Genomic DNA, 1,153,433 nt, shown 5'->3' with positions numbered 1-1,153,433 from the left:
TTTTAGGGAGGATACACAGTGAGTCAGAAGTAGATGCCACTCAGCAAAAAAAAAAAAACAAAACAAAAAACAGCACACAATGTGGAAAGATGGCTCAGCCCAGCGGGAATCCTTTCTGAGCTCCTTGGGGCCAAGGCAAGACCAAGGCAGGCATAGGATGAGAGGAAGGCTGTGATTGGTGGGCCTCTCTCCAGACTCCGCCATCACCCTCTCCTATTGGAGGAAAGAAAACAGGATTCAAGCTAACTAGGAGCCTGGGGAAGGGGGTGAGTGGTGGGTGTGATTTTCTGCCCCCAACTCGAATGCTGTGGGCAGGCAGGCGCTGGTGGGAGTCTTCATCCCTCACACAGCTCACTCAGGAAGGAGGTCTCACCAGGCAAGGCTAACAAGCCACACTTGCAGGTATTTGCCAACATGTGTCTGCAAAAGTGCTCAGCTGTTCCCATTCACGTGTGTTTCCATGTGAATACCTGTAGAACTCTCGGGGGTAATGCCTGACACAGTAAGCACGAAATAAATGCCAGCCAGTATGATCACTGGACATGCAGAAAGGTCTCGTTCATACACCTAAGGAAATACAAAGAGACACATTCACCTAGATATGTATATTCTCCTACCCAAAGACATATAGACACCCTTAAACCTTTCTGTAGAAGTGCTTGAATCTGTCTCTGTAGACGTGATATACAGTTATGCATGGTAATTATAGACTACTAGAAAGTTCTTATACTCTGGGCATTGATCTAATGCTATACAAGAGGATGACAACAACTCCATGAAGTAGGTATTGTTACTTATCCCAATTAACAGATGAGTGAACTGAGTCACAAAGAGGTCACAGCTCAAGGTCACAAAGCTAATGTTAATAATTGGTAAATTTGGGATTCAAGCCCAGGCAGTCTGGCTTCAGAGCCTGCACAGGTAACCACTGGCTATTCTGTTGTTTTTCTCATAGACACCCAGGACCCTCTACGGGCTTTCCTACAGATGTGAAGACACCTCCTCCGCACAGGTAGATGCACTTCCACAAGACATGTCACAAGGCGGGGACTCCCCACCACGTGCATGCCGAGCCTTGCAGAACGGTCCCGTTTCCTGACTGACTGACCTAACGTGAGGGTGTTTGTTCTCAGGGAATGGACTTTCATATGGCTCTGATCTTGGTACCTGCTGTAGTGTGTGTGTGGGGGTGGGGGGGTTAGCATGGTTTTGGGAAGGAGGCCAGACTTGCCTTCATCTCCAGAAGCTAAATCAAGTTTTAGCGTTGCCTGAGATCTCAGGACCTCTCCCCATCCCCTTGTCCTTTGTGAGTGCAGGATACTGGCCCTGGGTATCTCAGTTTCTCTGCATTTGCCCAAGCCTGGCTCTTGTTCCTCTATTGGCAAATGTTGACATAGGCACTTCCTGTGAGCCAGGCTCTGTTCTTAGCGCTTCACCCAGTACTCATTTAACCCTCCAACAACTGTCATCATCTTCATCTTCCTCTTTTTCATCATCATCATCATCTCCATTTTTATACATTAGGAGACTGTGGTACAAAAGGATTAAGCAAGTTGCCTGAGGCCTCCAGACAGAATGAGGACCCAAACCCAGTCAGTACCCCCTCCACACCAGAGCTGTGAGTCTGGACCTCCAGTGGAAGGATCAGCCTTCATCCCTAGCTGCTCCCCTAGACAGTTCTGAGAGTCTCATCCCCACTGGGGCCTCTCTCTCCATGTGATTTCTCCAGTAGGGTGGTTGGACTTCCCAGATGGCAGCTGAGGACTCCCAGAAGGGAATATTTCAAAAAAGAGGAAGAGGAAACTGCCAGTCCCCTTAAAGTCTACATCCAAAACATATGCAGTGTATATCCAGTGCATTCCACATGTTAGCATGGGTCACAGGTCACAGGTCAGATTCAGTGTGGGAGGACCATACCAGAGGTCTTGTTCATGGGGCCTTCTTTGGAGACTGGGCACCTCAGTGCTGTACCTGAGTAATGTAACAAAACCCCTAAAGCCTGTGGTTTACTTCGAGACCACCAGAGAGCAGAAGCTGAAGAGTGCTGAGGAGTTCCTAAGAGCTTGGAACAGTAAAGAAACTGTTATTGGAGATTGGAGAAGAGGGGACCTAAGACAGTCTGTCTGGCTTCCCTGATAGCTCAGTTGGTGAAGAATCCTCCTGCAATACAGGAGACCCCAGTTTGATTCCTGGGTCAGGAAGATTCACTGGAGAAGGGATAGGCTACCCACTCCAGTATTCTTGGGCTTCCCTTGTGGCTCAGCTGGTAAAGAATCCACCTGCGATGTGGGAGACCTGGGTTTGATCTCTGGGTTGGGAAGATCCCCTGGAGAAGGGAAAGGCTACATACTCCAGTATTCTGGCCTGGAGAATTCTGTGGACTGTATAGTCCATGGGGTTGCAAAGAGTCGGACACAACTGAGCGACTTTCACTTTCAAGATAGTCACTCAGAAGGCTTACATGAGAATGGGGAAAAAAAGAAAGGGTACCTAAGAAGTGATTTCCAGGCAGAAAATTGAAAGTGCAGAAGGTTGAAAATGCCCATTGGCTTCTTCTAGCTGACTCTGAAAACGCGAAAAGGTAGGGATGAACTCAAGGAGCTTTGGAGCAGAATAGAGGAAGTCTAAGGAGCACGTCGACATTCTAAGAATCAGTGAACTACAATGGACTGGAATGGGTGAATTTAACTCAGATGACCATTTATCTACTACTGCGGGCAGGAATCCCTCAGAAGAAATGGAGTAGCCATCATGGTCAACAAAAGAGTCCAAAATGCAGTACTTGGATGAAATCTCAAAAACGACAGAATGATCTCTGTTCGTCTCCAGGGCAAACCATTCAATATCACAGTTATCCAAGCCTATGCCCCAACCAGTAACGCTGAAGAAGCTGAAGTTGAACAGTTTTATGAAGACCTACAAGACCTTTTAGAACTAACACCCAAAAAGATGTCCTTTTCATCATAGGGGACTGGAATGCAAAAGTAGGAAGTCAAGAAACACCTGGAGTAACAGGCAAATTTGGCCTTGGAATGCGGAATGAAGCAGGGCAAAGACTAATCGAGTTTTGCCAAGAAAATGCACTGATCATAGTAAACACCCTCTTCCAACAACACAAGAGAAGACTCTACACATGGACATCACCAGATGGTCAACACCGAAATCAGATTGATTATATTCTTTGCAGCCAAAGATGGAGAAGCTCTATACAGTCAGCAAAAACAAGACCAGGAGCTGACTGTGGCTCAGATCATGAACTCCTTATTACCAAATTCAGACTCAAATTGAAGAAAGTAGGGAAAACTGCTAGACCATTCAGGTATGACCTTAATCAAATCCCTTATCATTATACAGTGGAAGTGAGAAATAGATTTAAGGGCCTAGATCTGATAGACTGCCTGATGAACTATGAAATGAGGTTCATGACATTGTACAGGAGACAGGGATCAAGACCATCCCCATGGAAAAGAAATGCAAAAAAGCAAAATGGCTGTCTGGGGAGGCCTTACAAATAGCTGTGAAAAGAAGAGAGGTGAAAAGCAAAGGAGAAAAGGAAAGATATAAGCATCTCAATGCAGAGTTCCAGAGAATAGCAAGAAGAGATAAGAAAGCCTTCTTCAGCTATCAATGTAAAGAAATAGAGGAAAAGAACAGAATGGGAAAGACTAGAGATCTCTTCAAGGAAATTAGAGATACCAAGGGAACATTTCATGCAAAGATGGGCCCTATAAAGGACAGAAATGGTCTGGACCTAACAGAAGCAGAAGATATTAAGAAGAGGTGGCAAGAATACACAGAAGAACTGTACAAAAAGATCTTCACGACCCAGATAATCATGATGGTGTGATCACTCATCTAGAGCCAGACATCCTGGAATGTGAAGTCAAGTGGGCCTTGGAAAGCATTGCTATGAACAAAGCTTGTGGAGGTGATGGAATTCCAGTTGAGCTGTTTCAAATCCTGGAAGATGCTGCTGTGAAAGTGCTGCACTCAATATGCCAGCAAATTTGGAAAACTCAGCAGTGGCCACAGGACTGGAAAAGGTCAATTTTCATTCCAATTCCAAAGAAAGGCAATGCCAAAGAATGCTCAAAGTACTGCACAATTGCACTCATCTCACATGCTAGTAAAGTAATGCTCAAAAATTAGGCTTCAGCAATACGTGAACCGTGAACTACGTGAACCGTGAACTTCCTGATGTTCAAGCCGGTTTTAGAAAAGGCAGAGGAACCAGAGATCAAATTGCCAACATCCACTGGATCATGGAAAAAGCAAGAGAGTTCCAGAAAACATCTATTTCTGCTTTATTGGCTATGCCAAAGCCTTTGACTGTGTGGATCACAATAAACTGTGGAAAATTCTGAAAGAGATGGGAATACCTCACCTGCCTCTTGAGAAATCTGTATGCAGGTCAGGAAGCAGCAGTTAGAACTGGACATGGAATAACAGACTGGTTCCAAATAGGAAAAGGAGTACGTCGAAGCTGTATATTGTCACCCTGCTTATTTAACTTATATGCAGAGTACATCATGAGAAATGCTGGGCTGGAAGAAACACAAGCTGGAATCAAGATTGCTGGGAGAAATATCAATAACCTCAGATATGCAGATGACACCACCCTTATGGCAGAAAGGGAAGAGGAACTAAAAAGCCTCTTGATGAAAATGAAAGTGGAGAGTGAAAAAGTTGGCCTAAAGCTCAACATTCAGAAAACGAAGATCATGGCATCTGGTCCCATCACTTCATGGGAAATAGATGGGGAAACAGTGGAAACAGTGTCAGACTTTAATTTTGGGGGCTCCAAAATTACTGCAGATGGTGACTGCAGCCATGAAATTAAAAGACGCTTACTCCTTGGAAGAAAAGTTATGACCAACCTAGATAGCATATTCAAAAGCAGAGACATTACTTGGCCGACTAAGGTCCGTCTAGTCAAGGCTACGGTTTTTCCTGTGGTCATGTATGGACGTGAGAGTTGGACTGTGAAGAAGACTGAGCGCTGAAGAATTGATGCTTTTTAACTGTGTTGTTGGAGAAGACTCTTGAGAGTCCCTTGGACTGCAAGGGGATCCAACCAGTCCATCCTAAAGGAGATCAGCCCTGAGTATTCATTGGAAGGACTGATGCTAAAGCTGAAGCTCCAATACTTTTGGCCACGTGATTCGAAAAACTGACTCATTTGAAAAGACCCTGATTCTGGGAGGGATTGGGAGCAGGAGGAGAAGGGGACGACAGAGGATGAGATTGCTGGATGGCATCACTGACTTGATGGACTGAGTGAACTGAGTGTCTGAGTGAACTCTGGGAGTTGGTGATGGATAGGGAGGCCTGGAGTGCTGCGATTCATGGGGTTGCAAAGAGTCAGACACGACTGAGCGCCTGAACTGAAGGAGCCAGGTCTATTGTTCCAGCCAGCAAAAGGCTAGAACAGCAAGAAACTGTCTCAGAGCAGAGAGAACGCACAGGGTGCTGACAGTGAAATGTGGTCTCAGGCAGAGTCATTGTTACGGCTGTGAGACCCTTTAAAATACGGAAGGGCGTGCCTTTAGACCCTTTGGGTAGACAAAAGGACTTCTAAGAATGCCAAGGATCTACCTCTTAGGTCTTCTGTATTGAAGAAGAAGTGAAGTGAAGTGGCTCAGTCGTGTCCGACTCTTTGCAACCCCATGGACTGTATGTAGCCTATTACACTCCTCTGTCCATGGGATTTTCCAGGCAAGAGTACTGGAGTGGGTTGCCATTTTCTTCTCCAGAGGATCTTCCTAACCCAGGGATTGAACCCAGGTCTCCCACACTGTAGGCAGACGCTTTACCATCTGAGCCACCAGGGAAGTCTGTGTTGAAGAAAACAGCACTAAAAATCCCACAGCAAACTCACAGGTGACTTCAGATAGGAAGGGCTCTCTTTTGGAGATTATTGGGGTGTGCCTTTTGTCTAAAGGGGGGTTCCCTGGTGGCTCAGTGGTAAAGAACCTGCCTGCATTGCTGGAGACCCAGGTTCTATCCCTGAGTTGGGAAGATCCCCTGGAGAAGTGAATGGCTACCCACTCCAGTATTCTTGCCTGGAGAATTCCATGGACAGAGGAATCTGGTGGGCTATAGTCCATGGGATTGCAAAGAGTAAGACATGACTGAGCAACTAACACGTTCACATTTTTGTTTAAAGGATTAGATTATAATTTGATATATAAAGGCACAGATGTTTAATAGAATTTTTTCAGCTTGGATTAAAAGGGACAGAGAGAGTTCCAAGTAGAGAGACCTTTTTAAAAAAATTTTTTTTTAAGTTAAAATAAATATTTCTGGTCATGCCACATGGCATGTGGGATCTTAGTTCCCCCACCAGAGATTGAACCCACATCCCCTACATTGGAAGGGTGGAGCCTTAACTATTGGTCCACCAAGGAAATTCCGAAGAGACCTTTTTTTATGGTCAGGATGCAGGCTGAGAAATCAGCTGCAAACACCGACTATTTCTTTTGGAAAAGGAAGGATAACTCAGAGAGTGGAGAGTCACTCCCAGAGCGCAGGACCAGGCCCTAATCAATGAACTGGCTTGATTTGCAAACTGCTCTGTGCAACTTTCGGAGAAGGCAATAGCAACCCAACTCCAGTACTTTTGCCTGGAAAATCCCATGGACGGAGGAGCCTGGTAGGCTGCAGTCCATGGGGTTGTGAAGAGTCGGACATGACTGAGCGACTTCACTTTCACTTTTCATTTTCACGCATTGGAGAAGGAAATGGCAACCCACTCCAGTGTTCTTGCCTGGAGAATCCCAGGGACAGGGAAGCCTGGTGGGTTGCCCTCTATGGGGTCACACAGAGTCAGACACGACTGAAGCGACTTAGCAGCAGCAGCAGCAGCAGCTGTGCAACTTTCTCCTCGTTTTTTTGAGTGAGAGTGTCTATTGCAGTTGTCCTGTGCTGACCTCCTTTTGTGTGTTGGGTTTGGGGAGATGGATAACTTGTCTCTTTAGTTCACAGATCCTCAAATCACACCTAAGCCTCATAGTCTCATTCATGGATGAGACTTTGGGGGTCTTAGACAATGAGTGTGAAGGATGTAGCTCACTGGGGGCCAGAGGGCAGACTGTGGTAGCTAGTCTTCGAGACCAGCCCCCAGTGACCCACATCTCCTGTCTTCATGACCTTGTGCAGTCCTCTGGCTTGAATCGAGGCTGTCCCTGTGACTCACTTTTTACCAGTAAAAAGAAGTAACAGTGATGTTGTGTGATTTCTGAGGACAGGTCACAGGAAGCCTTTGGGCTTCTGCTTGGGTCTCTTAAGATGCTCATTCTGGGATAAACCAGCCATCATGTAGGAAGTCTGACTCCTCTGAGACTGCCATGCTCTGAGGAGGCCACGCTAGCCATATGGACAGGTGACAGGTACATAGTCAACCAGACTCCACTTGTTCCAGCCATCCCAGCTGATGTGGGAGTAAAGATGCTGCCATCTTGGACTTATGGTCTGGCTGAAGCTGCACTGGACTTTAGACCTTGTCACCATTTGCACCCACACAAGAGACACCCCCTTTCCAAGTGACCCCTGAGCCAGCCAGTTCACAGAACTGCAGGAGAGAAAAAAAATTTATCTTAAGCTACTAAGTTTTAGGATTGGTTATATAGCAACAGATAACAAATGTGAAAGAAAAATGACAGATATTTCAATAAAAAAGGCAAATTAACTTGAAAGAGAGCAAAACTTCAAATGCCTTTTTGTATAAGTTTTACTTTTTTCTAATATTCATTTATCTATTAAAATTAAAAGGCAAATATAACTAATAGTATAGCTATTACATTCTATGTAATATGTGCAAAAATTTTAATGAAATATTTGTAGCTGAATTTTAATAAAGATTTTGAAAATTTAGTTAAATCTAGTGGATATTTTTATGAAAATATAATCATTCACAGTTGTAGGGTTGTACCATGTCTGTCTAGTTGCCAACGTAAAGAATCAGTATCACACTGCATGCGTGTTAAATCTTGACCTGCATATGTACAAATGTAGGAGAAATATTAGTTATTTAAATTGGAAAGTGTTCCTCAGCGGCCATTTGCAGGGGTAACAACTGCTGTATTAATTTACGAGCCTCTGGAACCACAAAGCGAAGCAGGCAAATGCATGCTTGCTGCTGTTGGGATGTGTTACTTCTGTTGCATTCTTGTTCTGAGAGGAAGGATTTGATCAATCAGTGTGTCTCTTCTCTTACCTAAGTGTTTCGACCATCCAGCCCTCCCTATACTCCAGAGCAGCGTCCATCTCTGATGTCAGGAGCAGCACAGCCCATATGTTGTTTAGCATTTAGACACAGTCTCCTTTGATTCAAGGACCTAATCTGAATGATGTAGAGAAGCATTTCTGTGGGGCCTGAACGGTGTTACCCAGGACAGTGGGTGTCCAGGGTTAGAGGCCACCTGCGCAAGTGCTGAGCGCGGATCCCAGGGGCAGGGCATCTGCGTGTTCTGTAACTGTGTGTGTGTGTGTGATTGCTGCCCCCAGCTGTCCTGCACAGGTCTGGCAGGGCGCTGCCTCTCTCCTGAAGTTCTGCAGAACTCTGACCCTTGAAAGACTCGTTCTCACTCTGATTCAGTTCTTCAATTTGCAATATGTCTCATAGCCAGTCATTAGCCTGGGGTGTCAGCTGAGACATGGTCAGCTGCAAGTGACCAAAGACCAGTTCAAACAGGCTTCAGCAAAGAGAGAACATGTCAGCTCCCACAGCCGGGGAGTCCCAGGGCAGAGACAGAGTGCGCCCATGTTGTTTTTAGGGGTGGGGGTTGGGGAGCCCTGCGAGCGACGGCTCCCATCACTCCTGGAGTTAGGGGGTGGGGGACGTGAGCATGGGCCCCTGCCAAGGATGGAAGGCCTCCAGAAGGCAACATGCCTTCCACACCTGCTTATAATCGTTTGCGAAATTTGGTTTCTTGGTCTATTGTGCTGGGCACCTGGGCCAGATTTCTCAAGGAGCCTAGGTAGTAGGCACTATCTTCGAGAAGCCCGTGGCTGCCTGAAGCAGATTCTTCACCCAGTCCTGTTTCAAAGCTCTGCATCTCTGGCCAAGCCCCTGGGGCAGGTGTGACAGTCACTAGTAGGGCAGGAATGCCTGAGCCCAGTGAAGGCAGAAGGCTTTCTAGGTGGGGGTTACCATTTCCTCTGGCCTATTTGAATACTCAGGGGTCCTCCAAGGACGGCTCCCCCAGACTCATGCCACTGCAGTTGTGCCCCATAGAAACGTCTGTACAATAGACATGAAAGATACCGTTTCTGCAAGATAATGAGGGGGTCATTCCCCATCCCTAGAGCTCTACTGACAGGCTCTCTCGATGGAGGCCCCGTGGATGGAGCAGCTGTGTGAAGGCTCATAGTACTTCATACAGCTGCCCCTTCTCATGGACTCCCTTAGAAGCCTGGCTGAAGCCTTACTCTTCCCAAGGCTCTTAGAGGGTCCCTCCCCAGCCCTCCCCACCCCCTATCCCCTTTCCACTGACCCTCTGCGCTGAATGTAGCCGCTGCCCCTTCCTCTAGTCTCCCCCATCAGCCCAAAGCCCCCAGTGTTTCCTGACCTACACTCCCAAGATTCCTCAGAGTCTGCTGAAAACTAACCCTGGGAGGAGAGAAAGGAGGAATGGGATGGCACAGCTTCCGGGCTGCCTGCCCAAGCTCCATTAGGCCGGCTGCCTGCCGGCAGTGAGTCTGGGAACCTGTGGGGGCCGCACCTCGGGCCAAGACATTCCTGACCCCCTCCTCTGCTCTGTGTGGTGTGTCTTTCCCCGCTTCTTCTCTGTCCCTCTTCTTTTCTCCTTTTTCCTCCTTAGATCTCGCCATAGCCCTCCCTCCCCTCCTCTCCTGTGCTTCCTCTCTCTTCTCCACCCATCAAGCCAGAGTACATCCAGACTACGAACATCAAAAGCCAAACTGGGTTTTTAAGAATGTTTGTTGCCATGAACCTACCTGTGATATATTGTGGAGAGGGGAGTGCTCATAAGGCATTACAGGCCATATGAACTTGGTTTTCTAAACCCTCCCCCCACCAAAGACAGTGCAAATCACACAACACAGTCATATGTATAACACCATAGTGCTCACTTTCTTTCAACTCTGTCTTTTGGGGTCTAGGCCTTGTCCCTGGGTCAAGGCCCTTAGAAGCCCTAAGCCTTGGCAGATTCGGTCAGAGCTGGGAATGCATTTCAAAGGCTGGTCCATCCCTCCACCCAAGCCTGCTGTGGTGTTTGTCGCTTCCTCCCCTTGGGAGCATCCGCAGGCCCTGGCCAAGCAGACAGATGAAGGCAGAATTTGTTGGATCAAAGTCCAAACACATAATAAAGGCATCTCCCTGCCCAGCTAAGGACATGATAATAATGTGCGTTTCCCCATACACAAACACAGAGCAGGGGGCTGGTGTGCCGTAAACCTTCTCTCGTTACAAAGCCAGAATCTTTTCCATCTGCGTTTAAGCTGCAGCCTATGAAATAATGTCTATAAAAATAAGATTGGAAGCAAAAATATCGAATACAATAAATTATGGCTACATTGTGTTCTCTCCTGAGGGATGTCCTGGCCGAAGAGCCTTCAATATTCCTATCTAGGGCTGTGCTTTGTATTTTCTCATAAAGTATTCCATTTGTTGACAGGAAGAAACAGCCTAGACAGCTGAGATGGACTCAATAGAGCTAGAGTGCTTGGCTGTCTGTACCTGCCTGGCATCCTAATTTCTCTTCCAAAGCAACAACAGCTCTGTTTGTTATGGAACAGCAACATGAAAGCACAAAGGGGGACTGCCCGGGTGGGGGACTTGCTGGCCAGTCTCCATTTCTCTCATCCCACCCCACCACCACGTCTCCACCACTGTCACGACCATGAGTCCAGACGGCATCATTCCTGGTCATCCTTCATGGATGCAACACACCTACCATCTCCCAGGCATTGGCTAGGGTTTGGGACAGAGGGAGACCTGGGAAATCACCATGACAGAAATCTGAGATTTAGAAATCTCCAGGGAAGGACTCCCCAGGGAGTCCAGTAGTTAAGACGCCACACTCCCAATGCAGGGGGCTAGGGTTTGATTCCTGGTCCGGGAGCTAAGATCTCACCTGCTGCAACTAAGATCTCGAGTGCCGAAACTAGGATCTGGGGCAGCCAAATAAATAAATGAATGTTTTAAAAGATCTCCATGCGGAATGGCCCGGTGTACAATTAACTTAGAACAACAAGGAGAGTCAATGATAAGGCACCTACAAACGCTGCTAGAGTTCAAAGGAGGGAGAGATGAAGCGGCTTTTGAATTGAGGCTGGAAGGATGGGCTGGATCTACACCCCGAGAACTGGAAGGAAAAAGCCTTCTTGGAAGAGGGGTTGATGTAAGGGAAAGTGCAAAATTGTAACACGTGGACAGGGAGGAGAGGAATGAATCCAGCTGGGCTGGACCCCAAAGTGCCTGAGGGCCAGGGAGGGAAATCAGGCTGAAGGGTGGGGTGAGAGTAGATCATATATGACGAATAAAGAAAAAGGCCACTCAGTCCAAGGACGCTGGCCTTTTATATGGTGGGAAGGAGAAGACCAGTGGAAAGTTACTGAGCTGTGGGTGGACGGAGCTGATTTTAAGCCAATCATCGTGATGTGATTTTGGGGCCAGTGGGCATTCTCTTCCTCCTTCCTGAAAAGATCCCAACCCTTCTCCCTTCTTGGCCAATTCAAAAATTTAACAAAAATGTTGAGCATTAGCCATTTGCTTTAAATCCTACCATTTCATATGTTGTCCCTTTGCCTTAAGCATTTGTGACAGAGAGGAGGGTGAGGGGTAAGAATGAAACACACAATTGACTGGAAGGACTGATGCTGAAGCTGAAACTCCAATACTTTGGCCGCCTGATAAGAACTGACTCATTTGAAAAGACCCTGATGCTGGGAAAGATTGAAGGCAGGAGGAGAAGGGGACAACAGAGGATGAGATGGTTTGGCATGATTACTCATCAGTTCAGTTCAGTTCAGTTGCTCAGTCGTGTCCCTGTGTCTGACTCTGTGACCCCATGGACTGCAGCGCGCCAGGCTTCCCTGTCTATCACCAGCTCCCAGAGTTTGCTCAAACTCATGTCCATCAAGTCAGTGATGCCATCCAACCATCTCATCCTCTGTCATCCCCTTCTCCTCCTGCCTTCAACCTTCCCCAGCATCAGGGTCTTTTTCCAAGGAGTCAGTTCTTTGCATCAATTCTTACTCATACCTCCAGGCAAGTAAGTACACCAGGTGCTTTCTAGAGAGCAGATTTTGCTTGGGACAGGTGAGGCATGTGAGGGTAGCAGGTTGGATAGGCAGGAACCATGGGAGAAGGAGAGATAACAGCTCATGTCAGCTCAAATGGCCTGTTTTGCCTTCTTTATGGGATCAGCTCCATGTGACTCTGAGGTGTTCAACTCAGAGGAGAGACCCCCAGGGCCCAAGGCAAGGGTATTACCAATGGGAGCCAAGGGAAGTCCTCATGGATAGACGAGTCTGTGCCACCTTCTGCTGACTTTGTCCTTGGATGGAGAGTGGCCCTGCCCTCATTTCACTTTCTCCCTGATTATGATGGGACCCACTAGAGTTGCATCCAAGAGGCATTTTCTTTGTAAATTCCTTACTTCAGTTCAGTTCAGCTGCTCAGTCATGTCTGACTCTTTGTGACCCCATGGACTGCAGCATGCCAGGCCTCCCTGTCCATCACCAACTCCCAGAGCTTACTGAAACTCATGTCCATGACTCGGTGATGCCATCCAACCATCTCATCCTCTGTCGTCCCCTTCTCCTCCTGCCTTCAATCTTTCCCAGCATCAGGGTCTTTTCAAATGAGTCAGTTCTTCACATCAGGTGGCCAAAGTATTGGAGCTTCAGCTTCAGCATCAGTCCTTCCAGTCAATATTCAGGACTGATTTCCTTTAGGATGGACTGGTTGGATCTTGCAGTCCAAGGGACTCTAAAGAGTCTTCTCCAACACCACAGTTCAAAAGCATCAATTTTTCAGTGCTCAGCTTTCTTTATGGTCCAACTCTCACATCCATACATGGCTACTGGAAAAACCATACCTTTGACTAGATGCACTTTTGTTGGCAAGGTAATGTCTCTGTTTTTTAATATGCTGTCTAGGTTGGTCATAGCTTTTCTTCCAAGGAGCAAGCATCTTTTAATTTCATGGCTGCAATCACCATCTGCAGTGATTTTGGAGCCCCCCAAAATAAAGTCTCTCACTGTTTCCATTGTTTCCCCATTTATTTGCCATGAAGTGATGGGACCAGATGCCATGATCTTAGTTTTCTGAATGTTGAGTTTTAAGCCAACTTTTTCACTCTCCTCTTTCACTTTCATCAAGAAGCTCTTCAGTTCTTCGCTTTCTGCCATAAGGGTGGTGTCATCTGTATATCTGAGGTTATTGATATTTCTCCTGGCAATCTTGATTCTAGCTTGTGCTTCATTCAGCCCAGCATTTCGCATGAGGTACTCTGCGTATAAGTTAAATAAGCAGAGTGACAATATACAGCCTTGAGGTACTCCTTTTCCTATTTGGAACCAGTCTGTTGTTCCATGTCCAGTTCTAACTGTTGTTTCTTGGCCTGCATACAGATTTCTCAGGAGGCAGGTCAGGTGGTCTGGTATTCCCATCCCTTTAAGAATTTTCCACAGTTGTGATCCACAGAGTCAAAGGCTTTGGCATAGTCAATAAAGCAGAAGTAGATGTTTTTCTGGAACTCTCTTGCTTTTTCGGTGATCCAGCAGATGTTGGCAATTTGATCTCTGGTTCCTCTGCCTTTTCTAAATCTTATTTTTTTTCTTATTTTACTTAATAAGGCAGTTGAAATAACATCCCCTGTTCCGTTCTATTCTGTGTAGAGGGAGGAAAGCAGAGCTGTTGTCTGCTGTGGCTGGACCTCGACCCTCCGTCTCTGGAGGCATTTAGGATGGAGCTGGCATCCCTCCCTGCCCCCCCTAGGGTGCAAGCACTGAGTCCAGGAGCTGGGACTATGGGAGGGAAGGTGCTCGTGACCCTTCCCCTGTCTTCCTGCTGGCTTTTACTCTGAGGACAGGGGAGAGGGCTGTTCCAGGCCTTGCTGGCAGCCAGGCCAGTGCTTGTGGTAGGCGTTGTTTATATGAATGCGCAAATGTTTATGTGAGATTGCCAACCGGTTCTTTATGAGTCTCTCAGCCCTTCCCCAATAAAAGCTGTTCCCTCAATGTTCTGACAGGCCCCGCATCTGTAACTAATGTGTCACTCGCTCAGCTAATGCAGTTCACTTGTGTTTATTTTTGCACAAAAGCAATTTATCCAGCCGCTCTGGGGAAAAAAAAAAAAAAAGCCCTGTAGGAGCCCTTCTTTGGAGCAAAATATTTTTCCTCAAAAGATATTCCAAATGCTCGCAAGGCAAGGCAGACTTCTGGTGTCTATGTCTGACTGTGTCTGTGGGTCTGTCCTGAGTGTGAGGGAGTGCAGGGCACGGGCGTGGACAAACGCTTTATCTCCAAGCATGTGGCTGCGTGTCTTTGTGCCCCTGTCTTGGACTGAGTGGCTCTGAGTGTTTACCTCTGAATCTGAGTTCTGCTGGGTGTGTTTGGGTTCCTTTTTGAAAAGGCCTTGGGGGTGGGGCTGGATCTAACTTTGCATTCCCTCTGGTGGAGATAAATCAAAGTTGGGAAAGTGAGTTGTTGGCAGTTAAGACGCCTGGAGGAGGAGGCTTGAGGAAGAAGGAGAGGGGGGCGAAGGTTAAAAGGGAGGATGACTGGCTTCAGGGCAAAAGGAACATTACCGCTTGCCGGCCGAGGACTCTTAACTATAAACTGTGGAGGAAGGCCCAGGCATCCCTTCCCGCGGCTGTAAATTTTATCATTCCCACTCTGTTTCCCTCCAGTATTGGCAGAAAGCCTTCAGCATGAAAAGGATGCTCTGCGGGCTTGTTTGGGGGCCGCTGTCAGGAATGAGGGAGCTTGAGAAGCCTTTGCCTGCTGCACGAGCAGGTCTCTGGGGAAAGGCGCCAACCAGTGGGGTGGGGAGGTTGGGAGGGCCATGTCTCCATGAGGGTGGGGGTCACCAGAGTGGGGGTCAGGGGCCCTCAGCACCACTGAGTGCTTGGGGTCTGCCAGAAGGAAAAAGAGGTGCTTTGGGCTGGGGAAGGACCTGGTGGACTCTGGTCCTCAATCTCCTCCCAGTGTTTGTCACTCTGACCTTGGTCAGCCAGTGAACCAGTCTGGGTTGGGCTGGAGAGTCCAGAAGACTCCATGTAGACCCCTCCCACCGCTGGGAAGTCTCCAGGATGCCCATGGCCAGTTGGCATGGAGGGGGTGGGCCTGATGGCAGATGCCTTTCATGTCATACCCAAGTGTCCCAGCAATAGTAATGGCGTATGAGGACAGTGGTTCCAAGACTGCCTGCCTGAAGAACCTTCTCACTCACCACCTGAAGCAGGTGTCTTCTCACCGCTCACACCAAATCTTGGCTGCCTTGTCCAGATCTGCAGGAAAATATTAGGTAAACAGTTTGGAGTTCTTCCCTCTTCAGTTTCCCTCCAGTAAGTCTTCATTAAATCTCTGGTGCCTGCCAAACGATAAGTCAGCTGATATTCACGTAAACATAGAGAAATGGACAACTGTGCTTTGCCCTAAGGCTTGTTTTTGCGAACCTGGGCTGTTCCAATGGTGATTTTGTTTGGCGTCCACGTCCTGGCTGTGAACTGGGGTGGTCAGGGGAAGCTGTCCATTTGTCTCATGGTTTCTCTGGCCAGGTGGCATTTGCGGTCATCCCTTTGTCTCCCTGTGACCTGAGCGAACTTGGCTTCAGGGCCTGCTCTTTGTCTTGGCCGGGGTGTGTGCACGGAGGAGGAAGGCGAGAAGCGGAAGGATGTCAGTTAGTCTGGACTCTGGTTTCCAGTAACTGAATTCAGATTGGATACACGTGAGGGCAGGACAGTGGGAAGACATCTGAAAAATCAGTGTTTCCCTTTTGAGCTCTGTCTCCGTGGAACGAATGTCCTGTTCTCAGAGCAGGCCTCCCTGCCCCATCCTCATGCCCTGTCTGTGTGTGTTCCCTCGGCTCCTGCCCTCAGACCCTCCGCTTCCTCCTGTTTCTCCTTCTGTCCCTCCTTCTGGTCACCCTGGGATTTGAAACTCCTTCTTGAGTTAAATTCACTCCTCAGCTGGTGGCGGCCCCTTAGTGGCGAGCAAGCCTCCCGGTCACCTCTGTCTGGGGAGCCTCTGGGGCAGGCTCAGGCGTCGCCTGGGTTGTAAGCCTCCTGCTTCCCTGGGCTGGGGGACTAGGGAGAAGTGGAGGGATATTTGGGCGTGGGGGCAGAAGCACCGAGGAGGTGATCTTGTACTCTGGAAGGAGGCTTACTTTAGAAAACAGAGACACAGATGTAGCGGATGGGCCCATGGATTCCAGGGTGGGGTGGGGGAGATGGAGTGAGGGATGGAATGACGTATGCACACTGCTGTGTGTAAAATCCGACAAAGAATCCACCTGGAGTGCAGGAGATGCTGGCTCAGCCCCTGGGTCAGGAAGACCCCCCTGGAGGAGGGCGTGGCAACCCCTCCAGTACGCTGGCCTGGAGCATCCCCTGGCAAGAGGGGCCTGACGGGCTACAGTCCATGGGGTCGCACAGAGTCAGACACGCCTGAAGCAGCTTAGCACACAGCACACATGCATGAAATAGATAAACTTATGAGAACCTACTGTGTAGCACAGGGAACCCTACTCAGTGCCCTGTGGTGACCTAAACGGAAGGAAGTCCAAAAAATAGGGGATATGTGTACACATGTAGCTGATTCACTGATTAGTTTCTGCTGAACTTTGCTGTGCAGCAGAAACTAACATAACATTGTAGAGCAACTATACTCCCAGAAAAAAGAAGAAGAAGAAGAAGAATCCAAGAGAAACGCCGGCTCTGACCAGCACAGCTATCCGAACGTCAGGCTCACCAGCCTCAACTCCCTGCTTGACTGAAGACTGTGGCAAAGCTGTCCTTTCTCGCTGTGGCCTTTGGGGTTGCCCACCACCCAGGCTGGCTCTCTTTCCTAACCAGGCGGCTCACCTCCCACTTTGGCTGCTGCAGGCCATGGAAAGCACCATCCCCTGAACATATGGATCAGGGAGCCATAATATCCCACCGACAGAATGTTCTCACACCCTAAAATGAGGATTCACAAGCCCCACTGCCCATGTGGACCCTGGAGGGGGTGAAAGGAGAGGAGGGGCGGGACCCAGGGTTGGGCATCTGTGAGGAGGGGTGGCCCTGAAGCTCCTTGGAGCATGTACTGTGTCCAGGGGGTGACCCTTCATAGCAGGAAAGGGATGCAATTTTGGAATGCCATCCCAGTGAAGCCAGCTCTTCTATTTTCACATCTGGACTACTATGTGGACTCTCCTAATGTTACGTGTTGGCAACAAAATCCAACTTAAAACATGGTGTGGGCCAAGCAAAACACGTCTGCTGGCCGGTCATGGCTCGGTTGCCCCTCTGCTGGTGTGAAATGCCGAGGATATTGCGCTGTGGGTGTTCGGGGATGTAGGCTGAGACATCAGGCCTCAGCCCTGAGCTCACTGGGGAATCCCGGCGTCAGGCGCCGTGAAGGCTCACGTGCCTTGCTGAAGGCTGCACACAGCCTGTTTCCTGAGAGCTCGACGTGTTGCCTACACTGTCCTGGGGTACATAGGCTTGCTTGGTCTCCAGACAGGAACGCAGAGCCCTGCTCTTCCACTGGGCACTGTCCTGAGGGAGCCCCTCTAGGGAGCCTGGGGCACGGAGGACGGGAGTGGCCACCCTGAGTCAGGGAGCCTTATCCATGCAGGTGACAGATGGATGTCAGAGACGGCTTCCTGGGTTCTGGACGTGATACCTTCTCCAGAGAGGGGGAATACTGGAGAATCACTGTGTTTGCGGGGAAGAGCTAGGCATCTCTAGGTTTTGCCCTGTGTTCTTAGGTTGGAAGAAAGGGAGAGGGTGGCCTTTGGCCTGAGAGGGGACATTTCTGCTTCGCTCTGTGTGTGGCCACTAGGGTGAGAAGGCATGGAGCAAGGCCCAGAGCCCCAGTCTTGTCCCAGAGGGTGTTCTTGGGCTCAAACTGGGTCCCCAGGGACAGCCTGGCAGTGACCACCAAACTTGGGAGGGGCACTCATGTTGGCTCCAGGGCCTCTGAAGCTTCTGGGATCATCAAAGGGCAGAGAAAGAGCTCAGGCCTCAGCTCTGCCCTTTATTAGCCTGTGACTTGGGCAGTGATGTCACCTCCTAGGTATTAGTCCTTTGTCTATCGATGGGTCTGTCTCGTTGGTCTGTAGCCTTCATCTAGCCTCCAGGTTCTCTGAAATGACTCTGCTGCCATTGCTCCATCTGACGTATCTTTCAGAGCATGGATGGAGCTGTTCCTTCACCCCAGACTCCCCAGCAAGGTGCAAGGCACACCACAGGTGCTTAGCATGTGTTTGTTGAATACGTGAGCAAGACCAGCTCCCTGGCAGCAAGCAGCAGGCCACCCACAGGCACAGAATGAGGCAGGCAAGAGAGCTCTGGGGCACGGGCCCCCTCTTTCTGGGACTTTATCCTGGGAGCAAGGGTGCTGCAGGCTGAGGGCATCTTCTACAACATCGGCTGACCACTTGCCCAAGTCCTTTCGTGTCTCTGAATGTTAACGCTTTAAAATGCAACCCTCTGGTGACATCACAGGGAACAGCTGGGCTCTGGAGTGGTGGGGGTGAGCCTTCAGCCAGCACATGCTCGGCCGCCAGTTCTGCCGCTGGAGGCAGGTAGGAAGGGGCAGGCCAGGCCCCGTCTCCTGGTTCTGGGAGGAGCAGGAGTGGGAGATGACTGTGCCTGGGCCCTCTGGGTGGTCTTGCGGTTTGCAGCTGCACCTGTGGCCCAGGCCTGGGTTCTGGGCTGGAACAGTTATATGGACCCCAGCTTTTCCTAGGAGGCCTGTGTGGAGGGAGGGGAAAGTCTAGGGGTGTGAGGGCTGGGCCGTCTGGGAGAATCGTTCTATAGGGTGGCAGCGGTGCTCTGGGACCCCGGGCAGGAGCCCTCAGCCCAGGCCTCGAGCACAGTGGGGACTTCAAGTAGCTTGCTATCACCCCACTGCCTGAGGCTGCCTCTGGGGCAGCCAGAGGTCTCTCCTGACTGCGTCACCCACCCCGCCCGCCCTCATCTGTGAGCAATGCAGGCGTGAAAGGAGGCCCCAGGTCTGGCTGTGGGCATGTCGTCACCCTCCACAGGTGTTGCTCCGAGAGTCACTGAGTCACCGGGAGAGCTCCTCAGGGACTCTGGATCTAGAGCTCCCTGGATGTGAAGCTGGAAAATTTTCTTCAATCCTCCGCCGTCTTCAGGCCTCATTCTCCTGAAAATACCTGAGTGGATGGTGAGCTAATGCACACTTATGTAGACACATACTGGTTTCAGAAATACGATTAGAAATGCAGTTGAAGGCCTCCGTGAGCACCTCCCAAGCACACCTTCCTTCCACTGCACTCCCCTCCTCCGCAGGAAATAATTGTGTGTGTGCTAAGTCGCCTCAGTCATGTCCAGCTCTTTGTGACCCTACGGACTGGAGCCCACCAGGCTCCTCTGTCCAAGGAGATTCTCCAGGCAAGAATACTGGAGTGTGTTGCCATGCCCTCCTCCAGGGGATCTCCCCCACCCAGGGATCGAACCTTGTCTCTTACATCTCCTGCATCGGCAGGCAGGTTCTTTACCACGAGCGCCACCTGGAAAGCACATTCGGCATCACAAATTTCTTTAACTTTTGACTGCATATGCATGTTATCTGAAAGTATTTACAGAGTTGTTTTGTATGCTTTGAAACTCTGTATAAATAATGTCATTCTAATATGTATTCTTGTGCAATCAGTTTTTGCCTGTCAATATGTTTAGGGATTCCAGCATGTGGACATGTGTGGCTGTGGCTTGCTCATTTCCTATGCTGTGTAGAATTCCACGGCGTGACTGCATCACTTCTCCAAGGAGGCCTTCTCCCAGCCCCGCAGGGTGGCTCTGCTCCTTAGGGGTTCTTCCTTGTGGGAGGAACTCCAGGTTTGTGGATGCATCCCCACCCCCACTTCCGCTACCCCACGATAGGGTGCCAGAGCCCTTCCCTTCCTCACAGAGCCATTGCTTCACGGAGGAGGAATTTGAATGGATTTCAGGCAACCTTGTGTTTTCCATAAATCAGTGTTAAAAGTGAAACCCCAGCCCAGTGGGGCTGCAATTGCAACCAGCTGAGTGCAGCCAGATGGGCTGACTTAAACCTGGATGGAAGGAGTTGTGCACTCCACACGGACAGACCCTTTGAGCGGGACCTGCTGGCCAGCCTCTCTCCAGTGCACAGGGGAGATCGGGTGCGGCTGCTGCCCCCCAGGCCGAGCCCTGTGTTGCCCCTGGCTCGAGACCCATCCCCCTGTCTGCCCTGACCACTCTTGCTTTGCCCAGTGGCCTCCAGCGTGGGTTTGGCTACGTGGATGTGAAGATGGGTGTTGTTGGACCTGCTTTGAGGAGGGACCGTGAGTTTCTGGAACCTGCTGAGGGCAGCCTGTCTGAAGGGGCTTACATTTTAGACCCTTGTGAAGGAGAGAGGCAGCAAGTCCCCACACTAGTTCAGACCCCAACCCTTAACACCCACCGCACAATGACTTCTGTAAGCCTTCTAAGCCTACGTAATTCTGCCTTTGTGGCCCCTTCCTCCATAATAGGATATGATCAATAATACTTGATGATTGCCTTACTACAAAGCCTATGGTAGGCACAATCCTGGCCCTCAGTGATATCTGTGTCCTACTCCCTGGAACCTGTGAATATGTTCTCTTACACAGCAGGTGTGGTTAAGCTAAGGATCTTGAGATTGGGGATCGTTCTGGATTATCTGGGGGAAGGGCAATGTGATTATAGGGTCTTCAGAAGTGGAAGAGGGGGCAGGACATTCAGAGTGATTACGTGTGGGGACTCAGCCCACCGCTGCTGGCTTGGAGATGGAGGAAGAGACCCTGGAATCAAGCAGTGGTTAAGTTAAGTAGTTAAGTGAAAGTCACTCAGTTGCGTCCAACTCTCTGCGACCCTCTGGGCTATAGAGTCCATGGAATTCTCCAGGCCAGAATACAGGAGTGGGTAGTCTATCCCTTCTCCAGGAGATCGTCCCAACCCAGGGGTTGAACCCAGGTCTCCTGCAATGCAGGCAGATTCTTTACCAACTCAGCTATGAGGGAAGCCCTATCAAGCAGTGGTGGCAGCCTCTAGAAAGCTCCTCCATCCATGGGATTCTCCAGGCAAGAATACTGGGGTGCCTTCCTGTATTGCCTTGCTCTCCTCCATTGTCCTGCCTTCTTCCAGGGGATCTTCCTGACCCAAGGATCTTCCTGACCCAAGGATCGAACCTGTGTTTCTTAAGTCTCCTTCCTTGGCAGGCAGGTTCTTTATCACTAGCGCCCCCCCCCCCCCCCCCGGGAAACCCGACTTGTTAGCAGAGCAATAGAAAACAAAGACGGGCAGCAAGTCCTACACCAGTTCAGACCCTGGCATTCAACACCTGCTGCGCCCAGAGCTTCTATGCTTTCGTGAGATACTTTCTCCATTAAAAAACAAACAAACAAACTTAAAATTATGTTTAATTTTAAATAAGTAATATTCAGACTGTGCTGGTATAAAGGTGAATATAATCGGGGCTGAATTCATTATTATGTTTGTTTTTCTATCCCTGGTTTTAAAAGAGATGAAAACATTTGAGGGATCCCTCAAAGAATCGTGGGCCCAAGGCCCTGGACCTAAGATCGATATTGACCCCGATGGCTGCCAGGGAGCCTCCACACTGTCCCTGTGGGGACAGCAACCCCTCTCTTCTGCAGGACACTTCCCTGCACGGGTGGAGGCGAGGTGGCTGTGGCTTTCCTCAGCCGCAGTCTCCCCAGGCCTCTTCTTCCATCGTGGGGGCTTGGGCACCACGTGAACAGAGGGCTTGGTGCGTGGCCTGCCTGCTAGAGCAGAGGGCAGCCTGAGTTTGCTACACAGGACCGCGGGGCAGATCCTTCTCGGTGCCTTTGTTTGGTATTGAAGGGTGGCATCTCCAGATCAGTGTGCACTGGGATTGTTAAGACTGTAGCCAACGGCGTGGGAGTTGTTGGGGACTGTGCGTGTGACGCTTTGGGGTATAGGACAGGGCGTGCTAGTCTGCGTTATCGGGGCTATCGGATGGCTCCTCCATCCCAAGGGGTTATCTTGAGGGAAGCCCTGATTTTGTCCTGGGGACAGAAGAGGATGTATTAGCCAGCTCAGGATGCCGTAACAAAATACCACCGACTGGGTGGCTTAAACAACAGAAGTGTATTTTCTCGTGGTTCTAGAGGCTGGAAGTCCAAGAGCAAGTTGCTGGCAAGTTGCATTTTCTCGAGGCCTTGCTCCTTGTCTTGCAAGTGGCCACCTCTCTTGCGGCCTCTTTCCAGAGCAGGCACCCCTGGTGTTCCTCTGTGTGTCCAGATCGCCTCCTCTTAGAAGTTCACCAGTCATATTGGATTGGGGCGAACCCTAAGAGCCTCAGTTTCACTTAATCACCTCTTTAAAGGCCCTAAATTTTAAAAACCAGTTACATTCTCAGGTTCTGGGATTAGGGCTTCAGCACAAGAATTTGGGGCACAATTCAGCCCTTGACAGGGTGATGGAGGCCAGAGGTGGGGCTGCCGCAGGATTACACAAGGGCACCACACCTAAGGGGCTCAGTTCATAGCACAGACAGTTTTATTATTTGGAATTCTTTTTCATTTTGTTATAATAATTTTATTGACTCCAAAGTTGGACATTTTGTGTATTTCTTAAGGCAGGTGGTGCTTGTTCTAACCCTAAAGTATATTACGATAATTTCCTGACTAATGGCAATAAAGTATCCTGAAAGAAAAATACCTTTTTCTACATAGTCTCGATATTTTGGGATTGACAGTGGCTGGGCCACATGATTGTCCAGAACTCAAGACTGGCTTGGAGACCTCGGTTAGCCATGTTGACGAGTCTGAGCAGGGTCTTGTGATTGTCATACTTTCATGGACTAAGCTGAGTGTGTGTGAGGGAGTCATGTGACTCCGATAACCTTTTAGCCTGGGCCGATCACGTGGCAGTGGCTTCCCTTGGTCTTGTAATGACCGTATTCTTCCTAACAGTGACAGAAACTACTCCTAAAGCCTCTTCAGTCTACAGAGGGAAATGTGAGGGGTGGTCTTGGATTTTCCCTGTTCTGACCGTCTAGGAACGTCATGACTGGGAGCCCCATGGCCAAAGCGGGCACAAGCACCCGATCCTCCTCACTGCCCCAGGAGATGCTGGAACAACCCACCCACCTCTGCTAGAAAGCTCTTTCTGCACATCTCATTGCCCCATGCACAGGGCATCTGATTCTTGGCGTCTCCATTCAGGGACTGGCTCTTGCAGGGGAGGCTGGGAGAAGGAAAGGATGAAAGGGAGTAGTCTGGGAAGCCAGAGTCGTGGAGATGCCAGTGTGAGCCAGAGGGCGCTGGGACAGCTGGCGGGCTGGGGGCGGTGGGGGCTGGTCCTCAGGGAGCACAGTGCTCCCTTTCCTCCCCGAGCTGACCTGCAGCCCTTGGCAGAGTGCTGTGAACCGGGAGCACAGTGGTGTCCTCCTGGCTTGTCCTCTCTGCCGGGTCCACAGAGGGGCCCTTGGGGGCTTCTGAGAACTAGGGCTGTGGAGGGGAGAGTAAAGGGTGAAGTTTCTCAACCACTTCAGACTCTGCCGGAGAAGGGCATGACCCATACCTACAACCCGGAGACCACCATTTGCCTGCAGTCTCTCCAGGCTGAGTTTTCAGCTCCCCGAAGGCCAAAGATCTGACTCAATATAATGCAGGTTGAAACCAAAGCTTGTGAGGCTCCCCTCCCTGCGCCACCCCACAGCCCCTCTGAGAGGCGGCTACTGTCATCCTGGATTCACAAAACTGCAAATGCAGGCCAAGGGCAGGTGGCCTGCCCCAAGTCCCACGGCCAGTCGGCAGCAGAGCGAGATTGGAACCCAGGCCCGTCTGACACTTCCCCTTGCTGCCTCCAGGCTGAGAGTGAGGCTGTTTGCTTGGTTCTGCACCGTCAGAGCCTAAACCACACGTGTCACTGCTGCCCCGTGTTTACTTGCCCGGCACCCTGGCCCCTGGCTGGCCCTGCTGGGTTTCAGAATCGTGGGTGAGAGCTTCCCCCAGCTGCTCCTCTGGTTCTGCCCCTTCCCTCTGTTCCAGAGGCAGGACCCCCATGTTTTCAGTTCCAGGATGGGCAGGCAGGTGGCACCCAAGTATCGAGCAGATCTGTCCTAAGTGGCAATGAGAGCCTTCCCCTTGTTGCTTTCCAGTGGGCAGGCATGGGCCACTGCAGCCAGCGTGTTCCCGGAGTCCAGAGATGTGTGGCATCCGGCCCGTCCACTCCTCTAGACCATCCCTGATCCGTTTCAGTCCCTACACTTGGCCACAGATGGGGGCAGGGCGACTGGGATACTTATGTCTTTGCTGAGAAGTATCTCTGGGGGCTGAGGTTGTTTGGAAGAAAGCAGAGAAAAATGATCTGGCCATGCTTCAGATTGGGTTTTGGCCCTTTCCGACTTGTTCTGGGGAAGGGAGGGATGGGCTTTTTGCCAGAGATCCAGCCCTCTCAGAGGTGGCTGGCCCCCTCGCCCACCAGCAGCATCACCAAATGCAGGTCTGTATGTGAGTTTGTGTGCACACATCTCTGTGTGTTTACACGTGTATTCCTGTCTGTGCATATGTGTACATACAGGCATGTGTGTGTGTGTGGCAACATGTATGCCTGGGTCTGAGACCACGTGCTTGCTCATGCGTGTGTTTGTGTGTGCATGTTTATGTCTGTGCACGTGTGTTTACCTGCATGCTTGTGTCTGTGCACGCGTGTGCTATATACGCTTGTGCAGTTGTGTGTGTCAGTGTGTGCTTGCACGTGAGTGTTCTCTCCAGATGAATGGCATGATGAGTACCAGGCATTCAGCGGCTGAGGAGAGTTTTAGGTCTTGATTCGGGTTTCCAAATGGCCCCACGTGGGAACCCTTCCCCCTCCTTTGTGGCTGTTGAGATCTCTAACCCCAGAGAAAGGAGAACTTGGCCTTTGGAACCCAGAGGCCTCACTGGCTGGGGAGGGCGAAAAGCTACTTCCAAAGGCAGACAGGACCCACGTTGTGCTGTGGAGCCTGGAGCCAGCAAGACCTTGTTTAATTCTGAAGGAATGTGCACGGTCGCCGCCCAGCAGAGCAGGCCGCGGCCTGACTGGGAGCGTGGAGCCTGGGCTGCGGTGGCTGCCTTTGGAGGAGGCCAGGGACACACCTTCCAGGGACGGAAGGTCACACAGTCTTGTGCGGCTGGGGTGCAGGAGGGCTGAGAGAGGCTCGCAGAACCTGGGGGGCAGGGAATGCATATGATACAGAGAAGGGGCAGAGGAGTGGCCCCCGGAGACGGTGGTCATCAGGCAGGCTTCTCAGGACGGGGGTTTAGCTGGGCCCTGAAGAGTGGAGAGAACTCAGAAAGAGGCCGTTCAGGAGGAGGGAGGGCTTTGTGAAAGATGCAGAGATGGAAAAGGGCAAGGCCTTCACGGAGTGACAGAGCTGAGACTGTTTCCGGAGGGGTCTGGGAAGAGAGAAGAGGGAGCTGCTACTCCTGTCCACAGAGCGCTTTGAATGCCAGCTGGAGTTCATCCTTAGGCCATGGGGATCTAGTGAAGATTCCTGAGCGGGGAGTGGCCTGCCGAAAGACTGGCCGGATGATCAGACCACACGCTAGGTGGGGGTGGAGGCTGTGAGCAGAGGAGAAAAGAGGTGGGGGTGTTTGGAGTAAGGAAGCCCAGGGTCATGGGTGGGGTCAGATGTGGAAGAACTGAATCCACTTCATATTTTCTGACCCTCAGACACTCTTCAGATCTTGTTTCTGCGTTTGGATCCCCTAACCCGAGAATACTGTCAGCTGGGGACAGCGCCTCCCCACAGGCCAGTGGGTCCGGGAGATGGAGGCCAGGCCCCGACCCAGCCCAGGCCCCGGCCCCTCCTTCAGCACCTGCCCATCGTGGCCCTGACCCCTGCAGTGGGCCTCTGGGTGTCTCAGCCACCTAAACCCAAGAGCGGCATCTGTCACTGGGGGACAGGTGTCGCCCCAGGGCAGACAGAGGCAGGAGACCAAGGGAGACCCTGGGCATGAACGAGGCCAAGCGAATGTCAGTGTGGCCCAGCCCAGGTATGTTCATGAGGGTGAGCTCCATCCAGTCTTTGCAGGGGGTGTGGGACGCCAGCCAGCCCAGATTTGTAGGTGTACAGCAGTCTGAGTGCACACAGCCTGGCCTGCATGAGCCGGGGGTCTAGCACCTCGCGGGTGCCTCTGTTTGTTGAGTGAATAAGTGTGAATGTAGGCTCCGTGCAGACCCCTGGGGCAGATAGAATTCCAGAATCAGCAACTAAAGCTGTCCTCAGCAGAGGTCTGCATCAACTAGGGTAGGACTCCCTGGCCTCCTCAGTGGGTGGACACCGGCTCAAGTGTCCCTAACCGCCCCCACCCACACGGGGCAGGCTTGGTGGTACGTTGGGCTGAGGCCATGACACCACCCTGTTCCTCCCCGCTATTCCCTAAAGGAGGAATATAGCCTTCTTCAGCCATTCTGAGCCTCATGCTTCCTGTAAATTATGAAGTAAAGCATCAAGAACATCCTGGACACTACCCTGGCCTGGAGGTGGGGGGAATGCCTATCGTTGGGAAGGTCCTGGAGCAATGGGGGCAGCAGTCCACTCTCTCCCTGGTCTGGTTGAGCAGACACGAGCTTCCCTTCTGGAGATGAAGATGATTTCAGCCTTCAGAGTCGTGAGCTGGTTTAAATTTTTCCAAGCTGGGAAAGTGAACCTTTCTGGCAGGTGTGGTGATGGGACCCCGGTGTGTGTAGGAGCCTCAGGGTCCTAGACTCCCAGGCCCTGGCCTACCACATGGGCCAGACTCTGAGGCTCCCAGGCCAGGCTCTCCTGGGCCCCTGGCCTGCCCAGCCTTTGGTGCCACCCATCTGTAAAGGGGTCTCTGGAGCCAGGTGTTCATTCCTGGAGGTGTCTTGGTGGCCCTGGGGGAGATGGAGGTGGCATTGGTGTTTGACAGGAACAGTTAGTGTCTTATCAGGCCCAGCCCTGCCCGAGTTATGCAGGCAGGTCTGAGCAGGCTGAGGTGCTGTGGGGAGGAGAGAGGAGCCTGCCCAGCGTGCTTCCTGCTTCTCTCTTTCCCCGCCCCCTTCTTCAGCCTCATTTCTGATCCCTTGCCCCTCTGCCTCTCCCTCCCCAGGGAGCTGGAGTGTATAGCCCTCGTCTGGCCAGTTGGCTTTTCCAGGTTCCAGCTGCTTTGGGGCTTCATGGGTGCTGCTACATAGACAGCTCGGGCCTCTGCAAAGCTCATCATCTGGCTGGTTGTAGAGTCTCCTTAAATTCACTCTGAGCTGCCTGCTCCATCATCCTCCTGGCACATTGAGGAGCACCTTCCTGCCTGTGATGGTCTAATCCTGACGTAGAGTCTACACAATGCTGGGCTCTGTTGTGTTGCAGTCTGAAGCAAGAGGAAAAATTAGTAATGCCGAATCTGTCTTTACCGAAAAATCTGGTATTTCATTCATCCATCATGGATAGTTTGCATTAGTTTTAGTTTTTAAAAGTGTTGCATTAAGGGACTTCCCTGGTGGTCCAGAGGCTAAGACTCTGAGTTCCCAATCCAGGGGCCTATGTTCGATCCCTGGTCAGGGAGCTAGATCCCACATGCCACAACTAAGACCCAGTTCAGCCAAATAAATAAATAAAAAGTATTGCATTAAAATATGAGTTGTCTTGCCTACTGAGTATTTTGGTGTCCCTAAAATCTGGCACCTGAGGTGAAGTCAAAGAGACAGGATTCCGTGGTCTGGGCCCTGGAATGTACTAGTTTTGAAAGTTGACCTCTTCCTTTCCAGGAGTAGCTTGTGAAGTCTGGAGGGTATGGATGTATGCGAAGAGGAGAGGGACGAAGGGAGAGGAAGATGACAGATTCAGAGTTTCTGCTAATGTTTCCATGGTGCTGAGGAGCAGGGCCTGGGGGAGGGGACCCAGCCCAGGGTTTCACTGAGCAGGAAGGTGGGTTTTTGTAGTGGAAAGATTAGCAGGGAGCAGAGTTGGGATGGAGGGGGAAAAAATCATCTGTGAAACAAAGTGAAAAGAATTCATTTCTATAAAGGCAGTCAGGTTTGAGGGGATGAGATGGGGAAACGTAAAAGCTGGGAGGCGTTTACAGAGCCACAGGGGATCATTAAGCCCTCCATCACCCACCTTCAGTGGGGTTTGCTCCACACACACACTTGCCTTGTGCAAGTGGGTTTTTGGCGGGGGAGTGAAGGAAGGGGGTGGATTCCAGGGTTTGAGCCTGTTCATGCAGAAGTGGTGGGGCTGAGACTATGGGGCAGGATGCTCTTTGCCCGCTGAACTGTTCAGCAGAAGCCAGTGCTGAGAGGTGAACAGGGTAGGGCAAGCGTGAATGACAGGATTTGGGCCTGTTCTCCTGGAATTACCAAGGGCAGGCACCTTGGCGTGAGCATCTACGGCTTGTCAGTTTGAGGACTGCCAGGCCCCTGGCTTGCTGCCCGATTTGAGACCTCTGAACATTTCTCCTTTTCCAGAGGGTCGACGGGAGTGAGCGGAGGAGTCACAAGCTGTGGTAAAAGGGCCAGGGCAGATGGCATGGGGCCTCAGATGGGAATGTGTGCTCTGGAGAAGCCATTCCTGCCTCGCTGGGACAAGGGTATGCTAGACCCACCCTGAATCCTCAGCTCATAGCCCTGCTTGGGCTGCACATACTCACACAAAACACACACACACACGCAACGCCAGGGTCCTAGGGCTGTGAAGAGCGTCAAGGGTGCCTGACCTCTGCAGTCAGCTTCCTCGACTTGGACTCTTAGTCCCTTCTCCATCTTGGAAGGGGGTGGAATCTCTCCTTGGAGAGTGTCAGGGAACTGAGAGCCACCCAGCTCCCAGCACACTAGCTACATAGAGGTTGCCTGTGATGATCCTACAAAGGCTGATGGTGGGTCAATAGTGGGGAATTGTGGGGGCCTGACTCCCATCCCCTCTGTCTGGGGTCTGTGGTTACATTCACCTAAGAAAGCAACCTTACCCTGAAGTCTCCACCCTCCCCCTCCACGTGGGAGCTCCTTCCTGGCTCAGCAGAGGTGGGGGGAGGACCCCCTTTCTCATTCCACGTTGTAACCACCCTCCTTGTTCGGCTTGAGCCACAAGGGCCTGCCTCCTGCATGAGGCAAGTTTAGGCACATGTGACCTCTCTGGTCCACAAGCTCACCAGCCCTTGTTTATTCTGGTGTTTCCCCGATTATAGAACTCATATGCTAATTGTAGGAAACATGGGAAATTGAGAAAGCATAAGGCAGGACACCTCAGTGGTGTAGACCCGGGGTTTGGAGAACCACACCTCTGCCCACGTGAACACCACCATGTCTGAGTTTCTGCTGGTTCTGGGTGCCCTTCACTTGCAACAGCACTTTCCTGTTTTTGTCACATTCGATCTTGTCACACAGCTTTGTGAAGGGTCACCAGCAGTCACCATTTCCTTCTTTTTGTAGCTGGGAATTTGAAGCAGAAAAGTGAGACTTGTTCCCATGTGTACCCTGCCTCCTCCCACCCAGGCCTCCTGAGCGTGCTGTCCCACTGGCTTCTTGAACTGGCTCAGAAGCCTGAGCTGGGTGGGGGCTGTGAGCCCCTCTCCATGGTGGGCACCCTTTCCAGCCCCCTCCTGCATGCAGTCTTCCCTGTGGGGCTGGCTTTGAGCCCCACCCGCCTCCCTGGGGGACGATATGTAGTTAAGGCTCAGGGGGAGGTGGTGGGGAGGCAGAGGGAGGGGCAGATTGCAACGGCGTGCCTCTTGGAAACCACATCAAATGGTGCAGCTAGGAATTAATAAATAAGTTTGGGAGACAAGTCAATTACCCTCCTTCGGTGCCCCTGTCCCTGGGGGCAGAACAACGGCATGTGGTTCCCAGCCCGAGCACGCCTTCCCGGGGGCAGGCCCAGCCAGTGCTGCAGCTGGCTTCTGTCAGGTTAGCTGGGCGAGATGTGACAGGCCCCTGTCCTCTGGGGAAATGGCTCTCTTCCTGGGAGGTGGTGAGGACATTCCCAGGTTGCTCTATTCCTGCCTTCCCCCCATGCCCCTCCCTGCCTCACTGACTCCTGGGCGTCCATGCCCCCCGCCCCCCCGCCGCCCCAGGCTCCTGCTCAGCTAGTTGTAGGCCCCGAGTTCTACCATGATTGCTGATCACCACGATGCCTTCAGAAGGTGCTCGTGAAATACATTCACTGAGGGAGGCCCACCTTGTTAGTTTCTTCTGACGCACTGCGTGTGTGCTAAGTTGCTTTAGTCGTGTCTGACTCTTTGCAGCCCATAGACTATAGCCTGCCAGGCTCCTCTGTCCCTGGGATTCTGCAGGCAAGGAGTGGGCTGCCGTGCCCTCCTCCAGGGGATCTTCCTGACCTCTGGATCTTCTCTTACACCTCCTGCATTGGCAGGTGGGTTCTTTACCACTGGCGCCACCTGGGAAGCCCCATTAGCACCTCAGTTACTGTTTTAAACATCAGACTAACTACTTGTTGCCTTAGAAAACATTTATTTACTCAGCAAATAGTTTTAGATGTTGCTTTGTGGCAGATTGTTTTCCTAGTTGTGGAGAAACAGAGAAAAGAGACACAACCTCATCCTCTAACAACTAACAGTCCTGTGGGGAAGTCAGACATAGCAGACAATAACTGTGCAGGAAACTTTAGGAGGAAAAGTGGGGGTTATCTAGCCCATCCTCAGTAGGTGATGTCCACCCAGGCTGAATCAGAAGGCTGAGTTGTCATTGAGATGGGGGCAGGGGGGGGGGGGTTGGGGATGGGAACCGCTATTCCAGATGAGGGAACAGCATTTGCAAAGTCTGAAGGAGGAGAGGATCTTGAGCTGGATCACAGAATGTGAGGGGAGCACGGGTAAGAGGAACAGCAGGGGCTAGCTCGTGTGCAGCCTTGAGCTATGTATATATATATATCTGGGTTGCATGAAAGGGGGGTGTCGTATAAACTTTCCTTAAGTCTTTAAAGTGATTAGATTATGGATTCTTATTAACTTTATGTGTGTGTTGGGTGAGTGGGGTGTTGTTTTTCTATTTAGAAAACAACTCAACTCCTTAGAATCCAGCAGACTACAAAGAGAAAGCAGTGGTCTTCAAAATATAACAGCAGCAGCATGGAAAAACGAGTCTCTCCTCTGACTTTTGTTGCCCCTGAATTTTCTGTGGTTGCATTAAGTTAGGCATGTTCTTTAGATCAACGATCCTCAAGTTCCAGTGTGCGTGTGGCGTTTGGGATCTGTCCTGGAGATTCTGAGTCAGTGGGGTCCGGCAAAGTGCATTTTTAAGAGGCTTCCATGGTAAATCAGATTCAGTACGTAGACCATGCTTTGAAAAGCACATTTAGGACACTGACATACATTGACATTGAAGTCACTCAGTCGTGTCCGACTCTTTGCGACCCCATGGACTGTAGCCTACCAGGCTTTTCAGTCCACGGGATTTTCTAGGCAAGAGTACTGGAGTGGGTTGCCATTTCCTTCTCCAGGAGATCTTCCCGACCCAGAGATCGAACCCGGTCTCCCACATTGTAGGCAGACGCTTTGCCGTCTGAGCCACCAGGGAAGTCACATTTCATTCACATACTGGATCTGATTTACCATGGAAGCCTCTTAAAAATGCACTTTGCCGGACCCCACTGACTCAGAATCTCCAGGACAGATCCCAAACGCCACATGCACACTGGAACTTGAGGATCGTTGATCTAAAGAACATGCCTACTTAATGCAACCACAGAATATTCAGTGGCAACGAAAGTCAGAGGAGAGACTCCTTTTTCCATGCTGCAGCTCGTGTATTTTGAAGACCACTGCTTTCTCTTTGTAGTCTGCTGGATTCTAAGGAGTTGAGTTGAGCATTTAGGAATTTGCTTGCAATTCAGTAGGCTGACACCAGATGGCAGTAGTGCTTTGTAATGAATTTAAGCAGGCCCTTCTCCCCACCAGCCCCCAACAAGGTTTCTGGAGACACAGTTCTTTATTGCAAGAATGCATAGAAAATAATTGTTTTAGATAATTTCTAAAATATTGGTAATGAAATATGAAATTTCAGAGCTTAAATTTAAATGTACCCTTCAAACATTAGAGTTGAACTGTTGTGACTTTTGAGCACCTAAAATGTTAGTCTGAACTCAGATGTGCTGATAGGGTAATAAACACATTAAATTTCAAAGACTAAAAAAGTGAAGGTACCCAAAAAAAGGAGTGTAAAATACCTAGTTAATAATCTTTGTCATGATTTCATAATGAAATTATAATATTTTGGATTAAATATAAATTTAATTGTTAAAATTAATTCCCTCATTTCTTTTTACTTTTAAAAGATACTAGAAAGTGTAAAATTACATACATGGCTCATATTTTATTTCTGTTGGACAGCAGTACATGAGGAATCACCAAAATTAATTTCTTCATTTTGAAAATGAGGGAATTAAGGCTTAAAGTTTGATGGAAAAGTTCCAGACTTGAAGTCAAAAGCCCTCCACTCAAGTTCTAGACTAAATACTCACTGCGTGCCCTTGGGCATGTCATGTACCTTCACTTGGCCTCCGTTTCATCATCTGTAAAGAAAGCATAATTATAACAATCCGACTCACTTAGAAGACCTATGCAGTGATGAGGCTGAAGGAGCTTGTCTAAACTCTAAAGCATCACAAAGAGATCAAATTACAATTGCTGTGGTTACAGATAACCACTAAAACCTAGGTCCTGTAGTTTCACAGTTCTTGAAAGCACTCCTAGCATGAAGGTCAATGGATTGGGCACTTCCAGACTCTTAGGAGTCTACAACTGAGTTCAGGAGTTACTCCATACACTTAAGAAATGTAAAATGACAAAAGAACGGTGACTCAAGTAAGTAATGGGAAATGCCGCAAGGCACGTAGGGTTAATAGTGAATCTTTTTTTTTTTAATTTGCATTTATTGAGCTGGACAACAGGACTGCAAAGTTGGAGTGGGGGAAGAGACAGTCCTAAAAAAGAAAAACATTTGTCTCTGTTTGCAAAGAGGTTTATCATCTGAGGGGGCAGAAAGGAGACACAAATGATACACCAGCCTCAGAACCTCTCAATGGAACATTAGCATTAGAAATGAGTGACAGAGGCTGCCAGTTCCTGACCAACTCTACCCTTTTCTTTTCTTCCTTATTATATAGCATCTGGACTCTTTGGGGAGTTGGCAATTAGCCCAGCTAAAATACTACATTTTCCAGCTTCTTTTGACTCTAGAGGTAGCCACATAAGCAGTGTTGAACAATGAGATAGAAGCAACATATAGTTAAAGGGGAAAGGGGCTTCTTAAAGAGTTCTTGACCCTCCCTCTTGCCTGGAGGGTAGGGGTAATGGTGGTGACTCCAGCAACCACTTTGTGATCAGGAATATAGAAGTCATACTCTAGTCACTGAGGAGAAAGCTAGAAAGAGCCTGGGATCTGGACACCACAGTGGGGATGCTAGACTGTCCTGAATTTCCAATCTTTGATCTTCTCATTATCTGAGAGAAAAATGAGTCCTATTTTGTTTAAGCCACTGTCAATTTGGGTTTTCTGTTCTATGCAGCCAACCCAATGCCTGAACGACACAAAGCATGTTAGTGTAAATGTCAGGTCTCTTGAGTTTTGTGTGTCTGTGGCAAGAAAACTCTTGGGGATTTTGTTGGGACCAGAGAGTCACATGAGATGTCGAGGGCCACTCTTAAGCACTAACCCTGCAGGACAGGTGGTGTTGAAGTGTCTATGCCCTTCCCAGAAGAATGTGGACAGTAATAGCTTGAAGAATCTCAAAGAAGGAGAAGACAGGAGCAACATTTAAGAGAAACGCAATTTAGATATATGGCCCTTACTTCTTATCTCCTCTGCAAATGGGTCTAGGTGATGTAAGGGGAAAAGTAATTGACAAAATATACTGAGCTTGAACTGATTTCTTTCTTTTTTTTTTTTTGGTAAAAACGCATAGTACAAAAATGGATTTCTTTTAAATATTACTCTTTCAGTCATATTTTCCTGCAGCTTTCACCTTAGAATATGAGCCATCAAACTCTGCCATAGCGTAGGTCATCTTTGGGGCCCAAGCTGGCTTTCTTGACCTCATTATTGAGACAATGGTGTGGAAATCCAGGCTTTGTGGAAATAGAGGGATGGCTAACAGATCCTCCTTTAGCATATTCAGGTTGGGCTTGATGGATCAGATAACAGAGTTTATCTCTCCCCAGGTGGGGAAGGCTCAGGTGAGGACAAAGAGGAAGTAGAAAGCCACTCCTTCCAAGCCCAGGGATTATGGAGGAAGTTTTGCAAGAGTGAGGCAGAGGGTGAGAGGTGTGCTCTGATTTCTTCTGCTCTGGCCCACCTTTGGTCTGGCTGAGGGGATGCTCAGGGTAGAGGGGTATTACCCTGCCTCCTGAGGGGCTAGAGGAGGTCTGCCCCCTGCACCAAGCTGTGGGTGGCCACATCAGATTAAATGTGGAGGCCTAGTGTGGTTAGGCAGAGGGAGAACTTGAGGGCAACTTTCTCCAGCTGCCCTGGCATCTGTGCTGGGTGGATGGGCTCTGGAATGTCCTTGTGAGCCCAAAGGAGGTTGGAAATTAGCTGAGAGTGTGATTGGGAGGATTACAAGAGGGGTTGTGGCAACAAGAGTAAAGTGCCCACCTGTGCTGGGCATTGGATGAGAGTCATATTAGACCTTAGGGGAATCATGGGTGAGGTGAGGACTCTACCCAAGACAAAGAAAGCAGAGTAGGATTTTCTGGCCATGGACTTCAGCCAAGGGGGCCAGAGGTATTACTTTGGAGGATTTAAAGGAGGACAAGGCTTGTATCAATCAGCTATGTAAGGCCTCAGTAACAAACAGCCTCACATCTCCATGTCTTAAAACACAGCAGTTTGCTTTGTAGTCATATTACTTGTTAGTGGCTGCGGTTGGCTGGTCTCTGCCCCACATATCTTCTTTCCTTTTTTAATCCAGCTTTGGCTCTTAACGCTTCTGCCTGGGCATGGCACAGGTCATCTTCCCTCATGTGCCGCTGGTCAAGGTGAGTCACACGGTGGCCATATCAGTGGCATGGGGAAGGATGGTCCTTCCATGGACGTTGCTGCCACGAGCATGGGGGTATCATCCTCTTTTAGGAAGGGAGAGAGAGGGGTTGAGGGTAAGAATAGACTCTACCACAGGACTAGGTTGCTTTTCCATCAACATGAGTTCCTATCAGCAGCGATCCCACAGTCCCTTCCCCTCGCCTTGGTGTCTTGGGGAGAGCAATGGGAGCTGAAAGACAGAGTTTTCCTGCAGAGGCTGAGAGAACAGCTTGGGTCACAGAGCTGGGCTCCATTTTGCAGGGCTGGACGAGCTGTGGGGCGAAGAATTTGTGAAGACCAGATCCCTGGAGAAAAAAGCTGTGTGCCGTTGGTTGACCTTGGTGTGAGTAACTCTTTGTCTTCATGCTACAGCGCTGAAGGTGCAGGACAGAGAGCTGCCCTCGGGCCCAGGGCCCTGTATCCCCTCGGCCTTGCCATTCTCTGCCTCTGGTGAGCACACACATTCACAGATGCCTCTCACTGCGGGAGATGTACCCCCCACCCTACCCGCCCCCCCAAGCTGTTAGGATCAACCTGTTCTTTACCTCAAGCCTGTTTCTAAAAGGACTTTCCTGTTGTTCTGTTTTTTCTTTCCTTAATTACAGAATATCTTTATAACCTACTTTGAACAGAATAAACAGAACCTAGCAAAACAGTTATTAAACAGCTATAAAACAGTTTCCTTACCCTTGCCTTCTTTTATTTCTTCCTCTTTCGGGTGGGTGGGGCTTGGCGGGGTCCTGGTGGATGATTCTGGGTGAATGAGCTGTGAATTAGCGAGGGGTCATCTGACAAGGTGTGGCATGCATCCATCCTAGTCTAAAGGAGCTGGGACACCCCTCCCCCAACCCTTCTGGCACATTCTCACTCAGCCCTGTGTTGTTAATTTATAGGCTGCAGAATGTTCAGTTCTCAGGTGCTGGGGCCACCGGGCTGGGATGATGTTACAGCAGGTGCAGGCGGTCACACTCAACGGATGTGAGGGGAGTGGGAAGGCCTCCTTCCACCACGTCACCCTAACCCTGCTTTCACGGTGCCTGATCTCCCACTGGTAGAAGCCTACACCTTTGGGCCGAGCATTGATTTGGGAAAGGTCCCACCCACATTAAGCAGAAAAGAGCTCAGTGTAATGAGTCCCCTGTGACCACTAGAGCCTCCAGGGCTGCAGGAAGGCACTGGGGACTTGGGGAAGTGAGGACAGGTTCCTGGAGGAGGGACAGGGGCACAGAAAAATGAGGGGAGAGGGACTCAAGTGGGAGACCAACCCCACCTTCCGCTGCTCTTGTCTCTAGTGGGCCTGGGCCACCCCCAACAGTTGCAGGAGAAAAGGGTGCAGTCCAGAATGGGCGCAAGAATGACCGTGCCTGGCTTGCGTCCCCAGGCAGATGGAGGCCAGGAATGGGAGCACCTGGGGGACGGGCTGGGTCTCCTTGCTCCCAACTGGGCCCCCAGAAAAAAAAACTGCCCTGCACCCCTAGAGTGTCCTATTGGGGGTTGGGTGCTCAGGGAGGAGGCCCTGATCCCAGGAACACTTCCTGCCCAGGCTAAGGCCTGTGGGGAATATGTGAGTTGGGGGTGGGGGCTGGTTGTTGGGAGGAGAAGAGCTCTTTCTTGTTCTCAGTTCACCCCTTTCTTGAAACTCTCAGAGTACAGAACCAAAAAAAGAGCTCCCCAGGCCTGGAGACACCATGTTGACCATCTCCTGTGTGACGCATCCTGTGGATTTCATCAAGGCAGGTTCTGGACGCTCTCTGTTGTAGATTTTCCCCGAGTGGCTGATAAACTTGCTTACTCCAAGTAACTCACGATCGATAATGGTTAGAGGTGTGTGTGCCTTCCTAGGTGGATAAAAGAGGAACAAGACTCACCAGAAGCTGGACTGCCCATCCAGGGAGGAGAGGGAGATAATTTGAGGCCAGGAACCTTTCTGCTCACTCCTATCATGAAGGTAATATTCATCAGCCCAGATGTTGGTATAATATGCTAGAATTTGCAAAGCCATTTCACGTAGGGTGCCTTATTCGATCCTCCCATCACGTGATTGAGGTGGACAAGGAGAGGATTATTAATATCATTTTTGCAGATGAAGACAGAGATTAGGGCCCGGAGGGCTCAGGAACATATCCAGGGCTGCACAGCCAGATGGTGGCAGAGCGGGGACAGGGAATTAGTCATTCCTTTCCCTCTAAGTGAGGTCTTTTCTGGGATGCTGGCCTGCAGGGTCTGGGCGCAGGAGTCTAGAAGGGGCAAAGTCCAGAGAGTTGCAGGTGGTGGACAAGGCTGGAGGGTTGTAAGCAGAGGTCCTGTTTCAGGATCCAAACTTCATCTCTTTCTTGAAAGTTAGTTACCTCCCCAGAGCCTCAGTTTCCTCACTCATCAAGTGGGAATAACAACCCTTTCCTATTCTCCCAGGGGGGTTACTGTGAGGCTCCCAAATGAGATAAAGTGATTGAAGCCTAGCTGCAGACTGCAGAGGCTGCCCAAGGGCTCCATTCCAGGAAGCTGGGGCTGGACTCTTTCTATGCTGTTCACACCCTTCCTTTGGGGAAAGCAGAGGATCAGAAATAGCCTTCAGTTTCTGTCCTCTCTGCCTCCCCTGGGATCAGGGCTGAATGTTTTCTTCTTGGAAAAACAAAAAAATCAAAGCCGTTGCAGAAAAATCAACAGTTCATTTCTGCTTCCCCTGGGCTTCCCTCCTGCTCTTTGGGGCCAAGAGGAGAGGAAGTTGCTGGAGGTCTGGGCTCGGCTGGCGGCCTTTTAGAGTCCTCGCTGCCCTGCAAGGGCCATGGGGATAGGACTGGAAGGCATTTGTCTTGTGTTCAGAGGCCGATGCAGGTAGCGCTCTGAGGTGGGGGACCCTGAACTTCCTTGAGAGACGGAGCAGGGAGGAGAGGAGCCCAGCTCTTCGAGGCCTGGCTATCATATCCTGCAAGCACCGGAACTGCCTGTACAAGCCAGACAAACGTGGCCTGCCCTCTAAACCAGAAATAATTATTCATTTCAACCGACATCTTTCTGGCCATTTGCAAAATGGAGTTCAGAATCCTGTGGGGCTTTTTTCCCCTTTAATGATCGGCAGATGAGTTTTCAGGGTGTGTTTATCTTTTTCAAGAAACAAGGAAAGCCTGGTTTAAGAGGAGAAACAGAACCTGTAGCCCACATATGTGTGGCACAGCTGGGCGACCCCAGATGAGTGTAGGCCAGGGCCTGGCCCTCTGCCCAGAGGTGGTGGCTGCCGACGTGGCTTCCCATTCCAGACCCAGGATCTTCACCTGAGATGGTTAGGTGGGCCCACCTGTGTCTCCTAAACCATGTCTGGGGAAAAGGGGACTTTACTTACAATTTCATAATGGCAGCAAAAGAGGTTTGTTGAGAAAACTTAAGCTATAGTATGGATGGACCGTATATGGTTTTCTAAACAGGTAGTCATACCCACAGCAATCTCAGACAACGTAAGGTATGTGTCTGACATTAGTTTCCAATCCCTCCTCAAGGAGGGGCTGAGAAAGGAATGTTTCAGTCCATGTTCTGGCCCAGGTTTCAGGCAGTATCTTTCTTCTCTCCTTTTGTTGCAAATCATTTTCGGTTCCATGGGTTGCAGGCAAGCTGTTCCCTTTCCTCTTCGGGAGCCTAGGGACTGTTGGTTTCTCTAATTTCCCAGGGTTGCACCTAGCGTGCACCATCTAGGAGGCATGGTTTCATAGCTCTATTTCTTTGCTGTTTGCTATAGCAGAGGCTTTTCTGGAGACCGAAAGTGGTGGATGGGACTCTCGGCAAGTGTGCACTGAGCTCAAGAATCCGGCTGTACCATGAGCCTTCTTCTTGCCGCTGCTGAGGTTGGTGTCACTCTACTGTCAGCCTTGGGTTTTGAAAGGATGGGAAAGGCACAATTTCTGATTATATCAAGGGCTTTTCCTCTCCTTTACAATAAAAATAGTTTCTAAACTAATTACCACATGGCTATTCACTATCATCTGTCTGTATACATACCCACATGTGTTACTGCAACATACTCACCCCAAAGCCCAGCATGTGGTGAAATTAGATGCTACGGGCTTGTCTCCTAATGTGTGTTATAAAGGCTGGGTATAGGGTTTCCAGTGAGGATCTGGGAAGGCTGATCATGTAGTTAGGGGATTTTGTTTGAGGGGCAAAAATGACTGCCCTCTGGCTGAATTACTAGTGCTGTGACTTCATGCATTGGCTTTGGGGTTTAGGTGTTAAGATCCTAATCTCATCATGGTGGTTGGTTTTAAATGACTCAGGTGGCATCTGCCCTTCCCCTACCCTCTCCTTTTCTCCATCTTCTTCTATACAACCTTGGAGTTATCCTGCTTTTAAGTGAGCAAACTCAAGACCCTCCTCAGGGAAGACCCAAGTTCTGGGGACCACCATCCTAGGGCCTGCAGGTATATGGTGACCCTCTTAGGGCTTCCTTTGGCTTGTACGAAGGGTCCAAGGTCATAGAAGCAGGCCTCCCAACCCATCTCCCAGATTTCTTCTCACCCCTTCCAGAGACACTGACCGTGTGCTGCAGGGCAAACAACAAAGACACAATCTTAAAGGCAGGCAGAGAGAAAAAGACCCGGAAGACTGGTAACTGGCTTCTCAAATGAAACAATGGGAGCCAAAGACAGTAAGGTAGCATCTTCAGAGCCCCGAAAGAGAGGAACTGCCAAGCGGAAGTCTACGGAAGCACAGACATCCTTCCAAAATAAAAAGGAAAAAATAAACTTTTAGGGACTTCCCTGGTGATCCAGTGGCTAGAAATCCACCTTCCAGTGCTAGAGACACATGTTCAATCCCTGGTCGGGGAACTAAAATCTCCCATGCCACAGGGCAGCTAAGCCCATGGGCCATGTACTAAGCCCGAGTGCCACAGCTGGGACCCAGCACAGCCAAATAAACAAATATTGTATTATATACATGTATATATTTGTAGAACGCAACACTTGCTAAATCTCATCACCAACTGACCTGCTCCAAAGGAAATGCTAAAGGGTGTTCTTCAGGCAGACGGAAAATAAACTCAAATGTAATCTGAGAGATGCAGGACGGAAGAACAATAGAAAAATGTAGATATGTGTGTGAATGTAAATGAATACTGACTATATTTACAACAACAGTGATCCTAACTTGTGGGGTTTTAAATGTGTGGGGAATTAAAATGTGTGAAATAACATACAAGAATAGCAGCTGCTGGAGGATGATGGTAGAGTTAAAGCACTCTGAGGTCACTGCATTGTCCAGGAAGTGGTAGGAGTACTTATTGGTATCAGAATTTGATTAGTCAAAGATAGATGTTGCAACCACAGCCCATGAAAAAAAAAAAAAAGGCCAACACTGCAAAGTGTATTATTCTCAAAAGAGTGAGTCAAAATGGCACTATAAATACATTGAATCAATCCAAAAGAAAGGACCATAGGACAGGCAGGATGAGTATACAGCAAATAAAATGAGTCTAAAGCAAACAAGGTGGTGGATTAAAACCCAATACGACAGTATTCCATTTAAAATGTGTAATTGTCAGAGCAAATAACAAAGCAAAGCACAACTGTATCCTGCTTATAAGGAAAAGGAAAGGAAAGTGAAGTCGCTCAGTCATGTCCGACTCTTTGCGACCCCATGGACTGTAGCCTACCAGGCTCCTCTGTCCATGGGACTCTCCAGGCAAGAGTACTGGAGTGGCTTATAAGGGGAAGGTTTCAAATTTAAGTATACAGAAAGATTGGAAGAAAAATGACAAACTATACAAAGAAAGTTGGGGTGGTGTTGTTTCCCAGGCAAGAATACTGGAGTGGGCTGCCATTTCCTTCTCTAGGGGATCCTGACCCAGGGATTGAACTCACGTCTCCTGCATTGGCAGGCAGATTCTTTACCACTGAGCCTCCAGGGATGCCCCATCAAAGGAAACAGATTTTAAGGAAATTTAAAAAAAAAATGCTAGAGTTAGTGATACTTATAATAATACAAGGTTCAATTAACCAGGAAGCTAAAACAATTGTAAAGAGTATGAATCTAATAATATTACCTCAAAGTGAAGAAAGCAAAAATGACGGAACTAAAAGGAGAAATAGAAAATCCACGATCATGTATGTGAAAGACTCCTTTAGTGAGAAGTGTATGAATCAAGCCCAGTATGGACACAGGAGATTTGGACAGTATCATTAACAAACTTGAATTAATTGATGTACATAGAACACAGGTTCCAACAACTTCAAATATACAGTTTTTACAAGTGCAGATGGGATATTTACAAAAATGTCCTATGTGATATTGACCCTATGTGAGGCCATAACACATATCTCAACAAGTTTCCAAGAACTGAAATGAATATATTCACTGACTACATTGTAATTAAGCTTAAAACTAGCAACAGAAAAAACAATTAGAAGATCCTCAAATGTTTGCAAATTAAACAATATTTTTTTCCATGTAACTGATGGTCCAGAAAGAAGAAATCACAATTAAAAATTAGAAAGGATTTTGAACTGAATGGCAATAAACAGACTACATTGCAAAATGCAGGATGCAATTAAAGCCAGGCTTAGAAGGAGAGTCATAGTTTCAAACGCTTACATTAGAAAAGAAAGGTGGAAAATCAACTGTTTAACTATCTAGCTCAAGAAGTTAGGAAAACTAAGCCCAAGACAAATTGAGTCCAAGGGAAGTGGGATGACAGAAATACTGAAGGTGTGAGCAAAAATTAATGAAATTTAAAACAAGCAAAAAGTAGGAAGAATGCACAAAGTTGATCTTCTGAAAAGGCCAGTAAAATTAACAAAACTTCTGGTCAAATTAATGAGAGAGAGAGAGAGAAGCTAATTGATATCCACAGTGAGAAAGGAGACTTTAATACTGATTGTACAGATTCTACAACAAGAGGCTTTGCTGGACTGTAGGCCTCAGGGCTCCTGTCCTGATTGACTGGCTCTGGTAGGTCAGGGGATGGCCAGCCAGCACCGGCTCCCCACACCTCTGCCACATCCCTGACCTGCTTTAGGGGGCAGTCACTGTCCAGTCGCTCACCACTCTCATAGGACCCCAGGGCTCTCCCTGTGAGCAGGGGGAGGGAACCTTAACTTCAGGAAGGGCAGGAAACAAGCTTAAAAAAAGCCACATTCCTTGGCAGGTTAAAAAACATTTTTTTTTTTTTAAGTGTAAAGACTTAACCTTTGCTAGGAAATGGTTGCGGTATTTTCTTTAAATGAAAAGAGACCATTGTGAATCGAACTTTGGAAAATACACAACATCCTGGTGCTGTTCTCCAGGGCGGTCTCAGGCAGCCCTTGTCAGGCCGGCTCTGCCCTTCCTCCAGATGGTCTCTCCATGCACAGTTGAAGGGGCTGGACCAGGGGACTGGTTCCTGGAAAGGTCACGAGAATGCTGAGCCCCTCCCCAGCAGGGGACCTCGGGCAGAAGGGGCTTCTTGTTTCCTGCAGTGGCCTCCATTCAGGACCAGCTCCACATTTGTGGGCCCAGTGCAAAAGGAAAATACCGTGGTTCCAAAACTAATAAAAATTTCAAGATGGCGACAGCAGAGCATTAAACCAAGTGTGAGGCCCTTCTGGGCATGGGCGCTTGTCAGGGAGGGAACCTTATGAGCACACAGGCCTGGTTGCCTCTGATTCTGGCAGATAACTTCACACTCCTTCTGTGGACTCAAGTTTTGAAAAATTTCTCTCTTGGGCTATACCTCCAAGGCTAGACACGGACCCCAGACGACACAGGGCAGGACTCAGAGCTTCCTTTTGGGGTCCCCTCCCAGGATCACACATACCACAGCTGGCAATGATTTCCTGACCTGGCTTTTTGCTCAGATTTCTGCCTCGTCGCATTTCATAGGCCAGGCTCCTCGATCATGAAAACACTCGGGGTTTAATCTGCGCTTGCTTGTAACCTGGGGGCCGGGGGTCATCAGAGAACACAGACCTGCTGCATGGAGCGCTGGGCTCCTGGAGTTGTTTACAAGCCTCCGTAGAGGGCCTACTGTAAATAGGAAAGTACAAACACATGCCGACTTTGCAGCAAATGAAAACCATCCGCTGCTCTCCCTGAATCCTAACACACAGCGGTTTGTGTTTATGCAGGAGTTACTCCCTTGTGTGCTTCTTGCTGCTCTCTGCTAAGCCAGGCCTAAGCATGTGTGCCCTCCAGGGTCTGGGAGGCCCATCATATTCTAGAGCCTCATTCCCAGGGTCAGCTTGACCTCCCAAGCCCAGCCCTTCTTCAGAGCTGTTCTGTCCAAGATGGCGGCCACCAACCACCTGCAGCTCTAGACTGCTTGAGGTGCAGCTAGACTGAGCGGAGGGGTGTTAATCATGGAGATACACACTGGACTTGGAAGGCTTAGCACAGAAGAGCGCTCATTCATTATTTTCCACATCAATTACACATTGAAGAGACAACACTACTTCTATAGCAGATAAAGTAATTTATTAAAGTTAATTTCTTGTTTCTTTTTCATTTTCTAAAGTAGCAACTAGAGGTTTTGAAATGATATCTGTGGCTTGCACCTGTGACTTGTGTCACACAAGTCTATTTCTATCGGCCAGCACTACTCTAAAGCACTTCCTTGTTGTAACTCCGTGTCCAAGCCTATGTAGGTTTCACATACATACATACACACATACACATACACACACACACACACACACACACACACACACACACACACCCCTGAACAACTGGCAGAACCTTGGAAGGAAAACCAGGCTCAGTGAGCTTATGTAACTTGTCCCCAAATGCCACCTTCTCCAGGAAGATTCTGCAGGATGTCCCAGGGCCACCTCACACCACCAACCCAAGGGGCTGGGTTTGGCCTTTAGTGAAGTCAGAATGTGGCTTCCAGAGTCGAGATGACCTGGATTCTAATCTTGGTTCTACTGTTTACATGTGCTCTTGAATGAGTGACTCACCATGTCATGCCTCGGTTTCCTCATAGATAAAATGGGAATAATAACACTCTAGTGCAGAATCAGGATGGTGGGCTTGGTGTCTAGCTACCTCACAGGCTTGCTGTGAAGACTGGTTAGGACGAGGAACAGAAAGCCCTTAGGGAAGAGGCATTCACTATACCAGGAGCCTGCTGTATCCTCTGGGCCTGACCTGGCCTCCGGACTTTCCCAGCAGCCTCCGAGGAAGGAAGGGGCACCAAGTAAGTGTAGAAACTGTGATCTTGGAGAGACTCCAAGGGGAGTGCGTGGACCTTGTAGGAGCCAGGACACAACACCAGAGGCCGGAATCCAGGGAGGGTCCAGGCAGGATGCCAGATTGGAGGGCCTGGGACTGGCAGGGGTGGAGAGAGGCCGGACTGATGACAGGGAGCCAGGAGATGAAGAGTACTGGGAAGTTCTGCCCTCAGTTGTTTGAGCTCAAAGCGTCTCCTTCCACTGGAACCAAACTGATGGACAGGACTAACGGGATGAGATCAAATCACGTTCCTACTCCTAAATGGGGTCGAGGTAGACAGATCTGGGATGTCAAGCTCATTTTTTCCTTGCAATTTTGCTCCTCTAAGGCAACTGAATTAGGATAATGTTTGTTGGTGAAAAGTGAAAGTCGCTCAGTCATGTCTGACTCTTTGCAACCCCATAGACTGTAGAGTCCATGGAATTCTCCAGGCCAGAATATTGGAGTGTGTAGCCACTCCTTTTTCCAGGGATCTTCCCAATCCAGGGATCAAACCCGGGTCTCCCGCATTGTGGGCAGATTCTTTACCACCTGAGCCACAAGGGAATCCCTGAATGTCAACCGCTGAGCATGATAGACTTTAATTCTCCCTCATAACCATTGAACAGAGGTGTTCCTGGCCAAGCAGGAGGCCTTCTATGAGGTGATTCAAGGATCCATGCTCTTGGCATCAACGGCTCCCCGCTCCTTTATGACTGTGGGGTTCTCTGCATTGAGCAGGCAGAAAGGGAAGAAGTAGAGAAGGCAGCTCTTTTAACCACCTTGCCCTGGATGCGATAGCTCATGTTCTTGCTGTGAGAACCAGTCATGGGGGCCCCCGGGATGCAAGAGAGGCTGGGAGATGATGACTGAATGGTGTGAGGGAGAGCTCGGTTTGCAGCAGCATCTCTGCCGGCTCTCTCTGTCTTGGGGGTGGAGGCAGCAGGGGCGGGGCTCACTCAGCTACCTGACCTCCTGGGCCCCCACTCTTCCCCAAGCCATCTGCCGGTCACTGTGGCCAGGCCAGTTTCTGAGGGGCCTCCTGAAAAGGAGCAGAGGGAACACACATGGACACTGGCTAGGGGACGACCCAGGAAGAGACACTCCATGCTCACACCGTGGCCTCTCACTCAGGCAGGCTCCTCCTCTCAAAGTCCCTCCGACGACACCACGCTCTGGCCTTTAGAGACACGGAGTGCCATGACCAGGCCTGCAGCGTGGGTCTGAGGAGGGTCTGGGCAGATGTTTTCTGAGGCTCCTCCTGTCCTGGCCAAAGGAAGATGGGCGAGGTCTCACCGTGATCACCCAGGGTTTTCTGGGCTTTCTCCCTGGGTGCACTGGTTTCTGTGCTGGTAAAACCCCAAGTCCCTGGTGGTCAGGACCGGATCAAGGGGGAGAGGTATGGATGGGATGGAGGGTGGGGATGGCTTATCATCTGACCTAGGCCTGGTGTCTCCAATCAGAGCTTCTTACATGCCTGCCGGCTCCTGGGGAGGACATGAAGGATAACAGGGCTGGCTGGGCTTCAAGTTGCTCATGATTTTAAGCATAGGATGACCAGATATCAGTACTTTTGTCTGCTGCAGAATAAGTGTCAGGGCCATCAAAGAGGGGAAAACGGTGAAGGCCGGAGGGGATCCATCAGGTGAGCAGGTCAGGCCGTCCCTTTTTTGGCAATCAGGGAAGGCTTCCTGGAGGCTGAGGCTTGAAGGATAGGTAAGGAAGAAGCTCTCTGGGATTCCCAACAGTATTCCCATGTTGTGGGTGTGGTGCTTTGTCATTGCAAAAGCCAGCTAGGCAGGCAAGGCAGAAAGGCAGGCAGGACAATCACTTCCATTGGATAAGGGGAAAAAGGAAAGGACCGGAGAGGCTGAGTTCCTGGGCCAAGGCTGCACAGGAGTTTGTGAGTGAGAACACAGATGTTGGCCTGGTGGCTCTGGGCTCTTTGTATACGCTTGAAGGGTGTGTTTCTCCCTCAAGGCTGGTCAGGACTGGGTCCTCAGGTGGGGCTGGGAAACTCTCTTCCAGGGGGCAGTCCTGCCTGTGGGCGTCTCGGGGCTGGGTGCTCAGCCTCCCCTACAGAACATGTGTTTCCTGTTTTCCTTCCCCCTTTGGCTGAGGCTGGAGAACAGGGTTTTCCTGAGCGGAAGAGCCTCAAAGACCTGGCCCACTCCCAGCTAATTCTGACCGATCTGCCTGCTCATGGCTCCTGTTACTCAGCATGAGGAACCCCCTCACCCAACCATCCAAGGATCTTTGTGGCCATTATCTCCCCCCTCACTCTCCCCAAACTCCTGAGACCTGGAATTTGAACCTAGGAATCTTGACCCAATTTGGTATTCTTTGAAGACCCTTTGCTGATCAGCCAAACTCCTTGGCAGACCCTGGGGCTTTGTGGTGCCCTGGAGCCTGGAAACCAGGGCTATGGGGCAGATCTGTGGGCCCCAGAGCCTGAGGAAAGCAAACCAGGACTTTGGTCAACGCTTCAGCCCCAGGAGGCTCCATACCTGTCACCCCCATCATTTCCCACTTGTCCTGGGGTGGAGGCTGGGGCCAGTGTGTGACATCACCCTCCTCTCCAGCCTGAATCACGTGTGGTTGGCTTGATGTGGGGCTCAGTACATAACTCTGCTCTGAGTTACGACAGAGTCAGCATCATGTCCACCATCTGGTCCCCGCCCCTTGGATGGAAGAGATGTAAGGACTGAAGAGAGGGAGGGCAGGAGAGCATTCCAAGTCTATAGAGCCTTGGACCCTGGTGCTGAAATGAGTGTTAAAGAAGAAAGGCAGATTTTATAGAAGTAAGAGGAGAATGGTGGCTGCCATTCTGTTGGGGAGAGGGGAAAATGGGGTGATGTAGGTCAAAGAGAGCAAACCTTCAGTTGTAAGAAGAGTAAGTTCTAAGGATCTAACATACAGCCTGGTGGCTATAGTTAATATGGTATTAAAGACATGAACATTTTCAGAGAGTAGATCTTAAACATTCTTACCATGTACACACAAAAGAGTTAACTATGTTAAATGTGAGGCGGTGGATGTGTTCATTATCTTGACCTTAATAATCGTGCCACATGTATATTAAATCATCACATTGTGCACTTTAAATAAATACACTTATGTTCAGTTGTTCCTCAATGAAGTTAAAAAAAAAAAAAGCAGCTAGTGCTCACTACTGACTCCCACCCTGTGAGTGGGGAATGAGAAGAAAGGACCTTCTCCCTTCCCTCACCTGCCCCATCCCACCCCCAGAGATGTGCCTGAGGGGACCCTAGTCCTGGATTTGGGAATGGCTCTCAGCAGTGTGTGTTGCCAGGTGAGGTTTTGGGGAGGGGGCGGCAATGGCGTATGTACCTGGGTTCAGGAGCCTGTGTGGGTGCCCCTGTGGGAGCTGGGCACTGGGCATGTGAGGGTGAGAGTCAGGCGGTGTTTTGGCCTGCAGCCCATGAGCAGGGCCTGGGGGACACAGCCACCTCTGATGACCCGGCCTTGGGACTTTGAAGTCCTCCTTCTTCCTGGAGGCTCCAGGCACAAGCAGCCCAGGTTTATTTGGTACAGGTTTATCTGGGGCTAATTTAACTTGTTAAGATAATTGTGCCAGCAGCCGCAGCCTGAGGCCCCCGCCTCAGTAATTACCCTTATTCTCACCTCTTTCATCTCCAAGGTCTGCCCCCACCACCCCCACTTTGCAGAGTCTTCCTGGGCCCCTCACTTGTGGTTCCTGGTGATGCTTTCACAAGGTCTCGTGTTTTTGTAAAAACTTGCAAAAGTACGTTACTTTGACCACAGTCATTGAAGGCTGCTGTTTCTCTTCCCCCTGACTTGCCCTCTGTCACATTTTCCCTCTTGTCAGGTGGTATTGGAGCAATTGTGGGCGTTTCTGGGATCCAACACAAGGGAAACTTGTGTTGGCGATGCATTTAGTGTGGGTGAATGGGCAAACGTTTGTATGGGATACAGTATACATATATAGTGTTTCATGATGAGGCTCCCGTTACTTCGATGTCTCCTTAGAGTTACTGGGAGAGGAATGGTTTCCAGGAATTCACCTACTTCCCATGGTGTTGACTCACCTGGTGTGAGGCAGTGAGAATGTGTCCTGTGGCTTGCAGGATGGGAGGCTGTGGGAAGCACTAGAGAAACAAGATTTGAAGCATACGGAGCCAGAAGCTAGCCTGTGGAAAGTTCTTTTCATTTTACAGCTTATATGGGAAACTTGTCAAGGATTTACCCAACAGACAATAGTTCTAAAAATTCACATGAGGTTGGTCAAGAAACTAAAATAAAGATTTCTAAATTCTCAGTAACAAAGTATCTAGTTTGGTCAATGATGTTAGTGGAAAGACTCTTCAATACTCTCTATAGAAAATGATGTTATGGGGACTTCCCTGGTGGACCAGTGGCTGTGACTCTGAGCTCCCAATGTAGGGGGCCTGGGTTTGATCCCTGGTTAGGGAACTAGAATCCGCATGCTGCAACTAAAAGATTCCACATGGCTCAACTAAGTACTGGTGCAGCCAAATGAATAAATACAAATAAATATTTTTTAAAAAGAAAATAACATCATGAAATCATTGCCATATGATGAGGCCCTCAAAGAGAAGATGCCGCCCAAAATGTAGAGGATGACAAAGATACATCAGTGAGCGAATTTATTAAAATATTATTTTTATTTTTTGGTGTATTTGTCAACTTGTATTTAGTTGTTGTTGGTGTTGTTTTGGCTGCACCGTGCAGCATGTGGGGTCTTAGTTCCTCAGTTCAGTAGCTCAGTCGTGTCCAACCCTTTGCAACCCCATGGACTGCAGCACACCAGGCTTCCATGTCCATCAGCAACTCCTGGCGTTTGCTCAAACTCATGTCCATCGAGTTGGTGATGCCATCCAACCATCTCATCCTCTGTCGTCCCTTTTTCCTCCTGCCTTCAATGTTTCCCAGCATCAGGGTCTTTTCTAATGAGTCAGCTCTTCGCATCAGGTGGCCAAAGTACTGGCGTTTCAGCTTCAGCATCAGTCCTTCCAGTGAATATTCAAGACTGATTTCTTTTAGGATTGACTGCTTGGATCTCCTTGCAGTCCAAGGAACTCCCAAGAGTCTTCTCCAACACCACAGTTCAAAAGCATCAACTCTTCAGCACTCAGCTTTCTTTATAGTCCACCTCTCACATCCATACATGACTACTGGAAAAAACATAGCTTTGACTAGACAAACCTTTGTGGGCAAAGTAATGTCTCTACTTTCTAATATGCTGTCTAGGTTGGTCATAGCTTTAAAAGATTTTCTCCTTGGAAGAAAAGCCATGACCAACCTTAGTTCCCCAGCCAGGGATCAAACCTGTGCTCCCTGCATTAGAAGTACAGAGTCTTAACCTCTGGACCTCCAGGGAAGTCTGTTGGTCAGCTTTTAAAAAAATGAATGAGTAATGAGACTTCTAGAAAAGAATGAGAAGTATTTTAAAGAAATACTCACTTTTTAACCAAGTTTTGTATTTTGTGTTTGGTTTCTTAAAAATGGTCCTTTAAGTCATGTAAGTTTCAGGCCCCACAAAGCTTGAATCCATTTTGGTGCTGCTGACATGCCTGTGGGGACGGGGTGAGGGACAGGAAGTTGCCTTGAGAACCCCTGCTCCCTGCCCCAAGCCCCAAGGATGCCCCGAGTCAGAAGCCAGGGCGGCGGAGGGAACCTAGTGGGCTTGGCCACTGTTCACATCTTCCCTGTGGCCCAGGAGGACCTGCTGGGGCAGCTGGGCTTCTTTGCAAGACCCCTCAGACTGGCAGAACCTCCTGAATGTAGGAGCTGAGTGAGCTGGGATTCTCAAGGCCGTTAGATCTCTCTCTGTATGCATCTGCAGACAGTGCAGGAGGACCAGAGAGTGGAAGGCATTCCTACACCATTGTTACCAAGTATTTCTATTGAATGATTATTTCTTTAATGTTCATCTCCCTGCGTAGACTGTAAGCTCTGTGAGGACAGGACCCTTGTTTGTATCTCTCACCACTGTAATCCCAGAACCCAGCACAGTGCCTGGTACAGAGGGCTGCTTCATAAACTTTCATCAAAAGAATGAGTTGAATAAGTAAATATATACAGGAGGGCAGATGGAGGGAGCCAAGCAGGGCTGTCAGGTCCTTCTCTTATCTCTAAGTCATGAGTTCCAGGAGGCCCGTAGCAGACTTGTAGATGGGATGTCTCCGTGTGTGTGTGTCCATGGATGTGTCCTCTTAGAGCTGTCTGTGCCACTGAGGAACTGGAAGGCTGTGGGTGATGGGTGAGGTGTGATGGATGGGAGGACAATGACAGAGGAAGGAGGAAGGGATTAGGATGAGAAAACTAGCAGTTCTCATCAACCTGAACCCAAACCCCAGAAACCAGGAAGGGCTGTAAGACATTGAAAAGATGGCACCAGTCACGTGCCTGGAGTGGATGAGACAAGCCATGCCAGCCCCATCGAGGTTCAAGGGTGGGAAAGGGCCTAAAGGTCTAGAGACCACTAAAAATGCTGGGCTACTGTCCACTGGGGCATCTTGGCTTGTCACCCTCACTGCCATGCTAATGTGTAAGTGTGTGTAGAGGGCGTGTGAGGAAAGAGAGGAGGACGCTGAGCCCTACTGTCCACTTGGTTCAAGGACTCTGCTTTTGTTTGTTTTCCGTATTTAAGTCCCTCTATACAGCATCCTGACAGTAGAAAAGATTTGAAAATGACCTATTTGGAACACGCCATTTCACAGTCAGTTTCTATTAGCCTCTCTGTGTAGGTTTGTAATGCATCACATACCAGTTTTTAAAAACTGCCTGCACTGGCTCTTAGTTGTGGCGTGTGGGATCTAGTTCCCTGACCAGGGATTGAACCCCAGGCCCCTGCCTTAGGACTGCAGGATCTTAGGGACCACCTGGGAAGTCCTCCAATCATTTTTTAGTGCAATACTGTTAGTTCATATTTTTTAAAAAAATCTAAAATCAGAGTAATTTGTCTTGAAACCACGCAGAGAGTTCTATACTACATTAAAATTCCAACTAGAACAAAGGGACACTCTTTTAGAAAGCTTTGTCCTTTTTTATATTTCCATAATCCTCAAGAGGAGAGAGAAAACACTCATCAACACAGCAAGCTTCTTCTGAAGCTCTAGTTCTACGAGAAGTTAGAACTAGATACAACCCACTGATGGTGTGGGATCACCATCTAGACCCAATGAGAGTGAAGGAGGCTTTTGTTAAACAGAAAGGAATGCTTACTATCAATAGAAAGGTCTCAGTCTCTGCCCACTTCTGCCAGTAAAAAGCTTAAAAAGCTATTAATAAATTAAAAATCTATTAAACAAGAGATTTTTTTCTCCCCACTATGATGGTATCAAAAGAATTTGGTGTTAGTTTATAACTCTCTCCACATTTGTTCCCCTGAATGGTATAGAGTCAGAAATAGCTTTCACAGCAATGAGAAAAATTTGTGCACAAATGCACTTGACTTAACAATGACACCTTAATTTTTCTCCAGGATTGTATTAAAAAGATCAGATAGTATTTAATTTCAGAGTTAATTACACTTCTTGTTATCCTTTGAATAGTAATTCACATGAATAACTACCTGAATAATTATTTTAAAATGTTTGTCTCCTAATGATTTGTTCTGAATTAATATCAAGTTTAATGTTTGCCTAGAGAATTCCATGGATAGAGGGGCCAGGCAGGCTGCAGTCCATGGGTTTGCAAAGAGCTGGGCACGACTGAGAGACTTTCACACTCACTTAATGTTTGTATGTCTATAAATGAATGTTTTGCTTAATGTTTTATCTGTTTAATTAATTTAAAAAAATTTTAACTTTATTTTTGGCTGTGCTGGGTCTTTGTTGCTGTGGGCAGGCTTTCTCTAGTTGTGGTGAGTGGGGACCACGCTGGTTTCAGGGCTCAGGTTTCTTATTATGGGGGATCCTCTCGTTGTGGAGCACGGGCTGTAGAATGTTGAGTAGTTCTAGAGTTGCGGTGCATGGGCTTAGTTGCCCCACAACATGTGGGATCTTCCTGGACCAGGGATTGAATGCATGTCCCCTGAATTGGCAGGCGGACACCCAACCACTGGACCAACAGGGAAGTCCTCTGTTTATTAATTTTTGAGATTGAGTTTAATGTTTAGTTTGATTTAAAATTTTATTAATAATTCTGAACCCTTAAAATACATATATTAAGTAATTCTGTGTTTTGGTGTTATACAAAAGCTAAGTACAACCCATACTGCAATGACTGTGTGGAAAGATAACCTTGTCCTGACACAAAGGATGAAATTCAGAGAAGCTAAGAGCCCTTAGCGGAAGGTCACATGGCTGTTTAGTGAATGGCAGAGAATGGCATATGACTCCAGCTCTTGCTATGCTAAGTCTACATCGTGTATACCCACTCTGCACTCCCCCAGGCCCTCCTCATCTGTGTTCCTGGTCACGGCTTTGTTGCAACCCCAACCCTAATGCAGGACTGCAAGGCTGAGTACCACTGCTCTTAGAGATGATGAAACCATCGGACTCAAAACTCTCTTTAGACCATCATCTCCCATGGGTCCCAAAAGCCCACATAGGTGGTTGCTAGGGGCCCAAGAAGAGACAGAAATGGTGGTCAAGGGTCAATCAGTCATAGGGGCAGAGTCTGACCTTCCACAAGAGGGCTAGATGAAGAACCGGGTGGTGTCTGCTGCCTGCCTTGCACACCGTGGTGCTCTGTGTCGTGGCGTCACGTGCCGTGAGCTGCGTGCCCAGCCGGCTCTCTGCGCTCACTGCCGGGTGATGTCCTGCCGAACGGGAGCCGTGCCTGGTCCCTGGTGTGTCACACGTGTCATGTAAGGCCCAGATTAGAGCACTTTCCCAGAGAGGCCTCGGGGCTGATCCTGGTGACCCTGATCTATCCCGTAGCTTCAGTCTGGGTCTGACTTGCTCACAAACATCACCCTCAACTCCCAATTCGCAGGCTGAGGACCCCATTCCTGGGCAGGCCCAGCTGCAGGCCGCTCTGCTAATTAATGACTGCTGATTGGCCCCAGAGGCGCACTCATTATGCCCAGTAGAGATCAAAGCTGGGCCCAATAATCTGCTAAACGAGATGTCAGATTAGGGCATTCTTCTGGGCTATTAGAAAGATTTTTCTCCCTGGGTAAAGGCCTGTCAGGGCATATGACCCCGTCGCCCACCATGAGCTGAGCCAGAGTGGCGCTCTGCAGCCTTTCTGCTCTCTTACATTGAACGTGGCCATTTAATGGACAGCCCCGCCCCAGGGGCCCGAATGATCCCTAGGGAGGTCACAGAATGAGAGGAAAGTCATGTTTGGGCAGAATCACCTCTGTCTCTTTATTCTTGGGTTTGCTGAGGGTTAGGGGGAGCTGTGGATCTCTCTGGACCCCTGTGCTTTCAGCTAAACTATGGGCATACTGCCTCAGTTTACCTCCTAGGGCTGGGGGTCAAGTTTAATGTTGGTACCACCCCCTCTTCTCAGGAACAGGCCCCAGACTGGCATCTGTTTCAAACTGAAAGCTCCAATCCAGCTTTCTTACTCCAGGTTTGAGAATGGAGCCCTAGTTTTTAGAATTAGTGCTAATAGCTATTGGTGGCTACCATTGATCAAATGCAGAGAATGTCAGGCACTGTGCTGACTAAATTCTGATTTTATTTATATTGTCTCAAAACACTAGGTATTATTAACATCCTGTATTATACATGAGGAGAACAAGGCTCAGTAAATTGTCCAAGTCACACAATTTAACTCAGTAGCAGCTCCAGTGGTAGCTCCGCCATCGGCTGAAGTCAAGCAGCAAGTTGATTGGTTTAGAAACAAGCACATGACCTAATTTTGTCCAATGAGAGAGCACTAATCACTGGTCTTTAAGAGTTTCTGGAAAAGGAACTCTTTCTCGCTGGGTAGTATGGGGTAGGGACTAGATGTCTGGAACCGCTGAAGCTATTTTTCTCTCACCCATGAAGAATCTGGAATTGTTACAGGGTGGGTAGCATGGGACCATATGGCGCCAACATGGTTGATCTTTGAAACTGTAGTTTGAGCTATTAAATTAAACTTAGCTAAATGAGTGAGTGGGCCTTTCCGGTGGTGCTAGTGGTAAAGAACCCACCTGCCAATGCAGGAGATGTAAGAGAGGTGGGTTCTATCCCTAGGTCGGGAAGATTCCTTGGAGGAGGGTATGGTAACCCACTCTAGTATTCTTTCCTGGAGAGTCACATGGAGAGAGGAGCCTGGTGGGATACAGTCCATAGAGTAGCAAAGAGTTAGACACGATTGAAGGGACTGAGCATGCAGGCAAATGAATGAGTACACTGTCTTTATTGTTCAAGCCAGTTTGAGTCCTACTTCCTGGGACTTGCAAATAAAAGTCTGGTAATTGGCCCCTGTCCTGGAGGGACCAGACCCGTCCATTAGGTCTGGGCCCCAAGAGTCCACCCTGGGATGAGCCCACCTGGGAAGCCAGGGGGCTGCTGGAAGCAGTCATGGCAGTCTGCCACATACTGTGGTTACCACCTGTCGGCCACTGTCCCAGCTGCCACCTTAACCCAACTTGGCTACAGCCTCACCTGCCACCTCTGCTTTGCCTAATCACCCATGGTACTGGTCCAACTCACTATCTCTCACCACCCTCTTTCCTGCCTAGCCTTGTTGATATACCCAGAGCCAGCTCAGGGCTGAACCAGTCCTCTGTGTTGGTTAGGAGTAGGTTTGATTGCAAGAAACAGATACTCAAAGTGACAATGACTTAAACAAGATAGGAAGCTATTTTAATAAGAAATATGTAGCATTCTGGAGACTGGGACTCATGGTTGGTGTGGCCACTTGGCTCCACCGGAGGGTTCATTTGTACCTATTTTTGTCACTATTTTTACATAGATCAGCTTTGACAGAGATTTATCTGCTTTATCAGTCTTTTCAGAGAACCAGGTTTTTTGTTTTATTGATGCTTGCTTATGCCCATTTTCTATTTCATTAATCTCTGTCCTCATCTTTCATATTTCTTTCCTTCTACATTATTTGGGTTTACTTTGCTGTATCCCTCCTCCCTAACTTGAGCTGGATAATTAACTCTAAGTTGTAGCCTTTACTTCTCTTACCTAAGCCATAATCTCTCTAACATCCCTGTAGCTGTATCAAGAAATGTAGAAATGTTATTTGAATTATTGTTAGGGTCATTTCCATTATAATTTCTTTTTTAACATGAGCTATTTAGGAATATATTTATCAGTTTATAAAATAATGTCTTAAAAATTATTTCTTGCTATCAATTTCTAATTTCTAGAAATTTTCAGTCTTTATAAATGTTTCATTAAAAAATGAATAATATAATGACTGAGTGAAGTGTTCTATATTTGTCCATTAGACTAAGAGTGTTAGTTTAAACCACTACTAATAGGTTATCTGCCCTTGCAGTTATAGAGACGTCTGCTATGATTGTGGAAATGTTGGTTTCTTTTGGTAGTTCTGTGAAACTTCATATATTTTGAAGTCATGTTATTAGGTGCCTACACATTAAAAAATTTTATATCTTCCTAATAAATTTCCTTTCATTATTATGGATTGACCCTGTGTATTCCTAATGATGCTTTTTCCTTAAAATCTATTTTATTTGATATTGATATTGCTATACCAGCTTTCTTTCAATAATTATTGTTTATGGTATATTTTGAATTATCCATTTACTTCACACTTTCTGCATCCATATATTTTAGTGTGTCTCTTGTAAATAGCAGATAGATAGATTAAAAACATCCAATTTCACAATCTCTGGCTAGGTTGGCTCATGTACATTTTTTGACTTCTGCTGCTTTGTTTATCTGGGAGTGTCTTAATTTCCCCTTCATTTCTGAAGGATAGTCCTGCTGGATAGAGAATTCTTGATTGACAGTCTCTTGTATATGATGAGTTTGTTTTTTCTCTTGCTGTGTTCAAGATTCTCTTCTTGTCTTTTGTCAATTTGGCTTTGATGTATCTAGGCACAGATGATCTAATATGGCAAGTCTGGAAGTCAGATTCTCCTCTCCTTGAAGGGTTTGCTGTTGCTTTTGGCTTGCTTAGTAACTCTGCTGGACTAACTCTGTAAAAGCTGTATTTCCTATATACACAGCCATTGAAGTCTCTGCTGGGTCAGCCTAGTGACTAACTAATGATTGGCCAGAGATATCTTAAAATGCTTTGAACAAAATTTTCTAGATTTTTCCATGTTGACACATGACTCTCTAGAGCATTTACTTCAACCTCTGTATAGTATTCCATTATGTGAATGTACCTACATTTATTCATCTTTTTATCCAATAGTGGACATTTAAGTCATTTCTAGTGTTTTGATATGACATAGAAGGTGGCATAGAATGTCTTTGTGTGTCACCTCTAGTTCATGTGGGAGAATTTTCTACCATATCCATCTAGATGTGTAATCGCTGGGTGATGGAATGCATATTCTCAACCACAGGATACATTGCCAAACTAGTCTTCAAATAATTGTACTCATTTATGTGTACATTATTGGTGTGCGTGTGTGTGTATGTATATGTGTGTATATATATATATATATATATATATTTAATTCAGCTTAAAGTTAACCTCAAAAGTTTTCTTCCTAGGGCCACTTGCGGTTCTCCTGCCCCACTGTGGAATACTGTTTATTTTTGACCTGTTGCATTTCCTTTACTTTGCCTTGTACCATTGTTAGTTTAAATGTCCCTTCTCAACTACAAGGCTCAATTTTTCCTGGAGGACATGGACCGTGGCTTGTTTATCAGAGCATCCCCTCCGCCCCAAAGGAATCAGATACACTGCATTCACTGAATTGAATGATTCATGATTTCAGTGCCTTTTTTTTTTTTTTGATGTGGTACAGGTCTGGTCCCATAGAGGAGATTTCAGCTTTCCCTCTCTCTCCCCTTCATATTTCAACTCAGCTAAGTTCACCCCATATTACTGAGCACCTAAGTCTGGAGGTATTTACTTTGAAATGGGTTAGGGCTGGGATCTTGGTTGTCTCATGTGGAAATTTTGGCTCAACTCCTCTTCCTGCTGTGAAACACAAGCTTCCCCCTGAGCTGCCAACTCAGGCAAACATCTTTGTGAGAAGGTGGTCATCTGAGATTTGGAATAATTTGGATGTTGCTTGGAAGTAGTTAACCTTTGCTTTGCCAACCTTTCTTCATGGAAGTACTATAAGACAGTGAGAAAACCATATTAGGAGAGACATTCAAATAAGACATTTAAAATCACATCATTCACGTTTAAAGACCACTTTGCTAGCTACAAGTCATTCTTAGTTGGTTCTTGAAGCAGCTCCCCAAGGACTGCTCCTGATCACACCTGGTTTCCATTACTGTACTTAAAAGAAGTAAAGCTGCCTTTCTTCAAAAGTACTGGGAAGCACGATAATTCACTCTGACCTGCCCCTAGGTTGTCCAGATGAGCTTGTCTGACAGTTTCATGTGATCACAGTTATCCACAGCCCCTCACGAAGGCACATTCTGTCCAGACAGAAACAAATAATTGGCCTGCCAGTCTACAATGCCAACGGGATTCAGCACATACCTCCTTGGGTAGAGCCATCTGCTTTGCACACTTGGTTGGCAGTCTTGTCTCATGTGCCACTTCCTGGATGCAGGCACGTTCGCCTTGTACAAATGGAACTGTCTGCAGTTGCCTGGGCCCCTGGATGGGAGTCCCACCCCCTTGATCGATAGAAGAGAACTGGGAGAGAGCTGGATGTTGGTATCCTTTGGGGGAGTACGCAGCTGTCCTAAGAGAGAGGCTATTCTTGGGACTTGCGTGGTGGTCCAGTGGTTAAGAATCTGCCTTGCAATGCAGGCATGTTCGATCCCTGTTGAGGGAATTAAGATCCCACATGCCTCAGGGCATAAGCCCACAACTAAGACAAATGGTGGTGGTGGTGGTTTGGTCCCTCAGTCATGTCTGACTCTTTTGAGACCATGGATTGTAGCCTGCTGGGCTCCTCTGTCCATGGAATTCTCCAGGCAGGAATACTGGAGTGGGTTGCCATTTCCTTCTCCAAATAAATAAATAAATATAAAAAAAGAGAGAGAAAGGGAGGCTGTTCTTTCCTTTTCGTTGGAGAGGGAAATGGAGTCCTTTCTCTTCCTTAAAGCCAAAGAAGGTGGACACCAAGAGATCCGTTCTTTTTTTTCAACTGAAGTATAGTTCAGTTGACTATACAATGTTATATTAATTTCTCCTTGTAAAAGCCTTTTTATATTTTGAAGGGGCTCCCAAAATGAGAGAAGGGACTTTCTGGTGTGCTCCTGTGTGCCGTGAATAGGAGAGAGGAGGATATGAGAGAGCTGGTCGAGTGGAGAAGGAGTAGCCGCTCTCCCGCTAGTGGGGTCCTGAGTTTCCGGTGGGTTTAGTGGATGCCAGATAAGACACCTGGCCTTGAGTTCTTTCCTGTTACCCGCTCCTGCCTTCCTCTTTCTCCCTTCCTTCTACCTCCTCCCCCTTCCCCAACCCCTCCTTCCCACCCTCCACACCCGGCCAGCAGCTTGCCTGTTGAGTAAGAAGTACCAGCAACAAATGGCCCTTTGCTCCTTGCAGGGCCTTCTGAAGAGCCCAGCTGTGCATCCCATGAGAGGGCCAGTGCGAGGATGCCTGCTGCATCAGGGGCACAGAGGTCATTCGGCTTCACTAAATAATTAGCAGAGACAACCAACCTCGAGAGGATTTCAGCCTGACTTAGAAGTTATGTCCCCTATCCTTCCCTTTTGTCCCAAACACTCGATGACCTGAACCTAGGAGGAGGTGGGGGAAAGTGTTTGGAGACCAGTTCACCTCCCTTTTCCATCACAAGTAACTGTGGCTACAGCTCTGGCCTCTCCTGGGAAAGGGAGGACAAGAAAGAAACCAGTGACAGAAGTGGGTCTTGATGAACAGACCAGATTGTCCTGGGAACTCAAGGAGATTGAAAGGTATGGGTTGGACTAAGTTATAGTTAAGGGAACCTACCTTTAACCGATGAGCAAAGGAACTTGTCATAGTATAGACAGGGGAAGATAAAACACATAGAACTGATTTTGTGCTTATTTCCTACTAAGTTGAGACTCTTCAATAAATCATTTTTATTTGTGAATTCTTGAAGGGTCAACATATAGTTCTAGCGATTCACAGGCCCTAGACTTGAGCAGGAATGGCTTAAGGTTAAGCTTTTTAAAGATAAACGAAACCTCCAAAAAGAGACCTAATTGTGGGAAAATGGCTTTTGAACCAGGAAACATGAGTATTATGAGACTGTTCACAATGGGAACTCAAACAGAACTGGCATCATTCTAGAGAAGGGGTGAGGAGATGGCGGCAGGCGGCCACGGTGGGCTGTGTGCTCACCAGAGTCAAATCGGAGCAGAAACTAAAAGTGAGCAATAGTAAATGAGTGCGTTCACAGAAGAGACAACCACACAGAGGAAAACAGAGATGCTGGGAGGGGAAGCTGGGCTCCACCTTGCGTCAATCTCAGTTCTGTTTTCTTTCCTCCTGTCTCTTTACAACTGAATCGCTCCCACATCTGTGATTCATGGGATCCAGGCTCAGTGGTGCTGGTTCAAGAGAATAGAGAAGCCAAACATGATGTCATTAGAACTTCAGTTCCGTCCTTAGATTTCTCCGGCACGAAAGTCGATACTCCTGAGCCCACTTGTCCGTTTCTCTCTCTGCCTCTGTGCCTCCCCAGGGCACAGCTTGCTCCTCTCCCCAGACCTCCACCTCGGAGCTAGCAGTGCCTCTCGGATATTTCTCTCCCTTCTCCTTTTACTTCTAATTCTGCTTGTCTAAGGCCCAGAGAACCACCTTTCTTGGCAAAGATGTCTTCAAGGGTGGGAAGGAGAGTCGAAGAAGTGGGCCAGCCGGGGTCCCCTTAGCAGGAGAGCGCTGGTGGGAGGCCTGGAGCAATCACTGATTAATCATTGCATCTTGTCAAACAGTAAGTCCGTAGGTTCTTTGTGGCCAGATGACCCTGACTAGGATGCTGTGACTCAGAGTGAGTTATTCAACCTCTCTGAGCCGCAGGTTCTTTAATTTTAACTGGGTATGATGATTCCTACCTCATGGGCTTGGCTGTGAGGGTTGAATGGATGATCCATGAAAAGCACAGGGTCTCCTTGGGCCCAGTGGCTGGGCGTGTCTCTGTGTGGCCCCCAGGGACACAGGAGTGCAGCCACCTAGAGCCCAGGATGAGGGGCTTCTCCTCAGTCCCTGAATCTAGCTTCCCAGGGCCAGAGATCCCCTCTCAGCTGCTCTGGGCTCTCTCTCTGACTCCCTGCTTCTTCCTCAAGACCTGGCCCACCTGTCTGAGGGCTTCCCTGCTTTCCTTAGGTGTGGGAGGAAGGGGCATTTCATCTGACGGCCTGGTTAGTTTGATTTGATGTTCCTTGACTGCGCGCCTGTGATGCCCTGGGTCTTGCTGTGGGAGCCTGGGACATTAGCTTTCGAGGTGTCAACCTGGGGGGCTGGTTGGGAAACATTCCCTCTTGGACATCCAGGCAGAAGGGCTCCCCTGCTCCAGCCAAAGCCCCAAATCTCCAGGCAAATGCCTTCTCTGAGCCCCAGATCTCTGCCCTTGCTCTGTTCTCTTTGCTGCTCTGACTGGGCCATGGCCCCTGGGTCCCCTCAGTTGGCTGGGCCCTTACTGCCTGCCCACGACAGGGACCCTGAGGCCAGCGATGCTCCCTCCTCTGATATGGCCCTGGGACTGCCTGGAAATATGGCTTTGGGGATCAAAGGCAGAAATCCGAGGGCAAGAAGGAAGGAAAGGAGGAAGGAAGGGAGGAAATAAGTCAGTCACTGCTCCATCTCAAGAGCTGTGATGCGATGCTCCTAGGATTCTGTCTGTAAAGGTGAGTGCCATGCCTGACCCATGTGTAAGTGCCCCACACAGATGTGTCAGGTGGCTGTTGACCTAATATGTCTGCTGATTCACTTATGAGAGTCAAAAGGAGGAAATACCTGCCACCCTTGCTTCTCATGTCTGTCTCAGGGCTAGCACAGACAGCATGTGAGATGAACTTCCGGCGCTCAGTAACTCTTCACCGAAGATATTCTGACGCTGACATGGGTTCACCTTCTCCCTGTTGGTGCACAAAGCAGGATAGTGTGAACAGGATGGGGAGGCCCAAGGACTGGGGAGTGAGACACTGTTTAACCTACTTAGTGAATCTGCTGCTTAGAAACACAAACAAATATGAGTGTGCTAATTACGAATGACAACAGGGTTTGCTGGTTTTCAACACCTGTCAATCATCTCCTTCTAATCTCCTGACAGCCCGTGAGATGGGGCGAGCATTCTTCCTGGATTTACAGATGTGCTGCTGAGATGGCCAGGGAAGTGGAGGGCTGTGCAAGTTTGCACAGCTGAGCACAGATTCCAGCCCAGGTCTGAGGGTCACCACCTCCTGGGCAGGCTGCTCTTCCCATCCCATGTGGGCTCATTTTGTCTCCCATTGTGGAGGGGTGACCACTCTCAGCACCCACAGGAGGAGGGACCTACCCCAGGTCTCAGGAGGCTCCGCATGCTGACCCTGTTCAGCCCCTTAGGCTAGTGAACTAGGGCTGTGGGTTGGGCAGGAACACTGGCCTCGGAGTGGGACAGCCCTGGGGTTCCAAACCCAGGCACTTACCATCTATGCCTTCAAGAAGGTCACCTTCTGTACCTGGGCCTCATTTCCTTCAATTATAAACAGATAGCTGGTGGGCACCTACTGTATACAGCACAGGGAGCTAAGCTCAGTGCTCCGTGGTGACCTAGATGGATAGGATGGGGGGTGAGAGGCAGTCCAAGAGGGAGGGGATACGTGTATACGTATAACTGAATCACTCTGTTGTATTGCAGAAATGAACACAACATTGGAAAGCAACTATAACCCAATTTAAAAAGAACAGTAAGTGAGGGACCCAGGGAGTGGGGGTGCATCATAATTCCAGTTTTTTATACTTGCTGTTTCTCAGATTTGCTCCATAAATGTCCATTTAACTCTTTTCATTTAACAGAGACTCCTCAAGTCCACCCAGGAAGAGTCCGTGCAGGGTAGGGAAGGCCTTATGGCAGATGTCAGATGAGAGAAATGCTGAGGGTAGTGGAGGCTGGAAAGGAGTAACTCAGCATCTTCTTCAAACAGAGGTCCTTTGCACGAATCCATAGACCTTTGCAGTTTTCCAAGTGCTTTGCACCCTTAACCTGGGAGAGCTGGTACCCCATTTTATTAATACAATTGATGCTACTGAAGCCTGGGATGGGGGAAAGAATACTAGTGAATTCTTGCTCCATGCCCAGCTTGCACTGGGCACTCTGGCACCTTCTAGAGGCCCTCCTATGGGGTCAGTATTATTGTACCCATTTACTATTGAGGAGACTGAGGCTCAGAGAGGAGGAATTTGCCCGTGATCACACAGCTACCAGATGATGGAAATAGGGTTGATACCTGGGGGGCTCTGATTACAAAATCTTTGCTCCATTCATCATGAGGACAGGACAGGGACCCTGCTCAAGGCTAGCTTTCCGGACATTCAGTTCCTTGGCCCATGTTCTCCTTGTTCTGCTTAGAGACTTCAGAAGACTGAGTTGGGAGCGGGTGGCTGTGCTTCGCCTTCTCAGATGCATCCCGTTTCCAGTGGGCTCCCACTTGGCGCTGGCTACTTGGAAAGAGACTAAGTCAGAGCCTACAAGCTGCCACTGGACCCCTCAGCCTTCACCTCACCTCTTCCTGTCCTGCCTCCAGACTAGGAGGCCTTCCAGTGAGTAAGTGCTGGTGGGCAGGGCACTGCCAGTCATCACCATGCTGCTTAGGCCCCTGCAGAACAGGCTCCCAACCCCTCAGAGCTGCTGGGGCGGCCACGCGTCCCCTCTGGATCTGGGAGCCCGCCCCCTGGGGCTGAGGCATTGCATCCCTTGATGGTAAAACGTTCAGGGCTCTTAGGTCTGCAGCTCAGGAAGCGAGGGCAGACGAGGGAGAGTGAAAGGGTTAATTTAATTTTGGCCGTTATTCCTTTTTGGCGTCTGTAAGTTAGCTTAATAGGATCTCAGCTTTCCTGTTGCCTCACCAGTGAAACAGAAACCAGACCACAAAAGGGTCTGGAGATGGTTAAACTGTGATGCCTCCGGTGATGCGTCCTGGTGGGCTGTGGGGCCTGCTTGGAGATATCATTAGGAGATGATGCTAGAAACGCCAGGCTGGGCTCCCCTGTCACCTGGGTGGGTGGGGGAAGGGGCAGGTCATGGCAGGGGCTGGTGGGGGCTCCCTGGGAGGCCCGGCTCAGGCAGAGGGCAAGCAGGTATGTGTAACATCCGCAGGTGTGGGTGGGGTCCTGGCTGCACTGCCTTTCCATAACACCTGGGAGTCCTAGCCTGCCGGGTTCTTGCCTCTCAGGATTCAGGGCATAAAACAGCATTCAGCTTGACACACAGCACACCTAACTCAATATTCGTCAGCCCCACCAGACTTCTGGCCTTTCTTCCACTCCTCCACTCCCAAGCCTTTGGGATTCCCCTCCTCTCTTCCGGAGGTGCTCTTCCGCCTCTTCATTTCATGGCCCGCTCTTACTTCAGATCTCAGTCTGAATGTCACTTCCTCCAGGAAGCCCTCTGAAACCAGGCTGGCGGACCTCACAGTGCCCCGAACTTCCCTTTTCAGTCTTGTTCCTACCCTGCCCCATTTCCCCATCATGGTTTCCCGGCGCGCAAAGCAGGGAATGCGGCTCCTTCACGCTGGGGCCTTGGCGGCAGGCCCCGCAGAGGATTTGCACCACTCACAGCCTTGCGGGTGGGTGGGGGGAGGAAGGGTCACCGGTGCCCTGACCCACCGAGCTGCCCTCTGGGAGCCAGGAGAAAGGGGATTTAGCCAACCCGAGGTCAGGACTCTCCTGCCAGGATCACTTTTCTCTCCACTGTGGTTTTCATTATTTTTCATTCCCAGACTATTTTGGAAGCTGGCTGCCATGGGAACTGAGTCTTTGGAAAGCCCCGGCCTCTTTTCCCCTCCTGCCCCCCCCCCCCCCCAATCCCCCGCCCCTTCCATCTCCATTCCCTCTTAATTGGTTTTTAGTTCCCTGGCTTTCAGGCTGGTCTGTTTATTTTGATTGCAGCTCACAGAACAAATCCTTAATGAAGCAGCTTGTGGGGAGGGCCATTAGCAGCCGCCTGCCCCTAGGGAGTGGGGGAGGGGCTGGACCAGAGACTCTGCCAGGGCCGCCCGGGAGGAGGCGGTGGCCAGGCGCGTGGGGCGGCAGTCTGGGGTTCGGGACCAGTCTTCCTTCACGTACAGTCTGGAGGAGGGAAACAGAGCGGGTCCTCCCCTAGCTGTCTGCAGCCTCAGGCCGGAAGACCCCGCAGCTCTTTTAAACAACCCTTCACAGGGCTCCCGCAAGTCCTCCCAGTGACCCTGAAGTGGTGCATTCTACAGATGAGGGCAGTGGGGCTCAGAGAGGCAGAGGGACCTAAGGCACCCTGCCAGCGAGCCTGTGATCAGGAGCCATCAGACCTGTGTCTTTTTCCTTGTATTCCCAGTTTCCCAGGAACATCACTCATCCTTAGGCAAAATCGGCAGTGTATAGTTCCAGCCAGGCTCTTCCAGACCCTGGCTTTGGGAGCCAAGACCTCCTTGTCTGGTGCCTCGGTTTCCCCTCCTGTGACTCTAGTGTGGAGCCATCTGGGCCTTACACTACTTACTGGACAGCTTCTCAGACTGGGTGAGACTGTGTGTGCCCTCAAAGAGGAACAGATTATATGAACGTGGGTCGCTATGGTGAGTGTATAGAAAAATGTACAGTTCTCCTAGCTGTAACCAGGCTAGAAGCCCCCCGGGCTCTTTGACAGTCTGTCCTCAGGGTGACCTCAGGGGATATGGGTAGTTTTCCCTCTCATATTGACCTCATTCTGCCAGAGCTATTAATTTTAGAAGCAAAGATGCATAGGGGGTTGGAATGGAAAGCTGCCTTAGAGATCAAGCCCAGTGGCTTTCAAACTGGTGTTAGGAGATCCAGCTCTGGGACTGGGAGTCTGAGGACACTAGCGGGGAAGCCGGCCTTCTCCCCACTGCTAACTTCAGTTCAAGGGACTCAGCTTTTATCTGCTCCATGTCACATGTATTTTTTTTTTTTTTTTTTTTTTTTTTAGAAAAGAGGGCTTCCTTTCTGTCCTGGTCATGGTTGGCTCTCCAGAATACATTCAGATCAGATGGCCGTGCCCCTTTCCTTTTCAGTGACTGGTTGGAAAGAGACACTTTTGACCAATGAGGTCTAATAGGGCCCTGTGGGAAAAGCTTCTTGCTCCTAAAAATCAAACACAAGAAATACATTCCTCTTCATTCTTGGCTAGGGGAGTGCCTGGTCATGAGGTCTGGTACTGTGGAAGCCATCCGGTGCCCCTGAAGGAAGCCAGTTCAAGGACAGAGCTAATCCACAGAGAACTGCAGGGGGCCTGATGACATTGGTGGGCAGCTGACCATACCAAACCTAAGTGGTCCTGTCTTTGGACTTTATCAGATGATAACTTTATTGTTTAAGCCTGATGGAATGCACTGCCTTTTGGTTTTTGGTTTTTGTTGTTTGTTTGCTTTCTTTTATAATTTTTTTGTGTATGTGCTAAGTTGCTTCTGTTGTGTCTGACTCTTTGTGACGCTATGGACTGTAGCCCATCAGGCTCCTCTGTCCATGGGATTCTCCTGGCAAGAATACTGAAGTGGCTTGCCATGACCTCCACCAGGGGATCTTCCTGACCCAGGGATCGAAACGTGTCTCCTGCATTGGCAGGCAGGTACTTTACCACTAGCCTTCCCTGGGAAGCTCTCTATTATTTACAGTTAAATGCAAATTAATTGATGTATACTTTGAAAACTTTGACCTAGCTCAGTCCCCACATTCCAAAGACAAAGTGACTGAGGCCCAAGAGAATTGGCCCTGACGGGGTCACGGTCATGTCCTGATTAGTAGTAGAGGTGGTCCAGCATCCAAGGACTTCTGACTGTTGGTCTAGGACTCTTGCTTTGGATTCCCAGCTGGAGATCTGGTCTCCTGCGGTTGTCCCAGCTGGCCTTGCCTTCTGGTCTCTGAAGGATCTGGGCAAGCTAGGGAGGCCCTGCACAGCTGAGAGAGTTGGGATCAAGGGGGCAACATAGACCAAGGGCCTCTTCAGTTGTTGAGGGCAGCTCCTGAAAAGCACATGGCAGATGGGTAATCCATTTCTACACCAGGCTGAGACTAAAAAGAAGAAAGTGAGGCATTAGGGGTTAGCCATGTACACCAGTTAGGAAATAAGTTTGGCTGCTTAAAATAAACCTTCAACAAATTAAACAGTTATTTTTCTTATGTAATAGGAAATCTGGAGATAGGCAATTCAGAGTGATACAGCTATTCAAGAGAGTCATTAAGAGTCAAGACTCCTGCTATCTTCCTTCTCTGCCATCCTTCATTTAGAGCTTTTATCCTTATGGTCATAAATGGCTGCACCACTTCCAGATATCATAATTGAGTTCCAGGCTGGAAGAAGTGGGTAAAGAGAAAATTTGTACTGGCCGGATCAATGTCTTTTTACCGAGAAAACAAAACCTTTCCAGAAGCCTCACTGTAAATTCTTTCTATGCCTCATTGGCCAGGAGTATGGAGCAAGATTTGGAGGAGCTGAACATTTTTAACAAGAAGTTTTGCTGCTCCAGACAAACTCAAGATTTTGTTAGAAAAGTGAGAGAGGAAAGTGGATATTGGGAGGCAACCAGTAGTCTTCCACAGCAGGATTTGCACAATCTTAGCAAAGCAACTCGGAGAAGGCAATGGAGTGGGGTGCCAGTACTCTTGCCTGGAAAATCCCATGGATGGAGGAGCCTGGTAGGCTGCGGTCCATGGGGTCGCTAAGAGTCAGACAGGACTGAGTGACTTCACTTTCACTTTTCACTTTCATGCATTGGAGAAGGAAATGGCAACCCACTCCAGTGTTCTTGCCTGGAGAATCCCAGGGACGGGGGGGCCTGGTGGGCTGCTGTCTATGGGGTCACACAGAGTCGGACACGATTGAAGCTACTTAGCAGCAGAGCAACTGAGCCAGAAATAAAACCCAGAGGGTGTGAGCCCCTCTCTGAAAGGTCCAAAGCTGCTCAGGCCTCGATTTGCTGCTTCCAGGGTCTCCACCCTCTTAATCATCTCCCTCACAGATGTCAAAGTAATCGTTTCACAGCACCAGCTCTGTCACTTTAACTTCCTGACCTGAAATGTCCCTTTGTCCATAGGATGCAGTCCAAATTCTTTGGCTTAGTATTTAAGGTCTTCTATCAGGCTGCAAACCATGTCTTTGGGCCAATTCATTTCCTATCCCCATCCTCAGCTTGCCTTTCACCCCATTTGGACATTGCCCCTTAAGTTATTCTCGTGGGCCATCTCCTGTCCTTTTCTGCCTGATGGAATCCTATCACCTTTAGGGTCACCTCATCCCCAAAACTGAAGCAGCTGCTCTGGACCTTCCTTATGGTTCCCTCAGGCATGATAACTTGTGTTACTCAGATCAAATATTTGTCCTGTACCAACCACCCCAGAATTTAGCTCCCTGAGGTATGAAAACAGGCCTCATGTTTATAGACCCAAGTCTTACAGGTGGAAGATGCTCAATAAATATTCACTCTCCTGCAAAGCAATTCATCTTGAGCAACCTCAAGCCAGGGGCTCTGGGAGAGTCCTTGGGTTATGGATGGATTTCAAAATGCAGAGGTGGAAATATGCTCACAATTAAGCTCACAGTAATTTAGAAAGTCAGGAAGCTGGAAAGTATGTGTTCATTTGAACTGCTGTGGCCATTTGATAGGCGAGGATCCTATCTGTCTTGTTTACCACTGTGTCCCCAGCGCACAGTGGTGTCCCTGGCATTCATAGGCATTGAATGAATATTTATTGAAAATAATATGGGAAGGCACTAATGAACAACCAGCAGTTGGATCCAATAGGCCTGACCTCCTTTGGCACCTGCCCTGCAGCCTGGAAAAAGAGCTCTCATCTCTCAGTCCTAATGGAGAGAATTGAACCTCTCAAGCCCCTCAGGAGAGACCACCCAGGGCCTCTTTCTCCTTCCAGTTGTCCAGAGTCAGGGCAACAGTGTGCCAGCCTCGAACACAAGTGTCCCCCCATTCTGAAGGGCCACACACAATATAGCAACCTGAGAGGCTAGGAAGCCACTCAGTGGTAATGGGAAGAAAAGAGGCAGGAAGGAATGATTTTAGGGGTAGACAGCAAACAGCATGTGCTACTTTTCTGATTGAAGATAAGGGAATAGGGGCTTGGAGAGATGAAGGGACTTGCCCAGTGCCCCACAGTCAGTAAGTAGCAGCGCTGGGTTCTGTCTGGTTCTAAAACCTCTTTATTTCTAGTCTGTTACTTTCATGATGCAAGACCAAAGTGTGCATTGCAGTATGTGCAAGGCTGGGTGGGGTACTCAGAACCTGGGAGCCTCTGTCTTAGGGACCAGTAGTATGGCATTTCAGACACAGGCCCTCTGGATTCGAAACTCCTTCCCCTTGAAAATGGACTTTATTGGGCGGCGATGGATGGAGTGGGATAGAAAGAAGATGCTATACACCTTCATCATTTTTTTGGTTTGTTTGTTTTTTGTTGTTGTTTGTTTGGCCGTGCTGCGTGGCATATGGAATCTTAATTCCCTGATCAGGGATCGAACCCATGCGCTCTACAATGGAGGTGTGGAGTCTTAATCACTGGAACACAGGGAAGTCACCTTCATCTTTTTTAAGCTCTTAGTTTTAAGCATAATATGCATTTAGAATCTGTTCAGTTTCTGAGAATGCATGCTCAGTTGTGTCTGACTGTTTGCAAACCCATGGACTGTAGCTTTCCAGGCTCCTCAGTCGGTGGGGATTCTCCAGGCAAGAATACTGGAGTGGGTTGCCATGCTGTCCTCCAGGGGATCTTCCCAACCCAGGGATCGAACCCAGGTCTCCCACACTACAGGCAGATTCCTTACTATCTAAGCCACCAGGGAAGCCCCTGGTACAGGGTACACAAGGATAAATCATCTACATTGTCTGGTTCAATAAGTGATGGCCATCATCACCATAGAATGCCTGGGAGTGAGAACCAGAAGTGCCCATCAATTGTGCAGTAACACCATCAGAAAACCTGGTGACTAGTACAAGACTTCCTTTTTTAAATTAGAACTTTGCCTTTTATATACCGATCCTTGCCTTAGGAAACTAGCCAGTCTAAACATGTCCTAGTCTGATATCCTGCTCTAAGAGCTTCTGAGCCCCGCAAGGAGGAGTGAAATAAAATGCATTCATTTCTCCTAACAAAATGTTATTTAAGAACTGTCAGTGTAGTATTCTCCCTTGCTGCTCTAGATCAATGAAAGTCAGTTTTTACTTTATCACAACCACTTTCTCTAACTGAGCAGTGGTTTTCCATTGATAACGTCTAACAATTTAGAAAGCCCTCTAATCTCACCCTCGTCTTGTACTGCTTTGTCATAAACTTTATTTGTCTGTAAGGGGAGACAATGGCCATAGAATTGTCAGCAGATGAGTACCAATGAGTCCATAGCCAAAACTAGTCCCAAGGGTGAACAAATGTAAGGTTTTGCTTGGTTGGTGACCTTTAAGAGGATGAACTGTATAGTTTGACTGCCCATCTGAAAATGCTACAGGCTCTATTTTCCTCCATCCTGACTTTGTGTCCCAGAAGGTAGATTTGGGAGGCAAAATCTCCAAAACCCCTTTTGCAGAAGAATGCAGCTGAAGATAGCTACCCTCTGGTTGGGAGCCCAAGATAAGGGGTGTAGAAGTGACTCTTTTGGCCAACTGTTATTCATTTCAGTCCATGTGTACTTCACCAGGCTGAAGGCCCACTCTTTGTAGGATTCTCATTGTAACCCAGGTTCTTGTGCATATTTTACAAAATGGCACAACCTCTCCAAGAACAGCCTGGAATTAAAGTGGCCAGGTTGGGGAACTTACAATATGACCCAAATGGCCCATCATAATGGTGCCTTAGACCAGGAATCAATAAACTTTTTCTGTACGGGGCCAAACAGTCAATGTTTTGGGCTCTTTGGGACACAGAGTCTGTGGCAACTCTTCAGCTCTGCCTTTGGGATGCAAAAGCAGTGATAGATGGTACATAAACAAATAGGCATGATTGTGTTCCAGCAAAAACTTATTTACAAAATAAAAATCTATGGGCTAGAATTGGCCTGTGGGCTATAATTTATTGAACCCTGCTCTAGCGCATACCTCAGCTGCCAACAACATAATCTTGGCAAAACAGTAAAGGTGGGGCATGCCTGGGAATCAAGACCTCAAGGCCCGTTTGAAAACTTCCCAATGAATGTAATACAATTATCCCCTTTAATGGGATATGAATATGTTCTGCTGTTTTTGTTTGTTTTTGGCTTTGGGAGCATGTTTGTTTTCAGATTTGTTGAAACCTTTCCTTGTTGAAGAGCATCAGAATGAACCATTCAATTTTCTGTTTCCTACTAGAGGGGTCCCCATCTGTTGCTCTAATGATGAGGACCTCCCCCCCTACCCCGTATTCCTGAGATGATCATCAAAGAGTTCTACAGGAAGACATTACTCTTACCCCAAATTTCTCATCACCCACAAACTTCAGGCAAAGTAGAAAGGATGAATGGAATTTTCAAATTAAACTTAGCCCAGCTTTCAGAAACAGCTGAATTTCCCTGGTTCAAAGTCCTTCCCTTGGCCTTTCAACTCCTTTGAATTAGGATTTTTTTTTTTTTTTTGGCCGCACTGGACAGCTTGTAGGATTGAACTCAGGCCCTGGCCAGCAAAACTAACCACTGGGCAGAGTCCTAACCACTGATCCCAAGATCAGCTCCTTTGAAAGTACATCAGCTCTCTCCTCATGAGCTGGTAACAGGCCTCCCCAAGCATCTAGGAATATTACCTCCGATTATTACCTGAAATCTTAGACTCTACCCTGTTAGGAGCTTCAGTAGCCAAATATTGCAAGGGCTCCATATCATAGGCCAGTTTTACTATTAACATCTTCCTACTCCATGCCCTCACAAACAAAAACTTGGTTTTTGGAAGAAACATCATAGAAATGTAGCCCTTGGACACTGATGGAAAAAGATGTTAGCAGTCACTGCTAATAACCTAGGAGAACAATAGAATTCCAGGGATTTGATTTTTGGATGGATGCTTCCCAATTAAAGAAACATAGATCATCCTTGGCAACTGGAGGGCCATCTCAAACAGTAATTTCCCAGTGAGGATGCTTAAGACTCCCCCCAAAGCATATCTTCCAAAGGAGACTCTATTAAGAATTTATGAGAATCTGGGAAGACTACCCTCACACCTTCGTATTAACCAGATGAAAGCATGAGATGCACGTGCTTCCACGTCTTCAGAATAATGTTTCTCAGATGCCTAGGGTCACAAATTAACACACTCTCCTTTGTCTAACACTCTTCCTTTTTCATTTTTGCCTATTTCCTTTTACTTCACTCTTTTGTGACAACAGTTTGCTGATAGTATGACTGCTTCTCCTTTGCCTAAGTTATATTGAGAAAACGTCTGTGGTCACTATCATGTTTATTGTTGCTGTTATTCTTATTTTGGTGCTATCCATAAGAGATATCAAGAGATTATCCAACTTTATCATTAAGCATCTACGTCCTCAATAGAGTCTGTGCCCCACTAGAGGATGACTTGTGTGTGTGTGTGTGTGTGTGTGTGTGTACAAATCCAGCCTTAACTTTTTAGAAATGTTTAGGTATTTAAGATCCCAACACCCTCTGTGGAATTTGTCTCACTGAAGCATGCCTCAAGGAACTAACAAAATGAAGTCACATAACTTACAAAATGGCAAGACATACCAGGTGATTCTAGAAAATTACCTGGAGGAAATATCAATTCACTTTTTACGTGCACCATCCAGATGGTGATTCCTATAATGAGGGATATATCAGTGGAAGACAGAAATATATTATTAACCTTTGTGATTGTTCAGTCACTCAGTCATGTTCAACTCTTTGTCACCCCTCGACTGCAGCACACCAGGCTTCCCTGTCCTTCACTGTCTCCCAGAGTTTGCTCAAACTCATGTCTATTTAGTCAGTGATGCCATCCAACCATCTCATCCTCTGTCATCCCCTTCTCCTCCCGCCTTCAATCTTTCCCAGCATCAGGGTCTTTTCCAATGAGTTGCCTGTTTGCATCAGGTGGCCAAAGTATTGGAGCTTCAGCTTCAGCATCAGTCCTTCCAATGAATATTCTGGGTTTCCTTTAGGACTGAATGGTTTGATCTCCTTGCTGTCCAAGGGACTCTCAGAGTCTTCTTCAGCACCAAAGTTTGAAATTCTTTGGCCCAATGGAAATGGACAAATAATCTTATATTTTCTGTTAGCTAACCAGGGAGTTATCAATGCCATTGTCAATATTTTGTGTTACACCTGGATAAATATTACTTGACTAGACATACCAACCTATTTGAAACTGAAGGAGATGGCCACATTTCTGATAAACTCAAATGGATTCTAGGACATGATTTTTAACCTGGTTTCAGTAACATAGGATTCCACAAAGCCTAAACACCCTTTTCGTCTTCATGTCCATGGTGGTTGCCAAGTGTAGACTCTCTGGAGTCTTGACTGTAGGTGTACAAATAAAATCACATCATATGTTTCAACAGCTCATCACCTGGCAAATGGAACAGGGAGGCCAGATTCATCCAACTCCCAACTGTTATTTCTGTGATGATAACGTCACCTGGCATCCTGACAGTGATGTAGAGGCTGCTTTTGTGGCTGACCTTTTGGTTTGGACAGAGAATGGCCATAAAGCGAAGGGTCTGCAGGATAAGAACCAGTACCCTTCTCCCATCAATTATGCAGTTATCACCATGGCCTGTCTGGATTTCCGTAGCACTTTGTTCTTCACTCATCACCTCGCCTTACTTGAGACGACCTTTGCCTTAAGAAAATAATCAGTCCAAATAGTGGTTCCACTTCTGATACCCACAGTGAAAACCACGGCCTCACTTCTAAGAAGACATTGCTTCAGGAGTCTGTCTACACATTCTGCCTCAGTGCAATGGGCCAATAATACTCAGTTTGCTTGTGTCATCTCAGGTTATCTTTGGGGTAGAAGGCTTTTCATAGGAATTAGGTAGGATTTGTTTTATTACCTTACACATTTAATATCTGCTCTAGAACCCTCTGAAAAAAATTCATGTTTTAGATGTTCTGACAAAAAGGTTTTGAATTTTTTGAGGCAAAGAGTTATACAAATCCAGGAAGAGACCCAGCATGCATGCCTTAATGAATTTGTTAATTAATTCCTTTGTTTATTTCACAACCATTCGGGACAGCTGTAATGTACAGAACCCTGTGCTAGGTGAGAGGAGCATAGCAGTGAGCAAGGCAGAGGTGGTTACCCTTGGTTAGCTCACAGAGGTGTTTCCTGAAAGCATGAGCAGTATTTTGCCTCCTTCATTAGTCCATTGCCTTCTCCTTAGTTCAGCCAGCTCTGCCCTAGCCATGGCCCATGGCTAGGGGAATGCTCTGAGGATTATCCAGGGTGAAATAGTCTTCTTACTATACAGCTGCTGCATAAGTTCATATGCTCAGAATTCTCTTGATATCATAGAATTCAAGAGTTGGAAGGGAACTGGGACATAGTTTTCTAGTTTTTTTATTGTGTAAATTGTATTTATTTTATAAATTAGTAAACTGAGGCCAAGGAAAACTGAGGCCCAGAGATACTGCAAAACCTGTCCCAGAATCACAGAGCAAGTGTGTTTGCTGTTTGTGGGTGTGACTATGTACAAAAGAGGGGCATACAAATCGTGTATTTTAAATAAAATGAGTCAGAATCAAGATCATTAAAAACAAGCTTTCTGGGAACTCCCTGGCTTTCCAGTGGTTAGGACTCCATGCTCTCACTCCTGCGGGCCAGGTTTAATCCCTGGTCAGGGAACAGATCCTGAAAGCCGCGCAGCTCAGTCATGCTTTTAAATGAGTTTCCTGAGATTCCCGCAATTGGTTAAGAACTCTAAGTCTTTATCTGTAAAAGCAAAAGATTGTTCAGTTTGAATATTCCAGCATCAGTGTTTCCTCTGTTTTGGGAACATTAGGATTTTTAAAACTTGGATTAAAAAGATCACATAAATTATTCAAAAACATCCGCTACTATTTACATAAAGCTCATATCCCTGTTGCCGTGTTAGAAATAGCACGTTATAGCCCCGCACTGATATCTAGGGTTGAGAGTTGCGGGGAGTAAGACCCTTAAGAGGCATCAGGCCCCTTTCCCTGAGCAGACAGGCAATTCTGAGACAGAAGGGGTCACTCAGAGACAGAGACCCTTGTGCCCACCTCTTCATTGTGAAGTTAGGATCAGCCCTCCCAGACTTGCTAACCTCTGAGTGACCCTTCCAAATTCAGATAATCCAGTAAGGGTCAGCCCACCAGCCCATCACCAGAAGCTCCATCAGAGCCTGAAATGTCCTGGGCTGGGGTGAAGGCAAGCTGGGGCCCCTTGAGACTGACCCCCCATCACCAGTGGAGATAGTCTTAGGTCTGGTGTGAGGTCTGACAGAGTTGCCCCAGGCCGGGGAGTCAGGAGGGTCTTGTTTCTTTTCCAAACTGCAATTGCTGAAGAAAGAGGGACTTCATTTAGAACCAGCCTGGACCAAAATTTGCTTTGTTTTTGGGGATCTATTCTTTTTTGCAGAGGCGCTCTGAAGGGATGGCTGAAAATGGCACCACCAGGGTAATGTGAGGGGAGTGGAACCATATGATGGAGGATAAAGCCCAGAGAATCCGAAGCCGGTTCACAGACAGCGGAGTCGGCAGGAGGGGAGATCAACAGAGACAAACTTAATCCCTGTCCTCAAAGAGACCTGCCCACCGGGCTTTAGCAAAAGCCTCTGTGCTTTTCCTCTGTTCCTGGAGAATTTAGACAAAATAGCCTTGAGCCCCATGAGGCAGGGGAGCAAAATCCCCTCCCCAAGCGAGGCCCACCCCATATGGGACTGGGGCCTTCATGGGTCTGATGAGGTCTGCGTCTGGAGGGACTGAGGCGGGTGGGCTACTGGGAACAGGGCCCTGTTGGGGAAGAGGGGCTTGAACGTGTCCTCGGATCTGGGAAGAACCTCAGAGGTCGTCTAGTCCAATCCCTGCACTCTGGGGGATGGACACTGAGGAACAGAGGGGGCAAGGCCTGCCGTGTCACTCAGGGCCTGTTGCATTTCAAGTGCAGAACTTCTGACTTCTAGTCAAACCCTCTTCCCAGATCCTCAGCCTAAGCGGAAGTTTAGGGTTTTTGTTCCTTCCTTCATGTGTTCCTTGAATTGTATAAGCTATAATTGTCCAAGGTTTGTACCTTGCCTTGTATAAGATCTGTGGACGAGTCAGAGGAAGCTCACTGTATTATCTTTGCACCTCAGGCACTTAAACTTTGAGCACACACACACACACACACACACACTACACACATGCCCACAGAAACACACACATGAGAACACATGTATGCATAAGAACACGCATGCACGTGCACACACAAGTCATTTGTGATGGAGAACCCTATGTAGTTTCTTCCTTAATGACCTTATGGACACAAAGACACGCGGCATGTGCTGGGGTGGGCGCCACTCTAGTTCTCAAAGAACGCATCCTGGCCTGGACCTTAGAGATGATCTGTTTTACGTGTCTGCCCAGCTCCCTGGACACTGGCTTGCACCAATGCCAGAATCTGGGGGATGGAATTGAACTGATTTGAAATGAAATGGAGCTTAGCTAAGTGTAGAGATAAGTAAGGCCCTGGGTAGTGGGTGCATCAAAAAGTTGGGTGTGAGGCTCAGGGTGTCGGGGGAGGAAGGGCATCAAAAAGGTGAGAAAGAGAAGGGCATTCTGGGTTGAAGGACCAGCTAAAGGATAGTAATAATATTAGTCATCATTAATTGACCACCAACTGTGTATCGGCCAGTAAGTCATTTATGTGTATGTACGTGATGCCATTTAGTCCCCATGGTAAACATGTGATGGTGCCATTATTATCCCTAAATTATAGATGGGAAAACAGGCGCAGACAGAGTAAGTCACTCTTCCAATTAGTAAATAGCAGAAGTGGAATTCTAACGCAGGCCTTCTGGCTTTAGAGCCTCCTCCTGTCTGTGCTGTGTGAGAGAGCGTCTCTTTGCTCAAATGCGACAGCATTGTTTGAATCGAAATGAATGTTCCTCTCAAGAGTACAGGAGGGGAGATGTGTGGATGTGTAAAAATTGGTGTCATGTTTTGGAAGAATGGCGTGGCACCACATGTGGAGAGAGCATTGAGGGCGTGTACTCTCTTTGACTCAGTATTTTCATTTCTAGAAACATAGCCAAAGGAAATAATCAGAAATGTGCACTAAGGTGCACAATCGGAAATGACCTACATGTTCTCCAATAGGGAGTGCTTATTTAACTTATGTGCAGAGTACATCGTGAGAAACGCTGGGCTGGAGGAAGCACAAGCTGGAATCAAGATTGCCGGGAGAAATATCAATAACCTTAGATATGCAGATGATACCACCCTTATGGCAGAAAGTGAAGAGGAACTCAAAAGCCTCTTGATGAAAGTGAAAGAGGAGAGTGAAAAAGTTGGCTTAGAGCTCAACATTCAGAAAACGAAGATCATGGCATCAGGTCCCATCACTTCATGGGAAATAGATGGGGAAACAGTGGAAACAGTGTCAGACTTTATGTTTTTGGGGGCTCCAAAATCACTGCAGATGGTGACTGCAGCCATGAAAGTAAAAGACACTCCTTGGAAGGAAAGTTATGACCAACCTAGATAGTATATTGAAAAGCAGAGATATTACTTTGCCAACAAAGGTCTGTCTAGTCAAAGCTATAGTTTTTCCAGTGGTCATGTATGGATGTGAGAGTTGGACTGTGAAGAAAGCTGAGTGCTGAAGAATTGATGCTTTTGAGCTGTGGTGTTGGAGAAGACTCTTGAGAGTCCCTTGGACTGCAAGGAGATCCAACCAGTCCATTCTAAAGGAGCTCAGTCCTGGGTGTTCATTGGAAGGACTGATACTGAGGCTGAAACTCCAGTACTTTGGCCACCTCATGCGAAGAGTTGACTCATTGGAAAAGACCCTAATGCTGGGAGGGATTGGGGGCAGGAGGAGAAGGGGACGACAGAGGATGAGATGGCTGGACGGCATCACCGACTCGATGGACGTGAGTCTGAGTGAACTGCGGGAGTTGGTGATGGACAGGGAGGCCTGGAGTGCTACAATTCATGGGGTCACAAAGTAGGACACGACTGAGCGACTGAACTGACTGAACTGAACTGAGCATAAATTGTAGCATCGTTCTATAGCAAAATATGATGCAGGCTTTAAAAATTAAAAATTCCATTTGTTCCTGTTAGTTTGTGTCTTAAGTGTACATTGAGAAAAGGTGACTGTGACCTATAACAAGAAGCCCCCTGTCAGGAATAGCAAGAAGCTGGGGTTGGGACACCTGGCCAGTTCTGGTAGACTCAGTGAGGCCAGGCAGAGGTGAGGCCTGCAGTGGGGGAGTGAGTCTCAGCTCCAAGTGATCCTGACCCCTGGGAGGGGCCTTGGCCATCCAGCAGCCAGCCTGGGCCCTGGCACCGGCTCCAGTCTCTGGGTTTAAAGAGCTTTAAAAGCTCATTAAAAAGGCTCCTTAGACATCAAATGGCTCTTAAAAATCAATATTTTGATGATTTAAGTGCAAAGGAATCAGAAACATATGGATCAAATTGCCCTCAAATTATACAGACTTTAAAAAAAAATGTGTTGGTCTTTAGCAAGCCCCAAATATTTGAAAAACAGATAGAGACATTTTCCTCTTCTCCAGACAGAGCTCAGCGAGGTCAGCTTGGAGTCCAAAAGGAGGTAAGTGGGAGTGGGGCGGGGTTCAGAGGGAAACAGAAGGCTATTCCTGCAAGTGGCGCCTTGCCATGGAGGCGGGGCTGCAAAGGTCAAATGTGTGGTGTGTGTGTGTGTGTGTGTGTGCACATAGGCATATATGAGTGAGCCTGGGTACGTATTCTCCTCTGGGTCTGCCCAGACTCTCCCTGAGCCTACTTCCCATGGCCAGTCCCATCCCTCTGCGTCCTGGCCGTATGTATTTATTTGTGTGTCCAGTGTTGTTCCCGACCTAAGATTTGCAGAGTAAATCCCTTTGGTTCATCCTTCTGGGGTCCATCCTCTCTCTCCAGACATCCTCCCGCAGTGGATGAGGTGTTGCCTGTCCTTGGAAGCTTCAAGCTGAGATCGACACAAGCATCACTTGGCCCAGAAGTGATCAAACATTTCTCAGCTGTGAGCTAGTTCTGCAAATGAAATCTTAGGGATAAAGCCCAGTTGTGTAACCGATAAAACAGGAGTTACTAAGGCCCTGATTCTTTCCTGTAGAATGCTTGAGCTCTGACAGCAGAGTTTGAAACCCACAAACCTCATCCTCAATCCTTGTTTTGCAGACAAGGAAGCTGAGGCCCAAAGCAGGAAGACCAGCAGCACACCAGCAGAACCAGAGGAACACTGTCGCACACATCACTTTAGCTGGTGTGTGTGCGTGTGTGCTAAGTCGCTTCAGTCGTGTCCAGCTCTTTGAGACCCCATGGACTGTAGCTCGCCAGGCTCCTCTGTCCATGGGATTCTCCAGGTAAGAATACTGGAGTGGGTTGCCAGGCCCTGCTCCAGGGGATCTTCCTGACTCAGGGACTGAACCCACATCTCTTGTGGCTGCTGCATTACAGGTGGGTTCTTTACTGCCGAGCCCCTGGGAAAGTCCTCACTTTAGCTCACCTCAGTCCAAAGCATTCAGTATTTACTGCCCCCTCCCCTTTCTTATGATGCAGCCCAAAGTCTTGCTTGGGGTGGTAGATGGCAGAGCCCACAACACCTTGGTGCCAGCCTCATGGTGACAACAAGGTTTTGAAGATGACTCTCCTGTGCTGAATTCCACCTCTGGAAGGAGGCAGCTGGGGTGGGAGCAGCGAGCTCCCGCTTTTGAAATCTGCTGCTGGACCCTTAAAAAGGAGGAGACAGGCCACACCTGGAGCCCTGAGATGAGGGCAGAGTGGCTCCAGGGGAAACAGGAAGGGGGCCAGCTGGCTTCCCATCTCCTGCTCCTCCCTTCAAGGTCCTCCCACCCAGTTGTCCAGGGGAGAGTCTTGGGTGAGAGACCAGTGACTGATAGGGACGGAAGTGACTCAGGAGGCCCCAGGGGCATTTGTGGGGCACCCACCTCCCTAGCTAGACTCACTTCTGGGCTGAGAGTTGGCCCTCCACACTGGGCCCTGTACACCTCCATTTCTCTTGCCCCAAGGAATGTGCCGGACCCCAGGCCTGTGACACCTCTACAGGACAGGGGCTAGTTCTCTGTCCTGGCCCCAAGAATGGCTTGGGGAGCACTGGCCTTTGTTGGGGTTGGGGTGGGGGCTTGTGGGCCCATTAAGCAGGCTCTAGTTGTCTCCTCGCCTCTCCACCCCCACCAGCGCCACCAAGGAGGCTTGTTAATTATTGCAATGATTTCCACCTCGATGGGCAGATCTCATTGGCCAGAATAGAGGCTTGGGGCACTCCCTGCACCCCATACACACACACACACACACACACACACACACACACAGAGGCTGAGGAGCGGGGAGTGGGGTGGAATATCAGGAACGGAAATGATGGAGAGATGGACGGGGTTGGTCAAGGGTACCAAAGAGATTGGCCATCCACTGGCATCTGAGGCTGGCAGGGCACAGGCTTGTGGGACAGGGTGGACCCCTAGCAGCTAGCTGCATCACCATCATTAGGAGAGCCAAGGGCAGTCAGCTTGGCCATTTAGCTACCCATGGGTTCCTTATAGCCCTGTCCTTGGGACCTTCTTCCAGCAGTGCCTGGCTGAACAGGAGAGACCAGGTAAAGGGTGGGATTGCATTGGCATCTGGGAGGAGGGGGAGGGGTGGGAGGCAAGTTGGGGTGGTAGGCCTCGCCTGACATCTATGCAGTGACTCAGGGAGAGATCTGAGGGCTGATGGTTTGGCCCTGAGGACCTTGGCCTCCTGGCTTGGGACAAACCAGCCTACTGCCTGTTAGATGCAAAGAGATAAAATCTTCTCTTTGACACCACGAAAGGACAGGGAGTGGAAAACACTTCTCAACTCAAGGTTCTTGTTTCCGGACGGGTACTTCTCCCTGTCCCTCTGTGCCTGGCCTCTGGAGATTCCATGTGGAGAGAAATAAGAGACCCAGATCCAGTTCCCCAGGTTGAACCAAGCAGTCCGTGGGCTAACAGCCCCCTGAGAAAGGGCTGCCCCCATAGCATCTGGCAACTGCATCTGAGTGGGCTGGGGTCTGGTCCCTACCCCCACCCCTCAATAGAGGAAGATCATTCTAAGCCTCTGGCTCCCAGGACCCGTAGTGGGCCATTGAGTCTCGGCCTTGGTCTGGGGGACCCCTACAGTTCTGGGACGTGGTCCTTTCTACCTCTGTACCTTTTCTCCCCATCCCAGGCTCTCCACTCCTCAGGCTCGGTGCAAGCTCTCTTCTTCCCTCCCATCTTCGCTGCGTGCTGTCTCTCACACATAGGGTACATGGGCAAATAGGAAGTGGTTTTCAGAGATGTGAGGATTTGGTTTGGCTGAGAGGCAGGGGCAGCTCTGCCTTTAGCCCTCTTCTCTCACTCAGCTCAACCTTACTGTTGTCCTCTGCCCAGGCAACACCCCTGCCTGGCTGGGTTCAGACAACTCCAGAGCTCCAGGCCAGCGTTTTCCTTCCCCTCCAGACTCACATCCCTAACAGCCCCCTGATACACGGCTAGGGCTGACCCAGCATCCTCTCCCCCTGGCTTCCTGCCTGCCCGCTCCATTCAGCTGAGCAGACCAGAACCCTGGGGTCACCCTTGGCAGCACCCTGCCCTTGCCCCCTCATGTCTGTTCATCACATGGCTCTCTCACCTCTAACCCCGTAGCCCCAGGTCCCAGCCATCAGTGCTCACTGGGGTGCAGGCACAGACTCCCAAATATCCACTCTTATGTCCCATCAAGGCTTTTCACATTTCTGGTTGCGTGAGTTTTCTAAAATGCAAAGCTGCCTGTGTCTTTTCCCTTTTAAAAAGCCCTGGCCCTCTCTGGTCAGAGGACCTTGCCCCCAGTGACCCAGCTCATCCTTCCTCCAGCAACTCTCCTCCCTGAACTTTCTGATCCAGGCCCAGTGAACTCCTGGCCTGACCCAGGCCACGTAGGTGCTCTTTCCCTCTGGGCCTTGGCAGGTGCTGTTCCCCATCTCTGGCACATCCATGCTGGTCAGCCCGCCTCTCAGCCCATGCCTGACCACCTTGAAATGTCATTCCTGATATCCCCAGTAGAGCTGTGGCCACTCACAGCATCTCTGTTCGTGAGGTCTGAGCACGATTCACCAGAATTTTTCTTTGATCGTCTTTCTGGAAAGCCTGGGTGTAGCATGAGGGCAGGCACCATGTGAGACCCCCAGCTCAGTGCCTGGTCAGTACCCATGGAGCAGAGGAGTGAATGAGTGTGTCTGGGTGGAACACATAGGCCAGCGCCCCCTGCCCTCTTTCTAGGCCAGGTCCCAACTGTGCAGGCCCCCAAGACACTCTGTATACCAGGCATCTGGGCCTTGCGGAAGTAATAAGCAGCCCAGCTATGGAGTATGATTTTATTTTTTTAAGTTTGGGCTGTTTCACTTCTAGCCCAGGGCTGGAATGGAGAGGCTCCTGGCTTCCTGCTCACCTTGTCATCCTGGAGGGAGTTCCATGGAGGTCCTTGTCGTTCAGTCACTCAGTCAAGTCTGACTCTGTGACCTCATGGACTGCAGCACACCAGGCCTCCCTGTCCTTCACCATCTCCTGGAGCTTGCTCAATTTCATGTCCACTGAGTCAGTGATGGCATCCAACCATCTCATCCTCTGTTGTCCCCTTCTCCTCCTGCTCTCAATCTTTCCCAGCATCAGGGTCTTTTTCAGTGAGTCAGCTATTCGCATCAGGTGGCCAAAGTATTGGAGCTTCAGCTTCAGCATCAGTCCTTCCAATGAATATTCAGGGGTGATTTCCTTTAGGACTGACTAGTTTAATCTTGCAGTCCAAGGAACCCTTAAAAGAGTCTTCTCTTGAGTCTTCTCCATGGAGGAGAGCAACACAAATCTGACAGGAGGCTGGGAGTTGACTGGTTCCATCTACCCAAGCTATGTAGCTGCTCATTTCTGTATTCATTCCACAAACATTTATCAAGCATCTACGGTGTGCTCATTACTATCCCAGGAGCTGGGATATACATGGTGAACGAAACAGTCTCAAGTCCTTCCTTCTAGGAGGTGAGAGTCTGACCAGAGGTAAACACACATGAAATCATGTGCATGAAGGGAAGGGAACGGAGAGGCAATGCGGTGCAGACCTCTTCAGACGAGTGCTCAGACAGGCCCTCTCCGAGGGACAGCTTTTAAGCCGAGACCTCAAAGGTGCCGCTCAGAGAACTGAGGAAAGAAAGACTCCAGGGGAGGCAGCCTGTGCAGTGACTGGAGTGAGGGCCTTTAGCCCTCTTCACACCTCAGTTTCCCCTTTTGTGGTGGGGAAGCTGCCTGCTCACAGGCTTGGTGATGGATGGGAAGAAAGACATGTCCAGTCAGACTCAGCAGCCATTTGAATCTGTTCCGATATTTGTGGCAATATGGCTGGCCCTCTGTTCTTCCACAGGGAGGCACCACCGTCTTTATCCTCCTTTAAGGGTAAACCACCTTGGAGGATCTCCTCTCAGCCTTCTCGGCTGCCCACTTCTCAGTCTGAATTCCATCATCAGAAGCTATCAGGAGACCAGATTTCATAGATGAGAGTGCTGGGACCTAACATAGAAATAGGGGCAAGAGACCGCTGTGGGGAGGATAGAAGACCAGGAACCCTCAAGAATGAACCCAGTGCCTGGCCTCATGTTTGGATCAAGGAAGGGGCTTCAGATAGGTTTGCTGAGTGAATCAACAAACGTTCCCCACGACCTCAGACCCACAGAATGGAGATTTCTGGGTGACAAGAAATCTCTAGGGCTCCCACTCCTTACCCTTTCCTCTTTTCTTGGTTCAGTTCCAGTCTTTCCCTACTTTCCTCGCAAGCTTTCAGTGGTATTACTGTTCCCACTTTCCCAGTGGACATTTGGCTGGGCTGCTGGGATGGTGTGCGTGTGTGCGGGCACGCAGGCTATGTGGGGACTGGAGACAAAGGCCCCAGAGTGAGATTCAGGGCACAGCTGAACTGCCCTGAACTTTCCTTTTTGTTTTCAAGGAAATGCATAATCCAAGAACCACCCACGGCCCTGGCTGCCGCTAAGCAGGGCTGGAATGTGCTGCCTTTCCCGTTAGTAATTGTCTTTTCTGGTTAGCCTGTAACCCTTCCCCTGCCATTCCCTGTCTCTGGGTCCAGGCCTGCCCTTTGGGGCATGAGCAGAGCTGAGGTGGACACCCAGGCTGCCCTCTTCAAGGTTACCCCAAATGCTCCTACCCCACCCCTAGGGCGTGGCCAGCGCGGTTGAGGACCCGACCTTGGCATTGCATCACAGACCGTCTGCTACACAGTGATTCCTCTTTGCTCTCGCAAGAGCTGCCGAGGTGGCTGTCAAGGACTCGGGGACCTTGGGAGGCAACTTGGTTTTGCCTGGGGCCTGCTGGCCTTTTTTCCATTGTCTGTGTGTCCGACTTTCGCCATGTCTGTGACTCTGAGTGGGTGTCAGTAGGAGCCTGTGCGGGAATGTGTTTGTGTAGGTGTCTGTGATCTGGGAGGCTGAGGGCGCCCGCACTTGTGGCCTGACTGTGTGTGTGTGTGTGTGTGTGTCCTGGGAGGGAAAGAGGCTTGCTCCTGAGCTGACTCAGCACTTCTGTTTCCCACCCACCCAGCTGAGCCATTAACCCTTCCCCAGGGAAGAGGCAACACCCTAGGCCGCCAGGTTTTTGCCTTTGGCTGCCCCACCCCCAAAAGGAGGTCCTTATCTTTAATCCTTAGGGGCTCTAGAGGTCAGAGGCTTGTGCTGCTTCCTGACCCTCCCAGCTGGGCCCTGCATTCTCTGGTTCTGGAAGAATCTTCTGGAGCCCTCTGGCTGTGTTTCCTGAGATGACTGTTTCCTGAGGCTGCCTTCTGCTCAGATGGAGGGGTTTCTGCCAAGTAAGAAGAGGCACTGGGGTGTTCCTTGGACCCCAACACCACCTCTCTCCACGTTGACCGCAGCTGCCTCCTCCTCAGATAGGCCTGACTGTCGGCTTTGAATTCTTCAAGCAAGCAGTGACACCCCAGATGGGGAGTGGGTGCTGGTGTGGCCTGGGTTCCCCCATGTCCAGGAGGTCTGCACCTCGAGACCTCAGGAGCTCAGGATGACGGAGGGGCTGGGAAGTCGGGGGGTGGGAAGAGCTGGGATCTCGGTTCGTAGCCTTGGGGTGGAGGCCTGCCTGCGCCCTAAGCAGCTGGCAGGGGAGGCAGTGCCAAGACCCGGTCCCGTGTGGCCACTGAACATTTGGTGCGAATCAAAGACTTTTTCCAGCCAGGAGAGGAATGCTGCTGAGTGGGGTTTGGGAACGGGTCTGGCAGGGCAAACACTGCCCTAATTGAGGCCCTTTTAGACTTTTAATTACAAGCAGTGTTTTCCCAAGCTTCCTAAATTGACCGTGGAGACCCGCTGGTGCTATTGGCCGTGCCAGGGACAAGGAAAAAAAAAAATGTTGTTAAAGCTTTTTCAGCGAGGTTTATTTTTGCCATGTTTTGAGGTGGAAGAGCTCACACAAGTGGAAACCAGAGCCATTTGTTCTCAGAAAGCCTCCTCCAGACACAGAAGGACCGACGCCCACGGGTGTGATTAGACACTCAGATAGGACACGCAAATGCACAGACGCACACACCTGGAGCGCAAGACACAGGTACAGACAGACGCGGTCATGGACGCGGCTGCAGATGCTGTAAACACGAGGCTGGAAATCCAACCCAAGCACCCGGAGCGTTTTCAAAAGGAAAACATTGTTCCTGGCTCTCACGAGGCACACCTCCACCTCCGTCTCCTCCCACCCTGCAGGCTGGCTGGGTCTGGGCCTGCTTCAAGCCCCTGTCCCCTTCTCATGGTCTGTTTACAAGGGCAGACTGCAAAGCCCCAGCTGGGTGTTCCTTATGCCAGCGAAGCCTTTGTCCTAGTCTTGTCCCAGTCCCCAGGGGATGTGACTATCTGGGAAGGAAGGCCATGCCCTTGTCTGTGGAAAGAGGACAGCTCCACAGCTGAATCCTTGGGGCACCTTCCAAGAGAAATATCCATAGTGTTTTGGAGGCAGCCCGTCTAGGTTATAGATTCAGAGGACGGAGGTGCTGCTGAATTCAGAGGACACCTGAATGCTGAGATCTGCTTATGGGCAAACATCACCTGCATCCCAGGACCCCCTTCAGGCAATGAAATCTGGATCCCAGTGGCTGGGGCCTGGGAGTCTGCATTTCATCCCACTGCTTACCCCTGTATCCTGACACTGGGCGAGCTCAGTGCGTGTTCGCTGAGGCAGTGAATGGCTAATGCTGAGCTCTGGGAGCCCCTGACAGCTCTGAAGGACAGTGTAGGTTCTCCATACATGGGTGATCTGAGAGGGAAGCCCCCCTGGAGCCCTCCCACTCTCTTCTCTTTCTGTTCCCCTCATGCTCCACGCCTGTGGGTCTAGACACCCAGGTAGACTCCAGAATCCCTCCTCAGTGTTCAGCTGGGAGCCCAGTAACACTGCATGATAGAAATAGGCAGAGGAAGGGAGGGAGCCCAGAGACAACTGCTTCCAATCTGCCATCTTGCCAAGGGTCCCCTTGGGCCTGGGCCGTGCCCGGACACAGGGCAGGAGGCCAGGGACCAGGAGCAGAGGGAAGCCCCTGAACCGGGGCTTGGGCAGGGGGAGCCTTGGTGGCAGTTACAGGACGTTGATATCGTCCCTTATCTGGGGCTCCTGGCTCTTACACCACGTCCCCAACCACCCCTGGAGTCAGGGGGCCCCTGCCGCTCCCTCCCCAAACAGACCGTTACTGGGTTTCCGTTGTCTGGGGAAGGGGCAAGAAGCTGTCTGCTTAATTAATCATTTTAGGCCACCCTGGGAAACTCATTAAGCCACCTCTCAGGGCTTGGAGCAGGAATGCTGCTCTCAAAGTCGGAACTTTCTGGTCTTCCCCATGGGGGTTCATTTTCCTTTCCACTCGTGTACACACACGTGTGTGAGAGTGTGCCTCTGTGTGTGTGTGTGTGAGCTAGCGAGCCAACATTCCCCTGTATCCACGATTGTGTGTGTGTTTGCGTTTCCTAGATTCTGCAAGGAACTTCCCCTGATTCTTCTTAATTACCAGCCTAGAAGAAATTCAAGATGCTCAGAGCAAAGGTCAGACTCCACCTGTTTTCCCTGCACTTCATTTTCTGGCAGTTCCCACAATAGGACAGATAAGTAAAAGATTAAGGCAATCTTTTCTAATTAAAGTAATTAAAAAACGGCGATGATTGCACCTTTCATCTGAAAGGGAAAATATTTACTCATCCAAACTGCAGGCCCTTAAAAGCATTCAGGAGGTCTATTTTCAGACAGAACCTCCTCCCCTCCCCCAGTCAGTTCTCTCTCCTCCAGGACACACACACACAAAGGCAGGTTTATTTAACAAGAGGCAGCTTGACAGGGGCACCGAGAATGCTGGGCCGGAGAATGGGAGCCTACAGCAGGTTCCGAGCAAGTGGACACTTCAACCCAATCCCTCCCAGGCCCTGCAGGGCTTTTTCGATCTGACCAATCAAAGCTTTACTGTTGTTCCTTCTCTCCACCTGGGCACCCACCTGAGGGCCCCCTGCCTCCCTCTGACAGCTCCACTCCCTTTTGACCTGTCCACTCTGAACTGGCTAGCATGGGGAGCTCAAAATGGAAGACTGGATATAGCCTGTCCATCTCTCCATCTTCTCATCCTTTTAACCAACATGCATGTAGTAAGTTGCCTGTGTACTTGACATCAGCGGTGAAGGGGCGCTGTGGTGGGGGGGGAGAGGTGGTATAGCCCCTCTCCCAAGAAGCACAGTCTAATAACCTTTATGCAAACTCCCCTTGGTTTCCCCAGAAGAAATCAAACACTTCAAGTTTTTGAGGCAAGTATATCTCCTAGTCTCCTGGTGAATGGGAATTGCGAAGTTTTCCCTAACTAGGGAGTTTTTCCTGGGACACATGGCAATGGGGAGAGAGGTACCCTGACACTCCAGGGCCAGGACTCGAGGGATGCATGGTCTTTGGTGGGTGTGAAAGGTGTGAAGGGGCAGAGGTGTTGACTGCCCAGTCCCATGACCTAGGGGTGACACGGTCTCTGCCCCATATGCCCCCCTTCTTATCCCCACTGCCAGGAGAGAGGGTGTGCTCTGGAGCTGGCACAGCTCGAGTTTAAAGCAGCCTTGATGGGATAATCCCATTTAGAGGCTGTTCCCCAGTCCAGGGATATGACATGAAGAAAAATCCTGGGAACCTGCTCCAGGAACATCTGGCCCCAGCTGTCCCCTGAGAAGGACCTGGTGGCCTCTTCCTGTCCAAGCAGGGCTAGACAGTGTCCTCAGCATGACCGGCAGCTCTCAGCCGTCTTCTCTGGAGAGGCATGGGCTCAAAGAGCCAGCATGGGCAGATCTGTTTCTGCAGGAAGCCCGCTGTCCAGGAGGGCTGGGCGAGGAAGAGTACACCATGTGCTATGTGTCCAGCCTGTTTGTGGAGAGGCTTACTTCCCACCCAGAACGTCTCATCAAAGACTGGGTCCAAACCTACAGGGTTCTCCCTGTCCCACAAGCTCACTCAGTGTCAACTATCGTTGGACTCCTCTGGCAAAGTGTTAGTCTCTCAGTCGTGTCCGACTCTTTGCGACCCCATGGACTGTAGCCCACCAAGCTCCTCTGTCCATGGAATTCTCCAGGCAAGAGTACTGGAGTGGGCTGCCATGCCCTTCTGCAGGGGATCTTCCCGACTCAGAGATCGAACCCGGGTCTGCAGCATTGCAGGCGCATTCTTTACCACCGGAGCCACCAGGGAAGCCTTAAGTCAATCAAGGTTTCCCTCTTTTTTACCTGGAGTGACAGGTCTCATTTTACCACTTTCCTACCTGATCACCCATAGCGGCTCTGCAACTCCTAGGGAAACAGATTCACTGGCACAGCTTAAAGCCCAGTGGCCTACCTCACATCACAGGGGACTTGATTCAGCCCTGACCCCAACTGGTCTCTTCCTGCTGCTCCCAAACATCAAGGGAGCCCGTGAGATGCTGTGAAAGTTGTGGGTTCCCAGGAGTGCACATGTCCAGCACGCAAAGATGGGAACAGTTACAGAGCTCCTGGGTGCCCCAGAACCTATACCCAGAGCCCAGGTTGGGAGCTTTTCTTTCCCACAGGCCCATCTGCTGGATTTGTCTCCAGACTACCCCTACCAACCCCAGTCCAACCTATCCCAGGAAGCTGCAGTGCCGGGGCCTGGGCCTAGACCCTGAGTTGGGTAGGTGGACCTGAGTGGCCAGGTCAGCCTCACTCAATGGATTTTATTTGACTAGCCAACACATTTGGTGATTAATTTGTTCAGTGGAAACAGTCCCTGGGGGACTGGAATCTTTGTTGCAAAAATAAATTTTCCCTCTAGACCTAGTTTTTATAATCTTGCTCTCTCTGCATTCTGGCTTTTTTTTTTTTTTTTTTTTCTGTCTTTTGTCTTTCTAGTATCCCAACCCACTTTTATCTTTTTCCTTTCCTCCCACTGAGACCCAAACAAACCTCCTGGTAAATAAACTCTCAGGCCGTGCTCTTAAAGAGACAGTGCATGCTTATTACCAGCTGGGCGCTCATTCCTGCTCACTCTGTGAGACCCACATGTGATGGGCCGGGGGTGTTGCGGGGTCACTCTGGGACACTCGCTGGAAGAAGTTGACTATGAGCAAAGCTGTGCTGTGCTTAGGTGCTCAGTCATGTCCGACTCTTGCGACCCCATGGACTGTATAGCTCATCAGGCTTCTCTGTTCATGGGATTCTCAAGGCAAGAACAGGAGTATGAGCAGTTTATCAGAAAAGTGTCCTAGGAGAGGCCTCTCCTTTCCCACACCTTTCTGGAGGACACAAACCAAGTAGAAAATAGTTTGAGGTTTTGCTGTAGCAGAGGTCACCCTGAGTGGTACTTGTGAGGTTTGACCGTGAGATTACTAATTTCTTTTGTGTATATGAACTGAAAAGGGTTCCTTCCCTTTCAAGTGTGATTTTAAAAATATATATTTTCATCTCTGCACGCCACCCCCCCTCCCTGCCTCCATCATCCCTGCCCCCGCCAAGTGAATATATCTCTGAAGTGACCATGTCAGATGAAGAGCAAATACGATTAAAAGGACAAATCTAGCTTGCACACAACCTGCAGCTTCGCTCTTTTGTGACTTGAGGAGGCTCTGGTCTAGAATAGTATCATTTGTGTGCTGCTGGGGTGGTGTGCTGGAGTCACTGTGGGGTGGAGTAGTGTGCGTGCCTGTGTGTACACACAAGTCTGAGAGCCTGTGTTGGCGCCAGATCGCTGCCGTGAGTGTCTCTGCCCTGAACAGGGTCTCCCCAGCACTGGGGATGTACACAAGCTGAGTTGTCAGGGCTGAGGAGACAGCAGTTCTTGGAGGAGGGGCTGGGCCATTTCCACGCGCCACGTGGCCTGGCCCGGGGAGAATGGTGTCCACTCCAGGATCCGGGCTGCTGGTTTGGAGGGGCTGAGAATAGGCCTTTGTAACAGTTTCCTGGCTGGGCTGAGCTTCTCGTCCCGGCCCACATCTGAGTAGCAGACCCAGAGAAGCGGCGTGGTCCTGCAGGGCCCCCTGTGCCCTTTCCTTGCCCTTGAATCAAGGGCTGACCTCCCCTGGGGACGGGCACTGCCATCAGGCCCAACTACAGACACACCTGAAGCAGAGACCCCTGTGGAGCAAACAAAACCTAACTCAGGAGGGTTTCCCCTTTAAGAGAATACACTCCTCAGAGGGCCAGTTGCCCCCAGGGCTCTCTCCCACTCCCGCTTGGAAGCCAGGCAGAAAAATTGCCTGATGGGCAGGATTATGGGATTAGTCAACTTTCCCAAAACAGGCCCAGAGGCTCTGGGTCCAAAATGAATTTTGGTCTGAGCCTTTCCCTGTGATTAGTGACAGATGTGCCAGCCGGGCCCACCGCCTCCCTCTCCCAGCTTCGCCTCTTCCCTGAGTGCTAGGAACTCGTCGTGTTTGTTTCTGTGAAATGGGCCCTATGGTTCAGTGGCCCAGGGCCTAAGGAGGAGGGTATTACCAATTAGACCGTCTGGCTTTGCCAACCTCTCCCCATCTTCACCAGAGAGCAGCCCCTCCCCCAGAGCTCCCCCTGGACTAGAGGGACCGAGGGGGCCTACTAGTCTGTGGTCTGTCCAGTGCCTGTCTCAGATTCCTGTCCCCACTCACTGTGCCCTGTTTCTGGGTCCAGCTTCCAGGACCCCCCTACATTCTAGCCTAGGCTTGGCCCCTGGCCCTTCTGGATTTGGGCCTGACCTGCAGTTTCAGTAAGGTGGGGGCCAACGCCAGTTCCAGAGCTGGTGTTTCCCAGGGAACCAGCTCCTAAAGACCACTCAGCTGAGGCCACCCTGCTGGGACAGTCAGACATCTGACAGTGTCCCTGTGGACAGATCTAGGGCTTGGATCTAAGCCAGGAGAGGTGCCTCTTCATACCCTGCATGACCTAGAGGTCTTGTTTGCATTTAGAAATCCCTTGCAGAGGGAGACTGTCCTTGGAGTTCTGAGTAAAGGCTGGGGGCAATGAAATAAAATTTGTTTCTCATTATAATGCTTGTGATCCCTAGAGCTAGCATAGTCTTCCATCTAGCTCTTTGCTTTCTCCAAATCTTCTGGTGGAGCTGACCTGAAAGTTTGTTTGGAAATGAGATTTTGTGACAGCCACTGGGGTTACCTGAACTTGGCTCTTCTGGCCTATTATATCTCAGGCCACATCCAGAGTCCTGAGCCCAGGCCACATCCCAGAGCACAGTAGGAGCAAGATCTGAGGTTTAGGCAGAGCTCAGAGCTCTGGGGAGGCCAGCTTCATACTAGGCTGGAAATGGGGACAAGACTGAGCACTCAGTCTCTCTCAAGGGAAGAGCTGGTCCTTCTTTCAAGGGTATAACATAACCTGGGAAGTAAGTAGGTCTTCTGGGTAAAAGAAACACATCCCATTAGATACTAGAGCTGGACAGAAATATGTAGATCTCCTGACTTTAGCTGGGCTTCCCTGGCGACTCAGTGGTAAAAAATCTACCTGCCGATGCAGGAAACATAGGTTTGGTCAGGAAGATCTCCTGGAGAACGAGAAGGCCTGGGAATATTCTTGCCTGGGAAATCCCATTGACAGAGGAGCTTGACAGTTCATGGGATCTCAAAGAGTCAGACACAACTTAGCGACTAACAACAACAACAACAACTTTAGCTGGCATCCGAATCACCTGCAAGGCTTGTTAAAACAGATTTCTGGGTCCTGTGGAGAGATTCTGATTCGGTAGGGGGCAGTTTTGAGGATTTGTATTGCTAACAAGTTCTCAAGGGATGATGGTGTGAGAGGGAACACACTTTGAGAACCGTGATACTAGCCCTCCTCTCCCGTTTTACGGATGTTAGGGACAAAGCATCTTGAGCCAGGTCGGCGGGAAGTGATGGTGCAGCTGGGAGGGCAGGATTCTAACCTCCCTGTTAGCAGGCCTTCTCCTGCCCAGCACTGCCTTGCATCAGTCCTTAGGCCCAGGGTCACACAGCTGGTAAGCTGCCTCCCGGCTGGCCACCATGGCCCACTGGGCACTGTTTAGTGCTGGCTGTGACCTAGAAAGTGGGCTTGTGCCCGTCGCACCCAGTCAGTGCTAGAAATGAAGTGGCATGTTTTGGCGTGTTTTGGCCTCCGGGCTGAAAACTGTTTATTTGGACAATTAAGAACACGACTTCAGCTGAACCACAAAATTGGACGGAAAGCTTTATCTTGGGTGGCACGCTCTTGGTTTCCTCCCCTACCCTTGCAGGCTTGTGGAGTAGGGCTGCACTGGACGGGGTGCAACTGGGAGTGGTTCTAGGGGCTCTGGCCTCAGCTTGGGAGAGATCAGAGTATCAGAAGCAAGCCTTCTTGGTTGCCCTTTGTGCTGCTGATGGGATGGCAATGGGGGTGTTAGAAGAAGACTTGAGTTCTTTAATCAGGGATGCTAGGGCCTCTGGGATCCCTTGAAATGAGGTTGGGATTTTTCCTGCAATTGTCCATGAGACTCAGGATTTGCTGGGCTGTCTTCCGCTCCCCAGAGATCACTGGCTCCACTTAACTCCTTCTCCTCCTCCAGCCGAGAAAGCTCACGTCGCCTGTCCCCACTCCAGGACACCAGGGGGCCCTTGGTGCTGGTACCACCTGGTCTTCCTTTAGTCCCCACCTCCTGGGCATTCCTGGGCCTCTACCACAATCAGGGGCTCGTGGGTAGGTAAGTCAAAGTGTCTGGTTAGAAACCTCCCTGAAGTTTAAGCTTCTCCCCAAACAGAACCCAAACCTCAGCCTCCCCTAGGGGCTCTGAAAGGAGCTGGCCCACCTCAGCGATAGCAGGTCACGATTGGCCATTGTTTCAAGACATGGTCTCATGACCGGGTGCTTGGGAGCTCTGTGGGGGTGGCCATGCCTGATTGCCTTCCTCCTCAAGATGCCCTTGCTCATCCACTCCTCTCTACGGCAGCAGCATAGGCTTGCCCCGTTCTCAAACCCTCTGGGGCCCTATCTGGATCCCACCAGGTCCTTGCAAACAATGGTAGGACTTGTCCCTAGAACCTCAGCTTTTAAAATCCTAAGTCTTATTCTGTTTCTAAATGGTTCACATTTGTCAATCTCATCTCTTTAGCTGCATGTTGAAAAATCTTCTTGGGGCAGGAGCTAGGTCTCCTGCCCATTATAAGCCCCTGTCACCAAACCCTCTGTTCCTGGGACCCACCTGGGGTCTGGGTTGGGACTGATGAGGGATTTTAGCATTCACCCCAGGGGTGAAGGACCTTTGTTCCAGGGCATGAGGGGGTGTGGGGACAAGTGAAACACATCTGATCCTTCTTTTATCTGACTTGGCAACTACCTTGGGATGAAGCCCCCTCCTGCAGCTCCCTCTCACAGCACTGCCCCCTCCTCACACACACCTTGGGGATGGGTACAAAGGCTGGCAAGCAGGAGGGTGATGTTCCCCTTTGAGAAGTGCCTTCTCGTCCAGTGGATTCCAGCAAAGGGGTGGAAGACAGGCATTTCGATGGAAACAGTCAAATCCCCAGTCTATTTCTTCATCCTGGCGCCAATCCCAATCTTCAAAAAAAAAAAAGCAAGCACAACAGAGAGAATAAGCCTGCCTGGGACTGAGCCAAGGGTAGAGGAAGTCAGCAGCCCAGCAGTCCAGAGAGGTGAACATCAGGCAAGAGGGAGAAAAATTCTACTTTGTTTCAAAATTGGCCAATTGCTTCCATATTCGTAAAGACGACATGGCTGGGGAAATGAGATTATTATGAGAGAGGAGAGAAGGGACAACGAAACAGAATGTAAATCTAGGGAGGAGACCCTGGGCTGCCGATTTGCCCACAAGGCCAGAGGCTCAAGAGGATGGGGGCACCCTTCCCTCTTGCCTCAGTCCCTCCGGAGCCTGTTGGCCCGGCCTCCACCTCCACCTGGGCAGTTTAGAGGTTCGACTGTAAGCGGGTGCTTTCCCCTGGAGCTGGGACCTTGCCGCTTTCCCCCATTTCCTGGAGACGTTACAAATGAGAAAGGAGGCTGGGGCGAGGAGGAACAACAGCCTGAGCACTCGTCCTCCGGGAAGAATACAGGTGTAAGAAGAGGGGAGGTGGCTCAGTGGTTCCTGTCTTCCAACCCCGCCCTCCTCGACCCCCTCCCCTCGTCATGCTTTGGGGCAAGAGGCTGGGCCGTGAAGGCTGTCCCAGCCTCCTTTAGAGGCAGCGCTGCTCTGCACAGAGCCCAGCCCACATGCTAACCCTCCGGGCAGGCCGGCCTCCTCTCCAGAGGTGTGAACACGCCTGGGTGTTGGGACCCGAATGAGGCACTTTCATGGACAAGTTGGAATTCGTTTGTGAACAGTAAACTGCCCCAGTCCCCGGGGCCATTTTCCATCATAAATCTGAATGATTGGGCTCAGTAGAGCCCCAGTGCTGGAGCCATTTCCAGGGCAACAGGAAGGCCGGCAGGAGCTCTGACAGGGCCGGGCCTGCAGGGAGCTGGAGCCGGGCCCCCAGGGGAGGCCTTGGCTCTGGGCCACCTCCCGCCCTCCTACCCCACCGTACTGGGCACTGAGGGTCCTGCCTTCCTCCTGGAGAGCCTGTTCAAAGCTTGGAGGGCACACGCTTTCCTGTCCTCAGACCATCAGCCTGCTGCTTCTGGCTCCTTTCCCTGCAGGTCCCAGTCAAGGGTCTCCATCCTGCGCATGCCCACAGCTTAAGGAATCATGCTCCGTGTATGACTTCAAAGCTGTGTCCCCATTCCTAACTTCTCTCCAGGTCTGCCTGTAAGATTATCCATGAGAGTGGCCCTCAGGCCAGGAGTCCCCAACCTCCGGGATTTAATGCCTGATGATCTAACATGGAGCTGATGTAATAATAACAGAAATAAAGAGCACAATAAATGTAATGATCTTGAATCATCTTGAAAAATTGTCTTCCATAAAACAATCCCCTGCTGTCAAAAAGGTTGGGGACTGCTGCCATAGGCACCTCAAATTCATGCCTTTGAATTCATGAAACCTGAATTCAACCTCCCCTTGTCCCCATCGAAGCCCAGCCCAACAGGCCCAGAATCTCTCTGGAACTGCCTTTGGCACTTCCATCTCCCTTTTCTCCCAGGCTGCTGCAAGTCCTCTTTCTAGACCCTAGAGGTCACATCTCCATCTTCCCTTCTTCATCCTTCTTGAAATCGCATGGGCTGGATCTTTTTTTTTTTTTTTTTTTTGCGAGAACCTCCTGAATGTCTTCCTCACTTCCAGTCACAGAGCTCCTGAGCAGCCATCCCCAAGCCGGGCCTGGAGAGTCCTGCTTCCTCTATCAACGCTCTAGATGGCCCCCCAGTACTTCCAGAACACCCGCAGAAATCGTTACATAGATTCACAATCCCGCCACCTTGAATGGACTCCCAACCCTGCTTCCTAGCCTGGTTCCTCACTCTTGCTTGGTAGAACGTGTGTGTCCCAACTGCTCCAGGCTCCCCAAATCAGATTACTCTTGCTGGCTCCATGATGTGGCTCTAGGTGCCTTCTGCTTGGCATGAACAGGCCTGCCTCTGCCCATCGCAGTCCTACCCTTTAAGACCCAGCCTAGAGGATTTCCGTGGTGGTCCAGTGGCAATGACTCCACGCTCCCAGTGCAGGGGGCCTGGGTTCAATCCCTGGTTGGGTAACTAGATCCCCCATACCCACAAATAAGACCTGGTGCAGCCAAATAAGTAAATATTCAAAAAATAAAAAAGCAAAAGCCTAACCTAGGCATCAAGCACCCCAACTTAAATGGTAGAACAGAGATGGTAGAGTCAGACTGACCGGGTGCAAAACCCAGTTCGACTACTTTCATTGTTTGACCCTTTGGTTACTTAACCCTCTGTGCCTTGGTTACTCATCTGTAAAATGAGAGTAGTAATAGTAATACCTGCCTCGCTGGATATTTGAAGATTAAGTGACACTAAGTGTAACATGGAAGAGTGTATGGCACGTGGCCAACACTCTATGTGTCAGCAGTAATAACCTAGATTATGAAGCCTCATCTGATCCTGCAGGGCCAAATCTTCATACTTCCATAGCATTTGTGTTGATCCTGCTGTTGGCACTCGCCACACTTGCCTGCCTGTGGAGTGAGAATTCTTTGATAGCAATTGTCAGAAATCCACTGGAGCAAACAAAGGAATTTTCATCACAGGCATATGGTAGCTCTGATAGCACCCAAGAGCAGGAATGCTACGGCACCTTGGGCCCTGGCATTGGCAGCCGGAAATATAACTTGGGCAACATGCTCTGTGAAAACATTCGCTTAAGCATTTTCTTTGCAGACTGTAGCCTTGAAAACCGTGCTGAAATCTGCAGCCCACCACCCTGGAAGGCAAATGCTGCTGTCCAATACAGAAAGATGGAGTCTCTCTTGGTCTCCGTTCAGGAGATCAACCAGCCTCTCTTGGAGAAGACCAGGGGGGAGAGGTCATGTTATACAGGATTACTGCTGGGGCTGCTCCACTATGAGAGAGGGGATGAATTTACGGGGATCCATAAATGGCAACCCACTCCAGTGTTCTTGCCTGGAGAATCCCAGGGACGGCGGAGCCTGGTGGGCTGCCATCTATGGGGTCGCACAGAGTCGGACACGACTGTAGTGACTTAGCAGCAGCAGCAGCATACTACCAATGGCAGATTGGTCCCCAGTATATGTTTCCCTGTCTTTCTTAGTCCAAAGAAAGTGGAAGTGCTAGTCTCGTCTGGCTCTTTGAGACCTCCTCTGTCCGTAGAGTTCTCCAGGCAAGAATACTAGAGTGGGTAGCCATTCCCTTCTCCAAGGCGTCTTCCCGACCCAGGGATCGAACCCCAGTTTCCCACATTCCAGGCAGATTCTTTCCCATTTGAGCCACCAGGGAAGCCTTCTTAGTAAAAGAACTCCCAGTTTTTGCTGCTCTCAATAAATACTACATTTCCCAGCCTCCCTTGCAGTTGAATGGAGCCATGTGACTTAAGATCTGGCCAAAATGTCATTGAAGGGCAGGAAATCCCCTTCTTAGCGCCTTCCTAGTAACTGGACTCTGGAACCAAACTGAATCGAAATCCTAGCCCTGCCACCTCAACTCATGTGACCTTGGGCAAGTTATTTAAACCTTTTCATGCCACAGTTTATGTTGCAGTGGTAAAGAATCCACCTGCAATGTGGGAGACCTAGATTTGATCCCTGGGTTGGGAAGATCCCCTGGAGAAGGGAAAGGCCACCCACTCCAATATTCTGGCCTGGAGAATTCCATGGACTATACCCATGGGGTCGCAAAGAGTTGGACACGACGGAGCGACTTTCACTTTTCAAAACAGGAGTGAACATAATATTGCTGTAATGAGGTTATTGTGAGGACTCCATGAATTGATATTTGAAGAGTGATTTAGGGTGGTTTCTGGCACACAGTGTGTATTCTGAAAGTGTGGTGAGGAAGATGATAATGAGGATGAAGAAGGGGAAGAGCCGGCTGGAGCTTGAATGACACAGTGAATAATGGGGTCGAGCCGAATATTGAGGGTGGCCTGGATCCTTAACATTTGTTGAGCCACAGACACAAAGTGCCATAGCATTTTTGTGGACATGACTAGTCACTAGAAGAACTGGCTAACTGACGGCAAGACAATAGTAGAGTTTGTCTTTATCCCATTCTTATCTGCCTGTTACTTGATTGTCACCATCTTATGTCCTGTTACGAACCTCACATTATCTCAGCAAGGAAATGTTCATCTTGAAGGATGAAAATTAAGAATGAAAATCTTAGTCCCCCCAACCCCACCAATCCTAAATGATAATTTCATAGTGAGATTTTAGGCAACAGAGATTTTGGGGTTGGAGAACTTCTGCTTGAATTTTGTTAAACGGTTTGCTCTCAGGGCACCAAAGCTACATGGAACTGCTCTGGATACTGTTGCAGGAATTTCTACGTTGGGAAGTCATTACAAAAAATTGTATTTATTTGACTATGCCAGGTTTTATTGAGGCAATCTGGATCTTCAATCTTTGTTGGGACATGCGGCACCTAGTTCCCAAACCAGGGATCAGACCCAGGTGCCCTGCATTGGGAACGTAGAGTCTTACACACTGGACCACCAAGGAAATCCCCGTAAAGTCGTTTTAAAGTGACCTCTTAAAGCTCTTTCTGCCCTGAGATTTAAAGTTTCTCTACTTTTCCTCTCTCTTCCCCCACAGGGCCTGATTCATTGTTGGGTAGTAGGTGCATAGGAAGGATTTATCAAGCTGCTAGGGTTTCCTCTTTCAGGAATCAAGCATGAAGGTCCCTTGAAGCAGTGGTGGAAAAGTTCTCCTGTTTTCAGAGACCTCCTGGCCAGGAGGCCTCTCCAAGGCAGTGCACTTTCTTGTTTGGGGATCAGCGCTTTTCTGAGGCCCCTGTGCTACCTGCTCTTGGCTGTCCTGCAATGGGCGCTCTGGAGCCCCCTCTGGTCTGACTGGCCTTGACGCTCCCCTGGGTCCAGTGTCTGGGCCTGGCTTCTGGCCTGGGCTGGACATGACAGCCAGCCCTTCCTGAAATGACTCAACATCCAACTTGGACTCAGTTCCAGGCCCGCCCCCAGCTCCAGGCGGCCAGTCCCACAGGACCAGGCCTGGACCACAGAGGTCCCAGCTTTTCTGAGAAAGATCCTACTGCTGTGCCAGAAATTCTACAAAATGCAAGCGCAAGCATCTTTAAGCCATGGGCTTCATGCTTCCTGTCCCTACGGTCTCATTCTACCAAACTCCATGCTGCCTGGATGGAGCACGTTCATCTCAGACTGGAGCATGTGTTTCCCCTCTGACCCACCCCAGGAGCCTGCTTGGGATGGGGCTGGAGAAGAGAGGCAGAGCCCCTGTGGTTGGGGCCAGGGTAGAGCACCCCACCCCTGACCCCAGCACCCCCGGAGAACGTGGTCCCTTGGGGAGCCCACTCTAGACAAAGCCAGAGGAGGTGTTTGGATCCGGGTTTGAGTTTGCACTGTGACCTGGTGCTCAAAAGCCCTTTAGGTGCCTGGGCGATGGCACCCTTGTGCCTACTTAGGACCTTCCTGCATATGCCTCTCTGCCTCCCCAACACTCTAGCTACAGGATGGAATGAATGGAGGGGTGACTGAAAACAGGTCGGAACAATGACCCTTGCTTCACATTTGCTCGAGACCCCCCAGGGCCTTTGTATTTTGCGCGCTTGAATTATTCCTCCCCTAGCAGGTTGAATCCACTGCCTGGAATAGCCTCGACACACTCACCCCATTCACATCCTTCCTTACTTCAGGCTGTAGTTCAGTCCTGCCTCCAGCACCTCCCTTCCCTATCGTGGCGCCCTCAGGGGCCTCTTTTTCTTCTCTGAGGTCTTTGCTCTCGACATCTGCTTCTCCTGTGTGGCATTAATCCACATTCAACCCTGCCATTGCTCATGGTCTCCTGCATCTACGAAGCGTTTCGGGTGTTTGTTTCCCATCCATTTTCCACACATGTTAAACTAGTTCTTCCTAATAGAAGTATAATATGAACTATATATGTAATTTAAAACTTTTCAATAATGACATTAACAAAGTACAAAGAAACAGGCAAAATTGGTGTTTTATTTAACTCAATATATCAAAAATACATAGAAACAACATAAACATTGCTAATGAGAGATTTTACATTTTAAGGGTACAAACTCTTCAAAATCTAGCATGCATTTTACGTTTATAGGACATCAGTTTGGCTGCTAAATTTTCATAGAAAACTCTTGATCTGTATGTAGGTTTAATCATGGCCTCCGATGTTCTTACAAATATGACAAATATTTGACCAGAGCATCTCCTTAGCATTTCCAAGATGGAACCATACAGTCAAGGGAATTCTGGGCATTGTAGTTCTCAGCCTCTCAGTGCCATAAGGTGGGATGGCGGTGATGCTGAGCTGACAACAAATGATCTGTCCATTATTCCATTAGCTGGGAGCTCCCAGGGTAGGAGTTTCCAGGTGTAAGGGGCAGCAGAGGCAGAGCACAGACAGAGAGAGAAAGCAGTAACTAGAGCAGGGACCCTGGATCAACCAAGAGGGGAAGAGTCTTTGGTGACGGTAGGTGAAGCAGAGGAGGAGGAGGATGGAGGGAGAAGAAAGGGTCTCTTGTGGGTCCCTGAATTGCCCTGAGCATCTAGATGCTTCAGTGTTATGAGGTGGCCAGGCTTACATCTCAGTGACACTCTATGGGGGAAGGATGGGGGGAGGGTTCTCACCGATCGATGTCCCTCCCTGACTCTAGGTGCTAAGATTTGCTGGGACAAGGGCCTAGTAATGAGGAGACCCCCAGCCGAGGGCGTTAGCTTCTGACCAGTGGATAAACCACTAAGCTGTCTTCCTAGATGGTAACTCCAGAAAGTGGAGGCACCCATGACCCCCTGTTCCTTCTCAAGGACTTTAGGGCTAGGCTCAGGTATGGGCTACAGCCCATCGAGGCCATCACCATCACCTCACAAATGAGAAACCAAAGTGAATTCAAGGTCAGGTTCGTGGTAGGGTCTAGTGTTCTGACTCTTCCCAATGGGTTTTCCTTCTTGCTTTGGTCCTTCCTACTCATCTCGCCAGGTATATTCTCTCATCCTCTCTCAGGACTGGGGTCTTTTTCTGATATTTCATCTTCTGAAGAGTTAGCATTGCGCATAGGTTTATAGATTTTAGCAGTGTCAGAGCAAGCACTGAGTGCCTGGTACATCTGAACACCTTATGCATGGTTAGTGAGGTCACATGCAGTGATCAGCAGGGAAGCACACACGGGACAGAAAATCAGACCGTCCAGGTCTGTTGAGTCATCTGAACACCAAAGTTAGACCATAATGTTTAAAGCAACGAAGTAGGGTTGATTCAACAAGGATTGTCTCTGGATTCTGTCCACCCCACCCCTCACCCATCTGACTTTGTGCCTGCAATTCAAATGTCTGGCACCAGATGGCAGTGTTACCCTGCTAGGAATTTTAGACAATTTCTCTTCTGAGAAAGGTTTTACATTTCATTCATTCATTCATTCAACACAAATTTACTGAGTTCTTAAGGTATGCCAAGCACTTTCTAGGTATCTGGGATACAGCAATGAACTGAATACAGAAGCTGTGCCCTCTTGGAGCTGATATTCTTGTGCAGGGAGAGGTTGAATGAATGAGCAAAACATTTGGTATATCAAGTGATAATAGGTGCTATGGAAAAAATAAAGCAAAAATGGGGCAAAGAAGAGCTTGGATAGGGGGGGTCTTAGGAAGGGGAGATCAGAAGTTATAAGACCATAGAAACTTGGAGCTTGGAAATGGTATGGAGGCTTTAGGTAGGGGGTGAATCATAGAAGCCAAAGAATATTTGCATGGGAAGTGTTATAAAAGGGGCTATACTTGACAGACAGTGGAGGTGGGGTGACGAGACTGAGACTCAGAGAGGGAGAGTGACCTTCCCAAGTTTAAAAAATCTGGAGGGCAGAGGCTGGCAGCCTTAAGTTCCAAGCCTATCCCACCTTCCTTGCTGCCCCCACCTCTTCCCAAACCCCAACCTGGTCCTGTGAGGGGCCCTCTCTCAACGTGGCAGAGACTATGAACTCATCAAATGCTGCGTACCTGTTTTTCCTGAGAAGATTTTCCAGTCAACCTTGCCATTACTATATGTAGTTACCAAGTTCTGGCCAGTGGAAACTGGACCCGAGTGATATGCACTGATTCTGGCCATAATCCTGAGAACTTCCTGCATGGCCTTCTGTGCATTCCTCTTTTTCCCATCTGTGCATCTAGAAGCGCAGGACTCCAGAGCCCTGGAGAATAAGGAAGGCATTAAAACAAGGGTCCTCAGACGACGGCGTGAAGAGCACCCCAACACCCTGCTTTGGACTGTGACATGAGTGAGTCTGCTATGTTAAGCCGCTCAGATTTGGAGGTTGTTTGTTACCTCAGCTAACTCACCCGAACTGATGACACTTGTCATGATTGAACCTAGCTGAATCCATGTCCAACCTGCTTCAGTTCCCAGCACTCTGGGTAGGGAGGCCTGCTGGTTCTGTCTGCCTGTGCAGCACCCTTCTCTCTTTTCTAGGTTGTAGCTCCCGTTTTCATTAGAGGAGCTACTCCTCTTCTTGGTGAAGCTGTTTCTTACGGAGCCTCTTCACCACCATCCAGAGTGGCCATCAGGTATACCATCCTCTTGGCCACGTGGCTGGTTCAGGGGCAGGTATATAGTGTGATCAGAGTCTCACTTAAGATTTGGGCTTTGGATGCTGGAAAAAGAGTGTCTCCTCCACTGAGATCCTGTTATGAAGAGACACTGAATGATGCGAGCATGAAGCTGCTGGAGCCATTGCCCAGGGACACAAGGAAGAAGCTGTTGGCAAAATGAAACCAACACATTGCAGAAAGGAGGCCAGGGGACCAGAGAGAAGATCCAGTTCTGCATCCTTCAGTCTTCCCAGAGGCCAGGCCTGCCTGCAGTTTTCCCAGTTACAAGCGCCAAAGACTTTTTTCTAAAAAAAGCTGATTAAGTTTGAATGTCTATTCCTTAGCACTCAAAGAGTTGTGATTAATAAGTAATTATTGAGCCAATACATATTGAGACCTACAGCTTATGTTGTGAGCCAGAAACTGGGATAAATTGTGAGCAGATTAGACATGAGCTGTTAGGACCTCCTGTCCCCATATATTATTAGGTAGGTGCAAACATAATTATGGTTTTGGACCATGAATTTTAAGTCATTATAACTAGGCTCAACCACATCTTTATTAATCAAAATAGGAATCATTACAATCAACACATTTTTGCCAATGAGAAATAAGTTTGTTTATTCCTGTAGCATAAAAACCTGTGCTTCGGGATTCAGTGAATTCTTGGAAAGCATTTTCTGCCTCCTGCTAGCTGTAGAAGCGTTTTCCCTGCAAAAAAGTTGTCGAGATGCTTGAAGAAGTGAGTGATAGTTGGTGAGTGTTCAGGTGAATATGGCAGATGAGGCAAAACGTTCTAGCCAAATTTGTTTGACTTGTGAAGCGTTGGTTGTGGAATGTGCTGCTGGGCTTGTCATGGAGAAAGAAGAATTGGGCCCTTTCTGTTGACCTGCCGGCTGCAGGTGTTGCAGCGTCTAGTGTATCTCATTGACTTGCTGAGCACACGTCTCAGATGTAATGGTTTCACCAGGATTCAGAAAGCTCTAGTGGATCAGAGGGGCGGCAGACCGCCAAACAGTGACTATGACCTTTTTCTGATGCAAGTTTGGCTTTGAGAGGTGCTTTGAAGCTTCTTCTTGGTCTAACCATTGAGTTGGTCATCACTGGTTGTTGTATACAATCCACTTTTCTTTACATGTCACAATCCGATCCTGAAATGGTTCATTGTTGTTTCATAGAATAAGAGAAGACGATATTTCAAAATGACAATTTTGAGGGGTGAGGGTTAGCTCAGGAAGCTCCCACTTATCAAGATTTTTCACCTTTCCAGTTTGGTTCAAATGCTGAAAGACTGTAGAATGGTCAACACTGAGTTCTTTGGCAGCTTTTCCAGTAGTTGTAAGAGGATCATCTTTGATGATTGCCCTCAGTTGGTTGTAGTCAACTTCCCATGGCCAGCCACTACACTCCTCATCTATGACAAACCTAGACTGCATATTAAAAATTAAAGAGACATTACTTTGCCAACAAAGGTCCGTCTAGTCAAAGCTATGGTTTTTCTAGTTGTCATGTACGGATGTGAGAGTTGGACCATAAAGAAAGCTGAGCACCAAAGAATTGATGCTTTTGAACTGTGGTGTTGGAGAAGACTCTTGAGAGTCCCTTGGACTGCAAGGAGATCCAACCAGTCCATTCTAAAGGAGCTCAGTCCTGGGTGTTCATTGGAAGGACTGATGCTGAGGCTGAAACTCCAGTACTTTGGCCACCTCATGAGAAGAGTTGACTCATTGGAAAAGACCCTAATGCTGGGAGGGATTGGGGGCAGGAGGAGAAGGGGACGACAGAGGATGAGATGGCTGGATGGCATCACCGACTTGATGGACATGAGTCTGAGTGAACTCCAGGAGTTGGTGATGGACTGGGAGGCCTGGCGTGCTGCGATTCATGGGGTCGCAGAGTTGGACACGACTGAGTGACTGAACTGAACTGAACTGAACTGAATATGAAATATATTTGGCAGGTGGGCCTGATGCCAATATAAAGCAACAGAACAAACTGTCAAGAAATGGGGTCTAATTTTTCTACTTTTCAGATTGCTGTCTTATCAGGATAAAAGAAGGAGTGTGTGTCTTTTCCTTTACCCTTCTGGAAAGCCCAGCTTTTGAGTTCTTGAGGTTTGAGCTTTCCTTATCAGCAGGAGGGAAATAACAGTCTTTGGTCTGTGTTTCCGGCCAAATGGAGAAGTTGTCGGGCTGGGGTGGGCTGCCCTGTGATTTGGAGGGCCTGTGCCCAGGGTGGATGTCCAGAGGGCCAAGAGGGACATGGCCTGTAGGAAGTGCGGGCCTTCTTGGACTGCAGAGGAGAAGTGTTGGGGGTTCTATGGGGCCTGAAGCCCAGAGATCAGCCCCCAAGAATTGATGAGGTGTGGCCCTGGGCGGAGGGACTATTCTGTGCTTGGGAAACTGGACCCCAGGTGCTGAGGCTCAGAAACCTTGAGAAAAGTCCCCAGGCCAGGTCTTCCTCAGAGTCAAGTTACCCCCTCTGCATGGACCATGTGGGTAACAATAGGGACAGCCATGCATTGATGATTAAGCCTCTGCCATCCGTGTTCATGGACCAGGCTTAGCCTGGGGTCCTTCTATTCAATAAAACTTTCTTTACCCACTGCCTATCATCATGGCAAATCCAGATTTTAGCTAGATGTAATTAATTTGGGGAAATTAAAAAAGCAACGTTTGTTTTACCCCAAATGGATCTCCATGTATTTAATTATAAATCGTTACAAATTATGCAGAGAAATCACTGGGTTCCATGAATCCATTGAACTGAATCTCATCAATTCTGTGGGAATAAATGGTATTTTTTAGTCAATGTGGGAGTTGCTCTAGGAAACCTCCTTAGGTGCTACTTGCTGCTGCTGCTGCTAAGTCGCTTCAGTCGTGTCCAACTCTGTGTGACCCCATGGACTGCAGCCCACCAGGCTCCCCATACCTGGGATTCTCCAGGCAAGAACACTGGAGTGGGTTGCCATTTCCTTCTCCAATGCATGAAAGTGAAAAGTGAAAGTGAAGACGCTCAGTCGTGTCCGACTCCCAGAGACCCCGTGGACTGCAGCCCACCAGGCTCCCCCGTCCATGGGATCTTCCAGGCAAGAGTACTGGAGTGGGGTCCCACTTAATCTTAGGTTAAATGGAGTTCAGGGACTGTCACAGTTCCTGTAATTTATTTTCTATTAAGACAAAAAACAATTGCTCATTATATATGAGAGCTACAAACTCTTGATCTCATCACTCGGTGTCTCAGAGGAAGATAAAGTCTCTCCAGCTTCCATTAAGAAATCTTAAGCAAAACTCTGGGGACCTCCTTGGTGGTCCAGTGGTTAAGACTCCACACTTCTACTGCAAGGAGCGGCGGTTCAATCCCTGATCAGGGAACTAAGATCCCACATACTGTACAGTGCAACAAAAAACAAATATTTAAATAAATAAATTCAAAGTAACATAAACAATTGTTAATTAAAAAAGAAGCTTCTGATTGGCATCACTCGGGTTTGCCCATCCCTGAGCCAATCAGTTTTTCATGGGGACTGCGTACTTGGAATGGCTAGCCCGAAGATCTTATTCAATCCCCACAACAACCTGCTATGGAAAATATCATTATCTCCATTTCACAGTTGAGCAGATTGATGTGGAAACAGATTAAAGTACTTGAAATTGTGTCCTGCCTGCCTGCTAAGTCGCTTCAGTTGTGTCCAGCTCTTTGTGACCCAATGGACTATATAGCCTGCCAGGCTCCTCAGTCCATGGGATTCTTCAGGCAAGAATACTGGAGTCGGTTGCCATGCCCCCTTCAGGGGATCTTCTCGACCCAGGGATTGAACCCGCATCTCTTGTGTTTCCTGCATTGGCCGGAGGGTTCTTTATCACTAGCGCAAAATTGTGGAAAACATTATTACTCACCAGCACTGAGTTCCCTTCTCCTTCCCAGAACGTGAGAGGATGGTGCTTTCCGGTCCTCTTGAAGTTGGATGAGGTCATTTGACTTTCATATGAATAGAATGATACGGGTCCCTTCCTGTGGCAGCACCGAATCACTGGTGCCTGACCCCCAGTTCTCTGCCCCCTCCGTGGCGGGTGGGGAAGGCTGTGTCAGGCTGGAGGCGCACCGCAGGATCTTCACATGGAGAGCAGCTGCACAGAGCCACCCAGACGTGCAGCGAGGCTTTGTGTCCCTGAGCAGAGCTTTGTTGCTTTAAACCACTGCCATTGGGGGTTATTTGTTCTTGTAGCATAACTTAGCCTATCCTGACTGATGTAAATGTCACTCAGCTAATAAGCAGCAGAACTCGAATTTGAAATGTGTCTGGCCCCAAAACCTGTGTTCAAAGCTCATTCCTCTAAATTGTCAACATTCTTCGGGAGGAATCTTAAGCAAAATTTGCAGTTCTCCTAACTATCCTGTATAAACTCTGAATTTAGATCTCCAAGAGATGCAGCTTCCTCCATCAGCTTTCATTCACTTCCTGTGTAACCATATTCCTCTCCATTCTCATCAAATGAAGTTTGGGCAAAAACAGGGGATCTGCCTCCAGAAGCAGCCAGCATGCCTAGCATGCGTCTGTGCCCCTCACTGTGATACCTATCTGGGAACTTGATTCCTGCTGGAGACTCTCTGGGGGAAGATCCAGGTAGGAGCCCAGGGTTATTCCCAGTGTTGTGCCAGGGAGGGAAAAGCCTGGAGATCAGGTTGCTGTGCCATTTGCTGGGAAGGAGTAGAACGGAAGACAGTCACTGGAGTGACAGGGAATCTGACAGTCCCTGAGATGCTAAGAAAACGAGGGAGCTGAAACCTGAATGGGGCAGCCCTGAAGCTCCCCTATCAGTGGTTTAATGTCATGGGTCTGCAGTGCAGGCCTGGAGACGTATATATGTTACACTTCATTTTTTAGACCAATCTTAGACTTATATCAAAATTGAAGATATGGTAAAAAGCGTTCCTACATATCTTATATATACTCTGCATAGTTTCCCTAGTGCTAGCATCATGCATTCATGTGGCACATTGTTAAAATTAATGAACAAGTGTTGATAGATTAAGATTGTTACTAACTGAAGTCCATGCTGTATTCAAGGCCCACTTATGTAAATCTAATGTTCTTTTTCCATCCCAGGAGCCCATCCAGGATACCATATTACATTGCGTCATCATGTCCACTCAGGGACATGGCATTTTCTCTGCCTGTCCTTGCTTCTGAGAACCTTGACAGGAAAACTGGCCAGGGATATCACACTTGTCTGTTAGCTTCTCTCATGGTTAGCTGGAGTTTTGAGTTTTTCTGAGCAAGGAGACTTTAAAAAGTTTTTCCAGGTAACTCTCACTTGCAGGCAAGATTACCCAGATGATTAGTGCACAAGGGACAGGCTCTGGCCTCCCCTGGGCTGGGCATACAGGGAGGCCAATACAGATTTGCAGATTGTCTGTGACAAGACTCAGACCTTCTTCCTACTCTTGGAATCATCAATGAAATTGCACTCAGTTGGACTCGAGCCTATCCATGCACTGTTGTTTCAGGCTGAAGAGTAACCCCTAGGGAAGAGGATGCCCCTACAGCCTCAGGGTGACCAGTCAGGAGACAGAGCAGGAGTCTGGGAGGTGGTGAGCTCTCCTAACAGGGAGTACATTCACGGCCATTGTGTCTGATGTTCAGATACCCTCTAAACACCATGTTAGTTGGCCATCTAAAAGACATTCTCAGTTCTGGCTAACAAGATCTAGGGAAAAATTGCTGGGAGTTGTGGGGAATCATGATAGAAAAGCTTCTGAGAAAGATTTTTCATCCCTGATCAAATAAGGAAAGCACACAAAGAGAGCTCTTTCCGCTTTTACTATCACCCTACATCCAGACATTGGAGGAAGTCTGAAGATGTGATATATGGAGCTGTGGCAGCCATTTTGCAACCGTGAGGAAGACCACTTGGACCTTGATCCAGAGCACTGGCATCTTGAAGTTTCCAAGCCAGCTAGATAACTGCCCACCTCTAGACTTCTTGGTAGGCAGCTCTCTTATGATTGAAGTCCCTGTTGGTCAGTTTCTATTACCTATAGAAAAATCACACAGGGCTATTATAGACATCATCCTTAGGGTAGGAACATGCCTGAGGTGTCCTGATGTGGAAGGACATGCTCTCTCAGGGAGTGGCTGAGCAAAGAGTTGGTGTCATCATCGTGGATCCAAAAGGGGATGGACTTAGGCAAGGGTGGGATTAGGAGAGGATTAGGGAGCCACTGCAAGTTTCTGAGCATGAGGGAAGGGGTAGTTGGGGGAGGCACAGGGGGGGTTGGGGGACTTTGACCCAAAAGCCACATCCAAGCACGCAGGTGAAACAACAAAGGTCAGCTGCCTTCCAGCAGGGCCTTCCTTATGGCCGTCTCTGAAGAGCCTGCAGGAAGGAAGGAAAGGCTGTGGCTGGGATTCAGCATAGACTAAAAGGACCTAAATTTAGATCAGACATCTAGGGAGAGGCTAGGAAGGCCACTTGCAATTCTCTCTCTGTGTACTGCTTTGTCCTAAAGAGCAGCATCCAGCTATGTTCATTTAGATGACCACCCCCACCTCCCACCCCTGCAGGGCTGAGAACTGTCATTTGCGAGTGGGGCCACAGCCGCATGGTGGAGAAAGGCCAGACCCTGGGCTCGTGGGCTCAGGTCTCAGCCATCTCTCTGAGAAAGGAAAAAATGGTGCCTGGGTTGGTAATAGCATTTTCCCATTTCCATGGTATAAATGCTTTGTGGCTGATTTCACCAACATTGAAACAACTTTCTTGCAAGTTTACTGGCATTTAACAGTCAGCTCTTGAAGCCTGTGAATGTCTGCTCTGGCACACCACTGCTTTAGACATTGTCCACCATGGCCCCCTTCCTCCTGTCCCCCTGTCCCTCTTCCACTTAGTTCAGGCCCACAGGCTCCTCCTTCCTTCTGGAGGCAGATCTGTCCCTCTCCCACCCTGACCCTGGTTGTGGGTTTCAGCTCTTGGCCCCACAATGTGTATCCCTGCCATTGCCTCTGATTCTCCACCTCTGCTCTCCCTTAATTCTGACCCCTGATTCCTGCTCCTGGCCTCTCCTGGTGGCTGGCTGGATGGCTTGAGGGACCCATTCCCTCCTGCCTTGGCCTCAGCTGTTCCGCGTCACTGCCAGCCTGCTTGGATCAGCCCTGAGGCCTCGTATGGAACATAACGTTCCACTCCATGACGTGGGGCTGGGGTGTCTGTCTGGATGGTTGCAGATGAAAAGGCCCTGGGATCTCACTCAGAATTTCTTTCATTTTCCAAATGTCACACTATTCCCTCCCGGTGCTCCGTGACCCCCTCAAAGTCTGGATTCCTTCCCATCTTCCTGAGGGCAACCCTCTCCTCTGCCCACATTCACTGACTCCCTCCTTCACTGAGTGAAGGAACATGTCCTATGTTGACCCACAGCCCTTCCAGCTCTCTGGGACCTCTGTCCTTCCCAGCTCTCCCCTTCAGATCTGCCCCCCTGGTGTCTGCATCTGCTGTCCTATGGTCCAAAACCTACTCTTCCGTGCCCCATCCCTGCCCAACCATGGTTACTGAGGTTTATGTCAAACCCCACCACCTCCCAGTCTCACCCCTGAAGTCCCACTGCATTTCCAGCTGAACGTCTCAGCATGCTCGAGTATCACTTCCTCCAGGAAGCCTTCCCTTCTTCTCTGCATCCTGACCAAACCTTGATTTTAACTTTCCTCCCACTGTGAGGTAGTCATTATTTGTTGATCTCTCCCATCAGCAATGGTTTTTGGGGAGGAGGAGCTTTGTCACTCTGCCTTGAAGCCCAAGACAGTGCCTGACACATGATAGGTACTTCACGAACAGGATTTGCTTTGATAATGCCTGGGGTTAACGGTCATTTATCTTTCAGCACTCTAAAGGCACTTCCTGTTGGATTGCCTCCCAACTTCTCCACTAGAGTAGGAGTTTCTTGGGACCAAGAACCTGTCCTCAGGACCCCTCTCAGCATATAGCTTTAGGCGAGTACCGATGGTGGGACACAATAGCTATTTGGAGGAGGGTGGGCAGAATCAGCTGTGTCCCAGGTTTCTTCAAGTGCACCCCACTGTTGACTGAGGCACCTCAAGAGGCAGTTAAATTTAAGATAATTTTTCTACATGCTCACATGCCTTCACCCTAACTACAAAGACCCTCGGAGGAACACAGGCCCATATGTTCTGCATGGAACCTGGGTACTGGACAGCCACTTGGAGCAAAACCAAGAGGACTGGGAGCTAGGCAGGCCAGTTCTCAAACGGCCCACCCCATCCCAGAGAAGCCAGGGGAATCTTTGAGTGTGTCTGAGGGGCTGGGCACCTCTGGTGAGGGCGGGCAAGTCTTCCCCTCCACCCCCCACCCACTGGCCAGCCTGTGTAGCAGGGAACATGGACTCTGACTCCCAGCTGGAACCCCACAAGGAGAAATGTTCTTTTGGTTTTCCTGTTGGAATCCCACGAGCAGGAATGTTCTCGTGGTTTTCCTGTTGGAATCCTCAGGGCAGGAATGTTCTCGTGGGTTTCCTGTTGGGATTCCATGAAAAGCACTTTCATTCGTCCAGCCTCGTGCCCCTGAAATTTCAGGGGCATGGGGTCCTGAGGGATTCCCAAGTCTGGGCCCTTCCAGCCTCTACCTGCAGGCTCTGGGTAGCTAATGAGCGTGGAAACCTCCTGGAGCGGGGACACTTCAGCCGTCGGCAATGCTGCTGCTGCCATTTCTGAGCTAAGCTTTAGTGATTTTTGGTCTGTTGCTATAATGGGGTCACCTAGAAAGTGGCTAGCTTGTCTGGGTTGCGAGCTAGGGTGGAGCGGTACTGAAATGGAGGGGCGCTGCCTGAGTCTGGATTTGAGCTACTTCGTGGCTGTGACTATAGACATACCCGAAATTCTGAGCCTCAGTTTCCTCATCTGGATGGTAATCGAATCCATGACAGAATTGTTGGGGGTGATGATAAATGAGATGACTCTCTCCATCTCCTTTCACACAAGCCACACCCTTGGCAAGGTCCGGTCTCTCTGAGTCGTTGCCGGGGAGAATCTTGCCTTTCCTTTTGCAGTGTCTCATCCACCTCACAACTCCACGCCCAGTGCCCCTTCCTGCTCCCAACACTCTGGCCAGTGGTCAAGGGTCATTTGCAGGTGCCCATGAGCCCTACCCTTGCCCCCCCCCACCTGCATCCACCTCCCCTGAGATGTTTGGCAGGACAAGGGGCCCCATTTGAACCATGGGTGTTTGAGGAAAGAGGCCAAAGACTGAGGCCAGAGCAAAATGTGTCCAGCTGGCGTGGCTCAGCTCCTGGGACAACGGCTCAGTGATTCTCCCACTGGGCGCCTCCCATCCCCACCCTCCTTCTTCAGCCTCCTCCCCTTCCTCTTCATCATCCCGGTCTTTCTCAGGGCACTTGTGTATCCACTTTCTTTTTGAATCCCTACGAAACCCTAGTTAGGCAGATGAGGCATAGAGCACCTTCCTCGTTTAGGGAAGAAATTGAAGCTCAGACGGAATAATAGTTATCAGTAGCTCATGCTTTTATGTTAACTGAAAATATTTTGTAATAGGCAATTCACTCACATGGGTGATGGATCAGAATCTCATGAAGATGTGTACAGTCAAAAGGCCTGCTTCTCCATTCCATCCCCTTTCATTCTCCCAACACAAGGTAACCCCATTGACTAGCTTCTTAGGTATCCTTACAGGATGGTGGTGGTGGTTTATTTGCCAAGTCATCTTCGACTCTTGCAACCCTATGGACTGTAGCCCGCCAGGCTCCTCTGTCCATGGGATTCTCCAGGCAATGATACTGGGCGGGGCAGGGGGTGAGGTGGTCACCATTTCCTTATCCAGGGGATCTTCCTTACCCAGGGATTGAACCTAGGTCTCCTGCATTACAGGCGGATTCTTTATAGTCTGGGCCACTAGGGAAGATTCTTCTAGGATACCCTTCTGTAAATCCAAGCAAATCGGGCATGTGGTCTGATTTCCTCACGCCCTGCCCAGATGGTAGCATCCTACATGCCATGCTTTCCACTCAACATGCATCTTGGCGGTCTCTCCCCATCAGTGCCTAGAAGGTGTCTCTGTTGTGTGCCTTTACCATAACTGACCACCTGCCCTGAGTATTTGCTGCTGACAGGTGCTATGCTGAAGGATCCAGGTGGACTGCTTTATTTAATCCTCACCTCTAACCAAATGCCTGGGGAGCTCTTATCATCCCCCTTTACAGATGAGCAAATTGAGGTATAGAGAGTTAACCTGGTTGGGGGACATGCCAACCAGAAATTCTGGTTCCAGAAATAGCGCTTCCGTCCGCCACGCACCCTCCAGGTTCTGGAAGGACCAGCCTCTTGATTTTGTCTGCCTCCCAGTGAGCGGTTTCAATGCAAACATTGAGCCCTGCTGAAAGCTGCAGTCTTTAGGTTGCCAGCGAACACACACCCAATTGCTCTGATTCCCCACCCACGAAAGGAACGGGTCGGAGTGTTATGTAAGTGCTTAGATATGTGTTATTGTCTCCCCAACATGTAAAGATTATTATTCCCATTTTCTGGAGGAGGAACATGAAGATCTGAGAGGGTGAGTGACTTTTGCAACGGGAACGGGCCAGGATGACAACTCAGGTCTCAGGACTTCCTCCTCATAGCCTGCGCAGTCTGATTCCCCTCCCTCTACTTCCCTTCTGAGATGAGGAAAGTGTTGCTGCTGGGGTCACTCTCTGGGAGGGAGGTGGGGGCTGTGCCTATGTCCCCACATGGCAGCTGGGGAGGCAGAGCAGGCTCTGGGTCAGCTTAGGTGGAGGGGGAGGGTGCTTCTTGAGGGCTGTAATGAGGGATGAAGGTCTGTCCCCTCCCCAGAACTGGGCTTCCTGAAGGATCAGACTCTGTCCCTTCCTAGGACAGAAGGATCAGACTCCCTTCAGTGATGCCAGGGGCTGCTGGGAGCCTTTTCACATGAAATGGTTCAGCCAGGATGACCGACTCTGCTTGGTTTCTTGCTCTTCCCTGATGCGTTGAGGGCCAGGGTAGGCTTCGAGTCGCCTGCTGGCCCATCTGGCTGTTGTTCTGCTCCTCTTGGCGCTGCATGTTCCAAACCACCAAAGGGAAGACATCCCCAGGCTGGGGGTGGGAGGGCTTAGGGTTTGATGGGAGGCTGACCTGCGGTCCCAGCCTGGGCAGCCATGGAACCAGGGACATGTAGCAGGGGAGTCCGGCTCTCCTAGTCTCAGACCCTGCATGGGGTCCACATTAGGGTCAGCACCAGGGGTGCCACAGATGGGTGGTCTTTGGGTACATCCAGCTTTGGAACATATGGTTCCGCACATTCTGCATCACCTTCCTCTGGCCCCCTCTCCCCAGACTCCTCTGCCTCCCCATCCTGCCTCCAGCACTCTCCCAGCCCCGCCCATCTCCTGGGAACACCAGCAACAATAACCACCATTTATGGACCACAGGCCACATGCATTAAGGCTGCCATGTATCAAGCCCTCACTGTGTGCCAAGTCTGTGTGAAGCATTTACACACACACACACACACATACATGCTATGTCAATTAATACTCCAAACGCCGCAGGCAGGAAGGTACTATCTCCTTTTTGTGTGAGAACTGAGAAACAAAGAGAGCCAGAGAACTGTTCAAGGCTGTGCAGCCGGTGCACACAGGAGGAAGCCGAGTGGTGTGGGCTGAGCTGTGTCCCCAGTGCGGGGAAGGAGCAGGGACAGCGGCTCCTCGTGGTGTTCAGGCAGCAGCCGGTGCACACAGGAGGAAGCCGAGTGGTGTGGGCTGAGCTGTGTCCCCGGTGCGGGGAAGGAGCGGGGACAGCGGCTCCTCGTGGTATTCAGGCAGCAGCTGGAGACTTCGTGCTCACCATACCTCAAGGCTATGGGCCATGGACCCGCTGGAGAAAGGAAATGGTCCATAGAGCATGTCCCTCTATTGTGGTCCTTGTGAATAGTCCCGCTTCCATCCAGCATCAGAGATGTTAGCTGGGGCTGGGGATCGACCGAGATGAATCTCCTCACTCTTCCTCAATTTATGTCTTTCCATCTCTGCATCTTTATGCTTCCGCTTCCTCTTTTTCTCCGTCTCATCTCTTTCTTTCTCGCCATCCATCCATCTTTCTCCATCTCTTGGTCCTGGCAGTAGGTAGTGGGGAGGCCTCTGAAGCCTTGGTGGGGTTGTGTCCTCACAGGAAAAAAACTTTTCGAGATCTCAAGAACAGAGAGGCTCTTGTTATTGCCCTTGGATCTTTGCAGCCCAGAGTCCAAGGTCGGCCTCAGCCTGGTAGACCCACCTGGAAGCACTCTCTTGGCCTCCAGACACATCAGCTGCTTGAAGCATCTGTGCATAGATTTGGGGGGCTGGATGGTATTGAGAAGCCATTTCCTCTGTGTGTGACCTGTCACCCTTTTCTATCTCCAGGGTAGGTGGTTGTTTATCCCCCCCATCAATGGGGTCTCCCAGCGAAGAGCTGTGCCACAAATGGAGTACCCCACCACGCTCGGGTCCTGCCTCTCTCTTACTCCCTTGCTCCTTCCTCTTTCACCGGCTCTCCTGTATTTCCAAATCTTTCACTCCACTTCCTTGGGCCTGGATCTGGGGGCCTGTGCCTGCCGCAGACCAGGGCACAGCCACAGGACTGCGCTCCCACATACACCTGAGTCCTTCCTGCAGGGCAGGAAGGCAAGCCAGGGGAGAGATCACCCTTGGAAACTGTTGTCTTTTTGGCTTTTCTCAAACTTGCAAAAATGTGGCTTTGAGCAAGTTAAAAAAGAAATCAATGCCACCTCCCACAAATGATACCATTTCTCAGGCTCGCAGAGCCGACGTGGGTAGACAAATAGGACTTTAAAAATAGCCTTGTGTTTCTCAATCTTACGGCCTCTGGGGGCTGCAGGGAGAGGCCTTGGTCCAGCCTGGTTTTCTGGCCCATTGTCTGCCTGCCCCGGGTTAGGGGTGGGCGTGGGGGCTGTTTGTAGGCACAGTAATTCCTGGGCAGAGGAGGGAGGAGAGGGAATGCTCAGCGAGGATGAGCCAGATAACACACACTTGAATGGAGTAGCTGTTTGGTGTTTATTTTTCCCTTCTCAGGCCAAGTAATAGAGCACACTCCATTTTGAGCTTCAGTTTTCATCAACTTTTTTTTTTTTTCCCCTTCCCCTCTGCTTTTTCTTTTTTTTTTTCAAGTGTGCAGCAGAGACTGAGATACAAGGTCTTATTTCCATCTGGGCTCTGGCCCAATAGCCTCGACCAAAAAGTTACTTAAGTCATATTTCCATCATCTGCAGATGGCTGTGTATTTATTTCTCACCAAAGTAAAATCCCAAATGGACTGCAGATATTTGCACGAGTCACAACTGCTTCCTCCTAGCAGGGTTGGGACGCGGCTTTGATCCTTCTGAGAAAACAGAAATGCTGGCCTCAGCCCAGCAACAATGGCGCCTTTGGGACTTCCCAGAACGACCCGAGAGCTGGGCCTGGAGCGGGTGGGTTGGGTGTCTTGGGGTCCAGGGGTATCATATCCTGGAGATGGGTGTGGGGACTTTGAGAAGCAAAGCTGGATGAGTGAGGGGGATTAGAAATCAAAGCAGGTAGGGTCACCAAACAGGTGACTGGCCTAGAATAACCCTCTGGAGGATGGCGGCCCCTGTGTGAGTTCTGTGAGGGAAGGGCAAACCCTGGAAAATTACTCAGGGAGAAGCAGCCACTCCTGGACACAGAGCCCCTCTGTTCAGCCAGTGTGACCTGGCCCCCATCTCTTTCTCTGCTCCCTCACCCCCAGGGCGCTGAGCCTGGCACGGGGAGGCAGCCCCTGGCCTGAGCCTGGCAGGTTCAGCCCTGGGTCAGGACTGGCAGCCAGGATGCCACTGAGATGGGGCTCTTCTCTGCCACTCAGGGGGCGCCCTTACCTCCAGCAGACCGCCTTTGGGTGCTCCCTGTCCGCCTCCCCAGATGGCACCTCCTGCCCCCAGGAGGAGAGTGTTTGGTGAGGATGGTGGGGGGACTCTGAAAGCTGAGGGATGGGATCTATTTAAAGGCTGAGAAGATGAACATAAGGAACCAGAGAAACAAGGAAAATGGGAAGAGACAGAATGTGGAAGGCTTGCATTCTGAGCTCCTCTTTTCTCTGCCTTTTCCTGTTTCTCATTTTCATTGATGTCCAGAGCATATTTACATCCTTCCTTCTGTTTCTTGGCATTTGTGTCCTTCTCTTTTGGCTTCAGGTTGCTTGCAACAGTGTTTCTGTAAAGTTGCCCCTGATAAAATCTGAGATATGTCCCTGTCGGTGGGCGGGTGAGTCCTGCGTACCTCCTCTTGGGAGTTGAAGGCTTTGCAGAGGAACAGAGATTACCCACGAAGGAGGCAGAAAACTGCTGACGCCTTTGTACTGCTTCCAGAACTTTCTCGGCTTCCTTGGGGCTGTCCTTTTCTCTGCCTTCTTCCCAGCCCCATATAGTTCCTCTGACCTAGCCTGGGCACACTTGGCATCCCCGGCTGCAGGGTCTGCAAGGGGCTCTGTGCCCCAGGGTATGACTCTCTGGGTGGAGGCCCCCTTGGTAAACCCAGCGCCCCGTGAAGGACTCTGGGCCTCTGGTTTGGTTCCTCCCTGGCTGCTGTCCATCCGGGTCAGTCAGCAGGCCCATTCCCCACCTCAGGCCCGCCCTCTCTCCCCCCCACATCTTGGCTCAGTGCTCTGTTTTGCTAAGACTTTCTTTCAACAGAGCACAGAGTTGGCCACCAGTGTCTCTGGTCTGGCCCACCTCGAAGCCTGACCCTGACTCATGGCCCCGGGTCCCGACAGGACCTGGTTCACACCGGTTTAAAAACTCTGGACAGCAAAGTCACAAGCCATCTGCACCCTCGTCTTCCGCTCGAGACGTTATTTATGTGTGCGGCTTTGTACTCGTTGCTAAATGCGGCCTGTGTGAAGGCTGTTAATTAACCCTTTGAGAAATGAGCTTCCCATCAGGGCAGGGACAGGAACCAGGAACATGTTTGTAATCAGGTTGTTAAATGCCAATGATTTATCCTGCTTCAGATTAGCGGCTTATTGAAGCCAGAGGAAGAGGTAGAAGAGATGCCCTCCAAAAGTGGTTTAAATAAAGCCTGTTTTGTGCACACTGATTGTCAGAAGGGCAGGAAATGCTAAATCAGCGGTGCTCCTGGGCCTTGGTGAGGAGACAGGAGGTGTTTTGGAAGGGAGTGGAGGCGGCGGGCCGCCAAAGCCCGCCCCTGTGATCAGAAGGAGGCACAGGCAGTCCTCCAGTGATCAGCCACGTGGTTGCTTCACCCCTTTGGCCATCCGTAAAATGGGACCCTGCCCCCCTCACTGGGCAGTTGTGGAGAGAGTGGAAGAGACAGTCTGAGGTTTTACCCAAATATAAGAGCAGCCATCCAAAGGGTGGTTTTGCTGTGGGGACATACTGTGGGTGGAATGGGTGGTTGCGAAGGAGGGGGTGAGATTTTCCCACTTGGAGAGGGAAGGGTCCGGGGAAGAAGATGTTCAAAAGTTTTCCAGAGGGGCCTCTATTCCCCCACCTGTGAATGAGGGTCATTCTAGAATCTTCAAAGCTTGTTCTGTGAGTATAGTTTCCCCAATGCTGAAAATAGTCCTCCTGAAATGAGAAGCCAACTTTTGGGCTGGGTCCCTCAGAATTGGTTTCCCAACCCAGGATCTGTTGTTCTCTACCCTCCCCAGAAGTGTGGAGGTGGGTGCAGGCTAGGGGTGGGCGGTGGAGGAGGGCAGGGTGGGCTTGCGCCTCAGGGACTGAGGGGGCCATCAAGGCCTGCTGGTATATTTGATGGAGACTCTTTAAATTCTGGGTAAGACATGCCTTAAAAGCACCATTGAGAGCAAGGGCTCAGATGCCTGCACTCAGCCAAGCTCCCTGTCAAAGTCGAATAAGCCCGGAAAACAAGAACATGTATTCACAGCCCTGAGCCTTCCCTGCTTCCCAGGCTTATTTCATTTGAAAATAGTCAGAGCTGGAGAGCGGGGAGGAAGAAGCGAAGTACAGCCTGATTGCTGAGTGACCCTGTGTCTGCTGGGGGTGGGGTGCGGGGGCTTGTATAACCTCTTAGGGCCAAGTCCTTCCTCCCTTTCCCTTCCCTTTCTTTCCTGCCCCCTCCAGTCTCTTCTGAAATCACCACATCACCCTCTGCTGATCCATTTATAGCTTATAAAATGTGTCCAGATTAAGCCAGCTCAATACCTTTCAATGATTTACCCAGACAGCCAAACGCGAGTGAACCCTCCGGTGAACACAACCCAAATATCTGTATTTCAACGTTGACTCCTAAACGAAGTAAAAGTATATGTGTTTTGAGTTTTCAGTTAGTTATCTGTGCTTCAGCAAGCTTCCGGGTGATTCCGAGGCAGGCTAAAGTTTGAGAATATTATTCTAGAGCATGCAAAGGTGCATCCTGAGTCTAGAGGTGAGGCAGGAAGGAGTGATGGCATTTCCCACTTGGAGACGGCTCTGGGAGCCCTTTGCTAGGAAGGACACCTGTTCTGGCCGCCACCTTCCTTGGGCCTCTGGTCTCTCAGTCGGGGTGACGAGCTGAAGCTGCCTTCAGATAGTTTCTATACCCCTTGGAGATTGATTCCTGACTCCCCTCTATGGCGTGTCCATCTTCTCATTCTTGAGGTCTAGAGGTGACTGAGAGCATTTCTCAAATGTGTCCCACTCACGGCCCTTTGCCCACCCACCCCCGGGGTCAGCAAAGCTCCCAGCATCCCCTGCGCCTTGATTTTCCCCCACCGGCAGATGTGTCTCACTGTGTTGATGAAAATGTCCTGTGTCTGAGCTGTCCAAGATGGCAGCTGCAAGCCACACATCACTGTTGAGTGCTTGAAATGTGGCTGGGGTGGCTGAGGAAATGAAATTTAAATTGGCTTTCATGTAAGTTAATTTAAATTCGAATAGCCACATGCAGCTCGTGGTGGCTACTGTTGTGGACAGTGACATTCTAGACTCTCTCTCAATGCCTTCGTCTCTAATTTCTGCCTTCCCCTTACCCTTGGCAAGTGCTCCATTCCTACCAAATCCCATCCCACTGCATGGAGGGGAAACTGTGGCCTGAAAGAGGGGGCCCTCTAGGATACACAGGAAGCCAGGGGGAACTGGGAGCCATCCCCTACCCCTACTCTGCCTTCAAGGCCAGGCCTCAGGCCAGCAGCCCCATCAGACCTTGGCCTCTAGCCGAGGTGTGGGAAGTTGAGTGTGATGAAACCCAAGCCCCCTTGGCAGGCGCCCAGCTGTGGTTTCACACTTGAGCTGTGGAGTTGGGAGGAGGCGGCTGGAGAGGACCGTCAGAGGATGGGAATTCGGGTGGCCTGGCCAGCAGGCCCTATGAGCAGGAGCTGTCCCCAAGGGGGTTTCCAGACCGAGCAGGCTGCCAGATTGCGTGGGTGCCTCCTGGTGGCTGAGGGCTCAGTATGAGCCAGGCCTTCCCGTTGCCCCTCTGTGGGGAGTGACAGAGAAGGGACGGAGAAAGTGCTGAATGAGTATATGTGACTGCATGTGATGACTGTGCGTGTGTGTGTGTGTGTGCCTGTGTGTGTGTGTGTGTGTGTGTGCATGCCTAGAGAGGGATGGCACCAGCTTCTCTAGGGAGGAAATCAGCCAGCTCACCCTACCTTCACCGCCACCATCCCCTGCTACATAATTTGCAGGGCCCAGTGTAAAATAAAAACGCAAGGTCCGTTGTTTTATTGAAGATTGCAAGAAGGTGACATCAGAACATTAAACCAAGTACAGGGCTTTCTGAGCATGGAGTCCTGAGTGACTGACAGCTTGCCAATCATGAAGCTAGCCCTGCTTCCAATGCTGGAGACAGACATGGGAAGGTCTCAGAACAGAGGACCTATGTTCTGGGCCAGCCTGAGGGCAGAAGCTGGCCCATTTCTCTGCACTCAGCCCCTCGGGGCTCCTGGAGGAAGACAGAGGTTTTGAGTCTATCCCAAGTCTTCTCTTAGATGGGCTGATGCCTTCACACTGGGGAGGAGAAGGCTTCAGAGACAGCATTGCTGCACCTGCCCCCACCCCTGCCCCAGCCTCAAGGGGGCGCCATGGAGGCAAGATGCTGTCAAAAGCAATGCATGTTGACGGGGTACTTACTTCACACCTGGAGCCTTGCTAAGTATCTTGCCAGTGTTACTGCATTTGACCTTCCTGACATGCCAGGAGACAGGTACTCTTATTTGCCCCTTTTGCAGAAGGAGGGGCTTCCTGCAGGGAAGGGAAATGTTCTGTATCTTGATTGTGTGGTTTGTGACATGCACGCATATGTTCATCAAGAGTCATCAAGCTCAAGTGAGTCACACACAATCTGTGTGTTTATTGTGTATAAATTATCCCTCAATAAAGCTGATTTATTTAAAAAAACGTATTTTGAAAATTGAGACTTTGAAGACTTGCCCAAGGTCACATTCCTAGTGAGTGACTGAACTAGGTTTTTTAACCTAGGTGCTCAAGAGTAGTGCCAAGCTGGTGCAAAGATCACAGACCCTGGGGTCAGAGAGATGAGGTTCCAGACCAAACAATTTGTTTTTGAGCAAGTTACTGAGCCTCTCCGTTCCTCAGGGTCCTCATCTACAAAATGGCCTCCAAGGTGGTGGTTTAGTTCAGGGGCCTGTGGGCGAGATGAAAGTCACTTGGTCGTGTCTAACTGTGTGACCTCAGGGACTGTAGCCCACCAGGCTCCTCTGTCCATGGAATTTTCCAGGCAAAAACACTGGAGTGGGTAGCCATTCCCTTCTCCAGGGGATCTTCCCAACCCAGGGATTGAACCCGGGTCTTCTGCATTGCAGGCAGATTCTTTACTGTCTGAGCCACCAGGGAAGCCCATGGGTGGGGTGAGGACCCCACAATGTCCCCCGAAGCTGCACAAGGTGCTCTTGTCCTGCTGCTCGTGACTAGGCACGGGGAGCAGAGCCAAGAGTCTCCATCTATCACCCTTCTCTGCCTCCACCAGCCCTCTGTGGCTTCCAGCTCAGGCTCTGCCCCCTGACCAGGAAGCAGGGGATATGGTGGGGCATGGCCCGTGCAGGGTGAGGGTGGCAAGGTGACACCAGAGGCCTGGAGGGGAGGTGCTGTGGGAGGTGGGACCTCCCTTTGTGGAGTCCCTGACAACCTCCCACAGAGGGAACCGACTTGGGATTCAGAATGTGAAGGGTGGGAGGTGTCTGGAGGGCACTTTCTAAGGTCCTGGTCTTTGTTGGAAGGAGGATGGACTTTGATGTAGATTTTATTAGAAAAAAAAAATCAAGTTAAGAACATCTAAAAAGTCAAGGATCTCCACTGCATGACTAGAAATAGACTATGTTACTTCCAGCCTCTGGCCTCATTCCATTCATATCCCCTGCACTCTGCTATGTTGGACTATATTTATTTACTTCTAAGTTCCTTGACAAGAAGCTTAAGTTGTATTCATCACTTTGGTCTACCGACCCCTGCCCACCCAGGGCCTGACACATCCTAGGTGCTTAATAAATGCTGGTAGACCAAGAACTGAGAGCTGGGATTAGCCTGCCAGACGAGGACTTAGGCCCAAACCCCATCAAACTGCCCAGGGGAGGGCCCAGTCAGGTAGGGAAGTGGCTCTGGGTCCTCAGCAGTTTCCTGACATGTGCCAGCTCCACTGGTTCTGTCTGCAGGCCAATCTATTTTCAGTTTGGTTTTGGGGAAAATTCCATTGTTTTCATCCTAAAGAATCACCCTGGTCCCCAAGTCCTCATAAGATGTCCATCAGTAGAGTAACACGTGTGTTACTCATGAGAAAGATGAGAAAACTGAGGCTCGGAGAGGCTGGGGACTCCCCCAAGGACACACTGCGAAGTCTTGACAGAACCACCCCAAGCACTCTGGCCTGCCCCCGCACCTCCCGCCAGCTCCATGACACACCCACTACCTCTAATGTTCTCTCAGCCTCTACCCCTCTCCCCAGTAATGGAACCCAGCTGGGTGGGGCTGGCCGCTGAGAGGCTCCAGCCTGGGCTTGGGCCAGCGACTCATGGAAATTGGGCCATTTTCCTGGGGCGGAAATGAGAAGCAGATGTGGGTCGGGAGCTGGGGTGCAGGCTCATGCCGTGTTGGAGGCTCAGGTTACACGAAGGAACACGTGACTGTGGCTACAAAAACAGCCGGAAACCCCCAAGGCCCACGTTGTCGGGGGTCCATCCCAGGCCTGGGGGGTGGGGCGCCAAGTCTTACCCCCACCCCTTACCTCCTCGGGACCCCTGAGATAGAAGGAGGAGCGTGAGACTGGAGGGGCGGAGGGTGGGGAGGGGGGCCTCTGCTGCTGGACCTTCTTGCTCTCACTCTGTGTAGGACGCGCAGTGTCTGCTCCTCAGCGCAGGGCTGAGCCCTGCACCAAGTCCGGTCCTCAGGAGGACATCCAGGAAGGTCAAGGCACCCTGTACACAGGCCACAGCGGCCTCCACCCCGCTGCCCTAGTTTGAGCCACGGCCCAGGCCCCGGAAGCCTTTTACAGCCCGAAACACCTGGTGTTTGACCGCTTTGCTCCAATCCTCTGGCTTAAGGGATTGTCTCTGGTTGCAATGTATCACATTTCTAGGAAAGGACCAGTCTTAGACAGTATTCAGACAGCCGTACCTGGGTGGTGGTAAACTTATCAACTCCTTCTAAACAAACAGCCAGTGAGGCCTGGGCCTGAGGGGAAAGGGCTGAGGCAGGACCCTCTGGGAAGATGCGGGAGATCAGGGCACAGGAGGAGCCCAGGAAAAACTGGGCATTTGTGTGGAGGGCTCAGGTCCCTACTCTTCTCCCTCAGCCAAAAGGGCAGGGCCTAGTTTTATTCATCCCTCCATACAGATACCCATTCGTTCAGTAAACGGTTCTTGTGCAACCACTGTAGCCAGGGCAGCGGGCTAAGCTCTGAGGGCCCAGAGGTGACTGAGCATGGATTCCATCTCCAGGGCCTCACTGACTGCTGAGGAAGCCCACCAATAAATAGCTTTGATTAATTGATTCATGCCTTCATTACTGAGTGTATACCATGTGTCAGCAATATTTTAGGCTCATTGGATCTATGAGTAAACAAACCAGATAGTTTTGGAAGGGGAGATAGGCTATAAAATTAAAAAAAAAAATAGGTTAACTAATATGTTTAGAAGGTAAAAAGTGCTATCACTGTTGTTCACTCGCTAAGTCATGTCTGACTCTTGTGACCCCATGGACTACAGCACTCCAGGCTTCCCTGTCCTTCACTATCTCCCAGAATTCACTCAAACTCATGTCCATTGAGTTGACGATGCCATTCAACCATCTTGTCCTCTGTCGTCCCCTTCTCTTCCTGCTTTCAATCTTTCCCAACCTCAGGGTCTGTTTCAAAGGGTTGGCTCTTTGCATCAGGTGGCCAAAGTATTGGAGCTTCAGCTGCAGCATCAGTCCTTCCAATGAGTATTCAGGGTTGATTTCCTTTAGGATTGACTGGTTTGATCTCCTTGAAGTCCAAGGGACCCTCAAGAGTCTTCTCTAGCACCACAATTCGAAAGCATCAGTTCTTCGACTTGCTGTAAAAAAGGAAAATGGAGCAGATAAGGGGGGATTGGGAGCCAGAGGCTGGTTGCAGTGTTCACAGGCCTGGGAGGGTGGGCTTCCCTGAGAAGGTGAGACTGAACAAAGACTTGAAGCTGATAGGAGAGATGACAGTGGGTTTCTGGGGGATGTGCAAAGGCCCAGGGGCAGGAGAGGGCCTCAAGTGTTCGGGAGCAACAAGAAAGCCAGTGTTTCTGGGGCGGGGAGGGAAAGGGGAGCAGGGATGGAGGTCCAAAGGTTAAGGAGGACCAGGCCAGGAGATGTCAGAGGCCACTGTAGGGTTTTAGCTTTTATGGTGAGTGAGATGGGAGGCACTGGAGAGTTTTGAACCGGGAGATGTTTATTGACTGGTTTTTCCAAAGGACCACTTGGACTGTTGTTTCCACAGTAGCCTGGAAGAGGCGAGAGCAAGGGCAGGGGCTGGGTCAGGAGACACTTGTAACAGTCCAGGTGGGAGGCGGGGGTGCTCTGGCCAGGCTGCATGGTGGAGGATGGGAGAGGCACCCAAGGGGAAACGTGAATAACGTTCTGTGGTAACAGGAGAAGGGCGTGATTAACTCTGACTCAGGATGCCTTCCCAGGGGATGTGACTCAAGCAGGATCTTGAAAAATGAGCAGTTCAGCAGGCACTCAAGGGAGTGAGCATTCCAACCACACGTGTGACAGGGAAGTCAAGAGCGAGCCAGGCCTGTCTGGGTACCCGAGAAGCTGCTCATAAACATCAGAGCAGAAGGGTCAGGGTAGGCTGGATCAGGGCGCAGCGTCCTGTGATCACCGCGAAGTTCGCGAAGGAGTTTAAGCTTGAGGGCTTAAGACCCAACTTGCCCTAAGAATAGTCCTGCAGTCACCATGAAGGGCTGGGAGGGCGGTGGAGAGAGGAGACCCAGATGGGAAGTGGAACTTGAGGGCTGACTCAGTGCAGTGGGAGAGGGAGGGAGAGAGGGGAGCTGTTTAGGGAGCAGAGAGGACCAGATGCGTGTGGGTTTGGGGAAAGAGGAGCAGGTAGCTTAAGGAAGAGGACGAGTCAGTTTGGGACAGGGTGAGTTGGAAGAGCCGCTGGGAGATCAGAGAGGGGGGTCTCGGAGCAGCTGACGGAGGGGTCTGGAGCCCAGCAGAGGGGACTGTGTCCAGAAGCCTTGAGGGGCAGGAGGCATTTAAGCCATAGAAATCCACCAGCTAGAGGGGCACCTCCAAGTTTTTATCCTTAGGAATATCTATAGAAGAGGTATCGTTCCCTCCTCTTTGCCTCCCTCCCAAGGCCTTTGAGAGATGGGGAGAGAAAAAACAATCTTGAGAGGGAAGACAAAGGATCAGGATGGTGTGGGGCTCCTGGGGTAACACTGAGAAGTCCCTGAACTGGTCCCACTCACCCCAGGGTGTCTGCCGTGAGGGCCTGAGTAGGTGGAGATCTTGATATTGGTGTCTATGGATCTCTGCATGCAGGTATGTAAAGTGATGTGTTTTCATTTTCCCATGATTCCTGTTTCCCTGTAGCCCTCCCTGATGAAGCTTATTGCCCAGTGGAGGGGGCTTCGAAACAAGGCTTCAAGCAAGGTTGAAGCAGACAGGCTGCAGAGAAGCTGCTGCTAATGGCAATGGGACCAGGAAAGGGGGAAGAAGGCAGCACCATCCTTCAACCTCAGAGGCTTGTGTGGGAGAAACCCCAGTTAGGTGTGAGGGAAAATCCTGCTGCAAGGGGTGGGTAGAGCTTGACTCAGGTTGCAGCAGGGGAGGAAACTTTAGTGACAGTCCCCTGTGCAAAGCAGCTATTCTAGATGCTGCCAAAGCAATAGTATGCCACCCAGGAGGTGGTTTGAAATGGCTGGGGGAAAGTCGTCTGGGAGACAGCTTCATGGCACACTGCTTGTTCTGGAGTGAGTGGGAAGAATGCGGCCAGGTGGTCCTAGTGCCTGGGGACCACAGAGGCAAGATCTGTACCACCAGCCCGGAGCAGGGACCACATGCTTCAGCATCACTGCTCTCCAGCCTCACCCCTACCAGTGAGCCCCAGGGACCAGGAGGCTCCAGTCCTGTCCCACCTGTGTGTGTGTATACAAATGCAGAGGACTCCACTTAGAACTTCAACTCCGTCTTCCCACCACCATGAGGTCCATAAACATCTCCCTGCACCAGGAAATTATCTTGGCTAGGAGAACGGGAAGGGATGAGAATATCTTGGAAAACTCAGCAATTTTATACAAAAGAGAACGAGCTAAATGTATGGAAATGGAGATATGTCTAAGGAGCAATTTAAAGGGTTTTGGGGTGTTTTTTTTGCTGCTTCTTTTCTTTTTTCCCTTGCTTGTCAATAGTAGGAATGATCAGAGCAAGATGAAAGGAGTATGAGAAAAATGAAGAAGGATTCGGGTTTGACCCACCTGGGAAGGTAAGTGTGACTCAGCTCTCCAATAATCATGTCTGTACACGTTTGGGGCAGCTGTATACTTTCAATTCTAGTCATCAGCCCTTTCCTTGAAGCTCACTGTGTGTTTTCTTCTGGCCAGCCAGGAGCTGAGAATCATAAAACTGTCAAATCTGTATTATCTATCACTTTATAATAAATTAGTCCAAAATTTAGCTGAAATTCATGCTTCCTGGGGATTAGAAATTTGGAAGCAGTTTAGCAGGGGGTTTCTGGCTCAGGATCTCTCATGAAGTTACAGTCAGGATGTTGGCCTAGGCTGTGGTCATCTGAAGGCTTGACTGGGGCTGGAGGATGTGATTCTAAGATCCACCTGACAAGCTGGTGCTGGCTGTTAGCAGAGGCTCTCAGTTCCTCACCTCATGGATCCCCTTCTAGGGCTGCTTGGATGTCCTCATGACATGATGGTGGTTTCCTCCAGAGTAAGTCATCTGAAAGAACAATGTCTTTTTATGACAAACTTGCCTTAAGTCTTGCTTTCCCATGTGGCCCTTGCTCTCAAAAATGGTATGGCATTGCAGAATAGATGAAATTTCCCTTTCGCAAAACATGATGTCTGAGGTCCAAGTGAAGTGATGTGGGCTTTCTGAGGATCAAGGGACCTGCCCAGTCAGGCAGCAGGAGGGTTCCTGGGAACGGGCAGAAAAGCCCTGCCTCCTTGCCCTGATCCCAGTAACTCTTCCTTGTGGAAGGAGGCCTGGTACCTGTGGACTGGTCAGAAGGAGGAAACTGCAGAGGCCTGGCTGAGTGAGGGGGCTGATTCTTGCTTATCAGAGAACCAAGAGTGTGTGGAGAAGGGCACTCTGAGATTAGAGAGAGGCTGCCAGGGGGTTTCTGGAGGTGAGGTAGGGTAGGGACCCTGAAGGGCTCAGAAGTGACACAAGGAAGGGGGTTGTCAAGTGAGGGACAGGGCTCAGCGGGTAGGGGAGGGCAGAGAACCCAGAGTCGCATGGTCCTCTGGTGATCAGCACGCCGTTTTTCTGGCTGTCGCCCCGGCCCCAGATGCCCTCATTCATTCATCTGTCCCTTCATTCCTGCATATCTACTTGCCACAAAGACCAGGTCCCTGTCCTAGTTGAGGTTGAGGGTTGTTTGTATAATATATGAGGAGCTCACCTTCTTAGGGAGGGTTGGGGAACTGTCAGGAAAGGCTTCTCACAGGAGGTGAGGTCTGAGCTGCTTCATGGAGGGGAGGAGTAAGCCAAGCAAAGGGAAGGTGTTCTAGGCTAGGGAAGCGCTCGCAGGCCCAGGTGCGGCAGACCACAGGCGCCCCTGGCATAGCCACGGCAGGGCGAAAGGAAGGGTGTTGAGAGATGAAGCTGGAGGGGCCAGAGGGCGTGTGGCCCTGCCTGCCTGATGGGGCGGTTTGGATTTCTTCCAGAAGACAACAGGGGGATTATGAAGGAATTTAAGCAGAGGCATGAAGGGATCCTGGCGTGCTGCAGTCCATGGGGTCGTAGAGAGTAGGACGCGACTGAGCGACTGAACAACGTGAAGGGATCACTTGGAAGTTTGGAAGGACTGTCCTGGCAGGAAGCACGAGGATCTAGAGAGGGAGAGTCCATGAAGATTCGGCGCTAACCCAGGCTATGGGTGCGGGAGAAGAAGCAGGGGGAGGGAAGGAGAGAAGGAGCCCAAGAGGCCTTTAGAAGGCTGAAGAGCCCTGCCTACAGACTGGGCGACAGCCGGGACCACAGACCGAGCTATCTCAGCTCGTCTTGGTGAAGTAGGGCACGAAGGCCAGCGAAGATCTCCAGTCTTGGGCCCAGCCCCGACACTGACCCAGCCAACCCCCGCCCCCAGCTTGCTGGCCTCCTCCCAGGTGGCGGTGGGGGGTGTAGGGGGTGGTCATGCTCAGTTTGATCCAACCCAGACTTTAGCTGAAAGGTGGTGAGGAACTGTGAGTTGTGAAAAGCTGGGGTGGGGAGGCCACTTGGGAGCTGTAACCATAGGACAGTCAGAGGAAAGGAGACACTGTCCTGTGGTCAGAGAGTGAGGAGAGGTCCAGCCAAAGGGGAGAGGTGTGGCAGGGCTCCAGCCCTATCTTTGGGGACCTGGAAAGCAAGGTGAAAGAATCTGGCCACCTGAGAGGTGTCTGGGGGTCATGGGAGATGACCCCACACTGAAGACTATTTCCCGGAGCCCAGAACAGAGGCTGCGATCCCTGAGATTCACGAGACGGGAGTCGCATGCTTAGTCGCCTAGTCGTGTCCGACTCTTTGCGACCCTATGGACTGCAGCCTGCCAGGCTCCTTTGTCCATGGAATTCTCCAGGCAAGAACCCTCGAGTGGGTTGCCATTTCTTCCTCCAGGAAATCTTCCCCACCCAGGGATCAAACTCGCATCTCCTGTGGCCTCTGCACTGGCAGATGGATTCCTTACCTCTGAGCCACCTGGAAAGCCTGAGAGAGGAGTTACCCTCACCCCAAATTCTCAAAACTCCTTAATGGAGCAAGCTGTGCTGCTCACTCCTCACAGCAGATGGCGCCATCGTGCTGGAATTGGTGACTGAGGGGCCCAAGGAGTGGCCGCAATCCCTGCTTGAGAGTGGGAGGGGCCAGGAGCCGCTCTGGGGGCTGCTGGAGGGGGTAGGGGGCGCACCCCAGTCCTGTCTCCCTCCCAGAGGGCCTGCTGCTCTCCTTGTGTCTACCCGCTCCACTCACTCCTCCCCACTCTCTGGGTTTCATCCCCAGCCTCTCTCTGCCCCTCCTCTGTCCCTCTCCCCTCCATTTCTGCCTTCAACTAGGGTCACTGTCTGTGAGCTGGTTCACTTGGGGGCATCATCACAGGACACGGAAACTCTAGGTCCAGCCAGGGGAGAGACATCTGCCAATGGGAATGTCACCATGAGGGTCTTTCCTGAGTGGCTGCCCCTAGGGCTGGTCACGTCCTCTGTCCTCAGGAGGTGCTCACTACCCCCAACTAAGGAAGAGGTTACCAGGAGGCTCCCAGGAGCGTTCAACATCGGCAGGAGAGGCAGGGTAGAGAAAGCATTTGCTCTGAATGAATGAAGGACAAAATACATTACGCCAGCTTTCAGTATGGTGACCCTCCCGCTGCTGACCCACCCTGTACCTCCTACTCTCTAGGTCTTTAGCCAAGAAGGGAAACCTGAAGAACCCCTCCTTCTCTCCCCACTTCTTCCTTCCCTGGGGTGGGGCAGCTCATTCGTGGCAGAGTGGATATCAGTTGGTACTGGAGATGCATGGAGTTGGGTTGGGGGGTGCGGGGGGGCGCCTGGAGGGCAATGGGACCCAGGAGCAAGGATGACCGTGGCAGAAAGACCAAAGGGAGTCAGCTGGAGGGGTTCTGGGCTGGCAAGGCTGACTCTGGGGCCTGCTGTGCATCTGGAATCTTCTGGCAGATATAAAAGTTGTCTCCCGAGTGGTTGTTCTGCAAGACAGTAACTTGTTGCTTGATGTGTGGCTGAGGGAGGCATTGCTGATAAAGCTGCTAATGTGCTCGTTTCCTGTGGTGGGGAAAGGGGAGTCTTGGCTCCTAGCCCCTAAGGACCTTATGGTGCAGCTGGAGAGGGGCCCCAGGCCCAGTGAGATGAGAGCTTCAGTGTGAGGGAGCCAGGGCAATGGCATTAGGGTGAGAAAGGAGGACTTCTTGGGGGAGGAAGAGATTCAGAGGGAGAAAGAAAAAGGGTTTCCTAGATTATGGAAGAGTGCCAGCAAAGGCATTGGGAAGGAGCAGAAGTTTGGGGGAGTGGGGAGAGATGGGGGACACTTCTGACACATAGAAGACACTTGGCACATTTCCAAATGAAGGAAGATGGGGGGATGAAGGGGGAGAGGAGGGGGCAGAGAGCTGTTCTCAGAGGCAGGTCACCACCCCTCCATCAGCCCCGTGGCACACGCTGCAGGAAGCAGCCTACCTGGGGAGCCCCGAGGCAGGCCCTTGCTTCCCCAACCCCCATCCTAGGCTTGCTCACAAATATGAAGCTGAGGCTTAAAAACAGGCTTGTGGCCAAACCCCACCCCCTCCTCCTCTTCTTCCAGGGCCTATCTCCACCCAATCCCTTGCAGAGTGGCAGCCACTCCAGCACCCTGCTGGAGGCAGGGGTGTTGCCACCGTGGGGTGACTAGCCAGCCAGCAACCCCCCACCAAGATGGCAGCTCAGGGAGACAGCAGGGCCTTTGTCTGGTCCTGACCCTGCCGAGGGGCCCACCAGCCTGAGTTTGCTCAGTGTTAATAATTGACCAGGTGCCCAGGGACAGGGCCCCTCTGGCCACCTGGATGAAGGGCACTTGGGGCTGGGGCCTTGGCCTCCCACAGCATCAGGTGAGATTCACCTGGGGCCAGGGAGGAGAGAATCCTGGCCTTGGGTGAGGATCAAAGAAGCCTGATGCCTCCCGCACTGCTTCCGGAGCCCAGAATGAAGTGAGGGGCAGAAAGGGCCCAGCCCAGGCTGGAAGGACCAAGAGAGGCAGGAGGAGCACCTTTCAGAAAGGGGATGGAGGCTGGAGAGAAGACCCCGGGATGTAGGTGTGAGGTTCCCTGAGGAGGACAGAGCCACAGTCTTAGAGCCGGCAGCCCCCTCCCAAACATCGTGTGCCCACAGGCCCCTTCCTCAGGCCCTCTGAGGAAAAGTGCCAGCCAGAGAGAGTGTTTGTGTTGACTCCTTCTGGACCAGAGGGAAGAGGGTTACAGACCCACAGCCCTGGTCAGACCATGCGTGGTCTCTGGTCCTGGGTGAGTCCGCCACTGTCCACCCCACAGCCACGTCAGGGGGCCTCCGCCGAGAGCAAGGAAGAGGGTCCGTGGTGATGGTTGCTTCAAGCTACAGGAGGGAGGGGACAGGAGAGGAAAGAGAGAACAAGGTGGGGAAGTGATGGTGTTCACAGCAGCACCAGCTCCAAGGGCTTCTTGGAAGGGACCTCGGTCAGTCACCCTAAGGAACCCTGTGAGCTGGGTGCTGTGACTCCCGCCATGGGACAGCTGAGGGAACCGGGCCTCAAGGCAATCCCCTGTCCACGTTGCAGAGTTGGGAAACAGCAGATCCAACCCATGACCTGGATCGCTCTCTTATCTGCTGGGGTCAGGATGGGGGAGGGGGACAGGCAGGGGAACAGGCCTCCTGAGCAGCAGAGTGGAGAATAATTGGGGGGGGGGTGCAAAGGCAGGGAGGACTCTGAGGTGGAAGGGGGTGGGATCCAGCTTCTTTAGCTGCTGCAGCCCTAATACCCAATATTCTCCTTAGGGAAGGAGACCAGGTGGGCTGGCCCCTGGGTGTCAGGCAAGTGTGTTTCAGGCCTCGAGAAGGAGGGGTGACAAGTCTCACACCCTCCTCAACCCCACCTCCTCTTCCCCTTTGGCTTCCCCTGTGAGAAGTCAATATTGATGTTTTACAACCCAAGATAAACACGTTTTTTTCCCTCCTATACAGAGGTTATCTGGTCTGGAGGGTTAATCAGTGACCACTGGGGGTAGGGGGAGCCTCTGAGAAGAAAGCAGCTATTCAGTTCAGCCCCCACCCCCACCCCTCTGCTGCCCTCCTCCTCCCACCTGTTGCCCCCACTCCCCTGCCCAGTGGGGACTGACCTGGCCCTGCCAGTGGGCAGGGCTGGGGCATCAGGGAGCCTGACTGGAGTCTGAATGGGTGTGCTTAGGGGACTGTTGCGTGGGGTGGGGTGCCTCCTGAGACGGCATCTCAGGCAGTCTGCCCTGCGCACAGAGGCTTTCCTCACCCCGACCATCCCATTCTGGTGGCAGGACAGGAAGGCCTGCACGAGGCTGCCGTAGCTCCAGCCTGGCGAGGCATCTGCGAGAAAGAGTGAGCACTGTCCCCTGGGAGCCGTACATGGCGGAGAGGTGACTCGCGTCACAGAGCACACGAGGTGACCAGAGATGGTGATGCCGGCTGCTTCCCAGGCTGGGGCATTGGAGCCCAGTGTGTGGGCCGGCCCCGCCTCCCACCTGCTGTGTGGCCTTGGACTGAGGCTTAACACCTCTGGACCTCAAGAGTCTCACCTCTCCTCACAGAGGGGTTTCGAGGGTTGAATGAGATCTTGTATGTAGAGTGCGGAGGAAATAAAATGACTTAAGTTCCAATGGACTGTGGCCTCCTCTGTCTTCTACTAAAGAAAGCCATGATTCACCTCTGGGTTGATGGCCCTTTTACTTGGAGAAATAGTGATGGACCTTTATTTAGAAAGGAGTACCAGTGAGCACAGCGTGGAGGGGGTGTGGCTGAGCTGAACCAAGGGGGGACATTTTGACGCTCTCAGGGCTGTTCCTGGGAGCACTCAAGGAACCCCGAAACAAGGGAGAACAGAGAGATGTTGGATATTGAGAGAAGGCTTGAAAAATATGTTGTGGGGCAGTGGGGACCAACAGAGGAATCCTGCCAAGGGGAAGTTCTCTGGGGCAGGGAAAGATCAACTCGTCCTGAAAGAGTGGTATGTGACCTTGAATTTGAAGTGCTTTCCACATGATGCTAAAATCACTGTCCATTATTCCTAAATATGTTTAAACATCTGCTACACCCTTGAGCCTTGGGTTCCTGGTAGGTTGGGAAGGAGGAGGGAGGAGACTGGCACCAGCTTAGAAAGAGGCGGTTCTGAATAGGGACTCCTGGCACAGGGCTAAGGACCTCGATGAGGAGCAATGCCCTTGGAGGGGCACGCTGCAGTGGGAGAAACAAACCACCCACCTCAGGAAGCCCTGTGGGCACGGGAAGTGACTCCACAGGACTGGAGAATGCGAAGACCTGCAGCTTAGGGGCACCCAGGTTACACCGGTGAAGATGCCTGTTTTTTGGTAGAGGACAAAATATTTATTCTGAATCCTAATTCAAGACTGTATACACATCAGCAAAGATGCCTTTTAATCATGATCACGTCCCAGAGGTCTGCCATCATGGGATTGGGTTATGGTCCAGGAAATTGATGCTGAATATGTGTAGTCACTGACCCTGTCTGTGCTGGGCCCTTGGCTGTGCCTAGGATGATGATGGTGAGACAGGTCCCTGCCCTTCAAAGAGTTCTCTCAAGAGGAGCCAGGCTGTGATGGACATGACTAATTGTTCCCTACATCAGTGGTTCCCAAGCTTTTTGGCACCAGGGCTAGTTTCGTGGAAGAAAATTTTTCCATGGCCCAGGGGTGAGACAATGGTTTAGAGTAATTCAAGCGTGTTACATTTGTTGTGTACTTTGCTTCTACTATTATTACATCAGCTCTTCACCTCGGATCATCAGGCATTAGATCCCAGAATTTGGGGACCCCTGCACTACATCACTCCCTCCCTTTCTCCCTGTGATAGAACACTTGAGTTTTCATCTGGATACATGGCCATCCAGAGCAAAGAGTGCCTTTCATGGGCTTCCTTGCAGCTGAGTATAGCCATACGGCCAAAGGGAGGTGAACAAGAGGGGTGTGTTCAAATTCTGAAATGCACACTCCCCAGCCCCTTTCCCCTTTCCCATTCCCTGGAGTGGAAAATTGGGAGTGAATTATGTGGGACCGCAGGGATGGCAACATCCTCCTGGGACAGGGAAGCAGCAAGGCGAAAGAAATCCAGAGTCCTCATGTCACAGAGCAGAACCATCAGACAAGCTTGGATTCTCTCATGAGAGAGAAAGCAACTTCCATCTTGTTGAAGCTGCTATTATATATGGTCTCCCGGTTACAGTCACAAAATCTTCCCGTGTGTGATTTAAGACTACCTGGCAGAAGAGGACTGTCATAAACCTTACCCACATGCATGGCACTGGATTCACAGCCAGGTGGAATGGACGCAGCTATGCAGACTGTAAAGTTGGTGACCCTTGTTAGGCTCTGGCAGAAGAGTTAGTAAACTGTTATCTGTGGTCCATACCTTGACAGGAAGATCCCATGCTCTCTGAGCCTGCCACACTAGGAGAACTTGAGAACTAGGGGGTCCTGACTGCTTCTTGCTGCATTCAGCAGATTCCTAGAAAGGAGAGATGAGCTCAGATTCGACTCAGCCAGTGTGCAAGCAGAGACAGAAGGGAATGCAGTTCTGCTTCAGGGGCACCGTGCCTGCTGCCTGCATCTAAATTGACTGAGAGTCTGGAAACTTGGAATGTCGAAGAGCTGTTGACACTAACTGCTTCTGTACCCCAGATAGAAGGCATGACCAAAGTTGGCTCTGCACAGACTTGGTAGGAGCTAAGACTACAGCCCTGAGCCTTTCTCAAGCTTTCCCAGGTGAGAAGTCTCTGCCAGACTACGGGAGCCAGCTGCGCAGCCAAGATCAGATTAAGGGTGTTCCCTTTCCACCCTGGTCTATTGTCTCAGATGGCCTGAAGATAGCAGCCATGAAGCTGAGAGAGGGGTCTGGGCAGAGCACGGAAGCTATAAAAGAATACAACCAGTTTTCAGCCTGACAAATTCTGTCAGGACAAGACCTTTGGCTGAGTTACCTGCCCATGGAACTGGCTGGAAGCAAATAAGTCCAGGAGCCTGAAAGAGGCATATTCTTCGATGCCCACTTCAGATGTGGTTGTAGAGGGTGGTGACCAGAGTCTCCCAGAGGGCAAAGCCAGGAGCCAAGGAGGACAGTGGACAAAAGAGTTACTTCTAGAAAACAGAAGGACAAGGAGTCTTTATAACATCTGACTAGCATGACTTGGTAATTGCTGTGGACTGGGGCCATCTGTGTAGTTCCCATTGTTTTATTTTCCGCCTAAGAATTGTTTTAAAAATGTGGTGTGTGCTTCTTGCTCCATCATTGTCTGTTGGAGGAGGGTAGGGGACAGATGTATCTTTTAAGTGTGTTGGTCTCCAGACCACAGGTAACCATCTCCAGATCTGACGGAGGTGTTGGGTGCAAGATGGCCTGGTGTTTGAAGTTACTTGTCTTGGAATACAATGTTATGTGTGTAAAGAGTGATCACAGACAGTAAGATGGCTAAAGATGTGGACTGTGGCAAAGTGCCAATTTGCCCCAAGATCCATTTTGCCCTTGCCTGTCTAATAATATAACACCTGATGTGTAGTGAAGCAAGTGGCCACCCAGAATAAAACTGCATTTCCCTGATCCCTCTGCAGCCTTATGTGGCCAGAGGGATGTGAAAACAGTGATGGTACGAGTTGTGGATCATACCAAAGAAAGGCAGGAGACAGTCTCTCCATCCCCTTTCTCTGTCCTGTTGGCCAGAAGGTAGGTGTATTGGAGAGTCATGTATGTTGGTCTATGCATATGAATGCAAGACGCTAAGGATGGTGGAGCAACAAGATAGAAGGAGCCAGGGTTCTCAATGTTGTGGAGCCGAGCCAGCATGCTGGTGGGACTTATAAGTGAGACAGAAATGAACTTGCTCAAATCACTGGCATTTGGGGGCTTTGTTTTTGTTATAACATCTTAGCTGCTAACCTAAGTAATACAGATGCACATTAATTACCGCAATACAATAGAATAAATGTTCTAGCAGATGTATGTGAAAGATGCTAAGGAAAGTGAAATGAAAGATAAATTCTGTTCTAGGAAAATCTGGGAAGGCTCCCAGGAGGGGGCAATATTTGAAATGCATCTTAAACAAGAGAGCTTTCTAGATGCACAAGTGAAATGAAAGGGAAGCCCGTATTGACAGGTGGACAGCATGAGGCAAGGCTCAAAGTGGTGAAAGCACCTGGTCCAGATGCATAAACACAGAGGCAGTTCTGAGAGATGGGACTGGTGACATAGATGGGGCCAGTTAGGAAGGACCTTGAATGACATGCTATGGAGCTGAGAGTTTATTGTTTGGAATCACTGAGGGGTTTGCTGCTGCTGCTGCTAAGTCGCTTCAGTTGTGTCCGACTCTGTGCGACCCCATAGATGGCAGCCCACCAGGCTCCCCCGTCCCTGGAATTCTCCAGGCAAGAACACTGGAATGGGTTGCCATTTCCTTCTCCAATGCATAGTGAAAAGTGAAAGTGAAGTCGCTCAGTCGTGTCCGACTCTTAGCGATCCCATGGACTGCAGCCCACCAGGCTCCTCCGTCCATGGGATTTTCCAGGCATGAGTACTGGAGTGGGGTGCCATTGCTTTCTCCACTGAGGGGTTTAAACTATGACAAACCTAGACTGCATATGAAAAAAGCAGAGACATTACTTTGCCAACAAAGGTCCATCTAGTCAAAGCTATGGTTTTTCTAGTTGTCATGTATGGATGTGAGAGTTGGACCATAAAGAAAGCTGAGCACCAAAGAATTGATGCTTTTGAACTGTGATGTTGGAGAAGACTCTTGAGGGTCCCTTAGACTTTAAGGAGATCAAACTAGTCAATCCTAAAGGAAATCAGTCCTGAATATTCATTAGAAGGACTGATGCTGAAGCTCCAATATTTTGGCCACCAGATGTGAAGAACTGACTCATTGGGAAACACCCTGATGCTGGGAAAGATTGAAGGTAGGAGAAGAAGGGGATGACAGAGGATGAGATGGTTGGATGGCATCACCAACTCGATGGACATGAGTTTGAGCAAGTTCTGAGAGTCGGTGATGGACAGGGAGGTCTGGCATGCTGTCCATGTGGTCCCAAAGAGTCGGACATGACTGAATGACTGAACTAAACTGAGGGGTTTAACAGGGAAGTAACATGATCTAATTAAAAAAAAAAAAAAGTCTGGCAACTGTGTATAAGGTGGATTTGAGAAGAGAGAGCCTGGGGGCAAAGGAAAGGAACTGTGAAAATGTAATGCAAGTCAATTTCAATTTTCCCACAGAAACAATGTTATGAAAGAGGATTATGTTCCTGGCCATGGGCCTGATATACAGATTTTTATAGAACTGACCACAGAACCAAACCCCAGGAGTCATAGTGGTATACCCATAATCTCTACATTACAAAGTTTCTAAACACTATATGAATAATTAAGTAGGGCCACACAGCAACTAACCACAAAAAGATGTGTGTAATATAATACAATGACTTGGGTCTCTTACTCTGGTCCTTTAAGAAATTTATTGTGTTACAAAAGTAATCTGTTTATTTTTAATAGCTTTATTGAAATATAATTGACCTATAGTGGAGCACACATACTTTAAGTGTACAATGTGATACGTTTTGACATATTTAGACACTCTTGAAGTCATCACCACCATCAAGAAAAGGAACATTTCCATCACCCTAAAAGTTTCTTCCCATGTTATTCTTCCACCCCTCCCTCATCTACCCATTCCCAGGCCATCACCAATTTGCTTTTTTCTTAATGTTCTAGAATTTTAAATAAATGTTATCATGCCAGATGTACTCTTTTTTAAAATAATTTTACTTATTTTTGGCTGTACTGGGTCTTGCTGTTGTGCAGGCTTTCTCTAGTTGTGGTGAGCAGGGGCTACTCTCTAGCTGCAGAGTGCGGGCTTCTTACTGTGGTGGCTTCTCTTGTTCCAGGGCATGGGCTCAGCGGTTGTGCCTCATGGGTTCAGTTGCCCCTCGGCATGTGAAATCTTCATGGACCAGGGACTGAACCTGTGTCCCCTGCATTGGCAGGAGGATTTTTATCCACTGGACCACCTGGAAAGTCCATGTGAACTCTTTTTAGTCTGACTTCTTTCTCTCAGCATAATTATTTTTGAGACCCATCTGTGTTACATAACATATAAATAGTTGTTGTTGTTTTTTTTAATACTGAGCAATATTCCATTGTACAGATATACCACGGTTTGTGTATCCAGTCATCTGAAGATGGACCTTGGTTGTTTCCAGTATTTGGTTATTACAAATAAAGCTCCTATGTGCACTCATGAATAAGTCTTTGTAGAAAAATATGCTTTCGTTTCTCTGGGTAAATCTAGGAGTTGAATGGCTGGATCATGAGAAGTGTATGTTTAACTTTTTAAGAAACTGCCAAAAGGTTTTCCAACGTGGTTGGTGGGTGTCTCATTTTACATTTTCACCAGATATGTGTCAAGTTCCAGTTCCTTCATATCCATGCCAAAACTTGATAGGGTCAATCTATTTTAGCCATTCCAATAGGTTTTTAGTGGTATCTCAAGTGCTTTATCTGTTATTGATTAGGTTGTTTTCTTACTATTACTTTCTGAGGTTCTTTATATATTCTGGATCCAAGTCTTTTATCAGATACATGATTTGCAAATACTTTCTCCAAGCCTATGGTCCCTCTTTTCATTCTCTTAATAGTGTCTGTTTGGATAAATTTGGATAAAGTCCAGTGGATCAATTTACTCTTCTATGGGTCATACTTTTGGTGCTATAGCTAAGACATTTTTGCCTACTCCATGGTTGTAAAGGTTTTCTTCTAGATGTTTTACTGTCTTAAATTTTACATTTACGTCTATGGCCATTTTGAGTTATATTTTATGTCTGGTGCAGAGCATAGATAGAGGGTTACTTTTTTGCTTATGGGCATCAGCAGAATTTTTTGAAAACATCTTTTTTGCATTGCATTGCCTTTGTACTTCTGTTGAAAATCACTTGTCCACATAAGTAAAGGATAATACTTACAGATCAATTTTACCTCAATAAAGCTGGATTTTTTTTTTTAAGTATAAAGGTCTATTTCTGGTCTCTTGATTCTGTTCCATTGATGTCTATCTTTATGCCAATAATATCAAACTGTCTTGATTTACCATAACCTTATAATAAATTTTGAAATCAGGTAGTGTTTCCCAGCTTCATTTTTCAAAAGTTGTTTGGATGACTCTAGGTCCTGGCACTTCCATGTGAATGTTAGAGTCATTTTTCAAACTTCTGCTTACTTTTATACACAGAAAACAAAATAAAAAAGTAAAAATCACAATAATTTACCACTTAGAGATTATCTCTGATAATATTTTGGTTGTAATACTTCTTTTTTTTTTTAAGTCCTCATTTTATTTTTTATTTAATTTATTTTTGGCCACATGACTTGTGGGATCGTAGTTCCCCGACCAGGAACTGAACCTGGGCCCCAGCAGTGAAAATGCTGAGTCCTAACCATGGAGAATCAGGGAATTCCCTTTGGTTGTATACTTCTAGATTTCTTCTATGCTTTAAAATATTTGTTTTATTCAATGTTTATGTAGCATTATATGCTAAGCAAAGAGTCGGACACGACTGAAGCGACTGAACACATATGCTAAACACTTTTTTCAACACCAGGTTTATCAAAATACGATTTAGGTACGGTAAAATTCACTTTTCGATGAGTTTTGACATGTATAGAGAAGCATGCAACTACCATCACACTCAAGATGTATAATATTTTCATCACCCCAAGGTTCTTTTATGCATATTTTCAGTCACTCCCGTCTTCCAACCCCTAGGAATCACTAGTCTGATTCCTTTCCCTATATTTTTGCCTTTCCCCCCAGAATTTCGTGTAACTGGAGTCAGAGTATGTGAGCTTTTGTGTCTGGCTTCTTTCACTTAGCATATTGCTTTTGAGTTTCATCCACGCTGTGTATATGAGTAATTTGTTCCTCTTATTGCTAAGGAGTATTCCATTGTATGGACGTACCACAGTTTGCTTATCCATTTAACAGTTGATGGACATGTGGGTTGTTTCTAGTTGGGGCAATTGTGAATAAAACTGTTGTGAATAAACTGTGAACAAAAAAAATTTGTGAATAAAACAAATAAACATTTGCATTCTGATATTTGTGTGCCCATGGTTTTCATTTCTCTTGAGGAAATACCTAGAAGTAGGATTGCTGAATCATTTGCTAAGTGAATGTTTATACATGCTTAGTCTTGGTATTCATAATGGCCATAGCTGATATACTTCAGCTATGATATAAGAAATACTTCACTAAATGACAGGTATGTATCATTCTGGACCCATTAAATCATGATATTTGTATTTCACTTCCGTCCATCCATTGTGCAATTTATCTTGACATTTAGCTAGTAAATTTCCACTTTTCCTGGTTATTATATTTGCAAAGTAATTGGAAAGCTTTGTTTTTACGTTTTTAGCAAACTGATTCAAAATTTTCTTACACTCTTTGTTTGGAAAATTGTCCAAGCTTATAACTGTGTAGATAGAATTTTTAATGGTTGACATATTTACATAGTTTTCAGGAATAACATCACCTTATGATGGAAACACTTCCAAATAACCATTTTCAAAATGCTCTCTCCTTAGCATGTTTGAAAAGATGTTCCTCTCTCACTGTTAAAATGTTTCCTATAGGTTGACAGGAAGGACTAATTTTTGTCTGAAATATTGGTTGAGGTCACACACTATCAATAGGCACTCATCATAGAAAAGGTTAGAGACTAGACCATACTTGTTTTTCTGTAAAAATAAAAAAATGCACAAATTGCCCTTCGGTTTGATTCCTAGGACACCTGCAGGTTCACAAAGAGTTTCGTGAATACCTCTCTCTTTTACAAAGTATGAAAATATTCTGTTTAAGGCCTCATTTTTATAGAACCAGCCGCACTGGTGACATGCTGGCGTACTTAGGAACAAATGAAGCCATGTACTGACAGGCAGCCAAAGTGGGAGGGTGCCCCTAAACACCCCACACAGCCCTCACCTCCAGGAGTCCCAGAGAAACTTCCGGGACGCAGAATAATATGAAACTGGGACTGAGGAAGGGAGGTGCCAACCCACTTACTAAATATTTGGTAAGTCTTAAGTTTCTAGATTAAAAAAACCTTACTCAATATTTTTTGTTTCACCCGAAGGATTGTATTGCACATTTCACTTTGGACACCAAGATACAGGGAGAGATTTTCAGGGCATCTGCTAAGAGAGGCCTGCCTGTGTGTTGGACTCTGTAGGCTGGAAGCCCCTCTGTGGGGAGGAATAGCTTTTCCTTCTAATCAAAAGGAAAGTCCAGGTTCCCACATTCCTCAGTCCCTGGTTCCATCTCCTAAAGGGGGCAGGGGACCACCTCTCCTCTACTGCCTATTCCCCTGGTTGCCTTTGATCCTGGAGGGTGGGGAGAAGCACCCCCCCCCGCCCCCACGCCCGCCAGAGGTGGGAAGGGGCCATCCGTGCTGCGAGCATTTTCTCAGGGAGCCTCTGGGTGCACCCTCACCGGGCACAGCCTTCATCAATGACCAGTTGGGAGGACCAGGACCCTGGGCTGCAGGCTGAAGCTGTGTGTGTTGGTAGGGAGCAAAGCCTTAAGGTGGGACCTAAATTTGGAGTCATCTGGGAGGCAGGCCCTGGCAAAGAGCCTCTCCCCACTGCTCCCAGCTTTACAGAGCCTAGTGCTTAGAGGTTCCTCTGTAAATATTTGTTGGATTTAGTTGAATGGAGTTGAAATCTCATTTCCTGATTCCAGCCAGGTTGGAAGGTCAAGCTGGGTGGGCTGGGCTTTCTGATTTGTGGGGCGGTGGAGTGGGAGGGAGGCAAGGCCAAACTGGGCAGCTCAGCCCTTGGAGGAACATCCTGAACCCCAAAGAGCTTCCTTCCAGCTGCTACTTGGCTAAGGGTCACCATCCCAGATGAGGGTCCCTGTTGGTCCAGGGTGCAGGGAAGCAGCAGGAGGAGGAGGCCATGGGCAGAGAGGGTCCAAGGGAAGGAGATAGCCAAGCCTAGAGTCCCAGGGAATGTGTGTGCAGAATACGAGTTTCAGTTGGGCAGTCTTGGGCCCCATCTTTCAGTACTTCTTTCCCAAAGAGGCTTCACAGCCAGTTCTGCCCTTCTTGGCCTGGTGCATGGGAAAGGCTCCTTATTTTGACAACGGGGAAGGCCTAGGCAAGTGCGCCCCGACGTGCTCTGCAGCATTGCCTGTCCTCAACACAAAATCACAGACCCATGTGTGTATGTACTTGCAGACTCGTCCAGACAGCCCCAGGCACATGTGTGTCACCATAGGCAGACACACAAGCACACACACTTACCTGCCCTCCGTCAGACCTTCCAGCATGAATGCACATATGTGCATCCCTAGGGACAGCCAGCACCCCCAGACACGGGTCATCCCTCGGGCACAGGCAGTCTGTCCACAGGTCCCACTCAGAGGGACACGAAACAGACGAGGTCCCCCAGGCTGTGTGCTCCCTCAAGGCTGGTGTCCACCAGAGTCAGAGCCGCCTAGAGCAGCTGGCATGACACAGGCTCCCATTGTGCTGCCAGGCCCGGGGGGACAAAGGGGGCCTATTTCCTCCCTCTCCCCACAACCCCTCCCCCGTTAGCCTGGGGCCTGGGAGCCCAGCCACCGGTTGCAAAGCGTTAGGGAGACTCCCCAAGAGACCAGGTTCCACATGAGGAGCTCGCGGGGAAGCCCAGGCTAAGAGGGGGTAGCTGTAACTCCTGCCTCAGTAACCTCCGGGGAACCGGGGACCTCTTCTACTCTTTGGGCAGGGAGAGGAGAATTGGGCTTTGCTCTTGTCCTGCTCAAGGTGGGCACAGATCCCCTACAATGTCTGGGAGGAGAGTTTCGATTCCTCATCCAACTGGGACATGGTGGCTCTGAGTTGTGAGGGTGTGGGGGCTGCAGCCTGCTGGTCGCTTCACTCCTTCTCATGCTTCCGTGACCATAGCCACTGTCATCATCGCGCTCTCCGTTTCTGATTTGACGTCTGCATTACTTTTCCCAGCATTTAACCCCACCCCCATGTGTACATTCAGTCTGCCCCTCTGTCTCTGGTGATGGAGTGCTCTCTAGGTACAGGCGCAGCTCTAAGCACAGGCGTGCCGTGCTCCTCTCATTTCACTCTGTGACAGACTTGCACCAGTGCTAGGTTCCAGGCAAACTGAAGCTTCCTGTTTGGTAGTATTTTATTTAAAAAAAAAAAAAAATTTATTTATGTGGCCGCACCAGATCTTAGTTGTGTCATGTGGGATCTTTAGTTGTGGCATGCAGGATCTAGCCCCCTGACCAGGGATTTAACTTGGGCCCCCTGCATTGGGAGCTCAGAGTCCCAGCCATTGAACCACCAGGGAAGTCCCCAAACCTGAAGTTTCTTGCTTTCTCCTGAATACAATGCCTTTTTCTTTCTCTGTGCTTTTTGCTCATTCACACAGGGAGGAATACAATAAACACTTATTGAGCACAGGGTTACCAGACACGGTCATGCAGTATTTTTATTCATTATTATTGTTATTCTTCGTTTATTTAAATCTAACTGGGCATTCTGAATCTTTATTTGCTAAATAAAATTAGCAAGTTAGTGAGGACCTAACTGAGCACCTACCAAGAGCTGTGTTTGGGAGATACAGTGAAGAAAGACCCAGTGTAGCAGGGGAGATTCAGTGTAGCAGGGGAGATTGACAAGTATACACAGCCTACCACAAGGAGGACTGGGGGTCTCATAGGGGAATTTCAGGGTGCCATGGGTGCCCTAGGAAAGAAAGTCCATACTAACAGAAAAGAAATTATATATTACTAGTTAGTTACAGTACTGTACCGTGCTCAGATGTGTTAGACTCTGTGACCTCATGGACCGTAGCCCGCCAGGCTCCTCTGTCCTTGGGGATTCTCCAGGCAAGAATACTAGAGTGGGTTGCCATGCCTTCCTCCAGGGCATCTTCCCAACCCAGGGATTGAACCCAGGTCTCCTGCATTGCAGGTGGATTCTTTACCGTCTGAGCCGCCAGGGAAGCCCTAGTTATATTAGTTTTATTTTATATATATTGGGCTTCCTTCATAGCTCAGTTGGTAAAGAATCTGCCTGCATTAGTTATATATTAACATATTAGTTATATATTGTAGTTATATTGCAACTATTTTTAATTATAGCACTCATTGCTATGCAATTAATTCTCTTCTACATCCTGTTTGCAGCAACACTGGTGGTCTTAGGAAGGGCAGGGAAGGCTTCTGGGAGGAAAGGCACGTCACTTAAGACTTGCTTAGTCTGTTCAGGCTGCCTTAACAGTGCACCACAGACTGGGTGACTCATAAGCAACAGAAATTCATTTCTCACAGTTCTGGAGGTGGGAAGCCCAAGGTCAGTGCACCAGCAGCTTTGGTGAGAGCCTGCTCCCACCTGCTTCCAAATGGCCGTCTTTCTGCTGTGTGCTTACATGATGGGAAGGATGAGGGAGCTCCTTTTATACGGGCACTAATCTCATTCACCAGGGTTCTACCCTTATGGCTTAATCACCTCCAAAGGCCTCACCTCCTAATACCATCATGTTGTGGTTAGGATTTTGACATATGAACTTTGGTGGCACACAGACATTCAGTCCACAGTGAATCTTAAAAACTCAAGGTTGAGGAAGCTCCAGTGAGCATGGGGACAGGAAAGACGGGGTACAATTCTGAGCATTGGCCCCACAGCTGGGGGCCACCTCTCTTGGATGGAATCAACTGGGACAGGTCTGCAGGCATCTGGAGGAGTGCTAGTCAAGGCTAGCATACAAGACTGGGCAGATAGAGACGAAGGAAACTCAAACTGTGTGCGTCGCCTCTGCCTTCTATAAAAGCAGTTTGAGTGCTTGGCACTCAGAAGAGGAAGTGGCAGGTGCCACACTGGCCTGTGTCAGGAACCACCACAACACCCTCCCTTCCACGGTACGACTCCCCAGTTGACTTGGTAGCCGACCCCTGGTTGGATGTGAAGGAGGGGTTTATGACCAGACACAGACCGGGATGTACATGCATGTGAGCATGTACAACCGGGAGAAGTGGCTGGATGCCTGCGCGCATGACATCTGTACTGTTCCGTTTGCTTCAGTTTGCAAGACTAGGGCAGCAAAGAATGTGAAAAACACAGGCATGAGTTTGAGAAACACTCAAGTTCGAACTCTGACCCTGTCACTTTGTTGTTGTTTAGTCAGTAAAGCAAGTCTGACTCTCTTGTGACCCCATGGACTCTTGCCCACCAGGCTCCTCTGTCCATGGGATTTCTCAGGCAAGAATACTGGAGTGGGTTGCCATTTCCTTCCTCAGGGGATCTTCTTGACCCAGATATCGAACTCGCTTCTCCTGCATGGCAGATAGGTTCCTTAAAACTAAGCTATCTGGGAAGCTTACTCTGTCACTTACTCACTGGTTAATCTCCACTGAGTTACTTAATCTCTCTGAGCCTAAGTTTCCCTCTTTGTAAAATGGGGAAAACTCCACCTAATTTTACCTTAAAACAAGCAAGCCAACAAATTAATGGGGATAATGCTAAACTTGCAGAATCGTTAGGAGGATTAAATGAGATGATGCAAGCAAAATAACAGGCACATAATTGACTCTGTAGAGGTTTATTTTTCTTTTCCTCCAGCACCACACCTGCTATTCACACATGAATAATAAGAGCAGAGGCATTTATCTAATGTGAATCAACCTGTTAAGATTTTCTAAGGTATTCATAATTAAGAGATGGAACATCACACTCTTTCAATATCCCAGTGAGATTTCCTGTGTTTACAAACTTTCATAAACTAAGAATCATCAGAACTTGTTATTCACCAGTGGTTAAGATTTAAAGAAAGACCCATATCTGGGGACAGTCAGGTATTTTCATTATCAAATTTCTGCTGGTCACAAATGACTGTAGAAGCTGTTTTCCTTATTCCAATTTAGGAATTTCTCTGGGATGTGTTCTCAGTACTCCCAGGGGTAATGGGCCATCTGTAGCTCTTCTGGTGCTGACATCCCTGGTTGCCCCAAGTAGAGGCCTAAATCTGTGATCTGTTCTGCTAATCCCAGGGAAAACCTTGTTTTCTGGGCTTCCTTGGTGGCTCAGATGGTAAAGAATCAGCCTGCCATGCAGGAGACACAGGTTTGATCCCTGGGTCAGGATTGAACCTTCTCCTTGGAGAAGGGAATGGCAACCCACTCCAGTATTCTTGCCTAGGAAATTCCATGGACTGAAGAGTCAGACACGACTGAGAGACTGACTCACACTCACTTTCTCTTGCCTCTGCTTAGAACATTAAAGAAGATCTCTATTGTGGACTAAATGTTTGTATTACCACCATCCCCCCATTCATATATTGACGCCCTCACCACCTGGTGAGGCTGTATTTGGAAATGGGAAGTAATTAGCGTTAAATAAGAGCCTGAGAGTGGTGCCTGAATCCAGCAGGATTGATGTCCTTAACAAGAAGAGGAAGATGCATGAGAGGTTTCTCCTTCTCTGCGCCTGCACAGAGGAAAGACACGGAAAGAAGGCAGCCACCTACAAGCCACGAGGAGAGCCCTCCCTAGGCAGCAAATCAGCTGGCACCTTCCCCTTGAACTCTCAGCCTCCAAAACTACGAGAAATGAATATCTGTTGTTGAAACCACCCAGCCTCCACTGCTTTGTTATGGCCGCCCGAGTGGACAAATAAGCCTCTCTGTTCCTCCCATGCCTTATCTACCCACAGCGGCTTTGTCTCAAACTCCTGCCAGAACATGACTTGAGTGCCCCTCTCCTCGTCTAATCAGCGGGTTTCCCCAGAAACCAACTTTCCACGCCGCCCGTTCCCTTTCCTCTTAATCAAGTTCAGTCTTCATTGACCGGACTTTTTTTTGTGTGTGCGCACTTTGTTTTTATTTATGCATCTAATTTTCACAATAGTAGTATGAAGGATGTATTATTATAATGATACTCATTTTACTGATGAGGAACCATCAGAGAGGTTAAATAAATTACCCAAAGTCCCTCAAGCAACCAAGACCAGAGTTTGGCCTCTGAAGCGTTCATGGACTTCTTTACTCACTGTGCTGAAGGCAGCAGATTCTATAAACTGGCATTTTCTAGGCACTTTTCATCTTTGAAGTGCTTTCTTCCTCCCAAATTTGTATTTTAAAGCATACCCAAAGGGCACAGCAGTTTTTAAATGGTGATGCCGTTGAGTGGCCGTCTTTGGAGTGCTCACTCTGTGTTCTTGAGGGGTCGGGAAACGGAGGGGAAGATGGTATATGAATGCCCGCCCACCCCCAAAGTGCTGGGCTCCCTTGGGCTGTCATGTCTTCACTCCTGCTCTTCCTGTCCTCAGCCTCCCTTCCCCACTCCTCACCGGCTAACCCAGCTCTAGCCCACCACGCTGGCTTGGGTACACCCCCTCTTCACCTGTCTTACCTCCCTTTTTGACGGTCAGCCCCCTGTAGCTGGTGGCCATGTCTCTCTCACCTTTGTGAATCTGAATGACCAAGAGCTTGCCGTGATTTACCACTGTGCTTACCTGTGTCCTCTTTCCAATCTCAGTATTAATTCCCTTGGGTAGTTTCTCTTGTCCCCATTTTACAGAAGAAGAAACTGAGTCATTGAGACAAGTTTCCCTGCCTAGAATCAGGCAGCAGAGGAAGGAACTGGGGTTCACATCGGGCCTCCTGGCAACAATCTCCTCTGCTCCCTCAGCCCCCAGTCCAGGCCCAGCCCTTGGTGCCTTTCCTGAGCTGCCGTCTCAGAGCCCCTTTCCCTCTGTCTGACCTGCTCACATGCTCCCTGTGCTCCCCTAAGCGCGAGTCTTCAGGACTCTTTATTTTCAGGTACATTCCTCTAGAACACCAGCCCGGGAACCCATAGCACCTACAAACAGAACGTGCAATGGTGAGCCCTTGATTACTTTGGGTGAAGAAATGAACCCTGTTTTCCTAACTAGACATCAAGTCCTAAGCAACAGAATGCACCTGCTTAGATTCTGTCCCCAGCACAGGGCTGGGCACACTGCGGGACTTCCTCCCCTACCCACTGGACACTCCTAACTGTCCCACCCCTGCCTCCAGCTGCTCATCAGAAAACCCCGCAGACTAGCACCCGTGATCCTCGCCCCTGCTGCCAGAACTCACTTGTGCCATGATTGTTAATATGGCCTTTGCTTTTTCTCTCTGAATCAACATTAGCTTTGCTAACTCCCTTCCCTCCACCTGATAAGGATGGGGTAACGGCATCTGGACAAACTTGGGGTGTGCTTTTCTTGCCTTGTTGGAACAGCAGCTCCTATCTGGCTGGCAATGGGCTGGGAGCCAGCCCCAACAATGGAGGCCTTGTGAGCCGGCCTTGGGGGTGTGCTGCGAGCCTGCAATTCAGCACACACGCAGCCCTTCCGGGTGCCACCTTCTTATCTCCTGCCGCCGAGCGCTTGCCAGCGTTGGGGCTGTAACCCAAGCCCTGTAATTGCATGTCCTGATAGCGCATTGCTGGGCTTGGCCACCGTTGTGCATTGCGCCCCAGTGAGAGTGCTGGGGACTGCCACCATATACTGTGGCTCTCCTGTCTGGGGAGCCTCTGGCTGGGTGTCCTCCACTCCTCTCCCAGGGGTCTTGAACTGACTAGGAAAACCACAGCACAAGGCAGGCGGTCTTAGCTTCCCACACCTCAGAATCAGTGTGTTGGGGGACCCCCCCTACTCCAGTCCAGTCACAAAGAATGGTTTCTCTTTCCTGTGCATCCCCTCACCCCCAGCCTACTGTGTGCTGTTCTTAGTCTCCCTTTCTCTGGACTCCTCCACCTCTCTCATTCTGCTTGCCCTTGTTATCTTCAGCTTTATCCTGCCTTCTTTCTTGGGCTCTCCCCCTCCATAGAGCCGGCCTCTCTTTCCGTTTTCCTCCCTCTCTCTGGGTGTTCTGCCACAGAAGGAGCTTGGAGGGCAACTCTGCTGTTCCCAGGACTCTGACCTCTCTGAAAGCTCTAAGATGCGGTGGGGGGAGCAGTTAACTCCAAGGACCCCTCCCATTCACCCCAAGAACACCATCCTGGCTCACCAGGCACCCCCTCCCCGCCGGGCTGTGTGCTCAGAACAGTGCCTGGGACGCAGTGCACTATGGGACTGAAAAGACCCTGGCCCTCCCCAAACTCCCTGTTTGGGAGAGAAAAATGGGTACTGAACACGTCTTCAGGTGGCAAGTGCTGTGGTGAGTGACAGTGAGGTCTCATCTGGGACTTCCCCAGTGGAAAAGAAGAACTAGTTTCTTTGCACTGGGACCATTTGCTTCTAGCAGACCCCTCGTCACCATGTCGTATTCAGTTTCACTTGCAGGTTTTGAGAGGGTGTCTCTGTCTGCCATTAACAACCATCAATAAGAGAAAGTGAGCATGCGGAGACAGGGGAGCCCGTCGGAATAACACAGGAAGAGGCGATGAAGGCCGGATATCATGCTGGCGATGGAACAAATGGAGGGAAGGACCGATTCAAGAGCATCAGGGCGGCAGATTCGGTCCATGGGGGGCTCTGACGCAGGGTGGCATGGGGAGGAGGTATAAGTATAGCTCCCAGTTCTCTTGCCCAAGCTGCTAGGTAGACAGAGATGCCATTTACAATATGGGAAAAGTGGGCTAGCACATATTTGGGGCTGGGAGGGGAACCAAGAGTTCAGCTCTAGACATGTTAAGCTTGAGATGCCCAGGAGATGACAGCACTAGCATCCCTACCCCCCGTTGCTGCAGCAGAAGCCTCCTGCCCCAGCAAGTGTTTCTGGTTGAGTTGTCACATTCACAGCCTCACTTCCACAGGCATACAGAAACACAGAAGGGCGTGATTCAGGCTGCCCAATCAGAGCACTCAGCCCTGGGCACGGAGATGGTTCTTGGGGCAAGCACACGTGGGGGACCCTGGGGAAGGGAGGATTGCACTCTTCTCTGAGTTTGCAAGCTATAAGGAAAGGTACAGCTAGCGCTGCCAGTGGCATTGTTCAGAGAATAAAACCCACACAGAAGAAACTCTGATCAGGAAATGGAGAGAGACTAAGCTCTGGCAACACCATCTGAACCTCTGGGTCCATCCTTACCTGAAGCTAGATCCTCCCTTTGATCCAATACCTGACCTCATAAAATCTTTTTTCCCCCTAGGAGCTAGTTTGAATACTTCTCCATGTGACTGAAGGAGACAATCCAATAAAACTAACACCGCACCCTAGAGGTGCCAGGTGGGCCTTCTGGAACAAAGACAGAGGCAGGAGGGGAGGAAGTCAGGTTCTGAGGAGGGACAGACAAATGAGACCTTGGCTGGCGATGGACATGACGGAATCAGAGGACATGGGACTCCAACGTTCACCTTTGCTTTCTGTCTCAAGTTTCTACCCTCCAAGTAGGTGCGACTGTGGGACTCAATCAGGTTAAAGCGAAGTAGGTGGAGGTCCTCTGGGGGCTTTCCGTTTCCCACTGGATGGTGAGAACTGCAGGAGTAGCTCTCACGGACATGGTAGCCTCGGACTCCAATAGACACTGCCTGATGCCCCTTGTAAAACCGAAGCCCCCTTCCACCATCTGCCAAGAGTATTGTTCACTCACAGTTCAACTGAATCTGCCCCCAGAAACTGCTTTTTATGTTTCCTTCCTGGGAGGTGTTAAAGGGGGCCTATATCCAATAACAGTGAAGTAACAAGCCCAGCTCCTTGCCTTAATTGAGATAACTTTGAAGGCCACCCCAGCTCCCGAGCTCCTCCGGGGCTGGCTGAGTCCTCTGTTAGGACTGCATCACAGCTCAGCCCTGCCATTTGCCCTGTTTTACCTCCATCACCACCATCCCGCTACGGCCACTCACAATGAGAGTTCACTCCCCAATAGGACATCTGGCTGCACATCTATCTCAGAGCTCGTTTTCCAAGTAATCCAACCCATGACAGAAGCTGTCTTAGACTGTATTCTGGAAGCAGCATGTTGCAAATAGTGAAGCAAAAAGGTACAAGAAACTTGAGTCCTCTAAAACCACTAAACCCCAGTATCAGCCCTGAACCATCAAGGTATATGACAGAAAAACAAGCAAAAAAAAAAAAAAGAAAGAAAGAAAGAAAGAAAGAAAAACCAACCTTCTATTTTGCTTAAGCTAATGTAGTTTGAGGTCTTTGTTACAGCAGTCTAAACCATATTCTGATTAACATAGAATTTGATACCCAGAAGTAGAATGTTAGATGTGGCAAAATTTTAAATATGAGGCATTGTGCTATTGTCAGAGAGTGAGCAGGCCTTTTAGGTTGGAAGGCTGGTGACCCGTGCTATGCAAAACAGTTGGTAACAGTATCTCCTCTGATATCTTGGAAGACAGTTCACATGCCTACTGAGCCTCTAGTTCTGGAGGAAGTGGTTAGAAAAGTGCAAATGTTGGTGGGTATAGTGTTCTCCCCACATTTAGCAAGGTCCTGGAAGAGAGAGAAACTCAGCAGAGACAGCAGTTTGCAAGCAGAGATGAAAATAAGCAGAGCCCTTTTTATGGAGATTCTTCCTGTCTGGGGCCAGTATCGTAAGTTGACTAAGAATAAGCTAGTATTTGGAGTCTCCACACACGGAGAAAGCCAACTGCTTGTGTACCCCAAACTGAGGAAGGGATGTGAAGGGGCCCTGAAGAGGCAGCATTCCCAGGAGATAAGACTGTGGCCCAAGCCATTCCCAGCCAGTTCCCATTAAGATCAGCCTGCCAGACAGTGGGAATCAGCTCAACAGCCCAGAGCAGATTAAGGGTGTTGCCTTTCCACCCAGGCCTGCTGGGTTAAGTAACCGCATGAAATATTGTGAAGTTAAGAGAAGGTAGGAAGGACTTCCCTGGTGGTCCAGTGGTTGGAAGGCTGCCCACCAATATAGGGTAGGTGGGCTCAATCCCTGGTTCAGGAGGGTCCCACATACCGCGGAAACACCGAGTCGCTGTACCACAACTACCGAAACCCGTTCACCCTAGAGCCTGTGCTCCGTAACAAGAGAAGTCAGTGCAATGAGAAACCCACACATCACAAGTAGAGAAAGCCCATGGGCAGCAAAGAGCCAGCACAGCCAAAAATAGATAAATAAATAAGAGAGGGTGAGATGGACAGAGTATAGAGGCTGGGAAATAAATATGCACAGATGTGTCTTCCGGCTTAAGAATTATGTCTACACAGCTTTTTTCATTGGGCTACTTGCTTATGAGACAGATTAGAAATAAATAGACTCTAATTATATTGGTTTTTTAAAAAAGTAGTTTTATGAGGTATAATTCATATATGATAAAACTCACCCTTTAAAATTATACAATTCTGGGGTTTTTAGTGTGTTCACGGAGTTGTACAACCGTCACCACTATCTCATCCTAGAACACTTTCATTACCTCCAAAAGAACCTCATGTTTCACCATCTGTAAAAGTCTCTGAGTCCAGAGTCTCAATTCTGTTCCGTGGTTTATATCAGCCCCTATGCCAGTACCACACTGTGTTAATTACTATAGTTTTGCAGTAAGTTTTGAAATAAGATGGTATGAGTCTTCCAACTTTGTTCTTCTTTTTCAAGACTGTCTTGGTTACTCTGGGTCTCTTGCAATTTTGTATGAGTCTTAAAATACATTTTCCATTTCTGCAAAAAAAAAAAAAAAGCAATTGAAATTTCAATAGGGATTTCATTGAATCTGTAGGCCATTTGGGAGAGTATTACCATCTGAACAATATTAAGTGTTCCAATCTACAGACATGGAATGACTTCCATTTATTTAGTTATTCTTTAATTTTTTTAAATGATGTTGTATAGTTTTCAGTGTAGAAGCCTGGAACTTCTGTTGTTAGATTTATTCCTATTTAATCCTTTTCTATATGATTGCAACTGGATTATTTTTTATATTTCATTTTTGTACATTATGCTAAGTTTCTGAGGGAAATTAACTGGCAAAAGTCTACAGGGCTGCCCAGTACAAACTCTAGGATGGCTCAACTTCTAAAGCAAGCTGTGAGTTCCCAAACCTTCAGCAGTAGGTAACAGGCTGTGAACACTGCACCCTCAGCAACCCAAAAGGTTATATCCTCCAATGCCCTCTTCAGATACGGGGGTAGACGAAGAAGGATGGCCCCGAGGGCGGAGCCAAGAGTCTGAGAAGGCTTTTAGCACAGCTCTCTGAGGTAGGGAACCTTTGGAATTCTTGCTCAGTTAGATCTGCATCTGCTGACTGCTATATTCCTGCTATGTGTTTTCTGTTTTCCTCTCATCCAAATGGCAAACTTAACTGTGAATATCCCATTCCTGGGCTTCCCCAGTGGCTCAGCTGGTAAAGAGTCTGCCTGCAATGCAGGAGACCTGGTTCTATTCCTGGGTCAGGAAGATCCCCTGGAGAAGGGATAGGCTACCCACTCCAGTATTCATGGGCTTCCCTGATGGCTCAGACAATAAAGAATCCCCCTGCCATACGGGAGACCTGGAGAAGATTCCCTGGAGGAGGGCACAGCAACCCACGCCAGTATTCTTGCCTGGAGAATCCCCATGGACAGAGGAGCCTGGCGGGCTACAGTCCATGGGGTCGCAAAGAGTCTGACACGACTGAGCGACTGAGTACAACACAGCACATCCCATTCTTATTGTGTGTGTGTCTGTGTTGCTGGTTGGTAAAGATTAGGGGGCAAAAACCTTATTTTTCAGTTTTTATGTCCCCAGACCTACATATGAACTTCATATAAAGGTCTGACAATTGTCAGGAAGACCTGGGCTTGGAGCTGCTTGCAGTGATGGATGAAACCTTGTGCATTTGGGCTTGAGAAGGGGATGAGCATGTTGCAAGTATGAGAAGAATGCGCATTTATTTAGGTCTTCAGAGGTGCAGACTATGGCAGACATCACTAGCTTTCCTTGGACAGCCATTCTCCTCTTCTTCAGTAAGGGTGGAATCTGACACTTTGCTGTCCAAGCAAAGAATGTATTTCCTAAGTTCCTTTGCAAGGAGGTGTGTGTTTTGACCAAGCCTGAGAGCAATATCATGTGAGTAGATACAATGTATGCGGCTGACAGGCAATGCCCTTCAAAGGAAGTAGGCATACCTTCTTTCTCTTTTCCCCTTTTTTTCTGGCTGGGAGAATGAAGTGCTGGCAAGGGCTGGTGCATAAATCTCAGAGAGGAGCTGCAAGTGAAGGATGGCAAACCAGCAGATGGAAGAAGCTACCATATCACTCCTAAATTGCCTTCCCAGGCTTTACATGCAAGAGTCAAACTTCTACTTTTTATTTCTACTCTTGGGGGTTTCTATGTTACAGCAGCCTAGTGTTATCCTAACTAATACAGAGAGTTTATCTGCTTTTCCTTTTTTTTCCCGGCTATGCCTCATGGCTTGCAGGATCTCAGTTCCCTGACCAGAGATTGAACCCGGGCCACAGCAGTGAAAGAATGGATCCTAACCACTGGACCGCCAGGGAATCCCCAGTTTATCTGTTTTTAAGTTGGGAGAGACTAGAGCATGTTGTGTGCTCATGAAAATAACCCATTAAAGAGGGAGAGATTGATGAGGAAAGAGTGGGCAGATAACCAAAGGAACAAGGTCCTTGAGAGGATGAGAAGGAATGGGATTCAGGAAACAAGAGACAGAATCTTCCTTTCACTGAAGAAACTTGGATGTGTCTTCCATTGTGATAATGGAAACATAGGAATATTTGCGAATTTAGTGGTGGGAAGATGAGGGAGACTCAACATAGTCGCAAGAGAGTGAAGCTGTTATAAGAAATTTTGTATTCGTTGGACTCCTCCGCATATCATTTGTTCCCTGATGTACTCATCATTGATCAATGAATTCTTTATTTTTATTTAATTAGTTGTTTGTAGTGATGTGATAGGCATCTGCAAAACCACCAGCCAACTGGAGCCTTGACAATGACCCACCTCTTTCCCTATGATTCCTCCTCCCACGGCATCCCCTGCCTCCCCCATCCACAGTAACTATCACCTTCAAGTCTATGTACCACATGCCCTCCTTTTAGTGTAGTTTTATTGTATCTATGTATATTTCCCAAATTTATGTATTTTATATTCATTGTTTTTAACCTCATTAAAAGAATACCATTTTTCCCCACAATCTTGAGGATGTACATTTTTTTATCTAATTGTATGTTGCTAAGATTCATTCATGTTATTTTACTTTGCTGTGGCTCATTTATTTAACCTGCTCTATGATAGTCCATAGCACCACCGACTCAATGGACATGAATTTAAGCAAATTCCCAGAGATAGTGGAAGGCAGGGGAGCCTGGCTTGCTGCAGTCCATGGGGTCGCAAAGAGTCAGACGCGACAGCAACTGAACAACAAAAACAACGAATGATAGTCCATTATGAGAATATCTCATGGTTTATAAACCGTGGACTCTAAGCTGAGAAGGGAAAGAAGTGACGGAAGGAGGGGGCGGATGGATAGAGAGAAAGTGAAGGAGTCAGTGGACCAGAGTGTTCTGAGAGGCTGGAGAGTGTGGCAGGGGCACCTGGATTGGGAAGCAGGAAGGCTTGGAGGTGATGGATGGATGAAGAGTGAAGGGGTGAGAATTTCTGACTTCAGAAGTGATAAGGCTCTGGGAGGCTGTAAGATCGTCAAGGACAAATGAGGCAATGATAGCTAAGATGGGGATAATTGGAGAAGTAGGTGACAGAAGCAAGAAGTCAGAGTGTGGATACAGGCCATTCTATTTGTCTAGGATGGCGGCAGGAGGGGGACAGAGGAGAAGATGAGGCAGTTTGAATGGGGGTCTTCAGTAGGGGAGGGAGCAGGCCTGGGAGGCTGGGAGGCGCCTGGAACAAGGGAGGAGGATGGCAGAGCCAGAAGCTGCAGTGTCTGAGTTCAGGGCTTTACAGGGGGCTGGGAGAAACGGCTGGAAATGACCCTGAGGAATAATAAGGACAAGCTCCGCCTTTCAGCCCTGAGGTGCAGAGAATGTGAGACTCAACAGCCTCCATTCCCAAGGGCTGCAGGGAGGTGGTAGCTCAGGCCCAGCAGGAGGACACACTCTGAGAAGAGGCTGAAGGTGTAGCGGAGAGCACTGCCTGCAGTGTATCGGGAGAGCAGGGGACCGGCTGATGGTGGGGAAACAGGCCTGCGTCCCGGGGCTCAGCGAGGCAGGCGAGGAAGCCGCACAGGGATGGGGGGCAGGTGGCCCTGGACCTCGCGGATGGATGGCCAGCATTGGCTGTCTCATCAGCTAGGAGTGCTGCCTGCTCCTGGCCGTGGCAAATGTGTGCAAGGGTCATCGCTCAGCATCTCGCTGCCACGCCGCTGTGTCACCAGCCCTGTGTGCCCTTTGGGGCTGGTGAACCTCATGTGAAGGGGAGCCAGAGAGTCAGGGAAAGCCAGTGCAGAGAACTGCCTCGGTTAGAGGATCCTGGACACCCAGTGTCATCTTCCTGTCTGTTCAGGTGGGGTCTACCAGCTCCTGGGGCCTTGGGTTTGCCCAACTTGCTCTATGAGAAGTCTTCTGACTCCAGTCTGAGATTAGAGGCAACATCTTGGCTCTTAGGGAGGCCCCTCTGCGGGAGGAGTTTGGAGGGAAAGAAGATGAGGTGGAGCCAGCCTCTTGGGAGCCAAGGATGGTGCTAAAAACGATGCAGCCTGCCAGCCATTGTTTTCCAACAACATCAGTACAGAAAAGAAGAGTCCAGCCCAGCCCAGACTGCGTTTCTACAATTTTAGGCAAGGTTTCCTTCTGAATTTCTCACCTGGGATTAACTCAGTTATTCTGGGATTATTAGACACAAAGTCTTTGGATTATTTTTTGTGCCCCTTCTCCTACACTGACCTCACACATGGCCCAGCCATGGCCTCTCCCCCATCCCAGAACTCAGGCCCTACCCTGCTGGCACTTTCTCTTCCCTCCCTCAGGACCATGGGCCACAAGGATCTGGGTAGGAGCCTGGGGTTGGAAAACCCCCAGGTGGCAGCAGAAAAGGCAGGAACTGGCAGTTTCTTCTGAGTTCTCCACTGCCCAGCTAAGTAACTCGGTGCCCCCAGTCCATGCCTCAGGGGCAGATGGACCATCTGTGTGCTGCCCTAACCCTAAAGAGAGGGGTTTAGCTAGTTCCCTGGGGTGGAGGCAGGAAGGGGCCTGGGCTTTATACTTGTCCACCGCTCCAGCATTCAGGAATCCTAGTCTGATAAGGGAGCATGGTCTCCACTCTATAGGAGCCCTGGGCAGAGTCTGGTCTAACCCACATATGAAACACTTTGGAACATGCCCAGTGAGATGGAGTCAGGGTGTAGGGGGGACATGAAAATCATCTCCTAGGTTAGGGAGACCTAATCTCTTAGGTCTCTGTGATGTGTCCGGTCATATTCTCAGCAAATGAAGGGTTGGTTATAGGGAGGACTTTTCTGGATTTGGATGGAAGTATACATGGTCAGAGAACAAATCTGGCCCAGATACAAGAGATGGCATTTTCAGCTCGCAGCAGTGGGAACCAATAGAAGGCCCCAAGATTTATTACTTAAGATGTAGCCTTGTGCTCAGTCGCTCAGTCGTGGCCAACTCTTTGTGACCTCTGGACTATATAGCCTGCCAGACTCCTCTGTCCATGGGATTTTCCAGGCAAGAATACTGGAGTGGGTTGCCATTTCCTTCTCCAGGGGATCTTCCTGACCCAGGGATTGAACCTGCATCTCTTGCGTCTCCTGCCTTGTCAGGTGGATTCTTTACCACTAGTGCCATCAGCAGAAGCCCCAAATAAGACTGGCTTAAACTCTGGCGGCTCAGATGGTAAAGAACCTGCCTGCAATGCGGGAGACCGGGGTTCTATCCCTGGGTCGGGAAGATCCCCTGGAGAAGGGAATGGCTAACCACGCCAGCATTCTTGCTTGGAGAAGCCCATGGACAACGACTATAGCCCTGGGGATGCAAAGAGTCGGGCATGACTGAGCGGCTAACACATTCTAACAAGAGAGGTGTCTAAACTGAGGCCAAAATGACAACAGGGACTCAGACTTTTCTAACTGACTTGCTATTGTGCCATCTCTATGGTCCTGTCCTCATCCGTGGGATCCAAAGAGGGTCATCATCACACAGACTTCCAGACTGCACAGAGTAGGGGAAAGAGGGTCCGGAGGGGCTGCTCCCCATCTAGAAGTTCACGCCTACGAGTTCATCCCATTGATGTGAGCAAGTGAAACTGGGAAATGTAGTTTTTATTCTCAGCAGCCATGCATCCAGTTAGCACCTTTTGTTCTGTTAGAGAAAAGGGGAAATTGTTCTTGGGGAGCAACTAGCAGCTCTGGATCATGAGACCCCAAGTGCACAGCAAGGAGGTTCTCGTATATGTCTGCCCTGTACCTCATTCCCACAAGGTTGGGCAAGTGACTCAATCCGGAAAACCACAGTAATGCACCCCTCTGCCACGGCAGTTGGTCCAGAACTGAGCGCATGACTCAAGGTGAGCCAATGAGAACACTTCCTCAGGACTTTTCCCTAACCAAGTAGCGGATGGTACAATTTCCTTTCTGGTCATAAAACTGAGACAGTAACCCTGAACTGACCATGGTCATTTTCCCTGCCAAAGTGGGGCAAAGCCTGTCTTCAGAAGACAGGGTGCCACTGGTCTCTGAGAGACGCAGAGAGAAGGGAGTCCCAGCGGGGTGAGCCCCACCCTTGCCCTGATTGAACCAGTTAACTCAGTGGTCCCTTTTCACCAAGCCGATTCAAGCTAAGTTTTGGCCGTTTGGAGCCCAGAGTCCTGACTTAGTACTGAAAGTGATGCTTTCTCCCGGCGGAGTTCGAGGGGGTTTGGGTGGGGGTGACAGGTGGGGACCCAGCTGAGACTGCAGACCTGGAGGAAAAGAACATGGGCTCCAGACAAGGGCAGCTTCCTCCTGCACATTTCACTTGATCTTAGCCAAAAGGCCGAGAACCGAGTCTCCTGCACGTTTGGTCTGAGGCCACATGAAGCTCTCACCCGGCATCTCACTGCAGAAAAACCTTCCATTTCTTTGCATTTTTTTCCAGTCAGTTCTGTTTCCTGCAAGGCAGCTCCCCTGGTGTAGCCAGTCCAGCAGTGAGAAGGGGGCCTGAGGAGGGGCCACCTTCACAAAGGGCGCATTTTCAGCTTATCCAGGGCTGTTATCAGCCAAACCTAAACTCTGAATCACCTGTATCTGTGGGCAGCCCCATAGGTGGGGCAGTTGATTCCCTTCTGGGCTTGCCTGTGTCAGGACGTGTGAGTGGGGGCGGACTTTGAACAAACGGTCTTTGTTTTCCGTCCCCTCATGCTATCAGGGTTCTGTCCAAGGCATTCCTGAGCCCCTCTTCCTCTTCTCTTCACTCACCCTCAGTCCCTGGCCCCCTCCCTCTGGGCACCCTCCATCACCACTTTACCTAGTACCTAGGCCTCCTGTATCAGCATAAAGCCCCCAGAGGAGGCGGGGCGGGGGCTGGAGAAGGAAGGCAACGTGCATGCGTATCTCTCTTCAGTTCAGAGCGAGAGAGAATCTGAGAATGCCCTGTGCTTCCACACCTGCGACTCCCCTTGTCCCTTGGGGCCTCCAGAGCCCCCTGGACTGCAACCAAGCTGTCCTGGGCCTGTGGTGTCCCCTGATGGGCAGCTATGGAACTGTCCGGTTCCCACCTCCTTTTGTTTCTTTTGCAGTTGAAGGGAGGGTCGCATATGTGCCATAAGCTGCCTTTGTTTTTCAATATTCATTACTTTATTAGGCTGCATCAGGTCTTAATTGCAGCAGGCAAACTCTTAGCTGTTTATGCATATGAACTCTTAGTTTCAGCATGTGGGATCTAGTTCTTTGACCAGGGATCAAACCCAGGCCCCTTTCATTGGGAGTGCAGAGTCTTAGCCACCGGGCCACTAGGGAAGTCTCTTCTCTCTGTTTTTGTTCTTTGTTTCTTCTTCCACAACCAGTTCAGTTCAGGTCACTCCTCCTCAGGACTTTTTTTTTTTTTTGGACACACCACACAGCTTGCAGGAGCTTAGTTCCCCAACCAGGGATTGAACCCCGGCCCTCAGCAACAAGAGTATGGAATCCTAACCACTGGACTGCCAGGGAGTTCCCCTCAGGGCATCTTTAAAATCCAGATTTCACACCCTTGAATCCCCTTCCTCCATCCCCTTTCTAACAGCCCAACCCCAGTTACCTCCGGAGTTCCTTTCCCGAGTTTACTCTTTCAGCTCAAACAATCCTGGCTGACTGCTTGTCGGGATAGAGCCAGGATTTCTTCTGCATCAAAAGAAAGGCAGACTGAATTCCAGAAAGATCCATCAGAATGATGAAGAACAAAAGCTTTCAGCCTTCAAAGCCCTTGAAATGCACCTGGAAGTTTCCTTCAGAGCGCCCCACCCATCACCTCATACTTCTATTAAGAAACCTCCTTTCCCTCAAGCACCAGCTTTCAAGAAAAAAGTAAACAGACTTTTCTAGATGCACATTGTTATTTTCCATTGCTACCTCCAGGTCTTGCAACAGTAGGGTTTTCTTTTTTCCCCCATGTGGGTGTGTGACACTCAGCTTTGAGATGCGTTAAATGAGCATTTGTGGCTCAACCTGGAAAACTGAGCCCCATACATAACGCTGAGTCCTTGGTTTTTTCTCTTGGCTCATTGTCTGGAACCCTGACCCACTTCCCAGAAACCAAGTTTTGAAATATTGTTCACTGGTAAGCAGGGACTGACTGCTTGACTAGACATTTAAGATAAAGAGATACTTCCCAGGGCAAGATGGTGAAAGCCTTTTGTTGTTTCAAAAAGGATACTGTACAAGAACTAGCTGATTTCCCAAGAAATAGAAATCTGCTAGAACTCTTGAGGCTTGCAGGATGGGCAGGGCCAGTGTGCTAAGGCTGGTGGAGGAGAAGGTATGGTGAAGAACCAAGTGATGCTGTGGACCCGAGGACCGGGCAGAGAGGATGCAGGAAGGGCTGGGCTGAGTGGAGGGGTCTGGGGAGAAGGGTTAGGGCCACGTACTGGAGAGACAGACCCAACTGACATCTATTAAGCACCGTCCACGCGTGAGGAAGGGCCCAGTGGGGAAGCATGTGGATTCCCAACACAGCCTAATCATTTTGTGCCCCATCAAACTGGCATTCCTTTACTATGAGTTCAGCTTTACTGTAGTGGAACTAATCTCTGCTTGGAGAAAGGAGAGAGCAGACAGAGGAGAGGATCCGTGCTGGCAACACTCCATCTCCTCTGAGCAGTTCAGCTCTGACTGTGAACTCACCTGCTGCAATTAGACACACAAAAACTTGAGACCTTGCCCCATGCTCCTTATGGAACAGCGTAGAGATCAACTATTATTCTGGCCTGTTCTTTTGGGTTCCCCCACCCCACTGCTGATGCTGGGAAAGACTGAAGGCAGGAGGAGAAGAGGGCAACAGAGGATGAGATGGTTGGATGGCATCATTGACTCAGTGGCTCTGAGTTTGAGCAAGCTCCAGGAGATAGTGCGGGACAGGGAAACCTGGCGTGCGACCCCAGTCTATGGGGTCGCAAAGAGTCGAACAGACTGAGCGACTAAACAACAACCCCACTGCTAGTAGCTTATTAAAGCAGAACATCCAACTGACTCTTAAAAGCGTTCCAGACATGATTTTCTTCATCTCCTTATATTTCCAATGATGCCTGAGCCCCTTGTAAAGATGGTACCCAAGCAACTGCCTGACTGGCCTGCTCCTTACACCAGCTCTGGTGCTGGCACTGAGAATGTTCTCGCCCTGCTGTATAAGTAACATGATCTCCATTCTACTTGGTGAAACCCAGGCTGAGGGCAATTAGGTTAGCTGTCCAAGAGGCCCATAGCTGGTGAGTGAATCCCACCTTTGAGATGAGATTTGAATTCAGCTTCGTCCATCTCATTCCAAAGCCCAAATCTTCTTCATTTCCTCCCCCTCGGCCCCCAGGAGAAAATGGAGAGAAAGGTGGTGAGAGCAGGAGGGTGACTCCTCGAGGAGGTGCAGGAAGTAGAGGTTTGGAAGCGCGTGCGTGCTAAGTTGCTTCAGTGATGTCTGACTCTTTGTGACCCTGCGGACTGTAGCCTGACAGACTCTTCTGTCCGTGGGATTCTCCAGGCAAAAGTACTAGAGAGGGGTGCCATGCCCTCTTCCAGGGGATCTTCCTGACCCAGGGACCGAACCTGATCTCCTATGTCTCCTGCCTTGCAGGGGAATTCTTTGCCGCTGAACAGGCAGCTGTAACAAGGAGAGTCAGGGATCTGCCTCTGCAAGATGGCTCATGTCGGATGGAAGGAGTAGGGTGGAGCCAGCTTGGGCTCCTGGAGTGTCGGAGGGGAAGACGGCTTGTCCTGGAGAGAGGCGAATGTGTATACTGCCAGGCCAGGATCTCTTCCCCTGCACATGGCCACCTAGTAATGCCCACTGAAAGGACGAGGCAGGCCTGGAGTCTAACAAAAAGAGGCTGGGGTCCAAGAGGAAATTTTGCAGGAGGAATCTCTCCTTCAGCCAATCTCTTCTTCAGTCAAGGCTGCAGAAAGTCCTTTGGACCAGGTGGAGACGGGATGCTGAGGGCTCAGGAGTTGGCTCTAGTTGAACCCCTTTCTCTCCTCATTGCCCTACCCTCGGAACCCCTAGTCCAGGCCTCCTTCAGTTGCAGGGCCAGAGGGCCTGGCGGCCTATTCCTGGCATCGCCAGCAGAGGGCTCCAGAGCAGAGTCCTCCAGAGCAGGACGCCCCGCCTCCTCCCTGCAGGGAGTGTGTGAAGTACTGGACGGTCCTCCCTGCTCACAGGTGTCTAGGTGTCCATCTGCACGGGTGCTCTTTACTTGTGCACAGGTGTATGTCTGTGTGTGTGTGCCCCCCGTGTGGATCTGTGCAAGCATGTACAGGATCTGTATGTGTAGGCCTGTCCATGTCTGTCGGGCACACGGCCTGTTTATGTGCTGGTACACGTGTGTTTGCCTGTTTCCTTCTTGTACGCACTGGCGCTACTTGTGTCCCTGTGTATGTTTGTGTACATGTGGGTGCCTTGTGATTTGTGCATAAGTATCTATGTAATTAAAAGTTGCTTGCTCCAAGAAAAGCTATGACACACCTAGACAGCATATTAAAAAGCAGAGACATCACTTGGCTGACACAAGTCTGTCTAGTCAAAGCTATGGTTTTTCCAGTGGTCATGTATGGATGTGACAGTTGTACCATAAAGAAGGCTGAGCGCCAAAGAATTGATGCTTTCGAACTGTGATGCTGGCGAAGACTCTTGAGAGTCCCTTGGATAGCAAGGAGATCAAGCCAGTTAATCCTAAAGGAAATCAACTCTTGAGTATTCATTGGAAGGACTGATGCTGAAGCTGAAGCTCCAAAATTTTCGCCAGCTGATGCAAAGAGCTGACTCATTGGAAAAGACCCTGATGATGGAAAAGATTGAAAGCAGGAGGAGAAGGGGGTGACAGGGGATGTGATGGTTGGATGGCATCACTGACTCACTGGACATGAATTTGAGCAAGCTCCGGGAGATAGTGGTGGACAGGGAAGCATGGCGTGCTACTGTCCGTGGGCCGCAGAGTCAGACGTGACTGAGTGACTGAACAACAACAGTGATCTATACTGGGCTTTGTGAGGAGAGAGGAAAAAATAGTGAGAAAGAACGCAGTGGAATCTCAGCGTTCTAGGGGCAAGGATGCTGACCCAGCCGGGCCGCCTCCTGCCCTCGCTCAGCGCAGTTCCTGAGTTTGTTTGTTAAAATCCTGTTTACAGCAGGTGTAGCTGACGTCTAGTTCCCAGGAAACAAGTTTTCCAGAACTCTGTGTGTGTGTGCGTGTGTGTGTGTGTGTCTTTTCTGGCTCCCTCTTTTGCAGCTTGAAAGTGTTGTTCTCCTCGTTGGGAGTGGGGAGCAGTGCCCCAGAGAATGAGGGGAAGGTAGAGGGTCGGAGAAAACAACAGGCCCTGGGCTGCTTCATCCACGGGCGAGGAAGGCAGTGCCCGGGGGACCAAGGTCTTGGCCCAGGAGTCTGGGGTCCTACCAGCTGGAGGCCCTGGCTGGTGGGCAGCAGCCCCTCCTGGCTTCCTCATGGTGGTCTGTGCTGGTGCCCAGCCAGGGCCGTGGGGGAGACAGGTGGGGTTCTTCCCTCACCCGGGGTTGCGTTGAAAAGGCACTGGTGGAAGGGAATGGGGCGGAGTGTGATGCCCACCACACAGCGTTTCCTATTGTCTCTGTAACAGATCACCACAAACTTAGCAGTTTAAAACAACACAAATTTCTTTTACGTTACTGGAGGTTGGAGTCCAAAATCAGCCTCACCAGGCTCAAGTCCAGGTATTAGCAATGCTGTGTCTCTCCTCAAGGCTTCTAAGGAAACCATCTCCTTGCCTTTTCCAGATTCCAGAAGCCACCTGCATTCATTGCCTTGTGGCCCCGTCACATTGCCTTTCTATTACTTTGACCTTCTGGGAGGACCCTTGTGATCACACTGGACCCTCCCAGATAATCTAGGACAATTTCCTCATTTCAAGATTCTTAACCTGATCACGTCTGCTAAGTCCTTTGCCTGTGAGCTAACATATTCACAGGTTCTTGGCATTAAATGTGGACACCTTGGTGGGGAGGCATTATTCTGTCTGCTAACTAGGACAATCACAGACATGCTGGTGAAAGGGGGTGACATTTTTTGGGAGGGGGGTGCATCCACGGCTTAAGGGACCTTAGTTCGCCAACCAGGGATTGAACCCAGGCCCTGATAGTCAAAGGGCCGAGCCCTAACCACTGAGTCCCCAGGGATTTCCTGGGGCAACATTCTTAATCCTCCTGAGGTTATGCTGAGGCACTGAGTGGGACCCTCACTCCTGCCGAGGAACCATACTGTCCTGACGTCTTGTCCGGGGAACTGAGCAGCAAGAAACAGGCTGTGCTAGCTGATATAGGGCCTTTCCTTTCTGCCTGTTCTCCCAGCAGCTCCTGGCCAGGCGCCAGCTATCATCTCCATTCAGACTGACCCCTGGGTTCCCCGAGTCCCCCTCTCGCCTACCCTTCCGCTCGCAGCTCCACATCCAGCCCCTGGCCCCGTCCACACTCCCAGGGCGCTTCTCACTACTTCGTTCCTTTCCCGTCACAGCCCCCACTCCCTGTCCGGGAGGTGCTTTGGGCTGCAGCCCACCAGCTCAGGCCCACGCACTACCCAGCCCTCTCCACACATGAGAAAACCACCACATGTGACCTCTCTCCAGCTCCCCACAGAAAAGCCCAACCGCATGACTCGGAGTAGAGGAAGGGGGACACGCACAATGGTGCAGGCCAGTGCTGGGGGGTCCCGTGGGATGGCGGGCCTCCTGGATGCTTGGTAAGGCCAAACTCCCCCAGCACAGTCAGCACTACTGGAATTAAGCTGGAAATTCCAAGTGCTCTCTGCTGCTAAAAAAAAAAGTGTCGAATTTTCCCAGAGATTCTGTGAAAGTGGGAAGCCGTGTGGGGGCGAGTGTGGGGGGTGGCCACCAGACCCCAGAGCTTCGGGGAAATCCAGATGTTACAATGTGTCCGGTCCTCTGGCTGACGCTCCCCCAGCCTCTCAACTGTTGCTCCCAGCCCTGTGAAAATTCAAGATGCCTGGAGCAAAAGGGGGATTTTGCTTCTCCCGAGGACCCACAAATTTGTTCGTGTGTGTGCGTGTGACTTTTCTGATAGGGATTAAGTTATTTTTTCCTGGAGAGAAAAACGTTGACACGGCCCAGGCAGATCGTCTGCCCAGAAATTCCTGGTGCACTAAGGTGTGCTTTCCCCTCGCTCTAACACACAGGCGCACGCACACACCACCCCGAGATCTGGACCTCACCAACCATGCTGTCTGGGCCCCTTCAGGGCCTCAACTGCACTCCTTCCTGTTGCTTTAGTCTTTAAGTCGCGTCTGACTCTTTTGTGGCCCCGTGGACTGTAGCCTACCAGGCTCCTCTGTCTATGGGATTTCCCAGGCAAGAATACTGGAGCGGGTTGCCATGCCCTCCTCCAGAGGATCTTCCCAACCCAGGGGTCGAACCCATGTCTCTTGCATTGGCAGTCAGGTTCTTTACCATCTGAACTACCAGGGAAGTCCCACCTGACCACCTAGCCCAGCCCCAACCAGTGTGGGATGGGGATTCCATTGAGGTGAGTCTGGGGCCCAGAAGAGGCTCGACCACTCTAGGCAAGTGGATGAGTTTCCTGTCCCTGTGGTAACAAATCACCAGGAGCCAAGTGACTCAAAGCAACTTTATTCTTTCACAGTCTGGACGTCAGAAGTCCAAAATCAGCCTCAGTGGTGATGCCACAGTTTGGTCATGTGCTGCCCCAAGTCCCAAAGTGGTGCCCAGGTTTCACATCATCCTTTTTGTGGCCGAGATGCTGACAGCGAGATCTGGATCTGAGTTCTGACTCTACCTCTTCCAAGCTCTGGGGCCTTTTTGAGCTCCCATGTCCTCGTCAGCAAAATGCAGATGATCCCTGGCATACCTTTGTTTTGATAACTAAATAAGACCATGTTCTATTTAACTGAAGTCTGCAATTCCCTGGCACAGAGGTATGCCTCTAAATGGTGACTCTAAATAGTCTGTCTCATCCGGAACCCTGACCATTCCCTCTTCACGGTCTCATTCTAGGGGCTCAAACTTCTGCAGTCAAAAAGGCATGATACCTAGGGGGTGGTGGGATGAATTGGGAGATAGGGGTTAACATATATACTACGTTACGTATCAAATAGATAGTTAATGAGAAGCTACTCTGTGTAGCACAGGGAACTCTACTCAGTGCTCTGTAGTGAGCTAAATGGGAAGGAAGTCCAAAAAGGAGAGGCTATATGTAAACATACTATTGATTCATTTTGCCGTACAGCAGAAACTAACATAGCACCATTATGGTTTATCGTTTATAGTTTCGCAGAACAACTATAGTGCAATAAATTTTTTTTTAAAAGCAATCTGATGAAGGTGATTCATACCAATTCCTGCCTCAGCCTTCCCCAAAGAGCTTCTGATTCGATAGGTCTTGGATGGGTTCCCAAACTCATTATTTTTATCAATCTTTTAATTTTTAATAAACGTCCTGGGTGATCCTGACGTTTACCCATGTTTGGGAGCCACTGGAATAAGTGACGATGGGGTTTTATTTTAATAAAGGCCAACTGGTGCACTCAAAATCAGGGGTTTAGCTGAGCAGTACCATCTCACGGCCCCTGGAACCACAGCAAGTGGGACCCTCTCACTCCCTCTGGGGAAGGGGCATTCCTCCAGAGCAGCTCTGCAGGAAAGGGTAGGGGCCGCGCCAGCTGTACCCCCTCCTGCAGCTGTTTCAGTGCCCTGGCCCCATGGAAACCACTGTGAAATCCATTCTCCACATCTCCCAAAGCTGGGCCAGGTGGCTCCTGGCTGGAGCAGCTGATCCCACCCGACCAGAGAGGCTCTGTGAGCCAAGGAAATATACCCACCCACTTCCACTCAGCACAGGGCTCATCCCTGCCCAATGCTGCCTTCCTGGGCCACTGAGTGCCTCTGTCCCAAATCAGCTCATGCCCTCTCACAGAAAGACTGTACTTGGGAATGCCCAGAAATGCCCAGGTTTCACATTTCTGCAGGTTCACTCAGGACTCTTTTGGCTCTGTAAGTTAGGGGTGGCTGGATTCTGCCTCAACCCTGGAACCCCCAAGGCCTGGGACAGAGGCTGCACTGGGGAAAATGTAGAGAAAGTGTCAGGTTCCCCTCACCCCTGAGAATGACAGCCAATGGGGGCCTTCCCTGCTGCGGGGAACTCAGCCTGTTTATTAGCTGCACGGAGGTGCAGAAACTGGGGTTTGGCTGAGGAAGAAGGGAAAGGCCCAGAATGAGAGTACTGTCCTCCGCCAAGGACACAAGACTGTTGACGTGGGCGAGATGGGCGCAGCCTCTGGATCAAGTCCACGGTGAGGAGGAAATGGTTTTCAGTGAAAAACAAAGTTGAAAAACAGTTTACTGAAGGGAAGAGAAAGAGGAAAGGGGAGGGAAAAAAAAAAAAAAAACCACATACCTAAAACTGTCTGATCATCAAAATCACCTAGTTGGTTAAAAATATAGATTCCAAAATGTGTTCCAAGTCAATAAAATATTATTCTTGGTAGCTCTGGGTTTCTTTTTCCTTGTGGTTTAAAAATGTAGATCCCCTGTCAATTATATCTCAAAAAAGCTGGGGAAAAAATTAAGCTACATGTAAAGTCAGTTGAAGAAGGAAAATCAGTTGCACAGCAAGAAAAATTTTTCAGAGGGGATTTTTCAGTGCACGTGGAGATTGAGGAAAGTGAATTAAATCGTCACATTTCTAAGCTGGACATTAATATCTGAACTTGGAAGATTTAATAATATAATCAGCTTTTTTTTTTTTAATTAAGGAGAATCTGCTATTGGAAGTACAATGTAAATCTTCAGAAAATGCAGATTTCAACTCATGTAGCTTGGAAGACCCCTGGCTGGATAGGTATCATGAGTGAGCGGAAGCAGTGTCTTATGGAATCAACAGCGTGGGTTATGTTTCTAATTTTCCCATTAGGCTTTGGGAAGGAGGGAGAGGAGACGCAACAGGATCAGGAAGAAAAATCCCAAAAGCCACTTCTCTCCAACCAGGCTGGGTCTTCCGCTGAGTGACTCTGTCCCATCCCTCCTTCCTTTTTCACTTGTTTTCCAGTGAAATGTCTCCACTTACCTGCTCCCTTCCCTCTTCTTCCTCCACCTTAAGCCCCTGCCTCCCGAACAATGGGAAGCTGAATAACGCCTTTCAATTCCACAACATGTCCATGTCCCATTCCCTGGAATCTGTCCTTATACAGGTCTGTGCATGCGTGATTAAATGAAGGATCTTGAGATGGGAAGATTATCATGGGTTATCCTGATTGGTCTAATGTAATCACAAGGGTCCTTTAAGAGAGAGGCAGATCTAAGAGTAGACGGTGATGAGATGACAGAAGCAGAGATTAGAGTGATGCCCTTTGGAGACGGAGGAAGGGACTACAAACCAAGGAATGCAGGCGGCCACTAGAAGCCGAAGAAGGTGAGGAGATGGGCTCTTCCCTGGAGCCTCAGGGAGGGACCAGCCCTCTGACAACGTGGCTTTCCTCTGTGAGACTGATTTTGGGCTTTGGACTTGTAGAAATGTAAGTGAATGAAGCTTTACTATTTAAGTCACTCAGTTTGCAGTGATGTGTTACATAGCAATAGGAAAGTCCTACGCTGAGGTTTCCCTGGTGGTCCAGCGGCTAAGACTAGGTGCTCCCGAGGCATAGATGCCCTAGGTTCAGCCCTGGTCAGGAAACTAGATCCCACGTGCCACAACTAAAAAAGACGCCCTAAGCTGTAATAAGACCCAGGACAGCTAAATAAATATGTACTTTTTTCAAAAAAAGAGAAAGACGTACACCTCCTGACCTCTGCCCTGTCCATCCCACCACCCAGTCCCCACCTGGGACCAAACTCTTGGCAACACTTGGGCCCTTCTTAGCACGGCTGTCCCTGGCCCTCTTAGCGGTGTTTGATATTTTCCACCTTGCTCTTAAATCTTGCATCAGCCCACTCCCCTGGTGGTCCTTCTGCCTGTGTGTCCCAGGGTTCTCTTCTCAACCTGCCTTTCTGTTCACTTTCTACTTTCTAGGAGTGTCCCATTCCAGTGATGACCCCAATATCAAGGCCATGTGCTCCACACCCTAACAGCCAGCTGGTAATAGTGGTCTTCCTGCTCCCTTCTCAGCAAACTACTGTCTCTATCCGAAAGCATTTTCTACCTTCTCCACCTGTTGAAATCTGGCTCACCAGTTTATTCAAGGTCCAGCGCAAATGTCCCTTCCTGCAGGAAGTCTTCTCTGTCTGCCATGCCACATGCTTATCTTAAATAAGGTGTTTTTTTTTTTTACCAACTTTGTTTTTTTTTAGAGCAGTTTTAGGGTTCACAGCAAAATTAAACAGAAAGTTCCTGAGGAGCACTTATTTTTCATAGGCTATTGTGTGACCAGCTTTTATTGACATTGTCTTATTCATTTCACTCAACGAATCTATGTAGTAGAGAGGTGTTTTATTTTTCTTTCTTTCTTTAATTCCTTCCTTCCTCTGTCCCCTCCTTCCTTTCATCCAGGCTTACTGACGTATAATTGACAAGTAAGAGTGTCATATATTTAAAGGTGTACGACGTAATTTTTTGTGTTTGTTTTAAATTAGTTAATTAATTTATTTGGCTGCATTGAGTCCTAGTTGCGGCATGCGGGATCTTTCATTGAGGCCCTAGCGCGTCTCTCTAGTTGTACTGCGCAGGCTCTAAAGCCCATGGGCTTCAGTCAGTACTCGGACTTAGCTCCCCTGCAGTGTGTGGGATCTTAGTTCTCTGACCAGGGATCAAACTTGTGTCTCCTATATTGGAAGATGGATTCTTAACCACTGGGCTACTGGGGAAGCCCCACGATGTTTTGATATACATGTACGTTGTGAAATGATTACCACAACCAAGATACTTAACACATATTACTTCATGTATTACCTTTTTTCCTTTGTGAAAACAATTAAGAGCTACTCCTTTAGCAACTTTGAAGTTTATAATATAATATAATCCTAACTATGGTGGTGGTGGTTTAGTCCCTAAGTCATGTCTGATTCTTTTATGACCCCATGGACTGTAGCCCCCCAGGCTCTTCTGTCTGTAGGATTTCCCAGGCAGGAATACTGGGGTGAGTTGCCATTTCCTTCTCCAGGGGATATTAACTCTAGTCTAGTACTATACATTAGATCTCCAGAACTTATTCATACTGCGTGTCTGAAACTTTGAACCCTTTGATCAACATCTCCCCATTTCTCTCACCTCCCAGCCCCTGATAACCTCCATTCTGCTCTCTGCTTCCTTGAGTTGGACTTTTTAAACTGTCACATATGAGTGAGATCATGAGGTATTTGTCTTTCTGGGTCTGCTTGATTTCACTTATAATGTCCTCCAGGTTGACCCGAGTTGTCCCAAATGACAGGATTTCCTTGCCATATGCTTGTTAACTCTGCCCATCTGTTGGCCCCAAGGGACTGAGAAACCCTTAGAAGAAGAGTCGTAGCGTGGTCAACCTTGGACCCTCAGCACCTAAAACAGTGGGGCAGATGGAACTCAAGAACACGCTCCTTACCCACAGTCTGACCGGGAGATAGAACCCCGCCCCTGCCCCTCTTCCATTCTCTTGTCTTCCAGCCCAGAGAAGGCTGTCACAGCAGAGTCCCTTAACCTCAAAGGTTCATGACAACAGATGTCAAGTGTCCTGTATAGGCCTGTGCTTTAGCAACACTGGGTGGTGGAGAGAGAACTCAAGCTGTGTCTTGGAGTTCTGGATCCTGACCTGTCTCACACCTTGCCAGCCTCAAACAAGCCCTCTCTGCCCCTCTGAGACTAGGATGCCCTGTGTGAAGAAGGAAAGGGTGATCCCTATTCTGTATCTTCCCCAAGAAGCCACAAGGATGGACTGAAAGGAAATATTTGGTGAAAGAACTTACAAAAGGGCGTGGTGCCCCACACCAGGTGCTCAGAGCCCCCAGGGGGCTCTGAACAGGCAGTGCATTGCCCACCAAGCCCAGGACAACAACTACCCCTCCCAACCTCCCTCTGCTCAGCTGACCACAGTTCCCCCTGGGCTCCAGGGTGCTTCTGAAAAGCTGAGGGGAGCAGCTGTGTAGCAGAAGAAGGAGCCAGACCCAGCCAGGGAGCACCAGGGGTTGGTGGCTTCAGCCTCCAGCCAGGTTCCAAAAGACAGTCAGTCACACTAGGTGCGTGAAACCCGAAACCCCGGAAATTTCTATAGGTCTCAGAAAGTGCAGCAAATATGGTAAAGCCCTGCTCTGGTGTTCCCTGTTACTTTTGTTCCCATTAATACAATTTAATGAGTAATGCATTGATGGGAGACACCAAAAACTTTGCAGAGATTCACAGCCTCTGTCCCTCATGGATCTTCAGAGGGTGGGCAGGACCTGGGGGTCCCTGGAGGGAGCCTGACACCATTGCTGAAGGAAGCCTGGGTGATTTTGGGGGGAGGGTGGGTTTTGGCAGCACCCCACAGCATGTGGAATCTAAGTTCCCCGACCAGGGATCAAACACATGCTCCCTGCACACTGGAAGTGCAGAGTCTAAACCACTGGCCACAAAGGAAGTCCCTGGCTGGCTTCATAGTCCTTCTAGGTGCTGTGTTTCTGTCCCTGTTGTCTCCCTATGGGGTTTATTAACCCTAGTATAACTTGTCCCAGGTTTCTTAGCTGTGCTCTGCTAAAAGAAGCCCAAGACTGTGTTTCTAGCTATGCTCAGACCAGCGAATGGAAGGACAGTGGCCTCCTGAGGGTCAGGCAGCAGGAGACAATGGGAAGGAAGAAAGTGACCCAAACAGGGAAACGTGTGGAGGGAGGCAGAGTTGGGGCTGTTTGATCCTACTGGTCCTCCCACCTGGAAATTCTCCTTTCTGAACTAATTCTTGGAAGTTCTGGTTGTAAAGTTCTAACACGAATAATTTTAAAAATCACTCTGTCCTCTGTATAAATAAATGCATGACAATTCTAGAAAATTTTAAAAATTCAGATAACCAAAATCAAAATAAAAACAAGGGAAAAAGAAGAAATCTAAAATGTCTCCTTATCTCACGACTAGTCGATGTTTTGGTGTGTATCCTTTCAGTATTTTTAATGAATTGACATAGTTTCTAAATCAGATTGATTTTTATACTCATCAGCCTTTTGTTTTTCTGTTTACTATGCTTTAAATTTATTTCTGAGTTATTAACTATTCTTCTATGACATCATCTTTTATTTTATTTATTTATTGGCCACCCGGCACATGAGATCTTAGTTCCCCAGCCAGGGATTGAACCCATGCCCCTGCACTGGAAGCACGGAGTCTTAACCACTGGACCAACAGCAGAGTCTCAGCACCATCTTTCAAAGGCATTCTAGTTTGTGGATGATTCATGATTTATCTAACCAATCCCCTCTCATTGGCTATTTAGGCTGTTTCCAGTTTTTCAAGCTTATAAATAACAGTGAAGAACAACCCTATAGCTGTCTTCACACTTATGATATGTATGCCCCTAGAATGAAGTCTCAGGAATAAACTCCCTGAATTAAAGGGCTCTAGGTTTTGTTTTCATCACTGAGTAGGCCCCAGGGAAGGCTGGGTGTTTCTAGAAGTCTATGCACTCAGCCTGGCGCCAAGTTCTGGGGCCCACCCAGCCCCCAAGTCTGCATGCTCCACAAGCTTCAAGCCATCCTCCTCTCTTTTCCCAAACACACCCCCAGGCTGTGGGCTCACCTGAGACAGTGAATTACACCTCCAAGCCGGACATGAGGCCATCTGTCTCATGCTCTGGAATCCTGATGAGATAAAATCTGGGCAGAGCACATTTATTTATTTAATGTATTTCTGGGCAGGTCAGCCTCCACTGTCAGAGATCACCTTTCTCCAGACTGAGGTTAAGAGTTTACACGAGGAGGACCAGCTCATGGAGTGCTGAGCGACCAGCTCCAGGGCTCACCCCAGAGGGGGCCCCACTTTCCTTCACCCCCAGAACATCCCGTCCCTAGTTCCAGCCTCCCACATCCTGCCTCCCTACCTGGGGCTCAGGAAACATCACTGATACAGCTGAGCTGGCAGTGAGGATTCCACTCTTCGGAGGCGGAGCTGGGCTGTGAGCCATGTGCCCAAAGCATTCATCATGAGAAGCAGAATCTCCCGAATGCCCATTCTTGGGCGTGGGGTACCTCCACAAGGCCTCTCTGGTGCTGGCTTCTGGAATCCTGCTCAGGCCTCTGTCTGAGCACATGCAGTGATCCCCTCTCTAGGGCTTTATCCCTGTTTTAGGCTCAAACTCTGCCAATGCCCCCAGGAGACCCCACAAATGTCCGGGATTCTCTTGTGTCCAGACGATCAGGTCACGTTCCTAACCTTACTTGCTGCCTGTCCCGTGCGGCATCTCTGACTCTCTCCAAGTTTGGTGTCTCTCCATGTAATTTGGGGAGCATGGGGCTCCTGACCCTGTCAGAACACCAGGAGAGCTCTGTAAATACATGGGGTCCAGGGCCTCTCCCCCAGAAACACAGGCTTTGTGGGTCTGGAGAGGTTCCCTGGAACCCATATTTGCACAAAGGGTGGTCCTCCTGGTTCTTTGCACAGAGCTGGCTTCGTGTCCCTCATCTCTGTTGATATGGTGGGGGGACAGGGCATTCGGCCCCTGAGTCAAGCAGGCCCAAGGCAGGGAAAGCAATGACAAACAGATGGGCTACAGGCTGCTTCCTCAGGTAACCTGAGTTCAGGAGCTTTGGCAGCCAAATGGGCCTCTCCTGGCAGGGGGACTTGGCCAGAGACAAACTGAGAGCCTCACAAAGCCACCCTCACAGCCTCTCTGGCTGTGCGTCCCCAGGCGCTGGCCTGACCGGGTGCACAGGCTCGCCTCTGTCAGCCAGGCCTGCAGGGTTTGTGGCTGGAGAATCAAAGCACCGTCCCCAGACTCCTGCGGATACTTCCTCCAGAGGCTCTGGAAGCAGCAGTTTGGGGCGGAAGGGCCTCTGTGGGCCAGAGGTTGGTGTCTACAGACAGAGGCCCACACATCACCCATCCTGTTCCAATGCCACCCCCTCCCTGGGCCCCAGGTCTCCTGTGCCAGCCTGGAGGACTGGGGGGGTGGGGGGGTGGGTGGCGGCAGGGAGCAAACCTCTCCAGGTTGCTGCCCTTCCCCCACCCTGAGGCAAGAAGGTGAGCCTCCTTCTTTCTCCACAGGGGCTCGTGGGACCACCTAGGGCTGCAGTGGGTGGTGTGATGAATCAGAGGTCCCTGTGGGTGGTGGGGGACCCATAGACGTCCTACTCATTTCCAGCCTTTCCTGATTTTCGACAGTTGAAGCAGTTTAAATGTTCAACGAAACTCATTCTCTCTCTCAGTTAATGGTTAACTCCGTGCTCTCAGTTGCTCAGGTCAAAACCTTGGAATTGACCTTGAATCTCTTCTCTCAGAACATGGGTTCAGTCCCTCAAGAGCCCTGTCAGCTGCATTCTAACATAGTCCAGACCCCAGCCACCTCTCACTATTTCTGCTCTAGCATCTCTTGCCCAAATAATTTCGACAGACTTCCACCCAGTGCCCCTGCTCTACAGAACAGCCAGGGGACAGAGCTGGGTGGGGATGGAGTCTCTGCCACTGATCTTCATGTGTGTTCAGGACCCTCCTGTCCAGATTTGATCGAATCTTGGCCAGTCCTACTGAGAAAAACAGTTCATTCGTCATGTACAAATGAGATTCTTTCTATATCTTTACAAGATATCACTATCTCCCAAATTCTTCAGGTCTTCCATCCTAATCCAGGATTTATGAAATCCACCATCTCACAGGCATTCCTCTCCACCATGAAGATTCCAAGCCTCACTCAGGGCAACAAAGTCAGCAGTGCAGGGGCCTCTCCGAGATGATGCGACCAGGGGTGGTGGAGCCCCGGCAGAGCAATGCCCTGCTGGTAAACCGCTGTGATGATTCTGCAGCAGGTGCGATGATGCAACGGCTGTGCACGAATGACATGGGAAAGCTGGGCCCCTTTGCCCTGGGGGACGCTTCCACCACCCTCGTCAGCAGGAGGGAGCTCCTCCTAGGAGCTTAAATCTGGACTCATCTTTCTATGGGACGTCAAGCTCCTTGCTGGGTGATGTGGGCAGGAACGGGTTTTTCCTGGGACACTGTGATGTGCGGGTGTTCCTGTGTGTGAGGACGCACCTGCCCCGCGTCGCCCACAACTCCTCCAACCTGGAGGTGACGGTGATCAGGCTCAGCCTCTCTCTGCTGGCCCTCCTACCCACGCCGCACCTCCCTTCAAGGCCCAGATTAGTCTTGCTTTCCAAGCCACCGCCATTGGACTGGACTCCCTGGCTGTAGCTGAGCAGCCCCACATCAGGGCTCAGAGGAGCCAGGCCGTCCTGCCCAAGTGAGGACTTGGGGCTCAGAGAGGAGGATGCCGCCAAGCCCTTGTGGCCCAGCAGGTCCACGGCAGAAGGGGGTCAAAAGACAGATCCGCTTGTCAGTGCTGGCCCGGCCGCTGGGTCAGGGTCGGGGTCGCGGTTGCGGTCAGGCAGGGAAGGGAGGAAGGATAAGCAGCTCTCAGACTGGGGTGCCAGAATCAGCAGCTCTTCTCACCCCCATCTCAGCCCTGAGGCCTTCCCAGGTCCACTCCCTGGCAGCTGAGGCCTGTCTGATTTCTTGGGTCCCCAGGGCCTGCCAGAGTCTTCCCCATTCTGCTGCCTCTGGCCATCAGTTCCCTCCCCTTCTTGGCCGCTGCCTCTGCCAGCAGCAGGCAGCAGAGCAGGACCTGGGGGCGGGGGGAGGTCTGAGTTGGACTGGCCAACCTCACTTTCAGCAGTCAGACTGCCCTTCCCTTAACAGCCTTCCTAGAAGGCACCCCACCCTCCCCATCCCTACCCCCACACCCACCCCTGCTTCCCCCAGGCCCTGACTCAGCCCATAAATTACCTGGGGATGGTCGCTGACTCAGCCAGGAAGCCCAGGGCACCCCCCTCTCCATCCCCAGGCCTCAACCCCACAGCTGGCTCTCATTCCAGAATGCCTGGGCCCCTCCCCTCAGGAAATTCCTGGAAAATATCAGGCTTCTTCAAGGGGAGATCTAACCACAGCCTCAGCAAAGAAGGGAGCGACTGCAGCCTCATCCATCATCCTGCACCCCTGGGCCTCCTCTCTCAGCTGGTGTGTGTGTGTGTGTGTGTGTGTGTCTATTGGGGTAGGGGGCGTTGGCTGAGCGTCGAGGTGTCGGTCTCCATTAAATGACTGCTATCTGGCCACGGAGGGACTGCAGCAAGGGAGGAGAGGCCAGCGTTGGGTGGGGCACTCAGGGCAGGCTGCTGGGAGGTGGGACCAATCCTGGGCCCCAAAGGATGGTGAAACTGGGCAGTGGGGAGATAGGAAGGGAGTTCCAGGTCCAGGGAACGACCTGAGCAAAGGCTCAGAGGTGGGAAGCAGTCCAGTCTGTACAGAGGACGGGAAGGGAGCTGGAGAGCAACCAGGCTGAAGGGGTTCCAGGCAAGGGAGCCTGGGTTGATGAGACAGGGGGACTAGGGCCAGGCTGAGGAATTTACAGTGGATGTCCAAAGCCACGGAGAAGTCAAAGGCATCCCACTCCAGTACTCTTTTGCCTGGAAAATCCCATGAACGGAGGAGCCCGGCAGGCTTCAGTCCATGGGGTCGCTAAGAGTCAGACACGACCGAGAGACTTCACTTTCACTTTTCACTTCCATGCATTGGAGAAGGAAATGGCAGCCCACCCCAGCGTTCTTGCTTGGAGAATCCCAGGGACGGGGGAGACTGGTGGGCTGCCGTCTATGGGGTCACACAGAGTCGGACACGACTGAAGCGATTTAGCAGCAGCAGCAGTCCAAAGCCAAGCCCTGAGAGACTCTGGGGCCTAGGAGCAGAGGGGACAGAGTAGCCCAGTGATGGCTGAAGAGATGAGTCTGGGAAGAGATGAGTCTGGGAAGAGATGAATGTTAACTGAGGAGCGAACCCAAGAAACACTGGTCTTGGCAACATCCTGGGCCCACTCAAACCTGGAGGAGGGTGGTGTGGGGCAGGGCCTCGGTATCGTCACACTCCAGTCAGATGGCAGAGGCAGGGCTCCTGCCCTCAAGGAACCCAGCATCTTTGAGCCACCAGTCTAAGGGAGGGACAGACACCCTAGGACCTTGCTCCCTCCTCTGGTCTCAAGTACCTCATTAAATCCCTTCTTCAGAAACCCCATTAGCTTGTGACGAAAAGCCAGGTCCAGCCTGCAGATAAAACCCCTCTTTTTTTTTTTTTTTTCCTGGCTGCTTCCCCTTGGACAAAAACAACTTTTTTTTTTTTTAATACAAAAATTTCTGCCCAACTTCCCCTCAGGAAGGATGGCTGGATGATGTGGCTATAGCCATAGTAACAGAGTCGATGAGAAGATAAACAAAGTAACCTAGCGGACCCAAGGGGTGTGTCAATGTGAAGATTTCCTGAGACCCCCAGGCCCTGGATGGGATACCAAACCAGGGAGCTGTGGAGAGGGGTCTGCTGAGTTTCTAGTGTTCATTCACCTTTCCTGTGAATAACATAACAGGTTTACTGGGCATGGCAGGGAGTCAGGAAGATGTGGAGTCGGAAACAGAGAGAAAGGTGGGATGGAGCCAGCCAGAGGAACCAGAAAAAAAAAAGAAGGAAAGACAGGGAGAGGCAGAGTGACCCAGAGAGGAAATTCCTTGAAAGCAAGGGCTGGGCCTTGCTCAGTCTGTGTATCCTCAGCCTTGAAGCTGGGGAAGCTGCTTATGAACTGTGTCCCCCACCCCACCCCACGCCCCAGCCCTGGAAGACGGTCCTTACCAGGCCTGGACTAAATGCTCCACAGAGCACATGTCTGTCAAAGCCCTAAAACATTGTATTAACATCCTTGAGTTGCCTTTTAGACCACCGCACCCCACTCTGGAGCCCCCAGCCTTGTTCACTATTACGTGGCAGCTACTGGGACAGGGGCAGCCACACCCCTCACTGTCTATTCAAGGTAAGAAAGAAAGACAGAAAGACAGTGGGCAGGAGGGGATCTGACAAACCCACCACCACGGGGTGTGGCCTCCTGGGAGAGGCTCCAGGGCACCTCTCTGCCCCTCTTTTTTGGCCTTGGAGCCTGAGGTTGGGAAGGGCAGCCAGGGAGGGGCTGGGCTCAGCTGGCTGTCCCCTGCCTCTGCAGAGGCTGACAGGCCAGAGAAGGTTACCTCAGTGGGCCCCAGCCCAGAGAGGCACTAGCTCTGCTGGCGAGGTTGGCATGGTCAGGGCAGGAGGGGGGGCATCCTGCTATATTGTCACTGACTCAGCCGCATTTCCAGAAATTCTTCCCTCCAGTAAGAAGAGGAAAGAGAAGACTAGAGAGCCTCTTGGGCTGCCGGGAAAGGGACGGGCAAGTGGGAACCAGGGTTCCCAGAGGTCTCACGAGCCAGGCTGGAGCAATGGGGCCTCTTGCCTGGGCCAAAGGCCAGTCAGCCCTGAGACAGAGTCTGGGCCCCAGCCAGAGGTGTCAGAAGAACTGACCAATGGACTTGTACCTGGCCAGGTCCACGCCCACTGGGCCATGTTTGTGGCAGCAGAGCTGAGGCCGGAAAAAGAAAGCCTAGAAATCACTGGGCTTCCCACAGGCCTTTTCAGATTCTGGGAATGGGGGAGACCAAAGCTTAAATTCAACCCAGAGTGGTTATAGCCTCTCCTCCCGTTTCAGGGTCTAACCCTGTACTAGATCTTATTGGGAAGACATAGGAAAAATTCCTATTGTTATGGTTGTTATTCTCCAGCATAGCCTTTCTCTGGTGTGTTCCGCCTACAAGCATAATCCTTGGTAAAATTTACAGACCCTGGCACATCACTACCCTCTTAAACACTCCTAGTGCACAATGTGAATGTTGAAGTCTCAAAAAGGGACTTCCCTGGTGGTCCAGTGGTTAAGAATCTGTCTTCCAGTGTGAGGGACACAGGTTTGATCCCCGGCCAAGGAACTAAGATCCCACATGCTGCAGGGCTACTTGAGGCCATACACCTCAACTGGAGCCATAACTAAGATGCAATGCAGCCAAATAAATAAATAAATATTTTTTAATTAAAAAAAAATAAAGTCTCAAAAAAATCTTGAAAAGGCCAAATTAACTTCAGTTAATTCACTGTTTCTTCAGCTTATTTGACCATGGAACCCTTTTTTTTTTTTCTTTCACAAAACACCATAAAGCAGAGTTCCCAGAAACACATTCTGGGGAAAGCTCTAATAAAGCTTTTCAGGGGGGTGGTTTTCTAACTTTGTTCCAGCCAAGGTGTCCCAGGGGTGATCTAAGGCAAAGGGGGAAATGAGCCAGCTGGATGCCGGTTCTCCATCCCAACCCAGTTCACCAGCAGGTTCTATATTCTGCTTGAATCAGTTTTCCAATAATACAATTTTATTGGGCAGAAGGGTTCTGCAGCTAAAACTAAGTTTGAAAGCAATTGTTTTATGATTCTACATGACTATATGAAGAAAGAGAAAGAAGTAGGCAGAGTTGGTCTGGGCGAGGAGGGAGGCAATCTGGAAATAAAAAATAGTGAAATTTAAAAAGCGATAGATTAAACAGAACAGGAGCAGAGTGTCTGAGGAAATCATCTAGTGTGTAACCTCACAGTTCTCTGACCAAGTATTTCTAATTCCACTTCTGAAGTAGAGAAAGTGGGACAGGAGGAGTTGAGTTACCTGCCCAGGACTCTGATCAGACCTCTGACCAGGTTTCTTGCCCTCTTTCCTCAGCACCAGAGGTTAAGAGAAGGACCCCTACCCTCAGGAAGCTGCCAGTTTCCCGGAGGAGGAGAAATTTGCTCACCAAAGAATGGTGAATGGAAGCAGTTTAAGGTTCAAGGCAGAAGCCAGGGTCCAGTGGTTAGAGTTGAGGAGGTCAGAAGAGAGGGATTTCAGGAACAAGGGCCTCCGAAAGCCTTGTCCTTGAGATCTGGAGTTATAGTATGATGGCCCAGAACCTGGTGTGATTCTGCCGTGTGAAGACTCACGCCTGTCTTCAGTCCTGGCGGTTTCTCAGCCATTGTCTCTCTGAAGATTGCCTTTCATTCTTTCCAATCTGTCTTTGTGAAATTCTGTGAGACACAGATCGGACCATCTCATTCTATTCCCCACACCTTTGGTTCTTCCCTGTTTTCTACTTATTTACTTCTTTGTGCTGCATTTTGGGATGAATTCTGAGATTTCCTTCTCCAGCTCTGTTTCTCCCACTGAGTTTGAAATTTCTTTTTTTAAAAAAAATATTTATTTTTACTTATTTATTTGACTGTGCTGTGTCTTCATTGCAGCCTACAGGATATATAGTTGTAACATGTGAACTCTTAACTGGAACATGTAGGATCTAGTCCCCTGACTACAGATTGAACCCAGGGCCCCTGCATTGGGAGCTTGGAGTCTTAGCCACTGGACCACCAAGAAAGTCACTGAAATTTCAGTGATTATGCCTTTTATTTTAGAAGTTCTACATTCTGGCTTTTGAAGCTCCAAACCCACGAATCCTAGTCTATTCTCTGAGCCAACAAGTGCTGGAATGGTCAAGATCCCGCTTCCCACCAAGTATCCCGTGGCTGAGAACTCCAGCCCCCAGCAGCCTCTCTAGGTCTCCTTCAATCATCCCAAGAGCCATGTGAACACACATTCTCTCTATGCACCTTAAAGCAATCTAGCTACAGGAAGTGGGCAAAGCTATCGAGTGCAAGAAAACTTTGGGGGAAAAGATTAATATTTTCTTTTCTTTTTCTTTTGGCCACATCTCCGTGGCATGTGGGATCTTAGCTCCCTGACTAGGAATCAAAGCCATTGGATGGCCAGGGAAGTCTCAAGTATTTTATTATTTTTTGTGATCTTTTTTTAAAAATTAATTTTTACTGGAGTACAGTGGCACTAGTGGTAAAGAACCCGCCTGCCAATGCAGGAGATGTAAGAGATATGGGTTCAGCCCCTGGGTCGTGTCCACAGAGTTGGACACGACTGAAGTGACTCAGCACGCAGCCTCGCACAGTTGCTTTACATTGCTTACACTATGCTGGTTTCTAGTGCACAGCAAAATGAATCGTACATATACATATATCCCCTCTTTTTTGGGTTTCCTTTCCGTTCAGGTCACCGCAGTGCATTAAGTAGAGTTCCCTGTGCTATACAATATGTTCTCATTAGTTATCTATTTCATCTTCTCTGTCTGCTCAGATGCTCAGTCATGTCTGACTCTTTCTGACCTCACGGACTGTAGCCCGCCAGCCTCCTCTGTCCATAGGATTCTCCCGGCAAGAATATTGGAATGGGGCGCCATTTCTTCCTCCAGGGGATCTTTCCGACCCAGGGATCAAACCCGAGTCTTCTGCACTGGCAGGCAGATTCTTTACCACTAGCACCACCTGGGAAACCCTATCTAGTTTAGACATAGTATCAATAGTGTGTATGAGCCAATCCCAATCACCCAATCCCTCCCCGCCCCCTGCATATTTTCAAAAGTATCATCCCAGCATGTATCCTATTTTATATAGTGAAAGTGAAGTGAAAGTCGCTCAGTCGTGTCTGACTCTTTGCGACCCCATGGACGGACTATACACTCCATGGAATTCTCCAGGCCAGAATACTGGAGTGGGTAGCTGTTCCCTTCTCCAGGGGATCTTCCCAACCCAGGGATCGATAGTAGTCACTACTATTACCATAGTTACAACGATCATGACTAGTCTTCTACCTTTCCACCTAACCTTGGGAATGTCCCCATCCCTCCCTAAACTGTGGCTTCCTCCCCTGAGGCTGCACCGATCAGCCGCATTTGATTCCTTTCTTCATCCTTCCCTGAAGCTGACCCTCCCCATAATCTTCCTCCCGCTCCTTTTCCTGGCCCAATAAAGGGGCAAGGCTGGCAGAGGCCTGGGCCCTGATAACAGTGGAACAATGACAGCAAAGGCCCTGGGCGAGGGCGTGGGAACCAGCCGAAGTTATGGGGAGAGGGACAGGAAAAGCAGAGGGGAAACCCAGCAACCGGGACAGGCAGGCACGTCCGCCCCAGCCTTGCCCTGGAAGCTCTGCTTGGCGGTGGGTGGAAACCAGGCTGTTTCTCTTGGATGGTCCCTCCCAGCTTCTCACTCATTCAACGGCTATTTACTGGACACCTACTAGGTGGTAGGCCCCATGCCAGGAACAACCTTGCCCCTCGGGACTGTCCCTTCCACTTGGCAAAAATATTCGCGACTGTGGCTTCTGGGCCCACACAACAGTCCTGTGTAGCAGGGAGGGCTCTGATGGAAAACACCTTTTCTTCTTTTTTTTTTAATAACAAATCTCATTTGCTCGGTGCCTTGCAGATTCTTTTTTATACTTTATGTATTTATTTGGTCTTGGTTGTGACGCGCGCTGTGTGGGACCTTCGTGGTGTCACGCGGGATCTTTTGCTATGGTGCACAGACTCTCTAGTTGTGGTGCTCAGACTCGAGAGTGTGCAGGCTCAGTAGTTGCCGCAGGCCATCAAAGTTGCCCCGCAGCATGCGGGATCTTAGTTCCTGGACCAAGGATCAAACCCACGTCCCCTGAATAGGAAAGCAGATTCTTAACCACTGGACCACCAGGGAAGTCTCTGGACAACGCTTCCTGACAAATCAAAGGTTCAAGAAGGTGCCAAGAGTTCTGCAAGGCACACCACAGAGCAGCCTTCACTCTCTCCGCTGCCCCTGGCTTGGGAGAGTGAAATCCTCTCGACCTCTTGCCTGAGGGCAGATAAAAGATGTAGATTTGCCCCATTTTGTGGCTTCCAGGGGACTGGTGGGGAGGGGAACAATTCTTACTGTGAACGCTTGGACTAGGAGCTCCAGCTCACCGGCAACCTTCTCCCTTAGCATGGAGCCACTTTTTTAAAAAATGTATATCCCAAATTCATCGTAGAAATTGCTAAGCTTTCTAGTAAAAAGTCACTGGGAACATTCCCTACCTTTGTCAAGTGGTGGGAAGGTCTGAAAAGTTTGATGAGCAATGTTTCTTGGAAACAGCAAGCTGCAAGGTTTTAATCGGCCTTCATGAGCTGGCAGCTGGGTGTCTACTGTATCCAGTCTTTTTCTGCCTATCTGGACTTCACAGGATGTGGAAAGTAGAGCTCAGAAATTCCTGATTTCTTGCTGGAAGAGCCAACCCTTCAAAAAGACTCAGGGCTTTTTGTTCTCAAGCTCTAATGATACTTCACGTCATCTCCAAGACCTGCTCAAAGGCCAGAGCATCACAGGACACACAAGCATCACCGTTCTGCACAAGGACACCACGTGCCCACCCACAATGCACACGTCACAGGTCATGCAAACATGCCTGGTGCACACATATCCTGCACGAGTACACACTATGCCTACCTGTTCTGCTGCCCACTCTATACCACAGGCATGCTGTACATACCCCACACACCGCTGATGCAGAACACAAGCCATGTCCATGTTCTACAGACATGCCTGCTGCGGAGAACACACTAAGTGCACACACACGATCATGCCACACTTACGCTACACAAATATGCCCCGTGCATCAACATGAGTTATACACATACAATACATTCACAAATACAACATTCACCAGCTCATACATATATACACACTCACCGATACCCATGCATCTCACAAACATTCTGTTTTCTAATTAAAGTTCTCAAGATTTTAGTTTCCAGTGAAACCCATTTATATAACTCATCAACTTCTTTTGGACTGTCCTTTTCTTTCTTTACAATTTTTATGGATTTTTTTTTTTTCTGTTTCAGCAAAAAAGCAACAAAGCAACACAAAACTTTCCTTCTTACTAGCTATAAATAAACGCAGCTGGACATACATTTTTCAAAATGCCAGAAAAACAAATGGACCAAGAACTCAGATGTGGGAGTGTTTACCCTCCCTCTTCTTCCTCATGAAACTGTGGCTCTTCCTGTGTTTATACCAGGCCAAGGGACGGATGCTCGGCAACACCTGCTCCCCATCTAGATGTCTGGCCCTGGAGAATACACAGATTTGTCACAAGGACCAGGAGCGCCTCTCTTCACTGAAGGCTGGTCCAGCCCCTCAGCCCCTGCCTGCTTTTAGAAGTATAAAGACTGGAGGTAGAAGGCATGGGTACCACGCCCCCCAGCCCCAGTCAGGAGGCCACATCAGACATCACTAGTGGATCACAGCATCTGTTCCTCCCAGCCTGGACTTGGTGGCACAGTCCTCCACTTAGCTTTACCGGTTAGTCAGGGCTGGCAGGTTACCTGGGAATCATTTGAGATCCCACAGATTCCAACCCCTTTGGCTTATGGGTGAGAAAAATGAGGCCCAAAGAGGCAGAGTGACTCGTGTGAGGTCGCGCAGCACCATTCAATCTGCTCAGCTCTGTGCTCTACAAGTGTGGCTGGCGGAGGGGCATGGCTTTTCCAGGGCTGAAGAAGATGGGCCAGAGGGAGGTGAGGCCAGGCTGGGTCTCCCTAGATGCACTGAGCCCCTGCTTCCCTGGTCTAAGCCCTGCCCACCCCTCGCTGGTATAAGCTGAGTATCGCTGCTCTCTCAGATACAGTGCCCTTGGCCCTCCATCCCCGGGCCTCTGGCCTGCAAGGTCCAGGTGGGAAGTAAAGGGCCTTCTAGGGTTCATGGATATCATTCCCCTGAAGTGCTCTTCCCTCCTCCCTGAGGCCTTCCTGACCCCACCCAGGCTCGCCAATTTCTCTCCCCAGAATTGCCACACCTCATAACAGACATCTGTCCATACATTGACACCTACTGACTCTTATCTGGGCACCAGGTATGATCCCTCCAAGAAATCAGAAGTGCCCCCACTGATGGCCATCCCTCTGCCCTTCCCACCTTCCCCAGGTTCCCACCCACCCTTTAATACCCGTCACAGGAGTCACCCTGCCTTTCCCAAAGGACACATGTGCTTCGCTCAAAATCACCAAAACTGCATTTCTGGGCTTTTCTCCAACTCTGCTCAGGTTGCTCACTGTTGCCATGAGAATAAGTGAATGTTGTCTGGGTTCCAGCCCCTCCATGCAGTGGGCTTGGGACTCATGATAACTACGGAGTTCCTCTCCAGGGGGCAGCCTGTTCCTCCTGAGGCCACAGCCAGACAACCAGGCCCAGTGTGGGAACTTCTGCTCATCCTCACTGAAAGCTCCCTGGCCAGGCCCCAGCCCCCAGCACACTGTAGATGCTGGTGGGGCACCATGGGGCACCCTTGCCTTCCAGGGGTTCCTGGGCAAACCCACTCCCTGGACTAGGCCCCAGGCTGAACACAGGAGGGCTCCCGTGGACTGGCTGCCCAGCTTCCAGACACTTCCTTTCAGGGCAGTCGGTCCCTTAGGGCAACAGCTGTGGCAGGCAGCACTGATGGGGACGCTGGAGGGGTGGCTTCTCCTCCTGGGAGGCCCTGTGATGGGGCCAGCTGGACACAGCACCCCCACCTGTGCTGCCGTTCCAGCCTGGGGTGGGCACTGAGGCTGCCAGGGACATTCTTTCCCTGGGGGCGGGATACAGCTGCTTTGAGAGCAGCGCGGTGATGGGGGAGGGTGGGAGAGGCTAAAGGAGTGTGAGCCTCAACATTTGAGTCACATCACACCCAGACAGACAGATGTGCCATCGTGGGTGCTCATCACACACCCACACAGATACCCCCACCCAAGTACAATCCATACATGGAATGGCCACCTCCACCAGGAGTTTGGGCAGAACCAACACTGGGAGATGCTGAAATGATTTCCAACAATGAAGGAAGAGAATGCAGTAACCAAAGGCAGAACAGGAAAAACTCTGCCCCTACCAGGATGAAAATCCCAGATCCTATTGATTCCAGCCCAGCTCAGACCCAGGGCTTTAAGGACTGTCTGTATCTTCTCTAGACCCCGGACCCACAGCTCAGAGCTCACCCTGGTCAGCCTCAACAACAGCCCCGTGACGCACATGGTGGAAAAATGTTGGATGGGGACCCAGGGGGTCTAGGCCTCCAGCCTCAGCCAGGACCAGCTGGGCGACCTTGGCTGAGCTCCTTGACTTTTCAGCTCCCTGGTTTCTGAACAAAGAGCGGCTCCACTGTCCTTTCAGCTTGGAAATTTTGTTAAAGGGGGATGGGGCAGGGTGAGACAAGGGGACAGTGAGGGAGTGGAAGCTTTAAAGGGGACCCTCTATCAAATGTGGGAATACAGAGCGTTTCAGAGGTTGCCCTTTGAAATCTTCCTAGAGAAAGGAAAGGCCAGGTGCTCCCTCCACTGAGCTAAGAGGCCGCTTCCTGCGGCAAGCCTTCCCCACCCTCGTGGACAAGTCAGGGTTGGTGAGACCATGGCGGATCCCCTCTCCTGGACCAGGCTTTCCAGGGCCCTGAGTGTGGTTCAGGCTCTGTGCTTAGGTTCCAGAGACACTCCTGGCATTCTCAGCTCTAAAAGAGGTGTGTGTGTGTGTGTGTGTGTGTGCGCGTGCGCGTGTGTGCACATGCGCACTCTGTCGTGTCTGGCTCTTTGAGACCCCATGGACTACATGGACTAGCCCACCAGGCTACAGTCTGTTCACGGAACTTTCCGGGCAAGAATACTAAAGTGGGTTGCCGTTTCCTTCTCCAGGGGATCTTCCTGAACCAGGGATCAGACCTGTGTCTCTTGTGTCTCCTGCTTTGGCAGCTAGGTTCTTCACCAGCTGAGCCATCAGGAGACGTCCTTACAGGAGCCTTGACCTCAGTGGAACACTTGATGGGCACTGTCCTCTCTCTTCGCACAAGGCTCAGCCACGCAGGTGGAATCACCGCAGAGGCAGGGCCAGGGTGGGGGCAGCCTAGTGACAAGGGTGGCCACCAGCCCCACGCCCCAGGGAGCGGTGAGCTCCCACCCTCAGGGAGAGTCCATGCTTCTAACCGAGGGGCTCGATGCTTCAGTGTGGGAGATGATAACAGAATAATGATGCCCCAGGAGCAGCCTGTGGCCGTCTGTTTGCTGTTGTTTTGTTTTCTGAGTGTTTTTTCCACCTAGGCTCTCACTACACTACTTACTTTATGAATATGACCTCTAATCATTAGAGCAACCCTGTGTCAGAGACACGGTCTTCATCAGTGTTTTTAAGACAAGCTCATCAAGGTGCATAAACGTTAGCCCCCATGCTTGAGGCCACACAGTAAGTGAGGTACTGGAGCCGGGGACCACCTGACCTGACAGTCTGTTCTGCGCTTCCTTCACCCCAGCGATGACAATTCTGCATTAGAGGTGTCAGAGTTCTTTGGCAACTTATCAATGTCTGCAATCATTTGCTCCCTTGCTCCTGCCAGCCACCTAGCATGACGGGCATTATTTTCCCCATTTTACAAGTGATGAAACTGAGACTCAGAGGGACAAGTGATCATCCCAAGGTCGCCCTCCCCGGAAGCGGCAGAATCAGGACTAGGGCCCCCACCTGAATTTAAGTCACATGCATCTTCCTGCTGCCATGATTCACATGCACAGGAGAGAGAAGCAGGAGTCTTCCCAGCAAAACTGGTAGAAGACGAGGAAGGAAAGAAGAAGGAAGGAGGAGCAAGGAGGAGAGAGAAGAAGAAAGGGAAGGAAAAAACACTCCAAATTCCTTTATCTGATTCCATTTTATATAATTTATAGACATTCCTGCTGTATCATGGCCCACCGGACACAGGATATGTTTTCAGTCCTTCAAAATGTGGTACTGACTGCTATAAAATTTGAGTTTCCTCATCAACATAAAATTATTTTTTATTTTTTAAATTTTTTTTAAATGATGAAAGTACGACAACATATTTACAAGAGGCTTGGAAAATACATAACAAAGTTACATATAGTTCCACTATATTATTCCACAATTATATATTATTCCACAATTATTCTTTAAGAGAATAAATTAAGATTTTTAGTTGGAATTTCAACAGCAAACTCCCAAAAATTAATAGAATGAACATACAGAAAGGTAGACGAATATAGTAGACCTAAAAAGCACCATGAACCAGTTCAATGTTAAGATTTATACAGTTTTCACACAACAGCAGGATACAGATTCTATTCAAGTTCCCATAGACTATAAACTAGGAGACACTGGAACATAGCCAGGGACATAAAACAAGGTGCAAAAATTTCATGGTCTAAAGGTATTGAAATCATACAGTCTGTTCTCTTATCACTGTGGAAATATGTTAGAAATGTGATATGTTAGAAATCAATATTGAAAGATATTTGAAAAGAACCCACATATTTTTAGGTGCCTTGTGACATTTACCAAGGGCAATCTTTGACTTAGTTGTTGAAAGCCTCAAGAAAGTTAGAAGTCTGCAAAAATACAGAAGGTGACTGCAGAGATGATTGCACTGAAATGAAAAATTAATATCAAACATACTTTAAAACCCCCATGTATGTGGAAATTAAATGTCCACTTTAAAATGGAGAGTGTATCTAAGAAGCCATAACAAGGAAAACTAGAAAATATTTGTAACAGAATAAAAATGAAAAGAGAATTTACCAGAATTTGTTGTTTGCAGCTGAAGTTGCTCGATGGAACTAAATACAATGTGGAATCTTGAATAAGATATGAAAACAAATAATGGACACGTGAAATTTGAAAAAAATCTGTAGTTTAGTTAATAATACTGTATCACATGTTAATTTCTTATTTTTTTAACAACATAGTATTTCTTTATATTCTCAGAAGTTTCATGCCTCATTCAATTTTTTAAATTGTTATTTCTTATGCCTTCTATGCAGTTTGTTTTCTTTTTTATTTTACTTTATTTATTTTAATTGGAGGATAATTACTTTATAATATTGTGATGGTTTTTGCCATTCATCAACATGAATAGGCCACAGGTATTCATGTGTCCCCACCCCCCTTCCTGAACCCTCTCCCATTTCCCTCCCCACCCTAACCCTCTAGGTTGGCCCAGAGCACCAGCTTTGGGTGCCCTGCTTCATGCATGGAACTTGCTTTGGTCATCTATTTTACATATGGTAATATTTATGTTTTAATGCTATTCTCTCAAATCATCCCATGCTCACCTTCTCCCACTGAGTCCAAAAGTCTGTTCTTTATGCCTATGTCCCTTTTGCTGTTCTGCATGGAGAATCATTGGTACCATCTTTCTAAATTCCATATATATATGTCAACATACAGGATTTGTCTTTCTCTTTCTGAATTATTACACTCTGTACAATAGGTTCCAGGTTCATCCATCTCATTAGAACTGACTCAAATGTGTTCCTTTTTATAATTGAGTAATATTGCATTGTGTATATGTACCACAACTTCCTTATCCATTCATCTGCTGATGAACATCTGGGTTGCTTCCGTGTCCTGGCTATTGTAAACAATGCTGCAGTGAACATTGGGGTACATGTGTCTCTTTCAATTCTGGTTTCCTCAGAGTATATGCCCAGCGGTGGGATTGCTGGGTCGTATGGCAGTTCTCTTCCCAATTTTTTAACTTCCTATGCATTTTGGATCCTTTCCAAAAACCGTTATTCAGTTTCTCCACATCTAATGTTAGTTTAAAATGAGATACCCTAGACTTCCACCAAAGAAGAGTTTATGAGTAACGCCCCCAAATGTCCACAGAATTTTGCAACCTGCTTTATCTATTTAATATATCTTAAACATAATTCCAGATTAATCAACAGAGATCTGCATTATCTTCTCTTCTTTTGCTTAAATACTGTTTTAAATTTCAATATAAGTAAATGTTCAGTTCAGTTCATTTCATTCACTCAGTCGTGTCCGACTCTCTGCAACCCCATGAATCGTAGCACGCCAGGCCTCCTTGTCCATCACCATCTCCCAGAGTTCACCCAGACTCACGTCCATCGAGTCAGTGATGCCATCTAGCCATTTCATCCTCTGTCGTCCCCTTCTCCTCCTGACCCCAATCCCTCCCAGGATCAGAGTCTTTTCTAATGAGTCAACTCTTCTCATGAGGTGTCCAAAGTACTGGCGTTTCAGCTTTAGCATCATTCCTTCCAAAGAAATCCCAAGGCTGATCTCCTTCAAAATGGACTGGTTGGATCTCCCTGCAGTCCAAGGGACTCTCAAGAGTCTTCTCCAACACCACAGTTCAAAAGCATCAATTCTTCGGCACTCAGCTTTCTTCACAGTCCAACTCTCACATCCATATATGACCACTGGAAAAACCATAGCCTTGACTAGACGGAACTTTGTTGGCAAAGTAATGTCTCTGCTTTTGAATATGCTATCTAGGTTGGTCATAACTTTTCTCCCAAGGAGTAAGCGTCTTTTACTTTCATGGCTGCAGTCACCATCTGCAGTGATTTTGGAGCCCCCCAAAATACAGTCTGCCACTGTTTCCCCATCTATTTCCCATGAAGTGATGGGACTGGATGCCATGATCTTCATTTTCTGAGTGTTGAGCTTTAAGGCAACTTTTTCACTCTCCTCTTTCACTTTCATCAGGAGGCTTTTTAGTTCCTCTTCACTTTCTGCCATAAAGATGGTGTCATCTGCATATCTGAGGTTATTGATATTTCTCCCAGCAAGCTTGATTCCAGCTTGTGCTTGTTCCAGCCCAGCATTTCTCATGATGTACTCTGCATATAAGTTAAATAAGCAAGGTGACAATATACAGTCTTGATGTACTCCTTTTCCTATTTGGAACCAGTCTGTTGTTCCATGTCCAGTTCTGACTGTTGCTTCCTGACCTGCATACAGATTTCTCAAGAGGCAGGTCAGGTGGTCTGGGATTCCCATCTCTTGAAGAATTTTCCACAGTTTATTGTGATCCACACAGTCAAAGACTTTGGCATAGTCAATAAAGCAGAAGTAGATGTTTTTCTGGAACTCTCTTGCTTTTTCCATGATCCAGCGGACATTGGCAATTTGATCTCTGGTTCCTCTGCCTTTTCTAAAACCAGCTTGAACATCTGGAAGTTCACGGTTCATGTACTGGTGAAGCCTGGCTTGGAGAATTTTGAGCATTACTTTACTAGCATGTGAGATGAGTGCAATTGTGCGGTAGTTTGAGCATTCTTTGGCATTGCTTTTCTTTGGGATTGGAATGAAAACAGACCTCTTCCAGTCCTGTGGCCACTGCTGAGTTTTCCAAATTTGCTGGCATATTGAGTGAGCACTTTCACAGCATCATCTTTCAGGATTTGAAATAACTCAACTGGAATTCCATCACCTCCACTAGCTTTGTTCTTCATTCTGACAGAACGTGGTCCACTGGAGAAGGGAATGGCAAAGCACTTCAGTATTCTTGCCTTGAGAACCCCATGAACAGTATGAAAAGGCAAAATGATAGGATACTGAAAGAGGAACTCCCCAGGTCAGTAGGTGCCCAATATACTACTAGAGATCAGTGGAGAAATAACTCCAGGAAGAATGAAGGGATGGAGCCAAAGCAAAAACAATACCCAGTTGTTCATGTGACTAGTGATAGAAGCAAGGTAAGTAAATGCTGTAAGTAAATGTTCAGTTCAGTTCAGTTCAGTTCAGTCGCTCAGTCATGTCCGACTCTTTGTGACCCCATGGATCGCAGCACGCCAGGCCTCCCTGTCCATCTCCAGCTCCCGGAGTTCACCCACACTCAGGTCCATCAAGTCAGTGATGCCATCCAGCCATCTCATCCTCCGTCGTCCCCTTCTCCTCCTGCCCCCAATCCCTCCCAGGATCAGAGTCTTTTCCAATGAGTCAACTCTTCTCATGAGGTGGCTAAAGTACTGGAGTTTCAGCTTTAGCATCATTCCTTCCAAAGAAATCCCAGGGTTGGTCTCCTTCAGAATGGACTGTTTGGATCTCCCTGCAGTCCAAGGGACTCTCAAGAGTCTTCTCCAAGACCACAGCTCAAAAGCATCAATTCTTCGGTGCTCAGCCTTTAGATACAACAAAATGCAAAGATAGGGACCTCCCTGGAAGTCCAAGGGTTGAGATTCCACATTTCCCCAGCAGGGGATGCAGGTTTGATCCTTATTTGGGAAACGAAGATCCCACATGCCACACAGCATGGCCAAAAATTTAAAAAAAGATTCAAAATGCAAAGTTACTTGATTTGATAAAATATTTTACATAAATATCATTCATTTAACCACAACCGAGATCAAGATAAGGAATATTTCCAACAGCCCAGAAGGTTTCCTCATCTCTTTCCTGGTCGTTACCTCTCTGTCCCCATAGGCGACGCTTCTGATCTCTATCACTGTAGATAGTTTTGCCTGTTTGGGATTTGCCTCTAAATGGATTCACACAGTATATATACTCTTCTGTGTTTGGCTTCCTCCACTCAGCATCCTCTTTTTTGAGATTCATCCATGTGGTTACATGAATCTGTAGTTCATTCTTATTCATTGCTGTGCCAATTCTCAGCTTATAAGTATACCACAGTATGTTTATCACTTTTTCTGCTGACATATATTTAGAAATGCAGATGAAAACCACAAAGCAACACCTTTACACATTCCTAGAAAAGCCAGCGTGAGACAGGCTGATGATACTGGGTGCTGGTGAAGATGGGGGCCAAGTGGGCCACCACTAGTGGTTGCTGGGTTGGTTGGAACAGTTACTGGTTAGCACCATCAAGTTGCACACACATCTGTCCTCTGACCCAGAAATTCCATTTAGGTTCATACCCAAGAGAAAGGCATGCTTATGCTTGCCAAAAGACATGAACCAGAGTGTTCATGGCAGCTTTATTGATAATTCCATCAGTGTAACTGGCTGCCAAGTTCTCCACTGTGTGCACGTACCAACCTCCCATGGCCCCATATCAACTCTAAACCAGGCAGAGGTAAGCATCCTGATACACACACCTGTGTGAACTTATAATTTATTTCCCTAGGATCGACTCCCAGAAATGAATTGCTGAGTCAGAAGGTATGTACATCTTTGGGGCTGGAGACCCACATGCTAAGCTGTCCCCAGAGAGGGTGCATCCGTTCCGCTTTTCACTGATCGTGTGTGCCCGAAGCTGAGAGGCTTTCACAAACCCCACAGTCCCTGCCTGTTTGAACGTGCCCAGCCCCAGCCCCAAAGCCTACAGAGCCAAGGCTTTCCTGGTTCCTGGCAGTGAAAGGAAGGAAGGTTTAGGATAAACATGCCGAAAGCACAATGATCGCAGCCCTCAGGGCCGGGCGCTGGGCCCCAGGGCCACCACCTGCTATGGCCAGAGTGTCTGCTGACCCCCCCAGGCCGAGCACAGGAAGCATGGCTGCAGCGCAGTGGGGCCAGCCCGCTGGCTCAGGAGTGCTGATGCAGGCCCCTCCAACACGAGAACATCAGCGGGTGAGCGAGACCCCGAGCACTTCCTCCTCCTCAGCCCTTCCTCTGGGCATTGGTCTCTCTCTGAACCTCTTACAGATTTCCCTTCCCCAATCCCCAAAGGGTGCTCTGATGTTCAGGAGGGCAGCTGCGTGCAGGGGCGTGGGGGAGGAGCTTGACCTGAGTGCCAAAGGCCTGTCCTCTTCTCTGAGATCAGGGCCAGTCTATCTGACATGACGTGACGAGCCCTGAGAAGTCCCCAGGGACAGACAGTGCCTGAAAGGCCCGCCTTGTCCTTCTGCCTTTGTATCTGAAGCTGTCCACCCGCCTGTTCACGAGGGAGCTGCCGAGTCAACAGGGCGGAGGGAAGTTAGGAGACCTCTTCCTCCTGGGGGAAAGGGGAAGGAAGCTGACAGGAAGACTGCTTCCCCAAACTCATAATTCAGCTGCCAGCTGTGTGTGTCAGGCCAGCTGTTCCAGCCATTCCAACCCTGTTAAGCCCTCTCCCCGCCACAGGAAGAGCCGGTACTCAATTTCCCCTGGTTCTTTCCTGCAGAGAGTCGGGCTTCTGCCAATGCCCCTCGCCACCACCCCCACCGGGCAGAAGGGACTGGGCTTCTGCAGGACACTGGGAGCTAGTCTGGCAGAGGCCCTCGGTTCCCAGGGACACTGAGGCCTTGAGAAGAACTATCCATTCTCAGCTGCTACATCAAGAAGACAGGACTAATAATAGGCCAGGCTCAGGGTGGAGGGAAGAGACAGGCTGAGTGGCCCTCACCTTGGCCTTGCTCCTCTGTTTGGACCAGAGGCCCCAGCTGAGGCTCCCAGTTTCCCTCCATCCTCTGTCTGCTCTTAGCCCTGCAGCCCAGGACAGCTTCATCCTTGATCAGCTTCATCCTTGCCCCAGAGCCATACGCACCTGGAGATAGGAGTCCTCAGAGTTCCATAGACCCGTCTGAGCCTCAAGTTAGGGTCCTAGAAGCAAAGCCTGAAATGACAATCCCTGTGAAAATAGTTAACTGGGAGAGCACTCCTGGGGACAGGGCTGTGAAGGAAGCAGGGTGGGGCAGGGATCAGTAAAGCAAAGATGTGGCCTCCAGCTCCAGCTTGATCCTGTGGAGCCCCAGAGATGACTTATAGCACTATGCTGGCCCAGCCCATGATGCCCTGGGTCAGTGGTTGGTTGTAGGTGGGGAACCGGTGGGTGGGTTCCTGGGAGATGGCAGCCAAGAAAATGCTGCAGAGAAGCGGGTGCAGTGAACCTTAGCCGCCAAGTCTTACAGCAGCTGGTAAAGGGACCTGCGTGAGGCGCCCACAGCAGCCACCATACTCATCTCACTCCAGGCGGGGAGCCCCCCGGCAGCCAGCAACACGCCAGCCTGTAGGCTCCCCTCAGCTAATTCTCTGCAGCACTGCCTGGGGGGTGCAAAGACCCTGTCTCCAGAGGAGCACGGGGCCCCGGGGACAGGTGACAAAACAGCAGCCGAGCCGGGCCCTTACTTCTGGGGCAGGAGCCCCTTGCTGGGCGTCAGAGACCTGTGCCTGCCCCAGGAATCTCCTGCTGGCTGTGGCCCACGCACAAGGGGGTGTCTGGGGAGAAAAGACCTACAAGTGTCATGGAGTCTCAAAGGCAAGGAAGCCAAGTGTAATCATTGTCATCACCTGGTTGTTCCCATAGACATGTCGCTGGCCAGGTGGGTCTGACAGGGACTCAGGCTCAGGAAATGCCTGGAGAACTCAAGACAGGTTCTGTACAGCCATGCCCCCTACCTTCTCCTCCTGGCCTCGGCAGGGGTGCTGGGCTGGTCTGGAGTCAGGAGGAGAAGGCACTTCCTCCCTTCATTGCGGGGTGGGGCTGGGTCAGAATCCTAGGGCTGAGCACTATGAGCTAGCTGCCAGAAGGCAGCAGCCAGACCAGGCCACTGTGTACCCTGGCAACCTCTCTATGTGTTCTAGAAAGGAACCCTCAAGGAGAGAGACAAACTTCAAAAACACCCCCAGTGAACGTCAGTGAGCTTCAGAAAGGGCCTCTTCTGCAGGGCCAGCCTAGGCCCTCCCCATGGCTGCATGACTCGGCAGGTTCTTTCCCACCTCAACCGGTCAGCACTAGGGAACAAGCCCACCACGCTCCTTGGGCCCCCAGAAACTGAGACCTGTTTCCAGAGTGAGAGAGGGAGCAGGGAAACCGTGGGGTACGTGCCATGGACTTTGAAATCTGAACTAGGGCAGAGTGGGGGCAGCATCTTAATGGAGCTGAAGGCCCGCAGATTCTGGGCCTTGAGCCAGCTGCACGGCAGACCTGCGAGGGGGGATCCTGGTTCTGCTAGGCTGGTGGGGCTGCTAAAGTTAGGGCCAGGAGCATGTAACGGCAGCCCAGCTACCATGGCCTTGGATGTGCCCCGAGGGCAGCAGAGGCTGAGGGACACGAGGGGTCCTGGGAGGCAACGAGCCTGGGCCTCCATTCAAGGAGGTAACATCCACTGAGCCCTGCCTGGAGCTGGTGGCATCTAGACGTGTGACTGAGGGAGGGAGCCCTCTCTCTAACAACAGCCTGCCTGTGGGGACTGGGAGAGGTATCCATGGAGGGGTCCTCCACCAAGTCTGATTCCATGAACCTCAATCCTTTATTCTGCGTGTTCCAAAGAATCGCCTGAGCTTTAAAGCAATGCAGTCTCTGGGCCGCATCAGGTGTGCATAATTCTGGAGTAAGGTCACATTTCACTTATTCATTTATGTTTAGGCTTAAGGTTATTCTACTGTGCCACCAGCCAGCTAGTGAATGCCCTGGATCTTTCCAGAAAGGGCTCTGAGATCAATGAGATTTGGGGAATGGCTTCTACTCTAGCTCCTTTTGGTGATTGACAGGTGGTTGTTCTTCAGTCGCTCAGTCATGTCCAACTATTTGCGGTCCCATGGACTGCAGCATGACAGGCTGCGCTGTCCTTCATTGCCTCCCAGAGTTTGCTTGAACTCATGTCCGTTGAGTCGATGATGACATCCAACCATCTCATTCTTTGTGGCCTCGTTCTCTTCTTGCCCTCAATCTTTCCCAGCAACAGTCTTTCCCAATGTTTCACAGGGTACATTTCAAAGAACTTCCTGAGCAAAAAAGTCCTCTGGAAACTTTTGTTCTTGGTGGTTGTAGTGTGTGTGTATGTGTGTGTGTGTGTGTGTGTGTGTGTATACATGTGTGCGCACAGTGCAATGCTATCCCTGTTTTATAAATGAGACTCCTAGAGATTAGGACATTTGCCTGATGTGGTCCCCATAGTCAGGGGCAGAGTGCCGATTCAGACACAGGCCTCCTTCCACTTCGCACATCGTCCTCACTCAATGCTCCTAAACCCCCCTAGAAATGGCACTCTCAGCAATGCCCCCTGCGAGTCAGGTGGCCCCAGATGGGCAAGATACTCACTCAGCTCCCTCTGCAGCTGGACTGCCGTCTCTCCCTGCAGTCTGGCCCAGTCTGTTTCCTGTCCAGCCCCTCACATATGGCAGAGCCCGTGCTGCCCTCCCTGCCGGGGTGCTAGTGCCTTCCCTGTGCCCAGACCCTCTTGGTCTGGTTTGGTGAAGGCTCGCAATCCTCCCAGTAATCTGGCTCCCCTGCGGGTAGGAAGGAAGGTGGACTGTCTCCCAGTTCTGTTTCTGCAAGTTCAAGTCATCAAAATGGCCTTCCCCACACTAAAAAGTGGGTCATTTTTCCAGGTGCGATGGTGGAGTGGACGGCACCAGGGAGCACTTGACGAAGAGTTGCTGGAGGTTCCATGATAACCTTTCAGGAGAGCTTTAGGCCCCGCAAGCTCCAATATGCAGGCTGCTCCCTGCTCCTAAGGCTAGGGCAAAGGCTCCCCCCTCCAAAGGAATTTCAAAGAAATTTTCCTGCTCCCCAGCTCATTGCATTCCTTCATCAAAAGGAAGCTCCTTGAGATGGTGAAACCTGAGTCTTGGGGTGCAGGCTGGACCAGAAGCACGTTTGAGTTCTCGAAGATGTATGTGGGAAAGTCTCTTAGAGCTCGTTCAGTTTTCTCTGGCTACATCTAATTAGGATGAAACCTTAGCTTCCTCAGGAGCCTGCAGCATCCATCAGGCAGGTCCTGAGAAGGGCTGTGAAAACTCTGACTTCCCTGCAGCAAGACTCACTGAAAATGTGTCCCGTTCTCTCTGGACTCTTATTTCAACAACAAATCAATGTCTTCCCATGAGATGTATGGATGATAAGCTTGTGTTTCCCAGAGAAGTTTATGAACTAAAAACCCGCCCCATCATACACCACTCCCCACAGTGGGGGCTCCACATGCACCTCACGACTCTTTCTTTATTCCCAATGACCCTGCCCAAAGCAAGGAAGATAGGCAGTCAGGATCAGAGACGCGCAGAAGAGACCAGAAGGCCAAGGGCCATGACAGTGAGCAAGGCACAGGCAGAGCAATAACTCACCCTCCAGAGAGACAGATTGGTGGCACCTGGGAAGTCAGCTTGGGGACCCAAGTGGCTAAACAAAATGACAGATCCTCCAGGGTAGGCCCAGCTGGCCAGCACCCCAACACCCAGGGGGGTTGGCACCATGACTTGACAGAGTAATTATGCTCATGCAGGTGCTTTTCTGTGTACTTTATGTTTGTTTAATCTTCCCAACAATTGTTCCCCGTGCCCAACAATATTCCCATTTTAGAGATGAAGTAACTGAGGCACAGGGAGAGCAGGTAACTTGCCTGGAGTCATACAATCAGTATGTTTAGGGTCAGATTTGAATCCCAACAGTCTGGCTTTGGGCTACCCTGGTGACTCAGACAGTAAAAAATCTGTCTGCAACTCTGGAGACCCAGGTATGATCCCTGGATTGGGAAGATTCCCCTGAAGGAGGCCGTGGCAACCCACTGCAGTATTCTTGCCTGGAAAATCCCATGGACAGAGGAGCCTGGTGGGCTACAGTCCACGGGGTCGCAGAGTCAGACACGACTGAGTGACTCACACACACACACACACACACACACACACACACACACACACACACACAGAGTCTGGCTTCAGAATCTATGGACTAAAGCACCACACCACAGCGGATAGTCGGATACATTTGTCACAATGAATAAACCAATATCAATACATTATGATAAGCGTTATTATTATAGTGTGAGTCCATACTTTCTTCAGATGTCCTTAGTTTTTTACCTAATGTCCTCTTTCTCTTCTGGGTACCACATTATATTTAGTTGCCATGTCTCTTTAGGTCCCTCTTGGCTGTGACAGTTTCTCAGACTTACCTTGTTTTTGATCATCTTGACAGGTTTGAGGAGTATTGGGCAGGAATTGTGTGGACTATTGCTCCAGAGAGACCTGTCTGGTGCTTTTTCTCATAGTTGGACTGGAATCACGGGTTCGGGAAGGACGACCACAGAGATAAAGCTGTTGTCATCGCATCACAGCAAGGGTACAAGCTACCAACATGACTTATCACTGTTGATGCTGACCTTGACCACCTGGCTGAGGTTTCTCCAGTATCAAGTTACTCTTTTGTCCCCTTTCCACACTGCACTGTTTGGAAGGAAGTCATTATGTACAGCCCGCATTTAAGGAGTGGGGAGCCAGGCTCCTCCTTGAGGGGGACGTGTCTGCATAAATCACTGGGAATGTTTCTGCACTGGAGTTTGTCTTTCCTCCCCCATTTATTTGTTTTAATAACTTAATTAAATATGTCATTAATTGTTAAATTATTTATTTATTTACGTACAGGCTCATGAATATTTATTTTATACTTTGGGTAATAATCTAATACAACTGTAATTATCTTCTTGCTCAGATTGTCCCAGCTTTGGTCACTGGAGCTCTTTCAGCTGGCCCCTGTATCTCTTTGGCATGCTACCATCTGTTTTTTTAAGCACTGTTTTGCTTTCTGGCACTACACGATGCTCCAGCTTCATCTTGTGTATTTCCTGCCTCCTGTCCTAGAAGCAGCCGTCTTTCCATGCAGCCCCAGTTCTTTTTATTGGAAAGTCGTGTTAGAAATGAAGGTCTAAGTGTGCTCAGTGCTACTGGAGTACCGCTGCTTCTAGGCCCTCTCAGCTGATACAACAATAAAATATGTTTGTATACTGACCTGTGTGTCTATCAAGCTAACCAAATAAACACAAATCTATAAACGTTTCTATATGTAACTTTCTGTATCTATATTAAGGTAAACCTGAGTTCATGCTGATATCTACAACTTTAATCTGTGATCACAAGGATCACACCAGCCTTCTCCCTTTGCTTGTCTGTAACTTCCACTTCCCACTCCCAAAGAGAGAAACCTGGATGTCACCATCCACCATCCATTTACTTAGTGGTTCAGTTCCAATATACATGTATGGAGGTTTCAGAATTGTTGATCCAAACCGCTTCATCGAGTAGCGTACAGTGCTCATAGCTTCTTTCGCCTTTAGTCTTACAGACTACGCATCCCAAAGTTTATTTAAACTGAAACCTTCCCCACCCCCTGCCTCGCCCTTCAGTGAGGCTGTTTCATACATCTGTAATACAGATAAGTTTGTCATAGTCTGTATTCCATCCTGGCATCTCCAGGCCTCCTAAATGACTTTTCTAAATGTGCATACATCAAGATTTAAGCTTCACAAGTGGCTCAGCGGTAAAGAATCTGCCTGCCAATGTAGGAGATACAGTACTCGGGTTTGATCCCTGGGTGGGGAAGATTCCCTGGAGGAGGAAATGGCAACCCACTCCGGAGTTCTTGCCCGGAGAATGCCGTAGACAGAGGAGTCTGGTGAGCTACAGTTCTGTGGGGTCACAAAGAGTCAGACATGACAGAGCGCACACACAGTAAGATTTACTCTTTGTGCTGTAAAGTTTTATGGGTCTCAACAAACACAATGTCATGTACCTATCATTCAAAGATCATGCGGAACAATTTCACTCTCTAAAAAAAAACCTGCATGCATGCCTGCATGCCCAGAGTCGTGTCTGACTCGTTGTGACTTCATAGACTGTAGCCCACCAACCCTGGGCTTCACTTATTCAACCTTTCCCCCATCCTCAAGAAGCCTTCAATTTTAGAGCATATTTAAATGCTTTTTCGAAGTTCTTCTTATGCACATTACCTATTTAATCTGCAAAAGCGGTTGAAAAGAGCAGAAGCACCACTCCTACTTCATGGAGAGGAGATGGAGGCTCAGAAGCATTAATGAGCTTGCCTTTGGCTACGCGGCTATTGTGTGCATACCTGAGTGATCCTGCTGCTTTATTCCTACTCTACTAAGGTCAAGGGTGGCTCCCAGACCCTAGAGATGGAGGCGGGAAGGGATTTCAGGCAGGCAGGAGACCAGGCCATAAGTGAAAACAAGCTGTGGGTGGACAGGGACACCCAAGCTATGACCTTGGCTCTGCCACCTATTCACCAGCTGTGCATGTATGCTTGCTAAGTCACTTCAGTCGTGTCCAACTCTTTGCAACCCCACGGACTGCAGCCTGCCAGGCTCCTCTGTTCATGGGATTTCCCAGGGAAGAATACTGGAGAGGGTTGCCATTTCCTCCTCTAGGGGATCTTCCCAACTCAGGGATTGAATCCCAGTCTCATACGTCCCCTGCACTGGCAGGTGGGTCCTTACCACTAGTGCCACCTGGGGAAGCCCATTCACCGGGTCAGTTCAGTTCAGTCGCTCAGTCCTGTCTGACTCTTGTCAATCCCCTGGACTGCAGCATACCAGGCTCCCCTGTCCATCATCAACTCCCAGACTTGCTCAAACTCATGTCTATCAGGTCAGTGATGCCATCCAACCATCTCATCCTCTGTCATCCCCTTCTCCTCCCTTCAATCTTTACCAGCATCAGGGTCTTTTCCAATGAGTCAGTTCTTTGCATCAGGGGGCCAAAGTATTGGAGCTTCGGCTTCAGTATCAGTCCTTCCAATGAATATTCAAGACTGATTTCCTTTAGGATGGACTGGTTGGATCTCCTTGCAGTCCAAGGGACTCTCAAGAGTCTTCTCCAACACCACAGTTCAAAAGCATCAATTCTTCAGCACTTAGCTTTCTTTATGGTCCAACTCTCACATCCATACGTGACTACTGGAAAAACCATAGCTTTGACTAGATGGACCTTTGTCAGCCCCTGGAGGAAGCCATTGCAACCCACTCCAGTATTCTTGCCTGGAGAATCCCCGTGGACAGAGGAACCTGATGGGCTACAGTTCAGGGGCCGCAAAGAATTGGACACTACCAAGCGACTAAGCGCAGCACAGCACAGTACAGCACCTTTGTCAGTCAAGTGATGTCTCTGCATTTTAATATGCTATCTAGGTTGGTCATAGCTTTTCTTCCAAGGAGCAAACGTCTTTTAATTTCATGGCTGTAGTCACCATCTGCAGTGATTTTGGAGCCCAAGAAAATAGTCTGTCACTGTTTCCATTGTTTCCCTATCTATTTGCCATGAAGTGATGGGACCAGATGCCATGATCTTCATTTTCTGAATGTAGAGCTTTAAGCCAACTTTTTCACTCTCCTCTTTCACTTTCATCAAGAGGCTTTTTAGTTCCTCTTCACTTTCTGCCATAAGGGTGGTGTTATTTGCATATCTGAGGTTATTGATATTTCTCCCGGCAATCTTGATTCCAGCTTGTGCTTCTTCCAGTCCAGCATTTCTCATAATGCACTCTGCATAGAAGTTAAATAAGCAAGGTGACAATATACAGCCTTGATGTACTCCTGTCCCGATTTGGAACCAATCTGTTGTTCCCTGTCCAGTTATAACTGTTGAAGGTGGTCTGATATTCCCATCTCTTTCAGAATTTTCCACAGTTTGTTGTAATCCACACAGTAAAAGTCTTTAGCATAATGAATGAAGCAGAAGTAGATGTTTTTCTGGAACTCTGTTGCTTTTTGGATGATCCAGCAGATGTTGGCTACTTGATCTCTGGTTCCTCTGGCTTTTCTAAAACCAGCTTGAACATCTGGAAATTCTTGGTTCACATACTGTTGAAACCTAGCTTGGAGAATTTTGAGCATTACTTTGCTAGTGTGTGAGACGAGTGCAATTGTGAGGTAGTTTGAACAATCTTTGGCATTGCCTTTCTTTGAGGTTGAAATGAAAACTGACCTTTTCCAGTCCCGTGGCCACTGCTGAGTTTTCCAAATTTGCTGGCATATTAAGTGCAGAACTTTCACAGCATCATCTTTTAGGATTTGAAATAGCTCAGCTGGAATTCCATTACTTCCACTAGCTTTGTTCATAGTGATGCCCCCTAAGGCCCACTTGACTTCACACTCCAGAATGTCTGGCGTTAGGTGAGTGATCACACTATCAAAGTTATCTGGTCATGAAGAACTTTTTTGTACGGTTCTTCTGTGTATTCTTGCCACCTCTTCTTAATATCTTCTGCATCTGGTTAGGTCCATATCATTTCTGTCCTTATTGTGCCCATCTTTGCATAAAATGTTTCCTTGGTATCTCTAATTTTCTTGAAGAGATCTCTAGTCTATCCCATTCTATTGTTTTGCTCTGTTTCTTTGCATTGATCATTGAGGAAGGCGTTCTTATCTCTCCTTTCTATTCTTTGCAACTCTGCATTCAGATGCTTATATCTTTCCCTTTCCCCTTTGCCTTTCACTTCTCTTCTTTTATCAGCTATTTGAAAGGTCTCTTCAGACAACCATTTTGCCTTTTAGATTTCTTCTTCTTGGGGATTATTTTGATCCCTGCCTCCTGTACAGTGTTATAAACCTCTGTCCATAGTTCTTCAGGCACTCTGTCTATCAAATCTAATCCCCTGAATCCATTTGTCACTTTCACTGTATAATCTTAAGGGTTTGAGTCATGTCATACCTGAATGGTCTAGTGGTTTTCCCTACTTCCTTCAATTTAAGTCTGAATTTGGTAATAAGGAGTTCATGATCTGAGCCACAGTCAGTTCCTGGTCTTGTTTTTGCTGACTGACTACACCAGATGGTGTTGACTAAATCGCTTTCCCTGACTGGGAAGTTTACAGAAGTTTTCTCTCCTCTAAAGTCGTGAGGGGTGTGGTGATCCCTGGGTCCTATTAGAGTTTAGCAAGCTATGGCTGGCCTCAGCACGGAGCCAAGCACAGTCAGCAGGGAGGTTTGGGGGCAGTCAGGAGAGGCAGCTGAGAAGCAAAGCTGCAGTCAACCATGGAGAAGCAGCGGCGGGCCACACTGTGGTCAGCGAAGTGTCCCCAGAATGGCAGCTCACACCCTGCTCTTTCCCCAGCGAGCTCTCCAGGCAGTGAAACGACACTAGCTTCTGTATCCCATTCCACGGTTTATGGCAGTGTTTTTCAAACTGTAGTTCAAGACCCAACGGGTCATGACTTGCAATTTTTATTTTACTTTTAAATGTTTATTTTTGTTACTTATTGGGTTGCACTGGGTCTTAGTAGCAGGAAGTGGGATCTTTAGTTGCATGTGGGATCTAATTCCTTGACCAGGGATTGAACCTGGGTTCCCTGAATTGCGAGCATTGAATCTTAACCCCTGGGCCACCAGGCAAGTCTCATGACTTGCAATTTTTTAAAAATAGAATGAAATAGGGTTAGATGATCAGTGCATTCAACATAATAAGAAAAAGTGTAAACTTTTGTTTTGATTATATGTGAAGGTAATGGGTCAAAATGTAAAATGTATTGGTCAGAAAAGCCTGAAATTGCTGGCTGACAGAACACATTCTACAACTTTATCTCATTTTATTCTTCCTATCCCTGCGGGGAGGGTTTATTATTATCATCCCTATTTTTCATTGAGGAAACAAGCTCAGAGAGGTCTGATGCTACACTCAAGATCTCCTAGGTAGTGAGGGGAAGGTTATGAAGAACTCTCCTGGCTCCCAGACCCAGCTGGGCTTCCCTGCATTTGACCCCAAACAGAACTGTGGCACTGTCTACTTCACAAAGTCCTGGGCAGCATAGTCCATGGGAAGGAGGTCCAAGCTGGAGGGTGTCTGGACCCCTCAGCCTGGCCCACCCCACTTCAGCTTGGCAGGAGAGAGGCAGGTTTGCCATCCACCCGCCATTGCCCCCTCCTAGAAGCAGACTCAGTGGGAGGTCAGCCAGGATCAAGGCTGTGCCAGGGTGGGCAATTACGGTGGGGAGAGTGGGCTGCTGGGAGAGGCTGGGAAAGACCCCGTGGGCCTCCTGCCTCCACCCAGATGTCACACACACCACACTTAGCAAGCACAGTCATAAAAACACGCTCTGTCTGGGACACGAGACTCCCTCAGGGCCTGAATCCCAGCCCGGAGCAACCACAGATCCTATAATGTGTCCATCTGTCCTGCCTCTGTTCCTCAGCCTCTCCCGCTTTGCCTGAGACCAACATGAGCCCACTAGAAACGCATTTTGTTCCTTTCCTTCTTTTTCGTCCCTCCTAATCTGAACACCCACAACCAAACTGTATTGTCTTGCGATTTACGAGCTCACAAAACTCACTAACACTTTTTCCTCAAACACCTCGATGTAAAGAAGCCCTTGGTTTCTCTGCAGACATGAGGGCCCTACTGCTCCCTCAGGCATGGACGACCAGGCCCGGGCCAGGACCCCGCCCAACAGGGCTCTGTGGTTTATTTGTGATCTGTTCATTCAAAGGTCACCACTGGGAAATCCTTGACAGTGGTGAGGAAAAGGCAAGAAAAGTGAGGGCCAGGAAGAGTTTTCCCTCAACACAGGTCTCCTGGCTGGCCCCTTTCTGGCTACAGTCCCTTGGTGAGCCGGGTGCCTCCACCAGGCCACAGAGGGTCTCAGCATCAACCAGCGACTGGGGTTTGAGGCACCAGGAAAAGGCTCCTGGTGGGAACTTTCCAGCAAGTCCAGGACCCCCCTGGAGAGAAAGCACTTGACCTCACTTTAGGTCTCTGCTCAGGTGTCACCAACTCAGACTGGCCTCCTGTGACCACCCAATCCCCCTGCCAGCTCCCAGACCCTCTTCCTGATTTTGCCATTCTCTATAGCCCTTCCTACCATCTGACAGCTGGTTTCCTTATTTTCCAGAGGACTCTCCCACTAGAATGGAACACGGGAACTCTGCTTTGTTCATGTCTTTCTCCCTTGTGGCCTACAGTGGTTTTCAGCACAGAGTAAACACCCAATAAGTATTTGTTGAGTGAATGAATGAATGAATTTCTTAGGCCTAAATGTGGCCAAAAAGAACTGTTCCAGAGCCTGCCCAGAATTCTTCAAATATATGTGTGTGCGCCCAGTCTTGTCTGACTCTTTGCGACTCCATGGACTGTAGCCCACCAGGCTCCTCTGTCCTGGGGATTTCCCAGGAAAGAAGAATACTGGAGTGGATTGCTATTTCCCCCTCCAAGGCATCTTCCCGACCCAGGGATTGAACCCACGTCTCTGGCATCTCCTGCGTCTCCTGCATGGGTAGGCAGACTCTACCACTGAGCCACCTGGGAAGCCCCAAGATATATACTGTCAATGAATTCTAGAAGAGCAGCCAATCAGACCCTCACCAAAGACAACCCAAACCCAACTTTCTCCTTGGCCAATCCTGCTGTGGCTCGTGGCAACCCACAAGGCTAAGGCAGCTTCAGAGCTGCTCCCCTTTCTGGACTGGCCACAGGAGGCCATGTGCTGAGTGTCCTGGGTCCATTCCGGCCTGTGCTCATACTCTGCTGTAGGAGACACCCCACACCTTCCCGGGGCTAGCACTATCTCAGTGCTGCCCCCACCAGAGAACCCAGAGCTTCCCCCAAACTGCAAGAGACATGGCTTGGACCCAAAGCATCCTTGGTTTCCTTACATTTAAGGAGCTGGGTCGCTGGGGTCCCCAAGAGAGAAAGAAGGGCCTGAGGATTGCTGAGCCCCAGATGGACCCATAGGTGAGCAGGCAAGTTGAACCCTAGCCATGGGAGAGATACAGAGAACAGAGACAGGGAGAGCCTCAGAGTGGACAGCCAGAAAGGGAAGGAGAGAGGAGGCAGGAGACACACACACACAGGCAGGGAGAAAAGGAATGAGAGAGAGAAGCAGTCGGGGAAGCAGCCCCGGAGGCCCGGCAAGCAGAGTCGCAGGACGAGAGAGAAGACGAGGGAAAGGGCGGCCGAGGGGCTCGCGGGGCGGGCGGGCGGGCGCTGCTGAATCGCCGCTCTGTTCTCCGCGCCGCACTGAGGGGCTTTCTTCGCGGCCGTGGGAAACTGGTGGGCGAGCGCGCGCCCCGCCGCCCTGTGGACGGTAATTAGCCGGATTAGGGCGGGAGCCTCGCGGGCCGGTCGGGAACAAAAGGCCCCTCTTTGCCCGTGCAAACAGCGGGTTCGCGGGGTCACCAGGCAGGGTCCCTCAGGAGCGGCCGAGGGGACGCGGGGCCAGAGAATGGGGCCTCTGTGCCCCTAACGGGGCCTGGCTTTGGGGTCCCGACTTGGGGGTGCGGAAGGAGAGCGGGGTCATAGAACAGAGAGGTCCGAGTTGGCAGCCCTGCCCAGCCCTCGGGATCTGATCGGGGAGCTGGACTATTAATACCATGAGTAAGCGCTTTGGCAACATGGATACCATTTATTGAGCGCTTACTGTGTACCAGCTGCCTGCCAAGAGCTGTGTCACCTCGTCTGATCCTCATGAGGAAGGAACTTCCGCAGGGCTGATGCCTAAGCTCGATTTCACAGATAAGGGAGGTGGAGGCAGAGATTGTGACTTGCCCAAGGTCTTGCAGTAGGAAACGGTGTCTCACACATTCGCTGGCCCTGACTAGACACTCAACAAGTACATGCCGGATGAATGAATTTGTGAATGAATGACAAGGTTGGCCCCCACCTCACTCTGTGATTCCTGCATGACCTGGGAGGTTGAGGAAGTGGTGGCTCCCAGCCTGAGACTCTGGTCCACTCCCTTCTAGGAAGCTGTTCTGGGAGATCCGAGCAGCAGTGTGTCAGTACTAACACCTCCACTCACCCAGGGAATTTTGGTCAGTAGGGTCAGGGCTTTGAGGGGTAGGAAATGCGACCACGTGGTTTCCTTTCCAGCAGCCCCAGCAGAACTGTGTCTCCCTCAGGATCTATACCTGCAGCCTGGCAGGCCTCTCCAATGCACAGAGTAGTGTAAGGAGCTGATGGTGACCCATGCGGGCGGGAGGAAGAGGACCTGGGACTTTCTTCTGCCACTTGGCTCTCACTTGAACTCCAGAGGGCCCCAAATAGTCCAGTTTTAAATGAAGAGCATCCTCTGAGCTGTGGGTGTCACCGTCCTCACAGGTGGTGTAGTTGGAGAGCGCACACCCTGCCCACAGTAGCAGCTGGTGATGGGAGTGGGAGAAGTGGGCAAAGCAGGCAGGGGGGCATGGTTGTGAGGCCTTGGGGGCAGGGGGACTGTGGCAAACTCTGTAGTGAAGGTGGCAGTGACTGCTCCTTCTGGCCCACTAGTGCCTTACGGGCCAAAATGGCCAGGCCTGAGCTTTTCAAGAGAGAGAAAGTAATCCAGCCTTTTGGGTGGAATCTCCCAATTTTAAAATATGCTGTGGGGGCTTCCCTGGCGGCCCAGATGGTAAAGAATCTGCCTGCAACGCAGGAGAACTAGGTTCGATCCCTGGGTTGGGAAGATCCCTTGGAGGAGGGCATGACCACCCACTCCAGTATTCTTCCCTGGAAAATCCCCATGGACAGAGGAGCGTGGCGGGTTACAGTCCACGGGGTCGTAAAGAGTCAAACGTGACAGAGTGACTAAGCTCAGCACACGAACGTAGATTCAGCCTGCAGGTTGCAGTTCACAAATCCCTTTCCTAGGTACAGTGTTAGAGATGCTCCGGTACTCAGAGCCTCAGGAGGAAGAAACGCCCCATCCCTTCCCCCAAGACCCTCTCCCTCCACCTTCTCCAGTGTCAGTGAGTGAGGAACGGATGAGGGATGGGTGCTGGAGGATGCCCAGCCCCTGCCAGATCCCCGGGCCCAGCATCAGGCTGTCTCATGATGCAGAGGGCTCAGGCAGGCAACCTCCAGGCCACTGAGATCTGACTGACCTGGTGCCTGGCCAAAAGCTGGAGGTTGTCACTTCCAGCTCGGCCAGGGAAAGCCCAGTGAACCAGTAAAGGAGAGTTTTTCTGCAGTGCTAGAGTGTGAAAACGGCTACAGGAGGGGGAAACGCCAGCTTCCACCCAGTTCTCCCTCCATCACCCTCACGAACTTCTTGGCAAGGGTAAGATGGCTGTAATCCCATTTCTCAGATGAAGAAAATAAGACCTGGAGAGCTGGAGTATGTGTCTGAAAGGAGTAGAGAGTAAGCATCTAGGGGGCATAGCATGAAGAAGCTCCAAGTTTAAAATTTTTTGAAATGTTAATGATTGATGTGAATTTTGCTTCCCACTTCATAACATAGACATGGCTGTTTCAATAGAAAAATAATGGGAGTTTTTCCTCCAATCATCTGGCAAACTTGACCTTGGGAGGATGAGCCACGGTTATCCTGTGGCATCTCAAACCCTGGCACTTCACTGTGAAGCACAGCAGTCCACAGCCACAAGAGAGAGAAGCCGGGGCTGGGGAACCAGCCCCCAAGTCAGCTCGTGACAAAGTAGCCCTGAACCCAAGACCCTGACTTCCTCAGGGAGCGTGATAGGCATAAAGGAGTTTTGTTTTTGTTCAGGTCTTTCCTCTCGTCCCCATGATCCCCGAGGTCTTTCCTCTGGTCTGCCTCTTGGAAAGCTGGGCGAGGGGCTCTGCCTGGCTCAGAACTGAGTCAGCTCCCAACCCCCACAAAGCCAGGACACAGTCTCTCCTTGCCTCCTCTTGGCTACTTCCACATCGTCTCCTTTTAACAGACAAAACTACACCCCAGCAGCTGCTGCCTCTGGCTCCTGAGAGGCGCAGGGCTGTGTGGCAAAGTGCTCCCAACCTCTGACACAGGCCAGCGTGTCCTGGGGTGAGGGGGTGGTGTTTCTTATGGGAGGGATGGCTAAGGGGCAGTGGTAGCGAGCAGGGGGTCAGGCCACTCTCTCTCCCAGCCGCTAAAAGAGCACACATCAGGGTTCCCGAGACCACAGAGATGGACGGTCAGAGAAAGGCGTCACTGCCCTCAAGGAGCATGGGACAGTTCTATGGGGGAAAGGACAGCTCAGAACCTGAGAAGCAGAAAGAACTTTCTCCTTTCCCAGGAATACCCATCACTGGACCTCATCACCCCACTAGAGTGCTCCGGGGGTCCTGGGGTGCTCTCCCCTCTCTCCTCCAGCACTTGCCCACTTTGCCCTTCTGGCAGCTGATGGTGGTTTCAGAAACAGTGAGGCCAGAATCCCTAAAGCATGGTCAGTGTTTGCTTCCTGTCCTCACCCCACCCTGTTAGAATGGGAGACATGTTCAAGGGGAAGGATTCTTCCAAAGAAACCAAAGTTCTGGTGAGAAAGACTTCCGAGAAATGTGGGAAAACTCTGGAGCTCTTACAGTCCCCGATCAAATTTCTGAGTCCTGTGTTCCCAGCCTGGGCCAGAACACTGAAATCTCAGAGTCCCTCTGTTCGCCTCTCTCCCCACTTTGCACGTAACCAGCACAAGGGCTCAAGTTCCAGCTCAGGAAGCACAAGGCACAGCCCACCCTTCCACCAGGGGAGAGGAGGAATTTCATTCCAAGGCTTTAGGCTAATTATATTGCCCATGTACTCAAGCCTCCACCCTGGAGGAAAGTCAAATTCCCCCAACTGTCTCTCTTTTCTCTTCCCAGCTCTGCTCACTCACCCCCACCCCCACCCCCTCCACATCCCCCACCTCCAACCTAGAGCACTTGAGATGACCAGCTGCAGCGTGGATGTCAAGGCAGGCCTAGAGCTCAGGAGGAGGGTACAGAGAGAAACCTGCTTTACCCATTGGTGAACTTGACATCATGGTCTTGGACACACACTGTGGAAAGATGGGCTTGTACATTCAAAATGCAGTAAGCAGTGAGCTCCAGGAGCTGGTGAAGCTCCGGGAATAGTGAAGGACAGGATAGCCTGGCATGCTGCCGTCCATGGGGTCGCATAGAGGTGGAAAGGACTGAGTGACTGAACAGCAATAGCAACAAAGCAGTGAGCGCAAGGTCTGCCCCAGGTAAAGCAGTGAGCTCAATGTCTGCCCCAGGTAAAGCAGTGAGCTCAACATCTGCCCCAGGTAGCCCTCGCATTCTGCCGATGGGAATGAGGGAAGACACCCAGATGCACAGCCTCTGTAGCTGGAGTCCAGACAGTGTTTCATAGCATCCTTCATGTTGGAGACCTTGAGGGTGGGGCTGGTTATGTCCAAGGGCTGGTGAGTCGTCCGGGAATGAGCCTCAGGCCCACGGCAGCAAGGAGAGCACTTCCTCTACAGCCTTGAAGCCTTCAGCATGTTTGCAGGCCCTTGGATGGAGCTGTAGGTGGTAGACTCCTCAAGTCTGCAGACCATCAAATCTGAGAAGAGTAGGAAATACACTGTGTGATAAAAGCTAACAGGTTTGCTCATGCTGGGCGAATAGGGCCCATTTCAGAGATGAGTCTGAAGACGGTTCAATGTCACACTCTGCTTTTGGGGTCACCTGCCTCAGCACGTGTCGGAAAAAAAAACAAACGGAAGGATCTGGGGTATTCAGCATATTGCCAATCAACTGTGTGATTAATCTGAACAAAACAGTGATGTGATCTTCAGCTACATTGAGGAAGTTCTTGTTTTCCAAGATTTCTTTGTCCTGTGAATTTCATTAAGGGATTTCTTATGGGTCCACTGACCACTCAAATCAAAAACTTCTGGGGCTTGTGAAAAATGCAGATCTAGGGGCCCACCTAGATTGTTCATTCAGGTTCTATAGGGAGGAAGCCCCAGAAGATGTATTTTCAACCACTTCCCAAGTGATATTTTGAGAACATTTTCAACTCTGCCTCCCTCTTTAGCTAATGCTACGCCCTCTTGCTAGGACTGTTTTACTACAAAGCAAAATGAGAGGACCCCCTGCCCAGCCAAGCTTCCCTCTAGGCTAGAAATTCCACTAGTGGAACTTGGTCCTTTGAGTTAGAATCATGCCCCTACAAATGGCCTTGTCAGCAAAGATTTTAAAAGATAAAGACAGCTGGCTTATAGCAACATTGTGCTGGGGGCAGTGGGTAGGGACCCAGGCTGAACTTCCCAGACAAAGAGTAAGGCTTAATCATACTGCCAGAGGGCCTCCATCCAGCTCGGCCTGAAGCCGTGGAGAGACCGAGAAATAAGCCATTTGTTCCTGCCTAGCGTGGGAAGCTCTCAGTCTTCGGAGAAGCAGCCTGACCTGAGTGTAAATCCCACTCAGGCCCTCAGCAGCTGTGTGACCCTGAACATTGACTTCAGCTTCTCTGAGGCTCAGATTTCCTCTCTGAGCTCTTGATGCATTCCTCACCCAGCTGTTCTAAGGAACTGATGAATAATGTATGGGGGTTGCCTGTAGGTAAAGCCCCCTGAGATCCTGGCACACAGTGAGTGCTCGGTATTGCTTGTTGAATGCATGAATGGGTAAACAGTCGATGGATGGATGGATGGAAAAGACGGACAGATGGACAGATGGCCTCTGTGAATTCTTTCTGCAGACAATCCGCCTCTGCCTCTGAATTGATTAGCCGTAGTTGCCCCACCCCAGCGTCATTCCCTGACATCTCACAGATGTCTTGATTTAGGCTCCAAGTTGTGCCTCCTGGGAAAAACTCCTCTCTTTCCTCACCCCTCTCTTCCCCAAATGCCCTGCTCCCAGCTTCTGTCCAACTGCCAAGGAATTCTCTGGCCCTGGCTCTGATTCAGCACAAGGGCAAATCTCAGGGCACAAGCTCTCACAGACTCCCCTGACTCAGGCCAGGAACAGGTTTCTGACTCCAGCTCAGGTCACCTTTCTGGACAGCCCTTTAGGAAAAGCCCATCTTCAGGCTGGCTGGGACTTGCTGAGGAAAATCAGCTGTGTGAGGCACAAACTGGAACTTGGACTCAAGGAGGAAAAACAGGAGACAGTTAGAAGATGTTAACCGCTGAGGGTGAGAAAGCGTTTCCAGTTAGCAGAATCAGAGATGTCATGAAGGGGGTAACGTGGGTCTTAAAGGATGGATAGATTGGAACATTCAGAGTGGGAAAAGAGCACTGCGAAGAGAAGGAACAGAGGCGGGGTGGCTCAGCCTGCCAGGAGCAGGGGTGAGGGGGAGGTGGACGAGGGGAACAGGCTGCAGGGCTGGCCGGGGCACGCGCTGTGCGTGGCTGTGACAGCCAAGCCAAGGTGCCCTCTTGACTCCCCCGCTGTGAATCCAGGCAGACGCAGGAGCTGTGGCCCGGGCGTGGCCCCCATGTCTCTCTCTCCCCTCAAGGCTTTGTCTGTATCCCGCGGCCCACTCCCCCAGCAGGCATCTGTGAGCACTGATCTGCATGCCTCTTTGACTCTGGGAAGCCTGGTAGGCCACCCCTTCTGCAGCCAGCTGCATTTACAGAGCTACACCGACTCTGCCCACTCCTGCTCCCGAAGGAATGAATGGAGGGAGTCCAGGCCTTGTGCAGGCTGAGGGGGGCCTCCTGATGGCCATGGAAGAGGAAGGGGCTTCTCAGCCCCAGGCGTGTGCAGCTGCTCCCTTGGTTGCTGGTCACTCCCTCTTCCCCCGTCACCCCCCTGCAGCCTGCAAGTGGCAGGTCTCACCCCTGCACTTTCCCCAGCTAATCCAAGTCACACAAAGAGCAGCGCACCCGCCAGTGGGTCTTGTTTCACTGGAATGTTGGCATCAAACTTGAGATCGGAAATGAACTCATTATCTGATTATTTTTATTTGTGAAAATGTAACTGTGGGAGAGGCCTTTCTTGAATAGTCTTCGGAGTGGATGAGTAATTCTCTCCCCTTAATATACATACACATGCACTCAGACACACATGTTCAGGCACACACATACATACTCAAATATTCCACACCCTACCCCCTTCAGACACACACATATGCACGTACATCACACATAGGCACACAGAGGAAGCCATATAACACATACTTTCAGATACATGCACAATCGCATAGAGACGTGCTCTGGGTTTAATAAGCTCCTCTGAGGGCAGGGACTTTGTCTCTCTTATTCACGGCAGGATCCCTACATTATGAGCAGTCGGCAAATAACTGCAGACTGAACGGCTACTGAGTAGATGCACACACACCCACTACCCAGACATACGCACACGCGCGAACACACACACACACACACACACGTGTGCATGCCCAGCTAGCCTGTCTCCCTTCCCAGAGAACAGCAAAGTCAAAGAATCTCTGATTCCACAGCCTGAAGTCTTCACACTATGAACCACACCTAGCATTATTTGGGAACACAGCATCCAGAGCCTTCAGTGGAGATGTCCATCACCAGCTCCCAGAAGGCCAAGGTAGCTCCTCCCTTGACCTGCCACGGCCTCACCAGATGCTTAATAAAGCCATCCCATCACCCTTGCCAATCTGGAACCTAATGTGATGACATTCTGGCCAAGAAAGCCTGAAATGATTATGCAGGGCAGGCTGTTCTCCAGGGTTGTTCTCTGGGGGCCACGCCCGCTCACCCACGCTGGCGCAGTGGCAGGCCCCAACACAGGGTCTTGGGCACTGAAGCCCCCAGACTCTGTCTTTGTTTGTCTCTCCTCCAGTCCACGGCCATGACTCAGGCTGTCCAAGGCCTGTGAATGCCTCCTGGAGAGGCCATCCGGCCAGAGGCAAGGCTGATGGGCAGGCCAGAATGAAGAGGCTCAGAAAGGGTGGCCTGAAGTCTGATCTCAGGGTGGAGCAATCCACAGGACCATGACCCTTATACCTAACTGTCCTTGAAAGGCTCCCGCATGGAGCAGGTAGGCTGCTGTAATGGAAAGAGTTCTGGACTGGAGTGAGGCCCGTCTGAGCTGACCACCTCGCTGGCCCCATCCTGGCCGTGTGACTTTGGGCAGGTCGTTAACCCTGGAGCTTATTGTCCAGCAGCATCTTGGGCAATCACATTCTTGCTGTCTCGCTGCCCTGGCCCTCACCCTCTCCTGACCTCCCTTCCAGACCCTGAAGGAGAACCCACAACTCCCTCTGCAGCTGTTCAGGCCTATTCAAGTGACTCTCAAAGTGCAGAGCCCTCCAGGGTAGATTGCGCAGTTCCTCACACCCAGCATTGGGTAAGAGCCGCCTGAACTTTCCAAGAAGAGGCACCCAGGAGATGGGAGGACATGGAGAGGAAGGGACCATTTGTTTTGCTAACGTTGCCTTGTCCTAAGGTCTGGACAGTGCGAAGGAAGGTCTCTTAAAACTCCAAGTCCCCCAGCAATTCCTCTCCTAGTTGCATACCTGAAGGATCAAATGCATGTGTTCATGAGTAGGTATGCACAAGAATGCTTCATTCACAGTACCTCAGACTGAAACAATCCAAATATTCATTGACAGGAGAATAGTTAAACATATTGCAATGTATTTATATAATGGACTCCTATATCCATATGTTCACAAGAGCTTCTGCTACACACAAAACATACAAAAATGGATGAATCTCCCAGGCATGATGTTGAGTAAAATAAGCCAGACAGCATTCGCAGAAGGTCAATAACAGTCAACATGAATCAATGGTGGGAGAAGGGAGACCACTGGTTACCTCTAGGGGTGGTGTTTACTGGTGAGGGGCACAGGAGACCTTCCGTAGTGCTGAAACATTAACATCTCTATCTGTGGTCACATGGGCACAGACATACTTGTGGAATCCATCCAGCTGTACACTGTTTACGCTAATGTATATACATTTTACTAGGTGAGCAATCCAAGTCACAAAGGGTCTAACCCAGGCAGACAGGAGGAGTTCTTCAGGGAACGGGGTCGAAGGCCAGGAAAGGAGTGAGCCAAGAGTGGAAAAGAGAAGGCCCAGAGTATTCTTCCCAGACTGAGTGACTTGGCCGAGGAGGGCCCGCCCTGAAGGAGTGGGTAGGACATGAAGGACATGACCCTCTCGCTGACCCCACATATGTCAGGTCAGGTTACCCTTCAGTGTATGTCCAGCGCAGGGCTGGACATTGTGGATCCAACGTGGAGGCCGGTCTCAGACCATCTGTCTCCCGCCTTCCTACCCTGCCTGTACTTGTGGGGCAAAGAATAGTCTGAACTCCAAACCTCTTTTTCACCCACTGTTAATAGATAAACTCAATCTGCCCTAATGTGCTTAAATAATAGGTGTCAAGGAGAGAGCTTATTCATTCTGCTTGCTTTATGTAAACTCCTGGATGGAATCATTCATAAGAAAGAGAATTCCGGGGCTCCCCTGGCCGTCCAGTAGTTAAGAATCCACCTGCCAAAGCAGGGGACATGGATTTGATCCCTGGTCTGGGAAGATTCCACGTGCCACGGAGCAACTGAGCCCACAGGCTACAACTACTGAGCCCTCGCACCGCAATTCCTGAAGTGCGTGAACCCTAGAGCCCGTGCTTAGCAACAAGAGGAGCCGCCACAGTGAGAAGCCGGTGCACCGCAACTAAAGAGTAGCGCCTGCTCATTGCAACCAGAGAAAGCCCAAGTTCAACAGTGATGACCCAGCACAGCCAAAAAGAAAGAAAGAGCATTCCAAAAACCTGCATCTTGATGATGGTCCACAGGTGTGAGTGGGCAGAAATGTGCGCTCAAGAGTGGGTCTGCTCCCGTGTATTGTATTTCCTTATAATGGGCTCTTCTGCTTTTATCTTCATATGCTCAGCGCCCCTACTCTGCTCTCTCACCTCTGCTCAGCATCCCTGCCCTTCTCCACAGACACCCACAGTTTTCCTGCCCTGATAGTGGGATTAGATTTTCACAATGACACGGAGAGACCACGTCCTCATCCTTCTTGGACACTGTTTAAGGAACCCAGAGAAGGAACCCGAAATGGAAACTTAAGGGACTGCTTTTCTGGGCTGTGTGACAGGTAACTCAGAATCTCACCACACACTTAGGCCTCAAAGGCTCAGCATGGGCAGACAGTGACATTTTAGGACCTGGGACTCAAAGGCATAGCACGTCTGTGTTCCTGGAGCCTCATCATCACACAAATGACCAAGTGATTTCAGTGAAGAGAAGCTGCCTAGCCTTGGGCAGCTCTGCACATGGCTGCCACATCTGCTTCTGGAATGACGGAGGTAACCGGGGGCGACAGCCCCAAACACTGGGGCTTCCCTCCACCCAACCCGGCCTGGTCCCCTTCCCTTTCCCTGGGCAGTTCCCGCCACATCAGCCTGATCTCTTCACACAGCTCACAGCTGGCCACCCTCCTTCCTCCTCCCTCAGTCCCCACCCAATGGCAGACGCATGCGGTGCTCAGTTACTACTGTGCAGAGGGAGTCAGGGACCCATCAGGCAGGTGCTGTTATTACACTCCACAGGTGAGGAAACCTCAGCCGAGACATCAAGCAGTTTCCCTGGTCACACAGCTGGTAATCAATGAAGTCAGGATTTGAACCTAGGTAAACCCAGATAGCATATTAAAAAGCAGAGACATTACTTTGCCAACAAAGGTCTGTCTAGTCAAGGCTATGGCTTTTCCAGTAGTCATGTATGGATGTGAGAGTTGGACTATAAAGAAAGCTGAGCACCAAAGTATTGATGCTTTTGAACTGTGGTGTTGGAGAAGACTCTTGACCCTTGGACTGTAAGGAGATCCCAAAGGAGATCGATCCTGGGTGTTCATTGGAAGGACTGATGTTGAAGCTGAAACTCCAATACTTTGGCCACCTGATGGAAAGAGCTGACTCATTTGAAAAGACCCTGGTGCTGGGAAAGATTGAAGGCAGGAGGAGAAGGGGATGACAGAGGATGCGATGGTTGGATGACATCACCAATTCGATGGACATGAGTTTGGGTGGACTCCAGGAGTTGGTGATGGACAGGGAGGCCTGGCATGCTGGAGTTCATGGGGTTGCAAAGAGTCAGACATGACTGAGCGACTGAACTGAACTGAACTGAGTTGGACTCCGGAGCCCAGCTCTGCTAACTCCTCCCTGGAGCCCCGTCCAGCTCATCCCTTCACATGAGGCTAGGGGAGCAGGCTGAAGAGCCAGGCTGCCTGGTTCTGGTCCTGCTCCTCTTCCTGGGGGGCTGCTGGCGCATGTGACCTAGTCTCTAGTACCTCACCCCCTCACTCCTCTCATTGGCTGGGGATTGAATTGGGAAGGGCACACACTCCTGCACGCTCAGAGCTCTCAGGTCCAGCCTGGATACTAGCTTTGGTTGGCCTCACACTTGAGCCATTCTGTCCAGCCTGAGAGCAGATCAATGATACCACCCAAGGCAACTAGACCTGGGACTGAGTAAGAAAACCTGGCCCTCCAGATGTCACAGGCCCCTCTCAACACAGTGGCCTGCATGCACAAAGCCGTGTGTCAGGGACACAGGAGTGTCCTGGAGTTGGCCACCTGGGCTCCTCCAGCCCACTCTGAACTCCCAGCCCAACCCTAACATCCGCCATCTGCATCACCACACACTCAAGTGTAATTCATCTAATACTTTTCCCAGGATCCCATCCCTGACTTTGGTTTCCCCCTCTAGGCAGTAAACACCCCAAGAGCAAAGGCTCTATTTTTTGTATCTTTCATCTGCCCAGCAGCCCAAGTACAGGCCCGTGCACACCTGGGTCCTCAAAACCTACTTGAAATGGATGGGATGGGGTTGGAACCTTAGATACTACACTTTTGGAGTTGCTGGTTAAATATGTAGTCTTCCTAGAAGTAGAAATGGGTGTAGGGTGGGGTGGATATAGACTTTGATGCAGATGAATGCAAATAGCCGTGTTGTGATAAGCAGGTGTGCATCTGGATTCAGAACCCTGGGCCCCTGGGCTCTGCCCTCTGAGTGGGGGCTCTGTGTCTGCTGGGGATCTTGAGTGGCAAAGCTGGGACACTGGAAGTGGTCCCTGCACAGCTCTCAGCACGGGTGGAAACCTACCCGGGCAGCCTGGCTGACACAAGGTGTGTAAAGCAGAGACCTGCCCTGGAGAAAGGCTGGAGATGTAGGCAGAGCTGGAGATGCCTGGATTCTGGGGACATAGCATGGCAGGAGTGGAGGGGGGCAAGCCCAGAACACCAGACCAGGAAGGAACAGATCACTCCTTGCACCATGATCATGGTCAGATCTTCAGGCTCTCTCGGGTCTCTGCTGTGACTACCAATGGGAGCTGCTGGCTGCCTGCCACTCGCCATGACCACTTCCAGGCCTCACTGGGGTGCCCACCAGCCTGGACCTGCATGGGGTGGGCAGACCACGGTCACTGGAGGAACGAGAGGCTTCCCAGCACTGATGAGCACCCTCTTTGGCCAGTGACTTGGACTGGGACTGTCACAGTCCAGGAAACTGAGGCTCAGATAGCTGAGTGGCCCTAAGGCAACACAGTGGGTCAGGGCAGAGTCTGATCAGAACCCAGGTCTCCAGGGCTGAGTGGGCATGCTCAGTTGCTCAGTCATGTCCCACTCTTTGCTTCCCCATTTGCTACTTTTTGTAGCCCAGCAGGCTTGTCTGTCCATAGTATTCTCCATGCAAGAATACTAGAGTAGACTGCCATGCCCTGCTCCAGGGGATCTTCCCCAGAGATCGAACCTGCATCTCCTGCGGCTCCTGCACTGTAGGCGGATTCTTTACCACTGAGCCACCGGGGAAGGCCAGGTGAGGCGGGGATACAATGACAGCCTGAACAGGTAGGGCCCCACAGCCCAGCCCAGAGGCTGTCTCCTTCAGGCAAGGCATGGCAAGGGAGCGGAAGAAGAGCATGGGGATGGGGCCCGAGAAGTGGTGTGGAGAGAGCCGGGTGAATTTTCAGGGGGATTGTGAGGCAGCCCAAACCAGGGTTCCCACAGCGGCAGGTGGGCATCCAGTGGGCCCGGCCGAACAGGGCTGGCACCAACTCTAGTGGGGTTGGAGGTGCCAGCTCTCACCCGCCAGCCAGCCTGCCAGCTGGGGAAGCTTCATTAGAATTCCTCAGCCCTCCAACCCATTTCCTTCCTGGTGAACAAGACAGCTAATAGCCCCAGCAGCCTGCTGCTGGGGTGATGGGGCCAGGCTGGTAGCTTCAAGCCGGGCTGAGGGTGGGGGGTAACCAACAAGCTCAGGAAGCCTGCCTGGGAGGATAGAACAGCCTCTGCCCTGACCCTAAATTTCCCCAAGTCAGAGACCATCTGCCTGTCTGTCTATCCACCCCACCAGGGCCCAAGGGGCTGATGAGTGTGGACAGACAGACACAAGGTTGTGGGTAGCTTCAGTGATTAATTGGTGATGAAAACCAGACTCCTACAGGATGGGGGAGGGAACAGAGAGGCAGAGAGAGGCTGTCTGTTTCACGCTTGGCTCAGCTTGGAGCCCTCAGCCCAGGGAGGAGGGCGGAGGCAGCTGAGGGCAGTGCTCTGGGCCCAGCCTGGACATCCCCACCCCGCAGCATCGATGCCCACATGGCACTTCCTTCAGCCTCTGCCCCAGAAGGTGATCCTGTGAGGAACCAGCTTTGCTCCCAGCACCCAGGGACCCTGAAATATTCTCCTTCTCAGAACACCCCAAGGTCTCCATCTCCTCAGGAGGAAAGGCCAGTCACCACCTTGCCTCCTCCATCCTTCACTTCCTTATTGCCATGGGTCTGATGTCCTGGAGCCCAGACCCTGAAGCTCCTTTCACCTCCCCCCAAAACACATGACAACCTCATCTTCTGTCCTCAGGACCCACTAAGCTCAGTCCTTACCATGGAAACTTTGAAAAGGTGAAATCATGCTGACTTCCCCTCAGAGATTCCTTGACAGCAAAACTTTTAAGAGGATTTAGATCAAGCCTCCAAGAAAGCAAGCAGGAGGGAGGCTCACACAAGCATGTCTCATAGTCCCCACCAGACAGACCCCGGCATAACCTCGCACCCCTCTCCCCTGCCCCAAAACATCCCCCAACCAACCTACTTGCCCCAAGTCTGGGATTCTCACTAACACAACCCTGAGAAGCTTTCAGAGGGTGTCCACCCCCAGGGCCCTGGGATCTGGCCAGGCAGGGGTGAAAGAAGGAATGGGGATACAGAGAGAGGAAGTGGCTTTGAGAAGGTGGAGCACAGAGGCAAACTCTGCTGACTGAAGACTTTTGCTGCTGGCTAACCAGGCCCTCCTATCACCAGAATAAAACTTCTAGTTATCAAAAAAAAAAAAAAAGAAAGAAAATTGCAAGGTAGCTGTTGTGTTGAGGTGAAGCAGGCCATAAGGAAAATATTTATTCCTTCCTTCTTGCCCACCAGGCACCTTGTGTGTATTTCTTGGCTCATATCCTATGGGAAGAAACTAAGGCTCAGGACATTGCCCACTCCCTCCCCTCCCCTCAGAGGGTTAAATGACAGAGCTGCCCCTCCTACTTTCTGAAGCCCCACCCTGCCAGAGGCTGAAGTGAGGAGAGCTGGATACCATCTGGGAAGAATCAGAGAAGATTTGGAGAAAAGACCTCATGTGGGAATGAGAAATCCTTCATTAGGGCTTTTAATCAAAAAAGCAGAAACCTAATCTTCCTCCTTGCAAATGTTTCTGGACTCCCAGGGGTACCTGACTTTGTGTCCAACAAGTTATTAAGGAAGCAAGTATAAAACTTAAAAATCCCCGTCCCAAGCAGTCAGAGAAGGCTTTCTTATGGGGGGCGGGGAAGGGTGCAGCTGAACTCTATTGCTCCCTGCACCCCAGCTCCCCCTCTCTTGCCTTGACAGAGCCCAGACTTGTCATCTGAGAAGCAGGGGGAGGGCGAGGTCACTGTTCTCTGGTTTCCGCCCAGAGCTCTGCTCTTCTGCAGGGAATGCAGTACTGGGCGGCTTTGCAGCCTGAAGTCAGCACTGTGGAAGGAGCTGCTGGGTGGTTCTTACAAAGAAGAGTGTAGGATGCTGCCCTTCCCCTCCCTCCTGAGTGCAAAACAAGATCCTCTTGGCCAAGGCCTGAGCCTCAGCCTGGACACGTGCATCCAGGCTGCCCCGACGCAAAGGAGGCGTCCTAAGACACTTCTCAAGATAAAACAAAAAAGTGGAAGTGTATTTGTTCCCTGTTGCAGCATAACAAACTACCATAAAGTTAGCAGCTTAATGCAACACAAATGAATTATCTCTGTTCTCTAGGTTAGAAGTTCGGGTAGACTCAGCTGGGCTCCCTGCTCAGAGCTGGCAAAGCCAGAATCAAGGTGTGAGCTTGCTGGGCAGGTGTCTAGACGTTCTGGAGCAAGACTCTGTTCCCAAGTTCATTTTGATTGTAGCAGATCTCTGCTCCTGTGGTTGTTGGACTGAGGTGCTCTTTTCTTGCCAATTGTCAGCCAGGGGTCCCTCTCAGCTCCTAGAGGCTGCTCTCTTACACCCTTTCCAGGGGTCTCCTCCATCCTCAGGTCATTAAATGTACAGGGAACAACCCCTACCCCCATGCTTCAAATCTGTCATATCCTCTCCTGCCTGCAGCCCAGAGAAAACTGTCTGCTTTTATTATTACTTTATCCATAGCTATGCTGGGTCTTCATAGCTGTGTGCAGGCTTTCTCTAGTTGAAAGAAGCAGGGGCTACTATTCATTGCAGTAGATGGCTTCTCATTGTGGTGGCTTCTCTTGTGAAGCACAGGCTCTGGGGCATGCAGAATTCAGCAGTCGTGATACAGGAGATTAGTTGCTCCACCGCATATGGGATCTTCCCAGATCAGGGATCAAACCCGTGTCTTCTGCACTGGCAGGCAGATTCTCAGCCACTAGGCCACCAAGGAAGTCCAAACCCCTTACTTATTTTAAAGAGCCTGTGTGATTAGGTACACCGACCAGATAATCTCCCTTTTGATTCAAGTTGACTGATTCAAAACCCTAATTAGGTTTTTAAAATCATTTTGCATATAATGTCACAGAATCTGGGCCTTGAAATCTTCTCATAATCAGGCATTAAAATGAGAAATCTCAGGAGGACATATTTTAAACTCTGTCTACATGCAGGAACTTTTTTGACATTTTTGCCTAAATGTTAGACTAGGACTTCCTTCCCTCTGCCCCAGGTGCTCAGGGGACAATGTGGCACCCGGCTGCGTGGCTGCCCAGGAACCCCTGGCCCTTCCGTCCTCCTTGAAACAGACTCTGGGGCTTATCAAGACCTGGGCGGCGGGTGGGGGGGAGGGGGTGCGGAGCGGTGGATCCTGCTTCGGAATCGCTGGGGCTCTGCTTGTATTAATCACCTTCTTCCAGAGCTTCCACCACTGCATCCCACCCAAACTTCTACTGGGCTCTGCCCTGCCCTTCACACTCTCTGAACTGCACCACCTACATGATCTCTGAAGGCCATCTACACTCGCCTCCTCTCTGCCCACCAGAATCTGGCCCCTACCCATCCCTATTCCTTTCATCTGCTGTCTCCTCCTTATCCCAGTGGACTCCTTCCAGGCCTTATTTCCCAAGCCTTGCTGGGAGGGCAGGGATGGATTCCATCTTGTACCCTGTTGTATTGCCAACACTTGGCCCAGCTCCAGGAACATAGCAGACACTCAGCAAACGTTTGTTGTGGTTTCTCTGGGTTCATGTATCTGTGGGGTCCGTTTGCTAAAGTGCTTCTCTTTCTCTCCCAAATCCAGACGTATGTCACCACACCCACCCCTGCAGCATGTCACGCTCTGCTTGGCCTAAGGGCAAGAACCAAAGCAAGGGGCAGAGTGTGTGGGTCACTCAGGATGAAACACTCCACGAATTCAATTCTGTCTCACACCACACACACATACACATGCGCCAGGGACTTGGAGTTCCCTGTGGCCCATTGCTGGGAAGGCCAGAGTCGCCACCCTTAGGCTTCCGCCCTCACCCTACGTGGGCCACCGGCTCAGCCATCTCTCTAGGAGTTTACTTGTGCTGGCCTTAATCTTTTTTCATTCCATCTCTGAATTGGGGCCCATGTTCTCATCCTCCAGGGGCCCACCCACTTCCTCTTGGGAGTCCAGCCGAGGACAGTGTGGTTTGAAGAACGTTCTAATCCTGGCCCCAAAGCTCTGAGAGAAAAAATGACTAAAAGCCCTGGAATGTGGAGCCTGCTGCTTCCTGCAAAGCATTTTGAATGAAACACGTAACCAACAGCTGCAGTGCAGAGAATGGAAACTTTGAGGGACGTCATGGCTCCAGGTCCTCAAATAGCAGGCTTGTGAGCAGAAGAAGCTCTTTATTTCTGCCCAGTCCGGACACCCTCAGTGCCCACCCCTCCCGGCTCTCCTTCCAGGAACTGGGCCCGCCACGCCAAGGACGTGCTCCTGCTGCTCATTTATTCCAAATACTCTGCAGCACCCCCTTAGAGCTTCCAGGTCTTCGCTGGGGGGTAGTAAGACCCCCTTCCCACTCACGAACTCCCAAGGGCATCGAGGATCCCACTGCTGCCTCCCCAGCAATCCTGAAGCAGGATGTCCCACTAAGGTCTTGAAAAGCCCCAGAGCCCGTCCCAAGAGCAGAAAGTCAACACGTGTCCCAACTGAGTTCCTATCCTGGAATCAGCCCCAGGTCAAGCCTGGCAGTGACAGCCAACTTACACCAAGCGCTAGGACAGCGTCACCCAAGGCTGCTCCCAGGATGGACTTGGGTGTGAGCAGGCAAGGATAGACAGCCCTGTGGGGGCAAAAGGCCTGGAAGTTAGGAAATTCCTAAAGATCATGCCTGAGTGAAGGGATGATACGCTAACCCTTTCTCAACTCCTTTATTAAGATGTAACATACAGGAATCAAACTGTGTCTTAAATGGTATGGCCCAATGGATCAAAATATAGAACATTTCAAACACCCTGGAAGTTTCCCTGGAGCCCTTCATAGTCAGTAACCCCACCTCCACCCCCCCTCCCTTGCTTACGCTTAGTGGTAACCACTCTCAGAAGTTTCTTTCTCTCACCGTCTTTTCCCCTTTTGGGGACTTTGTTTCAGTGGGATCACAAACGGTATGTGCTCTGGCCATGGGCATATTTTGCTCTGCATATTTTGCTCTGAGATTTACCCTTGTTTAGATGCACTCATAGCGCTGTGGTACCTGCTGTGCTGCAGGTGCTATACAGAGAATAGCATGTTGAGTTTCTGCACTGAAACTTTATCTGGAGCCCATTTGGAAGATAAGAAAGTTGGTTAAATCAGCAGTTCACTGTCACATAGTCAGGACGTGGAGGAGCGTGGCCTCAAACCCAGGGTAGATGGACTCCAGAGCTGGTTCTCACATCTTTCTTCTTCAGAAATAGAGACGAGGGAGTTCCCTGGTGGTCCGGTGGTTAACAGTCCACCTTCTGGGCCTCCCAGGTGCAACAGTCGTAAAGGATCTGCCTGCCAATGCAGGGGACATGACTTCAATCCCTGGTCTGGGTACTAAGATCCCACATGCTGCAGGAGCAACTAAGTCCTTGTGCCGCAACTAGACGGTCCTTGTGGCATAACAGAAGATCCTGCAGGACACACGCAGACCTGATGCAGCTAAACAAACAAGCAATAAATAAATGCTTTGTTAAAAAAGAAATATAGAAAACCTGCCCCTGTTTTGCCAACAAGTGGGAAGACATTGCCTTAGAGATCCAGAAGCTGGGATTTTTCTCACAAAGGAAACTTTCATTTCAGGCTTTTGTGCACTCAAGAGCGCAGCAGAAGCCCCCTTTTCACTTTAGCCCCAGTAGTTCCTGGACAGTAAGATAAGGCAGGTACAGAGGGGTGAGCAGGGGGCTGGGAGGCATCTCAGAGCACCAGGCCCTAGGAAAAGAATGAAGCGGTTCATTCATTTAGTAAGCAATATTCATTGAGTACCTACTGTATGCCAGGCGCTATCCTGGGTGCTTCCTTTTTGGTTATCTACTGTAATATAGCAAACCACTCTAAGACATAGTGGCTTAAAATGAACAACAAATATTTATCATCTGTCAAGATTTTATAAGTTACCTGGACAGTTCTTCTATCAATCTCGCTAGGGTCTCTCATGCTGCCACAAGTCAGATGGCACCTGGGATGGCAGTCATCTGGGCACTTGACTGTCTGAATCAAGATGCCAGATTCTTGTGTCTGTCACCCTGGCCAGGACCCTGAAAAGCTGGGCTCAGCTGGGACTCTAGGATTGCTAGAGTTCCCTCTGTCTCCAGCTAGTCTCAGGGTTTCTCCCTCTTCATGTGGAATTCTCCAGCAGAGCATCAGCTAACACCCCAAAGTGTTCTTTTACTTCTTCTTTTTTCACTTACTCAACAAATAAACACTGCCAGGCAAATAGTTTCTTTGATGGAGTAAAATTTAAATATCACTTTTGTTTGATTTGAAGTTATCATTCAGGATAACAACCCTCAGAAGCTCTGCAAAAGGCAAGTAACATTTATTGAATGTTAGGTTCACACCATGCTCAAAGCTTCACAAATGTAACTCATTTACCCTTCTTTGAAATAGGTATTATCATTAGCCCTATTTATAGGTAATGAAAAGGTTACTTTAAAAGTTTATCAGGAAATGAATTTCCCTGGTGGCACAGTGGATAAGAATTCTGCCAATGCAGGGAACACAGGTTCAATCCCTGGTCTGGGAAGATACCGTAAGCTGTGGAGCAATTAAGCCATTGTGCCATAACTTTTGAACCCAAGCTCTAGAGCCTGTGAGCCACAGCTACTGAACCCACATGCCTCAGCTCTGAAGCCTATACATTTAGAAACGTGCTCAGCAACAAGAGAAGCCAGAGCAATGAGAAGCCGGTGCACCACAACCACGAGTAGCCCTCGCTTGCGCGACTAGAGAGACCCCATGCAAAGCATCGAAGACCCAGCACAGCCAACGATAAATGAATTAATTAAAATTCTCTTTTGGTTAAAACTCTGTGCTTCCACTACAGGTGGGCACAGGCTTGATCTCTGGTTGGGGAACTAAGATCCCACGTGCCTCACAGTGTGGCCAAAAAAACAAAAAGGAGGGGTTATCTATTGTTGAGTTACAAACAACTCTAGAACTCCTTAGTGGATTTCAATGAAATGATGGTTTATTACCTTTCCCAGATTCTGTGGTTCAGGTAACAAGTAACTCAGATGGGAAATTCTGGGCTTAGGGTCTTATGGGGTTGTAGTCAGACTGTGACTGAGGCTGGGTTTAGTCTTAAAGGCCCCTTCACATACCTGGCACTTGGGCTGTGAGGATGCGAACAAGGGCAGGCTGAAACTGGGTCCTGGGGCATCTCTAACTCTATATGATCTCTCCACCTGAGCTCTCCAACATGGCGGCTTCAGAATAACTGGACTTTTTCCATGGCAACTCAAACGTCCAAATCCATGTGTCCTGGGAGAGAGAGCAAAACAGAAGCTGTGATACCTTTCCTACCTAGTCTTGGAAGTAATACAGTGTCATCTCTGCCATATTTTATTTGTTAAGGTTGTTACAAAGGCTTACCCTGACGTGGGGGAGGGGACATCAATTCTGTTTCTTGGTAGAAAATGGGTCAACAAATTTGAGCCATGTTTAGAACCATCATAAACTACTCTCTGCACATCAATTCACTTCATTCTTCTCACATGCAAAATACACTCACTTGCTTCCAGCGATCTCCCCCAAAGTCTCATCCACTATGGCATCAGGTTCACACTAGAGGTCTATTCCTGTCATCTAAATTACCCAGCTATGGAAGAGGGTCCTCAGAGGCAATTTCTCAGGCACAGTTCCTCTTTATCTAAAGACTTGTGAGCTAAAGAGACAACTTAATTCTTCCATGCACATCCAATACCCAGTAATGGAACAGGCATAGGAGGACCACTTCAAAATGGGTGGAGAAGGAGGCACTCAGGAGTCACTAGTCCAGAGCAGTTTTGAAATCCAGCCAGGAGCATAAGGCCAGTTTCATGATTAGAGCTCTGTTCAATTGCCTGGGAAAATTTCTCTGTGGTTCTTAGATCTATCCTCTCTGTTTTTGCTTCCACTTTCTTAATTTTTCCTTCTGTTTTATTAAAAAAAAAAAAGTGGCTATTTTTTGGCAACTGAACCAAAAAAAGCTGAAACAGCCAGAAAGCTGTTTTCTCAGTTTTTTTTCCTTCCCACAAAATTTGGGGGCCTAAAGTTCAAAAAAAAATTGCAGGGGGGTCATTTTGTTCTACTCAGTCCCTTTTAGTATAAGCTGATGGTGCTTTTGCCAATGTAATTCAGTTTAAAACTTTATGATTTTCCTACGGATGCTGCTGGGGCTTCCCTAGTGGCTCAGACAGTAAAGAATCCACCTGCAATGTGGGAGACCTGGGTTCGATCCCTGGGTTGGGAAGATCTCCTGGAGAAGGGAAAGGCTACCCACTCCAGTATTCTGGCCTTGAAAATTCCATGGACTGTATAGTGCATGGGGTTGCAAAGAGTTGAACATGACTGAGATTTGATAAAGGACAGAAATGGTATGGATCTAACAGAAGCAGAGGATATTAAGAAGAGATGGCAAGAAGACACAGAACTGTACAAAAAAGATCTTCATGACCAAGATAATCACGATGGTATGATCACTCAACTAGAGCCAGACATTCTGGAATGTGAAGTCAAGTAGGCCTTAGAAAACATCACTACGAACAAAGCTAATGGAGGTGATGGAATTTCCAGTTGAGCTATTCCAAATCCTGAAAGATGATGCTGTGAAAGTTCGGCACTCAATATGCCAGCAAATTTGGAAAACTCACCAGTGGCCACAGGACTGGAAAAGGTCTGTTTTCATTCCAATCCCAAAGAAAGGCAATGCCAAAGAATGCTCAAACTACTGCACAATTGCACTCATCTCACACGCTAGGAAAGTAATGCTCAAAATTCTCCAAGCCAGGCTTTAGCAATATGTGAACCGTGAACTTCCAGATGTTCAAGCTGGTTTTAGAAAAGGCAGAGGAACCAGAGATCAAATTGCTAACATCTGCTGGATCATCGAAAAAGCAAGAGAGTTCCAGAAAAACATCTACTTCTGCTTTATTGAGTATGCCAAAGCCTTTGACTGTGTGGATCACAATAAACTGTGGAAAATTCTTCAAGAGATGGGCATACCAGACCACCTGACCTGCCTCTTGAGAAACCTATATGCAGGTCAGGAAGCAACAGTTAGAACTGGACATGGAACAACAGACTGGTTCCAAATAGGAAAAGGAGTACATCAAGGCTGTATATTGTTACCCTGCTTATTTAACTTATATGCAGAGTACATCATGAGAAATGCTGGCCTGGAAGAAGCACAAGCTGGAATCAAGCTTGCTGGGAGAAACGTCAATAACCTCAGATATGGAGATGACACCACCCTAAAAAGCCTCTTGATGAAAGTGAAAGAGGAGAGTGAAAAAGTTGCCTTAAAGTTCAACATTCAGAAAACGAAGATCATGGCATTTGGTCCCATCACTTCATGGGAAATAGATGGGGAATCAGTGGAAACAGTGGCAGACTTTATTTTTGGGGGCTCCAAAATCACTGCAGATGGTGACTGCAGCCATGAAATTAAAAGATGCTTACTCCTTGGAAGAAAAGTTATGACCAACCTAGATAGCATATTGAAAAGCAGAGACATTACTTTGCCAACCAAGGTCTGTCTAGTCAAGGCTATGGTTTTTCCTGTGGTCATGTATGGCTGTGAGAGTTGGACTGTGAAGAAAGCTGAGCACTGAAGAATTGATGCTTTTGAACTGTGGTGTTGGAGAAGACTCTTGAGAGTCCCTTGGACGGCAAGGAGATCCAAACAGTCCATTCTGAAGGAGATCAGCCCTGGGTGTTCTTTGGAAGGAATGATGCTAAAGCTGAAACTCCAGTACTTTGACCACCTCATGTGAAGAGCTGACTCATTGGAAAAGACTCTGATGCTGGGAGGGGTTGGGGGCAGGAGGAGAAGGGGACGACAGAGGATGAGATGGCTGGATGGCATCACTGACTCGATGGACATGAGTCTGAGTGAACTCCAGGAGTTGGTGGTGGACAGGGAGGCCTGGCGTGCTGCGATTCATGGGGTTGCAAAGAGTCAGACACAATTGAGTGACTGAACTGAACTGAACTGAACTGAGAAACTTTAACTTTCAAGAAGGATTATCCCCTTACAGTTTTAGAAGCCCTATCGTTTAATGAAGAGAATCTGTGAGGCACACTCTTGAAATAGTTAGAGGGCTTTTGTCTGTCTGAAAGATTTTAGGAAGTGTTAGCTCTTTCTGAAGTTTTATTAAAGGTTCTTATAGTCCTATTCTGAATTTTATCTTTGTCCTGAAGCCCTTTCATAGTTTGAGAATTCTTACCTGGGGAGTCTGAGCATGAGAAATATGATTTACTTGCAAACCCAACAAATCCTTGGCTTTTTTATATTTCTTATAAATTTTGTTGAAAAATTAAAGCTTCCTTTGAAACTCATATTTCTCTATCTTTATCATTTGTTATTGTTGTTCAGTCTCTAAGTCATGTCCGACTCTTTGCGACCCCGTAGACTGCAATACGCCAGGCTTCCATGTCCTTCATTATCTCCCAGAGTTTGCTCAAGTTCAAGTCCATTGAGTTGATGATGCCATCCAACCATCTCATCCTCTGTCGCCTCTTTCTTCTCCTTCCTTAAATCTTTTCCAGCATCAGGGTCTTTTCCAACAAGTTGGCTCTTCGCATCATGTGGCCAAAGTATTGGAGCTTCAGCTTAGGCGTCAGTCCTTCCAATGAATATTCAGGACTGATTTCCTTTAGGATTAACTGGTTTAATCTTGCTGTCCAAGGAACGTTCAAGAGTCTTCTCCAGCACCACAGCTCAAAAGCATCAATTCTTTGGCACTCAGCCTTTTTTATGGTCCAACTCTCACATCCATACATGACTACTGGAAAAATAGCTTTGACTAGATGGACCTTTGTCAGCAAAGTGATGTCTCTGCTTTTTAATATGCTATCTACATTTGTCATAGCTTTTCTTCCAAGGAGCCAGCATCTTTTAATTTCACGGCTGCAGTCACATCTGCAATGATTTTGGAGTCCCAGAAAATAAAGTCTCTCACTGTTTCCATATCTATTTGCCATTAAGTGATGGGACTGGATGCCATGATCTTCGTTTTTTGAATGTTGAGTTTTAAGGCAGCTTTTTCACTCTCCTCTTTCACCTTCATCAAGAATCTCTCAAGTTTCTCTTCACTTTCTACCATTAGAGTAGTGTCATCTGCATACCTGGCATTTTTTAACATTCTGCTCAAAAATCTCCTTAGTGCGAATCATTGGCTAATCAGGTCCATTTTCTATTGTCCACATCACCTCAAGTGAAAATGTTGTAAATTTTCCTCTACTGCATAATAAAGATCCCTGTCCTGCTGCTTCTAATAACATTGACCTCACTTTCCTGTAAGTCTGCACCAGCAGACTCCTGGAGGGCCATCAGGCTTCCACTAACAATAGCTTCAAACCCATATGATTTCTGCCCACATCCTAGTCCCATGCTATGTATTAGGCAGCTCTCCAGGTCTAGATATCAAAAAGTCTGTATCAGCTATACTGCATTAGGACAAACCATCCCAGAATGATGATCTGAAAACAATAACATGTATTTATTTAGCTCACAGATCTGGGGGTTGCCTGGGACTAACTCAGACAGTTCTCTCAGAATCTCTTTCAGGAGTTTCTAGTCAGTCGGTGCCTGGGGCTGAGATCAACTCAAATGCTTCTTTATTTACATGCCTGGGACATAAGCTGCTGCTGCTGCTAAGTCACTTCAGTCATGTCTGACTCTGTGCAACCCCATAAATGGTAGCCCACCAGGCTCCCCTGTCCCTGGGATTCTCCAGGCAAGAACACTGGAGTGGGTTGCCATTTCCTTCTCCAATGCATGAAAGTGAAAAGTGAAGTGAAGTCGCTCAGTCATGTCCAACTCTTTGGATTTTCCAGGCAAGAGTACTGGAGTGGAGTGCCATTGCCTTCTCCGGGGATATAAGCTAGGAAGACTCAAATGGCTTGGGGTTAGATGGCTGGGGCTCCTCAGGTGTCTTTGTCTTTGAATGTGATCTCTCTCTACAAGGTAGCCTAGGGTGGCTGGCTAAAGGCTCCCAACATGAGTGACCCCAAAGAAACCACCAGAAACTGCATGGTCTTTTCTAACCATGCCCTGGAAATTATATGGTTACTTCTGCTGCGTTCTATTTGTCTGCGCACTCTGAAATCCATACCCAGGTTCAATGAGAAGGGACAGAGACTGTAATTTTTTTTCCCCCCACTCCAGTGGCTTACAGGATCTTAGTTCCTGATCAGGGATTGAACCTGGTTCCTCCTCAATGAAAGCCCAGAGTCCTAACCAGTACACTACCAGAGAATTCCCCAAAGACTCCAATTCTGTCTTTCTTTTTTTTTAAATAGCTATTTATTTGGCCGTACTGAATCTTGGTTGCGGGATTTTCAGCTGAGGCCTGTGGGATCTAGTCCCCTGACCAGGGATTGAATCTGGGTTCCCTGCATTGAGAGCTCAGAATCTTAGCCAGTGAATCACCAGGGAAGTCCCGACTCGAATTCTGATGAGAGGAGAGTTAAAGGGTTGCGGGCACATTATTAAACCATCACAAGCAGTTAAGTAACATGTCCAAGGTCACACAGCTGGAAAGTGACAGAGTTGAGATTTGAACCTAGCCATTCTGGCTCTTGGCTTCCCAGGTGGCCCTAGTGGTAACCCGCCTGCCAATGCAGGAGACTCAAGAGACGGAGGTTCAGTCCCTGGGTCGCGAAGATCCCCTGGCGAAGGAAATGGCGAAACCCACTCCAGTATTCTTGCCTAGAGAATCCCATGGACGGAGGAGCCTGGCAGGCTACATACAGTCCATGGGGTCCCAAAGAGTCAGATGTGACTGAAGAAACTTAGCACAGCACAGTCTGGCTCTTGAGCTTCCCTGGTGGCTCAGAACAGTGAAGAACCTGCCTGCAATGCAGGAGAACCCAGACCGAACCCCAGGGCCAAGAAGGTCCTCTGCAAAAGGGAATGGCTGCCCACTCCAGTATTCTTGCCTGGAGAATCCCATGGACAGAGGAGCCTGGCAGGCTACAGTTCTTGGGGTCACAAAGAGTCAAACACAACTAAGCGAAACACTTTCATTTTTCATTCTGGCTCTAGACTCACATCCTTAACTGCTTACTAGTCTACACTGCCTCCTATATTTATGGACACAGGGGCAGATGGTTCATGATGTAAGGGCAAGTGGGTCCTCTGTCTTGAGAAAGCTCCTGACTTGATTTTCCGTACTCAGCTTTCAGAAGGGTAGCGAGACTCATATAAGCTGCAAGAAACTTAATGAGTGAATTGGAATTGGTGTAGCCATCTCTCAGATGGTAAAACGGCTGCCTACAATGCAGGAGACCCGGGTTTGATCCCTGGTTCGGGAAGATCCTCTGGAGAAGGAAATGACAATCCATTCCAGTATTCTTGCCTGGAAAATCCCATGGACAGAGGAAGCTGGTGGGCTACAGTCCATGGGGTCACAAAGAGTCGGGCACGACTGAGTGACTTCACTTTCACTTTTCTCCCAAGGCATTTTCTCCTCCCTGAGATCATTTTCTTCCCTGTGGCCATTCGTGCCTTCATTGTGGTTTCCATGTTATTCTCATCACTGCCTGAGACACCTTGTCGCCTCACTCCTGCGCACCCACTCTCACCTTCTCAACAATGTGTTCACACAGGGGAAAGAGTCATGTCCCTTGACATTTCAAGAGTGTCTGCCAGACCATTTGATGGAGAGCTTCCACAAAAGCCTGCAGATTACGTATCAGAAAATGAAACATTTTTTTTAACCAGGCCCTGGAGTTTTCCTAAATTTTCTTTAAGTCTTGACTTTTAACTGATTTCAGAGATTAAAAATGACATCTTTGTCATAAAGTCCTGAATAGAGTTTGCATAATAGACCAATACTTCTAGCAACTCCTAACGGGAATAAAATTTCGTATTCTGGATGGCACCTTGATAGAAAGGACAAATCAGCCAGAACACAAATGGTGGTCAGGCAAGGTCGCCACGGATGGCTATGCAGTCTGTGCACCGCACAAAGGGGCCTGGCCAAGGCAGTGAGTGGAACGAGGCTTGAAACCCAACCCCGCATTCCACTGGCCAGACCTTCCACTCGGGTGATGCACTGTGTCTGCCTGGAGGTAAAAAACAGCTTTTTCTAATTTGTCCGCCCAGAGAGGCACATTCTTCTAACCCAACAAAAACACCACATGTACCAGTGGCAGCACCAGGGGAAGTATGGAAGATAAATGAAACACTGCATGTACCTACTCCATAGGATGAGTAACAGAAATCAACACTGGCACATGATAATAATAGTTTTTAAATTTTAAGAAAAGGATGAACAAATGAATTTCAAGAAAGGCCAAACCCAGGGCAATGTGAAGGACTTAAGCACCTAGAGTCAATGAACCTCCTCCCTAGAGCGCTTGCATTACAGCAGCCCCATTCCAATGGCTTCCTCCAAACCCAGAATCTTCAGAGAAAGAATCTGATCAGCCCAGTTTAGTTCAGTTACTCCCTCCATACCCACCAATTATGGTGGGGGAGTCACCTAGTACAGAACCTATACTGTAGTGATCTTGTTTCCTGGCAGTCCAGTGGTTTAAAGTGAAAAGTGAAAGTGTAAGTTGCTCAGTCATGTCTGACTCTTTGTGACCCCATGGACTGTAGCCTGCCAGGCTTTTCTGTCCATGGAAGTCTCCAGACAAGAATACTGGAGTGGGTAGCCGTTCCCTTCTCCAAGGGATCTTCCCAACCCAGGGATCGAACCCAGATCTGCATTGCAGGTGGGTTCTTTACCACCTGAGCCACCAGGGAAGCCCTGCATTTCCAAAGCAGGGGACAAGAGTTCGATCCTTGGCCCAGGAACTAAGGCCCCACATGCACCACAGTGCAGTTAAAAATTTTTTTAATTAAAAAAAAAAAATCTAGACAGTAGATTAAACTGCTGAGCCCCTCACCATGAGGCCCTAAGTGAGAGCTGTGCAGCCCTCCAAGAGTTGTCTACAGCAGTTCTGTAAAACTGTCTAGTATTGGTCATCCCCAGGAAGGCCAATAGCTAATTGAAGTCCTTCCCACAAAGTCCTGAGAGGCTGATCTGATTGGTTTCACTCTATATGCAGTTGGCAATGACGTTTTCCATTTACCAAAGATCTTATTTCTGAGTGCTTTTATCATCAACAGAAAGTCAGTTCTTTATATTCTGTTTTTTATTGGGACTTATGACTCTGACAGACCTGCAGTCACTTCAGTTCCATAAACTACTCAGAGGCCAATCTACGACCAGAAATGAATTCTGGCAAAATCACAAAACTAGGTTGCAGTGTCTTGAAGAGCAACCTCTACTTTTTAAATGATGACACAGTTAAAATAATCTAACAGAACCCTATGTAGCCGTTCCCCAGATACAACAGATGTCAACAGTTTGCCATCTTGCTTCAGATTTCCTTTTTTTTTTTTTTTGGTTGTGCTGGGTCTTCACTGCTGTGTGTGGGCTTTCTCTAGTTTCAGAGAGTGGGGGCTATCCTTCCCTTCAGTGTACAGGCTTTTCATTGCAGCGGGCTCTAGAACCATGGGTGGGCTTCAGTAGTTGTAGAGTGTGGGCTCATTAGCTGTGGCTTGTGGGCTCTTGAACAGCTTCCCAGGTGGCTCAGTGGGTAAAGAATCCGTCTGGAACGCAGAAGACGCAGGAAACACAGATTCAATCCCTGGGTCAGGAATCCCTGGAAGAGGGCATGGCAACCCACTCCAGTATTCTTGCCTAGAGAATCCCCATGAACAGAGGAGTCTGGTAGGCTACAGTCCATGGGGTCACAAAGAGTCAGACACGACTGAAGCAACTCAGCATGCATGCACGGGATCTAAATCGTGGGCTCAGTAACTATGGCACAGGGGCTTAGATGCTCTGCAGAATGTGGAATCTTCCTGGACCAGGGATTGAACCCAAATCCCTTGCATTGCAAGATGGATTCTTATCCACTGTGACACCAGAGAAGTCCAAAAAGTGCTTTAATTTTTAGAGAAAGAAAACTTTACAGAGCTATAGCTACATCTCCGCCCCATATCCTTCTTCCCCTTTGCCTACAGATAAGTGCTATCCTCAAGTCCACAGTATCTTCAATTTTGTATCTATATGAGAAGATGTACATTCACTAAACTTACTGTGCTCATCATTTCATGATCTATATAAGTCAAATCATTGTCCTGTGCTTACACAAACATTTTATTCAGACTTATACAGCGCTATATGTCAATTACAGCTCAATAAAATTGGAAGAAAATGAAAAAGGAGGAATAGAGGAAAATATTGAAACTCAGCACATCTGTCCTCAGAGAATGGTCTGTCACAGACATGGGTTCCCTTCAATAAAACATTTCCTTTGAACTCTTCCTATCAGTTGAATATGAATGTGCTGTTTTGTAATTAGACAAAACAAGTGTCACATACTTCTAGAAAAAAATATTCAAAAATTAAAATAATTATTGATAGGGAAAAAATAAAGTCAGTAGTATCACTTCCAAAAGGGATTTTGATTTTCATTTGGACCTCAGGTGTAGGTGTTGAGTCAATTATTTTCCATGGCACCCCATCACTGTCCTTTCCATGAAGGCCCTCTCTTGTTTTGTTTATTTGTTCCTCTGATTTTTGTTCACCACCCCAGTCTCTCCTAGGCTAGGTTCCTAGGGGGAGCATCCCAAAAAAGTGAAAAAGCCATGTGGAAGTTATATCCTTTATATTACTTAGCTTCCAGAATCACCACTTCTGCTAAACTCTATCAGCCAGAGCAGTAACAAGCCCCTGCCTAGATTCAATGAGAGGAAAGATAGACTCCCACCTCTCAGCAGGAAGACTGTAAGTTTTACTGCAAGAACAGTATGGCAGGTGGGCTATCTATTTTGGTGGGCCATCCTTGGATAATACAATCCCCAATCCTTCCTACATTGATAGGGAGGAGAAAGAATGGACAAGTGTCTATTATTGCTGGAGTACAATATGCAAGGTGGAGGCAACCAGATACAAGGCTGCAAGGACAGATCAGGCCAGGTTCTGGAGGGTCTTGAAAACCCATTTAGGAGAGTGCTTGTAGGCAAAGGAGGACTTTGGAAGCCTCAGGATCCCTGTCCCCTCATTTCCATCACCCAACACCTCCTTTGTGCTTGATGAGAGAATATCTAAGACCCTCCCTCTATAAGTGGCTGAGCAAAGGGACTCTCAGAATTGGCCTGTGCCCTCTGAGTAAGGGTCAAAGGTCACCAGACACCAGCCCCTACCCTTGTCTCCGTGGGTGCACGTGTCCACATCTACCTGGTCAAGAACAGTCTCTCGACCCCAGAGAGACGTGGATGCTGCTGCTTGGGTGGCAGACAGGGACTCTTCAGAAGTGGCCTTCCAGGTCTATTCTGAATGGTCTTGTGCAGAGGAAGACCCACACTTCACACACATGCAACCTGTAGCATTTCACATTAAGGATATCAAGGAGACAGCACTTATTTGATAGTCAGGAGTCCTATGTTGTAATCCCATCTCTGTCCAACCAGCTGTCAGCCTTGGGGACACCATTCACCCTGCTGGACCGTGCAGACAAACGCAAGAATTACACTAGATGGGTGTTTTCTCCAAGTAGAGTCACTGGAGCTCAGCTATGAAAATCACCCAGCTGGAAAACTACAGTGAGATACCACCTGACACCCATGAGAATAGCTAAAATCAAAAAGGTTGACAATGCTAAATGCTAACAAAGAAGAGCAACTGGAACTATCCTACATTGCTGGTAGGGATGCAAGATTGTAAACTCACTTTGGGAAAGTTTGGCAGTAGCCAGTAAAGCTAAATACCTCCTTAGCAGTTCTACCCCTACAAGATATTAAAACAAATGTTTGGAAAAAAGGCTTGCACAAAATGATCGTAGCAGCTTTATTTATAACAGCCAAAAATTGGAAATAGTCCTAGTGCCCATCAACAGGTGAACAGATAAACCATTAATAAAAAGAAATAAACATGGGTGATACGTGCGTGGATCTCAGACACATCCCGCTGAATGACGGAAATCAGAAACAAGAGTGGATAGGGTATGACTCCACTTATTATGAAGTCCAAAAACAGGTGAAACTGAACAGGTGATGACAGAAGTCAGAACAGTGTTTGCCTGGGGGCTGGAGGAGGGAGTGGGGAGACCGGAAAGCAGATCCAGGGAAACTTCCGGAGAGAGAGAATTGTTCTAAATCTGCGGTTCACCATGCCAAGTCCCATCGGTCCTGACTCTTCTAGATCCTATGGACTGTAGCCCTCCAGGCCCCTCTGTCCATGGGATTCTCCAGGCAAGAATAACTGGAAGGTTTGCCATTTCCTTCTCCAAGGGATCTTCCCTACCCAGAGATCCAACTGGTGGTTCTTATGTCTCCTGCATTGGCAGGCAGGTTCTTTACCAGTAGAGGCACCTGGGAAGCCCCTCGAAATCTGGATGGAATGAAGGTAACACAGATGTATGTATATACATTTGTCAAAGTGCATGGAACTGTACGCTTAACATCTACGCATGTACAACACTTTCATACTACAGTTTAAAAAAAATAAACCATATTGCAAAAAAAAAAAATCTGCATGTCACTATTCTACTTAAATTTTTTAAAAAATATAATCATCCAGACTACCTGTTCAAATACAGCTTCCTGGGCATCCCAGACCTACTGAGTCAACTGGTCCTCTGGAACAGGGCCCCGGGGATCGGCATTCTGAACCGGCCCCTGCTTTGGCAAGAGCATGAGATTGGAGACCCACGTTCCGGAGAAGGGCGGGGCGGGGACGGGGATCCCCACAGGCTGGTCCCCCGCCCACGACCCCACAGCACACGATCCCGCCGCACACTTGGCGCCTCACACTCTTCCCAAGCCCCCCAGTCCTCTGTCCAGTCGCCCCTGGTAACCGAGAAAGAGCAGGAAAACCCTCAAAGTGCAGCCGCCCGGGAAGGGGCCGTCCACAGTGTCAGCGAGACAAGGGCAAATACAAAATGCGGGGTAATTGGCGGTTTTCTAATTCGCGGCCCTTTGTGCGGCGGCGCGGAGCCGGCGGCCGCGCTCCCAAGCCCCGGCCTTTCAGTCGCCGGGGGCCCGGGCCGCCGCGCTCCCCGCGCTCCGCAGCGCATAATTAATCGGGCTTCACAGGGCCCTGGACAAAGGCGCCCATTCACCCCGCCGCTCCTCCCCCCGGGGATATTGTTATTTCTAAAAACTGCAGCCAGCTGGGCCGCAGAGAAACGTCAGCTCTGTGGGAGAATGAGAGGCCAGGCCGCGAAGGAGAGAGGGAGCTCTGTGTCCGCGCTCCGAGCAGGATTAGAGGGCCGGGGGGCCCGCGGTGGGCAGGGGGCCCGGGGTGGGCAGGGGCCCGGGGCCTTTTCTCAAGTCTGCACGACTCCTCAGAAAGCCTTGTGATTTCCATGGGGCCCTGGAGGCGACTGCCATGGAGATGGTAATGGGAGGCATTGAGGCTGGTTCTTAGGGAAGGAGAGAGCGGATACATTCAGGAACTCGGCTCAGCTCCCGGGGTGGGGAGCGGAGAGAGGGTGGAGGTGCCGGATGGGAAGGTGGGAAGGCCAGGGTGCCCCCACCTGTGCCCACCTCTGTCGACACCAGGGAAAATACTGCAAAGAATAAAGGGCGGAGTCTGGATCCCGGCCGCCTGCGGTTGAGTCAGGGGCTGAGAATGCGAAGACCCCACGGTTCCCTGGCCTCACGGTTACCTGGCCTCCGCTCTAAGGACCACCTGGGGAACCTGTTCAAAAGGAAACCTATACAGGCCTGGGCCTCACTCCCAGAGAATCAGCTCCCAAGGTCTGGGCTAGGGCTCATGTATCTGTATTTTCATAAGCTCTCCAAGCTCTGCTGCAGCCCCCTGACCTGGCTGGATTATCTCTTAGTACTCACTGCCCTCCAGGAGATGGCTCAGATGCCCCATTTCTTATTTCAAAGAGGAGAAAACAGGTTCAGGGATGTAAATCCACCTACCCTAGGTGATAGAACAGCTAGAACGGGACCCTGGGAGGCTGTGTGCAAGAACAGAGGGCAAGGCTGCCGAAAAGGAGTCTTCCCCCTCCTCACCAGGGCACTTCTTGACTGCCCAGGCCTGCTCTGGGCTCCCTCTTCTATGCCCTTTATTTGCATGAGACAGATCTGTCCAGTTGTTCCAGTATGTTCTGTCTCATAGGTTCACTGGGGTTTTCTCCTACCCACTCCATCAGAGGCACCCTTGAGTGGAACCTGAAGATCATTTTGGGTTTGTGTCCTGCCCAGTGCTGGGAGAGCTCTGGTCAAGGCTCAGTGTATGTGAACAGCATCTCATGATCCCAAGTGCCGGTCCTCCAGGCAGTGTTCCCCTTCAAAGCCCAGCACCCTCCCTGGGCCCAGCAGAGGGCCTTGTCCAGGGCCAACAGTCCTGGGCTTCACCTCTGCCACTGAATCCAGGGAAATGCGCACCCATTCATTCCTCCTTCCCAAACTGAGAGCAGTCATGAACAACCACCATGGAGCTCCAAAACCTCAGCCTCCTGAACACCTCCCAGAACAAGCAGGGGCCTTTCCAAAACCCTGCCCATCCCAACGCATTTCATGGAGACGTTCTGTCCCTCAGCTGTACTCTGGAAAATGTTCCCTCAGCCTAAGACTGCCAGTCCTGAGCAGGACCACAGGCCTGGGAGCCAGAGCATGCCATAGCACCTCACTCCTGCAAGTCAGGGAAAGGAAGCCTCCTCTGTTTTCAGAGAGCCCGGGCTGGTCTCTAAGGCCCAGAGAGAAAGTCCAAACAAGCTCACTCTGCTTCTACCAGGCCATGTCAGACACTGGAAAGTCAACATCATGCGACATTCGTATCTGTGGGCGGGAGAATGTGCAGAAAAACTTAAGAACAAAGTGGAAAGAAAGAGAACAAGAGTTCAGCCAAGGCCTGGCCAGGCCTCAGAGGGGGCAATATGGCTGTCCAGCAGGAAGCCAATTCAGGCACAGCCACTGAAACCAGCAGAGATTCCCAGGGGACCCTGTGACCCAGCAGTCCCAGTGGCCAGGCCACCAGCATAGCCTCAAGCAGAAAATCAAGCTAGCTGTCTCCTATTAAATAAACTTTATTTAGGGTATAGAGTGAACCAACACTTTCTGAAAGTGAGGGGAAGAAGGTTCAACTATAAGGAAACCAGACTAGGTAAATCAATGTCCTTGAAATACACACTGAAGTGTTTAGAGGTAAAAAAGCAAAATGTCTCTAATTTGTTCTCAAATGATTCCATAAAATGTAAAAAAATTGGTGAATCTTGGAAAAGGGCTTACAGAAATTACCTGTAACATTCTCATAATTTTTCTGAAGTTTGAGATAAAAATGAACAACAAACAGAAAGCAGCATACCACACACACAAATAACACAGAATCAATATTCCAAATCCTATACCGGGGATCAGACTCAACTTTCTTGTTGTCTGCATGCTTGTACACATCTTTCACTATCTCCTATGATATCAATCTGTGAACCCAAGTTGCTTTGAAGATCCTTAGGGATAGGTCTGTGTGGTTTATCTCTATAATCCTATTGCAGCTAGCACCGTGCTTTGTAAACAGAAGACATTTAACCAAACCTGGCATCCAGTCATTGGCCATGGAAGGTTTCCTGTTCTAGGTGAGATGCAGGAAGAAGGAGGAGAAGGAGGAAATGGGAAAAAAGGAATCAAGAAAGATGGAAGAATCTATAGAAATTTTCCAGTCAAATATACTCATGGCAGAACTGATGCCTTTTTTCAAGGTTAATAATCAGGCCCACCTAATCAGATTCTTCCAAGAAGCCTGAAAAAAGTAACTCAGGCCCAGTGGGGCTGCCCCGTCAGGTCCACTGCCAGCACTTACAGACCTTCATAGCCTGAACCCTCAACCTGGTCATGTTCACTTGAGCATGTGGTTACCAGAGTCAGCCGTGTGTTTATTTCATCTTTGTCTCATTCTGAGTGTCTCTGTGTGCATCTTTTCTCCCCGTTGAGACCATGGGAGGAAGGGTCTTGCCTCCTTCCGCCCCAGCACCATGGGCACCCTCACGGATATGGTGCAGACACAGATGCACAATAAGCCCCCAAGTTCCCCCACCAGGGACACTACATCTGGTTTGCTCCCTTCTACATCCCCGGCACTTAGCACAACAGCTGGCGCATAGTTGGGACTCAGTAAAGACTTACTGAATAACAAAGTGAGTGGAAGTCTTGTGAGTTGAGTCCAGTGGCCTTCTTTGCCAGGACACACTAAGCAGGCTCTTGAGAGGTGCACTTCTGGCCTCAGATGCTCAGCCACAGAGATACAACCAGTGCAGGCCCCCTTCTCTGCCCATCCTCAGAGCGGTCCCTCTGGATGCCAATTCTATGACATTCCTAAGATGGCAGCACCATCTCTGCACCTAGGGTGGCATGGTCAGTATTGGGACAAAGGGGCCCTCCTGCCTCTTAGTGTCTTCTCTCGTGGTCCTCTGGGGTGAGGCCGCCTTGGGCAGAGAAGCTTTGCTCAGCGCACTTCTGGTGGGGGCAGGATCTCCCGTGAGAGAGCTCATGGTGAAGGTTACAGTGCCCCCCCACCTCCACCCCTCACTCCGCCCTCACATACACAAGCACGGGCAAGCCTGGGTCTGGGGGCAGCACAGTGCAGCACCCAACAGGTGCCAACTTTGGCAGGGCAGCGGGCTTGGTGGAGGCGGTGACCACATGGTCACCAGGAACACCATTGTCCTCCCTGGGCCGGGGCACATGGTACAGGGCAGTGGGACGGCTCCTCCTGGGTGCCAGCAAGAACAGGAAACTGGGCCATGAGGATCTTCAATCAGGCCCTCGGAAACCGTCCAGGCCTCTGGAGACTTGTGCGGGATTCCTCCTGCGGCCACCTTGGAGCCTGGGCCCCACGTCAGTCCAGGAGGAGCCGGACACCTTCCTGGCCGTAAAGGAAGGGACATTTCAGGCTGCCCAGAGAAACCTCTCTGCATCTCGGGAAGAGGGGAAGTTCCTCCTTTAACATCAGCCGAACTTGGGCTGTGCCATCTTGACAAAGCTCTTCCTCTCTCTGCACCTCTTGCCATGTCCCTGCGCCTCTCTAAAGGAAACCACTGGCTGGGCCTTGGAGGCAGAACTGGCATGCTCCCAGCACTCTCCACGTTAGCTTTCAATCCAAGAAAAAGCCAGGCTCCCGGGCTGGAAACTCCTACCATCCCCCCTTTCTTTTCTTTCCTTTTCTTTTCCCCTCCCCCTCACTTTCCCTCACCACCATCCCCCAACCCCAAGAGCTTCCAAAGTGACAACATGTGGGCCCAAATCAAACCCTTGTCCTCAGGCCCTTGCTGGCATGTCTCCCGGCTCGCCCACCTTCCTCCTCCAGCTTCGCAGCTCGGCCACCCTCCTCACCCCTGCCCCCGCCATTCCTCTTTGTGGACAGCTTGCTACATGCAGCCAAACTTCCCCTTTCAGTTCACAGGCTTCATAAAACAGCTGCAAAAAGTCAGCAGCTCTGCAAGTTCTCTTGCAAAGGTTGGCTGAAAGCAAGGTCCGCTGGTTCTAGTCATTGCCTCCCCCTCCTCCCCCCAGGCTCGGAAGGCCCGTGTCCTCCTCCAGGAAACAGTGGGGAGACCAGATGCCCCTCCAGATCTGCTCGCAGAGACACAATCTCCTCAGCAATCTAATCTAGAGAGAACTCCCCAAGAGGGGCCTGGCTGAGTGTAGCCAGGGAGAGGAGACTGCCCACATGCTGGGCTGGTTTCCTGACCCTGCCCAAGTCCTCTGGGACCCCGGGTGTTCCACAGAGTCCCTCCAGCCATAGTCCTCTCGTCTGGAGGACGAGGGATGGGTGGATTGGTTGACCTTCAGGGTCCCTTCCAAGTCTGAAATTCCACAGATTGGTAAATTTCTCCTTAGGGTCCCCACGGACAGCAGACAGTAGGGACTATGCCCAGGGACAAGCGTCTCACTGAGGGTGGTCTGACTCAGGCACAGGCTTTCTAAACTGCATCCCATGTTCTCTCTGTGACACGCAGCCCTCAGTGAAAAAGAGGCACCACTCTCGATTCCTGATTGGACTCACCTGGGGAGACTGCACAGTAGGCATCCTGGTCTACCTGCGTACATGCATGCTAAGTTGCTTCAGTCATGTCAGACTCTTCACGACCCTATGGATGGTATAGCCTGCCAGGCTCCTCTGTACATGGGAGTCTCCAGGCAAGAATACTGGAGTGGGTTGCCATACCCTTCTCCAGGGGATCTTTCCTACCCAGGTATCAAACCCGTGCCTCATCTCCTGCTTTGGTACGTGGGTCCTTTACCACTAGCACCACCTGGGAAACCCATCCCAGGTTAAACTCAAGACCAGAGAAACTAGAATCTCGGCTTGGGGCCTGCTTATCAGTCTGTTTGGGAAGTTACCTAGGTAATTCTGAATGAGCAGATAGGGTTCAGAAGCATTGTGGGAGAAGATTCTAGAAACTAAAGATGAAGCTCTAAGCCCAAGGTGCCCCATCTGCCCCTTCTCTGCTGAGAAGGACTTGAGGCCAGTAGGATGAGCCCTGTGATGAGAGAGGCCTGTCTGTCATGGATGGGGTGGGGGCCTGCACCACGATTGCCATCAGACACTGAGGCTTGCTACCTCTGCAGCCCAGAAGGACACGTGGTACAAGACCAGCCTCTGGATACTGGCTCCTTGACCTTGCCTGCCCCCAGCTAACTGGCCTCAAGGCCTCCTGTGCACCCCCTGGGGCAGATGGCCCCCAGGCTGTAGTCCAAGAACTGGCAACCAACTTCACAAGAGACAGGAGGCCCCAGGGCAACTCCAGGGCTTTGTGCGGATTAAGAAAAGGAAGATAGAGAAGGGAAACTGAAACTGGGCTGGAGGCAGTGAAGGAGAAAAAGACAAGAGAAAGGGGAAGGACTCTGAGGTCAGAGAGTCATGTGAATGGCATTTAGGGAACAAAGCCCCCAATGCTGGCCCCCTGCTCCCCCTTCATCAGTCACCCCCTGGGCCTGGTAAGAAGCACTCTTTTGCTGGGGCCCCGGGCACAGACAGCACTGCTGCCCATACAGAAGCCCAGGTCCAGAAACCTGCCAGTTCTGAGTCCGCAGCCTGGTCCATCTGCCCTCTAGGCCAAGCTAGCAAAGAGCCCTCTCTGCCCAGCACTCTCAGATTTCCACCGCCTCTGCCCTCCAGCGCCAGGGTCTCTCGTCACACACTGGCCATCAAACTTGACCATTCCTAGAGCAAAGCATAGGCTAAATCCAACTCCCAATATGCTTGGCACCGTATCAGGGAGACCCAAGTGATGCTGTTGACTAGCTGTGTGACCTTGAGCCAGCCACCTCCTTCCCTCCCCGAGTCTCAGTGCCTGGTCTCGGCTGCTTTCCAGTGAAGACTTGTTTGGAAGGAAGGGATGTCACTGTGCCCCAGAGGTCCAGTGCCTAGGCTCTGAGGACAGAGACCTGGACTCGTGTCCCAGGCTCCGCCGTTTACTAGAGTCGTGAGCTCTGTGCCCCTGTGTCCTCACCTGTAAGGTGAGAATTAATACATGGATAGCAGAAAAAGAGAAGACAACACAGGTCCAAAACCAACATGGGACCAAGATCTAAACTATACAAGGACCACTCTTTGCAAATCAAAAGAAGAAAATGGCAACCAGAATAGAAAACTGGGCAAATGATATGAGCAGGCAGTTAACAGAGCTGCAAGATCATACACAGAAGAAATACCTGTTAACACGCCAGAGAGGTTCTATCAGAGAGGGCTGGGGCAATAGGGGTGATTTTACCCCCTCTCACCAGGGGATAACTGGCAATATCTGGAGACTTTTTTGGTTGTCATGGAGTGGAGGGGGGTTGCTATTTGTCATTTAGTAGGTAGGGACCAGGGATGCTGCTAAACATCCTATAATGCCCAGAACAGCCCCTACAACAAAGAAGAATCTGGCCACAAATGGTCATCAGTGTTGAAACTGAGACTCCTGGGGCTAAATAGGTGGGTAAACCGATGGATGAATGGGCCTGACTGGGACAATGAGCTGCTGAAGCATACAACTCATTAAAAGGAATCCAAAAATAGGGTGATGTTCATGGTTCCTGAATGTTTGGCAGACAGTAACAAGTTCAATCAGTGGTCACTACTCTGTTACTCTTCCCTTGAGGGGTCTGGACTCCTCATCGCCCTTATGTTTGCTCCAGCCAGCAAAGCAATGGGCTTTAGACCAGAGGGGCTCCTCTGTCACCCGGAGATGGGTGTACAGCCACAGCGGGCAGCCCAGCTCTTGCCCCTGTGCCCAGCGGGTGGTGGAATGGCAGGAAATGCAGAAGGGCAAAGAAGGAAAAAGAGAAAGGTGGGTGGGACTGCCTGGGCCACAGAGTGAAGAGGAAGAGAAAGGAGACACTGCAAGCTTCGGGGTTTCACAACACGACAAAAATACCCAGAAAGGCAGGGGGCAGGGAGGGCCATAGGGAGAAGTTCAAGTTGAGTAACAGCTGTGGTTCTCTTCACAAATTCATGGAAAATCCTCTTTTCACACCCTCTGGTTCAGTTAAACTAGACCCTTAACCACCTCCACTGTGGCCTAGAAAGAGATGCATCCCGCGGCCACCACGGCTGGCACCATCTGCTCCTTGTTGCTTCTTCCTTCTCCACTCCCCCTGGCCAGTTCTCCATCCCTGTTTCCAGAATGGAAATTCCCACTCTGGTCCCCCTAGAGCTCTAAAGCACTTGACAAGATACATACAATATTATCATCATCATCATCGCTACCATCATCTCATCTCTTAGCAGCCAGCATCTGGGAAGAAATCACCTTCCTTACACAGAAGGCCCAGAGGCCTTCTAAGATTCTTCAAGCTGAGCCCCAAATTTGGCTCTGAGCTTCCTGGTAGTTCAAATGAAATGAGAATGGGGGCCAGTTTCATGAGTTGGATTGCCCATAATCAGAAGCCGACCAGTTCCTCTGAGGATGCAGAGCTTCACCAGAAACTGGATCCTGAAATACATTCAGCTCCCAGGTCTTATAGCCAGCACTGGCTGAGGCAGTGACTGCTGGAGACAACGGCGTCCCAAAATAAATGCAATAGCAGACTCCTCCGGCCATTTTTCCAGAAAGCCCCACCATAAAGGAGGAACATAAGAAAGATTTTGTGGTGGCTAAATAACGTGGTCCAAGAGGCGCTTGGCTCCATGAGAGCCCAAGTCAGTTCAGGGATAAGTCTCATCTGGAAGAATGGATGGAATGTGTGGCCTTTAAATAACCCCCATGAACTTTATTTCTCTCAACTGAGCTTTTGATAAAACTAGGGCAGCGGGAGGCAGTTGGAGGTTGTAACCGCTGACAAGGGTCTGGCAGGCAGTGCTCTGGCGCTGGGTGAGGGTGGGGCCAGGCGTCCCTGGCACCTTCAGAGGCATCATTCATGGATTCGGCTGTTCTCAGTCTCCCCTAAGGGCCCAGAACACTCAGAGCTTTCTCATTTCGCTCTGACCCAAAGTGGAACTTGCCTGAGAGGCTGGAGGAAGTAGGAAACAGGGCTCAGAGCAAGACTCGGGGTAGGACTGCTGGCCTGCCCCATAGCCTGGCCTCTCTTTTGGGTTGTTATTAAAAGTAATAATAACCTGCATCCATCGTGGGTCTAAGCATTCTGTCACTAGGTCAGTTTAATCTTCACAACCAGGCTCTGATCGTCCTCAGTTTACAGATGAATAAACTGAGGCTCAGAGGGCTTCGCTGCTCTAACAGCTGAGGTAGAAGCTACGGTGCCCACTCAAATCTGTCCGATTCCAGAGTTCACACGTGTGTGACCGCTGCGCCGTCACACCCCTCACATAGAAGGAGAGATAAAAACTGTGGGGAAAGTGAAAAGGCAGTTAAGTTGTGGCATCAGAGCACAGGAAACACACGACTCTCAGAATGTGATCCCGGAGAAAGCCGGAAGCCGGCAGCCTTGTTTTGAACTGAAGGCCCAGGGGCTCTGAGAAGCCCTCTCGGAGGTCCAGAGCCGGCTGGGCTATAAACAGCAGTCGCATCCAAGTGTTTGTAAATATCAGGGGCGGGGGGGTGTTGTGGGAAGGGTGCTACAGGACAGTGGATAAAGGACCCTGAGACCACTCTAAAGAGGCTGCTCAGCGGCTGCTGGGGATCCCTCCGCCCGCCAGTGATCGAGCGGAGCCAGCCCAACACTCCGCCCTGGAGCGCAGCACCAGGCGGGTTTGGGCCGGGGTCCCTCCTGGGGACAGGCGATTCCTGTCGCTTGCTGACACCGGCAGGTGGGCACCTCCGAAACGAAACAGAACCTGTGAAGCTGTCCTCCCAGTAGGTGTCCCAGGGACGCCTTCATGAATCCGCGCCCCACCTCTTTGATTCTGTACGCTGACCTCCTTTAGAAGGGCTCTTTAGAACGGGGATGGGAGTGTCTAGACGGCAGGAAAGCTTTCCAGATCAGTGAGCAATATGCTGACAAACAGGGCCCGGGCTCAGCCCCAGGAAACTGATGACTCAGGAGGACGTGCCTTCTCTCCACAGACGTGTTCATCGGGACTGGCCAGGGCCCTCCCTGTGCCAGGTGTGAGGGTGAAGAGAGGACTTCCACCCAGTCCTTGCCTTCATGGGGTTTTCTGTCCAGAAAAGGGCACAGAAGTGGACCCAACTGAGTGTGTCCTAATTAGGAAAATTGAGAAAGGAGGGAAGTGAGAAAAGGAGGGATCCAGAATCTAACCGCGGCTCCCCTCTCCCCTCCCCCCAGCCTCCATGCACACTGCTACTACCCTGCTCTCTGGCCTAGATTATTACACTTGGGTCCTGCACACAGTGAGCTTGCTCCTACCACACAGCCTGTGCACTTGCCGTTCCCTTTGCCCTTCCACAAGCGTCCCCATGGGTCAGTGTCTTCACATGTTACCTCAAATGTGCCTTATCACCCAATTAAAGGTCACAACAATGCCCCCTCTTCTGCCAGGCCACAGATGCTTCAGTAGGTACAATACATGAGGGCTGCTGCTGCTGCTAAGTCGCTTCAGTCGTGTCCGACTCTGTGTGACCCCATAGACAGCAGCCCACCAGGCTTCCCTGTCCCTGGGATTTTCCAGGCAAGAGTACTGGAGTGGGTTGCCATTTCCTTCTCCAATGCATGAAAGTGAAAAGTGGAAATGAAGTCGCTCAGCCATGTCCGACTCTTAGCGACCCCATGAACTGCAGCCCACCAGGCTCCTCTGTCAATGGGATTTTCCAGGCAAGAGTACTGGAGTGGGGTGCCATTGCCTTCTCCGATACATGAGGGCATTGCTCACTAATTCCTCACAGCCTGTTCTCTTGTGGAACTTGGGGTAGATTTCCCATTGGCCTTGGCCCATGAGAGTGTACCAGAAGGAGCCTCCCTGCCAACCATCACCAGCCAGTATACTGGAATCGAGCCAGCTTCTCATACCCACTGACCCCAGGATCAGTCTTCTCCCATTCTGGGGAAATTTCTTGCAGGTCTTGGGCATTCTTCCCCCTCACTTCCCACCCTATCAAGCAAGTGGTCACTCTGACCCTTTGTAGTAGGACTGGGTATCTGGTCACCAAACTCATCTCCTCTTCCCAGCTAGCCATCTGGACTCCAGCTCCAGCTCCTCTGCCATCAAGCTGGTGGCACATGAGCAGAGGCAGTCTGTCTCTCTTCTGGGCTGAGGATGTTAAGAAGCAGACAGGTGGCCCTTCCACCTCTCTTTTCCCTGTAACCACGGCCTCATGATCTAGGTGATGGCAGAGCCGCAAGATGGAAAGCACCTCTGCTGGGAGGAAGGCTTCCTGCCAGTCAGGGCACTCATCTTGGACTTTATGTGAATAAAAAATAAACCTGGTGAGGATCCTTCATTTGGGTGGTTGGCTATTCGGTATTTAACTTTCTGCCTTTTTAAGGACTTGGGCCCTGCCCTCAGGTCAACATGCCTCTGTCCCCTCCCCCAACTGCATTTCCCACCTGAACTTTGTCCTCTCTTCCCCACCCCACACTCAGCCTGTGGGGATGACTGAGCAGCTGATGAATGAATCACTGCTTCTCTCAGGACCTGCAAGCTGATACAAAAGGCAGCCTGGCAGAGAGGGAAGGTGCTTCTGACTACCTCTCTCTAAGCTTGGCTCCAGCAGTACAGCAGTATGGGACTTCCCGAGACTCAGCTTCCTCATCTTTAAAATGGGAACAATAGAATCTGCCCATTCCACCATCCAGAGGGAAAGATGGGGGGTGGGGGGGGTAGGGGTAGAGGGTGTTGATATGCAGGAGCAGTTGCTCTGAGCCGGACTCTCCAAACATCATCTCAAAGCACTTAGATAGGGAATCGAGGTACACAGAGTTTTAGAAGTGCCTGCCAAGTTCACCCGGCCAGTAAGTGGCTGCCCCACCCTTGACTTGGTCTTCCGCATCTTCTCTCTCTCACTGAATGGCACCAACCCCTACCCAAGAGCTCAACTCGGTGACCTCGGGTTATGCCTAACTCCTTCTTCACCTTCACCTCCTGCACACACTTTAGCACCAAAGCCCAGTTACTCTATCTTATTACAGGGACTAGCTCTCCAGTCTAGCCTTTCCCTGCACCCCTGCTGCCACCACTCTGGCCCAATCCCCTGCAGTGGCTTCCTTGTTGGTCTCCACGTAGCTCCACCTCCACACAGCAGTCCTGGGGCTGGTCAATGCCAATCTGACCGTGTCAACTCCGAGGTTAGGAAGCTCAGTGGCTTCCTGCTGCTCGTATGAGAAAGTCTTGCCATGGTCTTGCCCAGTGTGAGAGACCCACCTCTTCCCTGCCCCTCCTCTCTCCACTAGAACATCGGTACCGTGAATGCCCTCCAACTCCCTTTTTGGTGGGAGCACATGCTGCTCCTTCTGTAAGGAATACCCATCCTTCCCTTCTTGGCCTGGTTTACTCTTAATCAACCTTCCTATCTCAGTTCTGGTGTCACTTCTCCAAGAACTTTCCCTGACCTTCTTGACTAGGGGACATCCCTTTCTAGCAGTCATCTCTGTTATTATCTTATGCCTATTTGAGTAATTACTTGATAAAGGTCATCTCCCTCCCATGATTTTAGGCTCTGCAAGGACAGGAACTGTGACCATGTTGTGTACCATTGAAACCCAGTGTCTGACAGTGTCTGACTCATAGCAGGACTTAAATATTGGCAGAGTAATTGAATCAGTAAATGCTAGAATTAAACTCCAAGTCCGCATGAACCCCTCAGTCATCAGTTGTTGTGGGGAATTGATTTGTCTGCTTAGGCTACCTAAGCAGAGGTATCACAGACTGAGTAGCTTGAACAGTAGAAGTTTATCTTCTCATAGTTCTGGAGGCTGGAAGTCCAGGATCAGGGTGCTGCCAGTTTGGTTTCTGGTGAGACCTCTCTCCTCAGCTTGCAGATGCAACTTTTTGGCCTTTTCTCTGTGCACACGAGGGTAGAGATCGCCGGTGTCTCTTCCTATAAAGACATCAGTACTGTTAGATTAGGGCCCAACCCTTATCACCTCATTGAGCCTTAATTATTAATTACCTTTTTAAAGGCCCCATCTCCAAATACAGTTGCACTGGTTAGGGTTTCAACGTGTAAATTTTGGGGAAAAAAATTCAGTCCCATAACATTCTGCCCTCTGGCCCCCCAAATTCATATCCTTCTCACATGCAAAATGCATTCACCCCCATCCCAACAGCCCCCAAAGCCTTAACTCATTCCAGCATCAATTCCAAGTTCAAAATATCACTAAATGTCATCTAAACCAGATATGAGTAAGGCTAGAGGTATGATTCATCCTCAGGTAAAATTTCTTTCCAGCTGTGAATCTGTGAAACCAGACAAGTTATGAATTCCAAAACACAATGATGGGGGAAGTCCCTAGTGGTCCAGTGGTTAAGACTCTGAGCTTCCAATGCAGGGGGATGGGGTTTGACCCCTGGTCAGGGAACTAAGATCCCATATACTATCCAGGGCAACAACAACAAAAAATTTTTTTAATTTTTAAATTACATTTTAAAATTAAAATAAGTTGGAGAAAAAAAAAAACCCCACACACAATAGTGAGATATGTATAGAATAGACATTCTTATCCCCAAAGGGAGAAAGTTTTAAAAAAGAAAGGGGTAACAGGTCCCAAGCCAGTCCAAAATTAGCAAGGCAAATTCCAGTTGATCTTAAGTCTCCAGATTGATCCTCTTTAGATCAATGCCTTACCCTCTGTGCCCCCTGGAGCATAACCCCATGACCTAGGCAGTGGTCCTGTCCACTCAGATGCGCTGGGCAGGCTTGCCCCCGAGGCACTAGCTGAGGACATCTTGGCCCTCTGAAACCAAGGAAGTAGCCCCACCCTTTGAAGGGCCTTGCAGCGGGAGCAGCAGCCCTGTGATCTCTGAATCATCTCACGGTCATTTTCCCCTTTCCTTGAAAGATAGCGATATCGAAGCTGGCTATTCTATTGCCCTGCTCTGTAGATTCCAAAAATCTGACAGCCTTCCTCCACTCTTTTCTCTCTCCCTTTAGTCCCTGCTGGCAGTGATTCTGCAGGTATAATCCCACCTCTATTCCTGGCCTCAGCTGAGATGGCTGATTCAATTCATGGATAATCTCATTACAGAATGATCATCCATCCACACCCTTGATGTTTTCCTCCAGAACGCTGCTTTCTTATTTTTTTGAAATATGGATAACCTGCGAATTTTCTAAATCTTCGAATTCTGGTTCCTTTCGCTTAACCATCTCGCCCCTCTCACATTTTACTATTAGCAGTAAGGGGAAGCCAGGCCACTTTCTCGATACTTTGCTTAGAAATTTTCTCTGGTAAATATCCAAGGTTGTCACACACCATTTCTACCTTCCACAAGACACAGCAACACAACTGAGACAAGCTCTGTGCTCATTGGTAATGAGGATCACCTTGCTGTCAGCTTCCAGTACCACGTTCCTCATGAGACCCCATCAGAAGCAGCCTTATTGTTCATAGTCCAGCAGCATTCTCTTTCAGATGACGTATCTGTCCTCTACAGCTTTCCCTGTGGCTCTCGCCTTTTCTTTCTACGTCTTCACCAGAATCACTTTTAATGTTCATATTTCCACCAACAGTCACTTCAGGGCAATCTAGGATTTTTCCAGCTCAAAACTCTTCAAGCCTCTACCCATTACCTAGTTCAAAAGCCACTTCTGGGACTCCCCTAGTGGTCCAGTGGTTACTGCCTTCCAACGCAGGGGACACAGGTTGGGGAACTAAGATCCTGCATGTCATGGGACAACTAAGCCGCAACTGGAGAGAAGTACACACACTGCAATGAAAGGTCCTTTGTGCTAAAACTAAGACCTGATGCAGCCAAAAATTAAATAAATAAATAATTGTTTTAAAAGAAAAGCCACTTCCACGTTTTTAAGTATGTGTTACAGCAGCAACCCTATGCTTGGTACCCTAATCTGTATTATTCAGGCATCTCTAAAGAAACAAAGTGAATAGCATAAACAAAAATGAAAAAGGAAATTTATTATAAGGAATTGACTTATGCGATTATGATGGCTGGAAGTCCAAAATCTGCAGAGCCAACGTCCCAGTTCAAGTCCGGAGGCTGGCACGTGGTTATAGAAGCAGGAACAATCGACGTCTCGCTTTGAAAGCTGTCAGGCAGGAGAATTCTCTCTTACTCAGGAGAGGGTCAACATTTTGTTCCATTCAGGCCTTTGGCTGTTTGGATGAGGCCCACCCACACAATGGAGGACAATTTACTTTTATTAGTCTACCAATTTAAATACTAATCTCATTCACAAATATCTTTGCAGAAACACCCAGAATAGTATTTGACCAATTATCTGGGCACTCCATGGCTTAGTCAAGTTGATGGATAAAATTAACCATCACAGGAATCACATGAGAGAGTGTATGTAATCAAAGCTTAATGAGCATCAGGACCAGTGCAAGCAAAGGATCAACCCTAAAGCCGGCACTGTGATTTGCCATCCACTCATTTCTCACACACCTACTATAAATGTCTCAGTTATCTATTGCTACATAACCAGCTATCCCAAAACTTATTAGCTCACAATAGCAACAGTTTATTCTTTCTCATGAGTTTGTGGATCAGGATTTGGGGCAGAGCTCAGCTGGGTGGTTCTTCTGTTCCAGACAACATCAGCTGTGCCACTCATTCAATTGGGCTAGGCTAGAAAGTCCAAGAAGACCCAACTGAATGGCTTGGCACCTCATGACCGCTCATCTCCAAGTGCTGTCTCATCAGTCTCCAATCTGCCTCGTTTCTTTACAGCTTATGGCTTGCTTCCCCAAGAGCATTTCAAGAGGAGAAGCAAGCACTTGTCAGGTCGATGCTTGAACTGTGCTTCTGATGGCACATTGTCCAGAGCCAGTCACATGGCAAACCCACCTGTGGGAGAGGACTATACACGGGCATGAAGGCCAGAATGTGCACGGTTCCTTGGGTTACACAGTCTCCAGTGTAACAGGCAACCAACATACGAGGGGACACCAGTCCTGACTCTTGTCCTCAAGGATCTGACAGTCCAGCACAGCATTTCCAAGTAGTACTGGGCCACAGGATCTCAACACCATTTATGCAAACACAAGCCCCAGTAGGAATTCTTGCCATCTCTGGATAAAGCATCTCATTTTGTAAAAGCAGATTTATCATAGAATAATAAGTGTATGCACATATCTGTCACTTTCCATACATATATTTTTTCAAAATAATTTTAAAGGAAAATATTGCTAGTTTTGCATACTTGTGGGAGTATATAGTTGACCCCTGAACAACATGGGTTTTAACTGTGTGGGTCCACCTACACTCTGATTTTTTTCTGCCGTAAATGCTACAGTGCTACGCAATCAGCAGTTGACGGAACCGAGGATGCACAACCACCAAAACAGAGGGTCAACTATAAGCTATACACCAGATTTCTGACAATGCGAGTGTTGGCACTGCTAATCCTCCATGTTGTTCAAGGGTCAACTGTATTTTATCACATTCCACAACATGCTGGGGAATGCCAGCCTAGTGACCCCTCGTAGGAATAGAAAGTTTGGTGGAAAAGGCTTTTTGCCTCTTAGGGTCACAGACACAGGTGGCCCATGGTGTGTCAGAGACATCTCATCCCACCAGGTTAGAAGGCCCAGGGTGTCTGTGGGACTCTCTGTTTTGTCTCCATGAGTGATAGGAGGTCAAGGAGCATCATTCCTACACCACTGGAGGAGGGGCTAAGACAACAATGCCAGGGGACCCTGACACATCATTTGTGTCACCCTGCACCCCCTCTGCACCTGGTTCATGGTCACACACTGAACACCACCCATCCCACCACATCTGACCCAACTTCAGAGTGACATTAGGAGGCGCTTTTCAAGGGCTTGAAATGTTCATCCCGAAGCTCAGACTCCAAGCGCTGCAGAAAGAGAGGCCTCAGCTCTGAGCAGAGTGAGCAGGGCCGCTGGCCAGCAGGCCAAGGTTACTCAGAGTAGTATTGTCTACAGCAGAATCTCCAGTGGCAACCAGGGGATCCAAAGCGTTAGCCTGGAAGGGGGCCCAGGAATCTGCATTCCTAGCCTCCCCCATGGGTCCCAGGGTGCTAGTCCCATCCCAGGGTTTCCATGTGGCTGTTTTAGAAAGGTCCCAGTGGGGTGGGGGTAGCAGAGGGACACCAACCCTGAAGTACTGCCCCAGGTTATATTCACTGTCGACAGGGCACAGGTGGCCAGTAGCCAGAGATGCAAGAAGCTTCACACGTCAAAGGGATTTTTTAAAAGATTCATTTTTGTTATTGTCATTTTGGCTGTGCTGGGTCTTCATTGCTGCGTGTGCGCTTCCTCTAGTGGCAGCGAGTGGGGGCTACTCTCTAGCTGTGGTGCGTGGGCTTCTCACTGCAGTGCTTCTCTTGTTGCAGAGCATGGGCACAAGGGCACACAGGCTTCAACAGGTGCAGCAAGTGGGCTCAGTAGCTGCAGCTCGTGAGCTCTAGAGCAAAGGCTTAGTTGTGGCACACGGGCTTAGTTGCTTCAAGGCAAGAGGAACCTTCCCAGACCAGGGATGGAACCCATGTCCCCTGCATTGGTAAGCAGAATCTTAACAATTAGACCACCAGGGAAGTCTCAAATGAGCTTTTTGTTTTCAGACTCTTTTACCCACACATATATGTATGTATGCATGTATGTATTTCTCTTACAACTGCAGAAACAACTAGCCTCTAGTTTCCCTCCACAGAAAAATCCCCAGAGATTAAATTGTTTTGAGTTGTATTTTGAAAAAAAAAAAAAAAGAGAGAGAAAATTGGATCCTGGTTCTGGGTGGGAGGAAGGCTAAGAAGAGGGGAAGGGAAATTAAGAAAGGAGGCAAAAGGCACAGAATTCCAGAAACTTCCTTATGGTTTCCTACCCGCTGCGTCTTATCTACTGTGTATTCCCACCCCACCTGGGGAAAACCCAGGCTGGACCTGCCCACCCTCCCTGCCTCACTCCCCCTCATTGCAAATGTACCTGTAATCCTTTCAGAACCAGGACCTAGTGGAAGAAGTCAGAAGGAGTTGTAGAATACCACAATCACACTTGTTGTAGAATCTGAAAAAACCAGATCTCATAGAAACAGAGAACAAATTGGTAGGGTTTTTTGCCACTAGAAGCAGAGGTGGAGGATGGGGACAATGAGTGAAGGTGGTCAAAAAGTAAAACTTCCAGTTATAAGATTAATACATTCTTGGATGTGATATACAGCAGGGCGACTACAGTTAACACGACTGTGTTGTATATTTAAAAGTTACAAAAAGAGTAGATCTCCAAAATTTTTATCACAAGAAAAAAATTATAGTTATGTGAGGTGATTGATAGATGTTGGCTAATCTTATTATGATTGTTATTTCTCAGTGTACGCATTTATCAAATCACTGTTGCTCACCTTAAACTTATACAATGTTATATGTCAATTATATCTCAGTAAGTCTGGAAAAAATTAAAATTCATACATAAAAGGCCTCGATCCACAGCCAGCTCAAGATTAATTCCAATGCCGAATATTTGGAATGCAGATATTCTTGATTAGCTCAGCCTGAGGCTTTAACAAGCAGTCACACTGGGGTGAGAGTTGACATCCTGCAAGAGGGCAGTATTTATGAACTCTGAACATCCTTATCTTAAGTCCTAATTCCTGTAAAAATATGCTTATCAAGTTGCCCAGGTACTTTCATGTCTGCATTTATGGTTTGTTTTTTTTTTATGAAATAATTTTTTTTCCTGTGGTTGCAAGACAGGTTTCTCTTTTAGTTGCTCTGCAGCATGTGGGATTTTAGTTCCTTGACCAAGGATGGATGTCCCCTGCATTGAAAGTTGGATGCTTAACCACTGGACCACTGGGGAAGTCCTGCATTTGTGTTTGTATTGTGTGAGTTCTTCTACCACTTAAATTTAAAATATATATATATATAAACCAGGGCCTCCTTCTCACTGAGTTATCAGCATTGCCTAAAGCCCTCCCCTCAGGCCTTGTCTCCAGAATGTCCAGGTCCCAATGCCTATTGGGCCCTACCCTAAAAGGTTTGTGGATAGAATTCATGGATCCATGACTTCAGATGAGAAAAATATATGTATTTGCACAAGCCTCAAACTGAAATTTAGCATTTCCTTTATTCTAAATGCAGGGAACAATCTACAGTAGTATTTGCAAAAACTGTGACATTGTCACCAGTAGAAATCAGATATTTTGAGATCACATTGGAATTATTGCCCATCTTTTGAAATATCTACCCATCTCTACTTTTAAATGACCACCACCAAAGTGTGAGTAAAGAAGCCTGTTACTCTTTCATAAAGCTATTTCCTTCATGGTTTGATCTCTGTATTTTTGCACCACTGGTTTCTTTTGTAGACCTGTGGATTTGATTGTATATGTTTGAAAACACCAAGAAAACGCCCGTAGGCTTCAGCAGATGTCCACTGTGTCCATGGTCCATGAAAAGTCCTGTCCTAGAGTTCTAAGTCCTAACAGTCCTTAGATTTTTTTCCAGTATGAAAACTCCAAAAGTGTTCCTCTACCCTAGTAATTACATTTTTGGTATTTTTTTTGAGAGAAAGCTCTAAGAGCCAAAAGCTGTTATGTAATGCTTGCCTTTAAACAAATGTGCATTTTATTCATCACAATGGTATCTCTTGACTTTTGGAAAACAGCGGCCACATCTGCAGGAGAGCTCCCATTGATCAGTCTGGTTTCCAGACCCTATGCAGTAACCCGCTCCCACATGCAGGCCCACTGAGACAAGCATGTGGATCTAGGCAGAGCCGTGGGACCCAGAGCATGTCACTCCCACTACTCCTAGCTTGAGGCTGGCCCCAGGAACTACTCAACAGGTACAAGCTGGCTTGGGTGGACCTGAGGCAGCTGTCCTTGGGTGGAATATGACCCCCCACCAACCCTACTTCACCAGCCCCCAGCCTCCTGGCCCTGAAATAGAGTTGTCACAGCCAACAAATGGAAATACAACATGTCTGGTTAAATCTGAACTTTAGACTAATAGCGAATCATTTTTACTATAAATATGTCCCATGTAATATTTGGGATATACTTTCAGTAGTCATGTATGGATGTGAGAGTTGGACTGTGAAGAAAGCTGAGCGCCAAAGAATTGATGCTTTTGAACTGTTGTGTTGGAGAAGACTCTTGAGAGTCCCTTGGACTGCAAGGAGATCCAACCAGTCCATTCTAAAGGAAATCAGTCCTGGGTGTTCTTTGGAAGGAATGATGCTAAAGCTGAAACTCCAGTACTTTGGCCACCTCATGTGAAGAGTTGACTCATTGGAAAAGACTCTGATGTTGGGAGGGATTGGGGGCAGGTAGGAGAAGGGGATGACCCAGGATGAGATGGCTGGATGGCATCACCAACTCAATGGATGTGAGTTTGAGTGAACTCTGGGAGATGGTGATGCACAGGGAGGCCTGGCATGCTACAATTCATGGGGTTGCAAAGAGTCGGACACGACTGAGCAACTGAACTGAACTGAATACTTTAAAAGATTCTTTGCTTATTGAGGAACCCCTATCCTCTCTAGGAGCCTGTTCCCAGAAAGGTCCCTACCCAGGTCTGGCTAAAGGCTATGCCGGATCCCAGGTTCTCAGCTGAGACTCCTGCCTCCACACAGGGTCCTTTCTGAGACCACTGGACGAAAGGAGTGGGGCCAGGGAGAAGCCCAATTGCGGCCCACAGCCCTAGCAGTCCACCCCTCAGCCACTCCCAGTCACCGGCTAGTCTCAGGACACCCCTCCCCTCGTCAGTAAGAGGAGAGCATTGGTCCAGGGAGGAATTCTAAGCTCTCGCCAAGCTCAGAGTTAGATTTAGTAATACTTACTTTCAGAAAGAATCTTTAACCTCTGCCTGCATGAAAAGGACATTTCCAAGCCCAAGCACCCTATCCCCCTCCATTTACCTCAGCCTCAGAGCTCCTCACTCAACCACGGCTCCCGCAAATAAACCTACCAGGACACCATGGGAAAGGACCCAATGACCAGTAGTACCCACACAGAAAAACACATGGCAGCTAAAGTAAAAGCACGGAGAGGTACACAGATGCGTTCACTTAAGAAACAGTGAGGCACCATCTGGGCTTCCCTGGTGGCTTGGTGGCAAAGAATCTGCCTGCCAGTGCCTGGGCAGGTTCGATCCCTGGTCCAGGAAGATCCCACATACTTTGGAGCAATTAAGCTTGGGCACCACAACTATTGAGCTTGTGCTCTAGAGCCCAGGAACCACAACTGTTGAGCCCACGTACTACAGCTACTGGGGCCCACACTCTAGAGCCCTTGAGCCACAAGAGAAACCACCACACTAAGAAGCCGAATTGCGCAGTGAGGACCAAGCCCAACCATCAACAAATAAATCAAATATTTTTTAAAATAGAAGAAACAGTGAGGTACCACCAACAGATTAACTGATAAAGGTGTTTTATACACACACACACACACACACACACACACACATGCACACGATGGAATACTACTCTGACATAAAAATAGATGAAACTTGCAACATGAATGGAGCATGAGGGTATCATGCTGAGGGTATTACGCTAAATGAGTCAGATGGAAAAAGACAAATACCATATGATTTCACTCCTGTGTGGACTCTAAAAACAAATTAACAAAACAAAAATGAATAAACAATCAAAATAACACTTAGATGCAGAGAACAGAGTAGCAATTATCAGACGGGAAGGGGTGAGGGGTGGGGAGAGTGAAACAGGTAAAAGGGCTCAGTTCAGATGAACGGTGACAGATGGAAATTATATTTTTGGTTGTGAGCACACTGTATGGTATATAGATGTAGAAAAACAATGTTGTATACAGTAAAACTTACATAATCTTATAAACCAATGTTACTTCAATTAAAAAAAAAATCTAAAACGTAAAAACAAAAGAAAGGGGACTTTCTTGACAGTCGAGTGGATAAGACTCCACGCTTCCAGTGCAGGGGGCATGGGTTTGATCCCTGGTCGGGTTAATTAAGATCCCACATGCCTTGAGGTGCAGCCAAAAAAAGAAATGAGAGGAAGAAAGATGAGAGAGAGAAAGTGAGAAAGAGAGAGAGAAAGGAGAAAAGGAAGGAAGAAAAGAAGGAAGGAGAAAGAAAGATGGAAACAGTGAGGCCGATAAACCCAGAGGATCAGTCACAGCGAGAAAGCCTCACAGGCATAGAGGCTGGGAAAAGTTGCCACTTAGCAAACACCCAGAACACACATGCCCCCCAGTTTCATCCCCATCTGGGTCGTCATACTGAACCAGAGATATCCAAGATGGTGCTGGAGTCCAAGGCTTTCCCAACTATGCCTCCTGAAGAAGCTAAAACACAAGCAACTCATCCTTGAAAGTGTCAATTGTTGCATCAGGCTGAAGTAATAGATTGCATTGAAACTGGAACCTGGAAAGATGTTACCCCAAATAGTGATGATGATGGCGATAACAGCAACCACAATTGCCAGCATTTCCTGGCTGGTAGCTCTAACCTAGGAACTGTGTTCCGTGCTCTGCATACATTATTTCATTCAACCTTGGTGACAGCATGTAAGGGAGGAGCTGATACTAGGCCATTTAGTTCAGTTCAGTTCAGTTCAGTCGCTCAGTCATGTCCGACTCATTGCGACCCCACGGACTGCAGCACGCCAGGCCTCCTTGTCTGTCACCAACTCCCGGAGTTTACTCAAACTCATGTCCATTGAGTCAGTGATGCCATCCAACCGTCTCATCCTCTGTTGTCCCCTTCTCCTCCCGCCTTCAATGTTTCTCAGCATCAGGGTTTTTTCAAATGAGTCAGTTCTTCTCATCAGGTGGCCAAAGTATTGGAGTTTCAGCTTCAACATCAGTCCTTCCAGTCAATATTCAGGACTGATTTCCTTTAGGATAGACTGGTTCAATCTCCTTGCAGTCCAAGGGACTCTCAAGAGTCTTCAACACCACAGTTCAAAAGCATCAATACTTTGGCGCTCAGCTTTCTTTATAGTCCAACTCTCACATTCATACATGACTACTGCAAAAACCATAGCTTTGACTAGACAGACCTTTGTTGGCAAAGTAATGCCTCTGCTTTTTAATATGCTGTCTAGATTGGTCATAACTTTTCTTCCAAAGAGCAAGCATCTTTTAATTTCCTGGCTGCAGTCACCATCTGCAGTGATTTTGGTGCCCCCCAAAATAATGTCTGCCACGGTTTCCATTGGTTCCCCATCTATTTGCCATGAAGTGATGGGACCAGATGCCATGATCTTAGTTTTCTTAAAGTTGAGCTTTAAGTCAACTTTTTCACTCTCCTCTTTCACTTTCATCAAGAGGCTCTTTAGTTCTTCACTTTCTGCCATAAGTCTGGTATCATCTGCATATCTGAGGTTATTGATATTTCTCCGGGCAATCTTGATTCCAGCTTGTGCTTCTTCCAGCCCAGCATTTCTCATAATGTACTCTGCATATAAGTTAAAGAAGCAGGGTGACAATGTACAGCCTTGACGTACTCCTTTTCCTATTTGGAACCAGTCTATTGTTCCATGTCCAGTTCTAACGGTTGCTTCCTGACCTGCATACAGATTTCTCAAGAGGCAGGTCAGGTGGTCTGTATTCCCATCTCTTTCAGAATTTTCCAAAGTTTATTGTGATCCACATAGTCAAAGGCTTTGGCATAGTCAATAAAGCAGAAATAGATGTTTTCTGGAACTCTCTTGCTTTTTTGATGATCCAGTGGATGTTGGCAATTTGATCTCTGGTTCCTCTGCCTTTTCTAAAACCAGCTTGAACATCAGGAAGTTCACAGTTCACATATTGCTGAAGCCTGGCTTGGAGAATTTTGAGCATTACTTTACTAGCGTGTGAGATGAGTGCAATTGTTCAGTAGTTTGAGCATTCTTTGGCATTGCCTTTCTTTGGGATTGAAATGAAAACTGACCTTTTCCAGTCCTGTGGCCACTGCTGAGTTTTCCAAATTTGCTGGCATATTGAATGCAGCACTTTCACAGCATCATCTTTTAGGATTTGAAATAACTCAACTGGAATTCCATCACCTCCACTAGTTTTGTTTGTAGTGATGCTTCCTAAGGCCCACTTGACTTCACATTCCAGGATGTCTGGCTCTAGGTGAGTGATCACACCATCGTGATTATCTGAGTGATCACACCACCATGATTATCTGGGTCATGAAGATCTTTTCTGTACAGTTCTTCTGTGTATTCTTGCCCCCTCTTAATATCTTCTGCTTCTGTTAGGTCCATACCATTTCTGTTCTTTTTTGAGCCCATCTTTGCATGAAATGTTACCTTGGCGTCTCTAATTTTCTTGAAGAGATATCTAGTCTTTCCCATTCTATTATTTTCCTCTATTTCTTTGCACTGATCACTGAAGAAGGCTTTCTTATCTCTCCTTCCTAGTCTTTGGAACTCGGCATTCAAATAGGTATATCTTTCCTTTTCTCCTTCACTTTTCACTTCTCTTCTTTTCACAGCTATTTGTAAGGCCTCCTCAGACAGCCATTTTGCTTTTTTGAATTTTTTTTTCCTTGGGGATGGTCTTGATCCCTGTCTCCTGTACAATGTCATGAACCTCTGTCTATCAGATATAGTCCCTTAAGTCTATTTCTCACTTCCACTGTATAACCAAAAGGGATTTGATTTAGGTCATACCTGAATGGTCTAGTGGTTTTCCCCACTTTCTTCAATGTAAGTCTGAATTTGGCAATAAGGAGTTCTTGATCTGAGCCACAGTCAGCTCCCAGTCTTGTTTTTGCTGACTGTACAGAGCTTCTCCATCTTTGGCTGCAAAGAATATAATCAATCTGATTTCGGTGTTGGCCATCTGGTGATGTCCATGTGTAGAGTCTTCTCTTGTGTTGTTGGAAGAAAGTATTTGCTATGACCAGTGCGTTCTCTTGGCAAAACTCTATTAGCCTTTGCCTTGTTTCATTCTGTACTCTAAGGCCAAATTTGCCTGTTACTCCAAGTGTTTCTTGACTTCCTACTTTTGCATTCCAGTCCCCTGTAATGGAAAGGACATCTTTTTGGGGTGTTAGTTCTATAAGGTCTTGTAGGTCTTCATAGAACCATTCAACTTCAGCTTCTTCAGCATTAGTGGTCGGGGCATAGACTTGGATTACCATGATATTGAATGGTTTGCCTTGAAAATGAACAGAGATCATTCTGCTGTTTTTGAGATTGCATCCAAGTACTGCATTTCAGACCCTTTTGTTGACCATGATGGCTACTCCATTTCTTCTAAGGGATTCCTGCCCACAGTAGTAGATATAATGGTCATCTGAGTTAAATTCACCCATTCCAGTCCATTTTAGTTCGCTGAGCCCGAATGTCAACGTTCACTCTTGCCATCTCCTGTTTGACCACTTCCAATTTGCCTTGATTATGGACCTAACATTCCAGGTTCCTATGCGATATTGCTCTTTACAGCACTGGACCTTGCTTCTATCACCAGTCACATCCACAACTGGGTGTTGTTTTTGCTTTGGCTCCGTCCCTTCATTCTTTCTGGTGTTGTCTCTCCACTGATCTCCAGGAGCAGATTGGGCACCTACCGACCCTGGGAGTTCATCTTTCAGCGTCCTATCTTTTTGCCCTTTCATACTGTTTATGGGGTTCTCCAGGCAAGAATACTTAAGTGGCTTGCCATTCCCTTCTCCAGTGGACCACATTCTGTCAGACCTCTCCACCATGATCTGTCCGTCTTGGGTGGCCCCACATGGCATGGCCCAGTTTCACTGAGTTAGACAAGGCTGTGGTCCACCTGATCAGATTGGCTAGTTTTCTGTGACTGTGGTTTAAGTCTGTCTGCCCTCTGATGCCCTCTCTCAGCCCCTACTGTCTTGCTGGGGTTTCTCTTACATTGGACGTGGAGTATCTCTTCACAGCTGCCAGCAAAGCGCAGCTGTTGCTCCTTACATTGAACATGGAGTATCTCTTCATGGTGCAGAGTTCTGACAAAACGTGGTCCAGTGGAGAAGGGAATGGCAAACCACTTCAGTATTCTTGCCTTGAGAACCCCAGGAACAGTATTAGGCCCATTAACAGGTGAGAAAATTGAGGAACTAAATGAATGTCTTGGTAGAGATTCCAGCCTCTGGCCTGGGGCCAACTCCAAAATCCACCCTTAACCCCAAGGCCGAAACGGGAGACTTGTGACTGTTCCAGTTCAGTCTCCAGACAGTGTGTGCACACACACACACACGTCTATGCAGGTGGACATGCCCACACCCCACCCTGCAGCAGGAACTCTTGGGCAACATTTTCATCATGGAAAGTGCTGGAGGGGCCAGAGAGGTTTTAGGCTAGTTCTTCCTCCTGTTGGTTCCCCTCAGAGACCAGTCCTTTTCCTGGACAGGCTTGGTCCCTGAGTGAGGCAGGCCTGGGAGCTCTGGGGGGAGACATCATCAGGGTTCCTTCCCTGGCCAGAGCTCCAGGGACCTTCCGGGGTGAAGGCAACTGACAGGGCAGGCTTCCCTCTACCTTCCTTGTTCACCCCCTGCTCTGGGGAATGGGAACCACAGAGAAAGAGCTCTCAGCTGCCAAGAGCGCTGGTCCCCCAAGCCCACCCAGGGAGGGAGCAGAGAAGTGCCCTGAAGAGCCCCTCAAAAGGGCCGTGTCAGGGTTACCTGCCTCAGGGACATTCTTAACCCCAACCAAAGAAGGCACCCTTCACAGCCTCCTCCTCTGTGCTGGGGCTTGGCCATTAGCTGTTCTCAGATGGAGACTCTTTCTGCCCCACCCCCACCCCCTACTCAGTCTCCAGGGGACATGGAAGCAGCTTTGATGAAGTCTATCAAAGAAGCCTCGTTTTTAACAGCTGTTTCCTGGGAGGGCAATTGGAACAACAATAAACCCTCACATCTGTTTAAGGGGCTGGTGGCGGGTACTCCACCCTCAGCCCTGTGGGAGGGCTCCTGCTCATCAGCAGGGGGGAAATGACTGGGCCCATCAGAGAGATACCATTTAGGACCATTTGGACTGGATGGGAACACCCACCCCATTTTACAGATGACTAAACTGAGGCCAAAGCACCCTCTGCTCCCAAAGGTCTCCCCACACAGATTCCACTTCCCCAGGGACTCTCCAGGCAAGCCCTGGCTTCTCCTTTGGATCAGGTCACCTCCACTTACGCAAGAGAGGACTGGCCCACAGAGAGGTGTGGGAGGTACATGGGAGGATAAAGCCCACGCAAATGGGAAGCCTGTGTCTATTTGGAGACATCTGCTCTGGCCCTTCCCCTGCATGAGCTATTGTCCCTTTTTTGGCCACCATTTTATTCCTCAGTCCGAGCATATGTGCTCGGTTGGGTCTGACTCTCTGCAACCCCATGGACTGTAGCCTGCCAGCCTCCTCTGTCCATGGGATTTTCCAGGCAAGTATACTGGAGTGGGTTGCCATTTCCTTCTTCAGGGGATCTTCCCAACCCAGGGATCAAACCCACATCTCCTACCTATCCTGCACTGACAGGCAGATTCTTTACCATTGTGCCACCTAGAAGATTTCAATCTGTGGATTTCTGCAAATCAGGGTTTCTCAGACTTGACACTATTGACATTTGGGGCTGGGTATTTCTTAGTTGTAGGGACTGTTCTGTGCACTGTAGGATGCTGGGCAGTGTCTCTGATCTCTACCCAGTAGCTGCCAGCAGCACCACCTCCCGGTTCTAACAATCAAAAATGTCTCTAACATTGCTGAATGTCCCCTGGGGCAAAACTGTGTCCAGCTGACTTCCTCTAGGAAGACTTCCTGGAAGAGGAGGATCTCAATCTGGTCTTTATGTAAACAGTCCAGGAAGGGTGCAGGTTGATGGAAAAGTCTCAAAGGCAGTGAGAAGAGCCCAAGGTTGGAGGTGGTGAGTGGTGACTTTCCAGGGAGGGGACAGGAGGGTGACCACAAGTTGCTGGATTTTAATCTGGGGTGTGTTAAGACTGCCCTGCAGAGCAGGTCCTGGAGCCCAGAGCATGGACCATCCAGGGGGTTAGTGGGAAGGGAGAAGATGGGGAGAATACTGCCATTTGGAGGTCCTGGTGGTCTTGTTAGGGGCTTGTTGCTCTGAGTCCCTAGCTCCTAACACAGAATCAGGCTAAGGAAACGCAGAGATGATGAAACTACTGCCAATGCAGGCAAGAGTCCTGGCAAGGAGGAAGGTGGGCCTGGGATCTGGAGGGCTAAAAGGACCATTTGTAGATGGTGAGAGTGTTGATGAGGGGACCTGGCTGGAGGGCAAGCAAGGGCCCTGGTTTCTCAGCGTCTGCCCTCACCTGTCTCCCCCGTCGTCCCTGTGGGATAGGGGTGGGGGAATGGGAGACGCTGTAACCATGGGTAACTGCTGGGCACGGGGCAGACCACCTGGCTTCCGGCCAGTCTGCAGGTCTTTCCCTCTGGCAGAGATTTCAACGGGCTCTCCGGAAGAGAATGTTGAACCCCTTGGCCTAGGGAGCTCCCTTCTCAGACAGAAACACTGGCTCCCACTCCCCATCCTGGGCTTCCTGAGCCTTGGATACACGTCGGCCCTCAGACTGGGCTCCCTGAGGGGAGGGGTGACACCTTCCCAGTGGTCACCAAAGGGAAATGTGAGGCTTGGGGCTGGTGCTGCCCACAGGGAGCTTCTGGGTGATCTGCCAGCAGGGGGCGCTGTGGACTCAGATACAGTTCTTGTGCGGCTGGAAGGGTGGAGACTGGTCAGGCCTCCCTCACCTCCTGTTTACCCTCTTAGAGTCCTCACCCCAGCCAGGCTTGCCTGCCTGGTACACAGCATGGCCTCCACCTCCTCCCAGCTTCCCATCCCAACCCCATGCTTCTCCCCTCCTCTTCATATGCCCATTGTGCAGATGAGGAGACTGAGACATACAGAGGCAAAAAAGGCTGGAAGGGACAGTAGCAGGGCAGAATGGAGACAGTCTTGGCTTTGGAGCCAGAAGACCTGGGTTGCCAGCATGCCAGTTCAGCATCTCACTCCCTGTGTGGTTGGGGTCAGATTTGGGGGCTTTACTGAGCAATCCCACTGCTGTTGTAATAAGAAGCTGAACGTGGCAGCCCACACCACCCCCAGGCTGAGGACAATTCTGATGCTGGGATCACAGCCCTGTGGGGACAGCACTGGGTCCTGGGAGGAAGGGCTGGCCAAAGGGGACTAGGTGGCCTTGCCTAAGCCCCTGTTTAGGGAACGAGAGCAGACAGCCAGAGAGGAGACGAACAGGAGGCTCTGAACAAGTGCAGAGGGGATGAAGGATGTGCTGGAGAGTCTGGGGAGGGGAGGGAAGGACAGAGGCGTCAGCCACTCTGAGTTATCTGCACTCTCTCCCAGGTCCTAGTGATTAATAACAAGAGTGGAAACCATGAAAGTTATTTGCTACCCTCTCATGATGTGCCAGGCTCTGTGCCAAACACTTGACAGACTCAACTACCCATTCTGGGAGACAGGTAGTGATATTACCCCATTTGAGAGATGAGGAAAAAATTCCTCAGAGATAAAATAACTTGTCTGAGGGCCCCAGTGGGAAAGGGGCAAACACGAGATCCCACCCAGGTTTCCGTGGTGTGGACCCCCACGCTGTTGGTGGTATCAGGGTCGAGAGAGAGAGAGGTTGAAGGCCCCTCTGCGTCTGGGGTCAGGGCTGTGTATGTGGCTGGGGGAACAGAATAGGGCTGTGTTCCCTCAGCCGCTCAACACAGAGTGGACAGAGCAGAGTGGGGCGCTGAGGAAGGAGTGGCCCACAGATCTATTCAGCGGCCTCTGAACAAACCTAAGGAAGCAGTCTGGCCCAGTTGTTTCCCGCATAGCATGCTCATGGGTTCTGCACGTCCTGCAAGTGCTGGGACCGGAGGGCAGAGAGGCAGGCTGGAGCCATCAGGAGGGGAGGGTGCCATCACATCAGCTGGGTGGAGGATGGCCCAGGAGGTCTGATTGGTTCCACTGGCCACTCTTAAGAAGAGATGAGATCTTAGGAAGAGATCTAAACTTACAAACACTGAGGGTTGTGGGGAATGGGGGAGAAGGGAGGAAGACTCGAGATACCAGTGTCAGAATCCACTAGATGAGATGCTCATCAGACGTGGTGGACAGAGGCCATGGTTAAGGATGACTCAGCCTTCGCCTTGGATGGTAGGGAGTCTCACCAGGAACCAACATCTTAGCACACAAGCGACGGAAGTGGCTAGTAAAAGATGACAAGTAAGTGTGTGCGTGCTAACTCTTTGCAACGCTATGGGCAGTCTTGTGTCAGTGGGATTCTCCAGGCAAGAACACTGGAGTGGGTTGCCATGCCCTCCTCCAGGGGATCTTTTTGACCCAAGGGATTGAACCCAAGTCTCTGTGGCTCCTGCATTGCAGACATTCTTTACTGCTGAGCCAACGGGGAGAGGTGTCTGTGGGCTATGCGAGTGTAGGGGAGCTTCAGGCTCAGGGTTAAGAGGGATAAGAGCTCAAACTGCCGCTGAAATCAAGCTATACTCTCTGAGGAAAGCAGTCGGGTTCACTCACATTTGAGCTTAGTCTGCAGCCAAGAAGGAGAATACTACGCAGAACCCCTACTAGGCTAAGCTGATGACCCTGTGATCTCAAACTTGAAAAGGATCCAGGGGTCTGAGCAGACCACAAGCTGAGTTCCACCATGGTTCCGTCATTCTCAAGGTGTGCACTTTGCTGAGAGCATTAATAAGAACTCAAAAGGGAACCTGAAAGATTCCAAGAGCAGATGTAATCAACTGACTTAACGTTCTTATATTGTTGAGGAGTGACCTCTTCTCTGAAACCCTCCCTAATTCCCTTTTTCCTTCTCTACAGGACCCCAGCCTATTGGCTGGTTAGTGATTACTTCCAAGCACTTTTTCACATTTATTATGTCCTTGGATCCTCAGTGGTGTCCCCCACTTGGCAGGGCAGTTGGGGGACAGAGACCCAGCAAGACTGGGCTGGGTGGGGCTGAGCCCAGGCCTGCTTCTCCAGGCCTCTTTTGGGGCCCATCCCCTCCTTACCTGGAGCAGCATTCTGCCCTGTTCCAGGAAGCCAAGGCAGCGACTGGTGTTGGGGTGCAGAGTGGGCAGGCAGGGAGAGTGGGGGCAGGGGAGGGGAGCAGACCCTGCCCAGGTGTGGTATCCACTCTCAGGACCTGTTCTTCAGATGCTGGGGCAGCTGGAGTGACCTCAGCAGTGGGTTTTTTTGGTCTTTTTGTTTGGTTGGTTTTTTCTTTTTCCTTCTAAGAACAATTCATTTTGGTCTCACAACTGGAGTAAAAATGGCGGGTATTGAGAAACCTCCCCATCCCCCTTCCCTGGCCCCAGGCAGTGACATTTGAGGCGCTGTCTCCTGGGGCCACAGAGGATGGGATTGGGGCAGTTCAAAGGGCTGGCTCCTTTCCCTACCCCTCTCCCCACCCCCGCCGCTGCCAACCTTCCCTCACCGCCTCCCTGGCAGGACAGGCTTGGGCAGCCTTCCATCAGGGACTGGACCCTGAGCCTCTCTTGGCGGCCTCTCAGCCTCACCGCCCTGCTGTCCATTTCTGAAGATGGGGAGGGGCAGAGGAGGCCAGTGGGGTGGGGGGAGCAGGAACGGCACCCCTCCCTTCTCATCCCATCTGGCCGCAGAGGGAAAGCCAGGCGAGGCTGAGATGAAACAGCGCATGCCTCTGGTCGCCCCTGGTGCCACTCTGCTGACCCCTTGGTGCCCTCCAGGTGCCACTGACCACGCTGGGTCAGCTCGGGGACACTGACAAGGCGAGGGGAGGAGAGGCTCCTGGGCTATGGATGAGAAGCACAGGCTTCGGCTCCCCGGAGGCTGCCTGGAGCCAGGTGGGGTGGGTGAGGGGTGGTCTGAGGGAGCCAGCCCCTGGGGCAGGGTGACTGGTCAGTGAGGCAGCACAGACTGGGCCTGGGAACTCAGAGGCCCATCCCAAAGGCCCAGGGGCAGCTGTGCCTCCATAAGACAGCACTTAGAGCACATGCCTGAGGCAGCAGAAGGTTGGATTCCGGGGCTGCACCCCCAGGATCCAGCAGGACACACTGAGGGGCTCGGGGCTCAGCCCATATCTGAGTGAGGAGAGAGGGAATAAGCTTCAGGCAGGGGTGAGAAGGGGTCTTAGATCTGACTCCAGACAGCATTTCCTGGGAGGTAAACCAAGGTTCCTATGCGGCAGGAACCGGAGGCTAAAGATCAAAGAGCTGAGGGTCCTGATTTACCTGCCCCACTAGCTTCTGGCCAGGGCCCTCCAGCACCTCTCCTTCCAGGACACATGAGGCTGCAGGCTGCAGTGCCGAGAAGAGAGGTCGGAGGTGGTTGTGATGTCAACCAAAGAATTAAGTAAGCAGAGGAGCTGATAACATCGCCCAGTAAGTCTCGCTGTGGGCAAGGTGACTCATCACAGACAGCCCCGCCATCGCGGGCTGGTGGTTGTTGTGCCCGGCCAGCAGGGCCCGGGAGGAGGAGGGGGCCTGGCTAGGTCTCTCGCTGAGTCCTCCACTCCATGGAGATGTCGTCTCAGAACACAGTGTCCTACGCCTCCGGAGCTCACAGCTGGCTCAGGAAACAGCCCTCCCTCCCACTGTGTCTGATTATCTTTGTCCACCGCATTTGGTGTGTGTTTGTGGGGTGTGTCAGGGTGATTTCCCCAGCCAGGTCCCGCCGGGCACTCCAGGCACCAGAGATCACTAACAGCAGAACAGTTGCTCCCCCTGGTTGGATGACTGTCGGCGGCTACGACACCAGCGGACAGCATGCTGCTAACCGTGACCACGTGGCGTCCTCACGGAGGGTACAGCCTGTCCCTCCAGCGGCAGGCACCTGTACAGCTGCCTCCACTCAGCCCTGCTGAGGGGGTCTAACTGTTGGGTTCTTCCCCCTGACCAGGGGCACCATAAACTGTTGTACAGGTTGAGAACTGTACAACTGGCGGGGGCACCGTTCTCTTTACAGTCTGTGTACTAGACCGCATGGCTGTACACGGCCTTCCCTTTGCTAAATTACTTGTCATTCCCCTGCTCCACCTAGAATGATCTATTTAGTTTGCCCATACGAGTTTGCCTTCACATCCAGCCTTCCCCTGTGAGGGTAAACATCTCCCTTCACCACCTGACTTCTTTCACTCATTCACTCACAGCACAGAAAATTGTTGAGTTTGTACCTCCTTCTCTTCTAGGCAAAGGAACAAGACAGGCCCTCCCTGCGTCACGGAGCTCACATTCTAGGAAGAGGGCGATAATAAACAAATAATTTGATACATAAAACTGCAAGAGACAGTGAGTGCCACGAAGAAAAATAAAGCCAGGCCAGGAGGCGGAGAGTGACAGGGCTCTGCTTCTGCCAAGACTGTCCAGAAAGGCTTCTCCCTGAGAAGAGTGGAGACCCGGATCAGTAAGAGAAGGAACTCTCCCGGCAGAGCCCCTCCCACCAGGCATCCGGTGCCAAAAGAAAGTTCTCTCATCCTGCCTGTTCTGCCAGGAGCCTGTGGCATGGCCTGGGGCACTCACTCCCAGCGTGGGGTATCCGTTTCCTCCTTAACAAACAAGAGGCCTGGTTGCCCTGCCTCTCTGAGGGTTCCTCCAGCGTGAATCCACCCACCCCGAAGCCTGAGGAACTTCATGACAGGGCCTGAGTTGGAAGGCCAGCTTGACTACCTCCAAGCTGTGTGACCTCAGGCAGGTTACTTAGTCTCTCTGAGCCTGTTTCCTTATCTGTGAAATGCCTTATCTGTAAAATGTATTGTGAAGGATTAAATGAGCTAGTGGATAGTCACCACCAGGTATATAGGAGGTGCTTAGTAGACTCTAGGGCCACACCTGGGAGAGGTGAGGTGATGGGGTGTTGTAAAGAGGGGCCACAAATGGTTGCCTTTCATTAAGGGAGCCCAGAGAGGGTAACGTTGACCTAAAGGCTCAAGGCTCAGCCAGCTGCTCCTGTGTACAGAGAACAGCTGAGGGATCCCCCAGGCCAGGACTCTGCCCCACAGACCCTGAGCCTAGGGGAGGGCCCCGTGCTGGAGTCCACTGACGTCAGCAGGTAGGTGTCGGGTGGGGTGCTGTGGTATGGGCCCTTGAACTGTCACACCACGGCCCGGCTTTCAACTTCCTCTGGGGCCCAGGGTGTGCTCGGCTTGCCCTCCCTCCCTTCCTCCCTCATCAGGCTGCTGTGAGTAAGCTCCAGTCACTGTGCTCCCTCTCAGCTCCTAGGGTTCATCCCAGGCCCCCCGCCCCATGAACAGGTCTTTCCTGCATCCCCGAAGGAACCCCAGCACAGACCCGCCAGACATGGGGTGCTGGCAGTAATAAGGGTCAGCCCTGACTGTCTGCCTTGGCCATGCACTGTTTATCCATGACCTCCCTGGATGTGAATCCCACTTGTGGGCATTTTTATCCTCATTCTTACTTGAGGAAACTGAGGCTGCAGGGTTAGATGTCCCCAGAGGAGTCTTGCAAGGCAGAGGGGACTTGGAGAGGTGGGAAGATGAGGGATGACACAAGTGATGAGCTGGTCTGAGGCTGGTGGAGGGAGGGGGGCGGGGGGGAGAGTGTGACAGACTCCTGTCCCACAGATGACTGCAGGCCATGGTGTGCAGGCCTCTCCTGCCATCCACCTGCTGCTTTAGGATCCCCAGGGTGGGCCTGACGCTCTGAGCCTCCAACAAGCTCCCAGGTGGCCTGGAAGCCTCTGGCTCAGTCTGGAAGGCCAGAGCTGGGCTGCAAGCCCCAACAGAGACCATACCTCAGGTCCCTCCTGCAAGGAAACAATAATGGTGACGGTTAACATTTATGGACAACTTTCCAGCCCGGCAGGTGCTGCCCTAATTGCTTTACTTGTATGAATCTACATAATTCTCACAACAGCTCTGCTAGGGAGGAAACTGGGGCACAGGGAGGTTAAGTGACTCGCCTAAGGTCACACAGAGTTGGTATTCAACCTAGGCAGAGGCCATACTCCCCTCCCCTTGAACTGGGGTTTCCTGGGGCAGGGAAGACCTGGGATCAGGGGTGTGAGCCGGACCTGGTGGGCACCGGGGAGCCACGGCAGTGTTCTGAGCAAGGGACCAGTATGTTCCCAGGACTGGCCGTGTGCGCACAGCTGCAGACAAACAGCCCCACCGAGGCTGAATGTGGAACCCCTCTTACCGGGTCTTGTGGTTTTGACAAGACAAGACAGCACAATGCTTCCTCCAAAGGAAAGGTCTGAGGATGAGGTGGCCAGCCCTGTGTCGGGCACGAGCAGTAGTGGTAGGAGCTTAGGCACCGGGAAGGGAGCCTGTAGCTGCTTTCTCTGCCCCCCTCTCCCCACTCAAGGGGCCCTGCTACAGACGGGTGCGCAGTTCCCATGCTTGGGGTCTCAGAGCAGCCAGCCTGCTGGGGCCACCTGGCTTTCCACCTGTCTGTGTGCACATGCACGTGTGCACGTGTGTATGTGGTGTGTGTGTATAAAAATGCAAGGAGAGGGGGCCTCTGCATGCGCCTTCTGCAGGGGAACCTGTGCCCCACCCCCACCTGCTACTGCAGCCGCAGAGAACAGGATGCCCCGACTCTAGTCTGCACGTCTGGGGCCCAGAAACCACAGCCACCACGTCAGTGGTGTGTGCACCAGGGCTGGGAGGGAGGTAGGGCCGTGGATGCAGGCGTGCAGGTGTGCCCCTTGTGTGTGCAGAGCCGGCCTGAGGGGTGTGGTTCCAGGGAGGAGGGCAGGCAGGGCACAGAGTCCCCCTGCTCTGACCGCAGGTCCTGTGGTCCAGCAGCTGCCCTGCCCTCCAGCCCCTCAGAGGCCTAGCCTTGTCTCCCACAGGTGCTCTTCTCTGAGCCACAGGCCCGACAAGAACGGTGCAAATGTCTGTGGAGCGGCTATAATGCCTAACACAGGTCCCAGCACTCAGGAACCATTGTGAGCAAAGCCAAGATCCTCGCCCTCATGGGGCCAGTGTGCTAGCTAGGGAGACTCAGAAGAAGGGATATATAGAATAATGTATGTAAGTAGTTGGTGGGAGCCATGGGGAAAAAGGGGAGATGAAGAGTGCCAGGTAGGTAAGAGGGTGTGTGTGTGAGGGGGTCTGTATTCCGGGCTGTGTGTGTGAAGAGGTGTGTTCTGAGGGCATTTGTACGTGTCCACATGCACACAGGTCACAGAATTATTGGTAAGTTGGATGGTCTGTGAAGGCCCCACTGAGAAGGTGACATTTAACAAAAGCTTGGAAAGAGAAAAAAAAAAGCTCGGGGAGGAGGAAGCCAAGTAGGGTCTGGGAGGAAGCACTCCAGACCCAGGAAACAGTCAGAACAAAGGCCCTGGGGCAGAAGCGTGTCTGGTCGGGACTGAGGGAAGGACAAGCTGGCCTGAGCGTGGACTCACGTGGCTCCACTCCTCCTGGCATCTGCTCACCTTGCTCAAAGCAAGAGCCTGACTATCCACGGGTTAAAGAAAAAGAACCCTGTGGTACCTACAGAAAAGGCCAAGGGCTCTCTAAGGAACCAACGTCTTGGGAAGTAGGGGCAGAGAGGGAAAAGGGGGTTTAGACTAGAAGGAGCCTATGGCTGAGCTCAGGGAGAAGGCCCGAGGCTGGAGGTTCTAGAGTGGGGAGGAGTCTCACGTGTCCCAGGGCCCCCATAACTCCACCCTGGGAGCTCACTCAGCGAGTGCAGTGTGGGGTTGCATCCTGCTGCTGGGGCGGGGACAGGGTTCAGCTGGCATCCACAGGGAGAAAGGAGCCTGACAGCACCCATCTGCCTCCTGGGGCTGCCAGACCCTTCCGAGGTCAGTGCCCCTCTCCCATTCAAGCACCCCACTGGGAGGAGGAGGGAGGGGCAGTTGATCTCAGGAGATGGACGCTGATGGTTGACCAAGGGACGAGGATGTTCATGTAGCCCCTCCGGCCTGAAGTCTGTGAGAACTGACATTCTAGAAGACAGATCCCCTCTAAATCAGGCGCACCACCACCAAAGAAAGCAGGACTAGCCGAGGTGTGATGCTGACAGAAGGGGCAGTGGGAGGTCAGGAAATAGCATAGAGGGAGGAGGCTTGGCCTGCGCCTTTCAGGATGAGAGCAAGTCTGAGTGGGTGGGAGAGGAGAGAGGACACGTCTGTACTCTCACACACACGCACTCAGTTCCTTGAGGACCCACTCCCCAAGATGCATATCTCCAGGGATATCCACGTACTCCTCACACACAGCCAAAGTAACACTCAGACACACACTCATGTAAGGCAGGCCATCCACGACCGTAGGGACACAGTCTCGTTGATAGAGATCGGGTCCCCTGGGCACCAGAAGCACACAGGCCCCCTGGGAGAAGATGTGTCTGCAAAGTGGAAGGAGAAAGGAGGATGGAAAGTGGTGGGGGGACAGGTGGAGATGGGCTCAGAGATATGGAGACTCAGAGATAGGTACGTCACAGCCACACCCACACGCAGATGGCATCCGTGCCCACATCCTAGTCAGCCTTCCTGCTTGCAGACACCACTCAGCCGCGATGCGACATTGTGAAGTCAACTGGCCTCGCCAAGGCTTGATTTTTCTCTTCTGTGAAACAAGAATGCACTAACACCCGCTTTCCATGCCAAGTTACTCGACTGTGAGTCGATGGGTAAACCCTGCCTATTCTACCTCCAAAAACCTGTTCTTTGTCTGACCACTTCTCCCACGTCCAGGTGACCACCTTAACCAGGCCACCATCCACTGGCCTCCCTGCCTCCCTGGCAGGCACTCACCCTCCCCTTCAAACCAGCCAGTATGTTTGCATCTCATCCACAGCAAAAGGCAGAGTCCTTATAGTCTTTATACAGACCCATGCGGACCTGCTCTCCCCTCTCTTATCTTCCTTTTCACTCTCAACTCCAGCCACCCTGGGCCTTTGGTATTCCACACACAGCCAGAAATCCCCTCGTAGAGCCTTTTCACTAGTGGTTCCCTCTGCCTGGAGTATCCTCAGGACTCCGCCTTCAGGGCTTACTCAAATGACATTCTCTCACTGAGGCCTTCCTGACCGCACCAGCTAACACTGCAGCCCCCAGCTTAGTCTCTCTATTGCCCTACCCTGCTTTTTCGTTCTTAGCTTCTGTCCCCACTGAACCTACCACTTATTTGATTATACCTTTTTCTGTTTACAGTCCAGGGACATCTGTCTGTTTTATTCTGCTTTGATGCCCACTCCTAGAGCAGCACTTGGGTCATAGGATTCAATATTGAATGAGTGAATGAATGAAGGAGAAAGCAAGTATCTATAAAGCAAGATTAAACAACAGGAAGGGCGGACCCTGAGTGAGCTGAGTGAGCCATCACTGTGTTCCAGGACTTGCAACCACAACACATATTCCTTTATTCTCAAACAACCCTGGGAAGTAAATAGAATTATTCCCATTTTACAGATGAGAAGTATGGGAATCAGAAAGATGATGACCTATGACCTCAAAGATGGTCGCCAATAATTCCTCCCATCTCAGAATTGAATGCGGCTCCTCGCTTCAAGACTTGGAGTCTGTTTCCCTTCCTCTCTGACTCCAGGTTGGTCTTGTGACTTGTTTTGACTAGCAGAACCAGCAAATGCGATGCTGTGTCAATTTTGGTCAAGGCCTTAAGAGAACTGGCCCCTTGGCCAGTTACATAATTTGCAAGGTTCAAAGTAGATGAAAGTGTGGGTCCCCTTGTCCAAAAAGCAAGACAAAAATGTCGTTATTGGTACTAAAATATAAAGCTCTCCTTCCATAGTTTCTCTTGTCATTTTTTGCTACTTAACGCTGTTCCAAGAAAAACTTTAAATATTAGCATGAATTTTACTGTTTAACTTTATATTTTTCAATGCCAGTTTTAAATGCAAATATGAGAGCATCTAACTCCTGTGTGGAACCACCAAAACGATGCAATTCCTATTTCATAGCTCATGTATGCATATGTATTTCATTCTTACCAGAACAGTGGACACACCGCACAAAACACTGCACGAAACTAAGTTTTATTTCTCCTTTTTTCTGATTTCGCTTTTACTTGCCTTTATTTTATGCTGAATTTATTCCCAGGCCATATGTTTTGTTTCTTCCGTTTCTTCTGGGATAGATTTTTCTTCTGTTCCACCTCTTCCTCTGTTTTAGGAACAATCTGCTCATTTGCAGTAACAGTCATCTCTATGTGAGCTCGTGGGTGAGTTTGTGTGGGGGTTCATCAGACCAGGAGCTCTGCGAGTTTGGTTGCACATCTTGGGGACTTTGTTTACCTAGATATGCTCAATGACCCAAGAATCTACATCTAAACCCTTCAGTACTTACTGCACAGTGCTCTCTGCATCTTCAAGCAGGGGCAGCAAAAATTCAGCACTCTCTTTGGGCCACTGACCCTGCATCCAGGCCTGCTGTTTGGCTGGGACAGACCTATATGTTGTGATGATGGGGTGGCATGCCCTGCTTCTAGGAAGTGACATCCTTCAGATCTGCGATGGCCTGGGCAGTTTCATGGATGTTCTTAAAGTGAGCAAGATTTGAACCTCTTGATTTGCATGATCTTGTGGGGTTTTCCGGAGAAGGCAATGGCACCCCATTCCAGTACTCCTGCCTGGAAAATCCCATGGACGGAGGAGCCTGGAAGGCTGCAGTCCATGGGGTCGCTAGGAGTCGGACATGACTGAGCAACTTCACTTTCACTTTCATGCATTGGAGAAGAAAATGGTAACCCACTCCAGTGTTCTTGCCGGGAGAATCCCAGGGATGGGGGACCCTAGTGGGCTGCCGTCTATGGGCTCACACAGAGTCGGACGCAACTGAAGTGACTTAGCAGCAGCAGCAGCAGCAGCAGCAGTGGGGTTTTCTGGATCAAGAGAACAACGAACCATTTTCTGAGATGACTTCAGGCCACTTGTGGGAAGAGCTTCTCTTCTTAATATGCACACATCCTGCAGTGCTGTCTGATTTCAGCATCCTGATGAGGAAGGAAGGACAAGGGGGAAAGGAATGCGGGGTAAGGAAGCAAGGAGCCAGGTGGTCACACAGATTACACTGATTCCTCTGCTTACACACGTGCTCCATCGTCCCATCAGACTTCCCTCGCTAAATGCTACACATCGTGGAGAATATGTGAGCTGTCCCACCAAGTCCTGCCCAAACTCTAGACCCGTGAACAAATAGACAGCTGCTGTTTCTGAGCCACTGAGTTTTGTGGTGGCTTGTTACACAGCAGCTGATGACTGATACAATGGTTGAAATCACACAGTTAATATGAGACCAGGCTGTGGTTGAACCCACGTTGCCCTGCTTCTCAAGTCCACGGTCTTCTCTGCCCTACCAGAGCTTCCTTCAAATATTTCGTAGTGTTACTCCTATTCTCCTTGGAGAGTTGAGGGTTGAGCTAGAGAGGGTGTAAATTACTTAGTTGCAACAAATCAAAATTATTATTAGAGCTTGGAAGTGGCCACATCTGGACTCAAGGGGTTAGTGGGCAGGTCAGGGTTGAGTACAGGCCCTGCCTCTGTCCAGGGTGACCCTGGGCCCAGCGGGGTGCTTAGACATCTGTTTTCCATCCTGACTCAGTAAATAAAGCTGCTTTCCTCTGCTGACCCTACAGGAAATGGGAGTCAGAAGTTCAGCTGGCCAGGAGTGGACTGCTCTGATAGGAGGCCTCCCATACGCCCTGACAAGATGCAAAGTGCAGGGCCTCAGGCTGCCACACTCTTTCCCCTCCGCGCCAGCAGAGAAAGGAGTTCTTGGGGGCCTCACTTGGTCAAAGAATCAAGTTTTCCTCATTTAACCAAAGCTGTTGTCCCAGCTGTCAGCTATTAGTATATCAAATTAGTCTGTTGGGTGTTTTATTCTTTTGATCCCGTGGCTCATCCATCAGTAAAGATGTTTTCAGTGGCCAGAAACAGAGAACTTCTATTCCATTAGCTTAGAAAATAACAAAGGTGTATTATTTCATTGAACAAGAAGTCCAGAGGAACAGTAACTTCAGAAGAGGTTAATTTCCTCTCTTCCTTCCCCTCTACCATTCTCAGCAAGTTGCTTTGTCCTTGGCTAGCTTGCGTTATAGTCACAAGATGATTGCTCCCACCAAGACATCGCATTTGAAAATACCCTGATGCTGGGAAAGATTGAAGGCTGGAGGAGAAGGGGACGACAGAGGATGAGATGGTTGGATGGCATCACCGACTCAATGGACATGACTTTGAGTAAACTCGGCCTGGCGTGCTGCAGTTCATGGCATTGCAAAGAGTTGGACACGACTGAGTGACTGAACTGAACTGAAGACATCACATTGTCTTTCAATGTCCACAGCAGCAAAACGAAATCCCAGGAAACATCTCATTCTTGTGTCCCTTTTTTTTGCAGAGAGGGCTACATCATGCTACTTGTGGAATCTTAGTTCCCTGACCAGGGATTGAACACAGGCTGCTGCAGTGAAAGCAGAGTCCTAACCACTGGACCTAACCACAGGGACTTCCCTGTGTGCCATTATAAAATCAAGGACAATTTTTTGCAGAAGGCCCCAGAAGGCTGTTCTTCCTGTTCATTGGCCAGAAGGGAGTCACATTCCATGCCTGAATCTATCCCAAACGAGGGAGAAAATGCCACTATGAATGCCATAGTACTAACCTGAGCACAGAAGGAGAAGCATAGGCACCCAAAACCAACCTAGGCTCAGTGGGTGCTGAGCGGGGGGAAGTGGGAGGGCCACTGGGTAGGCAACCAACTGTGTGTGCTGCAGCTCATTTGATTGGGCCCTGTTTTCCTACAGGTAGAGGAAGAGGAGGAAAGAATTGGTATTTACAAAGTGAGCCAGGCTCCCAGATCCTATTAATCAACTATATTGCTTCAAGTACTTAAAGGGAGTATATTTTACCTAAAGTACTCATTGGAAGTATAAACAAACTCAGGGACTGAGGCAGAGGCTTTGTTCCCTCATCTGAGCATTTGTTGAGGTTCTTAAGATCATCAGTGGAGAAGTTAGAGCCAGGTTTGAATTTGGGCCCAGTCCCTTTCGACTTTTCTGATTTTATACAAGTTGTGTCGTTTTTCTGTATCACTCTTGCTTGATGTGTAAGATATGGATAACAATACTCATTCCCCAGACTGTTTTATTAACCAAGACGCTGCCTGGATATAGAAAAGGGTCAGAAAATACTGGGGCAAGTGGAACCATGTGAGCAAGACTAATTGTCTCTTACTACAAAGTCATCCCCTCCACCCCCTGCCAACCGCACATGGATACGCCTCATCCTCAGGCTCCAGGCTTTTTCCTCTCACATCCCTCCTACCCCCACCCCCACCACTTCCTGTTTGGGCCACCCTACCTAGCACCTAGACAAGATGACCCATCCACCTTCCAGAAAAGGGAACTGGATTCCTTGGTGGCTTCCACTCTACAGAATCTCTGCTTACCAAGTCCCTATGTGTCCATACTTCAGGCCTCAGCCCCTCTCTGTTCCCATAATACTCACTTCTCTGTATTTCGTGGTTCTTTTGCAAGCACAGAAGGCTCACAGACTCCTCGAGCTGGCTCAGAAACCAAGGAGTACCAGACCACAGTCAGAACCCTAGCCCAAAGCACACCACAGGGTGAGACCAGGAAAGACAGCAGTGCAACTGGCCCCGAGGCTCCACTGCCTCTGAAAATTCTTCTTGCTGCTGCTGCTGCTACCAGTTTTGTCAGATACATTCCGTTTCTGCTCCTTTGTATGACCTGCTTAAGAGAAGAGGTCCTAGGTGGTTGCATCTCATTGGCTGAGCTGTGTCACGTGCCTGCTCTACAACTGCAAAGGAGGCTGGGAAAGTGAGGTCTGGTTTCCAGGGCAGGAGGAGGAGGGCTCTGTCTCCCTGGGAGACTCGAAAGGTAGGGGACGCTCCAAACAGATGCTGGAGAGCCACAGGAAGGATAAAGGTGTGCTCTGCTGAGTGAGAGACCATTTGCTGTCCAGAAGGGCAGGGTCTACGGCTGCCACACTCCCAGCATTCGGAAAATATTCTTAAACAGGCTTCAGGAAAGTATGGAGATCTGAGTCACCTGGAATCAGAAAACACTGGCACTGGGAAACCACACCTTGGGAATCTCTGCAAACGAAGTTTGAAGACTAACATAGGATCACCCACTTTTCATCTTGCCAAGAATTTTAAAAGCAAATGAATACACCACTTCTCCCCTCACCATCATTTTATAAAAGTGGGGACGTCTTAAACACCACAACAGCAAACAACCAGAAAACGGGAGAGTGGACAGTGCAATTTTAGAATAAGCACAATCCTTAAAATTAAATATAGGTTAGGTTTAAGAAAACCTCAGGGTATCAACTGGATTTTTCTGCTTTCCCTGGAAGCCTGTGTAAAGGGCATTCAAAGACACAAGTGACTTGGAATATAGACTGTGGACTACATAATGGTATTTATCAATGCTGTTTCCTGATTTTGTTAACTGCAGGGGTTTTGTAAGTCTTACATGGTAAGAGAATGTCCTTGTTCTTAGGAAATACACCCTGTAGCATTTAGAGGTAAAAGGGCACCCGTCTCAACTCAGTTTCAAGTAGTTTGGGAAGAAATTATATACACATACACGAGGAAAAATAAAGCAAAAGGGACAAGGTGTAAATAATCGATAAATCTGAATAAAATCTATACCAGAGTCTTTGTACTATTCTTGCCACTTTTTTTGTAAAGTTGAAATTATATCAGAATTAAAGGTTACTCCTTTCCCACCCAAAAAAAGGCAGTGAGTTAGCAGTGATTCTCAATAAGGATGGGTTTCACTTGGTACATAACCTATTTTGGCACTGTCTGAATTTTTATGAACATACGTGATGTTTGTAATCAGAAAGAAAAAAAAATTATAGAAATTCAAAAGAAAAATAAAAGTCCATGACAGACTCAGTCTAGCATTTGACATTGATTTGGCCTAAGTACCCATTCTACAGAGGCAGGAACTGAGGCTCAGGCAGGGCTGTGGCTTGCTCAGTAGCACACAACAGTTACCATCTGAGTTATGACTCAACCTGGGCTCCTTTTCCCCACACAGGTTCTTTGCATTTCAGGATGCTGCCCCCTGAACTCAGTTTAGGGCCAGAGGGCATGCAGGGCCAGGCAGAACTGGGCAGGATGGGGCGATTTGTCCCCTGCAAGAATGCCACATCCTGCAAAGATGTATTCCTTCAAATTTTTATCCCTATAAGGTCCCATCAAGCCAAGGAGGGTCATCAAGAATTGCTCCCCTACTATACATAAAATAGATAAGCAACAAGGATTTACTGTATAGCATAGGGAACCATAACCAGTGTTTTGTAATAACCTATAATGGAAAAGAATCTGAAAAATATATATATAGGGACCTCCCTGGTGGTCCAGTGTGGTTAAGAATCCACGTTCCAATACAAGGGGTGCGAGTTAGATTTCTGGTTGAGGAACTAAGATCCCACATACCTCAGGGCAACTAAACCTTTGTGCCACAGTTAGAGAGTCTGTGAGCCACAACTAGAAAAGTTCACACCCACAATCACTGAGCCTGTGTGCTCTAGGACCCATGCTCCATAACAGAAGCCTGTGCGCTGCAAAAAGCCCAAGGGCCACAACAAAGACCCAGCACAGCTTACACACACACACACACACACCCCGGAAGCACTTTGCCATGTGCCTGAAGCTAGCACAGTACTGTGAATCAACTACACTTCAACAATTTTAAAAAAGAAAAAAGAAGTGCTTCCTACACATCTATTCACTTCTTAGATGGGGAAACAGAGACCCAAAGAGGTTCTGGGACTCGCTCAAGATCATACTGTAAGTCCTAAACTCTGTAGTCAAGGAACAGAGTAATTGATCAGATTTGGCTAAGCCACCTCAAATCCAAGGTAGACAGGAACAAAGAAAGGGGCCTTAGGAATTAGAAAGCAAAAGGGCGGGGGGTGGGCCTGCAGTGCTTGGATTAGGAGGGTCCCTTCCTTGAACCCTCTCACCCTCAGTGTGGCTGGGGTTCTTCTAAGCCTGAAAGAAGAAGAAACTGTTTCACTGGTGCACCATGTCCCACAACTTCAGGAGGCATCACTTACATGCCCGTCTATGAAAATGGCACCTCTTGTGGTTGTGCAGTGAACCCAATACACAGCTGTACACGGCAGGCCTGAGAGAATCATTTGTTGTTGCTGTTTGGCAGAGGGGCGGTGTTTAGAGAAGGGACAGGAGTGACTAACACTGTAACCTGGATTAACCAGTGACTGATTCCATCCATTCAGTCAACCACTATTTATTGCCACAGATTATATGCCAGGCATCATGCTAGGAGCTGGGACTTTCCAGGCTTGAAATAGAATACACACTCTAGGGAGGAACAGGGGGTAGGGACATGGATGGAGAGCCTTCCCACAACAAAAGCCCACCAACCTTCCTCCACCACTCCTTTCCCCCTGCCCAGCCTTCTGCCTCCTTCAGGTTCTCCTGGAAGAGGCCTCTGGAATCCTTTGCTCCCCTCCTCCCTCAGTCAAATAACAGCTGAACTCTCTGCGTTTCCTGCGGATCTTCTCTGTAGGGTGGCGGGAGCCCCTTGTAGCAATTCCTTCCTCCACGGGGCACCTGCGATCCAGTCATTCATTTACTTCTTTTATTCCACCGACATTTTCTGTTAATTACTTTTTTTTTCATGAAAAAAAAAAAAAAAAAAAAAAACCAGACATGTACTGATGGTTAAAAAAACAAAAAAAGTAGCAAAAGCAAGAAGTAATTCTCCTCCACCCTCCCAGTTTCACTCTCAGGGACAACCATCCTTCCCAGTTTCTAAGTCTCCTTCCAATTCTTTCCAGGTTATTTCCTAGCGTATAAATGTAAATACATGAACCTGCCTGCCAATGCAGGAGACATAAGAGATTCGAGTCAGTCCCTGGCTTGGGAAGATCCCCTGGAGGAGGGCATGGCAACCCATTCCAGTATTCTTGCCTAGAGAATCCCATGGTCATTGGAGCCTGGTGAGCACTCTTTAGCATTGCAAAGAGTTGAACACGGCTGAAGCCACTTAACATGCATGCATGCACTTGCTTGTGTTTTGATTTTCTTTTTTCACAAAGGCAGTAATGCATTATGCATTGTTCTGCACCCAGATTTTTTAAATTCACCTAACACTGTAGTGAGGTATTTGTTCCATATCAGCACACTCTTACACAGTTGTGTACTATTCCAGTGTGGGAATGTCCTGCCATTTATGTCAGTCCTAATTGGTTGACATATAGTCTGTTACCAGATCGTTGTATATTTATAGAAGCCTAGATTCCTTGAGGAGTAATTTCTGGGGTAAAGGGGACATGTACTTTGCATTTTAATAGATATCATCTAACAGTCCTCTAAAAACATACCAAATGTACCAAAAGCCACCTTTTGGTCTTTGCCAATCTGAAAAGTAGCATCTCATTTTAATTTACACTTTTAATTATGAGGGACTCCCTGATATTTCAGCTGGTAAAGAATCCACCTATAATGCAGGAGACTCCCGTTTGATTCCTGGGTCAGGAAGATCCACTGGAGAAGGGATAGGCTACCCACTCCAGTATTCTTGGGCTTCCTTTGTGGCTCAGCTGGTAAAGAATCCACCTCCAGTGCAGGAGACCTGGGTTCAATCCCTGCTTGGGAAGATCTCCTGGAGAAGGGGAAGGCTACCCACTCCAGTATTCTGGCCTAGAGAATTCCATGGACTGTATACTCCATGGAGTTGCAAAGAGTTGGACACAATGAGCCACTGTCACTTTCACTTTTATTATGAGGCATTAGCATTTTTTTCCTGTTTCCAAATCATTGTATTTCTCTTTCCTTTACCTCTCTTCAACAGTGTTTAAGGAGTCACTGTACACCAGGCTGTTCATTTTCATAACCACATGGGCAACATACGTAGGACTCGTGGAGATTTCAAAAAACTTCCTACAAAAAAGTTTGAGACCTGGCAGGGTGGGGGATGTATTGGCTTGAAAATTATTTTTCAATAATTTTTTCAAATTTCAAACCAGAAAATTGAACCTAAAGTGAAAGTGAAGTCGCTCAGTCGTGTCCGACTCTTTGTGACCCCGTGGACTGTAGCCCACCAGGCTCCTCCGTCCATGGGATTATCCAGGCAAGAATACTGGAGTGGGTTGCCATTTCCTTCTCCAGGGGATCTTCCCGACCCAGGGATCGAACCCAGGTCTCCTGCATTGCAGGCAGATGCTTACCCACTCCAGTATTCTTGGGCTGGAGACCAGAAAATTGAACCTAAGATGATGTAATTTAATGTTGACCAAATGAAACCTTCTGACAAAAGTTCATTAACTGAAAACTAAAACTCATAAACACTTCATTACATGTGAAAGCAATTTGTTGGTTTAGGTGTTCTCATCTTAAAAAATTTCCAAGTATGCATGATGCTTTTCAAGAAACTAGAGTCCATTTTAATTCAAACACATTAAATTAAACGCATGGAACACTTTCACAATCATAATTAACCAAAAACCCTTTAAAAATGGCACTCAATGTGGAACCAGAGTGCATTTTAATATGCTTCATGTGATTTGGGTGGGGCCTCCAAAAGTAAGTGTGTCAAGGACCAGTGGTGGTTTTGTTTTAAAAAGCCTATAACCCTCTGAACCAGACAGACAAGGTCTTAGTCTTACGGAGTTTCTGACCCAAGAACAAGCTGCCTTCTCAACAGAAGTAGGAGAGGCAATGAAGTGGATCAGATCTGAGTCTTCGGCAAGCCAAGGACCTAACCCCTTACTGCCACAGAGAAAAAACTGTCTCCTGTTTCAAACCCACCCCCAGCCCAGTGACTCAGCACTGGACATTGGGATTCTGGAAGGCTCCATGGGGTAATGGAGCCATGTGGGGAAGGATAGGGTGGAGGTGATGCTGTCTGTGGTCTCAGGACCAGCCTGGGGTGGGGGTGGAGAAGAGGGGAGGACAGAGATAGGGAGGAAAAGAGACAAATTGTTCCCACATGATGTCTTGAGACATCAGAACAAAATGTGTCTTGCTCTTCCCCACTCTCGCCCTTCTTTAAAGGGAAATAGAGCTCTGTCCTTGAAAGGGACCATCTGGGGGGCTAAGTTGCAAGTGTGAAGGTTTTAAGACAGGGAGGTGACCAATTCAGCACCTCTTCCTCCTCCCTGTCTGCCTCCTGTCCCCTTCTGAAACCTGGAGGGAAAAGGGCAGAGAGGACCTACAGGAAGTGGCACTAGAACCATTTGAGTATGCCTTGCATGCATGCAAGCATGCCTGCCTGCATATGTGTGTGTGTGTGTACACGTGCCCCCTCCCCTAATATTGTGTCTATCGCCAGCCTCTGGGACAGGATTTAGCACTGTTACACTCACTGTCTATGAAATCCAATTGAGTTGAAGGGCTCAGAGGAGTCAGATGAGTGGTTTTGAATCCCACTCCTGCTCTCTGCCAGCTGTTGTGACACCCTCCTCTGCCGAGGTACTACCCATGCCTGAGCTCAGTTTCCTCATTCACACAAAGGGCACCAAAAGACCTGGTTTGCAGGGACATGAGGCAGATGAAACGAAATGAAATCAGCAAGGCATTTAACTCTGGGTGGGGCTTTTTTTCTATTCTTACACTTTAGCTGCACTGGAGGGAACGCAAGTGTTTACCTGGTTAAGAGTGAGTCGTCAGGGAGGAGGAGATGGTGGTAGAGCAAGAAAGCCTACTTGCCAGCCAGTGAGGACTTTGAGCTTGCCCCCCAAATGCCTACAGGGAGCCATGGAAGGTTCTGCAGCAAGGGAGGGGCCCGAGCCTTGGACCCACAGCCACTAGCTGGACCCTAGTGGCGTTTGCCACTCTTCCTTCTGTGCACCCCTCCCACAGCCCAGGGACAGGGTCCTGGGCCACAGTCCAGCTCCCACGAAGATTAAGTCTGGGAGGAGAAGAACAGAGTGAGCCCAAGGACAAGCATTACTAATGGTGTGCCTGAGCCTGGGCTTGAACCCCTACTCTGAACCCTCTTCATTGGGTGATTTGGGTCCCTCTGGGCCTCACCCTTCTCCCTGTAAAGTGGGACAACCACAGTGACCTCACAGGGTCACTGTGATGGTTAAATGAGATGTGTGTACAGCACTTGGCTCCATGCCTGCATACAGATGGAGTTCAGTGCACAGTGTCATTAACTCAGATGACAAGGGACAGAGTGCGTGAGAGATGGAACACAAAGGGGAGAAAAGGAGGAGGGGTCAGAGGCAGAAAAGAGCGACACACAGGCCACCCAACTGCTCTGTGTCTCTGGACAGTCCCCTGCAGCCAGAAAAGCAGCCCTTTGGCAGGAGGCGGAGATGGAGGGCCCTGACTATCTAGTAAGAGAGGAGGTCATCCCTGATCCACCTCCCTCTCCTCTCCTCCCACCTCCAGCCCACCTCGGTCCCCCTCTCAGGGTGACTGAGCTGGGTGTGGTAGGTCAGCGGCCTCCCAGAGGGTTCCAGAGGGGGGTCTCCTGCAAAGGGGGGTGGAGCAGGGTGTTACTGGGTCATAAGAGGTAGAGCTGCAGGTGTGGGGCACAGGCGCTGAGATTCCCCATCGATCATCCATTGGGTCCTCAGGCACAGCCCACCTGCTTGACCAGAAGCTGCTCCATCAGAAGCATGGGTCCACCAGGCAGAGAGGCGGAGGTGCTGGCTGAGACAGGTTGCTCCCACCTGCAGACCAGCTGTGCCCTCTCCCCAGTGGCTGGGAACCTGAGTAAGTATTTAGGGGGATCTACAGGTTGTCACTCCTAAAAATATAGCCCCACAGCCTGGGAGTCAGCCGGGTGTGGCTGCCACACAGCCTCCCAACCTGGCTGATATGCAGTTCTGGACCTGCACAGGCATCACATCAGCTGCCTGTGCAGACCCCAGGAATCCACGGACACCCCCAAGACACATGCACCAAGTCTGCACACACAGAACCTTGCTTGGGCCTGTTCCTGTTTATATATGGGTCCCTGGTCCACATACAACCTCACTGCACTCATATTTCCCAACACACACTGACACAGACAAACCCGAGGCCTTTCCCACTAGAACACCAGCCTCTCCAGGGTAGCACCCTGTTGAATTTGCCCACTGCTCTTTCTTCAATGTCTGTAACAGTACCTGACATACACCAGGTGCTCAGGAGACATTTGCGCTGTATTTTTTATTCTTTATTCTTTGGCTGCACCACATGGCATGCAGGATCTTAGTTCTCTGACCAGGGATTGAACCTGTGTCTCCTGCAGTGGAAGCCTAGATGCTCTATCACTGGACCACCAGGGAAGTCCCTAAAACATGTATTTTTATTTATTCATTCATTTGGCTGTGCTAGGTCTTAATTGCGGCATGTGACCTCTTAGTTGTGGCATGTGGGGTCTAGTTTCCTGACCAGGGATTGAATGGAATCCATTGGAAGCCCAGAGTCCTAGCCACTGGACCACCAGGGAAGTCATCTGCTTTATAAATGAACGTGTGTGCACACCTCCACTCACACACACACGCATTCTATAACTAGTTACCCTCATCCTCACTCCATCCCTGCCTCTGTGTTCAGGTGCTACAAGCCCTGAAGAGGGCAACACCAGGAGGCTTGTCCTTTTTTGGCCTGGCCAATCCCCCACAGCCAGAGTCCAATCCAGGGGGAGGGCTTGGGTGGGTGGTGGGGAGGGCATCCCAGAGATTGTCAGCTTCCAACCCCCTGTCTGGGAACATGTGAGAATCCTCATTTTCTACAGGAAAAACCTGCCTGGGGGAGCCTCAGCACCGTGCTGGAGTTCTGGATTGTGGAGGTCTGGCTGGGCCACATCCTAGGAAGAGGGGGAACATGGGACCAGCTCCACGGCCCTCCCTGGCCCCTTCATCTGAGGGAGCTCCCCGTTTTAGGTGACACCTCCCCATCGAGGACCCTCGGCTTGCTCCCGTAGGGCCTGGGCTGGGCTTCCCACAGCCTGCACGCAAGTGTGACAGAGTGAGGCCAGGAGACACGGGAGAGAGCAGGGTGCTCAGGGAGGCCTCCCTGGAGGAGAGCACCTCGTACAGTGAGAGACAGGAGGACCCTCCTGGGAAGAGGGCTGGAAGGGGCATCTGAGCTCCTTTGACTTCGAGGCTGACGAAGGAGCGCCATGTCTGTGCTCAGACATCCGTTGGGTGAAGTGCAGGCCGGTGGGTGGACCGAGCACCACGGATGAGGAAGGTATGCTGTGATCCCTGAGGGTCAGGTGGGGCTTGTATTCACAGCCTGCATCAGAAGACTCAAGGAAAAGGTGCCTGAGCGGGGCAAGCGGATGGAGGGGAGGACCAGGGACAGACAGGTGACCAATGCATGGACAAATGGATAGACTAGCAGATGGACGGAAAGACACCGAAGGATGAATGGACAAGTGGTCCACTCAAATGAGCGGATGGCCACTGGACATCTCCTTAACTGCTCTCTGAAGACCCACAAGGCCGGAAGAGCCAGCTCTTCCCACCAAGACCCCCTCTCAAGCCCCACTCCCTATCTCTTCCCCAGACCAACCTCCCAGGGAGGCCATCACCTGCTTGGCCTGATGCCCGGAGATGCACTTCCAGCCAAGTACAAGCCCAGATAAGGAACCACCTCCAGGTGTTCCCACCTGAGCAGGTAGGGAGGGGGTAGGGGCCAAATCCATGGGCTCATATCTTCGAAAATTGCCCCCCAGCAGCTAGGAAATGCCCCAATCACACCATGCATACACACACACACACACACACACACACACACACACACACACAGAGGCTAAATCAGCTCCACAAATACATGCACAGATGGAGACCCCGTCACTGACACCCAAACACTAGGCCCCCAAATGCCACCGCCACCAAAACACAGAGCAACAGAATGAGCTGATCATGTGGGCTACAATGTATGGGGCCACCTGGACCCTCAGATATGCCCCAGTGCTACACTGTCTTTAGACCTGTTCATTGAACAGCTTCTGGACCAACCTGGTGGACTGTCCAGGGCACCTCCTCACCCTCCCTTTATCTGAGGTCTTGTCTTCCATGACTCCTTCCAGAAAAAACCGGGCCCACAGGGCTCTTCCTGATTCACTCTCCAATCCTGCCTCCTGCCTCACCTCCTCACGTTTGCCCTCTCTCTGGCAACATCTCACATCTTGGGTGGGCTCTCTCCTTCCCATATGCTCCGATCCACATTATTCCTACAACCAGGAACCCCTTTCCCATCTCACTCTTGGACTCCACATGCTTGTCCTCTCATTCAAGACAGATCTCTGTATACCTAAGGTTTAATCATGTGACACACAGTAGGGCCTTGATAAGTGTTTGTTGATTGACTGACCAGCTGACCAGCTCGATGAAATCATTATAAATATAAGTCAGCTAAGAATTAGTGCCGAAAAGGCTGGGATGGACTAGCTGCTACGGAATTCTAGTCAGAGTGGGGAGCGTTCATGGGCTGGGGACTTTGAACCCATAGAAGCACCCACTCACCACTACAGTCTCCATGGAGTGAGTCCTACACCCTTGACCTCCCACTTGCCATAGAGAAGATGCACAACTGGCCAGTCAGCCAGGTCCAGGCCTACGGCAAGAGCAGAGGAGGTCGGCAGGCCGCAGAAGGAGACTTCAGGCTAAGGCTGGGGTTTCCCAACCCCCCGTTCCCTCCACCTTCCGACACTGTGGGGAGTCCAGGCACTTCTCTAGGGCTTTATTCAGGGCTGGAGAATGCCAGGGCTGGCAGTCTGCCAACTCAACAGGGCTAGGGACTTCGGATGTGCTGAGGTTGGCAGCCCTTCCACATCCCACTTCGGTTCAGTTGGCCTGGCCTGGGCCTGGGCCTGAGCCTGACATTGATTGACTGATTAATGTATGGATTGACTGAATGACGTGGCATTTCATTCCCTCAGCCAGGACCAATCACACCTGTACAGTGTTCACTCTGAGTCACCTGTTTCTAAGTACTTTATTTGTGATCCTTGCAGTGACCCTCTAGGGCAGATGCTATTCTGATGCCTACTTTACAACTGTGGAAACTGAGAGCTTGAACTGGATGAACCAACTTACCTAAAGTCACAGCAGCTGGGAGTGTATAGAGGCATCCAGATTCAGACCCAGGCTGTCTGGCTCCAAAGCCCAAACTTTTAATGACTATTCTATGTCTTAAAAATTTTTTTAAAGTAAAATTGAGATTACTTGATCCAGGCTGCCTTTGGCACTAGGGGCATGAACTCAAGATATTCCAGGTCATTCCCAGTCCTGTGTGTATGTATGTGTGTGTGTGGATATGTGTGTCTCTCTCACACACACAGTACTGCTTCATCCTGGCGCTGCCAGGCACATCCATGATCTCCTGGTTCCTCCACGGTCAGGCATCAGGTCCATGGGAACACAGTGCCCTTTGGTTTGGGTCCAAGTCTGTTCTGGAACATACCACCCTACATTTCTCCCCTCCACTGCCACCCTGATTCCACCCCCAGGTCAGCATTCCTGGAAAGTTCAAAGGCAGCTCCTCTCAGGGGAGATTTTTCCTCTGCAGCCAGAACTGGGATAAGCCGAGAAGGTTCTCACCCAGGATCCCGTGGCAGCTCCATCTTCGGGTCAGAAGGCGTGGCACGGCCCTGGGGCCTCAGGGCGGTTCCTCTTCTCCATGGCAGAGGCCTGGGCAGTTGTGAGACCCATGAAGCGTCGCTCCCCTTCCCAGTGTGTTTTCTGGGGCTGCTTCTGGCCACTCAGTAGAGTCCGGGCCTCCAGTACTCTTCTCCGCCAGTTTCGCTCAGTCCCACGAGTGTGCTCTTGAGCGCCTGGCCCTGTGCTGGGTGCTGCGGACCTGCCCTGACAGTTCACCTGGGTTGCATGGACAGCCCGTGCAACCTTCCCATGGCCTGTTGGCCACCTGGGGTGGCAGCACATCCCCAAAGATCTACCCAGACCGTGCTCAGGGAGTGGCCCCGGATACACCTCTGGGACCTCCCTGGGTTGCTCAGGAGAGCCATCCAAGTCTGAGTGCTGACCCCTGGCTCCGCTGCTGTTGTCAGAAAGCCCCGGCAACACTGCCCCACCCTCTACCCCTGCCGCTGGGCAGATGACTAACCCACTCCTCGGCCTGCCACTCTGGCCGCTCCTCCTTGCTCAGCCTGACTCAGAGGCCCGTCCGCAGATCTGGGTGGAAAGGCGCTGTCCTGGTGCCAGGGCCTGAAGGGATGGGCCAGGCCCTCACTCCTCACTGGCCTGACCTTTAGCAGGACCTTATGAGCATTGCTTGATCTAGAAATGCCACACGTGTACACACACACACACACACACACACACACACACACACACACTCATTCACACCCGGCCATGCTCTGACCACAGATGAAACAGTGCAGGTGCTGGACTGAACCAGAGCAGCCTGTGTGGGGCATAGCCTCCTCTCGTGTGGAGGCCCCAGCACCCCCTGGTACAGGACAGCAGAGCCAGAGGTCTGGGAAAGAGCCTGCACCTTTGGTTCCCTCCATGTTAGTTGCTCAGTCGTGTCCAACTCTCTGCAACCCCAAGGACTGTAGCCCACCAGGCTCCTCTGTCCATGGAATTCTCCAGGCAAGAATACTGGAATGGTTGCCGTTTCCTTTTCCAGGGGATCTTCCTAACCCAGGGATCAAACTTGGGTCTCCTGCCTATTCTGCACTGCAAGCAGATTCTTTACCATCTGAGCCACCAGGGAAGCCCGGGTATAGGCCTGGGTATCCCCCCCACCCCTGGAATAGGTGCAAATCCTGGCTGCCTCCGTGGCTAGCTCCTCTGCTTGTGCGCCAGCCCTGCAGCCCAACCCTCTCTCTCATTCACACACACACACACACACAGAGCTAGATTCCTCTGCAACTCCTCAAGGTCTCCTCTCTACTACTCTAGCCCCTTGAACAAAGAATCCAAATTCCACAAAACCTTGGCCCTTGACTCAACCCTCAAAAACTGAAGTCAGGCCCCAGTGAGTCCCCAGGCTTAGGGGATTCCCCTCCCTGGCTCTGCCTTGCTGGGCCCCCCACCCGCACCCCATTCCCCAGTCTGGACTTGGCAATGGATGGCTTCACGACCATCCACACACCTTGGCCGAGCCAGCTCGTGCTCCAGTACACGGGCACGTGATGTGGCTCCAAGCGGTTTCCCAGGACGCGCTGGACCACCAGGACAAGGCATTCCGTTTTCTTGTGTTTTCATCCCCATGGACCTGCCATTGGCTCTGCTCAACACACCCTGCCTACTTGTCTTCCTGACGTAAAGTCAGCTGTCAGCACTTGAGCACTGACCATTAGCCGGGCCCTGTTCTAAGAGCTTTACATATTTTCATTTATTCAATCCTCACAAGAAGCCCAGGAGGAAAGTCCCATTAATTGTACCCATTGTTCCGCTGAGGGAACTGTAGCTGAGGGAGGTTAAGGAGTAATGCATTTATTTCCACCCATCTTTCAAGTTTCACTTTGGGCCCCGCCTTCCTAGGGCCTTCCCTTCTCCTCTCATTGCCCCCAGCCTAGAGCCACTGCCCCCCTGGAGTGATTTCTGTTGAGGCTGTTACTTCAGCCCAGAGGCACTGATGTTTGCCCTTGTCCAGTGCGGAGGGCCCTGTGAGAGCTGTGGGCGGGCCTGGGTCTGAGTCATCGCCCTGCCTCACTGCCCAGCGCTGAGCCTGGCAAGCTGGCTGGGCAGGTAACTCTTTGCTGCCTGGAGATGTTGGCCAGAGGAAGGTCGGTCAGGGCCCTTGTCCCATTCCCCGGTCGCTTCCCTCCTCTCCTCCTCCTCTCTATATCTATCCCAGTCCAGCCCGGTCCCCACCTTTCCTACCAGATCCCAGGGGAAAGTGGCAAGCTCCTGCCGAGCTCTCAGGTTGGGCCTTGCTGCTGGGAAATAGAATCTGGGCTGGGTGTTGGTCAAGCACCCCAGCTCGAGCCGGCTCAGCATGGACCTGAAGTCTGGGAGCCCTAGCTACAACTGGGTCACCTCTGGGCAGCCACTTCAGTGCGTGTGTGTGCACACTGGGGGCAGGCAGGGAAATAAGCCAGCAGCACAATGCCATGTTTATTTAAGGGGCACTGAGGTAAAAATAGCCCCCGAGTGCCCCAAGAGCAGGCAGCAGTCACGCTGACCTCTGGCTCAGATAGACAGGGATTCCATAGGCCCTGAGAACTGTCTACGCCTCAGTGCACTCTGCACGGCCCCCTCTCTTGCAAACGGACCTGTGACTCTGTCAAGTGTCACACACACCCCAGTGTGGCTGGGTGGCAACAGCGACATGTTCTGCGGGCTTCGCCGATTGCAGTGTCTTGCAGCAGAAAAGTGTGAACTTTAGACATGGCCTGTGTGGCCAGGACTCCAGCGTGGGATTACTCCACAACTGCCCCATTTCTACCCCTCATTTTGCAGAGGGCGGGGTGGGAGTGGTGGTGAGTGGAATTCCAAAAGAAATGACTGGCTCGAGGTTACACAGAGCAAGACACAAGTCGGGTCTCTTGGCTCCCAGTCCAGGACTCTTTCCACCATGTTACATCACAGTCATCATGCTTTGTTACACAATGTTGGAATATATTTTGTTCTTTCGTGTTATGTAGTGCCAGGCAGGCAGGGGTGGGGGTTGGGATCAGGGTGGGGAAATCCTTGGAAGAAGGAGGTGACAAGAAAGCGATAAGGCCGAATACAGCAGTGAGCCCGTATCTTCCCCCACCCAGATCGAGCCCTGGCTCCCCACCTGAGATTTGTCCCTGGGTCAGGTGTAGTGGGTGTGGCTCAGTACCAAAGTGCCCTAATTAGCACCTGTTGACAGTTTCTGGTTTGTGTGTTATCACCTTGGGTCTGCTTATCTTTATCAGAGCCAAAGGTTGATTGGAGGATTCTGGCTGAGGCTCAAAGCAACTTCACTCTGATTCCATGAAGCATTTATAACCTCTGTGAATAAACAGCCCTCTTTCCTCAAGATAGCAGCACAGCTTGTCCCAGAGATGCCTATGAACCCCCCACCATGTCCACCAGTACAATAGTGCAGCGCTCTGCCCTCAGCCAGGAGAGGAAGGTGGTGCCAGGCCCCCTGACCTGCAATCTCAGGCCCCCAGCAGTGAGGCCCCGGGCAACCAGACTGCCAGAAGCTCCTACCAGGGACTGCAGCCCCTGCTCCTCCAGCTTCTATTGCCAGAACCAAGGTCCCAGGGCCTTATCAGCCCAAGAGGTGGAGTATTAATCTGGCCATCTATGCCCCAGCCCTGCCTCCTCATAGCCAGCCACCCCACTCCAGGTAGGTGGGGTATGTACCCATCAGGACAGGGTGCGAAGGCCATGGGAGGGGCCTGTGTGAGCAAGGCAGGCCCTGCATGTGGCCCATGGGCATTCGAGGGGGTCCTTCTTGGTTTCTTCCCAATAATTAGCCTCCAGGCCAGGCCCTCAGGTCCTTCCCAGCTCCCCTCTGAGCCCAGGTGACATGGCTTCTCTGAAAAGTGACCCAATCCTTTCCTGACACCCAACTGACATTTCTACCTGGACCCCCTTGGCCTAATGATGTCAGAAGACCAGGGTCCTACTCCCAGCCTGGCCACTGTCTCCCTCCTCAGGCCCCTGGGCACGTCGCCATGCACCCACACCTCAGCTGCATCACTTGTAAACTGGGAATGGTCCTTGGCTTGGCCTAGAAGAACCACCTTCCCACTGAGATATGGTACCTGAGTCTGAGTGACCACATGGGCTCCCTGCATGGACCACCTGGAGCAGGATCCGGGGACTCTTGGGTCTTGAACCTCACTGGGTCCCACTTACTACCACCCCCAACCCCCTCAGCTCCTGAGCCAGGTCTCCAGGAACCACCCAGGGGAGACAGAGATGCCTTTTGCCTTTTGAGGATGTCCTCAGAGACTCAGGCAAGGATGGGCTCCTGCCCAGCAGCCATGTTTTGTGTGTGTGAGTGTGTGTGTATGCGCGCACGTGTACCCACCCTCTGGGGCATTGTCCAGGGGGCTGGGCGGCCTGCCTTTACGGCTAGGCATAAAAGGTAATCATTGACTGCATCAATGCCGCCCTGCGCGTCTGTGCCCGCCCAGCCTCGACCCTGCCAGGCCCCGGATTACTTTACAGTCACATAAAAGGAGCCTCCAGACTGGCCCCTGGGGACTTTGACCCTCGAGGGAGGGAGCTGTTCCCTGGAGACGGCCTTTTCTTATAATATTTACTTGACAGAGAAGAGCTCCTGCCTTTCATCAAACACCACTGGGATTGTCTCAGCCTGGCCTGCCAAGTCACAGAGCCCTCATCAATAGGAACACCACCTGCCCCTCCTTCTTCCATCTCTCCCATCAGGATCCCGCCAGCAGCCTAGAAGTCCCTAGACTGGGTCTCTAGACACTCATTTCCTTTGCAGCTTTATTTCACTGAGCTCACACTAACCCCATGTGTAGGAACTGAGATATTCCATTTTACAGATAGGAAAACTTGAGTTCAGAGAGGTCGAGTAAATTTCTTAAGTCAAACAGCCAGTAAACAGCAAATCTCTCCCTCAGGTGGTAGTCTTACATGGCAGTGGCCTCCAGACTTGCTGGATTGAGTGTTCCTATCAGTGAAAAGTAGCTCTCAGCACACACCTTTAATACTTTTATACTTATCCACCAATCACACACATGCACTACTGGAAAACAGCATATTAAATATTTGCAAATATCTACACCCCAATGAGCCAACTTTTCTCATCCCATCATTCAAACCTGATCAAATCAAACCCACTGACACTCCCTGAGGCTCAATTCCAGCAGGGTCTCCTGGGCCAGAGAGAGAAGGCAGAGGTCAGGCTGAACTCTGCCGGAAAGGTAGGCCTCAGGCAGGTGAACCGACAGGGAGAGGGCATTCCAAACAAATGCTTGAGCAAAACCCAGGAGGCAGAAATGGTAGGAAATGCTCAGGCACAGCTGAGAAGCCCGGGAACCTGAATAGCTGTAGCTACAGACAGTGCTGTAGGCATTGCTACGGACAGTTTTCAGGCGGGGCTCAAAGGAGTCGGCCAGACTGCCGGGCCTCGCAGGGTGAGCACAGTGCGGAGCCGCAGCGGGTTAGTTGAGCAGTGATGTGACCCTCCCAGAGCCCGTGTTTTGGAAATGTCTCCAGGTCACAGAGTGGAGTGTGATCACGCCCTTAGATCTGTCTCCCTGGAGTTGTTGTAACATGCGGCCCTTTGACAGGCTCGAGACTGAAGGCCAGTCAGGAGTTGCCACACCTCTGTATACATGCATGCGTGCTGCCTGCCATTTACCAGCTGCCCTCTCTGGCCTCAGTTTTCTCATCTAGAAAATGAGCATAACAATAGCACGCAGCATAGATCTTGTCATCGCTCTGACAATTGGGGAGAATTGGCTGAAGTGCCCAATTCAGTGTCTGGCGTGTAGCAGACTCTGCTACATGGCAGCTGCCCTCACAATTAGACCATGCCGTTCCCTTTGCGGGCTGATGTTTGTGGGGTCGAAAAGAGTTGAACATAACTGAGTGACTAAACAACAACAATTCCCTTTCTTTGTCTGAAGAAATCAAACCAGCCCCTCAAAAATCTAGTTCAGACTTCCCCTTTGAGGACCCCAATAGATTTATCACTCCCTGCCTTGGGCTCACCTAGCTCTGGCTCATACTGGTAATGTAGCATTAGCACATCACGCTAGCCGCCCTCACATCTCTAGCAGCCCTTACGTCTCTGGCCGCCCTCCCCCTCATCTTTGCGTTCCTGTCCCAGACATTTAACGGGCCTGGGTCAATTTTTGTGACTTGGCTCAAATGCATACAAAGTGAAATAACATCAGAAAAAGAGGAGGAAGAGAAGGAGGAAGAGGAAGTAGCATATTTAGGGGCACTTGGCTAAGTTCTTCATATACAGCCTCTCATCTACCCTGTAAGATAGGCAGATCAGGCAGGGTAGGCTAGTTTATGCTGCAGTAACAAATATCCCAACATTTCAGTGGTTTAAAGATTCATCTCAAGGGCTTCGCAGGTGGCTCAGTGGTAAAGAATCTGCCTGCCAATACAGGAGACACAGGTTCGGTCCCTGATCTGGGAAGATCCCACGTGCCACGGAGCAACTTAGCCCCTGGGCCGCAACTCCTGAGCCTGCGCTCTAGAGCCCAGGAACCGCAAGCGCGCGTGCCACGACTATGAAGCCCACGCGCTCTAGAACATGTGCTCTGCAACGAGAGAAGTCATCGCAATGAGAAGCCCATGGGCTGCAATCAGAGCAGCCGCCCCTGATCATAGCTAGAGAAAAGCCGGTGCAGCAGCAAAGATCCAGCACAGCCAAACATAAGTTTAAAAAATAAAATTGTAATAAGATTCACTTCTTCATGCCAAAGGAGCATTGTAGGTCACCAGGAGGGTTCTGAGCTACGCTGTCCTCAGTCAGGGACCCAGGCCCAAGGAAGCTCCCACCAACATCACTGGTCACAGTCACCATGACAGCCAGAATGGGATTTGAGGATTCATACCTTAGTTCTTGTTGCTGTCTGGATGTGGCATGTATCAATCACATTTCATTGTCCAGAGCAGGTCACTCAGCCACACTCACTTCAAGGGGGTGGTGAAGTTCCATCCTGCCAGGCCTGTGTTCCTAACTCTGTCATGAAAGCCACACAAGGTGGCTCAGGTCCATTCCCAGTTGTGCTAACAGCCACTCCCAACTGGGCCGCCCAAATCCTCCTTGGCAGAGAATCCACCTCTCCCTCATCTAAAGGTACTCATCTCTCCTCCCCTGGGAAACTCTTCTCCATAGCATGAACACACAAGAATCTGGGTCAATCTTTATCTTCCAGGGAAACTGTACTCATCAAGGAATCAGCCTTGACTTGGTTAGACATGAAAATCACAACCATATTTCATATCCAACACCAAGACATTGTGGGTCTGGCAAGGAGCATGGGAAAGAATGCGATTCCAACCATTGGGGTTGGAATGCGATTTATTACCAAATAATTACATACTATCTGCAGGCTGGGATCACACTTGAGTTTGTACCACAAGGAGAGTCTGCCCTATGCATTTACCAGAGTCCATTACCTGTTTTTTCCATTATTGTTTGCAAGGGGATTGTGCAGGCTCTGAGGGCAAGTCTGCTATGTGTGTGTATTTGTGTGAGTGTGTAAGACAGTGAGCCAGAAAGGAGGTTACAGGCTGATGAGGAGTGTCTAGCCAGTCTAGCCCAGCTGGTGCCCAGGAGAAGGAAGCACAGGTCTCTCCATCAAGCTTCTGACCCAGATTTTTAAAAAGCCTTCCACATCCAAATGTGTGTGCTAAGCCTGGCTCCCTATATGAAGTAGCAGTTAGAGTTATCCTCAACCACAGGCAGACTTAATTCTGCTCCAGGGGCCAGTTAAAGGAGGTACAGTCAGGCAAAGAGGTGCGTACAGGGCAGAAACAAGCAGAGTTTCAGTAGATGAAGTGGAATAAAAGTTCAAAGTCAGAGACCAGCGAGAGTCAGAACAAACTGGGAACAAGAGGCAAAGCTGTTAAGGAGCCGGATGGTGCCACGTGGGGAGCGCAGGCTCCGGGGCTGTGCCGCTTACCAGCTGGATCACTTGGGCAATTATCCAGCCTCTGGAAGCCTCAGCTTCCTCAATTGTAAACTGAGGCCAATGAGCGACCCTCATCAAAAGGCTATTGGGGGGTAAATGAGCTCACAAGCAAAGTTAATACAGGCCCAGTCCCTGGTGGTGTGCAATAGTCGAGGCCTTGCCCTGCCCTGCTCTCAGGTCCTGGCACAGGTGGAGCCTGGTAAGAAATCCTCCCTCCCTCCCTAGCTGCCCCAGACTGTGTGAGCTGCAGGATGGGGAGGGGCCTGTTCAGAAGCAAATCCAGAGGGAAACCAGTTACCTAGTGAGTAGAGGTCCAAGTAGAGATCCCCTTGCCTTGTTCGTCCTTATCATCCCTTACTCTTCTCACCTCTCAAAACCCTGCTGGAAACTAGCTAGTTTCCAGGGCCCTGCTGGGAGGAAGGGGGAGAAGATTCTGGAAGCAGAGGAAAACATTCTAGAGCCTGCCCTTTAAAGCAAATAGCCTGAACTGGGAGGAGGGAGGGGGATGGCTGATATCCAAAAGACAATGAAGAGAAACCATGGTTTGGGGGAGGAAGAGCTCAGGGACAGAGCCAAAGCCTGAAGGATGGAGAGGATGAGTGTGGGGGAGCAAGCAGTTGGCATGGCTGGAAGAAAGGCCTGGAGCGGCTGGAGGGGAGCAGTCAGGTGGCAAATGAGGGACTGTAGAGCAGGGGCTGTGAGTGGTAGGGTCGTCCGACCTCAGAATTGTGGTGAGGCTACATAGCCGGCTCTGGAGTTTTCTTTAGTCAGAGATGAGGAGTACAGCTAAAGCAACAGGAGGTAGGTGCCTCCCAGACAAGAGAGGGGCTTCCCTGATGGCTCAGCCGGTAAGGAATCTGTTTGCAATGCAGGAGACACAGGAGACTCAGGTTTGATCCCTGGGTGGGGAAGATCCCCTGGAGGAGGAAACGGCGACCTACTCCAGTGTTGTCGCTTGGAAAATCCCATTGAAGAGGAGTCTGGTGGATGCAGTCCATGGGGTCTCAAGGAGTCAGACATGACTAAGCACAAGGGACATGCTGAGGCATCATTGCCTTTGTCTTCGCTCTTCACAAGACTATGTGCTCGTGTACTGTGCTGTAGACAAGACAGGTGTTGGGTGATGTGGGACGCTGCGTTCACACCCCTCAGGTGCAGAGAGGGGAACGGCAAGTCTCTTTGGATGGGGTCCCCACCTCCCTGACCATCTCACAGCCAGGCCCTGGCTGTGTTGACACACGTGCCCTCCCCCAGCCGCGGAGGCTGAGATGTGGCATTGTTTAGCTGGAAGTGAGTCACAGAGCTTTTCCTTCCTTCTCTTCCTCTCCACTCTGTTTGCCCGACACCTTACAGATTCTCTCTCTTTCTCACACTCACGCACATGCACCCACAAATGCAACCGCACACATGCAACCGCCTTTCAGAATCCATAAACTGTTAATAAGTGGTTATCAGCATAAACACTTCCATCCAGCACTGGGGGAGGGGAGGAGCACCGCTCAAAAGCTGAGGCATACGTGCATCTGCGTGGATGTGTCTGTGTGTCTACGTGCATCTGCGTGGATGCGTCTGTGTGTGTGTGCCCACAGGTGTTCTAGAGCCTCTGACGTGCTGGGTCTCTGTGTGAGTTCACTTGTGCGACAGATCAGGAGGGGACGTCTGTGAAGGGAGCTGCAGCATAGACATGGGTCTGTGAGGTTCTGGTCCAAACAAAGTTTCTATGGGTGCAGGGCTGGGGGGCTGCTGTGTGCTCATCGCTGCTGGGATAGGCATAGGAGTATGTGCTGTGTGTCTATTCCCAGGTGACTCAGCGGTAAAGAATCTGCCTACAACGTAGGAGACGGGAGTTCGATCCCTGGGTTGGGAAGATCCCCTGAAGGAGGAATGGCAACCCCTCCAGTATTCTTGCCTGGGAAATCCCATGGACACAGGAGTTTGGCAAGCTACAGTCTGTGGGGTGGCAAAGAGTGAGGCGACTAAGTGACTGAGCGTGCAGACATGCACCCTAGAGGCATGCTGTGAGTGCCTGAGAAGTGTCTGCACGGATATCTGAGTCATGGAGGAGGTGGGTGCCAGGTGGAGAAGTCCCTTCTGTCTGTGTTTGTGCAGGCGTTGGGGGTGTCTGTGTGTGGGCCGCCAGCCCAGCCTCTGACTCTGCAGGATGTGAAACAGTGGGTTTGAGACCAAGGCCAGTGATGCTGCCCCCATTCACACCTCCCTCAGCCTGGATCTCAGAGGGTCAGAGATAAACCAAGTCAGTGCTGGTGGCCTTGGTCAGAGCAGTGTCACATTCACAGGGGTCTTCAGGAGACAGGGAAAGGGAGGCAGGGCCTTGTTCTCTCTAGCCCCAGGGGTCACCCACCCTGCAGAGTCCAGCAGAGAGAACACAGGGCGCCAACTCCACCACCAGGCAGCTCTCCGTTCAGGCACCACAGGGAGGGTGCCCCTCCACCAGCATGTGGGTCTGTCCCCCACTGTGAGCCCCCTACCTGACCCTGCTCCCAGTCAGACTGCAAACCCCAGAACGCTGGGCCTCTTCTCCTCAGTCTTTGCATATATAAAAGGAAGCCAAGGAATCCTACTGATAGGGGTTACCCACACCTGGCTGAGCCTGAAGTCACGTGCACAGGGGACAGAGCTCAGCAACCGTACTCCCTTCCCCATCTCCTGCAGGACTCCGGAGGAACGGTTCAGTCAGACCTTCCCTTTGCGGGCAGGGGTGCAGGTCCATGGGCCAACTCTAGGGGGCGCTGCCAGGCAGCTGGCTTAGGCCTGCACCTGTCAATGGATTAAATGAGCAAAAGGTCTGGGAGGTGGACAGGGGCTTGAAGATCTGTGTGAATGGGGGACGGAAGTTCAGTGGGGCCTGAGAGTTTGTCTGGGAGATGTGTGATTTCTGTCGCCCGCTGGTTGTAGGAAGAGCGCGGGGGGTCTGGGGGGGGTCGGGGTGGGGGAGGCCCTCTGAGAATTCAGTCCCAGGCTTTCAAGGACTGTGCTCCATGGAGGGGATGGTCAGGTTGTCCCTGGATGCTTGATTAAGACCCCACTTCTCAGGGCCCCATGGCAGTCCAGCGATTAAGGGGGACGAAGGTTTGATCCCTAGTCGGGGAACTAAGATCCCGAATGCTGCACGGTGTCACGGGAGGTGGAACTGGGGAGGTGTGAAATCTATTAAAAAAACAAAACAAAACACTCCTCACGGGATTTGGGAGAGAGGGGGATGTGAAACAGTTGGAGTCTGCCTGCTTTCCCTCTTCTCAGGTCTCACCAATGCACGGCTCTCCCCAAGAACTCCTGAAGGAGATGAAAGTCCCCCACCTCAGCCACAGGAGGTGGCACCAATCAGGGTGAGAGGACTGTCCCCCAATACAGGACCTGGAAGGAATGGGCTGTGGCTGCCCTCTCCTCTCCTAGGACGCACCCCCTGATTGCCCCTCAAACCCTGGCAAAGCCACGCCCCTCCACCCCCACTGACTAGGCTCCCTGCAGTGCCAGCCTTGCCAGGGGAGGAGGCTCCAGGGTCAATTCGGAATTCTGGGGGGTGGTCCCTGTCCGCGGAGGTGTTGCCTTCCTCCAGCACTGCCCATCCATAAAGGACGTTTGTGCCCGGGCAACACCGCCCACCTGGGGCTGGGGGGCAGGGGCTGCTGCGAACACAGCGCCACAGTGAAAGCAGGACAAACGCGCCTGTGTCCGCCCTGGCCGAGGTGCCGGAGGAAGCGCGGTCCGGGCCGAAGTGTTAATGGGCCTCCTTCCTGCCCTGCCCAAGCCAGCTCCCCGGGTGCTCATCCCCTCTCCCCGAAACGCCTGCTTCCGCTCAAGGCCTGGCACGCCCCCTCCGCATCCCTGGCCCCCCTCCCCGTCCCTGGCTGCAGCTCAGTCCTACTTTGACAAGCATCCCTCTCAGCCTTTTGAGTTTATGGCTTTTTCGTGTGCCTTCCCTTCATGTGGTGGGAAACCGAGGCGCTGGCCCCCAGAGTAGAGACCAGGCCTGGGGTGGAGGAGGCCTGGAGGCCTGGCCAAGCCATGAGAGGGGAAACTGGAATCCCTCCTCAGGTAGATAAGGGCCAGGCAGGGAACAGTGCAGGAAGGGCACGCTCCCAGCTCTGTCCCCAGGGGGACAGGTGGGGGAAGCCCAGGAGACCATTCTCAAAGGGGTCAGCACCAGCCCGCGGGATGGCCAGCAGCCATTGCAAGAAGGCAAGCAGGGGTACTTGTGGATTTGTTTTTGTTTTAAAATGAAATATTTATTAAGCACTGACTGGGCCTTGTGCCAAGTCCATGAATTGATTATCTCATTGAATCCTCAAGAAAAGTCAACATTACCATGACTCTCATTTTTACAGATGATAAAATTGGGGCCCACAGGGGTTAAGTACCATGCGCCCAGGTCACAGCTTATTGGTAGCAAAACGAGGAGTCAAGCCCAGGCAGAGACCATGTGTTGGAGAAAAGCCACCACACTTTGCATTTTTGTCAGTTACTCCCGAGCTTCTGTATCATCTGGGCCTGAGATTGATTGTTAGGGTGTCCCTGAGCCCCTGGGTCAGCCCCAGGAGGGCCAAGAAGGAACCCGTCATTCCCCAGGCTCCCTGTGCCCTTATAGACTAGGGGGTACCATGGGAGCCTCAAGCTCCCGTAGGTATTGGCACCATCTACAAGTTGACATCTTCCCATAAGGAGACATAGTTCCAAATGTATGTAGAAACTGTTGGATAAAACCCATACTCATTTAGAAGTGTTAATGAATGCATATTTGTTTATGATCATTTGTATTTTTTCTGAATCAAAGGATTTTTTTAAAGTATGACTGCTATCACGTGAAGCAGGGAGTCGGTCTGCAAAATGTTTCGATTCTCTAAAAGAGTGTTTATTAAAAAAAAAAAAAAAGTTCCGAAACCACTTTACAGACGAAGACACCCATGGCCTGAGAGGTAGCATATCCTGGCCAAGTTTCAGACCAAACAGGGGACCCAGAGGGGACTAGAAGTGGGGCAGGGCTCCCTTTCTGCCTGGTCAGGGCAGCCCCCAAGACGCATCACAGAAGGGGGCCTGCCCAGGGCTGCAGGGGTAGACTCTGGGGACTACAACCCAGTGGGGCTTGGAGCTTGAGGGACAAAGGGGCTAGGAGAAATTCGGGGGCTTCACTGTCTCCCAGAGGGTGGGGACAATTCTAGGAACCAAGAGTACCAGCCTTACCTGTTGTTTCTTCTAGGAGCCTTTTCATAAGGCTGGCATTGCAGTTCCTTCAGCCGAAAGCAAGCTTTGTGTGACTAGAAGGAATATGGGAGGGGGCTTTCAATGGGCAAATTCCTCCTACTCCACACTACTGGGCCAAAGGGATAGACTATCCCCTTTTCCCCAAAGGAAGGAAGCAAAGGAAAGACATTTCTGGAGCAGTCTGTGTTTTTACAGGTTAGGATTTTCTTTTGTTTTTAACCTCAACAATCCTATAAAGCAGATCCCACAACTCCCATTTTGACAGATGTACCTCTGAGAGGTGAAAAGCTATTTAAAGGCAGAGCCAGTACCTAAACTTGACCCCACACTGTGGGGCCTGATCTACCTTCTGGGGGCAGTGGGGGTGGCGAAGCTGCCAGAAGGAAGGGGAGGGGGAGTGAGAGGGGGAAGGTGAGGCCCAGCCCCCACATCCCTTACCCCAGCGAACATCCTCTCTGCCTGCCTTTGTTCACAAAACCGAAAAAGTGATGATGGTTTTCCTTCCTCTCTTTAAGAAAACAACAGAATCAAAACAAACAGAGAAGGGGAACTCCCTTCTGTAGCTTTTGCCAGAAATAAAAGGAAGAAATAGTTCCAGTCCAGCCTTAGGCCAGCTACCCGGACAAGGTGTAGGAGGGGAAGAGAGAGTAGCCCTCTCAAAAACCCAAGCTTCAGCACCCCCACCTCCTGGTCCTTATACAACCCTTCCCCCACTGGTCATCTCACCACCCAAGATCACACACACTGACACAGCAGAGGCAGTTGAAACTTCCCAGAGGGCTTTAGTAAATCCTAAAGAAGGGCAAAAAGGAAATAAAAACACCCCCTCCCTAAAATACAAACCAGCACGGGCCACCTCCCATGGCCACTTCCCACTCAGGGCCCCCAGGCCTGCCCCATTTCTCTCTTCTGAGCTGACTTCTCTGAAGTCTCCATAGAGCAGTGATACCTCACAAGGTTCTGTTCTCCCTATAGCCAACTTGCCTTTGATTGTTAGTGGCCACAACAATCAATGCCTGGAGTAGCCTTCAGTTCATGGTACTGTAGGACACACATACTTACCCTAGCCTGAGCCCTCCCATTCATTCCCTAGTTCAGCTTGCAGTTCCAGATATCTTGTGCTGATTGGCTCATCTGGGGTGACTGACAGCTTCAGAGGTCTGCCCCCTGCATACAAGGTGGCCTTAAAGGCTCAGCAGTGTCATCCTCACTGAGGGACTTGATCTCACAGAATTGGCCCATCAGTCAGCTTCACTCTTTGACAGCAACTCTGGGACCAAAAGCGCCTTTTGGAAACTGGATAGATTAAGGAGTTGTGATCTAGTTTCAAGGTCAGAGGGTAGTTGGAGAAGAGCTTTTCCTCACTGAGACTCACTAGTCTCAGCAAGTACTAAATGAGTACTTAGTATTGTACTCCATACGGTACTTGGTCCTGTGGAAAGTGTAAGGGGACAGATGAGTCTCAGGATCTCCTGGAGACCTGGGAGAGAAGGTGGTAGGGAGAGGATTGTGCCTAAACCATTCGAGAAGTGTCTAAATGGAAACTCAGCTCCTCTTGAAGATGTGTGAGGGTAGGAGGAAGAACTCAGGTAACACCGCTAACTTTTGGGGAATTATTGCACCACAGGATTCTGGGCTCCCTCTTGTTTCCCAGGGCTGACAAGGCCTGCTTTTAGCAGGTGTCCAGTTTGTGTCTGTTGGACAGATAGCCGCTGTTTGAGCTTCACTGACATTGGAGAGTCAGAGGAGGTCAAGCAAAGATGACTTTCCTGAAGATGAGGCCAGGGCAGGGCTAAGGCCAGACTTTCTAACCTCTGTAAGTGTTCGCTTTCCTCAGTTCCCGCAGGTCCTCCTCACCCTTCATCTTTGTTGCCTGGACATTAAGGCTACATTCTTCCTTTGCTTTGTGCCTTTAATACATCCTCCAAGTGGCCCCTGGGGCTATGGTGCCAAAACAGTTGTGTCATGCCTTCCTGATCTCCAAAGCTTTTTTCAGTGGTGCTTGCCCACCAAACAGAGCCTATGACAGCTTCCTCTCTCCCCCAAGCTGCACCGAGCGCAGTGGCTGGGGGCTCAGGCTCCACAGTCAGGCCCCTGGGTTTAGATTCCAGCTCTACCCCCTTACCAAGTGGTGACGCAGGACAAGTTACTGATACTGATACTTCTCAAGCCTCGGTTTCCTCTGTGCAAGATGGGGATGCCAACAGTATCCACTCGTAGGGGTTGGGTGAGGGTTAAATGAGATATATCCTACATAGAGATACACAGTAGAGCCCCCAACACTTGCTGGTCTTCCTCAGCATTCCCAGGAGGACTCTTTGTCTTCCCACTGACTCAGGAAGGTTCTTGAAGGCAGGCACCATTGTTCTGTATCTTCCCTAGGTCCTAGCTGTTGTTGTTCCATTACAGGAGTTCAGTAATGCTTGTAGGCCAGGGTGTAGAGCTTAGAAAGTGGGCCCAGAGCTGGCAGATTTGATTTCTCTCTAGCCCAGAACACCCTCCTCTGCCATCCCTGGCCCTAGCACACTCCTGCTCCGTCTTTAAGACCTACTCTGTCTTACCTCCTCCAGGAAGCCTTCCCTGGTTCTCACGTTGGGTCAGGCCCCTCTGTGTCCCTGCTGCAAGCATGGTAGATATGTCCTGATCAGTTCTTGGTTTAGGCAACTGGCTTCCAAGAGACTGTGCCCCATCTCACCCCCTGCCAATTCTGGCTCAACACCAGTCCAACGTTTTGATGAATAAATTGAAGGATTTATTCTGTGACCTTGAGCAAATCCCCTCTGTCCCATTCTAACAAGGGGAAAGCACTGTCTTTCTTGAATAAGTAGGAGGGAGGAGCCCCAAGGTAGAAGGGGCAGGGCCAGGAGAGGAATGAAAGAGCTTGTGGCTAAATGGGATCCCTCAGGGGCAACCATGCTGGCTTAACCAGTGACAGCTAGAGTAGAGAGTTGCCCCATATCCTGATGTGCCCCAGGTGAAGCGCTCTCCCCACATGAGGATAGAAGAGCAGGGTCCCTTGGCAAGCCCAACTGAAAAAAAGGAGGTCTCTGTTTTCAGGCTCTTCCCGTCCAGTAACCTGGCCCCCAGGAGCCCCCACACGATCTGCTCACCCTCCCTCCCAGCCATCAGCACAGCTGTGACCTTGAACTAGTCACCACTCATCCCTGGACTTCCAAGTTCTCTTCTCTCCTGCCCAGGGCTTAAGGTGCCACCATGGGGCAGTGCCTGGGAAGGAGGCCAGGGATGGACTCCTGGCTGGCTGACCACTCCCCAGTGGGGTGTTGGCCTCAGCAGGCAGGTTTCAGCTTTCAGAGTGTTTTCCTGTCTAGGGCACTTTCTATTTTTCAATACTTTTCCTAACTCATCCAAACAAGAAAAAAGGAAACTGGTCAACCTTCTAAGGGCTAGGAGGGTGGGGGGTGGGCAGAATTTACCCTGGTAAAGGCCAGAGGCAGGGCTAGGGGCCCCTCTACCCCCATCCCCCCATCCTCCCACACCCCTCCCTGCCAGGCTGACTCATTGTTTTGCAACAAACAGGCGGCCAGGCCCTGGCCCTGGCAGTTTCTCGAAGTCCAGCCTCAAAGCAGGCTGGGTTCAATCCCTGCCCTTCTAACGGCCCAGGCAGGCCTGGGGTGATTGGGTTATCTCTGTCTGCATCCCCTTTGTTTGGGGCAGCCACTTGCTAACCTGAAGTAAACACACTTGTCTCTGGACACGTGAGAAGAGAAGGGGCTGTTATCTCTGGAGACCAGAGAGATTCCTCTCCCCTGACAGGTTCCTCTGCAAAGGGGAGGGATTTCAGATGGTAGTATCCAGAGACTGGTGCCTGCATTCAAATCCCAGCTCCACCTGCCACTTACTGTGGGTGGCCTTGGGCAAGTCACCAACCCTATCTGCTTCGACCTCCCCAGTCTACAAAATATTGGGATACCAGTACCTACTTCAGAGTTGTTCTGAGCATTGATGAGTTCATATTTAAAATGGGCTATATGTCATTATTGTTTGGTCGTGTCTGGCTCTGTTGTGAGCCTGTTAGGCTCCTCTGTCCATGGAATTTCACAAACAATACTGGAGTGGGTTGCTATTTCCTTCTCCAGGGAATCTTCCAGACCCAGGGATTGAACCTTCCTCTCCGGCATTGGCAGATGGATTCTTTACCACTGAGCCACCAGGGAAGCCCAAGTGGGCTATATAAAAACTATTTAAAGGAAAAAAAAGCTCTATATAAGTGGTGTTAAATCAGGGTGGGGGGCAGGTCTATAATAATGAACACCCTAATCCAGGCTCTAAGGGCATTTCCCAGCCCCCTGTGCCCACCATCTCCCACTCACTCCCCTCAGTGAGCCAAGCTTCTTTACTTTGCATCCCTGAACAGAGGGCATTGATGGGCCCCAGCAGGTAGGCACTGGGGCCCCACGCTCCTTTTCAAATGGAAGTTGTGCAGGGGAAATCCTCAAGGGAGGTAGGCGCCAGCCTGGGGAGGGTCTGGCCACCTGAGGGGCTGCATGGAGAGGGTTTGCAAGAGCTTTTAGAATTTCAAAAAGAATCCCCAGGAATGGACAGCCCACAGGGGTGGAGTGATGGAGCCAGCAGGGGCAGGGCGGGGGCGGCAGAGGGGTGGGGGCAGGGTAGAGGTTGTGTGGCAAACTTTCCCTGAAGTCCACTGGGGGTACCTGTCCATCCACTTTCTTTTCTGGGCTGAATTTCCCAAATAGTCTGATTTCTTAGGCTCAAGTACCAGATTCAAATCTTGGTTCTGACCTTACTAGCCGAGAGACTCTGGGCACTTTAATTACTCTCTCTGTAAAGCTTCTTTTCCTTGTCTGTGACAAGAGGTAATAATCCCGCCTTGCAGGGCTGGCAGGGGATTAAATGAGGCAACACAGACAAAGCTCTTAGTGTGAGGCCGCTGGGGGCAGGTCTCCATCGATGAGTGTCTTCTAGCCCACCCCCACCCCTGTCCTCACCCGAGACCAGAGAATCTCCTTACCTCCAGCCGGACTCCATTTGGCAGTAGATTGATACCCCTCCCCACCCCTCCTTCCTGCATCCTTTGTAATGAATCCAAGGACCTAGGCGGGCTTCTGAACCTCTTCCCTCCTGGTTTCCCCAGTGGGGAAAAGAAGTTGAGTCCAATTCAGCAGCACTGGAGACTGGTGTTGAGGTCCAGTCTCCTCCATTACTAGCAGTGAGTTCCAGGTCACAAGCCTCTATCACTCATTCATTCAGCAAATATTTCTGAGCCCCTGCTCTGTGCCTGACACTGTACAGGGTGCTGCAGGTACAATGAAAAAGACAGATCCAATCCCTGAGATCAGAGACTCATAGTCTGTCAAGGAAGACAAACATTAAATGCATATACAGTAATATAATTAATGAGTGCTACAAATGGCAATCCACTCCAGGACTATTGCCTGGAAAATCCCATGGACAAGAGGAGCCTGGTAGACTACAGTTCATGGGGTCACAAAGAGTCGGACAAGACTGAGCAACTTCACTTCACAGAGAGTGGAATGATATTTCATGGAGGGCTCAAGAGACAGTATTTCTGTGGCTTGAGCCAGGACCTGAAGGATATCGAGGAATGAAAAATAACAGCGGGGAAGGAAGAGGGGAAGAACACTGTACAGAGAGCAGAAATAACAAGTGCAAAGGCCCTGAGATCAGAAGACTTTGGTGCTCGTACTGAAGGGAGCCTATAGTGAATGAGCCAAAGAGAGGTTCACAATGAGGCTGAAGAATAGAAAGGGCTAGATCTGGTGGGACCACAGAGACCTTGGGAAAGGCTTTGGACTAGAACCTTTGGGTAGTTTTAAGGAGTGGGGGATATAGTTAGAGTGCTTTCAAAAATGTGTCCAGCAGTTCAATGGATAATGGCTTGGAATGGAATCAGAGGGACCAAGGAGCAGGCTGTCTCTCAAGGGAGAGGGGGTTGTGGTTGGACTAACAGAGAAGTGAGCAGAGTCACGACATGCTTAAGGAGTGGGTACAATAGGAATTGGTAATAGGGTGACTATGGAGGTTAAAGGAGATGGTATCGAATATTACGCTCAAGTTCTGACCTGGTAAACTAGGTGAAGGGTAGCACTAGTTACCAAGAGAAGAAGCCCCAGAGCAGGGGCAGATTGCATGGGAGGAGGATAACAGAAGTCTAGTTTTAGAGATCTTTGTTTGAAATACCTATATCAAGTAGAGGCTGGATATTTCAGACTTGAGTTTAAAAGAGAGGTCCAGATTGAGAACTGGAAATTGTAGAAATGGAATCGGCATAGGAATGGATAAGATTGCCTGAGAGAGTAACCTATGACAGTCAGAGGACCAGGCCAAAGACCTGAGGTGCACCCCATGTAAATGTCAAGTGAAACGGAGCCCCAGGTTTATCATCTCTAAAGTGGAGGTAATAATACCCAATGCTCACAGCATAACTGAGGATTATATTAAGTCATGGATGTAAGGCTCTTTCCCCAGCGCCTCGCACACAGCACAAGTACAACAGACTCTGAGCAGGAAAGCTTCGAGGGATTTGGTTGGTAATTCTCTTCATTTGCAAGTGATAGAATCTCAAACTAGTTTTAGAAAAAGAGTTTCTTCAAAGGATTCGGGATATCTCCTACAATCAGGGGAAGGACTGAATCACTAAGCCACAGCACAAAGGGCCGAACCGAGGTCCTTTGGAGGGACCTCTAGCTCTGCTTCCTGTTGGGTACAACTTCTTTTCTGTGAAGGGGCGTGCAGCTGCTGACCCTGTCTGCATTTCATGTCTTGATGCTCCCTCCTCCAGAGAGGGACTTATATTCTGATCCCAAAGTAACAGAATCTCAGGGAAGGAATCACCATGGTTCCACTTTGGGCACCACCCCCCCACCGCCCCGCCCAGTGGCTCAGTGTGGAGGAACAAAGGGACTGGCATTTACAATAACATTGTGGCATTGTCATGGAGGAAGGGGTGGGGGAGGGGAAGGAAGACTGCTAGGTCAGCAAAAACAAAAGGCAGTCCAAATTATTAACCTGGAAATGAGCTTGCAGTCAAGAAAGGGGGCTAATTAGTACCCGCAGGTGACTAAAAATGAAACACAACACCCGGCTATGTTACCACCAATTGATCCTTGACACTCCCTTGCTAACCCCCTACCCTCCACCCCACAGCTCCCACTCACCTGGACTCAGCAATAACCTCATCACATGTCCCTGGTGTTTCCCCTACAGGCTTCCTCCTTCCTTTACCCTGCCCCCACACCCCACACACACCACCCCCTGCCCCAGGCCAGAGCAGTCCTTGCAGATGGGCCTCCCCTTGGCCCCATTTTTTTTTTCTAATATTTATTTATTTATTTGGCTGCACCAGGTCTTAGTTACAGCATGTGGGATCTAGTTCCCTGAGCAGGGATCAAACCCAGGCCCACTCCTGAGAGCTCAGTGTCTTAGCCACTGAACCACCAGGGAAGTCCCTTGACCCTACTTTGAAGGATTTCCTTTTCAGGGCCTTCAGTGGCCATCCCAGACCCTAGGATTGAAGCCAATCCTTTTTTACATATTCTTTTTCATTATGATTTACTACAGGATATTCAATATAGTTCCCTTTGCTATACAGTAGGGCTTTGTTTATCTATTTTATATATAGAAGTTTGTATCTGCTAATCCCAAACTGCCAGCTTGTTCTTCCCCACTCTCTTTCCTCTTTGGTTTGTAAGTCGGTTTTCTATGTCTGTGAGTCTGTTTTGCAAATAAGTTCATATTTTATATTCTACAGATAAGTGATATCACATGGTATATGCCTTTCTCCTTCTGACTCACTTCACTTAATATGACAATCTCTAGGTCTATCCATGTTGCTGCAAATAGCATTATTTCATTTTTTTAATGGCTGAGTAATATTCCATTGTATATATATACCACATCTTCTTTAGCCATTTCTCTGTCAGTGGACGTTCAGGTTGCTTCCAAGTCTTAGCTATTGTGAACAGTGCTGCTATGAACACTGGGGGTGCCTTATCTTTTCAACTTGTACTTTTCTCTGAATCTATATCCAGGAGTAGGACTGCTGAATCATGTGGCAACTCTATTTTGAGTTTTTTAAGGAACTTCTATACTGTCCTCCATAATGTCTACCACCAGTTTATGTTCCCAACAGTTTGGGAGGGTTCCCTATTCTCCACACCCTCTCCAGCATTTGTTATTTGTAGACTTTTTAATGATGTTGAAGTCAGTTTCTTTGGCTTGACCTCTCAACCTTCCCCTCTGCTGTTACCACACCTCTCAAACCATTTCAGGCCCAGTTTACCCCAAACCTCCTCCCTCCTAGAAGGGCCCCCTGACCTCTCCAGCCTCAGAGCCCCCTGCCCCTGACCTCCAACCGGTCTGCTGCAATGTTCAGCACTCACACTGGGGGTGTGCCTGCCACATGTCAGTCACTGAGGTCAGTAGGTGCTCTCATATGCTTCATCTTACCTACTCCCTGAAAGACAGGCTCCACCATCTCCCTTCGACAGGAAGGAAGCATGCTCAGCGAAGTTAAGTGACTTTTCCCAAATCACACAGTTGGTTAGTGAAATAACCAGGACTTGAATCCAAGACTGACAACTGACCTCAAAACCTTTGCTCTAAACCAGGAGCCAGCAAACTATAACCCTGAAGGCCACATTCTGCCCACTGTCTGCTTTTACGCAACTTAAGAGCTAAGAATGATTTTTACGTGATTCAGTTCAGTTCAGTTGATCAGTCGTGTCTGACTCTTTGCGACCCCATGAACTACAGCACGCCAGGCCTCCCTGTCCATCACCAGCTCCTGGAATTCACTCAGACTCACGCCCATCGAGTCAGTGATGTCATCCAGCCAACTCATCCTCTGTTGTCCCTTCTTCTCCTGCCCCCAATCCCTCCCAGCATCAGAGTCTTTTCCAATGAGTCAACTCTTCGCATGAGGTGGCCAAAGTACTGGAGTTTCAGCTTTAGCATCATTGGGGGAAAAAAATCCAAAGAAGCATAACATTTTGGCACATGAAATTAACATTTCAGTGTCCATTAATAAAATTTCACTGGAGCTCAGGAACACCCATTTGTTTAGACGTTGTCGACGGTTATTTTCACATTACAATGGCAGACTCGTGATGGAGAACAGCCTAAACTTTTTACTTTTTGATCCTTCACAGAAGTTAGCTCCAAAAGGCGCCACCAGGCTGTGGGTGACACTCAAACCCATGGAGTTCTAAACACACCATCTGCCTCTACAGATTGCTGTCCTTCTCTAAGTGCTGCGCTTGCAGTAGAATCTTGGCAGGAAAGCGAGGTGGAGTTTAGCCTCTTTGTATCCCTAGGTACTCACGACTTGCCCCAGATGGGACTGAAATTTTAGCATCTGAGAATGTTGAAGAAATTCTTCTAAACCAGCCCCTTCTGTCATTCCCCGGGCGGGGCCAGGCCGTTCATCCAGAGTGGGCAGTGGAAGACCTTTGTCTGGACAGGATCTGATTATTCTGGCCTTGTTTGGTTTTCAAGGAATCAGCTTCAAGGAAAGAAGCAGGAGAATTGAGTCTTATCCAGAAGAATGTGGTGGAGATTTGTCTCGGGGACTAAGTGGGATGATGACAAAGAAAGCACTAAGCCTGAAGACTGGCATGCATGTCATAGATGCTGGATGACCTGCAGCTTTTGTGAGGAGGAAGGGGAAGAGGTAGGAATTGGGGAATTCTGGAAGCTCCAGGCTTTTCCTGTCTGTAGGGGGCTTTTGTGTAACAGAAAGAGGCTTGGCTTCCTCCCATACAGGGGGCCCTGCCCACCCCCAGGACACTTTTGGGGAGTGAAGTGGGAAATGGACCGCAACTCCTGTACACACCTCAGAGCTGTGGATGGCAGCCCTGCTGGACCTAAGAGCAGGGAGACCCCAGGAGGGTTTTCCAAGTTACCCGCCCCCTCAACTTCACCATCACCTCCAGCCTATTCACAAACCTTCCTGAGCTTCAGTTTCCTCTTCTGTATAATGGGGGTGCTTGTCTTCTCTTCCTCGGGCAGTTCTGAGAATGAAATGAAGGAGCAGGTGTGGAAGTTAGGATGGAGGGTTTTGATGTTAACCAAATGACCAAACGGAAGCCTGCCATCTGGGGTCCTCCAAAAACTGCTGTTGACCGGAAGGGCTTTGTTGCTGACTTTCTGGAAAGTATATGCCGTAGAGTCTGCAAAGCAGAGGGCTCTACTGTCCATAACTTATCATGGCTAGCATCGTTTCTACACTTGATCTTGCTTTGGGGGGCAGAGGTGGGGGCAGTAGGAGAGGAAATGCAGAGAGGGGATGAAATACTAGAGCAGGATTTCTCCAACTTCACCTGGGGGAGTTGTTTAAAACCAGATTCTGATCCAGTAGGTCTGAAAGGCGTGGGGCCTGAAAGTCTGCATTTCTGACAGGGTCCCAGAGGACACTCCTTTGAGGACTACTCTGTCACAAGGGCTAGAAGACCTTAGAGCAGCTGGAGAAGGTGGGGCCGGGGTTTCCTTGCCCGAGGCAGGCAGGAGCAGTGAAAGTCTTCACCATCTCAGTGGATCTGCTTCTTGAAGCGAGGGGCAGACTCCCAGGACCCCAGGGATCAGCCCGGCTGGCCCCAGACTTGGAAACTGTGTAGGCGAAGCCTTCCTGGAAGGACCCACACCCTCAGTGAAGGAACTGAATCTGGGGAGCCAAGGAAGGGCTGGGTTTCCCCCCAGATCAAAGCAGGTTCCTCAGCCTTTGATTCGCAAAGAAGCAGACCCTTCAGAGGCTGGCCTGAGTCTCAGGCTGGCTGGCCTTGGGGCCTGGGGTGAGTGGTCAGAGGCCCCCAGCCTGCTCTCCTTTTACATGACAGCTTGGCCGTCTAACAAAAGGGCAGTCCTTGAAAGGCCGTATGGGGCTGTTAAAAGCTTCCGGCAATGGTTTAATTGGGGGCGATTAAAGTGTCCACCTCAGGAAGGCCCACCCTTCAAAGGCCAACCAGGCCTGGCTCCCCTGCCCTCAGCACCTCTCCCCTCAGCCCCACCCCCCATGGTAGCCCTGCCCCCAGCCTCTCCCTTCAGCCCCTCAGCCCCCTTTCCCTGGGGCTCCCTGCGGACCAAGGAAGTCAGCCTAGGGACCCTTTGGCCAGCCTGTCTGGGGGGATTCCGTCCTGGCCCCTGGACCATTGGTACCATTTGTTCACACAGTTTGGCCTCGTGGCTGAGTCTGTGTGGGAGGCGGAGAAGGCTGAGTCTGAGACACAAAGGGCCCCAGAACAGGCTCACCCTGAGACTCCCGCCATCTCTCTCTCCCCCAGGGAACCTAGCCTGGTCTCTGGACCCACCCTCCAGCTTCCTTACCAGCTCCTTTCCCCAGGCCCCTCGCCTGTCTGGAATTTCATGGTCACTGTTAGGGGGCTCCCATAGCCCACTACATGTTAAGCTTCCAGACATCTGCTGAGATACTCTCCGGGAGCCGCTAGGGGCTCAGAGGGGACCAGACAGGGACCACAACTCAGAAAAGTGCTGGATAAGTGAATATAGTGAAAGCAATAGGGCCTGATACAGGTAAAATGAGGTGAGCTCTGAGAAGGCCCTCACTTCTGGTGGGGCTGAGGGAGCAGACAGGCAAGGAAGACAACTTTCTGGAAGCAAGCAAGCCTAGAGTTAGGACACGGTCAGCTCAGTTTGGCCCATTTGCCAACCTTGATGTTAAAAGCAAGACCACAGCTGACTTCACTAACAGATTGCACCCACCCAACCAACTCAGGGATCCTCAGAAGGGGAAGTGGTATAGATTTTTCCATCAAGTCTAGAAATAGTTGTTCTGTGGGTATCTGGTTCAGACACTTCCCCAGGGCCCATGAAGTGTGTCAGAATCTTCTCTAGCTGAGCCAGTAGACAGGGAGATGTCTTACGGGGTTCTTTGGGCGCTATTTTCCTCTCCCGTCCCTTTCACCCATCTCCCCACAGGCCTTTCTCTTCAAGTGACCTATTGTGTCTCCCAGGCCCTGCTCTCATCAGCCCCATCAGGCTTTGGTTGCATGTTGACCAGCCAGTGCTGCTCTAAGGACAGAGGTGCTAGGGAGAAGGGTCTCTGGGATTTCCAGGTCCCAGGTTGGAAAAAGGAAACTCTATCCTTTTTCCAGGGTGACGGTGAAGCGAAAGTATTAGTCTCTCAGTTATGTCTGACTCTTTGCGATTCCATGGACTGTAGCCTGCCAGACTTCTCTGTCCATGGGATTCTCCAGGCAAGAATACTGGAGTCGGTTGCCATGTCCTCCTCCAGGGGATCTTCCCGACCCAGGGATCAAACCTGCATCTCCCGCATTGCAGGTGAGTATGAGATAAAACCAAGCCCCGAGGCAGGGAGGCCTCAGCCTGAACTGAAGGCAGCAGAAAACCACCCGCCTGACACCCCTGTCCTGTTCCAAGTCCTCTCTTGGGAGGAGACCTTGACTGTCCTCCTGTGCACCCAACAGTTTTCCTGGCCTGTCTCCAGAACCTGTTCGAGTCTCAGAGGCCCACACAGGACAGGGCCAAGTGAGAGAGCCTGAGAGGTAGGCAGGAGTGGAGGCTCTGAGCAGAGCATTGTGACTGGACCCCCAAAGCCAGGCAGGCACCATAACTTTGGATTTTCAGCAATTCTTGATCCCAGAGATCTGGCTGCTGGTTCCCTCTGCAGTATCGTAACATCTCACTCACCAGAGTACCAAGCTGTGAGGCACACAACCCATCCCAAGCCACTTTTCTATCTCTGAAGGCTCCTGGTGGGCAGAGCAGCCAACATCAAAGATTCTCATGTGAACTGTCCACCCCTCCCTCGTAGCCTCAGCCTGGCAAAGAAGCCCTCTAATGAAGCAGCTCCAGACTTCCAGATCCATTCACTGGAAATACAACCTGAGTGGTTCTCTCACCCAAGGCGTGCATCGAGGACAGGTAGCCATGGTTACTACATGGGGCTACAGAAAGAAATAGTAAATGTTGGTGAGGATGTGGAGAATGTAAATACACCTACATTCTTGGTGGGAATGTAAATTGGTGCAGCCATTATGGAAAACATGAGGGAGATTCCTCAAAGAATTAAGAATAGAACTATCATGCTGCTGCTGCTGCTGCTAAGTCTCTTCAGTCATGTCCAACTCTGTGTGACCCCAGAGATGGCAGCTTACGAGGCTCCCCCACCCCTGGGATTCTCCAGGCAAGAACACTGGAGTGGGTTGCCATTTCCTTCTCCAATGCATGAAAGTGAAAAGTGAAAGTGAAGTCGCTCAGTCGTGTCTGACCCTTCATGACCCCATGGACTGAAGCCCACCAGGCTCCTCCATCCATGGGATTTTCCTATCATATGATCCAGCTATCCCACTTCTGAGCATATAACCAAAGAATACGAAAACACTAATTCAAAAAGATATATGCACCTCTATGTTCATTGCACCATTTATATAGCCAAGATATGAGGCCAACCTCAGTGCCCATTGACAGATGAATGGATAAAGAAGATGTGTATAAAAAAGACACACACACACACAGTAGAATACTACTCAGCCATAAACAGTGAAATCTTGCCGCTTGTGATACCATGGATGGACCTCGAGAGTATTACGCTAAGTGAAATAAGTCATGCAGAGAAAGACAAACACCATATGATTTGATTCATATGTGGAATATAAAAAACAAGCAAAATAAATGAACAAACCAAAGAGAAATAAACACATAGATACAGAGAACCCAACAGTGGTTATCATAGGGGAAGGAGTGGAGGGAGATGGGAGGGAAAAATGGAAAAGGGGATCAAGTGTATGGTGACAGATGGAAATGAAATTTTTGGTGGTAAGCACACCGTAATACATACAGAAGTATATGAAATGTAATGTTAGAAACCAATGTTACCTCAATTAAAAAAAAAAAGAAAAGAATCAGGGCTGTGGAAACTCAGAAAAGAGCTGTCTACTTCCCCATTCTAGTCACTCTTGCTAAGACTTACTGTTTTCTACTAGGGTGACCAACTGTCTTGGTTTCCCTGGGACTGGGGGGACTTTCAGTTTAAAAAGCTGGACAGACTCAGGCAAACCATCTTGATTTGCTCAGGACTGAGGACTTTCTGAGGATGGGTTTTCAACGTTAAAACTAGGAAGGACAGGGTGGTCACCCTCTCTTTCCCTCATAGTCTGGCCTCTGCCCCCATCGGTCCCCTGAGACAGTGTCCAAAGGCCACCAACAACCTTCCAAGGTCAGTTCCTGTGGCCTCCTCCCCCTTCTCCTGCCCCATGGTGGGGTGGGAGGGTGGGGGGAATGGTGGAAGGCTGGGCTGTACCCAGCTGGCCTGGAGGGTGCATGGGGGTGGGGCAAGGGGTCAGGGAAGCGGGAGCCTCACTGTCCCACCCTCTCGAAGTTGGTTTCTGGGCCTGTGCCCTTTATCACCTCCTCACACTATCTGGCTGCCTGAAGGAGTATCTCCTCCTCGTCCATCTGCCCTGACTCAGATAAGCTGAGGGGCCACCCTGGCAAGACAGAGGGGAAGCTGTGGCCTGGGTCTTACACTGCCCTGAACCTTCTTGCTTGCCTGACCTTGGCCAGAAAAGCAGCAAAGCATCCCCCTGGGGCTGCTATATCCCAGGGTGGACGGGAATGCCTATATTCACATGACAGATGGGAAAATGGAAGCAAGACAAATGCTGTGACTTGCCCAAGGTTTCTGGGCCAGACCTATAGAATGCAGGGACTGTAAGAGCTTCAGAGAACGTGCCCAAAGGCTTCTGCGATGGAGCTCCAGGGACTCAGACTTACACTCTGAGCCTAAGCGGGGTGAAAGACACACAGATGAAGATTCAGCACCCCCACGTCCCCAGTGGTCTCAGGCCGTCCTCCCAAGTCACCCAGGCCCAGGGCCTTGAGACCCGCCTCCTTCAGGGCTCTTACCCCCAGAAGTCCTCCTGCCTGGGTTTTTCCCTGGCAACAAAACCTGATCTTTGCTGCCAGAACTCAGCCTTAAGTGTTGTCAGGGTCGCACTTTTAGCCTTCCTGAGTTCCCATTGCTCCAGGATAACTGGACATTCCAAACCTTCCCTGACTACTCCCAACCCCACCCACCACTCCTCTGTCCATCCTCCAGGCAGTGGATATGGCCACACAAAATTCCTCATGGTCCCCAAACATGCCATGTCCTTTTTAGCTTCTGCTTGCTCCAGCTCCTCCTTAGGAAAGTGACACCTTTCCCTCACCTAGATCTATGGCAACACTGCTGGTCCCTAAAGGGCCAGCTGGAATGTTCCTCCAGGAAGCTTCCCTGAATATGCGAGTCAGAAGCTAATTCTCCTTTAAACGGATTTAGGACTTACCATGTCCCAAGCACAGGCAAGGCCCTGTGTCTCATTTAACCCTCACAACAACCACGAGTATCAAGCACTTTACTATTATCATCCCCATGTTATGGACAAGAAACTGAAGCACAGAGAGGTCAGGTAGCAGGCCCAAGGTCACACAGATGGAAAGGGACAGAGGCAGAACTTAGGTTCTGGTTGTTTGGATCCAGAGCCTGAGCTGTAAGCCACCAATGGCCTGACACTAGCAGTGTTTATATCTCCGTTAGGGGCCCCTCCTTGGCTACACTGCACTATAGAAGCTCCTTGGGGCAGGGAACATGCAGGACTGGCTTCCCACCCAAGTCTTAGTATGCACTTAGAGAGCTCAGAGAAGGACCTTTACCCCAGACTCCTACACAGCCCTAAAGGGAAGGACAGAATTCTATTATCCCTACGGCCAATTCCAAGGAGTCTCTGCCTGGCTTCTTTTTGGCTACGGGGGCCTGGTCCCAGCCTGAGCATGGGATGTGGATGGCACAGCCAGTGGGGGGCTGACAATAGGCTCCTGGGAGCCCCAGTAGCCCCCAGGACCTCTCTCTGCCCCTCCAATCCTTCTTTCCTAAAGGCCAGTCCATACCCACCTCCTCTAAGAAGCTGTGTCTGCTTCCCCTAGACCTGCCCCTGTCTAGTTAGTCCCTTTGTCCTTGTCCTGCTGGTCTTCCGTCCCAGTTGGCGGATGTGTCCAGATGCCCACGTCGACTCTAAGCTTTCTGCCTCGTAGCTCCCCCATATCCACATGAGACTCTAGCTGTACCTCTTTTTTAACAATTTTTTTCTATGGGACTTCCCTGGCAGTCCAGTGGTTAGTACTCCAGACTTCCACTGCAGAGGGCCTGGGATCAACCCTGTTTAGGGAACTAAGATCCCACAAGCCATGTGGCATGACCAGAAAAAAAAATTTTTTTTTAATGAAATTGATTCCCAATTTGAAGAGGCAGGACAATAACTGAGCTTGTGAAAATTTATAGAAATATTTGCTACAATATGCACATTGTATATTAATATACAATAAGAACCTGTTTGCCAATGCAGGAGATATAAGAGATGCAGGTTTGATCCCTGGGTTAGGAAGATCCCCTGGAGGAGGGCATGGCAACCCACTCAAATATTCTTGCCTGGAGAATCCAATGGACAGAGGGGCCTGGCGGGCTACAGTCCATAGGGTCACAAAGAGTTGGACACAACTGAAGCGACTTAGCATACAAGTACACACAATATTATATTAATTAAATAATATATGATATTAAGTTTCATGCTGAATAAATAATCCAATATAATTTTTATTTCTATATAAAAGTATAATATTTCACTCAAGACCAGTTATTTTGCGTATTTTCTCTTTTGATAAATGATGAAATTCAGTCTTAAAAATTCAGCTGAAGGAGGGAACACAGGAAAAATTACTGCTTTATGGGTAGTTTGCTGCCTGCTTTCGGATGTACACTGAAGGCTTCAGTCCTCTGGTGGGTGTCAGCCAGGCTCAGATGTACTGAACTAGCTGGAAGGTCTCAGGGCTGAGGCAGGGAGAGGAGGCGCACACGTGCCCAAGGGGGTGTGCCTCTGTGAGTGTGTGTGTATGTGTGTACATACCATGGGTGACTGTGAATCAATTTGTATGTGTGGGTGTGTAAATGTGATTTATGTATGTCCTTGCACAGTCTGCTTATATGCGTGAATGCTCTGGGTACAGGTGAGCAGGTATTCAGGAGCCCTCCCTCCCCTACATAACCCAACTCCTACTCATCCCTAAGGGTATGCCCCTGCCCGCCTCACCCCTGAAGCCTGTTCTGACCCTCCAGCTCACACTGTCCTCTCCCTTCCCCTCCCAGCTGACCCGCAGCCCTGACCTGCTGACCTACATTACCAACACTGTTCATCTTGTTCTGGTTCAGGCTTGGAGCTTGGTCACCCTTGCTCTCTGGGGGCGAGGCTGACTCCTTTCAAATTACCCCAAAGTCCAGCTTAGGACAGGGGACACTGCCTTGCCCAGTACACACTCCTGACCTGAATTAAAGCCAACTGTATTGAAAAGAAACACAAGTGACTGGAAACTAGAGCCCACTAGCTTTCCTCTTTCAGCTCTGAGCTCTTTTACTGTATCTTTCCATCCATCCTTTCTCTAACTTATTTGCTGTCTCAGTGTTCAGCTTACAGAGTACTTCCTTGTACACCCATATCTCATTCAAATCTCATGACCACCCTTTAAGATAAGAATACTTATCCACAGTGAGCAGATGATGAAACTGAAGCTCAGAGGGGCCGCTTCATGACTCATCCAAGGTCACTCAGCCTGGAAGCAGGGTCTAGAAACCTCACACCTGAATGAACACCACATCCCACCCCCCACCTCGCGCTCCCAGCCCCTCCCTACCAGTAAGCGCCTGGGGTCAGAGGGCAATCCCCAGCTTGGAGGGGGTTCTTCCTGACCTCCTGTAACTTCTCTGTGTCCTGAGGTCACTGCTGGAAGATGAACCAGGGACCACCGCCAGGGACAACCCCACCCAGCCAGCACTCCCAGCTGCAGGAGGGGCCGCGAGTTCAGTGGACATTGTTCCCAGCCCGTGGTTACTGATTTGACAACAGCCCTGTTCCTCTCCAGCCAGCCCCGGAGTTAATGATTAAGGAAGGGATTAATATTAACCACCTGTCGGGCCATGGCGTAACGTCTCTGTCTGCACCTGAGCCTACCTAAAAATACCTCCCACCTGCTGTGGGCCAGCCTCGCACAGGTCCTATAAGCCCCTTGCTCTGGTCATCACCTCCCCATGCAGCCACCCTGGCCCTGGCCCTGTCCCTAACCCAGCTTCTGCTCATCCAAGCCCTCTCCCATACCCACAGCACAGACCCAAGAAGTTTTCCTGTAGCTTGACAGCTGCAAGCCACACTGCTGAAAGCAGTCCTGGTGGGCTTTCTAGAAGAGGCAGACTTGCCTTAAGCTAACTGCTCTGTGTTTCTGGAGACTGCAGGGTCAGAAGGTTGCATTCCCCTGTGTGATCCGGTTTATCAGTGTTCTTATCTCCTTGCCTAAGTCCTTCCTCCACCTAGAGACCTCTCTGAATCTATGCTTCCTAGACCCCGACACCCCAGGCCACAAGGATTTATTTCACTGAAGAAATCACAAAAGAGAGGGACCCTCCGCAGTCAAGCTCTTCTTTTCCCCAGGGAGGATCTGGGGGCCAGCCCCCTACAGGAAGTCTCTGAGACTGACTTAGGTCTAGGTTGTCCTGGACCTTGCTCCCCCAGCTTCCCTCAGCCCTGGCTGATTCAGGCTGGCGTGGCTGTTGCCTACAGCTGCAGGAAGCTGGCTGCATCTGTTGGAATTGTCCTTTGAAGTTCAACCGTGCAGCCCATGTGGTCCTCCAAAGGCAGAGGGCGGGGACAGCTGTATCACACAGAAGCCCATGGTCAGCCTCTCCATGGCAGGAACCACAGACAGGATGACACAGGGCTCACTCAGTCTTTTTCTAGAAAAAACTAAATTCTCTACTCAAGTAATAATGGTTCTGAAAGCTCTCGGTTTTTGCTTAGGGGGAAGCCCCAGTTTGCCTGCTGAACACCCATGTGGCCTTGGACTACCCTCTCTGTGTATCCTGCAGAACTGCATTCCCACTGCAAGCCTGGGGACAGACATGATCACCCCCATTTTACAGATGGGGAAACTGAGGCTGGGTGAGGTTAAACAGCTAGAAAGTGGCAAGAGGTTGGCTTGCCTGACCCAAAAGTCATACAAAGTTTAAAAGAACCTAGCAGGGAACCCCGAATTCAGTTCTTCAAACCAGTCCTTCCTTCCTTTTACCTTTCACCCATATTGATACTTGTACTCAATCCCAAAGAGTTTTCCCATGTGGGACTCTTCCCAGCAAATACACCCCTTGTTTCCTATGATCTGAGGATGTGACCCAAGGAAACTCCGCACAGAGATTCAGGAACTTCAGATGGGGATTTATTTCCAAGTCCCTCCTAAATTTGCAAAGGTTCTCACAGAGACTTCTAGAAGGATTTACCACCTTCCTTCTTTCTGCAGGTTGTAAACCATCTTACCAGACCCAGGCTGCTTCGAATCAGCATTGCACAGCGGTTTCCTCACACCGTCACTTATGTTTACAAATGAGGAAACCGAGGCCACCGGAGGTCAAGGACCTTACCTTCCACATGAGTTCTTCAGGGTGGCAGTGGCACCGAGTGTACCATGGCCTCGGCCTGGCACTAATGGGGGCCTGCAGGCCAGGCCTGGGCAGGTTTCCTTTGGGAGTTACAGCCTCTATATGAGGCTCAAAGCAGAACCCCTCCCCCCAGCCCACCCTGGCAGCCCCATCCGGCTTCCCTCTGCCCTAGCTCTCCCACCAGGCCACTGCCCCCACCTCGAGACTCTGCCTTCCCCCACCCTTGACAGTGACCCTGAAGAACCCCAGGAAACTTAGCCACATGCAATATTCCCATCTCCCACCTCCCCCAACATACACCCTTTGACAAGGGCTACCCTGTGGGCAGGGAAGTGCCGCCAAGGCCCCGCCTCTTCACCAAGGCCCGTCCCTTCATCCAGGCCCCGCCCCTTCACCCAGGTTCAGAGGCCCGTCTCCACCCTGCTGTTTGTGAGCACTGCGTTTCTGCCTCTGACTTTTTCTCTCAAACACACACACAGTCACTGACAAACACTCACAAATTTAGGTGAATCCAGCAGGGCAGGAAGGAGGGAAGCTACCGCCCAAGGGCGAGACTGGTTTTAAAAAGACTGCTCTCAACTTTTTATTTGCATCTATTTGCATGGCAGATTTGGAAGCTCTCCATTTTCCCAAAGAACAGAGAGAAGTAACGGATTTAGGGGCCCCACAGGGCACAGAGGCCTCAGGGAGGTTTCCAAACGCCTAGACTGGGTCTCAGGATCCGGGTTTTGGAGTGCAGGAGGGAGTAGAGAGGGGTCAGAAACACCAAGCTGAATGGGGGGAGGGGAAACAGTAGATTCTGGGCGGGGCCTGGAAGAACCTTTTGAGCCTTGTCTGCCTTCCAAGGGCAGAGACCCCCGTTCTGGGCATCTACTTACTTGCAGACCACTGCAGGCCAGGGGGTAGGGGTAGGCCGGAATGAGTCAGTTTCAGGTGCCCCAGCTTTGTTGGGGGCAGGTAGGGAAGGTAATGGAGAAGACTGAGGATGGGCCTGGCAGAGGGGGAGCACAAGCGACACAGAGGCAGGGCCAGAAGAAGAGGGGGAGTAGGAGGTGGAACCCACGGAGACGGAGCATCCTGGGGGAGGGGGTGTTCCTGCTCTTTAGGTGGACCAGACGTCAGAGGCCCAGCGCTACCTGGCCTCCCACGCTGCACACCCGTTCTCAGTTTATTCCCCACAGAACATGAGAGGAGATTCTAGGCAGCTGGAGCTCTGACCTGGCACTGTACCCTGGTTGGGTGACCTTAGGCAAGTCTCTGTCCCTCTCTGGGCCTTCATTTCTTCTCCAGGAAATCATCTACTGGGCAATTGATTCCCATTGGCCCTCTCCTGTTCCACCTGGTCCAGCCTCTCCTGGTTCCCTGGGGCTCAAGAAACATTAGTGTTTACCTTCAGGGTCAAGTTCAAATGTGAGTGTTTAGGGTCTTTCTGGATCTGGTCCATCAAACTTAGCCTTATCTTTCCCTGTTGTCGGCAGTCCAGGAGGTCTGAGTCCTCCCTGCCCCTTGCTCCTTGTTCCAGCCTCCTTTCCTCTTTTCACAGAGTGCCCCCACTTCTGGCTCTATTGTGCAGTTATGCAAGTCCCTGCAGATTAGAAGGACCCCCTTCCTTGGTTTACTACTCTTATTGATGGCATCCTGGAATTTACATTTTTGAATAAGGTGCTCCAATTCATTTTCGTCCTAGTCTCCCCAAATTATGTCCCAGCTTCCTTTCCTCCGGTCAGGCCCTCCTCAGCCTCACCTCACTGTGGAGCCCTCACTGACCCAGGGAGAAGGTCTGGCCTGACATGGTTAGAACTACCCTCCCACAGGACAGAAGCAGAGATCTTTTGCATGTCATAAATGCCACCTGGGGAGAATGGCTCAGGAACTGCCAGGGAACATGGAGAACAGAAGGGGAAAAGACTGACTGTCTTAGAAGGAAAGCTGACTTCTGTTAGTCTGATGGAGAGGCCAAGCACCTGGCCCAGGAAGGTCCTCATCTTATGAGGGTACATTGTGGGGAGGAGGGGTAAAAGTGAATCCCACTTCCATGTGGGATGTGGGCTGCTTCTGAGGCTGGAGAAACAGAAGCTGGGGGCCACCCCACATTCAGTCCTCACCTTGCAGATCTCCCAACTCCAAAAGCACCTCTTGGAGCATTTCCAAAGAGAAGCCTGTCTACCAACATACCCCAGCGGGGGCCTGAGGCAATGCCTTTCCGGCTATCAATTGGTCTCATCAAGGACAGGCGCCCCTGGCTGCGGTTTCCTTTCCTTCAGGAGTGTGGGTCAGCCATCCTCCCTTCTCCCCACTCCCTGGCCCTGAGGGTGTGAGGTCTGGCCTCCCCAGGGCCCCACACCCACTCTGGAGCCACAAAGTGGGGTAGGGACAGTGGCCTGAGCCTCTGGCGGATCAGGCGGAACCTGATGGTCATGGGTGCAGAGGTAGGGCTGCAGGGCTGCTAGCCTGCTGAAACCCCAGGGCAATGAGGGCCATGTTCCAGTCCTAGATCCCCCAGGACTGGAGGAGGGGAAGTGGAATTAGCTAGCTGGACTGTTGCAACCACCTCTGGCTTCCTCTCCCAGCACCTTCTTTAACCACAGTCTTGCCTGCACCACATACCTGACTGCCTGCCTCTGTGTGCTGTCGCTTCAGCCGTGTCTGTCTCTTTGCAACCCCACGGACTGCAGTCCGCCAGGCTCCTCTGTCCATGGGACTTCTCCAGGCACTGGGCCTCTGCTAATGGACCCTGTCTCTACCAGGCTAACTCCACTCATCACTGAACATCTGCCTTGAGAATCTCTTTCCTAAGGAAGCCTTTCCTGAAGCAACCTCAGAGCCACTTTAGTGTCTCCCTGGCCTTTCCCATGCTGCTCTCTCAGAAAATACTTGCCCGAGTGTGGCTCTAGCCTGATCAGCCCGGGGCTTCCTGAGAGCCAGTCTGTACCATCTGTTCTCCATGACCCCTGCAGGTCTGCAGCTGGGACGACACTCTCAGATGTGCCAGGGCAGTGAGATTGGGGCAGGTGGGAGGGGGGACAAGTCAGGGTTTCTTCCCTTCAGACACGTGTGAAGTGTGGGCCCCACCTGCCACAGGGATAAGAGCTGTTATGTGTCATTCTGTGCTCCTACAGAGTAGGTAGTCACAGGTGATGAGGCTGGGGCGCATCCAGGTAAAGTGACTCCTCAAGGCACACCAGCCACGAAGAGGTCTGCCTGCATGGGCTGTTTGGGGCCAAGTGGTGTTTGGGATCTCAGCTGCAGGACCCAAATATGTCCTGCTCTGAGGCAGGGGGCTGAACTTGTTGACCTCTCAAGGGCCTGCAGGTCAGGATTTGAGTACGCAAGCTGAGGCCACAACTAATTCAAAGCCCCCTGACCTGCTGGCCCACAAAGCAAGGCCTCCCTCCCACCAGCCCAACTGGCTCCCAGTTCAGCTGCAGAAACGGCCCAACGTCTCTCTGGAGCCCAAACAGGAAGCTGGGGAGAAGGGGGCTAACGGTTGGGGATCTCTGAGTCTCCTTCAGGAAACATGTGGGGAGGTGGCAGGGGCAGAGTCGGCGCTGCCCACCCTGCAGTCCCCACGCTAGAAGCCCAGCACAGGCACTGAGCACCCCCAACCCACCTCCTGGCTGGCAGGGACCCAAGTGTGCCCGGGGAAGCACTGTCCTCTTACGGGAGACATTGTGGAGAGGGTCTTTTAGAACCCTTGCTCCTGGGTGACTTTTGTGTTTTCATAGATTTTATTTTTTTAAACAGTTTTAGATCCACAGCAAAATTGAATAGAGAGTACAAGAGAGTTCTCACACACCACCCACCTCCCAAACCCCCCCACCCTGGCCCCTACACATGCAGAGCCTCCCCCATTATCAACATCTTCCACCAGAGTGGTATGTTTGTTCCAACTGATGAACCTACATGACGCCACATTATCATCAAAGCCCATAGTTTACATTAGGATTCGCTCTTGGTGTTGTACGTTCCGTGGGTTTGGACAAATGTGTCATGACGTGCATCCACTACTGTAGTATCAGACAGGGTAGTTTAACCCCCCCCCCCCCGCCAAAATCCTCTGTGTCCTGCTTATTCATTGTTCTCTCCTCTTTAACCCTCCCTGATCTTTCTACTGTCTCCAGAGTTCTGCCTTTTCCAGAATGTCATCAAGTTGGAATCATACAGTATAGAGCCTTTTCCGATTGGCTTCTTTCACTTGGAAATACACATTTCAGGTTCCTCCCTGTCTTTTCCTAGCTTATCATTCATTTCATTTAGCACTGAGTAATAGTCCATTGTCTGGAGTTACCAGAGTTCATTTATCTATTCACCTACTGAAGGACACTTTGGTTACTTCCAGGTAATGGCAATTATGAATAAAGCTGCTACAAGCATCCGTGGGCAGATTTTTGTGTGGACATAGTTTTCAGCTCGTTTGGTAAATATCAAAGAGCATGATTGCAAGATCATAAACAGTATGTTTAGTTCTGCAAAAAAAAAAAAAAAAAGGCCAAAAAGAGCCCTGCCAAACTGCCTTCCTAAGTGCTCTACCATTTTGCATTCTCACCAGAGATCGTGATAGTTCTTGATGTTCCACATCCTGGCCAGCATTTGGTGTTGTCAGTATTCCAGATTTTGGCCATTCTAACAGGTATATATGGTATTTTGTTGTTTTAATTCATAATTTCATAATGGCATATGCTGATCATCTGGGTCAATTTTAATACAGGCTTTTTTTTTTTTTTTTTTCAAATAATCTTAGGATCATATTAACTTCATTTCTTATCAGTCCACTCTTGAGGGTCAAGTACCCAGGATGGAGAAATGCCTGAATCTTAGGCGCTGTTCAGTCACTGGCTCACCATTAGCCTTGGCAAGTCAATTACCAACCTGGACTCAGTTTCTTAGCCTGTAAAGTGTCTCTGTTCACTAGGCTATGGTCACGACTTGGTATTTTGGCCAGTGGCAAATGAAGACAGCAGCCACAGGCTTTCACACATGGTACTGGGCCAGCAGTGACTGCAAAATAAGGAGCCCCACAGGCCAGGGCTGAGGAGAGACTCAGGGGGTCACTGAACCCCCTAGCAGATCCCTGGGTCCTCCAGGACTGGCCAGCAGGGTGTGGCAACCTGTCCACAGAGGGCGCTCCCCCAGGGAAGCCTGAGACCAGAGATTCATAAAGCAGGATAGCCAATGGTAGGTCATGCAAATTGCAGGTAAACCTCAGGCAAGCAGAGAGATATCCTGGTTCTTGTCTTCATTAGAAAGGAACCTAGGAGGGTCTTCCCTGGTGGTCCAAAGGCTAAGGCTCCGTACTCTCTGGTGCAGGGGGCCAAGGTTCGATCCCTGATCAGGGAACTAGATCTAACACGTCACAGCTACAGATCCCGCACGCCATAACTAAGACCCGGTGCAGCCAGATACATACATAAGGAAATATTTTTTAAAAAGAAAGGAGCCTGTGCTCTGGGTTCTGAAAGGTTTAGTTCAAATGGGAGAGAGGGCCTCAAAGCTTTGAGGGCTGGCTGAGGCCTCTCAAAGTCCTCCTGAGCCAATTGTGGGGGAAGAAGAATCAAGACAGCACCCCCTCCCCCATCCCCTTTCTGAGGTCTCTGGGCCCTTTAGCTTCTTGTTCCCACCCAGGCCCTGCCCCTAGCAACGAGACCCAAGAATACCATGCACACCTCCTACTCATTTACATTTCACCTCCTTTTTTTTTCTTTTTTTTTTGGCACTACAGAAAAAGAGCAGAATGGCTTTTATTCCCCGGTGCTCAGATAACACCTGCTGGCATTTGAAAAATGAAAGCATACCTTGTTTTATTGTGTTTTTCTTTATTGCACTTCACAATATTGCATGTTTTACAAATTTGAGTGTTTGTGGCAAGTCTGCATTGTCAGGTGACAGCTAGCTTTTTTTTTTTTAACAAAGTGTTTTAAAATTAAGGTATATATGTTGCTTTTTTAGACATAATGCTACTACACACTGAACACAGCATAGTGTAAACAACTTTTATATGCACTGGGAAACCAAACAGAAAAATTTGTGTGGCTTGCTTTATTGTGACATGTATTTTATTGCAGTGGTCTGGAACTGAACCCACAATATCTGTGAGGTATGCTTATAATAATTTTCCTTTATGGACATGGTAGGAAAATCAAACAAAAGAGAAAGATTTAAAATAAAACAACTCTCCCCCACCTTGCCTTCAATTTTCCCAACCTCTATCTGAGGGTAACCAGGTAACAATTTCTTGTGTCACCTGCCAGAAAAAAGTGTTAGGCCGATACAAGCATATAACGCATGCATGTGTACCCATTAAACAGAAGGTACAGGAAAAGAAGCAGTGTTGTAACACATATCTTCCTTTGCTCTTGTAACCTCATAACTTAGAGATCTCTCTGGTCAGCGCATGCAGACTCAGGCCATTTTTGGGCCATGTGAATTCTACCATCTCATAGACATGCTGTTGGAGCTGGGCTGGCCCCTGCAAACAAATCTCTTTGTGGCGTCCAGTCTCTTGTTAGAGCATTTTAAATGCTTACTCACCTCTTTCCTAATCACCCCCAGTCACCCTTGGGCCAGAATCTCTTGAGACCGTCTCAGAGCCTAGAAATCAGATGTACAATTAACCCAATGCAGGCAGAGAGAGCTCCTGGAGGCAGGTTTGCCTGGTGGCCTTGGGCGAGGCATGAACTTTCTCTGAACCTCAGTTTCTGCCTCTGTAGTATGGGATCATCCTCTCTGAAAGTGAAGGTAGAGATTTTTAAGAGACAGTGTGGTCTAATGAGCGGGCTTCCTTTACCTTTATGAAACTTGAAGCTCATTTGATGAAACAAAACTTCCCCTTGGACCTCCAGGGGACAGGGCAATCATAGATGAGGAAACAGAGGCACAGAGAAGTTGAGGAACTTGCCCAAGGTCACACAGCTGATAAGTGGGAAAACTGGGAGGGAACCAGTTAGGCTGGCTCCAGAATCTGTGCTCTGGGAAACCAGATGGCCCACGAAGGCTGCTGGAACGCATGGGCATTATGGAGTGTCCGGGCGCTAGAGTAAGCTGGGTGGAGAAGGGGCAGGGGATGAATAGGGCTAAAGGAGGCAGAGGTCCCTTCTCATCCGGTGCTCACCCAAGGAGAGTGAGAGGGGAGTTGCCGCCTCTCTGCATCCCTCCTCCCTGGAACCTAGCACCAGGGAGGACCTTTGTAGACTCCCAGCTTTTCTACAAGTGACCAGAGAAAGGTTTGCATGGATGGTGCAAGGGTGGGAAAGAAAGTTGGGCCTTAACATTTTCTAGTGTTATTGTGTGCCAGGTGTGGTATATTTTATCTCAGTTAATCCTTGCCCAGCAGACAACTTTCCTGCTGGGGGAGGTTAGCCATTCCAGTTCCTGACCAGCTCCTGCCCTCTGAGGGTGTGTGACTGCCCTGGGCCCACTGACACAGGGGAACAGAGGGAAGGAGATATTCTCCTAGGTTTTTGGGACCTCACAGGCCAGGGTGAGCAGGCAGGATGCATCCCCCAGAGGGGGATGGGGAGCCAGAGAGCCAGCCCTAGGCCACCTCTCCCTCTCCCCAGGGTCCCCCTTCCTTCCTGCTGTCCTGCCCTGTCTCTGACTTTGGCCAGACTTACAGCTGTCTCCTGAGTCATCTTTACTTTCTAGCTTTCTGGTTTTTACTCACCTGTCTCTGTAGTTTGAGTTTCCACCTTGGTAAGAATTCTCTGTCTCTCCCTCTCTCCTTTATACTAACAAGAACACACAGCCAGTTCAGTGACAACTCCAAAGGACTCTCAGGGAAGAACCTCAAGGTTGAGGGGCCCCTGAACCTCTCAGCCCACTGAAGCTACCGGGGCGAGTCTTGGCTGCAGGTCCTCTGGGTCAGAGCTGGACTTTCCTGGGGCTGAGCAGTCCACCCACACATGTACTGTGACAACTCTGGCTTCCATCATGTGCTCTCCGCCACGTAATGGCAGTTCGAAAGCCACCTTGTAGGGCTAGCACAGCTTCAAGGGCCTGGATTTGGTGGAGAATATGCGGCGTAAGTGCTGGCCGTTATTATTAAGATGAACTGGAGAAGGAACATCTGTGCATGGCCAGATGTCAGGCTGTGTGTCCAGAAGCACCTCAGGAGCTCAGAGCAGGGAGAGGAAACTCTAGGCTGGAGCAGTCAGGGGAGGCTTCCTGGAAGACAGGGCCTCAGATGTGGTGCTAAGGGCTGAGGCTGGGAGTTGACTGGAAGGCAGGCGTCTAGGCTGGAGATGGGGTGTGCAGGGAAGTGGTGTACCTTTGTTCATCTGTGAGAGAGTGGCAGAGACAGCTGGCCTTGAGGCCACCCCAAGGATATGAGCAGGTGAGCTATGAGTCCACACTGGCTCAGTGCAGAGGAATATGCTCCATGCCAGGCAAAGGCCTCTGGGACAGAGACCCCCATCCCCAAAGGCTTTAAGGACAGAGCAGCTCTGGTGGTAAGGAAGGTAGTATACTTTATTTGTAGGGGGTGCATGGCCTACAGCAGGCCCAGGAGGAGCCCAGGGAGACCCTTCGGTCTGTCCTCTGGGCCCAGATCAAGAGCTGGGGATGTCCACTCCTGTAGAGCTTCTGTGACCCCCGGCCTTGGACTCCTTGGCCTCCATGATCACCCCTTCACAGGCCAGCCCACAGGGCTTGAGGTGGTGGGAATGGAGGGCCGGAAGGGCTGTGCTGTCCAGGGCCTCCCTGTGGCGGGTGAGGGACAGGCCCAGCATGCTGTTTACATTTTCCCTCCTTTCCTTCTGGTGGCCCTGCTGGCCGGCGGTTATACCACTGCGGTTTGTTGGCCCCAGGGAGTGCCTCCCTTACATAACCCCTGACACAACGGCCCCTGACACACACACACACACACACACACACACACACACACTGACACACGCTCAGGCTCACACGCTTCTGCACACGTACACACTCACCCACATGCTCTTGCTGAGATGCTCCTCCAGTCTCACATCCTCAGTGGGCAACGCTCTTGTCTTGGGAGGATTTTTACGGGCTCCCCGCCAACAACCACAGTCACACGGATGGGGCCTCCCCACTGGGTTCAGGGAGAGAGTCTTCCCACCTCCTGGCCCTCAAGTCCCAGGTGCTCTGAGCCAGTGGGACTGATCCAGGCCTGCCAGGGGCTCCTGGGTGACAGCCTCAGTCTTTGGCTCCAGCTCAAGGGGGGATGGGGGTGGATAAAGGTGAGCTGCCCTCCAAGAGCCTGGGGGTGCGGGGAGTTGGGGCTTAACATGGGAAGAACTGAGAACAGGACCGGGAGACAGAAAGACCAGACCCCAGGGGACAGCCCCTGTTACTTGGACTCCAGAAAACCTCAGTACAGGCACACAGGAACAAACAGGGGTGGGAATGGTCTTGGAGGCTCAGAGCTGGGCTGGGGGTGGGGAGGGAGGGATATAGTGGGACATTTGCGGGGAGTTTCTGTGATGGCCAGTTTCAAGCTTTTAAATGCACATTGCCCTCTGCAGGGGTCCCCAACCTCTGAGATCTAATGCCTGATGATCTGCTGTGGGGCTGACATAATAATAATAGGAATAAAGTGCACAATAAAAGTAATGTGTGAATCATCCCGAAGCCATTGCCCTCCCGGATCTGTGGAAAAACTGTCTTCCACGAAACTAGTCCCTGGTGCCAAATCGTTTGGGAACCTCTGCTCTACATATGGTCTAGCCTGCAACTCAGCAATGCTGCCTCCACGAATTCATCTGAGGCAAAGACTCACCCAAAAGTCTGTGAGTAAGCATGTTTGTGCTGCATTGCTCATGAAAAAGTGAAAAAGTGCAGGGCCTTGGTGGCCATCACAAAGCCCTCCCTCCTACCCTGGGTGGGTACCATGCTTCCATTAGAGAAGATGCTGGTGGGCTGACTGAGGAGGGTGGGTCCATGGCCAGGGTGGTAAGTGTGACCCCAGTCTGTGAACTGAAGTATGTACGAGTTTATAGAGATATAGTCACACAGTCAAAGTCTCTGGAAGGCCTCACCCAAAGCAGCTACTGTGTGATCAGCTGTGCTGAGTAGGGCTGAAAAGGACACTCTGGAGGAATGCTTCCGTTTGGACACGTTGGAACGCACTGTCTGCTGCTTGGGTGCTCAGAACAAGCATGCATGAGTTTGGAATAAGAGGACAAACTCAAGGGGAGGTCATGCCTACAGTTTATTTCCCACCCTCCCACTTCCCCCCACACCCCATTCTGAAGGGCCTTGAAGCAGGTGGGGGCCAGGGTGGGGAGGGCACTGTGGCCATTCATGGGCTGGGGCGGTGAGCGACTGTCTTCATTTCTCTTGAGCGGCATTTTCTTCAACTGTCAAATGGGAGTGGATGGCACCACTCTCATGGGTTGGGAGGAGCTAGTTTTGTTGCACAAACAGTCATCGAGGCCCTTATAGGGGCCAGCCTGGGGCGTGCAAGGAGGGACATGACGTTCTTGCTCTGAAGGAACTTCCAGGCCAGAGAGGAAGACAGAGCCGCCAGCAGCTGGTGTCCGGTCATGTGCTACTGCTCCTACAAAAGCCTGCACAGGGCCCTGGGGACGCAGTGAGAGGTTAGATCTGAGGCTGATTTTCAGCTGAGGCAGAGGAAGTCGGGGAACATGGGGGGATGTCCCAGGGGAGCAGAGACGAGGGTGGTGAAGAGCAGTAGGCATCATCGGCCATCCATACTCCTGGCCAGGTGAGGAGCCGTCAGGCTTGAGGCAGAGCCTTGAAGAGCACGTTTGGAAGCTTGGATTTGAGCTGAGGGGTGAGGGTACCTGTCAGGGTCATAGGGCAGGAGGGGCCCAATGGCCTTGATGTTTTAGAAGTAGGCATTGGTGATGGTGGCTGGAAGGAGGAGCAGCTGGGGGCTGGATTCCCCACCGGGCAGACAAGGAAGCACCTGAGTTGCTGAGGCTGTAAAACAGACTGGGGCAGGCAGTGTCCAGGCCTGGTCAGAAGGCACAGCCCTTCAGTTCAGGCAGTCTGAGGGAAGGGGTGGAGGGAAGCCAGAGGAAGACTCCAAGGAGGACCGCAGGTTCTGGTGTGGGTGACTGGATGGATATGGGGTCACAGCTGTGGAGACAGGGGCAGCAGGATGGGTGGAACTGAGGGCCTGTGCTTCTGGGGGTGGGTCCCAGGCTTCTGGGTGGGGCTGCGAGGTGCCACCAGGGCTGAGGTGAGCAGTCCCTTCATCTTTCCTCCACTGGCATTTACAGTCTATGGGACAGAGGGGCAGTTTAGGAATATTTTGGAGTCTCTTGGCTTGTGGAGGGAGAGACATCCATCGAGGTACCATGGGTGTATCCCAGGAATTTCCTTGGGAAAGGACTAACCCTTCAAGGGTTAGATGATGGAAGTTTCCTTCCCTGTTTGCCTTTTACTAGAATATTCCGGAATAGCAGTATTGTCCAACAGGACTTTCTGCAATGATGGAAATGATCAGTGCAATAGCCCCCAGCTACAGCTGAGCACTTGCTATGTGGCTAGTGCGACTTATGAAGTTTTAAATTTCAAGTTAAATGTCCATACCCACATGTGGCTAGTACCTGCATCTGGGGCAGCACAGGTCTATCTAGAATTTCTAAAGGAAGGCAGTGGTCACTCTCATCTTAAGGCCCAAGTGGCTGGGTGGGTTTGCTGGCAGCAGGTGAGAGAGACTTCCTGAATCCCCTCAGACTGGGTGTCTATTTGATGGAGTGTGAAAAAACAAAAAAACAACAAACCAAGAGAGCAGTAACAAACTGTTACATCCTGCTTCCTACCTGCTGGGCTCTGTCCTTACTACTTGGGTTGACTGAGTCATCTGAGCTTCGCGATAGCCCTGGTCGATAGCCACTGCTCATGATCTCAGAGTAGGCAGTAGTGAAGCTAGGCTTTGAACCTGATGGCTTCTCTGCTACCCACTCTGCTTGCCTGCCCACAGTATCATCTGTGAGACCCTGAGTTGGGCCCTCTCCTAAGCACTTCACCCATGACATCATATTTTGACCCTCCTGGGGGCTTTGTGTAATAGAAGCTACATGATCATCCCCATTTCAGAGATGAGAAAACTGAGGCTCAGAGTTGGCTCAGGATTATACGGGTAGGGAGTGGCTGTGAGGTAAGATTTGGACCCAGGTCTGTGGGAGCCCTGGCCTGTAACCCCTGAAGACTGGGACCCCATGTAGAGGGGTGGTGATACTTCCCAGGAGCCCTCTCACACTCCAGGCCCTGCAGAACTTTGAGTTTCCAGGGCTGTGCTAAGTAAACTCCTGGTATGTCCACCTTGTAAATCCTCCAGGGCCTCCCTGAGGAGCCAGATGAACAGAATATCCAGACCTGATGCTCTGAGCCTCTCGGCCCACAGGGTTTTAGGTCTGCTTCAGTAAGAGTCAATATTTTTACCAACAGCTCTCCCTAGGGAGGACAGTGTCCTGGGTGGTCTCTTTTCCCAGGATTTATGTAGGCAGCCAGAAATTGGGAAGTCTCCAGAAGGGTCTTCCTACCCTTAGTCTTCTTATCTGTGGAATGAAAGGGCTACACTAGGTCATGGTTTTTTAAACCTTTTTTTTAGCATTAAAATTGTTTTTAGGGATTTCCTTTGTGGTCAGTTGGCTAAGACTCTGTGCTCCCAATGCAGGGGGCCTGGGTTCAATCCCTGGTCATGGAACTAGATCCCACATGCCACAAGTAAAGATCCTGTATGCTACAAGGAAGATCAAAGATCCCACGTGTCACAGCTAAGACCCAGCACAGCCAAATAAATAAATGTTTTTTTAAAAATTGTTTTTATAAGGAATCTTTTTTTTTTCTAGTCTACTTGCCACACAACTGACATCATCTTAACATGTGACTGGAGCTGTCTTACTCCCCAGCTTAAGACCCTTCAGTGGCTTCCCCTGGGGACAGTGCCTGCCCTCATAAAGCTTAGAGTCTAAGAAGGAAAGACCATATAGACATAAACAAATGCATTTAAAATATGTCAGAGGATGAAAAATGCTAGGGAAAAAAATAAAGCAGGATGAGAGGTGCCAGATGGGGCTGTTGTTTTGACAGGGTGGTCTGGGTGGCCCCCTGAGAAGGTGACTACAGGAGGCTGAAGCAGTGTGGAGGAGCATGACGGAGGGAGGAGCGTGTGCAAAGGTCCTGAGACAGAGAGCAGGTCCAGCACGATTACGAACCAGCAAGGAGGCCTGAGTGGCAGGAGCAGGATGAGGGGGAGAGTCAAGGTCAGAAGGGAAAGGGCTAACGGGTGGACAGGGAGGGATAGACAAGAACCTTGTAAGGCCTTGGTAAGATTTTTAGATTTTACTTTGAGTGAGGATTTTGAGCTGAAAGGTGACTCAAACTCATTGTGTTTTAGAAGTTCAGGTGAGGCAGGACAGGGTCTACCCTGGACAAAAATCCTGGAAGGCCTCCTGGAAATTTCTATTTGTCAATAGTGTGGGAGTAAAGCAGGAGTCTGAGAGGTTGCCTGGGATGATGTGAAGAGCCACTGCTTAGCTTCCTTTGAATTCTGCTGCAGCTTTTTCCTAGCTGCGTGGCCTCAGGCCTATGACAACTCCTCTGAGCTCAGTTTCCTCATCTTTGAAATGGGGAGAGTAACAGGGCTTCAGCCTTGGCTATTGGGAATGAGTGCACAAGTATTTTTATGTGGTCATCCATGGAGCATGCATCATTATGTGGGGGAAACAGACAATAAAACAGTTATAAAAACCAATGTAGGGACTTCCTTGGCAGTCCAGTGGTGAGGATTCTGCACTTCCAATGGAGGGGACATGGATTTTATCCCTGGTTGGGGAATTAAGATCTCACGTGCCGTGTGGTGTGGCCAAATTAAAAAAACAAACAGAAATAAAGAAAAACCAATGTATCACTTTGGAAAATAGAATTAACAGTTCCTCAAAGAGTTAAATGGGAGTTACCATATGATCCAGCAATTCTACTTCTGGCTATATAGCCAAAAGCACTGAAAACATGTTCACACAAAAATTTGTATATCAGTGTTCACAGCAGTATAATTCAACAATAGCCAAAAGGTGGAAAACAACTCCAATGTTTATCAGCTGACGAATGAAAGACAAAAGGCTTTTATTCCTAGGATGGAATATTATCTTGTCGTACAAAAGAATGAAGGCTGATTCAACATGAATGAACCTTGAAAATAAGCACACTCCGTGAAGGCAGGAATGGCGTGCATCAGTTCACCTCTGTTCCTGCACCGCCAGCATGCACCAGACAAGCAAGAATGATCTGTGGGATGAATGAAAGGTCCCGAACAGCATCCCAAGGCAGTGGAAGGGAGCCTGGCTGCCTGCCTGACTCCCCAGCCCAGGCCCTCAGCAATATATGCCTTCTTCCCTGTGGCACCTGGGATTTCCATCTTCACAATGCATCATCTTGAGAGTCTAGGCATCCTGTGGATGCGTTGGCCCTGGAGCTTCAACAGTAGCCAGGCCAGGGAGAAATAACCAGGATCACCTATCTATCCATGTACCTTAGCCAAGTTTCTCTCCTCTGGGGTGCACCCCTTCACTCAGTGATGTGGGCAAACAAATAGCAGGCCACCAAGGGCCCACAGCCCCTTCTCCAGTGGTGCGGGGCTCAGAGACTGTTTGCAAGCTACACCTCCCTCCAGCCACTCCAGGGGCGGTGGGACTTGATAAGACAAGGCCCTGAGTCTACATTTCAAAGGGTCTCCTCTCCTCATAAAACTGGCACCAGGCCCAGTGGAGAGGTCACAGGTCACCCCACAGCTTGGTCCGGCCTCCTACAGAGGGGTCACTGGGGATTCTGCGTTTCGTCAAATATTGTAGGGGCCATGGAGTTGTATTTGCAAATAATTTTAATTAGCCAGAAACTAGGAGTTTAATAAGTGGAAAACAGAGAACTTTCCAAGGCCACAGCTGGGAAACACTTGCTTTTTAAAAAAATTCCGCCTGGCTTCCCAGGCCAGCTAAACACCCTGACAGGAGGGCCCGACTGCCAGAGGAATCCACAAGGAAAACAAAGCTTATTTTTAGAGAAATATTTTAAAACTCGGTTTCAGCCGAGCTCAGGAGTTTTCTTGTCTGTCTAAAATCCTTAATATCTTTCTTTCTATTTCAGTGCTGCCTCTCACCCCAGAGGGCACAAGAACTTCTATCTGACAAGAGCTATTTCTGCAACAGATGAAAATAAAAGGGCCCCTCCCCCAGCCAACCAGAGAATTAATTGTTTCTAAATACGTCCCTGCAGTCAGGCCCAGGAGGCCTGTCCCTGGCAGGTGTGAGCAGCCATAAAGTGGGTCTGGGGTCCCTGCAGGCTGAAGGCCTGTCTGCCACCCTCCCACTCAGCCTTGTTCTGCCCACTGCCCTGCAGGAAGCGGGTGACAGCCTAGCTGCCATTTCCGGGTTTTGAAAACAGTTTTCAACTTGAAAGACGCCTGTGAAAAAGGACTGCTTTTCCTCGGAAGGTGTTGTTAACACTCCACTCCAGCAGAGACACCCCCACTCCATAACACAGACACATTCAGATCCAAACATATAGCAACACCCCCAGATCCTTCCCTACACTCCACAGACCCCACACCTACCCATAGAGCAACAGCTACACAGATATACTCACAGCAACAGGCAGGCACACCCAAACCCAGCCACACTCACATTCAGATACATATACACAGCAACAGAACACACACAGCAACAGACACATTGAAACCCATACCCACATTCATACACACACAGAGCAACAGACACGCTGAAACCTTCACTTGCACAGATACAGATACATAGCTACACACACACATAGCAAGACACATTCAAACCTATACCCACATTCATACACACATACATAGAGCAAGACACACCCAAACCCACACCCACACTCACAGATTTCCATACCCACTCACCAACTCTCACACCCTGCAGACATACATACCTCACAAATATCACAGATGTAACAGATCCATTCACCCCACAGTTGCAGCTACATAGACCAGTATTCTACAGCAACCCCACACACAGACACAGACCCCTGACATAGAGCAATACCATGCCCATGTATATGCCCAGCCAGAGAGACGAGGACCCAGAAACACCCTCCATGTGGATACCCTCTCAAAAGACTTCCCTCCACACATACAGATACACCCTTAGACCCACATACACACTCATACACTTTCCAGGTCCAGCAAAAACTTTCAGGAGAGGTTGGGAGAACCCACCCAGGCAGCGATGGACCTGGAGGTGCTATGGCTTCCTGCTGCCTCAGGTTGGGGGGCCCCTTCCCACAGGGCTCCTCCCTGGGCAGGCCTGTTCATCTGGCAGGCTCTGACTCCTCCCTGACCCTCCCTCTTTTCTTCCCTCCCTCCTGGCCTTGCCAGCAGCACAAATTGGAACTGCCCTGGATGGCCACAAATTTGCATATCCCCCAGAAAGCGAACAAGAAAAAAAAAAAACAAAACACAGTTCAATGATGTAACAACAACGGAGAATAGTTACAGGCTCTTGATAGAAGGCTATATGCAGGTTAGGAAGCAACAGTTAGAACTGGACATGGAACAACAGACTGGTTCCAAATAGGAAAAGGAATACGTCAAGGCTGTATATTGTCTCCCTGCTTATTTAACTTATATGCAGAGTACATCATGAGAAACACTGGGCTGGAAGAAGCACAAGCTGGAATCAAGATTGCCGGGGAAATATCAATAACCTCAGATATGCAGATGACACCACCCTTATGGTAGAAAGTGAAGAGGAACTAAAAAGCCTCTTGATGAAAAAGTGAAAGAAGAGAGTGAAAAAGCTGGCTTAAAGCTCAACATTCAGAAAACGAAGATCATGGCATCTGGTCCCATCACTTCATGGGAAATAGATGGGGAAACAGTGGAAACAGTGTCAGACTTTATTTTGGGGGCTTTAAAATCACTGCAGATGGTGACTGGAGCCATGAAATTAAAAGACGCTTACTCCTTGGAAGGAAAGTTATGACCAACCTAGATAGCATATTGAAAAACAGAGATATTACTTTGCCAACAAAGGTCCATCTAGTCAAGGCTATGGTTTTTCCAGTGGTCATGTATGGATGTGAGAGTTGGACTGTGAAGAAAGCTGAGCGCCAAAGAATTGATGCTTTTAAACTGTGGTGTTGGAGAAGACTCTTGAGAGTCCCTTAGACTGCAAGGAGATCCAACCAGTCCATCCTAAAGGAGATCAGTCCTGGGTGTTCATGGAAGGACTGATGCTGAAGCTGAAACTCCAATACTTTGGCCACCTCATGTGAAAAGTTGACTCATTGGAAAAGACCCTGATGCTGGGAGGGACTGGGGGCAGGAGGAGAAGGGGATGACAGAGGATGAGATGGCTGGATGGCATCACTGACTCGATGGACATGAGTTTGAGTGAACTCTGGGAGTTGGTGATGGGCAGGGAGGCCTGGCGTGCTGCGATTCATGGGGTCGCAAAGAGTTGGACATGACTGAGTGACTGAACTGAAGCCTGGCTGCTTACCAGGGGCAGTGTAAGCTCCCGTGAACTCAAAAGCCAGGGAAGATGCAGAGACCCAACTTCTGCTTTCAAGAAGATGTGGCTAGAGTTTGCCACACTCTTGAGGCCGTATCTGCCCTCTTGTCAGGTAGCGCACAATGACGATCAAATGCCTGGACACAGTTCCCTTCCAGGTTCAAATGTTCTCTCGTGGGCTTACTCTCTGCATACGTTTAGCCTGGAGGTTTCTGCGACCCCCAGGCCAACTTCACCAGCGAGCATCCCAGTGCTGGGCCAGATCTGCAGCCAAGAGCTATGCATGTTTGTCCTTCCTACCTTGGGCCCTCCAGGCAGGGTCCTTTCATGTGGGTTCCTGAACCATGGCAGGGCTCACAATCCTCCATCTATTCCCAAGGGCAGGTGCAGAGCTTTGGCCTTCTCAATAGTATTTTTGTGTGCCCCCACCGCCCCCATTTCATATACTCGGCAGTAGGTTCACACAGTGAGGGGTGGGAAGTATCTACATGCATGCAGCCTGTCTCAGAAATAATTTAGAAAGTGACGTACACTAATTGGGCTGCTTAAAAAATACTTCAGTTATTAACAGCTAGTGGAAATGCTACTCTTGAGCCATTCTCAACATCATCATGCTCTGGGCTCATTTTCACAACTAACTACAAAATAATTGTATCTTGGGTATAAGACAGGAGTTAGTTTTGGTTCCACTCCCCATCCTATGATAGGAATCCTGGCTTGTTCTTACTTGCAGTTTTTACTTCAAGTTCCCTTAATTTACAAGGAAACTTGTCTAAGGGTGATCCAGCAATAGTAGAGCGTTTGTTTGCTGTTAATTCCAGCCGCTGCAGGAAGACAATGACCCCGTACCCTCCACTGATCTGCAGCAAGAGGAAATTTCTGAATGATCCCCCCCCCACACCCCCGCAGCTTTGCACGCTCCACTGGGTCTAAAATACAAAACATCAGCTCCTAGCAGTTGGGCTTTCAAACAAACCGATTTTTAAAAAGGAATGTGGCTTACCCCAAAAAGAAGTTGAACGTTCCAGTTGACCAAAAAGTACTTGTTTAGGAAAATCAGTTTTGGAATGAAGTGGAAACAAGGCCTTTGAAATGCAGTTTGGCCCTACATAGCACCACATTTTAGACTTTTCCTTGCCATTGCACATTCTTTACAGTAAAGAGGACTCTGAGCCCGCAGGGTCTTCATCCGTCCAGTCCTCCCTGGCTGCAAGCTTCCCTTCCCCCACCGCTGAAGCTTTCGGCCAGGGGCCAGGCAGTTGGGAGAACTTTGAAATTGTTCCTGATCCCCTTTGGCAGCGTGCGCCTAGCACCAAAACGCTCCAGTTAACACCAGCGCAATCACTGTTAGCGTGAAGCAGCTGCTCAAGGCCTGGCGGCCTCCACTGATCACCCCCACCCAACCAGACTCAGCTGTGAGACTCAGGAGACCCCAGTGAACACACGGTCAAGGGGACAGGAGTACGGGTGATAGAACCCAGTTGCTGTAGATGAGGAAACAAACTTTTGCTAAAGCTCTTATTTACTTTGGAAAAAGTGAACTGTGTGTGTGTTAGGGCTGGGTGAGGGGTAGAGAAGGAAAAACAGGAATTGATTTATGAAGCACATTTTTAAGCTTTAAAGCAACTGTAGGAAAGAACCATACTCAGGTTTTGTTCAATTGTGTGAGAATCAGCAGAGAGATTTAAAGCTTTTTTTTTTTCCTTCCTTTTTTCCAGACCTGGGTTGAATTTGCTTTCTGGCGGCTTATAGTAGTCTCAAGCACAGACACTAATCCTTTTGCATAAATAACGTGTGTGCTCACTCCCAGAGGAAGCTGTCCACATAAACAAACACTACCCAGATATAAGTTTAACTTGTTTAATCTTCCTTCTCTTTCCGTCCTCAGCACAACCAGGCTTTCCAAAGTCCAGGCCAAACCCTGGTTCTCTGGCCCAGAAAGGCTGGGCTTTAACTTCCCACCCCCAATTCAGCCAGAGGCTGGCAAGACCCTCCTCACCCAAGCAGTTGTTTCACGGGCGTCCCACTGGAAAAAAAAAAAAAAAATCAGACCTTCAGCTGCCACTGCAGACACGTGATCGCTTGGTGACTCACAGGCGGGCCACACCCCTCAGGCCTCCCAGCCAGGACCTGCTACCAGTCAGCCAACTCGGGGATGCATCTTATTAGCAAAGGGAACAGCTAGCTAAACTAATGCCCTTGACAGTCTAAATTACTTTCAGCTAAAAGAACTTCCTATTAAAACATATAGGGAGACAAGCTCTTCAGAACTCAGGCTCTGCCAGCCCTCTAAACCCTACCACCCAACTCTCTTAAGACCTGGGCAATGTCTGACAGTGGTGGGAAGCTAGAAAGCTCTATAGATATCCCCATTTTAAAAAAGGAAGCTATCTTACACATTACCTTTTTTTTTTTTCCCAAAAGTTTTATTGGGGGAAAACTAAAAAACATTTACAGTACAATGTTTACAGTCACAATTTGTAGTGAACTGATTCCCCAAATATATTACAACTCAAGTTGACTTAACCTTGTTACATTCAAAATACCTACTTCTGTCAAAGTAGTCCACAATACATACATACATAGTGCTCCAACTGTACCTACGTACAAACAAACTAAAGCTACTGCTCATTCAGCCGCTGTCCAGAAAAGCATTCCTGCCTTTCCACACGGGGAAAAAAAAATAGTACAAGTTTTGGAATTTTCTGTAATTAAACAAGGCATATTCATGTACTACATACCATTTTAGCACTAAGAGGTGGCCTCTTCACTTTATATCTATATAAAAAAAGTGGTAAAAATCTTCTCCTTTTGTGCAGTTGAACCCATCCTACATTCAGATTCTCTCAAGCACTAATAGACAAAATACTTATTTGGTTGAGGAAAATTTAAGGCAAGTTCTGGCCCTTCCAAAGGCACTGTGAGATTACCGCCCTCCCCCCATTATTGCTACATGTCTTTATATGCAGAGTATGTCACAGTGGAACTGGTGGAATAAGCAAACAAAAAACATCTTTTGCTAATTTATAAAGTTGGAATGAGAAAAGCATGCCACATGTAAGCCTGATTGCAATGTGGTCATTTTTTCTTTTAAAGTTGGATGGGCTACAACCATTATACATTCTAAGAAAAACTCATAAGATATTCCTCAAACTACTTCCACAGCATCAAGATAGATTTCTGTAAAGAAATCATGCAATCTTTCAAAATTTACGTAAACAAGGAAAGAAATTAATGAAATAAATATTACATACAATCTCTTAAATTAAGATTTTTTTTACTCATTTACAATAAAATAACCATGTGAAGTTACAAAAGGCATATATTACTGTGAAAAGAACATACACTCCACATTTTGCCGATTAATAATGGCAATCATAACTTAACATAATAAAAGAATATATATCTATTGCTTTCCATCATACTTGATAAATACAGTATGAACAAAATTTTCAATGTATACTTTTCACAAGATAATAAATAAGTTAAATAGTTTTTTTTTTTCATATTGAGTTGTGGTGCAGTGGTGCGAATCAACTCAAAACAGCTAAAAATTCAGCAGTTATTCCCCATCAATTACAAACTAAGCTCTGCCCAAGGCTTCCAGAAAGAGCAGACAAAATGGTTCTAAATTAAACATCCACTAAGTGGTGGCAATGAAACCAGTAACCAGTATGAAACTTTGGAATGCAAGGTTTTTCTTTTTTCCAGACATATATAACTTTGTTAAAAAACAAACACCTATGGAGCTGAGGTGTACTATCAAGGCATATTCTTGGCAGAATATTGGATTCTAAAAGCTTATAGGTTTAGCAAGGCGGTGGTTGGCTGGTTTGTTTACACTGGTCTGGGACAAACAATTAGGAACCTCTCTCAAGACAAGAGTCCCGACATCTGGACTGTAACTAATGCTTTTCAAGTGAAGATATGGAATGGTGGTTGATAGCTGCTGGTGCTGGGTTGATTTTTCCTAAAATCCCAAACGCATCGGAGACCTAAAAAAGTTTGTTGTTTGGTTTTTTGTTCTATCCGCATCACAACTGCTCTGTTGTGAGTCTTTTGTTCATCAATACAAAAAGTTCGTTGGCTTTTTTCCCGCTCAACAAGAATGAAACTTCGTAATAATAATAAAAATAATAATAATAATAAAAAAACAAAAAACAAAGAGGGAACCGAAAGGGGAGGGGTGGGGGCCCCTCCCGGCACTCAAGTTCGAGTCCAAGTGCTCGGCACAGCCTGCAGTCTGCTTGTGGCCGATGTCACTCCCCACACTCCCGTGCCCCTCTGCCCCTAAGCAGGGGCGCCCTCCAACACCCCCAGAACCGCCTTCCCTTCCTTCTCCTCACTGGCGCCCTCTTGCCTCAGTCGTCGGAGATGGAGAGGCGGCTGAAGATGGGTAGGCGGCGACCCGGGTCAAGGCCGGGGGACTCAGAGCCGCTGAGGCTGCCCGAGCTCAGGGAGCCGCTCAAGTAGCTGTCGCGGTCCGACAGCGAGTCTGGGGGGCTAGGGGGCGCGTCGAACACCGGCGACTCGGACAGGCGGCGTGGCAACTGGAAGCTGAAGGGCGGCGAGGGCGGCGCGGCGGCGCTGGCAGGGAGGGGCGCGCTGGGCGGCGCCGGGGGCTGCGCGGGGGGCACCAGGCCCTGTTGCTGCTGCTGCTGCTGTTGGCTGCGATAGTAGGCGGCAGCAGCCACAGCGGCAAAGTTGTGGGTCTGGATGGCGAGCGGTGTGATGAGGCTGCTCAGCTCCGGGCCGAAGGCGAAGGCGTTGTTAGCGCACGAGGCCGACGAGCAGGTGGCGCAGGGCGCGCCGGGTGCAAGCAAGTCCTCGGCGCCCCCGGTGCCGTACAGCAGCGCGGCCGCCGCCGCGGCCGCAGCAGAAGCGCAGCACGTCGGGGCGCCGGAGGGCGTGGAGGCTGCCGAGGCCGACGAGCAGGACGAAGCGGACGACGAGCAAGACGAGGCCGAAGAGCAGGAGGGTGGCGGCGGTGTGCGCGACGTGGGGCTGTCGAGAAGCAGGGGCGACTCGAGGCCCCCAGGGGGCTGGTGGTGGCCCGACGGGAAGCCCGAGAAGCTGAGGCTATGGTGCAGCTTGGGCCGCGGTTCCCGCGGGAAGCCTAGGTGCAGCGCGTCGCGGGCGCTGAAGGTGCGCAAGTCCCCGGAGGCGCCCCCGGACGGCGCGGGTCGCCGCTCATCAGCGTTGTGGATGAAGTGGCAGCGCGGCCCGTAGGGGCAGAAGCCGATGGTGTGGAAGGTGCGGCACAGCTCGGTCTTGTACTTGGGGTGCCGCGTCAGGCTGCGCAGCTCGTGGAAGCCGTGCGCGAACTGGCACTTCTCGCCGTACTTGCAGGTGCCACTCTCCTCGAAGGGCCGGCACAGCTCAGTTTTGTAGCGGGTCGAATTGATCTGGGAGCCGCCGCCCCCCTTCTGCTGTTGCTGCAGGTGCAGGAGGTGCTGGCTGCGCTCTCCGTTCTCGCTGAACGAGCGGTCCCGGAATTTGTTCTCCTTGTTCAGCAGGGCGGTGCCGCCGCCCCCCGACGGCTCCTTGAGGGTGCCGTAGGAGGCCGAGCCGCCGGCCGCCGCGCTACCGTTAGCCGCGCCCGGGAACTTGGGCGAGCAGCTGCCGGGGCTAGGCGCGGGGTGGGCGAGCGCGTGCAGGTTGCTGGCCGAGTGCCGTCGGAGGAAGCCCGGCGTGAAGCCCGAGCTGGGGGCGGTGGCCACGGGTGTCCCCACCGCCTTCTTGTCCAGCATGTTGTTCAGATTGAGGTTGGCCAGGGATTTCTCCGTCTGCCAAGAGGAGGGGAGCGGGGAAGAGATGAAAAGGGAGGAGGGAAGAGTTGGGGCGAGTTGCGGAGTAGCCACTACCAGCCCTCCGATTCTTTTTCCTTTTTTCGGATCTCGATTCGGCCCAACTTCCACACTTAAACGCGCACAAGAATCAAGTTCGTACTGGGAGGAGCCGGACTCTCCCACCCTAGGCCGCGCTGCGTCGCGACATGTGATCCTCAGCCGTGGGCCGCAGGCCTGGGCGGCGCAAACCCCGTCCGGGAAGCCCCGGGCAGCGTGGCTGCGGTGAAACTTAACAGCTACAGCGACTCCCTTCTGCCTTTCCTCCCAGCTGCTCCTTCTCCCCGCCCACAAGGCTCGAGCAACAGTGCAAACTCTGGGGTTTTTCCCGAATCTAAAAAAGTCAGAGCGGGAAGAGAACCCCCAAAGCCGAGGACAGAAGGCCAAGCCTGAGAACTTGAAGGGCTCCCTGCTCACCCGCGTACCTTGCACAAGAAGTCGATATCGTAGAAGGCGGACAGAAGTGTGGTCGACATGTTTCTGGATCCTCTAATGGTCGGAGCTGGAGACTGGGAGATCCGGAGGAGCCCTCGGGGCGGCGCGGCCGGGCCCGAGCCACGACGAGTAACGGGCGAGGGGCGAGGGAGAGACCGAAAGTTTGCTGGGGGGCGAGAAAAGAGGGAGCGGGGGCAGCAGCGTGGACTGGTTTGAGGGTGTCCGGGAGTGCGGAGTTGGGGGGAAAGAAGAGTTAAGCTAGAGCGCTCCTCCGCGCCCCGGGGTGCCCGGCCCGCCCCCCCCGCGCGGAGCCGACGGCAGCTCGCGGACTGGTGGAACTCAGCGGCCTGCGAGCGCGCGCTCTATATAGAGCCCCCGGAGCGCGGCCGCTCCGGGGCGGGCGTGCCAGGGGAGGGGACAGAATGCTGACCCCGTAGGGGTCTCTAGGCAACGCCGCCCGCCCGCTGGCGGACGTCAAGAGCCTTCCTGGCCTCCCATTGGCCGCCGCCAATTTTTTTCCTCTGGGGGAGGGGACGAAGAGGCCTCGGGGCGGGGCTGGCCGCCTTGGGCTCCCGGGGCGGCGTGGAGATCTCGGCGGAGATGGGTGCTGTTGGTTGCTGGCGGGAAGATACGGCTCCCTTCTTCTGGGGCTGTTCTGTCGGAAATCCCCAGCAGGTCTAACGTGGTTGGGTTTCTGCAGCCCTGAACGTGTCTTTCCCCGCCCGATCCTGCTAGACGAAATTGCGGAGCTTTTATCTCCTACTCTGTTTAATATTGGGCGCGGGAATTGCAAAGTGCAAGAATATTGCAACCGTCCGCGCGGCCCGGCTGCTTTGGAAAGGGTCCTCTGGCCGGGGGGGCGGGGACTCTGGGCCCGAGTTTAATGGGTGGTGGCTGCGTCCCGACTGCACGTGGAGATGCGGTGGGGGTGGGGGCGGGAGCGGCCACGCGGGCGGCCGCCTGGGCAGTCTCTCCCGGAGGAGCCTGGGCCCGTTTCTCCGCCCCTCTTCCCGCCCAGACTGCAGTAAACAGGGCTTGAATGCCGAGGCCTGCCGGGCAGGGCTGAGTGTCTGAGGACAAGGCGCTGGCTTTGCTAATCACATCACAAGACCTTGAGCCAGGGCCAAAGTCGCAGAGTGGCGCGGGGCGTCCCGGGCGGGAGAGCCGCCTGGGAGGACGGGAGGAAAGGCCGGGAGAGCCGCGCAGGCATGGAGGCCACTTCCCGCCGCCTTGTCCGTCTGCTGGTCTGTCCGGCTTTCCACAGTCCTCCTGGGGGTCGAGGTACAGCTGCCCGCCGAGGCTCCCGTCCGCCGCAGCCTTGGCCTGGCGCGCTCCTCCTAGACCCTCCCTGGCCGTTCAGGGCGCCGCGCCCTTCCTTAGCTCGTCCTGGGTTGCGGGCTCCCGCTGAGGACTACCCGCAGCCAGGCAAGGCTGGGCACCGAGGATTCACCTAGTGGGCTCTCCTTACCTTCTGTTGCCAGTCCCACACCCCAGAAGCCTGCATTGGTATAAGATTTTGCCAGCCAGTGCCCTCTGGGTGTGAGGCAGACACCACCTCGCCCCAGCACCCAGTGAGGCTTAAGCCTCTGTTAGATCTGGGGTCCTGTCCAGGACACTTCGCGTCTATGCAGACGCTGCCTCTGAAAGGCTGGAGTCCGGCCCATGATTTCGCACACCTGGCAGCCTAGGCTGTTACTGGGCCTAAGTTGGAAGGTCCAGTACCTGCCAGGGAAAGAAGCTCCTGCGACCCACACCCCCTTGCCCAGTTGATCTTATTTCTGGCTGTGTATCCTTGTGCTTATTTACATTCCGCTGCACTCACTCCCTCTCTCAGCACCCTGGGAAGGAATGAACTAGGCCTGTCTCTCAGGAAACCAACTCCTTCAAGTTCAGCTTGCATGCAGAGCCAACTGCTGGACTCTCTACCCGTCCAGGGTGCTTGAGCCAGGGCAGGGCTGTAAGGACTTCAGGATCAGAAACAGGGCTGGAGTTCAGCCTCCTTCCCTTATAAACCACATGGTTTTAGACAAATCACATAATCACTTGGGCAACTGGGTTTCCTTGTAAAACTAACATAATTTCTGCTTTACTAATCTTATCACCTTTTGTCAAGGTGCCAATGCAAATGAGTTATCTGTTATGGTGTTTAAAAGATAAACAAGTAAATTCCATCTTACTTATTAAATTGACAAAGCAAAAAAATGGAGCAAGTCAGACCTCTGGAGCATGGCTGGATGGGTGAAGGTCCACAGAATAGTGAATGTAGAGCTGAGAGGGCACCAAATTTTGGACCCTCCAGCTTGGAGCCAAGGGCAGTGACCTCAGAAGGAGTGACTGCTTTAGTCTCACCACCCAGCCTATACTGATCATTAGACAAGGCTGGGCATTCATGGCAGACACCTGTAGCCTAGAATACCCAAGAACCCTGACTCTGTTTTGTTCCTTGTTGAAATGAACCCAAACGCAAGAGTTTGAGGATGGCTTTACAGTGGGATATTTTGAATTGCCCCTGGGAATGCATCAGGGAAGTGTGAAACAGCCATTTCCCAGGCCACCACCCCTGCTATTGAAAGTCAGTGACAAGATTTCATATACAAAAACCAGTGGAAATGTGTCTCTCCTGTACTCCCAAGCTGGCGACAACCAGCCAAGCTCAAAATCTGGGGTAATTCCCAGTCAACACCTATGAGAACACCCACTTTGGGAGCTGAGTAGACGACTTTGGAGCTTGCATGCAAACATGCCATGGTACATGCTTTGGTACAGAGTACCTGCTGGTAGAAATATTTTTATTATTATATAACTGCTTTTATTTCATTTTAAATGGAGAAAAAGGGAATGCTGGACTCTTCCAGTGAGCTGAGCTTTATTAGAGCCAGTTTCATAATTATTCTACCATGGTTATCATTATGTTGTACCAACAGTTACCTGACTTCTCACCAGCCATGTCTTCTCAGGACAAAAAGAAATGTTAAGCTGGCAACTTTCCATCAAGTGTGGGATACACAGATGCCTAACCAAGTAATTAATTCAGGATCACAACAAACACATTTTGAGCTGAATAGTGCAAAACCACCAGGGAATTTTCTGTTCTTTTTAGGACAAAACTTTGGACACTAAATTAACTTCTTTCCATGCCTCTTCCTACAGCTCTTTACTAGTAGGCTCTATTTATTTAGTGTTAGGTGGTTTTCTTTCAAAGAGAAACAAATTATACTTGAAATATAAATCTTTCTGCAGTAGGAAATGATCATATCAAATCCTCTCCCCTCTGCCTGCCTGATCAAACCCTCAAACATCAATAAAATAATTATAACTGGTTGCTCACCTGTGAAGTATTTAAAAATATTTAGACTCTAAAAGCTGAACCAAGTGTACACCCAATTACTGAAATGGTTTCTTCAGATAACTAGGATGAAGTGGACGTGAATGAGGTTATGACCTATCCAAGCTATGAGTATCAAGATAACTGTCTTTGGGTGACACTCTGAAATTACAAATTAAAAACGGTAAGGCAGGAGAAGGCAAAGGCAAGCCACTTCAGCACTCTTGCCTAGAAAATCTCATGGATGGAGGAGCCTGGTAGTCTGCAGTCCATGGGGTCGCAAAGAGTCGGACAGGAGTGAAGCGACTTAGCAGCAGTAGCCGCAGCAGTGAAAACCAAAATCAGCAGCAAAACGTATGCAATAGCGACACCTGCTGGGTGTCTGAGGAAGTGGGGAGGGCTGGATTAGAAAAGCAGAGTCCTAAGGTTTGTAGCAATGGCAACCCACTCCAGCACTCTTGCCTGGAAAATCCCATGGATGGAGGAGCCTGGTGGCTGCAGTCCGTGGGGTCGCTAAGAGTCGGACACGACAGAGCAACTTCACTTTCACTTTTCACTTCCACGCATTGGAGAAGGAAATGGCAACCCACTCCAGTATTCTTGCCTGGAGAATCTCAGGGACGGGGGAGCCTAGTGGGCTGCCGTCTATGGGGTTGCACAGAGTCAGACACTACTGAAGCGACTTAGCAGCAGCAGCAAGGTTTGTAGATTAAATCACTAAAATGGATAAATGTTTTCTGTGATACTAAGTAAGAATCTTTTCGTTACTGCAACCAAGAAAATGATAGTAAACAGTGTATACATCAAATAAGTCATTTATTCTGACTCCCCTTTCCCCAGGTTCCTTCTAACAGCCAAGAGGCTATGGTTTCAGTGGGTGGTAGAATATGATTTCTTAACAATAGCACAAATACTTTTTATTGGGGGTCAAGGGGTAGGAGCTTGTAATGGCTCTTTTAATAATGAGGATGGCATGTGTAGGTCACTGAAGGCTTAAATAGGCAGACAGTAAAAACACACTTATTTGTATGAAGTTAATGCTTAATTCTCCCAGGATCCAACATTTGGAACATATTTCTTACTTCACTAAAATGGAATAAAATTTGAAATTCGGACCAAGTGGGCTGTTTGCTAACTAATCCAACTCTTACAACCAGCCAAAAACTGGGGCGGGGGGAATCATGTGTTAAACCCAATTCTGTATAGTCAGTTCAGAGAAAAATGCAGGCTGGCTCTGGTTGGACATTGGAGGTCCTGGGGGATGAGAAAGGTTAATTCAGGCCTGCAGGTGGCCTGGACCTGGGAACAGAGTCAATATTCACTGTGGTAGCCTCACTTTCTACAGTAGCTGCAATAAACGAGGCTGCCTTGAACGACTGAACTGAAGAAAAAAATCCTCTGTGGGACAGAAGGCTAGACTCACAGAAGGGAGGTCGGGGGAGGAGGTGTGGTGTAAAGGGGAGAAGATGCTGGAGTTTCTGTTGAACATTTTCCTATTGAGTGAGTGGAGGAATAACCCACCCCACCCCAATCCCACAAATCCTTCTTCAACAAGCTGTTTCTGTTCTTGGAAGCGTTAACTGATTCGCTGCTGCAGGAGAATCCAAAGCCCTGAGAACTAGGGTGTCCTCCCCTTCCTTTCCTTCCAGAAGAGCCAGCAGCCTCAGGCAAGCCAAAGTCCTTTCCTCCCAAATGCGCAGTCTTGTGAGCTCTGCCGTCTTCAAAAACTCAGCAGTGGGAGGCAGCACTCTGAAGAGCTGGGAGAGGAGGTGGCATTGCTCTGACGCAGTCCTCTGAAGATGATGGAGCATCTCGGGGCTGAGGGGACGCCAGCTGGACTCAGACAGGAGGCGGAAGAGATGCTTGTAGAGGTATTTCACAAAGATCAGGGTCTCGGCCCAAAAGTTGATTTCCGTTTTTTCAAATGGGTAGTCTTCTTCCACCTGAATCAGATGAAAAAGACAAAACCCAGCCTTATGGGGGATGTTGACTCAGCCCCAGTCCAGGGCAGAGTCCTGGCAGATGCAGAAGCAGTGTGTCCCCTCCCCCATCTGACAGCGGGCTCACTTTCGCTTGTTAACACCCCTGTACACACACCACTTGCAGCCTTGAAGGTCACCTTCTATTTTCACTCATTGTACTTCTCCACCGGAGAGGAATTCCTCCTCCCCAGACTTAACATGACCTTTGATAAGGATGTGTTTGTGGTTCTCAGCCAAGATACCTTGGGGAACTGGTGCTGAAAAGGGGACCTCAACACAGGAGGGGACCCTAGACCTGAAGGTGCATCTTGGTATCAGGGAGGAGCGGGGAAGGGAGATGTGAGGAGCAGAGCAGAGAGTGAAGTACTACCAGATATGAGCCACTGCTCTCTGAGGATGAAACCCAATTTCTATAATGCTGGGGACTTTCAAGGTCATTTTTATTGTAGACACTTTATCTTGTCTCCAAATTTCCCATAAACAGACTGCTTTTTGAACTCTTGGTCTGCTGGGGATGCCAAGAAGGCCAGCTGAGTCAGACACTAGTGAAGAGGAATTTCAGTTCTCAAGATGCTTTTGCTGCTTATCTGGGTCCTCAGTTTCCCTGTCTGTTGACTGCTCCCCCTGGAGCAGTTTAATAGTTTTATTTTTTAATAAAAATAATTTTAATTTTAATAAAATATCAGTTTATTAAACCTGGAGGGGTTAAATAGTTTTCTTCTAGCAGCCGAGACCCTGGAAGGACCCTGATTCTCTGGAAGTGTTTCAGCTTCAGACCTAATTGTGGGGAGCCCCTGGTTACTCTAATGTTGATGAATAAGCATTCTCCATAATTAAACCATCAACTTCCAAGGGACCTCTTTCGAAGTCCCCTCCCCCACACTGATGGGAAGGCTTACCACTGGAACCCCTAAATCAGCAGGAGAGCTGCCCGAGCAGTGCCCAGCAGGCTGGGGTCAGGTGGAGATTTTGTTAATCGGTTACTACTGTGTATCTGAGCATCAGGAAGCACACTTTCAAGCCATATCAAGCTGACGAAGGCCTGTTAGGTGCTGCCTCCAGTGGGCGTAGGGAGGACACTCTCACACACCTCCGCTGCCTGAGACCCCAGGGATTACCTGATGTGCGCTCTCCTCACAGGCCATGAGGTCCTCACCCTCTCCCAACAGCCATCCCAGCAGGACTGGGAGTCCGGGGGTCAGCTGGTCCCACTGCTGGAGCAGGTCACACAGCACAGCCAGAGCCAGGTCCAGTGCGCTGGAGGCATCCACCTGACAGAAGGCAAATTCTGCAAAGATGAGAGAGGTGAGCCGTGAGTGTGCTGCCGAGGGCCGACCGGGAGTCTGTGCAGGATTCTGAGGCAGTGAAAGTCGCAGGTAAAATCACTGCTACCACCTGGCAGGGAAGCTGGTGGGAGAGGCTCGCTAAGGGTTATTTGCTGTCTATACACTAGAATGAATCAACAGGCCTAAACCCCTATCCGTGCCCCCTATCCCAGTGGGGACAGAAGCTGCCCCATCTACAGGACTAGACGGTTCTCTCCCCTCAACCCAACTGGAAGGATATCAGGAAAGCATCCCACCTAACGTTTCCTCTGCAGGCCTGCTGACAGTGCCTGACCTCTGTCACTGTGCCCCTTCCTCTAAAGCAAATCCCACTGAGCATGACACATTAAATCTCTGACATCTCTGAGCAGGGCATCAGCAAACTTTTTCTTAAAGAGCCAGAAGGTAAATCTTTTAGATTTTGGGAGTCTTTTTAATATTTATTTGTCTGGCTGCACCAGGTCTTAGTGGTGGTATGTGCGATCTAGTTCCCTGGCCAGGGATCGAACCTGGGCCTCCTGCACTGGCAGTCTTAGCCACTGGACCACCAGGGACGTCCCAACTTTGCAAGTCTTATGGTCTCTGTCACAATTAACTCTGCGGAAAGCAGCCATAGACAATATGTAAACAAATGGTTGTGGCTACTAGGTTCCAATAAATCTTTATATTCCAATAAAATTGGACTTTCATGTGATTTTTAGGTATCAACAAATAATATTCTTTTTTTTTTTCCAACCATTAAAAAAATGTAAAAGCCATTCACAGTTCACAGGCTGTACAATGACAAGTTGTTTTGCTAAGTCATTTCAGACTCTTTGCAACCCTATAGACTGTAGCCCACCAGGCACCTCTGTCCATGGGATGTCCCAGGCAGAATATTGGAGTGGGTTGCCATTTCCTTTTCCAGGGGATCTTTCTAACCCAGGGCTTGAACCCGTGTCTCCCACTTGGCAGGCAGATTCTTTACTACTGAGCCACCTGGGAAGCTCCCCAATGGCAGGTGGGGGGCTGGAATTAGCTCACAGTCCACTACCCTCTGTGTTAGACTGAATTCACTTTTCAGACACTCATCTTCTTAGCTGACTATGGGAAGGGCGCTGAAAGAGTAGAATGGGGCACAGAAAAAGGAAGCGGGTGTCTTGGGGAAACCATTGCTTACTTCACCATTTTGCCTTCAGTTCAGTTCAGTCAGTTGCTCAGTTGTGTCCGACTATCTGCGATCCCATGGACCGCAGCGCGCCAGGCTTCCCTGTCTATCACCAACTTCCAGAGCCTACTCAACCTCATGTCTGTTGAGCCGGTGATATCATCCAACCATCTCATCCTCTGTGGTCCCCTTCTCCTCCTGCTTTCAATCTTTCCCAGCATCAGGGTCTTTTCAAATGAGTCAGCTCTTTGCATCGGGTGGCCAAAGTGTTGGAGTTTCAGCTTCAGCATCAGTTCTTCCAATGAATATTCAGGACTGATTTCCAGATGGACTGGTTGGATCACCTTGCAGTCCAAGGGACTCTCAAGAGTCTTCTCCAACACCACAATTCAAAAGCATCAATTCTTCGGTGCTCAGCTTTCTTTATAGTCCAACTCTCACATTCATACATGACTGCTGGAAAAACCATACCTTTGACTAGATGGACCTTTGTTTGGCAAAGTAACATTTCTGCTTTTTAATATGCTGTCTAACTTGGTCAAAACTTTTCTTCCAAGGAGCATTTTTTAACTTCCTGGCTGCAGTTACCATCTGCAGTGATTTTAGAGCCCCCCAAAATAAAGCCTGTCACTGTTTCCATTGTTTCCCCATCTATTTCCCATGAACTGATGGGACCGGATGCCATGATCTTCGTTTTCTGAATGTTGAGTTTTAAGCCAACTTTTTCACTCTCCTCTTTCACTTTCATCAAGAGGCTCTTTAGTTCTTCAATTTCTGCCATAAGGGTGGTGTCATCTGCATATATGAGGTTATTGATATTTCTCCTGGCAGTCTTGATTCCAGCTTGTGCTTCATCCAGCCCAGTATTTCTCATGATGTACTCTGCATAGAAGCTAAATAAGCAGGGTGACAATATACAGCCTTGATGTACTCCTTTCCCGATTTGGAACTAGTCTGTTGTTCCATGTCCAGTTCTAACTGTTGCTTCCTGACCTGCATACAGATTTCTCAGGGGGCAGGTCAGATATTCCCATCTCTTTCAGAATTTTCCACAGTTTGTTGTGATCCACACAGTCAAAGGCTTTGGCATAGTCAATAAAGCAGAAATAGATGTTCTTCTGGAACTCTCGCTTTTTTGATGATCCAATGGATGTTGGAAATCTCTGGTTTCTCTGCCTTTTCTAAATCCAGCTTGAACACCTGGAAGTTCATGGTTCATGTACTGTTGAAGCCTGGCTTGGAGAATTTTGAATATTACTTTGCTAGTGTGTGAGATGAGTGCAATTGTGCAGTAGTTTGAGCATTCTTTGGCATTGCCTTTCTTTGGGGTTGGAATGAAAACTGACCTTTTCCAGTCCTGCGGCCACTGCTGTTTTCCAAATTTGCTGGCATATTGAGTGCAGCACTTTCACAGCATCATCTTTTAGGATTTTTAGACAGTCCTAAATATGGATTTGAAGGGAGGCTCAGGGCATTGACACTTCCGTTAACAACCCTGTGCCTTCCACTACCAACCTAGAGCAGGCCTGAAATGTGGGACTGAAATCTTGCCACACAGACAATACATTTCTGCAGACCCATCCATACACCAATGCTTGTTTTTCAATGACCCACTTCTACTGAAACCTCATCTTTCTCAAATCCACATCTTCACTGCAGCCCACAGACCTTGTCCTTGACCATTTGGCCCCCAAAGAGACTTGCTCAACACACAGGGAGAAGCCTCAGAGTCTGGAATAGAAAGCCAAGTTCCCTAGCGTGTTGAGCCAGCCTCTGGGGACCTGTTAAGTGCCAGTCCCCTAACCAGGTCCTTTCTCTCCAGTCCTTCAACATCCTCTGGGTTGGGTGTGACCTTTCCTAATTCACGGATGAGGAATCCAGGCACAGTTAGGTTATCTCACTTGCATACAGTCAGAGAGCTTTAAGTGGCTATAAAGAAACTGGAATTGACAGCAATGGTGTATGCAGAGTGCAGATTTGGAGAACTAGTACCAGCATTGCTGAGATGTAGTTCTTCATGTTAAGAGTAACAGAGCTGATGACCCTCCATCAGGGCCAGCACTATACAGGGCCCATGAAGTGGAGCCTGGGCTCACAGAAGCAGCCCAAGGACCAATGTTGCCATCTTCAGAGCCCGAAATCAATCCCCCAGGACTCCTGCCCCTTAGGCTCTGCAGTGTGGCATCAGGCTTCAAACTGGGAAACAGAAGAAGTTGAGGGGAGGTGTGAAGGTGCATTTTTGGCTGCAGGTCTGAGCCATGTGTTGGTCTAGGCTTTGCCTATGATACAATCTCTATTTTTTATCTCTGCTGACTCCCCTGTGTAGTTCTCAACTACTTTAGAGTCTGTAAGAGGAAGAGAATACCATTAATTGGCATCTTTCAAGCCCCAAAGACTGAAAATATACATGCAGACTAGCATACAATGAAACACACAGCAGATGCTCAGAACATTCCAGTTTATGACTCTGGAGATTATGAAACTTTCTTTACCCCACTTGATTTGGTTTGAATACTAACACAGGGACAGCCACAAAGAAAGCAAGCAATAAGTTGATAATAACAGAGACTTTCCTTTTATTTGAACCCTTGCTTCTCCCACCACCAGAAGGGAAGTATCCTTATTTAATAAATGAGGAAGGTGTGCTCACAGAGGTTGGGTAATGGGTCCAGAACTTCACAGTTAGCAGTGGTGGCACTGAGCTGATAAGTATCGTTCAGTCACAGGCCACACCCATCCTGCAGGGAAGCCTTGGAGAAACACTCCCAGTACCCCATGGAGATGAGGAAGTCAGACTCAGTTTTATTATTTTTATGCATTAAAAGTGGGGCGTCCCTGATAGCCCAGTTGGTAAAGAATCCACCTGCAATGTGGGAGACCTGGGTTCAATCCCTGGGTTGGGAAGATCCCATGCGGAAGGGAAAGGCTACCTGCTCCAGTATTCTGGCCTAGAGAATTCCATGAACTGCATAGTCCATAGGATTGCAAAGAGTCAGACATGACTGAGACTTTCACTTTTCATGCATTAAAAAGAGCTCCCACCTCGGGGTCATATTTTGAAGAAAGGGTCAAAGCTGTAAGTCCTCTATACTGTGGCATCAGCATCAGGTCAGCTTCTCTTGAAACCTTCCAGAAAAATCTTCCCTCTGATTCACCACTTATCCCTCCCTGCCCCGACTCTTCTTTTTGTCTCCTTAAGGCAAGGACTGAAAGCTCTATAGGGAAGATCATAGTTTCATCCACCAGCAAAACCAGTGCCTGCAGCTCGTGCAACACTCCTAATGGGTCCATGAAGACCACTCGGAAGTGATCAGAGATGCCACCAGGAAGGCCAGACTGTTGCACCTGCCCCACCTGATGACCGATGTCCCCTGTCCTTCACCATGTATCTGGGCATCATGCTTAGAAAGTGCCAGGAATGGCTGAAGCTTTAGAGGAGAGCTGGTGTGTTGTCTGGAAGTGAATCTGCTAGAATTATAACCATCCAAACACCGACCCCGCCAGGTGAGGAGAGATGAGGAAGGGGAGCTGGGATGGGGTGAGTGGGGATTAGATGGACTTAGACCTCCTGCTTGAGGGGCCAGATGCAGCTTTCGAAGTTCCTTCTTTTATTACCTTACCCTGGACTACGACAGCTCAGCCAGAGCAGCCCAGTCTCTACTGGCTGAATGCCTTCTGAAGGGGAGGGAAAGGGATTTTCAACCTAACCCTGCAGACCAGCCAGGCTCTCAACAGGCGTCTCTCAAGGAAGCAAGAAAGCAAGTGACCAAGCAACAAGCGTGTCGGAGAAATCTGTTGTGTGTTGGAATAGCCAAAACAATCTGGAAACATACAACAGAACTGGAGGACCCACACTTCCTGATTTCGAAACTGGCATAAGGATAGACATAATATAGATCAAATGGAATAGAATTGAGTGTCCAGAAATAAGTTTTCACAATTACAGCCAATTGATTTTTGACAAGGGTTTCAAAACAACTGGCTGGGGGAAGAACAGTCTTTTAAACCAAGGGAGCAAAGACAACTGAATATTCACATGCGAATGAAACCATGCCCCTACCTCACAGCATACATGGAAATTAACTAAAAATACATCAAAACTAAAGCTAACAAGTGAAACTACAAAACTCAGAGAAATATACGAGTAGGAAATGGCTTTTTAAACATGACATCAAAAGCACCAGCAACAAAAGAAAAATTAGACTTCATCAAAATTGAAAACTTTTATACTTCAAAGGACATTATTAAGAAAGTGAAAAGAAAATTCACAGAACTAAAGAACATACAAGGGGTCTGTATCTAAAATACATAAAGTGAAAGTGAAAAGTAAAAGTGAAAGTGAAAGTCGCTCCGTTGTGTCCGACTGTTTGTGACCCCATGGACTGTACAGGCCAGAATACTAGAGTGGGTAGCTTTTACCTTCTCCAGGGGATCTTCCCAACCCAGGGATTGGACCTAGGTCTCCCACATTGCAGGCGGATTCTTTACCAGCTGAGCCACAAGGGAAGTCCAAGAATACTGGAGTGGGTAGCCTATTCTTTCTCCAGCAGATCTTCCCGACCCAGGAACTGAACTGGGGTCTCCTGCATTGCTGGTGGATTCCTTACCAACTGAGCTATCAGGGAAGCTCTTAAAACCCAATCATAAAAAGACAAATAATCCAGTTAAAACATGTGCCAAGGGTCTGAACAGACATTTCCCTAGAAAAGATATACAGATGATCAATAAGCACATGCAGAGATGCTTAGCATCATTAGTTATCAGGGAAATACAAATCAAAACCACAATGAGAAACCACTTCATACTTACTAGTGTAACTTTAATCAAGAAGACATATACCAAATTTTGGTAAAAGATGTGAAAAAATTAAAACTTTCATAAACTGCTAGTAGGAATGTAAAATGGTACCAGCCACTTTGGAAAACTGACTGTCTGAAAGTCTCTCCAGCTCTTAGACATACACATATACCTAAAAACATATGTCCACACAGAAACATGGACATGAATGTTCATAAGACCGTTATTCATAAAAGCAAATAAGTGGAAACCAAAATGTTCATGAACCAATGAAGGGATAAATAAATGTGGTACATCCAAACAATGGAATACGATTCAGCTATGAAAAGGAATGCAGTACCGATACGTGCTATAATGCAGATGAACCTGGAAAACATTATGCTAAGTGAAGCAGCCAGGCACAGAAGATCACATATTGTATAATCCCACTCATATAAGATGTTCATAACAGGCAAATCATACAGATAGAAAAGTAGTAGCGGTTGCCAGGGGTTGGAGAATAGGGAGAATGAGGAATGGCTGCTGATGGATATAGTGTTTCTTTTTAAGCTGATGCAAATGTTCTGGAATCAGATAGTGTTGATGGTTGTACAACCTTATGAATATACTAAAATTTGTACACATGTACACTTAAATTTGACATATCTTTTGCTATATGATGTATTTTATGGGGGGTGGGGGGCGGTGCATGGAGAGTGTGGAAGGCTGAAAAATGGCCTCCCAAAAGATACCTATATAAAGTCCCTGGACCTTGTGAATGTTAATTTACTTATAAAAACAGTCTCTATAGATGTGATCTGGTTGATGATACTTAGATGAGGAGATAATCCTGTATGATCCTGTATGGGTGGCCCCTAGATATCATCACCATTGTCCTAATAAGGGGGAGGGGGATTTGACAGTAGACACACATAGAAAGAAGGGCTTCCCTGGTGGCTCAGATGGTAAAGAATCTGCCTGCAAAGCAGGAGACCTGGGTTCAATCCCTGGGTCAGGAAGATCCCCTGAAGAAGGAATGGCAACCCTTTCCAGTATTCTTGCCTGGAGAATTCCATGGACAGAGAAGCCTGGTGGGCTGCAGTCCATGGGGTTGCAAAGAGTTAGACACAACTAAGTGACTGACACACGTAACACACACAGAGAAAGGAGAAGGTGATGCGAAGACAGAGGCAGAGGCTAAAGTGATCCTAGCAAGGAAATGCTGACGGCCTCCAGAAACTGAAGAGGCAAGGACTGGATTCCTCCCTAGCACCTGCAGAAGGAGTGTGGCCCAGCTGACACCTTATTTTCTGACTTCTGGTCTCCAGAACTGTGAGACAATAAATCAGTGCTGTTTTAAACCACCAAGTTTGTGGTCATTTGTTACAGTAGCCACAGTCAACTAATATGGAGGAACCTAATAAGGGTAGGTTGTGGTATTTTTCTTTGAAGTGATGAAAATATGTTAAAATTGTGCTGATGATTGCATTATTCCATGAGTATGTTAAAAAACACTGCCTTGTACTCTTTAAATGGGTGACTTGTATGGTATATGTATGCTATATCTCAGTAAGACTAGGATGTTAAAAAAAAAAAAAAATCTGCTATGTGCTCAAGTTGGTTCCGGTTGCTCGGAGGAAGCCTGACCACAGAGTCTGACTGGAAAGGGCCAGTCTACTGAGGGGACTGGACAAATGTCTAGAGCCTCATACATGCTTGTAGGGCCTAGTTCTCAGGTGCTGGACGGCTCTGCAGAGGTGAATGGTTGGTCAGAAGGTGGAAAGAAGGCTCAAGAAGGATTCCTAGAGGAGCTGGGACTCTGCCTGGCCCTTCACCAGACAATCAGGAAATAGGAGCTAATGGTCTGCTTTGAGCCAGTGATATGCTAAGTACTGTAGAAAGCAAAGCAAGAGACTGACGCGTCCTGTCCTATCCTCAGGAAGCTGGTGGTCTAGATGGGAAGGTCAGGTAAACACTCAGGCAACCGTGAGGAATCAATGGAGTGGTCTGGATCCCAAGAGCCGCAGGAGCCAAGGGGAGAGGTCAGCGTGGGGGAATAAATCACCTCCAAGACTCCCTGCACTGGCTTAGGGAGTGCTTCAGGTGGGGAAGGGGTGCTGGTACACACGTGTCTGGGGGGTCCTATGCAAGGCAGACTGGATTAACACTCAGTCATTTGGAAGCGAGTCGGAAGCCCAACAAATGGGCATTTAGAACTGGTTAATCCTATGCTTTCCATGCTCAAGAATGGATAACTCAACTGGATAGCAGGGGAGGACAGCGGACAAGAGGCTGCAGGGCTGCTGCGGCACAGACCCCCTCTCACTACTGCCCTGGCCATGTCAAGGTCTCCTGCCAAGGCGAAGAGGATCAAAAGCCATGTGACTTGCTCCCCTGCCGTCTTCTTCCCCACCTCCATGAAGAGGCCCACCTTGGGGCTGGAAGCTGAAGACCCAGGCTTCACCCAGCGGGCTGGATCATTCAAAGTCGTAGCTTAGTCAATGTCCCAACTAAGACAAATGATCTTTCGTTTCTAGGCAGGTTTGGGGTAATTTTCAACTGTACTGATTAAAATGAAAATGCTGACATGGATTTTTTTTCTGTGTTGCCAACCATGAAAACCAATTCAGACCATGGATTAGAAACCTACTGGGACTTCCCTGGTGGTCCAGTGGCCAAGACCCTGAGCTCCCAATGCAGAGGACCTGGGGTTTGATTCCTGGTCAGGGAACTAGATCCCACATGCCACAACTAAGACCCAGTTCAGTCAAATAAATAAATACTTAATAAATAAAATATTTTAGAAAAAAAGAAACCTACCGTCTGATCATAAAGTATTATGAGGGAGATGCCTTTGAGACTAAGACCATTGGTCAAGCCTCCTTCCCAGTCCTTTCCAAGAGAGGTCAAGTCAGCCCAGGAAATGCTGAGCAAATGTTGAGGAATTGGATTCTCCCTCCCCCCAGCTCTAGAGAATCCTGTCAGGCATTTGTGGAAAACTTCTCAACCCTGCCATCCACCCAATTCCCCTCACCATCCATTTACCCATCAATTCAAGCTTTTATCTCCCCACAAATACTTGTTGATCACCAGATAGGGGTTTTGTTGGGGGAATGGGGAAGGGAGGGAGGAAGCTGTGAGAAATATGAGGAAAATTCCAGGTCCTTCTCTCAGAGAGCAAACAGTTTAGTCAGAGGCAAGCTGACACATATGAAGTGTCAGGAAATAGTCCAAGATGGTGCACGACGCGGACTGATTATACCATTACTAGCCGTCATGAAAGGACAGAAAAGGGAGAAAGAAAGAGTGAGGGGTGGGAGAAGGGGGGGCTTCAGAGAGGAGAAACTTGCGCAGATGAGGGTCAGAGGACAAGCACCGCTGGGATGAAGAGGAGGAGTAGGGAGACTAGACCGGCCTGTTGAGGAGGCAGGTTTGGGGGAGCTGGAGGTGAAGATGGAGGGGCAGACAGTCTAGGGCAGGTTTGGTGGTGGGGGAGGGGGATGGGCAGAGCTGAGTGAGTACAACTGTGCTTTCTTTTTTCCGAGTGAAAATATTTTAAGGCTTCATCAGGCTGTTTCCAGACCAACTTCCTCATTTCTAGTCTTCTCCATGGATTTCTTCACATCCCCTCAGGAGGTCAAGAGCCAGTATTGTAACTAGTCACGAGAAACAACCATGGGACCAAAGCCTGGCTCAGCTGCTGACTCTGACGTTCAACTCTTGCAGGGGCTCCAGGAGCCTCAGCTGGCCCCTGCCTCGGCTGACCCTTGACCCCTAGAGCCCAGGTTCTCCGCTCTCCAGTAGCAAGGGCTCAGAGGTGGGACTTCTAGGCACCTCAGTCAGTGAGAGAACTTCCTAAACCATCAGAGGTCATCATCTCAGACTTTACCACAGAACAGAGCTCCCACATGCCCCCAACCTCAGACCAATGACCCAGAGGAAGGTTCTGTCCTAAGGAACAGAGTCAGGCCGGCCCCTCCGGTGGCTCTGATGAACCGAGCAGAAAATCTGGGTCGGGGAACATGGTATCTGTGATATTAGTCTCTGTTCTTTATCTGAATATTTTGAAAATTTCATCAAAGAAGAAGAAGCCCATGTGTCGGTTGGTACTCCCAAGGGCAGCCCCAGCAGTCACTGAGACCACTGCCCACGCGTCCACTGCTGGACGTCGTGCCCTGGATGACAGCCAGCCCCTCCCCTCACTCCCAACCGGCCCATGGTACTAAGTCTGGCCGGGAACTCAGACTTCAGCTGGCCCAGGTAGACCCCTCTCCCTCCTCCTATGTCTTTTTCTTTTGACCCTGAAAACTACTGTTTAAAAGACAGGACACGTGGAGGCAGAACCCAATCAAAGGCACACAGCTCAGGGGTTCCCAGGCCCCAAGGGACCCAGCAGAAGTTCCCAGCAGGGGTGCAGATGGACTATTGGGTCTTCACACAGGTTTGGAACAGCTCATAAAGTTTTTTAAAAACCAGGGAGATTTTTCATAAAAATCCAAGTGTCCAGCATCTTTTGAAAGTTCAGAAAGTCGGAACTTAGTATCTCTAGGTCTGCAGTTTAATCTGCTGCCTGGAGCAGAGAAGCGGACACGCACTGCAGGAGGCATCTGTGTGCCCTGTCTGGGACCACCATACTGCCTCCCACCTCACCCCTGAGGGCATGTGGGCTTGCGATGCTGACACTAGGGTACCCACGAGGGCAGCAGGCCTCCCGCCAGCCCCTTGTCTTATAGATGAGACCCACGATCAAAGGCCTCTCCTCACATCAGCCCCACGCCCCTCTCCCTCCACCTCTCATGGCTTTGTTTCCTCATCATTCCCTGTCTGACAGATGTTCCTCATCCTGACTTGGCCAGGCCTTCTTGGCCCTCAGGACCCAACTCATTTCCGGTTGTCCCAATTCAAAGGAGGTGATTCTATTGGCACGTGCTGGGTAGAGGCCAAGAATGCTGCTAAACATCCCATAATGCCCAGGACAGCCCCCTCTCTGAAATGTCAACTGTGCTGAGGCTGAGAAACCCTGCTTTAAACTCCCCCACAACCCTGCACAACTGCAGAGTCCCTTCCGTGAAGTCTCTGCAAGTAAACGGAGGGAGGGAGGGATGGAACTCTCAGTGCTCATCAGGAAGCAGCAGCCTCTCTGTTTGGGGGAGACAAGGAAGACCTCATTTCCTCATCTCCCTTTTCTGGAAGGCAATCCCTAGGCGCACCCTCTACTCCCAGCTCTCTGGGCAGAGGTGGGGCAGCACATGGAACTCAGTCACGTGAGATGAACAGTCTGCTACAGAGCCCTTTCTGTCTGGAAGTGGAAACATTTTCCAGTTCTGAAGGGAAAGGATAAAAATACCATCATTTGAAGTTCTAAAAATAGTTCGGGGGAAAAAAAATCTTTCAAATATTAGTAATTTGCTTTTTCTTAATTTTCCAGCTATTTTCATATGGAACAGAGGGCCTGGGTTCCCAAAAGTTCCTACGGACCCAGTTCCCAAAGATGGAGATCCTCACGGATACAGTCATGTGCCTGATACACACATTTCCTGGTGACCTATCGTGAAACTAGAGATACTGCAGCAAATTTTTGCTTCCATAAAAAAAAAACCAAAAAAACACATATATTTAAAAACCTTTATTTTTAAAGTTAAAAAAACGACAATTTAGAAAATGTGGGTCCACCTCAAATCACTGGGTAAATATATATATGTATGTATGCCTGCGTGCTAAGTTGTTTCAGTCTTGTCCAACTCTTTGTGACCCCATGGACTTAGCCCACCAGGCTCCTCTATCCTTGGGGATTCTCCAGGCAAGAATACTGGAGTGGGTTGCCATGCCCTCCTCCAGGGGATCTTCCTGACCCAGGGATCAAACATGTATCTCTTAAGTCTCCTGCATTGGCAGGCGGGTTCTTACCACTAGCACCACCTGGGAAGCCCATACATATGTATTTTCCTCCCCTCACCCCGATTTAAAAAATGGATATAGTCAACATGAATGAAAACAAATAAGCATTTCCTAAAAGTGTGTACTTATTCAGTAGGGCTACACTTTACCAACAAGGGGTTGATAAATTACAGCTGGTTAACAGTGTCCTTGGCTCAAAGCTTATAAAAATACTTGCATTTGTTCACTTCTAACCACACCAAAGAATAAGACATGGATTCAAACAAATATCACCCTCAGGCAGCAGTGCTATGGGCAAGACCCGGTCCTCCTAGAGGCTTGCATCTTGAGGAGAGGGGAGCGGCCCCCACTGCATCTCCTTTCCAGGGACTGCAGTTCTGTGTGTGATACTCAGTCCTGTTTCTTGTGGTGCCCTCCCAAGGTCAGCAGGAAGAGTAAGTCGAACACGGGCTTTGTCCGTGGCTCTTCCAGAGCAGGGTAACCAAGGCGTTTCCCTGGGGCCCTGGTGGGTGACAGGGCCCCAGGGAGAGGACTGAGTTGGATCCAGACCAGAGAGGCTCTGCATGATGGCACTGGGCCCACACCTGGCATTCCTCCGTCCAGCGAGGACAAATCATGGCAGGCCCCTCCTGTGAAATGTGCTAAGTCAGTCTCTGGGCCTCAGGAGAACCAGGTTCTCTCTAGCATCCCTGGCACTTGGCCTGCTCCTTGTTGGTTTCATTCTGCTGAGCCTCCCAAAGTGGGCAATCACCCCTGCCTCTTCGTGGAAAGTGAGCTCCTCTCTACACTGTCACTCACCCCAGAGCTCTCCTCCCAGAAGGGGCCATCTGACACCCATCTCCCTGCCGAGGGAGCCAGTGAGGGCAGGCAGGAGAGACTTCGATGGAAGCACAGGCACGAAGAGGGTGTCTAGAGATTGGGAAGTCCCTTTGGGGGGTGGGGAGAGGTTGGGCAACCTGAGATCCCTTCTGCCACCAGCCTCCTCTTCCTCTGCCTGGGCAGAGTTCCGTGGCTCTGCAGGTACCTTCCACATGTCTCACTCACCAGCTTGGACCTTGCAATTTCTCTTTCCCTGAAGTTATTCTAACTTTCTCTGCTTTATTTTACTGTTGGAATTTCTTTCTCTTACAGGGAATTTCTTCTCAGCCTGAGTGCTCAGGACTGACTAGCTCCTTCTGAGTTCTTTGTGAGGCTTCTCTGGCCCTCAGATGGGGGACTGCCCAGCTCCCCTAAAACACTGGTGGGACACGGAAGGTGGAGGATAAGGATGGTCTGGATGTGTATCTAATGACTAGAAATTTGAAACCAGAAACATCCAGGATGGTGGAACTTCCCTCATGGTCTAGAGGCTAAGACTCTGAGCTCCCATTGCAGAGGGCCTGAGTTTGATCCTAGGGAACTAGATCCCACATGCCATGACGAAGATCAAAGATCCCACAACTGAGACCCAGTGCAGTTAAACAAACAAATAGTTACATTTTAAAAAAAGAAGAAAAAGAAACATCCAGGATGGTCATTCTTCTCTCCTGAGAACCTTCCCACTATCACCTCCTGCCTTCTCCCAAATCCAGACAGCTCCTCTTTAGATGTCCACTCCTTATTCCCAGGCTTTTATGGCTCTAAACAGAACAAAGAGAGTCCTTGGTAATACAATGAGCAAAAGTGAAAGACTTATTCAGTTGTGTCTGACTCTTTGCGACCCCATGGACTGTAGCCTGTCGGGCCCCTCTGTCCATGGAATTCTCCAGGCAAGAATACTGGAGTGGGCTGCCATTCCCTTCTGCAGGGGCTCTTCCCGACCCAGGGATCAAACTCAGGTCTCCTGCATTGCAGGAGGATTCTTTACAAAACAACGAATAAATGACTCCTAAACTCACAAAGTGATTTTAAGATTTATAAACACTGCTCAAAATATAAGTGCCTGTGATTTAAAAGTTCCTGGGGATTTTGTGTCTTGAAATTGAGTTCACTCCCAGGTCATCCAAGGCCTTTCCTATCTGTGACCACCATTCCCCAGCACCCTCCCCGGAAGTACTGTCCAGCTCCCAAAGGCATCGGAACTGCCTGCCACCAAGACCCTGGGCTATGGGAGGTGAGCCTGAGGCTGGAGAAGCCTAGGGAGGGGGAGGGGGAGGAAGGGAAGGGAGAGGCCACAGATAACCTCTCTTTTTAAGAACAAGCCAAGGAAGCGATGATCATTCAAGAGACTTCACGCTCTGGGTTTCGAGCAACTAAAAAGGAGAAAAGATCAAACTGTTGGCAGGATGGATTTAAATGAGCTGCTAGGAAGAGTGTGTAGGTCTTAAGGGTTTTGAGACTCTAGAGGCCACTGCTTAGAACAGCTCCTTTGCCTTCAGTATCAGCTCTTCCATGGGGAGGGTGGGAGGAGGGATTAAGAGGAGGAGGTACTCTGGGAAGAAGCAGGTTGTTTTTGACCTTGAGGATGTTTTGGTCTTGCTATGAATGTTACTGGTAACAACAATCAACATAAAACTAAACTGATAATGGCTAAATAGCACAAGATAAAATTCATCATAACCGACCAAAGAAGTCATTTTGTTGGTGATGCTGAAAACGGCAAACAATGATAATAACAACTATGGGGGAAAATGTGACTTGGTGGAAACAAACAAAACCAGGTATGGTAAAACTCTTACTAAAATTTTCGACCGAAAAGGCAAGCTTCATTGCCAAATATATAGGTAAAAGAGTTGATACTTAAGAAAATAAGGGAGAACACTAGAAGATTTTAACTGCTCTATACAGGAAATTGGTCAAGGTATTAAACTGGCTTGATGGAGTTACACTGGAAAATAATTTCTTGACGAAAATTTATTAATGTTGGTATTGTTGCTGTTCAGTCGCTAAGTCTTGTCTGACTCTTTGTGACCCCACGGACTGCAGCAAGCCAGGCTTCCCTGTCCTTTACTATCTCCCTGAGTTTGCTCAAACTCATGTCCATTGAGTCAGTGATGCCATCCAACCATCTCATTCTCTGTCACCCCCTTTTCCTCTTGCCCTCAATCATTCTCAGCATCAGGGTTTTTTGCAATGAGTTGGCTCTTTGCATCAGGTGGCTAAAGTACTGGAGCTTCAGCATCAGTCCATCCAATGAATGTTCAGGGAATATTGGTATAATTCAGATTAAAAATTTGGGATCTTCCCAACCCAGGGATCAAACCCAGGTCTCCTGCACTGCAGGCAGATTCTTTATCATCTGAGCCACCAGGGAAGCCCCCAGTGAACATTATGCCTAGAGAAAAGGGCAGGCATAAAAGGTCATATATGATTCCATTTATACAAAATATCCAGCATAGGAAAATTCATAGACACAGAAAGCAGATTAGTGGTTACGAGGAGCTGGGGGGGAGGTTATGACAGGGAGTGACTGCTTAATGGATATGGGATTTTTTGGGGGGAGTGATGACAATGTTCTGAAACCAGAGGGTGGAGACAGTTGCACAATATCATGAATTACTCAATGCCACTGAACAGTATACTTTAAAATGGTTAATTGTATGTTATGTGAATTTCACTTTAATTAAATTAAAAAAAAATCCAAACAGCAAAGACTCTTTGGGGATGGAGCCAGAGGGTGTGCCAAGGACAGAGGATGGTGGGTAATTGACTTCCATACCTCTGTGGCTTTAAATAAAAGGGATAGGTGAGAATGGGGCTCTCCAGTGAGTACTGCTCCCCAGGACATGAGGTGTAGACGGACAGATGAGGGTGTACACAGGGATTAAAAGGGCAAAGAGGGAAGAGAGGCCAGCTCTCCCTCCCCGCTGAGGCTACTGGCTCACACAGAGACAGAGATTTAGGGCTTAGAGGACTAGAAAGGCTGCAAGCAAGCCCAGGAGGGTGGTCTCAGTGGCCACTGAGGAGGGAGGTCTTGTTTTCCTACACCTCATCATGTTTGGTAATAAAGCAAGACATTTCACATCTAGAAGCACCTGCCAGGTAAGACTCATATGTAAGTGGAGCCCGTGAAATAGAGTTTTATGCACAGAGCAGAGATCAGGTCACAAAGCTGTAAGGAGAAGTCTCTTTACCCGAATTACACAGACCCATTCGTCTGGCTTCCATTTCATTGCCTGAGTCTGTTTTATAGTCATGCTTTTTCATGAAAGCTTTTAAGGGAGGCTATTCTCTGATGTCATGTAAAAAAAATGTCTGAATACAATTACATTACAGAGCAGGGCTCTTGGAAGAGAACACAGCCACGAAGCTTGCTGGTGTCCTGTTTCCTTCTCTTTAAAAGCCATTTGTCCTCTCTCTAAAGACAGAAGCCCCCCAATCCTAGCTCTCCCGGTCCCTCTCTCTGTCAGAGGGCCCAGTGGCACTGTGCTGGGAAATGCCTGCAGAACTGGGGACCGCCCCCCAGAGACGTGGATGGGCCATCAGGGAGTGGGGTCTGGCTCTGGGGCCCGGCACACAGTCCTGAGCCACCTTGTGTAAGGTCACACATCTCACAGTCAAGGCGAGGAACTGAGCCTCCTTCTCCAAGCTTTCCCAGGAATTTCGGCCAGAACCTCCTTTCCACTTCCTCCCCCACCCTCATGCCTGATTCAGACATGCCCCTGGACTTGGGGAATGGTTTTCCTTAAAAGCCCTTCTGAAGCTCTTCTCAATCAAAACCTGCTCTACTGTGAGCAAATTCTCCACATTTCTCACCCATCCCTTGCTTCTTTCTCCTCCTGGCAGAAGTTGCCATCTTCCTAACTTTCCAGAAGAGGCTCTTCATTTCCTGTCTCTGATGTGGACAGATCAGCTCACGCCTTCTGTCACTTCTAGACAAGTCTTGCCTCCTTCTCACTCAACAATCTCTCTTCTTTTGAGGTCCATACTAACCACCTCCCTGTTCTTGTGAACCTTATAAATAGAGACCTGGCCTTTCTCAATGACACAGAGTCACTGCCACTCCGCTGGTAACATCAACATCCATAAAGATATCCCTCCCAGTATTTGGTTTCACCATTCTTGATCCTTTTTAATTCCAATACTCTCCATCTCCCATTTCACTGAACTCCCAACAACCACGATAGCATGAGCCCTTGCCATTGCTCAGAATGGTTTTGACTTCAAGATCTTAAATTCTAAGCTTTTTGGTCCCTTTTAAATGAGTATCATCAACGCTAACATTCATGAAGCACTCATTATGTATATCGCTTCATATAAATCAATCATATGTGTATTCATTGCAATGATCTTTTGAAGGTTTTATGAGCCCCATTTTAGGAAGGAGGTAAGCAGAGACATGGGTGAGGATGTGGGATTTAAATACCATAGTCTATCCATTGTGGCTCCTACACTGGATGGCCTGTCTGATATCCCTGAAACAATGGTTTAACCTTCGACTTCTTCCACTGCAACTACCTTTTCACCCTAATCCTCACCACATCTTGACCCGCCCTTCTCTCAGGCCATCACTTGTCTCTCTATGTATATCCTGGGCTCTCTGGGTTTGGGATGCTCTTCCTTGACCCATCTCCCTTATCAGCTTGATCTTCTTCCAGGCTCAACAGTGCTCTATAACCATCTCTTCCCAAACCCATCTACTGTTCCACTGGGAGCCACTGATCTGCACTGGAGAGAGGCAGGATGCTCTTTAGGCTCTCTATGCATTCACGCTCTATTTTTTGGCCATGCAACATGCAGGATCTTAGTTCCCTGACCATGAATGGAACCTGTACCTGCAACAGCAGAGGCTCAGAGTCTTAACCACTGGACCACCAGGGAAGTCCCCATTGGTGCTTTTTAATCTCAGCTGTCCTCTTGCTGCCCTCTCACCCCTCGCTATTCTTTCACTTATTTTTGGTGATTTCTGGCTGAACTTCTATATAAATTGCTTCAACCATTTCCCTGTCTCTATATCCTACTCCCTAACCACTCATTCTTATAGATAATCTTGTCTTCTACAGAAGACATTCAACACAAGCTCAAACTGCCGTCCGCCCCAACTTCAAAATTTCTCTAATGATTCTTTTGAAACGTTAGCTTGAAGGCAGAGCCAGGTCTAGGAAATGCAGTTTTCGGACAAGGGAGCAATGTCAATATTTATATGAGAGACAGCCTGGAGAGGGAGAAAGAGAACAGAAAGATGCAGAGGAGAAAAGGGCACTGTGGCTGGAGACAGGTCACAGGGTTGGCATTAGGTGCTGCGTGAAGAATGAGTGGAGGTTAAGGAGCATTTTTTGTTGTTGTTTTTGGCTTGGAAGGAAGATAGATAATATTACAAAGTGTGTGCCTGCATGTCTGACTCTTTGTGACCCCATGGAATGTAGCCCACCAGGCTCTTCTTTCCATAGGATTCTCCAGGCAAGAATACTGGAGTGGGTTGCCATTTCCTGCTCCAGGGGATCTTCCCAACACAGGGATTGTACCCAGGTCTTGCTTGCATTGCAGGCAGATTCTTTACCACTGAGCCACCTGGGAAGCCCGTTACACAGTGTACTTACTTTTAAACTCCTTGAGGCTAGCTTCTGACCTTCCCACCACTGGACCTTCTCTCTCAACACTCACTTAACGACATTTCCTCAATCCTTATACTCCTTGACCTGACCTTTTGATGGTGATTGGCACAGCTGACCAACCTCGCCCTCTTGAGTTTTTCCTTATGTGGGTTTCCTGATGACAGAACTTCTTGGTTTTCTTGATGGGTTTTCGTTAACTTCCTTTGCTAGCCTCCCTTCCACACCATTACAATGGCCTCTGATGGATGCTCCCAACTTTCATTTCTCTCTCCCCACCCCCATGCATCCATTTATCTCTCTCTTTCCAAATATATTTATTGAGGCCCTACCGTGTGCTAAGCACATGGCAGCTATTAAACTGTAGCTGAATTAACTTTAATGTATAGCTCCGATCATGTTACTTACTTGTTCAAAAATTTTTACTGGTTCTCTGGTGCAAATGATATCCAGATACTTTGCCCCGGCACTCTGGGTTTCAGTGGGCATGTGCTGTTTTGTGGCCTGGCTGCCATTCACCTTCTGGGCATGGCTGACACCTCCCACTCCTGTTCCAGGAATGGGCACCTGCCCCAGGTCTAAGCTACTCAAGGCATTATGTAAGAGATTAGTTCCAGGATGGGCCTGGAACCCAACTGTAGTCATTAAAAGAGCACTTAGGGACTTCCTTGGTGGTCCAGTGGTTAAGACTGTACTTGCACTGCAAGGGGTGCAGGTTCGATCCCTGGTGGAGGACTAAGATCCTGCAAGCCTCATGCCACAGCCAAATAAAAAGAAAGCATTTAAAAGTGAAGAGACACTACTGACACAGGCCTTGAATAAATGAAGATGTAAAGGCTAGCGCTACTGCAGCCATCCTAGAACTTCAAGGGAAGTGAGAGCTTATCTGGAAACAGAAACAACCTAAGAGCAGAGAAGAAAAATTATGAAAAACCAGGTCCCTGGGACACTGTCTGAGCGCCTGAACTATGCTGCGTCTGAAGCCAGCCGCCTCCCCTGGAGCTCTGTTACATGACCCAGTGTGCCCCACCCTGGGCTGGAGCAGGTTGGATCAGACTTTCTGTCCTCTGCATGTGCAAGAGTCTTGCTTCATCCAAGCATCCTCCGCTGCCCTGCCTTACTCCCCTACTCGAATACGAAGGCTTGTATACTAATTTATTCCTTTCCTGAATGTGCCTCACACTCGGCCATCTCTGTATTTCTGGAATATTTCCCATCTTTTCCACTTGAATTATAAAACTTCAGCTCTAACAGACTTCCATCCAAGAAGCCATTCTTCTCGTTTCCCCCAATAACAAATGTTTGTCGAATAAATGCTTAACTGGACAAACAATGACACAGGGTCCAAGGAGGGGGTTCACCAGACTGCTGTCCAGACCTCAGTTCCAGCAATCCTGTTTGTCACGCCCTCAGGGCTTGGGACTTGTGTTTTTCATCTTCCCACTGGTCTAAATCCCTGCTTCCTACCCTCTTTGGCCATCATTTCCCAGTTTCCCTTGGGATGTGTATTGGTTTTTTAGAAGGCTAGCAGACACTCAAAACAGAAAACTCCAAAATCTAAAACCGACCCAAGGGAAAAAAAAAAAAAGATCTGGCTTATTCACTAAGTCTGGAAAATTCCAAGTTAAACAAAAGTTTTTGTTTTTAACACACAGAGGTGGAGATGGGGGCAGGACGTGCAGCCTTTCTCCACTTTACTCATAAAACAGGTACCAGCCCAGAGTGGAGTGCTGCATTCTTCTGTGCAGACGAACTCTAGGGGAAGGCAGCGCAGGTTCTTTCATATACACACACAAATATCCTACCCTTTGTTCAAGGTGCCTATTTGCTCTGCACAGAGGCTACTGCAAACACAGAAAACGTTCATTGCTAAACCCAGCATGCTAAGTGGTATTGCTTTCTGGCAAATCTCCAAACCATAATTATTAAGGGACTCCGAGCTGCTGAGGAATTCTTGGGTTACAGAGGCTTTGATCTGCCTTCTCTCCCCCACATGAATTTCCGTGGGTATGGCTGACTTTCATTGTTGGTCCCTGGCAGTGGGGCTGCTTCGAAGGTAAGGACTGAACAGCGCTGCAAGGTGAGCGGGATACCTGGTGAGGTGGGCTCTGACTGAAGCCCTGCACAGCGGTAACCAAGGGAACAGACAAGCTCTGTCCAAGTACTTGGTCGGAATGTGGTGGCCTCAAATCTTCCGTTTCCCCCATGCTCTGGGAAGTCCAGGTTCTCAGACCTCCCTCAGGACCAGGTTTCCAGTTAGGGGAGGCTTTGTTAATTATTCCCATCGAAGTTGAGAGATCTGCCTCCAAAATCTTTGGATAGCTCCAGCGGTTTGGCAAGTGTTGACCCCAAACTCAGGTAGCTGCCTCCACTTAGTTACAAACTGTTAAACGGTCAAACTTCTGAAAGCCAAACTGCTCTCTAGTGAAACACAGACAGAATGTCAAGGGGGACAGACCTATTCTTTCATGCTTTTTAAAATTCTCCCCTGGCTGATAAGAGACATGGGAAAGAACATCCATTCATGATTCTATAGGAAAGAAGGAATGAAAAGACGCTTCCAAAATACTGTGGTAAGGCTCTCTGATTGAGTGCATGAAAAGGATCCTATAACAAACAAAATTTCTAGTTTTCCAGTATTAAAGAAATATCATTTAGCATTTGGATCAAGGACAGAAATATTCACTTTTTGACATTTATTTTTCTTCCTATTTTAATACAGCTATGAGATATGTGATCACCCCCATTTTACAGAAGATAAAGTGAGGCCAAGATAACAGTGCCAAGTAGTTCAGGTCACTGGTGACTGATTCTCAGATCATGATTCTCTCACAAGTTGACAATGCCCTTCAAAGGTGTCTTTCCCAGATGGGAAAGCCCTCTGTCGGTGGGTGAAGAATAGGAACGGAGAAACAAAGGTAGGGAGAGAATGAGGGAGAAGACAGAAATCAAGCTCCCCCAGGGAAGCAGCTAGAAATCAGAGGTCTAATGCAAAGTGAGCTCAGAGAACTGCCCAGACTTTACCTGTGTTGGGGGCTGGGGGAAAGGAGCTTCGGGGGCAGTATAGATACTTTCTTCAAGTGTCAGCTCCCATTGGGAGAGGTAGAGTATAGAAGAAGAATGCCAGGGGGACCCTAATAATGAGTCCCAGCGTGCACTTCGCAGTCTGTTAGCGGCTGATGCTCCCTGGGAAGGAGTCAGGTGACCCATCACAAAGAGGAGAGAGGTGTTCCCTGCCCTGGGCAGCTGGGTCCAATCCCAAAAGGTCTACTGTGGGGCAGGACAGGAGGCTTCTGAGCTTCCTTCCCTGCATGGGTCCATATAGTGGGGTCCCCTTTTGTCCCCCGGCTTCTATCTATTCCCCTCTCCTCCTTCCTGTTGGCGGATGCCTTAGGAAGATGCAGATGAGCTCATTCCGGAAATGGGAGACCTTTCTTCCCACTCAAGGTGAAGGTCAGTGATTCACATAGCTAAAAATAAACTTAAGGTCACCTATCAATAAAAAGAAAATGAAACACACACAAAGTTCAATTCCCCTTGCTATTTAAATTACAGCAAGGAACATAAATCCTTATTTAGTCCAGTACAACCAACACTCAAATATGTAAACTTTAATTACATGTTCTGGACCAGTGAGAGTACAATGAGGGAAAAGGAGGAGAGGCGAGGGTAGGGGAAAGCCACAAACTAAAGGGGGGAAAGCCCAGGGAAAGGAAGTGAGGCCCAAGCTCAGAAGCAGGGAAGCGAGCGAGAGGAGGGAGGAGGCAGGGAAAGCAGAGTGCAGAGCAGGTTCTGGGGTGAAGTGACAAGTGGCTCTGGGCAATGCCTGTCTGCGGGGAACTATCACCTACAAGGCCTCCTGATCTCTACCCTTTATACTCAGGCCCCCTCCTGGGATGGGGGAGCCACAAGAGTCCATGGGAGAAAACTTATTGAATTAAACAGAGGACGTCCAGTTGAATTTGAATTTTAGGTAAACAGTGAACATCTTTCCAGTGTACATATGTCCCAAATATTGCACGGGGCACTTTACACAAAAAAGCTATTTGTGGTTTATTTGAAAGTCAAATTTAACTGAGTGTCCTGTACTTTCATTTGCTAAATTTGGCAATCCTATACTGGAGGTCAAACTATTCTTTGGACCAGAACTCAATGGGTACACTGAGGGTCGGGGGAAAAAAATCAAGTGGAAGGTCACTTTTTGAAATGAGGAGTGAGGCAGCACAGAAATTTGCCAGGCAGGATGGTAGCCAGCAATCAAAAATTTCAATTCTTAAGTCGTCTCCTTCTTGAACTATTTCCTGCTGAGACCGTGTCAGTGGCCCCCTCTCCCTGCCAGAAGTCAGAGAGGCTAAAAGCTGTACACAGAGGCACACTGGGATGGTGGGTAACCTGGCCTGTGCAGGGCTTCCGTGAGACTCTGAAATTTCTGAGGTGGAGAGTGAGCTTGCGGAACACGGAGAGCCAAAATAAAACACAGTATGTAATCCAGGGTGCTAAAAAACATTAACCTCAGTTTTAATCACGATCATTTTCCGAGGGCCATGACTGAGCCCAGGCCACCATGCTCAGGGGAGGGGTAATGAAGCTGACCTCAACTGGAAGCTCCAGGGTCACTGAGTGCTGGGTGAAGAGGACACAGCGGGCGAAACAGAAATCGTGGCCTCTCCCAAGTTGTGATCCACTGGTTCATGGGAATTTGCTCCGAACTGCTCAGCGTTGCACTACATTCAGGCAGCACGTGCTCTGCTCCACCGTGGCCCCTATTTGCTCTGATGGAACACCCAGCCAGTTCTTGCAGTCATGCTCCTTGCCAGGTCCCAGGAGGCTCCAGAGACTGTAATTCATAATGTATGGCCGTCTAGGGCTTCCCTGGTGGCTTAGTTGGTAAAGAATCCATCTTCAATACAGGAGACTCTGGTTCAATCCCCGGGTTGGTAAGATCCCCTGGAGAAGGGTATAGCAACCCACTCTAGCACTCTTCCCTGCTGCTGCTGCTGCTAAGTCGCTTCAGTCCTGTCCGACTCTGTGTGACCCCATAAACGGCAGCCCATCAGGCTCCCCCACCCCTGGGATTCTCTAGGCAAGAACACTGGAGTGGGTTGCCATTTCCTTCTCCAACACATGAAAGTGAAAAGTGAAAGTGAAGCCACTCAGTCATGTCTGACTCTTTGCAACCCCAAGGACCTCAGCCTACCAGGCTCCTCCGTCCATGGGATTTTCCAGGCAAGAGTACTGGAGTGGGGTGCCATTGCCTTCTCTGAGTACTCTTGCCTAGAGAATCCCATGGACAGAAGAGCTGGTGGGTTACAGTCCATGGGGTTGCAAAGAGTCAGACAAACTGAGGGACTAAACCGCCACTACATGGCCTTCTAGATATTAAAAAATTATGTATTTCTATAAAACTATTATTATTTATAAGTGGGATCATTCTATAAATTCTCTTATGCTATGTGCTTTTCCCAGGTAATGATATATCATGAACACCTTTGTATATCAGTTCATATAGATTTACTATATTATTGCATTATTTTTAATTGTCTTGTGGTATAGAGATATATCCAAGTTTATTTAAGTAAGCCTAGCGACAGAAACCCTTATGGCAGAAAGTGAAGAGGAACTAAAAGCCTCTTGATGAAAGTGAAAGAGGAGAGTGAAAAAGTTGGCTTAAAGCTCAACATTCAGAAAACTAACATCATGGCATCTGGTCCCATCACTTCATGGGAAATAGATGGGGAAACAGTGGAAACAGTGGCAGACTTTATTTTTTTGGGCTCCAAAATCACTGCAGCTAGTGATTGCTGCCATGAAAGTAAAAGACACTTACTCCTTGGAAGGAAGGTTACGACCAACCTGGATAGCATATTCAAAAGCAGAGATATTACTTTGCCAACCAAGGTCCATCTAGTCAAGGCTATGGTTTTTCCAGTGATCATGTATGGATGTGAGAGTTGGACTGTGAAGAAAGCTGAGTGCCGAAGAATTGATGTGTTTGAACTGTGGTGTTGGAGAAGACTCTTGAGAGTCCCTTGGACTGCAAGGAGATCCAACCAGTCCATCCTAAAGGAGACCAGTCCTGGATGTTCATTGGAAGGACTGATGCTGAGGCTGAAACTCCAATACTTTGGCCACCTCATGCGAAGAGTTGACTCATTGGAAAAGACTCTGATGCTGGGAGGGATTGGGGGCAGGAGGAGAAGGGGACGACAGAGGATGAGATGGCTGGATGGCATCACAGACTCGATGCACATGAGTTTGGGTGAACTCCAGGAGTTGGTGATGGACAGGGAGGCCTGGCGTGCTGCGATTCATGGGGTCGCAAAGAGTTGGACACAACTGAGTGACTGAACTGAACTGAACTGAACGGCAGGAAGTGAAGAAAAACTAAAGAGCCTCTTGATGAAAGTGAAAGAGGAGAGTGAAAAAGTTGGCTTAAAATGTCAACATTCAAAAAACTAAGATCATGGTATCTGGTCCTAATCACTTCATGGCAAGTAGATGGGGAAAAAGTGGAAGCAGTGACAGATTTTATTTTCTTGGGCTCCAAAATCTCTGTGGACTGTGACTGCAGCCATGAAATTAAAAGACGCTTGCTCCCTGAAAATAAAGCTATGACCAACCTAGACAGCATATTAAAAAGCAGAAACATCACTCTGCTGACAAAAGTCCATATAGTCAAAGCTATAGGTTTTTTCAGTAGTCATGTATGGATGTGAGAGTTGGACCATTAAAAAAGGCTGAGCGCTAAAGAATTGATGCTTTTGAACTGTGGTGCTGGAGATGACTCTTGAGAGTCCCCTGAACTGCAAGGAGATCAAACCAGTTTATCCTAAAGGAAAGCAACCCTAAGTATTCATTGGAAGGACGGATGCTGAAGCTGAAGCTCCAATACTTTGGCCACCTGATGCAAAGAGCTGACTCAATGGAGTCAGCCAGTGAGATTCACTGACTCATTGGAAAAGACCCTGATGCTGGGAAAGGAGGGAAGCACAGGGTGAGACGGCTGAATTGCATCAGCGACTCAATGGACATGAATTTGATCAAATTCTGGGAGATCGTGAAGGACAGGGAAGCCTGGCGTGCTGCAGTCCACAGAGTCACCAAGAGTCGGGCACGACTGAGCGACTGAACAACAACAACAATCCTTTGATGGATGTTTAGGTTGTTCCTTTGCTTCCTGCTTTTCTTTTAAACAACAGTGAAAGGAATAAGTTCGTACATAAATCTTTGCACTTGTGCATATAGTTTCTACAGGATAAATTCCTAGAAGTGGAATCACTGGACCAACTGCTATACACACACACACATATACATTGAAATTTCTGAAGATAATATTGAATTCCTCTAAAAATGTACCAATTTAGTCTTCACCAGCTATGATCACGCCTGTTCCTCCATACCCTTAGCCATCCTGGGTTAAAAGCCATCTTTTTATCCTTTGCCGGTAAGATACGGGGAAAATGCCAGGGCACTGTTGTTCTAGTTGGCATGTCTTTATTATGTCAGGATGACTATTTTTCCCATATGTGTACTGTTCACAGCTATTTTTTTTTCTTCCACAAAGTGCTTGGTTTAAATCGTTTGCCTCTTTTTCTATTATCTTCAAAGAATTGAAGATAAGCAGAAATCTTATCTTCAAAATCTATGATTCTCAAAGAATTCTTTTGTAGGCTATGGATAAAAATTTAATTGTCTAAAATAATGCAAAGTTGGACTTTCCTGGTGGTCCAGTGGTTAAGACTGTATTTCCACTGCAGGGGACAGACATGAGTTTGATCCCTGGTCAGGGAATTAGGATCCCACATGCTGCGAGTTGAGGTAAAAAAATTTAAAAAATAAAATAGAATAAGGCAAATAGTGTTTCTGCCTCAGAGGAGTTTTTATTTTTATTTATTTATTTTTTTGCTGTCATTGGCATAACTTATTTACAAGACGGTGTATAAATATGCAAGTGGTATTTTACTGTTGTATTTTTATTTTAAATTTATAGTTTGCTTGCAACCTGGTCAGAATGTGGCCTACAAAGTTCCCTACTTTATGGAACTGAAATTTTCTTGATGACTCTAAATATAATCAACTTTTATAAATGTTATGTAGCGATTTGAAATCAATGCTTATTTTCTGTCCTCAGATTACTAAATTCAACATAACCCAGCTTTTAAATATGGCATTCAAATCCTTTGTAACCTTATTCACATTTAATCTGCTTGACTTTATAAATTCTGAGGAAGGAAGGTTAAACTATCTTACTTTGGTTGTAATTTTAACAATTTTTTTCCCTAATATTTCTTATAGCATGTCTTTTTTGAAGGGGATATATATTTTGATGCTATGTTACCTGATATACGAAAGTTTATATCTGTTTTATCTTCTTTGTATGCTACATATTTTATCGCTATCCAGTGAATCCCCTTCTGACAACTTTCCTGTTGTTCAGTTGCTATGTTCTGTTCAGCTCTTTGCAACCGCATGGACTATAGCCCACCAGGTTCTTCTGTCCATGGGATTTCCCAGCAAGAATACTGGAGTGAGCTGTCCTTTTCTTCTCCAGAGGATCTTCCTAACCCAGGAATCAAACACGTGGCTCACGCACTGGCAGGTGAATTCTTTTTTTTTAACCACTGAGCCATCTGGGGAAGCCTGACCATCTTCCTACTTTTTGTCAAAATTTTAGTTTGCCTACTATTTCTATTGCCACCTCTGCTTTTGTTTGGTTGCCATTTGCCTGGAATAGTTCTGTCCATCCCTTTATTTTCAACCATTCCATGGCATTTTTGGTGTATCTCTTGTGTCAAAGTGACACAGCTAGAGGTACTCCCTTCTTCCTCAGTAAGAGAACTCTAGGTAATGCATCGAGGCCAAAAGAAAACACTTCTCTGCACACAGAGCAGCTAAATGTGGCCACAGCATCAACATGTGGCCAACGAGAGGTCCACAGGAGTGATCTATGGGACTTTGGGAGGGCTCCTGAACAGGGAGAGGGTGCGAGCGCTGTACTGCTCTTCACCCTTTCCTTTCTCCTCACCTGGAATGCGGATGGGACGGCTGAGGCTTCCAGCAGCTGCCTGGGACCAAGAAGTGACCTTGAGGATGGAAGTCACTTGTCAGAAGAGGGAAGCAGGAAGACAGGAAGTCAGAGGGGTCCCTCATGACTGAGAGCTGCCAATCAGCCTGGACGACGCCCTGGGGACCCCTTTAACCCGAGAGAGAGGAACTTCCACTGTGTTCAAACCATGGTCGGTTTGGTTTTTCTGTTACATGGAGATGTCAGATTTCTAAACATTACATCAGATGCTGCCTTTTTGGTGGGGGGAGGGGAACTCAACCTAAGAGTAACTATCTTTTTTCTTTAATGATTTGAGTCTTAATTCTTATTTCAGTTATATTAGCAGTTATGTTAAAAACACTTAACAAACACATCTGGACATTTGTTTTTAAGAAAAACCCTTTCAGGTTTTACAGCTCTGAGTATGGTCTCTGGAGCCACATCAACACCCTCCATGAATCTATGAAAAAATGTGGAATCCTAGACCTACTGTTCAGTTCAGTTCAGTTCAGTTCAGTCACTCAGTCATGTCCAACTCTTTGTGACCCCATGAATTGCAGCATGCCAGGCCTCCCTGTCCATCATCATCTCCCGGAGTTTACTCAAACTCATGTCCATCGAGTCAGTGAAGCCATCCAGCCATCTCATCCTCTGTCATTCCCTTTTCTTCTTGCCCCCAATCCCTCCCAGCATCAGAGTCTTTTCCAATGAGTCAACTCTTCACATGAGGTGGCCAAAGTACTGGAGTTTCAGCTTTAGCACCATTCCTTCCAAAGAACGCCCAGGACTGATCTCCTTTAGAATGGACTGGTTGGATCTCCTTGCAGACCTACTGTATCAAAAGCCAATTTTTACAAGATCCTCAGAGGTCATCTGTGTACACAGTGAAGTGTGAAAACCACTGCTTTAGAGGGCACTGGCGCCTCCTCCCCTCTTCTGGATAACGTTCATCATCATCTCAATCTCCTACTTAGAACCTGGGAAGACTCTTGTAAGAGTCAATTCATCAGCAGGGCATTCCTGGCCTTTGAAGATCTTGCCCTCACCTCTCCAGTTCTGGTCCTTCCTCTCCCATCCTACTCACACTTTCACGCTGGACCACGTATAGTCCCCTAATGTGTCATGGCACTCCCTGGGGACATAAGAGTTCTCATCTGGAGCCCACCTAATAGCCACCGCCCTTCTTCCTTGCTAACAGAAATCCAACTCTGTTATGCGAGGTGATGCATGCAGCTCTAGGTGATGTATGTAGCCCCATCTCATTCTCCTTTGCACAATTCTTCCTCTCTTGGCCTTCCTGGGTAGCTGAGATGGCCATGTTCCCAGATTTAGTCAGGGAGACATGCAGAGATATCTACTAGGGGTAGGGGGTTGGGAACATTTTTTTCTTCCTGATAAAGAACCTTGTGATAAGCAAATTGTATGTTCTTGCTCCTTCCTTCCTACCTAGAATGTTGAGCAGCTATCTGGAGATCCAAACAGTATCCTGTAACCATGACAACCAGCATGAGGTCAAAAGTCAATCTGCTGAGGATCACAAAGCAGAAAGACAGGAAGAGCCAGATCCTGGTGTGGGAGTTAGTTTCTTTGCCCCATTCCTCTTTTCTCTCTTCTTCCTTTCCTCTTTTCTCTTCGCATCGGCTCCAAATTCACTCTCCCTTCACCTCTCCTTTAGCTGTTATGACATGGAAGTGAAGTATATTCTAGCTCATTAGCTATATTATACTGGATTGCCTATTTGTAATTTATAGTCACCGCTAAGTTGAGCTTTTCATTATATTACCTGTTTCTCCAAACCATAACTCTAAAGTGAGACCAGTAGGTTTTTTTGTTCTCTGAGAAGCCGAAATTATTTTTCCCCATGGGTTAGAGCCAGCTCACTCTCATTTAGGCAAACCTAAGCTTGCTCTCCCACCCCTGCCCTCCTCCATATCCAGGTGGTTGGCCTTGGTTCTAGCAGGCTGTCTCACGGGGTACCTTGGCTATTCGGACTGATTAAAAAAAAAAAATCCTGTGGTTTTCTGGGGAGTAGATGTAAACTGGAGTGAAAAGAAATTAAAGTTTGAAATTCAGTGAACTTTTTCCTGCCCCTGACATGTGAATAATGACTTGCTGATAGAAGCGGCTTTTTCAAAGATGAAAAACAATCTAAGATTTATGGACAAGTCGGTTCAAAAAGACCCAGCGTTGCTTGGAGCCAAGGTAGAAACAATGTCAGGAGATTCCTAGATGTTTTCTGGTTGGAGGAAGGACAGGGTAGGGAGGAGCTTGAGGGAAAAGATGGCAAGAGGATGGAGGGAGGGGTTGGAACTGGCAGAATAGAACACAAGATGGTTGGCACTTGGGAAAATTTCTTGTGCCCAGTCTTTGAGTTCTAGAGTGACATGAACTGACAACCATTTCTGGCTAATGGCAGTGATACGCAGACGAAGCTGCTTTTTGTTATTGTCTTTACCTAAATGTTCTGAGGCTCATACCTCCTGCATGGATGGTGAGGAAGATGGGAGCCAGAAAAATTGTCTGCATTAAGATAACTGAATTTTCTGTCTGAAACTGGAACTTCTGCTTTTAAGGGTTCTGCCCCATTGTTGTGCATTTTGTTGTTCAGTTGCTCAGTCGTGTCCGACTCTCTGTGATTCCATGGACAGCAGCATGCCAGGCTTTCCTGTCCTTCACTATTTCCCAGAGTTTGTGCAAACTCATGTCCATTGAATTGGTGATGCAATTCAACCATCTCATCCTATGCTTCCCTCTTCTACTTTGGCCCTCAATCTTTCCCAACATCCGGGTCTTTTCCAGTGAGTCAGATCTTTTCATCAGGTGGCCAAAGTATTGCAGCTTCAGCTTCAGCATCCATCCTTCCAATGAATACTCAGGGTTGATTTCCTTTAGGATAGACTGGTTTGATTTTCTTGCTGCCCAAGGGTAGAAAAATATACCTGCCAATTTCTCAGAGTCAAATGTAAAATTCTTGGTCAGAACTCTGCTCATGGGAGAACCAGTCTCTTACAGCAACTGCTGTCCCCTGCTCCTCCCTGAAAGGCCAGGGCCGGGGGAGGATCCCTGTGGGAGCAACTCTGTCACCACGCGTCTGGAGAGCCTCCTGGGTCTTGTGGGTACAGAGCCAATATTTCTGAGTGTATATTTTATAACCACAGCTTCGAAGTATAAAAATAGTGTGTGCAAAATAAAAACAGGGTTCACAATCAGAGCCTCAATCACCCTGCTGGTTACAGAGGTTAGAGGAATAATAAAATTAGAGTAACCCAACTGAAAACTTGAAGAGCATTCACGTGCCTTTGCAAGGAAAGTTCCTGGACCAGACTTCTGCATGGCCTTTCCTAAGTGCTTAAGGCAGTTCAGCTCCCACTTAAAGCCTGTTATCACCCCTATCTTCCCAGGGAGTTATTTATGAAGGAAGGTTCCCCAGCCAGCCTGCCAAGCCAGGCATCTTGAACTGGGATGGCCAAGGTAGGAAAAGCCGAATGAAGAGCCTGCAAAGGCTGTGAGGGTCACGCATGGAGCTGGCGCTCAATGCTGCTTCTTCAAACTCTCCCGAGCTGTAACTCGAAACCTGAAAACAACCTGAACCCTTTTCCAAACACAAACCAAATCTTTTACGTCATGTTCCATATATTTTCCTAACTCCATTCCCCAGCCCAGCCCCACTTCACAGCAGAAACCAATTTGCTGAACACGGTAGGTTCTGGGAGTTTTCCTCCTCGAAGCTTTCATTTGGAACAGATTAAGGAGGAGGAGAGGGTAAGAATCTGACTTATTTTTCTTTTGCTTTTGAAAAAAAAAGTAACACACTGGTGACTTCGAAGCAGAACCACTATGTTCTATGACTGGCTTTGAAAAAGGTCAGGAAAATTTCATTTTCTAGTGTAACGAGACAGGATGGCTTGGGGAGCCCCTGTCAATCCATCCTAATCTAAAGACCCAGCTTTGTTTGGATCACTGGGAACGCTTGGACTTGTCACGAGGCTGGGAAGGGGACTCTGACCCATGGGGAGCTGCCCACCTCAAATCTTGTGTCTTCATTTCTCTCTCAAAAAACCCCCCCAAAACTAAAACATGCTTCAGGACAGTATGTCAGCCTGACACGAGTGACTTGAGAAGGTTACCCATTTTTGCTCTGATGAAGGCTCCTGACCTTAAGAAGTTTACAGTGTGGGTGGGATCATAACCAAGAAACAATGGAAGACCTTAGCAGTGTGAGTCTGACAAAAGGAAAGAGAATACAAACTCCTGGAAGGTTCTGTGGGAAAGAAGGACCTGGAGCTGGGCCTTACGGAACCATTACCATTTATGTTGGTAGATAAGGGCATACAACACACTCCAGTATTCTTGCCTGGAGAATCCCATGGACAGAGGAGCCTAGAGGGCTATAGTCCATGGGTCGCAAAGAGACATGACTTGGCAATTAAACAACAAAATGAGGACATACCAGGCACAAGACCAATATGGGCAAAAGCACAGAGGGAATAGGCAAGATATATGTAAAGAGATGACCCTGGGACTCTCTCGCCTACTCCCCATTCTTGGGTCTCTTCTTAGTGTGGTCTCCCCATTTAAGAGATACTTTTCCAGTAAATTCTAGCTATGGATATTGCCATTGCAAGGCTTGTAATCTTGCCTCCTAATAAAGTTTGTTCGCAATTTGAGTGATGTGTGTTTCTAAGAAACGTAACAGAGATAAGCAATTAAACTTATCAAGGCAGTGAGAAATGGTAGATTAAAATTCTTATTGTGGATTATTGATTAACCTCCTTTTCTTACAAAATTGGCCATATGAGCTGCTAAAAAAAATAATTTGGATGCAAATACAGGGAAACCCTATTGATTTTAAGTAAATAACACCTGAGAGGGTAAACTCCCAGTAGCTTAAGGCCAGAGGCTCTATCTTAATTATGTCTGTGTCCCTGGCGATTAGCAAGTGGCCAGAACTTTCCAGGAACTCAGTAATTAGTATCTATATGAAAACAAGAAGATGGGAAATGGCGAGACGTGATGGTCCCATCTCCCCAGATTAATTTCCCCTCCGTACATAGGAACAGGCTTTCTGGCTGCACAGGCATCGTATTTCCAAGCCTCTTGTGCCGAGCCATGTGGCACACGACCAAGTCCTGGCTGATGGGGTGCCGTTGGAAGTGGTGTGCGCGACTCCCTTTCTCCCACTCACTGCATGGTGGACATGGCGGTGGGAGCCGGAACTGCTGTCTTGGACCATGAGAGGGACAGGTGAGACAGACTGGGAGGGCACCAAGAAAGGGAGCGTGGAGCCGTGATGATGGTGGAGCCTCAGCCGTCCACTAGCCTTTCCGTGAGAAGGGAGGGACACGCCACTCATTCATTTAGGCTGCTTTTCACTTGGGTCTGTTACAGGTGCCAAATCTAGACCCTGGTGAATACGTCAGTTGTCTCCCGCCTGAAACCCCAAGAAAACACTTTAGAAAGTCCATTTTAAGATGGGCCCCACACTAAGATCTTAAATTGTGCTCCTGTAACCGGGGCACTTCAGCTGAAGGTGGGGGGAGGGTAGAGAGGGAAACAGAGAGATGAACAGACAGAGGAGGTGAGCTGCCGGCAAGGCCGACCCTCGTCTCTGATTCTCACCTGATGCTTTCGCCTCACTCCTGTGCATAAGCCTCACGAGAAATCGTTTGGAAAAGCTGAATTACTGCAATACAGTGAGGAGTTCCTCACTTAGATGATGGTGGGAACACTTCGTCCTTCCTCAGTCCTGATACATCAGAAAACTGGCCAGACCATAATCTCCTAAAATCCTGCTCTCCTCAGAACTCCTCTCGATACACTTACCTCCTAACTGCTGCCATGTATGGTCTACAAAGAGCCACCCTGAGGGGCATACAGATTTATAACCCACCAACCCATACATGGATCACGGCATCTGGTCCTATCACTTCATGGGAAATAGATGAGGAAACAGTGGAAACAGTGGCAGACTTTATCTTTTTGGGCTCCAAAATCACTGCAGATGGTGACTGCAGCCATGAAATTAAAAGACGCTTACTCCTTGGAAGGAAAGTTATGACCAACCTAGATAGCATATTCAAAAGCAGAGACATTACTTTGCCAACAAAGGTCCATCTAGTCAAGGCTATGGTTTTTCCAGTGGTCGTGTATGGATGTGAGAGTTGGACTGTGAAGAAAGCTGAGCTCTGAAGAATTGATGTGTTTGAACTGTGGTGTTGGAGAAGACTCTTGAGAGTCCCTTAGACTGCAAGGAGATCCAACCAGTCCATTCTAAAGGAGATCAGCCCCGGGTGTTCTTTGGAAGGAATGTTGCTAAAGCTGAAACTCCAGTACTTTGGCCACCTCATGCAAAGAGTTGACTCATTGGAAAAGACTCTGATGCTGGGAGGGATTGGGGGCAGGAGGAGAAGGGGATGACAGGATGAGATGGCTGGATGGCACCACCAACTCGATGGACGTGAGTCTGAGTGAATTCCGGGAGATGGTGATGGACAGGGAGGACTGGCGTGCTGTGATTCATGGGGTCTCAAAGAGTTGGACATGACTGAGCGACTGAACTGAACTGACCCATACATGATCTAAAGGCGTGCACACACACACACACACACACACACACACACACACACACACCCCTTTCCTGTGCACACAGATAAAAACACTCCTGGAGATGCCCTGTCATTACCAGAGCCACCTCCCCTTTTGCTCTGTCTACACCAGCTTCTGCTACGGATTCTTAAAGTCAAAAAAGAGCAGCAGGGTCAAGCAAGACTAGGCTATCGCTCTGAGAGACTTGAGAACATGGCTTGAGGGTTTCGAAGGCAGGATGAGGGCCTTACAAGTCTCTGACAGGATGCTGGAGAATGAGGGGCTAGTGCGGAGGCCAGATGTGACTTTTCAGGCAGTAGCTATGTTGTAACAGTTTGCGTTAGACCATCCTTTGGTTGCTGGGACCAGAAGAAGATGTCCTCTGGCAAGTCTGTCAGTGAGAGTACTTGGTAGGGCTGGGAAGAACATGGGTCAGAGCTCACCACAGTGGAAGAGACTTCCTCTCTCTCAGAGTGGGAGTCAGGCCCGAAGCTGGGGTGGAGGCTGGGGATGCTGCTGGCCTCAGTCGTCCTAAGCAGCACAGGGGTAAATGGAGATGGGGCCATCTCTGGTCATCCCTGACAGAGAAGCGACCCCAACTCATGAAACTGGCTTAGGTTTCAAAAGGGAAGACCGCATACACGGGTGCACACAGGACCCTTACATCCTGACATGGCCTTTCGGGGGAACGTGGTGACTACTGAGGTCGGGAACGAAAGCGCAGAAGAGGAGAGTTGAGGCCATGAGCAGGAGAATGAGGATCACAGGGCACTGGGCTCGCCTTGACAAAGAGGGAAGATGAAATCCACACTAGAATCGTATGGCCTGAGCCCCAGACTGTGGGTTCATCATTACCCGTGGGGCTGTCACCTTGTGCCCCTGGAGCTTTCACAAGCAGCAACAGGAGAGGCAAAATGATGCAAAAATGACTGTCATTTCCTCTAGAGGAGCCGGCTGTTGTCCCTCTGAGGCTTAGTCACTGGGAGGCCATGGAAACAATCCCATCACCCTAGCAACTAGGTGGAGGCAGGGTACCTCGTGGCGGTGGTAACCTGCTCCGATTTAAGACCAGAGCACTAGTCTGCATCTGCTTCTGCACATCAGAGGGGCGGCTGCCAGTGACACACTCACTGAGATGCAGGTGAACGTCAGGAGCCCAGGCTTCCTGGGGCAGTGACTGATGGGAAGGGCATTTGGTACGTGCTAACTGGGGCTCTGCTGGGTCAGTCCACAGAACCTGTGGTGGGTGTGTGGGGCTCCTGCCTTGATCAAGCATGATAGTCTTGAAGGAATAAATGGGAAAATACAGAACTAATTCCTGCTCAGCTACTTTGCTTAAACAGCCATTTCCCCTTGCCCTCTGCCCAGGCAATGCCAGGGGTCTGCTTGGGAGTTAGCAACGCAATTCCTAACTTGTTGTGTTTCCTTCCTGGAACCTACTGAGAATATAGATGGACATCCAGATGGCCCTGGGAGAAGGCCCAGGAGGGAGCAAGGCCATAGAATCTCAGGGCTGATGGCAGGGTGTGGTTTTATTGCTGGGAGATGCCTGGTTTCATAGAACACTCTGTTCTTCCCACCCCTGTGATGCTGGAGTTCCTCCAAGCTCTCTCTTCCAAGGAACCTTCCATTTCCTCTGCCTTATGCGACAGCATCAATCTTACCCTTGATGGGTTCTCTCCAACCCAGAAGTCTGGATTACTCTCAGTGGGCACCTGGCCTTTCTGTCACTTCGTTTCTATAAATTAATCGTGGCTTGGGGAACAGTGGAGAGAAGTGCTTTTCTGTGTCTCGGGGGTCTGTGTTTTAGGCCTCATTTCCTTACTAATTATGTGACACTGGGGAAATCATTTATTTACCTGGGCTTCCATTTCCCCAGCTGTAAAGTAGAGGCTCTAAAACCCCCAGATAGTGTGATTCCTTTTCTCTAGGAAGGACAGGAAAATGGAGACACACTCAGCATTCACAAAGGACCTCCTACCACATCTGGCTGCAACTGCCCCAGCCACCACAACTTCTATTCCCTTTTCTAGGACAAATTCTGTGTGTCTGAAGTCTTGGGTCTCCAATCCATTTTCCTGGGTTATGATTCCAGTGTCTTCTTTTTTAAATACAGCAGTGAGTTTAGAAGACTCCCAATGTCCGCTTTTTATTAACTCCTAGGTTCCAAACCTAGAGGCTCGGCTTAGACTCCTTTTCCTGTCTTAGAAGAAGTGTTGAGTGCAAAGCCCAAGTGAAAAGCCTTTGTCACCACAGGAACCTGAACTCCAACTTGAAACTTAGCCAATTCCAACTTGAAACTTATCTCCCACAAGAGCCGGGGTCCATTACTTCAATTCTCTGAATTTCAGAGAAATTCAGAGAAATTCGGAAGATAGTAAAATGGAGAAGAGAGTGAACTATTTCACAGAGTGGCTGTGAAGATCACAAAAGGTAAAATGAAGCAGAAGCCTCCAGAGGGAAATGTTCTCCTCCCCTGCTGGCCCACCCTGTCCTGGCCTACACAGCCAGACCAGGGCCCCAGGAAGAAGGGGCCCTCATTCTCAGAGCTGCAGCCACCAATGTTTGCGTTCCAGATGGATTCATTTGGCACGGGGCCCAGTCCACTGACCAGAGCCTGATGATCAACTGAAAGGTGTTCCCTGGCTGGGCATTTCCCAGGGCCAGCCCCATGCTTGACCCAGGGGCCCCCACAGATGAAACCCTTGCTCAAGTAAAGGACAGGATGGAATGGGAGGGAGAGGGGGAATTAATCCAGGGCCTGCCACCGCAGAAGAGGCGGGTCTAACTATGGCTGAGTTAACCCACCCGAACAAGGACCCACCATCTCAGGGCAGCTTCACAGCTGAGCACCCACACAGCTCTACTTCTTTTACCTTAAGTCGTTTCTAAAAACACTCATCTCTCTTGGGTTTAACTACTGTGCTTGTACATCCCTCCACTCCATTGACCATCAAGAGTGATTTTTGTTGAGCCTCTGTTATGTGCCAGGTTCTGGGAATACAGTAACAAGCAAAGCAGGCAAAAATCCTAAATCCCTGCAATTTCTATTCTGGTGCATGCATGCTAAGTCACTTCAGTCATGTCCCACTCTTTGAGATCTTATGGACTGTAGCCCACCAGGCTCTTCTGTCCATGGGATTCTCCAGGCAAAAATATTGGAGTGGGTTGCCTGTCCTCCTTCAGGGGATTTTCCCGATCCAGGGATCGAACTCCCATCTCTTACGTCTCCTGAGTTGGCAGGTGGGTTCTTTACCACTACTGCCACCTGGGAAGCCCTTTATTCTGGTGGAGAGAGACAACTAACAAGGTAAGTAAACAGTAAAATAATAAGACGGTCCAAGAACCATGCAGAGAATAAAATCAGCAGGGTGAAGTATCAGCAAACGATTGAGTGGTAACTGTAATCTGGGTGGTGTGGTCAAGGCATTTCTGCAGGCATGACACTGAAGCTGAGATGGACAAGACAAGGAGTCAACTGTGTGGGGCCAGCGGAGATCATCCAAGCAGTGGGCTCAGCTAGTGCAAAGGCCCTGAGGCTTGGTGAGTCACAGGGCCCCCAGAGGAGGCCAGGGAGCGGGAGCAGAGAAAGAGGGAGAGGGCCTAGCAGGGGATGAGGCTGGAGAGAGGGGCAGAGGTGAGGCTGGGGAGAGGGGCAGGGGTGAGGCTGGGGACGGCTTTGTCTGTTACTTCAGGAGTGGGGTTTTATCCCGAGAAGGAAAGGAAGGTCTGAGGAGGGGGGCAACATCCTCTGATCTGTTCCCTAAGAAGGGCCCTTCAACAACATCAGGACTGTGGACTGCCGGCAGACGAGAACAGAGGCAGGAAGGCCAGGCTGGAGGTTTTCGCCAATGTCCAGGTGAGAGATCCTGGTAGCTTGAACTGGCACATGAAACAAACCTTGTGGACGGGCACTTTGCAAATATTTGCTGGATGAATATGCGTGATGTCACCACTTCTGGCCTCATACTTATATAGTAAAAGAAAAACCTGTGGTTTATCTATGTAGGAGTAAGAGGAGGAGTGAGAAAACAACTCAGAACTTAAAAATACGCACAAGGAATGAGCAAGGCAAGGAAGTTTAGCCTGTCCCCAGGGACATTTAGGTCCCCAGGGACATAACTGCTTAGAGGTGGTGGTCACTGTTCTCAAGAAACAGGGATTTGGTGCCTGCATGTGAGATGACACTCACGGGGGCCTAAAGGTTGTCTAAAATGGAGGCTGGGGCCAGTCTCGGGGGCCTCCGAACAGAAGAGACACTTTGGAGACAGTGTATCTGAGTAGAAGAGGAAAGAAGCTGTTGGAAGGCCAAGGCCGGAGGGAGGCCAGGCCCAGAGGACCGGACCCCGTGAACCTGCAGGAACCGGGAAAAGAGCAGGGCCTTCCGCAGGGCACACGGCCGGCGGGTGGCTCCGGAAGTTCCAGGATGGAGCTGTCTGTGGCTCAGCACGAAGCCCGTGGGCCTCAGGCTTTGCTGACGGAGTGGCCACCGCAGGGCTGTTGTGTAATGAATGTCACAGTGACCAGGTCTCCCTCCCGGCTTGCTCCTGGCTGGGGCGTGTGAGCCATGTTCACACTCTCATGCGGTCCCTAGGGCTCTGTGGGGTGATGACAGCGTGTGCGTGTCTGTGTGTGAGGGCGGGGGTGTGTGGTAGGGGGAGGAACACGTCTCAGGGGAAACTGACCAGACGTCAGCTCTCTTCTTCCTCACCTTGCCCTGGCTGTGTAACTGTTTCCAATTAGCCCAACAAATAAGACTATGGCCACCTGCCTCCTGCCTAGTTCTCTCACCTCTGAGTCTCAAGTTTTCTACATCCTACTCCTGTCTACACTCTTTCACCTCCCTGCTAAGCTCCATCAGTGTTCTCGGATCTCTGTGGCCCTCGTGCAGAGCACGGAGGCCCCGGCAGGGTTTCCTGGTTACCCCAGGGCCACGGCCCACAGTCCCCAGGCTGGCTCCCTGGCCCTGCAGTCTGAGACTCAGACCCGAGAGGTGTGAGTGAGGAAGGACCAAACAGTCCTGTGGGGCTGCCAATTCTTACCCCACAAGCCCCAGACAGTGAGTCATGCACAAAGACGGCCTCTCCAGATTGTCCGAAGCAATGACCACGCATCGTGCCTTGGGCCAGTCCTAGCAGGGAGGGTCAGTCTGCCCGTTTTGGAGCTCTGTTGTTTCCAAGGGCACTCTAATATTCTCAGGGAACTCACGACTGATGACACCACTACCTACTGGTAGGCGGCCTATTGTGGTGGAAGATCAGCCATCAACACCAACCGAGCACCTACTGTGTACCTAATAGAAGACAGTCTCTAAACTCATGGGCTAGTTGGGAAGATAGAAGTAAAGTGTATGAAAGAGCAAATGATAGAAGAGTAGGACATCAAGAGCTGTTTATAACCAAACTGCTGCAGGAGTTCAGAAAAAGGGGAGATCTTGGAAGGTAGGGGGCATTGCAGAGAAGGTGGGATTTAGGGTGTCACCCCTAAACATTTCTATTTGGCAGAATGAGCAGGCATTCTATGATTGTTTTGTGGGTGGGGACATGGTGGAAGGAAGGGATGAAAACTCCTTGGAGCCAGTATTCCAAGGAAAAGAGCCACCCATCGCTCATGTCCATGAGGAAACGTGTGCTCGCTTCTCTCTCCCTTTCTGTATCTGTCTCTCTTTCCCAAAAGTCCTTTATTCTTTTATAACATTCTCTTCATAAGAAAGCTTCTGCCTTTTATGTCAATTATATCTAAAAAAACAAAAATAAAAAAAAAGTTCCTACCACAAGGTCATCATTCTTGAACCTCAACACTGACAGTGGTTTGAGGTCTGGACCTCCTCGTTAACTGGCTTCTTTCTTTTCCTGCATCAACCAAAGCGACTGTTGGGTATCAGACACTTTTTTGAATCTCATAAACAGAAACAAGGAAAGGAAGGAGGGTTTCTTGGCATTCCCTGGCTGAAGCTGGAAGAGGAGGGATAGAAGGAGATCCGAAGTGAGAGAAGGTGAGGAGCCTGAGGAGGGTGCTTCAGGAGGCCAGCCCCCTGCATGATCGAGTACCACAGCCCACCCCCAGCCCCTGCATCTCCCCGGCTCACAGTGAGCACCCCCTCTACAAGGTGAGCATGCAGGGTTCCAGCTCAGGCCTCTAGATTCAGCCATCTCTGCAGCACCCCTCAGGCCAGACCCTCCGTCCTCTTATCCTAGAGTTTTCAAGTCTGATGCTACTGTATCAAGTGAGATCCAGCAGACACCGTGTATCAGAGACAAAGGGTTCTAAAAAAAAAAAAGGCTATGCAAATGCAAACTATCATACACAGGATGGATAAACATCAAGGTCCTACCAGACAGCAGAGTATCCTGTAATAAACGACAAGAGAAAAGACGATGACAAGAATATATGTACGTATAACTGAATCACTTTGCTATACAGCAGAAATTCACACATTATAAATTAACTACACTGCAGTAGAATTTTTTTTTTAAAGGCTATGGAATAACCTCAACTTGCTGAATTTTGGCCATCTTCTACACCTCTGGGTGTGTTGTTTTTTGAAGGGGCCTTTCACCCTCTCCTCCTAAACAGGCAGTTAAAGTTTGTACCTTCACAAGCCTCCCCTGCTGTTTCCACCTGGAACTCTGCCTCACGCAGAGTCACACAAATCTAGTGATTCCAATTTAAACAGTGTCCAGGCTGGGGTTTTTTGCCTCATATGGAAGCGCTTGTTCAAATGAGCTCTGATGTGAAATCCTGGGGTATGAATCTTTAAGACAGAAGTGAGTGAGCTGCTCGGGTGGACGCAGAGAGCCCGGGAAGCAGGAGCAGCCCAGCGATGGCCTTCAGTGTCTCCTGCATCTGCCGTGAGAGCATGTTCCAGAGCATTTCAGGGCTTGATGTCAAGTCAGAGCAGGGGCAGGAGTGAGGTGCAGCCCCACCTGGAGTCCTGCCTGAACACTGTCTATTCCCTCCTGAGAATTTCAATCCCCTCCTCTTGAGCCCCAGGGCTTCCCAGGTGGTGCTAGTGGTAAAGAACCTACCTGCTAGCGCAGGAGACGTAAGAGACGCAGGTTTGATTCCCGGGAGGAGGGCATGGCAACCCACTCCAGTGTCCTTGCCTAGAGAATCCCAAGGACAGAGGAGCCTGTTGGGCTACAGTCCACGGTGTCGCAGAGTGGGACATGACTGAAGTGACTTGGCGCGCACGCACACAAGAAACACCACATGTGCCATTTCTTCTGGTCCTCTCAGCGTGCTGTGACTGGTGTAGAGGGGAGGGGAGGTGACTGGGGAGGGGTAGGTCCCGCTGATGGGGCTTCCTCACGTCCAAAGCTGAGGGAGCCTCACGGGTGCTCAGAGTGTTATTAATAGCCAAGGAGTTTCACCTTCCAGGTGACCGTGTCGGGGGGAGCATGTGCTGGAGCACAGTGGAACTCAGCAGGCAGAGGTGAACAACAAACCCACCCTCCTGAGGGCTATCTAAACACCAAGTTATTTCCTCCAGGCCTTCCAGAATCATTAACTAATTCACACCACAAACTTCTACCTCAAGCCAGCTGTGTGCATAGTGACTGGTTTCATGCAGGCCTCTTCCAAGGTTTCTAGCCAGAGCCACCAGTTCCAGCAGCTGCTCTGGGACAGAGTGCTGGGCCTCCCAGGGGCACTGCGCTGTGTACTGAGAGGGAAGGACAGAGCCAACTGTGCGCGCTGTTCCTCCAGCAGATACAGATCCCCCTCCGCCCTCTCATTTTCCATTGCCAATGCTCCAAGGCCTAAGGAATACTCTGTCCCAGATCACGGTGACTGTGGCCTCTACATGCCTTTCCTGATTCCTGGCAGGTTCACTTCCTGGAACACTACAGTCCCGCTGCTCTGTCAGTGCCAGAGGCGTGTTCAGGTACCTCTCTTGGACACCTCCCGGGTTTGAAGCCTTGAAGTCATCTCTGCTCTCCCTTCTCTCCCACTGCCCACGAGCACAGCCCCAAATCCTCTTGAGTCTACCCCACACTCTCTCCATCCCATCACTGCTGAAGGCAGCTCATGAGGACATTAGCCCACCAGGCTCCTCTGTCCATGGGATTCTCCAGGCAAGAATACTGGAGTGGGTTGCTATTCCCTTCTCCAGGTGATCTTTCCAACCTAGGGATTGAACCTGGGCATCACAGGCAGATTCTTTACCGTCTGAACCACTAGGGAAGCCTGAGGATGCTTGATACCAGCTCCCAGCTGATCTGTCTCACCCCCCACTGAGGCGTCTTCAGCCCTGATCCATCTTACACGAGGCTTCCAGGAAGAGCTCCTCAGGTCCACATTCCTGGCAGCATTACTCCTCTGTCTGAACCCTCGCCAGTCTTCCTTCACCTATAGAGGAGGTCCTTGGCTTGGCATTCAAAGCCATCCAAGTGTGGTGGCCGCCCCTGCTTCTCTATCTTTGATTCCTGCTCCGCTCCCCTGGCCTCAGCCTGTGTTCTGGCCACACACATCCACCAGCGGCTCCCTAGAAAGCTCTCAAGTTGCCCTCAACTTCAAGTCTGGCTCCAGCTTCTTTTTCCACGTTGAAATGCTCTCATTTGTGTGCAGCTTATCCCTTGCTTTGGGCAGCTCCACTCTGAGGAACACCCCCAGGTCCCACAACCAAAATGCACCTCAACTTCTCCACATCCCCAACAGGTTGTCAGTATGAGCACAGAGCTCCTTCTGTCCCTATCCAGCCGTCATTTACAGGATGAGATCTCAGCGGCAAGGACTCCTCATGGTTTCTTTCTTTCTTAGGAGGAGAAGAATTAACACTTAGCCTTCTCAAAGAAGCCATTAAATATTAGCCTCATTTAATATGATTATTTTACTGTGGCACTTTTTAAACCACTGATTTGAGGACAAAATCATGTATTTTCAAATTCCCTGGTGGCTCGGATGGTAAAGAATCTGCCTGCAACGCAGGAGACCTGGGTTTGATCCCTGGGTTGAGAAGATCCCCTGGAGGAGGGCAAGGCAACCCACTCCAGTGTTCTTGCCTAGAGAATCCCTATGGACAGAGAAGCTTGGCTGGCCATGGTGTCGCAAATTTGTCAGACAAAACTGAGTGACTAAGCACAACACACACAGCACATTTTCAAGGTCAGTAAGACCCCCTGGAGAAGGAAATGGCAACCCACTCCAGGATTCTTGCCTAGGAAATGCCATGGACAGAGGAGCCTGGTGGGCTACAGTCCCTGGGATCACGAAAGTTGGACACAACTTAGCGATTAAACCACCACCACCCTTTTCAATGTACTTAAGACTCTTGGAACACCGAAGAGCAAGCCAGTAGCAGAGTATACTAGAAAACCACTGTATGCTCAAGGAATGTGGAAACTTAACCATCAGCTGCTTGGTATCCTTGAAAGATGTCAAAACAAGACAATACTGTTCTAGTGAATCAGCTGGCTAAACACTGACTAGAGTGAAAAATCAGGGTGTGGTGCCCAGTTCTCAGTTACTTTCCATCTAAAGCAGAAAGATGTGAAGTTTTTGCTTAAGAAAACCACGCTGCATTATGGAGGTTCTAAGCATTGCTATCAGCCAGAACAGAGAACACACGGGGACACGGTGAACGATATCCTCACACAGTGATGTCATGCTGCTGAGATCTCTGAATGTGAGGAATCTGGCTTGGCTTTGAGTTTTTGGATGCAAAATTCACTCAAAATGAGTTTTTTAAAAAATGAGTGTTTAAAAAAGGTAGAGGTGGGGCAGGATGTTTTCACATAATTTACGTCAAAGAAGTTACCCTGGGGGGTGGAATACCCAATAACCAGGCAGGTGATCTATCGATAGATATACTGTATTAGTCTTTTCTAGTTGTGGAATTGGATTTTTTTTAAAAATTTTGTTTTGAAATAATTTTAAACATATAGAAAAGATGCAAGTATAGCAACTACTTGTGTTTACTACTTACACACACAATTTTATTTTTTCTGAGCCATTTGAGGGTAAGTGGCAGTCACTGTGCCCTTCTCCACCTTAATATTTCAGATGTGCATTTCCTAAGAACAAAAATACTCTTACAAAACTATAGTACGGTTATCAGATTCAGGAAATTTAATACTGATTTTAATCTGTAGACAATATTTCAATGTTGTCAGCTATTCTAATCATTTTCTGTATGGCTTTTCACCCCTCTAGTACAAGATCTGGTCCAGGGTAACATACTACATTTAATCTTTCTAGATTCTTGTCTTTTTCGCACCTCAAATCTTCTTTTATAGATCAAGATGGGGAATACAAAGACAAGTAACCTTTTATATTACTTACCCCTCGAGGCTTTCACATATGGAACTGTACATGCAAAAGACACTGAATAGACAATTACTGATTTCTATTTCTTGAGAAAAACCAGGAGGGAGAACATGGTAATGAACTTGGAAAAATTCGGAAAGAAATCAAACTAGTAGAGCAAATACTCTAAAGATTTGCCCTAGGAGAGAAGAAGTCCACTTATGAATTCCAGCATGAAATGATCTTTGCTATCTTTGGTGAGAGGGTCCTATAGTATTCTAGTGAGTATTACATTCTACCAAATGCTTACTGAGCACTTGATGGGTGCTCCATGTATCCTTCTAAGGAACATGTATAATTGGAAAAAGGAGTAAATCATTCATGGCAGAATTTGGGGTATGAGGAACTCTGAAAGCTTGGGACAGGGATGGGAGAAGGCTGCTGGCACAACGCTCGCAGTGCTAAACCGAAGGTTTTCCCACTGAGAGGCTAAATCAGGATGTCCTGATCCTGGCTAAACTTGAGTAGTATCATGGGAGATTACTAACACACTAGCTTCCTCTACATTTGCAGAGAAAAGTGACCAGACCATTATAAGGGAGGACTCAGGTATGGGGAAGTTCACACATTCCAGAAGAAGCTCCCAGGGGAATGAGGGACCCCGAATCAGGTACCAACATATACGGCTGCTTCCCCTCCCATTCTGCTACCCATTAATGTAAACTTCCTTGCTCCGCTTGTGACTACTCGTCTCAAAATGGTGTTCTTCTCCCCTTTGGGATGGCTGGCCCAGAGCTCTTCCCTGAAGTCTAGCCCCAAACGCAGGGAACCCAAGTCTACCAGAGCAGTCGCCTTCCCGTATGGCCATTTGCTCAGAGGTGTGACCTTGCTTCTATTCCACTTAGCCCTGTCCCTTCTACCCAGCAGTCCATTTTCTGTCTTTAGCCTAGAGTTCCCTTTCGCTTTCACAGCACTTGCCCTCACATACAGGTAACCAGGGCCCAGAGCTCTAAAAAAGCTCATATTATGAGCTGAGTGGTTATGAACTCAGAACTACTCATCCAGGCTGCTCCTCTTTCCACTCCCCTCCGGCCTCCTGTCACCACCAGATGAAGAGCCAAGGCACAAGGAGGATCAACTTGAAATGCACAGAGGAACCAGATGATGGATCTGTAATTCCTGGATTATGTGACCACAGAAAAAGTCCAGACTTGGTCTTATTTAAAAAGGATGACCATGTAACCAAGAGAAGGTAAAGCAGTTTTTCTCTATGATGTCCTAGAGGAGGTGTCAGCAAATTGTGGCTAGCACATCAAATCTGGGCAGCCACCTGCTTTTGTAAACAAAGCCTTATTGGAACAGTCATGTTCACTGGTTTACCTATTGCTTAGGCCGCTTTCCCACTAAAATGGCAGAGTTCAGACAGAGACTGAATGGCCTAAAAGATTCAGTCTCTGGCCCTTCACAGAAAATGCTTCAACTCCTGTCCAAGAGCTCTGAGGCATCGAAGAGAGGTAAGAATGAGGTACCTGTTGACCGGCGAGTGTTCTCCTGTGACATGGCAGTCATCACAGTTTCCGTGGCTGCATCTCGGATGACTTGCTCTTCACTCTGCAGGAGGGTGAGGACACATTTCCAGAGAGCAAGCGTATCCTGCAGTCCTAAGAAGGCCAAAAAGAATTCGGATCACCTAGGACGCAATCTACAGGCTGGTACAAATCACTGCTTCAAATCCGGTACTGAATGAGTTTTTCCTTTTTTTGTGGGTATTGCAAGGAAGGGAGACCTGAAAGTCAGATAAAACAGGAATAGTGAGGACCCTAAGGGGGCAGGTTTGGAAATGTCCTTTGGAATAGGAAAGGCTTTTGGAGGCAACTGGCCCCAGGCAAGGCCCCCCGAGAAGGTATGGCCTGGCTGACTCAGGCCTAGCTGTCCACAATGACTCATATTTCTAAGGAATGAAACTTTATGCCTCAAGAGTGCTTTGGGGAAACTAGCCAAGTGTTGATCTGAGTGACTGAGCTTATAAATTCTGAAAGCAAAGTTTCAATCAAGATTATGCTTTGGTGGGGGTGGGGGGGCAAGAACCAAAAAAAAAGCAAAGAGCCACCATATAAGCTGGGCCATGTCCTGACCGCTGCCACCCCCTGGGTAGGGACCCTGTCAAGTCCACATGCCTGGTGCTGCTGGGGACCACAGAGAAGGATCAGAGAGCGTCTGCCCCTGAGCAACCGAAATGACATCAGGTGGAGAACACACGGTAAGAAGGCAGGGCTGGGAACGCGTGGCTGTGACTCACCACAGAGGCAAGGTCCCGGGGGCTGGTGTAAAGGAGGTGGGCTGCATGAGGGAGGGAAGCGGGGCGGGGCCTCAGAGGGAGGACGCATGCTGCCCAGGTGGGGTGGGTCACCACAGAAGACCACCACTCACCATCCCTTGCCTGTTTAGTGGGGAACCAACTCTGCCTTGACAACTCTCCTTATCCTACCCTCTCCCACATCCGTCCACAACTGCCACCAACGCTTCAGTCATTCTGAGAATAGCAATGGCTCCCTCTGGGGTTTGTGCTCTCTGGTCTGTTACAAATCTGGCTTTACATTTTACTCAGTCTTTCCTTTTTTTTTTTTGGAGTTGAATATTACTTCATTCATTTTTTAAATTTTTATTTATTATTTCTATGTTTTAACTGGAGGATAATTGCTTTATAATAATACTGTGTTTCTGCTGTACAACAACATGAATCAGCTTAAGGACACATATATCCCCTCCCTCCTGAGCCTCCCCTCCATCCCACTACTCTAGGTTGTCACAGAGCACCGAGCTGAACTCGCTGTATTATATAGCAGCTTCCCCCTAGCTATCTGTTTTACACATGGTAGTATATATATATGGGGCTTCCCAGATGGTGATAGTGGTAAAGAACCTGCCTGCCAATGCAAGAGACTTAAGAGATGCTGGTTCAGTCCCTGGGTTGTGACAATCCCCTGGAGGAGGGGACGGCTACCCACTCCAGTGGTCTTGCCTGGAGAATCCCATGGACAGAGGAACCTGGTAGGCTACAGTCCATAGGGTCGCAAAGAGTTGGGAACAACTGAAGCGACTTAGCACGCACACACACAGCGTATTATATGTCAATGCTATTCTCTCAAGAATCTATCCATTCTATTTGTTCTCGGGGTTTCAAATTTTCCCTTCTTAATATTTTCTTATACACTGAAAGTCCTCAATCTTTCCTTTTTAGTCCATTTCAATTTTTCTTTCTCCTTAAACAACTTTGGTCTGTCCTTCCCTCGTCCCCGTGCACTTTTATGTCTTTTGCTTCTCAGTTCTGTACCCATTTTTCATGTTATTACAGGCCATCAGCTACCACGGACCTCCTTCCTCATTGCCGGTAATGCTCTAACCAGCTCCAGCAATTCATGATGAACTAATGGCTTTTGCCCAGGACTCAATTTCACTCAGGAATTCTACATTGTTCCATATACAGTTTCCTGATATGAACTTGGGTTAGAACAGCCAAAGTCACCCGGAAAATGTGCTGCAAAATGATATTATCCTCCCTGGAGAGTGTCACCGAAGTATATAAACCTTGGAGCTTATTCTTCTGGGTCCAATGATTAAACAAAAATGGTAGCAGCTCCCCTTTTAAGGTCCCCTGTGGGTGTGAAAAAAAATGCCTAAAAGTCAGAAGAAAAATTTAAGAAGATACCAAAGACAACTGTTCCTCAGAGAGATCCAGGGACATGAGACACTTGATTAGTCTGAGCTTCGATAACACTTAAAATTTGAAACTCACCATCTGAAAAAGCAATTCTCTCTTTTATTCTGAAAATCTTTTCTCCACAACCATCCTGAAAGCTCCCTGGATGCAGGGACCATGATTTATTCTCCAGGGTTGGGCATGGGGGAGGAGTACCAAAACAGAATTCCAGTAACAGATGGAAGAGAATCCCAGTGTCGTTAATGTGAGTGTAAGATGGCAGGAGAGGGGCAGGGTCAGCACTGAGACTTGGCTCTGGGTCTTGAGTTTTCCTTTTATGAAACCCTATGTTTAAAACCAAACAAAATGGTTGAATCCCTTCCTTGTTCACCTGAAACTGTCACAACATTGTCTCTTAATCAGCTATACCCCGATACAAAATAAAAAGTTAAAAAAAAAAAGAAAAAACAAAACACTACAATCTGAAAAAATATCTTTAAGTGAAAACAAAAACCCCTAAGCTTTTTCAATTCCTCTGGATTTCCTAAAGCTTGGTTTTCTCAACCTCCATTGATATGACGCTCTTTCCTAATTATTACTCTTGAATGATAGGGGGTAACAGCGAGGAAAGAGACACGAATGTGGACAATATAGTTGGAACTGTACATCCGTCTGATTTCAAAATATCTCTACCATTCTTTCCCAAAGATGCCTTAAACCTTTTTATTTTATTTTTTGGCCATGCTGTGCAGCATGCAGAAACTTCTATCACTGGGAACAGAACCCGTGGCCCCTGTAGTGGAAGCATGGAGTCTTAACCACTGGACCGCCAGGGATTCCAAAGATGCTTTAAACTTAAAACTACTTCCAGTGAAATGAACTAGCAGTCTTTCCAGTCACTTAAGCCAGAAGCCTGGAAGTCATCCTTGACTGTTCCCTTTATAGTAACCTCAACACCAAGTCCTGCTGAGTCTACTTCCTAAGTACCTTCAAGCCTGGCCTTTTCTCTTCCTCAAGGCTACTCTTCACTCTGACCCATTCATTTCTCATCAGGATCACTGCAACAGGCTTCCTGAGAAAGGTGAGAGTTAGGCTGTCTTGAAACACAAAGAGAAGTCAGTCAAGCAGCAGTTTGTTTAGAGAAATGTTCCCCGTTGACGACGTGTGGGGCCTGGGGACCAGTGAGGAAGGAGAGGCAGCCAGGGCATGGAATAGGAAGGGCCTTCTGAGCCAGGCTAAAGAGTATTTAGGTTTCATCCTGAAGGCAATGGGCACCCACTCAAAGGCTTCAGGCAGTGGAAGGAAATGCTCAGATCTGTATTTCAGAAAGACCACAGAGGGCTTTTGGAAGCATAAGGAGAATGGCTTGGGGGACAAGATTAAAAGAAAAGAGGCCAGTTAGGAAGCTGTTGGTGAAAAGTAATTAGAGTAGGAACGGAGAGGATGGGAATATGGTTCAAAGATATAAAGGTATGGTGCATGCTGTCATCTTTCATCTTTCATCCTCCCTTCTTTTGTAACCTAGAGCATCTATCACATTTTTTTTAGTGCATTTGGTACAATGGACGCTCCATCCCTCCCCAACCCCCGCCAGACAGCAGCTCAGTGCACTTACCGAGAATGGGTTGGGGGTTGGTGAGGAAAAATGGTGCAGTGCTGGCAAGAACTTCAGCAGCAGCCAGCCTGGACTCTGTGGGGAGATGATCTCCACAGGAAGAGACAACCAACTGAACCCACTGCTGCAGGTTGGGGGCCACCAAGTCTCTGGTCTGAAAGTACAAAGTGTACATACGCTAATTCAGAAAAGGCAACATGAGCAGACGCGGAATTAGGGATGAGGACATAGTGTACACCACACTGGATCTGCAAGTTAGCTCTCAGCGCAGGAGAAAGGAAGAAAGGTTTATTAGCTGCTCTTCCATTCCAACTAGAGAAAAAAAACAACTCCAGGGAAGGAAATGTGATCCTTCAGTAATATGGAGTTGCTGTTTTGAGAGGACAAGTTCCAGGAGTCTTTCTGGATGCAAATCAGGTTACTAGAACACTGATGTATTTGATAGCTTTGGTAAAGACAAAACTTGTGGGGGAAGACTGTGGCAGTCAATATCTGTTGTCCCCCAAACCAGATTCTCTATCTTTAGTAACAGAACCCCAGATTTTTGCCTGGGCATGTGAGACGGGGGAGACTGGTGGGCTGCTGTCTATGGGGTCACACAGAGCCGGACACGACTGAAGTGACTTAGCAGTATGTGGGTAGTCAGCTGAAGACTACATTTCCCAGGCTCCCTTGTGTTGGGCATAACAGGTGTTTAAGTTCTGACTAACAGGATGCCATTAAAAGTGGTATCTGTGCAATTGTAGGTCATATTTAAGGAAGCAGGTGTGAACCTCACATCCTGGGTTTCTCCTTCCTGCTAGCTGAACGAAGACAAGGTGATAGGAGCTGCTGCAACTCTCTGGGACCTTAGAATGGAAGCTGCGCTAAGGACAGCAGAACAACAAGGCAGAAGGGCCTGGGGGGGTCAATACTGTCTAGTCACTCTCTGTTTTGATTTGCTTCTTTCTGGTTTCAGCCACTGTGTTTACATTTTTTCCCCTCTGTTACATTTAAAGCAGCATCCTAACCAACATTATTGTTTAAACAAAACCCTATTGCTATTTCTTTATAGTAACAGCTATATCCAGATATACATACCATACAATTCACCCTTTTAAATACACAGTTCAATGATTTTTAGTACATTCACAGATATGTGTGCACCACCACCACCAGAGTCAATAAGAGAAGCCCTGTATCCTTTAGTTATCATCCCCATCCTGTCAGCTTCCCCTACCCCCACCCCTAAGCCATTAGTCTATTTTCTGTCTTCATGGGTTTGTCTGTTCTGGACATTTCAAATAAACTGAATCATACAGATGGCCAACAGGCACATGAAAAGATGCTCAATATCACTATTAGAGAAATGCAAATTGAAACTACAACAAGGTATCACCTCACACCAATTAGAATGGCTATCATTAAAAAGGCTACAAATATTAAATGCTGAAGGGGGTGCGGAGGAAAGGGAACCCTCTTATACTGTTGGTGGGAATGTAAATTGGTAAGGCCACTATGCAGAACAATATGGAGGTTCCTTAAAAAACTAAAAATAGAGCTGCCACTGATACTACAATTCCACTCCTAGACATATATCAGAAGGAAATTCTAACTCAAAAAGATACATGCACCCCAGTGTGCATAGCAGCACTATTTACATGAGGCAGGACATGGAAGCAACTTAAGTATCTATCAACTTTATCCATGATAAAGATGTGGTGTATATACACAATGGAATATTACTCAGCCCAGAAAAAGAAAACTAATGCCATCTGTAGCATCATGGATGGACTTAGAGATTATTATGTTAATGAAGTCAGACAGAGAAAGACAAATATCATATGATATCACTTATACATGAAATCTTAACAAATAACATGAATGGATCACAGAGCCACCCTCATGGACGCTAATCAAATGTGCCCAGAACAAAAGAAGAGAGACGCTACACACGGTGCTCACAGAATTGTTCTCAGGTTGTAACCGGAGTGAAAAGTCAACATGAACAATGTTCTTGTAGAAGCTATACACTGTGCCACAGATTCTGCCTGTGGGATGATTTACTTTTACTGACACCTTCCAGGGAAATCAGAGAACAGAAATCTAGACCCTATGACAGGGGAATCAAGCTTACCTCGTCACACGTCTGCATGTGGTGGGCAATCACTTTGGAGGTGAGTCTCAGAGCTTCACTTTGAATTTCAGACCTAGAAAGGTGAGCCAGAAGACACACCAAACAAAAAATCACCCTGAAATTAATATAGTACTGTAAGACAATTACACTTCAATAAATATACAGTTATGGAAATAAGTAAAATCAATTATTATATATATATGGTTTTTGCAGTCAGTTTGTACTCCATGTGGCTGTGAAGACTGACAGTCTCTACCTCGTGGCTACACAAATGCTTCTGGAAGCAATTACCTTTTGGTAATTAACGGGAAACTCTGACATCATTCTATTGCTTGGGCTGAGAACATAGCCTGAGACTTAGAAAGAAATACAAGACCTGAGTCCTTAGGCCAGGGCTGCGCTCAAGTTCATTACATAAATAACTGACAGGACCACGTGTTGTACCGAGTTCGCACAGGGAGCACTGGGGCAAACCTTTCATGGGAAGCAATATCCATCGTCCAGATCAGGAACTCCTTTGGGCTGAGATGGACACGGTGCTCTGTCTGAGGGAGCCACTCACTGGGGTCCAGGCAATGGAGAATTTTCAGTATCTATGTGAGCCAGACCCAGGGAAAACAAACAAACACACAAACACCTCAGGAAAAAGTCTTCAGAATCTAAATAAAATAATCACTTGTATGGATAAAGAAGTCTAGCTTTCAGAAAACTCCCACTGTCTTCTTTTTTCCCGTTAACAGCTTTGAGAGAACAAGACAGTTGGGAGCTGCGGCATACTGAGATCAGAGGCTAGATGCCATATTCCTAGGTCAGTGTCCTTTCCTTAAAAAAAATTTTTTTTTAAAATTTCTGACCACACCACTAGGCATATGCAATCTTAGCTCCCGGCCAGGGATCGAACCCACACCCCCTGCATGGAAGCATGCAGTCTTGACCACTGGACCACCAGGGAACTCCCAGTGCCCTCTCCTTCTGATTGTGCTTTCAGGTCACCATCTGCCCCTAAAGCGCCATGTCAGCAGAGACTCACCCGTTAGCACATTCTACAGCCAACTTTCAACGCTCTGTCTCCTTGGGCACTGAGTGGCTTACTCTCTCAATCTCTGTCTTTGGTTAATCTCTGTTGGCAATACCATTATCATCAAACACTTTTCTTAGTGCCCTTTAAGGCACGAAGCCACGCCAAGCATTGTGCAAAGAGAGTCCTTGCCCTTTGGATGCTGAATCTCCTTCCTATCCTGGAGATGCCACACCCAGTCCCACCTCATGACTTTCCTACTCGAGTGGGGCTCGCCAAAGAGTGTGGGGAGAGGAAAGTGTACCCATCAGTACACAAGACTTTACCTTGCAGAGGCATTCTGGGTGATTTTCCTTCAGCACCAATGTCAAGAATGTCCCTCCCATATTCCACAGTAAGGGCGGCAGTCCCTTCTCCCCCAGAGCAGAGGCTGCTGTTGAGAACCTCTCCAGCAGGGCTTCCAGCGTGAGCAGGCGCACTTCAGGGAAGGAAGACTCCAACAGCTGAGAGAAGGAGATGGGAACATCCCTGTTCTGCTCTCCAGCCTGGGCTGCTACTGCCCACACTGCAGCAATGGCCAGTTTGGTGAGGCTCTGGAGATACTGGGGCAGGCCTGGCACTGTGTAGGTATAGGGGAACCCTGTTATCAGCTCTGATCCTGAGATGATCCTTCCGATTTCCTCCCAGAAGCCAAGATGCTCCAGAACTAAAAAAACAGAAAGGCAAATTAAAAGAGATGATCACTTTATTCAGGGGTCCACAAAGGACAAGGGAGAATATGCAAGGCTCTGGATACCCTGGGCAGAACTACCAGACCTCCTTCCTGAGTAGATTTCATATAAACCATGTATGAAGTGACGAGGCCACTACGATTCAGAATTCTGGCCCTGAAGTACTTTCTATTCAGGTAAAATAATTCCTTCCGCGCCACCCCAGGGTCACAGAAGGCATTTGTATCAGAAAATGCATTCCTGGTACCTTTCCCTAACATCCAATACATACAAACTCCGTGACCTCTTGTATCACCAAGTCTCAAAGCTGAGCAGGATAAAAGGACGTCTAGTCCAAGCTCCCTGCAGGGGCTAGATCCCCTCAACAGCACCTTTTCTCAGAGGCTCTTGGTGGAACCCAACAGGGACTTGGAGCTCACGAGACAGACTGTTTCACTGTTTAGTAGATCTAACTGTCACAAAGTTCTTTTTGGAGTTTCCACTGAGTGGCCTAATTCTGCATTATCAGGCCCCCAGAGAGCCCTTTAGGCATCTGACTAGTTCTTGTATCCCGTCTGTGTTCTCCACATGAAACAGTCCTTCTGCCTTCAACTAGTTTCCAGATGACGGGGTCCACCCTCGCTCACTATTCTGAGCCCCCTTCCTTTGGACATGCCTCACCCCCTCTTCAGGCAGGGCCCCAGAGAAGGGAACGCGGCTCCCTCGTGGTCTGAGCAGTGGGACTGCTACTTTCCCTGTTCTGACATGAGGTTGCTGCAGTTGTATGACACCGGTGACTCATGTGGAGCATGAAGTCAACTGAAACTGCAGGCTTTTCTTTTTCACATGGTCTGCTGACGGTGATGAGTCACTCAGATCAAGACTTCTTTTCTTTGTTTGTTTGCTTTAAACCCAAATAGATACCTGTTAAATTTTATCTCCCTGTTAAATTTTGTAACTTGCCTTTTAGATCACCGAAATCTTTTTGTAGCCTCAGTTCTGATCGCAAATACTTATTATCTGCTTGCTGTGTGCTGGGTGCTAAGTGAAATAAGAACACTGCCTTTATAGAGTTTAGTTTAGTATTTAGTTGGAGAAAGAGAAATGAATGACTAGGTGATTCCAATCTAGTAGTGGAAGTCTTAAAGAGGAAGAAAGAGGAAAATGCATTGGAACCACCAAAGGTTCAAAGGCATAACATGGAATGGACCATGTGGGGAATGATAGGCAATTTGATCTCAGCACAGAATTCAAGGTGGGGAACACAGTGACTAGAGAAGCAATGCGGTCAGGATGCAGAGAACCTCCTAGGCCACGTGAAGGAACCTACACACTCTTCTGCAGCCAAGGGGATGCCACTGAGGGGTTATTTTAAGCAACAAGATCAAGTGAGCATGTTCACTGAACTGTTTTTATTGCTGAGAGGGCAATATTAGAAGCAAAGAGACAAGCCGAACAACTGCTGCAGTCATGGAGGAGAGAAAGGATGAAGTAAGGAAGAGAAAGGGAGAAGATGTATTTTACCTGCTGCCAAAAAGCTTCAAAACTGATGGGAAGATAAAACAACTACTAAAATGGCAAAATGCTTGGTGCCCTAAAATCACTAGGGAAGGGCTGGTAACTGTTGAGTATTAATGTGCCAGGCACTATAAAATATCACATACCCATCTTTTAATGAGTGAACAATAATTACATTTAGAATTGGTGGCTCAGATGGTCAAGAATCTGCCTGGAATGTGGGAGACCCAGGTTCAACTGTGGGTCGGGAAGATCCCCTGGAGAAGGAAATGGCAGAGGAGCCTGATGGGCTATAGTCTGTGGGGTCACAAAGAGCTGGACACAACTGAATCTTTGTCTTCTTAGAGTTGACACTCGTTGAGTATTAGTCTAAGCACTTTAATAAGTACTAACTCATTTAATGAAATAGGCACTATTATGATTCCTCGGTATTTTACAGGAAACAGAGGTCAAGTTACTTGCCTACGGTCACACAGGAAATAGTAGGTAAAGGAAATACAAAAGCCATAAGAATGACCAAAAGGAACGCAATGTACACTTACTTTCTATTAGAAGAAGTAAAAAAAAAAAAAAAGGCGATGGGGAGCTTTCAGGAGGGAACACAATTTAAGATGGGCACTGAGGCTGCCCAGAGGTGCCTGCCTGGAAGAGGAAAGGGCAGTTGCTGTGGGGGGAGAGCTGGGAGAGAATAGATAAAGAGAGGCAGGCAGATGCTTCACTGAATTAACCTGTCAACAGAGGAGCAGCGGGGGGAGGTTCCGTCAGAGTGACAAGCTAGGATACTATCAGATGACATTCATGTAGGTGTTTTCTCCAAACCGCTGGTTAGAAATACTCTTGTTCTGCAGAAAGACCCAAAGAAGGGTCCTAAAGCAGAGTTTCTCAAACTTGAGTGAACATCAGAACCACCTGGAGGGCTTGTTAAACCACAAAGCACTGCTTGGGCCTCACCCCCAAAGTTTCTGATCCAGGATGGTTGGGGCGGGTACCAGGAATCTGCATTTCCAACGAGTTCCCAGGTGATGCTGCTGCTGATGCCAGGTACTTCGAAAACCACTGTCTTCAGGTGATGGCTCTTAACCAGAAGTTATTAAAACCACACATACCCCGATCCCATCTTTGTAGGCTCTGATTCGGACGGCCCCAATCCCATCTTTGTAGACTCCAAATTCGGTTGGTTTGAAATTAGCCAACAGGTAATTCCGCTCTGTCCCCCAGCAGAGAACCACACTCCTAAGCTATGACTTTCATAGGGGTTCACAGGGTTTGGGGGGCGGTGGGTAGATATGGGCTGCAGTTCCAAAGAGCACAGCTGATTCCAGCCCAGTACTTCACCATAGTGAAGAACTAGAAAATTCACCGCCCGCATTTTTTGTTATCGATAAAAATATCAAAGGAGGGGAAATCCCCAAGAATTCAAAAGAATGAAAAAGCTCTAGAAAGGTCCCTCATAGGCAGGCTTTCAACACTGGCTCATCATATACATGTTCGATTCCAGCTCCTAGTCCACCAGACTCCTTTGTCCATGGAATTCTCCAGGCAAGAATACTGGAGCAGATTGCTATGTCCTCCTCCAGGGCATCTTCCCGACCCAGGGGATGGAACGGGTGTCTCATGCATTTCCTGCATTGGCAGGCGGATTCTTTACCACATTCCTGCTGCACCTGGGAAGCCTCTAGGGTGCAGTAGGAAATTAGAAAGACCAGGCTTGGCTCTCCTGGAGCTCCCCTTTAAATAGGAACACCCTCTCCGCCTGTGTCAGAATGAGGGGGCCTCTGGGTGGAACAGGAGGCTGGGATTAGAAATACAAGCAGCAATGTTGCTTTCCTCTCTAGAGCTGTGGTTTCTCAGCCTGGGAAGTATATTAAATTTATCTGGAGAGCTTTAGAAAAACACTTATGTCGGGGACACTTGACTCCATCTCTAGGGCGAGCCTGGTTTCAAGGTGACCCAAGTGATGCCACTGTGCAGCTGGGGTCACAGTTACTGCTTCGTGGACATTGAAAACCTCAGGTTAGTACTTTGATGGCACTTAGTTCTTCAGTCTGAGGTCTGACAACCCTCTTTTCTAGAAGACAAATTTTCTACTTGCAATTTCAATTTTGCTGGTTTTGGGGTACCTCTTTTCTATCTTTCTTGGAAAGCCAAGTGTTTCAGTGGAAGAGTTAAGTGCCTCCTCTTTAATGGCCCCATCTGATTTTTCATTAATTAGATGATTTTTGTAAACTCTTGTTAATTGGAGTTTTTTCCAGCCCTGCTCATTTGGAATAGCTGGATTTTCCCAACAGTGTAGTCATTTTAGTTGCCCAAGTATGTGTGACTGATTCTACACATCCAATATGATTTCTGTTTTGAAAAGAACTTTTTTTTTTTCTTCTTCAGACCAAGTATATTTCTAACCTTCACAGGAATGGCTGAATGGCTGGATTCACTTGGAAAGACAATCCTTCCTGCTGTGCTATGTCCTGGTTCAATGGAGAAATAATTCCCAAGGTTGGAATTCAAGAACCAATCAAAAATCAAAACAATGTGACAAGCTGGTATAAGTTGCCAACATTTTATTTGGTAAAGAAAGGGTGTTTAAAAACCTACTAGCTGTCATTATTCCATGAAAAAAAAAAGGCCATCTGAACAACAAAAAAGTCATAGACTTCCAAGGTCATTATAAAGGACACTTCTTGAGAGAAATGTGGTTTTAAGAAATATTTGCTTAGTTGTCATTCCGCTGTAGTTTTATGGTGAAAATATCACCAGGGAGCAGCATTAGGGAACTGTAGCCTTGGAGAAGGTGATGAAGTTTCCTGAGGTTGATCCATCTGGAGAGCAAGCCCAACCTGAACAGAGGTTTCCTAGAGAGGAACGGAGGGCCTCTGCTGATCCCTCAGGGTGGCAAGCAGAGTGTCCATGAGAAGAAGCACAGTGCTCCATTCACACAATTCCCTCTGGGAGTCTCAGATGTGCTATTTTAGCAGTTTTGGTTCTTTGGGAAATTGTAGATTTCAGTGTTATGTCTGAAACTTGATTGCTAAATTAACTGGATTTCAAAGCTGCCATTCCCTAACCAACCAAGGTAGGGCGCTGACATCAATCCGGGCTGTGAATAGAGGATTTAAAAGCAGCACTACCTAGAGAGGAACTAGAACCAGAGATCAAATTGCCAGCATCCACTGGATCATAGAAAAAGCAAGGGAATTCAAAACACCATTTACTTCTGCTTCACTGACTATACTAAAGCCTTTGACTGGTGGATCACAACAAACTGCAGAAGATTTTTCAAGAGATGAGAATACCAGACTGCCTTACCTATTTCCTGAGAAACCTGTGTACAGGACAAGAAGCAACAGTTAGAACCAGACATGGAACAACCAACTGGTTCAAAATTGGGAAAGGAGTACTTCAAGGCCAAATATCGTCACCCCACTTATTGAACTTGTATGAAGAGTGAGTGAAGTGAAGTGAAAGTTTCTCAGTCGTATTCGACTCTTTGGGACCCCATAGACTATACAGTCCATGGAATTCTTCAGGCCAGAACACTGGAGTGGGTAGCCTTTCCCTTCCCTAGGGGATCTTCCCAACCCAGGTCTCCCCCATTGCAGGTGAATTCTTTACCAGCTGAGCCACAAGGGAAGCCCAAGAATACTGGAGTGGGTCACCTATCCCTTCTCCAGTGGATCCTCCCAACCCAGAAATCAAACCAAGATTGCACTGCAGGCAGATTCTTTACCAACTGAGCTATCAGGGACATCACATGAAATGCTAGGCTGGATGTCTCACAAGCTGGAATAAAGACTGCCACGAGAAATATCAACAACTTCAGATATGCAGACGACACCACTCCAATGGCATAAAGTGAAGAGGAACTAAAGAGCCTCTTGATGAAGGTGAAAGAGGAGAGTGAAAAAGCTGCCTTAAAGCTTAACATTCAAAAAACAAAGATCATGGCATCTGGTCCCATCACTTCATGGCAAATAGGTGGGGAAACAGTGGAAACAGTGACAGATTTTATTTTCTTGGGCTCCAAAATCACTGCAGATGGTGACTGCAGCCACGAAATTAAAAGACTCCTTGGAAGAAAAGCTATGACAAATCTAGACAGTGTATGAAAAAGCAGAGACATCACTTTGCTGACAAAGGTCTATCTAGTCAAAGCTATGGTTTTTCCAGTAGTCATGTATGGATGTGAGAGTTGGACCATAAAGAAGGCTGAATGCCGTAGAATTGGAGAAGGAAATGGCAACCCATCTCAGTGTTCTTGCCTGGAGAATCCCAGGGACAGGGGAGCCTGGTGGGCTGCCGTCTATGGGGTCGCATAGAGTCAGACATGACTGAAGTGACTTAGAAAAAAAAAAAAAAAAAAAAAAAAATTGTGGTGTTGGAGAAGACTCTTGAGAGTTCCTTGGACAGCAAGGAGATCAAACTAGTCAATCCTCAAAGAAATCAAACTTTGAATATTCACTGGAAGGACTGGTGCTGAAGCTTACGCTCCAATACTTTGGCCACCTGATGCAAAGAGCTGACTCACTGGAAAAGACCCTGATGCTGGGAAAGACAGAGAGCAAGAGAAGGGGATGACAGAGGATGAGATGGCTTGAGAGCATCACTGACTCAATGGACCCGGGTTTGAGCAAACTCAGGGAGATAGGGTAGGACAGGGAAGCCTGGTGTGCGGCAGTTCATGTGGCACAAAGAATGAGCACAACTCAGTGACTGAACAACGATCTAGAGCAAGGCCAGCATCCTATTTCCCAAATCCTGGTTTATTATTTAGGGAAGTCTATCTCCTCCCTTAGAGGAGTAGCACAGCCTGAAAGGGCAGGCCTGCTGGTCATTTATTCCTGATTTTCTGAGCTACTGGTACAGGTTTGTTTAAAAAAAAAAAAAAATCACCATAATCTGAAAAGATTCATGATAATCTAAACAGCTTTAATAAGAACATTCTGAAAAACAATGTGGGTGATATCATTACCACATAATTATGGACACAGTGGAGTTTCACCTAAGAGCATTTAATTTAGGTAAATTTAACTCTTAAGTACTCAGCAAACAGAGAGAAAGAGAGAGATTGAAAAATAACAATTAAACGAGAGGGCAGTTTCATCTGACATTCCAGTCACTGAGCACATCCCCAGAAGGGTGGTGGTGCTGTTACCTCAGACCACGGAGTCTCAAACTTTGGGGCACTCACCTCCAGAGCTCCTGATTAGTAGGTCTGGGACAGCCCATCCCTCCCACCCCCCAATCACAATCTAACAAATTCTGGGCGATGCTGCTGCTACTGCTGATGATGCAGGGACCACACTTTAAGAACTGCTACCTCAGACCACCTGAGATCATCCGTGCTTCTCACAGCATAAACATCTTGCTATGCCGAACGTGTATAATTCCAGTGTTTAATGGTATTTGTTTTTGTACACCATGGCCGCCAATCATATGCCAACCCCTTCATCTAGTGCTTAACCTAAGAGTTCCTGAATATTATGCAGTTCCTGGCCTTCACTGTTACTGTCCCAAACTAAGATAGCCTCGTTGCTTTGTGCTGAGCTGGCTGAAAGCAAAAGGGCCGGAGGGAGTAAGGGTAAGGGTCCAAAGTGACAGTTTTCTTGGCCTCAGCTGAGATGGTTATAGGAGAAGCTAAAGCCCCAGTAATCACAGCAAAGTTCTACTAATAAGCAGCAGTCAGAATCCATAGAGGGGGAAGTCAGTAAGCGCACTGGGGATACCACATAAATGACAATGATATTGATTGTGCCGCTATGCTGGTCACTTGCCACTGAGCCGCAGAAGGTTCTTCACTCTGCCTGACCTTTCACATGCGGTTCCCTCTGCCTTGAATGAATGAATGAATGAATTTCTCTTTCATATACTGTAACAGTTCTGAATGCTCTGATACCATTCAGTCAAAAAGAGTTTGTAGAAATTTTCCCTATTCCCCCTGCCCCCAGAATCTCCACCCTCCTTAAAGAAGTAAAGAGTGAGGAAATACGAAGCAGATTTTACTTATAAGGCATCGTGAGATGGGCAGCTTTTTCTGTTTCAAAGAACTGTAGCTCTGGTCAGAGAGATCTCTAATCAGATCCAACAGAAGTTCTTATCTGGAACAGTTGATAAACAGGTTCTAAAAATAATCACAGATGATAACTTGTACACTCTGTGAATGTTAATGTCCTGTTACGAAACTTCTCAGTTAAAAAAAAAAAATTCTATTTGGAGAGAAAAGGAAACCATAGGAACTACAACAACAGTTCAACAACAAAAAATCAACTGATTTAATAAATCTTGGCTGCTTCTTATCAAAGGGAAATTCCATTCTTCTATTTAATCCTTTGCCGCTCCCAGTAAACAGCAATTCTGACCTGAGGGGCCCTTCCACTTACAGACATGGAGAATGACCTGGTGGAAGGGTTTGGGGACTAACTTTGTCTAGAGAAACAGTACTAGTTGCTTCTTTCTTGCCTACTTTTGTTTCCAGGTCTCCGAACCCCTCATGCCTGACGTGCATTAAGTGCGGCCCCTGACACAAAGTATTTCCTTACTCTGTACTTCTCGCTCCTTACTTCTTTAAGAAGGACTGGATGGCATCGCTGACTTGATGGACATGAGTGTGAGCGAGCTCCGAGAGTTGGTGAAGGGCGTGGAAGCTTGGTGTGCTGCAGTCCACGGGGTTAGACACAACTGGGTGACTGGACTGACTCACACACACCCCTTTGAAAACATTCCCCACTTCCCTTGCCCCAGCATATTCTAGAAGCATATTTTAAGAATTCCTTATCTGCTGTTGAGGAAGGAGGATGTGCTTCTGAGAATACTATTTGAAGACTCTCAGTCAACCCACAAAAGAAGAAGAGTCCCTGTGGTTTGGGAGACAGGGATCCATAAGAGCTCTGAAGGAATTTGGGTCAGCTAAAAATGAGCTCATCAGGCACTGGGTGGGACCAGCAGTTTTCACTTCTTGTCTCCACCCACCATCCCATCCCTGGCTCTGCCAAACACTGGGAGGAAGTCAGGAAATACTTGCGGATAAACACACGACAACCCAAAGGCACAAACATAAAATTACCTCTAAGCCTACACTGCTTTGGGTTCTTTGTCAGCGAACTGCTCCTAAGGACAAGATTGGGAAATCAGAAACTTCCTTATCACACCTTCAGTGAGTTCAGTCGCTCCATCGTGTCCAACTCTTTGCAACCCCATGGACTGCAGCACCCCCATTTAATTTAACCTTTTCCCCCACAAAGGACCTCAGGGTTCTCTTCCAGTCTTAGGCAATGAGGTATAGTGCCAAACCAACTTAAGAGGCTTGGTAGCTGTCTGAGAAGATTCCCTTAAATAACTGGGGCTTACCTCTGTTGTCTCACCTGTAATGAAAGACTAGGCCCATGAGTCAGTCCCTTGCCAGCACTACAGTTTACCATTCTGGGAGAAACAGACTCTAAGACTGAAGAGGTTCCTGGCACCAATGGGTTACATCAGCTCCTCTGGGAATGATGCTGCAAGGTACAGTTGACAGCTGGCAAATCCAACAATCTGGCTGGACTGGGAATTCAATTTAAGGTGAAGTGTGGCAATTGAATAAGGTAAAGGGAGCAACTATGTAAATTCTGCCGGACAGGCAATAGAGGTGAGTCTGGGAGTAAGCGTACTTGGCCATGGGACCAGCAGAGGCTCTGTCTTCTATTACGGATGAGATGACCATTCATTTCTTTGTTCCTGCCATTAATTTTACTTCCTCACAGCTCTTTTTCTTCCAGCGTTGGACTCTTCCTTTTCATGGAGTTCTAACAATTTTTTTTCATGAGACCGTCACTTCAATCCTCTGAGGCTATTATCCCTACTTTACAACTGAGGAACTAAGAGGTTTCAAAACAAAGTGATGAAAGGATTTCTGCTTTAGCCCATGAAAGTCTACAGAAATTGCCCTTTGCCATAAACAACTAGAAGAGTAGACAAATGTATGTATGACATTATTGTTTTTAAGCATCAGACATGAGTAGTATATTTCCCTGAAAGAAGGAAACAAACAAGGTACACCTTACAGTTGCCCTGGACTACTACCTAGAGACAACCCCAGCCCAGAGAGGGGAACCCAGAGCCCAGAGATCCTGCTGAGCCAAAACAGCTGGATATTCATATGAAAAAATAAAAAAAGAGAACTTCGACCTTAGCTCATGACATATACGAAAATTAGCTCAAAGTGGATCATGGATCTAAATGTAAAACCTTACATATCAAAATTTAAAAGAAAACCTGAGAGAACATTGCTGTGACCTTGGAGAGGCAAAACCTTTTTGACTAGGGCACGAAAAGCATAAAACACAGAGAAAACATGGAGAAATCTGACTTAATTTAATCAAAATTAAAGAGTCGTTTTTCAAAAAACATTGTCAAGTAAAAAGACAAGCAACAGAAAGAAGGTCTTTAACAAATATTTATCGATATAAAGTACTTATATTCAGAACAAGAACCAACTCAATAACAAGAAAAACACAAGTAAAAAAAAGACACATATGAGACATTTGAATAGAGACTTTACCAAAAAAGATATATGCATGGCAAGTACAGCACATGAAAAGATGCTCAGTATAACTGGTCCTTGTTGTTGTTTAGCCACTAAGTCATGTTCTACTCTTTGTGACTTGACTACTCGGTGTAAGCCTGCCAGGCTCCGCTGTCCATGGGATTTCCCAGGCAAGAATACTGGAGGGGTTGCCATTTCCTTTTCCAGGAGATCATCCTGACACAAGGATCAAACTCATGTCTCCTGCACTGGCAGATGGGTTCTGCACATCAGGGAAGCCCAACTGGTCATTAGGGAAATGCAAATTAAAATCATAATGAGACACCATTATACATCTACCAGATGGCTAAAATTAACAAGAGGGACAATACCAAGTCTAGACGAGAATACAGAACAACTGGACCTCTCTCATATGTTGCTGGTGGGAATGCAAAGCGGTAAACAGTTTGGCAGTTTCTTATTACTTAAACAATCCTTATTACATAATATAGTAATCCCTTTCCCAGGTTTTACTTAAGAGGGATAAAAACATATGGCCACACAAATACTTCTATGCTCAGAGCTGCTTTTTTCTCTGGCTGGGCTGGGTCTTGCTTGCTGCGTGTCAGTTTTCTCTAGTTGCGGTGAGCAGAGGCTACTTTTTTGGCAGTGCTCAGCCTTGAATAGTTACAGCACATGGGCTCAGCAGTTGTGCACACAGCAGTGCTTAGGTAAATATCCAAAAGAACTGAGAGCATCAGTTCAGTTCAGTTCAGTTCAGTCACTGAGTTGTGTTCGACTCTTTGCGACCCCATGAACTCCAGCCAGGTCTCCCTGTCCATCACCAACTCCCAGAGTTTACCCAAACTCATGTCCATTGAGTCGGTGATGCCATCCAACCCTCTCATCCTCTGTAGTCCCCTTCTCCTCCTGCCCTCAATCTTTCCCAGCATCAGGGTCTTTTCAAATGAGTCAGCTCTTCGCATCAGGTGGCCAAAGTACTAGAGTTTCAGCCTCAACATCAGTTCTACTAATGAACACCCAGGACTGGTCGGATCTCCTTGCAGTCCAAGGGACTCTCAAGAGTCTTCTCCAACACCGCAATTCAAAAGCATCAATTCTTCGGTGCTCAGCCCTCTTTATAGTCCAACTCTCACATCCATACATGACTACTGGAAAAACCGTAGCCTTGACTAGACGAACTTTACTTTGTTGACAAAGTAATGTCTCTGCTTTTTATGCTATCTAGGTTGGTCATAACTTTTCTTCCAAGGAGTAAGCATCTTTTAATTTCATGGCTGCAATCACCATCTGCAGTGATTTTGGAGCCCCTCCAAACATAAAGTCAGCCATTGTTTCCCCATCTATTTGCCATGAATTGATGGGACTGGATGCCATGATCTTCGTTTTCTGAATGTTGAACTTTAAGCCAACTTTCTCACTCTCTTCTTTCACTTTCATCAAGAGGTTCTTTAGTTCTTCTTCACTTTCTGCCACAAGGGTGGTGTCATCTGCATATCTGAGGTTATTGATATTTCTCCAGGGAATCTTGATTCTAGCTTGTGCTTCATCCAGCCCAGCGTTTCTCATGATGTACTCTGCATATAAGTTAAATAGGCAGGGTGACAATCTACAGCCTTGACATACTCCTTTTCCTATTTGGAACCAGTCTGTTGTTCCATGTCCAGTTCTAACTGTTGCTTCCTGACCTGCATATAGGTTTCTCAAGAGGCAGGTCAGGTAGTGTGGTATTCCCTTCTCTTTCAGAATTTCCCACAGTTTATTGTGATCCACACAGTCAAAGGCTTTGGCATAGTCAATGAAGCAGAAATAGATCATTTTCTGGAATTCTCTTGTTCTTTTCAATGACCCAGTGGATGTTGGCAATTTGATCTCTGGTTCCTCTGCCTTTTCTAAAACCAGCTTGAACATCTGGAAGTTCATGGTTCACATACTGCTGAAGCCTGGCTTGGAGAATTTTGAGCATTACTTTACTAGCATGTGAGATGAGTGCAATTGTGCAGTAGTTCGAGCATTCTTTGGCATTGCCTTTCTTTGGGATTGGAATTTATATTCCAGTCCTGTGGCCACTGCTGAGTTTTCCAAATTTGCTGGCATATTGAGTGCAGCACTTTCACAGTGTCATCTTTCAGGATTTGAAATAGCTCAAGTGGAATTTCATCACCTCTACTAACTTTGTTCGTAGTGATGCTTCCTAAGGCCCACTTGACTTCACATTCCAGGATGTGATTATCTGGGTCGTGAAGATCTTTTTTGTACAGTTCTTCTGTGTATTCTTGCCACCTCTTCTTAATATCTTCTGCTTCTGTTAGGTCCCTACCATTTCTATCCTTTATTGAGCCCATCTTTGCATGAAATGTTCCTCGGTATCTCTAATTTTCTTGAAGAGATTTCTAGTCCTTCCCATTCTATTTCTTTGCACTGATTGCCTAGGAAGGCTTTCTTATCTCTCCTTGCTAGTCTTTGGAACTCTGCATTCAAATGGGTATATCTTTCCTTTTCTCCTTTGGTTTTTGCTTCTCTTCTTCACACAGCTATTTGTAAGGCCTCCTCAGACAGCCATTTTGCTTTTTTGCATTTCTGAGAGCAAATGTACCTACAAAAACTTGTCCACGAATCTTCACAGCAGCCTTATTCATAACAGCCAAAAAGTGTAAACAGTCGAAAAGTCCATCAACTGATGAAACAAAACACGGTATATCTAACAACAGAATATTGTTCAGTCATAAAAAAAAAGATTCATGCTACAACATGGGTGAACCTTGAAAACTTTAAGTGAAAGAATCCAGACACAAAAGTTGGATTATGTTGCTTGATTCCACTTACATGAAATACCTAGGATAAATCTGCAAAAACATCTTGCTTAACTAATTTAACTGACACGGTAACTGGACTTCCCTGGTGGCTCAGATGGTAAAGAATCTGCTTGCAATGCAGAAGACCTGAGTTCAGTCCCTGGGTTGGGAAGATCCCCTGGAGAAGGTAATGGCTACCTACTCCAGTATTCTTGCCTGGGAAATCCCATGGACAAAGGAGCCTAGCAGGCTACAGTCCATGCGGTCGCAATCTAGTTTCTGATTATCCATGAGGAGGTGGGCTAGAGTGGGGCAAGACAGAAACACAGAGAAAACTGAAATCACAGATGTTCTGAGACCCCAGTTGCCCACTGGAACAGTATTTTACTTCTGGGGTGAAGATGTGAGCACTAAGGTTTCATAACATGGTTCTGTTATGATTCAGACACTTGGCCCAACTCTCAATACTACTGACCTTGGTCACAGAAACGGGCAGTAGGCCAGGATACAGGAAAGCTTGACTTTGTCACTAACCAGCTACGTATGTGACCTTGGGCAAGTCATCAGTCCACCTACTGATGATCTCTAAAGATTCTAAGAATTGTGGGCCAGCATACTCAGCACCAGGCTTGAAATTAACAAAGGGTCAACACATGAAACTAGCAATCTCCTAACACATCCTGTGTTACTGAGACTTCAGAAAGGTAGCTAGGAATCATCTGCTCATTTGAGGAGCTCACTGTTCCCTGGGAAAGAGACTTTTGGCAAAAGTAACCGTTCAGATGACAGTCCCAGTGTTTTGGAGAAAAGCAGCTAATTTACTGACAACAAAGCCTTTTTTTTTTTGAAATTTCTTAGCTGCAGATCCACAAAGTCCCCAGAAGACTAAAAATATGTTCTCAATTCCCTTTTATCTCCCACCCAGAGCTGAGAGAATAGCACCAACTGTGTCATATTAAACACAGATGCATCCAACACCGATGAAAGTGCATGACCTCGAGAACAGATAAGAGTTGTTTTCAATTTGTTCAGACGGGATTGGTTAGATTTAACCTAATTAGACCAAACAATCAAAGCAGGTGTTTGTAAGTTGCCAATGTTTTTATTCTCTATAATTGTTTGGCTATATTTCCCAGGAACTTAGGTAAAGGAAGTTAATAATGTTGTAAAAAGCACTGACCTTATATATATATATATATATATATATATATATATTCCTGTCACACATACACTATTCATCTTCAAGGCAGTACGAATACAAGGCACTGCTTAGAATATTCCTCACAGATTTTTACCATTTAAACACCATCAACATCTAAGCTGGCTTTTGGGAGAGCTTATATTACTGAACTTCATAAAAAATGAGAGTCTGTCTTCTAATCGCCTTATGGTGGTGGTGGTTTAGTCGCTAAGTCGTGTCCGACTCTTGAGATCCCATGGACTGTAGCCTGTCAGGCTCCTCTGTCCATGGGATTCTCCAGGCAAGAATACAGGAGTGGGTTGCCATTGCCTTCCCCAGGGGATCTTTCCCGACCCAGGAATTGAACCTGGGTGTCCTGCATTGCAGGCAGATGATTTATGAACTGAGCTATGAGGGAAGCCCTTCTAATCTTATACTGATCTACAAAGCACACTAACTTGGCATTCAGGCTATTTAGGGATCCTGACTTCACATGCACTGGTCATGTTTATGGCATTTAGAAGAGAAATAATAACAATAATACAAGTTACATTCCAGTTAAAACAAAATGTTTATCGCACTTGGCAGATTGATGAGATCTGAACTATAAATGCCAAGTAACAAAATACCATAAAATGCGTTCACTAGCAGCCTGGTACTGGGCAGTCTTTCGTGCAGTGGCCATAGGTCCACTTTCAAAGGGAAAAAGGGCAGGTGGCTTCCCAGGAGTGTCAAGATTTCTCTTTCTAGTAACTAGTCCTGGGTACGCTCTTGTATTACTCCACACACCCTGTCTCCTTAAAAGCATTTGATTTGGAAGCTACTGGAAAAGGGATCCCTCTCTGAGGCCTGGGGGTTCTGCAGGAGGGGCAGACTCCTGGGAAGCTGAATCAACAGAAGCTCTAAAGCACCTCTTCCTGAGACAGGGAGTGGTTTTCCTGACTCAGGCTTGAGTGTGCTGTGGGGCCAGGAAGGGGTGTGGCTGGAGAGCTCAGGCGTGCTCCTTCTATACCAGTGACATTGGGCGGTTCTCTCTGTACCTCAGTTTCCTCGAGTCTAAAATGAAGGGTCAGGCTTCCCTGATGGCTCAGTGGTAAAGAAATCTGCCTGCCAATGCAGGGGACACAGGTTCGATCCCTGATCTGGGAAGATCTCACATCCTGTGGAACAACTAAGCTTGTGTGCCAGGAGTACAACGAAGCTGTGCTCAGGGTACTGAGCCAGTGCTCCAGAGCCTGGGAACAACTCCTGAGCCTGAGTGCTGCCACTACTGAAGCCCGTGCACCCCCGAGTCCGTGCTCTGCAACAAGAGGAGCTGCTGCAATGAGAAGCCCTCATACTGGAACTAGAGATAGACTCCACTGGCCGCAACTAGAGAAAAGACTGCACAGCCAGAAGTAAATGAATAAATATTTTTTAAAAATAATAAAAATTAAAATAATATAAAATGAAGGACCACTAGCACCTCTAATTAATGCACACAAAATGCTTGGCAGTGTTTGGCATGGAGTTAAGTGCTCAATACAGGTTGGCCATAATTATTATGATCCCTGTAAGGGAGATGATACTGCAAATAATGTTTCCTGAAAATAAGAAGATAATGGGAATCCTGTATACATTTCAGGGGTAGGAAAACAGCCTTGTAAGATCACTTACATGATGTGGGCAAGATGGACAAAACCTCCTCACACCTAAAATATTTTTTGAAAACTGTTATGATATCATTTCTTTATTTCTTTGGGATTAACTGATCCTCTTCAAGATTCATATTTTAATATGTGACACATATGAGTAATTACAGAAGAAATACCAGGTTATATAAAATTAGTAAAATGCAGACTATGGACTATTAGTAAAATGGACTATTAGTAAAATGAAGGAAAGGAAAAGCCCACACATAAACCCACCAAGAGAACTTAAACTGAGAGTCAGTGCAAATAGGTAAGATATTTGTTTAAACACTTGGTAAAAGAAAATGTTCAATTCAGTAGCTGTGAAAAACATAAATTTAAGGGGTGTGGGCATAAGAGAGAAATAGAAAATCCACCTCTCAGAATAAAGGGGGTAAATATTTAGTCAACTCTCAGATAGTATTTCAGTAAATAGATATTTCAATGGAAAATTTCCAACCTGAGAGCAAATAATTGAAGATGGGTTTAAAATGAGAATGAAAGCTCTCCATTTCCCTGTCCCTGCCCAGGCCTGTAACCCAGCCTCTGAGTTCTTGCAGCAGTTTGGCTCTTTCTTCCTTATCCCTCCAACTCCAACTGGAGACTATAATTTTCTTTCTAGCAGGAAACTGATATATACTAATGATGACAGCTGGATTCAGAAGAGGAAAAAGAATACAGGGGACAGAGAGTCCTTGTGGGTTTAAATCACTTTAAAACTCAAAACAAAACCCCCAGATTTGGAATTTTTAAAACCTAGTTAATGGCTAAGGAAACCTCAAATGATTGGGAAGTACTAAGATAAAAGTTTGAATTACACAAAACACATCATTATCTTAAGCTGTTCTAATCATCTTCTCTGCCTTTCCCCTTCACTGGTTTTCTCATTGTTTATGCCCCCAGTCCTTCAATGTAGTTCTAAGACATTTCAGAGGTAGAAATAGCCTTCCAAGGTCACTTACAGAATAGTGTTTGAGAGGAGATGGGCAGATCCTCCTCCATCCAAAAAAGTTTCCCAGAAACTGGTGTTGCTTCATTTCTTTTGGAATAATGAACATCCTTTAAGATTCATATCTACAAATAGTTACTGTTGAAATACACGTATACCCACACACATAAGAGTAAAACAGAATTACGTTATGTAAAATTAGTAAAGTGGAAAATAAGAGGAAGAAATTCCCTTAAATTGCACTATTTTTAGCATAGTGTTGCCATTAATTCTAGTCCTCCACTTCCGATCCCCTTTCTCCCAAACCCTCAATAATGCCTACCACAATGCCCCGACACTCCATGAAAGCATTTTCAGTTACATTCTTTTTCCATGACAAAGGCACTTGGCTCCATAACGAATCTAAATATCCTATAAGGATGTGGGCACAGAAAACATCACTTTATCTTAAAAACCATGTGACCTTATTCTCTGTCTTATATCCTCCAATAATCTCCTCTGTCTACAGGGTCAAATTCAAGCTCCTTAGGCTTCCCTGGAAGCGCCAGGGGTAAAGAACCTGCCTGCCAATGCAGAGATGCAAGAGACACAGCTTTGATCCCTGGGTCGGGAAAACCCCTGGAGGAGGGCATGTCAACCAACTCCAAGAAGAATCCCATGGACAGAGGAGCCTGTTGGGCTACAGTCCACAGGGTCACAAAGAGACACGACTGAAGCGACTTGGCACGCATGCAGACTTTGGCCCATGAAGCTCTCCTTGACTGAGATCCTGCCTTCCAGTCTCACTTCTAGTCACATCTTCCTGTCCTTGAACCCAACACTTCAGTCACACTGTCCTAGTTCTTTGACAGCTAGCTCTTTGCTGTGAGCCTCTGTGGCTTCAGACATGCTCCTTCCTCTGTCTCTGCTGCTACTGCTGCTAAGTCGCTTCAGTCGTATCCGACTCTTCGCGATCCCATGGACTGCAGCCTACCATGCTCTTCTGTCCATGGGATTTTCCAGGCAAGAGTACTGGAGTGGGGTGCCATCGCCTTCTCCGCCTCTGTCTCTAATACCCACCTATACTTTGACCACCTGGTGAATTTCTACATATCCTCAGAACTCTGCTCCTCCTCTATGAGCCACCTACTCCTCTATGGAGGCTTTTCTGTTCTACTAAGTAGAAATGACCTTTCATTCTTTAGTGCCTCACATGTATCCCATATACACTTCATTTATAGCATCTCAGTCCCTTTTTGGGCCTATTTACAAACCTCAAATATACCACGTGCCTCTCCAGATGTAGTTGCTTGTCTGATGTTAGCATGTCATGTCTGATAAATGAAAAAATCAATGAACAACAAGATGGCCATTCTCTGGATCAGTAAGAGAGGCAGCTCAGTTCAGTCGCTCAGTCGTGTCCAACTCTTTGCGACCCCATGAGTCGCAGCACGTCAGGCCTCCCTGTCTATCACCAACTTCCGGAGTTCACCCAGACTCATGTCCATCGAGTCACTGATGCCATCCAGCCATCTCATCCTCTGTTGTCCCCTTCTCCTCCTGCCCCCAATCCCTCCCAGCATCAGGGTCTTTTCCAATGAGTCAACTCTTCTCATGAGGTGGCCAAAGTACTGGAGTTTCAGCTCTAGCATCATTCCTTCCAAAGAAATCTCCTTCAGAATGGACTGGTTGGATTTCCTTGCAGTCCAAGGGACTCTCAAGAGTCTTCTCCAACACCACAGTTCAAACGCATCAATTCTTCGGCGCTTAGCCTTCTTCATAGTCCAACTCTCACATCCATACACGACCACTGGAAAAACCATAGCCTTGACTAGACGGACCTTAGTCGGCAAAGTAATGTCTCTGCTTTTCAATATGCTATCTAGGTTGGTTATAACTTTTCTTCCAAGGAGTAAGCGTCTTTTAATTTCATGGCTACAGTCACCATCTGTAGTGATTTTGGAGCCCAAAAACATAGAGTCTGACACTGTTTCCCCATCTATTTCCCATGAAGTGATGGGACCGGATGCCATGATCTTCGTTTTCTGAATGTTGAGCTTTAAGCCAACTTTTTCACTCTCCTCTTTCACTTTCATCAAGAGGCTTTTGAGTTCCTTTTCACTTTCTGCCATAAGGGTGGTGTCATCTGCATATCTGAGGTTATTGATATTTCTCCCGGCAATCTTGATTCCAGCTTGTGTTTCTTCCAGTCCAGCGTTTCTCATGATGTACTCTGCATAGAAGTTAAATAAGCAGGGTGACAATATACAGCCTTGACGTACTCCTTTTCCTATTTGGAACCAGTCTGTTGTTCCATGTCCAGTTCTAACTGTTGCTTCCTGACCTGCATACAGATTTCTCAAGAGGTAAGTCAGGTGGTCTGGTATTCCCATCTCTTTCAGAATTTTCTGCAATTTATTGTGATCCACACAGTCAAAGGCTTTGGCATAGTCAATAAAGCAGAAAGAGAGGCAGGAGCACCCCTAATCCAGTGGATTCCAAAGTGGATTCCTGACATTCTATGCCAGGTATGCTTCAGTGTTTTCCTAGGAAAGCAGGCATTTCTTCTTTCTTGAAAATGTTTAAGAACATGAGGAGAACTGTAAATGTGAGGAATTGATCATAACTCTTTCAGGCTGCAGGGAATTGGATTAGCTACATGGTTTCCAGCCAGTGATAATGGTAATGATGATAGTAATATTAACGGTAGCTAATATTTATTGAGTGCTTATTCTCTGCCATGCAAAGGAAATTCTAAGATATAGACTCTATTACATCCCCATTTACAACTGGGAAAAAAGTGTCTCAAGGAGGTTAAATGACTTGCCTAAGGTCTTTACCTAGTTTTTAATTAGTGACTTTCCATAGCTGTTATGTTTGTGAGTAGATGGCATCCCACTCCAGCACTCTTGCCTGGGAAGTCCCATGGACGGAGGAGCCTGGTGGGCCACAGTCCGTGGGGTCGCTGGGAGTCAGACACGACTGAGTGACTTCACTTTCATGCATTGGAGAAGGAGATGGCAACCCACTCCAGTGTTCTTGCCTGAAGAATCCCAGGGATGGGGGAGCCTGGTGGGCTGCCATCTATGGGGTCGCATAGAGTTGGACACGACTGAAGCGACTTAGCCGCAGCAAGGTCACAAAAGCTAAGAAATGGCAGACCTGGGATTCAAACCTAGGGATCAAGCTTTACGGCCCTTGGGGTACACTCCCTACTCTGAGTTTTGTGAGCTCTGGATGTAGACAGATGTATATTTACAAACATATGCGTATGATATAAACATTTGATTTGAATTTGGAAAATGAATTTACATCTGACTGATGAATGAGTTTAAATAAGATTTGTACCCTTTTCTCTTTTTTTCATTTATTTTTGGCTGCGCTGGGTCTTTGTTGTTGAGCGAGGGCTTTCTCTTGCTGTGGTGAACAGGGGCTTCTTTCCAGCCACGGTGTGCAGGCTTCTCACTGCGCTGGCTTCCCTCGCTGCAGAGCATGGGCTCTAGAGTGCGCAGGCTTCAGTGGCTGTGACCCGGGGGCTCAGGAGTTGCAGCTCTTGGTCTTAGCTGACCTGCAGCATGTGCGGTCTACCCAGACCAGGGACTGAACCCTTGTCTCCTGCACTGGCTGCCAGATTTTTACTCAATGGACCACCAGGGAAGTCCTAAGATTTGTATCTTGATGACAACTGTTACTATTATAAAAACTGAAAAATTTTGATTTCAATTAATCAGTTAGTAACAAATACATTTGGGGACTACCCTGGTGGTCCAGTGGTTAAGAATCCAGATTGCAGTGTAGGGGATGTGGATTCAATTCCTGGTTGGGGAAACTAAGGTCTCACATGCCACGGAGAACTAAGCCCTTTGGCCACAACTAGACAGTCTTTGCCGACTAAGGTCCGTCTAGTCAAGGCTATGGTTTTTCCTGTGGTCATGTATGGATGTGAGAGTTGGACTGTGAAGAAGGCTGAGCACCGAAGAATTGATGCTTTTGAACTGCGGTGTTGGAGAAGACTCTTGAGAGTCCCTTGGACTGCAAGGAGATCCAACCAGTCCATTCTGCAGGAGATTTCTTTGGAAGGAATGATGCTAGAGCTGAAACTCCAGTACTTTGGCCACCTCATGAGAAGAGTTGACTCATTGGAAAAGACTCTGATGCTGGGAGGGATTGGGGGCAGGAGGAGAAGGGGACGACCGAGGATGAGATGACTGGATGGCATCACTGACTCGATGGATGTGAGTCTGAGTGAACTCCAGGAGATGGTGATGGACAGGGAGGCCTGGCGTGCTGCGATTCATGGGGTCGCAATGAGTTGGACACGACAGAGCGACTGAACTGAACTGAACTGAAGACAGTCTGTGTGCCGCAATGATGCAACTACAACCCAGTATGCCACAACTAAGACCAGACACAGCCAAATAAACAAATTTATTTTTAAAATCCACTTAATACACACCTACTACTTGCTTAGCTGGGGGACACAGAACCTTAGCATGATCCATTCTTTCAAGGCATTTACAATGTAAACCTGTCACAACGATACTTTGAAATCACACTGAAATCTACACATCCAGGTGAGTGCTCACTTTAGTGTAGCTACTGCTCAAACTGCCTTTGGATAAAATTAATTAAACACTAAGAATTGATTTAATTATTTTAAGCTCACAGTTTATTTTTTATTCTAAACTGTGCTACCTACCTTGGCTACCATTTTATTTCAGATTTATTATTCTTGCTATTTAGTTGCTAAGTCATGTCCTGTTCTTTATGACCTCATGGACTGTGGCACACCAGGCTCCTGTGTCCATGGGGTTCTCCAGGCAAGAATACTGGAGTGGGTTGTCAGTTCTTTCTCCAGGGGATCTTTCAGGACTACGGATCAAATCAGAGCCTTCCACCTTGGCAGGTAGATTCTTTACCACTGAACCACCAGGGAAACCCTTATCTGATACTTGGTTAATTCTAAAAATCTAATTCATCCTCAAAGGAGGAAAATTTGCTACTGCTATTTGTGTGGATGTAGTACATAGATACACACATTCATATAGAAAGACACATACATATATATTCTGTGGTTTATGAGGGCAATTCCCAAAGGACTGGAAAAAACATCAGTGCTTGTCCAACAGGAATATATGAGCCGTACATGTAAATTTTGATTTTCTAATAGTTATATTCTAAAAAGGACAGCATCACTGACTCAATGGACATGAGTTTGAGCAAACTCCAGGAGATAGTGAAGGACAGAGAAGCCTGGTGTGCTGCAGCCCATAGGGTCACAAAGAGTCAGACACGACTTAATGACTGAACAACAACAACGAAGAGTAAAAAGAAACAGAGGAGATTACCTTTAATTACACTTTTATTTTAAACTAACATACCAAAAAATTATCATCCCAATATGTAATCAATATAAACATTATTGAGAAATTAAACCTTTTTTTTTCATACCAAGTCTTTGAAATTCAGTGTGTATTTTATTCTTATAGAACAGTTCAACTTGGATCCACCACATCTCAACAGTTCAAGAGCCACGTGTGGCTGGTGACTGCCATACTAGAGAGGGAAGGATGAAATATTTACAGCTATGGCTGTCATACCAAAAAAAAACCAGTAAAAGTGACCTATCCCCTACACATCTTACTCTGCAAAGTAATGACTCTAAGAGGTGTGATACACTGATGCAAGTGAAATGCTGTTCAGTGACAACAGCTTGTGAGCACACTTACTGGGGGTATAAACACTAAATAATGTCAGAGTTTGTGGAAAGGATGATTTCAAAAGGCCAAAGTCACCTTCATGATTCGTTAGTAAAGGACAGGCAGTTGGAGAAGAGAGAAGGGTATTTTATAATATTCAAGGGTTAACCCTTTCAGACAAAAAATAATGGTATTAATACATCAGGAGAAACTTAGTTCAACAAATGAAAGATTAGAGTCGATCACACAACTGTGAGACTAACCCAGGGGATGGGCTTGAAAGTAGTGAGCAACTCTTTCATGAACGAGGCTCTTTAAAACATTAAGCAGAGAAGTACTACTAAGCTACATGAAATTTGGAACTAAGATACAAAAATGGCAGGAACTATTTTTTGGTACTAAAAATGGTACAAATGATGTGCATGGTAACGTCTGATTCATAATCTTTATACTCTCTGGACCTCAGTTAATTCAAGTGTAAAATGAAGTGGACACAACCCTCAGGCCCCCTACAGCTAGAGTGACCTGTGATTCATTGTGCAAACCTGGACACTTTAAGAGTAAAAGGGGCACTATTAATAATTGTGCTGGGATAAGAGGTATAAACTAGAAGCGTTTCACAGCCATAAAACTATATGGTCCTCTTCTACCAAACGGATGCAACAGCTACTCCTATGCAGGGATGTGGAGCTGATCAAAGTCCAGGCGTGTTCTTATTACCTCTGCGTGGCCACAGGGGCCTTGGGGGCTAATACACACTGATCTGAGTGAGGCAGCTTCGCCTCTCCCCCCAGAGCATTTTAAATTGGCTTGAATTTGGGAACAGGATTCCATATGGACAGAGCTGGACTCTGACAGCCTGAATATATTTACTGAAGACAACAAATCATTGACAGACTCAATGTAACAGAGGAAAGGCCTGGCCTGCTTGTACTCAGAATCTGACTTTGTAATTGTAGCCTCCTTTAGACAGGCCTAATCAATTAGAAGAGGCTGATTTTAACCAGTTGCAGGCTCATTACTCTGCATTCCAGTTTGTGTTGATGAAAATCAGTTTCAGTCTGTGGCCTGGAACTCATGTACAGCACTTCCTGAGGCCTCTTATATAAACACATCAAAACATTTTTCTTTTTTTTTTGGAGCTGCCCCTCTCCGTTTTAAGAAAACCACTCTGTGAATCATGAAGAAAACAGAACAACTGCATGTGGGTCTGGGGCCCATACCAGGAAACATACGTGATGCAAGGAACATGTACAAAGTCAGAGCTTGAGGTAGTGCATGGTAGACTTGAGTCTCAAATATCTAGGCTCCAGCAACAAATGAGTCCATTCGGTTATCGCCGCAAAATGGAACAGAATGAACTCCTGAGTTACTGAAAATGACAAGAGTCGAGTCCAGACTCTTCCCGGAATGACCAAATAGAAAACAAACTTGCAACTAAACAAGGACAAGCTTCCTTGGGAAGCTTTTATGAAGGAAGCGTATGACACTAAGTATAATTTTGATATGTGGTTTAGTCTTGCAAAAGTAGAAGTGGGGGAGTGCGTGGGAGAGCCACTCAAAACCCCACCTACATTTCAAAGACCTGTAATCACTCCCAAATATAATATAACTGTGAATCATACCTGGCTGGTTGCCTTTTGAGAGTTTGTCAAGGCAGCAAGTCAACAAGAAGAGGATATCAATATACACAGCTCTGGTCACCAAACATGGATTTTGCCTAGAAAGGTAAAGAACAGAAAATAAATTGGTAATTTTTCTCTCTGAGGACTGGGCCACAGAAAAGAGAAAATGGGTATTTTCTACCAGGCATGTCATAAGGCTTAGAGAGTTGCGAGTGCGTGCTAAGTTGCTTCAGTCGTGTCCAACTCTCTGTGACTCTATGGACTTGTAGCCCACCATGCTCCTCCGTCCATGGGGATTCTCCAGGCAAGAATCCTGGAATGGGTTGCCATGTCCTCCTCCAGGGGATCTTCTCGCCCCAAGGATTGAACCTATGTCTCTTATGTCTCCCACATTAGCAGGCAGGTTCTTTACCACTAGCGCCACCTGGGGAGCCCCAGAGAGTTGTAACAAATGCTAAAAATGATGGACAGTCACCGATGGTGACAATGGCGAAATTTTCATTTCTCACGAAAAGAAAATGAAAATAAAATCCTAGTGCTTATGGTGGAGGTTGGGACTGTGTTTGTACAAATTAGAGAAAATTCTATGCTCTGGCGCCAAAGAAAGTTAACTGAAAACAAACAAAAACCAATACCCTATTCCAGTTATTTGAAAACAAGAGGGAAGTAGGGGATATGATACCATATTCCATTATTTTCCTCTTAACTGGACAAATTTAGGGGAACATCATTGGTTATGAATATCAGTGATTTAGCATTTTGGAGGAGAATTGCACTCACAAATGATAAACTGTATTTATAGACTTAAAAAAGCAGCTGAAAAAACAAACATGAAAAGTATTAACAAACACTGTTGACAGACATTCCTTTCCTGATAAATGAGAGGTTTTTTTCTTCTTTCAATAAATGGAGGTCTTTTTACTCTTTGAACCACATGCTGGAAAAAGTAAGTGGGCTTGGCTTGAGGGGGTCTAGATCAAAATGGAAGAAAGAAGACTTTTTTTTGAGAATAGTACTGAATCTCCCTGACTCCGAGCCTCAGTTCATACTGGTCATGAAAAGTGCCCAAACCTCCCTAGGGTACTTATAATACAGCATAAACAGCAAAAAATGGCTTCCCAGGTGGCTCAGGGGGAAAGAATCCGCCTTCCAATGCAGGAGAAGCAAGAGACACAGGTTCGATCCTTGGGTCAGGAAGATCCCCTGGAGGAGGAAATGGCAACCCATTTCAGTATTCTTGCCTGGAAACTTCCGTGGACAGAGGAGCCATTGGGTGGCAGAGAGTCAGATGCGACTGAGCTCATGCATACAAGTGGTAAAAACAACAGGGACAGACCTGGGTTTGAATCCTGGCCTTCTGCCATTTAGTATCTCTGTGACCTGAATCAGATTTCTGACTTGCACAATGGACACCGTAATCACCTCACTGAGAGTCACTGTGAGCATTTGATTCGGCCTGTTCCCTGCTCTGCTCCTCTGCCTCCAACCTAGGATGAGGGAATGACATGAGTTCCAGCTAGTGTATTTCCATCTGGCTTGATCCCTCAATGCATCCTTCTCACTTCCTATAAGTTAACAGTTTTCCCATTTCTCTGAAGTTTATTCTCACTCTATCCTGCACTGCCCATATCTTAGGGGCATGTGATATCTGCATGAAAAGCAAACCAGATACTTTTCCATTAAAACAAAACTGTCTTGTTTCAAGATTTCCCTTTTGCTGACCTGCCTCATTTCTGTTCCCTGACTTCACCTACAGTATCTGCTTGCTCCTTGACTCCGACTCTGCCGTAACGACTAGTTTATATGTACACTTCACATTTGGCCTAGTTTCATGCCTATGCCCAGTTATTTTTAAAAATTAGTTTTAAAAAGCAGGTAACACATGCACATGGTATAAAAAGAACTCAAACAGTACAGAAGGGTATGCAGTAAAAATGAAGTGCCTTTTCCATGCCCCCACCCTCTGCCCACGTTCTGTTCCCCTGAGGCAACCGCCGTTACTGCTTTCTAGAGCACATCCTTCCAGGCACATTTTATAAGCGTCTATCTATAGCTACCCACTTGTTTATTTTTATATAAGTAGTGGTTTACTACTTACTGAGTTCTGAGCGTTACCTTTTTTTCACTAATACTTTTAAGATATCATTCTATTAAAAAACACAGATTTGCCTCATTTCTTAAATGGTTGTGAACTGTTTCATTTCATGGATGTACCTGTCCCCTAATGAAATAAGTCAGATTGTTTAGGATATTTTGCTGAAAACAATGATGTAATGAAGATATGTGTATATTAGTTTATGCATATGAATGAATATTCAAAAGAGAAATCCCTAGAAGCTTAAGTGCTGGATCAAGATATTCATACATTTAAAATTTTGCTTCATTTAGATCAGATGCTCTCCAAAGAGACTGGGACTACTTATGCTTTCACCAACAGTGTTTAAGATTCCCCTCCAACCCCAACAATCTGACTCACACTGTGATTAAACCTTTTGACCTTTGCCAAGCTGATAAGTGGAAAAACAGTACCTCAGCATTTTGTCATAATTATTTTAAATGAAGTTGCCCATCCCTTCATAAGCTTTTCAGAAATGATATCTTAATTTCCTTTTCTGTGAACTGTGATCAAATCTCCAATCTATTATGTTATTGGTATTTTCCTTATTGATTTGTAGGAACTCTTTGTATACTAAGGAAATCTGTCCTTTGTCATATGTGTTGCAAATATTTTTTTGCAGTTTATCATCTGACTTTACAACTTATTTACAATACTTTTTTTGGAATTCAAAACTGTTTGGTTTAATGCAGTCAAATATATTATTTTTATCTTCTGGATTTTATGTCATGCTACCAAAATCTAACCTTTCCTCAATATAGATTTATATTTATAAATTTTTACTTAGTACTTTTTCTTCTAGTACTTTACAGTTCCATTTATTTACTTCTTTATTTATGGCTGCGCTGTATCTTCATTGCTGCACTTGGGCTTTCTCTAGTTGCTGCGAGCTTCTCATTGCAGAGCACAGGCTCTAGGGTGCATAGGCTGCAGTAGGTGCAGAGGGCTGGCTCAGTAGTTGTGGAGCGTGTGCTTAGTTGCCCATGGCATGTGGAATCTTCCTGGAGCAGGGATCGAACTCAGGTCCCCTACATTGGCAGGCAGATTCTTAACCACTGAACCACCAGGGAAATCTTACAGTTTCATTTTTTGTTCTTGTTAACACTTTGGTCTATTTGGAATTTACTATCCCCAAATCTTACCTTTATATTTTGTCTCTATTCAGTTTTCCTCAGGTCAGTTAAATTTGACTTGTGAAGTTGAAAAGTCCATAGTCTATGAAAATTACTTTAACAGTATCATTCCCTGTTCTGGCATGTCCACGGTTTAAAACGTGGGCTATCTTCCCTCCTCCCAATGGAAAATCACTCGGGAGGGAAAGCAAGAAAACCTAATGCAAAGGGTTAATAAATTATCAGACATGAAGCACAGAGCTGAATAATAAATGGCCTGCAGATAGCAGGATGAATGCCTCCTGAGCATCCAGCTGTGAGCTAGGTAGGTGCTGGAAAAAGATGGACAAGAGAGGATTTTTGGCCTCGGAGAATTCTGTCTTGTTTTGGAGACAAAAATAAAGACAAAACTCAGGACAGGATGTAAGGAGTTAAGGGAAAGAACATAATAGGGTGGCCCAGAAACATGGAAGAGATGTATGAAGACCTAAGTCCAACTATAAACAACGGGAGGAATTTAGAGAGACAAAGCTCACAAGGAAGGGGATTTTGAGAGGAGGCAATAGAGGCAGAAGAAAGGAGTCTGGCTTGTCTGGGGACCCATGGGAGATGGGATACTCCATGCTAACTGGTGCTCCTTGGTATAAAAATGTACTGCCTGCTCCGTTTGACCTCACAGGGTCATAGCTTCTCACCTCAGTGTTTTCCTGCTAGTGGAGCCACATAGAACCATAAAGGAAAGTTTTTGGGAAATTGGTTTGACTTTCAAGTTCAGTGAGGAACCTGGTTTCCATGATATTTTTAGCTAAATTAATATATTTTAGAACAGTTCTAAATGAATAGAGGAAACGTTGGCCATCTTTACGTCCCCCTGCCAGGCTGAAGTGTTCTGCACCTTCTCTTGGCCTGGCACAGGCTGCCAACCTTCCTGGCAGCCTGGACCCGGCAGGGACCACTCTGACGGCTGCCAGAACGGAGGTTCTATGCCAAGTCTGATGTAGTCAACGAGATCGTGGGAGGCTCCCTCAAATTCTGCTGCTTTCGATTCCAGGAAACAGAGAGGATCTGGGGCTACAAAGGAGTCCATCCATGCATGGCTTCTCCTTCAAGACTGACTCAGAGAGAAATTCTGGCCCAGAGCCCACTGTTCAAGGCTCCACCCTTGAGGAGAGCCACAGCCTCACAACATCGCTGTCTGGAATCAGAGCTGGGCTTCACTCTGAATTGGCTTCTAAGTCAGGAAAATAATTTTTTTTTTTTTCTTTTTCTTTTTCTCTCCCTGTTACTTGGTGTTTGTTCTGACTTGGAAATGGTACACCGTGAGTTCAGGGTGAGCCAGAGGTTTGTTCTCGGTCTGTCAAGCCACTTTGATGATGGGAATAAAATCCTGGGAAAGAGCAAGCCAGCTGGACAGGAAACCAAGCCACAGGGTTTTGGTGGGTTTGGGGTTTTTTTCCCTGCCCCTAGATGGAAAAATCCTGGCACAGGGCATGGTATAATAAAGATTGAGAGTGTTAAAAAAAACTCAGGAGTGGTCAGGGTCTAACAAATGGGCTGAAAAACAGCATAATAGAGGTTTTAGAAGGAGTAACAGGAATAGGTACTATGAGGACTAAGTTTACATAAATAAAGCGAAATGCAGGCCTTGTTAAAACTTTCTTCCACTCTTTCTATCACTGGTCCCTTGACATATACCCACCCAAGAACTCGATCTCTGAACTTCATTAAACCTCCTGCCCTCTCTCCTGGAAGTTGGGGGAGGCAGAAGGCAGAGAAGAGAGAGTAAGGCTTCCCAGACATGTTTACAATGGCCCTAGTGTCTGGAGGACACCAGAAGCTCTTGGGAAGCCTGTGATAAATTATTCACTTCTTCTGTCCCTTCCAGAATCCCAGTGGCTGCAGAGATTTTTAACTGAAGCCCATTCATACAGAAAACATTTACTAAGAGGAAACTGAGAGCCCAAAATAATGCCAGGATATGGATATATGAAGACGAAATGATTCAGTGACATTCGTCACTGCCCTCAAGAAACTTAGAGTCCTGAATTGTGTTTTTCAAACTGTAGGTTATGACCCATTTTGTTGGTTGTGAAATAAACTAGTAGGTTTAGATGACCACCTACTAGTGCTAAGAGAAAGCATAAGAGAAAGAAAGGAAGGAAGAGGAAACAGGTATGGAGGAGGGAGGAGAGAGCTAGCTAGGGAAAGCAGGAGCAGTAAAAGATAATCACATTGCATCATAGCAGTCAGGGTAAGCATCGCTCCCTTAAATTGTTATATATAGGATTTCTAGAAAACTTTTGCCCAGAATTTTTAATAAATTATCTTTGATATAACTTATAAAATGTGGTAACTTTGAGTAAAAATATTGACTGATTTAGTCTAATGTCCTTTTCTTTTTCAGGTAATAAGCCACCATCTATTATACCAAATGGTATCAGTGGGGTATTCTTGATATTCAAAATGATGGTGGATAACATTCCTGAAATTAAATCTTCTAAATCTTGAGTAAACTCCCTCTCTGTTGTATTTTTCTACAAACTGTTCATATCTTATATAGACAGTAAAATTTACATTATGTAAGATTTCACAGGTATGTTTGTGTATATATCCACACAGATATACACACGGGGTACAAAGATACATACTAAGTCATCTGTAGAATCTATTTCTGGTTGTGAATGGCTATCAGAAAACCTTGAAAGGCCATGGTTTAGTGAAAGAAACACACAACCAATCATGTGGTATGATGGGTGCTCAAAGGAGGGTTGACAGAGTAAAAATTAAGGATGGGGTGGTGGGGGGAAATGCCTCGGTAAAACCAGAAGTGCCTTTGCAGGAGGAGTCTAAGAGATGGACTGTGGGCGGCATGACTCCAGCAGAGGAAGCAGCGTGTCCGAAGATGACGGCATGTTACGTGTTTGAAAAATAAGAAGAAGCACAAAGGGGATGTGGAATGGATGGGACAGCAGGAAATGACACAAGATGATGACATGCCCCAAATGGAAGTGCTTAGGAGTGACCTTTCAGAGCTCCAAAAGCTCCAAATGGTGGAAGCCCAGGTGGGACCCCACTGGTCCACTGGACAGCTAGGGCTGCCAGGGCCCATTAGCATGCAGCCTTGGAGGGTTCCCAGCAAGAAACAGACAGTTCACTTTGGACATATTTTTGCTTGTCACTTTGGATAACTTTTTCAGAAGAATTCACTGCCATCCTCAGAGGGCTGAAAACAACCGTTCTGGCTTTAGGTTGCTAGTGTCTGTTAAGGTCTAAGTCCTGAGAAGTCTATCTGGACTTCAACACAGTCAAGGTCGAAGGTCACTCCAGACCCCAGGGAATTACTCCTCCCCAGAATCCTGATTAGACTCATGGTTTAACTTTATTAATCTAGAAACCTTTACTAAGTACCATGGGGTGTATCCTACTTGGAACAGGAGTAGAGAAGGGGACAGGTTCTGGCCTTGAAGAGCTTATGGTCGTGTGTGTGTTGGAGAAAGGGTCTGGAGACGTGGAAAGAGTCCACGAGTGAATGGAAAGCAGGAATTTCAGACGAGAGTTCACTCTGCAAAGATCCAAAGATGGGAGCAAGCTTGCCGCATGCTGGGAAGAATGAAGACCAGAAAATCAAACAGGTGCGGCTGGCCAGTTTGATGGCTTAGGATGACTTGGGGTCGTGAGTCCCGGCAGGGGCCCATCATGGTCCATGGCAATCTCTCCCTCTAATCTGGGATCCTCCGTGAACTCACTCCCACTCAGGTCACGCCTGGTCTGCACCACAGTGACTACAAAGCCTCTTGCCATGGGGCCAGCACTGGGCTTAATGAAGCAGTATTCTGGGGACCCACCACCAGGACTAAAACAGGCTAGAAAGAAGAAAGCCAGAAAAAAAAAAAAAAAAAAAAAGGCGGGAAAGGAGGTGAAGAGGAAGGCAGAGAGCAGGCAGGTGAGAAGCTGGGCCACAGGTGGGAGGAGAAGAATAATGCGGTGGGGAAAGAGGCAGAAAAGGGAGGGCGGAAATGGTCTCTAACTGTCCCCACACCCCGCCACAGTCCCCTCACTGGACACACATCGAGCCACACCATGTCCTGTACTTAAAACTCACTTCAGAGCCTGTCCTCTAGGAAACCGTCCCTGACTAACAATCAGAGACCGGCCTTGGAGAGCAGTGTGAATGGCGGACATCTCTTTGGACTTCCTCTGATCTCCCAGAGATCCCTCGGGCCACCTTTGTACTCCTCTGCAGTCTGGGACTCCGCAATGGTAGCTGTCCGCAGACCAGATGCCATCTCGCCTTACATTTGGTTATAAGAGGAAGAGCTGCCGCGGTGAGGAGCCAGGAGGTACTTCTCTGATGTGGGCCACATGAAGTCATATAAATGTGGAAGTGTAAATTAAATAAAAAGGACCCCTCTCTCCCTTCTGATTTCCATTTTTACCACGGCCCCCAGCCAAGCAATCATTCCTATGACATTTCTGGAGAAACAACAGATTTGTTTAAACCAAGATGCCAAATGGTCAGGACCTGCAGAATATATAAGTTCTTCCCCCCACTCCGTAACATACAGAATTCAGATCTGCAGGCAGGGCCAGCTGGCGGCAGCACACAGGGCCAACACCCCCTGTTCGCCACCCCCTGGCTGGCTAACACCCCCTCCCGGCCCTGCTCATTTACCTTGGGCTCCCCTGGGGGAGGGGAGGCGGTGGCAGCAGAGCTCCATTGTTATGGTATGTTCCAGCTTCCATCCAGCCTTTCTTGGTCTGGAGCTCTGCTAGTATTTATACTCACACCCACATATATGAGCTGCCCCACAGCCCTCCTACTGGGATTCTCCTTTTAATGTGAAGCCATCTTCATGCCCTGCTCTGGGTATTGACCAATTTGTAAGGAATTCTTACCAAATTGTCAAGCACAAGGCAAGAGACCATGAGCTGTGAGTCTGTCCAGAAAGGGACCATATGTCCAAGCCATATGCTCTAGGGCACAGGGCCTGCCCCTGGAAAGGCTGCCTCGTGTCCAACTCTTTGCAGCCCCGTGGACTATACAGTCCATGGAATTCTCCAGGCCAGAATACTGGAGTGGGTTGACATGCTCTCCTCCAGGGAATCTTCCCAACCCAGGGATCGAACCCAGGTCTCTCTCATTGCAGGTGGATTCTTTACCAGCTGAGCCAACAGGGAAACCCTCCTTTGCCCCTGGGGAGATGGAATCTGTGAAAAGAGGGCCTCAACTACTCTACCAAGGTTCTGGGTAGGCACTTGGCAAAGGCCCAGGCAGTCTGCATAAGGCCCTGGGGCTCTGCTTAGGTCAAGGTCAAAGTCACAGCCGCCTCTGCTTCCCAGGGGAGTGCTGCTATATGAGAGGAAGCCCACAAGCTCAATGCCAAGGCTTTGTATTTCCCTCCAGGAAGGCTCACCTGCCTTTTCAGAGGACCCCTAGGGAGCCACCCACCCCTCCCAGAGGCCCTCATATTTTTCCATCTTTCTATTAGGCATCTTTTTCTCATTAATGTACTAACACTCAAGTTATGTGGAGAGAATGAGGAAAAAGAGACCTTGTGTGGGGGTTGGGATTTGTTCAAAGCCTGAAGAAACCATTTTAGAGGGTGTATGTTTTTTATTCCTTTTATGAGAGATGCATGTTTCCCCCCCTCTGTGACTTGTTTAAAAGTAAAGTTTAATATGCTGCCAGAGAAATTGCTGGTTAATAACTTAATAAGCAATGTGCTAGGGATTATGGGAGAAAGGTAGTGTCCAAGAAAACTTTTATTGTACAGTTTGGGGCTTGGAGGATATATAGCTTCAGTTATTACATAAAATGCTAACAGAAGTCCCCTTTCCTTTCAAACTTTACTTTCTCCCTAGATTATTTTCTTTAAAAATAGAATATATAAGTGAGGTGAATGAAAACTTCTAGTAGCTGCAAGAGAAGTCTGAATGTAGATCACAGGTGAGGATTTCTAACAGTATAGTCCAAAGTCTGTTCATGAAATCTTGGCGAAGCACACACTTGGAAATTAGCCCTGGCCACAAAAATAATATCAACTGCATTTTATTAAAAGTTTTATCTTCAAAAAAACATTTTATCTTTAAAAGAGTCTTGAGAGGAGAAAAAATAGGCACTATTATTCCCATTTTTATAAAACAACAAAGTAGCTCACATAGCTCAAGTGACCTGTCCAAGATCAGGGCAGAAACCAAGAATAGAATCAAGGTTTTCTAGACGGCTTGTATCTGTGTGTCCCAGACACAGTGAGATGAAAGGGGAGAGGCTGGGCCGAACAATTAGAGCATGCTGCTTTGCAGCCACACGCTCTGGTGGCGTGTCCTGGTGGCCAGGCTGGAGAAGAATGAGGTTTGAAGCACAGCTGTTTCTGTGCCGGCCACCAGAAAGGCCTGTTTTCAACATGGCCAACAAGACTGATAAAGACTTCATTATCTGACAATAAATATTCCCTATTTGCTTAGCTCTTTTGTACTTGCATACCCATTACTCACTATGTCCTTTTCCATCTTCACCTACCTCCCATTTTGGATCTTCCAACCTAACAGATAAAAAACTGACACCCGGGACTTCCCTGGTGGTCCTGCAGTTAAGACTCTGTGCTTCCAATGCAGGGGGCCCGAGGTTCAATCCCTGGTCAGGGAACTAGATTCCACATGCCACAACTAAGACCCCTGTGCAGCCAAATAAGTAAATAAATGTTAAAACAAAACAAAAGAGGCCCAAGGAAGTTAGAGGCCACCCATCTCTGGTTAGCAGCTGAGCAGGGGGCCAGAACACAGACATGCTACCAGCGAGTATGTCCTGCCCCGCCTCAACCTCAGGGAGGCGTGCTCACAGCTAGAATCTTTTCCACTCACCCAGGGCCTCTCAAAGTGACCCCCTGTGGGTACCCAGGAACACAGGGCCTTTGGGCTAGTAAGGGTCCCTTCCGGCTCAAGCAGGAATAAGTTCCTGATTGTGAGAGGAAGCTATTTCCAGAGACCCGCAGGCCAGTCCAATCGCTGAGGAAGCCTGGGCATCACAGGCAGTGAGGAGGAGAGTGAGGCTTCGGAGGGTCTCTCTCAAACCCGCTCCCTTGACTTATTCACATAAGGCCCCACAAGCCTTCAGAGGGTCAGCCCAAAGCCCGGCCAATTAGGACAAAGGCACCAGCGCTAAGTCGGCTCAATATGAGGACAGAGATGTAGGAAGCCAAGTGAGGCCTCAGGGAGCATGCCTGCTAGGTCTACGTGTTGCTGGAAAGCCTGCCCTCAAGTTACTGACTTCAGTTAAAAGCAATGTCTCCAGAAGATCAACAGTGAAAAACACCTATAGACTCAGAAGAATTATTTACATACTAGTGCTTAGTAACATGTAAGCATGATATGTGGGTCATATCAAGCAGCAGTGAGTCAGCTGAGAGTGGATTTCTGGGGAAAGGGGATCTAGAGAAGCTGAGTTGTATTGGCAAGAAGGTCTAGTGATGGGGTCCTGACCAAGGAGGGCAGCTCCTGAGAGAAGGCCTTGGGCAGCCCAGAGGCTGGGGGTGGCAGTGTTTCCTACAAGGATGACCCAGCTGCAGCAAAGGAAGCAAGAGGACCAAGAGGCAGAAAACCGATTTGGTCTTGAAATCCCAAATTTGGGCTATCTTTGCAGCCAGACGCATCTGTCAAGTAGGAAGAAGCCACCTAAAAAAAAAAAAAAAAAGGAAGAAGCCACCTGTCCCTTGTGTCTATTTTCCTGTCTACAGATACTGGTTTGGATGAGATTCCTGTTTTGAAATAATAAGGGGGCTTTCCTGGTGGCTCAGTCAGACAGTCAAGAATCTGCCTGCAATGCAGGAGACCCAGGTTCAGTCCCTGGGTCAGAAAGATCCCCTGGAGAAGGAAATGGCTACCTACTCAAGTATTCTTGCCTGGAGAATCCCATGGACAGAGGAGCCTGGTGGGCTACAGTCCATGGGGTCATAAAAAATAGGACATGGCTGAGCAATGAACACTCACTTTTTTCACTTTTTTGAAACAGGGAGTCAGGGTGCTCTTTGCAGTCCCTTTGGGGGCTCCAATGGTTGAGAAGCCATGTGGGTGGGCCTCCAGGCCCACATTTGCACCATATTTGCCATCTCTATTACCTCGAACATCTTGAACTTCCACTTAAGCTTCTGTTTGAAGAAAGGATTCCACTGGATTAGATGATCTCTACATTCCCTTTCCTGTTATAAACTCTGCGGTTCTATGGTCCTCTTAGCAATGTTGAGCAGACAATACCCATGAAGTCTAAAATGCACATGGGTAGTATCTCTGTTCCCATCACTAACTGCCCAGGCATGCAAAGGAGTTTCCAAGTACCAGACAGAGCTGGTGGGTTGCTACTAGGGAGCTTCTGTGAACCTCCAGCAGGGGCTGGAGAGTTTTTCAGTCACTGAGAGAGGCTGGAAAGATGTAACACACTCCTCAGTGTGTCTCATCAGCATGGAGACAGCCTATTTACTAGTCTGTGCTTACTAACTTCCTCTTCCCTCTTGGATCAGATTCAAATTCCTCTGGCTGACATTTAAGGCCTGCCACAACTGGTCTCTTATCAAATCTTGTACAGCTCTCCAAACACACCATGTCTTTTTCAGTTTTACACCCCCACTGGCCTAAATGCAAACACTTTCTTCACTAGTGTGTCCCTGACCATGCTGTCCACCATCTTGATATGCTCTTTTCTCACCACTTACGGTGTTTCCAAATCACGCCCATTAAAACCCAGCTCAATTACCTAACTCCCCTAGGAAACCTTCCCAATCCACATTCTTTTCTGAATTCTTATACTTAATATACATACTATGGAATTAAGAATTCTATATGAATGTCACTGTTGGTTTTTTTCACATGGATAAGCTCTTTTCAACTAGACTGGATCATAACTAAACCTTGACAATAGAGGCTTAATTATATATATCTAAAGTGGTCTCTGCTTCTCAGGTGGCTCAGTGATAAAGAATCCACCTGCCAGTGCAGGAGCTGCAGGAGACTCGGGTTTGATCCCTGAGTCAGGAAGATCCCCTGGAAGAGGAAATGGCAACCTACTCCAGTATTTTTGCCAGGATAATCCCATGGACAGAGGAGCCTGGATGAGATACAGTCCATGGGGTTGCAAAGAGTCAGACACAACTGAGTGGCTGAGTATGCACGTGTGTAAAAAATGGTCCCCACAACGCTAAGCACTACTAAAATTCCTTTCTTTGTATGTGGACAATGAGACCTTCACAGGTTATTTAATATCATCAGCTCTATATCAGTGTAACTTCACTCATTCACCAATCTGTGAGAATTAACCTTACCTAACAATTAATGGTACCCCACTCCAGTACTCTTGCCTGGAAAATCCCATGGGTGGAGGAGCCTGGTAGGCTGCAGTCCATGGGGTTGCTAAGAGTCAGACATGACTGAGCGACTTCACTTTCACTTTTCACTTTCATGCATTGGAAAAGGAGATGGCAACCCACTCCAGTGTTCTTGCCTGGAAAATCCCAGGGACGGGGGAGCCTGGTGGGCTGCTGTCTATGGGGTTGCACAGAGTTGGACACGACTGAAGCGATTTAGCAGCAGCAGCAAGCCTTTAAAGACTTTTCCCTTCTCCTCAAAGATGTCCTTGACATCCCACCCCCAACTAGCTGGCTTCTATAATACACTTTGACCTCATTCCAGCATTTACCAAATTCTTACATGTTTACAGTTAATTAAATCCAGACCCATCTTATTCACTTGGTTTTTGAAATAGGGACAATATTACTCATCTCTACATTCTCCACTGTGCCGTCTGAATTGCCTTGGATTCACTGGTAATGGCTCAATGAAGGTAACCAAGGTGTTGATTTACCCAAAGGATGAAACATGTCACATGCTAAGGAAAAAAAATAACCTATTATATTACAGTTTTACATAATACTATGAAAATGTGTTGAGGCCATTTAAAGCCTGCATCCCCTGCAAGCTGGGCAATGACAACACTGCCTAAATCTTCCAACAGCAATACCCCAAGAAGCCAACAGCTACAAGTGGAGCAAGACAGATCTTTCTGAGCCCTTTATCAAATGAATTACCACCTCCAGGCTAGGTTTGCAGATTTCTATATTTAAAACATAGAAAGTTGGGGGTTGAATTCTTGGTGTGCAGTTGCATAAACAAACTATTTTTATTTCTTGCTGCAGTAAGGAGGAAGCTTTGATCTTGCGCAACTTGTTCAAAGTCTCAGTTTAATATATTGATCACTTCTGAGTGCTTTTACCTGACTAGTTTCCATAAGCTCAGCCTGTCAACAAGAAATACCTCATGTAGTCTCAAGCTTCACTTCTTAAACAGCTTATTCCTTTAAAACTTGATGTAATTTTAAAAGGAATATCTAATGAAGAAAAGGTTTTGTGCCTCAGAAAAGGCTGCCCACTGCTTTGGGTTGAAATGTGCTAACTTAATGTTTCTCTCTGTTTTTAAAACTACAAACAGGATCTCATCCCAAGATATCATGACCTTGAACATTCCTGAGAAGTCTGAAAGGGAAGTGAACAAATGTCAACAAGCTTGGGTCTAAAATATACCAGCTTCATTTCTCTCATCATTCAAGTATGCACGAGGCTCAGAGAGACTTTGAATAGGCTGAGCTGGGGGATTAAAGAGGGGTCCTGATGAGATTCTCCCTCCCTGGTAAAATCTGGGGGTTGAAAGAAAAGCAATTAAAAGGGGGAGGGGGTGGGGGAGTACTGGGAAAACTTTTATTTTGAGAAAAAGAAAAAGAGCATAGAAGAAACAAACCCGAAGCAAACCCAACCCCCAGTAATGCCTGGAAACTTGCTATGTAAGTAACCATCCCTGTTAAGACTTGCTTCCCTTACAGTTTTGGCAGGGACCACAAATGACAGCCTTAGAATGCCACATGATCATCTGAATATTTTAACAACCCATCTCCACTGGATTCATTTCAGCAGCATGGAAGTGAAATGCAACCTGCAGCTGTGGTGAAGGGCTAAGTCCCCTTGAAGGAGTTGTGAAAGAAGGACCTTTTCTTTAGGGAGGGGGCTGGTCCAGAAGATGCGAGGGATAGGGGTAGGGCTAAGGGACACTGGGACAATGGAATCTGACCTAAATCCCAGGATTTCTGCCTGGGAAGTATAGTCTCTTGTGTGAATAAATCTGGTGGTTAGAAAATAACTGCTGTCTTCAGCTGTAAAGCAAAACAGAACTCTAAACCAGGACTTCTGCAGCTGGCCACAGACCCCCCTGGGGCAGAACTGGGCTTGCCACACAAAAGCCAGCCTTAGCTTTGTCTCTATAAGCATATTTTTCTTATGTATTTAGATCCCAGGCCTTCCATGAGCATACCACCTTAGCTTAGAGGGGGCCAGTAAGGAGGAGAGAAAATGGGGAGAGCAAATGAGAGTATGGCTAAGTGAGTGGATACGGAAGGCAGTCTAGGGAAATGCAAAAGATATGAAGGAGGGACTGGGTGGTATCAGGAGCACTGACGGGAAGTTGTATAGGGGAAGTGAACGGGTCAAACAGCTAACACTTTCTGCAAGTAAGAATTAACTTGGGGAAACAAATCATTGGATCTAGGACAAAGAGGAGGTCTTCAACAAACATAAACTCCTTCCATCATCTCTTCCCTCCATCAGCACTGATTATTCAAAAATTTATTTCCCAAGGTGGCTTTCCTAGTAACCTTGGGACCTGTTTTTGTATTCCTGAGAGCCTGTTTTTCTCACCAGTGAAGTGAAAGTTGCTCAGTCGTGTCTGACTCTTTGTGACCCCATGGACTTCTCCAGGCCAGAATACTGGGGTGGGTAGCTCTTCCCTTCGCCAGGGGATCCTCCCAACCCAGGGATCGAACCCAGGTCTTCCACATTGCAGGTGGATTCTTTACCAACTAAGCCACAAGGGAATCAGACTATTATTTCTCAACAGAGTATCAGACTATTATTATTTTTCAAAGTGATGAATATTCACTGCATGCCAATGAAGCCTGGATCCTACCCTAGGCACTGAGTCTCCTGGGATGGCTGCCCGGACAAGGGAGTGTGGACTCCCCATAGAGGCCATGTGGTCCCCTTGCTGCAGGTCACACCAGACGCATGGCAAAAGAATTCTGTGCTGATCCCTTCAGTAGCCTCACCCTCTTCTATGGCTCCAAGCTCCAGACACAAGCCCTGAGAATGAGGGAGTGAAGGTGGGAGTATTTCAAAGGGCAGGGTGATCTACAGTGGCTGACTCTCTGACCCTTGGCCCTCAAATGGGCACTGTCTCAGAAAGCAGCATCGGAATCACCTTGGAGCTTGTCAGAAAAGCAAATCTCTGGCTCCACCCCAGGCCTACTGAAGGAGACTCTTCATTCTAAGGGCCCCACAGGGTGATTCATGTGTACATTAAGATCTGAGAAGCACTGTTATCGAAAATGTTCAGTTACCGCCATTCAAAGCCCTGACTTAAAAACACTGGATAGATAGAGGCAATGTGGTCCAGTAGAAAGAGCCTGACAAGGAGCAGGGAGTTAAGCCCTCCAAAAACGTTAGCTGTTGCCAGGTAGTAGTTACAGCCTGGGCAGTTGTTTGAACACAGGCAAATCCCTCATTTCTCTGGGTTGCACTTTCCCACATGCATGGGGATGGGAGAGAACTACAATAACTTTATGATTCCTTCCGGTTCTAAAGTTCTAGGTCTACAATTCTATTTGACAAGACTGTTTTGCTGCCTTCTCCATACTAAAGTAGGGGCTTTAATAAGTAGTTTCTATGTTTAATACAGCCTGGCATACAGCAGGGCTTAATAAATATTTGTTGAATGAATGGGCAACAAACTGAATGGCCAATAATGGAACAATGGTAAGGTCAACTTAATGACTGATTTTTCAGGTGACCAAAATATGTTATCTTTAACAAACGATGTTTTCAAAGATTTTTTTCTTAATATAAAAATAGGCAAAAAAGCATTTTACTTTTAGTGATGCGTAGACAGTAAAAACAGGACAGAAAAGCAAGAAAATAATTATCATAAGTCTGGACAATAACCTTAGAGGAATGATAGGATAGAAAAGAGATTTTAAATCTTTGTCATTAAAATTTTTAAAAATTGTGATAAAATAAACAATATAAAATTTACCATCTTAACCATTTTAAGTGAACAGTTCGGGAGTGTTAAGCACACGTACATGGTTGTACCAGCAATTTCCAGAACACTTTTTCATCCTGTAAAACGAAAACGCTCTGAGTAGAACCCTAACTTTCGCTTGCCTGCCAGCCCCTGGCAACCACCATTCTACTTTGTCTCTCTGAATTTGACTACTCCAGGAACCTCACATAAGTGGAATCCTATAGTATTTGTCTTTCTGTGATGGGTTTATTTCACTTTGCATAATGTGCTCAAGGTTCATCCATGTGGTACTGTGTGTTAGAATTTTCTTCATTTTTAAGCCTAAAGTTCTCTTATTCATACATACCATATTTGTTTATCCATTCATCTATCAGTGGACACTTGGGTTATTCCTACTTCTTGCCTATTGTGAACAATACAACTATAACACTTACAAATATCTCTTCACGACTCTGCTTTCCATTCAGTTGGGTCTATACCCAGAAGTATAACTGCTAGATCATATGGTAATTCTATTTTTAGTTTTTTGAGGAAACCTCCTACTATTTTCCATAGCAGCTATACCATAAAGGGTTTTCACATCATACACACACACACACACACACACACACACACACACACACACAAGCCTGCTCACCACAAATAGCAGACCCTTCTCACCACAACAGAGAAAGCAACAAAGACCCAGGGCAGCCAGAAATTTAAAAAAAAAGGCCCATCCAAAAAAAAAAAAGAAGACTCTTCAACAAATGCATTCATATACTGTTAAATGAAAAAAGTGATAACTTACATACATACAGCTTAATTTCAACTACATTAAAAAAACACAGGAAGAAAGATGAAGTAACTATGTATATAAAACTGTTAACCAATAGGTGGGTTCCACTGGATGTTGGTGAGAGTAGACTTGTATTTTCTTCCCTAATCTTCTGCGATGAGCACAAACCACACTGGTAGTCAAGAAAAAAAGTGAAAGACATTTAGTAGGACACATTTTTCTTCTCGGGCATCACATCATCCATCGCATGGAGTCTGATAGCCCATTTAGTTTACCACATTTATTCAAAGGGCATGCGCGCGTGCACGCGGGCACACACACACACACACACACACACACACACACAGGTTTTTCCTTTCATAACCAAAGATGATAGATAACCAGGCTGATTTCTGAAAAAATTTAAAGCCCCAAATAACAGTAATTCCAACTTTCAATCAAAGTAAGTAAATCTTTTCTCCTCTTACTCTTACCTAACAGGGCTTTTTAAAAGTCCTTCCCATCCAGGCAGGACCTGTGGTCCAGCTGGGACGGCAGGGCTGGAATCTGCACAGAGCAGGGGCAGCAGACAGGGCTGCGAGTAGGGCTGTGCTGACTTCCTCTTCAAAGTCCTCACAGCCAGCCTCGCCAGGCCGGCAGCTGACCCCTATTCCCACTTGGTTTGTGGCCTGGGTCAGCTTAGTTTTCTTCCAGTAGTTGGTAAACCGTCTTTGCACCAGGAGAGAGATAGTAAACTGGACTGAGGAGAGAGGGATGGCCGGGAAAGGGGAAGGAAGGGACTCGAAGGATTAACGAGCTGATTTCCATTAAGGCTTTGACATCTTGGAATGAAAAGCGGACTGTAAGAGCAGAAGCCCAGTCCTCTACTCCGGCCATGCTGCCAGTTGGCCATTCATCACCAAAAATTCCCCAACAAATCCAAGGCTGTTGCTTAATCACCTCATATAAATCTCTATTAATCTTGCAAAGCCAAAACACAAATACATGACAAAAGTCTTTATGTAGCCTCGATTTTGGGGTCAAAATGTTAAAAAATGGAACTGATCATCCAATGGCTCCAACGAACTTTTTTTTTAAGCCTCCTTTTGGGGAATAAATAAATGACCTCCTCACTAATGTTTTAGTATCTATTAGACTGAATAAACTCAAGCTAAATGATCAAATAAACTGAAGAAGGAAAGAGCTGTTGGTGCTAAAATTTGAACCGACTTTTTTTTTTCTTTGCAATAACAGCGATGTTTCAAGCTAAACTCAGAAGAAACAGAAAATCCTTAGCAGGCACAAAGGAACATTTACTATTCCTCTTTCGTAAATTGCTGGGGACATAAAAGGGTCTCTTCAGCAGTGAAATTTGGAATACTTTGTATTATAACACCTTTTGGGGAAAAGCATATGAGAATATAAGTCAGGGGTTGGCTTTAAGAAGGACCCACCCGGACCCAGAAGTGGCTCGTCTAAGAATGGAACTCCCAGTGCAGACAAACAGCTCTTAGGACAACACTCTCGGAGGACCTCAAGGACAGGGCAGACATGTGGCAGGCTGAGGCTTCATTATTTATACTCGATTTTATACTTTCCTATTTAGGAAATTCAAAGTTATCCTGCCAGTGACATGGATAATCCAGAAAAACTGACACATGGGTTTGGGATATATTGTGTTCTGGCCATGTGTTTTCCTCTCAAACTCTATTCTAGGCTCTGAACACATCCTGATTAATATGGTAAAAGTGTGCTGTGGAGTAAGGGGAAGCCTGGTGTTACAGACCACCCACAGAGTGTAAAGTTCACACTTGGATAATAACGAGTTGACTGTACTGGAAACATAAAAGTGGCTTTCCTAGACTCTGGGCAAGGAAGCTGGAAACCCAGCGAATTTCAGTGATTCATGTCTTTGTTTTCTAGGCTGGAAAATCATGGAGGAAAATCAGAGAAGGGGAGGGAGAAGGATAATGAAAAGACTAGACTAGGAAACTGCAATAGGAACCACAGGGAAGGCCGAGAGGATTTTTCTAGCTGAAGAGGAGGCTGGTGGCAGCTTTGTCATCCATCTTCAGGCACTGTGCAACATGAAGGTCCTTTCAGATGGCTGGCCTGTTACTCCATCTCCTCCTTCCAAGAAGGAACTGACTCAGGAAGCCAGAAGATGATGAATTTCTTTTTTTTTTTTCCCCTGTCTTCAACTTTTTATTATAGAAGTTTTAAATATACAAAAGTGGAGAGAATAAAATGATGAGGCCACATAGACCCACGACCAGACTTTAACAATTCTCAAAGTGTGTCTGCTCTTCTTAATCCTCTCTCCTTCCTCAAGCTGTATTAAAGCAAGTATCAGATATCATAAAGATGATGAATTTCTATGAGATTCATCAAGGGGCAGCAAACTAAGGGGGGCGGAATGTCCTTCCGTACAGAACTTGAAGAATAGGAGGTTCAGATTTTGTCTTGGGGCAGTCCTTGCTGGAAGCTGAGGTTTCAATAAGATGATGTCCCTGACTTCCTGATTCCCAGGAATAACAGCTAAGAGGACCAGGCCCACTAATTGATAAACAGAGGAGAATATGAATATGATCACAATTCCTGTTCTCTCAGAAAAGGTATCTTGGGACCTTCGCTAAAAGCCACACAGAGGCAAATGATACTAGGCTTAAGGGAGCAGTTTTTGGAGAGGAAACAAAAACTGGACTAAAACTGAGAGGCTCCCTTTATTGGCATTTCAGATACTAGAGAATTTCCCATCAATAATCCTGGTCAAAGCTATAGTTGCTTAGAAAACATAGAGCCTCACATCTCCACTCATTGAGAAATCCTTCATTAGATCCCTTTCTTTCTTTCCTTTTAAAATATATTATCCATGTAGTTGGCTGCACTGGGGCTTAGTTGTCGCACTTGGGGTCTCTGACCTCCACTGTGGCATGTGGGATCTAGTCCCCTGGCCAGGGATAGAACCTGGGTCCCCTGCATTGGGAGTGTGGAGTCTTAGCCACTGGACCACCAGGAAAGTCCCTGGGTCCCTTTCACCCAAAGGTCTCCTTTAGGACCCTTCACTGTGTGGCTTCCATGCATTTCCTCAGTCCCATTTTCTGCAACATCCCTTATACTTTAGGTTTCAGAAGAGCTAACTTCTGTGTAGTTCTCCACACTTATCAAGGCATTCCACATTGCTATGTCTTTGCCTATGACATTCCCTGAGCTTGGAATATCCCTCATCTGTCGTGACCACTTGGTAAAATTCTTAACTCTTGAAGGCATCCTGCCCACCCACCCCCCAGGCTACTCCTGTACCTACTATATACTTCTGTTACCACACTTTCCATATTCAATGAAAGTAATTTATTTACACATCTTTCTTACTTCCTGGATGGGGCCCTTTGAAGCCAAGGCTAGTTCCTCCTATATCTTTGCATCACTACAGCTCCTAACACAGAGGTTATCGTGTAGTCTACGCTCAATGAGACTTTGCTGAATTCCACTGATTTGTGGGTCTCACATTAGCCATTGTTTGCCTCACCACATAAGGTGGGGAGCCCAAGGAAAGTGAAGAAAAGCACATTTTTTGAAGAATAAAAAAGAGGCTGCTATGTTAGACAACCAAGATACTAGTCATTAATCAAAGGCAACATACTACAGCGTGGAATGTGGTAGGCTGCGGGCCTCTGCTGGACTCCTTTCTCCTGGAATCACAGAGGATGCACACGGGGGTGGCAAATTCTCGCAGTAACACTGTCCAACCAATGTCAGGTTCTAAGACACAGATATCGAACACTGTGTTACACAGAGGCCTTCCTGTATATTCGAGAAAGTTGAGAAATTCTTCTTACTCCATCTTTCACACAGAAAATGCCTTAAGTTTCAGAATAAACTAATGATGGCAAGGATGAAAAAAAAAATGTTATCTAGCCTCCTTTGCCTGGCTTATTCAAGCTCCTCCACTACATACCTAAAATGGCAATTTATATCTTTTTCTTATTCAGCCCCTCTGGGCCCCTCTGTGCCTGCTTAAGTTTTATACCAGTCTCTCATCTCTGAGTTGCCATGGTGTCCGGTAGTCTGTACTACGATTCAGTCAATTACTGCCTTTCATTGCTAGGTTATCTAACACAGGACTGGGCACATAGCAGATTCAAAAAAACCAAACTGGTGGACAGATAAAAAGCCATAGTACATGCCCGCCCCGTCACCCAGCAGTTTTAGAAAAATTGTCAAGAAAATATTTTTCTTTCTTTACCACAACCCAAAGTTTGAAAAAGATATATAACTCCAGTAAGTTTAGAAAACTCATGCCAGTGACTTTTAAAACTCCCACAACCAGGAACAGCATTTCTCCAGTGTATTCCTAACCCCCGATAACTCCGTGCTCATGTGGGGCTTTAACATACCTCTTGGCCAGCCAGAGCTTGGCTTTGGTACAAACAGCGACGTCAGCCAGTTCCTGCTGAAAGTATGTATTCATTCTGTATTTGGCGTCTGAGAAGGCTTGTAACAAATGAAAAACCTAAACCAAAAAAAAAAAAGAGAGAGAGAGAGAAAAAGCAATATCCTGCTGTGAAAATATATTTTTCCTAAATGTCCAGTTCTTCGCTCTTAGGTTTCCTCAAAATATTCCCCTCAAAGGAAACAGGCACCTGCAAAATGTGGCTCTGGCCTCTTTGCAGGAAAAGCATGTTGATTTTGGAAGGACGCAGCAAGTGGCAAAAACCTTATGTCTTTCATCTGTACCTGTGCTCTGGGTTCCTTACCAAGTCTAGAAAAAGATGACTATTCTGTGACCAGTCATTAGATGCAAGAGTTTATTACTTATAAACAGTCTAAAAATTTATTTTAGCAAAGAAATACAAACATCTTTATCTTAGCAGTCTCATAAAAAAAAAAGTACTTAAAAAAATTTATTTCTGCATTTACTTATTTTTGGCTGTGCTAGGTCTTCGCTACTTGCACAGGCTTTTTCTCTAGTTGCAGAGGGTGGGGGCTCCTCTCTAGTTCCAGTGCACGGGCTTCCCATTGCGGTGGCTTCTCTTGTTGCAGAGCAGAGGCTTTAGGGTACCTGGGCTCAGTGCTCCCTGCGTCTAGAGCACAGGCTCAACAGTTGTGGCACACAGGCTTGGCTGCTCCACGGATCCTCCTAGATCAGGGATTGAACCCGTGTCTCCTGCATTGGCAGGCAGGTTCTTATCTCCTGAGCCACCAGGGAAGGCCCTCAAACAGTATTTTTAAAGTCAAAATCTGACTACACAGGAAAAAAATCAACTGTCTGTGAGTCTAATCTGGTTTGGGGCTTATCAGAATGGGCTTGGCCGAAGAAGCAGGCTGTAATGACGCCTGCCTTTGCAAATACTGGATAGTGATGTTTGTAAACTACTGAGAGTTTTTAGATCTTTTCTAAGATGTCAGGAGCTGAGGCAGCAGTGCAGAACCCTGCTTTCTTACTCTTCCATGACATTATACATTAGAATTAAGCAGAGCAAGACAAATCCTGTTGTCTCTCTCTAGCTGCCTATATTTAGAACGAAGGCCACAATTCCAGCAAGGCCATGGCACAGGCCACATGTGTGTGTACTGGTTTGTGTCCATATGTGTGCCTTGGGTCTATCCAGTGATGACACTAACAAGGCCTCGGTGAGAAGTACTAACCTGCAGCAGAGAACAAAAGTGGATGAGGGCATAAACGAGATCCACTGACCTTAGCTAGCATCAAGGGAAAAGACATATCAGAGAAATCCTTCAGCTCCTTTATCAAGGGGAGGAGGAGGGTGGAGCAAAGCAAGCACAGATAAACACATCAAGAACTTGGAAGGCCTATTTTAATAATCAGAGTGTTTCTCTCTCTGTTGTATCCTTTACTGGGGCTGCAGATGATTCTTTCTAAACAGCATGATTCCACTTTTTCTTCTCTTTCTCTCCTGTCAATGAAGGGCATAACTTTGCTAGTTAAGTATGGAAAGGAAGTAATGAGAAAAAGCAAAAGGTCAAGATAAGAGATCCAGAGCCATCAGACCCTAAATGGGGTCTGAGCAGGCAGGTTTTCCTGGCTCAAAGATCTGCAATTTCTAACAACAAATATATGCTGTGCGAGCACCTCTGGTTTAGAGAGTCAGTTTTGATTATTTTATTGTATGGAATTGCTATTAAAAAAATAATTTTTTTTTTCCCTAAATAGGAGAAGGCACACAAGTCCCAGAGTGGAGTCTGAAAACGCTTTCTCTAATAATGGATCTGTTATTTCAGAAGCAACAGATCAAATATCACTACTTCACCGCACCCCCATAGGGACCTATACCGCCCGTCGTGAAGTCTGGAGCAGTGGTTCTGGCTGGGGCTTCTGTTCTTATGTGGTGACTGCCAGAGTGAAAAAAAATCACCTCCCTCTGCCCGAATCCCCACCATCCTGAGAGAGTTGGCAAAGCCACTGGGCCTTGCTTTACTTTTCTCCACAGCTGCACAGAACCAACCACTGCGGCTTTTCATGGTGTCACAGGACTGTAATTAATCAGCAGACACCAGCAAAATACATGACTTTGGAATTTACTTATAAAGAAAGCTGTGAGATTTTTCAAACGCCTCTCATTTAGAAGCAATCACTTCAAAAATAACTCCTGATGGATGTTTAAACTTCGTCCTATATTTGCTCACCTTACTTGGCAAAAACAAGGCTGTTTTTGAAACGCTTGGTAGCTCTGGTTTATGAAAACGGGCCTATGAGTCCATCAATTCTGTCACCTTGGGCACAAACCAGACAACAATTGTGATCCTGGTTATTCACCAGGAACGGAGTGCGGTCTGTTTACATGGGGCCAATGGTGGGGGAAGGTATACTTAGAAGAACCTTGGTGGCAATAAACATGCAGGAGAAACAGAGCGATATATGTGAAAGACGGGGTCAGAGGAGACAAGGAAAATGGGGGTGGGCAGGAGGGGGAGAGAAGACAGAGGGCAGCGAAGGAGAAAAAGAGGCTTGTGAGCACAGGTCTGAAACAGGTTACTGTGCTTGAAAAAAAGTTTTCTTTAAAGATAATTAATGAAAATGTTTGAATATATGACTACCCTCCTATCACATGAAGAGTACTGGGTTTGAGACTTCCCTGCTGGTCCAGTGGTTGAGATTCCATGCCTCCAATGCAGGGGCTGAGGGTTCAATCCCTGGTCAGGGAACTAAGATCCCACAGTATGTGCGGTATAGCCAAAAAAAAGAGTGCTGGCTTAATTCTCTCAAGGAAAATGAGGCCATCCTTTGCATGAAGTTCAGAAGTGAGGCCAGACTTCTGGAACTCTGGTCTAAGGTCAGGTCTGGGAGTTCTAGGCAGCTCCAGGAAGGATCATTTGTCCATCGACTCTGCAAGGATGGCAGGGGTGAGGCAGCTTCTCCCCACAACTCCCTTTCTGACGTTCTGGTCCAGAGGAACTTTGGGCAAACAGCGTGGCCAAGCCCAGGCCTGGGATAATTAGGAAACTGCATTAAACCAAACACAGAGAAACCCAAGCTGCCAGACCTGAGGATGATGACTAACTGGACCCACAGGAGAACCCTGAGAAGTTCAGTGTCTTTAGGTGTCCCAAGGTGGCAACAGGATTACAACATTCAGTCCAAAAATATTTATTAAACAATTATTATTACCAGGCGCTATCCTAGGGGCTGCAGCCGAGAACACACAGAATCCCTGCTTTGCTGCAGCTTACATTCCAGTCGTAGATAAACAAAAATATCAGTCGTTTCCCAGACTCTGCCTGGTTGGGATTTATAACCTGCACAATGGCCTCGCCATCATTCTGCTCTTCCACACGACCCTCCAGCCTCCACCACATCCAGGGCAGAGCAGGGCTCAACAAGCATTTGCTGAACTGATGCTGATGTTTGCTGCCTCTTCCTCTATTACCTCTGCCTTTAGGACACACACCCAAGGGTTTGGTGAGCGGCTGGTGGTGCCAAGCCCAAGTCATGAGCAGAGTCACAGAGCTGGATAGTGCACGTCCCTTACTCCATGGATTCCTAACCTAGTGGACTGCTAACCCAGTGGGAAAAGCAGGGAGGCTAGATCAATGATCAGAACGCAACCCTGTTGAAGGGGGTGAGAGGAGAAGAGACTTTGGAGCCAAGTGGACTTTGGTGGAAACCTAGTTTCTAGCTGTAGGGCTTTGGGTCACTTGTTTACCCCACAGTAAAGACTATAATATTATCTATAATATAATGAGTATAATATTATCTGTAATATAAAGAGTATAATAACATCTATCTGGTAGAACTACAGAAAGATTTCAAAGAACATATATATAGATAAATAGTACTTGGCACATGCTAGGCACCTGACCAAAACGCTAGTTCTCTTTTTCCATCTCTTCCCTCCCTTCCAGCCCTCATTCTAAAAATAAACAGAGAAGGCTTTGCAGGAAGAATGATAGCCATATGCAGCCTTGAAAAGAATCTTGCCAGAATTGGGAGGAAGAAGACACAAGCAGAGGAAACTGAGTTATTAAAAAGTGTTAAAGAGTATTAAAATATTGGTATTGCCAACAAAAAAGTGAACATTAACTTAAACTATTAATTTTTAATTTAATTTAAAATACATATAAAATACTAAATACTTTATAATGCAAAATAATAAATGAAAAATAAATATAATTTTATTAACTAAATTAATTTAGTTAATAATGATGTATCAATATGGGTTCATTAATGGTAATAAGCACACCACTCTAATACATAATACTAATAACAGGAGAAAACTGGGGAGAGGGCGTAGGGAAGAGAGGAATGACATGGGAACTATCTGTACTCATGTTTTCTGAAAATCCAAAACTGTTCTACAAAAACCCCATTCAGTAAAAGAAAAATATTGGGACTGCTCAGGGGACAGCAAATAGTCGCAGGTAACAAGAGTGAGCCAGGATGTGTGCAGGGTGGTGGGAGACACAGATGAAGAGAGGGGTCAGGTTAGACAGGGAAGGATCTCAAAGGCAGCATCAAGGGATGTGTGCTCTGTTCTGGAGACAGCAAAGACCGCTTCAGAGATCAGATCTCTAATTCGAAAAGGAAAAGCCAGGGACAGTGAGGAGGCTGGGTCAGAAGGGGTCAGGTGAGTGAGACTGCTGCCACTCTAGACAAAAGGTGGTGGGGCTTGAAACCAGAGCCTGTAAACCAAGAACAGACTGTGGACCAAAAGTGGCTGCAGATGTTTTATTTGGCTTACAAGGTATTTTGAAATCGCCATTTGTGAACTGGGAGATTTCACATCAAAATCAACCCGATGTTGAAACTCTTTGGAAAAATGAGAAGATCCAACAATTCTGTGACACCCCTACTTCATGCCGATCTAAATGATGGCAGCAGCAGAACGCAGAGGGAAGGATGCAGCTGAGAGACGTTTTGGAGGCAGAAGAAGCAGGACCTGGCAGTTGCTGAAGACCCGGCATTGAAGGTCAGGAAAGCGACCTTCCCCCAGGGCAGCTGGGGATGGAGGGCCAGGCTTCAAGACCAGGATCATGAGAATAGGTGGCAGGACTGGGAATGAGGGATGGGGAGTTAATGAGTTTGGTCAGGAATATCCATGTGACGCTTGTTAGGGTAATTTATCTTGCAAACCAGGAATTCTTCTGAGAGTGAAAAAGAGCACTATTAATAATCATACTGGGACAGACCGAGACAGTTGGTGACCTCCAGCCATGGCAGACCCCTTGGAGAAAGGTTAGAGTGGACTTAGGGATGTCTCCAGCATACACACACACACACAAACAAAAAAACCCCAAAAACAAAAACAGGAGAAAGCTTTATTGACTTAAGATAGTTGTCAGAAGGAGACAAATGCATATAGAAAACGACCAAGTGCAAACCAGCATCACCACCCCCGACTCTCACAGGCCTGGGACTGCCCAGAGATGAGGCAGTCACACCTGCTCTGAGGAGGGGGTGGTCAGGAAGCAGCTAGAGGGACCTAAGACTCCCTGTCCCTGAGATGCAAGCCTTAATGAAACTCTGGGAGAATCTGAAATGAGTCTGGAGAACAGTCAGCCTCTGCCCACCCTCATCCCATGCTAAACACAGAGAGACTGAGGGGCACCCCCAAACATCTTGGTAAAGCATGGAGTCCATTTTCGCAGCTTTGAATCTCAAAAGTGACTCCACAGAGCAAATGGAATGCTCTTTGAATAAATGCCACAGGCCTAAAGAGAGTCATGAGTCAGATCCCTGAAAGAACTTGAGCTGCACCAGTGAAATACGTCTGGTTTATGCTATTGGACTAAAATAGTGACTTGTGTTAGACAAGATCAAGATGATATATGGCTGTTTGGGAATGCAACGCTAAGATGGCTTTTTCCTCTCCACCAAGCATGGCTTCTAGGCAATTTCCCCCCTTATAAGATCAACAGCAGCTGAGTTCCAGAAACCAGCAGGATTCAGCAATAACAGGACCAGGTTTAGCCAGGCGGGGGAAAAGGACAACTTGGAAGAGAAAAGGGATGTTCATTTCAAAGGTCAGATATAAATGAGGTGAAGGTATCCTTATCAGGAACAATCCTGCTGAAGACCCACAAATCTATCCCCCTTTGCAGCTGTATTTATTTCCTTAAAAACAAAAGCCTGGTCTTCTTGGGCAGCACACAGACTGGGGGCAAACACTTCTGCCCCTATCACATTCAGTACCAAGTATAGAATTTCTGTATCTGCTACTCTGCCTCCTGGCTTTCTCTCCACGCTGCTCCAACCCCCACAGCAAAGTCAGAGCCACATTTTTCCAAGCTCAGTGTTTACACAGGATTTTATTTCGGCTGGTAAAACATCTGTATTTTTTCAAGGACTTAAATAAATGATCTATGCCGGGAATGTACAGTATAGGGTGATGTCAGGCCCCCTTTTCTTTTCGACTCACTGGGCAGAACAGGCAAACATTGTTTCAGCCTGTAGCTGGGAATGTGAATATTTATCCTGTCGACTTAATTCATACAAACAGAACGAAAGGCAGGCAGGCAGAAGTATTTTATGGCTTTAAGTCAGACTGAAAGGAGGTGGGGTGAGAAGGGGGGTGGCTGAAGAAGGAATCTAAACTTTCTAATTCACAGAAACATGCCTAATCATAGAACTGCTGGGAAACGGATACAGCAAAAATTATTTAAAAGGCAGATTGTGTTTATTTTTTTGCATGTGTGTGTTTGGGAGGGGGAGGTGAAGTTGGGAAAGTGAGAGAGAGAAGAGTTCTCTAACTTCTATGCCATTTCCAATCATTGCAATGTGTTTGAGGACTTAATTTTCTGCTTTAGGCATATTAATCTTATTCTTAACCAGAGCACAGGCTTCTGACTCCCACAGTGCAGAGCACAGCGCTTGCTGGGTACACGTACCTGCCTGTGTCATCTGTACAGACAGTTCCACATACTCTTCTTTGTTACCCGCCCTGGAGGGTGGACTGGAGATGTGACCCTAGGATGCTGGTCATCCAGAACAGGCTTAGTGGGCATGTGCCACCCACGGCTACTTACTGATCTAACCTTAGGCTGGAGGGCAGGTCCAGGAAGCATTTCAAGTGGTTTCTCCCCCAAACCGCAACCTGTTTATCAGACGAGGACAGATCCTTAGAAAGGTCTGGGTGAATTCCCAAAAGGTGACACTTGGCTGTGTTGTGTTGTTGCTGCCAGGAAAAGGATGCTAATTACAAAGCGTCATTACTTCCTAGCTGACTCTGGCTTGGGAAGCAGGCCATGAATATCTCTAAGGATTAAAATGTACAAAAACAAAGTCTGTGGGGACCTAGAAATTCACTTTGTGTCTCAAATGCATGCCTTCTCCTCTGGTAACACTCCTACTGTTTCAGTTCAGGAACCAAAAGATCTTACACCTAGATGATGCAAACAACTTAACGACTGGTCTGTCTCCAAAATTCATTTTACACATGGCTGCAGAGGATTCTTAAAAGCCAAGCCCTGATCGCATCACTCCCATATTCAAAATCCTTCAATGATTTCCAGTGTCCTAAAATAATCTTCTGGGCACTGAAGGCTCAACCTGTCTTTCTAGTTTCCCCTCCAACTTCCTCCACTTCATGACCTATTCTGTGGCTGTGAGTGATGATTTCCCATTCCTGACAATGCTTTTCCATCTAGGAACTTCCTTCCATTTCTCCCCACAACCTCTCCAGCTCTGCCTAATGAAATTCATTCATACTGTAAGACTCAGCTTATATACTACCTCCTCCATAGAGCCTTGCTCAGCTTTTATCACCACCTCCTATCCCCACCCTAAGACTTTCCTACACAGTGCCCAGTGACTCATTTCATTTGATTTCTTCTTTTAACTTTTCAAACCCTGTCATCATGGTTATCAATCCATAATTTCCCTTTCCTGGAGCATGGCTCACTGAAGGAAAGGACTGCATCTTGTTCTTTGTAGCCTCCGGACTCCAGGGATATACAGCTTTATCTGGCAGAAAGAGACTCAATCAACAGAACATGTATCCATCTAGAGTACTACCCCGGCCCCTTGCCTGGGTGGCAGGAGCAGAACTTATATTTGCAGCAGCAGGTAGAATGTTAAGAGTCAACTCTCTAAACTCTCCCCACACAATAGGGTTGGAGGAAACACACAGTATTAATAAGAGAGTACAAGAACACTCCAGGATTCTTGCCTGGGAAATCCCAAGGACAGAGGAGCCTGGTGGGCTACAGTCCACAGGGTTGCAAAGAGTCTGACATGACTTAGCAATTAAAACAACAAAACAATAAGCAGTGAGTATACATTTGTCTTAGATCATCTCTGGCCTGCAGTGAGAAGTTCCATCACCCAGAAGAAGTGTCAAGGATGCCAAGGAGTTGGGTTAGGATGAGGTTTAGAGTTAGTTTTCACCAAACATACAGAGAAAGGCTTGCTTAGCAAGAACTAACAATTTACAAAACACTGATACAATATCTGTTCTAACTTAAGAGTTTCTAGCTTTAGAACACAAACATATTTCTGAAAAGCTACATACAACATTTTTCAAATTACAAATTATTTCTTTGTAAAATAAATCCCAGTTTAAATTATTTAGGGACAGCTTTATTATATGTGATAACTTATTTTTTCTAATATCTGGATCCTCAAACTATTGAGTTTCCTGAGATCAACAAGTAACTCTAATGCAGTAAACCTCACTAAGGAAAAATAAAATTTGTTTACTCAAGACAGTTAATTGAAAACAATACAGGGAATTCCCTGGTGGTCCAGTGGTTAGCAGGCTTCCCTAGTAGCTCAGACAGTAAAGAATCTGCCTGTAACATAGAAGACTTGGGTGTGATCCCTGGTTCAGAAAGATTCCGTGGAGGAGGGCATGACAACCCACTCCAGTATTCTTGCCTGGAGAATCCCATGGACAGAGGAGTCTGGCAGGCTACGGTCCACAAGGTCACAAAGAGATGGATAAAACTGAAGCGACTTAGCCTGCCTGTCAGTGGTTAGGACTCAGCACTTTCACTGCTGTGGCCCTGGTTTCATCCCTGGTCAGGGAACTAAGATCTTGTAAGCTGTGTGTCATGGCCAGGAAAAAAAAAAACTGAAGTTGAGTGTTGGGCATAAGGGATTCATTATATTATTCTGTCTATATCCATGTATATTTAAATTTTTTATAAAAAAATTAAAAAATATTTACAGAGGGAGAGAAGGGAAAGGAAAAAAACCCAGCTATAGGACATAGAGATGAAATCAATATAAAAAGATCTTATGATCTTGTGCAAGAAATAAGATATGTACATAAATAAAATTCAAGGTAAAAAACAGTAAGTGTTGTAAGAGAGATAGAGAACAGAAGGTCCAGGTATAACCAAAAGAAGATGATAAAAGTGACACAAACAGTAATGAAAAGATTGACTTACTTAAGATAGACATGGAACAACAGACTGGTTCCAGATAGGAAAAAGGAGTACATCAAGGCTGTATATTGTCACCGTGCTTATTTAACTTATATGCTGAGTACATCGTTAGAAATGCTGGGCTGGATGAAGTACAAGCTGGAATCAAGATTGCCGGGAGAAATATCAATAACCTCAGATATGCAGATGACACCACCCTTATGGCAGAAAGTGAAGAGGAACTCAAAAGCCTCTTGATGAAAGTGAAGGAGGAGAGTGAAAAAGTTGGCTTAAAGCTCAACATTCAGAAAACGAAGATCATGGCATCTGGTCCCCTCACTTCATGGGAAATAGATGGGGAAACAGTGGAAACAGTGTCGGACTTTATTTTGGGCTCCAAAATCAGTGCAGATGGTGATTGCAGCCATGAAATTAAAAGACGCTTATTCCTTGGAAGGAAAGTTATGACCAACCTAGATAGCATATTCAAAAGCAGAGACATTACTTTGCCAACAAAGGTCCATCTAGTCAAGGCTATGGTTTTTCCAGTGGTCGTGTATGGATGTGAAAGTTGGACTGTGAAGAAAGCTGAGCACTGAAGAATTGACGCTTTTGAACTGTGGTGTTGGAGAAGACTCTTGAGAGTCCCTTAGACTGCAAGGAGATCCAACCAGTCCATTCTGAAGGAGATCAGTCCTGGGTGTTCATTGGAAGGACTGATGCTGAGGCTGAAACTCCAGTACTTTGGCCACCTCATATGAAGAGCTGACTCACTGGAAAAGACTCTGATGCTGGGAGGGATTAGGGGCAGGAGGAGAAGGGGACAACAGAGGATGAGATGGCAGGATGGCATCACCGACTCGATGGACATGAGTTTGGGTGAATTCTGGGAGTTGGTGATGGACAGGGAGGCCTGGCGTGCTGCGATTCATGGGGTCGCAAAGAGTTGGACACAACTGAGTGACTGAACTGTACTGAAGATAGACAACCAACTAGTTCTTTGAGAAATAATATAGTTGGGTCTGTATCCAAATATTTGTACTAAATAAATTTAACATGGAGAAAATAATCAAATGTTAAGAAAAAAGAAACCATAAAAATGGCAGAAGAAAACAGGAAAATGTTTTACAATTTTCAGGCAAAAACAGACTAAGAATGAACACAAAGCTATGAATAAAAAAATAAGAAGCAGAAAAATGATGTGTTTATAACATAAAAACTGAAATATTTTGTGTAGTGAAAACTACCAGGAATATTCAAAAGTATAGGTAAGCCAGGGGTAAAATATTTGCTAATTCCCCTAAGGAACAAAGCTCTTGCAAATTAATAACAAAAATGAAAGTAACTGAGTGAAATGTGGCAGGGAGTTACACACTTCCTCATTCATAGCACCCTCAGCACCTCAATAATCTTTTCATGGTGCCTCTAGGCCAAAGGAAATACCTAACAGTTCCATTTATTAAGTAGTTAGGTCCAAACAACCTAATAAGTATTTATGCCCTACAACTTAGGACCTGTTTGAAAAAATAAGACACATAAGTTGAAAGCAAAAATATTTTTATTTCATTCTTTAATAACCACAATTACTTACTAATGGGATGTGTGTGCCTGCTGGATACTTTATAACTGCAAGCTCTGGAAATCTCGGGATTCCACTACCTTCGTTCCTGTTCCACATGGATTTTCTCGTGGGACTAGCTCTTTATTACAGCAACTATCAAACACTCAACTTTGCAAAGACATACAGAGTCATCAAAAGGAATGCAGTGTGAGCTAATGCTGATAACTGTAAATGACTTCAAGCGAGTAGTTCACATAATATCTCACAGATGGTAAGTGTCATTGTCCTTCTCTCCCCCAAACTGAAAATATCCCACAACACTTTGGCACACACTTTGGGAACGGCAAATCTGTTTAGCTGAGAACATAAACAAGCAATTCACAGATGAAATACAAACAGCCAATAAACACATGAGGACATGAGGACACGTTTAGTTTCATTAATGTTTAAGGAAGGGCAACTCAAACAATGAATTTTTAAAAGAGAAAAACAGTAATAAGCAGAGAATTTTCTCTAAAGGGTAGGACCCATCAATATTGGGATAAGGAAACAGACATTCTCATTCATGGTGGGAGGAGGAACTATTTCAACCTTTTCGGGAGGTAAGGAGCAGGGCCACATTACTGCACATACAATGTATTCTATATAGATGGGCTCATCTGTTTGTTAGACAAAGCAGCAGTTTGGAAGTGTCACTGTTGCTATCAACATGGAAAATATGAACTTTCTTTAATCTTGAAATACCCATTTCTAGGAATTTATCTCACGGAAACATTTACAGGTATGGGCACAGAAACAGATGCCCAAGGATGATCTCAAGCAGCACTTACTATAAGAGGAAAGTTTAGAAACAGTCAATACAGGACCAGTTGAAAAAATGATGGGATATTCCTACATAGTATCCCATCATGTCTAGCCAAGCAGTGCCTTCATTAAAAATAATGTTGTAGATTTACATGGATCAACATGAAAATATCTCTAAGACACACTGTTAAGTGAAAAAACAAGCTGCAAAAATAGTATGATCCCATTTTACCTGATGCCAAATTATTAACATCATGGGGGTTGGACTTCTACATGCGGCACTGTACATTTCTGTAGTTTAGAAAGTTTCACAGTAAGAATGTATTACTTTTTAAAACTTCTGATTTTGAAATAATTTCAGCTGACCCTTGAACAACACAGGTTTGAATTGCGAGGGTCCATTTATACATGCAGATTTCTCAGCAGTAAATACTACAGCACCACAATCTGTGATTGGTTGAATTCAAGGATGCAGAGAAACCTTGGCAACGGAGGGCTGACTTTGAGTTCATTGTTCAAGGGCTAAGTGTAGAGCTTCATCATAACAAGTTGCAAAAATAGAGTTGTTCCTTTCAGTCAGCATCCTCTAACTGTGACACCTTATGTAACTGTAGTTCTATAACCAAAGCAGAAAACTGACAGTCACATTACTGTTAACTAGACTATATATCTTATTCAGTTGTCATCATATTTTACATGTATTTATTTGTGTGTTTGTGTTGGAGCAGGTGGACAGTTTTAGCCCATGCCTGGATTTGTGTAGCCACCACCGAAATCAAGACACAAACTGTCTCATCACCACAAAGGAAGAAGAGCATTATTTCTGGTATCAGAAATAATAAAACAAAATAACATTCTTTTTATCATATATTTCCCAACTTAAACTCAGTATGGAAATTCATATACTAATAATTATTGGGACGGGTGGCTGCGTGGCATTTTTCACCACAGAAATCAAAGAAAAGGAACTTTCAACACATCAAAGAGGTGTTCTGACTTTTCCAAGGCTCCCCCTGGGTTCCTCCTCTGACTGTTCAGATCTGTGCCCAAACAAAGTGAGGAAGAGCCAGTCGGGGGAGAGACCCACTGAGGGTGGAAAAGGCTGGCCACTGGGGAGGTGGGGAAGGGCCAGCTGGAGAGAGAGCTGCAGGAGTATCTATCTCCAGGGTTGTCTCCAGCAAACAAAGCCAAAGGAAATGCAGAGTTATTATACTAATTTGTATTTCCCAGACTTTAGAGAAGCTGTAAAATGTGCCTTATAAAAAGAGTTTGACCCACAGAAGTGCCTGGCTTTCTGCATCTGGACTTTAGGCTTGTAACTCCAGCTGCCCAGTGAAGAGGTTTGGGGCAAAAGCCCCACAAACCTGGGCCTGGGCCAGAGACAGCCTCAGAGTCTGCTGGCTTCTTAGCACACTATGCTAACAGAGATGCCTCCTTCTGAAAAATGAAAATGGAAAAAAAGTGGGGTTTTGTGTTGTTTTTTTTTTTTGACTCTGTAGTTTGTAGCTTATTTCAAAGGTCATCAAAGTAAACAAAAGGAAAAGACTGCGACTCTTTATAAGTCAAAAAGTGACAACTGTTTATAAAGCAACTGTTTATATTTTCACATGGAGGGAGGAAAAAAAAAAGATTCCTCTAAGCCCCCAGGAATGGAGATTTGGGCAGTTCTCCCCCTCCCCCAGTTTGTTTGCTCCTTTGCCATTCGACACCTCCAGCAGCGAAGTCCAGGAACATCTGCTGTGTCCGTTTTATGTGGAATTATAAAAGTCGACTGGATGGCTAGGATTTGTGAAATAAACCAGGCAGTGTCTCAAGAAGCAAAAGCCTCTGTGGCACCTCTTGCTAACTGTGCCTCCACTACCCTACTCCTGAGAGCGCCTAAGGCCCATAGTCACAAAGCCCGGCTGCAGGAAACTCTCTCCCATTCTCCCTGTTTCCTCTAAGCGCCTCAGTTCAGGGAAGGGTGATTCCGGGAGGTCTAACTGAAGCCAAGGGTCAGTGAAACCAATCTTTATGAACCTCCTCTGATCCCTGAGAGTGATCAAAAGCACCCTTTTCACTCATGAGTTTTCTGGGCTTGGCTCATAATGAACTCTGGACAAACATTATGGATGAGTTTCTAAAAGGATTTTATAGGCTATAAGATATATTCCAAAACAATGAAACTAGATGGGATTACAAGAATCATCTAAAAGGTACTTTTTAAAACATGGGGTGCCATGGGCATTAATCAAGGTGTGATCCCTAGTCTGTTATAAAGATTTCATATTATTTCTACTTAATCCATTCAGGCTCAGCTCATCAAGTCCCTCTATGAAGTTCTTCCTGACAATTTTAGGTTGTGGCAATCTTTCCATCCTCTCATCCCACAGTATTTATTATCTGAACCACTCATTTGGCACCTAAGATATGTTGCCTTGATTGCTATTTATCTTTTTATGTAAACGATGTCTTTTTTATCTCCTACAGAGCCTTACTGGAATGCAAAAGTTTGTTGATTTGATTTTAAATTTAAGGCAATTACCATGTGGGCTGAGATAAACAGTACTTCCAAGGCAATAGTTAACTCAATAGTGAAAGTAAACACCAAGACTGCTTGCGAATGGGTTGGCTTACAAAGTAAGATGACCAATGAATTCGAGTCCTTGAGCCTGGAACATGTTTGCAGCCTGGGCCATCAGCCTGCTAGGCTGAGCCCACTAACATGTCATATTATATACATGAATTCATCATCCCTCCAACCTCATCTTAAGGAAACTCATAATCTACCCTCTAAACCTACTTCAGCTCAAACACTGGTGCCTCTATGAAACTATTCTTTGAACTGTTAAGATTTCTTTGTTGAATGAGTGGCTGAATGAAACAATGACTTTCTGGGCAACCATCTGTGATCCATTTGGGCCTGTCCCCTTTCACTACACTGCTGGAAGGCTATGAGGATCAGGTTTAGGGAAGTTATAATAAGAAAAGTTGTTACAAAATTTCCCCCATAAACAAGCCCTCCGTGTCAAATATCGGGCTGACTACAACAGGACAATGGGACGCTCCTCTAGGTACGCACTAGATTTTAGTCTTTGGACAGTGGCTCTATACCCAGAGTGATTTTACCTCCAACAGACATTTAGCAATCGCTAGAAACATTGTTGGTTGTCACAACTGTAAGCTACCGGCATCTGGCAGGTAGAGGCCAGAGAGGTTGCTAAGCTAAATATTCTATGATACACAGAACAATCCCTCTGAACAAAGAATTATCCAGCCCAGAAGAAGATCAAGAGTGCTGAGGTTGAGAAGCCCTGGACTATTGTAACAGCATGGGCTCTGCAGTCAAGACCTAGCTGGAGACCTGTGGAAAATTATTTAACCTCTCTGAGCCTTAATTAATTTCCTCATCTATCCAATGGAGCTAATAATATAGCCCATCTCATGAGGGTACAGTGAGGTCTAAAAGATAATGGATATGAAAGACCTTTGCAATTACTCTTTAAAAAATTAGTCATCCTTATTAATGAATGCATGCCATGTGTGATTTTAATTTGGTATGCATTTAAAACATCTCTTGAGGTAAAAAGGAGACTAAATAACACTAGGAAAGCGAACCCTCTTGATTAAAGACTATTCTTCCATCCTCAGGGATTGTGTGCTAGTTCCATAATGTGGCTATCCCTCTTTATCCATCTGAGGTCTATGTTCTCCTGATACTGTGCTATTCGGTAACTTTCTTTAATCCTCTGTGGTACCTACTTATGTTCTTTTTTTTGGGCAATTGTTTTCACTTGGCCACTGGACTTCTGCCTGTTGTGGTATTGTTCCTTAGCAATGCTTTTCTTAGTGGCTCTGAATTTTCCCCAAAACTGTGCTTTCTGACTAATCATCTCATTACAGGTTAACAATAACAAAGTGTACAGCAAGGATAAATGCATTATCCTTCAGGTGCTTTGAGGAGTATAAGTACAGTGCTTGTTACAAGTCTGCCCTTTTTGTTGCAAGTTAACCTTTCTGCATCAAAGGTAAATTTAGACATTAGATTTACATCTAAGGCTAAGTTGTGCCATTTAGTGTTGTTTACAAGAATAACTGCTGACCCTTGAAGATATTAGGTCTCTAAGTTATGACCCTCAAGAGTTTAATCCTTGATACTCTAACAGACCATGCTCCATAACCTCACATATCCAAAGGTACAACTCTCAACAGCTCCATTTTCCTGTTGCAGAGAGGCAAATGCTTTAAAACACAAGCTAAGGAAGCATATTTTCTTATTTTTCTAAGTATTTCCTAAACGACCCAAATCAGGTAACAAATACTTCACCTTCCACTCAGGTCATTTCCTGGGTGAATCTGACCATTTCACTTTCAGTTTTCTTTTTCAAAGGAATCAAAGCATCTTTCAGGTGTATATTAGTCTCATAAAATGGATATCTGGATATTTTATATAGCAAGGAAGGCCTTATGGTCTTGTAGTCTTGGATAAAAGGTGTGTTAATATGTGTGTGTGCATGTGTTGAAAATTCCACAGATTCTTGATTTTTATAAACAGGCAATACACTCCCAATCTCTTGAAATTAATGGTGAACTTCAGTAGAATGAAGTATGTCTCCATAACTGGCAGACTCTTAGCTATCATGAAAAAGGAGTTGAATCAAGTGGTGGAGGAGGAAGAGGCTCTCACTTTGGTTCAGAGAGATGCCTCCAGCTTTGGCGATTACTGGTCATTTCACCATTGGAAAAACAAATGGAAAGGCAGGGTTCATCTTACCATTGCGAGGAAGTAAGCAAGATACTCACCAATAGGGGAATCTTGGTTCCTAAGCTGTGGACTAGGGGCATTGACTCTGATGGAAATAACACACAATCCCTGAGGACAGGACAGTAGTCTTTAATCAAGAGGATTCACTTTCCTAGTATTACTTAAATAGGCTTTTTATGTAATGTGACAGACTCAAAGGCCCAGCAGAGTCACTAAAACTGACTTCTCTTAATGCAAATGTATTAGCTTAAAGCAAGGTTTTTCAGCCCCAGCACTACTGACATTTGGGACCAGAAGCTGTTTGTTGTGGGTCCTGTCCTCTGCATTACGGGATGTTTATCAGCATTCTTGGCCTCTACCTGATGGATGCAGATGGCACACCATCAGTTACAACAATCAAAAACATCTTCAGACACTGCAAAATGTCCTCTCTGGGGGAAAATGCTCCCAGTTGAGGATCACTGCACTAGGAATTCAAATCTATACACTGATACCATATATTATAGCTACTTTGGGGAAGTGAATACTTAGAGTGGTCTACCTTCTTAAGATCCTGACTCATTCATTTTTTTTTTTTTTTTTTTAGTGTCTATTTATTTGGCTGTGCTGGGTTTTAGCTGTGGAATGTGGGATCTTTAGCTACAGCATGCAAAGTCTTAGTTGCAGCATGTGGGATCTAGTTCCCTGACCATGGATTGAACAAAGGTTCCCTGCGCTGGGAGCATGGAGTCTTAGCTACTGGACCACCAGGGAAGTTCTTGACTCATTCATTCATTCAGCAAATATTATACTGTTGATATGTCTCCTCTAGGAAGAGTGAATAGCATGTACAGGGGCCCTGGGGCAGGACAAGGCCTGGGTATTACAGGGAGGCTCAAGGGGTAAGAGTTGAATAACAGGAGGAAAAGGCGGTATGAGATGGAGCTGGAGAGACAGGCTGCTCAGATCACTATGGTGCTTATAAACTACTGTAAGAAGTTTGGATTTAAGTGTGATAGAACATGACAAAAGAGCTTTAAGCAGGGATTAAGAAAATTTCAGCTGTGTTTTAAAAAGGTCCTTCTGTCCGACATAGAGAGTAGAATGAAGGGGGCGTGAGTACAAGCAAAGAGGTGGATGTAGTTGTCTAAGCAAAAGAGGAGACTGGCCTGAACGAGGATAGTGATATAGAGAATAAGAGTAGAGAAGCAGAAGATACTGGTCAATTAGATACCAAGCTAAAGAAAACTTGAGCCCCAGGTTTCTCAAGAAATCGGGTAAATGATAGTGCCATTTACTGAGAATGTAAAGCTTGGTGGAGGGCTCAGCCAGGTTGTGGAATAAAGAGTGTGTATTTGCTCAAAAGGGAAAACATCATCTTATAATCTCTATTTTCTAGAGGTTATGGTTTATTTCAAGAGACAGCATATAAGTACAACATGGTCACATCCTCTGTGGGAGTAAGGTCTAAAGTCAATGACTGAGCTGAAGACTGTATACAGAGAAAATGACCTTCAATCACAGCACAGCCACAGACTCTAAAGAGACGGTACATTTCCAACTCACAGCTCACTGTTCACTCTGGGGCACATGTTCACTGAGAGAAAAGGCAATACAACTCAGCAGGCGATTTATAAACAGTTTTTCTCTTTTATTCTTTAACTTTACATATATTTAGCAAGCTAAATGAGTTCTGTATAATTCTACTAAATACAAAATAAAATCAACTTTCACTTAAGACGTGAAATACCAAAAAATGAGATTAACTATCAAGCAAACTATATACAAATACATTCGGTTAGTGAAAGATCTAAGGAAAGTGGGATAAAGGAAAGGCTCACTTTCTGAAGAATGTGGCGTTTTAATTAGGAAGAAGTTACAGACAGAGAGAGCAGAGAGGATTTGGCATCGCATCCATACAATTGGTATGCGGCCCTCCATGACCACTTGGGTCTTATTTCTCAGACCTCTATAAACAACTTCAATGAAAAACTAGGAGGTTTAACGGTTTCAACAGGAATGGGGTACGATGGTAGGCAGAGGCAGAGGTATCCACAACACAGTAGGACTATGAATGAAAAAACATAAGTTTATTTATATACAAAACTTCTTCATACTGGAGGAGAGCGAAGCCAAGAAACAAACCATTAAGGTTCCCAATGAAGTTACTGTCAAACTATAGCAAGAAATTAAGATTTCCTACATTCCTTTGAAAAGAAAAAAAAAGAAGTAATGCAGTTCCTCAAAAAATTAAAAACAGAATTACCATAAGATGCAGGAGTTCGACTTCTGAGTATCTATTTAAAAGAATCAAAAGGAGGGTAACAAAGAGACATTTGTACGCCTATTTCATAGCAACATTCTTCACAACAGCTAAAAGGTGGAAGCAAACCAGTATCCACTGACAGATGAATGGATAAACACATGTGGTATACACATACAATGGAATGATATTCAGCCACAAAAAAGAAGGACACTCTAACACACGGTGAGTCATGGAGAGATTATGCAACGAGAAATAAGCCAGTCATAAAAACACAAATATTGTATAATTTCACTTATATTAGGTATCAAGAGTAGTCAAATCCATAGAACTAGAAAGTAGAATGGTGGTTGCCAGGAGTTGAGAAGGAAGGGAAAAATAGGGAGTCGTTTAACGGACATACAGTTTCAATCCTGTAAGATGAAAAAGTTCCAGAGATTGGTCAACAATATGTGAACACATTTAACACTACTGAACTGAACACTTAAAAATAGTTAAGATGATAAGTTATATATGTACTTTATCACAATTAAAAAATTTTTTTAATTCCGAAGATATAATATTGTATTCAGTGTCATTTCTGGGACGTGTTTTAAAATCTCTGATTATACAGTTCCTCATCTATTAAAAAGCCTTGTGGGTGAACTACACATTTACTTTAGTGGACCAACCGATACTGTGAGCCTGCATTAATTAGCTGCTAATTAATTAGCATCAGATGCTAATTAAAAATAGCCAAGTCTGTCATTAGAGGCATGCCATAAGATGGTACTAACTGTAGAAAAAGCAATAATCCTCAAGTGACAGTGAGGAACACATAGTTCAGTTCAGTTCAGTTCAGTCGCTCAGTCGTGTACGACTCTTTGCGACCCCATGAATCGCAGCACGCCAGGCCTCCCTGTCCATCACCAACTCCCGGAGTTCACTCAGACTCACGTCCATCGAGTCAGTGATGCCATCCAGCCACCTCATCCTCTGTCGTCCCCTTCTCCTCCTGCCCCCAGTCCCTCCCAGCATCAGAGTCTTTTCCAATGAGTCAACTCTTCACATGACGTGATGACCATCATATCTACTACTGCGGGCAGGAATCCCTCAGAAGAAATGGAGTAGCCATCATGGTCAACAAGAGTCCAAAATGCAGTACTTGGACGCAATCTCAAAAATGACAGAATGATCTCTGTTCGTTTCCAAGGCAAACCATTCAATATCACAGTTATCCAAGGCTATGCCCCAACCAGTAATGCTGAAGAAGCTGAAGTTGAACGGTTTTATGAAGACCTACAAGACCTTTTAGAACTAACACCTCCAAAAGATGTCCTTTTCATTATAGGGGACTGGAATGCAAAAGTAGGAAGTCAAGAAACACCTGGAGTAACAGGCAAATTTGGCCTTGGAATGCGGAATGAAGCAGGGCAAAGGCTAATAGAGAGTTTTGCCAAGAGAACGCACTGGTCATAGCAAACACCCTCTTCCAACAACACAAGAGAAGGCTCTACACAGGGACATCACCAGATGGTCAACATCGAAATCAGATTGATTATATTCTATGCAGCCAAAGATGGAGAAGCTCTATACAGTCAACAAAAACAAGACCATGAACTGACTGTGGCTCAGATCATGAACTCCTTATTACCAAATTCAGACTCAAATTGAAGAAAGTAGGGAAAACCGCTAGACCATTCAGGTATGACCTAAATCAAATCCCTTATGATTATACAGTGGAAGTGAGAAATAGATTTAAGGGCCTAGATCTGATAGATAGAGTGTCTGATGAACTATGGAATGAGGTTCGTGGCATTGTACAGGAGACAGGGATCAAGACCATCCACATGGAAAAGAAATGCAAAAAAGCAAAATGGCTGTCTGGGGAGGCCTTACAAATAGCTGTGAGAAGAAGAGAGGCAAAAAGCAAAGGAGAAAAGGAAAGATATAAGCATCTGAATGCAGAGTTCCAGAGAATAGCAAGAAGAGATAAGAAAGCCTTCTTCAGCGATCAATGCAAAGAAATAGAGGAAAAGAACAGAATGGCAAAGACTAGAGATCTCTTCAAGAAAATTAGAGATACCAAGGGAACAGTTCATGCAAAGATGGGCTCGATAAAGGACAGAAATGGTATGGACCTAACAGAAGCAGAAAATAGTAAGAAGAGTTGGCAAGAATACACAGAAGAACTGTACAAAAAAGGTCTTCATGACCCAGATAATCATGATGGTGTGATCACTCATCTAGAGCCAGACATCCTGGAATGCGAAGTCAAGTGGGCCTTAGAAAGCATCACTGTGAACAAAGCTAGTGGAGGTGATGGAATTCCAGTTGAAGAACACTTAAGCAAACAGTAAAGACCCATTTTTGTGTGTGTTTTATTGAAGTACAGTTGATTTACATAGACTCAGGTAACAGCAAAGTGATTGTTTTATATATATATATATACATATATATATATATATATATATATTCTTTTCTGTTATAGGTTATTTCAAGACATTGACTACAGTTCACTGTGAAGACCTGTTTTACTGCTTTTCTAGTGTCCACAGCTTTTCCAGTCTCTCTACTATGATGGAGGAAAAAACAACCACCATAGGCTAAATTCTTAGACAATTTAATTTTTTAAAGCTTCTCTGTTGCAGGCTATTTTAAAAAGTATAATGCTCATTAGAGAAGATGTGGTTGAGGCTGTTATTATAATCATCATCCAGAAGTCATCCTAAGGAAGTACAAAAGTTTGCTTTGTATCACACCCATGTGCCAAATCTGCTTCCCACACAATATCTACTTTCTCTTTTCTCACAGCTAAAAATCTCTCAACATTATCACCCCTTTTCATTAACCCCACTGCACACCACTTTTTTTAACCTGTTGATAATTTTTGTTTTTGTTTACTTAACCTGAAATCCAAAATTTCATCAACTCACCAATTCAACATCAAGATAAATCCTTTTCTGCTCTTCTCCATCCTCCCAACAATTATCCAACCCAACACCACAGGTCAGAAAACCTACTGGTTCTAATTCTCTTACTTCCTTCTCAAGTTCACTATCTGTAGCAAAAAACACCTCTCCCATTACCTCTAGGTCTCCAGCTGTAAAACTGGAATGATATAACCAATCTCCCCTCTATCGCTTGGGACAAGGACTAAGAGTTTATGTGCACTGCTGACCTCCTTGATCCTTATAAGATGGGTCGTGCACACTTTTATCTCTGCCCTGGTTTCCCACAACTCTTACTTCATGCCCCTTGATCTTGACCACAAAATTTTGTGCTACTAGACAGCTCCCTCAGTCTCCCGCTTCCTCCACTCCTGCCTTTGGGCAGCCTCGCCTGCTGCTCTTTAAACTTGGAAGAGTCTCTCCTTGCATCTGCCAAGCTGCTGTTTCAAATGCTTCCTCTGGACTCTGGTCTGCCCAATTGCTCTCCACATGAATGAGCAGGAGCACCCTTCCTGGAGTGGAACAGGTTTGGAGAGAAACTGAGCGATGAAATGAAATCCAGAACACTTTTTGCCCTGCAAATATCTGAGTTTAGAAATGTCAAGATTTGATTATTGTTCCCATGGTCCCTTAACTTCAGTGGCAAATTACCTAGTGATATATAACATCCATCACTTGGGGGGTAAATCTCCTCTGTTATCCCCTGGACATGACATAAGAATCACTTGTTTCTTATATTAATTTACTTTTGTATATTAATCCCTCTCTTCTACTCAACCCAATGTTTTCCAAACTTGTCTGATCATAAGAATCACCTGTGTCACACTTGAAAGAGGCAGAAGTCCTATTCCAGATCCACACAATCAAAATCTTCAGGACAGAGACTTGGGAACCTGTACTTTAAACAACGCCTCATGTAACTCTTGTGTCAAGTAACTTTGGGGAATATGTGACAGCCTGTTAAACCTTCTGGCAGCTTCCTAACAACCAGAGGCCTGAAGCCATATAGCCAGATGGCCTGAATTACACAGGCTTTAGTCATGAAGATTCTACCTATTCCATCCACGCTGATGATTTAACTTAAAAATTAATACTCTGTGATTCTGCACTTTAGTTTTTCTGTTTGCAGACATACTGAAAGATTCTTGTGATGAATTTATACTGTTTTATATTAACCCACTCCAGTGTTCTTGTCTGGAGAATCCCAGGGATGGCGGAGCCTGGTGGGCTGCCATCTATGCGGTCACACAGAGTCGGACACGACTGAAGTGACTTAGCAGCAGCAGCAGTGCCTAAGGAGCACAGTTTTGAGCATTTAATTGAAACAATTTAAACCTTGCTGCATGGTTGGTAAAGGCACCACCTAACTCAAGAAACAAAAACCCAAAAAGCAAAAAATCCCAAACAACAACAACAACAAAAACAAAACCCCTAAAATTTCATCTCTTAAAGTCTACCTGAGTAGCACTGAACCCCTCCTTCATCAACCATCAGGTTAATGAGAATGAGAAAATGGTAATTTAGGGTTTGTCCCTTGGCCTAAAAGAAGGTAATTATTCAGTGACTTGGCCAGATTTCTAGAAACTATTGTGAGGCCTTGTCTGACTGCCTAGATTTCTCATAATAGAGTCAACTTCCTTTATCCCTCAAGGATTACTACTTTGACCCTGTGTTCTCTCCACCGTCATGCTGGGGAGAGCTCTGAGTTAATGATTTGCATCTGACAGTGCATGATAAAAATTCAAGCAGCAGGCTGCTTTCAGGCAAGGACACATAGGAACGCCTCTCAGAAATGGACAGAAGTTTCATGTTGAACACTGTAAATGTTCAAGGATGACTATTTTAAACCATATTTTCAAAGCATGAAGATGGATTAAAATAGAAATGAATTGTATTAAGTAGAAAAGAAGGTAGGACCCTTGCTAAAAAGTGAAAGATTATCACTTACATAACATCCAGAAAAATAAAGCTGAGCAAAAAATAAGCCAATTTATTCAAGAAGTTAATATTGAAAACAAAAGTTTCAGTGGGGGTATACCACAGCTATGCTCAATATTACATTTTTCAAAGAGATGAACCAACTCTGTGTTAACGAAAAAGCTTCAAATATAAACAATGAGTGGTCCATATGATGAGATTCATCTCTGAAACTGAGCAGATTTCTAACTGAATGCAGAGAACAGTCTATTTATAAACCCTAATTCCCATCAACCTTAGAACGATGTCAACTAACAATAACAAGTTAATGTTTCCCAGTAAGCTTCACTGTGCCATTTAATTGCCAGCACTCGGGCCAAGGTAAACTCAACAGTAACAAAAGAGCTAACAACACAATCAAAGAACAAGATTAATGAATATTACATTTCTGCTTTGAAGTGAATGCTGAAAATCAAGTCCATAACATACTCTCTTTTAGCCCTTGGACTTCAATTGTACCAAATACTTGATTTGAAGGTACAGAGTTTAAAAATATTCTTCATGTTTTTAATTAACCACAAGCTTCATTCCTTGGAGAACTTTAAATTGAAATACAAGTTCAAGTGTCACATCCAAAGTGTACTACTTGATGAGTTTTTATATATGCCTAATTATATAGTTAAAAAAATAATTTAAAATAACTCAACAAATGAGTCCATTACCTAAGATTATTTATAAGTCATCACGTTTGTTCTAGAAAATACATTATAACATTCTTGTGCACTGCTGGTTAAATGGTAGAATTCTCACCTCCTCAGTTCAGTTCAGTTCAATTGTTCAGTCGTGTCCGACTCTTTAAGACCCCATGAACTGCAGCACGCCAGGCCTCCCTGTACATCACCACCTCCCAGAGCTTGCTCAAACTCATGTCCATTGAGTCAGTGATGCCATCCAGCCATCTCATCCTCTGTCGTCCCCTTCTCCTCCCACCTTCAATCTTCCCCAGCATCAGGGTCTTTTCCAATGAGTCAGTTCTTTGCATCAGGTGGCCAAAGTATTTGGAGTTTCAGCTTCAGCATCAGTCCTTCCAATGAAGATTCAGGACTGATTTCCTTTAGGATGGAATGGTTGGATCTCCTTGCAGTCCAAGGGACTCTGATGAGTCTTCTCCAACACCATAGTTCAAAAGCATCAATTCTTTGGTGCTCAGCTTTCTTACAGTCCAACTCTCACATCCATACATGACTACTGGAAAAACCATAGCTTTGACTAGATGGACCTTTGTTGGCAAAGTAATGTCTCTGCTTTTTAACATGCTGTCTAGGTTGGTCATAATTTTTCTTCCAAGGAGCAAGCATCTTTTAATTTCATGGCTCCGGTCACCATCTGCAGTGATTTTCAAGCCCCTCAAAATTAAGCCTGTCACTGTTTCTATTGCTTTCCCATCTACTTCCCATGAAGTGATGGGACCGGATGCCATAATCTTAGTTTTCAGAATGTTGAGTTTTAAGTCAACTTTTTCACTCCCCTCTTTCACTTTCATCAAGAGGCTTTTTAGTTCCTCTTTGCTTTCTGCCATAAGGGTGGTGTTATTTGCATATCTGAGGTTAGCGATATTTCTCCTGGCAATCTTGATCCCAGCTTGTGCTTCATCCAGTTCAGCATTTCTGACGATGTACTCTGCATATAAGTTAAATAAGCAGGGTGACAATATACAGCCTTGACGTACTCCTCTCCCGATTTGGAACCAGTCTGTTGTTTCATATCCAGTTCTAACTGTTCTCACCTCCTACCCTGACTTAAATGCTAACAGTAGATATTGAGTGTTCATAATATAACAAAGAGCAGCCCTCACTTTTTGCTGGAGGAGAGATAAATCTTCAGGAGTAAATACTTTGCCTCTTTATATTAAAAAATATTCAGTAAGAAAATGCTTTTATAAAAATGAAGACAGAAGAAAAACTGAAACGTACATCTTTTGCTACGAGGGCAAAGATTATTGATTCTGATTTTCAAACTCTATGATTCTTTTGGTAACTCACTCTTGAATACATCAAATCCTCAGTAAACAAAATGAATTAAATCTTTACGATCTTTCTAACTGAAACTGTTTTAGTGTCTATGGACCAAATTGCTTCAGGCTGTTTCCCAAACCTCTATAAATAATTCAGCCACTTATTTGCTAAGAAGGTCCACTATCGTTTCCCTTTTCTGGTTGGTTAAGAAATCACTTGTCATTTTAGCTGCTATGTTTATGTGCTAACTTTTCCCATTGTTTAAATACCTACTACCCAAGCCTGTGATGGATTATATAACCCAGGCTGAGGATATACAATTCATCCTGGACTTCTCCGATGGTTGAGATAACTCACTGGTAGGTGTTAGGTTTTTGTCACCACTCATCCAAACACATTCCTCCATCTTTTAACTGCCTGTTGTCACCTCCTTATAAACTTCTTCCTTGGTAGGCCATGATGATAATGTGTTCAGCTAGATAAATGTGTACATATCAGTGGCAAATATCTAAGAAACAGCAATACTTCCTAGATACAAAATAATTGGGAAAAGACCAATTTGAATGCACAAGAAATTTTTTTAAACAGAAATTATTTTTTAAGAACTACTGGTCTATTTTAAAATTGTGGTCAGTAACATGAACCACACTAAAACAAACAAATGACTGTCAAGCCGTATTTCTATTAAGCTGATTCTGAATAAATTCAGAAGCTTCATTGGCAGTGAACATTCGGGGAGGAAGGAAAATTTGTGTGCCGTCTTAGTGAGAATTACAAAAACAAAACTCTAAAATGGTAAAATTCAAGGTAATGAGTTTTCCTCTTTAATCTAGAAAAATCTCATTCTCTTTAATGAACAAAGTGAGAGTTGACGTGGCCAGTAAATCTGGTATTCTAAGTCAGGAGTTTCTAACCACTCTGAGAACTTTGCATTGCAGGGTGTGAAGGTCTTCAAATCACTACCAAATCAACACAGCTGATGAAGGGGAGTTTTCTACAACATGAGTTTTCTTGTTCAACTAAGTCGCATTCCTATGTTTCATGTCACCAAAAGGAAATGAGCCATCCAAACTATCTCAAAGTGGCAGAAAGGTCAATAATCTTCAATGGATATAGCAGATAATCAGTCTAGTATATATTTAAAATCAGATTTTTAAAATTTTATAAATTTCTAATTTAAAATTAGATTATTTCAGAAGCATTTGTTTCTAATGCTACCAATAGGAAAACACAGAGAAAAAGAAGTAAACACTATTTCAAACCCTTTTCATTATTAAAAATGGCATTAATCTAGTTCATTAACAAATGTTTGTTGAAGGTTTACAGTCAAATGCTATGGGATTATATAAAAAAACTGTGACATGTTCACATGGCTACTTAAAGTACAATATACAATATATAGCTTAAATTATAAATCATAACTCAAAGATTAAAACAAAAAGTCCAAGATCTTCAGTATCTCTATGAAAACTGTGAGCTTTACAGGACTGATAGTACCTTTATATTGCTTCTGCTAAGTCGCTCTAGTTGTGTCTGCCTCTCTGTGACCCTATGGACTATAGCCTGCCAGGGTCCTCTGTACATGGGATTCTTCTGGCAGGAATACTGGAGTGCCATACCCTCCTCCAGAGGATTTTCCCAACCCAGGGATCGAACCCGTCTCTTATGTCGCCTGTATTGGTAGGTGGGTTCTTTACCACTAGCACCACCTGGGAAGCCTTATAATATATTAACTTTCATATACACTAGGATGTTTGCACCCTCCCTGGGTTGGAAAGATCCCCTGGAGGAGGGAATGGCAACCCACTCCAGTATTCCTGCCTGGAGAACTCCATGGACAGAGGAGCCTGGCAGGCTGCAGGCTATAGGGTCGCACAAAGTGGAGATGACTAAGGTAACTTAGCATGCATGCACACACATACTGGGATGCATTCCTGGTTTCTCCACTTTGTCCTCTGATATTCCTTTCTAATGATGAGTTAATACTATACTTTTATATTAACATATGATAAAAATAACATACATATAAATATAACAGATATAAATATTAACATACCCTTTATATTTTAGGATTTGACATGGCAAGCTCTACAATTCTTGACTTTTCTAAAAAAATTTTTTCTAGACACAAAGTCTTTAATAAAAGTTTAGCAAACTGAATCCAGTAATTACTAGAGAGGATAACACATCAAGAAGAAATGGGATTTATCTTGGCAATGCAAAGTTGGTTCAATACTCCAAAATCAATGTAATTCATGAGTTGAAGACATGAAAAAAGAAAAACATCTGATTATCTCAATAGATGCAGTAAAAGCATGACAAAATTCAACATCTGTTCATGATTAAAAACTCAATAAATTAGAAATAGAAGAAAAATTCATCAACTTGATGAAGTACATCTAGAAAACACCTACAGCTAATATATGTATTGATGAGACTGAATGCTTTCCCCTTATGGCTGGGAAACCTAAGAACGTCCATTCTCAGCATTCCTATTTCACATTATACAGGAAGATGGACTAGTGCAGTAAGACATGGCAGGGAGATAAAGCGCCGATTGGAGAGAAAGATACTATCTTATTTGCAGATGGCATTATTATCTCTTTATTCAGGAAAACCCTAGAACATCTATTTTTTTAAGGATACAAGAATTAATAAGTTTACTGGCAAGGTCTTGGAATATGAGGTCAATATGTGAAAATTAACTATATTCCCTAAAAACTATCAGGGAACACTTGGAATTTTTAACATAAAAACATTATTATTTCTAATAGAACTAAAACATCTTTGGATAAATCTACAAAATATGTGTAGGATTCATTATACAAGGACTATGTAGGTCTGTATTCAGTAATTTTTTTTTCTGTTAAGAGCCAGAGTAAAAATGACTATCTGGGTCACACAGTCTCTGCTGTTAACTACTCAACTCTAGCATTATATTGTAAAAGCAGCCATAGAAAATAAGTAAACAAGTAGGCATGGCTATGTTTCAATAAAACTTTATTTACAAAACAGCAGGCAGATCAATCTGGCCTGTAGATTATAGTTTGCCAACCCCTGGTCTAGGGCAATAACCCCAGGTCTCAGACTTAGTCAAGTTATTTATGAATCTGCCGAACTTTGTTGGGTAGAGACGCTAATATTAATAATTTCTGTCCAGTGGAACAGATACTCTAAAGATTTATGACCTATTGGACATTGAAGTGTCTAATTTGGTCTCCTCTAGTGGCCCAGTGGTAAAGAATCCACCTGCCAAGCAGGAGACGCAAGTTCGATCCCTGCGTTGGCAAGATCCTCTGGAGAAGGAAATGCCAATCCACTCCAATATGCTTGCTTGGGAAATAGACAAGAGAAGTTTGGCAGGCCACAGTCCATGGGATCGCAAAAAAGTAGGACACAACTTAGCAACTAAACAAATATCTAATCCAGCAACCTTATTCTAACATTTGTTAAACTGCCCTAGTTTTTTCAGATGCTCTTTGAGCTGACCATAACATCTAACTGGTCCCCTTTTATTAATTACACATGTCATTCTAGATTTGCGTGAAACTGATGATTTTACCTTTATGAAAATTACATTTTAACAATGTCCATTCTCCCCCAAATTGCTCTAAAATTTCAATGCAATACCAATCAAAAAACATCTTGTCTATTATCTTACTATTTGTTCTTTCATATGAACTTACTGTCATGTGAAAAAATATTTTTAATTAAAATTTTTATTTGTAATGTATTAAACCTATGGTTGTTTTGTTTGGCCATACCATGGAGCTTGTGGACCTTAGATCAACCAGGGATCAAACCTGGGACCCTGGCAGTGAGTGCTGAATCCTAATCAATGAAACACCAGGGAATTCCCTAAGCCCATGTTTAAATTTGGAGAAAACTGACATCTCTATACTATGCAATATCCTTAGGGAAAACCCAAGAGAATCAATGGAAGACATATTATGAAGGATTTTCACAAATGATATTATTACAAACGACAGTTAGGTGACTGAGCATGGTGTAATATATAACTTAGGAGTACAGGCCCTGAGACTCTGGATCTGCCACTTTCTAGCAGTGCAACCTTGGGCAAGTTAACTTCTCTGAGCTTTGGGGTTTCATATAGTACAAAACAGTACTCACTTTCTAGGACTGTAATGAAGATTTAATGAATAAATATATTTAAGTGCATAAAATGGTGCTTGACAAAAAGTAAGTATAATGTAAGTGATGACTAACAGTATAATTAGCATAATTCACCAAAAGTGAATATATATAGAAACCAATCACCTTCAAGAGTAAAAACAAGTCAAAAGATAAAGCATGAGAAAAGGATTCATGACGACAGTAGTAAGAAGTATAAAAAGAGAAATATATAATCTACATGAAGAAAGCTTTAATATACAATGCCATTGAGGAATGGAGAAGAGAAATGAATGGAAAGGCATACGGTGTTCTTGAGGAGGTCAACAGCATAAAAAAAGATGTTAGGCATGGTTAATAATTTAACACATAAAGTTAATGCAATTCCAATAAAAATGTCAATAGAATGGAGGATGGGAAAACCAAACAATTGATTTCAAGTTCACAGGGTACTGAAAAAGAACAGTAATGAAGGGGAATTAGTCTACCAAATTGTAGAACATATTACAAAGTTCTTGTGAGCAACTGGTGTATAAACAGACAAACCACTCAATGTAGCAGACTAAAAACCTAGAAAATAAGAGCATCTGAATACTGAAATTTAGTGTATGATAGAACGGTAACATTTCTGTCAGGAGTGATAAAATGTACTTTTCAATAAATGAGTTTGGGACCAAAAAAATCATGCAATAGCTGTCCATTAATTTATTTTTTAATTCCTGTTAATAAGGTTCAATAATCTTTGTAACAGTATTTTAAAATTTATAATAAAAATAATAAATGACAGTTATCACTTATTAAAAAATTATACTATGATAGCCACTATATTGGGAAATTGTACATACAACATCTTTACTCTTTATATCAACCTTTCAAATTATGTGTTATCATTAGTTTGTAGATGTCCAAGCTTCTGAACTGTGGTGTTGGAGAAGACTCTTGAGAGTCCCTTGGACTGCAAGGAGATCCAACCAGTCCATTCTGAAGGAGATTAGCCCTGGGATTTCTTTGGAAGGAATGATGCTAAAACTGAAACTCCAGTACTTTGGCAACCTCATGCGAAGAACTGACTCATTGGAAAAGACTCTGATGCTGGGAGGGATTAGGGGCAGGAGGAGAAGAGGACGACAGAGGATGAGATGGCTGGATGGCATCACTGACTCGACGGATGTGAGTCTGAGTGAACTCCGGGAGTTGGTGATGGACAGGGAGGCCTGGTGTGCTGCGATTCATGGGGTCGCAAAGCGTCAGACACGACTGAGCGACTGAACTGAACTGAACTGAAGCTTCATTTTATGATTTAAGTGATTTGCCCCAAGTTAAATACCCTCAAAGTGGAAACAGTACATCAAGCATAGATCCCAAACCTCTTTCCATATACCATCCCTCCACCCATAAAATAACACAGGTTTCAAAGAAACTCTAAGCACGAAGCAATTAAAACTGTGGGATATTATTCAATTTCTCATACTATAATGGAAAAGAATAGAAAAAAGAATTAGATCTATATGTATAAATGTATAATTGAATCACTTTGCTGTACAGCAGAAATTAATATAACTTTGTAAATCAACTGTACTTCAATAAAAAAGAGAAAAAAAACTGCAAGATTATAAATTGTGCGGAATGAAGTGACTACAATAAAACATAGTATCTTCTCTTTATGCTTTTTCAGTTTTAAAACGGTAATGCTGGGGTCTTATTTCCACTCTGTCAGGAGAGCCTGGCATCTCAGCCACTGAATAATAGTCGAGGTGAATCCACCTTATACCTAATTCTTTCCAAACAGAAGAGAGTTAAAGTGAAGCTGCAGTGAGCTTCAACACAACTTGACACTGAGGAAAACTTTGTGACTGTTTTCATTTTCTACATACAAGGTCCCAGTGTGGGAAACCGAAAATCTGTATGCCAGAAGAATAAAACACGGGTTATTTTGACTTCCCTCTGCTGGGCAATAAGCCTCTTGAACTTCTATTTTTGGAAATGGAGGTATCCCTTTAATCCTGTTACAGAACTGCTGATGGTGGTAAGACGGCAGAGGAAAATCGGCACAGGGCCTGTACCAGCAGCCTCCAAGAGCAGGAATAAAATAGGCAAAAGCATTTTGCTAGAGAATTTTGTGAAACTGGTGTCAGTGTTCACAACTCAACACAAGAAACAGCACCCGAGTGCAAACCATTTCAGACTCAAGGAGGCCCCTGAAGTCCGATCAACACTGAGAAACTCCCAGAGCCACAGCACGGTTAACATTGTTCTTGTAGAGAACAGAAATAGCCCTTCTCTACGTCTGTCCTTTCCAAGAATTCTACACGTGACCAGCAGTACTGTCTTCTACTTTATTTGGTGTGTATTAAGATACAGTTCAGAAAGTGCAAGCCTTCTGTTTAGACTGTCAGGTAGAAAGACACTGTTGCTACGCTTCTGAAGAAAGAGCTGCTTCTTCTTTTAAAGACCCTTTGGATGATTTTTTTTTTTTCCTACCAGCAGCTGAGACAAATGAGCTGGCATTTACTTTTAACGAAAAGCACCTTCTCTCCAAACATGGCCTCCATTTGGTTCAATTCATTTTCAAAGTTCTCTTGATTCTAAAGCTGAAAGTACACAGAACAAATGCCCCTCCTCCTGAAATGAATCTAGTGTTAGGGATTTACCGGGATGTTCCCAGACAATGAGAAAGAGCCATATTCTAAACACTCAGCCTCAGTTACTGAAGGTCACTTGTTAAATGGATGAAAACTAATTCTATTCCACTTAGAAGCAAAATAACAAACACCTGCTTGGGGTCAACAGTGAGGACTCTTGTTACTTTCCAGATCAAGGCCCAAATGCAGCACTTGGATGAAGTCAGGTGTCAGTAATTATTGACATTCAGAAGAGCCTTTCAGAGGCTCTGGCAATCTGAACATATACAGCATGCTTACCTCTACCCACCACTGCTCGATGAGAAAGAAAATCTGGTCTTCTAAGTGAGAGGATGAGAAAGCAGACGTACTAGAGTAAGTTTTAGATGAAACCAAAAGTTGCAAAAACAGCACACAAAGCTTCTGTATATCCCTCTCCCAGCTTCCCCACTGCTACACCTTCCACACTATGATTCATCCTCACAACTAAGAAAACAATTGGCACATTATGTTAACTTTACACACTTTATTCAGACGTCACTAGTTTTTACCTTTTGTCCTCTGTTTCCTATCCAGGTACCAGGGTATACTGTCCAGGCTCTTCTGGTCTGTGACAGTTGTTTTTGATGACAACAGTTTTAAGGAGTACTGGTCAGACATTTTGTAAAAAGTCCCTTGATTTGGGTTTGTCTGGGTTTTTTTTTTTTTTTTTTAATTGGACTAGGATTATGGGTTTTGGGAGGAAGACCACACAGGTGACATGCCATTCTCATCATATAACAAGGGTACATACTATCACACACTAGCAACATGACTTATCACTGTTGATATTAGGCTGGATCACATAACGGGGTGGTGTTGGCCAGCTTTCTCCACCGTGGAGTTATTCTCCTCTCTGTCTCTCTGCATGCTCTGTACAAGCAAGTCACTGCATGCAGCCCACACTCCAGGGATGAGGGGAGGGAAGGTAAGCTTCACCTTCTGATGGAGGCACTGGCAGGTAACTACATAAATTATTTGGAATCCTTCTGTACCTCTTATCTATTTGTTCAATCATTTATTTATTCACATCAGTATGGGTAGGTGGCAGTAGGTTACAAGCCCACTGCAACATCCTGGAAAAGGCTTACTTGGACTAGCACTTCTAACTGTGATGAGCATACACGTCTAACTGGGGCTCTTGGGAAAATGCAGATGTGGTTTAGCAGGTCTGGGGTGGCTCAGGATTGTGCATTTTGGATCAGCCCCAGGCAGTGCTGACGCTTTTGGCCTGGCCTTACACTCTGAGTGACAAGGCTTTCGAGATGGTGCCTGACTCTTTTAGGAAGGAGTGCTGCTTCTGCTCCACGGTGACCCACCCCATCTCTGAAAGGCCAAGCAAGGAAGCAAAAGGGAAATGTTTTCAATCCTCAGATCTAGTCTCTGGAATATAAACCCTGAGGTCAACTTTTTGGTGTTGCTTTTGCTTTTGCTTTAAATTAATCTGTAGATGGCTTTAGGCGCACCACCGCCGCCACTCCTGGCCCAACCTCACACACACACACACACACAGGCTACCTCCAATGACCAAACTCATTGTGATGGAGGTGGTGGTGATATCCAAGATTTAACTTCTGGAATGGGGAGGTAGCTGGGAATTGTGTATCTCTATTCACTCTGTACTCTCCTTCAGGAGGGAGAAAGAATGGAAACAACAAAGAAGAAAAAGTGAGGACAAAGGAAGATTACCAAAGTTAACTTATACACCGATCCAGAGCAGATGAAGTAATGACCTTGAAGACATCAATGCAAAACAACACGGCCCGCCTCCTTCTTTTTGGCTGTGCCATCCTGCACGTGGGATCTTGGTTCCCCGACCAGGGATTGAACCCACGCCCCCTGCAATGGAAGTGTGGAGTCTTAACCACCGGACTGCCAGAAGTCCCCCTCCTTCTTCAGGGAGGCCGAGGAGGTCCTGAGGAGGAGAGGGCTACAAGAGCAGCAGACCTGCTACCGCTTAGAGATTACGGGCTGCAGGGCGCTGATACTGATCTTCAGAAACCTACCACATCATTTTGAGTTGGCGGGTTATAGATTGTACTGTATCTCCATCTCATTATGAGAAAATGGACTCAAATTTCCATCATTTTAATTCTAAATGCATACATACACATGTGAGTGTACGCTCAATCATAAATTTTCATAAAAACAACTGCCCTATAACTGTGCTCTAAAGAAACATTTGAAAATCAAACCTGATGACTAAATTTTCTCTCAGGCTGATCAATGAATACCACTTTTCAGAATAAAAGAAGCAGTTTGTTAACTGGACTAGTAAATGTCTCACATACTTAAAAAAATTATAAAACAGGAAACTACAACTGTATTTTAGAAACAACATGTCCTGTAATTCAAGAAGAAAGGAAAGGCATAATGTTCCTTTGCTATAAACTGACTTAAACTCGTAAGTAAAACCTGTCTTACCATCTACATGAAATAGATACTTTTAAAAGGCTTAAATAGTGAATAAAGGGGAAAAATGTCAAATAGCACATTTGAGATGTTAATTATACTGATCTCTTTGAAGTGTAACAAAAGTGATGGAATTTTCTGGCACTTATAAACTCTTCCAAGTCATAATTAAAAAAAAAAACATTAAACCCATTTTATATAAAAAATAACTCCAAACAATTTTAGTTCCCTTTTGGGAAATATGGTTCTCAGGTAGTTAACGAAAAACTTACCCTTCACCTGAATTTCACTTTGCTAAGATTAAAAAGGCATCCCAAGTAGGAGAATGACTAAGATCCTAGGGAAGAGAGAGGCCTACCTCTTCAACATGAATGCAGGTCAAATATTAAAACATATGACACCTGTGCATACCTAACAACTGCCCCAGAGTGCCATTAATTTAAGTATGTAACACACGTTCCCTTTATTAATAAGAAAAGAAAGTGGAGGATGGAGCAGAAAGGCAACAGTCTACCTTCATTTAGTAAAAAAATTAAAAAAAACAAAAAAACAAAAAAACGGACCATCTGGAATGTGGAGATTGAGACTTGCTAGGAATCCCCAACAGTATCCTGCACTCAAGAGGGAGGTGGGAGGGGGGTTCAGGATGGGGAACACATGTACACCCGTGGTGGATTCATGTTGATGTATGGCAAAACCAACACAATATTGCAAAGTAGTTAGCCTCCAATTAAAATAAATAAATTTATATCTTGAAAAACAACAAAAAAAGAGTGATCATGAAACTCATTGCACACCGAGGAGAGCACAACCAATGCAGTTTTAGAATAGAATAAGGGAAAAGAGCCCCTTATTGCCCTGAAGCACATCCATGCCCCTCCCCAGCCCTCTTCTGGAGACCATTAGAGTCACTGATCTGACCATTAGATCACTCTGCTTTATCTCATTTTTTCACAGCTATCCCCAGAAAACTATCTGTTTCTCCATTTTACAGAATCCGGAATGAAGGTTAACGGATCTAAGTTGACAGCTGAGCTGGCATTTGAACCCAGATAGTCTTACTCCAGGGCCTTCCCTCCCCTCTCAACTACTGTTACACTGAGACAGAACTGTTAACTGGGAGGAGCAACACAGATGATGCGCAAGGGCAAAGATGAAACCTAACGGTCTGAGAGCGAAGGTTAAATAAAGTATGAGATAGGGGGTGGGAGGAGGGAGTCCAGGGCGGTCAAGCGTGTCAGAAAGGTCAGCACTGCTCTAGGAGCTAGATGCATACATCATTCTATTGAATAAACGCATTATTATCTGAGGGTCTAATGGAACACAAGAATAAAGATGGCAAAGAAGAAAGACATTTGTATCAACCATTGTACGCCAACAAATTGGTCAACAGGGTCAATCCCTAAAAACATGTATAAGAACCTACAAGATTGAATCAGAAAAAAACAAAACCTGAACAGACCAATAAAGAATAAGGAAACCGAATAAACAATAGTTAAAAAAATAAAACCTCCCAACAAAGAAATTCCAGGACACTGGTGAATTTTATGAAACATTTAAAGACTTAAATCAATCATTCACAAACTCTTCCCAAAAATTTGAAGAGGAAGGAACACTCCCAAATTCATTTTACGAGATCAGCTTACCCTGATTATCAAAGCCAGGTAAGAATACTACAAGAAAACAAAACCAAAACAAAAAAACTACAGGCCAATATCCCTGATCAACACAAATGCAAAAATACCAGTAAACCAAATTCAACAGCACACTGAAAAATCATATACCATAATCAAGTAGAATTCATTTCTGAGATACAAGGATGGGTCAACAATATGCAGTATAATAAATGTCACATATCACATTAACAGAAGAGAATATAAAAATCAGAGGATCATCTTCCAGATATAGAAAACACTTTGGCAAAATTCAACATCTGCTCGCAATAAAAACTCTCAACAGACTGGGTATACAAAGGAATGAACCTCAACATAAATAAAGCCCAAACACAACAAGCCTACATCATACTCAATAATGGAAGGCTGAAAGCTTTTTCCTCTAAGACTGGGGCCAAGACAAGAGTGCCCACTCTCAGGGCTCTTATTCAACATAGGAATATGCAAAAACAAAGATGAAGCTAATGATACAGATCTTGTACTGCAAGTCCTAGCCAGAGAAAGCAGGCAAGAAAAGGAAATAAAAGGCATCTGAATTGGAAAAGTAAAATTATCTCTGTTTGCACATGACATAGTCTTATATATAGAAAATTCAGAACTCCACCAAAAGAAAACCTGTTAGAACCAATAAATGTACTCAGTCAAGTTGGAAGATACAAAATCAACATACAAAACGAGCTGTACTTTTATCCACTAGCAATGAATTATCTGAAAAAGAAACAATCTCACTTACAGTAGCATGAAAAACAAAATACTCAGAATAAATTTGATCAAGGAGATAAAAGATCTATACACTGAAAACTCTATAAAACACTGGTGAAAAAAATCAAAGACACAAATAAATGGAAAGATATCTCAAGGACCTAACAGAAGCAGAAGAGATTAAGAAGTAACAAGAATACAAAGAAGAAATATACAAGAAAAGTCTTAATGACCCAGATAACCATGATGGCATGGTCACTCACCTAGAGCTGGACATCCTGGAGTGTGAACTCAAGCGAGCCTTCGGAAATATTTCTACAAACAAAGCTAATGGAGGTGGTGGAATTCCAGCAGAACTACTTAAAATCCTAAAAGATGATAGTGTTAAATTGCTGCACTCAATATATCAGCAAACTTGGGAAACTCAGCAGTGACCACAGGACTGGAAAAAGTCAGTTTTTATTCCAATCCCAAAGAAAGGCAACGCCAAAGAATGTTCCAACTATCATGCAATTGTGGTCATTTTACATACTAGCAAGGTTATGCTCAAAACCCTTCAGGCCTGGCTTCAGCAGTACATGAACTGTGAACTTCCAGATATACAAGCTGGGTTTTGAAGAGGCAGAGGAACCAGAGATCAAATTGCCAACATTTGTTGGATCATGGAGAAAGCAAGGGAGTTTCATAAAAACATCTATTTCTGCTTCATTGACTATGCTAAAGCCTTTGTCTGTGAGGAGAACAATAAACTGTGGAAAACAGACTGGAGTACAAGATCAACTTACCTATCTCCTGAGAAACTTGTATGCAGGTCAAGAAGCAACAGTTAAAACCAGACATGGAACAACTGACTAGTTCAAAATTGGGAAGAGTATAACAAGGCTGGATATTGTCACCCTGCTTATTTAATTTGTATGCAGCGTACATCATGTGAAATGCTCTTCAAAATCCAGCTTGTACATCTGTAAGTTCTCAGTTCATGTACTGCTGAAGCCTAGCTTGAAGGATTTTGAGCATAACCTCACTAGCATGTAAAATGAGCACAATTGCATGGTAGCTGGGACATTCTTTGGCATTGCCTTTCTTTGGGATTAGAATAAAAACTGACTTTTTCCAGTCCTGTGGTCACTGGGCTGGATGAATCACAAGCTGGAATCAAGGTTCCAGGAAAAACATCAACAACCTCAGATAGGTAGATGACACCACTCGAATGGCAGAAAGTAAAGAGGAACTAAAGAATCTCTCGATGAGAGTGAAAGAGGAGGAGGGAAAAGCTGGCTTGAAACTCAACATTTAAAAAAGTAAGATTATGGTATCCAGTCCAATCACTTCATTGCAAATAGCTGGGGAAAAAGTGAAAGCAGTGACAGATTTTATTTTCTTAGGCTTCAAAATCACTGTGGATGGTGACTTTAGTCATGAAATTAAAAGACACTTGCTCCTTGGAAGGAAAGCTATGACAAACCTAGACACTAGAAATGTGTCTTTTTAATACACTTTTTAATACACTAGACAGTGTATTAAGAAGCAGTGACATCAGTTTGCTGACAAAGGTCCATACAGTCAAAGCTATGATTTTTCCAGTAGTCACATATGGATGTGAGAGTTGGACCATAAAAAATGCTGAGCATCAAAGAATTGATGCTTTCAAAGTGTGGTGCTGGAGAAGACTCTTGAGAGTCCCTTGGACAGGAAGGAGATCAAACAAGTCAATCCTCAAGGAAATCTACTCTAGATATTCATTAGAAGGACTGTTGCTGAAGCTGAAGCTCCAATACTTTGGCCACCTGATGCAAAGAGCTGACTCACTGGAAAAGAGCCTGATGCTGGGAAAGATTGAAGGCAAAGGAGAAGCAGAGGAGAAGCAAAAGGGCAGCAGAGGATGAGATGGTTAGACAAAATTAATAATGTGTTAGTTTTCTTACCATTTTATAACTTTGCTTTCAAAGAATTACATTATCATATGGTATACCTTTCTCTCTAGTTATTAGAGAAACAAGAGTATCAACCTATTATCACTGGTGAGCAGTTTTTTAAAAAGTGTAATGTTTTTGACATTGTCTTATGAATATGACTTTAATGCTGTAGGTCATAATAGTTCTATTCATAATGTACAGGGTAGACTACCACGAAGAAATGGTCACATTGCTGTTTCTGTGATATCAATGCATGAATCATTATACCTGTAAATAAATATGAATTTCTTTTTCATACTATCTTTTCATTTTTGATGCCTAGTGTTAGTGTTTTGTATCATATAATATTGATGTAGGTATTGATAGAAGATTCATTTTGTAAACAGACTATGCACACTTAATGGTATTGACAAAGTACAGTAATTACAAAGATAGATTTTCTCTTCCTTATGATTTCTTAGTAATGTTTCCTTTTCTCTAGCTTATAATCATAAGAAAATAGTATATAATACATCTATAAATATGTCACTTGACTGTGTTATCATTAAGGCTTCCAGTCAACAGTAGGCTATTAAGTAAGTCAAAAGCTATTTGTGGGGCTTCCCTGGTGGTTGAGTGGTTCAGAATCTGCCTGCCAGTGCAGGAGACACGGGTTCAATCCCTGGTCCAGGAAGATCCCACGTGCCACCAGGCAACTAAGCCCGTGTGCCGCAACTACTGAGCCTGTGCCCTAGGGCCTGGGGGTGGGGTTGCGGCTCCTGAGCCCATGCGCTGCAGCCACTGAAGCCCACGCGCCCTAGAGCCTCTGCTCTGCAACAAGAGAAGCCTCCGCAACGAGCAGCCCGACACTGCCATGAAGAGGAGCCCCCACTCGCCGCAACTAGAAAAAGCCTTACGAGCAATGAAGACCCAGCAATCCTAAAAGTTATGTATGGGCTTCCCACTGAACGCTGTCAGCACCCCACTGTTGTTCAAGAGTCAACTGTACAGAGAAATATAAGCATGTCACGAACAGTAACATGGTTTAAAACAGGAAGATTTTTATTGCTTATTTAAACTTTCTCTTAGGCCCGGGACTGATTTTACTGTAGCCCTCTAAGACGCCTGTCACATTGTCTGGCTATTCTCAACCACAGCTCTTCTGAAGAGCCAACTGAAATGCATTGGGTGCTCTAAATAAACTCCACGGCTATGCAACAAGTACATGTGTTCTGTAAGCTCAAAAATGCTTCCCTCATAGAAACAACGAGGTGTTCCTTTTGTCTGTTAGATTGGCAGAACCAAAACCAAACAGCAAATAATACTGTCTTCATGAGATGGAGGCCCACCAAACGAACTGAATCACCTAACAGGACTGATATTTATAGGAACTCTGGGAAATGACAGGAGCTTCCTAGAGTGCCCACAGTGTGGTGTTTTGTTGTGCTCTGTTCTTGAAATACATCCAGAATTATCTTCTGTCAAAAAAAAAAACCTCAAACAATAAGGCTGGAAGGGGATGGAAAGTGTGTCTTCCAAGATGAAAAACGAACTCGGAAAAGCGCTAGATTAATCTGTCTAGGAGGACCCTGCATTTCCCTTTCCCGTTATGAACGTCAAATCTCCGCCGTCAAATGGTAAAAGACTCCGTTGTCTGGCACAGCGTGGCAGTGCTCCTTTCCTTGGGTTTCTGATGGGGCCTGGGGGAGGCGGTGTAATTCAAAACAAAACAGGTGCAAGGAAAAACAACCTGATAGGCAGGAACTCAGCCCTTGAAAATCAGAACTAATTTGAGTTCTTATCGTCTTCAGTGTGATCTACAGGAAGGCACAGAATGCTGACTGAGCTGATGAACGTCTTTGTGAAGCATGCTAACACATAAAGTCAAAATTGCTGAAAATAGACTTCTTTCTCTCTTACGCACACACTCAAGTATCAATAGAGATTATTACATTACTATTTCAACACACAACATTAATTTTTCTAAAGCCCGGTTTTTTGTAGCTCAAAATCCTTTACTCACCATCTGCATCAGTGGTCCTCACATTTTTTGGATCATAAACCCCTAACCCAGTGGTGGTCATCGTGGTGGCAGCCGCAGCACCAAAAAGTAATAATAACCAGCAGGCACTGACCACTTACTATGTGCTGGAGACCTCGGAATGCATGACCCATGTATTAAGTTCGTTCATTTAACCTCACAGGCAAACTGGGAGGTAGTTTTATCTGCCCATTTACAGAGGAATGAGTAGAGGCACAGAAATCAACTCGCTGGAAACAGCACAGATAGCAAGCAGCAGAGCAGGGACCCAGCTGGAGGTAAGCTGGCCCCGAAGCCTCTGCTCTTCCTCACCGCATAGAATGCCCTCTCTGAGCACACGCGCCTGGCTTCTGCAGACTTACTCAGAAATTATATAGGGCCTCATTAATACATTGTGTATGTGATACACCTGGTATAAATAGTAGTTAAAAAGAAGACAGACAAGAAACAACATACTAACATGCTCCTACACACACTTTACTGCCTGACACACCACGCTGTAAAGGCTAGGCATACCATGGCTCCCCAGAGCACTCCGAGACCTGACTTGTCTCCTCACTTCCTCTGCAAAAAGCTTCTGCATTGCCCTCCTCTGTGCCTTGGCTCTCACCAAGCCCCTTGTCTCCACCACAGAAAACTAATTGAAAGGTTCTTCCCAAGCCTCTTTGAGCTCTCCTCTCAGACATGCGTTCTTGACCACCTGCCTAGAACAGCGTGTCTCTGGGTAGTCTGCGGTGTGGATGGCTTGTTTTCCATGGCAGCTCACAAGCTTCTTGAGGGCAGAAAACATGTCATATATTAACTTTTCTTTGTATTCTCCAGAGAACCTAGCTGAGTGTTATGCACTTAATAACCACACAATAGGACTTCCCTCACGGTCCAGTGGTTAAGACTCTGTACTCCCACTGAGGGGCATGGCTTCAATCTCTGGTCAGGGGAACTAAGATCCTGCATGCCATGCCACATCGCCCAGAGAGAAACAAACAAATCTTTCCCCAAACCCAAACAAACAAAAACCCCTACGCAACAGCTATCTGCTAAATAAGAGAATAAACAGACTCTCTCCACAGTTACTCCCTATCTCTAAGGCCCAGCCACAGACAGTTCGGGTAAGGATCATTCTAGAGTGCGAGGAGGCAATGTGATACTTTCAGATTTGCCTAAGCTCACAGGAACCAAGACAGACTGTGATTCTGTAGGGAAAGGACTTCAAACAGTCCCCCGTAACCTGCACATACAGCATGGGGACCTTACAAAGCATGCAAGCTTCTATGTAACGACATCTCTCTGGCCTGCATATCCACCAGTGCCCACTCTACAGGCACTTCCCATGATTACAAGTGAAGTGAAGCAAAGTCAAAGTCGCTCAGTCATGTCCAACTCTTTTCAATCCCGTGGACTGTAGTCCATGGAATTCTCCAGGCCAGCATACTGGAGTGGGCAGCCTTTCCCTTCTCCAAGGGATCTTCAGTCTTGAACATATACACGTGTAACCAACCCAATTTCTGGAGAAAAGACGTTTATTCTTTATTTTAAAAAATAATAACATTATCCTTTGTCTCTTGGTGGGATTTGCTCAAGACTTACCTTTTCAAAATGCCTCTTTGCCTACCAATTCCTGATTCTCCTTAGCCTACTTGCTCCTTTTGTCTACAGCAGTGATTACTTCTTAATAAATGACATACCTATTTATTATACTTTATACAATAAATTAGAGTAAGTTTTCTTATAATACCATTTATTATTGCCTGTCTCCCTGCTTCTAGAATGTACACTCTTTGAGAGCTGTGATCCTTGAAGCCAAGGTCTGTCTCTTTTGTTCTCTGATGTAGTCTAAGCACCTAGAGCAGTGCTCAATCAACAGCTGAATGAACAAATAGATGGTGTCAACTTCCACTTTACCCCACACCTTGAAAGCCCTGGAGAGAGTTACTCTAGCCCCAAAATGTTTTTTCCCTCTTCCAGAGAAGTTGCTTTAACTCCCAGCTACATTTTGGCCATTTATCCTTGCATAACTAGTCAAATTCATAACCTCTATTACTCTGTTTTCTCATCACTGTGATGGGATTAATATCCTTCATTCAGAAGAGCCGCCATAGATCCTCAATACATACACCCCCTCCCAAATATACACACACACACCCACTCTCTCAACAACTGGCATCTCTATACATGTGCATATGTATGTGTGTGGGTTATATCCACATACACACTTACGTACTATGCTCTTTTCTACCATTGCTTCCCCATCTCTGATTCCAAACAGTACAACAGCCAGGGTATATAGCAGCTGAAAAATCTCTGAACTCTACACACCCCTGACTGACATACTGTCAGGACAGAGCGCTGGAAAACCGCAGCCCGACCCTGGTGAGTGACGGTCACAGCGTGCTACCGTCAGTGTTCCAGACCTGGCTGCTAGAAGCTGTCTCCCACACCTGGAACAGGCTCCCTAAATAACACACATTAAATAAAAGCCTTTCGATATTCATAAGGAAGGGATTAATTCATCTTCAAGAGAAGCATTTTAATTAAAAATGACTTTTCTGGGCTTATATCCAGATAGAAATATATTGCCAAAAGGTAAGATTTAACAAGGTCTAGTTTGTTTGTTTGTTCGAACTTAAGGGCCCAGGGCTTCCCAATCCTTTTCACATCAAGGCACTTGCAGAATATAACCTTTTGTTGGCACTTGGGGATAAAGAGATGCTGCAGGTGACTTCCTGGAGCCTCCAGCCCCTGGAGGCCTCACTCAGACTCCCTGGGTGCTGAAGGAGTCAGTAAAGACTTAACACACGTACAGCCATGTGAAGCTCTGCCTTAGTGTTTCTTGGACTGGGGACCTAGCAATTTAGATTTTTCTCCTTTCACAGGAACACAAGTACTCAGAAAGAATGAGTAAATCTGGCCACTAGTGACAAGAGTGAGCCTTTCTTCATGACTCATTCCAGAAAAAAAAGCACACTGACCAGCCGTCCATTTATAACTTACAACATCAGCATAATTTCATCTTTTGTTTTTGATTTTCCATTCTGAAATTCTATTTTCTGTGTAGAAAATAAACAACGGAGACAGGCCAAGCTTAGGTCACCAAGTGGAATCTGTCAAGGAATGTTTCATCTCTGGACAGCTCGAGAGAATTTCTACTTTATGTTTCACGATTTTGCACTTTTAAGAAATACGAGAAAGATGTTAAAATTCTTCAGGCATAAGGTGCTGTATTATATGGTCACATTTTGAAAACATGGAATTGATCATTCTTCCAAATTCTACTTACTCATGGGTTTTGGTGTAACGATAATAGTAAAAACTCTTTTTTTTCCCCTAAAACCATTTATTTCCTTATTCAGAAAACCCCAACAGAATTTATACTTAAGGCCACCTCCATTACTGACTTTTTATTTGTTTCCACTGCTTCTCTTTACAGCAGAGAATAAAGGGTGGTTGGTCTTATTCCTCTTTCCTGAACTGTGATTCCTTCAAACTACTAGCGGACCAAAGCGGCCCGTCATTCTTTCTTTCTTGGTGTTCTGCTTTTCTTTTCCACAAAGGTAACACCAAGATCCACCTCTGTTTCTGTCTTCGTGCTGTCTCTCCCAGCCCAGCACCCCTACACCCACCCCCATAAAGATGTGAACTCTGGCCCTAACACAGAGTCTATCAGGGTTTTACAGACCAAGGCAGAAATCCCTTAGCTTCAGTCTCCTTTTAAGACTGATGCCTTCATCTTCTGCCGTATCTTTGTTTCTGTTATTCATACGCCCCCTGGTCCCTGACGGTTTAACTGGCTCACTTGGCTTCTAGCCCACAGCTCCCCACACTGGGAGGTAAAAGGCAAACTCATGATTTCACTGAGCCTAGAACAGGGCAGGCATTCCACAGTGAACTGAATTCAATCTTGACCCCTTTTACATGGTCCCAGCAGCTCCCAGGCCTAGGACCTATACGGTTGCCCAAGTTTGAGAGGCTTTGTTACACCCTCAAGGAAGACAGAGGTTTGGCAACTGTGAACTTGGCTATGACCTAGGTCCTGAGAATTCTGTATTTCCAGGTTAGGAGTATTAAATGGGAGACCAAAGAGAAATGATGATAAAGAGATGAGCAGAGGGAAGAAAGGACAGTAAGCACTTTGAAAGGGCTTTTACCGGTTGTAGCTTTGCAGGATCTCACTGGCATCCTTTGTCCCTCTATATAATATGGACGGACTTCTTTGTTTCCAGTGTTGTAGTATATCAAATTAGCCTTAAGCAGACTAATTGAGTGATAAGGGATTAAAAACAGAGCAAAGATAGATTCTTGATTTGGTTTCCCTAGGCATAAAAAGTCATTATTCACATAACTATCAGGGAGGCAGCAAGTTCTAAACACAAGAGGCGCGTAGGCTTTAATGTCTTCTCTGTACCCTGATTATCTCTGTGACTTTATCTCAAGTCACTTTCCCAGGCTCACCTCAATATCCTCATCAGAAACACAGAGAATGGTGTGTGTGTGTGTGTGTGTGTGTGTGTGTGTGTGTGTGTGATATAGTGTGTGGGCCTAGCCCATCCCTGGTGTGTGTGTGTGTGTGGCCCATCCCTGGTTAATATTTCATGTCAACCCAAGGATACAGCAATCCTACTTAGCTCTGCAACTAGAAAGTAGGATCTTTTAAACCCAGAATTCTCAAAGTGCAGAAATCAAGGCTCCAAATTTAGGGAGCTGAAATAAAAGAATTGAAGTGTTCAACAGATTCTGCTGGTAAAGATAGAGACAATGTAATACCAGGAAAGGGACATGTAGAATTGTGGAGATTATTTGGATTAACTGAAGAAAAACAGAATGTCTTTGCCTAGAACATACATATAAATGCAAAAGTGGTTTTTCTGCTTTAATAGCAGCTGAATTTCCTCAACTGTCCACTTCAGCTTACCCAAATAAAAGAGCTTAATTAAAGAAAGAGCAAGGATTACCTTTTATATGTCTATACCATAGGAAAAATAACAGAAATGGGCAGGAAATGAAAAAACTTTAGAATTCAGTCTTTGACTTCAAATAGTATATATTTCCTTATGAAACAACCAAAGGTGAGTTAAGTACCCAAGAACCAGAATAAATCTTTCCTCAGGATTGCTGGCCAAACTCTTCCTCCATCCAAGAGAGCTTTGTGAACTCCAACACGATTTCTTGGGAGTGATAAGTAACCTAGCAATAATGTCAAGTCCCCAACATGAAGAATTCTGGCAACAGGAACAGATGTTTAATTCTACTTAAAAGACAGGGCAGCCCTGCCAGTGCTGTTCCCAAATGAGGTAATGTCCATGGCTCTTATCTAGTCTTTATTGAGATTTAATGTCATTTACCACTGGCTCTAGTGAACCTGCAGGATAATCTCACCTTTTCTGACATGTGTTACTTACATCCATTTCAATATGGCAATTACGAGCCTCTGGTTTTTAAAATGATTAAGGAACAAATCCCACATGTTCTTTCCTTTTTTCCATGTCCTATAATTTGAGTCTTTCTTCCACAGTTCCCCAAAATTCAGAGCTCAGCATATTTCTTGTTTGCAGGGTATACTACAGAGATAACTCTGAGGTTTAATATATTTATGTAAACATTTTTCAAAGATGTCAAAATTTATAATTCAAGAAAATGATCTGTGAAAGAATTTGTTTTCTGATTACAAAATGATTTCCTGCTTTTGAAAAAAATAACAACTTTCTATTTACTTAGCTGGCTCTGAAAGTCCCATGGAGATGACTATTCCTTTCAAGCCCTAATATCGCTTTTCCAGGTGCAGGTCTTTTACTGATTTCAAAGGTAGCTTTATGCAGAGAAGGAATCTATATGCTACAGAAGGGAATAAGGAAGAGAGCCCTCCCCATCTTAACCCCTCCTGCTTCCCCCACAAAGAACAACAGAGCGAAACAGAACTATTGCAACAGATGAGACACCCGAATAGACATGACAAAAGGATTTTCACATGCCTTTGACTTCCTTTTTTCAACCAGGGTATAAGCCAATCTTGGTAAAGACAGGAATCTGTTTGACAAACACAAACACAATACTGAGCACCCAACACCCATATAGTTGTTGTTTTTTCCAACAAGCCATTCATTTCCCTAACACTCAGGAACAAGAGCAATAGCCACAAGCACCCCAGTGTTAGAGGGTTTTGACTTTCCCACAGCGTTTCACATATTATGTAGCCGAAGAAGTAACTTTGAGAACAGCAAAGGCAGCCCAGAGACAAAGTAAAAGACTGTATGTTGTTGCTGGACAGACTGGTAGAACGCAAGCCAGACCCTTTTGAGGTGAGTATGGGGAATGAGGCTGGGAGGCCCATTTGTACCGCTGATGGAAGAGCAAAGAAACAATGTCAGTCTCACTGCTTCTAAGTTTGGCCAAGAGTAGCTCTTCAGTAAAGACAACTGGATGCCCCCCGACAATCGGAACCTTCCTTCTAGCTCAGCTGCATCCCCTATGCATCTCTGAAAAGCCTGTTCTGCATGACTCATTACTACAGACTCCCTTCAAAGAAACAGCAGAGTCTGACAGAACTGTGTGGGCCTCAGGGTACCATCTTTATAACCAAGATAATGACCCCCTACCCCTCTCCATCACAGGGATACAGTGAGGACCAAGGGAGATGAGTGCTTAGGAGTTTGTACTAAAGAAACCACCAACAATCCATAATGCACATAACAGAGGCCAGAGCATCTGGTCTGGGACACTTGGGAGTTGCACCATCTTTTCAGGAGATTTGTAAGATTAAACTATTTTCAAAATGACACTGAGACATTACTTTCCTCTTTCATTCTTATTCTCTCCCAAGTGTACAGTGGAGTCTGCCAGAGGCTACAAGGTGTGTGATGATGTCATCCCTCTAATGACTACGGAATGTGTGCTCATGAGTTCCTGTGTTTTATTTTCTATTTTAGTTTCTAATTAAATATCGATAGACAAAAGCCACTTGGGATGCTCAGAAACTTTCAAGAGGGTGAGGAGATCTTGAGACCAGTTTGAGACCCGCCACCCTAGAAGTTTTGTCCCACCCAACCCTGCAGTTCCCAGGTGGGCTGACTCTCAGCCAGTCTGAGTCTTTCTAAATGCTGTTCCCTCTGAAGGGTGGATATCCTTCTCCCCTTCCCTTGGCTACTTTCCACTCTCTTCTTGGATGTCATTTTCTCTGGGAAGCCTTTCCTGACATCCCCAGGACCAACCTGGTGGCACTAAGCACACTCATTTTCTGGTCTGCTTTTAATAAATGTATTTATTTAGTTTCGGCTGCACTGGGACTTCGTGGCTGCAAAGGGCTTTCTCTTTGTTGCAGTGAGCAGGTTTCTCACTGCAGTGGCTTCTCTTGCTGTGAGCACAGGCTCCAAGGCGCATGGGCCCAGCTGCCCCATGGCATGTGGGATCTTCCTAGACCAGGGATCGAACTCATGTCCCCTGCACTGGCAAGCATATTCTTAACCACTGGACTACCAGGGAAGTCCTCTTTTTTAGTGTCCTCAACTCCTTCAACACAAGAACTTGGTCTTTATTTTGACTTTGACACAGTAGTATAAAGAAGTCACTCAACAAATAAATACTTGTTGAATATATACAACAAACAAGGACGAAAGGCAAAAACCAGGTTTCTTTTACATTCTTGACTAGACAGAATTAGCAACTAAAAACATCAGTTTTCATTTTAGCACAGATTTATTAAAACTAAGAATAATAATAATATTTATGTATCTTTCTATGGACCAAGTACTATTATAAGCACCTTATATGCATTAATTCATTTATTCTTCACAGAAATCCCTAAGAGGTATATACTACTATTATTATCCTTGGTTCAAAAGAGAAGACACAGATGTATAGGTACTGAGTGGTGGATCTGAAATCGACACCCACACAAGACTGGATCCAGAGTTGCAGGCTTTAACCACTCTACACACTGCCTGCAATGTCAGCAGTGTGGATTGCAGGCTTAGAACATATATTTGGATCTCAAGGCCATCTCTCAAATCTGTTCACAGATCAGAAGCATGACCTGATATTTAAATCCCATCCCAGCCCCACTCCACACTGGCCATATGAACAGCAGACCCCACTAATACCAACCTATCCCCATATTTACCGCCAGGGTTTAAAAAGGACTGTTTCAATAAGCAGCCTATTTCTCAGTCATTTATTGTACTTGAGTCTTCCCTAGAAGAAATGTTAAGTTAAAAGCAGTAAGTCATTTTGCTTATTTATTCAAAAGAGAAGTCTCCCTTGTAGCACAGAGAAAATAGGAAAGAAGGGTTTGACATTTAATGTACTAAGCTGCCTGACGTGTATCAAGGAATGCTCACAACTTCACTGTGAACAGGGAGTGGCCCAGAATGTTCTTCAGGCATACTTGATGGAAAAGACACAGCTTCTCCAGAGAGGAAAGCCAGATGGAAAAGCAGGCCATAGAAAACCTAGGTTTTAATGCAAAAGATGTTCTGACTGAATCACACTGCATTCATGTTTATGATGAAAAAAAGCACACCTAGAAACACTTGTTCTTTCAGCATGAGAAAACAGATCTACGCATAAAGTGAAAAGCCTGTGCATCAAATCGTCACCTGCTGACAGCACCAAAGTTCATCTTGCAGTATTTGACAAAAGCCATAAAGACTGACTTTACTTACTTGGAGAAGTGTCCCATGAATATGGTTTTGCCGGAAACACTGGTCAGTGCAGTCAGGGAGTTTGGCCAACAGAGTTTGGATGGTATTAGGGATTTCGTCCATCATAACAAACGGGACCAAGGCACGTGCTGCCATTTCACGGGAGCGGTAGACAGGTGAGTGACCACATCTGAGAGGAGACAGAAACACAAGCCCATTCAATGCACATCTCTACATCCACATCTTTGTGCATGCTGATGTTCTATCCGGCTCTGGCTGAGACATCCCACGGCAGGGATGGGGGAAGCAGTTGCTTCCGATTCCAAATGATGCTTTTATACTGCCCTGATTTCAAATGCTTTTTTGCTTCTTTGTTCACATCAGTTCTACAGGAAACTTTGCTCTTCTCATAACCATCATTAACATCTATGGTTCTGCCACAGGTTGTAGGTTGTGGGCTGTTGTATCGCACAGGATGGAAATCAGGAAAGCAAGTGTGGGTCAAGGATGCCAAAAGAAACCAGGCAGTTTCAACCAGGGACAGCTACATAAAGGAAGGATAGAAGCCCCTGAGGTACAGTACTGTTAAATGTGTCTGGCTAAATCAGGTTCATGGAGAGCCGTGGAACTGCAGGCTGAGAAGAGGGTCAGGCCAGACTGGGGAGTGTCTGAAATGGCCAACTACAGGCTCTGAATTTATTGTCAAGAGAACAAGAGATAGACCCTTGAGTTACCAAGTCCTTGCCTCACACCCAAAGAGCTTGGAGAGAAGCCAGTTCCTAAGTAAGTGAAAGTCATGGACAAGAGGTTATTTTGAGATTCTACAGAAGTCATTAGAAAGGCAAGTCATCTACAGGCCGCTTTTTTGTAAACACTTAGAACCTGAGCGTCCACAATCATTTTGTTGAAACTGCACCTGACAGCCTTCACAGAAAAGAAGGAAAGCCCAATATGGTTAAGTCTTAGCTTAAATAAATTCTTGACTAGAACCCTCAAGACATAAAGATCTTTCATCCCACTAAAAAAAAAAATTCAACTTATATAAATGTCTTAAATACCAAGACAAGAATGGGGAAGACCAGAAGATAGCAGACTCTGTAGGGGAAAGAGATGGCCTCTTATCTTTTTTTCCAAAATTGATCAATATTCCAAGAAAAAATGACTGGCAAAATCTGGGCCATTAGGCCCACGGGGCCATTGACGCTTAGCATGTACAGAGATAAAGCCCTAAGACTAAAGTGTCACACTTCAGAGGCGTCACTGACATGTATCGTAATATGATAGTAGAGGTACAGATGTACGTTCTGCACAAATGTAACGATCTAAGCAAGATTTCATCTTGGGGAGAAGGATAGGTAGGAGAAAGTAGGGAACGAAAAGAAAGAGGTACAGGATAAGTCAAAACACTGTGTTGTTTTTTTCCCCTAAGACAGCAGGCTAGAGATGGGCCAATCAGCAGACACTTCCAGGATGGAGAATAGCTCACCTTACAACATGACGTGAGCAGACACCAAAGACTAAGGCTACAGTAGAGAGCTAGAGATTCCCCAATGGTTTTGACAGGACTTTGCCAACTCATCCATTTTTTCACATATCTTCCCTTTAAAATGATTAAACATTTGATCTGTAATTGGCAAAAGGAGTTAAATGTTTGCTTTGGCCATGGTGGGGGGGGGTGCTTAGTGGGGGAGTGAGTGAGAAAACTTCAGTTGATGGAGAAAAGAAAATACTCTGAAAAAGCTCTGAGATTTAATTAGCAAATGACCTCACCCAGTACAGCCATCTGTCGGAAGCTTCCTGGGCTGTCTGTCCCCCCACCCCTCTGACACATAATACTTTGTGTTATAGTGTGCTTTTTGTTATTGAAAAAGCACTTGTGTATAAATGTTTCTTTTCAAATACAAATAATTCTGACATGGTTACAGATGTTTAGTTTCTAATTAGCAGAAACCATACACTAAAGAATCCCCCTGCTTTTGCTCCTGACCTTTCACAAATGATGATTTCCCAAAGGAATCTGGCATCCATACAGGAGAAAGAATGGAAAGTCGGAGAAGTGCCAGAGTTTTCTGCTTTCTGATACTCTGTACTAGGGTACTTTCCAAAAGCACACAATCAGGTTAAAGAGTAAAACAAAACTGCCCCTCAAAAAAGTAATGCAATTACAGAAAAAGAGAAGAAGCCTATTTTTAAAGTAATATTTAATTAAGCACCATTCATTCTAAAGCAATGACTAAATGCAATTTAAAACTCCTCTCTCATGGAAAATTGTTTAAATGGAAGGATAGATTCTACTATACACACTCACACACACACAACTATCAAGTTAAAAAAAAAATTTCCAAGATACTGTTTTGTCAGTCTTTAAGGACAGGAAATTCTTGATTCCCATACTGTTGAAGCCTGGCTTGGAGAACTTTGAACATTACTTTGGTATCGTGTGCTGCCGCTGCTGCTAAGTCGCTTTAGTCGTGTCCAACTCTGGGCGACCCCATAGACGGCAGCCCATCAGGCTCCTCTGTCCATGGGATTTCCCAGGCAAGAGTACTGGAATGGGGTGCCATTGCCTTCTCTGTGGTATCGTGTGAGATGAGTGCAACTGTGCAGTAGTTTGAACATTCTTTGGCACTGCCTTTCTTAGGGATTGGAGTGAAAACTGACCTTTTCCAGTCCTGTGGCCACTGAGTTTTTCAAATGTGCTGGCATATTGAGTGCAGCACTTTCACACCATCATCTTTTAGGATTTGAAATAGCTCAACTGGAATTCCATCACCTCCACTAGCTTTGCTCGTAGTGATACTTCCTAAGGCCCACTTGACTTTGCATTCCAGGATGTCTGGCTCTAGGTGAGTGATCACACCATCGTGGTTATCTGGGTCATTAAGATCTTTTTTGTATAGTTCTGTGTATTCTTGCCACCTCATCTTAATATTTTTTGCTTCTGTTAGGTCCATACCATTTCTGTTCTTTATTATGCCCATATTTTCCTTGGTATCTCAAATTTTCTTGAAGAGATCTCTATTCTTTCCCATTCTATTGTTTCCCTCTATTTCTTTCCATTGATCACTGAGAAAGGCTTTTTTATGAAACAAGAAATTTCCAGATGTACGTGAACCTTCCAGAGTATGTGAACCAAGAACTTCCAGATGTTTAAGCTGGATTTAGAAGAGGCAGAGGAACCAGAGATCAAATTGCCAACATCTGTTGGATCAAAGACAAAGCAAGAGAGTTCCAGAAAAACATCTACTTCTGCTTTATTGACTACGCCCATGCCTTTGACTGTGTGGATCACAACAAACTGTGGACCATGCTTAAAGAAATGGAAATACCAGATCACCTGACCTGCCTCCTGAGAAATCTGTTTGCAGATCAAGAAGCAACAGTTAGCACCAGACAGGTAACAGTGGATGAGTTCCAAATAGGGAAAGGAGTACGTCAAGGCTATATATTGTCACCTTGCTTATTTAACTTATATGCAGAGTATATCATGCAAAATCCTGGCCTGGATGAAGCATAAGCTGGGATCAAGACTGCCAGAAGAAATATCAATAACCTCAGATATGCAGATGACAACACTCTTATGGCAGAAAGTGAAGAGGAACTGAAGAGCCTTCTGATGAAAGTGGAAGAGGAGAGTGAAAAAGGTGGCTTAAAACTCAACATTCTGAAAACTAAGATCATGGCATCTGGTCCCATCATCTCATGGCAAATAGATGGGGAAACAGTGGAAACAGTGACAGGCTTAATTTTGGGGGGCTTGAAAATCACTGCAGATGGTGATTGTAGCCATGAAATTAAACGACACTTGCTCCTTAGAAGGAAAGCTATGACCAACCTAGACAGCATATTAAAAAGCAGAGACATTACTTTGCTGACAAAGGTCCATCTAGTCAAATCTATGGTTTTCCAATAGTCATGTATGGGTGTGACAGCTGGACCATAAAGAGAGCTGAGTACCAAAGAATTGATGCTTTTGAACTGTGGTGTTGGAGAAGACTCTTAAGGGTCCCTTGGACTGCAAGGAGATCAAACCAGTCTATCCTAAAGGAAATCAGTCTTGAATATTCATCGGAAGGACTGATGCTGAAGCTGAAACTCCAATACTTTGGCCACCTGATGTGAAGAACTGACTCACTAGAAAAGACCCTGATGCTGGGCAAGATTAAGGGCAGGAGGAGAAGGGGATGACAGAGAATGAGATGGTTGGATGGCGTCACCAACTTGATGGACATGAGTTTGAGTAAGCTCTGGGAGGTGGCGATGGACAGGGAAACCTGGTGCGCTGCAGTTCATGAGGTCGCAGAGTCAGACATGACTGAGCAACTGAACTAAACTGAGGGACAGGAAGCGGGTGTGATGAGATCCAGCTTTTCTTTGGGTATATGTGGCCTGGAGTGTGAGGGGATATAGTCTTTTCAGCTCTAAGTGGAATATATTTGAAGCTAAAAATCTATCTTTCCCATAGAATTTTCTAGTTTTGATTCAGCAAAGGTGCCAAAATCAGGCAGAGATGATCTTCAGGAATACATCATCCTGTTTTGGACACTGGGGTTTGTGACTTGGACAAGTTGTAGGAATCTCTCTGGATCTGTTGTGCAGAGAGTAGTGGCAGTTATCTATCCCCAGTGAGATGGTGTCTATGAGAACATTCCAAGAAGCAAGGTACTTTGAAAATACAGTTTCAGTAATGTGCCATGCCTCTGTTACAATGGGATCAGTCTAGTCTGGGAACGGCAGGCCTCTCTGTGGCCCCAGTGAGAGAATTAAGACTGTGGTGTGAATGCTGCTGTTGGTGTTCAGCCACTCAGTTGTGTCCAGCTCTTTGCGACCCCATGGACTGCAGCACACCAGGCTCCTCTGTTCTCCACCATCTCTCAGGGTTTGCTCAAATTCATCTCCATTGAGTCGGTGATGCTATCTAACCATTTCATCCTCGGCCGCCCCCTTCTCCTTTTGCCTTCAATCTTTACTAGCATCAGGCTCTTTTTCAATGAATCAGCTCTTTGCATCAGGTAGCCAAAGTATTGGAGCTTCAGATTCAGCATCAGTCCTTCTAACGAATATTCAGGGTTGATTTCAAAAAAGAAAAGAACAATAAATTGATGATATGATGGCAAGGAGGATTTTTTTTTTTTTTTGCCTCCATTATAAAGTGATGAGGATGACTCTGGAGGCCTCCTGAAAAAGGTGAGACGGCTTCTATTCTTTTAAGTTTCAATTCTACTCTTTCAAGTCTCTGGACAACAAAACAAATGGATTTTGAATCTCGAAGGTCATTTTGTCTATTATCACATAGTTTGGAAAGCATTTTCTCAGTACCCCAGCTGTGTTCTAGGCCTGAACACTAAATTGTTCACAGGATCTGTAGAACACACAGACACTGGTGTCTTAAACCTCTAGCTCTCTCCCTTCAATAAACCCTAGCCATGTTCATTTTAATTGTACATGTATCAATTGCCTACTGTGTTCCTGACCCTGTGTAACATGAGAGATGACACATTCGTAATAGTAACACCTGCACTCCACAATTGTACAACCCTTGGCAGCTTATAAATGCCTGCACATCCCTTATCTCTCTGTACAGCATTCTTGTAGGATATGAGGGCATTATAAACCTCAGTTAATGGACAAAAAGTAAAATGCAGCTCAAAAGGCTCAGAGAACCCTCCATGATGCATAAGCAGCAGCTCCAAGACCAGAACTGCCATCCACGGCTCCGCGATGGAGCTTGTGGGCTATTTCAAGTTGTAGCTCACACCTGGGTATTGGAGGACCAAAAAATATCTCCCAGCTAATGAAAACATGGGCCTGAATTTACAAGTATGTGGAAAATCTCTAAATTAGTGGGTTTTTTCCTTTTTAACATTTGTAGACTCATGACAACCTTTCAGAATCTAATGTAAACTGTGGATTCTCTCACCAGAACAGTAGATTTACGTGCATACACATACAATTTCCCACCAGTTTTAGGAGGTTCATGGCTCACGCTCAAAACCCTTGGGGCAGAGTTTCCCAGATCTAGGTCAAGAATCTGCAGTTGCTTCTTTGCACACAGTGTGACTGTGCCTGGCAGGTAAGCACTCTGCTTTAGAGATGTGGGGAGGGAGAACAGGATGCTGTCGCAGGGAACCATCAGCTCAGGGGGAGCCAGCCGGACAGCCTCACGATACCCAGTCAGCAGTGCCCATGGGGATATCCAAGGGTGTGAAGCGGCACACAAAAGAGAACTAGAGGGAGAGTTCGAGTCGTTTCCCGGAGGAGATGAAGGATCTTCAAGAGAGGGTGAACACACCTTCGGGCTTTAGGAACCCTGGCGGGCCCTGGAAATTTTAGAATACACGATTCTGAGCAGGGAAAAATCATTCTTCTGACATCATCCAGTTTCACAGTGTGGTGGCTAAGCATTTTTTTCAGGAGTTTCTCTCTTATATTTAGCCTCTGAATCTATTCCGGTCAAACATTTCACTGGTAAGTAGCTGGACATCACTCATAGCTGTCAGGCATGGAGACATCCACTGAGTGCCCAGCAAAAGCATATACTGAGTTATCAGGAATGAGGGAACCAGAAAGAATCACTGCCCAGGTCATGGGGAATGTAGAATCTAGTAGGAAATTCAGGCCAATCAGCCAGAGCCTTCTGGGATCATGAGAAGTAAAACAGGCTGCTGTAGAGGAACTGAAGTGGGACACCCAGAAAGGAGGGTGGGTGGTCTGGGTCATCAGGGTCCCCCTGTGACTAAGTGGGGTCAGACAGAAGGAAGATTTGGGTTTGACAAGAAAGTGGTGCCCTCCCTATGCCTTTCTGCCCATGAACCCAAACTGCCCCCCAGGGCCCACAGTCAAAAGGAAGGGAACAGAGGTTTATTAAATGATTACTGTGTGCCAGAGTTGGCTATGCACTTCAGAAACACCACTTTATAGTAAATCTTCATTATAAGGCCAGCATCATCAGCCCTATTTGAAGATGAGAAAAGTAAGGTTTCCCAACATACTAAAGTCATAAAACTAGCAAGGGGCAGATCCTGCATTTTAATTAGGGTTTGTCCACCTGCAAAATTTAGCCAAAGACTTTGAACAGTGCAGCTGCCTCAAAATCCTCACAGCCTTGAAAACACCAAATGTTTCCAAAGTAACGGGTTCAACCTAATCACATTGAGGTATGAATGATTTATGGAACCAACCAGTTCCTAATTGTTAGAATGTGGAGCAGAACAATAAAGATGATGATGATAGTAACTAACATTTACTAAGCATCTCTGGAGGGCCAGACCTTTCCTTAAAAGCTCTGCGTGTACTACATCATTTAATCCTTACAAGGCAGAATGGCTGAGAGAACATTAGTCGGCAGTGTGAGGGAGGTAATTTTGAATGTAAGGGACTCTCTGCTGCTGATGAAAATAACCATCCACTTTCTCGAGATGCCCCTACTTGACCAAGGTGTCAGCATCTTAGGGACTAAACTGAGTTTGAAGAAGCTACGTCTCAAATCCCTCACCAGGTTTATTCGAGAATGCATGCCGTTATGGTCTGTTTCTCCTACAGCATGGCCAGATGCTCTCAGGGAATGGTCATCTGGTCGCTCAGCTGGTAAACAACCTGCCTGCAGTGCAGGAGACCCCAGTTCAATTCCGGGGTCGGGAAGATCCACTGGAGAAGGGATAGACTACCCATTCCGTATTCTTGGGCTTCCCCGCTGGTAAAGAATCTGCCTGTGATGCGGGAGACCCTGGTTCAAACCCTGGGTTGGGAAGATCCCTTGGAGAAGGGAACTGCTACCCACTCCAGTATTCAGGCCTGGAGAATCCCATAGACTGTACAGTGCATGGGGTTGCAAAGAGATGGACACGACCGAGTGACTTTCACTTTCACTTTTTTCATCTATAGATAAGCTTCAAAGCTGAGATGACCCTACCTCACAAGGTATCTCTGAAGACTGCGTAGGAAGAAGTAGGCTGAGGCCACAGGTTATACTACGTATACAAAAATAAAAAACTTTCTACGCACGTTTTGTCAATCCAAATATTGTTTCATCTTTAGTGCCTTTGCACACCGCAGGTTACACTCACTGGAATAAACCTGGGTTCAATCCCTGGGTCGGGAAGATCCTCTGGAGAAGGAAATGGCAATCCACTCCAGTATTCTTGCCTGGAGAATCCCATGGATGGAGAAGCCTAGTAGGTTACAGTCCACGGGGTCACAAAGAGTCGGACACGACTGAGCGACTTCACCTTCGTACTTGGGGAACTCTTCTGTATCCTCTGAACTCTGCTCAGGCGTAACTTCCGTTCTGATCCTTTGCTCTCCTGAGCTCTGTCTTAGGGCTTCCCAAGTAGCTCAGAGGTAAAGAGTTCACCTGCCAACGCAGGAGCTGCGAGAGACATGGAGTCAGTCCTTGGGTCGGGAAGATTCCCTGGAGGAGGAAATGGCAACCCACTCCAGTATGCTTGCTGGGATAATCCCATGGACAGAGAAGCCTGGAGGGCTATAGTCAATGGGGTCACAAAGAGTAAGATATGACTGAGCGATTGAGCATTCATGCACACACCCTGTCACTTCAATGGCACGCTTACAGGTGTCAGGGCAAGAGGCACATCCTGCTTATATTCCTCTCTCAGGTATCGTGTTGGCTAGACCAAAATGATGTTTTAAAAAAATTTTTTTTAATTGAAGTATAGTTTATTTATAATGTTGTGTTAGTTTCTAGAATACAGTAAAGTGATCTAGTTTTATAAATATATATAACATATATATATTTTTTAATATTCTTTTCCATTATGATTTATTACAGGATATTGAATATAGTTCCCTGTGCTAGACAATAGGACCTTATGGTTTATTTTATGTTGAGTAGTTTTATATCTGCTAATCTCAAACTCCTAATTTATCCCTCCCTGACCTCCTATCCCCTTCGGTAACTGTAAGTTTCTTTTCTATTAGACCAAAATTATCTTGAGAGCAGAAATAGGATCTTTATAGTTTCTGAGTAATATAGCAAATAAGACAGGAGTTAAGAACCTGTTCTAGAATCCAGAAAACCTGTTTAGGTCCAAGTTCTGCCCTAGTGGGTAACCTTATATAGGTCAGTGAACCTCCTAAGGTTTTACCATCTATAAAATGAGGAAGGGTAACTATCTCATAGGCTGTTGTGAAGCTTAAATGAGACAAAGCATATAAAACACAACGCCTTGTAAGGCAAAATGCCTTATACTTAAAAGCTTAAGCCACACACATAAACTCTCTAGTGTTGTCTATCTCAACAACTGGCTGAAGATAGAGCCTTATGATACCCAACAGGCTTCAGGGCTCATAAAGGCTTGTCCCTCTCCCTCCCCACCAGAGGAGCTGGAAACAAGAGAAGACTTGAGTTTCTTTGGGGCCAACTGACTTGTTTATGTGTGGTCCGCTGCCTTGATTCCTCAGGTCCAGGGCCCAAATTCTACTTTCTGTCAATTCTAATGATGTTTCTAACGCCACTTCACCAAAGATTTATTTTTCCTTTTTATTGTGTGTGGTTCCTAGTTTCAGTCTTGCCTTCGGAAACATGTACACGTGTGGGTACGTGTGTATGCATAAAAGAGAGAAACCACTAAAAAAAATAAGGTTATACCACCGAATCTGAAAAAAACAGTTCAGCATGTCCTGTCAGTATGAAATATGTTTTTGTTACAAGTGCTATTCCTGAAGTCCTTTTTGCACGTTCTCAGGTGGGTTCAACTCGGCCACAGTTGCCAGTCTCCACTTGTCCTTCTCCTCTACTGATTTTCAGTTCATCAAAGGGCCTACCCGCACCTGAACCACTCGTTCCTTTTCCTGCAGCTCAAATGCTAGCACTTAGAAGTTGCATTTACTGTAATCTTGCCCTCTGCACAGCTCATGGATTTCTTTACTCAAATATATTTCTTGGAAGGGTAATGGGTTCAGGACTTTTGAAGTCTGATTTTAAAAATAATTCTTGGTTTGGGTAGTAAGGGAGAAATAAGAGCAGCAGACAGTAGGTAAGCTAAAAATTGCACATTTCTAGCTTTCATAGACGAGTGTGTGTATATATATATATATATAATTTCTGCACATAGAATGTTTAGTTCAAATAGCTACCAGGCAGCTCAAAGCAGCTCAATTGCTCTTTACAAATTAACTCAAATCAACATGTTAAGATCTTTACAAAAATTTACATAAAGAAATGCTGAAAATAGTCAATAAGCCAAAACAGAACATCTGAGAAGTACAGTGTGTACTTCTGGGACATCCCAACCAGAGTCTATACCTACCAGGCAGCTCAAAGCAGCTCAACTGCTCTTTACAAATTAACTCAAATCAACATGTTAAGATCTTTACAAAAATTTACATAAAGAAATGCTGAAAATAATCAATAAGCCAAATCAGAATATCTGAGAAGTACAGTGTGTACTTCTGGGACCTCCCAACCAGAGTCTAAGCTGAAGAAAGAGCATCCTTTTAAGGTCATCTCCTCTCTTCCTCCAAATTACCAAGGCTTTCCTCAGGTCAACGAGCTATAGGCTGTTAATTCCAAGGGGCTGAAAATGGCAACTGCCAGGAGTTGGGAATCAGCTTCCAATACTCTGACACCCTTCGCTTGTCCCTGTAAGAACTGGGCACCACACTTGTCCTCATACGTGGCGAGGACACAGTGACGGATGCAGTGGCAATGGCTAGCTGCATTCATATTATTCCTTTTAGTGTTAGGGAATAAAGCAAGGGAATCTGCCAACAGGGGAAGGTATTCAGTGCGGTGCTCAGTTTAAAGAGATCTTTGAATAATACTCTTTAATTATTTAGAATTACAAACATGTTCTAAATAAATGAAAGGATGCTTTCTGAATACTAATCCCTGGTTGCTTCCTGATATCCAAACATAGAGTATGAAAATTGTATTTCATCTGAAATTTCATTTTATGCTTTCATTACTTTTTGCCAACAAATACAATTTGAAACTTAATTTTTCAGATTCCAACCAAATTGTCTAGACAGCTGGAAAGGAGGTTTTTTTTTTTACCCCCTCTCCTCTGGAGCACTGAAATGCAGTTATAACTTAACAATGATTCAGTCCTGACTATGAAAAACATGGTAAAGACTTTCTGGCAACATAAACACAAAGACTTTGGAGGTCCTAGAGATTAAAAGGGAATCATTACTTTCAGTTATTACCCAGAGTAAAATGGAGTATTATAAAGTAAAAAAAAGAACAAAAACCTAACATAAACGGTATAAAACTTTCCTACATAATGAAAATAACTACTAGACTTAGTTTGAACTTTTGGCACCATCTTCCTCCCGGTCCATCTGTGGGTTTTCCTCTCTGACTCTGGATCAACAAGCTGCATTCTGGTCTACTGGCCTCCGGAAGGACAGCTGGAAAAGTGTTCTGGATCTGCCCCCGGGATAAGCAGGGATAAGCTGTGTGCAGGGCAGGAGCTGATGGCTGCAGCTTGTGCAGACTAAGGGAAAGAGCTGTGCATTCCTCTCAGTAGCAAAAGCCCTCCCGATGTTTCCGCCCAGCTCCACTAAAGACGAGTGATGAACACATTCAGGCAGTCACTGAGTCTTTAACGGGGTTGAGGTGACTCCCTGGCCTCTCCGCATGTCTTCACCTTTCCTTGCAGGTAGTGGTGGGTTGGAGAAAAATAGTCCTGAACTGATCTCTAAGTGACTTCACACAGTTGAAACACAACCCATTAACCTTTAGGGCATGTGGTTCCATATTCAGTGAGTGGTCTTCAGTTCACTAATCCAGGACAGGATAGTCAATTTAAGAAACTACACAAAGATACAGAAAAAAACTTACTCTCTTCTTAAGATAATATATATATTTCACTCAGTCATGTCCAACTCTTTGTGACCCCATGGACTATAGCCCGCCAGGCTCCTCTGTGCACGGGACCCTCCACGCAAGAATACTGGAATGGGTTGCCATTTCTCCTCCAGGGGATCTTCCTGACCCTGGGATCAAACCCACGCCTCCTGAGACTCCTGCACTGCAGGCAGATTCTTGACCACTGAGCTACCAGGGAAGCCCTCAAAGCACCCTAAAGTGAGCCCAGTATTCGGTGGACAAATCATAGGTGCTGAGTACATCTTTCTCAAACCAATGGAACTTGACTTTTCAGGTAACTCTTTCTGAGAAGATATTAAAATCTTGTGAGTTAACGTGAGTGCTTAACACAGCCTGATAATTTTAAAATAAACACTTATAAATGTGAACAATTTTATGAACTTCCTTTTTGACAAGAATCTGTTACATTTCTCAGAGAGTCCAATATCCATGCTAAAACCCAAGGAAGAAAAAGGGAAAGGAAAATGGGAACGTTTAGAGTGTCTGCCAGGTATCAGGCCATGTGCAAGGCACTTTCAAATATTTTATCTCACTTTTAGGACTCACATAAACCCCTTGAAATGAGAATATAATACTATATATACATGTCGGTTTTTGCTCTAGATGATCTAGTGGAAACATGTACAGAATGATGAGTTACCAAATAAAATGTATCCATAAGCAAATAAAGTGCACTGTGCCAATTTCTGCTGTGGTTAATGGATGTGCAATCCTGTATAAGCAATTTATCCCATTAACCCCAATGGTCTGAACTCATTTTTGCAGATCCCATACACAATGAACTGGTGGCCTAAATGTGTTTCCTACTGCTCCAACTAGTGTTTAATAAAATAAAACCTAAGGGTGTGTAACTCACTATCTTTAAGGAAGGCAAATTAGTCACCAGGAAATAGCTGTCCAGGAAATTGTAGTCTGCACAGGCAGCAGCCAAAGGTTTCTAGAGAACCCTGTATTAGACTGGGACAGGCTCCCCAATGGCTGTGGGAATGTCCTCTGCTGTCCTCTATCAATATTAGCCAAGTTGGGTCAAATCATCTACAGTCTTTTGAAGTAGAGCATTTATTTAGAGACAAGCTCAAAATGTCCAAGAATAAAAATCTTTAACATTTTTAAAGACAAGAGACACAGGTCAGCACACTGGCAGGATCTTCATGGGCTTAGGAAAAAATAATACACATAATCATCAGCTTCAAGTGACTATTTTGGTGGAGTGAAACCTACTGTTCAGCAGAAACTTCCTTCTTTTTTTAAAGCAGAAACTCTTACACACTCCCTTTGGTGCCTCATTAGCCAGACTACTTTTAAAACATTCTCAAATTAAAATATTAGTATCTAAATGTGGCTGTAGGCCAGTTACATAATGTCCTTTCACATCCTCATCTGTAAAAGGAGATTAGAGTAAGTGATCTTGAAGGTCCCCTTCAATAATAACAAAATCCTATAATTCAATGGACATTTAAACATTGCAGGCAGATAGCTATCTTTTTTATTTCAGAATATCTTTATGACCTCTCTTGACTTGCTCTATTGCTTAATCTCATAACAATATTGATGCTGATAATAGAAGTTTTATGTCTAATACAAACCACACTCAATCTTTCTGTAGCTGGGAGCCAATTTTCTCTAGTTTGAGCATCTGCGGAGTTGGAGAACAAATGACCAGTGTTTTCTATACCCAGGAAAACCCTTCATTAGCTATACTGGAATCCTGTCATTAAGTCACCCCTTACTCTTCCCTTCCGTGGGCTAAACCAACTCCAATTCCTTTAATCATGTAGAACCTCTTCTCCAGAATCTAGTTAATTACGTTGCCTCAATGGAGAGCTGAATGAATCTTCCCAGTACTAGCAACTAAAACAGTGATTTGTGCTCCTGCTAGATGAGAGAAATTTGAGCGTTTCTTTTAATCTGATTATTCTCCAGAGATTGCAATTTGTTTTTGCTGAAGCTAATTAATACCCCTGAATGACCCTCCTCAGGTTTCACAGCATCACTTTAAGCTAAAATCAGAGAGAGTGAATTTTTTTAAAACCACGAAGTACATGGAAAGTTTTGAAAAGTTCCAAGAAATTTTACTTTTTTGACCTGGAAAAATAGCACAAACGAGCACAGAATATTGAGATGTTAGTAAGAGGTCTGCCCCTGGAAAGATTCTTATCTCAAATGAAGACAGAAATTAGGTAAACTGAGTCACACATCAGCCTCCCTACAGCATTCAAGCAGACCACTGCCAGCCCTATCTTTAAACACTTTCAGGGGAAGTTTTACACCCTCCTTTGGTTGCCCCAGTGCCCACATTCATTTCACAGTCAAAAAGTACTTCCTTAAGGATAATTATACTCTTTTCTTGTTGCCACTTAATTTTGTTTTTCTGGTTCCACATGCCAGGGAAACAAATGAATTTATACCTAAAAGAATAATCTTTTGACTTGTGCCCAAAATATAGCCTGAATGAGAAGAAATCAAACCAACCAACAACAACAGAAAAAAAGGGGTCAAACTTTGAACCAAGACTTTAGCAAAGAATATATATGGATAGCAAAGAAACGCATGTAAAGGTGTTCAATGTCTAGAATTAAGAAGACCAAGCACGCAAAGCGTTGAGCAGCATGTGGAACCAGTGGAACTCATCCTCTGCTGGTGGAAATGTAAAGTGATACAATCACTTTGGAAAATAATTCGGCAATTTCTTAAAAGGTTACATGTACACCATTTTCCACAACCCACTCATTCCACTTCTGGATGTCTACTCTAAGAAAAACAAAAGCATATGTCCATATAAAAACTTGCATATGAATATTTCTGGCAACTTTATTTGTAGTAGTCAAAACTAGACACAGCAAAAACGTCCCTCAACAGGTATGTAAGTAAATCATGGTACAGCTGTACAATGGGATACTTTCTGTGACAGAAAGGAACAAACTCCTTATATGTGTAATGACATGGGTTAATCTCAAAATTATTATGCTGAGTGAAAAAGTCAGACAAATAAAATACATAATATATGACTCCACTTATATAAATTCTAGAAAATGCAAATTAATCTACAGTGATATAGAACAGCTGTTGCCAGGTGAGGCAGGCTGGGATTGTTGGAGAAGGCTACAGAGGGATACAGGGAAACTTCTGTGAGTGCTAGATATGATTACCATCTTGACACTGGGGATGATGTCATGGATGAATAAACTTACCAAATTGTACACTTTCAACATGTGCAGTTTATCTTATACTTCAATAATGCTTTTTTTTTTTTAAGGATAACATTTCACATATATTAGAAAAGTCAAGTTACACACCCTATCTTGTTCCCCCATCTCAGCTACCAGTCACATCTCCAAAACATCCCAAATCTTCTCTTCTTCATATTAAACAAGCCCAGATATTTACTTTGAACTTTTATGACCAGAATGGCCCACTCCTTGTGCTCTCTTAAAGAATCAAATCAATAAATACTTAAATCCTAACAATAAACTGAGTAAGAATGAGAAACTGTTTTCAGGACCAGTATTCCAAGTCTTCCATGTGCTCTTCTAGGACAGGCTCAGAGACAGTAAGTGATTTGACCAAGCTCAGAAAAGAAGTGAACAGACAAGCCAGGGTTCAAAGTCAGGTTTGTCTGACTCCAGAGACCAGGGTAGTAAAAAAACCAGCATGCCCCAACTATAAAGCATTTTTACCACCATAGGATGGGACAACAGTAACAACTGCTAAAAGAGATACAATTTTATAATAACTCTTACATATACTTGACAATCCACACCGTTCTGCCACACAATGGCAGAACGGGCCAGCTTTAATAAGTACTGCATTTAGCATTAGAATTTTTCATGTGGTTAAGGTCAAACAGATTTATCCTCCATCTTGAGTAGATTGAACCTGATTTCTAGTATCTTTTTTTGTGCATGTGCTTATTTTGATAATTTGTTTATCCCATAGTGAAAAGGTTAATTTTCAACTCATCCCTATTTGTATCATGCTGAATTCTGAACAAACAGAAACCAAATTAGTGTACTATTATTTAGCATAGTCCCAGTGAATGCACAATGGAAACTGCTGTGCAAAATTTGAAGATGAAACAAAACAGATTATAAACACACATACCCACATACTCTACCACTAATGAAAAAAATACTAGTGTTACAAGTATACAGTTTCAGTGGTGATGTTATCTTTGTTCAGAAGCAAGGTACATTACAATATGGTTGAAGCCTTCCAGCATTTAATTAGCTTACTAATTATAAGCAGAGTCACATTACCTTTAAGTCTTTCCTTAAGACTAAGGTTGTGACTAAGGCTTAATACATTAATTTCATGGTAATTGTATTTTAAGATGGGGACCATGTTAATAAAGAAGTCTGGTCACATCCTCCAATATGTCCATGTGACGCAACTTGAGATACTGACTAGGAGAAAAATCACTGCTAATATCCACTGCTACTTTTAGTGGCCCAAAGATATTTTTATATTGCATTCAAAGCATAAGGAACATCCAAGAGAATCTTTACAAAGGGTAGACAAATGAATATAAAAAGAAATAAAATCATCAAGTGCCGTTCTTTATTCCCATTTGAATTCAATTCATAAATTTAGCATCAATTCAGTATCACCTTACTCCCCAATTTCCCTCCTTGGCCATTAAAAAAAAAGTGCAAACTGTATGAATCACTCTTCAATTATGCCATGGACATAACCTTCAACCTAAGATTAAAAATACGGTGCTATGTGTGAAATTCAATACTGTTTAACTTCTGGGTGCCAAGATTTAATGCAAACAACATTTCAAAGGAAAATGAAACAATTAGATCACTTCCGTTCATTTTCATGATTTTCTCAGTAGATTTCTATGGCTTAGGGTACAAATGCTAGTATTTGGATCCTCAGTAAATTGGTGAAATTTGGAATCATTTAGTTTATCATCGGTATCACCAGTTCGTACAAGGGACAGAAGAAAAGTTCTCCACTCCCTTACATACTTCCAAGTATTTCATTTACTATTCAAATGATTAATCTGACAAAATCATTAGTCAAGAAGAAAGTAAAGAATCTTATTTTTTAAAGTGGAGGTTTCTAAGATGCACTTTTCACAACATACTGCTCTATCTATCCATGTTACTCTGGTAAAATCTTTATTTCCTGAAAGAAAACTTTTTCTTTTTTGAATTCAAATTTGTCTTATATATGAGAATGTCAGGGCATGTTTTTACTGGATTCATGCAAAGTGAGCATTGATATTTTAAATTTACCTTAGTTTCTCCCTAAATTCCTATAGGTTCTCACTTTTTTTCAGGAAAGTACTAAATTTAAATACAAAGAAATGTATTGCTGAAACCATGGTGAATGTTCACAACTACCTTCAAAAGACTGTAAGAATAAGCACTCTTTCTCTCACACACAGGAAAAAAGCATCACCTTTTAGTCAGAATTTTGAGTTCAGGGCTTTCAGGCTTAACAAAAAAAGTTTCCTGACTTGCAATAGAGCTGTTTTCATACTTTCTTTTTCCATGCTGAAATCACACTGCAGTTATATCACCAGGTAACATGTTTGCAATGTTAGAGAAGTTTCTTGGTTTAGCAAAAATAAAACTAAAAAATTTTTAAAAGGGAAGAGTCTAGTCCTCCAAAAGAATCACCATGACCAGTGAAGCTAAAAGAACTGGTTGAATCACTGGTCAAGAGTCAGTCTTACAGCAAAAATTAGTTGGGCCAACACAGCCTAACAGGAAAATATAAGGTCAGGATTGAGTCTGATTTGGTGAAGAAATACATGCTTGGCCACTCAAGGAGCTTTGCAGATGACATTAACTTAACACTACTTCTGGTCACTGTGCATTTCAATGCCACTATTTGAGAATCTGAGCAATAGATGCTATTATTCTGGCCACCAAGAGACCCCATTCCCTTCTTTTGTTACATTTGTGGAAGGAGGGTGTCTAGAGTGGTTTAGAATCAATCATTTTCAAGACAGGGCTCTTTTCCAATTGCAGAGTTGCCAATATGTCCCTATGATGTCAGCAAAACAGTCTCTTCATCTTGTGTTCTTTAAGGTTCTCTGTGCTTTAGTCACACGGTTCTTAAGCTATGATATTTCCATCTGTGTCCAAAGTACTGGAGCTCCCAGGAAGCAAGTATCACTCATTTATTCATTCATTTATACTGTGGTAAAATATACACGGGGGCCTTCCTTGGTGGCTCGGCAGTATGGAAACTGCCTGTCAATGCAGGAGACATGGGTTCAATCCCTGTGTCAGGAAGATCCTCTGTAAAAGGAAATGACAACCCACTCCAGTATGCTAGCCTGGGGAATCCCATGGACAGAGGAGCCTGGTGGGCTACAGGCCATGGGGTCACAAAGAGTTGGACACAACCGAGTGATTAAACAACAACAAAAGCAACAAAAATCTACATAATATACAACTTGCACATTCTTCTTTTTTTTTTTCTTTAAGGTAAGAAATAGATTTATTTAGAGAGATACACATTCCACAGACAGAATGTGGTCCATCTCAAAAGGTGAAAATGGACTTGGGAGAAACAAATCCCACAGAGTGTGGACCATCTCAGGAGGCAAGAGACCCCCAAATATGGGCTGGCTCAAAACTTACACATCCGTTCAGCAGCATTAAGCACATTCACCAAGCAATGTTAGAGCGTTTTAGACTCTTGCTTCAGTATCTAGACATCCAGGCATTCACTAGTTAATATTCATGGCTTCGCAGAGACAGATGTCATTCTATTTCCAGGTAACCTCTTGAATAAGTATACAAAATCAGAGTTCATTCAACACATTAGGATTTGTTTGCTTGAGGTGAGGAAAGAACCACCCAAACCAAGCATTCGTCCATTTCCTTCCAGGTGGAAGACAGAAACTCTGATATTCTCTTCCTTGCCATTAAACCTTTCAGAATATAAGGAACTCACTATTCCCTGACCTTTGATATTCTTACAAACATCAGCCTGCAGTTCAGAATACAGACAAGAAACTGTCCAAGGAAAACATGCCTCCAAATGAACAGGATATAAACAAAGCTCTAAGTAGGTAATTAATGGCAGGGACTCCCCTCACTTTGCTTCTTTGATAACAATCTGGTATCTTATCAGCAGGTCTTTTATCTGGAAGGATTCACTGTGTTCTGCTGCCTGGAATTATTCTGGGAGGGGACAGAGATGAGCTTTCATCTTGGAATGGAAATGGAACCACAACTAGAAGGGGTGAGGAAGAGTCAAAGCTGTAGAAAGAACTCCAAGTCTTTCCCTGCCAGCAAGGAGACATAAATAGAAAATAGGATGCCCTGTTTCAGGAAATGCACGGCAGCGAGTTCTGATGGGGAAGAAGCCACTGTGGTCCCCACCCAGGCAAAGTGCAATCTGTTTTTGCCCCAGGTTCTACACCCTATGGCCGCCACTGGCCTTATCCCAGCTCTAACAGTGCACTCAACCGATGTCTCTTCCTGTCAAAATCAAAGAAACTTGAACATTATAATTTATTCTATGGTTTAAATGACCAATAATACCTTAAAGTGTTGTATCTCACTATGAGATGTCCATTTTAGAAGGGATTAGAGCTTCTCCAATAGCTCAGCAGGTAAAGAATCTGCCTGCCATGCAGGAAACGTGGGTTTGATCTCTGGATCAGGAAGATTCCCTGGAGAAGGAAATGGCAACCTACTCCAGTATTCTTGCCTGAAAAATCCCATGGACAGCAGAGCCTGGGAGGCTACAGTCCATGGGGTCACAAAGAGTCGGAAATGACTGAGTGACTGAGCACAAAACCCATATATTTAATGAATAAAAGACTACCTGTAAAACTTCAAGATTCAGCTCAAAAGGGAAGAGGTGTCTGAGAAAACTGGGTGGGTAAAAGGCACTGCTCTCAAATCATTCCATACAGGTTTCAACTACACTGGGGGTGAAGCTGGTCTGGGTGAATTAAAGTGGGTTAAAATCTGGCTCTCTGTGTGAGTACGGGTGTACATATTAATTAGGAGCAGAACATGTTCCCTAACCCCTCCAAACACGGCCACTCCACTCAGACCTCATAACATGCTGTGGATTGGTTGTGGAAGGACTCGGGAAAAACAGGGCTTTGAAGTTCCCCTCCTACATAGAACCTGGGAATATTTATCCAAGGTCGAGCCAGGGTGGCTGGCCAACTCCAAAACCCACAGCCTGGGGCTGATGAACCAGAGCACAGACTGCCCAGTGAGACCAGCGCCCTTCTGTTAGGCGGTGGCGCAATCCTGGGAAGCCCCCTCGGTTCAGATCCTGGGCCCTCAGGACAGTCCCCAGCGGTGCAGACCAGTGGGAGGGCATTAGGAGACCACTCTGCTGGCCGGTGCTCTTCGGGGAATTCTAGCAGGACACAACATTCTAAAGCTGCTACTTTAGGGACGTGTTCAACCATGCAACAGAAAGCAAATCCCTCTCTAGTCTTTTCAAGTTTTTCCTAAGTCCAGCTTTCATTCTGGCTATGAATTAAATTCTGATGTCTTAAATCATGCAGAAAAAAAAAGGGGAGGGGTAAGAAGTGACTGAATTTATTAATTATATGGCACTGAAGCTCAGCTAGAAAACATTTCTTAAGTTTCTCTTCACAAGACTTATGTAGGTTACCATTAGTAACAGAAGAATTTTACTTTTCATTTTATCCAAGCTGAAAAGAAGCTGAGCCTTAAACTCTGGCTTCACAGGGAAAAGAGATTCTTCTGGGGGAAAAAAAATGAATAATCAGTCAAGCAAAAAACAAACTAGCACTACTCACCCATCACGCAAAAGGATAGCTTAAGAGACTCACTTGTTCAGCGTTTGAAAATATTTTTTACACACTGCTTTGTAAATTATTTTCTCATTGGTGTGACACATCCTTTAGTAACAAGCCAGATTTTCCTTGGCTACCCAGATATATTTCCACAGTCTCTATCAAAACAGATGATCCTGTATGATCACAATTATCAAAAAGGAGCAGGCTTAATGACACAGCATCACCCTTCATACAAATAGACATGTTGCTAATGCTCTGGACACTGTATAGGCCAAACAGAAAATCTCATTCACGTGGGTCTGACTAATTTTGATTTTGCGATTATTCAGACTGAGGCTGAGCTGAAGTTTACCTCTGGGACTGAGAGTTTCATTGAAAATTGGGACAAATGTGGCCATCTCTTGGGGACTGGTGGCCAGGACGTAAATCTCCCAAACCAGGAATTTTCCCTGATGCAAAACAAAACAGGACACAAGTCACCGGGCACGTCTCACACATCCCACTCTCAGTGCGCCCTTCAGCAGGCTTGGCAAGTAACCTTCGGTTGGTGAAGAAAGGAAGTGGTACTTTGCACATGAAAAATACAAAACTGATGAACAAAGGGGGATTTCAATCGGACTCAGAGGCTTCACGGTGTGGCATGTCAACTAATACGTTAACCAGATGCTACTGTTGCCTACCCATTAGAAAGCAGTTCCCTAAATTTACTATGTACCATTTGGAGTAATGAAACTTTCATTTTATAATATTCCGTAATTTGAACACTTCACTGATTCCAACTTGCCTTTTAAGGCTCCTTTTCAAGTGTAGGATTACCACATAAGAAAACATTGGCAATTTTTAAAAATTTCAACATATATTGATATCTTTATGAGACTATTTTCTAAGAGAGTAAAAGGAGGATGATCTAGTAAGGTTCCGTGTATGAAAGTATATTGTAAACTTCAACTTCTTTATATAAACGCTTGTTAGTATTTTTTTTTCTTATTCTTTCAACAATCCTTAAGATTTTTTAAATTATGTTAGGTTTTAAAAGTAAAAACTTAGGTAAAGTCAGATGGAAAATATATGTTCTAATTATTTTAAAAGTATGCCTAAGAACCACCCATACATAATCTCATGAAGATTTTATGCTTCTTAGCCTCAAGACACATTTTTCCTTTGCTAAGACACTTATAACTGTGCAATGACCCTCGATTCCCTATTATAAGGACAATTTCTTTTGTAAGAAATTCTCAGTGTTTCTCAAGAATCTCAGAAATTCAACTGAGTCAGTTTTATTCAGCAACCTGTCACAATCACTTGGGCTTAACAAGTTTTTCCTCCTTTTCTACTGATTTTAGACTAGAAGAAGAGAACACTGCTAGAGCAATGCCAAGGAGCTCAGAGGAGAGATCTCTCAAGAAAGCAAAGTCCAATTGTTTGTTATTTAATGGCAAGTTAATTTTGGCATGTTGAGAACTAGCTTGTGACACCCCACAGATGGAGCACTGTAAACAGAGGAACAAAAGAGTGAACTGTAGTATTAAGTGCCAGCATAGTTAAGGGAGTGGCAAAGAGCACAGGTTCTGGAGCCTTATTGCTTGGTTCAAATAAATACGAGCCTCCAGGGACAGGGGAGCCTGGTAGGCTACCATCTATGGGGTCACACAGAGTCAGACACGACTGAAGTGACTTAGCAGCAGCAGTAGCAGCACTTCAGAGCAATATGACCTAGAGCAGCGGTCTCCAGCGTTTTTGGTACCAGGGACCAGTTTCGTGGAAGACCATTTTTCCATGGACTAGGGCGGGGGTGGGGTGGTGGTTTCAGGATGATTCAAGCACAGTCGGGCTTGCGCTCTTATGAGAATCTAATGCTGCCACTGATCTGACAGTAGGCAGAGCTCAGGCGGTAACATGAGCAATGGAGAGTGGCTGTAAATACAGATGAAGCTTCACTCGCTCACCTGCCACTCACCTCCTGCAGTCCGGTTTTTAATAGGCCATGGAACGTACTGGTTTGTGGCCTGGGGGTTGGGCACCCTGACCTAGGGCACATTTCTAAACTTCCCACTGCCCAACTTACCCTCTCTGTAGGATGGGAATAATAATGTTAGGGACCTCAGAGTGCTGTCATGATGATTAAATGAGTTGGTATGCATTCAGTGTTTAGCTCATAGTAAACATCTGCTAATTATTATCATGTATCACTAATTATATGGAAAAAATTAGAGCACAGATGACAGGGACAAAGAAGCCACACAGCACAAGGGACATCTCATTTTACCAAAACTCTTATCTTTCTGATGCTCCCCTTTACCATGCTAGACACATAGTCGATGCTTACAGCTGAGTAAACAAATAAATAGATCAATCCCTGACTCCTTAATGAATCAGTTTTTGACTGTGAACACATTCTGCTCACTCCTTTGGGCCTTAACTTTTTCATTTCCAAAGGAAGTTACCAACAGCTGCCACTTGCTACCTCAAACTGATGACCATCAGCGTAAGGAAAAAAGCAGACCATTTCAAACTTACTGGTGGGATATCAAAAGTCAATGACTTTTTAAACCAACTTTCCTTTGTTATTGAGTTCATATGAACACAGTCAATAATACTGGAAGGCTACTCCATAATATCCTGAGTTCTGTTTCCTTTCAAAGAAGTCTTCTGACTTCAGCTAGCCAGAGGGAATGTGTGGACACTGTGCTAGGCCCTAAGAGATGGCTGTTCAAACCTCAGTGTGCAGAGGAACTCCCTGGGGGAAACTGCTAACTTTTCAATATCTACGGACATTCAGAAGGAGCTGTCCAACAGAAAGCTGAGTCTATGATTTCATACACATTCTAGATCTAGGACTGACTCATCAACATATGTGAGTTGCCAGCCGGAGAAGTACCACGCAGGTAAAGTGAACAAAGAAAAGAGTGGACAACAGGATAAAGAGGTGCACCAGCATTTGGGAGGCAGCGTGAGGAAGGGGCCCTAAAGGAGGAGGAAGAAACAAAGGCCAAGGAAGGCCACAGAGGCAGAGCATCTTGAAAAGCCTGTGCACAAGAGTGTCAAATACCAGAGAAAGATCCAGAAAGACAAAGACTGAAAAACATCCAGTGGCTTTTGTAATGAAGAGGTCACTCCTATTTTACCTTTGTCAGTGAAGCTTCAGGGAAGTTGTGGAAGAAGCATCCGGGCTGCAGTGATTTAAGGAATGAATAAGAGGGGGAGGAAACGGAGACTGTAAACACAGACAGCCTTTTCCAAGAGCCTGGCTGTAAAACAAGAGAAAGAACAATGGTGGTAGGTAAAGCGGGTGTCTCCATGGAGAGAGTCCATGCCTGATGGACTATTCCATTTTCTCTTGTAAAGAAGAGCTGATGAAAGTAGGGGGCTTGGGTTTGGGCAACGACACAAAGGAGGCCCTCAGCAAATACATGCAATGGCTGGACAACCAGGAGATGAAGAGCACTTATGAAAGAAAGTGAAAGACAAGAATAAATGGTGACGAAGCAAGCCCTTGTTGCTGTGTGGAGGAGGGTCAAGACGAGAAGTCGGGACTCTGAATACTCAAGGTGAGTGAGGAAAGAAGACACAAGGGGAAAGTCAAGGGATGTGAGGGGGAATGTATCTGGTGCAGCTGATGTGACTACTGCAACTTGATTAAAACAAGAAAATTATCAATAGACTGGTAAGGGTCAAGGTCCAGAGGAGAGGGAGGGGAAAACACTGCTCCAATCAGAGAAAGATAATAAAAACCCGGCATATCGTTCATTCTCCTTGTGCTCATTTTGAGCCTGCTGTAATTCCTCTTTACCTTCATCCTCTATTCCCTAATTCGGACTTTTCTACCTAAGGAGGAAAACACACAGTTTTGATCCTAAAATGTTCCCTACCATATAGGAGAAGATGACTTCCAATTAGTTGGCATTTGGGGCTTGGTCCTCTCAAATCTTCAATTCAGCATTAAAAATGCCTGCTGAGCACCTTGGCTGTAATTTTTGAGACAATAATTAAGACTCAGGAAATAAAGGCTCCTTAAGGGAAAACGTGATTAAAATGTTTTACAATTTAAATATTACTATATTTGTATTAATTTACCCATTACTATTCATTATTTTCAGGAGACCTGGAAATGGAACACCTAGAGAAAATACTGTTCATAATTAAAGTTGCCAAAGATTCACTGCGGATGGTTTCTCCTGTTAAGTAGCAAACCATTTATTTTGTGAATTTCCTGGGTCACCCATGATTCAAGCAACGCAAAGCTCGTTATGATAAATTCCAAGTTATGAATCATAAAACTCTGTCACAATCTTCCCCTTGTTGGATCTCACTGTCTACAGAATGGACAGCATGACTTTCTTCTCCTCTCGTAAAAGCTACTAATCTGCCTGGGAGATTTCTAAAAGTCCCTCCGATGGCACACTGAATTCCTGTGTTCTTTTCTTGTTGTGCTACTAGGGAAAGCCTCCTGAATTGCTCCAACCCACTGGTGCTCCCCTCTTGCTTATAGGCCCTCAATCCTTAGTGTACCTGCCACATAGTTAAGTGTTTCATAGGCTTCCCAGCTGGCCCAGTGGTAAAGAATCTGCCTGCCAATGCAGGAGACTCAGGGGACAGGGGTTCCTGGATCAGGAAGATCCCCTGGAGAGGGGAATGGCTGCCCACTTCAGTATTCTTGCCTGGAGAATTCCATGGACAGAGGTGCCTAGTGGGCGACAGTCCATGGGGGTCACAAAGAGTCAGACATGACTGAGCACGCACGCATGCACGTGCTCACACACACACACACACACACACACACGCAGTACAGCAGGTCAGGTTCACAAGCGTGGGTTTTATCTCACTAGCTAGATCTTAAGTTGTTGAAGAATGAAGACCTTTTTCCTCTTCTTCGCATCTTACCCAGGACCTCATGCTAGCTAGGTATACAATGGATGTTTAACAACTACCTGGTTAATCTATTAACTGATTGGGTTCTAAGTTTGAGAGTGAATGGCATCAATAGGCCACGGATTATCATCATTGTCAGAAATTTCACCTAAGAATGAGGCTGTTTGCAGATCAAATCACTTGTTCTAACATGACCTGAACTGGCCTGTTGAAGTAACAGATAATGCTGCAGAAAAGCTGGTCCTTACAAGTTTTGTTTTTCTAGCTTTCTTTGTCAATGCATTCCACAAGAGGTGAACTCCTCATTCCTTTTGCTCAAAAACATATTTAAAAAATGGTCTTAAAGAGATCTGGCACCAGAGAGAGAAGCTGGCCAGGCCCCTCTCTAGGAACTGAGCAACAAAAATCGGTGACAGATAACAGAGTATCTTTTTATGCCAGAACTCTCTGCAAAAGGGCCGCACAATACAGAAAATATGATTTCATTCCACACACTGAACCTCAGCTACCCCTGGGTGGAATCTGGAAATTCAGAAGGCCATGAGCAAAAAAAAAAAAAAAAAAAAAAAACCACACACACACCAAAAGCCCTCCAAATCAAGCACTAGCTAGGCAAGGCCATGGTCAAAAGGAGACCAAGTAGATAGCTGCCCAAACTGGGATTTCACCAGCAACAGGAAACCACCTTCCAACTCTGCTTTTAGGTCCTCCCTTATGTAAGGCTCCACATTCCATTACCTAGATTCACTGCTTTAACTCAAAACGTATGTCTGTGTAATACAACATACAGCCTCAAGGAAGGCAACGACTGGGGTCACTTACACATCTGTGTGAAAGGAGAGAGTGGGCACAAGTTTGGCTTACAGGCAAAGGGGAGCATGAGCCCTCAAGAAAGCCCTGAGTGGACAGACATCTGCCCCTCGACAGTCCTGCTCAAAGCCTGGCCTGGAGTCACATCACTGAAACCAGAATCAGGGTTTCTACACATTAATGGGATGGCAGGTGCCTTTTTTCACCAGACCATTGTTAACAGATCAGGATGGTACAGGGAAAACTCCTAACCTTTAATCCCGTCCTCTAAGGTTCATGGAATTTAGCAGTAAGAATACACAGAAGAAGAAGAAAAAGATGTACGAAAAGATGTACGAAAAAGATCTTCACGACCCAGACAATCACGATGGTGTGATCACTCACCTAGAGCCAGACATCCTGGAATGTGAAGTCAAGTGGGCCTTAGGAAGCATCACTATGAACAAAGCTAGTGAAGGTGATGGAATTCCAGCTGGGCTATTTCAAATCCTGAAAGATGATGCTGTGAAAGTGCTCACTTAATATGCCAGCAAATTTGGAAAACTCAGCAGTGGCCATAGGATTGGAAAAGGTCAGTTCTCATTCCAATCCCAAAGAAAGGCAATGCCAAAGAATGCTCAAACTACTGCACAATTGCACTCATCTCACACACTAGTGAAGTAATGCTCAAAATTCTCCAAGCCAGGCTTCAGCAATATGTGAACCGTGAACTTCCAGATGTTCAAGCTGGTTTTAGAAAAGGCAGAGGAACCAGAGTTCAAATTGCCAACATCCGATCAATCATCGAAAAAGCAACAGAGTTCAAAAAAAACATCTATTTCTGCTTCATTGACTATGCCAAAGCCTTTGACTGTGTGGATCACAATAAACTGTGGAAAATTCTGAAAGAAATGAGAATACCAGACCACCTGACCTGCCTCTTGAGAAATCTATATGCAGGTCAGGAAGCAACAGTTAGAACTGGACATGGAACAACAGACTGGTTCCAAATTGGGAAAGGAGTACATCAAGGCTGTATATTGTCACCCTGCTTATTTAACTTATATGCAGAGTACATCATGAGAAATGCTGGGCTGGAAGAAGCACAAGCTGGAATCAAGATTGCCGGGAGAAATATCAATAACCTCAGATATGCAGATGACACCACCCTTATGGCAGAAAGTGAAGAGGAACTCAAAAGCCTCTTGATGAAAGTGATGGAGGAGAGTGAAAAAGTTGACTTAAAGCTCAGCATTCAGAAAACTAAGATCATGATGATATCTGGTCCCATCACTTCATGGGAAATAGATGGGGAACAGTGGAAACAGTGGCAGACTTTGTTTTCTTGGGGCTCCAAAATCACTGCAGATGGTGATTGCAGCCATGAAATTAAAAGGTGCTTACCCCTTGGAAGGAAAGTTATGAACAACCTCGATGGCATATTAAAAAGCAGAGACATTACTTTGCCAACAAAGGTCCGTCTAGTCAAGGCTATGGTTTTTCCAGTAGTCATGTATGGACGTGAGAGTTGGACTGTGAAGAAGGCTGAGTGCCAAAGAATTGATGCTTTTGAACTGTGGTGCTAGAGAAGGCTCTTGAGAGTCCCTTGGACTGCAAGGAGATCCAACCAGTCCATCCTAAAGGAGATCAGTCCTGGGTGTTCATGGAAGGACTGATGCTGAAGCTGAAACTCCAATACTTTGGCCACCTGATGCGAAGAGTTGACTCATTGGAAAAGACCCTGATGCTGGGAAGGATTGGGGGCAGGAGGAGAAGGGGATGACAGAGGATGAGATGGCTGGATGGCATCACTGACTCGATGGACATGAGTTTGAGTGAACTCCGGGAGTTGGTGATAGACAGGGAGGCCTGGCGTGTTGCAATTCACGGGGTTGCAAAGAGTTGGGCACGACTGAGCGAATGAACTGAACTGAACTGAAGGGAGGGGTGGAGTCCCGAACCTCTAGGCTGGCCAGCAGGAGGAAATGCTATAGTAACAGAACCCGAAAGCCCTTACTCTCAATATTTTTACTAGTAATGGGCTAGGATCTGTAACTTCCTTATTCTGTTTACAGCCATCTCAATCTGAAGAAGATTATTCAGGAAATTTGAACAATAAAGAGTTATCTATTTTAATCACTCTTCAGAAAAGTATCTCTGACTTTTCTTCAAGACTCAGATGTTCCTTGTACTTGTCAGAAAACAAATGTGGCTTAGGTCAGCATCTGGAATGGAGAAAAATATACAACCACATACACAAAAAAGATAATTAAATTAATAAGGAATCCTTTTCAGACATAACATCCCATAGGCCAAAAAAAATGTTTTCAGAACTATCCAGAACAAAGTTATAGAAGTGACTTAGAAGCTAAATTAATTGGATTAACTGCTGGAGGGCACTATTCAGGAGACCACCATGACCCGTGGGCCATGCCAAGAATGACACCCCAACTGGTTGATGGAAGAACCCATGGATAAAAAAACGTACAAATAAAAAATGTGTTGCAGGTTTAAAGGCAGGTTTATCATTTCACTGCACATTTAGAATCTACGGCTGGATTGTTAGCTGTTCTGAAATAAATAAGACACCTCAAAAAGATGCCTTGCTGGTCATCCACCCAACCTCAGATGCATTGCAGAAATCCTTTCAAAATACACACAACATGTGATCAGTTTTCCTTGAGGACTTTCAATGACCAGCTCAGTCTTATGGAAATCTGCTGGTTCTCTTGACGCAGAATGCAAACTTTCACAAAATTCTTCCTTCTATTAAAGTCTGAAATCCGTCTCCTACTTTCTCATTGTCAGCACAAAACAGAAATTATGTGCCTTCTGCCACATGGTGGCCTCTCAGCTACACAAAGGCCATTACCATGTTGCCTCTAACTAGTCTTCTCCAGTCTAACTATTTCCAGATGTTTTGGCTTCCTTCTCATCTTGGTCACCCTCCTCTGGATAAATATTAGTTTATCAGTGACCCTCCCAAAATGGGAAGCCCAGAGCACAGTAACATTATAGCAGAATGATGCGGGTTTAGTCTAACCAGAAGAGTTCAGGGGGACTACAGCCGTCACTACCTAGAATTAGCAACTGTGTTATATGCTTCCTCAGGGCTCACTAGGAAAACCCAGTCCCCAAGATTTTTTCATAAAAGCTGCTATGAAGCCAAGAGCTCTCATTCTATATACGTGTAATTTTGACTTAAAAAAAAAATCAGAACCTGAAACAGATCTCTATTAAATGTTATCTCAGTCCATCAAACCAGTTTTCCAAGGCTACTGTGAAATCAGATTTTTCAACTATGATTTTGACACCAGATACATCCAATAAAAAACCGTGCCTAGAGAATAACATGACAACCAATTGCCCAAAACCCAGCTTAAGAACACATCACAAACAAAACAAACTTCTAGTATAACTTCCTTAATTTCATCCCCTCCCTTCCATGCTTCAGAAAGGCAACGGCTACGAGCCTGAATTTGTTTGTCACTCCTATGCTAAAAGACTGTTTTAAATGTGAGTCCATCACCAATGATAGTTGTATGAAAACCTAATAAGCACACAGTCTAGTCTGTCTTCATTTTAAGTAATTCAAATGCTGAATAAAGCGGCACTGTCCTCATCTATCAGACTCGTCATCCCATCGAAACAATGAGGTGACTCAGGCATGACTAATTCTTTGGGAATCCTTACTAGCTCTCAGCAAATAGAGTATGAAGTACTCGCAAGTCGCACATCGGATGGTCTAGTCTGAAACAACCAATATCGACACAAGTGTTTGGTCACTGATAAAAATATGCCTTTCTCTCTCTTCTGAAATCTTTCTGCAAGCTTGGAGGATAACATTCTCATTCCACACACCTCCTGGATTATTGACTTGGTTCTAGGCTAACCTGTACCCAAAGCTATAAGTTATCTGGGTCCATGGGTTTGCCTTTATCCAGAAGAGACAGTATTCTTTTTCTGTTACCTCACCTACATCTGGCTTCAGGGCCTTCCTTCCAGTTTACTGGTAGAGACAAAATTAAAGCAGGAGTTAAAAAAAAAAAAAAAAATCTGTCCTCTTTCTATCACCACTATACTATCAACCCCTTCCTCTCTCTAGAATTTTTCTTAACAAGCAAACAAAGGGGCTTTTATCTGCTATTTTACAGTCAGGGTTGTCCCCATTATACAGACTGACAGCCTGAAGCACTTAGGGGCCCCCTATTCACCCCACGTTAATCTGGGAGGCTTTCTCCCACACATTTTGGCTTGTGTACAATTCTTCAACCTCCCTCTCCTCTTGCCAATCCAGGCTCCTCTCATTTCACTCTAAAGCCTACAGCAGGGTAGTTGCAAGGTGGGCCTCCAGATCTCTTGACTGGACAGCAGTCATGGAGGAGGCGTTCAGAGTCCAGGCAGGTCTCAGGTCATAGGCTTAGAAGGCCAAAGGAGACCATGACCGGTTTGATGCCTGGGTTGGGAAGACCCCACGGAGGAGGGCGTGGCACCCCACTCCACTGTTCTTGCCTGGAGAATCCCGTGCACGGAGAATCCCGTGCACAGAGGAGCCTGGCAAGCTACAGCCCACAGTGTCACCAAGAGTCAGACACGACCGAAGGGAATGGGCACACAGCACAGTGTCCTTCAGTTGACAGAAAAGGAAACCGAGGGTCAGAGAGGGGAAGTCAAGAGAAAAGCAAATGTCAGAGCTCCCATTAGAACACGAGATTCCTCAAGGGTAAGGACAGACCCCCAAACGGGCTGAGCCTCCTTTCCACATAACCAGTAACCAGTGGGATATAAAATGTGGCTCCAATATTGTAGGACTAGGAGTCCCGTAAGTACTTCATAGATACACAGATCTGCTAAGACACAAAATGTCTTGTATCAAAGTTTCATTTTGGGGTTAATAATTCCGTCTCTGAGACATTAAACTGGGGCTAGGCAGAAAAAGGTACCAAAAAGGAAAAACAAACCCATAAAATCCACAGCTGCTTCTCCATGGAAAGAGATTACAATTTATTTGGAGGGAATAAGCATTGAGCATATACATTATAATAAAATACAATAATGATGAATAACAAGAGAAGAGGTTTAAATTAATGGTAGAGCTGTTCAGGGGGAGAGAGGATTAGGAGGCAGGGTAGAGAAAAAGGGAGGTGAGTATGTCTTCTTTCCCAGCAGTGTCTCAGCAGCCTTCTGTCTCATTTCTCTCTCTATAAAGCAAAACCTGCCTTCTACTTATCTACAAGGATTCTGGGAAGACATAACAGATAGAAATGTACAGCCTCAGAGGAAAGTTCCTAGTATTATAATCACAAATAAAGGTGGAAGCCACCTATGGTCTACTGTAAAAACCCCAACTCTGTACTATGGCAAATAAGATCTTTCAACTTCATAACATGGGTAAGGAGTAAAGTGATAATCCTTGCATTATGCAACTTTCAAGGAAAAGAAAACAAGAGTCACTGTTATTTCCCAATATCACTGGCTTAAGAGGCCTACATCTTAGTTTTTGTACTCCCAACCCCTCCTTTCTAAGACTAGTACAGTGAAAAAAGGTTCCATGAAATATTTTTAAAATACATAAAATGCATATTTTTCCATTTTTGTTTTGGTTGTTGACTAGATGTTTTAATATCGCAACTAAAAAAATTTCCACTGCATAGGTTGCTATGGGTGATTTCCACTGCCACGTGTTTAATTAAGATTGTATGGTTATTTGTACCTCAAAATTTTTCAGAAAAAGAAAAGCAGATTTCACTGAAAATTTACCTTAAGTGAAAAATGATTGAAACAAGTTGGGGAAGAATATACTGAAAGTCATTTGCCATGAAAATAAGTCAAAAAGGGGAGGGTGGGAGATCCTTTTAAAAGCATCCCAGAGCAAACAGAAGGCAATGGGGGTATTTCTCCCACTGGAGATTAGTGCAATGAGTCTGATGCTGAGACCTCAGTTCTCTGCAACAGAAGGCACTTTCTACCTCACACACACAGGTGCCACACTGGTCCAGGGAGGGTACAGAGCCTTGTTCAAGAGTCACAGCTAGTGAATAGTGGCAGTGCTTAGTAAGAACCAAGTCTCTTGAGTCCAGGGCCTTGGTTCTGTTCAGGACCCCATGCTCTATCATCTAGTTTTGGGGCATACTTGGTTTCCTACTGCTCATTGATTCAAACTCGAAACTTACTTGTGAAATTCCAAGGTATATATCCAGAGATATTTTGGTCTCTAGAAAGCCCCAGACAAGTTGGCTCAAACGAACTGTATTCAGGGAGCTAGTTGGGATCCCTTTTAAAGCAGGAGTCACTCTGCTTTTGTGGATTCTGAACTAAAGGGTGAATGGCCTTAAGTTGAAGTTATCATTTTTGCATGGAAAAGATCTGGATCCAGCACACCATTGGGGACATAAAATATACTGGATTCTTTTTTTAAAAGAAAACCTTGTAAACAAGACACTGGAATTAACATGATCATTTCTGATCCAAGATGATGCAACAACTCGTAGCTGCACACACGCATAACTGCAGAAGAGCCAAACCAGAAATTTCTAAGATTTAAGTTAACAGAGACATAAGCTTAGATTCCCAAATGTGGAATGAGGGACAAAGATACAAGTAATACAAACACCTCATAGAGAGGAAGGAAATGGCAGGTAAGTAAATGTAAATTCAAAGGGAAATAAAAAGTTGTCATTCGAACTTTTAATTTTCTCATTGTACAACTGATTCATTTTAGCACAGTTAGAGCAACCTTTGTAATATTTCCACTAGCTGAAAAATTTCTCTTCAGCTTAACCGAGAGTATCTGAAAGCCTGATAAGATCTCTTCCAAGAACGTGAATTAATATTAGCAATGCAACAAAAATAAAACACTGCCCATCCACTTGTGTGCATAGAGCCACCTATTTGGCTTATCCTAAGTCAACGCAGCCCAATCTCTACCATGATTAGAACCACAAATACCACCTGGACTGGCAGGTTTTCTGATCAATCTTTCACTTTCTTCATGAATAATTTTCTCAGAAGTAATTTACCAATAAATCAAATGTGTTCAGTTTTACCAAATTCACTATTTTTTAAAAATCTATTTATAGTTCATCTCCCCAATGGGATGTGAACATTTTAGAGTACTACAAGGTTGTCCCGGCAGTAGGTTGATGAAACTGCAAACTGGGTTTTCTAACTTTAAAATTGGAATCTTCTCACTATCTTTTATCCTGGGCCATAGGTAGACCCATTACCCCAAGCAATGATCCCACAGATGCGAGTCTGAGAGAAAGGCTGCCCCCAAGCAAGCCACCGCCACCCCTGGAAGAGTGAGGTCAGAAACAGATCGCACTGCTAGCGGGGCACAACTTCCACACTGTGACTTCAGCCTGCACTGAGATTTACTGACTGGATGTAGGCTCCGAACGGCTCCTAGTTGCATAAATTTCAGGGCCCTTGGACCTGCTCAGTGTAGCTACAACTCTGTACTATATACAAAAGGGAGCTGGATGTTTTGCTGTAATTGAAAGAGAATACCCTTCACTCTTGATAAGCCCTGCAGTCTGGGTTTCATCTTCCAACTCTATAAACTGCCTTGCTCTCTGAACCTCAGTTTCCTCAACAGGTAAAGAGGGGTGTAACACTTTCTCTCAGTGTCTCTATATGAAAAATGCCCAGTTCGGTGCCCGGCCAACAGTGGAGGCTCCTCAAAGGTTGGTCTACTCCTTACTGACTTCTCTGCTCAGAATGCTTTCCTGCTGTTCTCCACATTCCTGGATCAAAAGCTACTTCTAATAAACCTCCTGAATAGTCTAACCAAGTTCCAAGTATGACCCTACTACTGTATAGTTTATTAAAATCATCTCTCTCTGTGTGGTTCTGATCTTGTTTAAGTTCTCAAATTGAATCTTGCTACTCAAAGTGTGACTGGCAGGCCAGCAGCATCAATATTGCCTGGAAGTTTGTGGGAAATGCAGAAACGCAGGTCCCACCCCAGGCCTACTTAATCACAATTTATGAGACCCCCACCTCAAGTGATATGTTTACATTTCAAAGTGCTCTGAATATAGGTGTAGTAGCATAAGCATTCTGTTTATACGTAAACTAATAAATAACAGGAAGGATACTTTCAAAGTAGTAACTTCTGGTTTCTAGGATGTAACACATGTCAGACTGACTGATGATAAGCTTCCACAAACTAAATGTTTTCAACACAGGATGATGAAGTTCTAAAGCCTATCTTTGTTTTTAATGTACACTGTCATTCTATATATGGGCCTCCCCCGCCCCCCATCAACTTTCTGAAATATTTTTTAGCTCTTTCCAGTTATATGTGAAAGTACAATTTTTAAATGCTCCTGAAAGTAAAATTTATGACCCAAATTCCTCAAATGAATCACCAAATGCTGGATATGGGAGGCTGGTAACTCTGTGTATCAGGAAACAAAAACCAATCTGAGTGAGTCATCTCTGTGATCAAAGATAACACAGCCACAGCCAGGGCTTGGTGCAAACAAATGGCTACAGCAATCACACACCAGAATCTCGTGTTTAATGGTTTCTCACATTAAAGTGCATCAGTCAGCTCTGTGAAACCAGGAAGTGGAACCCAGGACACCACATAAATAACAAGTACACTCTCTTGAGTTGGTTATATTTTATCCTTCTGCTCTAAATCTATTTCAATTTTTTGGCAGATATATAAAAATGAAGATGCTGTTTTGTCAAGAGGGAAGCAAAAAGGTAAAAAGGTAACTAAAATGACAGGACTTCAGAAATATCTCATAAGCAAATTTCAGCACTTCCCAGAGGCCTATTTATTGAGGCCTTTGATCCAAAACAAAAAGGGTGATCAGAAGCTGGCAAATGTCATCACATTGAGTGTAAACTATAATAGTTTCCATCTCATTGCATATTAATTTTGAATGGGCTTTTATGTTATCTATGTATCAAGAAACATTTACCTTTATGTTTTTACACTCCATCAATGGAAATATATGTTTATTTAGCAGTAAGAGAGTACATATGGTAAAAAAAAAAAAAGGAAAGTAGCAGCTGGCAAGTGCCTCAAAACAAATGAAAAGAGGATGTGGTAATAGGCTATAGAAGTAGAAATGCCTATTATCATTTGATTCCATGTATATTCTTTATGCATGTCTTTTTCTCAGACACTCCAAGCTTTAAAGAAGAGATGAGTGGGAAGTAAACGCATGCTACACAGCATTGCCATTTAGATGCCAACTCCAGAGTGAAGAGCCAGGTGTCCCCTTAAGTCCAGGGATAGGGGTGTATGCCAGAACCGAGCCTGCCCTGTGCTGACCAGGCTCCACACAGGGATAAGGCTATATTTATCAAAAGGGGGTATCTCCTATCAACACCACATGCCCATTAGCAGGCAGGACTCCCAAGGAACACTTCTTAAACAGTAGATAGGAGCTCCTAAACCCGTAATCTGAAAAAACTGGAGGCCAGTTGGAGGCAACGGCAGTAATTTCAGGCCCCCACCTTCACAAGGACCCTCCCAACGTTAAAAAACAAACCTAAAAACTATAATTTCTGAAATAGAAACAGGACTAAATAGCCCCATACAGCCCATGCCACTCCCATTATTTGCATGCAGCATACACTACCTCATAATGAAGGGAATAAAAGGTGCCATGCTGAGAGCGGAACAGGTGCCATCCATGGGGGAAGGGTAGAGTCTCCCCAACACCAAAAGTAAGAGAAACATGCTGGGATGTCGGTTTAGTTCTCCCGTATCACTGAAAAAAAAAAAAGTATTGTACATAAAAGGTTTAACACTTGAGGCGGAGCACTGTCTTCAAACATTTTTCTCATTAAATAATTGCATATTGAGTTGGCCAAAAAGTATGTTTGGGTTTTTCATACCATCTTATGGAAAACTTGAAGGAACTTTTTGGCCAACCCAATATACAAAGTAAGACTCTATGATCAGGGATAATTGTCCTTTTTTGCATGTCTTTCCTCCACTTACTTCGTATCTTCTTACTGTGCAAATAAGGAAGAACTACTGGCAAAGCCGCAGACTGGGCTTTTGCACACGATTCTCTTCTCAAAGCGTATTATTTGATAATTAGAGTTTTCTGTTTTGATTTGAGCTGTTCCGACAGTAGAGAGATGCCTGTTCCAGAGTATGAAATGTGAAACTTTCAACATCCAAATGTACTTAAGAAAGCGTGAACAGTCGCTTACCAGGGCCAGAAAAGCCTGTCTGCACAAATTACTAATGTGAGGAAATGTATCATAAACAGAAGTAAAAATTCATTGATGCGATTTTATTTTCTCATTACAGACAATTGGTATAAATTCATGCCGAGTACAAAAACTGCTGAAAGAATAAAATGGCCCATGCTCTAAGATGTCCATACTAACAATTCCACTACCAGACACAGATTGTGATGGAAAGGACAACAGTGAACTTTGTTTTTAATCTGCCCTGATTAGAATGGAAGCCCTCTTATTAGCTTTATTTTGTGTTTCCAGGGCTGTTGGCCATCTTCACTCAAGTAGAACAGTATCATTTCTGACCATACATGACCAGGTGAGTCAGCTGCAATAGACCAGCGATTAAAAAAAAAAAAAAAAAAAGACAGGTGTGTGTTAAAGCAAACTCAACGTGTAAACACACAGGCTCTCAAATGTAAGGGGAGGAAAATGATTCTTAGAAGAAATCACACTATGCTTCTAAAAATCTAATTCCTATAAAACATCAAAAACTTTAAAAACAGGATTTGTAAAAATGTAAAATAAAATCTAAAAACCTGATTTTATACAACTTTTCAGGTACAAATCTGCTACAGAGCATCAGGCAATGCGATGTAATAAAGAAGCAGGTTTTGTTTTTTTTTTTTAATATCCATCTATGTTACAAGGAAAGAGCTGATTAAAAACTGCTGCCTGGAGGGAAAAATCTCAAAGTAATTCACATCCTTGATTCCACTTTGGCCCACCCTATTCTCTTACCTGTCCACAGTATTGGCCACGGTTTCCAACTGTTTGAGAAGAAAGGGATAGAGTTCAGGGAAACGAGAGAAAAATTCGCTCCCTGTCATTCTGTGGAGGTAGAAGAGGAGATAAATTATTATCATTTATTTCCTCTGAATTGATAAAGCCTTTTTATTTATTCATTTTTTTTAAAGAACATCCACTAAGATCAGTTATTTGAATATTTAATGAAATAAAGTTAAGAACAAAACTTAAAATCTGAAGAATTTAATTCTTTCGGATTCTGGAAATGCTCTTAACACAAGGAAGTTTACCTCAAAATTTAAGATTACATACACTTAGAGGTCTTTAATATTAAATTCTGACAGGGAAGAAATGTGAAATTTGTGAAAATGCCAAATTTCCACCACTGATTTGGACCATGAATATGATCAGCACCTGGCTGACTGAGACTGGTTCAGCTTCAGTAATAAGCACACTGTAAAACAAGGTTTCTCCAAGCTGGCATCCGTGACATTGTGGATGAGATAGCTCCTTGTTGTGGGGGGCTATCCTGTGCAGTGTAGAAGGTTCAGCAGCCTCCATAGCTTCTACCCATGATATGCCAGTAGCACAACAGCCCTCCCCACACCAACTGACAACCAAAGATATCTTTGGACACTGCCAAATGCACCCTGAGAGGAAAAGAAAAGTTCCCAGTTGAGACCCACTGACTGGAGCATGATCATCAGAAGACATGGCGTGTAAGGTTCTGGAGCATCAATTTGCGAGGATTATCTTCTCCCTCTTTACAAACACTGCTCCCTGCACTCTGACAAGATTCCGGAAATAGTTCTTCCAACTGTACAATCGACAAAAAAGCCCAAGCTAAACATGGCACTTGGTTAAACACTGTGTCTCCAAAACTATGAAGGAGCTGCTGTGAAGGGGTGACATTCATATTCCCAACCTGCCCCTTTTATCAACTTGAGATACATTCTCCTATTAATAAAGACCCAAATAGCATTTTTCGAAAACTGAAGCATATTTTACACACAGTGAAATGCTCAGATCTTAAGTATACCATTTGGTCAATTTTCATAAATGCATACACTCACGTAATCCACCTCTGTGAAGCCTGAGGAGACTTCCATCATTCTAGAAAGTTCTCTTTCACCCCTTTTCCAGTCAGCTCTGAATCCCCAAAGCAACCACGATTTGATTTCTATCAACACGATTTGGTTTTGTCTATGCCAGAATTTCACATAAATGTAATAATGCATTACTTTACTTTTTGGGTCTGCCTTTTTTCCACTCAGCATAAAACTTATGATATATCCATTCACGTCATTCAATGTGTCAATAGTTTGATTCTTTTTGTTGCTTTGTATTCTACTGCATGAATATACACGTCTGTTTACCCATTCTTCTCTTGACAGACACAGACTGTTTCCATTTGTTTGCTTTCATGAATAAAGCTGCTATGAATATTCTTGGACAAGGTTTTTTGTGGACATATATTGTAATTTTTCTTAGCTAAATATCTGAGAATAAAACTGAAGTTTAATATTTTAGAAAACTGATGGTTTTCCAAAATAATTATAACATTTTATGCTCTCAACAACAATAAGCAAGCATTCTAGTAGGTCTAAATCCTTTTCAACATTTCCTGTTGTCTTTTTTTTTCCCATTTTAGCCATTCTCATGACTCTGGAGAAGAGTGATTACTTTTATTTATTGCATGCTTTAAAAAAAATTTATCACAGTATAATTGCTTTACAATCTTCTGTTAGGTTTTGCTGTAAAGTGAATCAGTTACAAGTATACCTATATTCCCTCTTTTTCAGATTTTCTTCCAATTTAGGTCACCAAAGAGCACTGAGTAAAGTTCCCTATGCTATATAGTAGGTTCTTATTAATTCTCTATTTTATACAGAGTCGTGTATAAATGTCAATCCCATTCTTCCAACTCATCCCACCCTCTTTCTTCCCCGCTTCGTATCTTAACTTTTTCTTCTACATCTGTTGCAAACTTTTTAAACCTTACCACAACTTTATAAATTTCTTTTTATAACTATTTCATATTCATTAAAATAAAAATTTTTTGAAGTCCTTACTCATTTCAAATTATAGATTTATCGAACATTTATTGGGAATTCTATGTAAAGAAAGCTCATTTCCTTTATACTTACATATTTTTATGGAAAAAATTAGTAAATGTTAAAAGGAACAGACTGCCCAGTGCCTCTCCTCATAGAAAACTAAGCAAAAGTATCTTGGCTGAGAAAGTATTAAAAAAATACTTTAAAAAACTCAGTGAATTCTGGTACACACTTTTCGTTTGACTTTTTTCCATCAACAAATATGAATATTACATATACTGTTGTGCACCTTGATTTTTTTCATCAAAACTTTATCTACAAAATCATTCAGTATCAGGCACCCTGATCTATTTCTTTCCATTTAATGACTGCAGAGTAAACCATATTACAGTTACGTGTGACTTAATCCCTAATGGTTAGGGCTTTTGGTTGTTACCAGTCTCTTGCCGTTACAAAGGATGACATGTATAAAATTTTAGCTAAAAATGCAAACCTGGGTTTTGCAAGGTCAATGTTTTATTGAGGGAAGACAAACCAATTCCCTTGCAGGCTATGTCACATTCTTTACCATCTCCAAGCAAAATGGTTAAGAGTATCAGTTTCCGGTTTTAGTGGAGTCATTTAAAGGTAAAACTCTTTAGGAGTTCAGTACTGGGATACCTGAGTACTACCTGCCCACACAGAACATCTCCATCTACGCAACAAAGCCTGGAGGACGTATCTTCTCAAGGAATCAGTCACTAATCTCTAGCAGCCTGGTATCTCTTGGGGGAGTAACAAAGATAAACATTCTCACTTAAGCAGACCATACGCTTGTTATCGCCATCATCTAGAAACTGCCTTGATAAATAACTGGCCCCGCTGACCACAATAGTGCCAGGGACAAGGGCTGAAGAGCTACTATTCTAAAATTAAAGTCTTTTTTTTTTTTTTTTGCCATGCCCCACAGCTTGTGGGATCTTAGTTCCCCAACAGAGACTGAATCCAGGTCCTCAGCAAACAGAGCACCAAGTCCTAACCACCGGACCATCAGGGAATTCCCTAAAGTCATTGTTTTAATGGAACGAAAGCAAATTACCTCACTCAGTTACTTTAGCAAACATTTACCAACCAGTTTATCTTGGAGGCTTTATGAAGAAGGTACATTACTCAAAGTTAACTATTTGGTGAATCTTTTAACTAACTGTTTTGTTCTTAATAGCCTGGTGTGTTTCGACTAAATCTTTAAAAAAAATATTCTGTTAAAATTACTGTGTCCCTGCTTGGTGGTGAAAGAGACAGAAGCATCATTTGTGCATCTGCCGTTTAAGAAAAACCAAAATTATGTTTAAAGGAGAATTCTGACCTTGTATTCAGGTTTGCTGAGACACAGGAGGTGCCCTTCTATTCTAGGATTTACTTTCCAGGTAGCATAAACTGAATTCTGCATCAGCCAAGGGCTACTAATGACTTGCCTAAATGTTTGTAACCTGAAGGATACGCAATATTAGCACTTCTTGTGTGTTATAAAACAGAGCCTCAAGTAAGACACAAATGGATATCAAAATTAACTCAGGGGCTTATTATTGAAACTTCACTCACCTCTGATTCTCAACTACACCAAAAAGTCTACAGAATCTTGAATCCAGAACGTTGGCTGCTAATATATATGAATTCCAGCCTTCCACTAACAAATGACTACATTTTATAATTATACTGAATGGGGAACCACTGTGTATAATAGTGCTTCTAAGTGGAGGCAGTTCATAGGTTTTGGGCTGCCTGTATAGGTCTGTAATCGAAACTCATTTTAAAAGACCAAGGTCATGGAACCATTTTAATCCATGTTTGAATCTCCCTCCTCTGAATCCTAGAACCTCTATGTTTTACCTTTCACTTGCTGCTTAATCAAAACTGCGTGATCACGTTTTTCTCAAGAACACAGCAAATATATATTCTTACATACCTGTATACTTCATGTTGAGCCCTATGCTAGGTCCTCAGGGAGATACTAAGACTATGAGATAGCCACTGCTCTTGGAGCTAAAATCTGATTAGGATGGCTGGCATATTTATAGACTATAACTAAGAACATAAGGCAAACCAGTGTAAGGGTCAAATAAATGATGTTTACAGTAAGAGTACAGAGTTGGAAAAGATATCACCGGGAACTAGAAAGGTAGGGAAAGTTTTGTGGAAAACATGGAAACTAAGCTGAGTCTTGAAAAACTGGTAAGACTGGATGAAAAAGGAGGAAAGACAGCACGGAGGACGGGCAGGTACAGGAATCAAGTGGACAGACAAGCTGGCTGGATGAAAAGAGAACTTCATGACAGGAGAAAGTAGAAAACATGGGATGACATACAGTTTTTTAGAAATTTGAATGCCAAACTAGACAGATTCACCTGTGTCTTACTAGGCACTGAAAGTTCCTGAACAGGAGAGAGACGTGCCAAGAGCAGACAGACTAGACCGGAGAGAGGAGAAACACGGTGGCCCCGTAGACATTCACTACATGTGCACCTGTTCCCCTCAACTAGAGCATTAATCTATAGGCATCAAGGCTTCCCTGCATCTCTCCTGATTCATGGCATAATACTCTGTACATGTTGGTTGACTGGTAAATATTATGGCAATGAATGAATAAACAATGGGAGCCAGAGAAGAAAAAAAATTCTAATATAGTTGACTTCAAACCTATGCTTTATGCCTTTATTCTCTCAGCGACTGGTACCTACCTGACACTTAACTACTCATTCAGCTTCCCAAGCCCAAAACTCCCAATGCACCAATCAACAGGCAAGTCTTGCCACTTTTACCACCACAGTATATATTGAGTCTATTTCCCACCATTCCCCCTATTTAGACCACAAGTCTGATGCCATTGTTTCTTGTCTAGAAGCTGTATCAGCCTCTCACGGGACCTCTTTGCCTCAGATCTTCCCTCTCTGTAACTCTGTTGTAATGAGAACTGTCTTTAAAATACAAACCTATATTATGAGATTAATAGTTCCCTAGAGAAGGCAATGGCATCCCACTCCAGTACTCTTGCCTGGAAAATCCCATAGATGGAGGAGCTTGGTAGGCTGCAGTCCATGAGGTTGCAAAGAGTCAGACATGACTGAGCGACTTCTTTCACTTTTCACTTTCATGCATTGGAGAAGGAAATGGCAACCCACGCCAGTGTTCTTGCCTGGAGAATCCCAGGGATGGCGGAGCCTGGTGGGCTGCCATCTGTGAGGTTGCACAGGGTCAGACACGACTGAAGCGACTTAGCAACAGCAGCAGCAGTGCCTTTTTGATAAACTCTTCAGCCTGACTTACAAAGTTGTGCTCATTCTGACTCACTTGTCCAGCTACTTCTGCCTCTCTGCCTTCAAAACCAGCCACTCAGAATTTCTTTTGGTCCTATCAACATTTCATGCTCTTCCTACTCTCCAGATGTTGGCAAGTAGACTTTCTGCTAGGAACACTTCTGCCCTAGCCCACCCCAGACTAACCTGAAGCAATCTTTCAATTTGGGGCTTAGGCCAACTTCTCCTAGGACACATCCCTGATGTTTCAAACATGCGTTAGGTGCCTGACATTAGTCTTACACTATAACTTACAATCTCCCAATCACAGCATTTAGAGCACTCCATAACTTGCTTATTTCTCACACCAATTACACACTCTCCATGGGCAGAGACTAACTGTATGTATCTTATTTTTCCATATTATCTCAGGTACTAAGTATGATGCTCAGTTCACAGATGGTAAACAGTTGCTGGGTGAATGAAGCTAGAGAAAAGAGTCCTTGACAAAATCAAGGAGAAAAAGAATTATGATTAATAAGTAACAAATAAATATTTTCCTAAAGTGCATCATTAGCTATATCTAAGGGCATTCAGAAGAAGTGAAGTGAAGAAGTGAAGTGAAGTCGCTCAGTCATGTCCGAATCTTTGCAACCCGGTGGACTGTAGCCCGCCAGGCTCCTCTGTCCACGGGATTCTTCAGGTAAGAATACTGGAGTGGGATACCATACTTCCTTTTCCAGGGGATCTTCCTGACCCAGGGATCAAACCTGGGTCTCCTGCATTGGAGGCATACGCTTTAACCTCTGAGTTACCAGGGAAGTCAGAATCATCATCTAAATTAACAAACTGAGTATCTTGGCAGGGCTCAAAATGTTCTTAAACACAAATATATAAAGCTCATTTTCCTGGTTTACAAACAATTTGATTCCAGTTCCCCCAAATAAGCCGACAGGGTAATATGTTACCTCCCCAGATATAGCAAGCCCTGGAAAAGGTCAGTTTTCATTCCAATCCCTAAGAAAGGCAATGGGAAAGAATGCTCAAAATACTGCACAATTGCACTCATCTCACACGCTAGTAAAGTAAAACTCAAAAATTCTCCAAGCCAGTCTTCAGCAATATGTGAACCGTGAACTTCCTGATGTTCAAGCTGGATTTAGAAAAGGCAGAGGAACCAGAGATCAAGTTGCCAACATCTGTTGGATCATCGAAAAAGCAAGAGAATTCCAGAAAAACATCTACTTCTGCTTTATTCAATATGCCAAAGCCTTTGACTGTGTGGATCACAATAAACTGTGGAAAATTCTGAAAGAGACGGGAATACCAGACCACCTGACCTGCCTCTTGAGAAATCTGCATGTAACAAATTAGAACTAGAAGCAACAGTTAGAACTGGACATGGAACAACAGATTGGTTCCAAACAGAAAAAGAAGTACGTCGAGGCTGTGTATTGTTACCCTGCTTATTTAACTTATATGCAGAGTACATCATGAGAAACACTGGGCTGGAAGAAGCACAAGCTGGAATCAAGATTGCCGGGAGAAATATCAATAACCTCAGATATGCAGATGATACCACCCTTATGGCAGAAAGTGAAGAGGAACTAAAAGCCTCTTGATGAAAGTGATGGAGGAGAGTAAAAAGTTGGCTTAAAGCTCAACATTCAGAAAACAAAGATTATGGCATCTGGTCCCATCACTTCATGGCAAATAGACAGGGAGACAGTGGAAACAGTGTCAGACTTTATTTTGGGGGGCTCCAAAATCACTGCAGCTAGTGATTGCAGCCATGAAATTAAAAGATGCTTACTCCTTGGAAGGAAAGTTATGACCAACCTAGACAGCAGATTCAAAAGCAGAGACATTACTTTGCAAACAAAGGTCCGTCTAGTCAAGGTTATGGTTTTTCCAGTAGTCATGTATGGATGTGAGAGTTGGATATAAAGAAAGCTGAGTGCTGAAGAATTGATGTTTTTGAACTGTGGTGTTGGAGAAGACTCTTGAGAATCCCTTGGACTGCAAGGAGATCCAACCAGTCCATCCTAGAGGAGATCAGTCCTGGGTGTTCACTGGAAGGACTGACATTGAAGCTGAAACTCCAAATACTTTGGCCACCTGATGTGAAGAGCTGACTCATTTGAAAAGACCCTGACACTGGGAAAGATTGAAGGTGGGAGGAGATGGGGACCACAGAGGATAAGATGGTTGGATGGCATCGTCCACTCAGTGAGCATGAGTTTGAGTAAACTCCGGGAGTTGGTGATGGACAGTGGGGCATGGCGTGCTGCTGTCCGTGGGGTCGCAAAGAGTCGGACACGACAGACAGACTGAACTGAATTGAACTGGGGGTAAAATTCTCCAGTGACAGGCATTTCAAACCTGTTTACCTATGTGGCCAAAAACTAGCGCAGCGACTTTACTGTAAACAAGAGAAATGATAAAAAGGAAAAACTGAACCTCTGTAATTTCAATGTCCTAGGAAGACAAAGGAGAATAGCAAAAACTCTGAATGGGATAAAACAGATAGACACAGGAGACAACAAACAAGCCAGGATAGAGGGTGAGAATAAGCAGCTTTAACCTTGGGTTTTTCAGACTATCAAAAGGTGAGTTGTTCCCCATCCCACCGGGTAAGAATAACGCCAGCACAACAGATGAGAGGCTCCTGGGGAAACACAGAAGCTGCTTGAATAAATCAACATGTCCTGCACCAAGAATACGGTGCCCAGAGCACAGGGTGGCTGTCACTTCCACCAAGGCGATCCTTAGCTGCCATGTTCCCAGATGGACTCCCCCAGAGTCCAGCTGGGGCTGAGAATGAAAGAGGCTAGCAAGAGAGGTTTATGGAGTGAAAGAAAATGCCTGGCTGGCACCATTTTGTTTTTATTTTAAAAGTGATTTTAAATCTATTCTAACACTTCTTATTTATTGAGAAAAATTTAGATAATTAAAGAACATTGCAAAGAAAAATCTAAAAATCACCACAATCATACCACCTGAAGTTAGCAGCCAGTCTGTCTTGATGTCTGTTCATACCTTTCTCCTCCTTATATACTGCTCTATAATCTGCTTTTTATACTTAATATATGAATAACACTGGTCCACATGGATCTGAACCCATTTTGATGTAGTAGCCTCTATGTGGTACACTCTCTGTGCTTCTCCTATGTTTGAACCCAGGCCTGGGGCACTAATCCAGACATCAAGCCAGTACAACTAAGCCATGTGTGGAAAGAGCCTCATTCCAGCACTGCCCTTTTGTCTGCACATTCCACACCTAATCTTGGTAATGCCAAGAGAGTCTAGTGTTGGACAGCATCTGACCTTTGGTCATTTTGGTAGTCTATGAACTCTCCCTGCCATCTAACAGGCCTAGAGAAGCCTTCATGTGCAGCAAGCTTCTATTTCTTTTTGAGATCTGTGTCCTAATTAGTCAAAATGCCAGAAGCACACATGCTTCTGAGTTTTACACAGGATGGAAACTATCATGCAAAGAAAAGAAGTATTTGGGGAAACGCTGAAATAAGGTATCTCCGCCTCCCAGTTCCTACATATATACTCCCTATCGCTCTCAATCCTCCCAGGAACAAGGATCAACAGAGTAATGCACAAAGGTATAAAAAGGCAAGCGCAAGGGCAAGCGAAAACCTGCCGCAGCAAGGAGGTGCAGAGTAAATATCAGCAAAGGTAGAGTGTGTCCTTGGTTTTAAAAGGCCTGGACTTATTCACAGGCCATGGAGAAAACACCATAAAACTGGTCATTAGATGAAAACAAATGATGAAGGCAAAAGCCTAGGGGTTTTCAGTTGGTATTTCAAATAGGAACCCAATAAACTATTAAAACCTAGCTACTCCCCAGTTTCTGGTCTATAAAACCACCCCAGAGGAGAGAAATCAGCTAAGGGCCTATGTCTCCTTGCCACAGTGACTGCTGATAAAAACAGCAAACTCATCTTAAGAAAAACAGTACCCCCAAATGCAAACAAACCTACAAAGAAGACAAAGTGCACACACACACATTTCAAAGGATGATCAAATGCAAACTCAAAAAACAGAAACAACTAATAAAAAGAAACCTGGATTTGGAATCCCACCAAGAAAACCATCTCTGACTCCGTTCCCAGAATCCTCTCTCTACCTCTGACTGGGGCTGACACTAGAATTTCTCCCTAGAGTTGTAATAACTAAACAAGAATAAGGGATTGGACAAAAGGGACGTCAGGGGTCCCAGGGTCAGAATCTCACACTCGACAAGCACTTGTAATCACTGTGATGCATCCACCAGGAAGTCCTGTTATAAGTCCTGTTATTAAATTTCAGGCAAACTGTGTAGGAAGTTAGACTCTGACCAGGTCTCCTGCCAGTTTCATCTACCTTCCTAATCTCTGTAGATAGCCATGGAATTCTTGGCCATGTTGAAAGCTTTTCTAAACCTTTCCTGCAGGAACTGCTTTCCAGATGGAGAAGCTTCCGAATCACAAAATTAGCCATCACTACGCCCATGGATGGAGGAACCTGGTAGGCTGCAGTCCATGGGGTCCCCAGGAGTTGGACACAACTGAGCGACTTCACTTTCAATTTTCACTTTCATGCACTGGAGAAGGAAATGGCAACCCACTCCAGTGTTCTTGCCTGGAGAATCCCAGGGACAGGGGAGCCTCATGGGCTACTGTCTATGGGGTCGCACAGAGTCGGACACGACTGAAGCGACTTAGCAGCAGCAGCAGCATGCAATACCCAGGGAGGGAAGTGAATGGTCTTGGTTCTGAAAATGCCCTGCCCTACTCCTTGTGAAATCACTGGTCATAAGAGAGCTGGGAAACATGCTTTCTGTCCTTACCCAGCCAGTTGGTCAGTAAGCAGGCATCTCTTGAATTTCTCATGTGTGCAAGGTCCCATTCTGGCAGCTTATATTGGATTTTAAAAACTGTTTTATTTATTTACTTCACTGGCTGCACCGGGTGTTATTTAGTTATACCATGCGAACTCTTAACTGCGGCATGTGGGATCTCGCTCCCCGACCAGGGATCAAACCTGGGTCCCCTTCATTGGGAGCATATTATCTTAGCCACTAGACCACCAGGGAACTTCCCTTAACTGGATTTTTTCTTTTTTTTTTTTAAAACATCAGAAATTTTTTTCTTAGGAAATGTTTCTTACTGAATCCCATCATCTAAAAATCTCAGTATGTCTGGTTTAATTCACTAATCACTGTGTAAGCAGTCTGTGGTAGACTGTTTCCAAAGATGGCTGCCAACAGTTCCTACTGCCTCCCTACCTGGGCAGGACCCCTTCCCTTCAGGAGGCGGGGTCTATCTCCTCTCCCCTGGCCTCCAGCCTAGGAGCCCTGTGAGCTCTCCGATCAACAGGAAGTGATGCAGTGCCAGCTGTGTCTTGGGCTTCACAAGGCCTGGCAGCTTCTGTATTCACTGTCCCGAGGACGTGGCTACTCTGCGAGAGAGTCCTCACTAGCCTGCCCAGGCATCCTTGCCTCAGTTGAGGCCCCAGATGAATGCCTCCATGTGAGTGACCCCAGATGACACCACACGGTAAAGAAGAACCACACAGCTGAACCCAGCCAACCCACAGAATTGTGAGAGATTAAACAAAACAAAACAAAACAAAACACAACACTGTCATTATTTTAAGCTACTAAATTTGGGGATGTTTGTTTTGTAGCAATGAAACACAGTTATAACATTTGAGACACTGAGTTATACTCTGTGAAAAAGGCAAAATACTAAATAAAAAGGATACTGATAACAAGGAACTCACAGTTTAACTTCTGTATTTATCCTCTCACAGTTCTGGAGGCCAGAAATCTGAAATCATTATCAATGGTCCCAAAATCAAAGAGTCAAGAGTTGTACTTCCAGAGGTTCTGGGGGAGAATACAAATCCTTACCGCTTCTAGTTCTGCATGGTTGCGGGCATTCCCACCATCTCCAGTCTCCTCTGCAGGCACACTGCTTTCTCCTCTTTTGTCTCTCAAATCTCCCATGCTTTCCACTTACCAGTGATGGCATTAAGGCCCAACCAGATAATCCAAGATAGTCACCTCATTGAAAGATCCTACAAAGACCCCCTTTGCTTACAAGCTAACATTTATAGGTTCTAGGGATTAAGAACTGATGTCTCTGGGGTGGAGGGGAGGGAGTGAGAGAACCCGTATTTGCCTCGTACAACTGCGAAAACCTAAGAGTCAAGACACTCAGGGCAAGAGTGAACATAATTGGTTTATTCCAAGGCAGTTATTTTCCAAATCTTTAAAGCAATGAAACCATTTTCTTTTTCAACTATAATCCCAATATTTAAAACATTAGAAAAAACAACAACAAACCAGAACCGTTCAGGTGGAAGCAGGGTTGGGGTGAGAGATCATCAGTTTGGCCTCCCTCTTATCCTTAGCAAGCACAGGCTCTGATGTACAGGCTCTGATATACCTATGTGAGCCCAAGAGGCACAGTTTACAGGGGCTTTGGAAGACAGTAAAACTCAAGATAGCAGTCCACACTACTTATCTTTTTACTTCCTTTTATTCCCAAATTTCCAAATCTCTCTTTTTAAGAAAGCATACTCCATCTGTCACTGCCTATAAGTCCCTATGATATTTCATCTTTTCTGTAACATTAATAGCTACTGCCATTTTATTAAAACATATTCCAAGTCTGTCTCCTCTCACTAGGAAGTTAGATCCTTGAGACTAAAAATTGTCTTATTTCTTCTCTAACCTCAACACCTAGAATGCTGCTAGTACATAGGACACTCAGTGCTCCCTTCTTGTTTTCTCAGAATTCCCTCCACAAATCTTGCTCCAGGAAAGAACAGGCTGTCTTCTTTTCAACCATAAGTGTCCATTTCCCAAGAGTCTGACTCTCAAAATAAAAACAGGATGAAAAAGCTCTTATTTGGTAATTCTAAAGAATTATCATGTATGGACATGAGAGTTGGACTATAAAGAAAGCTGAGCACAGAAGAGTTGATGCTTTTGAACTATGGTGTGGGAGAAGATTCTTGAGGGTCCCTTGGACTGCAAGGAGATCCAACCAGTCCATCCTAAAGGAGATCAGTCCTGGGTGTTCATTGCAAGGACTGATGTTGAAGCTGAAACTCCAATACTTTGGCCACCTGATGCAAAGAGCTGACTCATTTGAAAAGACTCTGATTCTGGGAAAGATTGAGGGCAGGAAGAGAAGGGGATGACGGAGGATGAGATGGTTGGATGGCATGACCGACCCATGGACATGGGTTTGGGTGGACTCCAGGAGTTGGTGATGGACAGGGAGGCCTGGCGTGCTATGGTTCATGGGGTCACAAAGTGTCAGACAAGACTGAGCAACCGAACTGAAAGAATATCATATAGACATTAAAACTATAGTCAAGCAAATGCACTACACAGGCAAAAAGTTCAGTGTCGAACTGGTCTCATCCTCATCCAAAAATTCTAGCAAGAAATCACCTAGAAACTTCTCTCTCACTCATTAACAATAGACTAATTTAACAAAAGGTCTAATATTTCAGAATAAAAATTTCTTGGTTTCTAGCCCTGTAATGCTTTCATTCAACTATTTTTTTTCAAGATCCTACTCAAAACGTTATGGACATTTTCACTAAGACTAATATGAATTTGCCAAATTCATATTACTAAAGCATGAGGAAGGTGCCAACAGAGTTCCAGACTTCAAGGAACATATCAGAGCAGGAGGGACCCCCAAAGAAGATCTACTACTCTAATCATTTAATTTTCCAGATGAAGAAACCAATGCTCAGAAGAACTGAGTTTCCCAAATTCAAAATACAAGTTGGGGGAAAATTCAAGACTAAAACCCAATTCTCCTGTTTCCCAATCCAGCCACTAGACTTTTTTAGGGTTTCCATTACACAGGTAATCCGCTCATCCTGTACCGGGCATCTACTTAATGAGGAGAGGACACTGTGGCCCAGACAGGCCAGTTTTCAAAGGAGTTCATGTCCTCATGATGGGATCAGATAGCTAGCCATCTCTCCCCTGCTGTCAATCAGCCCCGGTCAACTTAGACTAAGATTCCCTACCTAAGCTTCTACTTCCATACCCTGAGCCAGGCCCACTCACCACCTTTAAATGGAGTAGATGTGCAGGCAAACTGGCAACTAAACTAATCCTTAAAAATCTATCCATCTGCCCTTAAAAAGCATTTTCAGAGGTCAATGGACCACAGATACTCCATTTGATCTAATAAGTTTCATCTCCCCTGTATTCAAATTAAGAGAATTTTCCTAGTATACCACAGTACCCTTAAACACTCTCACCACCACGACCCTCCCCTCAAAAAAACGAAAAACAAAAATATAAAGGAAAAAAATCTGTTAAATCTCATGCAAATCAAACCAGAAAAGAGAGTATGTTTATTTGTTCTTATTCAGACTCAAGGGCTTCTCCCTAGTGAATCCATGTTTTCTGTAAGTTTATACCCAGGCCAAGGCTTATTTACAAGGGAAAAAAACAAAACAAAACCAGAAAACCAAGGAGTCATCAGGCAAATGTCACACTCCCATAACATTGTCTATAACTAGGTATGATGTGATGTCCAGTGTATGTTTTCCCAAATTCATAGTTAGAGGAAATAAGACTCAGAAATCAAAGAATGATTTCTTCTGCTGTGAAAGTATTTAAGAGTCTCTGTGTCTATCTTAGACTGCAGGATTTAGTCTTCTCTCTGAACAACTGCCTGGAAGTACTCAAAAAGATGGGATAATTTTCAACAGATTGGCTGGATCTCCAGACGAAGAAGGAAAGCCAGCATTTGGCAGAGTTGTGAAAAGAACACTTTGGACATCTTAGCCATTTATTTTTTGGAGAGCCAGAAAACTAATCTGGAATAAGTATAACTCATTATTATTATTATTTAAAATCCTAACCTTTGGCTTTTGGGTTTGGAAGCTGGAAACATGTTGGTTTCTGTAGACATGCAAACGAAATTTATTAAATTAGACATTCCAGGATCAGGGCTCTGTGTCTGGTGTTCTCACGAATGCTGTGTTTGTTTGTTTGTTTTTTTAATACTCTCAAGGAAGTAGGGTACCACCTCTTCACAGACCCTGGAAAGCCATATGCTTGGCCCTGAGAGCAGCCTGTACCCTGAGATCACACCGAGGCAGGCTTTCAATACGGCTGGGAGCCATTCTCTGCCTTGCATGTTTCCCCTTAACAGCCAGACCCAAAACCCTTCAAAAGGCTGAGGTTGTGTTTGCTACTTCAACTGTATCTCCTAGAGCACCTAGTAGAAGAGACAGACATAGCATGTGCTGCCTTCATTTAAAAATAAATTAAGGAATAAATCATGTCTCGTCTCTTTCCCCTCTTTTGAGTTATATTCTATTAATTACAATTAATGTACGCTCATTAAAAAAAAAAAACCCCAAACAATATACAGATGTGTAAGTAGTAAAAGAAATATCACACTGCCCCATTCAAGACCTTTTCTATACATGTATAAAAACATTAAAACTATACATATAATACATAGCTGTTTTGGAGGAAATGGTCAACAGGAAGGTTTGTGTTGAATATTGTTCAGCAACTCTCACTTAAAAAAAAATATTTGGTGCTTTACAAATCATTTAGATTCTATAAGTAGAAAGAGAAAAATCAAGTTTTTCTTGTCCTTAATTTTATTTTAGATTTTTTTTTTTTGATGCACGCTATTTTTAAGATCTTTATTGAATTTGTTATAATGTTGCTTCTCTTTTAAGTTTTGGGTTTTTGGCCCTGAGGTATGTGGAATCTTAGCTTCCTGACCAGGGATCAAACCTACACCTCCTGTATTGGAAGGGGAAGTCTTAACTACAGGACACCCAGGGAAGTCCCTTGTGACTAATTTTTTTAAATGTTTTGAATAAAAGTATAATCTATTACTTTATCTCCATATTTGATCAATAATCTAGCTGAATACAAAATAAAAGGAAGGTAATCATACTCCATCAGAACGTTAAAGGTATCTCTCTTCTATCTTCTAAGTCTGCTCTCATTTTGATCCTTAATTCTCCATATGTGAACTGTTTTTGTTTTTCTGAACTCTACAAAATTTTAGAAATTTCATAATGATGTATTGTGTCTTGGTGTGGATTGTTTTTTAGTCACTGTACCAGAACGAGTGTCCTTAAGTTCCAGGAAAATTTCCTGTACTGTTTTTTTGACAATCTCCTGCCCTTACTTTGCTCTGCTCCAACCTCCTGTCCCCCCACCCTCACTTTTTCTGGTTGTACCATACACATGGGGGATCTAGTTCCCTGACCAGGAAGAGAACCTCTGCCCCTGCAGTGGAAGTACAGAGTCTTAACCACTGGACTGCCAGGGAAATCCCTGTGCTCTCCCTTAGAACTCTTGTAAGCAGAATATTGAATTGCCCGAAATAATCTTCTGATTTTTTTTAATCCCTTCCCCACCTTCCATCTCTCTTGATCTCTTGAGTTTTGCCTCTGAAAGGGTTCTTTTATTCTGTCTTCCATCTTTTTTTTCTTTTTTAAAAATTTAATTTATTTAATTGGAGGCTAATTACTTTATAATATTGTAGTGGTTTTTGCCATATAGTCACATGAATCAGCCATGGGTGTATATGTGTTCCCCATCCTGAACCCCTCTCCCACCTCCCTCTCCACCCCATCCCTCAGGGTCATCCCAGTGCACCAGCCCCGAGCACCCTGTCTCATGCATTGAACCTGGACTGGTGATCTGTTTCATATTTGATAATATACATGTTTCAATGCTATTCTCTCAAATCATCTCACCCTTGCCTTCTCCCACAGAGTCCAAAAGACTGTTCTTTACATCTGTGTCTCTTTTGCTGTCTCGCATATAGGGTCATCGTTACCATCTTTGTAAATTCCATATATATCTGTATTTTTTCATATATATGCGTTACATATATTGGTGTTTTTCCTTTGTGACTTACTTCACTCTACAGGCTACAATCCACAGGCCCGCAAAGAGTCGGACACGACTGAGTGACTTCACTTTTCACTCTGTGTAACAGGCTCCAGTTTCATCCACCTCATTCAGTTCAGTTCAGTTGCTCAGTCATGTCCGACTCTTTGCGACCCCGTGAATCGCAGCATGCCAGGCCTCCCTGTCCATTACCAACTCCTGGAGTTCACTCAGACTCATGTCCATCGAGGCAGTGATGCCATCCAGTCATCTCATCCTCTGTCGTCCCCTTCTCCTCCTGCCCCCAATCCCTCCCAGCATCAGAGTCTTTTCCAATGAGTCTTTTCCTCATTAGAACTGATTCAAATGCATTCTTTTTAATAGCTGAGTAATATTCCATTGTGTATATATATCACAGCTTTCTTATCCATTCATCTGCTGATGGACATCTAGGTTGCTTCCATGTCCTGGCTATTGTAAACAGTGCTGCGATGAACATTGGGGTACACGTGTCTCTTTCAGTTCTGCTTTCCTCGGTGTGTATGCCCAGCAGTGGGATTGCTGGGTCGTATGGCAGTTTTATTCCCAGTTTTTTAAGGAATCTCCACACTGTTCTCCATAGTGGCTGTACTAGTTTGTATTCCCACCAACAGTGTAAGAGGGTTCCCTTTCCTCTGCACCCTCTCCAGCATTTATTGTTTGTAGACTTTTTGAGGGCTATCATCTTTTCTAATTCCCTATAGCTCTTTCTTATTCTGATTGCTCTTTTAGAAATACCATCCTGTTTTTATTTCATGTAATCAATTTTATCTCATTTCTATGTGAACGTTAATCTACCTTTTTTCATTTTAAGTTTTCTTCTGGCCACTATGTTATATTTGCTTCTATTCAATTCCTTTTTTTTTAAAAAAAAATATTCTTCTAATACTGATTATAAATTTTAGGTGGCAGCTGTTCCTTGGAGTGATTATGGTACCTCTCTTCCTGCTGCACAAATACACACATTCCAATGCAAAGAATAAATCTATCAGTTAAAAACATGAAGTTCCATAATGTGTCAAACAGGGTTTAGAAAACCGGCCAAGGAAAAAAACGGCACAATGAAGACCACCCTGAATAAGTAACATAGCAGAAAGGCATTTTATTCAAAGGATAGCCTCTGGTTTTCTTTCCTTCGTAGAAGCTTTTCATCATGTGAATCTAAAGAACACCAATTCTAAACGCCAAATGTTCTACCATAAAAGATTTTCCCCTTCTTTCCAGTTTGGCTATGACTCTAAAGAAACAGAGACACAATAGTTACTAAGAAGGCAGGAAATCCTTTCAGTTAACCAACTTTTACATACTGTTCCTTATGGTCAAAATGCTGACCACACTGCGGTAACTCTTTTTGACTTTATGACCTTATTACTAAGACTGTCAATTATACTCACTGTTATTTGAGCAGAGGAATTGCCTGAATTCCAAAAGACTACTCTACAGTGCTATTTAACCTTTCCCAACAGAGACTCATTGAAACTAGGAGCTTGGTAAAATGTTTCACCCCACTTTGCAAAGATACTTCCCAGTAAATATTTGAAATACATAAATACCTACAAGTAAAGTCTTAAAGATGTGTAAAACTCACAAGTGTTAAGTCAAATACCCATCTTAATTATATAATTATATTAAAAGTAAAATAATGCCATGAGTTCAAAGATAAAAATATGACATAAATTAGGGCAGTTCAAATATTACTTATCTGCCTACATTAAGCCTATTTTCAATAGCAAAATATTTTTACACAATACCCACAACATTTTATTTTAGAAAAGGCCTCTACTACATCATGGCTTCAAATCTGAAACCGTGTTCCATAGATTATTTATTCTGTGGTGGAGTTGAAATGAGGAAACAACGTAGAGAAAGAGCAAAGATTTAGAATCAGCCAGACCAGCGGAGGACTACTTATTGGCAGTGTAGCTAACCTTGGGTGATTTATGAATCCTTGCTGAGTAACTGTCCCCTTTGTTTTCTGTAAAATGGGAATAATAGTACCTACTTGCAGATTTACTGTGAGAAATGAGATACTATATAGACAAATCTAATACACTATCTTCGCATCCAATTTCACATGCATTGTTCTTTGGCTCCTGTGACGCTGCTGTCTTTGCTCCTCTCCCCACTTTAAAAGAGGAGATGAAAGGAATAGAAAGAGGATTAGAACAAACTACAATTAAGGTCAATACACTCTGAGGTTCTAAGACCCAAGAGTACAAGAGAACATAAGTCACTTTCAGTCTTGCCATACAAATAGCTTTTAAAAATACAAGATGTGCAGGCACTGAAAATATGGTTAAAACTTGGGTTTGGCACAAAAACTTTTACATAGCATTTTGAATATGTTAACACCTGCACTTTTACAGTAGTCACATATTAAATTATAAATATAAGAGTCAAAGGCCAGGAAGAAAGCAGTAAAGTGGGAAGAATGGATCTATATTGGTAGAAAAAAACATGGTTAGGGTGTCTAAGGACAAACAACACACATACACACACACACAGGATTGTGTGAGACGATAAAAACGATGGTACACAATGCTGCTCTCACATTCTTCCACTCATATATTCTAAGAAAGTAATATTTATTTTGGATGTGCCCATTCTACTAGTAAAAACGGACACTTCCATAACTGAACATACATACAAATAGGTGCCGATGCTTCAATAAAAGTATATTTCATCCTTGGAAAAGGAAGATCATATTTCTCATAATTATTTGTGATTACAATAGACCATCTAGTAGTTGAGTCTTTATGGGAATAAAGTCTTTCTAATAGTTTTCCAAAAAGTCTCCAAATTTGCCAGAAAACAAGGAGCTTACAAAAATGATTGCTAAAACACTAAATAAAATAACTAATTGAAGGAACAGTGACTAATAGTTTTCTTATGTAAATTTTGGCATTCCATCTTATTTTTAATTAATTCCATTAAGCTGGTGTTTCATAGGTCAGAGGATTTTGTGATTACACACCAAAAATGTTGTTTATGAAGCCATTTACAGGGAACTGCCCACAAATATTTTCTAGTACATTTTTTCCTTTTGTCCAATTCAAATCGTTATGGCTTCATTTTTTCCTCCTTTCAGTCCAATTTTGTTCTTTATATTTACTTCCGCTTCCTCTCTTTACACTTCAATGGGGGTAGCACATTATAAAATCTATACCATTCTTTAAAACATTTGTATAGTACCAAGTGACTCTGATCTGCAAGTACACTGACGAAGGAAAGGGAAAAAAAACAACAAACCAGGTGGTAGGAGATAAATACCCTGACATATACACAAAGCCTCACTCCCCCCACGAAAACTCATAAGTAGGGTGCCCAAGGCTTATTTATAGAAAGGACAAAGAGTAACACAGGATAAAATGAGAATATAGCCAAAGAAGCCTCTTAGTCTCCTCTGGCCTAACTTAAAAAGGGTTACTCAAGTTCATGGATTGGTAATGGATGATGTGCATTGCAAAATAAGGATGAATCAGAGTCATCACTAAAATATTGCTTTATTCTAAGGATGGACAATATCATATGTTTTGCCCTAAAAGACATGACTCACAGGGAGCTCACGATTCCTTTTCTTTTTTTCCCTGAAACTTGAAAAAAAGACAAAAAGGGGTGGGGTAAGGAAGCCACAAGTCCAGAGTTCTACACTACTTCAATGGTGATTTCAGTTCTGCTATCATTCACATACGTGACTCAGGTCAGTCACCTAACTTCCAAGTCTCAGTTTCCTCATGTATGAAATGGGGATAATTGTACCTAATCCCAGGCTTCCCTGAAAAAAGCTCAGTTGGTAAAGAATCCACCTGCAATGCAGGAGACCCTGGTTCGATTTCTGGGTTGGGAAGATCCGCTGGACAAGGGATAGGCTACCCACTCCAGTATTCCTGGGTTTCCCTTATGGCTCAGCTGGTAAAGAATCCACCCACAATGCGGGAGACCTGGGTTCGATACCTGGGTTGGGAAGATCCCCCAGAGAAGGGAACGGCTACCCACTCCAGTATTCGGGCCTGGAGAATTCCATGGACTGTATAGTCCATGGGGTCACAAAGAGTCAGACACGACATAGCCACTTTCACTTTCATACCTAACCTACCTACCTTACCTGTTACTATCAAATAAGGTGAGAGATCTGAAAGTACTTTGAAATCATCAATGTCTGCTGATTCTATCTCCTTTCTCTCTATTCTATTCGCTTCAATCTCCACTGTCACTAGTCTAATTCAGATTACCCATATTTCTTCCTTATAGCTGGATCACCTCTACAAATATCAGACCACACAGATGCCCACTGAGGAGGAAAAGGAGAAAAACCAGGGCAATGCACATAGAGCTAAACATGTTCCATTTAAATATCTATTTGAGATTTATTTGAGACTCTCCTGTGAATGGTGCATGGCTCCATTTATTTGAGACTCTCCTGTGAGCGGTGCATGTGTATTAGTGAGCATGTATATTAAAATGGCCTTTATTTTAGGAAATGATTCTGACAAGTGAGGTGTTTTGTAATGCCCTTTTTTCAGCTGGTTTATGAAGTATAAATGTCTGGGTACCATCAGGCTATGTTATCTTAACAAACAGAACTACTCAAACAAACTGATCTCCCAGTCTTCAACTTTGATTTCCAACTCAGCTTCACTGTGTTCTCTACACAGTGGCCAAAACAATCAAACTAACACAAATCTAATCCTGTTACACCTGTGCTTAAAATACTTACCTGGCTCATATGTCCTCAAGATGGCAGACAAGGTCCTCGCCTCGTCTCAGGCCACACCTCCCTTGCACTCTGCAGAGCACCAGTGTAGAGTGATGGCTCATGTTACCCCCAGACTTCTGCACAGGAGCGGTCACCTGTTCTTTCCCAGGTAAATACTGCATATCCTTTTGTTCTCTTTCTTGCTCTAGGTTGTCTTACTGGATTCCTCAAAGCCCAGATTACATGTATCCCCAGTGTGCCATTATAGCAGCAACCCTTCCTTCCCTCATTGTAGAACCTGCCTCCTACACAGATAAATATTGACTAGGCTTCTGCTATGTGTCCCGTACTGCTCTAGGTATTGGAGATAGAGCAGTGAATAAGGTAAAGATTGACCTTCAAGGAGTTGACACCCTAGTAAGGGGAGACTGATGAGAATTCAAAATGATAGAGAAGTGAAATATTTGGTAACTGTTCATCACTGTACCCCAAGAAACTGAAACAATGCCTTGCTCCTAGCTGGTGCTCAAAAATTATTTGTTGAATGAATAAACACAGGAGTATTGAAAAGCATTATACTAACATGAAGGATTGACTGCTGTGGGCACTGGGTTCACACTAGCCCATTAAAATCTCTCAGAGTCCAGCCCATGCTTTCAGAAGCCTTAAAGCATGCTGTGTCAGTCATACCAGGGCATTTGCTATTCTAAGACTTGATTTTATACTTTGCTAAAGTAGTAATTTTGCCAGTAATTTTCAGATCAAATGAATTAAGCACTGAAGTCTTGAAAGTCCCAACTTGGCACAGCCTGACTCTTCCTCAAACTCAAAACACAAAATTAAAAGAAAGCCAGTTCCTTATATGGTTCAGACACCAGGATGCTGGCTTCTTGCTACATTGAAAAGGTTCACACTGGAAAAGTCAATAACTACCATGAACAACGACCTTGTCAGATCACTGTCAAGGCATAATCCCACCTGAGTTATCACCCGCTGAAGTGAATTAACGTCAAGAAAGTAAACATTTAATGAATAATCACTTGCCTTTGGTTCAAGAAAGGTCTTAGAAATAAGCTTACCTTTAATTAAGAATAAAAGTACCCTAGAAGGCTGAAAGAAGATCTGAGGAACACCCCACACGGGTCGGCTCGTCAGCATAAGAAAGATTCGGCAGTGCCCAGGTGAAACTACTCCAGAGTGGGACTCTAACACTGTTCTGTTCACGCAAAGATTTGGAAAACAGGTTTTCTGGACAGAACTGGGCCTGACATCTCCAGGACTGAGCTGACAAGCCAAAGAATAAACCTGGTGTACAAAGGTACCCAGTGGTTCTGAAAATAGCTCACTGTCTTTACAAACTGCTAATGATCAAGTCCTGGGCCTAGACAAGCACCAATCAAGGAAAGGACAAACATGTGCTCAGCAGTAGGCTAAGTGCTCTGGAGGATACTAGCACATAGAAGATACAATTCTAAGTCTCAGAGACTTAAAATCAAGTGTGACAAGGCAGAAATCAAAACAAAGCATGGCTGAAGGACTGGCATGGTAAGAGCCCATGGAATGGTACAACCTTGCTCTGGAGGCCAAAGCAGAGAGGAGACCCTATAAAGGGCTACTCAGGGAAGGCCAGCTTCACAGATGGAAGGCAAGCAGCAGGTGGACCCATTTGGAAATGCAGAGCAAAGGCAAAAGAGGTCCTAAACTAGTCTAGGTGACGCCTGGCCTTGCAGGACAGCTAGGGGTTCCCTTTCCCAAAGCATGAAGAGCTTCTAGTACAGGAAGCATGTGGGTGAGATGAGGTTGCACAAGACATCATGGAGGTAGAGATGTGTAAGCCCTGCCTGGGGACAAGGCAGAAGTCTAGAGCTCCGCTGGCAGAGAGCAGGTTGGACCGTGGAAGGCCCTGAGTGCCACGCTAATGAATTTCAACCTGATTTCTCAAAATACTGGAACGCTACTTGACGTTTTGGTCACATACAGAAAAAACTGTGTTTAGGTCTGTCATAAACATTTTTAGGCAAGTCTATACTACCCACACGAAAGAACTAAAAGAAGGAATTTTTCTCAGCAATGTTTCAAAAATTTAAAAACCAGTAATATTTTCATAGATTTTTAAATAAAATCCTATCACTGTGACTAAGTTTTAGACCACTCAATCACATATACTTGAGTATACAGAGCAGCCACTTGAAAGGCTCATTTTACACAGCACTGAAAACTGACTTCTTAAAGGCAAACTCGGTCCTAACCACACCTTACTCAATCCCCCCTCCAAACCTGACTAGGGTCTTTTTTAAATTTTTAAATAAATCTTTATTCTGTTGAAAAGTATGTGCTCAGTCACTTCTGACTCTTTGTGACCCCAGAGACTGTAGCCCGCCAGGCTCCTCTGTCCATGGGACTTTCCAGGCAAGAATACTGGAGCAGGTGGCCATTTCCTACTCCAGGGGATCTTTCTGACCCAGGGACTGAACCCACGTCTCCTGTATTGGTAGGCGGATTCTTTACCACTGGGCCACCTGGAAAGCCCCTGACTAGGGTCTTTATTTTTGCATAAAGCTTTACAGATTTCCTTATGGACCTGGAAGGAAGAGCTGTTAGTCATCAATCTGGATGGTGTGTGTTAATAGGGTCTTTGTTCAGAAAATTTAATTATGGGTTTGAGCCTTGGACGAATGCAAAATGAAAATATTGGAGGGGACTTTCCTTCCGCTAGTCTGCCAACTAAGCAGTACCATGGACTTTCAAAACTGTCCCTGCGCACATCATGCAGAAAGGCAGTCTCCTCCACGGTGTCTGGGGCATGGCTGACTCCAGCTTATTCCTGCTTCCTTCTCTGACCTGATCTTGGGCTGCCCTGTGCCACTCAACTTCTAACAGAGGTTCTGCAATCAAAGGCCTGAGAATGCTCAAATGTAATTTGGGCAATGTCATACGTTTTAGAGTCCTGCACCTCAACAAAGGTGGCAAGACTGGTCTCTCTTGCTCTCACTGGCTCCAGGTGACCCCAGGACTTGCCCACTTTTGACCCCACAAGTTGTGAAGAGGGAGTCCAGAATGTAAAGGCAAGCTTTAATCTACCTTGAAGTTTACAAAATTATTTTACACTATGGCAAGTGATTATCTGGGGAAGGCTGCTGAATATGCTGAAAATACAGTATCTGAGGCTGTATTTTATACTCTGATTATCTTATATAAGCTAGCATTTAAAATCTGTATGGTGACACAGTATTAACTGGACTTATTTTGAAATGTTTAGAAATACTGAATCACTATATTGTGTAACAGGAACTAACATAGTGTTGTAGGTCAATTATACTTCAAAAACACGCAAACAAACAAACTCACAGAAAAAGAGATCGGATTTGTGGTTACCAGAGGTGGGGGTGGTTACAATCCGGAGGAAGGTGGTCACAAGGGACAAACTCCTGGTTATAAGACAAATAAATACTAGGGATATAATGTACAACATGATACATATAATTAACAGTTCTCTGTGTTAAATATGAAAGTTGTTAAGAGAGGAAATCCTAAGTTTTCATCACATGGAATATATATTTTTTCCATTTCTTTAATTTTGTATCTATATGAGAAGACAGATTTACTAAACTTATGGTGGTAAACATTTCTTGAAGTATGTAAGTCAAATCATTATGCTATACACCTTAAACTTATACAGTGCTGTATGTCAATTATGTCTCAATAAAATTGGAAGAAAAAGCAAAATGAAAAAAAGTAAAACTATAAATAAGGAACCAAATAAGTAGCAATCATATCAGCTCAAGGCACTGGATTTTGAAACTTCTCTGAGCAATAATGACAGCAAGGTGAAAATAGTTAATAAAAGATCTGCTCCCTAAACCTTAGGACACGTTCAGGCACCCTTCCTTAGAAAGTCTAAGATTCATGCCAGTGTCACAAGAGGAAAAGTTGTTGACCAAAAAATGTCAGTAAAATTGAAATGAATGAAAAGGATAAAAAGAATTGCCCAAAGTAGCAGGGGAACACCAAGTGCCTGGAAATCTCTAAATCAGTAGAGCACTGCAAAGTGATGGGGAGTTTTCTACTTTAGAAAAAGTAGAGGAAGTTTTCCAATTTTTAAAGTAAAATAGAAGTTAAGCACCTCTCCAATATATTAAAACATTCAGATTCCTAGAGAAAAGCAATATGTAAATATAATGTACAGGAATTATTAGGGCAGCATTTAATTGAAAAATGAAAGAAACCAAAAGATCAATAGGTCAGTTTGGAAACAAGACGAAAGGACTTGGGTTTCTCTTAATTTCTGCCATTCTTTCATGACTGGGCCCTGACACTATCAGAGGCACTGTGCTTGGCATGGTGGGGGACACAAAGATGGATTTGGCTTTCAGGATCCCTTAGGAGGTGGACTCCAAATCAAAATAAAAAAACACACAACAACAAAAAGTCATCCCTTTCTGAAACCTGCCTTAAACATAAAAAGGCGTCTTTCAGTTCAAAACACAAAGGTAACTCTTCCCACAGGGAGACGATTATTTGGATAGAGACATGTGGTAAACATTTGTGAGGGAAGGAGCAAACGAAAAAAGGTCAAAGGTAAAAAGTCAACTGAGAGGAGCTGCAACATCTCAGCAATTTAAAAATTTAAAAGGAGAGCAACAGTTTGAAGGGTAGGGATAAACACACCACCTCCATTCATTACAAACGCAGATTTAAGAGAGCATCTTTTCCTTCTCTGGGGTGAATACCACAACATCTGTTCTCTTGTCATAACAGCAACTCAGTTGATTTAAGGAAATATTCCCCCTCTCTCTTTTTAAAGCTGTTGGTGCATAATTACATGATTTCTCTTGAGCCTTGGTTTCCTTAAGACGTGTTTATTCTGCACATCTGCTCTCCCCATACCTGATTACACAAAGGTATCATAAATAGCGAACCAACAGGTATAAAGAGACCAGCCCTCAAAACAGATCAAAGCAAACAGCCCGTGGAGTCCTTTGGAAATCTTGGCTGGCAGCTCTTGTAAATAAAAGTGCTTCTAAAGCAGAAAGCATTCAACTACCGTATTTATATAGGACATGATTGACAGGTCAGTTATTAACTTCATAAAAACACAGGCAATGTTAACTAGCAAGAATGTTTGTTCTAGCTGTTCTATCTGAAGGAAAATGAAATCCAAGATAGAATGGCTTGCTCTCTGTTTCTTTTAAGTATTTATTTTAGAACCGTGCAGTATAAAAGAATGTTTTTTCAAGTCAGTGAACTTAAGCTATTTTGCTTACTGTTCTGGAATTTAAGTATGTTGTTATAATTCTTTAGAAAACAAATGTTACATTTACTAAAGGCAGATTCCAATGGTGCACCATGATCTTTTCAACCCCTCCAAAAAAATTTATTCTTTTGAATTACTATATTAAGTATATTAATTAATGTTTCTTCCAGTAGCTAAAGTACATCAAATTGGAAAAAAGAGCAAGAAGAAGGTTTACGCCCCTACTTCAGAAGAAGGCACATTTGTGTTCCCTGAACTGTCTAGATAGCAGCTAGTCTAAAACTTGCCTAAAAGGAGACAAGAATAAAGCGGTCTGCATTTCATTAATACTACTTTGAGGGCTTTGCTTTATTATGAAGACATTCGATTATGTATGATCACTTACTTCAATATTACAATGTAGCACATTTTAGTTTTTAAAATTCTTTCAAAAAATAACATCATTTGTAGGCAGATATATGGTCAGGAAATCTTCAAAATCCACCTCTGTGTGCAATGATTTTCATCCTTGGAGCTTAATATGGTTAATCCCACCCCATATCCCAGTGGAAAGTAACACAAGCATCAGTCTCTGTTTCTCTAACTTGAAGAGCAAAATTATAATAGATTTAAGCAACTAAACAGCAAAGAAATCCCAAAACATTACATCTATCCAGTCTATAATCATTCTTCTATAAAATGATTTTCTTTTAAAGTAACAAGACAGAGGTACAAGGAAAAGTTGGGAAGAAAAAAAAATTGTGCTTTTTCAGAATCAATAGGCCAATACTTTTAAGACTGAAATTACATAAAGTTGGCATTTCCCAGTCAAATAAATGCTTATGAAGTGGACTGTGTGTTTATGTGCATGTTTATTTATATGTGTTTAATATCCTCAGGCCTGAGAGTTTTTCCATGTAAACATAAGTTTTGTTAAATTCCTCTTCAATTAAATTTAAAGGCTATTTGTTATCAAATGTTTCACTCTTAGCAAAGGCTGTCATTATAAGAGCTAAATACCAAACACAAGAGCAAACCAAAAATCCCCAGAAAATCCATCCTTGCTCATCGGTACATTTAATGTACCACAATCCTGTTTTTTCCAGCACTCCTACCAGCAACAATCTTTTAGGACACAGAATTCTTATGAAATAAATACTCAACCTTAGAACATGCCCTGGCCTCCTCCACTATCCACCCCTCCCCCTCCCCCCCACAGGACTATATTTTCAAACTAGAATATTTGTTTTGACAGACTTCTGCTTGCTTAATTCTCTGGCAAAGGATTTCTTGCTGCACCCCCAGCCAGTAAGGAACATTTTGCCAGAAATATGCAACTTCTGGCACGACAAGAATAGGGAATTAGGAAAAAAAAAAAAAAAAAAAAAAGCCGGCAGAGACTTCCAGAATTGAAGATAAAAGCAGGCACGCTGGATGAACAGAATCCTTTCCCTTAACATATTATAATTTCCTCTTGTTTTCCCTGCTCCTCACTAGCATGAGGAAAACTTTCATTTGGCATTTTCACATACCTTCTCTAGACTATATAAAGCAATGGGAAACTATTCCCTTAATCTTGGTTTCTAATTAAAGAACCACTTATCCAAATGAAAAATGTAGGTTAGCTAATCCTACTCAGAGAGTAAATCTCCAAAACAATTTCTTAATAATAGTTTATCAGGAAAATTAAAACCCACTGAACTTGTTTAATCTAGTGGAATACTTCTCTTTCATGATTTTTCCAGTTAAACTGAAAGACCGCATACTCAAAAACTTAACAGTGCAACATGGCTCCACCTTCCCCCATTGGGCTTGGAAGGGTTGGGCGGTATCTCTCACACTCTCCGCAGAGAGCTTAGGGTGTGGGTGAAGTGCCTCTTTCTACAACTACCCAGATTCCTGGGAGAAGGAGTGGCCCACAAACTAGATTTCCAGCATGGGTGGAGCCAGACACTTTAAAAAACACACACACACACACACACACAAAAACAAAATACTCACAGATCTTGAAAAGAGGGCACAGGGGAACTGACAAAGAATATCAGATTGTCCCAAAGAATATCCGAACTGTTCCAAAGAATATTAGATTGTCGAAATAACCTTTGCTGAGGGATCCTCCTTCTCCACACGTCACTTAAACAGTGATGGCCCCAGCAAGTCTACGCTCGCCCGACTGGGTTCTCTCAGTCAATTTCCTGGCATAAAATACCATCTCTCACGAATGACTCCTTCACCCGGCCCAGAACTCACTCATATGCTCCAGACCCAGGACAATGAACGGTGTGATGAGTATGTTCCCTTGGGTGTCCCTCAGGCACCTCAAAACAGATACAACAATTGAAGTCCGAATCTCCCCCATTCCACTCTCCCAATGTTTCTCTTAAATCTTCACCTCTGTAAACCGCACCGTCAGCCCCAGACACTATTCTAAGCCCCAAATCTGCTCTCACCTCACTATCTTTCTTTCCTCTCCCTCAGTCTCATTTTTCATTAAATACGGTTAAACTGACTTAATATCTCTAACCATACCCCCTTCTCCATATCTATCCCATTTCTGACCTGCACTCACTTCTCACCACCAGATTTACTCAATTTCCCAAAGTGCGTTCCTTAAAACATAGTTCTTCATAATATTCTCCATAAAAAAGATTACATAAGTCAATATGTTAAACAAGTAACTATTCAGAGAATGAGATGGTTAGATGCATCATTGACTCAATGGACATGAGTTTGAGCAAACTTTGGGAGATACTGAAGGACAGGGAAGCCTGGTGGGCTGCAGTCCATCATGTCACAAAGAGCTGGATATGACAGCAACTGAACAATACTGTGACTACTAGGGAAAGTCTTCAAGAAATCCTAATTGAGGAAGTGTGTTCCTACCAACCTTTTACCACTGTCATCTGTCCTTCTGGCTCCCTTTTCTTCCTCTGCTGTTTTCTTGGCTAACTTTTACTTCAAGCTCAGCCCAAATTCTTACAGGAAGCCTTTCTAACAGCAGGTACTCATCTCTACTTGTGCTTCCAAATCTCTCCTTGCAGACATCTGTATAGAACATTCATGCCAATGGTGTATATTCTGCTGTATGTCTCCTTCCCTTGATTGTGAGACCAAAGACTTGGACTTATTTACCTTTCAATACCTAGTACATTACCTGGCATGTAGCAACAGATGAATAAACCCTGCTGAGTAAATGAAGGCAATAACAGCAAAACATATTACCATTTACTCTACACCAGGCACTGTTCTAATCTCCTGCATTTGTTTATTCACTTGTGCTATGCTGTGCTTAGTTGCTCAGGCATGTCCGACTCTTTGCGACCCCAGAAACTGTAGCCCGCCAGGCTCCTCTGTCCATGGAGAGTCTCCAGGCAAGAATACTGGAGTGGGTTGCCATGCCTTCCTCCAGGGGATCTTCCCAACCCAGGGATCAAACCATGGTGTCCTGCATTGCAGGCAGATTCTTTACCATCTGAGCCACCAGGGAAGCCCCATTTATTCACTTAATCCACCTCAAAGCCCAGTGAGGTGAGTACTAGCTACTTCCCCCATTCAATACATGAGGCAACTGAGGCAGAGAGAATGAATACATTTTATTATTCCTCCAATATGCTCTTATTCTCTTATCTCCAGTAGGGTAAACATGAGTAATTTTAATCTACTTCTTAGGAAAGAGGATGTGATTAAACCACTGGAAAGCTGTTTGGCAGGACATTGTTACTTTTAGAAATATTGTGTATTATATAACAAAAAGCTTTAATGAAATGCAAAAATAACTGGTTTGGGAGTTGTATCTGAACTTGAACACCAGCTCTGCTTCATACTAGATATGAAACATGTAGCAAATAAATAATATGAATTCCAAGTGTGTCATTTAGAATGAGGACAATAATAATTATCTTACTGAGTATTCCAGATTGCATGACACAAGTTAATGAAAGTCCCCTGCAGCTTTTATCTTATAAAGTTGATACTGATGCTATTACCATCACAAACAGCATAATGGAATGATATCTAACCCACCCAATATTAGGTATACCCAATATTCCCAGGAGTAGGAAACGACAACCCAGTCTAGTATTCTTGCCAGGAGAAACCCATGGACAGAGGAGTCTGGTGGGCTACAGTCTTCAGGGTCGCAGAGAGTCGGATGTGACTGAAATGACTTAGCATGTAGCATAACCAACATTTATAATTGCTTACTGTATATTTTTTATCTCCCTTGTGGATAAACTTGTCCCAATAAGTGGAAAACTTTTCAATCTACATAGAGATTTCTACTGACAAGTTAAAAATTTTCTACTAAATTGGACCAATCAAATTATATCTGTTTTGAGGCTATGGTATAAACTGGGAAATAAAAATCATTGAGTATAAATTTTTAAAAATCTCGACAGAAGTCTTAAAAATTTCAACAAACCCATGACCAGCACAATGGACTAAATTATCCACACTGTAGAGACTGTCTACACTCTCCTGTCACTAATGGAATCTTATATAATATAGCCAGCCCTACAAACTATGAACAGCTCAGTAGATAAATCTCAATAAGCCTCCACATCAAACAGACTGGAAGAAATCAAAAGACCGCTGAGCTAAGCCAGACCGGGCTGATATTTTGGTTTATTGGTTAACTGTTATGTTTGGAAAGGCATAAAGCTTAATTGCGAGGCTTGAGGTGTATGTCAAAAATGCCTGACTTAAGTAGAAATTCTGATCATAGCATCTGTCACTAGTTAAAATACATGGAGCTCTTTATCCAGGATATTTTTTCTTGTTTATATTTTCAATAAATGAAAATAATCCAGTCATATGGTGACTAAATATGAATCATTGTTTCAGCATTTTGAGAAGGTTTTTAAATCCCAGGTGTAAATTAGGGAGTAACACTGTTGTTAATCCAAGTCATGTGAAAGCTAAAACGGGGGGAAAATCTGGTTTAGTTTATGACTTCTGGTGGTATTAACCATAGGTTTCTCACAAATATTAATGAATACAACACTTTGAAACACTATATGGAAAAGTGAAATCCAGTGGTATTATTTGGACATTTTTACCATTTTCTACTGGATAACTAACTCCAGTTGGCTGAACAGGCAACAAAACTAAGCATTTCTTAAAGACCCTAAAATAAAATAATTTCATCTAGCAAAGGTCCAGTAAAGATTTCAGTAAAAAACAGAAATGAGATCTTCATCACTGCTTTGCCCTTACTTTCATTGCTACCAAAGTTACTCAGCTATACCTAACCAATCAGTACACATTGCTATAGGACATGCAACAGACTTAAAACACGATTCCTCCCCTTAATAACTTGGAATTGATTTGAGAGTACCTAATTAGTTCACATGGGCTTCCCTGGTGCTCAGTGGTAAAGAATCTGCCTGCCAATGCAGAAGGCAACCCACTCCAGTATTCTTGCCTGGGAAACCTCAAGGACAGAATAACCTGGCAGGCTACACAGTCCACAGGGTCGCAACGAGTCGGACACGACTTAGCAACTGAACAGCAGCAAACTAATTCGCAAGAAGCAATCCCAACACAAGAAAGAGACAGCACACATCATTTGGGGTACACCTGGAAGAGGCCTAAGGAAAGGGAGACCAGTGAGTGCTGGGATTACCAAGCCTGACTCGTTCAGCTAATTTAAAAACAATTCTCACTGAAAGAGAGCCTCCTGTATAACAAGTACCAGGCCCTTGATGAGCTTTATCACACTCTCCTCACAGCAACTCTAGAGGCAGACTGAAGTATCATCTCCAATCTATGATGATGCTGAGATAAAGAAACAGAGTCTCAACAAACTAAACTTGCCCAAAGTTAGTCAAAGGTTAAATCGAGAGCTGCTGAACACCACATGCATTTTCTTAGCAACATCAATAGATCACTTCTTTGCCTCCTATGTAAGGCAGACCCTTTACAAGATACTAGGGCCGAAGAAAAGGCATCAGACACAGGCCCTGCTCTCAAGGAAGCCACATATGGTGGCTCAGAGGAAAATGTCTCAGAGGAAAAAAGATGCAGAGTGAACCCTAAAGGATGGGGAAAATCAGCATACTGTGAGCAGAAAAGAAGGGATAAGCATTTTAGGAACAGAAAAAACATGAACAAAAGCAACAAAAAGGAAAATCATAACATTGAAAGGAACAGTAGTTAGATTAGCTTGATTAGACTACATGAATTCGTTGGTAGCTGGTAGGAGTTCGATAAATATTTGTGGGTTTGACTAATAGGAGACAAGGTGAAAAGGGCAGGTTCAAATTATACAGGGCCTTGAAAGCTAAACTGAAGAAAATACAATTAACCAACAAATAATGTGGGCAAATGTTCAACCTTATCATTAATAACAGCAAAATAAATTGAAACAACATGCTAATTTTCCCCTCCCACCTTCTCAAAAACCTGCTTTAAAATAAAGAATACCCACTGCTAGAAAGATTATATGTGCTGGCAAATTTGTAAATCATTATCTTATTTAAAGGAAGTCTGGCTATCAGTTTCATGGAATGTTTATATTCTTTAATTCTGTATTTCAATTTCTGATCATTTATCCCAAAGAAATAGTCCAGAAAACATAGGAAAAGCTAAAAACTATGAAGGTATTTCTTGTACCACTTTTTATAACATGGAAAAGACAGACTGTAAATGCTCAATGGCAGACAGTTGGTTAAAACAAGAAAAAAAAAAAAAGATTTAACAAAAAGGACAAAGGCCAGTTAAAGGGGCAGAGATGTTAGACCATGGGCAACAGAGAACTAATGAAAATTCCTGAGTTAAGAGGGTGACAGGGGGAAATCATTTTTCAAGTCTAATTTATCAAGAATTCTGACAATACACATCAAAAGAAGCTGAAGTCTAGTTATACACTGTTGCCAAGAAATCACACTGAGGAGACTCTATCTGTAAGAAATAACTCTATGTATTAAAATACTTTGTAAATACTCACCACAACATTATTAAAAATATTTTTTAAATTAGGGGAAAACTAAATATTAAATAGTAAGAGAATTATTAAGTTAACCATGATTTGTCTATCATAAGGAACGTTATTTTAAAATGCTAGAAAGAGTTTTATTTACAAAACCAAGAAAAATCATTACATTTTAATTTAATGGAGGGTGGGGGCAAGAAGAGATTTCCAGAGAAATAAACCTAAACAGAAAATGCCATGAATCCCCTGGAATTCAATTTTCATGGGTGAACCAACCAGTTTGGCAGTACAATTCTGAAGGCAGTTGGGGTTGAAAACAAGAAGGAAAAGAATAAGCAAGTATTTAAGAAAGAAATGTCCATCTGTAGAAAGGCCACAATTTACAAATGATCATCTGGCAACTGAAACATGTTTTCCAAAGACATAAATATAAGCAGAGGCACTGCAGGTATCCCTTAGAAAATATATTTACTTTCCCACTGAAACATTATATTTTAACAACGATAAAAAGTTAAACCTTATGTTATTACATGCAGCATTAGTAGCTAATCAAAGCAAGAGAACACCATTGAAAGAGAAGTTCTCTTTTATTTCCCTAACATGTTGAAGCTTAGGAAAATTAAGCTGGCTTAATTAAAAGCAGAAAGGACGCAGAGCGGATGACTTGTGGTGTGTTTCTGGGAAAAAAGTGGGCGTTCACCACCTTCAGAGGCCAGTGACACTTTTTTCACTACAGAGAACTGCGTTTCCAAATACAGACAGGGCAGGGATATCATTACTACCACCCTCTCGTTTACTGATTATGATCTGAATCATTGCTTGTCCCACAGATAAAACAAAGGCAAGATAAAGAAATAGTCACGTGAGATAGTCCCACCTAAATGGTAGAACTGGGAAGGGAAAGAGAAGGGTTTAGAGAGGATGAGCTTTTGAGAGTGTGAGCTCTTACAGGTGCACTTCCGCTGCTGCACGGAAGCCAGGAAGCCAGGAAGCGGAAGGAGTGGAGCCCTCAAGCTCTCCCTTGAGGGACCAGAAAGGTGCTATCAGAGTACTTGTGGCTTTTCCACCTTGCATGACAACTGAGTTCAAGTCTTAGCTCTCCTCCTCCACTATTCTTCAAATACACAGATCACACTTTACAAAGGTCTGTACTCCCCTCAGTGCTCAGTGTCTTGAACACAGTAAACATGTTGAAAAAATGATGAAGAAAAAAAAAAACAACTGACCCATCTAAACAGACCACCGATTGTAAAAGTGAAACGAGCGGCCTAGAAGGGAGGGCTCTGATTGTAGGGGGTTGAAAACGGGATTAAGTGAATTTTTTTTTGATTTATTTTTTATTTTTTAATTTTAAAATCTTTAATTCTTACATGCGTTCCCAAACATGACCCCCCCTCCCACCTCCCTCCCCACAACATCCGTGAATTTAAAGGGAGGAGGTGTGCTTATAAACGGAGGATCATTTTTATGTATCCAAATTAGTTGTTCACAACCAGTGATCATAGAGATAAACAGAAGAAAGACAAAGATGTATTAGGAGCGATGGAAGACAAAGATGTATTAGGAGCAATGGATGGCTCTAGGGATGTGCTTCTACAGTAGAAAATCCTAGACCACCAAGGTTTAGCACCTGGATCAGACTTACTGATCCTTGTCAAATGTAGCCAGTCTGACCCCAACTTCCTTTGAGCTGGGCTGGTTTACTGTGACCCAGACACGTTTCACTTCTATAGAGGCAGTTTGTGCAGAATAAAATGGTAACAGTTTGGACAGACAGAAAAGAAAGAAACCCGGCAGATAAAGAAAGAGAAATCATTCAAGACAGATGGCCTAATTTGAATTCAGAGGCTCCAAAAGTCACATCAAAATACTATGCTCAGTTTAAATAGAACAGGGATTTTGTGTTTAGAAATAAAAATAATTAAGTACCAATTTCAATAAATTTAGATTTGACTTCATACCATTTGACCCTACAAGAAAAAAATCAATGTTGTAATATGGGTCAAATTCCAAAGTGAGTTAAGAGTTTATAATAAAAACAATGTTAATGCTCTGTTAGCTTTTTGGAGGTTAACTATGAATCAGAGAGATATTTCATATTGCAAAGTAGCATTTTCTGACTTAGAAATTAATTATATTTTATTCAGTATCTCTATTTTAAAGCTATACAAAACTTCTTTCATGTGTGAAGACAAAACTTTGTTCCTAAGCAAAAATTTTTAATGAAGCCTTGCCTATAGGAGTGATACAGAACCACAAACCCAGACACTTTTACTACATCATATCTTTTAAAAATTACATGAAGGAATTGGATAAATAAAGGGAAAATACACTTTCCTATTAGGTTAAAATGCTACATATATAATTTATCTTCCTAATGAAATGAAAACATTTTCAAAGCTTTTGAGACAGCCTAGAAGGATGTAACAGCAGACATTATTAGTCATCTAATAAAAATCCATTCCCTCACCCCATCCTTTCTTTAACAGTATTTGACTTTGGTTGGGTATTCACCCTTCTCTCCGTAGTCATATGCTTCAGGGAGGGCTGGCACCAACCCCAGAGCCAACTGGAGAATCCTAATTAGCCTAAGTTAATTATGGTGGATCCATTGTCCGGGATAAGCTGGGGCATACTAAGATGTTAACACTGCCAAAAAGATGTTGAAGGGAAGTCTGTAGAGTGTGGAGTTGAGAGTGTGGGAACTCATACAGGAGGTGGTGGTGTCATTCTGAAAAAGCAATAGGGACACACAAGCCACTGCATACTGCATCTGCTGCATCGAGATGTGATGGCAGGAATGGCAGCCATCTTGAAATCAGGAAGAAAACCTGTCTGGGGCCAGTGCCTTCACATCCAGGATGCCATGGTGAGAAATGGAAAGAACCTGGGTCTCGGATGATGTCATCAACCTCATCAAATGAATCAATGATGAATAAATCAGTTCTTCTTAAAACTTCTTGGTTATATCTGAGGTAGTAACTTTTCCTTATAGTTTAAATTTTTATTTGAGTTTTCTGTTACTTGCAGCCAAAAGCATTCTAACTGCTTCAAATCTGAATTATTTAAAGCCTCTGTTTAAATATTTACAATGGAGCTATTTATAATAGCTCCAAGTGTCCTTGATAAAGGGCAACAACGAGATGCTGCTAGCAAGACATACAGACCAAAGGTATAAAACTCAGCCATACTAGTAGGTCCTAAAGTCTTACCTATTATATTTCAAATCTGGTTACTGTTCTGTTCTCCTTTCCCTATCTGCCCTCCCAACTAACACACACATACACACACACAGATACATACGTCACACTCTGATGGGCTTGGCACTAACCCTGTTAAGTTCATCAACCATGGTGTAGGCCCTATTTCCCCCATTATCAATGATCAAAGCTTTTGGGAAAAGGGACATTATCTTCATTTGACAAAATGGTAGAAGAAACTAATTTGGTGTAAAGTTTATTTTCTCAAAGAAGCACTTTATATATAAGATTTTAAAAGGTCTAAAGTTATGAGATTTTACTGATTCATATTTATTGACCACCTACCATATGTGAGGATACCATTTAAAATTTTTACCTGACAACTCAAGATAACTTACAGTATATTTAACTGCAACTAAAACAAAGTCCTTCTGTTGCTACCAAGATAGACCTGAAATTAATATCTTCCTTTGTATGGTACAGCTTCTAATGATTGGAAACATGCCTTTCACCTGCCTCAACCAGTATCCCCATGGCAATATCGCCTAAACTATGTCTGATGGAACACAAGAGGGTAATAGACGTTCTGAGATCCATTGTCAAATATGTTGGGTTACTGAAGATTCACAAAGCCTATTAGAACATATGAACTGTTCTGAGAAGTCCTGTCATAAAGAAATTTGAATTTAATCCAGTATTTTCAAAACTTACTTGACTTTATAATAAACTACTTTTCACTAAATATCTTTTTAATACCTTGAGGAAACTAGTAATCCTCAAAATATAAGGTATATTCCCCTCTAATATAGCCACTACTCAATTTAGAAGTAACAAATAGAATAAATGTTTAAAAAAAAAAACCACATCAAGCTGGAGCTATGCTTTAACAATCTACAGAGAGTACAAGTTATTCCTAAGTAACTTTCTTCCACAGTCTGGCATCATATTTTCCAATACTACAAGTGGAGAGCACAAAATGCAATCACTTCTCAAATGATTTCCTAAAACAATGCCTGTATCATGGAATACTCCAAGACTAAAACTTCAAAATGACTCATAATGTCACGTAAAATTCAAACTAGTCTCCTTGGCTTATCTGTTTTACTCATTGATATAGCTCCAGAACCTGGTCTAGTGCCTACAGAGGGTAGGTGATCAATGAATCCTTGGCTCTAGGAATAAATGGAAAAAAAATGGATGAATGAATGAATATTTCCATTGTGAGCTTTCAGCCCTGGTCTGGTTTTATCTTCTAACTTTCTCAGACATATACAACAAGTGTTCCACCACTGATATCTTTGTTCATGCCTATATCACCTTATAGGCAACATCCTTCTCTCTACCTATTCAAATCCTGACCATACTTTCAAATCCAGATTAAGCCCAAACCCCTGCATGGAGACTGACCTCATCCTCCTCTGACTCCCTCTGCCCCCCATTCCCTGACAATATCAGAAGAGTTGGATATTCATTTTTCCTAAACTAGATCACATGTTTTCTCTATCAGTAAATAATAAACTCCTTTAAATCCAAGACCATGTCATAAACTACTTTAGGAGATATTAGAGTGGAAAGGCACATGATAAGAATTCAATGAAAACTTTTTATTGATTATATTTTATTAAAAGTCTGGCATCTTGGTGTGTAATAAGAATAGTCTAAAATTCCTAGAATTTCTAAACTATACATTACTAAAATCAATAGTTAAAAGGACCAAGTTCTGAATAAAGAAGAAGTATTATCCAAGTTCTAAAGAAACTGTTCCCTCTGGTTTTAACCTCTTTGACTCCATTTTCTAATTGGGAAAAGAGCTCTGTGGTATTTCTCTACAGGTACTGAATGAGCAACAAATACTGCTTGTAAAGCCCCTGATAAATGAGGACTTTATCTCACAGTCCTGGAAGAAATCCTGATGTCCTAAATTATGTAATCCTGGTATTACATTATATTAGTCTGGTTCATATAAAATGTAAGCTACAAAAATACCAAAGCTAAGAAAAAATATTTACTCATGCTTTTACTGAGACACAGAAAGAGGATGCATGCATTGCCAAAATTCCATAGAACATGCTCAAACTAAAGCAACAATGCCTTAGTTATTAAAGAAGGCAATGGCCTGAAGCAGTACTTAGGAACAAAGATTACTTCGCCCCGGCAAGAGTCAATATTTAAGAACACAGTGAGTAATTCCCACTTCAGGTTCATGAACATATTTCTTTTTAAGAGCTTCTTTTTGGTTAAAATTTTTATTTGTGGTTTTCCTACTTGTGATCCATGAACCTAAGAATGAACAAAAACCTGAAACATGAAACTCTAGTAGGCCAAAGTATCAGAGTAGACAGAATTCTGATTTTAAGAACTTCTCAATAAGAGTTACTCAAGATTTGTACTTTACTTTCAGTCTCCAAAAGTACACATTTACCTACTCTGCCTAAAGACCTACATTGAATGTTCTATAAACAACTGTGGAAAATGCATGAATGACACCTCCAGACCGTATCAAAACACTGGGGCTCTTAGCTTAATTTCAAAATATTTGAATCCAAACTAGTATTATTGTTGCTAATAGAAACTCCATTTATAAATGATCAGCTAAATTTTTTAAATGTCCTAGTTGAGCTAACTGTGAGCTAAAAATAACCATTAACCTTATTTCCAGCACTAGCCGTGTGACCTTGAGCACCTCAATTTTCACATCTGCAAAATGAGAACAGGACTGGGTAGCTTCTTGCTGCTGCTGCTAAGTCGCTTCAGTCGTGTTTGACTCTGTGTGACCCCATAGATGGCAGCCCACCAGGCTCTACTGTCCCTGGGATTCTCCAGGCAAGAACACTGGAGTGGGTTGCCATTTTCTTCTCCAACGCATGAAAGTGAAAGTGAAGTCGCTCAGTCGTGTCCGACTCTTAGCGACCCCATGGATTGTAGCCCACCAGGCCCCTCCATCCATGGGATTTTCCAGGCAAGAGTACTGGAGTGGGGTGCCATTGTCTTCTCCGGCATAGCTTCTTAGGTCCTCTCAAATACAAAAACTAATATAATGAGGGCTATTATTATAATTGTTATTAAACAAATGAATGAAAAATATAATTAGAGATTTGGAAAAACATTAGGTTAAGCCTGGAAGACATCATACCATAGACAAAGATTATAACAAAACCCCCAAATCCTCTCTCTGTAGCACCCAACTGTCATCAAACCCAGGAGTTTTATGGAGGTAAATGGCTTTCTGGCCACACTGATATCCTATTGGGAGCAATTAAAGGGTCTTAAAATCAACCTGCCATAAGAGAGATGTGAGAGTCCTGGCTCCACACTGAAACTCTGGGTGAAGTGCCTCATTTCCCATGGTCTCAGGATGTCAAATCTAAAGCCAGACTCTCAACGGTGACTCACTGCTCACAGGGGGCTGTGTGTGCTGGTGGGTAAATCCACAGGCACTCTGCAGATGCAGCTGGATTTGGATTCAGGCTCTACCACTTTCTGGCTGCATGACCTCCAGCAAGTAACTCAACCTCACCAACCTTAATTTAATTCTCGGTGAAATTAGAATGACTCTATTCATTCTTCAGGGCTGTGATGAAGGCTAAATTAGACACTTATGAAGACTTTGGCATATGTTGAGCACACAAATGGATATGCCATCTTCCCTCACTACTTCTTCCTTCCTTTCACATGGGTGGGACAGAGTCTAGCGCAGCAGGTAACAGCCATATTCTTCATCAGATGGTCAGTTTCCTTAGGGCCAAGAGTATGTCTGATTCATCTTTGGATCCCAGTGCCCAGCAGAGGATCACACAATATAAAGCAGAGGGCACACAATATAAATGCTTGTTGAATGGGGAAAAAATGAGAACCCTTTCGGTCTGAGGATGTTAAGATTATCCAGGCCATAGTCAAAAGAAAATGTGAATCTTCAGCTTGGCCAAATAGGCAGATGCTACAAACTAGTATGTAGTTCAAAGCAAATAAAATAAGCTATTCTGAATTCTAATAATTACACTCTTGAAAATATAAAAACCTAGTTGCCCTACAGCTCCCAATTTTAGTTTTGAGAACCTAGTTCTTTCCGAAACAATGGAGTGGGTAACCACAAAAACTTGTGGAATCTCTTTTCCTAGAAAACATGAACAACAGGAGAGAAGCCAGTCTGTCTGGAAATTGCTTCAAAATCTGTCTATAAGCAGGGGCTGGACTAGATTAGATGTCCCTTAGAGGATCCTTCCAGAGCCACACCACTAAGACGTTAAGGGAAATAACTAAAGCAAGTCTCTGTTATTTATACTCAGGAAAATAAAACGATTTAACATCTCCCAACATACTCATTAGAAATAATTTTACTTGGACCTAGTGATCCTTTTACAAACATTTTCCCCTTAAATTATACTAAACCATCCTAAGCTATTAATTTGAATATGAGCTCTCTCTAAAATGACAGAATGAAGATTGTACTTAACACTGAAAACAAGACTATTTCTCTTTTGTTCTTCTTTTTCAACCTACTTGTTCCTATGCACCCCAAATCTACTCATCCCCAAAGCTTTATCAGAAGCACTGTCCACCCAAGTGCTCCAACTCAGCTCTCCACTGATGAACTTCTAATGCATCCATCACTCAGATTCCACTGTGCTCCTGATTACTGTTATGACGTCTTCTATTTGTACCTGTTTCACAAATGACAGTTCTTGTTTCCCGAGCTGAAGGGTAAGCTCCCTGAGCAAGGTCCACGTTTTCTATTTCTCATGGACTCCTCTGCTGTGTCAACATTGAGTTAATGAAAAATGTTTATCAATTCTTATTGGCTGACTGGTTTAACATGGAGAGAGCAAGAGCTATAGAACACTCTGTACTGAGCACCTGCATGAAGCTTTGGCAAAGTCTAAAATAAAGCTTTTCATGGAAAAAAGCACTAAGCGCTGAATTCCTCATATTTCATCTTGAGGGTAAAATCATATTTCAGGCTTATCTTTGAAAATCAGGTAGTTATATGTTCATAATATTTTAGGGCAACTTCAACTTAACTGAGATAAAATTCCAAACAGAATTGCAAAATCTAGTAATCATTTCACAATGTATATGTATGTCAAATCACGTTGCACACTTTAAATATATATAATTTTGTCATTTTTACATCAATAAAGCTGAGTAAAAGAAGAAAAAAAGAGGGAGGGGATATATGCATGTTTATCACTGGTTCACACTGCAGAAGCCAACACAACATTGTAAAGCAATTATCCTCCAATTAAACATTTAAAAAATTAAAGAAAATAAAAATAAGCTCTTAAAAAGTAATGAATAAAATGAAGCTTTTCAGACTACTACATGTATGTTGATATTTGTCATTTACCAGGGACTAGAATAGCTGACAGTTAATACACAAAGGGGTTAAAGGGAAAGACCAGAGGTAAAGATCACATTGGTTTAGCTCCTGTCTGTGAGGAATGAGGAACTACCAAGGTGAGCCCACTCAAGGCAGATGGAAGCCATGTGGGAAGCCCAGCACACTCCCCACATCACAGAGCTGTGTAGTTTCTGATTCTACAAAGGATCAATTATTCATTCTGTCAGGCCAAGTCAGTCTGGGGGATAATAAATAGAAAGAAAAGGTGCTTTAGAAAATTAAAATGTAATAACAGTATTTAAAACAAACAAGTAAAACTTATATGTTTTCTCATTCTTCATAATCCAAAAGACCCATCTAGAACAAGGCTAATGAGCTCCAGAGTTCAATCATTATGAGCATTCAGAGGGCTACTCTATATACCTATTAATGGGGATGCAGAACCTCTGCTGCTTTCTTTTTCTAAAAAAAAGTATATATGTATTTTTAATTTGGCTGCATTTGGTCTTAGATGTGGCACGTGGGAATCTTTTGTTGTAACACATGAACTCACCAGCTGTGGGTCATGGGCTTAGCTGCTCCGTAGCATGTGGGATCTTAGTTCCTGGACCAGGGATTGAACCGATGTCCCCCGCATTGCAAGGTGGATTCCTAACCATTGGACCACCATAGAAATTTCCTGCTCCTTTCTTTATACATGAAAGGGGAATTTGTCCCTACTACCAGGCAGAGATACTACTTTGCTGACAAAGGTCCACATAGTCAAAGCTTTGGTTTTTCCAGCAGTCAAGCATGGATGTGAGAGTTGGACTATAAAGAAAGCTGAGCTCCAAAGAATTGATACTTTTGAACTGTGGTGTTAGAGAAGACTCTTGAGAGTCCCTTGGACTGCAAGGAGATCAAACCAGTCAATCCTAAAGGAAATCAATATTCCTTTAAATATTCATTGGAAGGACTGATGGTGAAGCTGAAACTCCAATATTTTGGCCACCTGATGTAAAGAACTGACTGACTGGAAAAGACCCTGATGCTGGGAAAGACTGAAGGCATGAGAAGAAGGGGACGACAGAGGATGAGATGGTTGGATGGCATCACCAACTCAATGGACATGAGCTTGAGTAAGCTCCGGGAGTTGGTGATGGACAGGGAAGCCTGGCGTGCTACAGTCCATGGGGTTGCCAAGAGTCGGACACAACTGAGTGACTGAACTGAACTGAACTACCAGGCAGGTACTGTTCTAGGCACTGGGAACACAGCAGTTTACCAAACTCACAATTCTAGTTACAATTATGTAAACCCTAGCTTAGTATTTGATAGAAACAAGAGACCTCAAGGATAGTCCAAATCTCTTACCTTAGAGGAGAAAACCAAGGCCCAGACAGGTTAACTAATTTGTTTCAGTTGGTTATGGTGGCTCTATGACAACAAAGGCAGCAGGAGAAACCAGATGTCTCATCTCTCATCTAGTAAAAAAATGCTTATTCAAGTATTTCTGGCCATGCCAGACACTATGCTAGGCACTAGGCAAACAAAAATAAGGATAAGATAGTGATCCTGTACTCCAGAAGACAATGGTAAGACAATGGAATGAGTATAATAAAAGAAGTGGTAACAGAGAAAAAGCAAATTATATTTCTAATTGCATAGAACTTTGAATATTTTACAAGAAAATGAACTGTTAATAGTTTGTTTTATCCTCCCTGTAGCCCTATGAATACAGAACACAGATTTTGTCATTCCTGTTCTATAGATGGAGAAACTGAAGTGCAAAGCAGATAAGGGAGTCTATTAAGGTCATCTCCAGTGGCAGCAAAATGCTTAGAAACCAAGTCTGTTTACTCCAAGACAGACACTTTTTTCCCCCACTAGATGGGAAAGGCAGATGTTTTTATGTCCAGTTCCATTCTGATCAAGAGCACACATTTGCAAGATTGTGGCAGAACAATCTGTGGCTGCAAAAGTAGCCTTCACCAGCCTGTGAGGTCTTACTGGCTGAGCTTAGTTATTCAATGGCTGAGTAACCAACCAACAAGAAAGACTTCATTATTACTAGCATTCTTGCAGCACCCATCACATATACACAAAATAGAAGCAAAGTGCCCTCAGGGACTTAATATTGTAGCAGACAGGTACATAAACATTTTCATCCCAAAATGACATAATTAAACAAAGATCAACTAGAAGAATCATTAAAACAATGGCAAGCTGAAGACACTGAGGTTTTAGAGCGCAAACCTAGCAATGCTACGAAGAAATAGACTCTTGGAGGGTTAAACAGAGAACAGAAGCCTTGAAAGTGTAACGAAATATACCAAGCTTCAGATCACTGAAAGAAAAACTCTTACCAAAACTGCTCATCACATTTTTAAAACATTTTAATACCTTCGTTTCACTTGTCAGCTTTACTCAAAACAATTATGTGAATATTCAATTTCCCTCTTTCTAGGAAAGTTATATATTCTGTAACTTTTCCTATTTAAGAGGAATGAACTTATAATGGAGGTTCCCATCAGTGTGCTGTGGCAAAGAGATTACAGTAGTGTGGTTTCATTGTGTATTCTTCCACTCTCCTCAGAAGTAATCTACATAAAAGGAATCTCATCATTTTATCCTATACATAGTAAAAGTTGCGACACATCCAAGAATCACTTTTATAAAAAGTAAAAGGGAGAAGAAAAAAGCATTTCTTAGAGTTCAGTTTTAAATATTAATTTTACTTGTTTGATAACCTCATATCATATTTTATTTATATACTATTTACCATGGCCTTTATAATATGACCAAACCATTTTAACCCTTAGCACTTTGTTGAATTATTAACAAAATAAGCAAAGCTAAAAAGAAAAATAACTAGTGACAGGAAGAATTTATTTAGGAACTAGGCCAAACAGTAAAAATTATAATCCTTTCAAAAAAATAATGTTAGCCTTATTAAAAATACAACTCAGCTAAAAAAAAAAAACCAAAAAACCTCTCTAGTATTTCCTTAGTATACTCAAGGAATTCACATTTATAACCAACTGCTTTCCATTTAAATATTTACTGAATTTTATGGAATGATAAATAGGCCTTCCCAGTTGGCGCTAGTGGTAAAGAACCCATCTGGCAAGGCAGGAAATGCAAAAGATGTGGGTTCAATACCTGGGTCAGGAAGATCCCTTGGAAGAGGGTGGGGCAACCCACTCCAGTATTCTTGCCTAGAGAATCCCATGGACAGAGGATACAGTCCATAGGGGCTGCAGAGTCGGACACAACTAAAGCAACTTAGCAGGCATGGGGTGATAAACAGCAATTTAAATGACAATTCAGAACTACCAATAGGTTTCATTAGAATTACTAACAGTACATCAAATAATTATTTCATGATATTTTCTAATCCTTAAGGCTTAGTTCCACCACAAGAAAATATATTTTAATAAACGAGCTTAAAATCTGAATTAAAAGTTTGATCATCAACTTTTTTTGGCAGGAGAGGAATAGGGCTTGATTCATCTCTAGAGCATCAAGAGAAAGACCACTGGGCCAAATCAGACCCTAAATAGTTACAGGAGGTGATTAAACACGCAGCGACAGTGACATCTAGTGTTAACAACTGCAAGCCAGCAGACTGCCATTAAACCCTCCCAACTGCTAATAAACAACTATTCAAAGCTTCTCTTCTTTAAAAACCAACAAACAGAACTTTTGCCTTGTATCCAAAGATTACTCATAATCAAAGTGTTTCAATAAGTTTTCCTCCAGACATTAAAAAAAAAATCCTAAGAGAAAAACATCTTAGAGAGTAAACACAACACAGAAGACCTAAAAGTTGAAAGCACTGTTTATTCTGTGTGTCCAGCACCTTTAACTACTCCCCCTGGCTACAGGTTAATGCAGAAGTAACCTGGGACATGGCCTGATGAGTATACCATAGACATTTAAACTTCCAGTTACTATAAAAGCAAAGATATTGCACAAGCTAGTACTTGATGACACATTAAGAAAAAGCAATTTAGGACATTTCAGGAATACCTGAAGAAGATTAAATCAGAAGCAAAACAAAACAAAAACAACTTTAGCTGCTGCACTGAAAAACAAGCTCTACATTTCAGCCCTTGCTACCTCCAATATTTTTGTTGCTTTGAAAGGTCCACTTATTAAACAGTAGATATTTTTGCCTAGGGGCTTAACATTTGGCAGCATAGGTTCATTTACTATAGTATTTTTATAGTTTTATGCTCTAGATCAATCTATAAAAGTAAGCAAAATTCTAAAAATTATTTTTGGCCAGAATGATATTTTGTAAAAAATAAAGTTAGCATTAGATGAAGCTTACCTATTTTTTTTGGAAAGTTCATCCTTTCCCCTTTTAACTCCAAATATTCTTGTGATCAAGGTACTGAAGAGAAGCGTGGATGAATTTCTCACCTGTGTAAAAATACACAGTACAAGTTAAGAAATATTCATGGCATGAAACCAACATTTACAATGTTCAGACATTTACAATGTTCAAAACCATTACCCGATTGCCTAGTGTGTGGCTAAAGAAGATAGAGTTGTGTTCATAAAATAAGACAATTTTCAATAACTTTATAGCAATTACTTCATTACTATGAAGGACTTCCTCTTAAACTGAGCTCAACAATCCAACCACATGTACATAACACAGCTTTTTCCTGTACTTCTTTACAACCACCAACTGTTGCATTATCTCTTTGTACCTGTATCATCAAGTAACCATTTTTAAAAAAACAAAACCAATAAATTCATTTTTCTACATCATTTCTGATGAATATCCCAAGAAAGAGCTTAGCTCTTTCCTTTTATTTTCTACAATCATTTACCTATGAGAAAATACTTATCAGATCTAACTCAATGGATCCACATTATTAATATGGCCAATAAAATACTAATCTGCTTCCCAACCAATGTATCAAGACAGTTTCCTATGTCATAAAAATGTCTTGAGTATCAAGGCATATTGTGCTGTGCTTAGTTGCTCAGTAGTGTCTGACTCTTTGGGACTCCATGGACTGTAGCCCACCAGGCTTTCCTAACCATGGGGATTCTCCAGACAAGAATACTGGAGTGGGTTGCCATGCCCTCTTCCAAGGGACTTCCCAACCCAGGGATCAACCCAGGTCTCCTGCACTGCAGGCGGACTCCTTACCATCTGAGCCACCAGGGACATTGAAGGTGAAAGTCGGTCAGTCATGTCTGACTCAGACGTGTCTGACTCTTTATAGCAACCCCATCAACTATATAGTCCATGAAATTCTCCAGGCCAGAATACTGCAGTGGGTAGCCTTTTCCTTCTCCAGGGGATCTTCCCAGCCCAGGGATCGAATCCAGGCCTCCTGCATTGCAGGCAGATTCTTTACCAGCTGAGCCACAAGGGAAGCCCTATACCAGGGATATTGGGCTTCCTCAATTACCTTGCCAAATCTGAGTAGAGATGTATAAATATGTACTGACTTTCCTAAGTATGTAAGGCCGTATACTAGCACCATGGAGAATATCCAGAAATAGAAGACACACACTTACTGCTAACACAGAGCTCATATTCTAATTAGACAGGAGTTATACAGTGTGTTAAAATAGCAATGTAAGAAGAAAGGTAGCTGACAGTAACAATGTAGGATTTAGAAAACAGCTTCCCGAAACTACTGCAGTAAGGATCACACACTCAAACGCCCACAAAGGCAGTGAGTTACACAGGCGGCAGAGGACTGGGTCTAAGGCAGGCACTATTAAGCTGAAGCTGAAGCTAATGCCCTGAGGAAAATGTAAGCCCGGTGTTGCCAGATCTTCTGCTTTTTCAACAGAAGCCAGAAACCCTAAGTTTTATGTGAATTCTATTTTGAAATGTTGGCAATAAATTAAAGAAAAAAAAAAAAACCGTATTGCGGGAGCCAAATAAAACACAGTTGTGGGCCAGATTTGACATATCAGCCACCAGTGTGTAACCTCTCCTCCAGAAGCACATGACTGACTCAATTTATGTGCGGTAACTCTTGAAATGGACCACAGATACACCGGCACAATTCATACCTTAATTGCAATGAAACTCTAAAATTGGACAAGCTCACTTACATCCATTCCACAGTTAACAAACATTAATGAAATCCCTGATATCTCCAAACAAGTCACTCTGTCCTGGTACTCTACTGACATCCCCTCTGACCTAGCTCAGGTCTTACCTCTCACCTAGTCTATGGACTTGGTTCCCAAAGACTCCTTAGGTTGAAGATGACTTAGTAAAGTCATCCATGACCCTATCACCTTGAGATGGACAGGTACACACTGCTATATTTAAAAGTAACAACCAAAAAGGACCTACTGTGTAGCACAGGGGACTCTGCTCAATGTTATGCTGCAGCCTCGATGGGAAGGGAGTTTGGGGGAGAATAGATACATGTATATGCATGGCTGAGTCGCTCTGTTGTGCTCCTGAAACTACCACAAAATTGTTAGCAGGTTACACACCAATATAAAATTAAAAGTTGGTGGTTGTTTTTTTTAAAGAATCACACAAAAGCATAAAACGAAAAGAAAAATCAATACACAAACTTCATCTTGCCCTAAACCAAACTTTCTGACAAAGACTGCCAGAGGCAGTAAAGTTAAAACAGGACTGCCTGGAGAGGAAAGGGGAAGCCTGAGGAGGCACACTTTATCAAAACCATAGAGGACTGTTTTACAGACTGAATGAGGGCCTGCAGAAGGAAAACTCCCTTGTTTGATTCAACAGGCTGAAGGCAGGAGACACATAATGTCTTTGAGTAATGTTAAGATGGATCAGAAGGATTACCATCCTGATCCATTCACCATCAAGTTCCCTCATTAGTGGCCAATGACTATCATTAATTTTTCCAGTAGATACAGCAAATTAGTGGTGTTCTACCATTAATTAGTTACAGTTTTTAGAAAAACTACCATTAAAAAAAAAAAAAAAAGCTTTCCCTAGTGAGCTATTTGGTCATTCTGTTATCAGTTAATACAGAATTATTTCCATAAATTTACCAGTTTGCAGAATAATGAGTTCATGCCACAGTAATCTCCAAAGGTGACCAAAAGATAAACTTATAAGACATTTAAAAAATGATCCTTTTATTGAGATATAATTCATATATCATAAAATTCACTTATCTTAAAGGGTACTCTTCAGTAATTTTACTATATTCACAAAGTAGAAATGATCACCACTACTTAACTCCAGAACATTTTCATGACTCCAAAATGAAACTCTATATACATTAACAGTCATTTCCCGTCTTCCCACTCTAGGCAAGACTTTCTGTCCCTATGGATTTGCCTGTTCTGGACATCTCACACATTCCTCCAACCTTCTGTATGTGGCTTTCATTCTCAAGGCTCACCCGTGTTGTAGCATTTGTCAGTATGCCATTCCTTCTTATGACTGAATAATATTCCACTTTATGGATATACTACATTAAAAAAATCTGCTTATCATTTGATGAGCACTGGGTTGTTTCCACTTTTCGTCTATTATGGATAATGGTGCTATGAACACCCGTGTACAAGTTTATGTGTGAATGTGTTTTCACTTTTCTCGGGTATACACCAAGAAATGAACCTGCTGGGCCACGTGGTAACTTTATGTTAACCTTTTGAGAAACTGCCAAAGTGGCAGCATGATTTACGCTCTTACCAGCAGTATAAGAGGATTTCATTTTCACCAGTTCTCCAAATCTTCCACAATAATTGGTATTGTTCATCTTTTAAATTATAGCTATCCTACTGGATATGAAATGGACAGCTCACTAAGGTTTTGACTTGTATTTTCCTGATGCTTTTGACTTGTATTCCTGAATGCTGCTAAATCTTCCCATTTACTGAGGCCTTCTTTAATTTCTTTAAACAATGGTTTGTAAGTTTCATTGCACAAATAAATCTTTTACTTCTTTTGTTACACTATTCCTAAATATTTTATTTTTGATGTTACTATAAATACATGTTTTCTTAACTTCATTTTTGATTATTTATTGGTAGTCTGAGTGAACTTCGGGAGATGGTGATGGACAGGGAGGCCTGGCGTGCTGCGATTCATGGAGTTGCAAAGAATCGGACACAACTGAGTCACTGAACTGAACTGAACTGAGTGTACAGAAATACATCTGATTTTTGCACACTGATTTTGTGTCCTACAACTTGCTAAACTTGTTGATTAGCCCTAATTGTGTGTGTGTGTAAAATTCTTAGGATTTTCTATATATAAGTGCGATCAAAAATTAGAAATAGTTTTGCATCTTCTTTCCAATCTGGCTGATATTTATTTCTTTTTCTTGCCCAATTCTCCTACCTACAATCTCCAGTACAATGTTGAATAGATGTGACAAGAGTGGATATCTCTGTTCTATTCAAAATCTGAGGGTAAAAGCTTTCAGTCTTTTACCACTAAGTACATTGTTAACTATGGATTTTTCACTGATAGCCTTCATCAGATTGAGAAAGTTCCCTTCCATTTCTAGTTTATTACATGTTTTTAACATAAAATAGTGTTAGATTGTGTCAACTGCTTTTTTGCCTCTGCTTAAATGATCATGTGGTTTTTCGTTCTTTATTCATATAGCTTATATATTAATTGACTTTCATATGTTGAAGTATATATACTGTTTTTAAAATGTAGATATTATTCAACATAGTATTTTAAAAGTTATGGTAGATATAGACCAAAATAACTAGCATGAAGACTACATGTTACTCAAGATAGAATAGTGTTCTTGTTTCTGTGTGATACTATCAGTAGTTCAAGAGTATCTGTTTTAGGGACCCTTTTTTATTTTCTAATAGTTCACCCACACTTTCTGTCCCTGTGCATTGCTGTTCAGTCTCTAACTCGTGTCCAACTCTCTTTGCAACCCTATGGACTGCAGCATGCCAGGCTTCCCTGTCCTTCACCATCTCCTGCAGATTGATCAAATTCATGTCCACTGAGTCAGTGATACTATCTAATCATCTCATTCTCTGCTGCCTTCTCCTTTTGCCCTCAAGCTTTCCCAGCATCAGGGTCTTTTCCAATGAGTAGGTTTTCACATCAGATGGCCAAAGTATTAAGTTTCAGCTTCAGCCCTTCCAATGAATATTCAGGACTGATTTCCTTTAGGATTGACAGGTTTGATCTTCTGGCAGTCCAAAGAACTCTCAAGAGTCTTCTTCAGAATCACAGTTTGAAAGCATCAATTCTTCAGTGCTCAGCTTTCCTTATGGTACCACTCTCACATCCATACAGGACTACTGGAAAAACCACAGCTTTAACTAGGCAGGCCTTTGCCAGCAAAGTGATGTCTCTGCTTTTTAACAGACTGTCTAGGTTTGTCATAGCTTTCCTTCCAAGAAGCAACTATCTTTTAATTTCATGGCTGCAGCCATGATCCATAGTGATTTTGGAGCCCAAGAAAATAAAATCCGTCACTGCTTCCACTTTTTCCCCTTCTATTTGCCAAGAAGTGAAGGGATCAGATGCCATCATCTTAGTTTTTTAAATGCTGGGTTTCAAGCCAGCTTTTTCACGTTCCTCTTTCACCTTTATCAAGACGCTCTTTAGTTCCTCTTGACTTTCTGCCATTAGAGTGGAATCATCTGTATATCTGAGGTTGTTGATATTTTTCCCAGCAATCTTGATTCCAGCTTGTGATTCATTCAGCCCAGCATTTTGCATGATGTACTCTGCATATAAGTTAAATAAGCAGAGTGACAATACACAGCCTTGTCATACTCCTTTCCCAATTTTGAACAAGTTAGTTGTTCTATTTCCAGTTTTTGACTGTTGCTTCTTGGCCTGCATGCAGGTTTCTCAGGAGACAGGTAAAGTGATCTGGTACTCCCATCTCTTTAAGAAGTTCCCACAGTTTGCTATGATCCACACGGTCAAAGACTTTAGCATAGCACGTCCTTGTTCAGTCTAAAGCTAATGAGGAGGAGAACTAAGAAGTACAATTGAGAAAAAGTTTGTGACTAACTGACAAACTGCATCATCAACTCCTAAAACACTGATAGTAAATACTAATGCGATTCATAGATGTTAAATCTTAACATAGGTAATGAAAAAGTTCATATACAGCGATAGCATATTTTGAAAAACTCACAGCAGGAATGGCAATGAAAACAGTCCTGCTTATTAGCATGGAAGGACCAAGGAGAATGCAAATTAAAAGGAAAGGAATGACAGAAAAGAGTAAGTCAAGATAAAGTTAGAAATGGACAGAATAGAATGGTTCCCAAATAGCTCTAGCTACAATCAATCCTTGTCACAAACAAAACGCCAGAAAACCTGTTCCCTTACTGCCTTCTCCATCACACCCCCAACATATGGCTCATAGAGATTTGGTATTTGGCTACAAACTGACAACTGCTACCAAAGTTTTTCCTGAGTACATATGCTTTTTCTTTCCTTTCTAGTATGAAAAAGTTTTCATACAGATTTCTGTGAGATCCAGAAGAGCTAGGTTAATGAAAATAAGGTTGCACAAAGCATTGTGTGTGTGTTTCTGAGTGTGTGTCTGTGAAGCATGTATGCATGTGCACATATATATGTCTGTTAGTCACTCAGTCATGTCTGACTCTTTGCAACCCCACAAACTGTAGTCCATCAGGCTCCTCTGTCCATGGAATTCTCCAGACAAGAATACTGAAGTGGGTAGCCATTCCCTTCTCTAGAAGATCTTCCCGACCCGAGGTCTACTGCATTGCAGACAGATTCTTTACTGTTTCAGTCACTAGCTCAGTTCAGTTCAGTCGCTCAGTTGTGTCCAGCTCTTTGCGACCCCGTGAATCGCAGCACGCCAGGCCTCCCTGTCTATCACCAACTCCTGGAGTTCACTCAGACTCACGTCCATCGAGTCAGTGATGCCATCCAACCATCCTCATCCCCTTCTCCTCCTGCCCCCAATCCCTCCCAGCATCAGAGTCTTTTCCAATGAGTCAACTCTTCGCATGAGGCGGCCAAAGTACTGGAGTTTCAACTTCAGCATCGTTCTTTCCAAAGAAATCCCAGGGCCGATCTCCTTCAGAATGGACTGGTTGGATCTCCTTGCAGTCCAAGGGTCAGTCACTAAGGAAGCCCTATATTATATATTTTTCTTATACATTTGTATCTTCTTATATAACATGAATTTCTTATATAATAAGAATGCTGCCTTAACAAATATTTTAAAATATGAATGGAGAACCTACCATGTGCAATCACTATGTGGTCTGATCATTTACATACCATGTATCTTCACTCTTCATGGACAGTCATATCCTTGAGGGTGGAATTATGAAATATTTTGTCTAGAGCACACAGTGCCAATTTATCCTAAAAAGAAATCTTTCTGAAAAAATTAAATGGGATTTTGATTCTAATTCGCCTTCCATCACTTCTTAGCCATGGACCTTGAAAACAACATTAAAACTTCAAGTCTCAAATCCCTCATCTGCGGAGAAGGCAATGGCACCCCACTCCAGTACTTTTGCCTGGAAAATCCCATGGACAAAGGAGCCTGGAAGGCTACAGTCCATGGCGTCGCTGAGGGTCGGACACAACTAAGCCACTTCACTTTCACTTTTCACTTTCATACATTGGAGAAGGAAATGGCAACCCACTCCAGTGTTCTTGCCTGGAGAATCCCAGGGACGGGGGAGCCTGGTGGGCTGCCGTCTATGGGATCACACAGAGTCGGACACGACTGAAGTGACTTAGTAGTAGTAGTAGTAGTATCCCTGACTAGAATTTGGAGTGACTTTCTTCCAAAGTAATAAGACACTTTTCCCACAACAGGAGAAAAGAAGAGACAGGGCTTCCAATAGCCCATACATCACCCATGGGTGAATTAAAGAAAAAGCACTCTTCCTGTGAGTGAATAAAACTCCACGCCATGGCACGTAGTATAATAAGCAGAGCATGGCTGGGTTTCAGCACCGCACAGCTCTCTGCCTGGCACCCTTGCAGCAACCTCACAACCACCAGAGGACCTGCAGACAGTGCCAACAGGGGCACAGAGTGCACGGGGCAGCCCTGCTGGGAAGATCTGAAAGGCTCTTTTTTCTCCTCTGAAACCCACTGCATACTGTAAACCAGAGGTGGCCCAAAGAGATGAAAAGTCAGATGGACCAGATAGTAATATAAACCTAGTGTGGGTCTTGGAGGACCCTAATGTGGCCTACTCAACAGAGCTTCCAGGCAAACTAAAAAGATGAGTTACCTGTCCAGCAATGAGGATACAGGGAAAGAAGATCAGGCATCTGAACATAAAAAAGGGAATGCCCAGAAATGTCCCCGATTCCAAAACTTGCCTGGAAAATTCTCAGTTTCCATGGGTATACACACCTAGAAAATTATGTTTGGTACCTAATTTTTAACTAAACAAGCGTCATCTAACATATGTGTTGACGATTATCACTTGCCACCACCTTTACTCATATTTCTCTATTCTGAGCCACCATCATCACTTGGCAGAATTATTACAATATCTTCCTGAGTGGTTTTCTACCTTCTCTCACCTCACAATCAAGACTCCATTTTTCACTCCATCAGTCAAATCCCATCATCCCCCTACTGTGAAACTCTCTCAGGCAGGATTTCTCAACAGCAAGCGTCAAGCCTCAGACACCAATGGTGGCTGCGGCTCATTCATCCATTTGCAGACTCAGATGAGACTCCGCATCATGTGGCACTGGATCTGGCTTCTCTAGCAGCTGCCCAAGGGTAGTGCCAATACCTGCCCACATTGTGAACTTTGACCAGGAGAGACAGAGGGTGGGACTGTTTTCAGAGCTGGTAGTTTCACACGGCCTGGCTAGAAGAAACACCACACGACCAGACAACGAGCTCAGTTTTCCTCCAGGTTAACCTGTAAGGCCTGCTTGTTAATGTCTTTTCTCACCTCACTTCCCAACATTCCTGCTGCTTTGGGTTTGTATCATTCAATTAAAAACTTAGCACCTAGGCTATATCTTCAGCTCTGCTTTCTGAGGGACAGGTCAAAACCCTACAAGATAAGTAAGATGTATGTATTCACTACATTTCCTGAAATATGCATAATGTTTTCCAATAATATCACAGATTCTGGAATCAGACAAATAATAGTTGTGTGTTCTTGGAAAGTTACTTCTCCTCTCTGAAACTTGTTTTTCTTATCTATAAAACAGGGCTTCTAATAATAGAATCTACCTAGCAGGATTATTCCAAGCATTAACTGTGGTAATGTAAATTCTGCCAAGCACAAGGAAAAAAGTCAATGAGACAGTCATTATTATGATTATGTCTTACTTATCCTTGTATTTCTAGTGTTTAACATTTTGCAATAATACATTTCCCCTGGATTTTAAAAATGCCTAATAGGTGGTAAAGATGAAGAGATTTGTGTGGTCTTAATACAAAGATTAAGAATCTGTACAAATATATACATGAATGCTTCTTAGAAAATGTTCCTTTACTGTAAAATTAAAATTAAGCTTGTTTTACTTTTTTTTTTCCCCCATCTAACCTACCAAGAAAAACAATTAGGTCAAAAGTACAGATGGAGTCACCTTTACGAACAAGATATATTCCTGAGAAGATGTGTACAAATAAGATTTCTCTAAATCAAACCATATTTCACACACCGTCAGGAAAAAGCACTCTTTAAACAACTTTACACAGAATGCTACAGTGAATTGTTTTGTAAAATGAAGACTTCTTCACGTTCATTGAGTATGTTGACAGGATACCTTAGATCAGACTCTTATAAGGAAGGAAGCATAACAATATGTTCAAGTCAGAGTATGGATCATTATAGCTGTGACGTTTATTTCTTCTGGTAAACACACAAACTGAATAGAAACAAAAAGATTCCTTTATGACCAGTGTTAAAAGGAAGATTCCTCCCAATAAAACTATAGATAAGCACTTAACTTCCCTGGTGGCTCAGATGGTGAAGCGTCTGTCTACAATGCAGGAGACCCGGGTTCAATCCCTGGTTTGGGAAGATCCCCTGGAGAAGGAAACGGCAATCCACTCCAGTACTATTGCCCGGAAAATCCCATGGACAGAGGAGCCTGATAGGCTATAGTCCATGGGGTCGCAAAGAGTCGGACACGACTGAGCGACTTCACTTCACTAAGCACTTACATATATTTGTGCAGACTATTAAGGGTATATGTGAGTACTACACACATATAAAAGCCATATAGAAAAAAAGAGAGAACATATTGGAATAATAAAAATTATTATATCTGTATGGTAGTTAAACAGGTGACTTCTCCTTTTATGCTTTTATTTTCAAACTTTCTGCAGTGCACATGTGTTACTGTTTAAAAAAGGTCTTTTCAGAAGACTTTTCCAAAAAAATGATTCATTCATTTCTAATACTTTTAGTTTTGCCAGTTGGAAAAGTCGCTGGGTTTCACTCTCTGGAAGGCCTTTCACAGAGAACATTTGTCTGTTCTTGCAGAATGAATGGAGAAAAGAAAACAATACTGGGATTTCTGGCAATCAGTTTTATGATCTCAACTCTTCCTGATGGTCAAGCCACATTCCTACCTACCTCTCCTGACCGTATACAGGTATTGCTCTGTTTTCCTGTAAATGCAAAAGGTAAACACCATGTCCTCAGGAGTAGTTAGGCAATGCTCCTAGGCAGGATTGCAGATATTTACCTTTCTTACAGGAAGCCGTACAGTTTTCCAGGCAACAGTTGGCAACCTGGAGGATTCCTCTTTACACTGGGAGTCTGTGCCCTGGGCTATACTGCAGTATACTGACTCTCAATTAGAGGCTCATCAGAGAGTCATGAAATGGTTTGTGCAGCTCACTGATTGGGAAGTCTGCCTTTCTAGTAGTCATGTGCCTACAAACCACAGGTTAGTGTTCTTTATTCCACAAGGCACAGTGATGCAGGAAAACAATAAAATCATGGTGTTTTCTCCAGTCATTAAAAAAAAGTTAAAGTTTACTTTCTTAAATCCAACAATTATATTAGGTATTGCCAACAATCTTATAATTCTCAATCAAAAAGTTTTTGCATATATTGCAAAAAACAAAACAAAATAAGTGAGTCAACATTTAACCTCCGTTTTAATCTTTTGCGATTGTTTTTTTCATCTTTTGATAGAGTATATTTCCAGCATTCATTCAACACACTGATACCCAGGGCCTACAACATCCAAAAGAAAGACACGTTCAGATACTAAGAGTTGTTCTGCTTCCAGCTCAACATCAAGTGGAAATCAAAACATCAAATGAGGTATCACTTCATACTTGTTAAGATGTCTATTACCAAAAAACCAGAAAATAACAAGTGCTGATGAGGATGTGAAGAAACTGGAACTCTTGTGAACTGCTGATGAGAGTATAAAACAGTGCTTCCACTGTGGAACACAATTCCTCAAAAACTTAGATACAGAATTAGTATATGATATACACAAATGCCTTGAAAGCAGGGACTCAGACAGTTACTCATACACCAGTGCAAGTATACAAGCTCACTACAACATTATTCACAACAGCCAAAGAGAAACAGTTTAAGTGTTCATCAACAGGTGAATGAATAAACAAAATGTCATATATCCACACAACAGCATTTCATTCAGCCTTAAAAAAGAATGAAATTATGATACATGCTACAACATGGATGAACCCTGAAAACACCATGCTAAATGAAATAATCCAGACACAAAGGACAAATATTATATGATTCTACCTACATAAGGTACCTAGAATAGGCAAATTCACAGAGACAAAAAGTAGAACAGAGACTACCAGGGGTTGGGAGGAAGAGGGCGGAGGGGAGTTATTATCCAACGGGTACAGAGCTTCTGTTTGGAATGATGAAAAAGCTCTGAAAATGGAGTGGTGATGACTACGCAACATTGTGAATGTAATTAATACCACTGAAATGTACAGTTAAAAATGGTTTTAGGTTTTTTTTTAAAAGATAATTGACAGTTTAAACAAAAATAATAACAATGTAGTTTACATTTAAAATATACATAAAAGCAAAATCTATCGTAAGAGCACAAAGACTGGGAGGAGAGAAATGGGAGTACATACTGCTAAGTTCTTAAACTTTAAAGGAAATGGTAAAATACTACTTGAGGACAGACTACGATGTTGAAGATATATATTAATACTATAAACTCTAAAGCAAACACTAAAATAATAAAACAAAGAGTTATGGCTAATTAGCCAATAGAGGAGACAGAATATAACTGTAAAATACCAAGGGTCAAAATGTAGCTTGACCCAAGGATTTATCCCTTGGAGTAACTCCTTAACAAAATGCAGTATGTATTTTTTATCATTCAGTGAAAGGTTAGTTTATTAAAATCTACTCATGACCATAATTAAGTCAATGAAAATAAATGGCAAATGCACTTACTGCCCAGACTGGAGATGTAAAGCCCAGAATCGCTGCCTTAGTTCCGTCAGCAACATAAGGGATAATGATTTCTCCCAGACGCGTATCTCTGAACAAGGCTCTAAGGATATTTAAAGCATGAACCTAGAATAAAAAGTCCAAAATTAGTTGTAGGCTGAAGACCTGTATATATCCAGTAGCATAACCTCCAAACAAAAAACTTAACAAATTACAGGAAGAAATGAATAATTCACAAATAAAATTGATTTTTAATAAAACATGCCTAATAATTGATCAATCAATTTTTTTAAGTTAGCAAGATTTGAACAATGCAATACAAAAGCTTGATCCAATAGACCTATGTCAAATCCTATACCTAGGAAATAGAGGCAATACATTCTCTTCAAGCACACATGAAACATTTATTTTTAAAATGACCTCAAACCTACCACAAGCAAAGCCTCAACAAACACTAAAAAAATTAATTTCTTACAGATTATGCTCTGATCATAAGGGGTTTCCTTACATACTTTAAAAACGTACACATTTTAAAGCACGGTCAAAGAAAACAAATATTTAGAGGTGCACAACAATAAAGATGCTACACATTGACACTTGGGTGATGCATTTAAGTGGAATCTAAAAGAAACATACACCTTAAATGCATCTATTAAAAAAAACTATTATATATAGAAAGGATATAAACAAGGTCCTACTGTATAGCACAGGAAACTATAATCAATATCCTATGATAAACCATAACAGAAAAGAAAATAAAAAACTATGTATATATAAAACTGAATCACCTTGCTGTATAGCAGAAATTAATAAAACCTTGTAGATCAGCTATAATTTTTAAAGATTGGAAAATATGTCCAATTAAGACAATAGAGAAAGAACAATAAACTCAAAACAGAAAAAGAAAATTTTAAAGATTTGAAAATTTTAAAATCAATGACTTAACCACGAGCATTAACAAAACCAAAAGATGATTCTTTCAAATGGAAACAAATTATGAGACTAACCAAGAAGAGAGAGAAGAAAATAAATAATGCCACGAATACTAAAGAGGACATGGCTAAAGGTACATCAGAGTTAAAAAAAACAAAATGTACATCAGATTACAAAGGTACATCAGTTATTAACTGACTGGTTTCCTAGTCAGAAAAATTTAGGGCAAAATAAACAATTTTCTAGAAAGCAGAACTAATCAAGCCAAATTCAAGGAGAAATGGAAAAGCTATAGAGATACTACCATCATATAAAGAAAATCAATAGTTAAAAATCTCACTCATAGACCAAAACAAAAGCAAGACACCAAACCCAACAAAATAACACACACATTCATGCACACAAAAGACCCACATGATTTTATGGATGAATTCTACCAAACATTCAAAGAATAGATAATTCCAATCTTACTTAAACCATTAAGAGAAATGCCCAAGTTTGTTTCATCAGTCCAGTACAGCCTGGCTATCAAAATAAGCTATGGACTTAAAAAAAAAAAAAAAAAAGAAGTAGGGACAGCTACTTTGAGAAATGGTATCTATTAAAGTCTCAACATATACATACCCAATAACCACTAAGTATCTACTCCAAAGAAATGTACATATATGTTCACCATTAAGCATGTAAAAGAATGTTCTTAAAAGCACTGTTCTTAATTACCTCAAATTTAAAACTATCCAAATGTTCAAAACAGAATGGATAAACAAATTATATACTGAAAAGTGAAGGTATTAGTCTCTCGGTTGTGTCCAATCTTTGTGACCCCATGGTCTGTAGCCAGCCAGGCTCCTCTGTCCACAGAATTCTTCAGGCAGGACTACTGGAGTGGGTTGCCATTTCCTTCTCCAGGGGATCTTCTCAACCCAGGGATCGAACCTGGGTCTCCTGAATTGCAGGCAGATTCTTTACCAACTGAGCCACTTGGGAAGTTCAAATTACATACTACTACTATATAGCAATGAAAATGAATAATTCACAACATGTATGATATCATAAACAAAATGTCAAAAGAAATTCTATCAAAAGAGTATAAAATGTATGGCTACATTCAGAAGAAATTTTTTAAAAAACAGGTAAACCTAAGGTGTTAAAACTAAGTTAGTGGTTATACTTGGGGGAAAGGTGCTGATTAGAAGGCAGTATGAGTGCGCTTTCAAGTGCTAAAATGTCACTTCTTGCTGAAGTGTGTTTACCGTGTGAAACTTTGTGGAGGCAAACATTATTTGTACACATCTCTGTATGCTTAGTATAATTCAACAAAAAAAGGACAGATATAGCATGAAAAAGGAAAAGCACAGGTTAATACCAATTTCAAATCCAGTGAAAATATGTGAAATAAATTTTTTTTCAAATTTTTAAGTGAATCTAGCAACATGTAAAAAAATTGGCCATTTCAAAGTTAGGAGTTCATTGTCTTATTGCAAAGGTCATATTATATTAAAAAGTCAACATAATTCATGATATTTGCAAATTCTAGAAGAAAACAATTATCTCAAAAATGCTTAAAAGCATTCAATAAAATCTAATTTCCTTGAAAAGAGGAAACCCACAGCAAATATCAGAAACAACCCAAGGATGCTGGCTATCTCTATTTCTATACAAAACTATTACTACAAGTGCCACCCAGAAGATTAAGAAAACTGTTTTAAAGAATCAGGAAAGTAAAGCAAATTTAGCATTACTTATGAAGGATATGATTATCTATAAAGAAAATTCATGGAATTTACAGATAAGTCATTAGCTGTATTACAGCAATTTAGGTAGGTGACTGAACATTTCATAAAAGATCTGTAAGACTTTTATGGAAAATTATTTTTTAATGTAATGAAAAACATTAAGAAAGATCTGAATAAATGGAGATATCAAGCCATGCGCATGAACTGAATCAAAAAAAGAAGTCATTTTTCCCAAATAATAAATTTAAATTCCAACCAAAATTCAAAAGGGCTTTCTGGGTGAACTTAACAAGCTGATTCTAAAACTTTTATGGCAGAGCAAAGGGACAAGTACTGCCAAGGTAATTCCAAAGGGGGGGAAAAAAGGAGATTCATTCTATCAGATATTGAAGCTCATTTTTAAAAATACAGTAAATAAAATAGTGATTTAGGGACAGACTAACATAATAGAGCACAGAAACAGACACATATGTCGACAGAAATAGTATATGAGATAAATGGTGTTAATACAACAGTACAAGAGAAAAGGGTGTATTATATAAAGAAGATATGAAATGTCTTTCTGACTTCGTTATAGAAGGCTTTCTAAAACAACATCCAAATGTACAAACCACAAGGGCTGATATATTCCATTTTATTAAAATTTAAAACTTCTGGGCAACAACAGAATAATAAGCAAAGTGAAAAGAAGCAATAGACTGAGAGAAGATGTATAATTCAAATAACCAAAAAGGAAAAAAAAAATCAGGAAAATAATTTTAAAACAACAACAAAAAACCCAACTCCTGCCGGACAAAGACAACCAAATTAAAGGTAGGCAGTCTTTAAAAAGGCAATTCACAGAGGTTATCCAAAAGACTAATGAATATATGGAGAGATGTTAAAGCTACCAGTTGTCAGAGAAATACAAATAAAACTGGAGGATACAATAATTTCACACCAAGCAGAAAAGAAAACATTTATATACAGTGAAACTCTGCTCAGAAATTAAAATGAACTTGGAGCTCACTAACCTTAAAATATGTTGACTGGAAAAAACCCAAAATAAAACAATGTGTAGATAACACAATTCATATTCAAAGAGAAAAAAAAGCTCTTAAAGAATGAAAAACATGCATGAAAATTTTCATTTAGTGATTTATAGCTGAGAAGGAAAAAGGGGAAATAGAATACGGAGGCATCTAGCGTGTATTCAATCTGTAATGTTTTACTTCTTAAACCTGGAATTGGTTTTATGGATGTTGCTTAGTTGCCATACATTTTTATGTGCTGAAATATTTCGGATACATTTAAAAATATGTAGAAATAAACCATGGGAGAAAAGTAGCAAAGCAAATCATCTAACACCTAGAAGACTGGTCAGAGATAAAATATTAAATTTTTACTGATTTAGTAAAAATGATCACTAATGGCAATCAATGACTTTGAAGTCGAGTAAGGTTAGTAATTCAAAGCACTCTTAAAAACCAAATTCCACTATTTTCAGATGTTCTTATTAAACAATAGTATTTTTCTAACTGATAGTCTAAAAAGGTCTAACTGGAACCAGTTATATTTTTCACATTTAAGGGGGAAAAAATATCTTAAAGTGATTTCAGATCATTTCTGAAAGATGATCTGTAACTTTTCATTTAAAACTTTTAAAGAATTTTTACATCATACAGTCACAGGCCACTATGTGACATGTGTTAATAAACCCCATCCTTTCCCACTGGTCCACAGTCTGGCCCATGGGCTTCCCTTTAATACCTCCACAGGCTCTGACATAAAACCATATGTACTTACTGTACTTGACTGTAAACTTCAGCTCTCAGTCTGTTCTCTACCTAACATGGGCCTCCACCAGGTGGGCAGGAACATCCTACTACAAGGCATTGGCTAAGAAACCCTGGGCAAGAAGTTTCTGACAGGTGTGTACTACCATGAAGTGGGGCAGAACTGTGAGGGACACTTAACCCAACTTCATACACACAAATATACTTAATCCAACGTTAGCAGTGACAAAAAAGGACTAAGAATTAGCTAAAATTAAAATGTGAATATACCAAAAAGCCAGACACTACATTTTAGGGGAAGACCCAACTGCTAAATTTTAAAATATACATCAACTCAAAACAGCACACATGAAATCTGAAAATGATAGCACATGCATTTTTAAATTTTTAGATACAATTGTAATATTGTAAAATACCTTGTCTAAATCGAATGTTTTCACTAGAGTTAAAAAACAGACCATCTTGGTTAATCTATACCAACTAAAGCAATGGTTTATTTTGTGGACTAGAAAAACCAAACCAAAAACAATCCTCTCCGAATAAGCTTCAAATGTCTGTCTTATCTTCAAGGGCTCTGTATCTTTGACAGATTTTTTAAATTTTCTTTTTAAGTACAGCAAAGATTTAAAACCACTGACTTCCTAGCAGAGTTTGTGTATTTCCATTATTACCTTGGGGACTGTGCTTTGTGAGCCATCTGTAGGTCCAGCCAAAGAGATTAACTCTTTCATTGTTATTTTCAACAAATCCATTTTGCCTTTCTTAGGTTCAGATGCCAACAATGCCTATGGGAAAGCAACAAAGAAATTATCAGGACTATTATTTTATATACACCTGTCTACTATTCCCCAGAATGGATTCCCCAATGGGGTGTTAAGTAAGTTAAGTAAGTTAATAAAGCTGTGTGGCCTTGAACAAGCAGCTTAACTTCTCCATCCCTCTCATATTTCACCTGTAAAATCAGAATATTACAGAATCTCTATGGTTACCTCCAGTTTGGCTTGTTGATTATGTACTACTAAGAAGCTGAAAACAGCTCCTATTGATAACTCTTCTAGGACCATAACTGGGTGGCAGGTCTCAGATACAATAAGTTTTAATTATCCAACAGGAAACTTCCCTTTACTTGAAAAACAAAAAGCCTCTGGATTAAATTTCTTGTAAGGATGTGGAAACTCCCTGGAGATAGATCAGTTATTCAATTCTTCATAAGAGGACTGAAGGCTGGAGGACTCAAACTGTAGCACTGGAAACTCCATGGGACAAAAGAAATACTGTGAACTTCAAAGAGGTCCTATATTTGAACGTTCAAGAGTTGCTTACTTTCTAACATTTTGATAAACATAAAAATAGTAGTATCAAACCACTTGAGGCCATAAGAAGGAGTAAGTACTTCCACATGCTACAATATGGATGAACCTTGAAACATGATGCTGAGTGAAAGAGGACAAACACAAATACCACGTATTATATGATTCCATTATACACAGACAGAATATAGGTTAGTAGCTGTGTAGGACTGTGAGTAGCCAGGATATTTCATATATACGTAGCTACTGGCTGCCAAGAGTGAAAGCTTCAAGTCATTCAGCTTCTTCTGAAAGATCTATAACCCATAAGGAGAAAAGTAAAACTACATGGGCAAAACAGGTTTAAAAAAGAAATTTCTCATAACATACTGATGCTCAGAAAATACATAAACTATCTTTTGACCATTCAAAAAAATTTTATATATATCTACACCAAAGGTAAGCTCATAAACTAAGTAGGCAGTTTTTCTTCACAGCTAACACCGAGCAGAGCTTTCCACTAGAACAAGAGTATCACTTTATTGGTAAAGTTATACTAGGAAAAAGGGGACTTTCCTGAGCAGATTTTTCTATTAATTTAGATTTTATTCAACTAAAACAAATAAGAAAGCCATATGTGATTACTAATGTGTCTCCTGGGAACCATAGCTTTTGTGATTTTTCCCCCCCAAGAGCTGTGGGTAGTTATGACATTCTTCTCAAGACTGGGCTAAGAAAGTGCAGTCCTGACTTCTCTATCATTATCACCAATATATGATATTAGTTGGGAACCAAGAAATAAGCACACAGCACAAATATGCGACCAAACCTTGCTGCTGCCTTAACACTTATTCCCAGACAGACATAAGAGGCAAAAACACACACTAGGTCAGAATGGGTTGATTTCTGAAGATCATTAAAATCTACCACCTTGGCGATCTATGTGTCAAATCAACCTTTCCAACTGGTACCCACTGTCATAAAAAGGTCATGACTCTGGGAATTTGGGGGAGGAATAACAAAGGGAAGGAAAAAATACTGGGGCACTAAAAAACAGACTTCATTTCACTTATTTTCATTTTCTTTTTTTTAAAACCTATTCCTAGATTTTACCTTCCTGAATATTAAAGATTTTCAGGTCGGGTCTGGTTTAGTATTGTGAGGACTTAGTTTTTATTCTTTGGATTCATAAAGGTGATGGTCTCTTAATTTCAACACTGTGGAAATATTTTCAATATCTGTGGAAATATTAGCAATATCTGAACATGCTGATATGGAGCAATCTTTGAGGTATAATGTTAAGTAAAAAAAAAATGCAAGGGGCAAAACAATGTGTGGAGTATGCTTTCATCGGTGATAAAAAAGAAAATCTCTTTTTTACACTCTCTCTCACACTCTCTCTCTCATAAGACAGGTGTTCAGGAGGCAGGGTGCCTGGGCTCAGCTCTGTTCTGCTTTTACTATCCCTATGGCCACTGGCAAGTCACTTACCTAACTTTTCTATGGCCCAATATATGGATGATAATAGCATCTATCTTGTAGGGCTTGAGAAAGGATTAAATGAGATAACATGTGAAATAACCACTTATAAAAGCTATTATTAGGATTAGGATTATTTCATGCATGGACATTTTGCGGAAGGATTCAAAAGAAACTTTTAACACTGGTTGCCTACAGAGTCTTAAGGGTCTTTGAAAAGAGAGGAAGAATATTTTTTCTAATTGAAAAAAAGGTAGCATGTGCGCTTCCTGGAAGTGAGGAATGAATGCACCGCAGTGATGTCTTCGTACTTCACACACAGGCGGAAATCTCTAGCACTCTCTGTTCATATTTTAAGACTGACCTCTTAGAGGGTTTGTTCCAAGAAGAGATCTGTCACAGGAACACAATATCCACACATTATAACAAAGTATTTGTGAAATGAACTACAGAAAAGACAGAAATGTCCCTTATGCAATATGATCACTCATGGGTCGGGGGGTTATTATCAAAAAAACAAAAACAAACAAAACCCCCAGCTATGATCCTGCAGGAAAGCATAATACCTGTATGTAGAAAGGAATTCCAGCACTGCGTCTTGTGGCACAGAGTTTAGACGAAGGATCACAGCATTTAATTTCCTCTAAAACACTCAATAACCACTCTTCCGGCAGCTTTTGCAGACTCACATTAGGGCACCTAAAAGGCATATGTAAAGCAAACATTTGGAATTATCAGGTACCAAAAGGTAAAAGCACAAACTATTGACACACATTAACACTGTTAGGAAAGAACAAAATCCTGGCATTCGGAAGGAGGGAAATTAAAAGTGTCTCACTTTCTACTTTGCACCTACTTTCTTTTTTATGATGGGTCTTAGGATTTGAAGCTGTGACAGGTTCTATTTATAAAAACACACACAGCATGTGTCTTATCTGTAAATGAGCTTTAATATTTAAGCCTGCACCCACATCCAAAATGTTCTGAAGGTTAATCAAGGACTCACCAATGTTCTATATTGTAAAACTCAAGATTTCCAGTGAGGAGAACATAACCTTATAGTTTATTATAGTTTATAGTCTGCAGTTATAAAACTATATATATTCAAAGAAAACATATTTTTGAAACTATATTTTAGTAAATCACCCTTTGGTTTCTCAAAGTGTAGTCTATTACAGACTAAATTTTCATTCAGATCCTATGTAGAATTAATAAAGAAAGTTGGAAAGACCCTTAAACATTGTGAAGTTATTTGGACATTACTCTTAGTGAGATTCTGCTCTACTATGTTAACTGTTATTTTAGAATGCAATTTTTTTTTCAATGTATGCCCTAACGTGGTGGTTTGGTAGTGGTGGTCTACTCACTTAAGTCATGTCTGACTCTTGTGACCCCATGGACTTTAGCCCGCCAGGTTTATCTGTCCATAGAATACTTCAGGCAAGAATACTGGAGTGGGTTGCCATTTCCTCCACCAGGCTATGTCCTAATATGCAATTATATAACATTATCCTAAGAAACAGCATATTTAATGATAGATAGACAATTATTTTAGGAGGATCATAATTGGATTTTTAAAAAATTACTATAAAAATAAAGAGATAGAGTCCAAAGGAAAAATACTCTTCTCTTTTTTGAATTGAAGAAGACAATCTGTAGAAAGGTAACTGATGTCTAATTTGTAAAGAGAATTAGAGCTCTTAGAAACATGTGGTTGTGTGTGTTTTTAATTGAAATATAGTTGATATACAATCTTGGGTTACTCTCTGGTGGGGACTTTTTCTTTTTATTTTAGTTTGATTTAAGAATGACAACTTCAGTTTCTAACATTCCTAATAGCAACTCAAATTTAGTTATGTCTTGCATAGAACAAAATATACATCAATACAACTGCTTTGAAAGGAGGTATTTTTTAAAGTTTGACATGGGCCTGAAAAACATTATTTCAGCCACAGATGTTACAACCAAATCTCCCTATCCCCAGCAGGCTCTGTGATTTTTAAAGGTTTTTCCTTTTAGCCTGGCTTAATATCCGTTACCTCATTCCTGCTTCTTCCCACTTGGCTCCCTCAGCCACAAAACCCAGGCATCAACAGTCTAAATCACAAGATTAGAAGAGATTCAAAGGCAGAACAACCAAACTCAGAAGTATGAACCTTGTTTAGATTCCAACTTGAAAAAAACAAATGTAAAAAGGATACTTCCAAGTAATACAGATAGTTACGTATATATTAGATATTATATGACCCCAAGGAATTATTTACAGGATGTGCCAATGGCACTGTGAGTGTGGAAGAAAGTGTCTGTATTTTTTAGAGATGCATACTAAAGTGCATAGGAGTCAAAATAACATTTTAGGGATATACTCTGCCAAACTTTAGCCGAGGACAATGAAAGGGATAGATGAAGCATGTGTAACATAACTCTGGTAACTGCTGAATCTGGAAGATGTATAAAGGTGGTTCATTACACTATCCTTTCTCTCTCTCTCTCTCTCATATATATATACACACACATACACACATATGTGTGTGTATATGTTTTTACGTTTATAATTTATATGTTTGGAAATTTTCATAAGAAATCCATTTATATGTTTGAATTTTTAATAATAAAAATAATCCACACATTACTTACATTACTGAACTTACTGTCTGATCACTAGGTTTGTATTAATATCTTTTACAAATTACGATGAAAGCATCTGTTTCACAGAACAATAGCTTTAGTTTACTACTAACATTGCCAATTGGTATAATCCTCACACAGCTGCCCAGTCAAAAGATGAAACCCAAATCCCTAGGAGCTGTTAAATTTAAGTGCTAATGATCCAGTTATGGCTTACTGTCTTTTTTGGCTCATTCTTCATTGTCTTTTAAGTATATTTGGGTTAACTTTTACCACAATGAGTAGACAAAAAAAAAGAGGAAAAAAAAAAAAGAGAATTAAAGCAAAGACATGCTTTTGTGATCTTACCAGCCATGATTAAAAGCTGGGGTCACAGAGATGAAAAAAGGAAAGACTATTCGATCTAAAGTTCTCTGTGGATTTCATTGGCCCGTATTTTCTTCCCCACCCCAAGACCACTGGCAGTATAGGACTGGCTTACAGATAATGCTTCAGATGAAGGTTAAGTATTCCTGCAGGAATTCACTAAGTAAGAAAAACACAGGGGGAAAAGGAACTGCAGGAGATGAGGGGTATTTTCCTATTTCTTTATTTTTCTATCAAGGGCACTGAAATACTAGCACAACAAATACTAGTTCAGTAATGCCCCCTCCTCAACGCTGTCAATAAGCTTCTCCAGGGCGTCCCTGAGCTGGCACCAGGTGCCTGCCCTAAATACTCAGATACATATTTGGCTCAATTTGGTTCATGAGAGAGATATTATCAGTTCTCTTATTATTTGCTTCAGTAGGTTTCATTCATTCACTTGGAAAAAGAAAGGTCTATTACGATCAAAAAGATCTGCTTGGCATTATGCTATGCCCTAGGAAGGGAGAAGTAGAATACAAATTCCAAATTACACTCAGTCCAGAAAGCAGGTTCCTTTGGATTTAGAATGCATTGTTGTTATTGTTGTTGTTTAGTTGCTCACTCGTGTCCAACTCTTTGCAACCCCATGGACTGCAGCACACCGTGCTCCTCTGTCCATGGGATTTCCCAGGCAAGGACACTGGAGTTGGGTTGCCATTTCCTTCTCCAGGGGATCTTCCCAACCTAGGGATCAAACCCACATCTCCTGCACTGGCAGGTGGATTCTTTATCACTGAGTCACTAGGAAGCCCTAGAATGCATTACCAGAGTATATTGTTTTTAAGGATTGCCTTCTTAATCATATTTTAGTCAGGTTATCTTTCAGATTCATTTCAATCCCTGAATATCTACCATTAGAGTAGGGCTTAAAATAGTTTTGAAACAAACTGGTGATATGGAAAGAAAGCCAGCTGGAGTATCAAAATTGCCTGCAAGAAATCCACCCAGCAGATAAGCTACTTGTGACTGACTTGAGGTAAACTGTGTCTTATTCATTTTGAAGGTATTCTAACTCCTTTAGACAACTGGGGACATTTATTACCATTAATGAACTATTTTCTTAAATTAACTGAATGACTCACTGATTGCCTGAAGAAATTACTTCACCTTCAAACAAAAGCAACTAATTTCACATTTTAAATATGAAATACACTTAAGGCCAAAATATGAAGCAAAATTAAATTATCAAAATTCAATTGCCAGGAAACTAGTTAAGTATAACCTCAACTGAGTAAAAGTTAAGCCTCTACCAATTATCTTCTTTTCTTAAAATAATAACTTACCAAGCTATTATCATTAAGGGCTTTTTTTTTCCTCCAGCACATGAAGGAGGCAAATCCTTTCCCTTTCCCACAAACATACTTTCATTTTGTCAAATTTAAGAGCAACTAACTCCAAATGAAAGTTCATTCAAATAAGTAAGTTACTGGGTACAGAAAAGCAAACATCAATAAAAACAAAGCTATTTATTTACTGATTGTTAATGAACTTTTACCTTACCATGGTTCCTTATTTTTCCTTTGCTAATTGTTTAGATAATTTCAAGTAAGGCAGGAACAAAACAAGGAAACAAGGATGTGTTCCTAACCTTGAAAGTGAAATTGAATGTTGCTCAGTCTTTGAGACCCCATGACTATATAGTCCATGGAATTCTCTAGGCCAGAATACTGGAGTGAGTAGCCTATCCCTTCTCCAGGGCATCTTCCCAACCCAGGAATCAAACCGGGGTCTATCTGCATTGCAGGCAGATTCTTTACCAACTGAGCTATCAGGGAAGCCTGTCCCTAACCTTAATATATAGTAAATAATGAGTATTTACTCAAGCTCAGCATCATCAGTCATCACCATCATCACCTGAATGAAAATATCTACAAACAATAATTTTTTTAAAAATCAAGGGAACACCAGATCCTGGCTCACAAAGCCCTACATATTTGAACAGCCTCATTCAACTTCATCTTATACCATTCTACTCTTCACTCAAAATGCTTTTGTATCAGTTGTTCCCATTGCTTGGGAAGCTGCTGCTTCTTGTCATCATGTAGGGAGAAAGAGAGACTTTTCCTTACAGTAAACTTTATCACACCAAAACACATAAAAGTTATTTGACAGTTTATTATTATCTAGATGTCCTTTAAAATACAAGCTCCATGATATCAGGCACAAACTTTGTCCTGTTCACTTCTTTATTCCCAAACACACAGAATAGGGTCTGGCACCCCAATAGTTGGCTCAAATATCTGCTGAATAAATGAACAACTTATGACTTACCAACTCCATTAAGTGTACCATTGTAAGAAACCAGGCTGACACACCAAGAGGGTATAGCAACTGGAGAGCAAAGTATAAACAAAAGTGCTTTCCAATGCCAAGAGGAGCCCTTAGAGCCACAGGTGGTTCCCCTCCTTAGCTTCCTTAAACAGGAATGAACACATTCAGAAATCTCTACATCCCACGGTCATAGCACTGATATGAAGATACTTTCTACGGAAATCCCCCTTGGAGAAGACTCTTGAGAGTCCCTTGGACTGCAAGGAGATCCAACCAGTCCATTCTAAAGGAGATCAGCCCTGGGATTTCTTTTGGAAGGAATGATGCTAAAGCTGAAACTCCAGTACTTTGGCCACCTCATGTGAAGAGTTGACTCTTTGGAAAAGACTCTGATGCTGGGAGGGATTGGGGATGGGAGGAGAAGGGGGCGACAGAGGATGAGATGGCTGGATGGCATCACTGACTCGATGGCCGTGAGTCTGAGTGAACTCCGGGAGTTGGTGATGGACAGGGAGGCCTGGTGTGCTGCGATTCATGGGGTCGCAAAGAGTCGGACACGACTGAGCGACTGAACTGAACTGAACCGAATTGAACCTAAATATTACCCCAAGAGAGAATTTTTTCCTAATATTCAAGAACAAAATCAAAGATAGGGTTCAAAACCCTATAGAGGGTTCAGATTTGTATAAAGTGATATTTAACTGAGGTTAAATACCTTCTCCAGGGGATCTTCCCAACCCAGGGATCAAACCCAGGTCTCCCACATTGAGGCGAATTCTTTACCAGCTGAGTCACAAGGGAAGCACAACTAGTTGTGTGGCTATGGACAAATCACTTGATTTCTCAATGCCCAAGAATGAAAATAAAATCACTGTAAAAATGCTTTGAAATTCAACGAGATACTATTGCCTGGGTTACTATTCCAAAAAGAGAGAACAATGACCCTATATTATATAAGTACTCAAAGCTCCTCATTAGACTGTCCCCAAAATACCTCATCATGGCCTCACAAGCTATAGTCCCGTATTCAGGTCCTCACATGCCTCTCTTAGTTCTACAGCGATAAATGTTTCAAATTCAGATCCTAATAATTGTCTCTCAGTTCAGAGAAACTCTGGCTTACCACATCACACTCTGAATGGTCAGAGTGTTTTCTACACAGGCATACAGAAGATGTTCAGGAAATCATTTGCTGAATGAATAAATAAGGACCAACTAGTATTGGTGCCAGCTTGGAGAAGGCAATGGCACTCCACTCCAGTACTCTTGCCTGGAAAATCCCATGGACGGAGGAGCCTGGTGGGCTGCACTCCATGGAACAGTCGGACACGACTGAGCGACTTCACTTTGACTCTTCACTTTCCTGCATTGGACAAGGAAATGGCAACCCACTCCAGTGTTCTTGCCTGGAGAATCCAAGGGACGGGGGAGCCTGGTGGGCTGCCATCTATGGGGTCGCACAGAGTCAGACACGACTGAAGTGACTTAGCAGCAGTATTGGTGCCAGCTACCCCATATCAGCTGTGCTTCCAATTGGGCAGATAATTGAAAAACTAGATGTGGAAAAGGAGGGCTAAAAAACCCATAAGGCTCCTCAATGGTGAAGTCACTGTGCTGTGCAGAGAGAAAAACAACAGCCCAGCCTGACTATTCAATGAAGCTTCTGTCTACTCCCCAGCAAGGAAAGATTACTTCACAAGGAAGTGATTTCAAAACTCCAGAGTTGCTGCTGTTTATGATAATCAAGGAATTGAGAGGTAAAAATGGAACCATGCAAGGCTCCCAAGAACAATGCGACAAACTCTAGTTGTTTGTTTTGGTTCCTCATCAGTCAATCCAGGGAAAGGTCCCTCTATAAAGCGGTCCATGGCTGTCTGCGCCAGCCCCATGCGTTCACCAGCCCCAGCCATGGGGAATTCCAAGCCTGCTTTGGTTAGCTAGTGCGTCTCCACTAAAACAGCTGACATCCGCTTTGTCTGAGGCTCTTTTGTTTTACTTCACTCCAGTGTCAAATTAATGCAAAATACACAGTGTCTTTAATCTCTGAGTACATCATAAAAATTTTAACTTTCTTACAAGGGATTCAAGGTTCTTCATAAGCCAGTCTCACTAAATGTTATTAATCCACAAAAGACTCCTAAGAGATTGGTTTACCACTTCTGAGGGAAGTTTACTAAAAATGTATCCAACATCCCTCAATCTTTCATACCCCAAATCCCCAGACTTTCCCAATCAGAAACTAGTAAGCAGCATTGTACTATGAGTAGAACGGAAATTGAAAAAGGCCTTAGAAAGCTGAATTCTCTTCCTTTATCAAAGGTGACACAGCAGCTTAGAGAGGTTTTCATGGCTTTGCTAGTGTCAACAGAGCTGGTAGGTAGAACTCAGCTCTAACTCATACCTCAATATTCTTTCCTCTACACCCTGAGGGAGGTGGTGGTTAAGGATGGGGATGTGGAAGGAATCAGAAAATAAGAAAATGTGGAAAAATCATTCTGCTTTTCCTGTTTATCAGTCAAGAAATAGTAGAAATTAAAAGAAATAAAATTAAAAGGCTGACAGGAAAGAGACAAGAGAGTCTGGATTTGGTTTGGTTTTTCTATGCTAAGTGCCATAGCCCAAGTCACAGAGTCGGATACGATTGAGTGACTAACACTTTCATAGCTTGAGTCTCTACCAAAAGTAACAGAAACGAACAGGCCAGCCCACGGCTGCTTTTTAGGCCTTTGTGTTGTCTTGAGAAGATCACGGAAGCAAATTATTCTTCCATAAACCGATTAGTCCAATTTCTATCCACAGAGCTATCTCACTGGTAGTGGGTAAGGATTCTAAGATAAGCATAAAACCCAGACTGAAATCAAATTACACATGCTGTATACCCAACTAATTGGTCATTAGACTATTTTATGCCAATAAATCAGGTCCCCTGACTACAGAGTGGCTTTCCAATGGTTTATCCATCCACCTAAGGACAGTAACAGAGAGCTATTTTTTGTCAAGTTCTGATTAGTTATATTATGATTGTTAATTGAGAAATGTTACCTTCATTTCCTCAGACTTTTTCAGTAGGGTTATTTTTTCTAGTTTAGAGATTTTTCCAAGCTCCTATTATTTCATAAGCTAAATTCTCCAATTCTCCACTCCATTCATTCTTCAGTCAAGTACTGTTTATTATTTCAAGGTTCATGTTTATTATTTCAATTAAATTAAACAGTGACAGATGGGCAGGAAGGTTGTGGGCATGTACATGCACATTTTAAAAAGGGAACACAGCCTTGAAGCATGGAGAAATTTTAAGCCTGAAAAATGATTTGCCCAAATGAGATCCAGTGAGAAAGCTACATATCAACAGAAGCCATCTTAACCTCCCTCCCCACCATCAAATATTGTTGAGGTTTACTGCAGGCTAAAACATCAGGGGCTACTGTAAAGCCTCAGCTGCAGGGACAGGCAATGACAACAGTGACTGAATAGAAATTAAATTACCAGTCAGCAAGCCACAAGGAGAAGGGCAAGATACGGCGGATTAAAAAAAAAAGTGGTTAGATGAATGTAACAAATTGTTGGTTCTGTTATTTAATGTAACCATTCCCTGAGATCAAGAAGGAAAAAATGAATATTAACAACTCAGGGATCATACTAAAAAAGCTGAGATAGAAGCTATTCACTAAGAACAAGATCCATCTGTTACTGAGTCTAAAATCACTGAGAATTATTATCAGAACTTTAAAAAAAATGAGTATTCAAAGTTCCAGAAAGAAGGTTAACATCTTATGCAACTATGGAGTGGACTTAAAAATAGAAATTCAAGGATCACAAGTCAAAGACACAAAGATTTAGATTTTAAACATTAAGACATTCTAAAAAAGAAAAAAAAAAAAAGGAAAAAAATCATTAAGCTATTCTAGTTTTCCTCAAATCCTTCTAATCTACTATAAAAATGGCAGATTTAAAGGATTTTTTTTACCTATATAAAGTATTAATATGGCTTCCAAGAGTGGATGACCACTTAATTTGTTTTTCTTTAATTATTACTATTCCAAATAAAAATCATAGGATACTCAGAAATAAAAAGTATCTTAGACACACTTGCCAAAGGAGATGAAAATAAGGCTGAGAGAGGATCATACATATGTTTTCAATTCAGCACTGAATGACTTCCCCAAACCTCTACATTATGTTCTACGTGTATTTCTTGCTCAATTGCATACTCCTTAGAAACTTGATCTTTCAGTCTTCAGTAGAGCGAAATTTTTATTATTATATTCCAAAGGTGTATAAGAAGTTTTCTGTTGAATTTGAATTGTAGTAGTTCTAATTAATTCATGAAAGTTGAAATACATATAAAAATTACTTCTGTCCACCGTAATTGTTGATGTCCGTAAGTCAGCACGAGCATTCTATGACAGAAATTGCTAAATGTCAGCAGTTCAGTTTTTCAGGCCAATAATGTGAAACTGATTGTAATTAGTGCAGTAAATATTCATGGATTAAGCTACATTTCAATAAGCAGAGCAATTCAAAAAAATGAAGAGCAAGACAATATCAAGTACTCATGAACCTTCCTTCTAGATTTAGAATTACAGAACAATTTAATCCCCTTAAGAGTTAAGCTTTTAATTTCTGGTTGAATAAATGAAAGCTAGATTCCCTGGTTAGCACTCTAGTTTAGGATTCTGTTCATTCTCATTGAAAGAATAATCTGAAATACTAAAATGATAGCACATAAATAAGCATATATGAATTTCATCAGAAACCTGAATTTACAGTTATAACTTTAATGCATTTAACCACTAATCAAATGCTTAAGCAGGGAATTATGAATAGGAAGGTGATTATTTTTTTTAAAGAATATATGAATATTTCATCAAATTTTAAACAGAAAGCACCATATAACAAATCAGATTCTTAGAATCTGAGAAAATTAACTCAACATATTAAGTCTGTGTGTGTGTGTATGTATGTGTGTCCAAGTGTTGCTTTCAAAAAATTCCCAGAATAAAGAATAGTGTCTCCCACTCCTATTTATTCTTAGATGATTGTTTAATGGTGAAGTTAGTTTACATTTGAAGACATTCTGAATAATCTTATTAAAAACCAATTCAAACAATGTGGTTCATGTTTAACTCTTCTGTTATTTACCCATTAATCTCTTTAAGTGCCTGCTTCCTTCACACAGCTGTAGTTCAAGAGGTGGCCAGCAGTTGGCCTCCATTTCAGTGGATTTTCATGAAAGTCCAGATTTCTTTCTGCAAACTTTAAAAACTCTGTATGCCTAAATAACTTTTTCATAACTTAAAAGCTTTCAAAAGGATCCAAAAGAAACACATTTTTCTTTTAAAAATAAAAACCAAACAAAAGGAAGCCACACATACTGCAAAGATGTTCTCTGTAAAACATTCTGTTCAGCAGATCTGAGATGTCTCCAAAGGGATCAAGAACCACTTAGTTTGGAAGCAACAGTTGGGAACTCATAACAGGTTGGTTAAAAGCCAATAGTGACAGCCATGAGGAGCTCTTTAATGCAGATTAGGGGTGGCTGCAATAGTAGGCACTGGGCCTTGCCTTGTCTTCCTACTCCATTTATTTGGAATGCCTTCAATTGTGCTTTCAGCTACACAATACAGTTGTTGAAAAGCCTCTGTCCCTGGTCTTCTGTTCTTTTCTCCTTTTAAGTTTTCCCTTAAGACTGCAATCATACTATGATATTTATGAAGAGAGCTCAGAAGATATCTCCGATTCTGTAATATCACCCAAACTAATCCATCTCCCAGTTATGACTTAAATATTTTCACCAGGATATGCCACCATCATCTCACACTCAACACATACAAAGCAAACTTGGTCATCTTTATCAAACGAATCCCCTCTTTCAGTCCCCTCGCCTTTGTTAACATCAATTCCACTTTTCTGGTCGCTAGGAATTAAACCACAGGAACAGGCATGGACTCCCTGGGGACCTTCATTACACACATTCGTTTGCTTCACGTGGCAGATTGCATTCTTCAAAGATGGCCACCACTGTATCTCCCATCCAAATGTATCTCTACAATATGATCTTGCCACTTTACCATCAAATGGTAAAGTTTAATTCTAATGCCCCTCCCCTTGAATCCAGCTGGCTTTAAGACTCACTTAGCACCAAAACAATGTAATTGAAGTAATGCTATGAGACTTCCAAGGCCAAGCCAGAAAGGACCATGAAGTTTCTTCCTGGTTCTCTTGGAAACCTCTCTCTAGAGGAAGCCAGCTGCTATATAAGAATTTCAGCTACCCTACGACTGCCATGCTGAAAGGCCACATGCAGTCCAAACAAGGCCTTATCTTCTAGTTATCCCACCAAGGTGCCGTAATGTGAATAAATCTGTCTTGGACCCTCCCGACCAGTTCATATGTCAGCTGAATACCACCAACTGAATTCAGTAAATACCCCAAGGAGAAGAATCACTCACGTATGCACTGCCCTAATTCTTGACACATCGAATCATAAAATAAGAGATGTCCACGGCTTCCCTTCTAAGCATTCAAAATGTCTTGTGTCGAGTTGTTACTACATGGGGCTAAACATTAATTGAGATGTCACTTCTTTCCCTCCATTCCTAGAGCCATCATCAAAGCTTGCATCACCTCTGCTCTAGATTATTAATAGCTGATGCCAGCCTCTCCTCACTACTATCTGTCATTACAATCTATCTAACCTAACACTTCCAACTGTAAAACTACTTTGATGTAACAACACCATAACCAACATCAGTCTCATAATGTTTTACACTTGTAGAAAACTTTACAATGCAAAAGGATCTTCATAAATATCTATTTTACTTGATCCATATAAGAAAGACCAGAGAGCTCTGTCAATAGGGCAAATATTCTCTTCTTTACTTTACAGATAAAGAGACCAGAGACTAAGGAGATTCAGTTTTATACAATCTCACTGCCAGCAGAACTAAGACCTTGTGTCATAGATTATTTCTATTTCTCTATTCTACATGCCTCCTGAGATCTGTTTCAGATTTAAAAAATGTTCAGTGCCTCTTTCCATCCCTACTATAGCGACTCTGCTTTCTAGGCATCCATACATAATAAGGCTTTTTCTATTCAACTGGATGTTATTGCCTAATAACTCTACCACCACCGCAACAATCAGGCTGGCTCACTTACCTAACAATCTGCCAGGCTGATTATAGCCTTTCAGTATTTACTTATAAAGTCTCCTCCTTTCTCCTCCTATCTACTTAAACCTTACTCATGTGTTAGCACAAATTCTACCTTCTCCATTAAGCCCTATGAGCCTATCCCTGTTGCTTTCTCTCTGCTATTCCTACAGAATTTGCAAATTTCGCCCAAATTTGGACATAATTATATTGGATCATCTTGTTCAAGTGTCTTGGTCTCACTTTCCAAGCTCGTATTCAGCTAATACACATCCAAACAGACAGCAATGCTGGGTGCTTACAGCCACTGTCTGTTCTGAACAGTCAGTGCCCATGACATACCATTTGTTAAATATTTTTAATTTCATCCCTGCTTATTTCCCCAACTAAACCATAAGCTCTTTGAGAGCAAGAAGCTTGTCTCATAAAGAAGTATTTTAACCTCCAAATCAAGCATAGGACTAAACACACAGCTAGTGTTCAATACATACATTTGCTAATTGATTTGAAGGGAGTGAAGTGGATTGTGCTGTGAGAAAAAAATATTCTTGTCATCTCTACCCCGGAAAGAAAGAGTTGCAAAGATAACAAAATATTTTCAAGATCAGCAGTTTAATATCAGGGACATTTAAAAATGTATCATTTAAAGATATTCTGTGCAGCTCATAACTGTTGAAATGTTTTATAAATGTTTTTACCAGGAGTGTGAAAAAGTGTTTCAAAAATATTCAAGGAGTAGATGTCTTAACGGCCCAAAATAAAATGTTTGCTGAGGCTACAAGGCTGGCAGAACTCTGCTTCATTTCAAAAAGTTTCCAGGCAATGGAAATGTTTTCTTGGAAAATACTACCTTTATTTAGAGAACACTTGCCATGAACACTTAGTCATTAAGTAATTTAAGGTTTCCTCACAAGCTCTTTGGAGGAAATCTATTATATGAATGAATGAAATTATCAGCCAGCACCTATAATGTAAAAAAAAAAAAAAAAAAAAAAATACATTTGGCTAAATATATGAAATCTACCTGAGTATTTTTTCAAGTAAGTGGGAGAATCTTTTATATTTTTTGGTCTATTTACTGTTCTTTTACATTTTTCTACAAGATAAAATTACGAATAAAAACGCAAAATCTTTAAGTGTTTCTCTGTCTGTAATGCACACAAATCCAAAAAACTGGAGGGCTTATTTTATTCCACAAGCCAAGTAATTTTCAAACAGACAAAACAGTGATTTCATTCAATGAAAATAAATGTTAAACTTCAAAGCTATTTTTAGTAAGATCTTTGAGTTTTCGTCAAATCACCTTTCAATGAGAGAGCAACTCGGTTTGGACATTTCACTCCATCATCTGCAGTAAATCATATGGTGAAACCTAAGAAAACAATTTCTTCCAAGAGTTTTGAAGCCAACTAAGTCTTACTCTTTTAAACATCAAAAGACATAGCTAAATTCTACTTCAAGCACATAGCTTGTACATGCAGTCTTTTTAAAATGTACACAAAGGGATATTTGCTTTGTTTTACCTGTTTAGGATTTCAGTGAGTTTCACAAAGCCAGTGTAAGCCAGTTCAAATGCTCCTCTGTGCCTGGACTGTAAAAGGTGTTGTTTAAAGTAATCTCCTATTTCTTTTACCTTCAAAACAAAATCAAAAAATAAATATTCAACTTAGGTTTACATTGACAGGTGTATTTATGTCAGTAACCACTCAGAACTCAGGTCTAGATGTCTGTTTAGCACCTACTATACAACAGTTAATATTTTAAGCATTTTGACATTATCACAATTGATTCTCACAAGAAAGCCATGAAAGAAGCACTATTATTATCTCCACTTTACAAGAGGAAAAATGAGGCCCAGAAAGACCAAGTAACTTATTCAAGGTCACACAGCAAGTAGATAGTAGAAACAGTGCATAAACCTAGGCAGTTTGGCTCTAGAGTTGACCAAGGTTTAACAGCTACGCTAGACCTGCCTCCCTATGCCAGCTTCATAGACCTTGCTGTTTTCTCTGTTAGCTCATATCATTCAATACCAACAGCAAATCACAAAAAGTGACAACCTTCACTCACCTAGGCCTAGGTGAAATAATTACCTATTTTTTTCCCTCTTCAAAAAATTTTTTTCTATTATGACTAAAATATACATAAATTTTACCATTTTAACCATTCTTAGGTCTACAGTTCAGTGGCGTTCAGTATATTCACTTTGTTGCACAACCACCATCTATCTACAGAATTTTTCATCTTCCCAAACTAAAATTCCAACCTACTAAACAATATTTTCCAAAAATTAACTTTTTATACACACACACACACACACACACACACACACACGTTAATGGCCATGCAAGATTTAGGGCAAAGGGCCCCCTGAAAATTGACAGGCTTCACTCCAAGTCAGAAGCATGGAGCTTTCCAGTATGCGACCCAATCACTTTCCTACATGATGCCTTTCTCCATGCAAGTTTAAACAATTAACAAATATGATAATATATTTTAAAGAAGACATGACTGACAATTAGTTGCTGATGAGATTCTGTACAGCATGAACTGTTAATGAGTGGGTTGATTGTACTTTTATACCATAAGATCTGGTAGCTGATCAGCTTTAGAAAATCAAGATTCTGTATACAACCTCAGTACCTCTTGATCCAGGTCTTCCTAGCAGGTCACAGAATGGTGAAAAAGTAAGCTTACCCAAATAGCTCACACATGTTTATCCAGAAACAACTTTTACCCTAGTACAGTGACTGGTGTTCTGCACACATTAGAGATGATAAACAGTAGAAAGAGCAGTTAAACATGTGACCATGGGCAACTGCCTCAGTCTCCTCATCTATAAACTGGGAATGATAATAATAGCACTTGCCTCATAGATTGTGTATTAAAGTGAGTTAATAAATCTAAAAGCTCAGCATAGGCCCTTAACTTATAAACCCATTCAGTTCAACGTGAGCTCCATACAGGCTTCCAAACAGAGAAAAGGTAAAGACATATTCTAAACTCAAAAAATATACAATTATAGAAAGATGGGTGATACATTTAGAGATATAAGAATCAGACATGAGGTCAAGAAAGAACCAAAGAAGCAGGCTACAACAGAAGTTTTAAATCTATTTAAGTTTAAAACACTTCAGTATCATCAAAGAGTGGCATGTTATGCTCTTCAGCTAAAGTTTTCAGGTGAAGATCTGATGATACCCCTAATTTTTAATATTTTTGATAAGCTACATACTACTAGTTGTCACCTGGAGAAGGGAAAGGCTACCCACTCCAGTATTCTGGCCTGAAGAATTCCATGGACTGTATAGTCCATGGGGTCGCAAAGAGTCGGACACGACTGAGTGACTTTCACTAGCTGTCAGGGTAAGCCTTATCCTTTTACCTTCAATATATAATTTCAGAGTATATTTTGAACAGAATTATCAAGCACTAAATCTGCATTTAACCCCCAAGACAGACCTGTAGCTCAATAACCTTACAAAACCGGACCGAAAGAAACATCAGTTACTTAACTGGTTATGACCATCATTTCCATTACTCGAAAAACTAAAGAAGATTTCTAAGAAGGTGTTTTAAGGCACAAAAAATAAAGACAGGAAGTCATAGAGACGGGGTCTCTCTATATCCTGAATTTTTTAATATTACAGATATTAAAACATACTTCAGGAAAACGAATGTTCCCAGTAAAGTGCTTCTCTGTGGATTTACAATCTAGTTCTCAAAGAAAGATCAGATGTTCCTTGCTTCCTTTACCTTAATTCCCTTTAAAGGGGCCTAAACCAAAGAGCATATAATAAAATCAAAGACCTCAAAGTGAATGAGACAAGTAGATGGTCTCTCTTCTCAACCCTAGGTACCCCTGGCCTCAGAAAACTGTATGAGATTCTAAAGACATACATGAGAAGTAGACAGTTTTTCTTATTTCAATTTGCACTTAATTTCCCAACACTCCTACCTAGGTAATATCAAGGCTTAATATGAATTTTTCCCTTTAAAGAGAGTATATTTCTATTAATCAGATAGCAAGTACTTCTTTAGCACTCTGTCAAATGCTTAGTAGCTCAGTGTTCGGTAGACAAAGAACAAAACAAGACGTCTGTCCTGAGATGGCTTTAAGTTCAGAGAAAACCAATATGCTGGATGGCACCTATCAGGAGCTTAACTGCACTAAGAAATGAAAGTTCCTTTTACATTGAAATAAATTATTACAGTAAGATTAATGGCTTGATGTGAAGAACTGACCCACTGGAAAAGACCCTGATGCTGGGAAAGACTGAAAGCAGGAGAAGGGGACGAAAGAGGATAAGATGGTTGGATGGCATCGATGGACATGAGTTTGAGCAGGCTCCAGGAGTTGTTGATAGGCAGGGAAGGCTGGTGTGCTGCAGTCCATGGGGTCGCCAAGAGTTGGACACAACTGAGCAACTGAACTGAACTGAAGATTAATGGCTAGACCTTAAACAGGTTATACTTGGGTGAATCAATATGGAAAAAGATAACTAATATAAGAAAGAGCTGGGATATTAGAATGAATGAACAAACATTTATTAAGTATCTGTTACCTCCCAGATACTTCATGGGGTCTTTTTATATGAATGAACACAGACTATACAGGTGATTGATAGCAGACCTAGCTGAATGGCCTCAAGATTTCATGCTAGAAAACAGTGGAAGAAAACAGGGTTGCAAGGAAGGGATGTACCTATCACACAAGGAGTGGGAGGCCCACGGTCAACCTGGCCAAGTGGCCCATGAGTACCTGGACAAGGAAAAGGAGCCATGCCTTCCCTTGGATGAACAGAGTACAGGGAACATATTTAACTCTGTAGAAACTTACAACAATAGTACAATCAGACAAATAATTTTTTAATTTATTTAAAACAATGAAACAGTCCTCTGAAAATTCATTGTCTTTTAATCTATTTGATGCCAACCTCCTATTTAAAATGCACAAAAACATTTCTTTCTTTTTATTTACATTTTTCACTGTGCCGGATCTTCGCTACTACACTGGCTCTCCTCTAGCTGCGGGCAGCGGGGGCTAGCGCACCAGCTTCTCACTGCGGCGGCTTCTTCTGTTGCAGAGTACAGGCTCTAGGGCACGCGGGCTTCATCAGTTGTGGCTCCCCGGCTTCAGAGCACAGGCTCAATAGTCACGGCATACAGGCTTAGCTGCTCCACGGCATGTGGGATCTTACCAGACTGGGGTCAAACCTGTGTCTCCTGCAGTGCAGGAGGATTCTTTATCACTGAGCCGCCAAGAAAGCCTCAAAACACTTCTTTTCTCATGGATGATGTCTTTATAAAATATTTTCTTAATAAATAATACATATGTCAGACTTTTTGAAAGGGAATTAAAGTATCAATAAAATTTTTTCAAAGGCCACTTATCTCTAGTCTTCAAATTAAATTCTAGTCTCTAGCTCTTTGGGGGATGGTTGTGGTCACCAAAGAAAAGCTATGATAAACCTAGACAGTGTGTTTAAAAGGAGAGACATTACTTTGCCAACAAAGGTCTGTAGAGTCAAAGCTATGATTTTTCCAATAGTCCTGTATGGATGTCAGAGTTGGATCATAAAGAAGGCTGAGTGCCGAAGAATTGATGCTTTTAAACTGTGGTGCTGGAGAAGACTCTTGAGAGTCCCTTGGAGAGGAAAGAGGTCAAAACAGTCAATCCTAAAGGAAATCAACACTGAGCATTCATTGAGAGGACTGATGGCTGAAGTTGAAGCTCCAATACTTTGGCCACCTGATGCAAACAGCCAACTCACTGGAAAAGACCCTGATGCTGGGAAAGACTGAAGGCAGGAAGAGAGGGGGATGACAGAGGATGAGATGGCTGGATGACATCACTGACTCAATGGACCTGAATTTGAGCAAACTCTGGGAGATAGGGAAGGACAGGGAAGCCTGATGTGCTGCAGTCTATGGGGTAGCAAAAAGTCGGACACAACTTAGTGACTGAACAACACTGTCGTTTAACGTTTAGTATATCTGGTTCTAACTTCCCATAAAACGTACTTCTATAGACAAATTAACATGCTTTATGGATTTACAGGGTGTAAATTTCCACAGGGGACATGCCACATCTCTAGGCACCTATAATTCAACAACGGACTAAACAGAGGAGCAATATAAATGTTCATCTAAAGCATGAACTCCACAAAGGACAAATGTAAATACATTTTTCATTTGTTCTTTATCTACATAGTAGAGAGAAATACAGTAAAAAAAATAAAAGCTAATTCCCTTCACTATAAGTTAGAAAGGCCGAAACAGATTCAAGTATACAGGTGGGACATTTCTACAAAGAGCATGTGCAGTGGTCAGGATCTGGGATTCTGGAGACAAGAAGTCTGGGTTTAGGAACCCTATTCAGCTTCCTTATCAATACAAGCTAATTATGTAACAGAGTTCCCTCATCTGTGAAACGGGGATAAAACTAGAACCTACTTCATAGGAGTAGTCTAAGAAATAGAGATTAAGCATATAAGCATTTAGCAGAGTACCTGGCAGAGAGTGGCAAGCAATATTGCTAAATGTCAATTTTTGTTTTTATTTTGTGTCATGAGGTAATGAGACTTAATCCTTAAAACCTTAATTAATTTCCCTAAACCTTCTCTGGTGGCTCAGATGGTAAAGAATTTGCCTGCAATGTGAGAGACCCAAGTTCGATCCCTGTGTCAGGAAGATCCCCTGGAGAAGGGAATGGCTACCCACTCTAGTATTTTTAGGGTTTCCCTGGCAGCTCAGATGGTAAAGAATCTGCCTGCAATGGGGGAGACCTGGTTTCCATTTCTGGGCCAGGAAGATCCCCTGGAGAAGGGAATGGCTACCCACTCCAGTATTTCTGCTTGGAGAATCACATGAACTAAAGAGCCTGGTGGGCTACAGTCCGCGGGGTCGCAGAGTCAGACGCGACAGAGCGACTAACACACACGTTCATTCAAACCTCCAATTTTACTCTCAGACACAGCCACCTCTTACAACCTTAGGGATGTCAGCAGGAGTTTCTAATTCCACTTTGGTTAAACAGAATAGTTCATGAAGTTTGTAGTATAGTAAGATAACGTTTTACACTGCACATTCTCTACCATTGTGATTTCTTACTAACACCTGGGATTTCTTCAAAGCCCAAACATTGTCCTCCTACATAATGATAACAAAGATGACGGTTTCCTGGTATTCAGGCATCCTCCCATCAGAACGTTTATTCTTTGTCTTCTGGCAAATTCTTAACCATGTCCCACTTTAACAGTTGCCCTTCAGTCTGACCTTCTGAAATGAAATTCTGTCTTGAATCTCTTACTACACTTCTAAGCCCTTTGAAGTCAGAGAACCATGTATTATATTTCTTAATGTTGCCACAACTCATGTAGTAAGGCAGTCAATATACAGGTGACTAAATGATGTGATTCCATGCTCAACTTCACATCCCAGTAACATAACCATGTAGCCTGCATTCAGTACAGTTCAATAAATACTTTGCATTGATTTCTAAAAACTAAACTTTGATAGAAGAAAATACAGAAACAATCTCTTAAAGACTGATGAATACTAATAAACATATATCCCATTTGTAGTTCATTAACAGAAACTAAAACAGAAACAAAAGGCACTGAGGAAATGTATATGAAAATTACAACCGCATCTAAAGTAGGAGTTTTTTTAATTGCCCATGTCTAATAGTTCAAACAGGTAATTATTTTTATTCATGTGATTTCTGGGGCAATAATTACTAGCAAGGGGAAAGCAGATATTAAAAAAAAAAAAAATTCTACCCAGAAGCTCCTTTTTAGGAATATTAGGATAAGTATATAAAGAGATGAACTGATGGCCCAGGTAGAGGAAGTTGTTTAAGAAAATCAGTGGGTACTCAGCATCCAATATCCCATGGAAAAAGAACCAACAATGTAGCAAGCAAAGCTTCCAGCTCAAAGCCCAGACACAAACCAGTCAGGAAGTAGTAAGATAAGGTTGCATGCACTGCTCACTCTTTGAGGGTCTCAACTTACATCCCTCAAAGCTGGTTTTATCTCTGCCTCTCGGACAGGGACCTTATGAAAGAACCTTTCATTTCACGATTACAGCGCAGGAGGAAGGTCAGACGTGCCTCTGAATGAACACATTTTCCTCTTGCTGAAGTCGTGGAGGACACACTGCTTCATAAGCAGTCATCGAGGGAAGGCTCATTTGCTAAAAAGTTCAATGGCAAGTTACCTGACTACCCACTACTTGCAAAAATCTGGTTGGCTATGGGAAGCTGGGAAAATTAAATTTAAAGAAAGATTAAATGAGCCATGCAGAACAAAGGTGGCACTGTGTTGTGTCGGAACAGAGGCTGGGAAGCAGAAGAATCGGGTTCCTATCCCAGAGTTGCCACAAACCAGCTTTGTGATCTTGGGCAAACGAGGTAACATCCAAAGGCTTCAGTCTCCCCTTGTGCAAGGGAGCTGGATAATATCATCTCTGTGATCCTTCCAGCTAGGAGTCTGTGAATTATATACTCAGAATTATAAACAAGCACCAGCTCCTCTCCTCGAACAGCAGCAAAAATCCCCAAATTGGAGTTTCACTACCTGCTGGCCTGTTAAAAGCATCTTTATGCATGGGGGATTGAAGTTGTCAAAGGGTTGTCAAACCAGGATGGGCCTCACGGAGCTGAGTTTCCAAAAGAAATCCAGCCCTCCATCTACATGTGAGACCTCAAATTCCCAGTTGTAATGCAATCCTATTACTTTTCCAAGAGTGAAGGGTGAGTGGGGAACAAGCAAAGCATCAGGCTGAACATCAGTATTTCAGGATCTATAGAACAGCTTCCCTCATCCACTGAGAGAAAAGCAGATCATGGTTTTTATGATTCTCAGGAGTAAAAATCCAAATTCCCAATTTTCACCTCAAACAGGGAGCTTTCTGTCTGCAAGTCACCTTTGTCTCTGCAGGTCTCTTGCGATAACATTCACCTACACTGTTGATTCTTAAATCTGTAGCTTTGCCACTATGTGCCCAGAAGATCTAGTGATACTAGGGCATCCATGCCCTCGGAAGGAAGGTGGACTCTCTAGGCCTGGTCCTGCCACTCCAGTGCAAACTACACTCTTCTCTGTTGTTTATATTTTTAACTCTTAAAAGTACTAAGTACGTGGGAATATGTTTAAAGGAATTTCATGGAACAAAATTTTATGTTTAAAAGCAAGAATCCTCTATAATACAAATAACACCAATTTCTTGGTGACCTTAGAGTTCATTGTCTCAATGCTCCCACACTTTTAGGAGCATTTTAAATTTTTAGAAAAACTGAATATTTTTTAGTAAAATTGAAGGTGATCAAGATTCAAGTTTTCCAAAGAGGGCAGGGTTTCAATGCCAGAACAGTGCTATCACACACACTCTTGGTCACTCACTCAGTCATTAAATATCTGTGGGGTCGCCATGTGAATGGTGACATGGAGAAATGACCAGACCTCAGAATGAAAATGAGTATTTCACAGAAAAGCAGGATTCTATTTCTTATTCAAGAAAACAGTTATCAGAAGAGTTTTTGGTTTGTAACAGCCTCTCTTTGTTGTTGTTGTTGTTGTCACAAACATCTTGCTATTTTATATTATTTTCCAATTTTTAAAAATTAATTCCCAGTTTTAACCTGGATATCCCACATAACTTCATAAGACTTGGATGTCCTACAAAAAGTGCCAAGTCAAAATGATTTTCACAGGAAGCTTTCAGGTCTTTCTCAGTTACAGTAAAAGTAAAACAATGTTTCTCTTAATTTTCTTTTTTTAAAACACAGGCCAACAAACCCCTAAACTAGATGTTTTAACTTGTCCTTGAAAAGCTGAGGAGTCAAGGGGCTCTAGCCCATGTTTACTTCTTAGTGAGATGGTGAACATCAGTGAAGTAATCATTAATCATAGCTGGATTCCTCAGCAAAGATGTTGGCATTGGCACTCTAGCCAGTCACCAGCAAGGACTGCAAGCAACGCTAGGACACTAACGCCTATTTGATTTGGAAGAGAATACGGAACATGATGAAGCCGGCAGCGTCCTGTTCCCCTTCACCGTTCTCCATCTCAGAGCCTTGCAACATCACATGCCCAGCTGTTAACCAGATGCTAGCACATTATAGCCACAGCGAGTGTGAGAATAAAAATATTAGCATTATTTCCATGGTACTGGTCACATGGTTATTATAGAAATAATCAGTATTAGCATACTACAATATTTGTTTTGTTCTTAGATTTCGTAACACCCTACGGGAAAAATTATCTTTATTTGAAAAAGGTTAAAAATGAAAGTACATGTTATATATCTTTGCTGGAAAATGGTGGGAAATGGATTTGTTGAAACCATATGGAAAGGAAGAGGGAATCAATTAAAAACAGAAATCTAATAAATCTAAAATATTTCCAAATGAAATGCTTGTGGTAAGCTAATTTCTTGTAAACACTGCACTCAAGTCCCTTGAACAGTCCCAGATGGTGAACTAACTTTGTGGTCTTAAAATAAAAGTCAGCCAAGAAAACCAAAGTAACTATATAACTTTATCATCAATGCAGAGAGAACCCTGAGATCCATAATTAACCTATATATGTATATTTTTTTCTTTCCAAAATTTAAGAGGTTTGTGGAGTTTTACTAAACAGATGATTTCATTTAAATTTGAAGTTTGTGTGTATTCAATGGAGACACAAAAATTCAAATAATACTGAAGTTAAAAGTGAGGTAAGAGCTATCATTATTTATATAACATAGAAAAATAAAAACATCTCTAAAAATGCCCAAGTTTGGAAATGTATTGCAAGGTCCAATTTCTACACATTAGTGAACCTTCTTCAGCTGACATCTGTAAGATTTTATTCGAGAAAAATGTTTCCAAAAAATTTGTTTAAGTTGGGTTATAAATAAAAGTTTGGGATATATGCTTTGACCAGAGATTATACCAAGCGGAATCAACGTCTACCCTACCTGCTCCACCGTCAACAATCCATCAGGAGACTCTGGCACAGACCGCATGGGTAGAAGCTGGCACAGCGAGCCTAAGAGTAAAGCAACTTCCTTCATGCTTCTCCAACAACACACCAGCACCATCTGAGCAGTTACATCACATGTTTTTCCTTCTTTACCTTAACAAAATAAAAAAACTATTGCAACACTAGACACTTGATTACTCACATCCCAGGTTTCTTAGAACGAGCTTATTCATAATTTCCCCAAGAATAATCTGTTTGAACAAACCAATTTGTCATATGCTATATTTATTCAGGCGAAAATAACTAACACTTGTCGGGCATGTGCTATGGGTCGGAATCACCCTCTAAGTATTTTCTTTAACATAACCATAGTCAAGGTAAATTGAAAAATAAAAACAGTAGTATTCTAAAACCAAACTCTAACTTTTGGAAATTAATGGAATCAACTCTTTCCACCTTTCAGTCATCCGTAAAATATGACTATAATAAATATATTTTAATATTTGTTTCAGTGGGGGTGGTTGCTACATCAGCAGAATAACAGGATACAACTTTCCTTTCAAAGGAATATACAAATTATCTTTTTAAATATACTTAAATTCCATAGTCAATTAGCTATAATCTTTACTCTCTTTTTCTAGCTTTAAGAATATTTTTGTACTGACATTAAAAAAAATCCAAAACAAACTATTAAATTTAAAAGGTAAGTTAACAAAATAATCTCTTTAACATAATCCCTTTTGTCTTTTAAAAGTCTGCTAAACTCGAAGGATAATGTGTCAATACATACACTTAAATACATCAAATAGGTCTGAAACATATACACTTAGAAGGGAAGAAGCAGGATTGGAGAGGAAATAAGGAAATGAAAAAAAAAAGAAATTAATTGGTTTTTAGCTCGCATTCACCTCCGAATTATTTGAAACGATCACAAGCATACATTTATATAATTTTTAAAAAAACAGAAATTTTTACAAGACAATATCCCCATCTAGTGGAGAATGTAGAATATGTTCTAAACCAATAAGATATTACTGCTTCTGATAACTTTTTATAGCATTAAAGAAAATTATAAAAGAATAACTGAGAAAACAAACAGTAAGAATTCGAATTCTGAAGTCCTGATGCAAAAGAGTAGCTTACATTTTAATAAGTCACAACTTTGTTTCCTTTAAAAGGCTGCCTGACTGACTATACGGACGCTCGCAGCATCAGACCATACTGCTGGGAGAAGCGGACTGCTGCCCAAACCCAAGTTCACTGTGCATCACTGTTCCTACATCACCTGGCTGTCAAGAGAGGTTTCAGGACTCAAAGGCTTTTTGTTGAAGCACCTTATATGCTGGACTGGGGCACACCAATTTCTGGTAAAAGTTTTATAAACTCATTGCCCAAAATAAATCATAAGCTCAAAAAAGACCTTATTTTCTCCACAGTCCTGCATACATCTGCAGCCCCTGATTTACTACAGGAAAAGAGCATCTTGCACATTTTGTCACTTAAATATTGACTCCAGTAGTGATTTTACATATACCTTTGATTTCTGCAGAAGTATCAATATTCGGTACACTGGCACTCAAGTCCTCTAAATCAAAGCTACCACATTCTTTCAATATTTTGGCTCGACTGAAATAATCATTAGTATCTCGTGGCTGAATCTCATTCAGAATCCTGTGCAAGCGGCTTGCTGACTCTAAGGGAGAAAGACAAGATTACATAAAACCCCAGTTCCATATCAGATGCAGGTATCCCTTGAGGGTCATTTGCCCTCAAAATTTTGTAACTTTTAATTCTTAATGATTAGCACTATAAGAAGGGACTCACAGGGTGGATAATGTAAAAATTATTTATATAAAGTCTTCATGATACTTGAATGTACTTTGAAAATACAGCAAATATTTTAAGTAGGGTGAAGACTGGACCAAAAAACACAACAGAAATTGTCCACAGACAAAAGCTGCCATCTGACATGGCTTTTCTTAGTGTTGTCTAAGAATCTTAAACACAGCACTCAAACAGATGAAGGAAGAGCAGTTCACATCAATGAATTTTCTCTAAACAGATAAGAAACCCCATCACCTACAAAAACGATCTTTTCTAGCCCAGGAATATCATAAAAACTCCATAGCTGACTTTGAGATGCGTATGCAACATAGTGCTTTCTAAGTAAGATTTACAGTCCTACTATTATATTTAACTTCATTTTTTATTTTGTAAGCACTCACTGGACTAGGGAATGTAAACTCCATAAATGCAACACTTTGTTCACTGTTGAGCTGCTAATGCCTAGAACAGAAACTGCCTCATAGAGGTTCAGTAACATGGGCTGAAGGAATTCATGGGTGACGAGGTAGTAAAGCGCTAGCCAGGCTCAGATTTTTTTAAGGAAAATAACAACAGGTAACAGGAAACCAATTAACAAATCAAAAGAATGAGTATTTACTGTATACCCATTACATACACTCATATTTTAAGCATTTTAGGAAATACAAAGACTCAAACTGCTCTTGTAGTGATTCAGCCAACATCTTATGTTCACTTGTGGCTTCCATGAAATTTTGCCCAAAACAAATTTTGATGGCCATGAAAAAAACGGCACTGGCCCCAAAACAAACCACAGAAAAACTAAGAAAAAACAGAGGTATAACTAGAATAAAATTTTAAGAGCCCTACTCATTCATTTTTGTGGCGCTCAGGGAAGACTTTTACCAAAAAATTCAGAATGCACAGTAGATAACATGGGAAAGATACAAGAAAAATGGAGACAATCAGAGGAAAAAAGAAAACGCAAAATTAAGGAAAAGTCAGTGAACTATAGACAGTTTTTAAGTTGAAGATATTTTAAAACTTTAATAACAAACAGAATTTTAGCATACTCTGAAGGCCCTACCCATAATTGGTGACAAACATTCCAAATTTCTCATCCAAAATATATTGGTACTTGCCTGATCCAAATATTAGCTATCAGACTGGATGGTCTTTATTCCTATGCACTGCTTAAGTAGGAAAACGAATCCAAAAAGTTTTAGTATTTAGTCTATCAGCCAAAATAAATCTATAACTATATCTTATTAGTATCATAAGCTGGGGCTTCACTGGTGTATCAGCTGGTAAAGAATGTGCCTGACAATGCTGGAGATGCAAGAGACGTGGGATCAATCCCTGGGTGGGGAAGATACCCTGACAAAGGAAATGGCAACCCACTCCAGTATCCTTGCCTGGGAAATCCCATGCACAGAGGCGCCTGGCGGGCTACAGTCCATGGGGTCGCAAAGAGTCGGACACAGCTGAGCACACACGCACACATCATAAACCATCACCAACTTGCTGGCTCATTTTCAGTAACGAACAAAACATAACATTTTCTATGCAAGCACACAACTCTAGGTTCATTATCAGTGCAAAGTATTATATAATTCCATGTGTGTTTATGATACACTGTGTATTTTTAATATGAGCCTCTCATCTGTGTTCCAAAATGCACTCACCAACTTTATTTCAACATGAAATACAAATCTACTTCATGATTTTCTACATGTCCAAAAGAACACTTTGTTAGTATATATCCTTAACAGTCAACCACTTCTGGCCTGTTGTAGTATGGGTCCAGTAATCCCCTCCCTTATCCAGGCTTCAGTCATCCCTGGTCAACCATGATCTGAAAATATTATATGGAAAATATCAAAAATAAAGAAATCACAAGTTTTCAATTGCATGCCCTCCTGAATAGCACGATGAAATCTCACGCTGGCCCTCTCCATTCTACCTGGGATCCTCAACCATCAGCATCATCTGCAAGCTGACATCCACCATCAACATTGTCAGGGCTTGAGGATCCAGGAACACTGATACAGGTGATCCTCTCCCAATGTATCACCAGGTGGTCAATTGTGATAGAAGGAAAGTTATGACCAACCTAGATAGCATATTCAAAAGCAGAGACATTACTTTGCCAACAAAGGTCCATCTAGTCAAGGCTATGGTTTTTCCAGTGGTCATGTATGGATGTGAGAGTTGGACTGTGAAGAAAGCTGAGTGCCGAAGAATTGATGCTTTTGAACTGTGGTGTTGGAGAAGACTCTTGAGAGTCCCTTGGACTGCAAGGAGATCCAACCAGTCCATCCTAGAGGAGATCAGTCCTGGGTGTTCATTGGAAGGACTGATGCTAAAGCTGAAGCTCCAATACTTTGGCCACCTCATGCGAAGAGTTGACTCACTGGAAAAGACTGATGCTGGGAGGGATTGGGGGCAGGAGGAGAAGGGGACAACAGAGGATGAGATGGCTGGATGGCATCACCGACTCGATGGACATGAGTCTGAGTGAACTCCGGGAGTTGGTGATGGACAGGGAGGCCTGAGCGACTGAACTGAACAGTGAGTCACAATACTTTTGCCATTCATCTCACTTCACCTCATCACACAGGCATTTTATCATCTCGCATTATCATAAGAAGAAGGGGTGGGCTCAGTACAGTAGATATTTTGAGAGAAAAAGAGACCACGTCCACCTAACTTTTACTACAGTATAGTGCTATAATTATTCTATATTATTATTGGTTTGGGGTTTCCCTGGTGGCTCAGGTGGTAGAGAATCTGCCTGCAATGCAGGAGACCTGGGTTCGATCCCTGAGTCAGGAAGATCCCCAAGGGAAAGGAATGGCAACTCACTCCAGTATTCTTTCTGGGAAATGCCACGGTCAGCAGAGCCTAGTGGCCTACAGTCCATGGGGTTGCAAAGAGTTGGACACGACTGAGTGACTAACGCTTACTATTACTGGTTATCAGTGTTAACCTCTTACTGTGCCTAACTTATAAGTTAAATTTTATAAGTATGTATGTTTAGGAAAAACCATGTTCTCATAAGTATGGGTACTATCTGCACTGTCAGGCATCCACTGGGGGTCTTCGAACATCTACCCCTTAGATAAGAGAGGACTGCTATATACTTATGCCACTAGGACATTGCAGGCATTGAATTTAGTTCCTATACTTGCAGCAATTGTTTATTCATTGATTTATTCATTATGACAACTATTCATTGGATATCTACTTCTACCAGGCACTGTGCCAAGTACAAGGGAGGAAATCATAGACAAAACTCCCTGTTAAATTGCAACAACTCCAACGAAGGAGAAATCTATGGGAAGGGGAGAGTGCTGCTAGGAGACAAGACTGGCAAGGCAGCAGGAGTGAAATTATTATCGAACCTAGCCACTAACATGTTTTAAATAAAAAGGAAGGGGGATGGGAAGAGCACAAGGGTTAAGTAAAGATAATGTGTAACATGATAAATGATATGACTAGAAAAGATTACTTTGGATGTAGTAAAAAGGAAATGGAAGGAGACGAGAGTAGATGTGGGGAAACAAGAGAGGATAAAAGCCTGCAGTAAGGTAAGAAGATGCAGATAAAAGAAGAAGAGATGTAACAGATATTTAAGGGGCACCACTGAAAGAACGTGGAGATAGGCTAGATACAAGGAGTAAAGGGGAGATGTCGGGCAGCCCTAGCTCCTGACTTGCACAAACAGGTCTCTGGTAGAACAGTTTGCAAAGATAAGAGGGGAGGGAAAGAAAGATGAAATTTCATGAGTTCAATTCTGGACATTCTGAGAATCTCTTCCAATTTTTTTTTTTTTTTTTAATTTAAATGGCCTTTGTGTCCAGTGGTCTTTGCCTATCCCAGATTCCTAACAAGCTGCCTTCTCTGACTGAACCCCATCAACTGCTCTCTAACTTATATGGCCTGCCTCCCCAGTCCCAACCAGAATACAAACCTGGTAGGCTGTATTCTAAAATGACAATATTATAAAATCCAATTTACCCCAGAGAAGGAAGCACCTTGCTGACCACCTGACTATTTATTTACCCAGGTATTTTTTTATAGTTAAAAAATATTACCCAATAGGCAGAAATATCACCAGTCATAACAATGTCTTTGTCCCCCATTTTACCTATCTCTCTGAAGAAAAGAGTAAGGGAAAAAACACAGTAATTCTAGCTTTTTCCATTTACTGACCTGCATCAGTGTCATTGGGAATGAGGCCTTCTGGGGAGGAGCTCTGAATGACTGGAGATACCACGGCCGAGAGCCTATAGGAGGTCACAAGGAGCTTCTCCACCACGGGTCTCCACTCGCTCACCAACTGCAGGCTGCTGCAACAAGAATGTTAGAGGAATTTATACAAAAAGCCAAAACCACATTTTTAAGATGGAAACAGACAAAAGGGATCAAAGGAATTTGGGTTTCAAAATCATGCCATCTATGAAATATGTAAGACACAAAAGTATATGTATATATGTTTTCATTTTTAATTATCTTTAAGGCAATATGTTCCTTTCCCAAGACACATTCCAGTAGGAGTTTAAAGCTCAGAAGTGAGTATTCAGGAGACAACAGGGGGATAGATATACTTACTTCAGAGGCAGCTTCCGCAAAGCTCCTGTTATACAGTGGACCCGCCCATACATTGGAAATGACGCTGCTGCCTGAAGCAGAGAATTTTCAGCCCGAGATACTTCTTCCTCAAGTTTTTCCAACAAGCATTTGATAACTAGAAAATGTAAAAAAAAAAAAAAAAAAACAACAAACACCCACCAAAATAACACCAGTTTAAAAACACATTTACAAATTTGTACACAGCAGAACAGTTCCCACAAAGACACCCAACTCAACTGAATTTTATACTAGAGGTTTCTGAATGAAAAAAGAGATTATCCAAGCTTATCCAGGCTGTTCTCCATTTCCAGCTAAGGCAGAACCGTGTGTCTGCCCTGACTTCCTGGGTCCATTTACAGCATTCATTCTGGATCATTCCTCCTAGACATCCTCTATCTGGGTTAGCAAACCCCAGGCTCGTATGCCATGCACTACTTGGACAGATTTTTTAAAATAACGGCTTTATTGAGATATGACCACACACCATACAATTTATACATTCAAAGTGTATTGGTCAATGGTTTTTAGGATATTCACAGCTATGTGCAAAAACCACCACCACAGTGAGTTTTGGAACATTCTGATCTGACCCCTCAGAAAAGCTTTACCCACTGCCAGACATTCCCTTCCCTGCACCTCTCACCTCCCTCAGCCCTAGGCCATCACTTGCCTGTTTTCTGCCTATTCTGGACACAACCATATAAATCTAATCAAACAGTATTTTCAAAGTTCATCCATGTTATAGGATGTATATTTCATTACTTTAAACAGCTGAATAACAGTCCACTGTATGGATAAACCACATTTTATTTATCCGTTTATCAGATGATAGACATGTGAGTTGCTTCCACTTTTTGGCTATTATGAATTATGCTGCTATGAACATTCATGCATAATTTTTGTCCAGAGAGTTTTCATTTTTCTTCACTAAATGCCCATAATGGACCAAATTCAGGCTGAAACCCTCACCCTCATTGCAATGGTATTCAGAGGTAGCATCTTTAGGAAGTAATCAGGTTTAGCTAAGGTCATGACAGTGGGCCTCCCATGATGCGATGAGTGTCCTTATAACAGGAGGAGGAGAGACCAGAGCTTGCTCTCTCATGCAGGAGAGAACAGACTGAGAAGACTGCTATCTGCAAATCAGGAAGGGGGTTCTCACCAGGAACCAAATCTTTTGATCCTGTAAACTTGATCTTCCCAGCCATCAGAACTGTGAGAAATAAATGCCTGTTGTTTAAGTTATCTGCTCATGGTATCCTGTTAAAGCAGCCTGGGCTGACTAAGACAATGTCCAAGAGAGGAACTGTGGAGTCATATGGAAATTCTATGTTTACCCTTTCGAGAAACTAGACATCTTTTTCCAAAGGGGCCAGACCATTTTACATGCCCATCAACAGTCTGTAGGAGAGATCCATTTTTTCTGAATCCTCATCAACTCTAGTTATCACCTATTTTTTTTAAATTATAGCCATCTTACTGAGTGTGCAGTACTTCCTCACTGTGATTTTGATTTGCATTTCCCTAACAGCTAAAGATGCTAAGCATCTTTTCATCCACTTATTGTTTATATTCACGTTTTTTGGAGGAGTATCTATTCAGATTCTTTGTCTGTTTATGAATTTGGTTATACCCTTTTATTAGTGAGTTGTAAAAAAATTTCTTTATATATTCTAGATACAAGGCCCTTAACAGATAAAATTATTTGCAAATATCTTTCCCACTCTACAGGTTGTCTTCTCACTTTCTTGTTGGCTTCCTTGACACACAAAAGTTTCAAATTTGTGTGTCAGAGTTTCAAAGTCCAATTTATCTACTTTACTCAAGATCAAAAAGATTTACACCTAGGTTTTATTCTAAGAGTTTTCTTGTTTAACTCTCGCATGTAGCTCTTTGATCCATTTTAAGTTAATTTTTATATACAGTATGAGGTACTGGGTCAAATTTTGTTTTCGGCATGTGGACATCCAGTTATCTAGCAGAGTGGATGTCTCCCCTCACCATTCAGAAGAAGGTTATATTTTAAGTTTCAGAATTGTGTATAACCAGTAAATTCATATTTAGAAAATTTAAAGAATTCCCAAAAATCATTTGGGGAAAGACAACCCCACATAAAACTGAACAAATGACATGAAAATGCATTTCATAGCAGGGGTGGAAGTGAATGGCTTATAAACATGTAAAAAGAAGCCCAATTACATTAGTAATCAGGAAAATGCAAGATGAAACCACATGAGACACTGTTTGATATTCTGCAAATTTTTTAAATCTGACAATAGCAAGTTATAGTGATGCACTACAATTCTCATAATTTACTGGTGGGTGGGAGTATAAATTGAAAATCTACTTGACATCACCTAGTAAAGTTGAAGATGCATGTATTTTATGACTAGGCTATTTTACTTTTCTGTTTACCATAAACTCTTAGACATATGCATTAGAAGTTATATCTAATAACAAGAATAACAAGAATGTTCACATTGGCATTGCCTATATAGAAAAAAGAAGTCCATCAATAGGAGAATGCATTAATTAATTGTAGTAAATTTGTATAATACATATAGTACTATTTATGTAATATTCATAATCATGTATTAATAAAAGAATATATTGTTTAATAATATATAAATAGTAAAATCTTGGTAAAAGCAAGACAAAAGATTAATATTAAACATAAGGCAATAATTACATGGTGGGAGGAGGGAACTAGGATAAGCAAGAGGCTTCAACGTTCTGGGTGCTACTACACTTCTTAAGCTAGGTGTTCTCACCTAGCTTGTGATATCATAAGCTTGGGACACCCCGTGAAATTTTTATACTATTACTATTTAGATTCTATACATATATGTATTCTATATATATACTTTTTATTTTTGAAATGTTTTATGAAAATTTAAAATGCCTTGGATTTTAAAAGCCTCTGAATGAAGCATGAACTCCCCAGTTGACCCCAGTTGCAGACCTCGTCTTATCATCTTATCAGGGTCCCCTCTGGAACCCAGCCCTGAGACAATTAGAGTTGGGCACATGTCACCTTCCATGTCACTGTCATCTCTCTGTCCCAAGCTCTATGGCTACATCTCTACCAGAACTATATATGGCTCCCAATTTTCTCCCATTATTAGTTCTCTTTTTCATGGCTTTTCCCACCATTTTGAACACTGTTCACCTTTCTTTCTAGATCTGACCTTTGTTTTATTTAATACAAATTCCTATCTGTCTTTATGTCTAGTACAATTCCAAAATGAAGACTTAATAGGATAAAATTAAGTATACGAATCTCCAACAAATATTTGTTTAAAATCATTAGGTTTAAAGATCTAAAACAACTCAGATCCTAGGTTTTGGAACTGGCTATATGCGAAGAGCAAAAGGGAAGAATGTGTTAGCCAGTTAAAACATAAACCCCAACAGACAAAGGAACTTTGCTCTACATAAAATTAACAAAGATGAACTGGCTATGTGAAGTGAAAGTCACTTAGTCATGTCCGACTCTTTGTAGCTCCATAGACTATACAGTCTGGGGAATTCTCCAGGCCAGAATACTGGAGTGGGTAGCTTTTCCCTTCTCCAGGGGATTTTCCCAACCCAGGGATCAAACCCAGGTCTCCCGCATTGCAGGCAGATTCTTTACCAACTGAGCCATAAGGAAAGCCTGATCTGGCTATCAGAACTTTTAGAACTAACACCCCCAAAAGATGTCCTTTTCATTATAGGGGACTGGAATGCAAAAGTAGGAAGTCAAGAAACACCTGGAGTAACAGGCAAATTTGGCCTTGGAATGAGGAATGAAGCAGGGCAAAGACTAATAGAGTTTTGCCAAGAAAATGCACTGGTCATAGCAAATACCTTCTTCCAACAACACAAGAGAAGATTCTACACATGGACAGCACCAGATGGTCAACACCAAAATCAGATTCATTATATTCTTTGCAGCCAAAGATGGAGAAGCTCTATACAGTCAACAAAATCAAGACCAGGAGCTGACTGTGGCTCAGATCATGAACTCCTTATTGCCAAATTCAGACTTAAATTGAAGAAAGTAGGGAAAACCACTAGACCATTCAGGTATGACCTAAATCAAATCCCTTATGATTATACAGTGGAAGTAAGAAATCAATTTAAGGGACCAAATTTCATAGATAGAGTGCCTGATGAACTATGGACTAAGGTTTGTGACACTGTACAGGAGACAGGGATCAAGACCATCCACATGGAGAAGAAATGCAAAAAAGCAAAATGGCTGCCTGGGGAGGCCTTACAATTAGCTGTGAAAAGAAGAGAAGTGAAAAGCAAAGGAGAAAAGGAAAGATATAAGCATCTGAATGCAGAGTTCCAAAGAATAGCAAGAAGAGATAAGAAAGCCTTCCTCAGCGATCAATGCAAAGAACTACAGGAAAAGAACAGAATGGAAAAGACTAGAGATCTCTTCAAGAAAATTAGAGACATCAAGGGAATGTTTCATGCAAAGATGGGCTCGATAAAGGACAGAAATGGTATGGACCTAACAGAAGCAGAAGATATTAAGAAGAGGTGGCAAGAATACACAGAAGAACTGTACAAAAAGATCTTCACAACCAAGATAATCACGATGGTGTGATCACTCACCTAGAGCCAGACATCCTGGAATGTGAAGTCAAGTGGGCCTTAGAAAGCTTCACTACGAACAAAGCTAGTGGAGGTGATGGAATTCCAGTGGAGCTATTTCAAATCCTGAAAGATGATGCTCTGAAAGTGCTGCACTCCATATGCCAGCAAATTTGGAAAACTCAGCAGTGGCCACAGGACTGGAAAAGGGCAGTTTTCATTCCAATCCCAAAGAAAGGCAATGCCAAAGAATGCTCAAACTATCGCACAATTGCACTCATCTCACACGCTAGTAAAGTAATGCTCAAAATTATCCAAGCCAGGCTTCAGCAATATGTGAACCGTGAACTTCCAGATGTTCAAGCTGGTTTTAGAAAAGGCAGAGGAACCAGAGATCAAATGGCCAACATCTGCTGGATCGTGGAAAAAGCAAGAGAGTTCCAGAAAAACATCCATTTCTGCTTTATTGACTATGCCAAAGCCTTTGTGTGGATCACAATAAACTGTGGAAAATTCGAAAGAGATGGGAATACTAGACCACCTGACCTGCCTCTTGAGAAATCTGTATGCAGGTCAGGAAGCAACAGTTAGAACTGGACATGGAACAACAGACTGGTTCCAAATAGGAAAAGGAGTACGTCAAGGCTGTATATAGTCACCCTGCTTATTTAACTTATATGCAGAGTACATCATGAGAAACACTGGGCTGGAAGAAGCACAAGCTGGAATCAAGATTGCCGGGAGAAATATCAATAACCTCAGATATGCAGATGACGCTACCCTTATGGCAGAAAGTGAAGAGAAACTAAAAGCCTCTTGATGAAAGTGAAAGAGGAGAGTGAAAAAGTTGGCTTAAAGCTCAACATTCAGAAAACAAAGATCATGGCATCTAGTCCTATCACTTCATGGGAAATAGATGGGGAAACAGTGGAAACAGTGTCACACTTTGTTTTTTTTGGGCTCCAAAATCACTGCAGATGATGACTAGAGCCACGAAATTAAAAAACACTTACTCCTTAGAAGAAAAGTAATGACCAACCTAGACAGCATGTTGAAAAGCAGAGACATTACTTTGCCAACAAAGGTCTGTCTAGTCAAGGATATGGTTTTTCCAGTGGTTATGTATGGATATGAGAGTTGGACTGTGAAGAAAGCTGAATTGATGCTTTTGAACTGTGGTATTGGAGAAGACTCTTGAGAGTCCCTTGGACTGCAAGGAGATCCAACCAATCAATTCTGAAGATCAGCCTTGGGATTTCTTTGGAAGGAATGATGGTAAAGCTGAAACTCCAGTACTTTGGCCACCTCATGCGAAGAGTTGACTCATTGGAAAAGACTCTGATGCTGGGAGGGATTGGGAATGGGAGGAGAAGGGGACGACAGAGGATGAGATGGCTGGATGGCATCACTGACTCAATGGATGTGCGTCTGAGTGAACTCTGGGAGCTGGTGATAGACAGGGAAGCCTGGCGTGCTGCAATTCACGTGGTCGCAAAGAATCGGACACGACTGTGCGACTGAACTAAACTGAACTGATCTGGCATAGTAAAATTTCAGCAGAGAAAAAAGAACATTTTTGGTAAACAAAACAAGGTCTTATTTAAATAAAAGCTCTAGTAATGTACATTTTCATATGTACTTATTTAACAGGAATCCTGTTTAGAAATAATTATAGTTGAATAAACTATTTATGTGCAAAGGAGAAATCCATGATATACTTAAATGCTGGTAAACTACTAAGCTGGTAAAGTCTTAAGTAAAAGAAAAAACCACAGAGTAAGTGTTTAACCATTAGATATTCTAATCATATGAACAGTGAGAGAGTAAGATACTGGTTTTGATAAGGAAAAGCAAAAGGTCATTTCCTCAATACAAACCTATTAATGTGTTACTTTCTACCACAGCAGCAGACTTATCTCCATCTCCACATGCAACCCGCTGAGTTTTTAAGTAAGCAGACAGCGATGATGGCAAAGCATTCTGCCAGATTAAGAAGTTCAGTAGGTAGGAAGCTGTTACACAGTCATATGGTTTGGTGCTGGTACTAAGCTCCAGAGCTGCTTGGAATAAGCTTTGCAGTTTCACTGAACCCTAGGATAAAGCAGAGACTCAGTCAGTCGCTGAAACATTTCTTTAATTTGAAGGAAAAACACATATTTAAAGACAGAGCTTGCCACACAACTGTAACTCAATATGAACGCTAATTCCCTGAAGATAGGCTGACGTTTTTATTAATTAAATGATTATTAATCACTTCTAGAGATCTTCCCTGGTGGCTCAGATGGTAACGCGTCTGCCTACAATGAGGGAGACCTGAGTTCAATCCTTGGGTCGGGAAGATCTCCTGGAGAAGGAAATGGCAACCCACTTCAGTATTCTTGCCTAGAAAATCCAACGGACGGAGGAACCTGGTAGGCTACAGTCCATGGGGTCACAAAGAGTCGGACACAACTGAGCAACTTCACTTTAATCAGTTCTAGTGATGAAGGTCTTGAAAGTAATTTCAGTTGGGAAATTCAAAAAGAAAAACCTTGCTCGAGGAAGATGGCGGCCACCTTAGTAGCAGCTTGGGGAACCAGGCGGGCAACAGCCTGAGGGCCTGAGGCTATTGCCCCCGACTGGGAGAACCGGGAAGTTTCCACAGGTACCACTATCATGGCCGTACAATTTGATGGGGGCGTGGTTCTAGGAGCCGACTCCAAAACAACCACTGGGTTGTACATTGCCAGTCGAGTGACTGACAAGCTGACCCCTATTCACGACCGTGTTTTCTTCTGCCGCTCAGGCTCAGCAGCTGATACCCAAGCAGTAGCTGAAGTGGTCACTTCTCAGCTTGGTTTCCACAGCATTGAGCTGAATGAGCCTGCGCTGGTGCACACAGCCGCCAGCCTCTTTAAGGAGATGTGTTACCGATACCAAGACCTGATGGCAGGAATCATCACTGCCGGCTGGGACCCCCAAGAAGGGGGACAGGTGCACTCGGTGCCCATGGGGGGTATGATGGTATGACAGCCCTTTGCCATCAGGGCCTCCGGGAGTTCCTGTATCTATGGCTATGTGGATGCTACCTACCGGGAAGGCATGACCAAGGAAGAATGCCTGCAGTTCACTGCCAATGCTCTCGCTTTGGCAATGGAGCGGGAGGGCTCTAGTGGAGGGGTGATCTGACTGGCAGCCACTGCAGAACCAGGGGTAGAGTGGCAGGTACTTCTGGGAGACCAGATTCCCAAATTCACCATTGCCACTTTACCACCTATCTGAATCCTGAGATCCTAAGATATAATGAGACACCCCATACATACCCCATTCAAAACTCAATAAACAGTTCATCAGTGAAAAAAAAAAAGAAAAACCTTTTTCTTCAGCAAAAGTATACTCTTTCCTGTGGAAATTCCGCCATGACCATAACCAGATCATCCTCATTATTTCTGTATAGCCCAGAGCTCTTTCACATGGCAAGGTTTATTTTACTGGGCGTCAACCTCCTGCCCTTCTCCCCAGCTGATTCCTATAGAGCTAGTTCAGTGGAGAAAAATACACATACACATGAAGGCTGAGTGGCAAAGAATTGATATTTTTGAATGGTGGTGCTAGAGAAGACTCTTGAGAATCCCTTGGGCTGCAGGGACGTCAAACTAGTCAATCCTCAAGAAAATCAACCTTGAATATTTACTGGAAGGACTGATGCTGAGCTGAAGCTCCAGTACTTTGAACACCTGATAGGAAGAGCCAACTCACTGGAAAAAACCCTGATGCTGGGAAAGACTGAGGGCAGGAGGAAAAGCAGGGGGCAGGAGGAAAGGCAGGGCGGGTCACAGAGGATAAGATGGTTGGATGGCATCACCGACTCAATGGACATGAGTTTAAGCAAACTCTGGGAGATAGGGAAAGACAGGAAAGCTGGGCAGGCTGCAGTTCATGGGGTCGCAGAGTCAGATACGACTTAGCAACTGAACAACAACAATGAAAATACAAACTCATCAGGCTGTTCCTGGCAAAGCTCCACATATATGTGTGAAAAGTGAAGTGATAAGATCAACCTCAGAAATTCTGCATCAGCTCCCACAACTGTATCTCATTTAAATATCCACTCACACAGCCTGTCCTCAAGAAGACAGAACAAAGGGCAGTTCACTGTAATAACACACGGAAGGGCATGGGGCTGAGGACAGAAGACATGGGTCCCAGTCCCAGCTCCACGGTTAACAAGTCATCTGTTTCACCACTCAGGGTTTCGTTGCTCAGTAATATTCAATCTACTAAAATTATCTCATAACTGTTTACTATAAGGGGAAAAGTCATTATAAATGTAATTTTGAATTTCATCATAGATATACCAATATTTAATAATATCTTCAAATATCAGGTAATAGATTCAAATATAGCTTACTTTTTCTTATATTCTTTGCTGTTTCATGCTTAATTTTTTATGACCTAAAAAACTGAAAGACACTGGTCAGAAGCTCAAATCTAAATAAACATTAGAAAGAAATCAATCAAGCATCTAAATCTTTTTTTGTAACTGACAATAAGTCCCTAAACTGCCTAACTAGCCAATTAGTAAGAAACAAAATAAATAGCCTTTGGAATTTAAAACAACATCTTTGTTCTTTCATTTCAGGACAGTCAAAACTCAACAAAAAGACCTTGGATATGTGGCTCCAAAAGAAAGAAGTGCAAGAGACTAGGTGAGTAGTAAAGTCATTTATTTGAAAGATATGCCATCAAAATATGAATATACAGGTCCTTAGAGAGATTAGGCCAGCATCCAAACAATGTTTTCAAGTTAACTATATTAAAAAGTTAATTATATACTACATAGGTTCTACTCAAAGACTTTGAAAGTATAATGCATAATTAATATTTTAAAGTCTCAAATGCCTATTCTTAGGACCAGTTTACTAATACACAAGCCAGACCAAATATATAACCACTAGAATCCTAGAGCAAGCCATATGTCCTAAGTTTCCTGAATTCTATAGTTTGTGTCTCTATACCATGCACATGTTTATCAAAATAGTTACACAGTTCATGTGAGAACCAGGTATTTCATATAGGTACCATAATATATACCTTTCCTCACTCCAGGTACTCTCAAAATAGTCAAGAATGAGGTATAGTTATATATATGATACAAAGCTACAGTGTGATGAAAGGTAAGAGGCAAGGGTTGGTAGAAGGAGATAAAGAGAAAGCATCTTCTTTAAAAACTCATAAAGTACAAAAATGAGCAGCCTAACCATTGAAGAAGCTTCTGTTCATCAAGGCCCCTGAAAGACCACCAGGATAGGCAGACACTAGAGACCAACTCTCAATTTGAAGCCAAATCAGAAGAGATGTCTGAGATTTTGCAATGTCCTCCAGAAGCAATGGAAACACCTTGGGCTCTCTGACACGTGCTCCTACAGAACCCCACTGCATCTACAAGAGCCTAATAGCTGCAGCCCAGACCATGGCTCAGCTGCTACCCCTGAAGGCTCCCATGGCCTCTACAGAGCTCCCACAGGAGCCACAGAGAAGCTCTAGAGCCAGGCACCCCACAGCGACTGATGACTTCCCTGCCCAAGATTAGGTCTCAAAGGTAGCGTCAAATACCTGGGCTATCGGGTCCCCTGAAGACCCATTCCCAAGCTGTGCCTTCATTCCTGAGCCCATCTTTGATTTTCACCCTGAGGTAGGACAAGCAAGGCATGAGGAAAAGCATGGGGGCTGAGGTAGAACGCCCAGGGAGAGAATTGTTGTTAACCTCAAGTGCTCTGAGTTTCAGTCTCAGTTTAGCTATTGCTTGTTGGAACATCAGAATCATGTTCTCTACCTCACTTACACACACTTCCCAGTCCACGAAGCAGAGAGATTATCTCAAAAAAAAATCAAGTTACTGTAAGTGATGTGTTTTGATCGAATATTAACAGGTCCAGGGGAAATGGGGCGACCACAGTTTACTGAAATCTATCAATAATCTTGTAAACAATAAAACCTACTGCTTCCTACACTTCCCTTTTTATCAAAACAAGTTTTTTAAAAAGCAAAGCTCACTGATCTGGATTTTCTTTCTCTTACAACATTTCCTCCTGCCCCACCACCCATCCCTACCTTCGCCATCCCACCACCTGCAGCTGCAGAGGTAATAATGAGAACTGAAACAGAAGATGCAAGAAGGCAGAAGCAAAGAGCCTGGACAATCCACAGACTGCTTTATCTGCTGCTGAGATAGAAATTTTTCATGCATACATCACATTTACACTTACAGAAGAAAAGTCCAAATACCTGAAATTGTACAAATGTTTTTGGTAACTTCATTAGAAGATCAAATGCTAAAAGTTTCACTTCTTCAAAAGTGCCAGTTAAACATTCCATTAGTGTTTGGAAACGACCAGCATCAATATCATGACTCAGCTGATACACTGTTTGGACTCTACCTAAAAATTTAAAAAAAAAAAAATTTTTTTTAAGTGAATAGTAAGAAAAGGAAATCAACATTTTGAAGTTATTTAGCCAAATTAACAGAAAATTAGTATAAAAAGAACTCACACCTTATACTTCACTCACAATAGCATAAAAATATTTTCAGTAATTTACAAAAATGATAAAATAATAAGTATTACAGTTCTACAAACAGAGAAGATACATTTTTTAAATAACCATTTTTAAAACCTGAAGAACAGTTCATTTACTATCTTCTGCTGGTTTCAGGTGTGCACCAAAGTGATTGTTACATACGTACTTGTTTTAGATTCTTTTCCATTACAGGTTATTAAGAGATATGTGCTACACAGAAGGTCCTTGTTGGTCATCCATTTGATATATAACAGTGTGTATATGTTAATCCCAAACTAGTAATTTACCTCCCCCCTCCCCACCCCATGAGCCCCTTTGGTAACCATAAGTTTGTTTTCTATGTCTATGAGTCTGTTTTGTAAATAAATTCATTTGTATCATTTTTTAAGAATTCCACATGTAAGTCATGTCATACATTTGTCTTTCTCCGCCTGACTTCACTTAATATGATAACGTCTAGGTCCATCCATGCTGCTGCAAATGACATTCTGATGGCTGAGTAGTATTCCACTCTGTGCGTGTGTGTGTGTGTGTGTTTACACATCATTTTTATTCATTCGTTGATGGGCATTTAGGCTGTTTCCATATCTTACTACTGTAACAGTGCTGCTGTGAACATGCATGTATCTTTTTGAATTAAAGTTTTCATCTTTTCAGGTATATGCCCAGGAATGGGATTGCAGGATCATATGGTAACTCTGTTCTTAGTTTTTTAAGGAACCTCTTACTGTTCTCTGGGCTTCCCTGGTGGTGTTGCAGTAAAGAATCTGCATGCAAAAAGTGAAAGTCGCTCAGTCGTGTCTGACTCTTTGCAACCCCATGGAGTAAACATGCCTAGAATTCTCTAGGCCAGGGTACTGGAATGGGTAGCCTTTCCCTTCTCCAGGGGATCTTCCCAACCCAGGGATCGAACCCAGGTCTCCTATATTGCAGGCAGATTCTTTACCAACTGAGCCACAAAGAAAGCCCAAGAATACTGGAGTGGGTAGCCTATCCCTTCTCCAGGGGAGCTTCCCAACCAAGGAATTGAACTGGAGTCTCCTGCATTGCAGGTGGATTCTTTACCAACTGAGCTATGAAGGAAGCCTTGCAATGCAGGTGACCCAGGTTTAACCCCTGGATCGGGAAATCCTCTAGAGGAGGGCATGGCAACCCACTCCAGTATTCTTGCCTGGAGAATGCCATGGACAGAGGAGCCTGGTGGGCTACAGTGTCCATGGAATCACAAAGAGTTGGACTTTAATCCATTTTGAGTTGATTTTTGTATATGGCATTAGAGAACGTTCTAGTTTTATATGTTTACATGTAGCTGTCCCAATTTTCCCAGTACCACTTTTTAAAGAGAATGTCTTTTCTCCAACATATATTCTTGCTTCCTCTCTTGTAAAGTAACTGACCGTAAGTGCATGCGGTTACTTCTTTTTATTCTGCTCTATTGATCTATATGTCTGTTTTTTTGACAGTACCACATTGTTTTAATGACTAGTTTTGTAGTAGTCTGATGTCAGGGAGTGTTACTCTTCCTCAAGATTGCTTTGGCTATTTGGGGTCTTACATGTTTTCATTCAAATTTTAAAATTTTTGTTCCAGTACTGTGAAAAATGCCATTGGTAATTTGATAGCCATTGCATTAAATCTGTAGGGTAGCATGGCCATTCCAGTAATACTGATTCTTCCAATCCAAGAACATGGTGTATCTTTCCATTAGCTTGTAACATCTTCAGTTTCTTTTGTCGTGTCTTAAACAGTTTTCAGAGTAGGTCTTTGGCTTACTTAGGTAGGTTTATCCCCAGGTATTTCACTCTTTTGATGCAATGATATACAGGGCTGTTTCTGTAATTTCTCTTTCTGATGTTTCATTATTAGTGTACCCAGCAGGTTTACCAAATTCATTACTGAGTTCTAGTAGTTTTCAGGTAGCATCTTTAGGATTTTCTATGTAAAACATCATGTCATCTGCAAATAGTGACAGTCTTAGTTCTTTTCCTATTTGGATTCCTTTTACTTCTTTTGCTTTTCCTGACTGCCATGGCTAGGATCCAAAAACCGTGTTGAATAAAAGTGGTGAGAGTGGGCACCCTTCTCTCGTTTCTGACCTCAGAGGCAATGCTTCATGCATCTCGCCACTGAGTATGGTGTTAGCATACATACATCTGTTGTACGTGGCCTGCATTATGTTGAGACATGCTCCCTCTCTGCCTACTTTCTGAGGGGTTTTTATTGAAAGTTTTATCATAAAAACAAAACGGGGAGAAAAGACCCACAAAAACAAATCCAAAACAATTAATAAAATGACAAAACGAACATACATACTGATAATTACCTTCATCTAAATGCCTCAACCAAAAGACATAAACTGGCTGAATGGATACAAAAACAGAACCCAGATATATGCTGCCTACAAGAGACTCATACAGATCCAGAGACACATAAGGACTGAAAATGAGGGGACAGAGAAAGCTATTCCATGCCAATGGAAATCAAAAGAAAGACTGAGCAGCAATACTAGCATCCGACAAATAGACTTTAAAATATAGACTGTTATAAGAGGCAAAGAATGACCCTATATGATGATCAAAGGGTCAATTCAAGAAGGAGATTTAACAGTTATAAATATATGCTGCTGCTGCTGCTGCTGCGTCACTTCAGTCGTGTCCAACTCTGTGCAACCCCATAGATGGCAGCCCACCAGGCTCCCCCGTCCCTGGGATTCTCCAGGCAAGAACACTGGAGTGGGTTGCCATTTCCTTCTCCAATGCATGAAAGTGAAAAGTGAAAGTGAAGTCACTCAGTCGTGTCCGACTCTTAGCAACCCCATGGACTGCAGCTCACCAGGCTCCTCCATCCATGGGATTTTCCAGGCAAGAGTACTGGAGTGGGGTGCCATTGCCTTCTCCGTATAAATATATACGCACCCAATATAGGAGCACCTTGATATATAAGGCAAATGTTAACATAGAAGGAGAAACTGACAGTAACACAACAATGGAAGACTTTAACATCCCACTTACATCAACAGCGGACTGTCCAGACAGAAAATCAGGAAGGAAACACAGGCTTTAAATGATACATTAGACCAGATGTTCTTAACTGTTATTTAAAGAGCATTCTCTCTAAAAGAAGCAGAATACACATGTTTTTCAAGTGCACATGGAACATTCTCCAGGATAAATCATATGCTGGACCGTAAAGCAAGCCTCAGTAAATTTAAGAAAACTGAATTGTATCAAGCATCTTTTCTGACCACAATATAATGAGGCTAGAAATCAACTATTAGAAAAAACCTGCAAAATTCAAGCACATGGAGGCTAAACCATATGATACTAAACGGCCAACGGCTCACTCAGGAAATCAAAGAGGAAATCAAAAAAGTACCTAGGGACAAACGAAAGGAAATAAATATTTTTTTAATTTGTTTAAACCTATTTTATTCTCTTTCAAAAAGTTATATATTATATAAAAGATAACTAAGTGATTTTTCAACTAACCAAGTACAAATAATTTAAGAATCCATCTTTTTAAAAAACCCTTCGTAAGCCTTCTTATCCTAGAATCCAAAGTCCTACCATGCTTTAGGTGAACAGACACAGAATAATCAAAATAATGACATATCTTAATAGCATTCCTGGGCATCAACAATAAAGAAGGAATCTTTTTGTCATTCAGGTAAAAAGTTCAATTCATCTACAAAGTGAGAAAAAAATCAGGCTGGCTTCATTCTTTGCCACAGGCATGTGTAGTGATAGAAGACAGTGGAACAATGCTAACTAAATCCTCAGGGAAAAGAGGAGTAATGAAAATATATGTATCAAAATCCTATTCCAGTATCAAGTATCAGTTCAGTTCAGTTCAGTCGCTCAGTCATGTCCGACTCTTTGCAACCCCCTAAATCGCAGCACGCCAGGCCTCCCTGTCCATCACCAACTCCCAGAATTCACCCAAACTCAGGTCCATCGAGTCAGTGATGCCATCCAGCCATCTCATCCTCTGTCATCCCCTTCTCCTCCTGCCCTCAATCCCTCCCAGCATCAGAGTCTTTTCCAATGAGTCAACTCTTCGCATGAGGCGGCCAAAGTATTGGAGTTTCAGCTTCAGCATCAGTCCTTCCAATGAACACCCAGAACTGATCTCCTTTAGGATGGACTAGATGGATCTCTGTGCAGTCCAAGGGACTCTCAAGAGTCTTCTCCAACACCACAGTTCAAAAGCATCAATTCTTCGGTGCTCAGCTTTCTTCACAGTCCAACTCTCACATCCATACATGACCACTGGAAAAACCATAGCCTTGACTAGACGGACCTTTGTTGGCAAAGTAATGTCTCTGCTTTTGAATATGCTATCTAGGTTGTTCATAACTTTCCTTCCAAGGAGTGTCTTTTAATTTCATGGCTGCAATCACCATCTGCAGTGATTTTGGAGCCCCAAAAAAACAAAGTCTCACACTGTTTCCACTGTTTCCCCATCTATTTCCCATGAAGTTATGGGACCAGATGCCATGATCTTTGTTTTCTGAATGTTGAGCTTTAAGCCAACTTTTTAATCTCCTCCATCACTTTCATCAAGAGGCTTTTTAGTTCCTCTTCATTTTTTGCCATAAGGGTGGTGTCATCTGCATATCTGAGGTTATTGATATTTCTCCTGGCAATCTTGATTCCAGCTTGTGCTTCTTCCAGCCCATTTTAACTAATCTCAAATCATAATCTTTCTATAAAATGATACAAAAACCTACATTAATATTTTTGAGATAGAGATGAAGAATGAATTTACATTTCCCATCCTGTATTTTTTAGTCATGCTTCTTTTCTTTCTTTTTTGAAAATATTTATTTATTTGGCTATGTTGGATCTTTGTTGCAGTATGCAGGCTTAGTTGCCCTTGGGCATATGGGATCTCAGTTCCCCAACTGGGGATCAAACCCTTGTACTTTACATTGGAAGGTGAACTCTTAACCCCTGGACCAGCAGGGAAGCCCCCAATCATGTTTCTTTATCCTCCTTCACAGTTAGTGGGTACAGTATGGTTTGCTCTGTTGGCATTACCTCTCGGCTCTTTAACACCATTACTGTGCTATCAGTCACTGTCTAACTATATGTGATTCAATCATTACAAAGATGACACAGGTTTTTCACTTTTAAAGCACATTTGAATATGTTAAACTATTCTCTCAAATGAAAAATTAGCAGTATAATTCAGCCTAGATATTTCCCATATACCTAGGTATAACTATAAATACAGTAGACGTACAGAAAACTTTTTGGTAAATGGATAATCAGTCATTCTCAGGTAAAACTTCATTGCTAAATTCAGTTGTAGCGCCACTGAAATTCCATAACCTGATGGGTACTCCTGACTTTATTTACTGTGGATGTCATAACAAATCACCATGACCTTGGTGGCTTAAAACCATAGCAATCTATCTTCTCACAGCTCTGGAGGCCGGAAGTCTAAAATGAAGGTGTCTACAGGGCCATGATCACTCTCAAGGCTCTAAGGGAGAATTCATTCCTGTCTCTTCCAGTTTCTGGTGGCTGCCAGCATCCCCCAGCTTACAGCCCCAGCACTCCAATCTCCACCTCCACCGTCACGACGACTCCTTTTCTTTCTGTCACATTGCCCTCTGCCTCACTCTTACAATACCACTTGCAGTGGCATTAAAGCCCATCCAGATAATCCAAGATTATCTTAATTTAAGATCTTTAATCATATCTACAAAAATCCCTTTTCTAAGTAAGGTTCACATTCTCATGAATTCTAAGGATTTGGTGTGGGTCTCTTTTGGAGGTCATTTTTCGGTTTACTACACTTAGCTTAATCAAGAGATCAAATTTATCATCATGAATAATGGGACAAACCAACATCATGCATCTCCTGTTATCATGCCTTGAGAAACACACTATACCACCTATGCATTTTCCTGCCAAAAATGCACAACCTGAATCAAGTCATAAGAAAACACTAAAACAGCCCAAACCGAAATACATTCTTCCAAAACGTTAATGTCATGAAATAAGAACATTTCCAAACTGAAAGAGCACAACAATGAATTGCACTGTGTGATTTTGGATTAGTTCCTGGATTGTGGGGGGAAAAAAATTTCTATAAAAAGCCACTTATTAGGACCACTGGTACAATCTGAATAAGAACTGTATATTAGATAACAGCATCATATCAACATTAATTCTGGAATTTGGTCATTGTGTTATAGTTAGAAAATTTAAAGAACAGTGAGGTAAAGCAAATTTGACAAAATAGCAACTTATGAATCTAAGTAGAGAGGACATGGCTGAACTATTCTTGAAACTTTGCTGTTAATTCCAACATTTTCAAAACGAAAACTTGAAAGAAATGGGTTTTTTTTTTTCAAATGAAGCAAGCTATATTAACAGCAAATTAACTGTCTCCCTGCCAAATAATTATACTTTGCCTAAAAATTTAAACAGAAAAAAAAAAAAAATCCATCTATAGCATCTGGTCCTTTGGCCATTCCCTCCAAAAGAGCAGGACCTTTTCCTGTTTGTCTACAGTCACGGAAGACCGCGCACAAACAAGAAATCATCGTTAAAACACAGACACACTCGTTTATGGGGATAAAAATCTCCTGTCAAAATGAAAATGAAACAACTCGAAGAGGGAAGTTAAATATTCATCTTCTTGAGTACTTCACAGTAGGAGAAACAAAGGGTACGATTAAACCAGAATGCGTGGAAATGACATCCTTATGTTGACTTTTCAAAACCAGATTGAGATGAATGAAACAGATAGCATATAAGGGGAACCACATTTTAACCACAGAGACTCACTGAGGAATGTTATACATAAAAGAAACTGTTATTATTTTAATTGCTTAAACTTAAGATAACAGATTGGGCACTATCCTAAAACAGCAACGCATAAATTAGTGGGATGATGTTAGCAAGTCTTCTCATAATAAGCATAATCCATGAAAGCTGCAGTTTCAGGTCTGCAAGTAACAATCACTAAAAAGTTTCTCTCCCGTATGCCCTTTACTGGCAAACTGAATTATCTCCAAGTAAGAATTATATAATGAGACTTGTTCAGTTGCTAAGTCGTGTCTGATCCTTTTGTGACCCCATGGACTGTAACCCACTAGGCTCCTCTGTTCATGGGATTTCCCAGGCAAGAATATTGGAGCAGTTTCCTTCTCCAGGGGATCTTTTCAATCTAGGGATCAAATCTGCGTCTCCTGCATTGGCAGGCAGATTCTTTACCACTGAGCCACCAGGGAAGCCCCTTAATGAGACTAACACCTCCCATAAGAATCTAAACAAAAGACAACCAACCTGAAACTTCAAGTAAAGCAAAATGTTGACAAAGTATGCTTTGCAAGAAAACACTTTCCCCAAACACAACTGAACACTTACCTTCTGGCACAGGAAAAACTTCAGCTATTGAGCCTAAAATGGTTAAAGCTGAAAATCTAGTTGGGTAGGAAGAGCCAGGAAACAGTGCTTCAAAAAGACTATTGCAAATAGATGACATGAAATTCTAAAAAAAAAAAAAAAAAATTTACAGTAAACATAATTGTGCTAACTTACAATAGGTGGAGAAACAATAGAAACAGTGGCAGACTTTATTTTGGGGGGGCTCCAAAATCAGTGCAGATGGTGACTGCAGCCATGAAATTAAAAGACGCTTACTCCTTGGAAGGAAAGTTATGAACAACCTAGACAGCATATTAAAAAGCAGAGGCGTTACTTTGCCAACAAAGGTCCGTCTAGTCAAGGCTATGGTTTTTCCAGTGGTCATGTATGGATGTGAGAGTTGGACTGTGAAGAAAGCTGAGCACCGAAGAATTGATGCTTTTGAACTGCGGTGTTGGAGAAGACTCTTGAGAGTGCCTTGGACTGCAAGGAGATCCAACCAGTCCATCCTAAAGATCAGTCCTGGGTGTTCATTGGAAGGACTGATGCTGAAGCTGAAACTCCAATACTTTGGCCACCTGACACAAAGAACTGACTTATTTGAAAAGACCCTGATGCTGGGAAAGATTGAAGGTGGGAGAAGAAGGGGACGACAGAGGATGAGATGGCTGGATGGCATCACCGACTCAATGGACATGAGTTTGGGTAAACTCCAGGAGTTGGTGATGGACAGGGAGGCATGGCATGCTGCAATCCATGGAGTCGTAAAGAGTCTGCCACGACTGAGTGACTGAACTGAACTGAATAACAGGTTATCTTGAAAGTACCACTAGTATCATTCTACAGGGTGAATTTTTTTTTTTTCTGCTTTAGAGAGAAAAAAATTTTTTAAGCAATACTAGATGTTCACTTTGCTCGACGATTCAGATTGGCACCCTTGACCATGGGCTCATGACTTCCATGAATCCGATCTTTACAGAGTTAACAAGGAGTACAGAAGAAAACGGAAACATTCATTAAAAAGATACTGTGTACGCCCACATTCACCGCAGCACTGTTTACAGTAGCCATGATACAGAAACAACCTAAGTATCTATGGATGGATAAACAGATAAGTCAGTCAGACAGAAAAAGACAAATGATCTCACTGCTTATAGAATAAGAATAAATTAATTGTAAAAAGCAAAACAAAAACACCAAGCAATACAGAGAACAGATTCCAAAGGTGGAGGGGGGAGGCGTTGAAAAAATGGTACAAGCTTCAAGTTATAAAATAAATAGGTCGTGGGATGTTATGTACAATACGGTGACTATAGTTACAATATATAATACTCTATTATATATTTGGAAGCTGCTAAGAAAAAAACTTTGTATAATTTTATATAGTGAAAAATGTTAACTAGACTTAGTGTGATAATCATGTCCCAATACACACAAATAATGAATGACTGTATTATAGACCTGAAACTAATGTAATACATCAATTATACCTGATTTTTTTTAAGTTAAAAACAACAACAAAAAGTACAATTCTAACTACAGTCCAGATTGAAAAAACCTTTTTTTTTGGTGAAAACATGATCCATTCTGCCTTGACTTGTGTTTAAACTGTATGAATACTGATTTTCTTCACCAGAAGCATTCAAGCATCAAAAGTATGTATACTTTTTAAAGTTTTAAAATGACCAAAGAAATATCCAATATATATTACTTGATAAATTTGATAACTAAGTACTTGATATCTGACTATAAAGACACAATTCAAAACAAAGACCCAACTATTTTACTGTCTTTTATCTGCACCTTTGAGATTGTTACTCTGCCTTTCTGTTTATACAACTGATCAAAAATGAAAACTTTTAGTAAAAATGCAATTTTAAAAAAAAGCAATGTGGGAAATACTTCATCCAAGATAAATCTTCTTCCTCTAATTAAAACAAATAATTATAACTTTTACATAAGGCCAAAGAAAAAACTTATGAAGAAAAGCTGTTATCCTCAAGACTCTCATATATTGCTATGCTCCGACAACATATAGCTCATCTGCATATAAGCAGCCCCAGTCCCTGTCTTTAGACAGGATCCCTGCATTCAGTCAAGGATAAACAACCTTGGGGATTTATCCCGTAGGCCCTAACGACTTTATTCCTTTGAAATCCAATAAACTAGTTTCAATTGTAAATGAGTAGCATAGTATCCACATTCAAGAACAACAAGTTCATCCTTTAGGAATTATCCTAATTGCAGTGGCAATTACATTTTTAGAAATAGTTCTTCTTTCCCTCACCCAGACTGTAACCACAATGGAGGCAGGAATGACAGTCTATGGACTTCTTTGTCCCTAGTCCCGCAAAGAGTCTGCTACACACGCAGTAAGGGCTCAGTATATGCTCTAGTCTTTTCCCACTAGAAAAGACTTCTGGCCAGGCTTCCAGATACCTTGGCCTAGCATTCAAAACTCTCTACTATTAATTCCCAACTTGATTTTCCAACTCATCTCCCATTATTCAATTCCTCGGTCCCTCAGGTATCTTATGCATCACTCATACTAGTGAATTCACCATTCCCCAAATTCTCTCTGCACTCCCTTACTTCCAAGCCTTCACTCAAGCTGGTACTAAGGGGAAAGCTATTCTGATCTGGTTATCCAGAGCAGATCTGGATTCGAGTCTGGCTCTACCACTTCTGGGCTAAGGAAACTTGGATAGTTTGCTGATTCAACTTTTCCAAGCTTCACTTATCTCACTTGGTAAGTAACAATAATAATAATTCCTCTCTCACAGATTTACCGTTAAAGAATAAATGAGAACACTGATATAAAGCATTTTATACCTTAAAGTACTCTAGCTCAGAGATCCCCAACCACTAGGTCACAGACCAGTAACAGTCTGTGGCCTGTTTGAAACTGGGCTACACAGCAGGAGTTGGGCAGCGGAAACTTCACCTGTATTTACAGCCACTCCCCATCACTCGCAGTACTGCCTGAGCTCAGGAAAACAAGCTTAGGGCTCCCACTGATTCTGCATTCTTGTGAGCTTATAATTATTTCATTATACATCACAAAGTAATCATAATAGAAATAAACTGCACAATAAATGTAATACACTTGAATTACCCTGAAACCATCCCCCACTGCCACCCCAGTCCATGGAAAAACTGTCTTCCACAAAACCAGACCCTGGTACCAAAAACATAGGGACTGTATACCCAAAAGGTTGGGGGACCACTGCTATAGCTAATGTATTTTTAAGTACACTAGCTATTATTTAGGTATGAAATAACCTTCTTCACTAGACTAGAAGACACTTTTTCCAACTCATAGCCTCCTCTTCTCCCACAGCAATTAGTTTGTTGATTAGCACAGAGTCTACCAGATACTGCACACGACACCCACTATTCTAACAATGATCATAACACAGCTCCAAAGCTGCAACCTTCAAAAGCCACAAGAGTCTACCTACCGAAAGGAGAAAATATCAGAACTAGGAGACTGACTCAGATCAAGACTTTGAAGGACTAGTTTTCAAAAGCACAAAAGTTTTGTGCACATACACAAAAATTCAGAATGTCATCCACAAAATTGGTTTTGTGTTTCTAAGTACCTAATTGATATTTCACAAATGTCATTTTATTCCTTGCAAAAAGAAGCAAAAGAGATGTGCTTCTGAAGGACTAAAAAATGACTGCTCCACACACACAGTAAATACTCAGTACAAACTATAGTTACTTTTACTGATGCCCAGCAAAGTTTTTCAGAGTGATTAGAGTTTACAGATAGCATTCCTGTTTAATCCTCAAAACCAACCTTTTTAGAGAGGTTATTCATCCCACTTATAGACTCACTAAGGTAAGCCAAGTGGTCAGCGGCAGAATTGAGTCAATTTATACCCTTCAAGTTCAGATTATGACTTTCTTATGTTTTGTTGCTCAGATTTTACAAAGATGAAGCTAATTTCAACCTCTGTATTCTTTAGATAATGTTTAACCTTAAACAGATGAGTGACTATGTCATGGTCCCACTATATCATTTATTATACCTGTTTCCCTAAATGAAATAAAACAGGCGAGCTCTGTCCCCTATCTGGGTCTTACAAGAAAATATGCATCTGCTTCTGAGAGGACAGATCTGGCATAAGAAACCAGTGAAAAGTCCATTCTGTTCTGATGGACAGAAACTGAACCTTGGCCCAGACTACAGCTGCTATATCTGGGGTTCCATCCAGGCCATTAACTCCAGTGCCCTAAAATCCAGTCCTACTCTGCAGGCCCACTTCCAAACAGCATAGAGAAGAACCCCAGTAACTGGACCATGGGTCAGGAATCACAAACGTCAAGCCACTTTCACGTTAAGACGATAGGGGCAAAAGGTCCAGACACAACAGTCCTCTTCCTTGGGGAGCCGGTGGAGGAGTCGGGGCAGCAATTACCTTTTATTAAAGTACTAAATTTATCTGGCTCACATAAGCTGTAAAACATCAAGGCTAGCCCATTAATGTTATTCTGTAACAGACTTCAAGTCCCGCACTGGTTCCACAACTCAGGCTATCTTAAGAGAAGTAACAAAACACCAGAAGGAATATGTGAAACCCAGCTTGAGGGGAAAGAGCAGAGCACGCACGAGTATTATTTCTCTTTAACGTAGATGCAAAATTGTTTCAGGTGTCTTAAAGATCTGTATGTCTGGAAATCACCTACCTTATACTGCTGTAAAGAAACAGAAGGGTGTTGTCTGGTGGACTCATTCCCTGGTTCATGCTTGGATTTACTTTGCTCCAGTTTATAAAGTACCTGAGAGCTTTCCTGTATCCTACAAAACAACTTTGAGAAAAAGAAAAACGAAGTGTATGTGAGCCACATTAAGCTGAAATACCAGCTTGAAAGGCAAAGGAAGAACTTTCTAAATTTTTCAGACTAAAACTTCAGGCAAGGAGAGAACTGGTCTTCAAACGCTTGGTATTTACCATAGTGTTTCTTTCTGACAGAAAATCAACATTTACATTTATAAAACCAAAAACTCAAGTATTACTGCAGATCAGAATACACAGTTACCAAACCACAATTCTCCGATCTCCCTTAGGTCAATGTGAACCTAACGGTGATTAGGGTTACTCACGCCTATTCTCTACCAACTCTTTACCTCCGAAACACTTCAGGTGATCAATTTAAACTGAATGAGTCAATAAAGACCACTGCTACAGGCACTTATAGAAACGATAGAAATACAAGGCCATCCTTCCCCTTCTTACTAAAGTTTTCCTAAAATACCTCACACCCTGGACTTCCCGGTGGCCCCAGAGTTAAGACTCCATGCTTTCACTGCAAGGGGCACAGGTTTGATCCCTGATCAGGGAACAAAAACCCCAAATGCCATGAGGTACGGCCAAAAAATATATTTTTTTACAGTACTTTAAAAAAATACCTTGCACACTGAAAACTCCAGTGCTAGATTTTTTTCCCCCCTTTCAAAAAAAGAGCTCAAGATTGATTTATTACACCAAAGTGAATGGACTTTTTTCACTCTGAAGCCCAAATGTAAACTCAATCGGATCACAGAACAAGCAATTCACAGAAGTGCCACAAAGAGCTTTGGCAGTCCAATTCCACGACCCTTCTTCCCACACTCTCCCCAAATCTGGGCTCTTCTGAAAAATCATTTTCAGGGCAAAGTTTACCACTTTCCTACACTTTCTGAAGAGAAATTTTACCTTTTTAAGAAGAGAACAAATCTGTTGTCGCACTCCTGGAGACTGACTGTTAAGATTGTATGTGATAAAGAACTGGATCCACTGCATTTCTTCTGTGGAAACGATTTCTGTGCTTCGATTACTTTCACAAAGCAAGCCTAACGTATCAATGCGTACCTAAAATACACCAAAGAATAAGATGTGCATTTTTCAATGATGTGTTAGTTGCTCAGTATGTCCAACTGTATGCAACCCTGTGCACTCTAGCCTGCCAGGCTCCTCTGCCCATGGACTTTCTCAGGCGAGAATAGTGGAGTGGGTAGCTATTTCCTTCTCCAGGAGATCTTCCCAACCCAGGGATCAAACCTGGGTCTCCTGAATTGCAGGCAGATTTTTTACCATCTGAGCCACTATGGAAGCCCCAAAGACATATAAGCAAAGTCTAAACCACCTAACATGTTTAATTATCTACACAAGGTATCAAAGGCAGAAAAGAAAGATAAATCTCAGTGTACATATATGTATTTCAGAAAGGTCCTATAATCCCAAAGATCCTGTGATTACTTCTTATAAAATTATGTCATTAAATGTACAAACTGAGTATTTACAAAAGTTAAAAATCTTAACGATTCCTATTCCACAGTAATGTTTAACTACATTCCTTTTCCTCAGTGACCATTCTGCCCAGGACCACATCACCTCACTCTCCAATTACTGCCATGAACTTCTCACTGGTCTCCTGGGTTCTTTTTGCTCCCACTCTGAAAATTCATCTCTGTTTCCATTCATGCCACTTTCCTGGCTAAAAGAGGAGTGACTCTGGCTCCCAGTTACCAACTGGATAAAACCTGAAGTCTTCAGCCTAGTAATGGATGCGTCCATAGAATGGACAAAGGACTCCATTCTCGCCAAACAATGTCCTTAGTCCCCCTCCAGCCCGTGTTTACTTGTGTCCTTCCAGTTTGAGTGGGCACCAGGGTTTCCTTGCCTTGAATCACTTTCCTACTCAACCATCACCTACACTCAGACGAGTCTCTTCTTCTAAGCTTTCCAAGTTCTTACGCATAAAGATATACTTGTGCTATCTTTTAAAAGACTTTCCAGTTATCTTATGAAGGTTTCCTTATTCCCTAAACTAAACCTTAAGTAGCCCAAGTGCAATGTCTACACGCTTCACATCCTTCTTATGGAGCCCTTAAAACAGTGTGGGTATAATGTTGGGGGCTTCCATACTGCACTGCTATTAATAGATGAATAAATGTATCAGGGATCTACTGCATGTATGAATTCCCAATTACACTGTTTACTTACTTGGCAGTGCTGATGAATTAAGCCTTGCTTTATTCTTGCACTGGACACAAGGTCCCTCCAGGCATCAGTTGCAGACTGAAGATGTCCATGAGCTCGAGCTGTTCTTAGACAAGCCATCAAAGCTCCCAGAGCCCCTCTGCTGTCATAAGATCCTAAGGATGGAAAAGGTTACTGTTGTCTCAAAAACAGAGCAACAAAGACCACCACTGTGCTATTAACAACTTCAACAATTCCCATGTTTCCCATTAACATTGTTATTTCATGAAGTAAAAATTGTATTTTTAGCTAAACTCTAACATGAATTAATGTTCCTAGTATAAAACCATTATTTAAAAGGATTTAATAGGTCTTATGTCAATGATTTCTGTAAACTGAATCCACTTATTGTTAACTTCAAGAAATCATAATTTTTGGCTGATCTTTTTACCTTTTCCGTGACAGTTAAAAAATTAACCAGCAAGTCAATCAGGAAAAAAAAAAAATCAGGTTTAATTTAATCAGAAATATTTAAAACAATAAAAATAAATAAAATTATTTTCAGCCAAAAATAAGAAAAACACTTCTGTGGCTAAACACCATTATTTCTCTAAAACCAAACACCAAACCTCCTTGTATATCTTGGAGTTACTGTGTCTTCTTAGTAAAGAAGATAAAAGGGAATCACAAAGACCCTGACGCTTTCACAGGCCAGGACATCAGCTGTTATTAACAGGACAGGGAGCTCTAGGTTCACAGGAGACCCTGATTTAATATAAAGACTGTCTAGCTTCAGAACAGACTCACGGATCCTCAGCTTTAGATGGCTTCTCAAAAATGGAAGAGGGATCATTGTTAAACATTATAAATAATGGCTCATTTCTATGTACAGGAATCAAATCTTCCAGCTATCTCATGGTTATTCTTTGAAGGATTGAAAGAATAACTTTTTATTTGGAAATAACCTTAAAATGTGATGGAGGGTACCTATTCCTCCTGCATTAAACAGAATATAATAAATGTATGCTTTACATGATGGATCAGGATCATTGTTTTATACATTAATTACTAAATTATGCTTTAATGCAACGATTTCTTCAAAGTTACTGAATTCCAGTGGGATGTTTACACTTATTCTCAACAACCAGAGAGAGTTTTTTCCTGAGGTCATGCTTCTAAATTTTTCTCTCTTTCCTAGAGACAAGTACTTACTATTGCTAATTTACCTATCTTTAACCTTGCCTACATCAATTTGTAATTACTATCTCAACCACCTGAATAAGTAAATTATATAAAACACACAAACATCTACTCCAGGCTGAAAAACAAATAATAAAAACTTGGTAAAATGAATTAAAACCTAGTAATCAAGGAAACCTCATAATCATAACTGCAATCAATCTTTGGCTTGCAGAAATGACTTTAGCCAAAAAACCTATTTGGCTGGATATAGAAACATTCATTTCAATACACAATTTCTATCTTTAATACCCTCCTTTACTATTTACATATTTGCATATTTAATATTACATGGTAATATTAAATTTTGAATATGGCCAACATCTCAGGTAGGTACCTCTATTTAAGCAGTTTACCTAGAAATTACTAAAACAAAAAAAAATTCATTTTCTTACCAGTTTTAACATCAGCAGAAGTCTGAAGAATCTTTACCATATAGCTTAAGCTCTCAGGGTTGCAGTTCAGTAATTTTGGCAAGTAATAATCAATCACATAAGATTTCTGATCCAGACTTCCTTCACACAGCACACAAAGAAGAGGGGAGACCCAAGTCTCGTGCCACTCGTCAATCCAAGTGCTGTCGGCAGCCTGGGATTTCAAACGACTCTTATGATTTTTAAACATGGTTTCCAAGAGGTCACTTGCATAAGGCACCAGAGACTGGTCCCCCATCACCTCTAAGACTTGCAATGGAATGGTTTTAGCTAATGCCAAAATATGGTCAATTCCTATGAAGTCTACTAAACAACCAAGGCATGTGTACTTTCCTTTACTATGCCATTCCAATCTCAGAAGACTCTCGGTCAGTTCAAAAATGAAACGATCAGCAGACAAATCTGAACCTGACTCTTCTACAGTGAGCTGGTGCATTTGGAGAATATTTCTGAATATGATTTTGGTTTGGTGTCTCAAAGCATCCAGTGGATGTTCCCAGTGGGTATAGACATAGTCCAAAAGCCTCCTAACCACATCTGCATTCCCATTCAGGCTGTCCTTTAGGCTTGGGGAACTTGAGTCAAGGACTTGTATAGCTGAATTAGTCCAAGATGCCAAAATCCTAGACAGAAACATTTCCAGAGTTGACTCCTTGATCCTGAAGAAAAATGAGGCACATTAGTATAAACTGAAAAACAAAAGGAGTCTAATTTTATAATCATTTAGACCTTAAAAATATAAAGAATGATCATAAAATTGAATTATCATTATATTTACAGCAAAAATAAACACAGCCAAAACAAATCTCAAATCTTTCCATTTTGTAAAAGTTAATCCAAAAAAGCACCTAAGGAAACTTGGTTCATTATTTTAATTGTGGTGATGGTTTCACAGGTATTTAAAAATGTACTCAGGGGCCAGGGAGGGGGAATATTATAGTGAAGCAGGTTTCTCTGGGGGCGGAAATGAAAGTTGATTGTGGTGACAGTTGTAAAACCCTATAAACATACTGAAGAAAAATAACTGAAATTGCACAATTTAAGTAGGTGAATTGTATGGAAAGTAAATTATACCTCAATAAAGCTGTTATAATGACTTTAAAATGTACATAACTTGCATTAAAACACACACACAAAATACAATCCAATGAAGTCAGAGACCTCATAACAGTTCTGGCTTGGGTGCTTGTAGGTAATATGCTGTTAGGTAAGCATTTACTTTTGCTAAGCTTCATTTTACCCATTCAATAGATTGGGTTTCCTATCCTATCCTATCTATCAGACATGTGAGGATCACAATTAACTACCTATGTTGATGTTATTCATAAACTCAAAAGCACTATCCATATACAAATATTTATGGTTTTTAAAAACGCTCACATAAGAGACTGAATGCTAAAATTAACTTGACAAACTGTCACAAGTTAACCTGCACTAAAATTTCTCTCTGCGCCATCACCCCATCTTCTCCTGTTCTACTTTCACACCCACTTCATTCTCTACATATATCTCCCTTTTAATTTAAGAATACCCTGACCACTTTTCACTGAGCTACTAAGCAAGCTAACTTAGCTGCCATCTTATAAACGTCTGACGAGCAAAGCAAAACATGAGACGAAACTCACTGTGAACTCAGGGTGAACAAAACATGCACAGTATTCAAGAGCAGGGCCTCCCCACTGGGGCCCATCCTCCCCTCCTGCCAGTCCAACATAGTGAGTGTCCCCTGACACAGGAAGAGGAGAGCTGACGGCGGGACATCAGCACAGCAAAGGCTCTTGCAGCAGCTCAAAAGCCACTCGGGGGCGCTGGTGGGGTCCACGGAACGGAGAAGCACACTACTTATCTGCAAAAATACAACAGAGCTGATATACAGAGCCTCTGAAACTTTCCAGAGATACTTCAAAACATAAATGCAAAATGCTCTTTCCCCTGAAACAGCCTAGGAAAAACAGCTGAACCTAAAGGCAAAAAGCCACAAGAGTTAAAATTATTATATCAAAAGGAAAAAAAATTGAATCTAAGTATATGGACCATTTTGCTGGTCTGAATGTACTGCGAGAGCACAACACATTGCCCCCTGCAGGTGGATAAGCGTACTAACTAATGCTTTTTTTAGAGGTGGTTTGAGAAATCAGAATTTTTAAACTTTATCCTACTTTCTGTGAGCTCATAAAGCAGTACACATCTATTTTGCATAAAGTAATTTTGCTCTTAGTAAAGAACTAAAATAAGTTTCCTCAATAAGAAAAAAATACTGCTAGTACTAAATCCAAGAATTATGGCCCAAATTATGAACTTACACTGTCCATATAATCAAATTCACTGAACAACTAACTGATTCTAGTACAATATCTGGGTTAGTCTTAAGAAAAATAACATATTTACCAAAAAGTTATTGCCAAATATACCTATACATCAATCTCTATGTAATTTTTTTTTCTAGTTCCACCAGTTTATTGCTACCAACCCGTCTCCCTCCACCCTCCTCACGCCCGTGTGCTCAGTCATGTGACCCCATGGACTGCAGCCCACCAGGCTCCTCTGTCCATGGACTTTTTCAGGCAAGAATACTGTAGTGGGTTGCCATTTCCTTCTCCATCTGTATAATTTTAATGTTATAAATATCTTTTATGATACTGAGAGATGGAACTGAAAACAACGCTAGGGAAAAACAAGGATATACACCCAAAAATGTTGACAATGATTATCTTCATGAGATGGATTTACATGTGACTATTATTGCCTTCTTTCTGCTTTATCCAAATTTTTGAAACTGTCACTTATTTTATTATTTTTGTGGCTGTGCTGGGTCTTAGTTGCACCATGCAGGATCTTTTGTTGAGGCTCATGGGCTCTCTAGTTATGGCACAGAGGCTCAGTAGTTGCAGTGTGTGGGCTTGGCTGCTCCTCGGCACATGGGATCTTTAGTTCCCCAATCAGGGATTAACCCTATGTCCCCTGTATTGCAAAGTGGACTCTGAACCACTGGACTACCAAGGAAGTCCCAAGACTGTCAAAGACTGTCACTCATTATAAGAGAAAAGGGTTATCAGAAAGACTATGAAAAAAAAATGTTTTAATTCACTCTTTATAAATATTTTTAAAACATGTTTAACTATCAACAAAGTACAATTGTAAACAGGACATGCACTTACCAAATCAGGAATCTTTTCAGGTGGATGAAACATAGCCTTAATAAAAAGAATAACAGCTAATCCAGATGTACTCTGAATTGTCTGTAAGAGACCATCTATTTGCAAAAAAGCAGAAAGCATGTATTAAACAATGATAGATACTGTAGTATAATAGAAAGAGCACATGCTGTGGGGCCAGAGTACTGGGTGCAATTTCTAGCTTTACCACTTACTAGGTTAAGCCTAGGTTAAGTTATTTTACTTCCCAGGGACTCAGTTTTCTCTTCTGTAAATTGGGGAAAAAATAACTCGATCTGACACAACTATTGTAAGGTTGAAGTAGATAATGAACATAAAGGCTTTTATGCCCAGCACACAAATACTCAACCCAAACATCCATTCTCGCTTCCTCTCCATCTGCTGCCTCCCAGCACATGCCCCAGCAGTACCTCCTGGCCCCTCTCTTCCACTGCTGCATGTGCATCTCAACTCCCATATACATTACTTTTCCTGAAACTGATTTCAGGGCTTGTGTAAAGAACCTACATCGGTACTAATTACAAACTCTGCTCTCACTGGCACTGTACCCAATGTAACCAAACTGTTGGCGTACTTCTTTTCATTATCTATTAGCCTCTGGTTTGTAAGAAAGTATACAGAATAATACAGTGGATTACTCAACACGGGGTAAGAATTATGAATAGCTACTATAAACGACCTTCCAAAAATTTATTCTGCCCTTCATCCAACAGCTGTTAACTTTGACTTTGATTGGGACATCCATGTGCCCAAGCAAAGACAGGCTACCTGTTTCCTCAATCTTCCTTACAACTAAAGGTACCAGAGGACGATTCAGGCTACTGGAATATAAGTAGAAATCTTTTGGCTATTTTTTTTTCTTTCAGATTAAAGGTAAAGATGTAACTGGTCCTCTTTCCTGCCCTGAATACAGACAAGAGGTCTGGAGGTAGAGCAGTCATATAGTAACCATGAAACAATAAATACGGGGATGAAAGCCAACATACTGAAGACGGCAAAGCAGAAAGGCAGAAATGTTTCATCCATTTGAAAAATATGATATGTCCTTTAATCTACAGGTGCCCCCTTCGCCCTTTTCTTGTTATAATTTCTGTTGAAGAACTCTGGCCTTTTAACCTGCACAGTTTCCCACAATCTGGATGTTTGTTTACCCCTAGTGCAATTCAACACATTCTTCTGTCCTCTGTAATTCCTGCAAACTGGCAGGTGACTGAGAGACGGATCAATCTCAAGTTCAATCCCTCTGGGAAAAACTACAAGTGGTAAAATCAAGACCACCAAGCAAGAGGCACGTGTTATCTGGTTGTCTCCTTCTGTAATGTTAACAGCCGTTGATGCTTAATGCCCATCTCAAGTCACTGGGAGTTACAGAACATTTTCTCTCATTAACGACTTGGTTTCCTGGTGGTACAGATCATATGGACAGAATCAGCGTGAGACATAAGGAGGAAGAATGACCCCACAGTGACCACGGGCATTATTTGAAGGAAGCACCCGCTGCTAAGGAAAAATGCATGGGCTACACTAAACTTTCCAGATCTTACCTTCAAATTTGGAAATTCCTCAAGAACTTTATTTCACTTTTTAAAGTCTGTGGCTTTTCAACACTAAAGTTGTTACGTTTTCTGCTTTGTATACAATACACACATGCACATACGCACAGACATACACACACACATTTAGAAAAGTCCTTCAGTGTTATCCCAATAAGTTGAACTGATATCTTTGAAAGAAAAGGTATTAAAACCTTATAATCCAGGATCTTTCCCCACTTTGAGGGGCTGAGGGAAAGGAAGTTCTATTATCACAGGTAAGTATTGAATATCTCATACCATTAGAAGTGAAAACAGATTAACACTCAATTATAATCATCATTTGTATGCTTTATACTTACCATCACTTAAAAAGTTGGTAAACATACTCAGCAGTCCGCACATACTTTGCCAAATAGGAGAATTCTTCAAATGAAGTCTCTGGAAACCCTGTACTTTCTGTACTAACATCACTGAAACTCTAATGCTCACCAACAAGTCATTCATCAACTGCGTTTGAACAATATGATTTCCAGCCAATTTTCTACAACAAAGACAAGACATTATTACAAAAGAAAAGTCAAAATGTCACCTCTTTTCTCACCAAAATAGTTCCTCATCAAACAGCCAAAATCAATTTTAGATTATAATCAACATCTATGCCTTTTTTCCATTCCCAGAAATATTCAATTATGTAGACATTTATTGCAAACTTTTGACACTCTTTTAACTTAGCTCAAAATTTTCCCTTTTTCTCAGCTAATGACTAACTTCATTTCTTCTTTTTGAGAGCAAAAATAGCAAATCAAGAATAAATGACACAATTTTTAAATCTGAATACTCCCCAACTTTGCCATTTCCTTGACCTGACTTCCAAAATGCTCTCAGATTTTCTCCTATTTCACTTTTTTCATGCTTCTGAGACAACATGGCTAGTTCATCCTCTTCTCCCTGATGCCCTTACATTAGATTTCACCACAACTCAGTCCTTACCTCTTCTGTCCATCTAATTCACTCCCTTGATGCTGAGTTCATTTAGCTCATAAGCTTTAAATTAGAATCTATATGCTGACAATTCCCCAATTTTCATCTCCAGCCCAGACCTCTCTTCCTAATTCCAGACTTGTATGTACAACTTTCTATTCACTATCTTCACCTGGATGTCTGACAAACATTTCAAGCTACATGAACTTATCTGTAATTCCACACTCGCTCCACCTGCTAGAATCTCTATCCTACAGAAAATGCAATTATCCTTGACTCCTTTCCCACTCACCCTATCTGTAAGAAAATCCTGTGGTTCTTACCTTCAAAATACATCCATTATCAACCACCTCCATTGCTACTCCCAGCCACTCTCATCTCTCCCTCACTGTTATTGTCAGAGTCTCTGAACTAGTCTCCCAGCTTCTATGCCTGCTACTTGCAATCTATTCTCAACACAGCAGACTGCAAGAGTGATATTAAAAGAAAAATCAGGGAAAACGGTTTGGGGGTTCCTCAAACAGTGACACATACAATATTTATACGATCCAGCAATTCTACTTCTAAGTATATGCCAAGAGAACTGAAAGTAGAGACTCAAACTGTTATTTATGTATCAATGTTTATAGCAGCATTATTCACACTATTTACATTATTCACAATCCAAATGTTTATCAACAAGTAAATGCAGAAACAAAATATGGTCTATGCATAAGATGGAATATGATTTCACCATAAAAAGGAATGAAATTCTGAAACAGACTACAACAGAGATTAACCTTTAAAACATTATAAATAAGTCAAACAAAAAAACAAAGACAAATACTGTATTCCATTTATTTGAGGTATCCAGAATTCAAAGAGACAGAAAGTAGAATAGAGGCTACCAGTGGTTGTGGGAAGAGATAAAGACAGTGAATTTGCTTTTGGATACATCAAATCTGTAAATCATTCAAGTTGAGATGTCCAGAAGACAACCACTATAGAAGCCTACCACTCACAAGAGATCTAACTTGGAGCAATAAATCTGGGCATCCGAAGTATAGTGATGTGGCTAACACCAAAGAAGTGGACAATCCAAAGCAGTCAAAACAAACAGAACGGAAAGGACAGGACTCACACTGAAAAGATGAGCAGAGAAAGAGAAGCCTAAAAGGGGATGAGAAGGAGCTCCTGGTAAGGCAAAAGAGATCTTAGGTTAAAGATGGCACACAGGTGTTACTTTTATTCTCCCCTCAGAGCCTCCCTAAACCACAGCCAAGGGATTTAAAACATTAAAAGACATAAATACACAAGGGCAACAAACAGACAACAAGACAGTACTAAAATTTTAATAGCAGATGGATGAGTGATAACTGACTTAACAGAATCAAGAATGATTCTGAATCCTAAGTCAGAGAACACACCCAGAGCAACCTGATTTGCAGCCCCTAAGGGCTAAAAAATTGTTGCCACCAGGTGCTCCTTGACATGAAGGAAAATGTAGGGATGAAAACAGGAAGAGTGGTTACAAGTCTGCTGAAGAAGAATGCCAACTCTGGGCCATACCTCCCAGCTAGCAAACATTCCTTGGTTTTACCTCTAGGGAAGGTAAAACAGCAAGTGACTGGACAGGAAGAGAACACACAAAGTTAAGGCAACGATACCGTATTGCAAGCAGGAGAATCAGGAAAATGTCTGCACAATAAATGCTAAATGTCAAAATCTCAGCTTTAGTCCCTCACTCAGCAACCAGAATATTAAGCCAGTGGTTTGAAAAGGTTCTTCCTTGGCAAATCCACTACTCATGCAAAAAGAACTAAAGATACTGACATCAAAGGGTTCCCCAAAGAAACAGTCCAGCTAGACCAGACTTCAATAAGGCCTACAATCAACCCCATCCATACGTGTGTGTGTGCTTAGTCATTCAGTCATGTCCAACTCTTTGCAACCCCATGGACTGCAGCCCACCAGGCTCCTCTGTCCATGGGGATTCTCCAATAAAAGAATACTGGAGTGGCTTGCCCTGCCCTCCTCCAGGGGATTTTCCCAACTCAGGGATAGAACCCAGGTCTTCCGCACTGCAGGTGGATTCTTTACTGTCTGAGTCACCAGGGAAGCCCCCATCCATACGTACAGAGGTTCAAATCAAGTCTCAGTGCCCCAGTCTTAAATGAACACTCAGACAAGGATTACCAGACTTCCAAGGAAAGCTTCTGGCAACAAACATACTGACCAAAAGCAGCAAACAAATAAGCAGCTTGAAAGAAACACAGACCTATGTAAAGATACGAAAACTTTAAAAAAAGAACTCTACTATTAATATCCTCAGAGAGATAACAGAGCATATGTCATCCATGAAATAACAACAGGATGCTATGAAAAAGAAACACTCAGGTAAAGAAAAGAACTCTTCCCTTTCTCAGTTATTCTCATAACTTATTTGATTTTTTTAAATTAAATATCAAATTTCAAAAAATAAATTTAAATAATTACATCTAATATTAATGGAGAGGGATGGAAAGAAGTACACTCTGGACCCTTCTTAAAAATTTCCTTGTACAAAGACAAGGCGTGTGTGCATGCTAAGTCGCATCAGTCATGTCTGACTCTTTGCGACCCCATGGAATGTAGCCCACCAGGGTCCTCTGTCCATGGAATTCTCCAGGCAAGATTATTGGAGTGGGTTGCCATGCCCTCCTCCAGGGGGGTTTCCCGACCCAGGAATAGAACCCACGTCTCCTGCGGCTCCCACATTGCAAGCAGATTCTTTACCACTCAGCCCAGGGAAGCCCGTACAAAGATAACGTACACACAGGCACGAGCATGAAGACACGAAACACTTGCCTGTTTTCTTCTGAGATTTCAATTAAACTCTTCTGCAGAAAATGAAGCACTGAAACAAAAGGGACATAGGAAAAAATCAGAATTTAAAACTGTGAACTCTGACTTCAGCACAAGAAAATATTTCAAATCATTGCTACCTAAAACGATATCATAAAGGTAGAAATTTAAAAGGAAGGAGTGTGATATACCTTCATCATCGGTAGTACTCCACCTACTGCCAAGAAACTTAAAAGAATCAGTTACAAAATGACTTATACAAGCAGTCACCTCTCAGAATAAAATAAAATAGAACTTACCATTTTCAAGAAGATTATTAACACTTGATCTACCTGTGGGGAGAAAATTAACACTGGTAAGGAGTTTCAGAACTAAAATTAACACCATTCAAAACACTGATGGAATGACAGATGTTAGCCAGAAAAAGTACTAGAAAAAAGCTAGCTTACCCAAGTCAAAGTTTTCCATACAGGAAGATATATTGTCGATAACTCTTCTGTAAGAGTAGAGATCAGTACTCGTATTCAATTCTTCCTGAAGACGAGAAGTAAAACTTTGTGTAGCCTCAATTAGAAAAAATTCAGGTAGGCCATTTAGTGAGCTAGAAAAAAAAACAAATATTAAAAATTTGACAACCTTACAGCATGTTCAAGGAAATGTTGGGAGAGAAGAGAATATTACAAATGAAGAAATACTGAACTGTATCTTCAAAATACAGTCAGAGAATAGCTTCACACCACTATCATTGGAACTCCTTGGTCTAGCATCTCTCCTATGGTCTTCCTGTTTCCAACCTGCTTCGCTCCCTTTCCAAGGACTAACCTCAACAGAGCAGCCAGACGGATATTACTAAAACACCATTTATTTTTCTGCCTAAAACCATCCTACAACGTCCTTCTCAGTGAATGCAGTAGTCGAAGTGCTTACAATGACTTCTGAGACTTTATACAATATGGCCCCCCCATTATCTCTCTGGTTCATCTTGATCCTTGTTCACTTAGCTCTAGCTACACAGCCTTCCTTCACTCCAACAACATGCCAAAGTCTTTGTACTTGTCATTTCCTCCACCTGGAGTTCTCTTCTCTCAAATATCCCATATATTATTTCCCATTAATCATTTCCTCATCCCTTTCAGGTCAGTCTCAAAGATCACCCGATCAATGACACTAAACAAAGATATCTGAAAAGACTACTATATTTTAAACTGTAGCCCTCACCCCATCCTTGGTACTCCCTTTCCTACTTCTCTGCTTTATTTCTTTATCCATAGCACTCATTCCCTCTAATTCCTATATATTTTGCTTATTTTTCTATCTCCTGTCTTCCTCTTAGAAATAACCTCCATTCTGGACTGTTTCATTCACTGTGTCCCCAATGCCTAAAAGAATACTTGACACATAGTAGATAACAGTAAAAGTCTACTGAATGGATAAATTAAATACAATGCCAATTTCACCACAGTGAATCTAAATTAACATTTTTAAAAATATTGACTCAACAATTCTAAAGTTTTTCTGGAAGGAAAAAATATTGAGAAATAGGAATATTGAAGATTACAATTTAGCAATACCTATTAAAAAGCATCACTACCAACAAAGCTAGTGGAGGTGATGGAATTCCATTTGAGCTATTTCAAATCCTGGAAGATGATGCTGTGAAAGTGCTGCACTCAATATGCCAGCAAATTTGGAAAACTCAGCAGTGGCCACAGGACTGGAAAAGGGCAGTTTTCATTCCAGTCCCAAAGAAAGGCAATACCAAAGAATGTTCAAACTACTGCACAATTGCACTTATCTCACACACTAGTAAAATAATGCTCAAAATTATCCAAGCCAGGCTTCAGCAATATGTGAACCGTGAATTTCCAGATGTTCAAGCTGGTTTTAGAAAAGGCAGAGGAACCAAAGATCAAATTGCCAACATCCAATCGATCACCAAAAAAACAAGAGAGTTCCAGAAAAACATCTATTTCTGCTTTATTGACTGTGCCAAAGCCTTTGACTTTGTGGATCACAATAAACCGTGGAAAATTCTGAAAGAGATGGGAATACCAGGCCACCTGACCTGCCTCTTGAGAAACCTATATGCAGGTCAGGAAGCAACAGTTAGAACTGGACATGGAACAACAGACTGGTTCCAAATAGGAAAAGGAGTATGTCAAGGCTGTATATTGTCACCCTGCTTATTTAACTTATATGCAGAGTACATCATGAGAAACGCTGGACTGGAAGAAGCACAAGCTGGAATCAAGATTGCCGGGAGAAATATCAATAACCTCAGATATGCAGATGACACCACCCTTATGGCAGAAAGTGAACTAAAAAGCCTCTTCATGAAAGTGAAAGAGTAAAGTGAAAAAGTTGGCTTAACGCTCAACATTCAGAAAACGAAGATCATGGCATCTGGTCCCATCAGTTCATGGGAAATAGATGGGAAACAGTGAAAACAGTGCCTGACTTTATTTTTTGGGGGCTCCAAAATCACTGCAGATGGTGACTGCAGCCATGAAATTAAAAGACACTTACCCCTTGGAAGGAGTTATGACCAACCTAGATAGCATATTCAAATCAGAGACGTTACTTTGCCAACAAAGGTCCATCTAGTCAAGGCTATGGTTTTTCCACTGATCATGTATGGATGTGAAAGTTGGACTGTAAAGAAAGCTGAGCGCCGAAGAATTGATGCTTTTGAACTGTGGTGTTGGAGAAGACTCTTGAGAGGCCCTTAGACTGCAAGGAGATCCAACCAGTCCATTCTAAAGGAGATCAGTCCTGGGTGTTCTTTGGAAGGACTGATGCTAAACCTGAAACTCCAGTACTTTGGCCACCTCATGTGAAGAGTTGACTCATTGGAAAAGACTCTGATGCTGGGAGGGATTGGGGGCAGGAGGAGAAAGGGACGACAGAGGATGAGATGGCTGGATAGTATCACCGACTCAATGGACATGAGTTTGGGTGAACTCTGGGAGTTGGTGTTGGACAGGGAGGCCTGGTGTGCTACAATTCATGGGGTTGCAAAGAATCGGACACGACTGAGCGACTGAAGTGAACTGAACATACAACTTTAAGTTTTTACACTAAGCATATATTTCTATATTACCTATGTAATTAAAAACATTTAAACAAAAACAGATAGGACAGAGAAAAAAAAAACAGTAGGGTGACAGGTTTAAATTTAACCAATAATTACATTACATGTAAATATACTAAACCAGGAGTCTGCAAACTATAGCCTATAGCCTATTTTTTTAAGGTCTGTGACCTAAGAACCCTTTTACATTTTTAAAGAATTATAATAAATGAATAAACAAGACAAAACAAAGACAAAATTGTATGAATGAAACTGCTAAGTGATATATTTCATTTCAGTTCTACCAAAGAGGGAACCTTAAATACTAGTTACTTTCGGTCAAACTGAACATTTACAGTGCCTAACTTTGCTTTCTTTTTTTTCTTACCTTGCCAAGACTTTCTTCAAGGGATTCTTTAGATTCAAAGAAAGATAAATGCCTGCTAAAATATCCAAACAACTTCGAATAGTGGGATCACATGTGCCATTTTTATTTGCCTTCTCCAGTAAGGGCACAATCTATAATCAAAAAAATTCAAAGTTATAGTAATTTTTTTCTAATATCAAGTATAGCAAAGTAACATGGATTCAAATACTTTAAGTCTCAATTTTAATGTGTAATATTTTCCACACTACACTGTTTTAAACACCTATTTCAATATTTATTAACTTTTTTAAACCATGCCCCCAACACTCACTCTACCCTCCAGACCCACCTTCATTGAAAATTACTGACTTGTTAATGGCTTAAAGTACAGGAATTCTGTAGCATTACTGAAAACCAATGATACATCTAACTGCTTTCCAAAAAACACTATGCAAGTTCAAATGATAAATCCTAATATCAAAACACTGGTCAGGACAATTTTTACATTTTACATTAACTTTTTAATGCATCTGCTAAAAAGTTTTGAAGATCCAGATCGACAGAAATATTTTTTTAATTTATCTCCACCAAAAAGGTATACACTATTGTCTCATCATCCTACCTATATACAACTCCAACAGTGGTAAAGCCTCAATATAGCTTACATTGCCACTTTGAATAAAAAAAATCATAAAATGAATAGAAAAAAAAATTCCTATTCTTTAATGATACCTCAGTATGAAATAATTAGGAGCCTGGAGAAGGAAATAGCAACCAAATCCAGTATTGTTGCCTGGGAAATCCCATGGACAGAAGAGCCTGGCAGGTTACAGTCTATGGGGTACAAAAGAGTCCACAGGACTTGGCGACTAAACAGCAATACATGTATATATAAGGATGATTCATTCTGCTGTACAGTAGTAGTAACAAACATTGGGAGCATATATATATTCCAAATGTAAAAAAATAATTAGGAGCCAAAAACTATCGGTTAATTTCAGGACTTCTTGGTGGCTCAGTTGATTTTAGAAGCCCATAATAGCATGATAACCTCCAGGATGCATCCATGAACATCAGATCAGCCTTACCTGTTTAACATAACGGATCTGTGACACTCCATCAGTGAGCTGTACACAATGCAACAGCAAAGAAGCTAGATTTTTCCCTTCCACATCAGCCAAGGCTATATAAAACAAAACACAACAAAAATTTCTTCGGTGATTTCACCATATATAGATAAGAGTTTATCTTTGTTATGTGTTCTATAAAATTTAAACATTTATAAACAAACAAAACCCAGGAGAACTGAGACTGAAGACAGATGTTTAAGAAAACCATTTTATATCCAAAACTGAATGTAAAGAACATGGAATAATTAAATGGAGATATGGAGTCCCAGAGATAAATAAACCATCTGCAACCTAGAAAAGAGATAAACAAGTCAGAAATCACTTACATTTCAAAGTTTCAAGGTCCTGATGACAAACGGTCAATGAAGTAACTTGTGTTTCTTTCTTCTTCTTTACACCCATTTTAAATAGAATTAACAGTAGTCGCTACAAGAAAGAAGAGTTTTAAGACACTGCTTAAGGACTTCCCTGGTGGTCCAGTGGCTAAGGCTCCATGCTCCTAATGCAGGGGCCTGGGTTCGATACTTGGTCAGGGAACCAGATCCCGCACGCCACAACTAAGAGTGCGAATCTGCAATGAAGATCAAAGATCCTGCGTGCTGCAACTAAGATCAGCACAGCTAAACAAACAACAAATACATAAATAAAAAAAGAGATGGTCTAATGCACTGAAGAACTCTGTGTGTTGACATTTGGCGCCAGATAATTCTTTGCCACAGGGTATCATCCCAAGCACTGTAGGACATGGCCTCTGCCCACTAGATAGATGCCAATAGCATCCTTCCTCTGCTGCTGCTGCTGCTGCTGCTGCTAAGTCGCTTCAATTGTGTCTGACTCTGCAACCCCACAGACGGCAGCCCACCAGGCTCCCCCGTCCCTGGGATTCTCCAGGCAAGAACACTGGAGTGGCCTTCTTCCTCTAAGTTGTGGCAACAGAAAAAGGTCTCCAGTAATTGCCAAATGTCCACTGGGGAGCAAAGTTGCCACAGGCTAAAACTACTACCCTAAGGATGGCTGTTTTGAAAAACTTTTTTTAGACTCAAGAAGAGTTTATTACTGTCTAAGGTTACTTTTACCTACCCAGTCTTTGTATTTTAAATACAGCAAACCTTCATTTTAAACAAATAAACCACCAAAAAAAAAAAAACACAACAAATAAACCAGGACGGCTTTTCAAAAATATAGTAGGCCTACCTTATCTCTGTGACTTCTTGGATTGACAGATCAGGAGGTATCCTAACAAGCTGTATCTTGATTTCTGAAAAATATTTGATAAAGGAAACTTTCATGTACTATCCCTGTGAGTTTGCTTTCAGCTAACAGGATTCACAATAGGCTGAACAAAGCTACTCAAAGGATACACACTCAGAGTACCACGTGGTCTGAAGACAAGTCGCTAGGGAAATGCCACATGGGGCTCTCTTCTTGAGGATTTTTAGTGGTGTTTATCATGTAGACATTGGAGGACATAACACAGTGAATTAAGAAAAGACACAGAGCTAGGAGCATCCAACAGAGTGTTGGATGATAGAATCAGGATTTAAAAAGTGACCAATAAACTGGAATAAACTTACCAAGATGAAATAGAAATAAATGTAAGATGCTGCTTTTGGATAAGAACAATACAGTACAGGATTTATAATACCCAGAAATACAGGATGGGGAGAAGGTAGGAGAGATAAAATGTGATTTGAAACAATTCAACATGTGGTTTGTGAGCCACAAGCCAATAGTACAACATGACTTAAAAACCACATTACAAATCAGCTAGACCAACGGATGGTCATCTTCACAGGTCAGGGAATGTATGGAGCATTAGGTGCTATGCTAGTAGCCATATCTTAAGGAGCCATAGCAAATGATGGATCTTCTAAGCTTCCCTGATAGCTCAGTTGGTAAAGAATCTGCCTGCAATGCAGAAGACTCCAGTTAGATTCCTGGGTCAGGAAGACGTGCTGGAGAAGGGAGAGGCTACCCACTCCAGTATTCTTGGGTTTCCCTTGTGGCTCAGCTGGTAAAGAATCCACCTGCAATGCAGGAGACCTGGGTTCAGTCCCTGGTTTGGGAAGATCCCCTGGAGAAGGGAAAGGTTACCCACTCCAGTACTCTGGCCTGGAGAATTCCATGGACTGTATAGTTCATGGGGTCGCAAAGAGTCAGACACAACTGAGACACTTTCACTTTCCAAGGAACAGCCAGATTTCTGAAGGTCCTGGAAAGCACTTCCCTTCAGAAAACAGTTCAAACCAAAGGTGTTTGGCCTAGAGAAAAAAGGACAGGATGAGTGCCTTAAAAGAGCTGCTGTTGGAAGACTGATTGGGAGAAAGAGGAATAGATTTTATTCTGTAGTTTTTGGGGTTTTTTTTCTTTTTTTGGCCACATTGCTGCACAGCTTGCAGGATCTCAGTTCCCTGGACCAGAGATTGAACCCAGGGTCACAGCAGTTAAAGTGCTGAGTCCTAACCAATGGACCACCAGTGAAGTCTCAGATGTCTTCTGTCTTAGATGGCTATAGAACTAGGAGATGTCAGTGCAAGCTTCAGGGAGGCCAATTACAGCTTAATACAAAGGAAGAAATCTATGGTTCAATTATAAAATGAGCTGCCTTTCAGAGAACTTTCCAACACTGAGAATATCCAAACAGAAATTCAATGAACCCTTTTAACTTGGATCCCTACAATAAACTCTTAATTGGTCTCCAAACTTTCATCCTGCTTCTGAAGAGTCCATTCTTTTCACAGTCATCAAAGCAATTTTTTTTTCAAATATAACTATTCTCTTGCTTAAAAATTTCTAAGGGCTTTCATTTATACTTAGAATAAAACATAAATTTGAGACTTTGGCCTTCAAGGCCCTAAATAACCTGGCCCTTCCTTCCTCTGCAGTTCATTTCAAATCAATCTTCTCTTCACCATCTAGGTGACTTTGTATGTCCTGATATCTCTATTGTTAGGCTTATTCCACCAAATCTTTGCAAGGCCAACTCCTCACCATTCAGGTTTCTTCCCAAACATTACCTCTTCTAAGAAGCCTTCCATGGACACTATTTAAAATTCCACCACTTCTACTCACATATAGGTCATTTCTATTGCTTTATTTTCTTTATAGCACTTACTACTACCTGAACTTACAAGAAATTGTTTATTTGCATATATGTCTCCCATAGTAATAAATTCAATGAAGGCAGCAGTTGAATCTGTTTTATTCACTGTTTTAATCATCAGTTCCCAAAACAGTGCCTGGCATATATCAGGTCCTTAAAATTTTTTGATGAATAAACTAATGAGTTAACAAACATTTATCAGTGATGTACTAAAAAGGATGTGTACTTTTAACAGCAGAAAAGTGGACTACTTGTCATCTTAAGTAAATTCGATATCCAAGTGACAAGCTAGTCCTGACACTGAGGAACCTATGGTCCCTCTGCAAAGTAAGAAATTAACACAGCAGTGAAATAGGAAAACGCACTTAACAGAAAATGGTAATAAAAATGGACACTGCTAGAAAGGCATCGACAAGGTAAAAATTTGAAAAGCGACATGATTAAATCAAGGGGAAGAGCACTAGGGAACACTTCCCAGGTAAGTCACCAATATACAAAGCTTAGAAGGGACAGAAATAGGCAAATGGGGAGACGATTCTGTGATGAATGGTGAGCAAATCTGCCGCAGAATTTTATCTTGGAACCCTTAAGACTGCACAAAGAGGTTTGGTGCTTATGCGTGCTCAGTGGATGCCCAAACGTTTGTCCTCCCAAGAGTGGAAAATCTCGTGCCCACCTTAAGGCACTCCTTAAGTGGCCAGAAGATGCTCAGTAAATTACACTCCTCCTGCACCCCACTGCCTGCTTCCCTTATGATTGCTGTTCCAGTGAAACCTACACCTTTCTGGCTGACTCCCACAAACATTCTGCGGACAATTTCCCAACCACGTGGAGTCTAGGGAATGACAAGTGGCGGGGGTGGGGGGGTGGTTAAAGTGCTATCTCCATGGAGACCTAAGCTTCCGGAAATCAGGTTCAAGACCGCCAAATTCTCGCGTAACTATAGAACGGGAATTGATGTGCATCCCTGGCTGCCCTAGTAAAGTGCCCGAGCGGTAGAGAGTCGCGCACTACCGCGGCTCTGGCAAAGAAGATGCCTGGAAGCCAAACCTCGTGCCCGTGAGCGTCTGAGAAGAGTCGCAGCAGTCAGGATGAGTCCCGGAAGCTGGTCGAGTTCTACGGTGTCTCGGTAGCTCACAACGTGGTCTGTAGTCGATTACCGGGTCCGGGCGAGGAAGGGAAGTAATTGACGTGGAGGAAGCATCATCGCGAGAATTGAGCCAGGGCGCTCCTCCAATCAGGAGTTCAGATAGGTGTTGATGTCACCGGGAGCCGGCGCTAGTGAATTTTGACTCTACTTTAAAGAGAGCGCGGAGTGCTTCACCCACTGCCTTGGCTTGACCAGGCGCCGCTCGCCTCCTTCCGTTTAGGGCAGTTCTTACTGTGGCCTCCACACCCCTGAGTGCCTGAAAAGCACTTTTGCCTTAATCCAGACGTTCCACCCTCCTCCCACTCCGCCTCCTCAACGCAGAAACAGAAAACTGCCTCCGGGCCGCTAGAACGGAAGCCTAAAGACTTAAGAGCCTATGAAATGGGGTACGGGGTGGGACGGGCAGTCCCCTGAAACTACTGTTTGAACTTTGGCTAAGATGAGGAAAGGATGACAGCCCTCTCCGGTATTCTTGCTGGAGAATTCCATGAACAGAGGAGCCTGGCTGGTCTGCAGTCCTTGAGGTTGCAAAGAGTCTCAGGTGACGAACACGATAACCACGTTTTATCAGATGGTTCAGACCTTTAAAAAATGCATAAATAAAATAAGTAGGTGCCAACTTTTACTGTATCATCACGGACTCAATTGCCATCAGTTTAAGCCAAGTCCAGGGGATAGTGAAGGAAAGGGAAGCCTGGCTTGCTGCAGTCTTTGGGATCGGAAACAGTCAGACACGACTTAGCGACTGAACAACAACCTCTACTCTAGAAGCTGGGGAGGGGGCTGGTGGGGATGGTTAAATAAAGAAATAAACACTGAGGCTATCTATATTCAAGTGCAGTTAATTTTGGAAATATTGATAAACATTGAATTTCCCCACACCTTTAGCCAGGTTAATGATTTCAAGTTTTCGGTCATGACTTTTCTGAATTTTATCTCACCTTCTTTTATTCTTCTTTGTAATTTTATCACGTGTGTATGTATTGCTAAATATATCTTATTTTGTTTGATTTTGAACTTTATTTATGGAATCGGCTTGTTTTCTCCAGAACTTTGCTTCGCTCACCGTTGCTTTTGGCATCCACAGAAAAGCAGGTTCCTATAGTTATTTCATTCACGTGCCAAGTCGCCTCAGTCGTGTCCAACTCTTTGCGACCCCATGGACTAACCCACCAGGCTTCTCTGTCCATGGGATTCTTCAGGCAAAACTACTGTAGTGGGTTGCCGTTTCCTTCTCCAGGGGATCCCACCCAGGGATTGAACCAGAGTCTCTTATGTCTCCTGCGTTGGCAGGAGGGTTCTTTACCACTAGTGCCACCTGTTCCATTGTTTAATAGACCACATTTATCCATTCTCCTCTCGAAATTTGGATAGGTTCCAGCTTTTCCTCTAACAATGCTGCTGTGAACTTTCTTGTATGTGTCAGCTGATGAGTGTATGTAGAACTTTCTCTACATCAGTTTTTTTTTCTAATTTTGATTGGGACTGATAATAAGAAATGCATTATGCCTAAAACAACTACACCTGAATACTCATACATTGTAACTGCAAGAAAAATTTCTTGAACTGTTTATTACTGTAAAGGAGCTATGTGCTCTAATATTTTGTGTCTTTTTTTTTTAAGTTGTGGTAAATACACATAAGAAAATTTACCATCTTAACCATTGCTTTTTAAAAAAAGAAGAAAGAAAGAAAGAACAGCCCCAGGGTGGAGCCACTAGCCCCAAACTTCATTGCAAACCAAGACTTCATTGCAGTTTCAGCCTGTCTCAAGAATGGAATTTCTAAACAGCACTAGAGAGGTAACCTTACCTGAAACAATCTGTTCTTTTCCTTTATTGTTAACTTCCTTGTCCCACATCATTTCTATAGAAGCTTCCCATTTTGTACCACTTATGGAGTGCCTTCCTATTTACTAGGTGGGATGCTGCCTGATCCATGAATCATTGAATAAAGCCAATTAGATCTTCAAGTTTACTTGGTTGAATTTTGTATTTTAACACCTTTTTCAAGTGTCTCCCTTTTTTCAGTATATGTTTCCAGGTCACTGAAATTAACTTCATAACAATCTGAATTCCAGCCCTTTTTAAATTTTGGCCCAACCATTTGAAAGTAAGGGGCAGACATTGTGCCTCTTCCCCACAAAATTAGAGCATGAGCTTGGAGACAAACAAACACAACAAACATGTATGTGAAAAGGCAGTAACTGCCATTGAGAAGATAGGAAATAGAATATGAGACTGGACTGTGGCGAGATTTGTTGCCATTTTAAGCAGAGTGGTCAGGGTAAGCCTCCTGGAGTAAAGATTTATAAAATTTCTGTGTGGAGGGAACAGCCACTGCAGTGATATCAGGCAGGAAATTGGTGTGGAAGAACCACAAGGAGGCCAGTGTGCCTGGAGCCAAGTAAGCAAAGGTTCATGTTATAGGGGATGAAACAAGGGAGTTCCATTATGTAAAGTCTTACAAGGACTTTAAGTGAACTAGGGAGTCATTTTGAGCAGGAAGTGATAGGATTAATCTACAAAGAGCCACTGGATCTACTTTGTTGAGACTGGACTTTAGCAGAAGTGGGAAGACCAGTGAGTGAAGAGGCTATTGCTATAAACTAAACAGGCAAGATGCTGGCGGCTCAGATCAGAACAGTAGCAGTGGAATGTGTGAAGAGTGGACAAATTCAGGATATGATTTAGAAGTAAGCCAACAGGATTTCCTGAAAGATAAAACAGGGTATGAGGAAAAGAAGAATTAAAGATGATTCCAAGATTTCTGATCTGAGCAACTGGAAGGATAAAGTTGCCATTCATAGAGTGATGGGGCAAAAGTTTGCTTGGAGTGGGTTTGAATGGGTGTAAAAGAGACTGGGAGGAAAAGAACTGACAATGATGAGATCAAGCAGAGACAACTCCAGTGCTTCTAGTATACAGGGGCAAATAAATGGAGTGGTAACTTTAGGGGAAATAGAGGCAAAAGAAAGCTCAGGTTTTAAAGACTGAAAGAGTAACATGTTTGGAAAAGAGCTTTTTTGTGTGTGTGTGTGTAGTCACCTTGCACTGCCAGCTTGTAAGTGCTTACTCAGTCATGTCCGACTCTGCGACCCCATGGACTGCAGCCCACCAGGCTCGTCTGTCCATGGAATTTTCCAGGCAAGAATACTAGAGTGGGTTGCCATTTACTACTCCAGAAGATCTTCGAACTCCAGAAGGGTTCGAACCCACATCTTTTGCACCTCCTGCTTTGACAGGCAGGTTCTTTACTGCTTGCACCACCTGGGAAGCCCAACTTGAGACTATTTTAAATTCTCTGCTTGAGATTTTTCAGAACATAGCATGAATTTGGGCTATGAACCATTTTTAAGTAGCTATATATTTTATTAGTAAAAACTTACTCCGTGGTAATTTTTGAAGACTCAGTAATCCTTAATATATAAAAGTATAAAAGAAAACACATAAGTGGTACCTTATTGTGAAAGTGTGGGCTACATAAAATCATGAAAATTTATTAGTATATCTAGGTTTTAAGTGTAGTTTAAATATGTACCTGTTTAAAGCAGGTGCAAATTCCCTCAATTAGGGAAAGGAATATTTTTATAGTTATTTAGTGTTACATTGGAGAAGACAATGGCACCCCACTCCAGTACTCTTGCCTGGAAAAATCCCATGGATGGAGGAGCCTGGTAGGCTGCAGTCCATGAGGTCGCTAAGAGTTGGACACGACTGAGCGACTTCACTTTCACTTTTCACTTTCATGCATTGGAGAAGGAAATGGAAACCCACTCCAGTGTTTTTGCCTGGAGAATCCCAGGGATGGGGGAGCCTGGTGGGCTGCCGTCTATGGGGTCACACAGAGTTGGACATGACTGAAGCGACTTAGCAGCAGCAGCAGCAGCAGCAATGATACGTTTTCATACATAATGATTTTTTAACTTCTTTTATATTTGAATAATTAAAATTTGACCTTTTAAAACCACAAAAAGGGATTTAATTGCCTATTCATTTAATACTTGTTCATAAACTTCACTCCAATTGTGGGTATCTCCTATAGGTGTTGTTTTCCATAACCGAAAATCATAATAGTCTATCAGTCACCACATTCTAAAAAAGTATACTTTATGATAAGCTGCCAGCAATGCATGGTGATTTATGTAATTAAGGAATCCCTCATAATAATCCCTGTTTAATAGTTTCATGTGTAAAATGAAATCCAAAAGCATATACTAGAGCTATGAATATGATTTATTGTTTGTTAATATATTTTGTTCTTTGTTAATATAATAAAAATGTTATTTGGTAATATAAGTTTGTCCCCAAGTCAATGAAAGAAAGCATTCTTTACTTACCTATTGATACATAATAAATGATTCCTAAACTTAATGTCTAAAACACTATTGTGCTGTGCTTAGTTGCTCAGTCATGTCCAACTCTTTACCACCCCATGGACTGTAGCGCACCAGGCTCCTCTATCCATGGGGATTCTCCAGGCAAGATACTGGAGTGGGTTGCCATGCCCTCCTCCAGTAGATCTTCCCAACCCAGGGATCGAACCCAGGTCTCCTGCATTGCAGTCAGATTCTTTACCATCTGAGTCACCAGGGAAGCCCATAAACACTATTAACACTTATTATCTCTCAGTTTCTGTGGGTCAGAAATTCAGCAGCTGCTTGGCTCAGTCCTTCTGGCCAGAGGTCTCTAATGAGACCCTAGGGTTAGAGGATCCATTTCTAAGATAACTTAATTCAGTGGTGCTTGTTGTTAACAAAAGGCCTTAGTTACTCCATGTGTGGGTCTCTCCCCCGAGCTACTTGAGCATTCTCAACACAGTAGCTGGCCTTGCCCAGAAAAAGCAAGGTAGAAGCATCAATGGTTTATATGGCCCAGCCACAGAAGTCACATACCATCTCAACAATACAGTACTGATTACAAAGGTCAGCCCTACTCATTGTACTGGTCATTGTAAGAAGGGACTACACCAACAGATAAATGCCAGAAGGCCAGTGTAATTGGGGGGCCACTTTAGAGGCTAGCTACCACTGTCTATAACACATCTGCAAATTTTTCTCAATACTTAAAATACACTGACTAATGGATCACAAGTAAGAAACTATTTATGAGTTGTTTGATTATAATTTCCACAATAGACCTTGTGGAAACCCTTAAATGTTCTTGTATGTGTTTTTACAAACTTACTTGCCTTTAATGACATACATTCTCATAGAAGACAGCCACAGAATTTAATCATAAGGTAGGTTTACCAGATGCACAGGGCTTCATGGGGCATGGATGTCAGCAGCCCTCATACCAGACTGGCTGACAGAGCAGAAGCCAATCAAAATGATCCAATGGGTCCTAGAGGAGAATGACCAGCTGATCTGCCATATCGTATCAGAACTAAAGCCTGGCCAACAAGTGCATCCAGTACCAGCATGTGTTACATACAAATCTCATTTATTTAGCTACCATCAGAGATGACAACCCAACCAGTGCTTCAAAAGTAATGGCTGTTGTGAGGAGTCATTGAATGTAATTATTTCCTATGAAGTAGAGACAGAATCTTTTACCATCTTTACTGCTTAAAACATAAATGCAGCTTCTGTGACTCTTTAAAAAAATGTGAAGAAAGCCACTGAATTAACTATGCTCAGTGTAAATATTTATTTTAATAATTAAGCAAATTCCCTTAAAAATAAAAAAATCTAGGTTTATTATGCATAAGGATTCTGATCTTATCCCTTCCCTCCTAAGAGCACATATTGGCTGTCTTCTGTGTACTCTTTCTTTCCTTCCCCGTACACCAGGCTCCAATTTATGAGACCTTCTCAATATTTCCTAAAAGCACTGATCTTTCATGCATTGTACTGTGCTGTCTGCTCAGAAGGTCTTTCTATTTCCACCCAAGAAACTTGCTCACACTTCAAAGATCCATCTCACATATCACCTCCTCAGTGAAATTTCGTGTGTGTGATAGAGAAATTCTTGTTTTTTTCTACCAGTTTTGTCTCGGCATTGTCACTTTGTCTCAGCATTGTCACTTTGTTGAGACATGCCAGTTATTTGTATCCTTGCCAGTCTTCCTACTAATTTATGAACTTTTCCAAGACAGGAACCATTTTTAGGTCCTTGTTGACTAGTACAGTGCCCTGCGTAACTCACCAAATACTTGTTCAGTTCAGTTCAGTCGCTCAGTTGTGTCTGACTCTTTGCAACCCCATGGACTGCAGCATGCCAGGCCTCCCTGTCCATCACCAATTCCCGGAGTTTACCCAAACTCATGACCATAGAGTCAGTGGTGCCATCCAACCATCTCATCCTCTGTCGTCCCCTTCTCCTCCTGCCCTCAGTCTTTCCCAGCATCAGGGTCTTTTCAAGTGAGTCAGCTGTTCGTACGAGGTGGCCAAAGTATTGGAGTATCAGCTTCAAGATCAGTCCTTCCAATGAACACCCAGGACTGATCTCCTTTGGGATGGACTGGTTGGATCTCCTTGTTAGCTTGGGATAACAGACCATCAAGTTCTTTTCCTGTTCATGTGCAGTGATGCTTACTTTACCACTATGTGGCAGCAAACTACAGAATTATTTTTGGCTTTCAATAAGTTCAGCCAGGATGAATGCTCACCAAATGTCAACAGTGATTTTTCTGGAGGTGAAATTACAGGGGGCATTCACTTACCAAGTTGTTTATTTCAGCACTATTTGAATGATAGCGTGTTGTTTCACGTGGATTACAGAATTCATCCAGAAAGATATATAATATTTACAAACAGATTTTAGGTGATTAACTTTCTACCCAGGAGTATGTTAGAAAAGCTTGTCAGCTCAGTTTAAAAAATATATTTATTTTGAAATACAACATTCAAATAGAAAATTATTTTGTTTATAAAAATTGCTCAATATTATGTTTTTAAAACTCATATTGGTGCATATAACTTTTTTTTACATAAATCACATATTTAAGCTTTAAAAGAAAATTTCAGTGAGTAATTTAAAAATTAGGTGACTCAGTGGTAAAGAATCCACTTGCCAATGCAGGAGATGGGGGTTTTATTCCTGGGTCAGGAAGATCCCATGGAGAAGGAAATGGCAACCCACTTCAGTATTCTTACCTGGGAAATCCCATGGACAGAGGAGCCTAGAGGGCTAGAGTCCATGAGGTTGCAAAAGAGTCGAACATGACTTAGCAACTAAACAACAAAATCTCTTCCGAGGAGCAAACTTGTAGATACCTACCACTGTTGCTTTGGGACATCTGGAGAAGAAATCCCTAAGACAAGAAGGGATGGAAAGCTTGATTTAAATTTTAAGAGAGTAGGACTCAGCTGGGTCCTGCGAGGGGAGAAAACAAAGTTTGTAAAACAGAATTTCTTGGAGAAGGTAAAGATTGTGGGTTTTTTTTTAACTATAGTTGATTTACAATACTAATTTTAAGAGTACAGAAAAGTAATTGATTTAGTTATACATACATGTTCTTCTTTTCCAAATTCTTTTCTGTATAGGTTATTACAAGGTATTGAATATAGTTCCTTGTGCTATACAGTAAGTGCTTGTTGTTTCTCCATTTTGTCTGTAGTAGTGTGTATTTGTTAATCCCACATTCCTAATTTACTCCCCCCCTTCCCCTTTGGTAGTCATAAATTTGTTCTCTTTGTCCATAGGTCTGTTTTATAAATAAGTTCACTTGTATTATTTTTTAGATTCCATATGTAAGTGATATTATATAATATTTGCCTTTGTCTTACTTCACTCAGTATGATATTCTCTAGGTCCATCCGTGTTGCTGAAAATGGCAATATTTCACTTTTTATGGCCAAGCAATATTCCATTGTGTGTGTATATGTTCATACACACACAAACACACACATACACCACATCCTCTTTGTGTATTCATGTGTCAGTAGACACTTAGGCTGCTTCCATATACCTGTGTACTATTCCCTATTCATATTTCCTGTGTCTAAAGTGAGAATCCCTGGACAAGTTCTTTCAGCCATGAGGACAGAAATTGACTAGTTTGGGGTAATGTTTTGGAGATATATTGTTCAATACTCCAAATACCCTTTTTCAGCTGTTCTACTTGTGGAACATAGTAGAAGTACCTTTGAAAGGAACTTGCTGCTGCTGTTGCTAAGTCACTTCAGTCGTGTCCAACTCTGTGCAACCCCATAGGTGGCAGCCCACCAGGCTCCCCTGTCCCTGGGATTCTTCAGGCAAGAACGCTGGACTGGGTTGCCATTTCCTTCTCCAATGCATGAAAGTGAAAAGTGAAAGTGAAGTCGCTCAGTCATGTCTGACTCTTAGCGACCCCGTGGACTGCAACATATCAGCCTCCTCCATCCATGGGATTTTCCAGGGAAGAGTACTGGAGTGGGGTGCCATTGCCTTCTCCGTTGAAAGGAACTTAAATGGTGTTAAAAAATGACTAGGAGGCCCAGTCAATAGAACTCAGGGCAGGCTGATTGAGTACAGCAGTAGGTGAGAGACAAAAATTGGAGATGATTTCTAGGATTCTGGTTCGAGTGAATACACTGTAGTGGTCCTATTCCTCTGGAAGGACTGAGTTGAAAGCCTGCAGAATAGCTGCTTGGAGCATTTTGGGGTATGAGTAAATATAGTTATGTTCTATAAATAAAGGGCAGGGAGGAAACCAGAGTTACTCAGCAGGGTTGGGAATAGAATGCACTGTGTGCTGGACATGGCTGTAAGTCATATGCAACTAGCAAGCACCTTTTTGGGCTTCCCTTGTGGCTCAGCTGGTAAAAAAATATCCACCTGCAATGCAGGAGACCTGGGTTAGATTCCTGCATTGGGAAGATCCCCTAGAGAAGGGAAAGGCTACCCACTCCAGTATTCTAGCCTGAAGAATTCCATGGACTGTATAGCCCATGGGGTCACAAAGAGTCAGACACCACTGAGCAACTTTTACTTCACTTGAAATATAGTTAACACTCTTGCCCCTTTCAGTCAAAGCCCAGTTCACTTCTGTGGGCACTCCTGTTAGAAAGTCTACAAAATGGGGCCATTCAACTTTATTTTTAAATATCATGCAAAATAGTGTCTCCTTTCAACTGAATGCTCCACCCTAGAGTCTCATGGTACCGGTTCTCTGGCCACACACTAATGTCAGCACTTACAGCCTACTTTGCCTAGAGTTACGTTGCCAGAGCTTTTGCCTTCTTTGGTCAGAATTGGCTTAGGACATGGTGATGCTCTCCCTGCCTGAGGGAGGAGGGACTTGAGCAAGGAGAGACCAGGGAAGGTCAGGTCTATAATAGTAATATCCGGCATTAATGGACACTCAACACAAGCCACACCTCTTCTCAGCCCTTCACAGAGGAGAGCTCTCTTAATCTCTATACAACTGTATTAATATCAGCTAATTACTGTCTCCATTGTGCAAATGAGAAAACTGACTTTTCTTGAGGTTAAGAGAAAGGATTGAGTCAGAGACCCAAGTGTGACGCTTTACCACTGACTAAGTAAGCTAACTTCTTTCATCCTGTTTTCTCATCTTTTAATAATAGCTAGTTTCCTACATTGCTGTGGTACGTAAATGAGATTGCACATGGGAAGTGCCTATCTGGGTTTCTGGAACAGAAAACATGTTCAATAAATGGTCTGTTATTTTTTCCCACTCACACTTGATGGTCAACCACAAACCCTCTTGGGCTCACTGCCTCTCACTTAATTTTCAGCACCCCCAGTGGTAGGCTGAACAAAGATTCCCCAAAGAGATCCATGTGGTAATCCTGGGACCTGTGAATGTGTTATCTTATGTGGTGAAAGGGACTTTGCAAATGTGATTAAATACAGGATTTTTGAGATGAGATTATTGTGGATTTCCAAGTGACTTCTATCACAAGAGTCCTCAGGAGATGGAGGCAGGAGGATTGAAATCAGAAAAAGATGTGATAACACAAACCGGGGTTAGCATGATGTGTTCTGAAGATGAAGGAAAGAGCCACGAGCCAAGGAATGCAGGCGGAAAGAAAGAAAAGGAAAGACAAGGAACACAACCATGCTGACACCTTGATTTTTAACTCCAGAAGACCCATTTCAGGCTTCTGACCTGCAGGACTATATTAAATGAGTGTGTGTTGTTTTAAGCTACCAAGCATGTAGTATTTGATATAGAAGCAATAACAAACTAATGTACTCCCTAACTGAAAAAGAGGGTGGATGCCAGGTTCTGTTTACTTCAGGGTCCAGGCCAGACCCTCTCCAGTGTACTCGCCTGGCCCGCTGCCCTCAGCCCCTTAGCTCAGACAGCCTTAGGGCTAGTGAGACTAATCCCTGTGCTGCTGGGATTTTTGTGTGGTGCTTTTTTTTTTTTTTTCTTCTTAATTGAAAGAATAGATTTTGAGGAGAGAAAAGACATGGAGCAGAGAAGTATAGAATTGAAAACGAATACAAGTGCAAGCTGTTTTGTTAGCTGTTTTTTAACCACAGCAAACTAGTACTGCTGCTGCTGCTGCTGCTAAGTCACTTCAGTCGTGTCCAACTCTGTGCGATCCCATAAACGGCAGCCCACCAGGCTCCCACATCCCTGGGATTCTCCAGGCAAGAACACTGGAGTGGGTTGCCATTTCCTTCTCCAATGCATGAAAGTGAAAAGTCAAAGTGAAGTCGCTCAGTCGTGTCCGACTCTTAGCGACCCCGTGGACTGCAGCCCACCAGGCTGCTCCTTCCATGGGGTTTTCCAGGCAAGAGTACTGGAGTGGGGTGCCATTGCCTTCTCCGCAAACTAGTACAGACAGACCCAATACAATATATCACAGTAAAGTTTCAAAAATCAAGGTGCTCCCTGAGAAAGGCTGAAAGATTCAGTCTCTGGACTTTGAAATTTAGGCTGCGGGCCCTGTTTGGGGGTAGATCCCTGGGTACCTAGCACCATCCACGTTTGCAACCGGATCGGAACAGGAGAATGGCCGCTTGGTCCAGCGGTAGAAGTGGAGGCAGTGTTGGATATCCTGTGCCATATGACCGCTGAAGTTCCTTCCCTCGTTGCAGCGCCAGGTTGGGGCATACTTCCTAACAAACTCCTTCCGGCGTGGGGCTGCAGTTCCTCTAGGTCGTATTTCTGCAGCCCACCAACAGTGCATTCCAACCGGAGTGCTGCACATCTCCTAAGCACATGTGCGTTTTATCATGGTCGTCCGGACTCAGGTGGTTCCTATGCGGCCAGGTCTGGCTGACATCTGCGGTCTCCTGGGGGAGACCTAAGCCTATCCCAAACTTTCCTGACTTGTGTGGCACTCGCCTCTGCCTGTGCTCAAAGTTTGATGTGGGAATGGGTAAATTCAGGCAGTGAGGGTCCATCTCATAACAGCGTGAAATGTGTGTCCAAACCCGGCTACCTCTTCCATGTCTGGTAGCCCACCCAGGTGGGCGGGAGTTGAGGATTCTCAGAAGGAATAAACCATGCTGTCTGCACCCCAGCACGCAAGAAACCTTTGTGCTGTTCTCAGGGGGAACATACCTCCAAGGGTCCTACAAGAAAAGGAATTACTGCCCAGCCCAGGAGTCTGGTTTAGACTAGCTCCTCACTACCTATGGGACAACATCCTAGCCCCCTATATTCAGAGCTGTCCTGTACTAGGGAGGAACGCATGTGGTCCCTTCAGCTAGACCCCTTCCCCCAATTCCAATCATTTTCAAGTATTCCTTAACCCAGACCTTTAGAGCAGGCAGAGCTGGGATTCTCATTTTACTGATGGAGAAACATTCAAATGGAACAAATGACCAGTGTGCAGTGGTGCTGGTACTTAGTCCAGGGTTCCTTCAATTATATTCCAAACTCTCCTTTTTATATGCAAATGAGGCCAACTGTCTCGGTGACACTTTCCTACAAAATGAAACAATGCCATAATAATGAGGTCTTGGGAAATTAATGGTACTAAATGAGTAATTTGGGTTTAATGTTAAATCCTGGAGTAGGTGACCCAGAGCCAGAAAGAGTGGCTTTCTGAATGTCTGGTGGCCAAATGACAATGTAACTGCAACAACAGGGTACTGATACTATCATCACAGGAAAGTCATGCATGCCCCAGAAGCTGAGTGAATGATTTGAGTGTGAGCTCTGACTTTTAGGGCCTGAAATGACAAAGATAAAATGTTAAGTCTCCAAATAAAGGTCAGAGGTTTCCACAATTATTTCTGCTTAGTGTGAAGAAGCTCATAGTTTACAGTGAAAGAGCTCCTTTATCCATTTATGCAATGAATATTTATTAAACGTTGTCTTAAGTCAGTTCCCCCAGGAAACAGATTCTAAGCAGAGATTTGTGTAAAGGAGAGTTACTGGCAAGTACTCTTGAGAACAGCCCTGGCAAGGGCTTGAGGGAAACAGAATCGGTCAGAAAGTGTTGAACTGCGATGAATTTACTACAGGGGCCTTAGGCAATCCTACTGGGCGCTCTGGAGTTGTTTGGAAGGGACAGAGCTTCTGTCCTCCATCGAGCAGTTATTAGATCAGGTAGTGAGCTGTCTGTCGCAGCTGAGACAAGCTGCATGGAGGGGACAAATGCCTCAGCTCCTCCTGTGTTCTGGGCACTGTGGGATGGTTTGTGTTAGTCACTCAGTCATGCCCGACTCTTTATGACCCTGTGGACTGTAGCCTGGGAGGGTCCTCTGTCCATGGAATTCTCCAGGCAAGAATACTGGAGTGGGTAGCCATTCCCTTCTCCAAATGATCTTCCCGACCCAGAGATGGAACTTGGGTCTCCTGCACTGCAGGCAGATTCTTTACCATCTGAGCCACAGGGAAGCCCATGCCATGGTCTAGTGATATGATGTTGAACCAGACAAGGTCTCTGCCTTCAAAGGTAACTATGAGGGCAGAGTTAAAAAATAAGCAAAAACAGTATTTAAGAAAAAACCAGGAAATAGAAAATTATCTTGTAGTTAGAAACTGTATCCCATAAACTTAACAAAGAAAAATCCTTGCCTTTTATTGATGGCAATTAAAAGGTTGAAATATTTAGAGTGAAAAATCAATTCACTCTCTGCTGATAAAAAAAAAAATTGAAGAAGAAATAACAGTCATCCAGGAACTGTTCTAGAGAAGCTTGTATAGTAAATGCAATTGAAGCCACAGGAGATCACTTTGGTATTCATCTGTAATGGACAGTGGATCCCTTCAGCCCTGTCCAAGAATAGGTGATGGGCCTTGATCTCTATGCTGAGGCCTGCAAGTGGTCTCAGCTACTGGAAAAGAGGGCTGCCTTTGCAAGTAGGGGTGTGCAGCTGTTGGTACTGATTCAGCTCCTGTCGGCTTGGTGCCCCGACCCAGTCCCGTTCTCCCAGCCATCCTCTCCCTTATGTTGTTTTGTCCCTCTTCTTCTTCCACCTGTAGAATCTTTATTTCATCTCAGAGAAAAGCGCTTGCCTGTTATCCCAGTCTGTTACTTATAGTATGACAATAAACTCTGTTCTTGAGCCCTTTAGGGTCTAAATATTGGAAATGAACGAAACAATTTCTCGGCCATGAGTTTCAGAAAAATCATGTGGACCTTAAAAAGCCGAAAATTGCCTTCCTTGTCCCTGGTTGAGCTATGGTGTCCATTCCCTGAAGCAGGAGGAGTGGAATTGTCCTGGCGTTTTGGGTATGGGCAGAGGACCGTAATAGAGGTACCTGTGGACAGTGCTAAACCCTGTTCAGAGCTTCAGATGCTCCCCTTCAAATGAACATCTCTATTTGGATGCCCTGCTTCAAACTCTTATTTCTTTTTGTCTTGTTTCAGAATTCTCTTGAATTCTCCTGAATTCTCCATATAGCTTGTTTCCTAAAGCGGCAAAAACTCTGAAGATCTTTCTTTCCCTTGAACTCCATTCCCAGCTGACTAGTCACCAAGTTCTAGATAGTTCCATATCTGCAATAACTGTCCTAATACAAGACACAGCTAACAACCTCCTTACCCCAGCACCACTGATGTTCTGAACCATATAATTTCTTGTGAAGTGTCCTGTGTATTGTAGGGTGTTTAGCAGCATCCCTAGTCACGACCCACTAGATGTCAGTAGAACCCTTAGTTGTGACAATTAATGTCTCTGTACTCCTCCTGAGCTGGGCCATGTTGGAGGCAAAAGGAAAAATCTGTGCCCTATGTACACTTCTCAAAATGTCCTCTCATATTTTGAACTAAGTGCAAAAAGTTAAAGTTATACAATAACAAGAAAACTGAATTTACTCTTTGCTAATGTGAAATTTGAAGGAAAAAAAAACAAAACTGAAAACCATTCCAGAGATACTTTACAGTGCCCGGTACAAAATGAAAAGACAGGGCCCCTTCTTAAATTATGAAGAATTCACACTGATAGCAGAACAGTGAACAATTGGGGAGCCCTCTCTAAGTGTAGGGTCCCTCTGCATGTGAGGCCCTGTTCACCTGCACAGTTCCCATACCCTTGAAGCCAGACCTGAACCTCATGTTACCCAATCAGCCTGTTGGGAAATATGACAGCTGTGGGGCCCTGGGAACCTCAAGCAGATTGGAAACAACTGTTTCCATTGCACAATAACACACAGCCCTAAAACAAACAACACTGTGACTTTTTGGCATTCATTTTGATTTTTTCAAAATGTTACATTAATTTGACATATTATTTATCTTGGGTTCTCAAGATTTTAGCACTCTCTTAAATTTTGTACCTGAGGTGAGTTCCTTCTTAATCTCAGTCCCACTATGCTGCTGCTGCTAAGTCGCTTTAGTCGTGTCCAACTCTGTGCGACCCCATAGACGGCAGCCCACCAAGCTCCGCCGTCCCTGGGATTCTCCAGGCAAGAACACTGGACTGGGTTGCCATTTCCTTCTCCAATGCATCAAAGTGAAAAGTGAAAGTGAAGTCGCTCAGTCGTGTCCAACTCTTAGCGATCCCATGGACTGCAGCCCACCTAGCTCCTCCATCCATGGGATTTTCCAGGCAAGAGTACTGGAGCGGGGTGCCACAGCCCCGCTCTAGGCTTTGTCGAATGTTCCCTGATGGCTCAGCAAGTAAAGAATCTGCCTGAGACACAGGTTCCATCCCTGAGTTGGGAAGATCCCCTGAAAGAGTGCATGGCAACCCACTCCAGGATTCTTGCCAGGAAAATCCCATGAACAGAGGAGCCTGGTGGGCTCCATGGGGTCACAAAGCGTCGGACACAAGTGAAGTGACTGAGCACACTCACCTGCTGATTCAGAGCAGTAAGTCTTAAACTTGCCCTGCATCAAAATCACCTGCAGGGCTTGTTTCAACACAGATTTGTGGGTCCCAATCTCAGAGTTTTTGATTCAGTAGGTCAGGAGTGGGGCCTGAGAACTGGCATTTCTGAGTTGTCAGGTAATGCTGAAGTTGCTGCTCCAGGACGCATGGAGAACCACTACTTTCGAGCCTTCCTTTCTGTCACACCAGTGAGAATGATATTTCCAAAATCCAAGGCACTTCTCTGCTTGAAACCCTTCAGTGGTCTCCATGCCCTATAGAATATAACACATGCTATTTGCATGGCATATATTACTTTGATGGTCCCCCTCCTGCGCCTCCTACACAATTCTCTAGTAATACAGGACTGGATAACTTATTAAGTATCCTTTAATATTCAAATCATCTCTCATCTTTATAAGCCTCTAGATTGAGTTATGTGTTTTTTCCTTGTCATCTCATTGAACATTTTGTATACCTCTTCGTTAGTACTGAGCTTTATATAAACTAAAGTCTACCCCATCAGAGAGCAGAATCCTGGAGGACTGGAATTATCTTTATTCCTCTAGTCCCTGCTCTGTGCTGTGCTTAGTCGTTCAGTCGTGTCCAACTCTTTGTGATCCCGTGGACTGCAGCCCACCAGGTTCCTCTGTCTATGGGTAAGAATACTGGAGTGGGTATGCCCTCCTTCAGGGGATCTTCCCAACCCAGGGACTGAATCCAGGTCTCCCACATTGCAGGTGGATTCTTTACCATCTGCGTCACCAGAGAAGCCTTGCTATAGTCTGCTGCAAACAAGTGCTCCAACAGCATCTAAAGAACTGAGCTGGACCTACCCAAATGCTATCCTGTTATGGTGGAGTAAAACAAAGAGGAAAGGCTACCACCTCAATTGACAGCTAGAGATTTAAGTGTACAGGGAAGCACAACAGGGAGTCACAAGAGTCTTGAGGTTTAAGAGTCTGGCAAACAGTTTTCTAAATGTCTATGAGAGTCGAATTTTTTTTAACGGAGAATCAACCCTTAATGTATAATTGGTTACCTCTAGATCCTATTGTTAGCAATCCCATATAAGCTGTGAAAGACAGAAGCTAGGGAAAAACATTTGAAATGTTGGTTAGAACCAGTAAGAAACACAGTCAGAAAGAAAGAGCAGCAGTAGAATAGAATGATCTAGAATCACAAGGATAGGAAAAAAAGCACACAAGAGAAACTATTCTTAGATCCAGAGGAAAAGTCTTTTTCCCCCACTAAAAGGTAATTTTTATAATGCTAAACTTCTTTAATATCAATATCATTAAGTATCTTTAATATCATTAAAGAAGTTTAACATTATAAAAATTACCTTTTAGTGGGGAAAAAAACTTTTCCTCTGGATTCTATTACATTGTATTACATTGAATATATTTCAAGAAATCACTTGACTTCATTGCTTTAAAACAAGTTTAAGAATCATTTTATAATACAAAAGATCAACACTGAACTTCAAAGTAAGGAGCTACCGTATGAATCAATTTAAGTGAAATTTGTTTGGATAGTTGGCTCTTGAGGTCATGGAAAAAGGATGGGAAAATGAAGTTCATAGTACCTCAAAGGAAAAAGTGATCTGCAATCCAACATGGAAAATGTTAGATGTCCTCTGGGACAAAGTAAACCAAAATTCTGGCTTAAAGTTATTACCATCAAACTTAAAGACAGAAGGCCACATGGCAGTGCTTCAGATTTCAATAATATATCTGAGAAAAATGTATTTGTATTATATTCCCAATAAACTGATTTCAATCATATACCTTTGATGTTTTCCACACTTTTTAAAATATACTCATTTTTGTTAGGGAAATTTGAATATAACCTACCTCATTGGAAATCATGATAGTATGTTTCTGGAATAAGACTGTGCTTCAAGGAAGGACTTACTACCCAGGCTGCTGGGAATTCAGTGACCAGACAGTGTCCAGTTGACACTCCCATCAAGGTTTCCTGAAACTGTTTGCCACACCCAAGCTCACATCCTTCCATCTGAGTATTGATCAACTGATGGCATTCTTAGTATATGTGTGGTCTTTGTGGGACAACTCTGACTGGGGCTGTATTTGTTCTCTCAGACTCCCCCTGGCATTTCCTGAGCCTTAGTGGAGCCTACATCACCATTCTTACTCCAATCCTACATCCTCCCCTTTCCAACCAGAAGTTGGTCCCTAATAGATATGCATGTCAAGCTCCATCTCAGCTTCTGCTTTCCTAAAATTAAGTGCAGTGTTCCAAAGAACAGCAAGGAGAGATAAGAAAGAGTTCCTAAGTGATCAATGCAAAGAAATAGAGGAAAGCAATAGAATGGAAAAGACTAGAGATCTCTTCAAGAAAATTAGAGATACCAAGGGAATATTTCATGCAAAGATGGGCACAATAAAGGACAGAAATGGTATGGATCTAACAGAAGCAGAAGATATTAAGAAGCAGTGGAAAGAATATACTGAAGAACTATGCAAAAAAGATCTTCATGACCTAGATAATCACAATGATGTGATCACTCACCTAGAGCCAGACATCCTGGAATGCGAAGTCAAGCAGGCCTTAGGAAGCATCACTACAAACAAAGCTTGTGCAGGTGATGGAATTCCAGTTGAGCTATTTCAAATCCTAAAAGATGATGCTGTGAAAGTGCTGCATTCAATATGCCAGCAAATTTGGAACACTCAGCAGTGGCCACAGGACTGGAAAAGGTCAGTTTTCATTCCAATCCCAAAGAATTCTCAGCAGTGCCAAAGAATGCTCAGACTACCACACAATTGTACTCAACTCACACACTAGTAATGTAATGCTCAATATTCTCCAAGCCAGGCTTCAATAATATGTGAACTGTGAACTTCCAGATGTTCAAGCTGGATTTAGAAAAGACAGAGGAACCAGAGATCAAATTGCCAACATCTGTTGGATCATGGAAAAAGCAAGAGAGTTCCGGGAAAACATCTACTTCTGCTTTATTGACTATGCTAAAGCCTTTGACTGTGTGGATCACAACAAACTGTGAAAAATTCTTAAAGAGATGGGAATACCAGTCCTCCTGACCTGCCTCCTGAGAAATCTGTATGTAGGTCAAGAAGCAACAATTAGAACTGGACATAGAACAACAGACTGGTTCCAAATTGGGAAAGGAGTACATCAAGGCTGTATATTGTCACCCTGCTTACTTAACTTCTATGCAGAGTACATCATGCAAAATGCTGGACTGAGTGAAGCACAAGCTGGCATTAAGACTGCCAGGAGAAATATCAATAACCTCACGTATGCAGATGACACCGCACTTACGGCAGAAAGTGAAGAACTAAAGAGCCTCTTGGTGAAAGTGAAAGAGGAGAGTGAAAAAGTTATCTTAAAACTCAACATTCAGAAAACTAAGATCATGGCATCCAGTCCCATCACTTCATGGCAAATAGATGGGGAAACAATGGAAACAGTGACAGACTATATTTTTGGGCTCCAAAATCACTGCAGATGGTGACTGCAGCCATGCAAATAAAAGATGTTTGCTCCTTGGAAGAAAAGTTATGACCAACTTAGCGTATTAAAAAGAAGAGACATTACTTTGCCAACAAAGTCCATCCAGTCAAAGCTTTGGTTTTTGCAGTAGTCATGTATGGATGTGAGAGTTGGACTATAAAGAAAGCTGAGTACCGAAGAACTGATGCTTTTGATCTGTGGTGTTGGAGAAGACTCTTGAGAGTCCCTTGGACTGCAAGGAGAGCCAACCAGTCCATCCTAAAGGAAGTCAGTCCTGAATATTCATTGGAAGGAGTGACATTGAAGCTGAAACTCCAATACTTTGGCCACCTGATGCGAAAAGCTGACTCATTTGAAAAAAAAAAACCCTGATTCTGGGAATGACTGAAGGAGGGAGGAGAAGGGGACAACAGAGGATGAGATTGTTGGATGGCGTCATCAACTCAAGGGACATGAGTTTGAGTAAGCTGCGGGAGTTGGTCATGGACAGGGAAGCCTGGCAGACTGCAGTCCACGGGGTCGCAGAGTCGGACACGACTGAGCGACTGAACTGAACTGAATAGGTATGCATGTCAAGCTCCATCTCAGCTTTTGCTTTTGTAAAACCAAGTAGATGATGCAAAGAGCAGACTCATTGGAGAAGACTGATTCTGGGAAAGATTGAAGGCAGGAGGAGAAGGGGGCGACAGAGGATGAGATGGCTGGATGGGATCATCAACTCAATGGATGTAAGACTGAGTAAATTCTGGGAGATAGGGAAAGACAGGGAAGCCTGGCATGCTGCAGTCCATGGGATCGCAAAGAGTCTCATTGAACTGAGCAATTGAACAACAACGACAAGTGGAGACAAATATTAACCATATTATGAAAAAAGACGTTGTGGTTCTTCCCCTCCTTACTACTCAAACAAGAGCTAGAAGATGATAGATGTAATTGATAAAAACTATCTGTCTACGTCTATGTCTATATTTATACGTTTCTACTCTGCAGTCATTATTTTCATATTTTCTAGTCTCTAAGAAATTCCATCTAATGCTGAAGAAAAATGTTGATAAGGCTAGAACAGAGGAAACACTGATTTTAGTGATGGGACAAAGAAGCAAGAGGCTACATCGGCTTTTGTGAGACAGGAGAAGATACATAGCGAAAAGTTTTTCAGACTGTAAAGGTGATTAAGCTATAAGCTGGCATTCCAGACTTTCCCAACACAGGAGACAGCGTGGTGCGAGACCTGAACACGTGGAATGATCGACACCTTTGGTGTAAGTCTTTAATCTGGCAACAGCCTCTCACTTTCAGTCTTTCTGTAGACCCGTCTCTGTGTGTAACACTCTTGACTCTACTAATTTTTCATCTGGGTTAACTCCTTGTCTTTCATGTCTTTGTTAGGACATTACTTCCACCAGGAATTCTTTCTCCACTCCCTGAAGACTGGCTGGATGAGTCTGCTGTACAGGTCCGTAGTATCTAGAACTTCCCCTGATGCAGCATTTACTACACTGTGCTCTAATTGCCTATTTACTAGTCAGTTCCCCTCTGAGTGGACCATAACCACTTTGGAGGCAGAGGTTAGTCACTGTTCATCACCAGATCTCAACATACTGCCTGGAAGATAAAACTTACTATTTGTTTGATGAATAAATGAATGCTGCTAAGTGCAATGGACGTAGGAAGGCATATTTCATTTATTGAATAAATACATATTTGTTTCCATCGTATGCTAGATGTTTCTAGGCGCTGGAAATAAAATGAAAGAACAAAGGCCCTCATAGAGCTTACATTCTACTGGGGAAAACAGACAGTAGACAAGCTGCTTAAATATAAAGCAGGATGGGGAAGAAGTTTCTTATTTCATGTAGGGTGGTTAGGGAAGACCTCCTTCATAAGGTAATATTTGAGCAAAGTCCCAAGGAAATGAGGAAATGAATTATAAATATTTGGCAAATAAGATATGCATTGGAAAAATCAGCAGCAGTACTCTTAAAATTACCCTATGAATCTCAGTTCTACTTCATGGTTAATTTCTCTTAGCTATTTTGAATAATGTCATGAGGGGTTTTTGTGAAACTTTCACTTTTATTGTAGCTATCTTTCTAGGTACTAGCAAAGCATCTCAAGGTTCTTGTTTCACAGTCCATTTTGTGAGGATTCTTGTAATGCTCAGGAAATTCCTTTGTTTCTAAAGCCTTTTGAAATCATAGACTAACCCAAACAATACCCACTATCAGTACAAATATTTTATCTTTCATTAGCAGGCATTGACAAGAACAATTAATAGGGCCATCTGAACTGGTTTAATTTCTATAAGAAGCTCAAATTTCAAGGGCAAATTCATGTCTGTGATATAACAGCCCACTTGGCAATTTTTAGTTTTTCTTTTTAGGTATGAGCTATTACATAATTAAATAAAGGAATATTCAAGAGCAGCGGTCCCCAACCTTTTTGACACCTGGAACCAGTTTCATGGAAGACAATTTTTCCATGGACCGATGGTGGGGCAGGGTGGGGATGGTTTCAGGATGATTCAAGTGCATTGCATTTATTGGGCACTTTATTTCTATTTTTATTGCATCAGCTCCACCTCAGATCATCAGGTGATAGATTCTTTGGGGTCCCCTGCTCAAGAATCTTTATAAGGCCAATAAAAGATATGAAGAGTTCCCTGATAGGGGTTAAGTAATGACAGAGTTCTCTTTTTTCAGGTAAAGGGAGGAAGTGTCTGTGTTAGTGTTGCCAAGACAACTATGTTTTATAAAGATTAGATAAGTATTTTCTGTCAATGGAAGAGTCTATACAGCGCAGGAAGTACTAAGTTTAGTGAAAACCTTAAAACAAAATCAGTTAAAAGTTTTTACACATTTTACTATTGCTGTCACACTTTTGGACAAGGTGGCTATGTTTTGGCTACTCAGTGAAATGCTCAAATGAGCAATAGGTCTCTCAAGATTACCGTATATTTGCATTAATACCACTAGTGTTTATTCAGACTTTGTATAAACAAAAAGGAAAATAGGAATTGTGAATCTAGAATCCTGGAAACCCATTTTGATAGGCAGTTTTTCTACCTGTCTTTGCTCTTATACGTTAGCATGTTGCTTTGTTTTTTCTTAAACTTGAAAACTGCTCAATCATAAAACCTATTTGTATTTAAGAAAGATAGTTTACTTAAGTATGATTTGCCTAAGAAGATAAACTGTCCTTTTTTTGATATAATTTTATTTATTTATTTATTTAGGCTCTGTTGGGTCTTCGTTGCTGCATGTGGGCTTTCTCTACTTGTGGCGAGAAGAGGCTACTCTGTAGTCTCAGTGTGTGGGCATCTCCTTGCAGGGTCTTCTCCTGTTGCCAAGCATGGACTCTAGGGCACGCAGGCTTCACTAGGTACAGCAACGGGCTCGGTAGTTGGGCTCCCAGGCTCTAGCGCACAGGCTCAACTGTCGTGGCACGCGGGCTTAGTCTTTTCTCGGCTCGTGAAATATTCCCGGACCAGGGCTCAAACCCACGTCACCTGCATTGGCAGACAGATTCTTAACCAGTAGACCGCCAGGGAAATATTTTCATAAATATCTAAAGACAAAACAACTTGCAGCAAAGTTGTAAACACACAGCAATAAGCAACAATGTTTGCTAGGAATCCAACTTTTTTCAACAGGAAAGACTTGAAAATTGATTTAAAACTATGTCAAGAAGCACTGCTGCTGCTGCTGCTGCTAAGTCACTTCAGTAGTGTCCGACTCTGTGCTAAAAGTTAGCAAAATAATTTTCTTACCTTCACTGATCTGTTCATAAGATAACTTGTTAATTTTATAGAAAAAGGATCCAAATTCTATTTTATTCCTGTGTGTGTGTTTATGTAACAATTTGCAGTAAAGAATGTATTGATATGGCTTAATTATCATCATTATATAGTCGCTCAGTTGTGTCCTACTCTTTGTGACCCCGTGGACTGTAGCCCGCCAGGCTCCTCTGTCCATGGGGATTCTCCAGGCAAGAATACTGGAGTGGGTTGCCAGTTCCTTCTCCAGGGATCTTCCCGACCCAGGGATCAAACCCGGGTCTCCCACACTGCAGGCAGATTCTTTACCATCTGAGCCACCGGGGATGTCTTAACATGTGTGTATATATATAACAGATATATAAATATATAATACCACATACATAAACAGACATATAAATATAAAAATGGATATTAATTTGAAGCCTTTAACTATAGTTTTAAAATATAATAAACTTAATATAGGGTAGATTGAAAATGTATATAGCTTAGTAAATTTGCCATCTGAATAAACTTTCCTTTTTTTTTTTCATTTTTAAAATTTTGATATTTCTTGGCTGTGCTGCACTGCTTGTAGGATCTCAGTTACCAAGCCCAAAATTGAACCCATGCCTTTGGCAGTGAAAGCATGGACTCTTAACCATCAGACTGCCAAGAAATGCTCTAACTTTCTTAATAAAAACCAAAATGTGATATACATTATTATTGTATATATATATTTGGATTTTAAAAATATTATTGTATCTAGTATAGTTAAACATTCATATTAATTTCCATATTTAACCAGAGTAACCAGATTTTCTTTTATTCAGACACAAAAGAAAACTAGGAAATTGAAAACCAAAATGTTTCTCTCCTTTCGTACTTACTTCATGTAATTCTAACAAATTTGAGAGGCAAAAATAACTAAGTCGGGCGTGTAATATCATTTAAATGTACTTACAAATTTTGTTACTCTATTGTCAATTTAAGTAATAAGGTAACAAATTTTGTTTAGTGACCAATTTTTCTGTTTCTTTTTTTAGGAACTGTCTCTGCATCCAAAGATTATTTATTAATTAACTTAGTCATTTGTCTAAGGTTTTAAAGTTAGTTAAAGATCTGGAAATCATAATTTACTTAGCACATTAAATCCTATGATTTGCAACAATAAATCCTTACGATCTGCAGCATTGTGAGAATTTGTAAAATTAAACCCTTTGAACACTCATTATCATTTCAATTAGTTGAAAACAATTTTACATATATAATTTTTTACTTAAAGCAAGTTATAGAAACAGTGGTAATTTATTTAACTTATAAAACCAATGTAGGAAATTTAAGATGTTTGAATCACAAGAAATGTGATTAAATGGTATTATTTGAACCAAACTGTTTGGCTGACATTATTTTTTTATATGGTAAACTGATTTTTAAAGATTCTATCATGACAAAAAAATCTTTCATCTTGAAGTTTAATGTTTTTCTTCCTGTCTTGTAGCTGTTATGCAGGCTAATACATAAATATACTTTTCAGTGTTAACAAAGAGAAACACAGTTTAATAACTTCTTTCTTTCCTTCAGATATTTTTGACTGCTTGCCTGGACTATCCCCCTAGAGTGAGCACATAACAACTGATCAGTTTTTTAAGTTGATTAATTTTTTAAGTTTCCCAAGAGAAGGAAAAAGAGAGGAAAAGAAAAATATGTGAGGGAGCTGGCGTCAGATAAATACAAAAACCTTTTTTTAAAAAAAGCAAATTATGTTCCTTGTGCAAGGAGAGGAAGAAAATTTAGATATAGAAAAATACATCTGATGATATACACACAAATGAGTGATATGCAGTTGATTTTGACATAACTTGAATCATTGAAAATTTTTGCCAAGGAATAAATTAGAAGTTAGATATCATTAATCTCTAAATTACCAAAAAAAAAAAAAAAAAGGAGGGGGGAGTATTTCTTAGGTGAGAAAATTTTTTTCTTTTTTAGACAGACAATCTCCTTAAGAAAATTTCTTTTTTTCGTTCTGAGGCACTTCTCAAACAAAAAACCTTGTTCATGTCCAAAGTTCCCTTGACTGGTGACTGCATTCTAAAATGTCCCTGATGAAACTGTGCCAGTGAGAAAGTCAAGTACACAAGTTTGCGATGTAAAAAGAAAACAAAAAGGTAGCAGGCGTTTAGCCTGGAAGAGGTGCAGTTTTGTACTGGGAAACCCCCCTGAGAATGGAATGCTCGTAAGGACGGTGCTTGGCTAACTGTGTCTCCAGAGCTTGGCCAAAGGCCAGCTGTAGCTAATCCAGAGCTGAACTGAGTCTCCTGATTTGCTGCTGATGAAATTAAACACAGCAGTTCTCAGGGAAACAAAGACAAGATGAGGTCCTTATAAGGTCTGTAAAGGTAACCCATGGAAAAGTTTATTCAAACTTTTCAAGCTGGTCTGTGGAGACCTTTGAACGCCTTAGTCCTTGAGACTTGCTCAAGATGAACCTCTCTCTACAAACATGAAATTGTTCTTTGAAAAAGCTAATTCTGTTCTCTCTGCAAGGAGAGGGAAGAAAGTTTAGATCCTCTCTCTGTGGGGTTTTCCTTTTACAAACAACTCTCAAAATGCTTGTCAAGCAGAAGCAGGCGTTGGCTAGAAAATAATTTCACCAAAGAACAATACAAAACTGGTTAGGTTTCAAAAAAAAAAAAATCTGAAGGGAGCTCATTCCTACGAAAACAAAATAAACCCAACATTGAGAGGCTTCAGTGAAATACTGGAGTTTAATGTAGTATGTGCAGGTAGAGAGACAGGGCTCTCAGGTGCACACAGGACTATTGGGTTGGAGGTCCTGTGCATGGTGGTAAGGGCTTCCTCTGAGTCTCAGTGGAATATCTACTTTTGTCACCTCCTTCCAGCCAGAGACCACCAGGAACACATTTGTAGGTAAAAAAGCTGGGTTTATTACTTATTGCAGCTAAGATAGACACACACTATGAGGAACCATGATGTCTCAGTAAGTGGATGTAGAGATACAAGTAAATGGGTATAAAACAAATAAGGCAAATATATGAATAAAGTGATGATAGCTAAGTCCCTATGAGTTTTTTCTATATTATTTTTATTCCTACAAATCTTATATGTTTTTAAGTAAAAACTCAGAGAGAATAATAAATCAGCTTGGGCTTCAGTTTTGTTGTTGTTTAATCACTAAGTCGTGTCTGACTCTTTTGTGACACCATGGACTGTAGCCATCAGCTCCTCTGTCCATTGGATTTTCCAGGCAAAAATACTAGATGTGAATCAAATCCACGTCTCCTGCATTGTCAGGCAGACTCTTTACCACTGAGCCACCTGGGAGGCCCACTAAAAGTTATACTAAAAGTTAAATTTAACTAGATGTCAACTAGGCCCTTTCAATCTCTTGAGATGTAGATCGGTCTGCCCAATCTCCTTTCCTTGCAGCCCAATTCCTGTATCACCCAGTTCCACTCATTCTTCCATAGGAAAAATAAGGCACATCTAGGATTTTTGTGATTTCTCTGCAGGCTGATGGTCTTATGATCACTTTGCCTCTGGGCTGCTGATTTTCTGTTTTGTTTCATAAGTATTAGATGTGAAATTTGATCCCATCTTCTTACTTAAGCATTTATAAGCCTTGCAGACACTACAGAAGATTGGGTTCCTGAGAGAAGCCACAGCATGGATCCCAGAGCAAATAACCTAAAACATAGTAGACTTCCTGTTCTCCAAAAGTCCTTGGCCACATCATCCCTTGGTATTTCTCATTGCCCCTTTACCCTACACCATACCAGCTCTCTGTCATCCTGCCATTTACCTTCATGGCCCCTCTCTTTTCTTTTCTCTCTCAGGAACAAAACCAAAATCCTCTCGTTTTCATATTAGTACTTTCCTCGACCTGACACTTTTGCCTTTATGGGCTCTTTCTTCAATGGGAAAAAACCACCAACAACACTAAAAATGATATTTTACCACTGTGCTAGTATGAAAAGAAGTATATTAATACTGGTATGTAAGAACATTTCTTTGACCACAAATTTCCTTTTTTCTCTTTGGATTTTAAAATTAAAATATCTTCATGGGCTGTTAAAGGTATTGTGGCCACTGAATTTTTGTCTATTCTGCCTAATAGATAAGCTGACCTGGAGGGAAACTAGAAAAAACAGACACCGTCTTCATGATACAAATTATGAATATGATATTACCAAAATCTGACATTGTGGTATTCATGATATGAAATTTATGAATATGAATAGCAAATATATATTTTAATTTTCAATGCTACCATACATGTAGGTGGTAAGGCAGAGACTGTCCATGCCCCACTCATATGCCAAAAGTGCAAACAACAAAAGAAAAAACTGATAAACTGGATATTGTCTAAATTAAATTTTTTTTCTTCTAGAAAGTGAGAAGACAACCCACAGAATTTATGAAAATATTTGCAAATCTATATCTGGTAAGGGACTTGTATCTAGCATATATATTTTATAATTCAATAATAAAAGAAAAATAACTCAATTGAAAAATAGGCAAAAGACTTGAACAGATATTTCTCCAAAGAAGCTATACAAATGACCAAAGAGCACATGAAAAGGTGTTCAACATCATTAGTCATTAGAGAAATGCAAATCAAAAAGACAATAAGATACTACATCAGCCACTAGGATGGCTATAATCAAAAAGACAAATAATGATAAGTGTTGATGAGAATGCAGACAGAGTGGTATTTTCATTTCACTGATGGTGGGGATGTAACATCCTGCAACCATTTTGCAAACAGACTGGCAGTTCCTTAAAGGGTTAAACTTAAATTTACCATATGATCGAGCAATTCCAGTGCCAAGAGAGAAAAAGCGTTAGTTGCTCAGTCATGTCTGACTCTTTGAGACTCCGTGGACTGTAGCCCGCCAGGCTCATCTGTCCATGGGATTTTCCAGGCAGGAATACTGGAGTGGGTTGCCATTCCATTCTCCAGGGGATCTTTCTGACCCAGTGCCAAGAGTTGCTGTAATTCTTCCAATAGAACTGAATACCTAAGTCTGCACTAAAACTTGTACACAAATATTCACAGCAGCACTATTCCTAACAACCAAAACACGGAAACAACCCAATTGTCCACCATCAGGTGAATGGATAAACAAAATGTGATATATTCTACTCAATAGAATAGGAGTTAGCTGTAAAAGGAATATATTGCTAATACATGCTATAGCATAGATAAATCTTAAAAACATTATGCTACGTGAAAAAGGCCGATCACAAAAGATAACATAGTTTATGGTTCCATTTATATGAAATGCCCAGAATAAGCAAATCTATAGGAGCAGAAAGTGGCTTAGTAGTTGCCTAGCTCTGGTGCACGGAGGGGAGGTGATGGCTAAAGGGTATTGAGTTTCCTTTGGGGTTGATGAAAATATTATAGAATTGATTATGATGATGGTGTACTGAATTGTACACTTTTAATAGGTTAATTATACAGTATGTGAATTATATCTCAATAAAGTTGTTATTTAAACATTTTCCAAAATATTATTAGGAAGTCATGAAAGTATTGAAGCAGTTATGTTCTTTCTATACTAGTCAAGAATTGGAAATAAACTAATTGTACAAAAAAAGAGAAAATGTTCCCAGTAAAATCTTAAGTGTAATAGGTAAAAAGTGTGAATTCAACATAATTTTTATAAGGGAATATCATTAAGGGAAAAGAGTGTATTACAGAATAAAGGACTGATGGTGGATGGTAGGTAATTTTAGATTTCTTTGTTATATCTTTTTATATTTTCCAAGGAAAATTAATTTGTATTTCTTTTATAATCAGGAAGCAATATAAGACAAAAATGACTATGGGGAACTATAAAAAATGTTTGTGTATTGATTTGCATATGTAACAGGGTAACAAAGCACTAAAGTTCAAAATCTTGGGCCACATGAATTTGGATAAGCAAAGGAAAAGACTTACTGAAAACAAGGATGCAAGTAATTATTTTTATCCAGCCATTAGTTCAAAATGCTGTTGCCAAGTCATATCACATTATTTCAACCCACCTCTTCAACAAGACATTGCCTCTCTCTCCTGTTCCTACATATGTGCTATGCTATGCTTAGTCACTTAGTTGTGTCTGACTCTTTGGGACCCCATGGACTGCAGCCCGCCAGGCTCCTCGGTCCATGAGGATTCTCCAGGCAAGAATACTGGAGTGGGTTGCCATGCCCTCCTTCAGAGGATCTTCCGAACCCAGGGAAGATTGCTCTCATTTTTACATTTCCCTTGCTCCATCTGTACATTCTTGCTCACCTCAACTCTTCAGACTTTCCTGCTGTGTATCTGCTACCTTTCAAACAAATGCTTCATGCAAGCTTCTGATACCCATCAAAAACTTTAGGATTGTACTTTATTCAGTTCACTTCAGCTCAGTCGCTCAGTCGTGTCCGACTTTTTGCGACTTTTTGCAGCCCCATGGACTGCAGTACACCAGGCCTCCCTGTCCATCACCAACTCCTGGAGCCTACCCAAACTCATGTCCACTGAGTCGGTGATGCCATCCAACCATCTCATCAGCGGCACTCAAATACTTCTTCAGTCACCTTGCCAGTTTTCTGAAACAGACAAAACAATTGTCATTGTTCCGAAGGAAATGATTTTACAGTTATCCCAAGGCACATAGTAATGTCCTCATAATGTGTCTTTTCTCTAGTTGTCAGTGTCAAGGGATGTTGTGGTCCATTTCCTTGTGTTTTTTGTTCCTTTTCTTCTGACTTAAGCTGTCCCTTTATGCAATGTCATTAGAGAGGGAAACGTTTAGTTATTAGCTGTAGGGAGAATCTGAACCAGAATGGCTGCCTCTGCCTGCTAGGTACTGACTCCAAGTGCAAGAAATCCTCTGTTCACATTTAATGCTTGCTTATATGGTTTGGGTCACTGTTTTCCTGTGTGACTTTTACATGTAGTCTTTTCTTTTGAACTTCATGTGTCCTGACCAAGTCATTGCTGACTACTCCTCAATCTGTTCCCACGGTCTGCACTTCTTTTCGCTTGCCTTAAAATAGTGAGAGTGAAAGTTGCTCAGTCATGTCCAACTCTTTGTGACTATACAGTCCATGGAATTCTCCAGGCCAGAATACTGGAGTGGGTAGCCGTTCCCTTCTCCAGGGGATCTTCCCAACCCAGGGATCAAAACCAGGTCTCCCCATTGCAGGTGGATTCTTTACTAGCTGAGCCACTAGGGAAGCCCAAGAATACTGGGGTGGGTAGCCTATCCCTTCTCCAAAGAATCTTCCTGATCCAGGAATCAAACCAGGGTTTCCTGCATTGCAGGCAGATTCTTTACCAGTTGAGCTACCAGGGAAACCCTTAAAATAAGTGACCCACAAAAGAACCCACCTGCCAATGCAAGAGACCTAAGAGATGCGGGTTCGATCCCTAGGTTGGGAAGATCCCCTGGATGAAGGCATGGCAACCCACTCCAGTATTCTTGCCTGGGGTATCCCATGGACAGAGTAGCCTGGAGGGCCCCAGTCCAACACAATTGAAGTGATTTAGCATGCACACATGCAAAGCTCTGCCTTAGCTCTTCTCTTTTTCCTCTGTGCACACTTGTCCTCTCTGTGGTCTTACCAGTACCCATTAAACTCTCACTTTCACCACTCTTGGCCTTGGCCTGGCTTCACCTACAAGCTGCTGCTCACACCCGTCTATGATAGAGGGAGCCCTGCTCATCCAGTGAAGTGAGATTAAAGAGATCCCACCTTCGTTCAGACCCAGAGGACTGAACAGGCACTGGAAACACACCCTGGCAGGCCATCTTCCTGCTCATCCCCTTTAGGAGGGCCAGGTTGTTTGTCTTGTCTCCCTGGTTCTAGGGACACTTTGAGGCACAGAGTTTGCTGATTTCTTGAATTGCAGGTAGACAACACGGGGCACACCCAACAGTGTATCCTAGTCAGCCAATAAGCTTGATCTTACAAGCCCTATTTTTTTCCCTTCAATCTTCTCCTTGTTTTTTGTATATTTCCCCAAGTGCTGGGGGAGAAGGCAATGGCACCCCACTCCAGTACTCTTGCCTGGAAAATCCCATGGACGGAGGAGCCTGGTAGGCTGCAGTCCATGGGGTCACGAAGAGTCGGACACGACTGAGCGACTTCACTTTCACTTTTCACTTTGATGCATTGGAGAAGGAAATGGCAACCCACTCCAGTGTTCTTGCCTGGAGAATCCCAGGGACGGGGGAGCCTGGTGGGCTGCCGTCTACGGGGTCACACAGAGTCGGACACAACTGAAGCAACTTAGCAGCAGCTTAGCCAAGCGCTGGGAATTCTACTTTCTGAAACAGAGTTTCCAGTATCTCTGTTCCAGAAGCCATCTGCTCATTCTAGTGGCATCAATATCTCCTTTCCCCTTGCATCTTTTGGATTTTATGTGCAGTTGGATTAAATAGCCAGACTCTTCTTCCCTAGTATTTACCCAGTTCCCTTATCCCTGCTTCCTTCAACCTCTCTGCTCTTACTCCTACTATGCCAAGCAGCTTTATGGTCAGCAATCATTCTGCAATTTACAAAAATCTCCCCTCTGTGCAGATTACCTTGAAATGTAAACCTAAACCTAAGCCTTTGTCCTCAACTCAGCCTAATTTTCTACTGGCTCTCCTGGCTATTTCAAGGGCAGCTCAGGTTGCACTTGGCTCATCCAAGCCAGATGTTGTTCTTCTTCCCCTAAACTAATTCTTTCTTCTCCTTGCTTCTGGACCATCATTTCCCAGTTACTCATAGCTTCCCATCCCTAAGCTCAAGTTTTCAGAACTTGAAGATTCAACTTCTTGAAAGAAATTGAGATGCAGTGGAGATGACTGTGAAGCCAGAATTCCTCTACTTAATGTCTGTACAACCTTGGGACAGTTACCTAAACTATGTGCCTCAACAGACCCATCTCTCAGACGGGACTAACAACTGTACCTATACTACACGATTGTCATGAGACTATATACACTAAAGCACTTGGAACAGCGCCCTATGCATTGTTCAGTTCAGTTCAGTTGCTCAGTCGTGTCTGACTCTTTGCCACAGATTTGTTTGCTGATTTTTATCTGTTCCACCCATGGTGCTGCCTGCATGCTCAGTCACTTCAGTTGCGTTTGGACTCTTTGTGACCCCATAGACCATAGCCCACCAGGCTCCTCTGTCCTTGGGATTTTCCCGGCAAGAATATTGGAGTGAGTTGCCATGCCCTCCTCCCAGGGATCTTCCTGACCAGGAATTGAACCCTTGTCTCCTGCACTGCAGGAAGATTCTTTACCACTGAGCTAACAGGGAAGCCCCTATTCCCCCCAAAGTTTTTAATTCCCACCGTGGCCTCCATTTCATTCTCCCGCCGTGAGCACCCTACTTCAGATCTTCATTGAACTGTTCTCTTAGCTTCTGAATCATTTCCCCCTCTGGCTATTCTCTCTAGCACACTAGATAGAGTTCCTCAAGTACAACTTCAGTCACCTACTACTTTTATCCGTCATCAGCACTCCCCAGCTGTCATCACTTCTCACCAGGATAATGGAAATACATTGAATCCACTCTTGCTCTTTTCTTCTTGTTTTAGATTTTTTTTTGATGTGAACCATTTTTAAAGCCTTTATTAAATTTGCTGCGGTATTGTTTCTGTTTTATATTTTGGTCTTTTGGCCCCGAGGCATGTGGGATCTTAGCTCTCCAACCAGGGAGCGAACCTGCACCTTCTGCATTAGCAGGCGAAGTCCTAACCACTGGCCCGCCAGGGAAGTCCTCACTCTTGCTCTTTTCTAATCTGCTCTGTAATATGCCACATCTGATCTTATCACATCGTTGTTTTCAAAACTTGAGTGGATTCTCAGGGCTCTTGGAATAATGTCATAGCCTTACTACTCAAAGCATGTCCCTGGAGCTTATTAGAAATACACAGTCTTGGTTCCAAGCCCAGGCTTACTAGTCTGAACATGGATTTTTAAAAGATCCCCATTGAATTTGGAGCAGCCCTGTTAATTCCAGGGCCCAGTCTAGCCCTCTTTCTTTCTGCAGCCTCCTCCTGCTCTATGCATCCCCTTGCTCCCTGTGTGCCATTGTCCCCCTGCCTCACTGGTCTTCATTCAGTCCTTCCTGTATCTCAGTTTCCTCCTCTCAGACCCCAGGGCCTGGCACCTATAGCTCCCACGAGTTAGGGTGCTCTTCTCACGATCTCTTTGTTTTTGCCTGGCTTCAGACCTCAACTCAACTTTTATTTTATCAAAGAAGGACTTCCTGACTTCCAGATCCTCTTGTTCTTCAGTTGCATTGCACCTTGTGCTATTTCTTCAACACCCTTAATGCAGTTTGTAATTATGTATTTATTTGTGTGAATACCTGATGAATATGTGTCTCTCCCCTTAGAACACAATTCCATGAAGATAGAAAACATTCCTGTTTTGCTCCTGGTCATCTGGTACGTTACAAATACTTGATAAAATATATATTTCTGCAATCTTTATTCATTCACTTAATGAATATTTACTGTGTACCTGGTGCATACATGCTAGATGCTGGGTATATGTTTAAGAGGGAACCCAGATAGTTTCTCTCATGGCACTTGCAGTCTATTGCTGCTGCTGCTAAGTCGCTTCAGTGTGTCTGACCCTGTGCGACCCCATAGACAGCAGCCCACCAGGCTCCTCAATCCCTGGGATTCTCTAGGCAAGAATACTGCAGTGGGTTGCCATTTCCTTCTCCATCCAGTCTGCTGCTGCTGAGTCGGGTCAGTCGTGTCCGACTCTGTGGGATCCCAGGACGGCAGCCCACCAGGCTCCACCGTCCCTGGGAGTCTCCAGCCAAGAACACTGGAATGGGTTGCCATTTCCTTCTCCAGTGCATGAAAGTGAAAAGTGAAAGTGAAGTCGCTCAGTCGTGTCCGACTCTGTGCGACCCCAACGGCAGCCCACCAGGCTCTCCCGTCCATGGGATTTTCCAGGCAACAGTACATGCAGTCCAGCAGGGGGAAAACAGAAAATCAAATAATCACAAACAAACATAATATTACAAGTAAGGTAAATACTATGAGACAAAGGTATGTAGTACCATGAATACTCATAAGGACTGATCAGAGATATTCTCCAACTGCTGCTACTAAAATGAAAACGTAAAATTCAGCATGTATTTTTTTTAAAGAACAGCTCTATTGCAATAAAATTCACATAACATACAATTCACTCATTTAAACTGTACCCATCAATGGTCTCCAGTATATTCACAGAGTTGCACAATCATTACCACAAGTTTTAGAATGTTTTCATTATCCGAAAAGAAACCCCTCTCTCCTTGGCCTTCACTCCCATCCTTCCCAGCCCCTCATAACCACTAATCTACATTCTGTCTCTATAAAAATTTGCCTATTCTGCACATTTCATGCAAATGAGATCACACAAAACATGTATTTTTTTGTGACTGGCTTCTTTCACTTGGCATAATGTTTTCAAGGTTTATCCATATTGTAGCATTTAAAGGTACTTCTTTTCTTTTTATCGCTAAATAATATTCCATTGTTCCATGTATTTTTCTTAGCACACCGGAAACAGGATGCTGTGTTCTCTACAAACAAATTCAGTTTGTCACGTTTCTGGAAGAAAGTGACGGTAAGTAAATGTTGGCTGAGCCTTCCAAAGGTGGCAGCCGTGTTTAGAAAGCTTCTTTTCATGAGTGACTTTATTCACTCAGCTCTCTTAGTCTATTTAGTATTCTGACTCACAAGCGGAAATGATTCTATTTTGGCATTCTTTCTTCTCCTGATCTTAGCTCTTTGGTCTCTACTGACTTGCTGTGTTAAATTTTGCAAGTTACTTAAACTTTGTTTATTTAACTCCTGTGTGCTCTATAAAATAAGCCCAATCCAGCCTGCTTGTTTGCCAAAGCTGTTTGGAGACAATTTTTTCATATGATGTGCTTCATCAGCTCCCACAGAAGGCAAAAGGAATTTAGTGTGTGGGGGTAGTCTGGGACCCAGTCCAAAATTAGTGCTCATCTGGAAGAAATATGGAAGCCTGATGCTCACTTGCTGGCCTTTTAGTCTTACTCCTTTATTGCCTCCCCTCAATACAGCTTTGTAAATCTTTATCTGTTTTGTGCTTCTTCTACATAAGGTGAGATAAGTTGAAGGAAGAGAAAAGAAAAAAAAATTGTAGTGGAAAAAAAGCTTCCTTGCACTTCCTATTGGCCAACTGTGAACCAATGAGTTAGGTGTCTGACCTAGCTTTGTAACCTGAAGAAGGATTACCCACAATATTCAGAATTCCCTTTTTTTGTTGTTGTTAACCCTGAGATTGGTCTTTCCAGACCCCATCTTGGAATGTAAAATCCAGTTACATTAAAATGATCAGTCACTCAGGCTCCGTGCTAGGTGCCAAGGAGGATACAAAAAGAAAGAAAACAAATCCCTGGTTTCAGAGAGCGCACAGCCTAATGGAGAGATCAGGATTGGGCTTCCCAGGTGGTGCAGTGATAAAAAATACTCCTGCCAGTGCAGGAAATGTGGGTTTGATCCCTGGGTCAGAAAGATCCTCTGGAGTAGGAAATGGCAACCACTCCAGTATTCTTGCCTGGAAAATTCTATGGAAATGAGCCTGTCGGACTACAGTCCACAGGGTTGCAAAGAGTCGGACGCGACTGAGCATGTACACACACATGCAAGGAACTGTACCGAGGCAGAATGAGCTAAGTAGCAAGAAGAGTAAAAACCTAAATGCTCAGGGAGCAGAAACAAGAGATTACTGCTAGGTGGGGTGACAAGCGTGCTTACATGCAGATTGTCTGAGCTGGGTCTTAAGAGGATAGATGGACCATTTAAATGTGGACATAGGAAATAGTAGGTAAATGTTGCAAATGGACTTCCTTGGGGTGGGGAAGTGCATAGCGTCAGTCTCAGGTGAAGGGCAGCTGTGAAGAATAAACCGGACAAAAGTAGGATGGAGGCCATGAACACTAGACTAAGGGATCTGTTTTTGATAATTTAAGCAAAAGGAAGCCAAGGAAGGTCTTTGTCAGAGTGTACATCAAAACAGGACAGTTAACCTGACAAGAGGGTGAAGGATTGATTGGTAAGAGGACTCGCTTCAGGCAGGTAGACCAAACAAGAAGGAGCTGAGTCAGGGCAGAGCGAATGGAAAAGAGGTGAGCCCTACAACAGACTGTGAGCTCTGAGTGTGGCAAAGGCCAGAGATAGAAACTCCTGGACAGAACTCTCTGCTGGGATTAGGGACCAGGAGGGGTCAAAGTCCTGGCCACACCTCCTGGTGACGTCATACGGCCTCCTGAGGCATCTGATTGGCTTCCACGGCCGCCAGTCCCTGGAGGAGGCGGCATCCCGCCCTTCTCTCCCGCCTGCTCCGAGTTTGGTATTAGGAGGGTGTACGCTGAGAACCCCAGGAACCCCGCACCAGACGTGACCGGGACTACGGACGGTGTTGCCGGGACCCGCGCGGAGGTAGGCACATGAGACAGGCCCTGAGCCGAAAGGCGACCCCAGAGATTCTGGTGCCCGGGGATGCCCGGGGGTCCCCGGCCTCTTTACAGCGCGCAGTCCCCGGTGGGCACGTCGCACGGAGGATGGGGGCGGCGGGAGGATCTGGCGGGCCGGGACCCAAGGGCTGGAGCGAGCTGGTAGCGGACTCAACTCTGCATCCCCCGCCGCAGCCCCCGCACTCCGCGTTGCTGCCCTTGCTGCCGCCAGAACGGCTCTCGCGTGGGAGCGGTGGTCGGCGGCTCCTCGCCCCCTGGTCTCCCGTGACATTTTGTTTGAAAACGTGGGGCCCAGGTTTGTGGCGCCGCGCGGTTGGTCAGGGGGCGGACGAGGCTGCGGCGCGTCCGCTGCCGAGTAGCCCACGCAGTTAGAGATGCTGCGACTCGGCCTCCGCTTCTTGGGAGCCCCACTGCAACCTCGGGGGTGAAACTTCTCAAAACTTTAAAGAACCTTTTTCTAAACCTTGAGTTGCCAAAATGTCAGAGAGCCCTTCGGTAACCTGCCGTGAAACTGAACTGTCTCTGAAGTTTTTCCCCAACTTTTTAAAAGATGGGAAGTTTGAGCCGTAGATTTTGACGTGCGAAATGCCGTGGAAAGTTGAAACATTTACGCTAGAAAAGCTTTAGTGCTATGCTACCTGCAGGTCACTGCTTTCTTTGTTAAAATGCCAGTCGCAAGCCTAGACCACACAGCTGTGTGTATCCCCAAGAAGCTATGGAGTGACCAGCACGGGTTCTCAGCAATGCTACCAAAGGGCCGGCTTTGCCCAAGTGGTGCTGGCTGGCTGGTGGTCGGGAGGTTCCTTAAACAAGGCAAGCCTCAGTGCGGTCAAGAAGGACATCTTTTCTGCTTTAGGAATGGTTCCCCCCCCCCCCGCCGCCCCCTTCCCCCACCCCTCCCGCAGCACTACCAATACACACAGACACCCACACTTACCTGGCCAAGTTAATCTGTACCTTAAAAGGAGAGAATTAAAGGATATGAGTGGGTACCCTGAGCTTCATCAGGGTAAGCCTAAGTAGATGAATTCTTTCTTTTTCTTTCCCTCTAGGGATTTGTAAGAGAAACAGGAAGTCAAAGATTCGGAGAAGAGAGCATTCATTCCACAACTGTAAACAGTTCATTTTTTGTCAGTAAATGTTTCCAAAAGTCATTGGGGGTATTTGGAAAACAAAGACTTTTTCCTGTCCGCTGCTGTGAGGATAGATTACTTTTAAATTCGAAATCTAAAAATTATATTTATTTAGCAGGTAGTTATGGCTCTCAAGGGGATTCCCTGGTGGCTCAGACGGTAAAGCGTCTGCCCGCAATGGGGGAGACCCGGGTTCGATCCCTGGGTTGGGAAGATCCCCTGGAGAAGGAAATACAATCCACTTCAGTACTCTTGCCTAGAAAATTCCATGGATGGAGGAGCCTGGTGGGTTACAGTCCATGGGGTCGCAAAGGGTTGGAAACGACTCAGTGACTTCACTTTCTTCTTTCTTTCTTTCTATGGCTCTCAAAGCTATGTATATTGTTAGACTATATAAAATCAGTAGTAATGGGAAAAGATGGTGACCATTGTTCAAAATTAGAATCTTTAGAAAGCTGGTGCATTAACACAGCAGTTCAGTTCAGTCGCTCAGTCGTGTCTGACTCTTTGCGACCCCATGAATCGCAGCGCGCCAGGCCTCCCTGTCCATCACCAACTCCCGGAGTTCACTCAGACTCACGTCCATGGAGTCAGTAATGCCATCCAGCCATCTCATCCTCTGTCGTCCCCTTCTCCTCCTGCCCCCAATCCCTCCCAGCATCAAAGTCTTTTCCAGTGAGTCAACTCTTCACATGAGGTGGCCAAAGTACTGGAGTTTCAGCTTTAGTATCATTCCTTCCAAAGAAATCCCAGGGTTGATCTCCTTCAGAATGGACTGGTTGGATCTCCTTGCAGTCCAAGGGACTCTCAAGAGTCTTCTCCAACACCACAGTTCAAAAGCATCAATTCTTCGTGCTCAGCCTTCTTCACAGTCCAACTCTCACATCCATGCATGACTACTGGAAAAACCATAGGCTTGACTAGACGGACCTTAGTCAGCAAAGTAATGTCTCTGCTTTTGAATATGCTATCTAGGTTGATCATAACTTTTCTTCCAAGGAGTAAGCGTCTTTTAATTTATAGTAATTGAAATTACGGGATGAAACAAGGAAATCAGGTGTCTAGATCTCAGGACCATTAGCCAACCTTTAGCCAGCCATAGGCCATTAGCCAACCAATCTGTAGTTTTGAATTTTTAAAATATGACCCTATTAATAAGGAATGCAGATATTAAATACCAATAATATTCCTAACATTTTGCTACTTCACTGTGAAAGTATGTAATTACATAACTAAAGAAATGAATAGATGTGTTTAACAGAATTTATTCAATGTGTCATTTTCATAGTGCAGTACTCTTGGTGAAATATATGTCTGCTACTTGTCATATTTGAGATTAACATATTTGAGATTGAGTTAATGGTGGAATTCTTGGCAGGGATAACCACAAACAATAGATTATTAATATACATCCGCTTAAACTGTTCTTTTTATTTATTCATTTGTAAATATATACTCTTTTTAATTGAGGTGTAATTTAAAAACCATAAAAGTTACTTTTTTAAAGTGTACAGTGCAGTGGTTTTTGGTGTATTCACAAGGTCGTGCAATCAACAGCACTGTGTAATTCTAGAATATTTTCATCACTCCACAAAGAAGCTCCCAACCCATTACTAGTTGATCACCATTGCCCTCTTTTCATAGCCCTTGGCGACCACTAAGCTAACATTCTGTGTCTTGAGATTTGCCTATTATACGAATAGAAGCATACAGTATGTCGGTTTTTGTGTCTGGCTTCTTTCACTTGGCACTTAAGGTAATGTTTTCAAAGTTCATCCATTGTTGTAACATGTATTGGTGCTTTATGCCTTCTTCTGTGGCTGAGTAAGATTCCATTCGGAGAAGGCAATGGCACTCCACTCCAGTACTCTTGCCTGGAAAACCCCTGGACGGAGGAGCCTGGGAGGCTGCAGTCCATGGGGTCGCTGAGGGTCAGACACGACTGAGCGACTTCACTTTCACTTTTCACTTTCATGCATTGGAGAAGGAAATGGCAACCCACTCCAGTACTCTTGCCTGGAGAATCCCAGGGACGGGGGAGCCTGGTGGGCTGCCGTCTATGGGGTCGCACAGAGTCGGACACGACTGAAGTGACTTAGAGCAAGATTCCATTGTGTGGATATACCACATTTTCTTTATCCATTCATCTGATGATGGGCACTTGGTTTGTTTCTACTTTCTGACTGTGTGAGTAATGTTGCTATTAACATTTGTGTACAAGTTTTGATGTGGACTTCTGTATTCAGTTCTCTTGGGTATATACTTAACATTGGAGTTACTGAGTCATATAGTGACTTTATGTTAAAATTTTTGAGGAACTGTTATTTTCCGAAGCAGTTGTACTATTTTTGCATTCTCAACCGCAGTATATAGGAGTTCCAGTTTCTCTGCATCCTTACTGACACATGTTATTACATGTCTTTTTTATTGTAACTGTTCTATACTTGGTATACAGTGGGATGTCACTGTGATTTTGATTTGCATTTTCCCTTATATTAATACTTATGATGTTAAATACCTTTTTATGTGCTTATTGTCCATTTGAATATCTTCTTTAAAAAATGTCTCTTCAGATACTTTGCTACTTTTTAATTGTGCTTTTTATTGTTGAGTTGTAAGAGTCCTTTTTATTTTCTGGATACAAGTCCTTTATAGATAATGTGATTAGTAAATATTTCTTCCCACTATGTGGGTTATCTTTTTACCTTCTTTTTTTTAAATAAGAAATTGTTTTTATTTATTTTTGGCTGCTCTGGGTCTTCATTGCTGCATGCAGTCTTTCTCTAATTGCAGCAAGTGGGGGCTACAATCTAGTTGCAGGGGCTTCTCATTGCCATGGTTTCTTGTTGCAGACCAGGATCCAGGCTTGAGCTCACTAGTTGCAGCTTAATGGGCTTAGTTGCCTTGTGGCATGACCAGGATGCCACCAGGGATCAAAGCCATGTCCCCTGCATTGCACAGTGGATTCCTAACCACTGGACCACTAGGGAAACCCTCGCTTTCTTGATGGTGTTCTTTGAAGCACAAAAATATTTAATTTTAGGTTAAATTTATCTATTTTTTTTTATTACTTATGCTTTAAATGTTATATTAGGAAACTGTTGTCTATTCAAGATCACAATGACTTATAACTATTTTTTCTACTAGTTTAGAGCCTAAGGTCTTACATGTAGGTCTTTGATCCATTTGGGGTTAATTTTTGTGTACGGTATGAGGTGGGGAACCAAATTTATTCTTTCACATGTGGATATCCAATTGCCTGGTACAATTTATTTAAAAAGAACTTTTCATTCCACCTTGTCAAAAATCAGTTCACTCTACATGTGAGGGTTTGTTTATTTGTGTATTTTAAAAAGTGGATTGAATTGCTCCCTTCCCCTCAAAGAAGAAATGTTGCAGTCCTAACCCACAGTATCTCAGAATGTGATCTTATTTGGAAGTATGGTTGTTATAGATATGTTTTATAAATAAAATAGAGTTGATGTACACTATCATGTTAATTTCGGTATACTACATAATGATTTCTTGTTTGCATACTTTATGAAATGATCCTCATAAGTCTAGCAACCATCTATTCCCGTACAAAGTTAGTACACTGACCATATTCCTTATGCTATATATTACATCCCTGTGACTTATTTGGTAAAGTGAAAGTTGCTCAGTCGTGTCCCCATGAACTATACAGTCCATGGAATTCTCCAGGCCCAAATACTGGAGTGGGTAGCTGTTCCCTTCTCCAGGCGATCTTCCCAACCCAGAGATCAAACACAGGTCTGCCATATTCTTTACTAGCTGAGCCACCAGGGAAGCCCAAGAATACTGGGGTGGGTTCAGTCAGTTTAGTTCAGTTGCTCAGTCGTGTCTGACTCTTTGCGACCCTATGGATTGCAGCACGCCAGGCCTCCCTGTCTATCACCAATTCCCGGAGTTTACCCAAACTCATGTCCATTGAGTTGGTCATGCCATCCAACCATCTCATCCTCTGTCGTCCCCTTCTTTTCCCACCTCCAATCTTTCCCAGTATCAGGGTCTTTTCAAATGAATCAGCTCTTCGCATCAGGTGGCCAAAGTATTGGAGTTTCAGCTACAGCATCAGTCCTTCCAATGAACACTCAGGACTGATCTTCTTTAGGATGGACTGGTTGGATCTCCTTGCAGTCCAAGGGACTCTCAAGAGTCTTCTCCAACACCACAGTTCAAAAGCATCAATTCTTCGGTACTCAGCTTTCTTTATAGTCCAACTCTCACATCCATACCTGACTACTGGAAAAGCCATAGCCTTGACTAGATGGACCTTTGTTGGCAAAGTAATGTCTCTGCTTTTTAATATGCTGTCTACACTTAGCAGCAGCAGCAGCAGCAGCAGGTTGGTCATAACTTTCCTTCCAAGGAGTAAGCGTCTTTTAATTTCATGGCTGCAGTCACCATCTGCAGTGATTTTTGAGCCCCCCCAAAATAAAGTCTGCCACTCTTTCAACTGTTTCCCCATCTATTTGCCATGAAGCAGTGGGACTGGATGACATGATCTTAGTTTTCTGAATGTTGAGCTTTAAGCCAGTTTTTTCACTCTCCTCTTTCACTTTCATCAAGAGGCTCTTTAGTTCTTCATTTTCTGCCATAAGGGTGGTGTCATCTGCACCCACTGGTGTGGGTAGCCTATCCCTTCTCCAGTGGATCTTCCCGACCCAGGAATCAAACCAGGGCCTCCCACATTGCAGGCGGATTCTTTACCAGCTAAGCTACCAGGGAAGCCCTTATTTGTTATATAGCTGATATAAGAGGTTTGTGCCACTTGATCCCCTTCACCTATTCTTGCCCCTGTCCTTATTTCTATATTTCTGTACTCATAATTTTATTCTGTTGATCTGTCTATCCATCTATCTATGTATCTATCTTTATGCTAGTACCACACAGTCTTAATTACTCTAGCTTCACAGTAATTTTTGAAATTGTGTGAGTCTTTAAGATTGTTTTGAGTATTCTGAATTTCTGTATGCATTACAGGATCAGCTTATCAGTTTCTGCAAAATATGCAGTTAAAATTTTGATAGTGATTGTATTGAATGTGCATATCCATTTGTAGGTATTGCCATCCATCCGAAGACTTCCATTTCTTTAGGTCTTCTTTAATTTCTTTCAGCAATTTTTTTTTTTTAGTTTTCAGAGTGCAAATCTTGTACTTCTTTTGTTAACATTTACTCCTAAATATTTAATTATTTCTGATGCTGATGTAAGCAGAATATAGTCTTGATTTCATTGCTGGATTTTTCCTTGCAAGTGTATAGGAAAACAATTAATTTTCATATAGTGATCTGGTTTCCTAAAACTTTTGTCATCTCAAATAGTTCTAATGGCTTTTTTCTTTTTTTTTTTTTATGGATTCCTTGGAAGTTTCTGTGTATAAGACCATGACATCTTAAAATAGAGATCGTTTTAGTTTTTCCTTTCCAATCTGTGTGTTTCCTATTTTATTTTCTTGTACTGACCAGACCCTCCAGTGTGACACATTAGAAGTGGAGAAAGCAAAAAGCCTTATGTTGTTTCTGACCTTACGCGGATCAGTCATTTACAATTAAGTGTGGTGTTAGCTGTGGGCTTTCATAGACACTTCTATATCAGGTTGAGAACGTTAACTTCTATTGCTATTAATAGTTTGTTGAATGTTTTTAATCATAAAATAATGTTGAATTCTGTCAAGTGCTTTTCTCTGTGTCTGTTGAAATGATCATATGGTTTTTGTCTTTAATTCAATTCATATGGTTCATTACACTGATTTCCACTTGTTGAAAAATGCTTGTTATTTTTAAAGATGTAGAAATTTATAGTGGAACTAAACAGGTTATTTTAAGTGTAGAGCAAAAATTAATCAGTATGAAATACTCTTCTTGTTACTTAAGACATAGACGCTTCCCTATATTTCTGTGCGGTGATAAGAATGGTTCAAGACTTAAGCATTTCATTTTACATCTGCTTTCTATTTTTAAGATTTCATCTGTATTTTCTTCTTTGTCCAGTCTAAAGCTAAAGAGGAAAGAAATGAAGTAGCAGTAGAATTGAGAAAGAGTTTGTGTGCGTTGACAGTAAATGCAATTGTGAATAATGAAAAAGGTCATTAACATGGTTAATATCCTTAGGGAAAACTCTAAAACAATGGGATGGGGCTTTTAGAAAAAATAAAGAAATGAGGAGAATGATTACTTGCTCTACAGGAAGATTCCCTTTACATTATGGCTAGAATTCAGTAGCATCTGAAAGCTTTGAGATGACCAGGGGACTCTTAATGAAGTTGTAGCCTTTGTAGAACAACTTTGCTTATATTTACTTCTAAATTACTGAGTGGTAATATAAATATTAATATGAAAGCTAATCTAAGCACAAAACAATATTTATGCTAGGAAAACAATCATTTGCAGGTTTCAAAAACTGTTATAGGTTTAAGAAGGGGTTATATTGCACGAAATATTGGGAAAATCAACTTGGTTAATTTGTGAAGCAGACATGTTTTTGTAAAACAAAAGAACAGAATAATATGCTTCAACTGCAGTTCTGTCCTGGGATTCTGAGTTTTGCTGTCATGTATAGTCCATGACTGAAGCGACTTAACACAGACACATACTCCATGACTAGGGCTTGGCGTCTCCAGAAGAGCCATTCTGAATGCACATTTTGTCAGTTCATAACGAGGGCAATTCAGAAATACATTATAAAGCCATTTACGAAAATGACTTGATGAAACAGTAACATTTAAAACTACATTTTCAACACCCAGATCTAGAAACAATTGTGTTTCCAAAATCGAGCAGTAGTTTTTTGCACTTTAGAATTGCAAAATCTGTGCCCCTGCTTCTTGGCTTCCCCCTCACTGTGATTCTCCCTGGGATTAACCTCCTCCAAAAAAAGGTTACTATCATGGAATACCCTGATTCCAGATTTATTTAATGTAGGTGGTTCCAAATTTCATATTTATATGTTTTCTCTTCTTACACCAAATAAAAATTATCTAGACTTGTGCAGGGTCATAATACTTTGCCCAGTTAAATATGCCAAGGTGTTTTTATTTTGAAAGATAACCTGGACAACTTTATGGTGGAGGTAAGTAATAATTATAATACAAATCTAAGCCATAATTAAAACACTGATATGAAGTTTCTTTAGGTTATTTGTATGCAGGAGACATAAGAGATGCTGGTTCAGTCCTTGAGTCGGGAAGATTCCCTGGAGAAGGGAGTGGCAACCCACTCCAGTATTCTTGCCTGGAGAATCCCATGGACAGAGGAGCCTGCTAGGCTGTAGTCCACGGGGTCGCAAAGAGTCAGACACTACTGAAGTGACTTAGCACACACACACACACACACACACACACACACACACACACAATACTACCAATGGAAGCAAAACTAATAATTTTGTAAATTTAATGTGGTAAAATTATGAACTGACAGACTTTTAAAAATCTTACCTGTTAAGTGGAGCTAAAATAATGACAGTACTCTGTGTGATACTATTATGGTGTCCAAAGTGATGTTAAGAACAGCAATATTTAATTTGTTCCTTACCTGTCTGTGAGAAGAATGGTTCGTTATTGCTGAATTCCCTCTTTTTCTTTCTAGATTGCTGAGACATGGAAAGGTTAAGTTACACAGAAAGTTTAAATAACCCAGTTGGGCCTCCTTCCCTGGCCTCGTCTCTCCTAAGTTCTTTCCATGAGTAGTCACCGGGTTCTGGAATTTATCTTAGGATTCAAAACTTGCCTTTAGATATCATTAGATGGTGGCTAGAATGTGTGCGTTGAATGATTTAAGGAGTTATCCTGAATGCTAATTGATAGTATGCTGTTTGAATGCTTTCTTTCCTAGAATAATTATGGCAGAGCTTTCTGAGACAGAAGGGCCAGTAGATTGGAAAGAACGTTGTGTAGCCCTGGAGTCCCAGCTCATGAAATTTAGAGTTCAAGCAAGCAAGATACGAGAGCTCTTAGCAGAGAAGGTAAGCTTTTCTCCCTCACCTTTGTTAGTAAAACATCAGTTCTTTGGGGCCCATTTCATTTATATTAAGTAATCTCAGTACTTTAGGAGGTAAACATTTAAAAAGTAATGAATATTATTTAATTTTTTGTCAGGGACCTGACGCTCTATTGGGCATATTCTTTTGCTAGTTTTAGAATGGATTGGACATTAAGACAAAAAACACTTCTTTGCAAATACTGGTGGACTATGTAATAATTGTATGTATTTGATGAATGTAGAATTAATTCATGCTAGAAAGAACAGCTATAATTTATTTGATTTTAGTGTGGTGTGATAGCATTTTGATCTACTAAATGTTTAGACAAATTATCTTTAAAGTGATTATTGTTCATTCCCTGTGTAAGGTAAAATACAGTAAAACATTGTATATGGAAGTATATACCTATTTAGGAATTTGTGTTGACAAACAATGTATCACTAAACTATAGAATTGAATTAATATAATTCTGTGCTTCTCTTAATAGTTCTAACCATGTAATTAAAATTTCATTTATGTCATAGAATTTTTTAATATATGTATATAAAACCAATATTCATTGGTTTATTCATTCAACAAATATTCATTGCAATGTGTTTGTGCCAGACACTGTCCTTAATGCTACAGTTACAAATCTGTGAATAAGACAATGCATGTTGCTATTTCCAGGGAGCTTGGATTCTAGCCCTGCTGTGTCCAATGTGGCCGGCACAACCACAGGTGATTAGTGAACACTGTAAATGAGACTAGTTCAAATTGAGATGTGTTGGAAATGTAAAATACACACTGGATTTCAAAGATTTAGTTTGTAAAAAGAATATGAAATATCTGTGCAATAATTTATATTGATTACATGTTGAAATGATAATATTTTGGACAGTAGATTAAATAGAAAATAGTAAAATTATTTACCTGTTTTTAACTGTAAATACGGGTACTAGAAGTTTTGAAATTATATACGTAACTCACATTATATTTGTATTAGCAGTGCTGTCTGGATGGCTATATAAATGGTATTAATGATCGTTCAGAACTGACCAGGAGAACTTACAGGTGGTTTCTTAAACTCTAACCTGCATAATCCTTTTAGAGTGGAGACCGGTACACATACCACATCTCTAAAAATCATGTTAAATCTTATTTGCATTGCCAACCAAGAATCTCTTAGCACAGAAGAATTGCAATAAAATCCAGTGAAACACCATTCAGTTTAACCTTTCAAATGTATCCTCTAAAATTTTTGTGCACTAACAGCTTTTAGTTGCAAAGACTAAAGTTACTCTCTTCACTTTGGGCTAGAGGATGACCCAGTCGTAGGTTTTGTGGAATGAATCTCCACTATCAATTTACTTTATCACTATTAAAATAAAAATTATAACTTGAAAAAAAAGTCCCAGTTTGATTATCTCCAAGTTGGGAAAGCTTATCCTAACTCAGAGTTAGTGACTCATGCTTTGTCTTTTGCTCCTCTCTCTGTAAAAATCATTTCCCAGGTTGTACTATGATTGTCCCCCATGTAGTGATTTTAGCAATATCACTAATTATAACCTTGCTGCTCAACCTCACTGGACACTTCCCAAGTGTCCCAGGCACCTCAGCCCTTCAACAGTTGGCCCGCTGTTGACCACAGCCTCCTAGTCAAAATTTTCTTGGTTCCCTTGACTGTGGTACTTTCCTGGTTTCTTTATGGACTTTCTTTATAAGAAGTTATAAAAAGTTATGCTTGTTGGGGTTCCAATTAATTGACCTTTAAATTCTTAATGCCAGTATTTGTTTTGTTCTTCATTAGGCTTGTCATAAGAAATTTCTTTGTGAGTGCCCATTTTGTAAATTTTAAAAGTGTAGTTTTCTCTGTAAGTAAGATTATAAATAGTTTTTGGTCATTAATTTAGTTACCAAATTTTCTTTTTTCTTTGTCAGTGAATAAAGATTGAGAGGAATATTATTTCAGAATTGCTGTTTTAGGTGTGGTTTCTTTTTCTTCTTCTTTCTTCCTTTTTTTGGTGTCTTCTGTAATTTTATTTGTCTTAAATCCTTTGACGGATCTCAGAGATGGAGTGATTCATATGTGTTTTATACAGTGGAAAGAGGATAAATATGCCAAGTTACTCATGGCTTCCCAGTAAATATATTCAACACCAAAATAAGAATAACACTTTTTCATGATATTTTCTGTATTTTTTGCTATTTTTTTCTCTGGATTAAAATTTATTTTTGTACCCACCCATAAAAATATCAAATACTGGTATTAAAATTAAAATGCCAAACATTGATTTATTATGTACTAAGCACTGTACAGATATGATTTATTTAGTTATTATAATAACAACCTGTGAAGTAATAGGTTTTATTGTTCCCATTTTACAGATTAGGAAACTGATGCTTACCATGTGCCAGGCAATCTTCTAAGTACTTTATTATTTTTTTAATCCTTATAGCAGCCTATGAGGTAGATATTATTATTCATATTTACACAAGAGGAAACTAAGGCACATAAAGTTATTTACCTTGACTGAGTTCATGCAGAAATGTAAATGATGAAGCCAATATTTGGCCAATATTTGTAAATAGGCATTTTGTTTTGGGGGCTTCCCTGGTAGCTCACCTGGTAAAGCCTGCAATGCCAGAGACCCCGGTTCAAATCCTGGATTGGGAAAATCCCCTGGAGGAAGGCATGGCAACACCCTCTAGTATTTTTGCGTAAGAACCCTCATGGACAGAGGAGCTGGCCGGCTACAGTCAGTGGGGTGGCAGACAGTCGGACACGACTGAGCAACTAAGTGCGGCATTTTGTTTTTAGAGCCTGAATGCTTAGCCATCACCCTGTATGACATCTCTAATCTAGTTTTATTACCACATTCCTTGCTTTCTCTAATAGTCTCACCTACTCATCTGTTGTCTTTTCTTTTCAGTCACACAACATATAAATCCATCTCTGCTAGGCAGCATATGTCTGTGTAAGTTAGGGTGTATGTACGTATGTAGTAATAACAGTTTACATAACGTTACATATTTTTTAAGGCAAACCCTGTTGCATTGCTTCTGCATGCCAACCCAACTTGAGTCAAATATCATGTTCCAGAGGCTAGTCTGTTCCCATCTGTGATCTTTGGTTTTGTGTTAGAACCAGTTTGCCCCAAGGATTCTTCCCAATAGTTCTCTGTACCTTCCCTCCAGATGGATGCAGGCCTAAAGCTGAAGATTCTTGAGAGAATACTAATTTGATTCCTCAGCTCTTTGCCAGAAATTCTGTCCAACTTTTCTTTTCTGCTACAGTTCTGGTTCTTAGTTCTCTCTTCTTGGCACTGATTATAGACTGCTAACACTAGGTGCCAACTATGGATCCTAAGCCTTGACTACAGCCATTAGCTAGCTTAAACCCCACAATAACTCTATGAGGTAACTATTATTATCCACAATCTAAAGATGTTGACATTAAGACGGAGAGTATTTGAGCAGGAGGCCCAGTATCACACAGGTAACAAATAGCAGAGTTGGCATAAAACCTTAGATCTTTCACACTTTTTTGTGATGTAGCTAAGAGTGCCTGGCATATAGAAGTAACACATTATTATTTTCCTGTATCTTTCTGACTGGACACACTGGTTAAGTATAAAAGGAGGACCTAAAAATTATAATTATTTTTGATATTTAGAATATTTTATTATTTTAAATAATAATAATTTTATTATTTAAAAACTAAAATAGTATAATTATAGATTGATAGACATCTTTCTGAATATTTTTAGGAAAAATGTGTGAGAGGATCTCAGAGTGTTGCTATAATTAAAGATGGATTTCAATTTTATATACATTGTATATTTTGGAGATTAGGAGAATACATGGGATCTTTTTAAACTATTTTTTTCACCTATTTATTTTTCCATTACAATTTCCAAGTAACTTTGAATATTGAAGCTTGTGAAGAAAAAGTCCTTGTTGAAATCTTGGGCAAATCCCACTGTAAGTGGGAGAGGTCTTTGGAGGAATTTAAGGAATGGTGTTGGAAATATCTCTAGTATGCCAAACATAAACTCTTCAGGGAAGCTGAGATTTAAGTAGTTTTCTACTTTACAGTATTACTAATTCATTTTCAGAGTCGGGGAGGAAAAGGGAAAGTTTATTTTTCAGTTGAAGTGAATTTATTTCCTATTAGTTAGATTTTCAGTGAAAAGAAAAAGGTGAAACAAATGAAGAATTTTCCTTTTAGGCATCAGCGTGGCTCGCATAGCCTAATGCTGCCTTTATCTGATACAGCATTGCTGTCTGGCAGTTCCTACCACTTGACCTTCCTCTTGTCAATGTGATTTCCCTGAGGTGGTCTAGGATTCCCATCTAGGAATAAGGAGTCCCTGGACAGCATTGTGTTTTCTTTCATATAACAGTCCAGTCAACACCACGGTTATCCTATTTAAATCACATATGTCCTGTTACTCTTTTGCCCCACCTAATATTTCACAGCGCATTCCCTGGTGGCTCAGATAGTACCTGCAATTTGGAAGACCCAGGTTCAATCCGGGGTCAGGAAGATTCCCTGGAGAAGGAAATGGTAACCCCCTCCAGTATTCTTGCCTGGAAAATCCCAGGGACAGAGGAGCCTGGTGGGCTACAGTCCATGGGGTCGCAAAGAGTTGGACACGACTGAGCAACTGACATGCAATGAAAATTGTACATATAATAATAATAATGAGATTTTCAGGCTGACTTAAAGTTATTTTAAAAAACTTTATTTGGGGGCTGTTGATTGAGGCTATTGTTACTAATTTTACATTTTTATTTATTTATTTGGCTGCACTAGGTCTTAGTTGCAGCATGCAGAACCTTTAGCTGTGGCATATGGGATCTAGTTCCCTGACCAGGGATCAAACCTGGGCACCCTGCACTGGGAGTTGCAGAGTCTTAGCCACTGGACCACCAGGGAAATCCTGAGGATATTATTTTTGATAACAAGTTTTTTTTTTAATGGTGTGTTTCCTTCTGCAGTAGGTTTCTTGGGACCATACAGCTTAAAATTGTTCCTATTATGTATGTTAATGATTTTAAGTTGCTAGTAAAAGATTCCTAGGCCAAAAGAATAGAATACAAGGGACAAAAATAAAGACAGATGCTTCCCAGCCAAGGATTTTGTGGTTTCATGTATCTGGGACTGATTTTCATTTGGTTCTGTATAACTATACACTATGGGTGGAGTTTATAAATACCTAAGCAGCTGTGGTTCAACTAAAAGAGCACTAGGGATTCTGAGCATGAAGGCTCACATCCCATCCATGTCACTGGCTGGGGGCATTCGAAACACCAATTTCCTAATGTTTCTAACTGGAATAACAATTCCTGTCTATGACATGGCTATGAAATAATGTATGTGAAAATTCCTGGTTCCTGAACTCTTATTTTAATTCTTTTTAAGTTCTCCTCCTTGAATTATCTTTCTCTCCTCTGAGACTATTTTCCACTTTTATGTTTGATTTTTCTTTTTCAGGTTGCAAGCTTTTCTCAAATGTCTAATGATCTTTGGTGGTCTGTTTATATTTAAGGATGGAATATCTGAAAAGTTGACCAACAATTGTATATAAAATCAGTGCTGGTTGACTATCAATATTTACTTTAGAATGAGTGGGTCTGAGACTGCTTATTACACCATGAGCCCATAAATGCCACAGTTGTTGGACTAGAGCCCTCCAAGTAATTTATTCAACTTTATAGGAGAAGAACATTCAGTCTTATAACAGGAAGTAAATGCTTAGCTGCTGCACATTCAGCACATGGGGATAAGTGAGAAGGTTTCAGAGAACTAGTTGGCTCTAAGGGCCACATGTTTTCTATTAATACCCACTATTCCCAGCCCCACACTCACTTCCCCTGTAGGTCTTTGCAGGGTTGTACAGGGCATTCAGCTCTAGGGGAGAAGTTCAGGATGCTCCAATGCTTATTGTAGGCTGGGTCTCACTTTTCCTCTGGTTTCCAGTAATATGTTCCTCATGTCCACCTGACATCTCATCAGAAGAACCTTTACCAGCCATCATTTCTATCAACAACCTGGTCACAGTCCTTAGCTGTGCACCCCAGGAAGACTGAGGCTTTCTCTATAGCTTTCCTGTTCTTCTGACCTCTCACCAGAATTGCTTTAATGGTCTGTTCATGGTCATGTAGGTTTTTTCTACCATGTACCTTAAAATTCTTCCAGTCTGTATCATCACCCAGTTCCAAAATTGCTTCCACATTTTTAGATATTTGTTAAGCAGCACCTCACTCTCAGAACCAGTTCTATGTCTTAGTCTGTGGGGATTGCTGTAATAAAATAACAACAGACTGTGTAGCTTACGAACAATAGAAATCTTATTTCTCACAGTTTTGGAGGCTGGAAGTCTGATACCAGGATTCCAGCATAGTCAGGTTAGGGCCCTTGTCTGGGTCACTGACTTCTTATACTGTTACCTGGCAGAAGGGGCTGGGAGCTCTGTAGAAACTCGATTATAAAAGCACTAATGCAGTTCATGTGGGGCCCACCCTCAAGGTTTAATCACCATCACGTTGGGCATTAGAATTCCAAGATGTGAATTTGCCAGAGTTGGGGGCAAACATTCAAAGTGGTCCCCTTTGAGAAATTATTCAATCTTTTTAAAAAAATGACTATTATTAAGACTTTGTCTTTTTAGAGTAGCTTAGGATTCACAGAAAAATTGGGTGGAAGATATAAATTTTTCATGTATTCTCTGTCCCCACACATGTATAGCTATCCTCATTATTTTTCTTTTTTAAAATTTATTTATTTTAATTGGAGGCTAATTACAATATTGTGACGGTTTTTGCCATACATTGATGTGAATCAACTATGGGTGTACATGTGTGCCCCCCTGTCCTGAACCCCCGCTCCTACCAACCTCCCTGTCCCATCCCTCTGGGTTGTCCCAGTGCACCGGCTTTGAATGCCCTGCTTCATGCATCAAACTTGGACTGGTCATCTATTTCACATATGGCAGTATACATGTTTCAATGCTATTCTCTCAAATCATCCCCCCTTGCCTTTTCCTACAGAGTTGAAAAGTCTATTCTTAACATCTGTGTCTCTTTTGCTATCTTGCAGATAGGGTCGTCATTACCATCTTTCTAAATTCCATATATATGCATTAATATACTATATTGGTGTTTTTCTTTCTGACTTACTTCACTCTGTATAATAGGCTCCAGTTTCATCCACCTCATTAGAACTGACTGAATTGCATTCTTTTAATAGTGAGCAATATTCCATTGTGTGTATATACCACAACTTTCTTATCCATTCCTCTGCTGATGGACATCTAGGTTGCTTCCATATCCTGGCTATTGTAAACAGTGCTGCAGTGAACATGGGGGTACACATCTCTTTGAATTCTGGTTTCTTCAGTGTGTATGCCCAGCAGTGGGATTGCTGGGTCGTTTGGCAGTTCTATTTCCAGTTTTTAAAGGAATCTCTACACTGTTCTCCATAGTTGGCCATCCCCATTATTAACATCCCTCACCAGAGTGGTACATGTTACAAATTGTTCAACCTACATTGACACATTATTATCACCCAGAGTTCTTACTTTCACTCTTGGTGTTGTACATTCCATGAGTTTGGACAATGTATAGTGACATGTATGTATGATTATGGTATCATACAGAGGATTTAGTGTAGTGGTTAGTCATTTAGTCATGTCTGACTTTTTGCAACCCCATGGCCTGTAGCCGCTGTCCATGAAATTCTGCAGGCAAGAATAGTGGGGTGGGTGGCCATTTCCCTCTCCAACAGAGTACTTTCACTGTCCTAAAAAGCTTCTGTGCTCTGCTTATTCATCCCTCTCCATACTCTTCCCCCAGCCCCACCCTCACCACCACTGATCTTTTATTGTCTCCATAGTTTTCCAGAATGTTAGGTAGTTAGAGTCATACTTTATGTGGCCTTTTCAGTTTGGATTCTTTCACTTAATAATATGTTTTAAGTTTCCTTCATGCCTTTTCATAGCTTGATAGCTCATTTCCTTTTAGCAGTAAATAATATTTCATTGGTTTTACCACAGTTTATCTATCCAGTCATCTATTGAAGGAAATCTTGATGGCTTCCAAGTTTTGGCAATTATGAATAAAACTGCTGTAAATAATCTGTGTGAAAGTTTTTATGTGAACATAAGTTTTCAACTCCTTTGGGTAAATACCGAGGAGCGCACTTGCTGGACAGGGTGATAAGAGTATGTTTAATTTTATAAGAAAGCATGCAGTGAATGAGAGTTCCTGTTCCTCCGCATTCTTGCTAGCATTTGGTATTGCCGGTGTTCTGGATTTCGGCCATTCTCATAGGTATGTCAGTCATTTATTTTCACTAGCCAAAGTCTACAAAGCAGCAACCCATTTGTGGATTTTCCTGTTTTCCCTGGGAATCCCAAAAATATTCAAAATTGAGGGTAAGGCTGCACAAGTGTAGAAATTCCTCTGAAAACACAGTGTCGTTGCATTGTAGAAATGATGTTACGGTGTAGAAACGACATTTGTCAGCATATTGTCAGTAGTGAAGGGATGTGATGTCAGTTGTTTGCATGTCAGTTAATTTTTTTGTTTAAGCACTGTCCTAGACAGGAGATACATTGCTTGTCCAACTTCTTTATGTAATGCGATAGTCTATAACAGAATCAATAAAATGCTGTTAGACAACAGTACTTGTTTATTAAACGTGAAATGTGTTGTACTGATGTGCTCAGTTGTGTCCAGCTGTTTGCGACCCCATAGACTGTAGCTCACCAAGCTTTTCTGTCCATGAGATTTTCTAGGCATGAATACTGGAGTGGGTTGCCATTTCCTTCTCCAGGGAATCTTCCCGACCCAGGGATCAAACCTGTGCTTCTTGCGTCTCCTGTTCTGGCAGGTGGATTCTTTACCACTAGTGCCACCTGGAAATATCTTCACAAAAATTAAAGGTGATATGAGGTCCAGAGAATGCACTTGAGAAATGCCTATTTATGTATCCAGATATTTTAAAATTCTTCCAGAATCTAGATCCTTGCAATAAACTACCTTAAAAAAATATTGCCATGTGGACAGGCAGTTAAATTACAATATATGGTGACAATGAAGTGTTTTGCACTTTTATTATCCAATAGAAATATAAAGTGAGAAACATGTAATTTTAAAATTTCTAGCAATATTAATAAAATGAAAAAGAAACAGTAGATGAAATTAATTTTAATATTATATTTTATTTAATGTGACATTAAAAATATCATTTCAATGTGAGTCAGTATGAGCAATTACTGAGATTTTTATTCTTTTTGCAATAGGTTTTCAAATACTGTGTTATTGAATGAAGTGTGTATTTTACAGTTCTACCACATTTCAATTTGGACTAGCCACATTTCAAGTGCTCTTGGACAGCACAGTTCTATCATTTCCCTGTCCTCTGTGATTTTCTGAACCATCTGGAGACAAGAAAATCAGTGTGTTGCTAAAATAATGTCCAAATGCTCTGGACTGGTACCCGCCATATGTCATTACTATCATATTTTTGGGAGTCAGTCCATTAAAAGTAATAGCTATATCTGAACAGCAGCCTTCTACTACTTGCTCAGGGTTATGAGACATTGTCTCTTGAATAAGATATGCAGTTGGTTTTGTGTTAAATAGAATTCTTCTTTGGGAATCCTCTTTACTTTCTGCAAGAACTCCTGCATATTTCAGGCAGACTGCTAAGCTGCCTATCTTCTGATAAGTTCCAAATCACACTTGGATTTGCATACTTTTCGGACTTATTCCCCTGGAGAAGGAGATGGCAACTCACTCCAGTATTCTTGCCTGGAGAATCCCATGGACAGAGGAGGCTGGTGGGCTACAGTCCACAGGGTCACAGAGTCAGACACATCTGAGCGACTAAGCACGCATGCACGGAGACTTATTCAGAAGTCTGTTAATTCTTTTCATAGTCCCCATAGTTAAAGCAATTCCTCCTCCTACTGTCATGAAATCAAGGTTGCCAGATGTTACAGTGTGGCCCAGACATAAAGGCTGAGATACATCCTTAGTAAACTGAATATACTCTTGAGTTTTCAGTGACAGCGAGTGTAGTGGGATGTGCCAAAAAGAACCAGTTGCGGCTGTTGCTGCACTTTCCAGAGACATATTTGTCCATTTTTCTCATCTGTATCCACATGCCATTTTTTATCTTAGACCATAATTTTTCATTTTTAGTACTATGGTGCTCTACTTTGTCACAGTGTTTGGTATACGATTCTTTGAGTACCCAGTAATGCCATCGGGTTTTCATGGATGATACAGTAAATACAGATACTTTTACTAAGCTCCATGTGCTGCACTTCTGAAATGTTTAAAGCTCTTTTGTGTTTGGTGGGCAAAGTGATGGTGCTCGTCATGGTCTTGAGTTTTACCTGTGTTGACTGGTAATTTGCCCAAACATAGGTATCAAAATGCAGCAAATGTTTCAAACCAGTACAGCTTTAAAAAATTATGTATTCACAACAGAAACTACCTTTAAGGCGTTGAGAATAACACATGCCTCAGCTGGGATTCCTGTCACCCATGTGGTCCAGAGCTGGCAGCCTTGCTTCCTGCTGCAGGAGGCCACTCCTCCATGGTTTTGAGAAGGGGGTGATCTGTTGTATCAGCCATGGGTGCTGTTGTATCACACCCAGGATGCTGTGAGTTTGAGATGCTCTGGAAGTTCAGGGCATCTGAGAATGTCCGCCAGCAATAAAAGTGACAGTGAGCATAGGTTGAGCCACAGATGGCTCCAGTGTTCACCAGACTTCAACACTCAGAAAAGAATAATTCAGAATTTAGTTTTACATCATGGTTGTGTATTATGTTAATTTGTATTAGATCCTTTTAAGACTTTTGCTTTTTTACTTATTCAGTTTAGTATTAAAATCTTCAAATTTTTTTTTTAATTTCCCACCGTCTGATATCTTCAAACATTTTATTATCCACAGAACTTTCAAAAAATACCCAGATATTTTTTCAACCTCTGTGCCGTATGCTCTTGTGGACACATATATATTTTATCAGAGTATCTTCCATACTCTTTCTATCATCACAATCTTTTTAAGAATTAAAACTACTCAGTTGTGACTTACATATACCACCAGTGCAGCTTATGAAAATGTACCACTTTCTGATATCACTGGGACTTTTTTCCCCTATATTAAGCCTGTTTCAGTGTATATTTTTTCTTTTTAAATTTTTTTAAATTTATTTTTTGTTGAAGTATAGTTGATTTATAGTGTTGTTAGTTTCAGGTGTACAGCCAAGTGATTGAGGCTTTTTAAAAAATATTTATTTATTTGGCTATACTGGGGTCTTAGTTGCAGCATGTGGTATCTAGTTTTCCAATCTAGTTCTAGATTGAACCTGAACTCCTTGCATTTAGGAGTGCAGTCTTAGCCACTGGGCCACCAGGGACATCCCATCAGCTTATTATATATATATATATATATATGTATGTACATGTATATTCTTTTTCAGACTCTTTTCCTATATAGGTTATTACAAAATATTGAGTACAGTCCCAGTACTATACAGCATGTCTTTGTTGGTTATCTGTTTTATGTGTAGTAATGTATATATGTTAGTTGCTCACCCATTTCCAACTCTTTGCGACCCCATGGACTGTAGCCTGCCAGGCTCCTCTGTCCATGGAATTCTCTAGGCAAAAATACCGGCGTGGGTTGCCAATTCCTTCTCCAGATGTCTTTCCCAACCCAGGGATCGAACCTGGGTCTCTTGCATTGCAGGCAGATTCTTTACCGTCTGAACCACCAGCCCAAATTCCTAATTTATCCCTCCCCCCATCATTGGGACTTTTTGATCAGCAAAGCATATGACATTTGAGGTCTTTCTATTATTGTAGATTTAATTTACTGTTCTTAAAATATGATGACCAATAATTTCTAACATATAGTCCAATGAAGAAAATTCTACTGATTAATACTCATGTAGTACATATTGCAAAGAGTACCAAAATTTTGGTATTTTGTTTGATCAGTTTTTACATATGCCCTGAAAGAAACTTTAATGTGCTCAATTCTGTGTAATTAATATCCATTGAAGTACTTTAAGTGTTCCTAAAGAATTCCAAAAGGGAAATATGAATTTTTCTATTTTTTATGTCTTTTCTCACATTTCAGATGCAACAGCTTGAGAGACAAGTTATTGATGCTGAGCGTCAAGCAGAAAAAGCTTTTCAACAGGTAGGGTATAGTTTTGGTTAAAAAATTTTCTTTTGCCTCTACCAGTTTAAGCATTGTTTTGCCCAAAATAATCTTGAAAACAGTTTTCAGCTATCCTCTTCATTTTGTCATTTATGCTGTTTATAAGCTAGCTCCATAGAGAACATATAGAATCTAACTTTGTTTGGTCCCTTAACAAATTTTCAAAAGGTCTCAAATGCTTCTATTAGGAAGTTTTTCTTATAAAAAAAACCCTCAAATGTGAATTTTATGGTTATGCCTAGCCATAATGACATTTTATGTATAAAGATGTTCTTGGCAGCTTTAATTATAGTAATAAAGAGTTGGAAATAATATGAATGCAATATTATAGGAGAATGAATTAGTGAACTGTATCTATTCCATAAAATATTAAACAACCATTAAAAATAACTGTTGGTGGTGGTGGTTTAGTCGTTAAGTTGTGTCTAACTCTTGTGACCCCCATGGACTGTAGCCTGCCAGGCTTCTCTGTCCATGGGATTTTCCAGGCAAGAATACTGGGGTGGGTTGCCATCTCCTTCTCCGGGGGATCCTCGTGACCCAGGAATCAACCCCGGGTCTCCTGCATTGCAGACAGAGTCTTTACTGACTGAGCCAGTGTGGAAAGATGTTTAGAGTTATATCGGGAAAAATATATACAGATTTTTGTATTTAACATGTTAGTAGATGTGGGGGCAGAGTGAGTCAAACCTGAGTTTAAAAAAGGCTGTTAGGAAACACTGAAATTTAACCGGAGTTATAATTATAGATGGAATTATAGATGATTGGTTTCTTCTTGTATATCCTCCTACTTTCTAGTTTTTGGTTCTGGTATTACTTTTACTCTGAAAAAATTAAGTTTTGATAAGTCACTTAGCCCTTCTTAGGCCTTGCCCACAGTAAAATGAGTGGTTTGGATGAGCCTACCAGCCTTAAAATTTGCCTAAGGAGCATACATTGGTAAATTCACATTTTATGAAAAGATCTCTGTCAGATTCAGTCAAGTCAAGAATTTCAGAAGTCTTAAATACAAAATTGTTTCTTCTCAGAAGTGTATATTAAGTTTCTTATACTTGCTCTAGGTCTGTTACGTTTGTTTCTTCAACTTGAACACTACCAAATCTTATTTTCATTTGAAAGACTCAGTTTTACGCAGTAGATCGTTTCAGTGGTCTAACTTAACCCAATTTAACCTAATCCTTAGTTGTCTCTTTTTAAAAATAATTGTGTTAATGACTTTTATTTTTGGCCGTGCTGAGTCCTTGTCGCTGCACAGGCTCTTCCCTAGCTGCGGTGAGTGGCGGCTGCTCTGTGGCCGTGGTGCCCGGGGCCTCTCACTGTGGTGGCTTGTCTTGTTGCAGAGCACAGGCTCTGGGGCATGCGGGCTTCAGGATTTGGGGCTCCCGGGCTGTGGAGCACAGGCTCAGCAGTTGCGGCACATGGGTTTAGTTGCTCCGCGGCATGTGGGATCTTCCCAAACCAGAGATCAAACCCTTGTCTCCTGCATTGGCAGGTAGATTTTTTACCACTGAGCCACCAGGGAAGCCCCCTTAATTTTCTTAAATTAATTATACTTGAAGATAAGATCCATGGGATTCTCCAGGTAAGAATACTGGAGTGGGTTACCATTTCCTTCTCCAGGGGATCTTCCCAAACCCAGGGATCGAACCCGGGTCTCCCGCATTGGAGGCAGACACTTTAACCTCTGAGCCACCAGAGAATCTTTAAACTTTATTATGCAAAATTCAAGCACTATAAGAGTAGAGAAAATAGATAGCGAACCCCCATCATCAACTTCAGCAATTAGTCTGCCCCCACCCACTTTTTGCCTCCCTATCCTTATACAAGGTTATTTTGAAACAAATCCCAGATAGCATATGATTCTACCCAAGCGTGTTTCAGCATCCCATCTAAAAATAAAGACTTAAAAGTCATAACTACAGGTACCATCACCTCATCAAAAAGTTAGCAATAATTCTTTAAAACTCCAAATGTAGATATTGATATAAGTACTAGTAGTAATGGTAAGGATGTAAGCTGTGCTTGGTTTTTTGTATTTTATTTTCCTTAGCTGATGGGACCAAGTAGTAATTACTTATATCTATAAAAAGCCAATAATTAACAGTAGAGCCATTAAAGGCCACTTATATTCTAAAAGAAAGATTGTGTTCATGTCATTCTCTGTCACCCTACGCATGTGTGCTAAGTCTCTTCAGTAGTGTCTGTCTCTGCAATCCTACGGACTGTAGCCTGCCAAGCTCCTCTGTCCATGGAGTTCTCCAGGCAAGAACACTGGAGTGGGTTGCTGTGCCCTCCTCAGGGGGATCTTCCTGACCCAGGGATCGATCCCATTTCTCTTAGTTTCCTGCGTTGGCAATTGGCTTCTTCACCGCTGGTGCCACCTCGGAAGCCCCTGTCACTCTGTGCCAAATGTCTTTTCCTGTAGTGGGCCCTCTATGTGTGTCGCAGCTCAGCCTGAAGCCTTGCAGCGCCTGTCTGTCATTCTGTCAGCTCTTTGACTTCCAGGTCTCCTGCACTGTCTTTCCTTTTCTGACTTTGGTTTCCTGGTGGCATCCCTCTTGGTTGCTGCACTCACGGCTATCTCCATACATCTCTGTCTGTTCTGCTACTTTCCCTTTCTCTTCCTCTCCCTTTCCTTCCCTTCCCTTCCCTTTTTCCCCTTTAACTGCCTGTATAGGAAAAAAAGAAAGAAATTAAAGATGGTTTTGTTTTGCTTTTTCCTGAGTTAACTTTCTAAATTGATATATGCAGCAAATTTGTTTAGTTCTGAAAATTAAAGTAAATTAAATATCTTTTTTTTTCAATTTGTGGTTTTCATTTTCCCTCTGTTTGGTTCACTGGATCTTGAAAGGAAAAAGGAATCCTTATTCCCAATTTAAAAAAGGAAACCATGGCAATTTGTAGCCATCAGTGCCCAACTCCTGGTCTTAAAAGTTAACAAGAATTTCTTATTTGAAGTTGTCCTTTGAGTATATTGGGTTTCCCTGGTGGCTCAGCTGGTAAAGAATCCATGTGCAATGGGTTCTATCCCTGGGTTGGGAAGATCCCCTGGAGAAGGGAATTGCTACCCACTCCAGTATTCTGGCCTGGAGAATTCCATGGATTGTATAGTCCATAAGGTTGCAAAGAATCGGACACGACTTAGTGACTTTCACTTTGAGGATATCAAGTATAAAATTATTTCATTCTATGTGCCACATTTTTAGGGGAAAATTATAAAATTTTAGGGAAAATTATTGGTTTATTTTAGATATACTGCCTTAAAGTAACACTACTAATGCCCCCTGCCTCCACCCCCACCCAGGTAAAAAGGTCAATATTCATCTCCCAGAGTTTCCATATAATCAGTAGATATTGCTTTTTGTCATAACAGTTTAAATTTATAGAGTAGCTGTTTTGTTATGCTTCAGAAGAATTTTTGGCTTAAATATTTCATAATGAATCTGAAAGTTAACAGGAAATATAAACAGAGAGCAAGTTAATTCTAAGGCACTGATTATATTACCTTTTTTTTTTTTTGCCTTTGTTAAGACTAAGTAAATATTATTAACTTAGAGTAACTGACTCTTTTGCTCTCTTTAACAGTTTCCATGGGACTATGGCCTATCTGCTATTTATGTTGCTTAAATCCAGCTTATCCTTTGTCATTGAGCCGTATCCTAAGACTTAAACTGTATTTATATTAACCTAGAAAGAATGTTTCCCCACAAAAAGCAGTTGTCAGCTGTAACCAGCTCAACTCTACACTTTAACTTTGTGCATATTTTTCCTTGTGTATTAAATGTGTGGGCCTCACCTGCATAACCATCAAATAAATTGCTGATAGAAAAAAGAATCACACATTCTTCCAGAGAAATCCTGGCAGTGTTGTAGTACATCTTTATTGTTGTTGTGCATAAATTTTGAAAGCAGTTATGTGCAAATCAACCCAGTACTGTATATGAGAAATCTAGTGAGGCAGAAAAGAAGCAAATAGCACATATGGGAGATACTGATATACAGCATTCCTTCTCAACTATCGGACTAGGCAGTTGTATGCATGCTTGCATGTATGCTGAGTCCCTTCAGTTGTGCCTGGCCCTTTGCGACTCTATGGACTGTAGCCCGCCAGGCTTCGCTGTCCATGGGATTCTCCAGGCAAGAATACTGGAGTGGGTTGCCATGCCCTCCTCCAAGGGGATCTTCTTGACTCAGGGCTCAACCCGTGTCTCTTGTCTCCTACATTGGCAGGTGGGTTCTTTACCACTAGGGCCACCTGGTACAATCTAATACACTAATTTATGCTAACCAAAGAGGAGTGGATAATTTCTCCTGTAGAAGCTTTGTCTTTTCAGTTATGTCTTTAGGACCCAGTCCCTTGCCTGTGTTTGATTCAGTTTTGGTAGGAGTTAGATTTACATTTCCTTCTAATCTGTGGGCTAATCTACTTTTCTTACAGTTGGTTCTTAGCATCCAAGTCATTTCTGGTGCTTAATAAATAACTACTCAATCATCCTAATATTTAGGACCGTGGAATGATTGGCTTTGTTATATGGAAAACTATTTAACGGTGTTTCTTTTCACTTTCAGTGAGAATGGGTCTGGCCTTACTACATAAATTATGGAGCACTCTGCTGAAAAAACTGTTTAAAATAGGATTAGAATGATTAATTTGCAATAATTTTGTGTAACTGGAAAATAGTATGGGATTCAAACTACCCTTAACCATGTTTTTGTTGTATTTTGGAATGATTAAGTATCTTTGTCACATAATTGCAATACTTATATAGGAATAGAAACTTTCACTCCCCGCTCAGAAATATAGTCACATGTCAATTACCTGTAGTGGGAGAGGGAGGGATGAGGTTGGAGGTGGGAAAAGGGAGATATTGATATGGATAGTTACAATGGGAGCAATATTTGCAGCTTCTGCTTTCTCCAGGATAGGCAAGAAAATGGAAAATGTCATTGGGAGTTGTGTCAGGGTCCCCACCACCAGCCTCGGCTTTGGTGATTCACAGAAAGCCATAGAATCCTGAGAAGCTGTTCTACTAGTGGTTTCAGTTTATTACAGTAAAAGTACAGATTAACTTCAGCAAAGGAAAAATGCACATAGGGCAGAGTCCAGGAGACACCAGGTATGTGCTTCTAGTAGTCCTCTCACAGTGGAGTTGCACAGGAATGTTCTTGATTCTTCCATGAATGATGTAGATAACACATATGACACATTGCCAACCAGGACTGGTCATCCAAGCCTAGGTGTCCATCATTTTTATTCCATGCCTACAAGACCCCCTCGCCTGGTCAGTCTTACAGGCATGGAATGCATACCCACTTTAGTTACTCAACCTCCAACCCCTCCAGAGACCAAACTGATACAGCATGGCCCATGACCCACATAAACAAAAAAGACATTTGCTATAAATCACGCTGAGCATAAACTAACTGGTGTGACGCAGTATATCAGATACATAAAGAAAACCTTACCAGGAAGAATATTCCAGGGGCTCAGAGGTTCTTTCCCAGAGGACAGTCAAGGGCAAGTTCTTTCTTTTGGAATGTACAGGGTTTGAGTACCCCAAGCCTGCTACATTAGCCCTTGACTGCACAAAAGCTCACCATCAACAAGACTTTGGGGAAATGGCTGAGGAGTGTGCTCAGGGGGTTGATGTAACCAGAGGCTCTCCTGAAGTAAAAGAGAAAGGGAGCCTGAAAATACAAAGCATTCCTTACTGGAGAATATCCATGTATTGATAACTGCAAGAGTTTATAGAATAACTAATTTAAATTCCTTTAGTGTTTATTATTGACCAGTCTCTGAGTAGTTAAAATTTTTATATGTACTTGAGTGCTAGGTCGTGTATGACTCTTTGCAACCCCATGCAGTATAGCCCGCCAGGCTCCTTCGTCCATGGGATTTCCGGCAAGAATACTGGAGTGGGATGCCATTTCCTCCTCTAGCGGATCTTCCCAACCCAGGGATAAAACCACATCTCCTGTGTCTCCTGCCTTGGCAGGCGATTCTTTACCACTGAGCCACCAGGGAATCATTTTTATATGGTTCAAGTTAAGTGAATGGAAGAAGATCTGGCCTATTTTCTGTGTACTTGTAGTAAGATATTTTTAAAGGCCGCTTTGTTTATCTGTATGCTTCTTAGCTTTTCTGTAGACCTTGTTCACATTAATTGCCAAGGAAAGCTGGTGAATCTTATGGAACTTGGTTTCAACAGGACCCTTTGGTAGGAAAGTTGCCTGTAACAACTTTGTGATTTCTCTCTGAAGGAGTTTTTGCCACTTCTGTCAATATTTTTCTTGCCCAGGAGAGTTGTTTATCTAAAAGTCATAGTCTAATGAAACAGTTGTACAAGGCGAAGATGCAGCAAAGGAGCTCTGACTGTAGCATTCATTCATAAAATGAGAACACCTTTCAAGCTGGATGTGTTTTCCAGGGAAGAAGAGTTCCCCCAAGTCATAGTTTTCCAGAACTGTAGATCTTTTCTAAGTAATAATAGGACAGTTTTATGCGGCAGCCCAATGTCCACAGGGTGACTTGCTCCAGCTTAATAAAAGGAGACTGTAGATGTAGGTCTGGTAATATTTACTTTTATTCGTATTTAGTTAATTTTGTTTTTCTGGAGTATTATGATCTATTACTTCCTCCTTGGAGAACTAGCATTTTGCACTTGGCCTCTGATTTTCTTTCCTTGCTACCACAGCTACAGAATACCTGGTGTGAAACTGACTGTACGATCCTAAGACTGACCTTTGGTATTTACTGTCCACCTCTCTGGCTCTGGCTTTTTTCAGGACAACATCTCTGAAATAGGCCTTTGTCCTTGACCTCTTGTTCTGAAGTTCCTGCAGAAAGCCTGCTATATTATGTTAAAAATTCTAAATCTTAAAGTTATTTAAAATTGTCATGTGGATTGTAGAATACATTTTTTCTCCTATTTTTTTGGATCTACTTTTATTTTCATAGTTTCCAGCCATGTGAGTGGTATTTAAATAGGACAGTTTTGGCATTTGAGTTGAATTTACATTTATACGGTGAACTCACAAATGAAACTTTGTACTCGTGGTTAAAAAAACAAAACTGAACTAGCCTTAACACCTCCTTCTAGGAGTCCTCATTAATCAAGTATTTTTGAGCTTTAAGTAAGTCCATTGTGATTTTTCAGAAATATTTTAATAGCTTAATATTTTTCATCTTAGCTATCATCTTTAATTTTTAAAATGCCCTTATATGTTTTTCTTTTTGTCCCCTATAATCTGAAACATGACTAAAATTATATTCTTACCTACTGGGAGTATATAGAATAAAAGTCTTAATATTGTGTATGGTGCCCAGTACTTTATTTTCTTTCTTACTAATATTAACGTCACACATGTCTCTTCAAAGATTTTGGGTACCCAGATGTGTTTTGCAGAATATCCAAGCAGAGCCAATGTGTATATTAGATACTGAAGTGAAGCACGACAGCCCCTAGTCGTATAGCGATCTCTTTTGTCTTGCTTTATTTTGCCCATTAGCTTTATTGCCATCTGTAACATACTGTGTGATTTTTGGTCTTTATTGTATTTGTGATCTCTCTTAGAATGTAATTTCTATGCAGGTAGAGGTTGGGGGGTGGGGTCTGCTTTATTAAAACTGATGTCTTCTTAGGACCTGGACTAGGCCTGGCTCTTGGCAAGTGTTCATTGAATATTTGTGAAGTATTGAATCAGTAAATCCTCACAGAATGTACTCTCCTACCTCTATCTTGACTGTCTTGCTTTTTTACTTTCTATGATTTCATCATTGGGGTTTTGAGGTTCTTTTGTTTTCCATCGAAAATATGTATCTTTTTCACCTGAAGTTCAGCTTTTTTTCCTAGGGTGTGTTATTATACTAGGTCCTCCAATCTGAGTGTTATCTCACCATTCAACTTTTTTACTTGATATTCTTACTTTTTGTAAATATGAAAAAATGAGGGCTGGAAACTTTCTGACTCTATGCTTATATGATAGTCTGCATATTATCATAGATCTAATTAACATGTACATTTCCTTACATGATAGCAATATTCTGAGAATCTTTTTAAAAAATTAATTCATTTATCTTAATTGGAGGCTAATTACTTTACAATATAGTAGTGGTTTTTGCCATACATTGGCATGAATCAGCCATGAGTGTATATGTGTTCCCCATCTTGAACACCCCTCCCATCTCCCTCCCCATCCCATCCTGAGAATCTTTTATGTATCCTCATACACCTCAGAATTAACATCACTTGGGAAAATAGTCTAGTCTTTAAACTTTATAGTTGTTAAATGCATTAAAACTGTTCACCATTTTCCTTTCATGATGATATCTTTTAGGAATCTATTTAATGTTAAAGTAAAATCTGAATTTAATACTATGATAAATTAAGTACATGCATAGTTTTAATATTTTCTCCTCTGAATTTAGGTACAAGTTATGGAAGAGAAGTTAAAAGCAGCTAATATTCAAACCAGTGAATCAGAGACAAGGTTGTATAAAAAGTGTCAAGATCTGGAAACTCTAATACAGGAAAAAGAAGACATCATTCAAAACTTGGAACTGCAACTTGAAGAGCAGGTTAGGAAGTATCTGATCTCAAAGAGTCCTAAATATGTGCATTCATTTACGCATAATTGCAAAGATTAAAAAGAGAAAGCCTAAATTTCTAAGTTTTGGTCAGACGTCTCACTTGGTAACCCCTAAGATTACATCACATTTACTGGTGAAAAGTGCAAGTTAAATACATTATTTTTAAGTCCAGAAAAATTCCAAGGCAGTATCTACCACTTTCTGGATGTGAATCTTTATGTTGGAAACACTTGGTTATCAGCAGGCATTTATGCCTGTAAAATGTTTCCAGTAAATCTTTGCTTTAGATTGTTAGGGTGTTAGAAATGTTTATGGAAGGTTAAATTTTAAACATTGTTTGACACTAATCCTCCTGCTTAGAAATGTGTACACTGTTGTTAAATCACTTTATTGGGATCAAATTTATAGTATTTATTAAAAAAAATTTTAAGAAAAAAATTGCATTAAGTTTATTAACCTAAAAAGTCATTTAGCATCAATTAGATATAACCACTATAAAATTATTCAGTGATTAATCATTTATTTTTAGCATTTTTTTTCATTTCTCTGGATGTCACTGTTGCTTTAGGTCTGTGGTTTTCAGCCCCCACCAACTGGTATTTATATGATCGTCACATTCTTAGTAGTTTTGTGACCATAGCCAGATTTAAAGGTTGGCAGATGTGAGCTGTGCTCAGTTGCTAAGTCGTTTCCTACTCTTTGCAACCCCATGGACTGTAGACCACTAGTCTTCTCTGTCCATGGAATTTTCAGGCAAGAATACTGAAGAGGTTTCCCATTTCCTTTTTCAAAATGTGAGCTAGAGTTTCTCAATCTTTATTTTTTCTGAACCTTTTAAAACTATAGCATTTGAGGGGAAAGCAAGCCCTACCCCAGAAGAGATTCTAATTCTCCTCTCACTGAGTTGGTTGACTTCTATTCCATGTTCTAAATCATAGTGTTTCCAGAAATGGTTTATTTTATTGATAAATTCAGTGGATTGATTTTGGCATATGACCTTTCAGAGAGAGACTAGCAGATGTTAAAACTAGAAATATATATTTATGCTTTTATTATTCTGTCTGCTGGACAGCTATTCTCATTTTATCCTCTTTTTGGTAATTTAAAGGTAGACATCTTAACTTGGAAACAAGTTTTAAGTAGACTTGCCTTTCATATCTGTAACTGTAATATTTCCAGGCCAGTGAGCTTATGTTTGAACTAAACAAACTACTAATGTTATTTCAGAAACAAATAAGGATTCAAGAAGCTAAAATAATAGAAGAGAAAGCAGCTAAGATCAAAGAATGGGTAACAGTTAAGTTGAATGAGGTATTTATTGCCATATTTATCTTTTCTTAACCTTTTCTTTCTTTCAAATAGATCAGTCATCAGAATATCTGAAACAAAATTTTGATCAGTTGGTGGTGCTGCTGGCTTTTGATTAATATGAGATAGGTAGCTTTCACTTTAATGGCTTATATAATTCTAAAGTTAAAAAAGAATTGATAGAATCATGATAATCAGTCCTAAGTAGCCTCATTCTATTAGTTGACTTTAGTTCTAAATAGTTAACTTTAAGTAGAGAATAATAAGTGAGAATATTAATTTCTCATAAAATTAATGTATACAATATTCTCTGAGTGGTACACATTATTTAGTTTATATGTCAGACTAAATGCTGAAATAATTTGGTTTAAAATAATTTTACAGTGGTAAAGGCATAGGGGTGAAAAACATTGAAAACTTTTAGCTCTGGAAAGAATAAATATTAAAGTCATAATTATCTAGGTTAATAATCTGTGCTGATAAATTCATCTGATATTTAGTTATTTCTTTTGTATTTTGTTTATGTTTAATTAGGTATTAACATGCTCTCAATGTTATAATTTACTGGTACATTTTAGAAATGCTTATCCCTGTTTACAAGAAAACGATTATTTTCTTTTAGTTGGAATTGGAGAATCAGAATCTTCGTTTGATCAACCAAAACCAAACTGAAGAGATAAAAACAATACAGTCAAAGCTACAAGGTATGAGCACTTGACTAAAGTAGCCTAATTCGATTAATTTGCCTGTGTAGAATTTTACTGTTGAGCACTTGAAATATGACTTGTGCAACTTAAGGAACTGAACTTTACATTTTACTTAATTTGAATTGATTTAAATTTAAATAGCCACATGTCCATATAAGCACAGCTAGACAGTAGTGAATAACCCAAAGAGGGTAATTTGAACATTTAATTTTGGGTATGTTTACTTAATCAGTCTTGTTGTTTTCTATTTTCACTTTATAGCATTGTGCTCATTGGTGATTGAAATTCTTACAACCTGAATATTTTGCACAAAGTTTTATGTGAATAAACTGTTTGCATTTTCCAATGCTTAGGCCTGTTTTCTTTTTAACTCCAAAGCCAAAGGATGGATGGTAGAATTAAAGATAGAGATTTACTTATTAATATGCTATTGGTGTGATAGCCGTGCAAGCACACGTATAGCTGATGAGAAGGTAGGTCACCAGGGTATTTAGATTGTGCTTCTTAGACTGATGGCCTAGGATAGTGCTTTTCAAACTTTTTATTTAGCAGCAGAATCCTTTCTTTTTTTAATGAGTGACTTTTTAAAAAACAAGTTTATTTTTTAGATTTTTGGTTGTACCCTGTGGCATGTGGGCTCTTAGTTCCCTGTCTAGGGATTGAACCCACAACCCCTGCATTGGAAGGCAGAGTCTTAAACACTGGACTGCTGGGGGTCGCAAAGAGTTGGACTCGACTGAGCGACTGAACTGAACTGAACTGGTTTCATGGGGGGTGTTGATTATAGGATTTGTGAAAGCATTTTGTCTACTGCATGTTAGTATCTACTGCTGTCATTCTGTAAAGGGAAAAGACTCCTGGTTTCTCTTTCTGAATATTTCTGATATGAGATGTGTGCAGGTTTTTCCCACACTAAGCAATTATCCAGTTCTCAACAGACACCGACGGGGTGTCCTACAAATTTAACTTACTTCCGACATTATCTACTTGGATAGCACCAGATCCCTCAGCCCCACAACACTGCCCACCTCCACCCTGATCAGGCACTGAACACACACACAAATACAGAGGGATATTCTTGCTCCTGTCCAACAGACTGTAAATCCAAGGTTCCCAAGATCCCTTCCTTGGGTTCAATAATTTGCTAAAAAGGGTCACAGAACTCAGTTTACTTCCTAGGTTACTGGTTTATTGCAAAGGATGTAACTCAGGAAGAGCCAGATAGAAGAGATGCATAGGGCGAGATATGGGAGGAGGGGCACAGAACTTGCAGGCTCTCACCAGGTAAAACACCCTCCCAGCACCTCCATGTGTTCACCAACTTGGAGCATCCTGAACCCTATCCTTTTGAGATTTTATGGAGGTTTCACTATGTAGGGATGCATGATTGATGAAGTCATTGGCCACTGGTGATCAGTTTAACCTCCAGCCCCTTTCTTCCTCCCCTGAGGTCAGAGGTAGTGGGTGGAGGGTGAGGCTGAAATTTCTAACCTTCTCATGATTTGGTTGGTTCCCCTGGCAACCCCATCCTGAGGCCATCTCAGGGCTTTCCAGAAATCACCTCATTAATATATATTCAGAAGTGTTTGAAAGGGCTTGTTACGAAAACAAAAGACATTTTTATCACTCTTAGGAAATTCCAAGGGTTTTAGGAGCTGTGTGCCGGGAACCATGGATGAAGACCAAAATATATTTCTTATGTAACACATTTCCTCTGCCTATATAATGAAAAAAATTGGTGTTCCTCTGGAATTCCATATTTATAAGTAAAGCTTTAGGTCTTCATGTTGTTCACCCTCTTTGAAATGGATCATATCTACTAAGCCTAATCACAAAATGCTATTTCCCTGATACTTTCGGCTTGCAATTCTAGTCCTCACTGGTAGCCTTTTAGTTTTGGAGGCTAAGGATTATTGATCCTTGGAACCTAGGTGTTACTGGAGAAGAATATCATCTGAGCCATCAGGGAAGCCCAGATATGATACAGTACTTAAAAAAAAAAATCTGTGTGTATATGTGATTATTAAAATATCATGAATTAGTTCTGTGAGTTCTATGAAAATATTTTTAATATTTTAATATTTTAAAATAGTTTTAATATGAAAATATTAAAAGATATATCTGAAGGAAGACACTGTTTAAAGATATTTTTATATTTCTACTCAATTATCAGTTACTATTTAACTTTACCCTTTGGTGCTCTTTCAGAGTTGAGAATTAATTTCTTGGAAACCTTTCTTACTATCACTGAAAACTCCATGTTTTTAATGTTATAAGCAGCAGTGCTACAAGTCCCAGAAGGTGAATTAAACCCATGATTAGAAGGCAGTGACAACCCACTCCAGTACTCTTGCCTGGAAAATCCCATGGATGGAGGAGCCTGGTAGGCTGCAGTCCATGGGGTCACAAAGAGTCGGACACTTACTATGCGACTTCACTTTCACTTTTCAGTTTCATGCATTGGAGAAGGAAATGGCAGCCCACTCCAGTGTTCTTGCCTGGAGAATCCCAGGGACGGTGGAGCCTGGAGGGCTGCCATCTGTGGGGTCGCACAGAGTCGGACATGACTGAAGTGACTTAGCAACAGCAGCAGCAGGTGCTTTCCATCAGGCTTCCCTGATAGGTCAGTTGGTAAAGAATCCTGCAATGCAGGAGACCCTGGTTTGATTCCTGGGTCAGGAAGATTCCCTGGAGAAGGGACAGGCTACCCACTCCAGTATTCTTGGGCTTGCCTTGTGGCTCAGCTGGTAAATAATCCGCCTGCAAATCAGGAGACCTGGGTTCGATCCCTGGGTTGGGAAGATCCCCCGGAGAAGGGAAAGGCTACCCACGCCAGTATTGTGGCCTGGAGAATTCCATGGGATCACAAAGAGTTGGACACAACTGAGCGACTTTCACTTTCTCTAGGTGCTTGAGTAATCACTCACCTAGCTATCTGTATTCTCTGTCTAGAAACTTCCCCTCCCCTTTTTTTCCTCTAAGTGATTAAGGTTCTCCGTATCATGGTCACAGACTTAAGCCCCTTTATTTGTTCTCTTATTAGAAGCACACTGAAAGCTATGACAAGCAAAAGTTATGCCAGTGATCATGTGATATTTGCCCCAGTGATCATCTAAATTTTCCTGGGTTGTCTTGACAACCAAGATCTCATTCCCATTTTCTCACTATTAGTAGCATTACCCAACAATCAAATTTTATCAGTACATACTTGATTGGTATTTACTAGTACTTGATACTGCAAGAAGCTGTAACTCTCTAGTTGTTTATATCTGGATTTTTGTTTGTTTGTGGCTTGTTTGAGAGCTGACTGCTTTTAAAAGAATTAGAAAGTTTTCTCTTTGCAGTTAAAAAATATTTTGTACCATCAAAATATATAAGCAGATATTAAACATTGGTGTGTGGTGTGCAACATTGAGGGTTCCAAGTTATTAGACAGAAATAAAGATGAACTTTAGTCTTTTTTCTGGTTTAAGGAGTGATTTGTCCACGTTTTTATTTATGCTTTGGTTCTCTGTTTAACAAACTGTTATGAAAAATTCGGATCTTGATTTCGATTAATGGTCTTGTAGAAGTTCAAGGAAAGAAGTCAGTTGTTTCCACACCAAAGCTTTCAGAAGGCCAGCGTCTGAGCAGTCTGACCTTTGGGTGCTTTTTGTCCCGAGCAAGGAGTCCTCCTCAAGTTGTAAAATCTGAGGAAACGAGCAAGATATCATCTAAAGAACCTGAGTTCACAGAAGGAAGAGACATAGAAGGTATTTATGGACTAGAGGAATTTACTTTAACATTTTTTAAAAGGAAAAATCATTTGTTAAGATTAATGCGAGTTTCAGATTAGGAGTGTGACCTTCCTATTCATTATTTATTTAAAATATAAAGAATTATCTAATATTCAATATGAAGTTAAATATGATACAGCAAACTCATAAAGAAAAACAACACCAGATGAAAATTTATTTAACTGCTTTGATTTCCCTTTATTGCCTCAAAGAAGAAAGTATTTGCCACATGTTTAAACTCTGGACCTGTGTGCAGATTTGTACCCTTCTTTTAGTCTTAAAGCCCTTCTAAATTTTGCTTCATTTGGCTTCTGGCTTTGTCAACACCAGTGTGACTTTTCCCAAATATTTTAGAGAGACTTGAACTTGCATCTTTTCTATTTTCAGCTCCTGCTTCCTTCCTCCAAAGGAGAAAAATTATAGCCCTAAGAGCTGTCTCTATGCTTGGTTATGAACTTCTGAAAACTACATAATGTTTTTCTGTCCAGAAGGTTCCTTTGGTACTTGCTTTTATGCCATTACGTGGATTTTTTTTTTTTTTTTGAGAAGTTACTTTCATTTTTTTCCCCACTTTCTAACTTTCTCACTTTCAATTCAGTACAGCTCAGTTCAGCTGAGGTTGCCTGGACTGTAGCTCTTGCTCATCTGCAGATTTAACAAACAGCCTGATACCAATCTGTGGAGCCTGTATAGCCTTAATTAAGAAGATCCTGTCTGTATTTTCATGTTTTCAAAGTTTTTCTTTTGTACTCTTCAAACTAAATTTTAAGTTCATTGCTTATGAAGTCAATGGTTCATTCTATTAGTTATGTTATAAACAAAAATAAGCCGTGTCTAAAGACATTTTTAAGGACTGTTATTTTTATTATAAAGATACATTTTGTAGTTATGATTAAACCAAAAGTAGAGTGAGTAAAGCTCTTCTTTGTGTACGTTTTCTTTATGGTTTTGCGTATTTCATGTGCTGAAGCTTGGGAACAAAGGTTTTTTTAAACAATAGCTTTATATTTATTACATTTAAATTTACTTATGATTTTGAAATTTAGTAGAAAGAGGGTTGTCATTTTTTTTTGCTTCTAAAATAGAATTTATCTAGTGGCTGCTTATCTTTGATAATCAGTGTGGCCCTGTTTTTCATTTTGCTTCTTGTATTATCTCTCCTTGGTCTGTTGTCAGTTTTTTCCTCCATGTTTCTTTGTAAAAAGCAGTTTCATTTTGATACTATTCTGTCGAGTGTAAGGGCATTGTAGTCTATAGGAAGCTTACAGTTTTCAAACTTGGGTTTAAACAAGACATTGAACTAAAAACGGGTAATGTAAACCAACTTGATTCAAATGAAAATTCCAGTCTGTACAGTGTAGATACATAAAGCTAAATATACAGAAAGATTGTCTGATTAAAGACAGCATGCCAACATACTGTATGCTTTTCTAGAGATGGAAATTCCAGAAAAATCTGTTGATAACCAAATTCAAGAAAACAACCGAGGTCAGAGAACACTGCATCAAGGCCCTTGCACGTCAGAGCAGAATCGTAAAACAGGGACAAGCTTTGTGATGGATGGTGGCACATCCCAGAATTCTGGGGCTCCCGGGAGTGACTGGAGTTCCGATGAGGAAGATGGGAGCAAAGGAAGATCCAAGTCCAGGTACACGTCTACCCTTTCCAGCCACACATCAGAGGATGGGGTCCAAAGTAGCAGAATGGGCAGTGAGACATATCTCACAGCCTCTGACGACAGCAGTTCGATATTTGAAGAAGAGACCTTTGGCCTAAAGAGACCGGAACACAAGAAGCTGTATTCTTGGCAACAGGAGGCACAGTGGAAGGCTCAGAGTTGTCCTCTCGGAAAGGGAAATTCCGAATCAAGGAAAAAGGAGCGTGATAGTTCCTCAGACGAACTCAATAAAAAATTTCAGTCTCAGAGGTTGGATTATTCGTCTTCCTCGAGTGAAGCTAACACCCCAAGCCCTATTCTGACCCCAGCTTTGAGTCCAAAGCATCCTAACCCACTCCTTGGAAAAGGCACAGAACTAGGACCTTCCTCCACTCTGCCACCCCCCAAATTAAGGATTCCTAATATTTTCAGCTTAAGCATCGCACTAGCCAAAAGGCACCTAAGCCAGCCACAGTTAAGTTCCGACAGGATGTTTGGCACAAATAGAAACGCTATAAGCATGATACGGCCACTGAGACCTCAGGAAACAGATCTTGATCTCGTTGATGGCGACAATACAGAAATTTTAGAGACTATGGACACTAATTGTGATGATGGATTATTTTCCTACGACTGCTTGGAATCCCCATGTTCAGAGGACCAGGAAGCCTGCGACTTGGCAAAGAAAGCAGCCTGTGGCAAACCTCCAACTCCACCTCTGCACCGGTTTCCCTCTTGGGTAAATTATGTTGCTGTGTGCAGTGCGCACACGTTTGTTTTCTCTCAGCACTCATTTTCAGGTTTTACTTTACTTCTTTTCCTGTTTCTTTTCCACTCCAGCTTTGTTCTGACAATTCCCACTTTTTAGAATTCAGTTTTCCCTTCTCTTTTCCTCTGAATCAGTTGAGAAATAAGACACAAGGGTAAGACAAACAGGAGATCTAGATGTTGCCTTTATTACTGATAAAACAGATTTTAGAGAACTAGCAGGCACAGGAGCCAATACTGCACCTAGGAAATTGCTGGATTTTGCCACCCAGGCACAGGTAGTGTTGGACCAACTGCCACAGACTCCCTCTAGTGAGGCCCAGCTTCTCTGAAACTCCTGGTCTAGAGAAAGAACAAATGGTTGTTTTGGGGCAACAGCTGCTTCTCAAGAGAAAGGAAAGGGGAAGGCGCTGGTCTCTGCATGTCCAGTTTCTCCTGGGCATTCCAGTCACATTAAGCCACTCCTTTTTCTTAGGAGAAAGTGAATGGTTGGCTAGAGATCAGGAATGTTCAATTTTCGGAGTGCCTTCCACATGGAAGGGGGCTTCTCAGGTGGCTTTAGTGGTAAAGAACCCACCTGCCAATGCAGAAGATATGAGATGCGGGTTTGATCCCTGGGTTGGGAAGATCCCCTGGAGGAGGACATGGCGACCCACTCCAGTGTTCTTGCCTGGAAAAGTCCATGGATGGGAGAGCCTGGTGGGCTCCAACCCGTAGGGTTGCAGGGAGTTGGGCACGACTGAAACGACCTGGCACGCATGCATACCACGTGGAAATATCAGGGTGAGGAAAAACAGTTCTCGCTAATGGTGGGCAAATTCTGGACCAGGATACCTACTGGTCATCAAGTTTCGAATTTAATTCTTTACTTGATTGACTTTAAGAGAAATTTAATTTTACTCGTCATGAGCTTATCAGTCCATTGCTTTAACCAAAAGCATCTTCCTGTATCTAGAATAGTTTGAAATTTCTTCCATTGAAACATTGACCATTAATATAATAATTAACCTATTAATTGTGTGATTCTTAGGCTTCCTGATGGCTCAGACAGTAAAGGATCATGCTGCAATACAGGAGACTTGGGTTCAATCACTGGGTCAGGAAGATCTCCTGGAGAAGGAAATGGCACCCTCTCCAGTGTTCTTGCCTGGGGAATACCATGGAGAGAGAAGCCTGGTGGGCTACGATCCATGGGGTCACAAGGAGTCAGACACGACTAAAGTGACTAACCCTTTCACTTTTTTGGGAATCACTAGATTAAGAAAATTCTTCCTGAGACCTCCCTGATGATCCAGTGTTAGGAGTCCACCTTCCAATGCAAGGGATGGGAGTTCAGTCCTTGATTGAGATCCCACATGCTCCAGGCAACTAAGTTCACGAGGTGCAACTAGAGAGCCCATGTGCCGCATGAAGACCCAGCACAGCCCCCCAAATAAATCCATGAAAATAATTTTTAAAAATCTTGCTATATTTGAAACAAAGTGAAATTATCTGTTTTATAGATTGAAGTTTTCCTTCACCTACTGACAGAGTTTAACCTTTAGCCTCAAGAGAATCATCTGAGTTGTAGGATTTTGAGGTTTTCAGAGTCATGTTCTGTTATTATTTTTTATTTAGTGACCAGTGCAGTTTTAAGCAAATAAGACAATTATGTTTTCCTACTATAAATTCAGACCTTGAGATGTATCTCTCTTATTTACTTTTAAAAGAACATTTCATTGCAAAGTCCACTTGAAACCACCTGCAGTTCATTACTAAATTTTGGATAACATAAAAAATGGACATTATTGGCACGTGAATCTCTGGAATTCCAATTATGTTACCCTTTAGGCAGTTAGGAATTGAAATTTTGCTTCTTTTATTATGTTGAGATTACGTTGGCGAGTTAGGCTAGGCTTTCACATTCATTTTACTTGGCAAACCATTTTTACTGCTTTTTTGCCTTTCTCTCTTCACTTTATTTTCTGAAGCTACCCAGTTCTGAAAAAGTAGTATTGCTTTGCAGAAGCCTTCCAGCACATTGGCCAGGTTTGAGGTTTTATTTCTGTTTGTTGGGTATTTTCAAGTTTCACGTTAAAGAGGTATATTCTAATCACCTCAATTTATGAAAGTTTATTTTAAGGATTTTTAGGGGGTTATTTTAAGGCAGTTTTAAGGCATAGCCCACCCTTATTGAACTGGAATATCGTTCAAAAATACAGCAGTCACTGTAGCAGGTCATGTGATGATCCAGCAGCACCTCTGATGGTCAGCACCTTAGAAACAGGTAACACCCGTTGTCCCTCGTCCCATGGCTCAGCTTGCCCTCTCCTATCTGCAGTGACTGTCTGCTTCTCTCACGACTGCTGACTGTCACCTTGCCTCTCTCATGGCTTCTAAGTACCTCACTGACTGTCTTATTTTTATGTGTCTTTTTGTTCTGTCCGCTCTGCTATTTGTCTCTGTGTGTATCTCACCATCACGCTGTCAGAGAAGCCGCCTCTGATTCATTCCGTCAGTGACTCTTCAATCTAAAGTGTCTCAGATGATTAGAGATTTCATGCACATTGCTTCAAAGCCCCTGGCTAGCATAGTCCTAAAGAGGACTGCATGAGTTGCCTACTGTGTCCTGACCCAGACAATTGTGCAGGTTAGGTGTGTTACAAAGTTCGAGACATGGGGATCTATGCATGAGGGAAAACCTGGAGTCCCTTTTCTCATAGGGACAGGGCTGATAGCCTTCCAGTACCCATTTGAGAAATCGCAGAGAAGAAGAGAAAACAAAATAACAACCTACTTTTGGAACAAGACTGTATAAATTCTGTTGCAGTTCTCAAATTCACTTATTATTTGACTTCAGGTGTTTCTTCAACTTCATTGTAATATGAAGGTGATAGAACTTAATGCGACTTTGTATGTGCTTTCTGACTTCAAGTTTTGGCTTTCTCTTTTTCTTTAACCATATTCTAGAATGGTAGATTGTTAAAGATAATATTTTTGTGTAGTGAAAGATAATAAATGGTTTCTGGCTTTATGTTATGGCCATTCAAGGTTTTCTTCTTTTTCTTGAACCATGTTCTGAAATGATGGCATATTAATGGTGGTGTTTATGAATAGTCAGTGGTTGTGAACAAGCTTTCTTTTACTTTTTTCCTGTCTCTTCAAAATGATTTAAAATACTAAGCAAAAATTTGGAAACAAAGATAATGGAGTGACTAATGGATGGAAAAAAATTCTCCAGTGCTGTTCACAGTGGCATATTTTAGTTGGCACTGATGACAGTTTTAGAATAATGCTGTACTCTGGTGACTGCTAAATGAAGAACAAATGAAAAACATATGTATTGAAAGTAATTGCTTCTTTGCTGCAAATATCCAGCTTAAATCTCTCTTTTGCATTAGGAAAGCAGAATTTATGCTGTAGCCAAATCAGGCATTCGAATGTCTGAGGCCTTCAATATGGAGAATGTTCATAAACGTAAGTGTTTTTGCATGCTGCATCATGAACGAACCTTGAGTACTTTGTGCTAATTGAAATAAGCAGTCACAAAAGACACTGTATGAGTCCACTTATATGAGGCATCCAAAGTAGTCAAATTCATAGAATCAGAAAGCAGAGTTGTGGTTCCTAGGGGTTACGAAGTATTGGGGAAGGGGAGCAGTTGCTTAGCGGCTATAGAGTTTCAGATTTTCAAGACACAAATGTTTTGGAGATCTGATTGACAACAGTGTAAATATGCTTAACACTAACTGAACTCAAAGGTGGTTAAGATGGTAAATATTATCTTATGTGTTTTTTACTGTAATAAAAACATTTTTTTAAAGAATAAGTGATTTTGTATTGCCATTTCACTAGCCAAGAATTTCGTAAATGTCTAAAGTCGTTTGAATAAATACAGTTTTGCCAACTTTCAGAAAATGCTTTCTGAAGTTGTTGATTTATATTTTAAAATTGAAATTCATGTTAGTATAGGGGCACATTGATGTTCAACTCTCATGTAGCGAGTATCTCATGATAAGAAGCTAAAGCCTGGACACTGGAATTTCAGCTGTTTAAATTGTAAAAATATTAATCTCTATGTCTTCTTTTTCCAGAGTTTAAAACACATTCCTCCTTTCTTTCTTCAAAAATTTATTATAGAAAAAAATACATGCTCATTATGAAAAGTAAAACCAAACCACAAAGAACTGTCTGAAATAAAAAGAGACATTTTTCTGTAGTTCCTTCTACTGGCCCCTTCCTTTCCTTTCTGTATCTTAGAGGTAACCATTAATGTTCTGTTCCTTTTCGGCTATCTATCATCGGTTTTTGCCACTCAAGAAATATATTCTAACCTTTCAATTTGAGGTTCACCTGCTAAAGGATTAAAAGTGACAATATTTTAACACTGGGTCACCAATAGGGCTCTGAATAATCAGAGTATCTTCATGGGGTACTGCTCACTGAATCAGTCAGTAGGTATCTGTACTCATTTCCACCCAGCCTGAGCTGAATGGAGATACCAAAGAAACAAAAGCTAAGATCCTCACTTTCAAAAAGGTTATCAGCTAGTTGGGGAGCTAGCACACTTGGGTATGTAATGAACCATGGAAGAGAGTGTATAATTTAAACTGTAGATGCCATCGTTCTTAAAGAAGGCTGTATAATGAATATCATGTGTTCATCCAGTGTCTCTTTAAATAGAAATTTTGTTAATTCACATTCATAAGAAATAGACCTAAGTGCTAGTTAGATCTGTTTTTTTTAAAAAATCATTTTGTTTTCTGTTTCAGATTCTGCTGCAGTCCTTTCCTATACCACATCAGGACTTTATACATCTCTGATATACAAGAACATGACAACCCCAGTGTATACAACTTTGAAGGGGGTAACTCATTATTGTTAAACATGTGGGTCTCTTCATGGTGGATCAAAAAAACTGTTTATTCAAGCTCCAAATTCCACTCTTGACATTTTACATAAACTCCCTTTATAGGGTGTTTTAGAAGTTCACACTAGCACATTATTAAAAGAGAAGCAATGGAAAAATCTCAAGAAGATACTTACTTTAATCAGAGTAATAGAGGTCTGATATGCTCCATTTTTGTTATGCTGCATGTGAGCCTCTACCCCATCCATAACTGTTAATTGTTTAAAGGAAATAGTGTTAATGGTGTAAAGAAAACAACTAATTTAGAAAGCTCTTCAAATCACTGCCAGGGTTTCCCTCCCTTGCATGAAGTGCCTGATTAAAATAAGTATCCTCAGAAGAAAAAGCATCAGATATGAACAGCCTTATGGTCTTAGGAATCTTTATCATTTACAAATGCCTTGCTGATTGGAATTTGGAATTTAACAAGTGTGACTTTGATAATAGCAAAATGCTTTCTTCTATTCCTTAAAAAAAATCTTACTCCATAACTTCTGGTAAAATTCTGTACCTAAATAGAGAGATAACTTTAAAGATGGACACACAGGGAGGCTATTATGTTTCTCTTTAGAAGGCAACCCAGATAAGCAGCAGCCCGTTCCTGGATGACTCCTCTGGGTCAGAAGAAGAAGACAGTTCAAGATCCAGCTCCCGGACTTCGGAGTCAGACTCTCGCAGTCGGAGTGGGCCAGGCAGCCCCAGAGCCTTGAAGCGAGGTAAGGCTTGAAGGTCGCACACACACAAGACAGCTCCAAATAGTTCAGGATATTTAGTGGGAATTTTATCTCTACAATAGGACTTTAAAAAAAATCTCAAAATACTGCTTTCCACTCATACATGCTAAGTCACTTGTCAAGTCCAACTGTTTACCACCCTATGGACTCTAGCCTGCCAGGCTTCTCTGTTCCTGGGATTCTCCAGGCAAGAATACTGCAGTAGGTTGCCATGCCCTCCTCCAGGGGATCTTCCTGACCCAGGGATGGAACCGGCACCTCTTACATCTCTTGCAATTGGCAGGTAGGGTGTTTTTGTTTGTTTGTTTTACGCCACTAGCACCACTGGGAAGCCTCATAGTGAAAAGAATATTTACTGAGGACTAAGACACATATTTTAGTCCTAATCCTCTTCTGAATTTTCTCTGTGATTGCAGATGAGATAATCTATTTTTTTAAAGCTTATCTGTAAAAGAGAGATCACTTCGTTATAGGAATAAAATGAAATACTTGGCTTAAATGAGGTTTCTCTTTTATAGTTACTTTTTGATTTTGAATAATTTATAGTACGGATGGACTTATTTTAGCTCAATTCATTACACTGCTAAATGGCAGAGAATACACCTAAAAATGTGGCGGTTAATCTGATATTAAGAAAACTTACTTTGGGCAGGCCTACAATTTTTGTGGATTTTGAAGACATGTTCGGCATAGACACAGGTTCTAGAGAGAGTCAGTCATATTAAATGATATCTGTATTTTACAAAAGCCTTTAATGTGGCATAGCATGTTGGTTTTCAAACTGTTCCATGGAACCCCTGTGTACTCCCAAGCCCCTCAGCTTCAACAGGAGCTATTCAACTCTCATAGATTTAATGTGTTGGCTTCCATTGGTCTCTTTGCTACTGCCTTGCCCCCTTGACAACTGGAATCAGGTAGCACACTTTTGCTCAAAACACTGCAAAGACTCCTTATACTGACGATAAGGTATTACATGATTCTTTGATGTCTTTGACCTCATCTCCTCCTTTCTCCTCTCTTATCAGCTCTGGCCACCCAGACCCTTTTGCTATTCCTGGAACATACCAGGTATGCTTTGGTTTCAGGACCTATGCACTGAGTGTTTGCTCTACCTGGTATTCTTCCCCCAGATGTCATTATGGCTGGTTCCTTTTCTCCTTCAGTGCTTGGCTTGGACACTGCCTTCTCAATGAGCTCTACCCTGACCACACTGTTCCAGTACAGTCCTTTACTCTTCTCCAACTTCTAGCACTTTTTATTTCCCTTAGTTGGCTCTATGGTTTATTTCTCCATAGCATTTGCTCTCTGTTTTTTGTCTGTGTCCCCCAACTAGAATCTGTGTTCCACGAGGACAGAAATTTGTTTGCTTTGTTCTCTGCTCTGTCCCTAGCATCTTGAGGCTAAGAGCCTGAGGTTTGCACTCCAACATTGCCTCTTCCTGTCTGTTTTGACTTTGGACAAATCCTTTAATCTGTGGACCTTAGTCTCCTTAGAGAATGAGGGCCTGAACCAGAATGATCTCTGAGGTCCTTGGTAGATCGAAATTTCTGTTATTCTTTGAAAAATAAAGATACTACTTTTATCATATCCATTACTTGGCTTAGTCAAATAAATTACAAGAAAAATATAGTGAAATTATCCTAACATGGCTCTTAAATGTTAATAGACACTTTAAAAATTGCCAGATACTATAATGAGTAATGATTAAGTTCTTGATTTTATTTAATATTTTCAAAATCTCCAATTGTAGTGACTCTCCAGTGTGACTTGCAACTGGCAAGTTGTCTTCTAAAATGGCAAGTGAATTATTGTGAAAAATGTTCCTTTGAATTTTGCATTATAGCTGCTGGCAAATGAAATAGTCTGTTTGTATCTTTTTTATTGCTTTTCTTATATGAAAGATTTTCAAAATCTATACATTAGTAGTATTGGACTCCTGTGTTCTTTTAATGTGATGTTACTTTAAAATGATTACAGAAATTAAGTGTATTAAAGTATGATCATACAGATCTTGCTAAATTAAGGTTCAGCATTTGTTTGCCTACATTTGCATGTGCTCTGTGTGCTCAGGGCTTCAGTCGTGTCCGACTCTGTGACCCCATGGACTGTAGCCCTCCAGGCTCCTCTGTCCATGGGATTTTTCAGGCAAGAATACTGGAGTGGGTTGCCGTTTCCTCCTCCAGGGGATCTTCCCAACTCAGTGATTTGCCTACATGTCAATATGTAAATACACATATTTTTAATTCTTAATAAAACATATTCTTAGACAATTATGCACATTCTATGTATGTGAAAATAGCTGTATTTACAGTCATACCAAAATATTATTTATGTTTCTTTGACTTCCTTGGAGATTTGCATGATAGTCCTTAACCCTTTAGTTCTGTTTTCTGCCTTAAAGGTCCTTCATGGTCAAAGGCATGGAATACATCTAGTCGAGGAAGGGTGATGATTTGGAATATGGATGTATTTCTTAGGAAAACTGACAACCAGCATTTGGACCATCCAATTACTAAAGATTGACGTGATTTATTTATTTTCATCTAGGTGTGTCTCTCTCTTCTGTGGCTTCTGAAAGCGATTATGCTATTCCCCCAGATGCTTACTCCGCAGACTTGGAGTACTCACAGCCAGAGCAGAAGCTCCTGAAAACTTGCTCATCTTCCAGTGATAATGGGAAAAATGTAAACACTGAATCGGGGTTTTTGTTTTTTTTAAATTAATGAATCTGTTAGAGTCTCCAAAGGGAACTTAAATATTTTTAAATCTCTTTAATTAGGAACCACTGGAAAAATCTGGCTACTTATTAAAAATGAGTGGTAAAGTCAAGACTTGGAAGCGGAGATGGTTTGTTCTTAAAGGTGGTGAATTACTTTACTACAAATCTCCGGTGAGTGGAAATCGCTTGTTATTTAGAACTGAATTCCTCAATCTGTAAATCAGACTCCTGACTGATTTTCTTCCATGTAATGCAACTAATGAGACAAATCATTTCTTATTATGACTATTACAGGTAATCACTTTGCATTGGTTTTCTTCCCTTCATACAGAGCGATGTAATCAGAAAACCACAGGGCCATATTGAACTTAGTGCATCCTGCAGCATTTTAAGAGGGGATAACAAGCAAACAGTTCAGGTATTTTTTTTTTCTTTTTTATATCATGTAAAAAACTCAGTTGTCAATTATGTAAGCTAATAGAATAAGACTGGGTATTCAGTATTTTTTTATTCCATTTGGTGATCAGTTTGATGCCCCTAAAATGTGTGAAACTCTGGGACTTCTTAGTTAAAACTATGTTATAACCTGAGTTTACGTTAAGTAAGTCTCCACTGTATTTTCTTTGCCCTTGATCCCTTACCCTGTTTGTTCCCCACTCCTAACCCTCCCAGCCATTCTCAATTCTCAAGCTGTCAAGCTATTTTAGGGGAGGGTTATTTGATAAATGATTTCCCAATAAGATACCCATATTTTAATGTACTGTTGAATTCAGATGTGTTCACAATTTAATACAGAACCAGAAAATGTCAGTTCTGTGAACTTCAGATGCTCTAACACCTAAGTGGGAAGGATATTAGGAAGCAGAGGGGCTGTCCTAGTTCCCACAAAGTCACACCACAGAGGGGGCTGCTGACCATTTCACACACATGTAATGCCAGTCTTGCTGGAAACCTCTGCCGAGTTTAAAAAACAAAACAAGCTATTGAAATAGTTTGGATAGGTGACTTAAAATTCAGATGACTTATATCGGAAATGCCTTCCATAATTGTTATTTTTTTATGTTCCTCTTTTGGAGGGTGAAATACAACATTTTATTAGAAAAGTACATTTTCATTGTTTTCAGTGGCTAATACCTGAGAACTGCCCCAAAATGTATAAAGGAGAATCAGTGTGTTTATGGCTGATTTGCATTGTTGTATGGCAGAAACCAGCACAACATTGAAGCAGTTTTCCTCCAATTAAAAAATAAACATCTGTTTTTAAAAAGAATCATTTGTAGGCTTCTGAAACTCTGCAATTATTCTGCTCCTTATTTCAACAACTAGGAAACCGTAGCACATTTAAGGGGAAAAGGGAAAATCTAATGAGAAAACAAGATTAAAAAATCATGACCCCAAACACTATGAAGAGTTTTAAAGTAAATGGAAGTGAAAAAATTATTTCCATAAAAAGTTAATTGTCCGTCTCACAAAGTGGTTAAAATATGCTACATGATTTATAGAATCATTGATTTGGAACCTAGGATTCAAGTTGCACTATATTTGTTTCCATATTAGGTAGTGATATTTGAAGAATGGACAAGGAAATGATAATTATTCTAAAATCTGCAGTTTCCTTTTCTATCTCTTTCTCATCCCATTCTAGTTGACCACTGAAAAACACACATACTATCTGACTGCAGATTCCCCCAATATATTGGAGGAATGGATTAAAGTGTTACAAAACGTTCTTCGAGTGCAAGCTGCCAACCCCCTTTTCCTGCAACCTGAGGGCAAACCAACGGTGAAGGGACTGCTAACCAAGGTGGGAACGCTATATACAACAGCAGTGTCCCAGGCAGTGACAGAATTAGCCCTGCAATCATGAAAAGTGGGCGTCACAGACTCTGTGTGTGTGTGTGTGTGTGTGTGTGTGTGTGTGTGTGTGTGTGTGTGTATTGTTATACGGTGGGAAAAAGTGTTTTAAGTATGATATCAAAGACAAAAACCGTAAAGATGAAACATGACAAATTTGACTGTTCTGCATAAAAATGTAAATGTTCTTACTGTCAGAACTTTTCTAAGTAGAATTTTTAAAAGACCAATGAGAAGCTTTGAAAATGTATTTGAAACTTAAATACAAGCTTTTTCTAATCAGTAAGTAAAGGGTAAATACCAGTGAGGGGAAGGAACAAAGGATACAATAAGAGAGAGGTAGAGATAGAAATACAAATGATCAGTACACATAAAAGAAAATGTTCTATTGTCATTAATAATTTTCTTAAGAAGCAAGAAGTAATGAATATTTTAAAAAATCTGACCAAGGGAGGACCTTTTTCAAAAGTATGAAATACAGTATTGACACAAATTAAGAAATTTGCTACTGAGTTTACTTTAGAAGGCAGTTTGGCAATGTCTTGGCCAACGTGTTTTACTCAGTAAATATTTTTGAATGAACAAATAAATGAATAAATATTAAATGTTTTAAAAAGATATATCTTTAGACTTTGATCCAGCAGTTTCAGTCTAAGAAATTTATGCTTAGGAAATTATCTTAATTTGCAAAACATTTAAGTATGAAAGTGTCCATCACAGCATCCTCTTTCTGATTAAAAAAAGAGAGATAATAATTAACATGCATTGAAATGCAGATTTTAAGTACAGGATTGGATCAGTTTTGGTAGATATTTACTGTCACTCTTTCAAGATATAGAGTGTTTCCATTGCTGCAGAAATATTACTTGTACTCCATGGTTTATAATACAGAAAAACTGAGATCATCTTAGATATAGAGTAGGGGATAGTTTTAAATATTTATATAATCAGGTAATGTTTTACTGTGCAGTCATTTTCAATGTGCAAAAGCAAAAGAATGTTTAATGTTTTAGAAATAGATTATGGTATGTTGTTAGGTGATAAATGTAGAGTATTACATAGTTATCCCACTTTTGGTAAACATTTGTAGAAAAATGTCTGACTAGGAAATATATTAAGGTATGCTGGATATCTCTGTGTGGTTTTTACTTTATTTTTGCTTAGTTCTGTTTTCTAATTATAATATAAAGTCTGGCTTTCTCTTTAAAAAGATTTTACAAGTCTATCAACCTCAAACATATGTAGGTGAATTATTTTCTAACTTGTAGAATGAGTAAATATTGATTTATGCTAAGATAAATATTATTTTAAAATTTTAACAATACAATAAAATATTTACACATAAAATACTGCACATGAAAGTAATCTTTGCATCATCATGCATCACTCATGTGCTTTATTTATGTAAAAGGTGAGAAATTTAACTATGGTGAGCTATGCTACCCTGTAATTTATCCTTAATGTTAATGTGGGAATATGGGTGGGTACTCTTCAGTAATATTTACAAAGACTGACCAACTATTCTAAAAGTAAGAGAAAAAATTCACCAATACATTCAACAAAGAGATGCACTATGTGTTTTTCCGGACCAGTCTATCACCATGAAAATGTTTTTTCTTTTACTCATGGGCTTGAGAACTCCCTGGTATTGTGCTAATATATGTTTTCCAGTGAACCTAGTGCCACTTTAAACCACCTTCTTATTCCAATTCGTAATAACTAGTTGTCCTACTGTTTCAAGGACTGTGTATATCAAATCCTTAGGCTTTAATATGATCTCATGGCTAAGGGTTTATAATTTTTCACAATCAGTGTTTTTGTTTTTTTTGCTTATTTTTAATTATCAGCATGCCTTGTCAATTTTCTCTCCTGTTACATTTCTACTGTTCCCTGCTTCCCATTTTACAATTGCATTTTAAATGAGTGCAAGTTGATGTGATTATCAGATGACTAAACCACGAGGCTTTATAGACAGGATGCTTATTAGATTTCCTTCCTACCATTTGTGAAGGGTTGTCCACCCCCATATTTTCACCTGCAAAGCCTTATATGAGAAAAACTCTTTCTGAGTGACTTGTTCTGAGCTCACATTCAGGCTACAGTCCCAGATATGGCAGAGTAGTGTTTGAATACTTTGGAGGGGAGGAGACATTTTCAAGTTGTCACACTGTTATTATTAAGTGCAGAAATATGTAGGCTGATATTAAGAACTTGACTAATTTGATCCTGGATAGTCAGTCTTGCAACTTTTAATGCTTTGGGAGAACATTTCCTGTATAGAAGTTCACTTATTTTAAAAACATGTATTGAACAGTTACCCCATGTCAAGCAAGGAGCTGAGGTATTTAGATGAATAGACTGCTGCCCTATCCTGCAGAGAGCTTCATATCTAGTGGGAAAGAAAAGAACATAAGCATATTTATAATGATATATTAATATATAAAGTGCTATTATTGACATGGATCATAAGGTGCACAGAAAAGCTGAATAATTTAGACTGTGGGGTCAGGAACAACTTAGAGAAGGTTTGCTTGCACTGAGTCTCCAAGGAGAAGTAGGATTTAATTCTGGAAATGGGCAAAGGAAGGTATTCTGGGCTGGAAGATAGCATGGACAAAAGACACAGTGTCTCGAAGCGTGGTCACCTATGTAAAGAGCAAGTCCTCTGAAGAAAGAGTTGGAGGTCCTGATCGTGGAGGACTTTTATGGTTTTGTTAAGGACCTCGATCTTCATCCTAAAGGTGATGTGGAACCCCTCAGGGTTTGTAACAGGGGCGTGGCTGTGTTCAAGTTGTTAACAGATTGCTCTGCTGAGAGGAAGATGAATTTGTGGGAAGCAAGCTGGAGTTTCTAAGAACAGTAAGTGGAGGTGGTTTTCCTGAAGAGGATGAGACTCTGAACTGGTCATTGGGAGAGAGACCAGAGGGTGAATCTAAATAATGTTAGGAGGTAAAAATCTTCAGTTAGACTGAAGCCAGCAACTAGGAAGTGGGAGAGATAAGGATAGCTGGGTGAAAGATGGTACCAGATGATAGAGACCTCAGAAAAGAGAAGCTGTTTAGGATGATCAAAAGGTTCTTCTGGGACTCGTCAGTTTTACAGCTTGTGAAGACGCCTAAATTAAGAAGTCCTGCAGGCTGTGGCAACACCATCTCCAGAGGAGAAGGCTCGGTTGGAGAGAAGGATTTGGGAAATTGTCATTGTGGATGTGATGGTCGACTCCATGACAGTGAAAGAAATCATCCAGGAAAATGTGTAGAGTGAGAAGAGCAAGGGACTGTTAATAGGACACTAGGTTTCCCAAATTTGAGAACACGTAAAGGAGATACATGAAGATACCCTGCAAAGTGAGTCACGGAGGCCAGGAGTGGAGTGTTCGACAGGGAAGGAGTGATCTGCAGTGCCAGATGCAGAAAGTGCACTGTGGTGTGTTCGGGGGCAATGGGGAAATGAGTAAGAGCAGTGCTGAATTTGGAGGACTGTTCCTGCTTCCTGGCACGTGAGAAAGAATGGAGCTGGGAGGGAACATGGTGTCAGGAGAGGCACTGAGGTCAAAGAAAAGAGTGGCGTGAGTAAGTAGAGAGGGAGCTGGCGGGAGGTTGAGTTCAGGAAGTAGAAGATAAATTTCAGAAGAGGAACCATTCCCAATGAAGGAAAAAGGACCAGGGTGTGGCCAAGGGGATGAGTAGCAAAAAATGGAGGGACAGCACAGCAAAGGTTTTTCGAAACAAGGTACTGTGAGTTAAGATTGTAGGGAGGTAGTGCAGCAAAGAGCCTCGGGCGGGAGTTCAGGCCCAGATTGCACACCAGTGCACATCCTGGCTCTGAAACTTGCTGCTTGTGGGACCTTGAATAGATTACTTAGCATCTCTGTGCCTTAGTGTCCTTTTCTGTAAAGTGGGAATAATATTAGTGCCAATCTCACAGGGTACTGGGAAGATTAAATTATTTAAGTGTGTAAAGTGCTTTAGAACAGTGCCTGGCACATCATAAAGACACCCAAAATGCTAGCTATTATTATCATAAGAATTTCCTGTGGATGATGAAGTCAGTGAGACAGATGACAGGATTTGTAGGGGAGAAGGTTACAGGCATGAAAATTTAGTAGAGGAGAGAAGACCATGGGAACTTGTGTTCTGTGTGGTGACAAAGGCCAATCAGGATACAATACACTGTTTGTCATCAAAGTTTCAGAGAGAACCGATACAAATACCTTTGTTATGGATGCAAGGTAAAAAAAAAATTATTCTTTCAGCTTTTTGGTTCACCAAAGCCTTGAAGTTTGAAATTGTCTTTAAATCTTTGCGCAGATTCTTCTAGTGTAATTTATTATGATTTTTTTTTCAGAATAAGTCAGAGTTGGGAGAAATCTTAACATAATCAGATTTACCTAAAAAGATAGACTGTGTTTTTAAAGCACAGCTTTTACAGTGACTTGGCAGAGGTCCTCGTTAATTTGTAGTTCCTCAAAGGCACACATTGCTCTATTTAAAGATAAATCATTTCCGAAGTAATACTCTTTATAGCCAGATGCATTATGCTTCAATTTTAGTGAGACTCCTTTCTAGAGTTTGTTTAAAAGAAGAAAAAAGTAAACTGTATAACACAAACTATTTAAAACTTCCAGTATATTTTTCTGTAAGTACATGTTTCTAAATTTAATTAAACTGAAGCATCTCTTGCCAGATGAAACATTTTTTGTTGTTGTTGTTTCTCCTCAAGCAACATTCTAAATCCATCAGACTGTTAGATGGTGGAGTTATTTGTTTGCTTAAACCATACTTTGGAAAGCCCAAAGACTGGCTGCATTTGTGGGTTTAAACGAAACATGTGTTTTACTTTTCCTTATGCATAGCAAGGAAGGAAGTGTTTATTGAGTAACTACTAGTATCCTTTATTTACATTTTTTCCTTTGGTCATACAACAGCCCGCTGAAGTGTACAGTCATCCCATGTTAAGGACAGAAGTTGGGAGGTCAAGTCAGTTGCCTGAGGGCATCATCTGTCCAGTATGTGGCAGAACTGGGATTTAAACCTTGGTCCATTTGACCTCAGAACCCAGGCCCTTTCTGCTGTTGTGACTTGCCCACTGCAAAATCCATTCTTCTCTGTTTAAATGTTGTCATTACAAGGTCCCCGCAAAATATGTGTGCTTCCAACCCCACATGCTGCCCCTCCCCTTCCTCGCTCAGCCTCGCACACATGGACACACACCATCTCAGGACCTTGGTGCTTGCCGTTTCCTTGCCCAGAGTGTTGTCTTAGGTGACTGCATAGCTCGCCTCCCTCCTCTAGGGCTTGAGTCTTCGGTGTCGGTGACGCCTTCCTGACCACCGTATTTTAAATTGTAAAACACATCCCCTGCTTCTCCAAGCACTTCCTTCTCTTTTCCTGCTTTATTTTTCTTTTTCATGTTTATCACCATGGGCAAGCATGACAACGGAATGTTGGGCTTTGGTTTTACCAGCCAGTGTCTTGGTTTCCCGGCGGTGGGTGTCTCCAGGTTGAAGTCCACTCTAACTATTGAAGGAGAGGGTCAAGCCTCAAGGCAAAAATTGGTGGGGCTGCCCGGGTAGTGGGCAAGCTCAACCAGGCACGCCACATTCTAGGTCTGGGACAACAAAACCCATTACAGATTTTATCCACTGGAGGGAATGGGGTTCTTGGTGTTTTTCTAAACTTGAGGGTATAGCTGGGACTGCCTGACAGAGATCTTCAGTGCCTGAACCTGGACAGGACTGGGGCAGGGAGGAACTCATAGTGAGGATCTTGCATTGGCAGGCAGGTTATTTATAGCACCACCTGTGAAACCCAATAGTGAGGATCTTACTAAAGCCACTGAACAGTGAAAAACCTGTAATATTCAGTACAAATTTATGTGTAAATGTGTAGAATGTGTGTGTAAATTACACACACACCAAACACATCTAAGTGTGCAAACTTTGTTTGTATTCCTAACGAAGATACATAGCACACTGCTGGTTTAGTTGTCTGTCTGCCTCGTGAGGCAGTGAGCTCCCTAAGGAAGAAAACTGTCTTGTTCATATCTGTCCCCCCAGTACCTAGACCAGTCCCTGACTATTTAGAGTCAAGAACCAGATTCAGATTCCATCCCAGTCACGAAAGATAGTTTCTGACATATAGGAAGTACTCAATATATAATAGCAGCTTTTAATGTTTGTATTCTTTTGTGTGTATGCTTCTGGAGAAGGCATCAAGTGTTTTGAATGAATGAAACTTTTGTATTTTGGAAATCACTAGAATTCTTAGGTTTCAGTCTTATTATTTCTAACATTATGTGTTAACCTGGAGAGCCACAGGATTATTGGAAATCTATGTAATATGGAAACTGTGAAAAATACGTATGAAATAGGCATTTTTTAATCCTTAGTCTTAGGTGTAATACTTGACATCTAGGAAACATTCATTAAATGTTGAGTGGTGAGCATGAAAGCAAACATGCCATGCTACTAGTATTACAGGTAAATTGCAAATAGCATTCAGATAGTCTGGTTGAAATGTCACCTATAACTTGAGCAAACTGGATAGCTGTTCAAATAGCTTCAAAGAGTGTATATGCCATACTTTAAGGTGTCACAGTTCTGAGCTACATTTATAATTTTTTGAAATATGATTTCAGGTAAAACATGGTTACTCCAAGAGAGTCTGGTGTAAACTTATAGGAAAAACATTATATTATTTTCGTAGTCAAGAAGATAAGGTATGTATATGTTTTTAATATGCTGATTAGAGGAATTTTTTGCTGATTATGGCTTCAAGTTTTTCCTTTCACTGTTCTATTGCTAGCCCCAATTTTAGAATGTTTGATGTTGAAATTTTGCATAAAATTTATTACTAAGGTGATCATAGGCCTACAGGGATCTTGATTCTTAATTATAAGCCTTAGCAGCTTTTAATTAATGCTTCTTCTAAGACCTAGAAAAATCTTCCTCTACCCCACTCTCAGCCATCAGTTTCTCATATTTTTCAGACCTGACAGAATAGATAAGTTTGAATGATGGGAGCATCAAGCTAGGAAAGAAGCTAAAGAGAAGAAAGAATCCAGTCCCGTCCCAGGCCCTTGAATTCCTAGACACCACTTATCTATCCATCCATCTACCTATTTACGTCCCATTGGTTCATTTTTAATTAATCTCTTCTCCAAAGAACTTGAGTTACCTTCAATTTCAGAGGAAAAAGATGATGTCTTCCAAAGGTGAAATGTATGCCTAATTATCACTGGATCAAGAGTATTTGCATAAAACAATGATGCCTGCTTCACAGAATAGCAGCCTGTGAGTGATTACTGGATTAATGAGACCAGACTTCTTGGTCCACTGACCACATAGGTCAGTTAGGATTTCTCTGTTCTATTTTTGCAGCCTGCACTCTCGGTTCTGGCTAGCTGTATTTATTTATTTATTGGTCACTTCATGCAGCATGTGGGATCTTAGTCCCCTGACCATGGATAAACCCACACTGTCTGCACTGGGAGTGCACAGTCTTAACCACTGGACTGCCAGGGAAGTCCCCTGACTAGCTATATTTAAAAGGCATTTCCTTATTCTCAGTATTGCTCATGGGATGGAAATTAACACAGTGAAGCTTTGAGAGTGTTATCTCTGAAGCAGTGTGGGAATATGGTCATTAAAATAATACAGGAATAAGCACATGACAAAATTGTATATCCCAATATAACCCTAACTCAGTTATCAATCAGGAAAACAGCAGCCACTCTGTGTATTCCATTTATAACAATTGCAATGTAGAATTGGGGACATACATAACTTTTAGAAAAGTCAGGGTGGTAGAGGTTGGGGAAGAAGCTGCCACTGAAGGTCCAAGAAGGCAGGACCAACAGTCTGAGCCCAGAGCACAGAGGCAGCTGGTCCTCAGCAGTTGACTGAGAAGCCTCTGTGACGCCCCCAGCGGCCCAGGCACCTGATGGCAGCTGTCTCAGAAGACTTACTCCTCTGACACCCTTACCTTCCACATTACATGCAAATTCTCTCAGGCAAGCTCTAATTTGGAACTATGCAGGGAAAGGGATTCTGATGAGTATAGTGCCCAGCTTCTTTTCTGCAATTACAGGGAGACTTTAGAAGAGGGAGGTTGGGATGCTGAGTTTATAATCCTCAGTCTAGCACATGTGTGTTAAAACACACATAGCAGAAAAGTCGGAAAGAACTGTACCAAAATGTTGAGTGGTGGTAGAATTATGGATGACCTCTTTTTTCCTTTTTGGGGTGAAAAGTGAAAGTGTCAGTCCCTCAGTTGTGTCCTCTTCTTTGCCACTCCATGAACTGTAGCCCGCCAGGCTCCTCTGTCCATGGGATTCTCCAGACAAGAATACTGGAGTGGGTTGCCAGGTTGCCATTTCCTTCTCCAGGGGATCTTCCCGACCCAGGGACTGAACCCGGGTCTCCTGCATTGCAAGCAGACTTACCATCTGAGCCACCAGGAAAGCCCCTCCTTCTTCGAGAACCTTTCAGTTTTTACCAAGTTTCTATAATAAGTGTATGTTTTATAAATAGAAAAGTAATTTTAAATTTACCGAGAGTAAAATTTAAATATTCTTACTACCACTACTAATAGTAATTTTTACTATATAATAAAAATGGATAACATTGATCATAGAAGGAACAAGTCAGAAGAATATAAATAGATGAGCAGAAATCCATTATAATTAGTGGAAAAGTATTAGAATGCTTGTGAATCAGTATAGGCTAACTTCATTTTGTGCTATACATATTTCAGAAACAATTTGTCTTTATCTCGATCAGTGTCTTTTTAAAATTCAGTCAGAATATTTAAAAATGCCAGGTCTGTTCACGTCATGGAGCCACAGTGATCCTTTGGTGAAAGGAATGTTGTTGTTTATTCACTGAGTCATCTCAGACTCTTCGTGACGCCATGGACTGCAGCACACCAGACTCCTCTGTCCTCCACTTTCTCCTTTGTTTTTTTTTTTTTTTTCTTGCTTCAGGTGATGTTTTATTTTTTTTTTTTTTTAGTTTTTTACACTTTCTCCTTTGAAATTAGATCAAATTCATGTCTGTTGAGATGGTAACGCCATCTAACTATCTCATCCTCTGCCACCCCCTTCTCCTTTAGCCTTCAATCTCTCCCAGCATCAGGATCTTTTCCAGTGAGTTGGTTCTTTGCATAATGTGGCCAAAGGATTGGAGCTTCTGTTTCAGCATCAGTCTTTCCAATGAATATTTAGGGTTGATTTCCTTTGGGATTGACTGGTTTGATCTCCTTGCAGTCCAAGGGACTCTCAAAAGGAATAACCATCCTTAAATATTGCGGTGGATGGAACCTTGATTATCATATGATTAGATATGCCTAGAGGACACAATGAGGATAGTATTGTCATGTATTATCCTAATAGAATTAGTTTTCTTTATCCGATTTTTAAAGCTTGCTTTTTGTTTATTAATGTGACTTTGCTGCCCTATTATTTTTGTTTTACTGCCTTTCTTTTTATGAAAATATAGATAAGTTTACATTTTTCCTTCAGAAGGAAATTTTCTTCATTCAGCACCCAGAATAGTACTTTGCACATAGTAACTACTCAGAAAATAATTGTTATGAATTTAATGGGGAAAGAAGTTTTTCTTATAAAATGGAACACATGTAATTAAGTTAATTAATTTTTTTCTATTAATCAAGTATTAGGCAGATAATATTGCATTTTAGATAAGATATCTAGGTAAGATAGTTTAAAAGCTACAAATCTCAAGCAGACTGTGTATGTTCCTGGAATAAGTGTACTTAATTAAAGCAAAAGTTTTAAAACATAGCAAATAATTGTTTTTGTCAGTAAAAGAGTAGGTAAAATTTAATGTAAATTATTTTTAAGATTTTTTTTCTTACCCTTAAATTAAGATGGAAGAAATTGTGGCATTTTTTTGTGATTTATTTTATATATACGTGTACATATATCCCTGGTGGCTCAGTGGTAAAGAATTTGCATGCCAAGGCAGGAAACACAGGTTTGATCCCTAGGTTGGGAAATGATCCCTAGAGAAGGAAATGGCAACCCACTCCAGTATTCTTGCCTGGGATATTCCCATGGACAGAGTAATATTCCCATGGACAGGTGGGCTACAGTCCATGGGGTCACAAAAGAATCAGACATGACTTAGTGACTAAACAACATATATGTATAGGGGGCTTCCCTGGTAGCTCAGCTAGTAAAGAATCTGCCCGCAGTGCGGGAGACCTTGCTTCGATCCTGGGTTGGGAAGATGCCCTGGAGAAGGGAATGGCTACCCACTCCAGTATTCTTGCCTGGAGAATTCCATGGACTATGTCCATGGAGTTATAAAGAGTGGGACATGACTGAGTGACTTTCATGTTTTCACTCTTGTATAAAAATAGCTTCAAAACACTTTTCATTTATTGGGATTTACAGTGATAGTTAATCATACTTCTTCACACTAGCTCTCTGACTTTTTACTTTTTTATCAATAGTATTGGGACTATGTCTATACTTATTCTTTTAATCCAATAGGTTAATCAAATCAATTTTGTTCGAGGGTTAAAAGTCAAATGAATATTTTGACTGAATAACCTAATTGCTTGACTAGGTAATGGATCATTTTGATCAAATTGAATAATTTGAACCACTGTACAGAAGTAGCTTCTTGCTTTTCCCACAAAAACTAAATGTCTAGTATTCAGATTGTTCTTTTATATCACAGTTGACATGTTAACTGTGGCTACCCCACTTTTGTAACAGTGTAGATAATCCAGTTACCTTTAGGCGTTCATTTAAAAACAGATATGGTTTATAAAGCCAAGAATGAAAAGGACTATGAAAGATTTTAGCAGGAAAAGATTCAGGAAGTTCCTTCCTTACAATTACTAATATTTACTTTAGTTTCCTTTAGGTCAGATCAAACTCTGGGAGGCTAAAGTTGAAGAGGTTGACAGATCCTGTGATTCAGATGAAGATTATGAAGCCAGTGGGCGAAGTCTGTTATCCACACATTACACTATTGTGATCCACCCCAAAGACCAAGGTCCAACTTACCTCCTAATTGGATCCAAGCATGAAAAGGTATGTAAGGACTAACTGGTTGATTTAGAATGAGTTAGACTAATATGATTAACTATTGGTAATAATTTTCAAATGAGCATAAGTAGGTACAGTCAAGGGCTTCCCAAGTGGCTCTGGTGGTAAAGAGCCTTCCTTCCAATGCAGGTGAGACATAAGAGACACAGGTTTGTTCTCTGGATTGGGAAGATTCCCTGGAGAAGGCCATGGCAACTCACTCCAGTATTCTTGTCTGGAGAATCCTACGGACAGGGGAGCCTAGAGGGCTGCAAGTCTGTATGTTCACACAGAGTTGGACACAACTGAAGCAACATAGCACAGCACAGCAAGTATAATCAAAAACACAAATACATGTTAGACATAGTATTCTTTTAAAAATAATTTTATTCTGATATATTTCAAACTCAGAAAATATACACCCGTTTTTACTTAACAGATGTTAGATTTCATGGTATTTTTTTAAAAAATCTTTATTTATTATTTTTGGCTGTGTTAGGTCTTAGTTTCCGCACGCAGGATCTTTCATTGTGGCATACCGGCTTCTCTCTAGTTGTAGCATGCAGTCTCAGTGGCCTCTTGACATATGGGATCTTAGTTCCCCAACCAGGGATCCAATATCAAGTCCTGTGCATTGGAAGGCAGCTTCCCAACCACTGGACCACGAGGAAAGTCCCAGATTTTATGGTATTTTTTTATTAGTGTGAATTTAGTAACTGTCTAAATGGCCAATAATAAAAAATTTATTAATTAAATGTATGTGTATGATAAAATATCCTGCAAGCTTTATATTTTTATATTAAAAATAGATTATTATAATTTCTGAATTTTACTAATATAAGGAGCCTATTAATATAATCTTAGTATAATCTCAACTATGTGAAAATATACATATATATTTTAATAGAAAGATAAAAGCCACTGTATTTGGGGAACAGAAAATAGGTTTTTTTTTTCTTTGTTTCCTGCATATAAAAAGTTATACAAAATTAATGTATACAAGTTGATGTTTTGGAAATAATTATGTGCTCATGAAACCATCACCATAACCTGTGCCATAAATCTAACCATCACTTTTCCTCTTAACCTCTTTTAATTATTATTTTTGTGTGTGTGATAACAGCTATTTAACATAAGATCTACCCTCTTAGCAAGTTTTAAGTATGTAATACAGTATTGTTAACCATAAACCATGATGCTGTACAATAGATCTCTAGGACTTACTCATTTTGTATACCTACAACTTTATACCCTTTGATGAATATCACCCTGTTTCCCCTTCCCTCTAACCCTGGCAACCGCCATTCCACTCTCCACTCCTTTGAGTTTGATGATTTTAGATCCATCATATCAATGGTATTATATGATAATTGTCTTTCTGTGTCTGGCTTGTTTCACTTAGCATAATGTCCTCCACATTCTTCAGTGTTGTCACAAATGGCAGGATTTCCTCTTTTTTAGGGCTCCATTACATTCCATTGTATGTGTATACCATATTCTCTTTACGCGTTCATCCATTGATGGACACTTAGGTTGTTTCCATGTCTTAGCTATTGTAAATAATGCTGTGATGATCATGGGGTGCGTATATCTTTTTGAGTTACTGTTTTATATAAATTTATATTACAAAGCTTCCTTCAGATAAATACCCAGAAGTAGAATTGCTAGATCATATAATAGATCTATTTTTAAATTTTGAGGAACCTCCATACTGTTTTCCCATAGTAGCTGCACCAATTTACATTCCCATCAGCAGTATACAGGGCTCCCTTTTCTCTATATTCTCACCAACATTTGTTATTTCTTGGCTTTTTTTTTTGTAAGATGATAATTCACTGTGATTTTCAGTTGCATTTCCCTGATGATTAGTGATGTTGAGCTCCTTTTCGTGTATCTGTTGGCCGTCTATATGTCTTCTTTGGACAAATGATCCTCTTCCCATTTTTTAATTGGATTGTTTGTCTTTTTGTCATTGAATTGTATGAGCTTTTTGTATATTTTCAATATTAACCCCTTATAAGAAATATGATTTGCAAATATTTTCTCCCATTCAGTAAGTTTTCATTTTATTGGTGATTTCCTTTGTTGTACAGAAGCTTACTAATTTGATATAATTCTGCATATCTATTTTTGCTTTTGTTGCCTGTGCTTTTGATGTCAGAAGCATCAGGAAACAGAGACCAATCTTATGTCCAGAAGTTTTTTCTCAGTGTTTTCTTCCAGGTGTTTTATGATTTCAGGTCTAATATTTAAGTTTTCATTCCTTTTGGAGTTGATATTGTGTGTTGTGTGAGATCAGGGTCCAATTTCTTTGTTTTGCATATGGATACCCAGTTTTCCCAGCACCATGAATTGAAGAGACTATCCTTTGCCCACTGTATTCTGGCAACCTTATCAAAAATCTGTTGACCATGTATGCATGAATTTATTTCCAGACTCTCTTCTGTCCCATTAGCCTAATAGGACAGTCATTAGGCCCATTAATGAACTTACTGTTTATTTTTATTGCATCACCATACTATTTTTATTATTGTAGCTTGGTAATATATTTTGAATCAGGAAGTATGATCTCCTTAGCTTTATTCTTCTTGCTCAAAATTGATTTGGCTATTTGGGATTTGTTGTGGTTTCAGATGAATTTTAAGATTGTTTTTTCTGTTTCTGTTTTTTAAAATTGGGATTTTGATAGAGATTACTTTGAACCTTTATTGGTTGCTTTCAGTAGCATGGACATTTTTAATAGGAATTCTTCCAGCCCATGACTGGATGTCTTTCCATTTACTTGTGCCAACTTTAGTTTCTTTCATTAGTATTTTATTGTTTTTGTTGTATGAAGCTTTTGCCTTCTTGGTTAAGTTTATTTCTAAGTATTTTATTCTTTTTTTTTTATTTTGGCTATTGTTTTGGGATGGTTTTCTTTTCTTTTCAGATAATTCATTGTTAGTGTATATGAACACAATTAATTTTTGTATGTTGATTTTGTGTCCTGCGACTTTCCTGAATTTATTAGTTCTAACAGTGTTTTTATGGAGTCTTCAGGATTTTCAACAAGTAAGATAATGTCATCTGCAAACAGAGATAATTTTACTTCTGCCTTTCCAATTTGGATGCCTTTTATTTCTTTTTCTTGCTCTACTGCTCTGGCTAGGGCTTCCAGTGATATGGTGAATAAAAGTGGCAAGAGTGGGCATCCTTGCCTTGTTACAGATCTTACAGGACAAGCTTTCAGTTTTTCATCATTGAGTATAATCTTAGCTATTAATTTTTCTTAGATGACTTTTATTGTGTTGAGGTATGTTCCTTCTGGGTTTTATTTCCTTCTTTAAATTTTCTTGCCTTCTTAAGTATTTTTTATGTGTTATTTGTATGTATGAGGAATCAAATTTTAAATTTGATAGAATTTGTTGTATTCCTTAGAAGACTGTTAGTTATATTTATTCTAGCCTCTTAATGTCATATTACTTTCTTGGTTTTCTTATGCTTTTCTAAGAAAATAATAAAAATGTGAACAATGGGAAAAAGGCACTATGAGCACAATTCAAATGAGACTAAGTGGCTTTTAGTTTTATTTAAAAATTAAGAATTTTTTTTTCCAGTGTCAAAGTTTTCTACTGTCTATTCAAGTTGTTTTTTCCTTAAGTCATCAAAAACTGTATCTTGGTAACATCTCTATTAATATGTTTTAATTTTTAAGGACACTTGGCTTTATCACCTGACTGTTGCAGCTGGAAGTAACAATGTGAATGTTGGATCTGAATTTGAACAGCTTGTTTGCAAGTTGCTAAATATTGAAGGGGAACCTTGTAAGTTTATAATGTATAAGTCTTTATAGTTTATGAAATGAACCCTAACCCCCTGTGCCTAGTAGAGTTTTCCTTTTGTGGATTTCATTTTGTGGATTCCTATTCCATTCTTACTGGCTTTGCTTGTCATGGGCTAGGATTCTCACTGTGGTTCTTCAGCTACAGGGACACCATCATTCTTCAACATGCCGTATCCTGTCTCAACTCTCTGCCTTTGCTCACATTACTCCCTCTGCCTGGACTGCCCTCCCTCCTTCACATTCCCCACCAACCTGATGAAATCCTGTATACTTTAGGAGGTCCCCCATCCAGCCCATCCCAACTCAGCAATGGCTCATAAAAGGTGCCTAATAAATGTTAAAAATATGTCCCAATGCACTTTACCATTTAACCTTTTCACAGCATTTGTTGCTTTGTGTTGAATTTTTTTTTTTAATGGCTGAAGTTTCCCCATTGATAGCCTAGATTCTAAACTCTGCTCTACTTAATAGAGATCACATTTTATTTGTGATCTGGCATAGGAATTCAATAAATGTTGATTTTAGGAATGACTTCAAGTTCTTCTTTATCTTTCTATCTCCTCCTGCTCTAGCTTCTTCTCTGCAGCTTGCCCCCAGCTCCCTTTCATGTACAGTCATCTCCCTACCTAGGTTACCAATCTTTAGCACATTTAAGCAACATGACCAATGTCCTGATAGACTTGTTCTGGCCTAGAATATTTGTACCAACCTCATCTAACTTTAATTTATCCTAAAGAGAAATATGAGAATCCCAATGGCCTAGAAACTGAAATAAAATAATATTATCAGAGGTTTTTTTCATGACTTCTATGACTTAAATTGTGAGCCAGGCCTGAATGAGCTAGTTTCTAAAGGGCTAATTTAATGTGAGGCCCAAATAAGTAATTCTTTCTGTTTCTTATTTATATTTCATTTTGTACTTAGCCTCTCAGATATGGAGACACCCTACTTTGTGTCACAGCAAAGAAGGAATCATTTCCCCTCTGACAACACTACCTTCAGAAGCTCTACAGACAGAAGCAATTAAATTATTTAAGGTAAAATTTTATGTGGCATTATATATCAAAAAATGGTGCTAGTGGTAAAGAAGCTGCCTGCCAGTGCAGGAGATGCGAGAGACACGGGTTCGATCCCTGGGTTGGGAAGAACCCCTGGAGAAGGGCACAGCAACCCACTCCAGTATTCTTGCCTAGAGAATCCCCTGGAGGGAGGAGCCTGGCCGGCTACAGTCCATGGGGTCGCAAAGAGTCAGACATGACTGAGTGACTAAAACTTTCACTTTTGTAACACTTATATCATTAAGCATTTTAATAGGAAAAAATAAAAATCTAGGTTATACAAGAAAATTCAAAATATGATGACAATGACAAAGAAAATATACTGAATAAAGTTAGATGAATTTAATATACTCTCTGAGTGAGGATATGAAATTTCTATGGTAAACTATGGTTTGGGCCATGTGAAAGACTTAATATCAGAGTCATTTTCTCTTCAGCTTCTCAGATGGAGAGATTTCTGACATTACCATACCTCACTATTGTGAGAGGAGTCAGCACTGTTCTTCTTCTCCAGTGCTAATATGCTCAAATTCTTATTACTCAACCTCTATTAAGTCCCTGATCACTTGAAACTTGCCAGTTACGTCATTCTTTACCCCTGCCCCACTATCCCCTGGAGAAGGGCACGGCAACCCACTCCAGTATTCTTGCCTGGAGAACCCCATGGACAGTGGAGCCTGGCAGGCTACAGTCCATGGGGTCGCAAAGAGTCTGACTCCACTGAGTGACTAATACTTTCACTTTCGTAACACTTTCATTTTCACTTTCCAGTATCTCTGTCGTCAGTCACCTTCTGGTAACTCCTCAAATTTCCTTAAGGATTTTGGCTCCTAACTCGCATTCTTTCTCTCTGCCTTAAGCTTTGCCATTACACTACATGACTCGGCTATCACTTCGCTCACCAATTCCATGGCCTTAAGATTCCTGACCTTCCCAATGTCAGTAGGCTTGCTGTCTGCCCTGCTTCACCTTTCCATTCTCCATGTCCACACCTTGACCCCAACATGCCTCATAAGTACACCACTTCTAAAATCTTAAATCCTAATATATCTTTCTTTAACCGTAATCTCTTAGCCCATGAGCTCTCTTACTTTCTTACTCTTCCATTTCTCATCCTCACTAAGACCTTTTTTTGAGTAATTTATTTTCTTTGAGATCAAGGAAGAGCACTGTAGTTCCTTGGGATCTATGGCCCCATGCATTCTTCAGCCAAACTCCTACCAAGGTCACTGCTGTGGTCTTGCCTGCCTCTGTATTAATTGCATGTGTAATGCTGCTGCTGCTGCTGCTGCTGCTGCTAAGTCGCTTCAGTCGTGTCCAACTCTGTGCCACCCCATAGACAGCAGCCCACCAGGCTCCCCCATCCCTGGGATTCTCTAGGCAAGAACGCTGGAGTGGGTTGCCATTTCCTTCTCCAGTGCATGAAAGTGAAAAGTGAAAGTGAAGTCGCTCAGTCGTGTCCGAATCTAGAGAGCATCAAACAGCTGTGGGGACTGGAGCCTATGTAACTCTATGGTCTTCATTCCTCAGGTCCAGCTGTCTCTCTTTGCTTGTCTTTGGTCACATCCCCTCAAACTCCCTGCTCAATAATGCTCCTCAGAACAAATTTAATTTCATTGGAAGAATTAGAGGGCATCAGAAATGATCACCTCGAATCTCTCATCCCAAGAGACATTGTTTCATCTGTTTCTTCCTCGATTACTTCAGTCTCAGAACATAATGTATCTTCTATGGATTCTTGTCTTGACTCTGTGCTGGCACCTTGGAACTTCATTTTCCCTTTAGTCTCTTAGCTGCTGCTGCTGCCAAGTCGCTTCAGTCGTGTCCGACTCTATGCGAGCCCATAGACGGCTCAGCCCAACAGGCTCCTCTGTCTCTGGGATTCTCCAGGCAAGAATACTGAAGTGGGTTGCCATTTCCTTCTCCAATGCATGAGAGTGAAAAGTGCAAGTGAAGTTGCTCAGTCGTGTCCAACTCTTAGCGACCCCATGGACTGCAGCCCACCAGGCTCCTCTGTCCATGGGATTCTCCAGGCAAGAGTACTGGAGTGGGGTGCCATTGCCTTCTCCAAGTCTCTTAGAGTCTTTAGTTTTTATCTCTTCTTTCTCTTTTTCTTGGCTATATTCCTCCCATCTCAAAAAAGTATTTGTTTACTAGATAATACTAGGGAGTTGTTAATTTGGGAAGTGGATGATGATGACATGATGCTTATGTGGAAAAATCTTTGTCAGTTGGAAAGCCCTACTGAAGTATTAGTAAAATAACATGATATACATTAAAATACTACGGAAAAAAGTGAGTACAGGGATTGAATGAAACAAGTATGGCAAAATGCTTGTTGACAGCTGTTGACACTAGGTAATGGGTACATTATACTATTCTCTCTACTTTTGTTCATGTTTTAAAAATACCTTCATGGAGTGTTTTTAAAAATCTACCTGTAGAATACACAAATACCCAAAGTAAGACAGACTTTACACAAATGTATTTGAAAATCTGGATGAAGTGATCAACTATATAACAAAATATAAATGGCCAAAACCAATTACACAGGTGAATAAAAATTTAAACAGGGAAATTTACCAAACTTTGTAAGTGTAGATAATTTCAGTGCTATTCAAGATGTCCCAAAGTACAGAAAAGAAAGAAATTTTGCAAAATTTTTTTCTTTTACTTTGTTTTGGGTAAAGCTCAAAGCTTATATATATATATATATATATAAAACATATGTAAGAGTAGAGAGAATATTATCAAGTATAAGATGCTCACCATCCAGCTCCACAGTTGTCAACCTAAGGCCAGTTTTGTTTTATTCTCCCCATCCCTATTGCTCCCCAAGACTAGGTTATTTTGAAGCAATTCTCAGTCATCATGTCACTAGATTGTCTTTGTGAAGTAAGTATTATTTTTATACCAAACCCCAGAAAATATTATAGAAAACAGAGCATTTCACACAAAAACTAATCAAATATTAGTCAACAGACTCCAACATCGTGTTAAAAGAATACTAATCCTCAGACATATGTGTACTATCACTGATGCATGTTGATGTATGGCAGAAATCACCACAATGTTATAAAGCAATTATCCTTCAATTAAAAATAAATTAAAAGAATACTAATCATGACAAGGAGAGATTTATTCCTGACCATGCTAATAATTGGCTTCCCAGGTGGGTCAGTGGTGAAGAATTCGCCTGCCAAGCAGGAGACATGGGTTCGATCCCTGGGTCGGGAAGATCCCCTGAAGAAGGAAATGGCAACCCTACTCTAGTATTCTTGCCTGGGAAATCCCATGGAGAGAGGAGCCTGGTGGGCTATAGTCTATGAGGTCGCAAAAGAGCTGGACGTGACCTAGAGACTAAGCAACAACAACAACATACTAATAATTAATATTCAATTTAAATGGTCTAATCATTCCAACTACAAGATAGAGATTGTCAGAGTGTATAAAAAAGCAAGATCCAACTACATCCTGTCACAAGCAGTACTTTTTTTGTTTCCTGACATTTCTTATAAGAAAAAAAAGACTAAGATTTTTAAATAGCCCTCGCAAAAGATTTTACTCCCAGCACTTCATTTTACTCTCAGATTTCAATGTCACTAATAAGCCCAATGTATTTAATTCATTGAAACAAATATACATGTAAAGCACCATAACTGAAGTTATTTGATACATTTATAACAGTAATTTAGGGTTGTTAAATTAGTATGCATATATTTTTTAGAATTCATAGGACATTTTATGAGTATTGAAGCTGCTTCCGATGCCTTTAGGCAGTCCATCCCAAACTTCCTCAAGCAAGGGTTCTCTAGTCAAGATCAAAATGAAATTACACAGTTTTATTACAATGAACTGTTAAAATGAAGAATGATTAGTATTAATATCTTACTTTGGAAAATGTCTAGGAAAGATTATGCTATAACTTTTTCCTAGTAACCTAGTCTAAAAAATAATCTCTTTGGAGGAAAAATAGTATATATTTACATTAACTTTAAGTTATTTAGGCTACTATTTCCCAAAATACTTTCCTCAGTAAACTAGCTCGTAAAGATGCCAGTTGATATTACTAGAAAAGAATAAAGATGAGAAGGGGTTGAACTCTGTTCTGTGTAGAGAGTATAAACATAAACAAGAAAATATCTTGTCTTTATGAAGTTTGTATTCCAGTAGACTCTAGAGGCTATTAATGTTCCATATGCCCTTAAAAAGAATGCATATTCTTCTCAGAGGTGGACTATTCTATAAATTAGTTCAGGTTGATTGATAGTATTGTTTAGGTTTTCTAAATCCATACTGATTTTTCTACCTACTTGTTCTCTCAGATGTTGACAGGGGGTATTGCAGTCTCTCGCTTTAATTGTGAATTTTGTCTATTTTTCCTTACGGTCCTATAAGTTGTTGCATCAGGTATTTTGAAGCTATATTATTAAAACATTTAGAATTGTTACCCCTTCTAGATAAGCTGACCCCTTTTTCATTATAAAATGACGCTCTTTGTCTCTGGCATAATTCCTTGCCCAGAAATCTACTCTGTCTGATATTAATGTCACCACTCCAGATTTCTTTTGATTAATGTTATCACCATATATCTTTTCCATCCTTTTAAACAAAAACTTTTGCTAGTAAGAGAATCAGTATAATTCATGCAGAATAAATCTTATCATTTCTCACCCTGAGTATATCTATTTTTTTCATTTAATTCAGACCTGCCAACTTTTTATAAATGCGGCAGTCGACTCTCCCGCAATTGATTACCACATATCTCTAGCCCAGAGTGCTTTGCAGATCTGTCTGACACATCCTGAGCTACAGAATGAAATTTGCTGTCAGCTTATTAAACAGACAAGATGGAGACAGCCGCAGAATCAACCAGGACCACTGCAGGTATGTGTTGATACACACACACGCAATTCTGAATGGTGTTGTTTTCCTGATTGTAAGTATAATACATATTCAATATAGACATTTGGAAAATACATAAAGTATGAAATGGAAGACCAACTATTACTATTTTGATGTATATCCTTTCAGTCTCTGTAGTCTATGTATAAATGTATATATGTGGATATTTATACACTCACAGTTTTTCACATTACTAACATTACAGTGTGCATATACTTTTTAAAAACTATAAAACATAATCATTTCCCCGATAGCCTTCAGCAGTCTTCAAAACATTAATACTAGTTGCATTAATATCAACTGCTATAGTTTAGGTTTTTCCAATTACCTTTCCTATGATAAATACCACTACAGTAGACATCTTTGAACCTAAATTTTGTATGCAAGTCCAGTGAATTTCATTGTGTCCACTTCTAGAATTTTCCATATCTTCGGCAATATTCAGTGTAATTCTTCTGTTAATTTCTTTCCAGGTAAAAAGTAGTACTTCACTATTGACTTTGTATACATTTCCTTAATTATTACAGTCCGATTTATTTTCAGGAGGGTTTTAGTCACTTGTGTTTACTCTTCAATGAATGCTTCTTTTAATCTCTGCTTACTGACTCCCTGTCAATCACAGGATAAAATAGAAATTTCTTACCCTAGGCTCTCGGCAGTGGATCTAGGTTTTGTGGGACTTGAAACTTGTGCAATGAATACTAAGAAAAAGAATACAAAATTTATTACTTTTACAAATTTTAAAAGAACAAATGAGCATGTCATATGACTGTGACAGCTCATAGGGCCTGTCCCAGGGATTTGGATGGGACCTGTGCTTGAGCAAGGTTCTGAAACTTAAGCTTCATGTCTATCAGGGGCCCTTCATAATCTGGCTCCAGTGGCCTCCTCTTTCTCCACTTCATTTTATACATCCTGTCTCTAGTGTACAGTGAATGAATAAACTCTCCTTATTCTTCGAACAACCCTGCCTTTGCATCATCCTTCACCTGGCAATCCAGATCTCTCTGCATTCTTCCTACCTGTGGACCTCACAGTCCAGCCCAAGCAACATCCCTCCCGTAGATTCTTTCCTGACTCCTGCGTCAGTAATCATTCCGTCCATTGGTTATACTTAAAAAAACATTATTACAGTGTATTAGTGATGCTGTATTATACAGTCTTCTCCTAGATCGTAATTCTTCAAGGGCAAGGCCTTTCCCCCTTCCCTTTTTTTGTATGACATTTTAAAAAAATATTGAAATTATAGTTACTTAATTTAAAAAATTAAGATATAAAATAGAATACAGACCAGAACAAGAGAATGATAAAAGTCATATATAACTCTATTACCTAGAGATACCTCTGTTAATACTTTTATGCTTGCCCCTTGTTTAGCTATGTATGTGTGTATGTATAGGTAGATCGGTTTTGCTTTTTGTATAAATTATTTTTTTTATTACTTTTCAGTTTGCCCTTTCTTAGTGCAATTACTTATATTTCAGTGAAGGAGTTAACACAGAAATGAACAAAAGGGAACAATTTCCCTAACCTTCTGTGAATATCAAAAAGGATTACTATATGATATCCTCTGATCCCCCAGTTGTAGACAACTGAATACGTAACTAGATGGACTATGGTTCTGCCCCAGTATGAAGCTTTTATGCTTTTATGTATTATAAATGCTGTAAGGAGATGATGTCTATGTGGAAAAAAGCAAAAACATTTTGGGATCAAGAAAGACTATGATCATCCCTTCACTCTCACCTCCTCTCTCGGTCACACTGTCCCTGACTTAGACCTCTGATGACCACACGGTGTCTAACCTGTGATGCTTCTCTTTGTCCAGGGCTGGCAACTCTTGGCTCTCTGTGTTGGGCTCTTCCTTCCCCATCATCCTTTCCTGTGGCTCCTCAGGCTCCACCTAAAGAGAAATGCAGATTCCAGGTACGCAGAGTTCTAGCCAGCTGTACCATTCATGTGGCCTCTGTGTCTGCAATAAATCCTAGGTATTTAGTAACCTGCCAGGTACATTTGTGGAAGAATGTGTGAAACAAATGTTGATACAGGAAGCCTTTGGTTATCATTTATATAGAGCTAGAAAGATATTTCCTTTGTTACATTAAATCTCTTATGGAAGGTTGCACTAAAAGCTTGAAAAGCTGACAAAGAATATTTTAAGTTAAAAGTCTATGTACATTTCAAGTATGAATGTCTTATCATTAGTGGGTGTTCATCCAATAAAAGCAACTATTTTGTTTCCTTGTTTTTTCTGTTACTATTTTCTTCACATTTAATTCTTTTGTGTAGAAGACTTCTCTGATAGTTTTCCCACCTTTTATAATTGTATGTATTTGAATTAGCTCAGAATTTTTACTCCTTTGAAAAAGACTTTTCCAATTCACTGTTAGAATGACTTTCTTACAGTGGGGCCTAGGGTGCCCAGCCAAGGGTGATTGGGATCATTTTGTCCAAGAGGTTCATATTAGGTTGTTTAAATAGACTCTGGGACTCAAACAAACAATGAAATGAAAAAACAGCTTGGAAGCAGTAGGAAAATATCTTCCAGCTCATAATATATTTTTGGAGACTCTGTCATCAAGGTCATGTGATTACAATGGTAGTCATTGAGAACCACCTGCCCCCTACAAAGATGAGATTTTAAAGCCCACCTAAAAGGCACTTGAATGCACATATATTTAGGTACATTATCAATCTGCTTTTATAAGTGAAATGAAAATTATATGTAACAAATAAGGACAAATAAGATTTCTATCCAGCTTTTGCTGGATTTATTTACACCAGCGGTTTTGTTTAAGACTTAACATTTTTAAAGAAGTACATGTTTTGTAAAGAAGGAATATTTATTTATTTATTTGGCTGAGCCAGGTCTTAGCTGTGGCATGTAGGATCTAGTCCCCTGACCACATCAAACCTGGACCCCATGCACTGGGAGCGCAGATCTTAGCCACTGGACCACCAGGGAAGTCCCAGGGAAAATACATTTTTATTTTTGTTTGAAGATATTTTCTTATCTTGCTCAGCAGGAATGGCATTAACCGCTGTGTTCTTCAAAAGAGAACTCTCTTCATCATGCACTTCTTAAGTTATCCTGTTCTAGTCTTTATACAGTTATTTTCTTTATATTTGTTAATATAATCACTATATGTTGACCATGTAATGTCTGGTAATTTTAAATTTATTTTGTGATTATAATAATAATACAATAATGATGAAGATTGCTTTGTGGGAAGTCTGGTTTAGTCGGTGAAAGTAAAGACACTAGAATTTGAGAAAAGTGACAGCAGTTAATATTGTCACTCAATAATGATAATATTGTATTAATATATATCAATATTATATAATATTAATTTTATATTTTATATTATTGTGATTATGATAATTGACATTATATAATATTATAGTGAATATAGAATATAGTGAAGTCGCTCAGTCATGTCCGACTCTTTGCGACCCCATGGACTGTAGCCTACCAGGCTCCTCTGTCCATGGGATTTTCCAGGCAATAGTCCTGGAGTGGATTGCCATTTCCTTCTCCAGGGGATCTTCCCAACCCAGGGATCAAACCTGGGTCTCCCGCATTGTAGACAGACGCTTTACCATCTGCGCCACCAGGGAATATTAATGTATATTAATATAGCAGTTAATATTATCATTCAGTAATGATAATATGATATTATGCTGTCAACATTAGCATGATACGTTGTAATAATGTACACCAAGGAAGGTTTCTAATGGTTTCATATGTCTTAATTAAATTTATTCTTAGGTTTTAAGTTTTGTATTATAGGACAGAATTTGGAAAATATGCCATTTACTGCCAGAGATGTGTAGAAAGAACACAACAGAATGGAGATCGAGAAGCAAGACCCTCAAGAATGGAGATTCTTTCCACCCTTCTTCGAAACCCATATCATCATTCTTTGCCCTTCAGTATCCCTGTGCATTTCATGAATGGAATATATCAGGTAGATTAGACTTTCTACCCAGTAAACACATGCTTAGCCCAGAATCCTGCGTATAACCTCTGTGGTGTTGAGAGGTGTCTGTCACCCTACTTCTGTCAGCAGCTGGCAGTGATAAACATGCAAATATATTAGATTTCCTGTCAGGAAAGTTGAGTTTTGAAACAGTTTTGCTAAAAAAGGATGCACACTAAAAAATCCATATTGAATGAAATAAGGGAGGATTTTCATTACCATTATAATTCCGATGGAGAAAAGCAAAAGTACTTCAGTTGAGGGCTTCCCCCAGCAGTGTACCGGCTAGATGAGGAAATGATCACTGACATGGGGTGTGTACAGGTTTGGTCCCTTTAAAGTCTCCACATCTTAGAAATTCTTTGGGAAAACTGTCCAGGCCCTTCCAACTCACATCTAGGTGATTGCCTATTAACGGAAGCAAACATATTCCAAAGCTGGCAATTAGTCTGTGTAGCTCTAAACCTTTTATCATGGAATTCAGATACTTAACTGCATATTAAAGAAACAAAAATGAAATGCTTAAAAGTGTTCATATGTTTAAATGTATTTCTTTTTTGTTTTTTTCCCCTTTGTTTAAAGATTACATACTGTTCTGTGGTTCATAATGGGCCAGCATGATATCTCTGTGAGAAGTTTATAGCTGTCAAATGATCTTTCTATTTTGAATTCACGTCTGTTGGCTGAAGCCAGGAATTCTTATGTCAGGCTAATGACTAAGATGACATTAATTTTCTCCAGTGGAACTTTGAAAAAAAGTTAAAGCACCTAGATAAATATATGTTATCATTAATCATGCATCAGGTATGCCCTGTTTCCCCCCTGAAATCTAGGTTTGACATGTGTGTACCTTTTAAGAGGACTATGTTGTTTCTGTTTAGGTAGTTGGATTTGATGCATCCACCACAGTGGAAGAGTTTTTGAATACTTTGAACCAAGATACAGGGATGAGGAAGCCAGCACAGTCTGGATTTGCATTGTTCACAGATGATCCTTCCGGCCGGGATTTAGAGCATTGTCTTCAAGGAAACATCAAGGTAAAACCAACTCCTTTTAAGGAGGCAGACCAAGGAAACAGCAAAGAAGTTATTCTGCTATTTGCAAAAAGTTTAGTTCAAGAATTTTCCAAAAATATAAGCAATCTGATCTTCATAATAAAAAAATATTGTTGGACTTTGTTGAAGCCAAGGAATTCTGAATAAAATCTGTACACGCATACATTGTTACTGTTGTTTAATTGCTAAGTCATGTCTGACTTTCTGTGACCCCATAGACTGTAGCCCACCAGGTTTTTCTGTCCATGGAATTTTCCAGGCAAGAATACTGGAGTGGGTTGCCATTTCCTACTGCAGGGGGTATTCCCGACCCAGAGATCAAACCCACGTCTCCTGCATTGGCAGGCAGATTTTTTTACTACTGAGCCACCAGGGAAACCCCTCACACACATACATCCTATGTGTTAAAGAGAGGAAGAGAATTAATAATAGTAATAATACCCTAAACATTAAGGTAGAAAGAGTGGAGGTATGGAAGCTCTAATAAAATGGTTTTCTATTTTATTCATTCACCCAGCAGTATCCATTTAACTGTATATCGTGTCCTGGGGCTTCCTGGTTAGCACAGTGGAGAAGAATCTGCCTGTCAATGCAGGGGACACAAGAGATGCAGGTTTGATCTCTGGGTCAGGAAGATCCTCTGGAGTAGTAAATGACAACCCGCTCCAGTATTCTTGCCAGGAAAATTCTACAGACAAAGGAGCCTGGCAGGCTACAGTCCATAGGGTTGCCAAAAGTTGGACACGACTGCGTACTCACATACACACATTGTGTCCCAGGAGCTGGAGCAGACCCTTTGGGGAATATAAAGAAGGAACAGAAATATTTCCTGTGCAGAGTGAACTTCTAATCCACTTAGGGAAGAATAGCCTTATACACTGATAACTTTAAAATTGAAAATGATGAATAGTTTAAGAATGTGAACATTCTACAGAGGAAAGGATTACATTCAGTGGAAATTAGGGAAGAGCTCAGCTGGACTTTGACTGGTAGAAAATGCACCAGGCTTCCCTGGTGGCTCAGATGGTAAAGAATCTGCCCACAATGTGGGAGACCCAGGTTTGGTCCCTGGGTCAGGGAGATCCGCTAGAGAAGGAAATGGCAACCCACTCCAGTATTCTTGCCTGGAGAATCCCATGGACTGAAGAACCTGGTCGGCTTCAGTCCATGGGGTTGCAAGGAGTCAGACATGACTGAGTAACTAACACACACAAGAAAATGCACCTGTGGAAAAAAGAAGCGATTCCAGACATAGGGAAGATCATGAGCAAAGACAGAGAATTGGAAGATTCTTTAAAAATGTTTTCTAGGTCATAGTAAAATAGCTTTAATGAAGTTTCTATCTAGCGATGGCAATGATTGAAAACAGGATATAGAACCATAAGGAACCTTAGAGAAATAACCCACTTATTTTGCAAATGAGGAAACTGAGGCCTAGAATGAAAAATAATGTATGGCAAATCAAATAGCTGGAACCAGGTCTGGATCCTCTTACTTGACATGGTCCTTATTGCTCTTGGGAATAAGTACCTTGTTATGGAATAAAGGCACTTCTCTGATTTGGAGATGAAATATCTGGGGCAAAGCAAGGGATGTACCCATGAGTTTAGAGCATATAAAACATCAGTACTTTCATTTCACTCCCAAAGCCCAACTGCATTTGCAGAATGATCTGTGGATCTTCATAGGTTAAATATGCAATATGTTAAAACTCATACTTAGTTCCTTAGGAGTGCTGGTCAGAAGACAGGATTTCCACCCCAGTCCCACTTGTTTCTTCAGAGGCATTTTGAGGCATCTAGATAAATGAATGTCTTTTTCTTTGTAGTTTCAAGTATATCCTGTTCAGATCAACATTTGTAAATGTAAATTTTTGAGACAGACATTCCTTGAATACTTTTAATAATTGATCAAGGAGATAAGCTAGTATTTTTGGTTGACTTGAGCTGAGTAAATATTAGGGGCTTTGGTGAATAATTGCTTACCCCATGATTTTAAAAACTTTTATTTATCATTCTGTAAATGACAAGATTTTTTAAATTTATCTTGTTCCTGAAGAATTTTTGTTCTTTCCCCAAGAACCTTAACGTTATATTTCAGATTTCTTTGATATAACTTCAGTTGTTCCAATCTTTTTAAACTCAGAAGGTGGAAAAGTTGCTTTTCAGTGACTGAATCATGAAAAAATTCCTGGAATCTTCTTGTTTCCAGTCTCATGCAATCCTTCATTAAGTTTCCTTTTTGAGTAAAAAATTCATGGCCATAGTCCAAAGTTAATGTGTGTCCAAAAGGATAAGAGGACCATAGAGTGATTTATAATTAAATTCTAAACTCAGAGCTTCAGAAGCTTCAAACAGAAAGCTTCAGTCCATTTGGTTTGATTGCATTAATTGAAAATTTTCAGTCTACAGACATGCTTGTCTTCAAAAAATACCCAATATGAAAAACATTATGAATCTCCATTTTCTACTTCCCTTCTAGATTTGTGACATTATCTCTAAATGGGAACAGGCTTCTAAAGAACAGCAGCCTGGGAAATGGGAAGGTACGAGAACGGTGCGTCTCACTTATAAAAACAGGTGTGTAATACCATCGGCAAGCACCAAAGTAAGAGTATACACTTATTTTCAAATCATGCACCCAGAATTTAGTTTCCTGTCTAATAGCCTTAAAAGTTATATTTATTTATATGTTTTCCTAAAATGGTAGCTCTATTTCTGTAGGAAGAAACTGTCACCTAAAATTTTGTCTCTAATTACAGTCTTTTAATATCATGAATAATTATATTTTATAAAAATATGTATTTGGACAAAGAAGAAAACTATAAGGAAAAAAGTAGTTGCTCTCTTAGGGTAGTTGATACAGTTTTTCACTTTCAAAATTTCCTTTAACACTAATATTACATTTTTTCCATAAGACTGAATATTCAAATATCCTACTACAGATCTGTAATAAGAATCGTTTGTTTACCCAAGTCTTTTAGAAGTGGTATGTTTGTATTCATTCATTATTATTCTTTCATATTCTCTCTTCCTCTGTATTTATTGAGCTTCGTCTATAAGCCCAGCGCTTAGCTGGATGCTTTTGATGAAATGATAATAAACACACACGCAATCCCTGATCTTCAGGAATTTACAGGCTAGTGAGGAAGATGCTTGCTAATTTTTCTCTGGAAGAAAAGCGCATGGCTGTGTGAGAGCACTTAACAAGAATCCTGTCCTAGACTGGAAACTTTGGGAGGCTTCTTTGAGGAAATGATGCTTATGTCAAGGTCAGAAGGAGGCTGAGAGTGAAAGCGTTGAAACGGGTGGAAAAGGATGTACAAAGCCTGTAGAGGGAGGCTGAGCAGTGTTTCAGGAACTGGGAAAGAGCTGGTAGGACTGGAGCACAGACTTCCTCAACAAATAAAATTCACTTTAGTATTTATTTATTTATTTTTGGCTGTGCCAGGTCTTTGTTGCTCTGCAAGGACTTTCTCTCGCTGCGGCAAGCGGGGGCCGCTCTCTCGTTGCGATACATAGGTGTCTCATTGTGTTGGCTTCCGCTGCTGCAGAGCACGGGCTCTAGAGCACATGGGCTCAGTAGTTGTGGTGCTTGGGCTTAGTTGCCTCTTGACACGTGGGATCTTCCCAGACCAGCGTTCACACCTGTGTGTCCGGCATTGGTGGGCAGATTCTTAACCACTCGACCACCAGGGAATCCCATAACAGGTACAGTTTTAATAGACTTTAGCATATGGTCAGAAACTAGGGTTTTCTTTATTCTTTTTTTTTTTTAACTTCTTTTCTTCCATGTATGAGCAGAAGGTGGTATTTAATAAACAGTGTTCACCGACCAGGTCATATTAACTGTACAACAACAACAAAAACAAAAACTGTATTTTGCTTCTTTTATTTGACTCTTACACTTCATAAAATAAGGGATCTAAGATATCAGAGTAAGAGCCTGGTAGAATTATTGCTGTAGTCTTGACTTAAAATTTTTTAGAGGCCTACTTTTGGAATATGTTCCTAGCTCTGATATTGGGATGTAAGAAGTAAAGGTACTGTATAACAGAAAGAATGTAACAGCCTTTGATCCAGTTCAGGATCGCTTTTTCTGATGATTTATCCCAGAGAAATACCTACATTAAGTGGGCAAGAGTATTCCAGTAGTTTTTATAACAGTGAAAAATAAATGTGTTAAGGGACACATGTTTATTAGTAGGAGAATGGTTAAATAAATATTGTGCCTTCGTACTGTGGATTCCTCTCATACACTCGGCCACTAAAAGGCCACCACTGTTTGAACAGACTCCTTTGATCCGAATAAAAGGTCCAGCTGGTGGTAGTAATAAAGAACCCGCCTGCTGGTGCAGGAGACCTAAGAAATACAGGTTCAATCCTTGGGTCAGGAAGATCCCCTGGAGAAGAGAATGGCAACCCACTCCAGTATTCTTGCCTAGACAACCCCATGGACAGCTGGCTAAGGTCCATAGGGTCGCAGAGAGCTGGGCATCACTGAAGCGACTTAGCACATGAGCCACTAGAGCTTCTCTGTTCAGGGATTCATGAGCTGAGTGATTCACAAGAGTTCTGGGTAATGAGACAGTGACTGTTGAGCTTTGGTATCTAAGGTTTTAAAATCCCGTGCTCCTAGAGATATGCAGGATTACTTAGGTAGTAGAAATCGAACAGGCTCTAGTCCTGGAGGAACCTGTTTCCACTCTGGCCCTTTGGTGACTGGCACAAAACAACAGCTGGAAGTTATGGACCTTTTAGATGATTGTTTTAGTTCTGTGGTCGCTGGGAGCAGTGATTCTCAAAGTGTGGGTCCTGGATCTGCAGCTTCAGTATCACATGGAAACACATCGAAATGCCCATTATTTGGTCTCACTTCAGACCTATTGAATTAGAATCTCTGGGGAAAAGGCCCTGGAGTCTGTGTTTTAACAGTTCTTCAGGTGATTCTTCCTCATGCTAAGTTTGGAGAAGCACTGATCCAGAGGTCATGTTGCTGCCTGTGTCTTTTGTGGAAGGAAGCCAGCTCCTGGACCTGACCTGCTTGGTTTTTTTATGTACTTAGAAGAGGTTCAGGAATTCTCATTTGGTTTTGTTGGCACTAAATGGAATTAAGTCCATGTCTAAAACTATAGCTAATAATGCATATCTTACGAATGCTGAATACATACTGATTTTGACTATGATGGCCACAGTTGGAACCAAAATGAAATGGATGAAATGGAGAAAAGTGGTCTGAAAGAGACATAAGAATAATGTGCCAGCTCTAGCAAACTCCACCAGGAAGGACAAAAGCAGTCATGAATAACACATTGCCTTGTTAGCAAAAAAAAAAATACAATTTCATGACAGTATCTTTGACATCAGAAGAAAAGCAACTCAATTATAAGGTTTAATTTTTAACAGGAATCTGAAATGGCTGGGTAGCCACAGCTATGAGTAAGTACTGTTTCTAAATGTGATCATGCTTTGCATATGTGTATAAATAGCTTAGGAAATAAGCCCTAATGCCCAGTGACACAGTTAGGAGGGGAACTGGCTGTGACCTACCACACAGCTACAGACTTAATTCTTCATCTGTCAAGCACCACTGTGCTAAGCAAAACTAAAGCACCACCTCTCTTTATCATGGAATTTTTATTTATGTTTAGTAATTTATAGAATTTTAATTATTTAGATTATAGGCTAAAGATCTAATCAATAGGTTTTGAACTTGTTCTCATTTGGAAAACTCTTTAGTAATAAAACTATTTGGTAATGTTTAAATTCTATTCATATTTATTAATAAAACACTTATTTAATTTGGTTTAAATTATTTGTCTATTTGAAATTCCAAAATCAAGACATGTTTTTAACAAAACTAAGCTGGCAAGGGTCTTTCCCTGCAGAGAACAGCTCTTCTTTATCCCGTCTTTGAAACAGAAGTTTATTATCAGTAATTCTGTGTTGTTTTTATTTTCTGGAGCATAGTTTAAGGTTCCCATCTCTGCCACCTTAGTGCACTGTGAGAGCATGTATATTAAATCCTAAACCGAGAAGCCTCTTGGCAGGTCACCTAGTTTATCCCATTTCTTCCAGCTGTGTTCACACCAAAAAAAAAAAAGCTTCCTGTATGAAGAGACTCTTGTGAGTCTAAAGACCTCTAGAGAAGAATCATCATAGTAGTAGTGATAATAACTACCACCAATATTTATTGAGCACTTAACCATATACCAGGCCCTGTGCTGAGCTCTTTATATGCATCATCTCATTTAATCCTAACAGTACCTCTCAGTAAATATTATCATCCTCTCCATCTTATAGATGAGGAAACTGAAGCCTTAGAGAGTTACACCATTTACCCAAGGCTACAGAAGGGTTTTTCAAGGTTTTTCTGACAAATAATTTCCATATTTTTCAATTCTCACCACCATTCATTTATCCATTCATGCCATAAACATCTGTCCAGTGTCTGCCAGTGCCAGGTCTCATTGAAGCCCTAGAGATTCAAAGGTGAGTGGATGTTTCCTGCCTTCTAGACCCTTACAGCTCGTGTAAGACATGAATTCTTAGTAATGTGAGTACTGCCGTGGCAGTCACACTCTGGCGGAGCAGTGAAGGACATGGCCTCTGCACAGAAACAGCTGGATTAGCATCCTGGCTCCCCCACTCGCTCTGTGGCCATGAGCAAGTCACTCACCGTCTCTGGGCCTCAGGTCCCCTTGACGTGAAATGGAGATGAAAACAGTACCTGCTTAGGGTCACCTGAAGGACTAAATGTTAGCAGATGTAAAGCATTTGGATCAGGGCCTGCTTACACAGTAGATGCCCCAATGATATTCGCTCTCACTGTGAATATCACATGTCTGTGTGCAAGATGTTGTGGGAGCAGAGAGGAAGGCCTCGCAGAATGATGACTCCTGAGCTCAGGACTAGAGGTGGTGGCCGTAGAGGCCGGAGGAGAACAGGGAAGGCGGGACCGGTCACAATTGCAGGTTTTGTAGTGTTATCAGCAGGCCATGGTGGACAGAGGAGTGAAGGGAGAGTGAAGGCAAGCTGCTTCCTCAGTAGGCTTACGTGGTGATGAGAAAGGCAATAGGAAATACATGCTCTGAGGACTGAAATCTGGAGCTGGCTGGAGGCGGGCTAAAGGAGTACCCAGCAGTACTGGGAGAGCTCTGCACCATTGGGGTGGTGTGTGTTTGCTGTCACTGGTCCACACAGTGATGTGGTTCCCATCACACGGTATTCAGTTTCCTCGATGTCAAGTGAGGATATTTGGGAATGCCCCTGCCGGGCACGTGTGCCCTCCTGCTGTGACAGAAGCCCCACTTCTCTGCCTCAGACCCCCTCAGGGTTGGGGAGCAGTCGGAAGCTAGTCATATTGAGACAGACTCAGATCGTGTTCCTGGGGCCTTTCCTATTCAAGATCTGTGGGTTTGATTTTCTGACTTCTTTATCATTCTGGGGACTCGTTAGTTCCTCTCCACATTCTCTCCAAATCCCTGTGTAGTTGTTGGAGCCCACACTGTTCCGTTAGGGGCTTGAGCCTATGATTCCTACAAGTTGTGTCCCTGTATGTGTGTCTGGAATTGTTTTTCTCTTCTGTGCCCATAGTGCTTCATCTTCCCTTCCCAGGTGCTGTCTTCCTGGCATGCCAGGAATGATAGAAGATGCACTTTAGCTCTTCTTGTCTGTAGCCATTTGAACATTTGGTTCTTTTTTCCCTCCTATTGTATTAGCAATTCAAACTTTAACCAAGAACCTTCCAATGGCTCAGTTCAGTTCAGTTTGCTTGCTCAGTCATGTCCGACTCTTTGCGACCCCATGAATCACAGCACACCAGGCCTCCCTGTCCATCACCAACTCTCAGAGTTCACCCAAACTCATGTCCATCGAGTCGGTGATGCCATCCAGCCATCTCATCCTCTGTCGTCCCCTTCTCCTGCCCCCAATCCCTCCCAGCATCAGGGTCTTTTCAATGAGTCAACTGTTCGCATCAGGTGGCCAAAGTATTGGAGTTTCAGCTTCAGCATCAGTCCTTCCAATGAACACCCAGGACTAATCTCATTTAGGATGGACTGGTTGGATTTTGCAGTCCAAGGGACTCTCAAGAGTCTTCTTCAACACCACAGTTCAAAAGCATCAATTCTTTGGCACTCAGCTTTCTTCACAGTCCAACTCTCACATCCATACATGACCACTGGAAAAACCATAGCCTTGACTAGATGGACCTTTGTTGGCAAAGTAATGTCTCTGCTTTTGAATATGCTATCTAGGTTGGTCGTAACCTTCCTTCCAAGGAGTAAGTGTCTTTTACTTTCATGGCTGCAATCACCATCTGCAGTGATTTTGGAGCCCCCCCAAAAAATAAAGTCTGACACTGTTTCCACTGTTTCCCCATCTATTTCTCATGAAGTGATGGGACTGGATGCCATGATCTTCGTTTTCTGAATGTTGAGCTTTAAGCCAACTTTTTCACTCTCCTCTTTCACTTTCATCAAGAGGCTTTTTAGTTCCTCTTCACTTTCTGCCATAAGGGTGGTGTCATCTGCATATCTGAGGTTATTGATACTTCTCCCGGCAATCTTGATTCCAGCTTGTGCTTCTTCCAGCCCAGCGTTTCTCATGATAAATTCTGCATATAAGTTAAATAAGCAGGATGACAATATACAGCCTTGACGTACTCCTTATCCTATTTGGAACCAGTCTGTTGTTCCATGTCCGGTTCTAACTGTTGCTTCCTGACCTACATATAGGTTTCTCAAGAGGCAGCTCAGGTGGTCTGGTATTCCCATCTCTTTCAGAATTTTCCAGTTTATTGTGATCCACACAGTCAAAGGCTTTGGCATAGTCAATAAAGCAGAAGTAGATGTTTTTCTGGAACTCTCTTGCTTTTTCCATGATCCAGCAGATGTTGGCAATTTGATCTCTGGTTCCTCTACCTTTTCTAAATCCAGCTTGAACATCTGGAAGTTCACGGTTCACAAGAGCATTACTTTCCTAGCATGTGAGATGAGTGCAATTGTGCGGTAGTTTGAGCATTCTTTGGCATTGCCTTTCTTTGGGATTGGAATGAAAACTGACCTTTTCCAGTCCTGTGGCCACTGCTGAGTTTTCCAAATTTGCTGGCATATTGAGTGAGCACTTTCACAGCATCATCTTTTAGGATTTGAAATAGCTCCACTGGAATTCCATCACCTCCACTAGCTTTGTTCGTAGTGATGCTTTCTAAGGCCCACTTGACTTCACATTCCAGAGTGTCTGGCTCTAGGTGAGTGATCACACCATCATGATTATCTGGATCGTGAAGATCTTTTTTGTACAGTTCTGTGTATTCTTGCCACCTCTTCTTAATATCTCTGCTTCTTTTAGGTCCATACCATTTCTGTCCTTCATTGAGCCCATCTTTGCATGAAATGTTCCCTTGGTATCTCTAATTTTCTTGAAGAGATCTCTAGTCTTTCCCATTCTGTTGTTTTCCTCTATTTCTTTGCATTGATCGCTGAGGAAGGCTTTCTTATCTCTCCTTGCTATTCTTTGGAACTCTGCATTCAGATGCTTATGTCTTTCCTTTTCTCCTTTGCTTTTCACTTCTCTTCTTTTCATAGCTATTTGTAAGGACTCCCCAGACAGCCATTTTGCTTTTTTGCATTTCTTTTCCATGGGGATGGTCTTGATCCCTGTCTCCTGCACAATGTCACGAACCTCCGTCCATAGTTCATCAGGCACTCTGTCTATCAGATCTAGTCTCTTAAATCTATTTCTCACTTCCACTGTATAATCATAAGGGATTTAATTTAGGCCATACCTGAATGGTCTAGCGGTTTTCCCTACTTTCTTCAGTTTAAGTCTGAATTTGGTAATAAGGAGTTCACGATATAAGCCACAGTCAGCTCCCAGTTTTGTTTTTGCTGACTGTATAGAGCTTCCAGTGGCTACACTTAGCTAAATAAACCCTAGTGCATGATAGTTATGAATAAGACATAGTTCTTAACTTCAAGTGAAGGAAATATGCCAAGTACAAAAATGTTCACATGCCAGAAAAGGAGGGCTTTCATCTTAAATTTTATTCTTTTTGTTCTATATCCCTTTGCTGACATCATTTTGAATTGAGAATCTATTTCTGTTACCCAACCATGTTCTTCTATCAGTTAACAGTTTGCCATCATGCAGACACAGATAATTATTTTTTTCAAGAAACCACTCTGAATGATGGCCCAGGCCAGTGATTCTTAAGCTGCTGTGAACAGAAGGAATTATCAGAGCAATGGGGAAGAGGTGCTTTTCAGAGTACACCCTCCCATGCTTCCCCTGAGATTCTGACCTGCTGCCCTCTCATTTCTTGCTATTTGAGATAATTACCATGAGAAATTTTGTAACTGATGATAGTGTGTCCTCTCCTTCAAGTGGATGGGGAAAAAAGGCTGGAAATCCAGTTATAGTTAATTGAGCACACGCCTGACAGATGCCAGATCTGTCTCTCTTTTCCTGCCTCGGTGTCGTCATGACAGTGTTAAGGTGCGTCACTGTGCTGCTTACCCGCCCCACTGCTGCAGCGTTTACAGGGCTCTCTGCCTGCTCTGTAGCCTGGAGTCAGAGCCTTAGAAACCTCATATAAAGAAGTGGCACAGGACTTCCCTCGTGGTCCAGTGGTTAAGAATCTTCCTTGCGATACAGAGGACACGAGTTCAATCCCTGGTTGGGGAGCTAAGGTCCCACATGCCGCAGGGCAGCTAAGCTGGGGCCCTTACACCGCAACTAGAAGAGACTCCACGTGCTGCAAGGAAAGATCTGCATGGTGCAAAAGATTTGGCATGATGCATCTAAGATCCAACACAGCCAAATAAATAAAATTTAAAAGAACAAGGAAACAGTACAGTGATTAAATACAGAGGATCGCTGAATTGATGAAGAAAGACCTCGGTGAACAAAAGCCAGATCGTATTTCAACAAGTAATAATGATAGCCTGTAAACTATATTTGAGATCCTAGGGCTGTTTATCAGAATGTGGCCAAAAAAGAGTCAAAACATTTAAATGTGCAATTACTTTTAGATAGATGTACTATCTTTTAGATTCCTGGAGAAAACTGCCCCTATTTGACCGTTTGATACTGATTTTTAATTGAAACCTTCATTTCCTATTCCCTGTTATATCCAAGGAGTGTAGGAAAGACCATGAGTGTTTTTAGAATTGGGTTTATACAGCCCACTGGTATCAGGTCCTTCCTCAGTAGCAGCTAAGGTATTTCAGAGCATAAAAATAGCACAGAAGCACCCCTCAAGCTCAGCTTCAGAGCAGTTTTTCTCAGTTTGCTGGTAAATGTTATAAAGAATGGAAATAGAGGTCATCAACAGATCGTAATGATCTAAGTTTGTATCATTGAGAGAAATATTGTTAGAACAACCCCATATCAGTCCTCTGGATTTCTCTTTACCTTCTTCTTTTGTAAGTATATCATTTAATAAAAAATTTCCTCTTTTTTTACAGATTATATTTCTCAATGCAAGTTCGAGGAGAGACTGATAGAGAAAAGTTGCTGTTAATGTATCAGACAAATGATCAAATAGTAAATGGACTTTTTCCTCTGAACAGGGACCTGGCATTAGAAATGGCAGCTCTTTTAGCTCAGGTAACTTCCATGCTATGTAGAGCAATATTTTGTAAAGGTAAAATACTAATTTCTTCACTGAATTAAACATACTAAAACAATATACCTTTCGTAATTGTTTAAATTCAGTTTGCTGTGATTAACACCTTAAGAATTACAGGCGTTATGATTACAGTTTGACTCCCATTGCTGACAATTGCAGTGATGCAGAATGAGACAATGTACCGTAAAGATAACCTAGTTTCTTAATTGCCTTGAAAGTATCCCACTAGGTTTTGCATTTAATAAAGGATTTTGAGTGTTGAGCTATGGGGTTGTGGATGCCTTGCTGAAAATGTTCAGTAACCAAGTAAGATCATTCTTTTAAAAAGCTAAAACATTTTCTTCTATTGATATTTACCTGTTATGTCAATTAAGATTAAATTAAGATGACTATAAACCGTACATGCAAATTAATAGTGACAATCAAAAAAAGAAATATTGGTATTATTTGTCCCTCACATAGAAAGTGTTGGGGCCCAAGGCAGTCTGCCCCCAAATATGCCTCAGTGACATGTTGATTATTTTGAATTAAAGTTACTTTAGAAACAACTGGTGGGGAAAAAAATGATATATACTTAAAAAACACTCCAACGTCCCTCTTTTGCCCTAAAAGCTGAAAATAAATCTCCCATGTGAAGGTGTCCTCCCTCTAGGAGGAGGATAGAAAGAATCCTTGTCAGCAGTTAAGCATTCAAAGCTAAGAAAGCTGTATAAACAAACTGTTACTACTTCACTAGTCTTCTACACCAAACACAAGGCTCTTTGTTTTGTTAGATCTTGGTAACTGTTTCTTTGTCTAAAAATGATATATAAATAGCTTGCTTTGGTCATTTCAGGGGTTTTGTATCTATAAGTGAGCTTCCCTGGGGGCTCTTTGGGTAAAGAACCTGCCTGCCAATACAGGAGATGTAAGAGACATGGGTTTGATCCCTGGGTTGGGAAGATCCTCTAGAAGAGGACGTAGCAACCGACCCCAGTATTCTTGCCTGGGGAATCTCATAGACAGAGGAGCCAAGGGGCCTACTGTCCATAGGGTCACAAAGAGTCAGCATGACTAAAACGACTTAGCATGCATACAGCGTATCTCTGAGGCCTCTGTGCACTCAGCTGGTTAATTTCTCCTGATAATCGGTCTGGTGTCAGTTCAATTATTAGACCAAGTTAAAGTTCTCTAGATGGATAGTGGGGAGAAATCTTCCCCTCCCCAGCGGGAGATAGGCATTCTGGTGTGTCTCCAGTCAAGAGGGACGTGTACTTTGTCCTCACCTCCGTTCTGTCGTCATTTTCATGGTCCTGGGGATCTGCCAGAGCTCCAGCCATTACATCAGTGTTCCAGGCATCAGAATGGAGGAAGAACTGAAGAAGGGCATGCCTTCCTGCTTTTGAGAATCTTCCTAGCAGTTATATAGAACGTTTCCATTTATGTTTCTTTGGTCAAACTTAAGTCACCTGATCTTGCCAACCTACAAGAGACACTAGAAAATGTGGTCTCAGCTGGGCAGCAATGAGTGTTAAAAAATTCAAAGGTTTTATTACTCAGAAAGATAAGAGAATGGTCATGAAAGGCAATGCAGAGTCCCTACCCCACCTGGGTCTCTGCACATTTTAATTAAGGGAAAATGATGTGTTGTTGGCTTAGATTCCCCAGGGTTTTTGGTCTCCTCACTCCTACCATCTCAAGACATCTTAGTCACTCTCTTCATTTTATCTACCACCTATGCCCGTGATTCCCAGAGCTTATCTCTCAGTTCATATTGCTTTCATGGGCTCCTTAAGTTCAGCATATCAGGAGCTAATCGTCTTCCTTTTTCTTTCTTCACATTTGCATCTTCTCTGTGACATTGCCTCTGTTCCATCTGCCAGTTCAGTTCAGTTCATTCGCTCAGTCATGTGCAAATCTTTGCAACCCCATGTACTGCAGCACGCCAGGCTTCCCTGTCTATCACCAACTCCCTGAACTTGATTAAACTCATGTCCATCGAGTTGGTGATGCCATCCAACCATCTCATCCTCTGTCACCCCCATCTCCTCCTGCCTTCAATCTTTCCCAGCATCAGGGTCTTTTCCAGTGAGTCAGTTCTTTGCATCAGGTGGCCAAAGTATTGGAGTTTCAGCTTCACCATCAGTCCTTCCAATGAATATTCAGGACTGATTTCCTTTAGGATTGACTGGTTTGATCTCCCTGCAGTCCAAGGGACTCTCAAGAGTCTTCTCCAACACCACAGTTCAAAAGCATCAGTTCTTTGGTGCTCAGGTTTCTTTATAGTCCAACTCTCACATCCATACATGACTACTGGAAAAAACATAGCTTTGACTAGATGGACTTTAGACCACAAAGTAATGTCTCAACTTTTTGATATGCTCTCTAGGTTGGTCATAACTTTTCTTCCAAAGAGCAAGCATCTTTTAATTTCATGGCTGCAATCACCATCTGCAGTGACTTTGGAGCCCAGAAAAATAAAGTCTCTCACTGTTTCCATTGTTTCCCCATCTGTTTGCCATGAAGTGATGGGATGGGATGCCATGATCTTAGTTTTCTGAATGTTGAGTTTTAAACCAACTTTTTCACTTCTACTCTTTGACTTTCATCAAGAGGCTGTTTAGTTCTTCTTTGCTTTCTGCCATAAGGGTGGTGTCATCTGCATATCTGAGGTTATTGATACTTCTCCCGGCAATCTTGATTCCAGCTTGTGCTTCATCCAGCCTGGCATTTCACATGATGTACTCTGCATATATGTTAAATAAGCAGGGTGACAGTACACAGCCTTGACACACTCCTTTCCCGATTTGGAACCAGTCTGTTGTTCCATGTCCAGTTCTAACTGTTGCTTCTTGACCTACATACAGATTTCTCAGGAGACAGGTAAGGTGGTCTGGTATTCCCGTCTCTAAGAATTTTCCACAATCTGCCAAGCAAGCTTCAAATCCAGGAATCACCCCTGCCGCTGCCCTCCCTCTCCCTTCCCCCCCATCTCCGGGACCCTGTCCCCTCCTCTCCATGCTGACTGCCATTGCTGTGGTTCAGACCATCATCATATCCTGCCTGCTCTTCTGCATGAGGCTTCTAACTAATTTGTTTTTCTCTGGTCTGGTCCCCCACATACTTTTATTCTCCAAACAGAATCTAGAGAGATAGTTCCAGTTGCCTATTGCTTCATAGTAAATGACTCCAAGACTCGGCCCCAAATGACAATTAGGGCAGGGATATGTAACGGCAGCTTGTCTCTGCTTCATATGGGATCAGTAGGCATAACTTGTAGACTGGTTGTGACTCTATAGCTTAGGGCTGGAATCACCTGAAAGGTTCGTTCACTCACACATCTGGTGGCTGATGCCGGCTGTTATTTGGAACTTAGATCAATTGGAACACCTGCTTGTCCCCTCTTCAAGTGTCTGCTTGTGCTTCCTCACAGAATGGTGGTAGGGTGACAAGAGCAATGTTCCAGAAGAGACAATATGTGGAAGCTGCCATTTTCCTAAGGTTGGGCCTAGAAACTGTGCCATGGTGGTTTTTCAGGCAGCACTGATAATACAGTGACTGGAATGGAGATACTGAAAAAACTTGTGAATCACTGCATCATTCCCTTGTTTACATGGAAGGACTGTCATGATCTAAACTCTTCTTGCCTCGCCAACCTCATCCCTTAATACTCTCTATCTTGAACTTTATGGTCCTGAGTTGTATATGATTCACTTATTCTTTCCTTTTATGCGTTACTTGTTTGTCTCCTCTGTTTACAGACCTCTGCTCCCATGCCTCTACCTGTTAACTTCAGGTGATCCTTTCATTTTTATCTTAGGTGTCACTCATACCAGAAACCTTTCTTGAATTCTTCCTGGATTGGTTAAATGTTCCTCTTAAGGTTTCAGTAATGCCTTGCATGTATCTATTACTGTCCTGACCCCAATGGCCTTCCTGAAAGCAAGGGCTCTCCTTATTCATCTTTGTATCTAGCACAGTGCTTTATACACAGTCCATTCTCCACCATGTTCTTGGATGCATGAATAGTTGATAATTTAGTTTACTTTCATAGTAACTTTATGGTCATCAGACTCTAAAGCATTCATACTACACCTAGTATTCTGTTTTTGCAGTGATAAAAAGCTGAGGAAAGAACTAAGTCACAGATTTTCTTGGTGATAGGATTAGGAGTAATTTCTTATCATGTGCTGGGCTTTGATTATCTGCTTATCTAGGCTTTGATTCTCTAACATCACAGAGGCCCTGTTAAAATCACTCTCATTTTTGCTAAAATTTAAGTTCGTTTTCTTAACACTTAATTTTGTGGAGAAAGAAAAAATTATCTCCAGGAAAAATTATCACATTCTCTGGAAATACATACTTCTAATGTTTTAGATGAATTTTTGAAAGGAGTAGAAAGGTAAAACAATGCATCTAGAAAATTCTGAGTGCTTTACTAACTAAAAAGTATTATTTCTCCATCTACAAAAGGAAAAGGAAATAATACCTCTGATCACTTCTTCAGAGTAGTTTTTGCAGAGATAAATGAAATACACTAAGGAAATCTGAGCTCTGTAGAAGATAAAGTTATTTCTGTTGTAATTTGAGTATTAGTAGGTCCTTGTTGATGTCCTCTGTCTTAATCAGGAAGTTCTTGGAGCTGATGTTCTAATTGTATATGGTGTCTGGTAATGTGCCATGTTGATGTGAGGCATATGGGGAAAGCATGCATGCATGCTCGGTTGCTAAGTTTTTTCCCACTTTGTGTGACCCCATGGACTTCTTTTGAGGAGAAAATGGCAACCCACTCCAATATTCTTGTCTGGAGAATTCCATGGACAGACGAGTCCATGGGGTTGCACAGAGTCAGACACGACTGAGCAATTAATACACACACATGGACTATAGCCTGCCAGGCTCCTCTGTCCATGGAATTCTCCATGCAAGAAAGAATACTGGGGTGGGTTGCCATGCCCTCCTCCAAGGAATCTTCCTGACCCAGGGATTGAACCCACGTCTCTTATGTCTCCTGCATTGGCAGGCAAGTTCCTTACCACTCATATCACCTAGGAAGCGCCATATGGGGAATACCTAAGTTGACTCTCCAAATATTTGGACTTAATTCTCCAAACATTTATTGTGATCATTCTGTGCTATACAGTATGCCTGGGGCCATAGAGAGTGACCTGGAACTTGAATATTCCATTACAGGGTTTCCTAACAGCCAGGGTTGCCTTAAATAGCTTACTATGTTTATAACTATTGTTTATACAACTGCCATATCTTTGGAGGTTAAATCCTGGTCTAAGGGTTCACAGCTAGCTGTGCTGAGTACTGTCTACTGATAGGTGGGGACAATGAAAAGCTTGCTCTGGGGGCAGGATTTCAGTGTATTTGAAGAGCAGATGGACAGCTTTTATTTGGTGTAAGGAAATTAGGATAATACCTCACAAGATGGTGAATGACAGGGAAACCTGGTGTGCTGCAGTCCATGAGGTCGCAAAGAGTTGGATCGGACTGAGCAACTGAACAACAACTGATTAGAGAGGAGATGGGAGTGACAAAGTTGAACAGCAAAGCCAGACCAAGAACAGGGAACCTAGAAAATTATAAGAATTGACTGTAAGAGCAAAGCTCAGCTGAGGAATTTAGACAGTAGCTGGCCAGAGTAAGAACTAGATAAGAGCGTTGTTTCCAGAAAAAACTGAGCAATAGTTTGAGGGGATGCATACAGTCACAATTATGGAGAAAATCTAGGAAGTGATGAGAATGTAGTACTTGCTCCCATTATATTCAGTAGAGACCCTTGAAAAGTGCAAGTAATACTTTAAAAAGAGTTTTCATAGCTCTATATCTATTTTTCATTTCTAACTGATTTTTGCCTTATCACCAACCAAAATTGTACCTTTAAAATGAAAATTATCTAGTTTTGTTACAGGCAGTAGTAGAGTTAAGTGACCTTGAGCAAATACTGTACTGTCAGATTTTAACCTAGGATGATTAATGTAGAAATGAAACTATATCGTATCATGTTAGTCAGTCGTGCCCAACTCTTTGCAACTCTGTGGACTGAAGCCCTTCAGGCTCCTCTGACCATGGGATTTCCCAGGCAAGAATACTGGAGTGAGTTGCCATTTCCTTCTGCAGAGGATCTTCCCAACCCAGGAATCAAACCTGGGTTTCCTGCTTTGCAGGCAGATTCTTTACCAGCTGAGTCACCAGGGAAGCCCACGTGGAATGCTTGAATTATAGACTTGTTTCATAATTAAACTTCAAATGAAATTTAGATTTAAATAATAGTATTTTTATATGATTACAAATTCCATACTCACACAATCATGAGAAATAGATTTATCTGTTGTATGTTACAGTGTTTAGAAAAAAATAAAACTAATTTTCTTTCTAAAAATTCTTTTAAAATATCCTCTATTTTCTCTTTTTTGGGTTTTCAATTAGGTGGAGATTGGAGATTTTGAAAGACCTTTTTCCACTCCAGCAGGTCATGTTACTAATCAGTGCAAAGCAAATCAAACTCTAAAACAAGTCATAGAGAAATTTTATCCTAAAAGGTATAGAGATGACTCTTCTGAAGAACAGCTAAGGTAAAGAACTATTTAAAGGGCAGATGTGCACTAGTTTTTCAGGGATATTTTTCTGTACAAATTTTAAAGATGAAAAAAATTATGCGTAACGATTTGCTCAAGATTTTTAAAATACTGTTGAATACCAAGAGGTTATAGTTGTTTTTATTTGAGATGTGTCTGGAAACTTTAGTAGCTAGATTTAAACTTTTTCAATAAGAAAAAAATGTGCCTTAAGATCCTCTTTTTATTTGATCTTATTCATTATTGTCCAAATTAACCTTGCTAAAAAATAAAAGGAAAAAATTGGCTAATAGGTTTAATTTTATGAAATATTTACCTACCAAAATTTTTTTACCTCTTAGGGTATTCCATTAAAAAGAAATTGGAATAAAAATAAAGTATGTTCTTACACAAAGTTTTTTAATAAAAATTTTTAATTCCACTCTATTAATTTGGAGTTTTGATTTTTGAAAACTTATAAAGAAAAGGCATAGATTCAAAAATAGAGGCAAATCCAAATTCACCATGAAGTTTTTTTAAATAGAAACATTTGTGATTAGTCTGTTGTCTCTGTAGAATAAGTGGTTGCCTTCATGATTTAAGAGGTTTCGCCTGTACCCAGCATCTCTCTGAGCCAGGAGTGGCAGCACCTAAATTCCACCGTTGGGGATTCATTCTTGAGTCTCCAATTCTTGTACTTCTTTAAAAATGAAAGTAATTCCCATCAGATTCTAGGCTAATTATGCAAAGGTTTGATGTTAGCTTATCAGATTTTAAATTTTTACCTGAAGGGAGTGGGGAGCAGGGAACCTAGGTCATACTGAGAGCACTAACAAATAGGGGAATTTGGTGAAAGGAATGCTACACAAAGGACAAGGGGTGGACAGTGGTTAGATGGGTGCCACTAAGCCACAGCGTCCCCTGGGTAGGTCTCCCCTGGGTAGCGTCCCCTGGGTAGGTCTCCCAGTGGTGTCTAGCATTGGGTCAAGGAGAGCTTTATCGTGGGAGGATGATACACTCTTTGTGTTTTTGTTCTTTTTTTTTTTTAGGCAGCTTTGCCAGCGACTGTCAACCAGGTGGATGGCCCTCCGAGGACACAGTGCTGCTGATTGTGTGCGAATCTATTTGACAGTAGCCAGGAAGTGGCCATTCTTTGGTGCCAAGCTATTTCTTGCAAAAGTAAGAAATGGTAGGGGGAGGCTATCCAGTTGAGTAGAATATAAAGTGGTAACCGTAACCCCAGGTTTAGTATATTCAACTTTTTAAAGGAAATAAGGGAATTTCCAACAATATAAAGAAAACCATGAAAGGACACTGAGGAAAGAGCAGGAAAGCCATCAGCGTCTCTGTCTTTTCCCTTCTGATCCAGTTTACCCTGCCAAAATCATTTCTTACACTCAGAAGGCTTAATCAGTAGACTGAAGACAGCCCCTTAGCTCTGCTTTCTTTCTCTTTATTCATTCATCCATCCACTCATTTACTCTCTCACTCATTTGTATTATTTAGTAATTATGAATTTTGTTTGCCAAACACAGAGCTGAGCTCTAGGGATACAGAAGCCCATAGTTTCAGATAAGTTATCTCACACTTTCAGGAACTCGCAACCAGTGTTGCAATAGGTCTGGAAACCACTGATGGTTAAGAGTAACATGACACTGAGGAAGGAGAGACAAACCCTGCTAGGCGTTAGATTAGGTGGCCTGTCCAAATACACATGTTAATAAATAACAGATTTGGGTCTCGAACCCAAATTCAAGACCCAAATTTGGGTCTCCTAATTCACTGTTCTTTCCATTATACCACACTGTCTACTCCTCAAGTGAGATTTTTAATAATAAGATGTTGTTGCTGTTGTTCTTAGAAATGTCGTACTGCATTTAGACTAAAACATTTCTGTAATTTTGTTTAGCATCTGTTATAGAGTATATTTTTACCTCTTCATAGCCCATAACCCCATCGTCCCTTGGAAGTACGTTCATGTGGCTGGCTGTACATGAGGATGGTTTAAGCATCTTAGAATACAACTCCATGGTAAGATTAAATCCTTAAGTTTTGCACTGAGTTAACTATTTCCATTGCTCAGTATTCCATAAACAGAAGGTAATGATACCTTAATCTTATTTTTCTTATACACAGAAAAATATCCTTCCTAATACTATATCATGAAGTCATTTTACGAATACAACCGTGATTACAATTTCATCTTTTAAAATAAGATTAGACAGGCTATGTATTGTGTATGAGAAAAATATTAAGATACCATGACTAAATTGCAGTCACAGTTGTATTTGTAAAATGACCACTCATTTATAATGTTCAGAAGGTGGCTTCCTGTGTAAAATAACATTAAGATAACATATCTCTTGAAGATAACATTAAGGTATAACATTAAGATAACATTAAGATATCTCTTGAAGATAACATTAAGGTAGAAACTTCAGTTAGCAGAATTTTAAGTTCAGTTTCACTAAAACTTCTGTGATAATTTCTGTACTTTCCCATAGTATTACTTACCCATTCACTTGTACATATACAGTATCTTATAGAGTTATTTACATGATTAACTATAAAGTCAAACTGTGATTTCTATTTATTCATTTATCTGAAATTCACTTTATTTTGTATCATATTATATATATATCAGATTACTTTAAAAAAATCTTTTTTAACCTGGTGGACAGGGATCACTCAATTCACCTGGTAGATGTAGTGGGCTCTCCTACTTGTGGCTATAGTCAGAATCACTGAGAATTTCTTGGAAATGAGACTGTCCTTTAGTGTTTTAGTTACTGTTTCTCCTTATAACTGTTGGAAGCTCTTTGAAGGCATTTGTATTTCTTGAATGGGCTTCCCCATGGTTCAGCGGTAAAGAATTTGCCTACAGTGCAGGAACCATAGGAGACATCGGTTCAGTCTCTGGGTTGAGAAGATCCCCTAGAGGAGGGCATTGGCAACCCACTCCAGTGTTCTTGCCTGGAGGGTCCCATGGACAGAGGAGCCTGGTAGGCTACAGTCCATAGAGTTACAAAGAGTCGGACATGACTGAAGCGACTTAGCATGGCATGGCATGTTTCTCGAAGGCCTTTTAGTTCTTGAATAAATAATCTGAAGATAGATTATAAAACCAGTGACTTAAAGTCAACAAAAATTATACACCAGTGTTGAGTTACCTTAGCCAAGTAAACCAGTTTGTTGATTCTGAGAGATAGACGTACAGCAGAGGAGGTATCCAGTACTGGGATGATCTGCTCCAGGTCTTGCAAGCTAATCATTAAATACACAGATTCCTTTCCTTTTAGGCTGTACATCTTTGAATTATATTTTAAAAATTGTTTTAGTAACACATTGGGAAAAAGTATTCGCTGCATGTATGACAAAGGGTTGTTATCCTTTAGGAACGTGGATGTTTTTCCAGATAGTAAAGAAATGATGAACATAGCAATAGACAAATGGGCCAAGGCAGTTCACGGAAGAAATACTAATATTCAGTAAATATTTAGATGTTAATCTCACCATCAAGTAAATTCAGTTTAATACAGTGAGATTCTACTTGTCACCAATCAGATTGGCAGAACTTCAGACAAATTGATGGTATCCTGTGTTATCAAAACTGCAAAACACTGGAAATGTAAATGGGTATAATGTTTCCAAGTTTCAAAAGGCTTACTTTTTTGAGATAGCAATTTTAGCTGTTGAGGTTTATAACCATAGAAATAATTATGTGTATTATGGAATATGTCCCAATATTCACTGGAGTAAGTAAATATTAACTGGAGTAAGATAGTAACAAAAAAATTTAAATATTCTTCAATAGATTAGTTAAATAATGTCTGTCTATAAAATCTAAATAAATGTCTATAAAATCATTTAAAATGATTTTATACAATAGCAAGTATGTTTGGTGTCATGGAAAGATGTTCATAACATGCTATTAAGTTAAAAGAAGCAGAAAGTTAAAAAATAAGTAGTGTGCTTGGTACTCCTTATGTTTACATATATCAAGATCTGTTTATCAGGGTGAACTATATGGATTTGCCAATATTTGACCATTTTTTTACCTTAAAAAAGCATCAGGTTCATATGATTCAACCAGATAGGTAGATAGGCAGTTAGATAGATAGATAGAAATCTTTAAGGACAAATACAGTGTAAATGCTATGTAAATAGTTACTGGTACACAGCAAATTCAAGTTTTGCTTTTTGAAACTGTATGGAATTACAAATATTTTCCATCTACAGTTGTTTTCCATCTGTATCAGCATCTTAATGGAGATATATATTATTAATCATCTCTCATCTTTCTCTGAAAATAGTGTATAACATATTTACTTTTTTTTTCTCTTTGAAGAGGTTAATAGTCAGCTATGTATACAAGAGTCTAATGACCTTTGGAGGTTATCAAGATGATTTTATGGTAGTCATTAACAATGCGCATTCAAAGGAGAAACCAACAGAGAAATTGATTTTTGCTATGGCAAAACCCAAGGTGAGTAGAAGCCTTTATGCTAACTTTTTTATGCTAGTTTTTCTCACACTAAAATATTTATTGTGTGAAGACTTAAGTTCTTGATGGGAAAACAAACTCTTTATTAATCATACAATCATAGGTCTAAATTTTGGCTTACATCTTCTCCCTAAGCCTTGGTTTCTTCATCTAAAAAATGGTATAATGTTCCTTTTATTTTTTTCTGAATTAAGAATTAAGTGAGGGAATCATGAAGTGTTTAGCCCAGACTTTCCTGGTAGTCTAGTATTTGGGAGTCTGCCTGCCAGTGCAGGGGACATGGGTTCAGTCCCTGGTCTGGGAAGATTCCGCATGCTGTGGGGCAACTCAGCCTGTGCTCCATGACTGCTGAGCTAGAGCCCGTGTTCCGCAAAAAGAGAAGCCATGGCAACGAGAAGCCCACGAACCCCACCAGAGATTAGCCCTCACTTGCCCCAACTAGACAAAGCCCACAGAGCAATAAAGATCCAGCACAGCCAAAACTTAATGAACTAATTACTTTTAAAACATAAAATGTTAAGCTCAGTGTCTGGTGTACAGAAAGATCAAAAGAAGTGGTCCTGGCATAAGCTATCATTGTCAGGTATTTTATATGCATTATCTTATTTACTTGGAATAATTCACGTAATGGACTCATTAGTGAGAAGAGTGAGGTTTTCAAATTAAGACATACTTGTTTCTTTACAATTTTAACAAGCTATGTAGTTTTAAGATCTCTAAATAAAAGCAATAAATAAAAGGGCTGCATTCTAACATTTGATTCCAATATTAGGGAAAAGAATGAGAAACTAATTTTTCTAAAACTTTGTCTTAAAATTATCAACTAAAAGAGACTACGTTTTTAGAATCTGAAGCTTTAAAAAATGACATATATGTTTCTTAATTAAATCTATACTTAAGTGAAGGCAGATAGTAAGTGCAGAAGATTATGGCACACTTCAGTTTAAATAAAAAGTTAATATAATACACTGAATTTCTTATTCACGTGTTCACAAGTGTGGCTTTAAGAAAACTGACAGAATTGTACTATTGTCACATTTTCTAACATTGCCACTAAATTTGAGTTTTTTTTTTTAAGTACTACTCTCTGCTGGTTTAAGTAATGGAAAAATAGATGGTGCTGAACATGTAAGTACAGTTGATTCTTGAACAACATAGGTATGAACTGCACAAGTCCACTTATACATAGATTTTTTTTCAATTGTAAATACTATATTACTACACGATCCATGGTTAGTTGAATCCATGGATGTGGAACTATGGATACAGAGGAACCGTGGCTACAGAGGGGCACTGCAAAGTTACACACAGATTTCTGACGGCTCAGAGTGTCAGGGTCCCTAAGCCCTGTGTTGTTCAAGGGTCAGCTGTACTCCACTGTTTGATCTGGTGGAAAGGGAATTCTGGTGGCCTGGGCACTTGCAGATGGAGACCACTTGTGGCCAACCCTTCACTCTCTTTGGAAAATGATGAGAACTTCTCAAGAGGATAACAATTCCACTTTTCTTGTTTTAGATCCTTGAAATCACCCTTTTGATCGCCAGCTACATAAACAACTTCTACCAGCAAAAGGCAGTTCACCACCTCTCTGCTCCAGCGCTGCTCTCAGCTCAGACCCAGGGTTTCCAAGCCAGGGTGATGGGAAGCCAGCCCCTTCTGGCAAGCAGCAGACCAACCAAAGGCCCCACTTTGCTCTGAAAGCTCATAAACATCTCCCCCTGTCTTCTAAGCAATGGCTGCATCAGCTCCAAATAAGTTCATTTACATCCTGGCAGCATGACACCCACACAGTAGTAGTCCATTCTTTAAAAATAATGGGAGTTGCTCTCTTCCATTTGATTCATAAATATTCAAATAAATGCTTGTAATAAAACTTACACACACACACACATACACACACGCACACACATAAAACCTCAACAGATTTTCCCACATGCTGATTTTCTTTTAGCTTAACTGGGTTAGAATTTGCCATTTTTTTCCGTCACCTTTGCCATCAGACACATCAAGGCTTTTTTTCTCTTAAAAAAATATATATATATACTAGCAATCTTTAGAAAGGGAGTTTCAAGGGAGTTTTGCCAAACTCTCATTTGGCAAACCAGTTGATTATTTGGACACGCTCACTGCCAAAAAATTATGTACTATAATTAAGTGTGCTTTTAATTAATGATATGGTATTTAGAAAGAAGTAGAGTATCCAATTTAAGAAACAGCTGCTAGGTGGTGTTGAAGGGTAAGTTTTTAGTTCTATGAATCACTGTGTGAAAGAGCAGGCGCTGAATCCTGGGGATGGCGGAGTCTGGTGGGCTGCCGCCTATGGGGTTGCACAGAGTTAGACACGACTGAAGCGACTTAGCAGCAGCAGCAGCAGGTAACCAGAACCTCCAATGTGGTTTTAGAAAGTATACCCTGTCACCTTTTCAGATCACTGGAGTGTAAAACTTAAAATGAAACATTGATTCCTGACATTCCTTGGCTGTCAACATAACCCAAGTTCACTGGAATATTGCCCACATTTCATTCCATTGGTGCTGGGTCATTTTGACCTTGCTTTGTTAAATAATAGTATCTTTGAAAACAAAGAAATTTTAAAGCTTTGCTTCACACAGTCTTTTAAATTATAGTTTGAAAATAAATTCCCCAAAATATTTTTTTTAAAGAAAAGAGAAAGTAACTCTTCTTCAAAGGAGATAAATTTTAGTTGAGTCTAGAAACCTATTGCTTTACTAGGTTACATAAATGGTCAGTACATTCCAGTTTGTGTCAAAATAAAGTACTTATTATTATTCATGATGAAAATGAAACTGTGATAAGACATGAAAATTATATTGTAAAAATGTTTAATTGAAATAGTAATCATGAGTATACTTAATTTTATTTATGTGTAGAATATTTTTTATTTATATTTTAGACATATATTTATCACTTTCTGTATGGTATTTTTTTAACCAGTTGGGGGAAAAAAGTTAGCTGCTGAATTAATTTGTTGGCGAGCCTTCTTGTTTTCTTTTTTGCTGCTTTCTCCCTGTGGCAATGTACTGTTCTCACACTAAGCCTTTTAAAAATGTTCCATCCTACGTTAGCATCCTTAGAAAGATCAGACCCAAGAAATACACTGATCAAGTAAGATTGTGCTTTACTGATAATGACAAAGGTCGAAACCACCCATAGAAATAACATTGCCATTTACTAGTTCTCCTAATCTTTTGAGCCACAGCCACTCACTGTGTAAGCAAATTAATTTTTGAGAATAAACTGGTTACCAGTTTGGGATGACGCTCAGGCACCTTTTGGCTGGGATACAGTAGGGTCTCTGAGTTCCCAGAAAACCATTTAATAATCATTAGCTGGTGAGCCAGAGGCTTGGCAGAGCTGTCACATATGTATGAGGACTTTATTCTTAGGCAGTAGTTAGTTCACCATGTGGTAAGCCCCCCCTAAAATCTTCTAATTTAAATGAATAGTGAAGGCTCAGCTTAAATGGTAGTACCCTAGACTTGGCATTTATTTTTGATAGAGCAGAGATAAAATATTTTGATGGAAAGAAATCAATTTTCTGTAACTGATGATGTGAAAATTTTATTTTCTGGGAAATTACTTTTATATAGCCATTTAAAAATTCAAAGTATGTTATTATGATTGGTTACAAGAGAATAATGTTACATGTTTAATTGTAATATTTGTCTCCTATCATTTTCCTCCCTTTCAATCATAATAAATGATTTACAAAACCCATTTCAAGCATTATCTTTTGAATAACCTTCAAGAAATACCTAATGTTTTCATTGTCAAAGCTGAAGTGTACTACTAGTGAAAATGGTAGTTATTACCTCCTTCTCCTGCACTCATGCTTTGTCTTCTGTGTTGCTTTCCTTTATCCATATAAAAAGAAGCTGTGTGGACAAATTGTAATTATCATATATATATATGTGCTCATTGACATATATACAATATGTATAAATCATGACATTCTCCCATGATTTTGTAATAAGCTCCTTATAGGTAAGTTGATTGGACTGTGTCTAAAATTTTATTTTAAATGTTCTAGATTTGTGTCTGTGTGTGTCCTTGGAGTCAAATACTGCCATAGCTTAGAAATGAATTTAACTGTCAATTTGCAAGAAAAGTTAGTCACGACTTACAAAGTCTTGGCTTGAAAAAAGTGTTTGTTAGTGGTTGTTTGGACATTTTTTTCCGTAGAAAAAAATACGTGGTAGTCAGGCTCCTGGAACAATACTTGTAGCCCATAATTGTACTGAAGTATATAATCCTGAAGAATTAGCCACCATGGATAATCCTATTTTTCTAGAAAAAGGCTTTAAGTGTTGTGGGATGCCAAGAACACATTTCACCCACCCCGCTCCCACCCCCAGCTGTCATGGAATTTGGACGTCTCATTGCTGAGTCTCTGGGCTGATTCCTGTGGACCAAAGGCTTTGGGAATGTGGGGACTGAGGAAGCGAAAATGAGAAGCTGGACCAACAAGGTGAAGCAGCTTTTCCGCTAACTGGTTCATGCAGGGACCTCATCTCCCCTCTCATTTCCCCCTATTCTCTTTTCCCTAAAGGAAGAAAAGGATTTTACTGCTACAGAGTACTTCATTTAGCAGGAAATATTGCCAGTTTCCCTCAGAGAGGGAAAGACTTGATTTTCTTAATGCTTGTTTGAAAAATTCCATAGAAGGATTCTGATTAGCTCAACTCATGTTTAACTTTAAACACTCATATTAGGAGAGCGCTTAATTATTAAAACTCTATATAGTGGAACCTTATGCAGCCATCAAAGCTATGTTTATTATGCATTTTTGAAAAATTGATACAGGAAAATAGATATTGAAATCAGAATGTTATTTATACAGAAAAACCTCAGCTCTATGAGCAAAAAAGATTGGAATGAAAAACATCAAAATGTTGTTATTTCTGGCATTTGCTTATTATACCCTCTTTGTTTTTTCTGTATACTATTTTTTCTACAAAAAAATTTAAAAAAATATATTAAAACTCTGTCACTTTCTGGGCTATTTTTAATAGCCTCCATACACGACTTCCAGACTCTGAAGCATCTTTCAAACAGAAACAAAAAATTATCTCACTGAACTAAAGTCTAGTCATGTTGTTGTTATTGTTCAGTAGCTAAGTCATATCCAGCTGTTTGTGACCCCATGGACTGCAGCCTTCCTGTCTATCACTTTCTCCTGAAGTTTGCCCAAGTTCAAGTCCACTGAGTCGGTGTTGCTTTCCAACCATCTCATCCTCTACCGCCCTCTTCTCCTTTTGCCTTCAATCTTTCCCAGCATAAGGGTCTTTTCAGCTTTCAAACTGTGGTGCTGGAGAAGACTCTTGAGAGTCCCTTGGACAGCAAGGAAATCAAACTGGTCTTAAAAGAAAGCAACCCTGAATACTCATTGGAAAGTGTAATGCTGAAGCTCCCCTACTTTGGCCACCTGATACAAACAGCCAACTCGCTGGAAAGGCCTAATCATGGCACACCCCTATTTGAAATCTTTTTTGGTTTCTCATAACCAACACAGTAAAATCCAGATTGCAAGACCTTTCACGGTAGTCCAATCTACCTACCTAGCTTACTGTCCCACCTTAGCCCCACCAGACACCTCTACCCCAAACTATTCACAGGTCACTGAATATACTCTGCCCACACCTTTACCTTTCATGTAATTGCTCATTTCATTCAGCAAGCAGCATAAAAATTATCTCCTCCTCCATCACCATCACTGAAATCTGTGAGTCTTCTTGGGCTGATCCAGAAGAGGAGTTCTAATCTTTGTATATTTGAACAATTTCATCTACCCTGGAAAGTCTCTTTATTTGTCTAAATATGAAGCCTAATGGCAGAAAGTGAAGAAGAACTGAAGAGCCTCTTGATGAAAGTGAAAAAGGAGAGTGAAAAATTTGGCTTAAAGCTCAACATTCAGAAAACTAAGATCACGACATTCAGTCCCATCACTTCATGGCAAATAGATGGGGAAACAATGGCTGACTTTATTTTGGGGGGCTCCAAAATCACTGCAGATGGTGATTGCAGCCATGAAGTTAAAAGATGCTTACTCCTTGGAAGGAAAGTTATGATCAACCTAGACTGCATATTAAAAAGTAGAGACATTACTTTGTCCACAAAGGTCCATCTAGTCAAGGGTATGGTTTTTTCAGTAGTCATGTATGGATGTGACAGTTGGACTATGAAGAAAGCTGAGCACAGAAGAATTGATGCTTTTGAACTGTGGTGTTGGAGAAGACTCTTGAGAGTCCCTTGGACTGCAAGGAGATCCAACCAGTCCATTCTGAAGGAAATCAGTCCTGGGTGTTCATTGGAAGGACTGATGCTGAAGCTGAAACTCCAATACTTTGGCCACCTGATGCGGAGAGCTGACTCATTTGAAAAGACCCTGATGTTGGGAAAGATTGAAGGCAGGAGGAGAAGGGGACAACAGAGGATAAGATGGTTAGATGGCATCACTGACTAAATGGACATGAGTTTGGGTGAACTCCAGGAGCTGGTGATGGATAGGGAGGCCTGGTGTGCTGCAGTTCAGGGGGTTTCACAGAGTCGGACACAACTGAGCAACTGAACTGAACTGATGAAGCCTGAGGAAGCAAAAACATAGAAAAATCTTAATTAGATCAAGGTGAATCAAGTGACTCACCCCTGAATCAATGCTGATGATTAGGGCCTAGCCAGATAACCTTCACCTGGTTACCATACTCACTACTTCAACCACCTGTCCCAGTTATCCAAACCATTATAACTTTAACCTGCTAATACTGTGCCTAGTCCACAGAAAAAATGTTAGCTGCCATTATTGTTATCCATAGCAATAGGGCTTCCCAACTAACATGCAAAAGGCAAATAAAGTTCCAGCCATCATGATTTATCACAATTTGTCCCACATCAGTTTGTGAGTTTATAGGTGGGCTAGCTCCAGGATATATAATAGATGCTGACTCCATGATGTATCAGCCTCCCTTGCTACCATTCTTTCCCCGTTGAACTCCCCTCCATTACTTCCCTTCCTATTTGTAACTGTAGTCTTCTGTGTCTCCAAAATGCACCTAAATATTGGGAGAAGTTTGTCCCCAAAGATTTTATCAGAAGTTAATGCCTTTTATTTCCATCTGCTTCATTTCCTTGTGTTTCTTCAAAGCTGCTGATCAGCCACTTAACTTACCGTAACAGGTATTAAGCACTTAAAAACAGTGTTTCAGACACACATAAGTTATGTTTTACATATATTTATCTCATTTAAAAGTCACATTTTTTTTTTCTTGCTTTACCGGGTTGGAAGCAAAGGCTCAGAGAAATTGAGTAATTTATCCCTAGTGGCAACTGAGTGTGGCTGAGTCAGGACTTCAAACTATCTTACTCCAAAATTCATATTCTTGAACATCACACAATAGAGACTAAGCAAATGGCAGAACAGTAGAGGGAAATTTCTCCTTCCAACAGTCAGCTCATCTTGGGCTAGAGAGCCTGGGTCAGCTTTCGAGAGGGATCAAACACTGTCACTGCCATGCAAGTTTCATCAGCTCCTTTAGGCCGAGTCGCTTGTTCTTATGTAAATCGTACCTCTCTGCAATAGTTTATACCTTTGGCTTCCTTTAATTAGTGTGTGGGTCATATAGTAATATTAATAACTCAGAGTTTGTTATTGACTTGGATATAAGTAAATGAAGTATTACAGAGATGCATTTGCTTTATTAACTTATTAATCAACAATGTGCTGGGCTTCCCTGGTGCTCAGATGGTAACGAATCCACCTGCCATGCAGGAGGCCTGGGTTTGATCCCTGAGTCAGGAAGATCCCGTGGAGAAAGGAATGGCTACCCATTCCACTTTTCTTGCCTGGAGAATTCCATGGACAGAGGAGGCTGGTGGGCTAGAGTCCGTGGAGTCCCAAAGAGTCGAAGACGACTAAGCGACTAATATTTTCTCTCACTTTCAAACGATATGCTATTCTACAAAATCTGAAACAACCAAACAAACAGAAGGCTGGAAAATACTAAAATCTTTGTCTCTAGTAAATCACTAGAAAACGGCTCAGGAGATTGTTTCCTCCTCCACTCCCAAATCACTGTTATTGGGGAGAGAAAAGTAATTGAAGACAGAGACCCCTGGCATATAAATAGTCGGTACTCAGGAGAATATTTTTTAAATAAAAGAACACTTCCGGCCCAGAGTTTTTTAAGTCCCAGATTTACTGCCACGAGTCTCCTCTCCCATCCAAAACGGCTGAAGCTGAGACGAGAAAAGAACGCTAAAAACTACCTTTCCCATGATGCCTCTACTCTGCACGCAACCCATGAGTGTGACGTAGCTACCATGGCAACGCAATACTCTGCTTTAACCGGGCCTCCCTCCGAGTTCGCCGTGAGGCTGATTCTAGGCTGGGCCTCACGCGGCGATCAGGACACTGGGGCGGCCAAGCCACGATGCCCAGGTATCCCTGCAACCCTGCTTGAGCCTGGTTTATGCAACCCTCGAGAGCCTCCCTTCTTTCCCAACTCAGCCTGGATGGGGTGGAGGCGGGGAGCGGCGGTGGAGGCGGGGAGCGGCGGTGGAGGGAGAGGCCGCTGGCAGTATATGTGGGGAGAGGAGTTACAGCGAGTCCTGTAGTCGGTTTGTCAAGGTACTATCCTTAAGAGTATGCATTCTGCCAAAAGCAAGTAGAAAAGTTCCAGAGGTGGAAAAGTTAAGAGATGTTGAAAGATGATTCAACTCCAATCATTCATTTCTTCAAAAAATATTTTGAGGGCCCAGAAATGTTCTAGGAACAGGGTTTCGGGCGGTGAGCCAGACCACAAACCCACTTCCTCGGGGACGTCCTGTCCGAGTGCAGGGGTTTACGACAAAGATAAAAGAGGGGAAACTAGTGAAGACACTGAAAAATCTAAGGTCACATTTTAAGGGGAGGGGGTGGGATTTTAATCACCTATCAGATACATTTTAACTCTTCTCTGATGTTTATTTTAGTTACTTGTTCTCAAGATCATGCTTAAAACTTCCCTGAACGACTTGTAAAGACATGAGGGAGAGAGTGGGATACTGGACTCCGTCACAGAGCCAGCTTTCTGGGTTTTGTTTTTTTTTTTTTTTTTTTGTATTGTGGATGGGCTGTGTGATCGCTGTTGAGTTTATGAACCTTAAGTTTCCCATCACCGTAAATGGTTACAACACCTCTTTCTCTTTACTGCTGGGAACTTGGGAAGGAGATAATCACATTATGAAGAAATGGGTGTAACTGAAGAGCAAACAGGCCCAGACTGACTTCTTAGGGGCTCGCCTGTGAAGTAAATGTGTGAATTTTAGTGCAGACCCCCCTTTTCCATTCCTAGTTCTTGAAAAATAATAATTATAAACACTCACTAATTTTAGGTGATTATATATAGGCCAGGCCCTAACCTAAATGAATTATCACATTTTACAATCATGGCAGTCCTATGAAGTTGGTGGTGTTTTTTAGTCAGTAGTTAGAGGAGGAGAAACAAAAGTGAGCCTGGGGACTAGCACAGAAATGTGAGTATACTAGGTGCTCAATAAATATCTGTTGAATGAAGGATCCAGAGAGGTTAGGTAATTTACTCAAGTTGGCATACTCTCTATGAAGAAAGTAGTAGATTCAGGTGGATAAAACATGAAATCTTACTCATATTTTCTAGCTCAGGACTCCATAATTTATTTAGACTTTACTTAAAAAAACTTACCTGTGTAGAGAGGTGAATGAAAGGATGATTTTCAAAAGGAATTTTAGGTGATTTTCTCCCTTCTTTTATATTGTAAAAAAGGAATCTTGAGCCAAAAAATGTATAATTTTAAAAAACTAAAACTATTTCAGGTAGCAAAGGTTATGTGGTAAACTAGATTTACATGTTTCCCCCTTTTCCTAGATGTTGGTGGTTTTCCAGTTGTATGTTTCCAAAAGGCATTGTACCTTCGTGTGTGTCTGAGAGGCTAACACATACAGCTTTCAGCCCTGGCCAGGAGTCCCAAAATAAGACAACTTCAGATCTTGGCAGTTAAAGGCTCTGTTTATCATTTTCTTCTTCCATCTAGTACACAGAAAATGACTAATCCTCCAAAGTTTTACCAGCTCATTGTCCTCCCCCACAAATGATATTGGTTTGTTTTATAAATCTGATTGAAATGAAATTTCTGTGGGCTGGAGAGAAATTTTGTAAGGATTCTTTTTGTTTTTCTGAATTTTGGTTATCTTTCTCTCATATAGTGAAACTCTCTGGGAAATTGCAAAAGCTGAAGTGGAAGAACGGAGAAGTGGTGGAAGTGAAGGTGATGGAGTTGAAATTGGAGAAAAGTCTGTTTTCTTCATTGGCAGTAAAAATGGGGTAATGCATTTGCTCATACTTTTTTCACCGCAAGCATTGTGATGATTTAATAGCCAATGGTAACATTTACTTTAATACTTTGGTAAAAATGTAGGTATTTCAACTCTTTAACCAGATGACCAAACTCCAGCCTGCTGGTTACTTTAAATTTGGTTGGGCCCTGCTCATGGAAGGGTGGGAACTAACACACCCACCCTGCCTCTTCTTGTCAAGTGGTGTGTCCTGACCTGGGCCACAGGAGCCCAGAGGAAGGGGTACTTGTTTCTGACTAGACAGCCCAGAGGAGTCATCTTTTCCCAGTTTGCACAAAAGCACCATAAATACTATTCTAATGGTCATATTTATAGATAACTTGTATAGCTAAAACAAGCACATATAAAAACCATGAACCATATAGAGTATAATGCATTTACTTTCACTTATCTTAAACTAGTGTCACAGAAATGGAAAGAACCCTGGAGATAGTCTGGTCTTCTGCAATAGGGATTCTTACCCTGGAATCCATGGAATTACTTTTTGGGGTCCATGAGCTCCCTAGAAATGTATGCAGAATTGTGTGTGTGCACTGGTGTTTTTTAATGGGAAATCAGGTTTCCCAAGGGTTCTAGTACCTCATCAAAATGTTGAGAGCCATTCCAGACAGTGGTTGTATAGTCTAGGTTTGAATATTTCCAACAATGGGGATGCTCTCTTTCACAAGGCAGCCTGTCTTAGGTAACCTCTCACTTTTGATCTTTCACTTTGGAGGAAGCAAGCTGCCATGTTGTATGCAGGTCCAGTCCACATGGCAAAGAACTGAAGCCTGTGGCCAAGAGCTAGCAAGGAACTGATTGCCTTTTGCCAGCAACCATGTTAAGGAGCTTGGAAAATGATTTTCCAGTTCAGTTGAGCCAAGAGATAACTTTCGTCCCAAATGACATCTTGACTACAACTTTATGAAAATTCTTAAGCCAGAACCATCCAACTAAGATACTCTCAGATTCCAGATTCTGAGAAACTGGCTGAAATAATGGCTGTTGTTTTAAAACTTGACAAATTTGGGATTAATTTACTATGTAGCAATAGATAACTAATGCACATAAAAGCTACAGGAAATTCCCTGGCAGTCCAGTGGTTGTGACTTTCTGCTTTCACTGCCAACAGGATGAGTTAATCCCTGGGCTGGAATTGGCATCCTGCAGGCCTCATGGCTATGGCCAAAAAAAAAAGGGGGGGGGGTGGTACATATAAAGATTAAGCAAATAAAAAACAAAGACGTTTTAAACTTTGGGGAAAAGTTATTTGAGAAAGGAAACAATCGTACTCCTGCACGTGGCATGACAGAAAAGTAAAATACACTTAACATTTTTTTTTAAAGATTATCCAAAGGTGTGTAAAGCAAAATAACCTCTGTTCACAGTTCAGAATCTCTCCTCAAAGCCACCATTTTCATATCTTTTACTGTTTCTTCTATAATTGTACTTCTTTACTTCTGAATAATGTGTTTATGGGCTATTTTCATAAACACAATGTTAGACATTACCTGTTGAGTCTCTGATAGAAGACTATATACTTCTGCATTTCTCTCACACTTGCACTTCCAGTAACGTCATGGTTATCATTTAGGGTTAACTTAAGTATCTCTTTCACAAGTAGCTGCATGGCTACTGTCCCTCCCTAACATCTTGGTGATTCCCTTTGCATCTTTGTGTTGGAGCTCCAGCTCCCTGGATCCTGTGTCTTCTCTTTTCTTGGTTTACTCAAGTATGTCTTTGTGGAGTATTCTTTTGTAGTTTCCTGGGAAAGTATACATGGGAAGTAAAATTTTTGAGACTTTGCACATGTGAAATATCTTTATTTCACCCTCACTCTGGATTGAAAGTTTATCTAGGTATAGAATTCTAGGTTGGAATGAGTCACTTAACCTCTCTCTAACCCTAGTTTCTGTGTGAGTCTGTTATTATCTCTTTTAGGAGTGACTGAAAACTCAATTCAAACTGAGGTAGACACTATCTCGAATAGTTGATGTCCCCTACACTCTTATACTTTATCTGTATTCCTCTTGTGATGTCTGCCATCAGATAGCATATGGTCAGGCTGCAATCTCCTGTATACTGTCACAAGTTTCATGTGTTCCTTTATTTTCATCCAAATGCATTTGTTTATGCTGCCACCCCCTGCATATTTGTCAGTTACCATACAAATACACAAAGTGTGCTGCAGTTTTCCTCCTTTTTTTATTCTTTACAGTGATATATTACACTTACTCATGCCACAGGCCTTGGTAATATATATGAGGTCATTTTGTTTTTCTGTGATAATGTTGCACTTATTACTTGCACAGTTCTGCATCTGTGGCTGTAATGTAGTATTCTAAGGCCCTGTCTCAGCTGCTTTGTTCTGTGAATTACATGGACCCTCTTCCATTATTCTCTTAAAAACTTTTTTCTTAATGTCATACCAAATGACATCTCCGTTTATCTGGACCTTTCTCTCTTGTTTTCTCTAATCTCATTTGATTGTCAAGTTTTTAGGCATGATCTTCTGATCCTCCTGACATATGTTTCACTTCTTATCAAGGTATAGTCATTCTGTGTAAACTATTATACACAGAATGGATTAACAAGGTCCTAGTGTATCACACAGGAACTGTATTCAGTGTCCCATGATAAACCATAATGGAAAAGGAAAAAAATTTTTTTCAAAGGGTTAATCATGCTAGTATTCTTAGACTGTGGCTCAGAAAACTTTATTACTGACTAGTCTTTCACTTCCCAGAGCTTATTTTCTCACCCTAAACCTCAATCTCTAGGTGGCAGAAAAGAGGAAAGGAAGCTATTTAGACCTCTACGCTTTTGCTTTTCCAGTTCTCCATTGTCTAAGATCTGGTTATCATCAAATCCTTTCCATGGTTCTGTAAGGGATAGAAAATAGTAGGCACACATCTTCCACACACATTTTATCAATTATGTTCCCCTTTTCTGCTGATCCTGAAGATGACATCTGATCTATAGTATTCCAGGAAAGTGTTGGCAGTTAGAGATAAAATCTGTTTGTCATTTCTTCCTCTAGTAATGTCAGTTATCTCCACACAGATTAGCAGAAGTCAGCCAAAATCCATGGGTTTATGTGTGCACAGAGAGATAATTTCACATAGAATACCACATTATATCTTTTGAGAAATTTAAGTATTGTGTACCATAAGGGGAAGTTAGTTAAGAAGAATGTTGACTATAACATTAATGTTCTCACCGAGACATGATTGGAAAATACCCAGGTGAAAGAATTTTACATATAAAATAAGTTATTATTGTTTTTATCACCTAATATTAGGATAATTACATTTTTAAAATAATATTTAGACATTTTGTGCAAATTCATGGTCATGGAACCATTGAACTTGAAGTTAATGAGCTAAATTTATATTTAGCTATACCATATTTCAACATTCAGAAAACTAAGATAATGGCATCTGATCCATGGTAAATAGATGGGGAAAAAGTGGAAGCAGTGACAGATTTTATTTTCTTGGGCTCCAAAATCACTACAGATGGTAACAGCAGCCATTGAAATTAAAAGACACTTGCTCCTTGGAAGGAAAGCTGTAATAAACAGCATATTAAAAAGCAAAGATGTCACTTTGCCTACAAAGGTCTATATAGTCAAAGCTATGATTTTTCCAATAGTTGTGTATAGATGTGAGAGTTGGACCATAAAGAATGCTGAGCGCCAAAGAATTGATGCTTTCAAATTGTGGTACTGGAGAAAATCTTGAGAGTCTTTTGTACGGCAAGGAGATCCAACCAGTCAATCAACCCTGAATATTCATTGGAAGGACTGATACTGAAGCTCCAATACTTTGCCCATGTGATATGAAGAGCCAGCTCAGGGAACACTGAGCTGGTACTGGGAATACAGACCCTGATACTGGGAAAGGTTGAGGCCAGGAGGAAAAGGGAGCAACAGAGGATGAGATGGTTGGATGGCATCACCAACTCAATGGACATGAGTTTGAGCAAACTCCAAGAGATAGTGAAGGACAGGGAAGCCTGGTACACTGCAGTCCATGGGGTCACAAGGTTGAACATGACTTAGCAACTGAACAACAATACCATATTTAGCGTGAATTGATCTAGGAAAAATTATAGTAGTAAATATAATTTAAAATATTTTAACTATATTTTTATTTCATAATTTGACAATATTAAGGTCTTCTACCTCAACTGAGTATAAAAGCCAGGATCCATTTAAATATCTAACTCAGCATCTAAGTCAATAGGCATTATCTTAAGTAATATTCATTTTTTAAATTCAGTTACTTCACTTTTAGGAATTTCATTTAAGGAATAATTGAATTGTGGTAGCTCAGATGGTAAACAATCTGCCTGCAGTGCAGGAGACCAGGGTTCAATCTCTGGGTCGGGAAGATCCCCTGGTGAAGGGAATAGCAGCCCACTCCAGTATTCTTGCCTGGAGAATTCCATGGAGAGGAGCCTGGTGGGCTACAGTCTATGGGGTCGCAAAGAGTCATACATAACTGAGCGACTAACACACGCAATGATGTCTGTCACAGGGTTTCAAAGGGTTATTTATTGTTGTGAAAAATAAGGGGGAAAAGGACAGCATATCCATCAGAACACTTTAGTAGCCAGAGACCCTAGACCACTCACTGTAAGTTTCTGTTGTTTAGCCAGGGATGCAAAAAGGGTTTGGAAGTAGCCATACAGAGCAGGAACAGATGTATCATATCTTCATGCAGCTTTGCTTGGGTTACAAAGTTCTGGCCAGAGACACAGAACTGCTGGTTACACTGTTTAAAAAAGGCCAAGACTTGCAGATCCAAGATGCTGATATTCATCCTATTTGGGGTTTATATTACAGACCTTCCTTGACTTATGGTGTGGTTACATCCCCATAAATACTGTCAGTCAAAAAGTGCATTTAACACATCTGACCTAACCGATGCCATAGCTCAGCCTATATGCTTGTGTGCTGAGTCACTTCAGTCATGTCCAACTTTTTGTAACCCTACGAGGCTACTCTGTCCATGGGATTCTCCAGGCAAGAATACTGGAGTGAGTTGCCATGCCCTCCTCCAGGGAATCTTCCTGATAGCTTAGCCTAGCCTACCTTAAATGTGCTCAGAATATTTACCTCAGCCTGCAGTTGAGCCAAGTTATCTAGCACACAGCCTATTTTATAATAAAGTGTTGAATATCTTGTGCAATTTATTGAATAACATAGTGAAAGTGAAAAACAGGATGGTTATAAGTGTACTGGTGGTTCCCCTCATGATTGAGGGGCTGACTAGGAGCTGCAGCTCACTGCTGCTGCCCACCATCACAGGAGGAGTTTATTAGCACATATCACTAGCCCAGGAAAAGTGTGGTTTCTACTGAGTGTATATCAATTTTGCACTCTCATGAAGTCAAAAAATCATAAATGGAACTATCCTAAGTTGGGGATTATCTTACGATATATATAATCTTATATAATCGAGATAATTGTTGTATATATGATACTATTTTATTTTTGTGCTTCATGTTAAGGGCATGAAGGGGCATGTTAAAGGCATGTTAACAGAAGTTAGTCAGGAACTAACTTCTGTGTCAATGAGGCCACATCTTTACCAGGCAGCGTCAGTGCCCAGGTAGCCAGAGCGCCCTGCTGTGGCTGGCCTGTGTCTGGCCTGTGTCCCAGAAGGATGCATGGACTTTGGAGGCCTCTCAGTAAAGCTGAAAAAAGTAAAGTTCTGAAAAAAGTGCTTAGAGAATGTGTTGTTTGTACACGTGATTTTGGAAGTGGTACAGTTTCCAGTAGTGAAATGGTTCAAGATAGAACCCCGAAAGTGACATGTGGCAGAAGTGGAGTGAAGGAAAGAGTCTCTTGAGGCAAAGGGCACCTTGAGGTGGGTCATTAGGTGGGTTGCCCATGCCCAAGTAGGGGTGAAGTGAACAAGATTAATGACAGTAGCGGAGAGGGGAAGGTAGACTGAGCCGGAACAGATGACAACCAAGAGGGTAGGCTGATACAAGCCTCTTAAGATTCCTGCAAGAGGAGAGAAGTAGAGTAATAGCCTCTAGGTGGCACTGGAGAGCAGGGAGGGCCCTGAAGTGTGTGGGGGTGATGAACAAATAGCCTTCTTTAGTAGGACGGCCGAGGAAGTGTTCAAGAGATAGTCATATGTTAGTGCAGGCCAGCAGAGAGAATGTTCTGAAGAAGAAGTTGAGGATTCAGGGCAGCTGGGTTTTAGAAGGGAGGAGACTATTATGCCCAATGAAGGGATATGTAGAGGATTATGGAATTAGAGTTGCAAGGATGACAAGTCAGAGGGAGGCTGGACTTCTGCTGTGATGGACGTAACGGAAGGAAATGTGGGATTCATTCTGATAGTCGCTCAGTGAACTTGTACTATGTCAGTGCTTCTTGGACTTGGAAACCCAGGAGTCTGTGGATGCCTTCTCAAAGGGCAAGAGTTTACTAGTGAATTTTTAAAATTTGGATTGTTATTTTAATGGTAATCTAAAAGTTGATTTCAGTGCCCAGAGTTGAGTTTTGTTTTTATTTGAAATTCCACCAGGTAGTCTTATACATTAATATGAAATTATAATAAAAATAATTTAAGTCACCGCTACGGAACCATGAGAATTTGAGAAGATTAGCTAGATATTATCTAAGATTCCTACCAATCCTAAAATACAGTAATTCTGTATACTTTCCTGCACATTGAATACATTTATATTTAGGTGTCATAGTCCTCATTATTTTAAAAAGTTAAAAATACACTACATGTGATACATGTAAAGTGTAGGATAATTAGAAAATCCTGATTTTCTTTAGAAAATAAATTACCTATAAAGTTGTCACCTGGAAACATTCACTATTAACATGTGGTGTCTCTCTGGATTTCTGTTTGTTTCTCTATCTGTATGTGTGTGTATATGCATCTCAAGGAAGAGGTGATTTTTAACTGAAAATAGGGTCATGGTAATCTATTATGCATGTCTTACTGTGTCAGTGTGTCTCAGTTCAATTCAGTTCAGTTCAGTCGCTCAGTGTGTCTGACTCTTCGCAGCCTCATGGACCACAGCACGCCAGGCCTCCCTGTCCATAACCAACTCCCAGAGTTGACTCAAACTCATCTCCATTGACTTGGTGATGCCATCCAACCATCTCATCCTCTGTCGTCCCCTTCTCCTCCTGCCTTCAATCTTTCCCAGCATCAGGGTGTTTTCAAATGAGTCAGTTCTTTGCATCAGGTGGCCACAGTATTGGAGTTTCAGCTTCAGCATCAGTCCTTCCAATGAACACCCAGGACTGATTTCCTTTAGGATGGACTGGTTGGATCTCCTTGCAGTACAAGGGACTCTCAAGAGTCTTCTCCAACAGTTCTAAAGCATCAATTCTTTGGCGCTCAGCTTTCTTCACAGTCCAACTCTCACATCCTACATGACCACTGGAAAAACCATAGCCTTCACTAGACAGACCTTTGTTGGCAAAGTAATGTCTCTGCTTTTTAATACGCCATGTAGGTTGGTCATAACTTTTCTTCCAAGGAGCAAGCGTCTTTTAATTTCATGGCTCTAGTCATCATCTGCAGTGATTTGGAGCCCAAAAACATAAAGTCAGCCACTGTTTCCACTGTTTCCCCATCTATTTGCCATGAAGTGATGGGACTGGATGCCATGATCTTCATTTTCTGAATGTTGAGCTTTAAGCCAACTTTTTCACTCTCCTCTTCCACTTTCATCAAGTGCCTCTTTAGTTCTTCTTCGCTTTCTCCCATAAGGGTGGTGTCATCTGCATATCTGAGGTTATTAATATTTCTCCTGGGAATCTTGATTTCAGCTTGTGCTTCATCCAGCCAAGCATTTCTCATGATGCACTCTGCATATAAGTTAAATAATCATAGTGACAATGTACAGCCTTGACGTACTCCTTTTCCTATTTGGAACCAGTCTGTTGTTCCATGTTCAGTTCTAACTGTTGCTTCCTGACCTACATACAGATTTCTCAAGAGGCAGGTCAAGTGGTCTGGTATTCCCATCTCTTGAAGAATTTTCCACAGTTTATTGTGATCCACACAGTCAAAGGCTTTGGCATAGTCAATGAAGCAGAAATAGATGTTTTTTCTGGAACTCTCTTGCTTTTTCCATGATCCAGCAGATGTTGGCAATTTGATCTCTGGTTCCTCTGCCTTTTCTAAATCCAGCTTGAACATCTGGAAGCTCATGGTTCATGTATTGATGAAGCCTGGCTTGGAGAATTTTGAGCATTACTTTACTAGCGTGTGAGATGAGTGCAGTTGTGCAGTAGTTTGAGCGTTCTTTGGCATTGCCTTTCTTTGGGATTGGAATGAAAACTGACCTTTTCCAGTCCTATGGCCACTGCTGAGTTTTCCAAATTTGCTGGCATATTGAGTGCAGCACTTTCACAGCATCATCTTTTAGGATTTGAAATAGCTCAACTGGAATTCCATCACCTCCACTAGCTTTGTTCATAGTGATGCTTCCTAAGGCCCATTTGACTTCACAATCCAGGATGTCTGGCTCTAGGTGAGTGATCACACCATTATGATTATCTGGGTCATGCAGATCTTTTCTGTACAGTTCTTCTGTGTATTCTTGCCACCTCTTCTTAATATCTTCTGCTTCTGTTAGGTCCATACCATTTCTGTCCTTTATTGAGTCCATCTTTGCATGAAATGTTCCCTTGGTATCTCTAATTTTCTTGAAGAGATCTCTAGTCTTTCCCATTCTGTTGTTTTCGTCTGTTTCTTTGCGCTGATCACTGAGGAAGGCTTTCTTATCCCTCCATGCTATTCTTTGGAAGTCTGCATTCAAATGGGAATATCTTTCCTCTCCTCCTTTGCTTTTTGCTTCTCTTCTTTTCACAGGTATTTGTAAGGCCTCCTCACACAGCCATTTTGCTTTTTTGCATTTCTTTTTCTTGGGGACGGTCTTGATCCCTGTCTCCTGTACCGTGTCACAAATGTCCGCCCATAGTTCATCAGGCACTCTATCAGATCTAGTGCCTTAAATCTATTTCTCACTTCCATGGTATAATCATAAGGGATTTGATTTAGGTCAGTATGTCTATTCCTACATTATTCCTATGATCTGCATGTTATTCATTATATTGATGGTCATAATTTAGTCAGTCCCCTATTTGGAAAATTTAGATTGTTTCTTTTTTTTTTTTTTTAATTTTAAAATCTTTAATTCTTACATGCGTTCCCAAACATGAACCCCCCTCCCACCTCTCTGGGTCATCCCCATGCACCAGCCCCAAGCATGCTGTATCCTGCATCAGACATAGACTGGCGATTCGATTCTTACATGATAGTATACATGTTAGAATGCCATTCTCCCAAATCATCCCACCCTCTCCCTCTCCCTCTGAGTCCAAAAGTCCGTTATACACATCTGTGTCTTTTTTGCTGTCTTGCATACAGGGTCGTCATTGCCATCTTTCTAATAGATTGTTTCTGATCTTTCACTTTGATATAACACCTACCAATAAATATCTTTCAATTATGTATTTTAGTACTATTCCAATTATTTATTTATATATCTTACTACCAAAAAAAGTCATTCAATTTAATCATAGCCCAGATGTAATTTGGAGTCACAGTTTATCTTTTGAGGGGTGAGTATTGTAGGTTCCTTGGCTTTAAAAGACACATATATAGTGAAATAATCTGTGTTTTTGGTAGTCCTGAGTTTTCTAAACTGCTTTCTTTGAATCCTAAAGGTCTCCTTTGGTAAACCTTCCCTGCTGCTCTTCTATTTATATTCCTGTAAAAAATTGTCTTAAAAAAGTAAAGCTTCGCTGTTAAAAAAAAACAAAAACAAAAAAAAAAAAACAGTGACTTAAACCACTAAACCAGTCCCTGGCTCAGATGTGAGGTTAAGTTTCATGATTAGTGGCTGAGATGGGACCAGAACCTCTATTTCCTGACTCCTAAAAAGAAATTTGAAGTCCATCTTCTAGAAATAAGAAAAGCCAAAAAAAGTATTCTAACTGGTATCTGGATTGCTTACTTGGAATATATCTTCAACATGTCCTATATTTGTGTGTTATCCTTTTTTATTTCCACTTCAACAGATTGGAATTAAAACATTTTAGAAGACACTAATCATCAGCTTAACCAGTAATTAGCATTAACAAGTAAAGAGAAAATTTAAGACAGCTGCCAAGTTGACCACTAAAATAAGGTTTGATTTTCTAGTATTTGTCATCTGTGGTACTTTATAATTATAATAATAGCAGTGTAGTTACACTCTGATGGAAAGTTGACAGTTAACTTTTTCCACTTATCAAACTTAGGAGCAATTCTGAAAGTTTCTAGTTTCCAGGTAATTTATCATTCAAGTGATTAAAAGCTATTTTGGGCCACAATTATGAACAATAATAAAATGTTACATGTGGATGACATTAACATAGTATTCTTTCTTTTTTAATTTCTAGGGAAAGACTACTATTATTCTAAGGTGTCTTGACAGGTAAGTGTTATATTAAACTTTGGAATACATTTTTGCTTATTCTTGTTGTGTAAGGCAAGTTAGAATCTAAAAGACATATTTCCATTTTGTGACCTAAACAAAATATTCTAATTCTTGTGAATCCATATTATGGCTTTTCAGTCTTCCTTTAAAGATGAAACCAACAATAAGCAGAAAAAAATTATATAGGATTAATAATAGATTTCATTACTTGGGGGAAGAAATTAACATAATTACTCAATCTGCAATAGATAGTACTTACTTGTTTTGGCTCTGCTACTCTGCTATTTAAACTTTTTAATTTTATCTAGTTCATGATCATTTGAACGTTATAATCTTTGAATTGCTTATGGGTATGCTTTTGAAGCACATTATTGGTCATCAAACTGTACCTGTTGCCATTTGTTTTATGTACTTCCTAGCCTTCTTTACCATGGAAGCATGCCACCAGGTTAAGGTACAGGTTTCAGGAAGCTTTGGTAAGGAAAGTCTTGTTGGTTTGCGGCTCTCATTAGCTAAGTGATGCCCAGGTTTGAGCTATGATTTCAGTTGAGAACTGTATAAAAAATCTTTTGTTGATGTCTCCATTAAATTGAAAGTCATTACATTCCCAGCTCCCCACATTGAGACTGAGCATAAGCCTGTTGTCTTTGCTTCCCACGCGGCCTGGATGCCGAGCGCTTATGCCCTGACGCAGCCACCAGCACTGCCAGCTCCTTCTCTGCTCCCCGAGTGGTGTCACTAGGCGCTGCCACTATGAGCAGGTGCCATTACTCACCTCTGCAGTGGCTGCTAAAGTCTGTTAAGGTGTTTTTTTGAAGGCTTATTTTTGTATAAATTCTAATCATTTTTATCTCAATGTGTTATACACAGCGTAACTTCTCTGCTAATAGTTTTTAAGAAGCAAAAATAAAGTAAGATGATAGCTTAAGAAAATGACGGTAATAATACTTGTCTTCACTGTACAGGGATGAGCCACCGAAACCAACCTTAGCTTTGGAATATACGTATGGAAGAAGAGCGAAAGGACATAACATAGTGAGTGTCTTTTGGTGATGTTGCTCTGCACGTGTATGGAGAAGTAAGGATGCTGACATTGTTCTACATTTTCCATCTTTTCCACAATCAATAAACATATCCAGGAGTACACTTCCTAGCTTTGCAATACTTTTAAAGTCAAATGCAACTCAGCACAGAGGAAGCCACCCAAACTGTGAAAATATTTTGGCCTTCTTATTTGTTATGTCTTAAGGTGCTTAAATAGGATTACTCTGTAACTTCAGTGTACAGGCTTTGGGAATATTTTCTTCTTTCAAATGAGAATAACATTGTGAGTTATCTTGTCTCCCAAAAAAATCTGCTAAAAATATACATTTGACCTGTTGGATATTTATGAAAATATACTGCTTAAAATCCAAATTATTAGCATTTTTACAAATACATCTTAAAGTTGGTAATCCTATTTGAGACCACAGGCCCTAACTGGCCATAATCCTGTTTTCACTTGTGTTATTTTATCTGTAGAGGATAGTTAAAAATTGTTCAGGATAGAGGGAGAACTTATAGTGTATGTTAGGAGAATAAAAAATTCTAAGTAGAATTCTCTTTTGGTGTTCCCATAAGGAAGTGGTCATTTCTTAAATAAAGTTAGGTGTGTGGAGAAAAATCTAGAATAAAGAAGGTCCCATATCTCCCATAACTCCCATAACACAGGCAAATTTTTAAGATTGATCCAGTCTAAGTGTTTGATCATTAGACAGTGTATAGAGAGTTAAAATTGTCTGGTGCTGCTTCCTGGATTCACCATGCAACTTGGTTATTAAAACTATGAAATTGAAAAGAAAAAACAATATATTGAGATGTGGGAGAACTTTATTTTTGTGAATCACATAAATTTTTGCATGAGTGATAAGCCTAGAAATAGGCTTAACCTTGTTGTGGGAGACTCTGAGTCAACTTTCATAAGCTTAACTTTTGAGAAAAGCTCTAAAAGCTTTTCTTCATCCAGTTGTGAATCAAGGGAGATTGTCCATTGAAAACTTACTTCTCCCCACAAACATTAGAGATTCAAATACCAACTGCAAAACAGTTTCAATGGTGGAGATGATAACCTGTCAAAAAGCAAAATATATTTATCTAAAACTGCTATAATGACATAGCCTCTTTCAAGTTCATGGTATTGGGCACATAAAAACTCATGTGGTTTCTTTTTCACCTGTTCATTTCTGCTAAACTTTATACTATCAAGTTGGGCTTTTCTGTATTCATTCTAGAAGATTCACATCTTTCTCAGATTGAAGGTCTCCTAAGAGTTTTAAATGGAAGAACTTTATCAGCTCCTCACACAATCATAATATCTTGAAGGCTCTCAGTATCTGGTGGAAGGAGCAATGCCATCAGCTAGCCAGCAGTCTAGGACAGTTGCCATGGAATAGATGGTCTTTTTTCCAAGCTACTTGGCTGCCCAGACCTTTTAGTCCCCCTGTAGTTTGAGTTCTCTGAAAAGGGAAGCAGTTGTAGAGAGTCTGTGTCCCCCACCTACCGCTTGTATTGCCAGTGCCAGCCTGTCACTGTCCCCAGGGATGTCAGGCCCAGACCAGCTGCTTATACTTCTGCCCAGGCGATCCTGATCTGCAGGTCGGACTCCCATCTGTTCTCCCCGCTTCTCTTCTCTTGTCTTTATGTCTGATTTGTTGTGTGAGCTTCTGTCTTCTCCCTCAATTAGGATGTTTTCCTGTTCAGTTGTTTTATTTCTACCTAAAATTATAACTGTTTTCACAAAGATAATTCCAAATGTGTTCAATTTGTTGATTTTCTTTCTAATGTGAGTGTTTGCTGCCTGTGATGTTTACAGAGTTGGGGTGCTGTTTAATGTCTTCTATTAAATTAGGGTAGAATCAGGGCATTTAGTACCCGTGTATATTCTTAATGTTTCATCTTTGTTCTTTGGAATAGACGTTTTAGTGTATTTTGAGGGATGGGATCAATAAAGGAGAAAATTTTGACTGCCACAAAGGGTCTTGAGGACTGTAATATCTTGTATCCATAATTATTACTGGCTGGTGCTAATGAACTATAAGAACTATTTAAAATGTAAAAACATCAAAGAATATTAATATGAAAAAAACCTGTTTTTTTCAGCCAAAAGATATTGCTCACTTTTGGGAGCTAGGTGGAGGAACATCTTTACTGGATTTAATCAGCATACCAATCACAAGTGACACCTTACGGTAAGTGGGGCCAGTGAGGAATAGCGGTTAGTAAGTATCCAGTGGAGGCCACAGGATGAACGTGAGATTTTTGCGAATCAAAATTCTCAGGGACAGTTTTATGTTGCTGAAGGTTTACCTTCACTTCCTTTCTATGTGCCTAAACTGTAATGCTCTCAGGGATTTTAAAAGAACCAAGGTTCTGGTTCCAAATCAGGAAAAGAATACGTCAAGGCTGTATATTGTCACCCTGCTCATTTAACTTATATGCAGAGTACATCATGAGAAACTCTGGACTGGATGAAGCACAAGCTGGAATCAAGATTGTCGGGAGAAATACCAATAACCTCAGATATGCAGATGACACCACAAGTGAAGAAGAAGTAAAGAGCCTCTTGATGTAAGTGAAAGAGGAGAGTGAACAAGTTGGCTTAAAACTCAACTCTTAGAAAACTAAGATGATCATGGCATCTGGTCCCATCACTTCATGGCAAATAGGGAAACAGTGGAAACAGTGACAGACTGTTTTTCTGGGCTCCAAAATCACTGCAGATGGTGACTGCAGTCATGAAATTAAAAGACGCTTGCTCCTTGGAAGAAAAGTTATGACCAACCTAGATAGCATATTAAAAAGCAGAGACATTACTTTGCCAGCAAAGGTCTGTTTAGTCAAAGCTATGGTATTTCCAGTAGTCATATATGGATGTGAGAGTTGGACTATAAAGAAATCTGAGTGCCAAAGATTTGGTGCTTTTGAACTGTGGTGTTGGAGAAGACTCTTGAGAGTCCCTTGGACAGCAAGGAGATCAAACCAGTTCATCCTAAAGGAAATCAGTCCTGAATATTCATTGGAAGGACTGATGATGAAGCTGATATTCCAATACTTTGGCCACCTGACACAAAGAACTGACCCATTGGAAAAGACCCTGATGCTGGGAAAGATTGAAGATGGGAGAAGAAGGGGACGACAGAGGATGAGATGGTTGGATGGCATCACCTACTCAATGGACATGAGTTTGAGTAAACTTCAGGAGTAGGTGATGGACAGGGATGCCTGGCATGTTGCAGTCCGTGGGGTCACAAAGAGTCGGATATGACTGAGTGACTGTACTGAACTGAACTGAAGGTTGTGGCCTGTGCTGAAGTGAGATAGTTGGCATCCGACTAGTAACATATTTTGCAAGCCTACAAACAAAATATGTCAAATAACACTTGGGCAATATATTCACTTGGCAAAAAAAAAAAAAAAAACTTCAAAAATTAAATTTGAAAACTCAGTTCTTTTTAATACCCATCCAAGCATGAGCTGATTTAGCCCCTGAGTTTTTCCTGCAACTGGATATTATGTCTCCTTTAAATTTAATGGCTTCCTTGGTGGCTCAGGTGCCTGCAATACAGGATACCTGAATTCAATCCCTGGGCCAGGAAGATCCCCTGCAGAAGGGAATGGCTGCCCACTCCAGTATTCTTTCTTGCCTGGAGAATTCCATGGACAGAGGAACTTGGCAGGCTGCAGTCCATGGGGTCACAAAGAGTCAGACATGACAGAGTGACTAACACACACTTGAATTTAATACTAATTTAATACTAATGTTAATATCACTGAGGGGCTTCCCAGGTGGCGCTTGTGGTAAAGAACCAACCTACCAGTGTCGGAGACAGAAGAGACACTGATTAGATCCCTGGGTCAAGAAAATCCCCTGGAGAAGGGCATGGCAACCCACTCCGGTATTCTTGCCTGGAGAATCCTCATGGACAGGGGAGCCTGGAGGGCTACAGCCCATAGGGTCACAAAGAGTTGGACACAACTGAAGTGACTTAGCACGCACACACGCCAGTAAAGCCTCATGCAGTGAAAGTTTATGAGTTAGAAGAGGAAGAAAGTGTCTATTTGCTGACCTTAAAGAAAAAGAACCTGGGGAAAAACCTCAAGCTCTTTGGCGGTATTTTCCTGAGAATGATTCCAACATGTTGGCCAAATCAGATGTGGAAAATTGTGACATTTCTCAGTGTTCCTGGGAACCCATCTTAGCCAAAGAAAACAACATTTAAAAATCTGAAATATCTTACTGTTGTCAGAGTTTAACACACACCATTGCTGCTGGACCAGATACAAAGGGCTTGACAATTATTTGTCAAATTTCAACCATTAAGATCGTTAGAATTTTTTCTTGTTAACAGGATAATTGTTTTTCCATAACTAGCTAGTAATGTTGGCTTTCTTTGTCCAGTGATTTTTTTTTTCTTTTAAAGAAATAAAATTTAATGTCTTTTGCTTATCACAAAAAAGTTTTATGCTCATAAGGAAAACTTGGAAAAATAGTGAGACGTACATGAAAAGTAAAAGCATCTGCGATCACATGAGAAAGGACTATTCTCAACATACAGAGGTATTTCTTTCAGTGTTTTCAGTGTTGTCAATATAGTTTGTACAGGTATGAGATATTGGGTATACACATTTAGATCCTGCTTTTTCACTTAAAACCACCATTTCCCCCAACATTATTTTTTAGAATCATGGGACTTTACAGCTGTGTAGTTCTCGTTTGTCCTCCTTTAACAGAGCAAATAATTGAAGCTGCCTGGGAATTAGGGCAGCTCATGGTGGTATGGCTGAGAGGAGATGACGGGGCGGGGAGCAGCTGAAGGAACGAGAGCTGCCGGCCAGCCTGGCCTGAGGCAGACAGGAGTGAAAAGGCCGGGAGCAGCTCTTCCCAGACTGTGAGCTGCCGCATCACCTTTCTGTATTACCTCACTTCCCTTCTCTAGACCTTATGGGCTTGTAGAAATTCTGGTTTCTGCAGGGAGCCAAATCTTTCCACAGTTTCTTCACTGCCTTGCTTTGTGAGTTTCTGGTCTTCTTTCCATGGAATCCCAGAGCAGCTGGAGCCTGCCTTAGGAGAGAAGAGGGGTCAGGCTGATGATGAACAGAGGGCAGGGGCGCCACAGGCCTGGGTCCAAAGCAGCTTGCTGAGTGGTTGACGAATTCATGGAAAACATTTCACTCCTCATTAGTCGCAAATCTCAGTGTTTTGTGACTGGAATTAATTCGACATGTAATTTCCTTGAGTTGGACAGAGCCCAGCAACCTTACCAAATGCTGTTAGATACTGTTTTTCTTTAAAATGACTGTTCATAGAATAATTATAGATGCATTGAACATTTCCATAGACCTTAGATAATTTGTAAGAGAGCATTTCCTGTGGTCCACTTCCCTGTTTTCAGAGGTAGTATTTTATAAAAGAATTTTTTAGCTGTCATTTTCTATGAAGGCAAAAGTAACAGAAGTATTTACAGTGCAGTGGAAACATAAATTTTAACCTTAGAAAAAAGTTGAATAATCCATTTTCCCTTTGGTTAAAACAAAGTTATTTTCATTTGGAAACAATGATACACTTATGTGTATTTTACCACAGTAAAAAAAAACGCTAAACCATGGTCTTTTTTTTTTAAACATTAATCATGCCAAAACTCTGAAAATAAAATTAGTTTCCTTTATATATATATATATATATATATATATATACATATACACACACATACACGCACATACATTATAATTAAGAAAAGCTGTTTCTGAGCTTATTCAAATGAAAGATATGGTTGGCTAGACAATTTAATGGTATAACTTTATAGAAAATCTTAGGTAATGTCTAAAAAGACTACTTTCTGGATTTAGACCTATAGTATAGAATTTGTTTTGCTTTACACAAAATAGCTGATTTGCTCAAACTAAACAAAATAATTGTTGTTAGTCACTAATTTGTCCAACTCTTCTGCGACCCCATGGACTGCAGCCCACCAGGCACCTCTTTCCATGGGATTTCCCAGGCAAGAATACTGGAGTGGGTTGCATTTCCTTCTCCAGGGGATCTTCCCAGCCCAGGGATTGAACCTGCATCTCCTGCCTTGACAGGCGGATTCTTTAGCACTGAGTCACCAGGAAAGCCCAGATAGCTTGACTATATTATAGCCAGCATCTATTATAATTCCTTGCTATTTCCTCTAGCAGAATGTTGATCAAAGATATATTGGCCCATGATTATGGCTGTACAGACTTATTACAACCGTTCTCTGTAACACTCCTAGATTTGTGTTTGTTTTTTGTAAAATAACATAAAATCCACCATTTTAGCCATTTTTAAGTGTACAGTTTAGTGACATTCCGTATCACTCACATTGTTTAGGCACCATCGCCACCACCCCTCTCCAGAGCGTTTCATCTTCCCAAACTGAACCCGTACCCAGTAAACGATAACTTCCTACTTGCCCCTCTGCCAACCCTTGGCAACTACCATTCTAGTTTCTGTCTCTCTGATTTGACTACTCTAGCTACCTCGTGTAAATGAAATCATCCTTTTGGGTCTAGTTCATTTCACTCAGCATAATGTCTTCAAGATTCATGCTGTAGCGTGTGTCAAAATTTCCTTCCTTTTTAAGGCTGAATAATATTTCATTGTATTCATATACCCCATTTTGTTTCCCTGTTAACCTATTGATGAACACTTGGGTCATTTCCACTCTTTTGCAGTTGTGAATAATGCTGCTATGGACATTGGTATACAAATACCTGTGTGAGTCCCTGATGTCAAAACACCCAGAAGTGGAATTGCTGGACCCTCCTATAATTTTTTCAGGAACAACCGTACTGCTTTCCGCATTGTCTGCTCTGCTGTTTTATATTCCCATTGGCAATGCCCCAAGGTTTCAATTTCTCTCTATTCTTTCCAACACTTATTGTTTTCTGGATTTTTTATTTTTATTTTTTATTGTAGCTATCCTAGTGGGCAAGAAGTGGTGTCTCATTGTGGTTTTGATTTGCATTTCTCTAGTGATAATACCAGACATCTTTTCCTGCGTTTATTGGCCATATGTATGTCTTTAAATACAGAAATGTGTATTGGAGTTCTTTGTCCATTTTTAAATTGGGTTGTTTGTTGCTGAGTTTAGATTTATGTTTGATATACATGAACATGTGCGTATGGTCACGGTGGTGGAGTGTGTGGTGGCCTGGAGGGAGGTAGCAAGGCCTTTCAGAGAGGTAGCAGGGTACAAGCAGAAAACCGTGTGGGTCTGGGTCTAAATATCAGCTCTACAGTTCACTAGCTATATGAGTCTGTGCCTCAGATTTCTAATCCATAGAATGGCCATCGTAACCTTTTCTAGGAAGTCTTGTTGGGTTAGGAGGAAATAAGCTAGGTAGACTCCAGGCAAGGTCCATCAGTAAATGTTTTCTTCTCCTTCACCACATTGCTGTATTGCTGCTGCTGCTGTGATTATTATTTTTGCTTCCCTTCTTTGGAACACACAGCAAAACTGAATCTAAACACGGCACTGTTGGATCCAATTGCACATTGTGTGAACTGGATTATTATTAGTTCAAACAAAAAGTTTGGTTGTAACACTTAAATATTGCTAGGGAAAAGCACTGGAATAAATAAGGCTGTAATTTTGGCATATTTTTCTTAGAAGATTGCCATGTTTTTTTCTTATAGTGTTATTCTTAGAAAATACATTTCAGTATAGTAGGGTTTCAAATGGTAATTATTTTGAGTCTTTTTTTTTTTCCTGAAAGATGTTTTTATTTCTTTAGGACATTTTCTATTGTCCTTGTTTTGGATCTTTCAAAACCTAATGACCTTTGGCCCACCATGGAAAATCTGTTGCAAGCTACAAAACTGAACGTAGATAAAGTGATAATGAAACTGGGGAAGAAGAATTCTAAAGCAGCTTCTGAAATGAGACAGAAGATGTGGAGCAACATGCAGAAGGACCATCCAGTGAGTTGCTGCTGGGATTATTCTTGGAATTCTTAGCCCCACACATAGTTAAAGCTAACATCACAAACAATTTCTTTAGATTTTTATGCATGAGTTGAAATTCACTTGATGTGGATGAACCTGTTCACTGGAAAATTACAGCAATTTAATAAAACCTCAGAGCAAAACAAGGAAAAAGATTTCATGTGTCTTCTCGTTAGACATCTTCCGTGATTGTTATGGCATACTACACCAATCGAAAGGAACAGAGTTTTAAGGTAGTAGTTTGATACTGATTTTATAATCTCTGTGAAATGAAGATACAAAACCAGGTTGTACAAATGTCACCTGGCAAAGACCAGATAAGAATGCAGTTTTAAGCAAGGAATAGAGTTTCAACAGCCTTTACTGTCATTCTGTGCATTCATTTATTGTCTGTCACATAATCAGTATCTTTTTATCATCTGATAATTAAACTATCAAGCTGCAATATGGTAACACAAGTCTTTTATGTACAATCAGGAATGTCATCATCTAGAAAACTAAGAAAGGTATTTTATATTGCCCAAAGTTTATATGAGTGTGTTTTACAAAAGGAATATCAAACAAAACTGGTAGTTATGGTTCCCATATATGCAGTATAAATGTTATTATAATAAACAGTTAATACAAATAACTTTTAAAAAAGGAAGGCAACATATAAGAAAATAACAGAACATGAAGAATAAATATGGTAGCTTAGGGAATTGTCATTTCTAGTTTTATGCTTGAGAAATGTAGCTTCAAAAATTAAACACTGGAGCAACCTCTGTCAAGCCAACAATGTTAACACTGTGGGCAGATTTAAAATGACCTAAGTCATAGAAATTGCTGACTACATAGTAGTAAACAATTACAGTGAATCAATGAAATATGTTTGTTAACAGGATCGTGAATTAATTGACCCATTTCCAATTCCTCTGGTCATAATCGGAAGTAAATACGATATTTTTCAGGTGAGCTCTTCCACTTCTAGTTGAGCTTGTGGTACATGCTTGTCTAGCCTTTATAGGAGAGAAACAAAAGTAATAATGAAATGAGAAAAATGACTCGGGGCAAGGGAGTAGTCAAGGAGTCACACATTTTAAAGATTTTGGAAAAGAGAATATAGTTGGGAAGGAGAAAATGGGTGAAGAACAGTAAGTACAGTGGAATGATGGGGATAAGGCAGAGGATTTAGAAACTGAATCCAGTCCAGTCACCCAGGGACAGGACTTATGTCCCAACTTTTAAATTGAAGAAAGTAGAAAATTGGTTTCTTCTTATCTTTGCTTGTCAGAGAATCCTTGGGGTATTCCACTTGATAAAATGTGTGCTTGTATCTAAATTCTATTGGGCTAAGTGTTTAAACAAGGAAAGATCTGACAGTGTAGCTCTAGAAGGCTGCAGCTATTGTTCAGCTTCTGCAGAACCAAATGCCAAGGTAATGGAATTCTACTCAAGGTACATTTCAAAAAAGAAGAAAGAATCTATTTCTGTATTTAATAATTTGTACTTTTCTGCTACAGATACTAGTTCTGTAAACTTTTTTCTTTTTAATAACATACGTCTTTAGGATTTTGACTCTGAGAAGAGGAAGGTGATATGCAAGACACTTCGATTTGTTGCACATTATTATGGAGCATCATTAATGGTTTGTATGTTTCCTACCCTTTGGGTTTGAACAGACAGTAACAAATTTGGAAAGATTACCAGCTTCATGCAGAATAATGAATGCGGATGCTTCTACTAATGCATGTCATTCTCTCCTTTCCATTCCCATTGCCCTCAAAGCCTCTTGTTACAGAGTATTTATAATGTATTTCTGGAACACACACTGCTAGATAGCCTACCATTTCCTTGAAGTGAAAGTTCTACATTTTTAATAGCCATAAATCCCCATCCGTCTTAGAGATAAATTGGTTATTTATCTATTCATCTTTTAGTTTTCCTTTAAGAATTAGAATCTATATTCACTAAAAAAAAAAAGACTAACAATTTTTTTTTTTTCCAGAGAAGCTTAAAAAATGCTATTTGTTGTAGAGGTTAAAAATAATGAACTTGAGAGTCATGCTGCCTGGATTCAAATCTCAGGGCAACCATTTACTAGGTATGGGGTCTCAGAAAAGTCATTTAACCTCACTGAAGCCTTAGTCTCCTCCAGAGTAAAATGGACAAAAATAGTCTTACCTTCATAGGGTTGTTGTGAGGGTTAGCAGCAGGAATATATCTGAAACCCTGAAACCCTTAGCACAGGGCCTGACCCAAATCTCAATAAAGGCTATTTTTTGTAACTATTAGCATTATCTCTTCCACAGCAGGACCAAATGTTGCTCGATATCCTCTAATGCAATAAAATATAAAAAAAAGCATTTTTATTTCTTTAAAAATTCTTCCCATTTGAATGCTCTCTTTTGCCCTCTTAAGCAGTGCTCAGAGGAACCTGTAGACAACATGGCCCAGTCCCCAGCTTTCATGGCTAGTATATTAAGACTGAAAGTAATAAGTATGATCTGTATTTAAAATTCTTATACTTTCCAGAATATTCCAAATATGTTTTATTATGTATTTTCTTAAAAATCATCACCTTTTATGTTTGTACTGTATCTACCTATTTGCATATTAGGTTGACAAGTATTTTGGAAATATTCTTTTTTAAAAAATTATTCTTCATATTTTTTTCCATTATGGTTTATTACAGGATAGTGAATATAGTTCCCTGTGCTATACAGTAGGGCCTTGTCTATCTGTTCTGTATATAATAGTTTGCATCTGCTATTTCCAAACTCTCAATCCAACTTTCCCTCACCCTCTCTACTCTGCCTTGGCAACCACGGAAATATTCTTTACTGTTTTGGAAAGATATGGAGAATTCAAACTAGCTTACTCATTCAGGGTACAGAAGCAAAGATCATGGACCTTGTAGTTTCTTACTTTCGCTTCGAGATAAAGCTCCACATTTACTTCTGTTTAGTTAGCTGAGGAAAATCCCTCTCTTTGTTTAGAAACAGATCACATTTGATGACCCATCAGTGCCCAGGCTGGCCTTATCAGTAAGAATGTAATAATAGGTGAAGTCAGATCAACCCAGGCCACAGCAGACCTGCAGTTAATCATGGCTCACAAGACCCTAGAAGTCCAGGGACTAGGGAAAGGATCTGAGAATCTTTCATCTCAGCTGTCAGTAAATCAGAGGTTCGTTGTAGAAAAGCACTCTGGACCACCGTGGAAACCATACAGCTTTTCTAGCTTCCCAAGTCCAGAAGAGAGCGGCCAGAGCTAACAAAGCCCCACCTTTCAGTTTCACTTCCACTCTGACCCTAGAGTCCAGACTTTGGTACTTCCTGCTTTCCAAGGTTCAGTGATATGCAGCAATTGTTTTTTTTTTTTAACATAGTTTATCCTTTATAATTCAGTCAAGAATACTAGTTCAGTAATATGAGCAATCTGATCAAGTTAATAAAAAAGAGAAAAACATTGGTAAGTAGGACCAGATTCAGTGGAGAGACCCCAGGATGGTAGGGAACTTAAAATTATGATATATGAGGAACAGCATAAAATGATACTCTAGCATTTGGAATGTGATAACAGTCTTTAAATATTTGAAGGACTGATCCATGGGAAAGGGGTTAAATGTATGCTTTCTTAGAGTCAAGAACAAGGAATCAATGGGGTTTAATTCAAATTAAGAAATTTCTAATACTGCCATTATCTGAAAATGCAATGAGTTGCTTTTGGAGATCATTAATTCCCAGGCATTGAGTTCATAAGTAGAACTCTACATATATTTGTGGAGGATATTTTCAAGGCAGTTCATGCAGCAGATAGGGGTAGGGATGGGGTTGAGTTAGAAAAACTTCTCATGTCCTCCCAGCCCTGCAGTCCTATGAAATACACTTGTGATGAGGTTTTTTTTTCTCACCATATAGGGAACATAATAGAGAATACAATGATGATGATAAAAAGTTGTGTTTTTAAAACTCAACTGAAGTTTTCATATTAGAATATTGTCTCAATAGAAGCATAAAATTGTTTTAATTTTTTAAATGTATCAAATCTTATATATTCACATGAGTTCTCCCTTGAATAGTTTTCCCCAGGAAGTTAAGTGTTAGTCGCTCAGTCGTGTCCGACTCTTTGTGATCCCATGGACTGTAGCCCGCCAGGTTCCTCTGTCCATGGAATTTTCCAGATAAGAATAATGGAGTGGGTTGCCATTCCCTTCTCCAGAGGATCATCCCAATCCAGGAATTGAACCCAGGTCTCCTACATTGCAGGCAGATTCTTAACCTTCTGAGCCACCAGGGAGGCCCTTTCCCTGGGAGCCTGTTCTTAATCTGAAAAGTGAAAGTGAAACTCAGTTGTGCGACCACCCCCCACCATGGACTGTGGAATGCTCCAGGCCAGAATACTGGAGTGAATAGCCTTTCCCTTCTCCAGGGTATCTTCCCAACCCAGGGATCAAACCCAGGTCTTGAACGAATCTTATTCTGAACACTGATCTTTTTACCTTATAATTACATTTCATTTTGGTTCAAGGTTGTTTTTCCTACTTTCATACATCTTAGTTATTCTAATTTGGCTGGGTGACCTTGGTATTTCCAGACATTTAAAATTAGTCGTAAAAGGTTTTGTAGGGTAGCCATATGTCCTGGTTTTCATCTGATTTCTCAGCTTAATGATTAATAGTACCCATGCAGTTTCATTCTTCTAAAATATTCTGGTTATGATCACTTGGTTATAGACCACCACTGAGAATAGTCGGTAGCTTACTTTGCAAATTCTAAAGGCAAATCTGAAGAGAAGTTTTAAAGTTGTTTTAGTGAGTATCAGTATTGTTAGACTAGTCTGCAGCTCCCATATTAACTGCTTTGAGGACAGCAGTATGCGTTTGGATGGAAAAGTTATTTATGATACATACCTCCTGCTTTTTAACCAATCAGATTGCATTTTGGTAATGATTACGGTCCCTTTGTGGGAGTAGCTGAAATGATTAGTGCATAAACACAAGTACATACAATAAATATATCATGCATTCATGAAATTTGAATAGTGAGTTAAAACAAATTTATCGAGATTTCTTTCTTTTTCTTTATTTGGGTTTTGTTTTGCTTACTCAAACAGGAGATTTTGTTGGGCAAATAAATAGTAATTCTCTCTGCAGTCTGTACTTGCTGAAAGCCATATTTATTTTACCTCTTTCTGTGATTTGAAAGCCGAGCATGTAATTTATTGTCCTGATTTTTTTCTTTTTAGTTTACCAGTAAATCAGAAGCTCTATTACTAAAAATACGTGGAGTTATTAACCAATTGGCATTTGGCATCAACAAAAGGTACTATTAAAATATTTTTTAATTACTTTTTATTTTGGTATTCTCTCATCTGATTATTGTTCTCACACGTCTCTTATTTCTTGACTCGGAAAAATGCCTCAGATGACTGTTCTTAGATAATTTCATGTTATCTCTTGCTTCTTATATTATTTAAATATTTATCATAGTTTACAACTAAAATGTTATATAATAGTTGGAAACTAGAATAAAATAATCATACTATTATACTTGTTTCCTTGATCCTGTTACTTCTTTCCCCTTATTTTAGTAGCTCTCCCACTATTATCACTTTTTTATATTAGAAATAGAATTGATCATTTTAGTAAGTATTTTTCTTAACCTTGCTATCTTTCTTGGTTTTGATTTGAGGTAGTTCGGGTCTTTTTTTTTAATATCTTTATTAGAGCTATACTTTATTTTTTGAATTGGTTACATTAATAATCATTCATTCATTTTGAGAAATGCTCTTATAGGGGGTAGATATAAAACTTGGCTCTTGTATTTACAGTAGGGAATGGCAGGATATTTGATTGCTAAACTAAATTAGATTCTTTTTTCTCCTTATCCGTGTAGCAAATCAATATGTGTGGATCAGAATAAACCTCTGTTTATCACAGCAGGATTGGATTCTTTAAGTCAGATAGGTTGGTGAACTTATTAAGTTTGTTCCATTTGTTTTAATTGCTTATTGATTTTATCCTACTGCCTGTTCACTTCATCTCCAACATCTCCTAACCCTAACCACCATTTCTGGTTTCATTATTATTGTTGTTATATCTTGTGTTTATTTGTATACCTTGTATTGATGCAGAATGTATCACATTGATATATTTGTGATGAAAGGGATGTTGATATATGAGCAACTGATTTCTGATCTCTATACCACTAAAAAAAAATTGCATGTACTTTCTTTCCCTCACTGATTTCCAGGTACTTTTAAATTTTAGCTCCTTGGTTTTAGAAGAAAATCAGAAGGATAGAGTAGTCAGGAAATTCAAAGCTATATGTTATAAGCAATGATGAAAAATATAAGAGATTCAAGTGTTGGAATAACTCAAAAGAACACAGTTGCATTAACTAGGTATGCCTTAATTTTTTGTTATGTAAATACTCTATCTAATGGGATGTTTCCTATACTTATCCCTAGACTCACAAAGCAAAAGAAATTTCAAGGTCTATATGGTCGAGCTCCCTGTCTTCTCACAGAAGTAATTTCATTGTAGAGATTTTGGGGCCTAGCAACTCTATACTCTGGGGTTGGCATAGTTTGGTTTTAACACTAATGGACAGTGGTTTTCTTTTTTCCCACCCCCCATTACTCTTAAATGCTGAAGGTGACTTCAAATGTAGAGATTTTTGTCATGAGATTATAGATTGAATTGGAATGAAAAGAACAGAGGTGTTAGTGAGTGATTATAAAGACTGATTTTTATAATTATAATTATTATAATTGCCAACTTAATTTCATTAGCAGTGAGAATCACTGTGTGTAATGATAGAAATGCTGATGGAAATCTTTTGCCCCTGTAAGTAGTTGGAGGTCAGAAAAGGGTAAAAAAATACTGAATTTAAAAAATCACGGAGCTTGGACCTCATCAAAGTTAAAAACTTTTACTCTTAAAAGCCCATGTGAAAAGAATAAAAAGATATGCTACAATCTGGGAGAAATTTCAAACTACATGCTTTACAAAGGACTAGTATCTTGATTATATAACAGTAAAAAAAATCCAGTTCAAAAATATGTAAAAGATATGGCCAGATATTTCATTACGGATATACAATAATGGCAAATAAGCACACAAAAAGATATTTAATACATTTTTTACATGAAGGAAATGCAAATTGAAACTACATTGAGATATTACCACACACTTATCAGAATAGTTAAAATATAGTGGTAACACCAAATGCTGGTGAGAGGATGTGGAGAAATTGGATCACTCATACATTGCTGGTAGGAATGTAAAATAGACACTCTTTTTTTTTTTCCTTTTGAATTTTTTATTTTGTATTTTGGAGGAAGGCATGACAACCCACTCCAGTATTCTTTCTCGGAAAATCACATGGACAGAGGAGCCTGGTGGGCTACAGTCCATGGGGTCACAACGAGTTGGACATGACTGAAGTGACTTAACCTACATTAACATACATTTTGTATTGGAGCATAGCTGATTAACAATGTTGTGATAGTTTCAGGTAAACAGCAAAGGGACTCAGCCATACATATACATGTATCCATTCTCCCCCAAACCCCACTCCCATCCAGGCTGCCACATGACACTGAGTAGAGTTCCATGTACTAGACAATAGGTCCTTGTTGGTTATCCATTTTAAATATAGCAGTGTGTACATGACCTTGCCAGACTCCCTAACTGTCCCCTTCCCCCAGCAATCATAAGTTCATTCAAGTCTGTGAGTCTCTTTCTGTTTTGTAAGTTCATTTGCATTATTTATTTTTAGATTCCACATATAAGGGATATCATACAATATTTCTCCTTCTCTGACTTACTTTACTTAGTATGACGATATTCTCTGGGTCCATCCATGTTGCTGCAGATGGCATTGCTTCATTCTTTTTAATGGCTGAGTAATATACCATTGTGTATATATATATATACACCACATCTTTATCCATCCCTCTTTGATGGACGTTAGATTGCTTCCATGTCTTGGCTTTTGTAAACAGTGCTGGGGTGCATGTATCCTTTCAGATCATGTTTTTCTCCAGATAAATGCCCAGGAGCGGGATTGCAGGTCATATGATAGCTCTATTTTTAGTTTTTTAAGGAACCTCCATAGCAGCTGGTCAACCACTCTTGAAAACAGTTTGATGGTTTCTTATAAAACTAATCGTGCAGCTACCATATGACCTAGAAATTGCACTATTTGACATTTATTTGGAGAAATGAATGTTCACATAAAAATCTGTACATAAATGTTCATGATATCTTTATTTGTAATAGCCCCAAAGTGGAAACAACCCAGACATCATTCAACAGGTAAATGGATAAACTGTGGTATATCCATACCATGGAATACTTACTACTCAGCAATAAAAAGGGACAAACTATTGATATATACAGCAACTTGGTTTCCTCTCCAGAGAATTATACTGAATTTTAAAAGCCAATCAGAAAATGTTACATATGATTCTATTTATATAAAACTCTGGAATGAAGAAATTTTAGAAATATAGGAAAGATTAATGGTTGTCAGAGGTTAGGGACAGAACTGTAGGTGGGGAGGGAGGGAGAGGGATCGAGAAGGAGGTGGGTTTGGTTATAAAAGAGCAACACGAGGGATCTTTCTGGGAATGAAACTGTTCAGTGTCTTGACTGTGGTAGTGGATATATGAACCTACAAAGGTGATAAACTTGTGCACCACTTACTACACACACAAGTGAGGACAAGGAAGAAATTGGGAAATCTGGATAAGAGGGGTGGATTTGATCACTATCTTACCCACCAAAGTCTAAGGGGGCCCTGAAAGATAGAGTGAAACAGTGAACAGTGTAGATGCTAGCATAGAAAGAATGAAAAATCTCAGACTATGCATTGAAAATGTCCAAGAAGTGGCAGCGTATTTTCAGATTTTTCACATTAATTTTTAAATTATACAGGCAATGCATAAAGACATTCTCCCTATAAATCTTGAAATAGTATATATATGATCAAGTTTAATATTCCATTCTCTATACATGTGAATGTGGTATAGAAAAAAAACTGTTTTAATACAGTTGTATTATTCTGTGTCATTCTGAAGTTTTCCTTTTTCACTCAGCACACCTTAGTGCCTTCTCCACATTAATGCTACATTTGGTCTGTTTGGAACTTTGACTGCTGGATAGCGTTACAGAGCATGGCTATGCATAGGCGTTTAGTTCACTGTACCTCTATTGATGGACATTTCAGCCGTGGCCATTTTTTCACTAATACAAGTAGTGCGGGTCTATGAAATCCTTAGTGCATGTATGCAGGTATTTCTAAGATAAACACTCAAAACTAGAATTTCTGGTTAATAGGATGTGATTTTTTTAGTATTGTAATAGTATTTACTAGTGCCCTATTACCCTCCAGTATAGCTGTTGCCATTTGCATTCTATTCAACAGCACAGAAGAACATCTGCTTCCTTAAACATTCACAAACACATGAGAATGGCATACTTTCTATTTTTCCTGAACATCTACTTAAGTGCATGGAAAGAGAATTCCAGTTTACTCATTACTCTGTCTCCTCTCCCTCTGGTACTAGACTCTGTCCCAGTGGCCTTGTTACAGTGGGTTGAGGTAAATTTTAACAGTGATTATAGAAGAAAAGGAAATGAGTGATCTAAGTATCCTCTGTTTTATTGATAGTAATAGTTTATGTTTTAGTCAATGCAGTCATTTGAATTAAAACTTCCAATTCTAGGATCCCCTCCTCTTCCTGATAATGACATTGGAAAGTTTCATGCCCGTTCACCAATGGATCTATGGAAAAAAGTGTATGAAAAGCTCTTTCCACCAAAGGTATCTATTTCTCATTCTTTTAAAGCAAGAATTTTCAGCACTATTCAACAGTTGGGCTTCCCCTTGTGACTCAGCTGGTAAAGAATCTACCTGCAATGCGGGAGACCTGGGTTCGATCCCTGGGCTGGGAAGATCCCCTGGAGAAGGGAAGGGCTACTGTTTTAGCCTGGAGAATTCCATGAACTGAAAAGTCTATGGGGTTGCAAAGAGTCGGACATGACTGAGCGACTTTCGTTTTTTCGCTTTGCTGTTATTCATCAGTTATTGGGAAATGTTCAAACAGCCCTATTATAGTAACTTTGTTTTCTACTTACATGCTCAAATCAATTAAACACTTGCCTTAAAATCTACTGACCCCATGGGGCTGAAACAATGGGTAAGACACTTTTCTCACTCTGCTTCCAAACAGAGCTCTTTCTGGTTGTTAGAGAAGGGAAAAACAGTATCCAAGAGGGAGAGACAACTTGGGGAATTTGAATTGGCCTTCTGTGGTGATGAAGGCTCAAAAGATCAGCCTTCACTGGCTGCCCAAGAAATAGGAACTTGGCTTGTGAGGTAGATGATGGTCATTGAGGGTTTTTGGTTATGGGCATGAAATGACATAACAAATTGTGATTTCAGAGTATCAACACACTAAAAGATGTCAAGGACCCTGCACAAGACCCTCAGTATGCTGAAAGTGAAGTTGATGAGATGAGAATTCAGAAGGATCAGGTATTATCCTAAACATTTATTTCATCTTGAGTTTTATCACAGAAATATACTTGGAATTCTATAAGTTTTTCTCAACTTATTTACTTAACTTTTTCCTTTCAAAATTATTTAAATAGTATGTCTTCACTATATATATATATATACATATATATATATATATATATATATAAATTCTGATATGCATAGATGAGGAACTAAAGATCATATAACATTCTACCACCCAGAGATGACTTAGTGTTCACATATGCTTTTTGGACTTTCCAGTACACTTTATGTTGAAGATGGGTAGTGATTCTTACCTCGCTGTTGGGAAGACACTTCCATAATATTCTTTTTTTTGTGGGATTATTTAGAAGGTTTTGTTTTTTATTAGGACATTTAGATATATCCATACCTTTCTTGGTGGCTCAGACAGTAAAGAATCTGCCTGCAATGCAGCAGACCTAGGTTCGATCCCTGGGTTGGGAAGATCCCCTGGAGGAGGACATGGCAGCTCATTCCAGTATTCTTGCCTGAAGAATCCCCATGGACAGAGGAACCTGGCAGGTACAGTCCATGGGATTGCAAAGAGACGGACATGACTGAGCGACTAAGCACAGCAGCACACATACTTTTCTCATATCAGAAAGATGAAGGACTGCCTAATCGGAAAGCACACAGTTGACAAAACCCGGGAACTCTCAGGAAAGTGATTAAAAGTGGACACTGCTTTCCATGTATGTGCCCAGATAGCATCATTTGTGATACACAGCCTGATATAAGAATGTAAGAGTTGGTAAATTTTTATCATGATCCAATATTGAGATTTTCCCAGATCTCCTTTTAGTTTGATAAAATGAGTCATTGTGAAGAATATAACCTTGTATAAATAAGCACAGTAAATGAAATGCCCTGACCACCTCTCAGGTGGGATTTGTAGAGCTGTGTAACTGTTCCTAGGATAAGCTGAACACAACGACCCACTGTGAGCAGGGACCAGGGTCTTTTTCTCAGCAGTCGCCTTTCACCCTCTGGGGCCCAAGAATAAGTAAGCAGAACATTTTAAGTACAGAAGACTTCTGGAAAACCATGTCATGAAAATTTAGAGGGTGTTGTAGCTATAGCAAAGTCAGAGGCATGTTGCAGGAACGCTAAAATGACCCCATGTAACCCTTACTGTGTTTTGCAGCTTGGCTATAGAGATTAGTTGGAAGTCATCTCTGAATTAATATTTATCTAGGAGTTAGTGACTAACTGCCATTGTTGATAAGATTATCTGTTTATATTATACAGTGATCCCTTTTATACATTTACTATTAAAGGGCAAGAGTATTTCTCAGCATCTTAAGGTTTCACATTCAAATCCATCATCCCTAACTGACCTAAAACCATATGAGTTTTGAGAACTGGAAAGCAGCCCCACAATATCTGTATCATTCTTCCCTTGTACCTCACTAATTACCGCATTCTCTGGACAAATTTTTTTAGACTCACTTGAAAAGTTATAATGTCCTAATTTTGCCTCTAAAGCAGTTTCATTCATGGTATTTTAGTAGATGAATTGATTTTAGTTTGCACATGTAGTACCCACCTCTGCTTTAAAAGTCATGCTAATGATTAGCAGTTGATACTCAATTATTTTATAGATGTTCACTTCCAAATTTTGACGTTCTAATATCCAAAACTTTATATATTCTTTCACGTTCTTCCAAAGCCGTTTCAGGGCCTTACATTGTTTCCAGCTGTCTACTGATAAACACAGAAGCTGGCTTATGTGTGAGAAAACTCTCTGTTGATTAATTTTGAAAAACCCCTATTTCCTACTAAACATTTAACAATACATTTTCATTTTTTATATGGGCAAGATAGTCAATGCCACTTTTATTAACATAGCCTATAAAAGAATTCATCTGCCGTAGGTGAAAATCTAGTCTACAGCTCTTTCTAAAAACACTGCCTTCTTGATCTTTTAATGATTATTGCTACACTGACATTTTTTGGTGAAAATAGCATTATAATCTTTAGATCTGATTTGCCTTTTAAAAGAAGAATAATATCCATCTAAAAGAAATGTCTCATTTAAAGTTTCCCATAATCACACAAAATTATGTCCCTACCTAAAAGCAACTGGTAAATACTTGACGTCTATACTGTGTAGTATGTGTCTGCATACCTTCAACTCAAATAGTTACTGATTCTTGTACTTCTTAGGAAGAGAGATGACATCCTATTTCACTGAAAATAATCCAGTTGCATATGAGTGGAGGGCTGGCCCTGGGCCTGTCTGAGACCAGATGTGATCCTCCACACCCAGTCACCAGATGTGACTCCCTCCCACCCCCAAGTCTCATTATTAGTGGCTTAAATAATCAGGCATCAAACAAAGAGTTTGGTACCCTTAAGCTTTGACAATGAAATCAGAGCACACCACTTCTAAGATAGGCTAATTCATGAGTGCCGTTCAGTTCCTCTAATACTGAGCCTTTCACAAAGCCCAAGTCATGTAGAATCATCAGGCAAGAAAGATGTGTCCCTTTAAACCACACTTTACTTAAACCATACTTCTGTTACATTATCCTGCCAGTGAGGGGGGAGGCACTGAGACACAGTATTCCAGAATGCTTCAAGTTCTTGATAGTAGAACATGGCATTGATGATCACTGTCCAGAATCCCTTTTGCTCCCAGTCCCCACTGATGCTTGAAGATCCTCACAGAGACTGAAATTAGTCCCCCTGGTTTGAGGATCAACCTTAAGACCCCTTTTCACCTTTTCTGCAGACTAAATGTCTTTCCTAATTAGCTCTCTTTTGTCAGACTTCACATAAGCACCAGAAAATAGTTCCTTCCTATTTACTATTTTTAAAAGTCTTCCAGTTTTAAAGCACTCCTGATTTTAAGGGAGTCAAGTATAGAAAGCACTTGCTGAACCCTTCTACCTCTTTTCTATATTTTTATTGTCAAAGCAAAAAAAAAAAAAAGGAAAAGGTTTGGATAAATAGTTGTTTTTAAGGTCTTCTTGGTTCAACGATACATATGCATTTTGAATCCTGTTTCCAAAAAACTCTATAATCCCTAGGCCTATAATTTAAACACAGACACACACTGATTGATTTACATGTTGGGGGGAAATGTTTTTTACTGTCCTCTATTGAAGATGGTGTTTTAAGCATTATATATATTTATATTTGAAAACTAGAAGCTTTTAAGAAGCAGCGTGGAAACCCTTTTTGGTTTTGCTTTCTCTTTTAAAGTGACTCTAGAGTGGCCATAAAGAACTGTAGTGCAGATTGAGCCCTCTTAGTTGCTGTTCCTTTAAAACATCATCACATAATGTTGAGGTCGCGTGAGAGCAGTACTGAAGAGCTAGTGAACACAGTGAGTTCTGTATCACACCAGTTACTCTCCATCCTCCTTTGGGCATGGCTGGGGTCCAGCCCAGTTCTGTCACTTTACAGCTTGCAGAAGGGAGAAACTACTAGCACAGACTCTCAAAGCAATGCCCTCACCATTACCATTGGTAAAAAATAATAATAACTCAGCACTTCCCATTAAAGGCAATATTTGTGATAACTGATTACTGTTTATTCTTTATGAGCTAACAATCCTTGAAACCATAAGTTACAGGTAAGATAACTGGTGAACTGAGTTAATGTCATTAAAAATAAACCAAGCTATAAAGACTACTTTGGAGTTAATACTATGGGAAAAAAATTTCTTCAAAGTCAGTATAGTGTTTTGAAACTTTCAACATTTAAATTTTAATAACTTAGGGTTAGAATATACGTACGAAAGAGATTCTGAAAATGAGAATGCAGTTTTCTTTTCCTAGCAACTATGAACTTCAGTTTTACATTAGGCAAAGGGCAGGGGTTGCCTTATCTTGCAGAGTAACCACTTTTTGCTTATCTGAAACAGTGATACACTTTGTGCACTTGGACACTGAATAACATATAAGAAGCCAAGAGACAATCTCCTTAGATAGTCCCTTTTGCATGTTAGTTGTCTCATGCAGGTTTTCCCACCTCCATAAAGTTTATCTTTATTTTATGAATTATAAAAGTAACATATACTCATGGTGAAAAAAAATCAAGACATAAAAGTATATAATATAGAAAATGGAAGTGCCCTGCCCTCTCTCCACCTAGTTGCCTTTCTCATTTGGCACATACAGCACTATTATTTTTGTTGGCTGCCTACAAATTCAGGCGTCAGTGAGCACTGAGGTATTTAATCAATTCTTACTGTGAGATATCTAAGCCATTTCCAATTGCATGCCAATAGTGCAGTGAATATCCTGCTCTTCTCTATTGTGCTATATGATGAATGTCTAAAGGTATAATCACTGGGTCAAAAGATATGTACATTTTAAATATTGATACTTTGCTAACTTCAAGCACAATTTGACAAGAGCTGAACAGCAAATGTTTAAAAATAAGATCATTTTTATATTCTTAAAGCATGCATGAATGTGAAAGTCACTCAGTCATGTCTGACTCTTTGTGACCCCATGGACTACACAGTCCATGGAATTCCTCAAGCCAGAATACTGCAGTGGGTCACTGTTCTCTTCTCCAAGGGATATGGAATTCCTCAAGCCAGAATACTGCAGTGGGTAGCTGTTCCCTTCTCCAAGGGACCTCCCAATCCAGGAATCAAACCCAGGTCTCCCGCATTGCAGGCATATTCTGTACCAGCTGAGTCACTAGGGAAGCCCAAAGCATGCATGTAACAATGCCTAATTCTGTTACTTGAAAAACAATGTGTATGCACTATTTAGAATATAATTTTGTCTAAAATTTTAATTCATCTCCAAGTGCTACTTCGGCTACATAGATACTCTGAAAACTACATTTCTAGAAAATACATTCCGAGTATAGTCATTTATAAAGTAGTTGTCAAGAAATTTTGAGAGTGTTAATACTTTTATAAAGGATACACTGTTACACCCCAAAGATGCTAAGGCAGTTTTAAGGCTCCTAGTTTAAATTTTAAGGTTTTTTTTTTACCAGTAAAACATGTTTTTGTTTTAGGAACTGGAACAGTACAAAAGAAGTTCTTCCAAGTCTTGGAAACAAATTGAGCTTGATTCCTGAACCTAATTCAACTGTAATGTAACCTATTTCTTCTTTTCCAAATACAAGTACTATTTTATTAGTTAATATTACAGTAATAAGGGAGGAAAGTTTAGATGTGTAATTTATTAAAGGAAAAGTGGAATTGTTTGTCTTGGTGCAACTCCTGAGATACTTTTAAGTCTCTTAATAAAATTGTATAATTACATGTAATATTTTTTAAATAAAAAGAATCTTTCAGGACCTACCTTTAACATGTTTTTAAGTAGTGTATACTTAAAGCATCTATAAGTTTCTGCTTATGTTTTCAGGAATATGAAATTAGGAACATTTAGTAACAGTTGTAGGTATAAGGTTAAGCATTTACATTAGACACATTCCTTCTCTAAGGCATTCTCAGCTATGTCTGGTAAGAAAGTGGAATTGGCGTCACTTTCACAGGTATCATCATTTTACTCTAATTAATGGTGAGGCACGAGAAGCATCTGAAGTATTTATTTAAAAGGCTCATACCTGAGGAGCAGTTATGATGGTGGAGTAGTAGGACATGAAGCTCCCCTTTTCCCACAAATGCAAAAATACATTTACATGTGGAAGGGTTCTTACAGAATATCTACTGAACACTGGCAGAGCACCTCAGACTGCTGAAAGAGCAAGAAAACCTCCAGGTAACCGGATAGGGAGAAAGATTAAAAGGAAAATGAGAAAGGAATCGGGATGGGACCTGCACCCCTGGGAAGCCCCCTCACCAGCGAGATCTGCCTGGACAGAAGGGGAGCCTCAGAGCCTCAAAGGAGAATGCAGCCGCCAGAGGAGAAGAAAAACTGCATAGATGGTCATGGTGGCAACCCGGAACACTGGTCTGCTGGTGTGGGCAGGGAGGGTATTAGAACTCAGGCTTTCAGGCATCAGACCTGGAGAGAGGACTAAGATTGGCTGTACAGAAACAGCCTGGGAGATGGTGTGACCACAACTGAGGGTGTACATGGAGGAAGCCCAGGCCATCTTAGAGGCCAAGTGTCATTCTCTGGGGGCGAGATCCACCATGGTAGCCTTTTTCTTTGTGCACAGACTCACCGAGGGCAGGACCCCACCCGCACTGGTTCCAGGATTGGTTACAAACCACCACCACCTCCCTTGCAAACTCTAGCAGTGATCATGAACTGCCTCCATGCCCGTTGCATGCTCCAGGGGTACATCTAAGCCACCACCACCACCAAGACCCCCAGGACTGGGCACTGGCTGAAGCATCTGCACACTCCCTATCAAGGTGATAACAACCAGCACATGCTGAGGAAAGACACAACAGGCATCTACACTAAAAACAGCCCTCGTGCCAAATATAGGAAATCCACACAAGCTAGACAAGGACAGGCCAACATATAAATAGCCCTTCTAGACAACAGTAGATAATTGTTTCTTCTAAACTCAGAGTGAAAGAAATACAAGTAAAATGAAGACATAGAGGAACCACTCCCAGATGAAAGACCAAGAGAATTCTCCTGAAAGAATAAATAATGAAACAGGCCTCTGCAGTCTAATAGACACCAATTTCAAAAAGGAGATAATGAAAATACTAAAGGCAGCAAGAGAAAAACAGAAAAAGAGTTACAAGGGAACCCTTATAAGGCTATTAGCTGATTTCTGTACAGAAATATTGCAAGCCAAAATCAAAGCTACAATGAACTATCATCTCACGCTGGTCAGAATGGCCATCATCAAAAAGTCTACAAGCAATAAATGCTGGAGAGGATGTGGAGAAAAGGGAACCCTCTTTCACTGTTGGTGGGAATGCAGATTGATAACAACCACTGTGAAGTACATTATGGAGATTTCTTTAAAAACTAGAATAAAACTACCATATGACCCAGCAATCCCACTACTGGGCATAAACCCTGAGGAAACCATAATTGAAAAAGACACAAGTACCCCAATGTTCATTCCTGCACTATTTATTTACCTAGGACATGGAAGAAATCTCGATGTCTGTGGACAGGTGAATGGTTAATGAAGTTGTGGTACATATACACAATGGAATATTACCTTGCTATGAAAAGGAACACATTTGAGTCAGTTCTAGTGAGGTGGATGAACCTAGAGTCTGTTATACAAAGTGAAGTAAGTTAGAGAAAGGCAAATACTGTATATTAACACATGTATATGGAATCTAGACAAGATAGTACCTATTATTCTACTTGCAGGGCAGCAAAGGAGACTCAGACATAAAGAACAGACTTCTGGATACATTGAGGGAAGGAGAGGGTGGGATAATTTGAGAGAATAGCATTAAAACATATACATTTCATATGTAAAATAGCCAGTGGGAGTTTGATGTATGACACAGGAAACCCAAAGCCCATGCTCTGTGACAACCTAGAGGGATGGGGTGGGGAGGAAAGTGGGAGGAGGGTTCAAGAGGGAAGACACATATGGCTGATTCATGATGATGCATGGCAAAAACCATCACAATATTGTAAAGTAATTATCCTCCAATTAAAAATTTAAAAAATATTGCAGGCCAGAGGGGCATGGAAAGATACATTCAAAATACTGAAAGAGAAAAATCTGTAATCTAGAATACTCTGCTCAGCAAGATTATTATTTAAAATAGAAGGAGAGAAAGAATTTCTCAGACAAGCAAAAACTAAAAGAATACAGCAATACTAAGCCTATCTTAAAGGAAATATTGAAAGGTCTTCTTTAAATAGAAAAGAAGTAAGAATCTGTAGGAAAGAGAAAATCACAGTTGGAAAGTAAATCACTTAAATAATCCAGTACACAGTTTTAAAATTCTGTGAAAGTAATGATAACCACAATGAACAGCAAAAGGATGAACATGAAGATATAAAAGAGGACATCAAAATCATAAAATGTGGGGAAGGAGAATAAGAACATATAGTTTTGTTTTCCCCTAGAATGTGTTTGAGTCTATATGACTACCAGTCCAAAGCAAGTAGATATAGAAAGGGATTAACATACTTGAAGAACGGGGTAGCCACAAATTAGAAACATACAACAGATTCATAAAATACCAAAAAAGAAGAGCACATAAGTATAATACAAAAGAAATAAAAGGAAAAAGGGAAAAGAAGAAATATAGTCAATAATAACAGTTTTAAATGGCAGTAAATACATAGCTTGAATACATATGCATCAATAATTACCTTAAATGCCAATGGACTAAATGCTTCAATCAAATGGCACAGGGTGGCAAACTGAATAAAAAACATGAGCCTACAATATGCTGCCTATAAGAGTCCCACTTTAGGGCAACAAACACACATAGATTCAAAGTGAAGGGATGGGAAAAGACTTCATGCAAATAGAAACGACAAGAAAACAGGGGTCTCAATACTCATATCAAAATAGACTTTAAAACAAGGGCTATAAAGAAGAAGGACACCAGATAATGATAAAAGGATCAGTACAACAAGAGGGTTTTACACTTGTCACCCTAGATGCACCTAATGTAGGAGTACCCTAATACATAAATACTAACAGACATAATGGGAGAAATAGGCATGAATACAATAAGTAGGACACTTCAACACCTCACTCACATCAATGGACAGATCTTCTAGACAGAATAAGTAATAAAGATCTTAAGTGATACAATAGAACAGTTAGACTTCATTGACATTATCAGGATATTACATCCCAAAAAAACCACAGAATATACAATCTTTTCTAGTGCACATGGAACATTCTCTAGGACTGACCACATACTGGGCTTCCCTGGTGGCTCAGCTGGTAAAGAATCTGCCTGCAATGCAGGAGACCTGGTTTCCATTCCTGGGTTGGGAATATCCCCTGGAGAAGGGAAAGGCTACCCACTCCAGTATTCTGGCCACATGCTAGGGCACAAAACAAGCCTCAACAAACTTAAGGGTTTAGAAATTATCTCAGGCATCTTTTCTGACCACAAAAACATAGAACTAGAAATTAGCCACAGAAAAAGAAATGAGAAAAAAAGATTACATGGAGATTAAACAACATGCTACTAAAAAACCAATGGGTCATCAATGAAAGCAATTAAAAAATATCTTGAGACAAATGACAATGAAAACACAGCTATACAAAGTCAATAGGATGCGGCAAAACCAGTTCTGAGACAAATTCATGGTAATACAGGCCTTCCAAAGGAAAAAAAGAAAAATCTCAAGTAACCTAATCTACCATTTAAAAGGATCAAAAAGGAAGAACAAACAAAACCTAAAGTCAGAGGTAGGAAATAATAAAGATCAGAGAGGAAATATCTTAACAAGTAGGGGGAAAAAATCAATAAAACCAACAGCAAGTTCTTTGAAAGGATAAATAAGATGAATACAAATCTGGCCAGGCTCACCAAGATAAAAAGAGAGAGAACCCAAATAAGCACGTTAAGAAATCAAAAAGGAAACATAACAGCTGATTCCACAAAAACAGAAATATGGATCATTGGCACAAAATAGCCCAGAAATAAACCCATACACCTGTGGCAAATTAATCTTGACAAAGGAGGCGTGTGTATATGCTGTCATTTTAGTCCTATCTGACTCTTTGCAACCCTATGGACTGTAGCCCATCAGGCTCCTCTGTCCATGGAATTCTCCAGGCAAGAATACTAGAGTGGGTGCTATGCTCTCCTCCAGGAGAAGCCATACAATGGGAAAAAGTGTCTTCAGCAAGTGGTGTTGAGAAAGTTGGACAACCACATGTAAGTTAATGTAGTTACAATGCACCCTCTCACCATACACACACACATGCACAAATCAAAATGGCTTAAAGACTTAAACATAAGACATGACACCATAAAACTCCTAGAAAAGATCACAGGCAAAACATTCTCTGGCATAAATCATACAAATGTTTTCCTAGGTCAGTCTCCCAAAGCAATAGAAATAAAAACAAAAATAAACAAATGGGACCTAATCAAAGTTACAAGCTTTTGAATAGTAAAAGAAACCACAAACAAAATGAAAAGACAGCCTACAGGATGGGAGAAAAATTTGCAAAAGATGTAACCAACAAGGGCCTAATTTCCAAAATATATAAACAACTCACACAACTGAACAACAAAAAAACAAACTAATCCAAAAAATGGGCAAAAAATATAGACATTTCTCCAAAGAAAAAGTATAGATGGCAAATAGGCACATAAATAGATGCTTAGTTCAGTTCAGTCGCACGGTCGCATCCGACTCTGCGACCCCATGGACTGCAGCACGCCACGCTTCGCTGTTCATCACCAACTCCCAGAGCTTACTCAAACTCAGTTCCATTGAGTCGGTGATGCCATCCAACCATCTCATCATCTGTCGTCCACTTCTCCCACCTTCAGTCTTTCCCAGCATCCAGTCTTTTCAAATGAGTCAGTTGTTTGCATCAGGTGGCGAAAGTATTGGAGATTCAGCTTCAACATCAGCCCTTCCAATGAATATTCAGGACTGATTTCCTTTAGGATGGACTGGTTGGAGATCTCCTTGCAGTCCAAGGGACTCTCAAGAGTTTTCTCCAACACCACAGTTCAAAAGCATCAATTCTTCGGTGCTCAGCTTTCTTTATAGTCCAACTCTCACATCCATACATGACTACTGGAAAAACCATAGCCTTGACTAGATGGACCTTTGTTGGCAAAATAATATCTCTGCTTTTTAATATACTGTCTAGGTTGGTCATAACTTTTCTTCCAAGGAGCAAGCGTCTTTTAATTTCATGGCTGCAGTCACCATCTGCAGTGATTTTGGAGCCCAAAAAAATAAAGTCTGACACTGTTTCCACTGTTTCCCCATCTATTTGCATGAAGTGATGGGACCAGATGCCATTTTAGTTTTCTGAATGTTGAGTTTTAAGCCAACTTTTTCACTCTTCTCTTTCACTTTCATCAAGAAGCTGTTTAGTTCTTCTTCGCTTTCTGCCATAAGTGTGATGTCATCTGCATATCTGAGGTTATTGATATTACTCCTGACAAGCTTGATTCCAGCTTGTGCTTCATCCAGCCCAGCATTTCTCATGATGCACTCTGCTTATAGAGTGACAATATACAGCCTTGACATACTTCTTTCCTGATTTGGAACCCATCTGTTGTTCCATGTCCAGTTCTAACTGTTGCCTCTTGACCTGCACACAGATTTCTCAGGAGGCAGGCAGGTGGTTTGGTATTCCCATCTCTTTTAGAATTTTCCACAGTGTTGTGATCCACACAGTCAAAGGCTTTGGCATAGTCAATAACGCAGAAGTAGATGTTTTTCTGGAACTCTCTTGCTTTTTTGACGATCCAGTGGATGTTGGCAAGTGATCTCTGGTTCCTCTGCCTTTTCTAAAACCAGCTTGAACATCTGGAAGTTCACAGTTCACATATTGCTGAAGCCTGACTTGGAGAATTTTGAGCATTACTTTACTAGCGTGTGAGATGAGTGCAGTTGTGCAGTAGTTTGAGTGTTCTTTGGCAGTGCCTTTCTTTGGGATTGGAATTAAAACTGACCTTTTCCAGTCCTGTGGCCACTGCTGAGTTTTCCAAATTTGCTGGCATATTGAGTGCAGCACTTTCACAGCATCATCTTTTAGGATTTGAGAGAGCTCAACTGGAATTCCATCACCTCCACTAGCTTTGTTCATAGTGATGCTTCCTAAGGCCCATTTGACTTCACATTCCAGGATGTCTGGCTCTAGGTGAGCAATCACACCATTGTGATTATATCTGGGTCATGAAGATCTTTTCTGTACAGTTCTTCTGTGTAATCTTGCTACCTCTTCTTAATATCTTCTGCTTCTGTTAGGTGCATACCAATTCTGTCCTTTAGTGAGCCCATCTTTGCATGAAATATTCCCTTGATGTATCTAATTTTCTTGAAGAGATCTCTAGTCTTTCTCATTCTATTGTTTTCCTCTATTTCTTTGCACTGATCACTGAGGAAAGCTTTCTTATCTCTCCTTGCTATTGTTTTGAACTCTGCATTCAAATGGGTCTATCTGTCCTTTTCTCCTTTGCTTTTCACTTCTCTTTTTCACAGCTATTTGTAAGATGCTCCATATTACAAATAATAGATGTTCAGTACTGCTAATTTTTAGAGAAATGCAAATAAAAACAATGAAGTAACATTTCACACTGATCAGAATAACCATCATTAAAAAGTCTACAAATAACAAATGCTGGAGAGGGTGTGGAGACAAGGGAACCTTCCTACACCGTTGGTGGGAATGTAAGTTGGTGCAGCCATTGTGGAGAACAGCATGGAGGTTCCTTAGAAAACTAAAAACAGAATTCCCATATGATTCAGCAGTCCCATCCCTGAGCATATACCCAGACAAAACTATGATTAGGAAGATACATGCACCATATCTAATATATATGTATATACACACACACACAACTGAATCACTTTGCTTTACAACAGAAACTAACAACATTGTAAGTCAACTATACTTCAGTCAAAAAAAAAATTTGGCTCCCTGGTAGGCCAGTGGTTAAGAATTTGCTGAACAATGCAAGGGACACAGGTTCCAGATCCTACACGCTGCAGAGCAACTAAACCTGTGTGCCACAGCTACTGAGCCCACGTGCCCTGCAGCCCCTGCTCTGCAAAGACAAGCCTGCACACCACAATGAAGAGCAGCCCCTGCTCACCACAACTGGAGAAGGCCCGTGTGCAGCAACGAAGACCCACCCCGGCCAAAAAATGAAACAAATCTTTTTTTAAAAAAGAAAATACATTCCTGAATCCCCACAGCCCGAGATCCTCAATCAGTGGGTCTGGAATGCAGCTTAGTAATCTGCATTTTTCATCAGTACCTCTGGTGATTCTGACATACTTAAGAGTACAACTTTTTGAAGAACAGACAAATTTAAGGAAATATTCTATCAATAAGCAGGCCAAAACTATGAGTTGGTAATAACCAAGATCATTTCCAAGGTGGGATAGCCTTTAAGATGCCTTCTAACTTCTGGAGACGTATCGCTAGCCAAGTTCAGTTGGAGTAAGCATAACTGCTGTCATTAAACAGGAAAGTAAGTTATCCCATGTTCTTCCATTTCCGCTATAAAATATGTTAACTTTATTATGCTATGCACCCAGCTTTAAATAAGCATTTACTAACTTTAAGAACACAAAGATTGACAAGCGGTATCAGAGAGGATAGCAAACTACCCTGTTATAGCAATGAAATGTAAGTTCCTAAACTAGTGACAGTCGGTGCATGTGGTTCCAGTCCTCTGGAAAACAGAATTGTCACCATGTCTCCAAGGAGACGGTCATAGAAACAGACAGGCGCCTTTCCTGAGTGCTGCAAAGAGCTCCCTTTAACGCCGAATGTTATGATCTCAGAAATATTACTGACTTGGTGGAAGCAGGATTTTGTATTATTTGATTTTCTTACACATCACTGTCCATTTTTAACTTGACAAACTGTCACGTGTTGAAAAGTCATTGTGTTTTTCTGAGATAGTATCACTAACATTTAATAGCTTGAAGTCACATGCTATGTCAGTTTTCCAAATGTTTCTGCGCTAGAATGAAATTCCATCTGCATATGAATAGTAGAAAAATGTTTCCACTTAGATTGTGCACCCATATCTTTAGTAAGTTGAAATCAGTGATTTCAAAAGAGGTTCCTGTGGGACTCTCTTTGAACTGCTTTAATAGATTATCATCTCTAGAACTGTCTATAACTGGTGTGACATATATAATCTGTAAGGCATTATGTAACTATTATACCATAATCATCAGTGTCAAAGACCTTTTATAAAAATTGACAATACTATTTTGGTAATTTACCAATGTCTCCAGATTCTTGAATACTGTTCTGAGAAATGGAATTGTACCATGGTTTCCTTAATATAATGATCTTTCTCACTATAATGTGAGATATTTCAAATACTATAATTTATCATTCTTTACAAGTTAGGTTACAATAACTGAAGAAGTTCGTGTACTCTGTAAGATAGTCTCATTCAAAGTTACCATGGTAACATAGAGACAGTTTCATTTCAGACTTGTACATGAATTACTTGAAGATCAGAAAGATAATCCATCAGTTAGTCCAGAACCCACTTTTAATAATCTATATACATCATTTGATCCTTAAAAATATGTATTGATCAGCATTCTTTTAATTCAAGAACATGAATCCCTAGCATGTAACTCTGCTCTTCTTAGTGTAAATGTCATGTCAGTTGAGCATCTTTTCTATGTGGACTTTAAATAACAGCTGCTCTCTAACCTTAAAAAGGTCATTTCTCAGTTCATGCATACACTTTATCTAGTAACATTTAATTTGTAAGTAAACTAAGTTGACAGTGAAAAACAGCGAACTATTTTTGTCTAGTGTGCTGTTTTCAGTTCAGCCCATTCCTGCCGTTTTTCATTTTTAATCCTCCATAAAGTCAGCAGATGCTCTGTGTCAGGGGTCTTCACTCACTGTCTATCCAACATCCTCTCCATGTGACTAGGTAACTTATCTGGACTTGGACACATAAATATGGGTTTTGAAATGATAGTGAAACCATTCTTACCCAATTCTGTGTGATGCTTTGCTTCAGTGAAACAACTCTTTTTCTGTTACTTACAGCTGATAATATTCAAATATTTTCTTTTTTACCAAGCCCTTTATCAAATATAAGCATAATCTTTGACCTATTTTTTTCTGTCTAGAACAAAGACAAATAGTCACACTAGTCTCCCATAACTTTATGAATTATTATTTACATCTTTGAACTTGCTCCATCACAATTTCCAAATAACACATGTCCCTCCAAGTTGGAATAGCATTCCAGGCCTGCATGGATCCAGTGGGCACAGATGGCATTCTTAATGGTTAAAAGACTTAAATGTACTACTGAGAATCATGTGGCATTCTTACTTCAGAAATTCAAAGCAGTCATGTATATCTAGGAGCTTAAGTTCCATTTTGTAGCAGTGTCCTTTACTATCTGCTAATGAGATAATCCCTTATTTTAAAAACAATTATTCCTAGTATGACAAGAGCTGGGATAAATGAATACAAAATGAGAAAGTTTGCTGTGAATCTGGATGTTGCACCTGGGCAGTTTCTCTCAATGAACTGAGCTCCTTGAGTGATGGTACACATTGGGTTAGTTGACACAGAAGCATTTGAGTTGCCTGCCAGGGAAAAGATCGACAGTGTCAGATATGGTACTTCCAAGATAATTTAATCCATATATGTTTACCAAATGCCCACTAAATGCTTAGTATTCTGCTAAGTACCCTTCTTCATAAAGATACACAGGACTTTTTAGAGAGCCCAGAATTCATTATTAGATGAAGCAATAGTGAGTGTTCGGAGCCTTGAAGATGGAAATGTGCTTGTTCCCGTTTTGGGTATATATCCATTACCCAAATGAATGAATAGTACTGATAAAAATTATGATCACTTAGCACTGAGTATCCCAAGGTTACTAATGTTATCACCTAGAGAGATTTAAAACAACTATGACATTCTGTCTTGTTCTTTTGTTGACTTCACAGAGTGGCCTGGGATTTCCAATGGCTAGGAGGGCCTTGCTGTACTCCCACTGCCCTGTCGCAGGACTAGGGAACACTTGTGCCAAATATGGCTTCACTCAGCTACATACTCCGTACATTTGGGGGGACAGGAAGCCACTGCAGCGTGTTTCAACCTGTTCAGTAGGTACAGAAACTGATTCCATCCAGAATATATTAGAGTTTACTTCAGTGTATGTTAAATCTGTCATTTTCTAAAAACATCAGAATGCCCCTAAGCTGCTGGCCTTTGACAAGTGATTAGCTTGATGAATGCTTACTATTTTAAAAATCAGAGAAAATGTTAGGCTCTTCAAAACAAAGTTTTAAATCTATTTTACATTTTACAATAGTTTTTTACTTAAAAAATACATTTCCCTCAAGAACTTGTGTTTTCAAATGAATATATAAAAATAAATTCCAAAATAGAATACTTACCACAAGTGAAATTCTGTCCATAGAACTCATTGACTACGAGAATCTCAGAGCAATATTTTTGGAATGTAAAATAGCCAAGGATTTTAAAAGGAATGGGCATTTCTTGTATGTTTCTTAAGAAAAAGCAAAAAGAAAGAAAGAAAAACTTCAGTAGGCTTTGGTAACAGTCCTACCAAATGAAAAGAAAGGCAACGCTTATATTTCCCAAAAGGAATGTACATAGGTTTTCGACTCTCATGATAAAAATTATGCTTACTACAAAAAGTTCAAACAACACTGAGAAGTATAGAGAAATACCACTGCCCAGAAATAACTGCTGTTAACATTTTAGTGATATATGTAATACATATAGTTATGACATTTTACGTAAATGGAATCAAACTACTCATCCTCTTTCCTAACCGGCTTTTTCAAACAAACGTGTATCTCAGATAGCCTTTCAAGTCAGTAAGTATAGCACTGCATCATTTTAAATCACAGCTTGCTGGTCCACTATAGAAGAAACCTTAATGTAACACACCCCTGACGATGGACTGGTATTTAATTTTATTGTTAGGCACCATTGATATAAACATAAAAGAAAATAACGTTAACGCATCACATTAGAGGAGGAGGTTTGTGATTAAATAGACTTGAACATGCTTGAGTATGAAGTGAGAACTGGACTGTAACACAAGGGATGGGGAGAACCAGCAGACACTCATTGTGAAACCTGTTTCAGGAGAAACCTCATGCCGGCCTTGTGCCCTTCTCGGTTCACTGTGTAGCTTCTATCAATCAATAAACATGCATTAAATTCTTTCTGTTTGCAAGGCACTAATTCAGGGTGCTTAAGGAATTCAAAAGTAGTACCCTACCCTTAAGGACTCATAATGGAGTTGGGAGACATAGATTATATATCCTTAAGACTATAAAAATACACAGTGGTGAACCATTTGTGCTTAGAAAGTATAGAAAAACAGTACCAAGTGTCATACCACGACATTCTTGTATTATTTACGGTTTCACCACGTGATCCCCAAACTCCATGACTTTCAGTTATTCACAGTGTTCTGAGGTATGAAATTGACTTAGCCACACTGAGAGGCAGCTAATTGGAAAAGGCAGATGGGAGTCTTGGGAAGGGGAAGAACACTAGGACGGCAGACCAGTATGAGCACAGGCCTGTGCGGCTGGATGGGCCAGAAAGGCTTGAGCGTAGGGTCTGATCTGGGAGCAATGGGAGGTGAGTTGAGAATGGCAGCTTGACTAGCTGTTTTCAGGGCCTTGTAGGGGCTTGCCATTGAAGCACCATGAAAACGATCACATGTCAATCAGTGTTTTAAGAGTATTAATGTGGCACCAGCAAGTAGGATGGACCAGAGTAAGGACAGAGGAGGAACAGCAATAAAGGGAGCAGGCTACAGCAGCAGTGCAAGGGTGAGATGACAAAGGCCTGGGGCAGGATGGTGGCCAGGAGCAGACGGCTGCCCAGCTGGCTGGAGGGTGACGAGGTAGGAACTGTGTCTTTGTCCCGTACTGCACCCCACAGGGCAAACACAAAGGCCCCACGTGCATTTGTGATTTGACAGCGGGGAAGAAAACCAATGTGATCTGGTCACTGATCCAGTGTACAGGTAAGTCCAAGAAGAGAGTAGTCATTCATTTATTTTGTGAATTTGTTTTGTGAAGTCGCTCAGTCGTGTTCGACTCTTAGTGACCCCATGGACTGCAGCCCACCAGGCTCCTCCCTCCATGGGATTCTCCAGGCAAGAATACTGGAGTGGGTTGCTATTTCCTTCTCCAGGGGATCTTTCCGACCCAGGGAACGAACCTGGGTCTCCCGCATTGCAGGCAGACGCTTTAACCTCTGAGCCACCAGGGAAGCCCTCAGTCCAAATATTTTTTGCAAACCTAATTGGTTAAGGCCTTGGGCCAGCCACTGAGAGAAGCTGTAATGCTTCTCTCAAGATGCTGACAGTCTATCTAAGGAAGACTGCAACAGGAGCAGTGAGACCTAACAAAGGGGCCTGTCAGAGACAGCTTGTCCTGCCAAGGCAATGGCAGGCAGGCTTTATGCAGGCACAGAGGGGGATGAATTGATCAGTGAAAGACACAGGAGGAAAACCGGGCAGTGACACAGAAATCCTCACAATACATCCAAGAGGGAGGAAACACAGACCCAAATTTATTGACGTGGGACCTTCCACAAGGGGGAGAAAAGCATGCATACCTTACCCTTTCACAACAGTATGAGCTTATTTAAAGATTACATAAAAGTCTAGCAAAATACACAACAAAATTTAACTCTGGGATGTGATACTTCAGGTAAATAACTTACTTAATATGTTTCTACATTGTGTATATTTTTTCCCCAAAGAACCTGCATTCTTTTGTAAGGAGAAAGAACAAAGCTATTTCCACTTGAGTTTAAAGGAAGACGGACCCAAAAGTGCAAATGTTGTAGGCAGTCAGTCAGGAAAGGTGAGTTGAAGGAAAAATATAAACCCGATGACTGCGACGTTGATGTGGCCTTCAGGAGTAGTTTCACCCCAGTGATGGGAATTGAACCAGGTGAAGCCTTGGGATACTGAGGTTTTACAAAGAACCCAAGAGCATTTTGGTAATGTTGGCCACTGCCTCCCTCTTAAGAACAACCAATCCCTTCTTCCTATAAACCAAACATAACGATTCAAATAAGAAAGAGGAAATGCTGCTGAAGGTTGGGTCTGTAACCTGCAGGCTTGATTTCATGCCTCTGGGGTGACTGGATCCTGTGCGTTTTTCATAGACGCAAACAAGCCACTTCAGCCACATAGGCAAATACAATGTGATGGTATCACTGTACAAAAATATCTCCTTGACTGCCCAAAACCTAGTTCACTTTGCTTAATAATATCTCACCTTTTATAAGTCACTACAGTTCATGAAGTGTTTCCACACTGATGACCTCATTCTAGTCTCATGTTCCCTTGAGACAGAGGGGGCTGAGATCATTATCTCCATCTTATAAATGAAACTAATTAAGATGGAAAAGCGACTTGCCAATGGTCACTTGGCAGCTGAGTGGTAGGAGGAAGACTCTGACTTCAGGGAGCCACATGCTTCCTGAGAGGCTCCTCACAGTGTGAGCAGAACAAAGTCAAGTCTGAGCTTAGTTTTCTTACCTGAACATCGATTGTTCTGAGTTAAATAAGTAAACAAAGAAATATGATTACATGTAATAGCTGCTCAGTAGCTTATTTGACTGGTTTTTAAGTGAAAGAAATAGCCATCTTCACATTTTCTCAGGGACCCATAGTTTGCTTACTGGATCCAACTCACATCACCCACCAGGAACCACTTTCACCCTCCTAAAATTTTCCACCCTTCTTGCTACTACTTTTTAAAAATATATGTATGTGTGCATGTGTATTTTTTTCTTGGTTATAAAATAATGCTTGTCCATTATAGAAAGTTCACAAAATAGAGGAAAATACAAAGAAAAAAATGAATGTCACCCAGAGATAATACTGTTAACATTTGGTGCATGTCCTTCTGGTCCTGATACTTTCTTCAGCAGTCTCTTACCTTCTCTTACCTCTTTTCTTATCTGACTATTCTAACTTCCTTGAAATACCCAGGAATTGAGAGCTGGAATAGAAACTCAACAGTGCGAGGGGAAGAAATGGACTAAATGCATACTGCTGCTGCTCAGTCGCTTCAGTCGTGTCCGACTCTGTGCGACCCCATAGACGGCAGCCCACCAGGCTCCCCCGTCCCTGGGATTCTCCATGCATGCTAGTTAGCCTGTAGTAGGCTGTGCTTCTGGACGATAGCTTGGCTTTTCTCCTTTTGCTGTAATGGCTTATGACATATGAATCATATTGATAACATACCTAAATCATCATTTCCTGAATCTCACTATGAAGACCTTTTATTGAATAAACTGTAAACAGTTCAGAGTCTGAGCAATACTGATTAGTAAGCACTATAAACACTTTGGACTGTGAGGTGATAAGAGTATCACCACGCTCCTCTGGAATGCCTTACAATCATCATCCTTAGGTGATCATTAACATCAAACCACACCAGCCTAAACCTGTTGGTATTGTTAGATCTTACCTCACGAAGCCAGAGCCCATAAGCACCCCAGCAATGGAGAGCAGGGCCACCACGCTGTTGACCACATTTGGGTTTTGGATCACGCCAAGCAGCACAAGGCTCAGAAATTCACCAATTAAGTGGGGGGCCAAGAGAGCAACAGAGAAATATGCAAATCTGGCAGCCTCGGGGTATAAGGCCAGAGTCCTAGAAAAACATAAGGTCTTTAGTTCCTCTCCAAGGGTTAACATATAAGAAAAACTGCACAGTTGCCTTCTAGGAATAAATCCATGGTAGTTAATAAGTGGGAAGAGTCAGCAAGGCAAGCCAAACCCCTCCTTTGAAAGGCCTTTTTGGAACAGGGCCATTTGAGGCCATTTTGTCCTGCGTACTGTACTGTTGGCCCCAAGTCAACTGAGCCCCCTTTCCTGTTTTACAGCTCCTCAGCTCTCCCAGAAAAATACCAACACTTAGAGGATGGTCACAATTCGCTGCAGTGAGTACGGCTGAGGTGTCCAGGCTTCTCCATAAGCAGCCACATTCTGCCTGGCCCATGCTGCTCCCACCCTAATGCCAAGGACTCACAAAACCTGGTTCTCAGCCCCTCCTCTGGGCACCTCATTCCTATATCCTGGGGTTATTGCCAGTACATTCTTGTCTTATTCTACCAAACCCTTCCACTGATTTGACCTTCATGTTCTTGTAAACAAGCTACGCTTATAACCCCTTATATTCCTTTCACCAAATAACATTTCCCTGGTGATAGCATGTGCTCAACAGCCCTCAGACACGGCTGCTCTTTCTTCCATTTGTAGAGTAAGGAGGAGGAGTTAGCATGTCTTAACATCCCTATGCCCCAACCAGTAACGCTGAAGAAGCTGAGGTTGAACAGTTCTATGAAGACCTACAAGACCTTTTAGAACTAACACCCAAAAAAAGATATCCTTTTCATTATAGGGGACTGGAATGCCAAAGTAGGAAGTCAAGACACACTTGGCTGCTGCTGCTGCTAAGTCACTTCAGTCGTGTCCAACTCTGTGAGACCCCTTAGACAGAAGCCCACCAGGCTCCTCAACTCATGGGATTTTCCACTTGGAGTAACAGGCAAATTTAGCCTTGGAGTATGGAATAAAGCAGGGCAAAGGCTAATAGAGTTTTGCCAAGAAAACGCACTGGTCATAACAAACACTCTCTTCCAACAACACAAGAGAAGACTCTACACATGGACATCACCAGATGGTCAACACTGAAATCATATTGATTATATTCTTTGTAGCCAAAGATGGAGAAGCTCTATACAGTCAGCAAAAGCAAGACCGGGAGCTGACTGTGGCTCAGATCATGAACTCCTTATTGCAGAATTCAGACTTAAATGGAAGAAAGTGGGGGAAACCACTAGACCATTCAGGAATGACCTGAATGAATCAAATCCCTTATGATTATACAGTGGAAGTGAGGAATAGATTTAAGGGACTAGATCTGATAGAGTGACTGATGAACTATGGACAGAGGTTCGTGACATTGTACAGGAGACAGGGATCAAGACCATCCCATGGAAAAGAAATGCAAAAAAGCAAAATGGCTGTCTGAGGAGGTCTTACAAATAACTGTTAAAGGAGAAGTGAAAAACAAAGGAGAAAAGGAAAGATATAAGCATCTGAATGCAGAGTTCCAAAGAATAGCAAGAAGAGATAAGAAAGCCTTCCTCAGCGATCAATGCAAAGAAATAGAGGAAAACAACAGAATGGGAAAGACTAGAGGTCTCCTCAAGAAAATTAGAGATACCAAGGAAACATTTCATGCAAAGATGGGCTCAATAAAGGACAGAAATGGTATGGATCTAACAGAAGCAGAAGATATTAAGAAGAGGTGGCAAGAATACACATAAGAATGGTACAAAAAAGAGCTTCACAACCCAGATAATCACGGTGGTGTGATCACTCACCTAGAGCCAGACATCCTGGAATGTGAAGTCAAGTGGGCCTTAGAAAGCATCACTATGAACAAAGCTAGTGGAGGTGATGGAATTCCAGTTGAGCTATTTCAAATCCTAAAAGATGCTGCTGTGAAAGTGCTGCACTTAATATGCCAGCAAATTTGGAAAACTCAGCAGTGGCCACAGGACTGGAAAAGGTCAGTTTTCATTCCAATCCCAAAGAAAGGCAATGCCAAAGAATGCTCAAACTACCGCACAATTGCACTCATCTCACATGCTAGTAAAGTAATGCTCAAAATTCTCTGAGCCAGGCTTCAGCAGTACATGAACCATGAACTTCCAGATGTTCAAGCTGGTTTTAGAAAAGGCAGAGGAACCAGAGATCAAATTGCCAACATCCGCTGAATCATGGAAAAAGCAAGAGAGTTCCAGAAAAACATCTACTTCTGCTTCATTGACTATGCCAAAGTCTTTGACTGTGTGGATCACAATAAACTGTGGAAAATTCTTCAAGAGATGGGAAACCCAGACCACCTGAGCTGCCTCTTGAGAAACCTATATGCAGGTCAGGAAGCAACAGTTAGAACTGGACATGGAACAAGAGACTGGTTCCAAATAGGAAAAGGAGTATGTCAAGGCTGTATACTGTCACCCTGCTTATTTAACTTATATGCAGAGTACATCATGAGAAATGCTGGGCTGGAAGAAGCACAGGCTGGAATCAAGATTGCCAGGAGAAACATCAATAACCTCAGATATGCAGATGACACCACCCTTATGGCAGAAAGTGAAGAGGAACTAAAAAGCCTCTTGTTGAAAGTGAAAGAGGAGAGTGAAAAAGTTGGCTTAAAGCTCAACATTCAGAAAACGAAGATCATGGCACCTGGTCCCATCACTTCATGGGAAATAGATGGGGAAACAGTGGAAACAGTGACAGACTTTATTTTGGGGGCTCAAAATCACTGCAGATGGTGACTGCAGCCATGTAATTAAAAGATGCTTGCTCCTTGGAAGAAAAGTTATGAACAACCTAGATAGTATATTGAAAAGCAGAGATATTACTTTCCCAACAAAGGTCCATCTAGTCAAGGCTATGGTTTTTCCAGTGGTCATGTATGGATGTGAGAGTTGGACTGTGAAGAAAGCTTAGTGCCGAAGAATTGATGCTTTTGAATTGTGGTGTTGGAGAAGACTCTTGAGAGTCCCTTGGACAGCAAGGAGATCCAACCAGTCCATCCTAAAGGAGATCAGTCCTGGGTTTTCCTTGGAAGGACTGATGCTGAAACTGAAACTCAATACTTTGGCCACCTCATGCGAAGAGTTGACTCATTGGAAAAGACCCTGATGCTGGGAGGGGTTGGGGGCAGGAGGAGAAGGGGACGACAGAGGATGAGATGGCTGGATGGCATCACTGACTTGATGGACATGAGTTTAGGCGAACTCGGAGAGTTGGTGATGGACAGGGAGGCCTGGTGTGCTGTGATTCATGGGGTCGCAAAGAGTCAGACACGACTGAGCAACTGAACTGAACATCCACACCTCCCTACCACTCTTCAAGGTCATCTGCCTTTCCTCCTGTCCAAATCATGAAATTTGCTTATACTATCACTTTTATGCCCCTTTTAAGGCACTGCCTCACCTTTCATGCTTTCATAGCTTCTGGATCAGGGTCAGTTTTGCACTCCTGTCCATTATTATTATCCTCAAGGTCTTTAATCTTAATAATTCATCAACATCAGTGCCTCCTAATTACATAACCTGATCAATTCCATTGACTCCACACACTTAATCTTGATCACTCACCAGGTCTTGTATTTAAATGTTACTTGTTACTTAAAACTGTTCTATGTTAACCTGATTTCCCTGTTTCTGGTCTAATCTGGAAACTTGATCTGTGAACTATCCAATTTTTCTATAGTTTCATCTACTCTCAATCTAGTGGTTTTTCTCAATGGTCTTACTTAACATGTCATAAAATAACCATTCCTTGAGTCTGCTAACCTTCTAAGCAACTTCCCCCTCTTCATTCTATCCTATACCAGCAAGCTTCTCAAACAGCATCTCCTTCCATCTCACTCCTTTTTCTCTTGTAAACCTGCCTTGCACCCCCACCACTCTGCTAAAGCTCTTTTAAGGAAGAGCACCAACACCTCCTTAATCTTATGATACAGCCCCTTGAACATCTGCAGCACTGTCAGATTTATTATATGCCCTTGAAACTCTCTCCTCTCTTGGTGTCTCTGATGCTACCTGATCCTGCTTCTCCTTCCACCTCTGACCACCTCTCTGCCTCTCTCACTGAGTCACTTGCCTCTTCCCACTCTGAATGTTCTTAAGATATTATACTGACTGCTTCCTCCCTTTCTAACATTCTCTCCTAAAGAATCCATTTCCAGGTCTTGACTCTTACTCCTCTCGCCTTTTTTTTTCCTACACCAACCTGTCACCCAGACCTCAGACTGACATCTCCAGTTGGGTGTCCTGTAGCATCTCAGATGTAGCAGTGTGTTAAAAACCAGATCAATTCTCTTTCCTGGCAAACTCGATAAGGAGGTTGTCACCTTCCCATGGTCCCAGGCTGAAAATGCGGCTAAAATGCAGGCATCATCTATGATTTTATTTCCCCCCCAACAAATCCATTTCATTTGAGTTCATTCAATTCTACTTTCCCAACATCTCAAAGTGATCCGCCCCCACTTTCCATTGCCACTGATACTCTCCTTACCAGGGCCTCTGCCTTCCCAGACAGTTGCCACGGCTCCTCACTGGGCTGGCCAGTGCTGCTGCCCTAGCTCCAATCTGCAACCAAAGTGATGTGGACCTCAGCCTCCTGAGTCAACCAGATGTGAGTCACTCCCTGAGGTCTGAAATCCTCCACTATGTCCCAGTATCTCATCCGCCTCAGCCCCTCGCCTGGCATCCAGCACCCCGCCAGCAGGCTCCAGGGCCATCAGTCATATTTTCCACTACTCCTTCCAACTCTCCTTTGCCCACAGCACAGCTGAACCATTTCTCTGAAAAGGTCTCATGTGTTTTTGCTTCTAAACTTATGCTCCTTCTCTCTCTTCCCCTGGAATACCCTTGCTCCTTTTCCATCTGTTCAAATGTTGCTCATCTCTCAAGTTCTCCTTTATAAAGCCTCCAAGAGGCCCTCTCCTTGCCCAACCAAATGGACCCTTGGTCTCCTTTGGGTAATTCCCTAGGATAATGATGGGGAAGAGACATATCCCATTGGTGCCTCAGCTTCCTCATCTTCAAACAAGAATAATGAATAATGCCATCTTTACAGAATGGTGACCAGGATTACATGAAATGATATATTTAAACTTCTTAGTGCCTGACATAAAAGCAAGCACTAAATGTGTTAGTCATTATTATTGTCATTATATGCCTCAACACAGTGGTTTTTTATAATAATAATAATATTTTATTAACATTGCTTATATTAATCTTACGCTTTCTTGAATTAAAGTCATGTGGAGATTTGCGTATGTCCACAATCCATCATCTGAAACACTTTAGGGGCAGATGTGTTTTGGAATGCGGCAATTTACAGATTTGCGGAAGGTGTCATACTGCATAGACCATGCTTGCCAAAGTGAGGTTCAGGATTTCACCTGCATTCAAGCACATTAGTATTTCCACGAAACAGAAGGGTTACTGTTAGGAAAGTACAAAGAACCTCATGTTGGTTCCGATCAGATTTTGCTGCTGAGTGAGTTCAGGTATGATATGCTGCTAAGAGTCAGAAAAAACTCCAGCTTTCAGTCCCCACAGAGAGTCAGACGTGACTGAGGACGCACACGTGGGTTGGGCCTGTAGTTTACATCACAGATCAGAGATTCAGCATGTTCCTGAGTGTCAGAGGATAAAGAGGCTTCCTCAGGAACAGCAAGGAGGGCCACGCGGTCCCTGGTACACCCTCGGCTGTGAGAGGACACCCTCCTGCTCACCAGAACAAGCAGCGTTGCCTCTGTCACTCCCCAGGTTGACACCGACATCTAAGAGCCTGCAGCAAGCCTTTCCAAGTCCTCACCTTAGAGCTCAAGCTAACCATGCTGTTGCTTACCCTCTGCCTGCATTTCACTCGATTCGTAATAATTATTCACATGGCATATCATGGGTCTCTCTGCTAGTAGGAGCACAGCACAGGAATTCAGCGGCCTGAAGACAGTGTCTCCAGGACCGCCTGAAGCCCTCTCTTGGGATGACAAGCTGGGCGCCTCTCACTGCTGGAGTCACAGAATACCACATGATTCCCCCATCTTAGGGGAAAGCCACAGGGATTAAGGAGGATATATCTCTCTGTCACACCAAATCAACAAATGACTCTCTTCATACTTTCGGATTATATCTGTTAAAAGTTCTATGAAATAAAAAGCATCATCTACAAACCATCCATCAAAAGCATCAGGGATGCTTCATGGTTTTTCAAAGCCTTCTTCCCATAGTCACTCTTGATTCCTCAAGCCCCCATCACCTCCAACCAACTGCGATGCCCCAGGTCGGTCATTGAAACCTCAGGCAGCACTGCTGCTCCAGCTCACAGCAGCCTGGGCGGCCTGGTCCCAGCTACTCCTGAGCCCTCTGCTTGGGTCAGTGAATGTGTGACAGGCTATTCCCTGGTATGTGTAGCCTTACTGGTCTGCTCTCAGATCCCATGTGGCCCCCAGAGGAGTTCTTGTATTTGCCCTGAAAGATGGAACGTTGTACAAGACTTTAGTGGGCAAAGACAGACCCTGCAGAGTGGAGAGCGGTTTATCCTTGGCCTCTTGGTCCACTGGTCCCACTGGCCATGGGAGGCATGACCTGGGAGAACTGAAGGCCTCTGGACAGCCTCTTCCTTACCAGTAGCACACACCGCAGCATATGAGGGTGGCGAAGACGCTGAAGGGGAGCACGTGCAGCATGTAGGCCAGCAGCATCTGCCACTTGTGGTACAGGCCATCCTGGCTCTCCTGGTCACTGACAGCACGCAGCACAGGAACTGGGCACAGAAGGCAGGTTTCAGAAGAGCCGGTCACCACACAGCTGGTGGGGCAGGGGTGGAAGGGCAGGGGGTGGTGCTAGCCTAGGCTGAACTTGAGGTCTATCAGCACTGGGTACCACCTGGAGCCCCCCAGTGATGGAGAGAAGGGACTGCCATCCATAGAACTATGGACACCCCTCCCCACCGGAAACATACATTCTACCTGAACTATAGTAGGACTACAGTAAGATCATTTATTTCCATGTCTCTAAAGTGGAGGAGGGGTGTCACCAATTCAAGAATACACATGCAAAAGAGACACAAACGAGTGGCGTGAGGCCCTGTGTCCTCTTTTTGTGCAGGGCCTTAGCACTGAACATCAGGCTAGGTATTGCTTCTGGACTCCCACTGAGTTTGAAAACCATATGCTGGCTGTCCTAAATAAGGCTCCATAAAGAACGTTAACAGAGCAAAGTTGGCCAGGCATCCGGGCCCCAGTGAGCTGCGCCTCCTCATGGCTAAGATAGGATACCAGGGCTGATCTTCTAAAACCACCACCATCAGCTGCCCCATCAGCTCCTCATAACTTCCTGTTTCACCTGGATCCTCAGAAAGCCTCAAGGAGATCCATGTGGTGACCTAATTCTCACTGCTGCTGCTGCTAAGTTGCCTCAGTCGTATCCAACTCTGTGCGACCCCATAGATGGCAGCCCACCAGGCTCCCCCGTCCCTGGGATTCTCCAGGCAAGAATACTGGAGTGGGGTGCCACTGCCTTCTCCGAATTCTCACTGAGGTGTTAGCAATTCACAAGTTACCTTTTCCCAGAGAAAGAATCTGGAGAGGGCCAGGTTGGCTCAGAGGAATACCCTTATATTGGTGCCGTCTCGCGAAGTGTCAGCTGGAGAAACGAGATATTCAGGGAGAGAGAAGCCCCTACCCTCACTCTGGGGGCACACCTCCTGGGCAAGGCACTCACACAGGGTCACAGCGTTGAGCATGCCTGTGTATGGCATGGCACCCACAAACTGGTACAGGAGACCCACACGATCCTGGATGGCACCCTTCAGCACATCCTTCCCGAGTCGTAGAAGAAAGAAAATGACGAACAGACCCATGATCAGATTCTGAGTGAGACGCATCGTCACCGCCAGCTTATTTCTCAGTAAGTTTCTCATCACTCTCCTAAAAGCCAAACAACCCCATTTCAATTGCTTTTCTTTTATGGGTGGATGTCTATCCATCTAAAATGGGGTGAGGCTCTTACCTCAAGAGAACACACAGTTTAGAAAGGGCTCCAGGAGAATCTCTGGTTTTGAAAGGAATCTTTGGTAACGTTTTCAGATGCTTTGTTCTTTCAATAGCCTCCAAGGTTTTGTGATACATTGCTGATTCTTTGTAGGCAAATTCAATCATCTGGACTCTCTTGTAGGTTTCTATTTCTCGTTCTTTGCTTTGGGTATCCACTGATGTCAGGTCCACTGAAATTTTTTTGCCACACAAAAAACACATGTGCTTTTAAATGCATATATATACACATAATGGCTAATATATGTTTCATCATTGATTTAGGAGTTCTAGCCATAATACTTCATCTCATCAAAATAATACCTGTTATTAATGCCAACCTATAAAAATCTTTTTCAGTATTTTAAAGCTATCAGTAGGGCCATGAGGATCCCCATAAGCCTGTCTGGGAGAATCCAGAAGTTCAGCTAGTTTTCCTCTGATCAAGTAGAAGGGCACCATTTCAAGAGAGATCCCCCATCTCATTCTGACAGGTCATCTATGGCAAGTTAATTGACTCGGCCAAATTAATATTTTGAAGAGTAAAAACACCAGAACAAAAGCAGAAATAAAATCCACTTTACCGGTGTCATTTAAGCAGGAAGCTTAGATGAGAAGATTTTAAAAACATTTATGATCAGGAATGTGAAAGAAAAACTTACTATAAAAATCAAAAGGGTTTGAATGTTCAGGACAAGGGTAACCACAGCCACTGAAGAAATCAAGCATTTCCACCGGTGTCCCACAGAAAACCAGCTCTCCGCAGCTCAGGATGGCGATTTTGTCAAAGAGCTGATCGAACGACAGACAGTCTCAGTGTGTAATCAGCTAACTTCATCCGTACGGAAAACAAGTCTCAAGCAGTCAGTCCTTTGAGCGTCTCAGCCATTCATGAGTACTCTAACTGCGGCCATCGGAGCCACTCAAAACACATCCCTACTCTTTCCAGCCTGGCTTGCCACTGTGGATCCTGCAGCCTCCCAGCTTGCACCCAGCATCATGTCTAGGATAGAAAGCAACTCATGGACCTGGTCAGACAACCAGGGTTTGAGTCCCAACCGTGCCCCTAAGTGAGAGACCTTGAACAAAGCTTTTTTAAAATCTCAGATCTTCATCTATAAAAGTCAAATAATAGCTCCCTGAAAGGATCCTGAGAGATTAAGGTGAGATTTCTGGATAGGAAATCTATATGATTTAGAGGAAAAACACAGACTTGAAAGCCAACTATTAGTAGAATGTGAAGGCCAATTCCAGCTTTTTATTAACTGTGATGTTGGCTCCATTATGTATCATTTCTAAGTCTCACTCTTTCCCTCTGTAAAGTGAAAATGCTGGTATCCACCTCAAAGCGTTGTGGTGTGGATTAAATGAGCTGGTGCATAGAAGCTGTCTGGAACGTGGCAGGTGCTTATGGTAGGTGCTGAAAGAACTAAGTTTCCAACCTCTGCCCTTCCCAAATCCAGAGCTATTGGCTTCAATTGCTCTGGTTTAGGTAGATCCCTGCTTCCCGGTGACACTAGTGGTAAAGAACCTGCCTGCCAATGAAGGTAGATGTAAGAGACGCAGGTTCGATCCCTGGGGTGGGAAGATCTCCTGGAGGAGGGCATGGCCACACACTCCAGTATTCTTGCCTGGAGAATCCCATGGACAGAGGAGCCTGGCGGGCTACACTCCATGGGGTCGCAAAGAGTCGACATGACTGAAGCAAATTAGCACACGTGCATGCAGGTAGATCTCAGCCCAGCACACATATACCCACCCGTGACGGTTGAGCTGCAACAAGAGACACTGCCCTCACCTGGAAGAGCTCAGAGCGGGGCTGGTGGATGGTGAGAATCACGATGCGGTCCCTGCGAGCCAGCTCTGCTAGGAGGACGACGATCTGATTTGCAGTCATGCAGTCCAGACCGGTGGTTGGCTCATCAAACAGCATGACCTCTGCAGGCAAAGAAAGGCCAAACATCTGAGTCACTGCCAAGCCTGCACTCTGTGCTCTAGATTCAGAAAGTTGAATAGTTTCTTACTGAGCTGTCTTGTCCAACCCAGACAAATGCAGCCAGAGCCCAAGAGAAAACAACTGATCTGGGAGGGCCCAACTCCCAACTCCTGAGCACATTTCAGCCTCAGTCCTTGCGGGGACAAGGCAGCAACCAGATCAGTCCTCTCACCTGGCACTATGGACCATCTTGGCTTCATCTGAGGTTAGGGTATCCCAGAAACCACAGACGGCAGCCCGCCAGGCTCCCCCGTCCCTGGGATTCTCCAGGCAAGAACACTGGAGTGGGTTGCCATTTCCTTCTCCAATGCATGAGAGCAAAAAGTGAAAGTGAAGTCACTCAGTCCTGTCTGACTTTTAACGACCCCATCCATAGACTGCAGCCTACCAGGCTCCTCCGTCCATGGGATTTTCCAGACAAGAGTACTGGAGTGGGGTGCTATTGCCTTCTCTGAAAGGCTGAGAAGAGGCTGGTTAAAAGGATACAATCTCAAAATTATAGTAAGTGAAGTAAGTCAGAGGAAGACAGATACTACGTGGTATCACTTATACATGGAATTTAAAATATGACACAAATGCACTAATCTACAAAACAGACCCACAGATATAGACCGGTGGTTGCCAAGGGGGAGGGGATGTCGGAAGCGATGGATTGGGAGTTTGGGATTAGCAGATGTGAAGTATTATATATACATGGATAAACAACAAGGTCTACCTGTATAATACAGGGAACTATGTTCAATATCCTGTGAGAAATCATAATGGAAAAGAATGCAAAGAAGAATGTACATATGAAATACTGAACCGTTTTCAGGTATAGCATAAATTAACATTGTAAAGCAACTATACTTGAATAAAATAAATTTTAAAAAAGACACAATCTCACTTCGTGTCTAGCACTTCCCAATAGCAACTGGGTTTTCGCACTGCAAAAAAACTCTGACCCATGAAACAAAGTCCAAGATGGGGCAGGGATTTGAGTTCTCTAGAGGGTTTAATTGTAGCTTATTTCTACCCAAGAAGTATGGGGGCTCTTAAGAACATCCCTCTTATTTGCTCTGAAGAGCAGGCAGTCTTGATCTACCCCAGTGTAAAGAAAGTATGCAGATCTATTATATCTTCTTCCAAGGGTACAGAAGTGACAGTTTCCCCAGGTATTGGGGGGAAAGACCAAGGCAGGAAGGGAAGACGGCCACCTCATCTTGGTGGCCCTTCCTCCAGTACACATACTTTCTCATATATCACTCAAAGTTCTACTTTAATTCCTACCATTTCATAAATACTTCTAGTCATACCCAAACTCACTGCCTCTCCAGAGCAGACACAATGGCACTACCCTAGTAAGAAGTGAGGATGCATAGGGCAGGGTCCATATTCAAAGAAGACCTTAACTGAACATCAACCCAGAGGCAGTGCTTCCAAGTCTATGAGCTGTTTTATACTTGGATGATGGAATCACCTTAGGAACTATATAGTATTTCCAAAGAAACTGGCTCCCCAGTTTGAAAACCTCGGTGGCTTCGGTTCAACACAACCCACTTTCCAAATGGAGACTTGTGAAGAAAGGGCTGAAAATGTCTGTAGACATGCGGAAGAGGCCAGGCAGCAGCCAGTAGCAGTTCTGGGTCCCACTTACTGGGATCCTGGAGGAGCTGGGCTGCAATGGAGACCCGGCGCCTCTCGCCATGGGAAATTCCCCCAAAGCTGTAGTTGCCAATCAGTTGATCTGCCACGTGGCTCAAACTCAGCTCCGTCATGACTGCCTCTACCTGTAAGACACAACATCCAGGAAGGCTGGTCACTGCTGGGTTGCTGTTCCAATTCATAGGCTGAGGATGGCAGGGGAGGGGCAACACACTTCTCTTGAGTACTTGGGCCACTTTTAGACTCACCACATCCTAGGAAAAGCACCCTTAGTACAGAAGAATCCAACTTGGTTTAAACCACAATGGATTTCCCAGTGGCTCATTAGTAAAGAATTGGCCTGTCAAGCAGGAGATGTGGGTTCACTCCTTGAGTTGGGGAGATCCCCTGGAGAAGGAAATGGCAAGCCACTCCAGTATTCTTGCCTGGGAAATCCCATGGACAGAGAAGCCTGGTAAGCTACAGTCCATGGGGTCTCAAAGAGTCAGACACGACTTATCAACTAAACAACAACAAATTGGATTAAAATAAATAATATGAATTTGTTTTTCCCGAAAGACCTTAGAGCAACAAAAACTGCTTCTATTAGTTTCAGGGAAATTCAGTAGGAAACAATGGAGATTTTGTTGAACTCCTGTTTTCAGATGCTACAGTTAGTCCAGCCCATAAGAAAACCCCCAAAGGCGTAGTTATGATATAGCTTAATTTTTTAATCTTTGGTTTTTGAAACTTTATTATAATAAATGTTTCATATGTTTAAGAAAAGATTCAATTTCGTTTGAACTAAACCTCACTTTTCCTCTGTAACCCAAATAAGTCCTGGAGTCCCATGTGATCCAATCTCACTGTGGCTTTGGATCAAATATAATCCAGCTATCAAAAATAATTAAAAACAAAGCCAATCTTTATTTGAATCTCTTTAAGGACTTTAAAAGGGACCTAGTTTATAATCTCCAGCCACAAGGACTTTAAAAGGGACCTAGTTTATAATCTCCAGCCACACTTTAAAAAATTCTTTTTTCCCAATTCTTGTCACCCTGCTTATCTTATACCCTACAGCTCCCTGAAACCCTCTCCTTACTCAACTCCCTAAAACAATAACCAGTAAAAAAAATTCTTCACCGACTCTCAAATCAAGAAGGTTGACCTTTTCCCTCCCTCTCCCTCTTTTCTTCCTCAGCTTATCCCCTCTCCAGAGACCCTTCAAAAATCTCTATTTCTGGCTCCCCCTCGATTGAGTACCCTTTTCTGCATTAGACCCTGGGGAAAGCAGATAGAGACTGAGAATACTTATATATAAGGCAATGAGTTTTGTTCCCATACATCTCTAATGAGATTGTATTTCTTCTACAATGAAAAAAGAAACAAAATACCACATTAAAAAATACCAACAACAATGAACTAAACTGGAGTAAGGGAGGGAATAACTTATGAAACAAAGTTCCAGAGGAAACAGGGAGTCAGAGCAACACAGGAAGCTTTCACCAAAAGAAAAGACACATCTGAAATAGACACAAAGGAATAATGAGGTGGTCAAAAACGCGTAAGGAAGCCAGTATGATCTGTACTGGAAAAAAGACGGGTGTTCTCTTGCCATCAGAGTGGAAGGATCCTGGAACTGAGTTTCACTTGACATGGCAGGGTTTATACGTGCACCAGCCAGGGCAAATTTCTGAGCATCACTTTCATCTGCTCTGCAACAGCAAGAAAGGAGTAAAGCTTGCCCCTTCTGGCTCAGAAGGGATGGAGAGAGGAGACATTTACTAAATCTGTTTCACATGTCTCTGGCTAGAAGCCTCTCCTATGTTTTGCAAACTGCACTGAGAACAGAATAATTCTCAGAGTCTTGGAAGGGACCCACGAGGATCACTGGGATCATCAATCCTCTCCGTGCTATGTGATATCACATAAACTGATTCATTCTTCATATCAGCTCCAGGAAAGATGAATCATTACTCTATCTATTACAGGGAAGAAAAGTCCATAGATTGCCAAAGGTCACAGCATTAACAAATGGCAGAGCTGGGACTGAGAGCAAACCATGTGGGTTCTCAAGTGGTCCAAGAAGTATAAGGACAGGCACAGTCTGCCCACACTAATCAAGGCTTTAAGTTTGGATTTGCAGAGGACAGAAGCAGATCTGTCACGCTTTCTGCTCTGTCTAGTCAACGCTATGGTTTTTCCAGTGGTCATGTATGGATGTGAGAGTTGGACTATTAAGAAAGCTGAGCACCGAAGAACTGATCTTTTGAACAATGGTGTTGGAGAAGACTCTTGAGAATCCCTTGGACTGCAAGATCAAACCAGTCAATACTAACAGAAATCAGTCCTGAATATTCATTGGAAGGACTGATGCTGAAGCTGAAACTCCAATACTTTGGCCACCTGATGCGAAGAACTAACTTATTGGAAAACATCCTGATGCTGGGAAAGATTGAAGGCAGGAGGAGAAGGGGACGACAGATGATGAGATGGTTGAGTGGCATCACCAACTCGATGGACATGAGTTTGAGTAAGCTCTTGGAATTGATGATGGACAGGGAAGCCTGGCATGTTGCAGTCCACGGGGTCACAAAGAGTCAGACAAAACTGAGTGACTGAACTGACTGACTGCTCTGTTTATTATAGATAATTCCTTCTCCCTAAACTACTTTGTCAAGATTTTACATCCTGTAGACTGTATCTGCTTAGAAAGTAGCCTCAGGCAGGGAGAATAATATGATAGGAAAGTTTGAAGGACATTTAGGGGCTGCAAGTCCCAGGAAGAGGGACCATTCACAGGAAGTGAATTTGCCATCGACCAATTTTGGATACCCTTGAATTTTCTGAGTATCTGCGCAAATATATGCATCTTCAGGAGGGAAAGCTCAGTGGCTTTTTCAGATTCTCTCCCTGGGGTATGTGATCTAAATGATCACCATCTCAAAAGAACTCAAATACCAATGAGATCTTCTCCTACCCGTTTTAGAGGAAAAAAATACCAAAGCAGGGAGACAAGCCTGCAGAGGGCTCGTCTGCCACTGTCAGGGGGTGCTAAGTCACGGGAACATGCCTGTGGCTCCCCGTGGAGTGAACTCTAACTTCCAACTTGTCCGACCACAGTGGGGCCCAGGGAGGCAGGATGGAGCCAGAGAACCTGGTTCGTGTCCCAGTTCTGCCAGTCTGAGGTGCCTGATCTCAGTCTCCTTGGGGATCAGTTTCTTGAGCTTAAAGACAGAGGTAATGCCTCCTTCATAGAGCTGATGCCAGAATGAAATCAGATACTGTGTGTGATCAAGGTCTGATGGATGTCAGCCAAGGGTGAGAGTACAGAGTATACGCTGGGAGAATAACAGGAACCTTACAATGCCTTCTAAGCACTCTAATGTTCCCGGGAGGAACAGGGCTAGCCCTCACTCTGTGGGGCTGATGGCTCTTCTTGAAGGTTCCTCTGGTGTGAAAGCTATGCACCAGCACATCCAGGACAGCATGTCTAGGACTCTGAAACAGAAGAATGACCTTTCCTGACCCAGCATTATAACAGCAAGCCTGCTGGTACTCCAGACACCATTCAGACCTAGCTCCACTCACCAAGCCCTGTCTGAGAGTCCAGCACTTGGGTCAAGAGGAGTAATTCCCTGATGACAGGTTCAAAGGGGCCTGATAAAAATGGTGTGACTGCTGCCCCTTCAGCTGAGATGGAGGATTCCCTCAGAGCCTCAATGGCATTGAAGAAAGATCAGCTTTGGCAACTTGATGTGTGTGCCCAGGGGGAACCTCGTTGAGCCTCAGGGTGGTGAAGTCTCTGAGGCAGATATCGTGGGCAGGAACCTCTTTCCCGGGGAACTGTGCCTGCTCTGCCGGTGGTGCATTGACCTGTTCTTGGTTCCCTGTATGTTTCCAGTCCAGACAGAAATGAGACAATATTTCTAGGTGAGGTCCCTGTGAGTTTACCTGCAACTACTTCCAAACTGGGTCCACTTAAGGAAACACTGAAACCTAGGAAGAGCTGACAATTCAGTTTGGATGAGGCACATTCAAGATGTCTCAAAGAAAGCTGAGAAAAATCTCAACAGGACTGCAGGGCAGTGAATGAGGAAAACAAGCATATCCGTTCAAATAGAGAGCTCCCAGGACAGCACCATCCAATAAAAATATAATGCAAGCCACATTTAGCTTTTAAACATTTTGCTGGCCATATTTTAGAGAGTGAAAAGAAACAAGAGAAATGAATTTTAGTGGTATAATTTCTTTAATCCTATACAACCAAAACAATACCATTGCAACCAAGAATCAATATTTTAAAAATTACTAATGAGATATTTTATGCTCTGTGATTCCAGACTAATTTTCTAAAATCTGGTGTGTATTTTACACTCATAGCACATCTCAATTAGGTCTAGTCATGTTTCAAGTGCCCCAAAGCCACATGACTAAAGCCACCTTTCAAGTGCCACATGTGAAGCCACATTAAGTGCCCCGAAGCCACAGTGTACAGAGCAACTCTGGACTCAGACGGTGACAACTGATGGGGAGGAATGGGCAAATGGAGGGACGAGGGGGTATGAGGCCACAGTGAGGCGATGCCCTGGGGGGCCCCAGGGCGGTACCCACCTTGTTCTGGAAGAAGCCCTGGGAACCGCGGCGGATGGCCAGCAGCGCCGTGTAGTTCAGCGTCTCGCGGACGGTGAGATTGCTCAGCAGAGTGTCGCTCTGTGGGGAGGAACCTATCAGTATCTTCCAAGGCGCCCCCCGCCACCTCCCAACTCCTGCGGGCGGGCCAGGACTCGGGCACCTGCAGGACGTAGGAGAAGCAGTCCTGGAACTGCTCCCGGTGCAGCTCCTGGCCGTTCACGAACACCTCCCCAACCAGGGTCCCTGTGCGCCGCAGCCTCCCGGACATGGCGTCCAGCAGCGTGGTTTTCCCTGAGCCTGGGAGGCGACAAGAGAGGGCCTGGAGGAGGCCGGCCACGAGGCCTCACAGGACCTTCCCAAGACCCTCGGTGAACCCGCTGTCCAGCCCTGACTTGTTCTCCCTTTGGCTTCGTGGGCCAGACTCATGGTGGAATGAGTCCTTCCAGCTTGTCCCCTTTCAATGAGAGGGGATGAGCTGTCTCTCTCCTCCAGGTCTGAGCTGGAGGAGCTCTGTCTGCCTGTTTATTCTCTTTAAAGCTGCTTGAGGCTGAAAAAGAAAACACAGGATCAGACTCAAATCAAAACCATGGCTCTCAGAAGCATTTGAATTCTAGGGCATTTGAATTTGTTTCTGTTTGTGACTCCCTGGGATACTCTGCTGGTTCCCGGATGTAAGGGACTCGGCCCAGAGCCTCACTAGTGTGGTTGAGTACCAGCAGCATCAGCACCATCTGAGAGTTTGTCAGGAATGCAGAATCTCAGGCTCCAACTCCTAGCTCAGATTCTGCATTTTAACAAGATGCCTGGGTAGTTGTCATGCGTATTCAAGTGTGAGAAGCAATAGCTTAGTGAGTCCTTCAGTAAAAACCAAGTTGGCCTCAGCCTACACTGAGAGCCTTGAGCATAACCCAGCAGGTTGTTGCTATGAACTTTCCCACGAGATGGGATGAACTAACTTCCCTGTACTGGAGTGATTGGAAGGTGAGGTTTCTCCTGGTTTGCTTTGTCTAGAGTTAGAGTGATCTCTTAGGGTAAGATACCAGCTGGCCCTTCCCATTCTTGTTGGACACAAGCTTACATGGGCCCAGTTAATAGGGACAGGAACAGGAGTCACCAGGCCTTTCCTGAGTAAGGCTGTTAAGTTAGAATGAGTAAGAGAGGAAATTATCAGGAGGCTCTGGGCTCTCTGAGAAAATGGCAAGAGAATTCTACTGAGGATGTGACGACCTGTGCAAAACAAAAGAAAGGATCTTTTGTTCAAATATTTTAAAGAAACTGCTGGTTGCTCTGAGGGGTGCAAAGATGAAAAGCCAAGCTCCTGGAGCAGTGGTTTTCTTATCTGACCCACGACTGACAAAGCTCAGAATCAGCCCCAGTGTGCTCAGGTAGAGGTCAGCTTGGGGAAGCGAGCAGAGTGATTGAAAAGAAACAAAATGTGACTTCACTGGGGCTGTCTTTCAGAATGTGCCCTGAAGTTTCTCAGCCACAACATTAAGCTTTGTCTGTGGTTCTTCTAACTAGGAGCTCCCTTAGCCTTACATTCTAGCATCCCGTCTCAACTCTAATAGACCCTCCAACAGCCTATAGCCTGGATTCAAGTTCCACCACTACCTCAGAGCTAGCCTCCTCCTTGGGGCTAGTTTCTCTGTGTGTTGTTTGACCTCTCAGCTGCATGTGATGCTGTTGCTTGCCCTTTTCTGTAAATCTCTCTCTTGGCGCAAGTGCCACCTCATCCTCTTGGTTTAATCTTGTCAGTCTGGCTGCTCCTTCTCAGCCTCCTATGGGTGACCCTCAGGGTTCCTCTCATGTCACACATCCTCAGTGAGCAATGGTGAGCAACTACTTGCTTCTCAGCATGTGAGGGAACCGCTTTAGGTGGAGCTTCTCCAGCTCCATTCAAGCCTTCAGATGACTGCAGCCTCAGCTGACATCTGGCTACACCTCATGAGAGACCGCAGACAGAAGTATCCAACCAAGGCATACCAAATTTCTGACTCGTAGAAACACTGAGAGATAACACCTGATTTTTATTATTTTAAGTCACTTAGTTTGGGTATTTTTTAAACATGAAAATAGGTAACTAATACTGTCTTTTGTTTAAACATGTGTTAAATAGTTATTAACTCATTTCTGGGGGTACCAGGAGGTTAACAAAGCTCAAGCAGAAAAGGGTATGAGAAACTAACATGCATAATCAGGGAAGAAGAGAAGACTGGAGTAAATTGCAAAGTTACATGGTTAATCCCTCAGGATGTGACACCAAACGTACAGGGAACAGAAGAAGAAATAGACAAACTGGACTTCATGAAAATTTTAAAGCTACGTTTTTCAACAAAGACCGTGTTGTACAAAGGTAGTCCACAGAATGACAGAAAAATATTTGCAGATCTTATATCTGATAAGAGGTTAACATTACAGAGAGAACTTCTAAAATTCAACAACAACAAACAAACAAACCAACCACCTGATTCAAGACTGGGTAAAGGACTTAGGGAAACAGAAATCAAAACTGTGAGATATCCCCTCGCACCTAATAGCTACTATCAAAACAAACAAACCAAACAGAAAATAACAAGTGTTGGCTAAGATGTGGGAAAATTGGAACCCTTGTGCACTGTGGCTGGGAATATAAGATGGTACAGCCACTGTGGAAAACAGTATGGTGGTTTCTATAAAAACTGAAAATAGAATATGATCTAGCAAGTCCACTTCTGGGTATATACCCTAAAGAACAGAAAAACAGGGTCTTAAAGAAATATTTGTACACCCTTTTTCACAGCAGCATTAATCATGATAACTAAAATGTGGAGGGAAAGTGTCCATTAATGGATGAATGGATAAGCAAACTATGATCTGCACATACAATGGAATGTTATTCAACCTTAAAAATTAAGGAGATTCTGCAATATGCTGCAACATGGATAGACACTGCACACACTATGGTAACTGAAATAAGCTAGTCACAAAAAGATAAACATTGTATGATTCCACATATTCGAGGTACTTAGGGTAGTATGGGACATAAGTACACTTTCATAAGGACAGAAAGCGTAGTGATGGTTGCCAGGACTGAGAGAAGGGCAGAAAGGGAGTTATTCTTTAATGGGAATATAGTTTCCACTTTACAAGATGAAAAGTTGTGGGGATGGATGTCAGTGATGTTTATACAACTATGTGAATGCATTTAATGCCACTGAACTGTATACTTTAAAATGGTTAACATGGTACACAAAAAATACTCAGAGTGGCTTAACAACTTACATATGAGACATAACACCATAAAATTCCTAGAAGAGCATATAGGCAAAATGTTCCGTAACATAGATTATAACAATGTTTTCTTAGGTCAGTTTCCCAAGGCACAAGAAAAGCAAAAATAAACAAATAAACCTAATCAAACGTATAAGCTTTTTCATGGCAAAGGAAACCATAAACAAAATGAAAAGACAATCCATTGACTAGGAGAAAATATTTGCAAACATGTGACCAACCAGGGCTTAATTTCCAAGATATACAAACAGCTCATACAGCTCAATTTAAAAAAAAAAAATTAAAAACGGGTGAGGTGAGGTGAAGTGAAGTGAAGTGGCTCAGTTGTGTCCGACTCTTTGCGACCCCATGGACTGTAGCCCACCAGGCTCCTCCATCCATGGGATTCTCCAGGCAAGAATACTGGAGTAGGTTGCCATTTCTAAATAAATATTTCTCCAAAGAAAACATACGGATGGCCAACAGGCACATGGAAAGATGCTCAACATAACTAATTTTTAAAGAAATGCAATTCAAAGCTACAATGAGGTATCACCTCACACCAGTCAGAATGGCCATCATGAGAAAGTCTGTGTAATAAATGATGATCGAGGGGGTGTGACAAAAAGGGGACCGTCCTACAATGTTGGTGGGAATGCAAATTGCTACAGCTACAATAGAAACAGTTATGGAAGCTCATTTAAAAACTAATAACAGCTAACACAAAATCCAGCAATCCCACTCTTGGGCATAGGTCCAGAAAAGAAGAAAACGCTAGTTCAATAAGATATACACATCCCAGTGTTCACAGTGGCACTATTTATAATAACAAAGACATGGAAGCAAACTATGTGTCCACAGACAGATGAATGGATAAAATGAGGTATGTATAGATATTGATATATGTTTACATATATCCATGTATACAAACACACACAGGAATATTACTCAGGCATAAAAAATGAATGAAATAATGCCATCTGCAGCAATAGGAACTGAGAGATTATCATACTAATTAAACCAGAATTAAATACAGAATTAAGTCAGACAGAGAAAGACAAATATCATGTGATACCACTAACGTGGAATCTTGAAAAACGACACAAATGAACTTATTTACAAAATAGATAACAGACTCATAGACATAGAAAATTAAACTTATGGTTACCAAAGGGGAAATGGGGCCAAGGGAGGGATACATTTAGGATCTGGGATTAAACACACACTCTATACCTCATGCGAAGAGTTGACTCATTGGAAAAGACTCTGATGCTGGGAGGGATTAGGGGCAGGAGAAGAAGGGGACGACAGAGGATGAGATGGCTGGATAGCATCACTGACTCGATGGATGTGAGTCTGAGTGAACTCCGGGAGTTGGTGATGGACAGGGAGGCCTGGAGTGCTGCGATTCATGGGGTTGCAAAGAGTCGGACATGACTAAGTGATTGAACTGAACTGAACTACTTATATAAAATATATAAATAACAAGAATGTACTGTTTGGCACAAGAAACTATACTCAGTATCTTATAATAGCCTACAATGAAAAAGAATCTGAAAAAGAACATATATATAATTGAATCTCCTTGCTTCACTCTTGAAACTAACACATTGTCGACTGTACCTCAATAAAAAATTGACAAATAAAATGGGTAAAATGGCAAAGTTTATATTACGCATATTTTACCACAATAAGGAAAAGGGAAAAAAAAGGTTAATGCCCTCCAGGGCAATAAAACCATGACCTTTGGGATTAACTCTTCTAGAAGGACAAAAGTCATCTGTAACTAGTCTTCTGCAAAGGAGCATGTAGCCTAGAGTCTAAGAATTACATGAGAGATAATAATGAGTTGAATAAAATTACCTTCCCCCAGAGAGTGGCTGACTATAGGCAGGCTTGCATTAGACCATTCTCTAGTGAGACTGTGAACACCTAAGTCATCTTCTGCCTCACTAGTAAAGATTTGATAAAAATACCACTTTAGATAAGACACCAATGAAATCATGTTATGAAATACTAAAAGTAATTCATAGAATTAATTCATTTGCTTAATCATTTATTCAGCATATACTTATTAAGTACATACTATGTGGCAAGCCCTGTCCTAGATATTGAGGATCCATCAGGGAAAAAAAAAGACCAAGCTCCCACCCTCATGGAACTTGAAGTCTACCAAGAATTCATGTTCAGTACAAAAGGATGGACAGTCATAAAACCACGGTAAGCAATCATCAGAAACCAGCCCATGAGCCCCTAGAACAGAGGGCCCCACCCTGTTCTGCTGAGATGTGTATGAATCGTGATACTGGCCTGTGGGACACACTTCCAAGAAGTGGGTTCAGTTCCTTGTTGGGCTACATTCCACCCCTTTTATCCTACACAGAAAAGGCGGCAAGTGACACAATATTATAGGGATAACTCAGCTTTTCTCTTTAAAGAAGTATGATTATCAAAAGGAAAATCAGGATGACTCTGGGTGTTACGGTACATGCACACAATTAGAAATGGTTAAAAACTGAAAAAAGAAAATGAAAGGAGGGACTTTCTTAGTGGTTCAGTAGTTAGGAGTCTGCATTTTTCAGTGCTGAGGGCATGGGTTCAATCCCTCATTGCGGAACTAAGATCCCATGAGCTATGTGGCATGGGCCAAGAGAAAACAAAATGAAGGGAAATCTCAGGAAAGTGTAACCCTTCTCATCAATGAATTCCTTTCACCTCATCTTAACAGCACTACTGCTACCATCCAGCTGTTCTCCCCAGCCCCTGACTGTAGCAGGAGAGTGGCTGTGGATGTAACTCCCTGAGTCAAAAGGGGCTGACCACGCTTAACTTCTATCACAGAATTACACTGCCCACCTCTATCAAAAAGAGCAGTGCAAGTGGAGAGTAGCTGAAAGTGTCAACAATTTGCAAGCAAGAACCCAATCAAAACAGGCTCCTGGGAAGCAAATTTGTCAGAATCTTTCAACCTTAAAATGTGCAGGATAACCTAGTGTAGTGGACCCTGTGACATGCCACATGGATGCCCTCTTCAGGGCCAACACACCCTTTCCCCCACAGCCGTGCATCCTCAGCTGTGACCCTCACAGCATTGCCCCAGCCCCAAAGGGCTGCACCCTCCCCCGCAGTGACTGGCTGATGCGGGGAAAGAGGAGGGGAAGAAGAAGGTAGAGAAAGGGCATGTAAATAGCCTCAGGAGAATCTGTAATATTTAGGGTGGGTTTTTTTCCAAAAAAAAAAAAAAAAAAGGATTTAAAGTAAATATAGTATAAAGTTAAGATTTGATGAAGCTAGTTGTTAAGACAGAAATATTATTAACTATCTTGTCTGTGTGTTTAAGTGAAGTGAGTGAAAGTCGCTCAGTCATGTCCGACTCCTTGCAACTCCATGGAATAGTCTATAGAATTCTCCAGGCCAGAATACTGGAGTGGGTAGCCTTTCCCCCTCTCCAGGAGATCTCCCCAATCTGTGTGTTTAAAGTACATCATAATTTTTAAAAGACCAGCGCGCATGGGGGGTAAACAGCATCTTTGTGCTTATTCAATTCCCGTTCCCATCTCCAGAACGGAAAACTGTGTTTACTGAGCACCTCTATATGCCAAGCACTATGTTAGGTGCTTTTCTTTGAAACAGGAATTAATTTTTTTCAAGGATCTTTCTAAAGATTCTTTAAACCTTTAGATGGTTCTCTGAAGACCTATAAGACCTTCTAGAACTAACACCAAAAAAAAGATGTCCTTTTCATCATAGAGGATTGGAATGCAAAAATAGAAAGCCAGGAAATACCTGGAGTAAGAGGCAAGTTTGGCCTTGGAGTACAAAATGAAGCAGGGCAACGGCCAACAGAGTTTTGCAAAGAGAATGAAATGATCATACCAAACACCCTCTTCCAACAACACAAAAGGCGACTCTACACGTGGACACCACCAGATGGTCAATACTGAAATCAGATTGGTTGATTATATTCTTTGTAGCCAAAGATGGAGAAGCTCCTTACAGTCAGAAAAAACAAGACCAGGAGCTGATTGTGGCTGAGATCATGAGTCCCTAATTGCAAAATTCAGGCTTAAATCGGGCTTAAATTAAAGAAAGTAGGGAGAAACACTAGACCATTAAGATATGACTAAAATCAAATCCCTTATGATCATACAGTGGAGGTGACAAATAGATTCAAGGGGTTAGATCTGGTAGACAGAGCGCTTGATGAACTACAGATGGAGATTCATAACATTGTACAGGAGGTGGTGACCAAAACCACCCCCAAGAAAAAGAAATGTAAGAAGGCAAAGTGGTTGTCTGAGGAGGCCTTACAAATAGCTGAAAAAGAAGAGAAGGGAAAGGCAAAGGAGAAAGGGAAAGATATACCCAACTGAATGCAGAGTTCCAGAGAATAGCATGGAGAGATAAAAAGCCTTCTTAAGTGAACAATGCAAAGAAATAGAGGAAAACAATAGACTAGGAGAGACTAGAGATCTCGTCAAGAAAACTGGAGATACCAAGGGAATATTTCATGCAAAGACGGGCACAATAAAGGACAGAAATGGCAAGGACCTAACAGAAGCAGAAGAGATTAAGAAGGGATGGCAAGAATATACAGAAGAACTATAAAAAGGTCTTTATGACACAGATAACCACTATGGCGTGGTCACTTACCTAGAGCCAAACATCCTTAAATGAGAAGTCAAATGGGCCTTAGGAAGCAATACTACAAACAAAGCTAGTGGAGGTGATGAAATTCCAGCTGAGTTATTTCCAATTCTAAAAGATGATGCTGCACAGCAAATCTGGAAAACTCAGCACTAGCCATAGGACTAGAAAAGGTCAGTTTTCCTTCTAATCCCAAAGAAAGGCAATGCCAAAGAATGTTCAAACTGCTGTATAATTGCACTCAGTTCACATTCTAGCAAGGTAATGCTCGAGAGCCTACAAGCTAGGCTTTAGCAGTATGTGAACTGAGAACTTCCAGATGTACAAGCTGGGTTTAGAAAAGTCAGAGGAACTAGAGATACAATTGCCAACATTTGTTGGGTCATACAAAAAGCAAGGGAATTCCAAAAACATCTACTTCTGCTTCATTGACTATGCCAAAGCCTTTGACTATGTGGATCACAACAAACTATGGAAAATTCTGAAAGAGATGGGAATACAAGACCACCTTTCCTGCCTCCTGAGAAACTGTATGCAGGTCAAGAAACAACAGTTAGACTCTTACATGGAAGAACTGAGCAATTAAAAATTGAGAAAGGAGTATATTGTCACCCTGCTTATTTAACTTACATGAGAGTATATCATGCAAAATGCAAGGCTGGATAACTCACAAGCTGGAATAAAGATTTCTGGGAGAAATGTCAACAACTTCAGATATGCAAATGAGACCTCTCTAATGGCAGAAAGTGAAGAGAAACTAAAGAGCCTCTTGAGGAGGGTGAAAAAGAAGTGAGAAATCTGGCTTAAAACTCAACATTCAAAAACTGAGATCATGGTACCTGGTCCCATCACTTCATGGCAAATAGATGGGGAAAAATGGAAACACTGAAAGACTTTATTTTCTTGGGCTCCAAAATCACTGCAGATGGTGACTACAGCCATGCAATTAAAAGACACTTGCTCCTTGGAAGAAAAGTTATGACAAACCTAGACAGCATATTAAAAAGCAGAGACATCACTTTGCTGGCACAGGTCAAAGCTATGGTTTTTCCAGTAGTTGTGTATGGATGTGAGAGTTGGACCATAAAGAAGACGGAAGGTTGAAGAACTGATGCTTTTGAACCATGGTGTTGGAGAAGACTCTTGAGGGTCCCTTGGACAGCAAGGAGATCCAACCAGTCCATCCTAAAGGAAATCAACCCTGAATATCCACTGGAAGGACTGAAGCTGGAGCTCCAATCATTTGGTCCCCTGATGCAAAGAGCCTACTCATTGAAAAAGACCCTACTCATTGGAAAAGACCTTGATGCTAGGAAAGATTGAGGACAGGAGGAAAAGGTGGTGACAGTGGATGAGATGGTTGGGTGGCATCACTGACTCAATGAACACGAGTGTGAGCAAACTCCAGGAGATAATGAAGGAAAGGGCAACCTGGAGTGCTGCAGTCCGTGGGATCGCAAAGAGCCGGGCATGACTTAGCAACTCAACAACAACAACCAGGTTCTATTCATAGTCACACATGCCATCAGAGTTCATTCTAATGTCAGACTTCTGGCCATCCTGCTACAACTTAAACCCGTCTCCTTAGTGTGGTGTTCAAAACAAGCCAAAGCCTCTTCTGAGAAAAGTGTAGGGCACTCCCTCTGCAGCTTACCTGAGCTCCCTAAGATGCACATGACCTGCCCGCTCTCGACGTACAAGGAGACATCTTTGAGGATCTGCCTGGTCCACTTCTGTCGGCGAGATGCGATGTCCCACCAGGGCCCCACATGGTGGCTTTGAAGGAAACCACATAGGGGAAAGGCAGCATAGAAGATTCCAGACCCTTGTCCCCCAGCACCAGTCCCAGCTCTGCCCAGCCCAAGTTCTCTCTGGACAGGCTCCTAAGTGTGGCTTAGCCTCGGTGTCCTCTGTAGAGCCGGGCAGGTAGTGACAGAAGACCACCTCTGCAAAGACTTTTCTGACAGCTGCTCGGAATGCCAGCTCTCTTTGACTGGATGACAGACGGCAAACAGGACACTGTGTATTCCTTCAATTGACCCTGCGTTCCTTCACCCGGTTCCCTGACAACTCGTATTCCCAGTAGCCCCATTTCCAAGCCCTGACCATCTGAATAGGGCAGGTTATAGGCCAGGGAGACACGAGGGGAAGGGGCAAGGGGCAAAATGCAGGGGCAGGAGGCCGAGCACAGCTTCCAGTCCTGCTGTGGGGCTGGAGGAGGAGGGGCCGTTCACAGTGGCGCCTAAGTTCCCTGCGGCAGCCCTTCCCCTCTACTCTCTCCACCTCCACCCACTGAAGAGGAAGCCCGAGCCTCCGTGCATGCCCCTCATTAGTGAGGAAAGCCAGCAGAGGGCCGAGGCCCACTGCCCTCAGGCCACAGCTGCCCCTGACCACAGCTCAAAGCTCCCAGCAGATGAAAGAGGCACCTCCTTACCTGACACTGTATGAGGCATGGAAAATGCCCAGGCTGTGTCGAGGCTTTGCAGGAACCTCCTCTAGGGAGCACTGGGAGCTTCTGTTTACTTGCAGTTCTGAGGACTCCCCAAGAGTCAAAAAGGGGAGTTCGCCCATGGCCAACAAGAAGCAGAGACTGGTGGATTTTCTGGCCTGACCCTCCCTGGAGTGGCCTCCGCCAAGGAGCTAGTGGCAGACTGCCCTGCCTGCTTCTCACCTGGCCCTGGAGCCCCTCCTCAGGACTTCCCAGTGGCGGGCCTGGGCTTGGTCGTGGATGCCGTTATCTGATATACCTTTAGCCAGTGTGTGTCTGTGTGTTATCTCAGCAGCGGGCAGAACACACAGCCCATGTTTGTGGGAGGGCTTGCCAGAGAGGAATGCTGGGAGCCAGACCAGAGGTTGCCCAGCTCTGGGAAGCAGACAACATTGGCCCTGATCGGCAGCAGCTAAGCCCAAAGGAAACTGCAGGGCCCCATGGCAGAGGAGGCCCCAAAGAAGACAAGGCTAGAGAGACGCGCTGCTCCCCAGGATGACTTGGTGAGTAATGGTGGGTCACAAGAGTCCTGGTGGGTGGAGGGCGAATCACACGCTTCTCTCCTCCTTAAGGAACTTTCGTTCCTAACTCACCACCAGGTCGACAAGCAGCAGGACTCTGCTTCCTGGGCATCGAAGGGCTGAGGGAAGTGGGGTCAGGGGTTGGTGGGGGCCTCTGAGGTCACTTCCTGCCTGAAGGTGGCTCCTGTAGGGAAATAATGTCGTGTCTGTGACTTGGGCCAACCTGGCTCTTTTCTAAATGAGGCTCCAACACAGAAGGGCTTCCCTAGTGGCTCAATTGGTAAAGAGTCTGCCTGCAATGCGAGAAAGCTGGGTTCAATCCCTGGATTGGGAAGATCCCCTGGAGAAGGAAATAACAACCCACTCCAGTATTCCTGCCTGGAGAATTCCATGGACAGAGGAGCCTGGTGGGCTACAGTCCATGGGGTCACAAAGAGTCGAATACGACTAAGTGGCTGACACTTCCACTTTTTCCAACACAGAAACATGCTCACATGGCCTGGGACACTGCAGCGTCTCCTCTGTCCCTGTGGCTATCAAGTTCAGAGACTCAGTGGCAACAAATTGATGAGACAGGGTGGCAGAGAACCTTGTGAGAACATCAGAACATATGCCCCAAATGCAGCTACAGCAGGCAGTCGTAAGACCCTGGAGAGAGCTGGAAGAACAGAGGACCGCCAGGGGACCAATAGGTCCAGGGTTTCTGTCCTCATTTAACATGAGAAATGTTTGCCTAAAAAGGAAAAAAAAAAAAAATGGCCTTTGCCTGAAATCAGGATGTGGGCAGGGTTTGAAGCAAGAGGTGAAATCAGAACACACAGAGGAAGCAGGTCCCCACCTTCCGTCCCCACCCTCCCCACCGTTCAATCAGTCTTTGGTTGCCTGTGAAGGGGTGAGAGGTGGAGACAGAAAGACTGAAGGACTGAGGACTCCACACCACAGGAAGGGCCTCGGGCCACCCAGACTGGCCTTGAGTTGCTAGCACCTGACTTCAGCCAGGCCCCAGGAACCCACCCTCTCAGTCAGCTCTCAGCCACAGCAGGTAACCACTGTGCTCTGGGAACACCCCAGGGAGCCAACGTCTGCCCGGAAAGGATTCCTGGGAGCCGTGACTGCAGTGTGCACAGCCTGAATAGGAGACAAAATCTCCAATGATTTTGAAAAGGACACTTTCTAGAAGGTCTGATAATTCAGATACCACAGCTTGGGATGCAAAGAACTGCCCAAATATGACATCCAGGAAGTGGTACAGGCCCTGCCATTTCCAATTTCCTTCCCTTCACTCCTGTTCCTCAAGGTGCCAAGTGACAGTCTAATGTTTATGGTGCCCAGAACAAAAGGCCAAGGGCTATGTATCTTATGTCTTTGTCTTTGTTCAGTTGCTCCATCGTGTCCAACTCTTTGCAATCCCATGGACTGCACCACGCCAGGCTTCCCTGTCCTTCACCATCTCCTGGAGCTTGCTCAAACTCATGTCCATTGAGTCAGTGATGCCATCCAACCATCTCATCCTCTGTTGCCCCCTTCTCCTCCTGCCCTCAATCTTTTGGGTCTTTTCCAGTGGAACTGTATCCTATGTCTAGATATTTAAAAATTATCAGTCAAGTTAAAATCTATTACATAAAATAGTTTCTATCCTCCTAAGTTGACATACCTTCTTCATAACATGGAAGGCCAGATGTAAACCAAGAAATTCTAGGACTTGTGGCTTCCAGCACAAGCCACAGCCTGTCTCCCTTCTCTGTCCATGCTCAGCACCACACATGATCTCACACACCCATGCATGGCCACCCCACCCTGCCCACCCACATCACATCCACCCCTCCACAGACAAATGCCCCTCTGACCTGAGGTGCCCCAAGGGATGGGCACACAAGGTTCACACAGCCCTGGGAGTGGGCCTGAGGCCATCTGGGAATTTGGGGGTAGTGAGTACCCAGAGTGACAAGTGCCCTCGGCCCACAGACTCCTCAGTCCATGGGCAAAAGCCTGGCCAGAGGAAGACAAGAGGGCCCAGGCCTCGGTGCAGAGTCTTCAGCACATCACTGCTTTCCCAGGGCACAGCCTCTGCGTCTGAGAACAAGGAACTTGGGCTCTGCACTCCCTGAGTTTCCTTCTATTCTATGCTTCTGACTCAGGGATTTGATCAGAAGTTAATACAAGGAGAAATTACAGTGTAGCCCAGCAGGAGCTGAGCTGGTTACCTACAAATAAACCTGCTTTTGCTTTTTTCCATGTCACCTGTCAGAAATTCAAGTGATGATCTGACAGTCACACTGATTAAGGTGTCAGCCGAATAGATATTTAAGCATTTGAAAAATACAGAGAGTTTGTCAAAACCTCAGGAAGAGTCTAACAAATCCTTCCTAGGAGCCAAGGAAAATATTTCAAAATGGAACAGAGGCAGCCCCCGCCCAGCCACAAGTTCTCTTCTGAACGCTGAGCTGCCTGTGGTGGCTGGGGTCCCCGGCCTGGCCTGTGCCTGCCTACTGTGCCCAGGATGAGAGGGGTTGGAGGAGCCCAGGAGCAGGTAGCACATGCCTCTCTCCTTTCTTTTATTTGTCTTCTCATCCTGATGCCTCTTTCCCTAGGGCCCCATCACCCTTCACCTTCTCCAAGCTCCCGCCTGGAGAGTGGAACCCCCTAGGCTTAAGGTCACCACCACAACTTGCTCCAGACTCCAACACGTCCAAACCTTTCTCAGCAACTCTTCCACCTCCAAAATCTAACCTGGTGAGCTTCTGGCCCAGGTGTTCGTTGCGGAGTTAACTCATTCCTTATACCAACTAACATCCCTTCTGCAGACATTTACCTTTTAAAAACAAGCAAGTAGGGACTTCCCTGGTGGTCCAGTGGCTAAGACTCCGCACTCTGAATTCAGGGGTGCAGGTTTGATCCCTGGTCAGAGAGCTAAGATCCCACATGCCTTGAGGCCAAAAAATATCCAAAACATGAAACAGAAGCAATATTGTCCAATAAAGACTTTTAAAAATGCTCCACATTTTAAAAATCTGTAAAAGAAAAAAAAAAGCAGAATGCATGTTAGCCCAAGTGAGTTTCTCAGTAATGGATCAACTTTCAGATGGTTTAACCAAATAAAATGGGAAAACTAGGCGGTGGGAATGCTGGTGGCGGAGGTGAGGAGGGAGGGTCAGGGCTGACCTGCCAGAACCCAGAGCTGCCCGTGACCTCCCCAGGAGCTTCATTCTCCATCTCCGAGGGCACAACCCCCTCACCTCCTCCACCTCCAGCTCGGAGGACTCTGGACTTCCCCTCATGGACACCCTCTCTCAGCTTTAAAACATATTTTGAAATATTTCAGACAAAGTAGTTTAAAGAACAGTGAATTCCCACACCCATCCATAAACTTACCAATAGCTTTGAAAGTCATCCCCCGCTTCTTTCCCCAGGACCTTCTCTCCCCGCCTCAGTGACCTCTCCCCGCTGTATTCCTTCCTATATCCCAAAAACGATCCTTCTGCTGACTTAGCTGTTTATCTTCCAATGTTTTTCTGTATAATATACGACCTTGACTGTACTGGTTCAAACATCAAACAAGGTAAGTAGATCTGGTTGGCTGTTTCCACACTCTCCCAGAACTCTGGGGGCCACTCACAGTGGGCTTGCAGCCGACCATCACCCATATTCATTTCCCTCACCTCCACTGGGCTCAATGTCATTTTTCAGGGCCTCTTACCTCTTACCTGCAGGGGTGCTTTAAAAAAGACTGTTGGGTATTATTTTCACGGAAGTCCCAAGCTATGTTATGTTCACATAAAGCACATGTGGACACTGTGTGTGCAATGAAAATACACGTTGATCAGGCATGTCAAGGACATCATGCCTCTGTATCCGGTCCGTGTTGCTCCACCCTCAGTGTCTCGTCCTCTAAACTCTAAGCTTCCCAAAGACTGTCTTTTGCACAGTCACACCCCAAATTCCAAGCCTAAAGCATATTGTGGGCCTCCTTGTGTTTGCTGGATGCTTGATTGACTGATCGAAGGAATGTATCAGTGGGGGAATAGCAGCCCTGAGGGGAGATCAGAATCAACAGGAACTGGTTAATGAATGCATACTTTCCCTGCACGACCTCGAGGAAACAAATATTGAATGCATTTTTAAAAAGCAGAAATCTTTTAAGGCAAGTTTTTCCTTGTTTGGGCCTCAGCTATTTAAATGATTGAACTGATAAAACAGAAGGAATTCAGATCTGCAGATAGTGAGTATCATTCACATTATCAGCTGATACCATGAATCACTGATTTATTTGATACATGTTCAAATAAAGCAGGCTTCCCTGATAGCTCAGTTGGTAAAGAATCTGCCTGCGATGCAGGATACCCCAGTTCTATTCCTGGGTCAGGAAGATCCCCTGGAGAAGGGATAGGCTACCCACTCCAGTATTCATGGGTTTCCCTGGTGGCTCACACAGTAAAGAATCCACCTGCAATGCAGAAGAGCTGGGTTCGATCCCTGGGTTGGGAAGATCCCCTGGAGGACGGCATGGCAACCCACTCCAGTATTCTGGCCTGGAGAATCCCATGGACAGAGGAGCCTGGCGGGCTACAGTGCGTGGGGTCACAAAGAGTCGGACACGACTCAGCGACTAAGCACAGCACAGATAAAGCAGCCATGTTTATGTGAACACAACATGGCTTGTGGCTTACATAAAATAACATCATCAGCAAGATGACAACGGAGAGGACGATGGTAGCAGTGACGACAGGGACTTACTCCAAAATCTCCCAACTGCATTTTGAAGAGCTTTGTTGTGCAAAATCCTTATCAAGATAAGATGCAACTTTTCTGAGAGCAATGTCTTCACAAGTATTGAGCACTAGCTTGTTGACAGCTGTTTTCCTCTCACATGCTAGGTACAAAAAGTCTGTTTGGGATGAGATACTAAGCCAGATTCAGGAAAGGGAAAGTTAAAAGGCCCTTTCCGAACACAGAGGCTCACAGAGCTCTCTCCAGTCCAGGGTCTGGGTCTTGCTCATGACAGGTTACTTGGATCAGGTTCCAGCACCTGTGACTGAGCTTCTCTGGGTCAGGAGCTGGAGGGAAGCCCCACAGTTTTCTCTGCAGAGAAGAGAAGCCCTGCCCTCATGGGCGCTCCCGTTTTCTCAGAGCCCTTGGGCTCCTCCTGCCTAAATCCATCTTTTGCCCACTTGGGATCCCATCCACACTAGCTCCTGCTCTCACCTCTCCGGATCCCCTCCCTCCCAAGTCCTCCTTCTAAAGAAGCTCCTCACCAGCCGTGTCTCCCAGCAGGGCCTCCAGGACAGCGTGTTCTCCTCCGAAAGCGACAACAGCCTGTACTTCACCTACAGTGGCCAGCCCAACACCTTGGAAGTCCGAGATCTCAGCTACCAGGTAGAGACAAAGCTGAGGACAGGTGGGAGGAGCAGAGAGGGCCAAACAATCCCCCAAGCAGAAGGGAAGGGTGAGTCCCAGCTGGGGACCCTCCGCCCCTAAGGACAGAGTTCAGGCTACACGGATGCCTCATGTGTTGGGTGCAAGCACCATGGAGACTTCCCTCAATGACACATATTGGAGCTGAGGTTGACAGGCATGAAAAAGAGAATGAGACCTCTGTTAAAACACAAAGCCAACCATGTGACTCTGTGTGAATAAAAATCTCTAAAACTTATTTTTAAACTTTATCTTTTGAAATAATTTTAGACTTCTGAAAAAGCTGGAAAAATAGTGCAGAGTTCTTATATACCCTTTGTCCACCGTCCCCTAATGTTAACATCTTGCTTACCCATAGCACAGTAAGCAAAACTGAGAGATTAACCACAGTATAATACTATTAACTATTTGGAGAAGGAAATGGCAACCCACTCCAGTACTCTTGCCTGGAGAATCCCAGAACGGAGGAGCCTGGTGGGCTGCCGTCTATGGGGTCGCACAGAGCCGGACACGACTGAAGCAACTTAGCAGCAGCAGCAGCAGTCTCATTTTAAGTGGTTCATTTGTCTCTGAACATGGCTCTCATCCCAGAGGAAGCCCTGGTGTGGCTTTGGGGCTAGGAATAAAGGCTGGTGGCACTGCTTTGTCCTGTGAGCTCCCACATGTGTCACCAAGTGCAAAACACAGGAGGCCTGCAGTGTGACCATCTCCTGAGCAGGCTCGAGGCTCTTTCCCTGACACCTCGGGCACCTGACATTTAACTAGCCTCCTGGAAAATATTTTGTATCAAGCATTTACTTGGAAAAATTAACCATGTTCTTTAATATTTACTGATATTTGTAAACTGTATACCAATGTTCTTTTTGACATTGATTTCCTCAGCATGAGAGATATTTAAGTGAAACCTGTAAATAAAAGAGGCAAAATGAGAAAAAAAAACAAAAAATAATAATACTATTAACCAAAGTACACACTTGTATACGATGTTATGGAAAAGCCCAAATGAAATTTTCAGCCGCTCTAATAATAGTGCACGTTATAGGTCTGCAGTGAGGATTGAATGAGATAAGGGACATAATAAACAGATGAGCACAATGCCTCACGCACAGTAAACACTTGATAAGTTATTAGTAAATCACTGTTGAGTGAAAGCATCATTTGGCCCCATGTTGTGTTTTTATTTCTGTTCTGCTATTGCACATGCTTCCCAACTGTTCTCTTCAGACTTGGAAACGGCAGCTTCAGGTTCTCAGCGTGGTGGAGCCCGCCTCCACATCTGACAGAACCTGGGTGGGGGACCCCTCAGGCCTGTTGTGTTTTGGCAGGAGGATTTCTCTTGGAGGGAGCTGAACAGAAGGTGAAGCTTTCTGAGGAACCTTTCTATGTCTCCGCACAGGTGGATACGGCCTCCCAGGTACCTTGGTTTAAGCAGCTGGCTCACTTCAAGATGCCCTGGACGTCTCACAAGGACTCCTGTGAGCAGGGCATTCAAAACCTGAGCTTCAAAATGAGGAGTGGACAGATGCTGGCTGTCATAGGGAGTTCAGGTATCACTAGGGGCAAATAGTGGGGCAATGGGTTCTCTCTCTGCTGGGATGCAGGGCAGTCCCTCGAACAAATGGACGCTCCTCACAGAGCTTTGCTGAGCAACAGAACAATACAGCAGAGTTGCGAGAGCACAACTTCCAGGTGCAACACAGCTGGGTTCAAATCTCAGCTCCTCTATTTACTAGCTTTCATGAATCACAAGCAGGCTTCTTGCAGCTGCAGCCAGAGCTCTGATCTGTCATTAATAAAGGATGAAGGCATCAGGCAGCTTTGGAATTGAATGCTCTTTCCAGGGGACTCCTTCCCCAAAAGGAACACTCATCACTGTCTTCCCCTCCCCATCAGATTCCTATTTCAGTCGGACAGTGGGTAGGCACAGCCCCTGCCACAACTCACGTCTTGGATGCCCCAGGTCTTAGTTCAACCTTCTACCACTGACAAAAATTCACATTTCTGGAGTGCTTCAAAAAGTCATTTCCACAGGCCAGACTTAGAAGTGTAGAACGGGCTGGAAGGGGGCCTGGAGAATAGAGTTCTGTTCCCTTCACAGTATACCTTTCCTTCTCCTGACCACCGTGAAAACATCTTTAGACGAGGTCTTCCTGCCCCAGGATCATTCCCCCTTCATTTAACAGTGAGACCAAAGTTTAGACAAGAGGAATGATTTACCTAAGGACATATATTTAATGCAGAATAAGAACTAGAACTCTGGTCTCCTGGTTCTCAGATGTTAAAAAAAAAAATTCGACTGATTAAATTTTAAAGATCTTATTGGTTTTATTCAACAATTCATGAACTGGGCAGCATCCCACCTGGCAGAAAGTATCGTGTGGACCGGAAACTGTATTTGGATTTTTCCATAAGATGTTAGCTCCAGCCCAATAGCTTTGGTGTGCGCGCTAAGTTGTTTCAGTCGTGTCTGACTCTTTTCGCAACGCTATGAACCACAGCCCGCCAGGCTCCTCTGTCCATTGGGTTCTCCAGGCAAGAATACTGGAGTGGGTTGCCATGCCCTCCTCCAGGGGACCTTCCCAACCCAGGGATCCAACCCATGTCTCCCATATCTCCTGTATTGGCAGGTGGTTCTTTACCACTAGTGCCACCTGGGAAGCCCAAAAGCTCTGGAGAGCTGCACAAAATGAAAGACTTTCACAGGCAGAACGAAGTCGGACGAGGAAGTTATTCTAGCAAAGGGCTGATTGTTTTAGGCAGGATCACCTTTCTCTGGGGGACAGTGGGGGTCTATCAGTGCTGACCAGGCAATTTCAGACGGGCTGGTTTACGATTCTATTCCCAGGAGAGATTGAAACTATAATTTAAGTAGGTATTACATCTCAGGCTGGGGACATGGGGCTTAGCACAAGCTGACTCCACTTGGGGTTTGTTTATTTTTTAAACACATATCAAAGGCATTTCTCCCTTACACAGTGTCAGAGGGAGCACTTTGTACCTTCCAATTAATCATTTCCAGAAGTAGAGATTACTCAACTTTTTGACCATCTGCTCCACACTTTTAGTCTTCTGCTGGGGAAGTTCTGTTTACTGTCTAACCAGAGATCAAATGAGAGGATATGTGCAAATGAACTTCGTCACTGAAACAACACCCACAGGTCAAGTCCTGCCAACTGCTGGCCCTGGCCCTGCAGTTCTGATCGAACAAGAAAAATGTGGAAACTTCACGGGCCAATTTTGTTTGTTAACACCTGGTGGCTTTTCTGGTTACACCTGCTTTTTCTTCATGAACTGAGGATCTAGGGAACACATGGTCCTAACTAGGCACTTCAGGCTAAGAGTCATCACAGTTAATCCTGACCACCACAGCTGTTAGAATCTCTGATTTGTGGTTGAAGAAAGGGAAGTCAGGAAACGGCAAGCAGGAATCACACTGAGTGTATGATTTTCGACTCTAGACTAGTGTTGTTTAGCTATAGGTTTACTTGGGAGATCCGGGTTGATCCCTGGGTGGGGAAGATCCCCTGGAGAAGGAAATGGCAACCCACTCCAGTACTCTTGCCTGGAGAATCCCATGGAGGGAGGAGCCTGGTAGGCTACAGTCCATGGGATTGCAAAGAGTTGGACACAACTGAGCGACTTCACTTCACTTGGCTGAAATTATTTAAATGATTTTTTAGAAAGGTTATCAATTATACCACCTGTGATTTATATTCTACCATGCATGCGATTCTCCAGGCAAGAATACTGGAGTGGATTGCCATTCGCTTCTCCAGGGGATCTTCCCGACCCAGGGATCAAACCCACGTCCCCTGTATTGCAGGCAGATTTTTTACCGTCTGATCCAGGAGGGAAGCATACTCTGCTCACCAAAATTATAACAGTAAAATAAAATTAATTCAAACAGCCCCAGGCATTTAAGCTTCTATAGCATCAGCAGTGGTGCTTTTCCAACGAATAGGCAAAGAGTCTTGAATGCCTGTGGGTGTTTTCTTCTAATTCACGGAGGATCTCCCCAAACATACCCTGACAATCTCCCCTGGAAAGACCACCCACACCTCTCACAGTTTTGTTCAGGAAACGTGGTCTTTCTGCCCCTTGATTGAGATTCCTAAGGTCCCTGTGTTGTGAAAGTCCCCTGTGCTTTCAGAGCCTGGATCCAATGATGTCCAAGCTGAGCCAGGAGTAGGGCCAGAACCCCCCTCTGGCTTCCCCCCTGGCTATTTTGTGCCTCCTAAGTTCTCTTGAATGAGGTGCACCCAGGAGGCAGTAGACCGGTCCCTTTCCACACTGAAAGCCTCTGGTCCATAAGCAGAAGGATGACTGAAGAGGCTACTTGATTTTTGCTTTTATGAACAAATAAAAGGGGATGTGGGGCTGTGGGCAGGGGGCTGCTTGCAGAAGGCCTGGGAATGTGGCAAGGAAGAGTCGTTACATCTGTGTGTTGGCACTTTCCCTGTTTAAAAACTACTTGGAAATTTTGCACTCCGAAAGGAATTTACAATAAGGAAACCAAAACCCTGCCTGGGGGAATTGGACTGAGCTGTTCCTGGTAGCTTTGTTTAAGAACGCCTTCCTAGACCCTAAGCCCTATTTGACTTGCAGTTTAAATGGCCATCAAAGAGTCTCTCAGAATCTCATGGAACCTGATCCAATCGGACATTTCCCCACATTGATAGCAATTACTATGTCATTCAGAAGTGGATGGCGTCAATTTGTATGTAGTAGATCTATTTTTTTTAAGAGAAAGAGAAAAGTAATACTGATAAAAATAAGAGTGTAAAGAAATTCAGAACTACTGTGCTATAGTTTAAAAATCGTTTCCACATCTATTACTTCTCTATTTTTTTCTCCCTTTCTGAAAACAGGTTCCAGTTTTGCCTTTTTAAAAGATACCTTATTAATTCTCCAAAACTAGTCTTTCCCACAATGCCAGCTTCTGAGCCAAATGATGAAACGTTGCTGGCAGGTTTGCCAAGCAAATATAGTTAAGCTTCCTAGTGCAATCAACACCAGCCTTGCTTGGGGGAGGGGACATACACTCTGGGCACAGGCAGTCCTGTGACAACCAGGACTCCAGCCTTCTATCACGTAGCCACAGGCCAGCCTGACCTGAACACCCCAGATTCCCAAGGATGTTCAAGTTGGCTGCTCCATGCAGGTCAGAGGGCTGTGCCACCTTCCCCAGGGAAGGACAGAGCAGAAGGTGGTGGCTGGAGGGTGCATGGGCAGCAGAAGCTTCCAACCTGGTCCCTACAAAAGCTCCGTTCTTGGGAATATATTTTCTCTTTAATATTTATCTATTTGGCTGGGTCAGGGAGGGGGGAGGTTGTGAGGGTGGGGAGAGTGGGGAGTGTTCCTAGTTCTGGGTCAGGATTTAGTTCTCCGACCAGGGACTGAACCTGGGTCCCTTGCATTGGAAGGCAGATTCTTAACCACTGGACCACCAGGGAAGCCCCTCAGGGATATTTCTGGTGGTTTCTCAGGTTGTGGGAGAGCCTCTTTGCTGGATGTGATCACTGGGCGAGGCCCTGGCGGCAAGATTAAGTCAGGCCAAATCTGGATCAATGGGCAGCCCAGCACAGCGCAGCTGGTGAGGAAGTGTGTGGCCCACGTGCGCCAACATGACCAGCTGCTCCCCAACCTGACCGTCCGGGAGACCCTGGCTTTCGTTGCTCAGCTGCGTCTGCCCAGAAACTTCTCCCAGGCCCAGCGCGACAAAAGGGTAACTAACTAATCCCAGTGACCCCAGGAAGCTATGACACCCTTCCTCTGCCCATCCTTCCCTTCCTGCCTCAGGGTCCAGCCATTCCAGGCCAACTGTGAGCAAGCCGGCTCACCATCTGTCCATCCCTGCCTTCCTTCCCACGTTGTCCCATCTTAGCCCCAAATGTGGGATAAATATTTGCTTGTTTTCCGGTTCTCCATGCTGGCAGGGAGCCGGGACATGGCCACAGTCCCAGCAAGTGGTGCCTTGCTCAGCAGTGGGAACTGCTCCGGATGCGTGGAAAGAATCCGGGAACAAACACTGCATCAGGGAAATGTAGGCCAGAACCTTAAACTCAGGCGTCTTTGGAGCCCGATCTGCCTGGCCCAGAGCAGGCCCGCGCAGGTCTCTAAAGCCCCAGGACCGCCCTCCCTCTTACCCAGGTGGACGATGTGATCGCGGAGCTGCGGCTGCGGCAATGCGCCAACACACGCGTGGGCAACATCTATGTGCGGGGTGTGTCGGGGGGCGAGCGGCGCAGAGTCAGCATCGGAGTGCAGCTGCTGTGGAACCCAGGTGAGGCCGGAGGGGCCCGCGGTCAGCCGCCTGGCTTAATCCGGCCCAGCTGGAGTCCTGCCCATTAAACCAGGCTTCTCTCTGTTGGGAAGGAATCCTTATCCTGGATGAACCCACCTCTGGGCTCGACAGCTTCACGGCCCACAACCTGGTGAAAACACTGTCCAGGCTGGCCAGAGGCAACAGACTAGTGCTCATCTCCATCCACCAGCCGCGCTCCGATATCTTCGGGCTGTTCGATTTGGTCCTCCTGATGACGTCTGGAACCACCATCTACCTGGGGGCAGCCCAGCACATGGTTCAGTATTTCACCGCAGTCGGCCACCCCTGTCCCCGGTACAGCAACCCTGCCGACTACTATGGTGAGTCAGCCAGGCCAGAGGCATGGAACAGGGCTCCCCTCGACCCCAACCCTGCCAGGAGAGAAACTCTCAGGGGCTTCAGGGGAACAGGACCAAGGCTGGAGGCAGGGGAGGAGATGGGGTGTATTACAGGCTTCAGTTTACCCAGCATCAAATGCTAGGAATGGCACACCCTTGTGCGCATGACTGTTAAGAACCTCATGAGAGCTCCAAACCAGAGGAGATACAATCCAAGAGAGTTTAGATCAGTTTCTGGAATTATGGTCTTTATTCAGTTTCCGTAGGAAGAACAGGAAATTTGGAGTTGGAAACCACTAGGAAATCTTAAAACCGCCCCCTGGTTCCCCTACAAAGGCAGGAAACCCAGAGGCTGTGGATGGGAGGCCCAAGGCACAGGCCAGCTCAGTGCCTTTTGGGGGGTCTTGACCCGTGAGTCTCTAGATATGAAAATTGCTGTCAGCACCAGAGATGCCTTCCTGCTTGGGGTCCTGAGACCTCAGCATATGGCCCTCAATTCTTGCGGGGACAGTTGCCTCTCCGGGTGCCCACCTAGAAAGCAGGCCCTGGGTCCTGAGTGCTGAGCAGTACCATGGTTGCTGCACAGGCTGTGTGGCTGTACCAGGGCCAGGAGAGCAGCAGCTGTGGTTTGTCCCAAACATAGACCACCTGGAGCCCAGCCTTCCCAGGATGGCCTGGTGTAGTGAGGGCCTTCCCAATACACCCGTGGGTAAGGACCAGTTCCTTGAGGGCAGACACTGCAGAGGTGTCCCTTTGCCCCTTGCAGCCCTGCCAGGCCACGGTCGTCTTCGTCCTTACAGATGAGAAGACTGGAGTCCTTGTAGTCAGGGGCAGAATGGGCCTCCCGAGCCCAGGAGGGAACACCCTTCTCCCAGTATCCACCCTCTAAGAGGCCACTCTTTTTGGCCACCAGCTCTCGCCCTCTGCACTCATTCACACTGTGAACTCACCTGGAGGTCATCCATCTCCCTGTGCTCAGATATCAGCTTGGCTTCCTGCCAGTGTGTCATCCTCTGGTTGGTCATCCCCAGATAAGGGGGCAGAGGGCATCTGCCAGCCTGGCCACTAAAAGCAACATACTGTAACCCTAGAGAGAAGTTGCCAGAAATCAGGTGCCCGCATGCGGAAACACAAATCTTTTTCTTAATTTTGTATTATTCATGCCTCACAAATCCGAGGGCATGGCCTGGCAGTGCCCAGAGAATCTGACACTTGAAGTTATGGCCCCACACAGTGAGGGGACCCTTCATGATTTACAAGGCCCCTCTGAGATGTTTTCCTGCCTTGAGATGTGTCATGAAAATGGGGAAAGGAAAGAGGCAGAGAGGTGAAGAGTGATTTCCCCCTGGGCATCTCTCTGCCTCTGTCTGTTCTGATCGTCACTTTGTGGTCCACTCTCAGAGGGTGGGGAGTGTGTCCCAGGGTCCCCTCTGACAGCATCGTGGGCCATGAGCACCTGTGGGACCCAGATCACCCATGGCCCCGCTCCCGCTGCTTACAGTGGACTTGACCAGCATTGACAGACGAAGCAAAGAACAGGAAGTGGCCACCAGGGAGAAGGCTCGGTCCCTTGCGGCGTTGTTTAAAGAAAAAGTGCATGGCTTTGATGACTTTCTATGGACAGCGGAGTCAAGGAAGCAGGGTGTGGACATTTGTGTGCAGAGGTAAGGCAGTGGGTGGCCCTGGGGAGAGAGCACCCTGCAGAAAGTGGCTGTCCCTACACCCTCATGACACTCTATCTCCTGACAGCCCAGCTCCTGACACCAACCTATTCCAGGCTCCCACTAAGCTGCCCGGCCCCCTACAGCAGTTTGCCATACTGATCCGGTAATTATTTGCCATTTTATCACCCTCTTGGCCCCCAAAAGTCTTAGTTGTAATCAAATTAAGCCCTTTAAAGCTAAAGTGAATTTGAAGGAGGAATTTAATTTGAAGAGGTAGGGTCATTTGAAAAAATCAGCACCAGCCCTCCATGTGATACAGAGAACTCCTATTCCTTTGATTCTTTAAACAAAATCAACATTTCCTTGCTGGCCAGATGCTCGTAGAAGTCACCCAGGATCATTGTAAAGAATTAAATCGATACAGGAGACCCTCAAGTGGACAAGGGAAGTTTCCCTGCTATGTGAGCCCTCACAGAAAACCAGATCTGGGTGTTTGGTATGAGTCCAAGATGTTTCCATGCACATAAATATTTTAATATATAAATGAGATCATTCTAAGTCGCGTTGGTTGTGTCTTACTCTGTGACCCTGTGGACTGTAGCCTGCCAGGCTCCTCTGTCCATGGGATTTTCTAGGCAAGAATACTAAAGTGGGTTGCCACTTCCTCTAAGGTATCTTCCTGACCCAGGGATAGAAGTCTTATGTCTTATGTCTCCTTATACATACACTGTTCTACTTCTGATTGGCTATTTCCTCAGGATGACTGCTTTAAATAAAATTGCAAGGTAATACAGCGTTGGTAAAAGTCACAATCATTTCCTGAGTACCAACTCTGAGACAGATGGGCTCATCAGTCACCTCACTTGAACCTCACAGTAACTGTGAGGTGGGCACCACTCTTCCCATTTTACAGAGGAGAAAAATGAGGCTTACAGAGATTACAGGACATTGCCAAGGTCACAGGGCTGGGGTCTGGTGTTCGCTTGGCACCTCTTTCTTCTGTTTTTTAAGTCGTCAGATTTCCAATGACTTCCGAGACCTGCCAACCCTCCTCATCCACGGGGCGGAGGCCTGCCTGATGTCCCTGATCATAGGGTTCCTCTACTACGGCCACGGGGCTGTCCAGCTCTCCTTGACGGACACGGCAGCCCTCTTGTTCATGATCGGAGCTCTTGTCCCTTTCAACGTGATCCTGGATGTCATCTCCAAATGTGAGTGTGGCCTGCTCTCTGTGACCCACATGCAGAGCCGTGTCAGCCACGCTCTGAGCTGGACCAGGGCTGGCCTGAGTTCCGCATAGCTCCTGGAGGAGACAGGTCTGCTGAACAGTTTCACCATGACTGCTAAATAAAAGCTGAGGGTTGTTTTTAAACTTCATATATTAATATCAGTATGCAAATAAGAACAAATTACCTAGGAGTCTGAGGCTTTTCTCTCCTAGCAGGAGCTATATTGACAGCAATGCGCAAGTCACAGAATTATAAACATCTAAATTAGGATCAAAAATTGCCTTTTTTAAAAAATATATGACATTGAGGCAATAAAACTAGTTTTAATTATACAAAGAGAGACTCGAGCAGCAACACTGTAATTTCATTTTTTCATTCTCCTTTTCTGCCCCTTTTAGGTCACTCAGAGAGGGCGCTGCTCTACTATGAACTAGAAGATGGGCTGTACACGGCGGGGCCGTATTTCTTTGCCAAGGTGACTGGTCAGGCTTCAGAGTGAGTGCCTCATGGAAGAATGGGCAGAAGAATCTTCTCCACATTGTACAGAAGTTACAGGGAAGCATTTTGCTCAGCAGTGGGGCTGAGCATCATCTGTGGTTGCAGACGCCACAATCCTTAGGAGAGTTTCGGAGACTTGATGAGTCTCTGATAAATTTTTCAAACGTTTATCAGAAGGCCAGGATCGTGGACCAGGAATGACATTTTTCTGGCCACCAGAAACCTAACAGAGAAGAGGTGGGAAACATCTATACCTAGTGTCCTTCACCTCTCCAGTCTCTCCACATCCCTGGAAAGCAGGTTGGAAGGTTTAATGGTCCTCATTTCAAAGAAGTGGAGGCTCAGAGAAGTTAAGTGGCTGCCTCCAGGCCACACAGCTACCATGTCTGGGTAGGCAGAGTGGGGATTTGAAACCAGGTCTCCAGAGCCCTGAACTGCCCCAGAGGGCACATACAGCACCTGCAGGGGGAAGTCAGCAGTGAGTTCATGCTTGTGGGTCCCACATACCTGTGCCCACTAACCCTCTGGTGGCAACCCTGGTCAGCACCAGGAGGGAAGGCTGGGGACACTGGGGGCTGCTGCCTTGGAACATTGAAAGATCAGCAAATAAAGGCGCTGGCTCACATCCTTTGCAGATCCTGGGGGAGTTTCCTGAGCACTGTGTCTACATCATCATCTATGGAATGCCCATCTACTGGCTGGCCAATCTGCGCCCAGGCCTCGAGCCCTTCCTGCTGCACTTCCTGCTGGTGTGGCTGGTGGTCTTCTGCTGCCGGGTCATGGCCCTGGCCGCCGCTGCCCTGCTCCCCACCTTTCACATGTCCTCCTTCTTCGGCAACGCTCTCTACAACTCCTTCTACCTCACCGGGGGCTTCATGATAAGCTTGGACAATCTGTGGACAGGTGAGGTCGGCTCTCCTCACCTGCTCAAGCTTTGTGAGGCCTTCTGTGGCTGGATCAGTCTGCTTTCCCCTGGCATTGTGAGCTCATCCCTTTGGTCCAACTCAGAGTTGGGAGCAGATTCGAAGGAAGGGCTCCATGGCGGGCTGGGGCAGATGGCACCTTCTCATACAGCCCAGCTGACACCCAGGGGCCACCTTTGACTCTCCCTCCCTACATCACCAGTGAACCAAATTACTTCTTCCACCCACGTCTTTCTGAAATGTCCTCTTGCCTTATCCCCTGCCCTGGCTCCTATCAGCTGATCTTGGGCCAACTGTGATAGTCTGGTGTCTATGACCCTGGTTCCTCCACGTCTGAACCCTCACCCCTGCAGCGCTAGCTCCCTAAGGTGCAGAGCCAGTCACTGCTCTGTCCCAGTGGGCCCGGGGCTGCTCACTCCTGGCTGCCTCCACCTGACTTCTGAAGTCCTCAGTACGCTCCACACCCTCAGAACTGAGCCTGTGGATCACCGCTCTTCACCTTCCATGGGCCTTTCCTGATGAACCGGGCAGGGTTCACCGCTTCCTCCTCCTCCCTGAGCCAGGATGCCTCCGTGGGGTCAGGGTACAGACTCAGTCATCTCTGTAATCTCTGGTGTGGGGCTGCTGAGACTCCAGAGTCCAGAGGTTCTGTGAAGCTGAGCACGTGCTGGACCTAATCAATTACTTTCTGGAGTTACTATAGGTCAAGCACGTGCTGGACACCTAATGAAATTACTCTCTGGAGTTACTATAGGCCAAGCACGTGCTGGACACCTAATGAGATTGCTCTGTGGAGTAGTTACGGTAGGTCAAGTGCACGGTGATCCTGCAGCCGCTCAGCCCCTCTGTCCCAGCAGTCCATGTCTCCAGCTTCCCCTCTGCCCTTTCACCCTTTTGTTCTCTCCCCCGCTCTCAGCTCCCTCGGGGGACTTGCTGCCCCTGGGTCAGAGCCACCACGGCATCTCTACAGACTCATTTCCTAGGAGGCAGGTGGTTAGACCCTGTGAATAATATGACTCTCACTCTCTGCAGTGCCTGCGTTGATTTCCAAGGTGTCCTTCCTCCGATGGTGTTTTGAAGGGCTGATGAAGATCCAGTTTGGTGGGCACGCTTATTACATGGAAGCTGGCAACATCACCATCCGTATCCCGGGAGACCTGGTAAGTAGCCCAGGCCTTGGCTGTACATAGACAGCGGCGCTCTGAGCGTGTTCTTAACCAGCTCACCGATGTCTCTGTCCCCAGATCCTCAATTCCATGGGCCTGAACTCTTACCCGCTCTACGCCATCTACTTCTTTGTCATTGGCATCAGTTGTGGCTTCGTGATCCTGTACTATCTGTCCTTAAGGTTCATCAAACAGAAATCAAGTCAGGACTGGTGATTCACGCCCAGACTCCTGCCTGCTGGTGAGGGACTCAAGAAGACCATTCAGCTGCACTCCCTTCCTCCCAAGGAGCCCCTTCCCAGGCACCGGGAGGATCAGGATAAAGCTCCGCTACATCTGGTCCACACTGCTGCAGTGGCACAGGCTGGCCACAGGATGGCAGTAGAATAAAGACAGTCAAAAGGGATTTCTGCTCACCAGCTGGAGGTTGAGATTACTGGGAACCTGAAAACCATACCTGGGGGACACCTACAATGTCACTAATTTATTTCCTTTTGATGTATATATTTGTATAGGCAACTAATACAAGATGGGAACAAATTAGGTATGAATCGAGGCGTTAGGCCATGTGGAAAAAGTAACATAATAGCTAGTGGAGTATCTGGCGTCATCTTCCAGGGTCCCCCAAACTCTGAGCCATTCTCAATATAGAAAATGACCTAAAACATATCAGCGAGATGCCATCTCTTCTTTTTGTGTGAGGTCATGTGCTCCAAAAGCTAAACTGAACAATTAAATATTTATTGAGCAATTGCTCTGCGCCAGATTCAGGGCAGAACACTTTTTTATGTGGACCACGTTATTCAGTTCTCTGTTAAAACAACCCTTTGTGGTAGATGGTATCCCATTTTATAGATGAAGAAACAGAGGCACAGACTAACTGTTAACTAAGTAAGGTCACAGGCCCAATATGCGGTGGAGTCACACGAGGTCAGAAAGGCCTATAGGAGTTAGCAGGCAGAAGGCAAGTCCTGGGCCACTGTAAGGCTTGGAAGCCCAGGAAGATGAAAAGGTCTATGGACACTGTGTCAGGCTGCTCACGGTGCATCTCACCTCTCTGGCTGAGTCTCAGACCAGCCTGGAACATTTTGCAGTGACTGGTATGGCCCTGTCATGCGTTTCCTGTCTGAGCTTTGAGGACCAGCTGACCCAAAACAGGTACACAGAAAATACGGAGGAAGTTATCCTCAAAGGAAAACCAGAGTCTGAAACAACAATAAGGGGCAAGGTAGCTGGTTAGGAGGCAAACAGTGAATGTTCTCCTCGGGTTTCCTAGACCATCACTACTTGAAGCGTGAGCCCTGGGCCAGCAGCATGGGTCCTGCCTGGGAGCTGGTTAGCCTGTCAGTATCTCAGGCACCAGCCAGACCCACTGAATCAGAATCTGTATTTTGGAAAGATCCCCCGGGCTGCCCCGGTAGTCCAGTGGCTAAGAATCCTCCTGCCAATGCAGGGGACTCGGGTTCGATTCCTGGTTCAGGAAGCTCCCACGTGCTGAGGGGCAGCTAAGCCCATGCGCCGCAGCCACTGGGTCCACATGCTGCAACTACGGCAGACCGTGCAGCTAGAGCCCGCTCTGCAACAGGAGAAGCCGCTGCGTGAGAAAGCCTGCGCACTCCCGGCAAAAGCAGTGCCTGCGCGCTGCAGCTGGAGAAGGCCCACGCGCGGAAACCAAGACCCAGCGCAGCCACAAGTAAACTAAGAAACATGTGTATCGCCGGCCAAAAAGCAAGTAAGCAGATCCTCAGGTGATCTGTATGTACATCCAGGCTTGAAGAGCAGTGCCTAGCACACTTCCCTTATATAAGACATCCATTGAACTTGGGATATTCATGTTACACTGTAACACTTCACATGCGTCATTGTTACATTGCCACCATCCAAAGGGCAGACCCCACTCAAGACTCATTTACTGTTCTGACAATGTCCTGCATAGGGTAAGGAGCCAGGTCAGGATCAAGCATTGGAACTAGGCATCAATTCACTTTAGTCTCTTTTAGTTTAGAATAATCCTCAACTTTCCTTAACACCCATGACCTTGACACATGAGCGTTTTATAGAATATCTCTAGATGTGGTTTGTCTGATACGTTTTTATGATTGAATTCAGGTCATGCCCCTTTGGCAGGAGTATCACAGAGGACTGTGCCCTTCTCGTTGCATCCTCTCAGTGGCACACGATTTCAGTTTGTCCTGAACTGATGTTAACTTTGATCACCTGATCAAAGGAGCACTTGCCAGGCTTCACACAGTCAACAGTTTTCCCTCCTGTTGTAATTATTAATAAGCATCTTAGGTAGGTATTTTGAAACTGCTCCTCAAACTTTCCATTAATTCATTTTAAAAGTTGTATCAGTATAAACTTGTAGTTTTCTATTTTATTCAGTGGGCTTTTACTATCATTTTACAATCTTTTACTATCATTCTTAATTTAGATGTTCAAACTGTCCCTGATGTGGCCCTGAGAGCCTCTTCAAGCTGGCTTCTGCCTCCTTGTGATAAGTCTCCCTCATTCTCTGAACACTTTTGTGACTGTTTCAGACTCATCTTGCACTCTCCCACCTCCCACCCTAATCATGGAAGCAGACATTTCTTTAAAGAATCTCGGTTCCTTTCAGGGGAAAATGGCATTTAGAAGCCGAGATATGAGTGGTAAGTATGCTCATTGCCATTGGGGCGTCACTGTTTCCAGGCCCTCTCAGTGGGAACATATACGTGGGTATAGATGTGCACATGTATACGTGTGTACACACACGCACACACCAGTGAACCAGGGAAGTTGCTCAGTCGTGTCCGACTCTGCAACCCCAGGGTCTGTAGCCTACCAGGCTCCATCCGTGGAGTTTTCCAGGCAAGAGTACTGCGAATGGGTTGCCATTTCTTTCTCTAGGGGATTTTCCCGACCCAGGGATCGAACCCAGGTCTCCCGCATTACAGGCAGACGCTGTACCGTCTGAGCCACCAGGGAAGCCTCTGTCCACATTTTTATATATATTCTCCTCCCACACCGATACATCCAATTCCAGTCTACCACCACAGAGCGGATTCTTCTTCTCTTTTCACAATTGTAACTCCCTCCTCCCATTGTAAGAAACCTGGCTTTCACTAACCTTAATATTTTTGCTCATTTCATTCATCTCCTATATATAACCAGTCTCCCAACTACACTGCACTCTTTTGCCTGTGTGGATACCCTGCTAAGACTCTAAATCCCAAATCAGGCTGTCTCCAAGTCAGCAGAGATGCCCTTCTCATCCTGCTCTGGCCCATCACACATCTCTCCCACCCCCATTCACAGCCCACACCCCCCCAGTACCCAGGCTGCGGTCACCCAGTGGCTTTAGGCCTGACTGGAGAAGGGGGAAGACCACTGGATTTTTCCTTTAACTCCCCAATGATTGCAGCATGTAGGGAGAGTTGGCAGTCACTAAGGTACATCATGTGATTTCATTCTGCAAAAGGTTTTAATAACTCAGTGGGCTATGGCGTGCAGGACTGCAGGGTCACGGAACAAGGGGCAAGGTGCCAAGGCAGGAGAGATGCAGAAACTCCAGCAGAACCTTTTTTTTCTCTCTGTATCCTGGAGCTTTACTAAATACCAATGTGGATGTACCTCCTCAGAGATTCGTTCCACTGGTCTGTTTTAAAAAATGCTCTTCAGGGGATGGGAGACCAGGGAGAAGAACCACTGTTCTAGAGGCATGCACACAGTTCAGTGAGCCCTCCCTGCTCTAAAAGGGTAGAGATCTGCTTCTGTGTAATTATTAAAAGCAGGGGTTGTGACAAGAACATAGAAAACATTCTTGGACATAAATAGAAGCAATATTTTCTTAGGTCAGCCTCCCAAGGCAAAAGAAATAAAAACAAAAATAAACAAATGGGACCCAGTCAAACTCAAAACCTTTTGGACAACAAAGGAAACCATCAACAGAAGGAAAAAAACAACTTACAGGAGGAAATATTTGCAAATGATGCTACCGACAGGGGGTTAATATCCAAAATATACAAACAATTTATACAACTCACCAGCAATTTAAAAAACCCAAGCGAAAAAATAGGCTGAAGATATGCAGATGGTCAACAGGCACATGAAAATATGCTCAATATCACTAGTTTTTAGGAAAATGCAAATAAAAAATACAATGAGGTAGCACCTCAAATCCGTCAGAATGCTATTATCAAAAAGTCTACAAATTATCAATGCTGGAGAGGGCGTGGAGAAGAGGGAGCCTTCCTACACTTGTTCATGGGGATGTAAATTGGTGCAGCCACTATGGGAAAGTGTGGTGCAGTGTGGCGGCTTCTCAAAAACTAGAAACAGAGCTGCAGGACGGTCCACCAGTCCCACTCGGGGGCATATATCTAGAAAAGATAAAACTCTAATCTGAAAAGATAGAGCCACTCCAGTGTTCACAGCAGCACTGTTTACAACACTGAGGACATGAAAACAGCTGACATGCTCATCAACAGACGATTGGTGTAAGAATATGTGGGGTATATACACATATATGCATACAGACACTAAACAAAATCTTCAGTTCAGTTCAGCTCAGTCACTCAGTCGTGTCCGACTCTTTGCGACCCCATGAATCGCAGCACGCCAGGCCTCCCTGTCCAACACCAACTCTCGGAGTTCACTCAGACTCACGTCCATCGAGTCGGGGATGCCATCCAGCCATCTCATCCTCTGTCGTCCCCTTCTCCTCCTGCCCCCAATCCCTCAAAGCATCAGGGTCTTTTCCAATGAGCCAGCTCTTCGCATGAGGCGGCCAAAGTATTTTACTCAGCCATAAAAAAGAGTGAAATACACGTGTGCTAGGAAACTGTCGAGTGAAACCACCTGGCTTGGCCAGGCATGATAATAACCACTTGCATGAATTGTCTCACAACAGGAGGTCCTGATAAAAAACATTAGTGCTACCATGAAAACCTGAGGAGAGTTCAGGAGGGGCTGGAAGGAGGGAGGAGATGCCAGCCCATAATATGTCCTGCCAACCTCCCAGAAACCCTCACTCTGGAACCCATCCTGGCTGACAGACGCATGCACTACCAGAAAGGACCCCAAGGCGCACGACCAAATATAGGCACAGGAAGGATGACTGGCCAAGACAACTTGGAAGGCTCACCCATCACTGTCAAACCTGACACTGAGCCACACAGCAGAGCTGCCCCCTTACCCTGCTGCTCTTCACGTAGGTGCCGCTTTCCAATGAAGCCTTTTGCTTGGTCAGTCCGTGTGTCTCCTCAGGTTACTTCCTAGTGTTAAACAAGAGTCCACTCTCTGGCCTTGGACAGAGTCCCACTCCAGTACCATCTGCAGCAACATGGATAGACTTAGAGAATATCATACTAAATCAAGTCAGGCAGACAGAAAAAGATAAATATTATGTGATATCACACACGTGGAATCTAAAGTATGGGACTATAAAGAAAGCTGAGTGCCGAAGAATTGCTGCTTTTGAACTGTGGTGTTGGAGAAGACTCTTAAGAGTCCCTTAGACTGCTAGGAGATCCAACCAGTCTATCCTAAAGGAAATCAGTCCTGAATATTCATTGGAAGCACTGATGCTGAAGCTGAAACTCCAATACTTTGGCCACCTGATATGAAGAACTCATTTGAAAAGACCCTGATACTGGGGAAGATTGAAGGTGGGAGGAGAAGGGGATAACAGAGGATGAGATGGTTGGATGGCATCCCTGACTCAATGGACATGAGTTTGAATAAACTCCCAGAGTTGGTGATGGACAGGGAGGCCTTGTGTGTTGCGGTCCGTGGGGTCTCAAAGAGTCGGATGTGACTGAGTGACTGAACTGAACTGATGGGATTAGCAGATACAAACTAGTACACATAAAATAGAGATGCAACAAGAATTTACTATACAGCCCAGGGAACTATCTTTGTTATCTTGTAATAACTTACAATCCAGGTTCGATCCCTGGGTCGGGAAGTTCCCCTGGAGAAGGAAATGGCAACCCACTGCAGTACTCTTGCCTGAAAAACTCCATGGACTGTCGCCTGAGGACCCTGATAGGGGACAGTCCATGGAGTTGCAGAGTTGGACAGACTGAGCGACTTCATGACCCCAAATAACTTACAATGGAAAATAAACTTAAAATGTATACATGTAACTGAATCACTTTGCTGTACACCTGAAACTAACATAAAATTGTAAATCAGCTATAATTAAAAAAAAAAAAAAGCAGCGGTTGCAATCTTTCCCCTTTAAGGGTCAGATAGCAAACAGTTGTCTTTGTGGGCCATACAGTCTGTCCAACTACTTAAATTGGCTGTCACAGTGCAAAGGCGCCACAGACGTCTCTGAAGTCTGGGTGGTGTGGCTGTGTTCCAGTGAAACATTATTTACGAAAACAGGCAGCGTGCAGCTTTGACCTGAGGCTGTAGTTTGCAGACCTTTGATCAAAAGGTAAAGGGTTTGAAATTTGCATTTTTAAGCCCTCTGATTTCAACTTGTGCTATTGACAGGGAAATTTTAATTAAGCAGAAAATAATTACCTTTATATTGACTGAAATGTCTCCTGATGAGATTTGTAAAAACTGCTTTCGTTCCTATAAAGATTATTTAAGAGGCAATCATTCCCTCGGTCAAGCTGATCTCCTCGGTCAGGCTCATAGAAGTAGATCTTGCATTTCTTTCCTCCCACTTTCTTCTTGTTTTGATCCCAGATTAAACAGCTAGCAGCAGTGATATTTAAATCTGTACCAAATCCAAGTGTGAACTACAAACCTGGGGCCGGGGGTTCTACTGAGATGTAAATTAGTCACTGGGCAGAGTTTAGCACAGCTGCCCTGGGCCCCTCTCCTTTAGGCCCAGTCAGGGAGCTGGAGCACCAAGCAGGCTCCGAAGGAGAGCGAGGGCTTGGGATGCTGGTATGCAGGAGTAAGGAAGCATCTTGCTGGCTGATCTCTGCTTATTTACATCCAGTTCTCATGCCTGAAAGCATCCTGATTTGCAAATAGTCTAAACTAGGTAATTCAAATCTCAGATCATCTGTCATCTGTGTTGATAAAATGACTGGTTCTTCTAAAGTGGCCAGGGTATGGAGCCTGTCTTTATCCCATAGTCCGCCTGGGTAGGGCAGGAAGCAGGCAGATGGAGCACAGCCCATTTTCCAGTGGGAGCCTGGAAATAGCCGTGCATGTGGTGTTAGCAGCCAATAATTTAAACAATCGTGTCTTAAGCCCTGGGTTGAGATTTTTAAATACTTACCAACTCAAAGACTGGATACTTCTCAGCTTTCCAGGTGATAGTGCTATTATCGTTGTGTTGTGTCCCCCCAAACTGCTAAAAAGCCCTGTGGTCCCATGTTAGAAACAAAGCTCTTTGAGTCCACTCCTGCACTGTGCTTGTGCTCAGCTGGAGGTTGTCTGATTTCATCACACATTTGAGAGCTGTCTTCCTCCTGGCAGCAAACCTGGAAATGCTTACCTGCAGGCACACAGGGTTTGAGAGAATTCCTTGGGCGTCAACCCCCAGTTCTGAGCTAAAAGGTGGTGCCTCTATCTCCTATGAAAAGGTGTGTGAGGAAGAATGCGCACCCCCCAGCACACTGAAACTATAAACCTCAAAAGCAACATGCCTTGGAAACAGGGACAAGTGAGGTACCCGTTGATTTCATTCAATGATGCTTACTGGGCACCTACCACTGCCAGAATGGTGAGGCCCCAGAGCACTGGGAGAGCTCAAGTTCTTGGGGGGAAAAAACCACAAGAACAAGTAAATGATTAAGAGAATCTCAGCAAGTGCAGGGCAGTGGCAGGGTTGGTGAGATGTTATTGATCTCTTGAAGATCCAACGAGTCCAAACGCATGTGCAGGGGGGTAGATCTGAAGCCGGTTAAGTGCTTTTGCTCTACTTGGACCTGATGACGTTGCTTTTCTTCATGCAAAAAAACCCTGATAAGTGCCTATTTTCAATTTGCTAATACAGCCATTTTCCTTATAAATACTAAAGCTGCATAATGTGGGCTATGTAAAAGTCTGCAGGCCTGAAAACAGGGTGTGTTTCTGATGGAAACACTCACATGTATGATTGCGTAACAGCCAACAGATAAATGATCATGATTTGTAACCCCCTGCTGCTTGTTAGTTTGACCATACTTCAGGCATGTTGCTTTCACTTACAGAAACTCTACAAGGTTGGTTTGTCAAAAAGACAAATATTAAATGAAAACTGTTTGCTTGAAGACGTGAGAAAAAGTGTGCAAAGCACACACATTGCAGACTGAATAAAATGTCCCAGGAAGAATAACTTGCAATATAAAGCTTAATATATTGCAACATGAAAATCTGCTGATTAAATGGAACATTAGATGGAAGAAAATACCTTTATAGTGCAAGCTGTCCAGTCTGGGAACACTTGTATGGATGTGAAAGGTTTTAAAAATATATTGAGATTCTGATTTGATTTTTAATTGAGTCTAAGCTGCATTGGATTTTTTTTTTGTATTCTCATAGTAATAAGTACACGTCTGTCCAGGGTCCTGGCTATATATCACTGATTCCGGGCAAATTAACTTCTGTAAGCACCTCACTGTGGGTATCAGGCCGGAGGGGCATGTGACACATGGTAGAACCCCAAAACTGACCACTGACAACTGGGGAATGTGCTAGGCTGGGGATACAGACAGGAGACAAGGCACTGACTCTCAGGGAGTTCACAACCTGTGTGCTGGCATCTGCGCTGCTTTCCAGCAGCTGCGGGGGCCCTGGGGAGCAGGGAGGCGGGCAGAGACACTGAAGCCTCCTCAGAGAGCACTCACAAACAAGGCACAGGAGAGGGAAGGCAGAAGACAGCAGTGTGCACAGCCCTGGGGGAGTGGAGCCCACTCCGCTGTACAGCTTTAAAATGCTTCGTCTGACACTTAAAAGTCCCCCTTGTTTTGTCATTTACCACACATCCAACTCTAATTCTCACCAACCATGGACCTCGGAGATCTCAAGTATCTGCTCATCCTTAAAAGAGATAAGCAGTGACTTCATACGCACAACCTGTGCATCATTTGACAAGGAAATTCTGGCCACAACAGAGGCCAGCACACAATTTTTAATTAAAAATTTTAAGACTCAAGTCCTTGAAATGGCTTAAAGTGGTTATATAAAAATTTGATACGATAAAAATGAACAAGCATGCAGTTTGCTGGAATACAATTTATTCAAAGCAATTCACATTAAAATATTAGGTTTAAATACACATACAATTGTATTATAAAACACTATACTTTTCCAAGGTTTATGACATTTACTTTTTAGAATCACCTGTATGCTTCTAATTTGAGTCTAAAAGATACCACTGAGTGTTGCTATAATTGTATTTATATTCCCATTTATTTCAACTTTCCTAATAGATATTTAGAAAGTATTCATAAGCTCATCTAGAATATACATGGTTATATGTTAAATATTTACATTTAAAAGGGGAAGCCAATACAGCGCTACAGATACATGACTAGAGAGTTCTTTAACATATGAAATGTATTTAATGGTTCAGCCTGCTAGAAATGTTATTAGGCAGGAAAAGCTCATCAAGTGGTTTATGTCTACGTCCTCTGCACTAGACCCACATTCTACCAGAGTCCATATACAAGGCTGGCTTGGAGTCACTTCATGTAAATGAGATTGTACTCTGAGTTTCTGTAAAAATGACTGGGAAGTTCAGATTTTGCCCCAAGGTTGTTCCTCATCTTAGAGATCTATGTCAATCACTATTAATAAAATTTGGTTCAACTAACCTATGATTGGCATAACTACAAAATACAGAGCCTATTTCAGTGGAATCCCAAATGGAGTGAGGCTCATGGCAAATCAGGTATCATCAAAACAACACGCATAGGTCCTGCACCTGAAAAGTGCACAAAGGGGAGCTTAGGACTAAGTTCTGGAGGCTGGGACTCAGCACTGAGCGAGCCCCACTCCTTAGGTCTAATTCTGCAGAGCAGAGATGAAGAAAAGTATGGCTGGTGCCACCATAACATTATTCCTTGGCTTCCCTCCGTCAACCCTCCCTTCTCATGACACCTGCAGGCCCTAGATGCAGGACGGTTGGTCCCGACGACACACAAGTTAGCAGCATAAACAGCGGGGGGCTGGCTTATTTCCCACCAAGGCAAGGTCCCCCTTCTTGTACATGGTGGGAACCAAAAAACCTCATGGAAACCAAAACAGTAGCTAATCACTGATTTCAAATGAACAAGGAATACACCAAATGGGGATAAGTCTCAATTAAAGCATTTTCAACTTTTAAATAATACCATAATCCCCAAGTAGGCCGACATTACATAGTAAGATGAGAGTATCTTGACTACCCCGCCTTAAAATCTTTTATAGTAATGACTTACAGTGTAGATATTAACAGGCATGAAGGCCTATTTGAGGACAACTTTGGTAAAACTGAATACAAACCAAGATTTCACTCCTTCATATACTTATTTACGTATTCATTGGGTGTGAGTATGAAGTAACAAGTCCAGCGTAGGGTAGAGCTTATGCTGATGAAGACCTGAAACCATGATGAACGGAAATGTACTGCTCTACTTCATGATCAAACTCATGACTCAGATGCAGATTGGAGACTTCAGTGAACAGAGGTCTGTGGGAGCACCGTGGTAGAAGGCAAGGCTTGGAGGGCGCACCCTGAACCAGCAAGTCTCTTTGAGTCTTAGCGTCTCACTGGAAATGACAAGCGATGGATCTGATCACACGTCAGATGCCTTCTGGCGCCAACATTTTACAAACTGGAAAGTATGTGGGGTGTGTAAGTAAAGAATTTCATAGTATATTAAGCATCAGAGGGCCCACTGAGCATCATTTTGTCTGGCTCCAAAATTTTTCAGATAAACAATATTGACAACCAGGTCAACTAAAGGAACAAAACAGCAGAGGATCTGAAAAGTTAATGGGGAGAAGAACCCCGAAAAACTATGGCCTCACACACCAGGAGCTTCAGATAAAATGGCACAGATTTACAGTGTAGGCAAAACCCAGAAATGTCCAGTGACTTGATATACATAATTATCGTCAGTAAGACGGTGAACATTATCAACATTATGAATAAATAAAAGTACATAAACAAAGTCACTTTTTATTTGTTTATTTTGTCCTCTAAAACACATTTAAAAAATAATATTTAGACACAGAATCACAAATACACACAAAATAAAATAGTGCTGGCCTGCTTCACAAATGGGTCTCCTTTGACTCCTTTAGCTGCTTTGCATAAAATTCAAAGCTCTCCTGTAGACAAGAAAAAAGGGAGGGAAGTTACAGATAAGAGTTACCAGCAAGAGATGATGGCACAAAACTTGGAAATCACAAAGTACTGCCAACGGGCGGGACAGACTGCTGGGCCCATGAGAGCTGCCGTCCCCTCAAGGCTTCAGCACTCTGCTCTGCTTCATGAAATCACCTATCCAATAGCCCCCAAGTCAGAGTCAAGCACCAGGAGCCCCTCCTCTGTGTGTGCAGGTGTTAACGCTTGGGAAACTCTGCAGTCTCCCTTGGGAAGGTTAAGAGGTTTGAAATAAACATGTTTTAGCCACTTCCAGTTCAGTGAAACAGTAAAAAGGAATTCTGCACATATGATTTCTCTCATTAAACAAAGCCAAGTAAAACAAAATTTCCCAGGCAACCTACTGAATGGGAGAAAATATTTGCAAAGGTATTTATCTGATGAGGGTTAACTGTCATACAAAAAATTTATATAGCTCAACAGCAACAATGGAACTGAAGAGACATGTTTCCAGAAATGAACTACAGATGGCCAAGAGGTATGTGAAAAGCTGCTCAACATCACCAATCAGGGAATTGCAAATAAAAAACACCCTGAGATGGATCTCCCTTCATACCTGTTAGAATGGCTACTGTAAAAATATGACTAGAAATAACAAGTGTTGGTGAAGATATGGAGATAAAGGAGCCCGTGTGCGCTGTTGGTGGGAACATACATGGTGTAGCCACTAAGTAAAACTATGGCGGCTCCTCACGAAATCCAAAATAAAACTAACATATAATCTAGCAATTCCACTTCTGGGTATTTATCCAAAAAAATGAAAACATTAATTTAAAAAGATATATGCTCCCCGCATATTCACTGCAGAGTTAACAGGAGCCAAGACAAGGAAACAAGCTAAACACCCATCGATGGATCGAGGAATAAAGAAAATGTCACACACAGACACAGGATTATTATTCTGCCGTAAAAAGAATGCAATCTTGCCACTTGCAACAACAAGCAAGGATGGACCTCGAGAGTATTGTGCTATGTGAAATAAGCCAGACAGAAAAAGATAAACACTGTGTGATCTCACTTATACCTAGAATCTGAAAAACACAAAGATCATGGATAGAGACTAGATTAGTGGTTGCTTAAAGGTTGCCTGCAGAGGGTTGCTTGCCTACTCTTGCCTGGCAAGTCCCATGGATGGAGGAGCCTGGTGGGCTGCAGTCCATGGGGTCGCTAAGAGTCAGACATGACTGAGTGACTTCACTTTCACTTTTCACTTTCCTGCATTGGAGAAGGAAATGGCAACCCACTCCAGTGTTCTTGCCTGGAGAATCCCAGGGATGGGGGAGCCTGATGGGCTGCCATGTATGGGGTCGCAGAGTCGGACAAAACTGACGCGACTGAGTGGCAGCAGCAGCAGCAAAGGTTGCCTGAGGCAGGCAGGGGTGTGGGTTGGGGAGGATGAAAGTGGGTAAACCATGGGGAGACAATATACATACATATATATATATAGTTAATAATACTGTACTGCACATTCGACAGCAGCTAAGAGAGCAGATCTTGAAAGTTTTCACACGAAAAAATATTTGACTATGTATGGTGGCCAACATTAACTGGACTTACTGTGATGATCATTCTGCAGTATCTACATAAATCAAATTATTTTGTACACTTGAAATTAATATAATGCTATGTCAATTATACTTCAATTAAAAACCTTAGATAAAGAAATAAAAACCAACTTATTTAAAAATGGAAATGAACAAGTAATTAACAGTGACATAATATGCTTAGTTACTGAAATACAGGCCATTAAATCCTATTTCAAGTTGAAATGAAGAGAGAACTGCCCCAAGGACATTTGATAAATTCATACCTACAGCTGAAGGTCTGAGAGTGACCTTGTATTTTAAACCTAGGTATCAGAGGGCTGTTCTGCAGCAGCCAGACCCATAGCATATCTTTAGTTCCTGAAGCCCTCCCTGGAGGGTCCTTCACAGAGATCTAATCCTCATGTAATTAAGTATTCACCTTATTCTTCACACATTATTATGAAGCATACACAAATCTGTAGAGGTATTTCCCCCCTCTTAATTAAGAAACACTCACAGGAGGTTCAGTGAAAGGGACAGACTCTCCAGCATTCTTCAGCAAAACTGCGTAACGCTTTAGAAACAGATCATTCAATTTTACATTCTTTGCAGTCAAACTTTCATATAGTGCTTTAGCAGATGTGACATCATTGTCGAAGACTAGAAAAAAAGATATTAATCATAGATAAAGTCAACCTCTCTTCTTGTTTTTCCCAAACACTTAGCCATTCATCCATACCTGGATCCCTTCATCCTAAACGAAACCAATACTCAACTACCTTCAACAAAAAAAACCATACCCAGGATCTACAACCCAGTCTTCTTCCCCACACCTCTCACTCAGCATTACCCACTATGAAAGAGAAGGAAAACGGCAACACAGCTATTTAAAAGGCCCATGCTAGTTCAACTGACCAGACAGAAGTCTTCAATCACAGAGTAAGCACACGCCATTCAATCTTCTCTACAAAACCACACTTTGAAATCAGGCTAATTCAGTGACTTTTGTAATGAGGGGCATGTAAAATAAGTAATGTGGAAGTCTGTATCTACATCAAGATCAGCTACTAAGCTGCTAAACACCACCAGAAGACTTTCAATATATTCTCCTATTCTAAAATATGCAAGTGAGGCATATAGTTAGCTAGTGATCCCCCCAAATTTATATACATTACTAATATACATTAAAAAACTACATACATCTGTGTAACAAGCTACACTAATATTTCATGTAATTGGATGACGCAGCAGCCTAGGAGCTAAGTTCAGCTGGCTCTCTACTTGTGGCTGACATGCAAATATTTTTAAGTTCACTGTTGAAATTATACAGGCTCTGCTAAGAATTGTTAGTGATCTGACTCTTTGATCTTGCATTAGATTGTTAACATCTACCCTACATTGATGCTGAATAATTAACCCCAACTCTACCAGCACCAAGGTGAGCCTCCAGGAAGATGTGGGATGTTCAGGGATCAATCAAGGATCTCCCTAAAGGGACTGAGGATGACTGTACACCTCTCACTGAAGCTGAACAGATCTTTAGTTTGGGTGAAGCCAGTTTCCTCTGTGTGAATCCTTTGCTCCCTTCCCTAAGAGACCAAAGGCTTCTCCTTCCACTGCCAAGGGCTCAACCCAAGCTCTACCATCTTCTAGGGAGCTACTCCCAAAACACTCCTATCTTCTCTTTCCTTATTTCCTGATCTCCCTGCTCTTCTCCCTCCCAACTGTCACGCAATTCAGTAGGATAGCCATGCTGTTTTATACTACTTCATCTTACATACTACTAATACCTGCCAATTCTGCAAATGTAACCTTAAGAAAGTTTATGACTATAGCACTATTTCAAAATATATCATATTCCGCTCATAAGGGTAAAAAATGGAGAATTCTGATTGCTAAGTCTGGTGTCCTGCCAACAATCAAATCCACAAAGCAACTCTTTATTTACCCTGTGGCTCAAGTGAACAAATCAGCGGGTGTCAGATGGACAGCTGATCATAACTTACAAATGCTGACATTCATTTTAATTACTGAGGAAACTTTAAACTGGTTCCCTTTCACGTGTGGTCGCCTGGCAACCAGGGAAGAAAACTGCTTAAAAGACTACAATTTCAAAACTGTGACTTCAGGTAAAACCTTGGGGCCCACTTTTTAATGAAGGTGTTTGCTATTTCCAAGAGGAGGTCGGTAGGCCACTGAAGGAGCAAACAGGCAAGTGAAGTCTTAAACATATAGCCATTTTCAGGCGCCAGGCCCTTGGAGGGGCAGGACTGGTTCCCAGAATGTACACCCAAGTGGACTTCTAAGTCTTTCCAGGAAGCTGGATCGTAACTCAACAAAGCAGGGCCCCTCAGAAGATGCTCAGAGGTGGTTTACAGTAACATATAAGAATAATTTCAGATTTTTTTTTTTAAACACGGGGTTTCTTTTTTTTCTTTTTTGGCTGTGCTGGGTCTTTGCTGATGCATGGGCTTTTTTCTAGTTGTGGCGAGCAGAGGCTACTCTCCGGTGGTGGTGCACAAGCTTCTTGTTGCAGCGGCTTCCCATGTTGCAGAGCACGGGCCCTATGGCACACGGGCTTCAGCAGCTGCAGCTCCTGGGCTCTAGAGGGCAGGCCCAACAGTTGTGGCGCATAGGGTTAATCCCCATGGCATGTGGGGATCTTCCAGATCTGGGATCAAACCCATGCCTTCTGCATTGGCTGGCAAATCCTTTACCACTGAGCCACCAGGGAACTCCCTTAAATGTAGTTTTACAACATACCCCAAGGCTAAATAAATTATTTATACCGTAAGCAATTATCTGATATTTAGGATTACTGCTTTTGAGCTGAAGACTTGTTGACTATACTACAAATATTTAAATCACTTAAATAATGCAGTTACGTGAGACTTATTACCATAGCTTTTCATGAGGCAAGTGTATGCTTCTTCCTTGTCAATTAATTCAGGAATCAATTCTAACAAAGACTTCATAACTGGTGCCTAGGAAATTAAATATAGGTAACATCACCACAACTCAAAAGAACAGTGAAATATGACAGATATATGGACATTGTATCATAGAAATTAACAATAATACAGTAGAACTGCCTACTCAATTTAATGGACTATTCCCTTTTGTATCTCTTAGTATAGTCAGCCCCTCTGGAACCTGTGGGTTCCAAGTCTCTGGATTTAACCAACCCTGGACGAAAAATATTCAGGAAAAAAAAATTCTAGAAAGTCCAAAAATGCAAATGTTGAATTTTCTGGGTGCCAGCAAATAGAATTTACACTGTATTAGGTATTGTCAGTAATCTAGGGATGATTTAACATTTACAGGTAATGAGTGGTAGGTTATATGTAAATATACATCATTTTATATAATCTCATAGAAAGGAAAAAAAGGGCAACTGAATACTTCCTAAATGATGCCTGATGTAACTAAATACATGAGTCAGAGAGAAAAGTGCAATTCGGTAAGTATTTTCCTTTTAAAAAGTGTGTTTATGTGAAAATTAAGAAAAATTAGTTTCCAGAGTTGGAAATAACCTAAATGTTTCATATAAAACAAACATTACAATTGGCGCTCAGTTTAGAACTTCATAATGTGCCCAAATAACCTAAAAACATGGTTTCTGGGGCCCACTCACAGGTAAAATCGAGTCTAAAAGGACAGTTTTGAAATACGCTTTTATTCTTTTTTTTTTTTTAAATAAACATCAATAAGATTTGGTTGTTTCATACACACACACACACTTTTAGTATAAATAAGCTAAAGAGCTCCTCCACCTCACAGTTTCTCCCTGAGTGACCTGACAGGAGGCGCTCTGGAGCAGGCAGCTCCCTCAGGCTCTGCACTCTGAAACTCACCCAGCGACCCAAGCAATGGGATTTGTATCTTACATTCCTAAGGGTCCTTTCTTGGCGCTCAATGCACTGCATGAACCTGTTTTGCATTTCCAATACAACCAAGGAGCCAGAATTGACTTTGCATCAGTATCTTAAAAAAGTAAACAAGTTCAGGCCAGCAAGTGTTCAATCTCTGCAGCATTTTTAGAAAAGGTCCTGAATCAAAAAGCTCTTCTATGATACTCAATACCTTTGAACAAGACTAGCTCATAGCATTATTGCCTTGGCAGCAAGTACAGCACCTTACCTTTCCTGGTCTCTGAGAATTCCTAATACAGAACACCAAGAGAATCGGCATTTGTTCCGCGATTGCACCACACCTCTAAAAATCGAAACATTATTCAGTAAGTGACGGTTTTGATAAACAAGGGGACCAAGGTGAATATTTCCAATTAAGAAAGTTCACAATAATATAGTAATGTATCATTACTAACAGGAAGGCCTAATAGTCAACCAATTTTTTCAAAGCAAAAAAAGAAAACAAGTGCAAGCTCTGCCAAGCTTTTGTGAATGTTGTCCCTGGCACTGCAAGTATAAAGTTTGTTTAAAAAGAAAAGGGAAAAATTAAACTAATGCTTCAACAACCACAGAATAAGGTTTAGGACTGCAAAGAAAGAGGGAAAAAAGAAACACTATGCCTCTCCAATTATACTGCCAAGCATTCACAAGTGAGCTAGGGATCATAAGGTTAATTATACATTTAATAAGGTGTCAGGGAGATAACTGCTCGTTTCTTTATAAAAATTAAAATGTACAAAGCAAGTTCTCTTTAAAGTATAATTACCTACACTTATGCATACAAAAGGACTGATTTCAATCTCTCTATTTTATAAAAGGCTTTCATTGCAACAGACAGCCAGTGCTTGAGAAAGAGACAAAAGTTAAACTCAAAAAAAAAAAAGTTTATATGACAGACCAGATAAATCAAGTGTCTATCCCATCTTAGATGCTATAGTAAAATCAAATATGGCAAGACAATATTTTAGTTTACATTCATCGCAGATGTCATTCTCTTAAGTTTCTAAAAGCACATTGCTCTTTCCAAGCTTTAAAACACTGTCAATACTAAAACGACTAGCATAAAAAGAACTTTGGGGGACACACAGAACATTCACACTATAAACGGATGCTTTCAACATCTGTGAATAAGGTATTCTTCACTACAGTAAGAATCTTTAACTGTTTGGCAAGCAGGTAAAGAATGGGTGAAGGGTTTACCATCTGAAACCACAGCCTACTGAAGGAATAAACGTGCAAAGACGACGCTGCTGCAGCAGCACTTGGCTGCCATAAAGCCCTGTGGACAGGCTGCTGCGGGCACAGGCAGCTCTGAGGGCAGCCATCACATCCCCAGTGCCTCCCACCCTGGGCTACTAAGAGCCTTGATGACCATGGCTCGGAAAAAGCTTGTAAATGAAATACCAAGTGCATCTTTCTAAAGAGCTATTGTAGTAATGTGTCACAGCTGAATGAATACTCAGCTAGACATGCATATACCTGAGTAGGTACACTTAGGTATGTACCATACAAAGATAAAACATGAGACTTTATTCTTTTCAAGATAAAGCTTTTAACACAGAAGGCAAGAAGATAGAACAATGAAAAGATTCCTGAATCCCCATTATAAATTGCCATTTCTGTTTCAAAAAAACATTTTTAAAGGGGGAAAAAAGTAAACAAGAAAATTCTCAAATAATTGGCATTTCTCTCTCTCCAGGAACAAAAGTAAAAAAAGCTTTAGAGGCAGTGCCAACTTATGCTTTTCACAAAACTGTTAACACAGAGAAATTTCTCAGGAACTCCTTTTACAAATGGCTTGGATTCCACTCTCGAACTGGATGGCCTTTCAGGATCACAAGCAGGTGAGTTCACTTTCCCCTCTCTATCTGCTACCTAAGATGTGTCACAGCTAGCAAAAACGTAAGTGAATGTAATACTGTTTACTATCAGAAACTGGTCCCAGGCCTCAATTTGACACAGGGAGTCTACACAAACACAGCCGTTGGCGGGATCACGGTGACTGTTTGACTGCCACCTGCTGGGAAGGGGCTCCCTGGCGGTGCCTGTTTGTGTACATTACCAGTGGCAGCTCCGATCACCCACCGTTCTGTCGGCACTTGGCGCGGCTTTATATTTAGTGCTATTAAAATGGCATGAATGCAGTTGTCTCCTTCCCTGAAGATTGCTAATTTAACTGAGAGTGTGGGCCACAGAGACCTGCATTTGTCATTTAATGTGTCTGTGACACACAGGTGAATAGAAAGCAAATCTGACTCTTAATAAATCTTGAATAAGGCACCAAGAGTGTTTGAGTATTCAAGAGAAGCAGTACTTGAAAAGCAAATATTTCCTACTTTTTGTTTGCAAACTGTGTTGCCATGGTGACGTGTGGTATTTAGAGCGCTAGAGAAATTAAACTAGGAAATCAAAGGAATTGTTTTGCAATACCTATCTGCATGGAAACATTGGTCTTTAAATCATTTCGGCAAAACATGTCTCTTTCCACCCCCATTTAACTCTAAAGACATTTCTAGTCCAATTTGGCATCTTTAAAACCAGCAACCTGTAACATACAATCCAGTCCTTGTCATGTAACCTTGATTTACATTGAATTTAAATGTGCTAGCAGTGCTGCCCTTCACGTCCGGTCTTCCACCACATACCTAACCCTAGTAATTTCTCAGCTGACTTCACACAAGTCACAAAGCCTCACTGCTCCACATGCGATGGGTCATTACCTGTAGGAGAGCTCTGGCATCATCCACCTTGCCTGAATCCACAAGCTGAAGGAAAAGATCAGTTACAGGTTTGTAAACTGCAAACTGATTGGCCAATCTCTCCGCCATGATGCTTACTGAAAAAAAAAAAAAAAAAAAAAGACAAGTAAGAAAAATCTTTCATTTAAACAACGGTATAACTAACTCACCAAAGATAGTCAGTCCACACAGGCTAGAGAAAGTGCTTCTTTGCTCTTCGACCAGAAGAGCTAACTTACTCTTTTCAAGTGCTGGTTCCAACTGTCCCTCTATGACTTTTCGGAATAAGTATGCCAAGCCAAAGTACTGAGGGTCCACAGTTTGGTTCTCTGAAGTAAGCATATTTTCAATGCTTTCTATTGCAACATCTATGTTATTACTATAAAAGAAAGTAAAATAAATTATAAAGAAATATTTGCTTTTATATTAACATTGCAGGCAGTTTCAGTACAGGTAATTTAGTATTTACACATGCAAGCACTTTAGGGGAAAAAAAAGACAATGTATTTATAATTAACCAGATAAAAAACATTATACAAGTTGAACCAAATTACATTTACGTGGCAAAGGCAATCACTGGGTGCTTTATGGTGCAACAAACAACTGAAGTAGCTGCTTATTTTAAAACACTGGTCTAGAGAAAAAAACAAACAACTATATAGAGAAGAATTAAAGACGGTAACTTAAAAAATTATTGTATTTCAAAGTTTTGTTTTTGCAGCTGTTTGGATATAAAATGAAATCTTTTATAACTTTGGCATTATAATCTACAACTGGTCACTACTGCAGGAAGTAATAAAGATAATGTTAATCTCAGGATTCTTAAAAATGCTGATAATGTCTGCAAAAGGTACATTTTCACGTCTCTCAACCCACAGTCACAACAATTTGTTCTTGTCAGGTGATATACAACATTCGAAAAATATTCAATTTATATCAAAGTTCTCTGAACAAAGTATCTTCATACTTCATTCTTAAAAAATTAATTACATGGCCTTATTAAACAACTTATGATGAAAATTATCTTTCTGACTAACTTTTTGGCTAAGGTGCTCTTTAACTGATACTTTACCGTTATGGTATGGTACTCCAAATCCAAATAATCAATTTTATGTTGGAATTATCACCTGAAACAAGAATTCTCTAAAAATGAACCCCATTACAATCAATTTTTCTTAAGGGTTTTAGTTAGGGAATTATTTAATAGTCAATTATATTTGATAGTTAATAAAAACATCTCCATATCATATAAAACTCTGATTATATGGTAACATTTAAAATTCATCCGGATCTTTCTTGAATAATTTTCTGGAATCTCCTAACTTAAAATAATAATCACATTTTCTTACTAAAAGGAAAGTTAGAAGTTCTATATGGGTAAACAGTTTTAAAAGGGGGAAAAACCAAACAACTTCTGTCCAAAGAAAGGAAAAAACAAAAACCCCGTAAAAGCCAAAAAGACATTTTAGTATCACAACCCATTACATGTATGTAAGAGTAATTGCTAACGAACATTTTTTTCCCTAAAAGCATGAAGAATGTCAATTTCATAATTACCAACATGAATCTTTAACTTCACCAGTGAGGCTAATAAAAACCAAGTTCTTATTTATTTCTAGAATAGTGATTCTCAATAAGGAATCTAGAAATGGGGATAAGAGAATCACCTGTAAATACCTCCCTTTGTGTGGGTGTGTGTTGACACGGGTGGATGAACAGGAGAGTGGACAAAATAGAAAGGCGTGTTTTTCACAAGCTTGTTGGGCCCCCCATTTCATGGTGTTCTGGCAGAGTGTCACCTCCAAGTGTTGCTGACATTCAAATGAACTCATTTTTCAGTTTCGTAAAGAAGTGTTTCAACAAGGGCCTGGCATGTATGAATGAGAAAAGTTATCAACTGTGGGGCAAATTTTATGAATTTGAAAACTTTGATCAGTTGTTTACGATTTAATTTACAGCTAAAACATATTTTGCAACACAAAATTATTCCCTGACAATTATAAAATAGGCAGCAACTGGCATCACTATTTTCTCTACAGTTGATACGGTTTCTAATAGCCTGCCTAGTTTTTAAAAGGTGGTATTTGAGATAACGTTCTTTCCAGTGTGTACAGTGAAAGAAAAGCAAGTTTGAAGATACTCACTTCTTTATTTGTGCTAAAGCAATGTTATTGATGAAAACCATACGGGAAAGTCCAATTGAGTCCTCGAGTCCATTTACCAACTTCTGAATGTCATGTATGCTTTCTGTATCACCCTTCAAAGCACAGGCCTGAATAAGGCGGGTCACTGCTAATCGAGAAGGTATCTGGTCCAGATCTAAGGCTGTTTTTAGTGTTGTCAGAGCATCTATAACAGAAAAGCAGGCGACAGTTTTTCTTATATGAAATGTACTGACAATGCATTTTGAGAACTAGCTTTTAAATATGAGCACCAAATGACTATACACAAAAAGCTATGAATACTTTTATTCTACATTATAGAAAATATTAATATTTATGTGAAGCCTGAAAAAAAATTATTTATTTGACTATATCAGAGACCAGAAAAATGTCTTCTTTAAGTCACACAGAAATGCAAATGTTACTGATAGAAAGCAGGTTCCATTCAGGGACAACATTTAGTGACTAATTTTGAGGAAGTTGACAAGTTTAGAGAAATATAAATAAGGAAGAATTTTAAAAATTAAAGACTTTCCAAAACTACGTAACTTTTACCTGCATTCATACTTCCCCAGATTTTATTACATGCAAAAGATTCATGATTATCAAAATCTTCTAATATCCCAAAGATTCTTTCTTGAAAACAGTATCTCTTTCTAATCCAAAAAGGTTTGATCATCCAAGATGAACAGCCTACCTGGAACATTCAGCTCACACAGAGACAAATTTATTTTACATGATTAAATACCATGCAGATATTTTCTTGCACTGATTTTTCAGAGAAAAGAAAGCTCATCAGGTTCCCAGAGAGACTCTCCACGGGAGTTTGTTTTTTTAATATCAAACTTACAAGTATTTGATTATGGATAAATATGGAATATCCTTCTGAGTTACTGACTTAAGCGCAAGAGTAGCAAAATCATTAAACTAAATACAGTGGTGGACTGGAGGGAACATGTAACACTTGACAATCACTGCTACCAAAGAAAACTTCATGGCTCTCTAGCAATTAAGGCAATGCAACCTACACAAAACTAAGACTCTCAAAGCAGCTTTCCAAATAAGAACAGTCCATCATTAACAGAAGAACAGGGAAAGGGTAATAATTAAACACGCTATTAAAAGTGATACAAAAAAGACATCACGAATTTAGTATTTATTACTGAATAAAAAATTTATTATTACTCCAAATCTATACTTTAAATGAGTGATTCTTAAATGGGGAAAAGGGAAAAAAAGGTTAAAAGGTATATTCAGTAAAATTTTACATATGAACATATAGGAAATAAAAAATTTTATCTATAGAAAATAGGCTTGATAAAATCTTCTTAACTGCTGGTCATACACAGATAATCAACTTTGGAATATTCATATTAGCCAGCAATACTGTCAGCTAAGAAGGATCTTCCTACAAGCAGATCAAATAACAATTACGATAATCATGTTGAAGATAGTAACTAGCATTTATCAAGCTTTTACTACGTGTGTTGAGCACTTTCTACACTCCAGACACAGATTAAGCAGTCACACAACTAACCTTCTGAGGTACCAAATTTATATGAGGGAAACTAAGGTACAGATAATTTAACAACTTAACCACACTGGAGCTTGCATCTACAGGCCAATGTGTGTGTCAAAGAGTGAAGGATCGAAAACAGATCACCTATGTCTACCCAAAGGAAGCAGGGGACCTTGGAACTGAAATCATATTCCCATACAGAATTTGCCTCTGTACAATTCATGACTTATGAGACATCAAAAGTGGTTCCCACCCACACCGTCCGCCCCGAGTAATACTCATTATATGGCCAAGTTGTGATGTATCAGCTATTAATATTCCACAACAGCATAAGCTAGTTAAATTAGATTAAGAACAGAATTGGCTTTATTTTTCTTCCTGCTTTAGATGGAACTGAGAAAAAGAAACCTGAATTTTTTTTTTTTTAATTGGGAGCTCTAGTCAGCCATGGGGCACAAACAGGGTAATATGGATAGTGCCAATACCATCTTGCCCTTGACAACGACCACTGGAGGTTACTAGTCGGTGGGAGGCATGGAAAGCGGGCTCATGACTTCTGCTCTCAATCAGTCTCCAATGAACAGATGAAAACAGATGTGAAATTAGATCAGTTTCTTGTTGTTTTCACAGGATAACCTAACATACAAGTAGGGTAGCAGTCAATTAAACAATGATCAGATTCAGCTCAAAAAGCAACCTCTTGAAATTAAAAAATCATGTAGACATGATCTTCATGTCTACAGAAATATAAGCGTTTCACAAAAATGAGCTTATTGATATGAGAAGCAATTTTAATTTTTTGATGCTTTAAAACTGTTTATCAGGGACTTTCCTGGTGGTCCAGTGGTTAAGACTCCACACTCCCACTGCAGCAGGCATGGGGTTTGATCCCTGGTTGGGAACTTAAGAGTCCACATGCTGGGTGTAATGGCCAAAAAAATAAAATAAAAATACAAGAAGTAGAAAAAATTTGTTTATCATTTCTGCATTTAAAAAGCAACTTGCCCAAAAGCCTTTGCTACTGAAAGTGAAAGCTTTTGAAGTTTTAATAGCAAACCTTACAACACTCTGTTATGACTAAAGGCTGCGCTGTTTAATGTGCTGGTCCTGCCTACAGAATACTGAAGCAGCACTTCTGCGAAGGCAGAAATCATCACTTACATACTCAGTCCTCACTAATTAGGAAGACATCCATTGTCTAATATCTCTAGGCATTACAGGTAACATTAAAGCTGCACAATTAGCAACTTTCAGAGATGTAAAATTCTATTATAAGCATGCAAGTGAGGAATAACACCATTCTCACAGACTGAAGAAAAAACTAGGTACTATACATATTCAACAGTTAAAAAGCTGTTTCAACCTTCCTTAAAGAGTTCCTAAGTAGGTTTTGTTACATCGGCAAAAACTGTGGTGTTACTGTATTGACTAAAATTCAAATGTAAAATTAAATATGAACAGATGCTTATCTAAATTTAAAAGAATCATCATTCTTCCCCCTTGGGAGCTCATTCATAAGCCCATCCCATCCATATCCATCCCTCTGCAAACCCATAAACAGCCTCTTGCCAAGCAAACGGCCCCATGTCCCAATCCTCCCCAAAGTCATCCCCAATTTCTCTGGTGTTATCCTCTTAATATTCATTTAAAAACTCCAAACTCCAAATAAACATGGTATCTTACTGCTGTTGGTATTATGAACTATTAAAAAAGTATTAGATTAAGTTTTAAAAATCAATATCATAATCATTTGGTGCACAATCCCACACATTTAACACTCAATTTAACTCATTTGCTATCTCACACACAACCAACACAATACGCAAGAAACAACTGCTGGAATTGTTTCAGATGCTCTAAAGTATGTTAATTTCCAAAGCAAAAAATGACTTGTGCTGTGAATTTTAACGCACTTGAAAGCCTGTACTTTCTCTCGTTCTGGAACACAAATTTTGCATGTCTGAAGAGCTGTGATTCATCTTAAGAAAACCCATCTTGTGTTAAATGGAATGGAAACTGGACTAAGTGGTCAAATGACAAGTACATTCATATTCAAGCTGTATTATAAATGCATGTACAGTAATTTACGTCTCTCAGCTACCACAAAAGGCTCTTGATAAGCAGGTAATTTGCTAAATGGACTCCTTTATCCAAGTATTCGAAGGGCGTTACAAGAAAAATCTGCAGAGGCATTAATGTGACGTAAAGGTCAAGCATTGTGACATACCTTTCAAATAATCCCGCCTAACTTGCGTTATGATGAGGAGGCTGTTGGCAGCATCGTTCAGTGTGAAGCCCTTGATGTGGGTCTCAGCGCTAAAAGAAGCAGACATTTAGAAAGGAATTACTGACATGCTTCTGATACGATAATAAATGGTTGAGCACCAAGGTGAAATTATAAAAACTACTGTTCGTATGTTAAAAATATTGCTGCAAAATATCGACCTGGAGACAGCTTTTGTGTTATCCTGTCAATGGTTATAGAAGGATAATTTTTTTTTGCATTCTGACAGATGACAAAGTTGGAAATGAGCAACAAAAGAAACAAAGTACAAGATTTTTTTTAAACAATCGGTTCAGATTCTTGAATGCTGACATATTAGATGACTAAAATAACTGCATGCCCTGCATTGTTCTGCTGTATCCTAAGCGGGATACTTTTTCCTTTTTTCCCTACACTCACCGTAATTTATAAAATGTAAAACTAGTCTTTCAGCAACAAAAATGAGCATTTATTTTCAGCACTTTATATTTTAAATATAAACTAAAGCATATTACTAACACCATCTCATTCAGTTGATTAATTTTCAAATTTCTGTCATCTACACACATAAAGGTGAACCTACTGCAGAACTAAACCCACGGTTACAGTAAAATGTAAAATTTCACACAATCTTGTCCCAGCCTTAAATTTGTAATCCCCCAACTTTTTAAAACTCAAGAGCAAAAACTTGCTTATGACTAAAACCTACATGATTTATTAAAAAGAAGGAAAAAAACCCTAGCCAGAGATGAGCTGTTTGCTACACTGTGTATCACCTGTATTGAAATTTCAGCATCCTTAATGCCCCTGGGGTTCATCTCCTGATTAGGAAATCTCCAAAGGTCAGAAGGAGCAAAAGCAATTGCTGCCATTCGCCTTCTCAAGCTCAGTGATGGTCTGGCTGCTAACAACCTTGGCCTGCCGACATGACCATCTAAGCTGAGCAGATTGCGAGAAAAGCAGGGTCACTGCTAAATTATTCTCATCAATCCCAAGAAAATCCTCCCAAACACCGTGATGTGCCCATCCTCTCAGTCACTTCCAGCCTCTGGGGATCCCCCCTGCAGTTCCCGGGTGCAGGATTTTCTTATTCCCCCGACGATCCTCTTAATCCCACCAAAGCACCCACTGCTCAGTTCGACTTGTTTCCTTTGTCCCATCTGTCAAAGCTCTTAAGTCAACAACTCGTGCATGAGACTTTAAACTGCAGAAAATAAAGGATTTACGTTCTCAATCTCTAGCATGATTAAATAAACAAGGAGACACTATTAAAATTAACCTCACTTCTTATGCCCACATTATTAAATGTATTATATGATACTTACTTGAAAATATTAACTAAAAGTCATTAAAACCACAAGGCAACCAAACTTCTGACACCACACTTGATGTCAAACCTTTTGAAAATCTCAAAACACAGAATATTCTTCTTTTAACAATTTCTTCCTATCTCAAGAAGGTATGTATTCAATACAAATTCGAAATTGAGGATAAAGAGGAAGAAAACTCTCCCCAGGTCTATTATATGCTGAATACATACACGTTTTACATACAGAAACTGACCAATCACAACCAAAATGTTTCAAACTGACAAAGGGAGAAAAGCTATACTGGTAACTTTGCGATGGATTCACTAATACAATAAAATAGGAGAAGCTTACTTCTGATTCTTAATTTTGATCTTTCCTTTTGGAAAAAAAATCGAGTACAGAGATGTCAGATCAAACTTACTGTGATGATGAGAATATTTTTTATTCATGTCGCCCAACAGGGTAGCCACAAGCTACATGGTGGCTACCTGGCTACTGTGGTGGAGAAATGGAAACTTTAACTATATTTAATTTTAGTAATTTAAGTGGGCAGTTATAGCTACTGGCTACTGGATTGGACAGCACAGAATTCTAGACATTTTCATTTTTAGAGCTGCCAAAATAAAGGAAAAAAAATCACAGAGAGAAAGGGATATCAATCTTTTAACTTACAATCAACTGCAAAAGTTAATCTGTCTTAACCAAAGAAGATAATATGACAGGGAAAGTTTCATCTTAGAGATTTCAAAGCAATGACTGGTCTATGGATTGTACTTACATAACATGCACATGGGGCATTAGGCAGTGATCAGAATTTATCTTACTTCGGATAACAAAAACTGGCCAATCCAGTAAAAAGCATCAGTGATTGATTTAACATTATTTTTAGACAGAATAAATAAGCTAGTAGGAACAAAAGAAAATAAAGTGCTAGTCTCCAAAGATAAAGCAGAGTTATCACCACACGATTCTCAAATTTCATAACTATACAGTTCAGTGTTAACAAAGATTTAAAATAACAATTTATATAACCCTTACTGTTTTATGAATAACTAGCTCTCCTCCCCTGAAAAAATTCACTATACCTAAATTTTTTTTTTGAAAGATGAAGAAATGTATTTCTAACTAAAAATGAAAGAACATCATTCTTTCAAAAATTTTAAAGGCATTTGTTACTTTTGAGCTTTCATTACTTGTTGGGGAGGTTAAATAACCTTCTTAACAAAACTGAAGAAATCTCATTAGTAAGCAGTCAAGTGAATCTGTAACACATTAGAGACACCAAAGGTACAGCAAAAACAACGACTGCATTAGTTCAAAGGGGAAACAACGGCTCGTAAGAACGAACAAGTGGCATCACGTAGGAAACTATAACAGGCTGCTATTTATGGAGAAAAGTGAGAGTAACAGTGCCAGAAAAATCCTAGGGGTACAGCCACCAGCTACAGTGGCTCATTTGGTCATACCGTATTAAAATAATGATGGCTCTAGAAAAAAAAAGCAACAATTATTTTTCATTCTGTTCACTGATGCAGAGCTGGAAGTGGAAAAGATGACCTAGTGGAATGTTGGTAATAAACCAGGAAACCAATCGAGGGAAGTTACAGGACATTCCCTTGGTAACAGAGAACTGGAACTCCAACTTCCACTTCTGAATTCCCAGTCCAGAGGTATTTTCAAAATTACTCAATGCAGGTCTAACCCATGATACAATTCTTACCATTATTCATAGTTAGACACAACATTTTATTGGTTCAAGGAAAAGGATGTGCGCAGATTCCTAGATTAAGTGCCTCTGGGCATTCGAAAGCTTTGCACCTAGGATTCTCTTTGGCTCACACAACTACATGGGGAAGCCATCTACAAAACACTCCCCAAACAGTAACACAGCGAGGATGAAAGTGACCTCAGGAGTACAGCAAGGCTTCGTGAAGATCGAGAGAGGGACGGGAGGAGAGAAGATAAACCTACATTTTACAGGCTGTGGACATAAGTGGAAATAGATGGGTTGTGCTTATAACCACCTTCTAGGTAAACAGCTTTCACACTTGTTTGATGGAGATTCTCCGTCAGACATAGTAAACAATGATGTGTTAACACTACAAACCAGCACACTTATATACATACACACATATAACAGAGAGCAAACGTTCACAAAGTATCTTTACTACATGGAGTGCTTTGATGTTTTCTACCGGAGTGGGTTGCCATTGCCTTCTCCATTCATTAAAAAAGATGTTGATTCTGCCCCATTGAATAAAATTAATCATTTACTAACTGGTTACAAATACATTTGAAAAATGATTCTAGAACAGGGGACTTGAATAAGAGGTATGCACACTGTGAGAATGCTCTAGGGTGAGGCAAGAAAACGCTTGCTTCTATTTTTAAATCTTATCCTCTGAAAAATTTCTAATTTTGGAATATGTTTTATAACATACTTACATATCATACAGTAGTGGAGCTCACTGAGAATGGTATGTGATCAAAATGTTTAAGACACAAGATTCCTGAATCAGCTGGGATGTCTAGTAAAATGCAGATTCTTGGGCCCTACCGTAGATCAGCTGAGTCAGAACTTCTGGGGTGGGTGGAGAGGAACCTGTGCTACCAGAATGTGAGGTTCACCATTCAAGAAGAAGCCAAATTAAAATGAAAGAATTATAATCTGTGCTTTGGGGAAGTACTGGTCCTTGTGGCCAACCTCACGATTAAAAGACTTTTGAAAAAGTTTTGTTTCCATCTCCTCAGATAATCTCAACACAAAATTCTCAATATCCAATTCTCAACACAAAATGTCCCTCTTTTTTTCCTGCTGTCCCTTCCTCCCAAATCCCTGTTGCCTCAAAAATACCTTTGATAATTGAGCATAGTGTTTAGTCAATACTTTTTTGAGAAAAGTAGGGAAAAAATCTGCACCTCCTGGATGACTTCAATGGTTGTAGATGACAGGATGCTGTTCAATGTCAAATTTTTCAAGTCACTAATTGAGCATATACTGAGTATTCCTGAGACAGATAATTTAATTATTAACAGCAACTGAGTAAACACACAAATGAGACATAATTCATTCAGAATCTAAACTTAAGTCTTAGTGTGACTTAAGATATACAAATGATTCAAGATCATAGATATATATGATATATGGATATATCCATATATGAGCACTTATATGTACATATCATGAATATATATATATATACATGGCATGTGTGTATATACAGAGATATAGATATATTTCCATAGACAAGTACAATCACACACAACATATTTTTCAAAATGCATCAAAACATGAACAGTAAATATGGCCCTATGGTGCATAACTTTAACATAACACTGATGTTAACATCAGGTTTTCCAGTGAACTCCAAGAATGGCAAAGAACCGTCTTCTATTCAGGATTCTGATATTCCAAAAGTGCTGCAACTTAAAAATTTTGAAGGTCAAAAATTAGCCAGGAAACATCATTTCAAAACTTATAATACACTAGGAAAATACTGACTTTTGCCATTGAAAAATAAAGCTACTGACTCATTAACAGGTCAGGTCTACATTCCAGAGCACGTAACCTTGATCCACTCCTTTTCCTTAACTTCTGAAGTTACCTCCTTGGGAATAAGACAACTGAGTCAGTTAACTAACACATCAGGGAAGAAAGCTTTACTTTTGTTCTGATTTTATAAGTATTGTACTCTAGGGAACTAGTCAGAGAGATAAAACCATTACCACTTACACCACAAACAGGTTACAAAACAAGAAGGGACAGAGAAAAGGCATTTAAAATGTGCTGAGTACCATATATTTTTTCCTACCTTACCCTATGTCTTTCAATGCCTAGAAGAAACAATTAATGTAAGATTTATTATCATTTCATTACAGAGAAGAAAAACTGAGGTTCAGAGATAGGAACAAATTTTCCAAAGGGCTTTCAAGTACGATTCAAAGGCTTGCCTAAGTTCAAAACCCTTGATGCCTTCACATATTAGGCTGTTTCCACCATAAAAGGTACACAGATCAAGCTGCTAAACAAGAAATAAAACAGACACCTATAAAACAAAACAGAACCCTCCCCCCGAAAAACCAGACTACTTTTCTATCTATGAATAACATACATGAGTTGTGAGGTTCTGTAAGGTAAAATAAAACATACTGCAGTGTGCAAGACAAATAAAAGTTTTATCTTTTGTAGTTTAAAAACCCCCTTAAAATTAGAAAACCATTTCATATAATTTCTATGGGCAGTTGAAGACAATTAGGCAACCGTTACTATAATACATCATTAGAAAAATCCTAATGATAGGTTTCTCTTTTTTGAGTGTGAAGTTTAATAAATGAACTGATACTTACAAATCTTTCACTTGCATTGCTTGCGTAGAGTTATCCTTCATCAAAAGTAAGTTTATAAGCCTGGCATAAGTTTCATTGTCAAACACAATGTTTTGCTTTTTTGCTGTCAGGAAAATATTAAATGCATCTATGAAGGAAAACAAAAAATGAGATGACATTATTCTGAAATGGCAAAAAGGAGGGGGAAAAGCCCTGAAGCAAAGCCCCAACCCCTCATATTTCTGCTTCTTTTAATATTCACCCAGTATATCAGTCCACAGAGAGACACACTGACCAAGTAAGCAGATGGTATCACTGTTCTAATATTTTAAAAAGTAAGGGACAGTTTTGGAAACTACTACTTAATTCCAGCGGATGGTAATAGAAAGGGCTTCCTTTTACAATGATTTTTTCATACTAGCTCTCTAAAGTCAATAAATTATTTTCATGCCAATAAAAACAGAACACAGCTCTTCTGAATTTGTTTGTCAAAAGATCCCAGTTTCAAAATAAACTGTAAAATGTGTGTTAAAGTCCAAATAAACCAGGGGTATAATTTAGATTGAGGGGAGCAAAAGATTCATTTTAAAGCAATCTTTAATCTATAAGTGGGTGGTTACTATGGTTAACATTTCAACACAATAGCATTAAAGTGAATATAGCCTATAATTCTAAAATTAGGAGATCAAATTATTTGGCTACGACAGGACTTATACAAAAACATACAATTTTCCAATATACAGATATCTAACAAGTAAACTAAGCAACATTTGTTTGACTGATTAACAGTTTTATTTCACTTGTTCACAATAACTGTCAGTGAATGAAAAGATGTTACCAAAAGAGAAGTAACTACACTTTTCAGTCATTTACTTTTCTGAAATAAAATTGCCTGGCTATAAACATCCAACTGAAACTATAATCCACACTCTGTTGTGTATAAACAAGTCACAAAAAAGGTGGGGCATAACTGAACTATCACTCAAGACCTTTTATGGATATAAAGCTCCATGTAAAGAAATACAGAACACATAACTAGGAATGAACATGATATTAAAGCTCAGAAGAATATTCTGCGCTACTCTAGACGTTTCTAAACAAGCAGGAAAAAAAAGAAAACCCAAGCAGAAATTATGCCTGTGTTTACAAGTTATGGGAGCGTGAACTAGCCCTTCAATTAAACTGAAGAGACAATATCAAAAACTTAACCTTTCAAGTTAAATTCTGAGAAAACAAGAAAAAAGATATGACACTAATATTTGCATCTTAACTAAAAGACAGACTCTATCATTCAGTATACAATGAATATATTTTTCTTTAAAGGAAGCTTAGAAATTATGATGTATTGTAATTACTGGCTACATGCCAACAAACATATACAACAGGGTCACTACTTTGCTAAGTGAATATTTACAGTAAGTACAGTCTGAGTATTTAAGATCAACAACGTAATATAGAAAAGCTTACTAGTTGTTTTCTAAAATTGTAGTCTTGAATTCAGTTTTCAAAGTACTCACATTTTGCCAAGCATTTCTACACAGAAATAACTAAAACCTCTTGAATTAACAGAATGAAACCAACTAGATAAATGCATATGGTATATTAAAACTACAGCAGGGGTGTATCTTTATATTTATAATGCATTATATTTAGTTAACTGGTTAGATGTTTTTACTTAAATAAAAACAACAACTAAAAAAAGGGAATATATGGAGTTCTGGAATCTTAAAATAGGAAGTATACACTAACTGTATATTCATTTCAGTTAAACCAAAATTTTATTAGAATATTTAAACAGAATCGATAATAATGAACTTTAGGTTTAAGAGATACATGGCGAAAGACTCAAGGATGTATTAGACTGAATACGCAGCAAAAGAAAGTAACTCAGAAAGAATAAAGTTATTCTGCAGGATTGAGAAAGCTTAGAAGTTTAGCTTAATTCCTACTTCAGACACAAAATCTGTCACGAAATTTCTAGTTAAGAAATCAAGAAGGAAACGGCAACCCACTCCCATATCCTTGCGTGGGAAATCCCATGGGGAGTCTAGTGTGCAACAGTCCATGAAGTACAACAGGGCTGGACACAGCTTAGAGGCTAAACAACAAATGGCAGTTCTAGCCAATGTATGAGAGCAAAAACTTGTAAGGAATTGGGGACTGGGGCTGAAACCAAAATCCTAGTGTTTACAGATGTGAATGTCTATTTAGAAAAACCAAAATAAACTGCAAGCAAATATTAAAAAAAAAAAAAAAAAGAAATCAAGAGGGAGATATGTTCGTTAGGTTACTCCTTTCTGCCCGTGGACGCCACCCAGAAAGCATCGTTGAAGTCTCCCCGTCTCCACTGCCGTCATGTCTAAGTCAGAGTCTCCCAAAGAGCCTGAACAGCTGCGGAAGCTCTTCATCGGAGGACTGAGCTTTGAGGCACTCTGAGCAATGGGGAACGCTCACAGATTGTGGTAATGAGCGATCCAAACACCAAGTGCTCCAGAGGCTTCGGGTCTGTCACACACAGCACGGTGGAGGAGGTGGATGCAGCCCTGAGTGCAAGGCCACACACGGTGGACGAAGAGCTGTGGAACCAGAGGGCCGTCTCAAGAGAAGATTCTCAAAGACCTGGTGCCCACTAAACTGTGAAAAAGACTTTTGTTGGCGGCATTAAAGAGGACACTGAAGAACATCACCTGAGGGGTTATTTTGAACGGTATGGGAAAACTGAAATGACTGAAATCATGACTGACCGAAGCAGTGGCAAAAAGAGAGGCTTTGCTTTTGTAACCTTTGATGACCATGACCCCGTAGATAAGATTGGTCATTTAGAAATACCACACTGTGAATGGCCGCTACTGTGAAGTGAGAAAAGCCCTCTCTAACCAAGAGATGGCTAATGCTTCATCCAGCCTGAGAGGTCAAAGTGGTCCTGGAAACTTTGGTGGCAGTCATGGAGGAAACTTCAGTGGCCAAGGTGGCTTTGGTGCAGCCAATCGTGGTGGCGGATATGGTGGCAGTGCGGATGGTTACGAGGGATTTGGTAATGATGGAAGCAATTTTGGAGGTGGCGGAAGCTACAGTGATTTTGGCAATTACAACAATCAATCTTAAAATTTTGGACCCATCAAAGGAGGAAACTTTGGAGGCAAAACTTCTGGCCCATATGGTGGTGGAGGCCAATACTTTGCCAAACCACAAAATCGAGGTGGCTATGGTGGTTCTAGCAGTAGCAGTTAACTATGGCAGTGGCAGAAGGTTCTAATTACTGCCAGGAAACAAAGCTTAGCAGGAGAGGAGAGCCAGAGAAGTGACAGGGAAGCTATAGGTTACAACAGATTTGTGAGCTCAGCCAAGCACAGTGGTGGCAGGGCCTAGCTGCTACAAAGAAGACATGTTTTAGACAACACTCACGTGTATGGGCAAAAAACTCGAGGACTATATTTGTGACTAATTATATAACAGGTTATTTTAGTTTCTGTTCTGTGGAAAGTGTAAAGCATTCCAACAACGGGTTTTTTTTTTTTTCCCCCCAACAAAGTGTTTTTCATGTAGATTTTTTTTTTTTGCACCCATGCTGTTGATTGCTAAATGCAATAGTCTGCTCATGCTGCTGAATAAATGTCTTTTTTTTTTTTTTTTTTCCAAAGGTGCTGTGTAAAGTTAGTCTACTCTGAAGCCATTTTGGTAAACTACTCCAACTACTCCAAACTACTTCTAACTCCAGTGTGAAGTTAGAGTTCCTTCAAGGCGATGTCAGGTTCCATTTGAAATTTATTTACAACCTGCTTTGGTGGAAAAGCTACTGTCTTCAGAACCTTGGTGTAGTTGAACTGACAGTTACTTTGTTGTAACCTGGAGTTCACTGTTAAAAGGGTCACCCATGCAAAGTCATGGAGTTTTTTTGGTTATTAACGATTGTTGGCATATCCTATGCAATATATTTAAATTGAATTATGGTACTGATGAAGTTATAGATGGGAATGAAGCTTGTGTATCATCTATTATCACGTGTAATCAATAAAAAGTTTAATACCCTCTTGGAAAAAAAAAGTTAAGAGGTTCTATAAATTTCTAAACTGATGGCTTCCTATGGAAGAGAACTCAAAACTATCAATACTAGAATGAAAACAAATCTGCTGCATAATGGTTAAATTATCATAAAGCATACTTGGAAATCTACATAAAAACTGGAGAAATTAGAGATAACAGAAGCATCCCACAGAGAAAACTTAAGTGAAGAAAACGGAAGCAGTGTATGATCTGGGAAGAGTACAGTGAGGTCTAAATGCAAACATCTAGAATGTGAAAGGCAAGCTTGTATCAAAGGGTTCAAGACCGTCACAGAAATTTTAAAGTGGTCTTAACGGAGCTAGGCACACCTTCTGGAAATATTACCACTGAAAAAACGGAAGAAGAGCAAGAAACGGGTCTCATATCCAGCCGACAACCTTGAGATGTTAGCTTAAAGTCCTAATCGTTTTTTGCTTTCACATAAAATTAAAACATGTAACAAATATATTTGTCAAAAAATTCATGATCATGTTATATTCAAAGTGCAATTTTTGATAAAATGACATCTACTTTAGTTTTCATTATGAAAAATTTCAAGTGTACAGAAAAATATAAGGAATAGTATAATGACCCCCACCATATACCCACTGCCTACATCTAATAAGCAACATGTTTCCTGATCTGTTTAACCTTTAAACACATGGCTCCTGACTTAAATATTTTACGGCTTAAGGCTTAAGTATTTTAAAATGAATTACAGAAATCTTCAGTTTTTTTCATTTCTCAATACTTCATTACTGATCTCAAAATTCAAGGACATCTATAAATCATAAGCTGTTATTCTATCTAATATAAACATGAGAGTGATTCCTTAACTACCTACTACTGAGTCGATATTTAAATTTTCCCAATTGTACCAAAATGTCTTTGTTAACTTAAATGAAAGAAAATAATGAATATATACAATTTAAGTTCCATCTCTTCCTAAGTCACTACTAATTTGCTGGGCTCAGATCCCACGTTGTCAAAAAGGAGACCCCAGTGTACACGTTTACCTTTGTTTCTCCTCCTGTGGCAGGCGTTCAATAGCCCTTGCTGAAGATTAACTTCTACAGGTGAGGGTAATGAAGTCGGGCAATCCTTTTCTTCCTCATACCACAACTTAAAAATAAAATTATTCAGTTAAAGAAAAAGTGGTAAATACAGCAACCTTTTCAACGTAAAGCTGGGTTAATCTATAACCTAAATTTATAATGACAACAGAAATCTGTTATAGTTAAAAACAAATTACCTCGGGTACATCAAATGGAACCTCTTGATTATTGTTCCTAAGGATTTCTGCTAATAACCTTAATGTCTTCTCACGAGGAATAATATTTTCTTCTTGCATTTTATTCCAGACAGCATCAGCTTTTTGCCAGTCATCATTTACTTCTGTAAAAATAAATAGAAACTAATGAACATACTAAACAGAATCCATGAAAATATTTAAAACTTTTTATTTGCTGCTAAAGCAAGTATCCAAAACACTGCCTCCAGGGAAAGGACCAGGGTAATTGTGGACCAAAAGTGAGAAGACTTCTTTCTGTATACCTTTTTGTACCATTTGAAGTTTAAACCATAGAAAGTCCTTACCTATTAAAACATAAGAAAAGAAAAACCACACTTCATTAAAAACTTCTCAACTATGAGCAGTAGACTCTGGAAAGATGACAGGATGCACATATACAGTCCAGTACACAGCTACAATGATTGAAAATGTACAAATGTATGATCTTTGTCAAAAGTGACAAATCGACAAATTTTTCTGCTTAGATAGGGAGAATTCTGTCTCTTCTGTCGACCTTAAGAACTTCTCTGTCAGTGTGTAATATGTTTCTCATAATGTCAACAGATTTAAGTAAGATTACAGGGGGAGAGGAAGGTTATTGGAAAGAAACCAGCAGATTTCCTTCATAACAAAGTATCTAGTTTCTTCTGTGTGATAACCTGGTCTTCACAAATAGCAAAAACTTAAGAATCAAAACTTCATTTTTAAACATTCTATGAATTTTGAAAAAAGAGCAAGTCATTTAAGTTTCTGCCTGTGAAAAGTTAGAGCAAAATATGAAAAACTATGGCACTAAGTTCAATACACCTGTTACACACAAAGGAATATTGTTTTAAAAGTGGCCTTTTGAAAACATGAATCAGAAATATCTCAGTGGTGTACGGCCAGCTCCAGGAAGAGGGTTTGTTTCAGGACACGAATGTTCCAGAAAACATAAGAATGTCTGTTTCTCAAAAATATCAAAATACCAAAACACATGAAATTTTCCTAGATTTCCTCCCACCCTAAAATTGAAAAGCTAGTATGCGTTTTGATAACGGACTCTTCAAAGTAAAAAAACTCAAAGAACAAAAACGAAACCCATTCACACTCCATTAGAAACGTGCAATAAAGAAAAAGAAAACAAGCAGAAAATTTCCTAGGAGTCATACATAGATGGCAGCCCAAGTTTTCATACAGAATATACTAACAGGTGAACCAAACAGTAGAAATTAACCTAAAGTTCAGAGTGATTTTATATATACTTTGATAATAAAATCAGCCTAACAATCAATTTTCAAAGCAAGATTCTCATAAGCTAATTATACTTTTCCTTCATTAAAATGTTTTCATGTAATGTAAAATTCAACAGTAATTTTTCAAGTATGTTTATATAAAACTTTATATACATAAAGGTTATCAAATACACTTTATTTAATTAAATAAAAACAAAAACCCAAGCCCCCAAATCTTTAATTCTGTAGAAAGGGGAAAATGGAGCACTTCTGTTTCATGCCAAAGGGCACTATGGACTGTGGAGGACACAGGCAAAGCTTCCACACATTGGGAACAGAACCGCTAAGGCACTTTTTTTAAGCTAGTAATTGTTATTTCAGATAGTGAAGAGATGGATGAGGTACCATGCTTTCAGACTGGAAGGAGTATAGGAAGATAATTCACTTCAGTAGAACAGGATACAACAGAGAGGCTCCTATTCAAATGGACTAACAGCTTACAACAAGAAAATATTTCAAAATACAGGTGAGAACTATCCAGCATGAAACTGAGATATACGCACTTTCTATCTTGGAAATGTACCTGGATCACAGAATACAGAACAGAAATTTGAGGCAATCAAACTGGTGCCAAAATCTGTAGCCATGCTCTCACCAAGACACAGAAAGGCTAAGCCTTTCATAATATACCCTGGGGGCTTTAAATTCCTTTAACCAGAACAACAACAATCATACTTGTTATCCGAAAAATCAAACAGCCCACAGACTTGGCTGTAACCAGGGAATGGACACTGCCTCAGTAATTCCTTTACTTTCCTGGAACTCATGGTTCCTTCTTTAAAGAACAAGAGCCCTGATGTACTAAATGATCTGAGAACTCTTAAACTATAAAAACCAAGGAATTTTTGACACTGTCAGTGAATTTTACAGGAACACAGCTGTGGGACTTCACTGTGGGGCCATCTGACCAGCATGTAACAAGAGCTGGCACATGGCTCCTATAGTGTTAAACTAGGAGACAAAGATTTCTAGGGTTCAGAGTTTTAATTATAAAGTTGTCAAGTTTTTATGTATTACTGACAGGATGGGGTAATTTCTACATTTCCCATGTGTCGATCACCTGATTATGGTCTCTAAATATCATTCCTCTCTAAAGTAAGGTTTGGACAGGAATTACGCCACATAAGCCGGGATGGTCTTGTTTGGCCTAAATATAACAACCTAATGCATGTTGTTATATATATAAAACAACAAAGACTAACGCAGTATGTCAAATGACACAGGGAGCTGATGTAAAGAGGTTCCCAGTGGCCAAAGACGGGACAATTTGGGCACCAAAAAGAATAATGACTGCAAGGAAATGAAACACAAATATACCAAAAAGTTCATAAACTCATTAAAAACATGTTTAATGATCAACTTAGGAGGTTCCAGGGATACCAGCATTTAAAACTGGTTAACTAAAGGGAGAAAAAGCAAGCATGTATCTTTTCCTACGAATTTATTTCATATTAATAAAATAAGGCACAGAACACAGCACACAAAGCATGTAGAGCATTAAACAATCAAAATAATAATAGGTGTATATATATGCAAAAAAATACACGGATACAAATGTAGAGAGAGCGATTTGGAAGGATGGCCACAGACACGTTAACTCAGGTATTGTGTGGACACAACAACATTTGACGTTTTGCTTTGTATACTACTATACTGGCTCGACCCTTCAGTAATTTAGAATACATTCATGTCGTGTGTGTGTGTAATAATGGAGGAGGGAAGGCCATACAGCATGAAAAAGAAATGTCAGTGGACGTAAGTAAAGAAAATAGCACGTAAATAACACCTTAGGATAAATACTCAGGGTGGTTGTCCTGTCTTCTTTCTCCCCCCAGTGGTGCCATGCAGCACATGGGCTCTTAGTTCCCTGAACAGGGATCGAACCCAGGTCCCCTGCAGTGGGAAGCATGGAGTCACAGCCAGTGGACCACTAGGAAGTCCCATAAATGTTCATGTTTTAAATGTCGGGGTTTTAAGAATAGATTCAAAGAACTTTTATTGCAAAATTATGAATGTAAGGCAGCTCAAGTTTTGGCAAGAGTACTTTACATATACAAAGACTAAATTCTCTTCTTTGTACATGTAAAGAAACTAAGTGTTTTGAATATAATAAAACTGTAAGAAGGAGAAAAAACTGTCCTTTAGAAATAACAGAATATTCCTTATTAGTAATGTTAAAATAATAATATATATGCTGGTGAGGGAGTTGTTTCATTCATGTAATGTTTGTTGCAGGGCTTAGGAGCTAATTTCATAAGACTATCACAGTGGAAAGTCAAAATATATTAGAAAGGAGAGAACTAAAGTTTGAATTATGGCAGATTCCTATAACAGATCACCTATGAACATCATATTATTAAGTAGAAAAGGAAAGCTGGTTTAGTAGAGCTAGTATTTAAAGGAATGAAGAGAGTTACGTTTTTTATTCCTTAATCTCCATTATAGCTATATGGAGGCTGGTGTCACAAAACCATGGAGCAGTGTATCTCTGCCTTGTGCATGCTTCTGCAGTATGCTGTAATTCACAATAAAGTGTGTGTGTGTGTGTGTGTGAAAGGCACTGTTTTAAAATAAACATGCAAAACTGCCCTTTAACAAATACCCCGAAATAATTAAATGAACTCCCTTCAAGGGATAAAATTATATTATGAAAAAGAATGAGTTCATAAAAAATTCCAATACACTGAACAAATTGTTTTCTCAGAAATCCAGTCTGGATTTTTCATGTGTTACAGGGCCACATTCCGTATATCATTCCATACTACATGTTCCTTTTCAAATAAATTGTGCTTTATAAATTATTCAACATATTTAAGTAGTGGTCCAAGTTAGAGGGCAAAAAGGGGGGGGGGGCACACACAGGAGGAGACAGCTTGCTTTTTCTTCAGAAAGTGGTTTAGGGTTACCACAACCACATTATTGATTCATAACATGACAGAAGCTGGGTTAAAAAGTATATACTTCCCTATGATGATTCCTCTGGCTTCCAGTCCCATGAGAGGCTGCTGTCATGCTATCTCACCCTCAGAGGCTCCTCAGCTGAGCAGAGGAGAGTTTCTCAGATTATGGGCTCAAATACAGAGCTGGGAGGGGGTGTCCATCAGAACAGATAGAGGAGATTAAAGAAAACGGTAATAAACCTCAGTTTATTTGTAGGAGTTCCTGCTTATGCCTAAAGGAAATTTTAAGATGAACTTAAAACTTGTTTTTCCTTTCCTTCCTTTTTAGAAAACAATAGCAAAAGGTCAGCTCCAGAGGGAAAAAGTCTGTAAAGCTGGCTGCCTCTCATCCTTCCCTGGATGTACCGCATGTATCCTTGCCGCTGTTCTTTCACCCCAAGGTATTGTCAGTCCTGGTTCAGGTCTAACTCTTCTGAAGAACACCATTTTCTATCTGCAGTGCCGACCTCAACGCTAGCACTGTCGACTTCAGAGATATTTCTGAATGAAAGTCTTCTACGGGATGACTTTAAGGTTGTAAACCCATTTAGATGTATCACTTCAGTATTTTTAGTTTGCAAAAAATTAGAACTTAAGAAAGAAAGAATTCTCTCAAAGTAAGAAAAAGCAGGGGGAGTGGGGAGAATTAGCACTTTAGCACAGGTTATAATCCACTAATTAAGGATTAAATGCCTAAAACCCAAGTTTTAAAATTCTATACATTCAACAACAACCTCAGCATTGGGTGCCAGAATTTGATCATCACGCAAGTGAAAAGTTTTAAGAATTACATGTGAACCATGTGTCAATGTAACCAACGAATGAAATGTAAAATTTACAGCATATTTAATATACACCATCAAGATGTAAGACAAAGCCTCCAGTGATAATAAATGCAAGTTCAAAATGACAAATGAATCACCTTATTCACTGCTGTCTATGTTTGGTAAAGGAAAAAGAAGAATAGATCGAGATCAAATATCTTATGTAGGAAAGGAAGGAAGAAAGGTCACCGACTGTTCCATCGCTCCTCTCTACAAAATACCTTAAGAGACTGCACAGTTCCAGATGTGTAAACTTGCATAAACATACTAGAGAACTGTTTAACAACAGAGACCACAAGTTTCAGAAACCACTTTTAACCCTTAGTGCAAATACAAATTCAGCTTAGGGAAACAATTAAGGTTGTGAACAAAGATTAAGGTATAAAGATGACTAATGTAGTGTTTTATAGGGTGGAAAACTAAAACTTATTCACACGTTTAGCAGTAGGAGACTAGTTGAGTAAACTCTAACATATCTGTTCAATATAGTCATTGGAGGGTGATAAAGTGCAAAAGAAGGTTGATAATACAGAACCAAGCCAAAACTATCTTACAATACAATCACATTCTGAAAAGTAATTGTTTACAATGAGTCTGTGTATAAATATGCATTTTTCTGGAAAAATATCTAGGCACATGAATATGTCATTGATTACTTAATAGAAGTGACTGATTAATTTACTAAAGAATTTAAATTAAAAGAAAAAAAGGATAGTTTCTCCTCAAAAACTCCCATTAAATTCTGTGGCTCTGATGAAGAGTTTTCTCACTTTCTCATTATTGCAGTAAGAATGTCAGGGAAGACTTCAGGAAGTCTAGTGAAACAACACAGCATTTCGTGATATAAATTCAATTTGGCCTCTCCTTGAGCCTCTGTGGAAGACTCCACAAGTGACAACCCCCAGGAGCTTCCTCAGGGCCTATTCCTTTCCAGGCACCACCTTCCACAGAATAAACGTCTCAAAATAAACACACGAGGAAGAGTCATATTACTTACTATATAGTTTTAGCAGACTGTAGTATAGCTGGTCTCTATCACATTCAAATAGCTTCTGTGTCATCTCCACTAATTTTTCTAGAGTTTCAACCTTAAAAATAAGATTAACAGAGGGATCTAGATTGTATAAAGGATATATTTTTATAGTTGACAAGTCACAGTTGAATAATCCTTCAAATCAGCTTTACCCAAAGGGCAGGCTAACTTTACTTTACAGGTTAAAGGACTGAACACAAGAATGCAACTGTACTTAATGCCACCAACTGTATATGCTAAGAATGATTAAAACGATAAATGTGATGCTGTACGTATTTTATCACAATTAAAAACAATTTTAAACTAAAGAGCTAAAGGATTCTTTGGAGACAAGAATACATATGAATGATTCTCTAGTTGAGAAAACCTCCATGGAGGAGCATTTTGGAAAATTCAAAGATACTGAGGGTGGAGGACTCAGTGAGTACATCTGTATCTGTTAACAGGAATATTCTTCCACCCCAACTTCATACTCCTCTTTCCCTGTGGCTTTTTCTCGGCATGATGTGAGAGGCATCTGGGCTGGAGTAAAGTAGAAACTCCACTGGGCTCCCCTCAAGCATCTCTTCTGGCCACTAACGACTGAAGCAGGTTTTAGCTGCCAAGGAAACATCAGCCCACTCAAACCAACAAGTAGAATGAAGCCAGCTAAAATCTTCAGAGCCCATGTTATTATTTTTAGGGATTCTGTAGACCTCAGGAACCAGAGTTAAGTGACTGCTTATTTGGAAAACAACCGAGGTAACCAAAGCTGCATCTCATGAAATCCCCAAATGCTCACAGGATACGGAAGACACTTGCTTTCTACTCACAGTTTTGGGTGAGGGAGAACAGAAATTAAACACAAACCTGATTATTTGCAATACATCTATCACAAAACCACTGAAGTCTGGTAGGCCGAGCTCTAATGCCTGGAGTCTGTAAAATAAAATAATCATACAGCACACAAGGTAAGGCTTTAGCCAAATGTTAATTTCCCCTCAATGACAGTTTTCCTTCTAATGACCCTGGCTGCCTCCCTCCCCAATGTATATACTAAAAGAAATCTATAACTTAATCCGACAGTTATCAAGGACCTTTAGGATTAAAGCAACCTATACTTAACCAATGTCTAGAAGATTTGGGTTATTTCAAAATGCTACTCTGTAGGTCAATTTGAATTCTATAAATCTAAAATTATTAGAAACAGCTAAGCGTTCTGTAGCTGAAAGAGAAAGAAACCTTGAAATGATGGACTAAATCAACTCCAAAATATATCAAATTAGACACACACACACACACACACACACACACACACACACACTCTTTATAGAGATCCCAATAGACTCAGAAAGCAAAAATTATTAATACATTACATAGACTTAATAATTATCACAATGATAAACCAATGGCTTTTAAAGAGACATGCCTTGTAAAACTTAGTGATGAAAGTATTCTGATTACTACACATGCTTGCCTAGCATCGAAAACTAAATGTTTCAAGAGCTAGGTATTAAAAACAATCCAAGTACTCAGTTAGTTCATAGTCTTAGCTTATTTCAATAATTGAGATGTATGTTATAGCCTCAAATTAGGAATAACTAATAATTAGTCAATAATTCTGGTTTCAAAACAATTACTTTACAACTTTGGATACTGAATAAAAGACAAACTGCTTCATATTTAATCTCAAGGATCTGTCACTCTACCTACAGCATCTTCATCATCTACGAGGGCTTCCCTATGAAAACACTACATTATTTAATACATGATCACAGCATTATGACAAGAAAACAACATACCCTGGCAGCTCCAGTCCAGAGGACATACCTTTACTGCTTTCTTCACTCAGTTTTGTGGACTACACCAAGCAACCCTCAAATCTGATCTCTTATTTCTAAGTCCTTATTATGTTTTATTTCTTAAAATAATATCATACAATGTTAAATTAAAAGCTGATGCAAGAACCAACATCTCAGGGCTTTGGTAGAACAACAAAAAAAATCGGTATAGAAGTTTGTAAATTAAGTGTTCTCATTCTAACCATGCAAGTACCCAGATTTTGGGTTACAAGAAATAAATGTGGAATAAATTAACTGCTGAGATATATATATATTCTCAAACAGCACTAATATTTACTTTCGCATCCAATTTCTACTCAAGGATGTTCTCACATTATCTGTTCTGTTTCAAGAGCATTACAATGAAAATGAAGCCAACATCAAATGTACATAGAAAGCCCTTGAAAAAAACACTAGATAATCCTCTTTAGAACATGGCAAAATGTAAGGGCTACATTCACTTACAACTTTCAATATTACTGCTCATCCAAATGGCAATGATCTAAATAGCACAACTTTCTTTTTTTTTTTTTAAATAGCACAACTTTCAAGCAAACTCATCCTTTTTGTGGCCGATTAATCTGCCTGTCACTGGCAGGACAACTGACTTATATGGCAGATATTCCTATGCTTCATTATGAAATTAAGGATTGTTTTCCCAAATGAATCAAAAGAACATCTAGGTCAGATTAACTAAATCTCCTAGGCTTCTGTAACAGTCTACATTTCTGGCTTATCTCTTAACATCTTATTGAATTTTAAACACTGTAAGTTGAAAGTAAAAAACAAAAAAAAAAAGAAAAGAAAATATAACAAAAACATGGAGAAAAGAATTCTAATTGGGATGCTAAATATAACTTATCCAAAACCAGTTAGTGCTTAATTAAAACAATAAACTCATCTCTAATTTTTCCTGTTTTTCCTATGTACAATCTACTTAATAGGCAGGATAAAGTAATTATTATAATTAAAACAAACAAACAAACAGCATGTTTGTTTCCACCTGGGTTACTGTGCTTCAAAACACACTTTGCGCAGCTGCAATTCAGAACTAGACTCACTTGTGTTAGAAAAAGTAATCTCAATTTAAAAAATAATTTTCATTAATTTCGTTATATCACTGATATAAATTTGCTGTTATCATAACAGGCTTCGATGTATATTAGTAGAAACAGATATCAAGTATAATATTGATAATTATCATCTTGAAGTGAAAACAGATGAAGATTCTTCTACTTCAAACTGCACCTCAGAGGAAATCATTTTAAATTTAACTAAAATAGTGATTTTTACCTGTTCTGAGTTTTGTTACCATTACTGCTAGAAATGGAAAATGGAAAACCACCACTCTGGCTTCACGTCCTCTAGCTGAAGTAGGAGGAGGAAAATCAAATGCACAAGGAGGATGGGACAAACAAGAACAGTAAGAACCCAACTATCTATCCCCAGAGCCAAAACAGCAAGGAGTAAAAGGGCATCACGGTAATTATAGAACCTTCCAACAACTGTCCTTTCTCTACACTCTCCAGAGACAGACTCAAAGACCATGTCTAGTAAGGAGGAAAATATGGCTGAGCAAGTCAAACTAGCAGTCTAAATATCATTAACTAAATATGATCCCGCTGTTACAGAAGATACTAAGTAACTTGTGGGAGAGAGGGAGTATGAACCGGCACCAGAACTGACATCTCCTGAAATCTGGGGGACAGAAGCGGGGGATCTGGAGAAGGAAATGGCACCCCACTCCAGTATTCCTGCCTGGGAAATCCCATGGACAGAGGAGCCTGGAGGGCTGCAATCCATGCGGCTGCAAAAGTCGAACACGACTGAGCACACACACGCACACAGTGGGGTAGCTAGCTCTAAAATCCCGTCTTTATACATGAGATCCATTTTGGCTTATTAAGGAAGGCAAATTAGAATAAAGCCCTGAATCTGATCTGTTAAAGAACAAAGAGGAGGAACAAAGGTTGGGAGACTGCTATAATCCAAAATTTTAGTCCTAAAGGCAAAGTCATAAAAAGAAGCGATATGCCCCCTGAGAAGATAGCAAATTTACTCTGGCTGAAATGTTATGCAAGAGTAATAGCAGAGAAAGACAGAGGGGAAATTCAAGAAAGAGAAATTCTGGAGAAATTTTAAGTTGTTTTGGTGGCTCAGATATTAAAGGTTGAGAGATCATGGAGGCTGAATTGAATACACGAAAAAGAAAGTGAAAGGAAGTGTCAGTTGCTCACTCGTGTCTGATTCTTTGAGATTCCATGGACTGTAGGCCACTAGGCTTCTCTGTCTATAGAATTCCCCAGGAAAGAATACTGGAGTGGGTTGTCATTCCCTAGTCCAAGGGATTTTCCTGACCCAGGGATCGTACCCAAGTCTCCTGCATAGAAGGCAGATTCTGTACCATCTGAGCCATCAGGAAAGCCCCATACTGAATATATAAATATATCAAATCAATAGTTCCAACACCTTAAACTTAGTGAAACACTATATCTTATCTCAATTTTTAAAAAAGAGTGATCATGGAAGCAGAGGCAGAAATGATGTAAGGGAACCAACAGAAAATCTGAAATCAGGATGTAATTTCCAAGTCCATGACAACCACACTCACACCCTGAACTAAAGTTTCACCACCCTAATTACTCCTCAGAGTTGTTCTGTGAGGCTCACACAAAGATGTGCATGAAAATCATTTCAGAAGTATTACAATGTTACTAATATTGGTTATACTGCTTAGCTTGTAATCTAGGTTTGAACCGCAAGAGATGAGGTTAGAGAAATAAATGCTAAGTAAGTTTAAAGTAGACTCTTAATCATCTTTGTGTTTGTAATTACTGAGCTGCTCAAAGGGTTAAGAATAAAACTGATGTAAGTCTCTACAGAAACTTTGAATATAGTTATTTAACATTTCATGTCATTATTTAACTTTCTGTACTTGTTTGTACCATCTCTCCCTGGACTTAAGCTGCAATCTTAAAAACATAAAATGAATTATCTAAACAGTGTTAATTCATTTAAATGACCCACAACACTTCTTTCCTGGGAGGTGAATGAACTTGACTAAAATGAAGTCATTTTCTCTGAACAAAGAAATACCACCCTTTTTATCATAATATGTAGCAAAAGAAGTATGGGACTAAAATACTAGAACTCAGGAGGCCTGGGTTTTAGTCCAATCTTTGCTACTATGAGCCATGAAAGAGGTATCATCTATAAACACACAAAATTTTTGTCTTTATGCATCAGGGGCCTTAAAAATGGTAATAATAACATATGATCCACTTCTGAGAAATGATCCTAAATAAATAATCTGAAAAACAAATATGCTAGGAGGTAAAGATATGAATTATGATGACTACTTACAATAGTGGAAAATGTTCTCAAAAGAGGAATGGGCAAATAATCTTATACAAAAGAACGATGTAGTCATTAATGCTTTAGAACAGTTCAGAGAATGCAGAGACAGTGATGTAGGGTGAAGAAAGTATTATGTAAGCTATATGATTCAATTTCACGTATATACAAAAGAAATATGCATTGAATAAAGGACAGAAAACCTATAAAGATGACTAGATGAGTCATGGCACTGATAGTGAGTCTTAATAAACTTGGTGTATTTTAAACAGTAACACATGTTAAGCTTTACTTGAATCTATACACAGGTGGAGGGTTTCCCTGGTAGCTCAGCTGGTAAAGAATCCGCCTGCAATGCAGGAGACCCCAGTTTGATTCCTGGGTTAGAAAGATCCCCTAGAGAAGGGATAGGCTACCCACTCCAGTATTCATGGGCTTCCCTGGTGGTTTAAGACGGTAAAGAATCCACCTGCAATGTGGGAGACCCGCGATCCCTGGGTCGAGAGGATCCCCTGGAGAAGGCAATGGCAAGCCACTCCAGTATTCTTGCTTGGAGAATCCCCCCAGACAGAGGAACCTCATGGGCTACAGTCCATGGAGGCGGCAGAGAACTGGACACGACTGAAATGACTAAGCACAACACAGCATACACAGGGGGAACAATCAGGTTGACCATCATCACTGGGAAGACAAAATACAACACACAGTGTATTTATCTGATATTATTATAAACATTACAAAAATAATTTGTGAACACTTCCCCAGCTGCACATTTCATTCCAGAATGTGCCAGAAGAATACTGGAAGGAACAAGGGACAGTTAGCCTACAGAGGATGAGACTGAAGACGAGAGAAAACGGTTTGACTTCAACACAAGAAAGAACATCACAGAGAAAGCAGAGCATAAAGCTAACATGCAGTGTTTAACACTGTCCCAGACACTCTAGATGTGGTCTTAGCAGTGTCGTCTGATAGAGCCTTAAGAGAAAGAACAAGGATAAAGAAAAGAAGTCCTATCCTGCTCTGGGGCCTTTGCATAGAGAGTGTCCTCTGAGTGAGATGTTTTTGCTTCCACTCATTACGTGCCTTGCTCCTGCTGCTGCTGCTGCTAAGTCACCTCAGTCGTGTCCGACTCTGTGCGACCCCATAGACGGCAGCCCACCAGGCTCCCTCGTCCCTGGGATTCTCCAGGCAAGAACATTGGAGTGGGTTGCCATTTCCTTCTCCAGTGCATGACAGGAAAAGTGAAAGTGAAGTCACTCAGTCATGTCTGACTCCTAGCGACCCCATGGACTGCAGCGCAGCAGGCTCCTTCATCCATGGGATTTTCCAGGCCAGAGTACTAGTTCACCCTTTAGTTCTCAGCCCAAACATAACTTCCTCAAAAAGATCTATCTAGTCTTGAAATAGATACTTTTATAGCACGTTGTTACAATAAAACAATTACTGCACTTTCATCTTCTAAAGTCTATCTTTAGGACAGACTGTAAGATGTGGTCCATAACTGTTTACTGAAGGAAGGGAAGAGAGAAATGGAGGGGAAATTGATCACACTGAGAAGCCACACAAATTTTATCAACCACCTTAGTTAAAGGACTTGACCCAGTTTTTAAGTTATGAAATCTGCCAACGCCAACTTTATAAGGGTTCATAATGGGAGGTGCTGTTGTCAGATCTAAGTTAGAGCTCAAAGTATCTCAAGCCAGAGCTTAGATGATCTTATGCCTCTGTTAATTCATCACTGTTGTTTGGTTGCTCAGTCATGTCCAACTCTTTGCGATCCTATGGACCATAGCCCGCCAGGCTCCTCTGTCCACGGGATTTCCCAGGCAAGAATACAGGAGTGGACTGTCATTTCATTCTCCAGTGGATCTTCCCGCTTGGCAGACAGATTCTTTACCACTGAGCCACCTGAGAAGCCCTTAATTCACCGTAAGTCAGTTCAGTAGCTCACATGTGTCCAACTCTTTGCAACCCCATGGACTGCAGCACGCTGGGCTTCCCTGTCCATCACCAACTCCCAGAGCTTGCTCAAACTCATGTCTATCAAGTCAGTGATGCCATCCAACCATCTCATCCTCTGTTGTCCCCTTCTCCTCCTGCCTTCAGTCTTTCCCAGTCTCCACCATACTTTCTGTTAATTAAGGGCACTAGCACTGAGATATCTACTATTACATATCACTTAAAATGACTGAGTAAAGTGTCCTGAAAATCCCCGCAACCACTATCCTAATTCAGATCCTATTAATCTTACTGTCCCAAATCTCCTTTCATCTATCACACATCCTTCTGCTAGTATAAACTTCTTTCTAACATTGCTGAGAGTTGACTGTCTTCTGAATGAACTCCAGCCTGCTTATTCAGATACTGAAGGGTCTCTGGGAACAACCTACCCTTACAAGGATGAAAGATTTATTTAGGAAATCAGGAAAAAAAAAAAAAAAACTGGCTTTATTTGCAGATGACAAGATCTTATATGTGGAAAATACTAAAGATTCCACCAAAAAAACTGTTAGAATTGATCAATGGATTCAGTAAAGTTGCAGGATCCAAAATCAACATAAAGAAGTCAGTTTGACTGCTATCCACTAGGAACAAAATATCTGAAAAAAAAATTGAAACAATCCTAATTCATAAGATTATCAAAATGATTGGAAAAAAAAACAACAAACCAACCAACCCTAGGAATAAATTTAACCAAGGCTATGAAAGATCTGTACACTGAAAATTATAAGACTTAAGTCAGACACACAAAACACATACACTCACACACATGGAAGTCCTGCCATTTGCGACAACACAGACGGACCATGAAGGTATCATGCGGAGGAAAGTAAGTCAGAAAAGGGGGAGGTCTTTATGATTATCACTTATATGTGAAATCTAAAAACCCAAACTCCTAAAACCAGGGCATAAAATGGTGGTTGCCAGGGTCTTGGGGGTGGGGGGAACAGGGAAATGCTGGTCAAACAGTACAAACTCCCAGTTCTAAAATGAATAGGTTCTGCGGATCTAATGTACAACATTGCAATTAAACCTAATAATACAGCTTATGTATACACACACTCTCATATATTTGAATGCTGCTAAGAACAGATCTTAAATGTTCTCACCACAGAAAGGGTAATTATTACATGAGGTAACGGAGCTGTTAAATAACACTACTATGGTAATCATTCTGTAATATATAAGCATATCAAAATCAACAGGGTGTACACCTTAAAGTTATACAATGTTAAGTGTTACTAATATCTCAATGAAGTTGGAGGAGAAAAGGAACTATTTAGAGATTTCCCTTTTCTACTTCTTTGCTCTACCTCTAATATCTTTAACACACTTCCAACCCCATCAGACTCACCAATGTGAAGAGTACTACCACAACCATCAATCCACACCCTAAACCCCATTATCAGTAAAGTCACCTAATTTCCTACATTAAGAATAAGTTTTTCTCTTGAACTCTCAAAACCATTTATATTTTTCTTATAGCAGTTAACAATTGTCAGTCTAATACAGATGTCATCTTCATGTATTAATCTTGTGTTCAAGAAGCTTCACATTAATTCCTTGAGAATCAATCTAGGTCTGATTTATTTTCTCTCCCTTAGCCTTTCTTACAGAGGAAAACAACACTCTTTCTGAATATATATAGAATAAGAATATATATATACCTTCATTACTGAAAACTCAAGAAAATACAGAAAAGTATATAGCAAAATGCCAGCTATAATTCCACTCTCCTGCAATAAATGATGGTTAGAAATATAAAACTATGGTAAAACATGATACATTTATGATATATGCAAACCAACTCATTTTAAAAACACAGGTCATATAACACACCAAATCTTGTCTTGGTCTTCATTTAATGAGAGCATTTTTATGACTGGTTGACTGGTTTATCTTATCTCCCACAGTGCTTAGGATACAAAGAAGCTTTATTGCATATTTCACTTTGGAAATTCAACCCTAGTGAATCTACCCTTGGATAACACACTGTTGCATTCTGGGGAATGATAAAAATGTTGTTCAGTATTTTTTATGTTCTTTCATATGCTGGTACTGTCCTTGTTTATTAATATTCATTACTTTTAAGATTTTCAATAATCCTTAGAAAAATCACACAGGAGAACTCCAGGCCTTGAATTTTAACAATCAAAATATACAGTTCCCCTTCCTACACTGCTGGTGAGAATATAAATTGGTACACTAACTATGAAGAACAGTATGGAGGCTCCTTAGAAAGATCAAAACCGAGTTACCAAATAACCCTGCAATCCCACTCCTGGGTATGTATCCGAAGAAAAACACGAAAGGACACATGCACCCGGTACTCACTGCAGCACTGCTTACAATAGCTAAGACATGGAAGCAAGCTAAACGGCCATTGGCAGAGGAACGGACAGAGGAGACGTGGAACGTATATACACAGAGTATTACTCAGTGATTAAAGAGAATGGAAAATGCCATTTGCAGCAACATGGATGGACCTAGACAGTGTCATACTGAGTGAAGTCAGCCAGACAGAGAAGGAGGAACATCGTACAACATCCCTTATATGTGGAATCTACAAAGAAATGATATAAATGAATTCACAAAACAGACAAGAACAAGCTTATGGTTGCTGATGGCGGTGGGGGGGTGGGGGAAGAATGGGGAAAAGGGACAGTTAGGGAATTTGGGATGGACATGTACACACAACCATACTTAAAATGGATAACCAGCAAGGACCTACTGAATACCACATGGAACTCTGCCACTGTTAAGTGGCAGCCTGGATGGGAGGGGGAATTTGAGGGAGAATGGATATATGTGTGTGTATATATGTGGCTGAGTTCCTTTGCTGTTCATCTGAAACTCTGATAACACTGTTTGTTAACTGGCTATACTCTAATACAAAATAAGAAGTTTAAAAAAAAAATTCAAGTTCCTACTTTAATTCAACTCCAACTAACCATTAACAAAAGAAAAACCCTAAAAATGTGCCTCAAATATTTCCATATATTGCACACCTTGCCGTCCTACCCTAGGGTACTGCAGAAGGATTCTGTAAAGCTATTCTTTATCCTTTAAGCAGTTCTATACACTTCCACTATAAAAATTCTGCCATCAGTATACAGCCATTCCTAAATGATTACACTCAATTAACTGTTGTACACTGGCAAAACCTTAAGCAATTAAGAGGCAGCTTCCTTCTCTTGCCTATTCACGTGACAAGAATGTACCTTATGCTAAGCATAATTTTGTGAATTACGTGAGGTGAAGAAGACAACAGAGTCTCTACCTTTTAGGGGCAAAGAGAATTAATATTATTGATTACTACCATAATCCAAGAAACATGCAAGCTGCTTTACATACTAAATTATGTGACTGAATCTTAAAGAAAGGTACTACATTCCATTGTATAGATGAGGAAGCTTAACAAGGTTTAGTAACTTATTCTTTATCACAACAGGAAGTAGATGACAAAAGGAGAACCCTCTCTTAAGCCTTTGCTCTTGCTATTATGTCTTGCTTATTACACAAAGAGAGGCACCTGCTTTCCTGCTGTAGAACCTCTAATCGCTATTGTCTGAATACCTGAGTTTTATTTCTGCTCTGATCGGTGCCTTACTATATTGATAACATGCATACAGAGTAGCAGAACTCAACAGGCAGACAGCTCCCCTCATTTTCAGATACCTATGCTGTGCGCTTTCAAGTGAGAGAATTTATACCATTTCCCAGAAAATACAAATGAACTACTTGAGCTACAAAGGCACCTGTCTGAGACAGCACACCCTACTTCCCTCTGCTAGAAGGACAGACTGGATTGAAGAGGAAAAAAGAAGGAAAGTTCTGAATTAATTTCACAGTCCTTTTTCATGCTAGACGTTTCTCTTCTTTGAAAAATGTCAAGAGAAACTAATAATTTTCTGGGTTGTGCACCTGTATTTTCAAATCCATTATACGTAGTCATCAACATAAAAGCAAGGAGGCCAAATACTACCTCTATGTCGCATCTATCATGGGCCATCCATCATGGGCACTTTTGGGAAAAGACATGGGTAGCAAGCAGTAAGGTCTATCTGAGAGAAACATGATGACTGATATATTTACAAGTTTATTTTACACACGTTTAGCAATATCTAAGATGATGTGTCCATCTTCTATGAAATGATTTTTTAGGGGACATAGGACTGTTTTAATAGTGAAATTAATCACAATTTGGACAGACTTCATAGTTGCCCTTTGACTTATCAATTTCAGTAAGCAAAATTTCAATCAAGCCTAGATAAAACATACTAATCCTAAATAGTCCAGGTTTGTCACCTACCATTTCCCATAAGCTGCTTACCATAGTGGAAAAAAAAAAAAGAAGAAGAAATTTTAAATTAAATGCCAAACAGTTGCAGACAGCACTTGTTTGGCTGATTAACTTGTAGACAAGCTTTACAAATAAATCTGAGCATGGTCTGCAGCAAATTAAATTCCACTGCTTTTAAGAACAAAGAATTCCTTGGCAAAGAGGATTAGCAACTTTACACCCAGGAATGCCAGTTTAATTTAATTGTTCCACAATCCAAGATTTAATATGCAAATGTCATTTTGATATATAACAGTGAATTTAACAAAGTGAAGAAACAAATTCAATATCCAACTAGGCTGCCTTTTCTGAACTGTAATTACATACAATAAAGAAGCTGGCCGAGTCTCCCGCCCAACCCACATTATTGGGACTGAATTATATTAACATGAATCAGAAAAAGTGTAATTAAAGGTTAAAATTATAAAACATATTCTAATTAAGAGTCTAAACAGCTGTACAATTAGAATACTGTAGTTAACATCATACCTCAATGATCTTCTTGGCCTCTTTGTAATTTCCTGTTTGTAGGAACGCAAAGAAGAGATCATAGAGCATAGTCATTTCACCCTGTTCTTGGCTCACAAAGTCCATTGCTAGAGAGGAAAGAAGAAAATATATTAGAAGAAAAAACAGAGAGTAACACAGTATCACTCGAGGAATTCTGAATATCAGAAACCTTTAAAATAAATATTCAGAATAACCTAGAGCTTATAGCTGTATGAAACAATTTTCTGTCACGTTCTTTACCTAACAGCATATATTTATGACATTAAGCACTTATGACTAGTTTCAAAGAGAACTGGTGAGATTAAGGATAAAAATCCCCACAAAGGCAGATCATCAAGAAGTGGAGCAAAAAAGTTAACAAAGGGCAACTTTTCAAAATGAACAGTTACTAAAAACAAGGACATCTGTAATATTAAAAAAATTTACCTGATATTTTCCTCTTCAACTCAGAAGCACAACAAAAGTTTCTCTGGATGTGCTTGTCTTCCTGTTAAATTTTCTCCTCACAGCAACGCATTAAGATTACACAAGCAAGAAAGAGGAGGAAAAAAAAGACTAACAACCCTAAGATATCAGAAGGTAACTAACCTTTCTGAATTAGCTCAGTCTCGCCTTTCTCTATCAGCTTACACAAGACATCATGAATCCTTGGCAGGATTTTATACTTTTCATAGCAGTCAATGGTGCTTTCAAGAGCAGCAGGTAAGTCATCCCTTGGAAACAACAGAATATTAACAATGAAAAAATATATCTAATTAATCTGAGAGATACACAGTGACCGGTCAAAAAGTACACAGGCAGCTTTTACTTAAGTAGACCACCACGAAGCCAAAATGGAAAAAACAAACAAACAAACAAACAAGAAATAATCCTTATACAGAAATCAATGTTCAGAGTACAGACATCATTAGCGGATCCTTGCTTCCTCTGCTAAACGGCACCTTTTTATCATTTCACTTGCTAAACGGCACTTTTTAAAGAGTCCAAAAGACAAGGCATTTCCTCATATTATATAGAAGTTGCTATAAGGATGCATTATTTCTAAAAACAAGGGCTACTGTCAAATATTTTTTCCAACCACTTCAGTTTATGGTTCTCAATAATTTCAGATTTGGGAAACTTTACTAAACGTGCATCAATGGTCATCAAGAACTTTTCAAGCACGTTCACCTTTCTCATCATAATTTTCAAACTGCTGCCTCTCCAGATAAGGAGGAAATAACTTCAGGACTCATAGTAGGTGTGTAATTAATTAAAGTAAAAAGATATTTTCATTAAGTTATTTATTAAATAAGAGTATGGAAATATATTCTGTGGGTCCTCAAAACCTATTTTATCCTTTGGGAAACAACAGTATAAGAAGTTATTAAGGCCTTGGGAAAGCTGTTTAGGTAATGTGATCCACGTCTACCTGCCACTTTCCTTTATTTTTAAATAGATGAGGAAATCAAGGCTTCTAGAGACTGACTGATTAGCCTAAGGCCACTGGGAAGGCACTGCCACCAGGTCATTGGACTCCCCCTTTCAGAGTACATCTAATTATACATTATGCCCTATTAAAAAGCAATGTTGTTCCTTTAGCCTAATATGGTGATATAATTTGGAATAATAAATTTATAAGATTTTTTAAAAGAAAGTATGAGATGTACTTAGAAAACAAACAAACAAACAAACATGGTTAGAGGTATGGACTGAAAAGTACAGCTAGTGATAATCTTTGTGGAGAAAACATATTTCTCTCACACGTGCAACAGTTTTTGAAAGGAAGAAAAGCCTTTTAAAATTTTCCACTGAAGCCCTAACATTTTGGTTCATTATACAAATGTTACGTTGCCCTAGATTGAATTACTATTTTATCCAGATTAAGATTTTAAACTGTACTAAAAAGTACAATACCATGAAGAAGCGTTAATTTTACTGCAATAATACTGACACAGTGAAAATGAGCCGATCGGAATGGAACTCCACCTCATCCCCTTACTGAGCCCTGTTTACAGTGCATCTTCTGGTACCCCACAGAGTCATTTGAATTTTTGTCATTTGGGGTGAAGACTAAATTACAGGTTAATTTCAAAACTGCAAGTAGATGTTGCAGGCTAGATTACTGTCATACAAGGGAAATGCTACAGAAGCTACCACATATGATATAAAGCTTTATATAATCAGTATTTTCCTTTGCTTCAGATACAAGTTCAGTTATTACCTTTCCACAATTCCATTTAAGGGAAAAACTACCAAAATATTTTCAAAAGAAAAACTTACACATAACAGATTTTTAAAAGGCAGGATGATTTGGTTTTTCAGGTCAATTCCCAAACTAGAATAGTATTGTATCTCAATTATACTTTCCCTACATTAGGTCAAAGTTTTCAATAGATGAATGAACAACTGTTCGGTCAATCAAACAGAAACGCTAATAGTCTTTGGTCTCCAAATATATGCTTCTGAAGATTACACATGCTCAGAACAACAACAGAAAAGACAAGGATAGCAAAATGGAAATAATTCATATATATTTGTTAGTAATTTTAAATAACAATGTCTGATCCCAGGTTGCCAACAAAATGAATTAAAAATCTGTAATGAAACATTTCATAGATAGAAATAACTAATGACTAGTCATTTCTTTTCATTTCCTATTTACATTCTGACTTGCATTTGGCTGGATCATGTAACTTTAAGAAAGAGACAAAAATGTCCATTCCTCATATAATTTGATGTCATCATTAATCTTTCCTATTTAAGCCTGAAAATTCTGGTTATGGAAATTAAAAATATGAGAAAGTATCTAAAACTGACATTGCTAAAACAGTTGTATACTCATACAACTTTTGAATTTCAATCCTAATTGATAAGTACTACACACAGCTTGGCTATAACAATGTGACACATCTCAAGAAGTGGTGATAAAAGTAGATTATCCCAACAGTTGAACTCAAGGATCTTTGGGTCTCCTCTCAGTTCGAATACTCTAGTGTGAGGTTCTATGAACTTGAGCTTAGTAGGTTCATCATCTCAAATGTTTCACACCAGCAGAGAAAACCATCACATGACTACTACTTGTATTAGGCAGGATTACATCAGGAAGTGCAGCAAAATATCAAACGGAAAAAGGCTGAAACTGCTTTACACCCAAAACGTGGGAGAAGATTTAAGTAATCAGTGTAATTCTATACCCTAAAACAACTTTGCTTTCCTCCGTATGCTTTAAAACACTAGAACTGATTTAAAACTCTACTCTAAATAGAAATAAAAATTTAGCCACTGCTTTCAGAAACCTCAAATAATACTAAGTGAAAACCAACTCTAACATACTATTATCTCTAAGGAAAATCCACTATATTTATTTTCAATGACTAGACACCCCTCAAAGTATTTCAATGATATAAAGTAATCTTCATAAATAAAATGTTAATCGAAAGTAAACAATCATTTAAAAGTATTTGTGACTGATGCAAATTAACTCAATATGACTTTAATCAAAATTCTACAAGCCGATGAAATAAAAGCAGAATGGAAGATTTTATTTTATTTATTTTTTTTTTTGGAAGAAAGATTTTATAACGATACCAGAAAAGAAAGCCCTCCGAAATCAAACTTCTTTATAAATAAACTAAAATTCACAAATGTGTCTCATACAAACTTGAACTGTTAGAACAAGAACAATCAGTGATAACTATCTATTTACCTATCGATAGCTTTAAACTTAGTCTGCTTACCCATAACTTCCAATTCAGAGAGCATACTTAATTTAATCAAAATTTTAAATGACAAATATTGATTTTTTTTAATTGGAATAAAGTGCTTCAACATTATGCATAAAGTGCTGGTGAAGTGGCAATTTACCTTAAGAGCTTACTGACTGAAAAGCTCTCAAAATCTGAAATCACTAGAGAAAAGAAGGTCATTGGGGAGAAAAAAAGTTCAAAACAAGGGAGAGGGGGAAAAAACACCTTAACACTCTTAAACACCGACTGTTCTATAAATCTTAAGCAGATGTTCAGTGTGGAAAGAAATCATTCCAGGAGAAACCATAGACTTTGCAAAAATTATTCTGTTAAGAGAACCAGTCCCTGAAAGAGCTAAATGTTTTTTTTTTTTTCTGTTCATCATCTATAAATGAGGAATCTTCAAGGAGACTGGTGTTGCAATTACAACTAATCCTCCCCAAAAAATTAACTGTGTTGAAGGCTTTGTAATTTCCCTAGGTACAATTTAGCTGTCACTTACTTTAAAATTTACTCAAACATGCGTTCGGAACAGCACTAACTTCACATGTCAAGTGCTTTCCAGCCAATTGAGTCTAAACTGGAAGTCGGTGTTAAACAACTGAATGATTAGACAAGATAGCTCATTTCCCTGCTCTTTTGTTCAGAATAAAATGCCACATTTACATTATCAGGCTCAACAGGATTTTCTGACAGAGGGAGAAAAAACCCTACTGAACACTGTCCGTACTAAGCACATGAAGCCTGTCATTTACCAATCATCCTTCAAAAAGCAATAGCCATGAATGTAACTTAATTACGACCCAATGATCCTTGACGAAAAATCATCTTATCACTGTCCTGTTCCCCTAGGGCAAATGAACCACTTTTGTCCTTTGGCACGGATGATGCTAAATTCTTAATTGCAATAATGGAGTAAAAGAGCCAAACCTCCTTAATTTCCTTTCAGTACATAAAGAGTTTTACTCTAGAAGGCAAGCATTCCCATAAATAATAAAAGTATCCAGTACAAATGAAGATGCCAAAATTAAAGGGGAGTGTATATGACAGAATAACCACCATCCTAAAAAAGTATATTTCCACTTCTGCAACACACTGAAGTGTTACAGTGTGTGAGTTTTAAAATGTACTGGCATAGGTTCATCTTACAGAAACTGTGACCTTTATGAAGAACTCAAGATTAACATAGCAAGAATTCTGGGAGGATTATATGCACAAAGTCCATGATTCACTTAAATGAAATGCATGTGGGTATATACAGCTTATAGCACAAATCAGCATAGAAAAATCCTTAATAGAAAGCAGAAATTAAAGTTTCTTTGATCATTTGCACTAAATAATCCAGTTAAACAGCTTCAAATATTTTTCATATGCAATGAAACCAAAGTGGATCAGCTATACAAGAAGTGAATCTGAAACTGCATCATACAAATTCTTAGGCTTTTAAAACTAATGGCCAGATTTCATTAATTTTATTTCCTTTACCATAGCATAAAGACTAATCAAAAGCTCTTTTAACCTACTTTAAAACATTTTTCTTTCTTTCTTAATATGTAGTATCCAGATCATCTTTCTGAATCCAGCATGATTTCAATTTAAAAAGTATTTTTAAGTAGTTACAAAGGAAAATGTTTAATGTTCATGTGGACTACACGTAGACATGTGGCTTATAGAACCCCAATGTAAACGAAACACATGAAAATTTTGTTCAATTTAGCATGCTTCTTTTCTGTTCGGTACAAGCATTATTTTGACAATACAAATCAGATTAAGCAACTTCTTCAAAATTTTGCAAACCCGTCATTATTTTGGATTTCCCTGAGCAAACGAATAAAACAAAATGTATGATTTTTCATAACAATAAGGATTTTATACACTATTCCAGTAACAGACAGATACAATTAAATTTCTCCTGTGTTTTATCCAATGCTGGAAAAATCAGTTCAAAATTAAAATCTACTGAATCTTAAAGATCACCTTTCTAAGGAATTCAACCTCACAGGTTTGTTCCAGAATTACAGTATGTAAGTGACAGCCTTCTTCACAGTCTGGCAATGATTTTCCAAAAAGGAAAGGATGAAGATTTTGTACATGCTTTGAAATGTTTCTCTTAATTTTACCTCAAGTTTGAATAAAAGGCTCATTATCCAGATGAGCTTATACCTGCTGAGGCCAGTTACATGATATTATTGAAGACCTAACATATTTAATCAAATCAAATATATGTAGACTTTTGGGGAGGCCAGTGTAGTTAATCCTAGTACTGCACTTGTCATGATTCTAAATAATTAGCTATCTTCCGTCATTCGGGAGAAAACAATTGAAAATAAGTTTCAAAATCAATTGTTTTCCTGCAACTTAGCCCCAACTAGGAGTGCTACTACTGTTCTCTGCAAAACATGAAATTTCCTTTATCTCCTTAATTTCTTCTTTCTGACTCTTAAGAGTCGACAGAAAGTTTTTATCATGACAGATGAAACTGAAAAATCTTGTCAGTGAAAAAGCCTCTGCAAAGCACAGACAGCAAAAAAACAAAAAAAAAAGGTAGGCAAATAAAAATAGAAGGTAACAATTTCTCTTTATATCTGAAAGCGGTAAAAAAAACAAAATCATAAAAGGTACTAATTTACACTTCTCTAGCCCAATTAACAGGGACAGTCAAATTTAACTGAGACAAACAAATCTCTGTACTATTAAATCAGAAGCACGAAGTATGCTCCATGTTAACATCTGAATCCCATTCTTTTTCCATTCTCCTTGGGGGAAGTTCTCCTTGGTTCATGAGCCCCATCTGCAGACCTTTCTGGGAAAACTTTTCATCTTCTGTCTTACGGTATTTCTGTTTGTAAGATACTTCTCTACCATGGCCTCATTTTCATTGTTCATTATTTTATTTTTGCCCACTGATGGAGGAGGGTCTAATTCTTCTGGGCACTGGGCCCATTTCTTTCAAACCCCTATGCAGAGCTCCACATGCAATCTGCAGAGATGGGTCTTTTGAGATCATCAAAAAAATTCTTGGAGGAAGCATATTAATTACAGGATTTCTATATAAAGTTGGCTGTGAACACGAGAACTCAATAACACAGTAATTGTTTGAATCACTATTCTTTAAAAAGATGTAATGCTGAGATTGTGGAGGTTAAAGACTTAGCCAAATCAGCTAAGTTGATAAACTGTTTTTTGATTGGATGTTAAAGAAATTATTTCACAAAACGTTAGTGTGTACGAACGGGTGTGCACATATATACATATGTATAAACATAACATAGTTAGATGTTTTTTATTCCACACCTTCAATTCAATATTAAATCATTCATTATATTCAATTAATTGTGCTCTTAGCAAATAAAGAAAAACTACCAGAAATTTGGGAAGAATATGAATATACTAAGATTTATCATTTACATTGATACAGCAACATCCTGGCATTGATACAGCAACATCCAAACTAAATGAGAAAACCTCAATCACAAAATAAGCAGATTAGAAAACTGCGCTAAGTCATGGAAGGGAATGGCAAAGGGGTAAGATCTGAGAAATTTTTAAAAACAGAAAAGAAAAACAAATGCTAGAGGAAAAGAAGGTAATAAAGGATGCTTTATTATCTTACTAAAATGTTTCACTCTGTACTAGAACGTAGGTTGACTTTATGATTTACCCTTGAAAAAATCACCTTAAATTGGGCACTAACATGAACATTCCAAATACAGACATTTTCAAACTCAGTAAACCTTACCCTATTAACAAAATTCATCTTCTTGCCACAAGACACAGAGACATCTTCTACAATAACTTAGCAAAGCTACAGTGACTCCTGTGTCGGTGTACGCAGTTAAAACACTACACGGAAAAAAGGATCCCTCAAGAGACACTGCCACATCTCAACCTGAACAACAGTGATGAAGCATAACCAAAAGCCCCAGAGAATCCTTTCTTATATTTATTATAATTGACACTTATAAGGCTCAAAACTGGGGAAAACTAGATTCGGTTCCATGTAGTATCATCACATACCCCACCAACCCCCCCCCCCCGCCCCCGCCAAAAAACCAACATAGATCTTTCCACTGAGAAGTAATCCATAGGACCACAGGGTGGTTGGCAATTTTAAAGGTCACCTACACCACAGACATTCTCTTATTCTGTGGCAAATAAGGCTTCCGCAGCATCACAGAAAATTTACAAAATACAATCCCTGTATGATTAGATTCATTATTTCAATGCCAACATTAAAAACTGAAAATTCAATTAACTTACTTTTCCAGATATAGGGTGACCAATGGGGAACTTAAGGTGGTAGATGGTTTCGCTAACCCTAGGGTCACGATGGCTTCATGCAACTGTTTCACTGTTTCGGTTTCACCTCGTAAAGCTGCGCCATTTAGGATGTGGAAAAAGGACAAGACTGTTGCATCTTTGACAAGAACATCCTTCTCTTTCATCTCCTTTAGAATGTTAATAGCATCTACAATGAAGTAGCACAAAAGACCCTTAGGTAATTTCATGTAGGGAAAACAAACTGCTATTAAAACAGCATTTCAAGCCCAGCAGGAATGTAAATTCTAGTGTATAATGCCGATTTCAAGTTAATTACTACTTGCATTTCTAAACGAGACTACAATTATAAATCCACAATAGCATGGTTTTATCATTTCCCTGCAACTTTGACTACAAATTATAGATAGGGACTGTGTGCCCACTCTGCACCACATAACCCTGTACGGTCTGCCCTATAGCTGTAAGATCCTCCTAAATGGATGCTTTTATCGTTCAGAGCTAACATCTGCTAAATCACACCATTGTTTCTTCAGCAGATGGCTTGTCAGGAGGCCAGATAATAAAGATGTGTTTACACTGTATATACAGCCAGACTAATGGTCTGATACCGATAGGGCCTGTTTGCTATGTCGATACTAATTAGCCAAGCAGAGCCAATGAAAGCTTTCCAAAAGACTGCATGTTAATACATTAGATTCATTAAGCTTCATTAGGAAGGCAGAAACAAACATTTTAGGATATGGAATAAGTGCATTTTTATAATGTTGTTATTAATTATTGCACAGACAAAATGTTTTGACCGCTTTATAGAAAGTGATTTTAAAAAGCAGGCTAATCTTCATAAAGGACTGTCTGTGTTAGAAAAATTTCCTAGGGAAAAATTCTACGATCAAGTCAAATACTTTCTCCATACATTTTTCACTATGATTTAAAAACAAAAAAATCTTCTCTAGGAATTAAAGGAAGACAGACAGTTTTTTTTTAAAGCTTCCAAATAAAGCCTAATGAGAAAGTTAAGAAATAAATAGTTAAGAATAAATTATTAAGTATAATTATATTAGGCTTAGAATTATCCCCCCCAACTGTAAGAAAGTTAGAGGATACACATCAACTATATAATCAGGCTCTTCCTGCAAACTTCTATGTGAAACCTTATTGAAGTATACATTTTGTTAATGTTATTAGAAGTGAAGACAAAGACACCTGCAAAATTCATATTCTTAAATAAAGGTTATATTTACAGGATTTATGTTCAGCCTTCCAGTGTTCTTAAGCAAAAACAAAGCCATTAGTGCAGGCATATAGGCAAACTGTGCCATAAGTCATGATCTTCAAACTCAACCCAAACAGCAATGCTAATAAAAACTAGCTGCAGAAATGCAAAAAGCACTGAGCTGTGCAAATGTAAATGACAAGCTTGCCAATCCATTAAAACTAATGGCCTACACTGTCCATGCAGCTCTGGTTGGATTCACATGCAAATTTGTATGCAAAGTGTTCAAGCACTTTGCAGGATGGACATGATATACCATTAATATCAATTCACATCTTATTCCAGTGGCAAGATACTTGCATCACACATTTCCTTTATGTGCTGATGCTTACCTTGGAGCTTGCCATGTTTTCCCAATACTTTAACGAGTCTTACATACTTGCCGGTGTCAAGGACAGCAGAAGAATCTAAACGGTCACTAAAAATTAAAGCCATATTTATATAATGTTAGAAGTTGTTTAACTGTTAATAGCAGTGCAGTTATCTACTTGATCACTTTTCCAAAAATCTCAGAATCTGAATTTTTATTAACACTGGCTTCTACCTTTTAGTTCAGGTTTATTTGGGGGGCCATATACAAATCTACATGCAATTATATTCAAAGAAGTAAAAATGTAATACTACATTTATACTATATCTTTCCATCTGCAAACGATACGAATAAGGAATGTTTCTGTTTCATGGCACTTAAGGTGATTCTCACTTTGTTGCAAATACTGAAATACTCCCAAGAGACATTTTTATTTGGTAAATCTATCAGTGGGAAGCCAAGGATACCTGAGAAACAGACAGAATTCTGTTCACACTACAGTACAGAAAGGGGGATATTTAACAAGCCTTATATCATAGTTACATCACTGTTGTGATATGCAGTTGTATAATCAAGAGGAAAAAATCTTGGCTTCAAGAAATAGAATGTCTTATCACACTTAAACAAAGACTTCTTGCTGAAAACAAGCCATAATTAATCAAAGAGTATTACAGTATGAAATTTCAAAAGCACTCACAAAAGAGAATTTTTAAAATTTACATTATATCAGAGCGGTCTTCACTCTACATGAGCCACCAAGGACTGTATAGCAGCATAAATGCTGATGATTTGTTTCACTGCCAGGGTACTCACAATTCTCGTTTCAGGTTCAATGCATCTTCTGCATTATCATGTCGACAGCACAAATTTATTAAAGCTGCATAGCCACCGACAACCATATCTGATTCATATTTTGCCTTCAATTCAAGAGCTTTTTGCATGTTCTAAAATAAAGGAAGGAAATGAAAAAGAAGTAAGAAATTAACATAAAACTGTAAAATTTCTAGTTTCCATGTTCAGAGTGTAAAAAAAGTTAACACTACTTTTAAAATAAATGGATACACATTATTAACTTCATCTTGCTCCCTGATATTTTTAATCCACCTTCTAAAAAGCAGGAAAGATATATATGAAGGATTCAAAAGATTTGTTATCTGCGCTGCGAAACTGACCACTATGCTAAATTTGATGTTTTAGGTTTGGATACTGTATTATGAAAAAAGACTTCCAGATTAAATATGTACCAAGTGAGTCCAATTTCCATGCACAGAAATATATATCACTGCCAAGTTCCTCACAGTCCATAATGTGCAGGAAATATTTTAGAATTTAATAGTGCCATATTATAACCTTAAAGTCAGCTGTTATTTTTTTCCCCTTAAAACACAGGCATACGACCAAATGACACTGAACTAGAAACTGAAAAAGTCTAGTGATATACCCCAATTGCAGACACACACTAAAATGAACACAAAGTACAGCTGGACGCCTGCTGAAAAAAGGCAAGAGACCCTTTATCTCAGAAAGAGCTTTTTTCCAGCAGGAAAATGGAATTTCAATCCCTGCATTAACAACCTAGTAATATTTGACTTGCAAATGACTACTGCATGTATCAGTTGCTTGACAATCTAGATATGAGAGACCGGAGCCATGGCTTGAAAGGACATTTGGCATGTATGATAAACCTATCACGGCTGTTACTATCATTCACTTTGCAGATTATCGTAAACAAACTACGGCAACCCGAAAACATGCCATTCAAGGTGCAGCTGAAGTTAGTTAACCTCTTATTTAATTGCATTCTTCACAGACATGATGTATAATAATCAATTTTAAAAATAATAAATTTCATATTGGGCTTTGCTTACTTTTATCTGTAAAGAATTTTTTACCTTAATAGCACATTTAAAGTATTTAAACAAACGTTACCTCTTCTGAACATAGCATTAATATGAGCTGCTTTAGGATATCACCTATAGGTTGATTTTCAGCTTTTAGCTTTTCAAGTTTAGACTCCAAATCAGATGATGAAGGCTGCAAAGCAGAAATGGGAAGAAAAAAGAAAAAAAGAAATTTACTACAAAGAAAATGCACCCTTTGTCACTCTTCTCTTTGAACTGCCCTTTCCTAAATGTCATAAATGCTATCAAGGATATTAATGTGGGATTTGGGATGGACTCGAGGGGTTTATAAAGCTCCTGATATTATATGCAGATTTCTTAGATATAATTTCTGGTAAATGGCTTTTACCAACTTCTTAGAACTATGCTAGAGGCAAAAATGTTAGGAACCACCAGTTTTAAAAGGACATAATCTAGAACTCTCATTAAATGAGGTTATTACAGCATGGAGAATCTACTCAAAAAACATACTTACTTTTCTAGAGTCTGTCTTCTCTCTTTCAACCAATATATTAACATCCTAAAATCAGGATTTAAATTAGGATTAGAAAACATATGGAAAATATACTAGCAAATGTCAAAAGCAAATTTTGTAAGTCTCATTTCTTTTTATTTTTCCATTTCCCAAAATATTCCTGAAATTCTCTTCAGACTTATAACCACTGTAAAAAACACTTTTAAATACATTCTTCAATATATAAACAGCATTCACCAATAATCAATAAAAAGCCTTGTTTTAAAGGCTATCACATTTAAATAAATTTTGGCCAAAAGCAATATATTTAAATAAAACTTTGACATGCCTCTATGCTTGGGGCTGGTGCACACTGATGACCCAGAGAGATGTTATCGGGAGGGAGGTAGAAGGGGGTTCATGTTTGGGAATGCATGTACACCCGTGGTGGATTCATGTCAATGTATGGCAAAACTAATACAGTATTGTAAAGTAAAATAAAAAAAAAAAAAAAAAACTTTGACATGCTTCTATATATAAATTGAGCATTTTAAGAAGTTGATTATTATTTCACACACACCTTAATCAATTCAGGAACATGGTAGCTATCCAGCAGATTACGAATGCCTCTGTAGATATTTTCAGGAATTTTTACATTCTGTGCAAAGGGGAGGGAGGAGAAGAAAAAAAAAAAAAAACAAGTTTTAGACAACCAAACTGAAATTTGTCTAACAGAAATTATCTCAGACATAATTTAAGTCTCCAAGTCATGTATGTCATTGAGAAGTGGTCTGGTTGTACTTAAAAGCAGCAATTTCAAATCTAATAGATACATGTCAGACAGGACAGGCATTATATAGCAAAAAATGAAATGGTACCATCTCCTTCAGTTGATGGAAGTATTGTCTCAAATGCTCCTCCTTGGCCTGTACCTCTGAGTCACTCATGCTGTCAATCAAGTTATAAAGAAAATAGCCAACAGCTTCTGTGGAAAAAAACAAGAGAAAGCATTCCACTAAAATTACTGAGACTGTCATGTTATCAAGATTAATTTATAAGAAATCATTTTGGTGTGAGATGTCACCCTGATGAGAGGCTCTGAAATGGCAACAATGATCACTGAGGCATAGAGATTATGTGGTTTGGGAGCACACATCTAACTGGTGAGTGAAAGGAATATTAATTATTTTCAGACCAAGTGACAGCTTTTCGGTACTGAATCTTACTTCAATCTATTTTTTTCTACCACTCTGTGACAGAAGTGGTCCTGCCCAAGGCCTTACCCCTTTCCTGTCCAAATCACAAATAGTGAGAATAAATAAATGCCTCGTATATATTTCTATATTAATTTTTTGTGGGCAATATTTAGGGAAACATAAAATTAGAGGATTGGTAAATGTTGAGTATAGAAAGTTAAATAATTTTAATAAGATGTAATATTCCTGTGGAGAGCTGCCTATTAGCCAATGAAAAACCGAGATTAACAAAGATGTTTCATAACAACAGTAATTTTCCTATGCATCCAAGCATAAAATGTATAGGGCCATGTGTTAATACACAGGATAGAAAAATACGAACTTTCAAGAAAGATACCATATGGTTTTGTGTGTGTGTGTGTGTGTGTGTTTTAACAGAAAACCACATATGCTAGGCTTTATCACATGAAAACAAAAATCATTAAATGTCAAAATAATGTATTTTCAGTAATAAATAGTGGAAAAATCTACAAGACCTCTTTACCATTCTATATGTCTAAATTATACCTGCAAAACATTAAAATCACATAAACACTACAGATTACTGATTTTTAAGGCTATTTTGATGGATGCTATCAGAAGCATTTCCTCAATATCTGAAAAGAAAAACCATCCCAACCCTGTCTTTAGAAAAACAATTATGGTAATACCAAACACCTCACAGATCTCAAAATGATGCGGTTATCAATGTAAAGATTTATAAACAAATGTTTTCAAATTTCACTTTCAAAAACAAAATGTTTACTGCTGTAATCCTTCTAGCCCATCATTACACAGAAGAATGGATTTGTGGATAAGTTACAATCATCAAAATTGAAACGCTACCCGTTGGTCCTGGAGGCTCCTGGCAATAACGTCCATCCTTGTACAACAGTTCTGTTATCTGGTAAGACAGAAAATGCGTGCATTGCAGCAACAGAAGCAAATTAGAACAAACACAATCTGAAATTGAATTCTTGAAATAATAAAGCCTCTCCCTAGTAAGGTATTACTCTATGTCACAGTAATTCAGCACCACCCCAACTTGCCAAGGAGACTGTTTCGTTTTTAAATAACAGGTTAGTCTTTTAAAAACAAAACAAACCCATGTTGAAGGAAAACTGCAGTTATTTCATGATACATCACTAAGAAAACCTCTAAACTGTTCTGGTTATATATTGTTTTAAATAAATTGTTACTGTAGAAAACAGCTTACAGGAAGCATCAACCAATGTCATTTGCCATTGTACTGTTTTTGGTCTTGCTGAAATTCAACCAGTTTCCTTCTTTTAAATGAAGTTTTACAGCAGTAAGAAAGTAAAATATCCTGAAACACTAAATAATCTTTTCTTTTAAGTTTTTCAACATTTTGCCAGTCATTTTAATGGCATTAAAGCAAAATGGGGGCTTTCCTGGTGGCTCAGATGATAAAGAATCCGCCTACTACGCAGAAGACCTGGGTTCAATCCCTGGGTCAGGAAGATTCCCTGGAGACAAGGGAATAGCAACTCACTCCAGGAATTGCTTCCTAGGGAATTCCACCGACAGAGGAGCCTGGCAGGCTGCAGTCCACAGGGTCACAAAGAGTCGGATAGGGCTGAGCAACTAACTCTTACTTACTTAAAACAAAAGGAGGTCAAAAGTTGTAATATGTTTGTTCTCACTGATTCTTATCAACTGAATACACAAATTATAAGACTTACTCAACATTAACTCTACCCACAAAATTTCAATTAAAAAAATCCAAACGTATTTGATGACAAAAGCCTACGATACTGATGTGTAACTTTTGAACACAGTATTTAGACTATATATCAACAGCCTGGAGATAGTAAGAAAGGAAGCATAGGTTTCTGAAGTGATATGAGCAATTACTTCATCTGTATACTTCGATTGAACTTATTCGCTCTTTAGATAGTGTCTGCTCAACTGCTAAGTCGTGTCCGACTCTTTGTGACCCCATGGACAGTAGTCACAAAGCTCCTCTGTCCAGGGGATTCTCTAGGCAAGAATACTGGAGTGGGTTGCCATTTCTTTCTTCAGGATAGTGTCTGGCCATAGCATAAGTATTAACAACTCAAACTACAGTTACTTCTTTAACTACGTATTTTCTAATATGGAAAATTAGGTAAACCTGATCACATGCCACTTCATTCAACAATGAAAGCATGATGCGGTAATAACAATCCAAAGGAAAGTTAGGGCAGAAACTATTAAAAAGCAAAGCAAAACAATCCTATCTATAATTTTTTTTTAACCAACCCAGACGTGTAGAAGATAGACAATAAATTCTACCAGAAGTTGTAGCCATACATTAGACATATGACAGCCACATTAAAACCTAATTTTGAACAAAGACACATTTAATAAGCCAATGAAAAAGTCTTTATAGCCAAAAAATTACTTATAAATATCTTAACCACCTAACTGACTTATATAGTGTGAATGGCAGTTTAATACTAAAAACAGAACTGAAAGAAAATAAGATTTTAAGAAATATTTAAAATGGGAATTCCCATCAATAATGTGCATTCTGATAGTGTTGTTTATTCGCCAAGTCATGTCTGACTCTTTTGCGACCCCATGGACCTTAGCCCAACCAGAATCCTCTGTCCATGGGATTTTCCAGGGAAGAAAACTGGAGTGGGTTGCCATTTCCTTCTCCAGGAATCTTCCCAACGCAGGGATCAAACTTACACCTCCTGCATTACAGGCAGATATCTTGTAATTCAACATAAGGATTGTTGTACTTCCTGCATAAAAGCGGTTAATTTCTTAAAAAGACAGTAGTTTAAAAACTGATCTGTTTATCATTCATATACAGATATACATATAGATACACTTGATGCTTCCTAAGTGACGCTAGTGGTAAAGAACACACCTGCCAGTGTAGGAGACGTTAAGAGACATGGGTTTGATCCCTAGGCCAGGAAGATCCCTTGGAGGAGGGCATGGCAACCCACTCCAGTATTCTTGCCTGCAGAATCTCTTGGACAGAGGAGCCTAGCAGGCTACAGTCCACAGGGTCACAAAGAGTCGGATACAACTGAAGCAACTTAGTACATACAGATAGGTACACTTACACAAACATGTATAACATCTATAACATGCATATATTTTTAAAAATAATTATTAAATACGTATGATCACTGCCATAATGTTAACAGTTATTTTTTAGAAAAGTTGAAAACTTAAGAATTTAGGACTAACTCAAGGTCACTTCAACAATAAATTTCATGATCCAGGAAGGTAGTTTTAAAACTAAAAGTACCAATTCAAGATTCTAAATTCATTAACTTATAGTGATGCATGATAAATGTATAAAGCTATTATAGCTTGCTTTTTACCTATCACACTATGATTTGCAATATTAGGAATACTTACCTTGCTCCAAAGATTTATATTCATAGACCTGCGGGGGGCAGCAAAGGATTAAAAATAAACCCAGAGGTTTAAAAAACATTAAAATACACTAGCAATCATTATATGCAATACATACAGATCAAAGCCTTAAAAAAAAAAAAAGTTTCCAAAAATCAAAGCTAATTTTCAGAAAGATTGATTCACTTATTTTGAACCCTCAAAATAGAGTGCTTTGGACACGAATCACTAAGAACCATCTCTAAACCTTGGGGTCCCAGTTTGATGGAACAGGGTATCTGCATGGTCTCAAAGGATCTGCCTGAGACTGCTTATTACTTTTCATGGTAAAGACAGTAACAACACAGTGGAGAAACTGAACCAATATCTTCACTGAGTGATCAAACTTAACATCACTAATGAGGCGCTGACAGACACATTTGAGATTTAATTTCCTGAGAAAAACAGAACAGCATTCCTGTGGTATTCCAGTCAGAAACGTAACATGAAGTTACACATGAGGAACCATCATGAGGAATGTTCTAGAAAATAACTGGCCTGTATTCTCCAAATCTGTTATATGTCATAAAAGACAAAGGCTGAAGAACTGTTCCAAATTAGAGAAAATTAAAGAGAAAAGATGACTAACATCTATTCCTTGACTGGATTCTGTATAGTGAGTGAAGTCGCTCAGTCGTATCCGACTCTTTGCAACCCCATGGACTGTAGCTTACCACACTCCTCCATCCATGGAATTTTCCAGGCAAGAGTACTGGAGTGGATTGCCATTTCCTCCTCCAGGGGAATCTTCCCAACCCAGGGACCAAACCCAGGTCTCCTGCATTGCAGGCAGATGCTTTACCATCTGAGCCACCAGGGGTTCTATATAAGAGGGAGGAAAATATGGGCTCCTCCAAAAAAAAGAGTGAAAATACTTGACAGAACTGGTATATGAGCTCTATTAGATAAAAATATTCCATCAATGTTAAATATCCTGAGTTTGTCAACTGTGATATGGTTGTATAACGGAAAATCCTTGTTCTGTGGAATTGTGTGTATCTGTACATGCTTAAACACGTGCCTGACTCTGTATGACCCCAAGAACTGTAGCCTGCCATGCTCCTCTGTCCATGGGATTCTCCAGGCAAGAATACTGGAATGGGTTGCCATTTCCTTCTCCAGGGCATCTTCCCGACCCAGAGATCGAACCCATGTCTCTTCCATCTCCTGCACTGGCAGGTGGATTCTTTACCATTGAACCACCTGGTTGTGTAAGGGAATATCCTTGTTCTATGGAATTATATACTGACATATTCAAAGATAAAGCATCATGACATATGCAACCTAAGCCCAAACAGCTCCAAAAAAATTAAAATTTATTTGTGTGTGTGTGTGTGTAAATAAACGGAAAGTAAAATGATAATTTCACAAAATGCTAAAAGTTAATAAATGGGGTATGTAAAAAATCTCTGTACTACTCATAATTTTCTATAAATCTGAAATTATTTCAGGAAAGCAAATAGAATAGCTCACTCAAATTGTGACTGTTTAAAGGAAAAACTATTTACAAAACTGGGTAACCAATGAACACTAGGTCTTAGGCTATTTGTAAGCTTTGTAAACTTATTGTCTATAAGCTTTGTATATTTATATATTTGTATATTAATTCAAACATGGAATCTACTTTCAGAAGATTAGTTATGTGTTTTAATGATAATATTACAATGCAAATATAATGTATATTTTTACTATAATTATGTATACTTACATTGTAAAAATACCCACAAAACTTACAGACCTCTTAAAATCGGCACCCACAAAAATTCACAGGCCTCTTTAAACTTGAGATTGAGCAGTTTAGAGTGAACTGTTTTGGTACAGTGAGTTAAGAAGGCACTTGTTTTTACTTTAAAAACATTCCAAATGAACTACTGACACAAGGCAGCTAGGATGGATCTGGGGGCACTACACTGACTGGAAAAACGCCAATCTCAATATATGATTTATGTAACTTTTTTTCCATTTATCCAACTTTTGCAAACTAAAATTATAAAAACTGAGAACAAATCAGTGGTTGTCACAGATTAAGGATGGTGAATGGAAGCTAAAGAGGTAATGGCAGGGAGGTGGGGAATTTGTCGTGATGGCATAGTTCTGTATCTTCACTGCAGTAATGGTTACTCAAGTCTATGTATGTGATAAACTGTCAGAACTGCACACATACATTGTACGAATGTAAAATTTCCAGTTTTGGTAATGCACTGTAGTTATATAAGATGCAACCACCGGGGGAAAATGGGTCCAGTGTGTATAGGCCGTTTGTGTCTTATCCTTGCAACTTTCTGTCACTCTAAAATTATTTCAAAACAAAAAATAAAACGTGTTCCATGCCCTGCTAGAATCCTCTGCCTTACGATAAAATCATTCCTCCTACTAAAATACATTCAGAAAGTTTTTAAAAAGATGAACCTGTATTTTGTAAGTGGAGAAAAATGTTTACAAAGCCCTGCATTGTACACATATTCTTTTTCATTATAGTTTATCACAGGATACTGAATACAGCTCCCTGTGCTATACAGTAGGACCTCACTGTTTCTACAGTAGTTACAATCTGCTACTCCCAAACTCCTAATTTATTCCTCCCCCCTTTTCCCCTTTGGTAAATCTTAACACTCTTATGATAGAAAGCGAGGAACTAAAGAGTCTCTTGATGAAAATGAAAGAGAAGAGTGAAAAAGTTGGCTTAAAGCTCAACATTCAGAAAACTAAGATCATGGCATCTGGTCCCATCACTTCATGGGAACTAGATAGGGAAACAGTGGGAACAGTGGCAGACTTTATTTTTGGAGGCTCCAAAAATCACTGCAGATGGTGACTGCAGCCATGAAATTAAAAGACGCTTGCTCCTTGGGAGAAAAGTTATGACCAACCTAGACAGCATACTAAAAAGCAGAGACATTACTTTGCCAAAAAAGGTCCATCTAGTCAAAGCTATGGTTTTTCCAGTGGTCATGTATGGATGTGAGAGTTGGACTATAAAGAAAGCTGAGTGCCGAAGAATCGATGCTTTTGAACTGTGGTGCTGGAAAAGACTTTTGAGAGTCCCTTGGACTGCAAGGAGATCCAACCAGTCCATCCTAAAGGAGATCAGTCCTGGGTGTTCACTGGAAGGACTGATGTTGAAGCTGAAACTCCAACACTTTGGTCACCTGATACGAAGAGCTGACTCATTTGAAAAGACCCTGACACTGGGAAAGATTGAGGGAAAGAAGAGAAGGGGACGACAGAGGTTGAGATGGTTGGATGGCATCACCAACTCAATGGACATGGGTTTGGGTGGACTCCGGGAGTTGGTGATGGACAGGGAGGCCTGGAGTGCTGCAGTTCATGGGGTCGCCAAGAGTCGGACACGACTAAATGACTAAAGTCTGTTTCTGCTTAGTAAATAAGTTCATTTGTAACATATTTTAGATTCCACATGTAAGTAATATTGTCTTTCTAACTTACTTCACATACATAGCATGATAATCTCTAGGTCTCTCCATGTTGCTGCAAATGGCAGTTTCATTCTTTTTTATGGCTGAGTAATATTCATGTGTAGGTGTATATGTGTGCACACACTACATCTTCTTTATCCATTCGGAGACAGCCTCTTCTCCTCTACACATTGATAAGTATCAAGACTAGTTTGCAATTGCTTTCTTACTTTCTGGTCTGTAACTAGTTAAGAAGTTGAAGGCAAGAAGATTCCTGTTCATCCTTGAATTACCTATTATCTCACAGTCTAGACCTAAGCACACACTAAAAAGAGTTAGATTTCCTGAGTACTCACAAACTATAGTTCATGAAGTATCTTCCTTCTCCTTATAAAAACATCATGAGTGGGAGCCTCACTGGCTGACTGAAAAGAGGAACTTAACATCTGGCACTTAACTTGGTTGATTTCAATTGGAGAATCCCAGGGATGGCGGAGCCTGGTGAGCTGCTGTCTACGGGGTCGCACAGAGTCGGACACGACTGGAGCGACTTAGCAGCAGCAGCAGTGTCAGAAACTTGATTTTTTTTAACATGTGAAAGGCCCTACTGTTCAGTGGTGCAGAGTCCCACTTCTCAAGCTCAAACTATTGCCACCGGGTCAAAAAATCTCCTTATATCCCAGAACTCTATCTATAGACTACAAAGCCTTAAATGCCTCCAAGACAATTCTTCAAAATATAATAATAATTTATCTTAATTGGAGGATAATTACAATATTCTGGTGATTTTTGCCATACATCAACATGAACCAGCCATGGGTGCACATGTGCCCCCACATCCTAACCACCCCCACCCTCCACCCTCCGCACCCCATCCTTCTGGGTTGTCCCAGAGCACTGGCTTTGACTGCCCAGCTTTGTGCATTGAACTTACACTGGTCATCTATTTTACATATGGTAATATACATGTTTCAATGCTCTGAAACATTTGTTTTTGGTATGTTGCATTGTCAACAGAAGTTTGAACTATCTTCAATGACATTTTGTCTCTCACAAGTAACTCAATATTTTTGGTGGTAGAGTTTTCAGTAATATTGAAAATATACGTGGCCTTGTTTCTCATTTGAACTTTGTTCAGTTAGGGGTACTGTTAAGAGGAAAGAAAGTCTTATACTAAACATCCTCTGGCCTTGGATTTGACAGAAGAATTCACTAACTTTATCAGTCAGAAGTAAATATCTTTTAAAATACTTTAAAAATAGTTTAAAAAAAACTTAATAGTAAAAACTCCCTAGTAACCTTGAATAATCCCTAACTAATAAGCAGTATTGAATTTTAAACATTTTTATATAGGTGACTTCACATTCATAGGTTAACAGACAATTTAGTTTATATATTGGGAAACTTTGGGAATGCATTACACTTGACTGGTATTCAATGACCATCTCCTGAGCTTATCAACTTACAGAAATACTAGCTTGCTACTTAAAGACCACTCTAAGAATATATGTACAGAAGTGTTGGTCTTCCCCAAATACTGTGGGATGGCATCAAAAAATCAATCTGTGCCCAAACAGGTGACAGAACACATGGAAGGAACTACTGCCACTTGGACCAAGGGTTCTGCCACTAGGGCAGGTAATACTAAAGGGAGATAACTGTTCCAAACACTGCATTCCAATATGGAACTGCACATCCATGCTTCCCTTCAGTTCAGTCGCTCAGTCGTGTCCGCCTCTTTGCAACCCCATGAATCGCAGCACGCCAGGCCTCCCTGTCCATCACCAACTCCCGGAGTTCACTCAAACTCATGTCCATTGAGTCAGTGATGCCATCCAGCCATCTCATCCTCTGTCATCCCCTTTTCCTCCTGCCCCCAATCCCTCCCAGCATCAGAGTCTTTTTCAATGAGCCAACTCTTCGCATGAGGTGGCCAAAGTATTGGAGTTTCAGCTTCAGCATCAGTCCTTCCAATGAACACTCAGGACTGATCTCCTTTAGGATGGACTGGTTGGATCTCCTTGCAGTCCAAGGGACTCTCAAGAGCCTTCTCCAACACCACAGTTCAAAAGCATCAATTCTTTGGTGCTCAGCTTTCTTCACAGTCCAACTCTCACATCCATACATAACCACTGGGAAAACCATAGCCTTCACTAGACGGGCCTTTGTTGGCAAAGTAATATCTCTGCTTTTTACTATGCTATCTAGGTTGGTCATAACTTTCCTTCCAAAGAGTAAGCATCTTTTAATTTCATGGCTGCAATCACCATCTGCAGTGATTTTGGAGCCCCAAAAAATAAGGTCTGCCACTGTTTCCCCACCTATTTCCCATGAAGTGATGGGACCAGATGCCATTATCTTCGCTTTCTGAATGTTGCTAACTGTGGCTCAGATCATGAACTCCTTATTGCCAAATTCAGACTTAAGTTGAAGAAAATGGGGAAAACCACTAGACCATTCAGGTATGACCTAAATCAAATCCCTTATGATTATACAGTGGAAGTAAGAAATAGATTTAAGGGACTAGAGCTGATAGATAGAGTGCCTGATGAAATATGGACGGAGGTTCGTGACACTGTACAGGAGACAGGGATCAAGATCATCCCCATAGAAAAGAAATGCAAAAAGCAAAATGGCTGTCTGGGGAGGCCTTACAAATAACTGTGAAAAGAAGAGAAGCAAAAAGCAAAGGAGAAAAGGAAAGATAAAAGTATCTGAATGCAGAGTTCCAAAGAAGAGATAAGAAAGCCTTCCTCAGTGATCAGTGCAAAGAAATAGAAGAAAAGAACAGAATGGGAAAGACTAGAGATCTCTTCAAGAAAATCAGAGATACCAAGGGAACATTTCATGCAAAGATGGGCTCGATAAAGGAGAGAAATGGTCTGGACCTAACAGAAGCAGAAGATATTAAGAAGAGGTGGCAAGAATACACAGAAGAACTATACAGAAAAGAGCTTCACGACCCAGATAATCACGATGGTGTGATCACTCACCTCGAGCCAGACATCTTGGAATGTGAAGTCAAGTGGGCCTTAGAAAGCATCACTACGAACAAAGCTAGTGGAGGTGATGGAATTCCAGTTGAGCTATTTCCAATCCTGAAAGATGATGTCCCTTAGGGGACTAGCTAAAATGACTAGGGTATCTCACTTACTTTTCTGTAATTCACTACATTTCTGTAAAATATGAGTAATTATTTCCGCTAAAGAGTAACTCTTAAGTAACTTTAAGTGAATCTGTTACGTGCTAAACCTTAAGGAGCTGCAGGGCTCTACTGCTAATATCCATCAGTTCTGTTTTCAGAACGGCTTTCAGTCAGTCAATTCTAAAGTTGCTAGATTCTTAGAACTCACACATGGACTGGAATAGTTACATTTCCAATAATCTCAAAATACATGGGCTAGCAGGTAAAGTATTAGGATCAGGGAGATACTACCTTAATAGCAGGGCTCAACTCAGTTAGTGGGAATAATACTAGTCTAAATGGCAATGCACTCCAGTACTCTTGCTTGGAGAATCCCACGGAGGGAGGAGCCCGGTAGGCTACAGTCTATGGGGTCGCAAAGAGTCGGACACGACTGAGCAACTTCAGGCAATACTAGTCCAAAAGCTGCTCAAGTCCTACCTACAAAGCATAGAATGCAAGAGACGTGGGTTGGATCCCTGGGTTAGGAAGATCCTCAGGAGGAAGAAACAGCAACTGACACCAGTATTTTTGCCTAGAAAATGCCATGAACAGAGCAGCCTAATGGGCTACAGTCTGCGGGGTCAAAAAGAGCATGACACAACAGAGTGCAGGCACACACACACACAAAGCATGGAAGCATGCTCTAAGAAAACTGTTTCAAGTGACTTGATTCAAGATCATCTCAGAACAAAGCTCAAAAGTATTTAGAGGAATTGAAAAAAAAAAATTCCACACCATAAAATTCACAACTAGCATCCAGTCAGAAACTGTAAACAAGCACAAATGTATAATGCATAGTAAGAACAAAAATTTAAGAAAGTCAGTAGGCAAGGACATCAAAACATCTGTCATTAATATTTCCACACAGAGAAGAGGGAAGAAAGAAGCATGAACATATTAAGGAGACATGGCATATATTGAAAAAATAAAAAACCCCAAATGAAAAATATAATGTCTGAGATTCAAATACATTCTAGATGTATCTTTGCCTTAGCCAAAGCTCTGCACAGTATAAGTTAGTCTACTTTCTTCAGAATAAAAGACAAGCTCCTTCATGTTTTTTAAAATATTTTACAATCTGATCCTAATCAATGTCTCCAATCTCAACAATAAATACTTGCTGAATAATAGGGATTGCTCAAAAACAGAGGCAGAAACACAGAATAAATAAGACCTCAGTAATTAAGTCAACAGTGTTGATTATGTGCCAGGTATTAATATCCATGTGCTGAACATAGGGCAATAAACCAAACATGGAGCTTATGTTCTAATAATCAAAACAGCTATCACAAAATCTTTGTCACAAAATAAGAGCAAAAAACAAAAACTAAAAAGATATAGTATGCCCCTATTTAGAGGCTTTCATTTTTCCAAACTACAATGACTTTGGTTATCTAACTTCCCAGCCCACCACAAACCAGAAGCAACCTACATGTCCATCGACAGATGGATAAAGATGTGGTATGTGTCTATACACACACATACATACAATGAAATAATACTTAAGCCACTAAACAGAACGAAATATTGCCATCTGTGGTAACATGGATGGACCTGGAGATTATACTAAGTGAAGTAAGTCAGAGAGAGAAAAACAAGTATCGTATGATCTTGCTTGCATGTGAAACGTTAAAAAAAAACAGATACAAATGAACTTATTTACAAAACAGAACAAGACTCACAGAGAATGAATTTATGTTTGGCTACCAGCAGGGGAGAGGGGAGGGAGAAATAGATTGGGAATTTGAGAATGATATGTACAAACTGCTATATTTAAAATAGATAACCAACAAAGACCTATAGTTAAAAAACAAAAGTCATCTTGTAATTAAACACTCAAAGCATAAATCAAATATACATGCAAATTTGTCTATACCTTCTACTCGCCATTTTCAGAGTGCTTTCTTTTTCGAAACAAGACCTTTATCAGATCAGTATGCATTTCTTGGAAATGTCTGATATAAAAGGCAGCCTAAACTCAATTCAACTACTTAGTAAGAATAAAACAGATCCAAACAAACAAAAAACAGATAAGGTTATTTCAGGTAACTAACATATTGCAAGGTAAGAGTATCTGCTTCTTTCCTTGAATAGTAGGTCAAAAAGACAGAAGAAATCAGTCCATATTTAGACAAAGATCATATAAGACAAAGATCTTACCTCCTAAAGCCTAGAATGAGGCTGCCTCTCAATGAAGAAAATGAGAAAGGCAATGTATTTGATTCCACTGCAAAAGAAAATTATCATCATAAAATTCCAGACAAAAAACAAAACTTGCATTATCAATATATTTGGAAACACATTCATACCAATATCTTTCAGTTTTCATTTGGGAACTATTATTTTAAAAATGGAAAATTTTTGATACAAAGTTAATTAGAAAATTACAATAATACATATTGGCAATATAAGCCATCTTTTAAAAACATTTTACTTCATTTACATAAATTTATACAACTAATGAATTTATAAATATTCTTCTGTATAACTACATTAACTAATCTAACAGCGTACTCAAAGTCAGCCTGGTACATATACCAAAGATGTATGTTATTGGACAACACGGCACTTCGAAGGGAGAGAGTGTAACTACCTTTTAAAAACAGAAGATGTGCAGGGGAGGGGAAGCTCTTTCTTGAGAGTTGTGTAGGATTAGGTTGAACCATTCACATTTCCTCATTCTACTTTTCACTACCATCTATAATCTGCATTCACGCAAGAGTGACAACCTAAAGTCACAATAACCTCTTGATCTCTGTTAAATAACTGATTTATATTGATCTTTCACGTTTCTGATGATTTTATTTCCTCCACTATTCATTTTGGCATTTAACAGTCATGTTTCAGTGAAACCTTGCATGTTTCAATGCTGACAGTCTAAGCCTAATTTGCCTTAGTGTAAGAATTAAGCTTTAATGCATAAGACCTGACGCCCCACATAACCCTTGTCATAACAAGCATGGGACAGAATCATGGTGAGCATCTCCTGAAGTTATTTTATACAAAATAAGTATATAAAATGGTGCCATGTTATAAGTAATTGTTTTCATCTTTTCAGTACATATGTAAAGTGGCTACTAACAGATTAAACAGGGACAGAATTATAATAGGTAGGAACCCACTGTGGAGGCAAATTCTGAAGACAGAATTAATAAATACAGTTTAGATACCTGGTTAAGTTTTTTTAAAAATTCATGGGAAAAGTCATCATAAGTTTTAATATTATTTGTTCATCTCCCTAAATATGAAAAAAAATTTAACCTACACACATAAGCAGAATTACTTGAGACCAACCGTCAGATCCCTTGAACATGAAGCCTAAGTTTCTCAGTGGTTTCACAAGACATTAACTCTAAAATCTGTTTCTGAAATGACCTGAATTTACTCGCTCCAGGAATTTTAAAGTGGATGCACCACATGCTTTTTGGTAACCTTGAATTTCGCTTGATCACATTAACTTCCATGCCTACAAACTCAAATGGAGAAATGGTTCTTACTATCCCACAAACTTGATCAAGATTAGCTATTTCATAAGTCAGGGGGTTGGAATATACAGCATGGTGACTAAAGTTGGTAATAATGTATTTCGTATGTGAAAGTTGCTAAGAGAAGATCTTAAGTCCTCATCACAAGAAAAAAAAAATTTCGTAACCATGTATGGGGACGGATGTTAACTAGACTCATTCTGGTGATCACTTTCTAATACATACAAATATTGAATTACTCTATTATATGCCTGAAACTAATATTTTATGTCAATTACATCTCAATTTAAAAAAAGACAATCCATTTACTTTTCACTACTACTTGCCATTCCTTGTAGTAACCAAAAGTGCCTCTCTATAAGGAGCCTACAAGCAAATACCAGCAATTACAGAAGTAACTGCTCTTCAAAGACCTGTAATTCAAGGGAAAGGGAGGACACTGATGGGAGTGAGCTGAAATCTTCTGTCTTTAAGTTCACGGCAATTTTCTTTTTCACATTTAATAACCTCTTGAAAAATTATTTCTAAACTATTCAAATTAATATTTTACAGAATATTATCAAGCTTTTATTAATTAAAAAGGTCACCAGAAACATTTCAGCCAGCTGGAAGGCTGCTGACAGAAAGCATCTAGTTTCCGTAGCAACAAACAAGTCTGAAAAAAATCAAGAGGTTGACAATGAAGTGGAATGGATGATATGATACAGGGAAAGGCATCTCTCTTGTATTCACCTTATGTGCCCAGATTCCTATTAATGCTTCTCTGTTTTCAACTTGTCAGTATGAAAAATCTATATATTATACAGACTGGGAGGCAAAATCAATACACTCAGATAACAGCCTGCATTAATACCCAACCTTACACTCAAATAACTACACCCAACAATCACCATTTTTCATACTGACATTTCACCTTTCCCTTTACAATAATACAATAAAATAAAATAAATCTAATTCGTGCATAGTTTGAATCAGAGGCTCTGTTTTAAATAATGTAGACTCAGGTAATATGTACCAACAATCTGGTTTTCACAAAGCTTCCATTTATACAATTTGAATACATGTTAATCAAAGCTTAGCTTTTAACATTTTAGTGGGCTAGATATTGACGTTTGTATGTTTGTTTTTAAATGGTGTCTTTTCACAAGACCTGAAACACTGTCAAGTTAACGCCACAGATAATGTTAAAAATTTTTAATTAAAAAATGTCTAATTTACTAAAATTAAAATGCCTGATAGTAAAAAAAATAAACTAAGGTTAAAGTTAGATGATCTTGGTCTGTCTCAGTCACCAACTTTGGCCAAATCATACAATCTTTCTAAGCCTCTCTTCATCTATCAGTGGATGAATTTATTAATATGTGATGAACACTGTAAAGCACTCTATCATTTGTAAGTGTTTAGTAAACATTTGCTGTGTTTCATTAACGAAAACTGGGAGCTGGCTTCACGTAACCTAGGGCCATAATAGCATTAGTTTAGAAAACACTTTCAGAAACCACATCTCATAGGATTTTCATAGCTCCCACAAGGTAGAGAGACAGGCAATACAATCCCATTTCATGAACTGAAGCAAAAGAATGGTAGAGAGATTTGTTTCTGATCCCACAATCAGCAGTTTATCATAGATAAGATCCAAGCCTTTCAGGTCCCCATTCTAACCTTACACCATGCTACTTCCAAGGTCCTTTAAATCTTAAAACTACTTCCAAATTATTTATAAATTTCAATTCATAAACCGTCTTATCAGGACAATTTTTTTTTAACTTATAAAAACTTCCTCCCTTTCACGGAAATTACTTTGAACTACCCGAGGCAGGGAGTGAGGGCATGGACTACCCTGTATGCTCTCAAAAGTCACAGAAATTAACACCTGCCAAGACTACTACTTATGTTGCATACTTACGAAATGATAAAATATAATCTAAGTTTCCATTTACTGCTTTACTTCTCAATTCAGCTTGAGAAAATACATTATCATCATGTGGACATCCATTTTCCTAGGGATAAAGCATATTTCAATGATAATATACCTCAGCTAAAAATATGCAAATTTCTTCATATCAAACTCTAATAATCTTTCATTTTAAAAGATCATTTTCTAAAATACAAATAAACTGAATAAACAAACTTTAGCAAAAACTATGAGATGGAGTTTCAACATCCTAAATTAAATGTTTATCTTCAAATTCATATAATCTGTTACTATTAGAGTGCTTTCCTTCTAGGGAGAGTTTACTACTGAAGACATTAGAACTGCTCTCTCATTTACAACAATGTACTAATTCAAAACAAAGAATGTATTGATCCAAAATGATATTTTAAGGCATATAATGAGGTACAGGTCAAATTTATTTTTACTTAACTCCAAATGGTAATTACTTGTCTCAACATCATATTTAATAATTTAAGTAAATGAGCTGAAATTCAGCTGAACATATTTACTGAACCACTTTATAATAACAGCACAATATTAAAAATCAACTAATCAATAATAAGAAATAAAGACATATTTTGGTATAATATACAATAAGACATTCAATCATAAAAAATAATTTGTGGAATTACATACTATAATGTAAAGGTGCCAAGTGAGAAGAGTAAGTTTTAGGGAAATACGAATATCTGAGGAAATTACCTTTTTAAATGCATTTTTTAACAGATAAATATGGATAGCATAGTCTCAAAACACACTGTTAAGGACTCAGGGAAGAAAGCTAAAGACACTCAAGACATAAATTGTATCTTTAAGAGGAATGTAATTATGAAATTATTTAAAAGAAAAGACACTCTAATAATATAGAAAAATAAAGGCATTATGTGAATAACCACCTAAGAAACAGGTCTTCTGAGCAAAATATTACTTCTTAAAGTATGTGGTACTCTACAGAGTTGTTCCTAATTGCCTAGTGCTTTATTCTGAAAATCAAAGTGCAACCATTTGCTGAGCCAGTGCACTATCCAAGTCAGTTTTTCATAGGCCCTTTTATAAATGTCTTGCTTATTCTGGTGAGGACAGGAAGTATCTGGTAGGAAAATAAAGCTTTGGGGTCAAACAAAAAATTATTCCAAAAAAAAAAAGGAATAGTAAATTTATTAACAGTTTATTATGAAAATTCATAGAGAAGTGAAAAGTACTACTCAAAACAGGTAGAGTTACATTGTAGAGTGGGGTGAGAGTGAAATTGTTTTATTTAAATTTTGTGTGATATTGGCACGTTCTCTCTTCAACACAAGACAAATGTTACTTTCCCTTTTAAAGTTATTTTGAGGTTTAACAACTTTACAGGTGTTACACTCACCAATATTTTTACAAAGCTTTAGAAAGTTATATACCAACATAACCATTTTAGTCCTCAGCTCAGTGACTTTTTTCCTTCGTTACCACAAAACACTAGGGAGGGAAGATGCTCTCTTCAGTTATGAAATTAAAGCCACACTGTGCTCACCTGCAAAACAGCACGAACCGACTTTATACTATCAAAGCACGGAAACACGTAATTAACGTATGTTTCCTGATCAGGAGTTACTCCTATTTCATGCATTCCTTTGAGGACTTCCACTATACCTGTAAGATCAAATTTAAGAACACAGAGATGAAGAACTTAGAATACATTAACAAAAGATGAAAAGTTCAGTTCATCTATTTGAATTGCAATGTAGGAAAAGTACTCGGCATTTTGTCTGAAAGAGAAAGAACAAAACTGGGTGTGATAAGACGCTAAACGAAAAAAATTAAACTACTCCTTCCTTAATCTCTCCCTATTAATTCAGGAGTAAACAGAAAGGAAATACTCCAGAATTTATAAGAAAAATGAAAACAATTGAGCCAGATGCGTAATAATTTCCAGTATCCCAACTGAACAGAGATCATAAAACATCACTGCTATCACACAGCATTGATGGATCTACAAAATGAAACTTGACATGAATAAATATCACAGAGACAAGGGATTAGAGGAGTGGGGTGAGAGGAGATCTGTTCAAGACAAAAGTTTTTAAGTTAAGCACGTATGTAAAGGATTCCCTTATTGTATTAATAACTACCTTGTGAATTCTTATTTAATAACACAAGAAAGAATAATTGATTCTAATGAGCTAGTCTCATTGTATTTTACACTGTAAGAGTCTAGTAAATTGTTCATTCTTTCATTTCCCCCATTCATAAAAACATCTTTTATTAACTTCTCAAAAGGACAGTTCATGTTTTCAAAAGCTATGGTTAGCTTCAAATAGTTCAAACTGATTTTTTTAAATTAGACCAATTGGTTCTAGAATATTGTCAGACTACTCAGGTGCTACCTACTTTGACAGAGCAATCGTTTAAGAAAGACCTCATTTGTTTTTCTCTTTAGAATTTACTTCTTTAGCTTCATTACTTTCACATTATTAAAACTTCCCCTAAAAAAAAATTCCGTTTTTGATCTATGGTATTATCTACATAAAAGCTATATTTCTTTAAGTTCCTTATGTAATAGATTCTAGTACAAAAACTTGACTATAAATTCTCACTGAATACAGAATTGCAAGTCAGAAGACAAGTCTGACTACATTATGAATATTGCACATTTTTTAGATAAAATTCAGATTATGGATCAAAACCTTTTTAATTTAAACAGTTCATTATATTTAAAATTACCCAGTATTTTCAAAACCTTAGTTAATTAGATCTATTTTTCAAGATGTAAAAATGACACAGGGAAAAAACCCCAAAAGACAAAGCATGTGCTTACATATGAAGAGAACATGCATGCCGAGTTGGTCCATACAGCACACACAAGCCTAAACAATAACTGCAAGAAAAATCTGAAGCTATTCCTCCAACAACTCCCTGAGAATTGTACTAATAACCTTTATATCTATCATAAAAATGGCAAGTCACACTGGGCTCTTCTTCATACGCAAAAATTACTAAGCACTTGGCACAGTACATAGCTGCTTTTCAATTACTAGTAATAGACCTGTGCTAATCTGATGTCCTCAATGTATCTTCTGGCTAGTAATGATTGCTTTCATGACCACAGTTAAAATAAATGTCTAAATTTCAGGTACGACATTACAGTGAAGTGACAAAACAAAAGCAAGGTTTGCAGTTTAAAGAGACTTAGCTTTCAACTCTGGTTCTGGCACTTAATGGCAGAGTAAATGTGAGTAACTCCACTTTCAGTTCAGTTCAGTCGCTTAGTCGTGTCCGACTCTTTGCGACCCCATGAATTGCAGCAAGCCAGGCCTCCCTGTCCATCACCAACTCCCAAAGTTTACCCAAACTCATGTCCATCGAATCGGTGATGCCATCCAGCCATCTCATTCTCTGTAGTCCCCTTCTCCTCCTGCCCCCAATCCCTCCCAGCATCAGGTCTTTTCCAGTGAGTCTACTCTTTGCATGAGGTGGCCAAAGTATTAGAGTTTCAGCTTCAGCATCAGTCCTTCCAATGAATACCCAGGACTGATCTCCTTTAGGATGGACTGGTTGGATCTCCTTGCAGTCCAAGGGACTCTCAAGAGTCTTCTCCAACACCACAGTTCAAAAGCATCAATTCTTCAGTGCTCAGCTTTCTTCACAGTTCAACTCTCACATCCATATATGACCACTGAAAAAACCACAGCCTTGACTAGACAGACCTTTGTCGGCAAAGTAATGTCTCTGCTTTTGAACATGCTATCTAGGTTGGTCATAACTTTCCTTCCAAGGAGTAAGCATCTTTTAATTTCATGGCTGCAATCACCATCTGCAGTGATTTTGGAGCCCCAAAAAATAAAGTCTGACACTGTTTCCACTGTTTCCCCATCTATTTCCCATGAAGTGATGGGACCAGATGCCATGATCTTAGTTTTCTATTTTTTCTTTATTGACTATGCCAAAGCCTTTGACTGTGTGGATCACAATAAACTGTGGAAAATTCTGAAAGAGATGGGAATACCAGACCATCTGACCTGCCTCTTGAGAAACCTATATGCACGTCAGGAAGCAACAGTTAGAACTGGACATGGAACAACAGAGTGGTTTCAAATAGGAAAAGGAGTATGTCAAAGCTGTATATTGTCACCTTACTTATTTAACTTATATGAAGAGTACCTCATGAGAAATGCTGGGCTGGAAGAAGCACAAGCTGGAATCAAGAGTGCCAAGAGAAATATCAAAAACCTCAGATATGCAGATGATACCACCCTTATGGCAAAAAGTGAAAGGAACTAAAAAGCCTCTTGATGAAAGTGAAAGAGGAGAGTGAGAAAGTTGGCTTAAAGCTCAACATTCAGAAAAACTCCACTTTACTGGGCCATAATTTCTTAGCTTACACACTAGAAATGGCAATATACCCAAACTGTGCCTTCTAGACATTTTAACACATAACAACAATTTAACATGTAACCTTTGACTTGATCCTTCTACCCACCATCCATGTAATAAAGGCAATACATCAAGGCACTCAATAAATGGAACAATTTTCTGACCTGTAAGAGTCCATGCCTATTAAATGGATGGAAGCAAAGTATCAAAACTGCAAATATTACCCACAGGTATGGAACAAACTCTTGTGGTCTAGGCCTACAGGAAGATGGAGGACAACTGAAAAAACAGACTGAATAAAAAGAATCCCAGTACTGCAACTCAGCTGATCAGTAAATAAAGTTCTATATTAAGAAGGCTTTCATCTCAGCCTACTCAGGGGAAGAGTATAGATTTCTCTACTTAAATAAAGTTGGAAATGCCTCCAGAAGTCCAATAATCTTTATTTTAATAAAAATGTTAAAGTAAGCATTTTCTTCAAGGTCAAAGGCATGTCCTAAAATAGAAACACTGTTTCCTAACTGCAGGGAGGTGCTTGAAACACTACAAAAATGGAAAAACCTACACTTTCCCCTCCAATCAGAAGGACCTAAGATCAAGTCCTTTTGGACTCAGGAATGATAATAAAGCTCCATATTTATTTCTCAGGGTGGTCACTAAAACTAAAATCTGTGTGAAACCCTAAAATCACTAAACAAATGTTAATAGTAACAACAACTAAAATTTTTTTAGCTGTCTTAAAATACTCTAATAGCATAACTATTTCATTTTCTTGCAAACAGGTCAACAAACTGACTACAGAAAGAAGAGTCCTACACAAACACTTCTCATCATCAATGCCTCTAATAAATTTTAATCTCTTAATTCTTCCATCTTCTAATAATGCTTTTCAGGTCAGGAAGAGTGCACCCTGCCTGTTTAGATGAGCTGCACTGGTACCATTTTTAACTTATGCATCTTTCCAACTGAAACTAGAGCAGTTTTGTGAAAACCTGGATTCCCATCATTGCTCAGATGAGTTCAGTCAAGGATATTCACTTCAGTAACTATAGTCGGACAGGAAGATGCAAACACTTCTCAATAAGAAAGAAAGAAAGGTGACTGATCTAACATACCTACATATATCTTCCTCAAAAATACAATCCACATTTTTAAAAAATATTCATATATTCACTTAGATAAACAAGGTTCCCAAGCCTCTGTGAACTTAGAAAATCTAAACGATCTAGTGAACAGCATTTCAAATGTAAGCACAATATAGTTTATAAAGCGAAAGGGAAGTCGCCATTCAAAAATTTTAAAGGAATTAAAGTACTACAAACTACTGGGGAAGATACATGGGTTTTCTGAACAAATCCCACTGACTAGGGCTGTTTACGCCACATGATTTTAGACTCTACCCAGAGAACTCACTTTACAAGGAGGGAATTTATTTTTTAAAAAGTACCACCTAAAATAAGGATTCTTTTTTATTCTACTTGTTTGAGTTAGTATGAATAGAAAGCCAGATTTCTAATTTATATTCACTCAAAACTTTGATATAGTTCCATGTATTTTGGCATCAAGTATTACTGCTAAAAGTCTAGAAAATTTATTACCTTAGTGATCTTTAAAACCAAAAAAACTGAACAAGGCTTGAAGCTTCTAATCCAATTCTGAGAATATAGAGAAAATACTATGTTTTTAAAAAAATTAAAAAAAAAAAAAAACAGGAAATTAATGTGTGATACAGTATTGTTAACTAAAGTACAGATTTTGTTCAAATTAAAAAGAAAAAAACTTATTGTAAGCCATTTGGGGGAAAAAGGTAAATTGCTTCCAATGAAACCAGACATAGATGCATTTCCATTTGTTTGTTTAGATTTTCAATAAAAAACATTTTACTAAGAAAAATAAAAAGTACCTCCTACTCAACCATTTTACTCAACTGGTATTTAAGCTTTCATACCAGCCTTTCCTTTCATATTTTACCTCCTTTATATTCTTATTTTCAGGTTTCTAAACATATACCAAGGCATGTAGATCCTCATCATTCTGCACTATTTCCTCTCACTCGGGCCAGTCCACTAAAATTCCAAGAGGATTTTTCCATTTGCGCCACAGAGAAACACCAGCAAGATAAGCCATGAGGAAGTCATTGTAAGAATCTTTTTTAGGGCTTGGTGATGGCCAAATCTGCAGCCAGAAGAATTCTATTCAATAAACATTTGATCATGCTACAGTTGAAAACTTGGTTCAGTCTGATCTGAGCTCTGAATACCTTTCTTTGATTTCCTAAATCGTTTTATTTTCTCCTCATGAAAAATACTCCTCTACATCCTCCATCTCTGTAGCCATTACTGTCTTCTGTTTTATTTCTACCAGTTTACATATGACATTCCCCCAAAGATAAAGTCACTGCACTAGTAAGAATGTTACTTCTTTATCTTACAGGGTGCTGGAGAATTGATGCTTTTCAACTGTGGTGCTGCAGAAGACTCTTCAGAGTCCCTTGGACTGCAAGGAGATCAAACTAGTCAATCCTAAAAAGAAGTCAGTCCTGAATATTCATTGGAGGAACTAAAGCTCCTATACTTTGGCCAACTGATGCAAAGAACTGACCCACTAGAAAGACCCTGATGTTGGGAAAGATTAAGGGCAGGAGGAGAAGGGGACAATGGAGGCTGAGACGGTTGGATGGCATCACCAACTTGATGGACATGAGTTTGAGCAAGATCTGGGAGTCGGTGATGGACTGGGAAGCCCGGCATGCTGCAGTTGGACCCGACTGAGCGACTGAATTGAACGAAACTATATAAAATATACACAGTCGTTGACCTGTTACATGAAGAAAAGTCTGTAGAATATATACTTTATTTTCAGGATTACTTGCAAGGGAGAAATGAGTTTTTAAAAACTATAAACCAGCTGACAATCTCTTGTACTCTCAGGCTAACTTCCTCAGTTTTCCTATTTTTCCAGTTAAAAATCTTCATTGATTAAAATAACTTGGTACTTTTTAAAAATGTCCTTAATTCAAAAATCAATACCTCATTTTTAACCAATAGCTAAGAATTTTTAGAAAACAAATACAGTATATTTATCAATGTCTGAATATGGAGTTGTTAAGGTATTAACAATGAGTATTTAAAACAGGAGGACAGAAAGTGTGTTCTAATCCAAGCACTACTGACAACTGCATGTAGAACCTAAGATCATTCACTGACTCTCTCTGGGCTTGCAGTTCCTTCATTAATACAATGTGAACTTTCAAAAAGGTACCTTTGATCCTAAGAGTCTAAGAAAAGAGGGCCAGGAGATAAGAGTCCACTTTTCTACTAGTCTGAGATACAATTACGGAAAGAAATTATCTGAATTCTTTCATGTTTACTAAGTAGTAAAATGTGGTAAACAATTCAAGTCTAGATACTCTGATAGGTTGAGAAAAAAAAAAATTGACCTGATGAACAAACAAAGGTTTCAATGGGAGTACTCAAACTATTTTCCTATCTGTGTACAGTGGACAATACTCATATGCCCAAGGATTTTCATGCAATGATGTAGATTTTCTGTGGTTCAAAAATACTAGGTTAAAGGTTACCTCTTGGAGCTTTCAGAACTGGAGGATACGCAAAGAGTTAATCAACTAACATATTGTTTTCCCAAAGATTTTTCTAAAAAGGATTTAGATACTTTTAGAGCAAGAAACAATTAGGGAATACTTGTTTCACTATTTCCTTTAAACCAGAAGACAGCTATATATTTAAAACAAAATTGCAATATGAAAGTCGCTAAAAGCACTTTTGGGTTGTTTGTGCACTTTGTTTGTCACCCAATGTCACACTAACAACCTGCATCTCATTCTAAAGCACATTATACAGCAAGATAAAATGAAAAAGACCATTTTTTGTTTCCCCAAGGGGGAAGTACTTCTGTTAAAAGCATCTTTTTATGAGACTACTCTTTCTGAATTACCAATAATGCAAACCAAGGAATTAGATACTGTACTCTAAAATTTAATATTTGTTCAATTCTTATTCATATCCTATAGACATCCCATGTGTACAGGGAAAAGTATGCTAAATGCTTAAACGTACTTAAGAACCTGAAAGAATGAACATTTCTGTCCTTCAATCAGTAGGCTGTCAGGCCATGAGCACTTATTTTGCGATAAAAGTTCTCTTGCCTTTCCTATTATTGTAACAGCTCAGTAAAGGAAAAACAGACTGGTCCAGAAAGAAAATGGTCTGGTTGTACAGTACATTAACTTTGACTTTAATAAGGTTAGATAAACTAATTTCAAACACTATATGTATGTAAAATCAAGAACTAAAGAGTTTTTTGAAGAACTTAAAAATGATGAACTATTTAAAGCCACAATCACAAGTTTGAATATCAAGATTAGAGATGAAATTAAGATCAAAGAAATCCATTATGTTTGTCTTTTAGGCTGTTACCTAATACTTTACCACGACTTAAACCAATTCTATTTCCTCATAAGGTTTAGTAAGTATATTTCCTCAAATAATTCAATTAAATGGGTACAGAAACATCTGAACTACTGTATCTGTAAAAGGTAAAACCAAACCTTGAACATTTTTCTCCTTCTGATGTCCAACTAGCAACGGCCAAAAATAATGAGTTCTAATAGGAAAACCTTCTTCCTTCAAAGCCTTCATCAGAACTTTTGCCAAATCTGAAAGAGATACCATAAAATATATCAAAGCTACCTCAGAAAACTCACTTATGTGAGTTCTAATTATGAGAATACAGTACCGAGTTTTTGAGCCACTAAAGCACACTGGAGTGTGAACTGCAAAGGCGATGTGTGCAGCTGGGCTTCCTTTAACTTCTTACAGTAGTCTTTAAGCTTCTCTGCAGGCTAGAAAAGAAAGGCACTACACATCAGTTCAATCTGCAAATATCCTACCATTTGACCTTCTGCAAATATTCTACGGCTTTTGAGACAAAAGAAAAATGGGAACCCCTCATCCTCTTTCTGCCCAAAACTTTTCCAACCCAAAAACAAAGCTTTCTTAATCTTTATATTAATAGTTGATCTAGTCTCATAATATGTTCTTCTATTTCAAACAATCTCATTTCACTGCCAATTACACTGTCTACAAAGTAAAAATGGACTATTTGAATACCGTATTCATGGTCACACAGTGTCGTAAAAAGAAACTGCCAAAGTCATTCTGACTGCTTTCCCTTGATATAGGACATGCTAATAAAATCTGCAAGGCCGTATCTTCCAATTTTTCAGTGACTAAAAGCAAAATGAGGTTCATTGTATCTGGAAAGAAAACAAAGACATCTTTTGTTACTGATTTAAACAAAATCTGTTACTGTTTTCCCATTGATATCAACATCAAAGACAAACTTATGAACTGTAAATACCGAAAAAGGATTTATCTGCCTAAATAACAAATACTTCCAAATCAAAATATTCCCATGTGTTCAGTAACTCAATTTTTTCAGTTCATTAAAGCTTTAAAAGAATCCTATGTTCATCTACCACAATACCCTATTGCTAGAGAATGTCCATTCCGTCATGTAAAAATAGTTTTATTTTTAGAAAAATTATGAAAATAAAAACTTTAAAACTACCTGGAATATATCTTCTTTCATATGTAATTTTTTCCAAAATTTCTGGGACATATTGAGGATACCCAGCTTTACTGAAGCTCAAGATAATTTGCAATAAATCACGATCCATAAGGTAAAGATCAGACTTCTCCACTTTCTCCAGGGTCTAAAGGAAGGTCCAGAAATTAAAAGAACAAGTGAGATGCAAAATTTTTTAAATTAAATCTAAATAAATTAAAATGCCAAGATTTTTAAAATTTATATATATGGTACAGTGGTAAAGAACCTGCCTGCCAATGCAGGAGACTCAAAGAGGCATGGGTTTAATCCCTGGGTCGGGAAGATCCCCTAGAGTAGGAAATGGCAACTCGCTCTAGTAGTCTTGCCTGGAAAATCCCATGGACAGAGGAGCCTATCAGGCTACAGTCCATGTGGTCACAAAGAGTCAGAAACGACTGAGAGACTGAGGACACATACCATCTCAAGGTTTAATACTTCTTTTGTAAAACAGAAAATATTCTGTTTCAGCAATAATTGTTACATCAGCAGCAAAGTACTGAACTATAGTAAGAATTCTCCTTCAAGACTGTCTATAAGAGATATCATTAAAAACAGATATATACTACACTTTCCCATATTGCACAAAATTGAAGAGTTTATACAAATGATTTAAAAGTATGTTTATTTATGTAAGTCACACCTGTTTAACATGGTCAATATCACCCTTCTCGGCATATGCATTCAACAGCGCTAGGTATGTGTCTGGACCAGGCTCAATTCCAGCCTCTTTCATTACTGTGAGAATATTTTCTGCATTCTCCATATCTCTGTACATTAATTCAAAGAAAACAAAACAGATTACTATAATACTGCCAAATGTCATACCATTTAATCTAGAATATATTTCCTCTACTTATTAAAAATTCTTAAGTACAAACATTTAGAAGCATAACATCAGAAAAGGAAAAATACATATTAGATATATATTATAAAAATGTATATGTATTAACATGTATTAAAAATACATATTAAACTAGTAATAGGTTTCCAAAATAATAAAGATCCTTAACATCTCAAATTTTTATAGGTAACTTTTCCAAAAAAGAAACCAAATTATACAATAATTACAGACATTAAATAATATGCCCTCTTCCACTGGGTATGTTATGACTCAAATTTATCTTTTTAGGAAAGAATAACATTTAGTAAAATATTCTTCAAAAATAAAAATATTTTCTAGGGCACTAGCAAAACAGTTGATAAACTTTACAAAGTCAGTTACTTTGGATCAAGTTCAGTTTTTAAAACTGAAAACCTTCAAATAAAAATTTAATGAAACAGATAATTTAAGAATAACTTATATTAAGATGTGCATATTCTACCACATAGACTCAAAAGAGTTTTTTGAGAGTTAAACATAGTTTTAAGAATTTTCTACAATAGCTTCCTATAAATTAAACCTCACTTGAGAGGAAATCCCTAGGTTGAGCATTACCCAGATCTTGCATGCCCTGTGACAAGAGCACTGAAAACTGCCTCTGTGACTGGAAGATCCTTAGTTTTCATAAACCCAAGAATCGTGCTGCAAGAAAAGAGAAATAAAAATACTTCTTGGAAATACATGAAAAACACTTTTTACATTATGTGGATACAAAAATCCCATTCCCTGAAGTCGTATCAATAGTTTTCGAGTACACTTGTTAAAGACAGAGGGTAAATTTTAAAAATCTGATTTCTGTACTACTAATTAACCTTCAAAAAGCATAAAGTTTAACCAGACTCATTTCATTAAAAATGAGATTGCACATTTCAATTTATTCCTTATTTCCTAAACCCTCCATCTAAAAGTAGGAATAAACTATACATGAACAATGCCACAACTGATTTTATATAAAACATTTGTGAAATAGAGAGAGTATTATCAGTTTTATAAATGAATACAATGTAAATGGTTACCAACATTTGTTTTTGGAAACAGCAATTTAATGAACAAAAAAAGTAAAACCAGCTTTTAACCCAACAATTTTAAACTTCCGCTCCAATAAATTATACTTTTAATTAAAATAGTAATTTTCAATTATCCTTCCCCGTTTACACAATTTAGTATTTTATCTAAGTCATATGACCAAATTCGCTAGGATAAAATCCTTCTGAAACAATTTTCTTACTAAGTAAAAAAAATTTTTTTTAAGTGACTATATTCTAGGTCTACAAGACTTACATATTTGTTTGCTTAAACATACATTTATAAAACTACATACCTGGCACCTTCAATATCTCCCATATTACAATAAGCAGCAATCAACCTTTGGTATGTCACCTGTCAAAGAAATGGGCCAATAAATACTTTTTAATAATTTTTTTATCTTGGTTAAAAACAAAAGTTGATATGACCAATAAACACACCTGTAATAGCAACTACTTACTCTATTTGGTTGAATATTTCCTTTTTCCATTTTTGCCAAGAAGTCAGTTGGTGAAAATTTATGGTCATTTTGAAGGTAGACTTTAAGCAAAGCATTATAGTGACTTACATCATACACAGTTCCTACAAGTGAAATTTATATAAAATTTTTAGAAGAGTAAAGTCATACCCTTTATCACAACTAAAATATGTGCACTTAAATGTAACAAGGATAAAATGATCAATTCAGAATTTTAGAATTTTACCCCATATTTAGACTCATCTATGTAGAAATCCTATCAGAACAGAGCAAACTAAGTATACAAGAGTAACTATTGAATTAATGGACAGTTACATGCAACCATCTACTCAAGCATTAAAAGGTCTCTTACTTATGAAGCATAGTATTCCCTTCCGGTCAGAAATTGCTTCCCCTAGTGTGAATCTTCCTCTAACATTCCTCTAGAAAAAATATTTCCTCATGGAAGTTGGAAAAGCTGAGAATACTGCTCAAAATCCAGGTAACTGACATCTACTGTGGTTTTTCAGGAAGATTTTATGGTCAAGATAAAGGTTAACATAACTACTAGGTTTCATTTTTTTATTTCTGTCAAAATAACATAGTTCTGCAGATGACAAAAATATTTCTGTGAATTTCATTAAAAATGTTATCCCCATATTTACTCTTATGTCTAGTTAATTTCATGGGTTATTTCTCGAAGAGAATTTTTTAAAAAAATAAATACTGTTATCTTTCATAGAGTGAATTGAGAAAGTCTTTAACTGTCTAAAATTAACACTAAAAACTCAGGACACCATCCTAAAGCATCCTACTTTAATAATAAAAAGCTATGAAACAGCTTGTCCTTATGTGTCTTACCATGTACCTGTGTACCTTTAATTCTATCTCTTGGCTCTGGCTGTACTGCCCATTACTTTTAATGTCACAGTATCATGTTCTTGTTCAATCTCATTATGTAATAATTTTACAAATTAGCATCAATTTACTTTGGTCAAACTCAAAAGAATATTCTAAAACATTACTATTTTAGACTGAAGCCAGGTTTCTTGCTAGATCTGCACTCACTCATCCATCGGTGTAATCTGGACGATTACTTTCTGCTCCATGTACTCCCTTGTGCTTGCCCACAGTAAACGTCTGACACTTTTCTGTCACCTCACAGGGCTTTTATGTGCAGTTACGTTTATTAGCTTGGCATTCTACTATCCAAGAAAGACACAGAGACTTGAAGATGGCATTATACAGTTCCCTTCATCAAGATTATGTAACTGTATTAAGTGTGGACCTGCCCTAATACTTATACTTAAAAACATGTTTATGCTTTTATGTGCAGAGCAGTTTTTATCCCTACCTTTGTCTCTAAATCAGAGCTCTAGTAAGCAAAGTTTTTTTTGCAGTTTCAAATAAATAGCCTTTGTAAGAAAATAGTTTTATTAAAAAAAAATTACATCTATCCTTTTCCAAAATGTGATTATTATCTTAAGAGATTTTTTTTTTTTTTAAGAGAATTTTTTTTGAGTTAAGATTTGACTGACTGACAAGAGTGGACCTGGGTGCCTGGGGAACATCGGTCCAAGCCTTTCACTATAAACTTTACTGAGCCTTTCAAAATTGAACCATGTTAAAGTCTCACTATTTAATGAAGTAAAATTTAAATTTTTTTGAAGTTCATTTTCTATAATTTCAATTACTATTACTTTAGTACCCAACATATGCAAAACACTGGAAGGTTCATGACGAAGATTCAAATATGAGTAAGACCATCAGCCGCTGAGAGAAGAGTATTTATTAATATTAAAAAGACAAATTGACAACTCTAATGCAGGCAACCGATGAGACACAAATTGGGACTGCAAGTAAAACTCCAGATTGGAGGGATTTAAATTATAGCTTGAAAAATGGATTGCTTTCCAGAGTAAGAAACAAAGAACACTCTAAAAGAGATGAAACAACTTGAACAAAAAAACTTAAGGAGACAGATCAACAGAATGGGGCCAAGAATACACCAGAAGTAATTCTATTTTAAAAAAATTTAACATGTGGCATTGAAATGAGAGCCTATCATTTCCAGTGTTTCCTCCAGAATCCCCTTTACTCTAGAAAACTCAGTTCCAGTCTCAGCTCTTTCACAGCTCATTTTGTAACTTTGGACATGTTATCTAAGCTTAAAAAGTCTCTTATAGCTTGGGACTTCCCTGGTGATGCAGTGGTTAAGATGCCATACTCCAAGGCAACAGGCGTAGGCTCTATCCCTGGCAGGCTCTACCCCTGGTCGAGGAACTAAGATGCCACATGCTGTGTGATAAGGCAAAAAAAAAATCTCGTACAGCTTTAAAAGTCTTCAAACAAGTCACAGTTGCAACTTCCAGGTTTTTAACAGTATTTATTCAACAACCATTTAACAAGTATAGTCAGTTCAAAGCACTGGTCTACTGACAAAGAGAAAAAGATACTATGAATTTTACTGTCACAAAGAATATACAGTGTAGAGGAAAAGTATTTGTGAAAAGTTAAATTAGACAACACTACATGTCTTTCTATTCAAGTATTAAATGTCATGACTACCGTGTAAGGGCTCTTTTCTATTCAAGAATATAACCCATTCTCACAAATACTTCTAGTTCAACATGCATCTTTAAATTATGTGACTGACATATAGACATATATAGTTTGTGAAGATTTTCTTAAATCAGGAATGAACATTGAATTTTATCAAATTATCTTTTACACTATTTTATTTTTTGAATAGGTACTATGTTCACAGTCCCAAACTGAAAAAGCATAAAAAGATACTGGAATTCCCAGGCAAGAATACTGGAGTAGGTTGCCATTTCCTCCTCCAGGGGATCCCCACCCAGGGATCGAATCCATGTCTCCTACATTGCCAGGCGGATTCTTTACCACTGAGCCACGTGGGAAGCCAGAGTAATCAACTATCGTTTAAAAGAAAAAAGTAGAGTAAAAATTATAGCTAGTGTATACTACCCTTCCAGAAACATTTAATTATATGCACAGACACATGTAAATATTTTTCTTCAGAATAGTAGCCAACTATATACCCTGTTCTGCATCTTAATTTTTAACTATATTTTGGAAAACACCCCACATTAGTATATGAAGAACTCCATTTTTTTTTTTTTTTTTTTTACGGTTGCACCATATTCCATTTTATGGACACTCTAATTTATTTAACCAATGCCCCTAGTCAGGGACATTAGAGTTGGTTCCAAATTCTCACCATTGCAAACAAGCTACAATGAAGAATATCCTTTTGCACATGTGAGTATATCTATCTAAATTCTAACAAATGGTCTATGTTGTATACCTGAAGTTAAAACAATTTGTAAACCAAGTATACCTCAAAAGACATTTTCTAAAAATAAGACATATTAAAACACTGAAATGCTTGATATGTCAATAATTTTAACAAACAGAACTACTTGGGCAAACAGTATGTGCATCTGTAACTTTGACAGATCAAATGTCTTTCTATTTTGTTCTTTTTAACTTACCTGTAAAGTAGTACTTGTTAGGAAAAATTACTTTATTCTTAATGCCCCTAGATGTCACTGTAACTCACCAAATAAGTCATATCACACACAAAAAATATGAATCAAGTAAACCCTTCCATAAAACTGAATGACATTTATGCAAAGAAATTCTTTACTATAAGAAAAAAAATCCACACCCTTTATACATATCATACATTCAAACAATCATACCCAATTTCTGAAGTTCATCCCATATCTTATGAGCAAATTCTGTTCTCTCAGAGAGCTTTAGTTCAGGCAAGAGAGACCCACAGCTGCGCAGTAGAAGCAAGGCTTGATTACCACCTGCGCTACCTATGAAAACAGGTTAATGGTTAATATTTAACACAGTACCCAGTATCATACAGATAAACCTAAACTGAAATCTGTAATACTTAAAAATTTCCCGCCTCACTAAAGGTAATACTAAAAGGGTCCTAATAAATCAGAAAAATCCTATCTCAATCATCAGGTATTTAAAATGTCAGTAAAAGTTTTAAAAATTGGTCTGCTTTCTTAGGGATAAGGTTAGAGATCTATACAATCTGCAAGATTACAGAGTACATGAATACAAAAGAGCTAATTTATATGCACTACTTCTTACAACTGAAAGGCTATGGTTCTCAGTATTTTATGCAAATAGTACAAAGCAGCCCAATTAAAATCTATGAATATTCAATTCAGGTTTACAATCCCTTACAAATACTAACTTCCTTCTCCCTTAAGCCGCATGTCCCTAAAAGCTGGTTTCAAAACAAAAATAAACCACTTACTGCCAAGATTCTGTTCATATAAAGTATCCAGAATAAGCAAATCTTCAAGAAAGTACACTAGCGGTGGTCTAGGGCTAGAAGGGATGCGGGTTTGAGGGCTGATGTTTAGGGGTGTGGAGGTTTCTTCTGGGGGTGATAGAAATGTTCTAAACTTGACTGCTGTGATGGCCATGTAACTCAATAAATCAAAGGCAGAAAATGATAAAAACTGTCTTTAAATGCCAGTTATTACTGATACTGATACATCATTAGATTCTACAGCTTCTTAATGTGACTGAAATCATGGATGAGCTTTGGGAAGCTGGTGAACGGTCTCAAAACTATACACAAAATTATACGTGTGGCTTGAATGCAGGATTTTGTGTGAGCCTGTGTGGTCCGGTTTTTTTGGGGGGGTTGGGGGGAGGGGACTTGAGGGCCTATAAGTTTCTATCAGATTATCAAAGTTGCATAAGTGACTTGAATGTTAACAGCTAAGTGAAAATGAAAGTGAAATAATGATTATCAGTCTTCAGTCTTTCTGGAAATTTTCATACATGACCATCTTAGGGAAAGCAGACACTATGCAAGAGAAGATAAAAACTAGTATCTTCCAAGAAAATTTACCACTGAAAGTGATTCTTTTATAAACTGTGGGGAAAGACAATTTTTATTTGCTGATTTTGAAATAAACATGCAAAACAAAATGCTTCACTCAAAACTTTGCTCTGTTGAATTGGAAAAAAAAAAAAAAAAAAACCACAACCATAACATAAAATCACAAATAGAAATGACAAAATTTAAAGTACCAAACAATGTGCTCCGTAATGAGCTTACCATCAAACCAGAATTTAAGTTCAACTTTTTGAATAGAAAATTTTGAAATACCTGAATGACAGGTGTTATCAAAGACTTTTTGTAGAAGAGTCTTAGGGATGCGGCCAGTTCTTCGGACAGAATTATCTAGCCTCATTAAAGCCCAATCAAATTGGCTGGCATTCCTCCTATGAGAAGAGGTGGGCTCCTCCTGAAGATAATTCTTTTTTTCAGCAGCAATGGAATGTAGCCTAGCTTGGCTCAGTAGACCTCTACAAAATGAAACACAATTAGTAATAAACTATGTCAACTACTATCCACATAGGTCATCTTTGTGAGTAAAATTTATACAAAGCTTTTTTATTAGTTACTGAATACCTAAATTCATAGCGTAATAGCAAAAATGTCCAGAAGTATAAATTGGTAGGGAAGAAAGTTTTGACCTTTGCTTTAAATAAAATCACAAGCACATAAATTGTATGCAAAATAACCTCTTGAATAACTGTCTCACAATGTCTCTCGATAACCTCCCACATGGAATCATCTCAAACTAAGACAATAATATGGTATGTTTTTAAATCTCCCTTATCCAAAACCAAGTTAATGAAGAAAAATGAAGATTATGCTACAAAGCTTTTCTAACCTCTACAAATGAACAAGAGATCTAAAATATACCTAAAATTGTGAAGAATTCTAAAGCACTCTTTGAACATTTTCTAGGTGTAGATATTGAACTATTAATAAGACCCATTTCCAAATATGCAGTTTTTTAAAGGATCATTAATGATAAAAGTATTCCCCATCTTTCTAAATAAATCTGAAACATTTAAGTAAAAAAAAAAAGTTAATAAAGGTCAGACTAGCATACGTATTTACAAAAAGCAAACAACCCTTAAACCATTTAATAAAGCAGGTCTAACATGCAGGCCAAAACATGAAATCAGAGGTATTTCACACTGTAGAAATACAGGCTGTACCTGATTTACAAACATGAAACGGAAATAATCCTTACGTGTGAAGGAAGCCCTGTCATATATCTTTAAACCTGAACTTCCTATACATTCCAATCTCACATAAAATCATCTAATTTGCAGATTTACACATTTACCCCCAAATTTTCAGAAGTAGCCAGTAAGTATAACTAAAGAATACACACTAAGTATATATTAACTAAGTAATAATGTAAAAACACTCTACTTATTAATTCAAGAAAGCCCTTACGATGACAATCACGTTTTTTTAACATGTTACTTTTTTTTTTTTTTAACCACAGTCAATTAGAGGATGAGACGGTTGGATGGCATCACCAACTCAATGGACACGAGTTTGAGGAAGCTCTGGGAGTGGGTGATGGACAGGGAAGCCTGGCATGCTCCAGTCCATGGGGTTGCAAAGAGTCAGACACGACTGAGCATCTGAACTGAACAGTCAATTACCAAAGTAAATACATGCTCATGAGTTTAAAAATAAAATTGTTGACTTCTTATGCTACTAACCTGAAAAACAAATCACAAAACTTAATGTTACATAATGTTACATTAAAGAAAGTAACACCAGTAGTTTCACAAGTTTAAGCAAAACACAGAGGCAGTAATCAATATCCAACTAGAAATTCTACCACCAGGACCCGGGACAAAACACAACCACTCTGGCCATCAATGATTCCACCTGATGTAAAACAGCAGACTGGAAAACAACGGAAAATATCAGAATACTAACTAAAAACAATGTCATCTTGCTTAATTAGGAAATCTAATGATCAGCACTTGTAGATGGCTAATTGATTAAAGCTAGTTAAATGAAATGAATACTAGGTTTTTACCTATGAACCATAGAAGATACACTGCTACATATTGCTACATGTATTTACCCCTTCTAGGAGATCAGTTATTAATAACCTATCCCCAAGTTAGGCAAACACAAAATATTTTAAATCACTCAGAACAATGTGTCAGGTTCAGATGAGTGTAAAATACTGCTCACCAATGAAAGCTAAATAAGAGAGATTTCAAAATCATAGTGAAGGGACTTCCTTGCTGGCTCAGTGGCTAAGACTCTGTTCCCAAAGCAGGGAACCTGGGTTCGCTCCCTGGTCAAGGGAACTAGATCCCACATGCTGCAACTAAGATCGAAGACCCTGTCTGTGTGCCCCAAGTAGCCAAATAAATAAAAATAAATCTTTTAAAAATTGGGGCTTTCCCTGGTGGTCCAGTGGCAAACATTCCGTGCTCCCAAGGCAGGGGGCCTGGGTTTGATCCCTGGTCAGGGAACTAGACCCCACATGTCACAACTAAAGACCCAGAGTGCTGCAACCAAGACCTGGAACAGCCAAATAAATAAAAATAAAGTTTTTAAAAACCATAGTGAAGTGCAGTATTTGTCGATGTTTTTTTAATACAAGCCAAATCTGATAAACTGTGGAGGAGCATAAAAATAAAACCTCTCCTCAAAATGCAGTTTTAACATGTAACATCGAACAAACAAAGTTCAGGGAGAAAACAGAGATGTTAATAAACCAGCACAGTAGACTGAACGTTCGTTCTTTTTTTTTTGAACGTTCTAAAGCTATTTTTTTTCTCACAAATCTTTAATGCTGTCAAATCTCTTTCACGTGTAAGTGTGTTTAGCTTTATTAAGTCAAAATATGATTCTGCTATAAAATAAACTGGGGAGAAGGGTTACATATTTAAACCGAAGGATTCTTCACTCTTCAAAAGGATTCTCCAGTGTTTCCTCGTAGGACTGTGTTTTCTACCTTTTTTTATTTGAGTCACAATTTGTTTTTAAATTCACTTGAACACACCCTGAAAGAAAAAGAATTCTGTAGCTAGGGCTTCCAGGTGGTGCAGTGGTAAAGAACCTATATGCAACACAGAAGATGCAAGAGACACAGGTTTGATCCCTGGGCTGGGAAGATCCCCTGGAGGAGGAATGGTAACCCACTCCAGTATTCTTGCCTGGAAAACTCCATGGAGAGAGAAGCCTGGCAGTCCATCATGGGGTCGCAAAGAGTCAGACATGACTGTGCAACTGGGCATGCATGCAGTCTAGAACGGGTATGTTGTAACAGAAAGGAAAGAACACGTGCAGGGATTAAGGTGGGTCCACGGCAAGGCAGGAACCTATACATCAGGCCTGCACCAGCTGAAATGCACTGCTCCCAAATCCTGACGACCCAGTGACATAAACACCTAAGGGAAAAGTATTTCATCACGCTACTCATGTCATATATGGCTCCTTTCTATTTTTTAAGTTAAACTTCTCAGGTTCCCTCCTGAGATTCCAGCACTCACTACTAACATCCAGTTACCCCTGAATTTTCTGACAAAATCTGGCACTTAACAAGTAATTTTTCTCAGGGTTTTTTTTTTTTTGCCTTTGTTTCTTAATAATTGCTGCTAGTTGATTTTTGACCCTTTAGTGCAAAAACATAATGATTTTATAGTTGAGGAACCATATTTCAAAAACGTACAAGGGCTAGATTATTATTAGACTGATTACTATTAGCCTATTATATATAGGCTTCCATTGGACTCCCTTATTAAGCCTGTCACTTTTTAAAATATCTTACTTTTTCACAGCATTTTTAAGTTTACAGAAAAACTGTTCAGAAAGTACAGAGTTACCATATATTATATCCTCTTTCCCTTCGACCCGATTTCCTCTATTAGCATTCTGTATTAGTGTAATACATGTTACAAATAACGACCAATAGTTTACAACAGGGTTCACTCTGTGTGTGTACATATCCATGCTATGGGTTTTGACAAATACATGACATGCATTACAGAACCACAAAATAGTTTCACTGTATTAAAAATGCCCTGTGTCTAACCTGTTCATTCTTTCCCCCTCCTCCTAAACAAGCAAGCAACCACTTTTCACTTGTCCTGTTTTGCCTTTTCTGAAACGTCATACAGTGGATCGTCTTTTCCAGATTGGCCTCTTTCACCTAGCAACATACATTTAAGGTTCCTCTGTGTGTTTTCACGGCTTGATAGTTCATTTCTTTTTAGTGCTGAGTAACATTTCCTTGTACGGCTATACTACCATTTGTTTATCAGTTCACCTACAGAAGGACACATTAAGTTGCTTTCAATTTGGGGCCACTATATTGGACTTCCCTGATGGTTCAGACAGTAAAGAATCTGCCTGCAATGCAGGAGACCAGGGTTTGATCCCTGGGTCAGGAAGATCCCCTCGAGAAGGGAATGGCTACCCAACTCCAGGATTCTTGCCTGGAAAATCCTAAGGACAGAGAACCCTGGCCGGCTACAGTCCCAGAGTTGGGCACAACTTCCACTTTCACGAACAAAGCTACTGTAAACATTTGTGTGCAGGTTTTGTGCGGACAGGGATCGAACCCTGGTCTCCTGTTTGCAGACAGATTCTTTACCGTCTGAGCCACCGGGGAAGCCAAGTAAGTATTAATAAACCTAATAATCAATTACACTTAAAAAAAAAAAAAACCTCACCAGTCGTGTTAAGTTCTACTAAGGAAATAAACAAGGGACTTTCATGAAAGAATAACGGCACAGTTCTACTTTGGATTAAATGTACCAAGATGACATTCAAATTTATAAACTAAGGATGAAAAAAAACCGCCACACAGACAGGAGAGGATGAGTATTCTCAGTAAACGAGAACAGTCGGCAGACCAAGCAAGTGAACAACTGATGGAATGATACTGGAGAGACAGGCTGGCCTAGACATGGAGGACTGTGAAAGAAAGGGGTCTGGATTTTATTCTAAGTACAGATGTCATCCCAAGTACAAAACTGTATCAGAACCCTACTGAAGGTTTGTAAGCAGGGATTGTGGCATGATCTATGTCTGTTTTGAAAAGATCAGTCTAGCTGTGGGGTGGAGAATAAATTGAAGGGCAGTAAGAATAAACAGATATCATTTTAGGATGTTGTTACAATAGTCCAGGTGAGAGACGGACAGAAACTTAGGGTGGGCAGTGGAGATGGGAAAGAAGTACATACCACTGACACCCCCACCTAATTTCACTACAAATTTGTTAATTCTCACTCCCATGTAAGAGAGAAAACTTCAGGTATTAATAAAAGTACCCTAGAGAGACTTAATTTATCCTCTGCCTATTATGTATCAATTTTAGAGACAAAAACAGAAGCCTTCATGGCATAGTGGAAACACCAGCTTTAAGAGCATGGGCTTGAGTCCTACAGACTGACCTGAATTCAGGCTCTGCCATTTCTAAGACGTGTAACTTTGACCAAGTTATCACAACTCTAGGCCTGTAGAATCTCAGAGATAGTAGCATTTACCAAACAGGAATCGATGTAAAAAGACAGAGATAACGCAATGTTTCCCAAAATATTGCACTTCTGTTAGGAAAATGCTTTTGGATACCAAGTAGATAAAGACCTATTTCTGCAGCTTTATTTACTTAAGTAAATATTCCGAAATAACTATTGCATCAAGCTCTTTATTTTTCTAACATTCTTGCTGAGAACAAAATTAAGTTATAGCAAGGAGATCAAACCAGTCGATCCTAAAGGAAATCAACCCTGAATGTTCACTGGAAGGACTGATGCTGAAGTGAAGCTCCAATCCTTTGGCCACCTGATGTGAAGAGCAGACTTACTGGAAAAAGACCCTGATGCTGGGAAAGACTGAGGGCAGGAGGAGAAGAGAACAACAGAGGATGAGATGGTTGGATGGCATCACCAACTCAATGGACATGAGTTTGGGCAAACTCCAGACGATAAGGACAAGGAAGCCTGGCGTGCTGCAGTTCATGGGGTCAAAAAGAGTCGGACACAATTTAGTGACTGAACAACAACTCAATTTATCTGACTGATCTTTTAAAAAATCTTTTGTAAAGCTGTCACAATGAACTTTCTCCCTGCACTATTTTCTCCCTGAATTTTTCAAGACCTAATTTCTCTAGAAAGTCTTGCCCAGTTAAGCTGTTCCCCCAAATACTGCTTTATGTTTTATGGTAAGTCACAGAATTTCGGAATAAAAAAGTCACTTGCAGCCCTTCTACACTTGATAACAGTCTGCTGGCTTGAAACACCAATGCCATTCCCATCCACCTATCCAGATGTCCCCTCCATCTCTGGCTCCTCCAGTCCAGAGGGAGGTCTCCTTTGTCTCAGCTTTGATAGGAAGTGATAAATCAGTTAACCAGGCTGGGACCTACGATGTGATGTGGAGCAAGATACTCTGTAGAATCTATAAAAGAGTGGGATAGATTAGATTATTCTCCATATTTCCTCCAGAGTTTACACTCTGAGATCATATGCTTACTTACTTGTGATCGCCTTTAATTCCTCAATTTATAATGTAATATGTATTGCCTTTTAAAAAGTCTTTTTATGTCCATAAGTAATCCCTTCAGTACCTAAAACACAACATATTCAGAACATTTGGGAACTGAGAATCACAGCATCTGGGGATGAATCCCAGCTGTGGGGATTCTAGATAAATTACTTCACCCTTCTAAGCCTCAGTTTCCTAATTTGTAATACAACAATGCACAGAAGATGAAATGCACATGTGATACAGTTACACACGCACAGTTTGACAATGGTAAAGATCTACACCAAAGGTATTATCCTTTATCCTCATCTCCAACTCGATCCTTCCTAACTCTAACATCCTTGCCAAGCTCCTGTTCTCTCAGAAAAGAAATCTATCTTCTCCTCAGTTCTGCACCACCTAGTTGAGGCCCCATTAACCCTGATCTGCAGCATAAACGTTGTTCCTCACTGGTCTATCCATTCCCAGTCCCTGTCTCTCCCAGAGTCTATGGAAACTGTCAAGACCTGTACCTCTCAAAACCCTCCAACGGCTTCCAACCAACTTTCTAATCAACTGACTGGCCTTTGCAGTGTCAATTTCCACTACATCCCACCCCACAGAGACACACAGGATAAAAGTACAACCTCCCAATTTCTTCCTCTGTTAACACTGACTACTCATTACCAGTGTTCTCTTAAACACGAGCAATACGCTACTGCCAAACAAATGACTCTCGCCAAACATATTTCAAACATTTCAATCACGACTCTCTGGCCTCTGAAATGCCGTATTACTTTCCTCTCTTACGGACAGCACATATATCAATATAATGAGCCACACACATGCCTATCATTGCCCTCTGTAACTGATAAAAGGAGTAGAGGCTGAATTGCAACTCCAAGGGACCAAGACAAACTTTTGACATTTGCAGAAAGTTTTTTTTAATGAGAGGTAAACAAGGAAAACTTTTCTTTCCTTTTGATTTTAGAAGTCACAACAGTCTGTCATAAGGCAATATGTGCTCTTCACCTTTAAGATAATGCTCAATCCAGACCTGCCACCCAAACTGATTTAGCTCAACGCTTATCCTTCCTCTGATAAGCACATAAGAACTGATGAATAAATTCTATAATTTCACTCAATAATACTCATCTGTCCTTCTCAGACATTCCTGGAAATCAAGATCAAGGTGAATTTGTGGCGATCCAATGGATTACATGAATAGGAGTACCCCTTCAAACTCCTCTGCCTCTCACAAATATTCCTTCCTCAATGTCTAAGATTTTCACTGATTTACTCAACAAACATTTGACATCTACTATATGTCACAAAGTTAAAAACAAGAGGGGACACAAAAAGAGTAAGACCAAAAAAAAAAAAAAAAAGCCCCCGCTTTCAAGGAACTTACAATGAAGTCTGCGATGCTGGTGGGTACAAACTCAATAGTGTTAACTGATGCTTTAGTAATTCCGCACAAGGGAGTGGTCAATAGTGAGAAGCCAGCAACAGAGATTTAACAGAGGAGACATATTTCAAGAGTGAAATCACCATCAGAGGCAAGAAGAGGTGCAACGTGGCCCATCAAAGCCTTGCTGGTTCCCAGGTCAGCAGCACCTTTATCATCCCGGGGCTTGTTAAAAAGGTGGAATCTGTCTCCTGCCTATACCTACAAAACCAGAATCCACATTTTCACAAGATCCCCAGAGAATTCCTGCACTCATTATAGTTTCAGAAGCCCTGCTGTCAAGGACTCTGAAGCAGAGTCTGGATGCCAAGGGAATGAACTCACAAGAAGGGCAGCTCCACAGGCATCTCCAGATCATGAAGCACCTTACCCTGGAACCACCACCAGGGAGCCACCACCATGTCCCACTCTAAGCAGGACAATGACATGATCAAATTATCATGGGAACTACAGAATAATGTGGGGAGAAGGTGGGGAATTATTCCAAATGAAGCAGATCTAATAGGACATCATTTCTGCGATCAATACACAGGGGTAGAGGCGGGGACCAGAGAAGGCAATGGCAACCCACTCCAGTACTCTTGCCTGGAAAATCCCATGTATAGAGGAGCCTAGTAGCCTGCAGTCCATGGGGTCACATAGAGTCGGACATGACTGAGAGACTTCACTTTCACTTTTCCTGTCATGCACTGGAGAAGGAAATGGCAACCCACTCCAGTGTTCTTGCCTGGAGAATCCCAGGGACAGGGGAGCCTGGTGGGCTGCCATCTATGGGGTCGCACAGAGTCGGACACGACTGAAGCGACTTAGCAGCAGCAGCAGCAGAGGTGGGGACAGGGAGGTGTCAAGGAAATGTGAATGAAAACTCTTTTAGAAAACTGATAGAAACAGCAAAGTTCACTAAAACAGGAAACACAAGAGGGACAGATACAATAGGAAAGATGAATCCAGTTTGATATATATTTGTTTAATTTTCTAAACTGAAATGTAGTTGACTTAGAAGGGTGTATTAGTTTCTGGCGTACAGTAAAGTGATGAATCCAGTTTGAGATGGATGGGTTTGAAGTACCGTGACAATTCCCAACCCACCTCACATCCTCGTAAACACTGAGGTAAACACCACTCAAAACGCAGGCAAAATCCCTAAGGGGTCATAATTAAACTTCCACCTTTAAGCTATCCCTAGCTCACCCAGAATTCCCAACCTACCCTCCGTCCCAAAAACAAAGCTCTCGAAACCTAAGTCCTAGCTGGTGCAATACGGCTTGCACGTGGGACAGCACCCAACCTACTCAATGATTAAGTAGTAACACCTGACCCCCAGCAACAGCCTTTAAAGCTCCCCCTCAACTTCCTAGGCTGTCCGTAGCCCGAGGGCAAATAGACCAAGTGCGAGACGGCGAAGGTTAGGACTCATGCCGGAAGCATGCCCTGCCAGTGACCTTCTGAAGGCGATCGAGCCCGCCACCCCAAACTCCGCCCCTGCGGGATGAGGAGTGTGGTCGGAGGCCCGGGGACGCCAGGCCCAGGAGCCGGGAAAAAGGTGTGGACAGAGTACAGGCAGGACCCGGCCCTCGCCCCCGGGAGGACGGCCGAGCTGCATACAGGAAGGCCGGGGGAAGCGGCCAGGAACTCACCCGGCAACAGGCCTGGCTCGAGCGGCGCGCAGACAGAGAGCGGCGTGAGGCCGGCCCGGGCCGCCCGCGAGGAGGCGCAGGGAGAGTGGGAGGTACGGGGCCGCTGCGGCGCGGAGGAGCCAGCGGGCCGGTCTCAGCAGAGCTGCCATGGCTCGGTTGTCCCCAAAGCAGGATGCACGCTGAGCGAGAAGGACAGGAGGGGCACGTGACCGCTAGGTTGCCCGGCGCGGAAGAGACCAACGACTGAGCGTGCTAGACGTAGGGGGAAGCATCTGTTGTTATAAATCAGGAGATGGAAGACCTTGCTTCTCCCAGGACATACGGTCCCCATGAGATATTTATATAAGAAAATAGATTGATTTATAATTTTAGGGGGCGTCTCTTTCGGTCCTCTTTCCTTCATGTTGGCATGTTCAGTCCGTCCACCCCTACACTTTTCAGTTGGTAGAGTCGGAAAAGGTCGACTCCGCCCAGGTTAGCGCAAGGTCTTGCGGCTGGGCCAACTAGCCAGAAACCCCGGGAATTCTCCAGACGGGCCGATTATGAAGATCCAGGAGTGTGGGACAATTCTCTGCACGCTGCGGATTTTGCGGCCGTCTGTTACGGCTCCGAGCACAGGTTGCCGCGCCTACCGAAGGGAACGTTCTATACTCTCCAAGTGTGGGGCAGGAAAACGTTAAAGACTTTTGCACTGTGCTGGAAGTGAACCTATTATATTCCCCAACTCCCACCCGCCCCTTCCTTCAGTAAATGCACTAGCATCGGAGGTAAGATCACAGTATAATTGAGTCTTGGAAGAAAAAAAAAAAAAAAAAGAGTCCTGCGCCAAATCTGGGGAAAGAAGAGTCTCCAGGCCTTACGACCTTGAAGGGCCCCCTACGCACATATATCAACTTAATATTTTGCGTATTGTATATGTAAACTTTGGTTACAAGTTTCTAAGTTACCCAAAGGTTTCCACTCAAACAACTCTTTTAAAACAGTACTATGCTATCATGCCATCTTAGTTTGTAAAAACACTTAGGTGACAGTTAAGTTATGTATTTTCCAACACAATTCGGAATAGCTTTCTCAGCAAAGTTTTGCCCCTTTCAGTATCTGTTGGGGAAATAGGAATATCTGGGAAGCCAAGAACTAGCTTCAGGTGTAACCAGCTCTCCAACACCCTCTTCACCTAGCTTCGTTCTAAGCATCCCCAACTGAATGCTCAGAAAATTTCTCTGGGAGCCCTGGAGGATCATTTCCCTTCAGCACTCGAGCTCCTTGAAAACAGGAACTGTGTGACTTTTTCCAGTAGTAGAAGCGCCTACCTGATGTGAAGCATTAATCACTGAATAAATGTGTTTGGAGGTATTCAAGCTCATTTCTCCTTTGAGAGGTGAGAACAAGAAGATCCAAAAACGAAAAAGTTAAATGATTTACTCTGGGTTATACTACACTGGAATGTGAAGTCAAGTGGGCCTTACGAAGCCTCACTACAAACAAAGCTAGTGGAGGTGATGGAATTCTAGTTGAGCTATTTGACATCCTAAAAGATGATGCTGTGAGAGTGCTGCATGCAATTTGCCAACAGATTTGGAAAACTCAGCAGTGGCCACAGGACTGGAAAAGGTCAGTTTTCATTCCAATCCCAAAGAAAGGCGATGCCAAAGAATGCTCAAACTACCACACAATTGCACTCATCTCACACACTAGTAAAGTAATGCTCAAAATTCTCTGAGCCAGGCTTCAGCAATACGTGAACCGTGAACTTCCAGATTTTCAAGCTGGTTTTAGAAAAGGCAAAGGAACCAAAGATCAAATTGCCAACATCCACTGGATCATTGAAAAACCAAGAGAGTTCCAGAAAAACATCTATTTCTGCTTTATTGACTATGCCAAAGCCTTTGACTGTGTGGATCACAACAAACTGTGGAAAATTCTGAGAGAGATGGGAATACCAGACCACCTGACCTGCCTCTTGAGAAATCTGTATGCAGGCCAGGAAGCAACAGTTATTACTGGACATGGAACAACAGACTGGTTCCAAATAGGAAAAGGAGTATGTCAAGGCTGTATATTTTCACCCTGCTTAGTTAACATATGCAGAGTGCATCATGAGAAATGCTAGGCTGGATGAAGCACAAGCTGGAATCAAGATTGCCGAGACAAATATCAATAACCTCAGATATGCAGATGACACCACCATTATGGTGGAAAGTGAAGAAGAACTAAAGAGCCTCTTGATGAAAATGAAAGAGGAGTGTGAAAAAGTTGGCTTAAAACTCAACATTCAGAAAACTAAGATCATGGCATCTGGTCCCATCACTTCATGGGAACTAGATGGGGAAACAGTGGAAACAGTGTCAGACTTTATTTTTCAGGGCTCCAAAATCACTGCAGATGGTGATTGCAGCCATGAAATTAAAAGACGCTTACTCCTTGGAAGGAAGGTTATGACCAAGCTAGACAGCATATTCAAAAGCAGAGACATTACTTTGCCGACTAAGGTCCATCTAGTCAAGGCTTTGGTTTTCCAGTGGTCATGTATGGATGTGAGAGTTGGGCTATAATGAAAGCTGAGTGGCCAAAAATTGATGTTTTTGAGCTGTGGTACTAGAGAAGACTCTTGAGAGTCCCTTGGACTACTAGGAGATCCAACCAGTCCATCCTAGAGGAATTCAGTCCTGGGTGTTCATTGGAAGGACTAATGTTGAAGCTGAAACTCCAATACTTTGGCCACCTGATGTGAAGAGCTGACTCATTTGAAAAGACCCTGATGCTGGTAAAGATTGAGGACGTGAGGAGAAGGGGATGACAGAGGATGAGATGGTTAGAGGGCGTCACTGACTCAATGGACATGAGTCTGGGTAAACTCTGGGATTTGGTGATGGACAGGAAGGCCTGGTGTCCTGCAGTCCATGGAGTCGCAGAGTCGGACACAACTGAGTGACTGAACTGAACTGATGCTACTAGGCGTTAGCATAAGATTTACTCACTCATTGAACACATGTGCAGTGCCAGGCACTATTTGAGATGCGGATATAGTAGAGAACAATAGAGACCAAGTTTGGACTTTGATTTGATTCGCTCCAAAGTTTAGTTTTGGAAGACAGAGGAAAACTGTGATGTGAAATAAATATGGGTAAAGGAATTAAGGGTGGTATGCTTAACCCACTCGGAGAACAGTGAGGATAGTGAGGATGAGAAGAAAGAGCAAAGAGGTAGTGGAGGGGATGGTGGGCTTGAGGATCTGAGAGGCAGCTGGGGCCCTGATCATGCAGAGTGTTGTAAGTGGCTATAAGGACTTTGATTTTTATTCAGAATGAGGTAGGAAACCTTGGAAAGTTTAGTATGTTGTTGTGATATGAGTCCATTTGCATTTTTAAAGGATCACACACATTGCTGTTTGAAAAGGTGATTTTGAGGGAATGAGGATAAATGAAAGGGAGATCAGTGAGAAGGCTGTTGCAATAATACAAAGTAGAGATGGTAGTGACTTGGACTAGGGGGTTGGCAGGTCAGATAATACGAGTCAAATTCTCACTCTATTTAAATAATGGAACCAAGAGGCTTTACTGATGGATTGACTGTGGGATGTAAATCAAAAATGACCCCAATATTTTTGGCCTGAATAATTAGAAAGATGGAGATGACACTGATTAAGAAGGAGAGGACTGAGGGAAAAACAGATTAAAAGTTGAAATTAGAGTTGAAGTAAGTCAGAAAGAGAAAGACAAATACTGTATATTAACACGTATATATGGAATTTGGAAAGATGGTGCCAATGATCCTACCTGCAGGGCAGCAAAGGAGACAGGTGTAAAGAACAGCCTTTTGGACTCAGTGGGAGAAGGCGAGGGTGGGGTGATTTGACAGAACAGCATTGAGACATGTACGTTACCATATGGAAAATAGATGACCAGTGCAAGTTTGATGCATGGAGCAGGGCACCCAAAGCCATCCTCTGGGACAACCCAGAGGGATAGAGTGGGGAGGGAGATGGGAGGCGGGTTTAGGATGAGGGGGAACACATGTATACCTGTGGCCAATTCATGTTGATGTACGGCAAAACCATCACAATATTGTAAAGTAATTATTCTCCTATCAGCTTAATTTTTTAATATTAAAAGTAATCTTCTTGAGGTGCCTGTTAGACATCTAAATGTCAAGTTTGAGCAGGGATTTGGCTGTTTGACATACAAGTCTGGAGTTCAGAGCTAGAGATACACTTGGAGTCTAAAGTCTGTATCTAATATTTGAAGCCATAGAAATGGGTGAAAGCACCTAGGAAGAAAATATGGATAGAGAAAAGATGCTGTCAAAAGTCTGAGACTTGTGACATTTCAGTATTTAGAGAATGCAAAGATGAAAATCCAGCACAGGAGACTGAGAGAGAATAGCCAGAGAAGAAGAACTGAGTGATGAGTTCACAAATAACAGAAGTCTTCCAATCATGGGGATTATCAGCCATGTAAAACGTGGCTGTTCTGGTAAAATGAGCACTCATCACTGACCATAGGATTTCTCAACTCAGAGGTCCATGGTGATGTTTAGAAGAGCTATTTTTGTAACATGTTGAGTCAAACGATTGTTTGAAGTGAGTTTAAGAATACATGAAGGGTGGGGGAGTGAAGATTTAAATTAAATTTTAAAGATTTTAAGATTTTCAATCAAAAATTTAAAAATTCAGTTTCATAGTAATTAACCACATTCAAGTACTCAATAGTCACATATTAGCTATCATTTTCATCATCATAGAAAATTCTACTGGACAGTGCTCTAGTAAGGTGTGAAAAATTGCTAATATAGAAGAGGGAGAAAGTACATTGAATATCCAAGATAGGATGGAATCCAATACAAAAGGGAAGGGGTCGACTTTAGGTAAGAATCCAGACAGTCCAGCCATTGTCACAGAAGGAAAGACAAGGCATATGGCTGCAGAATCAGGGAGGCTGGTAGAGGTAGTGGTGAAAATAGATGGATATTCTCTTCTACTTGCTTTTAACCCTAAAACCCTTAGTCTGCAACCAGCATTCTCTCTATTCTTGTGTGAGTCATCCTCTTGAAGTGTGAGGCAATACTGATGAAATTTGTCTAAGCGTTCACTTATTCAATCATGAATGTACCCACTGTTTAATAAATACCTAAGTTCTGTGAGGCAGCAAGTTAAGTGCTAGAAAATAAAGGATGGGCAAAAGCAGGCATGGTTCTTACAGTTATAGAGATTATATTCTAAGAGGCAAGGCAGGTGTTAAATAATCACAGTCAAGGAGTTACACACTGAAACGGGTGCTGAAGAAAGAGACATGTTTCCTTGAGAGAATGTGCCTCGTTTGGGAATTTTAAACGTTTCCATTAAAAGGGATCTTTAAGTGGAGATCTGAGGCATGAGTAGTTGTTAATGCACTCAAGATATGTGCGCACATGCTGTGTGTGTAAGTGAGAATGAGGGATTTTTCCTTGTTTACCAGTTCAGACTTCCCAAATCATTCTCAGATTTCTTTAGTCTCTAGAAGCTGTGGAAGAGAAGTCCAGGTGGATCATCCTCGTTTTCTCCCTTACCTTATTCTGAACTATAAAATGCATTTGACTGTCAGTTAGAGGATGAGATGATTTGAGAGAGTAGCATTGAAACATATACATTACCATATAGAAAACAGATGGCCAGTGGAAATTTGCCGTATGACGCAGCAAACCCTAAGCCTCTGCTTTGTGATAACCTAGAGGGGTGGGAGATGGGAGGGAGGTCCCAAAGGGAGGGGACATATGTATACCTATGACCAGCCAATTCATGTTGATGTATGGCAGAAATCATCGCAGTATTGTAATTATCCTCTAATTAAAAATAAAATTTAAGGAAAAAAATTAGGGGTCCCCATCCCCAGTTAATAGAATTGTCTTGGAACAGAATCTTAACAGTTTGAAAAATTACTTTACTGTTTGTTTTTTGTGTGTGTGTAAAAAAAAAAAAAAAAAGTGTAAAACTGGTGATATCTATTCTTTCCTCCCAGGATTTTTGGGGAATGTTAGAACTTGCATAGGAAACTGTGAAAAATTATTGTTGCTTTTCGTAATCAAGTCTAAACCTCATGAATTTGGGTTCTTCTCCAGTATCTCCTTGGGGCCCAGTTTTTGACACCAGCATCTTTACTGCCCAATAATCTATAGCTATTGTCCCAAATTCCTATCTCAGTTTATTCAGTTGTTAAATGCTTAGTGTAAGCAGATCATGGGGCAGTTCACATCTCAGGGCAAAGAAATTTTCTGTCCTACACGTGAGGGGCTTAACTTATAGGAGATGATAAAACACATACTGTACATAAATAACCACCACATTAGGCAGTATGGCGAGGAGAATGAAGAAGAGGCAAGCCAAATGACTGCCAGGCAGGAGAACAGAAGAAGTATTCGTAGTGGGAACGACGTTTCAGCCCTTGGAGCCTGGGTAGGATGTGAAATAGTAGGCACGGTGGCGAGAGGACTTCTAGGCAGGGGAAACAGCAAAAATGAAGAGCTCTCCTTTCTGTACAGACATCCCTTTCCAAACTGCACAGAATGTTTTTGGACACAGAGGTCTGCCCAGAGCCTGCTGAATAAAGGAGAGGATCACTAAACCAACAGTGTTTATGCTTCTGTGGCTATGAACAATGATAAGAAAATTCATTTCATAAATGACCCTAATACATATATAACCAAAAAATTTCATGAAATAATAACTAACCTTGCTACATGTGACGCTGTTAGATATCTACTAATCTATCTTCTTCTGTTTCATTTTTAAAATTTTGTTGTTGTTGTTTAAATTTTGTTGTTTTTTGATGTGGGACATTTTAAAAGTCATATTGAATCTGTTTCTGTATTGCTTCTGTTTTATGGTTTGGTTTTTTGGCCATGAGCCATGTGGGATCTTAGCTCCTCGAGGAGGGATCAGCCTCCTCCTGCATTGGAAGGCAATGTCTTAATCACTGGCCACCAGGGAATCCCTCTATTTTATTTTTTTAAATCCTGATTGATCCTAGTTCAAACTAGCTATAAGAAGACATTTTTCAGACACTTGAGGTATAGTGAATAATTCAAGAATTGTTGCTTTTTTAGTGTAGTAATGGACTTTGTTTTTATGTAAGAAAATATTTATATGTTTTTTAAAGATAACATGCTGGCATGCGTGCGTGTTAAGTCACTTCAGTCGTGTCTGACTCTTTGCCACCCCAGATACTGTAGCCCACCAGGCTTGTCTGTCCACAGGATTCTCCAGGCAAGAACACTGGAGTGGGTTGCCATGCCCTCCTCCAGGGGATCTTCCCAGGACTGAACCCATGTCTCTTTCGTCTCCTACATTGGCAGGCAGCTTCTTTACCACTAGTGCCATCTGGGAAGCCACATGCTGATGTATGTAGAAGTAAATTAACATTCTGTTTGGAATTTTCTCGAAAATACCTCCCAAGGAGTAAAAGTTGGAACAACAGGACATAAGAAGCTGATGTGAACATCTTGCTATTGTTAAAACTGGGTGATGGGTGTATGGGAGTTCATTTTACTATTCTCTCTACTTTGTAGATGATATTGTGTTCATAAAGAAAAAGATCTTAAATTCTGGTTATATTTTGATTTCATTCTTCACCTGTATCATGAGTTGGAGTTTGAAAAGCACTGTACTCAATCATGTCAATATAAATGCAAGATAAACAACGGGAGACAGGCAAATGTGTCAGGCTGTACCTCTTGAGCTGGAGATTTGTTCACAGGAACAAGAGTTGATTGACTTCTCCAACAAATAGTTGCTCCAACACCAAAACTACCTGTTGTTGCTAAGTCATTTTACACAAAATATGAAATATCTGAGATTGTTGCCAATACAATCTAAGACAGAGATTTTCATTTAAAACCAAAGTTTAAAAAAAAAAGTGTCTTCAAAATTCTGAGCTAAAAGTATGGTACTCAGTGCTTTGAATGGAAAATTTAAAAGGCTGTGGACATTAATCTCCTTTCACTTAGGTCAAATTAACCTTTTCTTGGCCTCATATAATTTATGAGGAATCACAAAGAATCAAAAAATGGAACTGATCATTCATAATTGTTTGTTGGCCTTTTTGGAGACACCTTCAATTTTCACACAAATACATCCAAACTAGCATGAGCAAAGAAACAAGTGATTGCCTTGAGTTTAAAAGCCTGTTTTGGTTAAAAGCCTTAACATATTTTAACCAGCAGATTTGTTTAGTTATTGTATTTTCTCTTAAGGCAACTTGTCTGATGAATCAAGGGCTAAATCCATCTGTGACTACATTCTTCATAGCCAAATTTATTCATTTATGTAATTCCCAATTATTCAAAAAATATTCTGCTTGGACCTTTATTTGCACACAGCCTGAGATTCTCATTATAAGTAGAGGTCCAATTTGTCATTGTTACACCCTTCAGCAACAGTTCTGTCAAACAACAGTTCTTTCATAAGCATATAAACCAGGAAGACAGATGCAGGGTCACTTACTATAAGAAAGTAACCACCACTGGCAACATGGGGTTATTGCTGATATTTTCCCAGTGTTACCATGTGTGACGGCTGAAAGTTTATGTGTTTCCCATAGGGCGGATAGTGTCTGGATAAATCAATATAGCATCGTGGTCAAACATAATTGTCATTTCAATGTACTCTACAACTGAGTCCTTTCAAGACAGAAAACAGTTACCATCCTCGTATTAGCTGAACATGAACTTTAGAAAGTCTTTATTAAACAGTCATTGGTAATTCCTAAAATGTAACATGGGTCTCTTAAATTTCCTGTATAACTGTTTTTGTTTGTTTTTAAGGAACTAGAAACTATAATTTCTAAGAGCAAGAGGTACTGAGAAATTTTGTTTTAGCATGTGTCTAAAGGTTGGAAAATAATTTCTTTTGCAAGTTGGACACTTTTATGCAACCAACCTTCTAATAACTTCAGCTTAATTTGAAGAGGGAAACTACTAGAGTTAACTTGTGCTTAGTAGAGAATTTATGGATTTTTCATTGCATTAAGGTGCAAAGATATTGATATGGTTGTTGTTCTTGGCTACCCATTTTGCTTTCCAGGCCTGACCAGGAAGAATGAAGATTGCCTGGAAATGTGGTACAGCAAGCAAGATGTAGAAATAGTGTGTGTCCTGGGGTTGTCTCCCACTGGAGAGTGAGTGGCGTGTTTTCAGTTAAGTGTGGAACAGTTGAATGATGTTAGATTAAAGTACTTTTTTAAATTATATGTGGGAAGAAAGATGCTTGTGTATCACTGCATGTTTAGAAGGAAGAGACTGGCAGCATTTGTTGTTTCACAATGTTTCCCCTAATTTCATACTTCTGATTTCCAATGTCACCCCCACTAGTGGTAAACGGATCTGCACATGGGCCAAGCCTAGGATATGAGAGAATCCCATCCTTTGGGCTATAGCGAGAGGGACCCAAACTAAGGCAGTTGGCATAATTCATTGATTTTACTAACTGCAAATGGTAGGAAAGACATCTTATCCTAGAGTTATCAACCATGAAAATGGGAAGCAGTAATTGCTGGTGGTCATTCTCCCTGCCCCACAAAGCCACCTGTATGTAGGAGAGAATGAGAACAACACAGAGAAGCACAGCCAAGGTCCAGAGAGAAATCTGATGGCTCCATTGGTGTTTCTGTTTCCAGTTGTGCTTGAAGCCACATTTACCCCTGGACTTCCCAGGTACATGAGCCAATAAATCACCTTTGTCCTTAAGCTGATTTGGAAGAGGTTTTTGCTGTTGCACTGGAAAAAGGCCCACTTAATACATACTGAGTTTGGATGGGATCATTATCCATGATAGTTTTAGGTTTAATTCTTTAATAGCATGCTTCCTGCAAGCATCAATAACTTGACTTTTTAAATTACTTTTAATGTTTTAGTTCATTCTCTGTGTTCTCATTTTTCATTTTGTTGATTATAATTTCATTACATTAAAAAAAAGATAATGCCCTGAAATTAAAGATAATGCCCCAAGATTAAAACATAACCAAGCTATACTCCAAAGTTTCAACAAAAGGGAAGAAGTCAAAAAATGGATTTTTAAAAAAAAATCAGATATAATCCAAATTGAAACTAACACACCAAAAATATTCCACAGCAAAACAGTGCAAGAAGTTGAAGAGAAACACCCTAGAACAAAGGTGAAACGGTCTGCTGATCAAGTTCCTTGTACATAAGACACTCAAAGAAGAGAAATCTCCATACACTTCTCCCACCATCTCCCCAAATATAATTAACTGCACTAGGGAGCTTAATGTCTTTAACTTCTACAGACTCCATATTTTACATAAACTCCCCAGGTAATTCTGATGCGCACAAATTTTAAATTCGTTGTGTGAAATACATACTTTAACTCTTTCAACATTCTTAATGGTTCTGTAAGATGGGATCTATTAGTAACTACATTTTATAAATGAGAAACTGAGGCATAGAAAAGATAATTTGCTCAAGATCACACAGCTGTTTGGAGAAGGAAATGGCCACCCACTCCAGTATTCTTACCTGGAGAATCCCATGGACAGAGGAGCCTGGCAGGCTACAGTCCATGGCGTTGCAAAGAGTCGGATATGACTGAGCGACTATCTCACAACTGAGCCTATCTCACTATCTGTCACCCACTCACGGAGCTATTAATAGTAAGTGGTTGAGTCAGGTTTGAAACTCAGGCAAGTGGGTTCCAAAGCCAGTGTGTATCTAACCATTACCCTACACTGTTTTAAAACAGTAATCACAAGGCAGAGACCCAGCAGCAGTGGCAACAATGGCAGGCCGGCCAGGAGAAGAATATGTCTGGGTTCATTTGGGGTCTTTGGCTACTCTGCCCCCCAGGAACTCTTCCGCCCCAGCCAACACTGATTTCTCTTATTTCTGAACTTATATTCAACTTAAAATCAGTACCACACAATATGGCATTTGATCATGCCCCTTTCATTCTGTTAGTCTGGCCTTCTCAACCGGATGAGAAATTTAGATCTCAGGTCCACTTTCTCATCTCCCCTTGCTTGTGGCACCTAGTACAGGGCATCAGAAAGTTATCTGTTGCCAGATTTGGAAATGCTAAATTGACTTTAGAAACCTGTGAATTTTAGACTCACTTAGGACTGAATTCATGAGACTGACATTTCATTTTATCGGTCCCTACCCATTTGCAGTTTTAGATGTATAACCAGAGATTTCCTTCCTTGAATCACACCAGATATTCTTTTGTTGATCTACACTGTTCAAAGCCCCCATTTATTTTGCTAATCACATTGGTGTGAGAACGTTCCCTTCCTGCAGCTGAGAGCAGTTCTTGAAAGATTTTCTTTTTAAAAAAGCTTCCAGCAAGCTCTTTCGTTTTTTACTTTTGTTTGCTTCCTAGGAATGCCCATGCTGGGACAAAATTACTTTATCCAGATGCCAGTGATTGAAAAGACATTCTAATTATCTGCCGATGGTAAATCATAAAACTTGTTTGGAAACCCTTTTGTCAAGCCTGTGAACCTTCAGAGGAAATCATGTTTTACCTGGGACTGCTAAAATAAGCATGGTATTTGGAAATGCCGTAGGCTTGATTGCATTGAATTATAAATTGAATCATTACTAAACTTCACCTCTGAGAGGTTTTCAGTGATTGTTTTATTCAGCTTTGCTGACTACCCTGCCCATAGCAACTCTGGCAATGATTCCCCTAGCGGCACGATGGGGCTGCCCAGCTGCAGAAATTCATGACGGCTGCATTTGCCTGCAGAGTTTGGAAAGATCTAAGGTCTTTGGAGACCAGAAATGTGTTTTTCCCTTGTCTTAACTGGCAGTATGAGCCTCTGGCATTTCAAAGTGCAAGTCATTAGTGTCCACTGGGGTGATGTTAATCTATCTGTGTTTCAGTCCCAGGACATTTTCCAGTTGCTCCTGCCACAACGATCTCTGCCATCTCAGTGCCTTTGATGCCCCTCGTGAATTCAGGAAGCTCTGCAGTGCCAGCAGGGCTTCACAAAACCCAGTTGCTACCCGATCCTCTTTCTCTTCCACCTCTCTGTCATCTTTGAAGAACTCTCAAAGCTTATTTAAAAGGTGGGGCTTCTGCTGGGCATTTTCAAACTTGAATTGAGAGAAACCTGTTATTGTTAGGGGTTTTTTTACACATCTCAATAGGAAGAAGACTTTCTTTTATTTTGAATTTAGGGCTTGAGTCACATAGTCTGGGGAATTTAAGCCGACATTGATCACATCCAGAAGAAATAGAAGACTAGTGTATGGAGAGGAGCCAGACATGAGAATTGCCAGAAAGCAAGCAAAAATAGGGCCCTTGAGTGGTTGGAAGGGACTCAGGAAAGCCAGAGTACCCAGGTGATGCTGGAAGTGGGTGTGTGCGGTTGGAATTGGCAGGACAGCCTATCCTCCTCCATCTTTCCGGAAGGACTCAGCTGAACCCCTGCTGTCTGAGCTACGGTTTGGGGGAGGGCTGAAAAGGAGCAGGGGTGCTCCTTTCATCAGATTGTTCCAAACTTCCTAGTGGGTTAATGTGACATGGAGCCAAACCACACCGAAGAGCCTGTTTACTGTTGTTAAGAGCCTTGGCCTTTTATTTAATCATCAGAAAAAAACCAAGGCTGTAGGTTCTGGTAAAGTGCCAGATTAATTATTCAGAAAGAAAGGCCTGGGATTGGACCAAATGTTGTCTCATTAGCATGCAGTGTCCATGCTGGAGTCTGGTTAGACAACCAGGAGAGGTCGATGGGAGGGAAACAGGAGAAAAACAAAGTTACCTTTCCCTGTGTTGTGCTGTGGAATATCACACTGTAGAATGCCCAGTATAGGGTATTCTCCAGCAATGTGCTTTGGCCCAGGCCTCGTTCAGGGATATGCAAGACAATTATTCTGCCAGCCTCCTGAATCTCTGCCCATAAACTTGGCTTTCTTTCCTCTTACAATCCATTGTGTCTAAGGACAACCCTCCCACTTTTCTTCAGATCTCACCTCCTCTGACCCACTCAAGGACTTCAATCCTGAAATTTTCTCTTCTTTTTCCTGTGCCGTTAATTTCCCCTCTCTACTAAATGATTCCCATCAGCATGCATTCTAGTATATTTTTCATCTTGGAAAAAAAAAAAAAAAAAACTCAAGACTCTACTTCTCCCTCCAGCTTCTCTCTCCTTTTTTCCCTTTACAGTAAAATTCCTGAAGAGTTGCCTATACTATTTTTTTTTCCCCTTTACTCCATTCATTCTGGAACTTATTCATATCAGGTTTTGTTCCCACCATTTCACTTACCAGTATGGTTGAGAAGCCAAATCCAGGGGTGACTGTCCCTGCAAAGTGTTATTTTATTGGATTTCCTCCTTTTTCCAGCCTCTAAACAAAGCAGTGTCCTGGGCCTCAGATTCCTTCTGTCTCTACCTTGTCAATCTCCTCCAGTCTCGTGGCTCTGTATACCAATCTTTAGGATGATGACACCCAAATTCATATCTCACCTCTCCTCTGAGGTCCAGACTCCAATTCCCCCTTGATGTTTAATAGATGTTACAAACCTCACATGTCTAAAACAGATCTCTTCATGCCCTGTTCTCCCTGACCCAAATTGCTTCTCCCACAGTCTTCCCTGTCTCACAGCTATTCCATTCTTCTAACTCCTCAGTACAAAATCCTAACTATCATATTTTTCCTCTCCTCTATCATATTTTTGCCTCCAGCCTATCAGCAAGTTCTGTCAGCTCCACCATCATGTCATACTGCACATCCAAACACTCGCTGCCATCTGCCTCATCGCCTCTCACAATTATCAGCTCTCACCTAGACTACTACAGTAGTCTGCTAACCACTCACCCACAGTCTGTTTTCTACGTAGCAACCAAAGAAATATTTTAAAAACATAATTGAATAATTTTATTCCCCTAATCAAATTCTTTATGGCTTCTCCATCACACTGAGAACAAAAACCCAAAGTCCTTCCTCTGGTCACATGAGCTCCTCTCTGATGTGGCCCCTGCTTGTTTTCACAGCTTCATCAGCTGCTCTCTGTTGGTGCCTCTTTGCACTCAAACTAGCCTGCCTGTGACGCCTCCAACAGTGTAGTTTGTCTCTCAGACTTTGTAGTCCAGGTTTCATTTATAGTAATAGCATACCACTTACGGAGCGCCTACTACAGGCAAGCCAATACCTAAGGCATTTTACATACATAATTTTTAAATTCTAACCACAGGTGTTATTATTATCTCCTCTTTACAAATAAAGAAACTGAGGCTCGGAGAGTAATTTGCTTAGGGTAGCAGAGCCAGACAGTAGTAGGAACTGGGATTCACAGCCAGGTGTGTCTGGTTTTAAAGTCTAAGCTCTTCCCACTGCATTCTGCTGCTTCTTTGTGATCACAACAAACTAGTGTGGATTTAATGCCCTCAGTAAAATGTTCCTTTGAGGGGTGTGTTGGTGTGTATATGCTCATCTCCTGATATTCATTATAAAGTTAACTTAAAGCTTTTCAAAGAAGTTGCTAAGGAAATTGATCCTGTTTTAAACTCCTTGGATTTCCAGAAAAAGAGTGTGCATGTGTGTGTGTGTGTGTGTGTGTGTGTGTGTGTGTGATAGGGATACAGCATCTTCCCACCTAAGGGATGGAGCCTGTAGGGCTGGGGAACAAGCCCCAAGGTATCAGCTGCAGTGAAGGCTCTCTTTTGTCTCCAAATGCTAATAGTTCTGGATTCAAAATCTTTTCTCTCTTTGACTGGACCCAGAGATAATAAAAAACTTACAGCATATAATTTGGCATTTTACGGGTATGGTAGGCTCACAAAAATTTTGTTCTCCCTGACAAGGCTCAGATAATTCTATCAAAATAAATCTCTGAAGGAAAAAAGCTTTCTTTTAAAGTCTATGAGAAGCCTTTTCAAGAACAAAAATAACACTTAAAATGGATATTCTATGTATCTTCTTTTTCTTCTCTTTTTCAGAAGAAATTCTACCCTTTCTGATAAGAGAAAATAAAAATGTCAGGGGGAAAAAATGTCAAAATTTGGCAATTGTAGAGAGGGGAAATTTCCTCCAACACTGTACTTTGAATTTTAAAGAGTTTTGGGCACAGGTTGTGCAGGAGTCAGATTTCCACAACTACACATATCCTTCTTCAGTGCCCACGCCCATGAGTTTTGCACTCAGTCATCAAACGTTGACTGAGAACATGACTGTGTTAGGGCTCTCCGAAGAAAGAACCAATAGGGTGTATATATATACATATACATATACATATACATATACATATACATATACATATAGTCATTTAGTTACTAAGTTGTGTTTGACTCTCTGTGACCCCACAGATTGTAGCCTGCCAGGCTTCTGTGTCCACGGGAATATACGTATGTATATTCTTGCCTGGGAAGTAGCAAGTCAGCAACAACAACGAAGGAGACAATATTGTAGGATTTGGCTCACAGGATTAAGGAAGGCAAGAATTCCCCAAATCTGCCATGCACAAGCTAGAGGACCAGGGAAACTAGTGGGATAATTCAGTCTGAGTCTGAAGGCTTGAGAACCAGGAGGGTTGATGTACAAGGGCAGGAAAAGATGAATGTCCCAGCTCAGATAGAGAGCTACTTTGCCCTTCTTCCACATTTTTTGTTCTATTCAGGCCCTTAATGGAATGGATCCTTCCCACCTACACTGATGAAATCAATTTCTTTACTCAGTCTACCCATTCAAACGCTAATCTCATCTGGAAATACTCACAAACAGACCTAGAACTATCTAACCAGCTATCTGGGCATCCTTCAGCCCAGTCAAATTGACACGTAAAATTAACCATCATAGTAGCTATTTCAAGAGCCACATAATTTAACATCTCCTCTAATGGTCTCTCTGATGTCTGCTCTCTCAAGTTTTGTGGACACTTCTCTGTCCAAAATGTGCTTGATGAGAGATGGCCAGTATCTTGCAGCTCAACCTCACAGGGAGGTTGAGTAGACAAACTGAATTTTGTATGATTTCAATAAAGTCACATTTACCATATGTTCAACATTGTGCTGGGGAGTGTGATGGCTACAGTGGGGAGGAAGAAGAGAGTAAAAACTCACTTATTGAGAGCCTATTGTGTGCCAAATAATTTATAATGCATATATAATTTCATGATATATAGGTTAAAAATTTTTCTTCATGGGTGAAGAAGAAATGAGGTTTTAAAAGGTTAAGTACCTCAACTCAAGCTAGGGAATGAGAGCGTTAGAATTGAGATTGAGAATTGTCTGATACTAAAACACATGCCCATTTCATTGTGCTACATTGGCATAGGCACAACTAAAGTTGAGATTCCCTTCTAAATGTGCTATGATCCAAGATGAAATACCAAATTTTTCAAATAACAAATTCTGAAGGAATTTGGAGAAGAGGAAAGTGAAAGTCGCTTGGTCATGTCTGATTCTTTGCAACCCCGTGGACTGTAGGCTGCCAGGCTCTTCTGTCCATGGAATTCTCCAAGCCAGAATACTGGAGTGGGTAGCCGTTCCCTTCTCCAGGGGAGCTTCACAACCCAGGTCTCCTGCATTGCAGGTGTATTCTTTACTGTCTCAGCTACCAGGGAAGCCTGGAGAAGAGGAAGAAGGAGATAATCAGATTATCAAAGAAGATCACATGGAGGAGGCAGTGTAGGAGATGAACCTTGAAATCTGGGTAGAGTTTTTATGAGAAAGTAGGAAACTCAGAGGGGAATTACAGCCATGGAATCAGAATGAACTGAGAACTAGAGGAGATTGATAGTCACGTGTGAGGAGTGAAAAGGCAGTTGCTCTCTGCTCCTGAGAGTGTATGCTGAAAGGAGATCGGGCTAGGCAAGTATTGTGACCAGGTTATAGAGTGCTTTAAAGCCAGGTAGAGTTTTAACTAGAGAGGTATGAGGGGAGAGTGGATAGCCAATTTGCCTTCCAGAGGGGGATCTTTTATTATCAACTGAGACATGGTAGAACTTGCAGTGTACGTAAATACTACATTGAAATATAAGCCATGATTTTGTTCTGCAATATTGTAAAAACTAAAATTGCTCTTAAAATAGAAGAGAAATACAACTATGACCATTTAGACACAGTGTACAGAAGGACCTTCAACTCATCATCGTCAGTGTCTCAGAAATAAGAGAAACAGTTTTGTCTACTTATGGCTCAGACAGCGAAGAATCTGCCTGCAATGCAGGAGACCTGGGTTCAGTCTTTGGGTTGGGAAGATCCCCTGGAGAAGGGAATGGCAACCCACTCCAGTATTCTTGCCTGGAGAATCCCGTGGACAGAGAAGCCTGGCACGCTACAGTCCATGGGATTGCAAAGAGCCAGAGACAACTGAGCGACGAAGCAAAGCGAAACACTGGTGGTCAGCACCACGGACAGCGATGCTGTGGCCGCGTGCTGCGTCTCCAGGCAGAGGAATTTAGCCTTGGTGAAGTGTATCTGTCGTACTAAACCAGTGAGTGGAATGCAGTCTTTTAGGAATTTCAAAGATGAATCTTTCTACCAAGCTTCTCTTTCTTTGGACTCCCACCTGGGAGAGGAGAGCCCCACGTGTGCTTTCTATAGAAATTTGATGTATAGATGTGTACAGATGTACAGAAAACTCAAAGCTTTCAGGAAATGGAAACTAATTCTTTTCACAAAGATTAAGGACCCTGGAATAAGAAAATGGGTAGTGGCACTTTTTATACTTCTGAACTCAGTTTTCCCTTGTTACCAAGACATGGAACTCAGTTATCCTTCATATTCAGCTCCCTAAGACCAGTCAATCCTGTCTGGTCTGAGGTCCCCAGCTTGCCTCCTACTGAGGCCCAGAATAGAAAAGGACAAGAAAACTGCAGAAGTTGCATGGCCTCATTCTAAGAGTGTATTTTGAGGTTATTTCTAGTTTCTTAAATCTTATCTACAAACTTCTCAATCAGACTTAGCTTGAGGTTAGACATCTGAAGCTGGACTCAGGGTAGTATTCTTTGCTTAATAGAGGAAGGAAAGGTAAGTGTAAATGGATTTAGAATCTATAAAATGCATCTGAATCATAACTGCTCTTTTTTAAAGGGGCAGTTCTGTCACTGAGGGACATTATCAGGTTTGCTCTTACTGGAGATGCTGGACTCTGATGGGACTTCTTCCTGATCTAACAGATCTTCAATGCATAAAGCAATCTTATTGTTCCAAGTCTTTACCATGACACCCATGGGGTCTTCTTCCATTCTTTTGCTCTGGGCTGACCTTATGCTAATGCCTATCACCCACTGGACTTCTTTTGTCTAGTGCTTTGCCCACATCAGAACTTTAGGGCCTCCACACCATAGTTCTTTTTTTTTTTTTTTACACCATAGTTCTTACTGTCCCCTCTGCCTGCCATGCCCTAAACACTCCTCACCTTTATCTCTTCTTGAAGATTTTGCCTATTGTTTAAGCCCTTACTATTGAGAGGCTTTTCCTAACCTCCCAACTAAATAAGGAGCCTTAAGGCCCCATGGTATCTAAAATGCATAGCTTTGCATGTTGGTGCTTCATGCATCTGGATTCTCTCTCTTCCACTAGATGGTAGATTCCTTAAGAGCAGGAACTGTGATTTATATTGTATGTACCACAAGCCTTCCTGGTAGCTTAGTTGGTAAAGAATCCGCCTGCAATTCAGGAGACCCTGGTTTGATTCCTAGGTTGGGAAGATCCACCAGAGAAAGGAGAGGCTACCCACTCCTGTATTCTTGGGCTTCCCTGGTGGCTCAGCTCGTAAAGAATCTGCATGCAATATGGGAAACCTGGGTTTGATCCCTGTGTTGGGAAGAGCCCCTGGAGAATGGAAAGGCTACCCACTCCAGTATTCTGGCCTGGAGAATTCCATGGACTGTTTAGTCCATGGAGTTGCAAAGAGTTGGACATGACTGAGCAACTTTCACTTTCACCACAAGCCATCCATAGGTATATGTCAAGTTTAATTATTTGGAAAAATTCTGTCAGGCTACACTTGTGTACCAGTCCTTAAATTAGACCTACAAAATAGACTCTGAAGGGTGAGAACCTCTTAGAAGAGAAGGCAAAACAGACAGGATTTAAGTAGATTGCCACCAGTCACCTCCCCTTGCCTCTCTTGAATTCCTTTGTGGCAAAGAGAAAACAATGTTGGCTTCCTCATTTAATCATTACTGTGACTTTTGAGGCTCTTAAAAATTAACTTAATGCTTTTCTAAAATGCCACTTGACAACAGTGTACAGGTATTTTACATAACTACTGTATACCAGAGGTGTCTTCAATAGAATGTAGTGATCAAAATCCAGATCATAATAATTATATCCCGTCAGGGTTTCCATTATAAGCTCCTCTCCAGAAGGGTTTGTTACCCATTTGTTTAATTTGTATCAGGCTTCAGCCTGACATGCGAGTTCTCAGTCTGACTATAATGTAGGACATCTTTTTTTGCCTCAAAATACACATTTTAATCAGTAGAGCAGTTCTCTATGCAGAATACTGAGTTTCTCTGCTGGGGAAGCAGACTCAGTTATTTACACTTGACATTCCTGTCAACACTGGGTATTCATATCATACCTGGAGCAACTCTGATGGTCAAGGCTGCAACACTGCTCAAGGTCCCCTGTTAGCCATCCTGTGGATTGGGTGTCAATCGTGAACACAGTGATCCAAGGGCTCTTGGGAACATGAGTCACTTGTGAATGTTTATCACCCTGAATTTAACTGTTAAAGAGAGGGGGAACTCGAGGCTTTCCTCAGCCAGGATGCCTGGCCTCCTGTTATCTGCTGACCTTGGCTAGCAGTGGATCCTCAGGAAAACTAAAGGCTCCCTGATCCCCTCCCCAGGAATCAGTCTTATTCTCTTTCCTCTGGGTTTTGCCTCAGCTATTGGAGACCCAAGTTTACCGCTCCTTCACCCCTCCTAATTCTGAGTAGGTTATACCTGCCAGGGTCAGGGGTTAAAGGAGAGAAGTACTTGCTCCTCACAGATCTATTCTGAATGGAGGACATTCCTGGTCTTCTTTCCCTCAAGTCCTATTCCTCTTGATATTCTCTTTGTTTTTAGACATATCTTCTTATCTTTACATTGAATTTTCCTGGGGAACTTCTATGAAATTAAAGCATAGATAAAGGCAGGGACTGGAAGAATAGAGGAAAGGTAAAACCGAAGGTGGCTCATTTTGAGTCTCACAAGTTGGTTGTGGGAATTGCTCCTAGAAAACTTTCTATTTAGAAACTTCCTGCTTTGAGAATTCTACCAAAAGACTTGCTGAGTAGCTCAGGCCGATTACTTATTTGCTCTGTTTCCTTAGCCGTCAGGGGAGGGGGATTCATTATTTAATGCACTCAGCAAACATTTATTGAGCAAACTGGAAAAATACAAGCCCTATCCTTATGCTGCTCACAAGCTAACTGAAGTCAAAAACAGTGAAACAAGCACTGACAATATGAAAAAGGAAATATAGCTCCAGAGGGAAAAATACAAAAATCCTAACTTGGGGAACGTTTAAAGTTGTTTTTTTCCAGAACATTTTTGCTGAGGCCCAAGAATGAGTAAAGGTTACCCGGGAAGAGAAAGAGAACGTGCAATCTAGGCTGAGATTCCAAAACAGAGGGCCTGGTCTGCAGCGGCACCCCTCGTATGTTGGATACTCAGAGCAGATTCTTGTTAAATACTCCCTTCTGTATTCAACACAATTATTCAGTAATAACTGTAGATGAAACAGGGAATAATAAAATTCATCACATGAACAAGATTTTTATGACTCTGCATGGGGGCCAGATGTTAACTAGACTTTCTGTGGTGACCATTTAGGAATATATACATGTATTAAGTCATGTTGTACACCTAAAATGAATGTTATATATTAATTATACCTCAATAGACACACACACACAGGAAAAATGGCCAGTAAAAAGGATACAAAGTGAAAACCTTGTATTGAATTATCAGGTGTATAATCATGCCTGTAAAACTTTAAATGAAACAAAAATATATTATTATACAAAAAAGAAAAAGGTAATAAAATAGCACTTAAAATGTGATAAGTATTTTTCTTGAAAAAGAGGAAAAACTTATACCTACTTATTGGTCTGCAGCTGAATTAATGCTAATATTATAGCTTCTGGTTTTGAAATATAACTTCTGTGTCTTTGTCAATGAGTATATCAAAATGGCTCTTCTTTGTGCATCACCACTCAATAGTCAGTATAGCCAGATTTGTCAGCATTCCTTCACTTGTAGATGATCAGAAAATTTTTTTCAGTAATCTTATCTCTTTCTTTTTGGCTGTGCTGGGTGTTCGTTGCTGCGCAGGCTGTTCTCCAGCTGTGGGGAGCAGGGGCTCCTCTCTAGTTATGGCGAGCAGGCTTCTCACCGCCATGGCTTCTCTCGCTGCAGAGCACCAGCTCTAGGTGTCTGGGCTTCAGAAGTAGTGGCACGTGGGCTAAGTTGCTCCAGCCTTTGGAATCTTCCTGGACCAGGGATTGAAACTGTGTCCCCTGCATTGGCAGGCAGATTCTTAACCACTGGATCACCAAGAAAGTCCTTTTATTCTTGAGACAAATGTGCATGTGCAAGTTGAATTCATATGCATGAGACACAACTGTGTAATTGAGCATTCCAAATTAACTTTCATGAATAATAAAATCCTTGTCAAAAGAAAAGTAATAAAAATGGCTTAATATGAAGGTAGCATGTTTTATTAAAATCCAACAGATACCACAGCAATTATTTAGAAGTTAGACCTACCGAAGAGGCTTTGTAATTTATCAATGACTTTCAGCCTAACACGACCAGAAACACGCCTGTATTGTAGTTGAAGAAGTTGGGTTTATCATTGCAGTGAAGATGTCTCAGTAAGAGCGTGTTGAAAAGAACCTATTTGAGGGAATTCCCTGGTGGTCCTGTGGTTAGGACTCGGACTTTTACTGCTGGGACCCACATTCCATCCCTGGTTGGGGAACTAAAATCCCTCAAGACACACAGCACAGCAAATGAAAACAAAAAACCTTATTTGGTTTGGATTTAAGCTGTGGTTGGGTAATTTGGGGCAGGGTCTAAGGAAGCAGGGGCTCACTCTGAATCAGGTGCTGTTAGAAAGTGGGGCAGTTCTGTAATGGGGCATCTCAATAAATCTTATCTATAGGGACAGTCAATCATGTCAGCCAGGAGACTGGGAGCGATGGTGCTTCATGTCATATAGCGACCTTGTCTGAAGTGGACATTCTGCAGGATGTTTATGTTTGACAAGAGAACAGTATGGGCTAGCAGTAGCAGATCAATGTGTCAGACGTTGAGCCCACTGTGTCGTCTTTTCCTGGAAATCAGGGGCTGTTTTTTTTCTCTTTCCCTCCCTGTAATCATCTAGAATTGCCAGTATACTGAAAGGTTTCAGAAAACGCCACCCCTGAATCTTCCACTTTGGCATATTGATTATTTTAAGCTGAGTCACTTGAGAAAAGAGCAGATGCAGGAAGGGCTCTCTGACCGCTCCCTTCGTATCTACAAGCAAGTCATAACATCACTCTTGAGAGAGATGTCCTCCCTGTACCAAGAAGAGAACATTCTTATCCCGGGAGACAGGGAGCCAGTGCCGAAATGGATCTATACGAACAAGCTTCTAAGATAACTCTGGTCTTCCATTAGTTTCTCTCATATACCTCCTAGTCACTCTCCCACAATTTACTGGCCATAGCCCAAACCTCTTTGTCTTGTCATCTCTCCACAAATGTATCGTTTATTTGTTTAAAAGGTGTATAAGATTTCAGTTCTAACTGCTTCTGTGAGTCTTCATTTTACTTAGAAAAACTCCTGTGTGCACATAAAAAATATTAAATAAAATATGTATGCATTCCTCCTGTTAATCTGTCTGTTAATTAGGTCAGTTTAGTTCTTAGGCCTAGCCACAGAACCAAAGAGGAGGATAGAATGGAGTTTTTCTTCAATATTTTTTATTTCTCAAAAATTGATTTTCAAACAATACCTGGGTAGGGGCCTGTGAACCTATATTTTAATATGTGCCTTAGGGAATTCTTGCCAGAAATTCTGGGAAATATTGATCTCTTCCTTTTCCTTAAAAGGGAAGCTTCATAGTAGATAATTTAATAAAGCTTACGGGTACCTGGTTATTATTTGGAGGAAAGACTACAGTTGGATCATTCTGTATAGCACGATAAAGTTTGGATGAATGCCTTGATAGCTCTATACAGGAGTTAGATTGTATTCAAAAATTTTACATATTGAATGGATAAGAAAGCTGTGGTACATATACACAATGGAGTATTACTCAGCCGTTAAAAAGAATTCATTTGAATCAGTTCTGATGAGATGGATGAAACTGGAGCCGATTATACAGAGTGAAGTAAGCCAGAAAGAAAAACACCAATACAGTATACTAACACATATATATGGAATTTAGGAAGATGGCAATGATGACCCTGTATGCAAGACAGGGAAAGAGACACAGATGTGTATAATGGACTTTTGGACTCAGAGGGAGAGGGTGGGATGATTTGGGAGAATGACATTCTAACATGTATACTATCATGTGAATTGAATCGCCAGTCTATGTCTGACGCAGGATGCAGCATGCTTGGGGCTGGTGCATGGGGATGACCCAGAAAGATGTTATGGGGAGGGAGGTGGGAGGGGGGTTCATGTTTGGGAATGCATGTAAGAATTAAAGATTTTAAAATTTAAAAAATAAAAAACAATAAAAAAATAAAAAAAAATTTTACATATATACATGCATATATACATAGGCTCTGCTGGGTCTTAGTTGCTATGTGTGGACTTTCTCAAGCTGAGGCGAGCAGGGGCTCCTCTTCATTGTGGTGTCAGGCTTATTGCAGTGGCTTCTCTCGTTGAGGAGCACAGGCTCTGGGACACGAGGGCTGAGGTTCTAGAGCGTGAGCTCAGTATTCGTGGAGCATGGGATTAGTTGCTTCGAAGTGTATGGGATCCTGCCAGACCAGGGACTGAATCTGCATTGGCAGGCAGATTCTTAACCACTGGAAGTCCCCTCAAAACTACATTTTGAGGACATTACATACATGTCAGTGGGTCGCCACCTTGGAGGTTTCCCTAGGTTTCTTTAAGAACAGTAGTTCTCAAAGGGAGGTACCCAGACTAGCAGTATCAGCATCACCCAGGAATTTGTGAGATACACAAATTTTCAGACTCCTTCTCAGACCTACTAAGTCAGAAATTCTGTAGGTGGAGGGTATCAGTCTGTTTTAACAAGCCTCCAGGTGACTCTGATACCTGACTTAAGTTTGAGAACCACTGCCTAAGAGAATCCTGATCCTGTCTTCAACTTGGCCAATCATTTCATCATGTGAATCTGTCCTTAAATTGCAACTTAGAATACTTACATATTTTGGGAATATAACCTTGAACTCACTATGACTTATTGCTACTTTTTAAAAATATTGCCAAACTGTCTTCCAAAATAGTCACGCTAATTTGCTTAGTATATTGATGAATAATTGTTGCCCCATGTTCTTAGTCAATACTGATCCAAAGTTTAGCCTCAGGGTATAATTACAGAGAACTGTCTTAATCTCTTCATTCAAGATGAATTTACCCTTGAATCTAAGTCAGGATGGTGGCTTCCAGAAGTTGTTCTGCTGAACCTCAGAGGCTGTCAGGCAGGAGGGGGTAGACAGACGATGGAGGGAATGGGTCTCTGCTTGCTCTTTCAATCAGAACTGTTCCAACCGAATTGGTTTTAAGTGTTGGTACTCCAAATCAGATTTCCTTTCTAACAAAGAAGTCTGTTGTTAAAATATTTGAAAAACTAGCCTTGGTTATCACAGACCAGAGTACTTGGACTATATCGTTTTGGCCTCCATATGTTTACTTTAAAAAAAATCAAATTCATCAATATTGAGAGGCATTAAAAAAAAAAGCAGCTTGTAGAAAAACATTGTTGTACTTACTATACTAATACATTGTAAGAACATACCATAACCCAGTGCAATGTCCCCTTAATGAGGACTTTAGGGGACCAAATGCTTGTGTCTCAGAACTGTAAATTCTGTACTACTATTGAGCAAATAGTGAAACACATATTATTCTGTTTTCCTTTTTGCACTGGCTACAGGAAATCTTAGAGCCAGATTTTCAGTTCAACCTTATTTTTAGCACCTCCCCCCTCCACCTCTACCCTTTGCCTAGATTTTCTCCTTTAATTTTTTCACTATATATCTTAGTGAGATGTCTTAAGTTCATTTTTTAAAAAGGGGAGAGGTGGAAATCTTCCAGCCCAGGGGTCAAACCTGCATCTCTTACGTCTTCTGCATCGGCAGGCAGGTTCTTTACCACTAGCACTACCTGGGAAACCCAGATAAGTAAATAAGTAAGTAGTAAATAGGAAGTGATTAACATTTGAGTGGTAGTGGAAACTGAGGCAGTGAATGGGATCACCCAGGGAGGGCATACAATATGAGAATGGACCAGGGTCAATGATGGAATCCCTAGAACAGCAAATTTCTGTGGTTGGCTGAGGAACGAGAAACCGAAGAAAGCAAGCTAGCAAAGGAGAGCATTCAGGAAAGAGGAAGTGCTCAATGATGTCTGAGAGTAAATAGAGCTCATGTAAGATAAAAACTGAAAAAAGATAATTGGATTTAACAGCCAGGAAATTAACAGTAGTAACTAAGTGTTAGTTGCTCAGTCGTGCCTGACTCTTTGCGACCCCATGGACTGCAGCACACCAGGCTCCTCTGTCCATGAGATTTTCCAGGCAAGGATACTGGAGTGGGTGGCCATTTCCTTCTCCAGGGGATCTTCCCAATCCAGGGATCGAATTCGGGTCTCCTGCACTGCAGGGAGATTCTTTACTGACTGAGCTACAAGGGAAGAAGTTTATCTTACTTTTTAAAAATAAAGGGTGTTAGTTGCTCAGTTGTACCCAACTCTTTGCAACCCCATGGGCTATAGCCCACCAGGCTCCCCTTTTTACCTCCAAACTAAAGCTACTTAGAAAAATATGCTCATGAATGAAAAACAGGTCCTAATATTTCAAACAAGCTAAAAGAAAAATTCAAAACTGATAGAATATATAAAAGAATGACAATTTAGAATCCAAAATTCCAAAATCAGAAAATTTTGGAAATGAGGTGATAAATCCAGGAAAATTTTCAAATTAAAGGGAAATTTTTATTTCAGAAATAAAGACTAAATTAGGAAAACACAAAAGAGAATAATAAGCACAATAGATAACTGAGTGAAGAGAAAGAGAGAGTGAAAAGGAAGAAAGATTTTTAAAAAGATATAGGCCACAACAAAGGAAACACGTGAACATGTTTCTTAGGGGAGAGGGAGAGAATGGAATAGGAGGATCAGGGACAGCTAGAATTCTTTGAGTACGAATTGTTTTGCAGATTTGACTTTGAAACCACATGACTGTGTTGCATAGCTATAAAACAAAATTTTAAAAAGCAATCTTGAGTGTAAAAATAGAACAAAGTGAAGTCACTCAGTCATGTCCAACTCTTTGAGACCCCATGGACTATAGCCTACCAGGCTTCTCCATTCATGGGATTTTCCAGGCAAGAATACTGGAGTGGGTTGACATTTCCTTCTCCAGGGGATCTTCCCGACCCAAGGACTGAACCCAGGTTCTCCTGCAATGCAAGCAGATGCTTTACCCTCACATTCATATACCATAGCCTGATTTAATCTCTAAAGATTTCAGTGTTCTTCAGTGATTCCAGCCAAAGTTTTTCCAGGTTCAGTCTTGTTTGTTCCTATGAAAAGTCACGAAAGACTTAGTATCCTCACAATCGACTTTTTCATTGGAAGGGAATTAGTAGAACTTTAAAAATGATCCTTGACATCTCCTATAGCACCTGTTGGTAGGAATACTCTTGCTGGAGGAGCAATATAGAGCTCGGAGGCAGCTGATTTGGGAACTTGCCTGGTTTATTTTTCCCGCCTGCTTTTATTGGGTTAATAGTCATCATTAGTTGTAAATCAATAGTCATAAATTAATAAATAAATTCATTTTTAAGAAGAAAGAATAACTTGACAAAAAAAATAAAGATGACTGTAGACTCTTGTAGAGAGATGAATTGTATATGGCCAATACCAGTCTCAAACTTAAAATGGAATTTATGGAGTTAGTTTTTAAAGCACAGTGGTTCTAACACTTTTGGAGTTGGTTCTTGGCTCTTATTAGTTGAGAGACCTTGGGGGAAGTCATCAGAGACCTCCATCTCACAAGTGAAACCTCTTCTGTTACGGTTGGGGCCCCTAGGAAACAGATTCTGAGAAGCAGTTTGGCAGTCAGTTTATTTATTAGGGAGTCCTCTTGTGATCAGTCCTTACAGAAGGGAGAAGAAGAATTAGGATTGGATAAGGGAGAAATTGGGCTATGATACTCTCCCAACAAAGGCCTTAGCCAACCCCACAGGGAACCCTGGTATCAGGATGACCCTTGGAGTTGTCCCAAGTCAGGCTGGTCTTTATACCACACCTTGATCAGAATTAATAGTTGCCAGCTGTCCCTGGAAGCATAACCTTGGAGGGGCAGTTTTCTCACTCAAGGCTAATAACTGAGGGCCAAATTCCAGCAGCACTCCCAGCAGCTGGAGAAATAAGTTCTTCCTGAAGTGGGCCTGGACCATACATCACAGCATCACTAAAATCCCCAAAGGCTATGGAGGCTCAGCCAAAGTGAAGACTAGATCCCAAAGGATTGTTGTCCCCTGCTGTCCATTCCCCATGATTTATTAGTTCACGTTTACCCATCTCAGTTTATTTCTGAGTACAGCAAATCTGTCACAGTAATAGCAATGCAAGATGAAAAGGTGTTGGATGGAAGAATAAGCCATCTGACCAGAGAGAAGGGCAAAAGGGGAAGTTATACAGGAGTGACCCTGTCGTCGTGGTTGGTCGGCTCATGGTGGGAGAGAAGTCAGAATGGGTGGTAGATGTACCAGAGGCCATAGAGAATGGCTGGTAAGCAGCTACCGTACTAGTTCCAAATCAGATTTGAAGGTCACGATGCAAGGTTCCTTTTCCATCCACTGTATGACTTCCTTAGATACATTGAAAATTCATAGGAGGAGAAAGCTTGGTCAGCCTCATTCTCCCCAGCTGCTCCTCTGGATCCCACTGTTCTCATCCAGGACCTCCAGCGCAAACCCAGAGAGGAGAATGAGGAAGAAAATATCTTTTAAAAGTGATGATAATATTCCCATTCTCTGCTCACCCTGGAGGCTTATTTTGAATATCACAGTGATTTAAATTGTTAGCAGTTTAATTCATTTTTAAAAGATTAACCAGACCAATTATTCATCAGATTTCACGGTCTTTGTCAGCCTCAATAAGGGTCCTTTGTTACAGTGATTAATGTGTTTTAATTGTAGCTTCTCTCAGAGCAATAATTCGATCGCACAGTATTTGCCGAATCTATGGAAATCTTGGAAATGCTTTGACAGCTGAGCTATTCTTGGGAAATGAAAGTAAAGGAATATATGTAACTAACAAAAAGTGTTTTATAGCATATTATTAATATGGATTTTCCCTCTCTGACAGACCTTGCTCAACTTCAGAAGTCCATGAGGCTGCTTGCTGCGCGTGTCAGTTTGCCATACAGGAACAATCAGGAGGTAGAGCTCAGTTAACACAGGTGACTGCACTTTCTACAGTTAGTGTCCTCAAACACGTGCTAATCATAATAATAATCATTGCAAATGCACATGGGTCACAGGGAAAGTTAATCAACTAGCCAGTGCCTATAGATAATCATCCAGTTAAGAGGGTGGATTCTGTGTTGATCATTCTATTTTCTCCCCAATGCTTCATCTTTATTCATTTAACTGGTGGCCACTGTCCCTGTTAAGGATTTTATAACATCAGAAAGAAGTCTGTATGGGACTTCCCTGGTGGTCCAGTGGTTAGGACTCTGATTCCCAATGCAGGGAGTGCCAGTTGGATCCTTGATTGGGGAACTAAATCCACATGCCCCATGGCATGTCCTAAAGTAAATAAATTAATTTTTTTAAAGAAAAATAGTTTTTTTTTTTAAAAGATGACTGTATAACCTGGTAGAGAGATGAATTGTATATGGCCAATACTAGTCTCAAACTTAAAATGTATTTTAATGGAATTAGTTTTTAAAGCACAGTGGTTCTAAGACCTTTGGAGTTGATTCTTAGCTCTTATTAGCTATGAGACCTTGGGGGAATTAGTAATGCCTGGCCTCCCAGGCTTCAGTTTCCTCATCTCTAAAATAGGTATAATAATATTCACATGATAGTGAGTATTAAAATAAGGTATTACAAGTAAGACCCAGTACACAGCCTGGACTACAGCATCCAATAAATTATTTCTGAAAGAGCTATAAGCCTGGATAACATACAAGGACTACTGTATAGCAGCTGGAACTCTGCTCAATGTTATATGGCAGCCTGGATGAGAGAACAGTTGTGAGAATGGATACATGTATATATATGGCTGAGTCCCTTCGCTTTTGATCTGAAACTATCAGAACATTGCTTGTTAATCAGCTTGTAAATAAAAAGTTTAAGAGTTGGGGGGGGGGGAAGCTATAAGCCTTTTTACTTTAAGAAAATCTATGGACATGAGAACAGGGATCTGATCTCACAGTAATCCAGAGACAGGTAGGAAAAGTGTGCTACTGTTGTTTCTCACAGAAGAACCATGCCACTGCTCAGGGATGTGTGGTGATATTAGTAAACACATTGTATGTCCATCAGCAAACTTCTTAGTCAAGCACAAAGGATGCTCTAAAGCCCACAGGCGCTGATTCCCATTGCAGAACTTCTGCTCCAACCTGGGAGGCACCGAGGTCTCTTAATGAGTGGAGGGGTTGAGAATAGAATAAATAAGTCATTATTTGTTGACAGACATTAGCGCCTCTGTTGGGATATATGCATCAGCCAGACATCACCTCGTTTAATTCATGTAGCAAGCCTAGGAGGTAAATATCTCTATTGCCCGCACTTCACAGCTGAGGACACTGAGGCTCAGAGACAGTAAATAACTTGTTTGATAGATTTAAACCCAGGTCTTGCAAAGAGTCAGGCACGACTGAGCGACTTCACTTCGCTTCACTTCTGTTCAACTGTAGTGTCTGTTTTTTAATCGTGCACAGTTCTGCCTCCTGCCAATCCCACTTGATAACGTGCTGTTTTGAGGTTTCCCTGGTAGCTCAGTGGTAAAGAATCCACCTACCAATGCAGGAGACATGGGTTCAATCCCTGGTCTGGGAAGATCCTACATGCCAAGGAGCAACTAAGCCTGTGCGCCACAACTACTGAGCCCGTGTTCTCGAGCGCTGGAACTGCAACTGCTGAGCCCACTCATGGAAACTCCTGAAAACTGTGTGCCTAGAGCCCGTGCTCTGCAACAAGAGAAGCCACTGCAATGAGCCCCTGCTTGACGCAACTGTGTGGATCACAACAAACTGGAAAGTTCCTAAAGAGATGGGAATACCAGACCATCTTACTAAACATGTCTCCTGAGAACATGTATCTGGGTCAAGAAGCAACAGTTAGAACTGGACACGGAACAACTGACTAGTTCCAAATTGGGAAAGGAATATGACAAGGAGATATATCGTCACCCCACTTATTTAACTTATATGCAGAGTACATCATGTGAAATATTGGGCTGGATGAATCACAAGCTGGGACAAGATTGCCAGGAGAAATATCAACAACCTCAGATATGCAGATGACACTACTCTAATGGCAGAAAGTGAAGAGGAACTAAAGAGCCTGTTGATGAGGGTGAAAGAGGAGAATGAAAAAGCTGGCTTAAAAACTCAACATTCAAAAACTAAGATCATGGCATCCGTTTCCATAACTTCATGGCAAATAGATGGGGAAAAAGTGGAAGCTGTGATAGATTTTATTTTATTAGACGGTGACTGCAGCTATGAAATTAAAAGATGCTTGCTCCTTGGAAGACATACCTAGGATATTAAAAAGCAGAGGCATCACTTTGCCGACAAAGGTCTGTGTAATAAAAACTGATTTTTCCAGTAGTCACGTACGGATGTGAGAGTTGAACCATAAAGAAGGCTGAGCGCTGAAGAATTGATGCTTTCGAATGGTGGTGCTGGAGAAGATTCTTGAGAGTCCTTCAGACTGCAAGGAGATCCAACCAGTCAATCCTAAGGGAAATTAACCCTGAACATTCATTGGAAGGACTGATACTGAAGCTCTGTTACTTTGGCCATCTGAAGCAAAGAGCTGACTCACTGAAAAGACCCTGATGCTGGGAAAGATTGAGGGCAAGAGGAGAAGGGGATGGGAGAAGGTGAGATTGTTAGATGGCATCACCGACTCAATGGACATTAATCTGTGCAAACTCCAGGAGGTAGTGAAGGACAGGGAAGCTTGGCATGCTGCAGTCCATGGGGTCGCAAAGAGCTGGACACGACTGAGAGGCTGAACAACAACAACTCAGAACAGCTCATAGAATGACGAAGCTTAAGACTCACTCAACTGAAGGTACCCCAGCCTAGAAGAAGGACCAAGAAAAAAGTCAATGGCCCTGAAGGTGCAGAAAGCCCAGGAAAAGCTTCCAAGTACTACACTTGCCTTCTTTTCCTTTTGATCCTCTCTCTCCATAAGGGTGGGATTTTTTTTTTAAGCATACTTTTCCAAGTTGTTACATTAACAAATTTGCACTGATTTCTTTATCCTTGTCATCTAAAGACCACCTTGTCAGCGGATGGTGAACTTTCCCTTTATGCCAGGCCTGCTGCACTGTCTAATGTCACAAGTGTCTGCTCATATTAGCTCCCAGAGACTGGAGAGGGTTCCGCACGGGGCCTTTGCAGCAAGCTGATTTGACAGAATGAGTCCCCGCGCTCGCTCATGGCACTTATCAGTTAGTCAGCCCTCCTCGAGGAGGAGAATTTAGAGTGCACCATATTCAGTTTCCAAATCAACTGCTGTCCCCTCAGGAAGCTGTGTGTTGCATTATTAAAAGAGTTGCCTTCAACCACAGCACCATACTTAAACATTCATCCACATTAAAAAAAAAAAAAAAAAAGCAGGCGTGAGGAGGGGGCAGCACCACAGTGCCCCACACCCTTCACTGTTAACTCTTTCTCCCCGGCTTTCAATCTCCCTCCTGATGAACAGTCCCGTAACCTTTCCTGGTAACCACGAACAGTGTGATTTTCTGAGTCTTACTTTTACATAAAGTGGGGTGCTTTTGCATTCCTTGGGCTGGCTCTAATCCCTGAGCTCCCATAGCAAAGTCAAATCCAAAAAAATCTAGCTGCCACAAATGGTAACATCTTTGATTTATCTGTTACCTACCTCTCCCACGAGTTCACATGAAAAGCAGGAATTAGTTCTGAGTCAAAGATGAACAGATCTGAAGCTCACTCTTTCCTAATTATAACTTCAGATATTTCTAATTTCTTTTAAAAAGTAAAATTGATGTCCAGTTTACCTTTATCGTTCCAAACAAGAAATGGACAAGATTGCTGGAGGAAAGGAGGGATCCTTTCTAAAGCTGCATGTTGATATAAATATGAAAATGGATTAAACTCTGCTTCCAATTTCCAAACATGTGTACTTCAATGAATATTAAATGGCAGGCCCCTATCATCATCATGACTTATTTACTCACCAGCGTTTTTATTAAAAAGGGACTGGAATTGCCTGTGGAGCGTGAAAGTCTCCTGTAATTGAGTTTAGAGTGGTAAATCCACGAAACAGGCCACGGCCCCAGAGACACCCCCGAAACCCACCTGTCAGCTGGTGTTAGATCACAGCTCCAACAAGGCATGGCTGCCTGCTCCTGCTAAACACTGATGTGGCCCAAAATGAAAAAAAAGAGAAGTGATTTCCCCCGGGAGGAGGGAGGGCTGGGGGCAGATCGTGGGGGTTGGGAGGGCAGGAGAAAAACTCTCATCTAACAGCTGCCTGATGTCAGCTGGAATCATGATCTGAAACTCAGCTCGGGAAGGGCACTGGCCAGGGCCTCACTCGGGAAGGTGTCATTTCCTTATTCCAGCATCCGTTCGGTCGGAGCGTAATGGAGTGGACAAGAAGCTTTTTCATCACAGATGAGCCAGGGAAATCAAAGCCCAGAGTTTCAGTACAGACAAAGATACAACAAGCTTAGGACTGGCACAGAAGAGCTCACATCTGGAAATGGAGTTTGTCCAACTGAGCCCTGCTGGATCAGCCGGGAATGGGAGCAAGGCCATTTTAAGCCAAATAAATATTTATTGTTTACTAGTGCTGATCAGTGGAGAAGGAAATGGCACCCCACTCCAGTACTCTTGCCTGGCAAATCCCATGGACGGAGGAGTCTGGTAGGCTGCAGTCCATGGGGTCGTGAAGAGTCGGACATGACTGAGCGACTTCCCTTTCACTTTTCACTTTTATGTACTGGAGAAGGAAATGGCAACCCACTCCAGTGTTTTTGCCTGGAGAATCCCAGGAACGGGGGAGCCTGGTGGGCTGCCGTCTATGGGGTCACAGAGTCGGACACGACTGAAGTGACTTAGCAGCAGTGCTGATCAGTTGCTGAATGTATCAAAATAAGATACAGTCCTCATCCTGAAGGAACTTAAAATGTCGTTGGGGAAAACATGCAGATAAGTCAACTCTTACAATACAGTGTGTGGCAAGGGCTATGGCAGCAAACATATGTGCTTAAAACAATAAGTAAGAAGAAAGTGACATTTAAGTTGGATTTTTCAGAATGAGTAAGATTTAGACAGGCAAAGAGTAGGGTGCGTGGGGATGGCAGTAGGGATTAGAAACTCTTGCTGGATGGAGGAGATACATGATCGAAAGGGGCAAGTGGCTGTCTTACAGGGTTCCCAGAGACTTGATGTAGCTAGAGCTTCTCTCAGGACTATTGATGGATTATATGCTGAGAGATATGGGAGTAGAGAGAGACAAGCCAGAGGGTCAGGACTTTTATCAGCCTGGCTGATAAGTTTATCCTGAAAGCTATGGGGAGCAATGGAATGGAAGAATATTTTTTAGAGGAATGAAGGTGATTTTAATTCTGTAATCTCAAAAGTAGGTATCATATCCAGTGTTTCCATATCAGTGTGTCAGAAAATATTACATCTGTGGTTGTACAGACAAGCATCCCTGGAGTTGCACAGGGAAGCGGCACTTTCCCTGGAGTTTCCGCTCCAGGCTGGTGTCAGTTCTGCTGAAATGTTCATTTTCAATAGGATAGTTTCTATCACGAGACCTGAGACCTTCTTCTTTTCTAAGTTCCTAGTAGTCTGCCATGCTCTTTCCACTTTCCAGGATATGAACCTCACAGGGTCCCTTTGACTCGACATTGTAGTTGATTCCACATTCACTCATCTCCCTTGGAATGGAAGAATTTTAAACAGGGGAGTGATATGGCCAAGTTTACCTTTTAGAAAGACCAGTTTCCCTGTTGTGCAAAGCCTGAATTAGATGGGGGCAAGCCTGGAAATTGGAAGGCCACGAAGGAAGCAATATATACAGAAATCTTTGAGAGAGGAAGTGATGGCAGGCACAGTGTAGGTGGAAGAGACAGACTGAGAAACATAGAAGAGAATTAGCAGCACTTGGAAGACAATTGAAAATGGGAAATGAAGAGAGGAATTCAGAATGGCTTCAAGGCTTCTGGTTTGGGTTTAGAGCTGCTAGCTTTAGCAAATAAAAATGCATGGAACATTGGTACATATTGATAACCAAAAACTTCTTGTTTAATGGAAATTCAGATTTAACTGGGAATTCTGTATTTAATCTGGGAAACCTACTTAGATGGTTGGATAAATGTTGGGTCATTTATCAATCTGAGGATCAAAGGAGAAAAACAGATATACCTAGGAGAGGGGGCCACGAGGATGACGCACGCGTGCTTGTCACTCAGTCGTACCCAACTCTTTTGCTACCCCATGTGCTATAGCCCAGCAGGCTCTTCTGTCTGTGGGATTTCCCAGGGAAGAATACTGGAGTGGGTTGCCATTTCCTTCTCCAGGGCATCTTCCAGACCCAGGGGTCAAACCCACATCTCTTGTGTCTCCTGCATTGGCAGATAGGTTCTTTACCACTGAGCCACGTGGGAAGCCCCAAGAAGCTGAGAAGCTGACTTCTATTTATATTTGGTTTGATTATCCCCTGATATCTTTCTTTCTTCTGCAAGGATTAGTGTTAGCTGGACATGGCCACTCAGCTAGAGACTTTACTTGCTAGCTTCCCTTGCAGAAAGCAGTCACACTTTGACCAATAGGATGTGAGAAGTGATGTGTGTCTTGCTCTTAGAAGGACTGGGCATGAACACTCTTGACTCCTTTCTCATTTCCACTGGCTGAAAGATACCAGGTGAAATAGCCACCTTGGGCAGAGATATGTTGGAGATGGCAGAGCCATCTGACTTGCTCTGGGCCATCCACCTCTGAATTATCATATGAGAGAGAAATAAACTTAGCCTGTACCTTAATTTTCAAGAAGCACTGTTCAATGAGCAGTTGGAAATACAGGTCTGACGCTTAGAGAGAGGAGTGAGCTAGAGGGAGAATTGGGAGTGGTTAGTATACAGGTACTGAATGAGGCTTTGGGTTAGATTTCCCAGAAGAAATGTGTGATGTGAGAAGAATGAAGCATAGGAAAGTCAAGCGCTGTCTTTTTTCTTTTGACATTTCCTTTTTTTTTTTGGAGATACAACTTTAAACTTACCCTCAAGTTAAAAAAGATCTTCCAGGAGTACTAAGGTGTCAGAGTTTTGTTTTCATTTCCAAAGATTTTCCTCTCTATCCAGCCATGCATTAATATTCAGTACTATTAAATGTGTTTGTTTGGATTTGAATTTATATTTCAGCACTGTGTGGGAGGCAGTATGTTCTCGTGTCCTGTGAGTATCTGGACATTTACACACGTCCGGGTGGCTAGACTCTGTGGTAGGGTCAGTATACGTGTGTGTACTTTGTGCCTGGGGTGTGTCAGCACATATGTTTGTGTGGTCCCCTGTGTTCTGGCTTGTTGATGTGCCCTGTAGACATCTTTGCATGTTTGTCTGTAGGAGACACCGGTTATTTTGTTTACCTTAGTAGCCAGTCCCCAGAATTGCCAAGAAATTGAGGTTTAGATTCTTCTTACATAGAAATTTTCTGTCCATTGTGGAGACTATAGAATATTTTTTAAAAGATCATTTCAATTGTCTTTTTTTTTTTTAATAGACTTTATACTTTAGAGCAGTTTTAAGTTCACAGCAAGGTTGAGCGAAAGGTGCAGGCATTTCCTGTATGTCACCTTCTCTCACACATGCATAAGGTTCCCGTTATCAACATCCCTCACCATGGTGGTACATTGGTTGCAGTTGAGTCATCTACACTGACACATCACTATTACCCCAAGGCCACAGCGTACATTAGGGTTCACTCCTGGTGTCATATATTCTGTGGGTTTGGGCTAATGTATAGTGACTTGTATGCATCATTATAGTATCATACAGTGTGGCTATACCATTTGGTATCCCCACCAGCAATGAATGAGTGTTTCTGTTGTTCCACATCCTTGCCAGCATTTGAGGATGTCAATGCTTTGGGTTTTGGCCATTCTAATAGGCGTGCAGTGCCGTCGTGTTGTTTTAAGTCATATTTGCAAATCCAAATGTTTGAAGGAAGAGCCTCACAGAATTCTCTATGGGTATTCCTTATCTATTTTGTCTAAGTCTGTTCTTCTCAGACCCCAAGCTGCAGCTGAATTTTACATAATACAGTATGAACTGAGATCTGCTTGGGGGTTAAGGGCACCACAGTTTGTGTGTGTGTGCATTTACTATGGAAGTTTCTAAACATACTCAAAAGTAGAATAAAAGGAACCTCCATCACTCTACTTCAATAATTATCAACATTTTTATAATCTTGTTTCACCTACCCCTCCCATTTTTTCCTGCTAGAGTGCTTCAAAGCAAGTCTTAGATAGCTTGTCATTTCACCTGAAATATTTCAGTTTGTATCTCCAATTATAAGAGTTTTCCTATTCCACCGTGTCGTAATTACCTAACAAAATTAACAATAGTTCTCACTCTCATCTAAACCCAGTCCATATTCAAATTTCTTGCTTACCTCAGACATCCTTTTAGAGCTGGCTTTTTCAAATTCCAGATATTGCACATGACCATGTCTTTTTGGTTTCTTTTATTCTAAAGCAGTCCACCTTCACACTGATTTGAGGAGGAACCAGGTAATTTGTCTTGTGTTCTGTATTCATCTGATTGCTTTCTTGTGGGATCAAGTAATATGTTCCTCTATCCTCCATATTTCCTATAAGCTGGTAGTTATCTCCAGGTCCTAAATTAGATTCAATATCAATATTTTTAGGCACAAATACTTTATCAGTTCAGTTCAGTTCAGTCACTCAGTTGTGTCCGACTCTTTGCGACCCCATGAATCACAGCACACCAGGCCTCCCTGTCCATCACCAACTCCCGGAGTTCACTCAGACTCACGTCCATCGAGTCAGTGATGCCATCCAGCCGTCTCATCCTCTGTCATCCCCTTCTCCTCCTGCCCCCAATCCCTCCCAGCATCAGAGTCTTTTCCAATGAGTCAACTCTTTGCATGAGGTGGCCAAAGTACTGGAGTTTCAGCTTCATAATCTGGTGCTAATACTATGAGGCATATAGAATCTGGTTGTTTCAACTTTTAATGATACCAAGATTGATCAGTGGGTTTAGGTAGTATCAGTCCACAAAGTTTCCATCATCCTTTCACTTGATGGTCTTAGCATCCACTGATGATTGCTACCTAGACCCATTATTTCATTTGGAGTATTAGTGATTTTTTAAAATTATTTGTTCCTTTTATTAGCTGGGACTCTTCTAGCTCCAGAATATAGCTGACCAAAAGCAGTAATGGAATTGCCAAGTGCTCAGGGCCAAGCGAGGGTCCTATTTTCCTGGCCTTGTTTCACATAGAAAAAGGTCAGTTAACTCTTCTGACTCTCTGGTGCTCGGGGCTGAATTCCAACCTCATTCCCACCGAAGGGACCCTTTGAGCTCAGATAATGTTGAAGTCAGCAAGTATCCAAGGACATGGGTTCACCTTGTACTCCAGGGAAAGGGGGCTCTAGGAATTGCAGGGGGGCCTTTACCCAGGACACAGGAAGTTCAAGGACTTTCAAAACCCAAGACCTGACCACCAGGGATTGGCCTTGCTGGTTTGGGGAGGGCTCTCTTTAGCATCTCCCACCCCAGCCAGGCTCAGGCTGGGGCTCTGGCTCTCCTGCTCCTCGAGGGAGCAGTAGCGTTCAGTCACCGGCCCCAGGGACCAGATGTCTGAGTCTCTGATACTTAATTTTCTGTTTCTCGCTCTGTGGCCTCAGACAGACTCTGGGCCCTCTTCCTCACCTGATACAGACACTGGGCTCCACATCTTCTTTGAGAAATAGGAACAGAGCTGATCTCCTGCCTCACGTCCCTCCATTAGCCCTTTCCCTCATCAGAAGTCTTCTGAAGAAAACTCCAGAATGAATGGTCCTGGAGGCAGAACCCAATTCTGGGTTTAATACTTAGCTCTGAGAGGGCAGGATATAAGGGGCGCCTGGGATCCATCAAGTTGTGTAGACAGCTCCCTCCTCAGCTGTTAAATAAAACAAACGGACTATTCTTTTCTTTTAGAAGTTGAGCCTGCACGGAAAAAAAATGGCACCAACATTCGTCCCTAGGGGATGTACTTTAAATTCTATATAAAAACATACCCAAGGAGGAGTTTGTGGTATACATTGTTGGGTGTTTTAAATGGAGAATTTTAATTCTCTTAAGATACTAATTAAATATATATATATTCTTACATATAAAAATATATTTTATCTTATATATGCATGTTCATAATAGTCACTTGCCTTTAGATGGTTACAAACCACAGAGAAAAATCTGTGTTATTGTTTGTATTCCCACCAATAACCATTTGGCTTAGTGTGACTTTCAGTTGTTTCTAAAAAATCAAATCCACTCTGAAAGCAGAGTGGTGTGCCCTCTTGGAGGGCAGCCAAAGAATATGCTTCTGGCTAGATCTCTTCAAGAAAATTAGAGATACTAAAAAAAAGAAAAGAAAATTAGAGATACTAAGGGAACATTTCATGCAACTATGGGCTCGATAAAGGACAGAAATGGTATGTATCTAACAGAGCAGAAGATATTAAGAAGAGGTGGCAAGAATACACAAAGGAATTATACAAAAAAGATGCTTCATGATCCAGACTACCATGATGGTGTGATCAACTCACCTAGAGCCAGACATCCTGGAGTGCAAAGTCAAGTGGGCCTTAGGAAGCAACACTACGAACAAAGCTAGTGGAGGTGATCAAATTTGGAAAACTCAGCAGCGGCCACAGGACTGCAAAAGGTCGGTTTTCATTCCAATCCCAAAAAAAGGCAATGCCAAAGAATGTTCAAACTACTACACAATTGCACTCATCTCACACACTAGCAAAGTAAAGCTCAAAATTCTCCAAACCAGGCTTCAACAGTATGTGAACCATGAGCTTCCAGACATTCAAGCTGGATTTAGAAAAGGCAGAGGAACCAGAGATCAAATTGCCAACATCCGTTGGATCATCCAAAAAGCAAGAGATTTCCAGAAAAACATCTACTTCTGCTTTATTGACTATGCCAAAGCATTTGACTGTGTGGATTACAACAAAGTGTGGAAAATTCTTAAAGAGATGAAAATACCAGACCATCTGACCTGCATCCTGAGAAATCTGTATGCAGGTCAAGATGCAACAGTTAGAATTGGACATGGAACAACAGACTGGTTCCAAATCAGGAAAGGAGTACGTCAAGGCTGTATATTGTCACCCTGCTTATTTAACTTATATGCAGAGTACATCATGAGAAATGCTGGGCTGGAATCAGAGTATATCATGTGAAATGCACAAGCTGGAATCAAGATTGCAGGGAGAAATATCAATAACCTCAGACATACAGATGACACCACCCTTATGGCAGAAAGCAAAGAACAACTAAAGAGCCTCTTGATGAAAGTGAAAGAGGAGAGTGAAAAAGTTGGCTTAAAACTCAACATTCTGAAAACTAAGATCATGGCATCTGGTCCCATCACTTCATGGCAAATAGATGGGGAAACAATGGAAACAGTGACAGACTTTATTTTTCAGGGCTCCAAAATCACTGCAGATGGTGACTGCATCCATGAAATTAAAAGACACTTGCTCCTTGGAAGAAAAGCTATAATCAACCTAGATAGTATATTCAAAAGCAGAGACACTACTTAGGCAACAAAGGTCCATCTAGTCAAAGCTATGGTTTTTCTAGTAGTCATGTACGGATGTGAGACTTGGACTATAAAGAAATCTGAGTGCCAAAGAATTGATGCTTTTGAACTGTGGTGTTGGAGAAGACTCTTGAGAGTCCCTTGGACTGCAAGGAGATCCAACCAGTCAATCCTAAAGGAAATCAGTCCTGAATATTCATTGGAAGGACTGATGTTGAAGCTCCAATATTTTGGCCACCTGATGGAAAGAACTAACTCATTTGAAAAGACCCTGATGCTGGGAAAGATTGAAGGTGGGAGGAGAAGGGGACGACAGAGGATGAGATGGTTGGATGGCATCACTGACTCAATGGACATGAGTTTGAGTAAGCTCTGGGAGTTGGTGATGGACAGGGAAGCCTGGCGTGCTGCAATCTATGGGGTCGCAAAGAGTCGGACACGACTGAGCGACTGAACTGAGGTGAACTGAGTGCATGCAGCTCAGAGCGCGAAGAAAGCACATCTGCCCCTGCACTACCCAAGCATGAACACTAGATGGCAGGCTTACCTACTAGATAGAAATATCTGCCTCGCAGGTCTGCTTCCAGCAGCCACACACTCTGAACAGATTTCAAGCAGATCTAGTGGGCCCCACGGGGAAGATGTGACCAACCCTCCGTATGAGGTGAGGGGAAGAGGTGTCTGATTGGGGAATACTCACCTGCTTGTCTGCAGTTGCCCTGAGATCAGGATCAGGGTCTACTGGATCCCAGACCTCATGATTTGTGGCCATTGCAACACCCCTGCAGTGCAGTGCCTAGGTGCATTGCACCTCTTTGTCCCAGTATGGGAGTCAGAAACGTCTCCAGCTTCCCTTGGACTGGCTCACGTTGTAAGGTCTTTCAGATGTCCCAAAACTGGGACGTTATGCTTTATGCAAGCTTCTATCAAACATAAGCTCCTGCTCTGAGTGTAAGGACTGCTGAGGGCCAGGAAGCAAATGCTCAGGCCTGTGCTGACCCTGCTTTCAGGTCTGTGGTTTCACTAACATTCAAGACTTATGGCATTCTTTTTTTATTTTTAATTTGATAGATAAGTCTAGTTTCCATCGGTTACCATACAAAGTTATTACAGTGTTATTAGCTATAGGCTGTACATTACATCCCTGTGACATTTTTATTGAAGTATAGTTGATTTACAATAGTGTGTTAGTTGCAGGTGTACAGCAAAGTGATTTGGTTAGATATGTGTATATATATTGGAGAAGGGTATAGCAACCCACCCCAGTGTTCTTGCCTGGAGAACCCCTTGGACAGAGGAGCCTGGCGGGCTATCTGTGTATATATGTCTATATAGAACAGTGTATCTATATACACATATATATGTGAATATACATGTATATATACATACAGGCTTCCCAGATGGCACTAGTGGTAACTCGCCTGCCAATGCAGGAGACATAAGAGAGGAAGGTTTGATGCCTGGGTCGTGACGATCCCCTGGAGGAGGGCCTGGCAACCCACCCCAGTATTCTTGCCTGGAGAAGCCCATGGACAGAGGAGCCTGGCGGACTGCAGGCCATGGGATCACAAAGAGTCAGAGACAACTCAAGTGATTTGGCATGCACGCATATATATATTTATATATGTATATATATATATATTTATATAGACACATACATGTATATGTATTTATTCTTTTTTCAATTCTTTCCCATTATAGTTTATTACAAGATATTGAATGTAGTACCCTGTGCTCTACAGTAGATCCCTGTTATTTATCTATTTTGTATGTGGTAGTGTGCATCTGTTAATCTCCTAATCCCAATTTATCCCCCCCACTGCCCTTCCCCTTCGGGAACTGTAAGTTTGTTTTCTGTGTCTGTGAATCTGCTTCATAAATAAGTTCACTGAATCATATTTTAGATTCCACATATAAATGACATATAATATTTGTCTCTGTCTGATTTACTTAATATGATAATCTAGGTTCATCCAAGTTGCTGCAAATGGCGTTATTTCATTCTGCTTTATGGCTGAGTAGTATTTCATTGTTGGAGAAGGCAATGGCAACCCACTCCAGTACTCATGCCTGGAAGATCCCACGGGTGGAGGTCGCGAAGAGTCGGACCCGACTGAGTGACTTCACTTGCACTTTTCATTTTCGTACATTGGAGAAGGAAATAGCAACCAACTCCAGTGTTCTTGCCTGGAGCATCCCAGGGATGGGGGAGCCTGGTGGGCTGCCATCTATGGGGTCACACCGAGTTGGACGCGACTGAAGCAACTTAGCAGCAGCAGCAGCAGCAGCAGTATTTCATTGTATATATTAATATATGTATCACATCTTCTTTACGCATTCATCTGCTAATGACACTTAGGTTGCTTCCATGTCTTGGTTATTGTAAATAGTGCCACTGTGAGCATTGGGGTGCATGTATCTTATAGAATTAGAGTTTTCATCTTTTCTGAATATATGCCCAGAAGTGGGGTTGCTGGATCCTATGCTAGTTCTATTTTTAGCTATTCAAGGAACCTCCATACTGTTCTCCATAGTGGCTGCACCGATTTCCATTCCCATCAACAGTGTAGGAGGGTTCCCTTTTCCCCACTCCTTCTCCGGCATTTATTATTCATAGACCTTTTGATGATGGCCATTCTGACTGGTGTGAGGTGACACCTCATTGTAGTTTTGATTTGTTTTTCTCTAATAATCAGCAATGTTGAGCGTCTTTTCATTGCCTATTGGCCATCTCTATGTCTTCTCTGGAGAAATCTCTCTTAGGTCTGCTGCCCATTTGCTGTCTGTTTTTTGTTACTGAGTTGTATGAGCTGTTTGTATATTTTGGAAATCAGTCCCCTTGGTTGCATCACAAATGTTTTCTCCCAGTCCATAGGTTGTTTCTTCACTTTGTTTATATTTTCCTTTGCTATGCAAGAGCTTATAAGTTTGGTTAGGTCCCATTTGTTTACATATTTATTTTATAACTGGAAATTTGTGCCTCATAATCATCTCCCTCACTTGCCTCATAGGATTCTCTTTTTTTGTTTTTGTCCATGTGGCTTGCGGGATCTTAGTTCCCCGACCAGGAACCGAACTCAGGCTCTCGACAGTGAAATCCCAGAGTCCTAACCACTAGACCACCAGGGAATTCTCCCTTACAACATTCTTAACACTCTTTCTTTTGGTTGCTCCTGCCCTCCTTCCATCCAACCTAACCCTAAACCCAGGGTTTAGACATCATTACAAGTGCTCAGTGAGGGTAAGAACCTTCGCTGGTTTACTTTTGGATTCCCCATGTCTGGTACAAGATGAGGGCTCAGTGGATGGTTTCTAAATGAATGGTTGATCGGATGAATTAATGTTGAAACTGAATAATCATTTAGTTTAAATTAACCTCCTGATCTGGACACCACATCCCAAATGAGTGGAAATGTATTATATTTTCTAGGTTGTCTGCCTTCTTCTTTTCTCCTTCTTCCTCACCCCCAGTTGAGATCCCACCCCAGGATCAGAACTTGGGATATACCTGAACTTTTTCTTAAATCCAGCTAAAATCTCTCATGCTGCAACTTGAGACACTTCTTTTTGCTGTGACCTCAAAGCAAACTGACAATGGGATTGGGGAAAGATATTGCTATGGGCTGAATTGGCTGACTCGTGTCCCCCTAGAATTCATATGTTGCTCTAGCTCCCAGAACCTCCGAATGTGGAAATACGACTTTTAATGAGGTGATTGCAGGAGAATGAAACTGTTAGGGTGGGCCCTGATCCAATCTGACTGGTATCCTTTCAAAGAGGAGGCTGGCTGGACACACAGAGGGGCGCCAGAGGTGACTGCGCAGAGCATAGGCTGTGTCAAGAGGCAGGAAAAAGGCAACTTAGCTGTCTGCATACCGAGGTGAAGCTGCAGAAGAAACCTGAGATGCCGACACCTCAGTCTTGGACTTCCTGCCTCCAGAACTGTGAACAAGTCAATGTTTGCTGTGTAAACCACCCAGTCAGGGTATTTCATTATGGCAGCCCTAGAAAACTAATATAGAACTTCCCTGGTGGCTCAGATGATAAAGAATCTGCCTGCAATGCGGGAGACCTGGGGTCAATCCCTGAGTTGGGGAGATCCCCTGGAGGAGGGCATGGCAACCCACTTCAGTATTCCTGCCTGGAGAATCCCCATGGACAGAGGAGCCTGGCGGGCTACAGTCCATGGGGTCTCAAAGAATCAGACACGACTGAGGAACTAAGCGCAGCGGCTGTAACAAACATGATATGATACATGTTTGGCCCCTTTTGTCAGCATGTCTGGTGTCTAAATGTCTGTCATCTCACTGCTATTGCATGACATCAGGCGGTTGCGGTTTTCACCCTACCTCTGGCCCCCGGCTCTTACCTGGCAGGCAGGAGGGCTGAAAGACACTCTGAGAAAGGAGAGGTGTTCACAGCTCTCATCACACCATGGGCTGCCCCTGCAAGTCTTTTTTAGAAAAAAAAATGGGTGGGCTCATATGTGATGCAAAATCGGCTGATACAGTCCTCAGGAGAGGTGGTTCCCAGGCGTCACAAAAGCCAAGCTCCCCAGAGAGGTCAGCACGGCCTCAGCGGCCCAGAAGTCAACACCTCAGGAGAAATCAGGTTTGCCAGAGAGAAAAAGCAGCCAAAGAGGCTGCTTGTTGGAGATTAGACCAGATCAGACGTTTCTTAACGGCTGCACATCCTGGGAACTGAAGCCTTGGCGGGGCTAGGGGAGGGGTGGTTAGGAGGGAGGGCGCCGCACTGGCCAAGAATGCAGCAGAGACCTGGAGGCTCTGGACAGGAATCAGCTCAGAGAACAGGGAAGAGCCCGGGTCAGAGACCACTGCCAAGAAACACAAGGCAGTGCCCTCTCCTCCTGGACTCACCTTTCAGGGGTAGGATTGGATCTTGTGAGCAGTGACTGATGGTAACACACTCACCCTGAAGTGGCAGTTCTGGGTCATGCTGGGGTGGAGGGGCCAGGATGGATGCAGGAGCTAAAAGGGAGCTGCAGCTCTCCTAGGACGTCTCTGGAGCACTTCAGCCCCCTTTCTTTCCACTGATGGAGACCCTCTCTCTCTCCTCTCAGAGATGCCATGCTGAGCAGATAACCACTGGGGAGGCAGATAGACACCCCGGGAGGAGCACACACAGAAGGAAGATCCTCATCCATAAAGAGTTTCTGCTACCTTGGCAAGGACACGCAAGAAGGCGAGTCGGAAAGAGACCATTTTCTTCTGCCCCTAGTTTCCACGTTCGCCTGCCTCAGATGTAGGAACTGAGACTGGACTTGGTCCTGCCTACATTAGTGCCCCTGGTCTCTTGGTCCTGGACTCCAGGAAGAGCCTCCCTCCTCGCACCTGTCTGTCTCACCGCGTTTCTCCAGGCAGAGACGGAGGAGAGCCCTTGCCTGCAACTCCAGCCGTGTGTCTGAGGGTCACAGAGCTGGGTGGGTGCACTTCAGTATCGGGTAACACCGGGCCCTGAAGAAAGAAGAACGTATCACGAAGAGCTTCAATATCATCAAATTAACACTCCCATTCTTCTGATGAGGTTGTTGAGACCCAAAATGGAGAAAAAATCTGCTGAAGGTCACGTAGGGTTGATCGAATCTAATAGACGTTACCAGAGACATATATCAAAGTCACCTGAGTCATTGCAAAACATAAAGTAATAGCTCAATTCCAGTCTTTTTTTTTTTCTGCCTAAGCATGCCAATCCAGTCTATATTTAAAAAGTCAGTCCTTGAAGCACTGTACTATCCCCCTAAGTACCCTATGTCAAATAAAATTCTCACATGAAAATAGACGCAGAGTCTCCTCCCATGAAACCACATCAGAGCGAGTGGTCACTTCTGGGTCCCAGGCTGTGTAAGAAATGCCAACATGGTAGGTGGGGGACAGGCTGACTCTGGTGGTGAAGCATCTGGAAACCAGACTATTCAGAGGGGGAGCTAGGGCAGCTCAACTTGCTGAAGAAAATACTGAAGAGAATGGAGCAGTGGGCTTCGGCTGCTGAAGAAGGTTGACGGTGGGAAAAGCAGGAGGCAGTCACCTATGTCTTGTTAGAGCAAAATTAGGACCTCCACCTCCTAGGAGTCAGATTTAAGTCAAGAGAAGAAAGAACCTTCCAGGCTAGAAGGGAAGTTTTCTTTCTCTTCAGTCCTCTTGGGAAAGGATTGCCTTAGCTTGAGCTCCTATAACAAAATACCACAAGTTGAATGGCTTACACAACAAACCTTTATTTCTCACAGTTCTGCAGGCTGGAAACTTGAGGTCACGGTGCCAGCATGGTTGAGTTCTTGGTAACAGCCTACTTGTTGGTTTATAGACGGCTGCCTTCTCCCTGTATCCTCACATGGCAGGGAGAGAGAGATGGGTCTTGTGTTTCTTCCTTTTTTTATAAGGGCATTAACCCCGTGAAGAGTCCGCCCTCATGACCTCACCTAACCCTAATTACCTCCCAAAGGCTCCACTTCCAAATACCATCATGTTGGGGATTAGGGTTTCAACAAAGGAATTTGTAAGAGACACATTCAGTCCACAACAAGGGTCTTTGGTAAGATCTAATTGATATTAATAAAAGAAAAGTTATTTCTTGCAGATGTTTCCCTCCAAGAGACCAAAAACCTCCTCAGAGATCTCAAGGAACTGAGTATTCTCCATGGTAGGGCTAGCATTCTACAGAGAGGGCAGAATTATAGGAAAAATCCTAGGGGGCTGTAAGGGAGGAAAGGTGGGAGAAGGGACTCCCGAATCCTGGGCGTGGTGGTACTTCTCAAGAAACGGGAGCTGGCATTTGAGCCTCAGCTGGGGGTAGGCAGGACCTGGGTTCTCTGGCTATCACATGGTTCTCTGGTGCTTCCTGTGTGGAAATCTGGGAGTCATTTTTCTGAGCACACAGGAGTGGAGCAAGCCCACAGTCATGCTGTGGTTTCCTTTGTACATGATGGTTGCAAACCCACAGTGAACATCACACATGGGATATTTTTGAACAGCGTTTGATGACAGTGACACGTTGGCCCCAGTCCTCTCCACTGGAATGGAGCAGAGAGGGCTGCAGTGGCAGAGGCAGCACCGTTGCTGGAGAAGAAACTCCATGTATTTGCACCCTGTCATTCTCTTCTTCCACCCACGGTAGCTCTCTGAAGCAGAGCTGCAGCGTATAGCTGCATAGGTCGTGCACTGCACAACTCCAGAAGGTGTTATTCACCACCTGTGCGAATAAACAAATTTTTAAACAAATTTTTATTGGAGTATAGTTGCTTTACAGCGTTCTGTTATTTTCTACTATAGAGCAAAGGGAGTCAGCTATGTATACACATATGTCCCCTCCTTTTTGGATTTCCTTTTCATTTAGGTCACCGCAGAGCATTGAGTGGAGTTCAGTACAGTAGTTTCTCATTAGTTATCTATTTTTTACATAGTATCAATAGTGTATATATGTCAGTTACAATCTCCCCATTCATCCCACCCCTACCCTTTCCACCCCCCACTTGGTGTCCCTACATTTTTTCTCTTGCCTACGTCTCTATTCCTGTTTTGCTAATAAGACCATCTATACCATTTTTCTAGATTCCACATATATACATTAATATACGATATTGGTCTTTCTCTTTCGGACTTGCTTCGCTCTGTATGACAGTCTCTAAGTTCATCCACGTCTCTAATTTGTGCAACTCTAACTGGCAGCTCTCTGTGAAGTCAGAGACCACAGGAAACCCAGGAGCCACCCCCAACTGCCATTGCAGAAAGATTCATCACCTTGACCCCAGTTATCTCCCTACCAGTGGTGACCTTCAGGAAAATTACAAGCTTTTCGCACTAAGTTTGATATCCTTTCTTTTTGCTGACATCACTCAGACGCAACTTAACCAGTGGAAGACATTGACAGAAAATACTGCACATTTACATCCCAAAGTATAAGTTATGGGCTTAATTTTAGCCCAATGTGATTTGAAATGGGAAACCATAGTTGCAAAGAGCCCTGAAAGTGATTAAACTCCAGTGGGGGTTGGGAATAACGGTGACATGACAGACCCTTACAATAGCTCGCGCCACACAACAGGCTAATGAAATCACTTACTGACACACAGTGTACTTTCTGAAAACTGAAAATGCATTTAACATCTCTGCAGCTTATATGCCACAGACTTTTTTCCTATGGAGAAGAACATTACATTTTAAATTATTTGTTATATCTTTTTAAGTTGCCAGGAAAATCTCTGTGATTTGCCAGTACAACTTCCTTAACTTGTACTGGGGGAAGAAAAGTCTCTTAAAACAACAACAACAACAACAACAACAAATTCTTTCTTGGTTTTAGAAGAGAAATTTGGAAAGAAGAATGATAAATTGGTCAGGAGAAAGGTTGATGTGACCAGAGCCACAGGAACGAGTTTAAAATAAGAGTTATCCTGGTTTCCAGTGAAACTTGGGATGGGGAATCCTTCAATCACTGAGAGCTGAACTTAATTTGGCTTTATTTTGTGTGAAACCTGAAACATTCTCTATCTTTGGATAAGAGGAATAGAATGGAGTAGCAGGTAGATGGTAAATGTGTTTTGAAGACAGTACTTTTTTCCATGAAAAAATTCTTGATCCCACTACCCCACCTCATTGATCTGCTACCCTTTATGGCAAAACTTCTCAAAAGTTCACTGTTCCCTCCTGAAACCACTCCACTTCAAGCTTTTGCCTCCACTACTTAATAAAACCAGGCTTCCCTGGTGGCACAGTTGGTAAAGAATCTGCCTACAATGCAGGAGACCTGGGTTCAGTTCCTGAGTGGGGGAGATTTCCTGGAGAAGGGAATGGCAACCCACATCAGTATTCTTGCCTGGGAAGTCCCATGGAGAGAGGAGCCTGGCGGGCTACAGTCCATGGGGTCGCAAAGAGTCAGGCACGACTGAGCGACTACCATACTTAATAAAACCACAGGATTCCCCGGTGGCTCAGACAGTAAAGAATCTGCCTGCAATGCAGGAGATACCAGGGTCGGAAAGATTCCCTGGAGAAGAGAATGGCTATCCACTCGAGTACTCTTGCCTGGAGAATTCCATGGACAGAAGAGCCTGGTGGGTTAGATTCCATGGCATTGCAAAAGAGTCAGACACAACTGAATGACTAACACACACACTCAATAAAAACCGCACTTGTCACTTGTTATCAAAGGCCTCTACATAACTCCATGCAATGGTCAGCTCCTAGTTCTCCTCTTACTAGGCCTATTGGCTGTTCGTTTTCATATATATATATATTTTTTTTTTTTGACTGCATTGAGTCTTAGTTGCTCCACTTGGGATCTTTAGTTTCAGTATTTAGGATCTGGTTCCCAGTGTATAGTTGCGTGCCCACTCAGTGGTATCCATCTCTTTGTGACTCCATGGACTGTAACCCACCAGATTCCTTTATTCAGGGATCAAACCCAGGCTCCCTGCATTGGGAGCATGGAGTCTTAGCCACTGGGCCACCAGGGAAGTCCTTGGCTGTTTTTAACAAGGCTGATTGTGCTTTTCTCCTTAAAACACTATCTTTCAGGATCCTGCTGCCTCTTTTTTTTTTTTCCTCAGCCTTTCTCTCTCTACTTGGATACCTAAAGGCACTTTCAGTTCAGTTCAGTCACTCAGTCATGTCCGACTCTTTTTTACATACATCCAAAACAATATCCATCCTCAATATCCATCCTCAAAATTTGTGTTTCTGCATACGTATCTGTTAACAGAATCCGCCTGCAATGTGGGAGACCTGGGTTTGATCCCTGGGTTGGGAAGATCCCCTGGAGGAAGGGATACGTGGCAACCCACTCCAGCATTTTTGCCTGGAGAATCCGATGGACAGAGGAGCCTGGCAGGCTGCAGTCCATAGGATCGCAAAGAATCGGGCACGACTAAACGACTCAGCACACACACACACACACACACACACACACACACACACACACACACACGGCCTTTCTTCACCACTTCCGCTGCTACCCCCTTGGTTCAAGTCATCGGCCTTCCTCCCCTGGGTGATGGCAACAGTCTCCAAACTGCATTCTGTTTCTGCTCCCCTGCCCTACCTCACAACCTATCCTCAACACACCAGCCCAGAGAGCTTGCTAGCATCACATCAGATCCCAGGATCCAGACTCGGGTTCTTCATCTGTTATCCTGCTGTCTTCCTCCTTCCAGCAAGGGCCATGGTCACTTCTAGGGGAGGGAAAAAGGCAAGGATTGGTGCAGTTAGGATCTGAGTCGAGCCTGAATAAAAAAAAGAATTTGAATGGGTTAGGGAAGACAGGGCACTCTGAGAAATGCCCTGGGCAAGATCCTTAATGCATCTAGTCTCCCGATGCAGTCAAACACTGGAGAAGGGCCTAGTGGTGTAGACTTCCCTCCTTCAGATTGGGAAGTGTCTGGTAAGATCAATTCGGGACAGCTGGGAGGGCCTTGAATGCCGTGTTCAGGAGTTTGGTCCTTCCTCTGCACTTAGCCATAGGCTTGGGCAGCCGGGCAGTGAGAGCAACTCTGAAATTCACTTAGCATAGTTATCTCAGCTGCCTGCCAAGTAGTCTATTTAGTCCAATTCACAGGCAGAGCTTTGTTGAGCATTGAGAAGTCACTTGCTCCATGTGAATCCAATCACCACGGCAGGCACACCTCAAAGAGGGAACACACAGCCACCTCTGAAAAAGCCTGCCCCAGACTCTGGCAACTCAACGCGTGAATATGCTTTTCAAACGTCTGACACTGCTGCTTAGAAAAGATATTATGGAACCAATCCTTGATTTGACCTTTTGTATCTCTATCCATCCCACTGTGCTGAAAGCAATTATGTGCATCTTGTGTGTGGCTGCTGGAATGGGGAGTCACTTAGCTGGGGTCCTTTTCACACTCCAACTGTCCCCTCATTCATTCCTTCCTCCCTGTCTCACCCGGGCCGCACAGCAGGCCTCCTCCCGCTGCTCGGCTGAGTCTGAGATGGCATCTGGGGGAGGCGAGCAGGGGTGCGAACAGGTGGAAACAGTTCTGTCACGGTGATTAGCGTTCCCTCGACCAGGCACAGCTCCAGGTGGAAAGAGGGGACAATAGTGGGGTAGGAAGGAGGGAAGAGGCAATGGGGCAGGAGGCAGAGGAGGGCGGAACCCTTTGTCAAAGGCCAGCCAACATCCTACATGAACTTCCTATGGAACAAAGCAAGCCTGGTGTCAGGGTGGGTGGTCATGGTCTCTGTCTAGAGATGGGTGACCTGTCAGCTGTGTGTGCTGACCTCTGTGTGCTCATGCCTATGTGTTAAGTGTGTACAGGTGTCCACATCTGTGTGTGTGAGAATGCACAAGAGTCTGTGGGTGTCTGCATGTCATTGTGTAATTTCCAGGCGCCTGTGCGTTATGTTTGTGTATATACAGTCAGGTCTGGATGCCTAAGGGAATGCGTGCTGGTATCTGTGTATGTTCGGCTGAGGGTGCGTGTATTCATGATGTATTCATGTATTCACCCGGGTCTCCTGCATTGCAGGCAGATGCTTTACCATCTGAGCCACCAGGGAAGCCCCATTCATGATGGCAGGCATAGCATTTCTGCATACAGTATATTTGTGCGCATACAGTCTGTGTATGGGGTACTTGTCGGCCTGTGTGAGAAAGGGGCTGGGTGGGGCAGAGCTCCTCAATCTTTGGAGGGAGCAATTCAGCATGACCATGGAAGGCACCCCAATCCTAACCTTTGCTAAACAGCCTAAGTGTCTGGTCCTTTGGGAACTGCTGCCCCTGACTCTGTTCCTCACTTGCCCCAAACCTGACCTCTAAATATAATTGAAAGACAGACTCAGAGCCAAGAAAGAGGTCCAGAAAGACAGCAGTGGGAGAGGGTTAACTGTTGCAGGCAAGACCCTGGAGAGAACGGGAGGGGAAGATCGAGGATCTTTTCTGAGCTTCTGTATATAAATAATTGACGGTGGAAAAGTGAGCTGGCCTCTTGGGCAGGAGGTAAATGCAGACAATGAAATAATGGTGAGGAAAGTGATCCCCTCCCAGCCCAGGCTCACCCCTGATTGAGTTGAGACTAAACTGGAGAAGGAAAGGAAACTAAACTGGCAGGTCGGGGAAGCTCATTAGAGCTGACCTGGACCACTTCCAGGCTCTCCACCCCCAGCCCCAGGTTCAGTCGCTTGATGTTGCCACCATTGACTCTGGAGATGAGGGCAGAGAGGAGAAAATTAGCAATGCCTGCAATCAGAACCACATATTGTTATCCAAAAAGACCTCCTGAACGCAGTAGATTTTGCAGCAACTGGCAATTTCCTGCCACTCCAACTTGCAATCAGCAACATGTGACCCTGCGTGACCTTTTCACCCATTCCAGGTCACCTTTGGGCCTCTCAGATTATTCTCAAGGTAGGGAGGGGTTGATGAAACCCCAGGGTCACGTTGTCTGTTTTTAAAATCATCAAAGATTCTCACTCAGACCGACCTTTTATGATCACTCATTGATTGCTCATTGTATGCAAGTTAAGAATAGACATAAAAAACAAAATAAAAATTATTCATGAAGATATAACCTGGAAATAACCAACATTTAGATTTAGTATTTGATGCATATCTTCCTAGGCTTTTCTCCCCCTCTGTATGTCACTGTATCCATGTATATCTACAAGCTGTTTTATAACTAATTTTTTCACTTAATATGTCTTAAATGTAATTTCGTGTCAATAAAAATCTACACCATTGTTTCTAATGGCTGCTAAACGTCTCATTGCTTGGGCATACCATGATTTATTTAACCAATCTTTGTTAGATATTTAGGTTTTTCTTTTTCGTCCAGATTTTGAATTTTGGAATCATAATGCTCAATGAGGTTTTTTTTTTTTTTTTTTTTTTAAGTCTTTCATGGTCCCTTTGGTGAAGTGGTGGCAAAGGTGACATTAAAAACAGAGAGCTGGTGTCAAAGGTAATAAGAAAAGCAGAGAACTTGACCCTGGGTTTCATCACCCCCTTCCCACCTTGAGAATAATCTGAGGATCCCCAAAGGTGATGCGGTATGGGTGATGAAATCATGCAGGTCCCACCCTGGGGGCTGGAAGCTGGAGTTGTAGGAAGCTGCCAGTTATCATGACATCTAGTGTTGGGAGGGCTTTCCAGAGCTATGTGTGTGTTACCTGACTGCAGGCACTTCTATCTTTCTCTTGGAAGCAGCCTTTCTGACCAAGCTCCAGACACAATGGCGGCACCATCAGGGCCCCTACAGGGAACAACCACTCTCTGCCCTCAGTCCTTCCAGACAGCAGAGAGAACCAGGACAGAGAGCAGAGACTTCCAGCAGATGTGCTCAGGCTCAGCAAAGGGCTTCTTCCTATTGTGTAGCACTCACTCCGGGTTTCATTTCTACCTGACTCTGCTCAATGTTTGTTTTGCCTGCTTCTGTTCCCAGATTGGAGTTCCTCACAATCAATTCTGCTCAATCAGTTTCCTCTTTCATGTCAGTCATACACATTTATTAAACATCTTTTATGTGCCATTCCATTGTAACGGCACTTCGGAAGACGAAGATAAGTAAAGCACGGTGGTCATGGTGGAGAGGTCTGACAGAATGTGGTCCACTGGAGAAGGGAATGGCAAACCACTTCACTATTCTTGCCTTGAGAACCCCATGAACAGTATGAGAAGGCAAAATGGTAGGATACTGAAAGAGGAACTCCCCAGGTCAGTAGGTGCCCAATATGCTACTGGAGATCAGTGGAGAAATAACTCCAGAAAGAATGAAGGGATGAAGCCAAAGCAAAAACAATACTCAGCTGTGGATGTGACTGGTGATAGAAGCAAGGTCCAAAGCTGTAAAGAGCCATATTGCATAGGAACCTGGAATGTCAGGTCCATGAATCAAGGCAAATTGGAAGTGGTCAAACAAGAGATGGCAAGAGTGAACATCAACATTCTAGGAATCAGCAAACTAAAATGGACTGGAATGGGTGAATTTAACTCAGTTGACCATTATATCTACTACTGCGTGCAGGAATCCCTCAGAAGAAATGGAGTAGCCATCATGGTCAACAAAAGAGTCCAAAATGCAGTACTTGGATGCAATCTCAAAAACGACAGAATGATCTCTGTTCGTCTCCAAGGCAAACCATTCAATATCACAGCTATCGAAGTCTATGCCCCAACCAGTAACGCTGAAGAAGCTGAAGTTGAACGGTTTTATGAAGACCTACAAGACTTTTAGAACTAACACCCAAAAGAGATGTCCTTTTCATTATGGGGGACTGGAATGCAAAAGTAGGAAGTCAAGAAACACCTGGAGTAACAGGCAAATTTGGCCTTGGAATGTAGAATGAAGCAGGGCAAAGACTAATAGAGTTTTGCCAAGAAAATGCACTGGTCATAGCAAACACCCTCTTCCAACAACACAAGAGAAGACTCTACACAGGGACATCACCAGATGGTCAACACCGAAATCAGATTGATTATATTCTATGCAGCCAAAGATGGAGAAGCTCTATACAGTCAACAAAAACAAGACCAGGAGCTGACTGTGGCTCAGATCATGAACTCCTTATTACCAAATTCAGACTCAAATTGAAGAAAGTAGGGAAAACCGCTAGACCCTTCAGGTATGACCTAAATCAAATCCCTTATGATTATACAGTGGAAGTGAGAAATAGATTTAAGGGCCTAGATCTGATAGATAGAGTGCCTGATGAACTATAGAATGAGGTTGGTGACATTGTACAGGAGACAGGGGTCAAGACCATCCCCATGGAAAAGAAATGCAAAAAAGCAAAATGGCTGTCTGGGGAGGCCTTACAAAAGCTGTGAAAAGAAGAGAGGAGAAAAGCAAAGGAGAAAAGGAAAGATATAAGCATCTGAATGCAGAGTTCCAGAGAATAGCAAGAAGAGATAAGAAAGCCTTCTTCAGGGATCAATGCAAAGAAATAGAGGAAAACAACAGAATGGGAAAGACTAGAGATCTCTTCAAGAAAATCAGAGATACCAAGGGAACATTTCATACAAAGATGGGCTCAATAAAAGACAGAAATGGTATGGACCTAACAGAACCAGAAGATACTAAGAAGAGGTGGCAAGAATACACAGAAGAACTGTACAAAAAAGATCTTCACGACCCAGATAATCATGATGGTGTGATCACTAATCTAGAGCCAAGACATCCTGGAATGTGAAGTCAAGTGGGCTTTGGAAAGCATTGCTATGAGCAAAGCTAGTGGAGGTGATGGAATTCCAGTTGAGCTATTTCAAATCTTGAAAGATGATGCTGTGAAAGTGCTGCACTCAATATGCCAGCAAATTTGGAAAACTCAGCAATGGCCACAGGACTGGAAAAGGTCAGTTTTTATTCCAATTCCAAAGAAAGGCAATGCCAAAGAATGCTCAAACTACCGCACAATTGCACTCATCTCACATGCTAGTAAAGTAATGCTCAAAATTCTCCAAGCCAGGCTTCAGCAATACGTGAACCGTGAACTTCCAGATGTTCAAGCTGGTATTAGAAAAGGCAGAGGACCCAGAGATCAAATGGCCAACATCTTCTGGATCATGGAAAAAGCAAGAGAGTTCCAGAAAAACATCTATTTCTGCTTTATTGACTATGCCAAAGCCTTTGACTGTGTGGATCACAATAAACTGCGGAAAATTCTGCAGGACATGGGAATACCAGACCACCTGACCTGCCTCTTGAGAAATCTGTATGCAGGTCAGGAAGCAGCAGTTAGAACTGGACATGGAACAACAGACTGGTTCTAAACAGGTAAAAGGAGTACATCAAGGCTGTATATTGTCACCCTGCTTATTTAACTTATATGCAGAGTACATCATGAGAAATGCTGGACTGGAAGAAACACAAGCTGGAATCAAGATTGCCAGGAGAAATATCAATAACGTCAGATATGCCGATGACACCACCCTTATGGCAGAAAGTGAAGAGGAACTAAAAAGCCCCTTGATGAAAGTAAAAGAGGAGAGTGAAAAAGTTGGCTTAAAGCTCAACATTCAGAAAACGAAGATCATGGCATCTGGTCCCATCACTTCATGGGAAATAGATGGGAAACAGTGGAAACAGTGGCTGGCTTTACATTTTTGGGTTTCCAAAATCACTGCAGATGGTGATTGCAGCCATGAAATTAAAAGACGCTTACTCCTTGGAAGAAAAGTTATGACCAACCTAGATAGTATATTCAAAAGCAGAGACATTACTTTGCTGAGTAAGGTCCGCCTAGTCAAGGCCATGGTTATTCCTGTGGTCATGTATGGATGTGAGAGTTGGACTGTGGAGAAGGCAGAGCACCGAAGAATTGATGCGTTTGAACTGTGGTGTTGGAGAAGACTCTTGAGAGTCCCTTGGACTGCAAGGAGATCCAACCAGTCCATTCTGAAGGAGATCAGCCCTGGGATTTCTTTGGAAGGACTGCTGCTAAAGCTGAAACTCCAGTACTTTGGCCACCTCATGCGAAGAGGTGACTCATTGGACAAGACTCTGATGCTGGGAGAGATCAGGGGCAGGAGGAGAAGGGGACGACAGAGGATGAGATGGCTGGATGGCATCACGGACTCAATGGACGTGAGTCTAAGTGAACTCCGGGAGTTGGTGATGGACAGGGAGGCCTGGCGTGCTGCTATTCATGGGGTCGCAAAGAGTCGGACACGACTGAGCGACTGAACTGAACTGAACTGGCCTTCAGGTATTTCCCCTGAACAGATGCAGGAAACAAAGACACAAAGCCCAAATCACAGTTCTCATCTTCCAGCCCCAGGTGAATGCCTCCCTACTCCATAAATCCTCTCCAGGCAGGGGTCAAGGTTTGCCTATCATGACTCCCACATCTCCGCGGCACAGCCCTGACCACAGGACTATCCACACTTGAGACCAAGAGCCTCTCAAGGCCAAAGACTGGCTTTTACTCACCCACTGTGCGCAGTGCCTGACCAGTGTCGGACACAGAGAGAAAATGCTTAGTGAGTACTGCTGCATGCAGTGTGGTCCTGACCACCCTCCAGCCTTAGCCCCACTGGATCGTCATTCTGTTGTTTGCATGGATGACCAGTTCCCTCCACTCTCATCAAGGATCTCAGCTAAGCTCTGAAGCCAAAACGGTGGGTTCAGGTGCTTCTTTTTATATTTACCCTGTGATCCTGGATCAGTCACCTAGGATGCCTGTGCCTCAGTGCCCTCATCTATGAAGTGGCGATGAGAATAGGATCTACCTTGTCACCCGGTGCGGTTAGGATCACTTGGTTAATATTTGTAAAGCATTGAGAACCGAGTGGGCATGTTTCTAGCTCTTAATAATGGCCAGCTGTAACCATGACTGTGATTCATGTTTCAGTCAAACTTGCAAAGTTTGGCTTCTTATGATTATCTTTTTTGACTCCTTTTCTTAAAAAAACAATAATAATTATTTATTTGACTGCAGCAGGTCTTAGTTGCGGCAGGTAGTGTCTAGCTCCCTGACCAAGGATGGAACTCGGGCCCCTACACTGGGAGGTGGAATTAGAGCCACTGGACCACCAGGGAAGTCCCTCTTTTGACTCTTTAAAAGTAGCTCTGCTCTCTCAGGTTGTCCTCCCCAGAGACCTGGACCAAGCCTCTTGCAAGCTATTAAGCATAGCGTGAACTGTGCTGTCCGCATTACCCAAAGCAGAGATCCTACCCTGCATTTCTCTTCTGCATCTGGCAGTTATTGGCCTCTTTCCAGCTCATGTCTCAGGGATTAAAGGCATCTTCAGCCCACCACATTTATACAATGGAAATCTGACCTTTGGTTCCAAGATGGCCTTTATAACTTTATCCAGGATCTCAGGAGCCCCACTTATGCTATTACAGTGTTGGTAGTTTGTGGTGATGTCTCAGCTTCTGAGGTGGGCACATACACTCCCAGGCATATTGGCACATTGGTGGTGGTGGTTTAGTTGCTCACTTGTATGTGACTCTTTGCAACCCCATGCACTGTAGCCCACCAGGCTCCTCTGTCCATGGGGATTTCCAGGCAAGAACACTGCAGCGGGTTGCCATTTCCTTCTCCAAGGGCTCTTTACAACCCAGGGACCAAACCCATGTCTCCTGGGTCTCCTGCATTGCAGGTGGATTCTTTACCCACTGATTTATTGGGGAAGCCTCATTGGTACAGTGTCTCCCTTCAAAAGAAAATGACACATGCTCCAGGTTGTACAACTAGGCTTGGGAATGAGTTGAATGGAATTATACACATCCTCAGTGTCCTTTGTGATCCATCTATAGTACACGTTTTAGCAGGGTCTTGTCTGGAGCCAGAAAAACTACATGGGGCTGGAGCAAAGCAATTCCTTGATGTGAAGGAGGCAAAGTCTGTCCCTAGAACGCTCATCTATCCATTCAGGCCCAGCTTATTGATTCCTGTCGTGAATATTCTTTGAATAGCTACTATGTGCCAGGCAGTGTCTGGTGTTGGGATAGTACCAAGTCCAACATGGAACCTGTCCTCTTGGAACTCACAGTCAGCGGTGCATTATGTGCTACGATTCAGGAAGCACAAGGAGCGATGGGATATGTGGCAGGGGCATCAAACCCAGACTGAGATGAGTAGGGAAAGCTTCCTGGAGGAAGTAAGGTCTGAACTTGAAAGATGGTTAGGAGTTAAGGCAGCCAAAGAAGTGAGCACAGTATGTCTAAAGTCAGGAAAGTGAAAGAGAGCAGGGAATGATCAAGTGTATAAAATCAGATGCTACAGAATTAAACTCTTACAAAGGCAAGAGTGAAGGGAGAGAAAGCTGGGGAAGTAGGCAGGGGCCAGATCCTGACGGGTGTTCTGAGCCTTGTTAAGGTGTTGGACTGTGGTCCCTGTTCCCAAACACTCTACCCATGTCCGATTCCTCTTGATTCCCAGTTATGATGTCTGCTGATAAGGCTTAATATCCGTGAGGAAGGTGGAGGGGGCTGCATTTTAGAAGTAACCTCAGAGGAAGAACAAAAAAATTTCATCTGAGAGAAGGAAGCTATCATGACACCCAGTGGAACGGACACTTTGGAAGTGAGGAGCTCTGCCTAAATCCTCTTAAAGCTACAACTTGTAAGTAGCTGCTTGCTTTTAGACTCAGGGAACAATTTACTTTATTCCTGGTTTTCAGAAGAATCGGATAAGCCAACTTTTGCCTCATAAGGACACACAACAGTGTGAGACTAGAAGCCAGTAAGCATGCAGGAGGGCTTCCCTGGTGGCTCAGAGGTTAGAGCGTCTGCCTGCAATGCAGGAGACCTGGGTTCGATCCCTGGGTCAGGAAGATCCCCTGGAGAAGGAAATGGCAACCCACTCCAGTATTCTTGCCTGGAGAATCCCATGGATGGAGGAGCCTGGGGGGCCTACAGTCCATGGGGTGGCAGAGTCGGACACGACTGAGCGACTTCACTTTCACTTTCAAGCAGGCAGGAGCAGTTTAAATAGACTTAAGGGGGTGGCCTGTGTGACAGGGTCTTGGAGACAGACAGCACATAATGGACATTAAATAAATACCTGCTGAACTTGCTGGCAGCATTTCTACTAACCATTTGCAGATGCTCATCCTTCCTGAGTGCCAGGCACAGGGTGCAGTGAGAGGGGCAAAGAAGTGCAGGACTGGGGAGCTCATGGTCCAGCGCAGCAGCTCAGGCATCTCCACTGCCAGTGCTCACAACAGATAGTGTAAATGCACACAGCGGCGCACGGTGGATGGTGAGACAAGAGCTTTTGGAGCTCTCTTCTGGACAGTTTCCTGGAGGAGATAGGACTCGAGGCGGACCAGAGAGTATTACCCAGGCAGAGACGATAGGAGCCAAGGATGGGAAGGTGGGATGTGTTTTGCTAAGAGCTGAGAGGCCTGGGGGGAGGATGGGAGAGGGAATGGGACCACAGTAAGCAAAGACCTGAGCAGAAAATGCAGCCCCAGTCAACCATGGTTCTGCAGTCAGCTAGGCTGGAGGTGGAACCCAAGGGTCATCTCCTATAAGCTGCATGAATCTAGATAAATTACTTACCTTCTGTGAGTCTCAGTTTTCCTCATCTTTACACTAATAAGAACTCAACTAACATGAAGAGCAACATGGCATAATCCCTCAGCTGCAGAGCCTAAGAGCAAGGATTTAGGGGGTCGGATAGAACTGGTTTCAAAGGACTGGAAAAAAAAATAACCAACCAGCTAGCAAGGGCTGAATGTGAATGCAGATGTATGGTGTGGCAGGCAGTGTTGAGTGAAAGGAGTGGAGAAAAAGGGGGTGACATCAAGATTCCTTAAGTTCTATTGACCTGGAGGTGGTGAGACTTCCATACCGGTTTCTAGTGGAAAGTTTTGCTGTGGATCAAAATCCAAAGAGCAAAAGTGTATGATACTTTCCATCACAGGCAGATCAAGGCTATGGAGGTTTAGCTGTCATTTTGTTTTTCCTCCCGAGGCAAGTAAATTTGAAAGCAGAGGCATAGTCTCCACACACACCCCCCCCCTCCCCCACTCCCACCCCTCCCCCACAGCTCCAGAGTTGCACCAGGTCTTGCTAGGTTAGAGGGGGGGTCTTTCTCACAGGAAATGGAACACAGGGCAACCAGGGCCCCAGCCTCTGCCTTCCTCTGCCCTGCCTGGCTCTGAACTGTACCCATTCTGGCTGCCTTTAATTCCTTAGCTGCCATTTCTACCTCATATCTAGAAAAGATTCCTTTCATAAACATACTTGTTTACGTTTTTTTTTTTACACTAAATTGTCGAGTGCCTTTTAATGTGTTGGAGTTGCATCAAGTTTTCACACTCTGCTGGGAAAGGCAGACACATACAGGTAACGTTTATTGCGAGTGATAATTACTTTCATAGGGGAATGAGCAGGTACTATAGTTGCTTAGAGGTGAGGATGTAATTTACACTCCAAAGTGCAGTGCCACCGCCCATTGACTCTCTCTGTCCCCAGTCCCTAGCTGGAGGGCAGTTCAGTACAGTTCAGTTCATTTCAGTCGCTCAGTTGCGGACATGAACTGCATGAACTCCCCCATGAACTGCAGCACTCCAGGCCTCCCTGTCCATCACCAACTCCCGGAGTCCACCCAAACCCATGTCCATCGAGTTGGTGATGCTATCCAACCATCTCATCCTCTGTCGTCCCCTTCTCCTCCTGCCCTCAATCTTTCCTAGCATCAGGGTCTTTTCCAATGAGTTGGCTCTTCCCATCAGGTGACCAAAGCATTGGAGTTTCAGCTTCAACATCAGTCCTTCCAATGAATACCCAGGATTGATCTCCTTTAGGATGGACTTGTTGGATCCCGAGCCAGGGTCAATATGGAGAGAACACACCCTCCAAGGGGACCTGGATATACGGACACCCTCGGGCTCAGTGACCAAGCCTGGGCTGAATGTTTCTATCAGTTGTTTATCCGAAAATCTTGGCTGCATGTCTTCTGTGTACATAGCTGCATACTTGATGTTTTCTTGTTACGAGCATGAGATGTGGACTGTCTCCAAGGACTTTACAGTCTAACTGGAGAGTTTAAAAACTAAGATAGCAAATGGATGTAACAGGGAAGAGATTTTTTTCTCCTTCCCCTTTGTTTTTGGATCCGGGTGCCTAGCAGGGTGAGATAACGGTATAAGAGAGACACTTTTTAAGCCTTTATCTAAGTTGGCCCATACAGAGTTCACTAACGATGTGTGCCTACTAGGCGTTTTAAATGTTGCTAGTATGCCTGAAAAACTAAATTTTTAATATAGATCAATTAAAAAAATATTTATATATTTGGCTGTGCCAAGTCTTAGTTGTGGCGCGTGGGATCTAGTTTTCTGACCAGTGATCAAACCCTGGCCCCCTGCATTGAGAACACGGAGTCTTAGCCACTAGACCACCAGGGAAGTTCCAAGCGTTGTTTAATTTTAGTTAATAATCTATATTGCTCCATATGGCCTGTGGCTAGCATTTGGATGGCACTGCTCTAGCATGAAGGGTAGATAGCCTAACAAGATGTAAGACCCTGGAGATGAGCACAAAGAGATAAAAGGACTCATGGGCTGTTTGAGAAGGAAGAAGACGTGGACAGTCCAAAGGTGAAAAAGTTTCCTCTGCCAATCACGAGGAAGCAGACATTTAGAAAAGCGCTAATACCAGTGCAAAAAAACTAAGTGGTAGGCCACACAGGTATGAGTTCACTTACATGAAATATTCAGAATGGCTAAATTCATAGAGTCAAAAAGTCAGTGAGTGGTTGTCAGTGGCTGGATTCAGATTTTCATAGATTCCTCATTGGTTGGTGAGTCTGTGCTGCTGTCCCTCTATAGAGATGGAGACTTGATTGTATTCTGCCCTCAGAGGTAAAACGTGTTCCCAGCTTTGGGAGAACGAGGACCCATGGCTTCAAGCTGCCCCTAAAGACTCTTCTCATTCTGGGCCTACACTAAGCCTTCCCTGGGGGGCTGAGGACCTTTTTTCCTTCAAGGCCTTAAGACAAGTTGAAAGAGTGTGGAGGAGAGAGAGATCTTTCTGGAAATCAGATTTCCTTTCTATGCAGCAACTTCTGGCAGGCCTAGGAGAGCAGAACATCTCAAAATTCACCTGCAGAAAGGGAAGAAAGGAAAGTCCATTTACACTGGGAAAAATACCACACTTACCACTGACCGGAAAAGCTCTGTCTAAGTTAGGAGTGTAAAATTAGACCCTTTGGCTTGACCACTGACTGAAATTGCTGTAGGCTGATCTCTTAGTAAAGACACACACACACAGACGTGCCTTCTGACCCTCTCCTCCCCCTTCCATCTAGGGGAGGAGATGATTGCATCATGGTTCTCCCTGGCGCGCACAGCACACCAAGTGTTCATCTATATTTAGCTAACATGAAGTCACTGAAACCCTATGCCCGCTAAATGCAATTGCTGCTTTGTTATTTGTTGCTCACATGGCTTCTATCCTGACTGCTCCACATAGTTTTCATCCTGAGATGAATTTAAAAGGACCGAACAACTTCTTGTGGCTGGGAAAACTGCTCGGGGAGTAAGAACTGAAATCCCAAGTCAATGAGCCCCCCTGGAAGGGACCCTGAGATGAACACTTGATATCTCCTGTGAGCCAGGGAGACCTCAGTTATCCTCATTCTTTTTTTTTTTTTTTTATCCTCATTCTTGAATGCAGGGTGGGGAGGGGGGATAGTCTGCAGTTCTACTTAACTGGTAAAAGCAGCTGCTTGGATCACTGGCTCCCAATAATGGTCCCAACTCCACTCTCCTAGCAGTCAGGAACGTGACAGTGAACACGGAGCAGCAGAGCTGATATTACAAGTGGATGAGGGATAGGGGCTGCCCACAGGGTGTGAGTCCAGAGCTTCAGCCTGCTGTTGGCTATTGCCTTAGTCTTATGCTTGGGGCCTCCGTCCTCTGGCTTAAGGCTCTGAACTCGGTGTGTGTGTGTGTGTGTGTGTGTGTGTGTGTGTGTGAGAGAGAGAGAGAGAGAGAGAGAGAGAGAGCCCCACTTTTCAAATTTTTGTTTCTTACACTTTTCCCTCACTTTGGATGACAAAGATGCCTATCAGGGAACCCAGTTTTGTTTTAAAAAAGGTAATAGCTTCAGGGGAGCAGGCAAAGAAATAAGGCAAATATCATTGAAAATATTTCTAAAGTAGATAAGGTTTCATAGAAGTATTTTTCATAGCAAAGTAAGATATTCCTGAGGCTAGGGATTCTGTACAAAATTTAGAAACCAGTTGTCACTTCTTTATACTCTCAGATGTTACTGTGCTCCTGTTCTCTGTTTCATCAATTAGGACTTTTGTTTTTCTCCTAAAACTTGATATTTTTATGATGAAAAATATATAAGATGACATTCAAAAAATTTCAAAAAGCACTCTCTGAAAGTAATGTTTTGTTTTGTTTGTTTGTTTTGGTTGTGCTGTGCAGCTTTCGGGATCTCGGTTCCTCCAACCAGGAATTGAACCCGCACCCTTGGCAGTGAGAATGCAGAGCCCTAGCCGCTGGATCCCCAGGGGATTCCCTGAAAGTGCTGTTTTTATACCACAGATTTGATTAAAAGTGAGTAAATATTCCAGAAAAGCATCAACAGAACTCTATATTATATATTAACTATATAAACATAGATTTCAGTAAGTTTAAAATATTTATTCATTCATTCAACTAATATTTATTGAGTGTGAATAAATACCAGTGTGAATAAAAGTAGCATACATTCATCTGTGTCATCACTTTATGTCTTTCATTAGTAATTACAATTTTTGTAGTTTTAGTAGCACATATGTTTCCAGCCCTGGAGGAGGGCATGGCAACCCACTCCAGTATTCTTGCCTGGAGAAGCTCATGGACAGAGGAGCCTGGAGGGTGCAATCCAGTGGGTCACAAAGAGTTGGACACGACTGAAGTGATTTAGCACCCACGCACACGTGTTCCCAGCATCCTACTGCCTCATTTGCAATAGAGATTTGGTAAACTTATTAAAAATTTATCCTTGGACAACACCAAAAAGAAAATGAAGCCAACCATATAAGCTGAACTTACCTCATATGGCAATTGGAAGTGGCCTCAGCTATTAATGGCACTTAATTATATTCCAGTGGATTGGGATGAAGAGATTCCAGACAATTACCAACACCTTTTTCTCTGTCACGAAAGAAGTATGCAGACAAGATCAGGTGCACTCATTTCTGTGGGGATATCAAATCAACTTAGATTTATTAGAAAATCAAGAGTCCAGGACAGGGAAGTCTGGTGTGCTACAACTCATGGGGTCTCATCAGATGCGACTTAACAACTGAACAACAAAAAGGGTCTCAGGGGCTTCCCCGGTGGCTCAGTGGTAAAGAATTCGCCTGCCAAGTAGGAGACGTGGGTTTGCTCCCTCGGTCGAGATGATCCCCTAGAGGAGAAACTGGCAACTCGCTCCAGCATTCTTGCCTGGGAAATCCCATGGTCAGAGGAGTCTGGCAAGCTACAGTCCACGGGGGGTCGTAAAAGAGTCAACACAAAAAGTGTCTCAAACTTAAGCACTCTTTTATTGGTCACAAGTTAATTTCCACATGTCTCACACTCTAGTGAGAATAGCTGTGTTGGCTAGCAGCCAGTCATCAACACTTCAGTGTGAATGAAAACCTGAGAGGCAAATCTGAGAGATAAAGTGAGGTAGAGAGAAGGCAAGAACAGTGGTACTTGGGGTGGGGAGGAGGCACCCTGGGAAGAAAGTGTCTCAAACTTTCTAATTTTGCACATAAACCTTGATCCCTGGGATAACCTCCACAGGTCCTAGTCCTCAGTTCAGTTCAGTTCAGTTCATTCGCTCAGTCGTGTCCGACTCTTTGCGACCCCATGAATCGCAGCATGCCAGGCCTCCCTGTCCATCACCAACTCCCGGAGTTCACTCAGACTCACGTCCATCGAGTCAGTGATGCCATCCAGCCATCTCATCCTGGGTCGTCCCCTTCTCCTCCTGCCCCCAATCCCTCCCAGCATCAAAGTCTTTTCCAATGAGTCAACTCTTCGCATGAGGTGGCCAAAGTACTGGAGTTTCAGCTTTAGCATCATTCCTTCCAAAGAACACCCAGGGCTGATCTCCTTTAGAATGGACTGGTTGGATCTCCTTGCAGTCCAAGGAACTCTCAAGAGTCTTCTCCAACACCAAGTTCAAAAGTATCAAGTCTTCGGCACTCAGCCTTCTTCACAGTCCAACTCTCACATCCATACATGACTACTGGAAAAACCATAGCCTTGACTAGACGGACTTTAGTCAGCAAAGTAATGCCTCTGCTTTTGAATACTTTCTCCTAAATCTTAGAACCTGAGTTCCTTGCAATTGTAATTCCTATTTTACTTCTCCTAATTGCTATGATCACCACTAGTAATTACCATGATAGAAAAGGGAAGTCTGCTACTTTGAGAGTTTTTATATGTTGATAATCATTCAAGTGACCATTTGTGCTTAAGGTTTTAAATGCCTTAAGATGGCTACAGTGAGGTCAGACTAAATATTTTTGCTATAGTTTTAAAATATAAATAAATAAAAATAATAATTCTACTAGTTCAAGGGTTAAAATTTGCCATAGAAGAATTGACAATAGCTTTTAATTAGTACATAACCAATAGCTTTTATAAATTTATACAGTATACTTGAAATTTTGTTTAAATTGCATAAAGATTATATATTTCAAATCTGTGTGAAAAGGATAGATTATTCAGTAAATGAGGTACTTATTTGAAAAGAGAATAAAGGTGGATCTCCCTCTCACCTCTTATGTGAAATATATGTAAAAGATCTACAATTAAAAATAAATAAATGAACCATTAAAATTCCAGAAGATAAACTGAGTATGTATTTTTGTAATCTTGGAGTAAGGAAGATCTTTTGAAGTAGAAATCCTCAGGAAAAGATTGTCAGTTGGGACTTTTTTTTCCAAGTCAAAATGTCTCCAAATGTCTCCATGGAGAGGAGAAAAAGTCTATTCTACAGAAGCAAGGATGAAGCAGTAAAATGAGCTACACATACAACATTTACATACAATGGCTATAATAAGTTTTACATATTTAGAACAAATGTGTGTGTTTGCTCAGTCCTGTCCAACTCTTTCTGACCCCACGGATTATAGCCCGCCATGTCCATGGAGTTTTCCAGGCAAGAATACTGGAGGGGGTTGCCATTTCCTTCTCCAGGGCATCCTCCTGACCCAGGGATGGAACCCAAGTCTCGTGCATTTCCTGCCTTGGCAGGTGAAATCTTTACTACTGTGCCACCTGGGAAGCCCTCATTAGCTTGAATAGTCCTTTTTTTTTTTAAGGTCGGGGGAGGGGCAAGGACTCGAACATAACTATCCTTGAACTGTTGAACACAGTAAGATGTTAGCAGAAGACACTTTTGAGGTCACCAACCCAACCCCCACATTTTACACAGGAGGAAGTGGGCTCAGAGAGGCACAGGGACGTGCCTCATGTCATCCAACCCTTTAGTGCAGAATTCATTCAACTTTATCTTGACAACCTTCTACAGAGATGTTTATACATCAAATTCGAGCAAAAGAAGACCACGTTGCAGCCCTCTCCATTCAGATCTGTGTGTGTGGCCCCTAGAAAGTCATCACCAAGAGCGCTGGAGAAGCAAAGGGACCTCAGAAGGTCTCATCTGCCCTCTTGGCTGTAGAATACCGGGGACCCAGCTCATCTGGCTTTGCTGCTCTTATAGCAGCCTTCAGGAGCTTGGAAAGTGAGGCACTGAGTTAAAACGACATTCCAGGTCAGCTTCCATCTGTCTGGATAACACTCTCCAGCTCAGATCCCTTAAAGGCTACTGCTTGCAGAGCCAGGCCTTACCAACAATGGATGCAAAGACCAGACCTGCCATCCAGGAATGGACACTGATACAATCTGAATGGGAGTGAAGAGGAGGGCAAAGAAAGCAAAATATGTGTAATCTTAATGGCTTCTGTTCTCACCTAAGGTAAGGGTCCCCTAAATCTAGCCTGCATACAACTGATGGCAAGGGAAATAAGAAAATTAGGTGGTATATAGATAGATCAAAGTTTTCTAAAGGCGGGAATTCCCTGACAGCCCAGTAGTTAGGACTCTATGCTCTCACTACCAACGGCCTGGGTTCAGTCCCTGGCCTGGGAACTAAGATCCTGCAAGCCTCACAGAATGGCCAAAAAAAATTTTTTTCTAATGGCTTTGTATTTATTATTGAAACAAATGTATACAAAATATAACTGAAAAATCAAACTCATGATTTCACTTATATATTTTTAAGGACGAGCCCAGTAAATGTGTTAAAAAGTGACTTCATTTAAAGAATAATAGTAAGCAATTAATGATGCAGGTATTGTTTGAATATGGCAAAAGTTCTGAATGAGGTATGTGAGTGACTTAAGTTTGAGAATCACTGATATACTCCATTTTTTATAACTTTTTCACTAGCCCTGGGAAGAATAAGTTCTACAAAACCTACCAATGCACACATACATATTATGCATGTATGTGACAAGGATTTTGAGAAACCGTATTTAACTCTTTGTGAGATATACTCTGGACCCTGGATCCACCTTTGACTTCCCTTTTCTCCTTCCATGTAATTGCCTTGAAGTCCTTCCTGTCAGTTCTGCTTCTAAAACCTCTTTCTTCATCCCCTTTTTCCATCTTCGGGGCCTCATTCCTGGTCAGTGTACTCATTACGTTTCAACTGGACTGTATCCTAACTCATCTCTTCGGCTTCAATCCAATTTTTCTCCTTTAATCCGTCCTTTGCCAAATTCCACACTGCTGGCCAAAGATTTTTCAAAAACTCTGATCTAACCCTATCAGGCACTGCACACAGGATTCAAAGTCCAAGCTGCTCAGTAATTTAAAGGCATCTGGTTGTTGGTTCCTGCTGACCTTCCAAATCCCAATACTGACCAAATCAGGACTAGAAACCCAGCTTCTTCTCCACCTATCATGCTGCCTTCTCCAAGAATCTCTTCTTGTTTTCATTCCATAGGTCATAATTTAAACAAACAAACAAACAAACAAACAAACCATTTTATTCTGAATTGGAAACTTTTTCTATTTAATGTCAACCACCCAGAGAATGGGAATAAGATTTCCATTTTAAATATAGCAGTGCTCATGCCCAGTCACATCTGACTCTTTGCGACCCCATGGGCTGTAGCCAGACTCCTCTGTCCTTGGGATTTTCCAGGCAAGAATAGTGGAGTGGGTTGCCATGCCCTCCTCCAGGGGAACATCCCGACCCAGAGATGGAACCTGAGTCTCCTGCCTCTCCTGCACTACAGGCAGATTCTTTACTGCTGAGCCACTGGGGAAGCCCAAACACAGCAGTAACTGGGGCCTTGATAAAAAAAAAAAATGGTATCTGAGAAAAGTCTGATAAAAGTGAGTATATAAGCCATATGAAATGCAGAGGAAAGTTTTTTTTTTTATTAGAGTATAGTTGCTGTACAATGTTCTGTTAGTTTCTTCTGTACAGCAAAGTGAGTCAGCCACACGCATACATACAATCCCCTCTTCCTTGGATTTCCTTTCCATTAAGGTCACCACAGAGCATTGAGTCGAGTTCCCTGTGCTATACAGTAGGTTCTCACTGGTTATCCATTTTATACACTATTATGTATATAACAGTCTCTCAGTCCATCCCACCCACCCCCTTGGTAGCCAGATGTCTGTTTTCTACGTCCAGAAGGTGATACTTGCGCAGGTTAAGTCCTTGCCTTCTGGCACAGGGAGTTTTATGGAAAGCCCACCATGAGACAGACAAAACAACATAACGTCACAAGTAGACAAGACGTGCACAAGGGGATTGTGTCCCTTGTCCATCATGAACACCTAATGTAGCAAATGAAAGGCAAAGAGCTAGTTACAGAAGTGAATGAAAAGGAAATTAAGCTATTAGAATATACTGAATTCATGCTGGAAACCACCACTACTGCGTAAGGATGATTTTGGTCATCCTCACTTTGTAATTCTCCCAGGATAAGAGTGTGTCTCCAGTGAACAGACAATGACTCACTGGTTAAATTCTGGTGCGGATCAGTTTACGAGAGCAGAGTTTATCCCCCTCCCCCTCCCCCAGGTGATGTTGGACTTGCCTTATAGTGAAATATTAGCTGGCAGGACACAGAGGCGCAAGTGTGTTTGTCTGTTCTGACTTGGCCTCCTGAACTGGCCACCCTATGCCAGGAGAGGAGCCTGCCTCAAGTAGATGTTGTCCTTTCATCCTGGGTCCAGATATTCCATCAAGTGGAGCAGACCTGCCTTAGACCCTGAGGCTGGAGTCCAGCCTAGCTCAGCCAGCCCAGATGAGCCCACCTGGGATCAGACCAAGGCTGACCTGCAGACCTATGAACAAGAAAAATAAATGTATGTTGGTTCTACACACATTTGAGGTGGTTTGGTGGTGGTGGTGTAGTTGCCAAGTTGTGTCTGACTCTTGCGACCTCATGGACTGTAACCTGCCAGGCTCCTCTGTCCATGGGATTTACCAGGCAAGAATACTGGAGTGGGTTATCATTTCCTTCTCCAGGGGATCTTCCCCACCCAGGGATCAAACTGACGTCTCCGGAACTGCAAATGAATTTTTACCGCTGAACCACCAAGGAAGCCCACAGCATAGCAAAACCCAAGTAGGCCAAAAGCAAAGCGGGTTTGGTTTTGTTTTTGTATCAAGTTAAAAATCAACCCTGGAACTTCTCTGTCGATCCAAGGAAGACTTCGCCTCCCAATGCAGTGGTGTGCAGGTTCGATCCCTGGTAGGGGAGCTAAGATCCCAACATGCTTTGCCTAGCTGAAAAGGCAAAATACAAAACAGAAGCAATGTTGTAACAGATTCAACAAAGAATTTGAAACCAACCAACTCTTCGTTTTCCTTTTGTGGATCATCCACAGAAGGCAAATAATAAGGCCACGGCTGACCTCCTCCTAGCCCCCAGCACATTTCTAGGGCATCTCCCAGCATGCGAGTTGCATAATGTGAAAGCGCGGCAGCCTCATTCTCACATTAGCCTCAGAGAAAGTAAATTAGGACTGTTACCCTGCTCCTGCATCCCTCCCCCACTTAAGTCGCGGTGATGCTCAAACTAAACCAGAAAATCCAGCCCTTTGTTATCAGAAGGCACAGGCCTCTGCCTCTCCTTTCAGAAACGAGGGTGTGTGTGGCGGGGGTGGGGGGGGGGGGTGGTGTGTGGGGGGTGGTGTTTTCAAGGGTCTCCAGCGTTGGAGATCCTGTCCCCAACAGCTCTTAGCCATAATTTTCCGAGTTCATGATGCCTGCGTCCTTTTATGAAAGGAATGTTCCCAGGAGGAAGCCAGCAGGGTCAACGCCACAACGTCCTACGGCCTGGATTACACAGACCTCGTTTTCCTTCACCTGAAGTTACGGAGAAGTTTCTTTCCGGTCTTTTTTTAGGCCTCTCTGTGTTTTCCCTCCCCTGCCCGCGTCTCCCTTGCTCGCTCGGCTTTTCTTCGGTTTCTTCCCCAGCGCCCGAGGACCTCGTCACCGCAGCTCAGAACCTCCGCGCCATTTCGGACGCTGTCCTCCAGGTGGCAGTAGAGAGCCGCTCACTGCCCAGCAGCTTACGTCACCTTGTTTACTCGGCTCCCGGTCATTTTTAGATCTAAGATCACAGGACGTTAATTGGGCCAATGATTTCCCATTCGTTTTGGCAAAAGGCCCTTCTTGTGGGCGTAGGGACAAGGATGATGTCCTTCTTGACAGTGAGATTTTTGCTGCGGGGAGTATTTATTTGTAAACACTCGGCACTTCATCTTTAGAACATAGGAAAGCAGCGCAGCACGTGGGTCTGTGCTATGGGCTTGTTTCTGGGTCACTGTAGTTTTGGAGCCGAACAAGGGTGATGTTAACTAGGGACAGAGTCGAGGCATCGCCAGAGCCAGCTGAGAGCCCTCAGAGTCTGCCTTTTTACTTCCCTTTCCTCCTTATAAAATAACTCAGCAGGAAAGCATTTGGACTTTGGAACTTGGAGAAATAAGGAAAACGGCTGATTTGGGCAGTCTGGATCCTGATACATAGTGGGGAGACGCCTTGAAGCTCAGGGAGGGGTTGGGAGGGTCCTACTCCAGTGGCCCTCACCCTGAAATTGCATCTGAATGTCTCATCGTTATAAATCACACATTTCACAGCCTGAAATTTTTCATCCCATAAAAAGCACCATTTATTATTCCTTGTTTATGATTCTGCTACCCAGGTACTGGTCAGGAAGGGTGAAGAACAGGGGAGCTGAATGGCCTAGCTCACTCTCCTGTCCGAGTTCTGTGCAGGTTTTGCTTCAGAAGCCCTAGGATTTCTGCTCTTTTGTTACCAGCTTTGGTGGGTAGAGGATGGAAGGAGCTGAGAGTTTGTGACTGTTTAAGAAGTAAAATAAACAGAATTCCTTAATCCCTTACAAGAGGAGGGTGGACACATTTTATGCTAAGGGAAAGAAAGCAAATCTATAGATTAATGTTAAAAATAAATGAGCCTCCAAATTTAAGTGTCTTTTTTTCCCAGTCCACCTCCCATCTGACCCTTTTACATGCTCCTGCTGCGGCTACATAAGAACCAGCTGCCAGAGAGGGCAAAGTCCCTCTCCCTCAAGCAATGTGCAATCCAGCAGAGTAATCACGCTGGCCTGGAGAAATAGATGGCTTTCATGAAGGCAGGAAGGGAAGGAAAATACACTTCGATTCCAGTCAATGACCGTTTCTTGAGCTGTGTCAACAACTCAGGCAACATAGGTTATAAAGACGTGAAAAGATATGGTTCCTGCCACTGTAGAAAACTTTTGTCTAGTAAAGTTTACAGTCATCGGGAGTTTTTGTTTGTTTCTTTCTTTTTGAAAGCACATAATGAAAGAAGGGTTGAAAGAGACTGAACAACAGAAAGGGAGAATGCCAGGTAAATGACTTGGAAAAGCATTCCTCCACTTTGGCATCTCCTTAAGAGTGGTGCTTCCCTCGTGGCTCAGACAGTAAAGAATCTGCCTGCAATGCAGGAGATTTGCGTTCTATCCCTAGTTTGGGAAGATCCCTTGGAGAAGGGAATGACCAGCCACTCCAGTATCCTTGCCCAGAGAATTCCATGGACAGAGGAACCTGCAGTCCATGGAATTGCAAAGAGTCAGACCTGACTTACCAACTGAACAACAACAACAACATCTTGAGGATACTAATGCATAGAGAGATAAAGTACTGAGTTGGCCAAAAAGGTCATTTGGGTTTTTCCATTAGATGGTACAGGAAAACCCAAAAGAACTTTTTGGCCAATGCAACAATTTGCCCAGAGTCATGAAGTCAGTCAGCTGGCCCTTGAACCCAGGCAGCATTACTCCAGATCCATTTTCTCTACCATCTCCCTAGTGTGCTAGAAACTTGTTTGCCCTTTTAGGTCACCTTCCACCGTTCTCCACCCTGCTCGGTGCTGCAGACCCTATCAATTAGCTCCCTTACCCTTAGGATTCTGGTTGGGATGAGCCAGTGGGTATCCCAGCATGAGAGCAGAGGGAGGGGGAAGCACCACCAGTGGCTGTGTCCTCCGATGATTGGTCAGAGCTCTGGTCAGGTGGCTGTGTCCTCCGATGATTGGTCAGAGCTCTGGTCAGGTGGCTGTGTCCTCCGATGATTGGTCAGAGCTCTAGTCAGGTGGCTGTGTCCTCCAATGATTGGTCAGAGCTCTAGTCAGGTGGCTGTGTCCTCCGATGATTGGTCAGAGCTCTGGTCATGTGGCTGTGTCCTCCGATGATTGGTCAGAGCTCTGGTCAGGTGGCTCCAAGCACAGGGGGCACTTTCTCCAGCTTCTGGTGACGGTACCTCTCCTCCCCACTTCAGGCCTAGGGGTAGTCAAGTGGCTGTTACTTTTTGCGCTACCACTGTGGTTTCCCTACATCCTGCCCACACCTTTGTAAATAGTCCCTTTATTCAGCTCTCCTCAAATTACCCGATTTGAGTTGCCATCTGTTTCCTGCCCAGGTCTGGCCTGATATAAATAGGAAGGCAGGAAAGCAACCACTCAGAGGACCCCATTCTTTGGTGCGCAGCATTCCTCAGGGTATAGGATAGTTGCAGATGAATCAAGATGACCTGTCGTTATTTTTTTAAGATGAGCTGTCTTTTGAAGGACTTAAATGTTTGAGTATGTGTGTGTGTATGTCCAAACACTGCAGAGGGAGGTTACCCCCCAAAAGTTAGGGTCTCTTGAGTCAAAACAGGTCACAGGTGGTTATTTTGGTTTAAGGAATTCTAGGCCTTCTGGGAGAAGAGCTAAAGGGAGGAAGGAGAATGGGGGGAAAGTTAAGGGGGAGGGCTCCCATTGCCACATTGCTTGGGTTCAAGTCCCAGCTCCTCCTCTTACCAGATGTGTGACCTCTGGCAGATCATTTAACATTTCCATACCTCAGTTTCCCTGTGTATAAGTTGGATTGGTAATATTAAGGAACTGGATAATTGTAGTATCTGGCCCACTTTAAGGGTTATATTGGTGTGTGTGTGTGTGTGTGTGTGTGTGTGTGTGTGTGTGTGTGCGCGCATGCGCTAAGTCGCTTCAGTTGTGTCTGACTCTATGCGACCCTATGGACTGTAGCCCACCAGGCTCCTCTGTCCATAGACTTTTCTAGGCAAGAATACTGGAGTGGGTTGCATTTCCTCCTCCAGGGGATCTTTCTGACCCAGGGATCATACCCATGTTTCTCACATCTCCTGCACGGGCAAGCAGGTTCTTTACCACTAGCACCACCTGGGCAGCCCATATATTTAACTGTTAGTTGCTCAGTCATGTTCAACACTTTGTGACTCCATGGACTGTAGCCAGCCAGGGTCCTCTATCTATGAGATTTCCCAGGCAAGCGTACTGGAGTGGGTAGCCATTCCCTTCTCTAGGAGATCTTTCCAACCCAAGGATCAAACCCAGGTCTCCTGCATCACAGGCAGAGTTCTTTACTATCTGAGCCACCAGGAAGCTCAAAAATAACATTTTTGACCTTTGAGAAATGCGGGGCAAATTCATCTGCCCCAGCCCTTGAGGATGCTGCCCTGGGAAATCAGGAAGTGAGCTGTGAAGCAATTGCCACGGTTTGGATCCTGGGAGCAGTATGGAATGCAAAAGGAGGCAAAGAGCATGGAATCCTTTCAGTCTCTTGGCTCTGTCCAGGATTCGGCTGCTACTTAAGGGCACATGCAGCAGATGGCCATCAGAAGACCCGAGTAAATAAAGTGACTAGAAAGATCTCACTCTGAGAGAATGAAAGACTGCTTTCTTCTCTCCTTCCTTCCTAGAGTCTTCCCTTCTGTAAATATCACTTCTTTCTCCTGCATCACCAATTTCTCTGTCTCTAAAGGACTGCTCCCATCAACATGTAAAGATGCTCTAATATCTCCTATCTGAAACTCTCCTTTGATTTCATATCTGATTCCATTTCTCTGATCCCATTTACAGCAAAACTTCAAAGAGTTGTCTGTTGATACTGCTTCCCCTCCTCTTCTGTCTTCAGCACAATCCATTGGCATTTCTCTCTCCCTCCCACTTCTCCCAGACTCCTCTCATGGGCATCCAGTTAGCTCCACTTCAGATAATGGCCACCTTTCTGTTGCTCTTGGCCCCTAAGCCACATTTGGCCCAGTGGGATGACACGCTTCATGTCAACATATCTTCCTGCCTTGGCTTTCACAGGTCTCCCCTGGATCTCCTCTTTCCTCTTCAAACTTGTTAGCATGCCATGGTTGCAAGAGTGCTGCCTGAGAGCCCTCAAGGTGTGTGGTATACAGGGATTAACTCATTTATTGGCTCTTCACAATGCCTCGGGTGAAGAAACATCCATCTTCAGTAACCATTAGATCAATCCAATCACCACAGTTGGTTGTTTCAGGCAGATTTTATTCCTAAAGCTGGAAGGATGGTTGTTGGCTAGACAATCAGCCAATTACCTGCTTCACTGTTTGTTTAGCAACATCCAAAAAAAAAAAATTGTCCACATTCTATTATGAGCAGGCTGTGGAGGTACTCATAGCATGGTTTTATGTCAACCACCATGAACTTAGAACCTAAATCCTAGAGCCCTTGACTCACAGAAAGGAGGTGTTCAGGAAAAGGCAAGGCTGAGGTGCCTGGGCCAGGTTCATTCACGGCCAGGAAGCAGCAGTCTTGGAAGTAGAGCTTGCCAAGGAGGTGAGGGAGCTCCCCGAGCTTCAAGCTGGCACTCAGCTCCCAATTACAATTCCAGAATTATTAGCTTTGATTCTGTGAGAAAGGAGCACTTCAAAGCCAGAATCCTATGAATTAAAATGTTGACTAATCGAGCTAATTATAGTTCAGTCATCTGAATTTTCACACAATGAGCCCAGAGTTCTCATGAAAGCCTTCTCTTGGGCAGGAGGCTTTGATGATGAAGCGGGTATTTATGTCCCAGATTCAGTCCTCCTCATTCTGGCCAGGGAATCCTCACTGGAGTGCCTTTTGCCCACAGAAAACCTTTCTGAGTTCTCCCCCAGGTTTCTTGAAAGCTGAAGCAAACTCAGTTAAAGCAGAGATTCTGAAGATGTTGGGAGCAAGATGCCCTTCCCAAGGTGAGAGGAAGTTCTGACCTGTGTATCAGGGTGTCCTAATGGGACTCTTTTCATTTTCAGTATTATTCTAGATTTTAAAATACTTAGGTACTTTACATAGCCTAATTATACTTCAGGGAGAAACTTCTCAATTCACATGTCTCGGTTATCAGATGCAGAGTGGTATAATAAATTTTAATCACTGTTTAGATGTTCTTTGCTGCAGAGTTAATAATACAGACTAAGCCTGAATCTTTGATGAGCTACAGAAGACACTTCTTGGTTGTCATGACCAGAAGGGTGGGATGCACACACGTCTAGTGTGTGAGGCCAGGGATACTGCTAAACACCCCGCAGTGCACAGTTTAGACCCCTCCAACAAAGAACAAGCAGGCCCAACATGTTAATAGGGCTGAATTTGACCCCCTGTGTTAAAGGGTATAGGTTCACTCCACACTGATTATCCATTCAAGGTGACAGCATCTTTACTTGAATGGCGTTAACCTGCCACTAAGATATATTTGGGCAGATTCATTTACATTTAGCACTTATGAACAAGTACTAGGAATAAAGAGACAGATTAAATCCATGACAATCACCCTCTCAAGTCTTGGGGACAATGATTAATTCCTCCTAGTCAATATCTTGCTCTTCAGGTAGCTGGTACTTGATGAATAACAATGATGTTTATAGATGCACAGGCCAACTGGTTAGGCATTTTTTATGTGTGAATAGTTAAGGAAGTAGGTATACAGAGCATGATCCGTTTGGTATGTTCCTGTCCCTGTGACCTGTTTTTAAAGGAAGTTTTAATTAATTCTATCATAAATATAATGTATAAACAATAACAAGGTTTAAAATTATGCAAGATCTAGGAGCAAATTAAGTCCTCTTATTATTAAACTTGGGCTTCCCGGGTGGTTCAGCGGTGAAGAATCCACTCGTAATGCAGAAGACACAGGTTCGATCCTTGGGTCGGGAAGATCCTCTGGAGAAGAAATGGCAACCCTCTCCAGTATTCTTGCCTGGGAAATCCCATGGACAGAGGAACCAGGCAGACTACAGTCCATGAGGTCACAGAATCAGGCATGACTTAGTGACTAAACCACCACCACCATTATTAAACTTAACTGTTATCAAACTGTGAAGAGTGCCGTAGCCCTGACTCTTACTTCCTAACTCTTTTCTATTTTATCCACTGCATTTGGAGCTGGAGGTTAATTTGCTTTTACAACATATTTTTGACTATAAAGATGCTCTGTTCTGTCTTGTCCTTCTGGAGAAAGACCACTTAAAAATTGTTTTAAAGAGCACATCCACATAATTTAAAAAATCAAATTGACTTAAAAGACCAGTGAAAGTCAGTAGTTTCTTTTCTCATTCCTTCCCGCTCTTCCTTGTCTTATTTCTTCTGGCATTCACATGTTGCTATATTTTAAATAATATACATGTGCTGTTCTCTTTTGGCTCAACAATTTTAAATGTATTAACTCCCAGTTATGGTAAATGAGGATACAGCATTCTTTTCAGCTATTCCCCTCTGTTTTACCTCCTTAGCTCTCCCCACATAATTATATTACAATTTTTTGTTTAATTAGTATTTGACATTTACATCATTATACACAGGCAAGGAAAGCAGAGCATTGTAGTCCACTGTTAGTTTTCTTTATTACTTTTTGCTTTTCCTGCTGTTAATAATGACCTCCTTTTTTTTTTTTTTTTTTTTTTTTTTACTATTGACACTTTAAATCTCTTCTTTTATAGTACCTTTGGTCAAAAGTGTTGCACTTATGACCAAATTTCTCTGTAAAGGCCAAATTATTTAGCTGACATTCTGAGGTTTTAGCCCCAGAATGCCCTCAACCTCATGATTCATAGAAAGAGACTCCAACCTGCAGGCACAACCCTTTTCCCATCATCACGTTTATTTTCCCAAAACAAGTTGTTCCTCCATCAGGTTTTTTATCGCCATTTAAAAGCCTAGGTCCTGGAGAAGGCAATGGCAACCCATTCCAGTGTTCTTGCCTGGAGAATCTCAGGGACGGGGGAGCCTGGTGGGCTGCCGTCTATGGGGTTGCACAGAGTTGGACACGACTGAAGCGACTTAGCGGCAGCAGCAGCAGAAGCCTAGCTCCAGCTCATCTTTGATGGCTTCTTGCCAGGAGCCATGTAAAAGTGAATATTTGAACCCTCATCACTGCAGTTTCCTGAGTCACATATCTTAGATTAGTTATTAAACAGCCAACACTGGTTTCTTCAGAATGTCCCGGGGCATTACTGGTTCCAACATAGGTGAGCACAAGTTTAGCAGCTTTTAAAATGACTAGTGGGCAGCATTCACAGATGATGGTCTCTAGGACCTGTTTTCTCATTTTTTAAACTTTTTGTTGTTGCTACCTGCCCTTTGGATCCAGTTAGGATGCCTAACTCAAATAATCCTGGACTCTGGAGAACCCAGGTGATTATTTAGAATGGCATGGAACAAGCAGCAACCATCTTTTGGCTTCTGCTTTCACTAAACCTGGTCTATCGTATCCCTGGGATCCGTTGCCCCATTCCGAGTTCTCTCTACAAGGGTCTGTGCTGTTTCCAGTGCATGGAACCCTGGAATTCCTGTTCCCAGGGTTGAGTGGGTCTGCCCCTGAAAATGAAAACTCCAGCGTTGATGAGAGCAAACCTCGCTAAAAATATGCATGGTTCAGTTCATCCAGAAGTGATCTCATAAAGCAGTCTCCATCAGAAAAGCTCCTTTCTTGAAGGATGCTGACCTCTCAAGATGCTGATAGCAGCTTCCTGACTTAGCTAATTCAGTCCTGGTCTGCCTACTCTCAGAGGATGCTTGATCATGTCAGCTTCCTGGGGATAACTGGCCTGAGTCTACCACGCCTGTGTCTATTCCTATACCCTTTACTGTGGACTTTCTGTATATCTAAAACTGAGCAGTTGTGGAGGGAATTTAGGCAGTATATGCTGTAAAACCTTGAAGCACCCAGATCTCTCCCTGAATATGGTGACCCCTACTTTTTAATTTAAACTTTTAAATTTATATTGGAGTACAGCCAATTAACAATGTTCTGATAGTTTCAAATGCACAGCAAAGTGAACCAGCCATACATATATATGTATCCGTTCTCCCCCAAACTCTCCTCCCATGCGAGCTGCCACATGACACTGAGCGAGAGTTCCCTCTGATATACATTAGGACTTTGCTGCTTATCCATTTTTAATATAGCAGCGTGTACATGTCAATCCCTAACTCCCTCAGTATCCCTTCCTTTCCCCCTCCCCTCTCCCACCATAAGTTCTTTCTCTAAGGCTGAGTCCCTTTCCGTTTTGTAAATAAGTTCATTTGTCAGTCAGTTCAATTGCTCAGTTGTGTCCGACTCTTTGCGACCCCATGGACTGCAGCATGCCAGGCTTCCCTGTCCATCACCAACTCCCGGAGCCTACTCAAACTCAGGTCCATCGAATCGATGATGCCATCCGACCATCTCATCCTCTGTCATCCCCTTCTCTTCCTGCCTTCAATCTTTCCCAGCCTCAGGGTCTTTTCAAATGAGTCAGTTCTTTGCATCAGGTGGCCAAAGTATTGCAGTTTCAGCTTCAGCATCAGTCCTTCCAAAGAATATTCAGGACTGATTTCCTTTAGGATTGACTGGTTTGGTCTCCTTGCACTCCAAGGGACTCTCAAGAGTCTTCTCCAACACCACAATTCAAAAGCATCAATTCTTTAGTATTCAGCTTTCTTTATAGCCCAACTCTTACATCCATACATGACTACAGAAAAAAACTATAGCTTTGACTAGACAGATCTTTCTGGGCAAAGTAATGTCTCTGCATTTTAATATGCTGTTTAGGTTGGTCATAGCTTTCTTCCAAGAAGCAAGCATCTTTTAATTTCACAATCTGCAGTGATTTTGGAGCCCAAAACTATAAAGTCTGTCACTGTTTCCATTGTTTCCCCATCTATTTGTCATGAAGTGATGGGGCCAGATGCCATAATCTTAGTTTTCTGAATGTTGAATTTTAATCCAACTTTTTCACTCTCCTCTTTCACTTTCATATCAAGAGGCTCTTTAGTTCTTCGCTTTCTGCCATAAGGGTGGTGTCATCTGCATATCTGAGGTTACTAATATTTCTCCCAGCAATCTTGATTCCAGCTTGTGCTTCATCCAGCCCAGCATTTCTCATGATGTACTCTGCATATAAGTTAAATAAGCAGGGTGACAATATACAGCCTTGATGTACTCCTTTCCTGATTTGACCAGTCTGTTGTTTGATGTCCAGATCTAACTTTTGCTTCTTGACCTGCATACAGATTTCTCAGGAGGCAGGTCAGGTGGTCTGGTATTCCCGTCTCTTTAAGAATTTTCCACAGTTTGTTCTGATCCACACAGTCAAATGCTTTGGCATAGTCAATTATGCAGAAATAGATGTTTTTCTGGAACTCTCTTGCTTTTTCCATGATCCAGCGGATGTTGGCAATTTGATCTCTGGTTCCTCTGCCTTTTCTAAAACCAGCTTGAACATCTGGAAGTTCATGGTCCACATACTGTTGAAGCCTGATTTGGAGAATTTTGATCATTACTTTACTGGTGTGTGAGATGAGTGCAATTGTGCGGTAGTTTGAACATTTTTTGGCATTGCCTTTCTTAGGAATTGGAATGAAAAATGACCTTTTTCATTCCCGTGGTCACTGCTCAGTTTTCCAGATTTGCTGGCATATTGAGTACAGCACTTTCACAGCATCATCTTTTAGAATTTGAAATACCGCAACTGGAATTCTATCACCTCCACTAGCTTTGTTCATAGTGATGCTTCCTAAGGCCCACTTGACTTCACATTCCAGGATGTCTGGCTCTAGGTGAATGATCATACCATCGTGGTTATCTGGGTCATAAAGATCTTTTTTGTATAGTTCTTCTGTGTAATCTTGCCATCTCTTCTTAATATCTTCTGCTTCTGTTAGGTCCATACCATTTCTGTCCTTTATTGTGCTCATCTTTGAATGAAGTGTTCCCTCGGTATCTCTAATTTTCTTGAAGAGCTCTCTAGTCTTTCCCATTCTGTTGTTTTCATCTCTTTCTTTGCATTGATTGCTGAGGAAGGCTTTCATATCTCTCCTTGTTATTCTTTGGAACTCTGCATTCAAATGGATATATCTTTTGTTTTCTCCTTTGCCTTTAGCTTTTCTTCTTTTCTCAGCTATTTCAAGGCCTGTCAGACAACCATTTTGCCTTTTTGCATTTCTTTTTCTTGGGGATGGTCTTGATTCCTGTCTCCTATACAATGTCATGAACTTCCATCCAGAGTTCTTCAGGCACTCTGTCTGTCAGATCTATCTAATCCCTTGAATCTATTTGTCACTTCCACTGTATAGGGATTTGATTTAGGTCATACCTAAATGGTCTAGTGGTTTTCCCTACTTTCTTCAGTTTAAGTCTGAATTTGGCAATAAGGAGTTCATGATCTGAGCCAGAGTCAGCTCCTGGGCTCTCTGCGGTGACTGTATAGAGCTTCTCCATCTTTGGCTGCAAAGAATATAATCAATCTGATTTTGTTATTGATCACCTGGTGATGTCCATATGTAGAATCTTCTCTTGGGTTGTTGGAAGAGGGTGTTTGCAATGACCAGTACATTCTCTTGGCAAAACTCTGTTAGCCTTTGACCTGTTTTGTTTTGTACTCCAAGGCCAAATTTGACTGTTACTCCAGGTGTTTCTTGACTTCCAACTTTTGCAGATGCAAAAGTCCTTACACAGGACTGGGGAAACAGACTCTGGGAGGGCACAAACAGAACCCTGTGTCCACAAGGACCCAAGAGAAACAAGCAGGGACCACACAAGAGACTGACCCAGACTTGCCTGTGAGTGTCCAGGAGTCTCTGGCGCAGGCGTGGGTCAGCAGTGGCCTGCTGCAGAGTTGGGGGCACTGAGTATAGCAGTGCGTGCATGGGACCTTTTGAAGGAGGTTGCCCTTACCTTCATCACCTCCACCATAGTTTGGCCTCAGGTCAAACAACAGGGAGGGAATATAGCCCCACCCATCAACAGAAAATTGGATTAAAGATTTACTGAGCACGGCCGGATCAGAACAAGACCTAGTTTCCCCCTCAGTCTCTCCCATCAAGAAACTTTCATAAGCCTCTTATCCTTCTCCATCAGAGGGAAGACAGACTGAAAACCATAATCATCACATGGACTATGCTTTGTCTGATTCATGAAGCTGTGAGCCGTGCCACGTAGGGCCGCCCAAGACAGACGGGCCACGGTGGAGAGTTCTGACAAAACGTGGTCCACTGGAGAAGGGAATGGCAAACCACTTCAGTATTCTTGCCTTGAGAGCCCCATGAACAGTATGAAAAGGCAAAAAGATAGGACACTGAAAGATGAAGTCCCCAGGTTGGTAGGTGCCCAATATGCTACTGGAGATCAGTGGAGAAATAACTCCAGAATGAAGAGATGGAGCCAAAGCAAAAACAACACCCAGTTGTGGATGTGGCTGGAAGTAAAGTCTGATGCTGTAAAGAGCAATATTGCATAGGAACCTGGAATGTTAGTTCCATGAATCAAGGCTAATTGGAAGTGGTCAAACAGGAGATGGCAAGAGTCAATGTCGACATTTTAGGAATCAGTGAACTAAAATGGACTGGAATGGGTGAATTTAACTCAGATGACCTTTACATCTACTTCTATGAGCAAGAATCCCTTAGAAGAAATAGGAGTAGCCATCATAGTCAATAAAAGAGTCCAAAATGCAGTTCTTGGATGCAATTTCAAAAATGACAGAATGATCTCTGTTCATTTCCAAGGCAAACCATTCAATATCACAGTAATCCAAGTCTATGCCCCGACCAGTCATGCTGAATAAGCTGAAGTTGAACACTTCTATGAAGACCTGCAAGACCTTCTAGAACCAACACCCCAAAAAAGTTCATTTGTATCATTTCTTTTTAGATTCAGCATGGTGACCCCTACTTCTAACAGAAAGATGCTCTTGCAGATACTGAAACATTGATGCAGTATCTTTTCCTCAAAGTCAACCTCGACTTTCTACTTCTGTATTTATTTTTAACCAGAACTACATTTAGAAGTACATAAGCACTAGACCCAAGTTTGATCCCTGTGTCAGGAAGATCCCCTGGAGAAAGAAATGGCTACCCACTGCAGTATCCTTGCCTGGAGAATTCCATGGATAGAGAAGACTGGTGAGCTAAAGTCCTTGGGGTGTGTCACAAAGAATCAGACACAACTGCGTGACTAACACTTTCACTTTCATACTAGTAATAACGGTGGAAGAAGAGAAGACGTGTATGGATTCATCTTCCTCTGTGTGTGTGTGTGTGTGTGTCTGCATGCTCAATAGTGTCCAGCTCTTTTCTCTGTCCATGGAATTTCCCAGGCAAGAATACTAGAGTGGGTTGCTATTTCCTCCTCCAGGGGAATCTTCCCAACCCGGGGATTGAACCCACATCTCTTGTGTCTCCTCCATTAACAGGTGGATTCTTTACCGCTGTGCCACCTGGGAAGACCTGTGGGTCCAATTAATATTTTAAATGGTCTCTAGTTCTCTGAGCACACATTGATGTTTAATGGGAGAGGAGATGAAGAGAGAGACAGGTGGCAGTGCGAAAGGTGACCTAAGATTAACAATTAATTGTACTCAATTTTCAAATTAGATCATTGTCAGCAGATGGCTGTGAATTTTCATATGATTTTGTACTTGACTTTTTTGGAGGATATTTAAATTCTTTTATTCACCAACTAGGCAATTTATGAACTCACATTTCAGCTTTAATTCTACCTCATCACAAGGAGAATTACAGGGCTAGAAAAACTCCACCGGGCATCTTCCACTAGAAAAGACCACACCCGAAGCCAGCCAGGGCAGCAGGGATCCCTAATACGTGTTTTTGAGACTTCTAATTTGAGGTGTTCTACAGCCAGTTTCCGTTGGGACCAGAAGGTAGTGTGCCCTTTTCCGTTCTGTTTGCCTTTGCTATGCTTCCTCTTCCTATGTCCTGCACAGCTGGCTGTCGTTCAGTCACTCAGCCGTGTCCAACTCTTTGCGACCCCATGGACTGCAGCACGCCAGGCTTACCTGTTCCTCACCATCTCCTGGAGCTTGCTCAAACTCATGTGCGTTGAGTCGGTGATGCCATCCAGCCATCTCATCCTCTGTCATCCCCTTCTCCTCCTGCCTTCAATCTTTCCCAGCATCAGGGTCTTTTCCAATGAATCAGCTCTTTGTATCAGGTGGCCAAAGTATTGGAGCTTCAGCTTCAGCATCAGTCCTTCCAATGAGTATTCAGGACTGATTTCCTTGAGGATTGGTTTGATCTTCTTGCAGTCCAAGGGACTCTCAAGAGTCTTCAACACCACAGCTGAGCTGGATAGACTGAGAAACCCCCACCCCCACCTCAGGCTCCGTCAGGACTCCCCAGTTGTAGCTTGCAGGTTTCGTTGCTCCTTGGCAGGTGGGATCTTAGTTTCCTGACCAGGGATTGAACCCATATACCCTACACAGAAAGGCAAATTCTTAGCCACTGGACCACCAGAGAAGTCCCTAAATGCAACTTAGATTTTTATCTTTCTTCTGCATAAAATCCTTCACCCATTGTCATCAGGATAAGGTCCAGAATTTACTAGCATGACTTAAAGGCTCATGACCTGCCCTGCCTGCTTGTCCATCTTCATCTCCTGCCCTTTCCTCCGCATCATCCTCCAGCTGTATTGAATTTCTTGCCAGTCCTTGAGGAAGCCTTGATTTCTCTGGACTCCACAGCTGTGTAAGAGGGGTTCTCACCCTCCTCATCTAAATAACTTTTACTCATCTTTTAGGGCTCAATTCGAAGTATCATCTTCTCGAGGACGCCTTCTTTGGGTCAGTGCACCACCCACATGTACCCATAGCCCAAGTCTCTTTCTACTTTCCTGCTTGTCTCCTCTGTATGTCTTCCTGATGAGACTATGAACTCTTCCAGACAGAAAGCAGGTCTTTATCAGTGAGGATCATAACAGCAATGTGGAGACCATGGGTTTTGGAGTCAGTCAGACTTGTATTTGAAAAGCAAGCCTAGAGTAAGACACCCTGAGCAAGACTTTTTTTAAAATTATTTATCTATTTAGTTATTTGGGACTGTGCTGGGTCTTTGTTGCTGCTGATGGTCTTTCTCTGGTTGTGACGAGCAGGAGCTGCTTTTCATTGTGGCGCTGGGTCTTCTCATCGTGGTGGCTTCTCTTCTTGTGGAGCAGGGGCTCTGGGCATACCGGCTTAAGCAGTTGTGGCACACGGGCTTAGCTGCTCCTCAACACGTGGGATCTTTTCAGACCAGGGATCAAGTCCATGCCCCCTGCATGGGCAGGTGGATTCTTATCCACTGTACCACCAGAGAAGTTCTGGGCAAGAATTTTATCATCTCAAGTTCTCTGTGTCATTACCTGCAAAAATAAGGATACTGCCTCATACACTGTTGTGAGGATTAAATGTGGTAATAATATAAAGCACCTGGCATTGAGCCTGACACGTCATGGATGCTCAATAAATGTTAGGTGAAGAAAGTGCAGGAACAGAAGCTCCAAATAAAGCTTGTGGTGAGCTGTGAGAGAGACTTTGTGGGTCACTATGGCCTTAGCCATCTTGGCAGAGATAGGGCAATTGAATGGAATTAAGGCCAGACTCTGTCTCGAGAGGAAGTGCTAACTGAGCCGGAGGGAGGTGACATCCAGGCCTGGTACAGAGCAAGACAAAAACTGGAAGTGGACAAGGGAGGCCTCAGATTGCCAGCTAGCATTTGACTGTGACACAGCCATTATTCAAGGCCTGGCTCAAAGGTGCAGACTTGACAAGTGCCTGAAGCTGGCATTAGACAGTAGGAAACACATCCTCACTCTTGCTGGAGCTTTAGGAGTACACTTGCCTGGTCCCCACCTCCAGAGATTTGGTTTCAAGTGCTCTAAAGTAGACCCAGGACTGACTGAGCATTTTAAAAAATTTATTACTAAAAAAAAAATTTTTTTTTGGCTGCTCCAAGTCTTAGTTGCAGCCTGTGGGATATGTAGTTGCAGCATGCAAACTCTTAGCTATGTCATGTGGGATCTATGCCCTGACCAAGGACTGAACTGGGGCCCCTTATCTTGGGAGCGTAGAGTCTTCACCACTAGATCACCAGGGAAGTACAGGTGTGAGCAATTTTTAAAGCCCTTCAGAGAATTCTGAAGCAGGGAAAGCTGAGAATCACACTGCAGAAAGGAGGTACCAAACTTCAGAGGCCACTTAGGGACTAAGTTTGCTCCTAGTCCTCCACACTGCTGCTGAGCATCACTGAGGGCACGAGTCGTGGCGGGAGGTGGCTGCTCCTTCCTTACCTGCTCTGGTGAGGACCAGCTCAGCACCAGAGAGGACCCATCACAGACCAAGTAGCAGGGAGCAGGGAAAGACAAGGGTAGAAAAAAGTGCAGTTGATGGACATACTCTTCCTGATCTCAAAACCCCAGCCTGCTTCTCCAGCCCCTCTCTAGAGGAGACCAGTTGCTCACTGGGAGAGGATGGTCCTTTGGGAGGAGAAGGGGTAGAGGACCACCCTCTCTGCCTTCATATCCACTGTGGTACCCTGGGAGGTGATGGGGTGGAGGACCACCTTCTCTGCCTTGTTATCCACTCTGATAGCACAGGGGAAGCCTGAGGGGAGCTGCTGTTCACTTTTCCAGGGAAAAGCTCAGGGATGGCAGCTCAGAACTCATGGCCATACTAGGAATGTAAGGAATTTTTTTTAAGATAAGAAATCCCCAGCCAGATGCAGAGCATTGTTAGTTTGAAGAGATCATAAACAAGGAGGAGAGAAAAGGAAGGGAGGAACGCTTATGAAACATTAGAATCAGCTGACATTTATTTGAAAACTGCCTAGTTCTCTGCTCTATGGATTTCTACAATCTGTATGTAAAAGGTAATCGGGGTGGAGATACCTATTATGGTTCCCAAGGAATAGACGCACCAAAAAGAAGCATCATGAAGTTCTAGTAAAAGCCCCTTTATTTTATTGCCCCGGTCCTCACTAGGCCCTGCAAATATTTGATCATGCAAACCTGGTCAAAAGTTATTGATCATGAGTATGGCTGAATCCCTTTGCTGTTCATCTGGAACTATCACAATATTGTTAATCAGCTATACCCCAATACAAAATAAAAAGTTAAAAAACATTAAGAAGGTGCATAGTTTAAAAGGTTACTGATCATGATAAAAGAATATATATTCATATATATATGAGAATATATGTGTGTATAATTGAATCATTTTGCTGTCCACCTAAAACTAACACAACATTGTAAATCAATTATATTTCAATAGTTTTTTTTACAGTTATTGATCATGAGTTTATATAATGGAAGCACTCTCTTTCTTAGCTTCTTCCTGGAAGGGAATGAAAAAAGATGGCCATAGATCTGTAAGAAGTGAAAGTGGCATCTCCTCTCCTCAACTCTGAGTGCAGAGACACAGCCCAGGGAAGGAGAGCAGTTGGAATAAAAAGTAACAAAGGGTGAGAGGTTTACCTGTTCCCGACCTTGTTGTGCTTCCATCTCCCTAGCCCCAACCCACCCTCATCACCCTTCACCTACAGACACCTGTATATACACCTGTACTTTGCATCACCTTACCATAAATTCAGTGCTGTACAAAACTTGAGCTTTTGTGTCAACAAAGTAGTCCCTCTTTCCCCCACCAAAAAGCAGGAAATTTTGAAAAGTGGTTCATGAACTTCCTGGAACTTACCTAATTGTAGAAAGACCTGGAATTAAAGGGGTTTCCATTCCCTATGGGCAGACTTGACATAGACTATTTTAGTTCAAGCATCTCTTCCTTTTTGGAAATTAACAGCACAAGTCTCTATTGATTTAACATGCTGTCCCTGTGATGCAGCTGGGGATTTCACACAAGTAATGAGGACAGGCTGTTTTGTGATTACTTAACCCTGCTGGTCCTTTGTTTTTCGAATTTTCTTTACAATGAAAACAACTTAAATATGTGCATCTCTGTGAGGGAATGAGACAGAACTCTGCATTTCCTCTTGTATTTTAAGTTGAAACATACTGTTTAAAAAAGAGACTTTTAATCTGTGTCTCTGCAGTTCCTTTTGGAACCACACATATTTTCATAAAAGAGCAGACTCCCTGATCCGTTAGGACAAGAAGGAAGTGACTGGGCAGGGAAGGGAGGAAGGAATGAATATGAGCCTTCATTTTCTTTCTTGAGTCTCCATCTCTCTGCCTTAGAGTAAGTCTGGGGCTGTGCTTGCTTACGATGATATCAGCTTGCTGTGGGTAGAAATTATGATGGTGGACTAAATTAGGCATCATGACCTCAGTGTAGAAGAAGGAGGAGGAGAAAGGAAGAGAGGCTGGAGCCACTGTTTACAGTTCAGTTAATGAAATAGCTGTCAGGATACATCAGGTGCTTTATACAAAATTGAATTGTCAGGAAAGATTCTCCCCACTCCCCACTCTTTCTTTTTTTTTTTTTGAGGAAGAGGCAGAGTCCTTTATACCTCATGATTTTAAGGACAAGGAAAGTCTTCCAAATTATGGGAGTGGGGGAGAGATAAAAAAGAAGTCTTATTACTCAGGCCACTTAGCAAATGTTTAATGAACACCTGATAAGAGCAGAAGCCCGAGCTGGGCTGAAGAGCAACCCCATCCCCTTGTCTTTCGTTTGCCTTGTTTGTCTTCTGAGTGGGATGGTGGAAAGAGCCCCGGGATGAATTTTGGTGAGTCATTTCATTTCTTAGAGTCTCAACATTTTCTGTAAATAAGAGTAGTAGAAACGCTAGCCTTGTGAAGATTAAATGAAATAATGAATGTGAATTAAACACAGCTGATTTTTATGTTCTGTGTACAACATCCCATTTTATCCTTCCAACAGCCAGAAATGCAGGCATTCTCATTTGCCTTATAGGCGAGGAAACAGGCTTAGAGAGATTAAGTAACTTGCCCAAGTCACACTGCTAGTTCCTGGAAATGTTAGGATTTGAATTCAGTTCTGCCTTACTCCAAAGTCCATGCTGATAAGGACAGCGCCCCACTGCCTCTATAAATATCCCTGTAAAATGTTATGTCACTACAAGATAATTTTATTAGATACAGCTAATACACAATACTATTTATTATTTGACAGATTTGAAGGTACCAAAGATCGCATCATTTGCATATAACAATTTACATAAAACTGCAGGCTTTTACAGGTGAAAGGGAATTTTGAGATGATCTAGGCTGTGTTGCTCAAACTGCTTCTCAGAGGCTCCTTACTGAGCTATGATTTTATCTGTTTTAAAATTTATTATGATTTCTAGATATAGCATTTTGTCTGAGGAATGGGTCTAAGACCTACTTTTATCTAATTCACTCACTATCATTTTACAGTGGATTTTTGGTGGGGTATTAAGAAATAAAGAGATAAAGGCGCTTCCCTGGTGGCTCAGCTGGTAAAGAATCTGCCTGCAATGCAGGAGACCTGGGTTCAGTCCCTGGGTTGGGAAGATCCCCTGGAGAAAGGGAAAGGCTACCCACTCCATATTCTGCAGCATGTGGAATCCAGTATCTCTATTAACAGATAGAGAGACTCAAGAGCTCCTCAATTCTGTGCAGGTCTCTCTTTACTCCTCACTACTCTCTCTCTTTTAAATGTTTATTTATTTATTTGGTTGCACCAGCTCTTAGTTATAGCATGCAAGATCTTTGGTTGCAGCAGGTGAGATCTAGTTCCCTGACCATGAATCGAATCTGGGCCCCCTGCACTGGGGGCGCAGAATCTTAGCCCCTGGACCACCAGGGAAGTCCCCTCACTACTAACTTTTTTATTTTATATTTTTAAAAATTAATTTATTTTTTATTGAAGGATTATTGCTTTACATACTAACTCTTGACACTCTAATGTAGTAAAGAACTGAGAATATAAAAAATTATAATTAAGAGAGGCTTTTTCAAGAGAATATCTTAAGGCACATAAATCTGACTGATCTAAGCAAAGGCAGTGAAAGTTTCAACAAGTAAAAGTAATTATGAAAGTCACTCGTTCATGTCTGACTCTTTGCAACCCCATGGACTATACAGTCCATGGAATTCTCCAGGCCAGAATATTGGAGTGGGTAGCCTTTTCCTTCTCCAGGGCATCTTCCCAAGCCAGGGATCGAACCCAGGTCTCCCACATTGCAGGCAGCTTCTTTACCAGCTGAGCCACCAGGGAAGCCCAGAAAGTAATTAGGCATGGTAACAAAAATGAGAAAAAAAGATTTCAAGGGGGACTTGGAAACTATCTATTATGACGTTGATACCTATGGGAATAAGCAGAGAGACAGCATCTGGTGAGCCCCTTACATGCATTCATTCGTTCAACTGTCATTTATGAAGCATCTACTGTTTGTCAGGCCCTGTACTAGGCAGAGGGAACACTCAAGGGACTGAATAAACTGGAGCTGGAGGTGAGGAGGCAGAGGCACTAGCATGATGAGAGATTTGTTAAGACTCCTGGGGATACTTTGAGAAAAGATATCTTACCCTGGCATCAGGTGTGGAGAGGATGGTGGTCAGGAAACCCTTCACAGAGGATGCAATACCAGAGAATTTAAATTAGAGGAAATTGACACTGAAGGACATTGCTCTGGCTTTAGATAGAAAAGAATTTAGGTTTTTTCCCTACTTTTTCAATGAAACAGAGATGGGCCATCCAGCAAGCCTCCTTGACCATATGCCACAGACTGATCAAAACCCAAACCACGTTGCCTCAGGACTACTGCTAACTAGACGTTCTGCTTTCAGTTACTGTGAATAAGTTTCTTTTCACAAAGATGAAAACAACTATTCTTTAGTATCAGAGCTGGGTGGCGTTTTTCTCAGTGATCACTTGAGTCTCATCTCCTTCAGATGATTTCTATATAAAAAAGCGTATCCTATGGGAGCCACATTACATATCTATTGGATACTTGTGAAAATACAGAAATGAAGTGTGCTAGTTATGGAAGGCTAAACTGTTGAAACAGATGGACCCCAAGATACAGTGGCTGAGATACAGCAGAATTTTATCACTCATGAGATGAAGAATAGTCTATATCAGCAGCAGACCTCTTGGACATGAAAAATCGTGGCCCCAAGCTCCTCCATGTGAGATCCTGCTTCCCTGGGGCCTTGATGTCTATTTTCATTAAAGGATGGGGAAATAATAAGTAAACACTTTCTAAAAGAGCTACATCCATGATGGCACATATCATTTCTTCTCCTATTTTTATTGGCAAAAAATTAGTCACATGACCACATGTAGTTGTAGGAGCTGCTAGGAAATGTGTTTCCAGACCGAGCAGCTGATATCAGGCACAGATGTTGCAAAGGAAGAGGATTTTTGATGAGCAGCTACTGTTTTCTTCATATAAACTGAGAGAAATAAAACCGATAATCACAGAAAATCTAAGCTGGCAAGTTATTAATAAGAATGGCTCTCACATATCAGGTTGTACACCTTAAAGTTATACAATGTTATCTGTCAATTATATCTTGGTAGAGTTGGGAAAGAAGAAAAGAATGCTTCTTAGCTCCAGAATATTTTACAGTCATTTGCTTGGTGATATGACCAACCTAGATAGTAAATTCAAAAGCAGAGACATTACTTTGCCAACTAAGGTCCGTCTAGTCAAGGCTATGGTTTTTCCTGTGATCATGTATGGATGTGAGAGTTGGACTGTGAAGAAGGCAGAACACTGAAGAATTGATGCTTTTGAACTGTGATGTCGGAGAAGACTCTTGAGAGTCCCTTGGACTGCAAGGAGATCCAACCAGTCCATTCTGAAGGAGATCAACCCTGGGATTTCTTTGGAAGGACTGCTGCTAAAGCTGAAACTCCAGTACTTTGGCCACCTCATGCGAAGAGTTGACTCATTGGAAAAGACTCTGATGCTAGGAGGGATTGGGGGCAGGAGGAGAAGGGGGCGACAGAGGATGAGATGGCTGGATGGCATCACGGACTCGATGGACGTGAGTCTGAGTGAACTCCGGGATATGGTGATGGATAGGGAGGCCTGGTGTGCTGTGATCCATGGGGTCACAAAGAGTTGGACACGACTGAGCGACTGAACTGATGAAAGGATTTATTGACGCTTTCGAGTGGGATCCTCCTGCCCCATGTCATCTGAGCCAGTAGAACGAGGCTGAGTTTGGTTCAAAGCAAAGTCGTACTCTTTGATCAAAAAATGGAGAGATGCAAGCTTGGCCCCTAGAGCAACCTATGAGTAGGGCTGCTTCATAGGGATCTTGGCAGTGGGGCAATGGAAGTGAGTGGAGTTCTCGTGAGAGGAAGGCAGGGTGTGATTGAGCAAGGCACGGTACCCGGTGCTGCATCTCTGCCTATGGCCCACCACCACCATCTGGAATGAGCCTCGTTCACAGCTTCTGCACATGGTCCCCAAAGCTGACATGCAGCCACACCGCACCAGGAACTCTGGTCTGCTGTTCCTCTATCAGGGTCTCTGTACACAGCACCCTGTGAGCAAGTGAAGCCAGACTAAGCACAAAGAAAAGGGGGAAAAAAAGGTTAGACTTTATTTTATTACCTAGATTCTATTTTAATTTCTCGGGTATTGTGAATGAGTTTTGCCAGCGATATCTGTTCATGCCTTACAAGCTTTAGACAAAAGCCTCTTCATAAATGAAAAATGTAGGGCCACAACCAGGTGGTTGCTTGTTGGTTTAACTATGTTTTAGTTTAAAAATATTTGAGGAATCTAACAACTAGATGGCTTCCCTGGTAGTTCAGAGGTTAAAGCGTCTGCCTGCAGTGCGGGAGACCCGGAAACCCGGGTTCAATCCCTGGGTTGGGAAGATCCCCTGGAGAAGGAAATAGCAACCCACTCCAGTATTCTTGCCTGGAGAATCCCACGGACGGAGGAGCCTGGTGGGCTACAGTCCACGGGGTCGCAAAGAGTCAGACACAACTGAGCGACTTCACAACTAGATGGATAATGTCAATAGGAATAAATAATGAGAAACTGTCAGATTTTTCCCATCAAAACAATTTAGTAACATCTACAAATATTTTTTAGTGCCTTTCCTGCACCGAATACTTTGGAGTAATATAAAAATAACATTGTCATTTAAAAAAATTTTTTAAACCTATCTGTATATCTATAAATTAAGATTGAAATAGAAGTGATATAGCCCAATGATACTACTGATTGGCGAGTTGGATTTCAGGAAAATATGTCAGTATGGAGAAAGCAGGATTTGAGCAAAGTTTTGAAGTATATATGAGATGCTAATAGGTATAATGCATGGGAAGGCATTACGTTTGTAACAGTTCTAGAAATAAAAGAGAACAAAGCATGTATGGGGAACAGAGACGAGATTGTGGATTAAGAAATGGATGACGTTGACTCATTACAGGGGTGATTCTCTACAAATGGCACGAGAGTGGGAAGGAAGCAACTTTCTGCTCTCTATGGAGCAAAATTGAGGCAGAAAGTATGTGCTGCTTTAAAAGCTCCCTGAATAATGCTTTTACACGTCTTCATTAAAACATTTTGATATTCTATTTAAATATATTTTTTATTGAAACTGTTGTGCTTTTGAAAAAACTGGAACAGACTTCAAGTTTTGAAGCACCTGAAAAATCTTTCAAACTAAAATAAATTCCACTTTGTGTGAGCATAACTGGTACAATGCACTTAATTAAGTGGCCAGTTGATTAGTGAATTGATAGACACTTTAAGGTAAATTTACAGAATACTATGTGATAGAATTCTCAAGGTAGCCCTCAAGATTCTTGTCCCTGGTTATTCAATCAAAACTAACACAGTAGAAGATGTGTTGTGAAGTAGTGATAATTATAGTCTTAAATTAGTTGCCCTTAAGATACAGAGAGCCCTCTAAAGGCAGAGCTTTTTCTCTGCTGGGTTGCAGAAGCAGCAGACTGGACGTGTGGACCGATGTGTCATCACTGGCTTATGGACTATGGAGGAGACCATGTGAGAAGCAATGTGGGTGCTCTAAGAGCAGACAGTGGCCCCTGGATCACAACCATCCTCCAGACACTAGATTCTACCAACAAGCCAAATAGAGTTGGAAGCAGATTCTTCCTGAAAGCCTTCAGAAAAGAGCCCCACCTGGCCAACATTTTTATTTTGATCTTGTGATATGCTAAGCAGAGAGCCCAGTTGAGCTTGCCCAGAACTAAGAGCTAGTAAATAAATATTGTTTTGAGCTGCTAAGTTTGCATCGATTTATTACAAAGCCATAGAAAACTAACATAAGCAGACACCTGAATTCAATTTAAGCAGAATTTGTATACTTCAAGACTCAGATCCTATCCTCAATGAAAACTTACCTGATCGCCCCAGAGTAATCCTTTTCTCCTCTCTAGTCCTACTTGACTTTGTTTTTGTTTTTACCATTTTGGAGTTAAATATTACAGTCTTGCCAGGTACTTTGTGTACTTGAGCTTTTTGTGTCCCTAGTTGATAAGCTCCTTGATGGCAAGAATCAAATCTTTAAGGTTTTAGTTCTAAGAAGGAGATGGTGGGCAAGCCTGATTTTCAAGAAGTTTCTATCAACAAAAGCAAATGAAATGTTCTTGAGAAAAGAGCAAGTAGCTATCATTTTCTCTCAATAAATAAGAACCTGAGACAACATTCAGTTGCTAAGATCAAGGTTACGGATCTCCTGTGACTGCCAGCCTGACTAGGTCTATCACTACATAATGGGCAAACCAGAATGACTAGTCTGACTCATAAAGGTATAATTGAGACTCTTCTAGTTATGAGTCTGTTTTATTCTTAGTGCCAGTTATTACTCCATAAATATCGCTTTGTTCAGTCCCTGTCTGCTGCTGAGGCTGTGACCGTGGCAGGGTGTTAAGCCCTGACTTAGAAATGACAACGTTCTTTTATTAGGTAATCATGTGAAAGCAGTCTTAACAGCTTCCAGATGCACTATACTTTATTTCTGAGAAGCTCTTTCATGCCTATGTATTTCTAATATGAGTGGATTTTGTCCTTTTACCTTTATGTGTGACCCACTAATGTAAATAAGTTAAATTTCAGAAGGGCCCAGCCCATTTTATACACCTGGAGACTGATTCTGAAACAAGTTAGCAACATTCTTACATAGTTCAGGAGGAAAACATCTGCTCCAAAACAGTGATCTAATTTCTCCTTCTTTCCCTCCTGGGTAGGAAAGAAAGAATGATCCTCTTTGAAGGCACCCTACAAGTGCCAGAGGGATTACAGGTGGCTCAGTGGTAAAGAATCTGCTTGTCAATGCAGGAAACACAGGAGAGGCGGGTTTGATCCTTGGGTCAGGAAGATCCTCTGGAGGAGGGAATGGAAACTCACTCCAGTATTCTTGCCTGGGAAACCCCATGGACAGAGGAGCCTGGTGGGCTACAGTCCACGGGGTCACAAAGAGTCAGACATGACTCAGCAACTTAGCATGCACAAATGCCAGAAGGAATGATCAGACTATGCCTGAAATAGAGGAGTTTTGCTTGGGATCAGTGTTTAATGAAATTAGAATGCCTAGATATAGGAAATCTCATGACATTCAATGGTAATTTATTTAAGATTCAGAAACTAAATCAAATACAGGTTTAAACTTTTTTTTTTTTCCAGATAAAAAAAGACAACATTTTACTAGCAATACTTTTACTGGATTTTTCTCAGCCTCATGCTGAAATTGTCTTTTTTTAAGACTGATCTGTCTACCCATTTTCCAGTTTTGCCATTAATTCAGAAAGTATTCTAAGTTCCTCCTACTTAGAGGAACCCCCACAAACACACACCACATTCAAGTTGAAATCTAGGATGTTCTACCTCCAAAATATGTTTTAAAAACATTTTCACTTCTCCATCTTTATCCCCACACACACCACATTCAAGTTGAAATCTAGGATGTTCTGCCTCCAAAATATGTTTTTAAAACATTTTCACTTCTCCGTCTTTATCCCCACTGCCTTGGTTAAAGTCCCGTCTCCCAGCCTGTCTTTCCTGCAAACTAGACCTGAAGTGATTTTTCTAAATTATAGATCAAGTCACATCCTTCCCTGTTTTGCTTAGAAATTTCTGTCCCCTTGCCAGATTATACTTCAAACTCCTGAGCCAGACTGCCTGTATCTTTTTGCCTGCTTCACCAGCCTTACCCCCTGCCTTCACCCTCTTCCTTTACTTCTTGAGTGTTTCTCAAATTGCAGTCCTCATACCATCCTCAAGAAAATCACCACTTACTGGGAATTCCCTGGTACTCTAGTGGTTGAAATGCCACACTTTCACTGCTGAAATAGTAGATTCCATCCCTGGTCAGGAACTAAGATCCTGCAAACCTTGCAGTGTGGCCCCCCCAAAAATTCTGGGTCCTGTCTGAGATCTGTAGAATCAGAAACTGTGAGATATGGGGCCAGAAATATGGTTAATAATGGTTAAGCTCTGTGTTGATTCTCAGGCGACACGAAGTTTGGTATCTGCCAGGAGCATTTGCAATGCTTCAGATTCTCTCCCTTTTCATGTCTTTACCCTCATGCCACACACACATACATACACACATTACTTTGCCTGGCCGAGTTTGGACTCTGCATCCAAATTAGTTCTAAATCTTCCTTAAGCATCATCTACGGCAAGCCCTCCCTGACTCCCCTAGGCTGGCCTCTGTATTGCCTTAAAGGCATAGAATTGCAATTTTTTATTGTTGCTACTGTTTACTTATCTATTTCACTGACTGTTTCTTTCACCTTGGTCCCCAGAGCCAGAGTGCTGGGAATGTAGTGAGTGGTCTCTAATAAGTGTTTACGAATGTGTGAAAAAACAAATGCACAATTTCCAGATCTTATTAAGAAAACATAAAGACCATTAAAAAGATTAAAAAAATTTTTTTTTAATTGGAAGTGTGATTAATTCAGACTCTGAGGTCTAGGAAAATTGATTTTAAAAAGATAAAGAAAACCTAATCTAATACAGAAGAAAAAATTGAAAGAGCTTTTCAAACTCAAGGAATTTTGCTTTTCTCTAGTAGTCATTGGTTGTGACTCATAGCATCAGTGGTTCCAATAGCTATCAATGATAGATTGCCTGTTATAGATAAAAATTTCTGCTTCTCTGAACTATTTATTTCTTCCTGATGATGTTCTGAGCTCAGATGCACTGTGCTGTCGAAAACATTGATAAATCTGGGCACCGTACAGTCCTGGGTTCAAATCTCAACTCTGCTAAGTACTAGCTGTATAACTTCCAGCAAGTTGTTTAATTTCTCTTGAGTCTGCTCCCTTATTATATCAGAGAAGACTTTCTACAGAGGCCCAGAGGCAATAATATGTGTACTCACAGAGGGAAGATGGGATGTAATGAAATAAAGTGTGTAAGACATGGCAGATAGTGAAGAAAATATTCTTTTTGTAGTAAGAAAGAAAATCTTGATTATAACTGAGTTTCTATTGTATGTTAAATATTTTATTAGATATTGAGGAGGGAAGAGGAATGCAAAAAATATAGAGTGCATATACCTTCTAATTCAAGAGAGAGTGTTTTGAAAGGGCTTATAATTTATTGAGGGTTATAAATAAACTTTAAAAATCAACTTTATTGGAAACATATACATTACCATATGTGAAATAGACAGCCAGTGGGAATTTGCTGTATGACTCAGGGAACTCAAACAGGAGCTCTGTGGCAACCTAGAGGAGTGGGATGGGCTGGGAGGTGGGAAGGAGGTTCAAGAGGGAGGGGACATATATATACCTATGACTGATTCATGTTGATGTATGGCAGAAACCAAAACAGTATCGTAAAGCAATTATCCTTCAATTAAAAGTAAATTTTTAAAAATCAACTTTATTAATTTTTACAGAAAGAAAAAAGAACTCAGCTACAAAGAGATTGCTAGTTGTTCTCCAGAATCCCTTCTCTCCTTATTCTACAGTGGTAGATCCCATAATTTTAAACCAAGTCTGTTGCTACCTGAAAAAAGGATTGCATTTCCCAGCCTCCCTCACTGTTGACGCGACCATGTACCTGAATTCTGGCTAATAGTATATGCATAAGTATAGTGTGAGAAAATTCCAAGAAGTATTCTTAAAAAAGAGGTCACCTTCTAGTTCCTTCTGTTTTCTCTTTTCTGCTGATGGACTGAGACTTAGACATGAGCTTGAGCAGGCTCCGGGAGATGGTAAAGGATAGGGAAGCCTGGCATGCTACAGTCCATGGGGTCGCAGAGCCGGACTGAGCAACTGACCAGCAAGACTTCTTGGATCATAGTGTAGAAGCTGCATATTGAGGATGGAGGAGAAAAAAATTTAAGGAGTTTGCTTCCTGGTGGTCCATGATACCATCATGCCAACTCTAAACTGCCTATGTTTATTTAAAGTACAAATAAACTTTATACACTGTTGTTTGTGGGCTTTCCTTCATTCATAGCTGAAGTTAATCCTAGCTAATACAAACTAATGCTTACTTGTAAAACTTTAAGCTGCTTTTAAGTTTTTTAATGGAGAAAAGTTTATGTTATAGTAAGTGAAAAGTGTAGAAGACAAAATTATATATGTGTACAAATAGAAGATATATAGGAAGGAAGTATGCCAAATTATGAATGTGTTGGTTTAGGATGGTAAAATAATGGGTAGGGTTTTCCCTGTTTCATTTTTTCTGTACTTCCCCAATTTTTTTATCTGAACAATTTTAATTTTTATTTGTTATTATATATTGGAGTATAATTGACATAACATTGTGTTAGTTTCAGATGTAGAGCAAAGTGATTCAGCTATACATATATCCATTATTTTTCAGATTCTTTTCCCACATAGGTTATTATAGAATATTGAGTAGAGTTCCCTGTGTTATACATTAGGTCTTGTACTTCCCCAATTTTTTTATTAAAAAAATCATATTTTTCACTGGGTATACCTTTGAGCTGAATTGGCAGCAGCTACTATACTTATCTAGTGTTTCTTTATCATTTAGTTTCTAAAATGTTACCTTATTCTTTAGAAGAGAATAGCATTGTGATTGAGTCAGTTCTGGGTTCAGTATTCTTTCCTGGCTATTTGAATTTGGCAGATTACCTCCTTGAGACTCAGTGTCTCCATCTGTTGACTGGGCATGATAATTTTTACCTATTTCATAGGATTCCATCTGAATTAAACATGGTAGTGGATATAAAATCACAGAACACCATGCATGTAGTAAGGCAGTCGATAAACCCTATATAACATTGCAATTATATCTATTTACGTATGTCAGTGAGTCCACTTGCTGTCATTTTCATTAGCCACATAATCTTAGTGAGCTATAGCTTGCTTAGCTATCTATGACCTTATTACTAGAAATATATGTTGTCCTCAATTTTTCATTAGTAGATGAGATCCGAAAGGGGAGGCTCTCCCAGGCAGGATTATCATGGATAAAAGCTAAGATGACAATGTCTGATTTGATAATAGAAATTTATAGCATTTAAAATCATTACTATTACAGAGAACCTGGAACATTATTATTGCTAACAATTTATCAAGTAGTTGACAAAAAAAGGTACAGTGTGTCAATAAATGAATATTAATTTGTTTTGAACTGAAATTAGTTTTGTTGGAAGCAACAAAGACAGCAAGTTAAAGAAGCATGTGTTTGTGTATATGTGTGTATTTTGGAAGGAGTGGGGTGATTCTTGAGGGAAGGTCTTGAAGAGCTGGGATTTGATACCAAAGTGTTCTTGAATAAATATGAATTCAAGTAGTGAGTTTTTCAGTTTTCTTTAATATTCCCCTAAGGTTGGTCAAGAGATTATTTTCATTTGAAATTCTATTTTAACAGAAGTATAAAGTAATACATGCTCAATGATGAAAGCAAAACTATAGAAGAAATCTCAAGAGGGCTAAAAATAACACAAGGAAACAAATCAGCATGTATTTTTTTAAACAATGGAAAGAATTCCCATTTGCTTGTAATTAAACACTAATAAAACCCTGTGTTCCACAGGGGATAAATAGATGTTGCTACTCTGAGTAAGAGACAATCTGGGGAATTCCCTGGTGGTCTAGGGGTTAGGACTCAGCACTTTCACTGCCATGGCCTGGGTTCAATCCCTGGTTGAGGATCCCGCAAACCGCTTGGTGCCTCCAAAAATAAAAAAGAGAGACAATCTGGATATTTGGGGAACTACATTCTTTGTTTTAACCAGATCCCAAAATGAACCCATTTTGTGGAAGAGAAAATACTGCTCACCCTATATGCCATATGCTTCCTGTATTTCCCAGCTTCCTGTCGTGTCAGGTTATGGCCATGTGATCAGTCCGTCCCAGGAGACTGTGAGTGCAGGAGATACGTATGGGCTCCTTCTGGCCTGCGACTGGGGGTAGTAGGGCTGGAACCAAATAAAATACTGAGATGGTAATCACAAAAGATGGAGCCTGGTTTCCCAAGTCGCCAAGTGCAGGAGAGCTTCGCCTACCTTCTTTGGACTTTCAGTGAGTAAGAAATACATTTTTATTAAGTCACTGTATCAGTTTACTAGAGTTCCCTGGTGACTCGGACAGAAAAGAATCCACCTGCCAATGCAGGAGACTTGGGTTCAATCCCTGGGTTGGGAAGATCCCCTGGAGAAGAAAATGGCTACCGACTTGCCTGGAAAAGTCCATGGGCAGAGGAGCCTGGCGGGCTACAGTCCATGGGGGTCACAGAAGAGTCAGACATGACTTAGTGATAAACAACAACAGCATCAGTTTGCTAAGACTGCCATAACAAAATACCATAGATTGGGTGGCTCATACTACAGAAACTTATTGTCTCATAGTTCTGGAGGGTGGAAGTCTAAGCTAAGGTGCCTGGCAGGTTTGGTGTCTTCTGGGGCCTCTCTCCCTGGCTTGCAGATGGCCACCTTCTTGCTGAGTTTTCACATAACGTTTTCTCTGTCTGGGAACATCCCTGCTGTCTCTTCACTTTCTAAGGAAACCAGTCATACTACGTTAGGGCCCTATCCTTAATAGTCCAGTTTTAACTAAATCACCTCTTTAAAGACCTTATCTCCAAGGTTGGGGCTTGGGACTTCAAATAATGGATTTAGGAGGAAGGCACAATTCAGCCTTTAACAGTCACTGAGATATGGGGATTTATTTTGCCATGACAGCATGGCATAGCATATTCTGATCAAAACACTTTTCCTGGGAACACAAACAAAGATGAGTTTGTTTTGAACATACACATCTATGTTTATATATGAGGATCTAGGGGGTATAAATGGGTGTGTGTAAATGTGATGTGCAGATTGTTACAGCCTGTGAATGAGTTACATGATATGAAGATATTGTTCGCTCATCCTCAGGATAGCTAGGTAGGTCCCGGGAGGCAAGTGTCTCTAGACTATTCTACTTAGATCATGAGCAGCCCCTTCTGTTCACCCACTGTACCATATAAATATTATCTCCTATGTGTGTAATGGTTTTTAAAAGATTCCAAAGTACGTTTACTAATATTCACTGTAAATAATTATATACCATGTCATAAATATTTCATGAATTTTTCCTATTTTATGGAATCTAGGGAAAATTTATTGATAACCTAAATGTCAAGCACTCTTTTAAATTCACTATTCTAATACATAAAACTCAGAGTTATATATATTAAATCATTATATTCTCAAAATAACCCTACCAAAAAATAGTTCTACAAAACTAATAATATCCCATTGTACAGATGAGAAGACTGTGGCACAGATGGGTTAAAGACTTGCCCATTTACAAAGGTGATTAATAGTAGAGCCAGAATTTTAACATAGGCACTGACTCCAGTCTTTCTGGAGCAACACTTAAAACCATTGACAATTTTAAACCAAAAAAAAAAAAACCACCTAGTGAATGAATTTCACAGTTGGATTTTGAAATTTGCTTACCTCTTATGTACAATAAGCAGTAGTTAAGTCAAATTTACCTCTTTGATGCCTTTTAAGAGTAGCTATTTTGCTCTGTAACAAGATTAAATCTTTGCTTTGAAAAACGATGTACTCCAAAACACGAAAGAACACAGTGTGAGCTGAGGATCAGTGCCGTAATTACAATCAATTCAATTCAGCAAAGTATTTGTTGAGTAACTACTATGTGCTAGGCTTTGTGTTGTATGCCCAGAATACAGTAAAGACTACAATGACACTTTTCCTTCCATAGTGGTAGCCACCATTATGCAGGGGTTTATGGTATTTTCTTCAAATGCGTTACTGAGGAAAAAGTTAAGCACCATGGTGGTTTAGATGTCTACTGAGCCACTTCAGAGAACTAAGAAATTAAAATGGAGATTTAAAAAACTTCATTCATTCATTCATTTAAAATAGTAACAAACCCATTATTATGTTGACAAACATATTTTATGAAAAATAGTTATTTTTAAAACAAAAAAAAATCTGTTGAGAAACATGACATTTGATTTGTTAGGCCAATTTCCATTATATCATGTTTAATAATGGGGAAGGCAATGGCACCCCACTCCAGTACTCTTGTCTGGAAAATCCAATTGCCTGAGGAGCCTGATGGGCTGCAGTCCATGGGGTCGCTAAGAGTCGGACAGGACTGAGCGACTTCACTTTCACTTTTCACTTTCCACTTCCATGCATTGGAGAAGGAAATGACAACCCACTCCAGTGTTCTTGCCTGGAGAATCCCAGGGACGGGGAGCCTGGTGGGCTGCCGTCTATGGGGTCGCAGAGAGTCGGACAAGACTGAAGCGTCTTAGCAGCAGCAGCAGCAGCATGCTTAATAAAAAACAAATGATCATAGTATTTCTCATATTTGCATTCAGTTTGTTGAAATATGTTGTTTGGGTTGAAACACATGAAGAAAATCTAGCTTTAAATAGGTAACTGGAAACAGAAGAGGATTTTAAACAGCCTTTTCAGGTAATTATGGATATTCTTTGATATTACACCAAAGCTTGACAAGCTGTAGTGTCTTAAAGATTTATAGAGATTACACAGTGGAAGTTTCAAATAGATTCAGTGGATTAGATCTGATAGACAGAGTGCCTAAAGAACTATGGACTGAGATTCATAATATTGTATAGAAGGTGGTGACCAAAACCATCCCCAAGGAAAAGAAATACAAGGCAAAATGGTTGTCTGAGGAGGCCTTACAAATAGCTGAGAAAAGAAGAGAAATGAAACGCAAAGGAGAAAAGGAAAGATATACCCATCTGAATGCAGAGTTCCAAAGAATAGCAAGGAGAGACAAAAAAGCCTTCTTAAGTGAACAATGCAAAGAAATAGAGGGAAACAGTAGAATGAGAAAGACTAGACATGTCTTCAAGAAAATTAGAGATACCAAGGGAATGTTTCATGCAAGTTCAGTTTAGTTCAGTTGCTCAGTTGTGTCTGACTCTTTGTGACCCCATGGACTGCAACACACCAGGCCTCCCTGTTCATCACCAACTCCCAGAGTTTACCCAAATTCATGTCCATTGAGTTGGTGATGCCATCCAGCTTTCTCATCCTCTATCGTCCCCTTCTCCTCCCTCCTTCAATCTTTCCCAGCATCAGGGTATTTTCAAATGAGTCAGTTCTTTGGATCAGGTGGCCAAAGTATTGGAGTTTCAGCTTCAACATCAGTCCTTCCAGTGAACACTCAGGACTGGTCTCCTTTAGGATGGACTGGTTGGATCTCCTTGCAGTCCAAGGGACTCTCAAGAGTCTTCTGCAACACCACAGTTCAAAAGCATCAATTCTTTGGTGCCCAGCTTTCTTTATAGTCCAACTCTCAAAACCATACATGACTACTGGAAAAACCATAGCCTTGACTAGACAGACCTTTGTTGAAAAGTAATGTCTCTGCTTTTTAATATGCTGTCTAGGTTGGTCATAGCTTTTCTTCCAAGGAATAAGTGTCTTTTAATTTCATGGTTGCAATCACCATCTGCGGTGATTTTGGAAACCCAAAAATGTAAAGCCAGCTGCTGTTTCCCCATCTATTTCCCATGAAGTGATGGGACCTGATACCATGATCTTAGTTTTCTGAATGTTGAGCTTTAGGCCAACTTTTTCACTCTTCTCTTTCACTTTCATTAAGAGGCTTTTAGTTCCTCTTCACTTTCTCCATAAGGGTGGTGTTATCTGCATATCCGAGGTTATTGATATTTCTCCCGGCAATCTTGATTCCAGCTTGTGCTTCTTCCAGCCCAGCGTTTCTCATGATGTACTCTGCATATAAGTTAAATAAGCAGGGTGACAATATACAGCCTTGATGTACTCCTTTTCCTATTTAGAACAAGTCTGTTGTTCCATGTCCAGTTCTAACCGTTTCTTCCTGACCTGCATACAGATTTCTCAAGAGGCAGGTAAGGTGGTCTGATATTCCTATCTCTTTTTAAGAATTTTCCACAGTTTGTTGTGATCCACACAGTCAAAGGCTTTGGTGTAGTCAATAAAGTAGAAATAGACGTTTTCCTAGAACTCTCTTGCTTTTTCGATGATCCAACGGATGTTGGCAATTTGATCTCTGGTTCCTCTGCCTTTTCTAAAACCAGCTTGAACATCTGGAAGTTCATGGTTCACGTATTGTTGAAGCCTGGCTTGGAGAATTTTGAGCAATACTTTACTAGCGTGTAAGATGAATGTGGTAGTTTGAGCATTCTTCGGCATTACCTTTCTTAGGGATTTGAATGAAAACTGACCTTTTCCAGTCCTGTGGCAAGATGGGCACAATAAAGGATAGAAATGGTATGGACCTAACAGAAGCAGAAGAGATTAATTAGAGGTGGCAAAGATATACAAAAGAACTGTAGAAAAAAGGTATTAATGACTGGGATAATTACGGTGGTGTGGTCACTCACCCAGAGCCAGATTTTCTAATCAGTTCAGTTCAGTTCAGTCACTCAATCGGGTCCAGCTCTTTGCGACCCCATGAATTACAGCACGCCAGGCCTCCCAGTCCATCACCAACTCCTGGAGTTCACCCAAACTCATGTCCATCGAGTCGGTGATGCCATCCAGCCATCTCATCCTCTGTCATCCCCTTCTCCTCCTGCCCTCAATCCCTCCCAGCATCAGAGTCTTTTCCAATGAGTCAACTCTTCGCATGATGTGGCCAAAGTACTGGAGTTTCTAATAAATGTGCTTAAAAACAAACTTAGGGTCAAAAGTTTAGAGACTTTAAAGTTAGCTTAGTTGATTATATTTTTGTTTTCAAACATTAAAAGATCTATCAATGAAATAGCTTTCTCTCTCCTGTTTATTCTCTAAAAGTAATTATATTAATTGGAATTATCTGAAAAGACATTTCTCCAAAAGGCCAATAAGAATATGAAAAGATACTCAGCATCATTAGTTATCAGGGATATGTAAGTCAAAACCACAGTGAGATACCACTGCACACCCACTAAGATGGCTAGAAATCAAAAAGCCATTAATAACAAGTATTGGTGAAGATGATGAGAAAGTAGAATCCTCATAAACTTTCATGGGAATGTAAAATGGCTCATCTACTTTGGAAAACAGTCTAGCAGTTACTCAAACAATTAAACATAGAGTTAATGTATGATCCAGCAATTCCACCCAAAAGTAACAAAAACATTCCTATATAGAAACTTGTATATAAGTTATGACAGCTTTCACCAAAAGGTAAAAACAACCTAAATGTCCATCAACAGACAAATGAATAAATAAATGGTTTATCTGTACAATGAAATATTATTCATACATTCAATATATTCAAATATTATTCATATATCTGTACAATGAAATATTATTGCATAAAAAAGGAATGAGGTACTGATATATTAGACAATATAGATGAACCTTGAAAACATTGTGCTACCTGAAAGAAAAAAGACCAGTCACAAAAGACCACATATTATGTGATTCCACTTACATGAAAGTTCAGAATAGGGAAATCTATGGAGACAGAATGTTGATTAGTGGTTATGTGAATCAGATCTCAATTAAGCTATTCCCCCCCGCCAAATCAGTTACATCCTAGACAAAAAATTAACCATATGAAAATTTTTTAGAGAGATGATTTTACAGAGGGGGAAACTAAAGCCCCAGAGAGAGGGGTGTTGACCTAAACTCACTCAAAACCTGGGACAAGAACCTGGGTTTCTGGTTCCTGCAGTAGAGTGCATTTCATCCCCCGGAATAGTATTACAATATCCCTCTCACTTCTGGGAAGACAACTGCAATGATCATACCAAATGCATTCAAACTGGAGTCGGCCTGAGAGGTAAAAGAAAGTATCTACAAGAAAAGTACTCTACCTGCAATTCTGCTGTGAACAATGTCACCCTTTGTGGAAAGAAATAGGAAACTGAGCAGAATAAGAGAGGAGAAATAGAATTCACTCTCTTGGTTTAAACACTAGACTATTTATGGGCAGTCCTATAAGTAGTCACTCTAGTTGCGTAGACTTTTGCCAACTCCTTTAAAAATAGCTATTCATAAAAACAGTAAACACAAAATGTAGCACAAAGGTTTTTGTAGGTCCATAGACTAGTAAATATCATACCCCTTCATGGCCAAACATATTGTAATGGACAGCTTGGTGCTTGTCTCACAAATTATTTGGTTCCAGTGGTAAGCAGAGCAATAGAGATGTCTCTGATTTGTGTAATACTTTTTTGGGTTTTCGTTGTTGTTTTTGGCTATGCCACTCAAGCTTGTTAGTTCTCCCAACCAGGGATTGAACCTCAACCCCCAGCAGTGGAAGTGCAGATCTTAACTATTGGACAACCAGGGAATTTCCCTGATTTGTAGAATACTTTGAATTTCAGCCTGCTTTTACATAGTATCATGTCTGATGCTCAGCACAACCCTGTGGAATCAATAGGGTAGATATTATTAGCCCCATTTTGCAGATAGGAAACTATTTTTAGGTAAGTAGGACAAGGTTGTGTTATCATCCTATTTTATGAATGAGGAGTCTTATTTTACACACAAGCAGCATGATATAAATAGCTGCAAGAGGGAACTTAAACTTGTGGCTGGTACATGAAAATTTGGGAACTATTTAAAGCTAGAGAACCAGGGAACAGAGTGTACCAGCTGGAAATCTCATGGAAACAACAAATTTATTGCTGCTTTATATTTATTACTTCCATAAACTGCTTTTAGACAGATCAGACCCTGAATCTGCAAACCCTGCTATGTTATAGAATGACTGACAGTGCTGCCTCCTTGTCCGGCTCCAGGGGACACCATTCACACGGAGGCGACACCATCCCCATAGCATTAGACACAAGTGGTAGGTATCCCATGGAATTAAAACAGATTCCTGGCCCCGAATCAGAGATGCTATATAGATATCACAGACATGAATCAGGCAAATCTCAAGGTCCAGCAGAAACCCCCATTCTTCCATGAAATCTGCCCCAAAGTCTTCTGTCCTAACAGTCTATTATATGCACTGTATATTTTGGAATTTCTTTATACTTAATTTTATTAATTTTTTCATTTTTAATGACATTTATTGTTTTTCTAATTTTACAAGCAATACATGTTGATTGCAGACAATTAGGAATGCAGAAAGGGATAAGGTAAGTAATAATTATCTTCCATTATCTCCATCCCCTAGAAATAACCACCAGTTTCCCATTTCCCCTCATTTTAACTATAATTTATCTTTGTATGTTACTCTTCCAAGTTTCATCTTCAAGGATTTAACTCCTATAAGTTTTATCTCTTTCAAAATACGGTGTAACTGAAGATAGAGACCGTATTATTTTCTACTTCTCTAGGCTCTAAGTTTTCTTAAACATAGTATAAATACAGTAGTCAATAATTCAATTGAATAAGTCAGTTTATCTTTAATAGTTTGCATCATGCGGTATTATAAATACAATAAAGAATGTAAGTAAATCTACAAACATATCAGTTGTGCTGTGAATAATAGTTTCCTTTCAATTTACTAAGTTACTTATGTTTTATGTATGTGATTTTTTGATTGTTTGCTAGTTAGTTTTGGTTAAATTTGGGAAATCTGTATTCACTTCCCCACCAGTCATAGGCTGGATAAGGCTTTTGTCTCCTCAGGAAAACACAGCACAGTTGAACCACTATCACATTCTTTGGAGAACTTCACTCTTTGGCCACAGCATTAAGCCCCTGGTGGTGATCCCACAAGTGACCCACATATGTTGTATTCTGATGGTGGGATTATTATCTCAAATCTTTTTGCTTCTATTTGATGAGTCATGTGGATAACACATTTGAATTCTGTTTATTAATACTAGTAGGTTTCAAGTGTCAACTGGTGGTAGAACAAATAGCCAACCATTTGAACTGCTAAAAGAGAAACTGAAGCATATTAAAAATTTTGAGTTTATCTGAGCAAAAATCAGTTTAAATCAAAGCACCAAACTGAAAAGGGCTCCAACAGGAGCTAGGAGAAAGCTTTTATGGAGAAGAAGGAAGCAAAGCAAGGAGATTATTTGATGGGCTATAGCTTAAGCGTTTGCCTTATTTGGGAAAAAATCTTATTGGCTGTTTGTGATCAGTATTCTTAGGTTTTAATTTCTTAACCATGAAGCATTTACAGGATTGGATTTGGTTTGCTTAGGTAATGCCAGTAAGGCATTAGAACCATCTCAGTTTAATGACTTCCTTTTAAATTAATTTAACAATTGCTATATTTGGATTGTATTTTCAAAGAAAGAAGATATTCTATAGCTCATAATTCCAAATAGTTAATCTAAAAATCAGGGCTTTAAGGAAAATTCTGCGTGCATATGTGCTAAGTCATTTCAGTCATGTCTGACTCTTTGAGATGCTGTGGACTGTAGCCTGTCAGGCTCCTCTGTCCATGGGATTCTCTAGGCAAGAATACTGGAGTGGGTTACCAGGACCTCCTCTAGGGAATCTTCTCAACCCAGGGATCGAACCCTCATCTCTCATGTCTCTGGCATTGGCAGGCAGGTTCTTTACTATTAGCGCCACCTGGGAAGCCCAAGGAAAAGTTTAAATTAGTTTAAAACAAATAAGTATTTTTTAAAAATATTAGTGTTAGTATCTCATGGGTCAACTGTAACTGGGCAACATGCATTTTATTTGGCAGTCACAGAAGCAGGCCGTCTAGGGCTGGGGCAGCCGCTCAAGGCTGATAGCAACTCCTTCTAACATTCTCCTCTACTATCCTTTCTTCATGGCTTTTGTCCTCATGGTTGCAGGATGGATGCTCTACCTCCAGGCATCTAACCCATGTTCTAGGCAGGAAGACTGAGGGAAAGGAAAATGGAGAATACAATAGCTTTAAATCAATTGAGTCTGGTCTTTTGAATCAGGGAAACAACAGCTTTTCTGGAAATGCCATCTCACAGACTTTCTTATGTTTTATCTGCCAGAACTGGGTTGCCTGCAGAGATGGGGAGTAAATATTTTTAACTGGGTACTCTGCCACTGTAAACAAATTGGATTCCATTAGGAAGGAAGAAGAGAAGGGTAGACATGAGATAAGGAACATGGGATATCTGCGGTGGAAGGTAAAAGTAAGTTTCAATGTCTACTTTGAATTTTATTTAGACCAGACAAATATGCATAGTGAATTTGGAAGGTGAAAGAAACTCTGAAGATAGAATTTCCCATTGATAGTGTTAACTAGTCTTAGAGTCCTCTACCTTCCTGAGAAAGTATTGCCCATAAATTTAAGAATAGCCTTAACTCTAGAAAATTACTGGGGAAAGCTAAAGAGACTGTTGGTAGGTTTGCCTCAAAAATGGAAATGGGGTCCCTGGAGCCACACCCCAAATACTATAGCAAAGAAAGTGGGTCTCTTGCTATAAGATCCATACAGATTACGCATACTGACTTACCAAAGTCCGTTAAAAGAAATTCATCTAAAATATTAGCAATAGTGAATTCTGTCTCCATAGGCCAAAAACTCTTAAATCACAATTTTACAGTAAGGTTTTCTCCCTAACGTATTGTGTGTGTGATTTTCTTACCAAGAGACAATTAACTAACACCAGACATTAACACTTCTCTCAACCTCTTCAAGCAATCAGCATCCAATTATTTCTTGAGAAAACTGAAAAGAAAATCATTAATAAATGGTACCAAATGCTATGAGACTTTTTTTCTACTTAGTATTTCTATTTTGCAGTGGTTTTACAAACACTACTGGTTCTTTTTTTCAGCAGGAGTTTCACAATTGTGATGAGACATTTTCTGCCAATATCAAAACCAGTGGCTCATCTAATTTGGGACTATCAAAAGCTGTATCATGTGATGTCTGTAGCCAGTTTCATTTTTCTGTACCAGTAGAGAAGTATATGTGAAAGTAGAATATAATTTTCACCATGACTAATGCATTTCCAGTAATTATTACTATGAAGATAAATTCTCAAAGGAAAATAGACATTTAATTGTACTACACTTTTTTCATTTTGTTTGTTTTTACAGCATGGTGACTGTCTGTCTTTATTAAGGTAATACTCACTTGATTTCTAGTTAAAATAAAAGATTTTTATCCAGCTGAATAAGCCAGCATAATTATCTTGTCAGGGAATAATGAAAATGAATATTTCCTCCATTTTTTGGACTGGTATAGTTTTTACAAGCTCTACAGAAGATATCATTCAGATAAGGTCACACCAAATAGAAGTTTTGCTCACTGGATTAAAAATAGATCAGCTCAATGACTCAGCAGGTAGCTTATTGCAGTTGCCTGCTAAGAACACCCTAATTCTTCCTTGTACTACATTGCAGTCAAGTACTCATGTGGCTTTGTCAGGATTAGCGTATTCAGCTATTAGAAATAAGATCACAGTATATCTAGGACATTCTGTGAGATGCAATAGCACTGAGAGTATTATGGGTCAAATTCTGATTAGGTATAAGCAAGCGCATATTCAAAGATTTAAGTTCCTTTTAATCATTTACAGTAATGTGACTAAATTGAAAGTGAATGGTGGAATCAGATTACAGAGAGCACATGATTGTGCTTAGATTTTTAGAGCAGCACCTGTTTCATTATTCCGTGAATCTTCCTACCTGACTTCCCCTACCCCTGACATATGGGAAACCTCAGGGGGCCCTTTAATGGTTCCCTTTTTTATTACTCACATTCAGGCAGCGGCCAAGTCACTACCTTCAGTCCCTGAACATTTGAGGATGGTCTAACAAATAGAGTTGATATTTCTCTTGAAAAGAGACACAGATAGGACTACCTTCCTCAAAAATATCTCCCTCCAAATTATTGGCTATTTATTGGGAAACACTTTCAGCCAGTATTATCCATTAACATATAATAATATATCCAGAAACTACTTGAAAATATCCTTGTACAGCCTCCAGATATTAGGTGCCTGAGTAACAGATGTATAAAATTAGACCTTGACCCCTACAGGCTCCATTTAGCTCTTGATTTATCAGACCCCTGAGTAAATAGATAGGTAAGTTACAATGTGAGGAAAGAGAAAGTAGGAAGGTGGGAGAGTCAGATTTTGCAAGGCGCTGTACTAAGGCAGCAGGCCAATGAGAAGGAGCACAGTGAGGACTTGTAGGGGTGTTGAAGGGAGGAGAAAAAATCAATGTAGAGGCTCTGAGAAGTACGAAAACAAGTCACATTATCATAAAAATTAGACCTTAGTCTCACCTTGGAAACACTGCCTACTTCACCCCATTCCTTTCTTAGGTCTGGCCCTCAACAAAACAGGTAGCTGCAATTTGTCTTTGGCAAACAGTCCATTTTCCTTACAGGTGGCTATCTTTCTTCCGGAATCACTAGATTAACTGCCATCTCCCTACACTCCCGTGTGGAGACCTATTCTAAAGCTACTGATTGATAAGAAAAAGTTAAGGAAGACAATGATAAAGGTTAAAAGTGAGATCCCTCCTGGTAATGTTTTCATTTTTACATAGGAGTTTGGGAAGCTCTTAATATTATTCAAATCAGACTGCTAATCTCCAATTTAATGCCAACTTATAAAGTTAACTTAAAAGCTGTTATATTAATTCAACAAGGAGGGCATTAGACTGAAGCGGCTCTGATGCCCTGGCAGCCTGTGTAAGCAAAACAAAATCTAAGCTTGCAAATGCTGAAAAGTTAGGAAATTGAAACTTAAGGACAACCAATCACAAACTGCCATCTAGGCTTTAGCTATAGATAATCTATAACCTATAATCAACTTATGCGTGCTTAGTCACTCAGCTGTGTCCAACTTTTTGCGACTCCATGGACTGTAGCCCGCCAGGCTCTTCTGTCCATGGGGATTCTCCAGGCAAGAACACTGGAGCGCGTTGCCATGCTCTCCTCTAGGGGACTTTCCCATCCCAGGGATCGAACCCAGGTCTCCTGCATTGCAGGCAGATTTTTTACTGTCTGAGCCACCAGGGAAACCCAGTGTTTCATATGCCTCAGCTTATCTTTGAACAGTATCCCAAGTCTCTGTCCTAGACCTTATAGTTTTACTTATTTTCATTGTGCGTTAGTTGTCCTTGTAAATGGCTTTCCCCTCATTTGTTCACAGTGAATGCTATTTTTGTTGTCAATTATTAACCCCAATGAGAACATTAAATAAAAAAATTATACTTCCTTTAAGAGTAAACTTGATTGTAAAAATAGATAGATAGATAGATAGATGAATAGATAGGTGGACTGATGATTTACTAAGCATTATTTCAAGGTTCATTGATCTGGCTTGCTCGGGAGTCAGTAAAAAGGCAAACGAATATATCCTTTACTCATGTATTTCTTAGAAACCTGATTATTTATAACCTCCAAGAGGGCAGAGTCTCATCTATTGTCCTTGGTTCCCCAGCACATGGTTCTTGCCTGACACTGGTCTGGAATCAATGGATTGAATTACAACAACTTCACAGTTGCTCCCAGGTTCTTGGAGCTGAAAACTGTCACATGACTTAGTGTATCTTTTTCTTGGTGAGTTTATATAAAGAGAGTTTACATCAGTCTAAGAAAATGACTTGAAAAAAATGTACAAAGCAATATAAAATTGAGTATAAATAAATGGAGTGAAAATACAGTGTTTAAAGTTAATCTCTGAGAATATTGTGTGTTAGTCATTCAGTTGTGTCCGACTCTTTGTGACCCCATTGACTGCAGCCTGCCAGGCTCCTATGTCCATAGGATTTTCCAGGCAAGAATACTGGAGTGGATTGCCATCTCTTCTCCAGGGGATCTTCCCGACCCAGGGATTGAATCTGGGTATCCTGCATTGCAGGCAAACTCTTTACTATCTGAGCCACAGGGAAGCCCTTGTTCATTCTTAAGTATTGGAACAAACGTCAGGGCAAATACAAATTTTCTCCCCTCTGAAAACAAGCAGAAAGATTTTCCCCTCCTCCTTTTTTCTCTGAATTTCTTTCTCTGTCCTTTTCAAATGTATGTAAATCTTTATGGTAGCTAAATAAGCCTCTGGCCTGTCTCATAACTCAGGAATGTTTCCTCAAGGACCTGGGAGCCATCTCTTTGAAGTACAATCATCAAGGAAAGTAATTCCAATTTCCCAGTTTCCTGGGAAGAGATGGGTATAATTTGTCACCTGACTGCAAATTATAAAACCTATCTAAGTATTGAATGGTTTGTCCATTTAGCTGTGTAAAAGGAGATTGATTCCCTTCTGTCTTTGTAATTCCTCTAACAGATGATGTGTGTGGCATATCACGTTCTGGTTTAATCTTATGCAAAGTAAAACTTTTCATTTTTTTTCTACTTTTGTGGAGAGTTTTTTTCCGGGCTTCAGTAGTTGTGACTCATGAGCTCTAGGGCACTCAGGCTCAGTAGTTGCAGCAAATGGGCTTTGTTACCCTGAAGCATGTGAAATCTTCCCGAACCGGGAACGGAACCTCTGTTCCCGGCATTGGCAGGCAGATTCCTAACCACTGGACCACCAGGGAAATCCAAGGTTTTGTTTTGATTATATTTCTCCAACACAAACATGAGCTGAGCTTCCTGGCAGCTGAGATATTGATGTTTGGTAGATTTCAATCATGACACTAATTTTATTTTCTTAAGTAATAGAGAATCCATGCAGTGAGCATGGTGGTCAAAAATGTGAACTCTTGGAGTTAAAATGCTTGCCTTTTAAATCCTGGCTCAGTGATTCACCAGAAGAGTGACCTTGTATAAATTAATCGGAAATCATACTGATTTCTCTCCAAGTCTAAATTTCCTCATCCTCATCTAAATTTCCTTAATAAAGCCTCAGTTTCCTCATCTTAAATGGTGAATGATGAATCAGTGCTGCCTGAAGCTCATGGGAAGCGTCCCCCACAACAAAGAGAGGCTCTATTGTTGATGTGAGCACAATTCATGTGCCCAATGCAGAGTGAAGTCAAACCCACCAAAACGTCGAAGTTTGGAGCAGACAGAGGTTTATTGCAGGGCCATGTGAGGAGACAGGTGGGTCAAGCCTTGAAAGCCCTGAGTTCCCCGAGGGTTTCAGTGAAGCCAGGTGAGAGAGGAGGGTGCAGGGTAAGCGATCAGTTTGTGCATAACTCTCTGATTGGCTGATGGTGAAGGAACAGGGTGGTGTCACAGGGGTGAACATTATCAGTCCTTAGACTCCAGAAGGCTTGGGGCTATGTGCACATGGTCATCAAGTAGTTAACATCTTCCATTTGGTGGTGGGTTTTTCACATCTATAAAATAACTCAGGGGAAAAAAGTGAAAGTCGCTCAGTTGTGTCCGACTCTTTGCGACCCCATGAACTGTATAGTCCATGGAATTCTCCAGGCCAGAATACTGGACTGGGTAGTCTTTCCTTTCTCCAGGGGATCTTCCCAACCCAGGGATCAAACCCAGGTCTCCCGCATTGCAAGTGAATTCTTTACCAGCTGAGCCACCAAGGGAAGCCCAGGGTTTTCACATCTGTAAAACAACTCAGATTGGAATGTGCACCAAATACTGTTTTTTAGGTACTTCAGAGAAGAGCTAAAGCAGATGATATTGGGGGAAGGCCTGTCCCAGGAAGGCCCCATAGTGTCCTGCTCAGTTACACTGGGAGAAGTGGAAGGGAAAGCTAGGCTGGCCATGAGCACTGCTGTGCAGCCAACAGCTAATCTACTGATTGATGCTAAGGCTCTATGAGGGATGGGGCTATGTCTCACTTTAGAGCTACATACCCCTATATAGCTGTGGGCTGTGTCTAGTACCTTGAAAAGTACAGTAGTACCATCTACATCACCCCGGCTTTTATGCTTGTACCTTGAAAAGTATAGTAGTACCAGCTACATCACCCCTGCTTTTATGTTTGCTTCTGGACATCCTGGGCATATGGACATCCATATACTGTACCACTGTACTCTGTACAGTACTGTACAATAAAGTACGCAAAAGCGCAACCACTTGTAGGGGATGCATGCATGTGACAGTGTATGCCAGACATGTGAACTGACTTGTGTGTTGGGGCATGCAAACACCCATTCACATATTTGAAAGTTCACGACTTGAAGGTTTCTGTGTAGGCGACTTACGGTAGTAGGGAGACTTAAATGCTAAGCTGAGGTTTTTGTGCATGCTTTCCTGGTGGCTCAGTCGGTGAAGAGTCTGCCTGCAATGCAGGAGACCTGGATTCATTCCCTGGGTCAGAAAGATCCCCTGGAGAAGGAAATGGCAACCCACTCCAATATTCTCGCCCGGAGAATTCCATGGACAGAGGAGACTGGTGGGCTACAGTCCATGGGATCACAAAGAGTAGGACACGATTGAAAGACGAACACTTTCACTTTCACTTCATACTGTAGGCAGTGGGGAACCACTAAAAGTCTTTGGGCAGGAAAATTATATGATCATACCTTATGAAGTGTGAACCAGTAGCAACGTCTAGAATGAATGGGTGGTGGGACTGCTAGTAGACGGGAAGGTGTTACTAATTAAAAGCAATCATTCAAGCTAGAGCAGTGGTTCTCAATCAGAGTGATTTTGCCTCTCAGGGGACATTGGGCACTGTCTGGAGACATATTTGACTTTCATAAATAAGGAGGATACTATAGGCATCTAGTGGGTAGAGGCCAGGGATGTTGCTAAATATCCTATAGTACATCCTGTTCAAAATGTGAATTTTATCCCATTTAAGGAACTCTGGGCTAGACATTGTTAGAATGGATAACGAGAAGGGAACAAATGGGACAGACATGAGTGGCCCTGTGGAAGTGGATTGTACAGAATTTTGCAAATGACTGTATCTGTAGATCAGAGGAGAATTCAGGATTTAAAAAAGAAAAAAAAATTCCAAGATTTAAAACATAACTGAGAAGACAATATCAAGAACAGAAACAGAGAAGTCAGAAGGAGGGCCAGATTTTAAAGGGGAATGATGAATTTGTTTTGAGTTTGAGATTTAACTGGATCAGTTTAGCTCAGTTCAGTCACTCAGTCATGTCCGACTCTTTGCAATCCCATGAATCGCAGCATGCCAGGCCTCTCTGTCCATCACCAACTCCTGGAGTTCACTCGAACTCACGTCCATCGAGTCAGTGATGCCATCCAGCCATCTCATCCTCTGTCGTCCCCTTCTCCTCCTGCCCCCAATCCCTCCCAGCATCAGAGTTTTTTCCAATGAGTCAACTCTTCGCATGAGGTGGCCAAAGTACTGGAGTTTCAGCTTTAGCCTCATTCCTTCCAAAGAAATCCCAGGACTGATCTCCTTTAGAATGGACTGGTTGGATCTCCTTGCAGTCCAAGGGACTCTCAAGAGTCTTCTCCAACACCACAGTTCAAAGACTTCAATTCTTTGGCACTCAGCTTTCTTGACAGTCCAACTCTCACATCCATACATGACCACAGGAAAAACCATAGCCTTGACTAGATGGACTTTGTTGGCAAAGTAATATTTCTGCTTTTCAATATGCTATCTAGGTTGGTCATAACTTTCCTGGATACCTTAGCACAATTCTGGAGGCAACTAAAAATGTACTTGTGGAAACTAGTAAGAGGCTAAGACCAGGGCTGTAGATTTTAGGAGATGTTTGCAGTGAGTTGTTGGTTAAAGGAAGGGGAGCAGATAAGGGTACTGAAAAAGGACAAAGAGGAGATGAAGTCTGAGAACAGAATTTTGAAAGACTATGAGAAAACACAAAGGTCATATTACTATAAGACCGTGATGTTTATTAAATCATGTTATTTTTCAGAATATTTCTCTATTTTTGCGATTTCCTCCCACAAATCCAACATATTAATTAGACTACTGGGAAGTGAGTTGTTCCTAACTGTTCCTAAACTTTTGTTAAACCTGTATCAAAGAACCTCTTGTTCTCTTGTTTTTAAATAATAGTTTTATTAAATTCCTCAAATCCTCTTATAAATCCCAAACATATTCTCAAGCTTGGCTCAATAGAATAGCATTTTTAAAACATTCTTTTCCTTTTATTCTGTGACTGTCTTTTGCATTTAAGATTTATTTAGAAATTATTTTCAAGACTGGCCTTCTGCAAAATTGAGATGTTATTTGATTTCAGATCATAGCAAGCCTCTGGCTTATCTGCTGTCCATAGAGGAATAAAGTGTGAGCATAAGTTTATATCTCAACTCTGCCACAAATAAGCTATGTGATCCTTGGTAATATTCTTTCTCTCATTCATTTAGAAAATTTAATTATATCTATAAAAAGTTACATGAGTTTTGTTAAAGACTAGTGTAATGTTTAATGTGGTAGTTACCCATAGACGCATCCCAGTATAATGTATAATATTACCCATACCTTCAGTGTAAATTCCTAGGCACAATTCAGAGGTATTACAGATTTTTTAAAACTTCCCAAAGTTTTTATTTTGAAAAAATATCAAACCTACAAAAAGTTGAAAAAATATTACAATAAGCAGCCATATACCCTTCACCTAGATTTACCTATCTTTAACTTCTGTGACATTGCTTGCTCTGTCTGTCTGTGTCTGTTATCTACCTACCTACCTATGTTTATTTTTTTGCTAAATGACTTGAAAGTAAGTTATAGATATCATGAAACTGTATCCATAAATATTTAGTAGACATCTGCTACAAACAAGGACATTTAGCTGTAAAACCACAACCAAAATATCACTCTAAAAATTTAACTTTGATACAGTGTACTATCTAATATGGGCTTCCCTGGTAGCTCAAACAGTGGAACTTCCATCTGCAGTGCAGGAGACCTGCGTTCAGTCCCTGGGTAGAGATCTTTGGAGAAGGGAATGGCAACCCACTCTAGTACTCTTGCCTGGAGAATCCCAAGGACAGAGGAGCCAGGTGGGCTACAGTCCAGGGGGTTGAAAAGAGTCGGATATGTCTGAGCGGCTAACACTTTGTACTTTGTACTATCTAATATATATTCAAATTTTAAGATAGTTCCCCAAATGCCTTTGAAACAGTTTTTTGTTTGTTTTTTCAAGATAGGATTTAATCAAGGTTCATGTTTTTCTAATCTGCTTTAATTTAGAAAGGTCTTTTTGCATTCTTTGGTCTTTTATGACACTAATGATTTTGAAGATTACAAGCAAGCAGTCCCGCAGTCTGGAAATGTCTGACTTTCTCCCCTGATTAGTTTCAGGTTGTGCATTTCTATAAGTACACTACAGAGATGATGCGGTACCCTCTCATTGTATCACTTCAGGAGACATGTCAATCAGTTCGTCCCAGTTTTAGCAATATTAAGTTAGACCACTAAATTAAGTCTGTCAGTTCCCTGCTTTGTAAAAGTGGCTGTTCCCTATTTTAGTTAATAAGTAATCCACGGGGTGATATTTTAAGACATGTCACTAGCCTATGTTGTGGTCTTGGGGTTCTCATTCTTAGTAGTTTTTGCCAGTTTGTTCAGTATGGTTCTTCAGAAAACACTTTTTTTAGTATGTAAACTATCCTATATAATTTGTTTTCACTTGAGTTAGCCAGAATTGGCTTCTGTTATTTTCCACCAAATACCCTGAACCCTACAAAAATTGTGTAAAATGCCTCCTGCAGTAGGGGAAAGATCAACTTTATCTTCAGGGTTTCAAATGTGGTTATGATACCACACACAGGCCAATTCATATGGGACCTCCAGATTTATTCAGGTTACATGTAGAAAAACTTTTTTTAAAATCTGATTTGTAACTGACGGGCCTGACCAGACTTGCTTAGACCAGTCCCTGCTAGGCCTCAGATAAATGACACACAAGCCCATGGACTGCTCATTGTTACCTAGCTGCAATGAGACTGTGCTGTTCCTGATGCTTAGTCATTGTCATAAGTCTGGACAATGTAGCATGATGAATCTAGTGACAGACATTATACCCAAATCCTAGTTGCTAAATACAGATGACCTGACTTGCTCAAGGCAGAGTTTATAACCATACTAGGTAATTTCACTGGAATTTCAGGGTGACATGGGTTGTATTCGTTAATATAATAGCCATAGTCATAGAAAAACTAAAAATCTCAATAATAATTTAATAGAAATTTAATTTCTTTCTTAATCAAAGTCCAATTGGTGTTTGGCAAATTATCTTCTACATAACAATTCGGACTCTCTGATTTCTTCCATCTCATTTCTTCCATCTACTGTCTCCTGGAGCCTTGGAGTCTTTTGCTTCCAGCAGCAGACAAGAAAGATCCTGTAGATTTTTGTTTGGGTCTTGAAAGTGTGTGGCTTACAGAATCAATTTTAAACATAGAACAAGAGTAAAGAGAAGGAGATAAATAACCAAAATTAAAATAAGGTACCAGGAGGGTAGAAGGATCATGGAACTCTGTGTGATGCAGTGTTCACAAATGGTTGAGGGAAGAGCTTCAACGTATGGAAAGAGTCAACACAGGCTGCTTCCACTGGGGAAAAGCAAGGGCAAGGACACCTAGCCAAAAGCTATAGTTCACCAACCACTATGCAGGAGGGTTTAACAGGCCAGGCTGAAAGTGCTACATATCACTTCTGCCCACATTGACCTTCTATCAGCCAAAACTCAGACCATATTCATTATAAGGAAGGCTAGGAAATATGGTCTAGGAGCAAAATGATAACAGCTTTGGAAAGGGCCAATCATTTTGTGCCACAGAAGCTGGAGGCCTTGGGTGACCTGTGAAGCTGAGAGAGACTATGGATGCTAGAGAAGTTGCAGTCACTAAACATCCCAAGCCTGATCGTCTCTGTTGGTTTTGGCTGGTTTGACCTCACTACTGCAAACATTTACTTGTATTAAATATTTGTCAGTGAGTGCTACATTTCACTAAGGCCTCAAATGCACTGCTCTGCAGGATTTCTTCAGTTGCTGAGAAGCACTCCTACTACTTTCTTAATGTTTTTTTAGAAAAATTAAAAGCACCTCTAGCTAGTCACCTAATTGCAAAGAGTTGTGTGATCAGTTTTAGATAGAAGCTGAGTTCAGCAACGTGCAAGTATGAAAATTGCCCTATTCATCACCACTAGTTTTCGTTAAACATCCCTGCCTGGGGGGAAAACTCAGACATACATCCAGTTACTCTCCAGATAACAAGTCCTTTGGTCTTTTTCAAACATAAGGGGGTTTTGTCTAGATTTCCAGAAGTATGTGCGTCCAGGAGGAATGTGACACAGATTTAATAAGCAGCCAAAAGGCTATAAAAGATTTGGTAAACCTAACTTGTGCTTTACCTGGAATACGTTATTGAAAAAAATATTTAAAAGATGTGTTGATGACTGTTGTTGGAGAAGGCAATGGCACCCCACTCCAGTACTCTTGCCTGGAAACTCCCATGGACAGAGGAGCCTGGAAGGCTGCAGTCCATGGGGTCGCTGAGGGTCAGACATGACTGAGCGACTTCACTTTCACTTTTCACTTTCATGCATCGGAGAAGGAAATGGCAACCCATTCCAGTGTTCTTGCCTGGAGAATCAATCCCAGGGACGGGGGAGTCTGGTGGGGGGCCGTCTCTGGGGTCACACAGAGTCGGACATGACTGAAGCGACTTAGCAGATGACTGTTGTGATACAGTGAGACCTACCACGGCCTAAAATGAAGTTAAAGCAGGAATTCGAAGACATAAAGTGAGCACCAAAGTTTCTAAGGAACTCAGGTGACCTTGGGATTCCACTGCACAGAATTTGGGGGACCAGAGACCAAGGTTAGGACCTACTCAAGTAGAGAGATCTGCATAAAACCAGAATCCCAAAGCTCCCAAAGAAAATTTAACTTATTGCTCAGGGGTAGGCAAGAAACTTGCATCTTGAACTCAATCCTGGTTGAAGACAATAAGATGGAAAATTTTCCCTGTGCATTTATAACACAAGCTGACCTCCAAGTAGATTCTCATTCCCAAAACTTGCTCCCTATGAGGTTTGAAAACCTTGAATGATCATTGAACTTAACGTGGTCTCAGGTTGGTAGTCCCCTCAGGCAATAGGCAGGACTGCAATTTCAACCTGGACCTCAAAGAAATTCCACAGATGAAATGCCAAGGCCAATCATTCAGCTCACAGTAAAAAAAAGAAAAAAAAAAAAAATCTCAGAACATAAATAAGGCACTCCAGGCTAGGACTAGCAGAAACAAAACAGAAGAATCAGATCTGCAAAGACTTCAGAAATTGCAATCATCAGGCCCAACATAAAAGTACTAGGTTTTCCCTCTTTCCCCGCTGGAACCATGGAGGTTGCAGAAGAGAAGAAAAAGAAGGTTCCTGCTGTGCCAGAAACCCTTAAGAAAAAGCGGAAGAATTTTGCAGAGCTTAAGATCAAGAGACTGAGAAAGAAGTTTGCCCAAAAGATGCTTCGAAAGGCAAGGAGGAAGCTTATCTATGAAAAAGCTAAGCATTACCACAAGGAATACAGGCAGATGTACAGAACTGAAATTCGAATGGCTAGGATAGCACGAAAAGCCAGCAACTTCTATGTACCCGCGGAACCCAAATTGGCGTTTGTCATCAGGATCAGAGGTATCAACGGTGTGAGCCCAAAGGTTCGAAAGGTGCTGCAGCTCCTTCGCTTCCGGCAGATCTTCAATGGCACCTTTGTGAAGTTCAACAAGGCATCAATTAATATGCTGAGAATTGTGGAGCCATACATTGCATGGGGGTACCCAAATCTGAAGTCTGTAAATGAATTGATCTACAAGCGTGGTTATGGCAAAATCAACAAAAAGCGAATTGCCCTGACAGACAATGCATTGATTGCTCGATCTCTTGGGAAATATGGAATCATCTGCATGGAGGATCTGATTCATGAGATCTATACCGTTGGAAAACGCTTCAAAGAAGCAAACAACTTCCTGTGGCCCTTTAAATTGTCTTCTCCAGGAGGTGGAATGAAGAAAAAGACCACCCATTTTGTAGAAGGTGGAGATGCTGGCAACAGGGAAGACCAGATCAACAGGCTTATTAGAAGGATGAACTAAGGTATCTACCAGGATTATTTTTGCGTTCTGGTTAATAAACAATTGAAACAAATTGAAAAAAAAAAAAAGTACTAGGTTTAAAGAAATAAGAGTGGCTTGAAAATACAAGCAAAGAACAAAATACTATAAAAATGGTTGAGCATATATGACAAAGAGCTAAGCAGAATTTCTGGAGATGAAAGTTTTAATAAATAAAGATGAAAACTCAATAGTCAAATTAAGCATCAGAGTACTCTACCTAGCAAAGTTATCATTCAGAACTGAAGGAGAGAGAAAGAGTTCTCCAGACAAGCAAAAGCTAAATAGAGTTTACCACCACTAAACTGGTCTAACAAGAAATGTTAAAAGGTCTTTTTTAAGATGAAAGGAAGAGTGCCACTTAGTAATAAGAACACATATGAAAGAGTAAAGCTTACTGGAATAGTAAATATATAATCAGGGTAGTGTGTTAATTACTTATAAATCTAATAGAAAGGCTAAAAGACAGAAGTAGTTAAAACAAGTATGATAATAATAATTAGTTAAGGGATATACAAGATGTGCATGTGAGCACATCTTGTATGTGTGTTGTGTAGTATGTAGTGCAGTGTCCGACTCATTGCAACCCTGTGGACCATAGCCCACCACGCCCTGCTGTCCATGGAATTTTCCAGGCAGGAGTACTGGAACAGGTTGTCATTTCCTTCCCCAGGGGATCTTCCTGACCCAGGGTTGAATCTGCCTGTCTTACGCCTCCTGCATTGGTAGGTGGGTCCTTTACCAGCTGAGCCATCAGGGAAATCCATGTACCCAACATAGGAGTACCTAAATATTAAAATAAATATTAACAGGCCTAAAGGGAGAAACAGACAGCAGTGCAATAATAGTATGGGGACTTTAATATATCACTTATATCAGTAGATAGATCATTTAGACAGAAGATCAATAAGGAAGCATCAGCCCTAAGAAACATGTTGGAACAGATTGACTTAACAAATATTTACCAAACATTCCATCCAAAAGCAACAGAATACACATTGTTCTCAAGTGCATATGGAATATTTTCCAAGATAGATTATATATTAGATCATAAAACTAGTCAATAAATACAAGAGAACTGAAATCATATCAAGAATCTTTTCCAACCACAATGGTATGAAACTAGAAACTAATTACACAAACAAGACAGGAAAATTCACAGATATGCAGAGCTTAAACAACATGCTACTGAATAACCAATGGGTCAAAGAAGAGAAAAAAAATACCTTGAGACAACTGAAAATGGAAATGAAACATATCAAAATGTATGGAATGCCCCAAAAGCACCTTATAAGACAGAAGTTCTGAGTGATAAATGCATACCTCAAGAAACAAAAAAGTCTCAAGTAAATAACACAACTTTACACCTTAAAGACCTAGAAAAATAAGAACAAATGTAGCCCAAAGTTAGTAGAAGGAATGACGTAAAGATTACAGAATTAAATGAAGCAGAAGATAAAAAGAAAATTAAACGGATAATGAAACTAATAGCTGGTTCTTTTAAATGACAAACAATATTGCTAAACCTTCAGCTTGAATCACCAAGAAAAAAAGAAAGAGGATTGAAATAAATAAAATCAGAAATGAAAGAGGAGATATTACAACTAATAACAGAAATATAGAGGATCGTAATAGAAAAAGTATTTGCTGACAAATTGGACAACCTAGAAGAAACGTATAAATTTCTAGATACACACAGTCTACCAAGATAGAATCATTATGAAATATAAAATTTGAACAGATCAATTACTGGCAAGGAGTTCGAATCAGTAATCAAAAGCCTTCCAACAAACAAAAGTCCATGACCAGAGAACTTCGCTGGTGAATTCTACCAAACATTCAAAGGACTAATACCAATTCTCAAACTCTTTCAAAAAATAGAAGAGGGGGATATCCTCCAAATACATTTTATGAGGCCAGAATTTCCTTGATACCAAAGGCAGGCAAGGATACTATTTAAAAAGAAAATTATAGGCCAATATCCCTGATGAACATAGATACAAAAATCCTCAACAGTATTAGCAAACCACATTAAACAATATATTAAAATGATAATACATCATGATCATGTGGGATTTATTCCAGAGGTGCTAGGCAAAAAAACATACACACAGATCAGTGGAACAGAATGGAGAGCCCAGAATTAAACCCACACATTTGTGGTCAATTAATTTATGACAAATGAGCTAACAATATACAATGATGAAAGGATAATGCCTTCAATAAATGCTATTGGGAAGACTGGACTGCCAAATGCAAAAATTAAACTGGGCCACTACATTACACTATATACAAAAATTAAGTCAAAATAGATTAAAATTTTGAAAGTAAGAACCTGAAGCCATAAAACTAGAGGCAAACATAGGCAGCAAACTCCTTGACATAGGTCTTGGCAGTGATTATTAAAGTCTTACACTAAGAGCGAAAGCAAAAAAGCAAAAATAGCAAGTTGGGACTACATTAAAATAAAAAGCTTTTGCATAGCAGAAGAAACCAACAGCAAAATGAGAAGGTAACCTACTGAATGGGAGAAAATAATTATAAATCATATATATGGTAAGGGGCTAATATCCAAAACACACAATGAATTCACACAAATCAATAGTGAAAAAAAATCTAATTAAAAATAAACAAAACATCTGAACAGATATTTTGCCAAAGAAGACCTACAAATGACCAACAGGTACATGAAAAGGTGTTCCACATCATTAATCATCAGGGAAATGCAAATAAAAGCCACAATGAGATACCACATCTGTTAAAATGGCTGTTATCAAAAAGACAAGAAATAACAAGTGTTGGCACAGATATGGAGAGGAAAAAAAAAAACCTTCTGGACCATTGCTAGGAATGTAAATTGGCACAATCACTACAGAAAACAGTATGGAAGTTCCTCAGAAAAATTAAATATGATCCAACTATCCCACTTGTGGCTATTTATCTGAGAAAAACAAAAACACTAATTCGAAAAGATATATATTTTTCATGTTCATTGAGGTATTGTATACAATAGCCAAGACATGGAGACAACCTAAGTGTCCATTAATGGATGAATGAATCAAGAAATTGGGTATACAAATGCAATGGAATATTATTCAGCTATAAGAAAGAATGAAAACTTGCCATTTCCTATAACATGGATGGACCTCAAGGGCATTATGCTAAACGAAGTATGTTAGACAAAGACAAATGCTTCATACTTCTCTTGTATGTGGAATATAAAAACAAAATAAGCTCATCTCTACTGAGAACAGATTGGCAGTTGCAAGAGGTAAAGGCTGGGGAGTGGAAGACATGGGAGAACATTTTTTTTTTTTAGTTTAAATTAATTGAATAAAATTTATAA

At 43.4% G+C, this 1,153,433-nt stretch overlaps 9 protein-coding genes, 7 long non-coding RNA genes and 3 pseudogenes across 35 annotated transcripts; 10 read left to right on the top strand and 9 right to left on the bottom strand.

The window, feature by feature from the left end:
• Positions 1 to 115,177: 115,177 nt before the first annotated feature.
• Positions 115,178 to 132,332, top strand: LOC114113941 (uncharacterized). The gene is made up of 3 exons (XR_003588726.3): positions 115,178 to 125,296; positions 126,166 to 126,239; positions 131,994 to 132,332. It is a non-coding gene; the product is annotated as an uncharacterized LOC114113941 (long non-coding RNA).
• An 88,942-nt stretch (positions 132,333 to 221,274) lies between these two features.
• LOC132659592 (uncharacterized) lies at positions 221,275 to 225,392 on the bottom strand. The gene is made up of 2 exons (XR_009600169.1): positions 225,172 to 225,392; positions 221,275 to 224,715 (listed from the first exon to the last, which is right to left on the bottom strand). It is a non-coding gene; the product is annotated as an uncharacterized LOC132659592 (long non-coding RNA).
• Positions 225,393 to 282,763: 57,371 nt separating this feature from the next.
• Positions 282,764 to 299,295, bottom strand: LOC121819062 (uncharacterized). Its single transcript, XR_006059216.2, has 2 exons — positions 298,021 to 299,295; positions 282,764 to 283,237 (listed from the first exon to the last, which is right to left on the bottom strand). It is a non-coding gene; the product is annotated as an uncharacterized LOC121819062 (long non-coding RNA).
• A 4,029-nt stretch (positions 299,296 to 303,324) lies between these two features.
• Positions 303,325 to 322,216, bottom strand: LOC121819061 (uncharacterized). 2 transcript variants are annotated; one of them, XR_006059215.2, is made up of 3 exons: positions 322,018 to 322,216; positions 314,269 to 314,333; positions 303,325 to 313,825 (listed from the first exon to the last, which is right to left on the bottom strand). It is a non-coding gene; the product is annotated as an uncharacterized LOC121819061 (long non-coding RNA). The 2 variants fall into 2 exon arrangements; XR_009600168.1 differs by having other exon boundaries at positions 303,325 to 314,333.
• Positions 322,217 to 343,678: 21,462 nt separating this feature from the next.
• Positions 343,679 to 347,896, bottom strand: ZFP36L2 (ZFP36 ring finger protein like 2). Its single transcript, XM_027966890.2, has 2 exons — positions 347,546 to 347,896; positions 343,679 to 347,060 (listed from the first exon to the last, which is right to left on the bottom strand). The coding sequence occupies exons 1-2, from the start codon at positions 347,594 to 347,596 to the stop codon at positions 345,636 to 345,638; spliced, it is 1,476 nt and encodes a 491-aa protein (XP_027822691.2). The 5' UTR covers positions 347,597 to 347,896; the 3' UTR covers positions 343,679 to 345,635.
• On the top strand, positions 347,731 to 361,474 carry LOC114113940 (uncharacterized). 2 transcript variants are annotated; one of them, XR_006059214.2, is made up of 3 exons: positions 347,731 to 352,751; positions 354,003 to 354,167; positions 358,534 to 361,474. It is a non-coding gene; the product is annotated as an uncharacterized LOC114113940 (long non-coding RNA). The 2 variants fall into 2 exon arrangements; XR_003588724.3 differs by having other exon boundaries at positions 354,003 to 354,238.
• THADA (THADA armadillo repeat containing) lies at positions 351,680 to 679,587 on the bottom strand. Of its 4 annotated transcripts, none has more exons than XM_012172732.5 (39): positions 679,448 to 679,587; positions 676,489 to 676,552; positions 675,621 to 675,720; positions 675,253 to 675,347; positions 674,186 to 674,316; positions 671,177 to 671,328; positions 671,027 to 671,059; positions 670,731 to 670,779; positions 667,283 to 667,464; positions 665,371 to 665,465; positions 663,838 to 664,058; positions 662,174 to 662,871; positions 660,564 to 660,715; positions 659,274 to 659,429; positions 658,264 to 658,386; positions 653,569 to 653,692; positions 645,896 to 646,047; positions 641,506 to 641,719; positions 635,021 to 635,156; positions 634,622 to 634,758; positions 630,138 to 630,296; positions 628,599 to 628,756; positions 619,154 to 619,263; positions 605,736 to 605,868; positions 603,073 to 603,186; positions 597,961 to 598,083; positions 585,936 to 586,027; positions 539,943 to 540,032; positions 538,589 to 538,720; positions 502,741 to 502,909; positions 452,936 to 453,051; positions 431,444 to 431,538; positions 407,130 to 407,509; positions 406,260 to 406,378; positions 405,786 to 405,858; positions 403,670 to 403,823; positions 399,884 to 400,015; positions 353,981 to 354,150; positions 351,680 to 352,823 (listed from the first exon to the last, which is right to left on the bottom strand). In XM_012172732.5, exons 3-39 carry the CDS (start codon positions 675,694 to 675,696, stop codon positions 352,428 to 352,430), a joined length of 5,841 nt encoding a protein of 1,946 aa, XP_012028122.3. In that variant the 5' UTR covers positions 675,697 to 675,720; positions 676,489 to 676,552; positions 679,448 to 679,587; the 3' UTR covers positions 351,680 to 352,427. The 4 variants fall into 4 exon arrangements, with proteins under 4 accessions (XP_012028122.3, XP_042102176.1, XP_012028128.3 ...); XM_042246242.2 differs by having other exon boundaries at positions 634,622 to 634,755; XM_012172738.5 differs by lacking the exon at positions 676,489 to 676,552.
• LOC101114943 (proteasome subunit beta type-6-like) lies at positions 642,166 to 642,968 on the top strand (annotated as a pseudogene).
• A 5,239-nt stretch (positions 679,588 to 684,826) lies between the features above and the next one.
• On the top strand, positions 684,827 to 685,064 carry LOC121819163 (SS18-like protein 2; annotated as a pseudogene).
• A 14,834-nt stretch (positions 685,065 to 699,898) lies between these two features.
• Positions 699,899 to 716,546, bottom strand: LOC121819060 (uncharacterized). The gene is made up of 3 exons (XR_006059213.1): positions 716,425 to 716,546; positions 708,495 to 708,581; positions 699,899 to 701,726 (listed from the first exon to the last, which is right to left on the bottom strand). It is a non-coding gene; the product is annotated as an uncharacterized LOC121819060 (long non-coding RNA).
• PLEKHH2 (pleckstrin homology, MyTH4 and FERM domain containing H2) lies at positions 715,357 to 816,158 on the top strand. Of its 5 annotated transcripts, none has more exons than XM_042246240.1 (31): positions 715,357 to 715,452; positions 716,540 to 716,599; positions 724,477 to 724,606; positions 736,771 to 736,833; positions 745,283 to 745,432; positions 746,672 to 746,755; positions 747,375 to 747,456; positions 751,029 to 751,211; positions 752,670 to 753,631; positions 757,041 to 757,116; positions 758,412 to 758,506; positions 759,120 to 759,264; positions 761,830 to 761,966; positions 762,062 to 762,172; positions 762,333 to 762,419; positions 763,647 to 763,805; positions 770,495 to 770,575; positions 774,743 to 774,922; positions 778,611 to 778,719; positions 779,664 to 779,776; positions 784,505 to 784,684; positions 786,531 to 786,628; positions 788,493 to 788,670; positions 789,564 to 789,719; positions 792,219 to 792,316; positions 801,208 to 801,349; positions 807,789 to 807,934; positions 808,966 to 809,095; positions 809,861 to 809,947; positions 812,265 to 812,402; positions 813,936 to 816,158. In XM_042246240.1, the coding sequence occupies exons 3-31, from the start codon at positions 724,484 to 724,486 to the stop codon at positions 814,116 to 814,118; spliced, it is 4,476 nt and encodes a 1,491-aa protein (XP_042102174.1). In that variant the 5' UTR covers positions 715,357 to 715,452; positions 716,540 to 716,599; positions 724,477 to 724,483; the 3' UTR covers positions 814,119 to 816,158. The 5 variants fall into 5 exon arrangements, with proteins under 5 accessions (XP_042102174.1, XP_012028088.3, XP_004006041.3 ...); XM_012172698.4 differs by having other exon boundaries at positions 716,540 to 716,617; XM_004005992.4 differs by lacking the exon at positions 716,540 to 716,599.
• On the bottom strand, positions 733,991 to 735,438 carry C1GALT1C1L (C1GALT1 specific chaperone 1 like). The gene is given in 8 exon segments (XM_042245281.1): positions 733,991 to 734,323; positions 734,325 to 734,406; positions 734,523 to 734,665; positions 734,667 to 734,880; positions 734,882 to 734,980; positions 734,982 to 735,017; positions 735,019 to 735,240; positions 735,434 to 735,438. Coding segments are annotated over 8 exon segments (1,134 nt in total).
• A 4,617-nt stretch (positions 816,159 to 820,775) lies between the features above and the next one.
• DYNC2LI1 (dynein cytoplasmic 2 light intermediate chain 1) lies at positions 820,776 to 858,110 on the top strand. Of its 4 annotated transcripts, none has more exons than XM_004005991.5 (13): positions 820,776 to 820,875; positions 822,661 to 822,778; positions 833,228 to 833,262; positions 834,231 to 834,300; positions 836,404 to 836,492; positions 842,065 to 842,251; positions 843,157 to 843,225; positions 843,825 to 843,902; positions 847,505 to 847,581; positions 848,155 to 848,225; positions 851,993 to 852,090; positions 852,712 to 852,804; positions 857,815 to 858,110. In XM_004005991.5, exons 1-13 carry the CDS (start codon positions 820,868 to 820,870, stop codon positions 857,875 to 857,877), a joined length of 1,056 nt encoding a protein of 351 aa, XP_004006040.1. In that variant the 5' UTR covers positions 820,776 to 820,867; the 3' UTR covers positions 857,878 to 858,110. The 4 variants fall into 4 exon arrangements, with proteins under 4 accessions (XP_004006040.1, XP_042102172.1, XP_012028036.1 ...); XM_042246238.1 differs by having other exon boundaries at positions 820,776 to 821,064; XM_012172646.4 differs by lacking the exon at positions 843,157 to 843,225.
• Positions 858,111 to 867,511: 9,401 nt separating this feature from the next.
• ABCG5 (ATP binding cassette subfamily G member 5) lies at positions 867,512 to 905,570 on the bottom strand. 4 transcript variants are annotated; one of them, XM_060412221.1, is made up of 14 exons: positions 905,436 to 905,570; positions 903,888 to 904,213; positions 902,996 to 903,194; positions 889,439 to 889,575; positions 889,258 to 889,356; positions 884,657 to 884,789; positions 882,823 to 882,962; positions 881,687 to 881,816; positions 881,005 to 881,218; positions 880,717 to 880,922; positions 879,619 to 879,757; positions 872,856 to 873,041; positions 868,773 to 868,885; positions 867,512 to 867,953 (listed from the first exon to the last, which is right to left on the bottom strand). In XM_060412221.1, the coding sequence occupies exons 3-14, from the start codon at positions 903,183 to 903,185 to the stop codon at positions 867,760 to 867,762; spliced, it is 1,881 nt and encodes a 626-aa protein (XP_060268204.1). In that variant the 5' UTR covers positions 903,186 to 903,194; positions 903,888 to 904,213; positions 905,436 to 905,570; the 3' UTR covers positions 867,512 to 867,759. The 4 variants fall into 4 exon arrangements, with proteins under 4 accessions (XP_060268204.1, XP_060268202.1, XP_060268203.1 ...); XM_060412219.1 differs by lacking the exon at positions 903,888 to 904,213; XM_060412220.1 differs by lacking the exons at positions 903,888 to 904,213; positions 905,436 to 905,570 and adding an exon at positions 903,556 to 903,615.
• Positions 900,023 to 918,504, top strand: ABCG8 (ATP binding cassette subfamily G member 8). Of its 5 annotated transcripts, none has more exons than XM_004005989.6 (13): positions 900,023 to 900,165; positions 905,455 to 905,556; positions 906,992 to 907,142; positions 911,082 to 911,320; positions 911,746 to 911,878; positions 911,971 to 912,240; positions 913,760 to 913,922; positions 914,008 to 914,085; positions 914,934 to 915,133; positions 915,550 to 915,626; positions 916,285 to 916,552; positions 917,605 to 917,732; positions 917,817 to 918,504. In XM_004005989.6, the coding sequence occupies exons 1-13, from the start codon at positions 900,103 to 900,105 to the stop codon at positions 917,952 to 917,954; spliced, it is 2,010 nt and encodes a 669-aa protein (XP_004006038.1). In that variant the 5' UTR covers positions 900,023 to 900,102; the 3' UTR covers positions 917,955 to 918,504. The 5 variants fall into 5 exon arrangements, with proteins under 5 accessions (XP_004006038.1, XP_012028006.1, XP_042102170.1 ...); XM_012172616.5 differs by having other exon boundaries at positions 905,452 to 905,556; XM_042246236.2 differs by lacking the exon at positions 914,008 to 914,085 and having other exon boundaries at positions 905,452 to 905,556.
• Positions 918,505 to 926,891: 8,387 nt separating this feature from the next.
• LRPPRC (leucine rich pentatricopeptide repeat containing) lies at positions 926,892 to 1,027,870 on the bottom strand. Its single transcript, XM_015094408.4, has 38 exons — positions 1,027,680 to 1,027,870; positions 1,018,377 to 1,018,576; positions 1,016,929 to 1,017,051; positions 1,013,207 to 1,013,328; positions 1,013,042 to 1,013,100; positions 1,012,276 to 1,012,362; positions 1,011,481 to 1,011,607; positions 1,010,802 to 1,010,946; positions 1,010,342 to 1,010,487; positions 1,009,968 to 1,010,073; positions 1,009,780 to 1,009,887; positions 1,002,373 to 1,002,491; positions 1,000,830 to 1,000,923; positions 997,599 to 997,665; positions 988,800 to 988,827; positions 986,262 to 986,319; positions 985,059 to 985,165; positions 984,761 to 984,838; positions 984,202 to 984,246; positions 983,755 to 983,859; positions 982,639 to 982,769; positions 981,848 to 981,933; positions 980,222 to 980,429; positions 972,822 to 972,946; positions 972,213 to 972,319; positions 961,053 to 961,121; positions 960,168 to 960,258; positions 954,095 to 954,237; positions 953,859 to 953,964; positions 948,820 to 948,946; positions 943,127 to 943,215; positions 939,363 to 939,567; positions 937,458 to 937,597; positions 937,201 to 937,316; positions 934,710 to 934,784; positions 933,469 to 933,553; positions 931,087 to 931,229; positions 926,892 to 928,988 (listed from the first exon to the last, which is right to left on the bottom strand). The coding sequence occupies exons 1-38, from the start codon at positions 1,027,826 to 1,027,828 to the stop codon at positions 928,932 to 928,934; spliced, it is 4,176 nt and encodes a 1,391-aa protein (XP_014949894.2). The 5' UTR covers positions 1,027,829 to 1,027,870; the 3' UTR covers positions 926,892 to 928,931.
• LOC114113939 (heterogeneous nuclear ribonucleoprotein A1-like) lies at positions 951,083 to 952,322 on the top strand (annotated as a pseudogene).
• Positions 1,027,871 to 1,116,243: 88,373 nt separating the features above from the next.
• Positions 1,116,244 to 1,127,562, top strand: LOC105606929 (uncharacterized). Its single transcript, XR_001038603.5, has 2 exons — positions 1,116,244 to 1,116,587; positions 1,121,761 to 1,127,562. It is a non-coding gene; the product is annotated as an uncharacterized LOC105606929 (long non-coding RNA).
• A 21,741-nt stretch (positions 1,127,563 to 1,149,303) lies between these two features.
• On the top strand, positions 1,149,304 to 1,150,137 carry LOC101112892 (large ribosomal subunit protein uL30-like). The gene has a single exon (XM_042246235.2). It carries the CDS (start codon positions 1,149,323 to 1,149,325, stop codon positions 1,150,067 to 1,150,069), a length of 747 nt encoding a protein of 248 aa, XP_042102169.1. The 5' UTR covers positions 1,149,304 to 1,149,322; the 3' UTR covers positions 1,150,070 to 1,150,137.
• Positions 1,150,138 to 1,153,433: the final 3,296 nt, after the last annotated feature.

Source organism: Ovis aries, chromosome 3 (assembly GCF_016772045.2).
Source record: "Ovis aries strain OAR_USU_Benz2616 breed Rambouillet chromosome 3, ARS-UI_Ramb_v3.0, whole genome shotgun sequence".
Classification (NCBI taxonomy): domain Eukaryota; kingdom Metazoa; phylum Chordata; class Mammalia; order Artiodactyla; family Bovidae; genus Ovis; species Ovis aries.
This window is presented reverse-complemented; position numbering and strand designations above follow the sequence as displayed.

What these genes read in the sequence shown, in the direction of transcription:
- PLEKHH2 (XM_004005992.4), top strand. Translation starts at nt 724,484, where the DNA reads ATGGCAGAGCTTTCTGAGACAGAAGGGCCAGTAGATTGGAAAGAACGT. An exon ending in ATAACAAGCAAACAGTTCAG is followed by an intron (nt 762,420 to 763,646) that starts GTATTTTTTTTT and finishes ATCCCATTCTAG; the next exon opens with TTGACCACTGAAAAACACAC. An exon ending in TCTTCTGAAGAACAGCTAAG is followed by an intron (nt 807,935 to 808,965) that starts GTAAAGAACTAT and finishes TTTTTTTTTTAG; the next exon opens with GCAGCTTTGCCAGCGACTGT.
- LRPPRC (XM_015094408.4), bottom strand. Translation starts at nt 1,027,828, where the DNA reads ATGGCAGCTCTGCTGAGACCGGCCCGCTGGCTCCTCCGCGCCGCAGCG. An exon ending in TGAAAGAAGATATATTCCAG is followed by an intron (nt 1,010,488 to 1,010,801) that starts GTAGTTTTAAAG and finishes TTTTCTTTCCAG; the next exon opens with ATACAATGAACCTCATTTTG. An exon ending in TTGAACCTGAAACGAGAATT is followed by an intron (nt 981,934 to 982,638) that starts GTGAGTACCCTG and finishes TTTAATTTTTAG; the next exon opens with TGACCGTTTAGATTCTTCTG.
- LOC101112892 (XM_042246235.2), top strand. Translation starts at nt 1,149,323, where the DNA reads ATGGAGGTTGCAGAAGAGAAGAAAAAGAAGGTTCCTGCTGTGCCAGAA.
- DYNC2LI1 (XM_042246238.1), top strand. Translation starts at nt 820,907, where the DNA reads ATGCAACCCTCGAGAGCCTCCCTTCTTTCCCAACTCAGCCTGGATGGG. An exon ending in GTAAATACGATATTTTTCAG is followed by an intron (nt 843,226 to 843,824) that starts GTGAGCTCTTCC and finishes ATACGTCTTTAG; the next exon opens with GATTTTGACTCTGAGAAGAG. An exon ending in ATTATGGAGCATCATTAATG is followed by an intron (nt 843,903 to 847,504) that starts GTTTGTATGTTT and finishes TTTTCTTTTTAG; the next exon opens with TTTACCAGTAAATCAGAAGC.
- ZFP36L2 (XM_027966890.2), bottom strand. Translation starts at nt 347,596, where the DNA reads ATGTCGACCACACTTCTGTCCGCCTTCTACGATATCGACTTCTTGTGC. An exon ending in ATATCGACTTCTTGTGCAAG is followed by an intron (nt 347,061 to 347,545) that starts GTACGCGGGTGA and finishes TCCTCTTGGCAG; the next exon opens with ACGGAGAAATCCCTGGCCAA.
- THADA (XM_012172732.5), bottom strand. Translation starts at nt 675,696, where the DNA reads ATGGGTGTAAAGAAGAAGAAAGAAACACAAGTTACTTCATTGACCGTT. An exon ending in TTACATCTCCAGTCTGGGCA is followed by an intron (nt 586,028 to 597,960) that starts GTAAGTGCATTT and finishes ATTTTTACACAG; the next exon opens with GTGAGAAATTCATCCACGCT. An exon ending in GTGGCCAATACTGTGGACAG is followed by an intron (nt 538,721 to 539,942) that starts GTAAGAGAATAG and finishes TTTTTTTTTCAG; the next exon opens with TGATACGGGAGAACTAAACC.
- ABCG5 (XM_004005990.5), bottom strand. Translation starts at nt 899,745, where the DNA reads ATGGGCGAACTCCCCTTTTTGACTCTTGGGGAGTCCTCAGAACTGCAA. An exon ending in GCTTCTCCTACGTCCTGCAG is followed by an intron (nt 889,357 to 889,438) that starts GTGCCCGAGTCC and finishes TCCTCCCCACAG; the next exon opens with AGCGACACTCTGCTGAGCAA. An exon ending in GCTCAACGCTGTGACCCTGT is followed by an intron (nt 879,758 to 880,716) that starts GTGAGTGCCTTG and finishes TTCTGTGCCCAG; the next exon opens with TTCCTGTGCTGCGTGCTGTC.
- ABCG8 (XM_012172616.5), top strand. Translation starts at nt 900,103, where the DNA reads ATGGCAGAGGAGGCCCCAAAGAAGACAAGGCTAGAGAGACGCGCTGCT. An exon ending in AGGCCCAGCGCGACAAAAGG is followed by an intron (nt 911,321 to 911,745) that starts GTAACTAACTAA and finishes CCTCTTACCCAG; the next exon opens with GTGGACGATGTGATCGCGGA. An exon ending in CTTGGACAATCTGTGGACAG is followed by an intron (nt 916,553 to 917,604) that starts GTGAGGTCGGCT and finishes CACTCTCTGCAG; the next exon opens with TGCCTGCGTTGATTTCCAAG.